This window comes from Gopherus evgoodei, unplaced genomic scaffold (genome assembly GCF_007399415.2).
Source record: "Gopherus evgoodei ecotype Sinaloan lineage unplaced genomic scaffold, rGopEvg1_v1.p scaffold_44_arrow_ctg1, whole genome shotgun sequence".
Taxonomy (NCBI): domain Eukaryota; kingdom Metazoa; phylum Chordata; order Testudines; family Testudinidae; genus Gopherus; species Gopherus evgoodei.
This window is the reverse complement of record NW_022060065.1, coordinates 22,729-1,019,474: the sequence shown is the minus strand read 5'-3', so window position 1 is coordinate 1,019,474 and position 996,746 is coordinate 22,729. Positions and strand designations below refer to the sequence as shown.

The 996,746-nt window shown below is 41.9% G+C and overlaps 3 protein-coding genes across 17 annotated transcripts; 2 read left to right on the top strand and 1 right to left on the bottom strand.

The window, feature by feature from the left end:
- Window positions 1-21,160: 21,160 nt before the first annotated feature.
- AGO2 (argonaute RISC catalytic component 2) lies at window positions 21,161-160,782 on the top strand. 13 transcript variants are annotated; one of them, XM_030546406.1, is made up of 19 exons: window positions 21,161-21,362; window positions 82,689-82,884; window positions 90,478-90,598; window positions 104,114-104,295; window positions 123,435-123,571; window positions 123,728-123,862; window positions 133,311-133,398; window positions 135,549-135,696; window positions 135,876-135,995; window positions 136,440-136,562; window positions 138,207-138,340; window positions 141,346-141,530; window positions 145,088-145,247; window positions 147,650-147,740; window positions 148,894-149,088; window positions 149,947-150,081; window positions 155,814-155,915; window positions 158,884-159,083; window positions 159,639-160,782. In XM_030546406.1, exons 1-19 carry the CDS (start codon window positions 21,311-21,313, stop codon window positions 159,745-159,747), a joined length of 2,613 nt encoding a protein of 870 aa, XP_030402266.1. In that variant the 5' UTR covers window positions 21,161-21,310; the 3' UTR covers window positions 159,748-160,782. The 13 variants fall into 13 exon arrangements, with proteins under 13 accessions (XP_030402266.1, XP_030402265.1, XP_030402269.1 ...); XM_030546405.1 differs by having other exon boundaries at window positions 104,111-104,295; XM_030546408.1 differs by lacking the exon at window positions 21,161-21,362 and adding an exon at window positions 30,330-30,351 and having other exon boundaries at window positions 104,111-104,295.
- Window positions 160,783-194,083: 33,301 nt separating this feature from the next.
- CHRAC1 (chromatin accessibility complex subunit 1) lies at window positions 194,084-199,372 on the bottom strand. 2 transcript variants are annotated; one of them, XM_030546430.1, is made up of 3 exons: window positions 199,187-199,372; window positions 196,898-197,024; window positions 194,084-195,781 (listed from the first exon to the last, which is right to left on the bottom strand). In XM_030546430.1, exons 1-3 carry the CDS (start codon window positions 199,328-199,330, stop codon window positions 195,630-195,632), a joined length of 423 nt encoding a protein of 140 aa, XP_030402290.1. In that variant the 5' UTR covers window positions 199,331-199,372; the 3' UTR covers window positions 194,084-195,629. The 2 variants fall into 2 exon arrangements, with proteins under 2 accessions (XP_030402290.1, XP_030402291.1); XM_030546431.1 differs by lacking the exon at window positions 199,187-199,372 and adding an exon at window positions 198,970-199,118.
- A 38,108-nt stretch (window positions 199,373-237,480) lies between these two features.
- TRAPPC9 (trafficking protein particle complex 9) lies at window positions 237,481-980,131 on the top strand. 2 transcript variants are annotated; one of them, XM_030546427.1, is made up of 23 exons: window positions 237,481-237,729; window positions 249,461-250,061; window positions 269,926-270,071; window positions 272,530-272,658; window positions 275,738-275,764; window positions 281,538-281,659; window positions 282,958-283,083; window positions 287,044-287,260; window positions 297,489-297,632; window positions 316,151-316,277; window positions 322,510-322,655; window positions 335,815-335,900; window positions 368,504-368,630; window positions 380,803-380,935; window positions 391,293-391,456; window positions 409,223-409,375; window positions 420,589-420,713; window positions 520,043-520,185; window positions 545,588-545,698; window positions 612,258-612,284; window positions 645,351-645,504; window positions 671,058-671,148; window positions 979,970-980,131. In XM_030546427.1, exons 2-23 carry the CDS (start codon window positions 249,478-249,480, stop codon window positions 980,029-980,031), a joined length of 3,144 nt encoding a protein of 1,047 aa, XP_030402287.1. In that variant the 5' UTR covers window positions 237,481-237,729; window positions 249,461-249,477; the 3' UTR covers window positions 980,032-980,131. The 2 variants fall into 2 exon arrangements, with proteins under 2 accessions (XP_030402287.1, XP_030402288.1); XM_030546428.1 differs by lacking the exon at window positions 612,258-612,284 and having other exon boundaries at window positions 237,482-237,688.
- The last annotated feature ends 16,615 nt before the right edge of the window (window positions 980,132-996,746 follow it).

Below are 996,746 nucleotides of genomic sequence, written 5' to 3'. Positions count from 1 at the left end.
GGCACAGTGGGGTTGGGGGTCGGATCCTGGAGCAAGGGGCTGGGGGAGGGGGTCTGTCCCTGGAGTGAGGGGCCAGGGTAGGGAAATCCGTACACAGCGCGCGGACAGGTTACACTGGCACCTACTTTGGAGCCCGATCCGGGAACCAGCCAGTTCTCTCCGTCAGGCTCGGGGGCGGGAAGAGAAGCGGGTAGCTAAGCAAAGCTGCTCCAGCAGCAGCTGCTGCTTTTCCCACCCCAGGTGGCGAGGTCACCTGGCAACCCCTGTTAACACAGAGTTAAGATTGCCCAGTGGTGCCTCCTACCTTTCTAGAATGAGGAGATTAGCTAAATTTAAACCTCTGAAAACCAGGAAATTAAGGGTAAAAGATAACACAGGTAACAGAATCTTAAACCTCTGACAGCCAGGAAATTCAGGTGGTATTGTTCACCAAGGTGTTGGTATGGAGAATAGGGGGTTACATGGTTAATTGCAATCTGCTTAAACTCATGGCAACTATAAAGTGTTGCCTGCTGCTCTCAAACTAAATTACTATGTCAGACATATCATATTTAGCACACACAAAAAAGTCCAGGCCAGTAATATTATATTGGTACTTTAACAGGGCCAATTTCACTTTAAAGAGTTTTAAAAGAACTGTCTGAGGAGTTCAGTGGACCATTAATGTTGATTTTCAATAAATCTTGGTGCACTGAGGAAGATGCAGAAGACTGGAAAAAAGTCAGTGTAGTGTCAATTTTTAAGAAGGGTAAATGAGTTGACTCATTATAGCCCTGTCAGCCTGATATCAGTCCCAGGTAAGACAATGGAGTGGCTGATATGGTTAATAAAGAATTAAAGGAGAGTAGTGTATTTAATTTAAATCAACATGGGCTTGTGGAAAATAGATCTTTGTCACACTAAGTTGATATCTTTTTTAGATGAGATTACAAGTTTGGTTAATAGATGTAATAATACGTAGACTTCTAAAAGGTATTTGCGTTGATACCACAAGACATTTTGATGAAAAAAATAGAACAATATAATATTAACGTGGATTAAAAACTGATTGGTCTCAAAATGTAATAGTAAACAGGAAATCATCATTAAGCAAGTGTGTTTCCAGGGCAGTCCCACAGGGATCAGTTCTTGGTCATAAGCTATTAATATTTTTATCAATGACCTGGAAGAAAACATAAAATTGTCACTGGTAAAGTTTGTAGATGACACAAAAATTGGGTGAGTGGTATATAATGGCGAGGACAAGTTACTAATTCAGAATGATCTGGATCACTTGGCAAACCGGGTGCAAGCAAACAATATGCATTTTAATACAGCTACATGTAGATCATTAGAGTTGGAAGGGACCTCAGGAGATCATCTAGTCCAACCGCCTGCTCAAAGCAGGGCCAATCCCCAAATGGCCCCCTCAGGGATTGAACTCACAACCCTGGGTTTAGCAAGCTAATGCTCGGCATTTAGGGATGTAAATGTATCCCTATAGGAACAAAGAATATAGACAATACTTACGGGATGGGGAAGTCTATCCTGGGAAATATTGACTTTGAAAAAGATTTGGGGAGTCATAACAGATAATCAACTAACCATGAGCCCCCAGTGTGATGCTGTGGCCAAAAAAACTAATGTAATCATTGGATTGCATAAACGGGTACCTTGATTATGAGAAGAGAGGTTATTTTATCTATGTATTTGGCACTGGTGCATCTGCTGCTGGAATACTGTGTCTAGTTCTGGTGCTCATAATTCAAGAATGATGTTGATAACTTGGAGAGGGTTCAGAGAAGAGCCACAAGAATGATTAAAGGATTTACAAACATTCCTTACAGTGATAGACTCAAAGAGCTCAATCTATTTAGCTTAACAAAGAGAGAAGGTTAAGGGGGTGGCTTGATTACAGGCTTTAATAATCTATGCATGGAACAAATATTTAATAATGGGCTCTTAAATCTAGCAAAGAAAGGTATTTCATGATCCAGTGGCTGGAAGTTGAAGCTAGACCAATTCAGACTGGAAATAAGGCATACATTTTTGACAGTGAGGCTAATTAACCACTAGAACGATTTATGAAAGGTTATGGTGGATTCTCCATCAGTGACAATTTTAAAATCAAGATTGGATTTTTTTTTAATGTATGCTTTACAAATTATTTTAGGGAAGTTCTATGAACTGTGTTATAGAAGAGGTCAGACCAGAAGGTCACAATGTTCCCTTATGACCTTGGAATCTATGAATCTAGGAAAACATAAATTTGATATGTATGATCATCTGCTTAGTTGTAGTATTTGCTAGTAAGTTTATCTCAGAGATTAATAAAATTAATGAGAAAAATAGTCTAGGACAAGTATGTAATTTTTTTCTATCCAACATAAACAAATCTATGCCTACTTTGCTCCCAGGGGCCAATTTTTCCTATGTCACCAACATGGGCTCTTTTGCTTGACTTGGCCTGTATATTTGGCATAGGTGATAAGTCTTAACAATTTCCTCAGTGTCACTGTTCATCTGAGGCCAGTATAAAATATCTCTGAACCTGCTCTTAGATTTCTGAATCCCTAAATGACCTTCATGTACCCTTTTCAACACATTTTTCTATAACATCCTGGTGCCTAAATAAAGCAGAAATATGCTGTTCCAGCCACACTGTGCTAATAGTAGGGTTTCATCCTGAGCAGAAGCTCTGGCAATCAGAGTCCACATTTCATCTTGACATGTACACAATATAGCTCTGGATTTTGCTCCAGTCCATTTTTGTCAAATGCTCTAGAGACCGTGTCTATAATCACCAAGTCTCTTCCAAATTTGAATTCTGTTTGCAAGTAATACAGTTATAATTGAAAAAATAATTTCTGGATTCTCAGGGGGATATTTGCTAGGCCTTTTTGGGCAATGGCAATAAGTGGTTTATAGTCAGTTTCAGCTAACACCAATCTCCCATAAATAAAGACGTGAAACTTTTTATGCCCTTGGATTAAGACCAAAGCCTCTTTTTGTATTTGTGCATATTGAGATTCATTTTTGTTAGCACATATGATGCATAAGCCACTGTTTTCCAGTATTGACCATACTGTTATAAGGACTGTGCCAATAACTTAATTGGAAGCAGCCACAGAAAATTTAATGTTATGCTTATTGTCATAGTACCTCAGGACTCCGGCCTCCTTAATTAACTAATTCAATAATTCAAACTCTTTGTCAGCTTTGCATCCCATGTCCATTGGACATCTTTGCACAGTAGCACTCTCAGGTTGCTTGTTAAGGCAGCTAAATTAGGCACAAATTTCCCTACGTAGTTCAACAATCCAAGAAATCTTTGCATCCCTTCCTTTTCTGTTGGAGCAGGCATGCTGGTGATGGCCTCAGCCTGCCTATGGTCTGCCTAGTGCCCTTGAGTATCAGAGGGATAGCCGTGTTAGTCTGGATCTGTAAAAGCAGCAAAGAGTCCTGTGGCACCTTATAGACTAACAGACATTTTGGAGCATGAGCTTTTGTGTGTGAATGCTCACTTCATCTGTTAGTCTATAAGATGCCACAGGACTCTTTGCTAGTGCCCTTGCTCGTCTCCCAGTTATATTGTTTCCATTAATCAGAATTTACATTTTCATTTGTTTAGCTTTAGCCCAGCAGCTCTGGCTTTTTCCAAAGTTACCCAGAGCCTCTGGTCATGCTCTTCTAGTACTTTTTGCCAAATTAAAATATCATCTGTGTAAACCTTAGTATGCTCTAAACCATTGAAAATCTGTTGTATTTTCCTGTAAAATATCTTGAGTGTTAAACACAACCCAAATGGCAATCTGCAAAAACATGGTCTTCCAAAGGGGATGCTGAATGCACATAGATGTGTGTTCTATTTTTATGAGGGCACCCACCAGAACTCTGCTGATGCATCTAACGTAGAAAAACATTTGGCATTAGCCATCTCCCCAAAAATGTCTCTCCTTGTTAAGTAGTGGAACATGATTTCTTTTTACATACCGGTATTTATTTACTTTTGGTCTACATATAAGTTAAAGGGTCCACCTTTATTTTTTCTACAATGACCAATGGTGATTCTATTCATTCTCTGTTTCCCAGAACAATGACCCTACCTATCCCTTTGTTTACTCTCTGCCTTAGGGCAAAGGAAACTTTCCTGTGATCATCAATGATGAAATGGATGGGATTTTTCAGCTTCATTCTCTACTCTGTTGAAAGTTTCCCTATCCCCTGAAAGATGTCTTCAAATTCTTCCTCAATTGTTTTGGTCAAATAAGTGCACTTTCCTGATGAGATCAAAAGCTTGACATGTTTTTAACGCAGTAATGGGTAGTCTTTTCTCTGGTACTTTTAAAAATTATATCTTTTCCAATTTGTTATTTACCCACACATTTAGTCCACATACTAACCTTTATGGTAATAAGCTCACCACTGGAAACCCTAAGTTTTATCCCCTTACCTTTTACTGCCTGTTGCTTTTCTTTCAGTGTTAATATAATTGTTTCTGGTGCCATATTAGCATGTGCACCTGGGTTCAACTTAAAATTAATAAATGTCCCATTTGCTTTCAGGTTGAAGCAGTGGCGGATTAGTCACTGGGCCAACGGGGCACATGCCCAGAGGTCTTGGCCAATTTGGGGGGGGAGAAAAATCGGCACTCCATGCCGCAACCTGCTCCTCCCATCTGGCACTCCCGCTGGGGAGCGGGTCTGGGGCACGGGAGCTTGCCCTGCTTTGCCTGTCCATCCAGCACTCCAGCCAGGGAGTGGGAGCGGGGCACAAGGGCTTGCCCTACTTCATCCACCTTGCTGGTGCGCCTGCCAGGGAGCGGGGAAAGCCCCTACACTCCAACCCCACTCCCAGCAGGAGCATCGGGTGGGCAGAGTGGGCCAAGCCCCAACCCTGTTCCCCAGCAGGAGTGGGGGGGATGTGAGGGAACTGCAGGAGGAAGGGGTAGGGGCAGCGGCGGCTCCAGGCACTAGCACTCCAAGCGCGTACCTGGGGTAGCAAGCCACAGGGGGTGCCTGCCGGTCCCTGCAAGGGCAGCAGTCAGGCAGCCTTTGGTGGCTTGCCTGCAGGAGGTCCGCCAGTGTCGCAGATTCAGCAGCAATTTGGCCGTGGGTACACTGAAACCGCGGGACCAGCGGACCTCCATTCTTGGGGTGGCAAAAAAGGTAGGGCCACACCTGGGTGGGGGGGACCCCACTTGCTCTGGCCCAAGGCCCCACAAAAGCTTAATCCACCTCTGGGTTGATGGTCTGATCAGTGTCTTCTGCAATTTTGTCCATTGCTCCTATGAAGAATTAATATGAGGTAATCATCGTCTTTGTCTATGCACTCTTAATTAGTTTTTGCAAACTCTTGCAAAATTATTTCAACCATTGCATTTCTTGCATCTTTTCCCATATGCCAGGTGTTATATTGGCTTATATTGTTTGCCACAGCATTTATAGCTCCATGTGCAGTTTTTGCTGGACTCTAACTCTAAGCTCCACATGTCTCTTTTCTTGTTGTATTTTGGAGTCTCTGTCATGTCTGGAATGTCGGAGCACTGTCCACCTTCCATAAGCTTCATTCTGAAGTGGGTGACTTTTGTTGTTTGGCAAACTCTAAATGTAATTCCAGGATTAACTCTGCATCTTCCCGTAGTCTCTCACCAAGCATTTTTTGTTCCGGATCCCAGTCATAATGTGGTCTCTTAGCAGGGACTCCATTAGTTCACCAAAATTGCAAGATTAGCTCTTTAGCCTCAGATCAGGCACAAACTGTTCTATATTTTCACCTTCCTTTTGTACCCTGTGATTAAAAACTAGCTTTCTTGTGTCTAATTTTTGTGTGAAGTGCAGTACTCCTCAAATTTCTGTAGTAGTTTCATAGTTACCCTCCTCTGCCTGAATTAACTGATAACTATTGAACACATCAAGTGCTTCAGAACCAGTCAAAAATAAGATATCTGACTGTCTTCCTTTTTAATGGCACTCATTGTTTGCAAATACAGAGAGAAGCACTGTTTGAACTTCCTCCATTTATCGTTCACATTTCCAGAGATTTTTTTAGCCCTCGTGGAGCTTTTAACTGCTCAGGATATTTTCTTAATTTCTTTTTACTCCTAGTACCATGTGGTGTGCAGTTCCAACTGTGGAACAGTACAGTTCTCCACATAATCTGGGTGCCATACATGCCAGTGGTTTTTAGGGCCTAGTGAGTGAGTGAGTGAAGGCAACATTCAGAAGGAATCCTCACAGCCAGGATGAAGAGGCAGTAACATTTTGCAAGTCTGGGGTCGTTTGTTTGGGGTAGGCTCCATATGTGAGTGTAAGGCAGGTGTAGGTAGCTCCTGTTTGCTACACCTGACCTCAGCTCAAGTTTTGCCTTGGTAAGGAGAAGGTGTTAGACTTTATCCTACACTGCTCATGTGTTCTGTTCCCAAGGTATTCTATACCACTGGAGAGGACAGAGCACTAATCTATGTGTTATTGACATGTCTGGGCATCACTCTAAGAGGGCAGAATTAAGGTTGCATTGTGAGGCTGATGTGTACCTTAACGTATTTCCTGGTTTTCAGATGTTTAAGTTTGCATTACTTTAGTTCTTTATTTCCTTGTCAGAGGTTTAATTTATCCACTCTCTACACTGTAAAAGGGCAAGAGACATCCCTATGTAATCTTAATTCTGCGTTAACATTTTGGGGCATTTACTTTCCTTGTTTTGGGGGGATATTTAAAAAAATTCTCAGCACCCCCATCTATCACAACCCAGCTCTCCCTCTCCACTCCTTCTGGCTTCTTGACAGTGATTACCACAGCCACAGAATGCACTAGCTCAATGTTAGTCACTTCATTGTCCCTGCATCTTCTCTTCTCCTGTCTCTCTGTCTGTCCAGCAAAACCTGGTTTTCCCTCTTTACCCCTCCTCCCCACAAAGAGACAGACCTTTGCACAGGGCCTACAGATTGAGGGACTGGGGACAGGATACAGAAAAAGCGCTGGGACTAGCTACGATTAGTAGGGATTTTTTGAAAGGGGGGGCAAAGATGAGAGAGCATAGATGTGGCAGGTTTTGAGGGAGAAACACACACACAGTCAGTTGCACCCCACTCACCCCCTGCCAGCCACTAGAAGTACACACACAAAGGTGAACTACTTCATTGCAGATCTTTATATGCACACACAGCTGCAGTTATCTCACTGCAACCATTAGGGAGATACACTCAAAGACAAGAGTATTGCCTCACAGTAGATTTGGAACACAGATAAAAAATAAGTTCATTTCAATTATACTTCTTTATTGGCAGAGTGTCCTTCACCAAAGTGTTGAAGAGGCAGAATATTAGGTTTCTGTCAGAGATGTATATGGTAGGCCCAGTTCTCCACTCCCCTGCACCTTCTGCAGTCATTTACATCTGTGCACACCGAATGCAAATAGATATAAAATGCTATCAATCTGATGTGATAATTTATTTTCACTTTGCACAAGGGCAAATGACTCCACAAGGTGTAAGGCAGTGAATAATCCAGCCTAATATGTCAAACATGTCCAGGATAGGGGTGTGACTTTTCACTCCATATTCTTTATGAAAATATGCTTATAATATGGCTATGACATAACTGAGATATACTTTATGCAAGATGGGTCTTGCAAGGTATCACTGGAAAGGTTATAGACTCATAGACTCATAGACTCTAGGACTGGAAGGGACCTCGAGAGGTCATCGAGTCCAGTCCCCTGCCCTCATGGCAGGACCAAATACTGTCTAGACCATCCCTGATAGACATTTATCTAACCTACTCTTAAATATCTCCAGCGATGGAGATTCCACAACTTCCCTAAGCAATCTATTCCAGTGTTTAACTACCCTGACAGTTAGGAACTTTTTCCTAATGTCCAACCTAAATCTCCCTTGCTGCAGTTTAAGCCCATTGCTTCTTGTTCTATCATTGGAGGCTAAGGTGAACAAGTTTTCTCCCTCCTCCTGATGACACCCTTTTAGATACCTGAAAACTGCTATCATGTCCCCTCCCAGTCTTCTCTTTTCCAAACTAAACAAACCCAATTCCTTCAGCCTTCCTTCACAGGTCATGTTCTCAAGACCTTTCATCATTCTTGTTGCTCTTCTCTGGACCCTCTCCAATTTCTCCACATCTTTCTTGAAATGCGGTGCCCAGAACTGGACACAATACTCCAGTTGAGGCCTAACCAGCGCAGAGTAAAGCGGAAGAATGACTTCTCGTGTCTTGTTTACAACACACCTGTTAATGCATCCCAGAATCATGTTTGCTTTTTTTTTGCAACAGTATCACACTGTTGACTCATATTAAGCTTGTGGTCCACTATGACCCCTAGATCTCTTTCTGCCATACTCCTTCCTAGACAGTCTCTTCCCATTCTGTATGTGTGAAACTGATTGTTCCTTCCTAAGTGGAGCACTTTGCATTTATCTTTATTGAACTTCATCCTGTTTACCTCAGACCATTTCTCCAACTTGTCCAGATCATTTTGAATTTTGACCCTGTCCTCCAAAGCAGTTGCAATCCCTCCCAGTTTGGTATCGTCCGCAAACTTAATAAGCGTACTTTCTATGCCAACATCTAAATCGTTGATGAAGATATTGAACAGAACCGGTCCCAAAACAGACCCTTGCGGAACCCAACTTGTTATACCTTTCCAGCAGGATTGGGAGCCATTAACAACTACTCTCTGAGTACGGTTATCCAGCCAGTTATGCACCCACCTTATAGTAGCCCCATCTAAATTGTACTTTCCTAGCTTATCTATAAGAATATCATGCGAGACTGTATCAAATGCCTTACTAAAGTCTAGGTATATCACATTCACCGCTTCTCCCTTATCCACAAGGCTCGTTATCCTATCAAAGAACGCTATCAGATTAGTTTGACACTATTTGTTCTTTACAAATCCATGCTGGCTATTCCCTATCACCTTACCACCTTCCAAGTGTTTGCAGATGATTTCTTTGATTACCTGCTCCATTATCTTCTCTGGCACAGAAGTTAAACTAACTAGTCTGTAGTTTCCTGGGTTGTTTTTATTTCCCTTTTTATAGATGGGCACTATATTTGCCCCCTTCCAGTCTTCTGGAATCTCCCCCGTCTCCCAGTGTTATGATATACTGAATGTGATTATCCAATTTGTATGCATGTATCATTTCTGTATCTAAAGTTAGGAATATGGACTATGTAACTATTACAACTGGGTGTGTACTGGGAAGACACCCACCAAATGACAGGCCATCAGACTTGACGAGCCGTCAGGAAGGAACAACAAGACCATGAAGATACTAATCTCTCTCCCTCCTGGGAGGCATCCGGGGACTTAACTGTGACACTACTAGGTCAGGTGGTCTTGTCACCTGATACTAAACATTACCTTGGACTTCTTGTAACTTTCCTTTGGAAGGAGAAGGGAGGTCAAGTTTGGGAAACAAAGGATTCCCGCCTTATGTAAATCCTATTTAAGGGTGGGGAGGAAGGCAAATGGAACTCCTCCTCTCCATGGCCTGTCTGCCCAAGAAGAAAGACTACTAAAGCCACCTGAAAGGAAGGCAGTGGGGGAGTTCAGACTGAGACAGGGGTCCAGTCTGAAAAGAAATATAACTGGAACTCTGAACCACAGAAACTTTGCAACCTGCCTAAAATAACATTTAGGGTAAGAAACTACATTTTGTAATCTGTTTTTTATGCATATTGAGCTTAGCTTGTGTACTTTGTTTTATTTGCTCAGTAATCTGCTTTCTTCTGTCTGTTATCTCATATTCACTTAAAATTCACCTTTTGTAGTTAATAAACTTATTTCTTGTTTATAATATAACCCAGTTTATATAATTTCTAACTGGAGGGGCAAGAAGTTGTGTGTCTCTCCCTTCACATTGAGGGAGGGGAGTGAATTTCATAAAACCTTTTGGTCTGAATCCCATAAAGAGATTGGGCACCAGTGTTGGGGTAAGCCCCTAAGGCTGAATCTTTCCAGAATAGATCTCTGTCTCTCTCTGCAGCTGGGTGTGGCCCTGTCTGTGTGCTTGACTGGAAGCAGCTGGTGAGCCTAGCGCAGCAAGGCTGGGCTGGCAAAATAGGCTGACTCAGTGGCATCCCAGCACATCAGGTGACACCCTCTCCAGTTTTTCATTCACTCTCCGTTTGTCAGCATAAGCCATGCCTGTTATATTAGTGTTTGAATAAAACATCTTAAGAATATGTTTATATACATCAGCTTGATCATTATTTGTATTAGCAATAGTATATGTACATTTACAAAGTCTTCTGGTGTCCTACACTCAATTTTTGTAAGAGTGTTACAAAATCATCATGCATTAAGTTTGGGTTACCGAACTTTGCGTTAACCATTCCAGTACATTACTTTTATCACAAGGCCCAAATTGTTTACTTAATGCATGGGCTTGCTCTGGTGTTAATGGTTTACACTCATGTTTTATTAGGGGAGGAGGTGGATTTACTCCCCCATATTGTGTAACCGAAGTTGCTACGGGAGCCATAGGTGGTGTTTTATATTCCTCTGGCAGCTTAGGGTTCAGCTGATCTGTCTCTTGTACCAACCTTTCAGGGGCTGTGGGTAAAGCTGCTTTTGTGTAAGGTGGGGAGGAAGGTTCCTCACCCTCTGTAATTTTCACTGTCACTCTCCCCTCCTGGATGGTATGCTGCAGGGGGATCCTGACACTTTGCATCTGCTATGCCCTTATATGATTGTAGCTTCCTATGCAGTTTAGAGATTTTAAGTTGGCAGGCTTGTACAGGAGTTTTGATTAACCTTCACCTCCCTCATAAGCTGCCTTTTGGCTGCTTGTGCCTCTTGGAGCTCAATTGCTTCTACTTCTGCTGCTTTTTCGGCAGCAGAGGCTCACCTACTTGCTCCTCCTATTTGTTGCTCCAACTGGGAGACCTGATGTGTAAGGGAGGTAACTTTAGATTTTTCAGCATTTAGGTCTATTAAATGCTGCTTCTCTAACTGTTCACTCTTCTTCTTTTGAGTTTTCAGAAGGGTGATCTCCTGGTTAAATAGGAGAGTCTGTTTGTTAAGTTCTTTGCTAACAGTGCCATGCCATATAGGAGGGCGCCATGTCACTCACTTTTCTTGGGAACAGGTTTACTCAGATTGTAACATTCCCATAGCGTGTTGAACACTTCCAGAGCTGCCACCCCGATAATGGAGCCTGGTTTCCATGGGTTGCACCCTTTTCCAAAAAAATTGACACCATGGTCCACAGATAATGTATTATGTTCAGCTTCCCATCCCTTGAGGCTGAAGACCCTGCTCATCATTGCACATCTAAGGACTTTACCAATCGTCTAGAAAATGAAGGTTTCTTTTGTGTCCCACCGAAGGGATCACTACTATGCTGTTCCAGGAGCCCACTGAAAAAAAAATGAAATGGCCACTCAATGGCTACAGAAGGATATATTGGAGTTCCGGAGCAGGCACTTATGGTTATTATAAAAATAATAACCTTCTGACTCACACTTCCAATAAAAACATTGCCTACCATAAAAACAAAACTGAAGGAGAGATACTGAAGCTAACTTTAAACAAGGCTGGAGGTGTCTTTCCCATGACCGCCAAGCAGCTGGTCACTAACTGCTCTGTTTGGGTTACCACAGAAACGGCTACCTGAGCCAATTAGGATTGGACTCCAGGTCCAGTCGCCCCAATAGCTGCTGCAGGATTTTAAAAGGCCTTTCAAAGCAGAATCAGAGAAAAGTGGTTATTCTGACCCACTGCCAATTCTCCACCCGCAATTGTGTTAAGGACACTGTGTCCAGGCCACACAGTCCTTTTCCATAGTGGGAATCCAACACACCCAAGGTCAGACCGATCTTTCCAATATCCACCCTGAGCCAATGGGCTAATCAATCACTGTATTGCAAGTTAAAACACACAACCTCTCAGGGAAAAGAAAACCTAGAAAGGTCCTGCTGTGGTCGCCAATGTTAGATGAAAGGACAGAAAGGCAAAGAAATATATATGGGATAAGGCAAGAGAATCCTATGCTTCCTGTTTCCTTAGATTTCGACCCTCCCTATCCAGCATCTGTCATCTGGTAGGTTTTATCTTCCCATAAAGGGTCCCTCCCACCTTGAATAACGAGGAGTCAGTTGTAATAAGGTGAAAAACAAATTAAGTATATTGAGGGATTGGTGTACAATGAACTGGGCAAAGAAAAGGAGGGAGTAAACAGTAAAATTATGTAATACAGTGATTTTCCCAAAATAAACACTATAAACAGGTAAGTAAACCCCTTAATAGAAACCTCCTTCTATAGATCAAGCATCGATTGTTGGCTGGGACCTCAATCCTCTGGCTAGTTGAAAGCCATTGGAGAGGAGCTCCAGGGAGTCCCTTGATGATCCTCTGGGTCTGTAAAAGAGTAGTTGGTACGTCGGGGGACAGCAGCTGAAGGTGGATGATGATAAGTGGAATGTGGCTGTCTGTCCTTCTCTTCTCCTTGCAGTGATGACAAAGTAGAAGCAGAGCTGTAGAAAGAATAGCCTAGCCCCCTCTACCACTAGGATAGGTAGGTGAGTGCAAGTCAGACCGTTACTGTCACTCGATGGACAGCAGCTGAGCAGTGCTCAGGGCAGATTTATATAATCTGGCCTGAGAAACCCCACAGAAAGAGCAGAAAACCCCTTCTGGGAAATGGCGGTAAAAACAGTTCTATCCAGAAGTTGTTTACCACTTCTGAGGAGAAATAAAAAGCAGGAAAACTGTGATCAGCTGGATCACATGGGCACAATCTCCATTTTGAAAACCAATATGGGATCCTGAAATTATATAAAACCTACAAAATGGACATAACCCAAACATGAAATATAGCCCAACTCTTGAGTTAATATTAAATCTCTGCCTTCTTGTCTCAGTGAACCAATTTATGATGGAGACATATGTATATCTATATAGATGTAGATATAGAGTAGATACGCACACCTATTCTCCAAAGCACTCATTTGACTCACAGTGTAGAAAATGTACTATTCCAAGAGGAATAAGCATAAATGATGGCATGCTGAAGAAATGTTTGCCACTTCATTGTACTGTGACCGGGAACTAGTGGAAAAAACACAGATGACTATCCCATAGAGCCAATCATATACTAGTTGAAAAGAGGTGGAGTTCTGTCTCTGTTTTCCATGGTTGTAAGTACCTGGTTCTTTAGGGCTATCACAGTTACAAGTGAGCATAAGTCTCATTATCCACATTGGAGTAAAGTAATTAATTTTCTAAATAATTTTTTTAATAATTTTCTCACAGGATGCTTTTTGTATTACAAGTGGCCCCAATTAAGTGTATTTTTCTGACTTGGAACAATGATTGTCCTGAACAAAGAAAAAGAAGAAAAGAAATACTAATAATGGGCATTAGAATTTACACTGCTTATCTAAGGACTGACCCATAAGAGCTGCTAAAGATCTAAATGGAAGGACTTGGATTTACTTGGAATCCTGTGATGAGGTGTGTACCCAACACAAGCACTGAAAGATCTAATAGGGACCTGAGAAGCCACTTGGCTATGTGGCTGCACCTGGAGGATGAGTGAGGTTTAATGTGAGATGAAGCCTAGTTGGGAAGGCGATGGGAGAGGACTATAAACAGAGGAAGTTGAGCTGGGACTTGGGGTGCAGGATTAACTGGGCTGATAGGAGATGGAGGCTTTTCTGATCTCAAATGACGTCACTCTGAAAATTGAAGAAGAATCTGTTAGAGAGGGAGAATGGATACAAAGTAAGGGAGAAGGAAGAATAGAAGCAAAATCAGATGATGTTGGTATTTGTAAAACAAGTGATAAAAATGGTGCATGCTTAGAAAAGTTAATTGATTAAAACAATTCAGTGGTTTTAAATTATGACACTCCAACTAGATTTAATGCAGCAGATAGTAGTTTTTTGTGCTTAGATCTGGGAATTATAATGGCAGATACTGCAAGTAAATGCAACTTGGAAATATATAAAGAAGAAAGAATGGGGTGTGATAATTTCCCTATACTTCTTACTTTTCAAGGGCAAGCTAAGATTGAAGGTATCCACCTAGAATTCTAAGAAGGATAATTGGGAGCCATTTACAAGTAAATGTACAGAATTTATTAATAATCATTGTGTGAATGATGACAGAGAATTTCAATGATAATGTAATAATGGGATTAATAGCAGCAGCTACTGTAGCTATATCTAGGTTATTGAAGTATCCCAAAACTAAAAACTCACTTCCATGGTGGAATTAGGAGTCCAAAATGGCAGTTAAAGAAAGGAATAAAGTCTACAGAAAAGCTAAATATACAATGAATAGCAAATATCTAATGAACTATAAAAGAAGTAATTAGTACAAGGAATTATTAAAAAAAAATCAAAGAAAGAGTTGGAGAAAGTACTGTGGGCAGATAAACAAAGACAAGACATCAGAAATATACAAGCAAATCAGAAGATTGAATGGAATTTAGACTGAAAATAGCCACATCCTAGGTGTTATTGGCATTGACAACATAGTTAAAAGTTCTGGTAATGGAAAATAAACAAGTTTTAGCAGAAACTTTCTAAGGGTGAGTAATGGTGGAAATTAAAGTGATGTTTTCCTCCAGATTAAAAGACAGCTCATTGAAGAGAGTCATAATCTGTTATGTAGTTGGGGTAAACATGAAGATACTATGCTAAATGAATCCCTTTGTATGTGAGAACTTGAGAAGGCTGTTGATATAAGCAAGATTACATCCCCAGGTAAAGGTAATATATATACATAATGCTTCTCCCTCAAACTAGTTTCAGAGAGGTAGTTATCTTGAAATTATTTAACACTATAGGGGAGAAAAGGTGTGATACTGGTGAGGTAGAAATATGCAGCGGTAATTCAATACAAAAAACAGACAAACTATCCTCCAAACTAGATACCTATAACCCAATTGCCCTTGATAAAATTATGGAGAGAATGGTGAATGAAAGATTGGTTCCTATTTGGAAAAAAATGGCATTAAAGATAAGGTACATAGTGGTTTTAAGAGAGGAAGAAGCACTATTGATTGCATTGCTAAATTAGAACCTGAAATACAAAAACTTATGAGGCACAAGGGTTTCATGATAGCTGTCTTTCTAGATATTGAAAAGGTATATAACATGCTGTGGAGGGAGGTCATATTGCACAAAGTAAGTGCACCAGGGGAAGACTGTAGGGTAGATGAGAATTTTTGAGTAAAAGGATCATTCAGATCAAAGTTGGGAAAGTTATGTCAAATATATACAATATTAAAAATGGTACACCACAGGATAGTGTTCATAGAATTGTAGGACTGAAAGGAACCTTGAGAGATCATCTAATCCAGTCCCCTGCAATGATGTCAGGACTAAGTATCTAGATCAGGGGTTCTCAAACTTCATTACACCCAGCCCCTTTCTGACAACAAAAATTACTACAGGACCTCATGAGGGAAGACCAAAGCCTGAGCCACACTACCCTGGAGGAGGGGGTCAAAGCCAAAGCTCCAAGGCTTCAGCCCAGATATGAGGCCTGTAACCTGAGCCCTGCCACCCAGGGCCAAAGTTTTGGCCCCCCGCAGTGGGGCTGAGGCTTTGGCTTTGGCCCTGGGTCCCAGCAAGTCTAAGCCAGCCCTGGTAATCCTGTTCGAATTAGGTCATGACCCACTCTGGGGTCCCAACCCACAGTTTGAAAACCACTGATCTAGACCATCTAGACCAAAGGCGGCACACAAGCTGATTTTCCATGGCACTCACACTGCCTGGATCCTGGCCACCGTTCTGGGGGGCTCTGCATTTTAATTTAATTTTAAATTAAGCTTCTTAAACATTTAAAAAACCTTATGTACTTTACATATAACAATAGTTTAGTTCTATATTATAGACCTATAGAAAGAGACGTTCTAAATATGTTAAAGTGTATTACTGGCACGTGAAACCTTAAATTAGAGTGAATAAATGAAGGCTCGGCACTCCACTTCTGAAAGGTTGCCGACCCCTGGTCTAACCTACTCTTCAAAACCCCCAATGATGGAGATTCCACAACATCCCTAGGTGATTTATTCCAGTGCTTAGCTACCCTGACAGTTAGGAAGTTTTTCTTAATGTCCAACCTAAACCACCTTTGCTGCAATTTAAGCTCATTGCTTCTTTTCCTATCTTCAGAGGTTAAGGAGAACAAATTTTCTCCCTCCTCCTTGCAACTACCTTTTATGTACTTAAAGTGTTATCATGTCCCTTTTCAGTCTTCTCTTCTCCAGACTAAACAAACCCAATTTTTTTACAATCTTCCCTGATCAGTCCTGTTTTCTAGACTTCTAATTATTTTTGTTGCTCCGAGCCCCGGGACCTCCCATGGGGCTGAAGCCCTGAGCCCTGGCACCTCCCGTGGATTTGAAAATATTTACCAGGGCTCTGCTCTGGTGGGCTCCAACTGAATTTAAACCTAGTGACTGTTACTTATCACCTTGTTATCTTCTAGATGTTTGCAAATTGATTACTTAATTATTTGCTCCATTATCTTTCTGGGTACTGAAGTTCAGCCCAACCTTATTTAATATGATAAATGATCTCCCAAAACAAGGCTGTGCTGCAGTAGGTATCACTCTATTTGCAGATAATTGTGCTCTGTGGGTTAGGGACAGAAATACTGAGGTAGCAGAAAAGAGACTCAACAAAGCATTGTGACAGACCTCTGAGGAAATGCACGGGGTTTCAAGGTCTCCATTGCTAACACCAGAGGATTGATCTTTACAAAAAGGAAAGTTACAAAAGAACATAAACTGTATCTGTATGGAGAACAAATAGATATAATTAAGAGTTCAAATTATAAGGGGTAATAATTGATACTAAATTATTTTGAAAAGATCATATTAACTAGGTTAAAGATAAATGTACAGGAAGGATTAACCCGCTTAAAAGTCTTGCTGGGACTGGGATTAACTGGGGCGGGAGGGATGGATAAGAAAATACGATTGATATACAGAGTCTTAATCAGACCAGCTTTTGACTATGGCTTTCTGTCAGCATCAAAATCAAAACTTAACAAATTAGATTTAATACAAGCCCAGGCACTATATATTGTGTGTTGTAGATTTATTACAACACTATATGAGCGCTACAGATAGCTTCTAGTGAAATGCCTGTTACAGTATGAATGAAACCACTGGACCTAACTTTCTGGGCCAAAGTTAATGGACTCTGCAATGATGAAAGTATCAAACATATGAGGCTTGTCAAGAATTCAGTAGGTGAACTATAGCACATGATGTCAAAACTCCATAGGCCATTTGAGTTAAAGTGTGGATGCAGGAGAAACAAGGAAAAACTCAATGATGTCAAAACTTTTAGTCATTGGAGAATTAGTCATTTGGACATGTGACTTGCCATCCAGGTGGATTTAGATTTATTTGATAAATTTAAGGGTAAAAAAGAGACAGTAAATATTTAAAATGAAGCGTATCAGTATATAGATAAAAAGTACAGTAGGTTTCCTCAAATATACATACAGAGGGAAAAACAAGTTGGAGTAGGGGCAGCATATTGTATACCAAAACTTGGAATTAGCTAATCTATAAGAGAATCTGATAATGTATATGTCTGACAATTGAGGTAGTAGCAATAATGCTAATACTAAATTGGATCTGGGATGTATGCCCAGCAGCAGCAGTCACTTTTTCTGATTCAGTCTCAGGCCTTATGGTGATTTAAAAAAAAAAAAAAGGATGTGTTTCACTATGTAGAAGTGACTTAATCAAATAAATTATATTTCTATTAACAGAGTTAGTTCAGATGGGGATACATGAAGCATTACCTTGGATCCCATCACATTTTGACAAAATACAGAACAAAATGGTGGACAAAGCTGCTAAAAATACTGTAAGAAACAGAAGGATTGGACAGAAATACCATTGAGTAAACAGGGATTAATTTAAAAGGAATGGTAAAAGATTTGGATTAATGGAAAAAGAGGAAGATTTTTTTTTTGACTTGTGCCCTAGAATTGAGGACTATGACATACTTCAGAGCCTGGATAGAATCAATTAAGTGCTTTTGTTTAGAGTACTAACTGGCCACTGTGGCTTAAACAAAAATCTTGGACTATGTGAACTAGGTGGAATAAACATTTACTCACCTTTTATAGGTATGTAAGAGTTCTGATTACAAAAAAAAGGGAGAAAAGCTTTTTTTTGAGGAATTCAAATGTATGAAGGTAAAAAAAGTTACATTGTAAAAACTTTGAGAAAATGGAGTATTATCAAAAAAGGCACTGTTACATTACCTAAAAGACACATGACAGACCAAGACAATATAAACCACTAAGTACTGAAGACTTTTAGTTGGTGGTGGCTACAGAATATTCAGTCAAGTCTGCTTCACTATAAAAAAGAGGGAAAAAAGAGAAAAGAAATGGATGGGGCTTCAGGGAGAAGAGGAAGCTTGCAGTTGTTGTCTTAGTGTATGCTCAACATGCCTCAGGTGGCACATGACCAGCCAGGATTCCTCACTGAATTTGGTCTGCTGGTTGGATGACTCTCTGGGATTAGCCGGTTGGGAGATAGTCAAGGAAAAATCCCTGAAGACGAAGAAGCCCCTGGGATCCTCTCCTGAGTAGAGAAGTATGGTTTCAAACAGAGTGCTCCAGGGGTTGGTCCTAGGGCTGGTTTTCTTCAACATCTTTATTAATTATCTGGATGATGGGATGAATTGCACCCTTAGCAAGTTTGCAGATGACTTTAAATTCAGGGGAGAGGTACTTAAGAAGGAAGAATCCCATGCACCGCTACAGGCTGGGGTCCGACTGGCTAAGCAGCAGTTCTACAGAAAAGGACCTGGGGATTATAGTGGACAAGAAGCTGAATATGAGTCAGTGAGTGCCAAGAAGGCTAACAGCATATTGGGCTGTATTAGTAGAAGCACTGCCAGCAGATCGAAGGACATGATTATTCGGCACTGGTGAGACCACACCTGGAATATTGTGTCCAGTTTTGGTTCCCCCTCCACTACAGAAGGGATGTGGACAAATTGGAGATAGTCCAGTGTAGGGCAATGAAAATGATTAAGGGCTGGGGCACGTGACTTACGAGGAGAGGCTGAGGGAACTGGGGTTATTTAGTCTGCAAAAGAGAAGAGTGAGAGGGGATTTGATAGCAGCCTTCAACTACTTGAAGGGGGGTTCCAAAGAGGATGGAGCTAGGCTGTGGTGGCAGATGACAGAACAAGAAGCAGTGGTCTCAAGTTGCAGTAGGGGAGGTCTAGGTGGGATATTAGGAAACACAATTTCACTAGAAGGGTGGTGAAGCACTGGAATGGGTTACTTAGGGAGGTGGTGGAATCTCCATCCTTAAGAGTTTTTTAAGGCCCAGCTTGACAAAGCACTGGCTGGGATGATTTAGCTGGGGTTGGTCCTGCTTTGAGCAGGGGATTGGACTCAATGACCTTCTGAGGTCTTTTCCAACCCTAATATTCTATGATTCTATGGTAAGAGGCCAGAGGAGACATGAAATAGCCCCTGGAGTGGAGCGGTCTCTGGTGGGAAGCTCTGACAAAGGAGCAGGATCTGGTCTTCCAGGAAGTGTTCTTTTAAGGAGCAAGGCAGTGAAAATGAAGAAGAGGGTTAAAAAAAAATCAAGCCTGGCAAGGGCAGAAGTTGGCTTAAGTTGGTACTTCCTGTTTGGAATTTTGTTGTGGTATTCTAGGGAAGAATCCTATAAGTCCAGCACCTGAAAGTAAGGTGATCTTAGAGAGGCTATGGAAAGGTTCTGCTGACAGGCTCATGTAGCCAGAAGCCCAGGGATGCAGGAGGGATGGGTCTGATATAGACAGATATTGCCTCCTAGCTACGGAGACCCTAGTCTAGAACCCGGAGAAGTGGCCATGAAGCCTCCCTGATGTAAGGGGATAAGGACAGAGCCCAGAGCTGACCTTCTGTGATGATATTTGGATTTTTATTTATTGAACTCTGTTATACCCAAAAGGGGTGGACTTAAATTGTGACCTGGATGGAGGGCTGAGCCACAGGAAGAGATGGGTAAACAGAGTACTGTTGGCAGGGCATGCCAGTTGGGGAGGGAGGTGCTACACCACACCTGGTCACAAAGAGGTGTTCCAGCAGTGAGTCTATTCTTCCACGTAGCCACTTTTTCCAATATGCTGAACAATGGAACCAGGACATGCACCAGGCTAAGAACTAAAATGCAATTACACATCAGAGTAGTTAACAGCTTGAACTTAATTATTACTTCTATGCAGTATATATTGTATCTTGTTCTTAATGCTCTACTTAGGATTTTGTTGCTTTATTAAATGTACAATATACATTTATATATAGAAAGAAATGCACTGCAGAAAGGGACCATAAAGATTGACATGACTGATTAATAATGATAATCTGTGTTGTGACTATTTATAATTCTCTTATGTTACCAAAAACAATGCATCTCCCTGCTCTTTTATAACAACTTTTTATGTATTTGAAGATTGTTATTGTGTCTTCTCTTCTCCTCTTCATGCTAAACAAATGGGGGGATGGGGTCTGCCTGCTTTATATGTGGGGTCTGAGAAAGTCAAATCTCCAGGGGTTGAGATTTCCTCTGCTGAGGACTCCCCAAAGTAGGCAGGGGTGAACTGTGTCCTGGCCTTCCCATTGGCCAAGGGTTTCCCACAACTGGGCTTACCTCAGCAGAGGGAATTCCCACTCAGCTGGGGAGGGAGCTTCCTCCAATCCTGCCCTAAAGGCAAGAGCATCAGTCAACCATCTTAGAGTGACCCAGCAGAAGTAAGGACAGGGGCCCTTTTCCTGAAGAAGAGCTGCCAAGTAGCCAGGACAATACTCCAGGGGTGACCCCAGTCTTATGAACCTCCTCCTGTTCTTCTTCCTATCGCACACAATGGTTTATTTTTCTTAAGGACTGAAAGACTTTCAGCTAATGGCAATCTTTGGGCTCAGACCACATGATCTGCTAGGCCCCTTTGTAGTGGGGAAGCGGGGACGTGTCGTTGGCCGCACGGAGGGAAGTCTGGGGGCCGCTGCCGCCTCAGGAAGGCGGGGAAGTTTAGTCGCTCTGCTCTGGGGGCTGTAGATTCGGGACGCTGAGGTGGCTGTCCCCGTTTCCCGCCAGTAGAGGGAGGGACGAGAAAGATGCCAGAGGGAGGAGCCTCCGCCTCCCCCGTAACCACCCGGCTCCTCCTACCCCAGTGCCGCTGAGTAACCTGGTTTCCCGGGTCGGAGTCGGCCCTCCTCCTCCTCCCTTCCCTGAGAGTCAGTGCAGCCGGGGCTCGGGCTAGTTCCCCGGAGCCGCTACTGAAGTAGGAACCGCCTGCCCGCCGCCTCCTCCTCACACGGAGACATGTATCCGGGAGCTGCTGCCGCTGCCTCCTCCTCCCCCTCCCCTGGACCCGGTGAGTCCCCAGCCACCCGCTACTCCCCGGCTCGAGCTGGGTTTGAACGCGTGGGACGGTTGGTGCGTGAGCCACTCCGGCAGCGCGAGTCCCCCGCGAGACGGGGGTGTGGGGAGTGTCTGGGGAGAGCGCGCGAGGTGCCAACCGCCCGGCGCTGAGGGAAAGGGGGCGCGAGGCACTCGCGAGCCTCAGAGCGCGCGTCGGCCCCCCACCCTCAGCCGGGCCTGATGGAGTCTCGGAATGGCCGCGCGGCCCGGCTGAGTGCTGTAGAAGCGGGCGGGGAAGGAGGGGGCAGGCCGCCGCCGTCCCCTCCTCCTCAGGGAGGGATCGAGCGAGCGTGCGTATCCTGAGGCCTCTTTGTGGGCAGGGGTCCCTTCCTCTCTTTGCCGCGGTGGGGGCTGCCCCCGGAGGTAGGGAAGGCTTCGAGTGTAGGCCCTGCGGGAAGCCTGCGGATGCGGGGAGGGGCTGCAAAGCAGCCGCAGGGACTCGGGGGGGGCCTGCTCGCCTCTTTCAGCCGAGAGCTTCGCACGCAGACACTGGGGTGACGAGACACACTGCCCCGTTGCTGCCCCTGCTCAGGACCTCTTACACCAGCCAGAGAGGCCACTGGACTTGCTGGGGGCATGGTGCATGGCAACAGCGGGGCCCTTGTAACCACCGTGGTCGTCGTTGCGTGAATTAGGATGTCCTGTTGCTGCCCCCACTATGTACTGGTGTCACCAGTCAGGACCCTGCTGCTAATCCCAATACATCCTGCTGCCAGTACTGTATGTGCTGGGGTCACTGCGGCTGTCCTATGTCCCATCAGGATCATTGTTGCGCACAGTCACTACTTGGAGCTGCAGTGCTGCCAATATTGGACATGCCATGGTCACCACTAAGGGCACAACCATTAGACATGCTGGCATTGCCATTCAGGATTTTGAAGCTCCAATTGGGTTTATAATATTAGCATGAAGCCCTGCCCTTACTGCTGTGGCAGTTCGGTTTGCTGTTCTGGAGTGGTGAAAGTGAGGAGGAATTCACCAGTTTTGGGGGATGTTGTCATACTATATCATGTGGTGGTGAATAATCTTTCTGTGATGCTGGAACCCATCACGGAGAAGAGAATAGGGAGTAGAGAAGAAATTTATCCAAAACAAGTTCATGTCCCCAAATAAGTTTGTAACCAGCAAGTGAAAGTGCGAGTTTGTGTGCCTGGGTCATAAAAACAAAGAAGAGTAAATATTTGATCAGAGCAGGGACTAGAGCCCAGGTGTTCTCCTTCCCAATTGTGTGTCCTAACCACCAGGCTAGGGTCTGTCTCACTCTCTCCCTGGGCAGTGAATATTTAGTTAATAATACAAAATGGAACAGCTTCAACAGGAGAGAGTGGAAAAAGACCCACCCCAGAATAACTAATAACCTGGTGGTTGGGGCACTCCCTTCGGAAGGAGGAGACTTGAGTTGATGTCTCTGCTCCAGAGTGGGAATTCAAACCTGAGTCTCCAATATCCTAGATTAATGCCCGAAACACTAGGCTATTGGGTATAAAGGAGGCACCGTCACTTCAGTTTTGTGACTGGCTCATAAGCCCCTTTATGAATCTAGTTTAAAAAAGCAAAATGTTCTATTGTGACACTTCTGAAACTTTTTTTCCTATTTTGGAGAAACAGTATGGCAAAACTGATACAAATTCACTAAATGTTTCTGTCAACTAAGATCTGCTTTTGTGGTAGGGAGGTGGTGGGAAGTTTAACAAAATAAATTGCACCTAGCTCTAAATTTTATCTCATAGCAGAGAAGGAGGGTGAAGATCTAGGGGGCAGGGGTTTCTCAATCAGTGAGATGAAAAGCTCTCTTTTAACAAGGGAGTGGGAGCTGTCCTTTTCTTTCTTTTAACCCTTGGAGCTCAGGCCTGTTGTTAGACATACTAGGGAAAATGATTATGCTGTGTGTAGCAGCAGCATCAAACTCAAGATTCTGCTTTTGCTATGTGCTCGTGCTCTGCTACTACAGATACCAGTGCAATTATTTGCACCCTCCCACTTATGCACACTGGGGCCTCTGCTTGCATCCCACTACTGCTGCCAGGTTCATCTCATTCACCCTCAATAAATGTTCAAAGGTCGTGGCTCAGATTTTGTCATTGCTGCCAGGACTACTCAATCCACTTCCTGTTTGACACACCTCCATCACAGTTCTCAATGCTATCTTGCTATTTTTTTAAGTGAATGTATGCTGGGGTTACATTCCCCCCGATTGAGCTAGTTAGTGTATAGTTTGAGTGCATACAGCTGGATCAGAGTTGAGAGGTCTGTTGAACTGCCTGTATATATGTCTGTCACCACTTAAATACTCAAGTATCAGAGGGTTAGCCGTGTTAGTCTGGATCTGTAAAAAGCGGCAAAGAGTCCTGTGGCACCTTATAGACTAACAGAAGTATTGGAGCATAAGCTTTCGTGGGTGAATACCCACCTCATCACCCACGAAAGCTTATGCTCCAATACTTCTGTTAGTCTATAAGATGCCACAAGACTTTTTGTAACATATGACACTGTGCACTTAAACCTCACTGCTGTCAGACTTATCAAACATTGCTGCTGCAATATATGCACACAAGTAGCCACCTCTTTATTCAGATTCCATCACAAACTGGTCTCCACAGTCCACTCAGATCTTGCCATTAGGGTCTCTAGTCCCTTTTGCCAATCTAGTCATTCATTTGCCATAGGGTGTGCTGTTAAATCTCCAGTCCCCTCCTGGACCCAGCATTTAGTTGGTTCTGTGTCTTGCTACTGCTTTTATTGGTACTAAATATGGCAACTTAAATCTAACAGGCTGTTATATGAGGGGGATTGTGCTTAAAAGGGATTTTAGAAGAGAGACAAAATTTGTTTGTACCAATCCTAGCTTTCATCTAAATGTTCTTTGAAAAGGGGTTAGAGACGGTATCTTGATGAGAGGCTTCTCTTTCTGTCCTCATTCTCAAAGTGTTTGTCTTGGATTCACAACTTGGCTGTGACACTTCAATTGAGGGTAGAAAACTTGATGCTTTACTACTTAGTTTTCTCGCAAAAATGTTACTCAAAAATGAAAGTTTCTAGAACACAATAGGACAGGGTTTCTCAAACAGGAGTTGCCGCTTATGTAGGGAAAGCCCCTGGCGGGCCGGACCGGTGTGTTTACTTGCCCCATCCGCAGGTCTGGCCGATTGCGGCTCCCACTGGGTGCGGTTCACTGCTCTGGGCCAATGGGAGCCGCTGGAAGCAGCGTGGGCCCAGGGACATACTGTCCACCGCTTCCAGCAGCTCCAATGGCCCAGAGCAGCAATCCATGGCCAGTGGGAGCCACAGTCGGCTGGACCTGCAGACGGGGCAAGTAAATACACCGGCCCGGTCTGCCAGGGGCTTTCCTTACACAAGCAGCGACCCCTGTTCGAGAAACCCTGCCATAGGAAAAGCCTGTCTTTTTAAAGTTGAATGCACAATCTTTAAATTCTGCAGTCTAGAAGGTCAGGGCAAGCCAAGAGAATATAGTACTATTCGTTAAACTAATGAATCTTTATATTTTGAGTAATTAGTAATAAAAGATGTAGCAAATTTAATCTCTAAACCTTTAAATTACAATGTTTAGGGTGCCCTGATACCTCCTAGAATACTTCAAAGAAAATTCTGTTCAGAAACAATTTCTGTAAATCTTACATTTTATATATAAATTGTTTTGTTTATTTCATTTTAGGACACTTGCTCTTTTTAAACCTGATGTTTATGAAATCTATTCAAAACAGAATTATTGCTTCACATTTAGAATAAGAAAGAACAGATATATTTGAAAATGCATGCTTAGAGTTTGAGAAAAGTTTTTCTAAGTTCTCTTTATTGTGTCATTGGTTCTCTAAGTCTATCAATAAAAACAAAGTTATTGGCCTTTTATTTGGTAAATAACACATCTATAGCAATGCTTGGGAGGGTTGTCACTTTAAGATTCTGTTTTCCTCTGTCAACTTGAAATTAACTTTGAGATCTTTCTTGTATTTACTCATGTAAATTGCTTTTAAAACTGCTCCTCTGTTAGTGTGATTGGTCAGAAGCTGTTCTTGTACTCTAATTCAGAGGGCTTTATTTTAAAAGCTGGCAAATGGAATTTTGAGAAGTTTGAAGTAATTTTGTTGAGAAATTAAATAGCATTAAATGAAAATAGCATGCACTGATTTTTTTTTCTTATCAGTTTTAGTGTAACAGGACTCTTTTTTCCTAAATGTGCTTAAAAATCAGGAACTCATGTCTGTTTTGGTGGAGTTGCCTAGTAGTTTGTTCTTGTTGGGAGACTCCATGTAAATTACAACACCTAATGGCTGACCTGTGCACTAATAGATTTTGTGGCCTCTAAAACTCATTTTTGAGGGGATTGAGTATGTAGAAATGTACACACGTTTGACCTGGTTTTTGGAATTTCAGGCGATTAGGATGTCTATTTTGCCATTATGTGACAATTTTTATACTTGGGGTTTTTTGTATTGGTGATATACTGTGGGAGGATGCTAGTTGTTGTCTGTTCTGAAAGACCATTAGGAACATTTACCTGAGTTGGCACTGGACCATACTATAAGGATCAGTATTGTACTTTAAACTAAGTGGCTTCAACTGTCTTGTCCTTTTTTATATCCACTGCAAAGCTTTCCTTGGTTTAATTCTACAAAACAAAAATAATATGAAACAAACAAACAACCCCCGCCTCCCAAAACCTGTGTTGAGAACTTTAGTATTGCAAGGTTAAGTGCACAGATGACAAAATGTGCATTACACTTTATTTTGTCAGTTTGCGTGAATACATTATGATGTTTCTCCAACTTAAATTTCTTCCTACCGTCTTTGTTACATGCACAGCACATTGTAACTGTTTATACTCTAAGCTCACTGCCATCATGGTTAGTACACCTTTGATTTAGATATCTCATAAATTTCTAAGGTGTATATTTTAATAATTGTCAGCACTAGTAGTATGACTTATCAACCCGCTCTACAGCCTGAAGGGATGAGATAATTACAGCAGTGCAAATTAAGGTGGCCTTGTATATGCAAAAACACTATTCTTGTAAACTTCAAATGTAGTTTGTTACTACTGCTTCTTTTTTCATATAAATGGCATGTAGCTTCTGGCATACAGTTAGTATACACTTAGTATACAGTCAGAGATTATTGTAATGTATACATAAAGGAAGGAAGAGTTAAGCATACACAAGTCAGGAAAGTTCAACCTTAACTGTGCAACCTTAATGTTCTTTTAGAACAGCTTTTATGTGGAATTACATAAGACTTTTTGAGCAAGAGGATAGAAAAAAGGGAAAGCAAGAGAAACTTAACTATTCAGGATTTTGAAGCTCTGCTGGCTTGCAAAAATTTGACAATGTGTATAAATTCCATTATACAGAACTAGTTAGTTGAACATGACAGGCAGTTCTGTCCACACCACTTAGGAGGACTGCAGAAGGGAACCTTTGCTTCCACAGATTCTGCTGGTGCATATGAGCACGGCTCCCTCCCAGGCACTTTAAGTATATACTAGCTCTTCTGAATCCTGTTTCTCCTCACACGTTTTGCAGGGACTGAGTCCATATGTGCGTTCAGTACATGTAAATTAGTCATGCACACATGCAGCCCTCCTGATCTGTGCACTTCCTATGCTTGGTGAAAAATTTGTTCAGATGACCTGAACATGTACAGTAAATGATTTTTCAGAAGTTCATGACTAGTCCAAAAAAAAAATAAAAATTCTAGAGCACTCAAAGATATTTGACAATGAATGCTCTCTGCTTTCCAAGTTTCAGCCTCTATCCAGTAGACTGTAGAACTTGAGCATATTCTCCTTTTTTAGTAATAGGAAGCATTTTTTCTTCTCTTCATTCAAAAATAGCTGAAGATTTTCTGCTTCAATTTTCAGATTAATTTTCTTGGGCTAGAGGCCATACCTAGAAAATGTCAGTCTGAAAAGTTGTAGAAGGTTATGAACCCCTCGAAACAAAAAGGGTTGGAGTTAGAAGCCTTCTTGCAGCTTTTACTCTGGATTCATCACAAGAATATTGTAGTTGCTAAGCAGGTCTCTCTAGTCTGGCATCCTGATTTCAGTAGGGGCCGCTAACTGGTGCTTCAAAGGAAGATATAAATTTCCCATACATTACTCTAAGCAGGGGCATGTAATGGTTGGCTTATATCCTGAAGCAAGGAGGAGGATATTGCCTAGGTTTTTAATCTACCTAGTGTAATTTTGAACGTTCATATAAACGGCTGTTATTTTAAACCCGGTAGTCTGTTTCTCTCAATGTCTTATGTTAGTGAGCATCACAGATTATTCTTTGTGTAAACCACTCTTTTTTCATTTGATTTTAACATCTATTGTATTTTTCCTCTTTGATAGCGGTGCAGTCAGTAAAATTATCAGACTGAGCTTCTCTATATCATTCATTATTTTATATACCTCTATCTTGTCTCTTGTTGTCATCTCTCAATATTTCTAATAGTTATCTAGGGACTAGTCATTTTGGACATAACTGAAATACTAGAAATCCATACTAAACCTAACAAGCATAACCTATCCAGTGGCCTTTCTTCACCATAGCCAAAAGAGAATAATTAACCAGAACAACAACAAAACAAAAAACACACCTATGAGCCCAGATACCAGCCCTCTCCCTTCTCCCCATATACGTGACAGTGAGAAAAACACATGCTTTCTAACAGGAAATCTTTCCAGTATTACCTCAGAGAGAAGTAGTTTCATGCTTCTAATTTTTCTATTTTTGCTATATCCCTTTTGAAATGGAGTGATCAAATCTGAGCACAGTAATCATGGTGAAAGTGAACAATTGATTTAGACAGTGTCATTATAATATCAGTAGTGCTGTCCTCCTAATACAGTGCAACATCTTTGCCTTTTTCACTGCTGCTGCATTTTGAGCAGCTGTTTTCATTGAGCTGTCCACAGTGCTGTCTAGATCTCTTTCCTGAGTCAGTATAATTAGTTTAAAATACATCATTATTTGTGTATTTCAGGTTATTCTTTCTAATCTGCATTAGCTTGCACTCGGGTACATCAAATTTAATCTGTCATAGCACTGCTCAGTTATTTTTGAAGTTCCTCGCAGTCTTCTGTAGACTTGACTAAACCAGGGCTTGAAATATTTAAAATGACTCTTCCTAGCTAGAGGCAGATATGAAAAATGAATGGGGCTCCTACTGGTGGGGTCCATGGTTACGAAGTTCCATGGGAAGAGTCCAACAGCTCCCATCCCTAGATGATGGGAATGAGAGAGTTGGTGGAGTACTTCACTTCTCACAGGTAAAATGAGTACACAAAATGCAGAATAGTACATAATTACATCTTAGATGTTCCACTTGACAGTAATACTGGCAACAACTTGGTTGCCTTAGTTAAATTTAACCTCTTATCTTTTGGGGGTAAGTTTAATACATTAGCTCTTTACCTGTGTAGCCTAGTTCAGACCCTCATTATTAAATAGTCTAAAAATTCCATACAGGAGTTAAGCATATGCTTTTCAGATTCTTACACATGGTAACTTATGTACTTATGATAAGGACATAGCATTTTTGGGGGGTTTTTGTGCTATTTTTAACCTCTAACTTTGACTATTGTGAAGGCCCTGTGATCGATATAGATACCTTTTCTTTTTTTAAGGTATATAATTTACCATAGAATCCACCCCTTGCTCCAGAATCTAAGCTTTGATTTAAAAGAAAAAATAGGCTGGTCTACACTGAAAAGCTACATCTAGATGGCTCTCTCTCTTAGGGGTGTGAAAAATCCACGCCCTGAGCAGAGGTGATGTGGGGTCATGTGTCCCTAGTCTTCCAGATTTCTGCAAGCTCTGAGCCTCCCTTGCAGGGCTCAGAGTGAACTGACCCTATAAGCCCCACGAAGAGCCCATTGCTGCAATGGCCAGGTGCCACATGAAATGCTAGTGGAGCTAGATGCACCCAGTGCTGCTCCCCCTCCTGCTCCCAGCCCTTCACCATAGCTCAGAGGACAGCTTCTGGCCTTGCTGTGCTCGGCCTGCCAGGAGGGAAGGGGACTCTGACCTTCTCATGCTGCACCCTCCTGTCCCTCCCCAGCATGTTTCCCGCTCGCTTCGCCCTTCTCCCTAGTGCTCAGGCAGGGAGCAAAGGAGGTGGGACAGAGCACTTATCCTGCCAGGTGAGGGTGGCCACTCTAGGTTGTTGCCTTTGTGCAGCATGGCAGCTGCCTCTGAGAGCCTGAGTGGGAAGGTGGTGGTGGGGGCCTGCGTGTTAGGTAATCCTGGCAGGGCGGGGAAAGCATGGCAGCCCTGTGCTGGGCACAGGAGTGTGTTGGTGGAGTGGGGTGGGTGGGTCGCAGTGAAAGGTGCTGTGAGCAGGTTTCCTGTGGTCAGCCCAAGTTAGAGGCGTTGTCTGCATGCCTCCCCCCAGTGAGGTGTCTGCAAGGGCGCGGGAGAAACTTTGTTGCTGTGAGTTTCCTGGCACAGGCATGTGTTCCCCGCTCCCGTTGCCCCAGGATCCAGTGGAATCAGCTGCCTTGGCTGAGGGAGATGGAGCTGGAAGGTGATGCCTGAGCTGGTCCTCTGCCCCCCGAACTTTTAAATTGTGCCCCCCCCACCAACTCTCAATGGTTCTGTGTCACTGCTGCCCCCGAGAGATGAATTCCTCCATCTGCCTAGCTCTGTGGTTCTCAAACTTTTGTACTGGTGACCCCTTTAACATAGCAAGCCTCTGTGTGCGACCATCCTCACCCCCCCTTATAAATTAAATACACTTTTATATATTTAACACCATTATAAATACTGGAGGCAAAGCAGGGTTTGGGGATGGGGACTGACAGCTTGCTTCCCCCCAAGTAATAACTTCATGACCTCCTGAGGGGTCCCGACCCCCAGTTTGAGAACCCCTGATCTAGCTTCTGCCTCTCAGGGAGGAGATGGATTACCCACAGTAAGGGGAGAACCCCTTCTATCACAGTAGTAAGCGATTACACTGAGGCCATGTCTACACTACAAAATTATGTGGACCTAACTTATGTTGGCATGCAGCCAGTGCAGTTATTAAATTGCTTGTGTGTGCACATACATGGCTCTTTGTGTTTGTCAGTGCACATCTCACCAGGAGCGCTTGTATTGTCGGTGTGGGGCATTGTGGGATGGCTCCTGAAAGTCAGTAACAGTCAACGTAAGCAATGCAGTGCCTACACTGTCACTGCATGTACCTAATTTAATCAGCTATGACTGAACCACTCAGGGAGGTGGTGTTTCTAAATCAGCAAAGAGAGGCACTTATACTGGCGGGATCCAAATTTAAGTGAAGACACTTCCACAGCTATGTTAACACAAGGCAGTTTACGTCAATCTAATCCTGTAGTGTAGACCAGGCCTGAAGATCTACAGCAGTGCAGCTGCAGTGGTGCTACTGAAGCATTGTAAGCATAGACATAGTCATCTTCTAGTCCTTAAGCTCACCCTTTCAAATATTCAATTGTTAATCTTGTGGTGGTTTCCTGAGACCAGGTCAACCCAATTGTGCTGCTCAGAAGTGTGAAAAATCCACACCCCTGAGTGTCATAGTAAGCCAACCTAACCTCTGGTTGGCTTATGGGTTGGCTTACCGACTTGCTTGTGAGAAATAAGTGTATGATTAGTGTTAGTTGCATACAAAGAATAAAAGAGAGGATAGACCTAGCCCTAGCACTAGATAACACGTCTTGGGAAGGTGGATTAACTACAGTGATGGGAGGGGTTGTCCTGTCAATGTAGTTAGTGTCTACACTGAAGCACTAAAGCAGTACACCTGCAGTGTTTCTAGTGAAATCACAGCCTGAGTCTGAAGCTATGTCTACACTAGCACTTTTGTTGGTGTAACTTATGTTGCTCAGGGATGTGAAAAAACACAGCTGACTGACATAAGTTACACTGACAGGAGCACCAGTGTGGACAGTGATATGTTGGCAGAAGATGCTCCCGCTGTCATAGCTACTGCCACTTGTTAGAGGCGATTTAATTATAGTGATGGGAAAGCTCTCTCCTGTCAGCATAGAGCACCTATACAGGAGGTTTTACAACAGGGCAGATGCATGGATACAGCTGTGCCTCTGTAAGGTCTCTAGCGTAGACATAGCCTTAAACATCCTGAAACAATAGCTTTGAAAGATCTTAACTACCCCTGTTTATCTCAGTGGATTGTGACTTGTGAAACCTCATGATGATTTCAATGTTAGCATAGGTATTTTCCTACTGATGATTTTTGCAGAAGCATTTTCTAATGTGTGTACGTTCAGTTAGGTGCATGGAGTATCTAGGAGCAGAGTAAAATACATTGGATTATTCATTTAATAATTCTAGTCAATCAGTACAGTATTCTCTTTTTTTTTATTAAAGTAAAAACACAGCTTATGAATTTACCTGAAGCTGCTGCAGAAATTCCAGTGTCTTGTGTTGAAATGTGTGACAGAAAAAGCAGGGCTTTGGAGCAGAACAGCTCCGGAGCAGTGGAGCTGCAGGTTTTTGCCTGGAACTGTAGCAGAGCCGGAGCACAGGTCCAAAGCCCTGGAAAATAGGGGCTCTCCCACAAAATGTAGGTGCAGACCATACTGTAGAGTATTCAGGTCCTTGAATATAGACACTTCAGGAAATTGTAAAAAAGGGTAGTTCAAGCACGCTTTTTCTTCTTTTATTCATTATATGCAACTAACACTAATCACACACTTTTTTCTTCTCAAGCAAGTCTGCCTTACTGAGATATAGCTATAAACAGCTCAGGAGAATATAGAGCTGTGTTACACAAAATGGTACTGGGGAAAATACTCCAACTGCCACCCCCCCAAAGTTAGGTGAAGTATTTCAAGGCCAAAACTAAATAAACTGAATTTGCTTTTAAGATCAAACACTACAGTATCTAACCATATTGAAATGTCCCATTTATCTGTTAGTTTAGAGTAAAATGTTCAAAATTGCCTAAGTGACTTAGGAGTCTGAACAGTATGAAGAGTCAATAGGACTTTGGCACTCTTGAACATTTTAAGTTCCATTTTCATAACTGACACTAGGATCCTAAGTCCCACTGATGTTTTGTATCACTTGGGAACATTGGAAATTTTTATGTTTAATCTTTTACAGAAGCTGTCTGTTTTGCTTAACATAATAAGCTTCCTTTTAACAGTGTTTCTGTTGTGCAGATACCTAATTTTATAAATGTATCTAAATATCAGGAAACAAAATGTATAATTATGTGTTTAATGTAAATATGTGAAATGTAATAGAGTGTAATAACAATGTTGTAAGGAGACAGGTCTTTCAGCTTGATAAACAGAGTGCTGATATATGAGTGGTCGTCTTAGCATATGCGCAATGTGCCTCAGGTGGCACGTGACCTGGATTCATCAACAAATTTGGTCTGCTGATTGGTATATTGGCAATTAAGCTCCAATAGTTTTAACAGGTTTGTTTAGTGAATTATAGGGTCTAATATTTAGAGAAAACTAAAACAGAAAATAAATTCTGTTTATAAGCCAAACTTTGCCTTCACCTATATATGTGCAACTCCTGTTAACTTTAATAGGAATTACACACACACATCTGAAGGCAGAATTTGGTCCTGTAATTAAAACCTTATTCATTTTTCTTTATATTACTTCCTTGATAAATGATGTTGGGTAACATAATGCTACTTGATAAATATGACTAGTAATTTCAGGATAAAACTTTTAAAACTATCATTTTGTTCCAATCTGTTAAGGAAAAAGCAAGCTCTCTTACAGGCATGTGTCATAACATTTTTTCCCAGATCTGGACCTTAGCGTCCAAAATGTGGGTGTTAGCATGAAAACCTCCAAGCTTAGTTACCAGCTTTGACCTGATAACACTGCCACCAGCCAGGGATTTATACAGTGCCTAGCTCACTGTGGTCTCCCCAAAACCTTCCCTGGGGGACCCCAAGACTCAGATTCCTTGAGTCTCACAACAAAGGGGAATAAACCATTTCCCTTTCCCCTCCTCCCCTCCAGGTGTTCCCTCCCTGGGTTCCTGGAGAGATATACAGAAGCAAGCTCCGTGAATCTAAACAGAGGGATTCCACCCTCCCTGTTTCCAGTCCTGGAAAACAGAAGTACCGAGAGAGCTAATCTCTTTTCCCCCTCACCCAGAGGGTATGCAAAGTCAGGCTTAGTAAATCTAACACAAAGAGATTTTCCCCCTGACTTCTTCCTCCCACCAATTCCCTGGTGAGCTGCAGACTCAATTCCCTGGAGTCCCCACTAAAGAAAAACTCCAACAGGTCTTAAAAGAAAGCTTTATATAAAAAGAAAGAAAAGGACATAAAAATGGTCTCTCTGTATTAAGGTGACAAATACAGGGTCATTTGCTTAAAAGAAAAAAATGAATAACCAGCCTTATCCAAAAAGAATACAATTTAAACATTCCAGCAACTACACACATGTAAATACAAAAGAAAACAATATAAACCTATTGTCTTACTATCATTGTACTTACAACTTGGTAACAGAAGATTAGAAAGCCAGGAGACAGAAAGATCACTCTCAGAGCCGAGAGGGTAGAGACACAGAACAAAGAACTCACACACAAACTTCCCTCCACCCAGATTTGAAAAAGTCTTGTTTCCTGATTGGTTCTCTGGTCAGGTGTTTCAGGTTACTGGTGTTACCCCTTTACAGGTAAAAGAACATTAACCCCTTGCTATCTGTTTATGACAGCATGTTTTGAAAACTTTGGGCTTGTCTACGTTGGAAGCTATACTAGTATCATTAAACTGTGGGAGTTGTACCAGAATAATTCCCATGTACCCTTTTTTTATATTGCAATAAGTGTGTCCACATAAGGAGTTATACCAATATAGCTATAATACTTAACATTTTATCCTACCTTTTATTGGTAACACTTTCAATCTAGACAAGCCCTATAGTACAGAGAAAGTAGAAGTGTAATTATCTTGGAGATGTTGACCAATACTTATTACTTGTAATTGAACTTTGATTTAGTGATAAACTTAGGACATTTTTGTGCCAAAAGTACAGTATTGTAAATAGAAACTTCGTTGCTCTCTGGCTTCAATAACTTATCTGCTTGGTATAACAGGAAATTCTGTGACTAAATTTATGTCAGACATATAATCTCTGCAAACCTAGTGGTGAAATAATTAATTGGAGCCTTCTCAGTATGCATCTAAAACAAATACAAGGACATATGCTTTTGTGTGCTAGATATGCTATAAAAGGAATAAAACAATATTTTAGTTTGTAGATAATTTGTTCTGTCCTCCAAATTGTGATGGATGGGATGGGTTTGGAAGGAAGTGAGAGTAAATTTATGCCAAAGGCACACCCATGCAGTGGGAGTGGATCAGTACAAGTACCTGTCTGATTATATTTACAAATTGCAGTGTCATGTAGTTGAAACTACATATGTGTGGTATCTACCAATGTTGTTTTTAACAGAAATAGTTAGTAGTTCCAGCTGTTGCCAGGTAGAGCCATGTTTAAAATTGGTATACTTGAGAAGATGGCTATGAGACCAGTGTAAACTCCTACAGTTATATTGGCATAGAACACTGTTTTGGCTGCCTGATTTAGACAGGGCCACAATGTTAAGCTTGTCTCTAAGCCAGGTGCTTAGACTAGAGCAAGAGTCACAAACTAGAATGCCACATGTGGTCCAGTTGTTATAAACTGGCTTATAAGGATGCAGTGCTTAGTGTTGTGAGGTGAGAGCAAGAAGTGCCATTATAGCTGGTAATGTCACAGATAGGATATTATATTAGTAAGGGTATGTCTATGCTTAACCTGGGTGATTAAGATCTAGGTCTGAGCGCTTGGGTTGGTCCAGCCTGAGTGCAAGTGTTCCTGCAGCAAAGCTCTTCCCCATTTATTTGCCTTCACTGTGTCTACCCTCATCAGCGTGTGCCTGCGTGCATGGTTCTTTGTGCTGAGATGCTTTGGGATGTTTTTCCCAGTCAGTTATGTCAGCTGCTGGAGAGCTTATCTGCCCCTTGGGGGGGGGGGGAGCAGGAGGGAGTGGGAAAGGACATTGGAGCTCTATGAGTACTTGAGTGATCTTGCCTGCATCCTCACTGCAAATGGGTTGCAGCCTGAGCTAAGGCACAGCTTGAGCTTTAACCCGTGCCTCTAGCCATAAACAAATATAAACTTGAAGGAATCTGATTAAGCTAAACTGAAATAAGAGTTCACATAGGGTTCCATGGTTTAACTAAATCAGTTTAGAAAATAATTTAACTTAAACTGATGCAACTTTATCATGTAGATAAATGAGACCTTAAGAATGTACGAATTACCTACTGGATCAATATTCTCTCTCTAACAGTGACCAGCAGCAGAAGACTCCGGGGAGGGTGTGCACAAGAAACTGTGCTGTAGGTGGATATGGGATAACTTGTCTTTGTATCCCTTCAAAAACTTGTTTTGGTGTTAGCAGTTACTATTATAACTCTGGGTATTCTTATTATCCATATAAATGTTCAGTCTCTGTATGAATCTTGCTAAATTCTTGGCCTCACTGATATCCTCTGGTATTGAATTCCACAGTCTCATTATGTGTTGTGTGAAAATAAATTTTTGTTATCAATTCTGAATTTGCTGCTATTAAGTTCCAGTGAATGCTCCCTTATTCTTCTATCATGAGACAGGAGGATATAGAAGCTAATGTATACCACTTATTTTGTATACATTTTAAACTCTTGGAGGTTGAAGAAACATGAGATTTCAGACAGCTTAGAGGAAGACAGTTGAGCTGTTGGAACAGTCCATAGGTGGTTTGGGAGGATTGTGTAACATTATTCTGATCTCCTCTGATTATAGTGACTTCAAAGCAGCCTCTCTGCTGGCTTTGTTCTCATAATTACCATGGTTTATGGGTGGGTGGTGATGCAGAATGGCTAAGATGGTTTGCCTTCAGCTTAGACTTAACATGGTCAAAACTGGTCTCTTCTTTTTCCTTCACAAGCTTCTCCCTAACCATTGATGGCACCACCATCTTCTGAAGTGTTAATATGCACAACGTGAATGTCCTGTTTGATTCTGCCCTCTTTCTGGACACTCACATCTAGGCCGTATTCAAGTCTTGCCACTTCCTCTGTCATAACACTTCTAAGATCATACCTTTTTACCTTGGACAACACAATTAAAAGGTAACCCAAAGCCTGATCTCCCATTTTGGTTACTGCAGTTTCTTCTCTAGCGTTGTAAACAACCACTTTGCTTCCCTAGCGTTGTAAACAACCACTTTGCTTCCCTAGTTTCCATTCAGAATGCTGCAGCAATCATCTCTTAGGCTATTGCTCTCACCACTTCACCCTACTGGAAATCCCTTCACTGACTATATTGAATACAAGCTCCTTGTCCAGTCTTTTTTTTTTTTTTTTTTTTTTTTTTAAAGGGAATTCATAACCTCTCCACTTTATCCCCAACCCATCTATTCTCTTAACTTATTGCATCAGCCAGCCCTCTCATTCTGCCAGTGGTGCCAGGGCTTGTCACTTGTTTTCTTGCGTCTCCTACAAGCAATTTATGGTTTCTTCCATGCTGCTACTCACATTTGGGTTGCCTTCCCCATACTAGTCCCTAAAGCCACTGTTGTTTCTTATAGCCATCGTTTCTTGTAGTAAATTAAATTGCAGAAGATACTGTCCAATTTAGTCAGTGCGTTGTCTATTATAAAGGGGATCCAGTCCTGATTGGGGCCTTCAATTGCTACTTTAATATTAAAAAAAAAAAAAAAAAAGGAATAGCAGAATCTCATCAATGTTTGCATACTGAACTTTTCAAGTGCTGTATCCTGGTGCTATACCAGAAGTGACTTGCACACCCGGACTGAAGTATATTTAGTATGTTGATGAAACCCAGTTCCACACTTGGGTTACAACAGACCTGGATGGTAAAGAGGAACAAGTATTCCAGTGCTTTATAAAATTGGAGTGTGATGATGGTGAGCTGGCTGAGGCTAAATCCAGATAAGACTGAAGTGATGTCAGGGGCACCAACTGGAGGAGCTTGAAAGTGTAGCAAATGGACAACCAACCTAATTCTCAATTACTGAGGGACAATCTCCACTCATTGATATACTTTGCTTTCCACAACCAAATTGCTATGCGACTTTTCATGAGTGCTGAACCCAATTATTCAGATTCTGATATCTAAATTGTATTGTTAAATCTATTCACCTACATTTGGGTTATTGCTGATTATGTACTCTATGTATCATATGACTTTTAAAAACAAACTTTGTATTTGTGGATAATCTAAGCCCTATACCCAGATGTACAGACACTCTTTTGCTCAACCTATGTGTTTTATAATTTTTTTAACATTAGCTTTAATTTTTTTAAAACTGTACCTGTAGTTGAGGGAGCACATCCATCATTTCTGACTCAGATTTACAATCTTGGAGTTTTCTTAGACTTGTGGCTACTTTTTAGAAGATCAGATAGCAGCTGTGACCATATCTGGACATGTTCTCCTATGTCTGGCTCAGTGTGTGACCAATGTAAATCTTTCACGTATTCATCTCAAGATTAGATTTCTGTAATATGTTGTATGAGAGGGTACATCAGGGGTCGGCAACCTTTCAGAAGTGTTGTGCCAAGTCTTCATTTATTCACTCTGATTTAAGGTTTTGCGTGCCGGTAATACATTTTAATGTTTTTAGAAGGTCTTTCTATAAGTCTATAATGTACAACTAAACTATTGCTGTATGTAAAGTAAATAAGATTTTTAAAATGTTAAAGAAGCTTCATTTCATTTAAAATTAAATTAAAATGCAGAGCCCCCCCAGACCAGTGGCCAGGACCAGGGCAGTGTGAGTGCCACTGAAAATCAGCTCGCGTGCCACAGGCTGCCTACCCCTAGGCTGCATACTGGGACAATCAGAAGATCAGTGCTCAAAGTTGCACTGAGTTCCATTAAGTTTAAGGGTGGACTTCAAGGTGCTGGTCTTAGCCCATAAAGCCCTAAATGATTTGGGACCTGGCCACTTGAGTCCTCTTGCTGTATTGTCACAACTGAGGTCAGTGGAGATGCATGAACTGGAGCTCACTTGATACCAGATAGTATTATAGTAGTGCCTAGAGTTCTGGCTAGGTCCCAGAGAAATTCAGCAGGTAGAGAACAAGAAAATTAATAATACTGAAAATAGGGGAAAATTTATCATAGAATAATTATCACAATAAAGAATACAGTTTTATCCTGTACTGAAAATATTCTATTATAGAAGGTTCTTTTTACTGCCTCTGTACAGCGATGTAGAAAACCACAACATTATCTCTTGAAAACATCGTTACATATGAGTGGGTTTCCTGTAAACTAAAGACATACCCACAACTGCTTTCACTATCTAAAAAGATTCAATACAACATATTAAAAGTGTAGAGCTTTATTTGAAGTTAGGAAATTCAGAGTTAAAAACTGATTATATTTTAACTATAATTCACCTTGCCCTTGCACAAGGCTCTTTCAATTAGGAAGGCAGGTATTACATTTGATGCATCTCTAACAAAGGGATCCTTTTGTGGATTTAATCACCACCTAAAGTAATTTTAAGTGTTTTTGACATTATGTGAGTGGGGAAGACCTAGAAACTCAACATTCTTTTGGACCCTATTCTTCTATAATGTAGAAAAGACAATTACAGGGAAAGAGTGGAAAATAAGCTTAAAAACACTGAAAAGTCTGCTCTCCTATATTCTGTAACTAAACTATTATTGTCTGTAAAGTAAATAATAGTGCAGTGAGGTGAGTGGGGCTGGTGGCTGGTATCCCAGGCCAGCAGCAGGCTGAGTGGAGCTGGTGGCCGGAACCCTGAATGGCGTGGGGCTGGTGGCCGGAACCCTGAATGGCGTGGGGCCGGCGGCCGGAACCCGAGCCGGCAGTGGGCTGAGCGGGGCCGGCGGCCGGAACCCGGAGTAGCTCATCAGGTGGCCGGTCTGGGGTTCCATCAGCCAGGGTGCTGGCTGCCAGCCCCGCTCAGCCCGCTGACGGTTGAGGATTCTGTTCATCCATAGACTCAGACTCAAAGATTCTAGGGTCAGAAGGGACCAATGTGATCATCTAGTCCAACCTCCTGCACAAAGCAGGCCACAGAACCCTACCCATCCACTTCTATAACAACCCCCTAACCTATGTCTGAGTTATTGAAGTCTTCAAATTGTAGTTTGAAGACCTCAAGCTGCAGAGAATCCAACAGCAAGTGACCCATGTCCCACGCTAAGAGGAAGGTGAAAAACCTCCAGGGCCTCTGCCAATCTGCCCTGGAGGAAAATTCCTTCCCGACCCCAAATATGGCGATCAGCTAAACCCTGAGCATGTGGGCAAGACTCACCAGCCACCACTCAGAAAAGAATTCTCTGCAGTAACTCAGATCCCATCCCATCACCGACCACTGGGCATACTTATCTGCTGATAATCAAAGATCATTTGCCAAAATTAGGCTATCCCATCAAACCATCCCTTCTGTAAACTTATCAAGCTTAGTCTTAAAGCCAGATATGTCTTTTGCCCCCACTACTCCCCTTGGAAGGCTGTTCCAGAACTTCACTCCTCTAATGGTTAGAAACCTTCGTCTAATTTCAAGTCTAAACTTCCTAGTGTCCAGTTTATACCCATTTGTTCTTGTATCTACATTGGTACTAAGCTTAAATAATTCCTCTCCCTCCCTAATATTAATCCCTCTGATATATTTATAAAGAGCAAGCATATCCCCGCTCAGCCTTCTTTTGGCTAGACTAAACAAGCCAAGCTCTTTGAGTCTCCTTTCATATGACAGGTTTTCCATTCCTCGGATCATCCTAGTAGCCCGTCTCTGAACCTGTTCCAGTTTGAATTAATCCTTCTTAAACATGGGAGACCAGAACTGCACACAGTATTCCAGGTAGGATCTCATCAGCGCCTTATATAACGGTACTAACACCTCCTTATCTTTGCTGGAAATACTTCGCCTGATGCATCCTAAAACCGCATTAGCTTTTTTAACGGCCATATCACATTGGCGGCTCATAGTCATCCTGTGATCAACCAGTACCCCAAGGTCCTTTTCCTCCTCTGTTGCTTCCAATTGATGTGTCCCCAGTGTATATCTAAAGTTCTTATTATTAATCCCTAAGTGGATGACCTTGCACTTTTCACTATTAAATTTCATCCTATTACTATTACTCCAGTTTACAAGGTCATCCAGATCTTCCTGTATGATATCCCGGTCCTTCTCCATGTTAGCAATACCCCCCAGCTTCGTGTCATCCGCAAACTTTATTAGCACATTCCCGCTTTTTGTGCCAAGGTCAGTAATAAAAAAGTTAAATAAGATTGGTCCCAAAACCGATCCTTGAGGAACTCCACTAGTAACCTCCTTCCAGCCTGACAGTTCACCCTTCAGTATGACCCGTTGGAGTCTCCCCTTTAACCAGTTCCTTATCCACTTTTCAATTTTCATATTGATCCCCATCTTTTCCAATTTGACTACTAATTCCGCATGTGGAACTGTGTCAAATGCCTTACTGAAATCGAGGTAAATTAGGTCTACCACATTTCCCTTGTCTAAATAATCTGTCACCTTCTCAAAGAAGGAGATCAGGTTGGTTTGGCACGATCTACCTTTAGTAAAACCATGTTGTAGTTTGTCCCAATTACCATTGACCTCAATGTCCTTAACTACTTTCTCCTTCAAAATTTTTTCCAAGACCTTACATACTACAGATGTCAAACTAACAGGCCTATAGTTACTCAGATCACTTTTTTCCCTTTCTTAAAAATAGGAACTACGTTAGCAACTCTCCGGTCGTACGGTACAACCCCTGAGTTTACCGAGTCATTAAAAATTCTCGCTAACGGGCTTGCAATTTCATGCGCCAGTTCCTTTAATATTCTCGGATGAAGATTGTCTGGGCCCTCCAATTTTGTCCCATTAAGCTGTTCAAGTATGGCTTCTACCTCAGATGTGGTAATATCCACCTCCATATCCTCATTCCTGTTTGTCATCCTTCCATTACCCCTCAGCTCCTCATTAGCCTTATTAAAGACTGAGGCAAAGTACTTATTTACATATTGGGCCATGCCTAGGTTATCCTTAACCTCCTTTCCATCCTCAGTGTTTAGCGGTCCCACTTCTTCTTTCTTTGTTTCATTTATATGGCTATAGAACCTTTTACTGTTGGTTTTAATTCCCTTTGCAAGGTTCAACTCTACTTGGCTTTTAGCCTTTCTCACTTTATCCCTACATGTTCTGACCTCACTAAGGTAGCTTTCCTTGCTAATCCCACCCTTCTTCCACTCCTTGTAGGCTTTCTGCTTTTTCTTAATCACCTCTCTGAGATGCTTGCTCATCCAGCTTGGTCTACAACTCCTGTCTATGTTTTTTTTCCCCTTTCTTGGGATGCAGGCTTGTGATAGTTTCTGCAGCTTCAACTTAAAGTAATTCCAGGCCTCCTCCGCATTTAGATCCACAAGTTCTTCAGTCCAATCCACTTCCCTAACTAATTTCCTTAATTCTTTAAAGTTAGCCCCTTTGAAATCAAAAACCCTAGTCCCAGATCTATTTTTGTTTATCCTTCCATCTAGTTTGAACTGAATTAGCTCATGATCACTTGAACCAAGGTTGTCCCCTACAACCATTTCTTCTATGAAGTCCTCACTACTCACCAAAACCAAATCTAAAATGGCATCCCCTCTTGTTGGTTCTTCAACTACTTGGTGAAGGAATCTATCAGCTATCACATCCAGAAAAATCTGAGCCCTATTATTCTTGCTAGCACTTGTCCTCCAGTCTATATCTGGGAAGTTAGTCTCCCATGATCACACATTTCCCATTAGTGTTTACTTCATTAAAAACATTAAAGAGGTCTCTATCCGTATCCAAATCAGATCCCGGTGGTCTGTAGCACACCCCAAGCACTATCTCAGGGGTAGCTTTCTTTCCCAGTGTGATTTTTGCCCAGACAGACTCTGTCTTGTCCATTCCATCACTTCTTATTTCTTTACAGTTAACCTCCTCATTGATGTACAATGCTACTCCACCACCTTTGCCTTTATTTCTGTCTTTCCTATACAGCACATAGCCTTCAATACCCGTACTCCAGTCATGACTACTATTCCACCATGATTCTGTTATCCCTATAATATCCCGTTTCACTTCCTGCACCAGTAGCTCTAGTTCCTCTATTTTGTTCCCTAGGCTCCTCGCATTAGTGTACAGACATCTTAATTTTTGCCGTTTGGCTTCACTCACATTCTTTACCCTGTTAGGCACAGACATTCTACCACCAGCATCACCTGTTAGTCTGCTATCTACACTACCCTTCCTCCTTATGCCAATTCTTCTGTCCACGGCTGTATCCTCTCTTGCTTTGTTTACTTCCCTCTCAAGGTTAAATTCCGGCGTGGAGATCTCCCAGACATCTCCCAACCATCTCTCCCAAATTTCTAGTTTAAAGCTCTCTTAATCAGGTCGGCGAGCCTCCATCCTAGAAGTCTGTTTCCCTCCTTACTCAGGTGAAATCCATCCCGAGAGAACAGTCTTCTGTCCGTAAATGCTTCCCAATGGCCATACATCCCAAAGCCCTCCTTATAGCACCACTATCTTGTTACACCTTTGTTGCCCTTCTCTAGGAACCGGCAGAATCTCACTGAAGATCACCTGAGCCTCGATTTCCTTAAGCGTCTTCCCCAGTCTGGCATAGTCTCCCTTGATACATTCCAGAGAGTATCTAGCCGTATCATTCGTTTCCACATGAAGGACAATCAACGGATTTTTCCATGCTCCCGCTAGGATTCTTTTCAGCCTCAGGTCCACATCCTGTATCTTAGCACCCGGCAGACAGCGCACCCTTCTGTTTTCCGAATCAGCTCTAGTTACAGGCCTGTCTATTCTTCTCAGTAAGGAGTCTCCAATCACGTAGACCTGCCTTTTCCTGGTGACAATGTGATTCTCCGGTCTATCCCCCGCACCCACTGGCTGCAAGTCCTCTCGATTCCTATTCCCCCTTGCAATCCTCCTGGGGCTCATATTTGGTGTTGCCTCCATTGACTGCTCCCCTCCTCTTGTAGGACTATCAGCTCTTCTCTTTTTCATTGCCCTCTCTCCTTCAGCTGCCACCTACTGTGCCCCTTCTTCATTTTCCAACTCTGCAAACCTGTTCCTGAGTTCTATTTCTCCTTCACTGGCCCATCTTTTCCTCTGCCTGGTTCTCTTAGTCACATGCTTCCACTGTCCACTTTCCTCCCCCAGCAGTCTCTCCTCTGAATTCTTTCGTCTTGCTTCCATCTGCACATCTGAGCTTATCCCTTCAGCCCCCTCGTGTCTGTGCTCCATCATCTGCTCAAACCCCCTCCTAAACTCAACCAGAGTTTGCACCTGCATCTCCAGTCCTCGGATCATTTCTTCCACCAGCTCTATCAGGTGGCACTTCACAAACTCTTTTCAGGCACCCCCTCCAGGATCATGTACATGCCGCAGCTTCCACATCCAGTCATCCTCATTGTGTCTTTCACTGTTATCTCTGTATCAGTCATAGCCTTCCCACCTAAAGCCTGGTAGTCAACACAACACAAACCCCCAGCAGGCACCAGACCACCACCCTATCCCTTAACTAGCTTGTCAGTTCCTCTGTCTTAGTCTCCCCTGCAACCTCCTCCAACAGAACTCCCACTGAAACTCCCCTGTTTGCTGGCCGCTGCAGCTGTCTGTGCCGCTGCCTGACTGGCTGGCTACTTATATAGGACCCCTAATCAGGTAAGCCCCGCCCCCTAGTCAGGGCTCCGCTGCTCTCCCAGCACACTGCCCCTAGCAGCCTACACACATACTACACAATACAATCCACAAACTACAAAAACCTGCTCCAGGCAGGCAGTGTGCTGAGCAGGACCGGCGGCCGGGCCTACGGCTGGCAGCAGTGTGCCACTAAAAATCGGTTCACATGTTGCCTTTGGTACATGTGCTGCAGGTTGCCAACCCCTGTTCTAGGTTTTCACATTGTGCTCATTGCCATAGTTGAGCATTTAGTCCTCAGTCCCAAGAATAGACTCTTTAAAAACTTAAATGCAGAGGTGAAGATTTTTTGGTGGAATATTTCTCTCTTCTGACATAATACCAGCATTTCAGTAAACAAAACAAAGCCATCCGAGGCCCTGTCCCTCCCATTGATGGGTGGGGAAAGGTCTTGAGGAGGCAGAAATTGGGATTTTGTTCTAACAAAACTAATATACTTGATTTTTCCATCTTATAGAATGTGGAGTAGCACATTCTGAACAGAGAAAGAAACAGTTGGTCCTTTATAGATATAGAAAATTTTGCTTTAATCCTGATTATTTTTTTTTGTTCCCACAAAAATCAAATCTGTCACAGGTGGCTAATTTGCTTGTTGTTTTAGGCCTAGTTTTGGGTGTGTTGGCACTCTTGCACGCCTGTTGCAATGCTTATGTCTCATTTTCAGAAGTGACTTAGGCACCAAAGTCAGCTAAGCATTGCTACATTGAGTGCAACAACACTTATACCTTTAAAAAACTGGGCCTTAATCCATGCCCCCCCCTCCCCCAAAAAAGATTGTTTTTAAGGTAAAGAAAAAAGTGAATAAACTACCATGGCCAGAGATAATAAACAGGCTAATGCACATTTTCTTCCTCTTTTCAAACAAAGTAGCAAAGGAATAAAGAGTGTATGGGGGATCTAATAAGCAACTAACCTCTTGTTTTGGTGAGGTTTGAAACTTTAATCATTGATCCAATTTAATCTAACAATGTAGCAATTTTGTAATTAAGGTGGCACTGAGAATTGCATTTAAAACAAGATTAAAATTCGTTTTATTTCACACTTCCATGATTGAATTAATCTCTATATTTTAACACAATAACCCTTTCTTTAGCCAACAAACTTTTGAAAGTAGGGAAATAAGTTCTTTCCCTTACCACCTCTTCCTGCACTGCAAGAGCTGTTCTTTAGCCAATCTACCCCACTTCAGCAGCACTGGCAGGAAGGCAGGGAGATAAGCATGTGTGTGACCTGCCTACCCATGGGGAATGGACCAGTGTGCTGGGAGTAGTGTATTCAGGTGGGAGTGTTGAGGAAAAGAGCAAACTTTTTGGAGGAAAGGGCATGGGGAAGCACTAGTATTTTGCTGCCTTTTCCCCTGTCATAGCTCTGAAGTCTGCTCTACACTTAAAACAAAGACCAATCTAGCTACAGGCCCATGAAAGTTTTCATGCTTTGTGCAGTGTAGTTAAGATGACCTAACCCCCATTGTACGTGCAGCTAGGCTGTCAGATTTATTTTTTGTCCTAGCTGCTGTTGCCTCTCAAATAGGTTTATTTACAACAGCAATGGAAAAAACTCTTCTGTCACTGTAGAGTGTTTATGCCACAATGGCTTAGCTGCAATGCTATAGTTGTGTCACTGTAGCCCTTGTAGTGTAGACATACCTTCTAACAAGCCACAGAAGGTTTGTAGGCTGGGAAAGCCAAAGGGTTGCTAATTTGTCATCTTCTGTTTTCTCCTGAAACACAGACCTCTGTCTCCTTCACTCTCTGCCTTGCCTCTGTCAAACCTTAGTCCCAGATTTGGACCTTAGCGTCCAAAATGTGGGGGTTAGCATGAAAACCTCCAAGCTTAGTTACCAGCTTGGACCTGGTACTTGCTGCCACCACCCAAAAAATTAGTGTTTTGGGGCACTCTGGTCCCCCTGAAAAACCTTCCCTGGGGACCCCAAGACCCAAATCCCTTGAGTCTTACAACAAAGGGAAATAAATCTTTTCCCTTCCCCCCTCCAGGTGCTCCTGGAGAGATACACAGACACAAGCTCTGTGAATCTAAACAGAGGGAGTCCACCCTCTGTAATTCCAATCCTGGAAACAAAAGCACTTTCCTCTTCACCCAGAGGAAATGCAAAATCAGACTAGTAAATCCAACACACATAGATCTCCCTCTGACTTCTTCCTCCCACCAATTCCCTGGTGAGTACAGACTCAATTTCCCTGAAGTTTCCCAGAAAAGAAAAACTCCAACAGGTCTCAAAAAGAAAACTTTAAATAAAAAAGAAAGAAAAATACATACAAATAGTCTTTCTGCATTAAGGTGACAAATACAGGGTCAATTGCTTAAAAGAATATTGAATAAACAGCCTTATTCAAAAAGAATACAATTCAAAGCACTCCAGCAACTATATTCATGTAAATACCAAAGAAAAGAAACCATATAACTTACTCCTTGATCTCTTTGTCTTTACAACTAGGAAACAGAAGCTTAGAAAGTAAAACTACTTCTCCAAAGCTCAGAGACAGCAGGCAGACAGAAAACAAAGACTCAGACACAAACTCCCTCCACCCAGAGTTGAAAAAATCCTGTTTTCTGATTGGTCCTCTGGTCAGGTGCTCAGATTACTTCTTTCCAGGTGAAAGAGATGTTAACCCTTAGCTATCTGTTTATGACACGCCACCCAAATTGCAGACAGTGGGGAAGCTCACTGGCGGCGATTTCCTTCTAGAACTTGAAAATAAACAGATTAATACAACACATGCACCTTTACATATACCACTAACAGACTTCTACATGGTAAGAACACTTTTTAACTACTGGATTCTGGGAAACTCTCACGGGAGAGTGCATCAGCTACTTTGTTAGAAGCTCCTGAGATGTGCTGAATTTCAAAATCAAAATCTTGGAGAGCTAAACTCCAACGAAGAAGTTTCTTGTTGTTCCCCTTGGCAGTCTGAAGCCACTTTAGCGCAGCATGGTCAGTTTGTAGTTTGAACCGCCGTCCCCAAACATATGGGCGTAGCTTTTCCAGGGCGTACACAATGGCATAGCATTCCTTTTCACTGACTGACCAGTGACTTTCCCTTCTAGACAGTTTCTTGCTGAGAAACACGACAGGATGGAAGTTGTGATTCGTTGCTTCCTGCATGAGCACTGCTCCTATACCCCGCTTAGATGCATTCGTGGTTACTAGGAATGGCTTGTCAAAAGTCCGGGGCCCTGAGCACAGGGTCAGACATGAGCATTGCCTTAAGCTGGGTAAAGGCCTTTTGACACTTATCAGTTCACTTAACTGCATTTGGCTGGGTCTTTTTGGTCAGGATCGGTCAGTGGGGCAGCAATTTGGCTGTAGTGTGGTACAAATTGCCTGTAGTATTCGGCCAAGCCTAAGAAGGATTGGACCTGCTTCTTGGACCGTGGGACAGGCCACTTTTGGATAGCATTCACCTTGGTCTGTAGGGGGTTTATGGTTCTCTGACCCACCTGGTGCCCCAGGTAAGTCACTTTGTTTTGGCCTATTTGACACTTTTTGGCCTTAACAGTTAGTCCGGCCTGCCTGATGCGCTCAAAGATCTTTTCCAGGTGTAGTAGGTGTTCGGGCCAGGAGTCTGAAAAAATGGCCACATCATCGAGGTAGACAACTGCAAATTCTCCCAGTTCAGCTAGTAGACCATCTACCAGCCTCTGGAAGGTGGCAGGTGCATTTCGAAGGCCGAAAGGAAGGACATTGAATTCATACACCCCCGCATGGGTGACGAATGCTGACCTCTCCTTGGCAGGTTCATCTAGCAGTACTTGCCAGTACCCCTTGGTTAAGTCTATTGTAGAGATGAACTGGGCACGTCCCAACTTCTCCAATAGCTCATCGGTGCATGGCATTGGATAGTTGTCCGGACGAGTTACCGCATTTAGCGTATGGTAGTCCACGCAAAAGCGAATTTCCCCATCTGGTTTGGGTACCAGAACCACTGGAGATGCCCATGCACTGGTAGATGAGCAGATTATACCCATCTGTAGCATGTTTTGGATCTTCCGTTCTATAGCAGCTTGGGCATGAGGAGACACCCGGTAGGGTGGGGTTCTAATGGGGTGAGCATTACCTGTGTCAATGGAGTGGTATGCCCGTTCAGTCCGTCCTGGGGTGGCTGAGAACAATGGGGCGAAGCTAGTGCACAGCTCCTTGATTTGTTGCCGCTGCAGGCGTTCCAGGGTGGTTGAGAGGTTCACCTCTTCCACGCCACCGTCTTTTTTCCCGTCGTAGTAGACACCGTCAGGCCACTCAGCATCATCTCCCTGGACTGTAAACTGACAAACCTGTAAGTCTCTGGAATAGAAAGGCTTGAGAGAATTAACATGGTACACTCTGGGCTTTAGTGAGGAATTGGGAAATGCTATGAGATAGTTCACAGTTCCCAGGCGCTCTTGGACCATGAATGGCCCTTCCCATGATGCTTCCATCTTATGGGCCTGTTGCGCCTTCAAGACCATTACCTGGTCTCCTACCTTGAAGGAACGTTCTCTGGCATGTCTGTCATACCAGGCCTTTTGCTCTTCCTGAGCATCCTTTAGGTTCTCTCTAGCAAGGGCTAAAGAGTGTCAGAGGGTGCTTTGTAGGTTGCTTACAAAGTCCAGAATGTTAGTTCCTGGAGAAGGCGTAAACCCCTCCCATTGCTGCTTCACCAACTGTAATGGCCCCTTAATCTCGTGACCATACACAAGTTCAAATGGTGAAAACCCTAAACTGGGATGTGGTACAGCCCTGTAGTCAAACAGCAACTGCTGCAACACTAGGTCCCAATTATTGGAGAATTCGTTGATGAATTTTGTATCATGGCCCCCAAAGTTCCATTGAACCTTTCCACCAGGCCATTGGTTTGATGGTGGTACTGGGGTGGCAACCAAGTGATTCACCCCATGAGTTTCCCACAGTTTTTCCATGGTCCCTGCCAGGAAATTAGATCCTGAATCTGTAAGGATGTCGGAGGGCCAACCTACCCTGGCAAAGATGTCTGTTAGGGCCAGGCACACAGTGTTAGCCCTGGTGTTGCCTAGAGCTACTGCCTCCGGCCATCGGGTAGCAAAGTCCACTAAAGTCAGTACATACTGCTTTCCTTTGGGCGTCTTTTTTGGGAAAGGGCCCAGAATATCCACAGCTACTCGCTGAAATGGGACCTCAATTATAGAGAGTGGCTGGAGAGGGGCCTTGACCTGGTCTTGAGGCTTTCCCACTCTTTGGCATACCTCACAAGACCGGACATACTTGGCAACGTCCTTGCCCATCCCCTCCCAATGGAAGGACTTCCTCAACCGGTCCTTGGTTCTGTTCACCCCAGCATGGCCACTGGGATGATCATGGGCTAAGCTTAAAAGCTTCCCCCGGTACTTAGTTGGAACCACCAACTGTTTTTGCGGCTGCCATTCTTCCGGTGTCCAACAGAAAGAATCTCCTTGTATAAAAGTCCTTGGTCTATAACAAACCGGGATCGATTAGAAGAGCTGAGAGGCGGTGGGGTGCTCCGTGCCGCCGCCCACGCTTTCTGAAGGCTGTCATCTGCTTCCTGCTCAGTCTGGAACTGTTCCCTAGAGGCTGGGGTCACCAGTTTTTCCTCAGACTGTGGACTTGAGCTTGGTCCCTCTGGAAGCAATGTAGGTGATGGGGTGGTTTCCGTTGCTGGTGAACCGCTCTCCGCTGGTGCACCTGAGGGTATTTCAGGCTCTGGCTGAGCCTTTTGGGTATGGCTGTCTGTTGCTTCTGCCAGTTCTGGCTTGCTGGCGCCCTCTGGCGTTGAGTTTGAAGATGTGGTTGTGGTTGCACTTGCTGGTGCTGGTTGCTGTTCCAGTTCCGGACCTGGGACTGGAGGTGCTGTGGCGGTTTCAATGGTTGGCATGGTATCCGGGTCCACTACCTCTGTCTGGGTCTCTGGTAACACAGACGGGGCCTCTGTGAACGGCTCAGGAACAGGAATGGGTCTGGAAGCTTGCCTGGTTTGGCTACGTGTAACCATTCCCACTCTCTTGGCCCGCTTCACCTGGTTGGCCAAGTCTTCCCCCAGTAGCATGGGAATAGGATAATTGTCATAGACTGCAAAAGTTCACATTCCTGACCAGCTTTGTACTGGACAGGCAGTTGAGCTGTAGGCAAGTCTACCGCTTGTGACATGGAGGGGTAAATTGTCACTTGGGCCTTTGGGTTGATGAATTTGGGGTCTACGAAGGATTGGTGGATAGCTGACACTTGTGCCCCCGTGTCTTTTCACACAGTAACCTTCTTTGCACCCACTCTTAAATTTTCCCTTCGCTCCAAGGGTATTTGAGAGGCATCTGGGCCTGGGGATCTTTGGTGTGATGGTGGTGTAATGAGTTGCACTCGCATGGTGTTCTTGGGACAGTTGGCCTTGATATGTCCCAGTTCATTACACTTAAAGCATCTTCCATCTGATGGGTCAGTGGGCCGAGGTGAGTTACTGGAGACTGGTGAGGTGGAAGAATCGGGCGTCTGTGGCTTTACTTGGGTTGTAGGTGGGGTTTTTGGCTGTCCTCGGTTGTAGGGTTTATGGTCGGTGTGCCCCCTGGGGTATTCGTTCCCCTTGACCGTAGCTTTTTTGCTTTCTGCCACTTCCATCCATCTGGCTCCAATCTCCCCCGCCTCAGCGAGATTTTTGGGTTTTCCATCTTGTATGTACCATGTTATGTCCTCAGGAACACCATCCAAGAACTGCTCCATTTGTATGAGGAGGTGCAGTTCTTCCAAGGTTTTAACATTGTGTCCTGATATCCAGGCCTCATAATTTTTCCCAACGTAGTAGGCGTGTTTGGGAAATGACACATCTGGTTTCCACTTTTGGGTTCTGAAACGTCGACGGGCATGATCCGGGGTTATCCCCATTCTGTATCTGGCCTTGGTTTGAAAAAGTTTATAGTCGTTCATGTTCTCTTTAGGCATTTCAGCTGCCACCTCTGCTAAAGGTCCACTGAGCTGTGGCCTCAATTCTACCATGTACTGGTCTTCAGGGATGCTGTACCCAAGACAGGCTCTTTCAAAATTTTCCAAGAAGGCCTCGGTGTCATCACCTGCCTTGTAAGTGGGAAATTTCCTGTGCTGTGGAACGATAATTGGCGCAGGGTTGTTAGGGTTGGCTGTGTTTTGCTTAGCCTTTTCTAATTCCATGGCCTGGCGGTGGGCTTCCCTCTGGAGTTCCAGCTGTTTTTGGTGGTCTGCATCTTTGGCTGCTTGCTCTCTTTTGTAGGCTGCCTCTCTTTCTCTTTCTCTCAGCTCCATCTCTTGTAGTCTTTTTTTCCAGTTCTCGCCTGTGTTCAGCTTCTTTGATTTGTTCTTCGGCCTCCATTTTTGTCTTGGTAGGCATGGTTCCTGTTTTCTTGTGTTGGGGTGCCCTCCGGTGTTTATCTTCTGAACTGCAGGCTCTGTTGCCTCCTGGGGTCTGCCTAGCAACAGGGCTTTTGCCCTTTGTTTCCAGTGTAAAGCAAACCAGAAAAAACACTTTATTTGCATGTATATAGTGCTGGTAATTGACTCCTAATGGGAGTGCTATTGTGTGACAAAAGACCCTTAACAGCCTCTTAATGGCTTCTTGCTTACTATGCAAGCCACAAACTGCCAGAGAGAGCAGAAAAAAAAATTCTCTCTGGTTCCCTTTTAAAACCAAACTGTTTCTCTCTGCTAAAAAGCCCTTAGCAGAGAAAAGAAAAATATAATATTCCTACTGGCTTTTGGATTCTGTCTATCCCGTAACCGCTGCCACTCATGTCAAACCTTAGTCCCAGATTTGGACCTTAGCGTCCAAAATATGGGGGTTAGCATAAAAACCTCCAAGCTTAGTTACCAGCTTGGACCTGGTACTTGCTGCCACCACCCAAAAAATTAGAGTGTTTTGGGGCACTCTGGTCCCCCTGAAAAACCTTCCCTGGGGACCCCAAGACCCAAATCCCTTGAGTCTTACAACAAAGGGAAATAAATCTTTTCCCTTCCCCCCCCCTCCAGGTGCTCCTGGAGAGATACACAGAAGCAACCTCCGTGAATCTAAGCAGAGGGAGTCCACCCTCTGTAATTCCAGTCCTGAAAACAAAAGCACTTTCCTCTTCACCCAGAGGGAATGCAAAATCAGACTAGTAAATCTAACACACAGAGATCTCCCTCTGACTTCTTCCTCCCACCAATTCCGTGGTGAGTACAGACTCAATTTCCCTGAAGTTTCCCAGAAAAGAAAACTCCAACAGGTCTCAAAAAGAAAGAAAAATACATACAAATGGTCTCTCTGTATTAAGGTGACAAATACAGGGTCAATTGCTTAAAAGAATATTGAATAAACAGCCTTATTCAAAAAGAATACAATTCAAAGCACTCCAGCAACTATAGACATGTAAATACATGATCTCTGTACTCACAACTTGGAAACAGAAGATTAGAGAGCAGGAAATAGAAATCACTCCTCATAGCTGAGAGAAAAGCAGGCAGACAGACAAAGACTCAGACACAAACTCCCTCCACCCAGAGTTGAAAAAATCCTGTTTTCTGATTGGTCCTCTGATCAGGTGCTCAGATTACTTCTTTCCAGGTGAAAGAGATGTTAACCCATAGCTATCTGTTTATGACAGCCTCCTCTTCTCCTTACAGCCTGTCGTACTTCCTTGCTCCCTACTATGATCCCAGCCCAGTCCTCCTCATCAGTTCCCCTCTCTGGCCACCATTATGTCCTCCAGCCACTGCTGCCTGGCCACAATCCATCATGATCTCTATTGCCAATCAAATCCTGCTTTCCATCCCTTGGCTACAAAGCTAATATGTTAATATTTAAAAAGGGCAAGGAAATGACCTGGATAACTATAGGCTAGTCAGCCTGCAATCAGTCGATCCTGGATAAAATAATGGAACAGCTGATATGGGACTAATTCAATAAAGAATTAAAGGACGGTAATTAATGCCAATCAACATGGGTTTATGGAAAATAGCCTTTGTCTAATTTTATCTCTTTTGGTGAGACTACAAGTTTGGTTGATAAAGGTAATAGTGGTGATCTATATTTACAGCTCTGAAAGGTATTTTACTGGGTACTGCACGACATTTTGATTAAAAAACCAGAATGATACCTGGTACACATTACATGGATTAAAAACTGACAGGTCTAAAAATATTATTGTAAATAGAGAACTATAAAAATGACACACAAATTGACGGTGGTAAATAATTAAGAGAATAGGTCACTAATACGGAGAAATCTAGATCACTTGATAAGCTGCGCAAAAGCAAACTATGCATTTTCATACAGCTACATATAAATGAGTTAATCTAGGAATAAAGAATGTAGGCCATACATACAGGATGGCAGACTCTATTCTGTTGTCAAGACTGATTCCCAACTCTGGCACTTCGATTCTAAAAATTAATACTGGCCACTCCAGGCTTGTATTAAACTCCGAAGATTACAGCTTTTCTCTGACCTTGGATGGGTAGATGCTGCCACCACCCAAGTGCAAAAAATCCCTTTTGGAACCCAGGAGGGTGCACTTGGGAATTCCTTCCTGTAGGGTACCCTCAAGCCCTTTCATGTCCCCTTCATGAAAGAGCTGAAAAAGAAAACAAAGGAAACCAGTTGTTGCCACCAGCTAATTAAACAACCTATGCACAAACCTCATAGGGACAGACAAATCCAATCCCGTTCTTTTTTTTTTTTTTTTAAGTAAATTTTATTAAGAACAAAAAGAGAGAATACATCTGGAATTAGGCTTTTTGCTAGGTTTAAAAAAAAATTACAAAGATTAAGCATCAAGATAGCTTCTTGAGGTCCAGTTTAAAGGTTACAAGCAAAACAAAAGCATGTTGAGTTAGCACAGAGGAGTCCACAAGCCGTAAAGAAATGAGAGAAACCTAATTATGTCTTCCTAGACATTTCCTGATCTACTTACGTATCTGGGGTTTAAAATGAGTATAATATAATAATAGGAGATATATCTATCTCCTAGAACTGGAAGGGGCCTTGAAAGGTCATTGAGTCCAGCCCCCGCCTTCACTAGCAGGACCAAGTACTGATTTTTGCCCCAGATCCCTAAGTGGCCTCATCAAGGATTGAATTTACAACCCTGGGTTTAGCAGACCAATGCTCAAACCACTGAGCTACCCCTCCATGATCTGATGATTTTCATACCTGGCCCAAGCATTTACAACATACTTCCAGCCCTGTCTTTCCTCCATCCTCTCTCTCCGGAGAACAACACAGACAGACAAAGGGAAACTTTTTTCCCCCCAATTTTAAGAGGTTCTAGCCTTCCCATTGGCTCTTTTGGTCAGATGCCCACTCCTTTCATTTTACCTATAGATGTTTTAAACCCTTTACAGGTAAAGCAAGTAGAGAACAGCTACTAACAGGGATTTTATAAAAGCAGCAAAGAATCCTGTGGCACCTTATAGACTAACAGATGTTTTGGAGCATGAGCTTTTGTGGGTGAATACCCACTTCGTCAGATACATGTAGTGGAAATTTCCAGGGGCAGGTAGGTAGGTGTGTGTGTGTGTGTGTGTGTATATATATAATATATGTATATATATATATATAATATTATGCATGCAAGCAGGAAGCAAGCTAGAAATAAGGAGGTTAGTTCAATCAGGGAGGATGAGGCCCTGTTCTAGCAGTTGAGGTGTGAAAACCAAGGGAGGAGAAATTGGTTTTGTAGTTGGCAAGCCATTCACAGTCTTTGTTTAATCCTGAGCTGATGGTGTCAAATTTGCAGATAAACTGACGCTCAGCAGTTTCTCTTTGAAGTCTGGTCCTGAAGTTTTTTTGCTTCAGGATGGCCACCTTAAGATCTGCTATTGTGTGGCCAGGGAGGTTAAAGTGTTCTCCTACAGATTTTTGTATATTGCCATTTCTAATATCTGATTTGTGTCCGTTTATCCTTTTCCGTAGAGACTGTCCAGTTTGGCCGATGTACATAGCAGAGGGGCATTGCTGGCATATGATGGCGTATATTACATTGGTGGACATGCAGGTGAATGAACCGGTAATGGTGTGGCTGATCTGGTTAGGTCCAGTGATGGTGTCGCTGGTGTAGGTATGTGGGCAGAGTTGGCATCAAGGTTTGTTGCATGGATTGGTTCCTGAGCTAGAGTTACTATGGTGCGATGTGCAGTTACTGGTGAGAATATGTTTCAGGTTGGCAGGTTGTCTGTGGGCGAGGAGGGATTTTATGGCTGGCTGCCCATAAAAGGGAGCTCCCCACCTCTCTCATTTCTCGCATCTGGAAAGCAGATCAGGAAGTCATGTTGGATAATCAGCTGAACATCCGCTCCCAGTGTGACGCTGTATCTAAAAGGGCTAATGCAGTACTGGGCGTTTATAAACAGAAGTATCTCAAACAGGAGTAAAGAAGTTATTTTACCTCTGTATTTCACACTGGCATGACTGCTGCTGGAATACTGTGTCCAGTTTTGATGTCCACTATTCAAGAATGATGTTAATAAATTGGAGATGGTTCAGAGAAAAGCCACAAGAATGAATAAAGGATTAGAAAACCTGCCATTTAGTACAGAATTGATGAGTTCAATCTATTTAGTTTAATATAGAGAAGGTTAAGGAGTGACTTGATCTTAACTGCATGGGGAGTTTAACTACATGGGGAGCAAATATTTGATGATTGGCTCTTAAATCTTGCAGAGAAAGGCATTAATGTGGTCAAATGGCTGGAAGTTGAAGATAAACAAATTCAAACAAAATGAGGCCTATTTTTTTTAACAGTGCAAGTAATTAACCATTGATACAATTTACCAATGGATGGATTCTCCATCACTGGCAATTTTTAGATCAAGATTGGAAATTATTTTAGGAGATACGCTGTGATAAAGGGGAAAGTCCATCTTGCCCAGTATCCTCTCTTCTGACAGTAGCGAATGCCAGATGCTTCAGTTGGAATGAACAGAGAGGGTAGTGGGAAAGTAACTGAAATAGTTTCCTCGTGGATTGTATTTTCCAAATGGACAATCTACCCTAAATGTTCAATTATGGAGGGACAATCTACACATTCCTATATTTGCTTTCTACAACCAACTCTCTGTATAACTTTTCATGAGTGATGTACCTGAGTGTTCAGATTCTAATACACCTCTGCCTCGATATAACGGTGTCCTTGGGAGCCAAAAAGTCTTACTGCATTATAGGTGAAACCGTGTTATATTGAACTTGCTTTGATCCACCCGAGTGCGGCCCCCCCGCCCCCCCTGAGCACTGCTTTACCGCGTTATATCCAAATTTGTGTTATATCGGGTGACGTTATATCGAGATAGCAGTGTATCTAAACTGTATTGTTAAATTTATTCACCTTAATTTGAGTTATTGCTGATCATGCTCTCTATATATCTTATGACTTTTTAAAACAAACTTTGTATTATGGATAATCTAAGCACTACACCCAGATGTGCAGACACTCTCTTTTCTTAACCTGTGTATTATATACTTTCTTTTAATGTTGGCTTTAATAAAAATTTTAAATTGAGTGATCCATCCTCTGTCGTGTGGTCTCAGCCTCTGGAAGTCAGTCATTTATAGACCTATCCTCCATGAACTTCTGATTTATTTTTTTTTTAAAACGATTTATACTGTTGGCCTTCATAGCAGCCTCTGGCAATGATTTCCACAGGTTGACTATATTGTGTGAAGAAGTACTTCTTTGTTTGTGTTAAACCAGCTGCCTATTAATTTCATTGGGTGACTCATGGTTCCTGTGTTATGCAAAGGGGTAAATATCACTTCCTTATTCATTTTCTCCCCATATTTCATGATTTTATAGGCCTCCTCTGTTGTAAGTACTGGAGCTACAGGAGGGAACAGTTCCTCCAATTAAAATAATCTATTAGTTATTGAAACAACAATTTACAGTTTATTATATGGAAGACTTCTGAGAGGTCCAAAATGGCCAACTGACACAGATTTAAAAAACAGCAGAATGGTCTTTACCCTGTGCAATGCATTCTGGACTCAAGAGGAAGACTGAAAATTACCCAGAATGTTCTGGGTGTCAGAATGTAACTTGAACTGAACAACAGCTGCCTTCTCAACAGTCCTCCAAACTCCATTTTGTTAGGAAGGAGGACATGCGCTAATGAAATGTTAGAGAAATTTTTACCAAGTGATAGAAGAGAGTTTAGTTTTATCTAACTTCAGTTTATATAATTGGATATATATACTACCAAACAAAGCCATTGCAATGGGTGAAATACTGGAGTCCTGCAAAGTAATGAATTTCTCATATGGAGATGGAAAAATTAAGATAGTTCAAAAGTGAGGTAAACTTAGAAGGGTTTATTATCTTTTCTCAATTCTATCCCATGGGTGGATGCAAGCATAGGTAGATGTGGAGAGTTGATTGATCTCTCTGGCACCATTAAGGAGAAATTCTGAGATTTAAACTGTAAAAGTTCACTTCAGAAAGAAATTCACATGAAAAACAGTGGCAACGCTGTCTTAGCTACTTTGAAAACAGGAATATAATAAGTCGTCTTAGATAGTCAAATAATGGTTGTGACAAATACCAGTATTTTTATACAAGAAAATGGCATTTAACAAAACCTTTTTCTTTATTAGAAATAGTCTTCATGGGCCTGAGTATTTTAAAACTGTTCTCTAAGAAGTACAGCCTGGTGTTTTGTAGCATTAGTCTTCTGTTAAGGACTGTTAGAGAAAGATAAGAAAAAGACCTGCAACATTTTATCAGTGATAAGGAGAACTCTGCTAAGCAGCAGCTACTAAGACTTGTAGTGTTGTGTAAGACAGACATCAATTTGAACCTGTATTTATGTTTACATCTTTGTCTTATGTTCACGTATGCATGTTCTGTGGGATTGTGGAGTTACCCAGACACTATTTGTATTGTATTAGCATTCAAAGTCTCCAGTCAAAATTGGTGCTCCTTTAGGCTAGGCACTATACAAAGTAAGGGACGCTCTCTGTCCCAAAAGAGTTTACCATTGGGCTTGAAACAAGATTCAGCAAACAAACCAATAGGAGAGAAGTGCTGGGTAGAAGGAAAAAAGACAAATTAAAAATAATTGTTTTACATTGACTCATTATGTTCATAACTTGACTGTCTGAATAATTTAACATTTAAATAATCTCTGTATAAATGTCAGTAATTCCCACTGACTCCTTGTTTATTGTATGATTTCCTGTAGGCATCATGGTAGAAATGAGGAAAGTTTTGAAGGAGGAGGGTATGGTAGCTTTATAGAAAAGGTGCTCCATGCATGAAGGGCAAGGTGGAAGAATACATAGAGACTCTTGTGGGCGATGTGAACAAGTGGTGGTTGTGGCTTGCATCACTGGTGCAGTGAAAGGGTGAAATTTAAGACACAAGAGCAGATAACTAGAGAAGACAAATTGTAAGATGCCTTAAGGTGAGGTCAAGAAGCTTAAACCTCGTGTGGTAGAAAATGAGAAGCCAATGGAGAGGTTAAACAGGTGAGAAAAACGAGCAGGAGGATGACTTTTTATCAGTTATGTTTTTTTAAAATTGTTTTGGAGGTGTTGACATAAAAAATCGCTGTCAGATGTCTGGTCGTGTTACCGAGTTGGCCAATGAATCTTTAAAAAGGTCCATCATGGAACCTTTCCATGTAGTTAATGAAAAATTTTGAGAACCAGTTTGAGGGGGTGAGGTGCTGAGAGGAGAGATGGATATGCAGTCTCACAGATCCTTATGAAGCACTCCAGAGAATGAGAGCTAGAGAACTGCTATGCTAGACTCATCAGTTTTCTGACAAATGGATCAGTTTTAATTGGAGTGCATTTTCCGTATATAACTTCAAGTGATCACTGGTTTCTCACCTGGAGATCATGAGTATGTTGTCCACTCGAGCAGGTGGTGACCAATCCAGGGTGTCTGCCGTGGTTTCATTATACCAGGAAGCACAATTAATAGGTAAGAGAACTATTTTTGTTGTGTGGCTCACCACTGCACAGAAATGGTTGTCTAGCAGTGACCAAACCCATCACACGAAATGAATTGATAAGGTTTGAACAGGATTGGCAGTTAGGAAGGAGAGTGGATATGGGTGAGGAGACAGCTGATCAATCCGAACAATAAAAGAGGTAGAACAACTCTCTCCATTCTTTGACTTAGACAAAATAGACCTAAGACTGCACAGAAAGAACTCCCTTAAGCACTTGCCACCCGAAAGCTTATCTTATGCAGTCCTGTCCAGATAGTATGCTCAGGGCGTGACTGGGATGGGCCAATTGGCTGCTCTGCACAGTTTGCCCTCTAAGTCTTGCCCTGCTCTCACTTTAATCCAGAACGAGGTGATTACTCTAGTGGAGTGGACAGGGAAATTTGCTCGGCAGGGGAGAACCTCTGAAGGTACTAAAATAAGATTTTTGTTGGTTATCATCCTGCCTTGATGTAGCAAATGAGAGGATGTACGATAAGTCTGATCTGGCAGCAAGTTGGGAACAAGAAAACATCTATGTTTCAAATAGTATAGAAAGGTTAGACAGATAAAGATGCACCTACTGGAGTGAAATTGGGGCTGTCTTTGTTACCTACATCTCCTTATTCTAGTCTAGACATGCTCTTAGTTTGGTTTCTCGGAGTTCTCTTACAGCAACACAGGCAACTTGTTTAATTCACTTTTATTATCTCAAATAAGCAAAAATTAAACTTCAGAACTAAATATGAAAAGAACACTGCTAGAATTTTTTTGCAGCTGCAGCAGTTTAAAAGACTTCTTTGTTGAAATGACACTAAGGCTACGTCTACACTATAGCATAAAATCGAAATAACTTAAACTGGTTTTATAAAACCGATATTATAAAATCGATTTTATGCGTCCACACTAGGGCACATTAATTCGGTGGTGTGCGTCCATGGTCCTAGGCTACCATCGATTTCCGGAGCGTTGCACTGTGGGTACCTATCCCATAGTTCCTGTAGTCTTCCCTGACCCTTGGAATTATGGGTTACTACCCCAGTGCCTGATGGGGCAAAAATCACTGTCGTGGGTGGTTCTGGGTACAGCCTCACCCCTCCCTCCCTGAAAGCAGCAGACAACCATTTCGCGCCGTTTTTACTGGGTGAACTGAGCAAACGCCATAACACAGCAAACATGGACCCTGCTCAGCTCGCTAGCGCGATCGTGGACGTTGTAAACACCTGACGCATTCTCGTGCTGTCTATGGTGAACCTTGAACTGCAAACGCAGCAGAGGAGGAGGCAGCTACGGCAGCGCGGCGACGAGAGTGATGAGGACCTGGACACTGATTTCTCCCTAATTGTGGGCCCCTGTGCTTTGGAGTTCCTGATGGTAATGGGGGAGGTTCTACCCATTGATCACTGATTTTGGGCCCGGGAAAGAAGCACAGACTGGTGGGACCGCATAGTTTTGCAGGTGTGGGACGATTCGCAGTGGCTGCGGAACTTTCGCATGCGTAAGAGCACTTTCTTTGAACTTTGTGACTTGCTTTCCCCTGCCCTGAAACGCCATAATACCAGAATGAGAGCAGCCCTCACAGTGGAGAAGCGAGTGGCAATAGCCCTCTGGAAGCTTGCAATGCCAGACAGCTACCGGTCAGTCGGGAATCAATTTGGAGTGGGAAAATCTACTGTGGGGGCTGCTGCGTTGCAAGTAGCCAAAGCAATCATTAAGCTGCTGCTACGAAAGATTGTGACTCTGGGAAACGTGCAGGTCATAGTGGATGGCTTTGCTGCAATGGGATTCCCTAACTGTGGGGGGGCCATAGGTGGAACCCATATCCCTATCTTGGCACCGGAGCACCAGGGCACCCAGTACATAAACCGCAAGGGGTACTTTTCAATGGTGCTGCAAGCACTGGCGGATCACAAGGGACATTTCACCAACATCCACATGGGATGGCCAGGAAGGGTTCATGACGCTCGCGTCTTCAGAAGCACTGCTCTGTTTAAACAGCTGCAGCAAGGGACTTACTTCCCAGACTAGAAAATAACAGATGGGGATGTTGAAATGCCTGTCGTTATCCTGGGGGACCCAGCCTACCCCTTGATGCCATGGCTCATGAAGCCATACACAGGCAGCCTGGACAGTGGTCAGGAGCTGTTTAACTACAGGCTGAGCAAGTGCAGAATGGTGGTAGAATGTGCATTTGGCCGTTTAAAAGGCCGCTGGAGAACGTTACTCACTCGCTCAGACCTCAGCCAAACCAATGTCCCCTTTGTTATTGCTGCTTGCTGTGTGCTCCACAATCTCTGTGAAAGTAAGGGGGAGACCTTTCTGGCGGGGTGGGAAGCTGAGGCAAATCACCTGGCCGCTGATTACACGCAGCCAGACACCAGGGCGATTAGAAGAGCACACCAGGAAGCGGTGCGCATCAGAGAAGCCTTGAAAACGAGTTTCATCATGGGGCAGGGTACGGTGTGACTGCTGTGTTTGTTTCCCTTTCATGAACCTCCCCCCTTTATTGACTCCTCCTGCAAGCAACCTACCCCCCCCCTTCCATTACAGCTTGCTTATGGAAATAAAGTTACTATTGTTTAAAAAGCTTGTATTCTTTATTAAAAGTCATTCCCTGTAAGCAACCCACCCTCCCACTTCGTTTAAAAAGCATGTAATTATAAAAAGAGTAAGAGAAATAACAAGGTATCCCGGGAGTGGTTTGGGAGGAGGATAGGAGGGAAGAAAAAGGCCATTAATGTAATGACAGCCTTTTGGTTGGACTGTCCACGGGGGTGGAGTGGGCGGGTGCAGAAAGCCTTCCCCCACGCGTTCTTACACGTCTGGGTGTGGAAGATATGGAAAATGGTGAGTACTGAGGGTGGTTAAACATGGGCTGGAGCGGCACTCTGTGACCCCGCAGCTCTTCATGAAGATCCACCAGACGTCGGAGGACGTCAGTTTGATCGCGCAGCAGCTCCAGCGTTGCATCCCGCCACCGCAGATCTTCCTGCCTACACCTCTGATCTTCCTGCCGCCACATCTCATCTCGAGCGGGACTCCTGTCCTCACGTTGGTCCCGCCTGTCCTCACATTCACTGGCATCTTTCCTGTACTTTGCTACCACGTCCTTCCACTCCACCAGATGAGCTCTTTCATTGCGGGTTACTGCCATGATTTCTGTGAACATTTCATCTTGTGTCCTCTTCTTCCTCCGCCTTATCTGAGCTAGCCTTCGGGATGGAGTAGGGAGGCTTGAAAAATTTGCAGCTGCATGAGTGGGGGAAAATAGTGATAGAAGGATTATAAGAGATACATTTCACAGAACAATGGTTATACTCTTTCACAGTGAACTACACTATTCACCTTACATAGCACATGTCATTTCATTACAAGGTCGCATTTGGATTCTTTTAGTATTTAGTGCCTGCAGCTGTGGTGTAACAGATCAACACAGACGCAGGTCCGGGGATCACAATTCAGCTTGCATGCGGTCATGGTAAGGCCTACATCTAATCACCCCTCCTTTCTTCTCCCCCCCCCCCACCACGTGGCTAGTAGCTGGGAAGATTCCTGCTGGCCAAATGCTAAAAAGCACATCTTCTCCCAGTTCTTCTGCTTTTACAAGGAGCAGCAGACGACATACTCTACCCCTAAGGGAATTGTCTGTCCCCTTAATAAAATACATTAATTTTAACCAGGTTACCATGAACGATATCACTCTGCTGAGGATAACACAGAGAGAAAGAAATGATGCTTCTTGAATGCCAGCAATCACCGGGACCATACGCAGCTAGGCTTTGTCATGCAATGATACTCGATTACTTGCTACAGGCATGGCATGGTAAAGTGTCCTACCACGGTGGACGGAACAAGGCTGCCTTGCCCAGAAACCTTTTGCAAAGGCTGTTGGAGTACCTCCAGGAGTGCTTCATAGAGATGTCCCTGGAGGATTTCCGCTCCATCCCCAGACATGTTAACAGACTTTTCCAATAACTTTAATGCCAGCTAATGCATGCAAGCCCTCATGGCAAATCAATCATTAGTTTAAAAGCAAGCGTTTTTTATGTTTTATATTTACAAAGGTACACTCACCAGAGGTAGCTTCCATGGCTTCACTGTCTGGGCTAGTGGCTTGGAAGGGCAGGGACGGTAATTTCGTCTGGGTCACAAAAAGCTCCTGGCTGTTGGGGAGGAATGGAGTGCTGTGTGCTTTCAGCAAGCTCGTCCTCCTCTTCCTCCTTCTCATCTTCCCCCTCCGCTGAATCCTCATCCATGGGTGAGATTATAACCCCCACCTCAGAATCCACGGACAAGGGGGGGGTTGTGGTGGCACAGCCCCCTAAAATTGTATGCAGCTCAGCGTAGAAGCGGCATGTTTTTGGCCCTGATCCGGATCTGCCGTTTGCTGCTTTGGTTTTCTGGTAGGCTTGTCTGAGCTCCTTGACTTTAACTCTGCACTGCACTGAGTCCCTGGTATGGCCTCTCTCCCTCATGGTATTGGAAATTTTTTCAAAAGTTTATTCATTTCGTCTTCTGGAACGCAGTTCTGATAGCACTGAATCCTCTCCCCATATAGCAATAAGATCCAGTACCTCTCTTGCGGTCCATGCTGGAGCTCTTTTTCTATTCTCAGGAGACTGCATTGTTACCTGTGCTGCTGAGAGCTCCTCGCTGGCCAAACAGGAAATGCAATTCAAAAGTTCGCAGGGCTTTTCCTGTATACCTGGCCAGTGCAGTAGAGTTCAGTTACCTGTCCAGAGCGGCCACTGGTCCACTGTGGGATACTGCCCAGAGGCCAATAACTTCGATTTGCGTCCACACTAACCCTAAATCGATATAGTAATATCGATTCTTCTTCGAGTGATTGCTCATATCCATTCCAGTTAGATTTGCGCGCTCGTCGGAAACTTTTTACCCTAGCAACTCCAGTGGGCCGGCAGATCGCCCCCTAGAGTGGCGCCGCCATGGCGCTCGATATATACCTCTGCTGGCTCACCCGCTCCTCAGTTCCTTCTTACCGCCGTGTCGGTCGTTGGAACTGTGGAGCGCGGCATTGCTGTCCTCCACGTCCCTAGCTCTCCTTTGTTTTACGGTTCATAGTTGTAGTTAGTAGTAACTAGTTGTAAAGTATAGTCAGTTAATTGTTGTTTGTAAATAGTTGTAAATACTTGTTAGCGGGTTTGGGCCGTAGCCCTTCCCGGCATCCGGCACCGGGCCCATGCCTGGTTCGCCAGGCTTCAAACAATGCGCGGCCTGTAAGAAGCTGATGCCGACCAGCGATCCCCACGACGCTTGCCTAAAGTGCCTGGGGGAATCGCACATTTCGGACAGGTGCCGCATTTGCAAGGCTTTTAAGCCTAGGACAAAAAAGGAGAGGGACCAGAGATTAAGGACTCTCCTTATGGAAGCGGCACTCAACCCAGTAACTTCGCAGACCGTCGCCTCTACACCGGCACCGGACCACGCCGGCACTGGAAAGACACCCCGGCACCGGGACCCGAAGCAAGGCCCTCGAAGTCTGCGACTCCATCCAGGCAGACTCGAATGGAGCGCCCGGCACCTACCTCGGCCGCGGCACCACCAGCAGGGATCCCGTCGACTCTGGGCCCTGAGGGTCCGTCGAGTCCGGTCCCTCCTAGCTCCCCCATAGGATCTGGGGTTGAGCTATTGGTCCCATCGACGCCGGAGACTTTTGCTTCGGCACGGGACCTGATCGCTCTTACAGAGCCAACCCAGCCTCAACCCCCCGGTACCCCCGGTGCGGGTTGTGTCCAGAGGCAAGCCGACTATGAGAGCGCCGTCTCAGGACTCACAATCGCTGTCGAGGTCCTGTCGCCGTGGATGCTCTCGCTCCTGGCACCGCTCGCAGTCCCGGCACCGCTCCCCTCGGCGGTACCGGTCGCACTCGCAGCGCCAGTCATCCTCCAAACAGTCCCGGTCTGGTTCAAGTCACCGCTACCGGCACCAGGACTCTAAGAGCCGTTCCCATCGGCGATCAACTCCCCGGTCGACCTCCCGGCACCAAGCTGGTGGCAGGTCCCGGTCCCGGTCGACCTCCCGGCGCCGCGTCGGAGGCAGGTCCCGATCCCAGCACCGAGTCGAAGGCAGGCCCCGGTCCCGATCCCGGCACCGGTATGATTCCCGGTACCGGTCCCTGGCACCGAGAACATCTTCGGCGTCAAGACTAAGGGATCCCTACCAGCCGCGTTGGGCCCCTCCATGGCCTTCCAGACAGCCATCTGTGTCGTCACAGGCAGACAGTGTTTATGCGATGGACACAGACAGACACGCGGCCCTTTTTCAGGACCCTCCTCCGCAGGACCAGGGACCACATCAGTGGGGGTTCTGGACACCCTGGGCTTACCATCAAGCTCAGGGCCCCCAGCAACTTCCTCCTCGGCCTGTGACGGCTGAGCACAGGGCGCCGGAGGCATCGCTGTCTCGCCCCCCTCCCTCTCCAGAAAGGGAGGACATGCCCAAACAGCAGGACCCTGAGCTCCCTGCGGAGTCAGAGGCGCGGGTTCAGACAGAGTCCCCCATGGACGCTCTTTTGCCAGGGGTCTCCTCATCGTCCTCTCCCGATGAGGCAGTGGCAGGCACATCTTCCACCAGCCCTCCCCCACTTGACCTCAGGGCGCACCAGGACCTCCTCAGGCGCGTTGCGCAGAATTTAAACCTGCAAGCTGAGGAGGTCTCCGAGATCGAAGATCCCGTGGTGAGCATCCTCTCTACAGATGCTCCCACCAGGGTCGCACTGCCCTTTATTAGGACTATCCAGGTCAACGCCAATATGATCTGGCAGTCGCCCGCCTCCATCCCTCCTGCTGCACGAGGCGTGGAGCGTAAGTACATGGCTCCCTCCAGGGGCTATGAGTACCTCCATGTTCACCCGACACCGTGCTCCCTCGTAGTGCAGTCGTTGAATGAGAGGGAGCGTCACGGACAAGAGGCCCCAGCACCCAAGTCCAAGAAGGCGAGGCGTATGGACCTCCTAGGCCGCAAGGTCTATTCGGCGGGTGCCCTTCAGCTCAGGGTTTCCAACCAACAAGCCCTCTTTAGCCGCTACGCCTTTAACTCTTGGGTGGCAGCGGATAAGTTTAAGGAGCTGTTGCCATAGGAGGCGCGTCAAGAATTTGCGGCAATTCTTGACGAGGGCAAGAAGGTCGCAAGAACCTCGTTGCAGGCCTCCTTGGATGCAGCAGACTCGGCCGCTCGAACCCTCGCCTCAGGGGTTACAATGCGCCGCATCTCCTGGCTTCAGGTTTCTGGCCTTCCACCGGAGCTCCAATATACCATCCAGGACCTCCCGTTCGAAGGTCAGGGCCTGTTCTCGGAGAAGACAGACCCCAGGCTAGAAAGCCTGAAGGACAAACGGGTCATCATGCGCTCCCTTGGGATGCACACGCCCGGGACACAGTGCAGACCCTTCCGGCCGCAACAACAGCCCCAGCGCCGGCCGTACCTTCAGTTCCGCCAACGGCAGGTCCTCAATAGGCGCCGTGGCAGAAATGGCAGGCGCAGACCGTCGGGCAACCAAGGGGGGCAGAACCAGAGCTCCTCCAAATCCCCACCTGGGCCCAAACCTTCGTTTTGAAGGTGCGTCCGAGGGCGCGGTACCACTTTCCCCCATGGATCCTTCCCCCCCGTTTTCAAACCGCCTTACCCTCCCTCCCGCCCCCCCACCCTCGTCCCTCTTCAGGGACCCCTCTCACGAGCAATTCCTCCTCCAGGAGGTGCAGACGCTCCTCGACAAAGGAGCCATAGAGGCGGTTCTGGAGACCACACCCTGCCTTTCTTCCCAAGGTGGTCTCAGCCTTTCACGTCAACCAGAAGATCTTGCTCCCCATCTTTTTCCTGAAGCCTTATTCGTCACGCAGGGAGCAACAACTCCACTCGCTTGATGTCCGTCGGGCTCTCGCGTTTTATGTGGAGAGGACCAAACCGTTCTTCTTCGAGTGATTGCTCACACCCATTCCAGTTAGGTGTGCGCGCCGTGCGTGCACGTTCGTCGGAAACTTTTTACCCTAGCAACTCCAGTGGGCGGCAGGTCGCCCCCTAGAGTGGCGCCGCCATGGCACCTGATATATACTCCTGCCGGCCCACCCGCTCCTCAGTTCCTTCTTACCGCCGTGTCGGTCGTTGGAACTGTGGAGCGCGGCATAGCTGTCCTCCACGTCTAGCTCTCCTTGTTCTACGGTTGATAGTTAGTAGTTAAGTGTAGTTAGTTATATGCCTGGTTCGCCGGGCTTCAAGCAATGTGCGGCCTGTAAGAAGCCGATGCCGACCAGCGACCCTCACGACGCGTGTCTAAAGTGCCTGGGGGAATCGCACAGGTCGGACAAGTGCCGCATTTGTAAGGCTTTTAAGCCTAGAACAAAGAAGGAGAGAGACCAGAGACTTAGGACTCTCCTCATGGAAGCGGCAGTCGACCCGGCAGCTTCGCAGGCCGTCATCTCGACACCGGCACCGGATCGTGCCGGCACCGGAAAGACTCCCCGACACCGACCTTCCCCGGCACCGGGTGCAGAAGCAAGACCCTCGAAGTCTGCAACTCCATCCAGGCAGACTCGAGTGGAGCACCCGGCACCGACATCTGCCACGGCGCTACCGGCACCGTCGACTCCGGGCCCGGAGGGTCCGTCGAGTCCGGTCCCGCCGAGCTCCCCCATAAGATCTGGGGTTGAGCTATTGGTCCCATCGATGCCAGAGACCTTCGCCTCAGCACGGGACCTCATTGCCCTGACTGAGTCAACTCAGCCTCCACCCCCGGTACCTCCGGTGCGGGTAGCGTCCAGGGGCAAACCTATGATGACAGCGCCGTCTCGGGACTCACGCTCGCTGTCGAGGTCCCGACACCATGGTCGCTCAAGATCCCGCCGCCGCTCGCAGTCCCGGCACCGCTCCCCCCGGCGGTACCGGTCGTACTCGTGGCACCGATCGGCCTCCAGACGGTCACGGTCTGGTTCCAGCCGCCGATACCGGCACTGGGATTCTAGGAGCCAGTCCCGCCGTCGACCAGCGCACCGGTCAACCTCCCGGCACCGAGTTGGTGGCAGGTCCCGGTCCCGGTCGACCTCCCGACACCGCGTCGGTGGCAGGTCCCGGTCCCGATCCCGGCACCGAGTCCAAGACAGACCCCGGTCCCGATCCCGGCACCGGTATGACTCCCGGTACCGGTCCCCGGCACCGAGAACATCTTCGGCGCCAGGACGCGGAGACTCTTACCAGCCGCGGTCGGCCCCTCCATGGCCTTCCAGACAGCCGTCGGTGTCATCGCAGGCGGACAGTGTATACGCGCTGGGCACTGACAGACAAGTGGCACTTTTTCAAGACCCTCCGCAACAGGACCAGGGTCCGCAACAGTGGGGGTTCTGGACACCCTGGGCGTACCATCAAGCCCAGGGCCCCCAACAGCTTCCTCCTAGGCCTGCAACGGCAGAGCACAGGGCACCGGAGGCGTCGTTGTCTCGCTCCCCTCCCTCCCCGGACGGGGAGGACGGGTCAAAGCAACAGGACCCTGATCTCCCTCCTGAGCCAGAGGCAAGGGCTGAGGCGGACCCCCCGCTGGACACACTCTTGCCGGGGGTCTCCTCATCGTCTTCTCCCGATGAGGCGGTGGCTGGCACTTCCTCTAATAGCCCTCCTCCGCTAGATCTCAGGGCACATCAGGACCTCCTCAGGCGCGTAGCACAGAATGTGAGCCTGCAAGCTGAGGAGGTCTCTGAGATCGAGGACCCCGTCATCAGCGTCCTCTCCTCCGATGCTCCCACCAGGGTCGCCCTACCCTTCATTCGGACGATCCAGGCCAGCGCCAATACGATCTGGCAATCACCGGCCTCCATCCCCCCTACTGCACGGAGCGTCGAAAGGAAGTACATGGCCCCCTCCAAGGGCTATGAGTACCTCCATATTCACCCGACACCATGTTCCCTGGTGGTACAGTCGGTGAACGAGAGGGAGCGGCACGGACAGGAAGCCCCAGCCCCCAAATCCAAGGAGGCCAGGCGTATGGACCTCCTCAGCCGCAAGGTTTATTCGGTTGGGGCCCTTCAGCTCAGGGTTTCCAATCAGCAAGCCCTTCTTAGCCGCTACGCATTTAACTCTTGGGTGGCAGCGCATAAGTTCAAAGAGCTGCTGCCACAAGAGGCGCGTCAAGAATTTGCGGCGATTCTTGACGAGGGCAAGAAGGTTGCACGAACCTCGTTGCAGACCTTCTTGGACGCTGCAGACTCGGCTGCCCGTACCCTCGCCTCAGGGGTGACGATGCGCCGCATCTCCTGGCTTCAGGTTTCTGGCCTTCCACCGGAGCTCCAATATACCATCCAGGACCTCCCGTTCGAAGGCCAGGGCCTGTTCTCGGAGAAGACAGACCCCAGACTGAAAAGTCTTAAGGACAATCGGGTCATTATGCGCTCCCTTGGTATGCACACGCCTGGGACGCAACGCAGACCCTTCCGACTGCAGCAACAGCAGCAGCGTCGGCCATACCCCCAGTTCCGCCAGCGGCAGGACCTTAATAGGCGCCACGGCAGAAATGGCAGGCGCAGGCCGTCGGGCAATCAAGGGGGGCAAAACCAATGCTCCTCTAAAGCCCCACCTGGACCCAAACCTTCGTTTTGAAGGCGCGCCCGAGGGCATAATACCAGTATCCCCCATGGATCCTTCCCCCCCCGTTTTCCAACCGCCTTTCGTTTTTCCTCCAGGCGTGGTCCCGGATAACATCCGACCTCTGGGTCTTACGCACGGTGCAGACGGGATACCGTCTGCAGTTTGTATCATTTCCTCGCTCCCGCCCCCCACCCTCGTCCCTCTTCAGGGACCCCTCTCACGAGCAATTCCTCCGCCAGGAGGTACAGACGCTCCTCAACAAAGGAGCTATAGAGGCGGTTCCGGAGAACGAGAAGGGCAAGGGGTTTTATTCCCGCTACTTTCTGATCCCCAAGGCCAAGGGAGGCCTCAGGCCTATCCTCGACCTGCGAGAGCTCAACAAATATCTAGTGAAGTTGAAGTTCCGCATGGTATCCCTGGGGACCATTATCCCATTCCTGGAGACTGGTATGCCGCCCTCGACATGCAGGACGCTTATTTTCATATTGCTATATGGCCACACCATAGACGTTTCCTTCGGTTCGTGGTCGGCCGTCTTCACTACCAATTTGCGGTCCTCCCATTTGGCCTTTCTACGGCTCCGAGGGTATTCACAAAATGCATGGCCGTCGTTGTGGCACATCTTCGGCGCAGTCGCATTCACGTGTTCCCTTACTTCGACGATTGGTTAATTCGGGGCACGTCGCAGCTGCAGGTCTGCAGCCACGTCCACAGGATCACCGGCCTGTTTGCTATCTTGGGCCTCATGATCAACGTGGACAAGTCCACCCTGCTCCCCTCGCAGAGGGTGGAGTTCATTGGGGCCGTCCTGGACTCCACCGTAACCAGGGCCCTTCTGCCGTTGCCGAGGTTCCAGTCGTTGTCGGCGATCGTTCAGCGCTTGCTGGCAGCCCCCCTGACATCGATACGGACATGTCTAACCCTGTTTGGCCATATGGCAGCCTGCACATTTGTGACCGGGTATGCACGGCTCCGCATGAGGCCCCTCCAGTCTTGGCTTATCGCACATTACCGGCCAGCAAGGCAGTCACTAGACATGCTGATCACAATCCCCCAGGGGGTGTTGGATTCTCTCAGTTGGTGGCTAGACCAGTCCGTCGTGTGTGCGGGGCTCCCATTCCACCCATCCCAGCCCTCGATGTCCCTAACGACGGATGCCTCAGATCTCGGCTGGGGGGCCCACCTGGGAACCCTGAGGACACAGGGCCTGTGGTCCCCACAGGAGGTGGAGCTACACATCAACATGCGGGAGTTGAGAGCGGTCCGTCTTGCTTGTCAAACGTTCTGTCACCAGTTTCGGGGTCATTGTGTCGCGGTATTTACCGACAACACGACGACCATGTACTATATCAACAAGCAGGGTGGCACCAGATCCTCTCCCCTATGTCACGAGGCGATGCAACTCTGGGACTTTTGTATAGCCCACTCCATTCTCCTCACGGCTTCCTTCCTCCCCGGAGTACGGAACACGCTGGCGGACCGCCTGAGCAGATCCTTCCTCGCGCACGAATGGTCCCTCCGCCTGGAGTCGCCCTCTCGATTTTCCAGAGGTGGGGTTGTCCCCGCGTGGACCTCTTCGCGTCCAGGGGGAACAGGAAATGCCAGGCGTTCTGCTCCTTTCAGGGCCGGGAACCCGGGTCTATAGTGGACGCCTTCCTTATTCCGTGGACGACCCACTTGTTCTACGCGTTCCCCCCGTTCCCGCTGGTCCACAGGGTCCTTCTGAAGGTGCGCAGGGACAGGGCCCGCGTGATCATGGTAGCCCTGGTGTGGCCCAGGCAACATTGGTACCCCATGTTGCTGGACCTGGCCATAGCCGACCCAGTTCCCCTGCCCCTTCACCCGGACCTGATCACCCAGGACCATGGAACTCTCTGTCACCCGGACCTCCAGTCGCTGCACCTAGCAGCGTGGCTCCTGCGTGGCTGACCAGTTCTGAGTTGCGCTGCTCCACCCCTGTACGTGAGGTACTCTTGGGCAGCAGGAAGCCTTCCACTAGAGCGACATACTCGGCCAAGTGGAAGCGTTTCTCCTGTTGGTGCGTGGAGAAGGGTCTCCTCCCGATGGAAGTTTCGGTGGCCAATATTTTGGACTATATTTGGTCCCTTAAGCAACAGGGCCTGGCGATATCGTCCCTGCGGGTCCACCCGGCGGCTATCTCCACCTTTCACCCGGGTGGGGATGGCCGCTCCGTTTTCTGTCACCCGACGGTGACTAGATTCCTTAAGGGGCTGGAACGTCTATACTCTAACGTCCCACCCCCTGCCCCTACCTGGGATCTTAACCTGGTGTTGTCTCGGCTCATGGGGCCCCCCTTTGAGCCGTTAGCTACTTGCTCCCTGCTCTATCTTTCTTGGAAGACTGCCTTTTTAGTAGCTATTACCTCTGCTAGACGGGTGTCGGAACTCCGGGCGCTCACGATAGATCCCCCGTATACAGTCTTCCATAAAGATAAGGTGCAGCTGAGACCGCACCTTGCCTTTCTCCCCAAGGTGGTCTCAGCCTTCCACATCAACCAGGAGATCTTCCTCCCAGTTTTTTTCCCGAAACCTCATTCTTCACGCAGGGAGCAACAACTCCACTCGCTTGATGTCCGTCGGGCTCTCGTGTTTTATATGGAGAGGACCAAACCGTTCCGCAAATCCCCCCAGCTTTTTGTGGCAGTAGCGGACCGCATTAAGGGGCTTCCCATTTCCTCGCAGAGGTTATCCTCGTGGGTAATGTCCTGTATCAGGACCTGCTATGACTTGGCTCACGTCCCTACGGGCCGTGTGACTGCGCACTCTACCAGGGCGCAGGCGTCGTCGCTGGCTTTCCTCGCCCGTGTGCCCATCCAGGAAATCTGTCGGGCAGCGACCTGGTCATCAGTCCACACCTTTGCTTCCCACTACGCCCTGGTCCAGCAGTCCAGAGATGACGCGGCCTTTGGATCTGCAGTGCTCCATGCCGCTACTTCTCACTCCGACCCCACCGCCTAGGTAAGGCTTGGGATTCACCTAACTGGAATGGATATGAGCAATCACTCGAAGAAGAAAAGATGGTTACTCACCTTTGTAACTGTTGTTCTTCGAGATGTGTTGCTCACATCCATTCCACACCCGCCCTCCTTCCCGACTGTCGGAGTAGCCGGCAAGAAGGAACTGATGAGCGGGTGGGCCGGCAGGGGTATATATCAGGTGCCATGGCGGCGCCACTCTAGGGGGCGACCTGCCGGCCCACTGGAGTTGCTAGGGTAAAAAGTTTCCGACGAACGTGCACGCACGGCGCGCACACCTAACTGGAATGGATGTGAGCAACACATCTCGAAGAACAACAGTTACAAAGGTGAGTAACCGTCTTTTCCGCAAATCCCCCCAGCTTTTCGTGGCAGTAGCGGACTGAATCAAGGGGCTTCCCATTTCCTCACAGAGGATATCCTCGTGGGTAACGTCCTGTATCAGGACCTGCTATGACTTGGCTCACGTCCCTACGGGCCGTGTGACTGCGCACTCTACCAGGGCGCAGGCTTCGTCGCTGGCTTTCCTCGCCCACGTACCCTTCCAAGAGATCTGTCGGGCAGCGACCTGGTCATCGGTCCACACCTTTGCTTCCCACTAGACCCTGGTCCAGCAGTCCAGAGATGACGCGGCCTTTGGCTCTGCAGTGCTCCATGCCGCGACTTCTCACTCCGACCCCACCGCCTAGGTAAGGCTTGGGATTCACCTAACTGGAATGGATACGAGCAACACATTTCGAAGAACAACCGTTACAAAGGTGAGTAACTGTCTTTTTTAGCGTTACTCCTCTCGTTGGGGAGGAGTACAGAAATCAATTTTAAGAGCCCTTAAAATCGATTTAAAGTGCATTGTAGTGTGGACGGATACAGCGTTAAATTGATTTAACGCTGTTTAAATCGATTTAACTGCGTAGTATGGACCAGGCGTAAAGGTAGCTGCCACACCCCAGCTATTGCTGCGTGTATATGGAGACATCCGCACTGCTCTTCCATAGGAGATGCCTCTGCTCTATTGGCTGAGAAAATAGATACAGTCCAGATAGCAAGATCTTTCACTGCATAAAGAAACTTTATTTTGAAGGTTCCTAAAATTGTTTCGTCCCTTGATAGAAAATTTGGACATTAAAATATTAAATAAGGTCACTAAGTAACCCAACCCACTCACCCAGATCTTGCTAACCAAACTCTAAAATTTCCTTTACAAACTGAGAAAACATCATCTAACTATTAAATACAAGTTTGGGCATGTATATACTTGGAAATTAACTGGCATAATTATCCTGGTAAAACTGTGACAGTTGAAGGCAACTGCATATGTGTTTTCCCCCTCAGGGGAAAGGCACCCTCAGCGACAAGGGCACCCACTCTTAAGTTTCTGGCCGCCTAGCCATCACCTTTCCTCTGTGGAGACATGCATCTCTCTCCCTCCTGACCGGTATTCCCAGATTGCAGTTTCCTGTCTACACTGTGAATTCCACAGCAAAGTCAGACTGCCCAAACAGGCTGGTTCTGCTGCTTTGCGTTCTTTTCAAACACTATCAAGAGAGTAAAGGCCACAGCTGTACATTACCACACAGCTCTTTCTAAGCCAGCACATGTATCATTACCTGCCTTGTGGGCAGGTGGCATATGTGTGCATTTGGTGCAAGCAGCTCATGGGGTCAGAGACTGAGTTCAGGCTCTTGAGACCAGAGTGAACTGGAGGAAGTAAGGGAGACAGGGAGGTACAAAACTGAGACTTTCCAGGACGTAGCAGAGCGATCCTATCCTCAGTCTGACAGCCTCTGTGCTGTTGAGGAGGATGGAAGTCTTGAGGAAGGAGAACCTCAAGCTGCAGTGGAGGAAAACAATCCTATAGTTGAACCCGCCTTCCAGATGATGTCGTGGTATCCTCTCAAACTGATGATACCTATCCAGGTGATAGGTGATACCCTGTTATTAAGAAGAGACAGGTAATAGTTATGTGAGAGTCAATTGTTAGAAATGTAGATGGATTTTTGATGACCAGGAGAACCACATGGTGAATTGCCTATCGAGTGTGAAGGTGGCAGACCTCTCATGACATCTAGACCGACTTGGATGCGATGCTGGGGTGGAGCCAGTAGTTGTAAACATAGGTACCAGTGATGTAGGGAAAGGTAGGAGAGACATCCAGGAGGCCAAATTTAGACTGCTAGGTAAGAGATTAAAGTCCAGGGCCTCCATGGTGACATTCTGTGAAATGCTCCCAGTTCCACACACAAGGCTGGTTACGCAGGTAGAACTTCAGGGTCTCAATGTGTGGATGAGGTGATGGTGTCGGCAGGAGGGATTTAGTTTTATTAGGAAGTGGGGAACATTTTGTGAAAGGAGGACCCTATACATGAAAGATAGGCTCCACCTATACCAAAATAGAACCAGGTTGCTGGCATGTGCAGTTAAAAAGGTCATAGAGGAGTTTTTAAACTAAGCTGGGGGAAAGCCAACAGATTCGAAGGAGCACACAGTTTGGACAGGCACGTCTCTTAGGGAGGATTTATTAACAGGGTTACTCTATCAACTTCTATCCTCTCTGTTTTCCTAGGATATACAGTACAGGGTAGGAACTGAAGAGAAAAAAGCAAACAAAAAAGAGTCCCATTCAGTTACATCACATGAAGGCAGACAGATATTGACAAATTTGAAAATGCTTGTATACAAATGCAATAAGTCTAAATACTAAGAGGGGTGAACTTAAGTGCCTGGTATTGAGATAGTAGGCATCACAGAAACCTGATAATCAGTGGTACATAGTAATACTACAGTACAAAATATATAGGAATGACAGAGTAGATGGCACTCTTGGGGGTGTGGCTCTATATGTGAAAGAAAGAATAGAGACAAATATAGTTAAAACCTTAAATGAATCAAACAGTACCATGGAATCGGTATGAATAGAAATTCCATGCTTAAATAATAAGAACATAGCAGTAGGAATATACTGCTGACTATATGACTAGAATGGTGATTGTGAAATGCTCAGGGCGATTAGAGAGGCTTCAAAAACAGAAAACTCAGTAATAATGGGGATTTCAACTATCCTCATATTGACTGGATACATGTCACCTCAGGAAGGGATGGAGAGAAACAATTTCCATACGCCATTACTGACTGCTTCTTGGAGCAACTAGGCCTGTAACTGAGAAAAGGAGATTAAATTATTTATTCTTGACTTAGTCTTAAGTGGCACACAGGATCACCAAGAGGTGAAATAACTCAACTGCTTGGTAACAGTGATCATAATGTAATTAAATTTAACATCCTTATTGGGCGTGTGGGGAATACCAAGACAACCATCGCAGGAGCATTTAACTTAAAGAGGGGAGCTACACAAAAATGAGGAGGCTGGTTAAACGGGAATAAAAAGAAACAGTCACAAGAGTGAACTGCCTGCAAGTTGCGTGGAAACTTTTTAAAATCATCATAATAGAGACCTAAGCTATATGTGTACAATAAACAAAATAAAAGCAGTATGAGAACCAAAAAATGCCATCATGGCTAAACAACAAAGTAAAAGGCAGTTAAAGGCAAAAAGACATTTTAAAAATTGAAAGTTAAATCCTAGTGAGGAAAATTGCCAGAATTTATATTCCTTTCTAGTCAAGTGTAAAAGTGTAGTTAAGCAGACTCAAAATAATTTGAAGAGCAATTAGCAAAAGACATAAATTAACAGCAGGGTATTTGTTTTGTTTGTTTTAAAGTACATCAGAAGCAGGAAGCCTGCCAAACAATCAGTGGGGCCACTGGTGGATTGAGGTACCTAAAGGAGCACTCAAGGAAGACAAGGCTGTTGTGAAGAAGCTAAATGAATTCTTTGCATGTGTCTTCACTACAAAGGTTGTGAGGGAGATTCCCCCACCTGAGCCATTCTTTTTCGTGATAGATATAAGGAACCGTCCCAGATTGGGTTGTCAATAGAGAAGCTGTTGGAACAAATTGATAAATTAAACCATGGGCCAGATGGTATTCACCCATCAGTTTTGAAAGAACTGTGGTATGTCACCTATCACTTAAATCAGTGTCTTTACCAGATGACTGTCAGATAGCTAATATGCCAATTTTTAAAAAAGGCTTCAGAGGCAACCTGTCAATTACAGGCTGCCAAGCCTATTTTCAGTACCAGGCTAATTGCCAGAGTGATGTCGTTCTTCAACTATGAGAAAGGGACCAACAAACTTTCTCCGTTGGATCATATGAACTGGAACCATAAACTCCCTGAACATTAAATCTCACCAAATGAGGGTCAATCCATTCTCATCATCATATCCACTTATTATACTCCACATCCTAACATAGCCACTTTATGAACTTCATATCCTCATATCTCAATGTACTTTGACCCATCAACCTTTTACCTCCAATCGGGGATATTGCAGATTATGTATTCCTTATGCCACCAAATCTTAAACCAAACTTTGCACCCTCGATAATCTGTATGTTATTCCCTGATAACCAGAAATTTCTGTGCTTAAACTCTGTACCGTTCACTTTTTTTAAACATCATCTTAATAAAGAATTATCAGCTTCATTGATGAACATGATATGTTGGGGAAGAGTCAATACAGCTTTGAGGCATATTTTCCTTTTACAATTCTCTGAGAATTCTTTGAGGAGGTCAGAAAACTTTAAAAAAGAGTGAGCCAGTGGGTAGCGTACTGGACTCAAGAACGCTTTTGACAATGTCCCTCATCGAAGGGAGGCAATTTAGATAAGAGGGAAGTTCCTCTTATGGATCAGTAACTGCTTAAAAGATAGAAATAAAGGGTAGGAATAAATGGTCAGTTGTCACAGTGAAGAGTGGGCTCCCTCAAGCATTTGTACGGGGACCGGTGCTGTTCAACATATTCATGAATAATCTGGAAAAAGTAAACATTGAGGTAGCAAAGTCTGCAGACAGTACAAAATTACCCAAGATAGATAGTTCAAAGCTGCCTGTGAAGTTACAAAGGAATCTTAGAAAACTGACTGGCTGGGCATCAAAAATGGCACATGAAATTTAGTGTTGATAAAGGCAGAGTAATGCACATTGGAAAACTTCATCCCAACCATTGTGTATATATACAAAATGATGGGGTCTAAATTAGCTGTTACCACTCAAGAAAGGGGTTGGTCATGGATGGCTTTCTGAAAACATCTGCTCAATATGCAGCAGCAGTCAAAAAAGCTAACAATGTTAGGAATCATTAGGAAGGGGCTAGATAATAAGACAGAAAATATAATACCACTATATATGTCCACACCCTGAGTACTGTGTGGTCACTCCATCTAAAAAAGATATAGTAGAATTGGAAACGGTACAGAGAAGGGCAACAAAAATGATTAGGGGTGTGGAACAGCTTCCATAAGAGGAGAGATTAAAAAGACTGCGAATATTCAAGTTGGAAAAGAGACGACTAAGAGGGGATATGATAGAGGTCTGTAAAATCATGAATGGTGTGGAGAAACTGAATAAGAATGTGTTTTATGCCTCTTCACATAACACAAAAACCGGGGGTCACCTAATGAAATTAATAGGCAACAGGTTTAAAACAAACAGAATGCAGAGAGTCAATCTGTGGAACACGTTGCCAGGGTATGTTGTGAAGGCCAAAAGTGTAAGTGGGTTCAAAAACTAATTACATAAGTTCACAGAGGATAGGTCAATCAATGGCTGGTCAGTCAAGATGGTCAGGGATGCCACCCTATCTCTGGGTGTCCCTTAACCTCTGACTGCCAGAAGCTGGGACTGAATGACAAGGGATGGATCACTTGCTAATTGACCTGTTATGTTCATTCTCTCTGGAGCACTAGATACTGGGCTAGAGGGATCGTTGACCCAGTATGGCCATTCTTATTTATTCTTAAAGTAAAAACATTACAGAGAAAACATATTAAAAACAATAAAAGAATCTACACATATGTTTAAATAAGATTTCCAGATATCACTCCCTGACTCCAATAAGGGCTCTGGCCGCTGAAAAATCCTTCAGACCACACCTAGGGTTTTTTCTGTTGTCACAAATTCATAATAGCTGTTAGCTCAGAACAAGTATGCCCAGGAATCTGAGAGTTCCTTCTTTTTCTCATTCAAGTTTTGGGGCTTGTCTGCACATAAACTGCTATGGCAGCACAGCTGCATTGCTACAGTGAAGACACTATCTGTACTAGCAGGAGGGTTTCTCCCATCAGTGTAGGTACTCTGCCACCTCTTGGAGAGGCTCTAGGTCAACCGGAGGATTCTCCCATCAACCTGGCACTGTCTGTACCTGGGGTTAGGCTAGTTAACTGCATTGCTCAGGGATGTGGATTTTTCACATTCCTGAGCAACATAGTTATATTGACCTAATTTCCTAGTGTAGATGGTCTTTTCTCATCTAACAGATGCTAGCGGACAATGGGTTTTTCCGTGGGGCACAGCTTCAAAAAAGGGATCCAGAGATGGATAATTTGCATTCCCTTCCTCCCAAGTATTTCCTAGGAAACCTACTCAGCTGAGAATTTGATCTTGCTTTAAGAGAGTTCTTTGAAACTCCTAACACTTTCCAGGGTTTACATTAGTCCTGCTTCCCCCTTAAAGAAGTTGCATACGATTCCACAATAATACATCAACATTTGCATTTTTAATATCTTGAACTAAAATACGTATAATTAACTGAATACTGTTTAACTTAATTCAGTAAGAGGGTGTTAGAGGAAATTGCCATATCTGTCACTATAACTATTCAGATAGATTTCGTTGTGTAGACAAATCTTTAGGCATAACTAGTTTGGAACATTTCTAATTGAACTAAGGGCATGTCTAAATAGAAATTGGAGTAATTTATTGCCAAAAACCACAGTTAATGCAGAGTTATGGTTGGCCAGCAGTGCCTTGAACATCAAAGGCACCAGTATTTAAACATCTGGAAATCAGGACATAAGGAATTAAAGTAAAATAACTCTATACTTTCTGGGTTTAAAAACACAAATTTAAGGTACAAGATTGTCTCGAAAATGAGTATTCCACACCAAGGACTAAGGTAGACTTCGGAGTGGGGAGAAGAACACCTAATAAGATGAGTGGATGAGTTCACACCTCTGAAAGCTGTTGTCAGGATGTACTAATCTCTGTATACATGTGGATTTTAAAAAAGAAGCTCCTGTTGTAGGACACTGTGTACTGGGAACCTCTTGGCCAGAGGAGTCCACTGTGTTCCAGTAACTCTACTCCTGGCTCTAATGTTGCGCAACAATATTCTGATGGAGTGGTATTGCCACCACAGTTAAGGTTGCACCAGGATTTCCATTTTAATTGGGGGATGGGGGGCGAAGATCGACATAAAGTCTGTCTTTTGGATTAGAGTAGATTTCCTAAATGTTGATTGTAATTTGTGTGCTGTTCATTTTTTCTATAGCAGTTTTTTGTGGAATAATGTAATTTGAAGTTTCCTATGACTTTTTAAATGGACCATGTAGCTAACACTTTTATACTAGTGTCTGTCACTTCCCTTTTTCACAGAAACTACAGCACTTTGACATTGATAGGTGTGAATCTTTTGGTTTCCATAGACTAGATGAACTATTGTAGAAAGGTCAAATTTGTTTTCTGTGTTTTTTTTCATAAGAAACATAATAAATCTTTTTACTGAGGACAGTATACTGATACCTTATTAATCAAAGTTGGCTTACTTTAGTACTTAAATTAGGGCTTTCTTATGGCTGGGTTTCCTGTCAACTCCAGACTGGATTGTTGTAGTGCATTTTGCATGGGATGGCTTGATTTTAAATTCTTCATTTAAAGCAGTAGTCTAAAAAGTTTCTTTAAATCAATGGTTTTCAATCTTTTTTCCCCAAAAGAAAAATCAATTCCCATCTGTTGGTGGTAAAGCTAAACCATTTGTATCTATTTTCATGTAATAAATATAGGTTAGCTGCTTCTCAGGCTAAAACTGCTGTTTGATAAACATTACTTATCTCCTTCAAGCAATGACCTTTCTTATTTGTCTTCAGTCTTCATTTTTATGCTACAGTAAAAAGGGAAGCTATTTCTAATTCATTAAACAATAACTTATACAAATGTAAAGTGACGGATTATGTTCTCTGTGCCTGAGTAACCTTAATTATGCCCCTCTCTCTCTAGATAGATTCATTATGAAACTTTTAATTACAGAACCACATATCTTTTTCACAGGGACCTCTGCTTCATTTCTTCTTGTCCTCATGACTGTATATATGGCCTCAAAAGCTGCACCTAAATACATTTAAAAAAACAACTTCTTGTGCTTTGTATTGTGCTCATCACTGTAGTATCTAGTGTCTCAAACATTAATTAATTTATCTTCATAACACTCCTGTGAAGTTGGAAAGTACTATTATTCCCATTTTACAATTGAGGAGCTGAGACAGATTAAGGCCAAAATTTGCTAATGTTGGGTCCTCAATGATGGAGGCACCTGTGACCTAATTGTTTTTCATAGGTGCTGAGTAACCTCAATTTACACTAACTCGAATAGGAGTTGTGTTCTGTGGTTCTGAAAATTAGGTCTTTTGAGCCTCAAATCTGACACCCAGAAAACGAGCACATAGGGCTACCTCCTGAAAATTTTGCTTTAAGACACCCAGATTTTTAAAGGTATTTAGGCATTGCTGCGCTCAGCACGCTGTCTGATTTAAGTGACTAAATCTCCTTTTAAAGGTTTAGATTTATAAGTGACTTGTTCAATGTCACGTTAGAAGCCAGGAAATGCCCGAATTTGTTGTTTTTGAACCGTTTGCAACCTTAACTACTATTTTTAATGTAGTTTAGAATGCTCGGTCTTTGTGTTTGGCTTCAGTATTTGGGAGTAGATCCATTTTGCAAATACTGAAGCCAAGCACAAAAGACTTGGGGCATGGCTACACTTGCAGATGTACAGCGCTGGGAGTTAAACCCACCTTCAGAGAGTGCAGTACGGAAAGTGCTGCAGTCTGTCCACACTGACGGCTGCTTGCGTACTGGCATGGCCACATTTGTGGCACTTGCAGCGGCATTGGGAGCGGTGCATTATAGGCAGCTATCCCAGCATGCAAGTGACTGCAGTGTGCTTTTCAAATGGGGGGTGGGTGGAGTGGAGTGTGACAGGGAGTGTGTTGTGTGTATGTGGGGGGAGAGAGTGGGTTTTTTGGGGGGCTGAGAGCATGTCAGCATGCTGTCTTGTAAGTTCAGACAGCAGCAGACCCCCGCTGCTCCCCTCTCTCGCACACAGAATTCCACACTAATCTGTCTCGGAGCACACTTATCTGGCTCAGAGCAGATAAGCAGCTGACTGTCAGAAATGGAGCTTTCAAATGGCATATCTGCATTTCAACAGCGAGTTCAAAACAATAAGAAGAGTGGCCACTTGACTTAAGGGGATTGTTGGAAGTTTCCAGAGGCTGATCAGAGCCCAGTAATGCGACCCTTCATCTTCACTGGCGCCACAGCACACCAGTGGGGGCACAGCAAGGTGGAATACCAGCAGGGCTGTAGCCATGGAGTCAGAGCATTCTACGTGCCTTGCCAGTGTGGACCGGTAGTGAGCTAGTATGCCCAGGGCTCCTTTATTGCGCTGCAACTTGCAAGTGTAGCCAAGCCCTTAGCATACTAATTTTGTGAGGAGCGTTGTGGCCAAGTAATGAGCTTTAAGTCCTCCATATTAGGCAACTGGGTCCTAGTTCCAGCTCTTAAAGAAGTTCTTGTTCAGCTTCCCAGGTGCTGCGTTAACTCACTTATAAAAGGACAGAATGCTAACCTACCTCCTGTGGCCTTCCTCAGTAAAAAGAGTTGGGAAGTATACGGAGTAGTTAACATCAATTGGGGAACAGGTGAGTCAGGGTCTGATGGCTTCTGGCCCAGGACATAGGTTTTCATCTGTTAAATCAATATTTAAAAAAAAAGCAAGGAGTGAAGACCAGGTTTAAAAATGCATTTATAAAATAGTATAGAAGCTTGTGTGTGTTACTCTTCTCATTGCATGTACCTAATGTGGACAATTTTTGTGGTGATATTTTACTTTGTGCTTTTTTTTCTCTCTCTTTCAGTGCTTGCACCTCCTCCACCATTGCCACCACCAATACAGGGATATGCCTTTAAACCTCCTCCTCGACCAGATTTTGGTACTTCTGGAAGAACAATCAAACTACAGGCCAACTTCTTTGAAATGGACATTCCTAAAATTGATATCTACCATTATGAATTGGATATAAAGCCAGAGAAATGCCCTAGAAGAGTTAACCGGTAATATCATTATGCTTTGCATTCCCCCAGTTTTATTTGTTTTTCCTCCATTTACATTTTTAAAAGAGGAACTTTTAGAAGCTAGGGTCCTGTACAAGCTTTCACATAGGGCACTTGGGGACATGGATATCCTTGTTGTTCATCAGATGTGTTAATATCTTCCCATTTGAATATGTCCTGCTTTGGTGATATCCATCAGCAAGCATTATTTCTGTTAGTTTGGTTTCTCCAAGTCTTCCTATACCAACCTAGAAATCCCACCTGACTTTTGTGGTGGTTATAGCTTACTTTGAGTGAAGTTTTCAGCTTTTGATCAAAAATTACTGGTGGCATAGGCAGGCACAACTCCATTAGCTAGAGTGGAGTTACGCCAGTGAATTTGACGATTGTTGTTAACTGCTTAGTTTATAACTAAGTGGAGTCATCTAGCAAGCCCCTTAAAAGGGGAGGTCATATTACCAACAACTTGTTTTCCTGTCTTCACCTACTGACAGGGGGAAGTAAACCCATTTGTCTGTGCTGGTATAAGAGGACTTTGGAGAAACTAAATTATAACAGGTAAGAAATTACCCTCCTTCATCATCTTCTGTATTAATGGAAGATATGCAAATGAATACCGATAGCAAGGCTAAAAAGGTATGGATCAATTTTGCAAATTATTGATGGCCAGGGAAACAAGAGAAATAGTATTTTTCAATTCACCTATTACAAGTAATGTAGTGCAGTCTCTTTATTGTGAAAGTGCAACTTACAAATGTAGAATTTTTTTTAACCTAACTGCACTCTTATTAGACAGTCTTTAACATGCATGGAACACAAGTAGCTGTTCTATACTTCACCTTCCTGCTCTGTTTGATTATTTTTAAATGTAATATTTTAAAAACATTTAAAAATTGGATTTAACTTAAAAACAAACATAACGGGCTAAGATCATCACTGTAGTAATTCCATTGAGCCAATTTCTCTTCTTCCACCACTGCAACTCTATTAATTTCAGTAGAGTTGCATCAGTGTAAGAAAATATTTGGAAAAAAAATCTAATTGGAGGTTTGTTTAACAATTATGAAGTCTCATTAACTGACGTAATGAGGACCACGTCAGTGCAGATCAGAGCAAATCATGTTCACAATAGGTAAGTGCTTACCAGTATAAAGTTGAATATATATAATTGTTGGCCCAAATTGGCCTTAACTCGTCAGTAGCCATCATGATATGGTGATGAAGGCCGTTGTAAGAACCTGGATGAAGAGATGCCATTTACTAGAAATGATCCTATTTGCGCTTTTCATAATTCTACGCTGTATCTGTTTTCCCAATGCAGTTTGGGAAGAAAAAAATTGATTTACAAGCCTAGTGAAGTCTGAATTTTTTACTTCAAACTCAAACAGAAATTTGCTTACAGTTAATATTGCTAAACCCCAAATCCCATGAACACCATTGCGAAAGATGATTGGAAGACGAAGTTGGAGAAATTTCATAAGGCATAAAATTATAATAGACGTTTTGGAGCATGAGCTTTCGTGGGTGAATACCCACTTCATCAGATGCATGTAGTGGAAATTTCCAGGGGCAGGAATATATATGCAGGCAAGCTAGAGATAATGAGGTTAGTTCAATCAGGGAGGATGAGGCCTTGTTCTAGCAGTTGAGGTGTGAAAACCAAGGGAGGAGAAACTGGTTTTGTAGTTGGCAAGCCATTCCCAGTCTTTGTTTAATCCTGAGCTGATGGTGTCAAATTTGCAGATGAACTGAAGCTCAGCAGTTTGAAGTCTGGTCCTGAAGTTTTTTTGCTGCAGGATGGCCACTTTAAGGTCTGCTATAGTGTGGCCAGGGAGGTTGAAGTGTTCTCCTACAGGTTTTTGTATATTGCCATTCCTAATATCTGATTTGTGTCAATGTATCCTTTTCCGTAGAGACTGTCCAGTTTGACCGATGTACATAGCAGAGGGGCATTGCTGGCATATGATGGCATATATTACATTGGTGGACGTACACCCACGAAAGCTCATGCTCCAAAATGTCTGTTGGTCTATAAGGTGCCACAGGATTCTTCGCTGCTTTTACAGATCCAGACTAACACAGCTACCCGTCTGATACTTGACACTATGCAAGGCACTGCATTTAGCCGTATGGAGTGGAAATCCATCAACCTCATGAAGAAACTTGCACAAATACAGACAGATATCATCTTCCTTTCCAAATGCAAACGGATGGACATCATACCAAATGGACTAAAGGTAAAAAATCCACTGCTATCTACAGTGAGAGATTATGCCATACTCTATCAAAGAAACTGAGGAACCACCTGATCAGCATCCTATACAGCAAACAGGAAAACATCAAAAAAGAGCTCTCCAACGTGGAGACTCTCATTAATAACCAAACTTCCATACAAACGGACTTCACTAAAATAAGACAGGAGATCTACATTACTTACTTCACCTCTCTGCAAAGGAAAAAGGACTGTAAGCTGTCTAAACTCCTACCTGCCGCATGGGGCCACAACGATGGTACCCCCAACCCACCCAGCAATATCGTCCATCTATCCAACTACACACTCAGCCCAGAAGAGAAGTCTGTCCTATCTCGGGGACTCTCTTTCTGCCCTGCCACCCCCACCAACATGATACAGTTCTGCGGCGATCTGGAAGCCTACTTTCGCCGTCTCCGACTCAAAGAATACTTTCAGGACAACACTGAACAGCGCACTGATACAAAGGTACCCTCCCACCAACAGCACAAGAAGAAGAACTCCACATGGACTCCTCCTGAGGGTTGAAATGACAGTCTGGACCTATACGTTGAGTGCTTCCGCCGACGTGCACAGGCAGAAATTGTGGAAAAACAACATCACTTGCCTCATAATCTAAGTCGTGCAGAATGCAATGCCATCCACAGCCTCAGAAACCACCCTGACATTATCATCAAAGAGGCTTATAAAGGAGGTGCTGTTGTCATCGTGAACAGGTCTGACTACCAGAAGGAGGCCGCCAGACAACACTCCAATACCAGATTCTACAGGCCACTTCCTTCACATCCCACTGAGGAATACACTAAGAAACTGCAACATCTACTCAGGACACTTCCTGCACTAACACCAGAACAAATCAACATACCCTTAGAACCCTGACCAGGGTTATTCTGTCTACTACCCAAGATCCACAAACCCGGAAATCCTGTATACCCCATCATCTTGGGCATTGGCACTCTCACTGAAGGACTGTCTGGATATGTGGACTCTCTACTCAGACCCTATGCCATCAGCACTCCCAGCTATCTCCGTGACACCACTGATTTCCTGAGGAAACTACAATGCATTGGTGACCTTCCAGAAAACACCATCCTAGCCACCATGGACGTAGAGGCTCTCTACACGAACATCCCACACACAGATGGAATACAAGCTGTCAGGAACAGTATCCCTGATGATGCCACAGCACAACTGGCTGCTGAGCTCTGTGCCTTTATCCTCACACACAACTATTTCAAATTTGATGACAATATATATCTCCAGATCAGTGGCACCGCTATGGGCACCCGCATGGCCCCACAATATGCCAATATTTTTATGGCTGACCTGGAACAACGCTTCCTCGGCTCTTGTTCACTCACGCCCCTTCTCTACCTACGCTACATTGATGAAATATTCATCATCTGGACCCATGGGAAGGAGACTCTGGAAAAATTCCACCATGATTTCAACAGCTTCCACCCCGCCATCAACCTCAGCCTGGATCAATCTACACGGGAGGTCCACTTCCTAGACACCACGGTGCAAATAAGTGATGGTCACATAAACACCACCCTATATCGAAAACCTACCTACCGCTATGCCTGCCTTCATGCCTCCAGCTTCCATCCCGGACACATCACACGATCTATTGTCTACAGCCAAGCACTGAGGTACAATGGTATCTGCTCTAACCCCTCAGACAGAGACCAACACCTACAAAATCTCCACCAAGCATTCTCAAAACTGCAATACCCACACGAGGAAATAAGGAAACAGATCAACAGAGCCAGATGTGTATCCAGAAGCCTCCTACTGCAAGACAAACCCAAGAAAGAAACCAACAGGACTCCACTGGCCATCACATACAGTCCCCAGCTAAAACCCCTCCAACGCATCATCAGAGATCTACAACCCATCCTGGACAATGATCCCACACTTTCACAGGCCGTGGGTGGCAGACCAGTCCTCGCCCACAGGCAACCTGCCAACCTGAAACATATTCTCACCAGTAACTGCACAGCACACCATAGTAACTCCAGCTCAGGAACCAATCCATGCAACAAACCTCGATGCCAACTCTGCCCACATATCCACACCAGCGACACCATCACAGGACCTAACCAGATCAGCCATACCATCACCGGTTCATTCACCTGTACGTCCACCAATGTAATATATGCCATCATATGCCAGCAATGCCCCTCTGCTATGTACATCGGCCAAACTGGGCAGTCGCTATGAAAAAGGATAAACGGACACAAATCAGACATTAGGAACAGCAATATACAAAAACCTGTAGGAGAACACTTCAACCTCCCTGGCCACACTATAGCAGACCTTAAGATGGCCATCCTGCAGCAAAAAAACTTCAGGACCAGACTTCAAAGAGAAACTGCTGAGCTTCAGTTCATCTGCAAATTTGACACCATCAGCTCAGGATTAAATAAAGACTGAGAATGGCTTGCCAACTACAAAACCAGTTTCTCCTCCCTTGGTTTTCACACCTCAACTGCTAGAACAAGGCCTCATCCTCCCTGATTGAACTAACCTCATTATCTCTAGCTTGCCTGCATATATATTCCTGCCCCTGGAAATTTCCACTACATGCATCTGACGAAGTGGGTATTCACGCACGAAAGCTCATGCTCCAAAACGTCTGTTAGTCTATAAGGTGCCACAGGATTCTTTGCTGCTTTTACAGATCCAGACTAACATGGCTACCCCTCTGAAAATTGTAATAGTGAGCGTTATTAACCATCACTAGTAATGTAGTGGATTCTCTGTTCATGTATTTACATCTAAGAAGATCTATTTGGAGGAGATGCGAGGAATCTATGTGGTTATCTTTCTAAAACAATATGTTATAGCTCACTTCGAAGTTACAGGCTTGAAGCTGAAATTACTGAGTGCAGTTTTATTGCCGATGTTATGGAGGTCAGACTTGATGATAAAAATTGTCCCTTCTTGCCTTAAAAAATCTGAATTTATGAAATGTCAAGGAAATCACCAATTAAGGTAATATTCATTCTTCACACTGCTTAAACACGCTTAGATTTCTGTCTTAGGGTTTTGTACTGGCACACACACCTCTAGCCTGATATAAGTCGACCCGATACAACATGGGTTTGCATATAGCGCAGTAACCGTGGGGCTCCGGCAGCAGGTCTCGGGTGGCGCTTTAAAGGGCTCAGGGCTCCGGCTGCTGCGGGGAGCCCCAGACCCTATAAATCACCACTGGAACCCTGCCACGGCTACCCCGGGGCTCCGGCGGCGCTTTAAAGGGCTCAGAGCTCCGGCTGCTGTGGGGAGCCCCAGGCCCTTTTAAATCACCGTCAGAGCCCTTCCATCATTACCCCGGGGATCTGGCAGTGGGGCTCGGGTGACAATTTTAAGGGCCCAGGGCTCCCCGCAGCCAGAGCCCCAGGCTCTTTAAATCATCGCTGGAGCCCTGCTGCTGCTACCCTGATATAATGGGGTTTCACCTATAATGTGATAGTGATTTTTGGCTCCCGAGGACCATGTTATATTGGGGTAGAGGCGTACCACTCTGGTATGTACCTCCCATGTTAACTGGATTTTCAAGATGAAGTGCCTCATGGATTTCAGATTAAATGCAGTTATAGCCTCAGTGATGTCCTTCAGGAGATTTAAACCCAGATATTTGGCGTCTGAGAATAGAACAATTACAATAGACTACAAACTCATTTGCATATCTAACATATATAACCAGCTACAATACACTTTTCAGATTATTCTGCCTCATATTCTAATGCACAGCCTATAATTCCAATCACACTTTAATTTGTAGTTTTAATAGTTATATGTACTGGTAAACGCTGTTGTTGTTACATGAAAAAGTATGAGCTCACCTACTCCTGAGGGCATTCTGTGCCAAAAAATTAAAAATCCTGCACACTATTTTAAAATTCTGCAAATTTTATATATCAAATAAATGTGGAGGCTCCAGCATGATGTTGAGGAGCACAGGCCACTGACTGCACAGAGGTGGGAGATCACTGTGCAGCTTCCCCCGAAACACGGACTCCAGCAGTGATGCTGGACCCAATCCTGACACAGTGCAAGGTCCAGGCTTGCCCCAGAAACACCCCAGAGCCATGCCCCTCTGTGCCAAGTGCACCAGGTGTGGGCAGGCAGATTCAGCAAGGCAGGATCCAAATGTAGAGGGGCTTAGTGTGGGGGGATCCAGTTGTGGATTGAGAAGGTTCTGTGTGGGGCAGTCTGGGTGTGTGTGGGATCTGGATGCATAGGGGCTTGTTGCGGGGAGGAGGGGGTTCTGAGTGCAGTGGTAATGGGACTCTGCAAGGGGGGTCCAGATGAAGGTGGTTGGGGCTCATCGCGGGTGTGTGTGTGGCTGGGAGGCTCAGCAGAAGGGTCTGGGCATGAGGGGGTCTGGATGCACGGGGGTTGGGTGGATGGGAAACCAGCTCCCTGTACAGTGATCTCTCCCCCTGTAGCTGAGGAGCGATCGGTGTGGGGATGGAGGGAGAGTTCGTAGAGCTTCCTACAGCTGAGGGAGAAATCTGGGGATGGGTCTGATACAGCCCCAGATGCCGTGCAGGGGAAGAGGAAGCCCCAGCCTCCGCAGCCCAGCCGGGACTAGCACAGGGTAGGAGCCACCAGCTGGGTCTTCCTCAGCCCTGTTGTCTGCCCCACAGTGATTTACCTCTCTGCCCACTGCCCTGGGCACCCAAAACTTACTGCTGAGGAGGGTTGCACAACAGCTGTTGTGACTTCCCTTTGCTTCCCCATCAGAAAGTTATTTTTCTGCGAGGAAACAAAGAAATCTGAGGGGGACATAAATTCAGCGCATGTGCAGTGGTGCAGAATTCCCCCAGGAGTAGAGGTGAGAGTCAAGATTGGCATTTGAGTGTGATGAAGAGGAATTTAATGTATGCATTGTGTACAGGCCCAAATCATTTGATCATCTATCCCTCCTAAATTCCTCCTTTCCCTGTGCTGTCAAGCTGCCTAGCCCATCAGTCCTGTTCTGCAGATGGGAGCCATGGAGAAGAACAACTTATATTATGTACGTGTTCTAGCTGCATAGAATAAACTGTAGGTAAAACGCTGGGGCTATAAACTTTCCAATGAGAAACCAGGATCAAATTTAGTAGTCCCAAGAAACGGAAACAGTTTTTCTCTGAAATTTTCTTTACATAAAATCAACTGCCATTGTCTCCTCAGATGATTAAATGAATCTGATCTTTCATGCTGCGCTGTTGATAACCCTTCTTGTAATAGCCAGTATTTTTGTTTCCTCTTGATTACATAAGCATATTGGGGTTCTTTTGGTACTCTGTTCAAATTATATGATAACTTAATTTTCTTTGTATTTTCAGAGAAATAGTTGAGCATATGGTCCAGCACTTTAAAACACAGATCTTTGGGGATCGTAAACCAGTATTTGATGGAAGAAAAAACCTATATACAGCTATGCCACTTCCTATTGGGAGGGATAAAGTAAGTTTTAAAAATAAGTTTCTAGCCAGAGGTAATGTAATGGTATCTCACATTGTGACTTCAAGCCTTTCACATACCAAATGATTTTATACTTAGAGTACATCTCTAGACAAAGACCAGCCTTATTAGGGCATTCTGACACAAATTCCAGATAAAATAACTCTCACTTTGTCTGTGGTCTGAGTTCATATTATAATACTTGTCCATTTAGAATGCAGGCTCTTCAGGGTAGGGACAATCTTATTATTAATGACTTGCATTATGGTAGTGCTAAGAGGCTCCAACTAATATTAGGGCTTTGTTGTGCTAGACACTGTACAAATTCTTAGTGAGAGACCCTGAAGAGGTTGCTTACAGTTTAAATAGACAAGATAGACAAAGGGTGAGAAGGGAAACGGAGGTTTGACGAGATGAAGTGAGTTGCTCAAGGTCAGACAGCAGATCAGTGGCAGAGTTAGGAATAGAACTTGAGGCTTCCTGAGCATCAGTCCAGTCTTCTATACACTAAACCACACTGCCTCCAACTGCCTCTTACAATGTGTTTGAACAGTACCTAGCTCAACCAGACCTCTAGTCATTACCATTATACAAATGCCTATTTTATGGTATCAAATCAGTGTGCTGCAGAAAAGATTGTATTGTGCCCCTGTCTTATCGAACAGTTGTTAATTAACCACAAACTAGTATCTAAGAAAACTATGAATTGAGGATTTAAGATTCTCAGAGACCAAAAGACTCTTACCAAATTCTTTGCTTAAATTTTGTATCTGTTTACTTCTTAGAAGATATCTTCTGTGTTCCTACAGAATTTAACTCAATCAAGAATTTCTAATCTAAAGTATTTCTGGCAAATGTAGTTCTAATTTCTAAAGATGTCTTCATGGGTTTGGCAAGTCCTACTGAAGCCTATACTGCAAAAGTAAATTTGCAACAGCAGTATTGCCCAACTTGTATATTTTCTAGTGTCCATTCTATGACAAATAGAAATATTTTAAACTATGCATTTAACCAGAAAAACAAATAGAAAATACCACACACGTCTGGTGGATAAGCTAATGCTGGTGTTGAATCTCTGAGTTCCTTACTTTTTGTTTTACTGTAACGTCAGTATTGAATTAACCTAGATATTCTGCATTTAGCTTAGTTTTTTTTAATTTTTTTTTAATTTTTTTAGAGAAATTGCTTGTGCTTACTGATAGCATTTAAATGATCTTAATTACATTTTATATCTTGAGTAAGCTCTTCAGAGTAGGGACTTGTTTGAGAAAGGGAGCTCTACTCTCGATGCTTTCAATTCAAAAGTCCGTCTGTATTAAATGATATGTGGAGGGAATTAAGTGTGGCAACAATTTCTCAGCAGGAAACATATTTATCTCTCATCTAGACATGCCATTCCTATGGGTTTCCTTCTGTTCAACTGTACAGGAGTTGAGGTCAGACCTAGCATTCTGGGTAGAGATGATATTTCTCTCAAAATGGGGAAAGCCTCAATTGCAGCTGCCAGAGGAAGACACAATTGTCAGATTCTCAGAATTCTTGCTCTACCTTTCCCCAGAGCACACATTTTGGAACAACTGACTCAAATTCCTGCACTCAAACTTTTGGTTTTAGTTAAAAACTAAGCATGAAAAATGCCTCAAAAGCTGTGAGAATGAAAATGGGGGGTATAGCGTTAATAGTTTTGGAACTTTAATTCCAGTGTTTGCTTCAAAGTGAATACTGCAATTAGAATTTAGAAGAAGTAACCAGGTGTGAGGGGTGTACCTGGCCCTTTGTGGCACCCTGTTGGAGGCCCAGCAGTCCTACTATATCCCCCTCCTTTCCCCCAGGAAGGAGCAGCAAAAGTGGGTCCTCCAGGCCTGCCTAGAAAGGCTGCACAGAAGCATAAAATCAGAGCCCTGTAGGCTGAGATAAAAGGTGAGTGTCCCCCGTTACAATAGGGCTCTACCCAACAGCTAATTTAAAAGTTTTGTTAGATAACAGAGGGAGTTATTGCTGTAAATCAAACAGCTGGAGTTAGTTATCTTCAGCAACTGATAGTTAAGGCTACAATTTTCTCATGGACATTTTTAGTAAAACTCACAGACAGGTCATGGCTTCCGTGATTTTTTGTTAATTGCCAGTGACCTGTCTGTGACTTTTACTAAAAACGACCATGACAAAATGGGGAGGGAGGAGAGTCGAGCACCCTGCCCTGCTATGGCTGGAAGCTGTGGCTCCTGCCCCGTGGCTGGGAGGGATCCCTGCCTGTGGCGGATGGGGAGCTGCAGAGGATTTCCCGCTGACTGGGGAGCTCTGGGAGATTTCCCCCCCCAGGCAGTGGAGCTGTGGGGGTTCCTCTACTGCTTGCAGCGGCTAGTGAGCTACAGGGACATTCCCCCCGCCCCGCCCCTGGTGTCTGGGGAATTGATGGGTATTCTCTACTGCCCCTGGGGAGATCTGGGGGTCCCCAGCACTTGCGGACTGGGGAGGTCCGGCAGAGTCCCTCAATGACAGCAAGAGCTAAGGATTTCCTCCTCACCTGCAGCAGCTGGGGAGCTGCCAGGTATCCCCCACCTCCCATGGTGGCTGGGGAGCTGCCAGAGGATTGTTGTCCTGTTGTCGCCCCCGCTCTCCCCGTAGCAGCTGGGGAGCTGCTGGGGGATCCCCCGCTGGCAGCTCCTGGGGTATTTTCCCGCCTCCATGACATCTGGGGAGCTGCCGGGGGATTCACCCCTCCAGTCCCCCCCCCACACACCCCCCCACAGTCATTAGCAGATACAATTATAACACCTGTAAGGCTATGCAGAAGTTCACTGAGCTTTTGCCTTCAGACCCTCGTGCGGAGCTGCCGGGGGATTCTTTCTGATAGTTTACAAAGGGCTAATGGCAGAATGTTTTAATCTCATGCAGAGTGTGTGTGTGTTCTGAGCAAAGTTGTTTTATGTATATAATTGACTCACAATTAGACAAAAACCTTAAATTAACTCTCCCCTTCTTGCCAACAAAGACCAAGCTGTGGACCAAGCCAGAATTTAGGGACTTCTCTCTTTAATGTTTCTCCTAACATATGTAAACTTCGTCTATAATAGAAAAATTGCACGGGGGTAAATAAGTTGATTTGATTACCTTGGAAAAAATCTCTACCATAAACAAATGTAAGCCAGTTTAAATTATGCTTAAACAGATTTAGTTTGGGGTAAGTTAGCACATTAAACTAAATGATCCAAGTTCAGTTGAAACCTGTTGGTGTATATATTAAGTATTTGCTTCAGGATAATTAAATTGTGTTTGTACGTGCGTGCGTTCATTCGACACATCAGTATACATGCACACCAGGCTGCTGAGTCAGGAAATCCTTCAAAGAAGTGTCCATTGGCCCGCACCAGCTCTCCTTGGGCTCATGACCAAGAGTATAAGAGGTAGTGTGGGTCAACGCCTCTCTAGTTCCTTTTTACAGCCACGTGGCCTAAGTCAGAATCGTGTCCTGCTTTGCTCTGTTCTTCTTCGAGCGCTTGTTCATGTCAATTTCAATCAGGTATGCGCACACTATGTGCGCAATAGCGGGAATATTTTTCCCTTAGCAGTATCTGTAGGGTCCCCCTGGAGTTGCACCTTCATGGCGCCCAATATTGGGCCCTGCCCTGACCCCGCCTTGGTTCCTTCTTACCGCCTGTGATGGCTAGCTGGAACTCCCTACCGCTCTTGCCTCGACAAGCATATGCTTTGCAGTATCTCTCTTTGCATACATAGTTGGATTTTGCAATAGAGTAGTTTTTATGGTCAGTGTAGATAGATTTCTTATAAGTTTCCTTTGGAGAGGACTTTACCCCTGATGTCTTTACTCAGCACTGGGTATGCCTCAGTTCCCAGGCTTTAAACTGTGCTCAGACTCCGGCAGGTTTATGCCAAGAAGTGACCTGCCCTCGCCGTGCCTTAAGTGCCTTGGAGAGGGGCATCTCAGAGACTGCTGTAAAATCTGTAAGAGTTTTTGCCCCAGAACCGTTAAGGACAGAGAGCAGCACCTCTGAATCTTACTTATGGAGGCAGCACTTCGGGGCCCAGTTGGAGTCCACCGCACTGGACCCAGCCTCAAGCACCGCATCCTTGGTGCACAGCACACTGGCACCGTCAATGTATGAACCGGAGCCAAGGAAGGTCTCAGAGACCCTCGGCACCACCCCAGCTCAGCCCACAGGCGTGCATTGGTGAGGCACCACTCTCACTCTCTGCTGCCCCGTAAAAAGAAAAAGGTGGACAGTGGGCGCTCCCCATCTAGGTCTAAGGACCATTTTAACCAGCAAGCCCCCATTGGGCGCTCCTTTGGCTGGGATCCTGTCGACTCCTGTCCCAGGAGGAGTCCAATCAAGTCAGGGTGGCAGTGGACCTGTTGGTACTCATATTGCCACCCTCCCTTAGGAGAGAGAGGTCACCGGCACCGATCTTAGGCCTAGTACATTCTGTAGGTAAGCCAGCGATGATGTCTTCCATGAGGCCACCCCATTGCATTGGCCTGCAGCACCGGGGGTCTCTGCAGAAGAGCTGCTCCAGTCCCCAAGTTGGCACTGTTTCCTGGCACTAACAGGTTCCGCTCCTCCCTGGTCATCACAATCAGAGACCTCAGAGTTGGAAGTGGAGTCCTCATGCTCTAGTAGGAGCAGAAGATCCTGCTCCTGCCGTGATCGATATCCCTACCCAGTGCCCTAGCAGGGCCAGTGGCAAGCTCCTCAGTGGCCCTTCTGGACACCCTGGGCCTATCATCAAAGCCAGAATTCCAGATTGGCATTGGCAGCCTCAGTCTCAGGTGCACTGACAGCAGCGCCAGCTGCTGCGCTGTCCTTGGCAGTGTTCCCGGCCGCCATCCTGGCACCATTGCTCCTTGCCTTGTGGGACTCCTGTGAGGGGCCGAGAGCAGTGAGCAGACCCTAGTACCAGCCACCTTCTCATCCTCCTCCTCATCAGATGAGTTGGTGATGGGTACCTCGACTACTCCGGCCTTAAAGGACTGTAGGGTCCTTCAGCAACTGCTGAGATGGGTGGCCCAGAACCTGAATATCAAAACAGAAGAGGTGGTGGAGGAAGCCAGTGGTCGATATTCTCTCCCCTCCCAGGCCATCCCATATCGTGCTGCTTCTGATCAAAATAATTAGTAATGCCACCAAGACTCTGCGGCAAACCCCGTCCTCATTGCCGCCGACCGCCAGAAGATACAAGTGGAGGTACTTCCTTCCCTTGTGTAGGTATAAACACTTGTACACTCACCCCCAGCCAGACTCCCTGGTAGTGACGCTGTTAACGAGAGTGAGCGACAGAGCTTCCAGGGGCCCTCTCCCAAGAACCATGAGGCCAAGAAATTGGACTTTTTGCGGAGGAAAATATACTCAAATGGGGGGCTGCAGCTCTGTATCACTAACCATCATGTGGTGGGTAGCAAATACAATTATAACACCTGTGAGGCTATGCAAAAGTTCACTGAGCTTCTGCCTTCGGACTCCACCAAGGCTGCCTACCTACCAAATGGAAGAGATTTCAGTCTGGATGGCGCATTATCATTCATCCCTGACATTCAGCGCTATACTGCTTATATTGGACTGCCTCCTTCATCTCAAACTGCAGGGGCTCTCCAATAAGGGTCGTCAATAAGGGTTAACCTGGCCGCCATTTCAGCCTTCCATTCAGGTGCAGAGGGACAATCTGTCTTAGCCACCCTATGGTCAGTCATTTTCTAAAAGGTCTCGACAGGCTATATCCACAGGTCAGGCAGCCGATTCCAACTTGGAACCTTAACTTGGTCCTTTCCAAACTGATGGGCCCTCCCTTTGAACCACTGGTGACATGCTCCCTGCTCTAGTTCTTATACAAGGTAGCGTTTCTGGTAGTGATAACCTCAGCCAAGAGGGTGTCTGAGCTCAAGGCCTTAACATCAAAGCCCCCTTACACTGTGGACAAGTTTCATCTCAGGTCTTCCCCAGCTTTGCTCCTGAAGGTTGTCCCCCATTTGCACATCAACCAGAACCTCTTCCTCCCAGTGTTCTATCCTAAGCCGCACTCAAGCAGCAGGGAGCAGAGGCTTCACTCTTTGGATGTCTGCAGAGCACTAGCCTTTTACATCGAGAGAACAAAATGGTTCCAAAAGTCCATCCAATTATTCATGGCTGTGGCGGACAGAATGAAGGGTCTTCCGGACTCTTCTCAGCAGATTTCATCGTGGATCATGTCCTGCATATGTGAGTGCTATAACCTGGCAGGATTTGCTGCCCCTCCAATTACTGCATGCTCCACCAGGGCACAGGCCTCTTCAACGGTGTTCCTGGCACAGATTCCTACCCAGGAAATTTGCAGTACAGCGACATAGTTCTCCGTACACACTTTCGCCGGACACTATGCAATCACCCAGCAGGCCTAAGACGACACAGCCTTTGGTAGAGCGGTGCTCCAAACTGTGGATAATTCTGACCCCACTTCGTGAACTTGGTTTTGAGAGTCACCTGATTGGAATTGACATGAACAAGCACTCGAAGAAGAAAAAACGCTTATTCACCTTCTCGTAACTGTTGTTCTTCGAGGTGTGTTGTTCATGTCCGTTCCAATACCCTCCCTCCTACCCCTCTGTCGGAGTAGCCAGCAGGAAGGAACTGAGGAGGGGTTGTGTCAGCAGGATCCTATATTGGACACCATGAAGGCGCAACTCCAGGGGGTGTCCAGGCCAACCCTAAGAATACTGCTAAGGGAAAATTTTTCTGGCTGCCGTGCATGCAGTGCGTGCACACCTGATTGGAACGGACATGAACAACACATCTTGAAGAACAGTTATGAGAAGGTGAATAACCGTTTTTTGTATAACCTGTAAAGAGAAAATATTTATACGTAGTCAATCTTAGCTTAGTAGTTAAAGTTTATAGCTGGCATAAAGTATTTTATTTCCCCTGGTTCGGGAACCCCTCTCCGGCTCCAGAATAATGCCAAGAGTCCTGGGATTCAAAAATATCGTCATCTGCCCTTGCACCTTCTCCATCAGTGATGAACATCAATATGCACCTCGCTCAGACAATATGGGCATCATCTTTACAAAGCGTACAATCTGTTGCTCCTTCCCACCCAGAGGTCAAGACGCCTGGGTGATTCACCTGTGAAAGCATTTAATGAAGAAAGCTATGAGGCCCTCTCTGATTCGGGCCAGAGAGACTCCCCTTTCCCTCTCATACATTGGCCTCAATTGACCAGCAGTGCCCCTCCAAGCACATTCCTTGGGGCGGAACCCTCAACATCTAAGCCCAAGGATTCTTCTTGTAGGGCTTCCTATGAGATGACATGTATTTTCACATTATTATAATCCTGTCCACAGACAATTCCTCCGATGGGAATGGGAACCAATCACTACCAATACAGAGTACTACCGTTTAGATTCTCTCCAGCCCCCCAAGTATTCTCCAGAATTCTCGCAGCAGTGGCTGCCTACCTACACAAACAGGGTGTTGTCATATTACCATACTAGGATGATTGTCTCCTCAAGGCCCCATCTGAACCTGACGCCTTTCATGCCATATGACTGACAATGGACCTCTTTTTGGGCCTTGCCCTTCACATAAACCTAGAAAAATCAACACTGTTGCCAGTGCAACACCTGAAGTTTTTCTGGGCACAGTTGGATGCCATACAAGCCAGAGCTTTCCTACCTCCTCACAGATTTGTAGCAATAGTCGATCTCATATCCACAGTGAGGACCTGTCCCCAGATCTCTGCCAGGACATGTCTCCGGCCACATGGCAGCAGCCACTTTCATGGTAAAGTATATGCGGTTGCACATGCGCTGCCTTCAGGCGTGGCTACGTACAGTTTATGTACCTCATAGACACAGCCGTCACAAGCTACTATCCATGCCTATCAATGTCAAGAACTGACTGCTCTGATGGACAGAACCGAAAACCTCTATGTTGGGGTCCTTTTCCTTCAACCAGCACTGTCTATGATATTAACAACCGACGCCTCATTAATCAGTTGAGGAGCGCACCTTCAGACCCATACAGTGCAGGGCAGATGGTCCGTAACTGAATACACTCTGTGCGTCAATCTCCTAGACCTACAGATGGCTGTAACGCCTGCCAATATTTTCTACCATTGATCAGACATCGCACTATAAGAATTATGATGGACAATATCGCCTGCATGTTCTACATCAACAGGTAAGGTGGAGCGAGATCCCACTCTCTATGCATGGAAGCACTGAAATTAGGGAACTGGTGTAGCCAGCACGACCTCAGTATCTCTGCTGCATACTTCCCTGAACACCAGAACACCACAGCAGACTCATTGAGCAGGAGATTCTCCCATGATTGTGAGTGGGAGCTGAACATACAAGCCCTACACCATGTATTCAGCTGATGTGAATCCCCATGATAGATCTTTGCCTTTGCCCAATGTCCTCAATTCTGCTTGAGAGCGGGCCTAGATGAGTATCTCCTCACATGTGATGCCACCCTACACTATGCCTTCCATCCCTTTCCCCTTCTGTTCAGAGTACTCCACAAGATCCAAGGGGACCAAGCCTAAGTCATCCTTTATAGCTCCAACATGGCCACAAAAGAGCTGATATACTTACCTTATTCGCATGGCGGGTATGTCCTTCGATCAGCCTGCAGCTGACTTTGCATCTCTCACAGGATGCGGGTCGAATCCTCGATCCCAATCCACAGCTACTCCATCTGAAGGCATGCTTTCTGAATTCAGAAATGACCTATTCAGAGGCAATAAAAGAGGTACTCTTGAATAGCAGATGTTACACAAGTCGACCTGCTTACCTCCAAAAATGGACAAAATTCCACTCCCGGTCCACCACCAATCATGTCAATGCAATGAACATCCCCTTACCGCTCATCCTAGGTTATGTTTTACATCTTAAAGGATTGGAATTATCCACCATCTCCATTCATGTACACTTAGCCACCATCATGGCATTTCACCCTGATATGGACAGCTGCTCTGTTTTCACCCACCCATTCATGAAAAGATTCCTGAAAGCCCTCCAAAATCTTTACCCTCACATACGGGATCCCACTCCAGCTTGGGACCCCACTTCCTTACTAGACTGCCATTGGCTCGAATGGCAATGTGCTTTTGTATTCATTTATCTGTGAGCCACAGAGAAAGCAACTTCCCTGGAATCGTACACTGAGTCATTGGTAGAGTTTGCATCAGAAGTCATTAGTTCCTGTCTCCAGCTACCATTCTCTTAACACTTGATATACTACCTTCCATTATTATTCCAAAGGGAATTCTGCACGAAAACATTTAAAATTCTGTGCCAAAAAAATAAAAATTATGGACACAATATTTTAAAATTTTGAAAATTTTATTTGTCAATAAATACATGAGTCTTCAGCATGGCAGTGGGGAGTACAGGCCACTGACTGTATTGAGGTGGGAGATCACCCTGAAGCCCCCTCTTCCCCTGGTACAAGGACTCGGCAGTGAGGCTGCACCTGACCCTGATACAGTGCAAGGGCTGGGCCTGCCCTGGAAACACCCCAGGGCTCTGCACCAGGTATACCAGGTGTGGGTGGGCAGACTCAGCCCAGCAGGATCCCGGTGTGGAAGGGCTTGTTGTGGGGTGAGAGGCTTCTGTGTGGGGCAATCTGGGTGTGGGCAGCTCTGAGGGAGATTTGGATGAACAGAGGTTCATGGGGGGGAAGGTTCCATGTTCAAGGGCAATAGGACTCTACAGGGGATCCAGGTGAAGGTGGTTGGGGCTGGAGGGGGTACTGGAGGAGTAGGGCTTGATGGGGTGGGGCCCAGGTGCAGGTTTTTGGGGATCACTGGGGTAGGGGTCTGGGGGTGGGGGACTCATTGGAGGAATCCAGTTGTAGGGGGGTAGGGCTTGTCAGGGTGATGGTTGGATGTGGCAGCTTACTGGGGGGGAGCCCCAGCTGCCGCCGCCGAGTGGCTGCCACGTGCTGAGCTCCTGCTTCCCCCTGCAATTCCCTATCCTCTTTTCTTCTCCAACTCCTTCCCCTCACTCCCACATTCCTCTTCTCCCACCCTATTCCACATTCCCCTTCCTTCCCCACTGCCTCTTTCCCCCCCCACGCCCCCTTCCTCCCCCTCACTCCCCACCCCTCCTTACCCAGCCCCACCACGAGCACTCACTGTTGCACAGAAAACAGGAAGGCTCCCAGTATACAGAAGGGGACCATGACTGGCACTAGGATCCAGGAGGCAGCATTTAGCTGCAGAGTCAGCAGAGCTGAGACACAGCCTCCTTCAGCTGGGCGCTTGCAGAATGAAGGCAGGGGCGATGGCATGTAACACTGTGTTCCCCCCCAGGCCTCGCCTCTGTTTGGAGGGGGGCAGTCCCCCCAAAAAACTGCACCCATGGTCACTCCTGCCTCTTTCTCTCTTCTGTGCGGCTTCCCTTTGCTTCCCTGAATTTTTTTTTAAGGGAAACACAGGAATTCGGGGGGGAAGAAAGTGGGCGTTTTCTGCGGGCGTGCAGTCATGCAGAATTCACCTAGGAGTACATTATGGAGGTTAATACTGGGTTTCAAAAGAACAAGGTTCAGTTCCCAGTTCTCCCATTGGCTTTCTGTATAACCTTGAGCAACTTGCGTAATATTCCTGTGTTCCTCAGGTCACTACCTGTATAATGGGTGTAATTGCACTTCGACTGTGGTGATGGATCAGTAGAGAGACAGTACTGGCCAAGACTAAACTTTTTTCTTTTTAACAATTAATCCCTGGTGCGATTCCAGTGAAGTCAGTGGGGTTATACCAGGGATGAATTGGCCCTCCATATTTCACTTATTCTTGTTTAGTATAACATATGGAAAAAGTCTCACTGAAAAATCTTATTTCATCATATTTTGCTTATTCTGTCAAACTAGAACATGTAAATAAAGATCTTTAAAAATGTTTATCATTTTGGATAATGTGTGTTTTTTCTTACCAAATGTAAATTGTGATTTGCAGCACTTACTTTAAAAGTTTATAAGAGCTTCTTACAGCCAGGGATTATGGGATGCTCCTTGGACCAAGTGCATTTTTATAAAGAACTCTGTAAAACATAAAACCTTTTGTTACATCTGATTCGGACAAAACCCTCTGAAGAAAATAACCTGAGTACATTGGATTTAAAACCCTATGTATTTTAGGGACAAGTGTGCTTGGATCTTTTTCAAATAGGTCTGGATTCAGTAGTAAAAACTTTGAGCCAGATCTGGTGTAAATCAGCAGCTCATTGCACCTGTGCTTGCTTATATCAGGTCTGAGTTTGGCTTCTATTCATCTATCACATCCTCTCTTACAAGGCTTACATTTAATAATAGTATTTTAAAATAGCTGTTTCTGTACATGTTAGGATTTTTGGGTCCATGTTTTTTTAATAATATACAGAACGAATCAAATACGTGACCTTAAGAAATAAAGGCTGTAAGGTAGCTACCTAAATTAGGCTGTCTCCCAGAATAGGCTAAGCAAGAGTTCACTTCGTGGTTACTGAAATACAAACACTTGAATCACGTGTCTTTTTATTTCCATCAAGAATGCAAAGTTACTGCAATACAAGTAGTCAAGTTTGTAAAAGATAAAGAACCAATCACAGATGAGTGGCTTTGTAAATTAAAACCTGATGAAAAGAAATGGACATAACAAGTCTTCTATTGAAATAATAGTTTAAAAAATAATCATGGTCAGATAAGTTATGTTTATCATTTTCATTGTTTCTGGTATCCATTAAGTGAAGGTTATCATAAAAAGGCTGAAAAAAGTATGAAAATATACAATTAGGGTCAGCTAGTCAACACTGGGAGTATGCTACACTGCAAATTAAACACCCATAGCTGCCCACTGTCAGCTGACTTGAGCTTGCAGGACTCAGGCTGCAGGGCTGTTTAAGTTTGGTGTAGATATTTGGGGCCTGCACTGGAACCCATGTTCTGGGATCTTTACCACTTGGCTCCAAAAGCCCAGGGGTCGAGCCCAAGTCCAAACACCTGCACTGCAATTGAACAGCCCTGTAGCTGAGCCCTGTGAGTCTGAGTCAGCTAATGTGGGCCAGCTGCAGGTGTTTAATTTTCAGTGTAGACATACCCTAACTTTCTTCCCCATATGATCTTTTAGCCTTTGTACTTTGCATGTAAGGAGGAGACATATTGATGAAAGTTTAGAGGTTGGGGGAAACCTCATAAACTCTCAGCCTATGGCTGTTGGAAACCTAAATCTTTATGTGCGTATTTTATCAGTAGAGAATTACCAGTCTGGGCTTGATTCACACTGATGACCTAGAGACGAAAGGCTCCATTTCCTATTGTCCACTTCTGAGTAATACAATTCATTCCACAAGCCAAATTATCTAATGTATAATGCGATGCTGGGAGGAGTGCAGAGGCAGAAAATAGTGTTGTTTAAAATTGCCTATGATACATTCCCAACTGATGATTGACTAGGGCGCTGTCCAGTAAGAATTACTGACATTTCTGCTTTATTTTTACTTACAATTTTTTTACTGAAACAAGTTAATCATCACAACTAATGTATGCAACCATCTGGTTCTATCACTGTTAACCTTATCTTCTTTTTGCCATCCCTTCCAGTTGTCTGTTACATCCACTTGATGCCTTTTGTTTATGTTGAAATTGTAAGCTCCTTCTAATGTTTTTTTTGTTTAGCATCCAGCAGAGTGGGGGTCTGAACTTGATTGGGACTTCTTGGAGCAACTAAAATGTAAACAAAAGCATAATTTCAAAAAACCCTAATTATAGTTGACTCTTAGGGTGTGTGTGTGTGTGTGTGTGTGTGTGTGTGTGTGTGTGTGTGTGTGTGTGTGTGTGTGTGTGTGTGTGTGTGTGTGTGTGTGTGTGTGTGTGTGTGTAAAACATCCTCACATTCCTTTTTTAAACTTGACCTGACTGTGGCAGTCACTAAACAAGAAGTCCAAAATTAATAATATGTGAAAGAAATACCCTTGTTTCCTCTTTGTACATATTAATAGCCCTAGCACTCAAGTTGGCTTTATTCTTCGCTGATTTACGAATCTTAATAATGTTCTGGAAGACAGTTTCTGAATTCTTTTTCACGTCATTTAAAATGGATTAGCAGTGACAATATAAGCAGTACATTGGAAGGACAATCTGAATGAAGAGTTATGACTCCTAAGCAGATGATGACAACAGACCAGGCTCAATTTTGCTTATACAATAGCTGACTCCTACAAGTATTACATCAATATGTGTCTTCATGTCTGCACTCAGACCATCATATTCCCAGTGGGACTGTCCACTTGATATAAGAGCACTGCCAAAATGTAATATTGCCTTAAAGGAATGGGAGGTGGAAACATATTCATGGAAATAATAATTGTAGTAAGAAGATGTAAACTAATAGATAGTGTTTCTCCGCACTTCCCCTCTTACATCTTTTTCTTTTTGTGCTCTCTTCAAAGTGTTAGAGTTGCTTTGCATAACAGTCTATGCCCCTTTCATCTCCCCTGCTTTTTGTGTCTTTAAATGGAAAGAATCATCTTGTTTTGTTTTCCTATTGTTGCAGGTGGAGTTGGAGGTCACACTTCCAGGAGAAGGGAAGGACAGAATATTTAAGGTGGCTATAAAATGGATGTCCTGTGTGAGTCTGCAGGCTTTACATGATGCTCTTTCTGGTCGGCTGCCAAGTGTTCCTTTTGAAACTATCCAGGCACTGGATGTAGTGATGAGGCATTTGCCTTCCATGAGGTGAGGAAAATACCTTGAGGGTCTTTATAAAATTATCTTCTTATTTGAATTGTTTAAATGGTTATTCTAGTTTAATGTGTGTTTTCATGGATCAGCCATGACAGCAGCAACTCTCTGTTTCTGTTGCAGCAGGTCTCTTCATGTGCAGGAAGCTAACCGTGAAACTAGCAGTACTGCTGCTTTTGGACTGTCCATGTGAATTTCCAGTCCACAGTACCTAAGACTACAAGCCTCCTTCTCCAAATTCTGTACAGACTCTTTTTTCCTCCTCTGCACATATCAGGAAATACCCACCCCGCTTCCCTTGCATTTTTACATGGTGCTTCGGCTTGTGCAAAACTTAAAACTTCCCCTCCCAGCAAGCTTTGAACCCATAGCATTTGCAGTCATAGCAGTGCTATAAAGCCTTTTACCACACCACTGTCTAAATGTTCTTGCCCTATTGCAGGTCCTTGACCTGGAGAAGGGAGGAAAGGGATTGTGGAATGAAGAGAGGTCCAAGTCTGCCAGCGCAGTGGCATTGCTGATTTTTTGACAGTCTCCCTACATGTGTGTGTATGTTGTTGGGTTTTTTTATTATTCATTTATTGATTTTTGTATTTCATAGCACCTAGCAGCCCTACTCATGGACCGGGGTTCCATTCTGCTAGGTGCTATACAAATAGAGAACAAAAAGAAGGTCCCTTCCCTAAAGAGTTTACAGTCTAAATATCAGATGAGATAATGGATGCAGACTGATGAGGGAGTACAGTGAAATGATATAGGTCAGTATGATGGGCAGTGGTATCAGTGCACCAGCAGCCCAGCTGTTGTCAAGTGTGGGGTTTTTTTGTTTTTGTTTTTTTATGGGTATCATGGCACAGGAAAGTTTTCAGGAGGATAGGGAGATAGCTTTGTGGACATTGACAAGGTGCTCTGTCCCGGCTTGAGGAGCAGTATGAAAGGAAGCACAAAGGTGCTTGTTTGAAAATATAACAAGTGTGTGGTAGAAGCTGGCAGGGGTGAGGTGGAATCACTGGGGCAAGTGAATGAGTTAGAGGATGAGAGCCGATGAGAAACTTTTTTTTTCTTCAAGTAGTGTCCTTGTGGGTGCTGCACTTGAGATAAGTTTGTGCCTTTGATCTGAGATTTTTGGTAGAGGTCCCTATTGGGCTTGTGCATGTGCCTCGCACATCCTCATGTCCCATGCCAAGGCTGTATGGGGCTGCACAGGTGAACCACCCTCAGTTACCTTATAGCATTTATTGTTGTTGAAACCATTGTTTCCTTGGGTCTTTTTTTCTTTTAAAAGCATCATAAAATAAAAAGATTTTTATTCACATCTCTAGTTAGTTCATAGTTTCCCCTTTTAGGAATTATTTTTTCATTATTTTGCTTAAGAATGCCAGGCTCCCCGGGACTCAAGAGGTGCCTCTCCTACCATGAGGCTGTTCTGATCAGTAATAGACATTCCCAGTGATCCACTGTGGGTGTTACTCATATCCCCTGTAAGTGCAAGGCCTGCACTTCCTTCAAGGGTAGATTGGGTGGGGGGGAAGGGGAAGACTAGAGATATCAAGTTTAAACTAATGATTATGACCAGTTTTCAATACCCCCTGTACATAGACCTCCCAGTACCACTAGTACCCTGTCTATATCAAGATCTCAGTCACCAGAGACTACTAGAGATGTAGATAGTACTGTGGCACCAAGTATATCTATAGTACCGAAGTCCTCATTGACATCTGCTGCTAAGCAGAAAGAGGTAAGGAGTGCACCTTCAAATCTCAGTCACCAATGCTGAGAAGGCTATAGAGATCTCGGGTCCTAACGGAAGTTCCATGTGGGCTCTAAGGGACGCTGGTACCACAAAGGCATAGAAGAGTTTGTCTAAGACAGGCTTGGTATCAAGTTTGGGTACTCATACCAAGAATAGCAGAGATTCTGTTGAGAAGAGTTCTAAGCCTGCTGCAGAACAACACTTGATACCGGTAACATGCAGGTCAACAGTACCAAAACTACTCAGCTACCTACAGTACTGATGAAATCTGAGCCGACTTGCTTCCATGCCAAGCGCTTGGCACTAACTGCATTGGGACCAAAGCCATCCTCCACAGGTTCTCACTTGCCACCATCTTTGATACCATTGGTACCATAAGAATTTAGGTACCCTAAGGACATGATCCTGTAGTTTCTTTGGAACTGGAGTCTCTTCTGTTAATGAATACTGGAGGATTGTCAGCATCAAGGCTCTGTCACTGTACCCTCTATCACCTTGAGTACCATATCCTCTCTCATCTATTCTACAAGCTAAACAGCTGTCCCCTCTCTTGGAGTATGGGGAAGAGGACTCCTCAGATTCTCAAATTTTGGTGCAGGATTCCCCTGTCTATTCTAAGACACACTGCTCTCCCTCCTACACCTATGTATTTACAGGAGGATACTCCTCAGATGACACACATGTGGCAGGATCACAGGTGGATGCCTCCACGTATGCCAGAGAAGGAGAAGCAAGGGTAGATAAAGAGGTGATACCTCTCACTAATATTTCCTCCTCCTCCTCATGTGTCATGCCTCCCACCACTTTTGTGGCAGATGTCTTCTGACAGTTTCAGAAACTGATGAAGTGAACTGCTGAAATGCTTCAGATTACCTTAAAGGAAGTTTAGGAATCCACCATAAACTCCTAGATATTTTGCTAACTTCAATATCTATAAGAATTGCCATTCTGGTCAATGAAGCTCTTATGGAGCCTACTAAGACTGGCAAACCTCTGCCTGCAAGAGAGAGAGAATAATAAGTATTATGTCCCTGTCAGGGATTCTCTTCTAGCTTTGAATTCTCTGGTAGTGAAGACCATTAATGAACGAGGTAGACAACATAGCTCAAAGCCCATTCTGTACAGTAAGGATGACCAGCAGCTCAATCTTTTTGGTTGCAAATCCTACATTTCAGCCACACTTCAGCTCAGAAGAGCAAACGATCAGGTGCTTGTGGCTAAATATGTATATTTAAATTACCACAAATTTAGTTTTTTTGAGCACCTGCCAGAGGAATATCATCACCAGTTTAAGGCTATTATTCAAGAGGGTCGGCTCCTGGCAAAGACATCGCTCCTTTGACACTGCAGATACTGCAGCACAGTCCACTGCAGTAATATTGAGGAGAGTGTCTTAACTGCAACTGTCAGGTTTCCCAAGAGAGATTGAGTATCATCAAAAGTCTCCCCTTTGATGGTTACAAGCTTTTTGCCGACTTGACAAATAGATTGCTCCACACTTTAAAGAATGCAAGACATGCTGTGCTCCCTCAGAATTATGCTGCCTCTCATCTTATTTACAGGAGTAAAAAAGAGCATGCCCAGCCCCATATTTAACTTATCGGAGATAGACCATCTAAACCCATGGCCAAGAGACCAAGATACTCAAAAAAGAAACCTCCTTCACCTACATCTTCTGAGCCATCCACATCTGCCAAGCAATAGCTTTTTCAATGATTTGGTTGAGAGTTTCAACCATGCAGTTGACAAGGTTGTGCAGCTGCAACATCTTACTGCCCTACCTCCTTTTGGATGTTGTCTGTTCTGTTTTCAGGCTGCATGGGAGAATGACCTCAGACAAATGGGTTTTGGAAATCATAACATCTGGTTACATTATCCATTTCAGATCTACCCTTACCCATTCCCCTTCCCCAGGACTCTTCAGGGGCCCCTCTCATGATCAATTATTCACATAAGAAGTGGCTGCGTTTAGGAGCAATAGAACCAGTTCCTGACCAGCACAGGAGAAGGGAATTCTATTTAATGTATTTCCTGATTCCCAAAAAGAATGGAGGGTGGAGACCAATTTTACATCTCAGATCTCTAAACAGATAGGTAAAAGAGCAGAAATTCAGGATGGTGACCCTTGCAGCAATAATTACCTCGTTAGAATTGGAAAGAAACAGAATTAAAGACGGATTTGTGTTTCGACCTACAAGATGCTGTGTTTATGTGGCTATTCACCCTTCACACAACAGGTTTCTTAGTTTTCTAATCAAGAACGTGCATGACCAGTGCAGGGTGCTCCCTTTCGGCCACAAGGGTATTCTCAAAGATTCTGGCAGTAGTTGCTGACCACCTACATCATTTGGGTATAATCGTTTTCCCATACCTGCGTGATTGGTTGATCAGGGTCAGATTTTATCAGGAAGTATTGGTGTCAGCAAAGATGACATCAGTTTCACAAGCCCAGGCCTTCAAATCAACTTTGAAAAGTCTATTTGGACTTCATAGGAGCTTCCCTGGATGCAGTGACAGTCAGAGCATACTTATCTTCCAGCGAATTCTTGTACTAGTAAGTCTCATCTCAGAATCAGGGCAGTCCTCAAGTAACAGTAAGAGAGGTATCTTCAATTGCTGAGTCTTTGGTTATTGACTTGGGATGGAGGTTGGACACTCCACTCCAACTTACAGATTCTGAGACTCCAAATATAGTTTTTCAGTGGTTCTTGGGAATAGAGAGATCCTGTTCATCAGAGATGCAATGTGTTGTATTAAATAGTAAAAAAGAATCTACAAGAAATACTTGCCTCTAGAAATGGAAATATTATCATCTTTGATGTAAATCATGAGATTTTGCTGACCCACTCTTCTCTTCCTAGGATATTGGATTAACTGTTCTAACTGAAAGCATCGGGTCTGTGAATTCCATTAGGGCTCTCTTAGTGGCAGTAACAGCTTTTCATACACCTCGGGGGTTTATCTTTACTTACCCAACTACACCAAATTCCTAAGAAGTTTTCAAATACCTCCCCACCAATCAGAGATCCCGCTTCTAGGTGGGACCTGTACCTAGTCCTTAATTGCCTTACGAAATATCCTTTTGAGCCTCTAGCTAGGTGTTCTTTACTGGATTTATCAATGAAGATAGCCTTTCTGGTAGCTATCGCTTCTGCCCGAAGGGTTGAAGAATTGGGGGCTTTAAGGGCAAACCCCCCACTTTTACATTATTCACCAGAGAGAAAGTGTTGCTATAGGCCCATCCAAAATTTTTATCTAACATGCGCACAGAATTTCATATTAATCAAACCATTCATTTCCTGTTTTTTTTCCTGAGAACTACAATGGACTAGTCAAGAAACCATATTCCATACCCTAGATGTCAGGAGGGTATTAGCCTTTTACCTAGATAGAAAACCATTTAGAAAATCTCTTAGTCCATTGGTATCTCTTGCAGACAGAAATAAGGGTTCAGTAATTTTGAAACAGAGTTTATCTAAGTGGATCTCCAGTTGTATTAAGATCTGATGTTCAACCCCCTTTGAGTGATGACACATTCCACACAAGCACTATATACATCTATAGCCTTTCTTAAGGATGTGCTGGTTGCAGATATCTGTAGAGTGGCACCTTGGTCCTCTGTTCATTCTTCTTGTAATCGTTATGCCTTGGTGCCGACAGCATGATAAGATGCTGCCACAGGCAGTGCAGTTCTCTCTTTTGTATTGGGCTCTGCTCTGAACCTCCTGCTTCCTTGAGGGTATTGCTGGGGAATCCCCTGAAGTGGAGCACCCACAAGGGAACTACTTGAAGGAGAGATTACTCATCTTTTGTAGTAACTGGAGTTCTTCAATATGTGGGTCTCTGCATGCTCCACTACCTAACCTCCTTCCTCTCTGCTTTGGAGTCTCCCTTGGGGGACCTTGCAGTGGTTCTTCCCTGCAGCCCCATAAAGCCTCGATGCAGGTCACATGGATATGTGGGGCACTTGCGCAGTCTGAATGGGCACCATTATCAAAAATCTCTGATCAAAGGTGCAGATGCACCTGAAGTGGAGCACCCTCAGGGCGACACATCTCAAAGAATCCCAGTTACTACACAAGGTAAATAACCTCTCCATCTGTGACAGGTAGAAGGAGGAGTGTTGTGGGAAATGACATGGAGAAGGAGGGGGGAGGTTGTGTTCTCTTGAGGAAAAAAATGGGCTAGACCTTGTGTAGAAGGAGAAGTGGAGGCAAAAGGAGGCAAAATACGATTTTGAAGAGTGAGTCAAAGGTAGCTGAGGTTGTGGGTGTGCGATTCATTTAAGTTGGAGTAGTAGAGTTGTTGAGCTAGGAAGATGACAGAATGGAAGGAGGAGAGAATGAATTTGTATCAGAGGAAGACAGCCTGGTCACGGGACTTCCGCTCTCAGGCACTTATTGCGAAGATAGTAGCAGAGAAAGCAGATGTTTGAGGAGCAAACCAGTTAAGAGTGGAGGAGAATGAAGCATGGAGAGAATTGACAAGAAAGAAAGAAAAAAAAGGAAGAGAAGGCAGGAAGGAGAAGTCTGAGAGCAGATGAGAAGTTCAGTGCTGATGGACTGGAAATTACAGAAAGGCTGAGGGCCTGGGGGGAAGGGACGGATGGATGGGCAAGGCTGATCAGATGATGGTTGGAGAGAGGGAACTCAGCAGCAGAGATTAGAGAGATAACAGTTCTTGGTGAAGACAAAGTCCAGTGAATGGCACTTTCGGTGAGTGGAGAGCTGAACCAGACCTGTTGCTGGCAGATCCCAGATGCCTGTTCATGCCCAGGCCTCACTGAACACTAACAGAGGAAATGCTGGAAACCAATATGGCTCATCTCTGCATTAGTATTGCTAAAATAGATATTAGAGCTATAAAGAGGTGTTTAGATTTTATGAAATGCTTGTAGGATGCTGCATGTATTAATCCTATTATAACATCTGCACCTCATGTACTGTTTGCTCTGTAACTACGTAAGTGTTTGCTCTAGAATATAGACCCTCCCGCAGTCGGGAAGGAAGCATTGCCAAGTATGAAATATTAGTTTACCCCAAGAGGTGTCATCTCCTTTCCAATAAAAGAAGGCTGATAGACTCCAGACGAGCCATTGTGGAACATCAGTGGACAGACAACTTTGTTGATTGCTCCCTCCATACCCAAGTAGAGGAGATGTGCAGAAAGACTCATCCCATCAGCTTGAGCTCTGGCAGAAGGGAACAAAAATTCCTGTCAAGAAGAAATTGTTATCCCTATGCTGCATGGACTTCAAGGAGGGGGCAAGACTTCTAATCATAAATAAGGGATCCCCAGCTGTGTAGCTTGGGTTAGCCCTAAAGGACCTATAGAACTTGCACATTACAACAGCTATTACTTTTTGAAAGACTGTAACTCATTTGTGTGCACGTTTACCTGCTTTAACCTTGTAAATAACTCCTCATTTCTTTTCTTAGTCAATAAATCTTTAGATAATTTATCATAGGACTGGCTGCAAGCGTTGTCTTTGGTGAGAGATCTCAGGTACAATTGACCTGGGGTAAATGACTGCTCCTTTGGAAGTAACCTGAATATTATTGTAATTTTTTTGGTCTAAGGTACTATCTATCACAAAGGCAAGTTTGCTTGGGTGGCAAGATAGATCAGAGTACCCCAGGAGACTGTCCGTGACTCCATGTTAAGGCTCTTAAAGTGCTTTAGGAGTTCACACTTGATATGTTGTTGGTAAAATCTAAGTGTAGAGTTCACAATCAGTTTGAGGTTTGTGCTATGGTTTGTAACAGTCTGCCCTGTGGTTGGTACTCATCTTCATGAATCACTTCAGACAGCATGACAAGTGAAATGAAGGGCTATTTTGGTGAGTGGCGAATTGAAGAAGAGGTGAAGACAAGGAAACTAGAGCTAAGTGGTTGGATGGTTCATCAGCCTTGAAAATGAAGCAACTGACGATGAGTATAGGATAGTGTGAGGAGAGGAAGAGAGAGAAAAAGAGAGTTAAGAGATTAAATCAGAGAGGATGACTATTTATGGATGACTATCAGCAGACAGTTTATTTTAGTCATCTTCAGTGTGCCTTTTTCAAATTTTATTTAATCTAATTTATTCAAATGTTATCACCTAGGATTTATTTAAATAATATATTTATTTGGGTTGACATTTGCTAATGAATAAAATGACAGCTCTAAAGCCAGATTCTGATCTCAGTTACACTGGTGTAAATTCAGACTAAGCTATTTGATTTTCAAAAAGGGAATTGCAAACAGAGAATCAGGGATGAGCTACTGTCTTTAATTTATGTGACAGAAGGAATTCTTTAGGTGCTCAAATACTGAACCATTCAATACAGGCCTACAGGAGGGAACTGGAAGGACTTAAATAATCCTGTCAGTGAAAATATGGAAATTGGAATCTTGTACCCAAATTCTGTGTGACTTTTTTTTAAAACAATGACATTTACTTGAGTTAGTAAAAATATCGGAGTCGAAAATACAGACGCTAATTGGGACCTGATATGTGTGAATATTTTATGGCTGTTACTCAAAACTAAAATAGAAATCAAAACTGGTTGGGAAGTAGAGAATAACATTTATTAGAATGGCTGAACTTTTTTCAGTTTTAAAGAGCTAAGTAATCAAATGTATATTTTTTTATCCTATTAATTTTAATATATATAATGAATAACAAAATATACATAAACGTCTCATAATATATTAACTGCTTGCTGCCTAATCTTGGCTATAGTTGAAACATTTAATTATATATGATGAATGGTTACAATATAAATCAATTACTTGTATTACACAATTTACAAACACATTTTGCATATAAAAAACCATCTAATTAAGGAAAAATTACTATGATAATAGAAGCAAAATCCAGAGGAGGGGGATAGAGACGGAAGGGGAAGGAAGTGAGCTGATAGGAGAAGGAGGTGGTGGGGTGTACATTTAATAGGATCATTCAGATACTCACAGAAAAGCTTCCCATATCACTGAGAATTTTTCAAGGGTATTTCTGTAATAGAAAACAATTCTTTCCATGGTGGCCAAGCTTACAATATCTATGCTCCAATCTTCAATTGTTGGTTGCTTTTTGAATTTCCAATTAGTGCTCTGCTTAGCCAAAGTTTTTCAGATGTATTGAGCTTTCCATTAACATCTATTACAATCCAACACAATTTTATTTGATAAGAAAAAATTAACTTTAGTTCAGTTCTGCCCCAAAACCTACAAGTATAGGAGTCTTCCCACAGCATACAGATTAAGTTAGTACCTGCTGAATCACAGTGCCAACATTTGTCTGACTTAGTGGCACCTGTTTTGAATAGTCGGAGAGGGGTCCAGTGCATCCTTCATATGATTTTCTGCTAGATTAATCTTAAATTGAGGTCCAAGGAGCAGTTGAGAGTACTGGCTAAAATTTGTTTCCATTGGTTAGCAGAAAATAATTGGCCTAGTTCCTCTTCACATTTCTTATTTAGGGAATCTATATTTAGTTCAGATTTGCTGGTCAAGCATGAATATAGTGTTGCCATAGGTCTTAGTAATCTGGGTATTATTTGGAGAAATGCAAGTAGTTCAGGTGAGTCAGGAGAAACGAAGGATTTGTGGCCAACCCAATGAGAGATGGCATGTTTAAGTTGGATATATTGCAACTGCTTCTTAGTCTCTAGATTGAACCTTTCTTTTAATTTTGTAAAAGGGAGGAAAGTATCATTTTCAGTAAACTGATTGATGGTCAAAATCCTTTTCCTAATCCAGTCTGGCCAAGGGATGGGTTTGCCTGCTATATGGAGTTTTGAGTTACCCCAGATAGAGGCCTTGGTATACAGAGTGGGGTGGTTTTTAAATTTAGTAGACTTACTATGCCAGGTATTTCGAACTGCCACAGTAGTGGGTAATTGTTCTGTAGGGAATTAGTAGTAGTCCAAGCACAGTGGAAAGGGGTAACAGGTAGAGCCCTATGTGGATACAAAATTTGTATCCGCATCCAATCCAAGATCTGCAAACATAGTCCACGGATATCTGCATCCACAGATGCGGATAGCCACAGATTTGCGGGGCGCTAGATATAAAATCTGTATCCACATCCATCCATGATCTGCAAACATGATCCGCAGATGTAAAGTGGATATCTGCAGATTTTCAGGGCTTTAGTAAAGGGGCAACCGATTCTGCTTCCACCTGAAGCCCATCTGGGATTCTAAAGCACAAGGGAATGAGCCTCTGTGCTGCTTGGCCAAGAATTATTGCCTGATAAAGTTTAAAGGTGGGAGTTCTAAAACTACTTGTTTCGATAGGGAGCTGTAATCTTTGTAAGGAGATTCTGGGTTTTTTACCAGAATACCACAAGAAGGACCTGAACATGTTGCCAATGTTAATAAAATAAAAGTGGATATGGATATGGATAGGGAGGGAATTCATAATAAAAAAGATTCTGGGACGGGCATTCATTTTAATTGTTTGTTTTTCCCCAAAGGGAGAGAGGTAGTGCTTGCTATTATTTAAATCATTTGCTAACTGCATATTTAATGAGTTTGAGTTAAGCTTGACTGTTTTTAATCTCCTTCAGGAACAGGATGCCAAGATCTTGGAGGTTTATCTGTTGCCATCTAAATGTCCCTATAGGAGAGCCACTTCTAACTAAATCCTAGGAGATTTTTATTGCTTATTGCTTAGGAGGGATAATTTGTGCATTCTAAATCCATAGCTTTAAGTCCAGTTAATTTCAGGAGCTCAGCCTGGCTACCTCTCTTTCTACCTGATGGGTAGGAAATGATCATGCCCCTAATAATAGCTTTTAGTGTATCCCATTGGGTGGAATGGGATATCTCTGGTGTCATTTGTATAGAAGAAAAATCAAATTTCTTTTTTGACATGGTTCTGAAAAATTGTATCTTTCAAAAGAGAGTCTTCATCTTTTTTATAAGTCCAGTTTGTCTCGGGAGCAAAAAATTGTCATATCACTGGTGCATGGTCAAAGATCATGATAGACTTGATTTCATTATTAAGTGCTGACTCTACCAGATTGGTAGAAATCGGGAAGAAATCTGTGCATAAATATCTGGGGAGGAGAAAAAAGTAAAATCCTTCAGTGTAGAGCTGTGCAAGTGCCATACATCTTTTAATCTCAATTTTTCCACAGTCTTTTATAATGTTTCTAGCATATGGTTGTGTATGCTTGGGCCAGCCTGAATTATCTAAAAAAGGGTCCAGTGCCTCATTAAAATCTCCTGCAATGATGATTGATTCTTTTGGAATATAAAAAATAGATATTGAAATTGGAAAAGCTTCAGAAAAGGGCAACAAAAATTATTAGGGTATGGAACAGCTTCCGTATGAGGAAAGATTAATAAGATTGGGACTTTTCAGTTTGGAAAAGAGACAATGAAGTGGAGATATGATTTGAGGTCTATAAAATCATGACTGCTATGGAGAAGGTAAATAAGGAAGTGTTACTTACTCCAACTCATAACACAAGAACTAGGGGTCATCAAATGAAATTAATAGGCAACTGGTTTAAAACAAACAAAAAAATGTTTTGTTTTGTTTTTTCACACAGCGCAGTGTCAGTCTGTGGAACACTTTGCCAGAGGATTTGTGAAGGCTAAGACTGTAACGGTTAAAAAAAGAGCTAGATAAGTTGATGGAGAATAGGTCCATTAGTGGCTATTGGCCAGGATAGGCAGGGATGTTTGCCAGAAGCTGGGAATGGGCAATTTGATGACTACTTGTTCTGTTCATTCCCTCTGGGGCACTTGGCAGACAGGACATTGGGCTCGATGGATCTTTGGTCTGACCCAGTATAGCCATTCTTATGTTGTTTGAAATTTTTTTTCAAAATTAATTAATTAAAACCTTGGATCATCTTTATTAGGTCCATATGTATTAATTAGGATATAGAGAGAGTTAGAAATCTTAGCCTTCACCAGCAAAAATCTACCTTCCTCATATTTATTTATATATAGAATTCGTAAATTGAGGTTTTTGGGCTGCAGAGAAGAAATTGTTAAACATCCCTCTGCCAACCAGTCCCTGCTAAATTTCTCTTCATCCAAGCCATTAAGGTGTGTTCGCTGTGAGAAGATAACTGCTTTTAGTGTTTGAGATGAATGATCATTCTTTTTCTTTTTATCGGGTGATTTACCCCTTTGTTCCAAGAAACAAAATTTATATTATTAGTCATAAGGCATGCGTAGCTTGAATATTTTTTTATCAGTCACCTGAATAGTGTCATTGCTTGGGCCATTGTTAGTTTCAGATCTAGGAAAGGTATATCTGAGTTCCCTCTCACCACCACAGGGACATGAGGGGGAAGAGAAAGGGTAAATGGAATACGAGGAAAGGTAAAAAGATAGGCATAATACGGAAAACAGAAAAAGAAATGAAGTGATCAAAGTTGACCAAGAATCACTTAAAAATACATAATTCTTATTCAAACAGAAATTGGACCTAAGTCCAGGAGATTTGCAAGGGGGTGACCTCTTCACTCACTTCCCCAGCCTCCCCAAAACACCGAACTGGAGTTGGACAGGATTCCCTTTAGCTTTATAAAGAAGAAATATTCTCATCTCAAGGGAGGTCCTGGTTTCTGCACTGTTCACACCATTGTCCAAAGTGGAGGGCAGAGGAGAAGGCTAGCATCTAAACTTAAGAACAAGACTATAGTAAATATATAAGAAAGTTATGCAAATTGTTTAAATAACCTTACTCTAGCATAACTGGATCACCTGCAGATAAGGGTTGATTAGCAAAACTGTTCTGCCTAAATTTTGTCCCCTAGAGTCTTGCCCACATTGGAATATAGTGGGAATGTCATTGCCCAATAGTTATATCAGCAATATAAATCAACACAATATTTATTACAACTCATTTAACAACAACAACAACAACAAACTAAACAGAAAAACCAAACTAATATTACTGAAAAAACAACTGACATTTTCATACTAACACTTTCTCAGTAATTAGGTGAATCATAACCAACAAAACAATTATCCTCGGATAGGATTTTAAGAGATCAGATTTCTTGACAGTTGAGGAAATTAAACGATTCATCATTAAACTGAAATCTTAATGACATTGTTTAGATCTGGTATCTCTTATAAGTGTACAAATGGATTAAATATTTCCAGTTTTACTATAAACCCGGAATCTAGAAAATGAGATGGGGATGAAACAAAGTACAGTAACTCCTCACTTAAGGTTGTAGTTATGTTCCTGAAAAATGTGACTTTAAGCAAAACGATGTTAAGCATATCCAATTTCCCCATAAGAATTAATGTAAATGCGGAGGAGTTAGGTTCCAGGGAATTTTTTTTTCACCAGACAAAAGACTGTCTCTGTGCGTCTATCCATGCATACATACATACACAGGATAAGTTTTAAACAATTTATTTCTGGTACACAGTGATGATGATTGTGAAGTTTGGTTGAGGTGGAGGAGTCAAGAGGGTGGGATATTTCCCAGGGAATGCCTTACTACTAAATTATGAACTAGCAATTGGCTGAGCCCTCAAGGGTTAACTCTCTCACTCTATAAGGCAGCAGGAATGGAGGGCAGGGAGACAGCATCACAGACAGAGACACAAACTGTGTGTGTGAGAGAAAGAGAGATGCGCATTTCCCCTTTAAGTACACTGCCTTGTTAATTAGATCAGCTTACTCAGATCGCAGCTGCTGCCAGTAAGCTCCCTCGGTCCTGAGCCCTGTTGTGTGTACCTCCTGCTCTATGGAAGATGGAGTAAGTGGGGTGCAGGGGGGAGGGAGACATCCTGACATTAGCCCCTCTGTTCCTTCCCTCCCTCCTAGCAAGCAGGAGTCTTGGGGAGCAGCTCCAAGGCAGAGGGCAGGCGCAGTTCATGGCAGTAGGGGAAGGACAGCTGCTGCCCAGAGAACTTAGGGGAGCGGGGAGCTGAATAGGGGGGCTGCCAGTCCACCCTGATTCCAAGCCCCCACCAGCTAGTTGCAGCGCGCTGCTCTTCCTGCAAGCAGTGGACAAAGCAGGCAGCTCCAAACGACGTTAGAAGGGAGCATTGCGCAGCTTTAAAGGAGCGTGTTCCCTAATTGATCAGCAACGTAACAAGGAAACAGCGTTAACCGGGATGACTTTAAATGAGGAGTTACTATAAAATCATCAGGGGGAAGGGGAGGTTTTAAAATAAAAAAGAGGAGGGAAGGAGTCAGAAAAGGTACCAAGGCAGAGAGAGAAAACAAGATCACACTGCTCTATTGAGCCTTGCTGATCCACAGGTATAAGGAATCCCCAGGTCCAGGGAAGCAGTTTTCTTGGAGTTAGGAGTTCAAAGGTGGATCTGCTTCCTGTGCCCTGGAATCGTGGGGTGGGGAGGGGTAGATGATGCAGAGCAGGTTGTCCATGTTGTAACACTCGCCTGCCAACAGCAGCAGCCAGAACCCATAGCAGCTTCCTGGGTCTGGATAGAGGGTCAAGAGAGTCAAAATTCAGACAGAGATGACAGCCTGCTCCGCAGTTTGCTCCCACTGCTGGTGAAACTATCAAAGTCCAAGGAAATAAAACTAAAGGGAAGGGAGGAGAGGAAGTGGTGGATTTGCTGTTTGTTGTTAGTCTGAGAAGTGAATTCCCACATTGCAGTGACTAATCTGATAAAGTTGTTTTAATGCATCCTGTCTGTGTATTCTAGAAAAGTCTTTTGCTGTAGTGAGCTTGGATACCTTTCAACTTCTTCTGCTGTCATAAAATGAAGCATCTTTCCTTCCTTTTAAATTTTGAAAGTATCAGGGAAGGAAATGAAGTTGTCCACACTTCCCTTTGGCTAGGGCTCTTGACCTATTGATTTTAGCCCTCTTTCTACAGTGTCCTTGGTATAATCCAGGAAAATCGTCAGTCTGTGTTGTTTCTGTGTTAGATTTTTAAGTTCAGGGGCTTTTCTAAGAATGAGTTCCTTAATATTGTATTTTTAAAATCTTAAAGTTATGGCCAGAGGGTTTGCTGTAAGAGAGTAATGGACTCTGTCAATATCTAAGTTCTGTTCAGGGGGCAGAGGTAAAAGTGCAGTCAGCATGGTGGATAAAATTCAACAGTCCTGCTGTTTTCCAGCCTGTATCTGGGAGACCTACATCTCTCACATTTTTTCTCCTTGATCTTCTGTTGAGGTCATTAACCTTCTCCTGAAGTGCTTTAATAGTTCTTTCCAGTTGGTCTGCAGTTATATTCATAGTAATCAGTGTGTCTTCTAGTGAGGCTATTCTGTTCTCAGCTTCTAGTTTAGAGGCCAAGCCTTGCAAATAGCTTGAAATATACTACTAATATTTTTTATCTCAATTATCTTCAGATATTTTTCTCAAGAATGTCTGTTCACTTGCGATGTGTGTTAACCAGTCCATAATTTTGTCTAGTCTCAGAGGGGCAGCCTGTCCCTGGTCAGGCTGAAAGAGGGTTGTCTGACAACTTCTGCTTTTCAGGATTTTGTGGAGAGTCTGGAGATGGAGCAGCATCCACAAGGGTATTAAATTAAAAGACAAGAGTTGTAAAATAATATCTGATAAAATTAGATGGAGGGGAGGGAGTGGTTAAATTGCTGATGGTTAGGATTTTAGGAGGGAGGGAAAGGAGCTGTAAAGCTATGTTATCCTCACCCTAATGGCTCCTGACAGTCAATCAGATGTAGATTTAAAAACCTCCTGAAGATCCTATTTTGATATTGGAATATAACGGCATGAACATATGCAGACAAGAATTTGATGCTGTCCACCTCTTAATGCTAAGAACACGTGTTCCTCTTCCTCTGCCCTGTCAAAGAAGTGAAAGTTGGATGTAATTGTGAATGCTATAATGTACAGTTAAATATTAGCAAGGCAAAGGTGTACAGTGATTAAGACAATGTTATTTTACCTGGCATGCATTTTTTTCAAAATAGGATTCGGAATCAGGAATTCCCAAGATATAACCTACGTTCTGGCACTGGCTGTCTTTATGACTTATCAGAGGGGTAACCGTGTTAGTCTGGATCTGTAAAAGCAGGAAAGAATCCTGTGGCATCTTATAGACTAACAGATTTTTTGGAGTATGAGCTTTCGTGGGTGACAAGCATCCGACGAAGAGGGTATTCACCCACGAAAGCTCAGTTCCAACAGGTCTGTTAGTCTATAAGGTGCCACAGGATTCTTTGCTGCTTTTATGACTTATGACTCTCTGCCTCAATTGCCCCAACTGTAAATATGGAAATAATATCTCTGAGAAGTTGAGAATTAATTAAATCTCTGTTGATCATGTAATAATCAGGGTCCAGACACCCTGAAGGGAGGACAGGTTTTTGAACCCCAAAGAATAAGCAGTTGAATCAGCTGATTGTATACAGTGTTATTGTGCTATCAAAACATGTTGAGTAAGGTCTTCTATGAAAGCTTGAATGTTCTCAACTTAATAATTATTCTGTGATTTCTCTCCAAGCTATGATTATGTGATTATGTAGTTGTGGGTATTGAGAATTGTGCTTATAAACTCCAGCTTCACTTTACAGCATAGGCGCTGACTCCGTGGGTGCTTCGGGGCAGCCAAGCTCCCCTCCCCACCTCACCTCCACCTCCGCCCCTGCCCCTGAGCACACTGCATCCCTGCTCCTCCGCCTACCTCCCAGCACTTGCCGCCGCAAAACAGCTGTTTTGCAGTGTAACAAGCTCTGGGAGGGAGTGGAGAGGAGCGGGGACACAGCACATTCAGGGGAGGAGGCAGGGCAGGGATTTGGGGAAGGAGTCAGAATAGGGGTGGAGTTGGGGCAGGGCTGGGGACAGGAGGACAGCAAGACAGTGAACAATCAGACAGGGAGAGGCACCTCCCAAGCCAAGTGTTTACACAAAATCAGACTTGGGTTGTACAATGGATTGTTATCTAAGGGCTTGTCTACATCAGAAAGTTGCAGCGCTGGTGAGGGAGTTACAGCGCTGCAACTTAGGAGGTGTACACATCTGCAGGGCACCACCAGCGCTGCAACTCCCTGTTTGCAGCGCTGGCCGTACTCCCGTTTTGTCTCGGGTGTAGAGGATCCAGCGCTGGTGATCCAGCGCTGGTAATCAAGTATAGACACTTACCAGCGCTTTTCTTGACCTCCGTGGAATAAGCAGGTATCCCAGCATACCTGAGGAAGCCTCTGGTAATCAAGCTGGTCTCCTTCCCCGGCTTGCTCTCGCGTTCCCCGAACCCCGAGCAAGCAGGTCTCCTTCCCTGAGGTTTGCTGGGTGGTTCCGGGAACGCGAGAGCAAACCGCGGCGAAGCTGGTCTCCTTCCCCGGTTTGCTCTCGCGTTCCCCGATCACCCGAGCAAGCAGGTCTCCTTCCCTGCGGTTTGCAGGGTGGTTCGGGGAACGCGAGAGCAAACCGCGGCGAAGCTGGTCTCCTTTCCCGGTTTGCTCTCGCGTTCCCCGAACCCCCGAGCAAGCAGGTCTCCTTCCCTGCGGTTTGCAGGGTGGTTCGGGGAACGCGAGAGCAAACCGCGGCGAAGCTGGTCTCCTTTCCCGGTTTGCTCTCGCGTTCCCCGAACCCCCCTTGAAGCCGCCCAACAGCGCTGCAGCGTGGCCACATCTAACACCACTTGCAGCGCTGGTTGCTGTAATTGTGGCCACTCTGCAGCGCTGGCCCTATACAGCTGTACTAATACAGCTGTAACAACCAGCGCTGCAAAATTTTAGATGTAGACATGGCCTAAGAAAAGACACAGACGGACTGTTAAAGGTAGTGGAAGCACATTGGGGAAATTCCCAGTTGTCCCACTTTAAATATCTATGGTGATTGAAGAAAAAAAACTGCAAATCCTTTGAAATGGAAGGATTTTCAAGTGAAAGACATCCTGAATTTGAGCAACAGCCTCTGGGCAGAAACCTGCCAAGGAAATGGTGAATCCCCGCTATAGTTAGGAATAGGCAGGAAAAATGTTCAAAAGCAATAGGTAACTTGTATTAGAAAAGGGATTTTATCTAATATGGAAGTGTAAAGCCTGAGGTTGCATATTTATTTATTTATTTATTTATTTATTTATTTATTGTGTAACATGTATATATTAGCTTTCCCTTACTATTTCATCTTTATGTCTGTGGTTTTTCTGTTAAATAAACCTTTTGATTATTTTCACGTGAAGCAGGTGTCTGTTGTGCAAACTTTGGGGAGTGTGTGTGTGCCAAAGTGAACTGATAACTGGGTGGGGACAGGTTTTACTCCTGAAGAGGTAATGAACCGGAGGGGAACAATCCAAGTATCTGGTAGTTAAGAACTTGGGGAGGATGGATTTGAGGAAACTTACGACTTGAAGAGTGACCATTGTGCTTGTGGGTTTGATACTGGTGTCAAGGATCTTAGCTATAGCAGCACAGCCTGAAGATGTTCCACCAGTCAAGGCAAGCAGTGATAGAATCCCTTACTGGTGTGGGTGATCCCCACAGATACTTTATATGTTAAAAGTGCAAGTATCATTGCCAAATCCTGACATTAAGGAAAAAACCTCACTTTTGTTAGTTTGTCACAACACACAAAATCCCCTCCCTTGAATAATTACATAAATACCCCTTTTCATGGGATAATGGAGAAGATTAACCCAATTTTTGTTAGACTCTGATTTTGTGCTGCACTTAGATACCAACCTGATAGACACATTAAAAATATCTCAGATGGACCTCCCTCAGACAAAGCTTCCATTGATTTCATTGGAAGCTTTCCATTGATTTCATTGGAAGCTTTTCTAGCGCAAGGACTTCAAGATTTGACCCATTGCAACATATGCTGGTGATATTCTTGTTTTTCATATACAGATATTGAAAATAATAACATAAGTAAGTTTGAAATAGATTAATAGTAACTAATATACTTTTCTGTTTGTTTGAAAACTGTAGCTTTAAATTAAAAATACATATTTTAGAAAGGAAACAAACTGATAAATCTATCGTTTCTCTTGTGTGGTAGTCATGTGTTTATACTACTAAAAATAGTGATTATTTAGAAAATATTAACTGGGGTCAATTGTTATACTGCAAGATTTAAATAAAAATTGTTTAGGTTTTTTCCCTTACTGAATTGTGGCTGCTCTGGCATACTGAGCTATGTTTTAAGTTCTTTTGCTTGTATTTTCTGGCAGGTCAACTGTTATCAGTATAACATAAAAAATGTGAAGAACAGCAAATCTCTTAAAATGAGTCACTGAAAGTTAAAAGATACATAGACTTAGTCTCCTGACAATGTAAATAGTTTGTGTTTTTTATATATAAATAATACATATATATACACACACACACACTTATAAACTTGAAGCATTGAAAGGAATGTAAATGATTTTTGTATTTGTTGCAGCTTTGTTAATATAGGTTTTTTTCTTATTTTTATTTTAATTATAAGATCTGATTCAGTAGTTAATGGGTTTATTTTCTTGATTGCAGGTATACTCCTGTTGGTCGGTCTTTTTTTACTGCATCTGAAGGATGCTCGAACCCTCTGGGTGGTGGCCGAGAAGTTTGGTTTGGGTTCCATCAGTCAGTCAGACCTTCACTCTGGAAAATGATGCTTAATATTGATGGTATGTATTGTGCTACTTCTCCATTTGTGTTCTGTCCTGTTCATTTGAAATGATTCAAGTTAATCCCATTTGTTGGACTTCTCAAGAATTTCTTCAGAGCTGTAAAGTCTCCAGTAATGTAATTAATTGCACAGGTGTGTTTTTCCTTGTCTGCAGTGTCTGCAACAGCATTTTATAAGGCACAGCCAGTAATTGAGTTTGTTTGTGAAGTTTTGGATTTCAAGAGTATTGAAGAGCAACAGAAACCTCTCACAGATTCCCAAAGGGTAAAGTTTACCAAAGAAATAAAAGGTATGAATTACATAATTGGAGCAAAACTTCTTAATTCTTTGTGATGTGAACTTCCAAGTGCCAGGGTAAGTTTGGATGCCAGGGGGAGATTTGTTTTGGATAGAAATTGACAGTGACATAGAATACTATATGTGTACTTTTGAACAGAGATTGGATAACAAAAGTGTCTTATTCTAAGCAGAAACGTCTTATAACTCAGGCCTTGTCTACGCTACACAGTTTTGTTGGCAAAAGGCAGCTTTTGTCAACAAAACAGTGGAGGTGTACGCACTACAATGCTCCTCCTGCTGACTAAACTTTTCTGCTTTGCTGACCAAATAAAACCACCTCAACAGGAGGCGTAGAGCTTTTTGTGGCAAAGTTAGATCAACAAAGTGTCAGCGTAGACACTGCGTTCATTACGTGGCCATAACTGGTCTCCAGGAGGTATCCCACAGTGCCCACTGTAACTGCTCTGCTCACTGTTTTGAACTCCACTGCCCTGCATCCAGCTACATAGGCATTCACCTCTCCCCTTTCAAAGCCCCAGAAAGGTGTTGGTTGGTTGGTTGTTTTTTTAAAATTGCTTAGTGTGGAGAGCTACTGCCCAGCTGAGCATGCTGGCTCCTGGCAGCAAAAGCACTCCTACCGGGACTACAGAGGAGGCGGTAGATCTTTGGTCTGTGGGGACAGGAGGCTGTGAGAGATCACAGAGGGAATCACGGAATCAGAACATTAACATGGAATCCTGCTCTCCTTGGCACAAGGAACACTGCGGCAGGCAGGCAAGGCGGGATGCTGCTGGGAGAGGGTGGGGAAGAGACTCCTCCTGTGCAGTGCAGAGCCAGGGAGGGAGGCAGAGGCTGATGTTGGGATATCCTCTTCTCTTGCTGATGTACAGGTCTCCGCTGAGCTGGGGTGGGAGGTCCGGGGGACACCAGCTGTCTGCCTCAGGATTGGTTGCTTCTGGCTGCTGTCTTAACTTAGAGACAGCGTGCTGACACACTCTCTCCCCCCAACACACACTCTGTCTCTATCTGTCTCTCACACACCCTGTCACACACTCTCCCTCTCCACTCTACACACACACACACATACTTCTGTGGGCTTCTTGTGTTAGCATTCAGCAATGTCAGTTTGGTCATATTACGGAGAGCTGCTTTAAGAAGTGATTTAAAATGTGTTACTTTTCGGGCACATATACCAATCATTATAAGGTTCATAGCATGGTGCAAACACACAGTGCCAGGCGCAGCACACTACAGCAACACACATTACTGTGGCTCAGTGTTAATATGTTCCTTCAAGCATCCCCCAACTGAATAGTCACCCACCATTGGGATCTTCTTCTATAGCCTTCTGTTCATAATGCACAGCACAATACTGAACAGCAGTGCAGGATCCATGTTGACAGTGATGGCTGAGTGACGGGTTACCTGGGCAGTTGAAAAGTGACTGGCAATCTAGTAGGATGCCCGTGGAACAATGAGATTGAGAAACCATCATATAATACTGTACCTGCCCTCATGAGCCATTGCAACCTCCCCAAAGCACCCTATGGCCAGTTGCATAATGAGATAGCTATTCACAGTGCACTGCTGTCTGTGTCAATGCAAGGGCTGCTATTGTTGATGCGCACCACCAACATGAGCATAGTGTGGACATGCAACAGTGGCTTAATTACAGCAGTGACTATATGTCTGCGTAACTTGTGTCGATAAAAACCAGTAGTGTAGACAAGACCTAAAGCTGTGGCTACACTAGAGAATTTACAGCAGTGCAGCTGCATCAATGCAGCTCTACCACTGTAAGCTCTCTACTGTAGTTGCTCCAAACCAACAGTAGAGAGTTCTCCCGTCGGCTTAATTACTCCAGCCCCTATGAGTGACGGTAGCTATATCAGCAGGAGAAGCCGACAGCACTGTCCACACCAACGCTTAAATTAGCATAAATTATGTCACTTGGGGGTGTGTAGCTAATTCAGACCTCTGAGCAACATAACTTATTTCAACTTAAGCTATAGTGTAGCCATAGCCTAAAATATTGAACAAGACTTGAAGAATTGCAGCAGTCAGGTCTGTACTTCAGTCCTCAACCATCCTGTTTTTCCTCCTGCTGTAGGAGTGTGTGCCCAAATTTATTTTTAATATAATTTTAATAAAGTCAACGAGAGCTTATCTACAGATAGAGTTGCATGAATTTAGCTAAAATGTGTGGTTTTAAACTGATTTACTTAAACCAGTACAAAAGGCTTTATGGGCACTCTTCCATTGGTTTAAACCAGGCTTATTTGGTTTAGCAAAAGTTAATTAGGAACAGATTAAAGCTACATTGAAATGAGTATCCACACGGGTTTATACCAGTTCAACTAAACTGATTGGACTAAACCAGTTTAATGTGATGCAAATTTGTGTGTAAACAGCGCCTCATTGCCTTCAAGCTGGTTTGACTGGTATAAACTTGACCCTTTAGATTTGTCTAAACTAGTAAAAATGGTCTAGTTTAGATAAGGGTTACACAGCCTGTTTTAGCTGATCCCAGCTAAACCTCATTGTCTGGACTAGTAAAAACAAAACCTTTGTGTATGTTCGGTTTCATTGAAGTTTATTCCAGAGATGAATTTGGCCCTGTGTTCTTAACCCATTTCTAAAAGCATTAAATCAGTTGTTAGGAACACTTGCTCCTATTATTATTCACAGTCCTCTGAAATTGCCCCAATTTCTCCCAGCTGACCTCCACCCAATCATTTGATCATGTGTTATTTCAAAATTACTCCAGGGCATGTGAGTTGCAACACAAAAGGAACACCATTTGAAGATCACACATGCTCTTTAGGGCATGTCCACACTACATAGTTAAGTCGACTTAATGTAAGTCGACATCTAGCTTCTGCAGTCATTAAGTTGGTTGTCCATACCGTGCTCACTGTGTTAGTGGAGTACATCTCCATGGTTATCACTGCCTGCTGTGTGCTCCATAATATCACTGAGGCAAGGGAGAGAAGTTTCCACAGGGGTGCAGCGTGGAAGTAGATAGGTTGGCAGTTAGTTTTGAGCAGCTAGGTACCAGGGCAATAAGAAGAGCCCACCAAGAAGCTCTGTGTCTCCGAGAGACTTCAGTAATGAGCTACATTAACGTGCACTGCTTATCTGCATTGTGCCTCCCCGTACCATTCCCTCCGTTGCATCAGTTTCCTTGTATCTTCCTGCCCATCAAACTCACATGATTGGAATAAAGAGCATTTCATTATTGAAACAATGACTTTTATTGCACAAACATTAAGAACAGGAAAATAATTTAACCTCTGGCAAATGGTGTGATAAAATTGAGAGAAACTAGGTCATCTTGTCTTTGAAAGCCCAGAAGTCTTGCCCATCAAAGGTCTTCAAATGGCTGCCTTTTGTTCTTAGTACCCTTGTCAGTGTTCATAGAGTCATAGACTATCAGGATTGGAAGGGACCTCAGGAGGTCATCTTGTCCAACCCCCTGTTCAGAGAAGGACCTATCCTTAGACAGATTTTTGCCCCAAATCCCTCAATGGCCCCCGGCCCTCCTGAAGGATTGAACTCACAACTAGTGTTGAGTGGAAGGGATATTGAACTCCTCCTCCTATCCCCTGCCTCCTGGAATGGTTAGGGGAGGAGGATTGGGATCAGGGTGATACTTGCAGGCACTTCTGCAGGGGCTGCAAAGGGAGTCTAGCTTCAAGGGTTTTTTTGAAGCTCAGCTAGATACTTCAACATGTCTGGTCTGTCATAATCTACTGCGTCTCATCCTGTATGGCATGCTCATGCTTCTTGGATGCTCTCCTGCTCTCTGCATCCAGTTTTTCAGACAACGAAATCCTCCAGGCTCTTAGCTCCATGTTAGCTATCCCAGAGGCATTCATTATTTCATTGAACATCATCATGTGTTCTCTTCTAATCTGCGAAAGCCTCTCCACCAATGTGGAGGATGTGCTGGAGGCTGAGCTTTCCACTGGAGAGCATGCCAAAGCACAAGTCAACCATTGTGAGTGCATACCCGGGGTCTAGTGCAAGGTTGCTATTTAAAAAACACTCCCCTTATTACACTCAGGTGCAAGCCAGAACATAATCAGAATCCCTAGCTATTCAAATAAATGGTTTGCTGTTCCAGCCAAGGTGAGTATGGCATAGCAGCATGGGAAATGGGGATTGTGCTACAACTTGTGGGAAACCTGTATCAGGAACACAGGTAGTGAGGTGGACAATGCCCCCTCCCCCCAGCAAGATGGACGCTGCTTTGAGAACATGGACCAGTGTTAAGCGTCCCAAATTCTGGTCTTTGTCCAAGGCAGCTCTGTGGGAGTGGAAGGGGGGATGTTGCGGCCACAAGAGAACACAAGGAGCCCCTCCCCCCCCTTCCCTTAACACTGCTGTAATAGTTGCTCTGGACTTGCAGAATCTGAGGTCAACACTGATCCTTGCCAAACAAGCCACTGGCATGTTAGGGAAACGGTGGTTGAGGAATCCGGAAGTCATAAACTCATAGACTTTAAGGTCAGAAGGGACCATTATGATCATCTAGGCTGACTCCTGCCCAGGCCACAGATTCTCACCCATCCACTCCTGTAACAAACCCCTAAGCTATATCTGAGTTATTGAAATCCTCAAATTGTGGTTTGAAGACCTCAAGCTGCAGAGAATCCTCCAGCAAGTGACCTGTGCCCCATGCTGCAGAGGAAGGCGAAAAACCTCCAGGGCCTCTGCCAATCTGCCCTGGAGGAAGATTCCTTCCCAACCCCAAATATGGCGATCAGTTAAACCCTGAGCATGTGGGCAAGACTCACCAGCCAGCACCCAGGAAAGAATTCTCTGTAGTAACTCAGATCCCACTCCATGGGACATCCCATCACAGACCACTGGGCATACTTACCTGCTGATAATCAAAGATCAGTTGCCAAAATTAGGCCATACCATCCCCTCCATAAACATATCAAGCTTAGTCTTAAAGTCAGATATGTCTTTTGCCCCCACTATTCCCCTTGGAAGGCTGTTCCAGAATGTGGGGGTCACATGCTCTTTTGTTTGTGGTATGAGCACTTGTAATGAAAACTTCCTGTTTTCCCTAGGTGACCCTATGTGATATCAATCTCCTAAGGGTAAGAAAGGTGGCAAGGGAGCAGATGCTGTAGGTGTCTAGGTACAGACATGGTCCTTCTGCTGCTATGCTGTGTACCACAGTGATGCCAGCAGAATTAATACTGGAGTGGTGTGGGAAAGTGTCCTACCATAGTGGAAGAAATAAGGCAGCCTTCCCCTGAAACCTTCTGCAAAGGATTACAGAGTACCTCCATGAAAGTTTCCTAGTGATTTCCATGGAGGTTTCCTGGGCTATCCCTATGCACGTAAATGGTCTTTTCCAGGGGGCACCCTCCACCTAGCTGGAGCGGTCACTGGGAAGTAGATACCAATTGTACCTCATTCTTCATATTAAACATAAAATATAAGAGCATGTAACTCCTGTAGTTTAACTGGAATTGCAGAGGTGCCTTCACCAGCATCATGCTTGGCCACCATGCTATCCTGTGACCGGCTGGGTTCCGGGGTTAGAAATAGATCCTGGCTCTCAGGAAGAATGGATTCATCACTCGCCTGTCTCCCATTCTCCTCCTCCTCTCCCTTGTCTACAATGTCTTCCTCATTGTTGCCTGAGATGGCCAGGAACTCAGACTCCTAGGAGGTATACACATTGTGTTTGGGGGTAGTGGTGAGGTTGTCGCCGAAAATCACATGCAGTTCATTGTAGAAGCAGCATGTCTGTTTGCGTCCCTTGTCTTCTGGTATGCCTGCTGATGATCTTTGATTTTCAAGCGGCACTGCTACATGTCTCTGGTATAGCTTTTGTGACCCAGGCCCCGCACAATCTTTTAATAGATGTCTGTGTTTCTTTGGCTGGATCAGAGCTGAGCCTGCATAGCCTCTTCTCCCCACAGACCAATAAGATCTACCACCTCCTATGTACTCCAGGCTGGAGTGTGTTTGGGATATTGAGTTTCCACGATAGCTGAGCTGGCGAGCTCTCTAGGCTGATCAAATAGGAAATGAGAATTTCCTAGGAGGCCAATTCAGTTGACTTATACAATACTGCATCTAGACTGCCTCAATGTCGACCCATCAACATTGAATTAAGCGCTGTCTCTCTCACAGAGGTGGAGTAATTAAGTTGATGTTACAGGTGAGTTAGGTTGGTGGAAGGAAGCTGGTAGTGTAGACACATACGTTATTAGGTTGAGGTAAGGCAGTTTCCTTTGACCTAAGCTTGTAGCGACATGGGGAAAGTTCAGGTTAATTTGCTTTCTTCTGGGTGGTAGAAAGCTTTTGAAATTTTTTATTATTGCTGCTATTTTTGTCTTAATTAAAAACACAATCCAATTGCCTTGTATCCAAGGGTGCTTAGAGTCTGGGGTAGAATTTTTTTTTTTTTAATAATTTGAAATAAAAATTGTGTGTGCCCCTTTCTGTGCACAGGATATGGCTGTATAAAGTCTGGAGTTTGCACAGCCACTGTCTGATTAAGGATATATTTGTAGATTCTAGGTCCAGAAGGGACCATTGTGATCATTTAGTTTGACTTCCTATAAGGCATATATTTGTATTTGTAGTCAGTGTTGACATAAAACTTCTATGAATGATGAGGTTGTCTGCCTCCCCGGCCTTCCATCTGTGTCCTGGACACTTCCACAGTGGTAGAGTTACAGTTGTTTGAGTGCCTTAACTGTGCATTTTCTTACATTCAAATGTTTGGACTTTTAAGTTTCTTATCTCTGAATTTCCTGGATTTGTAATGCTTGTTCTTTAAATCTAGACAAACAAAGATTTGTTCTGTTTTACTGGTTTGGGATACCATTCAGGATTCTTGCCAAACAGAACTTTTATGAATCTTTAACCAGTATTATTTAGTAGTTAGTAAGGTTTTGTTTTGTTTTTTTAATTGCTACAAGTTTGAATGATCCTGTTTAGTAACTGGTTAAGTTAAGCTAATGTACTCGATTTTTTTTGCCTCTGTCTTCACGGAAAAGATCAGCTCCCATACTGCTGCACTGGGCAGCACAGTAGGGGGAGAAGGTGACCAGCCCTCTGTGGACAAAGACATGGTTTGAGACTATTTAGAAAAAACTGGATGAGCACAAGTCCATGGGGCCGGATGCGCTGCATCCAAGGGTGCTAAAGGAGTTGGCGGATGTGATTGCAGAGCCATTGGCCATTATCTTTGAAAACTCATGGGTATTGGGGGAGGTCCCGGATGACTGGAAGAAGACTAATGTGGTGCCGATCTTTATAAAAGGGAAGAAGGAGGATCCAGGGAAATACAGGCCAGTCAGCCTCACCTCAGTCCTGGGAAAAATCATGGAGCAGGTCCTCAAGGAATCAATTCTGAAGCCCTTAGAGGAGAGGAAAGTGATCAGGAACAGTCAGCATGGATTCACCAAGGGCAAGTCATGCCTGACTAACCTAATTGCCTTCTATGAGGAGATAACTGGGTCTGTGGATGAGGGGAAAGCAGTAGAAATGTTATTCCTTGACTTTAACAAAGCGTTTGATACAGTCTCCCACAGTATTCTTGCCAGCAAGTTAAAGTAGTATGGGCTGGATGAATGGACTATAAGGTGGATAGAAAGCTGGCTAGATTGTCGGTCTCAGCAGGTAGTGATCAATGGCTCCATGCCTAGTTTGCGGCCGATATCATACAGAGTGCCCCCAGGGTCGGTCCCGGGGCCGGTTTTGTTCAATATCTTCATTAATGATCTGGAGGATGGCGTGGACTGCACTCTCAGCAAGTTTGCAGATGACACTAAACTGGGAGGAGTGGTAGATACGCTGGAGGGTAGGGATAGGATACAGAGGGACCTAGACAAATTAGAGGAATGGGCCGAAAGAAACCTGATGAGGTTCAACAAGGACAAGTGCAGAGTCCTGCACTTAGGACGGAAGAATCCCATTCACTGTTACAGACTAGGGACCGAATGGCTGGGAAGCAGTTCTGCAGAAAAGGACCTAGTGGTTACAGTGGACAAGAAGCTGGATATGAGTCAACAGTGTGCCCTTGTTGCCAAGAAGGGTGATGGCATTTTGGGCTGTATAAGTAGGATCATTGCCAGCAGATTGAGGGATGTGATCATTCCCCTCTATTTGACATTGATGAGGCCTCATCTGGAGAACTGTGTCAAGTTTTGGTCCCCACACTACAAGAAGGATGTGGAAAAATTGGAAAGAGTCCAGCGGAGGGCAGGAAAAATTATTAGGGGGCTTGAGCACGTGACTTATGAGGAGAGTCTCTGAAGGAACTGGGATTGTTTAGTCTGCAGAAGAGGAGAATGAGGGGGGATTTGATAGCTGCTTTCAAGTACCTGAAAGAGGATGGATCTAGACTGTTCTCAGTAGTACCTGATGACAGAACAAGGAGTAATGGTCTCAAGTTGCAGTGGGGGAGGTTTAGGTTGGATATTAGGAAAAACTTTTTCACTGGGAGGGTGGTGAAGCACTGGAATGGGTTACCTAGGGAGGTGGTGGAATCTCCTTCTTTAGAGGTTTTTAAGGTCAGGCTTGACAGAGCCCTGGCTGGAATGATTTAGTTGGGAATTGGTCCTGTTTTGAACAGGGGGTTGGACTAGATGACCTCTGAGGTCCCTTCCAACCCTGATATTCTATGGTTAAATGGGTTAATAATAGGATTACCAGATGTCCCATTTTTAAAGGGACAGTCCTGGTTTTGGGGACTTTTTCTTATATAGGCACCTATTACCCCCTACCTCCTGTCCCGGTTTTTCACAGTTGCTATCTGGTAACCCTAGTTAATAAATGTTGATTACTTAAGTGAAATTATATGCAATACAGATCATGAGGCAGACATTAAATAATTTCCCTGTGAGAACTAACACTTTTCCAACATCTCCATGAATATTGACAAGCCATTAAAATCCTTGAGGTAGCTGACATTTTACAGCTCCTTTCCTTAGAGAATCTGGTCTTCACAGTGTTTCATTAACAGTTGAACTGAAAATATATTTTGCTTCTTTATAGTAATTTTATTTGCGTGTGAGAAATTAGAGAATGAATGGATGCTAATTCTAGAATTGCAGCAATAGTCAACCCATTTATAGCAACTGGTTTTGTACATTTTATAGCCAAGACACACCCCCAATCTCTACTAGCAAATGCTAGTATCCATAAGTGGGGTAAACCTGTAAAAAGAAGAAAGGAAATTTAAAAGGACAGCTTGCTGCATTACCCACCTTTTTTTTATTTAAGTTTTGAGAAGGATTTTAACTTCTGTGTTTATTGAGCATGCATAGTACAGTACTTGAATAGTCCAAAATATAAAGAATTCCTAATTACTTATAAATTATAACAAGACTGTAATAGCAGAACAAAAGTAACCAAAGATTTAAATGATTGAAAATGGTTTTGAAGAAGTGAAATAGTAATACATGTTTTCATATTGTTAGGTCTAAAGGTGGAGATAACACACTGTGGGCAAATGAAGAGAAAATACCGAGTGTGCAATGTCACCAGACGGCCAGCAAGTCACCAAACGTAAAATATGTTTGTTTTTTCTTTTGCTCATATACTATTTTAAAGAATATCTTTAAATTTTTGGCTGTCTGGTCCAGTTCTTCTCATGGAAAGCTATCAATCTGCCTTACTGCCGTATACCAGCATAGGAAGCTGTCACAGTATAACGATACTTTCAGTTGTCACATGTCTCAAGCACTGAAAAATAAACTATACTAAAAATAGACATCAAACTAATCTCTCCCTTTTCTGTTTTTTAATTATATTTTTAATAATAAGCTGAACTTTTGTGGTATCTCAGTTACCTTCTTCAGTCTGGTCCCACTGGCTGTTCACATCTAAATTTTTTCTTTCCCCTCTTTTGGATTTCCCCACTTGTGCAGGAATAGAAAACCAATTGATGACATTGACTTTTGTAATAATTGGCTAGTAAGAAAGTGTTATTCTTTTTTGTAGGCTGAATGTTACCTCTGCAACATATGGGTCCAATTTTCTTTTCATTTACACTGGTATTATTACAGCTGATTTACATACGTATAAGTGAGAATTACACTCTTGTCTCTAACAGCCAAAAAATTTGCAAGCTGTTCTTCTGAACTTTGGTTCTTCTCATGGCACTAATATTTATCAATTTGCTCCTCTTTTATTTTTGGAATTCTTTATTTAAAAGTCTTGTTAGTAACTTCAAAATATGCATATATGTTGCAGCCATGTGGTATTAAAAGAAATGCAAAGAATGAGGCTGCAATCAGCATTTTTTTTTCTATAAGACACCTGAACAATATCAACAGCTACTGATAGTTAACTGTTCTGTTGTTGAGCTTCTTCCTATTTTTTCAGTGGTAATAAAACGTTATAAGTGATATATATACACTTTTTTTTTCGTTTTAGGGCAACATGGTCTTAAAGCTTTGTCAGGATTCCACTAATTTATATTAATATCTTAAATTAGTGAAGTAGAATTAAGTTGCATTTGATCTGTTTATATCTCAACACTAAAATGCCTATAATATTTTACTTCTGACAGACCCTCACTTGAACTGTTCCTAGGAGATGTAGTTCAATCTCTTGGTGTTGGGCGGGTTACATGTGAAACGTTTCACATATGAGAGAGACTTATACCACCGTTGTCTTCTATGTATTTTGTTTAACAGTATATAGGTTTATGAAGAGCTGTTTGTTCTGACTGACTTGCCATTAACACCTCCAGTACTACATCTTATTGTAGATCCGTTATTTCCCATGGCATTGGAATGAAGATATGCACTATTACAGTGATTGTCAGTCAGGGCGTTCAGATGGCCATTTTCTGGATGTTTGCTTTAGATCTTAAGGGATCCAGGCAATAAAAGCATTGCACTCTGTTTTTGTTCCAAGAAAAGATTGTAGGTGTAGACTACTCCCTAAGATACAGTTTTTTATTACAGGTCAGTGGTTGGTCCCGACCCCATTTTAATAGGGTCACTGGGGCTGGCTTAGACTTGCTGTGGCTCATGGCTCAAGCCCACTGGGCAGTGCGACTCAAGTTACAGGCCCCCTGGCTGGGGCTGAAGCCCTTGGGCTTTGGCTTTGACCCCTTCCGCACTCATGGCAGTGGGGCTCTAGCTTTGGCCTTGGTCCCCCCACACCCGGGGCAGTGGGACTCGAGCAGGCTTAGGCTTCAGTCACCACTCCTGGGGTCGTGTAGTAATTTTTGTTGTCAGAAGGGGGTCGCAATGCAATGAAGTTTGAGAACCTCTGTTACAGGTGTTTAACTCTCTGTAGATTTCTCTCTCCTGAAAAGTGAAAATGTAGGAAGGTTTGCCCCACTCCATTACAGAGGATAATGTACACCTCTACCTCGATATAATGCTGTCCTCTAAGCTAAAAAATCTTACCGTGCTATAGGTGAAACCGCTTTACATCAAACTTGCTTTGTTCCACCGGAGTGCGCAACCCCGACCCCCCGGAGCACTGCTTTACTGCGTTATAGCCTAATTCATGTTATATTGGGTCGCGTTATATCGAAATAGAGGTGTATTGTTTTTTCTCTCTCTCTCTCTCTCTCTCTCTGCCCCGCACGATACACACATGCTTTCATGGGGCCTTTCATTGTGCTAAAATACATTAGGAGAAAGTTTGGGAAAGTATTGTTAGTAAAATGGTTGGTTTTCACATTTGGTTTCCTATAGATTCCCACTTCAGCAGGAGAGTGGACAAACAGTTGAATGCACTGTAGCTCAATATTTTAAGGACAGGCACAAGTTGGTTCTACGCTATCCTCATCTTCCATGTTTACAAGTTGGACAGGAGCAGAAACATACATACCTTCCTCTTGAGGCAAGTAAACTCATCAAAATACTATATTCTTGGAAAGAAAAAAAAAACCCACAAGCTAAGTGTTTAGGTTTTCTCTTACAGCTATCTTACTGCTTAGGGAATCATTGCATGACAAAATATAGAAAAGTATAACAGATATTTTCTGAAATTTTAACTTAATTTTTATGGGGTTTCCTTAGGTGTGCAACATAGTGGCAGGACAGAGGTGTATAAAGAAACTGACTGACAATCAAACTTCCACTATGATACGGGCAACTGCCAGATCAGCACCTGACCGTCAAGAAGAGATTAGCAAATTGGTGAGTGCTGTGTTTATCTGTGGAGGGAACAGAGGTATAGCATGGAACAAAGCTTTTCTCTTGAAGTTAATGAGAACTACTATCTAGTGCTTATTACAGGTAATAAACACAGTTTGTAATAAACTATAGAACACTTTCTCATGTCGTCAGTTAATGAGACACTTAAAAATATTTATAACATTCTCAATTTTCAAGAGTCATCTAAATTTTCAATTTTAGGTGCCCTGTTTCAGATATCCAGGATCAAATTTTAAGTAGTACTGAGCACCATACCTACAAGTGGAGTTATAATGGGAGCTGTGAATTCTTGGCATAACCAAAATTCAGGTCCCAGGTGACCAAGGTGGGCACTAAAATTAGAAAATACTTTTGAAAATGAGGGTCACTTGTGTAAAAAGGACTTTGTTTTGCCACTAGAAATATTAATTTCTTTTCTCTTTTTAGATGCGAAGTGCAAGTTTTAATACTGATCCTTATGTTCGTGAATTTGGAATAATGGTCAAAGATGAAATGACTGATGTGACTGGGAGAGTCCTACAACCTCCCTCAATCCTGTATGGAGGCAGAGTATGTAAACCAAGATGCTGCAGTATCTAGGATGATTGCTTTGTAGTAGTTGACAACTTCTTTAATATGATTGCTTCAATTCAGCCCTGATGTAACTCCATTGGGAGCCCCCATAATACTTAGCACTTCCATAACTTTTTTGTCATTGTCAAGTCACTTTACATACATGAACTAATTTAAGCCTTTATAACAATGCTGTGAGGTAGATGTGGAAATATTATCCCTATGGTACAGATGTGGAAACTAAGGCAGGAAAGTTAAGGCCCAACTTTTTTAGAAGTGCCCTCTAATTTGGGGTTCTTCTGTTATTGAGTACCTAACTTAGGACACCCAAGGTCTCATTTTCAGATATACTAAACTCCCAAAGCTCTATTTGACTTGAGGAAAACTCTACCTGGAGTTGTGACTGTTCAACAGCTCTGAAATTTATTATATTGTACTAGCACCAAAAAGGCACCGATCAGTAATCTGTGGCCCTTGATCTCATTCTTCCTGCCCCCTACTGCTTCAGCCCCAACTAGCTGGAGGGGTCGGGGGGGGGGAAAGGGGTTGGAGAGCGAGCCCGCCCCACACTCACCCAGCAGCTCCTGGCCCCCCATTTCAGGCATTGCAACCGGGCACACTGAATCACTTGAATTTGGCCCAGCATCCCCTCCATCACAACAAAATTTGAGTGAGGTGCACCATGTTGCAACATCACTTGGTTTGGGCATCCTGGGCAAACTTCCTCTTTTGCCTAACTACTCCCCCATCCCCTACATGCCAGACAGCCCTGACAGCAGAATTCTTTGAGGGTATGTCTAAGGCAAGGGGTGATATGGGGGGCAGTGACAGGTGACCAAGCTAGATCCTTCCCTCAACCCACTGGTGGGCAGGACCCACAGTTTGGGATATAGAGGGTGGTCTGTGATGTCACAAGGGGTAATGAAGGTACTCAAATACCATGCTGGTGGATGCAGTATAAGAACCTAAATAAAACAGAGTAAAAACTAGAGTTTGGGGCTTTGAGAGGGTCTGGAGTGGATGTATAGGTTGCTCCTTTGCTCACATTATTCCTGCAACTGCCTGTATGCCTACCCTTGTTATTGAAGTGTTTGTCCTACAATTTCAGTGAGGGCCATAATTTGAGGACATATCTTGATCTTCCAGTTTATCATGGGTTTTCATGAAACCTTGCAGTACAATTTTAAATTAAAACAAAACATCATGAAGAATGCATTTTCAGTCAAAGGTATGAGAGAAAGCTTCACACTTCTAGTATCCATACCAATTAAGATAATTCCCATCCTGAGACTGAGTTCAGTCTTCATCTTCTGTTGCCTATATAACTAGTGATCTTCTAGCCATATATATTCTACTGATTTTTATTGTAACAAATAAAGGGATTTGTATTTTTTTTAAAAAGCATTCAAAAATTGAATAATCTGTATTGTCTCTTCCTAAATTTCACAAATTATCAGATTCACGTACTTGAACATAAGTTACTGTAGTGATAGGAAGGATAGTGATCTGCGTAACAACTGAATTAATATTTAATCTACTGACACAGACTTGAGACTATAGAATAGACTAGTCTTATAGTGAAGCAGGGGTTTGGGGATTTTTTTGGAAGTATTACCCATTTACCACTTCCTCTCTTTCTAGAATAAAGCAATTGCTACACCAGTTCAAGGGGTTTGGGATATGAGGAATAAACAGTTTCACACTGGAATTGAAATTAAGGTCTGGGCAATTGCCTGCTTTGCTCCCCAGCGACAGTGCACTGAAGTTCATCTTAAGTAAGTATGGTTTTCTTTTCTAGAAAGATTTTTGGTTACTTACTGGTTTTGAAAAAAGTGGATTGTGTGGCACTATTGTACATTATGCTTTTTTTTCAGTAATATTCTAAATGGTCTATTTAAAAAAAAATAAATCTTTTCCCTTTGTTATATCTCTGCTTTAGAAGCTGTAAACTATTGATTGTGTTTTCCCTGTCACAATCATTGAATGCTGTGTTTTGAATGGTGTACAAGCCAGTATGTCTCTCATTTGTTTTTCTGTGTGCTAGTATCATAAAATCCTCAATATCAAAAGCAATGTGCACAGCACTGGATATGGCAAGGTGCCTGCTATCGATAGGGGTTTCCAACAAATGGAGCTGAGCAAGGAAGAAAGAAGGCACTTGAAGCAAAGAAAAATGTCTACTGCTGAACACTTTTCATCATTGAAACGTCGAATGTACATGTGTTTCTATGTTATAGCTCTATAAACTATTTTAATCTGAAAAATCTATATCTGCATTGGACCTATTTAAAGGGACGTTGTCAACTTAAAAATCAAATTTATTCATAAAGCTTTCTACTCACTATTGTTACAACACCCAAAATTGAAAGATTAGAGGAAATATTTTTTCAGTTAGTTTACTGAAAAGTTCACTGCAAAGAAGAGCTTGAGTGTCACCTCCTGCAAAACAAACTCAAGCTCGTGGATTTCCCAAAATATCTCAGAGTTGTTCTGGATTGGTGGTATGTGAGGCTACTACACCTGACGGATACTGCTGCCAAAATAAAGACTAGGAACAATATAGTCCACAAACTATTGGGGACCTGTTGGGGAACAAATACTCACACCTTGTAGACAGCCACTTTTTCCCTTGTTGTCTCAGCAGCTGAATATTGCCTGTCAGCATGGTAGTGTACATATAAAACTTGTCAGTGTGCAACTGAATACTGTGAGAATTGTCACAGGAGTGCTGAAGTCAACAGCAACAATCTGGCTCTCTGCCCTCATGCATATCTTACCACTATCCCCCCAAAGAGAAGCTGCAATAATATGTGACTATGACCGCACAATAATGAATCCAGACTTGTCCATCTACAAACGTCTTCAGTGCACCAAGTCCAGGAACCCTTTCTGGTTAGCTGCCGAAGCTATCAAAACCTCAGGACTGTCATCAAAAGACAAGCAGCGAAGAATGTGGGTAAACATAAGGGTCAAGAATCAAAACCTGAACATGGATCCTGCAGACCAACCACCTGGTTTCACTATCCCATGTGAGATGGATCACAGAGAACTGTACCAGAAGCTCATATGGGTGTGGCAGTTATCTCCTACACACTTGGAAAATGGAGGACAGCCCATATCTGAATGTGAAGAAGCCATCCAAACAATGAAACATACAGTGAACTGCAGCCCTCTGAAGATCCTTCTCTGTGAGGTCAGCCTTGATTCATTCTGCGTCACTGGAAGCTATACAATAGATGACAGACTTGAACATTAACCTTTAATGTTACTTTTTTCAGTTACGAAATGAAAAACATTAGTTAGTTTGTGCATTTGAGTGCCTTGTATATTGTCAGTTTCCTTTTTTGTATATGTGTGTCTTGTACAGCAACTAGGAAGAAAAACTGTTACAAATAACACCTAAGATTACTAGCCCAAAAAATTATTTAAAAAAAAAATTCTCTTTGGTTTTGCTTACTTTGTATTTTTGACAGAACTATGAAACTGACTATACACACTTTCTTAGCTGATGGGCAGGTATAGCCCTCATGTGCTGCTCTGTTGGAGGAGCTTGCTGGAATGCTCTTTGACAGGTCCTGTAAGAAGGTGATTACCAGCAGCGCAGCAAGCAGAGCTGCTGCTGTTTTTGACTTTTAAGTCAGGAAGACATCTCATTTTGTTTGGGGGTCTCCTCTGAGCTGGGGAGAAGCTGTTGTCAGAGGCGATCATGAAACGAAAATTATTTCAGACTCCCCAACCCCTTGCACAGGGCTAGGGGGACGGGGGTGAGGCAGAAGGAAGGGGTTCTTTGCTCCCTGATTTCCTCTGTCGGTCTTCTCTGAAATTCAGATGTTGGCAGTGCGGGGAGAGGGAATAGCGTTCCCTCAGTGCTACTGTTTCTGTTGAGGAGGGAGACTGGCTGGTAGAAGTGTAGCTTGTTTTTGGGTGTAACAAGCATTAGGCTGGAGTCTTCAAGATCTTGAACTTGACTAATTTCAACTAAATCTGGTTGACAAGTTTCCCTTTAAGATAAGGGAAACTCTTTGATGCTAGGAATTTAGCATTAGTTCTGGAGACTCGCTTTTTGGAGGATGATAGTATTAATAAAAATAAATTGGCATTTATCTATTTGACTACATATGATAATTGAAGTCCACACAAAACCACTGTGGAGTCAGAGTATCTTAATTCCACTTTACAGATGGGGAAATTAAAGCAGAGAGGTTGTAACTTGCTAGAAGCCAAAAGTGGGGAGTCTGTTTCAGAACTAGGATTAGAACCAGGCTTTCAGACCTGTGCTTAGACCACTGCACCAGGACTCTTGGGTTTAGGTCAGAAAACTAAATATTGGGGTTCTATAAGTAAACCAACACTGAAATTGACTTTGTTTACCTGTGTAGAATTAACTAATTTAGCTCAGTCCAATAGGAAATGCCCTCCAGACACTGTTGTCACAAAGAAATTTTAAAGAGAGATAATTTCTGCCATTATGGTGTGATTTATATACATGTAGCCCGATACCCGCTGTGTTATTGTAGTGAATTAGAGTGCTAGTGCATATTGAAGCTTCTGACATTGGGGAGCATTGAAAGAGTTTCTCTCCTTGTTCCTTCTCCCCTTTGTCCCTCCATTAACAGCTAAATGATATTTGGTTCATTTGAAAAAATGTACACATACTGGGTCAGATTCTGTTCTTATGCCAGTGCAGCCTCATCAAAGTCAACAGCATTGTACCAGTATAACTGAGAACCGAATGTTTCATTCTTTCTTCATAGTAATCTAATGTATCTGCATTCTATAGGTCCTTCACAGAACAACTGAGGAAGATATCAAGAGATGCAGGAATGCCAATCCAGGGGCAGCCATGTTTCTGTAAATATGCCCAGGGTGCAGATAGTGTGGAACCTATGTTCAGACATCTAAAGAACACTTATGCTGGGCTACAGCTTGTGGTAGTCATTCTGCCAGGGAAGACTCCAGTTTATGGTCAGTGCATATTGATCATGATATGGAAGGTGGAGGTTTTTTGAATCACCACTATGTATGTTGTATGAAGAATTACATCACCAAAAACTTCTTTCAAAGCAATTAGATAAAATTCCACAAAGAAATAGTAGGAGTCATATATTTTCTTTCCTTCCTTAAAAGGTGCTGCCCCCTTCTCCACTTCTTAGTTCTCAACCATCTCTTTTTATTTATTTTTATTTCCCTCTTCTCCTCTTATCCTTTTTCTCCCACGCTACCAGTGAGACATACAGTATAAGCTAGAAACTTGAGCTCATGGCCACCTCTGAAGGCCAAGTTTTCTCTACTTTTTAAATTTAATTAAAGATACAACCATTGTAATCTCTGGGTCCACCTGCAATCAGCGGAAAGTCACAAGTAACAAAGAAAATTGACAGAAATCAACTCAAAAATTGCATGCACCTCCATCAAAAAACTCCACCTACTCCAGCCACCAACCTCTGGCAAAAAGCTAAATGAAAGCGTGAGCTTTCTGATAAATTCAGCCTTTGTCATATTGACAAGTGGATTCCAGAGTTGACTCTACCCTTTTTCCAAGCCCTTCACTCCAGCGCATTAAAATCTAGAGACTTGATGATGATGTCGTCCCAGGTGATGACTTTTGGGATTGTGCATGGGAAAAGAAGGAGTTCTTAAGATCAAGACACAGACCAGTAGGACTTTGTAGGTTAAAACTCAGCACTTTGAATTGCACTTGGAAGCAAAATGGTAACCAGTGCCGGTTACAAATACAGGTATACAAGTATAATATATACTTCAAATAAGCAGGTGTATTCTCAGATTTACCTAATCCGCCTACCCATGTGATGTTTCCATCACTTTCAGTGGATCTGCCTCTTCTTCTTTTTAGCAAAACTCTTCCATAGCCATCTCTTTTCCTCATTTCACACCTTTTTAGGGCAGTCTCATCCACTATTACATGGCTTCAAGTACTTTGTCTAGTCTGATGACTCACAAATCTACCAAGCCGTTTGTTTCCCTGCATCCAGTCCAACATCTCTGTCACTTAAGTGTAACGTGGCAAAAACTAAGCCCCTTATCTTCCCTTGGTTCGAAGACTGATGAGAAATTAACCCAGGGTGGATTAATATAGAGGATAGGTGAGTGATGCAAAAAGAAATATGAGCTAATAAGGAGGAAGGGGCAAAACCATCAAATTTTTCTTGAGCCTTCCAGAGGAAGCTGCCTATTTCAAATTTGTGTGTCATTGTTTTGGGATAAGAATTTAAACTTTGAACGCATAAACAAAAATGTGAGCTTCTTTGTTGGCTGATTGAAGAGGACTCCACTTCCCATACTGCAGGGGCTAGGAGAGGGTAAATACTGTTCTATCAGTATCCATCCCTTTTCCCAATCATTATCCTCACTCCTAATCCTCTCTCCCTATCCTCATTTTCTCACTTCCTGTCCCATCCAGTTTTCTGCTGCACCCATGTTCTCTCTACATCCTGCTGCATAGTCTCTTATTCCCGCTCCCTTCTGTCTCCTACCTGCATCCCACTATCCAACATTTCCCTGCATGCACAACCCTAATTTTCCTCTCCTGTATTCATCTGCCCAGTATAGTCCCCCTTTCTGTCCCCTGAAAGCATAGCCCGAATCCCATCTTCCCTGAGGGCAGCTTGGCTTCATTCCCATTGTTCTCAATGGGAGACGTTAACCATTTTGGTAGAGGGCAATTCTTTGTGAACTTCTTTAGGGAAGATTTTATCTGTCAGTCTCTACTGAATGATTCATTTCAGTTATGCAGAATAATGGCAAAAAACGCACGCAGCAGAGAAAACTGACAAAAGTCAACTCAAAAATTGTATGCAGCTCCTCCAAAAAACTCCATCTACTCCAGCCACCAACCTCTGGCAAAAACCTAAAAATGATCCTAAAAATTTCTCTTAAACCAGGGGTCTCAAACTCAATTTATCTTAGGGCCAGTGCCAGTCCTCAAATCCTCCCAGTGGCCATTAATGTCACTGAAGATGGTGTTCACCCCACCTCCCAGCAGGGCCACCCAGAAGATTCAGGGGGCCTGGAGCAAAGCAATTTCAGGGGCCCCTTCCATAAGAAAAAGTTGCAATGCTATAGAGTAGAATACTATATTCTCGTGGGGGCCCCTGCAGGGCCTGGGGCAAATTGTCCCACTTGCCGCCCCCGCCCCGCCTCCCAGTCTCACCACCCTTTTCCCTTGCTCCCTTGGCCTCATGCCACCCCAGCTGACTCTGCCCAGTGACTAGTGACGCTGCCTCCATAGCTGACTCTGCCTGGCAACTAATGATGCTGCCCCCATGGCTGACTCTGCCCGCTGACTAGTGATTGTATGTCTGTCCCTCTCTCCCAGCCAATCGGAGCTGCAAGGGGCAGCGCTTGCAGCGGACAGCCGGCAACATGGCTGCATGGGTCTCTTCTCTGCAGCTCCGCCAGCAACAGTAGGGATAGGGAACTGCTTGCGGGGAGCAGAGCCGCCGAAGGTGAATGACTCGGTGCTGAGTGCAGCCCCTGGGAGGATCCCAGGAACAGCAGGATGGAGCAACATTGGGGGAGGGGCATGTGAATCTCTCCTACCCACTCCCACCCCCCTTCAGCTGGCAGCCATGAGGGCCGGATGAAAGAACTTTTAAAAAAGTTTCCTCATGCCACATGCCCCACATGGGTGGGGAGGGATAGCTCAGTGGTTTGAGCATTGGACTGCTAAACCCAGGGTTGTGATTTCAGTCCTTGAGGAGGCCACTTAGGGATCTGAGGCAAAAATCAGTACTTGGCCCTGCTAGTGAAGGTAGGGGGCTGGACTCAATGACCTTTTGAGGTCACTTCCGGTTATAGGAGATTGGTATATCTCCAATTATTATTAAAGTGTGGAGGTTCTTGGGCCACAGATGGTCCGCAGGGCAAGACGTCGAGACCCCTGTCTTAAACTATCTTTTGTACTTGATTTGCTCAAGATTCACCTGTACCAGTTTCTGTGTAGATGCACAACATTGTTTTAAAGATATGTTGATAATAAAATATTAGAAACTGGATTTCAGCTAGAGCCTAATTTCAAACTCTTCATAGTAAATTATTACACAGAGTTAAACAAAAAGACTGCATAAAAAATTCAAAGGTCTACTAAATGAATGCTCTGAAATTTTACTGGAAAATTGAGTTACCTACATGTGGAACAAAATAAGAATTTATACCCTTAAGTCCACTTCAAAACACAGCCTTAGCCAGGAAGTTGCAACCAGTGCCCCCATAAACTGTTTTAAAATGTATGTAACAGTATTTAAAAAAAAAAAAGAAGGGAGGGGCAGTCGAAATGATAAATCTGCAATTATCGTTGTACATTTAGACTCCAGTAAAACTTGTATCTTTTCAGCAGAAGGACGGTAGTATAAACTCAGTAGCAGTGAGGAGAAAATAAAAGTTTAAACAGACGAATCAATAACATTCTATTAGAAAGTGATCATAGCTAAATGAATGCAATTTTTCTTATTTATTATTTAAGAATATCTGTATAGTTTTTGTTTTCCCTTGTGTCTTGGCAGCGGAAGTAAAGCGTGTTGGTGACACTGTGCTGGGGATGGCTACACAGTGTGTTCAGATGAAAAATGTGCAAAGAACAACACCACAAACTCTGTCCAATCTTTGTTTAAAGATCAATGTCAAATTAGGAGGAGTAAATAACATTTTACTGCCACAAGGAAGGTAAGTTGATTTTGAAGGGTTTTTTTGTTTTATTTCCATACGCTAAGGGAGAGATGAATCAGGTTAAAATAGTTTAGTCTTTTTTTTTAACCTGTTGCTAATATCACCTTAAAACTATTAAAAATTAATTTACTTTTTGTTAATCTATGATGCTTCACTCTGGTTTTATAATCAGTTTCTAGTCAATTTCACTTTCAGATTTTAATGTAATAGCACTCTGTTGCAACATTTGGATACTGCAAAGAAATACTTAATTTAAAAAAAAAATGTCCATTGGAGTCTGTCGGTTTATAAAGAAAAAATATGGCTGCTTTATTTAAAAATTTGAGCTTGCAATACTATTTCAGAGTTTTCACGTGAAATAAACCTTAACAGATCAGTTTACTTATGTATTTAATGACAAATAGAAATCATCTTGAAAATTAATATTCCCTTATTGACAGACTGATTGTAATCTGTGAAGTAAGCAACCATGATTATAAAGCCAGAAGGATCCATTGTGATTATCTCTAGGCTAAAATAGGCCACAACTCTTCCCTGAATTAATTCTTGTTTGAACTAGAACATATCTTTAAGGGTATAGGGTTGGGAGGCAAAGGATCTGGATTCTATTTCCTGCTCCCCCACTGACTCTCTGCATGTGATTACATGTATGATTTTGCTTAGTCATAACAGAAGCCATTACCCATACTCCAGTTGGAAGGTTCACAGAGAAATCCATTAAGTGTAGATAGGAGTCTTCCATTGTGAGTTAAGTGCTGCTGTCGATTTGGCGGGTATTCACTAGACCCGCTAAATCGACTGCCAGCGAATTGACCTCAGAGCGTTGATCCTAGCTATAGTGTAGACCTGCCCTTACCTCATACTCATAAAGATGAGGAGAGGTTCCACACATTGGATGCTAGAATGGATGGGACTAACCATTTAGGTTATCCTTCCAACTGTTCGTGGCAGTTGCAGACAGGATGAAAGGCTTTACGATCTTACCCCAAGGAATCTTGTTATGGATTTCCTCCTGTATATATTTGTGCTACAGTGGCCAATGTAAACTCCACCGATCAGCACATTCAACAAGATCACATGCAGCCTCTGCAGCCTTTCTGAGTTGGGTGCCTATACTGAACATTTTTAGAGCTGCAACTCGTCTTGAGTGCATACTTCTGCTTTTCACTATGCCATCTCCTGAAGTCTGGAGATGATGCCAGATTTGGACATATGGTCCTTGAAGCATTATTTACCTGCCTCCAGTCCCACCCCCAGATTGAACTGCCTGTGAATCACCTGAAGTGGAAAGGACATATGCACTCATTAGAAGAAAAAACTGTTATTAACTTGTTCTGTAATGGTAGTTCTTCGAGATGTGTGGCACATATCCAGTCCACAACCCACCCTCCTTCCCCTCTATATCAGCGTCTCTCTTATCAGAAGGAACTGCAGGGTACTGGGGCAGTTACACTCTTTTATGCCATCACACAGAAGCACAAGGTGGCAGAGAATGCATGTGACACCCCAAAGGGTACAGCTGACAGAAAAAATTTCTGACACTAGTGTAGTCAGCGCACACACACCTGAAGTGCAATGGACATGTGCACATTTTCTCCTCAAAAGTTTGGTTTTACCACTGGCAACATTTTAACTTCACTAAGTGACATGCTCTTTCTTCCCATGCAAACCCACCAACTTGAAACATTGACATGGTCAGGCATTTCTTCTGAAAGATGGACATGGAGTGTTTTTCACCTTTGAAATACTGAGAAACTTAATTTTGAAAATTAGCTGCCAAGTCTACACAATAGCTCTCCCCACTGTTCCCTCGCCTGATGAAAAACAAAAACTCCCTTTAAAATAGTGTCTTGCTGGGAGAGGAGGAGTTGAAATTTACAGTTTCTAGCCTAGTGTTTCAGTGAACTTCCTCTGTTGCTTCTTAGAATGTTAACTTTCAAACTGACTAGATTTAGCCAAAAACTCACAACACGATGGAGAGGTACTTCAGTAAAAGTTACTTTGAAGCATCCCTGAGAAATATCTAAAGCTCCGCGACTTTGTCCTCTTTTTGTAAAACAGACAGAAAAAGATTTAAAAAAAAAAGTATACTTAAAGTACGCATTGTGGAATTGAGCATGTTTTTTTTCAGATGCTATACATTGTAAGAAATGCAATTTACAACTTTGTTAGTTTCCCCATTAAAGTAGGATTGCAAGCTCTTTGTGCTTTCCTCGGTATGTGTGTGTTCCTCACCTAGCGCAATGGGACTCTGATCAGGACCTTTGATGCTGCTGCAATACAAACACTTCACAATTAGGTGTGAAAGGGAATAGTACTTGTCTGTGTCACAGGTGTGTTGAAGATTAATTAGTTAATGTTGGAAATGCTAGATATCACTTTCACTTTCTTTTCATTAGGCCTCCGGTATTTCAGCAGCCTGTCATATTCCTGGGTGCAGATGTAACTCATCCACCAGCTGGAGATGGAAAAAAGCCTTCCATTGCTGCAGTGAGTAAACGGTGGTAACCTGTCAGAGGGGGTTTTCTTTTGCTGTTTAAATTTAGTTGAGTTTCAGTTTGTTTTTAGAGGTTGTGAAGGATACTGTTACCTTACACTATGATATTAAATAGCTTTTTACTATATAGTCTAATGAAACTTCTTTTGGAGAGTTTATTGTAGTAATAATTACTCAGATATTTGTGAGGTAAAGCTGGTTTATACAATAACTCAAACATTGCACAAAAATGGAACTTTTGAAAGGTCTGAATGTAATGTCATAAAACATGGGTAGTAACCCCCCATATGTACATAATATAATACATATATTATAAATACATATATTATAATAGTACTGAGACACTCTACACAATGTATTTTGGAGACATTGTTGTACTTTTTGTGGTTCATTAGGAGGCTGTGGTGCATTGTCATGTAATGAACACAAACTATGCAATAACCCCCCAAAAATGCACTGGTAGTCCCGTGCTGAATAAAGTCTATAGAATGTTGGTGTAGTGAGCTCTCAATGATCATTCCAATGCATTCACACAAACTGCTGCATTAAGTGCTATCTGAATTTTGCAAGTGGTTTTCAAAGATAGTTAATACACTGGTTTAATCTAGTTTATAAGTGACAAAGATGTGGATAACAGTGAAGTCTGTATCCAAGAGGAATGATTGTTATTGGCCAGCTAAGTGTAGATGGGGTGGTAGCATTCCTCGCCACAAAGACCACCTGGGACTCTAGGAGCAGTTGGGGATCCAGGGCACCCTATGCTGTGAACCAGTTGTGAAAACATATTTTTCTAGTTAGTCTATGTTAAGATTGTGTTTTGAAAAACTGAAGGAATTTTTGAAGCCCAGGGTTCATAGATTTGTTTCACAAATAAAATATTAAATCTTCAGTTTTAGCATTATATATAATCATAGGTAGCCCAAAGCTCAATACTGAACACTTTTCCCATGCACGTAATAATTTTGACTGCATTTTCTCTTTTTTTCTTTATGCTCCGTTATAGATTGTAGCATTTTTAGTGAGGTAATGAATCGTTAGTCTTCATTTTTAAATGTGTTCTTCTTAAAAACAACCTTAAAGAAGATCCTTTGCAGTGGCTTGGTATTAAGCATGGATCATATGTTTGTTTGTTTGTTTTTTAAACAGGTTGTAGGTAGCATGGATGCTCACCCTAATCGATACTGTGCCACTGTGCGTGTCCAGCAGCATCGTCAAGAAATCATCCAAGACTTGGCTGCCATGGTCAGGGAGCTGCTTATTCAGTTCTACAAATCAACCAGATTTAAACCAACTCGCATTATTTTCTACAGAGATGGTGTTTCTGAGGGGCAATTTCAACAGGTTAGATTCTTCATGCTTTGAGTTGTTGCATGACTTTTGATTATAAAGTGTGTTAAATTGGAATTATGACAAGAAGCAAACCTGGTTTCCTCTCTGTAAAGTTCTCAGGCCTTGGCCAAGCAGTGTAGGGAAAGTGTGATCACAGCTTTCAGGATCTTATTACTTCTCCTTTTAGAGAAGGATTTCACAATCTTTCACAACAAAAGAAATTTTTTAAATGTCATTCAGTTTTGAAAATTGGGAATGTGTTTGATGTCTGGGACCAAATCAAGAGTTTAACATTGAAGTTTGATTGCGTAGTCTAACAGTGATTTTAAAAAAAAAAATTAAAAAATAGTTAAGTTTTTTTTTTTCTGATTTTTCTCCCATTTTTCTAAATCCTACCTTGATATATTACCTCTTTCCACTTGCCCCCCACAAAATTGGGAAACAGCTTTTTGTATTTATTTTTCTTTCTCACAAGCCTCATGTTTTAATGAAGTATTTTAGTATATTTTTTCAGATATACACATAGCTTTTCTGCTGTAATTTTTAAAAAATATTTACTGAGTAGTCTTAAAATAATTTCACAGTTTATTGCATTAAAAATTTCATAAAATTTGGTAAGCTCCATGCTTGCTGTCTTCATTTGAATCAGTTCTGAGACTTTACCCCATTCTTCTTTCCCCAGTCTTTGTGGTTATGCCAAGTCCTCTTTCTAATATTCAAGTTGCTATGAACTTCCATGTCTTTCTCCAAAAGCCCTAAATAGCTAATAAGTAGCAGTATAATTATTTTTGTAATCTGCTGGATGTTCTTAACCTTGTATGCACCTTATTTATCACATTTTTCTGTCGGTTATGTTTCTTTCTGATTTAGGTTCTCCACCATGAATTGCTGGCTATCAGAGAAGCATGCATTAAACTAGAAAAGGACTACCAGCCTGGAATTACATTTATTGTTGTGCAGAAAAGGCATCACACCAGGCTCTTCTGTACAGACAAAAACGAACGGGTATGTTCTAAATATTTGTCATTCAAGGATTGACATATTGCCTGAATACCACACAAAACTGCATTAAAACTGCCTTCTATTTGAGTATTGGTAATTTTGAAAATATCTATGGATTAATGAGTAAATTATACTTGCGTTTGAAGAAATTCGCCTTTGTCTAACGGTTGGTCTGCTTTGGGATACATATTGGGGTGAGGAGAGCAGCCAACTCATTTTTGGCTGTGTATTCATTACACAAAAAATTAGAATGCAAGGAGATTTTTCTCAGATTGGAACACAGTCAAAAGGACTGTCAGATACATTTCATAGACATCTTTTTGTGCCATACAGAAAGCTCATTATTGCAACTGTATATATAAATACATTTCAATATTATGGAATTAGAGATGGAAGAGAAGTGTGTTAACAATCAGTGCAGAATTGTTCCCTTCAGTTCATTTTTTCTGGTACTTTTTCCAGCTCAGTTTCAAATATCCCACTCAATAGATCTTTCCTTAGGAGACTGTTCTACAAAACAGTAGATCATTATCAAGGTTCCCTAATACTCAACCCAGTTTTGTTTTTCTTTAATTTCATTATTCCTAGTTGTGCAGCTCCTCAAAATTTCTAGATTACACATGTACCTTACCTCTTGTAAAACTTGGCATCATTGTAAAGCAGGAGGTCTGCATTAAGGTCATAATCCTACTCAAGTGAGCAACCATTACACAAATAATCCTAATTCATTTCAGTGAGATTACTAGTATTAATCAGAATTGTTCATATCAGAAAGGGTTTTCAAGATCTGGTCCTAATTTACTATTTCGGGCTCAATTCAGCACTCCTTATTGAAGAAAAACTCCCATTTGATGTTGGTGGGAATTGTTTCTGCATAAGGAGCACTGAGAAGGGCTCTTAAATACTAACAGCAGCCTTTTAAAGACAATCTTTTCTGAGCCACCAACATGGAACATAGGTTTTAAATGTTAAAGAACTTCTCATTACCTTATTCCATTTTCCTCCATTGAGATCCAGTGGTGGTTTTAGTCTTCAAACATGAATTTTTAACAGTGAAAAGGCCAGTCCCCTTAGTTAAATTTTTCTTTTTCAACCCTCTTGAGGCTGTTTTACCAGCATGGAGGGAAGACGAAATAGCTACTTTGTGCTCCAAGCTATCCTTTCTGGACTTGGCAGTAGCATAGCATTATTGGTAATGGCCCTATGTATCTATATCAATATCTATATCTATATATGTAATGAGAACTGTTTTTCATTAAGCTACAAAGCCAAATCAAGGAAACACTGACCTCAGTCCAATTCAAGGGACAGATAAAACTTTTGCACAACAGCCTGCAGACTGACATAGAAAGTTTTCCCCACCTTGAGAGAAAGAGAGAGAGATAAATATCTCCTGATATATTTTTTTTTTTAATTCTTTGACTGCCCCTTGAAACTTACACTGCTAACATGCCTTTTATTCTCAATTCCTTAGGAACTGTCAGTTGCAAGGTACATTAATGTCACTAGTAGTATATGCACCTACATAAACTGCAGTCTGAGCTGCTGCTGTCCAACGCAGTTTCCTTAACTTCATTCCAGTACCAGTCCAGGAGGCAGGGAGGATAAAAGAAGGTAGAAAAGTAGAAAACCATGCCACCTAGAGCCACCTTTTGATTGCAACCTCCTCTGTTGGGCTCTCAGGAAAAGGGTACAGAGACACCCTCTTCCAATACCCTAAAGCTGGGAATCTGAACCTCTGTAGTGCCAGAGGAAAAAGCAGTGGTTTTTACTATCAGCAGCTTGCTGAGTCTCCTCATTTATTCTGTGGAAAGAAGAGATGAGAAACATGTTGAGGATGTGCTCAGGTAAGCAAAATCTTAGCATGGAACTAAATCAATCACTGTCATTCCCAGCTATTGCCGTACCACTGTCCCCTGCCGACATCATTGAGCTTCCCTCATATTGTCAGAAGCCTATGAGGCTCATGTAATATAACAAGTCCTGTGGAGCACCAATATCCAGTCACTCCAGGATTGGCCCACATAACATTTCAATAGAATATACCATTTCTCCCTAAATCAACAAATTCTGCACCAGTGTAGACATGCATCCCATTGAAAAAATTTTGAGTTGCTGAGCCAGGCAGATTGGAAAGAAAAATGCCTGTTACTTATATTACAGTAGTACCTAGGTGCTCCAACAAGACTGATGCCCTGTTGTAGAAGTTACTCTATAAATACCTAGAAAGAGACAGTCCCTACCCATAGACCTTACAGTCAAAATAATGAAGACAGAAAAAGAATGGGAGGAGAAACAGTTACAGGGGAAGTAAGTTGTCCACAATCTCACAGCATGTCCGTGGCAGATCAGGGAATAGAGCCCAAGTCTCCCATGTTCCAATTCCGTACCCCATCTATCACACTGTAGCTGCTGAGTTGTACATTTTGCTTCTTTGCTTGTGTTAGTCTTTTACTGTCTGTTTCTAGTAGGGCTGTCAAGCAATTAAAAAAATAATCGCGATTAATTGCACTGTTAATAATAGAAAACCATTTATTTAAATATTTCGGATGTTTTCTACATTTTCAAATATATTAAGTTAAATTAAAATGCAGCATACAAAATGTACAGTTCTCATTTTATACTTATTTTTTATTACAACCTAATACAAGTACTGTATAGTGCAATCTCTTTATCATGAAAGTTGAACTTACAAATGTAGAATAATGTACAAAAAATAACTGCATCTAAAAATAAAACAATGTAAAACTTTAAAACCTACAAGTCCACTCAGTCCTACTTCAGCCAATTGCTCAGACAAACAAGTTTAGTTACAATTTGCAGGAGATAATGCTGCCAGCTTCTTGTTTACAATGTCACCTGAAAGTGAGAACAGGCATTCGCATGACACTGTTGTAGCCTGCATCGCAAGATATTTACATGCCAGATGCACTGAAGATTCGTGTGTCCCTTCATGCTTCACCGTTCCAGAAGACACGTGTCCATGGTGATGACAAGTTCTGCTCGATAATGATCCAAAGCAGAGTGAACCGATGCATGTTCATTTTCATCATCTAAGTCAAATGCCACCAGCAGACGGATAATTTTCTTTTTTAGTGGTTTGGGTTCTGTAGTTTCTGCATCGGAGTACTGCTCTTTTAAGACATCTAAAAGGATTCTCCACACCTCATCCTTCTCAGATTTTGGAAGGCACTTCAGATTCTTAAACCTTGGGCCGAGTGCTTTTTCTAGCCTTTGAAATCTCACATTGGTCACTTCTTTGCATTTTGTCTAATCTGCTGTGAAAATATTCTTAAAACGAACATGTGCTGAGTTGTCATCCGAGACTGCTAAAACATGAAATACATGGCAGAAAATGAGTAAAACAGAGCACGGGACATACAATTCTCCCCCAAGGAGTTCAGTCACAAATTTAATTAACGCATTTTTTTTTAACAAGCATCATCAGCATGGAAGTGTGTCTTCTGGAATGGTGGCTGAAGCATGAAAAGGCATACAAATGTTAAGCATATACGGCACATAAATACCTTGCAGCGCTGGCTACAAAAGTGCCATGTAAACGCCTGTTCTCACATTCAGGTGACATTGTAAATAAGAAGCAGTCAGCAGTATGTCCCATAAGTGTAAGCAAACTTGTTTGTCTTAGCAATTGGCTGAACAAGAACTAGGACTGAATGGACTAGTAGGCTCTAAAGTTTTACATCATTGAGTTTTTGAGTGCAATTATGTAACAAAAAATCTACATTTATAAGTTACACTTTCATGATAAAAAGATTGCACTACAGTACTTGTATGAGGTGAATTGAAAAATAGTATTTCTTTTGTTTTTCATTTTTACAGTGCAAATATTTGTAATAAAAAATAATAATATAAAGTGAGCACAGTACACTTTGTATTCTGTGTTGTAATGGAAATCCATATATTTGAAAATGTAGAAAAACATCCACAAATATTTAATAAATATCAATTGGTATTTTATTGTTTAACAGTGCAATTAATCATGTTTAATTTTTTTAAGTTAATCGCGTGAATTAACTGTTATTAATCAACAGCCTTAGTTTCTAGTTGTGCTGGCATTGGCTATGGTTCTTTTCCCTCTCCTGAGCAACCTCTTAATGTGCATGTTTTGGCATGCAAATAGCAGTGATGTCAGAGAGATGGTAGTGTCTTTCACTCAGGCTTCAGAGGGAAACCTTCATTTCTGTTTTTATTTAAAAAAAAAATGAGGTTTTAAAAAAAAATTAAACTGCCGCGGTAAGTGTCCATTAATCATATGTCTACACATCTTTTTAAAATTTAAGTCCACACTAGAGCGCTTATAGCAGTGCAGCTGTACTGATGCAGCTGCACTGCTGTAAAATCTCTAGTGTAGCCCCTCTTTGCCGACGAGAAATACCTCTCCCATCGACATAATTAATCCACTTCTAAGGAGCAGCAGTAGCTACATCAACGGGAGAAGCTCTGCTGCCGACAGGCCGGCGTGGACAGTGCTCTATGTCAGTGTAACTTATATTGCTCAGAGGAGTGTTTTTATTTTTATTTTTTTTCACACCCATGAGCGACATAAGTGGTAGTATAGGCGTAGCCGAAGTCCCTACACTCAAAATACGTTTGCAGCTTACCTTCAAGCTTTGTGTTAGCTTAAAACCTAAGTATGGCTATTTTCATCACTTCTTAGGGTTTTTCTTTAAATGGCTTGGAGGCCAAAATAGAGCTTCTAGAGCAAAGTAGTTGTCTGCATGTAATAAAGAAGCCATCTTAGCTGGTAAAGTTCTGTGTCCACTAAACTTCCCTTCCTAGTCCACTGTCATCAGAGAAATGACACCTCTTTTAAGTCTATACATGGGAGACATGGAATTTCATTTACACATGCTCAAACCATCACAGCTTTCATGTTGTTACTATATCTTGAAAATATTTTATAAATCTTAACTAACCCTGTCTGCACCCATGTTTGATATATATAGAAGAACATGTCTGTGTAAAAACTTGTGTTGTGGGTTTTTTTTTTAGAGATGAAGAAATTAGAACAAAATTTCTCCAAAGTCACAAAGGGAGTCAGTATTAGAAATGAGGAGTTCCTGGCTCCTAATCCCATGCTCAGGCCTCTGAATCAGTCTTCTCTATGGCTTAATATCAGCCTCTTTTGATGCATTATTGGAACTACATTGCTTTGAAGTTTGTAGTGGGTTCAGATTAATGACTCCCAGCACTAATATATATGTGTACTTCTTTATACATGACATGATCCCAGCTAGGGAATTGACAAAAAATTAAGGGTTGTTTGCTTACAAATCTGAATATTACACTTTGAGTTTAGGGAAGGGGCCTGCCTCCCAATCTTCCTCTGGCAACAGTGGAATAATCCCTCTTGGAATGTTAAATGATAACGGGAGGTGATCAGCCAGTGGCAGGAAACTTTCTCTAAATTGTACGAATTAGTATTGAAGTTTGACGACTAGAAGAAAAGAATGAGTAGCCTATTTTTTACTGGTGCATCTGAATTGTGGCAGCCCTACTTCAGGTTCCTGGTTGAATAAATTATCACTTTTTCTAGTCCCTGGTATTTTGGGGTTTTGTTTTTTAAAAAATACTTTTATATTTTGGGATTCTTGTTTATATTATAGTTTTGGTGTTTGATGACTTGAATATATTTTTTACTGTCCAATGGAAGGAAAAAAATTAAGTAAACTGTCATATACCTTATGGTATTATGATTTATTTTGTTCACATAGGTTGGAAAAAGTGGAAACATTCCAGCAGGTACTACAGTGGACACAAAAATCACCCATCCATCAGAGTTTGACTTTTACCTTTGTAGTCATGCTGGTATTCAGGTATGCTTTTATTGTGTTAATCATGTCCTCTCACTCTTGTCTATGCTATCTATTATGTCGTTACATTCCTCTGAAGAATGTTAATAAATTAGCACACAAAAAAAAACCCAAAAACCCCACACCTACCCCTAAATTCAATGGGGCCAATAAGGTATATATTGTATTTCAAAGGTCATACACTTATTGTGCTCCATCTGTTTTGTTATCTGTTTAGATTGTTAATTTTGGGGGCCAGGTACCTTGTTCTCTTTTTTTGTCTGAAAAGTATCTCACTTTTACATCTGTACAAATAAATATTTTAAGAAGAAAAAATTTCTCTTGCTTTGAATTCACTTGCAATATGTAGCAGACGGAGCGATTTTTTTTATCAGAGCCACAATTTTGTAGATCCTCTTACACACGCGTTCACACAAACAGAGGGGTATGTCTGCATTACAAAATTAAGTTTACTCAAGTTAACATCCAGCCACCACAGTAATTAAAATGATGTTTCATGTCCACACTATATTCTGTCAGTAGTGCACATCCTCACCAGGAGCACCTCCACCAACTTAACTGTGTGAGGCATTTTGGGGCACTGACGGCTGGAACCCTGTTGCCTAGGGTGCAACACCTCTCACAGAGGTTGGAGTTAAGTCGATGTAGTGGGCGATTTACATAGCCAAAATGAATATTTCCTCAAGAATGACTTGTATCATTAGCCTATTGCCTTTCAAGGTCTCTCATTTGCTCATTGCTTGAATAAATAGGTTTATCATGCAATTTACATGGGATAAAAACAGCGTCGCTTGTCACAAGAGTCTTAAAAAAGTCCTGGGCAACTGGAGGTAAGGGGTTGCCAGATTTGTATCTATTGTAAGGTGGTTTCCATCCAGTAGTTCTGTATACACACCAGCCTGGTTTGAAATTGAAAAAAGCTTAGCTATGCCATTTGGTCTCCTCTTTTCTTTGATATACTTTAAGAGGCTACCCACACCCTTAAGAAAAATCCAGTCTTTGCATATGCATGGGGCATCCTGCAACGCGTTAAGATGATTACAGCCTCCAATTGTATTAATTGTCTTCTCGTGCCACAATGAGATATCCTGTGTGTCAGGATCAAGTCCAACTCCATACTTAAGACAATTTGGATAGAAAAAGGATTAACAAATTAATGATTATAATACAGAGTGATAGACTAGCTTCCTTTGATTATATCAGCTACCATTGTCTCTCAGTTCCTTCTGTCAGCAGCTATGCTCAAGGTTTCATGCAAGGATAGATGACAACTGGTCTTTTTCGACTCTTGCCTCTAGAACAACCTACTAGAAATATGGAAACAAAACTCACTTTGTAGGAATTATTTATAGTTGGGTTAATGCTTTGCTTTTCCCTCTCAATGTCAGTTTCAAAAATGGGAAAAATAATTTACCCTTACTATCACAAGAGAAACCTGGAAGGATATTTGGCTTTATATGAAAGATCCTTCAAGTTTTTTATCCTTGGGAGTCTTCCAATACAAGATTCAATAACTCCTCACTCAATGTCCTCCCGCTTAATATTGTTTCGAAGTTACGTTGCTGCTCCATTAAGTAACATACTCGTTTAAAGTTGTGCAATGCTCACTTATAATGTCGTTTGGCTGACTTTACAAGGGAGCATTGTACAAGTTCCTCTTCTCCACCTCCTCCCCATCCCTTCCTCCCTCTCAGCGCTCCCCTTGCTGCCAAACAGCTGTTTGGCAGGGCTTAGGACTTTCTGGGAGGGAGGGAACGAGCGGGGAAGCTGCCCCTCCTCCTTCTGGCAGGCAGGACCACCCAGAACTCAGGGGCTTTAGGGACTGCAGGGCCCAGGAACAGCAGCTCTAGAGCCCTTTTCGGAATGCGGCCCCACGAGCACGGGCCAGAGGACTCAGGAGGAGCAGGGGAAGCTGCGCAGCCAGCGGACGGAGAGAAATGGCGCTTTCCTCTTCAAAGCTGGGTTGTGGGAGGGGAGCTCCCAGAATCACAACTCCCAGAATTGCAGCCATGGGGGCGGTGCCACTCTGTGCAGAGCCACCTGCACACCCCCTACACGAAAGAGGAGCTGCCTCAGATAAGTGTTCTGCACCTTCTGCCTGCCTTAGCACTGAGACTCCTCCTGCACCCCAACCCTGAGCGCCCTCCCACGCCATAACTCCCTCCCAGACCCCACACCCCACCCTGAGTGCCCTCCTGCACTTTGACTCCCTCCCAAATCCTGCACCCTGAGCCCCAGGGGTAAGCCAGGGGCACCTCTGCACCACAATACAGTATAATATATAATGCCTTTTTGTCTGCCCCCCAAAAATGTCCTTGGAACCTAACTCCCCGCATTTACATTAAATCTTATGGGAAAATTGGATTCATTTAATAATGGTTTCACTTAAAGTTGCATTTTCCAGGAACATAACTACAACGTTAAGTGAGGAGTTACTGTATTAAACAGGTACTGCTGGACTCCAGAATGTTAGTTTTAAGGGTAGAGTGGCAACACGCAGAGAATGTTGGAGATGCAAACAGTCACATGCCAACCTTGCACACTCTCTTTATACCCGTCAAAAAATGCATGTGTTCAGTGTGTGACAAAACAGAGTTCCCACTTGCATATTACCATTATCAGGTGGGCATGCATATGCAAATACATCAGATGTATGTTCCATTAAAGTGAATAACACCTAAATGAAACATGTCAGGAGGGATAGCATAGTCCCATAAGTGTCCTTAATTTACATTTTGAACCTGACCCCCAGAACTTGGACTGTGGGGTATAGTCATCACAAATGTGCTTGAGAACCTCTGTCCATCCAGCAGGAGGATGTTGGGTAAGAGAATCAAATTAGATTGATAGCATGTGATTTAGTAGAGGTAACATACTTAAAGTATAGTGTTTTTGTTTGCTTTTCCTACTAGATGTGGAAATTGAGAACTTCTGAAAAGCCTTTTTAATGACTTCTGTGATCTGCCCTTAGGGAACAAGCAGACCTTCTCATTACCATGTCCTCTGGGATGACAATCGTTTCTCTTCAGATGAACTGCAAATTCTTACCTACCAGCTGTGTCATACATATGTACGCTGTACTCGTTCCGTCTCAATCCCCGCACCAGCATACTATGCACACCTGGTTGCCTTCAGAGCCAGGTATCATCTGGTGGATAAAGAACATGATAGGTGAGTTGCGGTGTTATGAGGTGCTACAAAATTTAACAGGAAAGAGGCATGCAGCTATTTTAATCTGGGTTCTGTGGCATTCTCTCTAAGCAGTTCTTGGGTAAATTTGGTTTCCATTGAATAATAGCATCTGAAGAAGAAGAATGTTTATAATATAACTTTGTGAAATAGAAGGAAGATAATTCTTTTTTTTAATAGTATATCTATACGTATTTTCAAATATTAAAATATGTTTTAAGGGTTGTTAACTTCTGGAGTGAAGGAATCTTGTACACCTTTGGTGGTGGATTCTCTGGAAGGGTGCAGAAGTGGTCCTTCCATTGGTCCTCTTACTCAGTGGCTATGAACAGCAGCACCTTACCTCCATCAGGGAAAGCAAAACTGTACTCCCTTTTTCAAGATCCCAGTCAGTTTTGCTCCTTAAATGATCCAGTTGTGGTTCTTAGAGGATGAGGCAATATTCAAAAGAGTTGCTTTATTTGAAAATAAAATAATATATTTTAGGAAAGGTAGATTAAATAGGACTTCTCTTTTCTTTTCTTTTCTCTGTCTCAGTGCTGAAGGAAGCCACACTTCTGGTCAAAGTAATGGCAGAGATCATCAAGCACTTGCTAAAGCAGTTCAAGTTCATCAGGACACGTTACGTACCATGTATTTTGCTTAACATGTTTTAATGTTTAGCGATTCAGTAGAGTTGGATTCACGTGAGACCAGCTGCACTTAGACCAACAGTTGCCCAAGCTACAGTGACAGCCAGCAATGAGTGATGCATCTTTATTGTATTAGTTTTTTCCATTTGCAAGAAAGCCTTCCGTCTGGAATTTCAGACTTCATTATGAACTGCAGACCCGTACAAAACCCCACAGTTGTTGGAAATGTGGTTTGCCAAAATCTCTAAGCTGCTTGTCAGAAAACAGACCCATATTTTGTAGTTAAATCAAAAGCTATGATCTCAGGGCTAAAAACAAAACTTTTTCATGTAGTTTGCTATTCAATTTATTTGTGTGTTAATAATTTGGAAATATCTTATTCACATCAAATTTGACGGGCTCAGATGCTGTGAGCTTGCTTTTAAAACAAAGAAAGAAAAGGAAAAGCACTACTTGGGTTTTTATGAAGCCTTGATCATTCTGGATGCATTTACAAAAGTTTTATTTTCAAAGTGCAAAAAGATAATAATTCTGGTCCTCCACTGTCTTACAGGATCATTCTGTATGTTTAAGAACAAATGTATTTCTGAAATTTGTTCTTGAATGTCTTTTTTGTGCTGCATTTAAAGATGTTTTTCATAGACTTATGAAATAATTTCAGAAAAAAATGAACTTGTATCTGAACCTTTAATAGCTCCAGTGAGATTGGCCAAAAAAAAAAAAAAAAAAGTGCCATTTTAAATTTTTTTAAACTTTTTTTTTTTTAAATCATACTGACAGCTAATCATAGAATTTGTCCTATAGGACTGTGACACTTATTTTCCAAAGTTTCTAAAGAATACGGGTCTGTGGTGATAAACACAGTACAATCCTTCACTGTTATGTTTGAATTTTGGTAAATTTTATATGTTTCACAGTATTCATGTGATAGACTAGATGCTATTATTTATTTTATTTACTAAGGCGTGCCCATCGTATTTCTGTTAACATATCAAGAAAGCTTTGGATTTTAGACATTAAAACTTACCATGGAGACATTATTATTCAAATACAGGAATATGCAATTGACTTTGATATGACAGAGGTCAGAGATACATACAGTGTATATTGTATAGCTTGTAATTTCTGGAAAGATTTTTTCAGCATGCACACATGGCAGGTTTCACCTGTGCATTCAGAGAGAGACACACCTTGAGACCAACATTCTCCATCCATTCAAGCACAAAATAATTCTTCTTTATTTATTTGTTGATTATTGGTGAAGCAGCAGTTCAAATTGAGGAGAATGGTTCACACTATATAGTTAAGCTTGCCAAACTTAATAGAATCTATGCAGTAAAATAACTCTTAGGAAACCGTTGAAGTTTACTTGTGGAAGAAAATGAAACTCTTTGTTATACATAAGGTCAATAGTATGAGTGAGATTTTTGCCATTCCCTTAGGAGAAGTATTAATTAAAACTGATAATTATTAGACATATATGCTTCTGTTAGTTTGCACACTGGGTTCATATACATCATAATACATGTATAAACCATTGCACTAATTGTGACACCATAAACAATTTTAGAAGAGGATGGGGGGGAAAAACCCGAAAGTTGTTTATGCTGACTTGATTTTGTTTAATGTTCTCATATGCTAAATCAAGTACATATTAAGCATGTAGATTTTTTTTAAGTTGCATTCTCTTGCTCTGTCTTATTCAGCTCTCTCTTTCCCTTCCCCTAGCAAACACATTTACCTCTAGCATCAAGGTGGGCAAACAGCCTCATCGAGAATTAGTGTCAGTGCCATATTTTGTATAGACTAGAACTGTTTGCAGTTGAGTAAGCCAGAAAATGCCCAACTTTGCTGCCTAAAAGGTTTAGGTGCATAATTTTGTGCACAAGGTCAGGTCTGCACCTTATAGCACAGCATGCTGTTGCTCGTGTTGTTTGGCTGAAGCAACAAAGTAAATTCTGTTAATGGATGAGTCAGTCATATGTACATCATGCTAGTTTATTATTCCTGTCTTGCTGTTGAAATCAGTGAGCCAGAACCTGTTCTCAGTTATAGTTGTGTAAATACTGGTATTCCTGATTATACTGGTAACTGAAAATAGAATTCAGCTCTTTGTAATTACTAAGAAGGTTATAAAAGCCTCCACTAAAACAAATTTAGCTGATTTGCAGTAGCTTTTCTATGATGGGTGTATTGCACTTTTCTCTATAGCATTTTGAGCAGTGTAGAAATTCATTGCAAGCTTTAATTTTGGCACATTATCAGACAATTGTATGAGTTATTCTTTAAGAAGTTAAAATAGTCAGCCATTTTTAAAATTCCACTGGTGGTTCTTGCTATTCCTTATGATTAGGTGCTCAGGATGATACTTATCATCTTATTCTCCTCTTTCCCTACTGCACAAACCTGGAGTAAATTACTTTATGTGGGCAACCAGATACAGCAAGGATCCGCCTCAATCTCACATCCTGAATTCAAGGGTAGATCAAAGGGCTATGGTGCCTCCTCTTGTGGCTTCTGTTCTAGTCTATGGGCTAGAATACCAGTGCTTCTCCAATGTGGGAGTTCTGGTCTACTGGCTCTGTGCACAGAACCAGAAGCCCCCACTCCAAAGACCCTAACATGCAGCCCAGATACCCAAAAGACCTGGGTGCAGAGGATTGCAGTGGGGGCTCTTCAGACACTCCACCAAAGTGTCTGTTGCCACAGTGTCCTATTAGCATAAATGGGAATTGTGTGCAGTTCCCTAAAATGTAATGAAGTATGCAAACCCCTGAGGAATGATTGTCAGTATGGTGGGACTGGGGAGTTTACAGTTTGTAGATACATATATTAGCTAGATTGCTCTAATTTTAAAAATGGCTTGGATTTTTTCCTAATGAAATATACAGTGAATTAGTCCATCATATAATTTTATTGATTTAAATATTCTTAGGAAAAGTTTTTTTAATGGGCAATGCACTTTGAAAAGTAGGCACTCTGTGTGCATAATAACAGCTTTTTATAAAGATTAATATAAACAACATGCATAGACCAAAACAGCTCCAATCAAATAAACAATACACCTTTATCCTTTTCAGTTTACTCCAGACTGCAAGGACATCAATATCTCTGGTAAACGTGTATAAATTTACCCACAAAATATTCTCTCTAAAAACTAAGGAAAAGTATTTACAAATTATTGTGTATACGAAGTTTAGGATTGTGACACATTCCCACAGATGCTATTGAATTCATAGGTAAGGCTGATAGTTTTAACCATTATGTCACTACTTCAAATTCAACTCAGGTCAGCAGTAACCAAAAGTACTTACTATCTGCAGTTCGTTATCCTATGCAAAAAGATATCTAACTCCAGTTGCTAGAGAACCATGAAACAGACCCTCTTCTGTTACAGTGGTTCTACTCTGAGCTACATTTGCACCAATTGTGGCAATGGCATTTTGTATCTTGGTCTAACAATTGGTACAAATTGGCCTTCTTGTTAGCAAAATCAGGTCAGGATTGAACAGTGTGGAATAATTGTGCATTCACAACGTAGTGTTTTGTGGAAAAACAGGATCCAAGCTCTACAGCTGTCAATCTCAGATCCTTTATTAGCATTATATTTATATAAAATGATTCGTATGAAAAAGGCTGATAACAAGTGATGGACATGTTAGAAATAGGTACGTGAAGCCTTACATTGTAGGAAAGCGGGAGCCTGGGGGGGGGGGTATGTGTTGGAAAATGAAGGGATAAACAATTATGAGTTAAGTGTCAGCAACCACTTTGAATTTCCTGCCTTATTTATACCTAATATTAACACTACTGAAACAGAGAGAGATTACAGAAGCTAATAGAAATGCTGCTATTCAAAGGTGCAGAACAAAACCAGCAAAGATAACATATTCAATGGAAGCCTTTTTTAAAAACAAGCTAGGTAACAAACTACTATTGGGCTCTATGGTGCCTTTTTAGGTACTCCTGGTGTTTGGGGCTGATGGAAGGTTAGAAATCATAGAATATCAGGGTTGGAAGGGATCTCAGGTGGTCATCTAGTCCAAGCCCCTGCTCAAAGGGGGACCAATCCCCAGACTTTTTTTTTTTTGTTTTTAAACCCCAGGTCCCTAAATGGGCCCCTCAAGAATTGAACTCACCACCCTGGGTTTAGGAGGCTAATGCTCAAACCACTTAGCTATTCCTCCCCCTCAATGCTGAGCCACTGGGATTGCTCAGTCACAAAGCCTTCTGGAGCACCTGGGGAACCTGTTGACTCACTCTCTTTAAGAGGTTGTGCTCTGCTAGCAGTTGTTGGCAGGGGATGGAGTTACACTTCTGTGTTCTCCCCTCTGCCCTCTTTGGGTTAACTGTTTGAGGTAGCCCTATGCAGTCCTTGCACCTTCTCTTCCCCTCCTGCTTTGCCCTAGCCTATGTGTAGGTTCATATTTGTCAGTTTGTCTTAGCATGCATAGTTTTGACTTGATTTAGACTAAAATACTTTAACACCAGTAATTAAATGTTTTATTAATTATTGCATAGATCACTGGAATAGTTGGTAATCTGTTTTCCAAAACCTTTTCATATCGACTTGCATATTTCTAGACCTGTCACGAGAAAAGTCTTCAGGTGGCTTTTGTCAATTGCCTAAGTCACAAGGAGGTGTTGTGTGATAATCTGCTTTAGCCCACTTGCAAATTTTCCAGGTAATTATGATGAAAGAAGTTCCCACTGTATAAATGGGAGGGGGGCGTTTCTTGACCCATTCCCCTCCTTTTACTCTCAAACATATCTTTCACAATTATTTAACCCAAAATTTGTCTAACATATATTTAGTGTTTACATTTGATTAAGTTATTGCAGTAAATCTTATGGCCCTTGTATATATTTAAAGGAGTAGTCCGAGCCAAAGAAGGATTGATAAAAATGATACGTTTATTAGTAAATCACTTTTTATTATTAGGATGAAGGGTAAAATTTTCAAAAAGTTTTAAATGACTTTTGAAAATGGCACTAAAGCCCATATTTTTCAAGGTCTTTAGGCATTGTGACACTGAGCACAGCAACATCTAAATATCTTTAAACATCTGGGCCCTAGTCAGTTAGGCTCCAAAGTGCCTACATCATTTCTGAAAATGTAACTTAAGTTCTTCGAGAGAGATGTCCCTGTGGGTGCTTCGCTCTAGGTGTCGGTGCGCCCTTGCGCCTTTGATCGGAGATTTCTGCAGCAGTACTCATAGCGGCCACGCATGCTCAGAGCCTGGCCCCCGCTCTGAGTATACGTCTAGTGAGCATGCGCGGCCGGTTCCCTCAGTTCCTTCTCTACCGTCCCCGGCTTGAGATGGAGCTCAGCAGACTCCTTAAAAAATTTCTTTCCTGATTTTAAAATAACTTGTAGTTAGACAGTTTCTTGTTAGTTAGTGTTACCTACCTTTTTTTCTACTGTTAAAAAAAAAAAAAGTTGTTCTCTCAGCCGCTTCAGATATGCCTGGCTCCACAGGCTATAAGCGCTGCTCCTCCTGTAAGGACACTATCCCTCTCTCCGATGGACATTCACAGTGCATAAAATGTTGGGGGAGACCTATATTCCCTCAAAATGTGCTCACTGCACTAAACTAAGCTCCAGAGCGACAGGGAGATAAAACTTAAACTTATTTTACTTCAAAGATCCCAAGGGTCCGCCTCAGACCCTGGCGCGGACTCTGCCTCCGCTCACCGACACAGCTCTCCCACTTCTAAAAAGCAGAAGAAAGCAGCAAAACGAGGACACCTTCTGTCAAATTCAAAAGAAGCCCTTAGACACAAACCTTCTCCGGTCAGATCCACAGTCTCCTTACTAGTGCTCCCCTGCCTGACCACGTTCGACGAGCCGGGCTCCTCCGGCACCACGTTAAACCCACCTGTGCTTTCGGCGGCAGCGCGAGGCTCCGGTGCCGAGGTGACAGGCTTTCAGTTGCCTGCCTTGATTATGGCACCTATCGCCACCACGATGAATGCGGTGCCGACAAATCAGGCCCCCCCTGAGGCACCGCAGCCTGCTATTAATAGCACGGCACTGACTACAGCACCTGCATTAACAGCGCTACTTGGCACAGAGACAAGACTAAGAACTCCGGTGCAAGCCCGGGTTCCCTCACAGCAATTCTATCAGCCTTCACCTTCAGCTGCCTCAGCGCTGCAGTTTACCCAGTCAAGTGACCTCCTAGTGTCACCTATGCTGCAATCGCCCTTCCTTAAAGACTGCTTCTCCCTTACAAATGATTCAGGGTCAAAACAGCCTTCCTCCAGTGAGGAGGAGTCTGAACTACAGGGTGATGTTTCAATACAGAATCCTATCCTCGGAGTCCTGTCACCCGTGGGAACAGGAAAATTGTCTCAGACTACCCTCAGACCCTGCCTCCTGGTGTGTTAACCCCTGAATGGCGTCACCTATGCCTTTTCCACCACCATGGCAGTATTGGGCCCCATGGACATCTTTCCCTCGGCAGCACACCCTCTATTCCGATCCGACGAGACGCGATCATCCAAATCATATGACTCACTTGGCTGCGCCCTCCCATGCTCAGGATCAATTAACTCCTGCTTCTGACCCAGTACCAACTGCAGTACCAACTGAAACAATGCCTGAAGAAGCTTTACTTCCCTCCCCTCTACCGCCCTTAGACGATTTTTCGAAATTCCAGGATCTCTTTAAAAGGGTTGCCAGCGAGCTTAGAATCAATCTAGAGGAAGTACCGGACCAACAACATGAGTTAACGGACATCCTGCAACCCTCTTCTTCATCCAGACTGGCATTACCAATTAATGCAGCCGTTCTGGAATCTGCTAAGTCCATCTGGCAGGCTCCAGCCACAAGCCAGCCTACCTGCAAACAAGCGGATCGTAAATACTTAATTCCCTCTAAGGGCTCTGAATTCCTTTTCTCACATCCTGCACCAAACTCACTGGTAGTGGACACAGCCAATCAAAGGAACAAAGAACAGTATTTCTGCCATACCCCAGCCAACAAGGAAGGCAAACGCTTAGACCTGCTGGGTCACAAAGTGTATGCCTCTTCAACCTTACAATTTCGAATGGCCAATTATACCGCAATTCTGGCAAAGTACAACCATAGAAACTATAACAAGTTCATGGACTTTATTGAACACATTCCAGCCTACAAGAAACAACAGTTTACAGCTTTAGTTTCCGGGGGCCAAATCATATCATGCACAGCTCTTCAAGCAGCTCTGGATTCAGCCAATAACACAGCAAGATCCACTGCTACGGTGGTTGTCATGCGCAGAAGTTCATGGCTCTCCTCTTTCCTCTTGAGGTTCAGAGCACCATAGAGGATCTCCCTTTTGATGGTGATAAACTCTTTGCTTCCACCACTAATAAGGTGCTCCACTCAATGAAGGACTCAAGGGCAACTCTTCGATCCTTAGGCATCCAAACCCCTACAACCAGAAGGCGACAGTATAGATATCAACCTTACCACCATCCACGCTACCCCCCATATACTCAGCATTTCCCAAGATCTCAGGATCAACAACAACAACACCAACGCCAGAGATCCAGATACCAGCAGCGTCGCCCCAATTCTTCCGGAATGCCCCAACTTCCTCCAACTAATAAGCAGATTTGAACCTTTGATCGAGGGTCTCGTAAACATCGTCCCAACTTCTGCGTTTGCACTGCCTACAACTATCTTTGGACACCGCCTACAGCCATTTTTGCTCCAATGGCAGAATATTACCACGGACAAGTGGGTTCTAGAGGTCATCACAACTGGGTATTCTATCCCCTTCCTCTCCTTACCTCCCACCCACCCACCCTCCCTGTCCCTCTTCAGGGACACCTCTCACAAGCGACACCTCCAGCAAGAAGTACAACATCTCCTTCACCTGGGTGCTATCGAATTTGTGCCTGAATGCTACAAGGGGAAAGGGTTCTACTCCCCTTATTTCTTAACAGAAAAGAAAACTGGAGGATGGCGACCTATCCTCGTCCTCAGGAGGCTCAACAAATTTGTCAAAAAGCAAAAGTTCAAGATGGTTACTCTCACCACCATAATTCCAGCCCTGGAGCAGGGTGATTGGTTTTCAACCCTCGACCTACAAGACACCTATTTTCATGTCACTGTCCACCCAGCCCACAGATGTTTTCTTCGTTTTACCCTCGGTTCAGCGCATTTCCAATACAGAGTTCTACCATTCGGCCTTTCCACTGCCCCTCGAGTTTTCTCCAAGCTCCTAACGGTAGTCACTGCCTACCTCAGGAAAAAAGGAGTCATAATATTCCCTTACCTCGACGATTGCCTCCTGAAGGCCTCCATGTTTGACGAGGCCCTCCATTTCACACAAATCACTATTGAGTGCTTCCAATCCCTGGGCCTGCAAATAAATGAAAGCAAATCCACATTAAGTCCTACCCAGCACCTGGTCTTTATAGGAGCGAGCCTCGACTCCACAACCGGACAGGCATCTCTCCCACCCGACCGATTCAATACCATAAAACTGCTGGCTACAAGACTTCGCAACAGCCCCTGGGTCACTGCCCGAGACTGCCTCCAACTACTAGGGCACATGTCCTTATGCACTTTCGTGGTCCAGAACGCACGTCTCTACATGAGGTGCTTCCAAGCTTGGCTGGCCACGGTTTACAGACCAAATATGCACTCATTAAACAAACTACTGGCCATACCCTACTGAGTCAAAGACTCTCTCATATGGTGGACAGTTCCCTACAGCCTCTGCTCTGGAGTCCCCTTCCTCCAGGCCCCCCCAACTCTGATGATGGCGACTGATGCATCTCTCACAGGCTGGGGGGCCCACATCTCTCACCAAACAGTTCATGGGCTATGGTCTCATTCCGAGACCTCCCTGCACATAAATGTTCTAGAACTTCGAGCTATACGAAATGCCTGCCGCTGCTTCCTTCCACTAATCAAGAATCAGCATGTACGCATAATGACAGACAACATTGCCTGCATGTTCTATGTAAACAGACAAGGAGGGGCTCGTTCCCACTCTCTTTGCTCAAAGGCCATAAAACTCTGGAATTGGTGCCTTGTGAACCACATCCGCATATCAGCTGCTTATCTCCCGGGGTGATGAACACCACTGCCGACGAGTTAAGCATACGTTTCCCTTCAGAGCACGAATGGGAGATAGACGAGGAAGTCATTTACAACATATTTCAAACTTGAGGTCACCCAACCATAGACCTCTTCGCAACCGCGAAAAACATGAAATGCCTCAATTTTTGCTCCAGGGTGGGACTGGGCAAACACTCTCTCAGAGACGCATTCATGATCTCATGGCACCGGGACTTAGCTTATGCATTTTCCCCAATACCATTGCTCAACAGGGTCCTCATAAAGATATGAACGGATCTTGCCAGGGTGATCTTGATCGCACCTTCATGGCCGAGACAACCATGGTTCCCTTTCCTCACCAGAATGTCAGTTTGCCCACCGATCTCCCTGCCTCTCATCCCGAACCTCTTATCACAGCAACACGGCCGGCTTCTTCACCCCAATCTCTCCATGCTTCATCTCAAAGCCTGGTACCTGCATGGTTCTCCCAACGAGAACTAGACTGTTCCGACCAAGTTCAGAGGGTACTTCTACACAGCAGAACACAATCCACCCATACCACCTATCTCCGAAAGTGGAAACGATTCACAAAATGGTGCTCAACTAAACAACTGTCTCCTACCTCGGCACCTCTTCCCTGCATACTCGACTATCTATTGGACATTAAGCAATCCGGCCTTTCCTTCAGCTCCATCAAAGTCCACTTAGCTGCCGTCACAACCTTTCATGATACAGTTGACAATACCTTGGTCTTCGCTCATCCCATCACCAAGCGTTTCCTGAAGGGACTCCAAACCCTATATGCAGACATTAAGCCACTTATCCCTCCATGGGATCTTCACCTAGTATTGTCCTGTTTAACTCATCAACTCTTTGAGCCCTTAGCCACCTGCTCCCTCTTGCACCTCTTGATGAAAACAGCCTTTTTGGTGGCCATTACCTCCGCCAGACGGGCAGGCGAGATAGCAGCCCTTATGGCAGATCCACCATATACGCTCTTCTTCAAGGACAAAGTTACTCTACGCCTACACTCAAAATTCCTTCCAAAAGTTCACGCTTCATTTCACATCAATGAACCAATACATTTACCAACTTTCTTTCCGAAACCACATGCAAACTCCTTCGAAGCCACAGTGCACACACTTGATGTGCGCAGGGCCTTATCCTTCTATTTGGACAGAACCAAACCCTTCAGAAACTCTCCTAGACTCTGTCTCCATCGCAGAGTGCTCCAAAGGCATGGCTATCTCTACCCAGAGACTTTCGAACTGGATCTCCGATTGCATACGACTCTGCTATCAGATAAAAAACATTACACCTCCAGCACTGATAAGAACACATTCCACTAGATCTGTATCTACCTCTGTAGCCTTCTTACGTAAAGTACCATTGTCTGACATTTGTAGAGCAGCCACTTGGTCCTCCGAGCACACATTTGTCAAACACTATGCCGTTACTCAGGGCCCTCTCTCTGACACTCGATTAGGCAGGGCAGTATTATCTACTGCATTCCTGCCAGACCCGAAGTCCCTACCTCCTTGAGATACACTGCTTCAAAGTCACCTAGAGTGGAGCACCCACAGGGACATCTCTCGAAGAAGAAGAGGATATTACTCACCTTGTTCAGTACCTAACGTTCTTCGAGATGAGTGTCCCTCTGGGTGCTCCACTACCCACCCTCCTCCCCTCTACTTCGGAGTTGGGGTAGCCTCCGTTGTAGAGAAGGAACTGAGGGAACCGGCCGCGCATGCTCACTAGAGGTATACTCAGAGCAGGGGCCAGGCTCTGAGCATTCGTGGCCGCTACGAGTACTGCTGCAGAAATCTCCGATCAAAGGCACGGGGGTGCACCAACACCTAGAGTGGAGCACCCACAGGGACACTCATCTCGAAGAACGTCAGTTACTGCACAAGATGAGTAACCTCCTCCTCTGACATCACTCAGGCTTTTTTGAAAATTTAATCCAAATTTTGTCTGGTTTGTATGTGCACTCAGGATCAAATTGTAATCACAAGTGCATGGCACTTTGCTGGATAACTCAAATTTTCTTTTGCATTTATGGATTGCAGCAGTAAATTCCTCAAGTTAAATAGTGATGTGCACCACACATTATTGGAAACCCAAATCTTCTCGCAGTAGGTCACTAGCAAACATCTTGTTGACTACAGTGAGACTGAGAGCAAGAAGAGGCCCTTCATTAGAATCTGCCTTTTTTTCTTGAAAATTTCAGTTAGATGCTGTAGGTTACAGTGCATGTTTAATAGATTGCTTTCCGTCTGATTAAAAATGCTGACGTTTTAAGACTAGAATTGGCCAGTCCTGCAGCTTTTACTCATGCAAAACTCACACTAAAATCTATCAGTTATGCACAAATTATAAATGCAGGATTGGGACCTTTATTGGGAGATGTAGATGGAAATGTTGGTCTTTTTGACATAATCCAGAGAACACTTCTGGTGGTATAGACAAGCCATAAGACTGTTTATAATGTAAGAGATTTCTTACACATGAGAAAAGGAATGTAAATAAGTTCTCTCTCCAGGTTTTCACACTCAATGCCAGTTGTAATTAGATTATAAATAGTCTTTTTCATTGTTTTTTCTATTTTGAAAATTTCTTCAAAAGTAACATCTCCTTTGGTTTAATCAACACTGTGGTTGTTAGCTCCAGTCTGACTTTTTCAGTTTCTAACACAGGACAGTATATTTTTGATTTTTATATTCTATTTAGTAACTTGCTTCTAAATGCATACCTACAATCTTTTCTAAGGAAAATTTCAATTTAAACAGAAAATAATTGCACTGATTTTTTGAAAACTTCCCTTTTACTGTAACAGACTCTTTTGCATCTGCTGTAGCTGATTGAAAATACTGTAAATAGTATTATGAAGAGCAAAACATTGAAATGTTCTGAATACCATTTGTTGTTGTACTTGCATTTTTAGAGATACTGCCCAGTTTACAGTATTAAGATATGAGCTGTATATGTTTCTTTAATTTTATTACACCTTCTCATTTTGCATGTGATACATCATAAAAGGGTACAGTTTCTCATTTGCTTTCTGTCATATGGAAAGAGTCAGTTTTTTGTCCTTATTTACATAACGATTCTTCCCTAACCGTCTCCCTTCTAGCCATGTTTTTCCCCACCATGCTGCACAAAATATAAAAACATTTTGAAGTTACCAAAATTCAGTTTGTTTGCCTATCTTTAATATCACTGGTAGATAATTAATAGCACTAATACCTGTGCTAATAACCATAGCTCTGTAATGCATTTTTTTCCCTAGCTCCTACCAGCACTTGATTCTGGCATCAGATTCTAAAGAATTAGTCTGTGATGCAGTGTTACTAGAATCATAGACATTAGAGATGGAAAAGCCTAATGTAGCATCTAGGCTATTCCTCTGCTGGTGCAGAATTGTTCCCTATAGTATATTTTTAGAGCTGTGACTTAAGAGACAGGGCTACCAAGTTGCCTTCTTGGTCACCCACATTAGAAAGCCACCAGTCTAGTGATTTGCATTAATTGATTTTTTGTTTCTTTAATTCTTAGAGGCTGGAGAGACCAAAACTGCAGCACTGCTACTGTTGTTTTATACACAGTACGTTGTTAAATCTCTCCTCTCAGCTCTAAGGCTTAATGGCTGTAGTATATAGCACCTTGAAAAGTCTCAAAGTGAGTCATTTTTAATCCAAAAGTTTGTGTTTAATGGTGTAAAGTGTAATCCATGATATAACATTTTAAGTTCTTCGGCTGTTTTTCCCCCATGTTTCTTTGTCTGGAATGTTAAAGTAAATGTAATGGCTTGGCCAAATCACTACAGAGGGTGATTGCCTATCATTCTTTAGTTCGCAGCCAGGTGCAGTTAAAAGCTACCTCCTATATTCTTCCACAGATTAATATTTGCTTTTGAAATGCAACTGTCGTTTGTTGTAAACAGCCAAAATATTCCCAAATGAGCTGAATTTTTTGCTTCTGGCTTGAGAACTTATGTGCCATACTGTGATTCTCAATATCTGCTTGCCACTTATTATTTTTATGTGGAGTAGGTTAGGATGGTGTTAATGGAATGCTGTTTGTCAAAGTTTTGGAAATAGTGAGGCAACTGATTTCACAAGTCTGGCATGTTCATTTTCATTCATGTTTACTTTTTGTTAATAGGGATACAACCTTAAAATAGTCAGCTCTTGTAGTAGTTGTGTTTTCACACTGCTGTTTCCAAGCAAAAATTGTCTTCATGTGTTAGCACTATACTTTGCTGAAAAATATATCATGTTTTAATTGAAGGTGACATTGAAGGTGCTTGAAACATATTTTGAAGCTGAGACAAAAATTATGTATTAGAATATTTTTTAAAAATACCTTTTAGGTAATTTTGAGATTGTAACCATGAAGATACTATATTCCAAGTGATAAGGATATAAATTTTAAACACAGAAAATGTCTTGAATATGTTTTGTATTGTGAATATGTTCTCTCAATAACGTGCAAGGCCTTGGCCACACCTCAGATCTTAAAATAAGTGCACATACACAAAAGGTGCTTTGAATGATCTGAACCTGAACTGTAGAAAACTGTGTTAATACATCATGTTTTGTTTACAATGAATCCAGACAAGCTTCCTTATTTTTTATTTAACCACTTCGTTGTCAGAAATTTTATCAACTTATGCACAGTACATTAGCCCAGTATTATAGCAATTTTCTAAATTTCACATTGTTTAAAAATAATTTGGCTCTTTAAGCTACAGAAGTTGGCAAGTGAGAAGTAATCAATATATTTTTTGCTATTTCTTCTCACAGAAATGCTTGGTCATGGCACCCATGGACACTAGTATAAGTTGTGCGTATGAAAGGGAGAATTAGACTCATTGGTGTTCCAATAATTAACAAATCGGTCTAAAAATTAAAAATAGTCTAGTATATTGATTGGCTGCTCATAGATTCACATCCCAAAAAGTAGGCTTACCAAGTAGCAGCTATTCATGGGCAGAATCCTTGAGACTGCTGAGTTTTTACTCTGCCCTTACTCAGGCAAAATGCAGAGTGATCGTGGAGCATAGGATTTGGCCCCATGTACAATAGCTACTTTTCAGAAGACATTTCAGTACATCTGGTGTTATGGATTCTTGTGTCATCTTTATGCCATACGGGTTCTAGAAGTACCACTGAGTGTTCCACAGTGCAGATTTATTAAGCGTAACACACCAAGAGCCTATCTTCATAACATAATAATATTATTTGTTACCTTTTGGATAATTGGCTGTCATTACCAAACCCAGGCCCAGATCATCATCTGGAAAGAGGGAGCCTTTTACAGACGGATGCGTATGAGAGAGAAAACTCAACCTCTACACTTTTTCTGCCCTATTTTCCAAGGACGATAGCTGTAGGGACTGGCTATGGAGACTGTTCTCCAGAGCACTGCTTATCCTGCATTTATTCAAAGGAGAGTTAATGTTGCTCCCTGTAGGTTCTCTTTGTGGCTTCTATTAACCAGATACAAGGTGCCAACCCAAAAGCAACACAGCTCTTGGGGTAGGTGGGCAATACATCAATCTGGAAGCAAAAATCAAACGTTCAAACCGCTCCTGCTGGAACAGATCCCTGAGTTATCAACCCTATGAATTTCATAAGGCATGTCCCACAGGAGGGGAGGCTTGACAGGCAACTCCACAAGGATAAAATTCTGTCATTCATCTGGCTTCCTCACAGACTGCCAAAGACTAATTCTGATTGGCTTGGGATGGCTGCTATTGCAAAGTAATTGGTATGGGCACTGGCTTAAGTATAGGGATTTGGGGAGAGCTGGACTTGAAGTTTTGTAAAGATACAAGAATCCTACCTGCCCCCCAAAAAACGGATCCATAACACCAGATGCAGACTTTTGTTAATATCTGTTACCAGTATACATCTTAATATCTTCAAAGGAGGGATTACTCTTTAATTGGATCGCTTGTTGTATTTATAGATGGACCTTAAAATGAATAGTTTCAGAGTAGCAGCCATGTTAGTCTGTATCCGCAAAAAGAACAGGAGTACTTGTGGCACCTTAGAAACTAACAAACACGTTTATTTGAGCATAAGCTACAGCCCACGAAAGCTTATGCTCAAATAATTTGTTAGTCTCTAAGGTGCCACAAGTACTCCTGTATTTAATTTTTTTGTTTTGCCTAATTAAATTAGACATATTAAAGTGGCATTCTTTGTACGCTTACTTTTTAAAATAAAGTCTATTTATTTAAAAACACTTGATTTTTCTTACCATAGTTTTCACCATTCCTTGCATGCACTTTGTGTTGTGCTAGGCTTCAACTTGTTCCTTTCCTTTAAAACCCTGCTGAAACACTTGGGGCCAAGTCATCAGTGTAAGTTGCACATATGATCAGCATGATGATCAGGACATCACGTTTGTTTGTTTTTAATATATATTCACCTAACATTTTATGTTTTCTGAAAGCTTTGAAGCTTTAACTACTTAAACATCCCAAAAAGCCCAGCCAGGTACACAGAGAAGGATTTGAGGCACAGAGCAAGATTAGGAATTTAGGAGTTCCTGGTTCCCAGGCCCATATCTGTTCCATTAGGCTATGCTGCCTATCAAAAAGTATATGTAATGTTTACTTGGAATTTGTTTTTCTTCAATTTTGGGAGTTTGACAGAGGAAAATTTGGTAGGCACAGAATGAACCAAGTTAAAGTTGAAATATTATACAGTACTTTGGCCTGACACCCACACTGTCCCTAAAGCTTGCAGCTGTGTGTAAAATTGCCCAATAATGCTTGTCATGTCTGAATATCATTGGTTTGGGGCTTTTTTTTTTTTTTAATTATTTTTTTAAGGCTGCCATGTCTTTGTGCTCCATTTATTGTGGCTTATAGTGGTTTAATAACTTGTGAGTAGGTCTAACTACAGAGGGCCTGTTCCTACACTTCTTGTGTACCCAAAACTCCCATTTACTTAGTGGGAGTTTTGGGATGTGCAAAAACAGCAGGATGATGCCCATAGTGCGAGAACATACCATGTAATAAAGATAATTTTAAAACTTGTGTCCAGCTCCCATTGAAGTCGATAACAATATTCACATTTACTTCAGGGTCAAGCCCTTAATATTTTGTGGTGGTGGTGGTGTTTTGTGTTTTAGCAAACATTGGCCCCATTTCTGTGACCCCATATTTACATTCAAGCAATCATTAGACTATTTAGGATTACTCATGTACATAAAAAGATTGGGCTCTTGGTTTCCACTTCTGGCATATAGGGGGTAATTTTATTTTGTTTTTATTTGCAATAAAGTAAAATAACATGTCGCTAACCACTTGACTAACTTAAGTCTTTTGGTAGATCCAACTAACATATATTGTCTTGTCAGGAATGTTTAACCCTAGGAATGTCTCTGTTAAAATCAGATTCAATTAAATTAGCCCAACTTCTGCATTTCTTTTTATGTGATAGAACTTTGACAACTTCAAATAGTTTGTGTATGTTTGATCATTTTTGCTTTTTTAGTTACTGGTTTCATGTTTAAACTAGTTGTTATAGGGAAGATAGTGTACACTTATATAGGCAGGAAAATATTTAACTCATTTTAAAAAGGTTCTGTAATAAATATTTTTCCTTTACTAAATCAGGGCCTTTATTGTAAAAATGTAAACTAATTTTAATAGAGCACTATCGCTGGCAGCTTTCTCCCGTGTTGTGTCCTGAAAAATATTACCATTCCTATTGGACAAATTGCTATCTTATTCTGATGCAAATATACTTCTTTTAACAAAAAAAAAAAGGGGGGGGGTAGAGGGGTGCTTCCATATAAGAGATTTAGGGACAATTTTTCTGCTGGGGCAAATAGACACAGCTCTATTGACTTCAATGGAGTTTCATCAGTTGACACCAGCAGAATATTTGGCCTTTAGAATTTACAGTAAGTCACGTTCACAAACTGAGACCAGATGCAAATTTCTGTGCAACAAAGTGGTTAACTGATCATGGGGGAGGTGGGATGGAAAAGAGAATGTATTGTTTAAATCCAGATATTTCCTACCTTTGGTACACTTCAGATTTAACTGACACCTACTGAGGATTTTAACCCTTAATTTTAAACAGTTTTTTTTCTTATTTTTGTAAAATAACTGAAAAAGAACCAAAAATTAATTCATAAGTTTGATTGTACATGTTCCCTTTTTATTTCTTGATTATAAAAAATGACATTTTGAATCAAAATGTTTTTATGACCATTTAAAGTTTACTATTTTTTTAAGAAGTTGAGCAGTTAAGGGCCTCGTTTCAAGCGGTACTAAATGTATATTAACAAGTTTATACCTGTGTATTGATCTGTGTGAAGAAGTCTTGTGCTTGCAATATAGATAAACCGTTTGGTGCTGTTTTGTTAAAATTGGCACTTCTTGTGAAAACATATTTATTTATACACATTAGATGCATTGTATAAGTTCCATTTACTCCATTGATGTAAACTTCACTCTACACATCCATATATAAATTGAAGCTTCATATAGATATTGTTTAGTTTAAATACATTGTATGTATCGAATACTTAGTTAAATGCTTGCATGATGCTATGTGGTGATGCCACTTTAAGCCTTAAGTTGTTAAACGTTGTTGATTGTCAGAGTATGCAAAAACATTAATTGAACAGGATAGGTTGCTCTGTAAAGTTGAGATGGTAAAAAAGAAAAAAGATTTATCACCTAAGAAATAAAGGGAATCTTGTAGAGATTGATATATACCGTGACTGACCCTTCTAGTCACTGGCTGTCACTGTTGCTCTACAGAAACGGGGCTATTGTGCATTTCTATGGCAGTATACAGAAAGCCAGCATCCTAAAATCTTGGCTTTTTTGTTTCTAAGATTTGTATGACCATAATCTTTTTTCCCAATCTGAAATTTATGTTGGAAAGAGGATTATTATTCAATATTTAAATTTGTTTATAAACCTGCTCTCAAGTTCTGTGCTTTCTTCAGAGCATGCCATCATTTTTTCACTTCTTATGACTGACATTTAATCCTTACAACATTTTTAATTAGAGGCAAAAAAAAGTGTTGGGGACCCAGCTTTCTTTACAATTTGGATCTACCTCATTTAAACAGTTGGGTGCTATTTACTCAAATTGTCAATGAGATTGGCAAAAGTGAACAAACATTAAGTGATGACGGACCTCTTAAGAGGCAGTACTCTGCAAACCAAATCTTTGTGGTTTATTGTTGAGAAACAACAAATATTTGAGTTTTATTCTTTGTGCCTTTTTGTGTTGAATCCCAATGCATAACAATCAAACATTAGACTCCTAACTAAAAATAGCAAATTAAATAATTTTAACAGCAAATTTAAAAAAAAAAGTGGGGAAAGTTTTTTAAGAGTGAAAATATATTTTTCAGTGTATCAAATCATAAAATGTAGTGTCACAGCAGAATTCTTGTACTGTGAACAGAAATTAAAATCCAATAACTTGATGTTTTTCAAAATACATACATCCTAAACTCTTCTATGCATCCATCTCCATCTATATATGTATGTACATACTGTGCACAAGATGGTGTGTGTGTATATCTGTGTGTGTGTGTATATATGTATATAGAAAATGAAAGGGGATGTGTGTATGTATATGATAGGTAAGGGAATAAAATGTCAAAGTGAGTTTTCTGCACATTTTTGTATCTAACAGTTTACAATTATGTACACATTTTTTCTACTACTTAAACCTTTTTTACTTAAGAAAAATCCTTTTTGGAGAAATTTTAAGTTGTGATATACTATCATTTTTGAAGTTTGAAGAATTAAATTTTAATACCAGTAACCAATACAGAGTGGGAATCTTTCCTGTAAATTGTATTTAGTTTTAATATTGAACAAAAGTTCTTTGTGGAAGTTGTAAGAGTACCAACATTCCTTAGTGGCAGGACTTTAAGACTTTATAACTGTTCCCTAAGGCTTTTTGCTGCAGAGAGACTCAAACAACGGGAAATGCCTCTGTTAAATGTTTTTTATAAAATTGCTCCGTCAGGTCTATACTTAAGCTATATTTTATAAAGCGTAATCATCCTTTAATATGCTGCATATAAATTATCAGCATTGTTGCACTTTCTCAGTAATAATGTATGCCCTGTAATTGGCTCATGATAAAGACTTCAGTTTTTTAATAAAACAGTAGTACTTTGGGCAGAAGGTAAGATTTATATAGGTACCTCAAGAGAGTGAGAGGAAAAAAAAAGCCTGAATATGCTGCATTTTGTTCCTTTAACTTTTTTCGTGTAGTATTTTGTTGGCTTTTATTATTTGTTTTATATATTTTTACTAGCTACCTGTTTTGCTTTTTGGGACCCCAATAGAGTTTAGAAAGTTGGTCTGTATTCATTTTGTAGGATGTAGTATCCTTTCTTGTTTCTAACGCAGTAGTTGATGTAAGGTTTGCCCTGCATTCTACAATAGAGGGTGTGGGGAAATAGGCTTTACATAGTAGATTTCTGGGAAAAGATACTATGTTTCTAAAACAGACAATACATGTTCTTAATCCTTTTTTAATTTTAATTTTATTATTTTTTGCTCATGCTGCTTTCTTGACTCTTTTCTCAAACATGAATGAGAAGATGGGCAGCTTGTTAAGTGGGGAAAAGACCTGCCCCTTTGGTCTTTAAATACAGGCCAATGAATAAACAGTATTATCTAATTAATAAGGCTGGGCCAAATTGTACTCTGTCACACACATGCAAATCTCAGAGGGAATTGCACCCATGTGACTAAAAGCAAAATGTAGCCTGACTTAAATTTGTAGGCTGTGTCTAATTATTCAGATTAATGAGTTTTCTAGTTCTTTTTCCAAGTACATTAAAATATAAAATGTGCACAGATGGGAACTATCTTTGTTGAGAAAAGAAACTGTTGAAGGAAGCTTCTAATGCTGTGAAATTGAGCATTTATTGTCATGTTTTAAGCTTAGGTGGGTCCTTTCTCAAGTTTGTTTTGTAGCTTGCTAGGTAAAATAGTTTGCACTACTTTTGCAATAAACTCATGAAAAACTAACCATTTTCTGTTTTGGTTTCTTACTGTGTAGATATAAACTAATACTAAAGACTTAGCATAGTGTTTTTCATAAGACTTGTAACAAGCTCAAAATGCTGTAAATCTTGACAAAATATGATGTGAATGATATTTTATAAAGGTATTTTGTATGGTGTCCATTTTGTTTTGCCTCATAGTATGTCAGCAAAAAAAAACAACAAATAAAATTCCTCATCTTTACAATTGTCTGTTTAGAGTCTTATTTAATACAAACACATTTGTTGCACTTTATTAGGCATAATAGGAGGTTCAGGTTTTGAGTTTCAGGTTATGAGAGAGAAATAAGACTGGGACTTTTCAGCTTGGAAAAGAGATGAGTAAGTGGGGATATGATAGAAGGCTATAAAATCATGACTGATATGGAGAAAGTTAAATATGAAAGTGTTATTTACTCCTCATAACACAAGAACTAGGGGTCACCCAATGAAATTAATAGGCAGGAGGTTTAAAACAAAAGGAAGTATTTCTTCACACAGTGCACAGTCAATCTTCGCCAGATGATGTTATGGAGGTCAAGACTATAACGTTTCAAAAAAGAACTAGATAAATTCATGGAGGATAGGTCCATCGATGACTAGTAGCCAGGATAGGTAGAGATGGTGTCCCCAGCCTCTCTTTGCCAGAAACTGGGAATGGGCGACAGGATGGATCACTTGATGATCACCTGTTTGGTTCATTCCCTCTGAAGCACCTGGTATTGGCCACTGCCTTACGACAGGATAGTGGGCCAGCTGGTCTGACTCAGTATGCCCCTTCTTATAATTGCCTTCTTACAAAAATATACTTTCTCATTAAATAAAATCAAGGAATCAAAGTGCTTTACAAATACCAGTTAATTAACCATGTTACCTTGTGGGACAGGTACTATATTATTCTCATTGTCAGAGTTCAGAATAGAACCCAGAATAATTGACAGCCCAGTCCTGTGCTTTTACCATTAAGCCACCTCTCTCTAAAAGAATTGATACTGTAAGCAGTCAAACAAAACACTGAGATAAAGAGTTCATTGACCTCTTATGATGGATCAATTCCTATGTTCCTAAACCACAAACCAAGTTTAACTGTGGTGTAATTTGGGGGAGGAGAGAGAGAGAGAGAATGTGTGCTATGTAATTAAAAAAAAAAATCTATCTTTCAGCTTCTTAGTTCTATTGCTATTTCACTTGGGGTTCCTGTGCATTTTTTCCCGTCTCTGTACCACTGTACTGATTTGCACTCTATCTCCGAAGTTCAAGATGATAAGTATGCTTTAATTTTTACTTTAGTTTCTTACGAGTTTTTATTTAAATACATTTTTATAAGAAGGAGGAGACTTACTGGGGTTGCAGTGATCAAGGGTAGCGCTCGAGACACTCTGCTCTGTATGAAATCTTACATTGTGCGTAACTTTGAAAATACAGCATCCACAATCCTCCAAGAAAAAATGAAGCAAATAATACAAGCTGCAGTGGTAGGTGTTTACCACAGAATATTGGAGACAGAGTACCAGGAAGAACATCTTTAAAGTATAGATGAACCATTATGATCATCTAGTCTGTATAGCACAGACCATAGAACTTCCCCAACATAATTCCAAAAGCAGCTCTTTAAAAACAAATAAAAATCCAGTCTTGATTTAAAAAATTGCCTGTGATAGAGAACCTACCATCCCCTTTGGTAAACTGTTCCAATGGTTAATTACCCTCACTTTTAAAAATATAAACCTTATTTCTAGTCTGAATCTGTCTAGCCTCAACTTCCAGCCATGTAATTGCTATACCTTTCTCTGCTAGACTGCAGAGCCCATTATCAAATATTTGTTCCCCAGGTAGGTACTTACAAACTGTGATCAAGTCATTCCTTAACCTTCTCTTGGTTAAGCCAAATAGATCTCCTAAATAGAGCTCCTCGTTGTGTTGTCCCTCCTGCATTCCAATCTGTACTCACAAGTTAGTAGTTACATGCAAACCAGTAATTCAAAATCCAGTAAAACCTTACTGACCAGAAAGTACAGGTTCAACATAGGATGGCCTCTCTGAACTATGTTTTAATTATTAAATACTTCTTGTTGCATGATTGCCACTGGTACTGTTTCTGCACTTTGTCTATCAGGCAACTGGTGTCCAGGCAGGGCACAGGAATTTCTATGGACCACTCCACCTCCTGCACTTGATACAGACAGACTTTGTCATGCCAAAGAAACACATGCTGCTTCAAACTGAAATGTCAGCTTTATTGAATTATAGACTTGTCTTCATGTACAGTATCATAGAAAAGAAGCTGGAGAGGGGGAAACCAGCCCACTCTCCATTCTTCTGGTCCCTGTATCCATAATCACCAGGTCCCCTCGCCAGGCAGATGCAGGAGCAGATCTGAGCTGTAGGCTATTTCTGTACAGAACAGGCTATGGCTACACTGCAATGCTTACAGCAGCTCAGCTGCTAGTGCAAACGCTCTAAGCTGACAGGAGAGCGCTCTCCCATTGATATCATTACACCAACTCCTGCAAACAGCAGTGGCACCTCTCCCACCGACATAGTGCTGTAGGCAACCTATGGCACATGCCGAAGGCGGCATGCGAGCTAATTTTCAGTGGCACTCACACTGCCCGGGTCCTGGCCACTGGTCCGGGGGGCTCTGCATTTTAATTTAATTTTAAATGAAGCTTCTTAAACATTTAATAAACCTTATTTACAACAATAGTTTAGTTCTATATTATAGACTTATAGAAAGAAACCTTCTTAAAACGTTAAAATGTATTACTGGCACACGAAACCTTAAAATAAGTGAATAAATGAAGACTTGGCGCAGCACTTCTGAAAGGTTGCTGACCCCTGGTGTAACATATGTTGCTTGGGGGGAGGGGGAGCATTCACACCCCTGAGCAACATAACTGTTACCAACATAAGCTGTAGTGTGTACATAGCCCTAATCTCTCCATATTGCCTCCTAGTGGGAGGAAGAAGAAAGCAGTTTTGAGGACTATAACCAGATGAAGGTAATCTTAAACTGCTGCTCTCAGGGGCAGGAGCCCAGTGCTGATTTGCTAGCTGTTCCTTTTCTCCTCCTGGCTCCTATTCACACCACAGCCAGGCCTTTAGCTCTTCTTCCCTGACTTTGGGTGCTTCTAGTTAGACACATTCAATGGGAGATGTGCTTTAGACATATAAAGCACTATATAGTGCTAAATACTCTGAAAAATCAAGTCCTAGACATCTAAAACTGGGAACTCAACATTTTTACCTTAATTTACCATCATCTCTCTGTGCCTCAGTTCCCAATCTGTACAATAAGGCTCATAAGCGCACATCTCATAGGGGTACATTATAATGATAAACGCCATAGAAAAGCCCATGAGATGAATAATGGTCAGAGTTTGAATACTGTGCAGTAAATAAGGCATAATAAAAATATAAAATCAAATACTGACTAGCTGCTTATTAAATGAGCACTGACTATCTTGTGCACTAAATGAGGCAGGGGTCCTGTTAGAAAGAAGAACTGAAAAGCCAGTGTCAGCTCAAGGTGCAGTATGAGAAGTCAGCTGTTCAGGGTAACACACTCCAAAGGAATGCCAAAATCGCATGCCTGTGCTACAATATTGTGCGATCATTAACTGTTCCCTCCTCAACACTAACTGTTGGCTTGCCTCCTATCTCTCTTGTGCCCACTGAGCAGGATCTCTTCACCTGCTTCTCCTTCCGCATTATATATTTTTCTTTAACTGGGCAGATGGGGACCCTGCCTGAACTTTAGTAAAACCTCAGGACTGGGGTTTAACTCACAATTAATGGACACCTAGTTACTTCAGTCCAGTGAGAGAGAGAATTAGGCCCCAAGTCCTGAGCTCTGGGCCTGTAGGGTCACAGCAGGAAAGAGACATAGAAAGGAAACTTGGGAAAGTGGGTAGGCAGGTAATCCAGGGAAGAGAGGGAGCAAAACAGAGTAAGAAAGAAAAGGAGAGAGACTTTTTTTAAAAGTGAAGAAAAAGGAGGGTAATGGGGTGAGAGACCTCCTTTGAAGGATGAAGGAAAGTGAAGTGCAGGCCAGGGTGACGTTCTGTGAAGAAGGGAAAGAAATAAGGGGGAAACAGATGGATGAAAAAGTTAGAAATACAGAGGCAAAGGAAAAGAAAACTAGAAGGAAATATTTGCAAAGTTAGCTTAATGGGGGGGGGATAGAGCAGCTTGAAAGGAGAGTGTACTTTCAACTTAAGAGCCCATGGCTTCAGTGGGGGACAGTGTACCAGTCCTCAGGGTCCGCTCCAGGCACCAGCTGACCAAGCACTTGCTTGGGGCGGCACCTTGGGGCAGGGCAGTGGTCGGGTTTTTTTTTGGTTCCTCAGGGCAGCGCTGGAAGGAGTTTGGTTTTTTTTGCTTCTGCGGCCAGCAGTCATGGGGGGGGGCTTTGGGTGGAGTGGCGCTTGGGCAGCGCGGGGTGCTCGGGGGGCAGGGCTTTGGGGGAGGCAGGGGCTTGGCACATTGCTCGGGGGGCGGGGGTGTGGAATGGTGCCCAGTGGGGCGGGGGCTTGGCACGGCACAGCGCTCTGAGGGGGCGAGGCTTCTGTGAAGCTTGTGGGTGGGGCTTCGGTGGCAGGGCAGTCGTGGGGGAGGGGAGGGGGGTGGCACTCTTCCTTTTTGCTTGGAGTGGCAAAAAAGTTAGACTCAACAGGACTGGCACGGCTGGCTCTAAGACAGCCATGCAGCATGTCTGTCCCTCCTCTCTTTCTTCCCACCTACAGATAGTTCACTCAGGAGCCAAGCTGCCATTATGTCATCCTCTATAACTGGGTGCTTCTTGCCTCTTGGAGGAGGTCAGAAATCTCTGAAAGGGAGCTAGTGCTGCAGAGAGCGCCATTAACTTTGGCATGGATATCCACCTGAACAGCCACACTATTTTTATTAGCTGTGGCTGCTTCCTGGCTTTATCCCAGCTGAGTCCCATTGTGCTCACAGAGCAAAATATGTGGCATGTAGTCGTACTCTCACGTCCAGTGTGTCACAGGCAAGCGGGCTGTAGAGGTTCATGAAGATTTTTTGCGGGGGAGAGGCTGGGGGCAGAAAAAATAGACACTATCTCTTTTGCTGTTTCAGTCCTAGGTCTTGTTGGCTAATATTCATTATCAGGGTTAGAGAATGAAACGAACATTAGCCCTATAAGAAATATTCTGCTTGTGTGGTTCATTTAATGGTTGAATGTTTCTAAGTCATTCCGGGGTCAGATTAAGAAAATTTCTGGTAATTGTCATGTTTTACTGTTTGAACACTACAACAGACCCTGAAGCTGAAGCTTGATTTAATGTAAAGAGCAAAGCTGACTTGTTCATGCACGGAGTAATGTTGCTTTAAATCTTTGAATAGGAATGAAAACGAAGGTTACTTATTTTTAACTCAAGTTCTTCAGGATGGACACTGCATGTTCACACCCTGGGGATATGCACTGACTGGTGCTGCTGAACCATGCAGCCTCCTACTAGTAGTGCCTATTAAAACACTCACGTGCCCTTTCTCACCCCACTTCTCAACATTTGAGTATGAGGGTGGATCTACAAGTGGGGGTATAGCAACAGTTGCTGCTCCAGTTTTTTCCAGCACTAATGCAGAACCATAAGTAGTTAGAGCTCCACAGAAAAGGAGAAGGAAGGGAGGGAGTGTGACTATAGAGCAGGGGCTGGCAACCTTTCAGAAGTGGTGTGCTGAGTCTTCGTTTATTCACTCTTATTTAAGGTTTCGCGTGCCAGTAATACATTTTAACGTTTTAGAAGGTCTCTTTCTATAAGTCTATAATATATAACTAAACTATTGTTATATGTAAAGTAAATAAGTTTTTTTAAATGTTTAAGAAGCTTTATTTCAAATTAAATTAAAATGCAGAGCCCCCTGGACCGATGGCCAGGGCCCAGGCAGTGTGAGTGCCACTGAAAATCAGCTCACGTGCCGCAGGTTGCCTACCCCTGCATTAGTGCTTAGTAAACATATCTATATATTGCGCTCCATGTGGCTGCTTTATACATTTCAATTAGGGGAAAATGCTTTAAACATACTGTAGAAGCAGCCATCATGCTAGTGGAGTGTAAGGGGGGATTGTGACGCATTTTTTGTAACTTTCTACTTTATATAGTGTGACCCATCAAGATAACTTTTGTGTGGAACTAGAGGTTCCTTTACAATTATCTGCATATGGAACACACAGATTGCATGAAGATCTAAAATCCTTGGTTCTGTTTAAATGGAAAGATAATACTCTTTTAGCATACAGATGATATAATTTTGACTCTGCCTTATTTGACTGTGGTCTGAGAAAAAAAACCACTGCATATGGATTGGGTGAAATGGAAATCAGAAATTACTTTTGGTATAAATTTTGAGAGGACAAAGAACTGCTTTATCTTACTTAAAAATTGCAAAGGGATGGTTAGCCATTAAGGCATGATGTTTACTAACCCTCCTGGCTGACACTGCTAATAAAACCAGTTTTAATTAGCCGTTGAAATAGGGAACAACATGATAAAGGCTTGAAGAATGGAGACCTAAGCTGTGATAACATTAAGTTTGAATTCCAAGAGGGAATAGTCTGTCTCACAGGGGGATAAAGATTTAGTAAATCTTTCAGCAATAACTCAACAATATCATCTGAGACTACAGATTTACTATCTATCGGTATATGAAAATTCACAATTGCAGCTAAGGCCATGTCTACATCTAAAATTTTGCAGCGCTGGTTGTTACAGCTGTATTAGTACAGCTGTATAGGGCCAGCGCTGCAGAGTGGCCACACTTACAGCAACCAGCGCTACAAGTGGTGTTAGATGTGGCCACACTGCAGCACTGTTGGGCGGCTTCAAGGGGGGTTTGGGGAATGCGAGAGCAAACCAGGAAAGGAGACCAGCTTCGCCGCGGTTTGCTCTCGCGTTCCCCGAACCACCCTGCAAACCGCAGGGAAGGAGACCTGCTTGCTCGGGGGTTCGGGGAACGAGAGAGCAAACCGGGAAAGGAGACCAGCTTCGCCGCGGTTTGCTCTCGCGTTCCCCGAACCACCCTGCAAACCGCAGGGAAGGAGACCTGCTTGCTCGGGGGTTCGGGGAACGAGAGAGCAAACCGGGAAAGGAGACCAGCTTCGCCGCGGTTTGCTCTTGCGTTCCCCGAACCACCCTGCAAACCGCAGGGAAGGAGACCTGCTTGCTCGGGGGTTCGGGGAACGAGAGAGCAAACCGGGAAAGGAGACCAGCTTCGCCGCGGTTTGCTCTCGCGTTCCCCGAACCACCCTGCAAACCGCAGGGAAGGAGACCTGCTTGCTCGGGGTTTGGGGAACGCGATAGCAAACCGGGGAAGGAGACCAGCTTCGCCGCGGTTTGCTCTCGCGTTCCCCGAACCACCCTGCAAACCGTAGGGAAGGAGACCTGCTTGTTCGGGGAACGCGATAGCAAACCGGGGAAGGAGACCAGCTTCGCCGCGGTTTGCTCTCGCGTTCCCGGAACCACCCAGCAAACCTCAGGGAAGGAGACCTGCTTGCTCAGGGTTCGGGGAACGTGAGAGCAAGCTGGGGAAGGAGACCAGTTTGATTACCAGAGGCTTCCTCAGGTATGCTGGGATACCTGCTTATTCCACGGAGGTCAAGAAAAGCGCTGGTAAGTGTCTATACTTGATTACCAGCGCTGGATCACCAGCGCTGGATCCTCTACACCCGAGACAAAACGGGAGTACGGACAGCGCTGCAAACAGGGAGTTGCAGCGCTGGTGGTGCCCTGCAGATGTGTACACCTCCTAAGTTGCAGCGCTGTAACTCCCTCACCAGCGCTGCAACTTTCTGATGTAGACAAGAATGTACCTTGAGTGAATGTGACATACTAGGGCACAATCCAGACGAGTGGGAGGGGCTGTAACCCTTTCCCTGTAACTGAGGGTGCCTTACAATGCCTTGTTGTAGTAGCTCTCCACTAGGACGATCACAAACAGCCTTCCACCATGCACACCACAAGCTGAGTGTCTGTGTATAATTGTAACCTGCCAGCTACACCATGGCTCTCACCAGCTTTGGTTATTCTGCAGGCTGACCCCTATATAGTGAGGGATTTATGCCTTGAATGTTCTGAATAGAGGTTTGCAGAAAAACCTCGGGTTTCAGATTTGTCAAATTATATATCCTTTACTTAGGCATAAAAGAGTGGTGATAGTATCAGGACACTTCAGTGTGCATAAAACAGTAATTAGTTTTTAAATTGAGGCTTAAATAAGTAAAAATTAATAATAGTTTAAATTTAGAAAATCCAATATGGTGGATCAAAATGTCAGCTATAGGGGAGGATCACCTAAACCTTTCTAGGAACTTGTAAAACTCAAGATAGTGTGTGTGTGTGGGGGGGTGCACATGAGTTAGAAACCTGCTTGGCTAAGAGAATGTCACCCCATTGAAAGAACAACCAGTCAGAGACTGAGAAAATGACACCCCATTGAAAGGCGACCAGTCAGTGATGCGTAGGGTAGGCTGGAAAGTAAGTGAGAGAGAGAGAGAGAGAGTGTGTGTGTGTGTGTGTATAGATAGATAGATAACGGCGGTGGCAGCAGGCTGAACTCCTAGTGGTTCAAGACCTTCAAAAAGAACAGAAGCTGCATGTCTCCTACCTGGGAAGACAAGGGTACCTAGGCAGCTTTGGGTTGAGGCTTGTGAGGCTTTGTGTGGGGGTTGCTTTGGGGTTCTGAAGAGCCGTTTCCTCCAAGAGGCAGCAAGCCTCAGCAAGCAAGACTAGCTAAGTTTGGGTGGAGTCTTGTGAGGCTTTGGGAGGGGGATGCTTTGGGGTTCCAGAAAGAGATTGCCTGCAAGATGCCTCAAGGAGCAGCAGAATGCAGCAGCAGCAGCAAGCGAACCCTGAAGTTGCCCTGGAGATGATTGCTGTAGCAACCAAGCCAATGACCTCAGCTGCCTGCCAAAACCAGCTTCAGTGTCGTGTACCATCTGAGAGGCCCAGCACTGAGACAGGTCAGACGGCCCTTGAGGGTTCAAGAAGTACTGAAGAAAAATAGTGTGTGTAATTCTCCATCTATTATTAAGGAATGTGTGGGTGTGTCTGTCAATAAAGCTGGATACCTAGGTTTGAATGAGATCTCCCCAACCCATCTTGTGACAAGCCTGATCAGCCCTCACAGGATGTTAATGTAAATAGTAATGTAAACCGTTAACATTAGGTATTAAACGATCAATGATAAGTGTTAGTATTAAATGTTGCTGTTGGTATTACGTGAATGATTACATCGTTAAGTCTGTGGCTTTATTTGATGTGCCATTTTATTTTAAATTGTAACTCCATTATAGCTTATCATATTGACTTGTTTTCTTCTTGCTTTTCTGTAACTACTTAACTCCTCTAATAAACGATTATTTCTGTTTGCGATGAAATGGTGCTTATGTGTGTCAAGCCTTGAGAGGAGGGTGGTATTTGTGTCCCTTCAAGGGTCAGCAAGACTAGCTTGCTTTAGGGAGCCCTCTGCAGGTCAGAGACAAGCTCCCTGGGAAAACCCTAGCAATTACTTTAGGGTGGACTACAACCTTGTTTACCCTTTGTCAGACAAATTTGTAGGTAATGTAATTGGCATCTAAAATCTCAGGGTAACACCAACACACCCCTAGTTCTGGCTCGTCCCCCAGAAATGTATGTCCTGTACTGCCTAGCCATCTCCTGGACATTACAAATATATTAAATCCTTTATTCCCTTAAGGGAATAATATGCCAGATTATTCTCAAGCAACTTCAATTTAAACATATTGGATTAGATAAAACAGTAAATCAAGTTTATTAAATGCAAAGAGAGAGATTTTAAGTGAGTATAAGTAATGAGGCATAAAAGTCAGAAATAGTTACCAGAAAAATAAAGATAAAACATGCCATTGTATTATTTAGGCTGATCTACAATACAAACTTAGTTTCATGGAAGCCACCTTATGTCTACACTACCGGGTCCTTTCCAGACTCGCCTGTAATATTGACTTAATTACTCCACCTCTGTGAGAGGCATAGTGATTAATTCAAAGGTGATGGGACAAAGAGAGGCAGTGTAGACGCAGCATTGTATAAGTCGACTGAATTGGCCTCCAGGCGGTGTCCCACAATGCTCCACTGCGACTGCTCTGGAGGTGGTTTTTAACTCCGCTGTACAGCAGGCAGGTATGCAGGAAACAGGCCCTCCCCTCTTAAAGTCCTGGGAACTTTTGAATGCCCATCTCCTGTTTGAGCAGCATGGAGTGTTTGCCAGCCCAACTGATCATGGTGACTTAAACACGCTCCAGTCTGGAATATACGAGGTGGTGGCTCTTCGTGGTCTGTGGGGTGAAGAGTCTCTGCTGGCACAGCTCCGATTCAGCCAAAGAAATGTAGACATCTATGAAAAGCTCATTAGGGCATAGGGGGAAAAGGGCTACCCCAGGGACACACAGCAATGCCATATGAAAAAATCAAAGAACTTTGGCAGGCATTCCAGAAGACAAGGGAGGTGAACACTTGTGCTGATTCTGCACCACAGACATGCTGCTTCTACAATGAACTGCATGCGATTCTCAATGGTAACCCAACACCAAACACAGCATGGATGCCTCACAGGAGTCTGAGTCCCAGGCCATCTCAGGCAACAATGAGGACATCTGCAAGCCTAAGGCGACTGCTATCAGCAGCGTTACGGGAAGGGGGTGGTGGGCTTCCAATGTGCTCTCATGACTGCATCTCTCCCCCCCCCCGCCTTCCCCTGCGAGCCGCTTCGGCCAAAGACCACAATTTGGGAGGCTTAATGATGGTACCTGGTCTCAAAGCAATGTCCATTTTGCTAGGGGGCGAGGGCATAGTCCACCTGACGCAGGTGTCTTACAAGTTGTAGCACATTGCCCATGCCACTAAGCCATACTCACCATGGCTAGAATAGCAAACCGTTTATTTGAACAGCTAGGGATTCTGATTATGTTCTGGCTTGTACTTGAGTGTAATAAGGGGGTGTGTTTTATTAAATAGCAATCTTGCACTAGACCCAGGGTATGCACTCACAATGGCTGACATGTGCTTTGGCATGCCTTCCAGTGGAAAGCTCGGCCTACAGCACATCCTCCACACCGGTGGAGAGGCTTTTGCAGATTAGAAGGCAGACAAAGAGACCACATGATGACATGTTCAATGAGCTAATGAATGCCTCGGCGATAGCTGATACAGCACTCAGAGTCTAGAGGATTTCATAGGTTGAAAAACTGGACATGAAGATCAGGAGAGCATCTGAGGCACGTAAGTGTGCCATGCAGGATGAGATGCTGCAGATTATGAAGGACCAGACATGTTAAGGTGTCTGGTTGCGCTTCAAGAAAAACAGCTTGAGCATAGATGCCCGCTGCAGCCCCTGCACAGTGGCCTGCAAGCATCAAACTGGTCCCAATCCCCCTTCCCCAAACACTCTAAGAGGTGGCGGTGCATTATCCCTTCCACTCAACAGCGGGGGAGGGAAGGAAAAACAAAAGGCAAGCATTCAAAATCTTTTGATGGGCAAGTTTTCTGTGTTTTTACAAACAAGCTGACCTGCTTTCTGCCCTCCCACTTTTATCACACCATTTGCCCAAAGTTAAATTATTCCATTCTGTCAGTTTCTTTATGTTTGTGCAATAAAAGTCAATGTTTCAAGAATGAAATAATCTTTATTTATTCCAAGCACGGAGATGAGGGGGCGGGAAAGGGAGGAGCGGCACAGAGAAACGGATGCAGTGGAGGGGATGGTATCAGAGGCACAGCGCAGCTAAGCAGCACCCATTACTGTGTCTCATGACTGAAATGGGCTGTTAAAGGCTCACAGAGATGCAGAGTTCCTCACAGGCTCTTTTTATTCCCTTGGTATCTGGTTGCTCAAAACTAACTGCCAACCTATTTGCCTCCACAACTCACCCTTACAGAAACGTCTCTCCTTTTGCCTCACAGATATTATGGAGCACACAGGAGGCAGTGATAACAGCGGGGATGTTGCTTTCACTGAGGGATAACCTAATAAGTAAACTGTGCCAGTGACCCTTTAAACATCCAGTGGCACATTCCACCTTCTGCACTTGCTCAGCCTATTGCTGAACCGAGCCTTACGACTGTTCAGGTGGCGGGTGTATCGCTTCACAAGCCATGGGATCAAGGAGTAGTCTGGATCTCACAAGATCACTATGGGCATTTCAACATTATCAATGGTTATTTTGCAACCAGGAAAGGAAGTCCCCGATTGCAGCTTTCTGAACAGACCTGTTTTTCTAAAGATGTGTGTGTCATGCACAGGACCAGCGCTAGGGTTTTGAGCACCCTAGGCAGACAGCACTTTTGCCGCCCCACGCGCTGGTCCTGCAGCTCCGGTGGAATGCTGCAGTGGTGTCTGCGGGAGGTCCACCGGAGCCGCGCAACAACTGACCGTCCGCAGGCACGACTGCGGCAGCGCCACGGGAGTTGCCTGCCGCCTCCTCTGGACAGCCTGGGCTGCCGGCTGCCGCAGAGGCGCCCTGACCCAGAGGACACCCTGGACTGTGGGCTGCGCGGAGGCGCCCTGACCCAGGGGACACCCTGGACTGCGGGCTGCCCAGCGGCGCCCTAACCCAAGGGACACCCTGGACTGCCGGGCTGCCGCCCTGACCCAGGGGACACCCTGGGCTGCCGGCTGCCGCTGGCAGCTCAGACTCCCTCTCTGTCCCAGCAGCAGCGGCTGCTCAACCATTTAAAAAAAAATGGGGGGGGCGCTTTTTGGCGCCCTGAAATCTCAGCGCCCTAGGCAACCGCCTAGTCCGCCTAAATGGTTGCACCGGCCCTGGTCATGCACTTTTCCTGATCATCCCACATTGATGACAGTGAAACACCCCATGTGATCCACCAGCACTTGCAATATTATTGAAAAGTATCCCTCAACGTTTATGTACTCTTTGGCAAGGTGGCCTGGTGCCAAGATAGGGATATGCATGCCATCTATCGCCCCACTGCAGTTAGGGAACCCCATTGTGGCAAAATCATCTACTACGTCCTACACAGTGCCCAGAGTCACTACCCTTCTTAGCAGGAATTAATGGCCCTGCAGACTTGGCTCACAACTGCCCCCATGGTGCCTTTACCAACTCTGAATTGATTCCTCAAACCAGTAGCAGTCTGGCATCGCAAGCTTCCACAGCGCAATTGCCACTTGCTTCTCCACTGTCAGAGCAGGTCTCATTTTAGTGTTACTGCACTTTGGGGCTGGGGGAAGCACTGCACAGTTTCTGAAAAGTGGCCTTCCACATGCGAAAGTTCTGCATCCACTGCTTGTCATCCCATGATGCAATCCCACCAGTCAGTGCTGTTATCCAGGTCCAGAAATGGCACTGCACTGCATACAGCTGCTGCACTACTGCCAGGACCAATTGTTTCATTTTGTGGTTTGCAGCAGGGCTGCTTGAATGACACTGCAATGATCCACTGGCAGCCCCTGTCTCGACTCTGGAAATACTACAGGATAAGGCATGAGGGGTTTGCAATAGTTACAAGCAGCATGCAGTTGAGGGGGGGGGGGTCCATGTTTCTTGGGCTATGGTATATACAACACTAAGCCAGGCTTTCCAAAAAAAAAAAAATGTAAAAAAACCTGGGCTTGCCTTTGATATCTGGGAAGGGATGGAGGGAGGAAACTGAAAAGCATCTCCCCATTCCCCCCCCCGAGACAATGTTTGGGTCTTATGAGGCATCACAAGCCCCTCCACAAAACCCCTGGTATTAATTGCTTTGTGAGCTAGCTACCCATGCTGCACTGCTCTGTGCATCATACAAGCACTGCTAGTGAGGATGCACTCCACTGACAGAATGAGTGGGTGTGGACAGTCTGGACCAACTTAATTACTGAGGCATCTGGCTGTCAACTTAACCATGAAGTGTAGATATGCCTTTAGTGTATTTGTACCATTGATTCATAATAAAATATTTTCTTTATCGTAAGACCTAGTGTTAATTACTTTTTGGAGAAGGGTAAAGAAAATTTTCACACCTCATAATTAACATGTAGCAATACATTTCCACTAAAAGGAGAGAAAAAACACCCCACAGATTAACCTAAAGTATCACTGTGGGAAGTTGAAAGGGGCACCAGGGGCAAGAATGTTGGGACCCAAATATCTGAACTGAAAAACTAAACAGAAAGGTGCTGAATTGAGCACATCCATCCATCCAGCCTTCTACATGCCCTTTTGAGGGTCTTTTTAAAAAAAAAGGTAGGAACCAAATCTCTGCTTGCACTTTTTCCTTTATTCTTCTGAACTGATGCTAGGCAGGCCTCTAACATTTGGTAAGCATACATGTACTGACTTCCCTCTCCCTCAGTCTCCTCCATCTCTCTCCCTCCTGTTACCCCTTCATCTCTGCAGGTGGGGCTGTCACCAATCAGGATCCTCCAATTGTTGTCTGTGGGGGTCATGAGTGGCCTAATGCCCAAGCTCTTTTCCTGAATGGAGATCTAAATCAACCTGAACTATTACTTGTGCAGTAGCTTGTGTAAACTGAAAAGAGACATCACTTCCAAGATGCTCTCAGAGCAGTTGAGAGAGACTGGAAGGCTACTTGCATACATTACAGCTAACAGACACCGTGACTAAAACAGGCTCAATTTCCCCTGAACATACTCGATTCAACGCCCAGTGCAAATTGGGATTAGGGATCTTTCACACTTACGTTTCCAGTGGGTAGCAGATCACCACTCATCCCCTATTTGCTAGCTAGGAGGATCCACATTTACGAATATATATAGTGCAAATGAGTAGCCCAATATCGTGTTAACCCTGCACAAAGCATAGATTAAAAGCCTTTACAAAAATAGTGCTGTCAAGGGTCTCTGCATTAATTTCCACATTTAAAAAAATATTTATTGTAAAAAGTATTTTTGAAAATACACACAGGACATTTTCCATTTTTATAGTAGTAAAAATACACCAGGTCTACCACTCAAATGGTAAAAACTGTTCATTTTCTTGCTATAGAGCAAACTATATTTAATAAACTCAAACAGGTGTTGGTATGTAGAGTACTACAGGCAGTAAGCTACAAAAGTAGAATCCTCCCTTGGAGGTGGGGGTGGGATCTAGATATACGTATTTACATCATTAGCTAATACCTCTACTTCTTAATACCAATACAACTGCAGAGCGACACCAGGGACAGCAAAAGGTCTATCCCTGGATCCAGATTCCTTGCAGACTTGGTTTTTTAGACTCTATTACAACAGTAGCCTATTACAGTTTCTGTGGGGTTGACCCACATGTACTGCTCCAACAGCATGCTAGAAAACAGGTGGAGATTCTATCTCAGGTTTGGTTCATTGGCTTCCAGAGTAAGAACTGTAGATAAAGTATGTGCCACATTCCTACTGGTTAAGCAGAAGTATTAGCTACAAGGGTCCCATCTAGCCAGAGAGAGTCAGGGCCTTTGGAATTGATGCTGAGGGTTGCCTACAAGGCTGTTTCTATTTGGATAATGATTGTCTAAAGATCTTATTTTAAAATAATTTTTGAGCTGATTTTGTCTCAAGATCTGTATGTACAGTCCCCCTGGCTTTCCATATCCAAGTGCAGAATTCCTTCCATCAAGGAGACTAATATCCAATTGTTTCAAATTTAAAGTAAACAAGACAACAACTCTCAGATAGGTAAATCCAGATGCTGGATTTCCAACACTCCCCCTCCCACCCCAGTGTGGGTTAGCTTGGAAAAAAATCAGGGAGCCAATCCAAAACTTGATCCTGCAGGAAGAGACTAGCTGTAACGCTAGCTGCTTGACACCCTTAAGATTCAGCATCTTCCTCTTCACTCTCTTCCTCTTGGTCATCATCATCATCATCATCATCTTCTTCTTCTTCCTCCATCTCTCCATCCCTCTTCTCTCTTTCAAGCATTTTCAGGTATTTGCTAGCTAGGATCTTCTTTGGTAAAATATCTGAAAGGCACAATTCCTTCTTTTGTAATCATTTTCAACAGTTACAAAAAGATTTAGAATAATTTATTACTGTACAATCAAAATCACAGCAACTAATAGCCTCACAGTCTATGGGATGCAATTTTTTTAGGCTAGGGAATAGTCAAGTTATTCTAATCTAACTGGTATCCTTGGAATAGGAATGTAGCCAATGTGATTTCAGAGAGATCTTGTCCAATTAAGGTATAAGTGAGCCATATGAGGGAAGTTGTTTAAGTGATTCTAATGCTGCTTTAATAATTTCTTAAGTCTTACTCACTTATTCTGCTTTGTTTTTCACTTAAAAGATCAAATATATTACTTAAGTATATCTACTCTGCTTATATTCCTTACAAGTTATTTCCCTGCACTCAATGTAGGCAGCCTGTTCAGGGTAATGATATTGTGATGAGCCCAAGAACGGTAAGGATGTGAGGCTGGTGCACTAGTAAAAATCTTATGAACAAGGAGGTCTCACTCCTTAGACCAAAGAACGTATTTGAAGAGGACATGCATTATTCTAACTGCCCAACCAATGTAAAGGATTTAAGACAACAGCGATTGTGGCATAAACCAATGTCTGAAAGGACATTTGTGAATTTAAAATTCACCAGTAGAGAGTCCTTCTCTTTCCCCAAACACTACAAAGATTTAAGGGAGTGTTGTCTATTGGTTAAAGCAGAAGATGGGCATCACATACTTCTTTGGTTTTATTCCTAGCTCTTAAACTGACTTTTAAGTCACTTTAATCACTCTGAACCTGAGCTTTCCCATTTATAAATCAGAGACTCTCCACCACTCAGGGATACCATTAAACAGTGTTAGAAAAAAGTAGCTTGAAGTTATTGGAATGTCAAGTATAACTGTTACATTAATTTTGCCCCATGACGGTGAATTTTTGCATCAATGGAAAAAAGCAACCAATTCATTCATGCAGAATGCCTGTCAATTATTTGGACCATGAGTAAGTTAAATGCAACAGAGTTTAACAGCCAAAAAGAGAATTTAATAGCTTTGCGACGACAACTACTATTACAATAAGAGCTGCATCTTATTTTCCAGTTGCCCATATTGATTTCTCACAACTGCTGTACCTACCAGCAAGGAACTGAAATGTTTCAGATTCCTCTGCTGTATGGGAGAGGTCACTGTAGGTCAGGGCTCTCTTCTCTTTCCCACGGCCATGTTTGTAGGAGTAAGTGGCTAAATACTGGACAAAGAGCTCCTATAAAAAACAAGCAACACAAATAAATGTCAAATTATTAATTCCTGTGTGTGCAGCTGACTGCAATGCTTCTTCAAACCCTTATTTAGGGCCCAATCCTGCCATTAACTGCACGCAAGCACTGCCCTGCCCTGACACAGAGTCCCACTAATTTCGATATGGCTCGTGTGAGCAGAAGAGGTGTACATCTGCGAGTAGCCAACTGCAAAACTGGGGTCTTAGACTAACTTAATTTGTGCCACTCAATCAAGTTCGTCATCACTGCAGCAGGTTTTACTGGGATCAGAAGACAGCAAGAAATTATTTCTGCAGGTATGTGATTAAATATTGCAAAAAAGCTTGACACTTTCCACTACTTACAATGATAAAACCACTCCTCCCTCATTAAAAGAAACAGAGAGAGAGGCAGGTTGATTTGTACTAAATGTAAGTCCATCGCTCATGGAGAGGTCATGTCCACTGAATGAAAGCCCTATCTCTATTCACAAAGCTTTATCTTAGGGCATGTCTACCCTATAAACTTAAACCCATGTTAGGTCAGCTTGAACAACCACAGTAATTACTACAATGATTCATATTCACACCATCCTTCTTCTGTCAGTAATGTGCATCCTCACCAGGGGCACTTCCACCAACTTAAGAGGGGCAGTGCTGGAGGCTTAGAGCCAGGGATCTCAGCTCTGCACGTAGCTCCCCGCCAGTTGCCCTCCCTCAACTCCCAACCTGAACAGGGCAGTCAACCAGATTGTGGAGACAGAGCTTCCTGCTGTGCACAGCTGTGCTCCTAGCAGGAACCCAGGTGCTGCTGCCCAGCCGGGAAGCCTACTTTGCCAGTTTCATGGCTATAGCAGACGTCTGAAATTGACAAGAATGACAGTCAGTAAATGTAAGTAACAGTGTCTACACTACATAGACATAAGCCCTATGCCTCTTGTAGAGGTTGAGTTACGTCGGTGTAGTAGGGCACTTCTACTGGAAGGAGTAAGGCTGTACTGTATAGATCAGTGGTTCTCAAGCTTTTGTACTGGTGACCCCTTTCACATAACAAGCCTCTAAGTGTGACCCTCCCTTATAAGTTAAACACACTTTTTAAAATATAACACTATTATAAATGCTGGAGGTGAAGCAGGGTTTGGAGTGGAGCCTGACAACTCACAACCCCCCCCCCACATAATAGGCTCACAACCCCCTCATGACCCCCCATTTGAGAATCCCTGGTATAGACTGAAATAATTCACTAGAGAGAAATAAATTGCTTTACATCAACCTAATGCTGTAGCGTAGGCCAGGTCTTAGTGGGAGTGAAAAGTTTAATGCTGTATTCCATGGCTATAGCCAGGAACATATATGGTCAACTGGATCATGTGCTGGTCTTATTAGAGCTTTTCAATGATTTAACAAATTTCAAGAACTCAAACCATGTCAAAATTCAGACATTAATATGTGATGCAGGATCTTAACAGTTCAGTGGCTAAGCCGATAATCCCATTTGTGCAGCTTCTACCCATGCTACTTTCGCAGGCCGTGTTGACAGGAAGTGCATAGTGATTTTCAGCTAAACTCCTGTGCCTAGTAGTTTTATTTTGCTGAAGGGGGTTGGAAAAACATCACATGCAGCATCCAAAAGCGCATGCGATTTCTCCTCTGGAGGTGCTTGTGGAAGTCCAGAAGAAGACACAAAATCTGAGGGACTCGTGAAGGAGCTGGTGATCTAATCTCTACACATTAGTGACTCCTCACTAACGGGGGGGACAGATAGGACGGATACTCCATGTTCAACAGAGGCATGAGAGGGGATGCCGAAGGCCCCTACAGGCGGATTTCTGCCGCATGCCAGGCTACAACATACATAACCCCAGAGTCAGGACAATTCCCTTTTCTCCTCCACTTCTTTGGATAACTGGTGTAAACTACATTTACACCTCCAGGGGCTGGCAAGACTCGCCTGCAGCAGGGTATGCGCCCCTTGCACGTGCCTCGCGCCCCGCGGGCAGGGACACAGAACAAAGAGCACGAATCTCGCCTGGACTCGGGCCCAGCCCATCGGCTCAGGCGCTTGGCGTCCCGGCAGCAGCCCCGGGGAGCCGCTCGGATCCGGGCCCGCCTGGGCGGCTCCCCGCCAAGCGCCGAGGCGGGGACGGCGGGAGATCCGAGCCTGGTACCGTGGCCTTGGCGGTGAGGAACAGCGCGTCCTGGTTGATGCTGGAGACCTCCGGCGAGCTCTTCATGATCACCCGGATCCGGGAGAGGGGCAGCGACACCAGGCGGTTCTCCCCGCCTCCGCCGCTCAGCCTCGCCGCCGCCATTTTCCTACCCAGCCGGCAGCCACCGCCACCTCTCGAAGCCCTCCCCTAAAACCGTTATTTAAAAGCGCCAGGCCGGGGAGCAGAGCCCTTTGGGAGTTGTAGTTTTCTGCCACAAGGCTGCTCGTGTACTCTGGGAGGAGGGCAGGCGGCGGACTACAACTCCCGTGAGGTACCGCTCCTCAGCGGGCCTCACGCACCCTGCTCTGCTAGAGGACTGGTGACACAGAGAGGGCTACGACTCCCGTGATGCACCTGGGCACCCCTTTTGCGCGGCGCCGCAGCGAAGCTCCGCCCCGCTCTTCGCTGAGGCGCTGGGCGGCGGGTTAAGCGCTTGTCTCGGCGCTCGCGACGCACCGTTGTGTCGCCTCAGGGTCGTGCTCCATCGCTGCCGCCGGGCCGGCGCCATCCCTCTCCCGCTCCGGGCGCCGTACCGCAGCGGAGCTCCGGTGTCACCCGTGCCAGGCCCATTGCCGCGGGCAGTGGTATGCAGACATGGTGTTTTGAGTGCTCGCTTGTGGCAGTTCTAGTTACAGAGCAGGACCTTTGTGCTGTCAGAGTGAATGGACAACAGGGCGGATTGTGAGGAAGAAAACTCCAGAGCTCCGTCTTTCATTATGATGGGTATAGGGCCCACGTGCATATAATGTTTGTCTAATCTGTCTACCTACCTAGATAATCAGGTGAAATCCTGGTTCCATGCAAATCAGTGTGTGCTGAATGACAGCCACAATTTCCCCTATAGTATTTGAGCACCTGTAAGTGTGCCCATTGTTATAGGGTCACTTGAATTAACAGCTCAGAATGTCACATTAGCTAAACTAGTGTAACATAGTAATGATGAATACTTTGCATTTCTGTAGCACCTTCATTCTGAAGGTCTCAAAGTATTCTACAAACAGTAGGCTTTAGCATCCATGTGATGTAGGTAAGACACTGGAAATGAGCCCTTAACTAACCTATCACTACTCATATCTAGACTGAAACATGGCATCTTTCAACAGTATATAGTAATGTTAAAATTATATAATACACAGGTTAAGGAAAGAGTGTCTGTACATCTGGATGTAGTGCTTCGACTACCTAAAAGTACAAAATCTGGCTTAAAAGTCATAAGATACTTTTAGTATGTAATATGCAATAACTTAAATTTAGGAGAATAAATTTAATGGTACAGTTTACTCTCAATACTCGGGTACATCGCTCATGAAAAATTATACAGAGATTTGGTTGTAGAGAGCAAATATAGGAATGAATGTAGATCGTCCCTCAGTAATTGAGCATTTAGGATAGGTTGTCCCTTAGAAGATATAATCACCAGAGAGGTATTTCTATTACTTTCCAATTGTATTTCTCATTGGCACTCCAGCTTATCTCTCCTGGTATTGCCATTGTCTGGTGATGTGTTCTAGATAGATGTCCCTCAACTACCTGATGGTGTTTGATCCCATGAATTGCTGCATCAGCTGAGCGTAGCATTCACCAATTCTGCTTTCTCAACACTTGCTCCTTACTGGGGTCCCAGGTGCACAGGGCTCCAATGATCAGAGTGTGAGTCAGAACCTGGTAAACCTTAATTCTCAAGGTGTCGGCTTGAGTGGCATATTTCTCCACCTTTCAACCTCGGGATTTGCGGAAAGCCAGGGTCCTGTTCTCAAAGGGCACTGTGACATCCACCATGATAATCTTCTTTTGGTCCTCATTGATGATGATGGGGATGGCAGAGTTTACATCCACCTTCCCCACAGGTGGAAGGATGGCTCTGACTAGTCAATCTTGGATGGTGTTATGGCGCAACTGCTAGGCTCTGGAATGGGGCTTGCAGCTACATAGGACATGGGGTAGTGTTTCATTGGCATAGACAGACTTATGTGTAGTGCTGGGGAGGAGCTGGTGGTCTGGGTACATGTAGGTACCAATGACACGGGGAAGGGTAGGAGAGATGTCTTGGAAGCCAAATTTAGGCTGCTAGGGAAGAAATTGAAATCCAGGACCTCTATGGTGGCATTCTCAGAAATGCTCCCAGTTCCACATGCAGGGCCAGGTAGGCAGGCAGAGCTTCAGAGTCTCAATGCGTGGATGAGACGATGGTGTAGAGAGGAGGGATTTACGTTCATTAGGAACTGGGGAAACTTTTGGGATGGGGGGAGCCTATACAGGAGAGATGGGCTCCACCTAAACCAAAGTGGAACCAAACTGCTGGCACTAAACATTAAAATGGTTGTAGAGCAGTTTTTAAACTAGGAGATGGGGGAAAGCCGACTGCTGCAGAGGAGAATGTGGATCGGACACAGACTTCTCTCAGGGGAGAGTCTGATGATAGGGAATCTCCAGGTTATAGTCCGGAACAGAGAGGATGGAAGAGGATAATGTAAGGGCCGGATCAGATGGTAAACAGTCACATAAAATATCAGAGGGGTAGCCGTGTTAGTCTGGATCTGTAAAAGCAGCAAAGAATCCTGTGGCACCTTATAGACTAACAGACGTTTTGGAGCATGAGCTTTCGTGGGTGAATACCCACTTCCTCAGATGCATCTGAGGAAGTGGGTATTCACCCACGAAAGCTCATGCTCCAAAACGTCTGTTAGTCTATAAGGTGCCACAGGATTCTTTGCTGCAGTCACATAAAAAAGAATCTGGCACATCAGATAAGGCAGACAAATAAACAGGGACAAGTTTTTAAAGTGTTTGTACACAAATGCTAGAAGTCTAAATAATAAGAAGGGTGAACTAGAGTGCCTTGTGATAAAGGAGGATATTGATATAATAGGCATCACAGAAACCTGGTGGACTGAGACCAATCAATGGGACACAATCATTCCAGGATACAAAATATATCGGAAGGACAGAACAAGTCGTGCAGGGGGAGGAGTGGCACTATATGTGAAAGAAAATGTAGATTCAAATGAAGTAAAAATCTTAAGTGAATCCACATGTTCCATAGAATTGCTATGGATAGAAATTTCATGCTCTAATAAAAATATAACATTAGGGATCTATTATCGACCACCTGACCAGGACAGTAACAGTGATGATGAAATGCTAAGGGAAATTAGAGAGGCTATCAAAATTAAGAACCCAATAATAGTGGGGGATTTCAATTATCCCCATATTGACTGGGAACATTTCACTTCAGGACGAAACGCAGAGATAAAATTTCTCGATACTTTAAATGACTGCTTCATGGAGCAGCTTGTACGGGAACCCACAAAGGGAGAGGCAACTCTAGATTTAATCCTGAGTGGAGCGCAGGAGCTGGTCCAAGAGGTAACTATAGCAGGACTGCTTGGAAATAGTGACCATAATACAATAGCATTCAACGTCCCTGTGGGGGGAAGAACACCTCAACAGCCCAACACTTTGGCATTTAATTTCAGAAGAGGGAACTATAAAAAAATGAGGAGGTTAGTTAAACAAAAGTTAAAAGGTACAGTGACTAAAGTGAAATTCCTGCAAGTTGCATGGGCCCTTTTTAAAGACACCATAATAGAGACCCAACTTCAATGTATACCTCAAATTAAGAAACACAATAAAAGAACTAAAAAAAAGCCACCGTGGCTTAACAATCATGTAAAAGAAGCAGCGAGAGATTAAAAAGACTTCCTTTAAAAAGTGGAAGTCAATTCCTAGTGAGACAAATAGAAAGGAGCACACACACTGCCAGCTTACGTGCAAGAGTATAATAAGAAAAGCCAAAGAAGAGTTTGAAGAATGGCTAGCCAAAGACTCCAAAGGTAATAACAAAATATTTGAAGCAGGAAGCCTGCTAAACAACCAGTGGGGCTCCTTGACGATCGAGATACAAAAGGAGCGCTTAAAGACGATAAAGTCATTGCGGAGAAACTAAATGGATTCTTTGCTTCAGTCTTCACAGTTGAGGATGTTAGGGAGATTCCCAAACCTGAGCCGGCTTTTGTAGGTGACAAATCTGAGGAACTGTCACAGATTGAAGTGTCAGTAGAGGAGATTTTGGAATTAATTGATAAACTCAACATTGACAAGTCACCGGGACCAGATGGCATTCACCCAAGAGTTCTGAAAGAACTCAAATGTGAAGTTGCGGAACTATTAACTAAGGTTTGTAACCTGTCCTTTAAATCGGCTTCGGTACCCAATGACTGGAAGTTAGCTAATGTAACGCCAATATTTAAAAAGGGCTCTAGAGGTGATCCCAGCAATTACAGACCGGTAAGTCTAACGTCGGTACCAGGCAAATTAGTCAAAACAATCGTTAAGAATAAAATTGTCAGACACATAGAAAAACATAAACTGTTGAGCAATAGTCAACATGGTTTCTGCAAAGGGAAATCATGTCTTACTAATCTATTAGAGTTCTTTGAAGGGGTCAACAAACATGTGGACAAGGGGGATCCAGTGGACATAGTGTACTTAAGAGTTCCAGAAAGCCTTTGACAGGGTCCTTCACCAAAGGCTCTTACGTAAATTAAGCTGTTATGGGATAAAAGGGAAGGTACTTTCATGGATTGAGCACTGGTTAAAAGACAGGGAACAAAGGGTAGGAATTAATGGTAAATTCTCAGAATGGAGAGGGGTAACTAGTGGTGTTCTCCAAGGGACAGTCCTAGGACCAATCCTATTCAATTTATTCATAAATTATCTGGAGAAAGGGATAAACAGTGAGGTGGCAAAATTTGCAGATGATACTAAACTACTCAAGATAGTTAAGACCAAAGCAGATTGTGAAGAACTTCAAAACAATCTCACAAAACTAAATGATTGGGCAACAAAATGGCAAATGAAATGTAATGTGGATAAATGTAAAGTAATGCACATTGGAAAAAATATCCTCAACTATACATACAATATGATGGGGGCTAATTTAGCTACAGCGAGTCAGGAAAAAGATCTTGGTGTCATCGTGGATAGTTCTCTGAAGATGTCCATGCAGTGCGCAGAGGCGGTCAAAAAAGCAAACAGGATGTTAGGAGTCATTAAAAAGGGGATAGAGAATAAGACTGAGAATATATTATTGCCCTTATATAAATCCATGGTACGCCCACATCTCGAATACTGTGTACAGATGTGGTCTCCTCACCTCAAAAAAGATATTCTAGCACTAGAAAAGGTTCAGAAAAGGGCAACTAAAATGATTAGGGGGTTGGAGAGGGTCCCATATGAGGAAAGATTAAAGAGGCTAGGCCTCTTCAGCTTGGAAAAGAGGAGACTAAGGGGGGATGTGATAGAGGTATATAAAATCACGAGTGATGTTGAGAAAGTGGATAAGGAAAAGTTATTTACTTATTCCCATAATACAAGAACTAGGGGTCACCAAATGAAATTAATGGGTAGCAGGTTTAAAACAAATAAAAGGAAGTTCTTCACACAGCGCACAGTCAACTTGTGGAACTCCTTACCTGAGGAGGTTGTGAAGGTTGGGACTATAACAATGTTTAAAAGGGAACTGGATAAATTCATGGTGGCTAAGTCCATAAATGGCTATTAGCCAGGAAGGGTAAAGAATGGTGTCCCTAGCCTCTGTTCATCAGAGGATGGAGATGGATGGCAGGAGAGAGATCACTTGATCATTGCCTGTTAGGTTCACTCCCTCTGGGGCACCTGGCATTGGCCACTGTCGGTAGACAGATACTGAGCTAGATGGACCTTTGGTCTGACCCGGTACGGCTGTTCTTATGTTCTTATGTTCTAACCGCACTTCCTGCATTGCTTGTCCCGATTCCGTGGCGGATAGCTCCGTTCAGCAGGACACAGTTGATGAATCTAGAACTGGAATGGAAGACAGGCATATCCAATTAAAAATGCAAGGAATTAAACAGTAGAATGTAATTAGCTGAGTTCGAAGTTTACTGGTAAATTAGGGATAAACTTTCACAAAAGTTTCATGGAGTATTGAACCCAAATAATTATCTAATCTGAAAGAAGGCGTCTGCCGCACTTCCCTATACCCTAACGCCATGCTGTGGCACTGCTTAAGTACTGCCTCACTAGCATCATCTCCAGTAGCATTATATTTGGAGGTCTCCTATTCAATTAGTGACTATGTGCAAACTAAAGCTCATGGGTTACAAATTCCGTTTATAGGTTTGTAATCTTTTTAGGACAGGGATTTGTTTGTTTACTTGGTATAAAATATTATATTTGGTGTAAAACATTCATCATGGTCCTATAGGTTAGTATTTAACCCTGTGCAACTATTCTTTGATCTTACCTTGTAATGACCTCTTGTGGTAGTAGTTAGTATTACTATCTCAGTGAACTAATTTATACTGTCAATAAACTACTTAATATGTGACTCACTGGGCCTTCTGGGTGAAATCAGAACTACTCAACTGTCATTAACCCTCCTATTCAATGGATGGTGTACTAGGCTGGATTTGGTTAATATTCCTGTCATGTGGCAGGGGTATTAATTTTTTTCAGCTCTGACCCAGTCTGGTGAATGGTGACTGAAGCCAACAAATAAAGGTTAGTGTCTTAGCAACATTCATGTGTCACACCTTTATTATATGTTATAAGAAGAAATTTTAATCTTTGTGAAAATAGTTCGAATGAAACCAGCAGAAATCCCCCAGGGTAGAAGGGAACTTGACAGAACTGGAGGAAGTGGTTGCAGAACTTTCAGTATTTTCTAGATGCAATTTGTTTGCCAGAGAACTCAGGTGAAATCCTGCACTGGGGATCTACAATGCATTCCAGAAGGGGATTAATGGTGACTGCAAACTGCAGCTAGACAAATCCATTCAAAAATGTCAATAATACATTTTCGGCTCATTAAACGAGGTGCCAGTTGAAACAACTGTTATGTTACAGACCTATATCTTAAAGTTAAATCTTGTGCATTTTAACAGCTAATAGATGGACTAATTAGAGGTTGAATTATTTGTGGTGTAACTGATAACTAGAACAAGTAAGGTTCTTATCAGAAAGTGACTTGACGTTATAAAGAACCATGGATATTTCCAGAGCTAGTTAACACTGTCCTTCCTAAATTGCTGGTTAACAAGCAGTGAAAGAACTGAAGAGCATCTAATTACAGATCCAGGGAAGGTGTAAACAAATGGCAGAGACTAAATTTATTTGCAAGGGAATGCAAAGGTGTCATAAAAGTAATAAAACAGCACAAGAGGTACAGTGTCATGGAAGTAGTAAAACAGCTATTTTGTAATTGTGTTCTCTAAGCACAAACAAGATGCACAAAAGCAAAATCCATTCATGAATGTTCAATTGGAGAACTACACAAGTTCATGATGAGAAACAGGGTTCTTGTTTCACAGAGTGGATTATAAGGAGCCAAAGTGGCACAGCCCCACTTGTTTATAAAAACAGATACTTTTCAGTAGAGTTTGGAGTAATGGAACAGGAAGTCCTATGTCTGCTTGAGTTGAACAGCAGTCTACAAATACAGATAATCAACAAGGTGTATTCCTTATCTGATGAACAGGAGAGAAAAGCTATTCATCAATAATTTGATGAGTAGTTAGTGGATTGGGATACATAAAGAATGTAAGACATTACTGTGACACACTGTACCCCCATAACCCTCTGTATTCCATATTCAGCACTTTTATCTGATTATGTTGTATTTTGTGAAAAGTATGCCTTGAGGTATCATTTGAAAGTTCATAATCTGCTCAACATCGTTGTACTATTATAATGTGTGTACCAACATTGTATATGGAGTCATAAGATTTACTGTATGATGGTTACTGAAATATATTGTAATTCTGGTTACACCCACGAGGCTCACCAGCAAGGTGTTGGAGCCAATTACCTGTTTAATCAGACTTTCAATGGAAGCAGGGAAAGTATAAACAAAAGAATTTACAATTAATTTGAAGGACTGACTGCAGAGCACATATGCCATGGACCTGCCTAACCCCATGACCAATGTTCCCTCTAATTTTTTACATGCATGTGTGGAATTAATTTTGTTATGAGGTGATGTGTGGTGGGACTGAGGGGTTTGGAGTGTCAGAGGGGGCTCCAGGCTGGGGCAGAGGGTTGGGATGCGGACTCTTCCACTTGAATTCAAGTGGTTTGCATGTGAGATGCTGAGTCGGCATACCTTGATTTTGTAGAGTGGGATATTTTTCAAAAGCAGTCAGCATTGGCTTAACTCTGCTCCAACTGAAGTTATCCCATTGACTCCAGAGAAGGAGAGATCAGCAAATACTAAGTGCTTCTGGGAATCCCATCAAGAAACTTTAATCCTTACTTCCTCAAATATAGGTTTATTAACACAGATGGGAGTAGTTTTAATTTTAAAATAACTTTGCTATATCTCCCACATTGAAGCTGATTATTAAAAATAAATAAATAACCTACACAAGAAGACTGGTGTTTGCCTTTTACGTCTTTAAAGATATCTTTATAGAAGTTTATAATATCTGCTGTTATTTTAAACTAGCTAATCCTACCAAATTTTTCTTCTTCTTGCTGGCAGAGAGCATCGAAAATGTTCAGGAGGCTGGGGCACATGATTTACGAGAAGAGGCTGAAGGAACTGGGCTTGTTTATGTGCAGAAGAGTGAGGTGGGATTTGATAACAGCCTTCAAATACCTGAAGGGGGTTCCAAAGAGGATGGAGCTCAGCTGTTCTCAGTGGTGGCAGATGACAGAACAAGGAGTTATGGTCTCAAGTTGCAGTGGGGGAGGTCTAGGGTGATGAAGCACTGGAATGGGTTACCTAAGGAGATGGTGGAATCTCCATCCTTAGAAGGTTTTAAGTCCCGGCTTGACAAAGCCCTGGCTGGGATGATTTAGTTGGTGTTGGTCCTGCTTTGAGCAGGGGTTGGACTAGATGACCTCCTGAGGTCTCTTCCAACCCTAATCTATGATTCTATGATTCTTTTTGAAAACACAGCTGTGTGCTATCACCTGCTCTTCCTAATGAAGCTACATTTTATCAAAGGTTCTCTGTTAACAGCTTGCTTGATTGGGCATTGGTATTTTTGATGTCAGGATGTGCTCAGGGACAGAGCATTGCTGGCGTACGAAGAGCAGCGGAGCTAAATTACTTTTCAGGGAAGTATAAACCTAGCAATAGGTTTTTACTACAGCTAGTAAAAAAATGTTCACACTTCAAAATTTGGAAAGCCTTTTTTCCTTGAAATTTTGTCAAACAAGAATAAAATTGTACAGAAATTCTCTTGTTTCTTCCCCCACCCCATATTTTTTACTGTCTGGTGTTTATACCAGACTTGCGTGCATTTAGTCCATGATGATATATGGAATTTTGTTTGATTATTTAATAGAAATCTTTAAGACAGAGTGCATTCCCAACCAAATTTAAGGTAGCACAGATTTTTGTGCTCATACTATTAGATGATATTGTTTGTTATAGTTGAAAACCTTTGCGTCAGAAGCAATCATTTAAACTACACATACTTTCTGTGCTGGTGAAAATGGCAATAATAGTTACAATTAAACAGCAGCTAGTGGTACAAAACTATATAAACCTTGCTTTGTACACTCTTTTGCACTCCCAGTTCTTTTCTAGTAGATAGCAGAGATGATTGCATTTATAATTCGTGATCTTAAATAGGTTCTAATTTTTTAACCATTAGTAACCCCAGCATCTTTTCGCAGGACTGTGTAGTCTTAAGAGCCAAGTTTTACCCTGACTTACCCCCTGTGAAACTAATTGAAGTAGATGTATTGCAGCCTGTAGCTGCTGCAGCAGGGAGAGGCGCCTCTCCCCGCCACGGCAGCGCCAGGGCCATAGGAAAAGCGCCTCTTCCTTCTGTGGCAGTTCCAGGACTGGGGCCACGAAAGAGGTGCCCTTTCCTACCTGCATGCCCCAATTTGCTCCCCAACCACTCCCTATCTCTGGGGCTGCGGACATGTGTTGCCCTTGGTAGTCTGCTGTGGAACCATGCAGCTTAGAGGGAACTTAGCCCATGATCCAGCAAGGACTTTTCCCTCACAGAGGGTGGGAGTATAAGAAGGGAGAACACACAACACAAATTCCCTCTCTTCACCTTACATCTCTTTGCTCATAACATCAATGAATACCTAAAGCACTGAATTAAGGGAAGTGGTCTCAGACTGAAAGGAAATCCAGCCTGTGAAATAAGAACTGTGAATTGCCTTCAGCAGCTGGTGGGGTAAAAAAACTGTGGGTTTCAAATCTTACTTAGCTTGGTAAAGTTTAGGAATTAAATTGTATATCTTTTATTTCTTTTGTAACCAATTCTGATCTTTATGCCTTACCACTTGTAAATCACTTCAATTCTATTTATTTCTAGTTAATAAACTTGTTTTACAGTTTTACCTAAACCAGTGTGTTTGATTGAAGTGTTTGGGAAATCTGTACTCATGTCAACAGGGCTGATGAATATTCATTACTCTTTGTTGGTTTGACAAACTAATTTATGATCTTCTCTAGTCCAGTGGGCTACTGAATGGTACAAGACACACATTTCTGGTTGGCAAGGCTGGGACTGAGTGGTATGCGGATGTCACTCTGTTCCTCTTCATGGATGACTGGGTATAGCATTCATGTACTCAGGTGGGAGTGACTTTACATGCTGGTGGTTCTGAGTAATCAACACCTGCAGAGGTCTGTTGTGCACTACCAAAGCAGTGTAAGAGGCACCCTGGGCTGGAGAGTTAAGGCGACACAGCAGTTCAACAGTCCAGCTTGCACTTGGGGCATATCACTTTAAAAGTTGAAGCAGAACTTGACAGGTTGGTAAAATTAGGTGGGCAGGGCCAATGTGTGTGGGAGGGAGGGGGAGCTGGTACAAATTACCAGGGCCTGGTGGTCTGGAAGGGGGCCTGGGGCCTGGGGCCCGGCTTCCCCAACTTCGTCGGCCCTGTTTAGCCGGTCTGCCCTTGCTGGGGGCCTGAAAATTTTTTTTCACCGGGGCCCGAACCTGCCCTCAGCCCTGGGTGTTACTGAACAAAAAATGACGACTGATTTAATAGTGTGGTCACTGTAATAAAACCAAATAAGTTAAGGGTGTGTATAGCTCCAAAAGCTTTAAATAAGTCTATAAAATACAAGTGATACCTCATTAGAACAGCAGATGAGGTCAGGATTTAAAAAGGCAAGTGTTCTTGGATGGAAGCCAAGGGTTTTGGCAGAAGGTGAAAAGCTGCACTTTCAAACAGGCTGAACTGATGTAAATTAAAGCAATTTAAATCATAGCTTTTAATCATGATTTAAATCAGTAAGCAGGAAGCTTTGATTTAAACTGTGTTGCTGCTAACCAAATGCCAATTCTGCCCAAGGTTGTAGGCATTAGCTAAGAAATGACAAACTCAAAGCTGGAAACCAAGGCAGCTCACGTGTTTGTTCGTTTTGTTCAAAATAGGTATTAGTCTTATAAGAGTGTATTTAGTGTTTAGACTCTATGACATGCTTGTATGTTGCTGTATTAATCTCATTTGTAATGTCTGTATTCCATGCTATAAGTAGGGCCCTACCAAATTCACAGTCCATTATGGTCAATTTCACCGCCGTCGGGTTTGAAAATTGGTAGTGTTCACATTTTCATATGTTTACATCTGAAATTTCATGGTGATATAACTGTGGGGGTCCCAACCCAAAAGAGGATTGTGAGGTGGGGGGGCCTGCAAACCTGTTGTAGGGAGGTCTTGGAATTCCCACCCTCACTTCTGTGCTGCCTTCAGAGCTGGACTCTGAAGACAGCAACTGCAGGGCTTCTTGCAGCCGCAGGAGGTTCCCGGAGGTGGAGGTGGGTCTGATCTCTCTCGTGCTGCTGGGAGTGCCCCAGCCAGGGGCTCCTAGCTGCTAGTCCTGGCTGGCTCGGGAGGGACAAGACTGGCTCTTCCTCTGCACAGCTGCTCTTGGGTACCTCTCCCAGCTGCAGAAAGCTCTGCATTGCCCATGCCCCACTCATTTCTTGCCCGCATCACGCCACAGCTGCAGGGGAGAGGTCACTATACAGGGTGTCCCCCCTCTTCCAGATGCAATTATTAGCTTGTTTCAATAAAATAAATAAATGTCATGTGAACTTGAGAAGATTTATTGATTGACACTTTGCAGTAGCAAATAACACTTAGCGCTCAACTCCCTGATTGGTAGATACCAGCAGCTGAGACAGTTTTGTAGGGTAGTGATCTCAATTGGTAGCCTCAAACTTGTGAACCACAGCCTTAAGTTAACAAAAACAAGTGAAAAAAAGTTTTGGTTCAAATGTCATTAATTGAATGTAAGCATGGAGCATCCAGCAACCAGGTCTTTCTTCATTCCCTGTCTCTGTGCTGAAAACACCTGTCCGTGTTTAGACACTGTGCTCTCTGCATTCATGGAGTTCATTGGAATTGTCAAATAGCGCTGAGCTAGCCTTGCAAGATGGGGGATTCTGCATTCCACCCCGTTCCAAAACTGTAGCACAGGCAAACTACGATCTGCTGCTTCTGCAATATTTTGGTAAGCAGGCATCTATCTCCAGCCTACAATTCTTATCAAAGCCAGGAATTGCATTAAGTGAGGTTAAATCCATCATCAACAGGTGCATTTGTGCAGAGTCGAAAATATGCACTGCTTTTAGGAACACTGCTGCAGGTTGTTGAAACTTTTGAGCCGTTTTTGCTACATCGCTTAACTTTTCCCTATAGCAGTAGTATTATCTGAGCTTCTTTGCTATGCAAGAAAACACCTGCTGAGAATTGTCAGAGTGATTTTCATTTGATTGTGCTTCAGCCCAGAATAGTACATCCATTACTTTGTTGTATGCTTGGTGGATTGTGACATGTTGAGCTTCAAACCAAGTGATTAAGTCCTTGAGTCCTGTGGCATTCTTGGCAACCAACTGAACTTCCTCATTCAGCTGAGCATTGTTTAGAAGGGTTGACAGTTCTGTTAAAACCTGCGTTTTCAGTGTCAGTGTCAGTGTCAGCTCTTCTGAGGCCTGGCCTACACTGCGGGGTTAGGTCGAATTTAGCCATGTTAAGTCGATTTAAAAATGAATGTGTCTACACAGCCAACCCTGTTCCATAGACCTAAAGGGCTCTTAAAATGGACTTCTGTACTCCTCCCCAGTGAGGGGAGTAGCGCTAAAATCGACTTTGCTGGATCAAATTTGCTGGGATGCAAATAGACGGTATTGGCCTCCAGGAGCTATCCCAGATTGCTCCATTGTGACCGCTCTGGACAGCACTTTGATTTCCGATGCACTAGCCAGGTACGCAGGAAAAGCTCCGGGAACTTTTGAATTTCATTTCCTGTTTGGTCAGCATGGCAAACTCAGCAGCACAGGTGACCATGCAGTCCCCCCAGAATCGTAGAGCGTAGAATGTTCTATGCTCCTCCTATCATCTCTGTCCCTGAGGTTATCGCAGATTAGAAGGTGAAAAAAATGCACCCCACTAACAGTGGCTCAATATACTGTGCACATTGATGATACATTAGGGTAATTGATAACTGCAAGGGCATGATGATTCTTTTGACAGAGTACTGAGGGTTTATCATTAAGGTTCTTGCCACGTCCCTTTTCATTGTCAGTGGTACCACGCGTTGAATAGAAGGTGGTGTCACTAGGGCCGCCAAGAACGGGTTCAGGCCCCCCAGCAAGGGCAGAACGGCTAAACAGGGCCAGGGAAGCCAGGCCACGGGCTCCCTTCCGGACTGCTCAGCCCCAGTAATTTGTACCAGCTTTGCCCTCCCCCCCCGCGGCTTCTCATCAGTCCTCGGTGTCACTACTTGTATCTCTATTTTATGTTCAAATTCTAGAGGGCCTCATATAGTCCATAGTCCAGAGTGTGTCAAGGTAACATTTATGGTAAAAACACTCATACACAATTCTTTAAACTCATTGTTTTCATTATCTGAGATACAAAACTTTGAATTAATGTGATCCTTCAAGGAGGTCTTATAACCAGATGTGAAAGAGTTACAGGTCAACCTTGACACAGTGTCATTGTGATTAGGTTTTATATAGTTATCTACAAAATCTGTGTGAGTTCATTGATAATACATTCGAATGAATAAGCTCATTTCTCCAGGCATTACCATAGAGGGAGATGAGATGCCAGATGAAACACATTTGAAAAGATCTCTGGTACAATTGGTGAAAGTTGCAGTAGACACATGCCATTCACGTACCTTGTGTATTGGACCAAAAAGCCATACTGGGTTAGATGTACTAACCATGCCAATATGGTACATTGATTCTGTGAATATTCTGAGATTGCTAGATAGCAAAGTCCCATTGATTTGTAAGCCAGTAGTGTTACCCACTCTCAATTCTCATGGTTATTTACGTTCCTTTTCCCTCTCCCAAAATGCCTTACTCTCCCTGGTCCTTTATCTTTCTGACTAGTAACCACTGGAGGTTCTTCCGTTGTGCCATCTTCTTTCAGAGAACTCCTTTCTTGCTTTTCCTGATTTTGGAGCCCTCTTGAATTCCCTTCCATACGTGGAGAACTTCTCCATTGATCGATTACCATTGAATTGACTTGACACTTCCAATATTCATTCACTTTGATTAGAAAGGTATTATTCTTCTGAAGACAGACGTTAGAAATCCATAGGATAACTATGTACATTAACAAGAGTTCAACATGTAATTCTTTCTTCCGTAAACAGGAAGAGAAGGAAGAAAATGGTTATTATGCAACTATGGGGGCTTCCAATTATTGCTCCTATTTATACCTATATCCAATGGCTTGACTCCCTTCCAAGATTTTAACTGGGAACCATGGACCCATTTAGTTGGCTTGTTCTTTTTCCCATTTTTTTCTCAATTTGGTGCACAGTGGGTCCAGCCTTTTGCACAATGACTGCTGGTCTCATCCATCTAGGACTCAGAGCATGGTCCTTTTCCGAATAAGATTTTAAAAGTACATAATCTCCTCTGTTCCACTCCTGGAATTCCAAGTTATTGTTTAAACGGTCATTTACTGCCTTTATGTTGCCCTTTAAATGAACTGCAGCTGCCTCTTGAGTTTTGGTGATAGTTTTCAGGAGATCTTTGATATATTAATCTGTTGTCTGTCTTGACTTAAACTCATCCAAGGGGACCCCTCCTGGCAACCACTATGCCTCTGGAGTTCTCATTGGCCTTCCAAAAAGCACTTCATGGGTTGTAAATCCATGAGCCCCTATGGTCGATCTTATAGCCATTAAAATCATGGGCAGATGCCTGTCCCAGTCTCATCTGGATGATTCTATCACCTTCTGTAGGGCAGTTTTCAGGGTTTGGTTTGTTTGTTTGACCAGCCCAGATGACTGTAGGTGGCCTGCAATGTGAAATCTTTGCTTGATCCCAAAGGCTATACATAGTTGTTTCATTACCTATCCAGTGACATGACTCCCTTGGTCCGAATCAATAACGTTGTGAATCCCAAACCGACTGAAAGCATGTTCTAGCAACAACTTAACAGTATTTAATGCAGTACACCTTCTGGTGGGATACACTTCTATCCATTTACTAAACAAATCCACCATCACTAGGCAATGACTATTTCCGTTTCTTGTGCAAGGAAGAGGCCCTATGTAATCTATTTGAATATGGTGTCAAGGACCTCCTGTAGTTTGATGTAGCAGAGGGCCGTTTCTGATATGGGGGTTGGGGTCATTTGCGGAACACCGAGGACAGTTATTAATATGATATTCTGTGTCCCATATGATACTAGTCCACCATCCTACTGAAGACAGATGATATATAGTCTTCTATAACCCGAAATGTCCCTGGGCATGCACCAGTTGAATCAATTCTCCCGTCAGTACTGATGGGAGGACCGATACAGGAAGTGGCATTTCCTTATCTTTATTGTCTCCTTTTTCTGCCATCACTAGACCTGAACTATGTTGATTAATAGTCCACAGCTTACTTTTGGAGTTGAGGAGTTGTTGTATTTCTGGATGCTTTTGTTGCAGCTGGATGATGTTGCTACAGTCTGGTGGAATATGTAAGCGGGGACGTTGCTGGGGCTCGACCCTCCCGGATGAGGAGGGGAGCCACACCGGCCTCGATCTGTCGTCTGAGGGTCTAGGTCCTTGGAACTGTAGCCCACCGTCTGGGTGGCTCAGTCCCTGGGGATAGAACCGGGTGGCGGCCCGGTCAAAGGGGGCCCTGCCCTTGGTTCGGGCGGGGCACCAATACACAGTTATCTCAGCTCCAGCCCTCTTGGTTCAGGGACGGGCTGGCAAGGATGTGGGTCGCTCGGGCCCTTTGGGACAGGACCGAGCAGTGGCACAGTCAAAGGGGGCCCAGCCCTAGGTTCGGGCGGGGCACCAATACACAGTTATATCCATTTAGCTGGCCTCTTCAGGCCGAGGGGGGAGGGGGATTCTGCCACCCGTGGACAGGTGGCAGGGGGAACGCAGGCCCACCCACTCCACTGTGTTCCAGCCTGGGGCCCTAGAAGCGGTGATCACCGCTGCAGGTGGTCAGTGGGGATCCTGACCGCAACACACTGCCATGGGTATCGGGAAATCTGCAGCCTGACTCGGGTCGGCTGCCCCCGGGCTACTTCCAGTATCCCCCTCCACGCCTACCTGGTTCGTGGGACCCGCTTCGAGGATGTCCCACCACGGAGGCTCTTCACGGCCAGGGCTGGGCGGCAAGTCCGGCAGCTCCTCCGGGAAGTCCGGCCAGGCCTGTTCCGGGGTGTCCTCGGGGCCGCAGCAGGGGCGGGATAGTTCTGGCGGCTCCTCGTTGTAGTGGGCGCAGGGAAGCTCTGGCAGTTCCTCATTATAGCAAGCGCAGGGAAGCTCAGGCAGCTCCTCGTTATAGCGAGCGTAGGGAAGCTCTGGCAGCTCCTCATTATAGCGAGCGTCGGGAGGCCCCGGCCAGTCCGGACACTGGCCTGCGGCCTCAGCAGCCTCCCAGTCAGGAGCTCCCGCTGACAGGTCTGCTCCTGCCGGTGGCTGGGCCCCAATTGAGGGCTGAGGGCTAGCTTTTATCCTTCCGGGTTGCCGCTTGACCCTTTGAGGGGCAGGACTTCTGCTTAGTGGCCCCACCCCTCTGGGTGAGTGATGGGGCTCGACCCTTCCGGATGAGGAAGGGAGCCACACCGCCTCGTTACAAATGGAATTAGTTAAGGTCTGGATGGGCGATCCTACTTTGTCATATAGCAATTCAGGGCTCATTTTAGCAGCCTGCTTGGCTAATTTGTCCACCTGGTTAAGTATGGATATCTCTGCCAAGTTTCTCCAATGTGCTCACACCTTGAACAGATAAGTATCCCCTGATCTGTGCTCTGCCAGTTGCCAGGCATAGTGAAGGTACCCGGCATAGGTCACTGAGTGATCATTGCTAGTCTTCATGTCCCTTGTTTTCCATACAGGCATCTAGTCGACGAATGCTCTGGTATCCCAATCCGAGTCTGTACAGATGGTAATGTTGACGGAGGGATCCGCATTTTCCAGTGCTGATATTACTGCCACCACTTCTGCAGCTTGAGCTGAATGTTGTTTGATGGTGCCTTGAAACACCTTGCCCGATGCAACATGCATGGCTGTGAATCCCGTGTTGCCTTTCCATCAACGTACAGACTGCTGCCATCCACTACCCAAAGATCCCTCCTTTGGGTTTTGGCATCCTCAAATTTCTCCTCCAGCCTGAATGGGGATTGGATCTTTGGTGGAATTGTTGAAAAGATAGGACATTCATGATCTGTGATGGAATTATCATCTAGGACTGTCACACAAAGTGCAAATGGGATCTTGCCTGGTGTGTTGTTTTTTTCAACAGTGATGTCTTTGTTGATAAGGGCAAGGATCCAGTTCGCCAGCCTGGGATGGCTCACTCTCTCTGAATTTGCTCGGCCAGAGAGCACATACCTCACTGGGGTATGAGCGGTCCTCAGTAGGATAGGTGACATTCCTATTATGTATTCCCAGTGGGCCATAGCCCAAACTAGGGCTAGCACTTCCCTCTCACAGGCAGTAAACTGTGACTCTGTTGGTGTCAGAATTCGAGATCTGTAGGCAACCGGCTTCACAGATGTCCCTTGTTGCTGTAACAGGACTGCACTGAGGGCTGACTTAGTGCTGGCAACTTGTAGGTGGAATGGCTTACTAGGATCAGGGACCACTATGGCAGGTGCTTCCATTAAGGCCTTTGTAAGCGACATAGTCACTTCTTGTTCCTCTGCTCCCCATCACCATTCCTGGTTCTTTGTCAGCAGGTTGTAGAGGGGTTTGGCTTTTTCACTGAAATTTTCAATGAAATCCCTTGAAAATCCTACCAAGCCTAGGAATGATCGTAATGTGCTGATGTCTGATGGGGAAGGAAGGTTAGAGATTAGTTCCACTCGAGTCCAGTCAGGTCTTCTCCCTGTGGGACCCAGCTGCACTCCAAGATAACTAACTTCCTGCTTCAGTAGCTGCGCCTTCTCTGGATTTATCAGAATACAGGCTTTCTCATCCAGTGCCTTAAGGTTGTCTTCCCTGGTTTTGGTTGCAATCAGCACGTTGCCCACGTAGCTGATTATATAGTCTGCGTACCTCAGGTTTCTCCACATTGTGGCCACGTGTTGATGGCAAATACTTGGTGCATTATGCAGCCATTGGGGTACCTGCGTAAATGTAATCTGTCTGTTGTCACAGGTAAATGCAAATTTATGTTGACATGATTGATCATGGGGTATAGAGAAAAAGGCATTGGCCAGGTCTAATACTGAGTACCATTGCGCTCCTGCTGTTATTAGAGCCATGATCTCAGGAAATTTGGCCACCATGGGTGCCATCCTTGGTGTCACCTTATTTAAGGCATGATAGTCTGTTATAAGACACCAGGATTTCCCATCGGATTTTCTCACTGGCCATACGGGGGAATTACACGGGCTAACACAGGTGATTAGCACTCCTTGCTCATTAAGGCCTCTATGGTTGGTTTAATTCCCATCTGTGCCTCAGCTGAGAAGTTGTATTGCCTTACAGGCCTAGGGTCAGGTCCATTGACCTTAACTAGTACTTTTATTTTCCCACAGCTCAATTTGGAAGTCGCAAAGGCGTTTAGATATTTACCAGCCACTTGGATTACTTCCTCTTCCCACTTAGGCAGGGAGAGAGCCTTGGGTGCTTTGGTGGCTGCTACCCAGTGTGCTGCTGGGATGACATTGCCTGCTCCACCTTCCTCGGCCTTGCATAGTGCCCTATGCAGTAAGTACACGATCACCCCAAATTTCCTTAATAAATCAATAGTCATTATTCCTTGATCATCTAGGTTTTGCAAACCAAATGATTCTTTTGTTCTTAAAGATCCCAGTATGCACGGTAGTTCCTTAGTAAAAGAAGTTAGACTCTCCTTCCCGTTATAAGAGACTAAGGATCTAATCTCTTTAATTGGAAAGTTCTTTTTATCATGTCCCTTTGTACAGAGGAGGCTGGTGGAGGCCCTAGTATTCACCAAGACTCTTTGTGTTATGGAGCTGAAATCCCCTTTCACTAAAAAGTTCGCAGTGGGGCACCCCTAATGATCATTAATCAGGGGTGCCACCATGCCAGGGCCTGGGGGATCCTGGCACCCTCAGTATGGCTTTCCAAAGAAGTTCCTGCTGAGGCAGCAACCACTGACGTTGCTGGCTGCTTAGATTCATATTTGGTTAGTCTTTTAAAAAGTTCCTCAGTAGAAAGCTTTGTCAGCTGGTCTTCAGGCTCATATTTGGCTAGCCTCCATGACAACACTCTTTTCATGATCCTCATCTCCTCGGAGCTACCTCTAAACATGTATTTGTCCTTGTCATAAACAGATAGCTAAGGGTTAATGTCTCTTTCACCTGAAGCACCTGACCAGAGGACCAATCAGGAAACCGGATTTTTTCAACTTTGGGTGGAGGGAATTTTGTGTCTGAGGTCTTTGTTTTCTGGCTGCCTGCTTTCTCTAAGCTTTGGAGAAGTAGTTCTGTTTTCTAATCTTCTGTTTCTAAGTGTAAGGACAAAGAGATCAGATAGTAAGTTATATGGTTTCTTTTCTTTGGTATTTGCATGAATATAAGTGCTGGAGTGCTTTGATTTGTATTCTTTTTGAATAAGGCTGTTTATTCAATATTCTTTTAAGCAATTGACCCTGTATTCATCATCTTAATTAGGAGAGACCATTTGTATTTTTTCTTTCTTTTTTATATAAAGCTTTCTTTTAAGACCTGTTGGAGTTTTTCTTTACTTCAGGGAAATTAAGTCTGTACTCACCAGGGAATTGGTGGGAGGAAGAAATCAGGGGAGATCGGTGTGTGTTGAATTGGCTAGCCTGATTTTGCATTCCCTCTGGGGGAATAGGAAAGTCCTTTTTGTTTCCAGGACCGGGAACGGAGAGGGGGAGTCACTCTGTTTGGATTCACAGAGCTTGTGTCTGTGTATCTCTCCAGGAGCACCTGGAGGGGGGGAAGGGAAAAAGGATTATTTCCCTTTGTTGTGAGACTCAAGGGATTTGGGTCTTGGGGTCCCCAGGGAAGGTTTTTCAGGGGGACCAGAGTGCCCCAAAACACTCTAATTTTTTGGGTGGTGGCAGCAAGTACCAGGTCCAAGCTGGTAACTAAGCTTGGAGGTTTTCATGCTAACCCCCATATTTTGGACGCTAAGGTCCAAATCTGGGAATAAGGTTATGATAGTCCTGGTTCACCTACTTCTTAAACTGTTGGGATTTCTCCCTATCTTTGTTACCATTGAAAGCGGCTACTCGCTTTTTCACTGTTAAATTTGGATTGCTCATTTGCTGCAACTCATAGATTTCTTTTACTTTTCCCTCCAGGTCTTATATGTCCCATTGCCAGCCTTATACCAGGTGTCAATCCCTGTAAGTATAACTCCCGCAATTCCAGGGTGTCATAGCTGACAATACCTTCTATAATCACTCCCATACCTGCCAACCAAAATAATAATTTTTTCCTGAGGAAATATTTCTCAGGTCTTTCATCATTCCTTTGTGTTTCAGCATAAGCCCGACCAATCACATTTTGGTTAGGGTAGAATATACGATGAATCTCTCTATATGCAATAACTTGACCATTATCATCATTAGTTAACACATCATAAGGTACATTTGCAAAATCTTCAGGTGACATACATTCCCTTAACATGATAACAAAATCCTCATGAGTCAAATTAGGTGTTACAGAAGCTTTGGTTAACCAGTCTAGCACATTTTCTTTATCACATTTCCCAAACTGTTTACCCAGGACCCACGCTTGCTCTGTAGTTACTGGAGGGAATTAAGCAGTGAAACTATGTACAAAATATTGCAGCCACAAGGAAAAGTGGCCTTAAGGTTGGCTGTAACTCCCGCCGGCAGTAGGCTGGTAGTGGGGGCCGTAAAACTAGCTGCCAGTAATTGAGGCTAAAAGCCAGGTAGGGTGTGTGCTGGTGTTTGTGATGGATGAGTGAGGGTCGCAGGGTCCCTTTCCCTTGTTTCTCTCCCGGAGCCTTAGGCTCCCTCCCCTACTTGGAGAGAGAGGGAGCCTCAGGAAACCACCTGCCAACTCAGAGGGAGTAGAGTAACCGACACCCTGAGATGGGCCGGTGCTCTGACGGGCACGCTGAAAGAAGGCGTGCGGGGACCATGTCTTTCTTCCCCAACCCCTTCCTGAACCGACCCTGTGACCAAGTTCCCGTCCCCTATCTTCCCTCTTGGAGCCCTAGGCTCCCTTCCCTGCTCAGAGAGAGGGGGAGTTACAGGAATCCACCCGCTACCCCAGAGGTGGTAGGGTAGCGACGCCACTTTCTTGAAGATAGGCTGGTGGCCTTTGGTGAAAGGGAGTGTGCAGAGACCATGCATGTGTCCCTAATCCTTCTGGTGTGACTGCTTGAATGCTAGATGCAGGTAGCCTCGCCTGTGGGCAAGAAGGAAGGTGGAAAGGGCACACTGTAAATGTTGTATGTTTTGTTCACTGTGCTAGCCTGTCTGTTAAGTGTTTTGTGTTTAGCCCTTTGTGGGTGGCTGCCGACTTGGTTGTGGTTGTCTGTCAGGTATCCATAATGGGGCTGGGGGAATCTGAGCAAATTCCCATGCCAGAAAAGGGCACTCCTGCTGCGTACATGTACTCAGATTATGGTGCCCCAACCTGCAAATTTTTAAACAAGTGGAACTGGTACACTAGGGATAATCCTAGCCTGCAGTTCCCTCCAAATAGAACCTTTAATTTTAATAAAGTTTTGCACCTCAGAGGTGCCCTGTTAACATATAAGGTCAGGCAGGACCAGTTAGATGCATTTTTAATTGGTGTAAGGAAACAGTAAAATGGTGCCATAAATCACAAGTAGGGAGTCCCAAGGACTCACAAGAAAAGCTTAAAACCCAACTAAAAAAAAAAGACAAAAAAGACAAAAAGAAAATTTACTCTTTTCCGTAACCCCGCTGGCCAGCAGATATCCCTCTATCCATCTAGACCCCTTCAGGAGGCAAAGCCACTTTGGAGTATCCCCTCCACACCTCCTAAGGCTCTTATAAATCTGTTATTATCATGTGTTTTTTTTTTCTTCAGTCCATGTTTACCAGTTAACCTTTGGGAAAGGACTTGCTGTGTAAATTAAATTGTATAATCCGCTGTACCCCAGATGGTGTGTATCTGAACGTGCCTGGTCCCGCTCACAATGAGATCCTGGCAGTTTGTAGGAGAAAACCAACCCCGGCCCTTCCTTGTTGCAACAGGAACTGCTGGTTAAGGTTTCTCCATCCCTGTGGGCCTTGTGAGCTGATCATGCCAACCAGACCCCAATTCAGACCCCATGGAGAAGTAGATTATCTTACTTGGCAAGCACAAGCCAAAGAGATGATGGAAGACAGTGAGATTTCTGACAAAGTCAAAAGAATGAAGATTATTGAAAGTTTATTACCCCCAGCATTGAAAGTGGCCTGAGCAGCTGGTAGCAAGGCATCCACTATAGAATGCTTTGATATTTTAGAGAAGGCATATGGAAGTGTCATAAACGCATCTGAGCTTAAGGTTCACATTTCTGAGACTCATCAACACACTAGAGAACCACCTTCTGCATACCTGACTAGACTACATACATTAGCTCAAGAAATTTCGGGAGTAAAAGATACTGAATTGGATTCTTTTATACAAGATCAATTTTTCTGTGGTTGTTGGCATGAATCCTTATTAAATATACTCATATTAAAAGGAATTAATTGTAGTGGTAGAAAAAAGAGTGTCTCTCATGCCACACTCCTTTTTGAGGTAAGATCCATTGAAAGGGAGCACTCTGATAAACAAAAGAGAAAACTTTGACAAGAACTAGAAGAAAAAGGAAGGCCATTGAGTAGGAGTAGGTTGCAGTTGATAAAGGCATAAGAAAATGCTCCCAGTGCCCATGAAGAAGTCACTGCAATAGATTGGAAGGAGAAATATCTGCAGGCTGAGCAGTAGTTGATGGAACTGCAGTTGACCCAGCCAAGTTCTGAAATGTTCATTTCAAATACACAGTTCACTCCTCAAAGACCCAAAGAATTTAATAAACAAGCAATACCAAGATTTAACAGAAGAAATCCTTTATGTTTTAACTGTGGACAAATAGGACATTTTCAAAACGAATGTCAGAATTCTCCTAACCCCAATTTAATACATCAGCAGCTGACTGGTAGACATTCAAATCAGAGCAAGTGTGAGTCAGGAAGAAAAGAAAGCACTCCCAGAGCAAGGCTGCTAGTCAATGGGTTCAGGAGACAGATGTTACCCAAACTGGTGTCAGTGTGGCCATCCAGCAGTTAGTGGGACTTACTTGTCTTCGCTATGTATATCTAGATGGAGTAAAGAGTACCTGCCTAATAGATACTGGTTCTCAAGTTACATATATATTTGAAACTTTCTATAATGAGCATTTATCTTATCGAAAGTTACAGTCAATTGGCAGTATACTTCAGATAGAAGGGGCAGCAGGGCAAATGGTTCCATACTTGGGATATATAACCTTGACGATACGATTCCTAAAGTTTGTCTATGGGACTAACAAACAACATGAGGTACTAGTCTTGGTTTGTCCAGACCAATGTATGAAACAACAAGTATCGGCATTACAAGTGGGGGCTCGTCCAGGATTTCAGCTGGGAAGCCTCTGAAGCTTGGGATGCCCTTCCTCAGCTAGGGGAAGTATGTAACCCACACACCTCCTGGGTGTGGTGTTCTGTACCATCTAGTGGCACCGAGACCACTTAGAGAGAGAGCGAGTTAAATGAGTCTGCTCTACAGCCTTAGCTAACAGCTAGTTGGCTTTTAGCTCATGTGGTAGAGCTCCAGAGGTCCCAGTTCAATCCTGCCCACCAACAACCAGAGTCTGTCAGCATTACACCTGTGCTTTGCTTTCTCTCTGAGCACAATGACCAGCATGTTCCAGCAGTTACAAACTAGCACACGGCCCTTTCTCAGCAAATATATTTATTCTGGGGCAAAAGCATTACAGAGAAAATGTATAAAAATCACTATAAGTTCCCATACACTAAACACACCATCTTCCACAGAGGAGTTTGGTAGCCAGTGGCCCTACTAGGCCCTCCCTCTCAGGATCCCCCCATCTGCCTACAGAAGGTCCTGTCTTTTTGAATCAAAAAGAAGGGCATGGATCTGTTTAATCTCAGCCTTTGTATGTCTCAAGTTCTCGCAGTCTCTGGGAAGCTCCCTTTGAGCCACCGTGTGCGAACCAAACATTCCAGGGTGCAATCCCAAACAGGGAGAGGCTGTGTGACTACTTGCCCTGCAACCTGGTGTGCAACCCTTTGCTGCTGTAGATCCTAACCTGAGCTCCTCACAAACAGCCTGCAGGTCACACGCGGAGTGTCAGTGCCTAGCCACAGCCCTGGTCCATCAGCCTGTCAGCAAGCACCAGCTATTCTCTGGCTTCCAGCAGCCTTGGTCACTTTGCAGGGTGACCTCAATAAAGCCCCAGTCCTGGATTTTCCCCAAAAAACTTGTGTTCTGCACTGTCCAGCCCTCTCCTGGGCAGTCCAGATCTACTCAGCCCATTTTCCCTTTGAGGGGATCAACATACACAATCTGCTACCTTATATGGAGTTACCTAAACAATTTGCCACACTGAATTAGTTGTAAAACAAGTTTAGTTACTTACAAAGAGATTTTAGGTGAGCACAAGTAATGAAGCATAAAGTCAGGAATGGTTACAGGAACAATAAAAATAACTCACTTCTACACTAAACAACCTAGACTTGGTACAAGGTGACTTTCCTTGCCACAGGTTCACAGTAACATTGCTGCCCAAACTCTCAGGCCAGGATCTGCTCCCAAATGTCCCATGGCTCTTTCTTTTGCCCTCTTAGGTGAAAACAGGGTGATTGAGAGGAAGACAGAATTTGGGGTATTTTTGCCCTTCACTTTTATAGTCCAGTGCCCCTTTGAGATGCATTTTCCTGAAGGTCACACCTCAAAGCAAAGTTTATTCAAACAGTAAAGAAGGCAACATGATGTCTAGTGGTGAAAAGTTCTGTGCTGTTTTGTCTCACCTCTGTTCCCTGAAATGCAGATTTTCCTTGTCTGCTGTCTTCCCTCGCTGTCTGAGGACCTTGTTTACAACTTATATGTAAACTGAGGTAAACGCACATTCCTTGGTTTAAGATCTGCTTGACCAGTTCTGCCAAATCAGGGCTATATGCGTTAGAATGTGTGCCATTTAGGGGGCATTCATAACTTTACATATAATGTTGCTACTTACATTTCACCATGATACTATTAATCAGCAAGTTATTCGTTTTCAAATGATGCCTTAAAAGGTGTATTTTGTATAAAGATTATTACAATAGCACGTAGGGGGATGAATATTATTATATTTATCTTTTATTATTGCAATAGTGTGAACACAGGGTGAATATAGCTGTGGGGAGTGAACACATAAAAAAAGGCACCACCTGATGCGAAGCAGCGAAGGAAAAAAAGAAAGAAAAACCCAAGTTTTGCCACCAAAGACTGAAGAACTTGCCGCCGAATTGCTGCCGAAGACCCTGAGCGACTGAAGAACCAAAGTGCCATTGAAGACCTGGATGTGCCACCCCTGCTGGGAAGGGCCCCCAAGGGAGTGTAAAAATTAAAAAGGCAACACTTTTGGGGAATGTGCTCAATGGGAGTGGCCGCTCCCGCTGCTCCCCACCTAGCTACGCTATTGGTACAGTGATGGGTATCTCATAGATGTATGGAGTAAAAGATACAGGAGAAGGTATAAATACATGAAAGGATGTGGGTTGCTTTGCCAAGTGTTAGGTCAGTCTAATATTATCAGGATTTTAATTTGTTTTCTTTTATTTATGTTTATGTATAACTGTGAAGATAATGTCTGAATTATAACTGACAATCTAACATTAGACTGACCTAACACTTGGTAAAGCAACCCACATCCTTTCATGTATTTATACCTGCTCCTGTATCTTTTACTTCATATATCTGATGAAGTGGGTTCTAGCCCATGAAAGCTTATGACCAAATAAATATGTTAGTTTCTAAGGTGCCACAAAGACTCCTCGTTTTTTTTGCTGATACTAACACGGCTATCACTGAAACCTGTCACAATGAAGAGTGACTAAGATGGTAGAGCAGAGCTGCTCTTCAAGGACAAACAGGAAAATGTCTTCAGCATTTTGCATGCAAAACTGCACATTTGCTTCAGAGCTGGTTTAAATGTTCTTTTGGATACCCAGGCTCTATAATCATCCCATAGCAGCGTTGCAAATTATGGCCAGCCTGCCATTTTAACTGCCAGCCCTGCAAATGCCTTAGGATCTGGAGTCAAACTGGGTTCTTCTGATGCATCATCACCAGAAATAAAGGTTCTGTAGGCTGAACAATATGCCACCTAGGCAGCCTATTTCCCTCAGTGACAGCTTCAGAGTTCCCTGAGTTTGCATGGTAGGTAACTGACTACTTCAGCCAATAATTCTGTTGCTAATGCAGAAATAGAAAGATGGCTGTTCCCTTTCTTAGCCGTGCTGGCTCTGCAAGGGTGGTGAGTGAAAAGCAGTAATGACTCCACTCATGAAGGTTGGCAGATCTGAGTGAAAAGGGGGCTTTTGTTTTTTACAGTCATATTTCAGAGTAAAATGATGCTTCAAGAATGTAGGCCCTGGCTCTATTCTAAGCCTCCTTGAAGCGTAGCTCCATTCAGCCCCTACCCACTGAGTTCGTTTCCCACTGTTGCATCTTAAGTCAATAGATGATTACCTCTTTTGCTGAGAAATCATCTGCCAGGTATTAGTAAAGCTCTGAAACATGGATCAGCAAAGGAGACTTCTTGTCAGAAACAGCCACTGCTATATTGGGGCTAGATTCTGAACTTAGCAAATGTCTTGCAAGCCAGACACTGACAAGTCAGGGAAAGCCCATTATCTCAAGTGGTCAAACCCAGGGCTGTTGGACCAGGAGAATGAGAGCTGCTTAATGTCCTCCTGGAAGGTGGTCAAATGCTATGGTGATAAGCACAGTATAAGAACCTATATGAGGTTCCCAGTAGCTGTGGTGTGCAGCAGAGTGACAAATTTGTGTGAAGAACATTGTGAGCTGTGAGGTGCCACTGGCTCTCTGAACGGAAATCACAGGTGGGTCCCTTTTCTGCAGATTCTACCAGAGTGAGGTTGATTCACTTATAAGACCCATGCACGTCCCTCTGCAGTTTACAGGCCCCTCCTGGACAGGGTTTGCGGAGAAGGGAGTACATATCCTCATGCTGTCTGTGGAGACAAGGGACAGCTTGGAATGCAGGGAGGACTCTGACCCCTTAGCACAAATTCCTTCAACACACAGATCCTATGACCAACATGAGGCAGGCAGATGATGCTATGTAACTGTGCTGAAAATAGATACCTTTTTTTTGTGCTTCAAGAGATACCTTCCAAGGCCTGCCAATTTTCTGTCGTGTACTGTCACCAGTTGAAAGCAGCTGCCTCTGCACCTTCAGACCAGTTTAAGAAACTTTGTGCTTCCTATGTCTAATGGTGGCTTTGTGCATTTCATTAATAAAAATGTCCCTGTAGGTTAACATTTAAGTCTGCCCTCTGTTGTGCTCCATCTAGGTTATCTTTGTTATGCCAGAAGTTATTTGTTCTTGCAATTTTGTGGACAAAAACAGAGCCACAGTTGGGAGTAGGCTGAAAACTTGGCCTATAATGTCTGACTGAGCAGTCTAGCTTGCAGTGCCTCAGAGCCAGACAGGAATACAATTTCTGAATTGTGCAGCATCTTCAAAGCTTGTCTGATTTTCAGAGGAGCTTCAATATAGCCTCCACAGCTACGCCTAAACTTTGTGTCCAACGATTTAGACAACCACTGGAACAAAAAAGATGGATTTTATTTTGAAGTTAGGCTTTTACCCACCATGTAGATTGGAAATAGCTTTCTTTTAGTAAACTCTAGAATAGTGTGTCAATATGGAACAGCTTTAAGATGATTTACAAAGGGACTTCTAAAAAGAAATTAGGCTTTGTGCTCCTTTTTAGTGGATAAAAGAAGTGTTAATGGGTTTTAAAAAAGAGACTTTTTCCCCCTTAAAAATATCAGGATGGCCAGCTCTTGTTTTGCTGCAGAACATGTTGGAGGACTCAGGGAAGTTCATTGCAGGCTCAAACACTTTAGCTCAAGGGGATGCTGAACCCTTAGCAAATCCATTCTCCACAGTGTTAGTCATTTGAATAGATATTAAACAAAGAAATAAATGTTTTAAACAGTGATTAACCATCCCTTCCTTCTCAATTAAATATTTGTTGAAATAGGGGGAGTGGACCTTCAGTCTTCCCCACTTTCAGGTGACTGCCCAGACCACTAGACCAGTGGTTTTCAAACATTTTTTCTGGGGACCCAGTTGAAGAAAATTGTTGATGCCTGTGACCCAACAGAGCTGGGGATGAGGGGTTTGGGGTGTGGGAGGGGATCAGGGATGGGGCAGGGGTTGAGGTGCAGGAGGGGGTCAGGGCTCTGGGCTGGGGGTGCAGGCTCTGGGGTGGGGCCAGGGATGATCGGTAGGGTCCAGGAGGGGCTCCGGATTTGGGGGAGGCTCAGGTCTGGGGCAAGGGTTGGGGTGTGGGAAGGGGTCAGAGGTCAGCTGGGGATGAAGGGTTTGGGGTGCAGGAAGAGGTTCTGGGTTTGGGGAGGCTAAGGGCTGGGGTAGGGATGTGGGAGGGGGTCAGAGATCTGGGCTGGGAATGAGGGGTTTGGAGTGTAGAAGAGGCTCTGGGTTTGGGGGGGATCAGGACTGGGACACAGGGTTGGGTGTGGGAGGGGGGTCAGGGCTCTGGGCTGGGGGTGCAGGCTCTGGGGTGGAGCCAGGGATGATGGGTTTGGGGTGCAGGAAGAGGTTCCAAGTTTGGGGGGGCTCAGGGCTGTGGCAGGGGATTGGGATGCAGGCATGGACTTACCTCCAGTGGCTTCCGGTCAACGGCGCAGGCGGAATGCACTGTGGACTGCGCTGCGCCATGGAAGTGGCCAGCAGCACATCTGGCTCCTAGGAGGAGGCACGCAAGTGGCTCTGTGTGACTTTTGTCCACAGGCACTGCCCCATCAACCCCAGTTCCCATTGGCCGCCCCAGTTCCCATTGGCTCGGTGGCAGCGCGTGGAGCCCTGTAGCCCCCCGCTTAGAAGCTGGACCCCGCTACTGGTCGCTTCCGGGGCATAGTGCGATGTCGGAAAATGCACTAGCCTGCCTCAGCCGCGCAGCATCATGGATGGGACTTTTAATGTCCCAGTTGGTGGTACTGACCAGAGCAAGGTGACCCAGCTCTTTACATGCCGCTACCCAGTAGTGACTGCACTAGACTACAGAATCATTCCCACTCTCTCTAAGCCTATGAGTATTTAATTATTTATATAGAGAACAGCTTCACCAGGAAAGAGTAAGAGAGACCCACTCCAGCACTGGGTGCTTGTCTGTGTGGGAAGAAGTTCTGGGTTCCAGTCCCTGTTCCAGAGCAGGGATTCAAATCTTGAGCGCTAACCATTTAGCTATTGGTTGGGATCAGCTGCTGTCTCCTCCTCCAGTCTTCTTGTGAATCTAGCCTGAAATTGTATTATTATTATTAATATTTTATTTTGGCTGAAACTATTCAGTAAATTCAACACCAGTTTGTGAATAGTCTTGTTCGACCCAAAACTACATTTTTTGGCAAATTATCTATTCAGTGGAAAATTTTCCCCCAGCTCTACTTGTCATGTCATTTCACTAGTTCTCTCTTCACCCTAATCTTTCAGCCTAGACAGGACCTGAATTTCATATGCAAGAAAAGGCATTAGTGCCATTTCTATCCACCTTATGAAAGGAAGGAAGGGCACAAGCCCAATTTTTCCTTTTTTCAGCTAACCTTCAATATTCATCATTCATGTGACAGACTGAAATTAAAGAAGATTTATCATTCACACACAGAAGTGCAGATCACTAATGTCTCTGTCTATATCAGGAGAGTGTCTTTTTCACAAATTCATTTAGATACAGTAGTGCAGCTTTCAAAATGATTATCATCTGCTTTTATCACCCCACAGCTGTTCCTTTCAGCAGGATCCATTACCTTCAACCTGGGGAAAAAAATAATAAAATCACTGTTTAGAATTTTTTAACAAGATTTATAGAAGTGTTTCCTCATTCTGACACCTCTTTCGAAGTTCTTCCTTAATACCTGAATTGTTCCGACAGAACCCTAGTTGATAAAAGACTTCCTAGCACATGATTCTTTAGTGGCAGCTGGCTGGTGTTTTCCAGAAGTGGACAAGACTTAGTTATATTACAAAATCCAACCCTCAGGATTAGCTGCACTGTTCGCTGAAGTAATCTATTGAGGCTTAGGACTGACCACCTCTCTGCAGGGAACTGGGTCTAGTTTAACATTGCTTGAGGGCCTCTGCTCACAGCAATGCTGGAAAGCAACAACCCTCTACTCTGCTGGGCATCTTACGTGGACTCAGAGGATAAAAACACTCACAGTGTTTGATTTAAGAGGGAGCCATTCACTCAAATCCTTTTCCTCTTGGGGGATGTAATGATGAGTCCAAGTCAGATCCGATTTGCGTCTTTGGTAGTAGTTTGTATGAAAGTCTGTAAATGATATGGAACCATCACCTGATAGGGAGAAAGGAGGTTAAAGGTTATATTGGTTAAGGTTGTGGTACATTCTTGGTGGTCTATGTTGTACTACTGGTGAGGTGTCCACTGTTAGGTGGCAGAGCATAGGTTATGTGCTACTGAGAGCCTTTATTTTTCAATTCATTTGATTTTTAGCTTGTGTACATATGTTGTGTGTTGAGCAACCTTAGCTGACACACAGCAATGGTTTTGTGAATTAATTATTACTAATGATGCTCATTTCCCCAGAAGTTTTATTTGCCATCTCATCCTGGTCCTGGATCACCAGTAGTCAAGAGCTCTTCTTTGAACAGTTGCCCCTGCTCTTGTTCCTGGAATTTTTTTCTTTAGACATTGTCATGGAGTCACAGGTCCAATGCTCTGGAACAGCTCTGTATGAAGCCAGCCAGGATTCTGGGGTAGCATGCCTTCTCTCTCTGAGCACACTCGCCAGGGCAAGAAGTTTACACAGCTTCGGCCTTCCTGGGTCTGACCTAGGAGCATTCAGCATCCCCTTCCACACCGTGTGCTTCCTGCAATGAGTTGGCCTGGGCAGGGCTCCTAGGGAAGCCAGAGGATCCTACACCCCAACTCCGCAGTCAGCCATGACTCTCAACCAGTGCTGTAAAACAAGGGTTTATTAGCAAAGCATAGAACAGAACTTGCTAGCACAGAAATCAGTGACTTTCTTCAAACTCCACCTTGGGGGGACCTCGAACCGGATGCCCTGGACTCCCCCATCTCCAAGTCCCAAACTGCAGACTGCCCAGCTTCCAGCGACCTGACCTCTGACACACCTGTTGCCCCTCCTCCTGGTCTTTGTCTCAAGTGTCACCTGGTTTCATCTTGCTCCTGGCTCTCAGGTTATGAAGGGCATCAGCCATCACTTACATGCAGGCAGCTGGAGCCGCCTCACCTTCCCCCGAGGGTCTTAGCAGATGTCACATACCCAATTCCCACCACCTAGGCATTGGTGCAGTACACAGGGAAACTGAGGCACACACAGTATTCATACAAAACAGTAAGACTTACATAGGCTCACGTACAGTATAATAAGGAGAAAAAAACCACATTGTCACCCCCCCCTCAGTGTGATAGCCTTCTATGAAGGTTGCACTCTCTCACTGAGGTTAGGCCCTCTGGCCCTGCTGCCTCCTGGGACTGCACCTCTGAGCTTTCTGCATGCCTGTCTCTCACCAGGAGCCTCCTCAGGGAGTCCACTTGCTCTGGACTGTGCTCAGAGAGAGGAGGCATGCTACCCCAGAGACTTGGCTGGCTTCATACAGAGCTGTTCCAGAGCATTGGACCTGTGACTCCATGCCAGTGTCTAAAGAAAAAAAGTCCTGGAACAAGAGCAGGGAAGAGCTCAAAGAAGAGCTCTCCACTGCTGGTGATCCAGGACCAGGATGAGATGGTAAATAAAAATTTCTGGGGAGATGAGCATCATTAGTAATAATTAATACACAAAACCACTGCTGTGCGTTGAGCATGGCAAAAGAAGCAACAGTATTTCTTTTATATTGTTTCATAGATAGGGGTTTGATAGATATCTGTGGCATCTCATTAAATATATCCTTTAGTAGTCACTATCTACACTCTTCAAGCCTTAGAACACAAATATACTTTCACAATTACACAATAAAACAAAAACAACGAGGAGTCCTTGTGGCACCTTAGAGACTAACAAATTTATTTGGGCATAAACGCATAAACTTTTGTGGGCTTATCTATATATCTATATATCTATATCTATATCTATATCTATCTATCTATCTATATATATATAGTACATGAAAGGATGGGAGATGCCTTACCAAGTGGCGGGGGTGGACTGTCAGTCTAATGAGACAATTCAATTAACAGTAGAATACCGAGGGAGGAAAAATCACTTCTGTAGTGGTAATGATGGTGGTCCATTTCAAACAGTTGACAAGAAGGTGTGAGTAACAGTAGGGGGAAATTAGTATGGTAAAATTAGTTTTTGTAATGGCCCATCCACTCTCAGTCTTTATTCAAGCCTAATTTGATGGTGTCCAGTTTGCAAATTAATTCCAGTTCTGCAGTTTCATGTTGAAGTCTGTTTTTGAAGTTTTTTTGTTGAAGAATTGGCACTTTTAAATCTGTTATAGAGTGAGGAGGGAGAGTGAAGTGTTCTCCTACTGGTTTTTGAATGTTATAATTCCTGATGTCAGTTTTGTGTCCATTTATTCTTTTGCATAGAGACTGTCTGGTTTGGCCAATGTACATGGCAGAGGGGCATTGCAGGCACACGATGGCATATATCACATTGGTAGATGTGCAGGTGAATGAGCCCCTGATGGTGTAGCTAGGTCCTATGATGTTGTCCCTTGAATAGATATGTGGATAGAGTTGGCACAGGGGTTTGTTGCAGGGTTTGGTTCCTGGGTTAGTGTTTCTGTTGTGTGGTGTGTAGTTGCTGGTGAGTATTTGCTTCAGGTTGTGGGTGGACTGTCTTTAAGTGAGGACAGGCCTGTCTCCCATAGTCTGTGAAAGTAAGGGATCATCCGTCAGGATAGGTTGTAGATCTTTGATGATGCGTTGGAGAGGTTTTAGTTGGTCGCTATAGGTGATGGCTGGTGGCGTTCTGTTACTTTCTTTGTTGGGCCTCTCTTGTAGAAAGTGACTTCTGGGTACCCTTCTGGCTCTGTCAATATGTTTCTTCACTTCACCAGGTGATAACTGTAGTTTTAAGAACACTTGATAGAGATCCTGTAGGTGTCTGTCTCTGTATGAGGGATTGGAGCAAATGCGGTTGTATCTTAGAGCTTGGCGCTAGACAATGGACCATGTGATGTGGTCTGGGTGAAAGCTGGAGGCATGTAAGTAAGTATAGCGGTCAGTAGGTTTCCAGTATAGGTTAGTGTTTATGTGACCATTGCTTATTAGCACTGTAGTGTCTAGGAAGTGGATGTCTTTGTGGACTGGTCCAGACTGAGGTTGATGGTGGGGTGGAAATTGTAAAGGGCCATAAGGACTCCTCGTTGTTTTTGCTGATACAAGCAGGTGCTGGTGCAAAAGTACCTAATTAGTCCCTGCCCAGTCAGCTCCAAGCAGGGGAAGCAGAGTGAGGCTGATGGAAAAGGCCTGATGCCAGCCTGAGGATTGGCAACACCTGCTGGCCTGACAAGCCAAGGGCTATAAAAGCTGGGAGGGGGCCAGAAGGCAGAGGGCAGCCAGGGAGAAGTCAGTCAGGGAGGGAACTGGAGGCCTCCTAGCTGAAGGCTGACTCTGCCTGTAAAAGAGGTTGAATAATCCTGTAAAGCTTGTAAATAGATAGACACTGGTGGTGGGATAACTGTAGGTAAATAAAGAGCCAGGTGTTGCACAACCCTGAAGCCTCTCTGAGCCTTACTGGGGCAGCAAGTGGGTCCAAGGAAAAGGGGTGGGTTGTGAACCCTGTTACACACGGCTACCACTCTGAAACCTGTCACAGTAAAACAAAGTTCACAATATCGCAGCTGGGATCTCACTTCACTTCGTTCTTATATTTCATTGACCTACTGGTGATGCCCTGCCTCTTATATTCCCACGTAGGCATGGCTGACAACATTCTAGGAGGTTCGAGGACAATGTAGTTGTCAGAAAGTCTGGAAGGTTTCACAAGATTCTAGAAAGGTACAGAACATTCTAGGAGGTTAGTGAAAAAGAAAACACATACGGAATACCTCAAATATTTTACTTCAAACATTCTATTTTCCCTTTTGTTACTAACAACAAAAACAACACCCTGAGTCTGGTGTTCCCCAAGCTCGATACACCAAGCTGTCACCTGGGTCACTTGCCCCTGAATCCTTCCTTGGGCTTTTGACACAATCTTACATGACATTCTCATAAGCAAACTAGGGAAATACAGTTTGGATGAAATTACTATAAGGTCTGTCTGGATGCACAGTGGGTTGAAAAACCATACCCAAAGAATAGTCTTCAAGGATTAGCTGTCAAACTGGGAAGGTCCATCCAATGGGGTCCTGCAGGGGTCAGGTTACTCTAGCCAGCCTTTCCCAAGGAGATTGGTTATCCTTTTACTGAGATGGAGGCCTTCTAAACTCTACAGATCCTTCTCCCCATAGAAGGGAGACCAGTGTTCCACAAAACCAAAGCCTTCCATCCTACACCACTTACCTAGCCAGCAAGATTCACATCTTCTGGCTTGTGTGTTCCTTTGCTCATGGGGCAGGAAGGATCTCAGAGAAGATTGTTTGGATATTCTTCTCCTTCAGCATGTTTCCGAGTTCCCTGAAGTCATCTACTGTCTGTGAGAAATCCCATAACACAGTGTCATTAGTACCAATAAGAACCATCACCATGGATCCTTGGCTGTAGACTGCAGAAACCTATCCAATCTTAGAGTGACATCCCATGTCTTGGCTCCAGGAAGGCAGGATCGTGTTCTGTTTTCTGCCTGTCCCTTGCAGAATGTTCTTTCAATTATTCTGAGTACTGTATCTCCAACAAGAATTGTCTGTCTTCCTGGGATGGTTAGAGAATTCTTTGTGGGTAAGGCTTGATTTTCTGACAGGTTGGGCCGAGCTGCCATCTACATATGTCCCATACATCTCTCCCTTCTCTTGGACCTGCTGTTTCTTCAGAGGTATCTTCCATAGTTTTCCTGATGAGGACCTGATATTGATTTGAAACTTCTAGCTGTGTGGAATTCCTCCTGCTTCTCTTCTCTCTGGTGGCCACAGTCTGCCTATCCTTGTCTGTCTCCAACCTTGTAGAATGCTGCCATGACCTCTTGCCTCTGGTGGTTATGAACTGCCAGACTTTTCTGACTTTCTCTCTCTCCAGTTCCTTAGTGGCCAAGCTCCATTCTTCCTTGAAACTGAGGTGTCCCAAATTGTCTAGGAACTCCTCAGCTTCTCTGATTCTCAACAGCATCTCAACTTGCCCTTCCAGTCCAAGGATCTTAATTTTCAGCACAGCCACCAACTTGCACTTCTTGTACAGGAATCTCTTCTGTCTGCAGGCAGGAAAAAGAACATGGCACATCCATTACAGGTCACCAGCACTGTTCCACTGCTGTCCATCCTGATATCACACATAGCACTGAACCTGGAAGGAAAACCTCTCACACTCCGTTTTCAAATTCTCCTGTTAGCTACCCCTGTTTGAGGCTTTCAAATTCACCTACCAAGTGACTTTTTAAACCAAGACTTCCATGCTCAGCTCAGGTCTGCTCCTCAACACCAGGGAGCGATTAGTCACTTGGCTGCCTCTGTCAGGGCTTCCCGGGGACGGGGGGGGGGGGTAAGTGGGGCAATTTGCCCCAGGCCCTGCAGGGGCCCCCATGAGTATTTTTTGGGGCCTCTGGAGCGGGGTCCTTCAATCGCTCTGGGGTCCCCGGAAAACTCTTGTGGGCCTGGGCCTCTGAAGCAGTCCTTCTGCTCCAGGACCCGCCACCAAAGTGCCCCGAAGTCCCACGGGGGCGGGTCCCCCGCCGCCGAAGACCCCAAGCCCCTGAATCCTCTGGGCGGCCCTGGCCTCTGTTCATGGCTCTTGAGTCCAACTAGCAAGTGACTTTTTATACCAAGTCTTCTCGATTTACCTCAGCTCCTCTTGAAGCTGTTCCATTGTGGATAAATAATTAAAAAGAATGATTGGACCCTAGGTCTCTCACCTGTCAGATTGAGTGCCCTAGGCACCAGGCTACAGTCATTCCTCACGTTCTCTCTCTGGACCAATGACTTCTACTGTTGATAAATATTTAAATAGTTACATACTGCATCATCTGCACTGCTTCCTGAAACTGCTGGGTTTTCTTTGGTCATCTCCCATTCAGCCTAATCTTGTTTACATTGGCCTGTACCTCTGATGCCTACTGGAATTACAATATAAAGTGATATCTCTTTTCATTAACAGCCTTTCCTTAGTCACACCAGCTATTTTACTGTAAGTATATGTGCCATAAATACAATTTTCTCATGTGGGGAGCAAGGGGTACAGTTAGAGAGAAAGGAAATGTGGCTGAATGGAAATCGGGCACAGCTAAGAAAGGAGCAAGGAGGTCAGAGTTTAAACAGTAGTCAGGTGTGGGATTTTAAAAAACCCCATGAGGAGTGCATAATGGAGGCTGGGGGAGGCTAAGCCTCCCCAAACCTTGTGCCATCAGGGGAGGGCAGTGGTGGATTTGGGGCCCATGGAAAAATCTCCCCCCTCCTTGGCCCCGGGGCAGTGGCATGATCACAGAGCTTTTCCAGTCTCAGGGCCGCTGATGGTGGAAGAAGGAGCGAGCTGAGCAGGGGACAGGACCTCAGGGGCAAGAGGTGGAGTGGGAAAAGAATGAGGGCAGGGGAAGCCGCGGAATGGGGTTGGGGCCGTACGGGGAGAGGGGCCGTATGGGGGCAGGGCCATGGTCAAAATGGGGGAGGGACCCTGGGATCAGAGCTCCAGCCAGGGCCGAACACTCTGCTGCTGCCCTGGCCAAGGCTGAGAGCTCAACCCTGCCCAGGGCTGAGTTCTCAGCCCTGCCACTGTGGCCCCAACCTAGCTCCCAGCCTCCCTCCGCCCCCTGACTGGGGCCATGGGGGGCTGAGAGCAGGGAGCATGGGCATGGTCTCGGCCGGAGGAGATGGGGTCAGAGTAGGGTGACCAGATGTCCTGATTTTTGGGTCTTTTTCTTATATAGGATCCTATTACCCCCCGCCCCCTACCCCGATTTTTCACACTTGTTATCTGGTCACCCTAGGCCAGAGACTAGGTTCCCCAAGGGGCGTGTCCCATGGAAGCTCTTTGAAGCAGGGACTGTCTTTGTTTTGTGTCTGTACAACACCCCGCACAGTGGGCTGCTGGTTTGTTTACTGGGGCTCTTAGGGCTCAGGACTAGGATGACCAGACAGCAAATGTGAAAAATGGGGAAAGGGGGAGGGGGTGGGTGAAAGGAGCCCATATAAGAAAAAGACTCCAGAAGTCAGGACTGTCCCTATGAAATCGGGACATCTGGTCACCCTACTCAGCACACAAAGAACCACCACCCCTGGAAGTACGAGCTGTCAATCTCCGCAGCTCTCTCCAGCCAAGCCACCAGGTAACCCAGCAGCCTCGGCGTAACCCCGCCCACCTCTCTCCCACAGCGCCCACCCTCCCCGCGCCTTGCCCGTAGCCTCGCTCTCAGGAGCAACGGCACGGGGAAGCCAGAGAAAAACTCGGGGCCGGCAGGCGCATGCGCCGTTTTGCCGCTTTGCTGGGCAGGTCGAGGCTCTGGGCTGCCGTTGGCGTCAGTTCCGCCCCTCCCCCGTTTCAGTGAGCCGGGCTGGAGGAGGAGGCGGAGTCGGTTCCTGGTGGGGCTGTGAGTGTCCCTGACCCGCGTCGCGTTACCCCGTCCCAGGAAGCAGCCGCCGTCTCCCTGCCCATGCCGGGCGGGGGGATTTGAATTGACACCGGGTCCTGCGGCAGAGGCTGCGCTGTGAGTGTGGACGGGACAGTTAGAGCGGTGTGGGCGCCTGGGTGGGCTTCTGCTGGGGGCGCCAAGCGGCAGCTGCGCTCCGTTCACATCTGGGGAGTCTTGTTCCCCGGGGTCCCCCCCAACCGGGACCTTGCCCTTTTCTGCGGCCCCCTTCCTCAGTGCCCTGTCCCCTGGGGTCTGCCCCCCCCCCCAACCGGGACCTTGCCCTTTTCTGCGGCCCCCTTCCTCAGTGCCCTGTCCCCTGGGGTCTGCCCCCCCCCCAACCGGGACCTTGCCCTTTTCTGCGGCCCCCTTCCTCAGTGCCCTGTCCCCTGGGGTCTGCCCCCCCCCAACCGGGACCTTGCCCTTTTCTGCGGCCCCCTTCCTCAGTGCCCTGTCCCCTGGGGTCTGCCCCCCCCCCCAACCGGGACCTTGCCCTTTTCTGCGGCCCCCTTCCTCAGTGCGCTGTCCCTGGGGTCTGCCCCTCTCCCCAACCGGGACCTTGCCCTTTTCTGCGGCCCCCTTCCTCAGTGCCCTGTCCCCTGGGGTCTGCCCCCCCCCCAACCGGGACCTTGCCCTTTTCTGCGGCCCCCTTCCTCAGCACCCTGTCCCCTGGGGTCTGCTCCCACCCCCCCCAACCGGGACTTTGCCCTTTTCTGCGGCCCCCTTCCTCAGTGCCCTGTCCCCTGGGGTCCCAACCCCCCAACCGGGACCTTGTCCTTTTCTGCGGCCCCCTTCCTCAGTGCCCTGTCCCTGGGGTCTGCCCCCCCCCCCCAACCGGGACCTTGTCCTTTTCTGCGACCCCCTTCCTCAGTGCCCTGTCCCTGGGGTCTGCCCCCCCCAACCGGGACCTTGCCCTTTTCTGCGGCCCCCTTCCTCAGTGCCCTGTCCCCTGGGGTCTGCCCCCCCCCGGCAACCGGGACCTTGCCCTTTTCTGCGGCCCCCTTCCTCAGTGCGCTGTCCCTGGGGTCTGCCCCCCCCAACCGGGACCTTGCCCTTTTCTGCGGCCCCCTTCCTCAGTGCGCTGTCCCTGGGGTCTGCCCCCCCCAACCGGGACCTTGCCCTTTTCTGCGGCCCCCTTCCTCAGTGCCCTGTCCCCTGGGGTCCCAACCCCCCAACCGGGGCCTTGTCCTTTTCTGCGGCCCCCTTCCTCAGTGCCCTGTCCCTGAGGTCTGCCCCTCCCCCCAACCGGGACCTTGCCCTTTTCTGCGGCCCCCTTCCTCAGTGCGCTGTCCCCTGGGGTCTGTCCCCCCCCCAACCGGGACCTTGTCCTTTTCCTGCTGCCCCCTTCCTCAGTGCCCTGTCCCCTGGGGTCTGCTCCCCCCCCATTGGGACCTTGCCCTTTCCCTGTGGCCCCCTTCCTCAGTGCGCTGTCCCCTGGGGTCTGTCCCCCCCACCAACCGGGACCTTGCCCTTTTCCTGCGGCCCCCTTCCTCAGTGCGCCGTCCCTTGGGTCCCACCCCCCCAAATCAGGCTCTTGCCCTTTTCCCGCTGCCCCCTTTCTCAGCGCCCTGTCCCTTGGGGTCCCTCCCAACTGAGCCCTTGCTTTTTTCCTGCTGCCCCCTTCCTCAGCACCCTGTCCCCTAGGGTTCCCCCCTAACCGAGCCCTTGCTTTTTTCCTGCTGCCCCCTTCCTCAGCGCCCTGTCCCTGGGGTCCCCCTCTAATCTGGCCCTGGCCCTTTTCCTGCTGTCCCTTTCCTTTCTGCCCTGTCCCCTGCCTTTTCCTGGTGCGCCCCTCCCCTCCCACTGGAGCCTCTGCCTCTTTCCTGCTGGCCCCCTTTCTTGGCAACTTGTCCTCTGCTCCCTGCCAGCTGGGGCCCCTGCCCTTTTTCTTGTGCCCCTTTCATAGACTCATAGACTCTAGGACTGGAAGGGACCTCGAGAGGTCATCGAGTCCAGTCCCCTGCCCTCATGGCAGGACCAAATACTGTCTAGACCATCCCTAATAGACATTTATCTAACCTACTCTTAAATATCTCCAGCGATGGAGATTCCACAACTTTCCTAGGCAATCTATTCCAGTGTTTAACTACCCTGACAGTTAGGAACTTTTTCCTAATGTCCAACCTAAATCTCCCTTGCTGCAGTTTAAGCCCATTGCTTCTTGTTCTATCATTGGAGGCTTAGGTGAACAAGTTTTCTCCCTCCTCCTGATGACACCCTTTTAGATACCTGAAAACTGCTATCATGTCCCCTCTCAGTCTTCTCTTTTCCAAACTAAACAAACCCAATTCCTTCAGCCTTCCTTCATAGGTCATGTTCTCAAGACCTTTAATCGTTCTTGTTGCTCTTCTCTGGACCCTCTCCAATTTCTCCACATCTTTCTTGAAATGCAGTGCCCAGAACTGGACACAATACTCCAGTTGAGGCCTAACCAGCGCAGAGTAAAGCGGAAGAATGACTTCTCGTGTCTTGTTTACAACACACCTGTTAATGCATCCCAGAATCACGTTTGCTTTTTTTGCAACAGTATCACACTGTTGACTCATATTAAGCTTGTGGTCTACTATGACCCCATGATCTCTTTCTGCCATACTCCTTCCTAGACAGTCTCTTCCCATTCTGTGTGTGTGAAACTGATTGTTCCTTCCTAGGTGGAGCACTTTGCATTTATCTTTATTGAACTTCATTCATCCTGTTTACCTCAGACCATTTCTCCAATTTGTCCAGATCATTTTGAATTTTGACCCTGTCCTCCAAAGCAGCTGCAATCCCTCCCAGTTTGGTATCGTCCGCAAACTTAGTAAGCGTACTTTCTATGCCAGCATCTAAATCGTTGATGAAGATATTGAACAGAACCGGTCCCAAAACAGACCCCTGCGGAACCCCACTTGTTATACCTTTCCAGCAGGATTGGGAGCCATTAACAACTACTCTCTGAGTACGGTTATCCAGCCAGTTGTGCACCCACCTTATAGTAGCCCCATCTAAATTGTACTTTCCTAGTTTATAAGAATATCATTCGAGACCGTATCAAATGCCTTACTAAAGTCTAGGTATATCACATCCACCGCTTCTCCCTTATCCACAAGGCTCGTTATCCTATCAAAGAACGCTATCAGATTAGTTTGACACGATTTGTTCTTTACAAATCCATGCTGGCTATTCCCTATCACCTTACCACCTTCCAAGTGTTTGCAGATGATTTCTTTGATTACCTGCTCCATTATCTTCCCTGGCACAGAAGTTAAACTAACTGGTCTGTAGTTTCCTGGGTTGTTTTTATTTCCCTTTTTATAGATGGGCACTATATTTGCCCCCTTCCAGTCTTCTGGAATCTCCCCCGTCTCCCATGATTTCCCAAAGATAATAGCTAGAGGCTCAGATACCTCTTCTATTAACTCCTTGAGTATTCTAGGATGCATTTCATCAGGCCCTGGTGACTTGCAGGCATCTAACTTTTCTAAGTGATTTTTTACTTGCTCTTTTTTTATTTTCTCTTCTAAACCTACCCACTTCCCGTAAGCATTCACTATACTAGACATTCCTTCAGACTTCTCAGTGAAGACTGAAACAAAGAAGTCATTAAGCATCTCTGCCATTTCCAAGTCTCCTGTTACTGTTTCCCTCTCCTCATTGAGCAGTGGGCCTACCTTGTCCTTGGTCTTCCTCTTGCTTCTAATATATTGATAAAAAGACTTCTTGTTTCCCTTTATTCCCATAGCTAGTTTGAGTTCATTTTGTGCCTTTGCTTTTCTAATCTTGCCTCTGCATTCCTGTGTTATTTGCCCATATTCATCCTTCGTGATCTGACCTAGTTTCCATTTTTTATATGACACCTTTTTATTTTGTAGGTCACGCAAGATCTCGTGGTTAAGCCAAGGTGGTCTTTTGCCATATTTTCTATCTTTCCTAACCATCGGAATAACTTGCTTTTGGGCCCTTAATAGTGTCCCTTTGAAAAACTGCCAACTTTCTTCAGTTGTTTTTCCCCTCAGTCTTAATTCCCATGGGACCTTACCTATCAGCTCTCTGAGCTTACCAAAATCCGCCTTCCTGAAATCCATTGTGTCTATTCTGCTGTATTCCCTTCTACCCTTCCTTAGAATTGCAAACTCTATGATTTCATGATCACTTTCACCCAAGCTTCCTTCTACTTTCAAATTCTCAACAAGTTCCTCCCCATTTGTTAAAATCAAGTCTAGAACAGCTTCCCCCCTAGTAGCTTTTTCAACTTTCTGAAATAAAAAGTTGTCTGCAATGCAGTCCAGGAACTTATTAGATAGTCTGTGCCCCGCAGTGTTATTTTCCCAACATATATCTGGATAGTTGAAGTCCCCCATCACCACCAAATCTTGGGCTTTGGATGATTTTGTTAGTTGTTTGAAAAAAGCCTCATCCACCTCTTCCACCTGTTTAGGTGGCCTGTAGTAGACTCCCAGCACGACATCACCTGTGTTTTTTACCCCTTTTAGCCTAACCCAGAGACTCTCCACACTTCCGTCTCCTATGTCCATCTCCACCTTAGTCCAAGTGTGTACATTTTTAATATATAAGGCAACACCTCCTCCCTTTTTCCCCTGTCTATCCTTTTCCCCTGTCACACTGCCCAGGTCCTGGCCACCGGTCTGGGGGGCTCTGCATTTTAATTTAATTTTAAATGATACTTCTTAAACATTTTAAAAACCTTATTTACTTTACATACAACAATAGTTTAGTTATATATTATAGACTTATAGAAAGAGACCTTTTTCCTTGGTGTCCCCCCCCCCAACTGCATACTTTTCCCTTTTCCTGCTGTTCCCCTTCCTTGGTGTGCTGTCCACTGCTCCCTCATGCTCTTTTTTCCTGGTGCTTTCAGTGCCCTGTCCCCTCTCTCCACCAACTGTGGTCCCTACCTTTTCCTTGGTACCCGCCACCCTTGAGGCCCTGTTCCCTGGAGTCCCTCCTGACTGGAACCCCTACCCTTTCATGAGTGCCCCCTTCTCCCAACTTAAGCAGCCTGCCCTTTCCGTAGTGCCCTCCCCCCAGGTGCCTGGGCCCTGCCCTTTAATGCCCTGTACTCCTCTTACCATTGCCCCTCCTTGTCCTGCCCTCAGTTACTTCCTGTGGGGCTTTCATCATCCCCCATACTACTCCCACCATAGTTTCCCTGCCCCCTGGACAGCAGTGGTTCTGGTCCCCTGGGGTTTGTCTGACAGCTGTAGTCCCTCCTGAATCTGAGCCACTGTGGAAAAAGTGAAATTGGCTTGTCTATTTTGTTGCCCAAGCTGAGGGCAAATGTAGGAAATAAAGAGCAAAAAGGGTGAAAACTAAGCTACAAATGTAAACATTTCCTGGACTGAATAACTCAAGGAAATCCCCTCTCCCCTGCCCAGCCTGACAGTTGGTTTACACTTAGTATGAGTACTGGTTTGTAGAATAAACAAACCATCTTTTCCTACACCATTTCCACTCTTGAGCTGCATGTTGGTATCGGTTGTTAGCTTGCCCTGGTCCTTTTCTAAAAACTCAAAGGTGGATTACAACTTCTTCTTGATTTGAACTGCCTTCACTTAAAAGTCATCAAGAACTACACTGTCAATGTTAGACAGTCAGCTGAGAGAGAAGTTGAAGTGTTTAAGTAAAAAGGAAAAAGTAATCTGTTTTAGCTTATACATTTTATTACATGGGTATCATAAAGGTCAAATGGCTGCTGCATCTAAATCACTGCTGTTCTGCACCTTGTGGGACCATTTATCACTGTGCAAAGTAGGTGTAAAATGTTGTCATTCTGATTTGGAAATGTTTTACACCCACTTTGCACAGTGATAAATGGTTCTACAAGGTGTACCACAGAGAAGGAATGGCAAATCTAAGGTAAGCTGTAGTGCTTCAGTGTAGACACTATCTACTCTAACAGGACACCAATGGCTGTCTGCACTGGGCTTTAGGTCTGTATAGCTATGTCTCTTGGGGTGGTGTGTATTTTTCACACTCCTTACAAATTTAGCTATACCAATGTAAATTTCTACTATTGACCAGGCTTAGTTGTCAAACGAAGAATACTGTACCAGTGTCTTTAGCCTGGTCTACACTAGAAAATTAAATTGGTATAACTGTGTTGCTCAGGGGCATGGAACAATGAGGTTAAATCAACCTAACCACCAGTGTAGACTGTGCTAGGTCCATGGGAAAATTTTCCAGTCAACCTAATTGCTGCCTCTCGGGAAGGTGGATTATCTACACGGATGGTAGAAGCCCTCCTGTCAACGTAGATAGTGTCTTCGCTGAAGTGTTACAGTGGCACAGGTGTAGTGTTTTAAGTGCAGACAAGCCCTTAAAATTGTGCTCTGAATGTGGATATACGGTGTTAAGGGACAGTATTAGTGCTGTCCAGTGGCAGTTAATATAAGCTGACCTCACATAATGGTTTTAATGCATATTTAACAGAGCCGGTATAACTTTCTCAAAACAGAATAATTTGCTTGAGTACATAAACTTAATATCAGAAAGTAGTTTTTCAAACTACCCAGCGCACATTTGGGTGTTCTATAAAGTAATAATAGAAATATCCTTTTTTTTCGCTCCAGCATATGTTGTGGTTGCAACTCCAGGTCCTACCTGGATTTGGGTTAAGAATGTAAGAATTGTCGTACTAGGTCAGACAAATGGTCCATAGCCTGGTATCTTGTCTCTAACAGACAACAGTGCCGGAACTTCATGGAGAGTGTACAGAACAGGGCAAATTTGGAGAGCTCCATCCCTATTTTTCCCTCCTGGCTTCTGGCAGTTAGAGGTTTAGGGTTGCTCTAAGCATCTGGTTGTATTCTTGAACACCTTGGCTAATAGTCATTAATAGACTTATCCTCTATGAACTTAAGCTAGTTCTTTTCTGAACCCAGTTAAACTTTTGACCATCACAGCGTCCCATGGCAATGAGTTCAATAGGTTAATTGTGCATAGTATGGAAAAATACTTCCTCTTGTTTGAATTAAATCTGCTGCCTATTAAATTAATAGGGTGACCCCTGGTTTTTATATTATAGGAAAGGGTAAATGGCACTTCTCTGTTCACTTTTTCAACACCATTCATGATTTTATAGACCTCTAGATCAGGGGTAGGCAAGCTATGGCATGCGAGCTGATTTTCAGTGGCACTCTCACTGCCCAGGTCCTGGCCACCGGTCTGGGCGGCTCTGCATTTTAATTTAATTTTAAATGAAACTTCTTAAACATTTTAAAAACCTAATTAACTTTACATACAACAATAGTTTAGTTATATATTATAGACTTATAGAAAGAGACCTTTTAAAAACTTTAAAATGTATTACTGGCATGCAAAACTTTAAATTAGAGTGAATAAATGAAGACTCAGCACACTATTTGTGAAAGGCTGCCGACCCCTGCTCTAGATCATATCATATAATTGAAAATAATTGCTGTGGGCACTACTTCAGGCTCTTACATGATTTGTGAGCATGAGTCTCCCCTTCACTTGCCCCCTCTCCAAGTTTTTAGAGCATGAACTTGTGAGGTGCTTCAGATCATCATTTCCTTTTGTGGGTGCTTAGTTTGTCAAGAGATGCTGAGCACCTTTCAGGATCAAGAATTGAGTTTAGTGATGACTAAGGGTATGTCTACACTACCTGCCAGATCGGCGGGTAGTGATCAATCTATTGGGGATCAATTTATTGCGTCTAGTGTAGACGCGATAAAATCAATCCCCAATCGCTCTGCCGTCGACTCCGGAACTCCACCACGGCGAGAGGCAGAAGCAGAGTTGATGGGGGAGTGGCAGCGGCTGACTTGCTGCTGTCCTCACAGCCAGGTAAATCGACCTAAGATACGCCGACTTCAGCTACGCTATTCGTGTATCTTAGGTCGACTCCCCCACTGGTGTAGACCTAGCCCAAGTTAACTCTCCTCCCCCCCCTGAGAAACAAAGAAAAAAACCCAGAGTGTTGCAGAAGTAATTAGATTAGTTAGAGGGCAGTAATTTTCCACTTTTTCACCCAAATAAATCTTTAGGATAACATAACTGTAGTCTCTAAAGGCACAGCTCTCTAAACAATTTTATTGTTTGTAAGATGTATTGACTAGAAATTTTGCAGTCTATATGATAAGTTTCAGGATTGCAACTCTCACTCTGAAGCCTACAGTGTGTCTGAGTCAACGTGAAGCGATGGAAATGTCTACAAATATGGTTGAGAGCTCTTTTTGTTTAGAATATCACCAGGTTCAATCATCATTGGGATTCATGGTCTGTTACTGTCCAATTTTTAAGTTAAGTCATTTTGAGATCTTGTGTGCTGTACAGCTGCATTGAGGCACGCATATATTCCAGGCCAAGTGTCATAGACAATTGTGATATCAGAACTAACTTAAAAAACAACGAGGAGTCCTTGTGGCACCTTAGAGACTAACACATTTATTTGGGCATAAGCTTTTGTGGGCTAAAACCCATTTCATCAGATTCATGAAGTGGAAAATACAGTAGGCAGGTTTAAATACACAGCACATGAAAAGATGGGAGTTTCCTCACCAAGTGGGGGGTCAGTACTAACAAGTCAATTCAGTTAAAGGTGGAAGTGGGCTATTTTCAACAGTTGAGAAGAAGAGGTGAATACCAGGGGAGGGAAAAATGACTTTTGTAGTGCTAATGAGGCCAGTGTAATCAAGGTGGCCCATTTCAAACAGTTGACAAGAAGGTGTGAGTATCAGCAGGGGGAAATTAGTTTTTGCTAATCCCATCCAGTCCCAATCTTTATTCAGGCCTAATTTGATGGTGTCCAGTTGGCAGATTAATTTCAGTTCTGCAGTTTCTTGTGGGAGTCTGTTTTTGAAGTTTTTGTTGTTGAAGAATTGCCACTTCTAAGTCTGTTGTTGAGTGTCCAGGGAGATTGAAGTGTTCTACTGGTTTTTGAATGTTATAATTCTTGATGTCTGATTTGTGTCCATTTAATCTTTTGCGTAGAGACTGTCCGGTTTGGCCAATGTACATGGCAGAGTGGCGTTGCTGGCACATAATGGCATATGTCACATTGGTAGATATGCAGGTGAACAAGCCCCTGATGTGGCTCATATGATTAGATTGTATGATGGTGTCCCTTGAATAGATATGCAGACAGAGTTGACAACGGGGTTTATTACAGGGATTGGTTCCTGGGTAAGTGTTTTTGTTGTGTCGTGTGTAGTTCCTGGTAAGTATTTGCTTCAGGTTAGGGGTGCTGTCTGTAAGCGAGAACTGGCCTGTCTCCCAATGTCTGTGAGAGTGAGAGATCATCCTTCAGGATAGGTTGTAGATCAGAGGTAGGCAACCTATGGCACGTGTGCCGAAGGCGGCACGCAAGCTGATTTTCAGTGACGCTCACACTGCCGGGGTCCTGACCGCCGGGGTCCTGACCACCGGTCTCGGGGGCTCTGCATTTTAATTTAATTTTAAATGAAGCTTCTTAAACATTTTTAAAAACTTATTTACTTTACATACAACAGTAGTTTCGTTATATATTATAGAATTATAGAAAAAGACCTTCTAAAAACATTAAAATGTATTACTGGCACATGGAACCTTAAATTAGAGTGAATAAATGAAAACTCGGCACACCACTTCTGAATGGTTGCCAACCCCTGTTGTAGATTCTTGATGATGTGCTGGAGAGGTTTTAGTTGGGGGGCTGTAGGTGATGGCTAGTGGCATTCTGTTACTTTCTTTGTTGGGCCTGTCCTGTAGTAGGTGACTTCTGGGTACCCTTCTGGCTTTCTTAATCTGTTTCTTCAGCTAACTCAGTCAGTCATCACCCTACTCTACAGCAAACTTGCATGCAACAGCCTCATTGGTTGTCTGAGGGAGACTGCACATATGGTGGATTACTTGGCCTAACTGCTGCCCTTGTGTGACAGCATGGACTTTCAGTAGTTGAATAAAATTATCAAAGCTAAAATGTAATGTTTGAGTTCTAGAATAATCTTTGTGATGTACTTGGGTTCTCCTGCACACTGTTGCAGTAGTGCACATCTTTTAAATTGTTTTATACATACATGATCACTGCTTCTGTTTTTGCTTTACTTTGGCACTTGTAAGCTCTTTAGGCCGGACCTGTGTCTTTGTATGCGTTTCAATAGTACTTAGCCCAATGGGGCTCTAATCCTGATGGGGGCAAGTAATATGAATATTAAATATAAAATCAGTATTTCTCTTCAATTATTGCAGTGTTTCAACATGTCTTAAGGATACTGTTACATAAATTTGATATTAACCATGTTATGTAAGATTTGATTTGTAAATAAATTTATGGGGCATTTTAGCCCTCAGCTCCAAAAAGGAAGATCTTATTTAAACTTTTTGAATTCTTGAATAGTTATAATCTTTGTACTCAGAAGTTGATGAAAAACAATCTTGCTTCTTAATTTCTACATTGTTTTGTTTTTTTGTGAGCTCTTCAAGTCTTTTATGTTAATGTTTTTTAAAACAGTGCAATGGCTGCACCAGCATGTCACTAAGATTACCCCTTTTATGTGTTCAGTTTATCTTTGGCAATAGACAGCATAAGATTGCTGCAGAATTAGCAGAAAGAGGAAAGTAAAGCAGAGTATGGTCCCTGCTATAGGGGTAGTTTAATTTGTAGTGATGTGGTGGTAAAACAGCAATATCTGGAGTCACTTTGAGAGAGTTTGTAACATACATATGGGGATCCGAAAGTGTTCAGCGTTAAAGTTCCTGTTGGAGTCAGCCAGCGCTCAGATAACAGAAAATGTGTGGCATAAAATATGGACAAACAGAAATAAAATCATGTCAGATGGCAAGTATTTTTAGGGTTAGAGTTTCCATTATTAAACTATTTTGCAGGTTTTAGTATCTTTACCATTTCAAATTATGTTGGAATGAAATTTGTAAAGGAGGTGCTAAGTCAGGATACCAACTTTTTTGTATTGCCCTAGGTTAATTTATCTTGCTTTTACCTATGTTGAAATGTCTGATAAACTCTGATTATATCTTGTTGTATAATAAACAGTAAGATTCCCTCTTTGGAAAGAAGGTTGACAGTACTGGATATGATTCTTTTTCAACCCCCTGGAGACATTTGTAACACATGACATCCTTTACCCTTTCTTCCTTTACCTTTGTCCCTTTCTCTACAGTTCTTTCATTTTATTTCCTCAGACATATAAAACTGTAATGGCGGGATGGGGGAAATGCAAAACGTGTAGGTAATGCCATTCTTTTGCAGCAGAGGCAGCATTTTAGGAAAGTCTGCTTTTTGAAATATTTCTGCATGTATTTTTGTCATTCTTGAAGTTGAGTTAAAAATTTGTTTAATATTGTCCATAGCTGATCTCCACTCCTATCTTCTTGCCAGTCTTTGCTCCTTCAAACAACTAGCTTATGGAATGGAAAACAGTTTTGAATAATGCATGTAATTGTTGCCAGTGGTAGTACTTGCATAGATAACACTTATTAATTTCAGCCGAGAGCCTGCAATCATTAATGCAAATGCCCTGTTTTATGTGAGTAATCTCTGTGTAGTCAATGGAACTACTCATATGCTTAATGTCAAGCATATGCATAAGTGTTTGCAAGATTAGGCTCTAAATTAAACATGGTAACCCATTAAGGGGTAACAAACCAGGCAAGGGAGTTATAGGAAGGATGAGGATAGCAACAAAGTTCATAAGTTATGCTTAGCTGCATCTTATTTATGGATTTTTATTTCTGAATGGGGGTTTTAGCTGTGCTTTGTGTGACAAAGAGTTTTAGGGTTGAGCCCTCAAAGTGCAGACTTGTGAGGGGAGGAACTTTTTTTTAAATTTTTTTTAAAGTGCCATACACTCCTCTGATGCTGTGAAAATAATTAATATTTTTTCTTTTTATTAGACTATAATTGATGCAAAATGAGTGTTCCTGACTACATGCAGTGTGCTGAGGACCATCAAACTCTCCTGGTTGTGGTCCAGCCAGTTGGGATTGTCCCTGAAGAAAACTTTTTTAGGATCTACAAACGAATTTCAACCGTGAGTCAGATTAATGTCCGTGACTCCCAGCGTGTGCTATATATCCGCTATAGACATCACTACCCTCCAGAAAACAATGAATGGGGGGATTTTCAGACTCATCGGAAAGTTGTGGGGCTCATAATCATAACAGACTGTTCCTCTGCAAAGGATTGGCCCCAAACTTTTGAAAAATTCCACCTTCAGAAGGAAATATATGGTTCTACACTCTATGATTCCCGATTGTTTGTCTTTGGGCTTCAAGAAGAGGTTGCAGAACAGCCCCGCACAGATGTGGCATTTTATCCTAGTTACGATGAATGTGAAACTGTGGAGAAGAGAATAGAAGATTTTATTGAATCTCTCTTCATTGTACTGGAATCCAAACGTCTTGACAGGGCCACTGATAAATCTGGTGACAAGATCCCACTTCTGTGTGTCCCTTTTGAAAAAAAGGACTTTGTAGGTCTGGACACTGATAGTAGGTAAGTAGCTTATTTACAACCTAACAGCTTGAAAAATTTACCAGATGCTAGCTCGAGGACTAAGCCTATTAAAGAAATGACTGTGGCACCAACACCACCTCTACCGCAAGGCCATATTTTCTAAGGGAACTTACTTTATTTATTAGTGGACTATATTTAATTTTATTACCTTGTTCATTAACTTTCAATTCATATTTCTAAATTTAATTTGTAGGACTTGTCAAATAGTTTATTAGAAAATAATTGAATAGGTTTGACAGATTCTACCTCTAGATATATTTTTGCTGAATGGAATTTGACTAGCTGTGGAACTGATGAATATTACAAATTAATTTTATATCAGGAAACTAGTAAAATTAATTTTACGTATTTTGCTGTGTAGTATCTGACTAACCCTACTTACTACATCCCTTGCTTTTGTCTTATCTTATTGTCTTCCCTCCACTTCTTTTGCATTCCTATAATAGAACCATGGTCTATCTTTGTGAATTGTCTTCAGTGTTTGTTTCCTCTCTTTCCCTTCTCTATTATCTCTTTCCTTTTCTTACTTTGTGTTCTGTTTCCTATTCTTGTGTTTTCTGACTATTCCTTTATTTCTTCTTCCACCCCCGCCCAGAAACCTTTCTCTATACTGTACATTTCTAACATCCCATCAATATTTCCCAGCCATCTCTACCCATGCCTTCCAGACATAGGGTTTGGAAGTTCTACTAGACACCTATTAGCTAGAGAAATAAACCAGCTAGCCAGAGACAGGTGTGAAAGATCTTGGGTGTTTCACTGCTCAGGGGCAAAACCCAAACGAGACGCTAACCCACACTTCTTCCAGCTGCTGTGGAAGGGGAGAATGCTGAAACTCTCTTAACAGGGTACTTAAGCTGTTCAGGGCCTCCTGTTGGTTAAATCAACATTGTGCTATTAGTGGTCTGACTAAATTTGTAGCCCACCACTAAATCTACTCTGGTGTACATGCTACAGGTTGCTGCCAAGGGTGTGTGTGTGTGTCTGCTTCTTAGTTACTCTGCATCTCCCTCACCTTTCTGGCTGGTCCTAGAAGAGTTTAACTGTATGATACTGAATTGGTGGTGTTTTGCTCAATATTGTCATGTAAGTCCATTCTTCATCCTGTGTACAGGTAGGCAAAGTCTGTAAAGTAGACACACCCATATAGACCATTCGTTACTCTGCTGAAGACTGTTGGTCTAGGGTGAACATAACCACTAGGTCAGGGCAACAGAGTTCCTATTTTTGAATAAAATAAAGAAACGTCTTTAGGAGTATTGTCTAAAAGCTTTCAACAGTATTTGTGTCGTTCCATAGCTTTAAAATAAAATACCATTAGCTGAGCCCCTTTACACGGTGTATAATGTAATGGAATACTTGTTTCCAAAAGCTAAATGTGTTACGTCGTGATGATTATAGTGCAGTCTCAGGGCCAAATGTGACCCATGATATTCTAAAATGGGAGGGAACACAAACAGCAATCAGTGCACATTTTTTTCCGTCACAGAAAGGTGTCGATCCAAGCAGACGTGCATTGTTGTATTTAACTTTCATTTGTTACATACTCTTGAAAGCGAAATAGTTCTTGGCAAGTTGCCAATGGGACCTTCCACCCCAATCCTGGTGGTGTACGTGCTTTGGACACATTGGCTTACGGTTGTTGTAGCATTTTGAGTGCTCCTACTGCCATGTGAACCTGATATAATATATTAACTCTGCAGTTAAAGTCATCCTGATTAACATGGTTTTGTTGTTAGGTTTCTGATATATTAGAGAACATACTAGTTTAAAGTTGCATGGTTTTCCATTATAAGGTTGTTTGGTTAGCTCTGCCTGGTGTTCCAGGCAGGGAGCTGGGTTGGGGTGTGGGGGGCTTATCGCACACCGCCTGCCTGGCATTCCAGCCGGGGAGCCGGCAAACTCCCAACTCAGCTCGAGCATCGGGTGAGTGAAACGGAGCAAGACCCCCACGCCACACTCCTGCTCCCCACCTAGAATACTGGGCGCAGCGGGGCAAGCCCCCGCAACCCTGCTCCCCGGCAGGAGCGCTGGGTGAGCGGAGTGGGGCAAGCTGTCACGTCCCAACCCCACTACACCCCTACCTCAGCCAAATTTCACAGTCCTCATTGGTAAGTACAGTATTAAATTGTTTAAAATTATTTAAAACTTATACTGTATATGTGTATAATCTCTTTTGTGTGGTGAAAAAAATTCCCTGGAATCTAACCTCCCACCCATTTTACATCAATTCTTATGGGGAAATTGGATACGCTTAACATCATTTTGCTTAAAATAGCATTTTTCAGGAAAATAACTACAATGTTAAGTGAGGAGTTGCTGTACCTCAGTAGCTTTTAAACTGGTTCAAGCATTGGGTGTCCTTTAACCGCAGTGTTTCTGCACTTAGCATCACCCTGTCGTTAAGAAGAAAGTAAGTATTCCAATCTGTCATAAATCTTCAATTTAAAAATTACACCAGAAAGACTTGATAAACCATAATTTCCATTTTTTTCAGTGTTATTTTGCGCTAGTGTTTTTTATTCTGTTGTAAAAAACATCTGGATTATATTTAAATTGCCCATGAAAGGTATTTAAAAAATTCTGTTCAGATTAGCATTTTGGGTAATATTTTAGCAAAATAAGATATACTGAATAGTTGGAATCTGTGGTCACTTTCTTATGCCCCTTCCAATTGGAACCCTCCAACCCCCTGCCCCGAAAATTCTTGTTTATATTTAAGTAAGATAAAGACACTTTATGCCTTTTTATTCTTTCACTACTTGAGAAAGTGAAAGATTAACAGTCCTGGCTTGATCCAGAAATGATGTAATAAGTATACCCTTTGTGGGCTTCTTTGCACAGATCTTCCAAAGCACTTTGAACCTACCCTGCAGTATTGCAGCTCTTGTAGGCTGCTTTACAGAAACTCAGGACTATCGCCTATGTTTGAACTCAGCTGAGACCATAACATTAATTTACACATTTGAGTCAGAGTATTTGAACATAGATCTTCAAAGGTGAAATGCTAGTCCAGTTTCTTCTCACTATTTATCTCACAATAAAACCTGTCTATAATGTAGCATGTTCTTTTGTATAGCGCCTGTAATTCATCAGCCAAATGGGAATCATTGTTTAAAGCCATACATTGCAACTTTATCATTTTTTTTAAACTTATAGGGAAAGATTTTTTTCTTTGCTTGAGGGTATGCACACGTGATGGTGGAGATGAGTTTAAATGATGAAAGAAAAGACTAACTTTATCGGAATGGTGAAACAAACCACGAGACGCTCTTCAGTACTTCCAGCTGCTACAAACTGATGTGGTAGGGAGAGAGAGCCCTCTTACAATGGTTGGGGTTTTTCTTCCCCCCCGAGTTAGAACTCCTGTCAGGGTTCCCTCCCCACTCTGAACTCTAGGGTACAGACATGGGGACCTGCATGAAAGACCCCCCCCCTAAGATTATTTCTACCAGCTTAGGTTAAAAACTCCCCAAGGTACCTCCCTTGTACCTTGGTTTAGGTAATGCTGCCACTACCAAGTGATTAGATAAAACTCAGGGAAAGGACCACGTGGAGTTCCTACTTTCCCCTAATATTCCTCCAAGCTCTACAGCCCCTTTCCTGGGGATGCTTGAGAATAAACAAGATGAGCGCAAACCCAACCGTGGAGTGTTTTTTTTTTTTTTTTTTTAAGACTATTAAAAAAAACCAATCAAATTAAAAAAACCAACCAGAACTTTATTAGAAAGAGAAGTTAAAAGAAGCACCTCCGTGAAATTAGAATGGAAGATAATCTCACAGGGCAATCAGATTCAAAACACAGAGGATTTCCCTCTGGGCAAAACTTTAAAGTTACTGTCAGGGACTCTAACCCCCAGATGGCAAAGTTCGTTGGCTAACCGCGAGAGAGACAGGCAACACCAGCAAGGTCCGATCAAAAGCTCTTTATTGACAAGTGCACACATCAATAGAGAGCAGCTCGTCTCCAGAGAGAACTAGCCTGCTCTTTACATCTTAGTATAAGCCTATATGGACAGTTCCATCGCATCATAAATTATTCACTGGAGCAACCCACTCCCTTTTTCTAACAACTAGAAACTAGACACTTTTAGTATACGTGTTTTACAGCATTAGGTGATTAACAATATCTTAGCAAGCACCAGAAGTTAGGAATGTAGGGGAGTTAAAACAGACAGAGAACTGAACCAAGGAGAGAAAACAGGGAGGCTGGGATTTCTTATCAGTTCTTTAAAGGAACTGTTCCTAACACAGCACAGTTGGTACTATACCAGGAATGCAGCCCCTCCCTTATCTCACTTTTTCCCAGTGCTTCGTGAGACGTGCTGCTTCTCAGTTCTTTTCCACTCAGGGATTACCCACAAACCTCTGTTACCCTGACTTTGGTCAGGTTGGCATACCTGGTTTTGTCTGCTATATCTTTATTCAGGCCTAACAATCCCCCCATTATACCTAGAGGACCATAACGGGACTCTTGGGACACATATCCATTTAACAATTGTATGGGAGAGGCTAGTAAACCATGACCCAAGGTCTGGGTGGAGGTCCTCAAAACTAAAAGTGTGATCAAGAGATACAGCATGGAAAACAACAGCAACATTCTTAATATCTTGTAAATCCTTGTCAATTAAGCCAGAGTGATTAACAGAAAAGCAACATTTTTTCCTGATACGAGCACAAGCCCCCATAATTCAGCATTCATGGCATTTAGCACACGTTTATTTTGCAAAGTCACTTCTGCAACTTCATCATCAATTTCTCGTTGCAACTTTTGGAAAGCATCTGTTAATGCATTAGCTGTTTTTTTAAACTCTGCAGAAATATTTACAATTGCTCTCTTGAGCTTAGCCACTCACAATCCAGGAATTAGTGCACGGACAAAAGAGTGGAATCCTGTTTGTCTGACAACTAAGGGATTGGGGCACTGACTATAAATCAGTTAGGTATACCAAGTGGTCTAATTTCCCAGATGTTTCGGTGAATAATCCAATCCCATGTGCATCCTCCCCATGGACCCGTCAGGATTCGGTATGTGGAAGCCCACACCCTCCGATCCAAATGCTTGGAAGGAGCACTGTAAATGTTCACACTTCCACCCAGAAAATCTCCATGACCACAGGTCAGATGGTACTTCTGATGTGTCTGTAAGGGCAGTGGGCTAAGTCTGGTACTCAGGATCACTCCGAATGGCCATCAGCTGATCATCAGGAAATCCTGAATTTCCAAACATACTAGATTCCACTGCAATGCCTTTCCAGCCTCAGTGATATTTAATACCATCTTTCCTTGGTATAGTACTATATTACATCTGTTATTTAACTATTTTCAGGTACTTTTAAAAGGCATTGACATTAATAGCATAGGAGGGGGTTACATTATTAGTCACTGGAATGGTTTCAATACAGGTAAAATTTCCAGTGGCAGAACAAACTCTTCGGGTACTTGTTATTTAAAATCGAATTAGAGAGAGCAATACATGCTGAAGGATTTATCCAGAACACATGGCACAGCCTGTAGAATAAAACCCAAAATCCAATCAATACCACATTCCCAAGCATGGGTCCCACAAAATTTTTTTTTTTTTTTTTGCCAGTGTACAATTTTTTGTTTCTTCACCAGGGTCAGTTCTTAATGTCCTTTCTAGTCAGGAATTCCTGGACTTTGGTAGTTTCAGTGGAGCAAGTGTTCCTTCTTTTTTTACAAAACAGTCGTGGTGCAGCATCCTACAGGGAAGAGGTTACTAGCACATCACCCTGTAATGGTTTTGCTTTTTCTAGAAAAATTCAAAGGCACAATAGATATGTCAGTGGATAAGGGAGAGGTTACTAGCACTTCACCTTGTACTTTTTCCCTGCGGTCCAGAAGGCACAGTAGAGCTAAAAGGAGAAACAGGCTAATCATCAGTAGGAGAATTCTCCCGAGGTGGAGGGGTCTTTTTGCAGTGAGAATCTTGGGTCCGAGGAGTCAATTTTTGGCACTTCACAGCGGTGTTGGTAGTCAGCAGGGCTTAATAACGGCCTTTCCAGCATGGAGCCAAAGCAGTCTTTTGCTGGTAGACCTCTACATCAATCCAGTTTTCTTGTTCCAAGGAGTGGCAGGGCTGCTAGGGTCTTTGGGTAGCACTTCTTTACCTGTGAGAAAAGAAACCTAACACATTTCATTAGTGCCTGGCAGTGTTTTGCAGATCTCATAGCTGTTTGGGCATATTCAAGCCCTCCTTTTCCTGCTTGTTAGCCAAGTCTTGACTGTGAATTGAGTCAGTGTCCTATCTATAGCCTGAACTTGCTATTTTTTTTTTTCCAGTTAACTTATTCTGTTCTTTGTTCTTCTTACCTTCTTGGCTTCTTTTACCCTACAAAGGAAACTTCCACTTTTTACTTATACACCTTTTTCCCAACAACAAACCCATAAACATTGCCATATACAGTACATTAGTCTTATTATTCAATGTATGCTACATATACCCTTTCACTAAAATAACTTGATTACAGAACTTTGGAGCAACAAGCGAGGACAAGCACTCCCACTTTGAGGAGTTCACTCAATACAACCTTTAGGCCAATAGCTTCCCACCATCCCCAGCCCTTTGGCTAGAAATCTGAGGTAGCCAGAAGGATCCCATGTACAATACGGGGAATGGGTTAACTTTTCATGTCTTTGCTTTCGAAGACTGTTGGTATGCAAATTTTAACAACAATTTTGCAATTAACAATTTGGCCAATGAAGTTTCTTTTTCTTACTTAAGGAAATGTATTAGACTTTAGTATATTACATTTCCCTGGTTTATTTAAGCTCTTTGTATTCCAAGTTGAATAAAACAAGTATCTGCATCCCAATCCAACCCTTCTGCCTGATTCCAAACCAGACCATCCCATGAAAACACTAAACACAACAATTCCAGCCACAAGACAAACACCACAAGACAGAACATAGAACCCAAAACATAATTCCTATTGTGCAAGTAAATGCATGGTACATTGAATGCTGTTCAGCTGGCATCAGTTTTCTCTGATTATCTGAAAGACAAAAAACAGAGGTCTACCCTTTTGGGCAGTCAATCATTGCTTAAAATAGACAAATACCCTTGTTGATTTCAGGAAAAACAGAGGAATTACCCCATATTTTTTTGTATGTGTTTCATAGGCAGCCCAGGTTTCAGTAGCTCCTACCTTATCAGTTAGATAATTTGCATTAATACAGATGCTTTCTGGCTTGCTTTTTACTTTTAACTCCTGCTTTCAAACACTGAAAGAAAACATCACCACTTACAGTGCCCTTAGAGGCTAATAAAATTTCAATTACATAGCACTGTCTACATTCTTCAACTAATTCAACTAAATTGTTTATAGCCAAATGATTGCAATCCAATAATTTCTTTGCCTGAATTTATTTACAAACATTTCCAAGACATTTCAAAAGACACCAAGAACTTTTCTCTTTAGCATTTTTGCAAAGTTCAACTACTGTTCCCTCCAGCAACTACAGAGTTAACTTCTCACTCTCCCTTAAATTACTTGCTTGTCTCCCAACAGCCACTTTTATCAACTCAAATCACCATTCCAAGTAAGTCCTGGGTATTTGAAATCCACATGCTTACACTTACTTACTTCTTCCTTCCACTACACCCTCAAAATTTTCCAACCTGTTTTCCAATCTCCCTGTCTGTTGCCTGCCCGCCTGGGCCCGATCCTGCTTTTTTCACTGAACCGTCCCTTCCATAGGCACCTGCTTGTTCCACTACCAGTTTAGCTAGGAGGGTGGGCTTCTTAACTAGCCCCCACCCTTCCTTATGTCCTTTTTTTTTTTCTTTTCCTTTCTCCCATTAAACATTCTGGTAGCAATGCTAACTACTTCAGACAAACTTTTTCCTTGCATACCATCTGGATGCTCTCTAAATCTTTTTGCAATAACCTTTGCACATTGTGAGATGAAAACCATTTTAACCATCTCCTTTTCATGATCAGTTTCAGGATTCAAATTCCCATGCTTTTTAACTTCACAAATCAGTCGAGCACAAAAGTCAGAGGGATGCTTGTCTGGACTCTGAACACAAGCAGTCACCTTGCTCCAATTTGGAGTAGCCTCCACTGCATCTCTAATACCATTTAAAACAGCTTTTAAAAATCCATCCAACTTTGTCTTTTGAGCTGGATTATTGGGATTCCAATTAGGGTCAGTAATTAGCCAAGGTGCATTCAAATGACCTGCAGATTTTTCTTTTACTTTTTGTCTTTCATCTTCTGTCATGAGAGTATCTAATAACTGATTTACATTTGCCCAAGTGGGCACATGAGTGAAAAAGATTGTGCAGAACATTCTTTCCACTGCCTCAGGGTTGTCTCATAAGTGAGGCATAGTGCGCTGCCAGTTAAACAAATCTGAAGTTGCAAACAGGGTATGGGTAAAAACCATCTCATGTTCCCCAGCAATCAGTGGAACCAGATAAGTTCTCAACGAGGCTTGTAATATCAGGGGTGTCTCAGAAACATTCTCCCTCATGGAGTTAAGTAACCTAGTAGGGGTCCACAAGGGCGAGGACGAGGGCTGCTGTAATATTGGGACTGTTTGAGAAGCAGTCCCTGGCCAAGTTTGCGAAAGGCTGGCTGGAGGCTGCACACAGGGGCTGAGGCTGCCTGATACCTCTGAAGATGAGGGAACATCATTCTGAGCTCCCCCTTGATTCTCCTCTGTCCCTGAACTGTCCCTAACCTGCTTTTGAATCCTTGCACTCCACCAGACGGGGAAGAACAGGAACAAAATTGTCCTCCTCCCGGTGCAGCTCTGGGGCATATGGTGGGGGATTTTTTACAAGAGCTCTCCATACAAACAGCTTCAAAAGCTACCCGTCCCTCTATGGGTTTATAATTATACCATACAAATAAATAATCCATTTGTCCCGGCCTAAGAACAACCAAAATATCCCTTAAGGAGTTCATCCTATTTGTGGAAAAGGTTTCACCCTCCGGCCAGTCTCTAGTCGGGGACAAATGAAAGGTAAATGATGGCCATTGGATCCAACACAGATTTCTCATCTTAAATTTAACTAGACTAGCGGTCTCAGAAATCTTTTTCCAATCTCTAAGTATCAGAGACAACGGGGCGTCCCCCAGGCACTTACTGCCAACTTGTCCCATTTTTGTGAAGGGACTCTAACCCCTCTTCGTGAGACATGCTGCTTCTCAGTTCATTTCCACTCAGGGATTACCCACAAACCTCTGTTAGACTGACTTTGGTCAGGTTGGCATACCTGGTTTTGTCTGCTATATCTTTATTCAGGCCTAACATTACAAAACCAGGTATAAACCTCCCTCTTAGACAAAGGGAATCACAAGCCAAAATAAAGGTAAGCTAACACATTCCATCGCTAGTACTTACTAATACTAATGGAGTTGGATTGCTTGCTTTCTTGATCTGTCTCCGGCAAGCACACAGAACAGACAGACCGAAACCAGACAAAACCAAGCCTCCTCCCTCTCCCCGTGCGATTTGAAAGTATCTTGTCCCCTTATTGGTCCTTTTGGTCAGGTGCCAGCCATGTTACCTGAGCTTCTTAACCCTTTTCAGGTAAAAGGATTTTATGCCTCTGGTCAGAAGGGATTTTATAGTACTGTATACAGAAAGGTTGTTACCCTTCCCTCTGTATTTATGACAACTCCTTTTCTCCACTTTCATCTCTTTTTTCATGGAGACAATGAGGTGTCCTAGCTTCATATAGTTTATAGCTGCTGCTAAGGCCTGAATATTGCCCTGTCTTGATGCAAATGACTGCATTAGAATACTACCAAGTATTGCACAGAGGGATTTCATGCCTCAGTGCACTTCTGATCATTTGGTCACAGATTGTTTAATCTGTGGGAAGTTAATCTTTGCCTGCAACTCTCAAACCTGCAGTTACAGTTGAGTTGGCCTCTTGAATGAGTTATCATCTGAATGCTAGAGAGACACCCCATACCAAATGAACCCGGTAAGTATGTCGACACAGAAAATATCTCAGCTGAAATTAGTGAGTTACACATAACCAGGATGAAACATGCCAGGGTAATTTTGGTCATACCATAATGCCCAAGTACGTTCAACTGAAAGAACATTTTAAACCCCTCAATTAAATTAATATCCTTTCAGGCTAGTGTATTTCGTGCCAAACACTGTGCATTATGAGCTTGGACCATGCTAACCTGGTGACTAGGATTAGATGGCCAGGATTAGTGCAGTCATGTTTCACCCAGCTAGTAAGGGTCACATTATTATCAAGAAGTAATATTCGCTGCTGAGGTGAATGATTATTGTAACCAAACTGGCTACCTAAATGCAGTGCTTATAAACTAGGGTATGAGTCATTTCATGCTTTGTAGTCCAGAGATGCTAGATGCTGTTGAGAGGAAGGCAGAGTTGAGATCTGTGTCTTCTGGCAGTTTACTTGTGTACCTGGTAGATGATACTGTTTTCCAGGTTCTATACTAAGAGTGGTGATATCAAGGGGAACATTACAAGTAGGCTTGGCAGAACTTGATTTTTTTAAAATTTCAATGGATAAAATCTGTTTAAAAATCAAAGGGGCTAAAAATTATCAATTTTAAATTTTCCTAGTTGGGAAATTGTGAGGAAGTCAAATTTATTTGACAGACATTGAGATTCAAAAAATTAGCTTTATAGCTATTAAAACATAGATTGTCAACATCATGTCAAAATATACAAAGTAAATATCCTTAAGCCATACTCTGATATTTCTCAAGCAGTCTTTTTCTTAGTTTGCCTATTTATAAATTTTAGATGATCATCAATGGAAATACTTTTTCATCGGTTTGTGTGTATGGTTTAGATGTTTAGTGACATTTACTGATTAAAATCAAATCCTTCTAAGCCTAATTACAGTATTTGTGTTGGAGAATTAGCTTAAATGGTAAAATGCTTACTTAGCAGATGAGAAGTAGGAAGCCGTGGAAAGAAAGATGATCTTGTTGATTATAAGACATAGGACTGGGAGTCAGACCTTGGTTCAGTTCCTGGCACAGCCTGCCAGCATGTGATCCTGGGCAAATCGGTTAATCCCACTGTACTTTGGTTTCCTCATCTGTAGAATGGGGACAATATTTCCTTAGGTCATTAATGTTTGTAAGGTACTTTAAAGTCTTCATACGGAAAGCACTATAGAAACAATGTATTTTATTTATGATGTTCCTGACTGGTTAATAAAGAGAAGCAGAAATCAAAGCAGGTACATGATCTTAAAATGGACTGGAATAGCCAAGAGGAGGGGATGAGTAGGAGCATTAAGGCATTGGTTTGTCAAGACTTGACATGAGTGGGGACTACTCACAATGCATAAAGATAAGCACATCTGTAGGACTCAGCAGGGTTGAAGCCTAAGGTTAAGATGTAGAGAGGAAATAGCATTCCCTATGGTCCAAAATGCCTGGACTTCAGGTTCCAAGAATCTGGTAGTGGCAAAAGATATAGCTACTCTGAGCAGGAAAGAGCCAGTTGTTAAAAACTTCTGGATCTGATGCATTTACGATATAACCATCTGTTGACTAGCCAGGAATTCCCACTGGACAAAGTAGGTGGGATTGTGTATCCTTATGAAGAAACAAAAGGCTTTTGAACCTCAAGGTATCAGGGAAGGTGCATACTCAGAGCTCCTGTGGTGGTGCCTCAGCATGCTATGTTATAGACAAGTTTAATGTTCTCTTATCTGGTGTGTTACTGATTGTGTGTAGTACTATGACTGTTTGTTTTCAGGTCTTCATATGAGATCATTTCTGTTGAAGTCACTCCCTCTTGGCCATTTCAGACACCGCTGTTTAATAACTTTTTCTAGGCTTTCCCTGTTTTCAATTTAAAAAAAAACCAAACAAACCAGTATTTCTAGACTGTTGGGCTCAAATTATTTTAATGTTTAAGTTATTCACATCAACTCAGGTGTTAGTATGGGCACATTGTTGATTTTGAACTGATAAGACATCTACTTAGCATTGTTATTGGGTGATGAGAGAGCAAGATGCTATATAGATGTATTGCTTTTCTAATGTTAATATATAATAGGTGGGATTTGTTCACTGCTCTTTGTCAAACTGTGTGAAATCTGAGTACATGTATACCTGGCTATTTAATTTTTTTCTGTTCTTGTATATTTCTAATTTTTGTTTTGTTCCTTCCTTTCTTTTCTTTTTTTTCCCTCTCATACTGCCCTGTGAGTTTGTTGTTGGGTCTGAAAAGGTAGGCTGTGATAGATTATATTTTAAAATGAGTTAGTTTTCATGTGCTGCCTTTCCATTCTGTGTTCATTACATAGTTGAGTGTTGCTTGTATATGTTTGTTTTCCAGTACAACTAAGAATTACTGCTGGACTGTTATCATGGGTTCACTTCTTTTAGCATATGGCAATTCTATTTGGTGGCAATGCTGGAATTTTTTTCGTAGAACACAAACAATTTGCTGAGATGGCTGCTGGCCTCGGGAAGCTGCTTTATTTTGTAAACTCGAAGCAATGAAGCTATTGCCTGTGTTTATTTTCAAAATTAAAATGTTTTGTCAGTGATGAAAATTAAATGCTGTAGCTGGATTTTTAAAGGCTCAGTAATGTTATGAACAGTGAGATTTGTTTTTTTTGCATGCTAACCAGAATTGGGAATTGATTGAATTTGGTGGGGATTTTTTTTCTTTTGCAGCATTTTGCATGAAAACTTTGCCAATTCATTTTGCATGTTTTTTGAACCGTCAGTTTTGTTTTCTGACACTTTGAAGAATAAGGAACTCCTCCAAACTTTTTGCTAAATGGTTTGTGATTAAATTTACCTCTAGTTTGAAATGTAATGATTTAACACTTTTTTGCCCATTCTGAATTTTGCACATAATTATGGCAGGCACCTAGGGCAATTTTAGCTGGAGACAGTAAAATAGGGTGGAACAGAGCAATGCATATAAAGTCAAATGCATGGCTGCAATATATATGCACCATATGTACATGAGATCAGGTGGGGATGGAAGTGGCCAGGACTCTGCCTTCTGCTTCTATCCGCAGAAGTGGTACAGAGGTATGTATTGTGTCCTGCACATGCCAGCTGATGAGATGCTTAATATTAAACCAGAAATGTGGACACCTAGAATAAGGTAAGCAAGTTTGATGGAGGTATTATGGTGGCTGTTAGTGGTAACTGTTTTACTGTGGTAGCAGACAAGCAGTCTGTTTTCCACCAGCACTACACAGTGCTTCCAAAACAATATTGATTCTTACTACTTAAGAGGATTTTGTTCCTTAAAAACATAGCAGCTGCTGCATAAAGATGGAACTATAGTTGAAAGCACATTGTAAGCCAGCCTCTCAGTAGTCAACCACATGTAACTCTAGTGAGTGGGGAACATTCAAAGATGGAGGTTTTGAATGGTTGTGTGAAGCTATGAGGTATCCCATAAGACCATGTAGTCATGGAAGGCAAGTTTGTAGAAATTTTGGTGGTGCCCAGAACCCGCCCCCCCAACTCTGCTCCCCCCCAACTCTGCCTCCACCTGCCTAAGGCTCTGGATGGCGTTTCAGGGGAGAGGTCTGGGGTGCAGATCCTGGGCTGGGGATTAGGGTGCAGGAGGGGTGTTTGGGAAGGAGTTTGGGGGGGCTGGGGCATGGAGTGGGTGTGCAGGAGGGGGTGAGGGGTGCAAGCTCGGCTGGGGGGGTGTAGGAAGGGGGAGGTGGTGCATGCTAGGGCAGAGGATCAGGCTGCAGGGGAATGTGGGTTGGGGCTGAGGATGAGGGGTTCATGATACGGGGGGCTCAGAGCTGGGGCAGAGGCTCAGGGTGTGGGGGGATGAGGGCTCTGGCTGAGGATGAGGGTTTGGGGTGTTGGGGAGGCTCAGGGCTAGGGCAGAAGAGCAGGGTAAGGGCAGCCTGCCTTGCCATTTTCGGATGGCAGGCGCTAGGACCCTTGGGCAGCAGGCAACAGTTCTGCCGGGAGCTGATCTGCGAGCAGGGAGGGATGCGGCGGAGGGGGGACACGGGGAGGGGTGGAAGGCGGAGGCCGGGATCTGCGAGCAGGGAGGGACGCGGCGGAGGGAGGACGCAGGGGGAGGGGTGGAAGGCAGAGGCTGGGACCTGCTCCAGGCAGGGACGTGGTGGGGCGGAGCGGTGGTGGGAGACCCGTGGGGGCTGGAGCCGGGGCCTGATCCAGGCAGGGCTGGGGGAGAGACCCAGCTCCAAATATTGCTGGAGCAGGGCACCCGACCCTGAATATTCCTGGAGCCCGGGCACCTCGAGCCCATATAACTCATTGCCTATGCATGTAGTCCTGTAAGTGACAACATCCTTTATGGTTTGGGATAGGATTAGTGGACGTGCTGCCACTTGCCAGTATTTTTGGGGATTGGGGTGCTTTTTCATCTCGTGTCTTCAGCAGTCACTGTCCATCAAAAATCTTGGATTGCCTTATGGGGAAGAGGAAGAGCAAGCAAGTACAATGGCGCTCTGCTCATGCCACTTCGTCTGAGAGAGCATAGAAAATGACGTCTAACCTCTGTCACTGTGTGGGAATTGGCTTAGACCACAGGGAACCAGAACCCTGGTGACTCATAATCAACTAATGCATCCAGGAAAAAAAAAGTTATAACCTCCTTATTATATTGTAAAATTTTGCATCAATTTCTTCATCTCAGGCCTCATAGCATCAGTAGCTGGGACAAATAATTTATTTCATGACTGTACACTAGAGGAAATCACCAAAACGTGATTTTTAATTTTTTGCTATATATAAATAAAATGCATTTGATAACAGACGACAAGCATTTTTTCAGTCTAGTTCTGAATTAATGTTTTTATTGACCCTTTTTGTAGCTGGGTGACTTTAAAAAGAAAACCAGACAAAAACCCCAAGCATCTAGTGAATTAAGTTTTTTATCATCTGTATGTTGAGGGTGGATCTTGTTTACATGAATGTTCACCTTTTTGACTTGGCAGAGACATTTGTACAGTGTTAAAGCACAAGTTGGAAAAACTGCACATTGTTGTAACAACAATAAAAATCGTTCACTTGGATAACTTAGTTCTTCATAAACAACAATGAATTACAGATAGTTATTTTAAAATGGGTGTTTTTATTGGGGACGCCTCTTACTATATATAAAAAGAACAGGAGTACTTGTGGCACCTTAGAGACTAACAAATTTATTTGAGCATAAGCTTTTGTGGGCTACAGCCCACTTCATTGGATGTATAGACTGGAACATACAGCAAGAAGATATTTATACATACAGAGAACATGAAAAGGTGGAAGTAGCCATACCAACTGTAAGAGGCCAATCAAATGAGAGGACCTATTATCAGCTGGAGGAAAAAAAAAGTTTGTAGTGATAATTGAGATGACCCATGGAAGGTGTGAGGATACTTAACATGAGGAAATGGGCCATTACACTAATTCAATCTAACCATTCCCAGTCTCTGTTCAAACCTAAGTTAATTGTATCTAATTTGCATATGAATTCAAGCTCAGCGATCTCTCTTTGGAGTCTGTTTTTGAAGTTTTTTTGTTGTAAAATTGTCACCTTCAGGTCTGTCACTGAGTGGTTAGAGAGGTTGAAGTATTCTCCCATTGGTTTTCAGTGGCACTCATGCTGCCCGGGTCCTGGCCACCAATTCGGGGGGGGGGCTCTGCATTTTAATTTAACTTTAAATGAAGTTTCTTAAACATTTAAAAAACCTTATTTACTTTACATGCAACAATACTTTAGTTATATATTATAGACTTGTAGAAAGAGATCGTCTGAAAACATTAAAATGTATTACTGGCACATGAAAACTTATATTAGAGTGAACAAATGAAGACTTGGGACACCACTTCTGAAAGTTTGCCGACCCCTGGTTTAGATGTTAAATTCCGTTTTTTAAAACGTTATCATGAATTGAATTTAGTCATAACAAATCCAATTGCTGCTGTTACAGGCATAAATCTCTGCTAGTCTCATGTTTCCACACAATTTTACTGAGTTTTCCTCTTTTTTTCATAGGGAAGTGTACCAGTTCATACAAAGTGCTCTGTAATTTTCCTGAGGTCCCTGTTACACTCTTTCAAATTCTTTAGGGCTGTGGTTCTCAAACTTTTTCTTTGCGGACCACTTGAAAATTGCAGAGGGTCTCGGCGGACCACATAATGATCTTTCCAAATGTTTGTACCATCAACTAGCTATTGTAAAGCACTTTGCATAAAAGTGCTATATACATTTTTTAAAATTAACTTTTTTCTATAAATCACACAACACATATTTTAATATCAGTAGTCTTACCTTTCTAATGTGATGGATGTGGCCCATCCCCCCCGCCGCAGCAGCCCCTGAACTGGGCCTAGGGGGGAGTGAAGGGGTTCACCCCTGTCATGGCAGCCCTTGTAGCCACAGCCCTGGAGCTGGGAGAAGTTGCCTCTTTGGCCGCTGCAGTCCTGCATGTCCCTAATTCCCCCCCAACCCCTCTTCTCACCCCACTACCGCCTCCTCCCTACTCTCTATTCCCTGCGCGCCCCTCCCCCCCCGGCCACCACCTCACCTTATATATGCGTCTTCTCCAAGGTCCAGGCACCATATGGCTCCACTAGTTAGGTGGGTGGCCCTTTATTTTCTCGTGTGCAGCCATGTAGGCATGCACCTTAGAGGGAACTATCCACAGCGCACGCCAGTGGAGCTTGCAGACCACTGGTAGTCCGCGGAACGCAGTTCGAGAATCTCTGCTTTAGGGTTAGTCCGTATATATGCTGTAAATCTTCGCTAACTTAAATTGGATTCTGAAATGAAAACTTTATTCCTATTACATTTAATTTTTTAGATGGCGAGGTTTGATTTTTTATATGAAAGGAGATCAATTTGTATAGTCTCAATTAACTGACCTTGGGGTTGATGGTTATTTCATTTAGTTCTTATGTAAAAGAGGAAGAAGAGGAAAGACTTAAATAGCTTGGAGAAATGTAACCTTGGAGAGAAGATACTAGAAACACTGAGAAATGTATTTGAATAATATACTCATATTGGAAGAATCTCTGATGATACAGCACTAGGATTTGTGTGTACTTACAAAATTAATGTAGATGAGTGACCGTTTTATTCAATCTTTCCAATGGAAAAAAAGCTTAATTACTGGTGGTGCAAATATTTTCAGTCTATAGAATACTTAGGTGTGTCCTTGAAGGCAGAACAGAATGTGCGGATATTTGCTGAGGGACTCTGAGGGTATGTCTGTGCTGCAACTAGACACTTGTGGCTGGGCCGTGCTAACTGACTAGGCTTGCAGGTCTTGGGCTCTAGGGTGTTTGTTTGAAGTGTAGACTTCTGGGCTTCATAGGGTCCAGCCTGAGCCTGCAAGTCTACACTGCAATAAAACAGTCCCACAGTCCAAGCTGAAGTCTGCTGACACAGGTCAGCCACAGATTTTTATTGCAGTGTAGACATACCTTGAGAGAAGTCTCTTCTGAGAAAGTGAATGATTTGCCTCCTGTCTTGAAGCATGATGAGTCCCTAGGGGCAAGTATATATTTGTTACTTTGCATCTGTTCCATTCACCTACTTGTTTCTGAGAAGTTCTGGTTAAGGAAGGCTAGTTTCAATACTACATCAAGAATCCATTATCCAGATTAGTTACTTTTCTAATAATTAACTCTATTGAAGCATCTATTTAGTTTAAAATTTTCCACAAGCTGCCTTGTTCCTTGTAGTTTCCTTACTTGGGTGGTTGGGGAGAGAGATGGGGACTGAATGCCTTGTGGTGTTCTGTAGCTATTTTTCTAGCTGATCTTTTACTTAGTGATATAGGTGGACTTTGAAGCGAATCCCATTCAGCTCTTGGGATGTTGGTCACCGAGGCTGAAAGTGTGAGTAAAAGTGGGAAGATGCTTAGGTCTTCAGCAGATCCATAGATAATCCATCCCCTCACAGGAAAAAGTTGTGTGCTATTTTAACAGGCTGTTAGTTCTACAGAGCAAATACACCTCTACCCCAATATGACGCAACCCAATATAACACGAATTCTGATATAACGCGGTAAAGCAGTGCTCCGGGAGGGCTGGGCTATGCACTCTGGCAGATCAAAGCAAGTTTGATGTAACCTGGTTTCATCTATAACGTGGTAAGTTGTTTTTTTTGGCTCCCGAGGACAGCATTATATCGAGATAGAGGTATATTTAATTAATAAAACGTGAAAAGAATGATCTGCCTATTTCTATTAGCATTTTTCTCTATATATTTCATAATTTACAAGTAAAATTATTCTCTGAAAGGAAGGCTTTCAGTTTAATCTATGTACAGCAGTGCTGTATATTCAGAATATGTCTATATATCTCATCAATATTTCTTGAGGGTGTTTGGTCTTTATTTTTCATTTTGCCCAATACACTGGTTATAGTTGATGTTGGGCTGTTTGCTCAGTGATAAAGGATGGATTGCCATTGTGATGGGTTCGGTCACAGAGATCCCCTTGGGACTGTCACCTGATGTGCTGAGACTACCTCTGAGCCTGTCTTTCTCTGTCAGTTTGGCCTCCAGAACCCTGCCTTTTTGAGCCAGACATGCCAGTCTGTTCCAACACAGACCCAGGGTCTGAACTATGCCCCCCAAAGCTGCAGACTTAACTCAAAATAACTTAGCAAGTGCTCCTGTATCTAGCACCCAGACTCAGCTCCCAATGGGATCCAAACCCCAAATAAATCCATTTTACTTAGTATTTAGCTTATATAGGGTAAACTCATAAATTGTCTGCCCTTTATAACACTGATAGAGCGGTATGCACAGCTGTTTGCTCCCCCAGGTATCGGGGGGAGGGATAGCTCAGTGGTTTGAGCATTGGCCTGCTAAACCCAGGGTTGTGAGTTCAATCATTGAGAGGGCCACTTAGGGATCTGAGGCAAAAATTGGTCTGCTAGTGAAGGTAGGGAGCTGGACTCGATGACCTTTCAAGGTCCCTTACAGTTCTAGGAGACTGGTATATCTCCAATTATCACCTAAAAATATGCAAGTCTAAGCCTAATACAGTAGTAAACTGAATACAGGAAAATCTCACCATCAAGGATGTCCCAATAAGCTTCTTTCACAGACTAGACTCCTTCCTAGTCTGAGCCCAATCCTTTTCAGACCAATGTTGTGGTTTATGGCCTGGGTCCAGCAATCACTCACACCCCCTTAGTTGTAGTCCATCTCTTTGGGGTGGAGAGGCCATCTATTGAGCCAGCTGAAGACAGAATGGAGAGGCTTCCAGGGCCTTTTATATTCTCTCTCTTATGGGCAGAAACCCCTTTGTTCTTCTCTGCAAAGTCACAGCAACAAGATGGAGTTTGTAGCCACCTGGGCAAGTCACATGTCCATGAATGATTCAGGTTTTTGCAGGCCGACACCATTGTTTACATGTTAGTTTGAACGTTCCAGGAAAGCTCAGATGTGGACTGGCATCTCCCAAAGTCTATTGTCAGTTAAGTGTTTCTTGATAGGACTGTTCCCCGTAAGTGCCCATTCTCAAGAAGCTGACCAAATGCTTCACTGAGGCTACTTAAAATCAAACACATTGAGATACAAGTACGTAGCCAATATTCATAACGTCAAATACAAAAAAGATAGACATACAGACAGCATAATCATAAACAGTGAGTTACAAGCTTTCTATAGACGCCTTACTTGACCTCCTTTGAACAAGATTTGGTGTAACTATAGGACCTTGGTTACAACAATGATCTACATGGTCACAATCATGTCAATAACGTCACAGCCATGTTTAATGTCTCAGTGACACGTAAATAGAGAGGGAAGAATAAAAACAAGTAACTCAGTGCTTTCTCAGCTCATAGGATGTAGGTATTGTGGGAGTAACTATACACTATCTTTTATATTTCAGACATTATAAGAAACGTTGTCAAGGTCGGATGCGGAAACATGTTGGTGATCTGTGTCTACAAGCTGGGATGTTACAAGATTCCTTGGTACATTATCATATGGCTGTGGAACTTCTGCGTTCTGTAAATGACTTTTTGTGGCTTGGAGGTAGGCTTAATTGATGCTGATAAAACACAAATGATTTAAGATTCTAGTATGAAGCAAATAACTTTTTTTTTGCCTTCTTGCTGCAATATAAAAAGGCAGCAATTAAATGCACTTAAAAAGACACTTAAAAAATCCAATAAAATGTGACTTGAAAATCAAGCCAAAAGAATTAGTACGTGACTAAGAATGCAAGGAAAATACTATTTGTTATAGAAAGTGAGAATTTAGCATATTTGCAATATAAAACATGGGCTTCTTTAGTAAAACTATATTATGCATGACTTGTGTAATAGCTGTTTTTAAAAGGTGATCTTAGTCCTCAGGTGAATAGGTGTGGGGAAAAATGTTTCAAATCTTGCTGGTATGAGGCATAGTAAAGACTGGATGAAAAAATGTATGCTCCTGTGGCTGCCAAACCCACATATATTTAACTTACATTCACATACCGTCACTCCTTTCATATCATGCAAATCAGTTTTGGCCCCTAGGCTTCATCTTTTTGCAGGTCTCTTTTTTTCTTGTGCTGCTGTTGCTTTTCTCCTAGGTGCACAAGTGGTCATTGGATGCTGAGCTGCTGATTCTCATTCCTCCATAGAATCACAGAAATTTAGGGACCTCAGTCCATCATCTAGTCCAATCCCCTGCTGTCAAGGCAGGACTATGTATTAACAAAACCATTCTTGACAGATGTTTGTCTAACCTGTTCTTAAAAACCTCTGATGATGGAGATTCAACCTCCCTAAGCAATTTGTTCCAGTGTTTAACTACCCTGACAGTTAGGAAGATTTTTCCTAATGTCCAATCTCAACCACCATTGCTGCAATTTAAGCCCATTGCTTCTTGTCCTGTTCTCAAAGGTTAACAAGAACAATTTTTCACCCCCCACCTCTTTGTAACAACCTTTTATGTACTTGAAAACTCTTATCATGTACCCCCTCAGTCTTCTCTTCTCCAGACTAAACAAACCCAATTTTTTCAATCTTCCCTCATAGGTCATGTTTTCTAGACCTTTACATCGTCCATGTAGGGAAATCACTAGCAGCTCTTGCTGCTGTGTTCTTTGCTTCTCCTTCCACTCCTCTTAAGATATGTATACACTTTGAGCTGGAGATGTAAATTCTGGTGCAAGGACACATACACATGCTAGATCTGATCAAGCTGTTGTGCTAAAAATAGTGTAGCTGCAATGGTTCAAGTGGCAAAAGGGGCTTGCCACTTCAAGTATGTAGCCATCCAAGATGCTAGATATGTACTTGGGGTGGCTAACTGCTCACACTGCCATACCTACAATCTATTTTTAGTTCACTAGCTTGATCGGAGCTAGCATGCGGTATGTATCTTTAAGCTGGAATTTGCACCTCCACCTAAGCGTAGACATAACCCCCCCTCCCTCGGCACATCTTTGCTTTATTTTACTTCATGGCTCCCCTCTTGCAACAGACGTATCAGCTTCAGCCACTCTACTTACTGTCTTTTTCCTTTCACTCTTGAGAAAGGAGCAATGATGCTTAGAATGTTCTGTTCTAGCATGGGAAGGAGCCTGACAAAAATTTGTATTCATGAAGGGTGCAGAGGTATATATGCATCCATACACGTTACGCTTGATGCGTATCATTGGCAGCGGCAAGGAGGAGCAGGACTGGCCTCCCCACTGCCCAGACAGGTGTGGCCCCTCCTTTATGACAGAGATTGCTAAAAGCATCATGATGGAGGGATCATGGGACCATAATCAAGAGAGTTGCATTGTGGCCCCTGTGCACTGAAGTTCAGCACTACTGTGGTCCCTCCATCGTGACGGAGGAGCTGCAGAGCTAAATCTGGCTGGACACACTGAGCAGTCCACTTCGTCAGATGCATAGAATGGAACATATAGTGAGGAGATATGTATACATACAGAGAACATGAAAAGGTAGGAGTTGCCAAACCAGCTCCTAAGAGGCTAATTAATTAAGATGGACTGTCAGCAAAAAACTTTTGTAGCCCACGGAAGCTTATGCTCAAATACATTTGTTAGTCTCTAAAGTGCCACAAGTACTCCTGTTCTTTTTGCAGATACAGACTAACATGGCTGCTACTCTGAAACACTGAGCAGTGGGGTTGACAGTATTTGTCCTCCTTGCCACTGGTGTGGTGCTGGCTTCTGTACCAGGGCTTCCCCCTGGGGGCCTGCCTGGTCTTGCTCCATTTCAGCAGCCCATGTTCCTTCTCACTGATGGGGAATGAGATTGTACCTGGGTGGGACATGCTTGAAGGGGACCGAGTGTGGTGTGAACTCAGTAGGCGCAACAGGGATGGCTTTGCAGGGATTGATGCGTACCATGGAAAAAAATTTCTGTGGGTGTCCCGACAGAGTGAGGGTTTTGAGACTCTGTTTATAGGATTATAAATTATAATACTTGATATCATGTGATGAATTGATTCTCTGTTAAGTAAATATTTCTTTATCTTTAATCTCCAGCTGCTCTTGAAGGTTTATGCTCAGCATCAGTTATCTATCACTACCCTGGTGGCACAGGAGGTAAAGCTGGGGCTCGTAGGGCACAAGGTAGTTCTCTTCCCACTGAGGCAAGCAACAGACACCGACCAGGTAAGCCTTAAATGGGGCTTCTGCTCTGACTTTTTTCCCCAGATGTTTAGTAATGACAACCCTTAATCTATAGTCTCTCCACTCCCCCTCGTGTGTAATAAGAATTTCACACACAGGTAAAAATGGTATTAAACTGAACTACATTTCTTCTTTTTGTGAGAAGATTTATTTTTAGTATAAAAATCCAATGGTTTTGTAGTGATATTAAGAGAGAATTTGTTCAGAATTTCTCTGGTTGTGTGTTTAAGACCAAGATTCTACTTAAGATTTGGTGAAAATCATTCAGCAGGGAAAAACTCGGGCAATTTTGAGAAAATATATAAATGGTGTGAGAGGACTATATGAATTGATAAGGATAAGAAGGGTATGTTCAATATCCAAGGCTTTGGTGTTCTTTATTCAAGGACTTGTTTGGAAGACCGTATCACTTTCTTTAAAACTTATGCATTATTGGCAGAGTATATATGCAGTTACTTGTATGAATTATAATACTCTAATATTGAAGTGTAATTCATATCAATTTTAAACAAAGCCCATTTAGTAGGTCTTTTTATTAAAATGTTGGTTGTAAAATTAAACACCAGTCAGGAAACTGACAACTTGCCATTGAAAGGCTTTTGTATGCTTTTTGTAAATACTTTAATTGTATAGCTTTTATGAAACAGGTTACCTTCCTTGGAGACAGGTATCAGAGGGGTAGCCTGGATCTGTAAAAAGCACCAAAGAGTCTTGTGGCACCTGTGGCAAGTAATGATGAAGTGAGTATTCACCCACGAAAGCTTATGCTCCGGTACATCTGTTAGTCTTTAAGGTGCCACAGGACTCTTTGTTGCTTCCTTGGAGAGAGTGCCTGCTAGCTATTTAGAGTTTAAAAAACAAACAAACAAAAAACAATCCCCATTCCCTTGTTTAACAGCTAATCATAAATTCTTTTTAAAATTGTGATCAGAACTAATTCCATCTTGTAAAAAAAATAGCTTTGCTTAATATACATATCAAAACTGGCAAACATTTATTTTGCATTTTCAAGGGATGAATTACAAATTATATGTATTGACACTTCAACTTTACAGTAAAAGAGCATATTTCAAAAGATTACACCAGGTATTCATGTCATTTAAGTAAATAAAGTTTGTCCAGCTAGTCCCATAACCTCAGTGGTTCTCAAACTTTTGTACTAATGACCCTTTTCACGCAGCAAGCCTCGGTGTGCGACCTCCCCCTTAATAGTAGTAATAAAAAAGTGTTTTTAATTTATAAACATTTAACACCATTGTAAATGCTGGCGGCAAAGTGGGGTTTGTGGTGGGGGCTGACAGCTCGCGACCTCCCATGTAATAACCGCATGACCCTGAGGGGTCCCAACCCCCAGTTTGAGAACCCCTGTGTTAGTATGCGTCTTCCAAGTTGGACAAGATGATATCCCACTCATCAAGCACACAGTTGTGGCTCTCTTCACCTTCTCAGCAAAGATATAATAGTAGATGTTGCAGTGAGGTCTCGTTACTAAAACTTATTTTTACAAAAGTATGTTATCATAATTCATGTCAGAATAACTGAACAAAATACATTTTGTGATTTATTACTACTTTCTTCATTTGTTTTGTAATTTAATAATTTGCAGTGTCTTCCAGTCACTTCTGCAAGTTGTATATTTAATACACTGGTAAATATAAACTTCTTAAATTTCTTGTTAAAAGCTTTCCAATAAGCCACTCTCTGCATCAAGTAAACATTCATAGAGACAACTAGTGTTTTAATTTAGTCTGTTCTCTTCACTCCATACCTTTCAGGAACACACATCTTAATCTAGAGCTGTTATTTTACAGTCCACAAGATCTCATCACTAGCCCTAGTTATTATCACTGTCATTTTGAGGTCTAAATAGTTGGATTCTAATCTTTGTCGGAACAGCTACTATATCCTGATCCCAAACCATCTCTCCAAAAATTATATATAAAGGTCTGATTATAACACAAACATTTTTGTATCTTTCTTCTCTAAGATTTTCTGATTGTTGTTTCCTGTTTAGTACATACTGTTTGTGCAACTTCCTCTGTCTGAAGTATCTTACTTTTTTCAGTTGCCTTTCTATTTGATTTCTTACATTTTTAAAAGTGCCAAGTAAAATAGCCTTATAGAGTTAGGTATAGAAAATTTAAATTCAGTTTTCCTGTAGCTTTTAAATTTCTAGTTTACCTGTCTGGTCTAGAGACTGAGAATCAGTTTAAGGAAGTACAAGCTATCGGATAAAGAACACACATAGTTTGGGGCTATTGAGCCCTCTCTTCACATTTCAATTATCTTTTGCAGGGTTGAGAGCAACAGGATGCTGTATCTAATTAAAAAAAAATGAAGTCACTTCTTAAATACAATCTCCTTTTTCCATATATTTAACATAAATGGCTTGAGTGTTGGGTAGGCCTTACACAAAACATCCTATATTAGAATCTCATGGACTACCTCTACATCTGAGATGTAGAGAGCGTTTCTTTCTGCTACCCAACCTTGACTGAAGTCTACCACCAACACGTATTCAGTTTCTGAAGAGCCGTGCTCTGTGATGGTAGAGTCATTAACAAAATCTTAAAAAAAAAAAAAAAAAGGATGATCTTTTTAAAGGAAGTCAGAAGACATTAAAGTATAAGGGTCCTAATGGTAGTAATTGTGTGGTAAATACACTACAAGCACGTATAAGTACACTGTGTTATGGAAGCTTGCTAACAAAAAGAAGGGAGGGATGACTAAAAATTAAGATCTAGGATTTGACTTTAAAATATTAATTCTTTTGGTTTGGTCTTAGAACTAGTCATAACTTTTTTTTCTGATGATATATTTTTAAAAAAGGACATTTAATGTAGGTACAAGATATGGTAAATGTGTTGTAACCAAACGACAATTGTTGTGCTGTGACTTCAAATTAATCAACTATTGTTTTAACAGCAGTGTCTGTGCTAGATTTTAATAATTTTCCTGTAATTCTGCTTATGACTGACAATAGTTGTAAAATATATTGCAATAGCTTACTTTATGTTGGCTATATTTTTAAGGCTGAAAAAATCATTTTTTTTCCTCCTAGGGGCACAAGAAGTTCTCATTGACCCAGGTACTTTGTCTTTTTGCTTGTTTTCTGACAGTAAGCTTTTTTTTTTAACTTGTTTTGCATCTGTGTGGATGATTACAGCTAAATTTTCAAAATTGGTTCAGACTTTGTGCCTCAGTTTTTGGTATCAGTATATAAAGTGTGGGGCTGATTTGACTCTTAGTTTTGTGGATGCTCAGCACTTCCGAAAATCAGGCCCAAGATATATCAAGTCACTTATCCAAAAGTTGATAGGCATTTTTAAGAAATTGAACCTGCGACTTTGTCATGATCATATGGATTTTGGAGAACACGGTCTAAATGACATCAGAATGGCTAGAAATCTGGCTTAACTTTCTCTGTCCATTTACTTTCAAGAACTCCTTGATTTTTTTTTTCCAGTTATATTTTTAGTAATGCTGTGAGGTAGTAGTCTTAATGCCTTTTTCTAGAGCAGTAATGTTGACTTTCCTCTGTTCTAAATATAGTGTCTTCCTAGCATTCTTATTCCTGTGGGTTTTTATTTCTGTTTCAATAATTACTTTGCTCAAACTCTGAAGCAGCATTCAGTTTACCACCAAAGGCTGTTGATGATAAAAGATGATTTACAAATTGTAACTTGTGTTTATTAGACCAAAATTATGTGATTTGGGATTCATTTATTTAGTCCATTCGCAAGGTGTCTCTTGAGACATCTGAGTATCAGACAACAAAAACCAAATAGAATGCATTAAGATGTAAATACAGTATTCACCTGGACACTATCACGACATCTGTCACTATGACAAACCCAAAAGCTGTGATGCAAGCCACCCAACCCATTTCAGTGAAGTCTTATCCCATTTAGCAATATGAATAGAAGAACAAAAAATGAACAGGTATAGAGTGGGTGTGCGGCAAATATGATTCAGAACAGACAAGTTGAAGAAATGAGACTTGCAGCAGACCCTAAAGGCAGTTTGTTGCATAAGCAGTAATGAAAAAATACTTATACCTTGGTGCTCTGTGGCACTTTGCAACAAAAGGGTTAATTGCTTCTTTTAGATATAGTTAATTATAATTTCATAATTTTCCTTGCCCTCAGTTAATGTAACATGAAACACCTTAGCAACGTATTTCAGTTTTTCATAGGCAAATAAGTTGTTTTTCTGGGAACAATTGTATTAAAATGAAGATATCCAAAATAAACTGAAAAAGGGCTGTTTTATATAGAAATGACAGTAGGAATGTACCTTTGTTTTAAAACGAATATAGATTATAAAGGCTGTCGTTACTTTCTTAAAAAAAAAAGATACAGCGAAACTGCCAAATGGATCACCTTAAATTGAAATGACCATTTAAAATAGTTTCACTGTTTGAAGGTTTATATTTAAGTGAAGATCACATTTCTCTATATTCATGACAGCTGTTCATGGCTCAATTGCTTAGAATAAAATGAAAAATTGTCCACTAGTTTTCATATGAACAGTATTGTATTTGTTCCTATATGATGTTAGCGCTGCTTTGTAGATGTCTAAACAGTGTTCATGTTTTGGTTTAGGGATTCTTCAATAGCTTCTATTAAATAAGCTTTCTCACAAAAGCAATTGATGTAAAAGTGTAAGACCTCCATTTTCTCCTCCAATTCCGCAGTTGGAGGGGAGCCTGTACCCATGGATTAAGCTTGGAGGCATAAAAGGGGAGAGTGCTACTTCTGCTTTTTTTTCCTCATGGCTTGTGGAAGCCAAGTTGTTTGCAGTAACTTAAACTGTACAACTTCTTATGGAGGATCCTACATGTCCAATTCAACCTCTGTTACTCTGTTTCGGGAAAGTGTAAATTTGACTGGAATGAAGGAAGCAGTGTGTGATCTCTTTTGAGAGAAGAACATAAGAATGGCCATACTGGATCAGACCAAAGGTCCATCTAGCCCAATATCCTGTCTTCCAGTGCCAGGTGCTTCAGAGAGAATGAACAGAACAGGAAATCATCAAGTGATCCATCCCTTGTTGCCAATTCCCAGTTTCTGGCAAACAGAGGCTAAGGACACCATCCCTGCCCATTCTGGCTAATAGCCTTTGATAGACTTGTCTTCCATTAATTACCTCGTTCTTTTTTGAACTCTGTTAATCTTGGCCTTCGCAACATCCTCTGGCAGAGAGTTCCACAGGTTGACTGTGCATTGTGTGAAGAAATACTTTCTTTCTTTTTTTCTTTTTTTTTTTTTTGGTTTTAAACTTGCTGCCTGTTAATTTCATTTGGTGATCCCTAGCTCATGTGAGGAGGAGGAGTAAATAACACTTCGATATTTACTTTCTCCACACCAGTCATAATTTTATAGACCTCTATCATATTCCCCATTAGTTGTCTCTTTTCCAAGCTGAAAAGTCTGTTGTATTAATCTCTTTTCATATAGAAGCTGTTTCATACGCCTAATCATTTTGCCCTTTTCTGTACTTAAACCCTAAAAAGGCAGGTAGAATCTCATGTCTTCATGAAATGAGTGACTTAGCCAGATGACTTAGATAACGTGGGTGCATTGCCTGGAACATAAGAGATGCTGCAATGGGTCAGACCAATTGTTTAAGTCTTGTATCCTGTCACTGCTAGTGATCAATACTTGATTTATGCTTTGGGGGAAAGCAAACATTTGCTATAATGCATCTAAATAGTTATATGCGGTGTTTAACCTTGAAGAACAAGATTTTATTCTTTATCTACATATACATATATAACAATAGACAGAGGCAAGATACAATTCATATTACTTAAAACTCTAGCCCTTTTAAAAATCCATGTACATAATTTTAGATTACTGAAAGAAAATGAGATTTTTCTTACAGTTCCGAGCATTTATTCCTTCATTTTGAAGTAGGACATATAATCCCATCAAGATTGCTTACTGTGTCTCAGATTTTTTTGAAAGTGAGCTCCCGAATCTCCTTCAGTTCATTAACTTGAAGAAATTTCAGAGATACTAGAGACTGTCAGCCATTCTGTTATAAACACTATTGTATTCTGGCGATATTTTGTGGTGGTTTAATCTTTATATTCCTAATCCTTTTCTGTTCTGATATCTCTATTGGCTTTAAGGCTTTTTTCTCTTCATAACTTCATTCATAACCATCTGTGGCTGCATCTAGTAAATGAGCTTTGCTTTTTTTTTTTTAATTTCAAGTAATTTGGAATCTGTATTTCCCTATTTTCTTATCAAGGCAGTCTTTTATTCAGAACATTTATCTCGTGGGCTCATCCTTTAACAGCACAAATTAAACCATTGAATGCAGATTGTAGAATCACAGTTCTAGCATAAGGAGAGATGAATCTGACTAAATAGCAGAAGACTGAGCAGAGGTTTTAAAAAAAAATATGTTTTTTGTGCTCCCTATGTGGTTTCTTTTAAATAGTGTCAGTTTAGGTTAGCCTGACTGACTTGAAATCTACTGCTCACTTTTTTCTCAGTTACTACCATAGAAGTCCGGAAGAAGACTGTTTTTAGCTTTAACATCTCTATTTTTACAATATTGATTTTCCCCAAGTATATAGAATCATAGAAATGTAGGAACCTTGATAGGTCATCTACTCCAGTCTTCTGGATTGATGTAGGACCCAGTATTATCTTCTACCATCCCTGACAGATGTTTGTCTAACCTGTTCTTAAGAACCTCCAGTGACAGAGATTCCACAGGTAATTTGTTCCTTGGCTTAACTACCCTACAGTTAAGTTTTTGCTACTATCTAACCTAAATCTCCCTTGGTGCAATTTAAGTCCATTACTTCTTGTCCTGTCCTTAGTGATTTAGGATAACCATTTATCACCTTCCTCTTTATAAGAGCCTTTTACATACTTGAAGGTTATCATCATATCCTTCCTCAGTCTTCTTTTCCAGACTAAACAAACCCAATTTTTTCAATCTTTCCTGATCATGTTTTCTAGACCTTTAATCTATTTGTTGCTGTCCTCTGGACTTTCTCCAGTTTGTCCACAATTTTCCTCAAGTGTGGTGCCCAGAACTGGACACTGTACTCCAGTCGAGACCTTATCAGTGCGGAGAAGACTGGAAGAATTACTGCTTGTGTCTTGCTTACAACACTCCTGCCAATACATCCAAGGGTACATCCAGACTACCCGCCCTATTGGCGGTTGGGGATCGATATATCACATCTCATCTAGACACGATATATTGATCCCTGAACACGCTCCCCATCGACTCCGGAACTCCACCTGAGCGAGCGGTGGTAGCGGAGTCGATGGGGGAGCTGCAGACATCGATCCTGCGCCATGAGGATCCGAGGTAAATCGATCTAAGATACTTGGACCTCAGCTGTGCTATTCACTTAGCTGAAGTTGCGTATCTTAGCTCGACACCCTCTCCCAGTGTAGACCAGCCCCAAGATTGTTTGTTTGCTTTTTTGCAACAGTACTGTATTGTTGAATCATCATCTATATCAAAATAGGTCTCTTATGAAACGTATCCCTTCAGTATAATTTTGCACAATATTCTGATATTTTATTGGTTGAATAAGTTGGAGTATAGGTCTGTGAATATCAATATCTTATCAAAACAAATCATACTCTGAACTTGATGTACAATATTAACTAATTCATCAGTTCTCACATCTTTATTTAAGATTGCCCACTGGTTACTAATGGGGGATGCAAAGTAATCATAGTCCTATCATTATTTGTAATGGATGGTTTTTCTGTCACTTCCATCTTTGATCAAGTATGTAATAATATCCAGTGTGAAACATAAATAGATCCAATATTGACTCTTAATGGTCCATAGTTTACTCTAAATAATAGGAAGAGCTTCTTTGAATTCTTAGCAAGGACAATGGTGGTTATTTGTTGCGGGAGCCTCCAAAGGACCCAATCAGGATTTGGGCCCTATTGTGCTAGACTCTAAACCCATGGGCTATATGGTCCCATTCCTTGAGGAGCTTGCAACTTAAGACAAAACACAAATGGACAAGGATAAACATACAAGCAAAGGAATTAAGGTGGTAATGGGCACATGTCTCATTGCTTAAATTTTCCCTTCTTTGACACAATCCTTTTATTTTAATTTTTTATTTTGGGAAAGATTAAGCAAAGGGGAATAACAGAGGTTAGTGATTAAACAGGCTTGGAGGGAGGTCAGAGTTGGAGGGCGCTGGTTGCAATGTGTAATTTGGTTAGGGAGTCCTCAGGATGTGAACTTGCTTCCTATATCCTTGGTATGATAGGCTCAGATTTGATGACCTTTAGGACGTGCTGCAAGGCTCATTTGTTTTCCTATGGTTTTCTGAGGTTGGATATATGAAAGAAGTTCATTTTAAAGGCTTTTGGAGTGTTTTGATACTGATTCTGACTAGTAAAATTTATGACATTTGTTATGTATAATTGTTCACTAAATTTTTAAAAATATAAAATTTAAAATTAAAATATAAATCGTACAAATGTAAAGCTTCTCAAAGTTAAATTGTATAATTTTGAATGGGCTATGGTTATTTAATTCTTGAAATAAAACCTTATTTTTAAATGAAGTCTGAACATTGAGGTAGGTATAGGAGACCATAAATTCATATATTGAATGTTCTTTCATAACCAAATAGCTATATCTCCTGTTTGCCTTTTTTATGATTGAATTATTTTTTTAGTTCATTTTAGTAAGGCATAATATTCTGCAGTCATTTGTCACTCAGCCAGGACATGGCTTCTTTATTTATTCATTATTTACACTTCACTGAAACCTATTTTGTATTCTAGCTTATTAGATATGTTTAATTTTTAACCAGAAGCTTCTTGCTCCTTCCTTACTCTGTTCCACTGTAGGTGCCCTCACTTCAAATGGTATAAATGCAGATACCAGTGCTGAAATAGGACGTGCCAAGAACTGCCTTGGCCCTGAAGACATCATAGATAAATATAAAGAGGCCATTTCTTACTATAGCAAGGTAACCTTACGTGCATTATGAAAAACTTCCATACATGCATCAATTCCAGTGTACTGTCAATGCATTTTTAGTTGATGTTAAAGATCACCTGCCTTACAAACTACATATAAATGTTGGCGTATTCTTTTCATTTGTGTAAGGGTACAATAATGTTGTAAGAAACATGAGTAACTTAACAGTACAGCACACAGAGGGCATACAGAGTCTGCTGTCTGATAGGGGATCTGGCTATTTCAGAATTCTGGTTAAGCCTTCACACTACAAGGGACCAACCTCAAACTATGGTGTTCTGTTGAGTTGTACTGTGTACTGCACCACTTGTGCCTTTAGACTGTAAGGCCTGTAGATTAACAAAAGCACTTTAAAATATATATACTAATTAATGCTAGTTATTTTGGGAAAGTTCTCTGTTAAATGGTGGGCACAGTTATACTTTTGAATATTCATGTGTATGTCTGTCATTGACACGTTACTGTGTAAGCTGACTAACATATGTATGCTGGAGCAATCTTTGAGTGGTGTCTTGAGTTTATTGAAGGGTTTGCAACTAACGGTACCTTTCCTGGAATGAAATATTTAGAACATTAGTCTCAGGAGCGTGTGAAGAAGGAGGCGGGGGGACCTGAAGAAACAGTAAAGCAAATATTATTTTATCTGATCCTTAAATGGAGACTAAAAGGAACTTTTAAATCCATCAGCCATACTGGACCCTTTTTCCAGATTTCTGTGTCTAAACTGCATCCTCAGAGCATATGGTGTTAAGGTGGCTGTAAACTTCTGTTTAGAGTTAAAAACCTTTGTATTATAAATTCCCTTTTGCATCAGCGTAACTGGGTATCCTTATCTGTAGAACGGGTACATTTCATGATATTACATAACAGTACCTAGCTGTATCTTAACGTTTTGTTCAGTTCTGTCATCCCCTTCTTTAAGCTTCAAAACATTTATTTTGCATTGTTCTGAAACCAAGTTTTTAAAAATATGGGTTTTAATGTCATGTTTGCAATGAAAGAAGAATCTCCAAACAAAGAAAACTGTTATATACAGATAGTAAAAATTACACTGAGATGAAGCTGACTTTAGCAGTTCAAGGATGGATTGTTGTTCGTTAGTGTGCATCATAAGTCGCTAATCCAACAATGTAATCATTAGTGTTCAGAGGTAATTGTATGGATTTTGGTGAAGTGAAAAGAATGAAATGTGAGTTGCATGCACAGAAACATTTTTCAAGCCTGACAAAGAGAGGCATGCTTGTATATTAAGGCACTTCGGTTATTTTTGTTTCCTCTTTTTTCAAGTATAAAAATGCTGGTGTGATTGAGTTGGAAGCCTGTGTGAAGGCGGTGAGAGTCCTAGCAATACAGAAAAGAAGCATGGAAGCTTCTGAGTTTCTTCAGAATGCAGTTTATATCAACCTTCGTCAGGTGAGTGTATAAACTGTTGGTTTTTTTAAACTCAGAATGAAAAAGTCATTAAGGGGTGAAAAATCCTTGAATTTAGGAACCTTATTTTGCTATTCTGTCTTGAAATAATGCTTTACACCTCTTTAGCACCTTACATCCCATGATCTCAAAGCATGTTAGATATACTAACAACTCCATCTAAATGTAGAGGCTTGGTGTGTGAGATTGAAGACTATTGGTCATACTCTTGAAGTGAAGAATAAAAGTGTCTTAGGGATTCCCGGCTGTCAAAGGTCTTATTGGAAAGCTATGCTAGAGAAAATTGGCCACACTATCAGTTGTATCATACCTATTATTCCTCAGCTGCATCTGTTATGTGAGATATGAACATTATATGTATAATACGATACATTTTGTTTAAAAAAATTCAAACCACTGAAAACCAGACTCAAAGCCCAGCATAAAAATATATCACATTAGATGAATAAGTCTTTCATATGGGGAGGGTCTTATGGTGAGCCTCAACTGAACATTTGTCAACTCAAGACAATGTGATCCTTGAAAGAGAAATTATTTTATGAATATGTCCTGGAACTTGTGGAATGATTCACACTTGGCACTTCCAGCCTGCAGTTGTGTAGAAAACACATCCTTAACAGGTTGGTACAATGGCAATTATCACTTTATTCAGCTGTCACTTGCAGAAGGGATGTATAGTTCTTCCCTGGAGGACATCTGACCTAGGTGAATCTCTATTACTAGTGGAGTGAATAGGTTTAGAGATCAAAGCACTGACTAATTTTTGCTTCTCAAGTGGGCAGAGGCCAATTTGTTGTCTGAATGCTCCACATTCTGAGTCCTCTGAACTACCAAACAAGTGGCTGAATGGAAAAATTTCTTCTGGAGAATGATTCCCAGATTGTATGTTCCTCTGTGTTTAGAAAATGTATAACAAAGATGTAAAAGTATGTGCTGGAGTAAAGGTTTCTACTGGTGCAGAGCTCTTCAATCTAGGAAGGGAAGCATGAAAAGATCCAGTGACTAAAAGTTGAAACTAGAAATTTAGACTAAAATAAGGCAATTTTTTTTAAACAATGAGGATAATTAACCATTAGAACAATTTACCATGGAAAGTGGTGCAATCTCCATCACTTGAAGTCTTCTTTAAAATAAAGATGGATGTCTTACTAAAAGATATGCTCTAGTTCAACAAGAAGTTGTGGCATAAATCACTAGGTGAAATTCTTTGGCTTGTGTTGTGTAGGAGGTTAGACTAGATAGCAGTTTTTTCTGGCTTTAAAATATATATATGAAAAATAGATTAAATTGTAATTATTACTAAAGATAGATGTGTTAAATTGGATGAGTGAGGCATTGTGGCTGTAGATTTTTGTCTCAAATGACAATGCCAAGCTCTACCAGCTCTCTTCTGTAGATATTTGGAGCAATACACCTTGGCTCTGGATGGATTTTCCATAGGCTTGAATCTTCTGTCATTGTATTGTTCTCCTCACTTTTGCTTTAACAATCTTCAGATTAGAAATAGGAGGCCTACCATTTCCTTTATATGTTGCACAGATGGCTAGATGCTAGAGACACTGACAGATGCATCTAAATATTGTTTTGAAAATTCATTTATAGCACCTATGTTCTTGTCTAGTATCACACATGTTATGACTAGTTCTTGTCTTAAGTATCACACGTTATGACTAGAATCTTCCTTTGAGGTTGTGGAAAAAGAGCTAAGTTGATATGAAAATTGTTATAAGATACTGTCTTAGGATAAATATTAAGCATAATTGTATGATGGGGTATGTTATGGGACGAACACCTCAAAGAACACCTGCCACTGGGTACATGGAGACATAGAGGCTTGGACTTCTGGACAAAAGCTCTACCCAGACTGCTTGTTTGGAACTTTGGGGGGTTTGCATTTGAAGCATTGGCACTTGGCTCTTGGAGAGGGAGAGATGGTTTGTTGTTTGGCTCGTCTGAGAAGCACTGCTGGGCTCTAAACTTAGACTGCCCAAATTAGGTAGTGACAGATGTTTCTCATTGAACTCCTATACTCTTTGCCATTAGATAGTTTCAATCCTGGAGCAAGAGTTACTTAAACACTAGTTTTTTCCTTTGTATATTAGTGACTTTTTTGAGTGAAGTTGCATTCATACCTTTAAAGTTATCAAACATACTTTTTTTATGATAGTTGTCAGTGATTTAAAGTCGTGTATTATGGGTTGTTTGCCCAAGCTATATATTGTGCACTAGCTGTCAGCAATGATACACTGCAAGAACTTTAAAAAGCAACAGAGAGTCTTGTGGCACCTTATAGACTAACAAACGTATTGGAGCATAAGCTTTCGTGGGTGAATACCCACTGCATCAGAACTTATTGCTTGTTACTAGGATATTGCAGAACTGAAATATTCTCTAACAGCCTCTGACTTTTCCAAAACAAGACACTTTTTTCTCTATTTAACTTCAATGTTTGCTTTACAGTTAAACAAGAGAGAAATAGTGAGCTTAAATTGGATATCACACCGCTGCTTCACTTTGGTATAAACTAGAGAAAACTTATGTTTTGATCAAGTTTGTTCTTTCATACTATTTGATACCTATCAAGATTAAGCTTTTCACTGTCCATTTCCTGACTCCTGTGGGCTTTTGTGCAGAAGCATGAGGATTAATATTTACATTGTACTTAGAAATTTGTAAAATCAAAGAAGGATTAAGCTGGGACGACTATTGTCCTTTTTTCTGAATTCGTTAGTCTATTGAAAAAGGCTTGGAAATTTACAAGGTGGTGTAATCTGCAAGAAACGTGCATTCTTGATACTAGAGTTCCACATGCATGAATATAATTAGGGCTTCAGCTTTTTTTGGTTTATCAGTTTCATTTTTTGAAGTCTTTATTTTTAGCTATTTTTGATTTTTATGTAGATGTCTAAATATTGGTGGCTTTCTAGGCATTCTTTGTCGTGTGAGTAATTTATATAATATACATTACAGTAGTATGTATTGTAGTGAGTAATCTCTTTGTAATGTTCCTAAATGTGCTTTAATATAATAATGATTTGTCCGCGTCTACACTAGATGCAATAAATCGATCCCTGATAGATCGATCCAGCAGGTAGCGTAGACGTACCCTAAGAAACATCATCCCACTGGAGACTTTGTCTTTCAGATGAAACTTAAAACAAACATCCTGTTACTTGTGGGCATTATTCCTGACATGCCAGTTGGATGGCTGCTGTTAACTGTGTGGTTTATTCACTTCAGGGCTATCGTTTGCATTTTTTCCCAAAGCTAGGAGCATCAATCTTGATTTTTCTAGTCAAATTCTAATTTAGCCAATTACCTTCTCTCAAGCTAAAATTCCCTTTTTATTTCAACCAGATCAGGGTATTTTTCATTGTCATTAATTTCTTAGGGTTCCTTTGAAATGACAAAATGCTATAAAAATTTCACTTATACATAATCTATTGAATTCTGAAGTGCAACTTACAATATCATCTTTTTAATATGATGTGCTTTTCATCCATATGTCCCAAAGCTTTACAGAGGAGATGAGTATCATTATCTCCATTTTAAAGATGGGGAAACTGAGGCATAGAGCGACAAATGACTTGCAGAGCCAGGAATAAAACCCACATCTCCTGAGTCCCAGTCCAGTGATGTAAACCGTAGGTCATATAAAGTGCAGATAATATAAAATGGGTTAGAAAATGCAGGTCCTAGTGTAAAGGCTTGGTAAAACTCAGGACACAAGCATTAGAGCAGATATAGAAACCTGCTAACGGGGCCAGGACCAGAGATTATTTGCTTGTTTGCTTATAATATGCAAGATCATTGGGGTCTATAATGCTGGCTCCTTCATTGTCTTTGATATATTTTCTATGTATTTTTCAGTTGTTACATTTTTAACATTTTAGCATAGTAAAAAGTACTTGACTCTCTTTTCTCTTCTTTTTTACATTTCAGCTTTCCGAAGAAGAAAAAATCCAGCGTTACAGCATTCTCTCTGAATTGTATGAACGTATTGGATTTCACCGAAAGTCTGCGTTCTTCAAGCGTGTAGCAGCAATGCAGTGTGTGGCACCTAGCATATCAGAGCCCGGTTGGCGAGCCTGCTACAAACTGCTTTTGGAGACACTTCCTGGATACAGTTTGTCTTTGGATCCGAAGGACTTCAGCAAAGGTAAGTTTCTGTGGCTCAAACTGCTGGTTTCTGCATTAGTGTAACTAAATTGCTTCAGAAACAACTCCTCTATCGACTTCAATCTGATGCCAGCAATTCTAGAAAGAAGCATCTTTGTCTTTGCTAATACTGCTTCTGTTTGTTCAATAAATATGAAATTCTGATCATATATAGGAATGTCAGTAGCCCATCAAACTGTACTTAAATAAAATGTATTAGAAATGAGGAATTAGCAGAAGAAATCTTGGAGTCACTTGCAATATTATTTGCAAACTCATGGATGACAGGAGAAGTCCTGAAAGACTGGAGAAGGGCTACTGTAATCTTTAAAGAGAGGAAAAAGGAGGAACCAGGGAACTATAGACCAGTCAGCCTGTCCTCGATACATGGGAACTGCTAGAGCAATGTATAAAACGTTCAGTTTGCAAATACCTGGAGGATGAAGGAGTGATCACTAGCGATCAGCATGGCTTTTCTGAGAACAAATGCCAAACCACCTTGATTTCCTTCTTTTAAAAAGGTAACTGGTTCGATGTATGGGTGAATGCAGTGGACATGCTAAAATCCTGGTATATTAAGACTTTTGACAGTCCCACATGACATTCTCATAAGTAAGTTGGAGAAATGCTGGCTTGGTAGGACTACCATAAGTGGATACATAAACAGCCATAAACAAAGAGTAGCTATTAATGGAATGATGTTAGATGGGAAAGATCTCCGAAGGGGTTCCTTTATTAATGACCTGGGTGTAGGAATAGAGAGCATTCTGATCAAATTTGCAGGTGAGACAAAGCTAGGGAGGGTTTCAAACACTGTGCAGGATAAAGCTAAAATTCAAAGTGATCTTGATAAATTGGAGCACTTGGCTATGTACAGGAAAATGAAATTCAAAAAAGAAAAATGTAAGCTGCTATGCTTTGGAAAGAAAGACCAAATGCACAAATACAGAATGGGGGAAAACTGGCTTGGCAAATAGCACCGCTGAGAAGGATCTGTGAGCGATGGTGGATCACAACCGCAACATGAGTTAACAATGAGATACTGTTGCAAAAAATAGCAAATGCAGTTTTGGGTTGCATTAACAGAAGCATAGCATGCAAGTCATGGGAAAAGATAGTACCGCTCTACTTGGTGCTGGTTAGACCTCAGCCGGGGTACTGTGTCCAGTTTTGGTCACTGATGCATGGAAAGGGTCCAGAGGTGAGTGACAAAGATGATCGAAGTATGGAAAGCAAGCCGTATGAGCAAAGGCTGAAGGACTGGGTATGTTTAGTTTGGAAAAGAAGAGATTAAGTGGGACATGATAGTGGTCTTCAAATACTTGAAAGGCTGCCATAAAAAAATAGAGAAAAATTGTTCTGTCTTGCCACAGAGGGCATAACAAGAAGCAATGTGTTCAAACTACAGCATAGCAGATTTAGATTAAATTGTCCATTCTCTAGGTTGTCCTTATTGCCTTTTTTATAGATTGACACTATATTTGGCCCTTTCCAGTCTTCTGGAATCTATCCCATCTTCCATGACTTTTCAAAGATAATTAATGGCTCATATCTCCTCAGTCAGCTCCTTCAGAATGGAATGCGGATTTCATGCTACTGATGAGGCTCATGTGCTGGATGTGACTGCTGTTCCATCAATTTTCAGTTTCATCATCTCATATACTGAGTTTGTAGCTGCCGTAGAAATAAAAACATTGTTTCCAAGCACAGTCATTATTACGCAGCTATACTTTTATAGTTTATCTTAAAAATATTTTTTTACCTGTGTAAGTTTTACATTAACCTGTTCATCATAGATCGTTTGATTGTTTCAGATAAGTTGTTTTTGAAGGAGTTAAAATTTTTTGAATGTTGTTTGAGCTGTTTTTATAAGCTGAATGACATGACATGATTATTAAATTTGCCTTTATACTTTTTGTAAACCTTTTTGTGTAACTTTTTCCCTATAAGGAAAATCCAACCAGCCGATTGGTTGGCTGTGTCTTTTAATAAATGCTTGATAATATGGGAGAATTTTCTTTCTTGTACAGTAGCACGTTTGTGTGGTACCTACTGTACAATGTAGCAAGAAGAGCTATTTGTTCAAGTGTTCTCTGCATATTCCTACCCATAGAGTGCAACCTGAATAGCAGTGCCCATTAATGCGCAAGTGCACCTCCTTCTGCCCTCCCCTCCCAGTTTCTAAACATTCTCGGAGGCTTTAAAAGGGGTGCGGTACTCCATCTGCCTCAGTTCCTTATCGATTGTTCACGGTAAGAACAGCCAGACTCGATCAGACCAATGGTCCATTTAGCACAGTATCCTATCTTTTGACAGTGGTCAGTGCCAGTTGATGCAGAGGGAATGAACAGAACCAGGCAATCATCAAGTGATCCATTCCCCTGTTGTCCACTGCAAGCTTCAGCTTAGGAATGCTCAGAGCATGGTGCTAGATCCCTGGCCAATGGCATTTGATACGTTAATAGAGGATAGGTGCATCAAGTTCATTTTTGAACCCTGTAATAGTTTTGGCCTTCACAACAGCTACTAGCAGAGAGATCGAGAGACTGACTGGATGAAGTCATAGAATCATAGAATATTAGGGTTGAAAGAGACCTCTGGAGGTCATCTAGTTCAATCCCCTGCTCAAAATAGGACCAACACCAACTAAATCATCCCAACCAGTACTTCCTTTTGTTTGTTTTAAAAGTGCAGTCCAGGAAATTTCATTAGGTGATCCCTTGTACTTGTGTTATGTGAAGGAGTAAATAACGTTTCCTCGTTCATTTTCTCCACACCAGTCAAAATTTTATAGACCTCTATCATATCCCCTTGGTCTAGGTCTTCCTGATCGGTGCTTTTTAGCTAGTTTTAGTATAAGCTTTTAGTATAGTTAGTGACTACATTAACACTACCTAAGAATTAGTCTTTTTTATGATTATATATGTTATTAGTTAACAAAGTTATAGTTAATCTGGCTCTTTAATTCTGAGAGGGCAGATCCAATGATCAATAAGCCACGATTTAGGAGCTGTCTATAGGTCTGCCTGGTTTCTGATGAGGATGTTAGTTACCTTAAGGCATCAAGGTGCTTCGTATGCTCTGTATTTACTCCGAGGACAAGAAAGGAGAGGTAGAACAAACTTCAGGCTCTATTTCAGGAGGCATTTAGCAGTCCCCTCTCACTCCCCTGCTCTGACCTTTTACAGGGATCCAAGACTGTGCAGAGATTGGTTTTGGCCATGATTACCACTGGGGACAAGAAGCAAGAAAAATCTTTGCAGAAAGTACTAGTTATGGTTCCAGGCTCTAAAAAGTCTTAAGGTTGCAAGGAAGGATTTCAGACTATTGAATCCTAAAATAAGATATTTCTTGTTGGTGATGACCTCTATAAGTGGAGCCAATCCATAGGTGAGACGTTCATTGAATCTATGCACTCCCAGGCTGGCAGCAGAACCAGGGAACAAAAAGGACTATTACAGGAGCCAAGACCAAGAGGCATTCTGGGGACTTTTTGCATCTGATATCAAAGATGGTATCCACCCTCATCTTTGAGAAAAGATGTAATTAACTTTAATATCAAAACCCCCTTCAGGGTCATCAACAGAGAAAGGTAACCTTTATACCCTGTAGCAGAGGTAGACAAACCTCAGCATTGTCTTTTTGTGGACCACACACGTTACCTCATATTTGGCATGAGGTCCCAGAATTGTATGCCAATTCCTGTTTTGCATTTCCCAACTCCATTTGGAGATAGCCTATACCGTACTATTTTTACAGCTAGCAAGCTATAACCTTGGATTGGTGAGCTTGAGAGATAATATGCAGCAGATCTGCCATACAGTTTAAAACCCTTCCTCCTTCCAATCCCCTCTTCCTTTTCTTTTCTGGGATCTGTCTTTTATTAAACCTTGCTGAAATTCTAGGTGGTCTTCCTTATACCTGCTTGTATAAGGAAGACCAAAATGGTTACAGAAGAAAGTGGTTTTACTCAAAGTACTATCTAATTCAGAAAAAGGTTGGAGATCTTCAACCCATATTGGAACTCGGGAAACTAAATTTGAAACTTTCTTATGAATGAGTTTCACATGTTTTGTCTCTGAGAATCCCCTCCCTTTCCACATAGCACTGGTTTGCAGCTCTGAATTTGACGGACACTTCTATTTCTACATCTCCATCAGACCATTCCACTGTAAATGTGTCTATCTCTTATACTAGGAGACTGTGACCCTGGGATCCCTTGATGCCACAACAAGACAGAGCTCAATTCCAGGCTCTTACTGAAGAGGGTATGCTGGCACTTCTATCACAATTGAAGCAATAGACACATGTAACTGGATGTCAGTGCCCATTGTGATGTAGCCATGACTCTCAACACATTCTTTGTGATTGCCCAGGAAAGTCCAAAACACCATGGAGGGCTTGACCTTTGATGTAGCCCACTGCAACTGTGAAAAGACAGATGAATCTTTACTTATTTGTAAAGTACTTATTTGACTCCCTGGGAATATGTACGTCTGCCCCAAAAAGGAAGTATTGCAGCCAGCCTTCCAAATATAGACTGCCAATTCAACAGTTTATCACAAGTGGTCTGCAGATGACCTTCGTAAGAAGAGTACAAAAGTCTCGTTTCCCTGCACCTCCCACATCTACATCAAGAAAATATATTTTACGGGAGTCTGAGAGCTACAAAAATTTAATGATACCACAACTATCTGATCTGCGTGTATCCTTTGGGGGTCATTGAGTACACTGTTCCCACAACAGGAGTGCTGACATAATGGATAAGTGGGTATTATTCAATCTGGCTAAGTGGTTGAGTTTCCGTCCTTCCTTCCTACAAAAACCTTCATTCCTGTCCCTCTTCAGGGATCATTCTCTCAAGGGGATTCTCAGGTAGGAAGTGGAATCCCTCCTCCAGCAAAGGAAAAGGTTGTTACTCTATGTGCTTCCTAGTCCCCAAAAAGAAGGGAGGGTGGAGACCTGTCCTTCATCTCTGCAATCTCAACCACTTTATTTGGAAGCTGAAATTTTGCATGGTCATTCTGGCATCAATAATCCCATCCCTGGAAAAATACATTTGGTTTACAGCTGTTGATATGAAGGAAACTTGTTTTCACTTGGGTATTCATTGGTCCCACAGACATTTTCTCAGATTCATAGTGGATCCTGGCCATTTCCAATACAGAGTGCTCCCATTCAGCTTTGTCACTGCCCCCAGGGTCTTTACCAGGGTCTTTTTGGTAATAGCAGCTCATGATGAAACTGTTGCATCTCAATCTTCCTCATCTCAGTTTATTGGCTTCTCATTGCCAGGATATGTCAAGGAGCCTGTGAGTTGACCTGAATAATGCTACATTCCCTAGAAGTCAATAGGGAAGAATGTAGTTGGAAAGCCTATCCTCTCTCCCTGATGCAAACTGTAGACTTCCTAGGGACCACCCTAGATTCAGTCACAGGGAGAGCTTATCTACCAAGGAACAGGCTTCTGATAGTGAGCTACCTGACCGATCAAGTTATGCACAACTCCCGAACTCCAGTCAGAACTTGTCTTTTTCCCTCCTAAGTTGCCTGTCGGCATGGTTCAGTGTATTCACCAACCAAACACACCAGAGTAATGTCTTCTCTAACGTGGTGGAAAGATCCCCATCAGCTATGTGTGGTCATCCCCTTCCCACCCTCCTTGCCAGACAAGATGATCATTATTGATTCCTCTTTTATACTGTGGAACCAACATGGACAGCCATATGGACCAGGGCACTTGGGCTCCCTGAGAGGCCAGGTTTCACACAAACTTTTTGAAACTTCAGGCAGAAGCTTCCTAGTTTTTCCTGCAATTTACTCGATCCAGCCATGTCCTTGTAATGTCAAACAATATGACAGCCTTCTTCTACATTAACAAACAGTGAGGGGCAAGATCCATCCTCTGTGTAGAAGCGGTTACCATAAGGAATTTGTGCATCAGGCATCAAATCACCTGGGTAGCAGGTCACTTTCAGATAGTGTTGATGGGCATCCTCAGCAGGCATTTCACCATTGATAATGAGTGGAAATTGCACCATTCAATAGTGAACAACATCTTTGGTCAGTGGGGGACTGCCCATGTGGAATCTGTTCACCTCTCAGATGAACAGGAAATGCTACATACACTTTTCCTCAAGAGCTCTAGAACTATACTCTCAGGCCTGGTCTACACTACGCGTTTATACTGAATTTAGCAGCGTTAAACCGATTTAATCCTGCACCCATCCACACAACAAAGCCCTTTATATCGATATAAAGGGCTCTTAAAACCGATTTCTGTACTTCTCCCCGACAAGGGGAGTAGCGCTGAAATCGGTATTGCCATGTAGGATTAAGGTTAGTGTGGCCGCAATTTGATGGTATTGGCCTCCAGGTGGTATCCCACAGTGCACCATTGTGACCGCTCTGAAAAGCGATCTGAACTTGGATGCACTAGCCAGGTAGACAGGAAAAGCCCTTTGAACTTTTGAATTTTGTTTCCTGTTTGCCCAGCTTGGAGCGCTGATCAGCGCGGGTGGCCATGCAGTCCCAAATCCAAAAAGAGCTCCAGCATGGACTGTACGGGAGATACTGGATCTGATCGCTGTATGGCAGACAAATCTGTTCTATCAGAGCTCCGTTCCAGAAGACAAAATGCCAAAGCATTTGAAAAAATCTCCAGGCTATGATAGATAGAGGCCACGGCAGGGACTCAACACAGTGCTGTGTGACAAGCGTAATGGAAAGCCAAAGAATCAAATGGACGCTCATGGAGGGAGGGAGGGGGGACTGAGGACTCGAGCTATCCCGCAGTTCCTGCAGTCTCCGAAAAACATTGGCATTCTTGGCTGAGCTTCCAATGCCTGAAGGGTCAAAAGCATTGTCGCCAGTGGTTCAGGGTATGTTGTCAATTTACACCCCCTCCAAAGAAAAGGTCGAAAAATCGTATCTCGCCTCTTTTCAATGTCACCATATGTCTACTGGATGCTGCTGGTAGCCGGGGTGCTGCAGCGCTAAACAGCAGCATCCTCCCCCCTCCCCGGTGGCAGACGGTACGGTACAATATGACTGATAGCCGTCCTCGTCGTCATCCTGTGAATGCTCCTGGCTGGCCTCGGTGAGGTCATCCGGGGGCTCTTGGGCAAAAATGGGAATGACTCCCGGTCATTCCCTTCTTTAAGCTTTGTGTCCTGGAGATTCAGTCGTGGTAGATGGTGCAATAGGGCTGGTAACCGTCCTCATCATAGCAGCTGGAGGTTGAGCTCCTCTTCTTCCCCCACACCCCCTCATTTCATGTCTAATGTAGATTCTGGACTATCATAGCAACAGGAGGCTGTTCTCCTCTTCCCCCCACCTTTTAATGAGTAATGGAGATGTCTGCCTGGAATATCATAGCAGCTGGAGGCGCATTTTATCTCACTAAAAAGTCAGTGTTTCTTATTCCTGCATTCTTTATTACTTCATCACACAAATGGGGGGATAACTGCCACGGTTGCCCAGGAGAGGTGTGGGAGGAGAGAAGCAACGGGTGGGGTTGTTGCAGGGGCACTCCCTAGAATGGCATGCAGCTCATTATTTCTGCAGGATATCTGGGGCTCTGACCTGGAGCGGCTGTGCTCTCTGGTTCTCTAGTAGACTTGCCTCATATTCTAGGCAGGACTGACTCTATTTTTAGACAAAACATAAAGAAGGGAATGACCTGGGAAGTCATTCCCATTTTTGTCCATGCGCCCCTAGCCGACCTCAGCGAGGCCAGCCAGGAGCACCCATGACATCAGCAGATGGTACAATATGACTGGTAACCATCATTGCCAATTTCCAAAGCAGCAGATGGTGCAATAGGGCTGGTAACTGTCTCTGCTACCTTGCAAAGACAAATGAATGCTGCTGTGTAGCACTGCAGTACCGTGTCTGTCAGCAGCATCCAGTACACATACGGTGACAGTGAAAAAAGGCAAAACAGGCTCCATGATTACCATGCTATGGCATCTGCCAGGACAATCCAGAGAAAAAGGGCGCGAAATGATTGTCTGCCGTTGTTTTCACGGAGGAAGGATTGAGTGATGACATTTACCCAGAATCACCTGCGACACTGTTTTTGCTCCATCATGCATTGTGATCTCAACCCAGAATTCCAATGGGTGGGGGAGACTGCTGGAACTATGGGATAGCTACCCACAATGCAATGCTCCGGAAATCACTAGCCTTGGTACATGGACGCACATCACCGAATTAATGTGCTTAGTGTGGCCGCGTGCACTCGACTTTATACAATCTGTTTTACAAAACCAGTTTATGTAAAATCAGAATAATCCCATAGTGTAGACATACCCCTAGGATGGTGGTCTCCTTCTCCCCTGGAGAGAGCGGCTGAGCTGTGCCTTTCCTTCCTTACTGCTCCTATTTCAGGTCTTTTTGGAAAATTTGTCAGGACAAGGCATGTCATTCTTATTGCCCTCAGTTGGCCCAGACAGTTTTGGTTCCTGAATCTCCTACAAATATCAACTTATTCTCCAATAAGCATCCAGTCCTTTCCTGATTTCTTGAGAATGGGGTTTGGATGGTTGATCCTGCCTAAGTGCTTCATCTCATGTTTTGGTTTTTGGATGGGCATCAACACTGGAACTTTCCTGCTCTGAAGCTGTACAAACCATCTTTAATAGCAGAAAAATAATGCTATTTAGCCAAGTGGAAGCATTTTTCCATTTGTGCACAGCAGAAACGCATCTTCTGAGTCAGCAGATTTTCCCTTTATTTTGGACTGTCTTTTCTCTCAGAATGTTTGGGCTTTTTCTCAGTTCTATATAAGTCCACCTGGCACCAATTATGTGCTGTCCACCATCAGATGGTTATTCAATTTTCACTTCTGCATTGACCAATATTTGAAGGGCCACATTAGAACCTTCCCACTAGTAAGGAAACCTGCTCCTCACTGGCACTTAAAACTTGTACTTCCATCACTCATTAAGCCTCCCTTTGAACTATTGCCATACGTTCCATGTCTCATTTTTCACTTAAAGTTGCATTTCTTGTGGGCCATCAGCTCAGCCAGGAGGGTAGGTGACCTGGTACCCCGATGACAGATCCGGAATACTCCGACTCTGACTACATGTGAACTTTACCCCAAAAGTAGTTTTTGAGTTTCATTAAACCAGCTAATCCACTTTTTTTTCCCCAAAACTTCATACATCTAGGAGGAGGGGAGACTACATTCCCGCCTTCAACCTGCAAAGGACACAACCAACCAGAAAACTAGCAGATTTTTTTGCTATAGCAGAATGAGTGTGAGGTCAAGCTGTGCCCTCTGAGGGGATCTCTAAATGGACCTCAGGTTGTATCCTGCTCCGCTACCAGTTGTTGCATCTTTCTTTCCTTCATTGGGTGAGGGCTCATTTTACAAGAGCACAAGCAACTTCAGTGGAAGTACTTTTACTTGACATTTGCCGGGCAAGTACGTGAAGTTCCATCCACTTACTTTGAGAGATGGTATGCTCTAGTGCAGAATTTCTCTGCTGACAACTTTTGGTACCGTGATCCTCCAAATGACTCTGCTGTCTGCATCCTTGCACCTTCCTTCTACTTGAGTACTGCTGATCATTCATCCATAGTGGAATACATATAGGGACCAGCACTTGCAGAAGAAGAGGAAGTTCCTTATCTTTTGGTAACTGGAGAGTCTTTGAGGTATGTGGTGGCTATCTGTATTCCACTATCCATCCTCCTTCCCCTCTGCTTTGAATCTTTATTAGATGTGTGGTAGAGAAGGAACTGGAGAGGCCGTTCGTTTGCTCTGCCGCTTTATGCCCTCAGTTGGAAAAAGAAGGGAGGGCAAAGGCACGTGCACAGACCAACAACACTACTTGCAAGAATTTTCCAACTCTAGTCACATAAGCGGATGTGCACACTCTCAGTGGAATACAGATAGGAACTACACATCTTGAAGAACCTCCAGTTATTACAAGATAGGTAACTTCCTCTTCCACTACACACTAAATTTATTTTTGCAATTTGGAAGAGGATATGAAATGAAATTTTAATTTTTTAAATGTTTTATATGTAGAAAGAGAAACAAAACCACACCCCACCATTATCTCTAGTGCTTTTTTCAAGTTAAAATCTTCAGCTTTTATATAAACACCAATATATTGCTTATTTCGGATCTGTAGAAGAACCAAATGCAATTATATTTTTAAGCTACTTAAGGTTTTATTAAAAATGTAACAAGTGATTTCCTGTTTATTTTATAGGAACTCATAAAGGATGGGCTGCAGTGCAAATGCGTTTGCTTCATGAGTTAGTGTATGCTTCAAGAAGAATGGGAAACCCTGCTCTTTCTGTCCGACACTTGTCCTTCCTTCTCCAAACCATGTTGGATTTTCTCTCTGATCAAGGTAGGATTTTTTTATAGGTAAATTACTTTTTTCTGTATGATAGTGAAGATGTGATGTGATATTAATGCTTTGAAATGTACTTAAATTAATACGTTCTAGGGGTGTCATCTTAAAGGGGATTGAGTGAAAACTTTGTCCCAGGTGCACAGAAGAAAGACGAGGTGCAGTGGATGTGTTGTTAATTAGCTCGTAACTTTATATGCTTAACATATCTGGGAATACTCAGCAATAAATTATACAGTACAGGTCATCATTTCTTCCTTAATTGTTTTCACCTACTTGGGAGGGCTGCTGTGAGCCTGTCCTACTGTGGTCCCAGTCCATTATTGAGATCTTGCTCCTCTTTCCTTATATTAGGGTTCAGGGTGGGCTAAAAAAGGGGTGTGATCATCTCACTGTACCAGGTAATAGGAGATTCAATCCCCTTTTCCTAGCTTCCTTATGGGATGCCTTCGGCTAAATCCATTTCCAACTCCTGTTAATCAGGAAATTGTGTCCCTTTTTCATCAATTACCTGTACTGGACACGGAGAAATCAGGAATTAGTTTTGCTTCATTCCCTCAACTCCTGTTTGCTTCATTCCCTCAACTCCTAACCCTCCTGGATAGTTAATAGTTCCTTTCCTAATGTCAGCTAAAACTTTATCTACTCTCTGGTTGAAGAGGTGTATCCCATTGTCCCTGGATAACTCTGGTACCAGGTTTTATTTTATTTTTTTTATTTTGCATGCAATCCATCAAATTCACCAATCCTCTGAATTTCAGATGTTTGACACATCGTCTGGCCTTGTCAATCCATGGAGGCCTGGCAGCAACCCAGCATTCCCTCTACTACAGCATTTCACAGTTGCTCCCAGGAAAAGGTCCTCCTAGATCTGATTTAAATCTCTGTGCCCTTATGATTAAATAAACGCAATAACGAAATCTAAATAGTTTTTACTCTAGATATACTATAATAATTTCTAGTGGCTTCTTTCTGACTGCCAGAGTATAAAAAGGGCATCAGCTGGTCCCAGAACATGCACCTTTTGCCACACCAACTCAAATTCACCTAGTTACTAAGAACGAGCTGTGAATCTCTGGGAAACTGGCTGCTTGGATGTTTTGGCTCAAAGCCGGCAGGCTCAAACATTGACTATGACTAAGACTACGTTTATATCATGGAGGTCATGGAAGCATGGAATCTGTGACTTCCAGAGACCTCTGTGACATTCCTTGCTTCAGCCCCAGGGACTTCTGGACTCTGGAGCAAGCAGCCACTGGGGCCCTGGCAGGGTCCCAGCTACTAGTGACAGTCTCCTGAGGGGGCCCTCCTTAGGGTTTTAGTGACAGGCGACAGCCTTGTGAGAGGGTGGGAAGGGGGACGTCTAGGGCAAGTGGCTCGGGGTGTCCTGTTTTCTCTTTAAGAAATATATGGTCATCCTGCAGTTCCCAGCTTCTGTGAGTGGAGGGGGGGCCCTCTGCAGCTTCCAGCTGCGGCAGGCAGAGGGGGAACTCCCAGCTACCACAGTGGTGGGGGAAACTATGAAGCTGCAGCAGCAAAAGTCACAGACAAGTCACTGCTTCTGTGAATTTTTGTTTGTTTTACTAAAAATACCCATGACGAAATCTTAGCCTTAACTGCGACCTGGTATTTTGCTCTCCGTAGAGCACTCCTCTGTTCAAGGTGACTCAGGGCTGCCTCACTACTGAGATCCAGCAATGAGCTTCCAAGGGGAACTGGCCACTCTACCTGTTGGCCAGATGCACAATATTTTGCTTGCATGGTCAGTCACCAACTCCTGTAACCGATTCACGTATCCTGAAGGAAGGGATAAACATGAAGAGTTTAGCGCATACCTCTGAATTATCCTCCCCAACAAGGGCTTCCTTGTATGTATTTGGATGCCACCACTGATAAGAATAACTGTTGAACTTGTATTCTAAGCTGTTCTGTGGATGTAACAAATGCAGTCTTGAATTAATGGGATGCCATTTCACCAGGCGAATCCAAACAATACATGCTCTTTGACATGGCCATGAACTGAAGTTCTTCTTCGAGTGATTGCTCATATCCATTCCAGTTAGGTGTGCGCGCCGCGCGTGCACATTCGTCAGAAAACTTTTACCCTAGCAACTCAGTGGGCCGGCAGGTCGCCCCCTAGAGTGGCGCCATCATGGCGCTTGATATATACCCCTGCCGGCCCACCCGCTCCTCAGTTCCTTCTTACCGCCCGTGTCGGTCGTTGGAACAGTGGAGCGCAGCTTAGCTGACCTCCACTTCCCTAGCTACTCGTAGTTCTCGTATATAGTTATGCAGTTATAATCCTTTTATATATATATATTTGTATACTTATACGTTTTTCTTTGCTAACATAGTTAGTTTAGTAATTGTTAGCGGGGTTCAGGAAGTAGCCCCTTCCATGAACCTGGTGCCGGAGCCCATGCACGGCTCACCGGGTTTTAAAATGGGCTCGGCCTGCCAGAAGCCGATGCCGAAGGGAGATCCACACGGCTCCTGTTTGAAGTGCCTCAGGGAATCACACTTGACAGCTAAGTGCCCCATTTGCAAGGCTTTTAAGCCGAGAACAAAAAGGAGCGGGACTTTCACTTACCCCTCCACCTTGGGCGCCGAGCGATGATCGAGCGGCTGGCAGAAGTGCCTCCTCGGCACCGGACCTCGCCGGTACTGCCACGGCCTTTCGGCACCGGCCGTCGCCGGCACCGAAGTCAACTTGGCACCGCTCCCTTCCTCCGAGGTCGAGAGAGCCTACGATTCCTGCTGGTGCCTGACGGCTCCCCGGCACGCGCCGTGGTTGAGCCCCCTGCTCCTGCTGCTTCCGTGCCACCTGCATCACAGCCAGAGAGCTCGTCTAAGTCGGATCGCCCGGCACCGACACCTGCTGCGGCACCGACGACGTCGGCACCGTCGATCCCGGTCCCACAAGGGCCATAGAATCCGGTGCCTGACGGCTCCCCGGCACGCGCCGTGGTTGAGCTACTGCTCCTGCTGCTTCCGTGCCAACGGCACCGCAGCCAGAGGGCTCGTCTAAGTCGGATCGCCCGGCACCGACACCTGCTGCGGCACCGACAATGTCGGCACCGTCGATTCCAGTCCCACAAGGGCCGTCGAATCCGGTGCCTGACGGCTCCCCGGCACGCGCCGTGGTTGAGCTTATTGCTCCTGCTGCTTCCGTGCCAACGGCACCGCAGCCAGACAGCTCATCTAACTCGGATCGCCCGGCACCGACACCTACCGAAGCTCTGACGACCTCGGTACCGTCGATCCCGGTCCCACGAGGGCCGTCGAATCCGGTGCCTGACAGCTCCCCAGTATGCACTGTGGTTGAGCCTGCTGTTCCCTCCACGCCGGAGACATTACCAGCGGCGAGGGATCTCATTGCCATGACAGAGTCGATGCTGCCTGACCCCGGCATCGCCGGTGCGGGTAATACAGTCTCTTCATGTGACCGTCCTCTGTCAGCACAGCAGAGCGGCACCGTTCATGATCACGGTCCCGCAGACACTCCAGGTCCTGTCGGCACGCCCGACACCACTTACAGTCCCGGTGCTGTTTTCCTCATCGGTACTGGTCGCACTCGCTGCTCCGGTCGGTATCCCGTTCGCCGAGCCGCTATTGGCACCGTTCCGACACCCGGCACTGCGACAGGTACCTTGACTCCTGTAGCCTCTCCCCGAGCCTCGAGATCTCGGTCGACCTCCTGGCACCGTTCTGGTTGCGGGTCTGGATCTCGTTCCAGGTACCGGTGCGCCTCCCGGTGCCGGTCCCCGGTGCCGAGTTAGGCAAGGTCCGATAGTCAGAGACTCTGCCTGTGCCTTCTTTTAGTACCTCCATGGTCATCCGGACACGCATCCGTGTCATCCCACATGCGCGGATCTTATGCTCAGGACCACGATTCTGATATGATGGCCAGCGGGCGCCAGCCCCGAATCCGAAAGAGGCTTGGCGAATGAACCTGCTTGGCCGCCAGGTGTATTCTGCAGAGGCCCTGCAGCTCTGGGTAGCAAAGCAACAAGCCTTGCTTAGCTGCGATAATTGTAGCACCTGGGTGAAGGTAGTTTAGTTTATGGAGTTTCTCCCTCAAAACTCCCGCCAAGAGTTCGCTGCCGTCTTGAAGGACGGGGGGAAAAAGGTACCCAGAGCGTCCCTCCAGGCCTCGTTGGACGCAGCAGACTCTGCAGCCAGGACTCTGGCCTTTGGTGTCACCATGAGGTGCATCTCATGGCTTCAGGTTTCAAACCTCCGGCCAGAGCTGCAGTATGCCATTCAGGATTTACCCTTTGTTGGTACAGGCCTCTTCGCGGCAAGGACAGCCCCAGGCTGCGAAGCCTGATGGACAATAAGGTCCTATTGCGCTCTCTCAGCATGCATATGCCAGCGACCAAACGCAGGCCTTTTCTGTCCCCAGCTGCCATACTCTGTGCCTAGCCAGAGACAGGACTTTGGCAAACGGCGAGGCCAAGGTGGTCGCAGACGAATGTCAGGACCCCTAAAGAGCCAAGGTCAAGGTCCCTCGCAATTACCACTGGGACCAAAGACGAACCCTCCAAGGTGCGCCTGAGGGCGGTGTACCAGTCACAGGCCGGGATCCCAATCCCGCTTTCTCCTGGCGTGGCCCCAGTTAATTTCAGGTCGCTGGGTCCTGCACACGGTGGAGCATAGGTACCACCTCTAATTTGTTCCAGCCCTGTCCCCCTTCAGCGGACGAAAGGGGCAAGGGGTTTTACTCCCATTATGCCCTAGTCCCCCACTCGAACGCAGGCTCAGACCTTCCTAGTCCTGCACGGACTCAACCGGTTTAGAATAAGGTTGAAGTTCCGCACGGTATCCCTGGGAACCATTATTCCATCCTTGCCTCCTGGGGGCTACTATGCCGCCCTGGATATGAAGGACGCGTACTTTCGCAACGCCATCTTCCCTCCGCACAGGAGATACCTCCGCTTTCTAGCCAACTGTCAGTACTTCTGGTTTACGGCCATAGTCGCCGCCTACCTTCGCTGATGTCGGATATGCGTTTTTCCGTATCTGGATGATTCGCTTATCCGAGGAGACTCTGAGACACAAACCACTCAGCGTGTGGGCATCGTCACGGTCTTATTCACAGGTCAAGGCCTGATGATTACTATAGAGCAATCCACTCTGGTTCCCACGCAGAGGTTGGACTTCCTAGGGGCTATCCTGGTCTCCTACCTAGCCGGAGCCTGCTTATCACAACTGCGGTTTTAGGCGATGGCAACAATCATCTGAGGTCTGCAGGCTTTCCCAACGACCTCGGCTCGTATTTGTCTCAGTCTCCTGAGTCCATGGTTGCCCGCAAGTTTGTAACCAAACACGCCAAGCTCCGCCTCCGTCCTCTCCAAGTCCGGCTCACCTCGGCATACCACCGGACAGGGAGCCGATGGTCATGGTAGTCACCTCTGAGCTTAAGGCCTTTGGTCTTCTCGGGGGCTGGCATTCCACATCAATGCCCCAAAAATGAGAGTAGTCCGCCTGGCGTGCCAGGGGTTCCAGCGGCAGCTGCGAGGCCGTTGTATCTCGGTGTTTACAGCCAACACAATGGCCATGTGCTTCATGACTATCCAGGGAGGGACATGGTCCTCCCCCCCCTTTTGTCAGGAGGCCATCCATTTCCGGGACTTTTGCATGGCCCACTCGATGGAGCTGGTGACGTCCTTTCTCCCAGGCGTTCGGAACGTCTTGGCGCTTTGACTCAGCAGGTCTTTCCTGTCTTACGACTGATCACTCTGCCCCTTGTGAGGCATTCTGCTTTCCAGAAGTGGAGATGTTTCCTCACATAGACCTGTTCGCTCACCGCGAGAGCAGAAAATGCCAGATGTTCTGCTCCTTCCAAGGTCTCTCCTCGGGATCGATCTTGGATGCATTCCTGGTGCCGGGGAAAGGCCAACTTCGTTATGCCTTCCCACTGGTTCATTAGGTCCTGCTCAAACTCCGCAGGGGCAGAGCGCGCATCATCATGATCACTCCAGAGTGGTCCAGGCAGCACTGATATACCACGTTGCTCGGCTTGTCAATAACAGACCCAGTTACCCTGCCACTCCACCCAGACCTCATCACTCAGGGCAATGACAGGCTTCGTCACTCGGACCTGCAGCCTCTTCGCCTCACGGTGTGGCTGCTGCGTAACTGAGCCGGGGTGACAGGAAGCCTTCCACCTGGTCAACGTACCGGGCCAGGTGGAAGCGTTCTTCTACAGCTGCAATACGCTCGATCTTGCTCCTGCTGAGGTCTCGATCCCCTCTATTTGGCCTGCCTCTGGCCTTCAGCGGCAGGACCTGGCGGTATCATCGCTGAGGATACACTCAGCAGCCATCTCTACCTTTCAGCCAGGCTAAGGTGGACGTTCCGTGTTCTCACGCTCTATGGGTTCGAGGTCCCTCAAGGGCTTGGAGCGCTTGCACCCTCGGGTGTGCCGCCCAGCCCCAACCTGGGACCTCAACCTAGTTTTAACCAGACTTATGTCTCCCCCAGTCGAGCCGTCCACGACTGGCCCTCTGCTATACTTGTCTTGGACAACATCTTTCCTCGTAGCTGTTACATCGGCCAGACGGGTCTCGGAGCTCAGAGCTCTTACAGTGGTTCCGCCGTACACTAGGTTTCACAGAGACAAGGTGCAGTTATGACCGCACCCGGCTTTCCTCCCTAAGGTGGTTTCGGCCTCTCATGTTACCCACAGCTCAACGCAATGGGCACAACCATTGCACTCCTTGAACATCTGTGGAGTGCTCGCATTTATATTGCGCTGACAGAACCATTTCGTAAGGTGCCCCAGCTCTGTCACGGTAGCGGGCCAAAGGGAGGGCTTGCTTGTTTTCCTCTCAGAGGATCTCATCTTGGGTGATGACGTACATCCGCACTTGTTATGATTTGGCTCATATTTCCCCAAGCCACATCATCGTACACTCTACCAGGGCTCAGGCTTCATCTGCCGCCTTGCTGGCTCGTGTTCCTACCCACGAGATCTGTCGCGCAGCTCCATTGGTCCTCAGTCCATACCTTTGCTTCGCAGTATGCCCTGGTTCAACAGTCAAGAGAGGCTGTAGCCTCTGGCTCAGCAGTTTTCATTCTGCCACATTTCACTCCGACCCCACCGCCTACGTAAGGCTTGGGATTCACCTAACTGGAATGGATATGAGCAATCACTCGAAGAAGAAAAGACGGTTACTCACCTTTGTAACTGTTGTTCTTCGAGATGTGTTACTCATATCCATTCCACACCCGCCCTCCTTCCCCACTGTCGGAGTAGCCGGCAAGAAGGAACTGAGGAGCGGGTGGGCCGGCAGGGGTATATATCAAGCGCCATGATGGCGCCACTCTAGGGGGCGACCTGCCGGCCCACTGAGTTGCTAGGGTAAAAGTTTTCCGACGAATGTGCACGTGCGGCGCGCACACCTAACTGGAATGGATATGAGCAACACATCTCGAAGAACAACAGTTACAAAGGTGAGTAACCGTCTTTTTCCTTTCATGAGGTAACTCCCTCCCCTGTGAAGAGAGTGGCACCTACAATAAGCAAGTCTGTACTACTTTGGGCAAATCCTATCCTCCCCCATGCTTTTGTAGTATTATGACTCACCTGGATGTCCCTTATGTGATTTTTTTTTTTGAGAGTCAGGGTGTCAGATATGTTAGCTCTCTTGCAGATCCCTCAATTCCAAAGTCTCATCTAAATCCTTTCCTTGCTAGAGAACTAAATTCTTCCACATCCCCAATGTATAGAATGTTCACAGTGCTAGTTGCTTTGCATTAAGACAAAACTGTCAATTAAGAACCAACCTTCAAGAGATCTAGAAGCACCAGAATGGCCTCCACACTGACACTAACTCTCAAATTCTGCTGATCCCATATTCTGAGTGACTTGAAGTGGCCGTTATCAACATGGACCGCTGCTTGAATTGCCGCTCTCATGCCTGACTTAATTCTTGCAAGTAGTCACTGTCACTGGGATGGGAAAAATCTCTTGTAGGGTTTATGTTCCCATCCCTTGACAACGTTCAGCTGGACTCTGGTATCTCATGCTCCCCTTCAAGAAAATACTGTTGCACTGACTAAGGAATTGCCCAAGCCAATGAAAAACCTCCATCTCTTAATTTTCCATCAGTATATATTGTCTCGTTTTGATTAGGGAGGCAGCTGACTGTCAAGTGTAAAATACCCCTTCCAAGGCCACCGCCTGGGTTATGAAATGAAAGGTGTCCACACTTTGTAGTTCATGAAAAGTAATCTTCCTGGATGCCCTGGTCCTCCCAGCAAATGTATGCAATTCTTCCAGTTTATTAACAGTGAATAGAGATACCTGCCTGTATCTAAGTAATTGCTACACTTCCAGCTCTCTAGTGGAAAAATTGTAGGTAGCCTCCCGGCCCTGCTCACTTGTTGGAAGCACTCATACTAGCTGCCACACTGGATTGCCCCACAATCGCACATTCTCTCTCTCTGCTGTAGGAAGAGAGCCTAGCCAGCCACCCTGCCCCTAAAGGAATCACTCTGCTGATTAGTGATTGATGAGAGACTTCCTTTTGGTTGCCTGATGTATAAATATAATTCTCCTCCACTCACCAGTGTTCATGGTGGCTCAGTGCACCCACTTGGTCTGTCCTCCCTCTCTTTTTCTCTCTCATATCCCAAGTGCAGTAGGGCACCTGAAAGGAGCCCCATTCCCTTTATTTTGGGACAGCTAGGCAAAGACCCACCATATTCAGTTATGGTGAGCACATGTGAGGGGGAAAAACAAGAATAAGTAATTTTGTTTTCTTCTGAAATAAAATATTTTTTTAATAGAGATTAAGGAATACAGGTGAAGAACAATAGTTGATTGCAAACTCTCAGATGAACTCAACATATTAAAAGGATGAAATTGCACAAGCAAAAGAGAAATTAAATTAACATAATAAACAAGCTGTTGTACCATTTCTTAGCTTCTGTTTTGTATTCTACACTTCATGTGTAACATTACAATGAAATATCTTAAAACATTTTCCATATGCAAATAGGATTGACTGCCTTATGCTACAGTGTTTTCTTTGTACAAGTTATGCATAGACACAAACATAAAGGGATTGATTTATGAGGGAGGATTAAAAAGTCATTTGTGTTGCTCAAACCATTACTAAGGATGTTTTTAGCTGTATGCAAGTCTTAATAGTGGGAGGTGGTATTTGAGATGACATGACTGAAACTGAGTAATAGATGAAGTTAAGAAAACATGTACTCCTAGACTGAATATATTGGGAACACCTGTTGACAAGCACAATCTAATAGTTTGAATAGCCTTCTAAGGCGATGGGGCAGTGATGCCATCATTAAGTTTGACACATCAATCCTTAAGCAGCTGCACATAATAGAATCACAACGCAACAAGGTTTAACTTAGAACTACTTATACTTGCTGGAAGTATTGGAGGTTGGATGCACTTAACTGAATTTCCTCCCTTTTTCTGTCTGTATTTCAAATTACATTTCAGTGAAGTTTGTTTGCTGGGTTGGTTCCAGGATATTAGACGCAAGATGGGTGAGGAAGTATCTTTTATTGGATAGACTTTTGTTGATGAAAGAGACAAACTTTCAAGCTACCCAGAGCTGCTCTTTTTAGGCTTGTCTCTTTCATCAACAAAAGTTGGTCCAGTAAAAGGTTGATCTCGCCCACCTTGTCTCTGATGGAGTTGTTGGTCCATTTGTCATTAAACAGTAGTTAGAACATCAGTGATTGCCAGTGTTGTCAGCACGTTTGTCAGTTGTAGAATTAATCAGATTTAACATTGGTAGGATTTTTTGGAGGGGAAAATATAAACAAGGCCCAAGAGGAAAACAAAAGGTGACAACTACTGTTACTCTCCTCTTGCCAGGTATTTGGTTTTTTGATGAAAAAATCTTTGAAATAAACTTATTTATTGACTTAAGTAACAACACAGGACCCCATGATGAAAGTGTTTTTATTTTAATAACACACCTATTTTCAAAGGCAAGTTCTTTGCTCCCCGTAAACTAAACTTGTTTTTTTTTCCTTTTTTGACATTGTTGCTTCTGTGTTGGAGATGTAGGAGAACTAGGGGAACTGAACGAAATAATTACACATGAAGAATTGTTTTAAGAATGACTTTCTTTGGCAGCTCTCCAGCAAAGAGAGCAGCTCCTTCGCTCCAAATGGAGTCACTCTGTTTAGTGGTTTGAAAAAGTCGTATAGAAGGGATAGCAAATAAAGACACTATTTATATGCCCAACAGACAAATTTTCTCTTGAACTCTTAGGTAAATCTTGATATGCTGTTTTAATGATAAATTTATTTAAACACAGTAAAGAAATATAGGCTAGTTCACTTATATATGCAATTAAAAAAACAAATAACATCTGTAAATCATTTTTTTTTTCATGTCACTGTTCATCCTTTGACAAGTAATTGTATATGGACTGAATAGAGCAGTTCACTCCCAGCATGTCTACCAAGAGTGGTTTCTCTTGGGTTCATTTTGTCTTTATAGCAAATTACTTTATATCTGAAGCGCCAAACACAGAGGGGGAAAAAATGAACATAAGGGGAGTTGTGAAGCACAAAACCCAGAAAAGTTCATATTAAAATATTCTCAAAAATATTTTTATTTTTTAAACAAGGAATTGTCTCCTCTATTTAGTGCTTCTTAATAGTATTTTAGTTCCAGATTTTTAATAGAATTTAGGCATGTTACTTTTGTTGATTTCAATGGGAATTAAGTGGCTAAATACCTTTAAAATTTGGCTCCCAATGTGTCTCAGACATTAATTAATTCATCCTTACAGCATCTCTGTTTTAAAAACAGAAAGCAAGCCTCTACAAGCAGCTCCTGTCTTAGATCTGATGAACTCACTACACCTAATACACCACTTTCATGGTGTTTATCCAGGAACAGTAGCGTGTGAGGGCTCTACTGAAAACTTGTAACATCTTGCTACTCATAGTAATTGTCAGATGTGTATATGGGTAATATTTATGGAATAATGTAACTATATAGAAAAGTATGCCTTATGGTCTTGGACTAAGTTTGTCATCAAAGAATCTTATTCCTTGGCGATGGCCTATTCAAGTGGGGGTGATGTAATGAAATTGTCCACCTTAGCCCCATCCCAGAAAAGTCCATGGAAAACTGTCAAAGATAACTTCAAAAAATTGAAATCACTTTGAGGTAAAAAGGAAGATTGTGATACACATGGGGTCACCTTGTTTGCAAATAAAGGCAAAAGACTGATTCAGCATATTACAGAGTAGAGAAACACTCTGCATCCATTCACTGAGGAGACATCTTGTTGAGTTGGGGTGTTTGATGAAAGATTGGATCTTGGTTCCTGTCAAGCCATACAGTTCTACAACAGACTGGACTTTGAGGGGGGAAACCTACTTTATTAGACAGAAAAAGTAACTATTAGTGTAGGGCAGGGGTGGGAAAACTATAGCCTGTGGGCCACATCCGGCCCACCAGCTGTTTTAAACCGGCCCTCAAGCTCCCACTGGGGAGTGGGTTCTGGGGCTTGCCCTGCTCTGATGCTCCAGTCGGGGAGCAGGGTTTGGGGTTGCTCCGTGGGGCTCCTGGAAGCAGCGGCCTGTCCCCCCTCCAGCTCCTATGCACAGGGGCAGCAGGGGGCTCCAATCTGCATGCTACCCTCACAGCTCCCATTGGCTAGGAACTGCGGCCAGTGGGTGCTGCAGAGGCGGTGCCTGTGACGGGGCAGCACACAATAGAACTTACCCGGCTGTGCCTCCTAAGTAGGAACCGGAGGGGGGACAGGCGGCGGCGGCTGCTGCTGCTTCTGGGAGCTGCTTAAGGCAAGTGTCGCCCACAGCCTGTACCCCTGAGCCACCTCCCCTATCCTTACCCCCTCCCACCCTCAGAACTCTTTGGTCCCAGCCTGGAGCGCCCTACTGCACCCCAAAACTCTAATCCTCAGCCCCAGCCCAGAGCCTGCACCCCCATCTGGAGCCCTCATCCTCAGCTCCACCCTACACCTCCTGCCACAGCCCAAAGCCCCCACCCATATCCCAACCCCAATTTCATGAGCGTTCATGGCCTGCCAAACAATTTCTATACTCTAATGTGGGCCTCAGGCCAAAAAGTTTGCCCATTCCTGGTGTAGGGCCTAGTTTATGTGGAATTGTTTTGTGTTGTAACTATTTGTTTCCATCACTCTTATTTCTATTGGAATCTCCTAGTCTTTTTTTCTTATTTAGAAAAGTTTATTTAAGTGCTGTACATTATACAGGAGCAGTGATAGAAGGTAAAAGTGGTAAACTGGAGTACACTGCTCCTTTGGAAGCGCAGGATCTGGGATTTCTGTGAAGAGCCAGTGTGGACATCACAGGAGAACCCTTAAAGAGGAATCTGGGACTGGGGTGCACCTCTTCTTAAACTGCAAGACAAAGACAGGGTTGGCATAGCCTGGAGGAGCATGTTTGAATGGATGAAAGTCTGGTGGTGTTAGGGAGCTAACACCCAGCTGCCACAGGCAAGACACTCCCTTTTGTTGGAAGTGACCGTGTAACATAGTGACCCTCAGTTCTGGGTACCACAAGAACGGTGTCACATATCTTACTTAGGCCTGGTCTACACTACATGGTGAGGTTGACACAAGACAGCTTATGTCAGCCTAGCTGTGGACACTTCCCTTAAATTTGGCTCCCTGACATAAGTGCCTCTCTATGCTGAAAAACCACCTCCCCAATGGTGTAGAGTCACAATTGATAAAATTAGGTGAGCGCAATGTCAGTGTAGACATTGCATTGCTCATATTGACTGGTACCGGCCTTCAGTATCTGTCCCACACTGTTCCATGTTGACAGTGCAACAGTGACAGAACAAGGAGTAATGGTCTCAAGTTGCAGTGGTGGAGGTTTAGGTTGTATATTAGGAACAACTTTTTCACTAGGGGGGTGGTGAAGCACTGGAATGGGTTTCCTAGGGAGGTGGTGGAATCTCCATCCTTAGAGGTTTTAAGGCTTTGGCAAGCCTGACCTTAGGCTGGGATGATTTAGTTGGGGATTGGTCCTGCTTTGAGCAGGGGGTTGGACTAGATGACCTCCTGAGGTCCCTTCCAACCCTGATATTCTATGAATACAAGCACTTTTGATGAGGATGCGCACTGCTGACACAAGGAAACAGGAGCATGCGCGCACACAAGCGACTTAATAACTGCAGTAGCTGTATGCTGAGTGAGTTAGGTTGAGATTTTGTAGAGTAGACATGATCTTGTTTCTTCCTTCAGTAATAAATATGCATAGTTGTTTGAATCGTGTTTGTTTTTCATCATGGTGTCTCGTTAGGCATGGTAAGAACCTAATGTAACTTAAAATAATGTCACATCCCTAGATTTGCTTGGGCAGACTAAAGATTTGATCTATAAATTTTGTTTTCCTTTATTATAGGTTTTTAATAATTTTGAGGATAAAATTACTTGGCACTTGATACCTTGAAAACACCCCTTTGTTCCCCACAGGCTGGAGAAGGAAGAGTCATGGTTTGGCCAACCCTGATATTCATTAAGTGTTGGGATTGACTGTGGAAACCCCCACTCTCAAAAGAGGGGTCCCAGCTGCATCAATTCTGCAGTGATGGGAAGGGAAAATAATCCTTTCAGTTTCCTTAGTTATAAAGAATGAGGAAAAGAAAAAAAACATGGTTCTGTATAGAAGCAGCATTAATTTTTTTAATTTTCACTTTAAAAAAAGTTGCTAGCTGTTCTTTAATGCTCCATGGTTAATAAGATGAAAGGATGTTTAAAAGCAACAGGCTAATCTTTGAACTGTTTTGTTTAGTAGTAAAATATTTAGGGTTTTTATACAGGATCTTGGTCTAATATGGACAGGGTAATGATTGAGAATTTCTTCATACTCCTTCAAATAAATATTTTAAATTGCTCTGTCTTGGATTGTTTTTAATTTACTTAATGTTTTTGATTCCAGGGCTTCAGTCTTGTTGCAGAGACACTTTTTTTCCTGGTTTCATTTATTTTAAGAGATAATCTGGAATTGGCTGGGCTGCATAATAAATTCATACACAACAAAATGGTAATTCTGCAAAGTAGAAATAACTTTGTGGCTCTGACATAAAGTGAAGGGACTTATTTGTGGGGAAAAATGAGCTAGTTGGGTTTCTCTGCTAATCTCTCTAGAGATTTAAACCTAAAATACTAGGGAGTGAGGATTAAGTGCATACTCCAGTGTGCTATGCTTGGGTTTGTGGTGTTTTTAACTAAGTTGTTCAAGTAACTAATGTGTTAATGGTGTTTTGGGAAAAAAGCTGTGAATGAAAACTTCAGGGACTTGGTAAAATGTCATTAATATGCACATTAAATATGGTAAAACTTCTTTTAAAAGAGCAGCACCATGGTTTTTGAAAAGTGAACAAGCCACGTTTGCTTTTATAACAGAGTACATATGCATTAGTTTTGTGAAAAATTTAAATGTCAAATTATTCTTTAACAATTTGTATGTAAGTTAATATTTAAATTTTAAAAGTTGGAGTGCTTGTTAGAGAGCAATCCAAATATCATAAAGCTAGTGTGTATTGTAAGTGGAATTTTTCATAATGAGGTACGAGTGAGCTATTACTTGCAAGTGGGAGTGCAAAGGGTACAAAATTCAAATTCTCAATGAGTTGTCACAGTTTAGGGCAACTGCACTTTTGTTTCTTTGCTTCGTGGTCCAGAAAGGGTACCCACTCTGTTCCTCAGCTGTCACCTCTCTTTACTGATCAGGGATTTTCTAGGCTGCCTGATCCCCTCCCTACATTGTGAGAACCCCAACAGTCACACTGCATAGACAAGCCTGCCATGATTTCTCACCAGAGGCTATAAACTGGATAATTGTGCAGTTATACAGTACCACCCAGCTTTTCCTAAGCAAGCACATTTATTGTTAATGTGAAAGCTTTACAGATGTAGCCTTTATTGAAATTGAATTAATAGTTCTGTCGGGCTCCTTTTTCTCTACAGTTTTAAGATCAACAGGGTGAAGTTGCCTTTAGTGATTTTCTAAAGCTGAGAGGCTGTAGGAACGCACAAAGGACAGTAACCACAAACACAGTCACAAGTAAGAAATCTTGTCTGTAGCATAAGCTTTACTAAGCAGATGATTAAGGTTACAATCACAAACAGATATATAAAACTAATAGATCATACTGTATTTCTACTCACATACTCAAAGATGATATAGTCTGGTGGATGTATCAATAGGTGATCATTGATAAAGGGATGATTCCTCCTGTGGTCTTCCCAAAAGGGTCTTCCTACTCTATCCATGCCAGGAAATCTTTTTATCCTGTTACGACCACACTAACACCTTTATTCATAGCATGAGGGTTTCAGCCTTCTTTTCCTTATTTGTACTTCACAGCCGATAAATTCTGGGGGACTCTGCTATTCATAGGTTGTTCTTAGTTTCCTTTATTCTTGTAAACATTTTAGTAACATTTACTTACATGTTACTATGGTGACCTGTGGTAAGAACAGAACTTTCCATGATGTTACAATCAGTTGCCTTGTATCTATTTTTTTCTCCCATTACAACTTCCCTTACTGCTACCTATGTATAAACCTCATGTAAAAAGTATGTAATTATGTTAAATTTTTTAGTGCAAATACTGTCCAGATTCTGACATTTGTTAGAGTTACATTGCAAATGCTACCTTCTTAAAAAAAAGTATAATTTAGTTCATTACAACTTTAAAATTTATTAGATTGCACATTTTCTAATCTAATTAGTTTTACAAGTTTGATTTAAATCAATGATTTTTTTAAAATGAGATTTAAATCACGATTTGCTGTACCTCATGGCACTTTAAGATGACTTGCTAATCTTCTTAATACCTTAACTTGCATAACATTGGGAATGACTGACACGCATTGCACTTTGAGTTCCAGACTCAGATTCTGTCTCCTCTAGGTGCAATTACTGCATCTGTGCCCTGTAATTATAACCTGAGATAGTGGTGCCACAATCACTGTGGAGTGGCATATGTTGAGATTTTAATGGTGTACTGTAAAGGGTGACTTGGCCTTGGACTGGTGAGCCTCGGGTAAGCTAGTCCTTATTACAAGATGAGCCCTATCTGAGGCAGCAGGAAACTGAAGAGGGGGGTTGATAGAAGTAGCTGGGACTGCTGGAAGCTGGAGGCCTGGCAATAAGGACTTGTCTTCACTACCGGGGAGATCGATGTTGCTGCAATTGTTGCAGTCAGTGTTTGATTTAGCGGGTCTAGTGAAGACCCGCTAAATCAACAGCAGAGTGCTCTCTGGTTGACTGTGGCTGACTGTGCTCTCTGGTTGACTCAATCTGTTTCTGCAGTGAATAGATTTTTTTTTTTCGGAATATTTTTATAGAGTTTGAAAACTAAGCAAAGTCTGACACCCTTTCCTTCTCTGCTTTTTTCCTTTTTCTATTCATATTCTCAGGTACATTTAGGAAAAAAGTTGATTTTCTTATGTGTTAAGTGATATTATCTTACATGTTCAGCATTTAGGTAATTTGCATTCCTTTTTTACCATCCAACCTCTGAATGGATTCAAGAGAAGGCAGCCTTTTTTTTCTACCATTTTTCTTTTCCCTTCCTTTTACCTGTTTCTCCCTCTTCTTTGAGGTCTCTCTCTCTCTCTCTCTCTTCTGAATTATCATTTTGTTTCTAAAAAAGGATCCAATTTACTAACAGAACATGTATGGAGTTTAAAAAAAAAAAAAGACACCAGTACATTATACAACAAAATAGTGGAAAATCATATCTTTTTCCTACCACGTTCTCCCGTACCTCTTTCTGTGTTTTTAATGCAAGAGCTGTTAGGGAATACAGCTTTCTGTACAGTTTCAGTGTTGATTGCATCTGCTCTTACAGGAGAAACACAGAATCTTGCATTGAGGTCATTAATCAAGAGGCAAATAGTTGTTCGCAAACACAAACATTTGTTTTGAAATGTCTGTAACACATAAGAATGGTTGTATTGGGTCAGACCAAAGGTCCATCCAGCCCAGTATACTGTCTACCGACAGTAGCCAGTGCCAGGTGCCCCAGAGGGAGTGAACCAACAGGTAATGATCAAGTGATCTCTCTCCTGCCATCCATCTCCATCCTCTGACAGACAGAGTCTAGGGACACCATTCCTTACCCATCCTGGCTAATAGCCATTAATGGACTTAGCCTCTATGAATTTATCCAGTTCTCTTTTAAACACTGTTATAGTCCTGGCCTTCACAACGTCCTCAGGCAAGGAGTTCCACAAGTTGACTGTGCGCTGTGTGAAGAAGAACTTCCTTTTATTTGTTTTAAACCTGCTGCCCATTTAATTTCATTTGGTGACCCCTAGTTCTTGTATTATGGGAATAAGGAAAAGTTATTTACTTAATGTACTTTCTCCACATCACTCATGATTTTATATAACTCTATCGTATCCCCCCTTAGTCTCCTCTTTTCCAAGCTGAAAAGTCCTAGCTTCTTCAATCTCTCCTCATATGGGACCCGTTCCAAACCCCTAATCATTTTGGTTGCCTTTCTCTGAACCTTTTCTAGTGCCAGTATATCTTTTTTGAGATGAGACCATCACATCTGTACTCAGTATTCAAGATGTGGGCGTATTGTCGATTTACATAAGGGCAATAATATATTCTCCTAAGTGTCAAAATAACTGGAAGCTAGCTAACCATACCTGTTCAAAGTGTTTGACACATCATTGCTATAATATGCTTTATATGCAAAATAAGTCATCCAAATTGTATAACTTGTTTCAATTAATATTGATTTGATACTTGATATTCAAGTTACTTGCTTTCAGCCTTTTTAATTAAACAAAAAACAGAAGCAAAAATTGCCCTCATTGGCTGTTTTCAAATTAGAACCACATGTAATTTTAAAAATTTGCTATAGTTTCAACACACAATACCATTGAAATCAATTACTTTTTTTCTTTGTCTAAGTGGATATTGCAATTGACGATCTATACTGATAGTTGACTCTGAGTATCGTTCTGTGAACAAATTAGATAAACTCTTCTTGAGGCCATTAGTCCTGTGTGTGTGTGTATATAAAATATAGAATTAATTGGTAAGTTGTAATGATTGTTCTGACTGTTTTGAAGAAGGAGAAAACCTACATAGAAAACTACGTGTAAATTGAAGTTTGAGAAACTATGAAATATGTGCAGCAAAAATGTCTGCTTTCTCTAATAAGCAATTAATTAGTCTACTGATCATTTTAATAAGCATTACTACTGGTATGCTTTTTACTTTGTAAACTTCTGCTTAAGTAGGACTTAGTCAGAGTGCAGTTGCTGCTGTATGTTGATATGGCACACATTTTAGCATATGCAGTGATGCCCATTGTATATGGGCTGTAAAGAGCAAAAGAAATTAAATAAATGATGGCATTACAGTACAGTCATGCGTCTGACATAAATATCAAAGCAAGTAAAATAAAAGCTAAGGCAACTTCCTTGTTAACTCAACCTGTTTTTGCCTTGATGTTGCAACTCAGCTGAGATCTCATTCTCTTTTAGAAAAGAAAGATGTAACACAAAGCTTAGAAAACTATACATCAAAATGTCCTGGGACGATGCAGTTCATCACACTTCCAGAAGGTTTGAGGTTACCCCCCGTGCCGTTCACCAAGCTGCCTATTGTAAGGTAAGACTATATAAAATGGTGCATTGCAAATGTCTGTCTGTAACATTTAAAGCTCGTCTTGTAGTATTGAAAATTAGACTAGATAGTCATTAGATCTTATCAACTTGCATAATTTGTTGTCCATAATGAAACTGAAACCTGTTAAATTTAGAGTTCTGAGATAAAAACACAAGTATAAACTCTGTTCCTTTAGAATGGTTGGGCCAAATGAGACTCTTTGAGTGATGCAGAATTTTCCCTTGTCTTTAAATTATATCAGAATCTTCTGAAAATCAAAATTAAAAATAACCCTTGACCCAAGAGAAGAGTTGCCCATTTTAAAATGGGCATTTCAAAGGTTTAAGGGAGTTAAGACACTTAACTCCTATTGACTTGGAATAGGTTGCCTAACTCTGTTAAGCCCCTTCAGATGTCTTAGTCCACATTATTTACATATGTGGTGCATTGCTCAAAGTCCTTTCATTAAGTAATTTGCCATCTAATTTAGATAAGAACATATGGAGGTACTGGAGTGGGAGCAAATGTCATAGGAGAGCAATAATGGAAAAGAAGGCTAAGGAAGAGACTTGTTTTTCCAACAAGGAACTTTAGCAGGGAAAGCAAATGCCCAGCAAAAAAATAGTGATTCCACTGTGAACAATGCTCAAAGTAGACTCACGTTCAACGTGGAGTGTCATGGTGAATTTCAATATGCAGGACTTTTGGTACCAAGAAAAGAGAGTAGTAATATTAGTAGAGTGAAAATTAATGAGATACAGAATAAAAACACACAGACTTTGTAGTCTAGATGGTTGGTTTATGTAACCATTTCATTACTGTTACCATCATCTTTTGATCCTATTGTTTAACTTATTTGTTGAATTTTATCTTCAATTAGTAAGACTCCTAGGACAAGGGACCATGTTTAACTGTGTTTGTAAAGCATCTAGTACAGGGGTCCCCATTCTGGTTGTGGTCTTCTGGCTCTACCATAATGTAAATATCTAAGGTTTTCCAGTGAAATGTGAAAAATAATTACTTAATTTGAATAAACTGTTTGTCAGCATAAATTTGATAGCCTGGTATTCTAGAATGTAACTATTTCTTGTGTTCTGAAATTCTTATTTAAGATGGCTTCAGAAATCCCTGTTTATAAAACACACCACTTTTATGAAACCATAATCCTTTAATTAACTAAGCTTCAAGTATACCACTTTTAAGAATGTAAATTAAATTAGGAAAAATATTTGCAAAACCGTTTCTACTACTTGAAATAAGTGACTGATAAATAAGTTAATTTAGTTAATGAGCCCCAAGGGGAACTTATTCATTTAGGTAAACACAGACAGTTATTTTGAGCAAGGGTTGTTGGTATAAGAAAAAACATGGCAAGCCTTTTTCCTCATTAAATTGCCTCTGCAGATCTCCATTCTTGGAAGTGCATACTGTGGCTCACAAGTAATGGAAACACTGAATTTTATAAACCATTATGATGGACCCAAACTTGGACTGGCTATCTGAATGTTCCAAACATCAGTAAATTAACACTTTCATTTAGCTGTCCCCGGTTCTTTTCTTCTTGCCTGTCAAAATGGTCATGGAATCACTCTCTGTAGTTATCCTGTTTCTTCACAAACTGTAGTTGTGGAGTAAGGAATTCAGTTTAGTATTTAGGTGTTTTACTGTTGAGTAGCATTTGGTTAGCATTAGAACAAAATTACCAATCTTGAGGAACATTCAGATTTTTTTTAAAGTGCATCTTGCCAGTAGCAAGATGTTGCTTATTGACCAACATATGCAATGCTTAAAGTGCCTGTGGTGACAGGCTCTTGCTTCAGAGTTGCTTGCTTTGTGTTGCATTTATTACCTGGATTAGGAGGGAATGTGAAACTTATCCACATACGGGGAAATTTTAGTTACTTGACCCCTTCTTAAAGAAGCACCAGTGAATTTACTTCTGAAATGTCAAATCGTAAATTGAAGGCCCAGATCTTTGCTTTTAGCTTAACCTTTAAAGACATTGTCAAAGTTGGTACACCATATAAGACTCACCAAGAGTCCATTGTTCCTCTCCTTTCCGTACTGGGGATTGAGTCAAAGCATTTAAGCCCAGGGGATGTGGGAAACAATGATCTAAGCAGGGAAAGACTCCAGAAAAGAGGACAAGGTCTTTCTCCCCTCAGTAGCTACTTCTAAATCAGCGATTCTCAAACTTTAGCAACCTGAGGCCCCCCCTTTTGATTTAAAAATGTTCAGGGACCACTAAGCCCCCCTGCTCAGCCCTTGCCCTGCCCCCTTCCCCAAGGCTATGCCCCCTGCTCTTCCCACTCTCTGAAGCCCTGCCCCTTGCTCACTCCACCCCCTCTTCATGTTGCTCACTCTCATCCGCCCTCACTTACTTTTACTAGGCTGGGGCAGGATGTTGGGGAGGCAGGAGAGGGCTCTGGGCTGAAGTTTGGATGCGGACTGTGGGCTGGGTAGGCGGTTGGGGTGTGGGCTCCAGCCAGGCGGCGTTTACCTCAAGCAGCGCTTACCTCAGGTGCCTCCTGAAAGCAACTGGCACATCCCTCTAGCAGCAGATCGTAGGCTGAGGGGCCAGGGCGTCTCTGCATGCTGCCTCTGGCCGCAGGCACTGCCCCCACAGCTCCCATTGGGAGCTGTGGAGTCGGGGTGGGGGCATCATGCGGAGACCTCCTGCCCCCTCAGGAGCTCCAGGGATGTGCTGGCCACTTCCAGGAGCGGCACCGAGCCAGGGCAGGTAGGAAACCTGCCTTACCCTGATGCACCACTGGGCTGTTAACATGCAGGAGGCACTGGGAGGGAGGAAGAGGAGTTGAGTTGAAGGGAAGAATGGGGAGGAGTTGATTAGTGGGCTCCAGTTTGAGAAATGCTGCTTGTGATATAAAATCACATCCTGTCACTACAGTTTGAAACACTTCTTTACTTGTAAGGCACATGGCAGCATGCACTTCAGGAAGGTACAGTGCTGGCTAGCCTTGTTGTATTCACTGGCCTCTCATATGGACATTGTGGTTGAAGTGCCTACTTAGATCTTGTACTACTTTAAATTTTGACTAGAACCCTCAGCTGTTTGCATTGGAGTTCCCTTTGCTGTGCTACAACAGACAGACACTGTAGTCACAGCTGCATTGGATGGAGCTTGGGAAGCTCACTTAAGTCCGTTTCAGACACAAGGTCTTTGGTCAACCCAAGAAATGTGTTTGCTTTCTAATTGCAGAGAGACTTGCAAGAAAAGTAATTATGTATTCATTGTAGTATGTAGAATATTTGGGGATGCTTCAGGTTTCAATTTATTCTTTAGGTAAATTAATTTTCTTCTGTTTCCTTGCATTTGGTTCTGATGGCTGTGGTGGTCGTCATTAGAGTGTTAACACTTAACATCACCCATTAATGTCTCAGTGCAGTTATTTCTTCTTATTCCAGAAAACTTCTAATATAGTTGGTTGTTTTTTATATGGCAGAGAAAATGTGTATAATTTCTCCTACAGTTTTATTACAGTAACACATCAGCTTGAAGGTTCAAAGTAATTTTCTACAGCAGATTTTGTTTTCTGAGATGTATGCTATACAGTCTTTTTATTAGAGTATTTTTGTGTGTCTATTGTGCAGAATTTACAATGTTTTGTCTCTGTACTTAAACTATTTCCATCCCCTGGCTAATAATTACTTACTCTTTGAGATTGTGGATAATTGTGTAACATTATAATTCAAGTCATTCATTTACTGCACTGTAAAGGATGCAAAATTACTTTAATATCCCTAAAATATAACTACTTTTCTCTTTTTGCCAACAAAAAGCAATTTATGGCTAATTTGTGTTTCTCTGGCCTTTTGCCATTTACAATTATGAGAAATTTCTTCTTCCTCAGTGTATCTGTGCTAGTTATGTCTGATGAATAACTTCATAAAATATTAAAATTTAATCACATTGTAATACACACAGCCTCCTGGGTATATTGTGGCATTATCAAAGAATTTTTCAGCATGATCATTTGCACTGTGAACTGAAGTTCTTGGGGGGAAAAAATGTTATCTTAAAGCAAACTGTGCATAGTAGTACAGTATTTGCTTCTTACTCCTGAAGAGATATTTTGGATATACGGGGAATTTTATTGAATAATTGTCTCTAGTGGCTGTTTTACATGAGGCACGAATCTTGTATGTTTAAACATGAGGGTCCCGAGACTGGAGTATTGTTGAAGTTTAGGGCTGAAGTGCAGTGTCTTTAAACATACACAGTCCTGACTGTAATTTTCATGGCTCATCATTCCTAACTTGAGTAAGAGGTTTATTTTCACCAGGTAAATTCACATGTGATTAACTTTAAAAAGTTGCAGTTAAATAGCTACAACAAAATCTATATGTGGTGCCTTCACATGTTATTAATTATCATCCCTCCAAGTAAATCTGATTTGAGTAAATATTCACCAACTGTATTCTGACATTTTTAAATTATTCAATCTCTTTTCTATCATCATTAGAGTCTGGTGTTTTTCCTGCTGTAAGAACATTTCCCCCCCCCCCTCAAGGTTTAACTAGTCTAATATGGTGGCCATTTGTTACCTTATTTATTGTTATGCTTTACCACCATATTCTGACAATTCCCAGTCCACTTTCTCCACCTCCAGAAGCAAATCTGTCTCTTAAACTAATGTAGATTCTGCTTTAGTCTCCTTCCTTGGAAACTTATTTTTATTACATTTTGTATAAAGCAGTGTTGTGTTAATTTAGAAGGAATAAAGGGGCCCAAAGAGTCATGACTCTGAAACTGTCCAACATTAAACAAGATTCAGGATTTGGTATACAGAAACCTCAGCCTGCTTAGCACCATGGCAACCACACCAATGCAAATCCTAAGTGTTTTATTAAAGATACAAAAAAAGAGAGAAAAACAGTTAAAGAAAACTTTATTCAATACTTAACATTTCAAATACTTTAACTATATCCCTTGTTCCCTTTTCCATTAGCTGGAGAATGTGTAGAAGGAAAAACCCTTGTTTGACAATCTTTTAGATAGTACTAAAGATGCTAATAACTGTTTTTGGGGAAGAGAAAAATCCACACCCCATGAGAGACGTTGCTATGCTGATCTGACCTAAGATGTAGACAATGCTAGGTTTACAGAGGGAGTCTTCTGTTGACCTAGCTACCTCTTCTCAGGGAGGTGGATTACCAAGGCCAATGGAAGAACCTCAGTGTCTACACTGAGGCACTACGCTGGTGCATGAGTAGACATACCCAGAATGTCACAACTAAATACAAGATTATTTAGTGTAAGTGGTTACACATATTCTAAGAGACCATTCAAATCCATAAATCCAGTGTCTTTCAATACCATAATTTTTAGTGTCTAGAAAAGTTATGAATTTAAGCTCCTGAGCTTGTCTTTCTGGAGTAGTAGTGCAGGTTTCCTTTGAGGATGAGGACTGAGAAGTCAGATAGTGATAACTGTCTGTCGATTAGTGATAGCGTTTTTGTCTTTTTATTTTTTTTTCCTGTGAGACTTAATCTGAGAGTTTAGTGGCAGTCTGGTTTCACCTACATAGTTATTTGGGCATTTAGTGCACTGGATGAGGTATACATGTTGTAATAGGCATGTGTAGGACCCATGGGTCTTGAAAGGTGTGTTGTGGTGGGTATTGATCATCTTTTCCCATCAACATTTGTTGTTATAGGTTATTGTGACATCTTTTGAACTTTCACTCACCTTTTACTGTTGAGCACATAATCAAGGTAAATTTGTAGTCCCCAGTTTGTCACAGCAGCAGTTCTATCCAATTTCTAGCCCAAAATCTCTTTGCTAACTGCAGCAAAGCTACTTGCTGTCCAGTGCCTATTGCTGAAAATTTTAGAGAGTCCCTTCAAAGGCTTGGCTTGTGGGGCTTAGAGAATCCATCATCAATGTTTAGCTACCTAAATTTCATACATTTAAAATCACTGGACTTACTTTGTCCGGGTCATTTTCTTAAGGAAATGATGATCCTCTACATCTTTTCTTTGGCACCTTTTCCTCATTATATTTTTCTGATTTTATGTATGTTTGCAATTTTCCTCTGAAATGATATTTGGTTTTCCTTCAGACCCTTGGTTTACTTTATATTTAGTTTTTCCCTCATTGCAGACACCATGTTCATTATAAAAATGTAAGGAGTAATCAGTATTTGCCAACAATTTCCTTTTAAAGTAAAAATAACCAGTTTTTAAAAATGCTGTTTACATTTTTATTTAACAGATCTGTGAAACTCTTGAATCTCCCCGTCAGTCTTCGGCCACAGAAAATGAAAAGTTTGTTGGGTCAGAATATGTCAGCCAAAAGTCCCTTCATATACTCTCCAATTATTGCACACAATCGTGGAGAAGAGCGAAGTAAGAAAATAGGTGAGAGTTTGATTCAAGCTTCCTTGTAACTGTTGCTTTGAAATCTTCATACCTTGACTCCATGTACAGATCAGGAATTGAAGGAATTACTCAAAGCATAATACTTTAGGATAAAATTTTCTGTGGGTAAGAAATGTTAACTGATTTCAACTTATTTTCTTATTCTTAGGTGATTTTTTTCAAGCAAATCAATAAGCACTCAACCAGGGCTGACTTCAGGGGTTTTGTCGCCCCAAGCAGCCCCCCCCCCAAAGCCGTGATTACGATCTGCAGCAATTTAGCGGGAGGTCCTTTGCTCCCAGCGGGAATGAGAGACTGTTTGCTGAATACCTGAAAGTGCCGCCCCGCTCTGGAGTGGCCGCCCCAAGCACCTGCTTGATAAGCTCGTGCCTGGAGCCAGCCCTGCACTCAACCCAATAATCTTGTTGGGGAAATGAATTAAATAAGAAAGCTGTTTTAGATCTTGAATTATGTCACACATACTCTTATGTAGTATAGTTGTAGCCGTAGCCATGTCAGTCCCAGGATAGTAGAAAGATAAGTGGGTGAGGTAATGTATTTTATTGGACCAACTTCTGTTGGTGAGAGAGACAAACTTTTGAGCTTCAGGTTTCTCTTCTACATATTTGGAGTTGTACATAGTGGTTAGAGGCCTTATAGGTGGTGAGACCTCTGCGGATGTATGACATTACCCAGGATACAATCTGGATTTATGGACATCTGTGTTCCCTCAGTTCTCCAACCTGGGGTGCCTTTTACAGTGCTTTGCTGTGAGAACAACCACCCATTGTCTGCTCACACACAGCCTCCAGCAAGTAAATCACTCCCAGCTATATAGTATGAGTGCTATAGCCAGCCATTCTTGAATTACACTGCAGGGCAACATCAGCAAACTCCCAATCCCAGATTTTCTCCCAAAATGTGTGCAACTTGTACTGCCCAGCACCCTTCTGAACAATGCAAACTCATATAAAGTCTGTCATCTCATTAATAGAAAATGATATGCACAAATCCTGTTTCCCAAATGCTTCAGTCCAAATACATTGGTTTTGCTAAATAATAAAACAGATTTACTAACTACAAAAAGATAGATTTTGAATGATTACAAGTAACGAGGCATAAAAGTCAGAATTGGTTACAAAGAAATAAAAGGTAAAACACAGCAAATACCTAACTTAACAAGCTAAGTGAATTCAATGTAAAGGTCTCTCTCACCACAAGTTCAAACAGTCTTACTGGCTGAGTCCTTCAGTCAGGATCTCCCCCTCCTCCCCCCAATGCTCTTTCCTTTCTTGTTCAAGCGTTGATGATATTGGTAGAGAGAAAAGGAGAGATGATTTGAGTCGTTTACTCTTTGCTTTTACAGCCATTTCTCTTGCACAGGAATCATCTCCAGCTGATGTTCGGGAGACATTCAGTCTGTGTGGACAAGAACCTTAAACTGCTTGTTTGTCAAAATATGTTTGGCCTTTTTTGGCAGAGAATGAGCGTGAGAGGCAGGGGCAACAGCGACCTACCCCTAAAGCTAAGGATCCTGGAAAGCTGGATCTCTTGGGCAGGACGTTCTGTGCCACAGGGGAGCTCCAGCTTCATATTGCTAACCAGCTGGTGCTCTTTAGAAGATACAACTTTTAATTCCTGGGGCACATTGATGAAGTTTAAGGAGTTACTGCCCTAGGACTCCAAGGCAGAGTTCTCAGTTTTGGTTGAGGAAGGCAGGGCGGTAGCAAATGTGTCCCCTGCAAGCAGCTCTGGATGTGGCTCATGGTCAGCCGCATGGACCATAGTTTTGGCCGTGATGGTAAGGTCCTCTTGGCTACAGGGTTTGAGCCTCCCTTGTGAATGCAACAAATGATCCAGGACCTACCATTTGAGGGCACATCCTTGTTTTCCAAGGGTTGGATGCCAAGCTGCACAGTTCGAAGGACTCCAGGGCCATGCTCAAGTCTCTGGGTCTACATATCCCCACCCCATTTAGAAAACACTTCAGACCACAGCCATTGCCTCACTTCTACCAGTCGCGGCCAAGGCAGGACTATGGTAGAAAGCAGGGTAGGGGCTATAAGAGGTGGCCCCCTCCCCAACCCTTGTTAGCCCACAGATCAGGGTTGGCTAGGCCAAGGTCAGGTGCCAAGTAGGCTTTTTTAAGGTATCCATGAGGATGGCGTACCAGTGCTCTTTTGGGATCCTTCCTCCCCATCTCTGCGGACTGACTATCTCACTGTTTTTCAGGCATGGGTCAATATTACTTCAGACCACTGGGTGCTTTGCACAGTAAGACTGGGATACACTCGAATTCAGTTCCCAGTCTCCTTCCCACACTCCCTCCCTCCCTCATCCCTCTCCAGGGACCCTTCCCAAAAGCAACTTCTAATTCAAGAAGTGCAAATGCTTCTGCAGCTGGGAGTGGTAGAAGAGATTTGTCTGGAGTTAAGGGGAAAGGGGCTTTACCCCAAGGCCGGGGTGGTATCAGACTTGTCCTAGACCTGCAAAACTTCAACAAATTCATAAGGAAGCTGAAGTTCCATTGGGTCTCCTTTACCTCCATTATGCCCTCCTTGGGTCTAGGAGACTGGTATGCTGCTCTTGACTTGAATGATGAGTACTTTCACATCTCGGTTCTTCAAGACCACAGGAGATTCCTCCGGTTCATGGTGGGACAAGTACACTATCAGTTCACGGTGCTGCCCTTTGGTCTGTCATCAGCCCCTCGGGTCTTTACAAAGTACATGGCAGTGGTCGTGGCCTTCCTGAGAAAACAAAGGGTGCAGGTGTATCTCTACCTCGATGACTGGCTGGTCAGAGGCCAGTCCGGATCTGAGATGGAGGCACACATTCAACTAACACTATCAACCTTTCAGAGGCTAGGTCTGTTGAACACTCAGAAGTTGACTCTTGTTCCCACCCAAAGAATAGAATTTATAGGACGGATCCTTGACTCTGTCCAACCCAAAGCCTTCCTACCGGAAGCCAGATTCCAATCTCTGGGAGCAATCATACAGAACCTCAGAAAGCAACCTGTCACCACAGTAAGAATCTGCCTGAAACTTCTGGGGCACATGGCTTCCTGCATGTACGTGGTGAAGTACCTGAGGTTGCGACTAAGACTGCTCCAAGTCTGGCTAGCATCAGTGTCCCATCCTGGCCAAGACGGCTTGGCTGTGGTGGTTACACTTCCTCCTCATGTGATCACCTCCCTCCTGTGGTGGTTGGACCTGGGGTCAGTCTGTGCAGGTGTTCGATTCGCCAAACCTCAACTGTGGATGTCTTTGGTCACTGACGCCTCCAACCTAGGCTGAGGAGCTCATCTAGTGGTTCTCAGGGGTCCTCTGGTCTCAGGAGGAGCTCTTACTTCACATCAATGTGAGAGAACTCAGAGCAGTATATCTCACTTGTCAGGCATTGCAGCCTGACCTGGAAGGCAAGTGTGTGTCGGTGCTTACAGACAACATGACAGTGATGATCTATATAAACAGACAGGGTGCTCCTCTCACCTATACCAGGAAGCTGTCTACCTCTGGGAATTCTGCATAACCTCAATTCATCTCAAGGAGCCCTTTTTTCCAGGGGCTCAGGATGTGCTACTGGATCATCTCAGCAGATCCTTCATCAACCACAAATAATAGTCCATTCGCCTGGACATTGTGATGGATATTTTCCAGAGGTGCTGGAGTCCCCAGGTATCCCCGTTTGCAACAAAATACAAGAGGTAGTGCCCACAGTTCTGCTTCTTTCAGAATCTCAGTCTGGGCTTGATCTCGAATGTATTCCTTATCCACCCGGAAGGGCCATCTTTTCTACACATTTCCACTCATTCGACTCATACATAGGATCCTTCTGAAGGTCAAAAAAGATGAGGCGCACTTGATCATGATAGCGTTGGCCTGGCCTCATGAGCATTGTTTCATCATGCTCCTGAATATGTCCTTTGAAACACCAATCACCCTGTCTCTGTTTCCGGGTATAATCTCTCAGGATCACAGGCATCTGCAGCATCCGAACATGGAGTCCCTTCATATCACAGCCTAGAAGCTCCATGGCTGAACTCCTTGGAGCTGGCATGCTTGGGCTCAGTTCAGCAGGTTCTGTTATGGAGCAGAAAGCTGTCCTCCAGGGCTATATGTTTGGCAAAATGGAAGAGATTCTCAATCTGGTGAGGCCAGAAAGGGATCTTGCCCTCTCAGGTGACAGTTCCATGTATTCTTGACTATTTGCTACACACCTAAGACAGCAAGGGTTGCCAGTATCTTCAATTAGAGTGCACCTGGTGGCTATCTCAGCCTTTCACCTGAGAGTGAATGGCAGGTCCATTTTCACTAATGCACTCTGTAGCTGTTTTCTTAAGAAATTGGGTAGGCTATACGCACAGGTAAAGCAGCCTATCCCACCTTGGGGCCTTAACTTGGCACTATCCAGACACATGGGCAGGGCCGGCGGTACCATTTAGGCAGCCTAGGCAATCGCCTAGGGCGCCAGAATAATTGGTGGGCGCCGTTTTGCCGGAGGGGGCGGCAGGTGGCTCCGGTGGAGATGCCGCAGTGGTGTCTGCGGAGGGTCCGCTGGTCCGCGGCTCCGGTGGAGCTGCCGCAGTCGTGCCTGCGGACGTCGGCTGCTTGCGCGGCTCCGGTGGACCTCCAGCAGGCACGACTGCGGCAGCTCTACCAGAGCCGCGGGACCAGCGCGCGGGGCGGCGAAATTGCCGTTTGCCTAGGGCGCTCAAACCCCTAGCGCCGGTCCTGCACTTTTTGAGCTTTTGGTGACATGCTACTTGTCCTGGCCATCATCTCAGCCAGGAAAGTCTTGGAAATCAGAGCCCTTACTTTGGAACCATCATACATGGTTTTCTTCAAGGACAGAGTCCAGCTATGTCCTCACCCGGCTTTCCTTCCTAAGGTGGTGTCTGTTTCACAATAAGCAGGACATTTTCCTCCTGTTTTTTCCCCCCCAAAGCCACATGCTAATAGTTAGGAGCTTGGCTTGTTTAGTCTAGCCAAAAGAAGGCTAAAGGGGGGATATGCTTGCTCTTTATAAATATATCAGAGGGATTAATATTAGGGAGGGAGAGGAATTATTTAAGCTTAGTACCAATGTAGATACAAGAACGAATGGGTATAAACTGGACACTAGGAAGTTTAGACTTGAAATTAGACGAAGGTTTCTAACCATTAGAGGAGTGAAGTTCTGGAACAGCCTTCCAAGGGGAGTAGTGGGGGCAAAAGACATATCTGGCTTTAAGATTAAGCTTGATAAGTTTATGGAAGGGATGGTATGATGGGAGAGCCTAATTTTGGCAACTGATCTTTGATTATCGCTGGATAAGTATGCCCAGTGGTTGGTGATGGGATGGGATCTGAGTTACTGCAGAGAGTTCTTTTCTGAGTGGTGGCTGGTGAGTCTTGCCCACATGTTCAGGTTTTAGCTGATTGCCATATTTGGGGTCGGGAGGGAATTTTCCTCCAGGACAGATTGGCAGAGGCCCTAGAGTTTTTTCACCTTCCCCTGCAGCGTGGGACATGGGTCACTTGCTGGTGGATTCTCTGCAGCTTGAGGTCTTCAAACCACAATTTGAAGACTTCAATAACTCAGGCATAGGTTAGGGGTTTGTTATAGAAGTGGATGGGTAGGGTTCTGTGGCCTGCTTTGTGCAGGGGGTCGGACTAGATGATCACATTGGTCCCTTCTGACCCTAGAATCTATGAATCTAGGAGCAGAGACTTCACTTGCTAGATGTCAGGCGAGTGCTGGCCTGCTACATAGAGAGGACTAAATCATTCAGAAAGACTACTCAGCTGTTCGTGGCAGTGGCCGATAGAATGAAGGGCTTCCTGGTGTCTGCACAAAGAGCTTCTTCAAGGATTACCACTTACATCCACATGTGCTACGATCTGGCAAAAAGCCCCACTCTGGCAGCACACTTCACAATGGTGCAAGCATGTTCACTGGCGTTGGGCAGTTTCCCATCCAGGATATCTATAGAGTGGCTACGTTGTATTCAGTTCACGCCTTCACTACCCACTAAGCCATCATGCAGCAGGCCAGAGACGACGATAGACTTGGCAGGGCAGTACTGCAGTCTGCCTGTTGCTGAACTCTAAATCTGCCTTCTGCATCTGCTTGGGAGTTTCCTACTTGGGAAAGGACATGAGTAAGCACTTGAAGACAAAGAAACTGTTACTAAACTTTCTGTAACTCTTCTTCCAGATGTGCATGTCCATTCCCAAACCCACTCTCCTACTCCTCTGTTGGAGTTGCTGGCAAGAAGGAACTGAGGAGGCGGCAGGTCGGCAGGTTCCTATGTACAGTGCCATGAGGATGTGAATCCAGGGGCCGCCAGAGCTGACCCAATGGATACCACTTAGGGAAAAACATTCCAGTGATTATGCACATAGTACACACTCACCTACGTGGGAATGGACATGAGCAACACATCTGAGAGAACAAGTAGTTATGGAAAGATTAGTAACAGTTTTTTTTTTTTCTCAGTCTGTTGACCGTATTCACTCCTTCCATTCACTCCTTCCATTCCTTGGAATCATGAAGTCTATCATATGATGATCACTTTCAGTCAAATTGCCGTACATCTTCATATTGGCTACCAATTCCTCCCCATTGGTTAGAATCAAGTTTTAATAGGGCTGTCCACCTGGTTACTTCCTCAACTTTCTGAAACAAAGGCAATGTCTACACTACCACTTATGTCGGTATAACTTATGTCATTCAGCAGTGTGAATAAACCACCCTCTTCAGGAACATAATTTACACCGACCTAAGCACTGGTTTGGATAATGCTATGTTGGCAGGAGAGCTTCTCTTGCTGACATAGCTACCGCCGCTCATGGGGGGATTATTAAGTCAGTCGACGGGAGAGTGCTCTCAGGTTGGTTTAGAGCGGCTACACTAGAGCTTACAATGGTGCAGCTGCATCGCTGTAAGCTCTCATGCACAGCCTCTGGCATGTAAGCTGCTCCCAGCTGCTTGCAAGTGAATGACACTAGCCAGTATCTCCGGTCTCAGATACGATAGGAACCTCCGTCTTGCACTGTCCAGTTATTCCCACTGGATGCTGCAAGCTTATGAGTTTGTCAGTTTTTACAAAGAAATTGATGTGTACCAGGCTTGTTCTCCCAAGGGGAGTTTCTGACACACTGCAAACCAAATGCACAAATAAACAGATTTATTAACTGTAAAGATAGATGTTAAATGATAAGTCAAAGCATAACAAATCAGATTTGGTTAAATGAAATAAAAGCAAAGCACATTCTAAGCTGATCTTAACACTTTCAGTGTCCTTACAAACTTAGATGCTTCTCACCACAGGCTTGCTCTTCAGCCAGCCTCTCCCCTTTGATCAGCTGTTCAGTTGCTTGGTGGTAGTGGCGTCTTAGATGTAAGTGGAAGAGAGAGCATGGCAAAATGTTTCCCTTTTATCATGTCCTTTCTTTCCTTTTGGCTTTGCCCTCCCTAACCCTGCTCCTCAGAGTCAGGTGAGGATTACCTCATCACAGTCCCAGACTGCCCAAAGGAAGGAGGAGATGAATCCCTCCAGGGTCTAACAGATTCTTTTGTTGCTGCCTAAGCCAGTGTCCATTGTTCCTGTGAGGCTGGACTGGATTTGTCTCATCCATGCCCTGACGAGGTGTGAACTGCCTCTGTTCTTGGAGGGTTTTTGCATGGGCTTGCTTTAAACCATGAGGATACATTTTCAGCATCGTAACTGTATACATGAAATTATAACCTTAACATGACTGTGACAATTACTATAACATCACTATAAAAAGCATGCTCTGTGTTATGAGCCTTCCGAAGATGCTCAACATCACAAATTGTACATTGGATACCACACAATCATTTTATAAAGACGAACATGGGGGTGTAGGGTGTTCCCCCTGAGGTACAGCGTGTCACAGGGGGCTCCTCCCTGCCCCCCGCCTTCCTGCCGCTTGCCTCCCCATTTGCCTCTTCACCCCACCTGCCGCTTGCCTCCCATTTGCCTCCTCATCGTGTTCGCCTCCCACCTCACCTTCCCGCCTGTGGGGCCTCCGAAAGCATGAGGCTGGGGCGGTCGCCCTGATTCACCATACCCAAAGGAGGGCTCTGGTCTTGTGTTTTGGATATTTGTTGGTTGTTCTAGAAATGCTTCCTCCTCCTCCTCTTCCTGATTTGGTGGTCTATATTAGACTCATAAACATAACATCACCCATCTTTTTTGCCCCTTTTATCTTTACCAGAGACTCAACTGGTCTGCCTCTCACCTCCTTCTAGACAATGTGCATTTTTCAGTTAGATTTTCATTGATAAAAATCTTCACTTTTTGAGTAGTTTTGCCAAACTTGTTTAATATAACTGCTATTCTCATTCCTTAACAAATCCATCAGAGAACATGTGTGAGCTCAACATTATTCTCTGAGTATAATGGAGAGTATTCTTGGAGTCAGTAGTAAAATTGTTTTTTTGTTGTTTTTAAGGATCCAGTGTACTCGAGACATTTAAGACGGCACACATTGGTTTCTCTAGTCATTCTGTGTGATCCAGTCTAAGGGGAAATTCAGGCTGGTTGTGACCTTTGAAAGCTCAAACCTTCAGTATACACATTGTAAAGTATGCCCATTTTTCAAGCTATTTCTGCATTATTGGTCTTAATTCTTTTTAATTCAACACATACGAGTAGGGTGACCAGACAGCAAATGTGAAAAATCGGGACGGGGTGGGGGGTAATAGCAGCCAAAATAAGAGAGGCCCAATAATTGGGACTCTTCCAATAAAATTGGGACATCTGGTCACCCTACATATGAGGAACAAAGCCATTAGTGAAGCCAGGTTTTCTAACTAAGTTGGGGAGGGGATGGGTCATTGGTGGTAATTTTCAATTGAGAAATATGCTTGAAAAGGCACCATACATACATTTAAAGAGTGTTTGGAGGATGACCACCACCTGTGCTGCCTTGTGGGTTCCGCCACTGCTTCTTGATCATGTCTTAAATATCCAGCAAGAAATTCAAGATATTCAAGGTACTTCTTTCACGCAATGACAAAAGCCAGTACTTTGAAGAAATATATTTAATTTACCTAACTATAGGTAGAAAAAATAATCAACAATTTATTCTTACTGGATAGTTCTTGTGATATTCTAAGCAACTGGTAGCTTCTTGAAGTTGTTACAAATAATCCTGGTTCATTACCTTGTATTACTTTGCAGATGAGTCCTAGTGTATAATTGAATAAATTATCATTACAGCGAAGGAAGTCAAGTATTAGTGAAAACCCGAAGGGAAATGGAGCCCTTGAGAAGAGTATTAAGAAACTGCTTACAGCTCTTTAGCTCTCATAAGCTGATAAGCTTTTTTAAAATTGATTATATTTTAAATATTACATTGGATTATTATAGTCCTATTAAATAGCTTTAGTATCATGGTTGTTATGAGAAATAAAACCAGAGATTTTTGTGATCCAGTTAAAGTGATTAGTGTTATAAAATACTGACTTAGCATCTACAGAAGTAAGAATGTACAATATATCCCCAGTAGGAACCACCTAATAATGTAAAATAAAATTATGAAACTAGTATACTATTAGTAGTGGCTGTTAGTAAGTGGCAGGGGCTAGATGAATCTCCAGACTTCTCCCTGCAAAGCTAGTATTTTTGAGAATATGTAGCTCCAGCTACCCTTTCTCCTTCCAACAGTGCAATATGGGCTAAATCCCTCCCCAAAACTTTTTGTCATGTGGAGTGGCCCTTTAAAAAGGCTTCAGGAAGGATGATTTTGTCAGCTGGGCCTGCCAGGATCACTAAGAGGTAGGAGATGGAGGTAGCCACGACCCCTCTGCTCCTAACCTTCCATGGAGCCAAGAATTTGGTGTCACGTGGCTTCACCATCCCATCTGCTTCCAGCAGCACCAGCAGGTTTCCCTTTACTGTCTCAGGAATCCTAAAGATGTCTGCAATTTTGACCTCAGAACACTGTTTGTGGAGCTGGACAATTGACTCTTTCATGGGGGATGAGGTGGGAAAATTAATAGAGGGTTAGATGTGGCAGGCTCTGGCAGTACCATTATAGTCCTGGACTACAATGACCTTAGAGCAAATACACAATTGTTCATTGATGTCTCTGTCCTGTTGAAGCTCACACTGGCAAGGATCCACCCCTGCACTGGGCAGCAACAAAGAGAGTGATAGAAACCCTTGTATTGGCTAGGCATCCAGCAGGAATGGTCTTTTTCTTTTTTCAGGGAAGGAGTCTATTGTTTGAAAGAGCAATGAGGACAGTTTATATTTTTCTATGTAAAAAAAGCCAAACTGATAACGCTGCATAGGGAAGTGTTTGCGTATATGTTCTCCATAGAAAGGAGAAATAATAAAAATAATTGGAAGTGAGCCACGGATTTGATTTGTTCAGGGAAGGATGAAGGTTGGAAAGGAGGTGAATGTTGAGGCAGCACAGGAGTTTGTTTAAGGTATTTAAAAAACTTTCAAAGTTGATTCAGAACCATTGAACTATACACGTTTGACCTAATGTTTTCAAATTAAGGAATGTGGAGCACTTCACAAGTACTTTATGGCAAGTTGACTAGTCATACCATGTTGACTTTCCTCCTTTCTAGTTGCAAAATTTCCATTTGTACAATTAAAATATATGAAATCCTTTTTCTAATATCTATGTAGATAATTTATGTAGTTGCAATGTTGAGTACAAATGGTCTTTGCAATAGTGAATGAATGAAGATATGGTCTATGAAAGAATTGTAATGTCTACACTAGGAAAAAATTTGAAAATGCTATCTTCTGTCGCCTCACTTCTTTGTTAATGTTCCAGTTATCTCTTCCCACCCCCCGCTCTTCTATTTTGTTACTTGTTTAGCCTTGTCTTAAATTAGATTGTAAGCAATTTTTGGCATGGACTATCTCTACTGATGTTTGTACAGCATCAAGCCCAGTGAAGCTATGCTCTAGTTGGGATCTCTGGGTCCTGTCATAGTACAAATAATAAATAGTGGTACTAAACAGAAAAATTGAAATTTCTTTGAGTTAATAATAGATTTGTACAATTGTTGTTGCGTTTTCCTTCTGGATCTCAAGTCCACAGCTGTTTCCAATATACTTTGCCAATAATAAGGCCAAACAGATGACTGATCTGCATAGGATAGCTTACAATAGGTTTCTTGTTTTCAGTAGTTACTTACAGAATTGAAATCCATCATTTGAGTGTCTTTGCTTTGAGAGAGACTTGGAATGAACAAATATTGACATCTCAGCATATTGTTGTGCTGGTAACTCACCCTTCCAGATTTTGTGAGGGTTGTAGTGTATTCGTGTGTTTTGATTTATAAATAGTGTAAAAATTACTGTTTGGCTGCAAGGAATTCAGTTTTACTCTATGCTCTGTGTGTGAGTAACAACCTCTTGATGTAATTGGAAAGTGTCTACTTCATTTTGGGTACTAACAAAAAATCACAGATGATGGTATATAAATATTCTTCATTCAATCAGCAATTTGTCTGATAGTTTTCACTTGCAGGTTTCATGCTTTTTAAGAGGTTATATTCTTCTCACAGTGCATGTCCTTAATTTCTACTAGCATTAATTGGGGTTAAACATTTGCATTGAAAACTTTCCCCTTAAGCCTTCTGTAATACTGCTAAGAAAATGTAATCAGACAGTAAATGGTTGTGAATGTATAATTAAATGCTGCCAATTTCAGCATGTGAATTAGTTTCATATTAAACAACAAGTCTTGATTTATGCAGTCAACTTACTTTTTAGCACCCCCTTGCCAGGACAATATTAGTATGTTAAAATATGGAGAAAGCCAGAGCACTGAAATATTTTACAAGTTGCAACCAGAATCACTGTATTCTAACTACTATTATAGTGAAATCTTTGTGATAAGCATCTACCAATTAGTAGTAGTGTTATTCCTCGACCTTTTCCCTTAATCCCTATGCTTGTTTATACTTCTAAAATTGAATGAATTTAGTTTGTAATGTTGGTATGTCTCTGTACTTGATATGGTATACTGAGCTCTGAGTCTTCCTTGCCACTCTCAAAGAGCTCCCAAGTTACCTGGTCTTTCCTGAAGAGAATTAAAAGGGAGTGCATGAGGTCCTCAACTAATGGTTAATTTGGTCTCCTGTTAGTGACTGATTTATCAGTGTCACTGGTTCTCTTACTTTTTTAAATAAATGAAGTTGCCAAATCCTATTCAGCTCATGTACATGAAAACTTGTGTTCCTATAACTGCCACTCTTTCCTCATTCTTTCATAGATTCTAGGACTGGAAAGGACCTTGAGAGGTCATCAAGTCCAGTCCCCTGCCCTCATGTCCCTGTGTTGTGTTCACTCCTTACCATCCTGTTGCATTCTGGTACCTGATTCCATGAGGTGCTGAGCACTCTGACCCAGATCCAGAAAGGCACTTACCCATGTAAGAAGTCACCACAGAAGTCAATGAGACTTCTCAAGTGTTTAAGTTAAGCATGTGCTTAAGTGCTTTTCTGGATTGTTGCCAGAATACTTAGTACCTCATAGGATTAAGCTCTTTGGGGCAAGAGCTGCTATTTATTTTATGTTTGTACATTCCCCAGGTCATTAAAGTAACCAATCCACCTCTAGCCTTTGCACTTCCAGTCTCTACCAGGGGTATATGTACCCATGGGGGTACGTCAACTCATCTAGATATTTGCCTAGTTTTACAACAAGCTACATAAAAGCACTAGCAAAGTCAATACAAACTAAAATTTCATATGGACAGTGACATGTTTATGCTGCTCTGTATGCTATACACTGAAATGTAAGTACAATATTTATATTCCAATTGATTTATTTTAGAATTATATTATAAAAATACTCAATTTTTCAGTAATAGTGTGCTGTGACACTTCTGTGTTTTTGTCTAATTTTGGAAGCAAATAGTTTTTAAGTGAGGTGAAATGTGGGGGTACGTAAGACAAATCAGACTCCTGAGAGGGTTGCAATAGTCTGGAAAAGTGCATACTCCAGCAGGAAATTGAGTTGTGGAGGTTGTTTGGGAATTTGCATTTGACTGTAGGGATAGCTCCTGAGTACAAGCATCTGTGAGTAATATATCAGCAGCAGTTAGCACTACTGTTATGGTACAACAGTGGTGGTCACTTCCAGTTTTAAATGTGTAATTATTTTTTACAGACTTCCAGTGGGTCCAAGGAGATGTATGTGAAGTTCAGCTGATGGTGTACAATCCTATGCCTTTTGAACTCAGAGTAGAAAACATGGTATGCATCTTTCCAAATTGTTCTTTTATCATTATTTTGTGACAATATTTTTTCAATTCTGCACCATTTAATTTTCCAGCATTGTTTATGTAAAGCGAACAGTTAAAACTGTATTAAACCGATAGAGAAATTCTCAGTCATATAACATAATTGCCTCATTTAGCCCTTCTCACCTTCTGAACTAGACAACTGATACTAGAAATAAGGCACACATTTTTAACAGTGAGCAAATAACCATTGGAACAATTTACTAAGTCATGGTGGATTCTTCTTCACTGACAATTTTTAAATCAAGATTGGATTTCTTTTAAAAGATACTCTGGGAATTATTTTGGGGAAGTTCTTTGGCTTGTGCTTTACAGGAGGTTGGACTAGATCAGGGGTAGGCAACCTATGACACGGGTGCCAAAGGCGGCTTGCAAGCTGATTTTCAGTGGCACTCTCACTGCCCGGGTCCTGGCCACTGGTCCGGTGGGCTCTGCATTTTAATTTAATTTTAAATGAAGCTTCTTAAACATTTTAAAAAACCTATTTACTTTACATACAACAATAGTTTAGTTATATATTATAGACTTATAGAAAGAGACCTTCTAAAACTTTTAACATTTATTACTGACACATGAAACCTTAAATTAGAGTGAAAAAATGAAGACTTGGCACACCACTTGTGAAAGGTTGCTGACCCCTGGACTAGATGATCACAATGGCCTTAGAATCTATGAATTATAATGACAGTGAAATAAGATTCTTTGCCATTCAGAGTGCATGGATGCTTTACAATTACTGATGTACAAATGCCGGAACACTGAGGCCTGGTGTATAATGGCTGCAGGATTGTTTAAATACCTTATGGTTATTCTTGTTTGCTGGGCAATAACCTGGACTGAATAAACCAAACCCTGAACTCATACTTAAGCATCATTTTAGCCCAGGGAATGATTGTGTCAGTATTATCAGGACACATCTTCAGCTTGCTATGCTACTGTGTACTCTACCTGTATAGTTTTCGCCCACATAATACCAAAAGGCAGATTTATCAGTGGTGTTCTGATTTATTTTGTTACATATTCACCGCCACCAAACTTTGTAACCTGAGAAACATCAAGTTATTAAATGAGGAGGAGCTGTGATTTTTAATATAAACGTGAACTGCTGGTTCCAGTGTCCCACAGTACTTGTATTACTAGTTGTATCATTGTAATGCTGTATTTCTTAACTTTTTTTTTTTCCTGATCATTACAGTCATCTAGTATTTCACTATGTCCACTGAAGTGGCTAGTAAGATGATTTACACAACCATGTGACATTGCATAGCATAATTATTAAAATGTCTTTCCAGCCACTAGAGGTCACATTTTTTTAATATAATAAAACTCATACTAATAGCTTGCCATGCTAGAAAGAATCCTGTTAAAGCAGCTAACACACGTGTCATAAACATATAGCTAAGTGTAGCATAAAATCCCTCTTTACCCTGTAAAGGATTAAGAAGCTCAGATAACCTGGGTGACACCTGACCAAAAAGACCAATAAGGGGAGAAGATACTTTCAAATCTGTGGGGGAAGGCTTTGGTCTGTGTCTCTCGGAGCCAGCCAAGAAACCAGGCAAGGAAATTGCATCTTAAGTATAGCTGAACTAAGCATCTAGTCGTGCAGAAATAGTAAGTAATAGCAGAAAAGAAATGCGTTAGATTACCCTTTTGTTTTAGCTTGTGAATTTTCCCTGTGCTAAGAGAGACGTTTATCCGTGTTTTTATAACGTTAAGGTTTTGCCTAGAGGGGAAATCCTCTGTGTTCTTGAGTCTTTTGTTACTCTGTAAGGTATCTACCATTCTGATTTTACAGAGGTGATTCTTTTACCTTTTCTTTAATTAAAATTCTTCTTTTAAGAACCTGATTGATTTTTCATTGTTCTTAAGATCCAAGGGTTCGGGTATGTGTTCACCTGTACCAATTGGTGAGGATATTATTCTCAAGCCTCCCTAGGAAAGGGGGTGTAGGGGTTTGGGGGATATTTGGGGAAGGCAGGGCTCCAAGTGGCCCTCCCTGAATGTTTGTTTAAATCACTTGGTGGTGGCAGTGATACTAAGGCTAGAAAGGAATTTGTGCCTTGGGGAAGTTTTTAACCTAAGCTGGTAAAAATAAGCTTCAGGGGGGTCTTTCATGAGGTTCCCCATATCTTTACCCCCGAGTTTAGAGTGGGGAAGGAACCTTGACACACACAAACATAAAAAGGAAGATGAGTCCAAATTACATTGACTTGGTTTTTTTTTAAATTTAATTATTTTTCATAAAATGATTGTATATCTTTAGGAACCCTTTCAGCTAAAAAGCTGGTTTAGGGTCTATATAATTAATGTATCAGAGGGGTAGCTGTGTTAGTCTGGATCTGTAAAAGCGGCAAAGAGTCCTGTGGCACCTTATAGACTAATAGACGTATCGGAGTGTGAGCTTTCGGGTGTGAATACCCATTTCGTCAGATGCATGTCACCCACGAAAGCTCATGCTCCAATACATCTGTTAGTTTGTAAGGTGCCACAGGACTCTCTGCCTTTTTTATATAATTAATGTGCAACTTGTTCATGAAATGACAAAATCTTTGGATCTGATTACTTGTTAATAAAAATGTTTAATTAGGGTAAACGTACTTGCACAGATAGTTGTGAACTATGAATGTACACTTGTATAGATGCTTCTAATCAGTACTTATGTGCTATGCACACACTAATTGTAGTAATGTTCGTGCTACTATAAATATGGTTATTAGCATCTGTAGCCTTTTATTTAAAGTGAATTTTGTAATATGATATTATAGTACTGTGGGTTCAACTCTGGCAGCTGCAGTTTCAAACTTAACAGAGTGAAAGTCACCTCCATTGCTTATTTTAGATTTAGAGTCTTTAGGAAGACATAAAGGCCCAGGGTAGTGACCGCACATACGTTCACAAGTACAAGGTCTATCTGTTTTACAAGTTTTATTAAAGTTACAATCAATTATGATTTTCCCAGCATAAAGAAATTCTAAATAGACCTATGCACAAGTTACAAATGTAGTTATACTCACATCCTTAACAATAGTGTTAGGTTTAGATGGGTCTAGGGTGACCAGATGAGAGACATGAAATATCGGGACATGGGGAGGGCGAGCGGGAGGGTCGCTGATGGAGCGCCAAAAAAAAATAAAAAGCTGCTGGAGCATAGGAAAAAAAATTGGTGGGGGCTGAGCATCCACTGGCAGCTCCCCGCCCCCCACTGCATTCTGCTTCTCCCCCCTTCCTCCCAGCGCTTGCGCCACCATACTGCTCATTCGTGCAAGCCTAGGAGGGAGGAGGAGGAATAATATGGTGTGCTTGGGGAAGAGGTGGGGCCAGGGTGGGGATTTGGGGAGTGATTCAATGGGGCAGGGAGGGGATGGAGTTGGGGTGGGGCTGGGGCTGAGTTGGGGGCACAAGCCCCCTCCACCTGTGCATCGGAGTGCAAAATATTGAGACAATTTGCGTCCCAGCTGAACATTGGTTGGGACGCGGGACAAACAAGTAAATATCGGGACAGTCCTGATAAAATCAGGAAGTCTGATCACCCTAGATGGGTCTCTTGGATTGATCATCAATAGAGGGATGATTCTTCCTGGAGTTTCCTTTAGGAAGCTCAATTTTCCCACTCTGGGCACCTTCTCTTATAATGTAATTCTGACTATATCTTATTAGCATTTCTGCACATAGTCCACTTTGTGGTTAGGGCATGTTAGAGAAATATGATTACCCAGGTATCTTGTAAGCAAAAAATTACTTTTATTAATTTTTCACCAGTGTCACTCATTGGTACATATTTTCCCATAATCTTAGAGCATTGGGTTATTCTTCGGTCACTTACTTGCATCAGCATTTCTTCTCTCTGAGGCTTAAAATAGCTAAGCTAAAACCTTACAGGCCTCAGCCTGTAGGCCTTGCATTTTAGCCCCACTTACTTAGCTATCTAATGCATAATTATCCCTTCTAACTACGATCAGTTTTATAGTTCTATAATCCTACAATTTAACTCTATTTAACATATGATTATATGTGACATGACATGTTAATCATAACCACAAAATAAACGAGCAATAAACTAAAATCATTGGCTACACATCATAAAAAATCATTATTTGTTGAGGTCCTTTTGGGTTTCATTTTTGTCATCCCTGAGGAAAGCAGACATTCAAATTAAGCAAGTTTATGACTTCAGTTATTTTAAATTCCCTAGTCAGTGTTCTAAAAATATATATATATAGTGCTTTATTGAGGGATGCTGTTGTGAATTTCTGTGGTCTTATCAGAACAAAATAAATTTTGATTCAGTTGCTCAAATGTGCTCTGGTATTGTACATGCATTTTTGTGATCCAAAAGTTTGCATATTATGACAAGAATCAAATATAAATTTCTTGGTCTTGCCATTTGATCAACTAAAAGTTTATGGTTTAATAAATATTTTATGCTTTTTGGTTTTATTAACATATATATTTGGGTGGTAATCTACAGTTCACTTGACTCCTTCCCATCCATCTTAGTTTGAATTGACACCTGATTCTCCTTCTCATAACAATCACATTCTCTCACCTTCATCCTGGCCAACTGCAGTATTGATGTGCTGTCTGGTGCTGAGCCTTCCTCCTTGTTTGACCTTAAACTCTGAATCAACGCTTCCACTTATTAAAAGGGCCACTCATTCAACCTTGCTTTCACTAAATGCTACTCGTTCTCTGACTTTCCATTTGCCTTTCCCTTTTTCTGACAATCACTTTATCTCTTCAGTATTATCCTGCTCCCTTCTATTATCCTTCAGTCCATCAGTGTGCATGATTTCTCTTCTCCTTTCCCACACTCTCCTGTGCCGTTGTCACATATTCTTTTGAATCCTTCTGTTCCTCATTTCCCAACAGCCTAGAACTTGGGATCCTGCTGGGATTTTTCTTTCACTTGCTGCTCTTGCTCCTACACCTTTTCCCTTATCCCTGCCACCTTTAATCTGATAATAAATAAATGTACCTCCACTCCTGGCCTGATTCCACCCATCCAATCTTGCATCTTTGTCTATTTCTCTAACAGATCCTCAAGGATGTTTTTGCTTTCAGCTTAATATGTCTGAAAACGTAGAAGCTAGACAAATTCAGAATGGAAATAAGGCATGGGTTTTTAACAGGGAGGGTGATTAAACACTGGGACTACATACCTAGGAATATAGTGGATACTCAATCATTTAAAACTGCATATATTTGTAAGAGATGCTATAGCTGAAACAGAAGCTATATGGGCTTGATACAGAAATTAATGGGTAAGGTTCTATGACTTGTGTTATTCAGGAGGTCAGACCTGGTGGTCATAATGGTTCTTCTGGTTAAGAAATCTATGAAATTGGAACTGCTTAGAGCTCCCAAGACCTCTTTGCTTCCCACCTTCTCAGTTCCTGCTGACAGCAGTCTATCTTCTGTCACTCAGCCACACAATTTGAGTAGTTCTTCTTTTTCCCAGCACTTCCAGGTCATGTCTAAATCTTGTTCTGTAACACCTCTAAGAGCTGACCTTTTCCTCATCTCCACATAGTGCTAATTCTAATTCAGTCAGAGGTTTTGAAATGTTTTGTCAGGAGGAAGGTGAATTGCAATGCTTGTCACTAGAATGCAGAGGTGGATTAGGTCAAACAAGTTTGCATTGTGAGCCAGAAAGCAGGGGAAATCATAGGCTTGATAGGAGAAGCTGCTGTCCGAACACTTATCGGATACCTAGGGCCAGCCATAGCAAGACAAGTACTTACAAAAGATAGTGCGAATGGGCAAACAAGCAAACAGGAACAAAGTGAAAAAAGCAAACCAGCCTTCATCATATCCACTCAGATTATGTTGAGGAGTAAAAATTGCTTCATTAACCTGGGTGTTGGGGCCAACTTTAGGAATGAGTGTCAAGGTCCTGGATGCACAATTGAAATTCTAGGTGTGTACTTGGTTTATTCTCAAACTCAAATTCTGTCAAAACTTTCCCATCGATAAGAAGCACCCCCAGCTCCTACCCTTTCTGCAGTTGCCAAACCCTCCTCTGCCTCAATGTTGCAAAATGCTATCACAGGCCTTTGTAAAGTTTATTTGGCACAGGGTTCTGCAAAATATGGTGTCTTAGAAGATGTCTCTGTTGTACTCACTCTGCTGAGGCCTAATATTAGAATAGTTTGGAGAAGCACTTGGGGACTAAGTTCCCTAAGAATGTAGCATCTTTGTTTTCCTTTGGTATTTATTAGTTTTCACACTGAAGACAAATGCATGTTTATAAGAGAAGCTCAGAAAATTCTGGAATCTTACTGGATAAATGTATTTTTTTTCTCTTTATGGTGATAGTTACAAGATTAATGGATTGAAAATACTCTTGCTTACTTGAGCTGATCAGTCAGACGTACAGAACTTGTCCCGGAAGGTGCTTAGTTCTAAGAGGACTAACAAATTCAAAAACATTTTATATAAACTATTTTTAATGATTGAATGTTGGAAAAAAGCACATGTATGGCTAGAAAATAGTTTCTGAGAAAAATATTAATAGCCATTTTTAAAGTTCCTAAATTATAATTCATACCATGTAGCAGCATACATTTTAGAATCAGTCCTCATATTTCACTCTTGCATCTAACTGGCATGGAATGTGATTTTTTTGATTTCATGGACAAGAATTTAATGATTATGAATCAACTGTAAACTTGGAAAGCACATTTCCATCCAAAAGCTTTTTATGTACTATTGTTAAAAATAACCTGTACAGTTATGGTGGCTTTCCTTTTCCTATGTGTTAACAGCACTTTATGGTCAGTTTCACAGTTCGTTGATCAGTTGCATCTGTTTCACACACTGCTCTTGGGAGAGCGCACATCTATGCATCTCCCCACCTCCAGCCTCTGAGAGAGAGTTTTTAACAGTAACAACTAAATTAATGAGGTGTAGTAGGCAAGTATATACAAAAAGAACAAGGAAAAGATCTGTGGCTCTTAGTATGTTTGGTGCTTTCAGGCATGCTCAAAATACCCTTTATAAACTCAGCAGGGGAGCAAAAACCCTGAATCTTTTTTATTTTTTTTTTAAGAAGAGCTCTCAGAAAAATTCAGGGTATATTACTGAAAGTGTGTTGAATCAGAAAACAATTTTTTGTCAACTAAAAACATTGTTGCCAGTGTCCCTCTAAAGGAAGAGATGTAGAATGAGAAGATGTACGGGATATTTACAAACAAGACAGATTAGTTTTCCCTATTTTTTTTTTTTAAATTATGCATCTAAGTCGAGGTGGGAAAACTTATTGGCCCGAGGTCCACATCTGGATATGGAAATTGTATGGCGGGCCATGAATACTCACAGAATTGGGGGTTGGGGTGTGGGCTTCAACTGGCGCTGTGAGCTCTGGGGAGTGGCCAGAAATGAGTTCAGGGTATGAGAGGGGGCTCCGGGCTGGGGCAGGGGGTTGAGATGTGTGTGGGGGAGGGGGGGCATGAGGGGTCCGGCTGAAGGTGCAGGGTTGGGGGTGCAGGAGGGTGCTCTGGTCTGGGACTGAGGAGTTTGGAGGATGGGAGGGGGCAGGGAGGTCAGAGCATGGGACGGGGTCAGGGATGCAGGTTCTAGGTGGCGCTTACTTCAGCCAGCTCCCAGAAGTAGTGGAATGTCCCCCTCTCCAGCTCCTACACATAGGGGCAGCCAGTGGGCTCTGCATGCTGCCCTGTCTGCAGGCTCCACCCCTGCAGCTCCCATTGGCCGTGGTTCCTGGCCAATGGGAGCTGTGGGGACAATGCTTGGGTTGGGGCAGCATGCGGAGCCTGCTGGCTACCCATATGTGTAGCAGCCAGAGGGGGGACATGCTGCTGCTGCTGCTGCTGCTTCCGGGAACCACATGGAGTGGGGCAAGCCCCTGACCACGGCTGGAGCTTGAGGGCTGGATTAAAATGACTGGAGGGCCAGATGCGGCCCCCAGGCCGTAGTTTGTCCACCCCTTATCCACATAATGTTTCTCATATAAAAACAATCAATCACATCTGAACCTGTTCTGTTTCTTGCCCAAACCTTTTTTTTGGGAAGGGGTAGGCTGTGGAAAAAAATGGGTACATACATGATTTGCCATCAGTATTACAATCAAACTGTACTTAATATAGTGGTAATATCTTATTTAGAGCTGGCCTGGAATACATGAGTTATTTATGGAAGGGTATAAAGTTTTCTGAGTACTCATAATGTCTGAGAATGGGAACTGGTGCAGTCTTACTGCTGTAAAAAACACAGCACAAGATTTTCCAAGGGGAAAAACATCTCCCAACTACCACCTCCCGTCCCCCCACATCTGTATTGTCAAGTAAGTGGTATTGATGCTGATTCAGACTTCTGTATCAATAGTAATCTAAAGATTTCTACGCACTAGAGGGCAATGTTGGACAAATATTGTTGAGTTCTACTAATGGAAAGTAGCAAAGTATCAGACTAGACATTTGTACATGCTAGATATGTCGTATTGTGATGCTTATCTGTGTTGATTTAGATTTAAAGTTAAGCATCTTGGCTTCAGCCTTAGCATTGGAACTCTTATGCACAGTAAGGTTTATTTTAGTTGTTTTCTCTTTGACTGAGATCTTTTACCCTTTTCCTGTTGTCTTTGTACTTAAACACTACAAAGTTTTTCACCAGATAATGGCACATAATGGTGGCAGTGCCTGATATATGACGATACACTTGAAGCTGCTTCTCTTACACTGTGACAGTCTCTTCCTAATACTTATTTTGCTTCTCCCTTTGGAACGAATGGTAATTCTGTAGAAAGGTTCTTAGATTCAGACAGTGTTTAAAAATTAAGAGTCTTAAAATGAGGCTGCACTGCCACTGCATTATAACAGAAATAAGTTGCAATGATTGCTAGTTTGATTTTATCAACATAGTGTAATTTTGGATACCATATGACAAATTGCATTAGAGACAACGTGGGTGATGTAATATCTTTTATTGGACCGACTTCTGTTGGTGAAAGAGAAAAGCTTTAGAGCTTGCACAGACCTCTTCAGGTCATTTTGAGATAAGCTTTCTTTAAAAACAAACAAAACTAACCTGTTTCCTGTACTGCTCTATAGTTAAACAGTCTGTTACTTCTCTTATGTGAAATTATTTAGTATTCCCATATAATTTTAGCAGTTTTTCACCTGTCACATTTTATTTAGGTACTTATAAGGGCTGTCAAGTGATTAAAAAAAATTAATTGCGATTAATCATGCGATAAAAAAATCAATCACATTGTTCATTACCATTTTAAATATATTTGGATGTTTTCTACATTTTCAAATATATTAATTTCATTTACAACACAGAATACAAAGTGTACAGTGCTCACTTTATATTTTTGATAAATATTTACACTGTAAAAAACCAAAAAATAGGATTTTCCAATTCACCTAATACCGGTACTGTAGTGCAATCTCTTTATCATGAAGGTTGAACTTACAAATATAGAATTATGTCCAATAAAATACTACATTCAAAAATAAAACAATGTAAGACTTTAGAGCCTACAAGTCCAATCAGTCCTACTTCTTGTTCAGCCATCGTTCAGGCAAACAAATTTGTTTATATTTGCAGAAGATAATGCTGCCTGCTTCTTGTTTACAATGTCACCTGAAGGTGAGAACAGTCATTTGCATGGCATTGTTGTAGCCGGCGTCACAAGATATTTACGTGCCAGATGTGCTAAAGATTCATATTTCCTTTGCTGCTTCAACCACCATTCTAGAGGACATGCATCCATGCTGCTGATGCATTCTGCTCGACAATGATCCAAAGCGGTGTGGACCGATGCATGTTCATTTTATCATCTGAATCAGATACCACCAGCAGAAGATTGATTTTCTTTTTTGGTGGTTCAGGTTCTGTAGTTTCTGCAGCACAGTGTTGCTCTTTTAAGACTTCTGAAAGCATGCTTCACACTTCATCCCTCTCAGATTTTGGAAGGCACTTCAGATTCTTAAATCTTGGGTCGGGTGCTGTAGCTATCTTTAGAAATTTCACATTGGTATCTTCTTTGCATTTTGTTAAATTTGCAGTGAAAGTGTTTTTAAAGCAAACGTGCTGGGTCATCATCCGAGACTGCTGTAACATGAAATATATTGCAGAATGTGGGTAAAACAAAGCAGGGGACATACAATTCTCCCCCCAAGGAGTTCAGTCACAAATTAACGCATTATTTTTTTAATGAGCATCATCAGCATGGAACTATGTCCTCTGGAATGATGGCTGAAGCATGAAGAGGCATATGAATCTTTAGCGCATCTGGCACATAAATATCTTGCAATCTCAGCTACAACAGTGCCATGCGAGCACCTATTCTCACTTTCAGGTGACATTGTAATTAAGAAGTGGGCAGCATTATCTTCTGTATATGTAAACAAACTTGTTTCTCTTAGTGATTGGCTGTGGCTGTAGTCGGAGCTCTGTGTGGTTTTCACGTCAGAATCCCTCTATTTTTAGTGACTTTTCTAGGTGAATATAGTTAATTAGTACCCTTAATATAGTGTGTGTTAGTTTTAATGTTAGATAGCTGTGGTTTAACTATTTCCCAAGGTTTAAACCTTGTCCGTCTTGTGGGGGAATTGATCCACAATGATCCCCACATGTGGTGCTTGCTATGCCTAGGTGAAGTCCACATCAGGGAGTTGTGTTTGATTTGCAGATTGTTCACCGAACGGACTCAGATGGCAAGGGATCCTTGTCTGAAGCAGCACTTGCTCAGCCAGGCCATCTGGCCTGCTTTGGTACTGAAGCCCTTATTAGATCGGAGGTCACCCTCGATTTCTGAGAGTGCTGCCATTTTGCATGCGGAAACTGGTTCATCTCGGAAGAGATCGAGGAGTCATTCCCCCATCAAATGTGCAGAGGGAAAAGGTTGCATAAGATGAGACCCAGTGCGACCTGGAGTGGCCTTGGTTTATCTTCCTCCTCCAGAAGGAGTGATGAGTCAGCATGGGGTGAATGCTGGTGTGCAGGTTGGAACAGGTCCTGTCATCTGCTCCCTGGTACTGTGCAAGGAGGTCAGAGACCTTGTACTATTGATTCCAGTTCCAGCTCTGTTGCTTCCAGTACTGACAAGGATGATGCCAGCACCGGCTGTTTGTGCACCAGTGGAGTATCAGGTGGCAGTGGACCTTTCTATCCTGACCTTGTTGTTGATCCAGGACTTCCCAGGGGCTGCATATTTTTTAGTCCCATTGGCTAGGTGGGCTGCTGAATCTGCGAGTCTGTCAGCACCAAACCCCAATGTTTCCATTTTGCAATCAGTGAAAGTGATGCTGTGCTCAGCACAGTGAACCTCCCTAGCACCAGGACTGTTTTTGTCACCCCTGTGACCGGTTCCACCCATGTTACCATGGTGGTACTTGCTACCCTCCAGTTCGGCACTGTTCGTTGCCTTGGTAGCGTTGCTGACCTCGGGGTCAACATTGCTGCCAGCACTGGAAATGATGGTGACTAAGTGACACCGGCACTGTTTCCGCTGTTGGTGCCAGCTCTCTCGTCATTCTGGGTTACAGATGAGTCAGACCAGTCACTTGCACCCTCAGGATTGGTTCCATATTTATCTCTAAAGCCTGGGACTCTTTATTGTCCAGGTCAGGATTTTCCTTCTCTTGCTCTCCATCTCCAAACCTGCATCAGGGGCTGTTCATAGAGCGCTATGGGTACCAGGATTGGTGCTCATCTCACAACTGGGACAGGTTCCAGCCCAGCGCCTGGTGGCCACCAATGCCCTGTCTGTACCAGTGGCGTGCATGGAATCCGTGGAATGCTCAGTTGTGGTGGCCTCATTCATTGTTTCAACTGAAGGCAAGATCACTGACCAGATCTGTGGCAGTGGCCGTCAATCCGTCACAGGCCAAGGCACCAGTGAGCCTTCCCCAGCGGAGCTCCAGTATTGTCCTGTTGAGGCCCATCAGTCCTGGAGCAGGACCTAGCTCTGGCTCAGTTAACTGCTTCATCGTCATCCCTGGATTATTCTGCAGAGTCTAGTTCTTCCTCGCTTTTGGTACCAGAGGATTTCAAAGTATACCAGAGCTTTTTTTTCCCAGTATCTGGCTGCTTCCTTAGATATTCAAGTGGAGTTCCTGTAAGAGATCACACACAAGTGAGTGGGTATCTTGCAGCTGTCTGCGCCTGGGAGTCACCTTTCCTATTAATGATGTGCTCCTTGAGCCTGTTAAGGTCCTCTGGAGCACACCAGCTTGGATAACCACCAGCATCAAAGCACATAGAGAAGTGCTATTTTGTTCTGGTGCAGGGATTTGAGGGTGTGTGTAGTGCCATCTTCCTCCAGATTCCCTGGTTGTAAATGTGGTGAATGAAAGAGCACAGCAGGGCATGTTGAAGTCCACTCCCAAGAATAAGGACTCTAAACAAATGGATCTGATGGACAGGAAGATTTGCACCTCTTCTTTGCAGATGCGATTTGCTAACCAACAGGCATTGCTGTCGAAGTATGACTTGGTGAGCTGTACAGCTATGTCTAAGTTTGCAGACCAGGCATCCAAAGCCTCGAGAGAGAAATTTTAGGGATTTGTCACTGAAGGCTGCTTGGTGGCTAAGCCTTTGTTGCAGTCTGTGCTGGACTTCATGGGTACTTTGGCCAGGGTGATGGCCTTGGTGGTGACCATGAGAAGGGCGTCCTGGCTGCAGAATTCAGACATTGCTCCCAATGTGCAGCAGGCCAAAGGATTTTCCCTTTGATGGCCAAGTGCTGTTTTTGGACAAGGTGGAAGAGACTCTGCCAGCCTTCAAGGATTCTAGGGTTACCCTATAGTCCTTTTGGGTGTACACACTGGCTGTGCAGAGGCGCCACTATGCTCGTGGTCGTCGTCATCAGCATTATCTGTAGCACATGTCTGGTCAGCCTTTCCTTCCCCTGAAACAGCGGGACTAACCCAAAAAGGAGTCTAGATCCCATAAACGCAGACAGTTGAGTCGAGTGTTCAGCCAGTACACACACTCTCCCCTAGTGCCTCCCAAACACCCATTTTGACTTCTTGGTCCAGAGCAGTGTTTAGTTCCTCACCCCTCTGTTTGGGGACAGGTTGACCCACTTTCACAGTGCTTGGAGCTCGATCACCACTACCAGCAGGTTCCTAAGCACTGCCAGATCAGGCTATGCCATGCAGTTCCTCTCCATCCCTCCCCACCGTCCTCTTTCAGGGACCCCCTCATGAGATACCACTCCTCGAGCCGATTCATGCTCTACTGGCTTTGGGAGCCATGGAAGAGATTCTACTGGAACACACTGGAGACATGGCTTCTATTCCTGGTTTTCTCTGATACCGAAATCTTTGGTGTGGAGGAGACCCATTCTCGACGGTTGTGGCCTCAGTGAATGTATCAGATACATGATGTTCCAAACAGTCATCCTATCGACAATCCTCTGTGCATTATCTCAAAACAATGGGTTTGCTGCTCTGGACCTTCAGGGCTTTATTTTCATGTGGTGATTTTGCCTGACCACAGAAAATTCCTTTGACTCGTCGTATTGAAGTGCCATTTTCGGTATATGGTGCTTCCATTTGGCATCTCTTCTGCCCCTCAGGTTTTTACCAAATGCATGATTGTTGTGATAGCATATTTCAGGTAGAAAGGAATGCACATCTTCCTGTATCTGGACCACTGATTATTGAGGGGGAGATCAAGATAGGAAGTCCTTGCTCACATTGACACCGCATTGTACTTGCTTGACCATCTTGGTCTCATCCTAAACACCAGGACGTCAACATTGGTTCCCACTCAGAAAATTGAGTTTATTGGGCCCTAATAGACTCTGAATATTAGAACATTTCTGCTGACTGACCATTTTCAGGTGATTTGTCACCTTTACCTCAGTCTGCAGTCTCAGCCTTCTGCAAGAGTTTCGATGTGTCTGAGGCTCTTGAGCCACATGTCCCTGCGGGTAGTCCAGTGTGCAAGGTTGTGCCTTCCCCTCCTTCAAATGTGGCTCAGGATGGTTTACTGTCTGACTCTTCGTATTTTGGACAGATGGGTGCATCTTTCTTGACTGGTCCTGGATATCTTGTGGTGGTGAATGCATCCAGAGATGTTTGGCAGGGCATTCCTTCGTCTGTCCCTTGTCAAACAGGTCTATTGTCACTGACGCCTCCCTTTAGGGTTGGGGAGCACACCTGAGGTCACTGGAAGTTCAAGGTTTGTGGTTGGAGCAGGAGTCCTCACTGCATCTCAACATGCTGGTGCTTTGGGCCATTGTTCAATGCATGTCATGCTTTTCTGAACTGTATCAAGGCTCAGTGGTTCACATGCTTACTGAAAATACCACGAGATGTATTATATGAACAAGTGAGAGGGAATGCACTGAAAATACCACCGAGATGTATTAATGCACTTCAGGATGCCAAGAGGCAGTCAGGTTGTGCCAGTTGTGCATTGAGGAGAGAACTGCTCCACTAGCTAACCACTTGCCTGGGGTCAAGAACTATCTTGTGGACCATCTCAGCAGGGATTTTTCCTTGAGCCATGATTGGTTTCTGAAGATGAGCATCCTCCAGATTATCTTCTGCGATTGGATCCTTCTGAGGATCCATCTCTCTGCTTCAAGGGAAAACTGGAAATATCACCTGTTCTGTTCTTGAGGGATCTCAGTCCGGGCTCCCTGTCTGATGCTTTCCATCTCAAGTGGAAGTTGGCTCTCCTGTGTGCTTTTCTCCAGATTGTCCCAGAGGTCATTCTCAAGGTGAAAGTGGATTGGGCTAAACTCATTCTCATTGCCCTGGCATGGCTGAGGCAGTGCTGTTTCTCTGATCTTTGTGCTCTGTCAGGTCAGCCTGTCATACCTCTTCCTCTTCATCCTGACCTACTCACATGGAATCATGGTTGCACACTGCATCCTACACACTGCTCCCTGCATCTCATGATGTGACTACATTGTGGTTAAATGAGGAGGAAGAGTGGTGTTTGGCAGCTGTTCAACAGATCCTACTCAATAGTAGAAAGCCCTATATCAGAATGGCCTATGCAGCAAAATGGAAGCAGTCTTAGATCTGCTCATTGGCCTGCAGAATGCAATTGATGCTGGCTTCCATCCAGGACATCTTGGAGTACCTGCTGCACCTTCAGTCATTCAGACTGGCACTTAACTCATTGAAAATGCATCTGGCAGTGATATCAGCTTTTCATCACTCCCTTTCAGGGAAGATCAGTGGTAGCAAGATTCTTTAGAGGGCTGCTTCTTTTCCATCCTCAGTCCGATAACTCGTTCTTCTGTGGAATCGTAATGCGCTACTAGAAGCTTTAATGGGGTCTCTGAAGCCCCTGACATCTTGTCCTTTTCCAGTTTTGTCCGAAGACTGCATTTCAGCTAGCAATAATGTCTGCAAGGAGAGTCAGAGACTTGCAGGCTCTGACAGTAGAGCCTCCTTACATATGTTTCTCCAAAGACAGTGACTTGATGACCACATTCCCAATTTTTGTCTTAAGTGCTTTTTCAGTTTCATTTGAATCAGGTACTATATCTATCTGTATTCCTTCTTTAACCACATTCATCTCTGGCAGAGCAGTGTCTCCATCCATTAGATGTCAGACAATGTCTAGCCTCATATCTGGACAGAACTAAACCATTTCATGCTTGGCCTTGTCTGTTAGTCCTATGCAGATCATATGAGGGGTGGTCAAGTGGTCTCTTCAGCGATGACATCTAAATAGATAACTTCCTGTATCATGAGTGCATATGAAATTGCTTGTGCTCTCATAGAATGAGTTCACAGTCACCGAGCCAAAAGCTATGTCAACAGCAGTCCTCATCTCAATATTGGACATTTGCTAGGCCATGTGGTCATTTATACGTACATTTACAAACCATTATGCCATTATCACATCATTCAGGGCTGATGCAAGTTTTGTGAGGGTGGTCCTTCAGTCCTTGTTTAGTAGACTCCAAGCCCCGCCTCATGTGGTGGGTACTGCTTGTGAATCACCTAAGTGGAACACATGGCTGCATCTCCTCTAAGGAGGAACAGTTATTTACTGTATATGTGGTTCTTTGAGGTGTGAAGCGCGCACACATTCCATGCTCCATCCTTTGTCCCCTCTGTTTTCAGGGCGAAGGAACTTAGGGAGGCCAGGGTGATGCTGCCTCATATAGCCTGGGGAGGGGCTATAGCCATGAGGCATGAGCACTGCCCCTCTGTGGATACTGGTAGGCAAAATTCTCTGTGAATCTAGGTGAAATACCTGTCTGCATCACCTCTTGAAGAAGCACAGTTACAGTAAATAAGTTTTTCATTTACCGGATATACTTAAAATTTGAAGGACTTCTACATAAGTGAAAACTTGCAAGAAACGCAATGCTTATGTAAAAGGCAGTTCGTTTGTATTTGGTAGAGTTTTTGGTTAATTTTTTTCTCATAATCCAGCTTCTCTTTCTAGCTGAGGCTGTAATGAAGTTATAATTCTTTTATGAGACCAGTTTTTTCTCATGGAAATTGATGTCACATTCATAATTGTGGTTTCCATGCAGGGTCATGCAGTAGAAGCAGATGGTTTCTGAAGGGGACTAACTTTGTTCTATACACACTATCCACTCCATGCATCTGATGAACTGGGTTTTAGCCCACGAAAGCTTATGTCCATATAAATTTGTTCGTCTCGGAGGTGCCACAAGTACTCCTTGTTGCTTTTACTATCAGTAAAGTGAGTTAAAATAGCAAAAAGGTTGTTCTAAATGAAATTTGAGTTTTAATTTCCCTAAAGCATTTGGAGTTGCTTAAGGAAATATTAAGGACTGTTTTATTCTCTTTGGAATAAAATGATCTGTTTGGATTTTATGTACTGCACTACTTACCCAGGGAGGACCATTTCCTGTGAATTCCTGTCCCCAAGAACTTCCAACTATATTTATTATTATAATTGAACAATACTATGAAATTAAGTAAGTAAGCGTATTAATGACAATATCACCAGTGGACATGGGGGAAAAATAAAATGTTTCAAAGGGCAGTGGAAAACAAATCTTAAAACAAACATTTTTGGAAGGATTATAAAGTCCCAAATTTAAGGATTGAGGCTTTTGGAACCAATATTGTGAGTAAATGTACTTTATCTGAATGATGTGCTGACAATATTCAGCTATGTAGTAAAGAGTAGATTGCTCCCTCAGGCACGACCCTTCTAGAAGATGTCTATGGCAAAAATATAGATGAGTGGATGTAATATTTTTTTAATGGTTGCACTTGGAGCTGCTGTGGAAGGATGTTAGAAGACTGACTGGTAGGAAGGAACTGCCTTTTCTTAGCTTTGGAAGCCTTGCAGGAGGAAGACTGGCGAACCTTGATCTGGTGTCAGATCACTGGGACTAATTTACGCAAGATGACAACCAAGACATCCACTAGACTGGATAAAATTGGGGGATGGGGAAGATCAATTGACTTCATTTCAAAATGTATAGCCGTTGAAGAACAGATGGCTGTGGTCCAAATTAAGTTGAACCAAGTTTTATGTTGTGCCTGAGGAGATTTTGGGCAGATAGAATAATTGGCCTGTGGAAAGTAAGATTTGAAAAATAAGGCTCCTAAAATCAGTGCCAGAACTAGAGCTGTATGGAGAGCTTTCCACCACCCAAACCCCAGAGAACACATGGAGATCTGTCAGAGCTTTATTGACCAGATAGCAGTCAATAAGATTATCAGAGAAGAGTTTCCGCAGAACACCCATGGAATTGCAAAGCACCAGATGCTAAAGTGCAAAACAGGGCTGCTGTGGTTGAGTGCTGCTACATCACAAGACATGGAGCCACAGAAATCCATTTAGCAGCTGAGACATATTCTGATATCTGGAGTTGACTTCTTGAGCGAAGTCTATAATGTATCTGGGAATGAGTCTGGGTCCATAGGCTTGTGGTAGGGTGCTAAAAACAACTGTTTAGATATTGTGGCTCAGGCTGGAGCTCATGCTTGTGCAGCACCCCTACCTAGCTTGAGAACCCGAGCTCCAGCCTGAGCTGCATGTCTACACCACTATTTTTAGTGGGCTACTGTGAGCCACGCCACCACAAGCCTGTGGACCAGGACTGGGCCACTTGCTCTCAGATGCAGAGTAGATATACGCTGGAGGAACTGAACAACACGATACCCAAAGGATCTCTGAAAGTGTCTGTTAAAGTGGAGAGTGAGAACCGCAAGCTATGTGAAAAGTTAATCTTTTCTTAGCTGAGAAAATTCGCCAGGTACTGAAGACCCACAGGCTAGTATCAACTCAGTGGAGTTCATTCAGGTTTTCAGATAAGTCTGAATAATTTTTAAAATGTTTCAAAATTAGGGGCTGTTAACTAGACTGGGCTAGTGCATGTCACATTTCAGCTAGAATGATTTTTTTTACAGGAGAATTACAGAATCCTTTTAAAGCTAAACATAGAAGTAATAAATGCTGAGAGATCTTTAACTTCCTACAGCATTAGCTGATTACATAATAACAGAAGTTGCACTGAGTAAAAATTATTAGTTTCAGTTTTATTTTACCAGACTACGCTATTTTAACAATTTGACTAGATTTGCCCCTCTCTAAATTTAAATTACACTTTAGGTCATGACAGACTTTTCCATTATTTGTCACTATGCAAATTTTATTTTTTTTATGTAGTCGTTTGGTTTTGAGGCTTGTCTTCATGCATAAGTGATTTATATTTGGAAATTTACTATAATAGATAATCATTGCAAGCATGTTGTGACTGTTATAAACAGTGTATTCTAACTAGGCATAATTAACTTGTGCTACTACAGTTTACTATTCATCAGATTTTCTGTGAGAACTTATTGCATATTGATTCAATCTAACGTGAAATTTTAATTGAACTTAATTATAGTATTTTTTTTGTCCTAACTCTCTTGTGCTCCCCCACAACATTGGCAAAGTTTTTAATGTTTTAAGTAGTCTGTTACATTTATGCTTATATGGATTTGATTTATATATTTTGTAGGCATTCAGTTTTTAGAATATATCTAAACATTGTTTTTCAGTTTTCATATTTTATATATGTATATATGTGTATGTATGTAACTGGCTATTTTTTGTTTTGTTTTATAGTTTTGTAACTATCGTTAGAATATAGTTATATATTTATATAACTGTAAAACAAAACATACTCAGTTACTAGTATAGGAAAGAGTGGTTCTCAGCTGAGATTCATAACAAATTCATAAATAGTACAGTATACTCCCATTTATCTGAAACTCTATTTGAACATTCACATTAGCTGCAGGGGGCATGTATCTCATGCTGGAAGACAAAGGGATTTGGATAATGCAGAGATTGAGATAAAAAAGCAGAGGTCCCTGGCCAGGACTGTGAGGTGTGAGGATGACAAACCCCCAGCTATGGGGGAGGTCTCCTGCTGCTGAATGGCTCCTTTGGCAGCGCAGGGAGTCCTCTGCAGCTCTGCCATCATGGGAATGAGTGAACAGGGTCATGGCAGCAGAGCTACAGAGGGCTCCCTGTGCTAGCAGGGATTGGGTTTCAGCAGCCCTGTGTCAGTGGAAAGAACCCTCTGCAGCTCGGGTCATGGAAGCAACTGAGTGGGGCGGAGCAGAGATCCAGACCAAGACTTGGAGGAAGAGCCTCAGCAACAGGGGAGGCCACCCCACTGATGAATAGGTCCTTCCCTCTCTATTATCTGAACTCCTAGTAATGTGAATAAAATCTGTCCCCATCTTGTTCAGATAATCAGTTATATACTGTATTTGTTAATTTTTTTAATTGAATGTGAAATACATTTGACAACAAATGAGTGCACAAGTACAACTGATGTAGTTTTAACTTTGGCAGGACTGTTGCACATTTAGGAATGTTATCTTAAACTTGCCCCGTTTGAGGCCATGTCTACGCTACAAGTTGTGGTCAACAGAAGTTAATTTGATGTACAGCTGCCCAAACTTGTATATTGCTCAGAGGCATGTGTGCTTGGCTGCTTTTGTTGTTGCTGCTGCATCCACTCACCAGGAATGCTTGCGTTGCAAAGCATGGTGCACCACGGGTAGGTGTCTCAGTGTGCCACGCATCCTACCCTTTACCCTGCCATGCCTCACTGTTCAGTGCCTTTTGGGAAACTGTATGCAATTTTTCATGGGATAAAAATGATTCTAACAGGGATCTCTGGGAGCTAGGGTCAAGTCCCCAGCTTGAAACTTTCTCAGAATGCCATGTATATCACATAATTGTTGTGCCTTTCTTGAAATTTCTCAAACCTATATAACACTTCTTGGTGTCTGGCATCTCTAACAGAAGCATGGAACTGTCAGAGTTCTGCACTGTTCCTATGGGAATGTTGCAAATACACAATGCACGCTTCACCTTCAGGAATTTCCACAACAGTGGAGGTCATGAGTATTTCTTTGAGGACAGTTTGCTGAGGGACATAGGAAAAAACAATTCTAGGTTGTTCATGGTGTACATGGAGCTGCGGCAGCTGGTGGAGGGCTGCTCCTCAGCCCGAGAAACAAGGTCTGACTGGTGGGATCACATTAATGCAGGTTTGGGGTGATGAGCTGTAGCTGCAGATCCTTTACATACAAAAGGCCACATTTATTGGATCTGACTAGACTCTGGCAGAGTCTCAAATGGGTCCTGGCTTGCGGTATGGCTGGAGTCCTGTGCCCTGTCTTCTTGCTGCTGCTCCTCACCCTCACAGTGGGAATCTCTGCCAAGTATGGCATGCTGTTTATTGTAAAAGTGGTAGGTCTGCAGGGCAGCACCAGATCTGTGATGGGCCTTGTGGTTCCCTGGTGAATTTCACTTTCACACAGCACTCCTGCTGATCCCTGTCCTACCCTTTACCCGGCATCTCTTGCACAATATTCTTGTAGTGGTCTGTGTTTCTACAACTGGTCTATAGCTGTGCTTGCGGAGCGTCATCTTTGTACAGGCTTAGGAGACCCAGTACTACTTGCCTACTGCAGGTGGGAGTGCATCTAGTAGATGGAGCCAGTGCATTCGGTTGGACAGTTGCACACAACTACAGTGCTGCTAGGTGTGCTTGCCAAGGTGTGCAATTAAGAAAGGGGTATTTCAAAAACACGTGAGGTCGTAGTACAAAATTCTGACCAGAGCGGTCACTGTCTCAGGGAATGGGGCATGGTGGGACAGTTGCTAGAGGACTGTTAGGATCCCCATAGCTCATGTGGTGTCTACACTCGAACTGTGTTGACCTCAGTAGGTTGACTATGACACTAAACTGTTCTGGGAGGTGGGTTTTTTTGGTATAATGGTATGCTTGTGTCAGCCGGAGACAAATTTGCATGTAAACACATGCTCACACTGGTTCATCCTAACTTTATAGTGTAGCCCAGACCCCAAGTTAGTAATGACAGTTTTTTATCTACCATGATATCAAGCATTCTCCAGGGGTTTTATCTGGCAGGAAGATATGAATGATTATATATTACAATTGATAACATGGACATCCTCCAGTTAACTAAGAAACGCCTTCCTTTCAGCTTCAGTGCAGCAGAGAGTGTCTCAATATTTTTTTCTGTAAAACAAGATAATTTCTTGCAAGGTGTAAAACTTCAGTCTGGGTCTGAGAGACCAAGGACCCCTTGATGCCAGCTGGCAGAAAGCAAAGGGGATGCCTGAGGTTGTATAGGGATCCCCTCAATTTGGTATCTGCATAATAGTTCACCAAAGGGTGACGTGAAGTCTTTGCCCAAAGCCAGTGCTCTACATGTTGTCGTAATCATTATGAAATATGTGTGCATAATATTTAAGGAGTTTTATATCTATATGAAAAATTTATGCTCTTAAGGTATTGGAGTTAAGGCAGGTCACAGGAGGTGACATATCTCAAATGTTTTATAGGCAGACAATAACTGTCACTTCTCTCCCTGGATGGTCATTTGTCTCTTGCATGCCTCATGCTACATGTCTATTTGCATATTAAGCCACCTGCAAAATGACAGATTGTGAAATCTGCAGGATGAAACAAACAGCAGCGGAGTGTCCTGTTTACGAATAAAGACAAAGGATTGTTTTGCTATTGCTTGGAGTGCAGAAAGAGGCACTGAATCCTTCGCCTATCGGAGTCAAACTGGCAGTGTGCATGTCTCATGGAAAAAAGGATCACAGCCTGCCTGACTGTAAAGCACTGCAAGGATTTTGGGAGCGCAATATCCTACTAAATATGAGAGTACCTTGTTAATTAAGCCTAGACTGTAGAATGCTTGTTGTTTTTTTATATGTAACCACGTGTTTTCAATATTTTTACATGCTACTACTTGCATCTCTATGCTTTGTTAAATAGACTTCCATTTGAATTCACTATAAATAAATCTGAAAATCTGAGGTGAAACTGGTAAGCTGGATGTACTGCTTCTTTGGAAGCAATGGATTTGTGAATACTGTGAATGTCTAGTGGATCAGGGGTTGGACACTTCAAGGAATTGCTTGGAGGGCTTGAGGGTTGGAGTGTATTGTCACTTGACTTATAGAGACTTGTAGAGTCAGTGGTGCCTCAGTGGGGAGTGCCTGTGTCTGTGACTGGTGGAGCTGGGAAGCTGACCCACATTTAATCATGGACAAGGCTTCATGCTAAGCACAGCTGATGGCAAAGTGCTTCATATCTCTGGGTATCCCTAGGAAGCATCACAGAGTGGTTGAAGGTAGTCGAAGCTGCCGTGCTATTCAGAACAGTTCACTTGTTCAAAATTTCGTGATCAGTATTGGCAGAGGAGCTCTTTGATTGCCTCATAGTATGGTATAGGATCATACATTATATTTTATACTTGTTTGCATATTATACCAATTAAAAACCTATTTAAGTAATAAATATTATAAATCTCCCTAGGAGATATTTATGTAAGTCTGTGTAATCTGCATCAGTAGCTTCACATACAGATACATAAATAGTTGATACCATGGACCAGATTCAGCAAATCCTAATCTCGGTATGAGTAGTGTATGTGGAAGACTTGCAGGATTGGCGTCTAATGCTGAACTCCCTTTCCCTTTCTGTTTTCTTAGTAAGGTAACAGAAATTCAATTTTTTTAACTTTAGTGTGTCTCGTATGGCTCATGATTTATCTCATGCAGTAGGTATGCATGCATGCCACCCCAAAGTACTAAATTATACTAATTGACAGACAAAAGGTAAGGTCACTGCCCCTAAGCATTTATTATGTATGAATTATCAGGATACATGAGAGTTGGCGTTGAATCCTCATAAAGGGAGTAAAATAAAAACTAGACCTTAAAATAAGATAGAAGTTAATTAAATATTCTTGCAGAGCCCTTAGTGAGGTGAGAGGTGAAGGACTAGCAACTAGAAAGAAAATATGGCCAAATGTCTCATGATATGGGGATAGATACTGTTGAGCTGAAGTTAATGTGGTTATATTTTGCACCAAAAAGTGGCTTATGGAATGCCTGATACACAGTGTAAGGATAGGAACATGGGAATGTCCATGCTGGATTAGACCTGATAATGGCCTGTGCCAGATGCTTCAGAGGAAAGTGTAAGAACCTTGCAATTAGCAGAAGTAGATTAATCTCCTCCCTACTTTAGGACTCACCCTGATCTCTACTGGTTACTTTGGTTTAAGCCCTGAATCACAAGATTTAATATTCAGTACACAAAGTTTATTATAATGATAGCAACTTCAGGTATTCTTGGAATCCATGTCCAATCTCTTTTTGAATCTAAGTTCTTGGTCTCAATGACTTTTTGTGCCAGTGAGTACCACACTTTGTGTGAAAAATATTTCCTTTGGTCAATTTTGAATTTCTCATCTTCTAACTTCATTGAATGTCCCCTGAGTCTTACATTAGGAGACAGGGAAGTTCTCTTCTCCTTATCTGCCTTGTCTAGACTGTTCATTATTTTATCTACTTTTATAAAATCTCATATTCATCTCCTCTCTAAAGTAAAGAGTCTGTTGCACTGAATAGCTTTTCTCTTCATTCATTAAGAATGGTTAGTGCTCTCCACTTCTGGAATTCAGAGGTGAGCCAGGGTTATTGCTGAAGACTCCAGGTTTAAGCTCTGCCTTTCAGCTCAGGCCACCATGAAATTTTCTCTGCTTGGCTGTAGAACAAGTTGGTGGTACAGTTTTTCTCAGTCAGTTGGTTTTGACTCCTTTATTTCCATGCAGTTGCAACTTAGTCTTCTTCCTTCTCCTTCTGTGGGTTGGATGACTATCAGCATGGTGGTTTCAACCATCTGGATCAGCTGCTGCAGCACCTCCCTGCTAGAGTAGTCTGTCCCCAGTAAGTCATGGCAGAGCTGTCAGACAAACACCTGGCTAAATCTAAGAGGTGTCCTGTACTGGAGGCATTACATTTACAGGCTTCCTTTTCCCAGCCAGCCATAACACTGCTATGTTATGGGTCTCAGAGTTTGACTGGCAACTGGCATATCGGGTCCGCACTTGGCCTCAAATATTTATGACTCAGGTGCAGAAAAGCTTGGTCAGGAGCTTCTGAACTTTTTGGGGAGAGAGTCTAAGGATGAAGAGGAATTTGTCTGGTTAGCTCTGAGGTTAGTCCTGCAACAGACCCGTTCTGGAGGAGAAGAATCCCCTGGAAAAAATCTGAAGTCCTCCTCAGATACTGAAGTGTGTGTCCTCGTCTCCAGGGGCAAAGAAGCAGGGCTCCTGTATAGCTCCTCTTCCTCCCACCGTGAATCAGGAGATTCTCATGATACTCACAGATAAGTCCTGCAAACCCCAGAGACTCCAGGTCCCCAAAAGTCAAGAGCAACTTCCCCCTTCACAAAGTGGTGATTAAGAATTGGTAATGAGCAAGTGGTTTGCAAATCAGGGATTAAACCCCTTCTCCTTTGTCTTCTGCCCCCAAGGGAATATTTGCTAGGGTTTGTCTCCTACACAGAGGCTTCTGCAGTGCTCCGTATCATCTGTGCTACTTCTCCCCCACCCTGCAGCATATCTGGGCATGCAGAGAAGCATGTCCCTTCTGTGCAGACCTGCCTCAGGTGCAATTCCTATTAACTGCAGACTTTCTAGGTTTCAGCTCAAGGACCTTCCAGGGAAAGGGGTTCAGATTTGAGGCCACAGCAGTATGGGAATTGGGCCTTCTAATGATCAGTTTTTCCCCTGCTCTGCCAGAGAAAGGGAGCACTCCAAAAGGTGGGAAATGGTCGGTCTGTCTCTCTCCATCTCTCCCATGCTTCACAGGCTGGCTCCACTGTAAAGCCTTAACACATCAGGCCATCTGTGACCAGAACAGGAGTACATGAGCAGCACCATCATGGGATTGCAGATCATGAAAATGATCCTGATTTACTGAGTAAAGCCCTGAGTGGTACTAGCTTGCTGCTACAGTACTTGGGTGCTAGCCAATGCAGGGGAGCAAGCAGGCAGTCTTTCAGTCTCCAGGGGTATCTAGCTAGCTACTACCACTATCTGTGTGCCTGTACCCTATCCGATGTGTACCCTATCCATGCCAGGATGAAGTGTACTATCTCCCCCAGTACAACGGCTAGAGGAGGAAGTACTACACATGCATACTCCAGGATAGCCCCGGGGAAGAAAAAAACCAACAAACCCTTCAGGACTTTTTTCCAGGAGAGGATGTGAGTGACTTGCAAGGAATTCATTAATATTAATAATGAGTTAATAATCTTCCTTTTGAAGCATTATTAGGTTCTTGGTTTCCTGTTGATTCCTTTTTTTGAGGGCATCTCAAGAGCCATATGGGGTCATCTGTTTTAAACCAAATGTTAAACTGAAAGGTTTATGTAAAAATAAAGATATTTTTTAAGTTTTGGGAGCCCAAGGTTGCTGCAAGCAATAGCTCCACCAATGAGAGGCATATCATACATTCATAAATGGGCTGCTTTTCAAAGACCCCATAAACCATAAGAAGGATGGCACATGGCACTACAATTTCAAAGCCTGAGCTATAGCCATTCAGACCAGAGGTTTTTTATAGTTAGTAAGGAAGGCCTACTTTGTGGCAAATGAGTGATTTGTCATCCAGAAGTATGGTCCTTCTTTGGAGAGACACAGCTCAGGTTCTGTCTTGATATAATTGGTGAGGAATGGATTCTAGCTTAGTGGCTAGAAGTAAGCCATGTTATACTCGTTAACGGCCATTGTTCATCTTAAAGATATCTCATGCATCCAAACTTACTGCTGAGGTGCTATTGTGGAAGAATTGGAGACATTAGTAGCTGAGAGGCCTCAACCCTCATTATCAAAGCTAGCATAGCAAGTTGTTTGCGACAAACACCAAGGATATTCAAGAAGAGATGATTACCTAGGCAGAGGACAAAATTTGGAGCAGAAACTTCCAAGGAAACTTAAATAAATTTTAGGGTTGTCAAGCAATTAAAAAAATTAATCGTGCAATTAAACAATAAGAGTACCATTTATTTAAATATTTTTGGATATTTTGTACTTTTTCAAGTATATTGATTTCATTTACAACACTGGATACGAAGTGTACAGTGCTCCTTTTATTTTTGATTACAAGTGTTTGCACTGGAAAAAGACAAAAGAAATAGTATTTTTCAATTCACCTAATACAAGTACTGTAATCGTGAAAGTTGAACTTACAAATATAGAATTATGTACAGGAATACTACATTAAAAAATAAAACAATGTACAATTTTAGAGCTTGCAAGTCTACTCAGTCCTACTTCTTGTTCAGCCAATCGCTCAGAGGAACAAGTTTGTTTACATTTGCAGGAAAGAGTGCTTCTTGATTCTTGTTGGGCACCTGAAAGTGAGAACGGGTTTTCTCATGACACTGTTGTAGCCGGTGTTGCAAGGTATTTACGTGCCAGATGTGCATGCTTCAACCACCATTCCAGGGAACATGTGTCCATGTTGATGACGGGTTCTGCTCGAAAACCATCCAAAGCAGTGCAAACCGACACACGTTCATTTTCAGATGCCACCAGCAGAAGGTTGATTTTCTTTTTTGGTGGTGTGGGTTCTGTAGTTTCCATATCAGTGTTGCTTTTTGAAGACTTCTGAAAGCATGCTCCCTACTTCATCCCTCTCAGATTTTGGAAGGCACTTCAGATTCTTAAATCTTGGGTCGAATGCTGTATTTATCTTTAGAAATCTCACATTGGTGCCTTCTTTACGTTTTGTGAAATCTTCAGTGAAAGTGTTCTTAAAATGAGCAACATGTGCTGGGTCATCAGAGGCTGCTATAACATGAAATATATGGCAGAATGTGGGTAAAACAAAGCAGGGGACATACAATTCTCCCTCAAGGAGTTCAGTCATAAATTTAATTAATGCATTATTTTTTAATGAGCATCAGCATGGAAACATGTCCTCTGGAACAATGGCCGAAGCATGAAGGGGCATATGAATGTTTAGCATATCTAGCATGTAAATACCTTGCAGTGCTGGCTACAAAAGTGCCATGCAAATACCTGTTCTCACTTTCTGGCGACATTGCAAATAAGAATAGGGCAGCATTATCTCCTCCTGTAAACGTAAATAAACTTGTTTGTCTTAGTCCAACTTCTTGTTCAGCCAATTGCTGAGTGGACTTGTAGCCTCTGAAGTTTTACATTGTTTTGTTTTTGAGTGCAGTTATGTAACCAAAAAAAATCTTCTTTTGTAAGTTGCACTTTCAGGACAAAAATATTTCACTACAGTACTTGTATGAGGTGAATTGAAAACTGTTTCTTCTGTTTATCATTTTTACAGTGCAAATATTTGTAATAAAAATATACTTTGATTTCAGTTACAGCACAGAATACAAGATATATATGAAAATGTAGAAACATCAAAAATATTTCAAATGTATGGTCTCTTGTTTAACAGTGTGATTAAAACTGCGATTAATCATGATTAATTTTTTTGAGTTAATCACGTGAGTTAACTGGGATTGATCAACAGCCCTAATACATTTTACTCTAACAAAATCCTGAGCGTTACATGGACAAAGAGTATTTGCGTATGAGAGCTCACAATTCCTGTACAAGACTTTTCCTTCTGATCAGCCTTTTGTAACCAGTGTCTTAAGTGGCTGGTAATAGTCACAGAAAGTTACAGGTCACATCTTTTATGCACCTGTGCTCATCCATAGATATAGTGTCAATCAGTACCGTGTCCAGAGAAACAGACCCACTCGTAACTGGACAGCTGCTGGAAAGGATTCATAGACACAAGCTCTTCAAATGAAGAGCCTTTGATCCCAGTGCAGATAATTGCTCACCAGAGGTCAAAACAGATATGACTATGGCTATATTTTTACAATAATGGTTAATATTTGCAAAGATCTAAAACTTAATTGCGTCAATCATTTCTTGAGGTTTCATCAGTAGACACTTATCCCCAGTGTCTGGGATTGCTGGTGCCATGCATCAGCTTCATCTCCTGAATGGGTTTCTCAAAATACACCTGCTGAAATTCCTTCGGAGGACATAGAATTGTGCGTTTTGATGTAATGTAAAATTAGGTGGTATTCTCAGATCACATCCGAATGCCTCTTTTTGGGCAGGTAAGTACAAACAACATGCCGAAAACCAACTATAGATCCTTGCATACTCAAGTGCCAAATGTAATGTCAATGACAAATTGGAGAAATCTCTGGATTGCTTTCTAATTGCAAGTTTTGGAATTAGTTCCCATACCAATATAAGAACCACACTGATTTTTCTCATGAATTAACCTAAAACAATATGTCTGTCTCCATTTAGAGAAAAAATTCAATTTATATTCTGGTCATTTAACAGACTACCAGGTTGCGTTGAATTCTGAGAAGCTGCTAACGGAAGGAACGTTACCAGGTAAGAAGTTTCTCATTCTGTTGCACAGCTTCTTTTCTCATTCAGTACTAATGGGAATGAGCAGTGAATCGAGTATGTGTAGGAGAGGGAGGGATGAGCAGAGTTTATTATAGTAGAAACATAGGCAGGAATGGAAGTTCCCCCACGTAAAGCAAGAGCTTTATAAAATAAATAGTAACAGGGAACCTACCATCCAGTAACATCTTTCTAACAAAGTATGCCATTGCAGTTTCCCAGATACTACTATCATGCCAATTAGCGCAGGATTTTCATTTCTTGCCTACAGCAACTTTGAGGGCTTAAGGTCTTGGTGTTGTTGATAAAATAATGTAGATATATCAAATGTATGTACTCCATTTGCCTGGAATCTTTCTTTGAAGCTCTAGAATCATCTTTTTATATCCACTAGCCCTTTCTGTTCAAGTTTAGTTCCTTTTTCTACAATCTGTGGGAAATAGTTCTACCATGGTTTTGTTTGAAGCTTTTTGTGGCATAAATAGGCATTTCTAGAGCTCCAAAGAAAGATTCCAGGCAAATGGAGTACATACATTTGATATATCTATGGTGTGTATATATATGGTAGGTTCCCTGTTACTATTTATTTTATAAAGCTCTTGCTTTATGTGGGGGAACTTCTACTGTAATAAACTCTGCTCATCCCTCCCTCTCCCACACATACTCGATTCACTGCTCATTCCCATTAGTACTGAATGAGAAGAGAAGCTGTGCAACAGAATGAGAAACTTCTTACCTGGTAACGTTCCTTCCGTCAGCAGCTTCTCAGAATTCAACCCAACCTGGTAGTCTGTTAAATGACCAGAATATAAATTTGAATTTTTTCTCTAAATGGAGACTGAGACATATTGTCTTAGGTTAATTTAATACATCACATCAAGTATTCTTAATACGTAATAATTGGTTGCTGGAGTGTTTCTACAGCTGTGGAAGAACTCTTCTGGTGGCCTGAGCTGGAGGACAGAGCTTAACCCTGTAGCCTCCAGCAACGTTGGACTGCCTCCAAATTCCGTGGGTCAGCTCTCTCACTTTAAAATGAAATCACCAAAAAGCTTGGTAGAAAGTTATAAATTAATGGAAAGAGTTAGATAACTAAAGGAAACAGCTTCTGTGCTTAGAGATAATTGCAGTGTAAGTATGCAATAGAAGTAACTCTAAGTGTTTTTTGTATGTTGTTACCTCTAAGACTTCTGTTGCCCCTCTGGAGGAGAGCAGAAAGGAGAAAAAGTCAGCTTTAAAACAGCCCTCTCGTCATAGACTTTAAGGTTAGAAGGGACCATTATGATCATCTAGTCTGACCTCCCTCATTCCAGTTCCTTCTAAAAACCCATATTTTCTATTTCCTGGGAATTAGTTGATTTTATACAAGGACTGTTTTTTTTAAAGAGTTTTCATTAATGGAGTCATCAATAATGGACGCATCATAAACTGAATAACAGTGATTTTATTACTGGAACCATCTAAAATTAGACTTGTATCAGTTTAGGACCGGGATTATATATTTTGTCCTTTTAAAAAAATATCTAATACACTCTGTTACTTACACATAGTAGCTGAGAATGAAGTGAGGAAGAGCCTACAGTGAGATGAAAAATATAAAACATTACTTTTAAGTACTTGCATACTATTCTATTAGATATATTTATGTAACTCTAATGTTTGCAGCTAGAAATTGTATTGAAAAGTGAGAATTGTAAAATGTGGGTATTCTGACCTGGACAATGGAAAATGTGACACCTTCCGGAGCTAGTGTGTCATAAGATAGTCTTCTTGCCTGTAACTTTAATTTATGTATTATATCTGAGTTGAAACCTGCATATCAAATTAGAAGAAAAAGTGGTAAGCTGTAACTCTCATGCAGTATTGTCTATCTTAAGTACTTGTATGACCCCCCTCATTGAAGTATCTGAGTGCCTCATAATCTTTAATGTATTTATTCTTGGAATTCTTGCTAAACCCTGATAGGGAGGCAAGTACTGTTATCCCCATTTTACAGATGGGGAACAGAAGCACAGAGAAGTTGAATGATTTGCTTAAGTGCTCAGGAAGTTTGTTGGCAGAGCACTGCACTGCTTATGACCGACTAACTTCAAGTCAAGTCCCCAGCTAGGATTCAATGCAATGGTGTAGAGGTTTTCCTTCAGAGGATAACTTTAACAGGAGTAACACTATCCCTGATGAAAGTACGTGACATTCCCTCTGCACATAGCCTACAAAGAAGTGATTCCTAAATTGAAAAATTTAAAATATTTTAATCCTAATGACCTCAGACCCTCATCAGAAGAGAGGAGTAGAGGACCTCAAATACTGGAGGATTGAGAAATAAATCAGATTATATGGTAAAGAACTGCCTATTCAGAAACCTTAGAGGGTGGACAGAAGTGTTTCCATGAGTTATAATGACTAGTTTCAAGTTTTCCTGTTTTATTTCTTTCTTGATGTTGTAACAAAGGTTCTCTCTGTAAGTGGATCTTCAGGGGACCATAACTCTGAAGAATGGGACTCACGTGGACAGGAAAACTTGCACACCTGGTTTCAGTCACCATTAGCAGGTGGCGAAGCCAGGTGACACTGTTTTCTACTTCTGAGTGCTCAGTTTTTTAGGAACTGGAGGAGAGTTTTGGAAGTGCTTGTATTTTTTTTTTATTTTTGGGTAACTGACTCTGAGCGTTGAAGATAATCTATTAAAGACTAATTATAGTCAGTGCAATGAATTTGTGAGATCCGAGGTAAAGCAAATGGAAGTATTCTGTTGTACCGATAATGCAGCTGTACCCCAGACTTCTCATTCAAGCTGTTCAGACTTTGAGAATAATGGAACAAGGAATTTTCAAAACACACAGTTTATAGAAAAAGAGCAGTGGAGGTTGCTGTGAATGTACTGAAAGTTTGACAAGATTGGTATTTACATTAATTCCTGTTCCCTGTCTAACTTTTTATATTAAATTCAGTTTCTTACCTCTCTACTGGCCCTGTGGAACTGATTTCAATGCTACCGAGGTTTAGTTTAATTTTATTTATTGTATAATTAATGATGTTAGGATGCCTAGTGCCTTGAATAGGCATCGTTGTTATTTAAATGTAAATAAATGAAATAGTTTAGTCATTTATAGATGTACCTATATTCCACAAAAATGTGGAGTTATCACTTCTAATATGTTAAAATATTTACATAACATTAGATCCTTAAACTAAGATATTAAAAAAAAAAAAGTAATTTGATAGGGAAAGTAATGCCACATTATTGAAAACTATCTAACTAGACACTTTAAATTTTCTTCCTTCTTTTGGAGTCATTACGCATTGTGCCCCATCTTTGTGCTTCAGGAAGCTGAAGGTTTGCTTAGCATATACTGAATGTCTGTGTTCTTTTAACTCCCTGTGCATACATTTTCTCTGCCCAGTGTTTTAATTGAGGTTAGACATTGCCTGGTGTTGACAGCTTGATTTTTCTGTTCATACTGAAGTATAGATTTAATAATAAGGTCAGAGTTCCAATTCAGTCTAAGTGTAAAACATTGCAAACTGCATTATAGAGCCATTTTATTCTTTACACCCTGGCACGTATTTTACTTTTAATCCATAAAGTATACCAAATCAGAAAGTAATGGGTACCTAAACAGTACTAAAAATAAAGTGCATATCTTGATGTGATTCTAGATGAAATACTCAGCTCACTGATTACTAAAAAGTATTATAATTATTTGCAATTTTAAAATGTCTTCAGCAATCCAAGGAATTTGGTATAGTAATTTTTAAAGATTAAAATAATGTAGTACTTTTAATATAAACTGAAGAAATTTGTGACTTTTTTTCCAAGGGTCTCCTGACAGCCGGAGTAGAATTTGAATCTCTCCCTGCAGCTCTTTCTCTACCTGCTGAATCTGGCCTCTACCCAGTGACCCTTGTTGGTGTTCCTCAGACTACTGGGCAGATCACTATCAATGGTAAGGATTATATCTTTTACTGTTTTCATCAGGAAAATAGGCACAAGTATCTTAAGGCATTGTGGATTTTTTTGATGTAGTAGTTAAATGAATATTTATATTTCCACAAAGTCAGTATTTAAGAAGAACTTACAAAATAATCATTCATCAAGAAGGTAGTTCTACATAGAATGAGAAAATAACCCATGCTTTTCAGAAATACGTGCCTTTTCTTTAGGTGTGTGTGTGTGTGCATTGCTGTTACTAAGTTAAAATGCTAAATCTGAGGGGAAGGAAGAAAGCTACGTAACTGAATAGTCTAACGTATTAGCAAACGAAGTCAAATTGCTATTGAAAAAATACTTTTAAAATGCTTCATGAGTGTGCACAACAAGTCTTGCAGTTGACATTATTAATGAACGAGACAAATTGGGTGAGGTAACAGTTTTTATTGGACCACTTTCTGTTGATAGAGAAAAGCTTTTGAGCCACACAGAACTCTTCTTCTGGTCTGGGAAAGGTACTCCAAAACCACAGGAAGAGCTCTGTGTGGCTCGGAAAGCTTGTCTTTCTCATCAACAGAAAATGGTCCAATAAAAAGTGTTACCTCGCCCACCTTGTCTCTTTAATATTCTTGAACGGACATGACTACAACTGCACTGCATATTGTTAATGAAAAATGTTCATGTAAAATAACAAAGATTTTGCAAGTTGCTTATACATGAAAGATTTAGTTAGTAATGTACACAGTCTATTGTAATGCAGAGTTCATTCAATTAATTAACCCAAACAGGGCTGTGTCAATAGTGATAAATGGGAATCAAATAAAAAAAATACATTTCTCTAAGTTAGGTAGGGTAAAGACTGACATTCCAACGCTGAGTTCTAGAAAACACATGCTTCTTGCAAAGTGAAGAGATTTGACAAGAATGAACCAATAGCGATACAGATTGTTCAGGACATTTAGAAATTCCTAGACAGAAATCTTTAGATTTTATACTATCATGGAAGAACAACCATACTAGTAAATAATAGAATTAAAGAAAAAAGTTCTTACTCCGAAGAGGCGCTATCTTTTCACTTTGATTCCCTTTTTAATATCCAGTATAATTTCAGTTATCCAGATTCACTTTATCTGAAAAATCTTGGTTATCTGAATCCACAGGATGACCCTCATTAACCTTGTTTGTTAATAGCACTTCCATTTTTCTGAATGCTCAATTATCTGAAACTTTTGGATGTCTCCCAGACCACTGGGCTGTACTTTTTCTCTCCTTTTATTTTCTTTATTATTTTCTTGTCCTCATAATTCTTTCTTTGCAAGATACTTCATTTTTAAACAGGTGGAACTGGTACATTAGGGATAATCCTAGCGTGCAGAAGTTCTTCTAGTGCTTGCTCATATCAATTCTAATTAGGTGTGCGCGCGCTGTGTGCATGTTCGTTGGAAGATTTTTACCCTAGCAACACTCAGTGGGTTGGCTGGGTCGCTCCCTAGAGTGGCGCTGCCATGGCGCCGGATATATACCCCTGCGACCCAACGGCCCTTCAGTTCCTTCTTGCTGCCTGTGTCGGTCGTTGGAACAGTGGAGCGCGGCTTAGCTGATCTCCACTTCCCTAGCTACTCGTAGTTCTCTCGTTATTCTTGTGTATATAGTTGAAATTTCTATAGTTGCAGTTAATTCCTATTGGTTTTTATAACATTGTTAGTGTATATAGTTAAGAGGGGTTCGGGGATTAGCCCCTTCCCCACACCCGGTGCCGGGGCCCATGCCTGGTTCACCGGGTTTCAAACCGTGCTCAGTCTGTCACAAGCTGATGCCAACGGGAGATCTCCACGACTCCTGCCTTAAGTGCCTCAGGGAATCCCACCTCGCTGATAAGTGCTGGATCTGCAAGGTTGTCAAGCAGAGGACGAAAAAGGAGCAGGACTTTCGTCTCAGAGAGCTCCTGATGAAGGCAGCTCTTATTCCTCCGCCCTCGGCACCAAGCTCTGGACAATCCACTGGCAGAAGCACTTCTTCGGTACCGGATTGCACCGGTACTGCTAAGGCCTCTCGGCACCGACCATCGCCGGCACCAGTGTCTGCTCTGCACGGTTCTCTCTCCCCGCAGGTGAAGAGACATAAGACTCCTGCTGCTTTCGTGCCACCTGCACCGCAGCCAGAGCACCCGGCTAGATCGGACTGCCCGGCACCTACACCTGCCGCAGCACTGACAGTGTTGGCACCGTCGATTCCGGTCCCACAAGGGCCGTTGAGTCTGGTACCTGAAAGCTCCCTGTTGAGAGCCGTGGTTGAGCTCACTACTCCCTCCACGCCAGAGACATTTTCCATGGCGAGGGAGCTGATCGTGATGACAGTCTGCCCTGCCTCAACCCCCGGCACTGCCGGTGCAGGTCATACAATGTGTAGGCAAGCCGGCCTTGATGAGACCACCCTCTGTCACCACTGCAGAATGGCACTGCTCATGATCGCGATCCTGCTGGCATTCTTGGTCCCGTTGCCGGTCCCGATGCCTATCACAGTCCTGGCACTGATCCCCTTCTTGGTACCGGTCACACTCGCAGCACCGATCAGCGTTCCGTTCGCTGGCCTGGTACTTTCAGCACCGATCCAGCTCCCAGCACCGCTCCAGGCACCGTGACTTTCGTAGCCACTCCAGATGCCGAGCTTCGAGATCCCGGTCGACTTCCCGGCACTGCTCTGGTTGTAGGTCCCAATCTCGTTCCCCGTACCGGTATGGCTCCCGGTACCGATTCCCGGTGCTGCACAGACCAAGATCAATCGTAGAAGGAGACTCTTCCCAGGGGGTTTCAGCCCCTCTTTGGCCATCCCGACATGCATCGGTGTCCTCTCATGCGGACAGTTCCTGTGCACAGGACAGTGACTCCAATGTGCCCACCAGAATCTTCCAGGAGACCCAGGCCCAAGATCAAGGCCCCCATCAGTGGTCATTCTGGATGGACACCTTGGGCGTACCACCAGGCCCAAGGGGTACCTCCGGTCCTATCTCGCTCTGCTTCATCGGAGCATCGGGTGCTGGAGGTGACTATCAGCCGCCCCTGTCCTACTGGTACGGAGGAAGTGCCTGTTGAGCCACCAGACTCCCAGATTCCACTGGAGCCAGAGGTCATCCAAGAGCAAGAGTCCACACAGGACCTGCTTGTCCCTGGCCTCTCCTGTTCCTCCTCTCCTGTTCCTCCTCTCCTGACGAGACGGTGGTGGGGACATCCTCCACGGGCCCTCCTCCAATTGACCTGAGGGCCCGTCAGGACCTCCTGTGAGATGTGTGGCACTGAATGTGAATATCCAGGTAAAGGAGGTACCGGAGATAGAGGACCCTGTGGTGGATATTCTGTCGGCTGATTTCCCCCAGAAGAGTGGCCTTACCATTCATCCGGACGATCTAGACCAATGCTGATACCATCTGGCAGTCTCCAGCCTCTATTCCACCCGCTGCCAGGGGAGTTGAGCGCAAGTACATGGTGCCCTCTAAGGGGTACGAGTACCTATACGTCCATCCTCCTCCCTTCTCCCTTGTTGTAAAGTCTGTCAATGAGAGGGAACGCCATGGCCAGCAAGCTCCGGCTCCAAAATCGAAGGAGGCTAGGCGTATGGACTTACTGGGCTGTAAGGTATACTCTGCAGGGGCCCTCCAACTCCGAGTGGCAAACCAGCAAGCCCTGCTTAGCCGCTATAACTACAACACCTGGGCGGCGGTGGGCAAGTTCACGGAGTTAGTCCCTCACGACTCGCGTCAAGAGTTGGCTGCCCTCTTGGAGGAGGGGAAGAAAGTGGCGAGGACTTCCCTCCAGGCCTCGCTGGATGCAGCAGACTCTGCAGCAGGACTCTGGCCTCGGGAGTTGCCATGAGACACATTTCATGGCTTCAAGTGTCAGGCCTCCCGCCAGAACTACAGAATACCCTACAGAACTTGCCCTTTGATGGTCGAGGCCAGTTTTTTGAAAAGACTGACCCTAAGCTGCAAAGCCTGAAGGACAACAGGGTCATTATGTGCTCTCTCGGCATGCACGTGCTGGTGACTCAACGCTGGCCTTTCCACCCCCAGCCTCACCGCCCTTTCCCTCTGCCTAGACAGAGGCAGGACTTTGGCAGAAGGCGTGGTCGAGCCTGTTGTAGACCGCAGTCAGGACCCCAAGGGGGCCATAACACTGCTCTACAGCCAAAATGCTTCTGAAATAAATGTAGTCCAACTTTAGTAATTCTGGGTCACTGAGAACGAAAATGATGCTTAAAATTGTTGATTGGCTCTAGTTTTCAAGATACGCTATTGGGTCAGTATATGCGACCCTTGACTTGGGAATGGCAGAGGATAAGTGAGTTATAAAGGGAAGGGATCTCAATTTAAACCAGAAATGACTAAAATACATCTTTGACTGGATCTATGAATAAATCTGACTGGGTTTGGACAGTACTTGCTTTTTAGGCAAAACAATGAATGATGCAATCTGAAGCTGGTATTGCATCATACATGATAAGAATTGCATCATGTTATTCCTAGAAGTCATGGATGATGCAATCATAACGAAGCGTACATCACTTTGCTGAACAGATTGCCCTATATCAGCTCTAGAAATCATACAGTGTGGTGCTCTCTTATTTGTCAGTGTTTGATTTTGCAAAGGGACACATTTCTGTTTAGCCAAGTAAGCAGAGATGCCTCATACTTGTGTGAACAGTGCAGATAACTTCTGCTATGTTTGTGGTGAAGTGACTTTTGCATCACAAAAGCTCAGTATAACCACTATAGTGAAGAAAGCCTATCACCTTTATTTCGGCTGCAAAATTGGAGATCAGGACAAGAGGTGGGCCCCACGCATATGCTGCAACACTTGTGCAACAAATCTTCACCAGTGGTTGAACAGGAATAGGAAATCTATGCCTTTTGCAGTGCCAATGATTTGGAGAGAGAGCCAACAGATCATAGCAGTAATTGTTACTTCTGCATGGTGCCTCCAGTTGGGAAAGGTGTGTCAAAGAAGAAAAAGTGGACTGTGCATTATCCAAACATTCCATTAGCTATATGCCCAGTACCCCACGGAGAAGGATTGCTGGTTCCTGATGCACCAGATTCATTCTCACTTGAGTCAGACGAGGAAGAGGATGAAACTTCTGCTCCTGAACCATCAATGTCACAGGACCCAACTTTTCTCCCATCCTCCTCCTCTGAACCACACCTCATAACACAAGGTGAACTGAATGACCTTGTCAGGGATTTGGAACTACCCAAGAGTAAGGCAGAGCTGTTGAGCTCCAGACTACAGCAGTGGAATCTCCTGGCAGGCTATCAGGGCAAACGGAGCCCATCAATGCTTGCAGACTATTGCTGGACAGTGACGAGATGCTCCATTTAATGAATACAAGAGACAAGCCAAGAAGTGCCAAGTAGACACTGAATAGGACTAAACTATATACACAATAGTTTTTTGCCTTTTGTTTCATAATCAATTTTATTTACATAACCCTTTTGCTGATTGTTAAAGTGTTACATAAACAGGACAGGTGAAATATTATCATGTAAAGCAACCATAAAAACATGAAAAGACCTAGGTTTACGATTTATGATTAAAACTATATCTACACAATCTACATAGACATAAAATGTGTAAACTTAAATATCTTAGAAACAGTAGCCAATCAGTTGTTTTAATTGTTATGTTTGAATTCAGCACATCAAAATACATAATAAATATCACATTTTTATCTCTGAAGCAGATGACTTCTGAAAAATTGTAGACCAGTGTAATCTGGGCCCCTCCAAGCCACCTACTGGGCCAGAGCCAAACTTTTGAAGGTGCGCCCGAGGACAGCGTACCAGTTACTTTCCAGGATCCTTTCCCTCCCTTTTACAACCGCCTCTCCTTTTTCCTCACTGCGTGGTCCCAACTAACTTCAGATTGTTGGGTCCTACGCATGGTGGAACTTGGGTACCACCTCCAGTTTATTTTGCCCCCCCCTTCCACCCCCCATCCTCGTCCCTCTTCAGGGACTCCTCTTACGAGGAACTCCTCTTACAAGAGGTACAGACCTCCTTGCCATGGGAGCCATAGAAGAGGTGCCAAAGGATGAAAGGGGCAAGAGGTTCTACTCCCGCTGTTTCCTAATCCCCAAGGCGAAGGGAGGTCTCGGACCTATCCTAGACCTGCGAGAACTCAACAAGTTCATGATAAAGTTGAAGTTCTGCATGATATCCCTGGTGACCATCATCCCATCCTTGGATCCCGGAGACTGGTATGCCCCCCTCGATATGAAGGATGCACATTTTCACATCGCCATCTATCCTCCACACAGACGGTACCTCCGGTTTATAGCCAACCGTCAACATTTCCAGTTTACGGTCCTTTTGTTCGGCCTCTCTACAGCCCCAAGAGTATTCACAAAGTGCATGGCTGTAGTCGCCGCCTCCATCCGCTGCCGTCGGATACACGTTTTTCCATATCTCGACGATTGGCTCATTCAAGGGACCTTGGAGGCACAAGTCACCCATTTTGTGGACATCGTCAAGGACCTATTCATGAGTCTAGACATGATGATCAATACAGAGAAATCCACTCTGGTTCCCACACAGAGGATAGACTTCATTGGGGCCATCCTGGACTCCAATCTCGCCAGAGCCTGCTTACCACAGCCTCGGTTTCAGGCAATGGTAACAATTATCTGAGGCCTACAGAACTTCCCGACAACTTCGGCTTGCACTTGTCTTGGTCTCCTGGATCACATGACTGCCTGCATGTTCGTGACCAAACATGCCAGGCTACGCCTCCGTCCCCTCCAATCTTGGCTCACCTCGGTATACCACGGGGAAAGAGACACCATAGACATGATAGTCACGATTCCCCTGAGCATCCTAGGCTCCCTTGACTGCTGGTTGACTCCCTCCCTGGTGTGTGCAGGGATGCCGTTCCATCCACCTCAGCCTTCTATGTCCCTGACAACGGACGCATCATCTCTCGGCTGGGGTGCTCACCTCGGCCATCTTCGCACTCGAGGCCTTTGGTCATCTCAGGAGCTGGCCTTGCACATCAATGTCCGAGAGCTGAGAGCAGTCCACCTTGAATGCCAGGCATTTCAACAGCATTTGCAAGGCTGTTGTGTCTCAGTGTTCACAGACAACACAATGGCCGTGTATTACATAAACAAACAGGGAGGGACACGGTCCTCCCCCCTCTGTCAGGAAGCCATCCAGCTTTAGGACTTCTGTATAGCCCACTCGATAGACCTGGTAGCGTTTTTTCTCCCAGGGGTTCAGAACGCTCTGGCGGATTGACTCAGCAGATCCTTCTTGTCTCACGAGTGGTCGATTCGTCTGGACATTATTCATTCTGTTTTCTGGAAGTGGGGCTTTCCCCGTGTAGACCTCTTCGTTTCCCGCGCGAACAGGAAATGCCAGATGTTCTGCTCCTTCCAAGGCCTCTCCCCGGGCTCGATCTCGGACGCTTTTTTGATGCCGTGGACGAGCCAACTGGTTTACGCCTGTTCACAGGGTCCTGATAAAGCTCCGCAGGGGCAGAGCTCACTTGATCATGATCGCTCCAGTGTAGCCCAGGCAGCACGGGTAACCATGCTTCTCGACCTGTCCATAGCCAGCCCAATTACCCTGCCTCTTTGCCCAGACCTCATAACTCAGGACCATGGCAGACTTCACCACCCAGACCTGCAGTCCCTTCACCTCACGGCATGGCTGCTGCATGGTTAAGCCAGTCTGAGTTACGTTGCTGCCTCAGTTCAACAAGTACTCCTGGGTAGCAGGAAACCTTCCACTTGGTCAATGTATCTGACCAAGTGGAAGAGTTTCTCCTGCTGGTGCGAAACACATAATGTTACTCCCACCGAGGTCTTGATCCCCACCATCTTGGACTACCTCTGGTCTCTCAAACAGGGCCTAGCAGTATCTTCATTGAGGGTGCACTTGGCTGCCATCTCTACCTTCCACCCAGCAGAAAGTGGCCGCTCCATGTTCTCACACCATATGGTTTCTAGGTTCCTCAAGGGCTTGGACCGCCTATACCCCCAAGTATGCCGTCCCGCCCCAACCTAGGACATCAACCTGGTTCTAACTAGACTTATGTCTGCCCCTTTCGAGCCGTTAGCAATCTGCTCGCTACTATGTGTATTCTGGAAGATGGCTTTCCTTGTAGCCATTACATCGGCCAGATGAGTCTCCGAGCTTAGGGCTCTTAAGGTGGACCCACCCTATACTGTGTTTCACAAGGACAAGGTGCAGTTGCGACCACACCCGGCTTTCCTCCCTTAAGTGGTATCGGCCTTTCGTATCAACCAGGATATCTTCCTTCTGGTCTTCTTCCCGAAGCCACACTCATCACGACGGGAACAACAAATGCACTCCCTAGACGTCCGTAGAGCGCTCGCATTTTATATCGAGGGGACAAAACCCTTTTGTAAAACGCCCCAACTCTTCATTGCGGTGGCAGCCCGAATGAAGGGCCTACCTGTCTCCTCCCGAAGGATCTCATCTTGGGTGACGGCGTGCATCCGTACTTGTTATGACTTGGCTCATGTTCCCTTGAGCCACCTCACCGCACATTCTACCAGAGCTCAGACTTCATCTGCCGCCTTCCTGGCTCATGTACCCATCCAGGAGATATGTCGCACAGCTACTTGGTCCTCAGTCCACATCTTTGCCTCACATTATGCTCTGGTTCAACAGTCCAGAGATGATGCGGCATTTGGATCAGCAGTTGTACATTCTGCGACATCTCACTCTGACCCCACCGCCTAGGTAAGGCTTGGGAATCGCCTAATTGGAATCGATATGAGCAAGCACTTGAAGAAAAGGTGGTTACCCACCTTTGTAACTGTTGTTCTTCGAGATGTGTTGCTCATATCCATTCCAAACCCGCCCTCCTTCCCCTCTGTCGGAGTAGCTGGCAATAAGGAACTGAAGGGCCATTGGGTCGGCAGGCATATGCGGCACCACTCTAGGGGGCAACCCAGCCGACCCACGGAGTGTTGCTAGGGTAAAAATCTTCCGACAAACGTGCATGCGGCGCACACACACCTAATTGGAATGGATATGAGCAACACATCTCGAAGAACAACAGTTACAAAGGTGAGTAACCGTCTTTTCAGCCCAGACGGAACTAGGCAGGGAGCTACTGCCCAGCCCCCACTGGCCCCAAGGGCAAGAAATATCAAGCGCCTTAAGTATCAAAAGCCCTTACATGTATCCCTCAAACAGTGTCTCCCTGTACTGAGGAAATGTTCCCCTTGCGCCAATTCCCAGGCGTTGGTGCTTTGGGTCAGGAGACTTTGGTGTCTGTGCATACACTTTGGTCTCCCACGGAATTGTATAATTTAATTAAATTTTTTCCAAAAACAAAAGACCCTGTTAAATTTCAAGAAGTTCTGGTCTCCCATGTTTAAGAAGGATGAATTCAAACGAACAGGTTCAGAGACGGGCTACTAGAATGATCCAAGGAATGGAAAACCTGTCTTATGAAAAGAGACTCAGAGCTTGGCTCGTTTAGCCTAACGAAAAGAAGGTTGAGGGGGGATGTGATTGCTCTTTATAAATATATCAGAGGGATTAATATCAGGGAGGGAGAGGAATAATTTAAGCTTAGTACCAATGTGGACACAAGAATAAATGAATATAAACTGGATACTAGGAAGTTTAGACTTGAAGTTAGGCGAAGGTTTCTAACCATTAGAGGAGTGGAGTTCTGGAACAGCCTTCCAAGGGGAGTAGTGGTGGCAAAAGACATATCTGGCTTTAAGACTAAGCTTGATAAGTTTATGGAGGGTATGATATGATGGGATAACCTAATTTTGGCAATTAATTTAGCAATTGATCTTTGATTATCAGCAGATAAGTATGCCCAGTAGTCTGTGATGGGATGTTAGATGGGTTGGGATCTGAGTTACTATAGAGAATTCTTTCCTGGGTGCTGGCTGGTGAGTCTTGCCCACATGCTCAGGGTTTAACTGATCGGCGTATTTGGGGTTGGGAAGGAATTTTCCTCCAGGGGAGATTGGCAGAGGCCTTGGAGGTTTTTCGCCTTCCTCTGCAGCATGGGGCACGGGTCACTTGCTGGAGGATTCTCTGCAGCATGAGGTCTTCAAACCAAAATTTGAGATCTTCAGTAACTCAGACATAGGTTCGGGGTTTTTATAGAAGTGGGTGGGTGAGATTCTGTGGCCTGCATTGTGCAGGAGGTCAGACTAGATGATCATAGTGGTCCCTTCTGATCTTAAAGTCTGAGTCTGTGAGAAAACTGAACAGTTCAAAAGTGTTTCTGCCAAATTGTGGGATAAACCACTTGGTTATTTTATTACCAGAATATAGAAAATTAATTGCCATTATGTGACCTATAGCTGTTCTTGGTCCTCTTTTTATATACAGTATTCACATCAGAATATTTAATGAGGCAGTGGTAATTCCATGTGGCTAAGATAAATTAACATATATTACAAACATTTTGTCTGCTTTTGTTTATTTTTAGGGAACATTGCCAAACCTATTCTGCAAAAATTCTTGTAGTTTTGTTTTCTTATCCTGCAACTGTCTTCACAAAAATTACTTTCCAGTAAAAGAAAACAGTAGCGAATTGTCCTTACGTTCTCATTTATCATTCATACCTTTTTTGACACTTTTTTGTTTAACACTAGAGTTTTCTTGCAAGTTTAGCTTGTATAGATTGATTCCTCGCCAAATAGTATTGAGGTAACTGCTTATAAAATTGAAATGAAACTTGTTTCTTCAGCAACTGCAAATCTTCAATAATGCATAATTAAATATCAGTTAAGGGCATGAACATGAGGCGTTATCTTTTTCACTTTTTTCATTTGGTGGGCTAAAGGATTTTTTCTTTTACTGTTGGATACTATTGAGAACTGATCCTGCATTTCTTGTACACCCAAAACACCCACAGGTATTAATCCTGATTGTGCACCCAAAACTTGAGTTATGTGACAATGGTGTTAAAAATGCTGGTTTGTCTACACCTGTACTCCTAGCATTGCTAGAATATAAGGTCCCAGAATATCAGTTCATGACTACATTTTTTAAAAACGCATGAAAATTGTGGACTCTTACATTCATAAGACAAAAGTATAGGGGTAAATGCGTAACCTTCATCTGTACAATGTGATACATTATACTTATATAGAGTCTTTCTTGGAAGGATTTGAAAATGCTTTTCAAAGTTTCTCTGTTACCACCTCTGTAAGATATTTTCATAGGAGAGGTTGTGATTTGCAAATCTGGTCACTAGCAGGGTGTACAAAAATCAGTGATAAAATAAATAAAAAATTAAATTAAAACTTTTTAAATTTGCAAAGAAAACCTATTTAAAATTAAATTTGAAAGTATAATAACCTAATTTAAGGCTTAATCCTATTAAAATCATTTAAAGTAAATAAAAATATGCTGTATATCTTTGGTGCTGAAATTTAAAAGAGAGTCAAATCAGTGAGCTGATAGAGGTCACTGGATAAGGACCTGGAACCAGAGTTGTTTGAAGTACTTCTGATGGCAATAGCCTCTTCTGCAGGCACAGAGAGATTGTTCTTCTTTTCAGTTTGTTCAGCTAGTTCAGTTCAATGACTAGTTACTTCAAAGTTAAGAAACCAATTGAGAGTTGAGAAAACAGAGATGTTAGTTTTCCTGTTGCAATCTATAAGTAAAACCTAGATGAGAGAAGATGAGATCTGCTAGTTCTAAAATCTTGAAGGACATGGTGTGACCGGAAAGAATCTGTTCAATTTACTAACTTTGAAAAAATCAGTTTTAAATGCAAAAAGTGTTTTGATATACAGTATTATCTTATGTACCTAGCACATTTTCAGGTAGATTTATTTAAAAAAAATTAAAATGCTATTTTTGTGCATTTTTAATAGAACTCTAATTTTCATCCAAATAGAGCTTGACATGAGTCACATAGCTGTAAATTAACATGTTCTAATGATGATCAACCAGTAAGGGTCAACCTTTTTTTAGGAAAATAATTAAACCACAAATACAAAACAAGATTGAAATTAGTGATTTTAAATCAAGGTTTCCTGCTGGCTGATTTCAATCATCATTAAAATTGGTCATTTACATCACTTTGATTTAAATCAATCCACCCTGGTCACTAAATTTTTGTAGTTAATCTCATTATGAAGCAAATAGTTTCAGGACAAATTGGCTCTCTTCTCCCTTGAAATAGGCTATCATACGTCAGTCTTTGGAGTCTTCAGTGATTGTCTTCTGGATAACCTGCCAGGATTAAAGACAAATGGCTGCGCAGTAGAAGTCATTCCAGCTTTGCCAAGGCTGCAGATCAGTACCTCTCTACCAAGGTAAGAAATTGAATTAGGTACAGATTTCATTTTTGGTAAACTAGAAAATGTTGTATTGGTTATAATAATGTTTCTGGCTATACAGATTCACTTTTTATAACATGGGTATGTGATCACTGTATTTATAATACAATATAGTCTCTAATTTAGTGAAGTAAGACATGTACATTAAAATCTAAGCGGCTTGAAACTGGGTTTGTGCCCTTATTTGCTCTTTGGGTAATAGGGATAGCTCAATGGTTTGAGCATTGGCCTGCTAAATCCAATCCTTGAGGGGGCAATTTGGGGCAAAAGTCTGTCTGAGAATTGGTCCTGTTTTGAGCAGGGGGTTGGACTAGATGACCTCCTGAGGTCCTTTCCAACCCTGATATTCTATGATACTATGATAAAACTGAAAAAAAAAAATTGTCTGAATTTTTCACTTTTTTTTTTTTAAACCCTAGAAATATTAGGAATGTCAAGTCTGATCTTCCTTGATTTTACTAGTTGACATAGTGTGGTCTCAGAGTATATACTCTGAGATGTCATACTTGAATTGAAGAGGAGTGATGTTGAGTCTTTAACAAGTTTCTACCAAGTTTTCATTGGCACTAGTGTTAAATAGGTAACTGTATTACAATATTTTGAGTTTGGACCAGGGTATTCCTATAATTCCTTTGTTTCATTAACTTCAGAGAAGGAGTCTCATTTCATTCTGACGATCTAGTCAAGCAAAATCTTCAGTATTAAATTGTATATATTGTTTTTTTCACCAAGCTGTATGTTGGGCTCACTGTGAGCACTCATTAAAATGTTACGTTAAATGTTGCTTCTAATTAATGATTTTATTGTAAATGGTTTTATTTTGTGTCTGTGTCCAGGAAAATGTATGAATTTAATCTCCCAGGCTCATTTTAAGGTGTTAGGAAGGTTTCCTTTGAGGATGAGGACTGAGCTCAGATTTGGAAAGATGATTTTGTGAAAATTGTTCGCTCATAGGTAATTTTGTGTTCAATCATTTTTCTGTATGAGTTTATTTGAGAGCGTAGTGATTGTCTGTCCAGTTTCATCCACGTAGAAGTGCCATTTAGTGCACTGGATGCGGTACATTGCATGTGTAGGATCTTGAAAGGTTTGTTGTGAGTGGGTATTGATCATCATAGCAGGGAGGAGATATGTCTTCAGGTTTTGTATCTATTGTTCAGGCAGGGTCTGGTACCACTTTGACTTGGTCTGTCCTGGTCTGTGGGGAGTTAGTTTCTGATGATGAGCTTGGAGAGGTTGGGAGTTGTTTGAAGCCCGGAAGAGGGGGTTCAGGAAAGACTTCATGGGAGCCACTTCCCGAAAGAAATATGGATTGTAATTGTTTAATGATACCCTGGATCATTAGACAATTTAATGCTAGACACTAAAAATCATTGTCTTAAAAAGATTCTGGGTGTATGGTCTGTTACTATACTCTGTAACCGACAAAGCCTCCCCCCCCCTTTTTTTTTCCTTCTATGACTTAGGATTGTGAACAGGCCACATCACCTTGAATGGTCCCTTAGAATATGTGTTAACTACTTATGCTAAACAATCTGTTCAACCTTGTATTTATCTGTGACACTGTGAGTACCTTTCCCAGATCTGAAGAAGAGCTCCATGTTTGTCTCTTTTTACCAAAAGAAGACAGTCCTATGAAAGATATTACCTCACCTATCTTGTCTCTGAAACATACACAGGCTACTTGAGCGTCAAATATGGATACGTATTCTGAAATAGCTCAAAAACCTACTGTGAATCATGTTTTTCTGTGAAGGCAATCTTTACATAATGATTTAACAAATAAGGATGTTAAAAGTGTATGTGAATTTTAAATTGCAAAACTCAGATTTACCACCAAATTTACCAACTCCTCTATTCTTTTTGACCTCACACCCTTGTTCTCCTCTGTCTGTCTCCTTTTCATCAATATGAAAATTTTTCAGTTTCCTCAAAAAACCTTAACCTTGCCTATCTCTCTTGTCCTGTAGTCCTTCTCCCATCAAATTTAAAGCTCCTTAAATAGTCAATTTACATTCGCTGTTAGAACTCCTCTCAGATTCCCTCCAGGATCCGCTCCAATTTGTCTTGTGCTGTCTACACTCCTCTGAAGTAACATTTACCAAGTTCTCCAGTGACATCTTCCTAATTCATTTGAAAGTATTTACCCTATCCTCCTTGATCCTTGCACTACCTCAGTACCATGCATCATCTGTTAATTTCAATAATTGCTGTTGTAGAAATTCTTGAGAATCATTTGGAGAAATCTTATCTCTGAAAATTCATATTCAGACACAGATATTTTTCCTAGAGTATATTAAAGCTTTGGTGAATAAATCATTCATTTTATTTTCCATACACCATGTGAAACAAATATAAACCATTATTTCAGAAATCTTCAGTCATTTAACTTGTTAGTAATAGTGACTTAAGCAAACAGCTGCTTTCTGAGTGAACTCATGGTGACTGCATGGTCAGTCAGTCACTCCTCTCCTCTTCTTCTTCAAGTGCTTGTTCATGTCTGTTCCATGCTAGATGTGTGTGTGTCGCATGCGCTGTTGTTGGAGATTTTTCCCTTAGTGGTATCTGTTGGACTGGCTGTGGTGTCCTCTGGAGCCATGTGCATGCACTGGTATAAGGGGCCCCGCACCCTCTCATTTCCTTCTGCCCACCCATGACCGTTGCTGGGTCAGACCAAAGGCCATCTAACCCAGTAACCTGTTTTCTAACAGTGGCCAATGCCAAGTGCTTCAGAGAGAATGAACAGGACAGTTAATTGTCAAGTGATCGATCCTGTCACCCATTCCTAGCTTCTGGCAGACAGAGGCTAGGCACATCATCCCGACCCATCCTGGCTAAAAACTATCCTCTATGAATTTATCTAGATTTTTTTTTGAACCCTGTGGTTTCAGACTGTTTCTCTTTTCATGGGGTGAATAGTTTAGTGTGTATAGCTTTTTTGCAAGTTGTGATAGTATATATGGTTAGTGTATATAATTCTTATCGTTGAAGGACTTTTTGTCTCAGGGGTCATGCCCTGGTCCCCGGGCTTTAAGTCTTGTGCCTCTTGTGGCAAACCTATGCCTGTGAGTGACCCGCGCTCGAGTTGCTTAAAATCCTTGGGGGAAACTCATGTGAAGGACAAGTGCAAAATCTGTTGAGACTTCAGATCCCACACTGGGTAGTACAGGGGGATCACACTCAAGGCTATTCTTCTGGAAGCTGACCTCAGACCTGTATCAGAGCTGATCGGATTTGGTGCTAAGAACTTCTGCATCAGTACGAAGCGCTCAACTGGCAATGTTCTCCATCCCCAATGCTGCAGAAGCAGCACAAAAAGCAGTGCACTGAGAGAGGGTGCTCACCAGTGCAAAAGAGACAAGCGAGGAGAGTGAGCGAGACCTGTGCTGGGCTGCCTGTCTACCCCTGGACCCATGTTAGCACAGTCGACTCCACCAAGGGAGTTGTGTGTGGTGCAGGATCCTCTGCTGACACCAGAGAGTTATCTCAGTACCAATATACTGATGGTGCTGTTGACTCCATAGATATATCAGTCAGCTTGGGACCATCTCTCTCTCTTCTGGTCCCTCTAGCCCCACTGGGGACTCTACCAGCTCCAGCATCCAGAATCAGGAGGGAACGGTGCATCAGGTGCCTTACTGGCATAGAGTCCCCTGGCACCATCCAGTGGCAAGCCTCTCCTGATCCCGTTGTCCCACTTGATAACACCACAGGTTCCTGGAGTCCTAGCACCATGTGGAAGTGGGTACTGCTCCTCCGTGGTCACCCAGAGAGGAATCCTTTTTGGAGTCCAAAGGGGAGTCCTCTGTACTAATGAAAGCCCATGATCGATACTATTCTATGCCCCATTGTGCTTCACTGCTGGTCTTCTGGCTGGTGTCTGGTCAGCAGGTCACTGGCCGGTACAGTGACCACACTGGAATCCCTGGTGTTTTTTCCCCAGCACAGAGGCCTGAATTCCAGCACTTGTACTTTGTGGCCTCTTGCAGATGGGCTGCCACTCCTTCCTGCTTGGCACTCGAGTCAGACTCTGGCACCGACCATGGTACCAAAGTCCAGGAGATGCCTCCAGTGGACATAGTTGAGGGAGAGGAAGGAGCCCCTGCCCTGGTGCAAGTCACCTTCTTGTTCTCCCCAGATGACATTGTTGCGGGTCCCAGCAGCCTACTTCCCCAGGACGATTTCAGGGCCCACTAGGACCTTTTGAAGTGGATCACTTCGAACTTGGGCTTGGAGCTCAAAGAGACATCACTCAGGCTTCCTGTTATCCTGGCTGCAGCAGCTCTATCCAGAGTAGCCCTGCCCATCAATGAGGTGGTGATGGGACCTGTCAGGGCCCTATGGCAGATTCCTTCTTCTCTGGCCCCCACGTGAAAGAGAGCAGAGAAAAAGTATTCTGTGCCAGCAAACAGGATCGACCATTTGTACTCTCTCTCCCCTGGACCTCCTGGGTGTCTGGCTAACAAAAGGGACAGGCAGAGACAGTCGAGTGCTACCCCGAAACAGAAGGACTCTGAGAAATTGGACCTTTTCAGAAGAAAGTATTCCATAGGTAGCCTCCAGCTGCATATTGCCAATCAGCAGGCTGTGCTAGGGACACACGATTTTAATCTATGGGACTCCCTGACAAAGTTCAAAGACTCCCTGATTCAAGAGGCAATGCAGGAGTTTCTGGTCCTCCTAGAGGAGGGTAAGAATATGGCTGAGACCTCTCTCCAGGTGGTTTTGGATGCTGCTGACTTGGTGGACTCTGTGGTCACCATGAGGTGCTGTTCCTGGCTCTAATCCCTCTGGCTTTCTCCAAGAGGTCCAACAATCAATCCAGGATCTCCCATTTGAAGGTTCCTCTTTTTTTTCTTGGAGCAGATGAGCATGAGACTTCATGAACTGAAGGACTACACTATGATCCTAGACCTGTATGGTCCGTCTGCCTCTAGAAAATATTTCAGACCCTAGCAGCCTCCTTGGTTCTCGGGACCTCCAAGTCATGAGCCCTACAAAAGAAAACGCTGAGGTTTATAAATGGCATCAACCATTCCCATCTACCTTAGCCCAAGCAAGTCTTCTGAAGATATGCCCAAGAGTGCTATACCAGTCGCCATTTCAGATCTGCCCCCCTTTTCATTTTTGGACTGTCTGTTGCTATTCAGTCTGCCTTAGGCATCTTTAACATCTGACCAATGGGTCCTGAGCATAGTGACAGTTGGATATACCCTTCAGTTTTTATCCATCCCTTCTTCCTATCTCCCATCCCTCTTCAGAGACCCTTCTCATGAGGCACTCCTTTCCCAGAAGGAGCAATCCCTCCTTCGTATGGGAGCTTTGGAGGAAGTTGCTCAGCACTTGAGCGGGAAAGGGTTTTACTCCCAATATTTCCTAATCCCAAAGGCAAAAGGCAGGCTCTGGCCCATCCTGCACCTGTGTTGCCTGAACAGATGTCTCAAGAAACAGATTTAGCATGGTCTCCCTGGCCTCCATCTTTCCCCCTCAGACCCAGGTGGATGGTATGCTGCCCTTGACTTAAGAGTGGTTCTCAACCTTTCCAGATTACTGTACTCCTTTTTTAGGATTCTGATTTGTCTTCTGTAACCCCACATTTCACCTAACTTAAAACTTAACTTCACCTACTTGCTTACAAAATCAGATCTAAAAATACAAAAGTGTCAGAGCATACTATTACTGAAAATTAGCGTACTTTTTCATTTTTACTATGTACACCTCTACCCTGATATAACGTGACCCGATATAACATGAATTCAGATAGAACGCGGTAAAGCAGCGCCCCGGGGGCAGGGCTGTGCACTGTGGTGGATCAAAGCAAGTTCAATATTACGCGGTTTCATGTATAACACGGTAAGATATATTTTTGGCTCCTGAGAACAGTGTTATATCGGGGTAGAGGTGTAATTCTAAAATAAATCAATTGGAATATATATATATGTTGTACTTACTTTTCGGTGTACAGTATATAGAGCAGTATAAAGAAGTCATTTGTCGATATGTAATTTTCATTTGTACTGACTTTGCTAGTGCTTTTAACGTAGCCTGTTGTAAAACTAGGCTAATACCTTCATAAGTTGATGCACCCCCCTGGAAGACCTCTGCATACCCTCAGGTGTAGTTACCCGCGGTTGAGAAACACTGACTTAAAGGACGCATAATTTCACACCTCTGTCTTCCATGGTCACAGAAGATTTCTCAGGTTTGTAGTGGGTCATAGCCACTACCAATTCACTGCTCTTAGCTTTGGTCTATCGGCAGCCCCGAGGGTTTATATGAAGTGGATGACAGTTATAGCAGCCTTCCTCAGGTGGCGAGGTGTTCAGGTTTACCCATACCTCAACAACTGACTGATCAAAGGTCAATCGCAGGCTCAAGTGCCAGAGGGCATCAACACAGTCCGAACCACTTTCAGGGTTCTGGGCTTGCTGATTAATGAGCAGAGGTCAACTCTTGTTTTGGTTCAGAAAATAGAATTTATTGGGGCTGTCCTCTACTTGACCCAAGATTTGGGCCTTCCTGCCAGAGGCCTGATTCCAGACCATGGCAAACCTGATTTCCAAGGTCATGACCCACCCAATTGTGACAGCTTGAATGTGCTTCAAGCTATGGGTCACATGGCGGCATGCACTTAACGTGATTCAATATGTAAGACTGTGCCTCAGGCCCCTTCATGTGTGGCTAGAGTCAGTTTAGTCCCTGAGCAGACATCACTTGGACTCAGTACTTACCATTCCTCTGCCTGTTTTCACTTCCCTGAGCCAAAGTCAGTAATGATGGGGGATGTCCTTCGTGTCCCCATAGCCATCAGTGTCTTTAGTCTCGGATGCGTCCGGCCTAGGGTGGGGAGCCCACCTCAACAACCTTTAGTCTCAGGACCTCTGGTCTGAAGAACTCTTCCTGCACGTAAATGTCAGGGAGCTCAGGGCAGTATGCCTAGCTTGCCAAGTGTTCCTTCCCCAAGTCTCAGGCAAAGTAGTTCAAGTCCTGACAGATAATACAGTGGCCATGTTTTATATCAACAAGCAAGGAGGGCACTGATCCTCCGCCCTGTATCAGGAGGTGGTTGATCTATGGGACTTCTGTGCAAAACACTCCATTCATCTCGAGGCGTCTGACCTCCCAGGAGCCCGGAACACGTTGGCAGATTACCCTAGCGGGTCCTTCTCTCAGCATGAATGGTCCCTTCCCCCAGAGGTCGTCAGTGTTACCTTTCAGAGGTGGGGACCTCCCAAGGGGGACCTGTTCATTGCCAGGCAGAATAGGAAATACCATCAGTTCTGTTTGCTGCTCGGGCACAGCATGGGCTCCCTCTCTGATGCCTTCCCGGTTTTGTGGGCAGATCGCCTTCTGTGTGCCTTTCCACCAATCCCCTTAGTTCACAGGTTCTCCTAAAAATCAAATTGGAGAAGGCAAGTTTTATCCTGATAGCACTGGTATGGCCATGCTAGCATTGGTTCGATATGCTTCTGGATGTCTCAGTGGCAGCTCCACTCTTGCTCCCACTCTGCCCTGACTTGATTTCATAAGATCGTGGCTGGCTACTTCACCCAAACCTTGCCTCCCTGCACCTAACTGCCTGTCTGAATTCTGAAGAACAAGTCTGCTCTGAACAGGTTCAACTAGTCATGCTAAGTAGTAACCTTCCACCAGTGCTATCTACTTGGCCAAGTGGAAACATTTAACTTGTTGGGCCACTGAACAAGACCTCTCTCCATCTAGATTTTCTCTTCAGTCTATCCTGGACTATTTTCTCCACCTAAAGAAGCAAGGTCTGGCACTCTCATGTATTGAGGTTCATCAGGCAGCCATCTCAGCCTCCTGTGAATGGCAGATCAGTGTTCTCCCATGAGATGATGGTCTGATTTCTCAAGGTTTTGGAATGACTGTATCCTCAGGTTCACAAACTGACCCAGCCCATGGGACTTAAGCCTTGACAGGACCAGGTTTATGGCCCCCTCCCTTTGAGCCTTTAGCATCATGCTCCCTACTACTTCTCTCCTAGAAGGTCACTTTCCAGGTGGTGATCACCTCTGCCAGAACGGTCTCTGAGATCAGGGCCCTTAAATAAGAGCCAGCTTACATGGAGTTCTTCAAGGACAGGTTCCAACTGTGCCCCTATCCTGCCTTCTTGCCAAAGTTGGTGTGTCAGTTCCACAACAACCAGGTCATTTTTCTACCTGTCTTACTGTCAAAACTTCACAAAAGCTGAGGAATGATGGCTTCATACGTTAGATGTTAGGCAGGTCCTCATCTTTTATATTAAGACTAATCCACAGATCCATTCAACTCTTGTAGCAGTAGTGGAAAGGATGAGAGGGTTACCTGTGTCAACCAAAAGTCTCTCATCCTGGATAACTGCCTGTATTTGGGCTTGCTACGAGCAGGTGAACATCCTGCCTTCAGCCATCTTGATCACTCATTCCAGAAGAACCCCAGGCTTTGTCAGCAGTGTTCCTTGTGCAGGTACCAATCTAGGACATCCGCAGAGCTGCAACCTGGTCTACAGCTCATACTTCCATGTCCCACTGTGCCATTGCCAACAGGCCAAGATGATGCCAGTTGTGGGAGAGCTGTGTTAGTCAGCACATCCATGAACTCCGAGCTTACCTTCTAGGGTACTGTTTGTGAGTCACATAGCATGGAATGGACATGAGCAAGCCCTTGAAGAAAAACAGTTACTAACTTTTCCTAACTGTTCTTCGAAATGTGTTGCTCATGTCCATTCCATGACCCATCCTGCTACCTTTCTGTCAGTTACTGGCAAGAAGGAACTGAGAGGGTGCTACAGCCAGCCCACCAGATACCACTAAGGAACAAATCTCCTGCAACTATGTATGTGGTGTACACACACCTATTATGGAATGGACATGAGCAACACATCTTGAAGAACATGTTACAAAAGGTTAGTAACCGCTTTTTCTGCCACTAGTAGTGCTACTGCCCTGGTACTGCTTACTAATACTACCGCATACCAATGTGCTTATCTGTTCAGGTTGTGAGTGGGATCTGAGAGCACTCTTGGACATGAGACGGTAGCTCCGCTGTTGGATGAAGTATATCTTTTCCTCCCAATTGCTGAATATAGCAGGGACTATCTACCTCTCATTCACTTTACACTCACTCTTATGAGCTGTAGTGGTCTCATAGGGAATCCAGGGATCATCTTTACAAAATCAGGCATTTAGATCTTCTAGGGCAGTGGTTTTCAAACTTTTTTCCTCGTGACCCAGTTGAAGAAAACTGCTGGTGACCCAATGTAATTATATCTTTTGGCTAGAGTTTTCATAAAATCATCATAATGCAATACATTAGAGTTTAACCCACTTTACATAACTAACACTAGCTTTAGTAAGCCTATGGTAAGGAGTGTGGGAGGTGGCCCAGGGTAGGGCAGAGGATGGGGTGCAGGAGCGAGTGCTCTGTCTGGGGTTGAGGGCTCTAGGGTGGAGCTGGGGATGAAGGGTTCAGGGTGCAGGAGGGGACTCTGGGGGAAGGGTCCCCGTCTCCCTCTGCATAGAGTTCCAAGGGAAGGGTCCCCCTCTCATGACCAGTAGCAGCGAGCTCCGGAGCCGGGGGAGAGGCCCGCAGCAGCCCTGCGTGCCAACTTGCTCCCCTCCCCAGTTCCCGCCCAACACCTACCTCTCTCCTCTCGAGGTCCCTGCTGTGCAGCCCTTTAGAGCTTCTGTGCAGCAACGATTGTTATAATTTGAATCAGCAAGATGACCCAGTGCCTGACATTCCGTGACCTGGTACTTTGAAAAACACCTTTTCTAGAGAGCATTCACCCTGGTATCTATCCAGAGTCTGTGTCTCAGTTGAAATATATTTAAAACTTTATTTTTGTGTTCCACGCCACCCTTAGTTGACATTTAGTAACAAAAGTACTAGATAAACCTCATTAGAAAAATTAATAACATCCAACCTTTAAAACTCAGTTATTTAGATTGCCATCTTGTTTTTCCCTACACTTGTACAGTTCAGTTTTGTGTTATAAGCAGCACTTTGTTTAACAAACTCCCACAACTAGAAGAGAATGCTTTTATACCCTTTCAAAACTGTGATTATGAGCTTTAGTTCTTGCCCCTAATAGTTCCTGAATACAGTAGCCACTAAAAATTAAGCTGGAATTGAAGAGCTGGAGAAGGAGTATAAGATGAAGCTAGCTGCAATTGTGTGACTCTTTTTTAAAGGTCAATATTTTCTGAACCGTCAAGGACAAGTTGACTGGATTCCCGGATTTCTCTTATGTTTTGTATTGTGGTTAGGTTCTTAAGATGTGATTAATGTTTAACACAGTATTTAATTTGCATATCTATCTTTTTGTTTATAGGTCTGCTCACACACTGCAGCCTTCCTCAGGGGATGATATTTCCACCAGTGTATCTGTCCAGCTTTACAATGGGGAGACCCAGCAACTTGTCATTAAATTAGAAAATATTGGAACAGAACCTCTGGAGAAACTAGAGGTCACAGCAAAAACAGTCAACTCAAAAGGTATGTATGCTGGTGTATGATTAGAAAAATCTCTTGCTTCAAGAGAAGCATCTACAAAGTGGTTGCGACAGACTGTCTTAGTGGAGTGATGTTTCAGAATTCAAGTAGCCCTCTCTCCTAATAAAGATTGAATAGATTTATTTAGTTGGACATCAGTGTCCTCTTTGAGAATCAGAAGCAGAGACCTCATCTCTAAAATAATCATTTCTTATTATAATATATAATAGGAGCCAACGATTGACTAGCCATTGATACTACATTGACTATGAGGAAATCAGATAAATGAGATGGTATTTTGTAGAGAAACAGAATATGCATAAGCAAGATGGTTTATTAAAGACTAATCTTGTTTTAACCCTAAAGTTTCCTTACTTGAAAGACTTACTAGAAGGGAAAAAATGCCTAGCTGCCATTCCAGTCGTAGCTTCTGCAACAGGAAAAAATGTAGAAAAGAACAATTGACAGTTTATTTTGTTCATTCTCATATTCTATCTTGTGAATTAAAAGGCTAGTTGAAAATGAAGAAAGAATAGGATGCAGGCATAAATTTTTTGTCTCCATGTATTTTTTCCAAAGATTCTGTGCTCTAACCTATCTGTGAGGGCATCATTATGAAGATTATATTAACAGAATAAATGTAGAATCAGATGAAAGTAAATTAGTGTTTTCTTACTATGGAAATAACATACACAACTATAGTTTTTGTTCTTTAATTGCATAGTGAGAAAATAAAATATGATACCTGATGATTTTTCTTTACTGAGTATCCAAGATTGCCATTCCGACATTGGGATTGCCTCTTCTCTGCAGCTTCAGAAAACATGACCTACCGATCATCTGTGAGGGGCTCTCTGCCTATACTGAGAGTCTCCAGGGAGATTGCATTACAAAGCTGAAAAATATCTGGAGTCATTACTATCATTGTTACTATAAAAATACGTACCGGCCCCAATCTGAGATTGAGATGCCACATTGTTACGCAGTGTGTACACACATAATAAAAAGATGAACTCTATCCAAAGAGGAAATTTTTATTATGTGTACACACATAATAAAAATATGAACTCTACCCAAAGAGGAAATTTCCTGCCCCTGGAAATTTCCACTACATGCATCTGGCGAAGTAGATATTCACCTATGAAAGCTCATGCTCCAAAACCTCTGTTAGTCTGTAAGGTGCCACAGGATTCTTTGCTGCTTCTACCCAAAGAGCTTAGAATTTTGATAGTGCAAGAGTTGTGATAGGCACATAATAGTAGCTCTAATACTTTCCCTGTGTCTTATCAATTTGTGTAACATAACAGATTAATGTCTTTGAATTAGAAATTTGGGTTTCCATACACAGGGTGGTTTGGAAACGTGAGCTTAGATACTAAGCCAAGAAAAATCATCAGATGTCAATTTTATTTTCTTACATATCCAGCCTTGCCATTCCTACAGTAGAATATTTATAGTGTACTAAGCATAAGCATTTAAACCATAAGAAAGTGCTTCTGATACTCATTATTTCCACAATGTGTAGTATTCCAAGAATTTACTGCGGTTCCACAGTGTACAGTATTACAGAAGAGGCATCTATTTGGGCTTGGACATCTAAATAACGGTGACAGACTTAGGCCTTGTCTACGCTACGGAGTTAAGTCTACTTAAGTTATGTCGACAAGTCATTTTAATAACATTGGTTGTGCATGTCTGCACAGTGCTCCTGTGTCAGCAGAGCATGTCCACAGTTGTTGCTCTTGCATTGACAGAGAGCTATTGCATTGTGGGTAGCTATCCCACTGTGAAACTCACCACCCTCTATCACCAGGAGCTCTGGGAACAGATTGTGGTGCATCATGGGGACATGCATGCTATCCCATGATGCAATTCTTTCCGTTCCATCATTCCATGGGCTTCCTACTTTTTGTGCCATTATTCAACTGCCATTGTAAACTGTGCGCCTGCCACGTCTGCCTGATGGCATGGATCCTGAGTTGTTGACCAATCTGGTGATGTGTATTAGGAACACAATGTGACTGGTCCTGCAGTATTTCATAAGCTGTGAAACAGAGTGAATCGATGATGCCTGGCCTGCTGTCTGCCACGGAAACAAATAATTCAGGATTGCTGCTGGATCTCATGGAGCAGCTTGCCACGATGGACCGTTAGTACTGAGCTAGGGAAACAAGAACTGAGTGGGTTAGAGTTAGGGTTGTGATGCATGTATGGGATGACGAGTATGGGATGGCTGCAAAATATTCGGATGCACAAATCCACCTTCATGGAACTGTGTGTGGAGCTTGTCCCAGTTCTGCATCTCAGGAACACCAGAATCGGAGCTGCACTCACAGTGGAAAAGCGACTGGCTATCAGTGTGTGGAAGCTGGCAACTCCAGACTGCTGCAGTCAGTTGCAAATCAATTTGGGGTTGGAAAGTCCTCCATGGTGGTTGCAGTGATGCAAGTGTTCAGGGCCATTAATTGCCACCTGCTACAAAGGACTGACACTCTTGGTAAGGTGCAGGAAATAATTGATGGCTTTGAGGCAGTGGGATTCCCTAACTGTGGTGAGGTGATAAATGGAACACACATTCCAATTTTGGCCCCCGACCATCTTGTCATGGAGTACATCAACCAAAAGGGCTACTTCTCCATGGTCTTGCAGGCACTGGAGGATTACTGGGGCTGTTTCACTGAGATCAATGCAGGGTGTTCAGGGAAGGTGCATGATGCAGGCGTCTTTTGGAAGACTGGACTGTATAGAAAGCTGCATGCTGGGACTTTCTTTCCAGACTAGAAGATTCCCATCGGGGATGTGAAAATTCCCATAGTGATCCTGGGAGACCCCACCTATCCCTGGCTCCTGTGGCTCTATGAAGCCTTACACTGGGACCTAGGCAGTAGCAAGGTGCGCTTCAACAGCAGACTCAGCAAGTGTCAAATGACCGTTGAATGTGCCTTTAGTTGATTAAAAGGTCGCTGGCACTATCCTTTTGGCTGATTAGACCTCAGTGAGGAAAATATTCCGATTGTCATAGCAGCCTGCTGTACTCTACATAATATTTCCAAAATGAAGGGGGAAAAGTTTTCCTGGGGTGGACCATTGAGGCTGATTGACTGGCTGCTGATTTTGGGCAGCCAGATACAAGGGCAATTAGAGGGGCACAGTCGGAGGCTATTAGAATCAGAGAGGCTTTGAAGGAGCATTTTGACAGTGATTCCCAGTAATGTGTCTTTGTGATGCATTCGGCCAGACAATGATTTTTTTACCACCTTGAATTACCCCTGTAGTGCTTGTTTCCTGAGTTTTAATTGTAGTGAGCAACTATACCTACCTATAGCCAATGTGTTTCAAAGGCCTGGTCTACACTACAGTGTTAGGTTGACATAAGATGCCTTGCATTGAGCTAGCTGGGGAAATGTTGTTGTCACTTAAATTTGGCTCCCAATGATAAGTGCCTCTCTATGCCAATTTAGTTAGAACACCTCCTTAAGTGGCATAGAGTCATGGCCAACGTAAGTAGGTAGGTGCAGTGTCAGTGCAGACACTGCATTGCTTATGTCAACCGTTACTGGCTTTCAGGAGCCATTCGATAATGCCTCACACTGACAATATAATTGATACAAGCATTTCCGGTGAGGATATGCACCACCAGCATAAGGAGCCAAGCTTGCGCAAACACAAGCGATTTAAGAACTGTGATGGCTGTATTCCAACATAAGTTAGGTTGATACAAATTTGTAGTATAGACATTTGTCATAAACAGATAAGTAAGAGTTAATGGAACAAAAGTGCTTCATATCTCTTTTGCCTGGAAAGGGTTAATAAGAACAGTGAGCCTGTCTGTCACCTGACCAGAGGACCAATCAGAGGACAGGATACTTTCAAATCTTGAGGGAGGGAAGTTTTTGTGTGTGCTGTTAGTGTTTGGTTGTTGTTCACTCTGGGGGCTCAGAGAGACCAGACGTGCAACCAGGTTTCTCTCCAATCTGTCCGATACAGGCTCTTTTAAGTTGAGAATAGTGAGCACTAGGTAGATAAAGCGAGTTAGGCTTATGGTTGTTTTCTTTATTTGCAAATGTGTATTTGGCTGAAAGGAGTTCAAATTTGTATTTTGCTGAAAGGATTTTAATTTGTACTTGTATACTTAGGCTGGGAGGGTATTCCCAGTGTCTATAGCTGAAAGACCCTGTAACATATTCCATCTTAAATTTACAAAGATAATTTTTATTGTTTTTCCCTCCTTAATTAAAAGCTTTTCTTGTTTAAGAACCTGATTGTTTTTTTATTTTGGTGAGACCCCAGGGGACTGGGTCTGGTTTCACCAGGGAACTGGTGGGGAGAAAGGAGGGAAGAGGGAGAGAGAGGTTAATTTTCTCTCTGTGTTAAGATTACTTTCTCTCTCAGGGAGAATCTGGGAGGGGGAGAGAGAACAAGGGGAGAAGGTAAATTTTCCTCTGTTTTAAGATTCAAGGAGTTTGAATCACAGTGATCTTCCAGGGTAACCCAGGGAGGGGAAGTCTGGGAGAGACAACAGTGAGGGAAAGGGTTTACTTTCCTTGTGTTAAGATCCAGAGGGACTGGGTCTTGGGTGTCCCCGGGCCAGGTTTGGGGGGACCAGAGTGTACCAGGCACTAGAATTCCTGGTTAGTGGCAGCGCTACAGGTTCTAAGCTGGTAATTAAGCTTAGAGGAATTCATGCTGGTACCTCATCTTTTGGACGCTAAGGTTCAGAGTGGGGATTATACCATGACAGCATTGCATCAGGATAGTTAAATTTTGGTATGATACCAAGGGTGATGGTTGAATCTTTTTCAGAACAGATGAAAGACCTGTCAGAGATAGTCTAGGTATAATTGATTCTGTCTGAATGTGGGCACTTGGACTAGATGAGCTCTTGAGATCCCTTCCAGCCCTGCATTTCTCTGATTTCTGCCTTTTTGTAACAGGCAATTTTAAAATTGCAGTAACATCCTCCAGTGAGTCCATAGCATTGGGTGCATCACAGCAGCACACCCTTGTTCTCTCATTAGGTCCTCCCTGATGTTTAGCACTGAGATTAACTTCTTTTTAAAAATCTTTTAATAGAGGAAAATCCATACATCATAATAAAGGTCACTTAAAAGCTTGAGAATGGCTATGCTGCTGGCATGCTTAGACCAATGTCTATCATGCTGACCAATATTATTGTCCTGTTCCCTTGTAGTCCTATCTGTCTGTCTGCTCTTGTTCTCATTTTATACTTAAATTGTAAGATCTTTGGGGTCGGGACTATCTTATTGTTTTGTGTTTGTACAATGCCTAGCACCTTGGAGCTTCTACTTCTTCTCTTGGCCTGTGCCAGGGGAAGTAGAAGGTATTCAAAAGTGAGCTGAGTCTTAGTGCTGGGTCTAAAGCAGGTCCACCCTGGGTTTCTGATTATATGGTGAGAGCCCTTGTAATCCTGCACTAGGTCCAGTTAAATACCTGATATGTGAAAACAAAAACAACGAGGAGTCTGGTGGCACCTTAAAGACTAATAAATTTATTTGAGCATAAGCTTTTGTGGGTAAGGAAGTGGGTTTTTTACCTACAAAAGCTTATGCCCAAATAAATTTGTTAGTCTTTAAGGTGCCACTAGACTCCTCGTTGTTTTTGTGGATACAGACTAATATGGCTACCCCTCTGATACTTGATATGTGAGAGTGGGAGGAGGGCATATCTTGTGCCCTGCTACTTTAGTCCTTCCCGTGTGTTGTTTATTCATCTGCATATCCTGCCAGCACTTCTGTGGGCACATCTACACTTAAAATGCTGCATAAACACTGCAGTAGTGTTTTAATGACGACTCTCTAACCCAGTGGGCGAGAGCTCTCCTGTTGTCTTAGTTAATCCACTTCCCTGTGAGGCAGTAGCTATGTTGGCGGGAGAAGCTCTCAGTGGCAGCTCCACTAGTGCTCCCACTCCATCTGGACTTGATTTCACAAGACCGCAATCAGTTGCTTCACCCAAACTGAACCTCCCTGCACTTGGCAGCATAGTTGCTGCGTGAATGAACTCTGAAGGGCAGGCCTTCTCAGAACAGGCTCTGCAAATCTTGCTAGGTAGGAGAAAGCCTTCCACCAGGGCTAACTATTTGGCTAAGCTCAAACACTTCACTAGTTAGGCCTCCGAGCAGAATCTTTCTCCATCCGGGTCTTCTCTGTAGTCTATATTGGATAATCATCTCCACCTCTTTTAAGGTTCACTTGGCAGCCATCTTGGTTATCTAGTGGAGGGCAAATCCATTATTCTCCCATGAGATGGTCATATTTTTCAAGAGTCTGGAAAGAGTCTACCCTCAGGTTCATGACCTGATTCCCCCAGGGAACTTAAACCTGATCCTGTCAATGCCCATCGAGCCATTCACATCTTGTTCCATACTGCTTCTGTCTTGGAAGTTCGCCTTTCTAGTGACGATCACCTCGACCAGAAGGGTCTCTGAGGATCAAAACCCTGATGTCAGAAACCCCTTATACGGTGATCTTCAGGGACAAAGTCCAGCTGCGCCCCCATGTGGCCTTCCTACCACAGGTGGTGTCACAATTCCACAACAGCCAGGACATTTTTCTTCCAGTCTTTTCCGAAACCTCAAGATTGCCAAGGAGATCTGATCCATACATTACATGTTAGGTGAGCCCTAGACTTCTCTATTGAGAGGACTAAACCCTTCTGCAAGTCTGTGCAACTCTTTGTAGCAATAGTGGAAAGAATGAGAGGGCTGCCAGTATCATCCCAAAGAATCTTGTCCTGAATAATCGCCTGTATCTTGTCTTGCTATGAGCAGGCGAAGGTTCCGCCTCCAGCTATTGTAGCCACTCATTCCGCAAGAGCTCACAGCTTATCAGCAGCATTCCTTGCACAAGTACCAATCCAGGAAATCTGCAGAGCTGCAGCATGGTCATCAGTTCATACCTTATTGTCCCACTATGGTATCACCCAATAGGCCCATGGCGATGCCAGTTTTGGAAGAGTGTTATTGCAGTCAGCACGTCCATAAATTCCAAGCCCACCTCCAAAGGTACTGCTTGGGAGTCACCTAGCATGGAATGGACATGAGCAAGCACCACTGTGTTCTTGCTTCCCCTACAGTATGATTTTGGGAAACTGCATCTGCTAAGAGCTGGACCAACAGTTAAGAGGAGTTTATTGGAGATTTCCCCCAGGAAACCCCAGTCCTCTTGTTGTGTAATCAATGGTCTTAATGTCCTTTTTTTTTTTAAAGAAAGGAAAAATCTCTTGTAAGAAGACCACCAGAACACTCACTAGATGAGACATTAAAAGCCAACTCTGCTTAAGATAGTTTTAGAAGCAATGAGATTTGAAGCATTATAGTAAATCTTGTATCCAGATTTATTATGGATTAATGGGGTAGATTTCAAGCAGGTAGATCAGCACAGAATATTCCCCATCCCCTCTAGAAGAAAAAAGGCATGATCACTTCTTACTCTTATTCACTACTTCCTTTTGGTTTTGAGAAGGGAAAAATTAACTTAAGGTAATTGTGAGTACCCTTCAGTACAGAGACTATTGAAACAGATCAGGTTTTGTATATTTGCAGGCTATGTGCTTTCTGAAGTTCCCATACCAGAAGGACTTAAAGACTTTCTGTTGGGTGGGTCGGTAAGCAGTGTTTTGAGCATCAACCTGTTCAGTGTGCCAGCTGTGGAGATCTGCAGTTAGATCCTTTGTCATACCTTTCAAAAACATTTTCTCAATGTGAGTCCAGATCAGACTGGATCCTTCAGTCTCTTTTCAATTAACAGCACTGAGTAGCCCTCCCCCTTAATGTTGTCACTGCTAGCTAGTCTCTCTCAGTGGTGATTTGTGGACACAGTGTCATAGAGGAGAAAAAGGTTACTTACCAAAATAAGCCCTGATTACTAACTATTTTGGCTCTGTAGATAAATACCAGTCCTTGCTTCCACTTTGGAAACTTAAGGGGTAGGTGCACCTGAAGATAGAGTAATGGAGGAACTGTTAGAGATTGGAGACTTTTTATGCCCTTGATTCTAGAATACTGGGACAGACGTACATGCTCCCTTAATGTCAACTTTGAAATGGGTTGTAGCACAGTTTACCAGTGTATAGGTCTTAGCACAGCTCTTCAGAGATGACATATTTGGAGCACAAATGTTAAATCGTTAAATTAGTTTTTGCATTTTTTTAGTGCAACATTGTTTGACTTAATTTATTTGCACAATATCAGAAAAATCTAGCTAGGAAGTTATTATTCGAGATGCAATAGTTGTGGTGAGAGTTTTACCATATATGCTCTTCAGTCTTTAAGGGTATTTCTACACAGCATTATTTAGTGAAGCTGTACAGCTAGGTTGACAAACTTGGAGGTAGCGGGGCTCCCATTAATGTAAAAATAGCTGCATAGGCAGTACTATGAAGTTGAGTCTCAGGCTTGAGCTTGGGCTCTGAAGCCCACCTCTTTTCTTCCTAAATTTTCAGATGGAAATAATTTTTAACCAAAGATCTTCAATGAACCTATTGATTCTCTAACCTTGTAAGGTATGTAGCATTTCTCAGACTGATTCTTAACAATGCTATTTTAATTTTTGCATTAGTTTTAAATGTAACTTGTAAATTTAAATTCTTGCTCATAGATGAGCATAATTCTGGTTCTTGACAACTTTTAGAATAAACTTAAGATAAGGGAGGGAAATGCAACATAAACTGTAATTACTGAAACATGAAAGGCTTTCACTTGCCAATTTTTCCTTGTAAACCCGGATTTGCAGAGTTAAATATTGTCCATTTGAAATCATGAGGCTTTTAAACTTAAACATAAGCTTAGAAACTGTCTGTGGAGCTGTTGTAGTTGGTTCCGCTTCTTTTGTGGTTTGTTTTTGTGTTGGATGGCTGTTCTCAGGCGGCTGAATCTATGAATCCTCACAGATCCAGTAATCACCCCAAATACACACAGATATCTGTGATCTACAGCCAGGCACTCTGATACCACAGACTATATGCTGAGGAGAAAGTCCTTAAAATGCTTAAAATAGCCTTCACCAAACAATGACGCTCCACCAGTGAAATAGGTCACATCTTATAATAGGCCACCTAAATATCCTGAGAGAACCTGCTTCAATACAGAAATAAAACCCTTTAAGAAACACACTGCTAGTGGTCACCTACCACCCCCATACTAGAATCCATATGGATCTTACCTCTCAGTCCTCATCCTCAAAGGAAACCTGCACGACACCTTCAAAAAACAAGCCTGGGAGCTTAATTTAGTAACTTTTCTAGATACTAATGCTCATGAACTGAATAGAGATACTGGATTTATGGGTTATAAAAAATCTATAACCCACTTAACAACCCACCTCATCCTTTTTTTTTCTCTTTCCCTCTATGACTGGAGAGGCATTAATGGAACACTTCACCTTGAGTAGTTCCTTGACATATGTGTTAACTACTTAATGCTTAACAATCTATTCCACCTTGTATTTAGCTGTGATACTCTTGAGTACATTTCCCAGACCTGAAGAAGAGCTCTGTGTAAGCTTGAAAGCTTGTCTCTCGCCAGCAGAAGTTGATCCAATATTACCTCAACCACCTTGCTTGTCTAATATGAAAAGCAGTCTTACACTATAGCCATTATCAAGCAAACACATTTAGGGGTGAAAAATTAAAACAGTCATTCTTATTATATTCTCATCCCTAGATGTAATACATTTCACATTGGAATTAGATTTCTTCAAACAAACCATCTGCTTCTAAAACGCACACAAGATAATTCCTGTCAATTATATTCTACAGTAGCTATGAGATGTCAACCTTAATAAATTGACAGTGAAATACAAGAAGATGCAAATGCATTTTCAGCTGAGAACAAATATAAAACAGAATATTGTCAGGTAGCTGTTCCACTCTTTCAGAACAGAGATTGGAACCCTCTGTTGTAACTGCACACTTGTTCCCTCAGGTTCATGAGGAGCCATTGCCTTGACCCCACTTCTGTTTCTTGGGATTACTGTCAAGAGAGTACTTGGAACCCTCTGTCTTTTTCTTCTTGCTAGATAAGTGCTTAATATTAGTGGTGGGTTCATTTTACTATTGTAGTTGAAGTTTCATGGTGATGTTAGTCCTGTCCCACTATGTGGTCTAGCGCACACACAAGCAAAATCTGAGAAGACTCTGAATAAATGAGGAGTAAGGACAGTGTGTGGATTTGTACTCGCAGTCTACTCAGTGCTACAGTTGCTAAGTAAGTAGCCTTTCTTCTTTGAGTGGTGGTCCCTATATGTATTGCAAACTCTGGTGCACCTGCATGCAATGTGCTGGAGCCAGAGGATTTTTTTTTTTCCCCCAGAAAATCCAAGTTCCATATGGTGATGCTGGCATCTGTCATTCCCTCCCTTCGCTAGGGAGCCTGATTCGCAGCTTCGACATGAAAGACGCATACTTTCACATTAACATTCACCCAGGCTACAGAAAATTTCTCTGCTTCTGAGTGGGCCACTGCCAATTCAGAGTTCTCCCCATTGGCATTGCGATGGCCCCATGGGTCCTTACAAAGGTCTTTGCTGTCATGGCAGCACTCTGCGCTAGTTAGGCCTCAACTGGAGTATTGTGTCCAGTTCTGGGCACCGCATTTCAAGAAAGATGTGGAGAAATTGGAGAGGGTTCAGAGAAGAGCAACAAGAATGATTAAAGGTCTTGAGAACATGACATATGAAGGAAGGCTGAAGGAATTGGGTTTGTTTAGTTTGGAAAAGAGAAGACTGAGAGGGGACATGATAGCAGTTTTCAGGTATCTAAAAGGGTGTCATCAGGAGGAGGGAGAAAACTTGTTCACCTTAGCCTCCAATGATAGAACAAGAAGCAATGGGCTTAAACTGCAGCAAGGGAGATTTAGGCTGGACATTAGGAAAAAGTTCCTAACTGTCAGGGTAGTCAAACACTGGAATAGATTGCCTAGGGAAGTTGTGGAATCTCCATCGCTGGAGATATTTAAGAGTAAGTTAGATAAATGTCTATCGGGGATGGTCTAGACAGTATTTGGTCCTGCCATGAGGGCAGGGGACTGGACTCGATGACCTCTCGAGGTCCCTTCCAGTCCTAGAGTCTATGAGTCTATGAGATGCGTTGTCTCGATTACTCAGTATACCCCTGCCTAGATGACTGGCTTCTAGTTGTGCATGGCAACACACACACTGCTTCTTTGACACTTCAACGGATTAAATTATATTTGACCCTATAAAGAGAGCACAACCTTCAGAATTCACCTTGCCCCATTCCACCAGGTGTGATCTGCCTTGACAGCAGACAGATGGCGTTAGAAATCATCACCCATGGCTGCTCCTTTTCATTCCAATCTTTACTTCCTACACACCCTTCTCCATTCCTCTTCAGGGGACCCTTTTTACAAGAGACTTTCATAAACAGAAGTGAACTCATTGCTTCATGTATGAGGCATGCAATAGGTTTCTCAGGAGTATGGGGAAGATGCTTCTGCTCCTATTTCCTCATTTAGGAGAAGTGGGTCTGAGTCCTGCTATACCTGAAGAAACTCAACAAATACTATGCTGTTTCAGGTTCAAGATGGTAATGCTGGTTTCCTCATTCCATCACTCTAAAATCAAGACTCGTTCATGGCCTTCCACATAGCTATCCACTTGGCAAACAGGAGGTACCTAAGGTTCCCAATGGAGTCCAACCACTATCAGAATATAGTTCTGCCTTTTGGACTCTCCACAGCTTCCAGAGCATTTACCAAATATCTAGCAGTGGCAGTGCATTTAAGAAAAGAGGGAATTCATGTCTGCTTGTACAACTGGTTTTCTGCAATCCCTGTACTGTGCAAAGCAATGTTAAATGTATGATGAACTGACCCCTTGTGAGGAATCATTTACAGCAGTGGTCTCCAACCTTTTTTATGCCTAAGATCACTTTTTGAATTCAAGGGCAGCCCAGGATCTACCCTGCCCCTTCCCCGAGGCCCCACTCACTCCATCCCCCCTCTCTCCATCGCTCGCTGTCCCCCACCCCCACTCACTTTCACCAGTTACGGGGGTTGGGGTTTGAGAGGGGGTAGGGGCTCGGAACTGGGGCTGAGGGGTTCGCAGTTTGGGAGGGGGGTCTGGGCTGAGCCTGGGGCAGTGTTTTGGGGTGCAGGAGAGGGTGAGGGGTGCAAGCTCTAGGAGGGAGTTTGGGTGCAGGAGGGGGCTCTGGGCTGGGGCAGAGTATTGGGGTGCAGGAAGGAGGTACAGGGATGCTGGCTCTGGGAGGGGGATCGGGGCTGGGATGCAGGAGGGGTTTGAGATGTTGGCTTTGGGAGGGGGCTCAGGCTGGGCTTCGGGTGCAAGAGGGGGTTGGGGTGCAGCCTCCCACCAGGCGGCACTTACTTCTGATGGCTTCTGGTTGGCAGCAGGTGCAATGAGGCTGAGGCAGGCTTCCTGCCTACCCTGGCCACACACCGCTCCTGGAAGGGGCCAACGCGCACCTGTGCCCCCCGGGGGGATGACACGTGGTTCCGTGCGCTGCCCCTGTCTGCACGCACCACCCCCACAGCTCTCCTGGCCAATGGGAGCTACGGGGGACGGTGCTTGCAGGCAGAAGAAGCGCATGGAGGGAGATCCCTGCCCAGCCGCGGGGCCTCACTGGCCGCTTCCAAGAGCAGCGTGGGACCAGGGTAGGCAAGGAACCTGCCTTAGCGGCAGCCACGCTATGCTGCCAAAGATTGCGATCGACCAGTCAAGCGCAATTGACCAGTTGGTGACCACTGATTCACAGCGTACAGTAGCTATAGTATGTGCTATTATGAATAAGTAACCTTTTCCTTAAGGTGCTCCCAGTCAGATTATCACTGTTTGTTTTATGTAGTTATATGCTTTTTTGTGGTGCTTATCGCTGTAGTTTCTGAACATCTTGTAAATGTTAATGAATATATGGATGAGGAACTGAGGCACTGGAAGATTAACGGTATGCCTTCATGAAGACTGAGTGCATGGCAAGCCAGGGTGTGATGTATAGGACACTAGCCTGCTGTGCATGTATCAGAGGGGTAGCCGTATTAGTCTGGATCTGTAAAAAGCAGCAGAGTCCTATGGCACCTGACAGACTAACAAACGTATTGGAGTGAATACCCACTTTGTCAGACGAAAGCTTATGTTGCAATACATAAGTTTTCATGCGGACCGGCTACCAAACAATAGTGCAGTTTAATGTACATTGCTTGCTATTTGAAATGAATGTGTCAAAAATGCACCGTAAACTTTGTGCATTGTGGCCATGTCCACATGGAGGTTTACTGCGTGGCAGGCTAGTGTCTGTTTTCTACTGCAATACATTCACACCCTGTCTTGTTGCACACTTTCTTTATAGATAAACCCTAAATAGTTTGGCCAAGGTCACACAAGGAGTCAGTGGCAGACTTAGGAGTTGAGCTGAGATCCGCATTGCAGTTCAATTTCTGAATATTACATCAGAAGAGAGAAAGTTAATCACTAGACATCACCATCTGCATATTACTATAGCATTTTTAATACTTAACATTTTCTTCAGCAATTATTAATGTATAAATGTTTTCTTTTTTATTATATTTAGCTAGTTATATAATATCACTAATTGATTTTATAACAGGTACTTAATATCATAGAATATCGGGTTGGAAGGGACCCCAGGAGGTCATCTAGTCCAACCCCCTGCTCAAAGCAGGATCAATCCACAACTAAATCATCTGAGCCAGGGCTTTGTCAAGCCTGACCTTAAAAACCTCTAAGGAAGGAGATTCTGCTACTTCCTTAGATAACCCATTCCAGTGCTTTACCACCTTCCTAGTGAAAAAGTTTTTTTCCTAATATCCAAACTAAACCTCCCCCAGTGCAACTTGAGACCATTGCTCCTTGTTCTGTCATCTGGTACCACTGAGAACAGTCTAGATCTGTACTCTTTGGAACTTGCTTTCAGGTAGTTGAAAGCAGCTATCAAATCCCCCCTCATTCTTCTCTTCCCCAGACTAAATAATTCCAGTTCCCTCACCCTCTCCTCATAAATCATGTGCTCCAGCCCCCTAATAATTTTTGTTGCCCTCCGCTGGACACTTTCCAATTTTTCCACATCCTTCTTGTAGTGTGGGGCCCAAAACTGTACTCCAGATGAGGCCTCACCAATGCCAAATAGAGGGGAATGATCACCTCCCTCGATCTGCTGGCAATGCTCCTACTTATACAGCCCAAAATGCTATTAGCCGCCTTGGCAACAAGGGCACACTGACTCATATCCAGCTTCTTGTCCACTGTAACCCCTAGGTCCTTTTCTTCTGTCCTAAGTGCAGAACTCTGCACTTGTCCTTGTTGAACCTCATCAGATTTCTTTTGGTCCAATCGTCTAATTTGTTTAGGTCCCTGTGTATCCTATCCCTACCCTCCAGCGTATCTACCATTCCTTCCAGTTTAGTGTCATCTGCAAACTTGCTGAAGGTGCAATCCACGCCATCCTCCAGATCATTAATGAAGATATTGAACAAAACCGGCCCCAAGACCGACCACTGGGGCATTCCGCTTGATACCGGCTGCCAACTAGACATGGAACTATTGATCACTACCTGTTGAGCCTGACAACCTAGCCAGCTTTCTATCCACCTTATAGTTCATTCATCCAGCCCATACTTCAACTTGCTGGCAAGAATACTGTGGGAGACCGTATCAAAAGCTTTGCTAAAGTCAAGGAATAACACGTCCACTGCTTTTCCCTCATCCACAGAGCCAGTTATCTCGTCATTGAAGGCAATTAAGTTAGTCAGGCATGACTTGCCCTTGGTGAACCCATGCTGACTGTTCCTGATCACTTTCTTCTCCTCCAAGTGCTCCTTGAGGACCTGCTCCATGATTTTTCCAGGGACCGAGGTGAGGCTGACTGGACTGTAGTTCCCCGGATCCTCCTCCTTCCCTTTTTAAAAGATGGGCGCTATATTAGCCTTTTTCCAGTAATCCGGGACCTTCTCTGCTCTCTATGAGTTTTCAAAGATAATGGCCAATAGCTCTGCAATCGCATCCAGCCCTATGGTCTTGTGCTCATCTAGCTTTTTCTAAACAGTCCTGAATCACTTTTCTTCACAGAGGGCTGGTCACCTCCTCCCCATACTGTGCTGCCCAGTGCAGTAGTCTGGGAGCTTACTTTGTTTGTGAAGACAGAGGCAAAAAAAGCATGAGGACATTAGCTTTTTCCACATCCTCTGTCACTAGGTTGCCTCTCCCATTCAGTAAGGAGCCCACACTTTCCTTGACCTTGGTGTAGTATTGAAACTTTTTATTATGACAAAGTTACAATAAAACGTTAATGTATTATATCATACATTACTTACTATTTATGCAGGATCAGGTTAATATTCAAAGAACCTGGCTTGCTGGATAAGAAGCTCTCCTCCTAATAGTACACTAAAAAGGGTGGCCAAATTTTTAAATATCTATCCTCTTTTTGGCGCGTCTATTGTATATGTACTTGGTGTGACATCTTTTCCATTACAAAGACAGTCCGTATTTTACTGACCCACAATTCCATAAGAGAAGTCGCATTTTCCCCCTACAAGGGAAATAAATTGTCTTTCTCTTTAAAATGTACATCCTTTATTGGAGTATTAAGTAAGCAGGTCAGAGATCTCTGGGAAGCTGGTAGTTTGTCATAAGATGAATCTGTTTAATTATTTCCTCCCCAAACTGTCTAATTCCTGGACACAACCACCTATGTGTATGTTCTTTCCCTACAACTCCTCAAACAAGGTACCTCCTCAGGAGCAAAACTGTGGTGGATCTTCACTGGAGTCAAAGGCCATCTATACAGTAATGGATAAAATTTTTCTTCGAGTTACATAAATTGAACATAAAAGCAGCAAAGAATCCTGTGGCACCTTATAGACTAACAGACGTTTTGGAGCATGAGCTTTCGTGGGTGAATACCCACTTCCTCAGATGCATGTAAATTGAACATGTACATTGTCTTTCCCGTATGGAAACCCATTCATCCAGATCAATTTCTTTGTGTCAGGACTTATCCTGAAGTAAGCGCTAGTGTGTGTAACTTAAGTCGTTCAGGGATGTGAAAAGGTAACCCCCCGAGTGATGTAAGTTACACAGACCTAAGTGCTGGTGTGGATAGTGCTGTGTTGGTGGGAGAAGCTCTCCTGCTGACATAGCTATCACTACTTGGGGAGGTGGAGTAATTATGCCAACTGGAGAGCTCTTTGGTCTGCACAGAGCATCTGCACTACAGCAGCACAGCCACCCTTTGTTTTTGATGTTTCTATATGAATTTTAATAGCACATACTGCCATGTTTTTTAATGTAATGTCAAGGATACCAACAGGGATGAACTGAAATAAAAATCACTGTAGTATTTTGGTGAACTTCAGAGCTCACTTAGCATAGCACATAATTGGCATAATATGTCATATTTAATTCCTCTGCTGTGTAGTTTGCCAACTGAATTGTACCTTGTTTATTTTAGAAATCCATTTACTTGGTATTGTTTATTGCTAATTATCCAAACTTGAACATAATTAATTGCTAGTGAGATTGTAAAATAAATTCATATAAATTATCTCAATACCACATTTATATTAAACATAATGAAATATATTCAATTTTTTCCTATAATTTTCTGTGTCAGTTTAATGCTTATGAAAGAGAGGAACTCATAGTGCTTAGAGCTGTGCATGGTGTTTGCCAGTGCTGTGCACAATCTCCCACAAATATCTTCCAGTGTAAATTAATCCTGACTTGTAGTGTCACTAATATTCTAGTCCTGAAGTACTCTAAATTGGCGATTCTGAACCAGGGGTCCGGGACCCCTTGGGGGGTGGGTTGCTAGCAGGTTTCAGGAGATCTGCCAAAATAAACTAGAGAGAGGGTTGGCGATGGACTCACTGTGGTCCAGAGCAGAAACCTGAATCCTGAGCCCCTACACCCTGGGCTGAAGCCAGCCCTGAGTAACTTAGCTTCGCGCAGCCCCCTGCAATTTGGTGCTCTGGGCAATTACTCTGCATGCTACCCACTAGCCCTGACTTTTAATCTATTGAAAAACAGTTGTTGTGGCATGGGTGAGCTGTGGAATTTTTATAGTATGGTTGGGGGGAGGGAGGGGAGTGCGCAGAAGGAAAAAGGTTGAGAACTGCTGCTCTAAATATTGGTCAGCTACAGCAAGTGGCATGAACCTCTTTTTATTTTGATACCTAGTTATGGGGCAGAGCCTCCAGTTAAAACAAACAAAAACCCAACCAGCCAACCAAAACCCAACACAAAGACCCCTCTCCTCACCACCAAACTGGAGACACTTTGAAATAGTGACTGATTTAGCTTTGGAATTGGTTTTATCTTACTTTTGTGATAAGATGAGATGATGTGTTTGTCCTATTTCCTTGTTGGGGCGGCTATGTGATTCAGTACTGTATGAAGATTACTTTAGTTCACTTTTAGGCTGCACTTCAGAGAGAGAAGATCGCATTTTATGCTGTGTGTAATTTGATGTCAATCATCCAACTATTTTTATTGCTGTTCTTTTCAATAAGGTTTATATTTTGATTTCCTGGGTAAACATGTTTTTCTTTCACACAGTGTCATCAGCCCTGCTCAGTTCTGTCAACATTAATTTTTCATGCTTTCATACAAATATTTTCACACATTTAAATAGAAATTGAAAAGAAATAAACTGTACATGGTATATAACATATATGGCACTAGTTTGTTTTAAGTTTAAAACTTACTGCTCTTATTGTACATGTGCTTATATATAATGTATACATTTTTAATATAGAAAAGCTGTATGGTGAGTTCCTGAGTTGGAAGCTAGAAGACACTCTCTCTCAGTTTCCCCTAAAACCTGGGAAGATTGCAACATTTAATGTAAACATTAAAGTGAAGCTGGACTTCTCCTGTCAAGAAAACCTTCTGCAAGACCTCAGTGATGGTAAGTTACAAATAGGCTTGGCATAATGTGGTTTTTATTTTTTATAAATTTGATAGTTTATTTTAAGCATTATTTTAGATTATTTTAAATTTTCACAGCTGTGGAAAATTATAGGAGGGATCAGACACTATGGGGGTCAGACAATCATTTAATGATAGTAGACCTCGAGATTCAAGACGTTACAACTTGATAACTGTTGAAACACAAACTGTCTACATTACCTGTCAAAATATGCAAAGTAAATATCCTTGAATCAAGCTCTAAGTTCTGAATCAGTATTTTTCTTTCTTTGCATATATGTAAATTTCATTTATTATAGATGGACATATATTTTTTATTGGTTTGTGTGTGTGCAGTGAAATTGACCTTTACTGATGAAAATCTAATTCTTCCAAGCCTAGTTACAAACTCCCTTTCTGCTTGGAGTAAAGTGTTTTATTTTGGCGAACATTTCTGCGTAACCTCCATATGATGATCTTTGTCTGAAAACCAGAGGGTGGAACTGATATCTGTTTTCAAATTTGTATCATGCAGCCTTTAGGGATACATCTTCAGCATGATATGTGAGATTTAACATAGAGCCCCTGTGGCTACTGACAAGAGTAGCATGGCCAAAACTCTTCTCATCATGCTCAGGATTTACCCTTATGTCATAAAACCATAGAAATGTAGGACTGGAAGGGATCTCCATAGGTCACTTCATCCAGTCCTCTGTATGGAGGCAGGACTAAGTATTATCTAGACCATCCCTGACAGGCGTTTGTGTATCTTGTTCTTAAAAACTCCAGTGACTGAGATTCCACAACCTCCCTGGGCAATTTGTTCCAGTGCTTAACTACCCTTTCAGTTCAGAAGTTTTTTTTTCCTGATGTCCAACCTAAATCTCCTTTGCTAGAATTTAAAACCATTACTACTTGTCCTGTCCTCAGTGGTTAAGGAGAACATTTATCACTTTCCTCATTATAATGACCTTTTAGGTACTTGCATACTGTTACCATGTTCCCCTTCAGTCTTCTCTTCTCCAGACTAAACAAATGCAATTTTTCCTCATAGGTCATGCTTTCTAGAGTCTTAATCATTTTTGACAGATTTCAGAGTAGCAGCCGTGTTAGTCTGTATCCGCAAAAAGAACAGAAGTACTTAGTCTTTAAGGTGCCACAAGTACTCCTGTTCTTTAATCATTTTTGTTGCTCTCGTTTGGACTGATGCCAATTTGTCCACATCTTTCTTGAAGCATGGTGCCCAGAACTGGACACAATTCTCCAGTTGCGGCTTTATCAGTGCTGAGTAGAGTCTTGCTTACAAAATTTTTGCTAGTACATCCCAAAGTGTTTGCCTTTTTTGCAACAGTATTTATTAAATTGTTGATGCATATTGAGTTTGTGATCCACTATAATCCCAATCCTTTTCTGCTGTACTCCATCCTAGGCAGTCATTTCCCATTTTGTATTTGTGCTGTTGATTATTTCTTTCTAAGGGTAGTACTTTGCATTTGCTCTTACTTTTCATTTGTCACTTTGTGCGTAGCATTTTGACACTCCATTCTAATGTACAAAGTATGAGAACTGGGACTTGCTTTGGTGTTGTCCAAAAGGCCCAGTAAGCATCGTATAAGATAAACTGTGCTTCAGCCAGTCATGTAATGAAAGGCTCTTTTAAGCAGTGTTTATAGTCCTTACACCAGTTCTTTCTGACTCTCTGGTGCTGCTGGGCAGGGCTTGACAATAACTTTCTCTCCCCCAACCCCAGCCCTTCCATCAACAGTTATGTGGGTTATAAAACTGTTTTAATTACAGTTTAATCCCTTCTCTTTTCTATTGTGGGGAGGCAGCATGGCTTAGTGAGTAGAGCACTGGAGTGGGATTCAGGACCCCAGGCTTCTGTTCCTGGCTTTGCCATCGGCCTGCTGGGTGATGACTTTGGGCAAGTAATTTCTCCTCCCTGTGTATCAGTTTAACCATCTTTAAAATGAGGCTAATGTAGGTAAGCATAGTGTAAAGCTCTTTGAGATCTACTGACGGAAGGTGCTGTGTAAAAACTTGGTAGTATTATTTATGAAGTCAAATTAAGATGGTTTCTATTACATTTTTTGTAACTTGCCATGGGACCTACCAGGCAGTTGGTTATTTCAACAGAACACAAGGCCAAGCACTTATGATTCTATTTCACAAGGGAACTTCAGGTAATCTTTCAAAACAGTAACTTTAAAATTCCTCTGAGTTTTCTTTTACAAAACTTCCTAGAATAATCTATTCTGGGATGAGAATGCAGCATAAAAAACTTTTGGTACTGGCATCCAGCAGAGACAGGATAATGGATTTGGATGGATTATTGATCTGAACTATATGGCACTATTATACTCGCCTGTACAAATTAAACCTTAGAACAGCATTTTTACGTTGTTATTTTGGTGAAACAGTAGTGCTTGTTAGGAGATTAAGGATTAATTGAAGCCCTGGAGTAAGCAGTCACAACTCCTTCTCTTCTGTTACGAAAGAGGATGGTGATAGACTCAACATTTCTATAGAACTTTTATATCTTTGGATGATAGGCACTATATACATTCAGAGTATTATTAGCCTAACTACCAGTTTAACATGAACTAGGTAGAGCAACACTTCCAGATGCTACTATAATTTTAGTGTAGCTCTTAAAACTAATAGTGACAAGTAGTTAACATTTTTAATGAGCATGTGAGACACTGGAGTAGGAAAAGTAATGCATTATAGAGAGTTGGAAAAGTTAGTTGGCTTTTATTAGTCCAGTAGCTACAATAAATGCATTCTTTTTTCCTTCTAAATTAATATTAACGATCCAAGTGTTTCTATCTTTTAAACAAAGAAAAGTCAAGTCCTTAGCAGTGTCTTCAACTGTTCTTTCATTTACTGCTGAAACTGCTTCTCTTCACACTATTTGTTTGTAATAGGGAGAACACAAAAAGGAGAAATTATAGACTGTTTATGTTGCAATAATCCATTAATAAATTTAATTTATTACAAGATTTGTTTATTAAAACATCAGTCCAAATTGCTGCTGCTGTTCCTTACTTGTGTGTGTTGGTGATAAACCTCCTGCTAGAGAAGATCTTTAGATAATGCTGTTATGGATTGTATGATTTTTCTTTTGAGGAAGACTGCAGTGATTACTTGTTAGACAACTCAGTATTTACTAAACATATACTGGAATGAATTTTTCTAAACAGTTTTTAATGGTGCTTCATCAAACTATTGAATCGTTGCTCATTGTAGCTACCTAAATCTCTCACCATGAGCTCCAGTGGACATGCACAGAATAGATCAGAGAATTCAGCTCCCATTTGCATGCGTTCAAAATCGATCTTTTGAAGAAATAGATCTTGTCAAACAAACCTGATTTCAATTTTTTGATGGAATTACAGTTTTGGTTGATAAAGGTATCTGTACAGATAATTAAAAATTAGCATTACATAATATTATTAATGTTCATTAAATGGATTAAGAACTGGCTAGTTGACAGGTCTCAAAAATAATTGTCAGTGGGGAGTTGTCATTGAAACATCTTGACTCTGTCATAGAAGTGGGGTCCAAAAGTTCTTGTTCTGTCCTGATGAGGACTGCCAATAAAGTTCCTGGAAAGCACTTAGGAAGAAACTCTTCAGTTCTGAGGAGATACATTTCTCTTGCTTCCTTTTTGACAGGGACACCCAGGGTATGTCCACATGGGGATAAAAGGCATGCAGCGTGGCCTCCACCCTCGCAGGATCCCAGAGCTTGGGCTGCAGTCTGAGCCTGAATATCTGCCTAGCAGTTTTTTTAGCCCCAGAGCTCGAGTCAACTGACCTGGGCCAACCAGAGGTTTTTTAATCCCCAAGAGATATTTGTCTGAAAACTGATGCCTTCTGTGCTATAGTGCTATCTGGTGGACTCTTGCTTCATCCTGCTTATTTCCCATACTACTTGTGTTGATATACAGATATCAAAGAGATTTTGTAGAATGTCTTGTAGTTTTTCTTCTTGCCTTTTCAATGCAGTTGTGGTTTCTAGTCCCATCTCCAGAATTAGGCCCCTTCCCCTTGTTTTCATTACTGTAGCCTAGATGTCGATTAGCCGGATTTTTGTCACCCAAAATGTCCCCAATAAGATCTAGTTTAAAGCTCTCCTTATTGGGTTAGCCAGACGATGTCCAAAGATGGTCTTCCCAGTATTTGGTAGATGGAGCCCATCCCATCCCACCAATCCTCTTTCCTGGAGCATCAGCCAAAGCCCCCTCACTGACTCCACTTGCATAGCCAGCATTTACTTCCAGGATTCAACAGTTCCTGCCTCAGCCTTTTCCTTCAACAGGGAGGATGGATGATTTGTTGGTCATTTTGTTTCCAGGCCCTTAGTCCCAAGGCCTGAGCAAATTTTATGCAAATGAAGGAAGCCTGGGCCAATCTTTGCTTCATTTCAGAACTTCTGGTGATGGCTGTTTGGACAGTGGTCTGTGTCTGTAGTCCAAATTTGACTGCTGTCCATTTACATGTGATTTGCAGTCCTTCCCTGTGAACCACTAGCTTCAGTTTCTTGTTGTTGCTGTCAGTTAAAGTAAACTCCCTGTTTATCACATTGCGTTGGTACGAGGGAGTTGTAGCAGCTGTGTTTTCATAGGTACCCCTTCCTGATCCATCAGAATGATAAGGTATTGTGTCTCAGAGTTCATAGTTTCTTCCATAAACAATGAACTCTTCTTTTCAAAGGGAGACAGTTTGAGCCCTATAAGTTGTCCGTACTCTTCCTCCCCTAAAAGTTTCTGTAGCTTTCAAATGTAATTGAGATGACACAATTCTACATATCATGAACCCAGATATTTTTGATGATCAATTCCCTCTTTGGGTCAAGAGATGTAAACAAAGGGCCTCCTGTTTCATCATAGACAAATGATTACATATTTGCCTTAAGGAAGCCTAAAGTTCAGAAGTGTGCCCTGTTCTCCGGTAGTAAAGGTTAATTCCATTTTAAAAATTCTTTTTTGTGGAGCAGAAAAAGAATCTGCCTCAGTAGGTGAGATCTGCCAGCAGAATTCTGGTGGGCAGTCTGAATCTTTTAAGGCATTACAGAATTGTTGTCAGCACTTGAGCGATGATAGCTTTTAGACATAGAGTTGTTTCACTAATATTCAGCTGGGGGAATGCAGAGTGAGCTTTACTGATCTGGTTGCGGGCTAATTTGGGGCAGCAGCCCAATTTTCAAGGCAACCCCAAGATATTCCTTTTTGAGCAGAGGCTGATGGTATGAATACTAACTGTTGGCATTTGTGCTTGAAATGGTTCATTAGCCTCCACCAAAAAAGGTATACCAACAGTCTGTCTTCTGTGGAGACATGGATGTGAGAAACATGGGAAAATGTGATAGAGTTCCTGTTACTGACTGTCTGGGAAGCAAGATGGGTGAAGTAATATCGTTTATTGAACCAGCTTCTGTTGGTGAGAGGGATATGCTTTCAAGCTTACACAAAGCTCTTCTAATGACCATCTGGGTCAGATTTGTATTATGTTGGGCACATTTAGGAGTCTGAGAAACAGAAATCTCTCTTTTTCTTTTAGCATCTATTTTAGTTTTCACTTTAAATAATCCAATCTTGTACTGTGCCTGCAGTTATTGTATCTTTACTATATTGCAGTTGCCAGCAGCCAGAGACACAAATATCTTTCATTTCAGAGATTATAGCATTAAGAATGTCTGTACTAAGAAATTTCCTCCCTTCTCATACCACATGTTGTGCAAATTATTTTTTGTTTAAGAGATGTCTAACTTTTTGTGTGCATATTGTGTATTATTTATAACACTAACATTGGGTGAAGTGATCCTGCTTAATTTTGAACATATGGGGGTTTTGAAAATTTGACCATGATTCTAATGCTATATTTGTTTCTCTGTAAGGAGAGACCGAAGTAAAGAGCAGAGAGTGGGCAAATAAAATATGCTAAATAAGATTCTAATGATCAAATAAATGTTATCCAATCTTGTTGGTCCCAAAAATCATGTCAGGCCCCCCAAAAATCATGAGATTGGCTTAAAGTAATGAGATTTTTAAGTAGATAATACATTTCAGACTCTTTTTTTTTTTTTTTTAAAAAAAGTTTGCCATCAGGTTTTTGAACCTTTAGAGTACTGTGGGGGACATGTTTTCAACCTTTTCTCTGCCACCACAAGGACTTATAATGAAATATAAGGTTCTTGTGAAATACTATCACTTCAGGAGCTGCAGGTGTGGATAAAAATTGAGTTTTTATTTAAATCAGATTTTTAATGTAATTTAAATACATTTAAAAAACCTATTTCAAAGTTAAATTTGAAATTGGCACCCTTCTATTGAAAACTAAACATGAAATTATGACACTTTAAGGGCTAAACTACTTATCTACTGAAATAGTTTAAATTCAAAACAATATTAAGCAGTACATGTTTGCTATTGAAGTTTTGAAGAAAGTCAAGCCATTGGATTGGTGTAAGTCTCTGGCTAAGAACCTGGAACCAGGTTTGTTGAAGTATGTAGCCTTTATTTTTATTTCAAGTTAATTTTAGTGATGATATATTATACCATTGAGGGTTTGGCTGTGGTGGCTACAGTCTCGAGTTCAACAGAGTTATCTCTGCCTGTTTTAGACCTAGAGCTCATATGCACACATGAAGCCATAGGAAAGTAACATATACAATCAATCTCAAGGACAAGGTCTACTATCTTTTATTAATTTTATTAAAATTACCAACAAAGTTATGAATGTCACAGTATAGACAATTTTCTAAATATATCCATACACCAATTATAGCTACAGACATACATACATCCTCCTAGATAGTGTTAGGGTCCGATGGGTCTCTCATGGATTGATCATCAGCAGAGGGATACTTCCTGTTCGAGTTTTCCCATAGGAAGCTCAGTTTTCCCAGTCTGGACAGTCTCTTTTTATGATGTGATTTTTAATTATACCTACATTCTGTGCATGTGCATGAAAGTGTCAGCCCTCTTTTTTCCTTATTGGTCTGGTGTCCCCTAGAAACTTAAGGTACCCCAATTCCTGTAGGTTGTGTGTAATTCCTTTTATTCTCATTAGCATTGACATACAACCTGTATCCTGTGGTTAAGATACATGTTAGAGATAAATGTGCCTCTAAAGCATTTTTGAGATTTAACATTAATCTTCTGGCTAATTTTTAGTAATTTCACCCCTTAGTACCTCTTTTCCCCTAATCGAATGGCATCGAGATATTCTTCTTAAGTCATTTACTTATGTCAGCATTTCTTATCTAAAACAGCTAAGCTAAAATCTTACAGGCCTCAGCTTATAGGTCTTCCATTTCAACCCTCCTTACTTAAGGTATGTATTCACTACTGGCTGGATCGGTGGGCAGCGTTTCATCCAGTGAGGATCGAGTTTATTGCGTCTAGTCTAGACGCGATAAATCGACCCTGAGTGCTCCCCCATTGACTCTTGTACTCCAGCCGGTGAGAGGCGCAGGCAGAGTCGACGGGAGAGCGGGAGCAGTCAACTCACCGCAGTGAAGACACCACGGTAAGTCGATCTAAGTACATCGACTTCAGCTGTGTTAACTGCATAACTTAGATCAATCTCACCTCCTAGTGTAGACCAGGCCTTAGATGTCTAATGCATAATTTTTCCTTCTAAATACTGATCAATCTCATACTTCTATAATCCTTCAATTTAACTGCATACAATGATTAATATATAATCATATTAATTAATCATGACATTACACAATAAATGAATAATAAACTAAAATCATTGGCTACAAGTGCTAAACCAGTTTTTGACAGCAGTAGCCTCTTTGTGGGTGCATTGAGAATATTTTCATCATTTTCGTTTTTTCATCTAGTTCAGTTCAGTGACCAAGTCATTCAAAGTTGGGAAACTTTGAAAAAGCAGGAAAGCCAGTTTTCCTCTTCAATCTATGAATAAAACCAGGTGTGAGATCTACTAATTCTAAAATCTTGAAATACATGGTGACACAAAACAGTTCAATTCGCTAACTACAGATAATACTTCCTTGATTTAATAAATTGGCCGTAAATGCAAAACATGTCTTAATAAACATTTTTCTTATCTACTCAGCACATTCAAGGTAGTTTTATTTAAATGATAAAAAATGTTTTTATTTTATGCATTTTTACTTGAATTCTCATTTCCATCCAAATAGTTTGATACAAATCACGAGTAAAAGATTACACATTTAGAAAATAAATAAATCAATCGTTTATCATTTTTAGCAATAAAATATGTAAAAATTAAGAACCTGTAATAAATGTAAGTTAAGCTATATATTTGCTCAAATAAATGTGGATATATAGTGTACGGTCCTGGCTAGCAAAAAGGACTAAATTTTAGTTGCAAATTAACATGTCTTAATGGTTACCAATCAATAAGAATCAGCCTTTCTTTAGAAAAATAAAATGTACAAATGGAACAAAAATATGCAAAATTAAGGTTTTCTGCTTTCAGATTTTCTATTTTTAAATTGCTTTGCTGCCTCCTTCATTCCTTTAGATAGCAAGTTCCTTAATCAATTTTAGGAAGAGCATAAATTGTATTATTCTAATAGCTCCATATGGAGGCAGATCTGGTTCATAGATCTATCACAACTGTCAGTGGCTATTCCTATTGGCCTGACAATCTTATTACATCTGATCACACATAACAAATTTACCTGTCTGGATCCTGACCTGAAGCCTCAGTCCTTGTTGGCATAGCTTCAGAGATGGAGACTTCTCTAATCCAGTGACTGCAGGCATCTTAGCTGCTTTGGAAGGAGTTTTACTTAGCGGGCCTGTTATATAAATGTGCAGAATTTGTGGTCTGGTTTAAAAAGGCTTAGTGAATTATTTCATGTGTCCCATAACAAAAATTGCTGTATTATTGGTTTAATTCTTAAGAAGTCCTTTGGTTTAATGTGAAGCTGACTAATGTCCTTAGAATAACTATCCAATCTTCTTGTTTCATTGACACTGGTACATTAAGATCAGGCTTTCTCCAAGAGGAATATGTTGAAATATCTGATTTCATCATTCATTGTTGTTCTTGACAGGATATATCATCAGGTTCAGAGAACAGTACACATTCCTCTACAAGATTAGCTCTTAAGCACATATGGAAATAGCAGTAATCAAGAATCAGGGCAGGGACAAATATTGTGGCCCTTTGTGAGGAGTGGAAGGATCTGATTTTAGATATGTTATGGGGGGGAAGGATGCATAGGGTGAGGTATACCGTAAAACAGTGAAACGCTCATAGTTCCTCAACAGAATACCTATGAAATGGGACCTAAGTGGAGCATGCAAATTGAATACTGCAGTTTTCTTCCTGATTTCAGCTTTTGAGTCATGCCACCTGTATGCAGACAAAGACCTGAATTTTATTTATGGAAATAAGGTTTCTGATATGACAAGTAAATTTCAACTGAGGTTACTTTTGAAGAGAGAGAATATCAGAATGACTTTGGCACTGACTCAGCATATGGCTCTTTATTTTATCCAATTAAGTGTATAGCCGTAGAGAGAATAGCCTGTACATAAAAATGGCAAGTGTAAATTCTTAAAATGTGAGAAAAATAGAAAGTGTGAAATTTATAAGAGCCAAATGTAGAAACTTTTTTTGTCAGTTTTTCTATTGTTAAAATATAGCAATGTGTTTACCAGATCATGGGATCTTATGGTAGATTCTTGTTCAGAGAAGCTGCAGTGGGTTATACTCTGTTTACACATCAGAACTGTGTACATAAAGTACACCAGTTCACCTTAAATTGGTAACTAATAAGATAGTATTTTTATTGATGCTGGAACTAGGGTGACCAAACAGCAAATGTGAAAAATCGGGATGGGGGTGGGGGGTAATAGGAGCCTATATAAGAAAAAGACCCAACCATCGGGATTGTCCCTATAAAATCAGGACATCTGGTCACACTAGCTGGAACACTCAGTCAGCACACTACTTTCAAACTTTCACATGAGAAGACTGCAGTTTTTCCTTTTTATTATGGTTTGCTGGATATATTCATTTCATAGTACTCCAATACTTTGGTGTAAATGGCTTTTGTGGTAAGTCTTAGCTTCACTTTGGATTTAATGGGTATATGAAATTATTTGTTGCTTTGTACACTACCAGGGAATAAAATAGAATTTTCTTTTCTTCCAACTTTTAGCATTAGTGATACTTATTCAGCTAAAACTCTGCATGTTGAGTTGTGAATATGCTGCTTGCTGCATGGTAAATATATTTGTCATCACATGAAGTTTCCTGCATTTCTGACCTTTTTTTGTCTCCCTTGAGAGTTGTTTTCCCATATATTTTTAGCAGGTTTTGCTTAGTGTATGGTCTTTAATAGAATGAAAAAAAAATTACAATTAAAATGCATGGGGTTTTTCTTTCCCTTCAGTAAGGCACATGAGTTTATTACAGTAGTAGCAAAAATTCTGTTGACGTTTATTTTGATTACTGTACATACGCATATATACTGGCTACTAGTAAAATATAAAGTTGACAATGACTCTGTGTACTTCTCATTCAGTTTTGAGATGAGTATTACAGTACACAACTTAGCTTTCCATTTTGCATTTGCATTACTGTATAAATGATCATATATTGAAATTCCTATTCTGTTATAGATCCCATTATCAGTAATCTGTAGAAATCATCAAGCTATTATTTCATGCTCCCTATTAAAACAGACATGAAAAGGGATTCCTCAGGCATAATATTAGAAGTTATTCTGCAGGAGTTAACCATTTGTTTGCCTTTTTCCCCTATAATCGCTAGGGAAGAAATCCCATCTTTTGAGTCTCTCATTTAATTTAATAAGCACCAGTCTAACCTTAAATTTGGGGGACACTTATTAAACCTTCTTTTGTGCCTTTTCATGTTATCCTCCTTTCTTGTGGATTTCATTGAGTTCTAATGTACTGATTTAGTTAAATAGATAATGTCATCCAAAGCCCATTGAAGTCAATGGCAGGCTTTCTATTGCCTTTAGTCAGTATTGGATCAGGATCAAAATCATGACTGCATCTTTTCTTTAAACTCTTTCTGACACACAGAGAGAGAGAGGTTATGCTTCATTCCCTGATTTTTTCCTTTCCATTTGATGATGTGTTAGGAGTATTTTAGTTCTAGGGAATCTGGAATATTACTTAGAACTTGAAAAGAAAACAAAATAAAAATTCTGATCCTTTTCTTTTTCTAGATGGAATAAGTATTAGTGGACTTCCGCTTTCCAGTCCTTTTCGACAGATTGTGAAACCACGAGTAGACAGCAAACCTATCAATGCAACTGAAAGCGGCAAAGTTGGTGACTTCAGTCACGTAAAGGTAAGGTAGCGGTATTGAAGTAGGTGAATGGTTCAGCCTTCAGTGCACTGCATTATATTTTGTTTTGTAATAAAGATATGGAAGAGGAGTTTTGACAGGCAAATATTTTCTTTACATAGTTGTTAAGATGTATTATTTGAACTATAGTCTTAGGTTTTGTGTTCTGTATTTTAAAAATTCTACAATGAAACTGAAGTTGAAGCTATCTGCACAGAACTTCTTTAAGGGACACTATCAAGTAGAGAAAACACATGAAGTTATTTTTCCACCCCCTTATTAGCCTTTTTTAATTGAGACCTGTAATACAGAGAGGATGTAAAGAGCTTGTATTAGTTCATTTAGATAAAACGTACTTGTCAGGAGAGTGCAATTGCTTCAGGAACAGGGTCTTGTTTTACAGACAGCTATGAAGGTGTGAAGCCTGCTATTGATATGTAAATAATAATAAGATGGAATAATCAGGAGACAGCTCAGTGAATGTCAGTTTTAAAAATAGGAAACTGTAGTGGTATGAGTCAGTGTTTAAGTGGGTAGAAGCTACACTATTTGTGTTTACTATAAGAGGTTCTGCCCTGGAGTAAGCAACTGTAATGGGTAAAGATAGACTATATGCTGTGAAAGCCTTAAACTACTGGACTGGTGCCTTCAGGCAGTGAAATAATAGTTGAGCAGTATTCTTCAGGTTTTGCTTCCAATTTTTTTTAAAAAGTAATTGAGATGTCAAAAGTAGGACAATTTCTATATCATATCCTTTATTCTTTATATTCATTCTTCTGCATTTCAAAGTAAATTCAGGATGTCACTCTGGACCGTCACTCCCAAGTTATTTTTTGTTTTTCTGGCTCTGGGGATGTCATCCTATGTATTTTCCATGATGTAAAATTACATGGATAAAACTAAACTAAAATGTGGAACCTGAGATTTCTTATGGTCATGAGTCTCACTTAGGTATTGGTTTTAGCTTTGTAGATTTACTTAGTTTGAATGAAATAACGTTATTTTTTAAGTTTAAATTTGCATTTGAAAAGTTAAAAATCATATTAAAGTTAATTGTTAAATGGTCTTTCTTCTCAGTCTTTTGGTGAAGATTGAATGTAATGTTAGTTTAGTATCTGGTGCATCTTCTACCTGGGATCTACATCCTGCGTTAGACCATAACATTAGAAACTAGCACAGTTAATTATTTTATATACTTGAAAATATTTTGCTCAGCAGGCCTAATTTATTATAACAAATCTCAGGCTCTACATTTCTCTCTCAAAACCTTACTTTGTATCTGAATTTACTCTCTTCCTATGGCAGAGCTTTTTACAATTCTGTTCAATTAATAATCAGATAATGTTTGAAAAGATGATTCTTTCAGACCATTAATATCACTTGTCATAGATTTCACCCTCACTCTGGAGTTTAGAGTACAGATATGAGGACCTGCATGTGAAACCCTAAACTGAATTACCAGCTTAGATCTGGTTTTGCTGGCACCACTCCCAAGTACTAACTCCCTTCCCTGGGTATTCTTGAGAGACTTCACTAATTTCCTGGTGAACACCGATCCAACCCCTTGGATCATAACACAAGGAGAATTTAACCCCCTCCCTTCTTTCCCCCACCAATTCCTGGTGAGTCCAGATCCAATATGCTTGGATCTTAACACAAGGAAAAATCAATCAGGTTCTCGAAAATAAGACTTTTAATTAAAGAAAAGAAAGGTAAAAGGAGAAAAAACCTCTGGGAGAAATTAGCATACCGGCTACTCTCACAGACAACAGATTCAAAACACACAGGATGTTCCCCTGGGCAAAACTTAGTACACAAAAGAATCCCCAATTTGATTATTCCTCTAATTGCACAAAGACAAAGTCACAAAGGAAAATAAATATAAATCTATTTATTCTTTTCTAAAACTTGCTATTCTGATAAGAGGCTGGTTCCTTGATCTTTTCCACTCCGGCTGACACTGAAAACTGACCAAGACAAAGGGAACTTCCCTCCTTCCTTTTGAAACATCCTGTCCCCCCACTGGTTCCTCTGGTCAGGTGTCAGCTAGGCTAGGTGAACTTCTTAATCCTTTACAGGTAAGAGACATTAACCCTTAACTGTCTGTTTATGACATCACTAATGCACTTTACCATTTCTCTGTTAACATGCAGAAATAAATCGGTTAGTGGAGTTAGGTAGTATTAGTGACAATGTGAGGGATGATAAAATATTCTTTTCCAATTTATTTTATGAGATTGCAAGTCTGATTCTGAGCAGTAAGTGATTTTCCAAATGCTCATCCCTGCAAATTACTAGCATGATTGTGCAAACATTCTGGAGTTAAACCAGTCAGATGTTCAGCAATCGTGTAATTAACAGAGTTGTATGGGAACCCAGAAAGTCCATCCCATGAGAAGCAAAATTTCCCACAGACAGGAAATGTTTGAAAAATTCAATTTTGGAAGTCTTGAAATGGAAATTTCTTAACATTTCTGTAAAAGCAGCAAAGAATCCTGTGGCACCTTATAGACTAACAGAGGTTTTGGAGCATGAGCTTTTGTGGGTGAATACCCAGTTTGTCAGATGCGAATACCCACTTTGTCACATTTCTGCTAGCTTCCCAGCTGCTTGCTTTCCCTTGAAGCCAGGTAGCCCAGGGAATTGGCCAGTGGAGAAGTTCTGGCTCCTCAGAAGTCCATCAGGTGGACAGCTGAGGACCTGAGTACTGCTGGGGGCTGTGGCACACTGGACTACAGGCTCCCCAGCAGCTTGGGAAGATGGGTATGTGGGCAGGCAACATGGCAGAAAACCAGGCAGGTTTCCTTAAAAAGATTTGTTGAAAATGACATGTTCTCATGAAATATTTCAGTGGCAACAAATTGGCATAATATATTGAGATTTAGGACTTAATGTGCATTTTAGAGATTTTTGTAGAGTAGATTTAGTCCTCAACACACTCTAGTTTTTAGTATGTATCATAGAATCATAGACTATCAGGGTTGGAAGGGACCTCAGGAGGTCATCTAGTCCAACCTCCTGCTCAGAGCATTGTATTGTATTTTGTAGTTATATGTGTGGAGGCTGGTAGGGGCAATGTGCTGGGAGAGAAGCTGAGCCCTGATTAGGGAGTGGGGCTTCTTTGCTTAAGGTCCTATAAAGGTAGCCAGCCAGTCAGGCAGCGGCATAGACAGCTGCAGCGGCACAGGAGCCAGGAAACAAAGCTGTAAACAGAGGAGTTTGTGGGAGTTTACAGGGGGAGGTTGCGGGGGAGACTAAGAGACCTAGACAGAGGAATAGACAGTGAAGGGAGGGGGGTGGTGTTCTGCTGGTGGTCTGGTGTATGTCGGGGGTTTGTTTTGCTGTAGGTGGTGGTGGTGGTTTGCTTTGGTTTGGTTTATGTTTCCTGGACTAACAGGTTTTAGGAGGGAAGGCTATGACCGATACAGAGGCAGCAGTGAAAGACACAATGAGGATGACTGGATGTGGAAACTGCGGCATATAGATGATCCTGGAGGGGGTATCTGCATGAAGTGTCGCCTGATAGAGCTGGTGGAAGACAAGATCCGAGGACTGGAGATGCAGGTGGAAGCTCTGGTTGAGTTTAGAAGTGGGTTCGAGCAGATGATGGAGCAAAGACATGAGGAGGCTGAAGGGAAAAGCTCAGACTTGCAGATGGAAGCAGGACCAAAGAATTCTGAGGGGAGACTGCTGGGTGAGGAAAGTGGACGGTGGAAGCATGTGACTAAGAGAACCAGGCAGAGGAAAAGACGGGCCAGTGAAGGAGAATTGAACTCAGGAACAGGTTTGCAGAGTTGGAAAATGAAGGGGCACAGCAGGTGGTCGCTGAAGGTGAGAGGGCAAGGAAGAAGAGAAGAGCAGCTCATCCTATAGGAAGAGGTGAAGAGTCAATGGAGACAACACCAAATATGAGCCCCAGGAGGATACTGGATGGGTTGTGGAGGATTGCAAGGGACAATAGAAATCGGGAGGACTTGCAGCCAGAGGGAACAGGAGATAGACCAGAGAATTGCACTGTCACCAGGAAAAGGCAGGTCTGCATTATTGGGGACTCCTTACTGAGAAGAATAGACAAGCCTGTAACTAGGGCTGATCTGGAGAACAGAAGGGTGTGCTGTCTGCTGGGTGCTAAGATATGAGAGGTGGATCTGAGGCTGAAAAGGATCCTAACGGGAGCGGGAAAGAATCCGCTGATGGTCCTTCATGTGGGAACGAGTGATATGGCTAGATCCTCGCTGGAACATATCAAGGGAGACTATGCCATACTGGGGAAGACGCTTAAGGAAATCAAGGCTCAGGTGATCTTCAGTGGGATTCTGCCTGTTCCTAGAGAAGGGCAACAAAGGTGTGACAAGATTATGGCTGTCAACATATGGCTCAGGCAGTGGTGCTATAAGGAGGGCTTTGGGATGTATGGCCACTGGGAAGCATTCATGGACAGAGGACTGTTCTCTTGGGATGGACTTCACCTGAGTAAGGAGGGAAATAGACTTCTAGGATGGAGGCTGGCACAACTGATTGAGAACTTTAAACTAGGAATTTGGGGGAGATGTCCAGATAATCTCCATGCCAGAATTTAACATTGAGAGGGAAGAAAACAAAGTAAGAAAGAATACAGCCATGGGTAGGAGAATGGACATAAGGAGGAAGAGTAGTGTAGACATCAGTCTAATAGGTGATACTGGTGGTAGAATGTCTGTGCCTAATCGGGTAAAGAATGTCAGTGAAGCCAAATGGCAAAAATTAAGATGTTTGTACACTAATTCATGGAGCCTAGGGAACAAAATGGAGGAACTAGAGCTACCAGTGCAAGAAGTGAAACTGGATATTATAGGGATAACAGAAACATGGTGGAATAGTAATCCTGACTGGAGTACAGGTATTGAAGGCTATGTGGTGTTTAGCAAAAACAGAAATAAAGGCAAAGGTGGTGGAGTAGCATTGTATATCAATGATGAGGTTAACTGTAAAGAAATAAGAAGTGATGGAATAGATAAGACAGTCTGTCTGAGCAAAAATCATATTGGGACAGAAAGCTACTAGAGCCTCCCCTGAAATAGTGCTTGGGGTGTGCCACAGACTGCGGGGATCTGATTTGGATAAGGATAGAGACTTCTTGAATGTTTTTAACAAAGTAAATGCTAATGGGAATTGTGTGATCATGGGAGACTTTAACTTCCCAGATACAGACTGGAGAATAAGTGCTAGTAATAGTAGGGCTCAGATTTTTCTGGATGCGATAGCTGATCGATTCCTTCACCAAGTAGTTGAAGAACTAACGAGGGGATGCCATTTTAGATTTGGTTTTGGTGAGTAGTGAGGACCTCACAGAAGAAATAGTTGTAGGGGCCAACCTTGGTTTGCGTGATTATGAGCTAATTCAGTTCAAACTAGATGGAAGGATAAACAAAAATAGATCTGGGACTAGAGTTTTTTATTTTAAAAGGGCTAACTTTAAAGAATTAAGGAAATTAAGTTAGGGAAGTGGATTGGACTGAATAACTTGTGGATCTAAAGGCAGAGGTGGCCTGGAATTACTTCAAGTCAAAGTTGCAGAAACTATCAGAAGCCTGCATCCCAAGAAAGGGGAAAAAATTCATAGGCAGGAGTTGTAGACCAAACTGGATAAGCAAGCATCTCAGAGAGGTGATTAAGAAAAAGCAGAATGCCTACAAGGAGTGGAAGATGGGAGAGATTAGCAAGGAAAGCTACCTTAGTGAGGTCAGAACATGTAGGGATAAAATGAGAAAGGCCAAAAGCCATGTAGAGTTGGACCTTGCAAAGGGAATTAAAACCAATAGTAAAAGGTTCTATAGCCACATAAATAAGAAGAAAACAAGGAAAGAAGAAACTGGACCACTAAACACTGAGGATGGAGTGGAGGTTAAGGATATTCTAGGCAGGGTTCATATCTAAACCAAGGGTTGGCAACCTTTCAGAAGTGATACGCCGAGTTTTCATTTATTCACTCTAATTTAAGGTTTCGCGTGCTGGTAATACATTTTAATGTTTTTAGAAGGCCTCTTTCTATAAGTCTATATTATATAACTAAACGATTGTATGTAAAGTAAACAAGGCTTTCAAAATGTTTAAGAAGCGTCATTTAAAATTAAATTAAAATGCTGATCTTACACCGCCAGCCTGCTCAGCTCCCTGCCAGCCTGGGGTTCTGTTCACCTAGGCCGGCAGTGGGCTGAGCAGGATCTGGGGCCGGGACCCCAGATCGAGGGGAGGGGTCATGTTTCAGGGGTCAGGGAAGAGGGCTGGGGCTGTGGGGATGCAGAGCAGAAGGCTGGGTGTGTGTTGGAGTGGGGAGGATTCAGGGCAGAGGGCCTGGGGGTATAGGAGGTGCAGGGCAGAAGGCTGAGTGTGTGTGTGGGGGGGTCAGGGCAGTGGGATTGGGCTGTGGGGGTGCAGGGCAGAGGGCTGTGTGTGTGGGGGGGTTCAAGGGTCAGGGCAGGGGGCTGAGTGTAGGGGGTCAGGGCAGAGGGCTGGGGGATATGGAGGGTGCAGGGCAGAATGCTGTGTGTGTGTAGGGGGGTCAGGGCAGAGGGCTGAGGTGCTTGGCTCGTAGGGGTGCTCCTAGCCCCCTGCCCTGAGCGGCTCAGGGCAGGAGGCTGGAAGGGATATGCCCTGTTCCACCCCCTTCCTCAAAGCCCCGTCCCCCCTACCTCTCTTTGTCTCCTCTACAGAGCTGTGTGCAGGCTGGTGCTCTTCCTCTGCCCCCTCGCAACAGCCATCAGCTGATTGGCGCAGGGAAGGAGAGGGGTTGGGGCAGGAAAGCATCATGCTGGGGGAAGAAGCAGGGGAGGGGGAAACTTGTCTGCCGCAGAACCAAGCTTCTGCCTCCTGCCCCTGCAGGGGAGAGCGGTGAGCGGGGGCGCTGAGTGGGCCTGGGGGCCAGGACTGCGGCAGGCAGCTGCGTGCCGCTCAAAATCAGCTCGCGTGCCATGTTTGTCACGTGTGCCATGGATTGCCGACCCCTGATGTAAACAAATACTTTGCCTCAGTCTTTAATGAGACTAATAAGGAGCTTAGGGATAATGGTAGGTTGACAAATGGGAATGAGGATATGGAGGTAGATATTACCACATCCAAGGTAGAAGCCCAACTCGAACAGCTTAATGGGATGAAATCAGGGGGCCCAGATACTCTTCATCCAAGAATATTAAGGGAACTGGCACATGAAATTGCAAGCCCATTAGCAAGAATTGTTAATGAATCTGTAAATGCGAGTTGTACTGTATGACTGGAGAATTGCTAACATAGTTCCTATTTTTAAGAAAGGGAAATCTGAGTAACTGCAGGCCTGTTAGTTTGACATCTATAGTATGCAAGGTCTTGGGAAAAATTTTGAAGAAGAAAGTAGTTAAGGACATTGAGGTCAATGGTAAGTGGGACAAAATTCAACATGGTTTTACTAAAGGTAAATCGTGCCAAACCAACCTGATCTTCTTCTTTGAGAAGGTAATAAAAATTTTTTAGACAAAGGAAACGCAGTGGATCTAATTTACCTCAATTTCAGTAAGGCATTTGATACAGTTCCACATAGGGAATTATTAGCTAAATTGGAAAATATGGAGATCAATATGAAAATGGAAAGATGGATAAGGAACTAGTTAAAGGGGAGACTACAATGGATCACACTGAAAAGTGAACTGTCAGGATGGAGGGAGGTTCCTAGTGGAGTTCCTCAGGGATCGGTTTTGGGACCAATCTTATTTAATCTTTTTATTACTGACCTTGGCACAAACAGTGGGAATGTGCTAATAAAGTTTGTGGGTGACACAAAGCTGGGAGGTATTGCCAATTCAGAGAAGAACCGGGATATCATACAGGAAGATCTGGATAACCTTGTAAACTGGAGTAATAGTAATAAGATGAAATTTAATAATGAAAAGTGCAAGGTCATGTATTTAGGGATTAATAACAAGACTTTTAGTTATAAATTGGGGACACATCAGTTAGAAATAACAGAGGACGACCTTGGAATATTGGTTGATCACAGGATAACTATGAGCTGCTGATGTGATGTGGCCATTAAAAAAGCTAATGCAGTTTTAGGATGCATCAGGCGAGGTATTTCCAGTAAAGATGAAGGAGGTGTTAGTACCATTATACAGGGCACTGGTGAGACCTCATCTTGAATACTGCGTGCAGTTCTGGTCTCCTATGTTTAAGAAGGATGAATTCAAACTGGAACAGGTACAGAGAAGGGCTACTAGGGTGATCCGAGGAATGGAAAAGCTGTCTTATGAAAGGAGACTCAGAGCATGGCTTGCTTAGCCTGACCAAAAGAAAGCTGAGGGAAGATATGATTGCTCTTTATAAATATATCAGAGGGATAAATATCAAGGAGGGAGAGGAATTATTTAAGCTTAGTACCAATGTGGACACAAGAACAAATGGCTATAAACTGACCATCAGGAAGTTTAGACTTGAAATTAGACAAAGGTTTCTAACCATTAGAGGAGTGAAGTTCTGGAAGAGCTTTTCAAGGGGAGTGTTCCATAACGCCATGGATAAGATCCTGAAGGTACTGAACAGAGTTCAGTGCTATATGGAGAACATCTTTGTTACAAGAAAGGATTAAGAGGATCATCTTTGGAATATGGGTGCTGTTGTGCAACGTTAGGAAGACCATTAACTTGAGGGTACATCGAGACAGATGAATTTTTCAAACCTTCAGTTGAATACCTTGGATGTGTAATTCATGCCTGGGGCATATGGAAATCACCAATGAAAGAGAAGGCAGTTTTTGAAGCACCAGAGAACTTGTCACAGAATGGGCTGGTCTACACTACGGGGGAAAATCGATCTCAGATACACAACTTCAGCTACGTGAATAACGTAGCTGAAGTCGAAGTATCTAAGATCGAATTACTCACCGTTCTCACTGCACGGGATTGATGTCCGCGGCTCCCCATGTCGACTCCGCAACTCCGTTTGTGTTGGTGGAGTTCCAGAATCGATGTAAGCGTGTTTGGGGATCGATATATCACGTCCAGATGAGATGCGATATATCGATCCCCAAGCAATCGATTGCTACCCGCTGATACGGCGGGTAGTGAAGATGTAACATTACATTTATTCTTAGGACTGCTTGTCTACTAAGGTTATTGTCTCCTTTACATGAGTCCTTACAAGCAAAGAAAAAATAGAACTGGACTAAAGAACGCAAGTGTGCATTTAAGCAGTGGTGGCCGGGAATTGACAAAGACATGAGGGGACAGTGAATTGCTATTCTACATGTCAGCAAATTTAGCAAGAAACCTGCCAGTTCATCTATATCGTTGGTCATGGCCTCAGATTCCTTGGACATGTATTTGTGGACTCCACCAGACCTTTAGAAGATTATATGATTTTGGTCATAGTCAATGTCCGTTTGAAATGGTTAGACATTTTCAGAATGACTTCTGCTACAGCTATCAAGACCATTAGACATCTTTGTACCTTGTTTAGCTGATTTGATGTACCATTACAGTTGGTGAGTGATAATGAACCTCAACTCTGTTGAGAAGTATTTCAGAAAATCTTGGCTTTACCCAAAGTTCAGCGACATGTTTCTCTATACTATTATGGTACAAATGCACTTGTGCACTGCTTTGTACGAACACTTAAGCATGCCTTAAACGCTAACAAGTCAATTCTTGAGTCATCAGTAGGAATTGGACTATTTCTTGCTTGTGTACGGGAAGACTCCACATGCTACTAACCAGGCTTCTCCTGCAACTCTTTTCTTTAAGTGATCTTTGTGTATCTGTTGGGCCTGCTGCATCCTGATGTTGCCAAAACCCAAGGTCTGCACATCGACCAACAATGTGAGACTCCTTATCAAGTAGGAGACTTAATATGGGCTTGTAACTATGGTTGTGGAGTGAAATGGATACTTGTTCAACTGGTGGAGTGCATGGGGCCTTTTTCTGTGGTGTACCTATCGGATGGTACTTTATGGAAATGGCATATGGACCGGTTGCAGCCTTGACAAATATCGGAGTCTATAGATGTTACATTAGGACTTGTCTTCCTCCTATCGGACCTCCCTCTGTTACAGCTCCTTATTTCAGCAGTTTGTTGGGAGATGTTTTGGTACCAGATCCAGTTGATTCTGTACAAGATCCAATTGATTCTTCACTCCTGACTGTTCTTGTTTTTCAGTACACTGCTGCACTACCATCACCACATTATCCCAAACAAGTGCAAAAATTTATCCATTGTTTAGTTGCTGTTCTAGGGAAGAATAATCCCTTGCAATTTAGGAGTCTGCTGTAGTCCACCCATGACTTTAGTTAGGTTACATAGTGTTTTTAGTTAGCCATTTAAATAATAATGTAGATCTATTTGGCAAGTATTTTTAAGGAGGAATGTGATGTCCTGTCCTTTTAAATGGTTAGGCATTCTGTGATCATTCAGGCATAGCCTCACTGTTTTGTTTTGTTGCCAGAATAACTCAGCTACATCCATAGACCGCAGCTGTGTTTCTATCAGCTCCCTATGTGTCTGTCTATATCCTTCTCTGCTGGGTCCAAATATAACAGTCTGTTTGTTCGTTTTTGATGACATTATATTCATTTCCCTTCAGTGTGTTTTCAAAATTAGGCTCAAATACATTTTTGACTTCCCCTCCCTCCTTAAGTTTTTCATTCTAGATACAATCCTGACAAGTTTGGTTAATGTGCTTTTTATTTACAATATTTGGTGTAATGGTAATTAAATGAGCTAGCTCCATTATCCTTTTAAAAATGGAGGCTGCCTTTTTCAGTTTTCTTTGGTTCCTTTGAAAATCCCAATGATATTTAATATTTATATGGCATTTTTCATGGCAGATCTCAAAGGTCTACTTTACTAAAAATTTATTTATGTAGGGGCCCTTCACCAACTGAAAGATTCAGGCTGCTGTGCAACAGTATAAACGAAGTACAATAAGTGCTTTTGAAAAATCTCACTCTATTTAAATATAATAAAATAATGTTGTAAAACAAAAATGTAAAAAATGAGCGAGGTCCATTTTAAAAAAGATATGTAGAGAAGATGGTAGATACAGAGCCAACATTATCTCTAAAATGAACAGCATGAAATTTGGTTTTACGAAACACAAAAAACAGGAATTCATATAGAAAAAACTACTGTCTGAGTGGACAGACTTGAAATCCATTGTAATTCTTCTTAGATTTTCAAACTATTAAAACTCAGAAATTTTGATTCAGCGTATTTTAGCATAACGAAACACAGGTGGTGTCTATTATGGCCTAACTATAGAACTGCTTTAGGAGTGTTTCAAATAGTGCTATGTGTTCTTCCCATTTAGGACCAGATTCTCCCACTCTTATAGTACCTTTAGACATATGGCAGTGTGTAGAGTATATGTCCAGCTAGAACGGTATAAATAACAGTGTAGACAGTGAGGCACAGCTTAGTAGAGTAGAGTGCCCTACACACCTGAACTCTAAGGTATATACCCTACTCAGCTCACTGTACAGCAAAGTGATGACTCCTATGCTTGCACTGCTATATTTAACAGTGTAGTATCCTCCTACCTCCCCACTGCTGGAGGCTTTCTTTCAGCGCTGCTTCTCCCTGTGAAAGTCTTTCTTCACCGCAGTGAGCCTTTCACTGCTGTGTGTTGCTGCACACTACGGTGAACAGGATGGATGCAGCCGACTGTCACTGCAGTGACCAACTACACCTGTAGTGCCTGTACTCTATACGCTATCGTAAGTGTAAGCCAGGCATTATGCGCTTGATAAGTATCTAACTCCAGAATAGTTATATTCATTTCATTGGGATTATTCCTGTAGTAAGGTGCTTCTGTGGTCAGATGTTTGACTGCGTGTGTGTTCTTTCTGCATCCTGTACTGACTCTGGCCAGATAGCCTGTACAGCAGGCTCCAATCAAACTGCCCAATAAACCCACAGATTCGGTACATAGCGAAGCACTTGGTCAGTCTTATAGTTAGTGAAGCACAGTCCTAATATCCTCACTCAGTAGTTATGGGTACACTAACACATGTATGCCCATTGCAATGGACTAGCTCAGTTAATGGTGGGACTTTCCATTATCCTCCTAGGAAGGCCAAAGTCACTCCCTCTGAGATCTTTTTATATATCAATACAAACAAGTTATGTACTGTCCCTTTGACATAGTTCACACTCTCCGATGTAGCCATTTACCACTCATCACTTTGTACATTTTTATGCATCCCATTATCATCTTGACCTTATCTTTAGGAGCAGTCAGCGTCTTCCTGTTACCTTTAAGGAATGTACTGGTATTGAGGTGTTCTGGTACCACCCTTCTGGAATGTATTTGTGTGATTGCTCTCTGCCTAGCGCACCATAGGAATGTGTGTTTTTGCAATATCAGCCCTGTTTGTACCAGATTCTGTGAACAGGGCCTGCCTCTAGGCCACAGCCTGATTTTGCTTTATATTAGCAAAGTTTTGACCACTACTTTAGCCCAGGCCTCAGGCCCCATACCAGACCTCTGATACAAGGTTTGTGTTTCAGGCCCTCTTCCTACTACAGCTACTTACTGTGAGAATGAAATAATTGGGCCCTTAATGTGTACCTCATGTCATATAATTGTAAAGAAGCTGGAAATGTAAAGATAAATTAAAAAATGTGGCGTTTTACAGCACTAATCTGTTCATTTCAGCAGCCTGAAAAGTAAAATCCTGAAGCAGGAATGAGGTGAAATTTCAGTGATTTAATTCTTTCTTTAATGCTATAGGTTTTTCTCTCTTCTGTTTCAAGATCCTTTTGTGCCTAATATGATACAAAGGTGATCGTACATTTTAACCCAGCCTATGCCAGTTATTAAATTAATAGTCTGGAGTTGCTTCATTTAAGCCCTTGAGGTTCATAACTGCATCCTCAGTATTGATCAGGCTTTCAGTTTTTAATCCTGTTGAATCTGTTGTAGCATAGTTCTATGCTGCAGTAGTTCTTTAGACATCTTTGATGTTTTGCCGCGTTTGAACTTCTTTCCTCCTTCATTCCTTTCTTGTGCCTCATTCTCTTCTCAAATACTTCCTATGTTACAATTTGAGACAGCTGCTAACTGACAATTTTGGGGAAAGTGTTTTTTATTGTTGCTAAGAATGCCTTAGCAAAACTTCTCCTTGTACTAGTGCAGGCCTGCACAACTCGTAAAGCAGCGAGGGCCATATTACTCCAAAGAAAACAACTGAGGGCTGAACCCCCATGGCTCCGCAGGGACACCCCCCCAGCACCACCAAGCCCCCCTGAAATACTTCCTCCTCCAGCACCACCCGCCCCGCGGAAACAAACCCTTCCTCCCCAGCACTGCCCGACCGAAACAGCGGTATTGAACCTTGATAATATGTTATAGCGGGTCCCTAAGGTAGTATAATTAAGGTAAAAGAAAAATGTCTTTTTGCTAGAAGTAGAATAAGATCTTCCCCCAGCTTTGTAATCAATTGCCCTGTTGAATGAATGAGGTGTGAATGAGGAAGGCGTGGAAGACAGGCACCTCCAGACAGCTACAACCCTTGGAGAGGGGATGGGAGCCAGACCAGATCAATAGAACAGGTCAGCCACTGACTTCTCGCTGGCCTCCTCAGCCCCCCCCCTCCCCCCAGCTTGCTACTCAGCCCCCGCCAGTGCTTGCCCACCCACTTGCCTCCTCAGCCCCCTTCCCCCGCCACTGGCTCACCTGCTCTCCTCGCCACTGCTTGCCCGCTTGCCTCCTCAGCCCCTGCCACTGCCCACCCACCTCTTCAGCCCCCCTCCCTCACCCAGCGCTTGCTTACTCACCCCCCACAGTGAGCCCACCTACTCATCCCCCGTGGGCCGCACAGTGAGCCTATGCAGGCTGCATGTTGTGCAGGCCTGTACTAGTGGCACATTTGGTAAACAAGATATTGAAGCAAAGCAGATCCTCCGTAAAAGCAGTAAATAAAGATGGTCTGAATTAAAAAATTATTAATATTGTGTAGAAATAAGCAAATTAACAAAGGATTTCTTAGGGCAATATGAGCTCTCCTATGACAGAGAGAGGTCTGCTAGGGAGGTGGTTGAGGTATGATCCCTGAATGACCATGCCTGGAAGCATTACATCTTTGAAAGAGGTAATGCTTCCACTGGTACTTCAGCTGAAGAAAAAAAAGGGAAGTAGCTCTTGCTATACCTTTTAAAATGTATCATTAAGCTTCCCTTGCAGTGTTTAGCTGGGCGGGAGGTGATATCCTCCCCTACTTAGACATACTACTTCTGGCATACCAGCTAGTTACCCATCTTCTTGACTAGTGTCTGCAGCCAAATTATGGCTTGCACCTGCTTGAATATATGAGCTGCTGGGAGTGCATCTTTTGTAGTGCATCTTGGCATGGTCAGCTGTAATTCGGCCCTTGCTACTCAAAACACGTAGCTGTCCAAAACAAAAAATAGTTATTTAGAAATTGCTGTTGAAATATATTTCAATGTGCATTAATTTTGCTGCTGAAACACTGAGAACAGAAAATAATTTATAGTCTCACAAAAAGAGTTCATTTGGTCACTGTCTTAGGATTCCATAGATTCTCTGTGTAATCAGGTGATAAGGCTTAATATATGCAAATAGACAAGCAAGGATATTTTCAGATTTAGCCTCCAGAAAAGCCATATATAAGACACAGTGCTTTCTTAGGATGACAGCTTTGAATTATATGAACTTGCTCATTCTTTGTCCTTTTTCTTTACTAGGCATATCCTTTATTATGCACTTCTATATTTGTGAATAAACAATTCACCAGGAGCTTGTATCATTACTTTTCCAATCATTTTCTTGGCAGAATATTCTTAATTTCTCAGTTACAGAGACAGGTCATAGTTATGCATAAAGGTGTGCTTTGCCTGCTGGGCAATTTGTCAGAGTAGTTAAAGTGCATCTTAACAGATGGGTAGGATCTTCAGATATCCTGTCTTCTGTTTATTTAGCCGAAAGTGGCATTCTTACTCTTACCCAAGAGTATGAAAGACAAATGCGGTTCAGTAATTTATCACTGTGGGGACTTCAGAAGAGTAGGTCAAGTGCTGTGGTTCTCAGCTGAAGAAATTTGAAACATAGAATGTGACATCTATAATTGATGCTAAACCGTTTCTGAAAGGATACACTGGAATCTCCTTTTACCTAGTTTATTTCATCTAGAGAAATCATTGGATAATCACAGCAGGCTCCACATTTGCTGTTTATGAGGCAGAAGAGGTTTTAAATGTCATACTTTTCTTTGCCATTTTTAGTAAAACAAGATGGATTAAAATTCTGATCTGATGTATTGATTGGGAGAACTTTGGTTTTCTTTAAGATTATTTCCCACTGCTGTCGATATAAGAAGTTGTAAAAATAGTGTCTCTTTGTTAGAAGTTTGAGAGATGCTGTAACTTAACCATCAATGTAAACTGAAACTTTAACTTAAGTACCTGTAATTGTGAATGGTGAAAGTTGTGTCTCCAGCAGGAGACTGAGTTTGGCTAAACAACTCAAATTTCCAAGACATGCAAAACTAGGTCTTCTCCTTTCAGGTTTCTGAAGGGACACACAGAGAGACAGACAAAATACATATGATGTAAAAATAGTTAACTTTTACTAACCTCAAAATGCTTTGTTTCCACTTTAAGACAACTATTCATGTCCGTTTTTAATCTGAAATGACTTTCTATATTGCATACACAGCATTAGTACCTCGGATAGAATCCTGTAACTATAATAATTCTCGATGAAAGTGTCCGCAACTGAAAAATGTTTACCAGAAAGGAGACTTAAGTATTGCAATAAATTTTGCACCGTATGTAGTACTTTCCAGCTCGTGAGCTCAAGGTCTTTTGAAAAGAAAATAAGAATTTTTCAGATGGATAGAGTGAAGCACAGTTTTTCACTTGTCTGAGATCACATAATGAGACTAGGGTTGCCAGGTGTCCGGTTTACAACTGGAATGTCTGGTTGAAAAGGGACCCTGGAAGCACTGGTCTTCCTTGCTGACTGAGCCATTAGAAGTCTGGTTGGCGTGGGGCTGGCAGGCTCCCTACCTGGCTCCGCGAGGTTCCTCGGAAGCAGTGACAAGTCCCTTGGCTCCTAGGTGGACGGTCGGCCATGGGGGCTCCATGTACTAGCCCCGCCCTGTGCGCCGGCTCCACATCTTCCATTGGCTGGGAATCATGGCCAATGGGAGCTGCGGGGGCAGCGCCTGCGAGCAGAGGCAGAGCACAGAGCTGCCTGGGTGCACCTCTGCCTCTGAGAAGAACATCATGTCACCACTTAAGGGGAGCTGCCTGAAGTGAGTGTTGCCCAGAGCCCGCATCCAGAACCCCTCCTGCACCCTAACCCCCTGCTCTAGCCTTGAGCCCCCTCCTACACCCAAACTCCCTCCTGGACCTTGCACCCCAAAAACCGTCCTGAGCTCCAACCCCCTGCCCCAGCTTGGAACTCCCTCTCCCACACTCCAAATCCCTCAGCCCCTGCCTGGAGCCCCCCCTGCATCCCAGAGTCCTCACCCCCCCTGTACCCCACTCCCTTGCCCCAGCCCAGATCTCCCTCCCACACCCTGAACCCTCTCATTTCTGGCCCCACACTGGAGTCTGCGCTCCCAGCCCAGAGCTCATACCCCCTCCCACACCCCAGAGCGCCCTCCCACACACCAAACCTGTTGGCCCCAGCCCAGAGCCCCCTCCTGCACCCAAACCCCCGATCCCCAACCTTACCCCAGATACCATACCCCGAGCTGATGCCCACACTCTAACTCCCTGCCTGAGCCTGGTGAAAATAGAGGGTGGGGGATGGAGTGAGCGGGGTGGAGCCTTGGAGGAGGGGTGAGGTAGGATGGGGCCCCTGGCCAGGAGGTGGGGCAAGGATGTTCAGTTTTGTGCAATTAGAAAGTTGGCAATCCTAAATGAGACCAATGGTAGTGATAAGAGTGCAAAACAAATGAGGGACTGAAAAACTTTAACCATTTTTCACTAAGCATCTCCCGGGGGAGGGTGAAGTTTTGGGTTAACGACCATAGTTGTTTCATTTTAAATAGGCATAATTTTTTTTCTGAAGAGAATAATCCATCTCGGTGAATGTATCTACCCTTTAGGGTTTATCTTAATTCACCTTCCCATTTTAAGTCAGATTTACTCTCTCTCCCCTCTCTTGTGGGAATGTGTTCAGGAATAATTTTGATATCAAATTTTGCATATGTGGTGTGATGCCAGCAGAGTAAATTTTTTGGGGGGCCCAAATTTGATATGGTTGGGACAAACTGTTTTTCAGAGATGGGACTATAAGTGTGTGACAGGATAAAACTTCCAGGGAAGGGTTAAGGGCTGCCTGCCTGTCACAGGACTCAGCAAGGGATTGAAGGAAGTACAGAACTCATTTGAGTTTTTGTGTTTGAGCAATTGTGTTCTGAGGCAAGAGCCTGAAGCAGGCAAAAAAGCCCCCGCAAAATAACCCCCCCCCCAAATAAAAAGGCCTTATGAAAAGAAGACACTCCACTGAACTAGTGAACTATGAAAAATGGGCCTACTTATCCCAGATAAGGTTCATAGGATCACCTCTGGGTCAGAGAGATACCTGCCTGATGAAGAGTTCTTGTTACAATTGCTGCTACTTGAGACAAGATCAAACCCAATTACAAAAGTAGACTTACCTTGGTGTGTTTGCCAAGCAGCATCATGTAAGGCTTTACTACTTCTGAGACCCCCAACAGCTCTGGTTCGGGTCCATCCAATCCCCTGTGAAACATCAGGTGGACAGGAAGGTCTTTGCTATACCATGTCACATCTTTAAGACAAAAATTAAGAGTAGGTTAGATAAATGTCTATTAGGGATGATCTAGACAATATTTGGTCCTGCCATGAGGGCAGGGGACTGGACTCGATGACCTCTCGAGGTCCCTTCCAGTCCTAGAGTCTATGAATCTATGAATCTTCACAGATTTGGCAGGGTAGCTAGCTCCTAAAAGTGCATGGAGAGGGTACTGTTCTTAATTCCCTCTCTGACAAAGACTTTAATCACTGATGTGTCAAGGATAGGCTGGGGAGATCACCTACAAAGGCAAGTGTCCTGGGAGGCACGGGACTTCACAGAAACATGCTGGAACTCAGAGACCTCGGGGTAGCCTGGATAGGGGTTCTTACTTTTCATCTGAAATTCCACACTGTAGATCATGATGGACAACATCTTTGTGATGCACTACATTAATGAACAAGGAGGCTCCTGCTCATTGCACCTCTTCCTGAAGGCGATCAGACTAGACATTCTGCCACCATAACCATGATGGCTCTTCACTGCCTGAGAGTCAGCAATATTTGGACAAACTTCCTGAGCAGACAATCTATGATCTATCATGAGTGGTCCCTGCAAAGATCCAAAGAGCTGATATTTCATTACTGGAGGGGAAGAGGTGTTCCTCTGATAGATCTGTTTGCCACTAAGGACAATATCAAAATTTCTGTTCCAGAGAAGGCCTGAGCCTGGGCTGTTTGCCTGGTGCCTTCCTTTTGCAATGGAATCCAGGCTTCCATTAGACCATTCCACTTATTCTTCTGATTTTCAAAATCAAAAGGGACAAAGCCATGATCATTTTCATAGCTCTGTACTGGCTGAGGCAGTTTTGGCTGGCAGGTTTGCTACACATGTCCATTTGCCCACTGGTCCAGCTCACAGACTTCCCAGACCAGATCTCTCAGGCATATGGATAGATAGTCTATCCAGGCTTGAAGTCCCTGCACTTGACAGCTTGAATGTTGGCTGTTTGAGTACCATGTTCGAGGACAACCAGATGCAGAGCAGGAAGACGTAGTAGGGTCTCTGTGTCAACGACCCAACAAGGCCTAGACCTTATGCGGCTTTCAGTACCGCTGATTCTTGATTACTTGCTGTGGTTGAGACATTTTGGCCTCTCTTTCACTTCCATTAATGTCCACCTCACAATAAACTAATCTTATCAACTGTACAGGCATGCTCCATCTCCTTTTCCCAACAACAGTATCTCAGTATTTACCATATATTATAGGAACATATCATCTTGCTTTTTTTGCAAATACAGAAGAGAAATATTTAGTTAGAATTTCTCTTTTCTGCATCGTGATGAACAGTTTTACTGTCCTTATATAGTGTTAAACATATATCTGTATTAGGATTTCATTTATTCATGGTACTTTAAAAGAATTTCTTCTTACTGTGCCTAATCCTACTGTCCAGAGATTTTTGCTGATATCTTTCACTTCCTTTTCTTAGCTGCTGATTTGTACTCATTGATATCAATTTATCCATTTTTCCATTTATTCTATATGGTTTATTTTTAATCCTCTTTTAACCAGCATGGCTTTTTAACTGATAGAAACCATTTCTTCTGACTGTCCTCTCCTGTAACTGCTATTCCACGTCTTGTGTGTACTGGTTATATTCATATAGCTTCCTCATATTTAGCACTTTACATCAACAAAGTGCTGTCTATGCCAATGTTACTAAAAGAGACAAAAACAGTGAGATTTTTAAAACATCAAAAAGATTTTTTAACAATTTGTTCAAATATGTTATCTGAAATGAGATTCATGTTTTGATGATGCACTTATCTGCTGTACACCACTGTGTGAAGCAACTTGTCTATGGTAGTACTTAATGTGGAGCCATTTTCTTGCATAACGGGCTGTACATTTACTGAAATAAACAGAGCACAAGGAGGAGGAAGAGAGATAAAATGGAAAACATTGTAGAGGGAGCTGAAAGTGGGTTTTTCTTTCAGTGCTATTCTTTTGTATGGTGAGAAAATAATGAAGATTGATATATGAAATTTTGTTTGATAAATTGATTTCAGACTAATTTTCTGATCTTGTAAATTACAATGAAATGATTTTCGGACATTGATTTTCAATTGGACTTAGAATCTTGTGATTCACTGGCAAAAGAGTAGAAAAATACTGCACAATAAGTTAATCTTTTCCACTCGAACAGGTTACATATGTCTAGAATCTTTTCACATTCCTTGGAGTTAGAGATCTGCAGCTTGAAAATTAATTTAACATTAATATTAGTATGCTAGCTAATCTGAATGTTTTAACTATCCATAGCTGTTAAATCATAGATGACGACACATTCTCTGCAACTGTATTTTTGAAATTAAAGTACGTACAGAGTGCAATTATTTTTCAAGCTTGGACTCTTATAGCAGCATACTTATTGATTTAGTTTAAATAGGGTTGAACAAGAGGAAAAGATTGACATAAAAAGCTTTTAAAATGCATTTCTTTGTATAAAGTCAACCGTCAGGGCTAGTAGACCATTCAGGTAGTTGCTTTTCATGCCAGTGGCTAGTTTTTATATGTCTTTCCATTTATTAAATTTTATCTATGAAGTCCTAGGCAACTGTAGCAAAATGAAAAATGAACAGAATAAATATCCTTGAAATAGAGACTTTACCTCCGAGAGCCTAATATACAACATATCAATAATACAGATTCCCCATTGGAAGTAATAATGCTCCACAACTAGTCATCCAAAACTCGTCAAGTGACTGCAGCATGTATAGTTATTTTGACACTATTGTTTTTATTTGCTGAATCATGTCTATAAGAATGTAAAAAGAACAGGAGTACTTGTGGCACCTTAGAGACTAACAAACTTATTTGAGCATAAACTTTCATGGGCTTCAGCCCACTTCGTCAGATGCGTTAGAACATGGAACCTGTACAGAGAACCTTATGACAGACCCTGGCTTTGTTACCTCCTATGGCAAAGCACAATGAAAGATGCCATTTTATGATGTCCAGGGGCTATGAGCATTTATATCCCCATCCTCCACCAGATTCCTTGGTTGTGGATGCTGCTAACCAACGCGAATGCCAGGGCTACCAAGGCCCCTCCCCAGAGAATCTGGAGGCAAAACTACTCCACCTTTTGGGTAGAAAGGTCTACTCCCCTGGTGGCTTGCATCTCCATATTTCTAATCAGCCGGCCATTGTCAGCAGGTACTTCTACAATACATGCAGGACAATGGCAAAGTTTGCAGAGCTGCTGCTGCAGGACTCCCATGCTGAATTCTTGGCCTTGGTGAAGGAGGGCAAGCTCATTTCACACGCTTCACTGTAGGCCGCTCTGGATGGGGCTGTTGCGACCACTTAGGTTATGTTTACCGGGATTGCATTAGGAAGGGGTTCCTGGCTCCAGGTATCAAGTCTGCCATACGAGGTCCCAGGAGACCATTCAGGATCTCCCCTTTGAGGGTGAGACTCTATTTTCCGACAAGATGGATAAAAGGCTACATAACCGAAAAGACTCAAGAACCACCCTCAAATCGCTGGGCCTCCACATCCCCGTCATGCAGTGGAGGCCTTTTATGTCGCAACTTCCTCCGCGGTTCTACCAACCGTGGAACCGGCAGGATGACTCACGGAGGAGAAACAGGAGTGTCAGGAAGAGGCTGCACCTGTCTTTAGGCCAGGACTTTGGCCTGTCCAAACCTTCATCTGGCCAGAAGCGGGCCTTTTGAAGGTGCGAACAAGGATGGTGCATCAGAACTTGGACTGGATCCAACCCACTTTACCTTCTCATCCCGACTATCCCCTTTCTACCCTGCGTGGGCCCGTATCACATTGGACTTCTGCGTGCTCCACACAGTAGTGAGGGGATATTCCCTCCAATTCTCTGCCCTTCCATCCCTATTCCCTATCCCTCTTCAAGGATCCTTCTCACAAGCAGCTCCTCATATAGGAGGTGCACTTGCTCCTGTTGCTAGAAGCATTGGAAGAGATTCCTCAGGAGCTGAAGGGCAAGGGTTTCTATTCCTGGTATTTTCCTAATACTGAAAGTCAAAGGCAGGCTCAGGCTCATTCTAGACCTGCAAGAACTCAGCAAGTTTATGAGGAAACTTAAGTTCTGCATTGTCTCTTTGGCCTCCATCCCTTACTTTGATCCAGGGGACTGGTATACTGCCCTTGACTTGAAGGACGCATATTTTCATATAGCAATTACAGTCCCACAAAAGGTACCCCAGGTTTGCAAGCAACAAACACTATCAGTTCACAGTCCTCTTGTTTGGTCTGTTAGCGGCACCTCATGTGTTAACCAAGTGCATGGCAGTCGTGACTGCATTCCTACGCAGATGGGACAAGGAGGCACAAGTTTGACTTCATAAGAATGACATCTGACAAATTGGGCCTTATCTTGAACGTGGGGGAATCGACTGTCCCCTGTTCAGCAGATAGAGTTAATAGGAGTGGTGTTGAACTCGACACACACCAGGGCATACGTCCCAGAAGCGAGGTTTCAGACTTTTGGTGACATCATTTGAAGTCTCGGGCAGTTTCCCACCACCACAGCATTGCCTGAAACTTCTAGGACACATGGCCTCTTGTACCTATGTGGTGCAACACGCCAGGCTCAGACTCTGGCCTCTCCAATTGTGGCTAGCTTCGGTGTATTGGCTGACTCCAGACAGTTTGAACAGGGTTGTGACTCTGCTTTGCCCAGTCCTTGACTTCCTCCAGTGGTGTCTTGACCTGCAGGTAGCGTGTGCAGGCGTCTCCTCCACCTGTCCTCAGCTGTCCCTCTTGCTAGTGACGGAAGCATCAACCTTGGGCTGGGGAGCACATCTGGGAGACCTCAGGACACAAGGCCTCTGGTCTCAGGCTGAACTCACTCTCCACATCATTGTCAGAGAGCTGAGAGCAGTGCGTTTGGCATGCCGGACTTTCTGAGTCCGCTTGACAGGGAAATGTGTATCATTCATAAATAGGGAGCTAGCTCTATCTCATAGAGCTGGAAAGGACCCTGAAAGGTCACTGAGTCCAGCCCTCGGCTTTCACTAGCAGGGCCAAGTACTGATTTTGCCCCAGATCCCAAATGGCCCCCTCAAGGATTGAACTCACAACCCTGGGTTTAGCAGGCTAATGCTCAAACCACTGAAGTATCCCTCCCCCAGATGACCAGATGTCCTGATATTTGGGGCTTTTTTTATATGGGCTCCTATAACCCCCCCACCCCGTCTTGATTTTTCACACTTGTTGTCTGGTCACCCTAGTCATAACAGACAACACCACAGCGAAGTTGTATGTCAACAAACGGGGATGCACTCTCCTCTCCCTTGTATCGAGAAGCCCTCATACTGTGGGACTTTTGTGTAGCTCATTTGATACACCTGCAAGCATCATACCTCTCGGAAGTACAGAATGAGTTGGCGGACCATCTCAGCAGGTCTTTTCACAGCCACAAGTGGTCCCTACACCTGGACGTCACAAACTCTATTTTCCAACGGTGGGGCTTTCCCCAGATAGACCTTGTTGCATCGCATGACATGCAGAAGTGCCAGCAGTTGTGCTCCTTCCTGAATCACAGCCCAGGCTCCATTGTGGATGTGTTTCTCCTCCTATGGGGAGGCCATCTTCTCTTTGCATTCCTGCCCATCCTTCTTGTTCACAAGATGCTTCTTAAGATACAGAGGGAAGATGCTTCAGTGATATTGATAGCTCCAGCCTGACCCTGCCAACGCTGGTATACATCTCTCCTAGAAATGTCCATGGAAGCCCCAGTTACCTTGCCGCTACTCCCGGTCTTAACTCAGGATCACAGCCATCTCCAGCACCTGAACCTCGAGTCATTGCACCTCACGGCGTGAAAGCTCCATGGCTGAACCCCACAGAGCTCTCCTGCTTGGACCCGGTTAGACAAGTCCTCCTTGGCAGTAGAAAACACTCCACCAGGGTTACCTACCTTGCCAAGTGGAAGAGATTGATGCTGCAACGACCAGATTGAGACTGATGCCCGATGCTCGCCTTTATACCACTCATACTGGACTACTTTCTCCATCTCAAGCAGCAGGCATAGAGGACCAATCATTGTTTGCCAACCTATGGTCAGCCGTTTCCTGAAAGGTCTCAGCAGGCTATATCTGCATGTCCGGCAACTGACCCTGACCTGAGACCTCAATCTGGTTCTTTCTTAATTGATGGGTCCATCCTTTTGAACTGCCGGCGATGTGTTCTCTGCTTTACCTGTCATGCAAGGTGGCGTATAACCTCAGCCAGTAGGGTGTCTGAGCTCAAGGCCCTAATATCGGAGCCCCCTTACACAGTGTTCTGTAAGGACAAAGTTCAGCTCAGACCACATCCAGCTTTTTTCCCGAAGGTTGTCTCCCAGTTTCACATCAACCAGGAGATGTTCCTCCCAGTGTTCTATCCTAAGTCACACTTGAGTGGCAGAGAGCAGAGGCTTCACTCTTTGGATATCCGCAGAGTGCTAACCTTTTACGTTGAAAGAACAAAACTGTTTAGGAAGTTCAGTCAACTGTTTGTTTGTGGCTGTGGCAGAGAGGATGAAATGTCTTCCAGTCTCCTCCCAACGAATTTCCTCATGATCACATCCTGCATCTGTGACTGCTATAACCTGGCAGAGGTGTCAGAACCTCCGCTCACAGTGCACTCCACTAGGGCGCAAGCTTCTTCAGCAGCATTCCTGATGCAAGTCCTGACCCAGGAAATATGCAGAGAGGCAACGTGGTCCTCCATACATACTTTAACTGTGTATTATGTGATTACCCAGCAGAGCAAAGATGATGTGGCCTTCGGTAGAGCAGTGCTCCAGTCAATGAACAGCTCTGACCCCGCCTGCTGAATTTAGACTTGGGAATCACCTGATTGGAATTGACATGAACAAGTACTCGAAGAAAAAAGGTTACTCACCTTCTTGTAACTATTCTTCGAGATGTGGTGTTCATGTCCATTCTAATACCCACTGACCTACCCCTCTGTTGGAGTAGCTGGCAAGAAGGAATTGAGGGGATGGTGGGCTGGTAGGGCCCTATATTGAGCACCATGATGGCTCCACTTCAGGTGGTGTCTGGACTGACCAGATGGATACTGCTAGGGAAAAATCTGCACAGCTTCAGTTAGTGGAGTTGTTCAAGCCAAAGCTCCCTCAAATTAGTTAACAGGGGACAGTGCATCTCCTGAGAGAGGCTTGAGACTGGAATTAAGGTCCATCTTCCACCACCAGTCCAAAATAGTGTGAATCTGTTGATCTTCAGGGCATGGACAAATCCCATACATTTTCCCTCTATTTTGGGGAGAAAGATCATAGCGGAGGGCCAGGATGTGTGGACAGAAGGGACTGTGATTAGTGGCTAGAGTTATGGTCTCTGTTCTCCCCCCCGCCCCTTGAAAATTGCTGTATATGTTTATTTTAAAATTGACTTACTTTCCCCTTAGGTATGTTAACTGAAGAATTTTCAGAGCACAAGTGAAGCAAGCAATTTTAACTTTGTATATACACCAAAAGAGTCCGCTGCCCATTCTGAACTCCATCCCTCAGCATGTCCATCCACAAGCTAAAGATTATAAATGATAAATTCAATACATTATGATTAGAGTAGAAGTATAGCTATAAATACTCAGCAGTATGCGAATCAGTCTCTGTTAAAAATAAAAAACCATGCCAGTTACAAAAATATTTTGTTTAAAAAATAACTACTGTATGCAATGACACCTTCAATACTGAATACATTATAGATTTCTGGCCTTGATCTATTACTCTTTAGATTCTCATCTGACCTCCTGAATAACACAAGCCATAGGATTTACTTAGTGATTCTCTGAACAGCCCTGTCATAAACAGATAGCTAAGGGTTAATGTCTCTTTCACCTATAAAAGGGTTAACAAACAGTGACCTGAAACACCTGACCAGAGGACCAATCAGGAGACAAAATACGTTCAAAACTGGGTGGAGGGAAGTTTGGGTGTGAGTTCTTTGTTCTTTGTCTTGGTTCAGTGGCCCTCTCGGCTCTGAGAGTGATCTCTCTATCTCCAGGTTTTCTAATCTTCTGTTTCCAAGTTGTAAGTACAAGGATAGTAAGACAATAGGTTTATTTTTTGTTTGTATTTACATGTATGTAGTTGCTGGAATGTTTTAAATTGTATTCTTTTTGGATAAGGCTGTTTATTCATTTTTTCTTTTAAGCAATTGACCCTGTATATTGTCACCTTGATAGAGACCATTTTTAGTCTTTTTCTTTCTTTTTCTATAAAGCTTTCTTTTTAAGACCTGTTTGAGTTTTTTCACTGGTTAAGGCTAAGGAACGAAGGGAGGGGGAAAATCTTTTTGTGTTAGATTTACTAAACCTGACTTTGCATACTCTCTGGGTGAGGGGAGAAAGAGATTGATCTCTCAGTACTTGTGTTTCAAGGACTTGACGCAGGGAATATCCTAGAGTACCCAGGGCGGGGAAATCTGGGAGGAAGTAAAGAGGGGGAAGGGAAGTGGGTTATTTCCCTTGGTGGTGAGACTCAGGGCATCTGAGTCTTTGGGTCCCCCAGGGAAGGTTTTGGGGAGACCAGAGTGAGCCAGACACTGGAATTTTCTGGCTGGTGGCAGCGATATCAGATCCAGCTGGTAATTAAGTTTGGAGGTTTCATGCTAGCTTCTCATGTTCTGAACTCTAAGGTTCAGATCTGAGTAGGAAAGTTATGACAAGTCCATAATTTTTGGTTTATCTAGCACATGTCTTTTAGAAAGACATTCAATCTTGATGTAAAGACTTCAAGTGGCAGAGGACCCACCACATCCCCATGGAAGTTATTTAAGTGATAAATTATCCCCACTATTAGTTTAGTAATTTTTGAAAAAATGTCTGTCTTAAGCTTCCAACCGATGAAACTCGTTATGATTTTTTTCTGCTAAATTAAAGAGCCCTCTACCACAGAAATCTTCTTCCCATGGAGATACTTATTAATTTGTGTCCTCATGAATCAAGCTTTTGGTCTTGTTTCTTCTGAATTTGTGTTCATGAAAGAGGAGATGGAGAAATTATAACAAAGAACAAATCATGAAAGGTAGCTTTCTAACAGCGTTTTTCTCAATAAACAATACACCTCAAATGGGACTGATGTAATGATTCAGGTAATAACCTTGTCTAGTTAGGTGAAACCAGTTTCTTCATTAATATTTATTTGCATTTCAGGGAAATCTTTCTGTACCTTACTTATAAAGGTTTTAATTATTTTCTTGACACTTAAGTTTGCATTACTGATGACATTCTATGTAAAATACACATGTTAACACACAGTCCTTTTTGGATCCCAGTTTTTGTGTTCTCATACGCAGTTGAACAAAAAAATTGCTGCCATCCTGGTACTGTTTGTGATAGAGAGTTTCAGTCACAAGATTTACTTATTATGTTTTTAGGTTCTTGTAACCATTTTTGCACTTCATTTACAAAATTATATTAAGTATTAGTGGTTTTTGTTTTCATATAGTCTAGCAGGCACAGAACTGGAATTATGTTCTTCATAGATTCTAAAGCCAGAATGGACAGTTATCATTTAGTCAGAACTCCTGTATTACACAGGCAAGAGAACTTCCCCAAAATAATTCCTAGAGCAGATCTTTCAGAGAAACATCTAATCTTGATTTTAAATTCACTGATTGCACCACTACCCTTGGTAAATTGTTCTAATCATTAATTACTCTTATCATTAAACATTTACATCTTACTTCCAGTTTGAATGTGTCTAGCTTCAACTTCCAACCGTTGGATCGTGTTATACCTTACTCTTTCCCCATATATGTGCTTGTCGACTCTAATCAAGTCAAGCCCTTAACCTCCTTTTTGTTGAGCTAAATAGGTTAAGCTTCTTGGGTCGTTAACTATAAGGCTTATTTTCTAACTTGTTAATCATTCTCGTGGCTCTTCTCCAAGCCCTCTCCAATTTATCGACATCCTTCTTGAATAACCTCTCGACCTCTAGTTGAGATTTCTGTTTATGCACCCCAGGATCACATTAACTCTTTTGGCCATGCGTGAGATTCGGAGCTCATGTTCAGCTGATTACGCCCCCCCCCAAATATTTTTCAGAGTCACTGCTTCCCAGAATAGAGTCCCCCATTCTGTAAGTATGGCCTACATTTGTTTTCAACTGTATACATTTACATTTTAGCTGTATTAGAATGCATATTGTTTCCTTCTGTCCATTTTACCAAGTGATCCAGATCTTTCTAAATCAGTGGCCTGTACTCATTATTTAACCCTCCCCAGCCCCCCCATTTTTGAGTCACGTGAACTTTCAGTGATTTTGTTTTTTCCAGGTCATTGATAAAAATGTTAAATAGTGTGGGGCCAAGAGCTGATTCCTGTGGAAAAACACCAACTCTAGGATGATTCCCCATTTACGGTTACATTTGGAAACCTATCAGTTAGCCAGTTTTTAATCCATCTAATTTGACATTTAATTTTCATTCTAGTTTTTTAAATAAAATGTTGTGCAGTACCAAGTCCAAAGCCTTATAGAAATCTAGAATGTTATATGAAAACTCTCATTTTATCAACCAAATTTTCAGTCTCATCCAAAAAAAAGACATAACGTTAGTTTGACAGAATCTGTTTTCCTTAAAACAGGCTAATTTGCATTAATTACATTACACTCCTTCAGTTCTTTATTGATTGAGTCCAATATCAGCCTCTCTGTTTCCTTGCCTGTGATCAATGTCAGGCTGACAGGCCTATAATTACCCAAGTCATCCCATTTACCATTTTAAAAAATTGGCACAGCAGTAGCTTTTCTCTGGTCTTCTGGAGCTTTTCAGTGGTACAAGACTTACCGAAAACCACCTGGTTTAACAATTTCAATGGCCAAGACTACTGTAAATAAAGGGGTTCAAATGTTACTGTAATGGTAGCTGTCGTTCATGTACCATCTTTATGAGAATCTCCTCACAGTAAAAGTTAATTGCACATATGGGAACACTGAGACATATAAGCCATAGTATGGTTATATGCAGAGGCTTCAATTTTATTAAAACTATTAACAAACAGGAAATCACTCCCACTCTGGAACAGCCCTGTAATATAGTATGGGATTTTAGTTGGGCAGCAATGGCCCTGGATTCTACAGTGTTGGTGGTGGGTGTGAGGGCACTACCCCTCTAAAACCTCTGGTCTATCCGGAAGCAGAAGTCCTAAACCATTCCCTCTGCTCCCCAAAGAAGGTAGTTGAGAAGACATGAAGGGGGAGCCCCACTCTGCATAAGACATGGGGGCGTACTCCCTCACCCTGCAATGCTGTTCTCGGGGCTCAGGCCCAGGAAGCCCACTGGATTACAAGGGCCTCCACATCGGACCCTTTTTAGCCTACCATCTGCACGGGAACCTATCAAAGTTGTGACTAATGTAAGTTTATCCCCCAAAGTGGGTCTCTGGGATGCCAGATTCAAGGTGGAAAAATCTGCACAGCACTTTGCCTATTTTGCCGTATGGGAAAAATCCCTTCCAACCCCCAATCAAAATTTGTCAGTCAGCTTAGTCCCTGATAGCATACAAGATCCAGCATACTAAAGAATGGGGAAGGCTAGGACTGGAACAGAGCCAAAAATGGTTATTCACCAGCAGCAAGCAAAAGCAACCCTGGCAGGTAAGAACTAATCAGCCAGCCCATTGTGTCCCCCAATGTCCAATAGCAGCAGGAGTGGTTGGAACAGGCAGGAGTACCCAGAGGCTGAGAACTTTTTTTTCTCCTCACCCAACAGCATGGGGAAGTAGAGAGGTGGGAGAGGAATGATTGAAAAAGAAGCAGGACCTTCCTCCTGTCCCATACACATGCTATGGCCCATGTGGAGAGGATGGGAAACCAGGGAAAACACAAGTAGCACTACTCCAGCCACTCCCACTTGAGATCTGTCATAAGCCTGATTTTTGTCCATGTCTAAACTCCACAAAAAACTTGTATACTTGCCTCAAAATGTGTAGGGTACAAGCTACATAGGATATATCTGGGGCCAATGTAGAACTTTTAAGCTAAATTTGAAATTAATTAGACCAGTGATTCTTGAACTAGGACCTCTTAAAATATAACAGATGATCCTTGTTTCACAGTAGTAAAAACTTTCCCCTCTTTATACCAGAAAAGGGTAGAGAGAGAGAAGCAATTTCACTAGGCTCCTGAAGATGAGATCCAGAATCTTTTAACCTTAATTTTGAACAGTAATTTCATATATCAAAAGTTATTATTGCTATTAGCAACAATGCCAGAGAATATCCAGTCTGGTGAACTTAGTGAAACATGTCTAGCCCTTGTCCCTGCACAACTTGATTGTAAGGGGGCCTTATCATTGGGAGGAATTTTTTTTCCCATCTCAAGTCTCACAAGAGGGCTCTTCTGCAGATCGTAGGAAAGAGAGAAAAGATTGTTACCTTTTCCTGCAGGTGTCCTAAGGTCTACAGAAAGGCATCATGCTTCTTCAGATTTTGAGATCTGCATCAGTACTTTTGGGAAGTGCAACTTTAACTCCATATTTCTTTGGAGTTTTTGCCTCTTAACTCATAGACTTTAAGGTCAGAAGGGACCATTATGATCTTCTTGTCTGACCTTTTATACAACTCATGCCGCAGAATCTCACCCACTCCTGTAACAAACCCCTGACCTATGTCTGAGCTATTGAGGTCCTCAACTTGTGATTTAAAATCTTCAAGGTGCAGAGAAACCTCCAGCAAGTGACCCGTACCGCATGCTGCAGAGAGAGGCGAAAACCCCCCAGGGCCTCTGCCAATCTGCCCTGGAGAAAAATTCCTTCCCAACCCCAAATATGGCTGCCAGCTAAATTCTGAGCATGTGGGCAAGAATCACCAGCCAAACACCCAGGAAAGAATTCTCAGAAGTAACTCAGATCCCACTCCATCTAGTGTCCCATCTCGGGCCATTGGGCATATTTACCACTAATAGTCAAAGATCAATTAATTGCCAAAATTAGGCTATCCCATCATACCATCCCCTCCATAAACTTATCAAGCTCAGTCTTGAAGCCAGATGTCTTTTGCCCCCACTGCTCCCTTTGGAAGGCTGTTCCAGAACTTCACTCCTCTGATGGTAGAAACCTTTTTCTAATTTCAAGTCTAAACTTCCTGATGGCCAGTTTATATCCATTTGCTTTTGTGCCCACATTGGTTCTGAGCTTAAATAATTCCTCTCCCTCCCTGGTACTTATCCCTCTAATATGTTTATAGAGGGCAATCATATTTCCCCTCAGACTTCTTTTGGTTATGCTAAACAAGCCAAGCTCTTTGTCTGCTTTCATAAGACAGGTTTTCCATTGCTCGGATCATCCTAGTAGCCCTTATCTGTACCTGTTCCAGTTTGAATTCATCTTTCTTAAACATGAGAGACCAGAACTGCACACAGTATTGCAGATGAGGTCTCACCAGTGCCTTGTAAAATGGTGCTAACATCTCCTTATCTCTACTGGAAATACCTTGCCTGATGCATCCCAAGACTGCAATAGCTTTTTTTAACAGCCATATCAGATTGGCGGCTCATAGTCATTGTAGAGGAGCACACTCACCCCTGCGGCGCCTCCTGCTGGTCTTTTCTGGGCATTAGCTCTTCCAGCTCTGGAGCGCCCTCTGGAGGCTGGTGATCTGCATATCCTCTGGCACCTGCATCCCTCCATGTACCCGGTGCCATTTTACCTAGAGTGCTGCCCCCTGGCAGTAAACCCTTGGGTTTCCCTATCCCAGGGGAACCCCCATTCACTATCCCCACCTCGCCTCAGTGTCAGGCTACTGCCAGTCATCATCTAGGCCCCATGCCCTGGGGCAGACTGTAGTATCAGTCTACTCATCACTGGCAAGGAGGGTTTGGACCTGCTGCCTCGGCCTACCCCAGGCTGCCCTCTGCAACCCCCAGTACGTGTTGACCTTGTGCTAGGCCGCAGCCTGGGGCTTTTCAGGCTGGAGCTCCCCAGCTCCTCTGCCTTTCTTCAGCCCTGCTCCACTCAAGTACCCTGTCTCTAGCTCCCTGCAGCCAGGCCCTTCTCTCTGTCTCTCTCTGTAGGCAAAGACACTCTCTCTGGGCCTCTGGCTCACAGCCTCTTATAGGGGCCAGCTGGGCCTGGTTGGGGCATGGCCTCAGCTGAGCCTACTTTCCACCAATCAGCCCAGGCTTCTTGCCCAAGCCCTTCAGGGCAGGAGCAGGGGACCACCCTGCTACCGTCATAGAATATCAGGGTTGGAAGGGATCTCAGGAGGTCATCTAGTCCAGCCCGCTCCACAGTCATCCTATGACCAACCAATACACTAAGGTCCTCCTCTTCTGTTACTTCCAAGTGATGCATCCCAGTTTATAACAAAAATTCTTGTTAATCCCTAAATACATGACCTTGCACTTTTCACTATTAAATTTCATCCTATTTCTGTTACTCCAGTTTACAAGGTCATTCAGATCTTCCTGTAGGATATCCTGGTCCCTCTCTGTATTGGCAATACCTTCCAGCTTCGTGTCGTCCACAAGCTTTATTAGCACATTTCCATTTTTTGTGCCAAGGTCAGTAATAAAAAGATTAAATAAGATTGGTCCCAAAACTGATCCCTGAGGAACTCCACTAGGAACCTCCCTTCAGCCTGAGAGTTCACCTTTCAGTATGACCTGTTGTAGTCTCCCCTTTAACTAGTTCCTTATCCATCTTTCAATTTTCATATTGATCTCCATATTTTCCAATTTAGCTAATAATTCCCTGTGTGAAACCGTATCAAATGCCTTACTGAAATGCCTTTACTGAGGTAAATTAGATCCCTTGCGTTTCCTTTGTCTAAAAAATCTGTTTCCTTCTCAAGGGAGGAGATCAGGTTGATTTGGCACGATTTACCTTTAGTAAAACCATATTGAATTTTGTCCCACTTACCATTGACCTCAGTGTCCTTAACTACTTTCTCCTTCAAAATTTTTCCCAAGACCTTGCATACTACAGATGTTAAACTAACAGGCTTGTAGTTACATGGATCACTTTTTTCCTTCCTTAAAAATAGGAACTATCTTAGCAATTCTCCAGCCATACAGACTTTACAGATTCATTAAAAATTCTTGCTAATGGGCTTGCAATTTCATGTGCCAGTTCTTTTAATATTCTTGGATGAAGATTATCGGGGCCCTCTGATTTCATCCCATTAAACTGTTTGAGTTTGGCTTCTAGCTTGGATGTGATAATATCCACCTCCGTATCCTCATTCTCATTTGTCATCCTACCATTATCCCTAAGCTCCTCATTATCCTCATTTAACTGAGGCAAAAGATTTGTTAGATATTAGGCCATGCCTAAATTATCCTCAACTTCCACTCCATTCTCACTGTTTAGCAGTCCCACTTCTTTCTTTCTTTTTCTTCTTTTGTCTTTAAAGATAACATTTTCTCCAATTGCTGATGTCTGAAATCTTAAATTCACCTTAGTGAAGTGTTTTGTGTTGGATTATTTTGATCGGAGCCTCTCCATGTAGTGTTAATCTTGGTTGAACTGATCAAATGGTTCTTAACCTTTTCTTTGGTTAACCTGGTTCTTCAGTTCAATGGGAGCTGCGGAGTTGGTGCTCGGGGCAGGGGCAGCACGCAGAGCTCCCCCTGCCTCCCTGCCCTCCCAGGGGCCGCAGGGATGTGCTGGGAGCAGTGCAGAGTTAGGGCAGGCAATCTGCCTTAGCCCCACTGTGCCGTTTGAGTTTTAGCACCAAGAATCTCCTGATTTGGCTTAGGTAGCCTCCAGGAGATAGGGAGAGGGGGAGAAGTTGATCAGCAGGGCCTGCGGACTCCCTGGAGTATTATTATGGAGGAAGATATTTCTTTGGGTGGTCTCTTCAAACCCATCAGAGACCTGTCAAGTGTTTCTGGAGTCTTCATGCATTGCTCGCTCACGTCATCAAAATGACATTTTATTTTTTTGGTTGAGGAGTTAAAACACACAACGTTCTTTAAATGCAAACCATAATATGTCTCATGGTTCTTGTTTCAGTACAAGGATAGTGAATTCATTTTAACTGATTATGACTTTAGTGATTAATAGTGTCTTGATAAAATTTTGCTTTCCAGAGCTATTCTCATTGGTGCTCCTGTTTGCTCCTTGCTCATACTGATTGGAAGGGTTTTTGAACACTACCTTGTTGGGGACAAATGATTGACAGTAAAGGTAGATGAAATTGGCAGTTTAGAACTTCCATAGTTTATAAAATGCCTAATAAATTTATCCTCCTAGGAACTGGATTGTGCTTGTCCACACCCTGGGTTTAGGAAGCACTCCATTTCATAGTCGTTAAACAGAATATTGATTTTTGCCACTTTGAAGATGGTAGAAGCGTTGGTTAGTGAGAAGTTGCTGAGGAGCGACCTGATGAATCCCCAAAACAATCTTCTGCATGCTTGAAAACTATGACGCTTCCTGCAAATGTACTGTTAAAAATGAGATTGAAATGCATAGCAAAGTTTCTCTTTTGGCTTTCCTAGTAGCTGGGACAGTTTAAGAACTTCATGCTATCGTTGTATGGTTTATTTTTATCCTCCAAGATTACTTATGTGTTTGAATTTCTGAGCAAAGAACTATTTTCCCATACAAAACTAATTTAGATTCTCATGTTAGCCTTTATAAAACTCAAAGCTTGAATGGCTGGCTGCTCATTATTTTGGAACTTGACAGATTGTACTATTTATTAGGGTAAGTTATTAAGAAAAATTATGAGGAATAAAGAAAGACAGATGTATTTGTTTTCTTTGTGCACTGGACACATTGTTTTTGCAATTATTATTTACACTGCGAAGCATGCATGACACTTGACATAATTTGAATGTATGCATGGCACTTATCATTAATTTGTATAGACTACTTGCATTCTGTTTTCTAAATATATTTCCTTACTGACTTTGTTCTTCCTTTTTCTTGTTAGATGTAGTTCAGGTAGCTCAGCCATTTTAGAATAAGTGTTGTCTTCTTTCTATTCTTTGCATTTTTATTGAATTGTCGGGTTGAACTGTAATTATGCTGCTTTCACTGACATTTTTGGTGGTATCTGTTTTCCATACTCTCCATTTTTCTTGTGCTAGGTTTTTTAACTTGATTTTTCCCTTGAAATCTGATGCTATAGTATTGCTGTGACCTGTATACTCCTCAGTTAGCTAGACTGCAGATTACATGGCTTTTCTAACAGCCATCATGTCATACTCACTTTTACTCTGCTTTGCCCTTTCTTTTACGGTGCTACATACATAATTGACAAAGCCCCTCAAATAATGTTTGTAAAGCAATCCACCTTCTTCAAAAGGCCCCAGAAAAGCACTCTTTATTCTAGAAAGCTTTCTAGCTTAAATGACCATGAACTATTCATTGCTTGCCCCTTTCATTGCTTGTTCTGTATTTTATTCTTCTCTACCCTACCCACTCTTCATTAGAATGTAAGCTCAACATAGTAGGGACCAGTTTTTTTGTTTGTCTTCTACATTGTCATGTACTTTAGACTGACTACACTATATAAATTGTTTCTTTCATTCACATCGTGCTTCACACAACAGTAGTTCCATTTATCAGCTCTTTTTTACGTCCACATTTTACCCTTGTGGCTGCATGCCTTCCTGGCATACCTGCTTATGGCAAGATATGATGTAGCAATGGCTCTGCCTCTGTTTCCCTCCTTGTTTTCAGCTGATCCACCCAGCCTCCAACACTTCCCAGACTGAGGTGCGTTAGCCCTCCAGGTAGGTCATGTAAACATTCCAAGCCTTTTGAAGTGCCCAAAGTCCAAAATAAACACTAAGAAACATAAATTCTTCTGCCCTTCCTGGGTTTAATCATTGGCAGACTCCTCACCTCAGAGATGGTTCTATCCCACTTGGGCTTGTGCAAGCCTGTCTTAATCATTGGTAGCTCAGCAAAGCAATCATCGTGCCAGGTCTACATTCCCTTGACAGCGAGGAAAAGCACGCTGATAGGCAACAATCTTACTCCTGAGTTACGATTTATCATCTCGTCAAAAAACATTTGTCAGAAGTTTTGTAGGACAAATTCCAAGGTCCCTTCCAGTCCTAGAATCTATGAATCTGAGAATCTATATTCAGCATATTTGGTTGTGGAGCTTGTGTGCATGTCTGTGCAAGGGATGGGGGTTGGGGGTTTCCTCACTTGTAGTAGGTATCTGCAATTGAAGTGGATTTTGAGAAAGAGAAGAGATTTTCTCCTACTCTATACATTGTATACTACATTTGATGATGTTTCATAAATAATGATAATGCATTTACTACAGTGTCTTCCTTCTAAAGATCTCCAAATGCATAACTATAATATGACAGGATGATCATTAATAAATATTATAGAAGTGTGGACTACTGTAGAGACTTTGACTAAAAATGGGATAATTCACAACGTAATTCTACTTCCAGATAAACAGAAATGATGAGTGATATGTAAAGGAAGTCAATAGGATTAGGGAATTACTACTTTTTCATCACAGAATGCTGCCCGCACTCTGTTTAGCTAAATATATTTCAGTGCACAGAGAAACAGTTTCTAAAGAAACTAACCTAAAAATTGGGCATTTGAGATTTTTCTCTTGAGTCACCCTTGCTGTAAGCAGTTTATTTTTTCTATGACTAGTTGAGCACTATCAAGAATTCACTTTTATAGGCAAGACTGAGGTACTTCATAAGATTAATTTTAGAGTGTTATAGATCATGAAAAGGGACTGCATCTTTAGTTGAGTTGTTTTTTTTAGGAGAAGAGGTATGTATATTCCACGCTGAGAACTGGATGCACTAAAAAGGTGCTGCTTTGTTCAACACACTGCAAATAGAGTTGAGATCTAATTGCTGCTGTCAGAAGTAAATGCTTGTAAAAATGTGTATTAAAATAAAAGCAGTATTCAGTGGTTGCAAGTTATTCTTTATGAATGTATTTACTTGTCAGAAATATATCTAAGGCCTGGTCTACACTGTGGTGGGGGGGTTAACCGAAGATATGCAACTTCAGCTACGAGAACAGCGTAGCTGAAGTCAACGTATCTTAGGTTGACTTATGTCACGTCCTCATGGCGTAGGGTTGACTGCCGCTGCTCTCCTGTTGACTCCGCTTCTGCCTCTTGCCTTGATGGAGTACAGGAGTTGACAGCAGAATGATTGGGGATCAATTTATCGTGTCTACACTAGATGCGACAAGTCAATCCCCGATAGATCCAGCGGTTAGTGTAGATGTATCCTAAGACTTGGGCTTATGGTAGTAGCAATGATGTTAGAAGCATGTGAGGATAAACACATGCTCGGCCATACAACATCCCCATGAGTTCAGGAAGTACTTTTATCACTATTTTATGGGTGGGGAACCAAGACACAAAATGACTTGCTCATTGTCATGATGCAGGAAGTCAATGGTAGACCAAGGAATTAAACATGGGTCTTGCAATTCCCAGGCTAGTGTCCTCAGATGACATGGACTCAAGTGCCAGTAACATGCAAATGACACTCAGCTCTCCTTATCTTTCACCACATATAACCACATTACTTCACCAAGATGGCCCAGTGATTGGATGAGATCAGCTCATGGATGAAGAATGGTTGGTTGAAGCTGAACTTGAACAAGACAGAGATTATGTTGGTGGGGAGAAGAAAGCATTTGCAAGAGTTTGCAGCCATGATGCAATCTGCTCTGAATGCAGGCACACACCAACACTCAGCCAGTTACATGCATAGTTTAGGAATACTCTAGGATTCCTTGCTGACACTAAGTTCACCCATGTGTGTAATGCTTTCTGCTATTTCTGGTTGGCTAGGAGTTTCCATCCCGTCCTAGTGGACGATGACCTGGCCCCAGTTATACAAGCTTTTATCACCTGTCAGCTGGATTGTAGCAATGTCATACAGGAATACCTGATCATGAAATCTTCAGCACTTAGATAAATTCAGCTAGTACAGAATGCAATGATGTGTCTCCTCCGCAACGTAGGCTACCATGAGCGCATCATACCCGTCTTCCACTCTCTGTACTGGCTTCCCTTGGAATACTAAATCAACTTCTGAGTCTTGATCCTTACCTTCCAGATACTCAATGACCTGGACCCAGGATATCTATAATATTGCCTAAAGCACTCGTATGAAGAACGTGATTTGATACCTCCACTCCTCTGGCACAGTGAAACTTTCTACAATGAGAGTAAAATTTGTGCAGGAGACAGGGCTTTTTTGTGGTCCAGTCTGAGACTGTAGAATGAATTTCCACTGGAACTAAGCCTTAGTGTTATAAACCTTACCATCTTTTGCTCCAAGTGCAAGACACATTTCTTTGATGTGCCTTCTCTAACATAAACATATGGCAATATATATATATATATTTAAAAAATAAAACAACCCTACCAAAACAAAGCATCTCCATTGCACACATTTTTCTCCCTTGTGAGAGGATGGGACCCCAAACAATATGTGACAGATGTTAGTCATGTTGCTTAAGGCGCTACTGGAAGACAGATACTGCAGTGATGAGTGAGTTCTTATTAAGACTAAAATAGAATAACCATTGGCACATCCTTTCACTTCAAACTGAAGACAAAAAAAGTTGGATGAGAAGGAAGGAAAGAAACACAGTAGTGTGAAGATCTTTCTATCTCAAGTTGTCTGCCTGTCTGAATTTTGTTCAAAACCTTCTAGGGATACCTTATTCAAAACCTTAATAGGGATGATTAAAAAAGAAATAATAATCACAAACAATACTTACTACTGGTAAACAGGATTACCCTTCAGTTTAGTAACATTGCCAGGGTTTTTATTGAAATAATGATGGTAGCTGCAGCACAATTCAAAAAACAAAGTGTAACATCAGTGCTGTCTTTGCACAGCAGACTTTAAAACCTAAGCCCAAGGAAAGAACAAAAGGTACATTATTCCAATTACTTCCTTCTCTAGGTCATGTCATCATTTCAACAACAGAAACTCATTCCATCATAAGGTACTTTATTTGGAATCTGTAATAACCATTAAAAGAGAAAAATATTCTTGAAAATATTGAATGAGAACAGATTGCAATAGTAAAAGAAAAGAAGAAAATATCTCAAAAACAATGAGACTTGTGATCACATTATGCCTAAAACTTATATTTTGCTCTATTTGCCTTATGAGGGAAAAAATCATTGGTGCAGAATGTACATTGGTCCATACGTTTGAAAGAAGCTATCAAAATTCATCTCAAAATTGAACCTGGATTTTCTCACCTGAATCTTAATTTGGCTCTCACTATCTTATTCACCACTGAGATTTCACCACCAGGGATTTCTCTGTCTTAAGATGTTTCTGGCAGTAAATGAAATGAGGGAGATAATAGCTCTTTCAACTATAAGTCATTCTTAAATATTTTTTCAGAAAACAAATTAGAACTTTATCCTTTCCCAAAGTGTCATTTTCATCGTAACTAAAAAATCTTTCTTTCTTAAATGTACTGGGGAAGGGAACTCGATTGAAGAACTGCGTTTTCCATTTGATCTTCTTATAGAACACTGCAATGGTGCTCTTAGACTCTGGAAATGAAACAGATGGACCCTAACTAATAAATTTCCCGTTTTCCTATTTTGAATGGCATCTAGGACAAAGAAATACTGATTGTTGTGTATATACTTCCCTGATATAAAATACAAAACCTTTTGCTTAATAATCAATTGTTGGGTTGTGGCAGCATTATTACTCTGATCAGCAGTGGACAAGGATTGGGCTTCACACCCAAAAAATGAGAGAAAATGAGAGTGTTGGTTGAAAGCATTCTGACATGTGACTAAGAAAACACCATGTAGGGTGTGTATAATGTATATTTTTGACTGCAAGATAAAGAAAACTGTTACCAGGTACATTTTCCCGATGTTAATATTAAAAATTAGCTGATGCTGGTACAGGACGTGGCTACGCAACTTTCATTTTTGTGTTTGCTTACAAAAACTTATATAAAAATGAAGCTAAACATGACTAATTTAGACAGTACAATGTGCATGCTGTTCATCATGTAAATATTTCTCTTGTAAAATGGTTTTTGATTCTGCCCTTGCTTCATACACTTTAAATTCTAGGGAGTGCACTATGTTTTATAGCAACCTTTTCAAGTTTTTGTTGTGTTACAGGGGAGGAAGGAGGTCAGAAAATGTCACATTGTCAGTCTCGTGTGTGTCTCACAGGTATTCATTTTCAGCTACATGGAAGAAAAAATTGGAATTTACTCTGTATATGTGACAGTGTTTCTGAGGACGAGTATTCAGATGCAGTATTGTCAAGCTATTTTTAGCCAACTGCTGTCCCTACAGTGCTGTTTAAAGATTCAATTCAGACTGCTAATAGGTATATTTATAACCATTCTGTCAGCTGCCACAGCATGAATGCTGTTACAGATGATGATTCTATTCTTGGAAGAAGTACCATGGTTACCGTTACCCTGGTCGCTCAAGTAGAAGCTATACATCTGTCTACACTTGGTAAAATTTTAATACACTAACACATTTTTACACTGTGGGAAAGATCATGCTGGACACACAAAGCAAGGCATGATGCTAACAGAAATAATAATTACTGAAGATTACATTTATATCAGAATTGGCTGGTACATTTTTGTTGGTTAAGCAAATACCTTCCCCTCCCCCTGTTTCTGTATCCTTTGGGCACAGGTGAAGCTTGGAGTCTGTGAGTGTGAGAGAAACTGTAATAAAACGTAATTTTTCCTGCATTTATTTCTTGAATTTAATTTAAAACTGTATATGTTCTTAAGTGCCTTATTTTGACTGCTTCATATGAACTGGCCCATATGTATTCACTTGGGTACAGGCTAGAAGACTATAATTATTACTGCTATTATATATTTGTACATAGCATCATAGGAGTGCAAGAAGCATTACAGAGAGAATAAAGACTATGTCCTCCCCAAAGAGTTCATAATCTTACTGTACTGAAGAGATTCATATATCAACATAGTCAGAAATACTGGGCTAATTTAAATTATGCTAGATTTAGGAGCTTGGAGTCAGAAGCCTTTGTAATTTAAACCCATCAGCAATGTGACTAGCTGGATTCTAATCTTTTGAGGAATGGGCTGTAAGATGTAGATATCATATACTGTACAATATGATCATATAAATCTGTTGCATGAGCCTTTTTTCCCTGTAAGAAGCAACCTAAGACAAAAATAACCCTTATCTTACTGATCAGTGCTCAAGAATTTTGACAACTTTCCTGCCGTATCTAAAAATGAATCATAGTCCTTGAGAACAATAAACTCTTGGCATGCTGTCGGGTTATACACTTTCTTCTTGGTATAGATTTGGAAAAAATAGCTTCTGTGGGTGATGAATTCTAATTCAATTGCTAATTCCAATTATACCTTGCCTTTAAATTCAGTAGACAAAGTAAAAAAATCTGTTTTGGCTTTTTCACATGGCTACTCTGATCACAGAAAGATCAGTACATTGTCCGATACATCTTATTTGCCATTGAATGTGTCAGTCTTCCTCTGCAGATTATATATCAACTATGGATCACAGCCTTCTGAAAAATAAAACTAATGTAATAAAAATATTTTATTAATCAAATGTGAGAAAATGGATATTTGAACCTTCTGCAAATGACTGTATTTAGTATTTGATACTGATTTGTTAAGCTGTACAATTCTGAAACACAAAGGAGAATCAACAGAACAAGTGACAACACAAGGAAAAGTTCCCAAGTAATCCAGCACCTCAGAGTGTTTTCCTTATAAGTTTGTTAGCTAAAACAACTACGGTAGCTTTCATTTATTCTGTGTAGTTAGTGAGAAGAGAGTGATAAAATCTCTTGTTCTCATTTTAAGGTTTTCAGTATTTTTTTAACCATCTACTCATAAGCAGTTCATAGCTTGGATGAATGAACAAAATAGGATATTGTGCTGACTCAGTGTGCTTTGAGTGGATCATAGATCTGTATTCTACCAAAAAATGAGGAGAGTGTGAACAATTGTAAGATTTAGATTTTCAGAGGCTGACCTCCATTTTTACATCCAGAGTTCCACAGCTGATCCCAAAATTATTTGCCCCAGTAATGAACATCACTTGGAAAGCTTAGTGATGAGTTGTGCCCAGAAATGAAGTAGCTGTCCAAGCAACCAAAATTGTGAGTCCACACGAGTTTTCTCAAAACTGCAAGTAGAAAAGTAGAGTCCCTATTAAAGCTAGACTCAAAATTTGGGCCATGATAAGCAGAATGTATATTCTTCAGAATTTGTATATATGTTTGAGCATTTGTAAGGTGCTCAAATTCTATGGAGATGAGCATGATGTAAAAATCTAGATTAGATAGATCATATAATGCACAGGGGAAGGCGTATTCTATTTCTGGACTTGTCTTTAGTTGAGGGAAGAAGCAGCAACAGAAACATCATATTAATATAAATAGAGTGGAATTTCACAGCCATGGGAAGAGAAGCAGTTAATTGGGGTAGAGGAGTGGGAGGGGTGTCATATGATGCACACCTTAAATATATATCACATCTTTGAGATATAATATCACTAGGCATGTACAGTGTTGCAGTAAGTTGATTGTGTCAAAGACTACCACCCATCCTCCAAAAGGTCTGACAGGTTGTCAAGGTTTTTTCCCCACTTTGAACTTTAGAGTACAACTGTGGGAGGCCTGCATGAACCCTTCTAAGCTTAATTTCTAGCTTAGATCTAGTATGCTGCCACCAGCCAGAAGTCTGTGTCTGGCACACCTTCTGTTCCCCCAAAACCTTCCCTGGGGAACCCAAGACCCAAACCTCTTGGGTCTTAAAACAAGGAGAAATTAACCATCCACCTCCTTTACCCCCCAGACTCTCCAATCCCTGGGTTGCCTTGAGAGGCTTATATAAATCCAAACTCATTGGATCTTAAACCAAAGAGGAATTAACCATCCCCCTTCCTTTCCCCCCAACAATCCCTGGTGAGTTGAAACTCAGTCCCTTGGATTTTAAAACAAGGAAAAATCAATCAGGTTCTTAAAAAGAAAGCTTTTAATTAAAGAAATAAAAGGTAAAAATTATCTCTGTAAAATCAGGCTGGAAAATGCTTTACAGGGTACTCAGATTCATATAGGCTAGAGGGATCCACCCCCCCCCCAGCCTTTGATTTAAAGTTACAGCAAACAGAGGTAAAAATCCTTCCAGCAGAAAGACACATTTACAAGTTAAGAAAACAAACATAAGCCTAATCCGCCTTGCCTGGCTATTACTTACTATTTTGAAACATGAAAGACTGATCAGGAAGATTGGGAAATCCTGGGTGTGCGTCTTGTCCCTCTTAGTCCCGAGAGCGAACAATGAATGACACAAAAAGCACAAACAAAGATTTCCCTCCACCAAGATTTGAAAGTATCTTGTCCCCCTATTGGTCCTCTGGTCAGGTGTCAGCCAGATTTACTGAACTTCTTAACCCTTTACAGGTAAAAGAGACATTAACCCTTAACCATCTGTTAATGACACAGGTATAGGTAGATACAGTACCAAATTGACATACTAGGTCACTGTACCTGGAATGTTTCTCAGAACTGGTGGTTTTTGTTTGTGAGGGGCTTTTTCAAAGATGAGATGCAGGTGGATGACATGTTATCTTACATTATGTTCCTGGGGCAGAAAGAAAAAGGGTATGAAATCGGGAAAGATGCTGTCAAAAGTCAGACTTGAATTGATTGGAGGGAATAGGAGATTTAAGGTAAGATGGTGGAACTGTAGACAGGTGCTGTTGTGACATACCTTCAAAATGAAAAAAATAAATTGGACTTTTATACAGAGAAGGAGAGAGACTGATGTAGAAGCGAGTCTGTAGAGTGGGAGATAACTAGATTGCAATCTTGTAGAGAATGATGAAGAAAGGTTGAATTCTGCTGAGATTGTCCAGTAGGAAGTGGCAAGAATTGATGTGAAGGCTCGAAACATCCAGTGAGTAGAAGAGAAAGTTGCATCAAAGATAAGGCTGTAAACTTGGAAAACTGGAAATACAATGGTGTTGGAGACAACAATAAGTGGAGGGGGGAGAGTTCAGAAGAAAGAGTTTGATTTTGGACTTTTTGTTGTTGGAGGTCATGACATTCCGGAAGTCATTTTGGAGAAACAGGCAGAGAGAAATTTTTAAGTCTGGTAAAACAAGATACATTTCCAATTAAAAATATAGATTTATCAGTTTTTTCTATAGGTCCTCCATCTCCAAAAATAATCAAAACTTTTCCAGGACATTTGCATTAAAATGTTTGTTTGGGGGTAGATAATTTTCTGAAGAATAATTTTGGTTTAGTCTCTTCAAACTCTAATAAATACATTCCACTAAATCATATTCTAGAGGCTAAATTATACCGTATCTGTAATCTCAGCAAAAGAGAGTACTTAAAGATAACTGTGCTACCCACAGAAACTAAAATTAAACTGCTAGAACAATTGCATATACAAACTGGGAATCTGGACCACTACTACTTGTACAGTGTAGTAAATCAAAGCATAGTTCAGGACTTTCAGTGTTCTGTAGCAATGTCCACGTTGGACATTCCTGCGTGGCTAGTTAGTGCACTGTAGATTCACACCATAACTTGCTATGCAGGAACGTCTCATGTAGACAAGCCCTCAGTCTTTTACTATTTCCAGGATGAGAGTGATGGTTAGGTTCATGCTCACAAAAGCTTCTGCCAATTATCTCCCTACTCCTAACTTTACTATTATGGGGAAGAAAGAAGAGGTAAGGGAGAAGCAGCCTTAGTAGTAGATGTGGAATTCTCAGATAGCCTTGATCCCTTTCACTTTACTTTTTGGCAGGGACATAATACAGAACCTATCCTGGTTTTCTTGGTCGATCTTGTGTTGATAATGGACAAATGTCAAATGAGAAGAGTGCCTTGAGTATCACTGGCCATAAATTATTAACACATCTGCGTATCCTCATAATGGTAGATGGAGTTATGTTCGAGTGACTGCATTCTTTTCTAGCTCAGGAGGCTCAAAGAGTGGTTTGGGGAAGTTCTTCTCCACCATGAGTGGCTTTTGGAATTTTTCAGGAGTCTGTCCTGCCAGTCTTGCTTTTATAGGAGTCTGCAAAGAGGAGATTGACAGATTGGGTTACAGTTCTATCAATGTGTTGCTGATATTTGGTTTTACATATTTTTTATGGAACCCAGATGGGATAGTGGTTATGCTGCTTGGTTTCTGGCTGAGAGCTAATTGGTTGAAGATCATGGGGGATGGAACAGATGATCCAAGTAGAGGAAAACCACAAGAAAAGATTGAGGATTTCTCTGTTTCTTTTAGGGTGTATGACTACCTCTTGTTAATAAGGTAATACAATCTGAGGTTCATATTGGATACTCTGCTTTTTTAGGATGTCCAGTTAGTGGTGTCCAAGAGCACTTGTTTCCATAAGTTATTTAGGGTCATAAGGACTACAGTGCTTTCAAACCTGTGTATTTTAGTGACCACTGTTCCTTTGGTACTCCATCCACGTGATTGAGATCAGCTGGGATTCTCAAGCTGACAGTCCCTAGGCTTGTGCATTGAGGGGCAGGAATTCACTTCCCACTTGGCATGCCAGTCTGATTCTTTCAAACTTCAGGATATGTTGTGAGGCCTATAATTCCCTCCTATATATAGATTTATCTTAAGGATGTAAAGGGTGGGCCATCCTGAGCATTGTGGGTGAGTGTCCTTCCCCTCCCCCCCTTCCTCAACTTTATCAATTAATTCTTATGCACAGGTCAGGGCAATGAAAAGCTGAATGAAACTAATCAGTGTTTCCCCTTCAGTGACGCCTCAGGAAAGGAGCAGATGTAATAAGAAATCAAAGCCGCTTGCCTCAGGACCCAGGATGAGTGCTTCCAAAATAAAAGTCCAAAACGGTCTTTATGAGTGGTCTGGATAACCTTCCAGAGCTGGAAGAAGATGTCCATTTCTTCTGATCAATTGTTCTCTATGCCCATTGATGGTAGGAGAAGTAGTAATTGGTTTAATCTGCAGCAGGGGAGATTCAGGTTAGATATTAGGAAAAGCTTTCTTTTTATAAGGATAGTTAAGCATTGGAAAAGGCTTCCAAGAGTGGTTATGGAATCCCCATTGTTGGAGGTTTTTAAGAACAGGTTGGACAAACACCTGTCAGGGATGGTATAGTTCACTTGGTCTTGGCTCAGTGCAGGGAACTGAACTTCATGACTTCTTGATGTCCCTTCCAGCCAGAGATTTCTGTGATTCTATAAGTGATTCCTATCTCCATTTGATTCATGACGCCAGCCTCCATCACCTATTTGTCAAATTTTCAAACAAGCAACTTTATGATTTTTCCCATGCTGCCCCTCATGCCCCATAGGTCAGAGGAGAAGTGTAGGCTACATGCCCTGGACATCGGAAGGGCTCTGGCCTTCTACATTGACAGGATCAAGCTGTTCCATAAGTCAATGCAATTATTCGTTGCTGTGGCTAACAGAATGAAAGGTCACTTGTATCTACAAAGAATTTCTTCTTAGATCACTACCTGCATTCGCTTCTGCTATGACCAAGCGAAGTTGCCACCTCTGGCAATTGTCACACCCGCTCTACCAGGGTGCAGGCCTCTTTGACAGCCTATCTAGCACATGTTCCTATCCAGGACATCTGTAGAGTGCCACCTGGTCATTTATCCAAACTTTTACATCCCACTATGCATTGACCCAGCAGGCTCAGGATGATGCTGGCTTCAGTAGAGCAGTACTGCAAGCCACTAAGCTGTGAACTCCAAGCCCACCTCTTTGGATACTGCTTTTGAGTCACCTAAAATGGAACTGACATGAGCTAGCACTTGACGAAGAAAAAACAGTTACCTACCTTTTCATAACTGTTCGAGATGTGTTGCTGATGTCCATTCTATTTCCTATTATTCTACCCCTTTGTCAAAGTTGCCAGCAGGAAGGAACTGAGAGGGCTCAGGCCCTGGTGGCGCCTGATATACTGCCACATAGCAGCGCCACTCCAAGGGGTGCCACAGCCAGCCCTACAGATACTACTAAGGCAGAAATCTCCAACAACTATGTATGTGGGTGTGTGCACACAAGAAATGGAATGGACATGAACATATCTCAAAGAACAATTTTGAAACTCGTGGCAATCAGGCGAGGTCCTGGACTGTTGGAAAAAGGCAAATACAGTGCCCATCTTTAAACAAGGGAAGAAGGAGAATAAGGGAAATTACAGACTGGTCAGCCTCACCTCAATCCCCAGAAGAAAAATAGAGCAGGCACATGACTTACGAGGAGAGGCTGAGGGAACTAGAGTTATTTAGTCTGCAGAAGAGAAGTGTGTGTGTGTGGGGGGGATTTGATAGCAGCGTTCAACTACTTGAAGGGGGGTTCCAAAGAGGATGGAGCTAGGCTGTTCTCAGTGGTGGCAGATGACACAAACAAGAAGTAATGGTCTCAAGTTGCAGCTGGGGAGATCTAGGTTGGATATTAGGAAACACTATTTCACTTGGAGGGTGGTTAAAAACTGGAATGGGTTGCCTAAAAAGGTGGTGGGATCTCCATCCTTAAAGGTTTTTAAGGCCCAGCTTGACAAAGCCTTGACTGGGATGATTTAGTTGGTGTTGGTCCTGCTTTGAGCAGGGCTTTGGACTAGATGATCTCCTGCGGTCTCTTCCAACCCTGATATTCTATGATTCTAAGTAGCTTTTGTGATTTGTGGGTATGGAACTGGAACTGAAGACCAGTCATAATATCCGCTTTCACCAGCTTTGCTTTTGGATGGTGTTCATTTTTTAATATTACCTTCCTATTTAGAAAGCACTTTTTAACCTCTCTTGGAAAAACAAAGCAAAACATGGACATCAGAACTAATTTTGCAAAATCCAAAGGTTCTGAAAAATATTTTAAGAGCATCACAAAACCCAAAATTAAGTTTGGTTATTATGAAAAACAAAGGGTACACAATACATAAAATAAATTATGCAGAGCCTTAATCACTTACAAAGGACTCAATTCTGAATAGTTGAGACTTTTTTTTTTTTGCTGCGAGTTGTGTAGAGCTATATAATGAAGTCTACTAGGAATGATGCAAGATGATTTTGAAGGATAATATGAAAATACATCAGAGCCTACATTGAATAAAATGTAGTTTCTTGCAGTAATGAAAAGAAATTAATTTTTTTTTTAAAATCCACTGCTCATGGATATTGCCTACTGGTTAATTCATGTACTGTTGTAATTTGCTGTAGGATTCAGTGGCATTGTCATCTAAGAGTACTTGTTCTTTCTCAATGTGTGGGTGGAAGTTGGTATTACGCATCCATACGGACATGGTGAGTCAGATATTTGGTTTGGTCTTTCTGTAGGAAATGTCAATAATTTAAAGATTTAGGAGATACATTAGAGAATATATTCAACAGGTACTGAAAGAGGTATGTAATGAAGCTGTTTGTACGTTCTGAGAAGTTGGCTAAAGCAAATGCATCTGGTTCTTTCCAGAATATGAAATAATACAATTTCTGGGGAAAGTAAATAATCTAGTTTATATTTTGAATCTCAAATTAATGTTTTGTAAATAACTTATGCTCCATGAGGAGAGGTACTTGTAACTTCAATGTTAAGGAAATGAGAAATTGTGTATCTTTGGTCAGTTACTTTCTATAATATTTTTAATTTTGCGTTGTTGATCATATCAAAGCTTTAGCAAAGGTAGCTGACTCCTGCTTATAATGCATTAGTATTCTCCTCTCTCTCTCTTAGAGTTCAGATAACATTAATTTGAGATTAAGTGGATTATAGTTGTTTCCTCAAGTTACAAAAATATAGGCCCTGATATTGGTTCACTTTACATACCAGTGCTGCAGTGGGAAGCAGAACCTAGTTGTTGTTTTGCATAATACCATGCCATTTGCCTCTGGTGACCTAGCCCACTAAGCCAGGTTTGAACATTTAATATAGCACAAATAGCTAATTCAATTTTCAGCAACCCAGGTACCAGAAAGTAAATAACTGAAAGTGTCAGCAGGCAGCTCATAGACAAATAAAAGTTCCAAACCATTGCTAGTTTTTGACAGCGGGTATAACTCTAATAGATGCTATTTTCAAGTGTTTGTACTTTGAGTCCCACCTTTTCTGCACAGCTTTAGTTTTGACTCTTGATGCAGATACAGATCTGTCGCAGATGTGGCACTCTTATAATTCTCCACAAATTTCCCCAGAGATTCTCAAATATCAGAAATTACCAACAAAGAATGTTTTTCCTGGCATATTCATAGACTGAAACAGGACCACAGTGAGCTAGTGGAAATTACTTCTTCCTTGACCTTGTTCATACACTTGCACTTCCTATTAGTCTGTCATTCCACTCAAAATGTTGGTTTGCAGAACACACTGTTAGCAGTTGTGATGATAATAGTGCAGTGATTAAATAAGAGCTTGATGAGGGAGAAAAGGTTTTTATTTTAAATGTCATAGTGGTCAGTGACTGAGAAATGGATTGAATACATCTTCATTAGTTTGTGATTCACAAGATAAGAGAAGAGGGCGGAGTGCTTCAGTGTAAAAGAACCTAGTGGAATGCAGCATTTGGGCTGAGATTTTAAAACACAACCAGGAAATTCTCATAAAGACCTTTATTCTGCCTCTTTCTATGAATGCTGTAGCACAGGATGAAAAAAAATCCCATTTTTTCATAGATTCAAACAGTTTTACAAAATTGACCAAAACAATCTTTTTTAGACTAAGACCCAGGTAGGATATTTTCTGGATGAAGGGAATAATTTTGCCAAAATTATAATTGTTTCAAAACAGAGGGTTTATACTGAAACCTTTTGTCTACAGTAGTAAAACATTGATAATCCAATTCTGTAATTACAGTTCACACCATGTTTCTTTTGCTGTATTCATGCTGTGAAGGGAAAACTAATTGATGATCATATCATGTACGACCTTAGGTAGGGTTGCCAGGCATCTGGTTTTCAACTGGGCCATTAAAAGTCCGGTCAGTGGCATAGCAGGACTAAGGCAGACTCCCTCCCTGCCCTGGCTCCACACAGCTCCTGGAAGCGGCTTGCATGTCCCTGTGGCCTTTAGGTGCAGGAGTGGCAAGAGAGGCTCTGCGTGCTGCCCCTGTGCCGAGTGCTGGCTCTGCAGCTCCCATTGGCTGGGAACAGCAGCCAATGAGAGCTGTGGGGGCAACACCTGCAAGTGACATCAGCGCGTGGAGCCTCCTGGCCACCTCTCTGCCTAGGGGCCTCAGGGACATACTAGCTGCTTCTGGGAGCCACCTGTGGTAAGCACTGCCTGGAGCCCGCACCTGAGCCCCTCCCAGAGCCTGCATGTCCTTCTGCAGTTCAAACCCCTCGGTCCTAGCCGAGAGCCCCCTCTCCTGCACCCCAAACCCCTCACCCCTCGTCCCGCACCAGAGCCTGCACCACCAGCTGGAGCCCTCATCCCCTCCTGCACCCCAACCCCCTGCCCCCAATCAGAAAGTTGGCAACCCTAACCTCAGAAATCCTACATGCTTCCCTTTGGCTTTGAGTATTCATACATCCAACAATTGATAAAGATTTTAGTACTGGCACATTTAGGCTTTCAGTGTCTTTGGTTATCACTCGCAATTGTTATTGAAGAACTGTGCTAAAACAACAAACGTCATAGTGAAATATGGTCCATAATTCTTTTTCATTGTAATGGCTAATGTAATGAGATCCTCAGCTAGTGGTTTTCCCAAAGACCTAGAATATGTGAGCTTTCCCATTCCACCATTTTACAGTTTCTCACTAGACTTTACCAGACCTCTAACTTACTTTCTTACTCAAACAAACCATTTTGAAACTATATTTTTTGTTTAAAAAAGTGTCCCAATTCTTCCTTTTTTACACATCAAGCTCAAATAATCATTGTGTTCTTAAAATCATATGGGAATCTACATTTCGAATTTATGACGGTGACAAATCTAAACATCAGAATATTAATAATTTGAATAAATATGTATGTAGATGTCAATGTTAGCTTTTAATGGATACTTATGTATTTTAATGTTGTTTAGAGATATCTCAGTAATTAAGGATGAAACCAGCTTCCATTATAAAGTCACATTTCAGCTCACTTGAAAGTCTGAATTGAAAAAGTTACGTGTATACAATTTTTGGCAGATTTACTCTGAAAGTCAGGAGAATGTTTTTGTGATGTTTTATGAAAATTTGTCACATTGTTTTGAGTTACAGGTAATTTACAATGACTTTGTGTTGAAATTTTGACTTGTTTATCTCGCTCAAGTTCAAAAACTTCTTGATGTAGTTTCAGACTGTCCATTTAGTTAAATTGCCTTGTAAGTGTGGGCGCTGACTCTACAGGAACAGAATAATTTGCTCTTTAGTGAAGTATTAGCAATTTTTATTGTGGATGATTTTTTGGCCCAGTCATGCTCCCGCTCATCTCACAATTGGAGTATTTTGCTGTTGATTTCAGTGGTGGTAGGATTGGGCACTACATTACTATGGGTATGTCTACATGATGGGATTACTCCGATTTTACATAAATTGATTTTTGGAAACAGATTGAAGTCGGGTGCATGCGGCCACACTAAGCACATTAATTCGGCGATGTGCATCCATAGTGCAGAGGCTAGCGTCGATTTCCGGAGCGTTGCACTGTTGGTATCTATCCCATAGCTATCCCATAGTTCCCACAGTCTCCCCCGCCCACTGGAATTCTGGGTTGAGATCCCAGTGCCTGATGGGGCAAAAAATATTGTTGTGGGTGGTTCTGGGTACATGTCATCAGGCCCCCTTTACCCCCTCCATGAAAGCAATGGCAGACAACTGTTTTGCGCCTTTTTTCTTGGGTTACCTGTGCAGATGCCATACCACAGCAAGCATGGAGCCCGTTCAGCTCAATGCAGCAGTCATGAACATTGTAAACACCTCGCACATTATCGTGCAGTTTATGCTGAACCAGAACCTGCAAAACCAGGCGAAGAGGGGGTGGCAGTGTGGCAACGAGAATGATGAGGACATGGACACAGAATTCTCTCAAACAGCGGGCCCTGGTGCTTTGGAGTTCATGGTGTTAATGGGGCAGGTTAATGCTGTGGAACGCTGATTCTGGGCCCGGGAAACAAGCACAGAATGGAGGGACCGCATAGTGTTGCAGGTGTGGGACGATTCCCAATGGCTGCGAAACTTTTGTATGCATAGGGCCACTTTCATGGAACTTTATGACTTGCTGTGCCCTGTCCTGAAGCGCAAAGACAGCAGAAGGAGAACAGCCCTCACAATTGAGAAGCGAGTGGCGATAGCCCTGTGGAAGCTTGCAATGCCAGACAACTACCTGTCAGTTGAGAATCAATTTGGAGTGGGCAAATCTACTGGTGCGGTCTGCGGTGATGCAAGTAGCCAAAGCAATCACTGAGCTGCTGCTACCAAAGGTAGTGACTCTGGGACATGTGCTGGTCATATTGGATGGCTTTGCTGCAATGGGATTCCCTAACTATGGTGGGGCGATAGATGAAACCCATATCCCTATCTTGGCACCGGAGCACCAGGGCAGCCAGTACATAAACCACAAGTGGTACTTTTCCATGGTGCTGCAAGCACTGGTGGATCACAAGGGACGTTTCACCAACATCAAAGTGGGATGGCTGGGAAGAGTTCATGACGCTCGCGTCTTCAGGAACACTAATCTTCTTTAAACGGCTGCAGCAAGGGATTTACTTCCCAGTCCAGAAGATAACCATTGAGGATGTTGAAAATGCCTATAGTTATCCTTGGGGACCCAGCCTACTCCTTAATGCCATGTCTTATGAAGCCATATGCAGGCAGCCTGGACAGTAATCAGGAGCTGTTCAACTATAGGCTGAGCAAGTGCAGAATGGTGGTAGAATGTGCATTTGGATGTTTAAAGGGACACTGGTGCACTTTACTGACTCGTTCAGGCCTCAGCCAAACCAATATTCCCATTGTTATTGCTGCTTGCTGTGTGCTCTACAATCTCTGTGTGAGTAAGGAGGAGACATTTCTGGCAGGGTGGGAGGTTGACGCAAATTGCCTCGCTGTTGATTACACGCAGCCAGACACCAGGGCAATTAGAAGAGCACACCAGGAAGCGCTGCACATCAGAGCAGTTTTGAAAACCAGTTTCATGACTGGCCAGGCTACGATGTGAGAGTTCTGTTTGTTTCTCCTTGATGAAAACCAGCCCCCTTGATTGACTCATTCCCTGTAAGCCACCTACCCTCCCCCTTTCGATCACAGCTTGCTTTCAAAGGAAATAAAGTCACTATTGTTTAAAAACCATGTATTCTTTATTAATTGATAATAAAAATAGGGGGAGAACTGACAAGGTAGCCCAGGTGGGTTGTGGGAGGAGGGGAGGAGGGAAGGAAGGAAAAGGCTACTTCAAAACTTGTTGAGTGATAACCTTTTGCTTCGGCTGTCCACTTGGGTGGAGTGGCAGGGTGCATGGATCCTCTCCCACCCCCACGTTCTTGGGTGTCTGGGTGAGGAGGCTAGGGAACATGGGGAGGGAGGAGGGCAGTTATATAGAGGCTGCAGCGGCACTCTGTGATCCTGCTGCCGTTTCTGAAGCTCCACCAGACGCCAGAGCATGTCCATTTGATCCTGCAGTAGCGGCAGTGTTGCATCCTGCCTCCTCTGATCTTCCTGTTGCCACCTCTCATCTTGAGCCTCCCTTCTGTCCTCACGTTCGTTGGCCGCTTTCCTGTACTGAGATACTGTGTCCTTCCACGCATTCAAATGAGTGCTTTCACCGCGAGTCGACTGCATAATCTCAGAGAACATTTCATCTTGCATGCGTTTTTTTTCGCCGCCTTATCTGAGATAGCCTTTGGGATGGAGGAGGGAGGGTTGAAAAATTTGCAGCTGCAGGAGGGAATGAAAAGGGAGAGAAGAATTTTAAGATACATTTTACAGAACAATGTGTTTACTCTTTCACAGTGAACAACACTCTTCACATTAAGTAGTATGTGTGATTTTGGTACAAGGTCGCATTTTGCATCTTAATATTGAGTGAGTGCCTGCGACTTTGGTGTTAGAGATCACAGATGCAGGGGCGGGCAAAAGAATTTGGCTTGCATGCGGCTATGGTAAGCCATTGTCTTTCGGCTTCTGCAACCTTCATAAAAGCAGTGCCCTCCTTTCCCATACTGTAGTGAGGCGGCCTGGCTCCCAGCGGCCCCAGAGAGGGACGAGCCCTTACAGATGCCAAAGTGGGCGGAGCCACAGGAGCCTGTGCCCGCCTCCTAGAGGTCAAGGTGCAGAGCAGGAAGTATAAAAGCCCAGCCCCAGGGCTCAGAATCTGCCTGGCTGCCGGAGAGGCCAGACACTGGTGCCCTAGCTCCCGCTGGGGAGACTCCTGCCACTTGCGACAGACCTGAGGACTCCCCGTACCTGTGGATCCTAGACGCCGACCAGGCACTGGAAGAGCCCCTAGGCTGGCTTGTACAAAGGGACCTCGAGGAGCTGCCCAGTTTACCCCTCGCTCAGTATCCTGAGGAGCCCATGGTGTGGGATGCTGCGGAAGATGCCGCTGAGACAGAGGTACTGGTAGAAGGGGAGGTCGGAAGTAGCCGGGGGGGCAGCCAACCCTAGTCAGCCTGCAGCACACCCAGAGTCCAATGTCAGTGTGTTGCAGCCAGGGTCCCCACTGACACAGCAGCAGGCTGCCTGCCGCTGTTAGGGCTCCGGGCTGGGACGCAGAGGAGTGGGCAGGCCTGCGTCCCCCCTGCCACCGCACTCTCGGGTGGCAGTCTCTCCCTCCCCCGACGCTCAGGCCCAGAAGCCTGGGTTTACTTTACTGAACTGTTGGCTCAGCCCCTGCACTGTTTGTTGCCCCACCCTGACCTGGGGCCTGGGCTTAATAGACTGAACTGTTTGCCCAGCCCCTGCCTGAGAGTCTGAGCCCTGAACTATTGTTTGTTGCCCCGCCCTGACCTAGGGCCTGGGCTTACATTACTGAACTGGTTGCTCCGCCCCTGCCTGAGGGTCTGAGCCCCGAGCTGTCATTTGTTGCCCCATGTAGTGAGGCGGCCTGGCTCCCAGCTGCCCCAGAGAGGGTCGAACCCCAACCATGAACGTTTACACATACCAAGCAGAGCCCGTTGAGTGCTGCGGTTTTCGTGTTAACGTGCAGCAGCAGAAACCAAACTAACCCCCCCACCTCATCCAGTTATCTGGGATGATCACTTTACCCCTCCCCCCACCGTGTGACTGGTATCTGGGAAGATGCCTGCTATCCAAATGTGAACAGGTCAGTGCCAATGCTTCTCTCGCCCCTCCTGCCCCCGCACCGCTTGACTAACTGCAGGGAAGGATTTCTTTTCAGCCACAGGCAAACAGCCCCGTAGGAAGGGCCACCTCTGTCCTCTTAATTAAATTCCCGTATTTCAACTGGGTTACTGTGAATGCTATCACTCTCCTGAGGATAACACAGCGAGATGAAGAATGGATGTTGCTTGAATGCCAGCAAACACTGGAACCATATGCAGCCATGCTTTGTCATGCAATGATACCAGATTACTTGCAACTAGCATGGCGTGGTAAAGTGTCCTACCATGGAGGATGGAATAAGGCTGCCCTGCCCAGAAACTTTCTGTAAAGGCTTTTGGAGTACCTCCAGGAGAGCTTCATGGAGATATCCCTGGAGGATTTCTGCTCCATCCTCAGACACATCAACAGACTCTTCTAGTAGCTGCACTGGCTGCGAATGCATCCCAAGTCCTCAGGGCAAATTAATCATTAAAAAACATTTGCTTTTAAACCATATTTTATATTTACAAAGGTACACTCATCGGAGGTGCCTTCTGTGGCTTCATGGTCCAGGATACCGCCTTGGGAGGGTTGGGAGGCTACTTCAGTCAGGCTGAGGAAAAGATCCTGGCTGTTGGGGAGAAAAGTGTGCTGTGTGCTCTCGGCAAGCTCGTCCTTGTCCTCCTCCTCCTCATCTTCCCTGTCCGCAAAATCCTCAGGCATGGCTGAGAGTACTCCCTCCTTGGAATCCACTGTCAGGGGTGGGGTAGTGATGGTGACCCTCCCTAGAATTGCATGCAGCTCTGCGTAGAAGCAGTATGTCTGCGGCTTTGCACTGGACCGTCCGTTTGCTTCTTTGGTTTTCAGATACACTTGCCTGAGCTTCTTAACTTTCACACGGCACTGTAGTGAGTCCCTATTGTGTCCTCTCTCCATCATGCCCTTGGAGACTTTTTCCAAATGTTTTGACATTCCGTCTTATGGAATGTAGTTCTGCTAGCACAGAATCTTCTCCCTATACAGTGATCAGATCCAGTACCTCCCGTACAGTCCATGCTGGAGCTCTTTTTTGATTCTCAGACTGCATGGGTATCTGTGTTGATGAGCTCTGCATGATCACCTGTGTTGATCAGCTCTCCACGCTGGGCAAACAGGGAAGTGAAATTTAGAAGTTCCCAGGGCTTTTCCTGTCTACCTCGCCAGTGCATCAGAGTTCAGATTGCTGTCCAGAGCGGTCACAACGGTGCACTGTGGGATAGCTGCCGGAGGCCAATACCATCAAATTGCGTCCACACTAACCCTAATTCGAACCAGCAATGTTGATTTCAGCGCTACTCCCCTTTTGGGGAGGAGTACAGAAATCTATTTTAAGAGCCCTTCATGTCGAAGTAAATGGCTTCGTTGTGTGGATGGGTGCAGGGTTAATTTGATTTAGCACTGCTAAATTCTTAGTGTAGACCAGGCCTATGTGAGCATGCTGAAGTTTAAGAGGAAGGAAGGTTCCTTTCAACAGTGATCTTTCTTTAGCTTAAGTGGTAAGGCCTGTTGCATTGGAGCAAGAAGATAAAGGTTACAGTTCTGTCTCTGCATGTGTTCTATATTATTCTTTATTTGTATTGTGGTAGCATCTAGAGGCTACAATCAGTGTCCCACTGTGCTAGGTGATATAAGTATACAATAAATAGGCCCTGACCAATAGAGCTTCAGAGTCTCTAAATATATAGAGACAACAGATGGAAAAAAAACAAACAAATGGTGGAGAAGAGGACAATATGCTGGGCCAGAATAAAATAATAAATAACACATTCAGGATACCAGTTGCCTAGTCATTTTTTAGAGCTTTGTCATTGAGACTTGTTAGCTTACCTATATTTGTTTGCAGTGTTGGCCTTTTGTAAGGTCAAGTTTGATTTCCCCCCTACCCTCAAAACCTGGACTCCTCACTGCAAATGAAATGAAATAAAATACAAATTATTGTGATTTCAGATGTTCAGGCTGTGGATTACTGTTCCTGAGTCAGTATTATTGCAAGATGATTTTCATCATAATTGGCAGAGAGTCCTGTGGCACCTTATAGACCCGTGGTTCCCAAACTTTAAGAACCTGTGAACCCCTTTCACTAAAATGTCATCTCGTGAACCCCTTCCTAAAAATGAATATTTACAGGCATTTTTTCCTTTACCTGAGTATAAATTATAAAAGCAGTGATCTTGGAAATATAACGTGTTTTTATGACATGCTTATTACACACTTTATTATTAATTATTTATCATTACAGTATTTGTATTACATTATGAAAATGCCAACACTCTTCCAAGATCTCACTTTCGTAGCTTGTATCACTTTGAATGAAGCTGTTATAAGATGAGGCTTTTATGTTTCATCAAGGACTATCAGGTGTAAAACAGCATGAAGGTATTTAAGAAGCCAACTCAAAGAGTTCCTCCTACCCAAGCATTCAAGTCTTGAGCAGTCCAGGCAAACAACACATTACAACAAAGCTTAGCTGCCTATTTAATGTTAAAAAACAGCAAAATATATTCATCTCCCTTTCCATTTCTTATAAGGAGTCTTGAAGTTTAAATCTCAGTGTGATAGATTGTGCTTGCTTTGATCTGCTTAGCTCTTGGAAGTCCAGGGGCTTTGGGCTCCTGGCCCTGTGTTGCCCAGGGTCCCTAGGTACAGCTCTGTCCACCATTAGGGAATTTTTTCCTGAGAACCCCCTGTAACATTTCACGAACCCCAGTTTGGGAACTACTGTTATAGACTAACATGTATTGGAGCATGAGCTTTCGTGGGTGAGTACCCACTTTGTTGGATGCATGTAGTGGAAATTTCCAGAGGCAGGTATAAATATGCAAGCAAGAATCGGGCTAGAGATAACAAGGTTAGTTCAATCAGGGAGGATGAGGTCCTCTTCTAGCAGTTGAGGTGTGAACACCAAGGGAGGAGAAACTGCTTTTGTAGCTGGCTAGCCACTCAGTCTTTGTTTAATCCTGAGCTGATGGTGTCAAATTTGCAGATGAGCTGAAGCTCAGCAGTTTCTCTTTGAAGTCTGGTCCTGAATTTTTTTTGCTGCAGGATGGCTAGCTTTAAAATCTTGCCTGTAAATCATCCATCTGTTAGTCTATAAGTTGCCACAGGACTCTTTGCTGCTTTTACAGATCCAGACTAACATGCCTACCCCTCTGATACTTTTCATCATAATTCTGCCTGAGTGCCTTCTTACCTTCCTACAAAGGTGAATCGCTCTGCATCTGACAGGTAAATTCTTGTTCTTGGTGCAAATGACACCCACAATGTCAAAAAGTCTGAAAATACAGTCAAACCCCGCCATAATTCACCCCGCCATAACGTGAAATTGCATATAATGTGATCGCAGGTTGGCTCCCTTTTAAGGTACAGTACAATACAGTATGGTACTGTACCATTGGTCCCCAGCACCATGGCAGGGGAGAGAAGCTGCAGCCACACACCTGCTGGGGACAGAGAATTCCGAGGCTGTTGGTGCCGGTGCTCTCTGCCCCAGCAGGCGGGGAGCCGCGACTCCTCTTGAAGCAGGAGAGAAGCTGTGGCCCCACACCTGCCAGAGACAGAGACAGCACCGGCGCCCGCAGCCCCAGAGTTCTCTGTCCCCGGCAAGCGGGGAGCCACGGCTCCTCTTGTAGCCGGAGAGAGGCTGCGGCCCCACACCTGTTGAGGACAGAACTCCGGGGCTGCGGGCGCCGGTGCTCTCTGTCCCCGGCAGATGCGGGGAGCCGCGGCTCCTCTTGAAGCGGGAGGGAAGCCGCGGACCCACATCTGCTGGGGACAGAGAGCACCAGCGCCCGTAGCCCCGGAGTTCTCCGTCCCCGGCAGGTGGGAAGCCGTAGCTCCTCTCCCGTGCTGGGCCCTAGGCACCAAGGGTACTAAGCTTTGGGGAGCACCTGACTGATTTGAAAACCCACTATACCGCGACCCCACATTTAGCTTGATGGGATTTTTTGGACCCCAAAGGTTGCGTTATAGCAGAGTTTCACTGTATCATAAAATTCTTAGTTAATAAAGATATGTCTACGCTTGGAGCTAGGGATATAAGTCTCAGTTTGAGGAGACAACCCATGCTATCTCTCATCAAGCTAGCTCACTCAAAATAGAGTGAAGTTGTTTCTATGAGTGGCTGGAGAGGCTAGCCACTGCAAGTATATGACAGTTAAGAGAATATAGTTTTCTGAATGAGCATCGTCTCAAGGAAGCTAGCCCCTTCTGCTGCTTGCATCGCTGTGGCCACATTGTATTTTTAACATGCTAGCTTGATGAAAATTAGCGTCATAGTCTCTTAAGATGGGAATCATTCCCCCAGCTTGAAGTGTAGACATCTACTCAAAGATATCTAGCTCCCACGGAGTGGAAAGTGAGCATACTATTCTAGAAGTATCAGTTCAGATGAAGATTTTTAACAATAGAATCTTGTAATGACGATTTTTTGTTTTGTTTTTGTTCTGTTAAAAGAAAAACACATTGAAAACGTTCTTATTGAGATAAAATTAGCTTTTAGAGATTAGGTTTGTTTAGTCTGGAGAAGAGAAGATGGGGGGCATAAGTTTTCAAGTACATGAAAGGTGGTTACAAGGAGGAGGGAGAAAAATTGTTCTTAACTTCTGAGGATAGGACAAGAAGCAGTGCGCTTAAACTGCAGTGAGGAAGGTTTTGGCTGGACATTAAGAAAAGCTTCCTAACTATTAGGATAGTTAAGCACTGGAACAAATTGTCGAGGAAAGTTGTAGAATCTCCTTATTGAAGATTTTTAAGAGCAGATTAGAGAAACACTTCTTGGGGTGGTCTGGATAATACTTAGTTCTGTCATGAGTGCAGGGAACTGGACTTGATGACATCTCAAGGTCCCTTCCAGTCCTATGATTCCTCTTCTGTAATTTGAACTTGTTTCATCTAGCAAGAAAATACCCCATGCTCATTAAAGTAGTATTAAAAGTTTTAGCGTAGTTGTAAACAATGCTATTCAATATTCAACCTTTATTCCTCCTTCCCCTACATAAATTGTATGTTAGGAAGTGATTGGTATCACTATAAAATCATCTCCTATCTTACTGCGCCAGAAGTCATAGATGATTTTCTGAATTTCTGGGAATAGGCACAAATTATAATCGGTTGTCCCTAATTTGGCCCAGTCATAAGCAATACATTTTTTTAAAAGTACAGATTAGAGGTGGGAAATGATTCTGCTGTTCACCTCTTTTTATATCTGCTTCAATGGCAACAAAATACACTGGAATATTAATTAATAACACAGAGGGAGATTGTGTGTGTGTAGGGCCATACATATAGATAGATATGAATAAAAGTAAAAGTTTTAGTCTTTCACTGTCGCAAATTCCAAAGAAATCCAAATGGAGCACTAGTTTTGTTGTTGTTTTGGGGAGGGATGGAAATTGGCTTATTGATGGAGATACAGCTCTGTAAAATTAGTAATTTCATTCCTGAAAAGAGAAGACTGAATAGTTTTGAAATCTAAGAAGTCATACTCCTGGTGGTGGTGGTGGTTCAATTTGCCTCAGCAAATATCTTATTAAACTCACTTTTGATAGTGTGTGCTGGGTGATTTACTGCACATGTCAACATTCTTTCATAAGCATGATCAAAGTTATAAATATTTTTGAAGATATCTGTTTTCTCTATAAATGCATCTATTCTGAACAAAGTAAAGTATCTATAGGCCTATGTTGTAGCATTATTTATGAAACTTTAGTATGTTTCCAAAATTTTTTGCTGTAAATCAATGAGTTTGAAAAGGTATATATTTTTTTCTCATACATAGTTTGGGGATGAAAATTGGGCACTAAATACCTCAATCCTCTTTACACAACTGCATATAAGAGTATTATAAATATATTAGAGGAAAGCCTCGTACCCTGCAATGGTTGTGTTTTTGGGATGTTTTGTGGAAGGGAGGAAAGACGTTGCTGCATTATAAAAAATTCCTTCCATCCTGTTCACGTAACAAAAAAGATTCAGGCAATTAACTCAGGTTAATTCTGCAGTGAAGACATCCCTGAGAGGTGTGAGCTATCTTAATGCCACATCAGTGTAGTTGTTCACTCTTAAATCCAATTAAAGTGATTTAGATGACATTAACAATTTCACTGCTCATTATTTTAGTAGAAATAAGTTAATGTGCGTATCTTTTAGTCCCCAGTGGGCCACCTTGGTCTTCTTAAATTCCTATAGCTCCAACTTCACTGTGACATTTGTGTTTTCAATACAAAATTCTGCAGAAGATTGAAAATTTTAGGGGTGATACGGCCTTGAATTTAGGTCTTATGATGTCCAGAGGGCTGTGTGTGAAAATGTTTTTTGAGCGCTGTGCATATGTGACAGTTTTTGAATGCAAACATATATTTCTGGCCCCATTTTTTCCATTAGCCTCTTCTCCATTGACTTCACCTTATTTGACCACCAGTGGAATCGTGTCAGGTGGTTAATGAAGAAAGAAGCAGTCTGTTAATCTTCTGAATATATCATTTGCCTACTTAGCAAAAGGTGAGAACATTGACACAGTTACTGGAGCAAGAACATTATGAGCCTGCCAAGAGAATCACCTTCTTAGGATTCATTAAATCAGGTTTTTCTTAGGAAACTCCATGGTTTTTCTACTAAAAAGTAGAAACCTCCAAGCTCTTTTGTTCAAGGGAAAGCTCATAGGCCACTGTCATAGCCAAGTAAAGGGGTCGGCAACCTTTCAGCAGCAATGTGCTGAGTCTTCATTTATTCACTCTGATTTAAGGTTTCATGTGCCAGTAATACATTTTAAGGTTTTTAGAAGTCTCTTTCTCTAAGTCTATAATATATAACTAAACTATTGTTGTATGTAAAGTAAATAAGGTTTTCAAAATGTTTAAAAAGCTTCATTTAAAATTAAATTAAAATGCAGAGCCTCCCAGACTGGTGGCCAGGACCCGGGGCAGTGTGAGTGCCACTGAAAATCAGCTCGTGTGATGCCTTCGGCACCCGTGCCATAGGTTGCCTACCCCTCGCCAAGTACATAGAGAGATCATTTTTAAGTTGTGATGTGGTTGTCAAAGGGAACTCTGTTTTTAGTGGGTATTGGTACCAAAGTGATCTGAATGCTGTCTCCTGGTGTAAGACAAGGATCAAATATGAGATTATTTTCCAGAAGGATCTACATTCCCTTGGATCTTTATGTAGATATGGAACAAAGGCCACATCTTAGCTTATAGGTCCTCTGTGTGTTGTCAGCTTTCCCACTACTGTCCTTCAGCTGCTTGAAGCATAGTTCACTTTAAGAAGACTTCCAACAGAGAGCAATCATGAATAACTATGTGCATCATTTGTGTTGCTAGATCCCTGTTCACCGTAAGGATTTTCTTTTTCCATTTCTGTCTCTTGTCTCCTTGTATCTTACAATTCGTGAGGCCATTGATGTACAGTAGAACCTCAATTATGAACCCCTTGGGAATGGAGGTTGTTCATAACTCTAAAATGTTTGTAACTCTGAACAAAACGTTATGGTGGGTCTTTCAAAAGTTAACAAATGAACTTCGACTTAATGGCTTTGAAATTTTACTACGCAGAAGAAAAATGCTGCTTTTAACCATCTTAATTTAAGTGAAACAAGCACAGAAAGTTTCCTTACCTTGTCAAATCTTTTTTAAACGTTCCCTTTATTTTCTAGTAGTTTACATTTAACACAGTACTGTACTGTATTTGCATTTTTTTTGTCTGCCTGATTGTGTTCTTCTGGTTCCAGACGAGATATATGGTTGACCAGTCAGTTCATAATTCTGATGTTTATAACTCTGAGGTTCTACTGTATGTCTAAATTGTAGCTGAAGGCAAAAAAAGGAAAGCGTGTGCAAAAAGCCTACCTAGTTCTCTCTTTCAGAAACAGCCTTGTGAAGTTAGCTGCCTTTGTATTCCAGGCCCTCAGTGTTTTGAGCATTGGCCTGCTAAACTCAGGGTTGTGAGTTCAGCCCTTGAGGGGGCCATTTGGGGAACTGGAGTTTAACCAAAAAAACCCAAAAAACCAAAAACCTGGGGATTAGTCCTGCTTCAAGCTGGGGGGTTGGACTAGATGACCTTGTGAGTTCCCTTCCAACCCTGATATTCTATGATTGTTGACTTGATAGAGATGAAAGCTTGAATTATTCTAGCCTTATTAGGACTGCAACTAATTAACAAAATTTTAGCAGCGTAGTAATGTTGGAAGGGCTTTGGTCTAATTATTTCATTTGCTGTACTATCATCCTACATGGAGAAGGTCGATGCCAACAGCCAATATTTTGGGACAGATTCTATATCTTTGTAAATATCAAAGCATTTTAATAAACATAAACCACATATTTTTGATCTATCCAAACAGACACACAGATATTGTTAGCATGCTATGGATATAATGTTTGATTGTGAACAAGTAATTAGGGTTGTGCAAACTGTTCACATCAAAATTTGAAGCCAGGTGAATATTGCCTGATTTCAAGCTTTGATGAGTATTCTGGCAGATTAGCACCACTACTCCAGCCTGAGACCACAGGCTATTATGCAATTTTTTTTAAAAAAAGTTTTGAATTAGATTTGCTGTAAGGTTTCAGGTTTGCATAGACATGAAACTCCAAGCAAACTCCAGAGTATGTGGAATCTCAAACACCCAACCAACTGATTGATCATAGTTTGTTGAAAGAGTAGGTAAATCTAAACTGGTGGTTTTTTTACCTCTCTATATACAAAAGAAGGGAAAAACAGAATTGCTATATAAGACCTTCAGGAATGATTTATTAGTTACTCACTTTGGTTGCTGAGTCTGTTGAGAACCCCATTGAAGTCTCAATGCAGGATCAAAGCTTAAGGATTGTGATCTCTGAAATGAAAGTCTTATGGTCATTAATAGGAATTTATGTATACGAGGACCATAGATTCTTATGTGTGACACATTAATATTGGATATTAATATTTGTATTATGGTGGTGCCAAAAGGATCACGATCAGGGCCACATGAGCTGGGTGCACACACATCTTGCGTTGTCTTCTCACATAATTAACATCTGGATAACAGAGAGGAAAGATGTGTACTGATATTACTGGTATATATGTTTTTTGTGTTTATCAGAGTGATACTATTAACTGCACCATGATCTGGTACTGTGGGGATGGGAAATTCTTAAAATTATTCAGGAAGTAGCTATGCATGTGAAAGTAAGATAATTTCTTGGTGTAGTTATGTTGCCCCAGCATTACCAGAGAGAGTGAATTTTGGGTCTTTTTGCCTCTCTTTCCCCTCCCTACCCATTGGACCTAAAAAAGAGATACCTTCTTACATAGAAGAATTGATTGTTCTTCGGGTTTTCTTTTAGCAGTAATACATGGAAATTTTGTCCATATCATTTTCAAGAATGTCAGTGTGTAGTGGCAGTCAGAAAAGCTAACAGTGTTAGGAACCGTTAGGAAAGGGGTAGCTAATGAAACACAAAATATTATAATGCCACTAAATAATTCCATGGTATGCTCACACCTTGAATGCTGCGTGCAGTTCTGGTCTCCCCATCTCAAAAAAGATATATTAGAATTGGAAAAGGTACAGGGAAGGGCAACAACAATGATTAGGAGGATGGAACAGTTTCCATATGAGGAGAGATTAATAAGACGGGGAGTGTTCAGCTTGGAAAAGTGACAACTAAGGGGGATATGATAGAAGTGTATAAAATCATGAATGGTGTGGAGAAAGTGAACAAGGAAGTGGTATTTACCCCTTCACATAACACAAAAACCAGGAGTCACCCAATAAAATTTAATAGGCAGCAGATTTAAAACAAACAAAAGGAAGTGCTACTGAAGACAATGCATAGTCTACCTGTGGAACTCATTGCCAGGGTATGTTGTGAAGGCCAAAAGTATAACTGGGCTCAATATAGAATTAGATAAGCTCATTAAGATAGGACCATCAATGGTTATTAGTGAAGCTGGTCAGGGATGCAACCCTGTTCTCTGGGTGTCCTAAGCCTCTATGTGCCAGAAGCTGGGAGTGGTTGGCAGAGTATGGATCACTTGATAATTGCCCTGGTCTGTTCATTCCCTTTGAAGCATCTGGCATTGGCCACTGTTAGACAGAATACTGAGCTAGATGGACCATTGTTCTTGCCCCAGCGTGGCCTTTTTTATGTTCTTAGTATAGAAAAATACATTCTAAAATATATTATTCATTCATTTTCACTTATTTTGTAACTTGATCTTATAAGGCTGGGCTACTGATCAGAACTGTTTTGAAGCTGACTTCTAAGGTTTCTTAACTTTTTTTTAACCACAGTTTTTTCTGTCATCTTTAATCACATAGATTTTGCTAGTTCAAGCCAGTCTTTTAACTATTAATTTTTTCACGTATTTTTAAAGCGTTTTCATTCAAAGGATCACCTTGATTCTGTACTGCTACTGTGTTGAAGAATGCCTTTATTATTAATGTGTTAGCACTGTATGAACATCAGCAGTCAGGAATTCCAATATATTTTTCCATTACCTGTTTAAAGCAGTGCAGTTTGTGGTTTAGAGTTAAGTCTCAGGACTAGATTCTCTGGTATAATTTTTTTGTGTGGTGTACAAGCACATCAAACACAGTATTCATTGGTATTATTAGGAAGTGTATAGCTGAATCTTTGTACCTGTTTATCTTAGTCCTTCTGCTGCTCTGTGTGAAGTTTCACTGCAAGTGGAATGGATGCCCACGGAAATAAATTGAAATAATCTGGTATGTTCCATGTTGGCTGGCACTTTCTCATTGCTCTCCAGAGTCCTGTGTGTGAATATTCTTCGAAGGTGTCTGAAATTGAAATGGATTGAAACAGTACTATTTAATTGTTGCTAGTATGTTGAGACAAGAGTGCCTGAAGTAAGGTGTCAAATATAAGTTTTTTTAAGTAAATCAGATGCATATAAATGTACAATAAATTGTTTCATAAGGATGTTTGTTATTAAAGTATGTTTAAATGTATTATCCAACTCATGTAAATACTTACATTAAGTTATTAGATACATTCAAATTATAAATGTTCATATGATGAATAGATTAGGCATTGGGTTCTAATGGGTACATGATGTTTGTTTGTTTTTAAAAACAACCCTGCCTCAGTGAATAATTTCTGTGAGAATTACTCTAGTTTCTTGGGTAAAAAGGAATACAATGGATAATTTATACATTTCACAGAAGCTTTGTTTTCACAAGAACATCAAATTAAAAAAGCCATGTTTAAACAATGGTAATGCTATACAATGCAAAGGCCAGGAAATTCAAACATATAATTTAATGGGCAAAGTCATGTTGAAGTTTCAATCTTTGAATGAATTTTAATTTCTTGAGTCCTACTTGTCTGCTAGAATCTTAATGTTAATCAAATTTTAAAATATATGTAAGCAGTGTCTTGAAAACACTCAGTGTACTGCTCTAATCTCTAATCTTTTAAAATCAACACTTAGTCAAATTAAAATTTCACTTGACAGTCCAATTATCTGTTACAACTTGGACTGTCGACTAACTGAATTGTTGATAAAAAAGGAAAAAATAGTCATTCCCTCTATTTTCCCCTCTAACAGAAAACGTTTTCATTTAAGTTAAGGTTAGTTTCGTATTAAAAATTGGACATAATTATCAAGGAACTTTTAAAGAGAGACTCTCCCTCCCAAAAAAAAAAAAGAGGGAGGGAATAAAAATGATCAGGTAAGGGAAGGTAGATAAATGTTCAGCTAGATTTACAAATTTTAACTAAGAGTATAAATAAAAAAAATCACATTGCTTATTCTAGAAACAGTCATAATTCTGCTCCTTGTTTATTTGAAAAAGGTACACTTTTATATCCCAGTAACTAAAATTTTGATTTGGGATCCTTGTTTGGGTTAATTTTTAATATCCAGGATCTTTATCTAATTCAGACTGAATAGCATAATGTATTGAAAAAGTATGAAGACAAAAAACTACTTTGAAATAGATTTTTCTATAGAGGAAATAAAGTTAAGGCTCATATTGAACTTGCTCTTAATGATTTTTGTGATAATTGGGCCTACAAATTTACCTTAATTGTGAGTTCAGCTGTAAAGAGCAATTGTAAGTTGTTAAGAAGTCACAATAACTTATGACAAATTTTCATGGGAGAAGTTATGAAAGGGAGATAGTCTGAATGAGTCCCAACAAAAGGACCTGCTGATATAACTCAGAGATCATGTTAAGATTATGCCTGATAAACAAGAAAACTGGGGAAGCAGAAATCAGTGAACCAAAACTGGTGTGTAGGAATTTAGGCCTAACTGGTGGACAAAATAATGAGAGGATATGCAATTCCACCCACCATTCCCTTTCTGGGGCCTTAAAAAAAAAAAGAGTCTTTGGAGAGAAAAAAATGGCTACTGGAGTGAGCTGCATCATCATGGCTGGGACCCCAAGCCTTTGTCTGACCAGACTGGGCCAGAGAGGGGGACCCAGATGACGACATAACCTCTACTGGCTCCAGCTGAATCCTAAACACCACCTGGGGTGAAACAGGATTACATTTTAGCAATAAAAGCTGAAGCCCATCTCACCTAACTTCTCTTTTGCCCCCAAAATGACACTTTTTACCATATAATACGAGAGTCAGACAAGGGTTTTTTTCCTTCTGAAAATGCTTCAGCTAAAGGAAACTAGGGATGTTGTTAAAATGAAGCTTTATTTAATACTTTGCATTTCAACTACTTTAATTGTTTTTTTCTTTTCTTTCTTTTTAATAAAAGGTTAAAAGGATTTTTAATGTTGTGTTTGTCATGGGACTAAGCAGGTGGAGGTCTCTGTATACCAGGCGCCAGATATTGTTAAACAGTGTTAAATATCAAACAGTAACTGGGTTACGTTAACATCTTTGGGCCCCTATATTCCATCTAAATTATTACTCCATGACTTCTTTGATAGTTGAATTAAATAGTGGTGAAGACAAATGGAAGTCACACTGTCAATGCATGGGAGCATTACTTGAGTTCCATGAACTTCCTAACTGGTACCTCCTATCAGTACAGACTGCTCCAGATTTTAAGGATGTATGTACATTCCCCACTGTAAACTGTGAAATGCTGCATTGTGAGTTAAATGACTGCCACTTACCCTATTGCATCCCCTCTGATTCTTCGTAGTCCTTGATGAAGGAGGTTTCCAGGGTGCAGTTTCCTGCAACTGGTTGCTGATACTGATAACCAACTCTTCTTCCTCTGTGGGGACTCTGTACTCCAGTGAAAGATTGCTATGGGAATGGAGCAGTCCCTGCAGATGGGTTTTAGTCTGACTACATTAGATAGCTGGTAATTTGAAAAACAAATCTTTGCATCATACACTGTTTTAATGTCCTCCCCTTCCCTTGAAATCAGGGGTTTACATTTCAGTGGAGTCAGCTCAGCTGTTGATCCTTCTGAGATTGATCAAATGAGCTCCCTTTAGATTATTGTATGGAGATCTCTTGAATCGCATCTTAAAACCCAAGTCTTTTCTGTTCTACATAGATATTAAAAAGGTAGCGATTTGCTTTGGTATCCTTAGTGGGGAAAAAAATCACCCTCCCCCATACACGTACATTTATTTATGACCTTATTGCCTTCCTGGCTGATATCCTTTATCCCAGAGGGGACTGTTTTGGTGTATTGTGAGTGAGGTGCCTTAGAATCCTTCTGAGTAAAAGGTGGTATATAAATATAAAATGTTGTATTATATTTTAGTTTTCCTTCCTTCCTGACATCTATGTATTTATAAAGCTGCATGATCACTTTCTTCACGTGTTTAGCTACACCAGTTTACAGAAACAGTATATAAAATATTCAAATCCCTCTTCCCATATTTTCATAGATTATAAAGCCGTAATGGACCACTGTGATCATCTAGTCCAGAGATCGGCAACATTTGGCATGCGGCTCGCCAGGGTAAGCCCCCTAGCGGGCCGGGCCAGTTTAACAGCCACGTCCTCAGGTTCAGCTGATGGTGGCTCCCACTGGCCGCGGCTCACCATCACATGCCAATGGGGGCTGCAGGAAACAGCATAGGCCAAGGGATGTGGTGGTCGCTGCTTCCTGCCACCCCCATTGGAGCCGCGGTTGGCCGAACTTGCGGACACGGCAGATAAACAAACCAGCCCCACCCACCAGGATGCTTACCCTGGCAGGCCGCGTGCCAGAGGTTGCTGATCCCTGATCTTATCTGATCTCCTGAATAAGACAGGCCATATGACTTCCCCAAATCAGTTCCTGAATGCACACTACTTGATTACTCCCTCAGCTGCAGGATAAATGGGTGTCTCTTTGCATTCACTTTATATTTACCAAAGTCATTGTTTCCTGAGAGTCAAGGTGACCCCATGGTTTATTCCCTGGTGTGATGACTTCACACATAGGAATGTAACATAAGAACGGCTGTACCGGGTCAGACCGAAGGTCCATCTAGTCCAGTGGCCCATGCCAGGTGCCCCAGAGGGAGTGAAACTAACAGGCAATGATCAAGTGATCTCTCTCCTGCCATCCATCTCCATCCTCTGACAAACAGAGGCTAGGGACACCATTCCTTACCCATCCTGGCTAATAGCCATTTATGGACTTAACCACCATGAATTTATCCAGTTCCCTTTTAAATGCTGTTTTAGTCCTAGCCTTCACAACCTCCTCAGGTAAGGAGTTCCACAAGTTGACTGTGCGCTGCGTGAAGATGAACTTCCTTTTATTTGTTTTAAACCTGCTGCCTATTAATTTCATTTGGTGACTCCTAGTTCTTGTATTATGGGAATAAGTAAAGAACTTTTTTCCTTATCCACTTTCTCCACATCGCTCATGATTTTATGTACCTCTATCATATCCCCTCTTAGTCTCCTCTTTTCCAAGCTGAAGAGTCCTAGCCTCTTTAATCTTTCCTCATATGGGACCCTCTCCAAACCCCTAATCATTTAAGTTGCCCTTTTCTGAACCTTTTCTAGTGCCAGTATATCTTCTTTGAGATGAAGAGACCACATCTGTACGCAGTATTCGAGATGTGGGCGTACTATCGATTTATATAAGGGCAATAATATATTCTCAGTTTTGTTCTCTATCCCTTTTTTAATGATTCCTAACATTCTGTTTGCTTTTTTGACCGCCTCTGCACACTGCGTGGACATCTTCAGAGAACTAACCACAATGACTCCAAGATCTTTTTCATGACTTGTAGCTAAATTAGCCCCCATCATATTGTATGTATAGTAAGGGTTATTTTTTCCAATGTGCATTACTTTACATTTATGCACATTAAATTTCATTTGCCATTTTGTTGCCCAACACTTAGTTTTGTGCGATCTTTTTGAAGTTCTTCACAGTCTGCTTTGTTTTTAACTATCTTGAGCAGTTTAGTATCTGCAAACTTTGCCACCTCACTGTTTACCCCTTTCTCCAGATAATTTATGAATAAATTGAATAGAATTGGTCCTACGACTGACCCGTGGGGAACACCACTAGTTTCCCCTCTCCATTCTGTTGTTGACTTCATATGCAAATGAGGCTTCCATGGTGTTGGCTTACAATGCTTAATTTACATACAAACCAGGCCTTTATTGAAGACCTTGCATGATATTTTTTATGGACGAAGGCTTTGAAAGCAGTGTGCTAGGTTGTCAGGTCTGTTAGGAATTGGTGTTACAGAACAGTGAACCTTTTGCCAGTTATCACTGACAGGTTCTTAGGCTGCCTTTGTGGCCTACCTTTTTTGTTTCTGGATGTATGACTTTGCATTTGATTGTATTAAAATACACATTATATGCTAGCATTCAGCTTACCAAGTTATCCTGATTGCTCTGTATCAGTGACTTGTCCTCTTCATTATTTACCATTCCTCCAATTTTTCTGTCATCTGCAAACTTTATCAGTGGTGATTTTGTTTTCTTCTAGGTCATTGATAAAAATGTTAAATAGCATAGAGCTAAGAACCAATGCCTGTAGGACCCTACTAGAAAAAAACCTTGTTCTAGTTTGTTAATCAAAGTATCAGGCAGCACCAAATCTATTGCTTTTCTGAAGGCTAAATATATTACATCAACATTGACCAGATTTGTAATCTCAAAAAAAAAAAAAATAGACAGACCAGCTCTGTTTCCTAAAGCCATGTCAATAGGCATTAATTACCTCCTTTAATTTTTCAAGTCCTGCATCAGTTCCATTTTTTTTGCCCAGAACTGATGTCAGTTTGATAGGCCCAGATCACAAACAAAGTCTGTAGCAGAGCAGAACTCAGATTTCCCAGTCAAGTATCTTAACCATCAGTCTGTCTTTCCAAGAGATCTTACCTTTTTTTGTGGCAAAGCATTTGACACCCTTTAAGCTAAAAGCACCTCTGCAAACCTTTTCTTTATTCACTTGCCTGAGGCAAGTAATTTTTTTTATTGGCAAGTACAATATAATTTATTTTTTAAAATTGATCTCTACGTACACCTATTTATGGAATATCTGCCTCCACCACTACTGAGCTTCAGTAAAAGCAGCAAAGAATCCTGTGGCACCTTATAGACTAACAGACGGTTTGGAGCATGAGCTTTCGTGGGTGAATACCCACTTCTTCAGATGCATGTAGTGGAAATTTCCAGGAGCAGATATATATATGCAAGCCAGAAGCAGGCGAGAGATAACGAGGTTAGTTCAATCAGGGAGGATGAGGCCCTATTCTAGCAGCTGAGGTGTGAAAACCAAGGGAGGAGAAACTGGTTTTGTAGTTGGCAAGCCATTCCCAGTCTTTGTTTAATCCTGAGCTGATGGTGTCAAATTTGCAGATGAACTGAAGCTCAGCAGTTTCTCTTTGAAGTCTGGTCCTGAAGTTTTTTTTGCTGCAGGATGGCCACCTTAAGATCTGCTATAGTGTGGCCAGGGAGGTTAAAGTGTTCTCCTACAGGTTTTTGTATATTGCTATTCCTAATATCTGATTTGTGTCCATTTATCCTTTTCTGTAGAGAGCTTCAGGAACCTTCTGGAAGGCAGTGCCTGTTGTGGCTAACATAGGGCTCTTTTGTGACACTGAGTGCTCAAAGCCAAGTTTCTAAAAGCTCCATAAGATCCCAGGTGTTTCAGTACCTTCCTTTCTACTACTAGTTTCACTGTGCAGGGTCTTCTGTGAGGCAGGCCCCTGGATACTGGAGATGAGTCTCAGCTAGGACCTCAGTTGCATAAGTTGTCCTGATTGGCCTCTGTGCTTTCATGGTTGCCAGTGGAAAAGCCCTTAGAACCATAGATGCTTCAGCATCCAGAGCTATAGTTCTCCTTTGGGCTCTCTGTGGAGCTTTTCACCATGTTTGCTGTCCCCTTTCCCTTGCCTACTTTTTAACTCTGGGATGATGTGGATTTACTGGCAGTCATTTTTGCAGAGTGAAAGGGGCCAGCTAAAAACCTGCTGTTGCTACTCATCTTTTCTCGCTTCCCAGGACAGCAAAAGTGTTGTCTTCATTGCCACTCTGTCCACCTCCAAATATAATACAAATTGATCCTTTGTTCGGCAGTATTCCTTTAAACTAATCTTACTAGACTTGTTTAGTCTGCAGAAGAGAAGAACGAGGTGGGATTTGATAACTGCTTTCAACTACCTGAAAGGGGGTTCCAAAGAGGATGGATCTAGACTGTTCTCAGTGGTAGCAGATGACAGAACAAGGAGTTATGGTCTCAAGTTGCACTGGGGGAGGTTTAGGTTGGATATTAGGAAAAGCTTTTTCACTAGGAGGGTGGTGAAGCACTGGAATAGGTTACTTAGGGAGGTGGCAGAATCTCCATCCTTACAGGTTTTTAAGGTCAGGCTTGACAAAGCCCTGGCTGGGATGATTTAGTTGGTGTTGGTCCTGCTTTGAGCAGGGGGTTGGACTAGATGAACTTCTGAGGTTCTGTCTAACCTTGATATTCTATTATTCTCTCTCTGTCATTCAGAGGAAGAAGAAAGGGATATGAGACTTGACAATAAGCTGCTTCTCAGTACTCACCAAGAGGAGATTTTTCTGCCTTATCCTGTTCTGAGGATGTTGTCAAGTCTGTTTGCTTTATCACCTGAGAATTTCATTCTCTGATGAGTGTATTGCTAGGATATATGATAGATTCTCTGAAAATGGATACTTCAGCTGGATACTTCTTCAGTTCACTATGGTGATTAGGGGTGGGGAGTACAAAACTGCATCATTTTACTTTGGGCACTTGTATCTATGGTATATCCTGGAATTTTAAGAACGCAGCTGGTCTTTATGGAGGATGCGGCGAGAGAAGCCAAGCTGCTGTTTATAAATAATAATAATAATTATTAATAATAATAATGAATTTCTAATTTGGTGTTATCTGTTGAACTGAGATCGTGTTCAGAAATCAGTGGCAGACATAATGCAAACCAAATCTCCTCATGTGGTAGAATGATCTGACGTCTAGTGTGCAAATTGTTGACTTCCCCACGAGAACATTTTCTGATGGATTTAATCTACTTAAAGAATTATATTTTTCTACTTTAGTCCCAATACCTTTTTCACAGTTTGTAGCTTATTCTCAGCCTGCAAGCGTAGTTGGTGCATTTGGGATTGGCTACAGAGACAATACTGGATCTCATTGTGACAAGCCCTGTTTAGTTGGTTGATTTATAGGGAAAAGAGAACAGTGAAGGGAGGAAATGAATTTTAGTGTCATCATTGCCTCAGTTTGGATCTATAATTATCTCTTTGTGCTGACTGAGAGAGGCTAAGTGTAAGTTTTTGATAACAAAAATATTCAAGGAAATCATGAGTTACACTTTGCTTGTTGACAGAAGAAGTTGCATTAGAATAGTTTAAAGCACTGTTGTTCTGTGACTCTATTTTGATCGTATATCTGGCTACAGGGGTTCTCAAACTGCATTGCACCATGACCCCTTCTGACAACAAAAATTACTTCACGACCCCTGGAGGGAGGCATCGAAGCTCACCTGAGCCCCAGTGCCCCAGGTTCAGGGGGTGCCAAAGCCTGAGTCCCACTGCACTGGGCGGGGGGCCAAAGCTGAAGTTCAAGGACTTGTACCCCGGGCAGAGGGTCTGCAACCTGATCTCCACCACTCAGGGCTGAAGTCCTCAGTCTTTGGCTTCAGCCCTGGGCAGTGGGGCTTGGGCTTCTGTCCCAGGCCCCAGCAAGTCTAAGCCTGCCCTAGTGACCCTATTCAAAGAGGCACTCACAGTTTGAGAATTGCTGTGCTACACTATAATATACAATTGATTTCTAGGGCACAGAATCCCTAAAAACCATTGATTTAGGTATTTCATGAGCCTTTTTCAGTTTTTCACATCACACTAGATGATTGTATTTTTTTTTAAGTACAGACCTTAAAAGACAATATGCCAGATTGATCCCAGATGGAATTCCATCTTTATCCCTGGTTAAATCAGTGAATTTACATGAGGAGTGAATTTGAATGTAGCTCAGTATATTTTGGTAATGCTTTGAGTCTTCTGTGTGATACCAGAGTTTGTATTCTCAATCGAATTAATACCTCAAGGATCTGAAATGTTGAGCATTCTGTTTTAGTATGTTAACTGCTATGCTGAAGGACTAAAAATATATTTATTGTGGCTAGATTGCTAGAGCAATTATAGAGTGGAAATTCTTAGATAACTTGAACTAACATCCTTCTTTCAGTAGTTGGTATTTTTTGAAAGTTTCACTAATTGGGTTGATTGCTGCCTGAGGGTTAATATGTCTGGAAAATTTGAGCTAGAAAAGCTAAGCTGTGTTTGAATACAAGCGGACTTGGTATAGAATAATCTCATGGTAGATAGCTGAAATTTGGCAGGGGAACAGTCTCAATTAGTTTTAGTCAACATTAGTTTTGATTTCCCAAATTCTGTGGCCCGCATTATGCAGGAGGTCAGACTAGATGATGGTAATGGTCCCTTCTGACCTTAAGTCTATGAATGTATACCAGTATATTGTTAATTCCACAGTCTGATTTCCTTGTTTAGTACTTTGCTTTCACCGGTGTGGGCTGTGCATGAGCAGAGAATTAAGCTGTGTTCTGCAGGAACCCATTCCTTACTTAGTGTGTGCATTTTAGGTGCAAAGGAACTGTAGATTCCAGATCTCTTGCTACAATTTCTGCACATCTTATATTATAAAAACTGTGCATCTACTAAGATGCAAAGTAGAGAACACAACCTCCAGTGGCTCTCAGAAGATGTGTATGGGATAGGATATTGCAGTCCTGTCTAGGCATTTTTGTGTTTTTCTCTTGAAACAAAGAAACTAAAATGTCTGAAATGCGTTTAAAAACAAATATTAAAAGGATATTAAAGATACATGGTTAAATTCTCGAGTCAGAAATAGCAAGGCTGAGACTGCACATGTAAGTTTAACTTTATCTTCTAGCACATATACATTACAGTACAGTTTTTAGTATGTGATCATACATTGCTTCCCAAATAATGTGGTGATGTATGTTTTCTGTAATCTTTTTTGATGCATCATCCTCACCACCTGAACTGTGGCATTTTCTGACTTTTGGGTGCTTAACCATGCAACCATAACATTATTTTAACATAGCTTTTATGGGTTAATATAAATATAAATTAAAAAATGGTTGTTCGCTTCCAGTTTTTATTACTACTTTGCAAGTAGTTTTGAAGTGCCTAAGGTATTGTCTAATAATTTTGTAAATACAGCAGAAGTCAACTGCTGTGAAGTTTAGAAAGAACAGAAGCATTCTAGTGACTTTTTAAAGACGTGCCAGTTGAACCGCAGATTCCCTGCCTTTTCTTAAACTAAATTATGATGTTCATCCAAAGGAGCGGGGAAGGTCATATCTCATTTCTGTACTGATAGGGGAGCCCTCTCAGGCCCAAGTGGCTTAAGTCTAGCAACATATAAGTCTGGGATTGACTCTGAAGATCCGCTAGCCTAAGCAGCCCTCTACTTGGTTTATTGGAGTCCAGGTCACCGGTTTTATCTGGCTGAACCAAGCTCATGATACCATCTATGTGGTGCAAAGGTCCCCAATCTTATCCAAATCTAATTCAGTGCTGTGGTTCCAGCACTACTGAAGTGGCACTCTGGCCCCTGGACCTCTCCATTTATGCCTAATTTGCCACTAAAGTTCCCAATCCCTCCACTTCAGCCTAATTTAGTACTAGTAATCTCAGCACTCAACAGAGGTTCCTGGATCCTTCAGAATCCTACTATTCTGACCTCATCTGTATCAGATGTCAGGGCATTCATGTATTTATGTAGGCTTTGATCCACAGACAGGGTCCTTAACAGTGTACTGGGTGACACCTCTATCTATGCTACGTATGTGACCTTCATATGATTGATTGCCAAGATACAACCACTTTGTCACTACTTACGGCTGAGCCACTTATGTCTCAGGTCACTCAAGATGTAAAAGGAGATGGTAACACATGCTCATCTGGGGATTCCTTTCTCATCTCCGTTAATATTTCTGGGTGGTGGATTGGGATGCTTACCTTTTTCTTCAGTCTTTTTAAGGTTTTTGAACTCTGTAGGAGATGCAAGCTCCACGTCAGTGTTGTGGAATTGAGAACTCTTTGTCTATCTTCTATGTCTGTCTTCTTTTGTTCGACACCAAAGACTCTCATCTGCTGGGTAACAGGGGAAAAAACCTATGTCTGGGAAGATTATTTGAACAGAATTTTCATACAATAGCACAAATGTCTGTTTTAGGTCTCATTCAACCATTTATGTTTTATCCAAGGGGGAATAAGTCCTAACTAAGTCTCTTTGTCACCAAGAGGAGAAGCCACTGTATCCAGTTCTGCTTCAGGGTCAAACAAGACCCCATGTTGTTGGTAGATTGCCCTTTTCTTGTGTAGAGACCACCTGAAGAAGAAAGGTAGGTTACTTACCATTAACTGTTGTTGTTCAAGAGTGTCACCTCTGCATATTTACACTTCTGTGCCAACTTCCACCATCTGGGGTCAAGGATTCTGGAATTAGAGACAGGACTGAGGGGCAAATGGGACCGCTTCCACTTTTAAACCTTTAGAATCGTCCATGATGGGGGCGGGGAGAGTGAATGGCCACACCAGACACTGCTCTCAAGAAGATTCTGCTGCTCAATGCCAGGCAGTACCAGTCCCACAAGGGGGAATATGTAGAGGTGGTACTCTTGCAGAACAGTAGTTACTGGTAACTAACTTCTCTTTTTAGTGCCTGCAATGAATCTTAGTCCAGTATGAGATTCTTTGATGGCTGAGGTCTATAACAAATGCTTCCATGGTTACAGGGATAAGCCTTGAGGCATGTATGAAACTGGGTTTGTCATCTTGGCATTGTGCTGCATTACTGTCATGCCAACAGACTGTACATAATTGGTTTTCAATTATTTAAACAGGCTACTACAAATACATTGCCAGAAAAATTACTTTACTTTCTTTTCTGTGACTATTTTTTTGAGAACAGTTCAACTGGTGGAGAAATAATTCTATGGGTATAGTGTTAGTACCCTCTTTTTCTTCTCCTCACCCGTATGTTTTGGAGACACCAACTTGTGTTCAATAATTTAGGAATATATAGCTCCAATAGCTAATTAGTAAGTAAACTCTTATATTGAAATGAACTCTGTCCCATAAGAAGCTGCCGTGTATTCTATTTGCATCTGTCAACCTGTATATTCATCTATAAATGTGACCCTTGATTCACCCCATTAGTTAATGTGCTAGCAGTACAGCATGACAGCTATCCCCTTTAAACTGAATATTATTCTGCTTGCGTTTCCACACTCATTATAAACAGGATATTTTTAGCCAGTTCAGATTAAAAATATGCCTTCTAAGTGTGGGTGGATTACTTGCTGAGTGGACTGATTTGGGGGGGAGGGCAGGGGAATCACTGCATTATTCAATTCCCCAGCTGTATCTGCAGAAGCTATATTTATCTTCAGCTACTTGTCACTGCCATTGTATTTTACGAAGGGATGCTGCAATTTCATTGCTCAGTGGCTTGGCGAGACATAAATATGGATGGATGAGCTAGATAAACGTTTGGTGTACTCTGCACGTTTCTACTGAAATTCAAAATGCATACAGTGCACAGACTTGAGAAAGTCTAGGATAGAACTTGAACATTGTACAGAGATATTTCTGACTTTGTTTCATAGACTGTTTGGATCCATGCTGTAGCTGCCTTATAATTTCACCTAATTCACAGAGGCACCAAGTCTCATAAAAGGTCAAGTTGCTTTAAATAGACTGTGAGAGCCATGTTTAGCAGTGAAAACTGAAAATTCCATTGGGATTTGGTTTCTGCTTTTCACATGTTAAAGTTGTTTTGTTGGTTCCAAATTAAATACATTGGCAAATTATTACCTAATTGGGCAATTATTATTATTACAGTGGTATATTGCAAGTTCCCTAAAATATGCATTTTGTAACTAACATGCAGTTAACTGTGCTGTAGAAATGAATTGCTGCTATGTTTATTTCCCCATCAGTGGGTTTTTTTTTCTTTCTTCCCATATACACTATAAATGGAAATTATAAAAAGGATAATTTGCATATTATTTACAGAATGTATGCGTTAGGGAACCTGCAATATATCACTGTAATAATATCTAGCTTTTTATATACAGTTTTCGTTAGTAAATCTCAAAGCACTTTACAAAGGAGGTATCATCCCCATTTTGTAGATACTAGGGCTTATACCAGGGGTCAGCAACCTACGGCATGCATGCCAAAGACGGCGCACAAGCTGATTTTTAATGGCACACTGTGGCTGCCGCTGGCCCCACTCAGCCCATTGCCAAACCCCGGCAGCAGGCTGATTGGGGCCAGTGGCCAGGACCCTGGCAGGCAGCAGCGTGCCATTAAAAATCCTGCATGGCCCAGCCCGCTCTTCTCTGCCCTCCACCTACCTACCTACCTCTCTCTCTCTGGCAAAGGGGAGAGGGCTGAAGGAAGCTTGGTTCTGCTGGCTGCTGCTGTAGGGCAGGCTCTGCTGGCAGCCAGGCTTCCCCCTCCCCTGCCTCTTCCCCCAGTGTCCTGTGTTGTGTCATGCTTCTTCTCCCTCCCTGCCGTTGATGGCCCTTGTGAGAGAGGGGAGAAGAGGAGCCCCAGCGCCCTTGCTGCTCAGACTGGAAAGGAGGCGAGGAAGAGGCAGGAGCGGGGCCTTGGGGAAGGGCGGTGGAATCAAGGAGTATTCCTCCAGCCCCCTGCCATGAGCCGCTCAGGGCAGGGGGCTGGGAGCACCCCCCTGATCCCAGCCCTCTGCCCTGACCCCTGCAATCCCTCCCCGCCCCATGATTCCAGCCCTGACTCTGGCACCCCTCACACATACCCATTCCCCCCACAACCCATGCCCTGACTCTTGCACCCTCCTCACAGTCACCCTGTGCTGACTCTTGCACTCCCCACATCCCCACCCTGAGCACCAAATGGGAGCTGCCCAGGTAAGTGCTCCACACCCAAACTTCCTGCCCCAACCCTGAGCCCCCTCCCTCATTCTAGCTCCTGGCTGGACCCTGCACCCCAACCCCCAGCCTGCTCCTTCACCCCCAGCCCTGTGCACAGTGCACCCCACCTCTTCCTCTCTCTCTGCACTGTCAGCTCAGTGCAGAGAGAGAGGAAGAGAATGGGCCAGAAGTAGGGAGAACTCTTATGTGGGCAGGGCCGGGACCCCCGACCAGCAGTGGGCTGAGCGGGGCTGGCAGCTGGGACTCTGGCTGGCGGGAGCCAGTGGATGGAACCCCAGACCGGCAGCGAGCTGAGCCGCTCGGCCTGCTGCTGGCCTGGGGTCCCGGCCCCAGGCCCCACTCAGTCTGCTGCCGGTCTAGGGTTCTGGCTGCTGGCCCCTTGCCAGCTGGGGTCCCAGCCAGTGACCCGCTCAGCCCAATGCCAGCCTAGGGTTGGCCAGCCGGGGTCTCGGCCACAGGCCCCATTCAGCCTGCTGATGGCCTAGGTGAATAGAACCCCAGACTGCCAGTGGGCTGAGCAGGCCTGCAGCATAAGATCACATTTTAATTTAATTTTAAATGAAGTTTCTTAAACATTTTGAAAATCTTGTTTACTTTACATACAGCAGTAGTTTAGTTATATAATATAGAGACTTATAGAGAGAGACCTTTTAAACAACATTCAAATGTATTACCAGCATGCGAAACCTTAAGTTCAAGTGAATAAATGAAGACTCGGCACAACACTGCTGAAAGGTTTCCGATCTCTGGCTTAGACTAATTTGATGACAAAGTAGCATGTAGAGAAAGGAGAAACCCCTGTTACTTAAGCCCCACAACTAGTCTCTGTTACTTGCTCAAAGGTGAGCACTATAGGCTATCTCTCAGTACAGATTTATCAGAAGGGAGCTTGAGGAACCTGTAGTCAGGTGGTCAGAGCACCTTCTTAGTAGAAGACTCTTGTCAGAGTGCGGCCACCAACTCTTGCTGGTGGCCGCGCTGACACTCTTTTTCCTAAAATTATTTATTTTTCCTGAAGTTAATAAAGTAATATGGACATATATACATCCAAATCATTGTAATTTATTTATGTAAGGTTTTGGGGTTCTTTTGCAGACTCAATAATAAAAATAATATGCAGTTATCTCTATTCTTTACTGGAATAGTCGCCCCACATACTGGACTTAGAAAAGGTTCAGAAAAGGGCAACAAAAATTATTGGGAGTATGGAACAGCTGCAGTATGAGGAGAGATTAATAAGACTGGAACTTTTCAGCTTGGAAAAGAGACGAGTAAGAGGGGGCTATGATAGAGGTCCATAAAATCATGACTGGTGTGGAGAAGGTAAATAAAGAAGTGTTATTTACTCCTTCTCATAACAAAAGAACTATGGGCCATCAAATGAAATTAATAGGCAGAAGGTTTAAAACACACAAAAAAGGAATTATTTTTTCATACAACGCAGAGTCAACCTGTGGAACCCGTTCCAGAGGATGTTGTGAAGGCCAGGACTGTAACAGGGTTCAAAAAAGAACTAAATAAATTCATGGAGGATAGGTCCATCAATGGCTATTAGCCAGGATGGGCAGGGATGGTTTCTGTAGCCTCTGTTTGCCAGAAACTTGGAATGGGTGATGGGATGGATCACTTGATTACCTGTTCTGTTCATTCTCTCTGGGGAACCTGGCATTGGCCCCTGTTGAAAGATAGGATACTGGGCTAGATGAACCTTTCGTCTGACCCATTATAGTCATTTTTATGTTCTTATGACCTAATAGAATAGAAACACCAGTAAGGTGCTTTGAACGTTCTTGTCTTTTTTATCTTTGTTTCTTTTGCTTTTTTGGTAAAAGTGGTTGTCAGTACAACAATTCTGAAATACATTTAAAAATGCTTTGACATAATAGAAGTCCAAATAATAATGAAAATCATATCTGCAAATTGTTTCAATTTTTTTATTTCAGAAACAGACAAAACAAAATCAATCCAAGCCAGTAATAACAACAAACATAATCCTATTTTATATGTTAGAAATAGAGTGTGATGATAAAAGTTCTGGGGTTTACCACATCCACTGTGTGGATCAGATTACTTGCAAAATCTCAGCAGCTCTTTGAAAGGAAAGTCTGCAGGATCTCGGGTCTCCTGTGAAATTAGAAGAGAAGCTTCCAGGTTGGCATCAGTGAGGCGGTTTCGGTACTTGTTTTTCAGGAAATGAAGTGCACTGAATGCCCTGTCTCACAGCACAGTATTAGAAAACAGGGACAAGAAAAGCAAAGCAATTTGAGTTAGGCTTTTGTAGGTGTCCTCAAACAGGTACACGTTACTCCAGAACTCCTGTATTGTAACAGCAGGCTGACAGAAGTGTGTTTTCATTCTTGAATCATTGCACATTTTCAGCATGAGGAACTCGAGATTCCTTAAATCCAAAGAATTAAAGGAAGCTAATATGTTTTGCAAGACCGTTAGTTTGTTTGCAGCTAATAAAGCTGAACCAGAATTTTTGAATGGGTCAGTCACAAAGGTGTACTGATGGAAAAAAGTCCCCTCATTGAAACAATTTTCAAGATCCTCCAAGAGGATACTCAGATATTGGGTTACAGCTGAGCCAAGTTTTTGCTGCACTTTCTAATCCTGGCAGCTGAGAAACTGACTGCTCCTCTTGTAAGGGCTGGACTATGTCAGTGATTGCCATTCTAAATGTATTCATTATTTCAATGCTATCAAATATTGTTAGCTGAGGTTTCTGAAGCTCCAGGTTCAAGGAAGAAAGCTTGGGTAAAAACTCCTTCAAAAAGACCAGGCAGCCATATATTGCTGGATCTTATAGTTTTTGGGACAGTTCCGGTGAAACTTTGTTCAGAACCTCAGCAAGCTCTTCCCAGAGCTCGAACAGCCTCTGTACACTGTCATTAAAACTAAACCAGTGGATTGGGTTGTAATTCAGCAGCACCTTTTCTCTCTCTCAGCCCATTTCACACAGAGTTGCAAATCTCCCTTTATTGACACTGCTGGTGTTGACAGCACTGATGCATTTTTTCCACTATGGATTCAATCTCGTTCATACTTTTCATTGAAGCTCTGCTGGCAAGTACTTCTTGTAGGGCAAAACAGTGAAACAACAAAAGTTTGAGTTCCCCTTTCTTGGAAGCTGTTCAGCACCCTACTCGTGCACTTTGGATAGCTGCTGCCCCAACAACTGTCAAATCACAGAGATGGTCAAAGCTAACACGGCACTCCTGTATTCTTACCTGAACACATTAAAAAATGTGTGTGTTTGCCATTAGGCCTGTCTTGGAGGCTTGTCTACACCACACAGCTTTTAGAAACAAGGCTGTCGACACAGCCTTGTAGCTAGAAGTCGGCGTATGTAAATGCTCTTTGTTGGTGCTTTGTCAGCACAAAATACTTCCAGCCCCGCGAGCGACTTTAGCTTTGTCAGCAGAGAGTGCTCCTGCCACTTGTGTCTGCAAAACTTTTGTCTTTTGCAGGGTTGGGGAGACAAAAGTTTTATCGACAGCTTCGCAGGGTAGACATACAATGAGGCTCACCTGACATAAAACACCTTCAGAAAAACAATGGCGATCACAGTCCAAAAAGCAAACACATACGATTACCTTGGGATTCCTCGTGACATCGAGGCTGTCATCTAAGCACAGACTGTAGAAAGGGCTTGCTGTGACTTCCGGCTATTTCATTTTGTAGAAAATTCACCAGATCTCTTGTGGTCCTCTGTAATGCGTCATTGCTGAGTGATAGCTCTCTGAAAAGCTTACTTTCTGGTTCTACAGCCAGAACAATTTTTTTCTGGAGTTCCCCATCGCTGAAACGTTTCCTTGCTTGCCCCAAATGTAGTGCAACTTTAAAAGTAGCCACTTGAATCTGATCCACTTTATTCAAAAAATCTTTGAGCTGCCGCTGATGTTGTCTTTCAAACTCTGTTTTTGCATCATGTAACAGCTTGCACCTCTGAAATTCACTGTGGTAATTCTGGTCAAGTACCTTGCGTTAGTGCTATAGTGATGTTGCATTGCATAAATTTTGAATTGATGAATTTCTTTTTTACAAAGAACGCACACTGCAACTTGCTCAGAAACAGAATCAGATGCTTCAGAAACACAAGTAAGTGCATTTCCCACCAATCTTGAAATGTTTGCTTTTCTTCCTTTTGTTAGCAGGAGATGGCTCCTGTGGGACCATCTCTGTATCACATTCGGGGTGCTATCTGGCACTGATTTTTTGAAATACTTTCTGATATCCATTTGTGTCTGATATCCATTTGTGTCTTTAACTCTTTTGCCTTCTATCACAAACAATCTCAGCCTACTCAAACACCACACAGTGATCTTGCTGACGATGAGGTTGACCAATAGCTGCTTATGGAGCTACAGTAGTGGGAGATGTAAAAACACAGTGTGAATGTGTTGTGATTTGAAAGGAAACCACATCTCTGTAATTCAGCTCTGCCTGCACTGTAGCAATATTTAGAAGGAAATGAGTCTGCATTATAATTTATGGTGTTTACAAGGCAACTTTAAAACTTTACATCTCACTGATTGTTGGGGTGCTCTGGTCTGGTGCATAGGAGTGTTTTGACTTCTATATTTGGAGAGCAGGGCGGTGTGGATTTAACCAGGACTGAACAGGGCCTTGTGGGTGGTTGATGTGGACGACCGCCCATTTTTGCCATGGTGCGGGGAGCACCAGAGACAAGAGGCGAAGAGTGGGTCAGGCCTGGGGTGCGAGGCTCCAGAAGAGTGTTTGGGAAAATTGGGGCCGAGGAAGATGGGGAGGCAGCAGGGCCCATGAGTGATGGGGTGGTGGGTGAGGAGCCTGGGAGAAAGAAGGAACTAGAGGTGATGGAGGCAGTGCTTAATTTGTAATGAAAGAAGTGGAAAAAATTCTGGTGAATATGATTTGCCAAAGAGCAAAATCTTCTTAGTTTTCATTAACTTGTGGAAGTTCTGAGCATACACTGAAGGGAGCTTCTGCCTATCATAAAATAAATCTCATTTCTATAGATATGATATATATTATGCTTGAGTATATTTTCGGTACAGTGAATTTATTTTTTTCTACATGGCCATATTAAGGGTAGTGGACATTGCACAGCTAGATCATATACATGTCAATGCAATTTTAGCTTGGTGCAGGTAATCATTACTGTAAAACAGTCTAAAATATCTTGAGCATTAATGTAATTGTATGGAGCATAGCATTCTGTTTTTACATTGGTAAATTAATACAAGAAAAAATATTTGCACAGGTATTTTGTTCCTATGTCATTTTCTTTTGCAACTGACCAATGCTGATGTGCATCCTCTTCAAGAATTTGGGGTGTGGGGGTGGTCTTAGAATACCTTCTTTTCTGAGCCAGGTTATGGGCTGGCAGTATTCTTTTCATCCTCTGGTGCTGAAAGAGCAGGTTCTTCTGTTCTCACCAGTTGGGCTGGCACTCCCCATTGCAGTCCAGGATTGGAGTCCCACTGCTGACTCTTCTGTGTTGGGCCTGGCTCCTCCTCCTTTACTGCACTCCAGGGGTTGAGGACTCAGTTTCTGGTCTTCCTCCTGCCAGTGCCTTTTTATTTGATGACATTACCTCCAGTTTGTCCTAATTATTTCATCCTAGTTGTTAGAAGTTAACCCTGGCCTGAAGGTTGGAATCCAGATTCAAATTTTCCCCAAATTTGTAAATATTTGGAGTTAGAATTTTGATTTGGTCTGTTATAGAGCTGGAGGAAGGAAGCAGCTTTAAAGTTTAGATCCAAATTTCCCCAAAGTTATAGAGCGTTTGTATGGAGGTCTGTGTGGGTATAAGATGAGAAGGCCGTTTAAGTCTGTTTGCTACATAAGCTTGGGAATTCTTGTAAGTGAATGTCACTGTGAAACTGAATACATTGTCATCAAGTATGAGGTTGAATACTATAAGTAATAGTAAGTAATATGTTTACAACTACTACTAGAGTGAAGTAGAGGTCTGTTTAGTTCTGGCTTGGTGGTGGTACTTCATAGTATCTTTACGTGCTTATGTTCCTGCTTGTGTACTTGCTTTTTTCTCTTCCTCTGTCAATAGTACCACTAGTAGGTTTCCCCATACACTTGTAGCATGCATTTGAGCTCCAAGATTCTTACTTTAGTCCCACTCTGGTATTTTGTGTTATTTTTGGCAATGCATACATCTTGAGAGAGAGAGAACACATGTCAGGCAATTTCAAGATTTTGTTCATAAACTGCCAAAGTTGCCTTGTGGTACTGCGTGCCATTTTTCTTTTTGATTACTGTTGATTGTAGAGACTTTACATATAAATAATTAAAATACCAATACTTTCTTTCTTCACGAGTATAACCTAGCAAAGTAAATGTACACATGCACACAGAGTGTATTAATATTATTCATCACTGTCTCTGCTGTTCTTTCCTGATCATTACACTCTAGTTCTGGGTTAGTCCTGCTACAAAATTAATCCATCTGCCGAGCCTCCAAACCTAGAAGATCCACAGGACGCCAGTCCCTTTGCAGGCCAAACCCCAAGCAGGTGTCTTTCCTCCTCAATACCTGGTGGCAAGTACCAATGGAGCTATGTTACAAGGGACTCACTGGGCTGCAGCTGACCCAGGAACTTCCCTTAAAGATGTATCCCCATTGTGTAAGGTTCTCGGTGCGAGAGCTGATACAGTCCCAGGCTGGGGAAAATCTGCTTGGCACAGAAGTGGATGTTGTGCATTTCCCAGTCCTCACACAGTCATTCTTTGCCCTTTCTTGTCACAGATATCTTAACTCTATGGAGAGCTCTGTAGGGTCCTGGCAAGGGGAGAATAACACAATGGAAGTGTCTGGCGCTTCTTTCTCAGGAGGGTCTCCTTGTTGCAGGTTGTATGTTGGGACAGATCAAATATTACTAATGGTAATAGCAGGGCCCTGGGAATAGGGCTTGCTGAATTATCCTCTTGAGTCTGCCATTAACTTGTGGTGTGTTCTTGGAAACGTCTCTGCACTAATATCTGCCTCAGTCTATCCATTGGTAAAATAGATTTAAAAGCACTTATGTATTTCAGAAGGATGTTAACCATTTGCTAATTCTTTGCAAAGTAATGGCTTATTAAATGCAAAGTAACCTCAGATGGGAAGGTTCTGTATAAATAAGTACAAAATATATGGTCATTCAATATTGGTTAGCTTTTCGATTGGAAATGTTGCGTCTCTTAATGGAAACTTTGATTTGTTTTAATAGGTTATTTCCTTTGATTACTCTGCTTCATGCCAGCCTCATATTTGACAGTGCATTAGTATCTTTTATTTAGTAGAGCTTTAATTACACATCACAGATTTTATAAGAATGGAAAAATACATTTAATTAAGACCAGAACCTGTTGGTCTTCATGTTGTTTAATGTGTTCGTCTTTGCCATTTTCCATAAGCAACAGTTAAAGTGCTACTTAATGCACGTATAGAGCATTCTTCATTACCAAGTGGGAGTCAGTGGAAATTTTATTAATTGTTTGCCTTAACAGTGTATCATTCTAAATACAGTTCAGCTGATGACTGAATATCACTAAATGTCACTCTCAATGTGACATGGTTTTATACAGAACACATTTAATGGTGCTGGGCAATTAAAGATGTTCTGAATTACTAAAGAAAAGCTTCAGACTTTTATGTTTTGATTTTTCTTATCACTGTCTCTAATTATATTATTAGGAGGTGTTTAGTAGCAAGTGATATTTCCTTATAAACCCAAAGTCTGTATGTTCTAATATTTCTGTAAGCAAAGAAGTTTGGTCACAGCCTGAAACTGTGTTATCTTAAATTTTTCTTATAATAAATGTCTAAAAATAGTTGCTCAAACTTTATACACACACAGAGGTGAGCTTTAAAACTAAATATTTTCAGGTAGACCAGTCCTTTCTGTAGACTCTTTTGCTAGTTTGCTTGAAAATGTTTTTAAACATTGAAAACCTGTATTGGACTTAGTGGGGTCTCTGTTTTGTTTAAAGTGGAACTAATTAACTAGAATACAAAAATTGTTGAACCACAAGACACACGCTTAGCTTCCCAACACGACACTGCCTTTTATCTCTCCTTTTATACGTTCTCTTGCATTGTCAGCTGTTAAGGGTAGGATCCTGATCTAATCCTTCTGCAGTGACCCTAGCAGACTATAGGATCTATAAAAATAATAATACCACCCTGTAAATTATTGTGGATACACCTCCTTAACTGGTGTACGTTCCCTGCTTACTCCTGAATATAGTATATAAAACAAGGCAGACCCTTTGTTACTGTATATAATTACCTGATTACAAGTGATTGATTGAAATACTAATAAAAAAAATATGAAAAGACTTACTCTTGAACATTCTAGCCATCTGTTTTCCTTGTCTAACACAATTGTTTTAAGGAGTGTTAGAAATAAGGCTAAATCAGGGTAAGCACTTTTGATAATTCCACCTGTTACTGTTAACTAGAAGTTTTTATTGCCAAATATTAAAAGTAATTTTATAAATTCTGTGGCTTGAGTGACAGTTTGTTCTTTTGATAATTGTACTTTGATTTCTCTGCAACGTATTATAACCTGAGATATGTAATGACAAGGATTTCCAGAAACAGGCAGAGAGAAAATAATTGTGTTAAAGAATTAAGTTCCACTTTCTGTGGAAGCTGTCTTGGTGAACAAAACATTTCAAGAAAATTACTGTGATAAATATGATTTTCTTTCGTGTTCAGTGGTTTATCACTAAAACATTTCTGCCCCATGTAATGACGTCTTGATATTTCGAGTGTCAAGTGATCAGATGACAATTTCAAATTAGGGCATTGGTTTGCGTTATTTATTTTTGGATTGGTTAGTTAGGAGGAAAAGCCATGGAGGGAACACTCAATTGTGATTGAATTTCACTGATTGACTGATATTTTCAGAATAAATTCACCCACCCAGCTGTGTGGTTCCTTGGTGTAAACTATAGGAGAATCAGGCATTTATCTTATTGCAGATTTTGAACTGGTTCTGTTTGATTCCATGGAAAATGAATAGCTGCTAGGATTATTTAAGACCTGAAATCTAAATTTTCATGCTCTGAGTATGGATCTCCTATATTTTAGATAAGTTGATATGTTTTGGTCTTCATTGAAATATGAACCACCTCTACCATCTCTAGTTTTACATGCTGATTGTTTAATTTGAGATTAATCTGGAAATCATCTGAAATCCAATGCTTGATATTAAGGGCTTTGTACAATTGCCAAGGAAAGAAATTTGATTTAATATATACCTTCTGAACTCCAACTCTTCCAGTAAATGTGTCTTTTTTGGGAAGGTGATAGAATGCAAATGTGTAGGTAGAATGCTAGAAGTATAGAAAATTTTATTCTATTGCTCCCTCCAAGAGGATCCCCATTCTTTGTGTTGTCCTCTCTCTTTAATGAATCACTTATATTCTTCTTTGAGTAATGTCCCTATGGGTGCTTCACTGTAGGTGTGTCTGTGTTCCTGGACTGCTGATTGGAAAACTTTGGTAGCAGTCTGTTCAGCCTACAAATGGGCTGTTCCTTGTCTGCCACAAGGGTAGCCACAGGCGCAAGCAACCCTGCTCAGTTCCTTCTCAACCACCCTGGCTAGAGACAGATCTAGAGCTGTCCACTCATGGAACGTTAACTTAAAATTGCGAATTTTAGCTTCTTTTGAAGTTTTTTCCTGTCTTTACTTGGTTTACATTTTATTTGGTCTATTGCCTAAAAAAATATAGGAAAAGAAGAAAGAAAAAGTCGGTCTTCTATTGACCCCCTGTGGCTTCAAAAAGTGCCTCAGTTGCAAGGAATCTATCCCAGTGACTGATGGACGCTTGCAGTGCTTTCACTGCTTGGCAGAGAAACACATTCCATAGAAGTGTAGTTTGTTTCAACAACTGAAGCCTAGATCCAGGAAGGACAGAGAACTGAGCCTCAAACTCATAGTCATGGAGTCAGCCCTTCAGCCACTGGAGTCCTGGCAGGAGCTCTCTCCGCAATCCTCCACTTCAAAGTGAGGTGAGCTCAGAGAAATGCCTGCGAGCCACTCATGTAAGGCCTCTAAGAAAAGGTCCTTGAGTCCCCATAGTGAGCCCCAATTGAGCTGGAAACTCTCACTGGCTTGGTCAGTATCACCGACAGTCTCTACTGGTACCAACGCCTTCTGTACCGCCAGATTTCTGGTGCACAATGGATCTTTTGGTCACTGATGCACCAGACTCTGCTCAGAATGGGTAACCTCCAACAAATGAGTGCTCAAGATCATCCAAGTTGACTACTCCATCCATTTCTCCTCTCTCTTCCCTCCCAAACAACCTTCCCTGTCCCTCTTCAGGGCCCTGTTTTGTGAGAGCCTGCTACTGTCAGGAGATAAACCATGACCTCAGCGTAGAAACCGTAGAGCCAGTGCCCCCACATCTCATCAGCAAAGGCTTCTGCTCTCGTTACTTCCTGACACCAAAGAAAAAAGGAGGTTAGAGATTCATACTAGACTTCAGAGCACTAAACAAGTTTATCAAAGCTCAGAAGTTCAAGATGATCACATTTATCAACGATCAATCCAGAGTTGGAAAAAAGAGACTGATTCTCGGCCCTCAACTTCCATGATGCATATTTTCACATCGTGATCGTACTGAGCCACAGATGTCATCTCAGGTTTATGCTAGGTCAAGACCACTATCAATTCAGAGTACTCCATTTTGGCCTCTCATTGGCTCCCAGAGTATTCTCCAAGGTCCTCACAGTAGTGGCAGCCCACTTTCAATCGCAAGGCATTATGATTTATGGACAACTGTGGTCCTATAGATCAACAAACAAAAATTGACATTAACACTGGTACAGAGGCTAGAATTCATAGGAGCTAACTCCATTCAGGCAAAGGTGCTCCTCCCCCATCACAGATTTCTCAGTCTCCTCTTGCTAATAGACAGGACAATCCAGCCCCAAATTTCGGCCAAACATTACCTCCATCTCCTGGGGAATATGGCCATGGGTGCATCGGTGGTTGCTCAAGCCAGACTACAGATGAGATGCCTCCAAGCGTGGTGTGGTTTGGTTTAGAGGTTGAACAGAGAGAATATAAGCAAAGTACTATTGATGTGTACCAGGGTCAAGGAATCCTGGGACTGATGGAAAGACTCAATAGATGTCTGTTGGGGAATTCTTGTTTGTTCAGTCTTCTTCATCTCTACTCCTGACCACCCTTGCATTCCTCATAGGATGGGGTACACATCTCAGTTGTGGCACAATACAAGGCCAATGGTCTTCAGCAGAGACATAACTCCACATCAACCTGCTTGAACTCAGAGCTGTCAGAAATGCTTATCAAAGACACACATGTAAGGGTCATGGGTAGACAATATGGCCTGGACATATTATATAAACCATCAGAGAGGTTCCAGATCTCATTCCCTGTATGTAGAAGCACTAAAACTATGGAACTGTTGCATCTCCAAGAATACCTTAATATCAGTGACCTACTTACAAGTAATATACAACACAATGAACAGTCTTAGCCGTGAATTCTAACACAACTACAAATGGGAGATAGATTTGGTAGTACTCCACAACATATTTCAACAATGGGGGACACCGATAATAAACCTATTTGCTAATTACTAGAACAGGAAATGTCCTTTAGTACTGCTTCAGAGAAGGGATTGGATGACGTTCCATGAAAGAGGCTTTCCTCCTTCCATGGGACAAGGGCCTTCTTTAAGCCTTTCCCCTATTGCCTCTGTTACTAAAGGTCCTGTTGAAAGCTGAAGGAGCAAATGTCATACAGATAGCTCCCACCTGGCCCAGACAGGCCCTTACCTATCACAGCTGGCACTATGACCACCGATGACTATTCCAATCACTCCTTACCTTCTATCACAGAATGAGAGACACTCTCCATCCCAACCTATGGATTCTGCAGCTCAGAACCTGGCTCCGTCGTAGTTCCAGCACAGAGAGACATCTTACTCTGAGGAGGTCCAGAAGGTGTTGTTGCATAGTAGGAAAGCAGCTACTTGCCATACCTATCTACAGAAATGGAAGAGATTCCAGATCTGGTGGGATCCCTACTACATCCACCTTACCTGTGATTCTAGACTACCTATTGACTCTTAAAAAGTTGCTACTCTCTATCAGTTCGCTGAAGGTTCATCTAGCAGCAGTTGGAGCCTTCCATCAGCAGGTAGGAGGATACTCAATCTTCTTCCATCCGACTACAAAGAAGTTTCTCAAAGGCATAACAAAACCTTTTTCTACAATCCAGACCTCCCACTCTTCAATGGGATCTCAGCCTACTATTAAAAGGTCTGACGAGGCCACCATTGGAACCCAGGGCCACTTGTTCATAACTCATCTTTCTATGAAGATGGCGTTCCTCATTGCCATCACCTCTGCAATGAAGATTGGGGAAATAGCGGCTTTGATGGTGCATCCCCCTTTTACTATGTTCTTCCTTGACAAAGTCATGCTTAGACCACATCCAAAGTTCACCCCCAAGGTGACTTCCATGTTCTATATAAATCAGCGTATTCAGCTTCCAGCCATTTATCCCAAAGGATAATAGGGAAGTCATCTTCCATACATTCAATGTGAGGAGAGCCTTGGTTCTTCAAGATGTTTATTCCTATGGGTGCTCCATGGCCCCCCCCATGTCCCTCCCCACTTAGGAGTTCTAATAGTTGGCTGGAGTAGAGAAGGAACTGAGGAGGGATTGCTTGCGTGTGCTGGCTAGCCGCGTGGCAGGTGAGGAGCAGTGCATGCGTGGCTGGATGGACTGCTCCCAAAGTTCTCTGAATAGCAGTACAGAGATGCAGACACACCCATAGTAGAGCAGCCATAGAGAGACACATCTTGAAGAACCATGGTTATTGCACAAGGTAAGTTAACTTCTTGTCTTACCTAATCTTCCCTGTAGTACATGTGAGGCAGTTGTATTTTTAATGTGGTTGCCACAGGACAGTGATACAAATGTATGAGCTTTTAAAATGTCATCCTAAAACATTTCTCTCCTCTTTCCCTTTGGTGAAAAAATAACAAATAGTTCCCACTCCCAGGTAAAAAGAATAGGAGTACTTGTGGCACCTTAGAGACTAACACATTTATTTGAGCTTAAGCTTTCGTTGGCTACAGCCCACTTCATCAGATGCATAGAACGTGGAACATATAGTAAGAAGATAGATATACATACAGAGAACATAAAAAGGTGAAAGTTGCCATAATGACTCTAAGAGGCTAATTAATTAAGATGAGCTATTATCAGCAGGAGAAAAAAAAACATTTGTAGTGATAATCAATATGGCCCATTTCAGACAGTTGACAAGAAGGTGTGAGAATACTTAACATGGGGAAATATTCAATTTGTGTAATGACCCAGCCACTCCCACTCTCTATTCAAGCCCAAGTTAATGATATCTAGTTTGCAAATTAATTCTAGTTCAGCAGTTTCTCACTGGAGTCTGTTTTTGAAGCTTTTCTGTTGCAAAATTGTCACCTTTAAGTCTGTTACTGAGTGACCAGAGAGGTGGAAGTGTTCTCCTACTGGTTTTTGAATGTTGTGATTCCTGATGTCAGTTTTGTGTCCATTTATTCTTTTGCGTAGAGACTGTCCGGTTTGGCCAATGTACATGGCAGAGGGGCATTGCTGGCATATATCACATTGGTAGATGTGCAGCTGAATGAGCCCCTGATGGCGTGGCTGATGTGATTAGGTCCTATGAGGGCGTGACTTGAATAGATATGTGGACAGAGCTGGCATCAGGGTTTGTTGCAGGGATAGGTTCTTGGGTTAGTGTTTTTGTTGTGTATTTGCTGGTGAGTATTTGCATCAGGTTGGAGAGCTGTCTGTAAGCAAGGAGTGGTCTGTCTCCCAAGATTTGTGAGAGTGAGGGATTGTCTTTCAGGATAGGCTGTAGATCGTTGATGATGCGCTGGAGAGGTTTTAGTTGGGGGCTGAAGGTGACGGACGGCTACTGGTGTTGTGTTATTTTCTTCATTGGGCCTGTCGTGTAATAGGTGACTTCTGAGTACTCTTCTGGCTGTGTCAATCTGTTTTTTCACTTCAGCAGGTGGGTATTGTAGTTTTTAAGAATGGTTGATAGAGATCTTGTAGGTGTTTATCTCTGCCTGAGGGATTGGAGCAAATACGGTTGTATCTTAGAGCTTGGCTGTAGACAGTGGATTGTGGTGTGTCCTGGATGAGAGGTAGAGGCATGTAGGTAAGTATAGCAGTCAGTAGGTTTCCAGTATAGGGTGGTGTTTATGTGACCATCCTTATTAGCACAGTGGTGTCAAGGAAATAGACCACTTGTGTGGATTGGTCCAGGCTGAGGTGGTTGGTGGGATGGAAATTATTGAAATCATGGTGAAATTCCTCAAGGGCTTCTTTTCCATAGGTCCTGATGATGTAATCAATGTAGTGCAAGTAGAGTAGAGGCGTTAGGGGACAAGAGCTAAGGAAGAGTTGTTCTAGGTCAGCCATAAAAATGCTGGCATACTGTGGGACCATGCGGGTACCCATAGCAGTGCCGCTGACTTGAAGGTATATATTGTCCTCAAATGTGAAATAGTCATGGGTGAGGACAATTTCTCACTTAAATCTGAGTGTGCATGTTGCATCTTATAAAGCTAGCAGGACTAAGTTCAAAACCTGGTTCTGACACTAATTTCTTCTGTGACTTGAGAAAATTGCATATGTGCCCTATTTCAAATTCTGATGTCAGGTACATCAGTGTAAATTCTGAGTAACTTCACTGAAATTTCGCCGTCTGTACACAGGGGATACTATAACTTATCTCACCACTTAGAGGGGTATTGTGAAGCTTAGTTAATGTTAGCGAAGTTCTTCATGGATTAAAAGAACTATACAAATACTGCTTACTGCATTACTTTGAAGAGCTTCAGGAATCTGAATTTATTTTAGATCAATACATTTCAAATAATTAAATAAAATGAATTAAAATTGTGACCTAAGGTGCAGAATCTGGGTAAGTAGCTTTTTTGATCTGCCAGGAAAAAAACAAATAAGCTATACATATATGTTATAAGATATTTCTTCACGATCACTCATTTCTGTAAATTCACAGAAAACTAAATTAAAAGATTCTAAGTTGATTTACACATAATCTGGTGGTAGCTGGTGTACATGTCCCATTGAAAAAGAAGCTCCTACACTATTGAATTGGTATAGCAAGAACAGTCCCATGCAAGATAATGGAGTGGTTCATGTGGGACTTGAGTAATATGGAATTAAGGGACGGTAATATAATTAATGCCAGTCAGCCTGGGTTTATGGAAAGTCTGTCAAACTACCATGATATCTTTTTTTATGAGATTACCAGTTTGAATGATAAAGGCAATAAGGTTGATGTAATATAATTAGACTTCCGTTAGGTGTTTGACTTAGTATTAACATTCAATTTTTTTAATCAAAATGTTATGTGGTGTTGTAGTCATATCTGTCCCAGTATATTAGAGACAAGATTGTTAAGGTAATATCTTTTATTGATCAGCTTCCGTTGGTGTTCTCTCTCACCAACAGAAGTTGGTCCAATACAAAATATTACCTCATCCACCTATCTCTCTAATTTATTTAATGTGTGCCATGTTAATTTTATTAAAGGCTGGCTAATTGATAGGTCTCAAAATGTAATTGTAAATGAGGAAGCATTAAACAATGGATGTGTTTCCAGCAGAATTCTGCAGAGATCAGTTCTTGGCCATATGCTATTTAACATTTTTATTAATGACTTGGAAGAAAACATCTGATAAAGTTTGCAGATGACCTACAAATTGGGAGAGTGATAAATAATGAAGAGGACAGGTCAATGATACAGTGATCTGGATTGCTTGGTAAACTGTGTGCAAGTAAACAATATATGTTTTAATATGGCTAAATGTAAATGTATCCATGTAGGAATAAAGAATGTAGGCCATACTTACAGGATGGGGGACTCTATCATTGGAAGCAGTGACTCTGTTAAAGATTTTGGGGTCATTGTGGATAGTCAGCTGAACATGCCCTCACCCATGTGACTCTGTGGCCAAAAGGCTAATTGGATGAATAAACAGGGAATCTCAAGGAGGAGTAAAGAGGTTAGTTTACTTCTGTATTTGTCATTAGTGCTGCTGCTGTTGGATTACTATGTCCAGCTCTGGTGTCAACAGTTCAAGAAGGACTTGGATAAATTAGAGATGGTTCACAGAAGAGCCACAAGAATTATTAAAGGATTGGAAAACATGCCTTAGAGTGATAGACTCAATGGCTCAGTCTATTTAGCTTAACAAAGAGAAGGTTAAGGGATGACTTGATTACAGTAGTTAAGTACCTACATAAGGAATAAATATTTAATAATGGGCTCTAGAACTCAAGTTAATTTCTTTCCCACTTGTTTATCATCAGTGCTAAGGATTCTGCAGGCAAAATTATCATCTCAGTGACGCTTGTGCAACCTTATTGCTTAATGTAGGCTTGGAATGATTTAATTTATAGATGCTTGGTAAGTGATTCTATTGATCTCAAGATGAATAGAATTTGCACCTCAGTCTTGTTTAGTTGTTGTTTTCGCAGGGCTAACCGTTGTAAATAGCTGACAGTGCTTATTATGCTCTTGCAGTAGTAAGATCATACTAAATTTTGCATCGGAATTTTCTGTTTTACAGGGTGAGGGTCTCATATTTTAAATCTGAAACATGTTACAGGGAACTTGTACCAAATTTCAGCCACTAATTAATGTGCATGTGGAATAAACTCGTATGAGTTTGAGTATTTCTGTGGTGTTGATTTTAAAGGAAATTGGGGAAAACTGGAACAGTGGAAAAGCCTGATGTCTTTTCCACACAGCACTGCAGATTTAAAGGCTTCTGCTGCTCCCTGAGCAGTAACATTGTGACATCAGAAATAATCAGCCACTCTTTCTCATGTCCTCCATTTTGTTTACATACTTGGGAGAGCACTGATTGCTTAACTGGTAGTCATTGCAATGGCTGCCTTTGAAAACTGGTTTACTACAGACTATCAAAACATTATAATGAAGGGTCACAGGAAAAATTGTAATGAGTTTTAAGGAGCTCCTGCTGTTCTGCTTGGGGTTTGTGCTGTGTAAGTTACACTGTTTCTTTTCAAAGGGTAATTGTTACTTTCCTCAAAAAGGGTTACATGAAAATAAGATATAAAATTAAAGCTCCTTGTATATTTTTATATACTTACAAATCTGTGGCTTTCTGAATATTTACCTTTTTCAAAAAGCAGGAAATTATAGATCTGAGTCCCTATTCAGTTTTCTATTATACAATTTAAAAAGAAGTAATTTAAAGGTTGCAAAAAAACCAAAAACATGTTTTGTTTGAATACAGTTTAGTTAAATTATTTCCAATATGTTGATCAACATGGCACTGAGTGGTGAAACATGGAGTTCCGCAGAGATAACAGTAGCAATTAAATATACAGTGAAGATGACAATTGTGTAAATGCTTTATTATTTAAATAGCATATGTATGAAAAAAAATTTGGATTAAAAACTAAGGTAATTCACACACAAAAAGTTTAATGTTAAACTTTTTCTCAGGAATAAACAAAATAATAAAAAATTAGGCAATACAAAGTTTTCAGTTACATGATTGTGTATTATTTTTTACACAGGATTCCTTGTTTATTTCATGCACAGGATGGATCTGATCTGGGGATTAAAAGCGATGTATAGGGAAGGAGTCTGTAGGATTCCTGCCTCATTTGTTGCAGAAGTTGGAAGTTTTGTAGTGAATGAGAAAGTAGACTGCGGGAAGAGAAAGGATGGTCTTATGGCTAGGAAAGTTGAATGTCACTCACCTGGAGACCTGGATTCTATCTTTGCCTCTTCCATAGAGTTCTTACGTGAAACTGGGCAAGTTACACCAAACTTTTCACAGTCATTTCTCAATGTAATTAAAGGCTCTATCCTAATGCATATGCACAAGGGACTGAGGTAAGGGTGCATGGGCAATGTTTATGCTTGAATTTCCTAATTTGAGACTGAGGCTGGTGATGACAAGCTTCTCATGGTTTGCTCTGTTACATGCTAAGGCACAACCAGTATCATCAAATCATCATTCAGATGTTGCTCCACAAGGTCTCAGAGGAAACAACAGTGGAAATATTTACATTTTCATAGCCACTTTAAGAGAACTGTAGGCCCCGCCCTACAAATTTGCCAGTTCAACACCGAACTTGAGAATGCGTGACTCTCTAACCTTTTAATCCTTAACATATTTCCTAACTTTTTATGGTTTTATTTATGGATGAGAGCAGCCTTACTTAATGTTAAATTAAGTTTTTTGTTTGTGAATTTTTACCATGAAACTGAATAGATTTTACTTGAATGCACCCAACAATCAGTTCAGCTTTGAAGGAGCCATTTTAACACTGTTGCTATTCAGAGTTGAATTGCACTTTTAATTTTTAACTTTGAGGGCTCTTTTGGTTCATATGTTGAATAAAAAGTACATTTTAAAAAATTACTCCTATTTTCCATTCTCAGTAAAGAGAGCCTTCTAGAGAGCTCAGGTTTTTCCTGTTGTAAGTATTTGAATATACCGAGGGGTTTTCATATATAAATGCTTGTAATATCTGTCTGATTATAGAGAACAATGAAAACCTTATCCCATCAACTTTATGTGACATCATGCCATGAATATTACAGCAATAAAATAAATCATAGAGATCCATGCTTTTCATTGCAGAATTCATAATTAAATGTTGAGTTTCTGTATCAAGTTACGACTTAGTCTTAAGCAGTGCCATCTTTCTGGACTTGATGATTCCAGCTCTGTTGTTTGTTAATTAAGCCATCTGGAAAAGCAGCATAAAATTGTTTGATAGTGGGTCTGCATTTTTTATTTTTGTACTTGCTATTGATCAACTCCTGAAGTGACACATGCTTAGCTTCATTAACTTTCAATGAGAAATTGTTGTAAAAGCGGTAGAAGTAACTGCATAGAGTGCCCAGTAGTTGCTTCTGTTGATATTGTACATTCTGATTTTGTGATATATTAAGTTGCACTTTTCTGGATGAATTGTGGATGGGTTAATGTGGTACCCAGACACACACTTATTGGAGAACAGTGAATTGCTAACTAACATAAATCCTCAGAGAATTTTTTTTCTTATCAATAGTTTCCATTCCCTCAATATGACCTGAAAATAAAACAATATCAGAACACTTCACAATATGAAGTTCCTTCATAACTAGGACATTTTAAGTTACTTCCAGTCTCTGATTGTTCCTGAGTGGTTTCTGAGTAAGCAGTAGCACCAAATACTTGCAGATCTTGTAAAATGCTTTGTGGAGTTTGAAGTGGAACCCTCTGAAAAATAATGGCATCTAGCTGGTGTGATACTGCTTTTTTATTCTTTTTTGTGTTGGAGGTTGAAGTTATACCATATGCCTGTGCTTCTAAACTTTTTTTTGGCAACAGCTGGTTTTCCGTTCTAAGACCTCTGTTGCAACAGCCAGTGCCTGGATTTGGAGCCACCAGAGCTCCATTGTAAGTTGGAGGGCACACAGTGGAATGGGAAATGGTGCGATGAGAATCGGCAGAGGCAGCTCATTAAGGAAAAAGTGGGGAGTCTAGTGTAGCACTCACGAAATTCTGAATTAGCACCAATAAAAGCAATATATTAGTGGTTGGGAACTACTATCATAGATACACTCACCGTTGTAATATCTGTTAACCAGTAAGATGCTACTGTAAAACGGACTTTAAGAAAGGAAGAGATTTTTGTGTGTAATGTATGCATGACAACTTTGCTTGAAAAGCTACCAGAATTTTTTTGACAAATCAATTTTCTTGTGTCTATAATAACTTCTATTAAGACTCGTTTAGAAATTTCACCACTGATGTACATTTTCCATGACCTAATTTTATTGAGCAGTTATGATGCACAGAAATGAGCTGTAGTTAATAACTCATTTACCATTATTTTTCCAGACACTGGAAGCCATTCTGAATTTCAAATACTCTGGGGGACCAGGACATGCTGATGGCTATTACAGGAACCTCTCCCTGGGCCTTCATGTGGAAGTGGAGCCATCTGTCTTCTTTACACATGTCAGTACCCTTCCTGCAACAAGGTGAGTCTTCCAGTCATCCTTGCAACCCAAGATATCCACAGTAACATGCAGACAAAAGCTGCTGAATGGAATTAATAAGATGTATGGAGAGATGTGTGGAACTGCTGGATGTTTTATAAGATACCAACTGTAACTTACCTTTTACTTAAGAAATCTGACTTTATGGTTAAACAGTACATGTGCATTGGAAAATTTCTATAGTTTCTCTTCGAGTGCTTGCTCATATCGATTCCAATTAGGTGAGCGCACGCTGCGTGCATGTTTGTCTGAAGATTTTTACCCTAGCAACACTCGGTGGGTCAGCTGGATCGCCCCCTAGAGTGGCGCTGCCATGGCGCCGGATATATACCCCTGCTGACCCAACGGCCCTTCAGTTCCTTCTTACCGCCCGTATCGGTCGTTGGAACAGTGGAGCGCAGCTTAGCTGATCTCCACTTCCCTAGCTACTCGTAGTTCTCTCATTATTCTTGTGTATATAGTTGAAATTTCTATAGTAGCAGTTAATTCTTATTGGTTTTTATGACATTGTTAGTGTATATAGTTAAGAGGGGTTCGGGGATTAGCCCCTTCCCCACACCCGGTGCCAGGGCCTATGCCCGGTTCACCGAGTTTCAAACTGTGCTTGGCCTGTCACAAGCCGATGCCAACAGGAGATCCCCACAACTTCTGCCTTAAGTGCCTCATGGAATCCCACCTCGGCGATAAGTGCCGGATCTGCAAGGCCTTCAAGCCGAGGACGAAAAAGGAGCAGGACTTTCGTCTCAAAGAGCTCCTGATGGAGGCAGCTCTTCCTCCTCCGTCTTCAGCACCGAGCGCTAGACAATCCACTGGCAGAAGCGCTTCTTCGGCACCGGATCGCACCGGTACTGCTAAGGCCTGTTGGCACCGACCATAGCCAGCACCGGTATCTGCTCAGCACCGTTCTCTCTCCCTGCGGTTGAAGAGACAGAAGACTCCCGCTGCTTCCGTGCCACCTGCATCGCAGCCAGAGCACCCAGCTAGATCGGACTGCCTGGCACCTATAGCTGCCGTAGCACCAACCATGTTGGCACCGTCGATTCTGGTCTCACAAGGGCCGTCGAGTCCAGTACCTGAAAGCTCCCCGGCGAGAGCCGTGGTTGAGCTCACTATTCCCACCACACCAGAGATATTTTCCACGGCGAGGAAGCTGATCGCAATGACAGAGTCTGCCCTGCCTCAACCGCCAGCGCCACCGGTGCGGGTCATACAATCTGTAGGCAAACCGGCCTTGATGAGACCACCCTCTGTCAGCACCGCAGAGTGGCACCGCTCATGATCCCGGTCCTGTCGCCGATCCCAGTCCCGGCACCGATACCTTCTCGGTACTGGTCGCACTCGCGGCACCGATCAGTTTCCACTTTGCCGGCCCGGTATTCTCGGCACTGATCCAGCTCCCATCACCACTCCAGGCACCGTGACTCTTCCAGCCACTCCAGACGCCGAGCTTCGAGATCCCGGTCAACCTCCCGTCACCGCTCCGGTCGTAGGTCCCGATCTCATTCCCAGTACCGGTATGGCTCCCGGTACCAATCCCCAGTGCTGCACAGAGCTTGATCAATCATAGAGGGAGACTCTCTTCTGAGGGGTTTTCCGCCCCTCCTTGGCGATCCCGACACGCATCGGTGTCCTCTCATGCGGACAGTTCTTATGCAGAGGACCGTGACTCCGATGTGCCCACGAGAATCTTCCAGGAAACCCAGGCCCAAGATCAAGGCCCCCATCAGTGGTCATTCTGGACACCTTGGGCATATCACCAGGCCCAAGGTGTACCTCCAGTCCCATCTCGCTCTGCTCCATCAGAGCACTGGGTGCTGGAGGCAACTATCAGCCGTCCCCCTCCTACCGGTATGGAGGAAGCGCCTGTTCAGCCACCAGACTCCCAGATTCCGCTGAAACCGGAGGTCATCCAAGAGCAAGAGTCCACACGGGACCCGCTTGTCCCTGGCCTCTCCTCTTCCTCCTCTCTTGATGAGGTGATGGCGGGGACATCCTCCATGAGCCCTCCTCCAATTGACCGGAGAGCCCCTCAGAGCCTCCTGAGATATGTGGCACTGAACATGAATCTCCACATGGAGGAGGTACTGGAGATAGAGGACCCGGTGGTGGATATTCTGTCGGCTGACGCCTCTAGAAGAGTGGCCTTACTATTCATCTGGACGATCCAGGCCAATGCTGATACCATCTGGCAGTCTCCAGCCTCTATTCCACCCGCTGCCAGGGGAGTTGAGCGCAAGTACATGGTGCCCTCTAAGGGGTACGAGTACCTGTACGTCCATCCTCCTCCCTGCTCCCTTGTCGTACAGTCTGTCAATGAGATGGAACGCCATGGCCAGCAAGCTCCGGCTCCAAAATCAAAGGAGGCTAGGCGTATGGACTTACTGGGCTGTAAAGTATACTCTGCAGGGGCCCTCCAACTCTGAGTGGCAAGCCAGCAAGCCTGCTTAGTCGCTACAACTACAACACCTGGGTGGCGGTGGGCAAGTTCATGGAGTTAATCCCTCAAGACTTCTGTCAAGAGTTGGCTACCATCTTGGAGGAGGGAAAGAAAGTGGCGAGGACTTCCCTCCAGGCCTCACTGGATGCAACAGACTCCGCAGCCAGGACTCTGGCCTCGGGAGTTGCCATGAGACGCATTTCATGACTTCAAGTGTCGGACCTCCCGCCGGAACTACAGCATACCATACAGGACTTGCCCTTTGACGTTCGAGGCCTCTTTTCTGAAAAGACTGACTCTAGGCTGCAAAGCCTGAAGGCGACCCAGGTCGTTATGCGCTCTCTCAGCATGCACACGCTGGTGACTCAGCGCCGGCCTTTCCACCCCCAGCCTCACCGCCCTTACCCTCCGCCTAGACAGAGGCAGGACTTTGGCAGTAGGCGTGGCCGAGCCGGTCGTAGACGGCAGTCAGGACCCCAAAGGGGCCAAAATCAGGGTCCCTCCAAGCCACCTACAGGGCCAAAGCCAAACATTTGAAGGTGTGCCCGAGGACGGCGTACCAGTTACTTTCCAGGATTCTTTCCCTCCCTTTTACAACCGCCTCTCCTTTTTCCTCCCTGCGTGGTCCCAGCTAACTTCGTATCGTTGAAGTTCCGCATGGTGTCCTTGGTGACTATCATCTCATCCTTGGATCCCAGAGACTGATGTGCTGCCCTCGATATGAAGGACGCATATTTTCACATCACCATTTATCCTCCACAGAGACGGTACCTCCGGTTTGTAGCCAACTGTCAACATTTCCAGTTTATGGTCCTTCCGTTCGGCCTCTCTACAGCCCCAAGAGTATTCACAAAGTGCATGGCTGTAGTCGCCGCCTCCCTCTGCCGCCGTCGAATACATGTTTTTCCATATCTCGACTATTGGCTCATTCGAGGGACCTCCGAGGCACAAATCACTCATCATGTGGACATCATCAAGACCTATTCATGAGTCTAGGCCTGATGATCAATACAGAGAAATCCACTCTGGTTCCCACACAGAGGATAGACTTCATTGGGGCCATCCTGGACTCCAATCTCGCCAGAGCCTGCTTACCACAGTCTCGGTTTCAGGCGATGGTAACAATTATCCGAGGCCTACAGAACTTCATGACTACTTTGGCTCGCACTTCTCTTGGTCTCCTGGGTCACATGGCAGCCTGTGCATTCGTGACCAAACACGCCAGGCTACGCCTCCATCCCTTCCAATCTTGGCTCACCTTGGTATACCACGCGGGAAGAGACACCATAGACATGATAGTCACGATTCCCCTGAGCATCCTAGGCTCCCTTGACTGCTGGTTGACTCCCTCCCTGGTGTGTGCAGGGATGCCATTCCATCTGCCTCAGCCTTCTATGTCCCTGATGACGGATGCATCATCTCTCGGCTGGGGTGCTCACCTCGGCCATCTTCGCACTCAAGGCCTTTGGTCATCTCAGGAGCTGGCCTTGCACATCAATGTCCAAGAGCTGAGAGCAGTCCGCCTTGCGTGCCAGGTGTTTCAACAGCATTTGCAAGGCCATTGTGTCTCAGTATTCACAGACAACACAACGGCCACGTATTACATAAACAAACAGGGAGGGACACGGTCCTCCCCTCCTTTGTCTGGAAACCATCCAGCTCTGGGACTTCTGTATAGCCCACTCGATAGACCAGGGGTTCGGAACACTCTGGCGGATTGACTCAGCAGATCCTTCCTGTCTCACGAGTGGTCGATTCGTCCGGACTTTATTCATTCTGTTTTCCTGAAGTGGGCTTTCCCCGTATAGAACTTTTCGCTTCCCGCGAGAACAGGAAATGCCAGATGTTCTGCTCCTTCCAAGGCCTCTCCCCGGGCTCGATCTCGGATGCTTTCCTGATGCCATGGATGAGCCAACTGCTTTATGCCTTTCCACCATTCCCGCTCATTCACAGGGTCCTGATAAAGCTCCGCAGGGACAGAGCTCGCTTGATCATAATCGCTCCAGCGTGGTCCAGGCAGCACTGGTACACCATGCTGCTCGACCTGTCAATAGCCAACCCAATTACCCTGCCTCTTCGCCCAGACCTCATAACTCAGGACCATGGCAGACTTCACCACCCAGACCTGCAGTCCCTTCACTTCATGGCATGGCTGCTGCGTGGTTAAGCCAGTCCGAGTTACGTTGCTCTGCCTCAGTACAAGTACTCCTGGGTAGCAGGAAACCTTCCACTCGGTCAACGTATCTGGCCAAGTGGAAGCGTTTCTCCTGCTGGTGCGAAATGCATAATGTTACTCCCACCGAGGTCTCGATCCCCACCATCTTGGACTACCTCTGGTCTCTCAAACAACAGGGCCTAGTGATATCATCATTGAGGGTGCACTTGGCAGCCATCTCTACCTTCCACCCAGCGGAAAGTGGCCGCTCCATGTTCTCACGCCCTGTGGTTTCTAGGTTCCTCAAGGGCTTGGACCGCCTATACCCCCAAGTATGCCGTCCCACCCCAACCTGGGACCTCAACCTGGTTCTAACCAGACTTATGTCTGCCCCTTTCGAGCCGTTAGTAACCTGCTCGCTACTATACCTGTCCTGGAAGACAGCTTTTCTCCTAGCCATTACATTGGCCAGATGAGTTTCCAAGCTTAGGGCTCTCATGGTGGACACACTGTATACTGTGTTTCACAAGGACAAGGTGCAGTTGCGACCACACCTGGCTTTCCTCCCTAAAGTGGTATCGGCCTTTCATATCAACCAGGATATCTTCCTTCTGGTGGTCTTCTTGAAGCCACACTCGTCACGACAGGAACAACAAATGCACTACCTATACATCCATAGAGCGCTCGCATTTTATATCGAGCGGACAAAACCTTTTTGTAAAACGCCCCAACTCTTCATCGCGGTGTCAGACCGAATGAAGGGCCTCCCTGTCTCCTCCCGAAGGATCTCATCGTGGGTGATGGCGTGCATCCGTACTTGTTATGACTTGGCTCATGTTCCCTTGAGCCACCTCACCGCACATTCTACCAGGGCTCAGGCTTCATCTGCCGCCTTCCTGGCTCATGTACCCATCCAGGAGATATGTCATGCAGCTACTTGGTCCTCGGTCCACACCTTTGCCTCACATTACGCTCTGGTTCAACAGTCCAGAGATGACGCGGCATTTGGATCAGCAGTTGTACGTTCTGCGACATCTTCACTCCGACCCCACCGCCTAGGTAAGGCTTGGGAGTCACCTAATTGGAATCGATATGAGCAAGCTCTCAAAGAAGAAAAGACGATTCCTCACCTTTTAACTGTTGTTCTTCGAGATGTGTTGTTCATATCCATTCCAAACCCGCTCTCCTTCCCCTCTGTCGGAGTAGCCAGCAAGAAGGAACTGAAGGGCCGTTGGGTTGGCAGGGGCATATATCCAGCACCACTCTAGGGGGCAACCCAGCCGACCCATCGAGTGTTGCTAGGGTAAAAATCTTCCGACGAACGTGCATGCAGCACGTGCACACCTAATTGGAGTAGATATGAGCAACACATCTCGAAGAACAGTTACAAATGTGAGTAACCATCTTTTCACATTTTCACCTTGCTATAGCTTGAAAATAAAACATTTCCTTTTATAAAATGGGTACCTTCTTCCGTGTATCTTGACTGAAATTGTTAAGGTTTTAGTGTTGCTGTCTGCTGTTTTAGACTGTGTTCTGCATGCTTCTGGATACCAGTGAAAAGTAAGTTTTGGTCATTCTTTCCTAAGTGGATTTTTACCTGTTTCTCACAGGTGATAAAATAAAGTTTTCTATTTATAGTGGCTTTCGTCCAAGGATCGTGTACAGAATGTAGTCAAAGGTCAAAATTTTCAAACTTGGGGTGTCTAAAGTTAATCAGCAATACTGAACAGAGAGTTTTTCTAGTAATTATATTTGCTGCTATTATAATTACCTGATTAATAGAAAAACCTCAATTCTGTATAGTCATTTTCATTATCATCTTTTTATCTGAGGTATTTCTTGAGCCAACAGCTATTTTATGAAAATTAATTTTGCATGTTAAAGTAGTTCTTCTACTGATTGCTGCATGATGGTATAAAAGGCAGCGCTGCCCCTGACCATGCTCAATTCCTCCTTACCACCCATGATCGATAGAGTGCATTGCTTTGCTTCTGCAAGTTTATTTTTAGAGGGAATTTATCTTCCTTTCTGTACATAGGTAAGTTTGTGGCCTTGGCTAGTGTTAAGATTAGTGTAGCTCTTCTTTGTTGTTTTTTCTTGGAACAAGGGTTCCCTCTTATTCACAGTGCCAGAGTATGCCTCAGTCTCTGAGTTTTAAGCCATTTGCTGGCTTGCAAGAAATCTGTGCTGGTGAGTGACTTGTATTCCACCTGCCTTAAATGCACTGGTGAGGATCACAATCTAGACCATTGCCAGATTTGCAAGGACTTTAAATCCCCGACAAAAGAGGACAGAGAAGTGAGACCGCGTCACCTCCTCATTCAAGTTGCCTTGTGTTCCCCTTCTGACCCTTCCCAGTCACGGCAGGCACCAAGTATTTCAACATCGGTGAGGAGCAGTCTTACAGACATTGCTTCTGAAACTCAGCACCAATCCTCTTCTCTGGTGCTGAGAAAGAAGCACAAAATTTCAGACCAGAACAGTAAACGACAGTAAGCAATCTGGAGGACAAGGCAGAGTGTCCTATGGAAAGAGAGATTCCCGAGCAGTGACCTATTTTCATCAAAGGTCTTCAGCTCTAGCACTGGTGCCTGTGCTATTGATATTGCAGTGCTGACTCCTTTGGTGCAACAAGAACAGCACCAGGAAAATCTCTTGATACCACTGGTGCCAGAGGCCTCTGCAGAAGCACAGGACCCACTTTGCTTCTCGATACTGGATTCTCTGATTGATTGTGCAGGAGACAAGTTGGCAGGTACCAGCGGAAGTTAGGCCCTGGCTGTACACAGTCTCGGAGACCAGATCAGTACTTGGTACTGTGGAGGCTAGATCTATGAAGCATGCAGTCCAGCAGTAAATTTAGCATGCTGTCCCAGGTTCTGGAGATATGTTCCTGGATCTTGGCACCACTTGGCACATCACCAGTGTGGTCAAGCAATTCAAGGTCCTCCTCAGAGTCTGAGGTACACCTAGTGTACACTGAGTGACCTAGAGAAATTGGAGGATTGGGCCAAAAGAAATCTGATGGGATTCAACAAGGACAAGTGTAGAGTCCTGCACATAGGATAGAAGAATCCCATGCACCACTGCAGACGGGGGACCGACTGGCTAAGTAGCAGTTCTGCAGAAAAGGATCTGAGGATTACAGTGGATGAGAAGCTGGATATGAGTCAGCAGTGTGCCCTTGTTGCCAAGAAGGCTAGCAGCATATTGGGCTGCATTAGTAGGAGCATTGCTAGCAGATCTTGGGAAATGATTGTTTCCCTCTATTTGGCATTGGTGAGGCCACCTCTGGTGTATTGCATCCAGTCTTGGGCCCCACACTAACGAAAGCATGTGGACAAATTGGGGAGAGTCCAGCGGAGGGCAACGAAAGCCCTGTCTGGGATGATTTAGTTGGTGTTGGTCCTGCTTTGAGCAGGGGATTGGACTAGATGACCTCCTGAGGTTTCTTCCAACCATAATCTTCTATGATTCTGCATACTTATGCCCCTTGTTCCTGATGACACTCCCTTCACCTTAATTGCGGGAATTCTATTCTTAGTACTCACTGGAGTTCCAGAGACATGGATCCATGGAGCAATGATTGCCAACGTTCTATGCCATACACATGGTCTTTCTTGAACCTGTGGGATGTACCTCCCACTTACAGATCCTCCCTGGTTCTTAAGACTTACAGATCTGGCAGATGACAGGCTAGCTCATGTGAGTAGATCTAGGAGGTTATTGTCAGTACTGAGGCTGGTTCTGGTCCAAGACTCTGAAGACCAGACTCAGGGTTTGGAACCTTGACCCATCTCACTACAGGAGGATCAACCTCAGCTTCCTCTGCATTCTTCCTATTCATCATCTGCAGAGACCCTTGTCTCCTGGAATTTCTCACCTGTCCAGGATGACTATAGGGCTTATCAAGAGATTTAAAAGAGAGTATCTACTTCTCTTGATATTCCTGATGAAGTAGTTCAACAGAGTTCTCAAAGGCTAGTGGACATTCTGGGTTCAGCAGGACCTTCTAGAATGGCTCTATCTATCAATGAAGCTATCCTAGAACCTACAAAATCTTTGTGGAAAACCATGCTGTCTACCTCTGACAGCTAAGAAAACTGAGAAAAGATATCATGCCTGCTATTTTCAAGCACATCCTTCACCAGGTTTCCCAGTTGTCTCTGCAGTGAAAGAAAGTGTGTGTCAGGGATGATTTCCTTCTACCAAAAGACAAAGATGCAAAGAAATCAGGCCTTGTCAGTGGAAAACTTTGTACCACATCTTTTCTATGGTTTTGAATCTCTAACCAATAAATCTTATTGGCCAGATACAACTTCTCCCTCTGAGCCAAAACCCTGAAGATCTCCGACAAGTTGACAGAGGATGCCAGGCAGGAATTCTAGACCATGTTAGATGAGGGCAAGCTGAGGGCTTGGACCTCTCTACATGCATCCTTAGTTGGGGGTGATTCAGGAAGTACATGTAAATGTTCATGACTTTAGTCCTTGGGTCCCCTGTAAAAGATCTAGCAGATGATCTAGGATCTCCCTATCTCACAGAAGATGGATAAGACGGTCCACACTGAAATAATTGGAAATTTACGTGCCTTTCTCCAAAAGAAAGCAGTTCCACCTTCAGTCTCTACGGGAGTGCCAGGTTTTCCCACAATAGCATAATCAATCTAGAAAACGAGGGAAAAAAGACAGGAGAAGACCTCCTCCACAATTGTCGTCCTCTGTGAGTTCTTCAAGACAGTTGAGATATCCCAACCAGATTGCAATGTACCGGTTTTTCTCTCCCCTAATTTTTCCAACAGGTTATCCCACTTTCTGTGTAGTTGGTCCCCCTAATTACTGTGGAACAGGGATACACCTTGTAGTTTATTTCCAGTCCCTCCTTCAACTTCTGTCCCTGTTCCTCATTAAGGACCACTTTCATGAGGATGTACAAATATTTATAATTAAAAATAAATAAAGTGAGCACTTTACATGTTGTATTCTGTGTTGTAATTGAAATCAATATATTTGAAAATGTAGGAAACATCAAAAATATTTAAATAAATGGTATTCTATTATTGTTTAACAGCATGATTAATCACAATTAACTTTTTTAATTGCTTGACAGCCCTAGTAATATTGCAATCTCTGTATCATGAAAGTTGAACTTACATATGTAGAATTATGTACAAAATTTAACTGCATTAAAAAATAAAACAATGTAAAACTTTAGAGCCTACAAATCCACTCAGTCCTCCTACTTGTTCAGCCAGTCGCTCAGACAAACAAGTTCATTTACATTTGCAGAATATAATGCTGCTCTCTTCTTTTTTACAACTGCAATTTAATTTATATAAAAGCCTTTGGTGAGAAACCTTATCAAAGGCTTTCTGGAAATCTAATATGCTACATCCACTGGATCCCCCTTGTCCACATGTTTGACCCCTTCAGAGAACTCTAATAGATTAGTAAGACATGATTTCCTTTTACAGAAACCATACTGACTTTGCCCAACAATTTGTTCTTCTATGTATCTGACAATTTTATTCTTTACTTTTATTTCAACTAATTTGCCCGGTACCAACATTAGACTTACTGGTCTGTAATTGCCGGGATCTCCTCTAGAGCCCTTTTTAAATGTTGGCGTTACATTAGGTATCTTCCAGTCATTGGGTACAGAAGCTGATTTAAAGGACAGGTTAAAAACCATAGTTAATAGTTCTGCAATTTCACATCTGAGTTCTTTCAGAACTCTTGGGTGAATGCCATCTGGTCCTGGTGACTTGTTACTGTAAAGTTTATCAATTATTTCCAAAACCTCCTCTAGTGACACTTCGATCTGTGACAATTCCTCAGATTTGTCACCTACAAAGGATGGCTCTTGTTTGGGAATCTCCCTAACATCCTCAGCCGTGAACACTGAAGCAAAGAATTCATTTCGTTTCTCCGCAATGACTTTATCGTCTTCAAGTGCTCCTTTTGTATCTCGATCATCCAGGGGCCCCACTGGTTGTTTAGCAGGCTTCCTGCTTCTGATGTACTTAAACATTTTGTTGTTACCTTTTGGAGTTTTTGGCTAGCTGTTCTTCAGACACCTTTTTGGCTTTTCTTATTACATTTTTACACTTATTTTGGCAGTGTTTATGCTCCTTTTTATTTGCCTCACTAGGATTTGACTTTCACTTTTTAAAAGATGCCTTTTTATCTCTCACTGCTTCTTTTATGTGGTTATGCCGCAGTGGCTCTTTTTTAGTTCTTTTAGGTTTTTTTTTAATTTGGAGTATACATTGAAGTTGGGCCTCTATTATGAAGTCTTTGAAAAGTGTCCATGCAGGTTGCAGGGATTTCACTCTAGTCACTGTACCTTTTAATTTCTGTTTAACTAAACTCCTCATTTTTGCATAGTTCCCCTTTCTGAAATTAAATGCCACATTATTGAGGAGGTGTTCTTCCCACCACAGGGATGTTAAATGTTGTTATATTATGGTCATTATTTCCAAGCAGTCCTGCTATAGTTACCACTTGGACCAGATCCTATGCTCCACTCAGGACTAAATCGAGAATTGCCTCTCCCCTTTTGGGTTCCTCTACCAGCTGCTCCAAGAAGCAGTCATTTAAAATATCAATAAATTTTGTCTGAGGTGAAATGTTCCCAGTCAATATGGGGATAATTAAAATCCCCCACTATTATTGAGTTCTTTATTTTAATAGCCTATCTAATCTCCCTTAGCATTTCATTGTCACTATCACTTTCCAGGTCAGGTGATCGATAATAGATCCTTACTGTTATATTCTTATTAAAGCATGGAATTACTATCCATAGAGATTCTATGGAACATGTGGATTTAATTAAGATTTTTACTGCATTTGATTCTATATTTTCTTTCACATATAGTGCCACTCCCTCCCTACCCCCCATGCACCCTGGCACGACCTGTTCTATCCTTCTGATATATTTTGTACCCTGGAATGATTGTCTCCCATTCATTGTCCACACTCCACCAGGTTTCTGTGATGCCCATTATATCAATAGCCTCCTTTAACAGGAGGCACTCTAGTTCACCCATCTTATTATTTAGACTTCTAGCATTTGTGTACAAGCACTTTAAAAACTTTTCTTTGTTTATTTGCCCTTTTCTGATGTCAGATTCTTTTTTATGTGAATATTTCTCAGCTGATCTGGCCCAAACTTTATCCTCTTCCATCCTCTCATCCTGACTAAAACCTTGAGAATCTCTGTCAATAGACTCTCCTCTAAGAGAAGTCTCTGTCTGATCCACATGCTCCTCTGCAGCAATCAGTTTTCCCCCATGTCTTAGTTTAAAAACTGTTCTGCAACCTTTTTAATGTTAAGTACCAGCAGTTTGGATCCACTTTCATTTAAGTGGAGCCCATCCTTCCTGGATAGGCTCCCCCATCCCAAAAGATAAGAGGGAAGATCCTTTCATGGATTGAGAACAGGTTAAAAGACAGAGAACAAAGGGTAGGAATAAATGGAAAATTTTCAGAATGGAGAGGGGTAAATAGTGGTGTTCCCCAAGGGTCAGTCCTAGGACCAGTCCTATTCAACTTATTGATAAATGATTTAGAGAAAGGGATTAACAATGAGATGGCAAAGTTTGCAGATGATACTAAACTGCTCAAGATAGTTAAGACCAAAGCAGACTGTGAAGAACTTCAAAACGAGCTCACAAAACTAAGTGATTGGGCAACAAAATGGCAAATGAAATGTAATGTGGATAAATGTAAAGTAATGCACATTGGAAAAAATAACCCCAGCTATATATACAATACTGCATACAGATGTGGTCTCTTCATCTCAAAAAAGATATACTGGCATTAGAAAAGGTTCAGAGAAGGGCAACTAAAATGATTAGGTGTTTGGAACGGGTCACATATGAGGAGAGATTAAAGAGGCTAGGGCTTTTCAGCTTCGAAAAGAGGAGACTAAGTGGGGATATGCTAGAGGTATATAAAATCATGAGAAAGTGAATAAGAAAAAGTTATTTACTTGTTCCTATAATATAGGAACTAGGGGTCACCAAATGAAATTAATAGGCAGCAGGTTTAAAACAAATAAAGGGAAGTTCTTCTTCACACAGCACACAGTCAACCTGTGGAACTCCTTGCCTGAGGAGGTTGTGAAGCTAGGACTGTAACAGGGTTTAAAAGAGGACTAGATAAATTCATGCAGGTTAAATCCATGAATGACTATTAGGCAGGATGGGTAAGGAATGATGTCCCTAGCCTCTGTTTGTCAGAGGGTGGAGCTGGATGGCAGGGGAGAGATCACTTGATTATTACCTGTTAGGTTCACTCCCTCTGGGGCAGCTGGCATTGGCCACTGTCAGTCGACAGGATACTGGGCTGGATGGACCTTTGGTCTGACACAGTATGGCTATTCTTATGTTCTTACAATGTCACCTGAAAGTGAGAATAGGTATTTGCATGGCACTATTGTAGCCCACATCGCAAGATACTTACTTTGCAGATGCTCTAAAGATTCATATGTCCCTTCATGCTTCAACCATCATTGCAAAGGATGTACATCCATGCTGGTGACAGGTTCTGCTCAATAACCATTCAAAGCAGTGTGGACCGATGCATGTTCACTTTCATTATCTGAATCACCAGCAGAAGGTTGATTTTCGTTTTTGGTGGTTCGGATTCTTTAGTTTCCGTGTCGAAGTTTTGCTCTTTTAAGACTTCCGAAAGCATGCTCCACCCTTGTCTGTCTCAGATTTTGGAAGGCACTTCAGATTCTTAAACCTTGGGTCAAGTGCTGTAGGTATCTTCTTTGCGTTTTGTGAAATCTGCAGTGAAAGTGTTCTTAAAATGAGCAACATGTGCTGGGTCATCATCCGAGACTGCTATAACATGAAATATGTGGCAGAATGTGGCTAAAACAGAGCAGGGGACATACAATTCTCCCCCCAAGGAGTTCAGTCATAAATTTAATTAATGCATTATTTTTTTAATAAGCATCATCCGCATGGAATCATGTCCTATGGAATGATGGCCAAAGTATGAAGAAGCATATGAATCTTTAGTGCATCTTGTAAATAAATATCTTGTGACGCCAGCTTCAACAGTGTCATGTGAATACCTGTTCTCACTTTCACATGATGCTGTAAATAAGAAGTGAGCAGCAATATCTCTCGAGAACGTAAACAAACTTGTTTGTCCAAGTGATTGGCTGAACAAGAAGTAGGACTAAGGGGACTTGTAGGCTCTAAAATTTTTCATTGTTTTGTTTTTGAGTGCAGTTATCTAGGGAAAAAAATTTACATTTGTAAGTTGCACTTTCACAGAAAGGCGATTGCAGTACGGTATGTGTATGAGGTGAATTGAAATACTATTTCTTTTGTTGATATTACTATTTTTATTACAAATATTGACACTGTAAAAATGATAGTGATCACTATACACTTTGTATTGTGTGGTGTAAATGAAATCAATACATTTGAAAATGTAGAAGAATATCCAAAACTATCTAATATGTTTCAATTGGTATTTTGTTGCTTAACAGTGCAATTAAAACTACAATTAATTTTTAATGGTGATTAATTTTTTTAATTGTGCAAGTTAACTGCAGTTAATCAACAGCATTACTTTTTCCTTGCACTTACCTAGTTCTTTAACAGTCATTAATATTAACAGTTAATACAAGCTAAAAGATAGTTGCCTGTAATTGTGATCGCCTATGATTAAAAATCTAATCTTTGTTTTTATCAGTCCTCTATGCATTTGATGATAATAACTTACTTGAGAGATGTAATAACTTCATTAATACTTTCTAAACTTCAATAAAGATTGCAGGTTTAAAGTTTATAATTTACCTTTAGAAGTTTCTTATTTGTATTTATTTTCTGGAATATGTCCCTCTCATCCTATGAGATGCAAACATGTTCAGAAGTGAAATAAACCACAGATTTAACTTTTTGTGATTAAGGTTTAATTTTGTACATACATGTCTTATACGTTTACATAGTCAAATCATACAATTTTAGTGCTAGGCTGATTTACTGAATTCTGTGTTTAAAATTGATGTGTAAAACAATGGGGATAATTTTATTCTTTTTCAGTTGTGCTTAGTTCTTACATGGTGCTAACTGAAAAATATGGTAAATATAAGCAAATCGTATGGGTATATACTTCGAGGATTTTGTAATCCAGTTGCGGGGATGTTTACTTTGGGGACTCTGTAAATACTCAGCAAAACATCGACACTGTTTTACAAAAATTCCATGGAATTAAAGTTCTTTGAAATGACTGACCCACAGTCATGAAGCGAGTCTGAGGCAAAGATAGGAACTCAGCCAACTACAGGTCACCTGCTCTAAATGCTAGGTACCATAACGACTTTCCCAACACTCATTAGGGTCTAAAGTTAGTTCTTTATTTTCTGACCTCTAAATGATTATTGTGTTTAATAATGTAGTATTGAGAAACTCACAAATTTATTATTCTTTGTGTTAGGTAATGACCATTTTCCTTATCCTAAAATGAGACTTTCCTATTCCTTAATTGTCATTCTCTTGCCAGTGTTTTACTGCATATAGCAAATATTTTACCCTAAAAACCCCCTTTTATTATACTGCTGACTTGATTTGTAGTTCAGGCTTCCATGGAGTCCAATTATATTCTTATGTATACTTTCTCTGCATAGTAGCAGGTGCTGGATAGTTCCAATTCAGCAAAGCACTTCAGCATATGCTTAACTATATTGATTAGCTTTAGTCCATATGTGTTCTGCATGTAAAGTCAATCAACGCTAAGCATGTACTCAAGTAATTGCTGAACGGGGATGTACTTCAGCATGGACTGTAGTAACTAAGCTGATGCATAAGTGCTTTGCTCAAAAAGGGCCAAAAATAATATACATATTTAAATCTTTCTGTGCAACTTTTTTCCTGCAGCCGCTTCCGAAAGGTTCTTATTATCCCTTTATTTTTACATACGTGAGTTGACTGCATGTTCATAAATGCACTTTATTTTCATGTACTCATCATGTCTCTGTATTTATTCTATGCTAATGGTTTTGGTGATCAACATAGCTGTTTCTTCTTGTGCTTCGTAATATTGATTTCCCAGCACCAAGCCACGTCGTTTATCATACTATATTACATTTTAAAGTGAAGAAAAATAGTAGAAATTTATCATTTTGAAAAAATCTGTGAATAAATGTTTCTCATTAAGTAAAACGCACTTTTTCTTGATGTATTGATCTTTTCGCTGCCGAATCCAAATACTTAGATGCTGTAAATTACAAGTCAAAGTTTTCACTTACACTTTCTCTCCTTATTTAACTTTTTAAATTAATTTGCCTTGAACTTGTATCAGATTTTGTTGCTTAGGTTTTATATGAGATGTTAAACTGCTTTTATTTAGTTTTTATGACTCAGGCTATGCTTTTGTAGCTTCAGATTTTCAGTTGGCAGTTCACAACATAAAATACTATTTGGTCTAGTTTCCCTGAGTTTCAAAAATATGCCATCGAAATATTCCTGGGGACATTGAATGCAGCTGGGAAATGCATCTTCTTATTAAAGCTAACAATGTGACCTATACATTGAAACCCCACAATATTTTTTTAAATTTACTAAGAGATAATGTTCCCCACTTACTTATCAGTTACCTTTAGTTGTTGATGAGAGAGTTGTTGATACAAAATTTTTCAGGATAGACAAGTCCCAGGCAGATTGCGAAGAGCTACAAAAGGATCTCTCAAAACTGGGTGACTGATCAATAAAATGGCAGATGAAATTCAGTGTTGATAAATGCAAAGTAATGCACATTGGAAAACATTCGAACTATACATATAAAACGATGAGGTCTAAATTGGCTGTTATCACTCGACAAAGAGATTTTGGAGGCATTGTGGATAGTTCTCTGAATGTGCAGCGGCAGTCAAAGTGAACAGAATGTTGGGAATCATTAAGAAAGGGATAGATAATAAGACAGAAAATATATTTCCTCTATATAAATCCCGCATCTTGAATACTTCATGCAGATGTGATCGCCCCATCTCAAAAAAGATATATTGTAATTGGAAAAAGTTCAGAAAAAGGGCAAGAAAAATTATTAGGGGTATGGAACGGCTGCCATATGAGGAGAGATTAATAAGATTGGGATTTTTCAGCTTGGAAAAGAGGTGAGTAAGAGGGGATATGATAGAGGTATATAAAATCATGACTGGTGTGGAGAAAGTAAATAAGGAAGTGTTATTTACTCCTTCTCATAACACAAGAACTATAGGTCACTAAATTATAGGCAGCAGATTTAAAACAAACAAAAGGAAGTATTTTTTCCACACAATGCACAGTCTACATGTGGAACTCCTTGCCAGAGAATTTGTGAAGGCCAAGACTATAACACGGTTCAAAAAAGAACTAGATAAATTCTTGGAAGATAGGTCCATCAGTGGCTATTAGCCAGGATGGGCAGGGATGGTGTCCCTAGCCTCCGTTTGCCAGAAGCTGGGAATGGGCAATGGAATGGATCACTTGATGATTACCTGTTCTGTTCTTTCCCTCTGGGGCACCTGGCATTGGCCACTGTCAGAAGACAGGATACTGGGCTAGATGGACCTTTGGTCTGACCCAGTATGGTCATTCTTATGTTCTTATGAGAGAACAATGCTACCCAACTGATCAACTGGAAAAATGCCATACAGACTTTTTCCTCAGTTCCCTTGTGTTTCAAATAGACTTAAATTTGGGAAATGATCTTTCCTGTATGATGTCTTAGATACCAAAGTGGTTGATGCCTTAGGAATACTTAAGATAATGATGCAAGATACATGAGAGATCTTTAATTGGACCAACTTCTCTTTCACCAACAGTTGGTATAATGAAAGATATTACCTCACCTTGTCTCTCTAGCATCTTGGGACCGACAGGGCTACAGCAACACTGCGTAAGATAGTGATAACATTTCCACCAGATTTAATTTGAGGGTTCAAATAGCCAACTAAAATGTGAGCTTACTGTCTACTCTTACTCTCTCTTTCATATGTATGTGCTAACACATCCTGTACATTACATTAACAAGGCTAATTAAAATGCATCAGTTTACATCTACTATTCTTTCACAAGCTTGAGTCCATATTTAATCTTAGAAATGTAGTGCTGGAAGGTATTTTAAGAAGTAATCTAATCCAGCCCCTCCTTAGTATGTCTAGACCATCCAAGACAGGTATTTGCCTAACCCAGGGTTTCTCAAACTTTGTCATAGTGAGCCTCCCTAAGTTAAGAAAAAAAATTGTTCCTCCCATAGTTTACTAGGATAACACACAGAACTGAAAATCCTATATTTTACAAGAATGAGTAATAAAGTAAAAGGGTTTTGATCAGTGCAGTTATATCAAAAGTACTAATTTTATTTCATAAAGCACCTTTCATGTTATCCCACAGTTCTGCTCATCAAGAGTACAGATTGTAGTAGCTAAAAGAAAACTGGTGATAGTGACTGTAAAAGTGACAGAGGGTTAAAGTGATTGGCATCAGCCCATAAAAAAGCAAGAGATGAGTACATTAGTGTGAGAGTAACTGGACCAACTAACTGAAACCGGGAACAGTCCCTAGTATAGAATTGACTGACTTACAGCAAGAGCGCCCAACACATAGGCAACATGCTTGAAGCCCGAAGGCGTTGGGAAACAGAGCGCTTAGGAGCAGCTCTTAACTTTTGCCTACCTGTCTCTCTTGTGCTGGTGGGAAGGACTAGTCCCCACTGACAGGGGCTCCCATTGAATGGCACAACAGGTCAGTGGTGTCTCGCAGAGCGCCCAGCTCTACATCCCTACATTGCATCCCTGATGGGATGATCACTCTGATGTGCTTGTACACTGTTCTACCAGTAAAGATATCGCAGCTGTAATTTATCACTGTAGATGTCTGAAAGCATTGTTAATAGCATCTGTGACTCCATTCCTCCTTGTGTCTCATTCCATTGGTTCAGCTTTTCCATGTGACCATGTTCTGTTCAGGGCAACGAGTCACACGGGCTTCATCCTGCCTGCTCCTAGCAGAGTAGCCAGTTTCCACTCAAAGAAGGAAAATAGGTTGGCTTGGCATGATTTGTTCTTGAGAAATCCATGTTGCTTATTGCTTATTGCACTGTTATCCTTTAGGTGCATACAAATTATTTAACAATTTGTTCAGGTATCACAGTTAGTCTCACTTATCTCTGGGACCTGGCCGTTTTAGCCTTTAGCTGCACTGGCCACTGGGGGAACAAGTGATTGACTTGACTGAACCCCATTCCCCCACCAGCTGTCTGGAGGTGTTGCATGTTTGAATTTAATAGCAATAGTAACAATGTGAGAAGTCAAAGTAACAAGCTCAAATGGAATTATTTAATCAAAGATGATCTGTCAGTGGTTAATACAGCACTGTACAGAATACATAAAGAAAGTATACTGAACTACTTTTTGTGAAGAATAAAAAGCGGACCCTGTTTCCTTCATCTGTAAGTGGTGGAATGCTAGCAGTGTTCATTCCACTCTAACTTCCAAAACCTCTTTCCTGGTATAGGGTGTGAGACCCTATAACATTTCCTTTTGGAGGTAAAAAATTACTTTCCCACAATGTATACTGTTTTTGGTATTTCAGTTTACCACATTACTTAAGGAATTTCTTTTGTGGTATCTCAGTTTAGCTGATAAACTATAAAGGGATTTTTAATCCAGTCATTATTGCTGACAGCTGTGGCAACAGGCAATTCATAATGAGCTTAAACATCTTTCAATGGGTCATTATTTCATTCATTCAAAAAATAAGTGCAATAACTATGTATCAATTGCAGAACGTAAGTGGATTATAGGCATCTGTCATTAATTACCCACTGTTTTATAACGTATTTCTGTAAGGTCCCTTCATTAGTTGTGAGGAATATCTTCCTGATGATCTGGACTTCAGCAAACTGAGAGACTCTAAGAATAAAGGTACAGCCCAATATTTAGGCCACGTGTACACTCTCAACTAAATCGACACTGCTGTCATCGATGCAGCTGTGTTGATTTAGCAGGTCTGGTGAACAAGCTAAGTTGATGGGAGAGCACTTTCCTGTCAACGTCTGTACTCCATCTCCCCAAGAGGCAGAAGTAGACACCGCTGTAATTCAAACTAAGTTACATTGACTTCAGTTACATAATTTACATGAATGAAGTTGCCTAACTTAGATTGATTTACAGCGTTAGTTACCTAAATTCCTGAGCATTGATCACACACTAAGGGCGTGTCTATATTACCCGCTGAATTGATGGGCAGCAATTGATCCATCGGGGGTTGATTTTTATCATGTCTAGTGAAGACGCAATAAATGGACTGCCGAGCACTCTCCCATTGACTCTGGTACTCCACTGGAGCGAGAGGCGCAGGCGGAGTCAATGGGGGAGCATCAGCAGTCGACTCACCGCAATAAAGACACCACGGTGAGTAGATCTAAGTACGTTGACTTCAGCTACATTATTCACTTAAATCGATTCCCCTCCCTGCACCCCTCAAGTGCAGACCAGACCTACATTCAGTTTAAGGGCAGAACTTTTCTGCTTCCTAGGTACAGGAGATTAAGTTTATAGATAACCAAAGTCTTTTTTACAATTTTATATATTACACAGCATAAAAGGTTAATACTTACCAAAGGGGCCTTTTGTGGCTGCTGCCCAGCTGGTATCCTCCTTTCCTTCCTTGCCCAGATAGGACAAGGTGCCAATCCAGCTGTTCCTGCAGTGTGGCCTGGAGATAGGTGTACTGTCCAAAATGAAAAGTCAACAGTTCTGTAGGTGAAACATCAAAGGATAATAATTGGAAATCCAGCCTACTAAGTAGTTAGGCCTACCACTGTGTGGTATCTTATATTGGCTAATGATAAACTTTTACAAAATTTATACTTTTTACGTCCTATTAAAATGTTGTTGAACCAATCTGAATATGTTAAACAACCTTGATTGATATTGAGTTTGCTGGATGGGACTTCTGATCATTGTAAAATGTCACAGTTCAAAATTCTAATGGTTTTCTGCTCCATTGTACTTACACAATTTCCCGCTATTTCACTGCAACAAACTGTGACACAGCCTCCTTTGCAAATAAAGATTTGGGTTGAAAAATCTGAACAATAAGTTTTAAAATATAGAAGAGAGGGAATAAACTGATGTTTATTTTCCATCAGCGACATTTCAGCCTCTTCTTTAGAGTATTTTTGGCTAAATAATGGAAAAGTTCAAGAGTTTCGTAGAGTCATTTTTGATTTTGTTCTTGTGTGGCTCTAGTTCTTCAATTATTTCAAACTAGGTTTCCACTGAAACTGTGACAATGGAATTGTTTAGCAGCTTTCACATTCACTACACTTAGAATGAGAAATAACCACCTAGTGAATTCAACACTGTGATGACTTAAAAATGTGATGAGCTAACTAGTTTATATATAGGGCCCTACCAAATTCACGGTGCATTTTGTTCAATTTCACAGTCATAGGATTTTAAAAATAGTAAATTTCATTATTTCCGCTATTTAAATCTTTAATTTTGTGGTGTTACAGAAGAACATGAGAACGGCCGTACCGGGTCAGACCAGAGGTCCAACTAGCCCAGTACCTTCTACCGACAGTGGCCAATGCCAGGTGCCCCGGGGGGGTGAACCTAACAGGCAATGATCAAGTGATCTCTCTCCTGCCATTCATCTCCATCCTCTGACAAACAAAGGCTAGGGACACCATTCCTTACCCATCCTGGCTAGTAGCCATTTATGGACTTAACCACCATGAATTTATTCAGTTCTCTTTTAAACCCTGTTATAGTCCTAGTCTTCACAACCTTCTCAGGTAAAGAGTTCCACACGTTGACTGTGCGCTGTGTGAAGAAGAACTTCCTTTTATTTGTTTTAAACCTGCTGCCTATTAATTTCATTTGGTGACCCCTAGTTCTTATATTATGGGAATAAGTAAGTAAATTTTCCTTATCCACATTCTCCACATCACTCATGATTTTATATACCTCTATCATATCCCCCCTTACTCTCCTCTTTTCCATGCTGAAGAGTCCTAGCCTCTTTAATCTTTCCTCATATGGGACCCTCTCCAAACCCCTAATCATTTTAGTTGCCCTTTTCTGAACCTTTTCTAGTGCCAGTATCTCTTTTTTTGAGGTGAGGAGACCACATCTGTACGCAGTATTTGAGATGCGGGCATACCAAGAGCAATAATATATTTTCAGTCTTCTTCTCTATGCCCTTTTTAATGATTCCTAACATCCAGTTTGCTTTTTTGACCGCCTCTGTGCACTGCGTGGACATCTTCAGAGAACTGTCCATGATGACTGTAAGATCTTTTTCCTGATTAGTTGTAGCTAAATTAGCCCCCATCATATTGTATGTATAGTTGAGGTTATTTTTTCAAATGTGCATTACTTTACATTTATCCACATTAAATTTCTTTTGCCCTTTTGTTGCCCAATCACTTAGTTTTGTGCGATCTTTTTGAAGTTCTTCACAGTCTGCTTTGTTCTTAACTATCTTGAGCAGTTTAGTATCATTTGCAAACTTTTCCACCTCACTATTTACCCCTTTCTCCAGATCATTTATGAATAAATTGAATAGGATTGGTCCTAGGACTAACTTTTGGGGAACACCACTAGTTATACCTCTCCATTCTGAGAATTTACCATTAATTCCTACCCTTTGTTCTCTGTTGTAATTGTAGGGCTCCTAACCCAAAAAGGAGTTGTGCAATGGTCACAAGATTATTGTAAAGGGTGAGGGAGGGTTGTGGTACTGCCACCCTTACTTCTGTGCCGCTGCTGGCAGCAATGCTGCCTTCAGAGCTGGGCAGCTGGAGAGCCGTGGTGGCTGGCCAGGAGCCCAGCTCTGGTGTCAAAGCCGCTGCCAGCAGCAGCGCAGAAATAAGGATGACATGGTATGGTATTGGCACACTTAGTTCTGCACTGCTGCCTGCAGACCTGGGCTCTCAATCAGGAGCTGCCACTCTCTGACCATCCAGCTCTGAAGGCAGCAGATTGCATAGTATGGTAAGGGTAGCAATGCTGCGATCCCCCTAAAATAACTTTGCGACCCCCCCACAACTCCCTTTTGGGTCAGGACCCCCAATTTGAGAGAGGCTGGTCTCCCCCATGAAATCAGTATAGTATAGGGTAAAAGTACACAAGACCAGATTTCATGGGGGAAGACCATATTTCATGGTCTGTGATGCTTTTTTCATGGCTGTGAATTTGGTAGGGCCTTATTTATATAGAATCATGTTAGATGCCCCACCCACCTTCCAGAAATTTCTGTCAACCAATCCCATTCCCCCTTGACAGTTCCACCCACTCTTATCTTTTCAAGGACCAGTGAAGGTCAATTTTACTCACTAGCCATTCCCTTCAATCACCAATGACTCCTGTGACAGTCTGTTCCCCATGTTCACTCCTTTTACAAGTTTATGCTAAATTTTGTGTAAAGTATACTGTGTATGGTATCCTTTTAAAAACTCATGATTTGCTGATCATTGTTGTCCTGGTAAAATGTGTGGCAACATTGTATGCAAAGAGACAGGATTCCACTGTATGATATTACCAGGACATGTTCTGAAGGGCAGTGACAAACAAGTTCCCCAGAGACAAAGGGCTACTTAATGCCTCAGCCAGGTGTCAACAAGATCAAATGCACCATCAACCTGATTATGTGGCCACTCTTCAGCAGCAGAGAGGGTATGGGCAAAAGATCTACATTTTGACAAAGTAGCTTAATGGTCCGGACCATGCAATTTTTCTGTCTCCTGAACATCAGCTGGACATGATTCTTGCACAAAAGAAAGAGCTATAAGAGGAAAGGACATGTGTCCCAAATCATCTCACCCTTGCTCTCTACCCATGGCAGCATCAACCCCTGAAGAACAGAGGAAGCAGCATTGCACTGGAGAAGGGCGGTGGGGGAGATCCTGAATGAAAGAGGTTCAGGCAGTAAGACTGTTGGAACATGTGGCAAGAGAGACCTTTTGCTTTATATTCACTTAGCTTGTTAAGTGAGGTGTTGGTTGCCTTTCACCTTTTATTTCCTTGTAACCAATTCTGACTTATATGCCTCAGTATTTGTTGTCACCTTAAAATCTTTTTGTCATTAATAAACTTGTTTTGTTGTTTATTCTAAACCAATTTGTTTGGATTGAAGTGTTTGGGGAAACTCCATTTGCGGTAACAAGATTTATGCATGTCCTTTTCTATTAATGAAATGATGGACTTTATATGAGCTTGTACTGCGCAGGAGGCTTCTGGGTGGTACAAGACAGATATTTCTGCAGGAATGTCTGGAATTAGGAGTTTGCTGATGTTGTCCTGCAGTGTAATTAAATAGTGGCTGGCTATAGCACTCGTACAGTATAGCTGGGAGTGATTTACATGCTGGTGGCTGTGTGAGAGTAGACCAGGAATGGTTGCTCTCATAGTGAAACAGTGTAAATGGCACCTCAAGTTGGGAAATTGAGGGGACCACAGCTGTCCATCAGTCCAGATTGACTCTTGATAATGTCAGAACTCCATCCATTTCCCTTCATCCTTAAGATTCTGAACAAGTATATAATTTTTCTCTCATTAGTCATAGTAGATATAACAAGACTCTTAGGGCTATCTACATTTAAAAAGCTGCACCAGTGCAGTTGTGCCACCATAGCACTTAAGTGAAGACGCCACTATGCCAGCGGGGGCAGAGCTGTTTCTGTCAGTGTAGTTAATCTACCTCCATGAGAGGTGGTCACTATAGAGGTTTCATTGATATAACTACATCGCTCAGGCTTGGAAAATCCATACCCCTGAGTGATGTAGTTATACCGTATAAGGTTGTAGTGTAGACCTAATGTTTTCATTACTTCCCTTCTGCCTTTCTCAATCAGTTAAGTTTTTCATTTACAGATTGAAATTGGAGCCTAATGTTTCTGTTATGAAGAAATTTCATATTATGTTCATGTAAATACTTCGAAGTGACAGTTTTTAAAAAATGAAAATAACTAAAGCTTCTACAAACAGTGCAGTTCTGGACCCCTAATTACTAGACACAGAAACAACTTGCGGGGGGTTCAGAGAAAAGAGCAACAAAAATAGTTTGCAGCCTGCAGGGACTGATTTTTCAGTGAAGATCAAAAGTTAAATGTTGAAGCTCTATTTCTTAAGATTTTTAAGAACTCAACTGAACAAAATTCTAGTAAATGTACAATAATGAACAATGCTGCAGGGTATGTTCTAGATAAATGGTTCCTAGTTTGGTCTCCGAATCAGTTGTTTATGAAGTGTTTGCTAGTGGTTTGTAGAAAATAGGGTGGGTTTATAACATGCTGTTGGCTTTCCTCCTTGTTTCCAGCTGATTCTGCTGTCTTGCTTCATTTTCTCTGAAACAACACTAATCTTAGTAGTTTGGGTCTTAAAAGGACTTTGTCAACAAAGTTGTATATATTAAAATTGTCTTAAATGAGCATTCAAAGAATTGACAAAAAAATCCATTATTTAATGGCAGCAGTCTGCTAATAAGGGTGGTGCTGGATTGTACTTGGTACTTTTGAGGATACTTAGAAGTGATCCCACCTGATAGGAGATGCAGACATGTGCAGATCATAAGTATAATTAAATTCTGCTCTTGTTCAACTATGCATGCTCTTTTTAAATTTCAACACGGTTTAATCAGTTAGTTTTAGAGAAAAAAATTAAGATACTATAATAGGAATAGATGAGAGTAAATATAATTTTAGATTCCATAATATATGTAATTAAAATACTCTGTTACTAAAGCTAGGGTACTAATTTTTTCCGTTTCCGAACAGCACCCGACAATGCCATCTGCTCCTTGATGTCTTCAATTCAACTGAACATGAGCTGACTGTTAGTGCTAAAAACAATGAAGACCTAGTTCTGCATGCGGGGGAATGTCAGCGGTAAGTGCTTTTGGCATTAAAAAGATACTGCTAGAGCTTTATTCTCTCAACTTTTGTGAGCTATTCATTTTTTAAAATCGTTGTACAGTTTCAGAGACTGTAGTCTATTTTTGTTTCTCTGAATATACATCTTTGAGTGCTAAGAATTTCTTGATGTAATTTATTTTGTCTGCAGTTTTCTTCCAGTAAAATTAATTGTAGAGCACAAGGTGATTGTTACTTGTGGAGTGAAAGAATGACATGGACTGTTGGATTGACTGGCTATGTTTTCCTAAAACTTTTATAATATATTGGCTCTTGATGCACTTTAAAGAGAGCGTATTTTGATGTTGAAACCTCAGTTTTTATTCATTGAAATAGATTAAATTCATATATATATATATATATATATATATATATATACACATACACATACACATACACACACACACACTTTGCACAGAATAGACCTTTCTTCATTCAGTTCATTTCTGCCATGACAACCATTCTGTGAAAAGGAGAAATAGACAAAAGAAAATGGAAACAGAGAAAAAGGAAACAGGAGCAATTACATTAGGTTAGCTCTGTAGTCTGTTCCCTTCATTCATCTCCTTGGGTACTTATCTAGGCAGGAGCTCTTAGAGCTATTCCCATCCCCTTTCCTAACCTGTCCACGTCACAGTTATTAGACTGTTTGTTCCTATGGGCAGGTACCATCCTTCTTTAATATCTGGAAAGTGCATGGAACATAGTGGACACAGTCCTAAACAATTAACAGTGTTGAGACCATTACCCTATCAATCAAATCCTTCCTAAGACCCCACTTCTTCTGAGGTATTTATAAGAAGTGAATTTATTTCATCATTGGGTGAAAATCAGTGTTTTGATGCCAAAATATTAACAAGAGGCTTCCTCAACAAGTTTATGCCTCACATACAACTAAACATTATATTCTCTGGGTAAAATATCCAGCCCCCACCAAACTGTCCCTTTAGCAAAACAGCCATCAATTTACATATTATTTCCCCCCCTTCCTTCTCCCAGATTGTGAGGATAGGTGAGTTGGTGTGAGTTGGAGGAATGAGTGTACACAGAGTACTTCAGGAATTTAGGCAGAAAAAGGTTTCCTGAGTTGATGGTAGGGGAATCTGCCTCCTTCGCTCTCTCTGAAAGGTTTTCATTGCCATCTTCTCCATACTCTGAAACAAAAATTGAGATGACACTTGTCAGTTATCAACCAGCAACCAGTGATGTATTTTTCAGTTAAGATATACACTTACTTCCTTAAGAGCTCTCAGTGTTCTGCTCTTTTTTTAAAGGTGGGATTGATAGTCTGCCTCCAAATGACCCAGCACTTCCCTTTAAGCTTTCATCAGCCAAGAAGGCCTTATGTCCAAACAGCGTGTGGAATAGAATTTTCTGATCACATCCAGAACCTCAGTGAACACCATAGTTCTAAACCCAGATGAATTTTGGCTTTTAGCTTCTCAATATCCTGCTTTACTATCATTGATGTGGACAACTTAGTCTTAATCCAAGTAATTTTCTCTGCAAAATAACGAGAAATTTTCTCTGAGGGGGTAGTCAAATCAGCCCCCACGAGACGGAAAACTTCATTAAACAGTTTCTCTACCATATGGAATGATGGTTCTTCTCTAGAGGCACACAACTGTACCTCAAGACCTTAGGAAATGTTTGTCCCAATAAGTCATCTTTGGCCCAGGATTTCTGCCATTAGCTCTTTAGCTGTCCTACACCTTGCTGCTTCTCTCCCAAATCATCGTTAAACCAAGGTTACTTGTGAGGATGAAACTGTGAAAGGGGAAACACTCCAGTACCATTGATAGTGGCAGGTAATCAAAATAAATTCCTCACTACTCCAGGAGAATAGTACTACATTTTCAAGCCATTGGAGCCAGTGATTTTCCATGAGAGGAGTACTTTATCCAGCCCTCTAATTCTAACCCAAACACTAGATCCAAAACTGAGTCTGCAGCTACCTGGGACAGTCCTGTAACCCTCATGCTGGCCACAAAATCCTGAATTGAATATGAAGAATCATCATCTTACGCCAGTGTTGAAATTACTGGACACTGTCAGCCTTAGTGACTCCAGAGCCACAGCATTCTGGAAATTCATTGTCTCAAATTGAAGCTGCACTTTTGCCATTTGTCTATTATAGAATTCACCTCTTCCATGATCTCTGCATTCAGTAAGACAATAATATGCAGTCTTGTGTTCCTTACGTGTCATTAAAAAGAAAAATTTGAACAATCACCAAGATGTGCCATGCCTAACCATAGTAAATATGTAATTGTGCTGCTGTGTCCCTTGCCCTTCTGTGTCACATCCTTTCCATACCGTTTCTGAATCTCAGTCATATTTTAAAAAAACCTGTAAGCTCTTTGGAGTAAGGAGTATATCTTTTGTGAAGAGCCAGCACAGATTTGGGTGGTACAAAATAATAAATAGTAGTAATAGAATCATAGGACTGGAAGGGACCTTGAGAGGTCATCTAGTCCAATCTCCTGCACTACGGAAAGACTAAGTATTATCTAGACCATCCCTGAAAGGTGTTTGTCTAACCTGTTCTTAGAAATCTCTGGAGATGGAGATTCCACAGCCTCCCTAGGCACTTTATTCCTGTGCTTAACCACCCTTACAGTTAAGGAGTTTTTCCTAATGTCCAACCTAAACCTCCCTTGCTGCAGTTTAAGGTCATTGCTTCTTCTCCTGTCCTAGTGGTTAAGAAAACATTTTTCCCATTCTCTTTCTAAGAATCTGTTATGTACTTTAAAACTGTAATCATGTCCCTTCTGTCTTCTCTTCTCCAGACTAAACAAAGCCAATTTTTGTAATCTTTCCTCATAGGTCATGTTTTCTAGACTTTTAAGTCTTCGTTGCTCTTCTCTGGACTTTCTCCAGTTTGTCCATATCTTTCCTGAAATGCGGTGCCCAGAATGGTCACAATACTCCAGTTGAGGTCTAATGCGTCTCTCCTTCCACCTCCGGTCTTTTTTGCAACAATGTGACTCTGTTGACTCCTATTTGGCTGTGATCCACTTTGATCCCCAGATCCCTTGCTGCAGTACTCCTTCCTAGGCAGTCATTTCTCATTTTGTATGTGTGTAACTGATTGATTGTTACTTCCTAAGAGGAATACTTTGCGTTTGTCCTTTTTGAATTTCATCCTATTTACTTCAGACAATTTCTGAGTGGTCCAGATCATTTTTAATTTTAATTTTACCCTCTGAAGCACTTGCAGCCTCTGCCAACTTAGTATCGTCCACAAACTTTACAAGTGTACTCTCTATGCTATTATGTAAATAATTGATGAATATATTGAACAGAACTGATCCTTATGCCCCCCCTTTGATATCCCCTTCCTGCTTGACTGTGAATACTATTAACTAAAATACTATAAACACCTTTTAAAAATAGGCCTACAACATAGTGACCCTTTTTGGGGTCGATAAATTTGAATAAGTAGCTCCTTTTATTTGTATTCAGGTTTAGTAACTTTAATTTAAATAGTCTGAAATGCCAATATCATAACAGATGTAAAATTTCCAAGTACTTTACTCCTCCAGTAGGGATATTTATCAAGGAAGAACTTGTTTCACATTTACATTTTTATATTATGCGCTCCTACCACAATAGTGTGATTTTAGTTCCAGCCTAAAATATTTGAATGTTGTAATGTGGGTTATAAATTGCACTTTACTATGTGTATTTTGTATTAATTTATCTTCTGTTTCATAGTTAAGTACTTTTAATGTAAGCATTACTGCATAGCTTCTACTTTGCCTCCATAGTTCTACAGTTAGTATAACTGAACATCTAGTCAAACTTAAGTTGAGTTTAAGAAGGCCCTGAGAAGATTACCAAATCCCTTCAGTGAGAAGACTGATTTTACTACCCAGAGGCCAATATGAAAAATGCATAAATTAACCTTTTTCAATCTTCCTTGCTGTTCGGGGATAGGGCACATTGGTCTTCCCAACAGAGCCTTGCCACTGGATTCTCACTTGCCCCCTTTTTCCTATCTTCTGGACTACCCTTTGTTAATATCTGATTGTGTGTTTAACTTGTTCACCTCCAGTCAGTTTTTAATTCCTTGTTCTTTCTTCATCCCCAGTATCTCCATTAATATTTCCCTCATTTCTCTTGTTTTCTCCCTGCCCATTCTCCTCACCCTCCAGCCCCTCCTTCAGAGCTTGTCTATATAGAGACATATTGTATGGCCAGCCAGGGTATAAATCTACAGTGTACTAGCCTTCCACACTAACTGGTCATGTGGACCCTGTTATAATGCACTAAAAATTCTGTTGTGCACTGTGACATACTGCTGTTTGAAATAGGCTGTGGAAAGCATAAGCACTCCTTGTATCATTCCATTCAACATAGTAAAGCTTTATTTATCTGGTGTTTTAAGAAAAGTGTGCAGATCCTTCCCTTCCCAACCACCGTTGTAATACATTAAAACACTGACTGCAACAATTGTCTTATCCTGCAACATAATACACGCACACCTACTGGGAATAGACATGAGCAACACATCTCAAAGAGCGCCAGTTACAGAACAGGTAACTGTCCTTTCTCCAAATTTTTTTGTCAAAATCCCAGTACATAATCATGCCAGTTTCAATTATTTTGGTAATTTATTTCAAAATACTTGTCAGCAAATATGTCTGTAATAATACAGGCACACACAAAAAATTTCCCCAGGAGTAGAGTTAAAAGAATCCCTATGACAACCCAGTTCCTGTTCCTCCCCCTCCTTCCCCCCCCCCCCCGAGCCCAGCTGGGGGGCCAGACACAGACAGCCACAACCCCTACCCCTCAGAGCCCAGCCACTGGACCCCCCCCGTCTTAGATACACGCACCACCTAGTCCCCAGAGCCCAGCAGTGTCCCCTCTTCTCTGGCCTAGATAGCCGTAGGAGTAAACTAGGCAGGCCAAAAAGAATTAGAAGAGCAACTAGTAAAAGAAAAAAAAATTGCTGTTCATTTTTGTGTAAGTACATGAGAAGCAGAAAACCTGCCAAACAGTGCAGCCACTGGATGATCAAGACTCTAAAGGAGCACTCAGAGAAGACAAGGCCATTGCGGAAAATCTAAAAGAATTCTTTCCATTGGTCTTCTATGCAGAGGATATGAGAGATTCTCACACCTGAGCCATTCTTTTTGGATGACAAAATCTGAGGAATGGTCCCAGATTGAGGTTTCACTAGAAGAGGGTTTGGAACAAAGTGATAAATTTAACATTAGTAAATCAGCGAGACCAGAGGGTATTCACCAAGGAGTTCTGAAGGAACTCAAATATGAAATTGCAGAACTACTAATTGTGGTATATAACCTGTCGCTTAAATCAGCCTCTGTACTATATGACTGATGTGTAACTAATGTAACACCGATTTTTAAAAAAGGTTCCAGAAGCGATCCTGGTAATTATAGGCCATTACTTGGCAAATTGGTTGAAGCTATAGTAAAGAACACAATTATCAGACTTGTAGATGAAGAAAACATGTTGGGGAAGAGCCAACAGAGCTTTTGTAAAGGGAAATTATACCTTACCAATCTATTCAGATTCTTTGAAGGTGACAACAAGCATGTGGACAAATGTGATCTAGTAGATATAATGTACTTGAACTTTCAGAAAGCCTTTGACAAGGTCCCACAGCAAAGGCTTATAAGCAAGTAAGCAGTTATGGGATAAGAGGAAAGGTCCTCTCATGGATCAGTAACTGGTTAAAAGATAGGAAACAGAGGGTTGGAATAAATGGTCAGTTTTCACAGTGGAGAGAAGAAAATAGCAGGGTCCCCTAAGGATCTGTACTGTGACCAGTGCTGTTCAACATATTCATAAATGAGCTCGAAAAGGGCATAAACAGTGAAGCGTCAAAGTTTGCAGACCATGCAAAATTAGTCAAGATAGTTAAGTCCAAAGCAGAGTGTGAAGAATTACTAAGAGGATCTCACAAAACTGGGTGATTGAGCAAGAAAATGTCAGATGAAATTCAAAGTGCAAAGTAATGCATACTGGAAAACATAATCCCAACTATACATACAAAATGATGGGATCTAAATTAGCTGTTACTGTTCAAGAAAGAGATCTTGGAGTCATCGTAGATAGTTCTCTGAAAACATCAGCTCAGTGTGCAGCAGCAGTCATAAAAGCTAACAGTGTTAGGAACCATTAGGAAAGGGATAGGTCAGACAGAAAATATCATAATACCAGTATATAAATCCATGGCATGCCCACACTTTGTATACTGCATGCAGTTCTGGTTGCCTTATCTCAAAAAAAAAAAAAAGTATATAAAAATTGGAAGAGGTATAGAGAAGAGCAACAAAAATGATTAGGGATCTGGAACAGCTTGCATACGAGGAGAAATTAAAAAGACAGGGACTATTCATCTTGGAAAAGTGATAATAAGGGGGATATGATGGAAGTTTATAAAATCATGAATGACGTGAAGGAAGTGTTATTTACCCCTTCACATAACATGTGAACCAGGGTTCACGCAATGAAATTAATAGGCAGCAGATTTAAAACAAACATAACGAAGTATTACTTCATGCAACACACAGTCAACCTGTTGAACATGTTGCCAGAGGATATTGTGAAGGCCAAAAGTGTAACTGGGTTCAAAAAAGAATTAGATAAGTTTATGGAGGATAGGTCCATCAGTGGCTAGTAGCCAAGATGGTCAGGGACACAGCTCCATGATTTGGGTTTCCCTAAACCTCTGACTACTACAGGCTGGGATTGGATGACAGGGTGGATCAGTCAATAAAGCACCCTGTTCATTTGAAGCTTCTGGTACTGGCCACTCTCGGAAGACAGGACTCTGGGCTAGGTGTACAATTAGTCTGATCTACTGTGGCCATTCTTATGTTCTTATTGTTTATGTTTGTGTTTGCGAAGATGGCAGGGATATGCTTTTATCCTTTGCCCAAATCTCCAGGATATCTTCATGGGTGTGCACTTCATATTTCCCTTTTCAGTAACTGTGGGATTCAAAATGCTTCGGTGGGTCCTGCTACTATGATGACCACTTCATCCATTTGCAGGCCTGGTACATTTGGAATACACTGTTTTACTGAAGAGTTCTGTGCTTGCTGATCCCTTTAGAAAATATGAGTTGAGAGGGCCTGGATTGCTGGCCAGCAAACCATGCAATAGATGAAAGTGTTGGGATCTTCGGCAGAGGAGAGTGTGTTTGCTTACAATTTCAGTTGATAATGTTTTGGATTCATTGGAAAGATACTGTCAAGTGGTGCAAAAGAACGCAAAACACATTTTGCAGCTCATCAAACTTTAATAGCTGAGTTCCTTCCAGCTCTAATATATACATTGGAAGTTTTTGTTTACGTCGTTGGTGGCTGGTGTGAGAGAGTTGTAACTGATGCTGGTGACCTTCTGGGTAGATTGAGTAATGTGTATAGTAGCCTCAGTTAATTAAAATATGTCTGTTGTACTAGAATAATGTGTGTTTATTTTGCTAACCTACAGTTGAATACACAGCTCATGATAATGAGAGATATGAGCTTTATTATATATGGTTTTGGGCAAATTTGTCTTATTCTGTGTTACTGGAGCCCCTCATTTGCAAAGTTTTTTGAGAAAATCACTTGTACATTAGATTCTAACTTTAGCATTTAAAGTGCATGACACTGTGTCTGTTGGAAAATTCCACACTTGGCTATAACATTAGTAGTATCATTTTGTAGTCTTTCTGCCTCCCCTAATGCTGTTTAACTGTTACATTAGTTTTGTTTAATGTAGGAGATGCTGCTGCTCAACTCTACAGGAGACTACTGAGGGACTCTTTTTTGTAAGAACGTTGAAATGTGATGAATGTAATTGGTAGTAACTTATTTGTCATAGTGATTTGGTGGTTACTACAAAATTAAAATAGCAGAATATATCAGACAGAACTCTTGAAAGCAGCTGTATTATGCATGTTAACAAAAATAATGTATTGCCAGCAGCAGTGATTTTAATTTATTGAAAAACTTAGTTCTGGTAATTATTGTGTTTCTTACTTGATTATCAAGCCATTAAAATTAAATTTCATGACAACCCTCGTTTACGCGTAAATCACTTTGTAATTTATGGTAATAGATGTTATCTCATTACATGCCTCAAGATATCTAGTTTTGTACAGCATATCATGCATTGCCTTTGAATTTACATTCTGTGCACAGCATGTCTGGCATTGAAGAATCTCAAATAACATAATCAGTGGAAAGATATTTATCATAGTGATGATATCTCAGTAGCTCAATCCTGTCATCTGTCTTTGTGGTGCACCATAACTGAGTTATGAAAGTCTTTCATGCATATGAGATAAACAAAGATTTCACAGTCAATAGTTGCAGATGTCATAATACTTGCAGATGCTAAGAATTGTTTGGTTGATTAAATGACTGGCAACGAGGAGATCCATACACTGTTGCTGACCAAGTGACATCTTCCTATGAAAGAATGTCTTTCCAAGTGTAAAAAATGTGAAAATCTGAATCTACTTAAACTGTTAGAGATTTCACCTTTATGGGAATTGTCTGCTTCTCTCCTAAAGAAGTTGTCATGGTACAAAGAGCCACCCTTATTTTCAGAATACAAGGGGTGAAAGCTGAGATGAAGATAGAATAAAATTTATGACATGTTATAGGGTGGCCCCATCTGAAATGCCCTCCAGCAGCAGGCTCCAGCAAGACAGGAATGCCTGCCTCAATTTCCCTCCTTCTGCCCATGAAAGGAACATAGTCTCCCATTGTCTAATATAAAGCCCAGCTCTGGGCATAATTTATTCACATACGCCAGTGCAATACTTCCCCCAAACCTTCTAGAAAACTATTTTTCAATTTACACAATAAACATACGGCAGGTGTCTCCCACATCCCTTTCCAGAGATGATATCAGCAAGTCAGCCACCTGAAACTCAAAAGCAGGACTGTGTTCTCAGTGACTTTGGCCCCTGTTTCAGGGCCCCACTCTCCAGACCTTACTGCCTAAGTGTGACTGGCCTTTCTGCTGCCCTTCATTCAGGTCTTTGCCCTGAGGGCTTCTCCTGTTGTAGGTCTCGCAGCCAGTCACTCCTGTCCCTTTTCAGGGGATGCACCCTGTCACAGCAACCATCTTCCTCCAGGGCTTGGCTTCCCCATATCAACATAGATCTTACACTTTTTCTAGGGGCCTGTGTGAGCCTTCCACTTGTTGGGGTCCCCAACTTTGATCCATTTTCACCAACCGTTTTCCTCCAACCTCCTCACTGGGCAGCTCACAGTTATTGCATGCCTTCCAAACTCAGTATGGTCATTTTTATGTTCTTATGAGGCATACGGGACTTTGTTTAGAATTCGGAGGCTTAAAACACCTAGGATCCAGCAACTTTTTAAAAAAATCTTTCAAAACAACCTTAGAAATTCATTTTCACTATTTATTCTGAACAATAACACCATACTGTAGTGAGAGGAAAGAAACAGATGGCTATTCACATACAATTTTTTCATATATATCTTACAAAGACATTTGATTTTTCATTTTTAGTTAAAGGTATAAAAGTGTAAAGTTCCCTTTCACCATAAAGGGCATAAAACAGAAGAGAGTTCTCCATCTTTGGTAGGAGCACTTGTAGTATTACTTTGCCAAATCTTTGATTAGAGCTCTTATATAATTTCTTTTCAGGGGTGTCGATCATATGTGTTGCAGTGTCTGTTCCAATCTGCTTCTAGTTTCATTCAGGAAAAAAGGTAGCACAGTGACTTGAATTTGCAGAGCTGGCCTTAGCAATTTTGGGTGGGTATGTGAAACATTTTTGCTCCCCCTGTGCCCAAAATTGTAACTATATCTTGTCCTCTTTCTGTGCACATAGACAGCCTAAGATTTTTGGGAGGAGTTGGAGAGATGATCATTTGGGTACACCAAAAGTTAAGTGACCCTTAAATAACAAGAGTATATATAGGAGAGAATCTTTTGAGGATTATTGAGGTAAACTGCTTAAAAGTATATGGCTAGCAAGAACATCCAAAGTTACAATTGCAAGATTAAAAAAAGAAAAAGGAAAAATAAGTATAAATATTTTAGAAGACATATAAAACTTGGTGCTTCAGGGCATAAGCAATCCTCTAATTCATTGTTTCTCAACCTTTTGAATACCAGGGATCGGCTTGCTTCCTTTCTAAACTGTGTTGGGGAGATCTCGGGGACCGACACCAGTCCACAGACTGGTTGTTGAGAAATACTGTTCTAATGAATGGGTTTGGGGAAAGACTTCCACTAGGGGCAGTTTTTCTTATAGATGTCTGCTGCAGGGTTTCTTTTGCCGCCTTCAGAAGGGCCTGTTGCTGACCACTGTCAGGAATAAGATGCTGGACTAGATGTTATGATAAATTCCTCTGTTCTCCTTATCCTTCCCACACAGATTCTAAGGTTGGAAGACATCACTGATCATCTAATCCAACCTGTGTAACACAGTGAACTAATTTTTGTTTGAATTAGAACATATCTTTTAGAAAACATCTGTTCTTGAGGTAAAAATTGCCAGTGATGGAGAATCCACCACAATGCTTGGTAAGTGGGGTCAGTGGTTGATTAGATTCATTATTAAAACTTGCACCTTATTTCCTGTCTGAATTTGTCTGGCTTTAACTTCCAGCCATTGGATCTTGTTACACCTTTTTGTCTGATAGACTGAAGATTCCATTATCTCATATTTATTCCCCATGTAAGTGCTTATACACTGTGATTACATTATTCTTTAACCTTCTGTTTGTTATGATAAATAGATTGAGCTCTTTGAGTCTGTCACTATATAGCATGTTTTCTAATTCTTTAGTCATTCTTGTGGCTCTTCTCTGAACCCTCTCCAGTTTATCAACATCCTTTCTGAATAGTGGACCCCAGAAATGGACACAGTATTCCAGTAGCAGTTGCACCAGTACCAAATTCAGAGGTAATATACCTTCTCTACTTCTACTCTAGATTCCCCTGTTTATGCATCCAAGATTGTATTAGCCCTTTTGGCCACAGCTTCACTTTGGGAGCTTATGTTCAGTTGATTGTTCCCCATGAGCCTCAAATCTTTTTCAAAGTCACTTCATCCTGAGAGAGTCTTTTAAGTAATATCTTGTAAATATGGCCTATAATTCTTTGTTCCTAGATGTATAGGTTTACATTTTGGGGCTTATTAAAATGCCTATTATTTGCTTATGCCCAGTTTACCAGGCAACCAAGATTGCTCTGTATCATTGACCTGTCCTCTTAATTATTTTCTACTCTCCCAATCCTTGTGTCATTGCAAATTTTATCAGTAATGATTTTGTTTTCTTTCAGGTCATTAATAAAAATGTTAAATAGTGTATGGCCAAGAACTGATAGAATTAATGCCAATTACCCTCTATTAATTCTTTATTAATTGACTCCTGCATCAGCTGTTCTATTACTTTCCCCATGATTGATGTCAGGCTGACAGGCCTCTAATTAACTAGGTCATCATGTTTACCCTTTTTAAATATTGGCACAAGATTAGCTTTCTTCCAGTCCTCTGGAACTTCCCCAATGTTCCAGGATTTATTGAAAATCATCAGTAAGGATCCAGTGAGTTTGGTCAGCTCATTTAAAACTCTCAAATGCAAGTTATCTGGAATGGCTGATTTAAAAATGTCTAGCTTCAGTAGCTGCTTATTAACATCCATCCAAGGTACTGTTGGTATGGAAAAGTCTTATCATGTGATATGACTACATCAGGGTTTCCCCAAATATAAAACAGTAATATTTACTGAATATGTCTGCTTGTTCTTCATTATTATTGACTATTCCACTGTTTCCATCCAGTAATGGACCAATACCATTATTAGGATCACTTTGTTCCTGATATAACTTTAAAATAATCCTTGTTAGTATCCTTAAATCTGCTGGCTGTAGAGTTCTCCCTTTGTCCTTTTGTTTCCCTTATCAATTTTTTGCAGTTCCTAGGTTCTGATTTATATTCATTACTATCCCTTTCTTCCAGTTGTTACATATATATATTTTTAATTATAGTTACCTTTACATCTTGTTTAAACTAGGTTGGCCTTTTAAGCAGTGTGGCCTTCTTTCTCAGTTGTGGGATTGTGGGTTTTTTGGCATCTAATTAATTATTCCTAAACCATTCCCAAGCATCATTCACATTTTTCCAATTAATTTTTCTCACAAATGATATGACTCATATTTGTTTTCAGTTTTGTGAAATTGGCCCTTTAAAAGCACCAAATATATATATACTGTTTGCACAAAACAGATATAATTTTCATACTTGTACCTAAGCCACTACTAATTTTTTTTAGTTTTATGATCAGTTCCTGATTATCTGTTCAGATAAGGTCTAATATAGAATTCCTCTGTTTGATTCAAAACTTTGAGTTAGGAAATTGTTATCTATAATATTTTGAAATTCCAATGATATATTTTAGTACTAGCTAGCAGTAGGAGACTGCCGGCATATGTTACTGAGATTGAAGTCCCCCATGATCTCACAACTTTTTTTTCCTTATATATTATAGATAGCTGCTTAAAGAGCCAGTAATCCTGTTCCCTAGTATGATTTGATGGTCTGTAACAGTCACCAACTGTACCCCATCTTGTGCTTTTCTGTTAGGACATTTATCTGTTCTCCGTCAAAACTGGAACTCAGATATTTTTCTTTCAACTCCAGGTTAGTTTACATTGGTTTTGTAAATGATTAGAAACATTTTTTTGTCTTCAATAAAATCTGAGATTCATCATCATATTTATAGTTGCCCTAAATCATAGAGTACACAATGGCTGCAGGCTGTTCAGGGCTCAAAGATCAGTATTTGCATTTTGACATTATCAGAACCCATAGTTAGTGATAATAAAAAGCTTTCTATGAAAAAGGCCCATATGGTCCCTTCTTTCCTCTCATAACACTTGGGAAAGATGGTTTACTACTTTTTATTGAGTGCTGTCAATGATTTTGATGCTGGACAAACCTGGAGGAAAACAGGTCCTTGTCCCAAGAAGCTAACAGCCTAAATCAGGGGTAGGCAACCTATGGCATGGGTGCCGAAGGCGGCACGCGAGTTGACTTTCAGTGGCACTGACACTGCCCGGGTCCAGGCCACCAGTCTGGGGGGCTCTGTATTTTAATTTAATTTTAAATGAAGCTTCTTAAACATTTTAAAAGCTTTTTTCACTTTACATACAATAATTTAGTATATATTATAGACTTATAGAAAGAGACCTTCTAAAAAAGTTAAAATGTATTACTGGCACGCAAAACCTTTAATTAGAGTGAATAAATGAAGATTCTGCACACCACTTCTGAAAGGTTGCCGATCCCTGGTCTAAACTGACAAATAAAGTACAAACAAAAATGATACACTGGGCAAAGTTCCAGTCCTTTTAGATGTTTGCTGTTTTATTTCTTTTTCTCTGTTGGACATTAGGTGAGAGAGGGGGAAAAAAAGGGAAGAAGAGAGGTAAATGAAACAATTTTTTTCTGTAGTTGGGTTGTACCGCAGCTGAGTCATTCCTTGAAAAAAGCCATTGTTGAAACTAAAATGCAGTCTCTTTAAATCCATATATATGCTAGAGTAAGGCATTCTGTGTTCAGAATCATGAAATTCTGCCTTTGGTAAATTATAAACATTGAGAAGGAAGTCAAGATCTCACATTACCAGCTCTTCACTGAGGATGTTCTGCTTATTAAGAGGCTTGATATTATTGAGGAAGACAGATTCATTATTGTTTAAAAAAAGTGGGGATGGACAAGGATAGGTACTAAGAATCTGCTACTGTGCTGCAGCTGTGGATCTCTGTTAGTAGAAATCTGTCTTTCTTTGCATGAATTACTCCACCTCTCTGCCAGGCTCATCCAGTCTTCCCAAAGCCAAACACCTTCTGTTTCCTTCTCCATATCCATCCACATAATTTAACTTGATTTAGCTGCCCTCCTATCTATAGCATTCTCCTATGTGCTCTAAGAATCTCTATCTTCCCGTCCCCCTCTGTGAACTGTGACACCCACTCTGGCCTACTTGTCTATCAATGGCAGTTTCAGCATAGTGCTCCTGACTCCCAGCCTCCCATCTAAGATAAGTATTGAGCCGCCTTCCATATAGAGCCGCCTTCCATATAGGCTATATAGTGTTGTATTGTAAAATAAACAAGGTTTTCAAAATGTTTAAGAAGTTTCATTTAAAATTAAATTAAAATGTTAATCTTATGCTGCTGGCCCTTTCAGCTCACTGGTCTGGGGTTCTGTTCATCTAGGCTGGCAGCGGGCTGAGCGGGGCCTGTGGCCGGGACCCTGGCTGGCAAGGGACCTGCAGCCAGAATCCCAGACTGGCAGCGGGCTGAGCCACTCAGCCCACTGCTGCTCAGGGGTTCCTCCGCTGGCTCCTGTCAGCTGGGATCCTGGTTGCCGGGTCCGCTCAGCCCGCTGCCAGTCTGGGGTTCCGGCCCTGCCCACATACAGTGGGTACCTACCTTCTCCCTGGTTCTGGCCCATTCTCTTCCTCTCTCTGCACTGAAATGAGGGTGGGAGTTCACTGAGCACAGGGTGGGCAGTGAAGGGTCTGGCCAGGAGCTAGAATGAGGGAGGGGGCTCAGGGTTGGGGCAGGAGGTTTGGGTGTGGGGCACTTACCTGGACAGCATCCATTTGGTGCGAGGGGTGCAGGTGGGAATGTGTGTGGGGATGTGTGCAGGAGCTCCTATTTGGTGCTCAGGGTGGGGATGGGGATGTGGGGGGTGCATGGGGTCTGGGGTGGCTGGTATGTGGGGGGGTTCAAGAGTCAGGGCAGAGGGGGCTGGGTATGTATGGGGGTGCCAGAGTCAAGGTGGGGTTGTGCGGGGAGTTAAGGACTCAATCAGAGGTCTGGGTGTGTGTGTGGGGGGGGTCAGGGCAAGGGGCTGAAGGGGATATGCCCACCTTCCCCCAAGGCCCTGCCCTGCCCTCCTTCTCTGCAGACCCTGGAACTCCCATGCCCCCTCCAACCCCTTCCTGGATCCATGCCCCCTCCAGAGACTCCACCCACCCTGCCCAGGATCCCACCACCTATCCAACCCCCCTGCCCCCTGACTGCCCCCCTGACTGCCCCCTGCTTATCCAGCCCCCTCAGACCCAGACCACTTACCATGAGGCTCCTAGCAGCATGTTCTGCTCCGTGCAGAGCCAGACACGCTGACCCACAGGAGCGGGCAGCCCTGCCTGTCAGAGTGCTGCATGCAGCGGCAGGGCTCCGGGGGAAGGGGGAAGGCAGGGGGAGGGGCTGGCGGCTTGCTGTGCTTGGTCAGGTGCTCTGGCCCGGGAGCGCAGACCCCATGGCTTGCTGCGCTGGGAGAGTGGAGCTATTTTCCCACCCCTGCATTAGGGTGTTCCCGGGCACACCTGGCACACCCCATTTGGATGCCTATGGTCTGCCCCTGTGGGGGGGGTGGAGGGCAGAGAGGAGTGGGCTGGGCAGGATTTTTAATGGCACGCTGCTCCAGCAGGCAACAGCATGCCATTAAAAATCAGCTTGTGTGCCGTCTTTGGCACGTGTGCCATCGGTTGCCGACCCCTGCTCTAGAGCTATCTGTACTTAGGGATGCTCACACTATGTTGCTGGTGTGGAAGCACTGTAGCTATTTAATGGAAAGAAAGATGATTGTCTTGAGTTGATGCAATTTATGTCTGGTTTAATGCACAGAGGGGTGTATGGGGTGCCCAGGGAGGGGTAGTACCTCTGATGGGGGGACTTGTCGTACCCCTTCGGGGGTTGTCCATCCACTTTGGTCCCCACCTTCACTCAGCTCTCACTTGTGGCTTCAAGTAGCTGCAGCATGCGCAGTGGCCACACCCTGGGCAATGGCTTCAACAGGCCAGCTAAACCAGGTGAGTGTAACTGATGGGACTCAAACCCTCAGTGAATTAGGAATATGCCTACCCTGCATGCAACGTCAGCTCTGGCGGACTGGGTGAAAGAGATCCCTAAGATCCAATGGCCAAGAAGGCGGTTCTGCAATGCTTTGTGGACAGCGAAGGGCTTGACAAGGCACGAAAGACGTCAGGCCATCCACTGCAACCAAAGAAGATACCAGTCGTGACGATTTTTCGTACCATTGGTGTCTGGCTTCTAAGGTCGAGAGAGTGGGATTGCTCCCGTGCAACGGCTCTACCACTTAAAAAGTTTTCACGCACAGGTCCTATGCAAATCATCAAACATCATCATCATATCACCCAAGTCCTGTGGCAATGGGGGAGGGGCAAAGAGACAAGTGGAAGTTACCACTGGGAGCTGTAGTCCCAATCCTGCACTTAGGTGGCCTGTGGATAGGTGGTCGTCCAGCTTTGTACCTGGGGCAGCAGAGTTGCCCGGCTGCATCCCAGGCATCTGAGCAGCCCTCTTCCGGACAGCACTGCTCACCCTAGTAAGGGAGGGGCCTAGAAAAGGTGGCCTAAAAATTACCTGCCCTACAACAACTGGCCAGCAAGCCACGGCTGGCAGTTTAACCCAAACTGCGGCCGAAACCAAAAGAAAAATTTGAGGAAACTTACCGTGATGTATGGAATATTTGTACCCTCAGGGATCGAGAAGCTGTTGCAAGACCTGAGAGAAGGCCAGTTCTTATTGCTCGAGAACTGGCCCGCTACAACATCGATATAGTGGCATTAAGTGAAACAAGATTGCCTGGGGAAGGTTCCTTGAGCAAACCAGGAAGTGGTTACACCTTCTTCTGGAAGAGTAAGACTGAGACAGAGGACAGAATACATGGAGTTGGTCTGGCAATAAAAACCTCATTGATGCATCAACTCCCAGCCTTCCAGTGGGTATCAGTGAAAGATTGCTGAAACTACGCTTCCCACTAAATGCCAAACATCATGCCACCATCATCAATGCATATGCAGCCACTCTAACATGCTCTGACAACTCAAAGGAACAATACCGTGAAGATCTCGACAGACTGATCAAGGCCACACCTGTAACAGACAAACTACTCCTACTTGGAGATTTCAATGCCCAAGTCAGGGCTGACAGTGAGAACTGGAAAGGAGTAACCGGGCCACATGGTGTAGGCAAAATGAACAGCAGTGGACTACTCCTTTTGAGCCTTTGTTCTGAAAATGACCTGACCATTACCAACACTCTGTTCCTACAAGCGGACAAATACAAAACAACGTGGATGCACCCTAGGTCCAAACAGTGGCATCTGATAGATTATGCCATTGTCAGAAGGCGAGATATCCAAGACGTAATGATCACCAGAGTAATGTGAGGCGCAGAGTGCTGGACAGATCACAGATTAGTCAGGAAGTCTCTTCAACTTCACATCGCTCCCTCTCGGCACAAACGCCCTAAGCATGTGCGACCTGCTTTCAACATAGCAAACTGAAGGATGCTCAGTGTTTCAACAATTTCCAGAGGAGTCTTGATGACAAACTGATATCCCAAGGACAATTGATCGGTACTGTAACCGAAAAGTGGGACCAGTTCAAGCAGCTAGTGACTGACACAGCAATTACATCTGTTGGACCAAAGAAAAGAACACATCAGGATTGGTTTGATGAGAACCAAGAAGAAATATCCTCAGCACTGGAAGTAAAGAGAAAAGTCTTTATTGAATGGCAGAATGACCCCTCCTCAGTCTCTAAACAGGACCATTTCAAGTACCTTTAGAGCAGAACACAGAAAGACCTCCGTCAGATACAAGACAACTGGTGGGGAGCAAAGCCAAAGAAATTGAGCACTGTGCTGAGACTCACAACTCAAAGATGTTCTTCAGTGCTATTAAGACTGTCTATGGACCTTCTAAACCAAGGACCACCCAATGGCTCTAATCAGACAACACAAGGGTGATTAAAGATAAAGAAGGCATCAACGAAAGATGGTGAGGACACTTTTTTTTAGCAACTTTCTCAATAGACCAACCATGAATAATAATCTCCTCAATGAAATTCCACAACAACCTGCTCTGACAGATCTTGACTTTCTGCCCACTATAGATGAGATTAAGAAATTTGTTAGCTAGATGAGTTCAGGAAAAGCTCTTGGAAAAGATGGGATATCAGCAGAGAGATACAAAGCAGCAGATCCAGCAGCACTAGCAGCGTTCCACAGCGTGATCAGCAGCATCTGGGAGGATGAAAACATACCACAGGACCTCTGCGACGCTACTGTTGTGTCTCTTTTCAAGAACAAAGGCAGCAAAGCAGAATGTGGAAACTATAGAGGCATATCCCTCCTCTCCGTTGGTGGGAAGGTCATCGCCCGCATCATCTTGAACCGCCTAATAGCCAGTATGTCCGAGGCAAATCTACCTGAAAGTCAATGTGTTTTCCGACCTGGCCGGAGCACAGTCGACATGGTGTTTACTGTCAGACAAATACAAGAGAAGTGCATTGAACAGAATAGGCACCTGTATGCCGTCTTCATAGATCTTACGAAGGTGTTCAATACCATCAACAGGGAAGCCCTTTGGACCATTCTAACGCGACTTGGCTGCCCAACAAAATTTGTCCAGATTATACGCCTTTTTCATGACAGCATGACAGGCGAAGTATTGTCTGATGGAGCCACGTCCCTTTCAACATCACCAGTGGCGTGAAACAAGGATGTGTTCTCGCTCCTGTCCTATTTAACCTGTTCTTTGCATGCGTCCTTAACCATGCAATGAAAGATCTGGACCGAGGTATATACTTGAAATACTGGCCCAATGGTTCACTTTTTGACCTCCATCGCCTGAATGCAAAGACTAAGACAGTGCAGAAACTTCTTCTTGAAGTACTCTTTGCTGACGACTGTGCCCTCATGGCTCACACTGAAAATGATCTTCAGCACATTGTCAACAAGTTTGCTGAGGCCTCGCAACTCTTCAGACTATCAGCCTCGGAAAGACAAATTCTTCATCAACCTGCACCTCGATCAAATGCTTCTGTCCCGAGTATCTCCATTGACGGCACTCATCTTAAAGTAGTGGAGAACTTTAAATACCTGGGTAGTGTCATATCCAGTGATGGATCACTGGATAATGAGATCAACGCATGAATATCCAAAGCAAGCCAGGCACTTGGCTGTCTGCGTGTCAAAGTTTTAAACCACCACAACATCCGGATGTCAACAAAACTGCTTGTGTACAGAGCTGCTATTCTTTCATCTCTTTTGTACGGGTGCGAAACATGGACACTATATAGGTGTCACATCAAGCAGCTTGAAGCATTCCACATGTGCTGCCTCCGCAACATCATGAAGATCCGCTGGCAAGACAAAGTGCCCAATCTCGTCCTCAAGAGAGCCCAGATGACAAGCATTGAAATGATGATGATCATGAAGTCACAGTTTCTTTGGACTGGTCATGTCAGCCGCATGGATGCCAACAGAATCCTCCGCCAGCTTCTGTATGGTGAGCTCTCCCAGGGCATTCGGCATATAGGTTGTCCACGGAAACGTTACAAGGACACCATCAAAGCCAATCTGCAGTACAGCAGTATCAAACCTAGGGACCTTGAGGACGCCGGCAGCGACAGAACACAGTGGCGTGCAACAGTTAGAAATACCTGCATCGCCTTTGAGGAAGACCGCTGCCGGCGTCTACAAGAGGCACGCGAACGACGTCATAGAGCATCAGCAGCACGCAATCCACTAACCGCAATCTTCCCATGCACTGTCTGCAGCTAAATGTGCACCTCTAGAATTGGCTTGTACAGTCATCAGAGGGCACACCATGAGACCAACAACAGATGATCTGCACAGATTTGTCATCATCGGATCGATGGACTACCAAGGGAATGCACAGAGGGTTATTAAGGCTAACACTTCTACACCACACCCATTTCACTTCATTCTTAAATACTGATCATTGTAAAAAGATAATGTTATATTGTAGATTTTCTGTAACTACAGACAAAAATATCCAAATCATTATTTTACAGAGTGATTAAAAAAGTAATTTAAATAGCTTTAGTATTAATAGCTGTATGACTTTTTCTTCTAAGGAGGACAGTCATTTAAGATCACTGCTCCAGCATTCTGAATCCATTCTTTAATATTACAATGCATTTTCCTCTTTCTCCATTAATTGAACAGGGTAATAGCTACTATGGTACTGTATAGTTCAAGTCTTTTGATCTGAAGGATAATAGTGAAAGATACTGTATACACAGCAGTACTGTAGAAAGCCTGCTTTATTACAGAATTTCCATTGTCTTATTCCCATATGTTTAGAAATATGTTTGAAATGTTGTCTTCATTCTCTTACGACATCTCCTGGTGTCACTATAGTAACACTAGAGTTCTACTCATACAGCCAAAGCCCTCTTTAGTATACTGTAATGATTTGAGTCCTAAATTCAACAGAAATAAATACAGTAGTCTGTGCGCTAATCTAACTGGAGTGAACTTTTTGTTTAAACTAGAGAAGTGTAATAGGAAATTGCAGAAAACCCACCACCACATCGTAGGGCAAAATAAATTAAAGGAAAGGAGCATGAATAGGGGAAGAACAACTTATTCATCCTTGCATGATGCAGAAGTCAGATTTTTGTTGTTGTTGTTACTGATCTTGATTAATTAACTTTGAACATTTCTGAGCCATTTGCTATGAGTTTCAGGGCCATTCAGTTCAGTTACCTGTGGTGACTTCTGCTCCAGTCTGTCCCTAGTACTAACTTCCTTTGCCACTAGTTGGGGGACAGTGTATTGGGGGGCATGGTAGGGACTCTTGCAGTGTTACAAGGGAGTTCCTAGCCCTTCCTCTCTGCATCTGCTCTGTCGATAGCTCTCTGGCACAAACCACTGCTTTAATGATGTGGAATCCCTTGCATAGGTGAATAGGCTTTGGGGCACTGTTGTCAAATATGATCAATAATTACTTCTTCTCAGGTCCCTCCATCACAATCAGAGGTTTTTCCAATGTTGGGCACATGATACGGCCCAGTCTGTAGCCCTGGTGAGATCTTCCATAGTGCCTTCCTGGTGCTGCAGACTGACAGATGTTCAATAATTTGTGTTTCACCATAGTCATGTGTCTCTGGGTTGTTGGAATAGACCCATTGCCGCATACAGACTTCTCACCAGCCGACTTAAAGATCTCAAGGTTGATCAATCCTTTTCTGCACCTATGGGAAGGCCTTTGGCAATGTCGATGTGCATTTTCATGTCCTTGTTGAATATTTCAAGCTGTGGGCACCACATTTTCAGTTGTATAGCTGTCAGTGATATTCTTTAGGAGTTCCATTGCAGCTTGGAAGCATTTCTGTGATATCAGGCTGCTAACTGCTGTGGTGTAGCTACATGGTGAATGGCTGGTATCTTTGACATGTCTTAATCATTCCAGTCTGCTTATGACTGCTCTCCTAATGTTCGGTGGAGTGATTCCAGCAAGCACATAAAGGTTGTTTCTTTGTTGGCTTTATGCATCCTGTGATATAGCAGCATTGATCATTGAAATCACAGAACATGTTGCTTCCCAACTAATACAGTTTTCCTATCTTTTTTCACTGGTAAATGCAATAAAAATGGAGTCTAGACTGAGTTCAGGTTTTTACAGAACTATGGACATTGCTGCAAGTGAAGTACATTGGAATGGCTCAGTCCTTCAGTCCTCAGGATTATTATTACTTTAAGTCTCTGAGTAACTACAGCAGCATGGGATGCTAGTCCCCATGTGAGCTCCCATCTTGTCCATTGAGCAGGACAAGCAGTATTTCCCAAGCACTGAGAGAAAGCAAGAGGATGTGGAATTCAGGGAGGAATCAATCTCTCATTTCTTGAACCATAGTATTCTGATTGTAGCCTAGTGACCTATGTGTCTTTAAGATCTCCAGACCAATTATTGTATTTTTAAAATCAATCCCTTTCTCACAACGTGCCATAAGTTGAAGAAGGCCCCAAACTCTGTAATAACTGAGCTCTAAGATTACCCTGTTAGCCTCATTGAAGCTTCCCTCATGAATTCCTAATAAATCCTTTCTGGACACTTGTAAGAAAACACAGCAGTTAATGAAACACTGCCAAGTAATGGACATTTTTATGAGACTCTTTCACTATCAAAATTTTTTTTGGAGGTGGAGGAAAGGTTCTACCAGGTATTGTGAAAATGTCGTATTTAATCAATGATTGTTTAAAAAAGAAGGTGACTTGTAATGAATTCTCCAGGTAAATTATGTGCTGTATAAAAAGTTTCTTTTTCTCTCTTTAAATGTGATACTTGTCAATTCTGTTGTGCTCTAAGTACAGTAACTCCTCGCTTAATGCTGTAGTTATGTTCTTGAAAAATGCTACTTCAAGTGAAACGATATTAAGTGAATCCAATTTCCCCATAAGAATTAATGTAAATTGCGGGGGGCTTAGGTTCCAGGGAAATTTTTTTCACCAGACAAAAGACTATATGTAAGGCTTGTCTAGACAAAGCCCTGGCTGGGATGATTTAGTTGGTGTTGGTTCTGCTTTGAGCAGGGAATCGGACTAGATAACTTCCTGAGGCCTCTTCTAACCCTAATATTCTATGATTCTATTATATACATACACACACACAGTCTAACACATGTATACACAGTATAAGTTTTAAACAAACAATTTAATACTGTACATAACGATGATTGTGAAGCTTGGTTGAGGTGGTGGAGTCAAGAGGGTGGAAGAGAGGGATATTTCCCAGGGAATGCCTTACTGCTAAATGATGAACTAGCACTCAGCTGAGCCCTCAAGGGTTAACACATTGTTAATGTACCCTCACACTCTGCAAGGCAGCAAGAATGGAGGGAGGAGACACAGTATGGCAGAGAGAGACAGAGACACACTGTGTGTGTGTGTGTGTGTGTGTGTGTGTGTGGAGAGAGAGAGAGTGTGAGTGACAGTGTGTGGGGGAGAGAGAGGCGCATTTCTCCTTTAAGTGTGCTAACTCCACTCTAAGTACACTGCCTTTTTAAGTAGATCAGCAAGTTGAGACAGCAGCTGGTGCCAGCAAGCTCCCTCTGTCCTTAGCTCTGTCCTGTTCCCTCAACCCCCGCTCTGGTGAGATGGGGTGCAGGAGCAGGGGGAGGGAGACACCCCTGACATTAGCACCTATCTTTCCATCCCTGCCCCCTGCACAGCAAGCAAGAGGCTCCTGGGAGCAGCACCAAGGCAGAGGGCAGGAGCAGCAAAGGGTAGTTGGGGGAGGGACAGCTGAACTGCCGGGCAATTGATAGCCTGAGCTGATGCAGGGCTGCCGGTCCACTCTGGTTCCAAGCCCCCACCAGCTAGCTCCAACGGGCTGCTCTTTCTCCAATCAGTAGACAAAGCCAGCAGCTGCCAAACAATGTTATAAGGGAGCATTGCACAACTTTAAATGAGCATATTATCTAATTGGCCAACAACGTAACAGCATTAACTGAGATGACGTTAATTGAGGAATTAATGTATTGTATTATGAAAGAAAGTACACTGCTGTCCTCGGGAGCCAAAAATCTTACCGCATTATAAGTGAAACAGTGTTACATCAAACTTGCTTTGATCCACTAGAGTGCACAGCCCTGTCCCCCCCGGAGCGCTGTTTTATGGCATTATATCTGAATTCTTGTTATATTGGATCATGTTATATTGGGGTAGCGGTGTATATAAGGCACCTGATCAACTATCTCTGTACCATATATTATTCTTTATACTTGCATCATGCCCCCTCCTATTTTTCTGCTCTCTCTATTTTTCTGCTCTCTATATCTGTCATGGTATAATTCCCCACTCTGAACCTTAGCGTCCAAAAGATGGGGTACCAGCATGAATTCCTCTAAGCTCAATTACCAGCTTAGTACTTGTAGCGCTGCCACCAACCAGGAATTCCAGTGCCTGGTACACTCTGGTCCCCCCAAAACCTTGCCCGGGGACCCCCAAGACCCAGACCCTCTGGATCTTAACACAAGGAAAGTAAACCCTTTCCCTCACCATTGCCTCTCCCAGGCTTCCCCTCCCTGGGTTACCCTGGAAGATCATTGTGATTCAAACTCCTTGAATCTTGAAACAGAGAGGAAAATCCACCTTCCCCTCCTCCTTCTCTCTCCCCCTCCTAGACTCTCCCTGAGAGAGAAAGTAATCCTAACACAGAGAGAAATTAATCTCTCTCTCTCCCTTCCCTCCTTTCTCCCCACCAATTCCCTTGTGAATCCAGACCCAGTCCCCTGGGATCTCACCAGAATAAAAAAATAATCAGGTTCTTAAACAAGAAAAGCTTTAAATTAAAGATGGAAAAACAGTAAAAATTATCTTTGTAAATTTAAGATGGAATATGTTACAGGGTCTTTCAGGTATAGACACTGGGAATACCCTCCGTCTAAGTATACAAGTACAAATAAAAATCCTTCCAGCCAAATACACATTTACAAATAAAGAAAATAAACGTAAGCCTAACTCGCCTTATCTACCTAGTGCTCACTATTCTCAACTTAAAAGAGCCTGTATCGGACAGATTGGAGAGAAACCTGGTTGCACGTCTGGTCCCTCTGAGCCCCCAGAGTGAACAACAACCAAACACTAACAGCACACACACAGACTTCTCTCCCTCAAGATTTGAAAATATCCTGCCCCCTGATTGGTCCTTTGTTCAGGTGACAGCCAGGCTCACTGATATTGTTAACCCTTTAGAGGCATGAAGTACTTCTGTTCTATTAACCCTTAACTATCTGTTTGACAACATCAAACTGTCCCAATATGTATTTCTTTCTCCAAAGGAAGAGTTTTCTCTTGTCTCTGTCAGCTGGGATCCCTCAGGACCCCTTGTTTTTCACCTATATCTCTTCTGAGATGGAATGCACCATATATGAGATAATATTGACTTTATAATGACATAATATTTTCATTATTATTTTCTGTTCCATTTTTTATGCATTCTAACATTTGTTTGCCTTTTTGACTGTCACTTCAAATTGAACAGATGTTTTCTTTGAATGTTCCATAATTACACCCAGGTCATCTTTCTGAGTGGTTACAGTTAATTTAGAACCTAACAATGTGCATCAGTTGAATCTAGCCCTGGGCTGTAAGTCAAAATATAATGGCTTGTAAAATATGTTGCTGCTGGTATAAGACGGGAGACAGAATTTGGCACTTATACTCTTTTTTTAATTTGTTTATAAGGAAAAACATAGAGAAAAGGGATATGTACTCTTTCTAAGTGATTGTAATTACAAGTTAGCAATTATCAACTGTAGTTAAAATACTGATTGAAAGCATGAATCTGGACATCACCCGCACAGGTGTGTTGTACCGGTGATATATTGTCTCAGGGCACTTGATGTGTTTCATTTTAGGGTACTTGCTGGTTCATTGCTCCTTGGAGCTCACTTTCTTAAGACTGCACAGAAAAGAGACAAGTTAAGTAATCTCATTCCCTTGCTGATGGAATCTCTGTTGTCGTTTATGATTTTTCTTTGTGACATTCAAGATGTTAGATTTACTAAAATTATTTCATTGGGTCCTGCAGAACGGTTGGCTCTTTTGGTGTTACAATGTCTGGAATTGATGATGTTGAAAAAGAGAGCCATAACCGATTGAGAGGATATATGGAAAAATTCAAAGGGCATTATTGTTAGTGCTTTTAAGTAAGTTTTCATGAAAAGTAAAGAGGAGAGACTCAGGGAAAGAGAATTTCAAAAACAAAAATAAAGTGAAGTCGTCATGGCCGACTCTGTCACCCATGGAGCTTATTTCTCTAGCTCAAGTTCTTCGTTACACCAGAATAATTCTGTTGTTTCTGAGGACTTGTCTTCACTACGGAACTAAATCAGTGCTGCTGCAATAGATGCAGTGACATCGATTTAGCTGGTCTAGTGAAGACCTGCTCAATCAATGGGAGAACACATTGCATAGTGTGATCTAAGCTACATCCCCTTGAGTTATGCTACTAACATAACTCAAATTGTGTAGCTTAGATCAACTGGCAGCGGTAGTGTAGACCTGGCCTACACAAGAGAGTACAGAATTTCATCTATGGCCTTTAGTGTGACCGTGTGCCTTGAAGATATCTAAACTCACTTTGTATAAGCTCTTTGAACCTAAATCTCCATAGGTGAAAGGCTAGTGATCTCAGATGTTAGTGTTCTAAATATGAAACAACTCCACAAACACCTTCTGATTCCACAATTTCAGTAATTGTCAACTGCTTGCGGACATACTGTCTCTGTTTTATTTGCACCTAGGGTTGTGTGAGCTTTCTGAAACTGAAAAAGATTTTGTACAGACTCTGAACTGACAGCTGAGTGAAAGAAAACTCGTTTTGGAAAAAAGCTATTGGGTCATTGCTCCCTTGAGGGAAACCTGTAATTCTTAAATTACTGCAGCAGGTACAGTTTGCCAGGTCATCTGTTTTCTTCCTGAATGACTTATTCGTTCTCCTGCATAACACTGTTTTTGTTTGTTTTCATTTAGCTACAAATTGAAATATATGTCAACACTGCAGAATAAATGTCAGAATATTAGTAATTCAATTGGTATTCACTGTAAGAGAATCATCCCTTTGGTGTTAATATGTCTATTCTTTTCCGTGTAAAATACTAATGCGTGTATATCCATAATATCCCCAGCAGAAGGCTGCATCTAATTTTCTAGAAATGGAAAAGTTTGGAACAACCCACAAGAATTATACAATCTCAGCAAATGATATACCATCTTGGTCTTGAGCTTTGATGAAGCCAGGACATTGCCTGTCGGGACAGCTGCAGGCCACATTGTCGAACTCCATGGGCTAAATTCGACCCATGGATGGTACTTCGCATAGTCTGCACAAACTCAGTTTGATAAAGCACCATGTATGTGATTCCAGGAGCAAGGAGAGTTAATCATGCTGAATTTACAAATTAAGTAATTACGTAAGAAATTATATCCTAATCAGGTATCCCATTTGAATTCTAGCACCTGGTAATAGGGGAGTCACACGTGCCAACAATGTGCAGAAGAGCATAGCCACCCAGTTACAAGGAACCATATGCATAACCCTGTTGCATCCCCTTTGTATCAGAAACTGCCAATTGTTTTAACTGAACTATGTTCTCTGTTAAACTGACTTTGATTTTAGGAAAAGAGACTGTATTTCATAACTCAGTGGTTCTCACCTGGGAGTCTGCGACCGAAACCCAGAGAGCCCGAGCCCTGGCACTCCCAGCCAAGGGGCTGAAACCCCAGTACCCCCCCACTGCTAAAATCCTGAGCCTCTGTGTCCCTCACCACAAGGCTGAAACTCTGAGCCCCGCCGCCACTCCGCCCCCCCAATGCAGTGCCAGAGTGGGGCAGTCCCAGGGCAGCTCCCCAACTGCTGCTTTGACTGGTTTCATGGAGCAGGTGGCCACGGCATTCCCCCCTCTGCTGTTGGTGGTCCGGAGTTGCAGTTGCTCCTTAGCTCATGCAGCCAATAAGAGCCGCCCAGGCAGGGGGACCCTGCTTTGTGGCCGGCAGAGCCCTTGGGGAGCAGTAACCACAGGGGAACCCTCCTGGCACACAGCCCTTAGCTATCCCGTCACTGCACCCTGAGCTACTCCCCACCTGCCCGTAGCCCCTAGCTACCCCATCACTGCATCCTGAGCTACCCCCTGCCCGCACACAGCCCTTACCTAGCGCCCCCCCCCGTACCCTGAGCACTTCTCAAACTTTTTGAGCTGAACCCCCACCACACACAACCCAGACAGGCTGGGTGTCCCGCTGAGGGGAGTTTAGGGGATGGAGGTGGCCCTGCCTTCCTGGATCCTGCTGTGTGGAGTTGGCCCAAGCGCCGCTGGCCCCTGCCCCCAAAAATAGAAATCAAACTATGCCTATGCCTGATGGCCCAGCCCTGGCCCAGAGCCCCGAGTCCACCCCCGACCCCTACTCCTGAGTCCTGGACTTTTTATAGCCTGTTGAGGGGGGCCTCTGTCAAGGTTCCTTCCCCACTCTGAACTTTAGGGTACAGATGTGGGGACCTGCATGAACAGTTCTAAGCTTAATTACTAGCTTAGATCTGGTACCACTGCCACTATCCAGAATTTTAGTGTCTGGATCACTCCCTGTCCCTGCAAAAGCTTCCCCTCCCTGGGTAGCCTTGAGACCCTCACCAATTCCCTGGTGAGTCCAGATCCAATCCCTTGGATCTTAAAACAAGGAGAAATTAACCATCCCCCCTTCTTTCTCCCACCAATCCCTGGTGAGTCCAGATCCAATCCCTTTGCATCTGAAAACAAGGAAAAATCAATCAGGTATTAAGAAAAAAGGCTTTTAATTAAAGAAAAGAAAGGTAAAAGAAAACCCTCTGGGAGAGATTAGCATACCAGCTACTCTCACAGACAACAGATTCAAAACACAGAGGATGTTCCCTGGGCACAATTTTAGTTACACATAAGAAAAATAATACCCAAATACCCAATTTGATTCTACTTCTATTTGCATAAGACAGGTTACAAAGAAATAAACATAAACGTATTTATTCCTTTCTAAAACTTACTAATCTGATAAGAGGCTGGTTCCTTGATCTTTTTCACTCCAGCTGAAACTGAAACTCTAAACAAAGGAAGAGCTTCCCTCCTTCCTTTTGAAACGTCTTGTTCCCCCATTGGTTCCTCTGGTCAGGTGTTAGCTAGGCGAGGTGAACTTTTTAACCCTTTACAGATAAATGAGGCATTAACCTTTAACCATCTGTTTATGACAGCCTCAAAAAGTAAAAGGTTGACAACCCCTGTCATAACTGATCTTTTAACACAAAACTGCTCTGTTTGGGTTGACTAGGGTGATCAAATGCAGTCTATAATTTATACAAGGCCATATGTGTATGTAACAGTTTGCAAACAAGTTCTGCCGTCTGGCCTATAGCCACCAACCTCTTCTCTTTTTTAAGGAAGGTTACCACTCACTGTGTGCAACTCTTTATCTTAACCCTGAGCAAAAGGCAACTTGGATCAAGTGCTGAGAGAGTGAGTGAGTTTTTGTGGACTGTATATTAATGAAGAGGGCAGGAACAATGTACTTCAGTTTGTGCAAACCAGGCACATCCCTGGGCTTGTGGCAAGTTGCCAAGGCAGCACAAACTCTCCGTTGGGTGCAGTTTGAGGATACTAAGGTATACTCACAGTCAATTGCTTATGCTTTTCATTTAGGGGCAGCACAATGAGGAGAAGGTACAGTAATAAACATCTGTGGTTTGAGCATTGGCCTGCTAAACCCAGGTTTGTGAGTTCAGTCCTTGAGGGGGGGCCATTTTAGGGATATGGGGATTGATCCTGCTTTGAGCAGGGGGTTGGACTAGATGATCTCTTGAGGTCCCTTTCAACCCTGATATTCTATGATCTTCTAATTTTTCAGTGGAGCTGTGAAACATCACACACAGTGAATTATTTAGAGTCCTGACATAGGCTCTGTCATTCCACAGGTGCAATACTGAATTCATGCAATTTTGTCATTAGAGAAAAGTGCTCTTGGTGGCAGCGATGGTCCAGATTTGTCTTTTATAATTGCAAGAATGAAAAAGAAAAATGAGAGGTGCATCAAATTTTTACAATTTTTGTTTCACACTGAAGGTTGGCTTATAATACTTTTCAAAATATACATAAGTTGGTGGTAAAAATATTACGTATTAGTAATTTATGTTCTGTGGAAATGCTGAAACACTTGTATAATAAGAGAAAGGAGTTCATTATTGAAAACTCATAAAAATATTCATCTTAGTTTCATAATATCATTTCTCAAAATGAAAATCCTTATTGATTTGTACCTTTTTGTTCTGGTACTATACATGTCTGCATACATTCCTGAAACACTGCCTCTCTTACCTGCTTCACTGTTCTTGTGTTTTGAGCTAAATCCTATTTTGGAGAAAGTATGTAAAATGTGGTGATGTGTGGAAGGTCTCATCTGTATACGCTTTAAAGCTTAGTTTAAGCTTTTAACAATGGAACTACAAAGTTCTGAGGAAAGAAGGTGGTGAGACCGCAGAATAAAAACAACATGTATTTTAAAGATACTTGTATAGCAGCTTATTTTCCAGATGCTACTTGAAATAGAAGGGCAGGGGAGGAAAATATTGTTTCTTTAAATAGACAGGTTACCACAGCATCTGGCTTCTTCTGTGGCAGATACTGCATTTCTCATTAATCGTACCTTGCAAGTGTCTGCTGTTGCCATAGTAACTATCTCTGAGCCTTACACCTAAGATTTATCCTGACAAAGGTTATTGTGGCAACTGCTACTAATTGGGATTTTGTATATCTTGCTATTTTTAACCCCCTTTTTAAAGTTATACATGGATGTATTGGCAGAATGGTTGTAGATGAGAAAACACTTTCAAGGATAGAACTAATTGTTTGGAAACTAAGATCAACATTTTTGTTCTATGGTTGGCAAAAATATTATAAGTTATAAATTGTATGAGCTAAAATTCCTGTGCTATCCTTTTTGTAATACTTAAGAATTTTTTTATATATTAAAAAGAATTGTCCCTGTCCTGAGGAGCTGAAAGGCGTGACATAATGAGAAGTGTGAGGAACAAAACAAGAAGGGCTGGGAAAGGCAGGACAGATGCAACATCACTAAGATTGTAGTTACTGAGTGAAGGCTAGTGCACAGCATGTTAAAGCAAAACGTTCTTTTAAAAATAAATACCTTGAAGACTTTATCAGCTAGTTCCTTCTAGGTGTCATGGAAAAAGTGGGGGGAGGGATAGCTCAGTGGTTTGAGGATTGGCCTGCTAAACCCAGGGTTGAGAGTTCAGTCCTTGAGGGAGCCATTTAGGGAACTGGGGCAAAAATCTGTCTGGGAATTGGTCCTGCTTTGAGCAGAGAGGTTGGACTAGATGACCTCTTGAGGTCCCTTCCAACCCTAATGTTCTATGATTTTCAGTAGGGATTGAAGGGACCATTCTTGAACAGTTCTAGGGGGTGTTGAGTGCCCTCAAATCTCATTGGTGTTGATGAGACCTGACGGTATTCACCTTTCAGGATCTTGCCCTAGATAAGCAGGAAGATGGTAGCTTTGTATACCAGCTCAGGAAGCACATTACATGGCTAGGGGGCAGCATGAAAGTAAAGCTGTAAGTGAAGTGAAAAATAGAGAGGGGCTACGTTTATCATCTTTGTCACAGTAGAAGGACTTTATGGTGAAGTGATATATCTTGACTTTAGCAAAGCTTTTGATACCGTCGCCCACAGTATTCTTGCCAGCAAGTTACACAAGTATGGATTGGATGAATCGACTATAAGGTGGCTAGAAAGCTGGCTAGATTGTCGGGCTCAATGGGTAGTAATCAATGGCTTGATGTCTAGTTGGCAGCCGGTATCAAGCAGAGTGCCCCAGGAGTCGATTCTGGGGCTGGTTTTGTTCAACATCTTTATTAATGATCTGGATGATGGGATGGATTGCACCCTCAGCAAGTTCACAGATGGCACTAAGCTGGGGGAAGAGGTAGATATGCTGGAGGGTAAGGATAAGGTCCAGAGTGACCTAAGACAAATTGGAGGATTGGGCCAAAAAAATCAGATGAGGTTCAATAAGGACAAGTGCAGAGTCCTACACTTAGGAAGGAAGAATCCCGTGCAGTGCTACAGGCTGGGGACCGCCTGGCTAAGCAGCAGTTCTGCAGAAAACGACCTAGTTATTACAGTGGACGAGAAGCTGGATATGAGTCGGCAGTGTGCCCTTGTTGCCAAGCAGGCTAACAGCATGTTGGGCTGCATTAGTAGGAGCATTGCCAGCAGATCGAGGGAAGTGATTATTCTCCTCTATTTGGCACTGATGAGGCCACATCTGGAGTAGTACATCCAGTTTTGAGTCCCCCATTACAGAAAGGATGTGGACAAATTGGAGAGAGTCCAGCGGAAAGCAACAGAAATGATTAGGGGCCTGGGGCAAATGACTTATGAGGAGAGGCTAAGGAAACTGTTTAGTCTGCAGAAGAGAGAAGTGAGGGGGTATTTGATAGCAGCATTCAACTACCTAAAGAGGGGTTCCAAAGAGGATGGAGCTCAGCTGTTCTCAGTGGTGGTAGATGACAGAACAAGGAGTAATGGTCTCAAGCTGCAGCAGGGGAGGTCTAGGTTGGATATTAGGAAACACTATTTCACTAGGAGGGTGGTGAAGCACTGTAATGTGTTACCTAGAGAGGTAGTGAAATCTCCATCCTTAGAGGTTTTTAAGGCTCGGCTTGACAAACCCTTGGCTGGGATGATTTAGGGTATGGCTACAGTTGCAGCTGTACAGCGCTGGGAGTTACAGCTGTCTTCGTACAGCTGTGTAGGGAAAGTGCTGCAGTGTGGCCACACTGACAGCTACCAGCGCTGCAGTATGGCCACATTTGCAGCAGTTGCTGCGCTGTTGGGAGTGGTGCATTGTGGGCAGCTATCCCACAGAGCACCTCATCCCATTTTGGCGCTGTGGGAAGGGGATGGAAGGGTGCGGGTCATTCCGCTTCCTGTCCCAATGCCCCGTGGTGCATCGCTTCACATCCCAGCAGTCGCTGTTTTTCGTCCACGTTTGGCGCTATTGCGAGTCTCCCAACGGTTTCTGTGCAGCATGATTTCTGTGGGAAATGGAGCCTGAGCTGCTGAGGACTTTGCAGATGAGTGTCGCCAGCACATCACGTTTGACAGTTGAGCTATTCCTTCAGCTCCAAAGTGACAGTGAGGAGTCCGACGATGTTATCGAGTTGCCTGACGCGTATGGCACTAAATTGCATGTGGCATTCACGGAAATGCTCAGCACCATGGAACGCTGCTTTTGGGCTCAGGAAACAAGCACTGAGTGGTGGGATCACATAGTCGTGGAAGTCTGGGATGACGAGCAGTGGCTGCAGAACTTTCGGATGAGAAAAGCCACTTTCATGGGACTGTGTGCTGAGCTCGCCCCCACCCTGTGGTACAAGGACACGAGATTGAGAGCTGCCCTGCCAGTGGAGAAGTGGGTGGCTATTGCAGTCTGGAAGCTGGCAACTCCAGACAGCTACTGATCGGTCGGGAACCAGTTTGGAGTGGGAAAGTCGACCGTTGGAATCGTGTTGATGCAAGTTTGCAGGGCCATTAATCGCATTCTGCTAAGAAGAACCGTGACTCTGGGGAACGTGCAGGACATTCTGGATGGCTTTCCACAAATGGGTTTCCCTAACTGTGGAGGCGCGATAGATGGGACGCATGTTCCTCTTCTGGCACCACCCCACCTAGCATCCGAGTACATTAATCAGAAAGGGTATTTCTCTATGGTTCTCCAGGCGCTTGTGGATCACTGTGGGCATTTCATTGACATTAACACAGGCTGGCCTGGAAAGGTGCATGATGCAAGCATTTTTCAGAACAGTGGCCTGTTCAGGAAGATGCAGGCTGGGACTTTTTTCCTAGAGCGGAAGATCACAGTAAGGGACGTCAAAATGTCCATTGTGATCCTTGGAGACCCCACTTACCCGTTAATACCTTGGCTCATGAAACTGTATACAGAGAAGCTTAACAGGAGCAAGGACCGGTTCAACTACAGGCTGAGCCGGTGCCAAATGACTGTGGAGTGTGTTTTTGGCCGTTTAAAAGGGCGCTGGAGATCTCTGTATGGGAAGCTAGACTTAGGGGAAAGCTGCATCCCTGCGGTTATATCCGCGTGCTGTACCCTCCATAATATTTGTGAAGGGAAGAGTGAAACAATCAGTCAGGAATGGACCTCCGAGGTTCAACGCCTGGAGGCTGAATTTGCACAGCCAGAAAGCAGGGCTACTAGAGAGGCCCAGCACAGGGCTACAAGGATTAGGTATGCCTTGAGGGAGGAATTTGAGGCTAAAAACCAACAGTAATGTTTGATGCCTTGCACGGGAGTGAAGTGCAGTGGTTACAATGTTAGTAGGAATCTGTTTTTCCTAAAATGATTTGCAGTGCCTGTTTCTTTCCTGGGCTATGGTATCTTTCACTTTCTGCAATAATAAAGACTGTTTTCAAAGCCAAGAATTCATTTATTGAAAAGAAAATAACTTTCTTGACACACAACATTTTGGGAACCTAAAAGGGCAGGGTGGTGGGGTAGTGAACTGTACATCACAGGTTTGAATATGTCCTGTCTGGAGTGCTTTGCAATGACTGCTGCACTTCAGGATGAAAATACTGCGTGGTGATGGGGGTTGAGTGCAGAGAGTAAGGGTCGTAGTTCTCATGGCTGGTTGGTGAACGTAGAGGTGTTGGGGGTAGCTGGTGGTGGTAAGAACCTGGATGCTGGGGAAGGAGGTTTGGAGCTGACATTGGGGCACAAGGGAAAGAGCTTTGGAATGGGGGGCGGGGCTGGCATGGTAGTGCTCTGCCTGCATGGCTACGAGTGACTGGATAGAGTCCGCTTGGCGCGCCAGGATGCTTATCAGCTGCTTTGAGCTTTTCTTCTTAGCCGCTGCGTTTCTCTGGCGGAGCCTGCTTTCCCTTTCCCTCCAGTCCTGCAATTTTTACTCTCTCTGGCAGAGTGATCCATAACTGCTTTCAGCATGTCTTCTTTGCTATTTCGCGGCTTCTTCCTGAGGTTTTGTAGCCTCTGAGCAGTGGATGATACGGGCTCAAGGACACTTTTCGAAAGGCAAAAGTGGCAGCAGTTAACATAGGCTGCATTGTTTATAATCTCACCCAGACAGTTATTCCCACACAATGAAGGAGTTTACAGTCTTCACTTTAGGATACTTTTCCCATACCAAACAGAGCTCACATAACCCACAGGAGGCAGGAAATGGTGAGTAAGGGGGACTGATTGCTTCAGGGATGTGCAGGGGTTTCTGTGCATTGGGGAAAGCAAACTATTGCAGGGGGCACCTACACTGGACACTCTCCCAACATTTTCCACAGGAGTTAATCCTGGACGCTATCTCGCTGTGGCGGGTCACCTGTGTCGTGGAAAATGACCACCACCCAGTTGAGTTGATCAGACAGCCTGAGGCTCCTTTATTGATTAATCAGAGAATACATGCATATGCATGGAGAGACGACAGGTCCTCTAACAAGAGGTAAGTCGCTCTACCTTACAGCAGTGATACCTGGGTTTATAAAGCCGAAAACCGCAAATTATCACATGAGCTTATACATCCGATGATACCTTATTTGGCTAACATATGACATCTTTTCAAAACAATTGCTATTAATTATTTTTATATATTGCAAAAAGAGCTAAAATTGCAAAGCTTGTCCCTTTTTACTTCCTCTTAGGAAGATCTTGCTATTGCCAAGACCTTGACACTCGGTTACCTTGTACTTGCGGTTTCAGCAGCTGTGTTCTGAAGCGACTTTTGAGGAACTTGGGTCAAAAAATACATGTTTGTTCTTTTGGCCAAGTTATTAGGAGTTATCTTTTATGCTTGCATGGGCTACTTAATAAACTATAATGACCTAGCAGCTGTTAGTCTATTCTGGCAGTGATGGATGGGTTATGTAAGGGATTTTGTCAGTTGTTTAACCCCTTATAGCAGCATTTTGATTGTTTAGCAGCATTTAATAGTGTTATGGTAGTGTATTAAATCAGAGAGTGAGCCTCAGGCGAGTTAGTGATTGATTATTTTCCTTACTCTTCTATATGTTAGTATGATTAAGGCCTATGGCCTTGATGTAATTATTAGCTTGATCAAGACCCGGCTTTTGGGCCTGGGGTTAGTTTTCTTTATCACCTGGGAAGGGGGAATGATTGCTTCAGGGATGTGCAGGGGTTTCTGTGCATTGGGGAAAACAAATTACTGCAGGGGGCACCTACACTGAACACTCTCGCAAAGTTTTCCACAGGAGTTAATCCTGGAAGATATCTCGCTGCTGCAGGTCACCTGGGAAGAGCGGGAGGGTCTTCTACAGCAATGCGGATTCTGGTCTGGCCCCTATGCAGCTTGCCTGTGTGCAGCAATGGTCCCCCCACCCCTTGCGGCACAGTGGCACGGACGTGTAAGCCTGACTGGGACAAGGACCACAGTGGCTCTCCCTATAAACTTGCGCAAGCGCATTGCCCACGCTCTGGCTGAAACTTTTGAAGAGATTACTGAGGCCGATTACCGCGACGTGATAGACCACATCAGTGGGCTATTCCAAATCTAGGCATGCATACATGCAGCCTTAACCCACCCCCCCCTCCTGAAATATTCCCATCCTGAAAATAAAAGCCACTTACCGGGAACCCGCTCCTCTGCTTGTCCTTCACCAAGTACCGGCTCCTGCGACTGGCTACCTTCCTCCTGGCTTGAGAAGACCTCCTGCTGCATGCCTCCTGGGACTCCGGGGTGTCTCCCTTCACCCCAGTACCCTCAGTCTCGGTTTCCTCCCCCCCCAGAAGTGTCCATCATAGTCGTCAGATTGGCAATGGGGTCACCCCCAAGTATCGCATCCAGCTCCTTGTAAAAACGTCAGGTCGTGGGGGCAGCACCGGAGCGGTGGTTTCCCTCATGGGCTTTGCAATAGACACTCCGCAGCTCCTTTACTTGAAGCCTGCACTGCACCGCGTCCCAGTCATGGCCCCTTTCCAGCATGGCCCTTGAGATCTGCCCATAGGTATCGTAATTCCTATGGCTGGAGCGCAGCTGTGACTGCACAGCTTCCTCACCCCAAACACTGATGAGGTCCAGCAACTCGCCATTGCTCCATGCTGTGGCTCGTTTGGTGCATGGAGGCATGGTCACCTGGAAAGATTCTGATTGCACCCCACACCTGGCTGAGCAAACAGGAAGGGGATTTTTAAAATTCCCGGGGCATTTAAAGGGCGGATCACCTGAGGCCAGGGAAGTAGAGTGCGAACTGATGAGCAGAGTGGCTGAACAGGCATTCTGGGATACCTCCGAATACTCTGGAGGCCAATTACAGCGCTTTTGGTGGCCCCACTGGCCCAGCAGCGCTGCATCACCAGCGCTGCAATCGTTATACCCCAGGCAGAGCAGGAGTACAGCCAGCGCTGCAGCCAGGGAAATGCAGCTCTGTATGTGCCTTGCAAGTGTGGATTGTGAATAAGTTGCAGCGCTGTAAACCCACCACCAGCGCTGCAACTCTCCAGTGTAGCCAAGCCCTCAGTTTGTGTTACTCCTGCTTTGAGCAGGGGATTGTACTGGATGACCTCCTGAGGTCTCTTCCAACACTAATCTTCTGTGATTCTGTGAATCTAAGTGTGGTTATACTATCCAACATTAAATATATCTAGAATTTTGGTAAAACGAGACTTAATCTGAAGGAAGGTAACTTCATAAACAAGAGAGCCAAAATAAGAGCAGTACAAGCTATACCAGTAGGGGGAACAGAGGGAAGTGACTTAAATCTTCAGTTAATAGGAAGGGCATAGATAGTGCTCAGCATTTATTTTACTATAAATATTGCAGTTGTTGCATATCTGAGTTAATGAGTCAAGGTTGTCAAAATAGATTTAATTGGAATTATTTAATCTAAGATTATCAATCAGATTAGTACAGCACTATACAGAATACAGAAAGTAATAGCTACATTACCACCCTTTGTTGTCAGATTAAGAACTGGATATGACTCTCTTGCATCTGGAAGGGATGCGCCGTTTTTATCCCCCAACAAAATTCCCATACTAGTAGCATTATATAGGGTTTTAGACAAAGGAAACCTCATTGCCAAGAACATTCTCCCAGAAACACATTTTGTGATGTCTATATGCGCTCAGTTTACGTAATTTATGTTTGAAGGCATGATTATTTACAGCTGGGAGCTAACAATTCTTCAAGATAGTATCTCTCAGTGAGTCCTTCTTAGCCCACAATCATTCTCTCTGTTGATCCCCTAATGGGAAAATCTGTTATAATAGTCATCCCTTATTAATTTCCTAAGTAGCCCCAGTCCTATCTAGGTGCAGCAAAGGCCCTTCTGGAACCCATTGGGAGTTGCCCAGATTTGAGGGCCACTTCTCCTTGATGCTGGATAATAGGGAGATGATTATTCCACCTGACCAAACAGAATCTTTAATATTTATGCGTAACATCTCCTCATAGTTTCCTGTTGATGCTGCTGTCTTAGAGTTGTCTTCTCCAGTCACCAATGACTACAAGGTAAGAGCTTCTGAAGAGTGATGAAAAATCAAGGCAAGGTTGGGTTAATTCAGCTCCCAGGGATGAAAAATTAAAAAACCTTGATTTATTTGGGAGAAAGGTTTATTCTTCTTCCAGTTTACAATTTAGAGTTGTTATATACAATGTTGTTATAGTTGAGTTGGTCCCAGAAACAAGGTGGGTGAAGTAATATCTTATATTGGACCAACTTCAGTTGGTGAGACAGAGAAGCTCTCTGTAAGCTTGAAAGCTTATCTCTCACCAACAGAAGTTGATTCAATAAAAGATATTGCCTCAGCCGCCTTGTTGCTCTAATTTAGAATTGTGACTCACCAGGCGCTGCTTGCTAGCTATGACTATTCAAACTGGGATGTAGTGTCTGAATTTCAGAACAAATTACCAGATGTGAAAGAGAAATTTAAAGCCTTTATAAGTGAGAATCAGTTGCTTGCTTGCTCCTCCCTACAGGATGGCAAAAGCCATTGTGCCTTGTGCTTCATGCCTGGAACCATCACGTATACCAGCTGAAATGCACTGCACAACAGAGACTTGCTCTTTTAAGCCCCAAAATTATTTTTAGGAAAAACAGATGAGGCTCAGCACTCTAAAATATTCCAGGTGACCCTGAAATTGTAGGGTATTTTATATCTCTGCTATTAAAAGGAAACAGTTTCAGCCTGAGGTCCAAAAGAAGTATCTGTACTACCCAGTGGGATAGCCCATCAGCTCAAAAAAGTGTCACAGATATCAAAAGAGGAGACCAAAACCTCCACCTACTTCACTTCTCTTACCTCAAGATTATTTTCAGCTTCCAAGCAGTCTTTTTGATTCCTTGGTGCAGCGCAGCAAACCATTCCTTAGAGATCTCCCTTTGGCAGCATGTTGTCTCACTTCCTACATGCTTGTACCCACATTACATCAGACTGGTGGGGTCTGAGGACAGTGGAACTGGGATATACTCTGCAATTCTTCAAGTGCTTGCACATGTCCATCCCACTGTAAGTATGTGTGTGCACCTCATGCACAGCTGTTAGAGAACTTTTTCTCTGTGGTATCCATCGGGGCAGTGCAAGTGCTTTCTGTCTCCACATGCCACTGTATGCTGGATAAAAGTTAAGAGTGTGGAGCCACTTCTGACCTCCCTCAGTTCCTGCTTACTGCATGTGATGGTTGTCAGAGCAATCTCAGACTTGTCATAAGTGCTTCCCTCGCTTCTTTATAATCTCCTGTTATTGTTAGGAATTAGTTAGTGAAGTTTGTTTGTTTTTAGCTTGTTTAAATGATAGATTTCAGTCTTAGGTCTTTTTGGACCAGTTTTTCATCTTTCAGTACTGGGATTCGTACTGGAATGATGCCATGCCCACCATTTGTTCAGTCCTGCTGGACTTGTGCTAAGCCCATGCCAGTCAGTGACCCCACACCTGGCCTGCTTGAAATGTTCGGGAGAATCCCCCCCCATAAGTGACAAATGTCACAGTTGTAAGGGATTTAAGCTCCACTCAAAGAAAGAGTGGTGAGGCTCAAATGTTTACTCACGGAGCACCCCAAGTATATTGATGCTAGTACGGAGCACATTGGAGATATCTGCAGCTCCTTGGTCCCATTCCCAAGAAAAGCGTTAGAGGCATTAGTCTGTGTCCTATCCAAGACAGAGGCCATAACCTTCATCAGAGCGTTGGGGACCATGCGTCGTGATAATCAAAGCACTGGCCTCCTTCTAAGGGGCTTTGGCCCCCTCGGGGGTGGATCCCAGGCCCATATCAGTGGCTTTTATAGACACCATGAGGTGTACCACTTCCCACTTAAACCTCCCTACAGTCATCAAGATTGCTCTGGGGGCATTGGCACCAAGAGTATCATTCTCTAGTACCTGGTACTGAGCAGCCAAAAGTCACTTCGGTGCCTTCCCTACCACAAGTTACGGAACAGGCATCACCTGTGAATACTGTGGCATACTCTTCCTTGTTGCCAGACAAGGCTGTTGACAGTCAGGTAGAGGAGGTGTGTGAAAGCTCTTGTGAATTGGTCAACACTCTGGTATTGATGGCCCCTCTTAGGTGGTTCTGCTTATTAATGAAGCCATTACAGAGACAGTTAAGGGCAGTGGCAGACATCATTCTCCTTCCCTTCCACAGCAAAGTGAGCTGAAATGAGGTACTACATACCCTCTGAGGGTTATGAAAATATTTACTCTAGCCCTCTCCCAGGTTTCTTGGTGGCCGTAGCTCCTAGTGAATGGGAGATACAAGGACACCAAGCATTGACACTGAAGGGCAAAGATTTGAGAAGGCTGGACTGGTTTGGAAAGAAATTTTATTGTATAGGGAATCTGCAACTCAGGATTCCAAACCAACAGGCATGCCTGAGCTTCTAGGTCTTCATTCTCAGGGAGAAAGTTATAAAATTTAAAGTAGGGCTGTCAAGTGATTAAAAAAATAGTGACTAATTGCGATTAATCGCGCTGTTAAAACAGTAAGACCACCATTTATTTAAATATTTTTGGATATTTTCTACATTTTCAAATATATTGATTTCAGTTATAACACAGAATACAAAGTGTACAGTGCTCACTTTATATTTATTTAGATTACAAATATTTGTACTGTAAAAATCAAAAGAAATAGTATTTTTCAATTCACCTAATATGAGTACTGTAGTGCAGTCTCTTTATCATGAAAGCTGAACTTACAAATGTAGAATTATGTACAAAAAATGCACTCAAAGGCCATGTCTACATCTAAAATTTTGCAGCGCTGGTTGTTACAGCTGTATTAGTACAGCTGTATAGGGCCAGCGCTGCAGAGTGGCCACACTTACAGCAACCAGCGCTGCAAGTGGTGTTAGATGTGGCCACACTGCAGCGCTGTTGGGCGGCTTCAAGGGGGGTTCCGGGACGAGAGAGCAAACCGGGAAAGGAAACCAGCTTCCCCGCGGTTTGCTCTCTCGGTCCCGGAGCCACCCAGCAAACCGCAGGGAAGGAGACCTGCTTGCTCGGGGTTCCGGGACCGAGAGAGCAAACCGGGAACGCCACGGTTTGCTCTCTCGGTCCCGGAGCCAGCCAGCAAACCGCAGGGAAGGAGACCTGCTTGCTCGGGGTTCCGGGACCGAGAGAGCAAACCGGGAACGCCGCGGTTTGCTCTCTCGGTCCCGGAGCCAGCCAGCAAACCGCAGGGAAGGAGACCTGCTTGCTCGGGGTTCCGGGACCGAGAGAGCAAACCGGGAACGCCGCGGTTTGCTCTCGCGTTCCCGGAGCCAGCCAGCAAACCGCAGGGAAGGAGACCTGCTTGCTCGGGGTTCCGGGACCGAGAGAGCAAACCGGGAACGTCCCGGAACCCCGAGCAAGCAGGTCTCCTTCCCTGCGGTTTGCTGGCTGGCTCCGGGACCGAGAGAGCAAACCGCGGCGAAGCTGGTCTCCTTTCCCGGTTTGCTCTCTCGGTCCCGGAACCCCGAGCAAGCAGGTCTCCTTCCCTGCGGTTTGCTGGCTGGCTCCGGGACCGAGAGAGCAAACCGCGGCGAAGCTGGTCTCCTTTCCCGGTTTGCTCTCTCGGTCCCGGAACCCCGAGCAAGCAGGTCTCCTTCCCTGCGGTTTGCTGGGTGGCTCCGGGACCGAGAGAGCAAACCGGGAAAGGAAACCAGCTTGATTACCAGAGGCTTCCTCCTTCCACGGAGGTCAAGAAAAGCGCTGGTAACTGTCTACATTGGATTACCAGCGCTGGATCACCAGCGCTGGATCCTCTACACCCGAGACAAAACGGGAGTACGGCCAGCGCTGCAAACAGGGAGTTGCAGCGCTGGTGGTGCCCTGCAGATGTGTACACCTTCAAAGTTGCAGCGCTGTAACTCCCTCACCAGCGCTGCAACTTTCTGATGTAGACAAGCCCTAAGACAAAAGAATGTAAAACTTCAGAACCTAGAAGTACAATCAGTCCTCCTTCTTGTTCAGCCAATCACTCAGACAAACAAGTTTGTTTACATTTGCAGAAGATAATGCTGCCTGTTTCTTGTTTACAATGTCACCTGAAAGTGAAAACAAGCATTTGAATGGCATTGTTGTAGCCGGTGCTGCAAGATATTTACATGCCAGATGTGCTAAAGATTCATATGTCCCTTGATACTTCAGCCATCATTCCAGAGTACATGCATCCATGCTGATGACAGGTTCTGTTCAATAACTATACAAAGCAGTGCTGACCGACGCATGTTCATTTTCATCATCTGAGTCAGATGCCACCAACAGAAGGTTGATTTTTTTTTTTTTTTTTTGTGGTTTGGGGTCTGTAGTTTCTGCATCAGAGTGTTGCTCTTTTAAGACTTCTGAAAGCATGTTCCACATCTTGTTCCTCTCAGATTTTGGAAGGCACTTCAGATTCTTAAATCTTGGGTCAAGTGCTGTAACTGTCTTTAGAAAACGTACATTGATACCTTCTTTGCATTTCATCAAATTTGCAGTGAAAGTGTTCTTAAAACGAACGTATTTTGTGTCATCATCCGAGACTGCTATAGCATGAAATATATGGCAGAATGAGGGTAAAAAAACAGAGCAGCAGACATACAATTCTCCCCCAAGGAGTTCAGTCACAAATTTAATTAATGCATTATTTTTTTTAATGAGCATCATCAGCATGGAAGCATGTCCTCTGGAATGGTGGTTGAAGCATGAAGGGACATACGAATCTTTAGCGCATCTGGCATGTAAATATCTTGTGATGCCAGCTACAACAGTGCTATGTGAATGCCTGATCTCACTTTCAGGTAACATTCTGATTAAGAAGTGGGCAGCATTATGTCCTGTAAATGTAAACAAACAAATCACAATTAATCGTGATAATGATTGTCTTAGCTGTTGGCTGAACAAGAAGTAGGACTGAGTGGACTTGTGGGCTCCACAGTTTTACATTGTTTTGTTTTTGAGTGCGGTTATGTAACAAAAAAGCCTACGTTTTGTAAGTTGCACTTTCATGATAAAGAGATTGCACTACAGTATTTGTATGAGGTGACTTGAAAAATACTATTTTTATCAATTTCATAGTGCAAATATTTGTAATAAAAATAATATAAAGTGAGCACTGTAAACTTTGTATTCTGTGTTGTAATTGAAATGAATATATTTGAAAATGTAGAAAAACATCTAAAACTATTATTTAATACATTTTAATTGGTATTCTATTTAACAGTGCAATTAATCGTGATTTTTTTTAGTTAATCCCGTTAGTTAACTGCGATTAATCGACACCCCTAATTTAAAGACAAGTTACCAGAGTACTGTAGGCAGGAATTTGCAGTAATAGTGGATGAGGGCAAGCTAGTTGCCAGAACTGCTTTCCAGGACAATTCAGATGGCTCTCACAGGACAGTTTGAACCAGGGCATCAGCCATTTCTATGAAAAGGTATTCGTGGTTGCAATCACCTGGGTTTCCACAGAAGTCCAGCAGACCATCCAGGACCTCCCTTTTGAAGGTCCCTCTTTGTTTTCAGATATGATGGACAAATGGGGTCCATAGCCTAAAAGATTCTACTGTGACATTAAAACCTCTTGGAATCTGTACTCCAGAAGCAGAGGAAACAATTCTTTCCTCATCTGCCATACAGACATCAGAGTTTTGCTCCCCAGTCTCAAGATCTGCTGAGGAGAAAGGGCAGAGGCGATAGGACACAACATCCTCCTGTATTAGTGGGCTCATCCAGTCCAACCGTCTTGTCCAGACATTCTGATGCACTGATCCAGGGTAATGGATCAGTTCCTGTAGTTTCATCTCTTTCCCACCTTTTGTTTACAAATCTCTTATTCCACTTCCTAAGTGCTTGGGCCTGAGTTGCACCAGATCGGTGGGTCTTAAGCACAGTGGAACTGGGACGTGCCCTCCAGTTCATTTCTTCTACTCCTTCTCACTCCCCTTCCCTGTCCTTCCTCAGGGACTACTCTCATGAAATCATCCTTCAGTACAAGGTCCAGTTGCTTCTTCTGGCAGGGCCCGTTAGGACTCCAGGGGAAGGCTTCTGTTCCCACTAATTACTTATCCCCAAAGCAAGAGGAGGTATGACTAGCCTATTCAGTTTTTCCTCCCACATAAAGGTAGGAAGGAACTTGTTAATTCTAACAGACAACTCTGCAACTGTGTTTTATGTAAACAGGGAGGAATGTGATCGACCCAGCTATCTCACAAGGCAATTTGTCTCTGAGACTTTTGTGTAACAATTCAATTAATTTCCCGTCTGCTTATCTTCCAGGGAAGCACAACACATAGGCAGATCAACTGAGCAGGATCTTCTCTGAACACCATGAGTGATAGTCATGCCCAGACATGGCCAGATTGATCTTTCAGCTCAGAGGGAATATCTAAGTGGATCTGTTTGCAATAAAGTCCAACAGAAAATGCCATTGGTTTTGTTCCCAGAGAGGTCCCAGCCCAGGCTTATTTATATATGCTGCTACCTTGAAGGACCCACTCCTCTTTGCCTTCGCTGATTCCCCTGCTACCCAGATTCCTGTTCATAGTTAAACAGACCATGCTCATGTCATCCTTCTAACACTCATGTCAAAGTCGCTGCTACTAACTTTATCAGTCAAGCTTCAACTGTCCCACTGGATCCAGACATGTTTTCTCAGGACCACAGGTGCCTACTGCATCCCAGTCTGCAATCCTAGGCCTGATGGCATGAGTGCTTCATGGTTAATGCCTTTGGCGACACCTTGTTCTAAGGATGTTCAGAAAGTGCTTCTGTAACCGTGCCCTCTGGATGTCACAATTGAGAGTGACAAATTAAGGACAAACTGCTGCAAAATAGGGCAGATAAACCCCAAGGCTGATGGCTAATCCTCCATAGGATAGACCAAACCAGGAACAAAGTAAATTCCCGTTTCACCACACTGGCTAACAAGAAGTCATAAAAGCAGTTTCCTTCTGTATTCTGATCCTTGTATTCCCCTGCCCCACAGCACTGGATTTAAAGATGAGTGGTTCTTTACAACCAGTCTTATCAAATAAAAGGTTCTTGTGATCCCAAAGGACCAGCCACACACGTAGGTCAATATATAACTCAGATTTTACCCCAAAATCACGCTGATCCCAATCCACGAGTAGCTAAAACTGGAAGGTTTATTCATAGAAAGAAAGAAAGGTGAGAGTTAAAATTGATTAAAGGAATCAAATAATACAATAAATGCAAAGTTCTTGGTTCAGGCTTGTTGCAGTGACGGAATAAACTGCTGGTTTAAGTCAAGTCTCTGGTTACTTCCGAATCAGTGGAAGGACCTCAGTCCATTGGCTAAAATGCTCCCATTAGTATAATCTGTAGTCCGGAGGTTTGGGTAAGAAAGAGGCTAGAGCAGAAAATATGCACAATGGAGGCGTTTCCAGGGCCTTTTATATCTTCTGCCATGTAGAGGGTATCCCATTGTTCATACCTTGGAAAAGTACAGTAACAAGATGGGGTTTGGAATCACATCCGCAAGTCACATTTCCATGCATTTCACCAAGTCATTGCAGGAAATCATTACCTATGCCCCAAAAAGCAGGTTTGCAGGACAGTCCATACAGTGTAGATAGGCATGTCTCATGGTCCATTGTCAGTTAAGTGTTTCTTGATGAGCCACTTAATTTGAATAGTCCTGCAAAGGTGTGCAGGCTAACTACCTTGTGGGCATTACCCCAGGAGCAAACATTTGAAATACAGGTATAGTGCCAATACTCATAACTTCAAATACAAAAATGATACATGCATACAGATAGCATAATCATAACCAGCAAATCATAACCTTTTCATAGACATCTCCCCTGACAATCTTTGTACAAGATTTGTTGCAAATATATAACAGTGGTTGCAACAATGGTCCATATGGTCATATTTTAATCAGATAACATCACAGCTTCTGAATAATAGACAAGAAGGACAAGAAACAATGGGCTTAAATTGCAGCAAGGACAGTTTAGGGTGGACATCAGGAAAATCTTCCTGTCAGGATGGTTAAGCACTGGAATACATTGCTTAAGGAGGTTGTGGAATCTCTGTCACTGAAGATTTTTAAGAGCAGGTTAGACAAACACTTGTCAGGGATGGTCTAGATAATACTTCAGTCACCTGCACTCAAGGCTGGACTGACTAGAAGACCTCTCAACGTCCTTTCCAATCCTGCAATTCTATGAAAACCCACAGCTAGAGGCACTTAGCTGGCTAAATTGAAGTTTCTCCATTTTGTCCCATCAGAAGGGCATATTCCAAATGCACCCTTGAACTTTGAACTGAACTATCTTCTATACTTTAAAACAACAACGTTTGGCAATTAGCTCTACAAAAGTCCATTCTTCGGTGTAGAGTAGATCTCTTTTCTTTAACTCCGTCATTACCAGATTCCCAAAGGGGTTGGTCAAATTATCACAGAATCATAGAATATCAGGGTTGGAAGGGACCTCAGGAGGTCATCTAGTACAACCCTCTGCTCAAAGCAGGACCAATTCCCAGCTAAATCATCCCAGCCAGGGCTTTGTCAAGCCTGACTTTAAAAACCTCTAAGGAAGGAGATTCCACCACCTCCCTAGGTAACCCATTCCAGTGCTTCACCACTCTCTGAGTGAAAAAGTTTTTCCTAATATCCAACCTAAACCTCCCCCACTGCAACTTGAGACCATTACTCCTTGTTCTGTCATCTGGTACCACTGAGAACAGTCTGGATCCATCTTCTTTGGAACCCCCTTTCAGGTAATTGAAAGCAGCTATCAAAATCTCCCCTCATTCTTCTCTTCTGCAGACTGAACAATCCAAGTTCCCTCAGCCTCTCCTCATAAGTCATGTGCTCCAGCCCCCTAATCATTTTTGTTGCCCTCTGCTGGTCTCTTTCCAGTTTTTCCACATCCTTCTTGTAGTGTGGGTCCAAAACTGGACACAGTACTCTAGATGAGGCCTCACCAATGTCGACTAGAAGGGAATGATCACGTCCCTCGATTTGCTTGCAATACCCCTACTTATACAGCCCAAAATGCCGTTAGCCTTCTTGGCAACAAGGGCACACTGTTGACTCATATCCAGCTTCTTGTCCATTGTAACCCCTAGGTCCTTTTCTGCAGATCTACTTCCTAGCCATTCGGTCCCTAGTCTGTAACAGTGAATGGGATTCTTCCATCCTAAGTGCAGGACTCTGCACTTGTCCTTGTTGAATCTCATCAGGTTTCTTTTGGCCCAATCCTCTAATTTGTCTAGGTCCCTCTGTATCCTATCCCTACCCTCCAGCATATCTACCACTCCTTCCAGTTCAGTGTCATCTGCAGACTTGCTGAGAGTGCAGTCCATGCCATCCTCCAGATCATTAATTAAGATATTGAACAAAACCGTCCCCAAGACCGACCCATGGGGCACTCCACTTGAAACTGGCTGCCAACTAGACACGGAGCCGTTGATCACTACCTGTTGAGCCCGACGATCTAGCCAGCTTTCTATCCACCTTATAGTCCAATCATCCAACCCATACTACTTTAACTTGCTGGCAAGAATACTGTGGGAGATAGTACATGTGCAAGATCCTATCCCTCCTTGGGATCTGAACTTGATCATAGCAAAGTTGATAGGACTGCCATTTGAACACCTTGCAACTTGCTGTCTGCTCCACCTCTGTGTGAGGATAGGGTTTTACCTTAGCCAGAAAGGTGGGTGAGTTGAGAACTCTAGTGTCAGAGCCTCCTTATATAATTTGCTATAAGAATAAAGTTTAACTCCATCCTCACCCAAAATTTTTCACGAAGGTAGTCTCTAATTTTCATGTTAAACAAGCAATCTATTTGCCGATGTTCTTTCTGAAACCCCATGCACATAGAGATGGGGACACACTTCAGTCGTATGTGAGCAGGACTTTAGATTTCTGTCTGGAGTGTACTCTCTTAGATTCTCCATGCAGTTTTTTGTTGCAATTGAGGACTGAGCTAAGGGCCAACCAGTTCCCACTGAGAGAATCTCATCCTGGATCTCTTCATGCATTTGTTTGTTACCAATTGAACATATATAACATAAGAATGGCCATACTAGGTCAGACCAAAGATCCATCTAGCCCAGTATCCTGTATTCCAACAGTGGCTAATGCCAGGTGCTCCAGAGATAATGAACAGAACAGGTAATCATCAAGTGATCCATTCCCTGTCGCTTATTCCCAGCTTCTGGCAAATTGAGGCTAGGGACACCATCACTGCCCATCCTGGCTAATATAGCCATTGATGGACCTATCCTCCATGAATTTATCTAGTTCTTTTTTGAACCGTGTTATAGTCTTGGCCTTCACAACATCCTCTGGGAAACAGTTCCACAGGTTGAGTGTGCATTGCATGAAGAACTACTTCCTATTTTTTGTTTTAAATCTGCCTTCTATTAATTTCATTTGGTGATTCCTGGTTCTTGTGTTATGAGGAGGAGTAAATAACACTGCCTTATTTACTTTCTCCACACCTGTCATGATTTTATATACCTTTATCATATCCCGCTCCTTAGTTGTCTCTTTTCCAAGCTGAATCGTCCCAGTCTTACTCATCTCTCCTTATGCGGAAGTGTTCCATATCCCTACACATTTTTGTTGCCCTTTTCTAACCTTTTTCAATTCCAATTGGCTATATATAATATAACCCCTCTCGTTATAGTATTGGCACATTCTACTAGAGCTCAGGCAACTTGGTCATCTGTCCACACTTTTGCTTGTCATTATTCCATTTCCCATCAATCCGGGGATGGTGCCAATTTCAGACAGGTTGTCCTACAATCATTGTTCAAGTAGACTCTGAGCCTACTTCCATGTTTGTCTGGTTGTGAGTCTCGTTCAATGGAAGGGACATGTCACATTCTGTCATAGTTACAGGTCTGTATCAAATTGTGAACTCTGTTTTATATTGCCCTGCATTTTGTGTGCTAACTGCCATTTTGTATTCTCTGTTGAAAGGCCAGTCCATTCCAGACATGGACCTTCCAGGGAGAGGCATGGGACAACCCAGATAAGACTATAAATGAGGGAGCCATCAACTTTGAATGAATGAAAAGACACTCAGCACTCATTCAGCTAATAAAATGCAATGCCTACTCACCTGAGAAATCTGACTCATGACTGAGTCAACATAACAGCTTTGTGAAAACTTGGAGGTGTTCAGCTGATGATAAACTCTCTGGTCACAGTATATTCATTCCAAGTAATAAATTAATAGATTGTCAGGAAATATATCTCCTCTACACTAAGATAAAAATTGTACACTAACAGGTAGTTTAGACCCATTTTTTTTTGTTCTTTATAAAAAGATACATTTTATTATTTATTTTTAAATTAAATTAAAATAGTTTCATTTGGAGTTGAATATTTCATCAGAAGAGTTTACAAACAATGTTTCAGTTCTAGTACAGGAGAACTAGAGAAGGAAACTAATTAAATACTTCCTATAAACAAAGTGAAACTGCAGATACAATGTTTTTTCTTTTGCGAACTGAATGAAATGCACGAGGAAACAGAATAGTAAAACGTACATTGAAAAAATTATTTGTTTTAATAATCTATTGCTTTTAACAACATAGCGAAGGGAATTTTCTTTAAATATGTGACCATATCCTTCGAAAAAAGGGTTAGATCAACATAAAAGTGATGAAACATTCAGTATACGTAAAGCTAGTGAGCAGTCTGAGTCATGCAAATAACTTGGCACCATTTTCTAAAAATCATGGAGTTCTCTCTGAGATGTGACGTACTTCTCATTTTAAATGGAATGTTATGTTCAGAAGTTGTCTTAAATATCTGACCTATGTGTGTCCTTCTGATTGTCCCTGGAAGTATAAAAAGTTTTCTGAACTGGGAAAACTCATCTTTACTTGAAACCACTAGTTGTTTAGAAGAATCAGAGATAATAAGCTTGCTCTTGTACAGCCCAGCATGTTCTATATTAGAGTTTAGGTATATTTTGGACATGTTTCTTTGTCTCCCATTGTAAAAGATGACTTCCATTTCTACGTGCTTATCAACTTAACACTTCTTATTTTAAAAGTTTGTAGTTTTGCATACTAGGCTCAGAACATCAGTAAATTTGATGTACAATTGCAAGACTTTGTGGAGAAATGGAAAGACTTTGGTCAGATTGTGGGCAAAGAGACTCATTAATGATAGTAGCATTGCTAGCCACTCAAATTCTCTCTTAGCTTTCAAAAGAAACCTTGAGAACAGAAAATTCATGGTGAGTTTTACTGTATCTCCACATAAATCTGTTAGGAATTAATCAGCTGGTGAGGCCTCACTAATCATCACTGGTCTCACTTATTCTAACTCTCATGTCAAGTGTCAAATTTAAATTTGACCAGTGGTGGAACTGAGTTTGATTCCCACTACTTTAACACAAATACAGGAAGGTAGTGCTTGGCTGGAGGTTAATCAGAAGCAGATATACAAAATAATATATGTTTGCTGTAAGCCTAATGCTTTGAACCATCTCCAAATAACATTGCAACTTCCCCCCCCATGTAATAAAAAATTTAATATTGTTTCAGGTTGCTTTAAGAAATTTTGTGTCCAGGGCTGTACACATTACACAAGACATATTTATAGTTAGTAGCATCTGAACCAATCGAGACACTAGCTCTTGCATCTACCTATATTGATCCTGAGGACTTACATAGAAACTACATAAAAATTAAATGGCTTTCTTCACCCTGATTGTCAAATATTCTTCCCATTTTTATAGACCAGATTTGTAGCCCTTACTGATTAGAGAACTATGCCATGACTTTTGGTTCTCTCACCTGAAGGACCTTGAATGTTAAGACAAGAAACTTTAATGTGATTTGGTGGAAGAGGGGGAGCTAGTGGAAGGAATCAGGATCATTGGCTCTTGTGATCCTTGATGTAAAGAGGGTCCTTAGGATTTGCCCAAGCATGTATGAAGTACCCATAAAATGAGAAAGGAGTCCTATTACATTCTAGCAAATTATTGCAAGAGTAACATGGAATATTGAGTTAAATATTTCATTTAGTCATATCCATATATATGCTATATTTTATTCTTATACCATATGTCTTCAACCAGACAAAACGAGTTGCCTTAAAGACAGAGAGAACTCTAAAGACACTTTACATTTTTATAAGGGTAGAGCGTGAACTTGTTGGATTGTGGTTAACTCTCTGTAGACTAAATTCCAACTATCTTTTAAAGAAACCATCAGTAAGTATAACAACGTGATTAAAAAATACTGCTAATGCTAATCTTTCTAAATGTATAATGTATATATTTAGTATTCAGTACATTAACTTTCTTCCCAGTGGTAATGAACTCAGTTCTTTTATCTGCATCATTTTGCCTTGCTACAACATGCTAAATATTTGCCATATCAATTCCATTGATGAGAAGCACTTCAGTTTAATTTTCAAATGGTAATTAGTATGCTACCTTTCCATCTAAGGTACAAAATTACTCTTAATATTGGACTGTTGTGAATTCAGTCCGTGCTTTACTTGTCAGCAGCTATAGCTACTATCTTCTTCCTTTCCCCTCCCCACTGCATCTAATTATTGGCTCAGCTAGTGTTCAGTTTGAACTTCTTTTCCACTCCATTTCACTAGACATACACTGGCTATTTGTACCCTCCTTCGCTGTAGTCTGCCATTTGTACAACATTATCAGCATGTTGTGCTCCACAGCTTAGGTATTGTGAAACTCTGATAAGAGTACATCTGTTCAGATTGTGTAATGGATTGGATAACAGAAATTAAGAAATAGAAAAGACCTGTTTAGTTCATTTTGTCTGTTGCGTGTGAACCAGTACAAGATTGTTCCCTATGCTGTTGCTTTGTCTGGTTTATTTTTTATTGGGTTGTTTTGATATTTCTTTTTACTGTCGTACAGCTGTATGTGTCCACACTTAAAACATAAGAAAAGTACATTATGCATTGAGTAATGTATATATTAAATTAGTAGTGCAGTATATGTATACTGAATTATTCCAGAATTTTTCTCCCCGACTGTGTTCCTTTTCAGTCGCTCCTATGTAGTCTGCAAACATCATAACATTCTAGTTCTCCTTCAGTTCAAAATTCAGCAAAAAAGTTTGCTTTTCTCTTAGAAGCTTAAGTTGAGGCTCTTAATTAAATGTAGTGTGACTTTAATAGGAGCTCTAGATGCTCAGCATCTTTGAAAATAAGAGCTCTACTCTTTAAGAGTCTAACTACAGAGTTAGAATTTAACTTTAAGCTAGGTTTGACTATGTTGGGCTGTGTCTATATGACTGCATTTATGCTTGGTTTATGTGAATTTTGCTGTATCACAAAGCTGGCATTGGATTCCCCAGTTTCACAATTCAGAGAAACACTGTTAGTATCTGAGCTCTAGTTAAAATGATTGTTTTACAAAATTTCGCCTCAATCCTGCAAAGATCCTGTTTAACTTCATGCACTGTGAATGATCCATTGAATTCGATGGGGATACAGTGCTTAAATGTAAGCATTTGTGCAAGCCTGCATAGTCAGGATCTTTAATTGTAGTTAATTATAGTCAGGTCTAATAGTCTGCTGGGCTTTTAAGTAAATCCTCTATTTATTTGACTATAACCAGTGCCCGTGTAACAACATCTTGCGAAAGGACTTTTACTATGTTCATAGACTGATCATGCTCTTCTTTCCACTTCACTTGTGGTCAAAGAGTCGGGCTCTTTGTTTCTGAAGGTGCACAACAGTGTTTCCAAATTCAATAATTCCAATGATCTTAAAGAAAATAAAACATTTGTGCAGGGAATACTACTGAAGTAAAATGAAAGTTAATAATAAAATCATAACCAGGCTGAGAATGTGATAAGCATGTAAGAAAGTACTTAATTACATCATATTTTTTAAGCTATATGGTCACCTTACCATAGCATGAAGTCCTGTGCCTGACATCAGTAAGCTGTTTCTCTTTAAGGGCCAACTCCTGTGAGAAGTGCCTCATTCAAGGCATTGAGAGTCTTCAGTTCTCATCTCTTGAATCCAGGGCTGGCTCCAGGGTTTTTGCTGCCCCAAGCAGCAAAAAGAAAGAAAGAAGGGGGGGAAAAAAAGACAAGAAAAGGGGGGAAAAAAAAGCTGCAGTTGCAATCTGCAGCTTTACCGCCGCTGTTTCAATCTTCGGCAGCAATTCGGCGACTGGTCCTTCGCTCCGAGAGGGACTGAGGGACCCACCGTCAAATTGCTGCTGAAGACTCAGACGTGCCGCCCCTCACTGTTGGCTGCCCCAAGCAGCTGCTTGCTGGGCTGATGCCTGGAGCCAGCCCTGCTTGAATCCCAGCATTTTTCTCCAGTTCTCCAGTGGCTCAATTCTGGAAGGTTTTAGTGACTAATGGGACAGTTTTGATCATCCTCAGCACCTCCCAGGATTTGACTCCAGGATCAGTGTCTTAGTTAGCCCCAGTGTACCTTGACTGCTTTATGGACTATGCACATTTCTCCCTGCTGTATCGTGTGCAGGTGTAAACCATATCAGCAGTGCGTGCTTCACTGTGTTGTTATTGGTAATACACAACCACAATTGTATGTCTGAAGTTGGAACCTGTTTAATTTCATCATCCTTTCTGTGCGTAATGTCACTTTCCTAATCAGCATTTGGGATATATTGGAATATCATAAGTTATTTGCTCAGTTCAAAAAGTTATTTTGATCCACTTTTAGTGGTTGGGAAATCCGTTAATAAGACATTAATCCTAGCTGTTGTTAATACAGTTGTAATTTTCAAAAGGCAACCACCTTTCTGGGTGATGTCTGATCACCAAAAGCAAAGATTAATGGAATATTAATTTGCTTCTCACTTTAGGAGCATCTTTGTTTCACTTACTGAATTGTCAAAGAGCAGAATATTTCTCTGACATTTTATAGCTAGTACAGTTCATATAAGACATCCAGCAAGTGCCTGCCTCGGTACTAGGAATAGAAATATTTTATGGTTTTAGGTTTGTTTTTCCCCATTCCAATTAAAACAGTTTTGTGTTGAGTTTTAAAAATGTATTTGCAATGTTTACAATCTAAATATTGCAGAAATCTGTTACTGCATGAAAATTGAATAGGAACTCTCTCAAACAGATATTGGAACTGCTGTTTTTCAAATATTAAATTGTATCTTAACGATCTTTGAGGCAGGACTATGTCTATGCATAATACAGATGTAATAGAGCCTTGATTGTGAGTGGGGTCTCTGAGTGCTATTGTAAAATATATAATAAAAATGAATAAAATGAAAAAGTAAACAGTATAAATGATGAACATAAATTTGATGCTGAAATCACTTTTAATAATGTAAGATGGCATTAGTATTAAAATTAACACTTTAATTAAAAAAAATCTAAATACTGATAGAGCTTGTTTGAGATCACTCCCTGATTTGGAAGTTGTTGACTATATTTCAGATGTTTCGAAGAGATAAATAGACACTCTGTGACTGATCAATGTTTGCATCAATTTTTAAAATGCATTTTCAAATATTTAATCATTGTAACACTAGAAAATTAGCATCACTTTCCTCACATTGTGGCTGACTTGGAATTGGTGTGCTGTAATACCATGGGGAAACTTTATTTGAAATCTTTAATTCAGTAAAAGCGAGATCTGGGGGTTAATCAGAAGATTTGATAATTGTGAAGTACTGATTGCTCTCAATATGCGAGTGGGAATGAGGTTGAAGCTGGAGCTTGGACTGGGGGTGTTCTTGTCTTTGTATTTGAATGAAACTGTTACTTGTACGATGTTTATTGCATTTTAAAGATTTACTTCTTATTCACATATTGCCTGTGCCTGTACCCATGTAGATCCAGCCCCAGTGCCTGTGAGCTTTGGCATTCTCAAGAAAGAAGTGCTCATTGAACCCACATGAGTGCCCTGTCACAGCACTGAATGTTTGGAACCAAGATTAGAAAATTACCATGCTGTTGGAGTCTTCAGTTTCTTTTCAAGGTTATCTGCAGACTTAGGTACCTCTGCTCTGTTAAGTTGCTAGGAGATTCAGGGTACAGTTTTCATGCCCTCTCCTTCAACAGTGTTTGTTTTCCCTTTACATCACCTTTAGCTAGCATTCCTGATGACTTTTTTTGACCCTGAGGAATAAGATTTAGTGGGTGACTGGGACCACTCTTTTCCTAAAGGTCAGGATGCTATTGGGGCATCCTTAGTATCTCAGAGGGTATGTATACACTACGGGATTATTCCGATTTTACAGAAACCGGTATTTGGAAACAGACTGTATAAAGTCGAGTGCACATGGCCACACTAAACACATTAATTCGGCGGTGTGCGTCCATGTACCGAGGCTAATGTCTATTTCAGGAGCTTTGCACTGTGGGTAGTTATCCCATAGTTCTCACAGTCTCCCCCACCCATTGGAATTCTATGTTGAGATCCCAGTGCATGATGGGGCAAAAACAGTGTTGTGGGTGAGTCTGGGTAAATTTAGTCAGTCAATACTCCCTCCATGAAAGCAACGGCAGACAATCATTTTGCACCCTTTTCCCTGGATTGCCCTGGCAGATGCCATAGCATAGCAACCATGGATCCCGTTTAGCTTTTTTTCACTCTCACTATTTGTGTACTGGATGGTGCTGACAGACGCGGTACTGCAGTGCTACATGGCAGCATTCACTTGCATTTGCAGGGTTGCAGAGACAGTTACCAGCCCTATTGCACCGTCCGCTGCTGTCATGGGTGCTCCTGGCTGGCCTTGCTGAGGTCAGCCAGGGGCGCTTGGACAAAAATGGGAATAACTCCCTAGGTCATTACTTTCTTTACATTTTGTTTAAAAGTAGAGTCAGTCCTGCCTAGAATATGGGGCAAGCCTACTAAAGAACCAGAGAGGACAGCCGCTCTAGGTCAGAGCCCCAGACATCCCGCAGAAATGATGAGCTGCATGCCATTCTAGGGGGTGCCTCTGCAACAACTCCAACTGTTGCTTCCTTCCTCCCCCACCCCTCCTGGGCTACTGTGGCAGTTATCCCCCCATTTGTGTGAAGAAGTAATAAAAAATGCATGCATAAGAAACTCTGACTTTACTGAGATAAAATGAAGGGGAGGCAGCCTCCAGCTGCTATGATATTCCAGGCAGGACTGAATCTCCATTAGTCATTAAAGTGGGGGTGGAGGGGGAGGAGCACAGTCTCCAGCTGCTATGATATTCCAGGCAGGACTGAATCTCCAGGAGACAAAGCTTAAAGAAGTGAATGAGCAGGAGTCATTCCCATTTTTGCCCAGGCACCCCCGGCCAACCTCACCGAGGCCAGCCAGGCGTACTCATGGGATGATGATGACAGTTATCAGTCCGACTGCACCGTCTGCCATCAGGGAGAGGAGAGGAGAGGAGAGGATGCTACTGTTTAGCGCTGCAGCACCACGTCTACTAGCAGTATCCAGTAGACATACAGTGACATTGAAGAAAGGCGAGAAACTATTTTTTTCCCTTTTCTTTCACGGGGCGGGAGGGGGGGTAAATTGATGACATATACCCTGAACCACCCACGACAGTGTTTTTGACCCTTCAGGCATTGGGAGCTCAGCCAAGAATGCAAATGCGTTTCGGAGACTGCGGGAATTGTGGGATAGCTCGAGTCCTCCGTTCCCCCTCCCTCCCTCTATGAGCGTCCATTTGATTTTTTTGCTTTCCGTTATGCTTGTCACAGAGCACTGTGCTGAGTCCCTGCTGTGGCCTCTGTCTATCATAGCCTTGGAGATTTTTTCAAATGCTTTGGCATTTTGTCTTTTGGAACGGAGCTCTGATAGAACAGATTTGTCTCACCATACAGTGATCAGATCCAGTATCTCCTGTACGGTCCATGCTGGAGCTCTTTTTGGATTCTGGGACTGCATGGTCACCCGTGCTGATCGGCGCTCCATGCTGGGCAAACAGGAAATGAAATTCAAAAGTTCATGGGGCTTTTCCTGTCTACATGGCCAGTGCATCCGAGTTCAGATTGCTGTCCAGAGCGGTCACAATGGTGCATTGTGGGATAACGCCCGGAAGTCAATACTGTCCAATTGCGGCCACACTAACTGTAATCCGACATGGCAATACCGATTTCAGCACTACTACCCTCATTGGGGAGGATTACAGATACTGGTATTAAGAGCCCTTTATATTGATAAAAAGGGCTTCGTTGTGTGGACGGGTGCAGGGTTAATTCAGTTTAACGCTGATAAATTTGATATAAACTCGTAATGTAGACCAGGCCTTAGTGACAACATCTCCACCTCATTTATATCGCCATAATCTTCTAGAGCCGTCAGGACCCATTACAGAGTCACTGGAATTTTGAGACCATTGTAGTCCAGAGATATTGCCTCTTTTATGTCTTAGGCCATGTCTACATCTAAAATTTTGCAGCGCTGGTTGTTACAGCTGTATTAGTACAGCTGTATAGGGCCAGCGCTGCAGAGTGGCCACACTTACAGCAACCAGCGCTGCAAGTGGTGTTAGATGTGGCCACACTGCAGCGCTGTTGGGCGGCTTCAAGGGGGGTTCGGGGAACGAGAGAGCAAACCGGGAAAGGAGACCAGCTTCGCCGCGGTTTGCTCTCGCGTTCCCCGAACCACCCAGCAAACCGCAGGGAAGGAGACCTGCTTGCTCGGGGTTCGGGGAACGAGAGAGCAAACCGGGAAAGGAGACCAGCTTCGCTGCGGTTTGCTCTCGCGTTCCCCGAACCACCCTGCAAACCGCAGGGAAGGAGACCTGCTTGCTCGAGGGTTCAGGGAACGAGAGAGCAAACCGGGAAAGGAGACCAGCTTTGCCGCGGTTTGCTCTCGCGTTCCCCGAACCACCCTGCAAACCGCAGGGAAGGAGACCTGCTTTCTCGGGGGTTCGGGGAACGAGAGAGCAAACCGGGAAAGGAGACCAGCTTCGCCGCGGTTTGCTCTCGCGTTCCCCGAACCACCCTGCAAACCGCAGGGAAGGAGACCTGCTTGCTCGGGGTTCGGGGAACGCGAGAGCAAGCCGGGGAAGGAGACCAGCTTGATTACCAGAGGCTTCCTCAGGTATGCTGGGATACCTGCTTATTCCACGGAGGTCAAGAAAAGCGCTGGTAAGTGTCTATACTTGATTACCAGCGCTGGATCACCAGCGCTGGATCCTCTACACCCGAGACAAAACGGGAGTACGGCCAGCGCTGCAAACAGGGAGTTGCAGCGCTGGTGGTGCCCTGCAGATGTGTACACCTCCTAAGTTGCAGCGCTGTAACTCCCTCACCAGCGCTGCAACTTTCTGATGTAGAAAAGCCCTTAGCATCTTTACTGATGTGGAGGCTAAGGAAAATGTAAAATTACTTTTCTGATTAATAGAAAGTTACTGTGCATAACCTAGAATAGTCTAGCTAATATCTGCACCAATTCCTGTGGTCTTTCAGGACCTTGGGAAATTGAGATGCAGAAATGCAGTCATTTGCTTGTGGTCACACAACCCATCAGAAGCACAACTGGGCATAGAAATCTGGTCTTTTGATTCCCAGCCTTATCCACTGGACCACACTGTCTGGTTTGTTTTTTGACATGTTACACCTTCATGTTGTAACTGAGGTATTCTTGACAGCTGATAGATACATTCTGTTACTTGCTCATAAAAGGCGTCTGAGGAAAGAAGTCTAGTAAAAATAATTCTTGAGGATGGTCACAATAGTAATTTCCTTCATCTTCTTAATGATCAGCCTCCTGAACTATGAAATACGTAGACTATGACCAACATAAGTGTTTTGAAAGCACCTCTTTTCATATAATTCTTCATGAAAATTGGAGTGTTAATGTGACATAGTCAATGTATCATTATGTCTAATCTGTAAGTTGTTAATGATTTTCCTTGCACACATAGGAGATGTAACATCTAAGCCAGAGGTCCCCAGAATGTGGGGTGTCCCCCCCTCGGGGGGCGTGGAGAACCATTTTGGGGGTTGTGCAGCTGGGGCTTTGGGCCAACCCCCATGGGGGGCAGGGAGGGAGCACCATCCAGCTCTGCTCCTGGCCCTGGCTGCTGAACCTGTGTCTGGGGCCCCAGCTGCCAGCCTTGGCCCTGGCGGGGGCTCTGCTCTGCTCCCAGCCCTGTCCCAAGCTGTGGCCTCAGCCTTGGCCCCTTTGCCCCATCCACATCTCCCTCCTCACAGAGCCACAGCCCTTCTCCCGGCCCCAGCTCTGGATGGGGAGGAGGGTGTGGACAGAAATAAGGGGGAGGGGCTGATCCTAAAATGTTTGGGGGCCACTGATCTAAGCAATAAACTATCATGTATGTCTTATGGGGAAATATGGACTTACAGATCACTTTGGCAGTAATGCATACATTTTTGCTACATTTAAAGTAAACTAGACAAAATTATTGTGCAAAAATTGGAAAGTATACCACTGAGGAGGTATAGAGAGAATAATAATGTTTCAATCTCTCTTGGGGGTCTATATCAGTGTGTTTTATTAGATTATTTGGTAAAGCAGAGCTGCAAAATTGAAAAACAGAATATTTGATCCTATGAAATCCTTAGTATTTTGCTTTCCTGAAATGATTATCTTTTAGATCAGTGGTTACGAAATTTCTTGTACTGGTGACCCCTTTCGAACACCAAGCCTCTGAGTGTGCTCCCCCCACCCTGAAATTAAAAACATTTTTTTATATATAACGCTATGTTAAATACCAAATTTAAACCCTATTGCTTAAAATGAATTTACCTTTTCTCGCTGCTTTTAAATTAAGACTAAAACACATTTTTATTGAATTAAATATAAGTGGAAAAGTTATTTTTAAGTAGAATTTTATTTTAATACTTGACAGCCATTGACCCGAAGCAGCCAAAAATCAGTGAGATCGATAGTGCTATTTATTTCACACAAGAAGTTTTATTCTTGATGTTGTTTTCGAGATTTTGTTTTTATTGTGAGAAGGCTGGAGAATCCACTCTTGCATTCATAGGTAGTGGGAAATGGTGGAAGAATGCTCAAGGCCATTTCAGACACCAGTGGGTATTCACTTGCAACTGAGCACCAGAACAGGTTTGGAGGCAGCTGTGTGAAATTTGCTTTCACTTCATCATCATTGATCATGTCGACAAACTGTTCCTGTGTGTGAATATCATCAGTAGGTAACTGCTCAGCTGTCACACTGAAAGGGTTCTTCAGGGAATGAAGTGCTTCTGGTAGTGCTGGGAAGTAGTGGGAGAACTCTTCATGAAGGGCTCTCAAATGTTCATTGATTGCTGACTTGAGAGCACTATCAATGTTAACTTCCTCCTCCTCGCTGAACGGGGAAAGTGTCGGAAACATGCCATATCTTTCTGTGTCCGGCTTCCTGGACCACAGATCCAACTTGATCTGAAGGCTTTGATTTTTAGTCAGGTCTATTAATATTGGACGTTTTCCATGAAGTGACAGATTGAGATCATTAAGGCTACCAAAAATATCAACTAGGTATGCCAAGCAGAGAAGTCATTTCTTGTCACTGAACATTTTGTTCAGCTCTTGTTTCTGTTTTCGCAGGAAAAACTCTGCCATCTCTTCTTGAAGTATAAAAATGTGCTTTAATGTGCATCCTTTAGAAAGCCATTGGACTTGAGTGTGGGAAAGTAGAACTTCATATTCACCATCCATTTCACTGCATAACTCTCGAAAGAGACAACTATTGAGAGCACGAGCTTTAGTGTAGTTCGCTGCTCGTATAACAACATTCACCACAGCATTAAGGCACATTGGCAGTGTCTTTGCAGCTAGGACTTGAAGATTAGATTATTAGAGTTGGAAGGGACCTCAGGAGATCATCTAGTCCAACTGTTTTGCTCAAAGCAGGACCAATCCCCCCCTCAAGGATTGAACTCACAACTGTGGGTTTAGCAGGCTAATGCTCAAACCACTGAGCTATCCCTCCCCCACAATGGATTCCACGAGTGATGATCATATTAGGTGAGACACACTTTCCCTGCTGAAAGCCAGACCGTGCACCCATCATTGCTGGAGCACCATCGGTACAGATACCACAAAGGTTTTTCCAGTCAGTGCCATTGCTTTCGAAAAAGGCAGTCACTTTATTGAAAATGGCCTGTGCTCTTGTGGTGGTTTAAGTTGTTCACAGAATAAGTACTCATCCTTAACGTCTCCGGCATTACCATATCGTACGAATGCTATCAAGTGTGTGCAGTAAATAACATCAGTAGTTTCTTCAAGTTGCATGCTCAACATACTGAAAGGAGAACATTTAATTTTGTGCACAACTTGTTTTTTGATACCTTTAGACATTTCACATATATTCCACATTTCACAGTATCATTAGACATGGAAAGCATATTCAGTTTTTTGTCAGTATCGTTGCCAACCATAAGTGCCATGGTATCTTTGCATGCTGGCAGAATAAGCTCCTCACCTACTGTATATGACGTTTTGGTACGGGCAATTCGTAGTGACACAATATAAGAAGCATCCACAGCTGAGGAGGTTTTCTGTCAGAAATTTCCATCAGCGTCAAGCCTAGCCTACTTTGTTGCTTCTGTGTTTGAAAAAATCCATGTTTTGATTTTTATGCTCAGGATGTTTAGTTTCAAGATGTCACTGCAGTTTGCATGGTTTCATTGATTCAGCAGACATAACTTCACAGCAAATGACGCATTGTGGTTTTTCAATACCAGAGGTGATGATACTGGTAAAACGAAGTTTAATGTAAGACTCAAGATACTTCCATTTTTTGGTGGTTTTGGCAGTACAGGTGGCCATTATTTTCAGGAGAAAGTTTGAACTTGTGGGTCTGACTGTTAATTAATAAAGTACTCGTTCAGCTGCGAATCAAATCCTCTATGTTGTCTCAGTACCAGGGCCAGCCATAGGAAAAATGGTGCCCTGGGCAAACTTCTACTTGGCGCTCTTTCTTTGGAGGTGGAGCGTAGTTGCGGATGGAGCTGGACTGCAGGAGCTTGGGGCTCTGAGATCTGAACATGGTGGTGATGGTGGCTCACAGCAGGTGGCAGACCTCGGGGCTGACAACCCTGTGTGTGGTAGGGCTCGGGGTTACCAACCTTGTGCCCATTAGAGGTCCTGGCTGATAACCCTCAGCATGGCTGGGCTCTGCCTGACAATCCCAATACTAGGACTTGCAGCCCTATGCCTGGCTGGAATTCACAGGCCTGCTCCTGGCCAGGGTTGAGGTCAGGGCTCATGGTTGCAACTCAGCACAGGGGTTGAGACTTGTGGCTCGCAGCCCCGCTTTTGGCCAGGGTTGGGGTCGGGGCTTGCAGCCCCACAGCTCCACACAGAGTTTGGTGCTCACAGCCTGGCAACTCCACACAGAGGTTGGGGCTCACAGCCCCAGACGGTGGTCGGGGCTTGCAGCCACGCATCGCTGTCGGGGCTTGCAGCCCAGCGCAGGGGTTAGAGCTCGCAGCCATGTGCCGGGGTCAGGGCTCGTGACCCCCCACATAACTGGGTCACAGCCCCCAGTTTAAGAACCAAAGTTATAGATAGTCAAATCATTTCCTTAACAGAGGAGATGAAGCCAGGAGCTGTGGAAGTAGTTCAAAATTCATAAATTGTAGTAGTTGTTTTGTGCCATAGCTGTCTTGAGATACTGTCTTGGGATGTATGTGTGTTCTTTAAACATATTTCTTGTAAGTGAAATATTTGAATGTATACATTTGGCAGTGTGGGGGAGGAGATTATGAGCGTAAACTTGCTCTTCTAATCAATCACTATCACAAACGGACAAGAAGGGGATGTGTGTGTATGTGTGAGATAGAGAATGTATGATTCTGTAGTTTGATTTTTACCTTATTCTGCACTTTACTCCAATATGAAACAAGATGCTACCTTTTATTATATGTGAAATTGTTTGAAAAACCTGTTGGACATAGCAGTTTGAGAAAGGAAAAGATACATTTGTGTTGGGTTAATTGCCCCACTTATATGGGGAGTAGATACACTAGGGAAGGGGTAAAAGGCAAATACCGTCCGAGAATGTATCAAATGAACTATTTCCAGTACAGAAAGGGAAGTGTTAATACTACCGTGAAAGACTTCACTGCTAAGATCATATCTATAATATTGTGTACTGTTTTTGTTATCCATGTTCAAGAAAGATAAATTCAAACAGGAACAGGTGCAGAGATCAGCTAGTAGGATGATCAGGAGGATGGAGAACCTATCTTACAAGAGGTGATTAAAAGAAGCTGGCTTCTTTAGTCTAGCAAAATGAAGGCTGAGAGAGATGGCTTCTGGGTATAAATCATCTGGTAAATCTTTACTTTAAAAAGATCTTCATCCCTCCCTGGGAAAATATTGGCACAAAAATGAGTAGGTATAAACTGGCCATGAATAAATGTAGATAGGATATTGGAAGAAGATTCTAATTATTAGAACAGGTTCTGGAACAATTTATGAATGTGTACTGGGGGCAAACAGACTAACTATTTTTAAGATGGAGCTTGGTATTATTATAAATGACATTATATGGCAAGGGTGCCATGATAGTAGAGGACTGAACTCTGTGACCCAGGAGGTCCTTTCTAGTCATATGTTTAAAACTCTTCCTAATCAGGAATGAAAAAGTGGGTTTTCGATTAAACAAAGATTTTCACACAGTTTCTTTTCATTTAAAATTTCTGATTTTTTTTCCTTGGAAAATATGAAAATCAAAATGTTTTTTGGAACCAAACACATTTTAAAAAAAACCCTAAAGGTTGAAAAGTCAAAATTTTCTGCCCCAAAAAATCCATTTTCTGACCAGCTGTTGTGGATCACTCACCTCAAATAGCTATTGGTGGCATATATGGCATTGAAGTAGATTCTCAGTAGATTCTCTCAAGATCTATTCATGCACTTTTGCATGGATGGGTATGTGGAAAGCCTGCAGATGAGTCTTTCATGTCTTACAGATTGCATCTGGGCTGCAGGCTGCTGGTTGTATCTGTTTTAGTTCCTGGTTTTACTAACAACAAGATGTATTGTAGTGTAGTGTAAAAGCAAAAAAACACTTTTGAAGTTATAAATACCAAATGATATCCATTTCAGTTTCTCACTTACTTCAAGAACTGTCACAATACAATAATTAAGAGTACAGCTTTGCTGAATCCTCTAGAAACAACAAACTATCAGTATGTAGAAGAGCTCATTGTTTGAAATTCACCCTTCCCCCCCAAGTCTGGTTTGGTTGTTGAAAATGGAACTATTCATATTCAAATATAGGATATAATAGTTTTTTTCACTAATACTCAGTCTTCTCCCAACTGACCTACAAAGTGCTTTCTCAAGGGCATAGCAAACCTCTTCCCACAACCCAGGCTCCCCGCTCCTCAATGGGATCTCAACCTAGTGTTAAAGGACTAACTAGACCCCCGTTTGAACCTGTGCCACTTGTTTACTAACTCACCTTTCCATGAAGACAGTGTTCCTCATTGCCATCACTTCTGCCAGAAGGATAGGGGAGATAACTTTGGCGTCTCCCTTTCATGTGTTCTTTCCTGACAACGTCACACTTAGACCACATCTAAAGTTTACTCCCAAGATGACTTCTGCATTTCACATGAACCAGCTTCCAGCCTTTTATCCCAAACCTCATGGGGATAACAGTGAAACAATCCTCCATATGCTCAACATGAGAAGAGCCGTGGCCTCCTATTTGGATAGGACAAGGTCTTCAAGGAAATCTCCAAGATTTTTCCCCTCCATTGCAGATAGGTCGAAAGGTACAATGATATCAACTCAGAGACTCTCCAAATGGGTCTCTGTCTGTATTAAATTCTGTTATCAATTGTGTAATACAGCACCCCCATCTTCGGAATGCACACATTCTGTGAGGTTGGTCTCCTCATCCATCACCACCTCCAAGGGGATCCTTATATAAGAAATCTGTAGAGCAGTTACCTGGAAATCTGTGCATACATTTTCAGAGCGCTATGCCATTCTGAGGGATTTGGCCGCAGATGCCAAATTCAGTGCCACAATACGATCAGCCATATGGATTAGACTCTGAAGTCCCAGGCCCAAGTGGTTGATACTGCTTGGGAATCACCTGCAATGGAGCACCCATAGGGATACTAGTTGTAGAAGTAGTAGTTATTCCCTTGTGTAGTCGCAATGGTTCTTTGAGATGTGTGTCCCTATGTGTGCTCCGTGACCCACCCTCCTCCTCTCTACTTGGGAGTTCTAGTAGCTTACTCCGTGCTAGAGAAGGAACTGAGGAGGGAATGCTCGTGCACACTCGCTAGCCTCATGGAAGGTGAGAAGCAGTGCGTGCGCATGTGGGACAGACTGCTACTAGTGTTCTTCAATCAACAGTGCAGGGGCATAGACACACCTACTATGGCGAACTGATAGTGCAGGACCCATGTGGACAAGGTTGGAACTCTGCCATAATCTCTAATTCCCAACAGTACACAGTATTTATATTATATTATATTATTATATTTCAGTTTAGAATAGCATCTTCTTTCCAAGGTAACAACATAGTGCTCTTTCCAGTGTTTTTGTTAGAAAGCCTGAAAGACATTGTCTTCATCAGAGTGCAGAAAAATCTTCACTGTTGTTTGAGCTCTAGTTATATCAGCATTAACGAGCACTGTCTGCGGGTTGCTGAACATTTTGCTTTCTTCTCAGGAACAGCATTACCACTCTTCTCTTTTGTTCTGATTCCTGTTCACCTCTTCAGTGATGTTTGAAGAGCTCTTTACCAATAAAGAGAGTACACAGAAGCATAAAACTCTTGAAAGTACTGTTTTTGAATTTGGGTAAATGGTACACAAATCCAGATTTCTTGTTTTTTTGCCCTCTATACTAGAATTTTTTTCTACAGGACACAAGTATCTGCTACATACCAGTAAATTATGCTGAACATTTCTCAAATATATTTAATCTTTGTGCTGTTACATTTGTATTTGCATCTTCATCACTGTGTAGTACTGCTGATCTTTAGTAACAATAATTTGACTTAGAAATAATTTCCTAATCAAGATAGACGTTTGAAGGTTGGCAGAGTTTAATAGTACAGTATTAAATGTATGGCTCAGATACCAGAGGTCTTCTATTTGTTGATATACAGAAAAGGAACTATTTTATTTTTGTACACAGAGACATTCTGAATTTATAATCTGTTTTATGCCCCTGAGAAGGATATCTGTACCTTTTAAACTTATGTCATACGAGTCTACTATACATAAGCATAGAAACTTTTGGCCAGATTCCGGCTTTTACATCTTGTATTGTCTCATTGACAGGTTTACATGGAGTGTAGATTATGGCTGAATTTGTAAAATTTAATTGAATAGAAGGTTTTTAAAGCATTTCATATTTCAGAATAATTGCTCCCAATAACTTAAATTCATCCATTTAGTTGAGCAGGCAAGTATCTGCCTTTAAAAGAACTAGGTTTCATGCTCTTAACATGATTTCACCTAAACTTGACAAAGTTGGTCAGTAACTTCAGAACTTGGTAATAGAGATGATTTACTGATTATGTGCTATATGCAGTATGTAACTTTAGATAAAACATGAAAGAATCCCAGGATGTTAAAATGACAGGTCCATTTTTAAAATGAGCATTGCTGTTTAGTGAAATGCTGAGTATGGGGATGCAGTAAGGGGTAATCAGAAGCACTTATCACCTTTGATAGGTTGCAGTGTTTCCTGTGGTTTGGTTTCAGCTTTTAGCTCCTTTCTTTAGTGATCAAATATGTTCTGTCCCTCTTTGTAGGGCAAACCTTAATCTCGAAAAAGCACAGTAAGTACAAAAGTACAGCCGGAGGGGATGACTGACTACTTTAAACATCAGATATGAGAAATCTAGACTCTCTCAACCATAGGTTCAAATCCTAGCATATTTGACTTTGCTTTTTGTGTTTTCCATGATAGATTGCCATGATTGCCATGCAGTTAGGTGTGTGGAGAGACCTTACAGCCCAAAGTTCTGTGTGAAATTAGAGATTCCATGTACTTTTGGTAAGAGCAGAGGTCTGCACCTAATTCTGGCCCAAAGTTCCTCTTCCCCACACAGTTGTGCAGTGTTCTGCCTGGCTGGATATGTACCTCCACCCCAAAGGGTGGTTGTATTTCATAATATATTTCGTGAAGAATTTTAAGATCCTTTGGGATGAAATGCTGTATATAAATGTAATAATGGCATTGTCAGATTCTTTCCTTTCTGCATTGTACAGAATGGAAAGAAGTATGTATTTACCTTAATCATAACTTCCTTTGGATACCTGCTAGAAATAGGAAAGTCGATCTGTCATTTTCCAGACATTTTTTACAGATATTTTGTTCTGCTTGAAAAATGCCTTTCTGGTAACTTGAACCATTTTAAAAGACTTTATTTTATCACATGCTGCCAACCATCAGGTGTTCAAATCATGAAACAAATCAGGCACAGAAAACTTATGTAAACTACTGTGCTGAACAACAAGTGTTGAAAACTACAGATATTCTTATTTCTATATCTCAGAAGATGGGGATGGGGGAGAATAATAATATGAAATAATGTCTAAATAAAGATTGTGTTCTTGGCACCTAGCATGTGTTGGTAGGATCTCAAACGCAGTGATTAATTGCCTAATTCTGCTACCGTTGAAATCAATTGTAAAACTCCTACTGACTTAGTGGGAATAAGATTGGATCCTAAAAAAGGTACTTTCATTATGGAAAGAAACAAACATTTTGCAAGGAGTTATTTACTCAATCATTTCTCTCAGCCTGAGGAGAGGGGCCATGGTGAAGAAACACTGAAGTTTTCAGCACTAAAATTTGTATTTAACTTTACTGCCTAATGGCCAGGAAATTAACCTATTGCAGGTTTGTCATAGCTTTCTTCAGAAAAATACTGAGATCCATTTTTGTGTTGATTGAGTCAGTGACAAATATGCCATAAATGCACAGCCCAAAAGACATTCCGGATGAAGCAGTTTACAGTCTTTGTGCTGTAATTATCAACATAGTACAAAAAAGGACAGCATTCAGCAAACGTCATCATTCAGAGAAATTTCAAATCTTTCTTAATGTGGTATCCATACATACAGCATTGAAAACAGATCTTATCAGATAAATACAGATGAACTCTGTATGGTACCTCTCTGGTGGTGTCTCTCTTGCCTCCCTGGGTCTTGGTCTTTTAGTAGCCCAGCCCTGTTATGGGGCTGTATCTCCAGAGCTTCCTTCCTGGAGACACTGTCTTCCTGCAGCTCTCCCCAGGCTCAGTCCCTGCAGCCAGCCAGGAGCTCCCTCAGTGCGCCTCCGGTCTCTGCAAACACTGAGCTGTCTGTGGCCCTGCTGCTCTTCCAGGCAGCCAAGCCTGCAGTCCTTTCTTCTCCAGCTCCAAGCAACAACTAATTGCTGCTCTGTTTTGCAGCTCCTTTTACATGGCCCTCTGTCCCTGATGGGCTGCTTCCTGTGCAGCCATTCTAGCCTGCTTAGAGAACCTCTCCATTGCTCCTTTCCTGGGATGGGTGTGGCAGAACCCCGAGGCCTCCAGAAGGGGGACTTTGGCCTAGTCCACCACATCACATGCAAAGACAATAAAGCATAAAGAGAGAAATAAAGACACACAGCTGAATTCCTGTCCAGCTCATGCACCATCAATAAAAATGTTAACGAAATTCCATTTATGTGGCAAATTCTGCCCTTGCTTACACAGTGAAGTTGCACAGGTGTAACAGTGCTGGATCTGGCCTGCAAAATGCTCTTTATTTCTGATGATGGTGAATGAGTCAGAAAGATTGATTTTTGGATCCAAGGATGAGTTTGCTGGTTTGAAGATTAGAAAAAATAAAGTATTTCACTTCATAAACTGAGCAAATTTGATTTGGGCTCACTGACACAATAAACAGAACCACAAGATAACTTTTCAGTTTACAATTGCATTTTGAGTCTGAAGATTTCACATAAAACAGGCTATTGCTACAAGTAATGAGGACTGGTGGAGAAATTGTAAAATTAGGGAAAGGTTTAGCTCTAATTCTGATATACAGGTTTTATTTTAAAAAAATCATTGCTGGTAGAAATAAAGTGGAGACTGTATTGGTCTTTTTAGCTAAATATGCAGGACATTTATGTCCATAGTACAACAAGATGTGAAATCTTCTCACTTTTTGGCTGGTAAATACAAAGATGCATCTCATAAATCGGTCACACAACAGAGTAATAACATTTTTTAAATAGTCTGACAATAAAAAGTCATGAAGTTATCAGATTTGTCACTCTCAGAAAAGGAATTATATAATAAAGTATTTCTAAATGGGGGTGGGGATGGGATGAAAGGAATGAAGCATCACCTGCTATTCTAATGGTGTTTCATAATTATTACCTTCTTGACTTTTTTCTTTGCTGAGAAAATAGATATAAATAGCTCATTAGATTGTGTTGTTTGCTTGCTTGTTTGGTATGTAGTACTAATATAAATGTATTTCCTTCAGAAATTTCATCAGTTCTCGTTGTTTTAAATGAGAGAAAGCAAATAAATCCCATTACATGGACCCATCCCTTTGAATCACAATATTGTCACATTCCTCTTTCTCCTTCCTCTCCTGAATCAGGTTATAAAAGCCATAGTATGTCTTTAAAAATTAATTTAATCTCTTCTGGAGCGACAAACACTAAAATTCTGTATTATGTATTACAAACAAAAACTATGTTAAAATAACAGTATTACAGTTGCAGAGTGAAGCACTCGAAAACTAGGAAATGCTAGAATTAAGGTTGCCTTTTCATCTAATATCAGTCTCTCCTCTCATACTGTCTCTGGCCCCGTCTCTTTACCTGGACAGTCCCAGTTATCCCCTTATACCTTGGCTCCTTGTCAGATCTGTCTCCTTCCCCACACCTTCCCTGCACATCATTGGTTTCCCAGTCCCAGTCTCCTTGCCCAGCCTTTTCCAGTCCTCCCCTCCCCGCACAGCTCACAGTCCCAGTTTCCTTCTCCCTCCCATGAGTCTCCAGTTCCAGTTCTCCGCTCCAGGCTTCTTGTCCCTAACTGCTCCCACTCCCCCCCCCCCCCCGCCGCCCACAATCCACTAGTTCCTGCTCTTGTAGCCTTTGCATTTGAATCAGGGAGCTTTCTTTTCTCCATGCTGCCTGGGCCCAGCGGGGGCGAGGCATCTAGAGCATGGGAGAGCCAGGTTCCTTGCTCTTAGTTCCCGCACCTGGCTCTGGAATGGTATACCGGAGCCCAGAAAGGAAGAGGGAAAGTCCTGCTTAGCCCAGGGCTGGAACATGCTTAGCATGGGTGGAATCTTCAGAGATTTTAGCTGAAGTCAGGCAAGTCTCTACTGAACATGTGTGAACTGGAATTTTTCAGAGGCTTATTATTTTTCCAAAAGTGGGTGGATTTTCACAGTGACAGCAAAAGTTACATTACTGACGCAAAGGCTATCCGCTGCTAATTTTCAAGTCCTTGCTCCAAAGCATTGAGACGCTAAAGCTTCTCAAAGAAGAGGCCACCAGAATTTAACAACATATTTTTTCCTACTTTTGTTCTTGGAAACAGGTGAACTATTTTTGCTGAAATAAAAATAATTAAATGAATAAATTCAGCCTGGAGAAAATACCCTGCACATTAAATTTCAGCACACATGGTTAAAGTTTGACAAAATTATAAGCTCGTGAAAATGGGTCATATAATAGGAAGTGTCAGTTTAATAAGAGGTGATGTTATCATCGCTGTCTATAATAAAGACCTGCTGAGAGGGGGAGAGAGATTGTTACCCAGTTTTCATGGGAATGCAAACCGTTATTAACAAATGTTAAAATTATTAAAAGTACCTAAGTTCCACTTTCAAAAGTGGCTTAGTCAATTTGGAGCCTAAATTCCACTGACTTTTGTTGAGATGTAGTCTTGTAAGTGCTTAAGTCAACCCCTTTCCCTCCAGTTGCACAGCGGCAGTATAGCGCCCATGACTGTCAAGCATACGTGATGTACTAGTCGTTTGTCACGCTCCAAGGTCTTCACTAATAGCTCACTTTAATTCAGTCTGCTGGTGAATAGTTGTGCCACAGCAGCTATCTGTTATAGGATATGCATTTACAAAGGACATTAAAAATATCAGCACCTCCCTATAGTTCTTGTTTTGGTGTTTTTATGTTGTTAAGGAACATTTTTTTTTCTGAAAAGAGGCCAATTATCTTTAATTTTGAGGAAGGGCGTCTTGTCTTTCATCTGATGTTATCTGGAAGTCCAGGCAGATCTGACTCCTCTATTTTCAAAGACACAGTGACATTAGATGGTTGTGTCTGCAGTACTTGTCCTGAATACATACTCTTCAAAACAAGCCCTGGTTTTTGTCTTTTAAATCACCTCTTTCAATTTTCAGTACTGCCTTCAACTACATAATGCTAATTCTTTTCCCTGTCCATCTGGTAGTCAAGAACTGGCATATGTGAATAATTTAAAAATGATTAAACTACTCTACTTCATTGCAAAACTTAGAAGTCAATGTTTCTTTTTGTGATATTTCTAAGCAATCATTCCTGATTTTTCAGAGACGACTTTGATCATGTGACTTATTCTGTCTATTCTGCATTTCCATGCTGTTCAGTTCTTTAAGAATGCATCAAACTCTTTTCCTTGGACCTTTCTCACTGTAGTTTGGTCAATATGTTTATATACACAATTAAATGTGCATAAAATGTCTAAGGTATTTCTGACTATTGTCAATGAGGTAATAATGATTTAAACTGTGGTTTTGCAACATAATATTTCTCACTACTTGGGAAGTATATGCCAAAGGTTGGAATTACCAGTATGAACAAGACTGGGAATAACTAACTGTTGTTCATCACCTAATGGAAAGTGTATGTTAAAATCAAAGGTGATGGGTAAAATCTACCAAAGACTATATGGTCTATGCAGTTTAAACAGATGAAACAAAAACAAAGAACGTGAAATAAAGGGATGCAACATAGGTGGAAGAATATTTGAGTGGTTCAATATGGAAAATGGAGCAAGTTGTTGGGAGATACTTAGAAGATAAGAATGTCCATAATGGATCGGACCAATGGTCTTTCTAGCCCAATATCTGTTCTTCCTACAGTGGCCAATGCCAGGTGCTTCAGAGGGAATGAACAGAACAGGCAATGATCGAGTGATCCATCCCCTGTCATCCACTCCCAGCTCCTGGCAATCAGAGGCTAGGGCCACCCAGAGCATGGGTTTGCATCTCTGAACATCTTGACTAATAGTCATTGATGGACCACCTCCATGAACTTACCTAATTCTTTTTAGAACACCATTATAGTTTTGGCCTTCACAAAATCCATTGGCAATGAGTTCCACAGGTTGACTGTATGCTGTGTGAAGAAGTACTTCCTTATGTTTGTTTAAAACCTGCTGCCTATTAATTTCATCTTGTCACCTTTGGTACTTATGTGAAGGGATAAATAACACTTTCTTTTCCACTTTCTCCATGCCATTTATGATTGTATAGACCTCTGTCATATCTGTCTTAGTTGTCTCTTCTAAGCTGAACAGTGCCAGTCTTTTCAATCTTTCCACTTATGGAAGCTGTTCCCTACATCTAATAATTTTTGTTACACTTCTCTGCAACTTTTCCAATTCTAATATATCTTTTTTTGAGATGAGATGACCAGAACTGCATGCAGTATTCATGGTGTGGGCATACCGTGGATTTATAGAGTGGTATTATGAGATTTTATTTTTTTATCGATCCCTTTCCTAATGCTTCCTAATATTGTTAGCTTTTTTTTTCAGTGCTTCAGGGAACTATCCACAGTTACTCCAAAATCTTTCTTGAGTGGTAACAGCTAATTTAGATCCCATCATCTTCTATGCATATTTGGGATTGTTTTCCAGTGTGCATTATTTGCACTTATTAAAGTTGAATTTCATCTGCCATTTTGTCACCTAGTCATGCAGTTTTGTGAGATCCCTTTGTATCTCTTCACAGACCGCTTTGAATTTAAGTATTTTGAGTAATTTTATACCATGTGCAAATTTTGCCACCTCACTATTCAGGCCCTTTTCTAGATCTTAGGTGTTGAACAGCACAAGTCCCAGTATAGGTCCTCAGGGACCCCCTATATTTACCTTTCTCCATTGTGAAAATTGTGGCCACTTATTCCTACCCCTTGTTTCCTATCCCTTAAGCAATTACTAGTCCATAAAAATACAAAAGCCAAACCCTTCCTTTCTATCCCATGATGTCAAGGAAGAGAATGAGATTGATTGATGTACGTAAGGAGGAAGGTCTGGGTCTTGCAAATGGGAAGAGACAAGTGGTTAGCAAGGTGGTTATCGTTAAATTAAGCTTGAGGACGAACTACAGAAATTAAGTTTGTCAAGCGCCAACAAGCAAATTATGACTATTCCCAATTTTGTGTGTATGTGTTTGGGGGGGAGATTAGGAAAAAACTTATTTATTAATGTAAACACACCCCTATTTCTGCTGTTAGTTTTGAATTTATAGGCCTGATCCTGCTAACACTTTACCTAAGTGACTGCCATTGAGGACACTAACATGCATAGCTTTTTTATAGAGGTCTGGCTATATCCCTCATGGTTTCATATGAACATCATTCTAATCAGCACATTTTCCTTTCATGAACTGAGAGCTGCTGTTTAGCCAGTGTCATAACGTCTGGTAATAATGTATATTCAGTTCATCCTTTTGGTTTGCAATGAGAGAAAATATATTTTTGGTTGCACTGAAAACATCAGTTACCTGATTTTGGAACATATATAAACTGTTGTGCCTATGACAATTCATTTTGGCCTTTTTCACAATGACTCTAATTCTGTCTTCTAAAAAAAATTTCACTTAATTATATGCATAACACAACTTTCTGCCTTTTATTTAATTGGGCTCGCCTACATTGTTTCTGCCTAGTAGATGATTATTTAGCAATTTGCAATTTGTGTATCCCCTAGAGAAACTAAATCATGTTAAATGGGAATAAAAGCCTCTCCACTATTTTGTCCTTGATTTACTGCATGGTGCTCTCTCTCTCTCTCTCTTTATGCATTATTCTGGAAAGATAAGAATATAAATTAGACTGAAAAGAAAACAAATGACAAAATACCATGTGGTGAAAGACTGGGAAATGGTGAGAGAACAGTAAGCAATGGAAAGGGAAATCATTTGTTGATAAGTCTTTGTTTGAAGAAAAAAGCAGGCCATATATGTGTTTGGTTTTGTACATTTTTGATTGTTACATTATTTAGAGTGGGAATTTTGTATTTTATGTTCATGTTTGAAATGATAATAAATCAGAGCACGAGTAGGAAATACCAAAATTAAGAAGTGGTAAGTATCAGAGAAAACAGTGTCAAAGAAACAGGATAAGACATGAGCTTATTATTTATGATGCTTTTGGAACATTTTGTATTTGACATTTAATACCATTTCATGGCTGAGATACTTTTCAGTTGTAGGCACCAACCTCTGGAGTGCAAGGAAAGAATGCTTTGGTTTTAATACTGCTTATTTTTTGTAATACTCAAGAAATTAAGTAAGTAATACTAAAATGTTTGCAGTTGCAGTATTCCTGTTTGCTTAGTATCTAATACATAATTCCAACTATATATTTGTAGACCTACAATATTACTTAATAAGTTAGATGATTTGGGCCAGAGTATATGAACTTTTTGTAGAGTTGTTACCTCCAAGTCCTTACACTTTAAATTTATCTTTTTTTTTAATGTCTCATTCTTTGCACTGTAGATGTAAAACCAAACATCCAACAAATCAGGTACATCTTTGGTCCTGTGGATGTTTGATACCACTATGTAGCACTTACATCACACTTTTCTATTTTCAAAGTCCTTAACAGATATTGACTGAGCAAACTTCACAATGCTCTAGTGAGAGACATAAGTATTGTTGTTGGCATCAATTTGGTGCCCCTCACCATTTTATATGGGTGCCTTATAGGGCTTTGAGGTAGGCATTGTTAGCCCCATTTTACAGATAGAAATAGAAGCAGAAAGGTTGTGAATTGTTTAAACTTTAATTGCACAGAGAGAGACAGACTCACAGCACAGATTCAGTCTCTGGAGTTGTGCTCACTCTACAGTCCTCTCTCTTAGGAATGTTGTATAGTCTCATATTGCTTGAGATTAAATGACGCACATGGTTCCTCCATGAAAGAACTGAGTTTGGCACTCACAAAGAGAATTCACTTCATTTTCAATACTACTCTTACAAGCAAAAGTAGGGTACATATGGTAAAAAAGCTCTAGTAGGACAAGGAAAAAAATATTTGTGCAGTTATTAATTTTGAGTGGGAGTGGACTCAGCAATATAGTATTCCTAAATATTGATATAAATCATGTTTGTAAATACATCAAGCCCTTAGAGCCCCGAGAATATTTTCTCATTACTCGCAATGTGGCATTAGACATAGACCATACATATGTGCTTTCAGTGCATACACAATGAGATGGGGAAAGAGATTGAAAGTCTCCCAAAATTAAGTTTCAAATGCACATTTTTCAATTTAAGTACTAAAGCCTGTAGCTTGAGTTCTGTAACATGTTGCACAGCTTCTGAATTTTCTCCTTTAATGATTTTCATTTATCCTGAGACAATTATGCCCATTTTTCCAAGAGAAGTTTCTGCAAGTAGAAAATCCCTCCTCCTACCCCCATCAGCCTCAGAGGTGGGTAGGCGTGTGTATCTTTGTCTGGATGAACAGGGGAGAGAAGACCCTTGGCCCCTTTAAAGAATATACCCATGCCCCTTTTACGCTATTAGACTCCTTGTGGGCTAGAGGAGGAGGGCTTATGTGGCTTATTCTGATTTGCTAGACAAAAGGGTACAAAGGTATAAGCCCTCCCCCCCCCCCCACTTCTGAGGTGTCATTCTGCCTTGGGAAGGAAAGCTCACTTCACTCCCACCTTGGGATTAGAGTAGGACCCAAGTTTTTGGGCCTTCCTTTAGTTGTCATGCTATTCATAGAATATCAGGGTTGGAAGGAACCTCAGGAGGTCATCTAGTCCAACTCCCTGCTCAAAGCAGGACCAATCCCCAGACAGATTTTTACCCCAGTTCCCTAAATGGCCCCTTCAAGTATTGAACTCTCAATCCTGGGTTTAGCAGGCCAATGTGCAAACCACTGAGCTATCCCTCCCTCCTTCCTTTTCATCTTTCTGGGGCTGGAAAGGAATCTTTCCCTAAATGCCACTTTGGCCTGGGCAGTGTGGGTTATCTCGACTTCCTCTCAGCAGCCCAGGGACCCTGGGTGAGTTGTAAAATTAATTTTGTTGAAACTTGGCAGGTACCCAGTTGTGTAGGAGTCTGGTTCCCTGATAAAGAGGAATTGGAAGTGGGTAAGGATAAGTATTTCCAAAAAAATATCTCCTAGGGGTTGGGGTTCCTAATGCCTGGTACAGTGAGGAGACACTCCTTTTTTCCCATCCCACTGACTTTTGGACAAGGGTAGTGTCAAGGTTTTCCCCCCACTTTGAACTTTAGCGTCCAAAAAGTGGGGATCTGCATGGACCCTTCTAAGCTTAATTCCTAGCTTAGATCTGATAATGCTGCCACCAGCCAAAAATACAGTGTTTGGCACACTTCCTGTTCACCCAAAACCTTCCCTGGAGAACCCAAGACCCAAACCCCTTGGGTCTTAAAACAAGGAGAAATAAACCATCCCCCCTCCTTTCCCCTCCCTGGGTTACCCTGAGAGGCTACACTGATCCAAACTCCTTGGATCTTAAAACAAAGAGGAATTAACTTTCCCGTGCCCCTTTCCCCCCACCAATCCCTGGTGAGTTCAGACTCAATCCCCTTGGGTCTTAAAACAAGGGAAAAATCAATCAGGTTCTTAAAAAAAAGAAAGCTTTTAATTAAAGAAAGAAAAAGTAAAAATTATCTCTGTAAAATCAGGATGGTAAATGCTTACAGGGGATTCAGATTCATAGAGACTAGAGGGACTTCCTTGCACCCCCCCCACCTGAGATTCAAAGTTACAGCAAACAGAGGTAAAAATCCTTCCAGCAAAATACACATTTACAAGTTAAGAAAACAAACATAAGGCTAATCCGCCTTTCCTGGCTATACTTACTATTTTGAAACATGAGAGACTGATTCAGAAAGATTGGAGAAAACCTGGGTGTACGTCTGGTCCCTCTTAGCCTCAAGAGCGAACAACGAACAAGACAAACAGCACAAACAAAGACTTCCCTCCACCAAGATTTGAAAGTATCTTGTCCCCCGATTGGTCCTCTGGTCAGATGTCAGCCAGGTTTACTGAGCTTCTTAACCCTTTACAGGTAAAAGAGACATTAGCCCTTAACTATCTGTTTATTACGGGGAGGCTGTTGGTGTCTCAGCAATTGTACTGGGACCAGGTTAACGGGGAAGACTGATGGTAGCTCTCCATCTGGTGGAATGATTACAAAGGAGGGATGAATTGTGGCCTAGTTAAACCATATTTCTGGTGTCTTGTCCTGTGCTGTGAGGGAGAATGCTTTTCTTTTTCTGAAACCACCTTTTACCACCTATTACCAGAAAGTAATTCATATGCTTAGCTTGAATCCTAGAAATTGTGTGAGGTTCAGGGATTTGCACAAGGGGAAAATAACAGAAACAAATTAGCTATTGTGAAGTTGAAAGGGGTAATTTTAAACTGTTGGACAGCAAGCAATTTTGTTTTCAAAATTACTAAAAATATTTAGTTTAGAGAAACAAGAAATGCTCGGCCAGCTCTTACTAGTTGTTTCTCTTACTGTGAATTCAGGGGTGTGACTTTCACTATTTTAGTCACAGGGGTTCTTTTACATACCTTAGGGGATCTCATGATCAAAACCAAACAAAACATCACATTTATTTAACCATGACTATGTTATTACTAAGAAAGGAAAAGAAAAAATTAAACAAAACGTACATGACCAAATATAAATGATAAACCTGAACAGCTTAACGGGACTAAATCGGGGGCCCCAGATAATCTGCATCCAAGAATATTAAAGGAATTGGCACATGAAATTGCAAGCCCATTAGCAAGAATTTTTAATGAATCTGTAAACTCAGAGGTTGTACTGTATGACTGGAGAATTGCTAACAGAGTTTCTATCTTTAAGAAAGGGGGAAAATGTGATCCTGGCAACTACAGGCCTGTTAGTTTGACATCTGTAGTATGCAAGGTCTTGGAAAAATTTTTGAAAGAGAAAGTAGTTAAGGACATTGAGGTCAGTGATAATTGGGACAAAATACAACATGGTTTTACAAAAGGTAGATTGTGCCAAATGAATCTGATCTCCTTCTTTGAGAAGGTAACAGATTTTTTAGACAAAGAAAACGCAGTGGATCTAATTTACCTCGATTTCAGTAAGGCATTTGATACGGTTCCACATGGGGAATTATTAGCTAAATTGGAAAAGATGGGGATCAATATGAAAACTGAAAGGTGGATAAGGAACTGGTTAAAGGAGTCTTGAATGGGTCATACTGAAAGGTGAACTGTCAGGCTGGAAGGAGATTGCTAGTGGAGTTCCTCAGGGATCGGTTTTGGGACCAATCTTATTTAATCTTTTTGTTACTGACCTTGGCACAAAAAGTGGGAATGTGCTAATAAAGTTTGTGAATGACATGAAGCTGGGAGGTATTGCCAATACCGAGAAGGACCAGGATATCCTACAGGAAGATCTGGATGACCTTGTAAACTGGCGTAATAGTAATAGGATGAAATTTAATAGTGAAAAATGCAAGGTCATGTATTTAGGGATTAACAACCAGAATTATTGTTATAAGCTGGGGATGCATCAGTTGGAAGTAACAGAGGAGGAGAAGGACCTTGGAGTATTGGTTGATGACAGGATGACTATGAGCTGCCAATGTGATATGTCCGTGAAAAAAACTAATGGGGTCTTGGGATGCCTCAGGGGAAGTATTTCCAGTAGAGATAAGGAGGAGTTAGTACTGTTATACAAGCACTGATGAGACCTCGTCTGGAATACTGTGTGCAGTTCTGGTCTCCCATGTTTAAGAAGGATGAATTCAAACTGGAACAGGTACAGAGAAGGGCTACTAGAATGATCTGAGGAATGGAAAACCTGTCTTTTATGAAAGGAGACTCAAAGAGCTTGGCTTGTTTAGCCTAACCAAAAGAAGGCTGAGGGGAGATATTGCCCTCTATAAATATATCAGAGGAGTAAATACCAGGGAGGGAGAGGAATTATTTAAGCTCCGTACCAATGTGAACACAAGAACAAATGGATGTAAACTGACCATCAGGAAGTTTAGACTTGAAATTAGATGAAGGTTTCTAACCATCAGTGGAGTGAAGTTCTGGAACTGCCTTTCAAGGGGAGCAGTGGGGGCAAAAGACATATCTGACTTCAAGACTAAGCTTGATAGATTTATGGAGGGGATGGTATAATGGGATAGCCTAATTTTGGCAATTAGTTGGTCTTTGACTATTAGCAGTAAATATGCCCAATGGCTTGTGATAGGATGTTCAATGGGATAGGATCTGAGTTACTAGAGAGAATTCCTTCCTGGGTGTCTGGCTGGTGACACTTGCCCACATGCTCAGGTTTTAACTGATCGTCATATTTGGGATCAGGAAGGAATTTGCCTCCAGGGCAGATTGGCAGAGGCCCTTGGGGGTTTTCGCCTTCCTCTGCAGCATGGGGCATGGGTCATTTGCTGGAAGATTCTCTGCATCTCGAAGTCTTTAAAGCATGATTTGAGGACTTAAATGGCTCAGACACAGGTTTGATACAGGAGTGTTTGGGTGAGATTCTGTGGTCTGCTTTGTGCAGGAGGTCAGACTAGATGATCATAATGGTCCCTTCTGACCTTCAAGTCTGTGATTCCATGATTCTGTGTCCATTGCAGTGTCTTTTGTATGCCTCCCAGTGGAGAGCTTTTAACAGAGATTACACCTTTGAGAATTAACCACATCGGAGACATTTCTTGTTTGGTAAATTAAGTTCTCTGAAAACATCCACTCAATGGAGTCTGGTAGAGGGCAAATATATTGGTCGCTGGATGAGTAGTTTTCTGTTCCCTGAGTGACCGGAGAGGGGCTGCACTAGAGTAATCAGGAACTTGCTAGAACCAATTAAGGCAGACAGGCTGATTAGATCACCTACAGCCAATCAAGGCAGGCTAATCAGGGCACCTGGGTTTAAAAAGGAGCTCACTTGAGTTTGTGGTGGGTGTGTGAGGTGCTGGGAGCAAGAGGCGCAAGGAGCTGAGAGTGAGAGGGTATGCTACTGGAGGACTAAGGAGTACAAGCGTTATCAGACACCAGGAGGAAGGTCCTGTGGTGAGGATAAAGAAGGTGTTTGGAGGAGGCCATGGGGAAATAGCCCAGGGAGTTGCAGCTATTACAGGAGGCACTATAGACAGCTGCAATCCACAGGGCCCTGGGCTGGAACCCAGAGTAGAATGTGGGCCTGGGTTCCCCCTAAACCTCCCAACTCCTGATCAGATACAGGAGGAGTTGACCCAGACTGTGGATTCCACCAGAGGAGAAGATCACTAAGGTTGCAAATCTGCCAGTAAGCGCAGGACCCACCAAGGTAGAGGAGGAACTTTGTCACAATAGTTAATGTTGGTTTTTAAGTATCGGAATTTTAGTTAAAGTAGTTACATTGTTCAGGTGACTTTCAGGTATATATTTTTCTTGTTACCTAGTACTGATCTTCAGTCTTCATGGCTGACCAGAAATCACACAGTTTCAAATATTCTCTTTCATGTGACATGGCCATTCCCTTTAATGATGGCCATACAGAATATTCATTTTGTTTAGGTGATGGGACATATTTCGAACACATGCTCAATTTATTTATTTTCACAGAAAACTAAAAAATCTAGATGGGCTAGATTTTTATTAGATAAATCAATGAGACTAGCCTCAAATACTGGTGTACCGCAGATTAAGCTCTCTCAGAAAAGTCCTTCTCTAGTTCTGGTGCCTATAAGTTGGTCCCTTCCATCCTTGTGTGGTAAAGGCTCAGGTGCTGAAATCATTGGATGGAGATAAGTCCCATCATCATTTCCATGAAGAACGTAAAAGGAGGTCACCTCCTTAGGCACCTCCCAAAAAGAGGAGAATTAAATCTCTTCAGAGGCTGGATGAAAAGGGTATTCAAGGTGTAAATGTAAGTTCTCAGACACCATTAAACAGACTCTATCATTACTGACAGGCCTGGTACTCTACAACATGGCACTGGTCTGGATGCCTTCAGTATTGGCTCGGCTAGCACCAACTTTTACAGCACCGAAAGACTTAATAATCTTAGACTTTCCTGAGTCCCCATGACTAGAACAGACACAGAGAATTCCATTATTAGTATCAAGCAGTTCTTTACTCAGGGACACAGGTACTGTCCTTCTTGGAATGACTTTAAAATCTGCTCTCTCTGTCTGAGAAGAATATTCTTTCTCATCCTCTTTGGTGGATAGTAGGGGGGTTCTCCATCTTATTTTCCAGCATATTTTTCCACAGGTCCATATATTAGGACCCCGCCTAATTATAGTAGCGATAGATAACACAGAGGGGACTCATCCATCCTGGTCTCAACACCTTGGCCTAGTGCACATTTTTCATATAGAGGACGCTCATGGCCATATTGAGCTTTTCAATTATGTAGTCTGCAGTCTACCAGGACACAGAACAGTAACCTCGTACCATTCCAGCACAGCAGCAACTCCACTCATCTGAGACAGAGCAAACTCATCACACTGATCTTTCTACATCAGCATTATCAAAGCTGTATCTCCAGCAGCAGCAACACCTCCTGATGATTATAAAGCATTTTAAGAGCTTCTAAAAAGGCTGCTTGAAATGCTGAAAATTCCAGTAGAGGTGGTGAGCAAAAAATCTTACAAATTATTGGAAATTTTACATACCTTACTGCCAGAGTGGCAATGCCAGTTAACAAAAGCCTTCTAGAGCTGACTCAGCTGCTGTGGGAACTTCAACCGCAATCCCTGTGACATAAAAGTAGACAAAATATAACCAGGCCAGGCCTTGGGATTTGAGTATTTTTGTGTATAGCCAACACCTTTTTCTCTCGTCATTGTGGTGGTGTGTCCAAGAATGTATTAATCAGCACAGTTATAAGTACACTCTGAAAGAAAAGGACCAAAGAAATAAGACTTACTGGGTAAAAAAAATATTATTCTTCAAGTTTACAAATGAGAATCTTGAATTATCAGACTTTCTTTTCAAAAGATAACTTCCAATGTTGGCGTAGAGTTGCCAATTTTTTTGATAGTGTACCACAAGCATTGAGACAGGAGCTACAGTTGTTAATCAGTGAAGGACAACTAATCCCAAGAACAGTTCTTTAAGCCACTATAGATTTATCAAACACCATGGCATATTCAGTGGTGACTGTCATAACAATGAGATGTTTATCATGGCTTCAATCATCTGGTATTTCATGAGAGGTACAAAATACTGTAGAGGGCTTACACTTTTAAGGAAGCAAACCTTTTGGGTCAAAAAACAGATGACATCTTACACATCTTAGAAGATGTTTGTTAAACTTAAGATCACTGGTTGTCTGTTCCATGCAGCTAAAGAGAAGACAATACTAATCACCTCAAGCAAGGCAACCTTCTCAACCTTTTGCATACTCATACCAACAGCCTACAGAATATCTAGGAAAGAAGCAACATTTTCGTAAGAGAGGTCCATCTGCTTTTTCTGCGTCCACTTCTTCAATTGTTTCTGACGAACAAAAAACAAATGTTGATGGTGCTGTTGAGAGCTTTTGAGAACCAATCTGTATGGATCTTTTCACTTTGCTGACTCCTTTTGGAAACAGACTTGCTTATTTTTGGGAAACCTGGAACAAACTTTTAGCAGATCAATTGGTCCCCAGTATTATCTGAACTGGGTAGTTCTAGTTCTAGATTATCCCTGTCCCTTATCTGCAGGGACCTCTTTCATGAGAGGATACTACAACAAAAATTCAATCCTTATTGCTTGTTGGAGCCATGGATTAGGTTCCTCTGCAATACAGGGGAAAGGATTTTTATTCTAATTTCCATGGTCTACAGGACTGAGATATACATACTCACCAATTCCCTTAATACCAAGAATTTTAAGAGAGATGAAACAGGACTGTGAAGATAATTGCTTCAGCTTGGGCCTGATAATTTTGGTTTCCAGACCTCTTAACATTGTCAATTTGACCCCCAGTATTTTTATCTCTAATTCTGCATCTGATTTCTCAAGATGAACTGAGGATCCTTCCTCCAGGCTATCAATCATCCCTGAATTTTCCATATCCATACAGATTGTATGGATATGGAAAGGACTTGCTCTAGGGTCATCCAAAATATTTTGATAGCAGAAAAGATTGTGAGATCTGCTTATAATGTTAAATAGAAGAGATTTTTGTTCTGGGCTGAAGATCACTATATCTCACCATTTTGAACAGACATTCATTTTATTTCAGATTACCTACTCTCCCTGAAGTCAACAGCTTTCTCAGTTAGTTTTGTGATGGTTCACCTGACAGATATGTCTGCTTTCCATCTACCTATTGAGAACTATACTGAATGTTCAGATCCTACGGTGGGCAGGTGTTCCTGCCAATTAAACTGTCTGTGCTGTGAGCTAGGAGTGTGATTCCCCTGCTTACAAACACGTGTTTGCACTAACTCAGGATAGCACAAATATAAATAGTCTAGCCATGGTAGCACAGATAGCAGCAATGGAGTCATTGATTACCTGTGCTGAGTACAAACCTGCCTGAAACGGTGAGTATATACTCGGCATGGATAACCCATGCTTCCTATGCTGCTGTGGCTACATTGCTATTTATACTAGTGCTAGCTCGTTGAGAGCTAACACAAGTATGCGGTCACGAGCAGGGAAATCACCTTCCTGCATAGTGTAGATATAGCATTAGAGAACCTCATCCCTCGTGGTATTTGTATGTAGTATTAGTGAGTCACATGGTTCCATCCTGTGAACCATTAGCAACAGGTTCACATCAACATCCTTCCATGAGAACCTCATTTCTAGTGGCCATTACATTAGTGCAGAGAGTGGGAGACTATCAACCCTTAACAGCAAGCCCACCAGACACTGATTTTTGTAGAGAGAAAATCTCTTAGGACTCAACCTAGTTTATTCCAAAAGTTCAATCAGATTTTCATAATAATCAGACTGTTAATAATCAGACTGTTAAGTCACACCCCTTAGATGTATTAAGATCCATATCCTTTAATTAACATAGAGCTAAACTATTTAGAATCTCATCTAGACTAGTTATAGACTAAAATACTGAGAGGGTAAAAGGGAAGACTGTTTCTTCCTAAAGAATAGCTAAATTGATCTTTGATTGTATCAGACATTATCTGATTGCTAAACGAGATCTTCCTGTTCAGATCAAGGCTAACTCTACTAGAGCTTATGCTGCTTGGGCATCTTCTTTTAGAAATGTTCTAATTCCTGAAATACATATAGCAGCCATTTGGCACTCAATTCATACTTTTACAGAGCATTATGCCATAGGGGAGGCTGCCAAAGCGGATGCTGGCTTTGGCAAAGTAGTTATTTAATCACTATTATCTTGGGACTCCAATATCACACCTCCAGTGAGGTCATTGCTTGGGATTCATCAGGAGTGTAATACACATAGATAATTACTTTAAGAAGAAAAAGAGGTTACTTACTTTGCAATGTCTGATGTTCTTCAAGATGTGTTGTTTATATGTATTCCACAACCTGCCTTTCTGTCATACCATATTGAATTCTACACTCATTGGATGTTTGTTTAATGAAGGAGCTGATATTCGTTTGGCCCCACTCCACCCTTTTATGCCCTCAGGAGGAGGGGGCACAAGGACAGGTAGGATACAAGTGTGGATCAGTGGGCACTGCTGATCAAAACATTCTGATCTCTGGCACTGGGGGCACATTCATGGCAGGAGTGCAATACATATAGACAACATATCTCAGACCATCAACTGCTGTACAATAAGTAACCTTTTTGTTTTGTACATATATCCTGTGTCATGTGACCGAGAACAATTCAGAAGCATAAAAAGATAAGTTAAAAAACTGTAAATTACATGGTGCAGTTTCTGAAAATGTTAATCAAATGGCTGGCATTGTAATAGGAGAGTTATGAGGTGCTATAATTGTCTAGATTCAAGCAAAATAAATCCTGATCTGTCAATAATTCAAATACGGCTTTGACATTGTTGAGTAGAGATCAGATATTCATCTATATATGTATGCTTCTTCACTTAATATAATGCTAACACTCCTCCAAATTTCCTAATTAAGTGAATGAGCTTTGATTATTAGCTTCTTATTTCCCACATGTCCTAATACGTAAATTAAATAGCAAAATCCGTATTTCTATAAATAGCTAACACTTTTCCAGTGTGGCTTTTGTTATGAAAGCATAAGCCATTTAAATGGTCAAATGAAAAAGGTAGAGATTGGAGCGAATTTGTTATCCCTTCTCATTTGCTATTTAGGGCTTCTGGGTTGAGGAACCTTTAGAGAGAATAATTGCAGAATCCATAACATAAACTGCTTCAATTTGAGCATTTAAATAGCTAACATTGTCTTAATGTGGCAGCCTTTTAAGAAATTACATTATATACAGAGGAACTATTCTTTCTTAGCTTGAATTTTTATTATCTGAAATTCTTTGGATCAGATATGTAGATGCCATTGAATTTGAAACTTCAGCATTATGGGCTAACTTATCTTTCATGTCAATTCTTTTAAATAAAATACTTAAGCTATAAGTGCAGTTTGTGAATTTAATTGACCTTTCAAAGATGAATGGAAAAATTATCTTTCCCTCTGCATAGTTCAGATGTTAATGGAGTCCTTTTTTCTTCATGAAATCAGTTGTGAGCTAGGAGGGAGATCATTCCTGTGGGCTGGCTGAGTCATTTTGTTTTACCGTTGCACTTTCATATAAAATATGAAGTATGGATTTTTTAAAATAATTTAAAAAAAATAGAAATCAATGCGATGTACATAAATTTAGAATGCTAGTCTTAGTAAATATCAATGATTAAATACAAGGGGGGCCAATTTCTGGGAGCCATTTAATATATCTCTTAAATTTATGTTCAAACATCATTATGTCATTTACATTGATTTTAATAAGCTGTTGAACTTGTGTTAAATTATATTTGTATTTGCCACATTTTATTATATAGAGTTTTATATAAAATGTAAAATTAATTAGAAGGTATTTGGATGTCAGCTTTTCTGTAAGGCATTTTTTTTATTTGCCTTTGTTTTCAGCCATTGCAAAATTTCTGTGCCAGTTAGAAAGGTAGTTTCTAATTTCTACTAACTCTCTTTTCATGGAAAATGACAGATACCTTAAGAATGTATAGTGCACACTGGGTCTTACAATACTAATATTTTCATTTTACTTCAAATATTTCCTTTTTCAGTAAAAATCTGCCTATATGGTATATTTGGTTCTTGTGGCAGACAGTAATATATCAATAAAGTGGCAATGCATATATATAGGAAAGTGAAATTTCTTGTATCTTTAACAATGCTGTATCATCACTTTAGTGAGAGTTGGTTTACTGATGTTTAACTAACTACTCTCTACAGTTTTGGAAGGTTTGTTATATTTTCCTTAAGTAACCCTGACATGTGCCATGGCACAGCACCATGCAGATATATCTGTGTTGCACATGAGCTGACTTTCATTTCCTATTCATTCATTTAATTTATATTTGACTAATTTGCATCCCTGTAATACTACTATATCATCTGAGCAGCTGTTACAATAATACGGACTTATTTTATGACTAAAACCAGTAGCTTCAAAACATGAATGTTTCATTATTCATGGAAACTTGTCAATTCATTCTTCTCTCCCTCACCAGCAAGGTTATCCTTAGAGAACTAAAAAGGGAAAAAAAAATCTCTTTTCCATGTGCATGGATATTGTTTTACATAATGCAGTATTTTTATGCAAATATCTCATGAGTTATTAAAACCCTCTCCTCTGAAAAAATTGAATTGCTATATTTAAGGTAAAGTAGGTTAAAATGAAATTCTAGTTCCTTTTTTCAAAGCAAGTATAAAAATTTTTAAGTCCTGGGATTTGTGGGTCTTGTTGACTTCAGATTTCAGTTTTCCCCTGAATCATGGTTACTGTTAAGTCCGTGGTTTCCTGTATAGCATAACTAGGCTTGGAAGGATTAAATTTTTATTGTTAAATATTGGTAAACATCAGTATTGCCATACACACACAAACCAATGAAAAAATATTTCCATTGATGAAAGCTGAAATTTAAAGATTGGCAAAGTAAGCAAAATGCTGCTTGTGAACTTAAGAGTTTGATTTAAGGATATTTACTTTGTATATTTTGAAATATGTTAATATTTGTTTTAACTGTTAAAAACTTTATTTTTGAATCACTGTCTACTGTCATTAGATTATTGACTGACCCACCCTGTAATTTCCACAGCTGAGAAAATTTAAATGGTAAAAATAGAAAACATTATTAAAAATAAAGATTAATATTATCAGTCAATTAAAAAAATAGAATTCTGCCAAGCCTAAGCATAACCTTGCAATCTGGGCCTTTGATGCAATAGCTTTTGACAAAATATGAATAATTGCTGTACACTCATTTTTTTCTCTTCTTGTTTGTACTTAGGTACTACTACGGCTTACAAAATGCTAACAGATTTTGAAAACAAAGAGGGACAGTAGTGCAGTGACTCTGACAGCAGATAGAAATTATAAACTAAGTAAGGATTCTGAATCTAGAATTAGTTTCATTGTATGCAGTGTTATAGCCCTGTCAGTCCCAGGATATTAAAGAGACAAGGTGGGTGAGGTAATATCTTTTATTGGACCAACCTCTGTTGTTGAGAGAGACAAGCTTTCGAGCTTACACAGCTCTTCTTCAGGTCTGGGGAATGTACTCCTGGTGTCACAGCTAAATACAAGATGGAAAAATTTGGTTAGCATAACTAGTTGACATGTTTCAAGGGACTATTCTAGGTGAAGTGGCTTGTTAGCACCCCTCCAGTCAGAGCAGAGAAAGGAATTGAATAGAGAGGAAAAGCAGTTGGGGGTGAGGAGGGTTGTTAGTAGGTTCTAGATTGTTGTAATAAAGCATACATCCAGTGTCTTCTGTTCAATCTATGTTTTTTAGTGTCTAGCAAAGTTGTGATTTTAAGCTTTTTCTAGACATTGAAATCATGGACTGAATAGACGCAATAGATGTATGGCTTATTCCAACAATCTGTAATCCACTAACAACTCCCTCTCCAGCTTCTTTCCTTTCTCCCCCGACGTCCCTTCTTTCCCCTCCAACCCTGATGAGTGGAGGGTTGTTAATGGGACAGTTCACCTTGTATGGTCCCTTGAAATATGCATTAACTACTTATGCTAAATTATCTGTTCTTCTTCGAGTGATTGCTCATATCCATTCCAGTTAGGTGTGCGCGCTGCGTGTGCACGTTCGTCGGACGATTTTTACCCTAGCAACTCCGGTGGGCCGGCAGGTCGCCCCCTAGAGTGGCTCCCGCATGGCGCCTGATATATACCCCTGCCGGCCCACCCGCTCCTCAGTTCCTTCTTACCGCCGTGTCGGTCGTTGGAACTGTGGAGCGCGACATAGCTGTCCTCCACGTCCCTAGCTCTCCATTGTCTCGTTGTTCTAATAGTTGTATATAGTTATAGTTGTAATTAGAGTTTTTAGTATTAGTTGTTAGTTGTAGTACTTGTTGTAAATAGTTAGCAGGCTTGGGCTCTAGCCCTTCCCCGCGCCCGGCGCCAGGCCCAGGCCCAGGCCCGGCTTGCCAGGGTTTAAACAGTGCTCGGCCTGCAAGAAGCCGATGCCAACGAGCGATCCCCACGACGCCTGCCTGAAGTGCCCTGGGGAATCGCATATCTCTGAAAAGTGCCGCATTTGTAAGGCATTTAAGCCAAGAACAAAGAAGGAGAGGGATCAGCGCTTAAAGACCCTCTTAATGGAAGCAGCGCTTAAGCCTCCAGCCTCGATGCCGAGCGCCGGCTCCGCTTCGGCACTGGGAAGACGCCGCGGCACCGGCCTTCCCCGGCACCGGGCCCAGAAGCAAGGCCTTCGATGTCTGCCACTCCAGCCAAGCAGATGCGTCCGGAGCGTCCGGCACCGTCTACTGCCGCGGCACCGATGCCAGGGATTCCGTCGACTCCGGGCCCGGGAGGTCCGTCGAGTCCAGTCCCTCACAGCTCCCCCATAAGATCCGGGGTCGAGCTAGTGGTTCCCTCGATGCCGGAGACATTTGCTTTGGCTTGGGACCTGATTGCTTTGACTGAGCCTACGCTACCTCAACCCCCAGTGCCTCCAGTGCAGGTTCTGCAGTCAAAGGGCAAGCCTACGGCCTTGCGAGCTCCATCTCCGGGTTCACCAAGCCGGCACCGATCCCCATCAAGGTCCTGGCACTGTGGACGATCTCGGTCGGAACGCCGCTCGCAGTCCCGGCACCGCTCCCCGCGGTGGTACCAGTCGTACTCGCGGTGCCAATCCTCTTCACGGAGGTCCCGGTACTCCCAGCACCGTTCTGGCTTGAGCCACCGCTACTGGCACCAAGATTCCAGAAGCCGCTCCCATCATCGGCGTTCGGCATCCCGGTCGACCTCCCGGCACCGCGCTGGTGGTAGATCTCGGTCTCGATCTCGGCACCGGTATGACTCCCGGCACCGGTCCCCGGCACCGAGGAGGTCGCCGTTGTCTAGACTGAGGGACCCGTATCAATCCTGTTCGGCTCCACCTTGGCCATCCCGACAGCCATCTGTCTCCTCTCAGACAGACAGCGCGTACGCTATGGACGCGGATAGGCCTGCTGCTCTCTTCCAGGATCCCCCTCCTCAGGAGCATGGACCACAGCAGTGGGGCTTCTGGACCCCCTGGGCATATCATCAAGCCCAAGGGCAGCAACAGGTTCCCCCGTGTCCAACAACGTCAGAGCACAGGGCTCCGGAGGCCACAGTATCTCGTCCTCCCCCGCCCCTGCAGAGGAGGGATTGTCTCACCAGTGGGACCCGGACCTCCCTCCAGAGCTGGAAGCATTGCTCCAGATGGAGCATCCTGCAGATCCACTCCTGCCGGAGGTCTCCTCATCATCCCCCCCCGGATGAGGCAGTGGCTGGAACAACATCCACCAGCCCTCCTCCGCTCGACCTCAGAGCGCATTAAGACCTCCTCCGGTGCGTGGCACAAAACATGAATTTACAGGCCGAGGAGGTCTCAGAAATTGAGGATCCGGTGGTGAGCATATTGTCTGCAGATGCTCCCACTCGTGTTGTCCTTCCCTTTATACGGACCATTCAGGCCAATACCACTACCATCTGGCAGTCGCCGGCATCAGTTCCCCCCGCGGCACGCGGTGTGGAACGCAAATATATGGTGCCATCGAAAGGGTTCAAGTATCTCTATGTCCACCCAGCCTCATGCTCCCTCGTCGTACAATCTGTGAACGAGAGGGAGCGTCACGGCCAGCAGGCCCCGGCACCGAAGTCTAAAGAAGCGAGGTGCATGGATCTGCTTGGCCGAAAGGTCTATTCTGCGGAAGCTCTCCTTAGCTGCTAAACTTACAACACCTGGGCGGCAGCGGACAAATTTAAGGAGTTGCTTCCACAAGATGCACGTCAGGAATTTGCAGCGATCCTTGACGAGGGCAAGAAGGTGGCACGAACTTCTTTGCAAGCATCCCTTGACGCCGCAGATTCGGCCGCCAGGACCCTGGCTTCTGGCGTGACCATGCGCCGAATTTCCTGACGACTGGCTGATTCGGGGGTCATCAGAGGCACAAGTCCTCAGCCGTGTCCACATGTTCAGCAGTCTCTTCGAGAACTTGGGTCTCATCCTCAATATAGAGAAGTCAACGCTAATCCCCAGTCAGAGGATAGAGTTTATCGGAGCACTTCTGGACTCTACTCTAGCCAGAGCCGTTCTTCCTCTAGCAAGGTTCCAGACCTTGATGGCCATTATACGATGACTGCAGTCAGCACCCTTGACCTCCATACACATGTGCCTAACTCTATTGGGCCACATGGCGGCTTGCACGTTTGTCATGCGGTATGCGTGGCTTCGCATGAGGCCCCTCCAGTCCTGGCTCATCAGTCAGTACCGTCTGGCCCGGCACCTTCTGGACGCGGTTGTTACCGTTCCCCAGGACATATTAGGTTCCCTGAGGTGATGGCGCTGGACCAGTCCGTGGTATGTGTGGGGTTGCCGTTCCATCTGCCCCAGCCTTCGGTGTCCCTGACAACAGATGCCTCAGATCTAGGTTGTGGGGCCCATCTCGGAACCCTACGGACACAAGGTCGGTGGTCATCTCACGAATTAGCCCTCCACATCAACGTACGGGAACTGAGGGCAGTCCGCCTTGCTTGCCAAACATTCCATCTTCAACTTCAAGGTCGCTGTGTCTCGGCATTCACCGACAACACAACAACCATGTATTACATCAACAAGCAGGGCGGCACGAGGTCTTCTGCCCTGTGTCAGGAGACCGTGAGGCTTTGGGACTTCTGCATAGCCCACTTCATTCACCTCATCACATCCTACCTTCCCGGGGTTCGGAACACGCTGGCGGATCATCTGAGCAGATCCTTCCGTTCGCACGAGTGGTCCCTTCGCCTGGACGTTGCCCTTTCACTCTTCCAGAGGTGGGGATGTTCCCGGATGGAGCTCTTCACGTCCCGAGGGAACAGAAAATGCCAGATATTCTGCTCCTTTCAAAGCCGGGAACCAGGTTTGGTAGCAGATGCCTTCCTTATCCCCTGGACGACGCATCTGTTCTACGCATTCCCTTTGTTCCCGCTCGTCCACAAGGTCCTTCTGAAGGTGCACAGGGACAGGACCTGCTTGATCATGATAGCTCCAGCGTGGCCCAGGCAACATTGGTACTCCATGTTGCTGGACCTGTCTCTAGCTGACCCTGTCCCCCTGCCCCTTCACCTGGACCTGATCACTCAGGACCACGGCAGGCTACGTCACCCAGACCTGCAGTCTCTGCACCTCATTGCTTGGCTCCTGAGTGGCTGACCCCGTCCGAGCTCCGTTGCTCTACCCCAGTGCGGCAGGTGCTCCTGGGCAGCAGGAAGCCTTCCACCAGAGCGACTTATTCAGCGAAATGGAAGCGCTTCACTTGCTGGTGTGCGGAACACAGTCTTCTCCCCGCTGAGGTCTCTATTTCCATTATCTTGGACTGCATCTGGTCCCTTAAGGAACAGGGCCTGGCGATATCATCTCTTCGGGTTCATCTGGCTGCCATCTCCACTTTTCACCCAGGGGAGGATGGCCGATCGGTGTTCTCTCACCCTATGGTGACAAGATTCCTTAAGGGATTGGAGCGTCTATACCCCCGGGTTCGACACCCTACCCCTACCTAGGACCTGAACCTAGTTCTCACCGGCTCATGTCCCCTCCGTTTGAGCCATTCGCGACTTGCTCACTGCTCTATCTCTCCTGGAAGACTGCCTTCCTGGTGGCCATCACCTCAGCCAGAAGGGTGTCGGAGCTCTGGGCTCTCACTGTAGTAGATCCCCCGCATACGGTGTTCCACAGGGACAAGGTCCAGCTGAGACCGAACCCAGCCTTTCTCCCCAAGGTGCTCTCAGCCTTTCGTGTCAACCAGGAGATCTTTCTCCCTGTCTTTTTCCCAAAACCCCACTCGTCCCGCAGGGAACAGCAGCTTCCCTCGCTGGACGTCAGTTGAGCGCTTGCGTTTTATATAGAGAGAACCAAGCCGTTCCGCAAAACCCCCCAACTCTTTGTGGCTGTGGTGGAATGGGCCAAGGGGTCACCTGTTTCCTCTCAAAGAATCTCCTCGTGGGTAACGTCCTGTATCCGAGCCTGCTATGACTTAGCTCGTACTCCTCCGGGTCACGTGACTGCGCACTCTACCAGAGCTCAAGCGTCATCGACAGCTTTCCTTGCCCACGTGCCCATCCAAGAGATCTGTAGGGCAGCAACCTGGTCCTCCGTTCATACCTTCGCTTCCCATTATGCCCTGGTCCAGCAGTCCAGAGATGACGTGGCCTTCGGCTCTGCAGTGCTACATGCGGCGACTTCTCACTCCGACCCCACTGCCTAGGTAAGGCTTGGGATTCACCTAACTGGAATGGATATGAGCAATCACTCGAAGAAGAAAAGACGGTTACTCACCTTTGTAACTGTTGTTCTTCAAGATGTGTTGCTCATATCCATTCCATACCCGCCCTCCTTCCCCACTGTCGGAGTAATCGGCAAGAAGGAACTGAGGAGCGGGCGGGCCAGCAGGGGTATATATCAGGTGCCATGGCGGCGCCACTCTAGGGGGCAACCTGCCGGCCCACCGGAGTTGCTAGGGTAAAAATCTTCCGACGAACGTGCACGCACGGCGCACACACCTAACTGGAATGGATATGAGCAGCACATCTCGAAGAACAACAGTTACAAAGGTGAGTAACCGTCTTTTCCATGTTGTATTTAGCTGTGACATCCTAAGTATGTTTCCCGGACCTGTGTAAACTCAAAAGTTTGTGTCTCTCACCAACAGAAGTTGGTCAAGTAAAAGAAACTACTTCACCTACCTTGTCCCTCTGTTTCATTGTTTATTTCACAGTGCAAGGATCAAGTTGAAACTAAGTGCTATGCATTCCCCTTCCATATCTCCTGCTTTTTATTTGGAAGCTATCAATTAGTGCATCTTCACAAAATCACTTCAAAACTAGAACATCTTTAAGTTCTTAAAACAATAAGCATAACACAATGGACACTTTTTATCTATAAAATTCAGAACACATTTGTTAAGGCAATGGTACACAGAAGGTGACATACAGCATATAAAAGTTGACTGGTCTAGGCATGTTTCAGTGGAAGTATAGCCTGTGTGTGTGTATCTATAGATTTTCTTCATGATGAATGGTAGATGTGGTGTCTGAGGCATTTCCTTTTTATATATTTGATTTTTAGTAGATTAAAGCCTTCCATTTCAGTAAACATTGAGGAGTAAATGGTAAAGGAGTTTTAATGATACAATACCAGGAAAGTGACAGAACTTCATATGAATTTTTTTAGTAATAGGAGCACTGAAAGGTTATGTAATATAAGAATATTTAAAAGATTCTTTCCTTTGTCATGAATTTCTAACATTCTGATTCTTTCCATTTCCTGCACCGCCAGGTACCCTCATTATAGTACTGTACCTGTTGTATTGTTCTGCAGATTACGCTATGTGATGTTTTTCCCTCTATGGTTTTGCCTCATCCTCACGGTTTATAACATTTATTCTCAGGATGCTACTGTATTGTGCTGCCTGTCTCCCTTGATGTAATATCAGTGCAATATATATCATACACTTGAGCATAGGTGCAAGCATTGGTTAAAATTGATTGAAACAGGGCTAAGAGCTTTCACCATAAGAACCAAGGAGGAGGGTGAGCAGTCTGTGGGGACTTCTTACTCAACCAGGTAGAGAAAGGGAAGATCTTCCGCTGCTTTTATTAGATACGGAAGATCTGTGCTGTTTCCCACTCACTCTTTCTTTAACTATTGTGTACAAGTTCCACAATCTTACAAGGGATGAATTCCTGATACTGACAAGAAAGACAATGAAATAATAGGATACTTAAATAAAAAGTGGAAGACTAATGAATGGCGCTCAGGGAGGGTCTCATAAATTTGATGTGATTTGTCAGTTTAGCATTACCATTTTATGTTTTGTGGAAGGCGCAGCAGATGAATTCCCTGAGGGCCATCACATATTGAGCAAATGTTATCGTTAACAGCAATTTATCATTGATAATCATTTCATTGCAAAGCACACGCCCACAATTAACTCAAATGTTTCCTTGTCTCTTTATCATATGTATTTTGGGTACCTTGACATTAAATTAAATGATAATATCTTAATATTTTGTCATTTAGACTATAATTTTTTTGGTTGGTTTTGTGTGTGTCTATTGAGCTTCTCTGAATCATGTCTGGAAGGAATTTTCTTAGAAATTGAATTTGATTAAAGGTGTAATAAAGCTAAATAAAACATCGATTTACTATATCAGAGGGGTAGCCATGTTAGTCTGGATTTGTAAAAAGCAACAGAGTCCTGTGACACCTCATAGCCTAACAGAAGTATTGGAGCATAAGCTTTCGTGGGTGAATACACACTTCATCAGACGCGTGTACATGCATTTGATGAAGTGGATATTCACCTACGAAAGCTTATGCTCCAATACTTCTGTTAGTCTATGATTTACTATAGAAATTTCTCATTTTTTATAAAAGTTTTGATGGTTGTTGTGGCTGTGGAGTGTTACAAGTGCTGCAGAGTTGTTAATGCTACTAATGCTGCTATTCTTGGGTCTCCGTTGTTTGCTGCACTAGCACAGAATACAGCTGGCTAATTCAGCAGACCTCAGTGTTCATAAAAGGAGACCACAGGCTTGGTTTGGGGATGAAGGTGCTTGGACAAGTTTATTGTTTACAAAGGACAGTGCTAGTGCCCCATAGAAGCTGCAGGTACACTAATACTTGTATGCCTGCAACAAGGTACCAGCGCAATCAGCATAGCAGTATTCTGTTCCCTAGACCAGTACAAAGATGTCTCTCTTATGCCTCCTACTTTTATACATCAATACAAACAAGTTAGGTATTACACTCCAGATGTTGTTAATTAACACCTTATGCCTGCTAGTTCAAACACATGTTCATCCGTTATCCTACCCTTATCCTATGAGGGGTTGATTGTGTTCCAGCACCGTCTCTTCGGAATGTGTTTACATGGCTACTTGAGAACTCTCGGTGTTCTTGTATTTTCCTCTCAGGTCAGGAATGTTGACTAATACTTGGTTGACTCATACCTAGTGTATTGCTGTTCTGCCAAGGCCAGGTCTACTCTGGTTCATAGCCTTTGGTTCATACTGTCAGTTATGCCTAGGGCTCCAGCAAGACCTACAGTGGTGACACTCCTATTCAGTGGCAGCCTGCAGGATCAATAACGGTGCCATCATTGGCTCCTTGCCACAGCTATGCTCTTTGACTATGGAGGAGAATCATGGAGCATTAACAATTTCTCCTGTAAATTACCCTTCATTTAGGTTCTAGCCTGATACTGTGTTCTGGGTCCCTCTTTCCACCTCAAACTTTTATGACTGTAAGTTACTCTCTGTACTTTGGGATGTGCCAAAGCTTTGTCCTGCATTTACCAGGGCTAGAAATAAGACTGAATTCACTGAAATAAATCTTTATTATAGAAAACATTTTCTATTTTGTAGGATATTTTAATTAAAAAATTAAGCAAACATCACAAATTCAATAAACCTCCCTTTCCAACAAAAATCTGTAAGTTGGTTACTTCAGTTACTTCCATTATTCTACATTTGCCAGTCTTAGTACATCCATGAAAAATATTTCCACATTTGAAATTTGCTGAGGCACAGAACAGAAACTAATGTAGTTCCCTCCAACCTTAGGAAATGTACTTGACACTCCTGCTCTTGAGTGAGTTGTATTGCCACAGGAATTATGCTAAAAGCTGGTCTCTTTCATTGTGTCTTGCCTAGGAGCAAAGTCATCAGCAGTCATTCATTTTTTGTTGTTGTCCAAGGTAGCGTATTTTGATTCTTTACTAATTAATTTTTTCCATAGCAGTCCATTTCAGAAAGTGCTTCTTATTTGGTAATTTGACAGGAAACACATTCTATTGGATCCAGGAATACTACACTATATTCAGAAAGGTGTAAATTCTTGTTTTTTATATAATTGTTGTTTATAGTTTAATATCTGATTGTTTAGCACTATACCATAATATTTTAATTTGTTTTCATGCCTCACCATATGCTTGTTAAGTAATTATTTTACTAATTATTTGTTTGTATTACTATTACCGTAAGATGTTGAAAATACTGTCTAGTAGTGGCTGAGATGCATTGAGAGATGCTGAAGCTATGGACTTCATGAGTTTTGCTTACAAATGTTTTAATGTACAATATCTGCATGGAAATTGGGTACTTTTGCAGTTATCTCATGTGCATGAGTAAATATAGGTTTTGCATTTACAAAAATTGTAGGTTTATGTTAGGAAGTGTGTGTGTGTGTGTGTGTGTGTGTGTGTGAGAGAGAAGCTCCTTTTGGCATAGTTATACTAAACAGCATATCTACACTCTGGAGTCTCTTATTCATGTTATAAAGTGACTCGTTGGGGTGCCAGGGTCTTCATTTGTACATCTATATGCAGGGACATGTCAGTGTTTAGTGGTAAATTCATAATTTTTTAATCACCTTTTTTTCTATTGGGGGCCACTGACCCACAGAAAAAATCAGTCGTGGGCCACACACAGCCTCGTGCGGGGTTGGGGGGCAGAGGCTCAGGGCTTCCCCAAGCCTCCAGAGTGGGGTCAGAAATGAGGGGTTCAGGGTGCAGGAGGGGGCTTTGGGCTGGGGCAAGCAGTTGGGATGCGGACTCCGGATGGGAGTGTGGACTCAGGGTTGGGGCTGCGCCAGGGGTTTGGGAAGCAGAAGGGGGCTCTGGGCTGGGGTCAAGAGGTTTGGAATGCGGGAGCAAGCTCAGGCTGGGACAGGGGATTGAGGTGTGGGAGGAGGTTTGGGGTGTGGGCTCTGGGAGGGAGTTTCAGTGTGGGAGAGGGCTCAGGGCTGGGGCAGGGGGTTGGGGTGTAGGTGGGGATGCGGGGAGAGAGTTAGGGTGCAGAAGGGGGTTGGGCTGCAGGTGCGGGTGTGGGCTTTGGGAGGGAGTTAGGGTACAGGAGGCGGTTCTGACCTGGGGCAGTGGGTTTTGGGTGCGGGCTCTAGCCGGGCATCACTTACCTCAGGTGGTTTCCAATCAGTGGCACAGTGGGGCTAAGGAAGGCTCCCTGACTGCTTCTCTGCACTGGTCCCAGAAGAGGTGACCATGTCCAGTCCCTGGGCGGAGGGGGCAAGGAGTCTCTGCGCAGTGTTTGCTGCCTACGCCCACAGGTGCCACCCTGTAGCTCCCATTGGCCATGGTTCCCGGCCAATGGGAGCTGCAGAGCCGGCGCTGGGGACAGGGGCAGCACGTGGAGCTTCCCTGATCGCTCCTGCTCCTAGGGGCTGCAGAGACATGCTAGTTGCTTCCAGGAGCGGCATGGAGCCTATTGGCCTATTTAACCGCCTGGCAACCCTAGCTTCCCCCCGCAGTTAGGCGAGCCAGCGCTTGTGACTCCAGCCACACGGGGGCATCAAGGCTAGGGGCTTCTGATCTGCAGCATGGAGACTTGCCATGGGCCAGATGAAATGAGGCAGTGGGCCATAAATTCCCCACCCCTGTTTTAAGTTATGAGTTTTATAAGTATAATTTTTGAAGGAAACAAAAGTTAAAATTAATTTCAGGGACACATTTTGATATTCCTACAATTTTTTTTTTTTTGGTTTTCTTTTACATTTACTTTGATGCTGTATGGGGTTGAGTTGCTAAAATGTAATTTATAGTGTTTTCTTACTAGCGTACTCATATTTTAAGCAGGGTGAATTTATTTCAATCAAAGTGGTGTAAATCACCGATTTTAATCATAATTTAAATAAGCAACACGAAACCTTGATTTAAATAATTATTTTTAACTTTTTTTTTGCATTTGCACATTTTAGTTATTCTCCTAAAGAAAGATTGATTCTCATCGCTGATAACCATTAAAGCATGTTGATTTGCTACTAAATATAGCCTTTATGTTAAATTTGATGCTTCTTTTTGCTAACCAAGAGGATACACTATAGCTATACATTTATTTAAGCAGTTATATAGCTTAACTTTCATTTATTGACATTCTTAATTTTTACATTGTTAGTATTTTAGAAAATGAAGAATAACACATTTCTTATTTACTATTTTTTTTTTTTTTTTTTTTTTTACTGGTGATATGTATCAAGCTCTGTTTGGATGGAAATTCAGCAAAAAGGCACAAAACAGCATTTTAATTTTTTTATTAAATACTACTACTTTAATACGTTGAATACCTAGAAGAAAACATTTATCACAACATATGTTTCATTTAAATCTAACTGATTTATTAAACAAACAAGTATTATGTGTAGTTAGTGAATTGAACTGATTTTGTGGTTGCCATGTCTTTCAAGATTTTAGAATTAGTACAGCTCATCCTCTTTCACTTTTGATTCAGAGACTGAAAGAGGAAAACAAGCTTTCCTAGCTTTTCAACTCCCAGTTGGTTTCTTAACTTTGAATTAAGTCTTTGAACTAAACTAAAATAGGTTGAAAAACAGAAATGGAGAAAGTATTATCTCTACTGAACCAAGTTTTAGGGGTGTAACCGTTTGTCCAAATGTTAAGTATCAGAGGGGTAGCCGTGTTAGTCTGGATCTGTAAAAGCAGCAAAGAATCCTGTGTCACCTTATAGACTAACAGACGTTTTGGAGCATGAGCTTTCGTGGGTGAATGCATCTGATGAAGTGGGTATTCACCCACGAATGCGCGTGCTCCAAAACGTCTGTTAGTCTATAAGGTGACACAGGATTCTTTGCTGCTTGTCCAAATGTTGTTATTGCATCCTATGTATCTTCATCACTTTGAAAAAGTAAATTCTGCTGGTAGGCTTTCTAGTGGCAGCTTTGAGTTTTGAGGAGCCCCAGTGAAGTGAACCGGTTTCAGGGATGAAGGGATCCCCTAGTGTTTTCTCAATTTACCAGTATGGATCTTTGATCATAACTTGCTTTCAATATTCTGTATCATGAATCATGATATTAATGCATCATTGTGATCCAGATTACTCTTACTGAAGCAATATATAATACCTTTTTGTTTGGTTTGGTAAAAGTATATGAAATGATCTGCGGGAGACATTCCCACTAAATTGTTGTATTAACAATTCTTTTCTTTTCTTCCTTTTTTCCCCCCACCTCAGTATGGCTATCCAGGTTGACAAGTTTAATTTCGAGAGTTTCCCAGATTCCCCTGGTGAAAGGATACAGTTTGCAAACCCAAAGCAACTGGAAGAAGAGAGACAGCAGGCAAAAGGTCTGGAGATCAACAGCAAGTTAGACGTTTGCTGGAAAATTATATCCTTTAATATATGCTTGATTTTTTATATATTGTGATAGACCCAGGCCAGTTAAGTACAGCAGAATAGCACAGAAGGCAGCTATCCTGGCCACTGGATTAACAGTTTTCTGTTCCCTGACTGACCAGAGCAGGGGCTGCTCCAGGCTAATGAGAACACCTGACTCTAATTAACCAGCAAAGAGTCAGGTGAGCCCATTAAGCTAATGTGACCACCTGACTCTCATTAACTATAAAAAGGGCTCGCTACAGTCAGGCAGAGGGGAGCCAGAGGAGAGGAAGTGCAGCTGAAGGGCTGGTTAATGAAGACACCCTCAAACCATCGTTAAGGGAGCCCTAGGGTAAGGGTGAAGAAGGGAGAAACAGGAGAGCTGTGGGGAAGTGGCCCAGGGAAAATGTAGCAGCTCTGGCAGTGAAAGGTTGGCTGCCAACAGCTGCCACCATTAGGATCCCTGAGCCAGAACCCAGAGTAGAGGGCAGGCCTGGGTTCCCCCCAACCCACCACTACAGGAACACCTGCTGGGAGGGGAAGTCAGGCTCCTGTCAGGACAGGAGGCTAAACTGTTCTGAAATAAGCCCCCAGTCACAACAGAGACTGTGGGAGTTCTCAACAGCCTCCTTGCTGGCCTATGATGAAAAGGACTCAGTAGACTGTAACCCTGGACCTAGAGAGAGAAGGGCTACGTGGAGGGTCACAGTAAGCCACTGAGGCTAGCATAAACCACCTAGAAGCACAGAACCCATGGGGGCAAGGTCAGAGCTCTGCCACAATATATATATATATATATATAGCAGCCTTATGACACATTTTATTTTATAATTTATATCACTGTTTAATAAGGTTACTGAAAGGGAAAACAATTAGAACTTAACATTATTACAGACTTCTTAATTAATTGCTCTGTATTTTATTTAGATTTTTCACGATGTTCAGGTCTTAATATAATGGTTGTCTTAATCTGAGTCATATGGGTGTGCTGAAAATCCTGTCTATTTCCCCAACTTTTGGGGAATGCAGAATAGCAGTGAAGTTTGATGTTATATAAAATTAGATTAGTTCTCTCCAAAAGCAAAGTCTGCAAAGCGGTAATGAAATCATGATTTAGCCTTAAAAAGCTGAGAATATTTTTTTAAGTTACACTTAGAATAATAGACGTGTAGAGCTGGAAAGGACCTTGAGAAGTTCTCAAATCCAGCCCCATGCACTCAGGCAAGAGCAAGTACATCTAGACCATCCCTGATAGGTATTCATCCAACCTGCTTTTAAGATCGTTTAATGATGGGGATTGCTCCCTTGCAAGTCTTTTCCAAAACTTAATTACCAGTACAGTTCAATTTTTTTCCCTAAAATCTAACCTAAATCTCCCTACTGCAGATTAGGCCCATTACTACTTGTCCTACCTTCAGCAGACATGGAGAACAATTATTCACTGTTCTCTTTATAACAAACCTTAACATATTTGAAGACTAATTTCAAGTCTTCCCCCTCAATCTTCCTTTCTCAAGATTAAACTTGACCAGTTTTTCTAACCTTTCCTCATCAGTCAGGTTTTCCAAACCTTTTCTCATGTTTGTTGCTCTCCTCTGAGCTGTCTCCCAATTTTTCCACATCTTTCCAAAATGTGGCACCTAGAACTGGACACTACTCCAGCTGAGCCTCACTAGTGCTGTATAGAGTGGGACAATTCCCTCTCATATAACACTGTTGTTAATACACACCAAATAGTAGACTTTTCACAACTACCTTACATTGTTAGCTCTTATTCAGTTTGTCTTCCACTATAACCTTCAAAGCCTTTTCAGCAATATTACCCCCTAACCAGTTTTCTCCATTTTGCAGTTGTGCATTTGATTTTTCCTTCCTAAGTGAAGTATTTTGCACTTGACTTTAATGCACATCTCTCCCTCCCCAATCCTTTTTGGAGTGGTCTGTTTAATTATAGACTTATTTTGTTATGGTGCCTTTGCCCCTTAACGTTCCCTAATAATATGATGATTAAAATAATAATAATGCATTGTACATATATAGTGCCATTCATCCAAAGATTTCAGATGCTTTGTCATCACTAATTATTGAAAATGCACATAAGTGCTGTGACGTGGGTTCGTAATATTATATATCTCTAATGATGATGAGTAAACTCAACCACAGTAAATTGAAAATGACTTGCCATAAGAAGTCAGAGACATAACCAGAAATAGATACCAAGAGTCTTGATGCAAAGTTCCATGTCTTGCTCATTAGACAACATTTAAAAAACTATCCATGCTATGAAAAATTTCTGTTTAACCAAATCTCCTATATAATATTGCTAGTAGATTCAACCTTCTGACATCTATTAAAATATTTAAACCCTTCCTGATAACATGGATGAGGGTCTTACACTGGAATTGGTGACATGCTGTAATAATCCTAGTGCCCTCATCTTTTTGGTTGTTATTGAGTAGCAATATTAATGTACCTATTGCATTCTTTATTTAATTGCAAAAAATATATCAAATAATTTTCTGAGTGACAGTTGTTTGACCTATCTAGGTGAGGGACATGTGAGGGACTAATGCGCCATTTGCATCTCCTTCCCCACCAGAACTAAAAAAACACAGACAGTAGTCTGAATATTCACCTCATGAAAGAGGTGATGTGACCTGCATCTGAACCAGGCCCTGATTGTTATATAGACTGGACTCTGAATCCACCTGGAGCCACCCCTCCCTTACTCAAAGCACAAGTTGGGTGACAAACGTCACACTTCACCTTCTCAGTCAGATTCAAAGTATTCCAAACATTGCTCTACGACTCGGTCTCCTCCAAGAAAATCTTCCTGTAAATCTCTCGTATTGGTTTGAAGCCTCACAAATCTAAATACTCAGTGGTCCCATCTGAGATGGCACTCTTGGGGCAATGAAGACTGGAGTCATCACCTCTGCCAACTGCTCCTTCCTCTCCTCAGCCGATTCTGTGTGCTTCAGCACCAATACACTTCTACTCTGCGTGTCTTCTTGTTGGCAAAAGATCTTTTGTCTTTCGCACCTGACTCTCCTTTGATGCAGCCGTGTGCATTGTTTACTCCATTGACACACCCAGCACTGTTGACCCACTCTGTGGTTACACTGGCACCATTGGTGCACCCACACCAGCAACACACACTCTGGTTATGCCTTCACTGTTTTCACTGACTTCATCACCTTTCTGACTACCCCAGCCATTGCCTGTTATTGAACCTTATTGATCTCCTATGTGAAGACCACCTAGCACCCCATTGAGAACTGCTCTTCCCTATTTTGAAGAGGTTTGTTTGTTCTTCAGACTCTGAAAGGGAAGAACCCGTTTCTCCTTCCAGATCTTCCAGCTAACCCTACAGGTCTTTCAGTACTTGATGTAAAGATCAGGATTGGGTTCCCTACAGGGAGACTCCAGCTTGGGGTGCCCCATGGATGTCTCCATCTATGCCATACCCTCCATAGCCTTATTAGTCTTAGGCTGACTACAGACACTCTAGACCTCTGTCTCATTCACTTTCTAGGAGGAAGTCTCCTTCTTCTTTATTGCAGGAGTTATTTTCTCAACATCCTACTACTATTCCTCAGTTTGCTGTGCTGGACCCCATGGAGGACAGAGAATTATTGGAGGAGTTATTAGACATTCCTCTCCACATTTCTTTATCATATGAAGTGGTTATTCTAGTGTCAACACCTCCTACAGGAGACTTCAGTTTTCCAGGATCTCATGAGGAGGGTATCTACCTTTTAGGGGTCCATGTGGCGATTGTACAGAATGTTCACACTCTGGCTAAGAAAATTGACTGATGATATCAGGTCCCTTATCAAGACCTTGGTGATTTCTTTAACCACCCAGTTCCTGATTCTTTACTGATCACAGCCACTAATAAACGGTCTTGTCAATTCCAATCTAAAGCCACTCTGAAGGATAAGGAATTTAATAGATTAGATTTATATGATTTGTAAGACTTTTTGCACTTCCACATTCGAAATAAGGGTTGCTAGTTATCAATCTATAAACAACTGTATTATTTCTCTATCATTTCTAAGTTTGCTGATAAGTTGCCAGAGCAGTATAGGGGCCAGTTTCTATTTTTGATTTCTGAGGGTCAATTTACAGCTTGTACATGTCTTCAGGCAGACTAGATGTTGCTGACGCTGCCTTACCACTGCAGTCTTTGTGAAACATTCGTCCTGGCTGCAAGTTTCTGGCATTCCAAAGAAGCTGCAGAGTACAATAGAAGATTTATCTTTTGAGGGGTCTAAGTTGTTTTCTGCCAAAACAGTCGATGCTATGTTGTGCACTGAAGACTCTCTCATGCAACATTTTAATCACTAGGAGTTTACACTCCAGCTATAAAAGCTATTTAGCCCATAATCTTATTCCACACCCTCCTTCTATCAGAGCCCTCAGTATGCGCCTAAGAGAAGGTTAACACTCTTCCATGTCACCAGCCATCTTTGGCTGTTACAGGCCCTTCTCACCAGACAACTGCAGCCTTGAAGCATTTGTTTTGACGACTCAGTCGATCACAGCGCTTTGATTATATCTCCTTCCTTTGGGTCATGCCTTTCCCTATTTTACTATTCTTTGGAAAACATCACATTGGCCAGGTGGATACTCGGCACAGTAAAAGAGGGATATGTTATCCAAGGCACCTCCTTCCCATTCCCCATCCCTTTTCAGGGACACTTCTCATGAGAATTATGCTGTCTTCTAGAATGAGAAGCTACAGAAGAAAATCTTTACCAGCATAGAGGAAAAGGCTTCCAGTCCCAGTACTTACTGGTCCCAAAGAAATCTGGTGGCCCCTGCCCCATTCTGGATCTATAAAAGCTGAACTATTTTATCAAGAAAATCAAGTTCAGAATGGTTATCCTCTCTTCTGTCATCCCTTCCTGGAGATTGGTATGCTGACCTCGATTTGCAAGACTCATGCTTACACTAGGGCAATGAATCTTTGCCACATGTTCTATCTTCAGTTTATGGTGGGCACCAACCAGTACCAGTACACAGTGCTTCCGTTCAGTTTCAGTCCCAAGGGTCTGCACCACATGCATGGCTGTAGTAGCAGCACACCTTGGTTGCTTGGAGATTCAAATTTTTCCTTACTTGGACGATAGTCTAGTTCATGCACCATCAAGCGACACGGTCCAACACATCATCCTAGTCATCAGACTTTTTCTCCCATCTAGGCCTGAAATTAAATTTGGACAAGCCATCATTACAACTGATTCAGCACATAACCTTAATAGGAGCAGACCTCAGTACTAGGACAGCCATAGCTTATCTTCCAAAGGAAAGGTGTAAGTCTGTAGCCTTCATTTCTGAAAGCCACAAATCCAATACAGTGACAACCGTGCTTGCCTGTTTCAGCTACTGGACCATGTGTATGTAACTCAGCATGTCAGATTTCACCTTCACTACCTGCAGGCTTGCTCCACTCTGTGACTCTGAGGTCCTACTGTATACTAATACCTCCAGAATGGAAGTTGTTCATAACTCTGAAATGTTCACAACTCTGAACAAAACAATATGGTTTTACTTTCAGAAGTTTACAACTGAACATTGGCTTAATATAGCTTTGAAATTTTACCATGCAGAAGAAGAATGCAAAGTAAAGGCTTAGTGGGGTGGGGGCTTGGGTGCTGGCAGCTTGGTGGGAGTGTTCCAGGTGTGGGGGTATGAGGGTTGGTGGGGGTGGGGATCTGTGTGTGTGTAAGTGTGCGGGGGCTGCAGATACATAGGGTTGGGTGGACAGAGGGGCAGCTCCCTGTACAGTGACCCCTCCCTGTGTGACTGAGGAGTGACTAGAGAGTCCATCCTGGACCTAAGAAACCTTTCTTAACAAAACTTTTGTCAAAACTGGTACATTATTGCAAAAAGGTTTCAGTTCAAAAATGGTTGTCGAAAAATTTCCAACAAGCGCTTCTGCTAGTTCTTCACACATCACCAGTGGTGAACCCCCACAATTTGGAAACACTACCGTAAAGCTTGCCTTTTCCCCTGTGCTCCACACCATTCCTTAGATGTAGTTCAACCCAATAAAATGTATTTGCGCTGGACTTCAGGATTTTTGTAAATCAGACTCCCTGTTTGCACTGTTCAAGATGCCCCCATCCCCCCCCAAAAAAAGGGATTGGAAGGGAGAGGCTTTCTGTTCAGTCAAAGCAAAATAGTTGTGCATCTGTATTAAATAAATCAGTACATTAGAGGGATATCCTGGACTTTTGAGTGTGGGGAGCCCATTTATTTCATCACTTCATAGCCTGAAAGAGTCTGCTGTTGTTGACATGATCTGTCAGGCTGTAACCTGTTGGTCAGTCCACAATATTATGTGTCTTTTTGGAATGGATATCGGAGAACTCTGCCTTTTGGGTGTGGTGTCCATGGAGCCGAGGGGTCAAGATGAGAGAACTAGCGGGGACGATATCTCAGAAAATGTATCTGAGGTATTACTAGATATAGCCCAGATTCCGTGCTGGTGGGCTCTATACAGAAAGAGATTTTTTCATTTTACCTTACCTAACTCCTCTGTTTACTAAAATCAGATTAATTTCCTGAGGTATCCCATTAACTGTACTTTATGTACTTGGATGTGTGTATGAGAGAGATATGTACATTAGGGAACAATATATGAACAATTTTTCTTGAAGTAATCAAACCTACTCTACAGCTAAATGAAAAAAATACCTGGAGCTTTTATGCAATGTTCAGTTTCCTAGATATGAATGTTGTATTTTTTTTATGAGCACATGCAATAAAGGACAGGTAATAAAAGGAGTCATTATAGCTAGACATTACACAGGATCCATCATAATGGGCATTAATGACATAGGTAAAGCTCTTAATTAATGTTGCCTTATGTCAAACATTTTTACATTTAAAAAGTGTAGTTTTGAGTGTATTGCGTATGCCATAAATAACAAGATGAATTTAGTTCTTCATATAATTTTTTTAAACAAGCCACCACCTGGGTTGTTTAGAGATTATATTTCTTCAATAACAATCTTGTAACGATAATTGGTTAATATTTTGTGGTGACTGACGCACCATAAAACCAAAAGGTTACATTTTGTCATTAGAGATATGTGCAAATCACATTGACTTCAGTAAAAATTCAGTTGCAAACACTGGAGGGCAGAATTTGTCCTACAGGAGAGAAAGTATTAAATAACCTAATCCACCATGGTCCACATGCTGGTTGACACCCTCAAATAATTCTAGTAGACTGTTGAGGCATGATTTCCCTTTATGAGAACCATGTTTTACTCTTCTCCAACAGATAATATTCATCTATGTATCTGCTAATTCTGTTATTTACTGTACTTTCAACCAATTTGCCTGGTACTCGAGTTAGGTTTACCAGTCTGTAATTGCCAGAATCACCTCTGGAGCCTTTTTAAAATATTTGCATCACATTAGACATTTTCCAGTTATCTGATATAGAAGCTGATTTAAATGATAGGTTACATACCACAATTAGTAGTTCTGCAATTTCACTTCTCTGTTCCTTCAGAATTCCTGGATGAATGCCATGTGTTCCTGGTGACTTCTTATTGTTTAATTTATCAGTTTATTCCAAAAACCTCCTTTAATGACACCTCAATCTGGTACAGTTCCTCAGATTTGTCACCTAAAAAGAATGGCTCAGGTTTGGGAATCTCAAACATGTCCTTAGCCATGAAGACCAATGCATAGAATTCATTTAGTTTCTCCGCAGTCGCCTTATCATCCTTGAGTGCTCCTTTAGCATCTCAGTCATCTAGTGGCCCCACTGGTTGTTTAGCAGGCTTCCTGTTTCTGGTGTACTTAAAAAAAAATTGTTGTTACTTCTTGAGTCTTTGGCATTGTTCTTCAAATTCACTTTTGGCACTGTACCTTTTAATTTCTGTTTTAACTGATTTCCTCATTTTTGTGTAGTTCCTGTTTCTGAAATTAAATGTTATCGTGGTGGACTGCTTTGGTGTTTCCACCTCCACAGGAATGTTAAATTTTATTACATTATGATTACAGTAACTCTTCACTTAACGTTGTAGTTTTGTTCCTGAAAAATATGACTTTAAGTGAAACGATGTTAAGCGAATTCAATTTCCCCAGTAGAATTAATGTAAATGGGAGAAGGGAAGGGGTGTTAAGTTCCAAGAAATTTTTTTTGCCATACAAAAGGCATTCTATACATTTTAAACAATTTTAAACAAGCAATTTAATACAGGTATAAGTTTTAAACAATTTAATACTACAATCATCATTGCTGAGTATGAAGCAATGGGAACATCATTGCTGGGTAGGAAGCAACAGGAGGTGCCCCAGCCTTACCCCCACACAGGCACAGCCCACTGGCACTGCAGACAGTGAGGCAGGCAAGAAGGCTGAAGGTGCCACAGGCTAGGAGAAGCACATTGCACAACAGCAGCGGCAGCTTCCCCTATGTTGTAAGCACCAGGGGCAGGGGGCTCAACACTCGGCCCTCCCACTCCACCCTTTCCCCCAACCCCCCCACCCTTAACCCACCTCTTCTCCCCCTTTACTCAGCATGCCACATCCTCGCTCCCTCCTGCCTGCAGCAATCAGCTGGTTTACGGTGTTCAGGAGAGAGGGGGAGCTTGCGCACTGAGTCCTCGCTCCTCCCCTGCCTCCTGAATGCTGCAAACCAGCTGATTTGTCATGGGCAGGAGGAGCTGGGGAAGGCACTGATCTGCAGGGTCCTCTGGGGTTGGGGGGGAGTTGATGGAGGACTGCCAGTGTGGACAAAGCAGGCAGCCAAACAATGTTATAGTGGAGCATTGCACAATTTTAAAGGAGCACGGATGTAAGATCAAAACAACGTTAAGCAAGATGACGTTAAGTGGGGACTTACTGTACTATTACCAAGTGGTTCAGGTATACTCATGTCTTGGAGCAGATCCTCTGCTCCATTTAAAACTAAATCAAGAATTGCCTCTCTTGTGGCTTCCAGGACTAGCTTCCCAAGAAGCAGTCATTGAAGGTGTCAAGAAACTTTGTCTGCATTCCGTCCTGAGATGACACATACCCAGTCAATATGGGGATAGTTGAAATCCCCCATTATTATTGAGTGTTTCATTTTTATAGCCTCTGTAATCTCCCTGAGCATTTCAGTCACTATCACCATCCTGGTCAGGAGGCTGGTTGTATATCCGTACTGCTATATTCTTTTTATTCAAGCATAGGCTTCCTATCCATGGAGATTCTATGGTACAGTTTGGTTCATTTAAAATTTTACTTCAGTTGACTCTGTTTTCTTTCACGTATAGTGACACTCCTCCACTAGCATAACCTGTTCTGTCCTCCTGATATATTTTGTACCCCAATATTACTGTGTCCCATTGATTATCTTCATTCCACCAAGTTTTTGTTTTGTCTATTATATGAATATCCTCATTTAATACGAGGCACTCAAATTCACCCATCTTACTATTTAGACTTCTACCATTTGTATCTAAGCACTTAAAATTGTCACTTTTCAGCTGTTTGCCATTATGTGATGTAATTGAATGGGTCTTTTTCATTTAACTGTTTCTCATCAGACTCTTCCCGTATTTTATCATCTTCTACCCACTCCTCCTTACTAGGATATAGATAATCTCCATTAATAGACCCTCCCCTAAGGGATGTCTGTGTCTGAACCACATGCTCCTCTGCACCTGTCGGCTTCCTCCCAGCCCTTACTTTAAAAACTGCTCTATGACCTTTTTAATTTTACATGCCAGCAACCTGATTCTGTTTTGCTTTAAGTAGAGCCCATCCTTCCTGTATAGGCTCCTCTTTTCCCAAAAGGTTTCCCAGTTTCTAATAAATCTAACCCCCTCCTTTATAGGCCCCCAGTGCACACTGCTTTCTAGAATACTCCAGAGTCTCAGAGTGAGCCTAGTTTCCTTAAGTGAGAACGTATAGAACGTCATCTTGAACAGTTCTAGTCACAGATAAGTAACCTTCATTTTTGAATAACTTTACATGGTTCTAAGTGTTTTTGTGGGACACAGACTGATCCTGGAGATTGGTAATAGGATATGTTGGCACTCGTACTAAATTGTGGTTTTCTTTTTCTTTTTCTTTTTTTTTAAGAAATACCTTAGAGTTATTCGTTTCCACTATCAGTCAGTTCAGATCTGTCACAGATAAATTGTCACAATACAATAACTGATACTTTCTGATAATGATCTGTTTTTCTATAAATATATCGTCAATTTCAGACTAATTATCAGACACAAACCCACCACCACAATAGAGACAAACTACAAATATATGTTAAATTACAGTGACAGAGGCTGTTTTTTAATTTTTTTTCCCCTGCATGGTTATTTAGGGAAATGCCCATTTAAATAGGTACATCTTGCCATGTCGTGTGAAGGAGCTCAGGATTCAGAGTCAGCCAAATATCATCAAGCTGAAGTTTGTTCCATTTTTGTGAGGCCATTGCTGTTAATACCTTTCTCCTCATTGTGCCAGGAGGAAACATGAGCTCTACCAGCCAAAATGTGTCTGAGTGTAGCAAGTTATTGAGGAGTGAAGAAAGATGGATGTTCCATGAGGTAAATGAACCCTTATCCATTCAGGGCTTTGAAGAGCAGGACAAGAACTTAGAATTAGATCTGGAATTACATTGGCTGCCAGTGCGGTGTGTAAATCCCTCGGATAATGTATTCAAGCTTGTTGATTCTGCTTAGGAAACCAGCCAGTATGTATTGCACACACTGCAATATCTGGATGGCATATTGGTTCAGCTCTAGGTAGAATTACAATAACTTAGATGTGATGTGACAAGTGTGATGGACCGTTGTTGCTAGTTCCTTATAAGATTCATAGATTTTTTTTTTTTAAAGCCAGAAGGGACCACTGTGATTATCCACTATGTTCTCATATATAGCACAGGCACAGGACGTCCCCAAAATAATTCCTGTTTGAACTAGAGCATGTATTTTAGAAAAACATCCAATTGTGATTTAAAAATTGCCTATGATGGAGACTACATTACAGTCCTGGCCAGACTGTTCCAATGGTTAATTACCCTCACTGGTAAAGATTTACTCCTTATTTCCAGTCTGAATGTGTCTAGGTTCAGCTTCCACCCATTGGATCATGTTATACTGTTTTCTGTTCCCCCTGTGTATGTACTTATAGCCTGTAATTAAGTCACCCCTTAACCTTCTCTTCGGTAAGCTAAATAGATTGAGGTTCTTGAGCCTACCACTATACAACATGCTTTTTCAGACCCTTCAGTAATTCTTCTGGCTCTTCTCTGAACCCTCTCCCATTTATCAACATCCTCCTTATATTGTGAACACCAGAACTTGAGACAGTATTCCAGTAGTGGACTCGCCAGTGTCAAATACAAAGAGAATATAACCGCTTTGCTCCTAATTGAGCTTCCTCTGTTTGCACATCCAAGGATTGCACTATCCCTTTAGCCACAGTATTGCACTGGGAGCTCATGTTCAGCTGATTATCCACCATGACCCCCAAATCTTTTTCAGAGTCACTGCTTCCCAGGATTAAGTCCCCCATCCTGTATATGTGGCCTGCATTGTTTCTAGAGGAGTACATTTACATTTGGTAGGGTGACCAGATGAGAGACATGAAATATTGGAACATGGGGGTGTGGGTCACTGGCGGAGCAAAAAAAAAAAAAAAAAAGCCACTAGGGCATAGCAAAAATTGGTTGGGGCTCCCGCCTCGCCCCCCCACCGCATCAGCTCACCTCCGCCTCCCCTGAGCGAGCTGCCGCATCCTGCTTCTCTCCCTCCCTCCCAGCGCTTGCGCCACCATATAGCTGATTCGCACAAGCCTGCGAGGGAGCGGGGAGGAGGAGGAATGTGGCGGGCTTGGGGGAGAGGCGGGGCCAAGGCGGGGATTTGGGGAGGGATCCAATGGGGCAGGGTGGGACCGGGGCTGAGTTGTGGGAACCTGTGCTCTGGAGTGCAAAATATCAGGACAATTCGCGATGTTCGGGTGGAACGTAGGACAAACAAGTCAATATTGGGACCCTCCCGATAAAATTGGGACATCTGGTCACCCTAACATTTGGAGTTACTGAAAATCAGCATTAATGGTCCAGCAATCTACTTGACTAGCTCTTTTAAAAAAAAACTTGGATGCAAGTTATCCAGAGCTGATGATTTAATAAATGTTTAGCTTTAGTCACTGCTGTTTAACATTCTCCTGAGTTACTGTTTGAATGGAAAGAATGTCGTCATCATATGATCTGACTTCATCATCTGGCTTTTTCCCAAATACAGAACAGAAATATTTATTGAACGTTTCTGCCTTTTCTGCATTGTCGTTGACAGTTCTATCATTTCCATCTGATAATGGAGTAATGCTGTTGTTAGGAATCCTTTTGTAAACTCCTTGTTGTTGTTCCTGTCACTACTGGACATAGTTTTCTCCTGATGTCTTTTTTTGTTTCAGTTATCAATTTTCTACAGTTCCTTTCTTCTGTTTTGTATTTATTACTAATCAGCTTGCCTTTTTTTTCCCATTTGTTACATTTTAAATTTTTTATAACTGCTTTCACTTTTATAATATCATTCTCTTTAGTCTAGACATATAGCAGCACCCAGGAGGTGAAGATTGTTCCTTTGAGATTGATTTTCTAAACCATCCTGGTTTTTATTCCACTTTGTCTAGTCCAAGCTTTCAGGAGGCAGTTTCTTCTTTAATTTCATTGGTTTTATTGGCAGTTCTTTGTAGCTCATTGTCCAAGTGAGCCATTTGGGATTTTACATCACATACATCTGTAGAGAGGCCACAAATATCTTTGGAGATTGAATACGCTCAGTCTGTGAGGAATTCTTGCAGTGCCATGAAATCCTGGGCTATATTCTGCTGTGCCCTTGTGGTCTCCCCCTTCAGCTGCTTAGGTGATTCTGACTTAGGTCTTTTGTTGCTTCTCATTGTTTCATTGGAATCTACATTCAACAGTCTGAAGTTCATCCAGGAGACTAATTTAAACGTTTATGACAAACTTAATTGCCGATTTTTTTAGGACAGTAATTATTGGAGATGAATTAATATGTAGGACACAAGGAGATGTGGGACTAGGCAGCCATCTTCCACATGGGTACCGTGTGACACCCTGATGATATTTTTAAGGTTTTTATTTTTTGGGTTAAGGTTGTTAAAAGTTTTGTTGATTAGTATGTCGATTACATATCCTTTCACTTATATGGGACATTTAAAACAAGACTAGGCAAAGTAATAGAAAATGTTTTAAGTTATAATCTAGCATTGATAGAGCAATGATTTTGACAGCCTAATATATCTCTTCTATCTAATTTCTATGATTCATTCCACCCTTATGTGAAGCTTGATCAGTTTTAGAAATAGTTTACATTTGCATTCAGATCGTTCATCTCTTGGGGTAGCTTTGTGATATTTAGAATGTTAAATAAATATTTATGTATAATCGTGTTGTACTTTGTAATAAATCTCCTTTACTGCCCCATTTTGTCTCAAGAAACAAGTGAGGTTTCATTTGTCCATCTTGTTGACTGAGATCAGCAAATGAGTTCATCTTGTTTTTCAAAACCTAAACAAGTGCCTTAAGCAAAATCAAAACAGCACCATAATCAGCATTCCAAAAGTTCAAAATGCAAATGAGAAAACAGATTTATGGTAAACAGTGTTCATTAATAATTTAAAACAGTTTTTCATTAGTATAATTTCTATTTATGAAAATTTGCTAATTTATTTATGCTGAAGTAAGACTGGGATGCATTCATCCACCTGTATTTATTCATACTGAAACTGACAAGTGTGACATAAAAAACATCTTCAGCATGCCTGAGGTGAAACACTGCACAGCAGATAGAAAACAATTAAGGGATTTAAAACGGAAAACAGTTTGATAAATCTATACCAAATTCCTTTTTAGCATCACATTTCAAACACAATACATTCAGTAGGTTGTGCTTTAGTTATATGGTGTCTTTGGAACAGCGCAGTATACATTGGTAAATTTGGTTAGAATCTAAGAGACAAATTTTTTCCTTAGGGAATATAATTTGTTCATTCAACCGTTTTCGAGATTTTCAACATAAAACATTATACAGTGTTCGCCCCGTCTCTTAAGAGAGACAAAGTAAAGTTCCACTCTGAAAAGTTATTTTTTAAAATGGCATCATAGGGTGTAGTATTCATTGCCTCTGTGGCTCTAGAACAATTTTTTTGAGTGTACAAGTAAAAAGCTAATCTTTTACACTGCCAGACCTGCAGACTCGTATTGGAATCTAAAAGTAAAGATTTGTTCATTGTAGCTGATGCATGCATTACACACAATAAAGATTTCGGAACTTATTTCTAATATTTCTGTTGAAGATGGGCAGGCCAGAAGAGGGTTATGCTTACTCTCATCTTTGTGTGTCGTCTGCAATGCTAACAAGCTAAATACTAGTAGAAAAAATTCTTTGATGAAGAAAGTCAGCACATAGGGCTCTGAACACATACAGGGACAGGCGTGTTGCGTAAGATTACATCATTGTTACATGGGCACATTTTCAGAGTAATGAGTATCCCTTGTACAGTCATTTGAATGTCTACATGTCAAAACAATTAACAAAGATGAATAAATATTATTTTTTTCTCTTTCTAGTTAGGGAAATATAGGCATGCAGAGATTCAAGTTACTTGTCATAGGTCATACAGTGAGCCTGAGGTTGTAATCCAATCCTTCCTGCAATTTAATTTATTTAGAGATTTTACTCCTAAATAAGTAAACTTCTCACTCATCCACATGTTTAAATTAAAATTTATGCGAGACCCTGTGACGGGATACTGCCCTTCTGGTCTTTAGTGCCAGTCACTTGCTGTAGGGTCATCCAGGTAGGGTCAAACCCCACAAACCAGTTCTCCTAGGAGGTCTACAGAGTAGGAAATCAAAGCAGCAGGGTATCTTATTACTGGAGAATTGTGAGCTCACTTAAGGTGTAGTGAAATGCAAGGCTTAGTGTAAAAAGGAGGAATTGCTTTCTGAAGTTCCTCTTCTCCAGTTCCATCCAAGACTCTTCAATATGGCTTCTGACTCTTGCACTCAGCGGAAACAGCTCTTGCCAAATATCTACCAACCTCTTTTTAGCGAAATCTAAGAACCAGTACTCCATCTTCATCCACCTTGATTTGTCACCTGCCTTTGGCACAGATGACCATTCTCCTCCTCTTGAAATGTTATCTTTCCTTGGCTTCCATGAGAATGTTCTCTCTTGGTTCTCCTGCTACTTTTCTAATCACTGCTTCAGTATGTCCTTTGGAGGATCCTCGTTATATCCTCTCCGGTTTCCGGGGGGATTAAACAAGGCTCTGTCATTGGTCCTCTTCTCCTACACCCTATCTGTGGGTAATCACCTCTGTTTTTGAACAGATTCAATTACCAATTTGATGCTAAAATTCACAGTTCTAACTCTCTGCTCTGGTTCTGTCTCCACCTGTCCAAACTAAAATCTTGGCCTGTGTCTCTGACATCTCCTTGTGGATGTCTAGCTGTCTGATCAAGCTCAGCATAGCTAAAACAGACTTCTTAATCTTCCCTGATACCTTCTTTCTTGATCACTGTGGACAAGACCAATATTTTACCTGTCACTCAGACCCATAACCTAAGTGTCATAATTAATGGAGATATCCCTATCTCCTAGAACTGGAAGGGACCTTGAAAGGTCATCGAGTCTGGCCCCCCGCCTTCACTAGCAGGACCAAGTACTGATTTTGCCCTAGATCCCTAGGTGCCCCCCTTAAGGACTGAACTCACAATCCTGGGTTTAGCAGGCCAAAGCTCAAACCACTGAGATTATCCCTCTCCCCTTCATCTTTGACTCGGACTACTCTAGGTCTTCATATCCAAGCTAGTCTATGTCTTGCAGTTGCTTTCTGCATTATGTTTCTATGCTACAGCCTTTACTATTCATCTACACAGCTAAAACTCATGTGCAGGCTCTCATCAGGTAATGTCTTGGTTACTGTAACATTCTTTTTTGTGGCTGGTAAATGCAGTTTTGCCCCACTTACATTCATTCAGAATACTGCTGCAAAGATAATTTTGCAAGCACCTTGATTTGTCCACATCATGTCTCTCTCCATCCCTTCACTGACTCCCTGTTCTCTATTGTATCAAACGCGAGCTACTTGTCTTTACTTCCAAGGCCCTTCATGACCTGTCCCTACCCTACCTAGGGTGACCAGACAGCAAATGTGAAAAATTGGGACGGGGCAGGGGGTAATAGGAGCCTATATAAGAAAAAGACCCCCAAATTGGGACTGTCTCTATAAAATCGGGACATCTGGTCACCCTAACTCTACCTATCATCTCTTGTTTTATAATGAAAGATCATCTGCTGCCTCTGATAGTCCACTTGTTAAATTTTCAAACAAGCACTGTTGTGTGTTCTCACATTCTTCCCTCACAGCTGTGACATGCTCCTTGTAAACATCTGCAGTACTAACTCATCCTTCTTCAAAACCCTCCTTAAAACTGTCCTTTGCTGTGAGGCCTACAGACATGGACAGCAGAGAGGCTACTGGTGTGCGGTGACCACTGCCTATCTTGCTGACCATATTGACTCATTTTCTCCATTATTATACTCTACATGTACAGAGAACTAGAGGAAAACAGTATCTTTTAGTCAATTACCAAATTAATTATCACATAGCAAATGAGCAATTCCATATTTTTTAAACATTTCGTAAATTGACAAGATATGAATATGATTTAAAAAGCCCATATGTTCCGGTCAAATGTTCTCTTTACACAGATAGGATATAAACACTAGATATAAAGTCTAGTAGTCAGTGTGGGTCTGTGAAAACCATGGATAGAATTACATATGCTAATACTACATAATATAAATATTTCTAGTGTGAAATGATTTAAGGAAACCTCCCATATTTTTAGAATGATGGTCCTTATGTGTATTCCACATTAGTGCACTTGCCTGCCACATGTCCAAATCTAGAAGTTCTTCAAAGCAGTGTCTGTTGGCCCACCCATGCACAGTAAATCTCCTTGTGTTCCTAACCAAGAGTATAAGAGACGGTACAGGTTGACACCGCTCCATTTCCTTCTTACTATCGCATAGCCTGAGTCAGAATTGTGTCCTTCTTCACTTCGTTTCTTAACCTACATAGAAAACATTTGTAAATAGTTATACTCTTAGACTAATACTTACTGGTTAAAAAGTTTATAGTATAGGTTATTTCTTTCTCCTCGGTTGTGGAAACCCTCCCCCCGGCTCCACCGTACCTGAGAGTAGAGGGCACTCTCATGGGCACAAGGACAGATCCTTGTTGAGGGCTGTCCAAAAGAAATGTTCTTCCTTCCCGAGTCTGTCCACAATGAGTGAGTTGTCGTGAATGGAACCTAAGAAGCTAGCTCCTATGAAGACTCCTAGATCTGAATGCAAGATATGTAAAGAAAGATCTGCTGGTTCTGTCGATCAGTTCTGTACCAAAGCTTTAGGTTAGATGCTTGCTCGTTCTGTCTACAAGTGCTGGTCTGGACCCATCGTTGAAACTACCTTGTCCATCTAAAAACCATCCAGTCGCTACAGATACACTGGATTCATCACACTTAACTGCAGGAACTCCTTGGACACCAGGGCCAGACTTATATAATACTGGACGATATATTCCTGCCTTATCAACAATCTCCACTTCTTTCTGGACTGCCCCTCATATGTGTGTCCTTACTTCGGAGGAGTGACTTAGATCACTGTCCTGGAGCTATCTCACCTCCAACCATCCAGGAGGAGTGCCCTGGTATTGACGCACAACCACTACCAATGGAGCAGTTCTTGGACTTCGATGAATCAGAACAGATGACTGCACCGTATTTCTTGAGAAGCTGTTCAGCCCTGACAGACCGTGAAGGGCCTTTGCTCACCATTATGCCAGATATGAACCCCACAGGGACCGGAGGTACTGATTTTCCTGGGCCTCCTGCAACTATTTTGATCTCTCTTCCTGGCCTTATTGGCATCTGAGGGATCTTTTTGGAGGTGTGTGGGCCCCTCTGAGGAGTTGTACTGATCCTTTCCTTCTTGCCAGCCCATTCTGTCAGTCTACAGAGAGGAAGAGGAAGAACTGGTCCACAGATTCCAACAGTGCCTCTTCATCATTCCTTCCTTCTGATTATATGTTTACTCCATGTTCAGATAATGTTGGAAAATATCACCACTGTGGTCTATATAAACATGCCCTCTGCCAGGAAGCCATCAGACTTTGGAACTGGCATATCAGGAATTGCGTCATGACATATGCAGTTTACCTTCCTGCTGTTCACAGCTCCATGAGATGCAGATTAAGCAGAAGCTTCTTGGTAGACCATGAGTGGGAGATTTGCACCGCAGTCCTAAGTGAGATACATAGTTGGATACTCTGCTATAGGACCTCTTTGTTTCTCAAGCAAGATACTTCTGTATTGCTCAAGATGAACCATGTGTTGTGACTCCCAAGGCAATGGTCTGCTGATGTCTTAGATGAATGGCTTCAGAGGTACCTTTTCTCTCATTCCCCTACTTCCGCAGGTTGTATGGAAGATACATTGCAACAAATCCAACATCCTTCTTCAAGCTCCCCACTGGCCCTGACAGTTCTGGTTCACAGATCTTCTAAGAGTGTCTGCCCATCCACCAATCAGGATTCACCTGTTTTCAGATCTCCTAACCCAAGTCAGGGGGAAGACCAAGTATCACAATCCAAACTCACTCCATCTCACTGCCTGGTTTTTGGATGGGCATTGAAAACAAAATTCTTGTGTTCAGTCCCCATTCAGGTGATCCTTAACCAGAGTAGAAAAGAATGTACTAGAATCTGATATCAAGTCAGAGATGTTTTTCAGACTAAGCACAAGGGCACTAACGTTCTCCAGATACTGTAAGCATTTTGGTTGTTCTAGACTGTCTCCTATCTCTAAAGACTTCAAGTGTCTCTATTAGTTTGCTATGAGTACACCTAGCAGTGATTAGTGCCCTCCTCTCTCTGGTGGAAGGATGCTCTGTCTTTACTCACTCCGCTACAGTTTGATTCATTAAATATCTGATCAGGAACTTCCCATCAATGCTTAAACCTATCTCTAAATTAGATCTTAACATTGTCCTGTCCAAGCTCACTAGTCCACCTTTCAAATACACAGTGACTTGTACCATGGCCTACGTATCCATGAAGGTATTGTTTTGAATAGCTATCACCTCAGCGTGGAGGGTCAGCGTGCTTGGCACCATCATGGAGGATCCACCTTATACACTGTTTCACAAAGAAAAGGTTTCTCCTCAACTATAGCCCAAGAGACTTCACTCCCTCAGCATCCGATGTTCTACCTGCAAAGAGCCAAACCCATTAAGAAATTATTGAGACGTTCTAACACCATAGAAGAGAGGTTCCATGGACAAGCCATATCCTCTGAGAGGCTTTACAAATGGGTCTCAGGATGCATCTTAGAGTGCTACAAGTTAGCAAACATTCCTCCTCCTGGGCTTGTCACAGCTCACTCCACGTGAGAACAAGCTGCCTCCATCGCATCCCTATCAGCTGTTCCACAACAGGACATCTGCAGAGCAGCCACTTGGAATTCAATCCACACATATTTGATGCACTATTGCCCTAATTCATGCCCCAGCCCACGGATGCAGCAGTGACGTCAGCAATATTGCAAGTATGTTTGCTACCAGCTTCCTTGCACCTCCTCCAGTCTGAACACTGCTTGCTAATCATCCATATGTGGAATACACGTAGGGACCATCATCAGAAGTAGTAGTGGAGGTTACTTACTCTAACTGAAGGTTCTTTGATATGTTTGATCTCTGTATTCCACTACCTGCCCTCCATCCCTCTGCTTCGCATCCTGTTGGATTTACAGTAAGAAGAGGAACTAGAAAGGCATTGACCTGCAATGCCAATTATACCCTCTGTCAGTGCAAAAGGAGATGCACTGCACATGTGACAACAGACATTGCTTGGAAGAACTTCTGGACTTGGGCACAATAGTGCGCGTGCATTTCCCATGCGTGGAATTCAAATAGTGACCATACATCTTGAAGAACATCCAGTTACAGTAAGTAACCTCCACTTTTTTTAAAATACATTTCAGGCTTATTCTATTCTATTTTATTTTAAAAACAACTAAATAGTTATTTAAAATGCGCGAGCTGCAACATAAAACCAATAAATCACATTAAAGATCCTGGAGATAACCCTTTCAGTATAGAACAAAAGAAAATTCATTTTCCCCTTCAGTGGGTGAGAAAAGCCATAGAATCTGAATGCATCTTTCAAGTAAATTTCAGTGTATATTGATTTTTTCTAATGTTAGCATTGTTTATTATAAATGATCAAATATGTTGTTCTTTCCATTGTGTGAGCATCCAGAGTCACCAGGCAATAATAAACTTCCATTTTGTAAGGTGGTGTGCAGACACATAGGATGAGAGACCCTACCCCCAAAGAATTGATAATGTAAGGAAATCATAAATTGTACTTTATTCCTACAGTTACTGTGCTAAAATAAATAAATGGTTCTCACTCTATAAAACTAAATGTTAAAATTTTACCTATTTTGTTTGTAAACTCTTTGGGGCAAGGTCTTTGTTATATGTTTGTATAATGCCTAACACAGTGGATCTGGGGCCCCCGAGGTGCTATTGCAATACAAATACATGATAGTAACTGAAACACAATATCAAGGTTCTATTCTCCAGACTAACACCTACTACCCTTTGTCTTTTCTAATATTTGTGATAGGCCTCTAATTAAACGGCAACTTTTATTTAATGTATTTAAGAATTAATGTGTAATTTTAAACTGAAAAATATATGTAAAAGTGGTGAGACAAGGTGGATGATGTAATACCTTTTACTGGACCAACTTTTATTGATGAGCAAGACAATCTTTCAAGCTTACATGAAGTTCTTCTTCAGGTCTGGGAATCATACAGAGTGTCACAACACACAAAGAGCCAGCTTTCTTCAGGACACAACCAACCTTCTTTGCAAACCCTGCAGTAATATCCAGGGGGCAGGGATGGGATGGATGTTGGTTTTTGGAGTTTGTGGAGGAGGTCCTAGAGGAAGCTGGTCCTTTGTGTGCTGTGATACTCTGAGTACATTTCTCAGATCTGAAGGAGAACTCTGTGTAAGCTTGAAAGCTTGTTTCTCTCATCAACAGAAGCTGGTCCAATAAAAGATATTACCTCACCCACCTTGTCTCCCTAATATCCTGGGACCGACACTAAGATGGTGTCATCTTTCCAGTCCATGTGTGTATTTAGGAGTTGTATCAGCTAGCTGCATTGACTGAGTTTTTCTGCTGGGAGTTCTATAGAACCAGCAGAGAGATAAGACAGTGATTGGGATTTTATTCCTTTGTGGCAAATTGCTGGCACTATTTTGATGGGTCTCGCGCTTTCTCTTCTTTGGGGGGTGGTTCAGGGCACCATTTCTTGCTCCTACAGTGGAATGTTAACTGCCCCACTAGTGTCCTAGAGGAGGGGAGTGGAGAGGGAGGGACTTGGGCCCTCCCTCTACTCCAGGTCCCAGCCCAGGGGCCCTGAGGATAGTGGTAAACCACTTGAACTATCACTTCCTTCCCTGGGCTACTTCCCTCTCCTGCCCTTCAGCTTGTGGGGGGCTTCCTGCCCTCCCTCTGTACAAGCCAGGTGCCACTTTACCTAGAGTCTTGGACTTCTTAGATCACCACAACACTTCTCCAAACTGTCCTCTGCTTCCCTTCAAACTGTTCTCTGCTCCAGCACCAATTCCTCTCTGCTCCAACTCCCACACTGTTTGACTGAAGCAGGGTTTTTTATCATGTGACTGGCTTCAGGTGCTCTAATTGGCTTCAGGTGCTCTAATTAATTTATAGCAAACTTTCTTCCCCTTACAGGGAATAAGGCTCCCTTCTAACCCTCTCCTGCTGCCCTCTAGCCATGCTGTATCACACCTTCTTATATATCATCAATTAAAAGTTTACTGAGTGCCAGCAGGGCTGCACAGGTGTTACAGAGGAAGGACAACAAAGTCGCACAGATGTAACTGAGGACATAATTTGACCCATAGAAACTTAATAGTTGGTGACACTAGATTCTTTCGTTCATATGCATCTTGATTGTCATATTCTACCTTGACTGTAGCTCTGGCAGTCATAAACATTTGTTACTTGTTAATTGCACACATTTGATGTTAAAATCATTAAGAGACAATAAACATGGCAGCTCACAAAGCCACTGTTACACAGTTGTTTTTTAGTGTAGGATGGCCCATTAAGTGAAGACAACTGGTAACAAGATGGTAGATGTAGCAATATTTATTTGCATTATTCTTTGTGAATCCTGGCTGTTGATGATTTCAGGGATTCCAAATATTGTCTCAAGGATAGCTGAAGCCTTGGACATCAAGACATGGGTGATTCAAGGTAACACGCTCAAACTGTTAGATATCCTCAGCTCCTTTGTGCTCACAAAAATGTATGCCCTCCAAATTAATATGTGTATATTGAATCCAGCAAAGGGACTGTGACACGCCCTGGCCTTGCTTCTCCTGAATTCAAAGCTAGTAGAGAAGTGCTACCAAAGCCTACATAAGGACTTTGAACATTTTTACATTCACTCAACCCTAAGGCTGCTTGTGGTTTCTGCAGTCCAAGAAATGCTAGGCCCATCAAGGGGAATCCAAAACAGAAGGATCCCAAGAAACAAGACCCCTTTGGCCAAGATGCTTGCTTGTCAGCCTCTCTCCAATTCCACATTGCAAACCTGTTTTCTAAATACAGTCTCTGAGTTGGAAAAGAATGACCTTCCTATCAAAGCTGCTGCGGGAGTCCAGGGAGGAACTGAGAGATACAATCAAAGAAGGGCAATTGGTAGCCAAAACAGTGCTATAAGTTGCCGTGGATGAGTCTGAAGTGGCTGATTATTTCATGGCCACAGCTGCTACAAGGCACCAAGCCTCCTGCTTACAGGCATTTGGGATTCTAAAAGAAGTCAAGGCAACAATAGAGAATCTACCCTTCAAGGGCATAGACTTCAGTAGCTAGAAGGATGAAGTGCTTCATTTCCTGAACAATTTGACAGAGATACTGAGATTCTTGGTATTAATATTTCAGTGCCTTACCAGTACCAGCTCCCTGAATGAGAGAACACATACTCTGATTTCCATGGTTGCCAACTGGAATGCCCGCTCAGAAAGTGACTCGTGTACTCTCGAAGACACTCATCATCTTCCTTCTCCATAAAACATCAGGCTCCATGCCAGAGGCAGCAGGTTTGATGGAGGAAGAAGGGGGTGTCAAGAACACCACCACCCTGGAGCTGATCTTCAGAAATCACCCTCACTCCTTTCCATTGAGGATGGTTGGCGATTATAGCCAAAAAATGTGTGCTGAATATGTCACCCATGTCTACTCTATCCAATTCCTTTTGTGTCCCCCTTCCCTGTTCTGAGACCTTTCTCATGAGATCCTATGACAAAAAGAAGTCATTATGAGTCTAGGAGCTGTGAAAGCAGTTAGGAAGAAGTAAAGAAGAAAAGTCATCTATTTCCTGTATTTCCTCATTCCAAAGAATAAAACAGGGGAGGGAAGGGTTCATCCTAATCTGGATCTCGGGATAATGAATGGTCTCAGGTTCAGTATGATAATGCTTGCCTTCATTATTTATCACTTCAGGCTTAAGGACTGGTTTGTCTCTCTGAGATTACAGGATGCATACTTCTATATTGCCATTCACCCCTCCCACAGGTAGTGCCATTCAACTGCATTAAGAGCCTTTACAAAATGCCTTGCCGTAGTGGTGACACACCTAAGGAAAATGGGCATCCACAATTATCTGCATCTAGATAACTGGGTGATCAGAGAGAGATCATATCAGGAAACTCTTGACAAGCCTCATCAGTGTACTTTCTCTGTTCACCCATCTGGTCCTCCTAGTGAACTATGAGAAATTGTCACTCATTCCATCACAGATGCCAGTAACCTACAGTGGGATCCTTACTGACAGATACTTGAAGAAGAAAGTATGGTTACTTACCCTACGGTAACTGTGATGTTTAAAATAATGTTGTCGGTGTGCATCTGACAATTTACCTTCTGTCCCTGTTTTTGGAGTCCTCAGCTACGACAAGGTTCAAATTGCAAGGAAACTGAGGAAGGGACAATGTCACTCTGCCCTTTTTATGCCCTCAATTTGGAGTATGCACTTCCCCCAACGGATAGAGCTATTCAAAAAATTGAGCTTGTTTCTATGAGACACGTGCATGGCCACAATGAGATTCACACTGACTACATCTTGTAGAACCACAATTATTGTAGTGTAAGACAAGTAATCATTTTTTTTTCTATGCCTCTGCAGAAGCTTTTTGGTCATGCAATTTATTTGATACATCTTTACATGAACACTGTTTAATAAGCCGTGAAATGCAAGAGGATTTATATCTGCACCCTTACTTCTCTAGAGTGCTTTGAATTCAAAAGTAGCCATTGCTTTTGTTTTTGTAAACTAATTTGTGACGCTGTAGTTGCTTTAACCTATATACAGTGAAAATGAAATGATGTGAACACAAGATATTTTAGTTAAATTTACTATTATATTAGCACTTAGGAAATATGTGTGTTTCAAGCCCTTACAGCCTAATTTCCCAGTACAAGGAACTTGCTGTGCAACTTTGATGTCCTGGATTATGAGCTCTTAAATTAGCCTCTTTTGTAATAATGCATATAATTAAAGGAAGATATATAATGTGGCACACCTAAACACAGCATGAACCCAGTGCTTGTAAGTAAATTCATTGATTTTATTTAATAGTGATTCATGGTTTACATTTTGTATTCAAGGAAAATAATCCTATGTTTCCCTTTTATTTCAAAGCCAAAGGTAAGTAGAATTGTTTGATAGGAGGAACTCCCATTTTCTCCCTTTTTCCCTCCCAAACTGTTACATTACATTTTATTTCTATTTACAGCAGAGGTTTTATTTTTCTGCTTATCCCATATTTTATATGTTTGATTTGTACTCCTTCATATTTTGTTTTTCTTGAGTGTACTGGTGTATGAAGAGAAGGCATAGGAGGTTACTGCACGTTTCCCACCTAGCACTTGAACGGGAACAAGGTGGTGTGAGAACCTTGTGCTTCCTTCAGCACTGTAAGGAGTAGGTAGGCGATATGTCCAGAGCCATTCTACAGTGCGAAAAGGGTGTGATGAGATTGCTTGGGTGTGAGGCCAGACCTTGCCACCAGGCACATAGACTGTCAGAGGTGTGGGCCTTGCATGTGATGATGAAAGGTCCAGATTACATTTTTTCCTAGCCACTTGGGTCTGACTTTCACGCATGCTTCACCATGGCAAGGTCAGAATCTGACACTTAATGTTTCCACAGTGAAGATATAAACTGCTATAATTAATTGTCCGTTATCCAACATCACAGATTAATAAATAGATATGAAGGTTTGAATCTTTAATAAATCCTTAAAGTTCAGTTTTGGTTTTCAGTAATCACTAATGTTTGTGCTACAGGCTCCCTTTCTCTCTGGGTCAAATTTTTCCTTAACTCTCATTTACCCTTCTTTGAAGCGTGAAGGGGAAGCAAGTGTAGAAGGAGTTCTTAATCAACTGGTCCTAGAGCATCTGCAGTTGGCTCCTCTCCAGTGGGGTGAGTAATGTCAAAAAGCATTCATGATTATTTAGGATGAATATTGATTTCTAATCTTCTGTAATATGTGTCTTACAGAGATTTATTACCTAAAATCATCAAGTAGTGTTTTGATAAGATGTACCATATACAACATTGTTTGCATTTTCGTTTATTGATTGAAAATCTATGATGCAGAAGATGTTAGTGGGAAAGGTGGGAGTTTTTCGTTTTTTTTTTCTCCATGAATGCTTTGCTCAGCTGGAGAAAATCTTGTAATTTAGATATCTATTATCTTCAAACTGTATTAATGTTAAATATGGTGATAATAGTTTTGTGATACAGCTGATCAGGAATTTGTTCTTGCAAACAAAGATCCTAATGTTTTGTACAGGATGCAACTGTTCTTTAATTTTTTCTTACATATTACAGTATGTGGTGTAAAATAAATTCTGTTTGTCACTGATCTGTGATAAACTTCTTTTCAAGTATATTTATTACTCTGTTCTAGAGATTTGCATTATATTAACTTTTACTGGAAGGGTGATAGTTTGGCTAGCATAGAAGAGCATTTTCTCATAATTATGCCTTACCTGTGTGAGCAGAATTAATTTCACATGTAACAGTTATGTAAATTTGACTCCTATGTAAGAGTGGCAACAGTGTTCATTTAAGAGCCTGTGGTGATGATTTTTATAGCACTTTAGAAGGGATTTATAGGCGTGTGTCCCGCTGATTTTCATTGGAGTATGTGCTTCTAACTCCCATAGGAATGTGAAAATCTCCCCCTTATTTTATTTAATCCATCTTATTTAAAATGAAAGATCTTTTGTTTCTTCTGTCATTCTCTCTTGTTTTGGGTTTTCCTTCAACTTGCAAATTCAATTACTCCCTTTAATATAGCAAAAGTTTTGATTCATAAGAACGAAGTAGTCTTTTGCATCACTATTTAACGTGGTAACTCTGTAGGTCAAGATCAGATGTTTGGTGGAGGCACATAACTTGTTCTGATTCATAATACAATTTTCTTCTGCACAATAATTTTTGACTTTTTATATGGAACCTAATGGAAGGATGACAGACTTTGTCTTGTGTCAGTGATTTGAACTGTCATCTCTATTTCTAAGGTTTGTGATATTTCCTGCCTTTTAGTCAAATGGGTTGAAATATCTCCTGGCCTACAGTGTGATGTTCTTCCTTATTAAAACAAAGGATTCTAAGGGTTCTGTGGCTCCAAAAGAATATACAATATTGTGGAAAAATGGCATGAATATTATTAAATTGCTGAGACAGTAAGATCAAAGGTAAGAAAATGCAAAATTATGGAGCCAAGTTATGCCAGCAAAGTATATGGTCTTTCCCTAAGCCATACTTTGTCTTCTTGTTCATGTCTAATATTTTCCATTTCTGCATATATTGTTAACTGTAATGACTAAATTTTTATGTACGGTGTCAAAAAGTTATGTTAATGTGGGAACTGTGAATTATTTCCCTGGCTTTGTTTGTGTAAAATTGCTACCAGAATGTTACATTAATAATGTATGGTATTTAATTTCCCTTTTTACAAAGAACAAAGAAGAACAATTCCACTTGCTTTTATTTAAATTTCTATTTAAATATACACTCATTAAATCATGCATTGAGTTGAGGTTCCACATGCTTGGGGCCAAGTATTCCAAAGTGAAATAATTGCAGTGGAAGCCACTGGGGACCTTCAGAAAGAGCCCCACAGCAGTGGGTGCCACTTCTGACACAATTGGAAGTGATCTGCACAAGTTATGGATGAGGGCTGGTCTCCACTACGGGGAGATCGATGCTTCTGCAATTGATGCAGCAGGGATCGATTTAGCAGGTCTAGTGAAGATCCACTAAATCTTCAGCAGAGGGCGCTCTGGTCTACCCCAATGCTCCAGATCTCCGAGAAGAGTAAGGGAAGTTGACCGGAGAGTGTCCCCCCATTGACGCAGCGCAGCGAAGACACCAGGGTAAGTCAACCTAAGCTATGTAGGTAACTTAGGTCAACTTACCCCGGTAGTGAAGACAAGCCCTGAGATACAGTGTTATTGGAGGATCTGGGGAAGAAGGGTGTGTGTGGTTGTGTATGTATATATAAAATATGACATCCTGTTGCCATTCATAGTTTAAATTGATAGGGAAAAGCACATAATGCATGCATAGTGCTCTGTATTGACTAGTTGATAACATGGGTGCCCCAGGAATACCTTCATGTTAAACATGAAGTTTGAAATTCAAACTGATTTTAACATCAGTGCAAAATTTGTTGAAGTTGTGAAAAACACCATTTGTATATACTCTGGTAACTCTTAAATGGCAGGATAGATTTTCTTCAAACTTCCTAAACAAATTAACTTCTAGCTGAGAATAATCATGAAAAGTGTCATCCTAAGAGGTAACTTGGGTGTGAGAGAGGACTTGGGCTACTTAATTGCAAGTATAATCCCCTCATACACGTGTAATAACTAACAGATATACTGCAACCCTTAATGTCACTCTAAGCTTTGATTCTAAATAGCCACACATGTAGATTTAATTAATTTAAAATGAACACAAAAGGTTTACACTGTTCAATACCTTTTCATATGGGACAAATGAGTAGCCAGGTATTGAACATGAATGATCAGAATTTAATTGGTACTGAACTCAATTAGCTGTAATGAAATGGTTAATCTATCCCAATTCCTGCTGCAACTAATGTGAATTGTGAATGTTTTCTTTAGAAGGCAGAGTAATAGTATTTGTTTTTAAACGTCTTATTATGTGTCAACTGTATAGTATGGATTTGTTTATGAAGTGAAAGCAGCCAGCGATAGAATTTTCTAAGGCTGAAGTATCAGTAAGGAGGTGAAAGTAACATTTAAAAGCTGGTTTAACATTTTTAATGGGCATTTCTGATAAAAGGCAAATGTAACATACATTAATATAACAGTTTTAAGTCTATATGAAAAGGGCATTAGTATTATTTCTTATAATAGCAAGTCAGACTTTTAAAAGCTGTGTACTTCACTGCTGAACATTATTAGAATTTTGGTTTCAAATGAACTCCAGTCTTCTGGAAATTAGGAATGCAAAATGTAGACCCAGTTAAGCAGCTGTTAGCATTATTTTGCTTGTATGTTTGTTTGACAGCATTTCTTTTTGGGATAACATTTTTTTCATCAGGCCGTAGATTAGTGTCAGCGGTTTGAGAAGTTTTCTTTCTCTTAAGCATTGGACTTTGAATAATCAGGAACTGGTTTTGCTTTGAATTTTGTTATTTTGATGCTGTTATGTAAGAATTGCTTATATTTTATGCTGAGGCTACTTGTGTAGTATGATACCTCACTTATTTGTCCAATGCTTGTGTGTATTGACCGAAGCTTTTGTGACAATGATTTATAGTTAATGCTGTATGGCAGTAAATTATATTTTACTGTCACTCAGGCTCTGTGCTATCTTTAGGAGAAGCTGACTGCTATAGTGAAGATTTACTGTAATTCATCTGTTTTCATTAAAATTTCCATGAGTACTTAACAATGCAGGTGACCTTTATAGCTTTATAAAAGCTGTTTTTCTAACCTCGGTATTCCTTTTAAATGATTATTTGTCATACATCAGAGGGTAGCCGTGTTAGTCTGGATCTGTAAAAGCAGCAAAGAATCCTGTGGCACCTTATAGACTAACAGATGTTTTGGAGCATGAGCTTTCGTGGGTGAATACCCACTTCCTCAGATGCATGTAATGGAAATATCCAGGGGCAGGTATATATATGTGTGCTAGCAAGCAAGCTAGAGATAACGAGGTCAGTTCAATCAGGGAGGATGAGGCCCTGTTCTAGCAGTTGAGGTGTGAAAACCAAGAGAGGAGAAACTGGTTCTGTAATTGGCAAACCATTCACAGTCTTTGTTCAATCCTGAGCTGATGGTGTCAAATTTGCAGATGAACTGAAGCTCAGCAGTTTCTCTTTGAAGAACAGGGCCTCATCCTCCCTGATTGAACTGACCTCGTTATCTCTAGCTTGCTTGCTAGCACACATATATATACCTGCCCCTGGATATTTCCATTACATGCATCTGAGGAAGTGGGTATTCACCCACGAAAGCTCATGCTCCAAAAAGTCTGTTAGTCTATAAGGTGCCACAGGATTCTTTGCTGCTATTTGTCATACATTAATGTATGTTATACTTGTACATTACAAAACTCTGTCTTGCTTTGGAAAGGTAATTTGGCAGAATACAATCAATAGTCTGTTAGATTAAATAAAATATAAAGCATCATATAATTCATTGTTAATGGTACTAAAATGTTTGGGTGGTTAAGAGTCAGATCGGTTTTCAATGGTAGTAGGGAGAGGGAAGAAAAGAAATCCCATTAAGCAGACTCCTTTGTAGTGGATGTGATGTGAAATCCTAATATTAAGTGATTTGGGAAGAAATGCAAAATGGAAAGAGCCGATCAGTGTAAAAATATTTTAAAATTGGAAAGCTCATAAAGAAGGAAGATATATCAAAAGTTAATGTGAGAGTTTTTAATGTGTTCTTAAAAATTAATTTTAAGATTTAGACCGTCTCTTTAGAATGGAGTTGTCTATTATAAAGTGTAATAAATCATGTGTAATTGTGCAATGTGAAAAAGGTAATCTTGCTTAACACTAGCAAGTTCAACACTTTCTAAAATTTATGGCATATTTTCTTTATACTACCGGGCATCAAACCAAATGTGGTAATAGTCTGTTTTTAAAAGTGCATGTATGTTACCATAATCAAATCAAAGAAACATAATCTTACAAATGCCTAATAAGCAAAAAGATTATGCTAAGAAGAAAATCAATGGAAGTTTTATGGCTGGATTTCTGAGAGACCAATTGTAATTGCTTGAATTGCAACATTTTTCTTTTCTGATGTCTCTGTATATTTCATGCTGCTAAATTATACAAGAGAACAAAATTCTCTGGAGACCAAACCTTTATCAGTCTGTTAGTACTGTTCTGCATTTTATAGTGAAATGATCATAGTTACAAATGTAATGAGCTAACAGTAGATGCTTAACAATTAATGTATGATACTGTTTCAATATTTTAATACATATGCCATAAATTAAAATAATTTTTTATGTATATCTGTGTTCCAAATAATATTTTTTATAATAAAAGCAAGGTACAGAGCTAGGACTTCTGTTTTCCATATTTTAAACTGGGAGCAAGGAACTCCTGTGTTCTAATATCAGCTCTACCTCTGACTCCTTTTGGGTGAATTGTTTAAGCCATTAATTCTCAATCATTTCTGTACCAGGACCCTGTGCTACACGAGAAGAAGTTTTGAAATCCCCTTTATAGAGTTTTGGGACTTTACTCCCATAAAGGAAAAAGGTTGTTCACCATTCCTGGGATTGCAGCCCTCTGGTTGAGATTACCATATTTATTTGTACCTCAGGTTCCACATGTGTAAAATGGACAGGATGATAAATGTCAGAAACCCAGTGAGAATGAATTAATTAAAGCTTACATAGTGCTTTGGAGCTGTAGCAAACTATAAATATTCTAAAAATATTTCTGATAAATAGGGCTGTCAAGCGATTAAAAAAATTAATCACAATTAATCGTGATAATGATTGTCCTAGCAATTGGCTGAACAAAGAAGTAGGACCGAGTGGACTTGTAGGCTTTAAAGTTATACATTGTTTTGGTTTTGAGTTCAGTTATGTAACAAAAAAAAATCTACATTTGTAAGTTTTATCTTTACGATAAAGAGATTGCACTACAGTACTTGCATGAGGTGATTTGAAAAATACTGTTTCTTTTGTCTTTTACAGTGCAAATATTTGGAATAAAAATAATAATATAAAGTGAGCCCTGTACACTTTGTATTCTGTGTTGTATTTGAAATCAATATATTTGAAAATGTAAAAAAAAAATTCAAAATATTTAATATATTTCAATTGGAATTTTATTGTTTAGCACTGCGATGAAAACTGTGATTAATCATGATTAATTTTTTTGAGTTAATCGCGTGAGTTAACTGTGATTGATCAACAATCTTACTTATAAAGCAAACCCTTGACTTCCTTCAAAGCCCTTGAGACACTGAGTGAACTACTAAAATTCAATGATGATTATACACAGTATAAAGCAAAATAAACTCTAAAGGCCAAGCATGCAGGAATTGTGTAAGAATTGTACATTAATCCTGCTTCACCCGAGTAGAGTCCACAACTTGCCTTCCATTAAGTGGGATTGTTTTTATATATGGGTGTCACCCTCTGAAGTTCTGAGTCCATCACCTTCAGTGGACGTCAATAGGAGTTGAAGGTGTTCCTCACCTTGCAGGATTGGACATTATGTGATTACAAAGGCTTTCTGTATGGGCTTGAAATATAACTAAGTTTCTGTTTTGAGGGTTCATTTAATGTCATTTTTGGGATTAATTTTAGCAATTTTTGAGTTTGATGTTTATGTCCAGAAATCCTGGGTATTAGGTGGGTAGTGGTTGCAGCTTTCTCTTTGTATATACTGTAATGATTAGTGTATATTACATACATTGCTCATTACAGTAGTATATTCTGTAATGAGTAATCCCTTTATAATGTTCCCTAGAACTGTTTCAAACAGCACTCCATTAAAGAGCTTTGGGGAGCTTTTACTGTGCGCCAGAAGAGTATACATAGACCAATTAATGTGCAAATCTTTAATTAGATTGTATACTTTCCATGGGATGCCTGGAAATCATGCCAGAGTAGTATGAACTCTCTTCCCACACACTGTACATGTACTTCAAGACAGTTTAAATTAAACACTGATATCTTAAAGCATTGTACAGTACAGTAAATTGCATTTGCCAAAGTGAGAGTTAAGAAAAAAAATAGAATTGCTTATATAGAATATACAACATTGAAGTCTCCAGCTCACGATTAAGGAAAGTGGTGCTAAATAGCTGTATTCTTGATTGCCAGTTTATAAGTACAGAATGCTAAAACCTTTTACAGAGAAATCAAAATAAACCAGCTGTTCGCTTGCCTCATGCAGGTTTGTTATATTCAGAGAAGACTGAAAACTGAAGGCTAAATTTAGATTGCTCATAATGGGTAAATGGCATAAATATCAGAGGTAGATTTAACAGCTTCTTGAACTGCTTAATGAGCGTATCAGCCATTTTAGAGCAGCTATCCTCTGTGTTGTATCCTCAAAATACCTTCGACAATATATAGCAATATGTTGTTGCATTTTAAATGAGACAACTGCCATTGCAAGAGCCTTGAGCACTGGTGCCCCTCAGCGCCTCCTATGATCTGCCTGTAGCATAAAATAATCTAGTCTCATGTGGGATGTAATACTTGGGTGTCATTTTGGTTGTTGGGTTTAGTGTGTAGGTGCTGGGTGGTGTTGGCCTGTGATATACAGGAGGTCAGATTAGATGAGTTAGGAGGTTTCTTCCGGTATTAAACTCGGACTATTATAACCACAATGATATATTAACAGTGGATAAATAAAATCACGGAACAGAAGTCATCTCTTAAATACACAAAGGTCCTTCCTCTCATGGATCTTAAAAACAATTAATGAAACCATTAATTTTATTTTGTAGCTTCTAGTCACTTTTCTAATCGTAATTAAGTCTTTCAGCAATACATTTGATTAATTCTGATGGAGTACAGCTGTGTCAATTCCTAGTATCCTTAATATGGCAGGAAGTATTTTAAAATGCCACTTAATATCTAGAAAAAAGGAAGTCTGGCCCCCAAGCTCTCTTAAGGCATAATGGTTTGCTTTGGAGGCCATACTGGGGATGAGTGCAGACACCATGATGGTTTCCACTGGTGGTCAGATTCCTGAGACCTGTATCTCTCCAGATACAATTTCTAACTGTCCTGGTTTGGCTGGGACCACCCTGGGATTTTAATCCTTGTCTTGTATATTTGCATTCCAGAAAATGGCCTGAGCGTCTAGAAGAGCAGATTTTTTTGTTTTCTGTTTGTTTTTTATTGGCTTGCTGATCAAGGAGTTGCTGAAAGGAGGCAGAGAGTTGAACTGAGGCTATCTCAGCTTGCCTTTCCTCTGTCTATAGACCCCGGACACCATTTTGCTAGGTGCTAAACCAACAATCCAAATACTGGCAATCCTTGCCCCAGGGTGTAAATATGTTAATGGAAACCAGTGGGTCTGTGTATGAGATGCCTGGGGATATGGAAGAGTATAAAGGTCAGCAAAAAGGGAGTTGAGATCTTAAACTGGAAAAGAGCACTTTAATTCATTTGGATTGAACAGCAGAAGTTATTCATTTATTTTAGTTGAACACCCTTTTTTGAAACAGGCCATCTTTGGCTAGAAAAATCTTTACTTTGAAGGATGCGCATAGGAAGTTAAAAATGGGCTTCTACACTTCAAAATAAAAACACAAAGCATGAATGTTGGATTCTGTTCCTTTACAAGTCCAAGAATTTTCTTTGATTATGTCTATTTTAGAATTACAGCATGGGTGATATGGTCAGTAGAAAAGGAAATCTAGAGTGTCATTTTGAGAGAAATTGAAGAACAATTCATCTATACTGAAAATGATCAATGTCTGATGGAAAGGCTGAGAGGCTGCAATTGAGAAACAACCTTGATTGTGTATGAATTCTGTTGTATATCCTGAGCTTGCTACCCTGCTTCCCCCTCCCCCTCCAACAATCTACATGAGATGCAAGAAAAGTGGAAAAAGCTTTTAAGTATCCTAACAGCCTGAGAGGTGATAGGAACAGTAAACAAGCAAGAAGCAGGATGTTTTAGCTTCTGAGACGTATCAAGAGACTAGGATAGTGTACTGAATAAGGGACTAACTTGACAAAACTAGGATGTTTGGCACATTAAAATTGTTTCTCAGGTGTCAACAAATGCCTCTGTATGACATACTTTGGATCAGTTGATGTAATTCTTATTGAAGTTTTACTTCCTAATGTTTTTGTGATGATGAGCAAGTGATGAATTTGAATTTCAACTATTTGTTCCATATAATTCAATTAAATAATTCCACTTTTTAAAATAAATGTCATGCAAAATTTTAGGCTTAGAATTTACTAATGTCAGTTTACTTATTTAATAAAATATTACATAGAACAAGTTAGGTAATTCACATGAGAGAAATGAGTGGCATTTTGGGAGAGGAAAGAAAGGTAAACAATTAAATGACTAAAGCAGAAATACTAAACATTTTTTATGAATTGTTAAGAGTTCATTCAATAAAGTTGCTGAACTGGATATACTAGTTTTATAGAATAAATGTGAATAACCAGAAAAATGGATTGGCATTTAAAATATTATATCAACACATACTTGATTGAGAGGATCTGAATTGGAATCCTCCCTGTGCTTTTGGGTGTTGCTTAGTTCATTCACAAGGCTCGGCTCTGCTCTTCCGTCTGTCATGCGGTTTGTTGGAATAGCTGCCGTCTTGTGTTTCTTGTAAGTTAACATTTTTATAAGGATAGGCTGTTGACTTATCTTTCAACTCCCAATCTAGAGGGCCAGTGGGTTGCTTTTCCCTTTGACCTGTTCAATTTGAGTGGTTCTACCAGGAGTTAAAACTCCTGCTGGCATGGCTCTCAAGATCATTGGAATATGCAAGCCTTCCCACCATGTCAAGGTGCAGCCAGTATGGAAAGTTTATGGAGAAGATGAGCAAAATAAAAGTTGTTTTTTGTGGGCCAGTTTGTGATGGATAATACTGAGTAGGTAGAGAAAAGCGATATGAATATTTTGGCTGACACAGCAGAGGCAGTGTGGATAGAACTTATGAACAATAAAAGTGGGTATATGATTCCTGGAAGATACTTCGCTCATGGGCAGCTTGGAAAAGTAGATCAGGAAATGTATTTATAGATATGAGAGTCCAGTAAGAAACTTTGATTACAGAGGATTCTAATTACTTAGCAATTAGATGGAATATACTAATAGCTATGCAAAAACTGAGAAGTGAATAATATTCATAACTGTACTGCGGGAATGCTTTGAATAGCCTATACAGACAGGATATTTCGAGCCAATTTTAGGCATTGAACCAAAGTGGGATGCACTGTTCTGGACTGAAATTGATGAGCTTTTCCTCTCCCATCCCCATTTTGAAGTGTTGTTTTTCTCTAGGTTTATTTTTTTGTACTAACTTGTGCTCTTGGGAATGATCTTACATCCGTTGAGGTCAAGAGAAATCTTTCCCTTAACTTCACTAGGCTTTTCATAATGCGGTTGCTGCAGTACTATACTACAAATGATTCCTTGTTCAGGTTGAGCTGTCTCTTGCATGTATATCCTTCCAAAATTACAAGTATATGGAAACAAGGGGGGAAATAAGGGTGCAGTGGCCAGTTTTTTCTAGTTACTTGGTGGATGGAACTACTTTGACACCTTCCTGTTTAGTTTTCTGGCTGTGTTCCACTTCATAGTTATTGCCAGTTCAAATTTTAATGTTCCTAATTGGGGAGATTGGGCAACCCAGCCGCATACCCAAATGCAGTTTGAAAGTTTTAGACTTTTTTTAGTTTATATTGAGATTGTTTCCTTTCTTTTACACAGGCCAAACTTTTCTGATAGGTATCACAAATAATCCAGTTTTCTCTGTCAAATGCTTTTCCGGCAGCTAATGACAGAAGAGTAAATAATGGCTCACACTAATTTTCTAGTTTATTAATTTGGGTAGTAATCCCTGAAAATGATACACTTTAGAATAATATTTTTAGGCTCCAATTAAGTTTTTTATAGCCAGGGGCAAAGCATTTTGGAGTTTTTTGGATTGGTTATTGTGACAGGGAAGATAGTGACACTGAACCAGAATTTAGGTATGACACAGAAGTCATACCACCTGTTTGAATGTGATGGGAATTGTGCCTGCCAAATTGGGCATGGTCCATGATCACCACAAATTCTTTGGAAATCAGGCAATTCTTGACAAAGATTATTCGGGACAGTTGGTTCAATTTTAAACCTTAGGCATTCGCTTTCCACAGAATTGTGCTTCCTTGACAAAAATAACAGAAACATGGAACTGATTTAAAAGCACAAAATCCATCTGGATCTATCTTGTGATAACTAAATTAATGGTACCTCAACACTGGAAGCCTGAAATACTATCAACAATAAGAAAATGAAGCATATAACAGAAGCAGCCTTTGTATGAAAAATGCAGCATATACATTTGTAACATAAAATATACGTATAAGAATATTTGCTAGCTATTAATAGGAACAATGACAGCGAATTATGTATCTTTCTGTTGAGTGTTTTCTGTCTTTTCTTCTAGTTGTTGTTTCCTTTCCTTGTTTCTTTCATTCTTTCTCTCTGCCTTTTTAAATCCTTTGATAAAACTGGAATGTAGCAAAATATTTTTCTGTAAGTTTTGTTTTATTATTGCCTCCTATTCAGACCGTGTGCCTTGTTTTTCTGTTTGTTGAACTATCATTAAAATAAATACATTTTAAAAAGAAAAATGTAACTGTTTTTGGAGAATAGGAACATTTAAAACAGTTTAAACTTTTGATTTTATTTTACAAGGGAACCAACCAAACAAAAAAGCTTGAGCTGAGATTTTGTATTTTCACCCACATCAAATATTTACTACTGGGTTGTAAACTCTGAATTGTTTTTATCAGCTCTCTTATATATCAAATTGTCAGGTTGGCCCTAACATTTATGTGTACCTATAAAACCATCCTATGATGTTATAGGAGGAGGAAGAAGATTTTTGTAGCATCTTCAGATAATAAGAGGAGCAGAGTGATGAGTGCGCCTGTTGGGCTGGGCTGCCCCCATTGGCCCAGTGGGGGGTTTGTACATCCTGTCACACCACCTGCAGGACTGTCATAAACAGATAGTTAAGGGCTAATGTCTCTTTCACCTGTAAAGGGTTAAGAAGCTCAGTAAACCTAGCTGACACGTGACCAGAGGACCAATGGGGGGGACAAGATACTTTCAAATCTTGGTGGAGGGAAGTCTTTGTTTGTGGTGTTTGTTTTGTTCGTTGTTCGCTCTTGGGACAAAGAGGGACTAGACGTACAACCAGACTCTCCAAATCTTTATGAATCACTCTTTCATGTTTCAAACTTGTAAGTAGCCAGGCAAGGTGGATTAGTTTTATGTTTGTTTTTCTTTCAACTTGTGAATGTTTTTTTCTTTTGCTGGAAGGATTTTTACCTCTGTTTGCTATAACTTTGAATCTCAGGCTGGGGGCGGGGGAAGTCCCTCTAGTCTATATGTATCTGAATACCCTGTAAACATTTTCCATCCTGATTTTACAGAGATAATTTTTACTTTTTCTTTCTTTAATTAAAAGCTTTCTTTTTAAGAACCTGATTGGTTTTTCCTTGTTTTGGAATCCAAGGGATTGAGTCTAAACTCACCAGGGATTGATAGTGGGGGGAAAGGAAGGGAATGGTTAATTCCTCTTTGTTTTAAGATCCAAAGAGTTTGGATCTGTATAGCTTCCCAAGGCAACCCAGGGAGGGGAAAGTCTGGGGGGGGGAAGTGGCGGGGTGGTTTATTTCTCCTTGTTTTAAGACCCAAGGGGTTTGGGTCTTGGGTTCCCCAGGGAAGGTTTTGGGGGAACAGGAAGTGTGCCAAACACTATATTTTTGGCTGGTGGCAGTGTACCAAATTTAAGCTAGTAATTAAGCTTAAAAGTGATCATGCAGGTCCCCACTTTTTGGACGCTAAAGTTCAAAGTGGGGAAAAAACCTTGACAGGGTCTTTCTGTTGGATCCGGCAATTTTGATTAAGGGGACTCAGGGCTCCTGACAGGGCACAGTAAACATTTCATCTATGCCTCCCGAGCCTCCTGGCTTGGGCAAACAATCACAAATAGGCTTTGACTCTCTGCAGTGTAAAGTCAACCAACAGCCAGCAGCCTCTGGGGCAGACAGAGCCAATGCTCAGTCTCTACTCTCCTAAGCCTCCTGGTTAAGGTAAACAATAGCAATTAGGGGGCTCTGACCCTCTGGGCAGGGCAAAGTAAGCAGTCAATCTGTAGCCCCTGGGCAGGGGAAAAGCAAAGCAAACAGTCTGTGGCCCCTGAGCCATCTGGCTGGAGCAGGCAATCACAGTTAGGGGGCTCGACCTCTTCAGGCAGGGCGGAGAAAACAATCACTCTTTGACCCCTGAGCAGGGCAGGGCAAACAAACAGGCTATGGCTACAGCCTCCAGTAATTGCACCTAGTGGCAAATGTGGATTGTGGGGGGCAGGGGAACCTGGGCCCACCCTACTCCACCAAGTTCCAACCCAGGGCCCTGAAGCTGGGAAATTCTCAGTTAATGGTTCAAGCATCGGCTTCTGATACATTCCCTGGGTCACTTCCTACTGCAAGACTCATCTTGGGCATCTTCCCGGCTGGCAGTATTTTAGCATCCCAGTCAGTCTCTGGGATCGGCTCGTCCTCTGAAGCACAGTCCAGGTCCATGGTTCCCACCACTTGGAGAGTTGCAGGAGCTTGTAGCACATATCCTTCCTTCTTGCCAGCCAGCCCTGATTGAGCTGGACTGCTTCCTTTCATCTGTCCTTTCCACCTGGAGCATGCGCAGCATGGGCGATGCAGCGTGGTCTCTTGGGCCCCAGGTGATTGGCCAGGTACCATTGGCCCAGTACGGGACTGGTACACCCTGTCACACAGAGCAAATGTATTTTGTAATATGGCTTTAAAAAGCAGAAGTGTTATCTGTAAACATAGTATTAGACTCTTTGTAAAGTTCACATGAAGGTGAGTTTTAAAGCATCAGGATCAAGTCCAAACTTATGAATAATAATAATAATAATAATAAAGAAAATTACTGAAAATAATTAGTTATACAGTGAAAGTAAGAGAGCTTTCTAAATTAGGATGGTGCATTTTTTAAATTTTCTTTTACGCTCTGTGACACATGATGATTACTTTCTTAGTTACTCAGATCAAGTCACTGCATCATTATTTCCTTTTGAAAACTCTATAATTTGGAATGATTTAGCGAAAATTAGTTCAACAAAGAAACAATGCCGTAAAATGTTGTTTTGCACATCATCTTTCATACATATTCAGAAGCTGCAGGTAAGGGCTGCGGTGTACCAAGAACTATTTCAGGCAGCTGACTGGCATTCCTGAGACTAGATTTGAACTCAGTCTTACTTCCAGCTGTAATATGCAAATATTGTGGTTTTAAATGTGTTTAATGTGCCTGTTACAAATATTTAAAACCTCTTTGCCAACATGTCACAGTTGCAGGGCTGTCCCCTTCCAGGTCTCTCTGAGTTCACCCCTGAGGTGTCAAGCCGTATGCTTTCACCTCTTCTGGGGTGGAAGTCTGCAATTCTCCCTCTCTCAGACTAGGTCATGGGCTACAGCACCTTGTGTATAAAGTGTGCTTACCCAGTAAGCCTGACTGGGTTTGGCACTTGCAGTTCTTCCTTTCAGGGGACCCTGACCAGTGGTGTTACAGTAACTGGACAGCTTTCAAACTGTTTAATTTTAACAGTAGAAACAAAGCACTTAGATAAAAAGGATTTTAAAACAACAGTCTACATATGTGTCTACCTTATCTAAAGCCCTGCCATTCTGTGATGATAGCCTACGCAGACATAGCATCTTCAGACATCCTGGTGGGTGCCTGTGTCAGTGTGTTTTTCCCAAATAGTCCTAAACAACTACATCTTCTCTTCCAAGAGAGTCCTTTTTAAAAACTGTTATAGTGCGTTTGACCTTTAGTTCCCATGCCTTCTCCGGTCCTGGCATTGTCTTGTAACAACTTTCAAGTGTTTCCCGAGGTGAAAGCTGGCTTATCTTGGACCATTCTTTTCCATTGTCTGTTTTTTCCTTTTATAGCCTGCTATTAAACTAAGCAATGTATTCATACAGTAAACATTGGAATAATCAGTTCAGCATACAGTATTCATAAACTATTACCGAGCACCTCCGCATCTGTCACGCTCTCATTAAAGAATATTGCTGGAATCCTGCCAGTGGGTATTCTCTTGGACAGTTCTGCTTAAATGGGGTTTTGGGGTAGTATGGGCGGGGTTTAACTGTGTTAAACTACATTTGGAAACTGTTTTGATTTATGCTTAATGTGGATGGGGTTTTTCGTTCTATACTTTACCCCTGGAAACATATCTTGGTGTGTAGCTCATGACAGGTGATACATGCAGCTGCTTGTAACAACATTTTTTGAACGAGATTTGTGATACATAATTACTGATGGTTTACAGGCCATTGAAATGGAGAGGGGAGAGAAACGCATGTGTTGCAGCAGTATAGGCAACATTGAATTTGAAAGTTGTCACGTCTAATGAGAAAAAAATAGGAACTTAATAAAACATTAAAAAAAGAGACAGCTTAAGTTTTACTTAAATTTACAGAGAACAGTGAACATTAAAATAATGAGCAGGAATTTTGTACTGACTCTGCCTGATAGAAGTTAATTTTTCCAGCTGCTCAGTCTAAATATACAGTGTTTATCATGGTAGATACATTTTCAGCTACTAATGTACATACTAATCTCACTGTTAAAACTTGAGAGTGAAGGCACACTCTAAAAAATCTTTAACTTTGTAGTCATATTTACAAAACCTTAGCTTTTAATCACTGTTAGAATTACTGCCACAGCTGCTCCATCCGTGGGCAGTCTTGGCGATCGTGGATAACCTTACATCCCAAGAGTGAGAAAAGTGCCTGCAGATACAAAAAAATTATTAGCTTCTTGTGGAAACTTGGCAATAAAAAGCCACACTCAGTAATTTTTTAGAAAAGATGTTTGTGTGTAAGGATATTTGTACTTTTGGTTTTTTTGACATATGCATGTTCTTCTTCCTACCGCTATGTGAATTAGTTTCTATTTTATAGTGCCACTCTTAAGTGTCACCTGTGGCATTAACTCCTTCAACAGTACTAGATCTTCCTCTGCTATCACAGATTCTTGCCAATTACGTACTTATTCCTGAAAATGGAATGTAGTAAATGGTGCCCACAAACCTATGTTTTGTCATCCCCCTCTGGTGTTATCTGGACCCATGATCTGCTAGGTCACTCCAAACTTCAACTCTAGGAGTCAGCCTTACCCTGCTCTGCAGTGAGAACCCCACTCCTGGGCTGTTCACGCGCCGCCTTTGGCACGTAAGCTGCTTGCATTTTGCAACCGACTGACACTAGCCGATATCTCCGGTCCCAGTCACAACCCTGGGAACCTCCGTCTTGCAGTGTCCAGTTATGCCTGCTGGACGCTGGAAGTTGATATGAGTTCAGCAATTCAGCAAAGATTGGTATGCACCAGGCTTGTTATCCCAAGGGGAGTCTCTGACACGCTTCAAACCAAACGTACTGCTTCAGGTAGAATAAACAAACAATGTTATTAACTACAAAGATAGATTTTAAGTGATTATAAGTCAAAGCATAACAAGTCAGATTTGGTCAAATGAAATAAAAGCAAAAGGCATTCTAAGCTGATCTTAACACTTTCAGGGCCCTTACAAATTTAGTTCCTTCTCACCACGGGCTGGCTGGTTACCCTTCAGCCAGACTCTCCCCTTTGATCAGCACTTCAATTGCTTGGTGGTGGTGTCTATAGATGGAGGTGGAAGAGAGAGGAAGAGCATGGCAAATGTCTCTCCCTTTTATCATGCTTTCTTCCTTTATGCCCCCCCCCTTCAGAGTCAGGTGAGCATTACCTCATCGTAGTCCCAAACTGACCAAAGGAAGGGGGGTGACTCACTTAAGAGTCCAACGGATCCTTTGCTGCTGCCTAGGTCAGTGTCCTTTGTTCCTGTGAGGCTGGGCTGGGTTTGTCCCATACATGCCCTGATGAGGTGTGAACTGCCCCTCTGTTCCTGGAGACTTTTGCCTAAGCTTGTTTTAAGACATGAGGACACATTTTCAACCTCTTAACTATATGTTACAACCTATAACATTACTATAACAACAATGCTCAGTGCATCATGAGCCTTCCAAAGACACCCGTCATGACAAACTTTTCATTGGATACCACACAATCATATTATAAGGATGAACATGGGGCCTGCAGCCTGCACCCTGCTGTTCAAGGCTGAAGCCCTCGAGCTTTTGCTTGGGCCCTGTGTAGTGGGGCTCGGCCTTCAGCCCTGGACCATAGCAAGTCTAAGCCAGTCCTGGTGACCCTATTCAAAGGGGGTTCCGACCCACAGTTTGAGAACTGCTGGTATAAGCTAAGTAAAAGAAATTTAAAAGTAAGAGAGAAAAATGTAGATGAGATTTCAAACTGGGTGAAAATGGGTAGTAAGCAGCTATCCATTGCTGTAACAACCTGAACATCATTGTTACCTAAACTGGCAATCCGACCTCTGCTGTCTTTTGAGAGTTACTTAGCAACTATAATATCTTATAGCTTGCTATGTCAATCAGTAGATTTGTGAACATCTATTGTTAGTCAATGTATTAGTCAGCAATTTTCTCATTTATTAATGAATTATGAGCTATTTCTGTTTAGCAGGTAAGTGCATTTGGAAAGAATTAAAAAAACGTTAATCATATTATGGGGCCTTTATAAATGATGATGTGTGGTGGATATAGATTGATTTAAATTTAAATTAATTTCATAAGATGACACATGCACTGTCATTGCAAAATGACTCAGTAATTTTGCTTGGAAACCAAGAGGTTATACTTTATTTAGAAATGTAAATTAATACTGCCAAGAGGATCCTTCCTTGGGAAAATAAAATGTGTACGTTTCAAATTTGTCTTTAATGTAGTTGATTGAGGTCTGTATTGTTTCATGAGTTACTTCAGGATGTTAAAGAATTAACCTAACCTTGTGAGACATTACCATGGTTGTCATTAAGATTTGTTGCAGTTGTTCCTTTTGCTACTGCAGTGTGCACACTCTTCCTTGCACTCAGTGTTTTGGGGAACTAACACTAATTTGTGGTGTTCTGTACAATTCAAGATCCTCTTTGGATTAGAGAATGAATGGGAAGGCCATCTCTGGGACCCAGCATGAAGGTTCAGAATTGCAGGACACTTAGGCCCAGTACAGAAGCTTAAAATTCCAGTAACATTAATTACTTGCAAACAGCAACTGTAAAGAGCTGAATGGTAATGACTGTTCGTTTTTGTGTCTCAAGAGTTTCCTTTTCCACTCAGAGACTGAGTAAGACAGTATAAATTATAGAATTTCAGAGATGGAAAAGGCTGGAGAAAACAGGTCTGTGTAACTGATTACTTGAGCAGTTTCTAAAGCAGTGATTTCAAACTCTTGATCTCAGTTCCATAAGTATTTGTTCTTAACCACTGATATTCAAGGTTTTCTGAAGGAGAATCTAGGGTTTAATGAGTGGTAAACTGTTGGATTCTTCTGCTGCTTCGACAGATGAGTGTGCAGTTAATGTTGATTTGAGTTTGTTTTTATGGCTTTTCATATGGAAAGCCAGTCCAATCCCAGATTTGCAAATGTGGCTGTATGTTGTGCAACCATAGTCATTGTTGAGGAGAGGGGTTGAGGCCTTGGCCTTATGACATGCTCTCTTCTCCTCCAGAGACTTCATATGCCACTACTCAAAATTGGTCACAGTCTCATGACACAGACCTCTTTTATCTGGGTCTGTCCAGCACAACGAGTTCCCAGGTTCTAATGTCTATCTTGAGGTTGGCCTTCAAGGTGTTTTTATATCTAAGGATAAGTCAACCCATAGAGGAGGTTCTAATGCTCAGTTGGCTGTGAAACACTGCTTTCAGTACACGGGAAAGCTCCATGCAGATTATATGGCCTATCCAGCAAAGATGAGCCCTGATGAGCATGGTCTCAATGCCAGGGAGCTGGCACCTCTGATTAGGTCTTTGGTATTCGGGATCCTGTCCTGCCACTTGATGTTGCAGATGGATCTTAGGCAATGAAGGTGGAAGTTCTCCAGCTGTTTGGTGTGACATTGGTAGAATGTCCATGTCTTGCAACTATGGAGGAATAATGTGAGTACAAAAGCATGATCAATGTTTATCTTGGTTCCTAGCAGACTCCACGCCCTCAACAGAGCTTGTGGATGAGCCTGCCACATGCCAAGCTTGTCCTTGCCTGGCACTGAATGATTTCATCATCCAATATGTCGTTGCTGGAAAGCATGCTACACAGGTGGGAGAATTTCCTGTCTGAGCTGAGGGATGTATTGTCAGTTGTGATGATAGGATCAGACTGCTTGTGATGCTGGTGGTCATAGACTATCAGAGTTCGAAAGGACCTCAGGAGGTCATCTAGTCCAACCCCCTGCTCAAAGCAGTACCAATCCCTAACTAAATCATCCCAACCAGGGCTTTGTCAAGCCTGACCTTAAAAACCTCTAAGGAAGGAGATTCCACCACCTGCCTAGGTAACCCATTCCACTGTTTCACCACTCTCTGAGTGAAAAAGTTTTTCCTAATATCCAACCTAAACCTCCCCCACTGCAACTTGAGACCATTGCTCCTTGTTCTGTCATCTAGTACCACTGACAATAGTCTAGATCCATCCTCTTTGGAACCCCCTTTCAGGTAGTTGAAAGCAGCTGTCAAATCTCCCCTTATTCTTCACTTCTGCAGACTAAATAATCCCAGTTCCCTCAGCCTCTCCTCATAAGTCATGTGCTCCAGCCCCCTAATCATTTTTGTTGCCCTCCGCTGGACTCTTTCCAATTTTTCCACATCCTTCTTGTAGTGTGGGCCCAAAACTGGATAAAGTACTCCAAAGGAGGCCTCACCAATGTTGACTAGAGGGGAATGATCACGTCCCTTGATCTGCTGGCAATGCCCCTACTTATACAGCCCAAAATGCCGTTAGCCTTCTTGGCAGCACACTGTTGACTCATATCCAGCTTCTCATCCACTGTAACCCCTAGGTCCTTTTCTGCTGAACTGCTTCCTAGGCATTTGGTCCCTAGTCTGTAACAGTGCATGGGATTCTTTTGTCCTAAGTGCAGGACTCTGCACTTAGCCTTATTGAACCTCATCAGGTTTCTTTTGGCCCAATCCTCTAATTTGTCTAAGTCCCTCTATATCCTGTCCCTACCCTGCAGCGTATCTACCACTCCTCCCAGTTTAGTGTCATCTGCAAACTTGCTGAAGTTGCAATCCATGCCATCCTCCAGATTATTAATGAAGATATTGAACAAAACTGGCCCAGGACCGACCTTTGGGGCACTCCACTTGATACAAGCTGCCAACTAGACATGGAGCCGTTGATCACTGCCCGTTGAGCCTGACGATCTAGCCAGCTTTCTATCCACCATAAATTATAGTTCATTCATCCAGCCCATACTTCTTTAACTTGCTGGCAAGAATACTGTGGGAGACCATATCAAAAGCTTTGCTAAAGTCAAGGAATAACACATCCACTGTTTTCCTCTCATCCACAGAGCCAGTTATCTCATCATAGAAGGCAATTAGGTTAGTCAGGCATGACTTGCCCTTGGTGAATCCATGCTGACTGTTTCTGATCACTTTTCTCTCCTCCAAGTGCTTCAAAATTGATTCCGTGAGGACCTGCTCCATGATTTTTCCAGGCCTACTATCCTGTCAAGGGCTCCAGCAGGCCACTGTGCTTCTGTAGTCATGACACTTAAAGGGGCAGGCAGTCCTGTTATAAAGCACTTTGAAATTCAGATTTAAGTGTGTGTATCTATGACTTCAGTTCGTGTCCAAGGATCACGTGGAACTTTTAACCAATACTAATTTTGGTAACAGTGTTTAAGATAAAGTAAAGCAGAATCTCAGAACATCTTTAAATGCATTGACAAGCCTCATTCCATCTGAAATATTCTTTAGACCCTTCTCCATGAGACCTGGTCAGTCTGTTATATTGCTTAAACCAGAAAATGCCCCCACATCTATACAAGTATAAATCTTAAGCTAGCAGCAATGGAATAGAGTCAACTCACTAACTCCATTGTGCTTGCCTGAAAGTTTGGTAGTTAATGATGCCAAAATGAATTTTGCTTCAATCAGTATTCAGCTGTCAAGTTAGCAAACTGCTGCTTTCAGCAAAGAGCATCTTTAACCTACAAGGAGTGTATTAATACAGTTATACTGGTAAATACAACATAATTTAATAATATATCACCAAAATATTAAGGAGGAAACTTCTTTTCACTGTAACTTTCATTAGGTGCCCCTAAGCCCAACCTGTAATTGTGAGAGAATATTTGTTGTCTCAGCTGTGTAATAGATTGATCAGCTATCGTAGAGAAAGTCTAAGAAATATTCCAGATGGAACAAGGCTGGTCAACGCATTTAAAGATGGCCTGAGCTTTTGGTTTAATTTATCTTTAAAACACCTTTTTAGTGAATGTAGTTTTCATTGACTCGATATTGAAGTCATCTATCCAAAGAACAGGCACAGTACAGTCGTTAACACTGCTGAAATTTACTCAGTGTCCCAACAATGTAATTAAGACCTATTTTTAAAAAATACTTCAATGGATTTGAAGGAAGACCCTATGTCCATTCAATCCTTCTCCTTTCTGGATACCAGTTATAGATATCCACATCACAGAAGCTATAATTGTCTACTAAGAACTGAACTGATCACAATAAATGAATTACCAAACAGTCAGACCTAACAAGATTTTTTACTAAGAGCCTAGCCTTGGCTGGATTCTGATAGGTGAAAAACTTTGTTTGTCGAATCAGGTGTGTGTGTGGTCCTCAGCAAGGTAGGATCTGAGTGTCTATTTTCTGAGTCTTGTGACATTCCTAAATTGGAAATTTATAAATATATAGCCAGGAAACTCACCAAATGTACAAGTCAGTTACAGTTTGTTTTGTTTCATGAAAAACAGTCTCTTTCACAAAGATAGTAAAACTGTTACACGATTGTGTTGTCAAAAAGGCACAAAAATCAGAGTCCATTATACAGTTACAATGTCTTTCATGCACCCCCCTTTTCCCAGTCTTTCTCTCTCTCTCTTTCTCTGGAGGGTGAAATCTTGGATACCATCCAGGAGGGGCATGTTCATTTTCCTTTTCTGTGTTTTACCCTTCAGTCGCTATCTTTGTGGAAGGTTTTAATGCAGACTGAACAATTCCTTGGAGACATTAGTACACATAAGTCTTTGGGCAGACAATAGACATTACTCTAGGGTGAAAAATAGACTAGAACTGTGCAGGGCAAAGAAAAAATGAGATAATTCAGAAATATGATTCAGTTTACCTGTGAGGGATTGTTTCAGCATTTTAGCTGCCACAGTATACTGTGTTGGTACAGGACATTCATTCAGAAAGCTATACATAATTCAGACAAATACAAGGTCTAGATTAGTATATGTTGCAGTTTTGTGATGCAAATCTGATATGAAAGGCAGTTGCCTCCTGGACCCACTTAAATGGGGAATCTTGATAATGGAGGATTCAGACATTACAGTTTGAGATCAATTCCTTTTTCTGGGGAATCATCGCTGATATCAATTGTAATAACAAAGAGACTGTTTTTAAAAACACTTTGTCGCCTCTCTTCAATCTTTTTTCTTTTTTTTTTTTAATCATACAATTTTGATAGAAAAATTAAATCTGGTACATCTAAAATCAGATTCTGAGCTAGAGAGATGCAGGTTTTGGTGTCAGTTGCTCCTGCTGTATATTGTACTCACTAATCCTTTTTGATGAAGAGCTTTTAGCATGGAACAGATTCTATTTATAGTAAGACCATTAGAGCATAAAGCTCTTCATTGCCATTCTGCTGCATGTAGCTCTAATGTTTGTCAGTGGAAAAGAGGTATTTTTAGCTGCAGCATTCAAAAGGGAGGCTCAAGGGTCAAGAATTCTGATGGGGATATGTTCTGCTACATCAGTGCTATCACACATCTGTTGTTTACTCTCATCAGCTCTTCAGTAGTAAGAGCATTTCTTTATTGTGACAGTAAAGGTAAAGCATCAAAAGGATTCCGAGCATGAAACAAATGCTCAGGAAAAGATGGTATCGCCAATTGTGTTAAATGTTCTACTTCACCTGGAGTGTGTGATTTTATTTTTCCAAAGTCTTCATTCAGTAATAGATTAGTCAAAAAGATTCTGCTCAAGGAACTTTACTTTATATTTTATTCAACTCTCCAAAGAAATAGCAGTCAGCTGAAATAGCAAAGAGTTTTAAATATATATTGTTCTGCTTGACATCTAAGCTATTCATTTTCTTAACAATGCATTGCAATAGTATGGAAGAAATAACATCAGTGTACAGTTCGATAAGAATTGTGGTTTATTATTATTTACAATTTGCAGTGCAGAATAGCTCATAGTCACCAATCAGGATCAGAGGCCAATGGGCTGGGCATGCTACACACACAGAGTAAGACAATGCCATCCCCAAATTACATGCAGGCCAAACAGAACCACCACATTCATAGTTTGTAAGGCCAGAAGAGACCACTGTGATCACCTAGTGTGACTTCCTGCATAATACAGGCCATAGAACTTCCCATAACAGGTGAGCGTTGAGGACACGAGGTGGGAGAAGGAAGGGAAGAGGAAGACGAGGGTGATGATACTAGGAATATATGGTTGCATATATTGCCTAAGTGTGTAGCTTGGAGGCTTTATAGTTTCTTCTGGTTTTGTTTTTTGGGTATGATCTGGGGGAAATTTATTAATAATCACTGAACTGAAAAGGGGTGGGAATCCATAAAAAAGACTGAGGGTAGAAAAAAGCTTTTAGAAAGATGGCCTGTAAAAACGACAAGAAAATCTTGTAACATTAGCCTGGGATTTCATGCAATTTTAAGGGACATAAGGGTTGCCAGCACACTCTGTTGTTAAGAACAGAAAGCCCTGATGTAGCACTTTATAAATACAAAACACTTTACATTGTTAGACAAATAATGCACAGTAAACTCTAGGTGCAGAGGTACACTGCCTTTTCAATTCATAGTGATGTGAATTTAATTATAATTGCCTTATAAGAATTCTCTTGCATACCCACCCTGCTATATGTTGTTCTTTGCTCTGTTATATGTTATAAGTTGTAAAATAGGATACTTTGTGTCAGCAAATTGTTATATTATTTTATAATAGCCTAAGTCTTTTTCTATACTCAAGACAACCTTTAATACCATCTTCCTCTACCCCTGTCAATAGTTAATTTATGGAAGTCCATATAGCAGTGGTGGTAGTTGTTCTGCTGTTATTATTGTGTTGTTACGTTTATTACAGTAGTGTCAGTAGCAACTGGGAGTTGGGCCCCATAGAATCATAGAATATCAGGGCTGGAAGGGACCTCAGGAGATCATCTAGTCCAACCCCCTGCTCAAAGCAGGACCAATCCCCAGACAGATTTTCACCCCAGATCCCTAAGTGGCCCCCTCAAGGATTGAACTCACAATGCTGGGTTTAGCAGGCCAATGCTCAATCCACTGAGCTATCCCTCCCCCCCTAAACACTGCACAAATATAGAGTAATGGACAGTCCCTGCCACAAAGAGCTTACAATCTAAATAGACAAGACAAAAGGGTAGGGGAAAGGGATATAACAAAGAAGCAGAGTGAATAGAGTGGTGGGCTGCAAAACAATATTTTGGTGTCACAAGTATTTTATTTTTTATTTTTTTGGGTTGAGTATAGTTGAATTGGGATTAGCTACATGGAAAGACAAAGTCAGGGAGAGGGGACTTTGAAAGGAGCAGGGAGAAGAGGGAAGGTGGAAAATAGATGGCAGGTGGAGGGAGGCTGAGCTGAAGAGACTGTGCAGGTGGAGTTGGAGTAAACAGCCAATCAGCATATGGGGGAGAATTTTCAGGGGGAGAATTGTGGAAAGCAGTCTCATGACATCACCAGCGTTCACCAGTTCACACTAATACACTTCCCAAAACTGCTTCTGTGCTGGCTCCTGGTGGGGCTTCGGGGTATCTTTGGCCTATGGATCAGGCTCTTTCCAAGAATTTATTTTTTTTATCCAGCTCTTACGCAGTCATGGGTCTGAGAGGTACTTGCAAGGAAGGATTGTCCTGGTTGGGTCCCATCTTTCTCCCTCTTACTCACAAATACTGGAGTATTTATTCAAGCTGTTTCTGAAGTTGTCATCTGCACATAGGTTTACATAGTCCCTCCCAAAAAGACACAGTAGTAATAATATTAATAATAGTGCTTGTATAGAACTGAGGATTTCCTCCTTCATGTGCGCTCAGATCATTTTATCATGTTCTTACCATTCATATATTTTAAGGAAAGAAAAGCTTTGTAGATTTTAAAATGTTTCTTACGGATGCAGGAAAAATTGGGACATCCTTAGGTTTCTTGCAAAAGCAAATTTTTTCCCCCTGATTCTTAGTCTGTAGAAGAAATCAACACAGGTAAAGGCTTAACCAAGGTTATTCACTGCCACACAGTGACTGTGACTCAGCATCTGTAAAACAAGAAGTTCTTTTGCTGTAGCTTTTGGGGGTTGAAATTAGAATCAGGGTGTTTGTGGAGGAGGGTCCCTCTCTGAGGGGAGGGAGTTGTACTATGCCCCAAGCCAGTAAAATAATGTTTAAAATCAGTTGTTGCTATTCTGCATTGGAATGCAAGTATTTTTGATAACCCAACTGCTCAAGTATTCAGATATTCCGAATATGCCCCCTCTCCTCCTTTTGTTGTATTAATGGCATCATTTGTCTTGATGCTGGTTATGTGAATTTCTGTGCAGTTTTACTGTCTGTTAGTTTAAAATTAACAAACCAGAAAGCATGTAATCCTTATTTGGGTTTGAAACAGGTTTAATTACTGTAATGATGGTATCTTTGTTTAACTTGCAACCATTTGACAACTCTTTTTTGTAATCAGTTTCCATGCAGGGAGCTGTTAGTGTACTGTTGTAATTTGCCATACTGGGTGAATTTTAAGCATAGTTGTAAGAAATGCTCCTCTGAAATTTTCTTTTACTGACTGTGTAATTGGTGGTGAGAAGTAAAAGACAGCTCTGCTTCCAAGAGTCATGGTTTAACTTTCAAGCTGACTGAAGCATTGATATAAATTTGAAGTATTAGTGAGATCCAGGCTCTTGTGACTGTGATCCACCTTCTGTTAAATTCTTCAAAGAAAAGGTAAAAGCAGGTACATAGAGCTTTTGCTTTTTGTTCAGAACTGATATATCTTAGCTCCCCATCATATATGTTCTTCCTTGAATGATAATCCCAGTGGATACTCCACTTCAAGTATGCATGGCATTTTTGATTGGTTGAAAGCAAACTAGATCATGCCACAAACATTGGTGGGGCATTGCCTAAAATTTCTAGACCATGTGGCCTCATCTGTGTTCATGACATCTTGTGCAAAAATACATCTCCACTGTTTTCATGGCTCTGTGCAGTTTACACCCCTAACAAACATCTATTAGTTATGGCAGTCTTGATTCCAAAGAGTTCTGCAATCACTCACATGGGGGAAGGACCCCCTCCCCCACAATTTGAATAGAGATGCAGTTTACCTCACCTGTTTTGTCAAAAATGATAAGTGTCTTGTGCATCACTCATCCCATGGGGGACATACTTTAGCTTCCACAAAAGACGACCTTTCATAAGTGTATTTTTGGTGAAGAAGAAAGCACTGGCCTGTAATTTGTTCTCTGAAGTGATAGATTGCAGATTTTGTAAAATGTTACACAACCTGGCTATAAATTCTGCCCTGAAATGAACGTGTCTGACTTTCATTCAGAGATTCAAGGCCAAGGGAGACCATTATGATCATCTAGTGTAACCTTCTGCATAACATGGAACAGAGAATGTCATCCAGTGATTCTTTCATTCAGCCCAATAACTTGTGGCTAGTCAAATATATCCTTTAGAAAGAGACTCATTCTGGATTTAAAGATTGCAAGTGATGGAAAATCCACCACATCCCTTCTGTAAATTGTGCCAACGATTAATTACCCTCTCTGTTAAAAATGGATGTCTTATTTCCAGTTTGAATGTGTCTATCTTTAACTTCCATCCACCATATACACATATCCTAGAGTGGCACTTTTCCCTGAAGCTAACTAAATTTGCAAAGCAAAGATTGTAATTTTTTTCCAACTCTTATGTAAAGTTTTCTGGTGAATGATTTAGGGTATGAGGGTAGTCATCCTACCACCAATTATAGAATCAAATGACAGAGGGGTAGCTGTGTTAGTCTGGATCTGTAAAAAGCGACAAGGAGTCTTGTGGCACCTTATAGACTAACAGAAGTATTGGAGCATAAGCTTTTGTGGTTGAATACCCACTTCGTCAGATGCACAAGCTTATGCTCTAATACTTCTGTTAGTCTATAAGGTGCCACAGGACACTGTCGCTTTTTACAGAATCAAATGAGTATTTCTTACTTCTGGATCACATACAGAACACCAAGCAGCAAGGTAAACAACAAAGGGTAAAGATGCCATGTTTAATGTAGAAATTTTGATTTTTCCTGATCTCCTAGGTGATTATGTGAGTACAGTAACTGTTTAATAATGTTTAAATGTAGGCCAGCATCTTCAAACTTGAGTGCCCAGATAAGTAGCCTTATTATCAAAGGTATTCAGCAACCACAGCTTCCAGTGGTTTCAGTTGAAGCTGTGGGTGTCTCAGCACCTATGAAAATCAGACCATTTATTTAGGCATCCGATTCTGAACATGCTGGTCTAATGCTAACAACCCTCATTAAAAGAATGTTACAACTTTTTGTAAGTTTTATTTTAAAACATTTGGCTACATAAAGATAATCGTGTTACACCAGGATTTTTGAACTCAATGCATTCTCTTTCCTGAAAGCCCCATACCTTTCATAGAAAAATAACTATTTAAAGCTGATTTTTTTCCCCTTAAAGTACACATCTCATCATTAAGACTAATAATAATACACCCATCCTGTACTCCGGGGGTAGGCAACCTATGGTACGGGTGCTGAAGGCAGCACACAAGTTGATTTTCAGTGGCACTCATACTGCCCGGGTCCTCGCCACTAGTCTGGGGGGCTCTGCATTTGAATTTAATTTTAAATGAAGCTTCTTGAACATTTTAAAACATTATTTACTTTACATACAGCAATAGTTTAGTTATATATTATAGAAAGAGACCTTCTTAAAATGTATTACTGGCACGTGAAACCTTAAATTAGAGTGAATAAATGAAGACTCGGTACACCACTTCTGAAAGGTTGCCGACCCCTGCTCTACTCGCTTAGTTGAGAGTGGAACTTACCATCCACTTTCAAATCAAATCAAAATTGGAATTCTGTCAGAATTAGATAGAAATATTAAGGGATCCTTTAAATAAGGTAGTCAGATCTATGACATTCACAACATAATGAAACTTGATCAAGTTCATCAGAACCTTATGTAATGTATATTTATACTGAACTTGAGGTTTTGTGGATCTCTTATGATCCAAGGATTTTAAGTGACCATCTGTTGGATATAATTGGCATAGGCAAAGGCTGATTTTTTTTGTTCCCATTTTCAAAGGATAATACTAAAATTATTGTGTTGTGTGTATTATAGCAGGAGCCTAAATGACTGCTTTAGATAAGGGTGTATAAGAGATTACATTCCAACCTCCTATTTTCAGTAGCTCAGAACTCTGAAAGCGGGAATTATTCAGGCTTATTTTTTTCTGAAAGTTGACTTTTTTTTTTTTAGGTTGAGAAAAAAATCTAACTGTTTTAGTATGAGAAATGTAAAATTGTATACTTCTTTTTTAATTTTTTTTAAAAAAACTGCCTTTTTAAAAAAAGTAGCTCTACAATCAAAAATGCTGAGGGAAGTATTTTTGCCTGGTCTGTGCCCAGTTACCGGCGAGCCGTCCCTCAAGCCTCTCTGCCCTTGTCCAAGGTCTGGAGACCAGAAGGGGCTGCAAAGATTCTGCCTTTCAGAGACAGAAGCATGTCAGCTGCCGGAGGGCAACTGTTGGAGGGCAGGATGTCCACTGCAACAGGGAGTGTTGCCAAAGGGGTGAAGGCTGTGGTGGTCCAAACGCGGATTTACCCTGTGACTGGTACCCTGCAGGGGCTGGAGTGGGTGGCACCAGGAGGGACATAATTTCTTGCACCTCTTGCAGGGCCTCCGGTGTGGACGGCACCCAGCGCTAACAAGGACCTGCATCATTATCTGGGTAGCCAGTGGGGAAAGGGCTAGGCTACACCGCTCGACCTGAGCTGGGGCCCGAGATACTGAAGAGGGTGAGGAGGTGCCTGAGACAGGGCCTTGGTCCACCCTAGACTTGTCCTTTTCCTTATGGGATGCTGGAGACTCTCCTTGCCCCATCTTCCTGGGCGTCTTGGCTGGAGCCACAGAAGGGGACCAGTGCTGCACAGATGGTTCCGGCGGGACACCGTGCACCGAGGTCACGGTGCTTATCGTTGAATCAGAGTGCTTCTGTGACATCGGGTTAAGGGCAGACTACATAAGGAGCGCTTTCAAGTGAACATCATGCTCCTTCTTCATCCTGGGCTTGAAGGACTTGCAGATTCTGCACTTATCACTGTGACCTTCACCCAAGCACCATAAACAGCTGTTATGTGGATCGCTAATGGGCCTAGGCCTTTTACAGTGATCACAGGGCTTAAAGCCTGGGGACCGGGGCATGCCCCATCCCAAGATGAAGTCCCATTCAGGACCTGCTAAGTCTCTAACTAACAAATAGGGAAACTAAACTAGAGGAAAACTATATACAATAATATACAACAGGTAAATGAGTTGAAACGAATGAGTAGCAAGAGCACAAGCGGAAGCAGCACCAGTTCCATACACCATCACTGGCACCAAGAAGGAACTGAGGGTGGAGGGGGCCAGTGGTGCAATGCTGCGACATACATGGGCCACTCCAGGGGCACCAGAGCCAGTCCCCTACGGATACTGCTGAAGGAAAAACTTCTGGCACCAGTGCATGTGGCGAGCACACACACCTAAGTTGAATGGACATGAGCAACACATTTCGAAGAACACCAGTTACGGAAAAAAGTAACTTTTGGTATGGAAATAGTTCTAATGGAGAAGTGTCTAAGTATTCATATGAAGTTTTTCTGATTGACTGAAGTATAAGCCTTTTAAAATAGCACACTGTGCATGTACAGTACATTTTGTACTGTTTTTTCCTTAGATAAAATGTGCATCTTAGGAAGGGCCAGAATTCTTCCTACACATGGGTGTCTAACTTGAAAAGTACTACTTTTTAATTACCAGAGTGTTGCATACTTTCTAAGGTATGCAGGTGATGAGGCAGGGTCTCCTTCTCATCTGCATCCTTAGAACTTTAGAATGTGTGGCAAGGCACCTCCTTCATCTCATCAGATTTAGCACTTCCCCCTCTGGTGGTGGTGGGCCTGGGGTAGATCATCCCTACTCTGGGCAGTGTTTGCCCTCCCTCTTCTGTGTTCCTTGGGCTGTCTTTTGAGATAGGCCTCAGGGTCAGCCTAATGGTTGTTCCGCCATCAAACAAAATGGAAACAGTCTCATAAACTCAAAACCAAAGGGGAATACCTTTCCCTGCCTCCTCACTGGGGCAGAATGTTGTCCTGTTGTTTACCCCAGGGTGTCAGTCCTTCCTTTAGCAGACTTTCTGTTTTGGATGTTTCCCCTATGGGAAGGAGAATAGCCTATTTCCCTGCTGTCACTAGCCTGGCAGCAGCTTGTCTGTCTGTCTGTCTTCTTCCCCCTCTCCTAACCCCAGAGGAGGGGGTTTTAAAGGCCTCAGGCAGCCCTTAATTGGGTTCAGGTGTCCCTGATTGGCTTGTGGTAACCCCTTCTCAGCTTGTAGGAAAAAGGGCCTTTAACATTCTAGGGCTAACATATCGGCTGGTATCCCCTTTTGATTCCCTTTGTTTGACCCTTTGACCTTTACATCTGTCCCTGCTATATTTTTGGTTATCCTCCATAATTATTTGAGTTCCTGGACCTTGTAGATCCTCCCCACAGGCTGGGGAAGGGTCCTTTGGCAGTGGACGGGCACAAGCCTCTCCTGGACAACACAAGCTCATATAAAGTCTGCCATTTTATTAATGGAAAATGATATGCGCAAATCCTGTTATCCCAAATGAAGTTTTCCAAGCATTTCAATCCAAAGACACCAAATGCTGGTTTAGATAAAACAATAAAATAAATTTATTAACTATAGAAAGATAGATTTTCAGTCATTACAAGTAATGAGGCATAAAAGTCAGGATTGGTTACAAAGAAATAAAAGGTAAAACACAACTAACACCCAACAACAAGCTAAGGCCTTTTCTTCACTACCAAGGTAGGTTGACCTAAGTTACTTTATTCACTTAGCTGGAGTAGCGTAACTGGAATCAATGTAGATTAGGTCAGTTTACCGTGGTGTCTTCATTGCGCTGTGCTGATGGGAGATGCTTTCCCATCAACTTATCTTACTCGGGGAGCTGGAGTACCGGAGTCAACCGGAGAGTGCTCTTCCATCTATTTAGTGGGTCTTCACTAGTCCCGCCAAAATAACACTCGCTGTATTGATCACAGCAGCATCAATCTCCCCAGTAGTGAAGATAAGCTCTAAGTGAATTCAAAGCAAAGGGTCTCTCTCACCACAAGTTCCAACAGTTTTACTGGCTGAATCCTTCAGTCAGGATCTCCTCTCAGTCCAATGCTGCTTCCTTTCTTCTTCAGGTGTTGTTGATGATGTTGGTAGAGAGAAAGGGAGAGATGATTTGGGGCATCTTCCCTTTTCTCTTATAGCCATTTCTCTCGTGCAAGAATCCTCTCCAGCTCATGTTCAGGAGAGAGAGAGCCTGTGTAGACAGGAACATTAAGCTACTTCTTTGTCAAAATGTAGATTTTTCCCATACTCTTGCTCCTGCCCAAGAGTTGACACTTAATCAGGTAATGGTCTGTGTGATCTTGTTGACACCTGCCTGAGGCATTGGCTAACCTTTTGTCTTTGGGGAACTGGTTTGTGACTGCCCTCCAGAACATGTTGCAACATGTCCCAGTAATGTAATATTACACAGTAGAATCTTATAACTTTATATACAATATTGCCACGCAGATTTTATCAGGATAATAATGATCAGAAATCATAAGTTTTCAAATGACACTTCACAAGACATACTTTGTACAAAATTTATCATAATTCTAGGAAGGGGTGAACGTAGGATTACAGAGTGTCACAACATGTACTTACACATGGAAAATATAGAAGGGGGCTTTTCAGTCTTGCTGACAAGATTCAGTGGTTGCAAGCTGAAGTTAAATAAATTCAACCTTGTAATACGATGCAATTTCCTAGCAGTAAGGGTAGTTAGTTACATGCTGAAACAGTTTACCAGGGTGGTGGACTCACCATTCCTTGGAGTCTTTAAAAGCAAATTTAGATATTTTTCTAAAAGATTTGTTTTAATCAAGTTTTGGTCTGGCTGGTTATTAGGGAACACCCAATTGAAGAGGAACCCTATCAGGATCCCTACGCGGCTCCGTGTGGCTCCCACAAGTGGTGATATATCCCTCAGCTCCTAGGTGGAGGGACGGCCATGGGGGCTCCATGTGCTGTCCCCGCCCCACCCCAAGCTTCGGCTCCGCATCTCCCATTGGTCAGGGACTGCCTAAGATGAGCACCACCCAGAGCCCCCTCCCTGAAACGTCTCTCGCACCCCAACCCCTTGTCCCAGCCCTGAGCCCCCTCCCACACCCAAACCCACTCCCGTGTTCCAACTTCCTTCCCCGAGCTCCCTCCTGCGCACAAACTCCCTCCCAGATCCCATGCCCTTGCCCCAGCCCTGAGCCTTCTCCTGCACCCAAACTCCCTCCCTGAGCCCACAACCTGAACCCCCTCCTGCGTCCTACCTCCTGCCCCAGTTCAGAATCCCCTCCCGCACTCCAAACCCCTCGGCCCCAGCCTGGAGCCCCCTCCTGCACCCTAAACCCCTCATCCCCGGCCCCACCCCAGAACTCTAACCCCCTCCTGCACCTGAACCCCTCATTTCTGCCTCGAGCCCAGAGATCGTGCCCCTTCCATGCTATGAACTGCTCACCTCAGCCTGGAGCCTCCTCCCATGCACCGAACCCCTCAGCCCCACTCCCACAGATTGGAGTTCCCTCCTGCATCCCAAACCTCTCATCCATGGCTTCACTCCAGAGCCTGCACCCCCAGCCAACACCCTCAGCCCCTGCCTCCGCCCAGTAAAAATGAGCAAGTGAGGGAGGGTGGCAGAGAGCAAGGGACAGGGGATGGAGTGAACGGGAGTGGAGCCTCGGAGAAGGGGCAGGGCAAGGGTGTTTGCTTTTGTGCAATTAGAAAGTTGGCAACCCTGCTGGTTATGGTTTTCACTCTTGGTCTTGGAATCTGTGAATCTGAGTCCCTATGTTCATCCTCTTCCTTCATGGGCCATGAAGAGTACAGGATTCCCTATATTCCCCACAACATGCTCATAACAATTGTAAGCCAAATATGTGGCAGTTATTTGCTGCTAACTGAGAAATATTTTCAGAACAAGGGATGAAAACAGACCAAAGTGTTGCTGAAGTGTGCGCGGTGTGGGATTGTTTTGCAGCCTTCTGTAGCCTGTACAGTTATTACACTATTTGATTATTTATTGGAGTGGAAACATACATTTGTCACATATAAAAAGTTCTTTTCCTAGGCAGCTACTTAGAGTTAATTAAGGAGATATAATTGGGTGAAATGCACACAGAAACCTTATTTAACCTAGACTACTACAATTGAAATCATAAGAATCAATATACATAAATATAAGAATAAGGTAAGTATAGTACAGTGGTCTCCTGCATTGTTCATACTTACTATCGCACATTGTGCATACTTCCGACTTATGGAGACCACTGGAAAGGAAGATAGAAGGAAGAGTAAGTGGAGCTCGTCAGCAAGGAGGTCCTGATTCAGTTTACAATATCTTTGATCCTTTACCCTGGTTATAATAAGGTCAGTTCCTACCCCTATCCATATTTGGCCTCTGAGGGGCCAAAATTAAGCATGAATGTTCAAGATTTACGTCACTTATTTCTTAATCATTCCTGTACTTAAAAGTGATCTAACTGCTTAGATCACTGCACAGCAACCTGATTGTCAAAGCCTCCCCGAACTCCTTTCTTGCAAGATTCTGTGGTATACTGTACCCTTTGTGGTCACTTACTGGCCATCTTAAAAGGAGAATGCAGAATTTATGATCTAAGGGTTCTCTGTTTAGGCCTGCACTATTTCACCTAAGCTGCAGCTTTTAGCATAAATGCTCCCTCAAGGCCTTAACTTAATATAATAGGCCGTTAGCTATATACCAAGCTTAATAATCCATCTATTTATATCCACCTATTTGCCCCCCAAGCATATTCCAAACTAATAAGCAATACACACCTGCCAATCTTACACAATGTCATTTTACCTTTAGCAAACATAAAATCACCCATGAGACAGAGTCCTGGGGCATACATCTGGTCGGGGTCAACATTTCCATCACAAAATGTAATTAGTCCCTGCCCATTTGATCACGCTGCTATGCACAGCTAAGCCTGAGGATTTTGGAGAGGGTTACTGAATCTTGGCAGGATTGAAGTTTCTCAGTTCAAAAAAGACACTGAAAACGATAACAATGGTAGCCTTTTTTCTGAGAACATCTTAACGTCCAAACCTTTCCAGCAGTTTAACTTATGATAAATTCATGGGAACTTCATGATACTCTGTGTTTCTGTGGTCTTCTAGTTGATAGGCACCTTAATTTTTTATTCACTCTCTCCCTTCCCCATCTTCCTTAGCCCCATCACGCAACCCCCCCAAAAGAAATAAGATTGCCTTCACTTGTTTTTTCCGCAAAGTTAAAAAACTGACACAGTTAAAGGAACAGCACTAAATGTCATTTGTCATTTTATCAATATTCCTGGGTGATTTTACGCTATATTTCATGGTTTTGCTATCAGTGAAGAAGTTTTATATCTACTGTAGTGACATCTGATGATATCACAGCTCTAAAATATGGCTTTGCCCTGGCAGACATCATCCTTATATTGGGCAATAGCTGCCACTGACGAAAATATGGCTTTCTGCTAGCAAACAGGGCAGTTTTGGCCATACTCCTTAGGTCAATATACATAGTGTATAAAAATTACTTTTAATTTTAAAACACTAATGCGGAAATAATTTTTAAAATGTTTGATTATGGTTCTAATATTTTTAACAATCAGTCATCCCTTTATTGATCCGGTTTACCAGCTCCTTAAATAGACAGTCACATTTGGACTGACCCAAAAATGGATACACCCACCCACCAGACTGAAAGCTGTTTATCATCATTCTTCTAAAAAAAAAAAAGGCTGCAGTAGTGTTAAATCCCAGGGCCTGATTCTGTTGTTTTTATTCACCGCAATTAGTAGGAGTTTTTTATGTAGTGCACTTTCTGGGTGAAGCCTCTTGGATGGTCATGTGGATGAACCTCTCACAAGAAATAATAATACCTGTTTCTTATATAGCACTTTTCATCAGTAGATCTTAAAGCACTTTACAGAGAAAGAGATATTTTATTATCCTCATTCTATAGATGGAGAGCTGAGGCACAGGAACGCAAAGTGACTTGTCTAAGATCACTCAGCAGGCTAGTGGCAGTGCTGAGCATAGAACCCAGAACTCCTGAATCCTGGCCCAGTGCTCTATCCACTAGGACATATTGCCTCTCAAATTTCTGTCAAATATATAGATAATCTGTGACTTTGTCATCACTATGGTGGTTTGTTGTCTTCTCTGCTCTTGAAATTACATGGAAGTTTTAAGACACAGTACCATATTGCTAAGCAGTGCAAGCCATGATTAATGCACAATACATCTGGGGTCCTTATGCTGCACTGGTGTCCTATTTGTGATTGGGTGCCATTCAAGATTTCTAAAAAATGTGTAGAATCCTACATAGTCTTGGGAGACCAAATTTCTCCCTATGCTCCATTTCAACAGTTGGGATTAACTGCAGTATATGATGACGGAACCTCATATTTGAATGTTGGGTACTAGAGGCAAAGGATTCTTAGCAGGGGATTCTTGGCACTGGATCGCACCTTTTCTCTCCACCATACTTTTGGGGGCTAAGTGTAAACCCCATCTTTTTTCTCAAGTTACTTGCCTTATGGTAGGTTGGCCTTCACAGAAGTCTCTTTAAGACTGGGTAGAGGATTGTCTTTCATTCCTACCTGCTGATTGATAGATTAGATAGGTCGATCTAATCTATCTATTGTATATATGCCCTCAGAGACTTCTGCAGTAGATTCATCTTTATGTAGAAATAATCAGGCACAGGGACACATTTTTCCTATCAGTCTGTCTCAAGGTACATTTACAATAAGTAAGAGTAAAAAAGTGGACATAAGCTACCCAATGTTACCTAAGAGAAACATAAAAACTCCTCCAAATAAACCCCAAATTCCTTCTCAAAATCCACTCAGAAAATGCTTTGAGAAATAGATAGGGCTTGCAGTGTGATCTTATGATTGATGTGACCTAAGTAGCTTCTGTGCCTGGAGACTGATGTCTACAGTTGAGGGTTCAGGACTGGGAACAGCTCTGTCCGCATCTCCAAGACACAGAAGTCTAGGAGCTGTAAGCTTAAGAGCCTCTGTTGATCTCAGCTGTTGATTAAACTCAAGGAAGGAGACCATCATAAAATTAACATGAAACCAAGACATAAAAGGATTATGGTTTAAAAATATCACCATGAATTTCACCCAGAAACAAAGAGAAATGGATGTAGTCTCTGGAGCACAGGTGTTCTATTCTTCATGCTAGAAGCATCACTATATAAGTAGGTAGTCATATTCTCTACTAATTCAAGATTCTAAGTGGTGTTTGAGGGTCATCCCTACTAGAAAACATGCAGAAGTCTAATCTGGAGGTGATAAAGTTATAGATAACTGTCAAAGTATGTTAGAGAGAAATAGTCTCTGTCATCTAGACATTTTGAGAAACAAATAACTCTGTCATTCTATTACTGCTGCTATGTGGCCATCCAAAATAAACCAGCAATCCAGGAGCATTCTCTGCAAATGTCAGTAACAGAAAGTGGGCAGAAATTGCCTTCACTATTTCCTCTGGTTATTTCCCAGCCAATCTGTTTCATTCAGTTTGTGCTGATCAGACCTGGCTTTAGGCCGTTTTCCCCGATTCCCCAGAATTGGGCCCTGCACCTAAAGCGCCTTTTAAATTTTTAAATTTTTTTTTACATACCTGGTGGCGATCCAAGTCTTCCACGGCACTTCGGCAGCAGAGGGTCCGGAGCGAGTGAAAATCTGGACCGCCGCCGGGTATTTGAATCGGGCCCTGCAGTTCCTAAAGCCGGCCCTGGTGCTGATGTGTCATTGCATCATCCCTTTACTCTCCTTGTTTGTTCTGTCCTTGTGAGGTGATAAATAACTATAATTGACAAGATTACAGCTCTATCGGAGCTGAGGAATAGTGGAAGTGCCTGTTGTTTCTGGCTCCCAAATGCACGATTCAAGAAAGATAGAAGGGTAGTATGGTAAGCATGCAGGATGATTCTTTCTGACTCTGTTATGATAGTTTTTCTCTGTCCAATACCTGGAATTATGAGACTGCTGAAGTCTTCATTTTGGAAGGGTAATGAGTTTGAAGTTGGGGATTTTTTTTTTGTCAGAAATAGCTTATGCTATTATCTATTATTTCAAGTGGTATTACTTTGAACCTGTTAGTGCCATTTAAAGACAACTGGATATGGGTTGATATTGTACAATTGTGTTACTTTTTGCATAACTGTGCCCTATATCCTGTCTCACTGATATAAGAACATAATTGTCTTCATTATATTATTCACTTACCCCCAAATTATTAACTCTACTTTGCATTTATGGTTCCATTCATCTGAGAATCTCGAAGTATTTTTTAAAATCATTGAACTAAGACTGTGAGTAAGCATTGTATTAATGTAACATATGGGTAAACTGAGTAACAGAAAGATAATTATCTTGCACGAGACCACAGAGTGACTTAGTGACAGAGCCAGTAACTAATTCAAGTGTCCTGAATCCTAACACAGTCCCATGGTCTAACCAATCAACAACTCGTGTTGGATATTGGCTCAAAATGCAGTAAAATCAATTAATCAAATTATCTGTTAATGAGCTTAGAAGATTTTAGTTAGAATTGGTCACAATTACCTCCTTATTTTCAGGGTTTGATAGTTGGTGTATTTGGGGCCAATAGCTTGGGAAAAATGTAAATCATTTTGGAATCCAAATAGAAAATGTGACACTAGCATTTTGGTCTTGGCATTTTGGTTTGCTAAGCAAAATAAATGTTTTGTAGCTCTGAATTATTTCCAACACCTACTAGTCTAATATTTTCAAATTCAAAATTCTTGACCCTTTCAGCTTTTTATGGTGAATCATTCCCAATCTGCAGGTGCACAGTACAAGGTAACATAAGAAACATAAGAATGGCCCTACTGGGTCACGACCAAAAGTCCATCTAGTCCAGTATCCTGTCTTCCGACAGTGGCCAGTGCCAGGTGCCCCAAAGGGAATGAACAGAACAGATAATCAAGTGATCCATCCCATGTCACTCATTCCCAGCTTCTGGCAAACAGAGGCTAGGGACACCATTCCTGCCCATCCTGGCTAATAGCCATTGATGGATCTATCCTCCATGAATTTATCTAGTTCTTTTTTGAACCCTGTTATGGTCTTGGCCTTCACAACATCCTCCAGGAAGGAGTTCCATGGGTTGAGTGTGCGCTGTGTGAAGAAATACTTCCTTTTGTTTGTTTTAAACTTACTGCCTATTAATTTCATCTTGTGTTCTGAGAAGTAGTAAACAACACTTCCTTATCTACTTTCTCTACACCAGTCATGATTTTATAGACCTCAATCATATCTCCCCTTAGCCAGCTCTTTTCTAAGCTGAAAAGTCCCAGTCTTATTTCTCTCTCCTCATACAGAAGCTGTTCCATAGCCCTTACCATTTTTGTTGCCCTTTTCTGAACCTTTTCCAATTCCAATATATATTTTTTTGAGATGGGGTGACCACATCTGCACATAGGTAACACGGATTTTATTTTTCTCCAAAGTTGTGTTTGTATATGTATGTAAAGGAAGTAGAATCATTACCAAGGGGATGAACAAATAATGACTTAATAATCAAAAATCTCATTGAGGAAGAAGCATTAATTATTTATAGGTGATGATTTATCATAAAACTGATTTTGTTAGAGTTCCAGCTGAAATGAAGGCAGCTGTTTCTGTAATGTCCCACAGGGTTGGGAATACGTAACTGGGGTCAAATTTGACATCTAAATTAGGCAAAAATGTTTGTGGGTAGTTGACAGTATAGCTACTATTTGATTATAAAGTATGGTTTGGAAGGGAAGGTGACAGCTGAATTTTCATTACATTTACTGCTTCTCATTTTCTAAAATATTGATGTGCCATGGAACAATTAAACAAGCATTAGTGCTGCATATTTTAGAAGAACAGGAGTACTTGTGGCACCTTGGAGACTAACAAATTTATTTGAGCACAAGCTTTCGTGAGCTACAGCCCACTTCATCGGATGCATAGAATGGAACATATAGTGAGGAGATATATATACATACAGAGAACACGAAAAGGTGGGAGTTGCCCAACCAACTGTAAGAGGCTAATTAATTAAGATGAACTGTTGTCAGCAGGAGAAAAAAAAACATTTGTAGTGATAATCAGGATAGCCCATTTAAGACAGTTTGACAACATACTTAACGTGGGGCAAATAGATTCAATGTGTGTAATGTACTTCTTTTCATGGGTACAGACTAACGCGGCTGATACTCTGAAACCTGTTTTAGAAGAAGGATTGAGACAGGTTTAAAGAAAAAAACAAACTAATCCTATGTTCCAAAAATTTTCTGTTCCCTTAATATGTTGAAATTGTGACATCACTTAAAAGTAGGACTTTTCTTTTTTGAAGCATTTTATCAACACTCATCCTCACAATATTACCATATGTTAGGTAAATATCATCATAATTATTTTTAAGACAGCAAAACTGAGACGAAGAGAAGAAGAATCTCGTGACTAAAGTTCAAAAGTTAGGTCTCAGAAGATCTGGATTCTTTTTCTAGCCCTGATATAAATTTATTACGATACCTTGGAAAAGTCGCTCAGTTTTTGTGCCTTACTTTTCTTGTCTGAAAAATGGGACTAATACTTACCTACTCCAAAGGAGTGTCATGAGGCTTCATTGCTGAAAGTTTCCAAAGCACTCTGAGATCTTTAGGAAGGAATAAAGTGCAAGATGATGAAATACATAATCACTTCACTTGCCTACAGTCAAACAGTGAGGTAATGGCAGAGTTTAGATTTAATTGCAAGCATTCCTGTTTTGTCTTCTGCTCAACTCACTAGACCATGCTTTCCCTCAAAGACCTTAAATACATTTCACTTTTCACACTGATGCACTCCACCAGTACTACAACCTTGCTGGTGTTTTAACCACCACGTTGTCTAATTTGCATCTAATCTTGCATTGCAGTCACAGACGGCACTACACCAGTAGTATTGCAGTGGTGTGAAATTTCAAGAAAATGCTGGAGTAAACCCTGTCCAAGTGCACTAGAGGTATAATTCACTGAGATTATTTGGATGTCAGGTGATGTGAAAGGTCAATGGTGGTGTTAAAAAAAAGAAAAAAAACAAATTAGGGAAGTTAAGCAGCTCTGCTAGAATATCAAGTCTGTATCTGCTAGTCTCAGTTAAATTCTCAAGGAGACAGACTGAAATCAAAACCCCCTGATTATCAGGTATCTATTGGGTGGTTATTTTCTTTTGACTCCATATACTGTCTTTAAGAAGAATGAATGCTTACACTATGCTCCTTGGATGATCTATGGAAGCTCATTACAGTTTCACCATTTTTAGTCAGTCATTCTCGTTAAAGTAAGTGTTGTCATCTTTTGAAAAGGGGACCAAGCAGCAAGAAATTGAAAATCATATTGCAGAGGTACTTTAAAAAGATATCCACACATGTATTTGTTTAATTTTTTACACATTATTAGTGGACCTTTTATTTCTCTGAAAGTTATTCAAGATGTTGGTACAGGGATTTTTTGTTTCCTAATTTCCCTTAAATCTTGGGACATACACTATAGTTAGAGAATTCTAAACAAGAATCATTGATTTAAGGAGGTGATCAAAGAGCAGTTGTGGCCCACAGAGTTATACTGAGAAGCCTGTTTCCTAAATTTTGAATTTATTTCCCAGCATGCAATGCTCCATCTTGAGCTTAGTGACCGGAATCAAGATGGAACATTGCACACTGAAATTCCTGGGCCAAGTCTTTTTTTCTAGATGAAGATGGCTGCTGTTGGCATGGCCCTCAGACTCATTATAGACGTGATCCTTGTTGAACTAAATATGTACTACTCTTTGCTCCCGTGCCTGTATACTGTGTATCTTTGTTTTGCTAATGAAGCCAGCTTAATGAAACTGGCTTCTTCCTATTTTTGTTGCTAACAAACAAGTTTTGTTATAGCATGCTACTTGGTGTCTGTGGTGAAATGTTAGAAAACTGAGTGTCAGACATTTAAGTAAGCTGCATTGCCTTCCATTACATTCTTCTGTTCAGCAAAGAATCTCACCCCCTGAGTGAAAAAACATCTCAGACTGCTTAATGGTCACTACCATCGAATGTTCTATATATTGTTACTGCTTTTTAATTTTTTTGCCTTTAGAACTGTGTAAACGTGTGGACTCACCCCTGCAGCGCCTCCTGCTGGTTGCTTCGGGGAATTAGCTCGATTCCAGCTACGGAGCGCCCTCTGCAGGCCAGTGATCCACCTGTCCTCTGCTGGCCCCGGGCCCCTCCCTGGACCTCGGTGCCCCTTTAACTGGGTCTCCCCCCTCCTAGGGGAACCTCCACCCCAGTATCCCCACTTTGCCTCAGTATTGGCTACTGCCCAGTCATTGTCTAGCCCCAACGCCCTGGGGCAGACTGCAGTATCAGCCACTCATAGGCAAAGGGGTTTTGGCCTGGCTACCTTTACCCACCCTCCGGCTGCCCCTCTGCAAGGCCAGTACCTTGGAGGCCTAGAATTAGGCCCTGCAGCGTGGGGAGTTGCTGGCCTAGGGCTTCCCAGCTCCTAAGGCTTTTCCCCCAGCCCTACCTTCCTTTAGGTCCCCTGGGTGAGCTCCCGAGCAGCCAGGCCTGCCTCCCTCTCCAGTCAGAGAGAGACTCTTTCTGCTTCTGGCTCCCCTGGCCTTCTTATACAGCCTTGTGGCTCAGTTTGGGACGTGGCTCCCAACTGCAGCCACTCCTGCCATCAGCCCAGGCTTCTGGCTCCAGCTACGGCCCCTTGCCAGGGCTGTTTTAACCCCTTCTTTCCCGGAGCAGGAGTCCACCCTGCTACAAACTGTTAGTCATCTCTCATCTAATAAGAAAATCTTCTAGTGGTTTTTAATGCATGTGTTCCCCATGGTTATCCAAGGAATGTGTCCTACCAAAAATATCTGAGATTTTAATCTTTTTTCTCTCATTTTTTTTCCTCTAGAGAAAAGAGCCTTTTCTGCAAAGTTATTAGGTAATTTTAGTAAAATAAAGCTTTGGTAACAAATAGCTTGCCATTAAAGAACACTAAAACTGCACAGCTTCTGTCTGGGGTGGTGGCAGAAGTCTCATTATAATGAGAAGATGCACAGCTAGTTTTAGTTGGGATAGTGAGGTAGGGTCTGCTTTACGGTTATCTGTGAAGTCAGTAAGAGCTGTCTGTTCAGAACTTGCTTGAGATGGCTTTATGTACTGAAGCCTAAAGTAAAACTGATACTAAGTAGACTGATGAATGCATCTTTGCTCACTTTGATAGCAGAACCTGTGATAATGGTATCTTGTTTCAAAAGTATGTGTGTTCTTTCAAGATCTCAACGTATGTAAGGAATAAAAAAAGCCACCATTGCTAATATTGGTTCAGTTTTAGCAATGTTAGAAGCACTAATGTAGACTCGTGTAGCATGCTGACTGCTCACACCATTTTCAATTAGTAAGCCTTCAAATCAACTTATGTTCATCCATCTAGCTCAGCGGTGGGCAACCTGTCGCCTGCAGTCCGTATGTGGCCCATCAGGGTAAACCATTGGCGGGCTGCCAGACAGTTTGTTTACATTTTCACAGCTGCCCACAGCTCCCAGTGGCCATGGTTCACCTTTCCTGGCGATACTTCTGCAAGGTAGCTGACAACCACTGAAGTTGAAGGGAAATCCGCTTATTTTATTTTTATATTCTCATGATCTTGTATTTTCCACTCCATGCATCTGATAAAGTGGGTTCTGGGCCACGAAAGCTTATGCTCAAATAAATTTGTTAGCCTCTAAGGTGCCACAAAGACTCCTCGTTATTATTACTATTTTGCTTATTTTCTTTTCTGCTCCTGATTACCAGTGGGGAGACAAGGTGGGTGAGATAATGTATCTTCTACTGGACCAACTTCTGTTGGTGAGAGAGACATGTGTGCTCTTCTTCAGGTCATTGTCTCTCCCTTGTCTTCCTACCTTGTCTCTCTAATATCCTGTGACCAATACGGCTACAACTGCTGCCAATGGATTCACCTTAAATCTAGTATCAGAGGGGTAGCCGTGTTAGTCTGGATCTGTAAAAGCAGCAAAGAGTCCTGTGGCGCCTTATAGACTAACAGACGTTTTGGAGCATGAGCTTTCGTGGGTGAATACCCACTTCGTCAGATGCATGTAGTGGAAATGTCCAGGGGCAGGTATATATATGCAGGCAAGCTAGAGATAATGAGGTAGTTCAATCAGGGAGGATGAGGCCCTGTTCTAGCAGTTGAGGTGTGAAAACCAAGGGAGGAGAAACTGGTTCTGTAACTGGCAAGCCATTCCCAGTCTTTGTTTAATCCTGAGCTGATGGTGTCAAATTTGCAGATGAACTGAAGCTCAGCAGTTTCTCTTTGAAGTCTGGTCCTGAAGTTTTTTTGCTGCAGGATGGCCACCTTAAGGTCTGCTATAGTGTGGCCAGGGAGGTTGAAGTGTTCTCCTACAGGTTTTTGTATATTGTTATTCCTAATATCTGATTTGTGTCTGTTTTTATCCTTTTCTGTAGCGACTGTCCAGTTTGGCCGATGTACATAGCAGAGGGGCACTGCTGGCATATGATGGCGTATATTACATTGGTGGTCGTGCAGGTGAATGAACCGGTGATGGTGTGGCTGATCTGGGTAGATCCTGTGATGGTGTCGCTGGTGTAGATATGTGGGCAGAGTTGGCATCGAGGTTTGTTGCATGGATTGGTTCCTGAGCTAGAGTTACTATGGTGCGGTGTGCAGTTACTGGTGAGAATGTGTTTCAGGTTGGTAGGTTGCCGGTGGGCGAGGACTGGCCTGCCACCCAAGGCCTGTGAAAGTGTGGGATCATTGTCCAGGATGGGTTGTAGGTCCCTGATGATGCGTCGGAGAGGTTTTAGCTGGGGACTGTATGTGATGGCCAGTGGAGTCCTGTTGGTTTCTTTCTTGAGTTTGTCTTGCAGTAGGAGGCTTCTGGGTACACGTCTGGCTCTGTTGATCTGTTTCCTTATTTCCTCATGCGGATATTGTAGTTTTGAGAATGCTTGGTGGAGATTTTGTAGGTGTTGGTCTCTGTTTGAGGGGTTAGAGCAGATGCGGTTGTACCTCAGTGCTTGGCTGTAGACAATGGATCGTGTGATGTGCCCGGAATGGAAGCTGGAGGCATGAAGGTAGGCATAGCGGTCAGTAGGTTTTCGATATAGGGTGGTGATAATGTGACCATCACTTACTTGCACCGCGGTATCTAGGAAGTGGACCTCCCGTGTAGATTGGTCCAGGCTGACAATATATATCTCCAGATCAGTAGCACAGTTATGGACACCCGTATGGCCCCACAATATGCCAATATTTTTATGGCCGACCTGGAACAACGCTTCCTCAGCTCTCGTCCACTCACGCCCCTTCTCTACCTACGCTACATTGATGACATCTTCATCATCTGGACCCATGGAAAGGAGTCTCTGGAAAAATTCCACCACGATTTCAACAGCTTCCACCTCACCATCAACCTCAGCCTGCACCAATCTACACGGGAGGTCCACTTCCTAGACACCACGGTGCAAATAAGTGATGGTCACATTACCACCACCCTATACCGAAAACCTGCTGACCGCTATGCCTACCTTCATGCCTTCAGCTTCCATCCCGGGCACATCACACGATCCATTGTCTACAGCCAAGCACTGAGGTACAACCGCATCTGCTCTAACCCCTCAGACAGAGACCAACACCTACAAAATCTCCACCAAGCATTCTCAAAACTGCAATACCCGCATGAGGAAATAAGGAAACAGATCAACAGAGCCAGATGTGTACCCAGAAGCCTCCTACTGCAAGACAAACCCAGGAAAGAAACCAACAGGACTCCACTGGCCATCACATACAGTCCCCAGCTAAAACCTCTCCAACGCATCATGAGGGACCTACAACCCATCCTGGACAATGATCCCACACTTTCACAGGCCTTGGGTGGCAGGCCAGTCCTCGCCCACAGGCAACCTGCCAACCTGAAACACATTCTCACCAGTAACTGCACACCGCACCATAGTAACTCTAGCTCAGGAACCAATCCATGCAACAAACCTCGATGCCAACTCTGCCCACATATCTACACCAGCGACACCATCACAGGATCTAACCAGATCAGCCACACCATCTCCGGTTCATTCATCTGCACCTCCAGCAATGTAATATATGCCATCACTATAGCAGACCTTAAGGTGGCCATCCTGCAGCAAAAAAACCTTCAGGACCAGGCTTCAAAGAGAAACTGCTGAGCTTCAGTTCATCTGCAAATTTGACACCATCAGCTCAGGATTAAACGAAGACTGGGAATGGCTTGCCAGTTACAGAACCAGTTTCTCCTCCCTTGGTTTTCACACCTCAACTGCTAGAACAGGGCCTCATCCTCCCTGATTGAACTACCTCATTATCTCTAGCTTGCCTGCATATATATACCTGCCCCTGGAAATTTCCACTACATGCATCTGACGAAGTGGGTATTCACCCACGAAAGCTCATGCTCCAGAACGTCTGTTAGTCTATAAGGTGCCACAGGACTCTTTGCTACCTTAAATCTAGAGGATTTTTTCCTCACTGTTAATTGAGTCCCAACATTATTCTGTAGGGCAGAAGAGACTGTTGCAGTCTTTTCAGTGCAGGCACTGCAGGCTGTTACATTCTGCTGCTAAGTATTTTTTTTCATAATGTTTACAGACCCCCCAAAATGTTAGCAAAATGAGCTTACATAAACACCCTCTGCTGCAAAGACCATTAAATATGAATGGTTTTCAGTAAGCTCCTACTTCTTGGATTATGTGACTTAGTTCGTCTGAAGTATCCTTCCTGCCTGTTCATGACTTTCTTGCTGAACTTTATACTGCATTCCCTGGTGATATTCCAATTTAAAAGTAGAAAGGGGCCATAATCACTTTATTTTTGCGGTTTGTGTAATTAAAACTTTCTCTCAAAGCCCTGAGCAAAGGGAAACTGAACTGGCATCAGTGGCTTTCCTCAGACAAAGAGATCAAACAAACAGAATCACTCCCAACATTAGAAAGATTTACAAGAGTTCTAGTGTTCTACTGCAATTCATTATTAAAGATTCCCCCCTCCATTTATTTTACTTTGGCTGGCAATAATATCAGTATCTTCATTAATGTTCCTTTAGGTATTTTTGTGTCTTTCATTTCATTTCCAAGTTACCTGAGGAGGAAAGATTGCAATGCTTCTTAGTGTCAGAAACTGTTGGGAAACAAGTCAGTGTTAAGTCTATTTTAAGAATCTCAAATTATGGTGAGTGAAGCTTTAGAAATGAGAAACATTGAATGATAGAAAGGGAAGTCTTGTTGTGAGTCTTATGATGTTTAAAATAAGGGAAGGCAAGGTGAATTAGATGTTCCCAAGCATAATATCTACAGTACTTACTTAGGCCACGTCCAGACTAGGGTATTAAAATCGATTTTAGATACGCAACTTCAGCTACGTGAATAACGTAGCTGAAGTCGAATTTCTAAAATCGATGTACTCACCCGTCCAGACGGCGCGGCATCGATGTCCGCGGCTCTCCATGTCGATTCCGGAACTCCGTTCGGGTTGATGGAGTTCCGGAATTGATGTAAGCGCGCTCGGGGATCGATACATCGCGTCCAGACTAGACGCGATATATCAATCCCCGAGCAATCGATTTTAACCCGCCGATGCCGCGGGTTAGTCTGGACGTGGGCATAGAGAATAAAAAAGATACAAATTATGGTTGTACAGTTATAATTATATATAGTCCCATCGGGAGGACATCTGATCTTGTAAAGCATGGGATCAAAACTAGGATGGTTTATGTAATCTCAAGAACCCCAGGATAGTACCATCGCTAAAAAATTAAACAAAGCAACAACAAAATCCTTTGCATTTCATTAAACATGGAAAGCAAGCTCTCAGAAGTGTTGGGAAATTCCAAAAGTTAAGGTTGAATCTTCAATTTATTTCTACTCTTCCGTGCATATAAAAAAGGATCTGTTCATGTCAATATATATAATTTAATATATAGTGGCTTAAAGAACCTTACATACAGTACTCATGCTGTGTGCTGCTGCTTCACAAAGTTATGATGACCAGCAAAGGCACTGGAACTAGCTGTGTGCAGACTCAGGAAGAGGGATGCTGTTTGTTTGCAAGGTTTTCTTTGCAACCCTAAGAACCGGAAACCTCATGATTGCTTGAATTTTAATGAAAACTTAAAAGCTGCAGAAACTCATAATGTGTATAGGTCTCTTCACTCACAAAGTGTAGGAAAGCAAAGGGCTCTTTTAAGCCTTATCCATGATCACAGGAAGATTATTCTCAGGGAAAATCAGAGATTTTATTTCAGCTGCCAGGAAATAGTTAACAATTACCAGTTTTCATTCATAGGCTAAGTTTTATTTTAAATTGTGGACAGTCAGCTTTAACCTTAAGGCTTGTGTTGGGTTCTATTTTGTGCTTTTACAGGGATTGGAAAACAGTGCCGTACCAGTTAAAGTTACATTTTTTTTTCTAGGCTAGAACCTTTCAACTTCATGTCTGCAAAATGAGCAGTTCAGAGCAAATCTGTCTACTTCATTACATAACACATCCAGTCTGGATCGTCTGAAAAAGAGCTTTGTGTAAGTTCGAAAGCTTGTCTCTCTCACCAACAGAAGTTGGTCCAATGAAAGATATTACGTCACTCACCTTGTCTGTCTAATATCCTGGGACCAATAAGGCTGCAACAACACTCCATATAAATTTATTTGAAAGAGAAAAAGTTAACTTATTGATATAGTACTGATTCTATCCTGTGGGTATTGTTTGAAATGGTGAGAAAACTTGTACTCTTCTTACAACTTGCAATGGTACAGATGTAATTCTATTTACAAAAACAAATATTTATTTTATCACTTTCAGACCCACCCCCCACTGACATGGCTCCCTAATAATTTCAGAATCTTTTTTATTTTTAGTAATTTCCTTATACATAGTCTCGGAAGAAACGAGGATGATGTTAAAATCTGCTTAGAAAATATAAAATTGGGAGAGAAGTTTGCACAAACCCTTCACCGTTACCAAATTTACTTTAAAATAAATACATTTACATTCCCCCTGCACTGTCCCATTTTCCTAAAGAATTTGTTTAACCGATAAAATTATAGACTTAAAGAGGACATATTGACAGGTATGCAAGGATTGTAATTAGTTTTGTATTTCACAAGCTTAAATTAGATATTCCTGTTAAATATTATTGAGACAGATTTTAGAATAGTATTCATTATTCAGATTAATTTAAACTTTCCACCATTTTTTACTGAATGAGCTTATATTGAGAAGGCTATTACCAGAACAGTTCAATACTGTTCATTTTTCCAGGATAGAGGCAGGCATAGAAGAATAAGAAAGTGCAGCAAGGTAATTTTAAAGGCAGTCATTCAACTTTACATCTAATCAGTTATTTAAAAAAAAAAAAAAAGAGTGAAGAAAAGTTCAGTACTACATGTGGCTCATATCCACAGCTAATTTTTGTGGTTTTATGGTCGTACTCGCCTATTTTTAGAAATGTTTTTCTCTTCCCTGTTGCTGTGTGAAACACATTACACAAACAGTAGGAAACATTAAGGCCCCATCCTGACAGAGGAGTCACACAGATGGACTCGTGCTTCCCAGCTGAAACTGGCAGTCTACCTTCATGACTTACTAAATTGCAGTTGGTTATCCATTGTTAGTACATCAGGCACATACAGTGGACATTAGTGGGAGGCAAAATGCAGGCATTATAGATCAGGGATGCATATTTCATGACAGAAAGGTTTCTAGTGAATGATCCCTGCACTGTATTATTGTGATGACTTAGGCCTCATTCCTGCAGACACCTAAGCATGAGTATCTTCATGCATGAGAGTATTCCCATTGAAGTCCACAGACTGTTATTCACATGCATAAGTTTACTCTTACACACGCTTAACTTTTTTACACGATTGAGGCCTTAACAAGATTTGTGTGCTTTACTCTGCACACAAGCTTGACAGCCAGAGACTCCTTAGTCCTAATTCTGGCTCCGCCACCCACTACCTTTGAGCAAGTCACTAAATTCCTTTATATGTGTTTGTCTCAAAAGCCCTGATCCTGCAGATATTTATGCATATGCTTAACTGAGTAGTCCCATTGACTTGGAATTACACATGGTAGTAAAGTTAAGCACATGAATAAAAGTGTAGGACTGGGGCTTGATATGGAAATAATAATACTTACAAATTTCAACAAGGTGAAATTAAAGTCTGTGTGGCATTTTGAAGATATAAAGTGTTTTGCGTGTATTATGTTTTCAGTAAGAAGTCCTGTTTTGAGAGAGGTCAGGAGGTTTAGAAAGCTCAGTTCTTTCTCCAGTCTTGTTAAACTGTGCATGCAACATTTGGGAGAACTGGTAAGGCATTGTGGACTCAAATGCCAACAGTATGCAGATGACATACAGCTCTATGTATCTTTCACAATGTATGACACCACCATTCTCATTAAACTGGCCCTGTACTTAGATGAGAGATCCTCATGGATTAAGAACATCTGGTTGAAACTGAACCCAAGCAAATTGAAGGTTATGCTGGTGGGCAAGGAAAGCACTTTGAAGAGTGCATGCTTCATTTGACTGAAATTGTAAAACCACAGCTGCTCAGTTCAATCTGCAATTTAGGATAGTGTTCCTGAATTGCTTTTTGACTTAACACTAAGTTCTGATATAGCAGCATCTCCAAGTAACTCATTCTATCATCTATGGCTGGCTAAGAGATTGCATCCTGTGTTGCATATGATGATCTAGTCCCTGTTATACACACTTAGAGCTGCAGTACAGCAGTGCTACCTGAGTGTGAAGCCATCTGCCCTTTGGAAATTCCACCTAGCACAGAATGGCAGCCTGTCTCTTACGCTCCACAAGAATATCAGATCTGTCCTTTGTTTTCTGCCCTGGTTTACCATGGAATATCAACTCAAGTTAAAAGTCTGTCCTAAGCTTCAAGATGCTTAATGGTTCGGGCCCAGAATGCCTAAAAGATTGCCTGAAGCTGTGGGCACAATAGATCCACTGCAAGGGTAAGGCTCACCTGTACAGGACACAGAACCTTCTCTGGGACTGGTCCAAGAGTTCAGAACAAACTCCCAAAGGAATTAAGAGCCATTAGAAAACTTACTCTCTCTTGTTCCAAGTACAAGTACACTTCTATGTTCTTGCTTTTGCTATTATAATCACACAGCACAGTGTACATATAATACATTCTCAGTCAAAGAATTTATGTGAAGATGGAGTTAAGGTTAAGACACTGTATCAGTAATTGAAGGATAAGAAATTTTGCAGAGATGTTGTAATTATCCCAAAACCAAGCATTACAAATCCAGGAAATTGAGAGTTAAGGTTACACTTAAAATAAATCCACACATATTAAAAAAATAAACATAGTTAAGGCACCCAAACAACTGTAACTCTGCCCTATAGTGATGTAATTTCATAACCATACCAGTAGGATTATGGCACTTTGGTGTTTCTGGTCCCAGACTAGATTAAATTTGTAAAGACACTCAATTTTTTCATACTTTATCCCTTTGTGTCATCACCACAATCCAGATTAAGGTTGTTCTTCCCTATAATACCTTTAGTAAATGAACAGCTTTCCCCTTTGGTTCCATGAGAAGGCTCTTAAGCAAGATCACTGTTCCCCAAAGTCCTGTGTTGACTTTGGAGCTGATGGTGGTAAGTATTTGTTAAAACTAATTCATCCAGATTTTGTGAAGCAGCTTGCCCGCAATCACTCAAAAGTCAATAGTAGAGCAATAGAATATTGTCTTCTACTGCACCGTTCTATGGTTTACTACAAGCCGATCCTTCCTCCCATTTTATTGGAGAAAATGCTTTAGGATGCTGATAGTTGCCACAGGAAAATTGGTCTGTATGACATCACCATCATTTTTTTTTAATTCAGATTGTTAATTTTTGACAGTGCATTTTCTTTTTCTGCTAGCTTGGGTGATGAGTGGAGGAGCACATAGCCTGAATGAGTAGTGGATTGTTATGGAAACTAGAAAAAATACACTGAGCAATTAATACCTCTTCCTCAGAGATGTGCCTTTGGGTGCTGTTATCCTGATTAATGTTTTGGAGGTATGATGACGTGCATTTTTCTTCTTTTTAGCGGTCAGTCGCTGCATTCAAATTCTAGTAGTTTGAAGACTAAATCTAAATCAGGACTGTAACATACTATGTTGCTTTAAACTGTTTATTATAGTGCCTCTGAATATACCAACATCTCTTTCTGACATACAAATAGATAAGACAATGTATTTTTCTGTAGAATACTTGCCAGCATAATTGATGTCCACTGTTCCCATATTGAAAGGTATATTTTGTTGCAAGTTGAGAGGTGGAAATGTATATATTTAACCTAAAACTTAGACTGGAAATAAGGGATAAATTGTAATGGTTAGAATAACCAACCATTGGCATAATTTACCAGTGATCATGGTGGATTCATCATCACTGACTTTTTAAATCAAGATTGTTTTTTTAAAAAAAATATTCTCCAGAAATTAATTTGGGGAAGTTCTCTGGCTTGTGTTCTACAGGAGGTCAGACTAGATGATCACTGTTGTCCCTTCTGGCTTTGAAATCTATGTATCTGTTACGTAAAGAATTACTGGAAAACTTTTTTCTCATATATGTACGCTTGATTTAGATAGAAACTTGTCTATCATAGTAGGATGGAGGAATTAATATGGTTAGTATACTCTACAGGGTATAAAGAATGCCTGAATTGATTTTAGTTCCTTTACTCCCTGAATGGCTAAAATGGGAATGCAGTACAATTGCCATGAAAAGACTGCAGTAAAAAAGTTCATATCTTGGCACCTAAAATCTGGGTTCTGAATCCATGTTTAGGCACCTACCATGACTCCAATTAAAGTCGTGGAATTCTGTGGGACTCAGAATCTTGTAGGACATCAACACCACACTTTTGAGATTCTTATGGCAACAATCTCTGACCACTGCCACATTTTTCTTTTCTTTTTTATCCAATTTTTTGTAAAGAGAGAAATGGCTATATTAACAAATTATTATCGCTCTGGCTTGACTGCACCATGGTGGACAACACTTAAAGTTTTGAGATTGAGGGAAGAGGTTGTTGTCAAGGGGGATCAAGTGTGAAAACTAATCTTCCATTGTGTGAAGTCTTTCTCAGATTACAACTATTGGTTACTGAGAGCTAGTCTACTTTACTTTATTTCACCAGTAGTAATTGCTTTACATTTGATGGTGCAGTTTTCTTGTGCAGACTTTGTTGTTTTGTTGGTTGGTTTACAGAGACAAGTTTATCCCTAGCAAGAAATTATACACACACATGGACAGAGCTGTTTCTAATGAACAGGATGGAAAATAGTAATAAAATTAGATTTATTTACTCTATTGGTGGTTGATTTTCTGGGTTGGTTGGTTGTGGGGGGTTGTGTTGTTTTCTTTTCATTTTATTTTGTGGTTGGCACATGCAGTTTCAGATAGGATGACATTTTAAAATAGAAAATACTCATGTTAGACAAATAACCAGTATTCTAAATATGACTGTAGGGGCAGAGTTGTTTGCAAATATCTCCAAGTTCCGTTCAGAACCTAAAAAAATACCAATTGAGTTGTGAAAAAATTGTGATTCCTCCTTGTTAGGGAAATATTTTAATAGTGTTTTTAAGAGGGTTTTATTTTTATAAGCTGTCAAGAAAAATCTAATCATAGCATAAATGAAGCCAGTTCCTGTAAAGAAACCAATTGTTGTCGCTATTAACTTTTTAAGGATGTACCTACAATGCTCAGATAGATCCAGAGTCACCAAAATGTAAAAATACATATTAAGATTGTGGGTTCTGCACAGGACAGAGAGAAGAGATAAATCATTCAGGTGCGGTCACAGAGAACATTAAAATGAATTACATGTATACAGATGTCAAAATAACAATGAATTAACCAGTAGTAGAGTAAAGAAATGATGGAAAAACAGTCAGTTATTTTGACTAAAGACTTTATACATGATTGAAATTAACATATTGTGAGAATATATCCAGTACTTTAGTTTATAAATCCATGTTTTCAGATGCACATATACATCTATATTTGCATTTTACAATATAAAAAGTAATTGTGGTGTCACGTACATTCAGATGGCTGAAGAAACATTACCTTTTGACTTTTGTGTCTTTCGGTGCTCAACAATAAAATTGCACCATCGGGGTTTTTATTATTTAAATTCATAATAATGGACTAGAGTGACACTGTAGTTTATTAGATGAATTCTTGGTTATTTTTAGTACTAGTAATTCCAAGTTCAATCAGGTTATGATGCTGAATGTCGGACACCCGGGTGAAATCCTGACCCCATTGAAATCAATAGGAGTTTTGCCATTATGTGTAAGTTATGAAATGTTTCAAAGCTCTTTCAAAGTCATTTTTGTAATGTGTTAGATTTATGGTGTGTAACTATACAAAGTATTTTATCTATTTCCATCACGATAAAATTTTGCTGATCTAAATTGAAACAAATATGTCACTTTGGCATTAGATTTGGGATCATAGCTAATTACTGACGTAATTAGAGGGGCTTTAAAATCATCATTTCACAAATGTTTTTGTATCTTCTGCTATTTCTTTAAATCTCTTAGACCTAGTCGCCACATAAAATGTAGATCAACATAGCTACATCACTCTGGGATATGAAAAAATCATGCCCCAAGAGCCATGCTGTGCCAATCACCCCTTGGTGTAGACGTGGCTAGGCCGACAACACAATGCCTCCATCAATCTAACTACCGCCACTTGGGGAAGTGGATTACCTACGGTGATGAAAAACCCCTTGCATCAATGCAGGAAGCATCTACACTCTGGAGCTGCAGTGGTATAGCTCTAACACCATAGCTGTGTTGCTGTAGCACCTGTAGTTGAGACAAGCCTTTATAGGGCCTCATATTTTGGTTTTGGGATCATTATTTTTTAAACTTGAATGTGACTTATTTATTAATTTTGAGAGATGATCCATTAAAAAGTGAATTGCTTGAGAAGTTTGAAGCATTTTGCCATGTGTTCGGGCAGTCATGTTCCCTTGCTGTTTGGAGATAATCATGTTACATCATACAAAATAATACATAAAAAAACTGTAAAGACAGATGCATTTTCAGGTCTGGCAATTGATTGTCATTTTGATTGTCAGTTTCCAGTATGCAGAAATAGAGAAAATGAATAGGAAAGTTATAGTGCTGGAAACTACTATAATTTTTAAATTATATTTTACATAGTCAGCATATGTGTAACTTGACTGGTAACTTGACAACATTGACAAATATAGCAATCGTGTTCCTTAGTTTCTGTTCATGTGTGAAGATCAACAGCCCTTGAAGTATAGCTATGGCATGAACACTCTACATTACTTTTAGTCTTATCATGTGCTGAGTAATAGAAGCCTGGGTTGAGAACCAGCTACTTGGTTTAATTCAGCAGACTATTTGTTGTAAATGAACATAAGACTCCTCCCATTATCTCACCTCTCATTGGTGAGATCATTGATCTCTGTAACGGTAAACTTTGCTTCGCCATAAAGCTGTGTTTTATATTGTGCGTTACTAATTGTAACTAGTGCAAAGCCAGCAAACAGATTTGGACTTCCTCAGGCAGGCTGTGAAAAAAACGATATGGGAATTAAAAAAAAAATCCAAACTAAATAAAGAAGATTTACTTATTTTCACTGGCCTCAGATTTAAAATGTCATAATTGTCAAAAAAGGGACCAAATCACAAGTTCATTTTTGTAGCTATTCTGACTTATCGGTACATACAGTAATGAAACTATTATGTTCAGTTCTTTGGCAGGTTCTGTTTATGTAAACATAACTTTACAAAAGAGTATTTGTATGGCATGTGGTTATACCTGGCTTGATTTTATTGTACCTTTTGAATTACTTAAGCAAATCCAAAATTCCTTTTTAATCCTTAGACCTAGAAATTTCCAAAATATTTGTGAGCCAAGTCTTAAATTTCTGCATTGGAGAGGCTTGCCTCTGTATTACTGGATTCATGCACTGAAATTGTGACATCCCATGAGAGGCTCTTAACTTTCAATCATGTCCTGAAACATCATCTTCCTTAGGAAAACAAATTTATTGATATTTTTGTAAGAACATCTTACTTGAAGGGAGGAAAAATACTCTTTACCATTGGAAAATGGGATATGTAGTGAATTGAAAGGGTTATCATTAAATACACTGTGCTTCGGAGCTGCACTACTACAAAATTAAAGGTATAGAAAAAACTCACTTTGTTTTTCAGTGTTGATTTTGATTGGGCTTATAAAAACTAAAAGTACATTATTGTCTTTTTGGCCAAGTGACAGAGCTACTCTTAAATACTCTTGTATGAACTAGAGAAATAACTCTGGGTCAAATTCTGGTTGCACTGAAGTCATAGGCGAAACTCCCATTGATTTCAGTGGGGCCAGGATTTCACCCTCAGCTTCAGGACTGTTACTGCATGAAACATCCATGGAAAGCTCCATGCAACCAAGTGCCCAGACTATATTAATGGTTAGGAGCTATTGTAGTAAGCCTGAGCTAGATTTTAATCATAGGCATAGAGGAGGTTCCATGTGGTCTTGGAGGGAGAGGGCTTTATTGCCAGTATTTCCTAATCCCAAAAGCGAAGTGGGAAAGAGGAGTTCAGACTAATTTTTAGACCTGTGTCATCTCAGCAAATTCTTTAAAAGGATAAAGTTCAGCTCACCCTAGCTTGTATTATCCTTCCCTGGATCCTGTGGACTGGTATGCCATCCTTGACTTAAAAGATGCCTGCTTTCCTGTAGCAATCAATCAGGCTCACAGGAAGTACAGTAACTCCTCACTTAAAGTCGTCCCAGTTAATGTTGTTTTGTTGTTACGTTGCTGATCAATTAGGGGACATGCTCGTTTAAACTTGCGCAATGCTCCCTTCTAACGTTGTTTGGCAGCTGCCTTCTTTGTCCACTGCTTGCAGAAACAGCAGCCCATTGGAGCTAGCTGGTGGGGGCTTGGAACCAGGGCAGACCGGCAGCTCCCTGCTCCCTTAAGTTCCCTGTGCAGCAGCCACCCAGCAAGCTATCAATTGCCAGGCAGTTCAGCTGTCCCTCTCCCCACTGCTGTGTGCTGCTCCTTCCCTCTGCCTTGGAGCTGCTCCCAGGGGCCTCCTGCTTGCTGTGCAAGGGTTAGGGGAAGAAGGGGGGGCTAATGTCAGGGTGCCCCCTGTTCCCCCTGTTCCTGCCTCCCGCTCTTTTATCCCATCTCCACAGAGCAGGACCGAGGGGACACGACAGGACTCAGGATAGAGGGAGCTTGCTGGCAGCAGCAGCTATCTCAACTTGCTGATCTACTTTAAAAGGTAATGTACTTAGAATGGGTCTGCATACTTAAAGGGGAAATGTGCATCTCTCTCACATACACGGTGTGTGTCTCCGTCTCTCTCTGCTACGCTGTCTCCCCTCCCTCCATTCGTGCTGCCTTGTAGATGGTATGAGCCTACATTAACAACAACATGTTAACGCCTGAGGATTTAGCCGAGTGTTAGTTTGTCATTTAGCAGTAAGGCATTCCCTGGGAAATATCCCACCCTCTTCCACCCTCTGACTTTGCCACCTCAACTTGACTTCACAATCAGCATTGCTGTGTATAATATTAAATTGTTTAAACCTTATACTCTGTGTCTGTTAGTCTTTTGTCTGGTGAAAAAAATTTCCCTGGAACCTAACTCCTCCTATTTACGTTAATTCTTATGGGGAAATTGGATTTGCTTAACATTGTTTCTCTTAAAGTAGAATTATCAGGAACATAACTACAGCGTTAAGCGAGGAGTTACTATACCTCCGATTTCTGGGAAGTCTAAATCATTACCAGTTCACTGTTCTACCTTTCAGCTAGTAAGCAGCTCCCAGGGTCTTTACAAAGGTCATAGTAGTTGTATTCCTCCGAAGATCAGTATTGCAGATTTACCCCTGCCTAGATGATATGTTTGTCAAAGGCCGGTTCAAACTGCAAGTGCAGTACAGTGTTGCCCTGATCCAGTCAATGCTCTGGGGCAGCAGTTAGAGTTTATTGGGGCTGTACTGCACTTATCTCAAGCCCCAAGGCCCTTCTTTTGCACTCCAGGTTCTAATCAGTTCAATCATATGTTACAGATTTGAAGGCTCTCCTGCTCACAACAGCACAAAACTCTGTAAGGCTTCTGGGTTGCATGGGTCTTGCACCTATGCGATTCAGTACACCAGACTGCACCTCAGAACTGTGCTGGCATTAGCCAGCTTCCCAAGCCACCATCAGTTCGACTTGGTAATAAAAATGTCCTCCCGTGCGCTCATCTCCCTAGATTGGTGGACAAATCAATTTGTGTGTGTAGGCATTCCATTTGCCTTCCCACAACCAAGTCTCATGCTAGTGACAGATACTTGTGCTATGGTATGCCGAGCCCAGTATGGTTTTCTGCAGATGCAGGGTCTGTGATAATCAGAGGACTTAGCTTTGCACCTAAATGTTAGAGAACTGAAAACCGTCAGACCGGTGTGCCAAGTACTTCTATTGCAGATCGGGGAAGCACCCTGTTAGTCTTCAGAGACAACGTGGTGGCAATGTTTTAACTCAACAAGCAGGGGGCAGACCACTCTTTTCCACTGTGTCAAGAAGCACCTCTACTCTGGGAAGTCTGTATTGCCAGCTGGATACCTCTAGAAGCATATTTTACCAGATGGGCATACAGAACAACCTAGCAGAACACCTGAATAAATTGTTTACAAGTCATCATGAATGATTTATTCGTTCAGGTGTAGATTGATGCATTTTCCAGTAGTGGGGGTTTGCCCCAGTGGACCTATTTGCAACAAAGTCCAACAGACAGTGTCAGTAGTTCTGCTCCCTGCAGGGTCACAGCCCAGGTTCCATTACAAATGCCTTTTTTTTTTTTTTAACTGATGTGGTCAGGCAGGCTTCTCTACGCTTTTCCACCAATCCTGCTAAATATTGCTAAGTATAAGTCAGGACCATGCCAGAGTCATAGTTATAGCCCCAGCATGGAATGGTCAGCACTGGTTCCCCACTCTCCTGATGTCATTGAAAGCTCCAATTTCACTTCCACCTGCCTCAGACCTAATCTCCAAGATCACGGTTGCCTACTCCACCCAAGCCTACAAATCTCTTCACTTAACTGCATGGAGCCTCCATAGCTAGACACTGATGAGCAAGCTTGCTTGAAAGACTTTCAATAAGTCCTGCTAAAGTCCTTCTACAAGAGCTACTAACCTTGCTAAATGGAGGCATTTCTCCATCTGATCTTGCCAGTATGTCAGTTCTTCAGTTCAAAGTATTCTGGACTACTTATTATACCAGAAACACTAAGGTATGGTGACTAGTTCCATCAAAGTGCATCTGGCTTGTATTTCAGTGTTCCATCTTGAAGTAGATAAATCACTTTATTTTCTCCAATGATACGGCCATAAGAGTTTTAAAGGGCTTAGTCAAGTTATACCCTCAAGTGCAAGACCTTGTTCCCGCATGGGATCTAAACTTAGTATTGTCAAGACTTATTGGTCCTCCTTTTGAATGATTGGCTATCTGCTTTCTGCTGCACCTATCAATAAAGATGGCATTTTTGGTGTCTATTATCTCAGTCAGACATGTAATGGAGCTGCAGACCTTAGTGTCAGGACCTCCATAAATGATCTTCTTTAAGCACAAGGTTTACCTGCATCATCATCCAAACTTTGTCCCAAAGGTGGTTTCCTCTTTCCACATTAACCTAGGCAATTTTTTGGTCTGTTTTCTAACCAAAGCTGCATCTGACCAGGGAGGAAGAGCATTTGCATATCTTGGATGGCAGAAGAGCCTTGGCATTTTAGCTGGACAGAACCAGACACTTTCATAAATCCTCCCAGTTGTTCTTAGCAATGGTTGGCAGAGTAAGAGGTCAACCAGTCTCCACTCAACTAATTTCTTCCTGGATCGCATTTTGAATATGTATGTGCTATGACGTGGCTAATGTCACGATCAGCCTCAGCAGCCTTTTTGGCACAAGTTCCAATTGCAGGCATTTGTAGAGCAGCAACCTGGTCCTCATGTTTGCTTCCCTCTATGCTGTGGCTCACGACTCCAGAGATGATGCTAGAGTTGGACGAGTTGTTCTCCAATCTTTATTGAAATAGATTCCAATCCTGCCTCCTGTCTTAGAGCTTGTGAGTATCCAAGAGTGGAATGCATATGTGCAATCACTTGAAGAATAAAAAATGGCTCCAAACCTGTTCCATAACTACTAATGTTCCAGATATTTTGTTCATGTTCATTCCACAACCTGCTGTCCTACCCCTCTTCTTCATTGTTACAGCAAGAAGGAACTGAAGGGGCTGTGGGTGGCTCTGCACTTTATATCTGCATGCAGTGGCACATGGTAGCATGGGAGCTTGAGCTGCCCAATGAGTACAGCTGAGGGAAAAAGTTTGTCACCTGTGTGCTGGGTACACCAACACCAAGAGTGGAATTGACACGTGCAACACATCTTGTACAGCAATTGTTATGGAACAGATTAGTAACCATTTTTCTATACTTAGTTCTGGAATTTCCCCTAGGACGGTATATACAAATATACTTATGCCATTTTGTTTTATAAATTTAAAATTGTACTGCTTGTAACTTGTATCAGTACTAGAAGAAAAGTTCTAACCCTGGCTTTGGCATTCTCTCTTTCCATGGCTTTGAACATGTCAAACTCTGTGCATAAAATTCCCAGTCTGTTAAATGGATAGAGTTCTACTTATCTTACAAGGCAGTTCTAAAAACATTAACCAATTCCTATCCAAAATATTTATTCGCTCAAAGTAAAATAATTATTAATGAACTATACTCATCCCAATGAGCATTCCTAAGTATAGAAAGGACTCATCCAATATTTTGTCTTAGATATGTAGTCATATAGTGAGTAGTGATTTGCTGTTTTCATGCTAACATTTGTTCTTAAGTTAAAAAAATAAACTTTCAACATTTCATTGTTGATGACAGATTTTTGTACAGGGCTAATAAAGCTAACTTGCACTGAATTATATTTATACCGTAATTCCATTCATGTTCTTACTCAATTGTTTCATCCCACCAACTTGCCTAAAATCTAATCCTGGTAGGAGCAAGGATTGATGGAATAAAAATTGAATAATGTTGCCATGAGGCTCCAATGCTGGTTAAAGAGATCTAGAGACACAGAACAGGAGGGTCTTGTCTACATTAATTCAGTCTTCCAGAAGCTACATGTCAGCACCTTCACTTCAGAGATTGCAAGCAGATAAGATGGTAGGGGATGGCTGAGAGTGCCCCTGGCTTCAAAGTAAAATAAAGGATGCTGAGCCTTTGGAGAACACTGGTTAGTTGTGAAAGCTGTATTTGGAGTTGGGAGTGTAAGCTATCACAGACTGTTTTAGTGGGGAACTTAGTTTTATGTTTAATGCATACGATTAGTAGTATTAATCTGATGAAGTATGTTGGACAAGATGCAAATGATGGATTTTAAAGATTGGCTAAAAGGCCATTATCTGCAACAGATGTCAGTCAATAACATATTCCATAAGGTTTCTCCCACAAGTAAGCCAAGATATGGGCACCCCTGCAGCTTTGAACACAAAAAGCGCATGCTCTTTTTGTGGACTTAAATGTAATTAACAATTGTAGAAATTTCTTTATAATCTACTCCAAAAATCCAAAGATTGCTTTAATTTAATAAAATAGCATAGTTAAGTATATTCATCTTTGATTTTTCATAAGTTATAGCAATATGAGGCTACCAGAACTAGATTTTGTCCTGATGAAATGCAAAACAAATGCTACTATGCAAATTACAGCTTTAAAAAGTTTAAAGCTGAAGGAAATAGTTACGATTACAGAAAAAAAGCATTGCTGATAAACACTCAAAAAGAGCTAAATTTGTAGACAAGATATGCCACCGATAATGAACAGAAGGTACCCAGACAGTGTTAATTTTAGCACATCAGGACATAGTTGGCAGGAAGCCAACAATGGAGATGTTTCAAATTACATATCTTGTCTACAGTATGCCTACCAATGGAAAAAAGAAAGTCGTCAAATAGATTTACAACAGGGTTTATCATAATGTTGATGTTGCATAGGAAATTCGCTTTTTTTTTTAATTCTATGAGGTTGAGTGTTTGGTTTTTTTCCATTCTTTGGTCTTAAGATTTTTCATTTTTTAAACATGTTTTAATTAAATAGCTAGTGAAAAATAAAAATAAAGAACAAAAATGAACATGAACCATCGGTCAGATTTTAGACAGGGTTTCAGAGGGTAGCGTTAGCTAATTCTGATAACCTATACTGAGCTGCTGAAACTAATTTTTCTGTCAAAATATGTATATTGTTAGTGTGTGTGTGAAGTTGAGATTTTGCTATATGATTGGGATCCTTCAGAATGAGAGAGAGGTAATGATGAATATGAGGCTTACAGGGTGGTACTTTGAGGTAGCGTGTCACATTTAGGTTGTGTAATTACAATATATTTACTGAAAAAAGTTTAAACTTCACCAGAATGTGTAGAGTTTAACCAGTGCTGAACAATTGTGTGTTTAAAGTCAGCTACATTGAGACTGCCAGTTCCCCTTCATGTATGACTTAATACAGATTAGAACCTAGACTTTCAGAAGTAAAAGACTGTCTTAACTTCTTATGACAATTTCCTAGAAGATACTTTTTATCACTATAGGTTTCAGAGTAGCAGACGTGTTAGTCTGTATCCGCAAGAAGAACAGGAGTACTACTTGTACCTTAGAGACTAACAAATTTATTTCAGCATAAGCTTTCGTGGGCTACAGCCCACTTCATTAGATGCACAGACTGGAACATACAGCAGGAAGATATTTATAAATACAAAGAACATGAAAAGGTGGAAGTAGCCATACCAACTGTAAGAGGCCAATCAATTGAGATGAGCTATCATCAGCAGGAGAAAAAAAAACTTTTGAAGTGATAATGGAGACGACCCATAGAAGGTGTTGAGGATACTTAACATGGGGAAATAGATTCAATTAGTGGAATGGCCCAACCATTCCCAGTCTCTATTCAAACCTAAGTTAATTGTATCTAATTTGCATATTAATTCAAGTTCAGGAGTCTCTCTTTGGAGTCTGTTTTTGTTGTAAAATTGCCACCTTCAGGTTTGTCACTGAGTTGTTAGAGAGGTTGAAGTGTTCTCCCCCAACCTGAAGCAAATACTCACCAGCAACCGCACATCCCGCAACAAAAAACACTACCCCAGGAACCTATCCTTGCAACAAAGCCTATTGTCAACTCTGTCCACATATCTATTCAAGTGACACCATTATAGGACCTAATCACATCAGCAACACCATCAGGGACTCGTTCACCTGCACATCTATCAATGTGATATATGCCATCATGTGTCTGCAATGCCCCTCTGCCATATATATTGGCCAAATGGGACAGTCTCTATGCAAAAGTATAAATGGACACAAATCTTACATCAGAAATCATGACATTCAAAAAACAGTGGGAGAACTCTTCAACTCTCCACTCCACTCCCAGCTGGACTGCTGCCCAGATGCTTCCCACTCATGGAGCTGAGAAGCCAGGACAGCTGTCCCCTCTCCCACACTTCCAGCCGGGAGTGGGGAACCGAGAGTCCCGGGGCGGGGGAGGGAGGGACAGCCACACTGTGCTGAAAGCCCTGGCTCTCAGCCCCTCCACTCCCCCACCCCCCACTGCTCCTCTTCAATCAGTGGAAGTGCTCTTGGTGAGGACTTGTACTACCAACAGGGTAGTGTGGACATATAGATCGATTTAGAGCTGTAATGTAGATATGCCCTTAGACTTTCGTTTCAAAAGCATGACTCTGCCTATGGTGAAAAGATCACTATGGCTCTGCATCTCCAGGTGACAGAGAAGCTGATTAAGATGTGAATTTCTCTTTGGGGAGCATCTAGATCCCACCATGATAGGTATTTATTATTGAGAATAAGAGGACTTTATCTTCTTCATCTGGGAAACAAACTTATTTCATTTTGTTTCCTTATTCCGAGTATTCCATGTCTCATGTTTCTCATTCACTAGGCGTGGGAAGACTGATTGTATTGGGGACATATTTAGAGATTTGATCTGGAGTCAATGAGAGACAAATATGACTCACATGGTGTCATTTTTTACAAAGTCATTTTAAGAGCAGACCTCACTTTTGAAAGACTTGGTCTGCACTTAAAAGTTATATCAGCATATTAGTGGCATTGGTCAGGGGTGTGAAAAAACTGTCACCCTGCCCAATAGAGCAATGCCAACAAACCCCACTTTCTATATGCAGCTATGTCAACTGAGGAATGCTTCTGTAAACATAGCTGATATCATTTGGGGAGATGGTATTCCTGTGCTGACAGAAAAACATTTTCTATTGGTGTAGACTGCATCTATGCTAGGGATTTGTGCCAGAATATTTTCAGTAGTGTAGACGTAGCCTTATTCAGCAACCATGAAGGACTAACTCCCAGGTCCACAAAGGTACTTAGACATGTAAACCTCTTAATGCTAAAGTCCCAGTTTGAGGCACTGCTGCAATGCACAAAACCCCTGCTCAGCTATCACCTAATCCTGTGTTTGCGTAACTGTGCTCAGTGCCTAAATATCTGCTGTAAAAGTTCCCTAGGTGCCTAACTTTTTACCTCTGGGCATTTGCACTGCTGCCTCACTTTAGGCACCTGGAGGCCTATCTCACGCTTAAGCCCCAGTGCGATCCACAAACCAGGAGAAGATAGACAAAGGAGCATGAGATTAATATGTTGTGTCCAATCTGGCAGGCATGCTCAGAGGCTGCCTACTGGATCACATCCCATTCAAAATCTGTCTGGAGGAGGTGGAGGAGTTGGCACTACTGCCCTCTTTATAACTTTTAGCCCAGTGGTTAGAACATGCACTGGGGATGTGGGAAACCCAACCACAGGGCTAAAAGTTTTAAGGTTGGCACCTCCTCCTTCTCTATCTGTTTGCTGTAGAGCAAGGCCGGCATCTTAATTCATTCTGTCAAGAAATGACTTAGGTATCTAATCTGCCTGACTCCAAGAGAGGAATTCATAGCTGTGTATTGGTAGCAGAGATAGGTGCCTGCCTGCAGCCTGGACTTAGGCATCAATATCTGTGAGAGGGATGGGGTTTAGGACACACTTTTCTCTTGGGTATCTCTTATGGCTAGTTTAGATATCTGCCTGCTGGGTTTTGTGGATCCCATTTTTGTAGACTCATAGATTCCAAGGGCAGAAGGGACCATTATGATAATCTAGTGTGATCTCCAGTATAACACAGGCCCTAGAACCTCCAAAAATAATTCCCAGAGTATATCTTTTAGAGAGGAAAAAAAACATTCACTCTTCATTTAAAAATTGTCAGTGATGGAGAATCTACCATGATCATTGGTAAATTGTTCCAGTGGTTAGTTCCCCTCACTGTTAAAAAGTTATGCCTTATTTCTAGTCTAAATTTGTCTAGCTTCAAATTTCAGCCATTGCTTTGTTATACTTTTCTCTGCTGGATTGACAAGCATATTATTAAATATTTGTTTCCTATGTTAGTACCTATACATTGTAATCAAATCATCCCTCAATTTCTCTTTGTCAAGCTGAATAGATTGAGCTCTATAAATCTGTACCAATAAGGTGTATCTCAGGTGCCTCTCTCTCCATTTGTGTTGTGTAGGGAGTCCTAGGGTATGTCTACATTGCAATTGGACACCCATGGCTGGCCCGTGCCAGCTGACTCAGGCTTGCAAGGCTTAGGCTGTGGGCCAGTTTAATGTAAATGTAGACATACGGAGTCAGTCTGCAGACTGAATTCTGGGACCCTCCCACCTTGAAGGATTCTAGAGCCCGGGCTCCAGCCCAAGCCCAGAATTTAGTCCGAGCCCCTTAGTCCGAATCAGCTGGCATGAGCCAACCACAGGTTTTTAATCACAATGTAGATATACCCTCTGGGTACAAGAGGGGCTAAAAATAGCAGTGTAGATGTTCCTGCTCAGGCTGGAACCCAGACTCTGAAACTGGGCAAAGGGGGTGGGTCTTAGAGCCCAGACTCCAGCCTGAGCAGGAATGTCTACACAATACAAGCCCATACATGAGCCTGAATCAATTGACCCAGGGCTCTGAGACTTGCTGCCACAGTTGTGGGGAGTTTTTTTTTTCTTTTTTTCAGTGTAGACATACCATTGGTGTCTACTTAGGCTTTGTGGCTTTCAGTGGTGTTCCAGTGATGTTCTAGGTGCCTATAGATTAGACTTTGCAATGCTGAGGATGGTAACTCCGAAGTCCCTTTGTGGATCCCAACCTAAGTGAACACAGGGATAATCATCCATAAGTCAATCAAGAGTAAGGAGGATGTTCAAAGTTTGATAGCAAACACCGTTTAAAACCTACATTTCTGTGAGTGGGCTGCAGACTATATTGGGTGTGCCTTTTATCCATTGTTTAGCTTCCCTGAAATGCATTGGATGGAATTTGTTCTGTGGTATATCTACCAATGAAACCATATGAGCTATTTATCAAAGTGATGGCAATGTGGATTCTAATATACTGAGAGTTGAAAAAGCGATCAGAAGTGAAAGCGCCATCATATGTTCACAGTCTGGAAAATTTCTGTCCTGATACTTGTTTGGATCAAGTCTTTGTTGTTGGATGACTGATGTATCTTTAGTTTTATCTTCACTGTGGTCATGAAAGACTAACATGCAGATTTTTTGTGTCTGGGCTAGTATATTTTCATGACAATTTTGCAAGGCTGCTATAGTGTACTTTTTATGAACATCCGTGCTTACCACATACTTGATATAAACTGTGACTGTATGTACAAGCATATAAATTTGTCAAGCTATATCCACTCTTGCTGGTAAGTGAATTAAATTAGATGTTTTAATTTTAAATTTGAGACTATAAAGGCTTGCCTAGCCTGTTGAAGACAGACATTTGCTAATGGATTGTGGACAGCAAATGGCACTTGAATTAATTTAATTTCATTTTGACAACTGTTATTGATGTGAAGTGTAATTAAAACAACCTGTCACTTGTAAAACTGTCAGTTATTTGGTATGTCATGTTCAGCCTTTAATGTACAAGGACAAAATAATTGACCTTTGCATTCTTACAACGCTGACTTAGAATTAGTGACTGCAGTTTTATTTTATTTAAACTTTTTAAAAAAAAAAATAGAAAGCTGGTTGGTTTCCAGTCGGTAAATAGTCTTGTGGAGATTTGTGTAACCATCAGAGCCTAATGATTGTGTAAAATGGAGTTAAAAATACTGCAAACATAAGTAAAGACAAATTTAATAGCAAATGAAGCACAAAATGCACTGTCATTTCAGATTTGCTGTGTTCAAGCTTCTAAAGTACCTTGCTAGAACTGTGCTACAATTGAGCCCCAAGATAAGAACTATGAAGTAGCATGATTTTCAATATTAGTATTAGAATGCAATTGCTTCATGCAGTAAGATTTGATAATTACTAAGATTAAACAACTTGATTCATAGCATCTGCGGAATAAAAATGTAGGTCCGTTGAATAGTGCCATTGCATAATCATTCATACTATGTACTCAGTGTGGTATTGTCAAGGACGTGCCCAAGGCACCATAGTGAGTTACCATTTCTTGTCACTAATGGGATCAGATTCTTGTTGATTTAACAAGACTCATTAGGTGCATATCCCCAACCGGTTTGTGGTGGAAGATGGCATCAAATCTGAGATTGAGGTGGGAGGAAAGAGTGTGTGGAAGGGGTACAGGAAAGGTGCACATCCTCCTGAAGGTAACTTTTTATATGTATTTGCATCTGTTTGGAATTATGGCCCACTCTGCTTCTTTTACTCAGGTAATACTGAATTCTCTGCTTCTGCGCATAATCTTGTCTTTGGTGTGATTTTTTGCTATCGTATTTGTCAAGTGCAACAGCATTCTTTCTCAGCAAGTCCATCTCATTCCAATTCTGAAAGTATGGAAAAGGCTCAGATACCCATCAATGAAAAGAAAAGTCTGGACGAGAGGTGTCTTCACATCAACATGTTTGACAATTAATGTGAAAAAATGGTACTTAAAGATCTGTTAACTAGGATATATAACCCCTGTATTGTTTGATTCTTACAAATGCACACCTGTCCAGATAGCTATATAAATGAATTTGTAGAAAGTGACGCCCACACCTACATGCAGATACACACATGTATTCATGTGTACACATCTAGCATGTGCTAACACATAGACCTCCACATTATTTGTTATTACAATTGTTGTTTAGTGCCTAGAGACCCCAGCTAAGATCAGGGCTCCAGGATGGTAGGTGCTGGACATTGCACATAAAAAGAGAGAGTCTGCAACAGAGAGTTTATAATGTAGCTAGACAAAGGTGGGGAGAAATGTATGATACATTGGCTCTTCTGCAATTACTGGCCAACAACTTCCACTTTTTAAGAAATAAATTTCTTTTAGAGTTTCCTTCCCTTGTAAAAACTTGTTATAGCAGTGCTGACTGGAGCTGCCAGGATCCCTTTTTGACCGGGTGTTCCAGTCCAAAATCAGACATCTAGTCACCCTACTTCTTAGCACAGCTTACCTCCATGCCGGCTAAGCTGTGCTGGCCAGCGTGTTGGGGGTGGAAGTAGAACCAAAACTCTGCACAATCAGTCCCACCTCTGCCTGCCCACTTCCCTCCCACCTGCACAGGGAGGGAGACAATCTGCCAGCAGCTGCTCTCCCTGCTATGCAGAGTCTGGTGGTTTCTTGTTACACTTCTCAGTTCCCTGCATAGGTGGGAAATCAGGCTCCTCCTTGAGCCCAAAGTGTTTGTATAATATCTAGCACAGGGTGTTTGGACACTACTGTAACGTAAGTAATGGCGGTTATACAGAGTACAATCTGTAATGATCTTGGGGTTCATTAAATAACAAACCAGTGAATGAAAAAGGAATAAAACATCAATAAAACAAACTGGAGAGCATCTCTGCTCATACAGTGTTCCCAACACCTGCCTCCAGGGCACATCTCCAAATTTCTAAGTTCATCAGACTGTCCCTTATGAGGGAGCGTCTTTAAATTATCATCTTCTACAAACATATCTTTACACATTGTACTAGTTAAACCAGCTAACTTTCAAAGAAAACCTGGGTGCCCATGAAATCTCTTTGCTGAAGCTACAAATCTTAAAATTATTATTGCTTGTGGTTTCCATCTCCACAGACACAGTTGTGTTCAGTGAAAATAAAGCTGAAAAACTACTTAAAAGGCTCACCCTTAAGTTCTCTTAATTAAACAGTAAATAGTGTTCTTAATCAGGGAAAGAGGTGCTGAGATCTCCCCAAACCTTTTTTTTTCTATAAAAAGATCCTTCTATTTTCATTTCACTTATCTTTAAAAATGAACCACCTATCTTTATTTATTCATCTCCAGCTGAAGTTTACTGATCTAGTTTTAAGTCTGAGCAGTTCAAAATTAGCAGCTGTGCTGTGGCAGCCTTAAGGATGCAATATTTTAATTTTGTAAAAGGGAAACCTCAAGGTCCCTACATTACTTATAGAACTACTCAGCCAGAAAAAGCTCTCATAGTGTCAATACCTCTTATTTTTAATATTTAATTAATCCACATGTAAGAGCAGATTACTTTTGACAGTGGGTACAGTAGATGAAACATGCTTTCATTTTTTCCAGCAAACTAACCTCATTCAGACATGCAAGATGAAGTAATGCTCTAGGTTTGTGGTGTTTTCCTTCACCTTTTAAATTAGGGATGTACAAGTAAAGTATTATACTAGTGAAGCATCCAGAGAGAATTAGCAAATTTTGTGTGTGTGTCATATTTATCTATTATTTGCTGCTTTCCAGTAACTAATCTATTAACTATCCATCGCAATTCCAATCTTTGGAGAACTGACTGTTTCAGAGTTTTGGCAATGAGAATATATGGAGCCTTTCATATTTAGTTTACCCATTCATATCCGGAGTGGTAGAGCTAGAAGTGTGTTGTTGTTTGAAAAAAAAATGAGGAGTACTTGAGGCACCTTATAGACTAACAAAGTTATTTCAGCATAAGCTTTCATCGGCTAAAACCCACTTCATCTGATGCACGCAGTGGAAAATACAGTAGGAACACACACACACACACACACACACACACACACACACACACACACACACACACACACACACCATGGAAAAATAGGTGTTCCCATACTAACTATAATGAGAATAATCAATTAAGGTGGGCTATTATCAGCAGGAGAAAAAAATTGTAGTGATAATCAGGATATCCTATTTCCAACAGTTGATAAGAAGGTGTGAGTAACAGTAGGGGGAAAATTACCATGGGGAAATAGGTTTTACTTTGTGCAATGATCCATCCACTCCCAGTCTTTATTCAACCCTAATTTAATGGTGTCCAGTTTGCAAATTGATTCCAATTCTGCAGTTCCTCGTTGGAGTCTGTGTTTGAAGTTTTTTTTGGTTGTTGTTGGAGTATTGCGACTTTGAGGTCTGTAATTGAGTGACCAGGGAGGTTGAAGTGTTCTCCAACAGGTTTTTGAATTTTATAATTCCTGACATCTGATTTGTGTCCATTTATTCTTTTGCGTAGAGATTGTCCAGTATGGCCAATGTACATTGCAGAGGGCATTGCTGGCACATGATGGCATATATCACATTGGTAGATGTGCAAGTGAATGAGCCTCTGATAGTGTGGCTGATGTGATTAGGTCCTATGATCGTGTCCCCTAAATAGATATGTGGACAGAGTTGGCAAGGGTTTTGTTGCAAAGATAGGTTCCTGGGTTAGTGTTTTTGTTGTATGGTGTGGGGTTGCTGGTATTTGCTTCAGGTTGGGGGACTGTCTGTAAGTGAGGACTGGACTGTCTTCCAAGATCTGTGAGAGTGAAGGATCGTCCTTCAGGGTCCTTGATGGTGCACTGGAGAGGTTTTAGTTGGGGGCTGAAGGTGGCGGCTAGTGGCATTCTGTTACTTTCTTTGTTAGGCCTGTCCTGGAGTAGGTGACTTCTGGGTACCCTTCTGGCTCTGTCAATCTGTTTCTTCACTTCAGCAGGTGTGTATTGTAGTTGTAAGAATGCCTGATAGAGATCTTGTAGGTGGTTTTTTTTTCTCCTGCTGATAATAGCCCACTTTAATTGATTACTCTTATTATAGTTAGTATGGCAACACCCATTTTTTCATGTCCTCTGTGTGTACATATATCTTTCTACTGTATTTTCCACTGCATGCATCCGATGAAGTGGGTTTTAGCCCACGAAAACTTATGCTCAAATACATTTGTTAGTCTCTATTATTCCACAAGTACTCTTCGTCCTTTTTGCTGATACTGACTAACATGGCTACCACTCTGAAACCTGTTATCATTTGATAGTTGTTTGGTGACCAATATTAAATTAATTGGTGGTCACAATTCCTGGTCCACAGGAGCATATCTCACCACAGATGCAATACAACCGCATTTGGTGGTAATTTACCTCTTTGTCAACTTCAAGAGATGCAAATGACTGAATGGGCATTGAGAATGAACTATATTCTCTTACCCTTACAAAAGAAAGGATGAGGCACAATTCTGGAGTGATGAATAAGTTTTCACTGCTGCTCTTTGTGGTTTACATGTCCAGTATAAAAGCAGAGAGCCAAAGTCTGTTGGCCTGTCATTTTGCCATTCTTCACAAGCATGAAATTCATACCATTTTAAAAAATAGAACTATTCCAGATTACTCCCTTTTGAATGTTGGGCATTTAATTTTTAACTGCCTTTTTAAAATTGATGACTGTCAGCATCTAATGTAACATCTACCATCATATGATAGTGTGATGTTTCCTGGTACCAGGGGTGAAATCCTGTCCCCACTGATGTCAACAGGAATTTTGTAACTCACTGCAGGAGGGCCAGAATTTCACCCTAGATATCAGAAATTAACTGGAAGAATTTAACTTTTATTTTCTGTCAGTAAATGATGATTCTGAAATTTAAAGAATGGAATATCTTTGGTAATCTCTGTGCTATATTGCCATTTTACATTATTTTATATGTTAAGTGAATAGATACACTACACCTAATGTGTGAAGAATATACTCTTTATTTTTATAATGTTTACATTTCTGTAAGCTCTGTTAACAGTACCTTTTTAAAAAAAAACTACTGCATGAGGGGGTAAAACAAACAAACCACCACGACTTTAGGCTATTTTTGTCCAAATTACGTGTGAAGTACAAATACAGACTCTGAGGCTACTCAGGTGACAACATTTTGATTGTGTTTTGAAAACTAGACTTTCTTTTTAAAGAAAATGCCTTTCATTAATAAAACAAGATTTGGCAGGTATCACCCAGAGAAGCAAATTTTGAGTCTGAGGATTAGAAAGTTTGTATTTTACATTTAAAAGTTTTGAGAGAGTAAATGGTGTTGACATCTAGGTCAAACATATTTTTGTATATTATACATTTAAATAAATCAAACACCACTTCCTTTAACACCTAAGTTTTCTGAGAGGTCTAGCCAAGAGTAGATTCAGCATTACCCTTGCTCATTTTATGTGATATGATGAAACTATAGCTGGAAGTGGTTTGCCTGACTTACTGTCTGCTGGATTTCAGAAAAGAGAAACAATCTATTCAGAGAAGAAGCTTTTAGAGATGTCAGTGGAGTGGAGTAGGGAGAGATTCATTCTTTTTTTATTGTTTTTAAAGATTACTCTTTAATGATGTACTGCTTCTACTGGATCAAATTGCTTATGAATAGATACAGTGCATCAGAAAGAAAAAGAGAGAAATGTTATAACTCAGGTAGTGTCTATGTAAGGCAAGAGGCTAGCTGGTATTATTCAGAGGGTCTCAGTGATAGAGAGCACCGCTCAGTTATGTTTGGTATCATTTCCTTACGCTTCCTTTCTTCTATTGATTCAGGAACCATAGCCAGTGAAACAAGCAAGGGACTGTTCCCATGAAATAATTGATGAAAACCTCAGCAAACTTCCCTAGAATGAAGCATAATTGTTCAAAGGCCTTTCAATGGTAATCTGCATATTATATTTTGAATGTTTTATTTAGGGTTGTTTGTCAGACCTTAAATATTAAAATGAAACAGACTTTCTGTGTGATGGTATATAGATATCATCATAATGCAAATACTTCTGTTTTTGCAATGACTGTCAAAGAAGAATTAACCTGTTTTTGCACTTTGAGTCTAAATACAGCACCACTAGATCAAGAAGAACTATATGGTATGGTATGGAATTTTTGCCAGCGAGCCTTGAAATAAAATGTAGTAGTCACTTGTCACCTATATATATCTCTATAGATAGATATAGATAAGTACTCCTATATATGTATACAGTTAAGTACTCCCACCACACTAATTGTGGTTTATAAAAATATACACGATTATAACCCAAAAGGAAATAAAATAGAAAAGGCAATTGTGATATATAGTTTAGAAAGAAAGAAAGATAGAATGAAGTTATAAATGCTTACAAATAAATATAGTATTCATTGATAATTTGTGCACAGAATTGTAGTTAGTAGTGAAGACAATCAGACAGGGGAGAATAGACCAAATTGAAATTTTTCAGCCAGAAAATTTTAGGCAAAAATGGAGATTTGGCAACACCAAAATGTTTTATGAACTTTGAGAGGTTTTTCTGAATTGTTTGTCAAAAGAGAAACAAACAAAATTATTGGAATAAGTCTAAACCATCAATTCTGGCCTAAAACTCTCTGAATCTCCACGTTCTCCTTAATATTCTTCCAAAAATAGAAGCCAGTATTGCAACCGCATTTACAGTAATGTATTGTCAGAAACAGCAGTAAACTTTATCTGCTGCACTTGAGAAATTGCTTAAGCACTCATTAAATCTATTTGTAGGGTCAGTTTTTTGGAATTTTCCCATTTTAAACATGTGGCTGCTTTGTTATAGTGGGTCACCCTTAGCAAGAGTTTGCTAGAGAATAGCCTTCTACAAATGAATTAATTGTGTGGAATTCCTAGCAAATTGCTTTGACAGTTGTGATACAGCATGGGCAGAGGAGAGTGTTAGCAGGGAGCCTTATTCCCTGTAAGGGGAGGAAGGTTTGTTATAGATTAACTAGATCACCTGAAGCCAATTAGAGCACCAGCAGTCAGTCATGATAAAAACCCCTGCTTCAGTCAGAGTGGGACGTTGGAGCAGGAAGGTTTGGTTGGAGCAGAGAGCACTTTGAAGGAGTTGGAGAAGAGAACAGTATTGAAGAGAGACAAAAGGAAAGTTTGGAGGAGTGCTGTGATTGGCTGAGAAATCCAAAAGAAACCCTAGGTAAGGGGCACCTGGCTTGTGTAAAAGGAGGGCAAGAAGCCCTCTCCCAAGCTGAAGGGCAGGAGAGGGAACCAGCCCAGGGGAAGGAACCGCTAGTTCAAGTGGTTCACCACAAACCTCAGGGCCCCTGGTTGGGACCTGGAGAAGAGGGCGGGCCCAGGTCCCTCCCTCTCCACTCCCCTCCTCAAGGACACTAGTGGGGTAATTAAAATACTGGTTCAGAGGCAAGCAATGGCACCCTGAACCTTCCCCAAAGAAGAGAAAGCGCGAGACCCAGCATAACAGTACCGGCAATTTGCCACACAGTGTATTAGGTGTCTATGTAATTTTGATTAATAGCCAAAGTATTTTTTCCACATTTTCTCTCTCGAAAAGTAAAGGGTGAAATAAAAGAGCTAGTCCCATCACTACATGGGCTGGTGCCGTGGGAGTGGGTTCATGATGCTACCTCTTCCTCACTTCTTTTAGTCTATTTCCTGGGGCACTGTGATAAGGCATGTATAAGGCATGCTCAGCTATGGGAAGGCTCTTGTGTCCTCCCTTTACCACACACCAGCACAAATGTCATGAATAATCTGACTCAAGTGTTTCTTTGTATTCATTTACACAAGAAAAATATATTGTGACATGGCAAATCTCTGTACAATACTTGTTAGAGGGATGGACTATGTAGTCTAAGATTATAGAATCATGGAGATGTTGGGCTGGAAGAGACCTCAACAGATCATCTAGTCTATCCTCCCTCACTTAAACTGGGTTAAGTATACTTAGACCTACATGTTTATTGGGGGCCACAAGATTGTCATTATAGAGAGTTTTACAGTTTATTTTAATTTACTAACAGAGAGTGGGAGAGCCTACCCTTCCCTTATCTGTTGTTCTTAAATGATCATCCTGCTGTCTTTCTTTCCCAGGGTCATTTCATTATGTAATTATCAAAAATTGCATTGCAGAATGGCATCTAAAATAGTGTAAGCTTTTTAAAAGGCTATTATTAAAATAAACTCTCTGAAACTCTGGGGTGAACAATATAAAATCATGTAGCCTGTCCTTCAGGTTGGCAGCTTGATTCATAACAAAATATACAGTTGCAATAAGGGGGAAAGTGTACAATTTGAAAATCTACCTCACCATGTCTTTTTTCTTACCCAAAATTCAGTTAATTATATATTTTAATGTAAAACCTGTCACCATAATTCATAGCAAACATATTGGTATAGGATGTTTTTCAACTGTATATGATTTTATGGCTATGACATACATTTATTATATTACTGTGAAACTGGGACTTTTGACCTCTGTGACTCTCACCAATTTGGAATCTTATTGGAGTTGTGTTGTGAAAAATTGGCACTTAAAAAGCTTCCCACCTTCGAGGAGGTGGAGTATTGAAGTGGACGGGAGAACACTCTCCCCTCAGCTCATCGTGTCTTCACCAGACCTGATAAATCGATGCCCACAGCATCAATCGCAGCAGCACCGATTTAGCCTGTAGCGAAGACAAGCCCTAAGTCAACTAAATAATGGCAAATTTGAGGGGCAGTTATTAAAAGGGGAGAGCAATCACCATCTTGACTACTTTATCTCTATTGTACACCTTCCCCTACTCTTTGTCTGCCTTTTTCGTAACTGTTAGAAATTAGACTGATGCACTCTTTTCAAAGAGTTAGAGATTATGACTTAAAAAAGAGATAATTCGCAGCCTGAAGGGACTTTGATAAGATTGGCAATTATCTAATAAATGCTTGAATGACTAATAGTATTCCGGCTAACCACTACCGAACTTTTTAAAGATCTAGATGCCGATATTCTAACAGCTATGTTTCAAAACTATAAACCTTTGGGCTGACTATCCTGTAATTAAAATGTTGTTAAAGGAGAAAACTGGAGAGAGAAAGTGACAACCCAATTTTAACTGATGTTTCAAGTTGTCAGTGTTATTAAATGTGTTTTATAGTCTGGTTATTTTCCTGGAAACTACATTTCCTAGAATTGCTGTCATGTTAATGCAAAATTTCAAGTTTTATACATCAGTAATGTAAGTAAATGATTTTGGTCACTGTAAATTGAGGTTGATTCTAATAGGTTTAAGTTGGTAAATTCAGAGATTGATCAGCAGTGCTTCTTTATAGTGATGAAAAACCAGTCAGATTGTTCGTTTGGTAAAAATTACTTTGGCGTAAAATGCTTTAGATATTAAATTGGAAGAGAAGACTGTTTATCCAGCCTTTACTATTATATCACCACGTTAAGATTATATGGAAAAATGATCCCCTTAAAACTTGCATGGAAGATAGTCATAAACTATAACTTTAGCTTTTAAACATACAGTTGGGGAGAAAAAAAGTCTTTTTATATAGTTTCCTTCTCTTGTGGAATTTTAGTCATTTCTGTAAGATCTGGACCTTAGTAAATTTGAAGGATTGCAGAGCACCTGGATATTACGTGGAATGAGTGCTTGAACTAGAAGGAACTTCCTAATCACAGTTCAGTAAGTAAAAATCACAGATACCTTTAGGAAAAATAAAAGGAGGGCGGGACCACAGGTGGACATTCTGTAATCCAGTTGCCACATTTCATCACAATTGCCTGATACCCTACCCTCACCAACATCATAGCTGTTGGACTTTCCCACAAAACCCTCTTTATATCTGGCCCAACCATTAGATGCTTAGTTCAACTAATAAGTTAGCAGTACTCATGGCATCTGCCTGGCCTCTTGTCTATATTGCCCTAAAGTCATTCCTATCTAAGAGCTTTTCATGATCTATGTGACATGAATGTGGAGGTCTGACTCTGTTCATTGTTGACTCCACATCTCAAAAATCACCACCACAAGATCCGGTCTCAGCAGAGAGAGCAAGGATTTGATTGGAGGTAGAGCTGATCTCTTTGTTTTTAGAGGTAGTTCCTTCTGGTCAGGATCAAGGACAATTGTCAAGGAAGCATGAGTGAAGCTTGCATTGCCATTGTTCTGTGGATTAATTGAAGACAATAATCTCAAGGTCAGTCAATGGCAGTTTGCTTTTATGACCAATAAATTCATACTTTAAAAAAAAGGTTTTCAAAAATTTTGAATGACTTGTCAGTACAAATATTAGCATATTAAAACTATCAAAGCTGAATCTTTTGGGAAGTAAACACCATGGCAAATAGACTCGTGCCTATTAATCATCTGATGTTCCCTATATTTAGACATACAAGTTTAATTTCCTCTGTACAGTTTGGTACATAGTCGCCCTTCAACCATCAGTATGAAAGAAGGTTGACATATTTCCATTTGAAGATGCCGTTTTCAAAACTGAAAATGCATCACTGTTAATAAATTTTATGCCACTTGCTACATTTTTTGTTTTGTTGTTAAACTATAGGAGCTTTACAATATGCAAATAGTGTAATGTATCACAATTGTAAATGTTAGTAACGGTTTAGTAGTATTCTAGCAATGGGCTATTAATGGCCGTTGCATTAACTATTTAAATATAAGATTGGTATGCAATTACAGCATCACATTTACATTGCATTATTTAATTCTTCCAGTATGAAAGATTTTACCAGTTGGAGAGGGATTCATTCATATACTTAAAACTGGGAATGCTGGCAGACTTGGTAATATCTCTCAAACAAGTATAACTTTGAACTGTATCTTCACGGTATGTTAAAAAATAATTTAAGTAAATCACCACATCATATCCGAGAGATTTCTTGTCTTTTCCAATGTCATTTTAAAACTGGAATTCTACAATGTGAAATAAGAGTAAATGTCTAATAAAGATACAGAAGTGAGAGAGTACAGAACTGAAACAGTGAGATGCTGTAGTTTGTTCTGGGATACTGCTGCAAACTATTTAACATCATGTGCAGTACTACTATAGCTAAGCATATAGCTATGCTCAGGGACATATATATACCTACACAGAGCTAAATCCCAGTGAATCATACTGCAATTGTAGAGTTTAGCTCAGTGTGTTAGCCTGAGATTCAGCCTTCTTCTGAATGTCCTGCTTTTGGTCTCAGGGGGTTTAAATGGAACCTTCAGCAGTTCTGTTTATTAGCACTGGAAGTTTAATTTATGTCTCCTCGAAAATAATTTTAAAAAGCCTTATGATTAAATGTGTTCTGGGACAAAACATCACCATTTGTAATTATATAATAGACAAATTTCCATGTTTGTTTCTGAGATTAATGGATTCCACAAAATTCAAACATAGATTGGTCTTCAGTATGCTGGTGCCTATTGTGGAGTGTAGAGGCCACTGTTGCACCTGAAATCAAATGGATTTTTCTCTAACATAAATAAGTGTGGAGTACACTTTTATTTCAACAAAACTCTCTAAATTACTCCTGCATGATGTTGTACTTGGCAACATGAATAAATCTGATGAAATCACTAATATGATGTGGTTCTATGAATTGACAAGTGCCATCTACTTTTTATTTTTGAGGAGGATGTATTGTTCAAGGTCGATTTGTTAACTTTTCTATAAATTGAGTTTATAGACACTTACAACACTACTCTCATTGTAACATTTCTCTAATGGTAATTCTTGATTTCTTTATGTAAATCTACCTCTCTGCTTGTCATATCACCTCAAGTTGTGATCTTGTCAGATCTAATAATCTGATCAGTGTTAGACCTGGTCAGCACTTGGATTGGTGACTACCAAAGAAAGCACAGTTGTTTTCCAGCACCGCTATCTGCATGAGGGTAGAGAGATTCTTCTGTATTGAAAGTCCTGACCACTTGGTTTTGGGGGGCTTTCAAAAGGGACTCCATATTAGAGTATGGAGAGAAAGTCACATTAGTGCACCCTCTTAAGAGACAGAGCCCTGTCAAGAGGGCTTCAGTGAGGAGCCCACAAATGTTAAGGCCAACTTCAGCACCGAGTTGGAAGAGAGCAAATTACCTTATGTTCTCACTATATATCTGGCTTGCTAGACACATGTTAAAAGGAAGAAATAAATGTCTTAGCGATACATAGATTGAAATTATAAATGACACCTTTCTGGCAAGGTGATGATTGTCACTTTGTAATTGAAGATTGAGATTTATGGCTTATAAATCCATTCATCACTCTATAGATTCCCATTTGTGAATTATTTATTATGCTACAGGTCAGGCAGATCAGATGTTGTGAATGTGACTGGTTGAAGATGTAGCTGACATTTTGTTTCATGGTCACACGAGAAGTTACTGTCCAGCAATTTCATGCTATCATTTACTGTTAGTCACCAGTTAGTTCAGTTGTCAGCTCTGATTTTCCAGGACCATATGCAATATTACAAATCTATAATTGGTTTTTTTGTGAATGATTTTGAAATGTTTCCTTTGTATTGGCTTTATTACACGGCTATATAATTGTATCTCTTTGCAATTAGCATATGTGATATACTCATGCATAGGCAATAGTGGTAGTGACAGGCTGGAGGGAGTTCTCCTGAGCTTCTTGTTAAAATTCCATCGTAACTTTCAAGGTACTTTGGGGTGGTTTCCATGCTTCTGGTGGAGTCCACCATCTCTTTGGATCTTGCAAAATCATCATCTCCATGAGAGACTTTGACTCATGGGAATCATAAAAATTCTTCTGAAAAGCAACTTTTACCTTTAGAATGACTCAAATTGCACTAAGTATCAAGTATTCAAAAAAAATGTGAGGAGGAGAATACTAGGTCTTCACCCCACCGCATTTCAAATCACACAAGCTGAACACTGTGCTGTGCTGTCCTGTGCTGTCCATATGTAACGCCAACAGAGCCCGGCCATCGGTGAGCAGGATGGAACCAGGGACCTCTGGAGCTTAGTGTACGAGCCTCTACCGCATGAGCTAAAACCCTGGCTGTCCAGTAAGGCTGTCGAGTAGACTGATTTCATATCTCTCTCTAAGTATTCTTGGTGCCACTAGATGGGACGGAACACCACAACCAGGAGGTGTGTAGGTTACACATACACACCAATATTTTACAGCAACAAATTAATAATATTTGCAGTGTGCTGCACATTTATTTGCCAGTCCATGGCTTCTTGGTTACATAAGAATATTTTTGGTATAAAAGACAACCAGTAGATTAGATAGCCTCTCCTGTCTGCAAGTGCCTGCACGCACACATATCGCAGCTAAAGGAAAACGGGATTTTTTGAAACTTCTTTCTTCAAAATATTAGCAATACCTTGCTGACTATGGATGTTGTAATACAAGAGTCAGCATTTTGGGATAAAAACAGTTGTAAATTTTGACCTAAACTCATGCTGTACATAGCTACAAATTTCAGTTTGTCACAAATGACTTGGACTCTAACTCACTAAAAATTATGCCTCATTGATTCTACACTTAAACTCAATATTTTAGTGCATTTGCTGAACCAGACTGGATTGCACTTGTGCATTTTCTCATAAAGATTCTCAAGTCCTGTTACTGAATTTTGCCTTTACTATAGAGTGGTGAGTGTGTGGTTTATTTTCATATGAGGCATGAAAGGATCCTAACAGCTTTTTGGTACAGTATGTACCTGTTTAATTCCATGATTGTGACATTTGTGCCCTTGGTAGTTCCTAAGGCTCCACAACTGGAGATTTGGATTAAAAAAAGTAAATTTTTGTATGTGGAATAATTTGCACGCTGCAAAAGAGGAAATTCTTTGTGATTTTTATCAGGATAAATATGCACTGTTACCGGACATAGCTGTTAGTGTCTGAACTTGCAAGAAGCTGCTAAATTTGCCAAGAAGCATTACCAATTAAAATAGTTAATTAACAAGAAGCTATGTTAAAATTACTTTGGGGTTGAGAGAGAGGAGAGAGAGCATTGTAATTAGAAAAAGAAATCACAGCTGCTATTTAGAAATCTGTTAAGAAAGTTTGCAGGTCTGACTACCGGAAGGAACACTGCATTGCAGATATGCTTCTTTCATTCATTCATTCTCTTCTCAGTTTTTTAGGAAAGATCTACTGAAGTCTTATGTGTCACAATTTCCAAACAATATTGGTTACCCTAAACTATTTTTTTCTATGTCCACAATACATAGATGGTTCATAGTCATCCTGTGATTGACTAATACACCCAGGTCTGTCTTCTCCTCTTTCGTTTTAAAAAATGATGATACACATTGGAGTGAACCAGGAATGTATGTGTGGATGTGTTGTTGTGATAGCTGATCAGAAATTCTGAATTAATTGTATCTGATAAAAACTGGCATAGCTATCCAGAATTATGATTACCTGGTTTCCAGGCAGGTTCTCCAAGTCAGTAGGGGCTGCCATGTTTTAAGTTGATTTCAAGATGGCAGCTTGCTTCTAATGTCACAAGCAGACTTCTGTGAAACTGCAAGGATGCCCTGAATATCCATTTTACTTGTTGGGGGCTTCTTTTAAAATAGCATAAACTGTGTAACAGCTCCAGGTTTCAGACCAAAATGCCCAGTTTAGCAGTCTCTCTCTGAATACAAACTACCAGTACACCCCCGAGTTGTTTTATGCTTATTATGAAGTTAGTTTCTCCAGGAGGGGACACTTTGCCTACAGCATCACTTTGTAATATTGCTCTGAATTAAATCCTCATTTTTTTTGTATTATTTGCTTTCAGTGTCTTTGTAATTTTCCTCCTTAATACCCTGAGAATAGAATTTCTTTGCTTATTCTCACTGTGGCAGTCAAGATCTGCTGGTGTGGTCTTGCTGCTGTTTTCTGTAGACTATCCTGTACTGGCAGGAGAGTTTGCCTTTGGAACTTATGTTGCGCTGCTAGAGTTTGAGCTTCATGAGTTTCAGGGTACAATGTAAGATGCATTTATTTCACTTAACTTTTGATTGATTTTGTTGCTGCTCACTGCTGGTACTGTATTGAAGCTGTGTTTTTATTATTGTAAGCCCCTAGATGCTCTGGTGCTAGGCAATCTGGAAATGTTTAAATAAATGATATTGATTTGTTCCTTTTCCCGCTTGGCAAACATTTTATTTTGCCATATTTCTAATGCTATCTGAGGCACCGTTTATTGCCTTTATTTTCCTTCTTACTTATGCCTTGGCATCATACAGTGGAGGGGGGCATATCAGTATCTAAATAGAACTACCTAGATAGGAGATGTTCACAAGAATATGTATTGGGGCCTCTTATTTGTTGGTTAACTGCCACTAAATGGCATCAAAGGAAACTTGCATTGTATTGTGATGTGTTCATCAATAATACTTGTTTGTACAATAATTTGTCTCAGAAAAACAAGTATCGGATTTTGTTTTCATCCCAGTAAATGTAACTTATCAGATAAGTATCTTATCCTGTTCTGACCCCTGAGGAATCAAGTGGATGAACTTGGTAGGTCTCTCCACCTTCAGTTTCTGTGATAGGAACCATAAGTATTTAGACATTCTCCACTTGATTTAAAGAGTTATGTAATTTGGGCCTTAAGTGGTTGACAGTGGCCCTTTTAGATTTGTTTTAATTTGATAAATGCAAGTATATTTCTTTTCTCCAGTAGGGAGAAGAGAATATTTTCAGATAGGGGGACAATCCTTCCTTTATCTTAATAAAGACTCCCTACTGGCCCTTGAATTGGTTGCAGAAACTTACTTGCAGTTTAGTCACGAGTTAGAAACCTGTTTGGGGATTTACTCCAATAGTAGCACAAAGCAGAAGGCTGTGCTGAAGGAAGTGAGATACAATGGCAGCTGCAGGTTTTTGGAAATACAGTAGAGGTATAAATATGATTTCCAAGAAGTTTATAGTAGTTGCTGTGAGAACAGAATGCTTTTTTTAAATATAGTAAGTGTAAATCTGTTTCTAGCGAGACCTTCTCTCCCAGTGACCCACTTTTTCCAGTGAAATAATAAAAGGCTAATATTTAGATCAAAACAATGCTTCCTTGTCAATACATCAGTTTACTTTTACAACTTGTGAATAGTTGTGTGGTGGGTTCCCTCCTCCCCCACCCGTACTGGTTTATTATAGTTCCAGAAGATTTACATTTTTGTCACTGAGTCTGCACTGTTTCTTTAATAAGGAAAAACTTAGCTTTAATCTTGCATAACAGTTAAAACACAATTTTCTTGGGAATTTTTGTTTGGGTCTCAGGTCATGCTTATGTAGGGCCTTAGCTGGAGCTGGCTGACATTTTTTCATAGAAAAGTTTTTCAGCTAACATGAAATTTTTTATTTCAAAATTATGGGGAAATGCCTACTTTGCAGTTTCTTACCTTTTTTCACTTAAAAACATGGAGAGAAGAATGGGGAAAAAGTTAAAAAGTGAGAGAAAGTTACACTTGACATTTAAGTTACTTTTTCTCATTTTTAAACTTTCTCTCTTCAAATGACAAGAAAAGGACACTCATAGTAACATTTTGAATTTTTTTCCAATGCAGAAAAATTTCAATCTTTTCACTGAAAAAAATTCCCCCTTCCCCAAAATCCAAAACCAATCCCTTATTTTTTGTTTGCAACTTTTTGTCATCTCCTCACCAAAAAAAAGGCCACTTTTGGCAAGCTTTAGTCTGAGCTTTTTCCTCTCATGTAGGAAACACTAGGTCTGGGAGTGCTTTGAAGCGTCTGGAGGGAAAATGGGTGCCGCACATTGCTCACCAAAAACTCTTTCTGCTAACTGCAGAAAGGAAGGGAAATTGAAGAGTGTTTCATCTAGTCCCCTTCACTTTGAAGGATGGGGGTTGATATATGCAGTCTCTATATGGGCTGAAGAGCTCAATAGGGTCCTAACAGTGTGGAAAGTCAAGAATACTACATGGAAAACTGGCTTTTCCAATGGCCAGTCTACATGGGAAGTGAGTAAAGCTGAAGTGAACTAAGGCCACTGTGGCTTAGTAAATTCACCTTGAGCATGTAAGTATTTTAATAGGCACTTAGTACAAAATATTTCTTACAGTATAATATTCAGGTTATCTGGACTGCAAAGCACCAGTTGCCACAAAAATAATGTTTGCAACATTGTGTCAGTGAAAATCACTTTATACTCTTCTTGAGGTCATAATATACAACTCATCCTCTTATACTAGTGCAGGGGTAGGCAATCTATGGCACATGTGCCGAAGGTGGCACGCAAGCTGATTTTCAGTGGCACTCACACTGCCTGGGTCCTGGCTCTGCATTTTAATTTAATTTTAAATGAAGCTTCTTAAACATTTTAAAAATCTTATTTACTTTATATACAACAGTAGTTAAGTTATATACTATAGACTTATAGAAACAGACCTTCTAAAAACATGAAAATTTATTACTGGCACGCGAAACCTTAAATTAGAGTGAGTAAATCAAGACTCGGCACAGTACTTCTGAAAGGTTGCCGACCCCTGTACTAGTGGTAAACAGAAGTCCTACTCACATCCATGAAATCAAGGGTCCCCAACGCGGTGCGCACAGGTGCCATGGCGCCCGTGGGGGCATCTAAATGCGCCCAAGTCTGGGTGGCGGTCGAGCATCTGCTGATATGCCGCCGAATTTCAGCAGCATTTTAGCGGTGATGTCTCTGGATGATGCTGCTTGCCGCCGACAAGCGACGTCATCCAGAGGCGGCGTCGCCGAATTTTGGCAGCATTTCAGCAGATGCTCGACCGCCACCACGGTCCTCCGTCTGGTGTCCTCCAGATGAAAAGTTTGGGTGCCACTGCATTAAATAGTTTATTTTAAAATGTAATGACAGTAACTTATGAGCTTTAACCTCTGGAGATAATGTTTGGGCAATTTATTTTATATTTATTTATTCATGTAACATAATGTGTTCATGACAATTTTCAGACAAATATAAGCAACGAGCTATGATCTAAATTAGAAATAACACAGCAAGAGAGGAGAATATGGCAATAAATACAGAGTGATGGAGAGGAGACTGGACAGATGAGGGTTAACAACAGTGAAAGACCATAACGAAGTCACACCTCGGAAGGCCCTTTTAATGCTTCTACTCTCATGTGTTGTCTCAGCTTCTTCACTAGATCAGCACCTGGTAACTCAATAAATCCCACTGGGTGCCCAATACTTAATTTTACAGTTTGCGTGATTACGTAATAGTCTTCTCCACTGATCTCTGACCTGATTCCTTCATTCCTGATTCAACTGATTTACTTAATAGTTTTATTAACTACAGTTGCCAGTAATTTGTCTTACTAATCATTTTTCTTTTAATACATTGCATCATTTTTGCTACCCATATGCTTTTAAACTGCCCATTTATATGGATTATCTGCTATAAATATATTATGGCTCATTTGATTCTCTGCATAATTAATTAATTGCTGCTCATTTGTTTCCCTTAATAACTCATTTGCTGTCACACAATTAACAAATTCTTTGATTCCTTATTATTTACTGTCTTTTGAATGTCTGAATTAATTGACTGTTTAAATTTGCTGTCTTGCTAATATGACACCAAATTAATTATGCTTTGATTAATCAACTGCTTACTCATCACTTACCTGTAAAACGTCCGTGCCTACCATTCTAGCTGTATTGATAGGTACTTTGTTTAGTTAAATTACAGTGAGGGGGACAGAATCAGGAAGGAGGGAAACAATGTGGAGGTCAACCATGGAAAACTAACAAAAAAGGGTCTTAGAAGGGATTTGAAAAAGTGAGAGTTTACCTGGTAGGGCCAGGAAGGAGGCACAGGTGAAGTAGCACTATAAATATACTAGATCTTTGCTGAAATTAAAAGAGTTAATGAAGCATCATGGGAAGCCTTTGATTCAGATACAGTCATTTTTGCCTACTTTGTGGTTCTTTAGACTATTTTGCCCTCATTCTTTATTACCAAGGATTTTTCTGTGAAAAGAAGTTGTCTCTTACTCATTGTCAGGAAATAAAAATCCAAAATAAATTTAAAAAAACCAATATCATGTCCTGTTTTAAGAGCAGAAAGGATTTTGATCCTTTAAATTACACAAGGATGTATGGCATCACTGAATTTATCTTAATATCTGCGATATACTAGTTTAATCCTTGGTGTTAGGAGTTTTGTTCTATTCTGAATTCTTCCATACTATACTTAAGAGTAGGGTCAGTGTGTCCTATTGTTAAATAATTACGATTGTTGCTGCTTAATAAGTTAGTAAAGGTAAACTTTCCTCCACTGCTGACACTCATTGTACTTAGTATTCTTTGATTGCCAGCCAGTTGATTTTTTTTTCTCTCTTTTCTCTGTCTATTGGGCAGTCAGTTTCTTTCTCGGGGGAAGCCTGGGGAGGCAGAACCCTTTCCATTTAATTACTGCCTTTGACTCCAGCTTCTTATCTTTCTAAAGATACCTCCTCCTGCCTACCTAGTCTGTGCATTATGTTCTACATTGTGTTCTGTCCTCAACTGCAGAAATTTTGAGTGTGTGTGCATTATTACATATTACAAATGCATTTCTGAACAAAAATGTTTATTAGACTGGAGAAGTACTAGGTACTAAGGACTTGCTTAATTACTTTGATGAATTTAGGCCTTAGTAAAGTTCTCCTGAGAGATTTGCTGTTGCAAAAATAGATCTTTCAAGCAGAAGTGTGGCCTTCTAAATTGAAAAGCAGCTTTTTAAAAACTTTAACAGGTGGAGTAGATTTTTGTATTTTTATTATAAAGAAAAATGTATATCAAACTACAAGGATCTTCTGTAACTATCAAAGAAGCTGAGAGGTCTAGGTCAAAGCATGCCCCTCAAGCACTTGTCCTGGTTTACTTCTGTTTAACACCCATTTTTATGTCAATGTAAATCCATAGATTTCAGTAAAGGTACACCAGCATAAAGCCGGAGTAACACAGTGATGTTTTCTTTAGTCTAATTTATTAAATAGAGAAGAATCACATAAAAATGCAGGATTGTCTATTTGTTGAAGAGCCTATCCATGAATAAATCACATGATTTTTCCATTGGTTGAGGTAGTGTTAGGGGAGGAGAGTTGAGTCAGCTAAAATACAGCAATGGCTTCCTTTCATCTACACTGCGGGTAATGCTCACTGTAGCCACTCATTTCCATATATGCTGCTATTGGATAGAGGAGGAAATAGTTTGAGAAGAAAAGTATACAAGGTGTTAAATATCAACCGGATCTGTAGAAGCAGCAAAGAGTCCTGTGGCACCTTATAGACTAACAGACGTATTGGAGCATGAGCTTTCGTGGGTGAATACCCACTTCGTCGGATGCATGTAGTGGAAATTTCCAGAGGCAGGTATATATATGCAAGCAAGAATCAGGCTGGAGATAACGAGGTCAGTTCAGTCAGGGAGGATGAGCCTGTCTTCTAGCAATTGAGGTGTGAACACCAAGGGAGGAGAAATGCTTTTGTAGCTGGCTAGCTATTCACAGTCTTTGTTTAATCCTGAGCTGATGGTGTCAAATTTGCAGATGAACCGAAGCTCAGCAGTTTCTCTTTGAAGTCTGGTCATGAAGTTTTTTTGCTGCAGGATGGCTACCTTTAAATAAGGTGCTAAAGAAATTTAGCCGTCTATTTGCATCATCGATCATATTATTTGTATACCATTGAATCAGTGGTTGCAGTTGGCACAACTCAGGGGGAGGCAGATTACCTTACCAGAAACCATTGACTTCTCATCCTTTTATATTGTACCTAAATATTAGCAATTGGTTTGTTTTTGTTATTGTTTAAAAATGTTTATATAATGCTGTTGCATACTTGCCAACTTTTAAAAACTATAAATAGGGATACAGCTTTTAATCTTGAAATATACCAGACTAGGAAAGAGCATGGTGGGGGGGGTTTTAACAACAGTGTGGAAAAATGACTAACTTGTAAATAGGGAGAGCAGACATCTGATGCTGTTTTCCTCTGTCAATTTAGAAAGAATTGGTGTTGTGTGTGAAAGTAAAGTGTATGAAGAAGTTTAATACTAGACAACTTAATGGTCTAAATACCAAATAAGAATGTTTCTCAACAATAAAAATATATAGGAAGTGTTGAAATACGATCTACCTTAGCAGCAAAGCACTACCCATGGCTCACTTCCAAAGTGTAGAGGAGGAAAGTTTGAGAAGAAAAGTATACAAGGTGTTAAATATCAACCGGATCTGTAGAAGCAGCAAAGAGTCCTGTGGCACCTTATAGACTAACAGACGTATTGGAGCATGAGCTTTCGTGGGTGAATACCCACTTCGTCGGATGCATGTCATGGAAATTTCCAGAGGCAGCTATATATATGCAAGCAAGAATCAGGCTGGAGATAACGAGGTCAGTTCAGTCAGGGAGGATGAGGCTGTAGTAATGCTCAGAACAATATGATTAGGCTTGGAAGGATTAGGTTTGTATCAGTAAATGTTGGTAAACATCAATTTCACTGTATACACACAATCAAAATTTATGGATAGGCAAAATACAAAAAGTTGCTTGAGAACTTTAGACTTTGATTTAAGGATATTTATTTTGTGTATTTTGACATGTGATGTTGACAATTTGTGTTTTTAACTGTTATAAACAGGGCTGGCTCTAACTTTTTTGCCACCCCAAGCAAAAAGAAATTTTTTTTTTAAATAAGGCACCGCTCCGCTGTAACACTCCCCCGAGTGCTGCCCTGCCCTGCTGAAGCAACCCCACCAAAACAACCCCCCGAGCGCCGTGCTGCTGCACTGGAACAACCCCCCCTCGAGCGCCACCCTGCCGCACCAAAACAAGCCCCCCAGCGGCGCCCTGCCCCGCCGAAACAACCCACCACCGAGCTCTGCACCGCACCGTCGAAACAACCCACCACCGAGCTCTGCACCGCACCGTCGAAACAAACAACCCGCGAGTGCTGCCTGGCCGAAACAAACAAACAAAAAACCTCGAGCACTGCCCCACTGAAGCAAAAAGCAAACAAACCCCGAGCGCCGCCCCACCAAAGCAAAAAAACCCCAAACCCTGAGCACTGTCCTGCCTGCTGAAGTTTGGCCACCCCTTACAAGCTGCTGCCCCAAGCACGTGCTTGGTCGGTTGGTGCCTGGAGCTGGCCCTGGTTATAAAGCTTTAACTTTTTGAATTTCGAGGTCTACTGTCATTAAATAATTATTGTATGGCTTCCTCTCTCCACCATAGTCTGACACACCCTCCCAATAATTTTCCACAAATGTGAAAATTTAAATAGACAAAAGTAGAAAAAACTTTCTTAAAACGATCATCAGTATTGTCCATCAAAATTATAGAAAAATAAAAATCAAATTCTGCCAAGCCTAAGTATGATATTCTTATGTGAGTACACTTAAAAAGGTTTATGTAGAGTTCAGACATCTTACAAAATTAGTTTGAAAGACTAGAGTGTGTTTGAGTGGAATACTTGTTATATACTGATTGGAAATCAGTTGAAGATTTTGTATTTACAGCTCTATATTGTTTAACTTTCATAAAGATCTACTGACCATCAACTTTTATAGTACCTTGATTAATATATTAGTACTATTATGTTAAAGGCCCCAAAACTTTATCACAGAGTTAAAGTTGCAGTGATACCATGGAGCCTTCGAGAACATGGAGAGTGGCTAAACTTAAACCTCTAAAAACCAGGAAATGAAGAGCTAAAGTAGCACAAATTTAAACATCTGAAAACCAGGAAATACAAAACTAAGATACATGTCATCCCACAGTGCAACCGTAACACTGCCTTCTTTGAGCGATGCCCCAACACAATAACACACAGACTAACACTCTGCTCTCTCCAGTGCTGCAGGACACCTTGGGAATAGAGCACAGGAGTACTGTAGGTTAAATGCTAGTACTTTTTCTTGCTAAGTCAATTTGGGTCAGGTGTAGCAAACAGGAGCTACCTATTTTTGGCCTATACTGAGCCTACTTCACACAGACTTGTAAAATGTCAAAATGTAACCACCCTTCAACCTTATCCTCAGGATTCCTTCTGGGATGTAGCCTTCATTTACCCCTCAGTAGGCCCTAGAGACAATTGTCATGTGTGCTATCAGATTGCAAGAAAACCTCAAATGTGACACATCCTACAAAATTCAGTGCTGAAATGAGGCATACTTAATTCCTCCAAGGATGCTTGCATCTCTCTCCTGGTTAGAATCACAGCTCTGTCAACCTGCTCCAACTAATTCCTCCACCATTCAATACACATGTAACACAGTAAATGCAGTTGGAATGCATAGAGAAAAATGGTGGAATCCAAATCTCTGAATCACAACACAAACAATAGCACAGTCTCTTAGTTCTTCCTCATATCTGCTTATTATAGATATTAGGGACGGAAGAGACCATTAGATCATCTAGGCTGACCTCCTGTATAACACAGGCCAGAGAATTTCACCCAGTTACTGCTCTAATGGGCCTAACACCTTGTGTTTGATTAAAGCATCTTCGGGAAAGGCCTCTAGCCTTGAACTGAAGACCTTAAGAGATGGAGAATTCACCACTTCCCTTGACAGTTTAGTAAGCTTTGCAGCACCCTTACTGACCTATTTCCAGTAGCTATTGCCAGCTCCCGGGTGGCAGAGTTAAGGCTGCATTGTAGGGGGTGAGGTGCATCTTGACTTTGTTGGGGAGTGGGGTTTTTTGTTTTTGTTTTCTGAGTTGTAAATTTAGCCCTTCCACATTCTGAAAGGGCACAACGAGGGCTTAAATTTAGCCAGAGCTGTCTGGAGCAGAACTCTGGTAAATATTTTCAAACCACTGGAAGGAGGGGGGACTGCGAGCCAGTTTCAGTGGGTTTACAGAGCCCTGCGGCTGAAGCCCGGAGCCCTGAAACCCAAGCCCTGGAGCGCCTCATGGAGCCGAAGCCCTGAGGCTCCTCTCCTGAGGGGCTAAAGTCCCAAAACTCTGCTGCAGCTGAAGCCAGGAACCCCAAATGGGGCTGGCGTGGGGGCCTCCAGGAAATAATCTATAAGAATTTAAGCCCTGGCCATGATTGCACAACTGGGCAAATTTAACTCTGCATTAACTAAGAGTTTTGGCATTGAATTTCCTTGTTTTGTTTAAAAAAAAATTCTTAGCACCCTGATGTAACTCAAACTAGCTCTCCTGTTCTACTGCCTCTGGCTCCTTCACTGTCTGCCTGTTGATAACTTCATTGCTCCTGCATCATCTCCTCATCTCCTGCCTGTCTTTCCAGCACAACTTGGTTTTCTTCCTTCAGCCATCCTCCCCAAAGAGAGACAGGCAACCTGTGGAACTCCTTGCCTGAGGAGGTTGTGAAGGCTGGGACTATAACAGGGTTTAAAAGAGAACTAGATAAATTCATGGAGGTTAAGTCCATTAATGGCTATTAGACAGGATGGGTAAGGAATGGTGTCTCTAGATTCTTTGTCAGAGGGTGGAGATGGATGGCAGGAGAGAGATCACTTGATCATTATCTGTTAGGTTCACTCCCTCTGGGACACCTGGCACTGGCCACTGTTGGTAGACAGGATACTGGGCTGTATGGACCTTTGGTCTGACCCGGTATGGCCATTCTTATGTTCTTAGGCATCAGCAAGGGACCTGCAGATTGAAGGGCTGGAGAGGGGAACGGTGCAGAGACTAGCATGGACTCAGTGGCAACATTTTTTGAAAAGCGGGACAGATATTGGATGAGGAGGCATGAAAGTAACAATTGTCCAGTGTTTAGGGCTTGGTATTTGGGGGACCTGGGTTCAATTACTCGCTCCGCTGCAGATTTCCTGTGTGACCTCAAGTAAGTCTTTTAGTCTGTCTGTCTCATTTTTTCAAGCTGTAAAATGGGGCTAATAATAGTACCTCACTATGGTGTTTTGAGGATAAATACATTAGACTGTGAGACACTCGGATATTATGCTGATGAGGGCCAGATAAGTACCTACCATTTACTGAATGATAGATGTGAGGGCTTGAGAAGGGGATGAAACTGAAGCGCTCCAGCATCCGCTACTGCACATAGCTGACATCCCCTTTCCTCCCCCCCTCTTCCCTACACTGTTCCAACATGCCTATGCTCCGATCTCTCGTATTGCTCACTCTCTTGCCACTATTCCGACATTTCCAACATTTCCTCCATTATTCCCATCACTCCTAGCTCCCACGACTTCTCCCAGTCCCGCCACCACACATCCCTGCTGCTTTCAGTCTCCGCCACCACAAACACTAGCTCTACCCTCCTCCTTGCTACTTCACTCCTCAGCCCACGTCCAGACTAACCCGCCGTATTGGCGGGTTAAAATCGATTGCTCGGGGATCGATATATCTCATCTAGTCTAGACGCGATATATCGATCCCCGAGCGCACTTACATCGATTCTGGAACTCCATCAACCCGAACGGAGTTCCAGAATCGACACGGAGAGCCGCGGACATCGATCCCGCGCCGTCTGGACAGGTGAGTAATTCGATCTTAGATATTCGACTTCAGCTACGTTATTCACGTAGCTGAAGTTGCGTATCTAAGATCGATTTTCCTCCCCTAGTCTGGACGAGGCCTTAAACTTGGAGAGACTATGGGGAAGTGCGAAAGTGATGGGGCTGGGAGGAGTTGGATATCACAGCTTGAGGCAGAAAGGGGTAGGAGAGTGGAGGTGGAGACACCTTACCCCAAACCTGGGCCTAGTGTTGGAGAAAGGGGATCTACAGATTCAACTGCAGTATAGGGTGCTCAGAGAGGTGTGAAGTGGTCCGTTCATCTTGGGGAGGTGTTCTTAGCTGAATGAAAACACTTAGAGAGATAAATGTTGCCTGTAACAATAGTTGTGAAATATGTGAACTGCTCCATTTACCTCAGTAGGTGTTCTCTTCCCCCACCCAGCTAGCATCAGTGCTTGTGAGCCTGTGCTATGCACCAGGCATGCCTATTTCTCAGCTCCTGACACTGTGCTTGATGTGCGCACCAGGCATGCCTGTTCTTGGTTCCATACCTAGAGAAGCAGGACCATTCCTTTACCTGGAAGGAAGAGAGGCAAAGAGAAGGGGTTCAGTCCACCTCAGAAGGTATGGGGTCCCACAGATGCCAGTTCACATGGGGAGACAGAGAGAGGGACTCAGATATCTCTGCCCTGACTGAGATCAGTTTAGGAAGGATCAGAGCCATAGTTTGAGGCCCAAATGTGGACAAAAAAGAATTAATTGAATTTGTTAAAAGCTGTCCTTTTTGGGGAGCTGTATCTCAGTAATGTCTTGCTGAAGTGACCCCAAATATGGACCACTAGCTCTATCCTACAGTTTCATAAGGCATATCAGATTTCAAGACAATCTGAGTAATCCTGTGGATTTTAGAACACTTAGATTAGTTGACCTTTAAACAGAAAGCAATTTTAATTTGTATCCGAGTTGGCACTCACCTATAAAGATGGGGAATATAGGTGTGGGTTCTATTCCTGACTCTCCAACTCGGTAAAAATGTGACTTTGGACAACTCAAGAGCTGTACTTTTAGAATTACTGACTACCTGCATCTCTGTTTGAAGACAGTGGGATCTGCAGAAGCTGAGGACATCTGAAAATCAAGCCTTTAATTTATCTGTACCTCATTCTAATCACCTGTGTAACATGCTCAGTTAAGGGGATCAATTTTGTACTGGTCTTACTCATGTGAGTAACTGCATTTATATTAATTTGTAGGATTACGCATGTGAGTAAGGCAAGTAGCATTTGATCTAGTAATGATGATACTGAATCACAGGGATGTTGGGAAGATGGATTAAAAGTGCAAATCATTCAGGTCATTGAATGAAAACTGTTATAGAACTGAAAGGACTATTATATGGTTTTGGGTGAATGTCTGGGTCTGTTACCCTCTTAAATACTCTGATGGGTGACCCATTTCTCTTGATAAGGGCTAAATGCAGCTGTTTCTAGAACCTGTCAGTACCAATCCTGGATAGGCTAGAGAAGGTCATTTCAGAGCTGATATCTCTCAGCAGCTGAGAGCTCCCTTCAGACTGTTCCTAGCCTGGGCCTACCTGGGGATCAGGCTGAGAATGTGAACTGAGATCTCCAGGCAGTCTCATTGTGTTAGAATTTTTTTTAAATAGTGCTTTCTTGCCATAAATGCATTGGAAATTGGATGTCACAACCTTATAGTCTTTAACATATACAATGAATATAAAAGAATGTCTCAAAGGTCCAGTCAGCATAAATTATTGAAAATTTTAAGACATACCATGTTCAAGACATACCAGGAACACAATATCTTCAGTTTGTATTCTTTTGCTTCTCATTTCCCACAGCGTCCAGATCCTCCTTATGCTGCAAAGATTGCACACGCACACCCCTACCTCTGTTTTAATGTATATTTGCAATTTTTAAACACATGGAAAAAGAACTGGAAAACGTCTTGTGTTACAACTGCTGGTGAATCACATTTTTTCAAATATTTGTGTTAATCATAATATTAGGGTACACCACTGTTGTTCCTTAAAGTATCAGATGCAGTTGCATTTACTTTCATGATCCTATAGAGAAAATACTTTAAAGCAGTTCTTCTCATTTAGGTAATTGTTCTTTTCCACAAGTATTTTTCAATAGAACGGTATAATTTGGGGGGGAAAAAAGCAGCTCTTGGTATCACTGAACACCAGCATGTACCATATCTCTGCTCCAAAGGAGAGCATTACTATAAGGGATGGTGAGAAAGCTGTGATTTGTTTGTGAAATTCCTAGAGGGCAAAGCTATATAATGCTCTTGTAGTGGCACACTGCGGTATAATACCATGTCTTAATATATTTGGCAAATGAAAATTCAAGCCACAAAACAAAAACAAAAACAAAAAAGAGAAGAGAAAGCGAACATTTTCCTTGGGAAATTTTTGAACATTTAGAGAGGCAAGTAACAGATAGTAACTTTCCCTTCTTTCCTCATAAATCACTGTGACTAAGTGGTTTCCATTATTTCTGCCATGAATATTTTATTGTGGAAGATATTTTAAACATGATTTTACTTAAATGTTCAAATAGTATGACTGTGTGGTGGTTGTACCATGAAAAATGTGACAATATAAGAAATGGCATAATGGATTTTCATATTTGCATCTTGGTGATTTCCAGATTACAGTGGCTCAGCTGATAAGTAAAAAGAAGTTCTTGCTAATTGTCAATTCTCAAGGTCCCCTGGAGATCTCGATGTCACGTCTTGTTCTTTCTGGCTCCTACCACTAAAGTTCTGCAATCAATAACTACAGTTCTTTGCATGACAAAGGAGCCGGAAGGGCTTCGGCATAGTTTCCCAGAGTGTTTTTAGTTATTTAGGGCTAACAGGCATACAAATGCAGCAAAATAAGATATGACTCAGAATATTTGTTGAATAAGATTTGTTGGAGAAAGTAGATAAGGAAAAGTTATTTACTTGTTCCCATAATAAAAGACTTAGGGGCCACCAAATGAAATTAATAGGCAGCAGGTTTAAAACAACTGAAAGGAAGTTCTTCACGCAGCACACAGTCAACCTGTGGAACTCCTTGCTTGAGGAGGTTGTGAAGACTAGGACTATAACAGCGTTTAAAAGAGAACTGGATAAATTCATGAAGGTTAAGTCCATTAATGGCTATTAGCCACGACGAGTAAGGAATAGTGTCCCTAGACTGTTTGTCAGAGGGTGGATATGAATGGCAGGAGAGAGATCACTTGGTCATTACCTGTTAGGTTCACTCCCTCTGGGGCACCTGGCATTGGCCACTGTCAGCAGACAGAATACTGGGCTAGATGGACCTTTGGTCTGACCCAGTACGGCCGTTCTTATGTTCTTATGTAAGATTATGACATTTTTACATACACAACTTGAAAGGCCTCATCTGAACAAAAGCTATATTGTCTTCAAAGGACAATATTTTGTTACTACTTAGCAATGTAGGAGTGCAAATGTTTGGATCTAGCCAGTCTCTTCTAGAACAAGACATATTTTGTGACTTCTAGCCCCAACCATGAGCAGTCAAATATGGAGTTTTGAAATTAGTTGCTCTCAGACATCATCAGCCATTGGTACTGTGTGATGTTTGACAAAGGCCTAGCTCCAGGCCAATTTTGATACAGTCTATTGCACAGAGAAGGGAATATAGTTTTCTACAGTGCTATGTGGCTTACACTGCTATGCAATTGGTAGAAGGATCGAATGGGCCAAAAGGGAGGAGGACTGGCACTGTATGTCAAAAATGGCATTACCTCTTTTGAGGTCACTGATCATTTGGAAAAAAATGATCTTGAATACGTATGGATCAATGTGCTATCAGATAAAAGCACAAGATTAGTTGGTGTCTGCTACGGACCACCAAATCAATGTAGGGAAGAAACTGACTGCCTCCTTACGCAACTATCTATAATGTGTAGGGGGAAAAACTACATGATTATGGGGTTCTTCAGTTTCAGTGACATATTCTGGTAGCCTCATGCTACCAGTGCTACTACAACATCCTTTGAATTTCTAAACAGTATAGATAATTTCCTAACTCAAAAAGTGTTGCATCCAACATGGGTGAATTCTTTATTAGATTTCAGAGTGGTAGCTGTCTTAGCAAAAAGAATGAGAAGTACTTGTGGCACCTTAGAGACTAACAAATTTGTATGGACATAAGCTTTCGTGGGCTAAAACCCACTTCATCAGATGCATGCAGTGGCAAATACAGTAGGAAGATATATATACACAGAGAACGTGAAAAAATTGGTGTTGCCATACCAACTCTAACAAGACTAATCAATTAAGATGGGCTATTAGCAGCAGGAGGAAAAAACTTTTGAAGTGATAATCAGGATGGCCCATTTCAAACAGTTGACAAGAAAGTGTGAGTAACAGTAGGGGAAAAATTAGCATGGGGAAATAGTTTTTATCTGCACATCTACCAATACGATATATGATATATGCCATCATGTGTCAGCAATGTCCCTCTGCTATGTACACTGGCCAGACCGGACAGTCTCTGTGCAAAAGAATAAATGGACACAAATCAGACATCAAGAATTATAACATTCAAAAACCAGTCGGAGAACACTTCAACCTCCCTGGTCGCTCAATTACAGACCTAAAAGTCGAAATTCTTCAACAAAAAAACTTCAAAACCAGACTCCCACGAGAAACTGCAGAATTGGAATTAATTTGCAAATTGGACACCATTAAATTAGGCTTGAATAAAGACTGGGAGTGGATGGGTCATTACACAAAGTAAAATCTATTTCCCCATGGTAATTTTTCCCCATTTAAGAACACTTTACTCGATGCAAAAAAGCCACAATCAAGGAAGAAGGTTGTACTGGTTAAAAAAAAAGTTTGTAACAGTTTATAGAGGAAGTGAAAGCAGCTATAAAGTTTAAAAAAAAACACCCCAAAAAACTAACAAATGAAAGAAAGAAGAGTGGATAGTGATGAATATAAATCAGAAGATAGGAACTGTAGAAAATTGATAAAGGAAGCAGAGGGCCATAAGGCAAAATCTGTGGCCAATGGATTTGAGGACAATAAGGAGCTTTTTAAATATATTGGGGAAAAAAATCCTATTGTCTTGCTTTGTTACTAAATGGAAGTGGTAGGATTATCAATGATAATGCAGAAAAGGCAGAAGTGTTCAAGAAATATTTATCTTCTGCGTTTGGAGAAAAAATAGATGATTCAATTTCTTCACATGATGGTGGTGACACTCTTTCCATTCCTCTAATATCTCTGGAGGATGTTATAGAGAAGCTACTAAAGTTAAACATTTTTAGATGAGCAGTTCCAGATAACTTGCATCCCAGAGATTTAACGGAGCTGGCTGAGAGCTCACTGGATTGCTAATGTTGATTTTCAATAAGTTTTGGAGCATTGGGAAAGTTCCAGAAGGCTAGAAGGAAGCTGATGTGCCAATTTTTAAAATGAGTAAATGGGATTGACCCAGGTAATTACAGGCCTGTTAGCCTGACATCGATCCTAGGCAAAATAATTGACTGGCTAATATGAGACTCGATTAATATGAATTAAAAGAGGATAATATAATTAATGTAAATCAACATAAATTTATGAAAAATAGTTCCTGTCAAACTAACTTGGTATTTTTTAATGAGATTACAAGTTGGCTTGATAAAGGCAATAGTGTTAACACAATCTACTTAGACTTCTGTAAGGCATTTGACTTTTTACCACATGACATTTTGATTAAAATCTAGAATGATATAAAATTAACATGGCACATATTAGGTGGATTGAAAACTGGCTAACTGGTAGGTCTCAAAATGTAGTTATAAGCAGGAAAGCATCTTTGATCAGGTGTGTTTTCACTGGGGTCCCGCAGGGATCGGTTCTATGCCCTATACAATTTAACATTTTATCACATGACCTGGAAGATAAAATTTGCAAATGACATAAAAATTGGGGGAGTGGTAAGTAAAGAAGAACGGTCACTGCTACAAAGCAATCTAGATCACTTTTTAAACTGGGCACAAGCAAACAATATGCATTTTAATATGCCTAAATATAAATGTATACATCTAGGAATAAGTAATGTAGGCCATATTTACAGGAAGAGGATCTCAATCCTGGAAAGCAGTGACTCTGCCAGGTCTACACTAGCGGGGGGGGTCGACCTAAGATATGCAACTTCAACTACACGAATAGCATAGCTGAAGTCGGTGTATTTTAGGTCAACTTACCTGGCTGTGAGGACGGCGGCAAGTCGACCACTGCCACTCCCCCATCAACTCCGCTTCCGTTTCTCTTGAGCTGGAGTTCCAGAGTGGACGGGGAGCGCGATCAGGGATCGATTTTATCATGTCTGCATTTGACGTGATAAATCAACCCCCGATAGATCGATCCCTATCTGCCGATCCAGTGGGTAGTGAAGACCTGCCCTCTGAGAGAGATTTGGGAATCAATGTGAATAATCAGCTAAACATGAGCTCCTAATCTAAAGCTATGGCCAACAAAACTAATTTGATCCTGGGAAGCATGAACAGGGGAATCTCAAGGAGTAGAGATTTGGTGATGGTGCAACTACTGCTGGAATGCTGTGTCTAGTTCTGGTGTCCACAATTCAAGAAGGACATTGATAAATTGGAGAGGGTTCAGTGAGGAGCAGTGAGAATAACTGAAGAATTAGAAAACATGCCTTACACTGTTATACTCAAGTAGCTCAATCTATTTAGTTTACCAGAGACAAGGCTAAAGGGGGACTTGATTACAGTCTTTAAGTGTCTAGATGGGCAACAAATATTCAGTAACGGGCTCTTCAATCTAGCAGAGAAAAGTATAATGTGCTCCAGTTGCTCGAAGGTGAAGCTAGACAAATTCAGACTGAAAATAAGGCATGCATTTTTAACAGTGAGAGTTATTTACCAAAATTCATGGTGAATTCTCCATCACTGACTATTTTTAAATCTAGCCAGGATGGGCAGGGATGGTGTCCCGAGCCTTTGTTTGCCAGAAACTGGGATTGAGCGACAGGGAATGAATCACTTGATGATTACCTGTTCTGTTCATTCCCTCTGGGGCACCTGGCACTGGCCACTGTTGGAAGACAGGATACTGGGTTAGATAGACCTTTGGGGCCATTCTTGTGTTCTAAGAGTGGTGGTTTTTCTAAGAGAATTATTTTAGTTTATTTTATTTTATTTTAGGACATTTCTATGGCCTGTGTTATACAGGAGGTCAGACTATCTGATAGCAATGGTCCCGTCTGGCCTTGGAATCTTTTAAATGTTAAATAATGTACCTGACAGGTTTTCCTTATGACATTGCTAGTTTAGGGAAACAAATTTTGATTTTTTTCAAGTTTTCCACTTTTCTCAAGAAGAAACATCCTCAGGTTTATTTTTCAGTTCCAGATGTTTGGTTTGAGAATGTTGCAATAACTTCAAAGGTTGGGTTGCCTAGGATGGTGGTGGAAGCTCCTTTCTTAGAGGTTTTTAAGGTCAGGCTTGACAAAGCCCTGGCTAGGATGATTTAGTTGGGGATTGGTCCTGCTTTGAGCAGGAGGTTGGACTAGATGACCTCCTGAAGTCCCTTTCAACCCTGATACTCCATGATTCTATGATCCGAGCAGCCAGTACGTAAGAACATACTATGCTGTAATTTTGAACTAACCAGTGTTACACCATATATGTCATATATTTATCATCTCATTTCTTCTTTCTGAGTTGGCATTTAACCACTTGCTACTTTGTTTCACAAAATAATCCATCCCTTGGCAAGAACTGAACTCCGGCAAAGACTGAATGATGTGTACTTCAGTCATTGGAGACACAGCAATACCCTCGTCTTAGTTGTATTCTCTGACAACTGGCTGGTGTTCCAGTTCAGTGACAGATTTTGCAACAGCCTGCATGCATGAATTTTTGTATCATGTATATAACAAATATTTAATGTAACTTGTACTGTTTTGAATAATGTAATTACCAACTACACTCACAATGTTGTAGGATTAGTACTGGCTTCAATGGGACACATCTTACAGAGTTCATGTTATGTATCCATTTTGTATCATTTTAAGTTTATTGAATAATTTTTTCTCCCAGAATTGTACATATTTTTTGCACAGATCGCTTCTCCTCAGTTTGGGAAACCCTGAGATTGTGGTATGTCCGTAATTATGACCTGACTTCTTCAACTTTTCCTGTTCAATTTGATAGAATGCTGTAGTGCACAAAAACTCAGTAGTTGTGTACCAAAATATACAGGACAGTGCTCCTCCTGGTTGTCCAGCTGTCAGCTTACAGTAAACATAATCAAAGAGAACTCTTAATATCCTCCCTGCCAATCTTTTTGCCCTCCTTCTTTTCACGGTCAGACTGGACAGCAGCACCATTACACATTCCGTGGGCATCATCTTCAACTCAGTCCTCTCTACCACTCCTCCCATGCAGCCTGTACTTAAATTTTGCTGGTTCTTCCTGCATAATAGCTCTAAAATCTAGCATTTGCTATCCATGCACACAGCTTAAACTTGAGGTCTTACTCAGCTTGGATCCAGGCTTTGATCAACTTGCATCTCAACTGCTGCAGCATCCTGGCCCTACTCATCCATTTAAACACTGTTGCAAATATTATTTCCCAAGGTCATTGCTTTGACCGTGTCACTTCTCTTTCTACAGTCCCTCTACTGGGTCCCACCTTTTCCATGACATCGAATAGAAATTACTTGTCTTCACTTTCAAGCATTTTACGGCCTATCTCCACCTATTTGTCAACTTGCTTATGTTATGATGATATCAGCTCCCACTTTTGCTCTGCCAATGATGAGAACCTTCGTTGTCCACTTCAAAAAATCTCAAACAAGCACCTTTGTGCTTTCTCCCATGCTCTCCTATATACATTGGGGAGCTCCATATAAACTTCTACAAAGTCACCTCATGATCCTCATTCATATCCCTCTCTTGTCCATGATGCCTAAGAAAAACTTGGCAACACTTAGGCAGCTGTTGTGCTGAGGCTACTGTCTGTCATGTTAACTAGTATTGTCTAATTATTTGCTCATCCTTCCCTTGTTGGTCCTTACCCACTTGTTTTTTTCTTGTCTTATACTGGATTGTAAGTTTTTTGAGGCAGATCTTTCTGTTATGTGTTTGCATACAAAACAGTGCTTAGCACAGTGGGGCTTTGATCCATGACTAAGGCTCCTACGCATACTGCAATACAGATAATACATAATAAGAATGTTTGATTTAAACTAAACTGTTTAGTGTGATATTATCAGTTTATTGGAGTGTAGGGACCAATCCTTTACTGGTGTCAAAGGGATGGTCTTTTCTGTTTGACTTCTCTAATCTTATGTCTCAAGATTATTATAATAATTGAGGGTTACTGTCTTTAATATTGAAGGTGATGGTGGTGATTTTTTTCTCAGTTACTTTAAAAAAAAAAAAAAAAAAGGCTTTGTATCAATTGACGTAGTTCCCAAGTTAGCTTCCGAGATCTCACGTATCATGATGTATGGCACAACAACTCTATCCCACACAGTTGAATTTTTCTGTGATTTGTTGTGGTACCTTATAAAGTGATAGGAAATAACTCAAAATTGATGCTTGTCATTACAGTACAGCTGTGCCTTTAATCTGACACATTTTGTGTTGTATTTTATTACGTAAATCCTCCCAAGGAAACCCTTCCATTTTGACTTCTTCCAAGGCAATTTGCTATTCAGACTCTGAGCTATCCAGTCAACATCTGATTTATAGACTATTTGACCTTAGTTACAACAGCATCCAGTAGCTTCCTTTCCTGTTTAAATTGGTATCGCATTTTAGTAACATCTGCTCTGGCAATGTGTAGTGGCAAATAACTGCAGTTCCCTTGACTACTCTACTACTACTTAGTGACTTATATTTATCACCTTGCAATGATGCAGAATAAGAATGAGTCTTTTCCTTATTTTGCAAAATTAATTTACTATATAAGAAAAAGTTGTAACTAAACCATATAGATTTGTACATTTTAAATATAACCTGAGGTAGGCCAAGAGCTTCAGTTTCTGGTGAAGAATGGGTTGGGGAATGTACAATAGAAAGTTTTTGTTTTTACCCCCTGTTTAGTGACTGCATTTGGAATTAACTGGAGGATTATTTCAGACTACATAAGGATAAGCAAAAAAGAGGAAATAAGGTGAAGCCAATTAATTTTTAAGGTTGATATTTTTGGAACTGTGCAGCCCCTAGGATTTTGGTGCTTTTCAAAAAGCTTTAGGCTGTAAAAGCTCTTTCAAATGATAGCTTAGGACTTATTGGAAATGAAAAACCAATCCTCTGGGGGTTTGCGTGTGATTTCTGAGTGTGACAGTCATGGATTAAAAAGGTCATTTAAATATGGATCATGTAATTCGTCATAATTATTTTGTGAATTTATATATTCATCCGTTATACACAGAATAGATGTCATTTAATTACAGTGAGCTAATTAGCAATATATTTAGGAGGTTTTGACAATGAGAAAATGTTGGAAAGGGTTGAACAAGAAAGCACAAAATGTGTCTGAACTTGGGGTTTACTTTCCAGAAATTGGTAACCAATGGTCCGAGGACAAAGAGGATACTTTCGATCTTTGATAAGGGTTCTTACAACTGGTGTAGCCTATCATTGATTCTTAATGGGACTTGAACAGCCTGTTGAAAATGTTACAACTGTTAACGTAAGGGAAGCAACTGAACTTAAAATAGATAAGTATGTGAAAGTATTATATGTATAATGGTGTGTGAAGCTACTGCATCTGATTAATTACGTTCTTTTACTAAACCAGAGAGCAGAACTGATTTACTGTTGCTGTGGAAATTTAAAGGATAAGTTCTCAGTTGAGTTTCTGTTTTACTCCTTAAATTAATGTGAGGCTAATACCTAAGATTTTATAAGTGTTCATTCAGACCTTTTAATTCTAAAGAATAACGAATGCTTTTAGGAAGAGCTCAGTCTGGGGAATCTTCCTTTATACAGTAAATTAAATCCGTATTGCTCTCCATTTCTCCTCTTACTGATTTGAAGCTTTACTCCAGAACAGAGCCAGCTTTTCTCGTTACAAAAGCTTATAGCCACAGAGAAAATGTAAAAGGAGAATATCAGCTTTCATTTAACGAGAGAGAGAGAGAGAGAAAAAAACTTTCTAGCTCTTGCAAAGAACCTTCAAATTATCAAACCAATCCCTTGGGCTGAAAGTGTATCACTTGATTTTCCTAAAGATCAATGGGTTATTCACAGTCCCCTCACAGCACCTAGATCCAGAGTTTGGGGTCCAGATAATGTGTCCCCATACAGCCTTCATTTTTTTTTTTTTAAAGACTCCTCACAGTTGTAGGAGGCAGTGCCATGTGAGCTTCCTTTGACAACACCAGAGCCATTCCAAACTCCAACCAGCTAGCTGCCTGCAGTTTAACCCGCTTCTCTGCTGAGCAGTTAGTGTGACCTTTGACCAAAAGAAGGGGCAGCTCAGTAGCAGGATGGGCACCATGATGCAGTCAACTGAGATCAGATAATCCCAGCTATGACCGTACCTTCCTCAGTAATCCTTGTCAAGTTATGGAGGCTAAAAATTTCAAATCTGGTACCCAAAATTAGGCCCCAAACTCAAAATTTGCAGATTTAAGTGCTTAAATTTGTACACCTATATTTGGGAAAGTTGGCCTTAACCTTTCTGTTTTCATATCTGAAAAATGGAGGAAATAACATTTACTTGTCTTACAGAGGGGTTTTGACAATTAAGTAGTTTGTAAATTGCTAGATAAAATGAACCAGAAAACACACACATTCCAGAATCCAACTATATTTGACTTCTGAAAATGTTGGCAACTATCCACAGGCTCCAAGACAGTCAGTGAGGCTCCAGTTCTTCTATAGCAAAGGCTGCGGCAGGGGAGCAGGGGGACGGTTTACAGGTAGGACGTAAAGATCTTAAAACACTCATTTTACATAAATGATTATTGGTAAAATGGTAGCATCCACAGCATGCTCGTCACTGTCCAAACGTAATGAGAAAACACCCCTAGCCCAAAGAGCTCACCATCTAAGATGACAAGCAACAGATGATCTTGATGAAGGGTGGGGAGAAGGAAAAAAATATACATCTTTTTTTTTAAGATAAATATCAGCTTTCCCTGACTTGCCTAATCTCTTGTAGGGATCACAGTAGAAATGGGTGTCAAGGAGAAATTTAAATGGGAGAAACTGACAAGCACTGGTTCAAGCCTGCCAGTGTTGGTGTAAGGCAGAAAGTTCCTCTAATCTAGAGTAAGTGGTGGGTAACCCTCCAATGTAATCTGCCAGCTGACAGAGGCTGGACTATAGCAGCACTCCAGATACACACCCTTCACCTGGGCCCAAGGGAATTGGGTCTAGAAGCTGGTTACAGTGGGTGTGCCATATGGGGAATCTCCCTCACCAGCCAGAGCTCTATCCTCCACTGGCTAAAGGTCCCTTATGAACCGTATGCAAGAGTGAATTTATAAAATGTTATAGTATTATTTGTAAAATATAGCTAAAACTCCAACGTTGCAACAAAAAAGCAAACAGAAACCATGGCATTGTTTTGAAAATGTTCACTAACTAATTACAAGAAGCTAGATGCTGGTATATTGATCTGGTTTTAATAGTCATTACTATTGCATTTTAAATGTTACAGAACAGTAAATTGATCAATTATTTTTATACATTGATCAGTTTAACATTTCTTTAACATTTGGAAGAAACTGACCTTTTGACCTCCAGGCTCTTCGGAGCTTGCATGTTTAGTAAATGAGTATCTGCTTTTCCAAAGCAATAAACTATCTTGTTTGTACTCCAGATCTCTAGCTTTTTCTGGAGAGCCATGTTTATAATGGAATTATTATTTTTAATTTATATAGATGCTTTGCAAACAGGTATGAAAACAGGGTCTCTTCCCTGAAGTGATTACAGATCCATCGCTTCACGTGCTCAGACATCACAGTGATGGGCATGATCTAAGAATCAGAAGAGAATTCAGAGCTACCCTCTTGCCTGGATAGCAACATAGTAATATATTACCCTTTTTGTTAGCAACCAGTTACTGTACTCAATTCTGATAGCTACCTTACTGTTTGGTGCAGTGTATGACAAAAATGTCTTTCCATTAGTGCTAGATTTTAAATTTTATCACCATTGCATGCTGAGAGTTGGCACAGCTTGTAGATTTCAAGTACCTGTTGGGTAAGAAACCAAAAAGCACTTTGCTTACAATGAGATCTTAAGTATTTCAGCTGGGTTTTATCAGCACTGAAATATCTTCTGTCTGGTTTGACACTGAAGAGAGATCTTCTTCTCTAACACATTTGACACACACACACTCCCTCTTCTTCTCTCTTTCCCTTCCCCCTCTTTGAACAAAGGAGAGTTACTCGTGTTTGTGTTCTCTCATTCACTTACTGGAGCAGTACTTCATTCCCATTGATTAAATAGGGAATACTTCAATGGTGGTCCCATTAAACATTCTGTACTACAAGAGCCTGAATATGAGGAAACTCTGATGTTTTTCTGTTGGAAATTACCCAAACTCTCTCCCCTCTCGGGGAGCTATGATTATTCAAACAGCTTTTACAAAAGAATAAAATGTTGAGGGAATAATTTAACAACCCTTGCAACTTGGCTGATATATCTCATGCATCTGATTTAGCAAAAATGAAATGTAAAGATTAAAATCCTACATTTTAAATACTATTTAGCTCTTGTATAGCATTTCCAAGCTATTTATAGACTGTGACTAATTGAAATTCACTGTATCCCTGTGGAATTGGTAGGTATTTCCACATTTTACAGATGGATAAAACGAGACACTTTTGCCCAAGGCCAAAGAATGAATTAGTGTGGGCAACTAGATTAGAATTTATGAACTACTGCCTCCCATTCCTGAGTTCGGGTCCCGCTTCTGTATAGAAAATAGAGAAAAAATTGCTATGCTGATTTATCATATGATACTCCAGGTAAGTTTGACACACAGGTATCCCCAACTAAATCCACTACCCTCCAAAACTATATGGTGAGAGGAAAATAGCTGCAGAGTAGAGTTTAGTATAATTCTCCACTGTAGGGAGTACCATCACCCCCAGAAAGCCATTCTTGAAATCTCATCAGCATTAGACGATCATTTTAATCAGCGGTACCACTAGTCCAGGTTGTACTTTCAGAAATGAGAAACATAACAGCTCCTGGGGCATAAGGCAACCAGCATGGTGATGATTCTGCATGCCAGACTTTACATGCAGTGCCTACAGCCGTGGTTCAGCTCAGTTTACAGACTGAAGTGGGGCGATCTGGACAAACCCCTGTGAGTGCCCACCAGGATCAAGAACTCAATGACTGGACTGGTGGAAAAACCCAGCCAATGCATACAAAGGGATCTCCTTTTTTCAGGCACCACCTTTGTTGCTCTTTACCAGCGATGCATACCTTATAGGATGGGGCATGCATTTAAATGGTCCCACAATGCAAGGCAAATGGTCAACTGCAGAGATATCCCTGCATATCAATCTCCTTAAGATGAGAGCAGTCAGGAATGCCTGTGCCCATTTCCTCCCACCAATAACAGAATCACATGTAAGGATCCTCCTGGACAATGTAGCCTGCATGTATTATATCAACGATCAGGTAGGAACCAGATTGCCATCTCTATGCACAGAGGCAATGTAACTATGGAACCGGTGCATCTCTGACAATATCACCTTGTCTGCAACTTACCTCCTGGACACGCAAAATATAATAGCGGACAAGATCAGTCGCACATTCCCACGTGACCATGAGCGGGAGATGCTCCTGTCAGTGCTTCATGACTTGTTCATATACTGGGGAACACCATCCACAGACCTGTTCACTGCTTACCAGAACAAGAATTGTCCGCGATACTGTTCCAAGGTGAGGATCAGACAGCTCTCTCTGGATGATGCTCTCCTCCTCCCATGGGACATGGATCTTCTTTATGCCTTCCCTCCATTTCCCTTTCTGCTGAAGGTCTTGCTAAAGATAGAAGGATGGAGCTCATATAATTCTGATTGCTCCCACATGGCTGAGACAGACCTGGTACCTTTACCTGATGCAACTCATGATGTGCCCACTGATCTATCTCCCTTCTGGCCACTCCAAACCTACTCAGTCAGGACAAGTGGCATACCATACGTTCCAATTTGGGGGTCGTCCTCCTCAAAGCATGGCTCCCATGTGGTTCCAGCACTTAGAGAACTCGCACTCAAAAGAAGTACAAGAGGTTCTTCTGCGCAGTAGAAAGTCTTCCACATGGTACACTTACCTGCGGAAATGGTTCAGATTTCAGATTTGGTGCACGTCCCATCAAAGCTCTCCAGTGTCAGTAACTCTGCAACATATTCTGGAATACACCCTGACCCTTAAAAATTAAGGTTAGCCCTGAGCTCTCTCAGGGTCCACCTAGCAGCTATTAGAGCATTTCACCAACCTCAGCACAATTGCACCCGACCACTATAAGGTTCCTTAAGGGAATAACATATCTCTTCCTTCAAGCTTGACTTCCTACTTCCTTGTGGGACCTAAGCCTAGTGATGAAAGGGCTGATTAGGCTCCCCTTCAAATTTATGGCCACCTGTTCACTAGCATACTTATAGATGAAAACACAGTTTTTCTGAGTGCAGTTACCTTAGCTAGAAGAATTGGGGAAATAGCAGCTCTAATGGCGCATTCCCCATGTACAGTGTTCTTCCCTATCAAGGTTACACTTACGCTACATCCAAGATTCATCCTTAAACTGACCTCCTCATTTCACGTGAATCAGTCTATTCACCTTTCCGTCTCCTACCCTACTCCTCACTGAGACAATAGGGAGGCCATTCTGCATAACCTAGACATTAGGAGAGCCCTTGCATTCTACCTCGATCGGAAAAAGGCCTTCAAGAAGTCCCTTCCTCACTGTGGCAGAAAGATCTATGGACTCAGTGATATCAGACAAAGACTGTCCAAGTGAGTCTCAAAATGCACATGAGCTCTCTCAACTCAATCTGTACAAATTCTACAAGGTCAATCTCTGCATCTGTCGCCTTCTTTAAGAATGTCCCCATCTCAGATACCTGCAGAATGATGATGTGGGCATCAGTGCACACCTTCACAGGACATTATGCAATCACTGGGGACTCCGTCTCTGGCTTTGGCTTCACAATACTTTGGAGTTGGCTTTGTCACAGATGAAAGTCCCAGCTCTACAAGGGGGTACTGCTCGGGAGTCACCTGCAGTGGAGCACCCATAGGGAGACTTTTCAAAGAATAAGTTACCCCCCCCCTTGTGCAGTAACAATGGTTCTTCGAGATGTGTGTCCCTATGGGTGCTCCATTACCTGCCCTCCTCCCCTCTACTTTGGAGTTCTTGCTATGACTCTGTGGTAAAGAAGGAACTGAGGACGGTTAGCCTGTGCATGCCAGCTAACCTCATGGGACAATGTAACACTACAATGCATGTGTGGGCCCAACAGACATTGCTACCAAAGTTCTCCCGTCAACAGCACAGGGACATAGACACATCTACAGTGGAGCATGCATAGGAACACACATCTTGAAGAACCATTGTTACTGCACAAGGTGACTAACTTCTTATGATGTATATGCAAAACTCCTTCCTTTGGCAGAGACTAGATGAATGGAAGGAATATGACATGCTTTTTCTTTTCTAAACTCTCGAATACTCTTAGAATTCTTCCAGTACTTGCTGTGTCTACTTACAGAGCAATAAAAGGCCAAGAAGCAGCTTTCAGGACATACCAATAAATATTCTTCTCCTTGCTTCTGTGGAGATAGAGTGCCCTTTTAACATTAGTACTATTCATAATCCGAAATGTAGGTCCCTTAGGATTTGCTTTTTGTTGTTTGTGTATATAATTTATAATTCCATCATTGTGTATATAAAGAATTCTCCTAGAAGTTATTGGTATGTTGTGTTGCTTAGCATATAGATACCAGCTATATATTTGAGCTAAAGGGATAAATATACTAGTAGTGTTACACCATTCAGCATAGGGTCTGTTCAGTCCAGTGGTATATTGCTGTTTTTTAATACCTCAAAAGCGCTAACACATGAGAAAAGTGTTATATTTTATACTAAAATGATATAATTCCATGGAGCCTGTGAAGGAGTGTAACAATAGGAAGACAATAAAGTGTCTGTACATAGGATCAGAGCTTGCTGACAATTATTTAAAAATTACAAATACAGATTTCAGTCAGATTACCTCTTCTGCCAAGCAGCAGCTCCATATGAAAATAAGATCACTCAAAGACAATGTCTAATACTTCAGGCTCCCCCAACTCTCTTCAAAGACCAGGCAAAATGAATTGGGGCTTATTTTAATGGGGTAGTTAGTTCTGAGTTTTACTATAAAAGAGATTGACCAAAATCATTTAACAATAAGATGTTTTATTTTCTTGTTTTAAAATGCATGAGAAAAATAAGGCCCTGAAAGGTTAAGTGAATTGTATAAGGTCACAAAGCAAGTTAATGGCAGATCCAAGAACAGAACCTCGGACTATGGTTTTCACAAATCTGATTACATGCTAGACAGGGAGTACTTATCTTAGGCTATTTTATTGTATTGCATCTTTGACCTGAATCCAAACATAGTCCAGAAAAATCAATATCTTCTTTAGGCTGTTGGAGATGGCTTTAGGGGTGGAGGGGAGGGTAGCTTGAGTTATTTAATGAAGTTGATTGCAGGAGGTAAGCAGTGCCATAGAGTTTACACCCACACACAAGAGGGAATCTAGTGATTTAAGGAGCTATGTATTGTCTCATTCATTGATTTTATGTTGGATCCACAGCTTCTTGAACTTTTGTGTTGCCACATTAGTCTATCTGAAGCATTTATGCTCTCCTGTGTGTTCATACTCAACCCCCTAAACTCATTGTAGCCAGTAGGACAGTGTGGGAAAGTAATAACAATTATTCTGGAAGAAAAGTGGAACCTTCTTGCCAAATTGGAGCTGACACTGGCATTGCCATGATGAAAATGCCAATAACAAACGTTACATCAGTTTGATTACAAAGACCCCGTCTGTTTTCTGACTAGGGTATTAAACTTGTTACTGTACATGCTGTTTCTCCATAAAATAATGGGTATGTCCCAGCCTGCTGTTCAATGTAGCAAGCTCTCCCCCTCGAACACTCAAATGGTCCGGCTAAGGCATGAAAGGCTAAATAAGAGAATGTATGTATAAGGCTGTGCTTGACAGCAATGACAGAAAACTTTACAATGTGTTTTGGCTCATGAATTTAAACACCAGTGGAATTATGAAAGCTTACAGTGTTACCAGGATGATGATTGCCAGTTGCAAATTACAGTGCTCTTTAGATCTGCTTACTGTGCACTTTGAAGTGTCTTTGCAAACAGAGATTATCTTGACAGTCTATCTTAATATTGTTAAACTACTACATGTATTATAATAATGAATACCTAACCTTGTTTTATAAAAGAGAATCAAATTTGTTAAAGCCCTCAGAGTCTCATAATTTACCAAAGTTAAAGTTATAGTAAAACTAGAGCTTGATTCTAGTGCACATACGCAGTTTCATTTCTTTATGCTCCACTGAGCCAATTAATTTTCTCCACAAACCAAAATTTGGAACTAGTTGAAATTTCAATTAGCAGAACCCCAGGATATTCACATCTCTGCAGCCTGAGATATTTAGAGTGCAGGAAGCTCTTTTGGTTACACCAAATTTAAGAATGTCTAGGTTGTCCGAAATACATCCTGAAGCTAATGATATCTGAAATTAGGGAAACCCATGGGCTGCATCAGAGACTGGGGATAGAATACACAATGAGCAGGTGCTGGTGCAAGTAGGGTACACACATTGTAGGATGCTTTAGAGGAGGGAAGGTTTCAGAGTAGCAGCCGTGTTAGTCTGTATCTGCAAAAAGAACAAGAGTACTTGTGGCACCTTAGAGACTAACAAATCTATTTCAGCATGAGCTTTCGTGAGCTACAGCTCACTTCTTCAGATGCACCTGAAGAAGTGAGCTGTAGCTCACGAAAGCTCATAGAGGAGGGAAGGTGCCATGTGGTAGCATACATTCTGGTGAAGTAACTTCCCTACCTGTGACAGACAGGGGAAGCTGACAGTTTCCTCATCTGAACCATTTTCTAGAAGAGGATCTCCTGTACATATGGAAGTATGCACTAAATTCTTGTGCCTCCATCATCTTCTGCTCAGAGGTGGGGAGATGAGGATCTCCAGCGAAGTAGCTGGCCGTATTCATGGGAAACTGACAGGTTAGGGTATATTTATGGGCCTTTGCACTTCCAGAGTGAGGATTACTCTGTTCTGGAGAAATCCTCAGTTCCTTGCTGAGGTTATCTTTCTGGAGTGTTTGCACAACTAGTATGGTACCGTGAGGCTGTAGCATGCGGGGAAATCTTGACCATCGTTTCTTCCTCTATCAAGGCACAAATCTTTGTAATTCACCTTTAAAAACCCTCATTCAGTGCAGTCCTCCTAAACTGGGAGGAGGAGACGCGGTATAACATTCAAACACTGGTCTCTAGCATCTGGCATGTAGCTTCTTTTTAATACTTTAACTCCTTTGATGCTTCATTCTTAAAAATGAAAATCCTATAAAATAAATAAAATAAAAGTTAGGATGCTCTAAATTAACTATATATGTATTAATGATTCAGTTTGATGGTTCTAACAAGCAAGGGAAGTATATGGCACAAAAGCCTTTGCTGTAAGCACTGTCTTCTGTTGAATACCTGTTTTAAATAGAAGCATTGCTACAGTTAATTATTCAGCTTTTTGTAGTTCAACAGGATGGTAATTTCTTCTCTATCTAGAAAAGAAATAGCGGTTAGTGTTTTTACAGGTAGAACAAGGCAATTAAATGCCTCTCTACCCTCTGGTGTTCTCTAATCAGTTTATTGTTCGCTTCTCCAGCTGGGATCCTCTTAGAACTGGTAGGCTGAGATTTTGAAGCTGGCTTCATTGCTTGTATATCTCCAAAGGGCCTCCATCACCAAGTCATTAACTGAGAGCTACAAACTAGAATTGATCTGTTGTAGACTAAGCATAATTTTCACACTTGGGCTGACTTGAATGCTATTGTCCAACAGGCTTACGAAAATGTCAAGTGCCAGAAGGGAGGCATCAAAGAAATTGAAACTATTCCTCCCCCAGGAGTAACTGAATTTTAAAGTCCTCAGGCATCGTAAATAAAAAAGAGAAATTGGTAATGAGAAGGGGAATTAATAGGATAATCTTCCACATGATTTATATAGCTTTAAAAAGTATTTGCATTATTGTTTAAAAGTGATGCTCTACGGCAGTTTCACATTAGGAAGATGAGATTAAAAATTTGAAGGGGCAACTCTGGAAATGAGGAGCTGAAAGAACTGATGGGTTTTAAATAAATAAAAGCTGTTATTGGAGAAAATGTATGTCAAAGCTACAATAGTGTGGCTTCCATAAAGCATTCAGGGGACTTGAATGTTTGCCTTGATATAGATGTCACATTTCAATTTATTAGACAATTCCTTTTTTCATTGTTGTCATTATGGAAAATAGTAGAATTAAACCATGCCAGGAAACCTGATACAAGCCTGAAGCAAAGTTGCTTTTACACAGATTTGATATCCTAGTCAAATATATGTGTACAAAATCATGTCATCGCAACTCTTCCCCTGAAATGTATTTCACTTGGTCAGGACAAACTTCAGTCTAAAATAAGAGTGGGGGAAGATTAGCAGGCATGGATACATGCCCTTTTTAATAAAGAATATCATTTGTAATAAAGAGGCGAATTCTCTGTATTTTCATAAACGTGTTTATTTTAAGCTGATATTTTTATAGTGAAATACAATTAGACAGTATTGCTCTTTTTACTGAAACTAGGACTATGTTACCTTGTCCAACAGTTTGGACCAGGAGGGCTTTGAATAGCAGTGCATGTCAAAGTGTGCGCTATAACTCCTTCACGTGGATGCTGTGGACATGAACTAAAAAGTTCCTAGTTCATGTTAACAGTCCTCTTCAAACAGGACTACATTTATGCAACATAGTCTGGGACTCAAGATTTAGTATCAGCAGTTGATGCACACAGTCTCAGCTTCAGCTATTGGGCACAAGTCTAGAACTGGAATATAGATGTATATATTTGCTTATTTATAGCTGCCTGACGTTGCAGATGGACTTGCAGGCAGCAGACAGCTGATTGCTACTTAAAAAAAAAAGGGCAGTTATAAAAGTTCCAAGTTCATATTTTTGATAGAAACTGCAATCACATGTCTTTTAAATGCAGATGTTTATTTTGGAAAGGAGAGGTATTGACAATTATCCACAATCCTGAGCTGGACGCTTAGTTGGTGTTAATTGGTGCAGCTTTATTGACTTTAACAAAGCTATACTAGTTTGCACCAGCTGAGGCTCTGGCTCCCTATTGTGAAATGAACCTATGATAACTTAGAAGTCAAATGTGTAGAATTTTATAGGTTTTTAAATCATCATACTTAACTGCAGATAACATGTTCATATTTTTATATTGACATACAGGAAAAGAATCCATGAAAATATGGGGTTAATGTTGCTGTATATAAAATCAATAGGACTGGAAGGGACCTTGAGAGGGACCACTCCAGTCCCCTGCACTCATGGCAGGACTAAATACTATCTAGACCATCCCTGACAGGTGTTTGTTTAACTTGCTCTTAAAAATCTCCAATGATGGAGATTCCACAACCTCCCTAGGCAACTTATTCCAGTGCTTAACCACCCTGACAGTTTGGAAGTTTTTCCAAACTGAACCGCTGTTGCTGCAATTTAAGCCCATTACTTCTTGTCTTATCCTCACAGGTTAAGAACAACAGTTTTTCTCCCTCCTCCTTGTAAGAACCTTTTATGTACTTGAAAATTATTATTATGTCTTCCCTCAGTCTTCTCTTCTCCAGACTAAACAAACCCATTTTTTTCAATCTTCCCTCATGGGTCATGTTTTCGAGATATTTCATCATTTTTGTTGCTCTTCTCTGGACTTTCTCCAGTTTGTCCACATCTTTCTTGAAACTTGGCACCCAGAACTGGACACAATACTCCAGTTGAGGCCTAATCAGCATGGAGTAGAGTGGAAGAATTACTTCTCATATCTTGCTTACAACACTGCTACTAATACATCCCAGAATGATGTTTGCTTTGTTTTGCAACAATGTTACACTGTTGACTCCTATTTAGCTTATAATACACTGTGAGCCCCAAATCCTTTTCTACTGTACTCCTTCCTAAGCAGTCAGTTCCCATTTTGTATGTGTGCAACTGATTGTTCCTTCTTAAGTGGAGTACTTTGCATTTGTCCTAATTGAAATTCAGCCGATTTACTGCACACCATTTCTCCAGTTTGTCCAGATCATTTTGAATTTTAATCCTATCCTTCAAAGCACTTGCAACCTGCAACTTTGCAACTTGCAAAGATGAGGCTGAGTTACAAATTTGTTTTTAAAAATGGGTTACCTGATATTTTCATTAGGTGGTCCTGTTGCTGTTTACTGTAAGGATTCCTTACTTACAATCCCCATCTTCTCATAGTTTGTTGAATTGTCCGCCTTCCACTCTTTTCTTGGAAGCAACTGAGGAATATTCTTAGTAAAGAAATTGATTGTTACATTAGAAGAAGATCATTCCTGTGTTAGAGGATTTTAGTGTTGCATTTTTTGAAAATGTTACTGCTCCTGAAACTTTGATGTGAAACTGCCAAAGCTATGCAGTCATTTGTCTGGTTTTTGCTCAGTTTGCATCTTTTTTGACTACACAGAAATAGCTACAGTATTGTTAAAAAGAAGCTCATAATCATAAAAAGGAGCACTGCAGGAATGAAAAGGACTGTGTATGGAAAAAGCATATGCTTTGATGTTAGAAACCAGGCTCTTAGGCTGAATTATTTCTTTTCCTTTGCTTGTTTCTAGTTATTTACTTACAATATTCAATACAAAAGAAAACACTGTGACTCTACCAGATATTTTCAGAAACAGAGTATTTTTTTTGTATACTCCTTTTATTTTTGCCCACTTAAAAAAAATCAGGAATAAACTTTTCTACCCATTCTTGAGTTTAATTTATCTATGTATTTCAAATATATATTACAATGTAATTGCCACTGCTACACAGTGGTAATTATAGCTTACAGTCTATCAAGGTGTGATGAGGTGTACTGGCCTTTGTGGCTCCCTACAGGAGGCCCCACAGCCCTAATATATCCAACCCCATTAAGCAGTGAAGTGACAGAAAAGGAGCTGTGAAGATGGGTCCTCCTGGCCTGCCTAGAGAGGCCTCACAGAAGCAGCCAATCAGAGAATAACGGGTTGAAGTAAAACATGCTGCAGGGCCTTACTTAGTAGGTCAGTTCGTGACTGGAACCAGAGGAGAAAAAAAAATGTGTTCCTCTCTAGTCAAAGGAGCAGAACAAGTCGCCAGAGTTTATGGCAGACTGAACTTACACTGAGATTGCAAAGGCAGAAGGACCTGAGGACGTTGGCCCTGAGGTAGGGGACTGGACATAAAACAGGCCTGGTAGGAATAGGCTCAAGGAACTTGCAGCGAAAGTTTGAAGTAAGTAGTACATGGCTGCTGTGTATTGGGTCCTTGTTTGGAACCTGGAGTAGTGGGTGGGCCTGAGGTCCCCTACTGGACACAGGTATATTGGCATAAACCCCAAGAAAGGGACAGGCCTTATTTGAGAGCCTGAAGAAAGGGCCAAATTTAAGGGGCCCAGATATGAAAACCCTAGTGAGGGCAAATAGACTGCTTAGTTATTGAACTCCTTAATACCCCAGCAAGGGTTTATTTGGACTTTGTGATGTGAGTAGAGGGCCAAGCCACTGATGACCCTTCAAGGTTAGCCTGCAGGGAGTGCCGGGGCGAAAAAAGTAATGCAGTAGAGCACCTAGCCACTAAGAAGCACTCGAGGTTAGTGCCTGTCATGGTGTGAGACTCACCCCTGCGGCACCTCCTGCTGGCATCCTGGGAATTAGCTCTTTCTCCAGCCTTGGAGCACCCTCTGCAGGCTAATGTCTCACTGCCGCTAGGCCCCCGTGTCCCTCCTGGACCCCGTTATCTGGGGTGCTGCCTCCTGGCAGTAACCCCTCACTCTCAGGGTGTCCCCTCCCCAGGGACCCCAACCCTTAATCCCACCTTGCCTCAGCCGGTGGCTGCTGCCAGTCAGCAATGAACCCCTGCTCCCTGGGGCAGACTGCAGTATAAGAGCCAGTCATCACAGGCAAGGGGGTTGGACCTGCTGTCTTCATCTACCACCCAGTACCTCAGGAGTGGGCCTAGGGCCAGGCCCTGCATCCTGGGAAGTCGCCAGCCTGGAGCTCCCCTGCTCCTCTGGCTTTTCCCCAACCCTGCTTCACACCCAGTACCCTTTCTATAAACAGTCAGGACCTGCTCCCTCCAAGACTGGAGAGAGAGACTATCTAGCTCCAAGCTAACAGCCCTTTTATAAGGACATGCTGTGCTCTGTTTTGGGTGTGGCCCCAGCTGTGCCTGCTTTCCTAATCAGCCTGGGCTTTTCCCTACAGCCCCAGCCCTCTCCCAGGGCTGGCCTTAACCCAGTCAGGGCCAGAGTGGGTAACCACTCTGCTACAGTGCCCTATTACAGAAGGGCATAGCTAATATATCAAAAATAGGAAGGAAGGGTTAATAGGCATGACGTTGTTAACCCATTATATATAGGGTTCTGTGTCACACTTGCACGTGTGGTGGAAGATTAAACATTAAGGGCCTGATCACTGCATTCAGTGGCAAGACTCCCTTTGATTTTACATCTACTATAGACTAAAGGGTTGATCCAAAGCCCATGAGTGCATGTCCCAATTTAGGGCTGTTAGTATATTTGTCACCCATGTATGTAGTTAGATAATAGACAATACTGGTTCTGAATAAGTGAATCATATTGGATAAAATTGATTGTACTGTCCTCATAAGTAGTAAGTTATCTTAAAAAACTTAAAATTAATTCGCTCAAGTTTCCAGCTGTCAAACATAGATTTCACATTAGATATTCCCAAATTTAGGATGTGTTTTTATACTACTAGTCATAACATTGGTTCTTTTCTGGGAAGCCTGTACATATTCTCACTCATAATTTGAGGTGCCTGCACCAGACTGATCGGGAACCTTCTGGACAGCCCATTGTGGTTCACATGACTGCTGTTTCATCACACCACACATTCAGGGCCAGAGGTTATATAAGAGGGATGAGAGCCATAGCTACATCATTTTCTTTCTTCCAGCCCAAAGTTGCAGTGTCTAACACTGCAGTTTATTAGCTTTAAGCACACACAGATATAAGCAATAAGTTTAGAATGTCCCGCATGTTTACCTGTATTCTGAGACAGTATCGAGTAATCAACGATGGGTCCGCGCTAGCCAAACGCCTTCCTGTCAGGAGATATTTTGAAATCTATCTAGGTGAAAGTTGTTGTAAAATGTAAGAATGTGATCATTAATCCCTGTGTCAATAGCTTTAGAAACTGGTGAAGAGAGTCCTTCCCTGATTGCATCTACACCCTCAGGATCCAAACGGCAAGACTAAATATTTCCATTGGAAAGAAGCCAAGCAGGACTCTTTAGTAGCTTCTTGCAGCTCTCTGGACTGGGAGGGAAGGCTGGGTGGACAAAGAGGTATTAAACAAAGCTATGAAAATCAGGAAAACCTGATTTAAAAAAGTAGAATATGTTCAGAGTGAAGAAGGATGTAGATAAAATGAGATTATGTAATGTTAAACTCCTGCCAAATGATGCTTCCATGGAATAAATTCATGAAATTCATTTTCTGTATTGAATTAGCTTTAGCAGGACAGAGCTCTGATTGCTGACTTGGATAAGACTGGATCACCAGCTCTCTTTTATATACTGGTAAAAATAAGCTCTGCAGCCTTACCTGTGAAGAAAGATTTTAAAGGGGGGAACGAAACTAAAGGTATAGTAAGTATATTATGTTTCCTAAAAGAGTATAGCTACAATATAGGAAAAGCTGTAAAACCAAAATATCCTGTTACAGTTAAAAATAGGGGCTAATGAAATGGGTATAAACAGCTCATGGGGGGGGAGGGATAGCTCAGTGGTTTGAGCATTGGCCAGCTAAACTTAGGGTTGTGAGCTCAGTCCTTGAGGGGGCCACTCAGGGATCTGGGGCAAAAATCAGTACTTGGTCCTGCTAGTGAAGGCAGGGGGCTGGACTCAATGACCTTTCAAGGTCCGTTCCAGTTCTAGGAGATAGGATATCTCTATTTATTTATCATGGAGGAGGTTTAGGATGGATATTAGGAAAAACTTTTAGGGGGGCAGCAATAGCTCAGTGGTTTGAGCATTGGCCTGCTAAACCCATCATTGTGAGTTCAGTCCTTGAGGGGGCCACTTAGGGATCTGGGGCAAAAATCAGTACTTGGCCCTGCTAGTAAAGGCAGGGGGCTGGACTTGATGACCTTTCAAAGTCCCTTCCTGTTCTAGGAGATAGGTATATCTCCTTTTATTATAACTGTTCATGTTGTTGTGGCACTCATAGCCCTAACACATTGTGATTAGATAAGGGGAGTAGTGATCATACAAATAACACTGAAATGTTCTCTCTCAGCCCATTACTCCCAAAGTATAGGTATCACCTATTCTCTAAATTGCTACACCCATCTGGGTGTTCCCCCCCAAGAGTGCTTTAGAAAGAACCTCATTATAAGCTTGGAAGATTATGCCATGAGGTCCTACGGGCTCATAAAATAACTGATCTGAGGAAAAATTGCCAAGCAGGATAATCTGCCTCATAGGAAATCCCCTAGAAGAATTCACTTTGCAGTACTTCAAGCAGGAAGGCTGGACATGATTTAAAATATTTAACACTTCACAGGGAAATCTAGAGTACCGTATATCACCTTGATATTGTGTACACATTATTAATACACATTTTGTAACTAATATGGAGACTTTTTATTTTGAGGTTTTATATTCAAGACCACAATATCCTCATTGTGGTATTGTCCAGAGTTCTCTACAATAAGAGGGTGTATTACAGAGTTACAATGTGATGGGGCAGCATACCAAGCCCCTGCCTATTCCATGAACACAGACTACTCTGAGACCTCCTTGCTTCTACACACCACCATGTCATTTATTTACAGTGCTTTAGTCCCTCCACCAATGCTTATCAGTGACTCCGCACCATCACGCTGTGTATCAACTTTCTAACCCCTTCTCCAAAAGAGGAAGGGGGCGGGAGGGATAAGATATATCTACTCAGAGAACTCTTTGTCTGGCTCTCCTAACCTTCTGTTTCTTTCCTTCTCTTCCCCTCTAAGCAAGCCTTCCTGTGCCCTTTTTATACAGCTTCCCTTTTAGAGGGCTAATTGGTTAATTGACTCACTCTCTCCAATCAGTCCTCTGTCCAATTAGGTCTTCTGCAAGGGAACCAAATTAAGTACTAATAGGGTATGTGTACACAGCACCTAGACACCCTCAGCTGGCCCATGCCAACCGACTCAGGCTCACAGACTCTGGCTGTGGGGCTGTTTCATTGCTGTGTAGACTTCCAGGTTCAGGCTGAAAGGTGAGGGAGGGTCCCAGAGCTCGGGCTCCAGCTGAAGCCCCAGAAGCATACACAGTAATGAAACAGCTCTGTAGCCCAAGCCCCAAGAGCCTGAGTCGGCTGGTATGGGCCAGCCGAGGGTGTCTAGGTGCTGTGTAGACATATCCATAGTGACCAGAGTGCTGACTCAAGTGCTAGCCCTCAGCACTCTGTCACAAACTGTAACAAAACAAGTCAGAGAGAGCTGTCCACATCCAGATTAGTCCAAACTACATTTAAGAGAGCTTTCCAGACTCTGTTTACAGGCATTCAGGCTTCAAGGAACAACTCCTGTAGCAGGGCCCATCAAGCTCTGGCATTCATCCCTTCTTTCCTTATTAAAATACTCTTTTATTCTAGAACAGGAAGTTCTATCTATGAGTCCACAGAAACTATTCTTGTGCCCTGGGTCAGCCAAGTCTGGTGTGCAAGCCCCACAGACTATTTCTGGGCTCTAGACCAGGTGGCATGCGAGCCCCAGAAGATGATTATTGTGCGCTGGACTCATTACTTCTAGTTTACTTAGAAAGTTTTCCAAAGACAACTCTTGTGCCCTGTTTTGTATTCAAATTCTGAAAGATGCCTTTTTTGCTGTGGTTGAGCGTTTGAGCTCCTGAAGTAGTTTTTTGTATGATGGGCTGAGAAGGTCAGGGATCCTCGCAGAGTCGAGCTGGGAAAGTTGTTGAAGAAATATTCTGGAAGGCACAGTTTTTCTAAGCTACTGCTGGTTTTATTTTTCATTTTTTGCCAGTTAAAATATTGCCATTGTCCTAAAGAAAACATTTGTAAATAGACTGCAAGAATTGATCCCTCCCTCTAATTCCTTATCCTCCTTGGAAGGGCAACGTTAGATGAAAACAGCAGTTTCTGAGACTGAGGCAATACCTGGAAAAATAGCAAACATCTCAGCTGCTGTTACCTGCTCATACCTTTTTCCTCCATTTTCACTGCATCTGGGACAGAGGCCTTCCTCTCTCCAAACAAAATGCATTCTGATCATCATTTCTCTTCACTTAGAGATCTAATATTTATCCTGAGGTCATCACTTGTTTTTTCTGTGGTTTCTGCTCACTTTGGAATGCTTCTAGTGCATCTCTGAAGTCTTTGCTTCCTTTCTTTTTCTTTCCCTGTTAATTTTTAAGGTGATTGTCAAGCTGGTGACAGGTGCTGAATTGAGACTGAGGGCTTTCATCCATAGCACAGTACAGTATGAGAAGTAGCAGTGAAAGCATTCGCATACCAGCATGCCAGTGTTCTCTGTTCTGACTTGGAACGACCTTTTCTGTGAGTAACAGAACAGTCAATCTTCTTGCAGTTTCAGTACTACATGGTCAGTCTTCAGAGTTTGCCTATATGGGTTTGGCTTTACTGCTCTCACTAGCAACAGGAGCATAAGTCAAAGTCCCCTGGGGTGTATGAATAGTGTTCTGAACAGTGTTCCAAACAGACACACAGAAAATAAACAGGTTCATGAACTCTGGGTACCTGAGTGGCACTGCAGACCATTTGGCAGTGTACAAGAAGCGCAGCTGAAAAGAAATGTACTATTGCTAATTTAAGTGCTATAGTCAGGAATAAAATAGGATGGAAGCAGAAAACCCAAATATCAGTGACAATTTCCCTTACAATTGATGGATCTGGAATCGAAGCATCTCATAAAAGTCAATTAGACAGCATTGATCAGCTGGTAAAGAATGGATGTTTGGGTGACATAAGTTTAAACAAGAATGAACTACTAACAATTTGTGCTGTTAAAAAAGTCAGCCACATTACCAGATCTTTGTCAAATCAAACTTATATTTGACACTCAGAAGAAGAAACTACAAATATTTAAAGCCAGGAGGATAATCTTTCATTTAAAAGTATCAGTTTTCACAGAAGTCTATTCAAAATCCCATGTACCATTTTGTCATAAACAGAGTGTTAAGGGTTAATGTCTCTTATACCTGTAAAGGGTTACAAGCAGGAAACTGGACGCCTGACCAGAAGACCAATCAGAAGACAAGATACTTTTAAATTTGGGTGGAGGGAAGTTTGGGTGTGAGTTCTTTGTTCTTCTCTTGGGGGGGGTCTGAGAGAGACCAGACATTACTACGGGCTCTCTAAGTTTCTTTTCAAATAGAAGGTAAAAACCAGGTGGTTTAGGCTTTTTAATTGTTTTACTCTATTTGCAATTGTGGATCTGGCTGGTTAACTTTTATATGTGTAGTTGCTGGGAATATTTTGATTTGTATTGGTACTGGGGGGAAAGTCTCTTTCTGGTGTCTGTAAGCTATAAGACCCTGTAATATTTACATCTTGAAGTTACAGAGATAATTCTTTACTTTTTCCTTTCTTTTATTAAAAGATTTCTTTTTAGAGAACCTGATTGATTGTTTTTCTCTGTTTCCCTTGTTTTATCCAAGGGATTGGGATAACTCACCAGGACAGGTGGGGAGACGGGAATGGGGGGGAGATAAAATCTCTCTCTGTTTTCCTTCAATCTGTTTGCCTCTTTGTGGAAGGGAAGGGAGATGCTTCTCTGTATGGTGATTTAAGAGGTTAGATCAGTATCTCTCAGAATAGCCCAGGGAGGGAAATTCTGGGAGGGGGAGAGGTGGGGGAATGGCTTATTTCTCCTTGTTTTAAGAACCCAAGGGATCTGGGTTCTTGGGGTCCCCAGGGAAGGTTTTGGGGGGACCAGAGGGTATCAGGCCCTGGAAAATTCCTGATTGGTGGCAGCATATCAGACTTAAGCTGGTAATTAAGCTTAGGGAAACTCATGGTAGTACCCATATTTTGGACGCTAAGGTCCAGAACTGGGAAGGAATGCCACATTTGAAATGGGATGGGACAGCACTGTACTTTGAATAGGTTGAGTAAAACCTTGCTAACAAAAAACTGAAGTACTCAATCAGACTCCGAGAGCACTTATGTAAAGTAAAATGTGCCACTCAATAATAATAATAATTATAATAAAAAAGCAAAACCCACCCACCAGACGTGGTAAGAAGACAATACATTGTCAGAGAAAACTTTCTACAAAATGTTTTCTTGTATGGATCAGCATTTCATTGATGAGTGCAAATTTGCCAAATAAATAAATTTGTCTCTGCAGCAGGGATGCAAATCTCCACAAATGATCTTTCACACATAATGTGCCCCTCAGTAAGTCGGTGAATGTTAAAACTGAACGTGTTAGCAATTCTGTGAAACAGACTTCTATCAGTCAAACTGAAGTTTTAATTATCTTTAAAAGAACACAAAGACTGCATCATATGCATTATGAAAACACAAGGAAAATGAAACTCCTGTCAGGGACAGAAATGACTGTTACACTAAAATGGAGAAACTTTTATCCTTTGATTCCTACAACAAAGTTCTGAAAACTCCGTATCTGTGTCCAAAATTTTATTTACAAAGGCTAACAGATAAAGAAGCATTGGATGTACTGTATTTCTAGCTAATGGTAATTTTAATCCATACAATCAATACTGGGAATATTTTACTTATACAGTAGAAACCTCTTAATTGGGACAATCCAGTTCAGAACCTGATTAGTCCCTTACATACATCATAAAAGTGGTATTTTTTCATTCTAGTTGTAGCACTTCACTAGAGAAAAGATACCATACTTAATTTCAGGACTAAGGTGTCTAAGCAGCTATCTCAGCAAGAGAAGTGTCCATTGCAGGGTTCGGCAACCTTTCAGAAGTGGTGTGCTGAGTCTTCATTTATTCACTCTAATTTAAGGTTCTGCATGCCAGTAATACATTTTAACTTTTTTAGAAGGTCTCTTTCTATAAGTCTATAATATATAACTAAACTAATGTTGTATGTAAAGTAAATAAGGTTTTTAAAAATGTTTAAAAAGCTTCATTTAAAATTAAATTAAATTAAAATGCAGAAGCCCTGGACCGATGGCCAGGACCAGGGCAGTGAGAGTGCCACTGAAAATCAGCTCGCTTGCCGCCTTCGGCACGCATGCCATAGGTTGCCTACCCCTGGTCCATTGTTTAGTAGTCTAAAATGACTTGAAGCTAAATAAAACACTGTACTATGTAAAATAATGTATTAAATTGGCACTAATTGCATTTATCCTTATTTTTTGATCTAATTTTTCTTTGACAGTCATCACACTTACTTAATACCTGGTGAAACACAACTTATTTACTTGGCACTAGGCAAATGCAGTTCTGTTTGGCAAAAAAAGAAAAATTGCTAATTGTGTTCATTTTAAATAGTAGTTATTGTTCATCAAAATTATGCTAAATTATTCTTTGGAAGATGCAGCTCAATAACCAGCTGTCCTGATTGTGTCTTCCTTAAGTGGAGTTTAACTATGTCAGTAATTCAGCCTTATTATATAATGAAGAATACCAGTGAAATTCTGACTCTGACTGACTGACTCATTCTCTACTGAATAGTGTAATATTTGCAGATTTTATACAAAGAATACATTTAATGGCAGTACTTCAGTACTGTACTTTCAGCCTCTCATTGGATCAGTTTCACAACCCCAGTGTTAAATAAACAAATACTCCACAAAAGAACTATCTGTCTCATTGGTAAAAAATTTTGCACTCCTAGTGATAGGAGTAAGGTTATGCCTGCTCGCAGTGCCTTATCCCCATGCCCCAGTTCATCCATTCAAGATGAGGCATCACTGAGCTCTAAGTGTGACATCAATCCATACAGTATTCAGGAAATGCAAAATTGAGTGGCATCTTGGAAACTTTAAAGCTGAAATCCTCATGGATGTGCTGTTAGTTTTTGCTGTTATTTAACATTTATATTACAATAGTGCATAGATCAGAGCCCCATTGTGCTAGGTGCTGTACAGTCATAGTAAATGACAGTCCCTGCCCCAAAGAGCTTTACAGTCTGAAAGATACGTCATTACAGGTAGATGAGACAAACAAGTCTGTTGGGCAGTGGGACACTGAATAACAAAAATGAAGGTCGTGCACAATTTTTAGCCAAAATATTCCATGTTTAGATGTATTTACTTTTTGCTAATAGTTGCACTTTAAGTCTCAAAAGTGAGCTGGACAGTCTGTAACTCCTATTCTTCACAGAGAGGGCAATAAGCTGCTATATGATAGTGATGTACGTTAATTTCTTGGCTGGCTAATGAAGCATGCCGTTTTCATGTCATGTCACTCTAGGCATAGGAAATTGTGCCAGTCAGAAGTGATAACTTGCATTCTGTTCTGCCCAGGTGGAATCTAGAAGACTTGGCTCCACCAAGCCAGAATTGAGCCAGGAGATCCTCATGCATATAAAACTTGAAAGATCAGGTGATACCAAGTTATGAGAAAAGCAGTGGAGCACACTTACTTAGAAAGAGAGAGGCCTATTGATCATACTTTTAGAGTACTTAATTCATTCTTTATTCCTGATTGTGCAATAAACCTCATCTACTGATGTGTTGTATTGTGCCTTGTCCTTGTAGCTCTTTTTACTTAACATTCTTAATATTTTAGTCTTTTCATTGTCATGCCTCTGGCACATTCTGGGGCTGCATCATTTAGCATGGTCCATTTTTTTCCTCTCCCCCCCAATGACATGACAGAAATAGAAATACGTACATGGTGTAATATATGTCCTCAGGCTTTGCAGATGGCATTTGGGTGGACATATGCTGTGTGTCTTAAGCTTTTCAACATCATGCTTTAAAAAACACTTAGCTACTCCCTCAAAATTATGCATTTCTGGCAGTTTTCAAGGTCTTGTGAAAGACCTTATTTTTAGCATCATCAGCAGGAGTGTGAACTTCACAGTAAATTTCTTTGGAATCTAACTTGCAGTGTCATCTGTGATAAAAAGATGTTCCATCCCGTATCTCTAGACTATATGGACTTCAGTCTAATCAATTATTTTTCTTTGCACACATAAAATAATTTTCTCTTAGCAGAAGAAAATCACAGATATATTTTGTATCATTTGATTAATTAGAGGTGGGACTGGAAATGGGAGCTCTTGGGTTCTATTTTTTGTTTTGTCACTGATTTGAAGTATGACCTTGAGCAAATCATTTAGATTAAACTTCACTGGGGTTATTGTAGCGAAGGGTACTGCTCGCTGTGAGTAAGAGTATCATTCTTAACCTTTCAGTATCTCAGTTTACCCAACCACAGAACACACACAATAGTATCTCTCTGGGTCCTTTGAGATCTTTAGATGAAAAGCACTATATAACTGCAAAATATTACTATTACACGAAACAGAATATGTACCATGGTCAGTTACAAGTAACTACTGAAGCTGTTCAAAATAATTGCCGAGTACATTCACTGTAAAATGCAGTACTTGTCTTATACAGACATGTGCTCTTGAAGAGATGCTTGGTAACTTCCTTAAGTTGGCTACAGAAAATTGTAAGCTGCCATTTAAAGAAATGTTTGATAAATTTTGGTGAATTTCTCTGTTATAGTCTTTGCATGTGGTTACATATATTTAATGGGGAAAAAAGGAACTTCAGAGTTTTATTTATTTTCCTTCATTACCCAGCTTACTTGCAACTCAGCACCACTCGAGGATGACAATTTTAGTTTTTAAAATGCGTGCAAGGTCATTCAGAAAGCATGTTTTGAACTTCATTGGGGTGGTTTGGCCCATCCTACTACTTTTACTTTCCAATCACATTGTTGATGCGAGAAATTGGGAATGCAGATTTTTTTTCTCTGTGCATCCTCTGCACTTCTAACGCCAAAGTTAAAATAGTTTTATGGATTCTTTGGCTTCCATAGCACAGATTGCAGAGAAACAGCACCTAGAAGTGAAACAAGTTTACCCACTCTATGGAGATATTTTTTAATCCAGTCTGAATGTTATTTCTCCAATCCTAGGCTATGTCTCCACTACGGAATTATTCCAATTTTACATAAACCGGTTTTGTAAAACAGATTGTATAAAGTCAAGTGCACGCAGCCACACTAAGCACATTAATTCGGCAGTGTTCATCCATGTACCGAAGCTTGCATTGATTTCCAGAGCATTGCACTGTGGGTAGCTATCCCGTAGCTATCCCATAGTTCCTGCAGTCTCCCCCGCCCATTGGAATTCTGGGTTGAGGTCCCAATGCAAAAACAGTGTCGCGGGTAATTCTGGGTAAATGTCATCACTCAACCCTTCCTCCGTGAAAGCAATGGCAGACAATCTTTTCGTGCCCTTTTTGGCAACCATGGAGCCCATTTTGCCTTGTGACTGTCACCGAATGTGTACTGGATGCTGCTGACAGACGCAGTACTGCAGTGCTACACAGCAGCATTCATTTGCCTTTGCAAGGTAGCAGAGACGGTTACCATCCCTATTGCACCGTCTGCCATTGTAAATTCGTGATGAGATGACAGTTATCAGTCGTTTTGTACCGTCTGCTGCTGTCATGGGTGCTCCTGGCTGGCCTTATGGAGGTCGGCCGGGGGCGCATGGACAAAAATGGGAATGACTCCCCGGGTCATTCCCTTCTTTGTTTTGTCTAAAAATAGAGTCAGTCCTGCCTAGAATATGGGGCAAGTGTACTACAGAACCAGAGAGCACAGCCACTCCATGTCAGAGCCCCAGAGATCCCGCAGAAATGATGAGCTGCATTCCATTCTAGGGGTGCCCCTGCAACAACCCCACCCGTTGCTTCCCTCCTCCCCCAACCCTCCTGGGCTACCGTGGCAGTGTCTCCCCATTTGTGTGATTAAGTAATAAAGAATGCAGGAATAAGAAACACTGACTTTTTAGTGAGATAAAATGAGGGGAAGAGAGCCTCCAGCTTCTAGGATAGTCCAGTCAGGACATTAAAGGGGGTGGGGGGAGAGGAGCACAGCCTCCCGCTGCAATGATAGTCCAGGCAGTACAGAATCTTTTCTTTAGACATGAAAGGGGTGGGGGGCTGATGGAGCTCAGCCTCTGGTTGCTATGATGAGGACGGTTACCAGCCATTCTGTGCCATCTGCCGGGGATGACCAGGAATCATTTCCATTTTTACCCAGGCGCCCCCTGCCGACCTCACTGAGGCCAGCCAGGAGCGCTCACGGGCTGATGATGACGATGGATAGCAGTCATATTGTACTGTCTGCCACTGGGAAGGGGATGCTGGTATTCAGTGCTGCAGCACCTTGTCTATCAGCAGCATGCAGTAGACATAGGGTGACATTGAAAAAAAGTGAGAAACATTTTTTTCCCTTTTCTATCGGGGGTGGGGGGGAAGATGTAAATTGATGACATATACTCTGAAACACCCAGGAAAATGTTTTTGACCCTTCAGGCATTGAGAGCTCAGCCAAGAATGCAAATGGTTTTCGGAGACTGTGAGATACCTGGAGTCCTCAGTAACCCCATCTCCCTCCATGAGCGTCCATTTGATTCTTTGGCTTTCCGTTACGCATGTCACACGGCACTGTGCTGTGGACTCTGTATCATAGCCTGGAGATTTTTTCAAATGCTTTGGCATTTCGTCTTCTGTAATGGAGCTCTGATAAAACATACAGCGATCAGATCCAATATCTCCCGTACGGTCTATGCTGGAGCTCTTTTTCAATTTGGGACTGCATCGCCACCCATGCTGATCAGAGCTCCATGCTAGGCAAACAGGAAATGAAATTCAAAAATTCGCGGGGCTTTTCCTGTCTACCTGGCCAGTGCATCCGAGTTCAGATTGCTTTCCAGAGCGATCACAATGGTGCACTGTGGGATACCACCAGGAGGCCAATACCGTCCATTTGCGGCCACACTAACACTGATCCGACTTGGCAATAACGATTTCAGCGCAGTACATAAATCGGTTTAAAGAGCCCTTTATATCAATATAAAGGGCTTCGTTGTGTGGATGGGTGCAGGGTTAAATCGGTTTAACGCTGCTAAATTTGGTTTAAACGCGTAGTGTAGACCAGTCCCTAGAGACCAGTGTACATTATAGGTAATGTAATTTCCAGCCAGCAGGTGGAGACAGGAAATACAAGAGATGTGATATCCTCTAAAGGAATATTAAGGAGATCCACCTGAACACACTAGTTCTTCAATCTTTCACTTTGTGAGCCAGCAGTTTTGAAATCAATTTTAAACAGCCATGTGCTGCACATGTCAAAGACTAATATTTTCAGATCTGCTAAAATATTCCTGTTGGTGACTGGAGCTGGAGAGAGTGCCCACTGCCTTAAAAAAAAGAGTACAGCATTATGTCAGCACCATTCAGTTGGAAGAGCGGCACTAGAACACTGTCAGCTGAGAAGGAGATAAAAGGGCAACAGAGTGATGAAAACAAAAGAAAAAATGATTTAAGAAGCGGAAAAAATGACTGTCTTCTGGATAAAAAGGAGCAATTTCTTCCAAACCCTATTTCATTCACAATAGCAGAGATTGGATAGCGAATTCTAGGTAGTGTTTCAGGAGAGGGGTGTAGGTGCACTTGGTATGGTTAGTTGATCTTTAGAAGAGACAGCCGGAAGCTAGGGAGGGAAACAGGAGATGGTTTGTGAAGATTCTGTACCAGCAGAGGCACTACAAGCTGCTGGCGTTGTAGCTAGCATGGGGAGGGCTCTAGAATTCCTTAGATAAGTGAGTATTAGAGATGGGTGAAATTTTTTGGACAAATAAGTTCATTCTCTGAAAAATGATGTTTCAGTTGACCTGAAACTAGTCACGAATTTGACAAAATTCTAGAATTTGCAAAATAGTTTTGGACAAATTTTTTTATACATTTAGATGCTGAAGAGGAAGAGGAGGAGGAGTGGTGGCGGCGGCGGCAGCAAGTCTTTAGCCCAGTAGCTAATTGAATGATTATTCACTGTCACTGTGAAAGTCAATGAAATGCCGCTATAAATGACAATTAACGGTCATTGGGCTAGGGAAGAGGGTGAGAATGACTCTATAGTCTGATTGTTAGGGTGCTCACCTTGAGTGTGGAAGACTCATGTTCAAGTCCCTCCTCCAATGATTAGTTAAATATTTATGAAAAGCTGAAACAGGAGAGATTGAGAAACACCTGAGATTGAGTGTGTGCCTAGGGTGGTGATCTGCAGTATAGGCAACTCAGTTCAAATCCTCTCTCTATATCAGGCAGAGAGGGGAATTGAACCTGGGTCTCCCATAAGTGCCCTAACCACTGGGCTGAAGATTATAAAATAGGCTGCCGCCTCCACTGCTCGACCCAAAATGGATTTTTTGATTCGCTGAAATTTTTTTACAATTTTTGGATTCCATTTGAGCTGAGCCAGTTATTGGGTTACTATTATTTGGAACTGCCAGCATACCAAAGTATCAGTTATTGTCCCAGCTGCAGTGCGCAGTAGTAGTAGTTACTATCAGAGGAGTATGCAATATGTGAATTAGTGGGGATGGAGAACCCACTGTTCAATTATTTTCACCAAAAGGTGTGAATTTGAAGAGGGTGAATGTGAGCAGTTGTTGGTACTTAGAGGCAACAACATGAGTAGCTGCTGTTGTGTAGCCAAGCACTGATGATATAACATTATGTGTAGAAAGGCCGGGGCAAGTGTTTGTGTGTGATGGGGGAGAAGTCAGCTGAGCAATGAAGCGAACATACTGAGTAAATGTAATCAATGTTTACATCTCCACTTGGACTTCACCTAGGCATCTGAAAATGTTCTGGCTGCTTCTTGCTTAGATAATAGAAATCCCTGAACCTTATCTATTTCTCTTTCATTCCCCTACTCTTGTCACAGTATTGGTGTTCAGCGCAGTTGTATTAAGACACACATATTTTCACCGTTTCTAGAAGCAGAGTGAGGAATGATATTATCCCAGATTATACATTTTTATTTCATATGCAGGGAGAAATTCAAATTTCTTTTGCCTCCAAAGTATGTTAAATGATTTTCCCTCCCTAAATGGGAAGGCAACAATCCAATTACGTTCAAATGTATCCGTCTACAGCATCAAGGAGTGAGACTTTTTTGTTTGGTAGTGAACATAGAAATAATTCAGTTAAACTATTCTGATTAGTACAAGATGGATTTTCATAAAATATGTCCTGACCATTAAATGTGAACAAAAATGCATAAAATAAGTGGGGGGTTTTATTTATTTATTTTTTTAAAGTATGTTTGCTTTCAACTCTGTTGGAATAAGATGGAGAGGCCCCAGGACATCTTCATCAAGTTCTAGAGAAAGCTGTTTTACATAAAGATGTGTAATGCATATCAGAGGAGAGAACTGACCCCTAAATCTTAATATCAAATTTATGCAGCCAAATCTCTTAAAAAATATCCTGAAATGTTTGTATTACGAATTATGAGGAAAAATATACAGAAGATTCCACAAATACATTGAGCAACAAGTGTTTCCTTTTGTTGAATACAAGTGTTAGAATTTTCCCATCAGCAGTATGATTTTGAAATGTCATCAAGATACATGTTTATGCAGAATTGTGAGTGCCTAACTCATGCACACAGGTACTACAGGTTTCAGAATGGTAACCGTGTTAGTCTATATCAGCAAAAACAACGAGAAGAACTTGTGGCATCTTAGAGACTAACAGATTTATTTGGGCATAAGCTTTTGTGGGCTAAAACCCACTTCATTGGATGTGTGGAGTGGAAAATACAGTAGGGATGTATAAATACACAGCATATGAAATGATGGGAGTTGCCTTACCAAGTGGGCTGTTAGTGCTAACAAGCTAATTCAATTAAGGTGGAATGGGCTAGTCTCAACAGTTGACAAGGGATGGAAATCACTTTTGTAGTGCTGATGAGTCCAATGTAATCAAAGTGGCCCATTTCAAACTGTTGACAAACAAGTATGAATATCAGCAGGGGGAAATTAGTGTGTTAGTGACTCATCCACTCCCAGTCTTTTTTCAGAATTTGATGGTGTCCAGTTTGCAACATCAGGGAGTGAGACTTTTTTGTCAAATCAAAACCTAAGGGTTTTGCAGCTGTAACTATAATTTGGTGTCTTTGGAATTGGGTTTTAAATCTAAGCCCAGTCCCTGGAGCCTCAGTTTTGAATCTTAACAGGATTGACTCAGGCCTTCAGCCTTTTGAAGAAGAGAAATGTAATTCCAATTAAGTTCATTCTTTTTCTCTCATTCATCCATGCTCTTTATAATAAGCTCTTAAAAACAGAAAATCTGTGTGATGTCAGTGGCCAGTGATGCTTTTGTAAGAACTGGATTTGCTCTTGGTGCCCTTGAGAAAATTTTTCCTTCTCTATTTGCACTACACTTCTACCCGGTGATGTCTGGCTGCATTTCAGTGACGGTGTCTGTATACAATTTGAGAAATGCATTGAGATATTTTTGTGTGAAAGGAGTTCTGTGAAATAAGTAAAAATTATTAGAATGAAGGAGAGCACATCTAAACTGTACTTACTGTGTGCCCATAATTCTGTCATGGGCTTAGAGATTAATCTATCTCAGGTCAGAAGTATTTCACCTCCAGGATATGTCTGAGCTACTTATGAGGAATCCAGTTGCACCTGGGATTTCAACCACACACCAGTCTCTAGCATATTATTTTCCAAGCTCCAATTCAAGTGTTGGAGGAAATACATTTATATTAGCTGACAAACTTAGTGATTTATTTAACAAACTGTTTCCAAAATTAACAATTCTTTTTTAATTTTAATATTTAGAGTAACTGAGCTGTCTGTTACAGTATGAAATGAACTGCATAAATTAATACAGTTGAGGAAATTCCTAAAAGTATAAGTGTTTCTGCTAGAAAGACAAGACAAAAAAATACATCAACTGAAGTAAGAGGGAAATTGTCTTGATAATATGATTGCGGGAGAAAAAAATCATGTTTAATCTCTTCAAGTTGCATTTAAATTGGTATCTATTTATAGGTTCTGGTATTATAACTCTAAAGCATTTCCCCTGGGGTGATATGTGACACTTTGACTTCCTGCAAGAAAGTCACAATCTCTCTCTCACTGCAAAGCACACTGGCATTTTCTGTATTTGATATGACTGTATTTCCCCATGTAGAAGCCACACAGTATTGTAATTCATGTAGAGGCATCATATATTACAGGCCTAATGCTTTAATCCAGTTTTATAGGACGTCTCTCATTTTGATTTCTTTTCTAGGTGAGATTAATAAATCTCAGTGTGAACCTACAGCAGAAGTGAATAATTCCATTAGTTGCTATAGGTAATCAGTTGAAGTCAGTTAGTTTAATGTGATAATGCTATCAAGTTTACATTCACTTTTACCTGCAATCTCCCTTTTGGACCTGTGTGAGTCTCATCTAGGAAAGAGAGCAAATATATTTTTATGTCTTTTATATAAGGATTTTACATTATTGCATATTTAGTGAGGATGAAAGCTGCAGGTCCAACATCTCTGAAGACTGAAGTCCTCTGTTGATAACGCAGTATGCCATGGGTTATGGCTGTAGAAACTTCTCAAACACTGGCCTCCCACTGTACCTCAAATCCAGTTTAGGGAGGACCAGTTCTAGGAGTGAGAGAATAGCTTATTCTCCATACCTAGTCTGCCTTCAACCTCTGCTTAGTAGTATTGTATAGTTACCATTTTTGTTACTCACATTGAGAATGACCACACCACACCTTTATGTGGGCGGGTATTTGGCTGGCTGGCCGAATGAAGGGAACAGTGCTTTATGACTGGGGGCTGGGAGATGAAAATTGCTGCAAAAGGGGTGTCAGTGTGGTTGCTGACTCGTCCCCTGGGAATGTACCGTTTAAAAGGGGTAGCTTTGGCCTGAAGTCTCCCTTTTACATGGAGCAGACTGAGGCAACACCCACCCTCCTTCCCCTTTAGGTGGTAAGATACCAGGTTTGGTCTAGTCTGGCTTTGGGCATTATGCTAGTCACCCTTTTTTAGGGGGGCTGGGAAGGAATTTTACCCTTACCACCCGATTGGCTTAGGTGCAGTAGGGGGGGTTTCACCTTCCCCACAGCAGGTTGAGGAAGGGCTCTGTTCATGCATAGCATGAAGAGTGGTAGGCTATATGTCACTATTCATTATTTAAGTGTAGGGTGGATGTCCAGTACAGGTACTCCATAGGAAAAGTACACAGTGACCAGATAAATGTATTGAAAAGGACTTAAAAGAGGTGTTTGTTAAAGAAACAAATGGGGTCGGGGGGGTTGGGGACTCCTATGATTGGTACAGCAGGGAGCCCAACTGCCACATTCTTATCGCCCATCTTACCCCTCCTACGAGGGGGGTGGATAGTAAGGTCCCAGCAATGATTTTGCTGAAGAGACGTGGATAGAAAAAGAGGGGGAGCTGTTAACCCCCCATACCAGGTAATTATGGAATAAACATGGGGTTACCTGCTCTGTACACTTTTATCTGCTGGGTAGTCTCAGCTATCTAATAATAATGTTGTGGCCCGATTAAACCCACGTCAAATGTCTCCTGTCCTTTTTCGGTATGGCCAGACAATTCTTCACTTGTTTTCATTGCATATCTTCGAAGTTTTAGTTACTCTGTAGATTGTCAAAGATCCTGCATGATCTCAGAAGCACTCGCTGTCACACTTGTTCTTTGTCAGCTTGCTCAAATGAGCAGAACTTAACATTTTGTTCAAGGTGCAGCCCCGTCACTGTCTCAGCACAAAATGCAGCCCAAGCAGGACTCCAAAAATATTAAGATTAAGGTTGTTTGATTGCCTCATTATAGGTCACTTTGACTGCTGTAATGTCCCCCTCCTTGGTCTTCCAGACACACATTTGCCCCTTTCTTCTTTGATTGCTCGTTTGTTTCTTCCACATCTGGGGTGTATACGTTCCATATGCTGGAAATCAGAATGCTTTAGCTAGTAGTGTCTATTAGTGCACCCGCTACCTTCATCGCCTCAAGCCCCTCCTCTCTCTTGAGGGTATAAAAAGGGGCAGAGTGACCAACTGACTCTCAGTTCCTTTCACCCTTCTTGGCTGTGAGAAGGAGTCAGTTGTCAGGGTCCTATCTTGTCCACTCACATATTAGGTTATCTGTACATAGTTGAGTTAATGGTAGATTTGATAGACTTTTATCTTAATGATGGTTTTTTGTTTTGTTTTGTTTTTTCCCAGTAGGGAAACTTGCTCATGGCCATTCAAAAGTCTGCAGGTTTTAGATTTGTTTGTCACGTGGGACTGCTAGGCCCATTAATGACACTCACTCTAATTTTTTTACTGCCTGGATGAAAGATATATTAGGGCAGACTTGCACAGCTCATAAAGCAACAAGGACCACATTACTCCAAAGAAAACAGCTGAGGGCCGAAACCCCCCGGGCCCGCCGAAACACCCCCCCCCCAGGACCTCCCTGCTCCCGGAAACACCCTGCCTCAGCACCGCCCAGCCCTGCAGAAACACCTCCTTCCCCAGCACTGCCCCACCAAAACAGCTGTGGGCCAAAAAGGAAGGTTGGGGGTGGGGAGGTGATACTTGACTTTAAATCAACCAGGGGCTCCCAGCTGAAGAGGTGGCTGGGAGCCTCAGGGGCAAATTAAAGGACCCAGGGCTCCGGTGGCTGGGGGAACACAGAGCTTTGCAGGGCGGGGGCAGGGATTTAAAGGGCCCAGAGCTCCTGCCACTGAGGGGAGCCCGAGCCCTTTAAATTCCAGCCCCAGCCCACCTGCTGGAGCCGCAGCCAGGATTCAAAGGGCTCTGGGCTGCATGTGGCGGCGGGGAGCCCTGAGCCCTTTAAATCTCAGCCACAGCCAGGAATTTCTGCGGGCAGCCCAGAGCCCTTCAAATCCCGGCCACGGCTGGGATTTAAAGGGCTCTGGGCTCCCCGCGGCTGCGGAGAGCTCAGAGCGTTTTGAATCCCGGCCCCGCCTGAGATTTAAAGGGCTCCCTACCGCTGTGAGCAGCCCAGAGCCCTATGAATCCCGACCGCAGCTGAGATTTAAAGAGCTCTGGGCTCCCCGCCGCTGCGGGCACCCAGAGTCTTTTGAATCCCAGCTGTGGCTGGGATTTAAAGCCTCTGGGCTCCCCACGGCTGCAGGCAGCCCAGAGCCCTTTGTTTCCCCACCGTGGGCCACACAGTGAGCCTCCATAGGCCGCACGCTGTGCAGGCCTGTATTAGGGAAATATGTAAGGAGTATAAGACCCTTACCAAAAGGGCTTCTTGGTCCAGAGAAAAGAGACTAAAACCTTTTCTGTTGGAGAAATCAACAAGGCCTGCTTTAGACCCCTGAAGTGGGGCAGGATCCTCCCAGTCTGGGACAACTGTGAATTAAAAGTGCCACTACTGTGGCCTCAGGAATCCCTGTTACCTCAGTCTCTTCTTCTCAGCCAGATAGCAGTAAAGAGTTCCCAGAAAGAACATAGGGATTGGTCCCCTGCTAAAACAGTTCTAAGAAGGAGAGGTACTTCCTTTTTTGCTCTTCAGAGATCTGCTCCTAAAATTGCCTTAAATCCCTCCAGCTCTCACAAAGAGAAAGCACCAAAGTTCTCTGGGGGCAGTGGTCTCCTTGGTTCTGCGTCCTTCAGTTCTGGTGCCCACTCATTCAGGACTGTGTGTTCAGGAGATGAGCTTGCAGATGTAGCTGCCTCCTGCATCGTCAGCTTCGGTGCCAGTGTTTCAGAAGCTGTTGCCTTTGGTGCCAGCTATATTTAGGTCTCAGGTCTCTGAACCAGGTTTCTCTTCAGCATAACAGCAAGGAGTGGTGATGTACTGAGCATCATGGCTCTGGCTCTGATTGCCCTCCCTGAGTCTCCGTTGCTGTTCACTCAGGAACCATTGGTATATTGCTTAGGACTCCTATAGAATCAGCCACTTCACAGGGTGATGAAGCAGTGCTGTCTTAATCTTCTGATAGTGCAGATATCTCACCTTCATATTTCCCCAAAGCTGTGATCCATATATGTTAGGGCGATAGACTAGGGTTAAAGGTAAACTAAAATTGGTTAAGCCACTTTCCCCTATCAAGTATCCAATCCTCTGGCTGCATTTTTTTATCCCTGTGGTCAAAGCTCTTGGCTTTATTGGTCCTATGGTTCTATCTACTCCACCCTTCAGCATTTTGTTCCAGAGACAATCACCTTCACCTCCAGACCTGTCTGTACTTCAGCATCAGCAACTATACCAGCAGATCAGGGCCCCTGCTTCGTCCGTGCCCCTGTCTCTCACTGAGGATGTTCCACAGCGTCAGGCTGTTGATATTGTCCCAACATCTATATTCCTTTCATTGTCAAATGAAGCTGCTATACCACCTCAGACTTCACCTCCTGATGATTACAAAGTGTACCATGAGTTATTCTGGCAAATTTCAGAGATAATGGAAATCTCGATTCAGACTGTCCAAGACACAGGACATTAATTGTTGGACATTTTACATACATTCCTACCTGAGAGACTCATTGTGCCTACAAATGAGGGCATTTTTGAACTGGTGCAGTTACCGTGGTAGTCACCAGCATCACTACAACTTCTAAAAAGGTATCAGATCCCTCTGTTGGGTTTGAATGTTTCTACTCCCATTCTGTTCCAGTGTCTCTGGTCATTACTCAACTCAAGAAAAGCCAAGCAACAACCCTTTGTAAATACCCATAAGGACAAAGAACCAAAGAGGTTGGATCTTCTGTGCAGGAAAAATTATTTGCCTGTAAACTTTCAATTTCATGTAGCAAATTACCAAGCTCTTCTTTCTCATTTTGATTATTCCAGTTAGAATAAGGTTGAGAAGTTTCTGAAAACAATCTCTTACTTCCATGACAGCTAATACAAACCAGTTCCCATTGTCCAAGTAGTCAGTTTGATACTTACTTTGAGAGCCATCAACCAAACTTAGAGTATCTTTACCATTTCCCTAACCCAGTTTTAGGGATCATTTGCATTATTTCCAGAAAACTAGAAGGATATCACCATTGACTTAGGGGAGCTGGAAAGAATTCAGAATGGTAATTCTTTCCAGTTCAGGGATGTCCCTACATCCCCACACTGGCCTTCCCCTTCCATCTTCAGGGACCCCACCCACAAGAATCTTCTTAGAGATTCAATCATTTCTGACTAGAGGGACTGTAGAAGAGGTCCCCTTTCAATACTGGGGGAAGGGGTTCTATTGCCAATAAATCATGAGGCTAGTATCCAATATTAGACCTGAGAAATCTAAATTGTTCTGTACATCAGTTAAGTTTTAGATGGTAACTCTCTCTTCCATATTCCTCTCTCAATTGGTTTACAGCTCTTGATCTACAAGACGCATATTAACATGCATCTCGCACAGGGATCAGCAACCTTTGGCACGCGGCTCGCCAGGGTAAGCACCGGGCAGGTTTGTTTACCTGCCACGTCTGCAGGTTTGGCCGATCACGGCTCCCACTGGCCGTGGTTCGCCACTCCAGGCCAATGGGGATTGTGGGAAGCAGCGCGGGCCGAGGGATGTGCAGGCCCCCACTTCCCACCGCCCCCATTGGCCTGGAGCGGCAAACCGCGGCCAGTGGGAGCCGCAATCGGCCGAACCTGTGGATGTGGCAGGTAAGCAAACCGTCCCAGCCCGCCAGGGTGCTTACCTTGGCAAGCCGCATGCCAAAGGTTGCCAATCCCTGATCTAGCACATTGGAAATTACCTGTATTTTATAACGTGCAACATGCATTATCAATACAGGGTGCTGCCTTTCAGCTTGTGAAAGGCCCCTTGGACATTATGAAGTGTCTGGCAGTAACTGCAGTGCATTTAAAGTGAAGGAGCATCTTAGTTTACTGGTTGGTTCAGGGTTCCTTCCCCCTCCCCCAACAAGTATCAAACAGTGTTCAGTACATCATACGCTTGTTCACCAGCCTGGGACTCTGAATAAACAAGGACAAGTCTCACTTAACTCCAATGCAAAGAATAGAATATATTGGAGCCCTCATAGATTACACAGTGTTGAAGGCATTTCTGCCTCATGCCAAGTTCAGCAACATGTCGGAACTGATCAGTCAGCTATAGATCAATCCTCCAACAACCATGAGAACATTTACTTCATTAGCCATATGGCCTCATGCTCTCTAACTCCATTTGCAAGTATGCATCTATGTTGCCTTCAGGGATGGCTAAAAAACCTTTACCAGCCCAGTGTTCACAGTATGAACATGATACTGCAAATCCCTCAGTTAGTCTTGGATTCCTTCTGTTGGTGGAAGGATCAGTAGCAAGCTTACAAGGATATTCTTTTCTCGACATCATTTCCTTTGAAGTAAATTGTCAGAGATGCCCCAGTGTTGGGATGGGGAGCTTAACTTGACAATCTCATAATTCAAGAACACTCGTCTCATCACAAAATGTAGCTTCATATCAGAGTTCTGATGCTCAGGGTGATATAGCTTGCATGCAGCTCCTTTCTTTCTGACGTTGCAGGTCAACACGTAAAAAGTCAGGCAGGGCTGCCATATATTATTTTCCATAAAGACAAGGTTATTCTCAGACCACACCTTAAGTTCCTTCATAAGATACTGTCGGATTTTCATTTAATTCAGTCTATGCTTTCTGTTTTTCCGGAAACCACACTCAGCCAAGGGTGAAGCTGTACTGAACATGTTAGATATCCTATAGGCCTTATCCTTTATTTGGATAGGACAAAATCATTTCGTCATCCCCATGGCTGTTTTTCTCTTGCTGAAAGATTGAAGGGTCAGGCAATTTCAACCCAGAGAATTTATAGATGGGTGTCAGGTTGTATAAAGTTATGTTATGAAATGGCCAATTTACAGCTCAGTGGAAACATTAGCGTGCATTCAACCAGGACACAGGTAGCCTCCACAGTCCTGTTTAGGGGTGTTCCTATAGTTGATATTTATAGGGCTGTTACCGGGAATAATGTATGTACCTTCATGGGCAGATGCTGAATTTAGCAGGGCTGTATTAAAATCCCTATTTAATTAGACTTATCCTAGAATCATAGAAATGTAGCGTTGGAAGGGACCTCGAGAAGTCAAGTGCAGCCACCTGTAATGTGGCAGAACCAAGTAAACCTAAATCATCCGTGACAGGTATTTGTCCAACTTGTTTTTAAAAGCTTCCAATGATGGGGGCTACCTGACCTCCCTTGGCAGCCTATTCCAAAGCTTAACTACCCTTACAGTTAGAAAGATTTTCCTAATATCTAAGCTAAATCACACTTGGTGCAGATTAAGCTCATTACTACTTGTCCTACCTTCAGTGGAAGTGGAAAACATTTGATTTCAGTTATTTTTATAGCAGCCCTTAACACAGGGGTCTCACACTCCGTGTGGCCCGCAGGGGCTGGGCCTCTCCCTTACACCACCTGCCGCCCCAGGCGCTCTCCCCTCAGGGGTCCTGGCAGTGTAGTGGAGTTGAGCGGCATCTGCCTGCTCGCTCCAGGGGCTGCCGGCCCCTCCCTGCGGCCTCTGCATGCTGCCCCCGCCCCGCCTTCAAGCCCCAGGTAAGCGCCGCACCCCCTGATCCCCTCTCCAAGCCTTCCCCCTTCCCACACACCCCCTCCTGCTCCCAAACTCCCTCCCAGAACCTGCACCCTGTCCCCACAGTCCCCAGCCCCCAAACTCCCTCCCACAGCCTGAACCCCCTTCCCACACACCCCCTCCCACCTCCAAACTCCCTCCCCGAGCCTGCACCCCCTCCCCTTTCCCACGCACCCCCTCCCACCCCCAAACTCCTTCCCAAAGGCTGCAACCTCTCCACCCCAGATCTCCTCCCACACCCAAACTCCCTCCCAGAGCCTAACCTCTCACCCCTTGTGCACCCAAGCTACCTCCCAGAGCCTGCACCCCAATCCCCTACCGCAGATCTCTTCCCACACCAAAACTCCCTCCCAGAGCCTTAGGCAGATGGGGGGCGGAGTATTGAGGGGTGGAGTTTTGGGGGACGGGTTCTGGGCAGCATGAGTGACATTGGCCCGCTGGGAGGATTGGAGAACTGGCATTGGTCCTAAGGTAAATTGAGTTTCAAACCCCTACCTTAACATACTGGAAGACTGTTATCAGGTCTCCGCCACGTAGTCTTCTTTTCTTAAGACTAAACGTCCAGTTTTTTTAACCTTTTTTTGAAACTTTTCATCATTTTTGTTGTTCTCCTCTGGATTTTTTCCAATTTGTCTGCATCTTTCCTAAATTGTGGCACCCAGAATGGGACTAGTAATCCAACTGAGGCCTCATGAGTGCCAGGCAGAGTGGAACAATTGTCTTACATACAACACTTCTGTTAATACACCCCAGAATCATATTAGCCCTTTTTGCAGTTGCATCACATTGTTGACTCATATTCAGTTTGTGGTCTACTATAACCCCCAGCTCTTTTGCAGCCGTGTGACCACCCAGCCAGTTGTTCTGCATTTTGTAGTTGTGCATTTGATTTTTCCTTCCTAAGTGAAGCACTTTGCACTTGTCTTTACTGAATTCCATCTTGTTGAATTCAGACCAATTCTCCAATTTGTTATGGTTATTTTGAAATTAAACCTGTCCTCCAAAGTGCTTGCAACCCCTACTCACTTAGTGTCATCTGCACAATTTATTAGCATACTTTCCACTCCATTATTCAAGTCATTAATTGAAATATTGACCCCTGAGGGACCCCACTACACGTGCCCTACCAATTTGACAGGAAATCATTGATAGCTACTCTTTTCAACCAGTTGTGCACTCATCTTATAGTAATTTAATCTAGCCCATATTTCTCTAGTTTGCTTATGAGAATGTCATGTGGAACTGTGACAAAAGCTTTACTAAAATCAAGGTATTTTGCGTCTACTTTTTCCCTCCCTCCCCACCCCACCCCCGCCCACCATCCGCTAGGTTAGTAACCCTATTAAAGCAGGAAATGAAAGTTTGTTTGGCATGGTTTGTTCTTGACAAATCCACCTAACCCTATTATCCTCCAGGTGCTTGCAAATTGATTGATTGATAATTTCTACCAATATCTTTCCAGGTATTAAAGTTAGGCTGACTGCTCTATAATTCCCTAAGTCTTTCTAGACTTGCAGTACCCCTCTGTCTTTACAATATACTGCTTGAGAGTCAGCAGATATGGAGCACACACACAGTCAAAGAAGAAAGGAAGTTACTTATCTGTTCAGTAACTAGAGTTCTTCAAGAGGTTCTGTCTGTGTTTCATGACCAACTCTCCTTTCCCTGCTACTGCTGAGTCTCTAATAGTTGGACTGTGTAGTGTTGAAGGAACTGAGGGTCAGTTGGTCACTGTATCCCCTTTTTAATTCCCTAAAGGGGAATGGCTTGAGGCTATGCATGGAGCAGGTCCAACCAGTGCACACTGCTGGCTAATGCATTCCGATCTCCAGTGCTTGGAGCGTTTGTGCACCAGATGTGGAATACATGGCAACAACACATCTCAAAGAACTGCAGTTACTGAACAGGTAAGTAACTTCCTTTTCCAGTAACATACAAAATACAGCCACTAAATTGATCTTCCTCATCCACTGACTTGAACGCATCACTCCCTTTCCAGTATCTCCACTGGGCCCCAATCCATTGTCACATCATATTTTTAAGTTATTTGTGTCTACCTTCTGAGTTCTACTTACGTCTGCCCTACCTTCTTTATCCTCCTTTGTCAAGCTTTGCCTCATCTGTACTCTGACTGCTCTGCTAACATCATCGGCTTCTTGCACAACTGCATTCTTTCTTCTTCTACGTAGCCTATTGTGCATGGATGCATCTTCTTTTCACTCATCCTGTCCATATGTAAGTTCCTTTTAAAGACCGAACTGACTCTCATATGGTTGGTCCCTTTTAGTCTGTCTGTCTTTTAGATTGTTATCTCCATGGAGTTTCTCTATCTTGTAGGTGTCACCATAAGCAAATATTAAATAATAATTTTATTTTCCGTATCTGCTAATTTCAGCAGCTGGACAGAGTCCACAGTTTCACACTTCAGACTGTTTCCAGTTAAGCACTAACCTAGTTAATAGAATATTGAGCCTCCAAAGTGTGTAACACAGGTGTCTCCTCATTGAAAGTAATAGCCCCAATTTCTGCTTCAGTTGGCATCTTGAAGACAGAAAGGTCAGTTTCTGAGAAATGACAGCGACCGAGAGCAGGAAAGATCCTTTCTTCATAAAGACACATTGTTTTAATCTAAAAACTTTCACGCCTCATCATCTTCATTCACCTTCATGTATTTTCAGCCTGGAATAGATGCACTTTGGGCTTGTCATATGACTAACTCTTCTCCCCCACCCCCTTCCTCATCAAAGGCTCTAGTCAAATGAGAAATGTTTATAAATAGAATGAGAGTGATATAGTGGCCAGAGTGGGACTTTGCAGTATTCCTGGGACTTTGTTCAGCTGGTGCTTTGGATTTTGGCTCAGGAAAAGTAATCTCAACAAGAACCTTCAAATTCTCTCCCACCTCTGTCTGTCCCAGTAAATAAGTTGTTGCTTCAGAGTTCTCATGTGCTCAACTGTCTTGCTTTTCAGGAACTTAATGGAATGTATCCTTCATTTTCATTCAGTAGACACATTGGTTTTCCAGCTTATATGGGTTACGCAAGTAAACAAAATCCGTGTGACTGCTCAGAACAGAGATTGTTGAAGAGGCAGTACTATACAAGTGTCCCCTAGTAATAGGGTTTTTTTAGAAAAAAAATAGAAAAAGAAATGCACCTTCTATCTGCTGCTATTCATCAATCAGATCACCGTAGTATCTGGTAAAGATTTTGATCATTATTTGGAATGGAAAGATTGGTTTAATTTGTTAGGAAACTAACAAGCATGGTAAATTGTAACAGTAGGATATCAGGTTAGGGAGTAGTGTCTTCTATGAGGAGATAGAGAAACAGTAGCTAAATACATCTGGAAGATGAGCAGTTCTGAACTCTGCTAATTATAAAGCTGTGCTAAAAATTTAGGTCTTAAATGGGATTTAAACCTGGACACAGCCTGAGAATTCCTTGTGTACAGAAGCATAGCATAGTGTTCCATGAACTGGAACAATGAGGAGGCCAAAGTACCTATCATGTGCTAGAATGAGAATCATCATTTATGTAGAACAAGGGAATGCAGCTTAGTGTAAAAAAAAAAAAATACGCCAAACCTGTAAAAGTCTGCCAAAGACTTGCATTCTAAAGATGTTTGTGCACATGATCAATTAAGATGTGATATATAACTGAGCTGGAGAGTTGTTATATGAAACCTAGATGCTCAGGCCTGCATGATGAATGCCACATTCGTGTTAGAATTCAGGTACTGCTTTAATGGTTTACTTGTAAATTTGCTAAGATAACAATTATTTTCCCTTTATTCCTTCCTTCCATCAGTCCTTGATGGAGACCTCAAAAGAACACTTATGTGCTACAAGCATGTGTGTTGGTGATTTGGTAGACGGCACTTTTACCTATATAAAAGAAGAACCAATGCCCCAGCACAGTGCTAGGGTGCTTGTGGAGTGTGTTATCTGACTACTTGCTATTGGAAAACTCTGACTTTTTTTAAGAGCGGCTCAGTGCTGTGCCCTTTCCAGTTACAACTTGAGCAACTACTTTCTGTCCATTTAAATGTTGTCCGCAGTTTCAGTTGGCTGTCTTCGCTTCCTGAGCTTAAACATTACATGGTGTGGGTACGCTCTGTTGATAGTTATTGTCTTTTGCCTAAGGTTTGGGGAAGTGAGATCTCTGTACATATATTAGTTTATCGTATATGTGTGGAGGTATGTAAATGTGCCTAATTTTAAAATCTAGCCCATGATGTCTTTTGTATGTCCAAACAAATGTAGACTCTAAAAAGAGAGCATGTTACCACAAAGAAAGTGCAAGTGTCCAAACAGCTAATCTTTGGTTATTCCATTCATTTGATTTTGCTTTCAATCCATTATCCCATGTCTTTCTCACTAAATGTTGTTGCACAATGTGTAAGTGCTAGCTAGCTATCTTTTAAGAAAGTCTTCCTCATCATGAATTTATGACCTGGGTTATGGCAGTCACCCACTAATCCTATGCATAATATTTTTTAGTATTTTCATCCTAGTATCCTGTTCCTAGGTTTACTGGAAGGCATGTTCTATGTCAGGTAAACTTTCTTTGACTAATTATTAAACACATTTATGTATGCCTTCACTGGCACAAGAACTGTCTATATGAAAATCTATCACTCTTAGCTGCATCATGTTAGATCAAAAATCTCTAGCTTGATCAAGAGGAAGTAAAATTTGAAAATTAAGTTTCACAGATTGCTCTATAGCCCCTTTTATAGCAATGCATTTCTGCTCAGCCCCTCTTTCTAGAGAATGCTGCTGTCTATATCTCTTTCATATGCCCACCCATGTGGATGACCACACCTTGCTGGCCTCCTCATAGGTTATATATGCAGTTGCCTTGACAGCCAGACACTTCCTTTCTCCTGCACTGAGAGAACTGTTCTTGCTGTAGTTGCTAACAAACTGAAATGTCCCTTCCCAAGGCATTCTGTATATTGTGTAATGATTATAGTTGTCTGTGCAGTTAGTGTTGCTGGACTATGAGCAGAATGCAGCACTTTGTGATAGAACTTTATAATACAAGGAGAGTGCATAAGCCTGAACTGACTTGTTCCACAAAAGATAAGGATTACAATTTCAAATTTAACCTCTGGAGAACCTGCAACCAATGAGCAGAGAATGGTGAAGGTGTAATACTTTCAAACATTATTTTGTCCCTATGCAGCGGTTTTCTGAAGATGCTAAAGCCAAGCTGAAAGAATAACAGGGCGACCCAGCTAATGGAGCATTCCAGTTATCAAGTTTTGAAGTGATAAAAGCGCAGATAAAATGGTCTTAATTTTGCATATTGAGATCAACCGTATTTTTAGCGATTTTAGAGCAGTTGAACCCCAGAACCTAAACAACATTACAAATGTAAACTGTAAAGAAAAGTATCAGAGGGTAGCCGTGTTAGTCTGGATCTGTAAAAGCAGCAAAGAATCCTGTGGCACCTTATAGACTAACACGTTTTGGAGCATGAGCTTTCGTGGGTGAATACCCACTTCTTCAGACACATGCATCTGAAGAAGTGAGTATTCACCCACGAAAGCTCATGCTCCAAAACGTCTGTTAGTCTATAAGGTGCCACAGGATTCTTTGCTGCTTGTAAAGAAAAGGTTGATATAAAAAGCAAACATCTCGATTAACCTCTGAAGGTTAGTAAGTTTCATTACCACCAGGATAATACAATGTATTTTGTTTGTAAATTGCCTTTAAGATGGAAAAGGAACTATATGGACCAGATTCTGAGATGTTTTGAGAAGACCCAATTCCTGTTGAGTCATTGGGCAGAGTTTAATATTTTAGGGGGTTCTGGGTAGGCAGTGATTTTAAGCTTTCTCCAACCTAATTTTAAAATGGGAGGTGTGGGGTTGGAGAGAAGTGTGTTCCACTGCTTTTCTCTAACCATTATCTAGGTTGGGGTTCATGGCCTTGGTGATGGAATTGCTGCATTTCCATACTTTAAAAAGTTTAGTTTTCTTGTATGTTAAATTTTACTCTGAATTTCCTTAATTTCTCATTTTTTATTATTATCATAGGTGCTGGAACTAGGGATGCAGGGGATACTGCTGCACCCCCCGGCTTGAAGTGGTTTACATCATACACAGGGTTTACAGTTTGATTGAGTGGCTTTCAGTATCCTAACTATAAAAATGGTTCCACCATTCCTGATTGCTGTTAGTGCTTTTAATGGTGTTTCACCCTTAAGTTACTGAAATGTGCTCTCAGACTTGACTTTGTCTTAATTTTTTAATTTAATTTTAATATTTTGTCTGCACATTTGTAACATTACAGTGTTTCGTACCTTTATTTTGTAAACATCTTATTGAAATGGAAAAAACGAAAACAGAATATAAACTGAGAGCACCATTTGAATTTGTCATGGTGATTTGATGAAAAATGAATTGATCCAGATAGAGTAATGAGTCTTAAAATCCCCCGTTGGCAGTTTTTCACTGGAGTGTGTCATTTTCTTTGTACCCCTTTTTTGCAACATATCTGAAACAGTCTCAGACCTGTCCCTAGTCCACATTGTTGTTCCTCCTGCACCAATTTCTAGAATATCAGTTACCCTTTGGTAGTGTTTATCTTCAGAGTGTTTGGAAAATATGTGCACCAAGCTAAACCCATGGAATTGTAATTGCACAAACACCACCACTCACTTGCAGGAGCAAAAACCCAGAAAGAGACAGACAGTCCTTCATCAGAAACTCAGGAGCCTATGGCAAACATCCATGAGCTAGGAAAGAGGAGACCACCAGCCCTTTAAAACTCACCTCTTAAAAATGCTGTTTAAATTTCCTTGTAATTTGACTACCCTTGTTACTGACTAGCACAATGAACATCAACCTAGAAGACAATTAGAGGAAATTGGCTGATCACTCTCCAGCCTATCTCCCCACTCCTTTTTAAATAAGTTAGCAGAGAGTGTTTATCTAAAGTCACTGCCTGCCCAGAACCCAGATCTCTAACATGGCAAACACCTGTCTTATCCAGTTGTCACTTCAGAGTGATTAAACAGTGATCTCTGTAGTATTAAGGCAAAATAACTTCCGAGTTGTGTGGAATGTATGACAGTCTCTGCTGTTCTGTTGGTATAATTGATATAAAAGAATATGAGGTCACTGTTAAGGTTTTGCATTAGATGCAAGTTTGATGGAGTTGAGGTATGTTCTATTTTTGGGATGTGCTGCAGATGGAAGTGAAAGCTGGGAAGTGCTGGAATGTGGTGTTGACATTATTGCAGGCAATGTGAAAGTGGAAAGGAATGCTGAAGTCTTTCCCTTTAATGACTTAGGATATGGATACACTTGCAGCTGTACAGCGCTGGAAGTTAAACCTGTCTTCATACAGCTGAGTAGGAAAAGCGCTGCAGTCTGGCCACACTGACAGCTACCAGCGCACTGTCGTGGCCACATTTGCAGCATCTGCAGTTGCATTGGGAGTGGTGCATTATGGGCAGCTCTCCCAGCGTTCAAGTGGCTGCAACGTGCTTTTCAAAACGGGGGTGGGATGGAGTGTGACAGGGAGCGTGGGGGAGAGAGAGTGTGGATTTTTGGAGCTGACACTATGTCAGCTCCCTGCCTGGCAAGTTCCGACCCACTCCCCTACCCCTCTCTCAGTCACTGAAAGCAAACAGCAGCTGTTTGTTTTCTTTCTCACAAACCAGATAAGCAGCCACTCCCCGAAATGGACCATTGCTGCCCCTTGTGCTGCTGCGGCTTCACTGCTATTTTTAGCCAGCTCAGTCAGAGCTAGCTCAAGTATGCCTACTCATGCTGTCCTCATTCCTCTCAGTTGGCGAGTAGACATACCCCAAAAGGAAAATCACGGTGTGCGCTCTTTGATCCTATGAACAAAATAGAAAAATAAAAAATTATGCCCCACAATAAAAGCCTTGATCCTGTAAGGTCCTGAATATTCTGGTCCCAACCCAGCAAAGTAATTAAGTCCAGCTTTAGCTATACACATGTGAGTAGTCCCGCTGAAGCCAATTGGCCTATTTATGTCTTTAAGTGCTATGTTGGATTGGGGCCAGAATTCTCTGGACCTTGCAGGATTGAGCGCAAGCTCCTCGGACATGCTTATACACATGAATATATGCCCAATCACTTAGTATCTACATCGGAGTTTTCCTTTTCAAAGTACTTTGCAAATATTAGCTAGTAAAGCCTCATTACCCCACTCTTCTTATTTTAAAGATGGGGAAAGGAAGGCAAAGAGAGAGTGTTACTTATTTAGAGTTGCACAGCGAGTGAAAACTGGGATTGAACCTAAGGAGTTACTGGCTCACTGTGTCCCATGCTTCAGACCATACCTCACTCCTTTTTGAACATTTAATAAATACCCACCCTTATGCGCTGCCTTTTTAAAGCCACATTTTCACTAATTTATGCACCCGACCCTACGTGATATTGTTGGAGAGCCTATAAAAGAGAGAGTTCAGGGTTTTCAGACTTCTGAGGAAAGAGATTTTTTTCCTGTAACATTTTGATATGTTGTATAATGTCTCTTGCTTGGTTGTAGATTCACAATAAACCATATTTAGTTTGAGGTTGATTGAACATCTCAGATTTGTTTCAGGAACTAATCAGTCTCAGTAGCCCTTTGATGCTTTATGCACTATAAAACATTAGAGATTACCTTCTTAAAATGGGGAGCTGAACACAGAAATCCCATAACTAGGCTTGTCACTTTGTAGTAGTTATGCCACTTTGGAAATGCAGAGACCATCGCTGTTTTCTGATGTTTTTACAGGCTAGAAGCATATCCTCATGCACTTACCCAATAGGCCTTGAGAACAATCAAAGGGATTTGATGTGTGCAAAAGCTCTCAAATGGATTCTGTCTTATTTCATATACAGCTTTTCTGATTATTCTTCATTAGATAAGAACTATCTTTGTGATCCAGATTCAGTCTCACAGGCCTGTTGTTTACTTCATTTTCTTTTAAAACAGAATTTAAAATTAGAAATGCAGAGTGAGCAGATAAGAAATTAAGATTTTGGAAAATTCTTTTTAGGACCAGTTTATTACATCAGTTTTATTACATCATACAGGATAATAATTCTTTTGTGTCTGATATAGGGTATCAGTACCACATCAGTACCTCGGAAACCATTCTGCTTGAAAAGCCAACTCCAGAAATCAGCACTATTATTGCATAACCATCTAAATTAGTGATCACAATAACAACCCAACCTCACATAAGCACAGAAAGCTCTAACTGTTCATGTATGATGCTGTGAGACATACAAGAATATAGACCTATTGAGTTCTTGTCTGTCTTGATGTTGAAGGCTCATAGACTTCTTGTTCTTGAGCAACTCTAGATATCCATGTTGACAATCACTCTAAAACATTGGCTCTGATTTTCATGGGTTTAGTAGTAGCCTTGTTTTTGGAGCATGTACTATTCTTTGGGGATATTGTCTTTGTGGTGGGATTATGGCTGCTATATATTGCTTAGTGGGAAGTGTTTGGGATGTGCAAGTGTTTGGTGATTTAAATTAAGAAATTGCACCTAGAGACCTTTTTAAATTAGCACATCTTTATAGATACGAATATAAAGAAAATAGCATCAGCTTGCAGGTGTATAGATGTGTTGTTTCTTACCCCCCCCCCCATTAGTACTGGTATTGGAAAGACAAAGCACGAATAAAGCTATTATATTTTTGGATTCATAACCTACTATAATTACTTTTTATTTTATGGTGAAATAAAGCAGTTTTTCAAAAGTTGCTACCTTAGTTCTACTACCATCCCTTGAATCCACGGTGATTGATTCTAAACACATAGCTGGGCACTGGAGAATTCTGCGTGCCGTCTGTAAACATATTACAGCAGCTACGAAGATATTGATAGTTTTTGCTTCCAATATTCCTTGTTTTTCATACATCTGGAAGAGAACACTGTACCGCTCAAGGGCAGCTCTATGTGTCTAGTCTGTGTAAAGATTTGTATGCAGAATAATCTCATTCTATATTTGGATGCTATGTCATTGCAACTAGGTAACTGTATAACTTTGCTGAGCAATGATTCATTCCTTTTATCTGATATTTGGAAGAGGGTTGTTTGTTCTTTTAGCATGTAAGTTTACCGCTTTTACTAGGAAGGGGAGTCATCTTGTTCAGTCAGGAAGTTCCTCTTGAACCAAAAACCAAACCAAACTAAAAAACCTCAACCTATTGCATTGTTGGATGAGTGATATAGCAGCCTATAGCAGTTACCTGTGGAATTAAAATTTTCTGGTTACTACATTTGTTGTTTTTAAGTTATGAACTGGATGCATCAAGTAATTAGTTGGAATGTTTGCTTTGGTATTGTTCCTTCCGTTATCTACTTTCTTCTTCACTCACAAAAAAAGGAGTCGCTGTTTTTCTGAGAACTTTACTAAAGAATATATTCATTTGTCAGTGGTACTGTGTTAATTTTTAAGGTATTTTAAACAGACTATATCCTCTTTTGTTTTCAAAGCATTTTACAAATACTAGTTAATCCCCACATATCCCATTAAGGGAGGTATGGGGTCTAGTTTTGTTTTGTTTTTTCCTTTTTTATGTCCAACAGTCCAACGATGGTCCTGTGTGCAGGCTGAGTCCTTGCTCCACCCTCAGCACAGTACACAGACCCTGAGTTTCCTTTCATTGGTAACTCAAAAACAGTGACACCATGGTTCCTTTTGAAACCGACAGGCACTTCCAATACTGGATGTATAGATAGATACACCTACTAGCATGACCTAGCAGTAATTGCTTTGGCTTCCGTAATGCAGGTTTAGGGTGACACAGCAAAAGAGCTCTGCATTTCTATACAGAATCTTTGAATCTGCTACCCTGTTGTATACAGGTCTGTCGCATCTTATGCACATTTAACATGCACGAATTCAGCTTTATGCAGTTGGCAAAAACAACAAAAAAAGAGCAAAATAACAATTTAGATACTGTTCCTGTAGTGCGGGCGATTCCGCCCACCATTACACTCAATGTAATTTTGATTATACGCGGTTTTCGCTTTACGCGCGGACCGCGGAACGTAACCCCAGCGTAGGATGAGACAGACCTGTATCTTTCCTGCCAGAGCTGGGCCCAGAGGTGTGCTTAAATTGTTTCTACCATCTTGAAAGATTTTGCCAGTTTGAGAAATATTTCTTGTATATAAAATGGGGGGAAATCTTTGCAATAGGAAAAATCTCTGACAATGAAAGAAACTTTTGAATTGTGATTATTACATCATGCTAATCTGTGGTATAAATATCTAGATAGGTACTGCCTCCACAGGAATTGTGCCTCTTGCTTCATTCTGCAGTATTCTTGGTTCCTTTTCTGCATAGGTCTTGTTAACGTTTTTTGAAAAAAAAACCTTGGTATTTTTAACCTGCTGTGTATATCTCACACAATGTCACACAAACAAAAGTAGAAGAAAGAAAACCTTTTTTTTTATTTTATTTACCTGTTAATTTCTTTTGTTATTTGGAATGTCTGACAATGTATCTGTCACAGCCTTTGTAGGGCTTACCCTGCTAGATACTCAACAGACTGCTGGGTTTAGGCCTCATATGCAGGGCCTGTGTGCGTTAAGGTTGCTGAATTTTTAATAGATTCCAGGTCTGTCTCTTTCCTTGGCCTCTGGCACACTTTCTTCCCTTCATGGAAATGAGAGCTCACAGCCCAGCTGCTTCAGGCCCCCAGGACCAGTGCTGGCCACCCCCTTCCCCTAGCTCTCCAGTAGATTAAGCACTCCTTTTCCTGAATTCCACCACATGGATACTTTAGCTTTACAGTTCGCCTCTTTAGGGGCATGTGTAAGCAGAAAAAAACAAACTCAGACTTTGAAAAGGATTCCAAAACTCTACATCAGCTAGCACAAGAAATATACAGATCTAGAAAAAACAATTAAACACCTGTACACCATTCCCTGTGCCTCAATTTCCTCAACACTCCTGAATGGACTTTGGGCATAGGTCAGAGTCCTTTAGAATTGCTGGATACTCAAAACAGGAAAAAAGCATGAAACAGTTAAGCAAGCTAAATATTTTTATCTCTATTTTACAACTGGGGCAAGTGAGACAGAGAAAGTGATGCTTCTCTCTAAAACCACTTATTTTATAATATTTGATATAAAAACTTAAGCTGTAGAAATGTCTTAACAGATCTAGAGAGTCTTGTGGGTGTTTTATTGTATTCAATCATCACCCCCTTTTCCATTCTCTTTTCTTATCACTTCTGTGACAGTTGCTGTTTTCACTGTTTTTGCAAGTCATTCTTTCAGGAGATAGCATATGCTGCGTGTGATTTAGAGTAACAACTAACATTGGGTGTTATGAAGTGATGTGACTAGAACAACCACACACATTTAACACATTCTCTCTGATCTTACTTAGGTAAGATCTGGACAAATCTCCATAGTGCTGCACTGCTACCAGACCAGATTTACAGTATCTTCTTCTGTTTTCAAAGTTATTTAGCTTGATAAGATCTGGAATCAAAGGGATGGTAAATCTCACATTTGGATAGCCCTCATGATTAAGGAGGCTTGTCCAGTTCACCTCTTCATTTAGAAATGAAACAGAGCATATTGTAGCTATGATCTTTAAGCTCATTCCTTCTCTGACAAATGTCCATGGTGCAAAAAACAATAGAATGAGACAGTTTCTAAATCAGGCTTGTCTTTTGTCCATGAGGCTGCATGCTCAGTAAATTATCTGGACATATGTTTGGCCAGTAAGCTTCACAGGCAGCTCATAACTAAACTTTTACTCTTAAAAACTCTATCTCCACTACTGTCCCACCCCTTTGAGCTTCGTTGTCACAGTGGAAATTTGCCCCACCTGTGCCATGATATAAGTGAAATCTGATATGCTGCCAATTTTAACTACAGTAGAACCTCAGAGTTATGAACATCAGAGTTAGGAACTGACAGATCAACCACACACCTCGTTTGGAACTGGAAGTACACGATCAGGGAGAAAAAGAGACCCTCCCCACCTGCCCAAAAAAGAGCAAATACAGTACGGTACTGTGTTAAACATAAACTACTAACAAATAAAGGAAAAGCAGCATTTTTCTTCTGCATAGTAAAGTTTCAACGCTGTATTAAGTCAATATTCAGCTGTAAACTTTTGAAAGGACAACCATAATGGTTTGTTCAGAATTATGAACATTTCAGAGTTATGAATAACCACCCTTCACCAGATGTTCGTAACTCTGAGGTTCTATTTTATCTCATTTACCTCTCAAGTTGCATGTAGATATTGAACCATGGTTTTGATTCACTACATTTATAAACATGATAGGTAATGAGCTAGTTTTATTTTTTGTAATTAAATGGTTATAAATTGTGTTATGGGATTGTTGGGTCTATATGGGGAAGATGGGATGAATGGATCTTTCTGGCCTGAACAGCTTGCACATAGTTTCTCTAGTAACGTCAAGCAATAGCCAATGTCTTGAGAGCCTTCAGGTTGTGAAGATTATGCAGCGCGTATTAAAATGCAATTTGTGATTCTTCTTTGAGAGATGTCCCTGTGGATGCTCCATTCCAGGTGATGGTGCATCCCTGTGCATTTGCTTAGAGAGTTTTGCAGCAATGCCTGCCTCGTGTGTCGGCGCTTCATCTAGCACGTGCACAACTCAGACTCCTCAGTTCCTTCTCAACCGTCCCTGTCCTGAGACAGAGTTCAGCAGTCCCACTGAAAATCTTCATTTCTACTAGATTAGTGAGATAGGATAGTTTACATACATGAAGTTTCAGTTATTAGAGTTACATTCCCTACCAGAAAAAAAAGTTTTTATTTCTTTATCCCTTAGTACAATTAGTATTAGGTTAGAAAAATGCCTGGTTCACCAGGATTTAAAAGATGCACAACATGCAGAGAGGCAAAGCCTGTGTCAGATGGACATGCTCAATGTGTTCGTTGCCTAGGGGAAGCTCACATTCCTCAGAAATGTGCCCATTATAACAAACTGAAAGCTAGGGCACCCAGAGATAGAGGCCTGAGACTGAAACTCATCTTGATGGAGAAGTCATTAAGACCAGCTTCCATCCCAGGGCAGGAACCCCCTTCCCTGCATAGGTCACTGGTCTCTTCACGGCCAAGGTCCCAAAAGACCAAAAAAGTCCTCAAAAAAGCAAGCCATCCTCTTTATCTCATAGAGAGCAGACCAACACAAAAAAGTCGCAGACCAAATCACTCATATCAGTGCAGGCCGCACCACAGCTCAGCACCTATGACACAGATTATGCAGGACATATTAAAATTCACTTTATGATTGCCTTCGTGTCTAATAGAAAACTGCAGCCTGTGAAGACTAGAGGTCCCAACACAGAAGTGCTATATCTTGATCTGAGCGCTCATGTGGATGTTGCGTACTGGGACCTGTCGTCTCTCTGAGCTGCACCTTCAAACTAGAGAGAGGAGCAATTTCAAGATGCTCCATTTCAAGCAGATTCTAGGTAGCCCTTCAGTTCCTGACAAGTTTCCAATGCAGCCCTTGTTTGACTAAGTTTGGGTGCCCTTGATGCACACATCAGAGGATACCATTTGTTTTCCATGTTTTTTTGTAGCAAATTTCTGGATTTCTGTTTGCTTGAGACACAAATGCTAAAATCTATTTGTTGCCAACTGCCTAAAAGCAAGTAAAAATTATTTTAGGAGGAAAGAAATCAAGCAAGGAAGCATAGCTAGTCGTTATTTAAATGACTGTGTTTCATGGCAATTTTCTCTTGAAATAACCTTCTGGTTTCTGAAATTGTGGATCATTATTTATTTCAATAGCCAAAAATCTTTCTTGCTCAAACTTCCTCATACTACATGCATTATTATAGCAGTGATGAAAAGCCAAACCCCAGATAACTGACTAATAATATTAATAGGGACTATATGTCAGTGAGGTGACAACGACTATAATGCTTCAGAAAATGCAGATCATTATCCAAGCAACTTAGCAACATCTTTGGGGTTTCAACTGAAGAACGTACTAGTAGTCTTTCACTGCATAGATCAAGGGTCATGCCACATGTCCTAATAGTAGCACTTGGTGTGAGGCAATGTAAGGAAGTGGAAAGGGCGCAAGACTTTGAAAAAATACACACAAATTCTCTCCTCATTACTGCATGAATGCATGTGCTGGCTCTGGTTCTCCCTTGAGAAGTGAGACTATAGTTAAGGCACTGTTGGAGGGTCTGCCCCGAGCCAAAACCATGGCATGCACTACCTTGTGAGGGTGCCATGTTGTTCCAGAGGATAAGCTCAGAAGTCATGTTGTTGAGCATTCAGTATTTATTTCTTGTCACCTGCCTCAAAGAAACATACTTAAGAAGAATTTTTTAAGTAAAAAGAAATTGCCTTTAATCGTTTCAGAATGCCCAATTTTGTGCAGTAGTGTTTCTTTTAAAAGTATGGTCTGCTGCATCCCAGGCAAATACCCTCACTCAGTTGATCTATTTGCTACAAACCTGCAGTAAATAGAGTTATTCCTAATAATTCTCCCCTTAGAGTATCCTCACAGGTCTTCTCATATGATAGTATTAGAAGTTTCTTTAAAACCTTGACTTAATTTGAGACCCATTCAGACCACAGAAGTTTTGTAAAAATGCAGCTATAGTTTGGCTCCAGGTCTTGTCAGATTGCTAATGGTGTCAGAATTCATTGCCATCTGAGGACTGTTCGGAGGCTTATGCAAAATGTGGTGTTTGTTCTCAGTCTGGTCCTACAAGATAGGTGTCATTATCATAAAGCCATCCCCACGATTGACCCTTTATTGGTTATCACAGCTCAGTCAGTCGCTATCTCCTATCTAAGTTTTAATAGTGCATTAATTGCTGTAGTATTTAACATTGAGTCAGATTTTCAGAAGAGCTCAGCTCCTCTATAGACAAAAATGTTAAGGGGACTTTTGATTCTAATAGTCTTCTACTCTCAGCTGAAGATCATCTATTCCAGTAGATTTGTTTGCTTTGCACATCTCTTAGATGTTTTGTTTTATAGGTAAATTTTCTCTATATGAGTTTGGCTTGTCTGTTTGTTTGCAAGAAGTTGTCATTTTATCATTGGTAAAACCTTTCCTTTTGTAAGCTCAGTATCCATGTGATATGTAAAAAAGGCACTGCAAAGCCCTGAGAGGCACTTTCCATAGAACAGTAAAAGCTCCAGGCTAGGGCTTGATGTCTGAAATCTACCTTATCTGATTTATGGCTGTAGAACTTGCACTTATAAAACCTGCATTAGTCAGAAACTGTCCTTTGGGGTATGTCTATACAGCAGTTAAACACCCGAGGCTGGCCTGGGTCAGCTGACTCGGGTTTGCAGGGCTCGGGCGGTAAATGTTTGAAGTCAGGCTGGAGCCTAGGCTAAGAGACCCTCCCTTCTCATGGGGTCCCAGATCTCAGGCTCCAGCTCAAGCCCAAACATCTAAACCACAGTTGTACAGCCCTGCCATCCGAGGACCACAGGCCCAAGTCAGCTGACCCAGGCTAGCCAAGGGAGCTTAGTTGCTATGTGGACAGATGTTTGGAGTGCAGTGGGGCATGACTGGGTAAAAGATGACAGATTTAATTACATTGTGTCTCCAGCATTTGGCAGAAGCTGTATTGCTGTTAATAACTGATTTTTTGAAACCACCTTTATTTAAGTAACATAAGCATTATGGCGAGTGAAGAGCTATAGGCCACTAGCATTAGGCTTACAATTATTTATTATGATGCTTAGTGTCCATGCCTAACAGCCCATTTGGAGATGAGGGCCTAGGGAACAGAGAAATTATGTCCCTGATCCTGAGATTCTCTGTTCACATGCACTCTGCTTCTTTTTTGCACAGTGCTTTCCAGGATTAGACATAAGCAACTTGCCTAAATTCTCACAATAAATTTGTGGCCAAGATGGAAATTGAACCTCCATCTTCTGTCCAATGCAGTGCCTTAACCATAAGTCCTTCCTCTCAGTTAGAAATCCTATTTTGTTTATAGTTTATTATGACCATGAAAATATGTGCAAAATGATCTCCCATTTAAGTTACATCTTTTTTAAAATTGCCTTAACACAGCCTGAAATCAGGAGGAAGTATAGTTTAGTGGTTAAAGGAGTAGGCTGGAAAATGACACTCCCTAAGTTATGTTCCTGGTGCTTTCATTGTCTCTCTTACGATGGGCAAATCTTTTAACATCTGTGCTTCAGTGTGCCCCTCTGTAAAATAAATACACTAGTGCTGAGCCACTTCATAAGGGATGTTTCATAGAGTTTAAGGACAGATGGGACCATCAGACATCAGGTCTGACCATCCAGATACATCTATATGAAGCCAAAAGACTTCAGTTAGACCAAAATATTTTGGTCAAACACTCAGGTAAAGAACAGGAGAGACCAAGGTGCCACCAGTGCCTGACTCCCCTACAGTGGTTGGGAATTTATTACGCGGGATATGCCCAGATGTTCCAGCAGGCAAAGGACAGGCCTTGCTATAGAGGAGAATTGAAAAAAATCCAACTTCCCTACCAATCTGACCTGGGGGGAAATTCCTTCCTGTCCCCAGTTCTGGTGATCAGTATGACCCTGAGCATGTGAGCAAGACACACCAGCTAGGCATCTAAAAAGGATTATCTGTACTACCTCAGAGCTCCAGTCCACCCTCTCCATGTCCCATCTTCCCATCTCCAGCTGTTGCCAATCTCTAATGCTTCAGAGGAAAGAGAGCCTTATCTGTGCTCCAAAAATACATTTAACCAGTATTGCAGGGGATGGGGGTGGGTGAGGGGGAGAAGAAATATTCCTTCTTAACCCTTGCAAGGGATCACTGAAGCATGAGACTTGTTTATCTTAGTAAAGAGCTGCAAATGTTATGACTATGTTGGGGACAATGATGGCAAGCTTGTTTTCTCCATGCTGCTGTGACAGGTTTCCCCTGGGGTGCCACTTGAAACTGGGGTACCCCCGAGTCCGCCTGTTCCACCAGCCTGGGCTCCCTTACACTGTCCTGTTGAGCCAGGCCCTCAAGCCTCCTCCAGTGCACACACAGGTAGGGGCACACCCAGCTGCAGAAAGACACAGACACTAAAATCAGCACTGCATAGATAGGCTTCAGCTAGGGAATTGCCCAGCATTCCAGTGCACACTCTTTTGGAGTGTAAACCCAGAATTGTATCGTCAGGTGCTGCACAGAGAACTGTACAGCATAAGCTTGTTGAAATTTGCCTCCTCCCTCAATGTGGAGAAAGATATGCACAGCGTCTCTCCCCCTGCCCCCACCCCCCACTATGAATTCCACAGACAAGTTTTAGAGAAAACAAAAACAAGTTTATTAACCACAAAAGATAGATTTTAAGTGATTATTAGGGTTAGCAAACAGGTCAAAAGAGACTACCTAGCAAATAAAACAAATGAAATATAAGCTTGAGATACTAAACAAACTGGTAACCAGTAGTAATTTTTCCCCCTAAATGTTGTTTTAGGCAGATTGGAGAGATTCTTGAGGGCAGGCTACTGTTGCTTGCAGCTTAAAACTCCAGGTATTCCTTTTACAGGCCAGACACCTTTTCCAGCGTGGGCTCAATCCTTTTTTTCCTCCCTTTGTCTTTGTTTTGACAGCAGTCATCCTGGGCGGGGATTCAGTGAAGAGTGAACACTGATTATGTCTCTCACCTGCCTTAAATAGGTTTTACATATGGTGGGAATCTTTTGTTTTCTAGTGTGGCTCCCCCACCCCTCAGTGGAAAAATACTGGTATTCTATCATGAAGTCCAGTACCAGGTATGTGGTCACCTGGCCCTCCAGTATCAAAGCATCTGTGAGTCAGAGACATTTTGTAGCATCCCAGGAAAACTTCTCAGGAAGGTGGGAGATTACCATCTTCAAAGACCTATTGTTCTCCCTAATGGTCCATTGACTTGTTCCCAGCTAGCCAGTCAGATTGGTTGCATTCTGTCTGGTGTTCCCCAGGTGCAAACACTTTTGTAGTACAGCTGTATAGTCAATATTCCTAACTTTAGATACAAAATAATACATGCCTACAAATAGGGTAAACATATTCCATTAATCATAACCTTTTCAATGATATCTCACATGCCTTACCTTGCATAGAACATATAGTTATGCTATTATCGTATTATAACCATATTTCTATGAAAAATATGGGGTGTAGTGTTACAGGCACATGGACAGGCGGACCAAGAGATTCACATACACCAAGGCCAGAAAGGATCAGCGCTACCACCTAGGCCAACCTCCCAACCCTCCCCTTGCCTCACACATAGGCTGTAGAATTTCTTTCTGAAGCTGAATGTGAGCATCTCTTTAAAAAGATATATAGTCTTGTTCTAAAGACTCCAAGCAATGATGAGTCCACCATCTCCCCTGGTAAGCTGTTCCAATGTTTAATTATCCTCACAGATAGGAAAGTGCCTGAGAAGGCAGGAAGCCAATGCCTGGTATCAAAGGGGTGGAGAAACACTAATCTAGATCTAGATCTAAAAAAATAGAGTTGGACCAATAACTGATCTCGGAGTGAGCCAGTTTTTAATTACTCAATGTGTGTCCTGATAATTCCATACAATGCAGTTGTTTTAATCAAAAAGTCATGTGGTACTAAGTCAACCTTCCAAGTATACTATAGCAATACAGGTGCCTTTAGCAACCAGACCTGTAAATCTGTCAGAAAAAGCAACAGGTTTGTCTGACAAAACCTACCTTCCATGAAACCATGCTGACTATCAATAATTATATTTTTAGTCTCTAGTTCTTTGTTGGCAGAATCCCGAATTAACTGCTCCATCAGCCTGTAGTTACCTGAGTCATCCCATTTACTCTTTCTAAATATTGGATCTACATTGGCAGTCCTCCTTTCCTCTGGAGTTTCCCCAGATACCCAAGATTTGTCCAAAATTAACATTAGTGGTCCAGAGAGCTCCTCAACTCATTCATTTAAGATTCTTGGGTCTAGGCTTGTTGATTTGCTCTGAGGTTTAGTAAATATTTTTTGTACATCACTGTCAGATCTTGGGATAAAAGGTGTTTTATATGAGTACAATATATAATTAACTATTGTTTTAATAATTGTATATTATTTAACTATTTTACATGAATAATATGCAGAAATATTTTGAATAAATACACTGAAAGGGGAGAAAGAAATTGTAAGCTCTTTGGGTTAGTGAACATCTTTGCATTATGGGTATGCAGTGCCTAAAACCATGGGACCCTCCTCATTAACTGGGGCCTCTAGATGCTACTACAATACAAAAAATTAATAATAATCATAATGATAAATTCCATTGGCTTTAGAGTTCAGCCTTATTAAACTAACGTTTCATGGCTCTGTCCAACAAAACAAACTCGTTATCTGCTGGCAAATATGCTGCATTTTTGTGCATAAAAAGAGAAAATAAATCCATGAATTAGTGATGAGATTCAATTTTACATCATCATTTTTCTTCCTGATAAGGTTGTATTATTAGCATTTTACACAGATGCAGCAGACAACACCTGGTGTTCCATCTTAACGAAGTGAGTCTTTAATGTTTCACAGCAGCGTGCTGTTCCGCCAGGCAATGAAAAAAAATTGGTCCATTATTGGGGAAACATTATACAGACAAAATACATTTCCTCCATACGGGGGGGAGGGGAAAGCCAGCATGCGTGATGAAGACTTTCTTAATAAGATTTCTGTTTTCAAATAGTCCGCTTCAGCCCTGTTAATAAAATGAATGTTAGTTGCATGGACTAAGATCACAGTTATATTTTTATCTGTTTGACAGTGATGCAATTGTATTTTCTTTTCCAAACTTCCCCATATCTTGGCCAAATATGGCTTGGATTTAGAGGACTTTTTAAAGGTAGCATTTCAGTGATCATTTGTTACAATCTGAATTGTATGAGGTCTCATAGAAAACCATAACACATTTATTTATGAATTATCCTGTCACTTAAGCATATCTGTTTACTGCAGAGGACACATACACAGGGACCCTTTTAAGGTAGCATTTAAAAATGAATTTAAAGAGTATATTGGTTTAATTTTCTGGGTCAGTTTGTTTAAATATACATTTGTTCAAGGGAGACTTTAGGCAGTAGGGTATATTTGAGCATCAATGCAGCAGAATACAGCAATTGTGCTAATAATGGATAGAAAACTGATAATGTGGGCAGCATATTAGTTATTTTTGTTAGGAATGATTGATTTTTGGCTTGTCTTTGTTTGGGATTGATTGCAGTGTATCTCTTCATTTTCTTCCTGGCTCCACTATAGAACGTTGTATTACTCTCCTTCCATAGCTCCTTACTCCCCTGCCTGCCTCCGTTTTTAGCCTCCTCCCTATGAGATCAGCTCCAGTCTCTGGCCTGTGTGACAGTTAGCCATTATGACAGGCTTGCCTATTTTTGGAAATCTGTCCCCACTCTTTTCCCCACTAGAAAAGAAAGACAAGTTTGTCTTTCAAAAATTAATCCAGGAGGAGAAAGCTGCATGGAGAGAGAGAGAGAGCCAGCAGGCACTTGCCACTCGTTTCCCTGGCTTGCAATATTCCTAATTATTTGTTCATCTTGTGTCACTAGATCAGGGAGGTTTGCACTTTGCATGATGGTATCATTGATTACGTTTTCTAAAGATCTCCAAAAGGGCCTCTCTGTTTAGCACAGAAAGAAAATCAGACTAAAATGCGACTTGGAGCTGCGTGGATGCCATCCAGTCATGTCTTATTTTTCACACATTCTGATCTTCTTTAGCAAAAACAGAACTACTACTGCTTGTCTCCAAGGAACAAAAACAGACGTTCAGAACTTGGCAGTCAGGACGGAAAGAATCTTTCCCCATTTATTTAGCACTTGCCATAGACTACAGGCCCTGCAAGTACTACAGTAAATTTGATAAATCATTGAAGAGAAATAAATGTGTCCTTAGCAACAGCATATTGTGTTTGTATATGGTCTCCTCATGACCAGACCACTTAGGGTGCATTTTACATATGAGGGCCAAATAAGGTAATTGTAGTTTTTGGTTTTTTTCATGGTGGTTAATTTAATTTTAAAAGTTTATGGGAAAATTAGTACAACAGAATAATGCTATTGGAAGATGATATGGACCACACTAGGAATGAGAAGTTTTTGTTTGTCAAATCAAAACTAGTAGTCCTTTGAATTCTGGTTCACGTTATCTGAACCACTGAAGATCAGGAGGGTTTGGATAAATAGTTCAACTTCTGGCTCATCTCTAGCATTAACTCTGGTTTCTTTTCTCACTAGTCGCCTTTTTTATTCCAATAACAGTATCTTGTCCATCTATCAAATCTACCTACTTAATCTTTGCCATTATTTTTTATTTTATTTCTGTATACATAACCTGAACAGCTCTCTACCTACCTACACATTAATATAGCCCCCAACAGTATCTAAGCACTTTTCGCTGGAAATCAGTGCTGACTCATCTTCAGACTGCTGTTTTGCCCTTCAGATTTTCCTTTATTATATTAGAAGCCAAGATGTATAAAATAATGATAAAAGAAATTTTCATAAACAATACAAAAAGAGTAAAATCTATTCAGGCTAGTATAAATTGACTCCATGTCTAGTGAAGTTCTGTGAAAGGTGTGTCCTGTTAGCCTAGTGAGTCTTGGAACATCACATTTAACTCGTATCAGCTAACGATGACAAGGATGGATGTCAAAAGACCTGCAAAATGCAGTAAATGTGATGTTACTTCTTTTAAATCAGACTTTTGGAGTATTCAGCTCATACTAGTAAAATTGCTTGAGTATATTCTTTTATCTTTGCTTGCCACCTTTAATGACAGTAATAATACTGTACACGAATTTCTTGTCATTTGTATCTGCTGGAACTGGAAATTTTATAGCAAGTTTAATTGTAAACCAGGTACAGTTTGTTCATTTTACTCCTGGGGGAATTTTGCACCACTGTGCTTGCGCAAAATTCATGTCCCCTGCAGATTTATTTGCTTCCCTGAAATAAAAATGACTTTCTGACAGGGAAGGAAGGGGAAGCTGCAAGAACAGTCACACACCACTCCCTACCTGTGCAGGTACATCATTTCAGGCCCCCAGAACAGCTGGCAGAGAGGTAATTCATTGCAGAGCTGGGGACATCCCAGCAAGTGGCTTCTACCCAGAGCTGGGATCAACTGCTAGTCCCAGCTGGGCTGCAGGAAGGAGGGGACGGGACTTCCTTTTCACCTGCAAGGAGTGGCTAGAGTTGTCAGACCCACCCCCAGAAACCTCCCCCAGTTGCAGGAAGCTCAGCATCCTCCCCTGCTTCCTGTCCCCATCAGTCAGCTGTGTGGGGAGGGGTCACTGTATGGGGAGATGCTCCCTCAACCCCTGAGCATCCGGACCCTCCCATCCCAGATATCCCCTCCAAGACTCACCTCATACACCCAGAACCCCCCATGTCCTCCATACCCAAACCCCACCCCACTGAACCTCAACCCCTGCATCTGGAGGCCCCTGAACCCAGACTCCTTGCCTCCAGGTCCCCACCCCTGTTCTCCCGACACTCAAACCCCCACCCTGATGAGTCTCACTCCCATGCACCACCCTGAGCCCCCACATCACTGACCCCCCATAACTAGCTGCACCCAGATCCCCGCACAGGGCTGGGCAACCGGGCCCATGCCCAGGGCATGGTGGCCAGGGGGCGCCACAAGGGGTTTGGGCTTCCCCTGGCTGGTTGTGGCCGGATTCCTCTCTTCTCTGGCCCCTTCCCTATGCTGGGCCAGTGGGCTTCTCCCTGACCCCCTAGCCCCTCACTCCTCAGCCGGCCAGCTGAGGGCTCTGGCTCTGTCTCTGTCCCAGCCCCGGGGAGCCCAGAGCGGTGCAGCCAAGGCCGTTCACTGGCAGCACAGCTCACTGCCTGGAGCAGAGCCGAGTCCCTCCATAACTGCGGCCCTGCACCGCTCGGTCTCTGGTGGGGGGTCGGCTGGGCTGGGGCCAGGTGGAGCAAAACTTCAAAGTGAGAGAGAGGGCGGGGAGCCGGGGAGGGAGGGGGGACTTAAAGTGACAGTGCACTCACTGTCTCTCAAACTTCCCTAATACACACACACACACACACACACACATGCTCTCACACCCACATGTACTCTACCTCTCAGAGTCCCCCCATTACAGATCTCACACACATACACACAGTCTCTCACTCTCCAATACACACTGTTTTTCTCACAGTCCTACACACACACTGTCTCTCTCTCACCCACAGACTATTCCTCATATCCACATACATTCTGCCTCTCACAGTCCCCCAACACAGATTGTCTCTCACACAGTCTTACGCGCACGCACGCACACACACAGAGGCTTTCTCTCTCTCTCTCTCTCTCTCTCTCTCTCTCTTTCTCTCTCTCGAGAGACTTGTATTATTATTGTTGTTATTACTGCTTGGTACTTCCTGTCAAAATGCTCATGGTAAGCTAGGAGTGGCTAGGGGCTGCAGAGGGGCTGTGGGCTCTGGCAAGATGCAGCCCCCATGTGACAGCGCGAAGCCTACCTTGAGCCGCAGGCCAAGCACCAGGCACAACAAGCCACCGCAGCATCACAGAAGGAAGCGTGGTGATACACCATATACCATGCCACCTTTACTTCAGTGCTTCAGCTGACAGTGGCCTAGGAATTTAATAGTTGTAGCAGTTACTCATTGTGACGTTATCTGATTAAAACATGACCATGTAGGTCATTGTTGCAACCACCATTATATATTTGCAACAAATCTTGTACAAAATGTGGCATGTAAGATATCTATGAGAAACGTATGGTTTGCTGACTGTTTATGCTATTTGTATGCATGTATCATTTTTGTATTTGAAGTTGAGTATTGATTCTACACCTGGATTTCAAATGTTTACTCCTGGGGTAACGCCCACAAGGTAGTTAGCCAGCACATCTTGAAGGGATTAGTCAAAGTAAGTGGCTCATTAAGGGACACTTAACTCACAATGGACCATGGGAGATGCCCATCTACATTGAATGGACTTTCCTGTGGACATTCCATATGAAGTATAGGTAATAGTCTGGAGGTGATGTGTGTGGGAGCCTAGGGAGCCTGTAGGAGCCAGGGGTGATGGTGGGAGAAGGGGAGGGGAGGGCCAAAATACAAGCTCACCCAGGGCAACATTTTCACTGAGGCTAACCCTGCCCCCACCCCACTAAGCCCTGCTCCCCCAGCACCCAGACTCCCCTGCTGAGACCCCCACACCCAAACTTCTCTGCTGAGACCCAACCACCTTCACCTGGAAGCCCCTGCAGAGTCCCATTGCCCCTGCACCTAGAACACCCCCACCCCCAACAAGCCTTAGTGCATTCAGATCCCCCCCCACTGAGATGCCTGCACCCAGGTTGTCCCAGGCAGAATCCTCTCACCCTGCACCTGGATCCCCCCACACTGAGCCCCTCCACATTTGGATCCTGCCTGGTTGAGCCTGCCTGCCCCACACCTGGTGTGTCTGGAGTAGATGGGCAGGTCCCCAGGGTATTTCTGGAGCAGGCCCAGGCCTTGTGCTTTGTCAGGATTGGGTCAAGCTTCACCACTGAGTCTATGTCCCGGGGTTTGGGGGAGGGGGGGCTGCAGGGTGATCTCTCACCTTCATGCAGCCAGTGGCCTGTGCTCCCCACTGCCATGCTGGAGCCTCTGCATTTACTTATTGACAAATAAAACTTTCTGAAATTAGCAGAATTTATAATTTTTGGCACGGAATGCCCTCAGGAGTGTTAATTTGCTGCTATAGTATGGATTTTGTTGACCACTCCAATTCCTCCATTTTCTCCTCCACCCCCAGAAAAAAATACGTTTGAACACCTTCAAAGTTAAGACCTTCTAGGTAAGGATTTTCAAAGTAGTTGCATTTTTTACATAACAATTTTAACAGTATTGTACTGAAGTCACACTTCTCTCTGAACTAAGCTTCCGTCATCTGTAGGAAGTACCACATATGTTTACATGCACAACTGCAGATGCATAACTTACATATGAAAATGTCTAATGTTATGTACACACACAGTGGATATATGCACACTCACATGGTCATCTGACTGGATGCATGTGAGTGCAGATACCTGATATGCACATCATGTATATGTGTGCATAAACTAGGTAAGTACAGTCGTATGTGTTCAAAGGAAATTTGAACACATCTCTTTGAAACTCTTACAAAATGGCAGGAATGCTTTATTTTAAAGATTTAGTTTGTGAAAACTGAAAAAGAAAAATGTTTTAAGATCCTGAAAGACAGGCTCTTCATTGTAAATTAAAATGCTAAATATAGTTTCATTCAGCAGAAAACTACTAGTACCACAAATTAGAGCTCTCAGAGAGTCCAAGAATTGATTGGATGTAGATAGCCAGCCCCGCTCTCCGTCTACAGATGGACCCTGGAAATTTTAGGACTGGATTACATTAGTGGAATGGCAGTTGCCTTCCTTTTTATGTATAACCCCTTTCCTTTTCACTGGCCCAGTGTGAAGTTGTTCCACATAGGGAAAGTCTGCCTTGTGACTTTTTACACAACTCAGAGAAACTGATTTCTAGGCTCCTCTGTGTGAGCTGCATTGTGTGTCAGTGTGTATTCACCTTGGACCAGACCCACTCAGACAAAGCAGGAACAAGCCTTTCTTCTGTAAAGAAACAGAACAGGATTACAGTCCATCAGCCTCCGTTCTGCTTGCCTGCCTCATGCTCCCAGCTTCAGACACGGCTGATGCTTTCTGCTGGGAGGGCAGAGGGTACATCCTTGTAGGAACCAGGAAGTTCTCTCAACATGCTACAATTGTTGTCCACAACTTGTAGTTCTGATGGCTACTGCAGCACACTGGACTTTGGGATACATGTGGATAAAGGCATTCCTTCTGCATTGGTTTGCGCTGGGAGTTAAAATGTCTGCCTGGGCTCATTCCCGTCACGCTCTCATATGCAAATAAATAGGCATAGTTTGGCCCTTAAGCTCAAGACATGTTTTTCACATCAGCCACCACTAATACTTGCATTTGTTAAAACTTTCATGTGTGCTGATGAAAGTGTAAACTAGCCAGCAGACGAGTGGATAGTGATTTCTGGACTCTTATGTTCCTTATGCCGAGTAGTAGTAGTTAATCAGAATTGGTACATGATACAGCAGTAAATCATCTACGGTTGCCAGGCACCTGGTTTTCAACTGGAACGCCCAGTCAAAAAGGGATCTTGGCATCTCTGGTTGGCACTGCTGACCGGGCCATGAAAAGTCCAGTCAGCGGTGCAGCAGGGGCCCAGGGCTAAGGCAGGCTCCCTGCCTGCCGTAGCTCCATGCAGCTCTCAGAAGCAGCCACCAGGTCCCTGCAGCGCCTGGGCGGCCAGGGAGGCTCTGCACACTGCCCCCGGCCTGCAGGTCAGTTCTGCAGCTCCCATTGGCCAGGAACCGCGACCAATGGGAGCTGTGGGGGCAGCGCCTGTGGGTGCAAGAGCAGTGCACGGTGCCTCCCTGACTGCATCTATTACCCCCACCCCTGCCCTGATTTTTCACACTTTCAATCTGGTCACTCCATCTTAAAAGATTTTATACCTCAACCAAAAGTTATGAGCATAATGCATGAATTACTGGGTGAAATTCTCTGGGCTGTATTATGCAGGAGGTCCAACCAGATCATTTATCAGTTTATTGATTTTAAGATTAGAAGGGACCTATCATCTAGTCTGACCTGCATATGACAGCCCAATTACTCATATAGTGAGCCCAATAACTTGTTTGACTAAAGCAGATCTTCCGGAAAGGCACCCAGTTTTGATTTGAAGACTTCAGGAAAGTTTTCCCTTGGTAGTTTGTTCCCATGGTTAAATTACAAATTTTTAATAGTCAGGATGATTTTTTCTGATTTGAATTTGTTTAGCTTTAACTTCTATAACTTTCTTATGCCTTTCATACCTAGTATTTTCTCCCTATGAAAGTATTTACACACTTCAATCAAGACATCTCCAAATCTTCTTTTTGATAAATTGAACAGATTGAGCTGTTCATAATTGTAAAAATCTGAGCATCTATGAATCTTAAAAGGAGTAAAAAGGCAGCATGGTCCTTCAATTTCTTGCTGCTTTTGCTGAGATTTCCAACTTGCCAGTTAATGCAGACTATGCTGCTCTTTTTTCTGACGTGCTCACCCAACCACTTGGAATTGTACCAACTACAAATCCTTTTCACACAGATGACTAAAAAGTCATGAGATGGTTATCACTTTCAATCACTAACTAATGACTTATGCCGCATTTGAACCAGAAAACTAAAGAGAGAGCCTCTTTGGTAGAATACTAATCCCCAGGGCCCACCCAGTCTCTCCTGTTTTTATACTAAAATAGATGCAACTAAATCTGACATAATTAAAAATCTCGACATTGTCCTGTTGATCATCACTTGCCTACCTTCCTGTAGGTTTCTTGTATGTACATTTTATCATTACATGTTAACTAAACTGCACTATTATTATGAACTTCTTTAATCTATTCTCTAGGTATAAGATACTGCAACTGTTTTAAAATATGTATGTATCTACAGTTAGGCATCTACTTTCATATATAGGTACATGAAGTGACCTTGAAGTTAATAAGAGCGAGCTTCAGGTGCTGAGCACCTCTGAAACTTAAGGCACTTACAGAATGTAGGTGCCTAAATATGGATTTAGGTGCCTAACTTTAGACACCCAAGTTTAAAAATATTACCCGTAGCTTATTAAAAGCCTTCCTCTGTTAGAAATACAGGATTTATACTTTACTACTCTTACATTGTTTTCAGTTTCCTACTTAGGATTACTTATACTGTGTGTTTCTGTGGTTAAAAATTCTTTAAAAATTATTGGAAATTGTTGACACAAAGCACAGAGTAACATTTTGAGGAGAAATAAGGGTTACATTTCATAGCAGTGATAAAACAAGAAGATTTTTTTGTTAAATGTTATTACAATAAGACCTTTTCCGTAGATTTGCACCAGCCTGCCTCAGAGATGCTGGGTCTGATTCTCCCCTGCCTTTCACCTTGTGTGCCCATTTACAGCTTCATTGGTGCAGATATGTGTAAAATACGCTATCATTCTGACCTGGTAATGTTTTACTCTCACTTTGCATAGGGATAGATGAATATACAAGGTGAATGGCAGTGGAGTATCAGGTTCCATGTCTCTCCCCTGACTCCCTTGCTCATCTAGCAGTGCCGTCCTTTACATCCCTTCACAAAATCTCACTACACTTGATGCAAGAGTCTTTAACATTTTGCTTCATTGACCCTCCAGCATACCTGAAAACATAGTTGAAAACATTTCTCTCTCTTATACCCAGTATAACTTTCAATTCTCCCTTTGCAATAATTTCTCTTCAACTTTCTTATTTAACTTTGTTTTGTATATGTCATTTGGGGATAGCATACATACGAAAGACAATAAAGTATTGCATTTAATTATACTTTCCATGATTAATTTGATTTTATAGAACCTCTGTATTAACAGATATATTCCCCAGAACTACACATGCTGTGGAAAAACAAAGGTAGAATAAACATGCAGAAGGGTCCTTTTTCAGTCAGTGCAGGACAATGCATAGCTCTTGTTTCGGGGATCAGAAATGATGTTTCTGTTTTTGTGCTGAAAATTCACCATGTACCCTTTTATTTTGCCCTCTTTTTATTCACTGTATTTTTCGGTGGAAATAGTGCAGTGTTTTTTTAATATTTTTTTTATGAATTCTACTGTTTAAGACTGACCTTCCAAAGGTTAGTTGCGTAAATGATCACAATTCTGTGAATCATATGGTTCACAAAATCCTAAAGTGTGCAAGTTAAAATGCTTCCATATGACTTCTTAAGCATTAGTACATGTTAATCAGTTGAGGACAGGGGGCTAACTAGAATTTTTTTGCATATGGAGTTTCATCCGTTTTACTGCTGCCCCCTATACATGTGACTCTGGCATTCAAATACCTTACTTTGGCACTTACTAGATTGCAAAACTGCTTCTTTATTGATTCATAGTCATTATACTTACTTCCCTTTGTTTACTGGCTTATGAGCTGGTTAATGTTCAGAAGCTATTTTAATATTGTTACAATGCAGGATAAATCAATAATGGAAAAAGAACATAAACATTAAGGTTAGTAGACTACAGCTGTGTGTCTCTACTACTTTTCAGAATCTACCATATGCAACAGAGTACTACAGTATTGCTAAGCTACCTCTTGTGTTTCAGTGAGTAAGCCTAATATTTTATTGACATTTTCATGCTAGTACACATCCTTTTACTAAATAGTTTATTTTCTTCAAATGTAGGCCCCAATCTTGCACTAAAAACTCTACAGGTGGATTCCTGCCCTGATGTGAAGCCCTGTTGTCGTTAGGGGGTTTTGCACAGATAGAACTAGGTTATAGGACTGTGCACAAAAGGCACACTGGGTCTGAAAGTGCAAAAAAAATATTTAAAAGTAGGTTTCATATTAATGTTTTTTATTTTTTTGCTATTGTAGATGAAAACTGCTTTTCTCTTGATAATGGTCATGGCAAAATTATGTAAAGCATAAATCTGAAGAAAATATTTTTAAACATTTCTCTAATTTCTTGAGAGGCTACATCTCGCCTTGCCTGTATTCCTGCATAGTGTACCTTGCATGTTTTGAAGCTATACATCTCCTTATGTGGGCGTATGTTTTCATTAACTGTGTGGGAACAGAGTTGTACCAACAAGATGTGTACTAGCCTTTCAATTTCCATGTTTTTAAGTTGAATCCCTTGTTATAAGTCTGCTAAGTGCTTAGGAAGCTTTTGGATGCTGAAGATGATGTACCAGGGCTGGTTCAAGCAATACTACCAAGCCTAGCACTACTAGTGTAATGCTTGCTGATTGTCTTCCAATGCACTGTGGAGTTCCTGCTGCTTGTACTCTCAGATTATAACTGTAGCCCTCAGAGGAAAAACAGAATGTCTTCCAAATTGTCACAGTTCTAGTTAAAAATAAGCCCCCATTTTCTTTCTTCCTTACCCCCCAGTCATCAAAACACATGCTGTATCTGCAAGTCTGGCCTACTGAATTTCATTGCCTTGTTCTCACTTTTACTAGCACAGTGCTGTTGTGTTTGGTTTTACAACTCTACAAGATGTTAACTAAGATAAAAACGTTGGCTTTCACTGAGCTTAAACAGATCTTAGGAAATTGCTATTAATTTGTTTTAAATTAAAGATAAAATTTGAGTCTCGGCTCAGTTGTTGTTGTTGTTGTTTATTTGTATTACCATATCACCGAGAAACCCTAGTGATGGACCAAGACCTCTCTGTAGTAGGTATTGTACAAACACAGAACAGAAAGACAGGCCCTGTCTTCAGGAGCTTGATAATGTGAACATCCCTTCATAGCACTTGGATTCTTCAACTAATTTGGTTAGAATCAGCATGGGTTGTGACTCTAGATGATGTGCCATAGGGCTGTTCCAGAGCTCAGTAGCAATAGGAAGTTTTAGTAACTGGTAGACATTCAGTTTAATGACAATGCAGATATTTATGTACGAAGGAAGAGTGATTTGACTAAGTATTTCTGGGAAGAAAATTAATCTAATTGTGAAAATTGAAGTACTTCATAAGAGCAATAACATTAAATGACACCTGAATAATTTCAGCTAAAGTGCAGTTCTACCCTGAAAAGTGACTTTGAGCCAGTTTTATAATCTTACTCAGCACATCTGCTTTTCATGTAGTTATGACTCATGAGTTACAAAAATGTTTTTACAGCTTTTGACTTCTGACAATCCTGAAGAGGCAATTTAGCTAAGAGGGAGGGAGCTATAAGATATTCCTTCTTGTTATCACAAATGAGAGGTTTTCTACACTTATGCAAAAACCCATTGATTTAAATATACACCGCTACCTCGATATAACGCCACCCGATATAACACGAATTTGGATATAACACGGTAAAGCAGTGCTCCGGGCAGGCAGGGCTGCGCACTCCGGTGGATCAAAGCAAGTTCAATATAATACGGTTTTACCTATAACGCGGTAAGATTTTTTGGCTCCCAAGGACAGTATTATATCGAGGTAGAGATGTAGTTGCATGGGGTCATTAAGAGCATACTTTTCTCTTCTATTCCATTCCTTTTCTTATACCATGCCCATCACGGAATAGCTGAGTGCTTTTTTAGCATATCAGGCAATATGGCTAACTGTGTTCTTGCCATCTTCTCCCCAGAGGGAAAATTGTGTGAGTTTTCTTTTTCTTTTTTGTTTAAAATAAATATTTATGAATGCTGTGCTGTGTATTTTTTACTAGCAAAGGCTAGATTGCAGAAGTTCACCTGATGTTCAGAAGGGAAAGTGGTAGTTTGTGTAGTTCTTAGATCCAGCTGGCGTTTGTTTCACAATCTTGGACCAATCCCTGAGGGAGCTGTGTCTCCTGCATGATCTTTACCCTTGTGCTAGATAGTTCCATTGTGCCACAGTTGCTGATCATAGTCTTCATCCCAGAGTTTTAGGTGATATTTTATGTATCCCTGGCCAAGATCATTAAGCCCATTGGAATTTCATAGGTGTAAATGAGGGCATAATTTAGCTTGCAGGATCTTTATTACCAGAGATGTGCAAGAAGAAAATAAGAGCTTGACTTTCAGAGTCCACACTGAGCATGTAGAACTGACAGTTGGTGGAGAGTGGGAGGTTGTGACTTGAAAATCAAGTGTGTGAGATATGGGATGATTGAGAGAGAATTTACCATTAAATCCCACAATACCATTTTATAGGGTCATTTTTCAGAAAAGAAACACACTTTAAATTTTCACACTGCAGTCCCCACTGTCCTTCATGTCATGTGCTTTTACTGGAAATGCAAATAAAACAAAACCTTTTCAGCTAATTTAGGGCCCCAGTGCTGCAAACACCTTCATATGAACTTAACTTTAAGCACATGAGCAGTCCCATTTATGTGTGTAAGTTTGCAAGATAAGAGCCTTATAAAATGCACAGTTTAAGACTCCTGGCACTAAGTCAAGGAGAATGGAGGAGAAGAAAGTATATGTAAGTTATCATGAGCTTTATTTGTTTGCATGTATTTACCATAAGGAACCATTACTGTGCTTTGTAATGTAATTTATGCTTGTGCTGCTGACTGTGTAGGTAAATGAATAAAATAAAGTATCTACAACACAATAAATTATTCTGTTAATGCAAAATAACACAGCGTATGGATAGTATTATAGGTCCCTTGGCTGTAAAATATAATAGAGTAACATAAATAATCTTTACTAATAACAGCATATTATCGGTAGTGCTTTGAAAATGACAAACATATGATATGTTCAGTAAATTGGTTTAATTAAAATTCAAGATTAATTATGAAGATGAGTAACTCTTTTCTTCACTAAATTGTAGGAGCAAAAGAAACTAAATTATTAGAAAGGACCTAGTATTGTGTACCAGAAGAGTGGAAGGTTCTCCCTTAGAAGAACAGGGATCATCCATGTTAAATTCTGCCCATACTCACCTTACTCCTCCAAGTGAAAAAGAAATGAGCTTTAAAGGAAATTGGCTGTGTGAAGCTGCTGGTTTTGGAAAAAAATGATTTTAGAATAATTGTAAGTGCAGTTGTCAAAGAAGAAAACTGTTGCTCCAGAAGTATCAAAGAAGATTAACGTGGCAATATAAAATCCTACAGCCTGATTTCAGATTGCAGTGCATTTTCCAAGTACAATTTAGATGCACAATGTTTACATGTGATTGGTTTCCCTGGCTTAAGTTCAGAATATTGATGTCATCCTCACGTAAAGAAATTTAAGAAAGTAAATGAGACTCGTATTCTAATTTTTCCCCCAAGTTCTGAAAAAAGAGGCAACGTCAGCATATGCACTGCAGTGTCTTATATTTATAGGTCAATTTAGCAGCTTTTTTGGCCTGGGCTTTAATAATTGCTATAATTCTCCCCCAGCCATAAAGCACTGTTCCCTTCATTCAGCCAGCGAGCCAAATACCCTCCCACTTAAAGGTGCAGTGCAGTCACTCTGATGCACTATTTTAGCTGTTGTTTCATTTATTTTTTCCTTCAGTTTAGCACTACAGTTTATTACGGGTTTGTTTGTTTTTTGTGCCCAGGTTACATTCCTGCTAATACATCTGGAACCAGTAAAGCCTTACAGAAATCTCTATTTTCTTTAATGATTTTAAGTACATTGTCCATAGTCAAACAATTTAAATCAGATTCTTTGTACTTGCAGTAGCCAGCACAGTTGATTATTTAGAGATATTCATTGCCCGTTTCCTTCAGAATGGCCATAAAGACTTTTCAGGTGGAAAAAAAACAGAGTGGTAGTAATTGTCAGCACCTGACTTCTTCTTTGCATAATTTGTTTTATTAATAAGAATTTAAACAGGCATGACTGCACACTGCTGTAACTGGGTTTTATTATTAAACCAAGCATTCTGTTTTTCTTTTAACACTTTCAGATTTAACACTTTATTACTTGCACTACTCATAGACTCATAGACTCTAGGACTGGAAGGGACCTCGAGAGGTCATCGAGTCCAGTCCCCTGCCCTCATGGCAGGACCAAATACTGTCTAGACCATCCCTGATAGACATTTATCTAACCTACTCTTAAATATCTCCAGCGATGGAGATTCCACAACTTCCCTAGGCAATCTATTCCAGTGTTTAACTACCCTGACAGTTAGGAACTTTTTCCTAATGTCCAACCTAAATCTCCCTTGCTGCAGTTTAAGCCCATTGCTTCTTGTTCTATCATTGGAGGCTAAGGTGAACAAGTTTTCTCCCTCCTCCTGATGACACCCTTTTAGATACCTGAAAACTGCTATCATGTCCCCTCTCAGTCTTCTCTTTTCCAAACTAAACAAACCCAATTCCTTCAGCCTTCCTTCATAGGTCATGTTCTCAAGACCTTTAATCATTCTTGTTGCTCTTCTCTGGACCCTCTCCAATTTTTCCACATCTTTCTTGAAATGCGGTGCCCAGAACTGGACACAATACTCCAGTTGAGGCCTAACCAGCGCAGAGTAAAGCGGAAGAATGACTTCTCGTGTCTTGTTTACAACACACCTGTTAATGCATCCCAGAATCATGTTTGCTTTTTTTGCAACAGTATCACACTGTTGACTCATATTAAGCTTGTGGTCCACTATGACCCCTAGATCTCTTTCTGCCATACTCCTTCCTAGACTGTCTCTTCCCATTCTGTATGTGTGAAACTGATTGTTCCTTCCTAAGTGGAGCACTTTGCATTTATCTTTACTGAACTTCATCCTGTTTACCTCAGACCATTTCTCCAATTTGTCCAGATCGTTTTGATTTTTGACCCTGTCCTCCAGAGCAGTTGCAATCCCTCCCAGTTTGGTATCGTCCGCAAACTTAATAAGCGTACTTTCTATGCCAACATCTAAATCGTTGATGAAGATATTGAACAGAACCGGTCCCAAAACAGACCCCTGCGGAACCCCACTTGTTATACCTTTCCAGCAGGATTGGGAGCCATTAACAACTACTCTCTGAGTACGGTTATCCAGCCAGTTATGCACCCACCTTATAGTAGCCCCATCTAAATTGTACTTTCCTAGCTTATCTATAAGAATATCATGCGAAACTGTATCAAATGCCTTACTAAAGTCTAGGTATATCACATCCACCGCTTCTCCCTTATCCACAAGGCTTGTTATCCTATCAAAGAACGCTATCAGATTAGTTTGACATGATTTGTTCTTTACAAATCCATGCTGGCTATTCCTTATCACCTTACCACCTTCCAAGTGTTTGCAGATGATTTCTTTGATTATCTGCTCCATTATCTTCCCTGGCACAGAAGTTAAACTAACTGGTCTGTAGTTTCCTGGGTTGTTTTTATTTCCCTTTTTATAGATGGGCACTATATTTGCCCCCTTCCAGTCTTCTGGAATCTCCCCCGTCTCCCATGATTTCCCAAAGATAGTAGCTAGAGGCTCAGATACCTCTTCTATTAACTCCTTGAGTATTCTAGGATGCATTTCATCAGGCCCCGGTGACTTGCAGGCATCTAACTTTTCTAAGTGATTTTTTACTTGCTCTTTCCTTATTTTCTCTTCTAAACCTACCCTCTTCCCGTAAGCATTCACTATACTAGACATTCCTTCAGACTTCTCAGTGAAGACCGAAACAAAGAAGTCATTAAGCATCTCTGCCATTTCCAAGTCTCCCGTTACTGTTACCCCCTCCTCATTGAGCAGTGGGCCTACCCTGTCCTTAGTCTTCCTCTTGCTTCTAATGTATTGATAAAAAGTCTTCTTGTTTCCCTTTATTCCCATAGCTAGTTTGAGTTCATTTTGTGCCTTTGCTTTTCTAATCTTGCCTCTGCATTCCTGTGTTATTTGCCTATATTCATCCTTCGTGATCTGACCTAGTTTCCATTTTTTATATGACGCCTTTTTATTTTGTAGGTCACGCAAGATCTCAAGGGTAAGCCAAGGTGGTCTTTTGCCACATTTTCTATCTTTCCTAACCATCGGAATAACTTGCTTTTGGGCCCTTAATAGCGTCCCTTTGAAAAACTGCCAACTTTCCTCAGTTGTTTTTCCCCTCAGTCTTAATTCCCATGGGACCTTGCCTATCAGCTCTCTGAGCTTACCAAATCCGCCTTCCTGAAATCCATTGTCTCTATTCTGCTGTACTCCTTTCTACCCTTCCTTAGAATTGCAAATTCTATGATTTCATGATCACTTTCACCCAAGCTTCCTTCTACTTTTAAATTCTCAACAAGTTCCTCCCTATTGGTTAAAATCAAGTCTAGAACAGCTTCCCCCCTAGTAGCTTTTTCAACTTTCTGAAATAAAAAGTTGTCTGCAATGCAGTCCAGGAACTTATTGGATAGTCTGTGCCCCGCGGTGTTATTTTCCCAACATATATCTGGATAGTTGAAGTCCCCCATCACCACAAAATCTTGGGCTTTGGATGATTTTGTTAGTTGTTTGAAAAAAGCCTCATCCACCTCTTCCGCCTGATTAGGTGGCCTGTAGTAGACTCCCAGCACGACATCACCTGTGTTTTTTACCCCTTTTAGCCTAACCCAGAGACTCTCCACCCTTCCGTCTCCTATGTCCATCTCCACCTCAGTCCAAGTGTGTACATTTTTAATATATAAGGCAACACCTCCTCCCTTTTTCCCCTGTCTATCCTTCCTGAGCAAACTATACCCATCCACACCAACATTCCAGTCGTGTGTATTATCCCACCAAGTTTCAGTAATGCCAATAATGTCATAGTTGTATTTATTTATTAGCACTTCCAGTTCTTCCTGCTTATTACCCATACTTCTTGCATTTGTATAAAGGCATCTAAGATACTGGTTTGATCTTGCCTCCCAGCTTTGCCCTGACCCTCCTTCCTCTCTGCCATTATAGCCCGTGCTCCCTCCTGTTTCCAACCCATCTCCCAGGTCTTGTTCCCCACTTACCTGTGGGCTTTGCTCACCTGTCCCCGTCGAACCTAGTTTAAAGCCCTCCTTACTAGGTTAGCCAGTCTGTGCGCAAATAAGGCCTTTCCCCGCTTCGAAAGGTGAACGCCATCTGTTCCTAGCAGTCTTTCCTCAAATAGCATCCCGTGGTCGAGGAAGCCAAAGCCCTCCTGGCGACACCATCTTCGCAGCCAGGCATTCACCTCCACGATGCATCTGTTTCTGCCCGGACCCCTACCTTCAACAGGAAGAATCGAAGAGAATACCACCTGCGCTCCAAACTCCTTAACCCGTACTCCCAGAGCCCTGTAGTCACTCTTGATCTGCTCAGCGTCACACCTCGCAGTATCATTTGTGCCCACATGGATGAGTAGCATGGGATAGTAATCAGAAGGCCGGATAATCCTCGACAAAGCCTCTGTAACATCTCGGATACGGGCCCCTGGCAGGCAGCATACCTCCCGGGATGAACGGTCAGGGCGACAGATGGGTGTCTCCGTCCCCCTCAGCAGAGAGTCTCCAACCACCACTACCCTACGTTTCTTATCAGTGGTGGCAGCAGACCTCCCAGCCTTAGGGGTACGAGGCTTCACCCCCTTAACTGTTGGGGGTGTTTTCTTCTCTCCTGTATCAAGAAGAGCATAATGGTTATCTTTTACCACAACAGGAGGGTTCGCAGCAGCGGTGGAGCACTGCCTGCTGCTAGAAGTAACCAGCTGGCTGTGTCCACCCTGAGCCTCCTCCTCCACTGGTGTGTCAGATACACCCTGAGGCATCTCCTCCTTCACTGGTGTGTCAGTAGTCCTGTCAACTGGGACAGCACCATCAGCTGTCTCCACATGGATACTGTCCAGGAATTGCTCATGGACATAGATGTTCCTCAGCCTGGCCACCTCCTCCTGTAGCTCTCCCACCTGCTGCCTAAGAGATTCCACCAGTAGGCACCTTTCACATTGGATGCCACCCCCAGCCTGGATATCAGTAAGTGGAAATTGCAAGTTACAGTCTTTGCAAGCCCACACCAGAATCTGGGTAAAAGCATCCATGCTTTGGTGCTCTGTCTGGCTACAGGCGCAGGTGGAGGAGACAGAAGCAGTGCTGGCACAGGTGTTGCGGGTCCTCCTCACCATTGTAAGCCTCCCTCTGTCAAACGCTCTCAAATTCCAGTCTACAGCTCCCTATCCGCTCCTCTTTGCTGTAAACAGAAAGGTTTTCGATGTGGCTCAGGTTATGGGTTCAGGGGACCAATGGGTCACAGATGAGACTGACAAGGGACCCCCCCCTTCCTAACTCCCTTGCAAAACTCCCTGTTAGCAGCTCCTGGTCGCTAAGCTCCCTAGTCGCTTGTGCGCAGCTTTATAAAGCCCTGGCCTGAGTGAATGCCCCGCCCACTGGTTAAGGTTCAGCCAATTACCAGAGGCTTCTAGCTTTCAAACCTTCCTAGTAGCTCCACCTCCAACTGCCAGCTACAGCATACGGTCCTTCAAACAAACTGCTGACTATGTAGTCCCCTCTGAGCTCTGCAGTCTTAATTTGTGCAAAGGCTCCTTTTAACTGCACATACTTTTAAAAATATTACTTATTTCAGTGCTTCATTGTTTGACACTTCCTAAGACTTATTAGCTACTATATTCTGGGACCATAACTATTCTATCTTATTTCTTACAATAACCCATTTCTCAGCTGACTTTTCCTTGGTGGTTTTAAGCATATCTTTTATGGGGTTTTTTGCACTTCTTTCTTAACTTAGTACACTTTGCCTACTAAGCTGTACTCACTAAATACAGTCCTTGAAGGACAGCTGCTTTTTACTTTGGTTTTATGCAAATAGGTAACATGGTTTTCTCCCTGACCTTTCAGGCTTTTTTTCTATTTAGTTTGTTTTTTTCCTACTACTTAGATTTGCTCTCTATGGTTTTTGCATTCATTCCTCAAGGTGGCACATTTTGTTTGTAAAGTTTTAGTCACCTGAAATAATCTTTGTGAAACTTTTACCTTGATTTGGGCTTTCTTTGTGTTAGTGCGGGGGGGACCTAGATGCTATTATTTTTGTGGCTGCCAATGGGTTTTTTTAAACATTTCAATGACATTTAACAGACCTGTCCTGTACTTTGCCAAGCATTCTTCTTTTCTTTTTTTTTAAAATCTAATGTCACTCTCTAGTTCCTTTTTCACCCAGCCCCAGTCCTCCCCAAATACGTCTCTGGGGAGTTCACAGATTTAACCCATGTCTCCAACATGGTAGTAACTTCCTTATATTTAACCCTTCTAGTGCTAATGTTAAACTGCTGCGTTGCAGTCCTTAACAATAAAGCTATATTAGTAATAAACTATATGTTACTTGCTCCAGACAAATGGAATCCAAGTCATGGCGCCACTATGTTGGGTTTCCCCCGAAACCTCTTCCAGTCGGTCCCTGAAGAACTCATTTTGACTCCAGTCTCATCACTCAGGTTCCTTTATTTGGCATACAACAAAACTGCACTGAGTTGATCAGACACAAGCGTAAAGCATGGTTATTGGGCGTTATACAGAACCCTCCTTCCTTTATGTACATTTACACAACCCATTGCATCATATGTTTTAGGATTGGCTTGGTTATTTGCAGGAACCAATCCATGTACAGCTTGCTCTTTGCATCACAGCTTCCTGGATTGTCATCCTGTTAGGCAGTAGCAGGCCAGATACGTAATTGGATGGAAGAACACCAAGGAACAACGAGGTCTAACAGAAAATGGTGCTGATGATTCCATAATGATCTAGAACAGGGATTGACAATCTTTTTGGCACACGGCCTGCCAGGGTAAGCTCCCTGGCGGGTCGGGGAAGTTTGTTTACCGGCCACGTCCACAGGTTCGGCAGATCGCAGCTCCCACTGGCCACGGTTTGCCGCTCCAGGCCAATGGGGGTTGCAGGAAGCGGTGGCCAGCACATCTCTCGGCCTGTGCTGCTTTCCGCAGCCCCCATGGGTCTGGAACAGCGAACTGCAACCAGTGGGAGCTGTGATCGGCCAAACCTGTGGATGCGGCAGGTAAACAAACTGGCCCAGCCCACCAGGGAGCTTACCCTGGCACGCCTCATGCCAAAGGTTGCCGATCCCTGTTCTAGAATGGTGTTAAGGTGTGTTTAGAAGTTGTGCTGGTTTTGGGATGAGACACAAAACAGACATTGTGGTGTAAAGGAACTTCTGGAACTTTTCAGATGAGTGGAGGGTGAAGTCTTGGCCAGGTTCCACTTCTCATTCCTTGTACTGAAGTTCTCTGTATATTTTCAACTGGATATGAATACTCCTGACTTCTTTGCCCTAAACCCTGTTGTGCTGTTGCTGTTTACTTTTGTACAGCTGCTAATGTATGTTGCAGCCCATATATTTAAAACATAATTATTGGATAATTTTTGCACATATTTAGTATTATTTATGCTCATGAGTTAGGTTCAAATTCAGTTAAAATATTTGGGTTTGTGCAAATATTAGTGCCTTGGAAAATGGATCAGACTTTTTATTGAATTCATCCTATTTCCATTGCTTTGAGCTGGGAAGATTTTTTTCCCCAGCCTTTAAAATATAACTGCCTTGCTCTCTGCTCCAGTTAACGAAAGAGTTACCAGAAAACTTCTGATCATAAATTCATCTAGCTCCTGACATGTCCCTCATTCAGCTAACAATTGCAAAGTGACCACGCTAGATGTGACTGTTGTGCAGGCGAAGGACAAGATGGAGGTTTGCAGTAGATTTTCTTGTTGCATGGGTTGATCAATCCTGGGTTCAAAGGGCTGTAGAAGGAGTTGTCATGGAGCCTCCCTGTTGGCCATTCGTAGAGCAGCTTCGAGAATAACCCAAACGTCAAGTTTTGTGCGGCTTTTCAATCACTTGGAAGGGGGAATAATGGTGAAGAAGTGAAAATTTTAAACCACCTTTCATTGTCTTAATAAACTTAATAAACAAGATTTATGTATAAGTCTCCTGGATATGCTAGCTAAATCTGGAGCCTTTAGTTGTATTTTGACTTCCATAGGACCTGGATAAGCAGCCTGACTGTGACAACTAGTATCCAGGCCATAGAGCATAATTAAGTTCTTACTGAAAAAATTGTCACTATTAGCTCATTTTATGCCTAGAGGTAACCCTTAAAATTATGCATATTTGCACTGGGTAAATGGTGTCTATCAAAATACTTCTGTGAGAGGGATGTGCTTTTTTTAATGAGAACAAGATTACTGTTTGAAAGCATTAGCAGAGAGCCTTGTTTTGCCATAGGCAGTGCAAAACTTTCACATCTTAACTGTTGCAGCAGAGGTACAGATATAAAGTGAAATAGATTGCTTTTCAACACACAGCATCAAGGCCTGGAGTCAATTTCAGATAGGCTGGAAAAACTTGCCTAGTGTAACATGTCTGTTATGCAGTCATGTCTCTTGTCATGTCCAAATGTATTTGTGACACACGTAAAATATGTCTTTTAATATTAAGCAGCAAGTATAAGATTTTGCTTGTACTTGTCATTGCCTTCTGTCATATGGTAAACTTCCAAAAATGCAAGTTAGTAGAAGCAAAAGAAAACCCTCCATGTTTTTTACATTTATGAGACGTGATATGGGTTGTTCCAGCTGGCTTGCTGTTCTGGGAGACTGACCATTCCCAATGATGTCTAGCATGGGTAGTGCTGCCAAAGGGAGTGATTGGAAGAAGTCATGATTTGGGTTAGGACTATGATTAACATGCAAGTTGACTGACTTTACTGTGGAGCTGTTTGGAGCTATATACAGCCTTCCTTGGCCAGAAGAGAGGTCACTATGACTCGGGACCCCTCAGTTTCGAGGAGAGGAAGGTGGGGAAGGACAGAGGAATCTTAAAGAAGAGGACCTCCACCCCCAGCAATTTACAAATGTAACTACTTCTAGGGGGAAAAAAGGCAGCAGCATATTCTTTTTCTAAAGTAGAGAATTCTAGGCATAATAGGCAGCTGAAGCAGGTGATGTGATTAAAATAAGAGTGTTAAATTCCTTGTTGGCATTATAAATGCTCGTTTTTATGGGTGGTCTTACTCACCTGCCGACATTATTAATACTTATATAGTACCTCGGAACCTCAGACATGTTTGGGTGCTCTGTTGTGCTAGAAACAAATAAAAGTACATTGGTCCCTGCCCTGGAAGGTGTCTAGGAAGCTGGTTAATATGAAAGGTGGAGGAGAGGGCGACAGATATTCCTGGGGTTTCCCAAGAATGATGGGAGTTGCCCTTTGCCCACAGCTGCTGAACATGGTGCTTCTGTAGCACTAGCCAGCCACTTTGAGGAGGTCTAAACTGGCTAATTACCTGAACTTTCATATACAAATTTAATACATGCCTATTTTGTAATTAAATAAATATCAATTTTCCCCAACTACCCTTCTGCCTAGTTATTTAAACGAATTTTATGTATATGCTGGTCTTTTTTTTTTGTGGTTAACTAATGGGATTGGTTAGTTTATAATGATTCTTTTGTGATGAATTAAAATGGATGGTCCTAACCTGCAATTCTCACAAATATCCCTTGTCATAAACAGATAGTTAAGGGTTAATGCCTCTTTTACCTGTAAAGGGTTAAGAAGTTCACCTAGCCTAGCTGACACCTGATCAGAGGAACCAATGGGGGGACAAGATGTTTCAAAAGGAAGGAGGGCTTTTTCCTTTGTTAGTTTTCAGTTTCAGCCGGAGTGAAAAAGATCAAGGAACCAGCCTCTTATCAGAGTAGTAAGTTTTAGAAAGGAATAAATAGGTTTATGTTTATTTCTTTGTAATCTGTCTTGTGCAATTAGAGGTAGAATCAAATTGGGTATTTGCCCAGGGGAACATCCTCTGTGTTTTGAATCTGTTGTCTGTGAGAGAAGCTGGTATGCTAATCTCTCCTAGAGGGTTTTCTTTTACCTTTCTTTCTTTAATTAAAAGCCTTTTTCTTAATACCTGATTGATTTTTCCTTGTTTTTAGATCCAAGTGGGTTGGATCTGGATCCACCAGGAGTTGGTGGGAAAAAGGAAGGGGGATGGTTAATTTCTCCTTGTTTTAAGATCCAAGGGGTTTGGATCTGTGTTCACCAGGAAATTGGTGAAGTTTCTCAAGGTTACCCAAGGAAGGGAGTGCTTGTGAATGGTGGCAGCCAGACCAGATCTAAGCTAGTAATTGAGCTTAGAGCTTCTCATGCAGGTCCCCCACATCTGTACCCTAAAATTCAGAGTGGGGAAAGAACCTTGACACCCCTTTTTTGTGACAAGTGCAAGCCAGAAAGATTAGGGTGGGTAAAATGGATGTCCTATTGGCAAATTTAAACCTGGAACCGTAGCAGTCAACTTTTAATTGTTAAGATAGGTGTGCTTCCAACATTCAAAAAATTGAGGACTAAATTGAAAACATTTATTTATAAAAAGGCAGTACCTTTATTATGGAATCACAGAAATTAGAGAAAGAAAAGGTCTACTAATTCATGAATGCCATATCCCTTGTCCAAGACAGCATTGGTCATTACACTGTAGTCTTTAGTGCTTTACAAGGTCTACTTTTAAGTAATTTGACATGGGTCTAATCCATAGCCTAGTAGATATCCCCTAACAGTAGCTTGGAGTGGTTACCAATTTTCTAAGAAATTAAGGGCCTGATTTTTAAAATATCTGAACCCACAGCTTACACCCACAAACACTTCAGTAATACAAACTGGCGAGAGGGAGCGAGGAAGAGGGAGATGTCTTATAAACTAACCAAATCTGATAATCAAGGAGATACCTACATGGTTTTATCTGGGCCCTCAATTATGAAATTGAAGGCAAAAAGTGGATTCAATTTGAGGACTTTGTAGTGTTTTGGGGCTTTATTAATTTTGCAAGATTTTAGTATGGAGGTGAATATTTAAACCAATATTTTTAAAAAGTCATTGAACATGCTTAACAATTTTGAATTAAAATTCTTAGTCAGTGGCGTATTACCTACTGGGCAATGGGGCCTCTTCCCAGGACCCCTGGCCAATTGGGGAACCCCGGAAAAATGGGCATCCTCACACTCTGCTCTGCCTGCCCGGCACTCCAGATGGATCAGAGTGTCGGGGCTTGTTATAAGAAGATAAGAATGGCTATACCGGGTCAGACCAAAGGTCCATCTAGCCCAGTATCCTATCTTCTGACAGTGGTCAACGCCAGGTGACCCAGAGGGAATGAACAGAACAAGTAATCATCAAGTGATCCATCCCCTGTTCTCCAGTCCCAGCTTCTGGCAAACAGAGGCTAGGGACACCATCCCTGCGCATCCTGGCTTGCCCCACTTTGCTTGCCCGGCGCTCCTGTTGGGGAACGGGGTTGGGGCATGGGGGCTTGCCCCACTCTGCCTGCGTGCCTTGCCCCGCCCCAGCTCCCCGGCTGCAGTGACGTGCAGGCAGGCAGAGTGGGGCAAGCCCCAACTCTGCTCCCGGGTTGGAGCGCGGTGAGGAAGGTCCCCTACTTGCTCTGGCCAAGAGGCCCCACCAAAACCTAATCTGCCCCTGCTTATAGTTTGAAGTTTCTGCTATTTAAAGTAAGAATAATTGACTGCTTTGCTTTCATTTGTTTATATACTAAGAAACAATACACATTTCACATCTATTTTGCACAATCAAACAGCAATTCATGTTCATTTATAAAAATAAAATACTGTCTGGTGATTTGCTTCCCTTTATTCATGGTATTTGATGATGCTAGAAGGATATTGCTATGAAGATGAAGCAGCTTAATTATTGAAGAATTTAATCTTTGTGGACTTCAAAACAGTTGAGCTCTGCATCAAAGTGATTTCATTTTTAAATTTTCATCACAGTTTCTCTAATTTCTTTATTAGCATTGTCCTTGGTGGAGATTAGCTAGGCCACAAGGAAACATACGCTAGGAAGTTTGAAAAATTATACTGACAATGAATTTCACAGGGGAGAAAAATAAAAAAACCTTGATTCTCAGAGCAGTGTTTTTAAGATTGACTGTGTAGAACCATAGGACTGGAAGGGACCTTGAGAGGTCTTCTACTCCAATCCCCTGCACTCAAGGCAGGACTAAGTATTATTCTAGACCAGTGTTTCTCAAACTGGGGTCGCCATTTGTGTAGGGAAAGCCTCTGGTGGGCCGGGTCGGTTTGTTTGCCTGCCCGTTCCGCAGGTCCAGCCGATCACGGCTCCCACTGGCTGCGGTTCACTGCTCCAGGCCAATGGGAGCTGCTGGAAGCGGCAGGGGCCGAGGGACTTACTGGCCACTACTTCCAGCAGCCCCCATTGATCTGTAGCGGCAAACCACGGACAGTGGGAACTGCAATCGGTCGGGGAGCTGCAGACGGAGCAGGTAGGTAAACCAGCCCAGCCTGCCAGGGGCTTTATTCCAGTGCTTAATTATCTGACAATTAGGAAGTTTTCCCTAATGTCTGATCTAAACCTCCTTTGCTGCAATTTAAGCCCATACCTTCTTGTCCTATCCTCAGAGATTAAGGAGAACAATTTTTCTCTCCCTCCTCCCCTTGTAACAACCTTTTATGTACTTGAAAACTGTTATCATATCCCCCCTCCATCTTCTCTTCTCCAGACTAAACAAATTCAGTTTTTTTCAGTCTTCCCCTCATAGGTCATGTTGTCTAGACTTTTAATCATTTTTGTCACTCTTCTCTAGACTCTCTCCAATTTGTCCACATCCTTCCTGAAATGTGGCATCCAGAACTGGACCCAATTCTCCAGTTGAGGTCGTATCAGCACGGAGTAGAGAGGTAGAATTACTTCTCGTGCCTTGCTTACAACACTCCTGCTAATACATCCCAGAATGAGGTTTGCATTTTTTGAAACAGTGTTACAACTGTTGACACATATTTAGCTTGTGGTCCACTATGACCCTGCGATCACTTTCTGCTGTACTCCTGCCTAGGCAGTCATTTCCCATTGAGCAAATACTCACCAGCAACCACATAACAAAAACACTAACCCAAGAATCTATCCTTGCAACAAAGCTCGTTGCCAACTTTGTCCACATATTTATTCAAGAGACACCATTATAGGACCTAATCTCATCAGCCACACTGTCAGAGGCTTGTTCACCTGCTCATTCACCAATGTGATATATGCCAGCAATGTACATTGGCCAAACCGGACAGTCTCTACGCAGAAGAATAAATAGACACACAACTGACATCAGGAATCATAACATTCAAAAACCAGTAGGAGATCACTTCAGCTTCTCTGGCCATTCAGTAACAGACTTAAAGGTGGCAATTTTGCAACAGAAAAGCTTCAAAAACAGAACAACAAAACAAAAAAACGCTGAACTGGAATTAATTTGCAATCTAGATACCGTTGACTTGGGCTTGAATAGAGACTGGGAGTGGATGGGTCATTACACAAATTGAATCTATTTCCCCATGTTAAGTATCCTCACACCTTCTTGTCAACTGTCTGAAATGGGCCATCCTGATTATCACTACAAAAGTTTTTTTTCTCCTGCTGATAATAGCTCACCTAATAGCTCACCTTAATTAATTACTCATATTACAGTTGGTATGGCAACAACCATTTTTTCATATTCTCTGTGTATATATATCTTCCTACTGTATTTTCCACTGCATGCATCCGATGAAGTGGGTTTTAGCCCATGAAAGCTTATGCTCAGATAAATTCATTAGTCTCTAAAGTGCCACAAGTACTCCTCATTCTTTTTGCTGATACAGACTAACATGGCTACCACTCTGAAACCCATTTCCCATTTTGTATGTGTGCAACTGATTGTTCCTTCCTAAGTGGAGTACATTGCATTTGTCCTTATTGAATGTCAACCTATTTACTGCAGACCATTTCTCCAGTTTGTCCAGATTATTTTGAATTTTAATCCTATCCTCCAGCTGTTAACCAAAAATATGGTGGTTCAAGCCCACCCCAGGACAGTGGTAACCCTGTGTTGGAGGGGGAGAGAGAGTTCAGTGGTTTGAGCATTGGCCTGCTAAACCCAGCGTTGTAAGTTCAGTCCTTGAGGGGACCATTTGGAGATCTGGGCCCAAAATCTGTCTGGGGATTGCTCCTGCTTTGAACAGGGGGTTGGACTAAATGACCTTCTGAGGTCTCTTCTAACCCTGATATTCTATGAAAGCACTTGCAGCCCCTCCCAGCTTGGTATCGTCCGCAAACTTTATCAGTGTACTCTCTATGCCATTATCTAAATAATTGATGAAGATACTGAACAGGGAACCAGAACTGATTCCTGTGGGACCCCACTTGATATGCCCTTCTAGCTTGACTATGAACCACTGTTAACTACTCTCTGGGAACAATATTCCAACCAGTTATGCACCCACCTTACATTAGCTTCATCTAAGTTACATTTCTCTAGTTTGTTTATGAGACGGTTACACAAGACAGTATAAAAAGCCTTACTAATATCAAGATATACCACATCTACCACTTCTCTCCTATCCACAAGGCTTGTTACCCTGTAAAAGAAAGCTATTAGGTTGGTTTGACACAATTTATTTTTGGCACATCTATGCTGAGTCTTACTTATTATCTACTAGGTGTTTGCAAATTGATTGCTTAATTATTTGCTCAATTATCTTTCTGGGTTCTGAAGTTAAGCTAACTGGTCTGTAATTCCTTGAGTTGTCCTTATTCCCCTTTTATCTATGTTTGCTATATTTGCCCTTTTCCAGTCCTCTGGAATCTCTCCCATCTTCCTTGGCTTTTTGAAGATAATCGCTAAGGGCTCAGATATCCCCTTAATGAGCTCCTTGAGTATTCTGGGATGTATTTCATCAGGCTCTGGTGACTTGAAGACTTGTATCTTGTCTAAGTAATTGTAACTTGTTTTTTTCTATAGTGTCTCACACTTCTTTTCTTATATAACACATCTCACTGATATAAGTTAATATTTGTCAGCATTGTGGAAGAAATGCCTCAGTAGAAATAATTTGACTGGAGAAAGGGCATGGTGCACTAGCACTGAGGAATCATTCTGTCATAAGGTACATTATACAAGAAAGTAGAAAAACAGGAATGGGTGAACGAACTAAAGGCAGCGAAGCTGTTTGATTTAAGGAGGAGAATGAGCCCATCATAAGACGCAAGATACATGATGTGTAGGCCAAGGTGGAGCTGTGCAGGGCCCTGGATTTGAGCTGAAGAAGTTTAAATGTTGAGCGAAGGAGAGCTAGTGGAGGGATTCCACAAGGGGAGTGATATGTCCAGAAAACAATGGGCAAAGAAGAAAATTTTAGCAGCTGCAGATTGGATGGACTGGAGAGCAGCAAGGTGAGAATCAGATGCCAGACTACAGGTTGTTTCAGTAATCAAATCAGGAGATGGCCTGGGCATGGATGGATGTTTTGGCTATTTGGACAGAAAGGGAAGTCTCTTATTTTTGAATATGTTATGGAAGAAGGACGCAGTTAAGACATAGGGCTAGATTTTTAAAGGTATTTAAGTGCATAGTGAGATTTGCAAAAGCACAATGGTTTTGTCCACAGAAGAGGAGAAATGAGGACGCAGAAGGGAAAATATTCAGCTCAGTTTGGTCCATGATTAGCTTGATCCGGCAGCGTGCCTTCCTGGTGATGGCTAGAGAATTAGATGAGCAAGAGTGGATTGATGGAGACAGAGCAGGCATCTAGAGGTGGATTTGTGACTCAGCATAGTAATGACAGTTGTGTGTAAATGAATGAGGTCATCCGAGGATAAGGTGTAGAGGAGAGAGGCCTAAGGACACAGCCCTATGGGACTGGCAGAAAGGAGCAGGAGAAGAACCAAAAGAGATGCTGAAAGAACAATTGATGAGGAGGAGAAACCTTCCTAAAACTTCTAATGAAAAGGTTACCCAAAAAAGTCACCTTGCAGCAAAGAGAATCTTTTAGTTGCATCTAATATTCTCTCCTCCATCTGACTTTGCTTTTGCAATAAGGCAACCCTATGTTGTTTTTTGAGCTGGAGGCAAATGACATATGGGGATGGTTAATAATTGAATGTATTACAGTGCCTCCTGTAAAATAATCGGCCCTAGCAGTACTGTACATACTGCTCAGTTGCCTCTGAGAATGAAGAACTATGCACATTTTTTAAAGATAACTGTGCTATTCTTGCTTAGATTGCTATGAACATACATAAGTGAAATTAGTGATGTTAAATTATGGAACTGAATGTGGAAGAGCCAGTTTATACTTAAACTGTCTCTCGCCCTTCCTTCTGTTTTTCTTTTCAGCTCATTTTGCCCCGTGACACTAATTTTAAAGGATTATGTTGCTGATTACTGTTGATCGTACCTTTTTTGGCTTAATCGCTAATAGGCCAGAAGTTGTATGTTGGCTTGATTGCTAATAGGCCAGAAGTTGTATGAACAAGCAAATTGGGATCTAAACTCATTTTTATTCAATTCTACTTTTCCTACATGAAAACAGAGGTGGAAATGTTACATTTTACTGCATAGAATCCCTGTCTTTTATTATTATTTCACAGTTTTTCATTACCTTGTATCTGAGAATATGTAGGTGCTTCACAAATATAAATAAGTTAATTATAATGTTACTTATTTTGGTTCTGTATTACACTAATGCTCACAACTCCTGAGCAGGCCTTTTCTCTTAGATGCTGTGCAAACCAATAGTAAAATTTGCCTCATCTGTAAATCTTAGCATTTAATTTAAGCAGAAACTCAACAACTTATTATAGAACAATTGGAAGGAGAGGTTAAAAACTATGTGTGTGAACGGTTGCCTAGACTGACCACATGCAGAATCACAATTTGGTTTGGTTTTTTGGTGGGGGGGGAGGTCGTTAATTGAATTTCATAGCACTCCTGTGAGTTTGGTGATTAGTCTTTTATCTATTTTGCAGATGAAATATATTGAAACAGCGAGTTTAGGTGATGTGCCCAAGGTCGCATGTTGAGTAGTGGCAGAGCTGAGAAAAAATTCAGAACAGACCTCTACTCTGAAGTTCTGTTCAGTTTTATCTACACCTCCAATGGCCAGTGGCTGTCCCAGCCCTCCTGGTTGCAGAGCTTTTCAGAGGAAAATTCCAAACTTGATAGGGCTCTGTTGGAAAGGGAAGACAATTAGCCCAGTCACTTTGAGGGCAGAGAGCCGTTTTAAATATTTTTGGAACAATCTCTTAGCCTAATTTTTCTCATCCCTCTGAAGCAGGATCATAATCAAACACAAATTAAAGGAGACTCTGCAGTGGGACTGGATAACATTCTATGGCCTGTGTCATACAGGAAGTCAGACTAGATGATCTGATGGTTCCTTATGGCCTTCAGAGCTATGAATTTGAGTCATAGGAAGAAACTCCCAAAGGGGACATGAAAAAGATCAGTACTCCCACTTCACCTCATGTTAAATCAAGTTGATGGGACAATGATTGACTTCTTTGCATCTGGAAGCAGCAGTAAAGGACCTGGAGGCCTTCTCCATATGTCAGAACCTGGGATTTGATGTGATGTATGCTCTCTTGCAAAGAGGGGCAATGTTTCTGCTATATGCCATCCCACCTTTCGCACTACTCCATGGGATCATACAAAAGACAGGAAGGAAAAAGCACCCAGTGATGCTATTTCTCTGTCTGTCTGAATTGGCTATGACACTCAGGACTGATTAACCTGCCATTAGATCTTTTGATGAGTTTACCACATAGAGGAAATTTGCTATATAATTTAGAGAACGCGAATTGCTTTTCAGTTAAACACATTCAGTGGATGGCAATAGACTGAGTTAAAGTTTTTTACAGTGGAATCTGTTGTTAGAATCCCAGAATAGTGAGAGAAACTACATACTCTTTGTATGGGTGGATGATGAGATACTTGCAATTATAGTACAGTACTACTGTATGTTCCACTCCATGCATCTGATGAAGTGGGTTTTAGCCCACGAAAGCTTATGCCCAAATAAATGTTAGTCTCTAAACTGCCACAAGGACTCCTCGTTGTTTTTGCTGATACAGACTAACAGTTACCACTCTGAAACCTGAGTACTACTGTTGGTTGTAATGTCTTCATATCAAAGATGAAATTTGGATTTGGTGAGTAGGAAGAATGGAACGTGCGCTATTTTACTGGAGTTACTTTTATGCTGAAAACTGTGGCATGTTGGGTTTGAAGGATGCCTACATGTTTATTGAATTGGACCCAATCCAGGCAGGCAGGCAGGCAATCTTTTTCTCACCATTACACACAGCCTATCTTGAAATCTGACAAGACAGCTACTGTAGCTTGACGAGAGAACATTATATCATTGATTTGTTTGCAGAAGATGTGAAAGAAAGTGAAAAAGGGTGCTAGGTTGTTGTTAGTTTAAGCTTCATTGTTGATGTTAGTTTAAGCTTCATTCAAGGCTTTTATGTTACTCCAGACCTAAACTGGAGTGACTTTCCCTAAAATGCTCTATTTTAAGTTGTAACATAGAAATTTGATGGTGCTGTGAGAGAAGGAAAGGGACACCTTATAGGTAAGGCATCACAATATACGTCGCTGCTGACAGCACAATAAGTCTTATTCCAAGAGTCAACTGTATTTCTAAAAATTAAATATCAATTTCATTAAAAAACACTTTGCCTTCAGACCCTTTGTGATGACTGCTTTTTATTGTTACAGTTCTGCCTTTCTCATATAGTGAAGACACTCAACTGTTTTTATGTGGTACAAGGGCATTTAACTAAAATTAAAATAAAGAAAGAAGGAAGAAGGAATATGCATGCTGAATATCAGAAACATGTTTGGGTGAGGCATTGTAGACTGCATTTTCTCCCAAGAGAAGTCCTAGAAGTTCCGTCATTGGAGACATATAAAGCTACTTGGAAAAGCAGTGGAACATGTACTGTAGATTGAGCTTGTTGTATTCCATGTTTCTGCAACTAAGTCTGCTCCCTATCAGAAAAGAGAACATTTTTTAATAACCTCTATTGTTTCAGTTTACTTATAAGGCTAGATATTTTTTTTAAATCTTTCTTCTTATTCAAAATGGCTGCTGTGACTCATTTGGAGAATTGCTAACGTAGTTCCTATTTTTAAGAAAGGGAATAAAAGTGATCCGGGTAATTATAGGCCTGTTAGCTTGACGTCTGTAGTATGTAAGGTCTTGGAAAAAATTTTAAGGGAGAAAGTAGTTAAGGACATAGAGGTCAATGGTAATTGGGATGAATTGCAACATGGATTTACTAAAGGTAGATCGTGCTAAACCAATCTGATCTCCTTCTTTGAGAAGGTGACGGATTACTTAGATAAAGGAAATGCGGTAGATCTAATTTACCTCGATTTCAGTAAGGCGTTTGACACGGTTCCACATGGGGAACTGTTAGTTAAATTGGAAAAGATGGGGATGAATATGAAAGTTGTAAGGTGGATAAGGAACTGGTTAAAGGGGAGACTCCAGCGGGTCGTATTGAAGGGTGAACTGTCAGGCTGGAAGGAGGTTACTAGTGGAGTCCCTCAAGGATCGGTTTTGGGACCGATCTTATTTAACCTTTTTATTACTGACCTTGGCACAAAGAGCGGGAATGTGCTAATAAAGTTTGCGGATGACACAAAGCTGGGGGGTATTGTTAACACGGAGAAGGACAGGGATACTATTCAGGAAAATCTGGACCACCTTGTAAACTGGAGTAATAGTAATAGGATGAAATACAATAGTGAAAAGTGCAAGGTCACGCACTTAGGGATTAATAATAAGAATTTTAGATATACGTTGGGGATGCATCAGTTGGAAGCGACAGAGGAGGAGAAGGACCTTGGGGTATTGGTTGATAGCAGGATGACTATGAGCCGCCAATGTGATATGGCTGTTAAAAAAGCAAATGCGATTTTAGGATGCATCAGGCGAGGTATTTCCAGCAAGGATAAGGAGGTGTTAGTACCGTTATATAAGGCTCTGGTGAGACCTCATCTGGAATATTGTGTGCAGTTCTGGTGTCCCATGTTCAAGAAGGATGAATTCAAACTGGAACAGGTCCAGAGACGGGCTACTAGGATGATCTGAGGAATGGAAAACCTGCCTTATGAAAGGAGACTCAAAGAGCTTGGCTTGTTTAGCCTGGCCAAAAGAAGGCTGCGGGGGGATATGCTTGTTCTATATAAATATATCAGGGGGGTTAACGTTAGGGAGGGAGAGGAATTATTTAAGTTTAGTACTAATATAGGCACGAGGACGAATGGGTACAAACTGGATATTAGGAAGTTTAGACTTGAAATTAGATGAAGGTTTCTAACCATTAGGGGAGTGAAGTTCTGGAATAGCCTTCCGAGGGAAGTAGTGGGGGCAAAAGACTTATCTGGCTTTAAGACTAAGCTTGATAAGTATATGGAGGGGATGTTATGATAGGATAGTTTAATTTGGGCAATTGATCTTGGATTATCACCAGATAAGTCTGCTCAATGATCTGCGGGGAGATGTTGGATGGGATGGGAACTGAGTTACTGCAGAGAATTCCTTCTTGGGTGCTGGCTGGTGAGTCTTGCCCACATGCTCAGGGTTTAGCTGATCGTCATATTTGGGGTCAGGAAGGAATTTTCCTCCAGGGCGGATTGGCAGGGGCCCTGGAGGTTTTTCGCCTTCCCCTGCAGCGTGGGGCATGGGTCGCTTGCTGGTGGATTCTCTGCAGCTTGAGGTCTTCAAAGCAATTTTGAGGATTTCAATAACTCAGTCCGGGGTTAGGGGTTGTTATAAAAGTGGATGGGTAGCGTTCTGTGGCCTGCCTTGTGCAGGAGGTCAGACTAGATGATCATATCGGTCCCTTCTGACCTATGAGTCTATGTGTCAAGTCATGTAAAATGGCACACAACAAATCTGGTCATGCAACATTATAGACCCAAGTAGCAGCTAAAAAAGATTCTCCATTCAGGCACCCAGAAAGCTGCGAGTTCATGTGAGAGTTGCAGGAGCCTACTGGCGAAAGCATTTCTTGTGGGCTAAAAAGGAGAGAGAAGACATATGTGAGCCCGGGAGGAATTTTATTTTTTAAATAGCCCTTGTTAATTTTTAAGTTCTCTCTGTTACTGGGTTTTGTTAACTATGGAAATGGACAGCAGAATTTCAGTTCCCTTCCACAGAATTCAGCGTGCCTTATGTGAAATTCTACTGGCTTTGACTATAGGGAGGAATCTTGCATTAACCAAATGGGGAGATGTAGTGGACAATGTATTAATTTTTTTCTATCTCTAATTTCTATTCTTTTTTTTTCCAGAGTTTGCATGGATCTCTGTTTTACTGTGCATAGAATTGCTGCTTTTATGTCATTGAAAGGATCTGGCACACCTTGGAATTTTTATCCATTACTGAGAAGCTGTTTACTATGAGTGATGGCATTCTTTCAGCAACCTAAAATAGCACTGTTTTCCCTCATTCCTTCCTGTCCATCCTGGTGAGGACCTAGTAGGCCCATCATTAGACATATATATATAAATTCATTGATATTTCAAATTACAAATCTATTGACATCTCAAGAAAAGCTTTTAAGATCTCTATTCCCAATGTTTATTTCCTATTTGTAGTCATATAGTTCTGTTTGTGGCATCTAATACTTTTCACAGCAAACAGATTTCTGACTTTGTCAGAGAGGAATAACTGCAGGAATAAAGAGATCCCTGAAATCTAGTATCTGGTTTTCATTCCTGTCTGGCTAGTAAAAACTAGGATTGGAGAGTAATTTAGAAAATGTGCACAGTAGAACGTGTCAAGAGTTTTAAATCAGGTGTCATCTTGTCTTTAGTTGCTTACAAGTTAATTAAGCAACAAAATATGACAGGCAGTACATTTCTGTGCTATCGTTGCACTCCTCAGGTGATTACATTATGTCAAAATTAATTAAAAACTTTTTATAAGTGCAGTATCAACACCATATGGAATTTTTCTGTTGTGGCACATGGATCTAAGGTAATGTAACTCATGTTAAGAACACTGTGTACACAGAACAGCATGCAATTCCAAGACTGTAGATTTTTGTGGAGGGAATCGGGTCATAGCACTCAATTAACCTATTAACTAATTATTACCAGTAAATTTATATTTACTGGCAATTAGTTATTAGAGTGACTATTGGAAAGTCCTATTTATGTCTGCAGTTCTAAAGCTATTTTACAAATATATGTTGCTTTTGATATTTTAACAAATAATTATGATATAAAGTACAGGCCCTGTTAACTTTCAGTTACGCAGTTATCCTCTAAGGGAAAAAGAATATTTCTACACCAGGAAATCATCAAATAATCATTCATATATTGTCTGTATAGAGGTGTAAATGTTAGAGATTATAAATTACTATAGTTTGAGAACAAGCTATAAAAAAGACTCTGAAAAGAGTCTGAAGAAGGGGATACTACACAGTTAGCTTTTCCAATCGGTGTAAAGAGTTGTCCTCATTAATTGAACTTCATTCATCTTTGATGTATAATAAAAAGCTACTTCAAAGCTAATTTCTTAAGTGGAAACAATTAGGGCAATTTGCCATTCACTTTTTAACAGATCCCTGTAATTTCAGTTATGTTTTGCTTTTGTTTTTATGTTCAGGAATTCAGGGTATGATATTTGCCTAACTCTGACTTACAATTTTTTGCTCTTGGAGAAAAACTATTGTATGTGTTTAATCCACTTTATGAACGAACCCCGTCATTCTAACCAGAGCAGAACAATGTTTAGAGATGGGTCTGAGCCAAAACGCAACTCTGAATTTCACAACTCCATAATGGATCAAACCAGAACAATGGATCCACAGACTCCTGAACTTCAGGATTCAAAATCCAGATCAGAATCCCAGCCAGTTGTGATGAGTGTTGTTATAAAAGCATCTAAATGGATAGACTTTTCCAAAACGAGCGGTGAGATAAATTTAAGATGGGAACTTTGATCTAATTTTGGCTTCAGATCCTGGATTAGGTAGGTTAGATCCATCTCTAATTTTGACACAACAATAACTAGATCGTTTTCTTTCCTAATACCTGCACATATTTATTTTATATACTCCAAGACAATCACATACTAGCCCTACAAAATAGAAATGTATGCTGTCATAAATATAAAGGGAAGGGTAACAACCTTTATGTATGCAGTAAAATAAAATCCCTCCTGGACAGAGGTACAAAATCACTTACCTATAAGGGGTTAATCAGTTCAATTAACGTAGTTGGCACCTGACCAGAAGGACCAATGAGGAAGGAAGATGCTTTCAAATCGGGGGTGGGGGGAAGGTTTTGTTTGTGCTCACTTTGTTCCCCCTCGGGACACAGAGAGAGAGACCAAGCTGGTAAACAAACTCCTAAAAGGATACATGAAATGGTACACCTAAAATTACAGAAATTGTATGTAAAGGCAAGGAAATGCGTTAGATTATCTTTTGTTTTAGCTTGTGAATTTTCCCTGTGCTATGAAGTAGTTTTATTTCTGTTTTTTGTAACTGTAAAGTTGAGTCCAGAGGGGAGTCCTCTGTGTTCTAAATCTTTTATTACCCTGTAAAATTACCTTCGATCTTGATTTTGAAGGTATGATTCTTTTACTTTTTTCTTTATTATAAAGTTATTCTTTTAAGAACCTGATTGATTTTTAATGTCCTAAAACCCCAAGGGTTTGGTCTGTGCTTACTTTAACCTATTGGTTAGTATATTATTCTCAAGCCTCCTCAGGAAAGGGAGTGAAGGTGCTTGGGAGGATATTTTGGGGAAATAAGGACTCCAAGTGGTCTTTTTCCTGAATCTTTGTCTAAATCATTTGGTGGTGGCAGCAAAACTGTTGAAGGACAAGGAAAGGATTTGTGCCTTGGGGAAGTTTTTAACCTAAGTTGGTATTTATAAGCTTAGGGGGTCTTTCATGCTAGTCCCCACATCTGTACCCCAGAGTTCAGAGTAGGGGGGGAACCCTGACACATGCTCATGTCAGTTGGGTGTTGATTATATTCAGTGTATTCCTATTGGCACCCAGGGTTATGAACAGTTATGACAACTAGTGTTAATTGATTTAAATAATTTCCATTAAATAGTCAAACTGCGTAAGAATCATGTTAGAGAGACAAGATGAGTGAGGTAATATCTTTTATTGGACCAACTTCTGTTGATGAGAGAGACAAGCTTTCTAGCTACCCAGAGCTCTTCTTCAGGTCTGGGAAAGGGACTAAGAGTATCATAGCTAAATACAAGATTGTCACAGCAACACATCATTGCATGGCTTAGAATTTAAGATGCTATGCTAAAGTTTGCTATTATTACAGGACAAGCGTAATGCCTAAGGTTGGATTTTTCAAAGGTGCCCAAGGAAGTTAGTGCCCAGTTGGGTTCCTTTAGTCCCCTTTGAAAATTCCAGCTTAATTTTTTTCCTCATTCTGTGTGCACTTTAATTCAGGGTCCTGTTTAGTTCTGTGCATAGCTGTACTGACCTAAGAGAAGAAGGCAGAATGACCTTTAAATTTTCCTACGGTATTCATGCCTGGTCAGAACCGGTAGAACATTGATAAACCACTGAAATTTTTCAAAATCTAGTGTGAATGCACAAAGTCCTTGTAAAAGCCCCTTTAACTTTCACAAATTACAGCCACTTTTTGACAAAACCACCAAAAATCAGATCTGTGGCATAAGGCCTATGCCCCTACCAAATTTCAGCTTTCTGCCTCAAATTCCTGACGTGTTACACCTATACAAAACATCTCACTTTTTTATAATAATAATAATGGTTGCTTCTGTATTTTGTCTTGTGAAACTAAGTAGAATACTGAATTTTAAATAACCAGCATAGAATAATGCTGGAGTTTCTTTGCTACATTATATATTAGATGGCTAGGCTGCAGCAGTCAGATTGCGGTTTTTATTAGAATATTTTATCTTTGACATGACATTACTTCTAAATTATTAACCATACCAAAGAAACAGAAATCAAGGGCAAGTGATATATTTAATGTAATGCATTATTAAATGTGCCTTTGTGATGTAAAAGGAAGGCCTCTACATTTTGTCTGTCTCTCTATAATAAATATGGAGAGATGGACATATACATAAAATATATTGGATAATGGGAGAAATTATGTGGAATATCGATATCATAATAGGCTGAAACTTGTAGCTTTCCCAGCCTAGAGACAGTTTAAGAATATCTAAAACAGGGATCAGCAACCTTTCAGAAGTGGTGCGCCGACTCTTCATTTATTCACACTAATTTAATATTTCGTGTGCCAGTAATGCATTTTAACATTTTTAGAAGGTCTTTCTGTAAGTCTATAATATATAACTAAACTATTGTTATATGTAAAGTAAATAAGGTTTTTAAAATGTTTTAGAAGCTTCATTTAAAATTAAAATTCGGAGTCCCCCCTCGGACCGGTGGCCAGGACCCGGGCAGTGTGAGTGTCACTGAAAATCAGCTTGTGTGCCGCCTTCGGCTCACGTGCCATAGGTTGCCTACCCCTGGTCTAAAACATAACTCCCACTCAATTCAGTGCTGAAGAAATTGCACCTCAGTTTTTACCCTTTATTATCCAACCTGCATAGGTTCTTATATGCCCACTTCATCATAGTATCTAAGTACGTTTTGAGATGTCACTATCCCATCCCAATTCTACTGCCTTCCAGCAAAACCTGGGAAGTCGAGAGCTAATATTTCAAATAGGGCCGTCAAGTGATTTAAAAAATTCTGATTAATCGCACTGTTAAACAACAATAGAATACCATTTATTTTAAGTATCAGAGGGTAGCCGTGTTAGTCTGGATCTGTAAAAGCAGCAAAGAATCCTGTGGCACCTTATAGACTAACAGACGTTTTGGAGCACGTCTCATTTATTTTAACTATTTTTGGATGTTTTCTACATTTTCAAACATATTAAAGTCAATTATAACACAAAATACAGAGTGTACAGTGCTCACTGCATATTTTTTTACAAATATTTTCATTGTAAAAAACAAAAATTTGTCAATTCACCTCATACAAGTACTGTAGTGCAATCTCTTTATCATGAAAGCTGAACTTATAAATTGAGAATTATGTACAAAAAAACTGCATTCAGAAATAAAACAGTGTAAAACTTTATAGCCTCCATCACTAGGGTGAAAAAGATTATTCTATGGTCTTACACTCTTTTCCCACTTTGAAAATACCTTAAAGTTAGTGAAAATATCAGTGATGAAATAAAAGTGATCTCTATGGGCAAACCTCACCACTCCTTGCCTATGATAAGACATTTACTAACATTTAGTACATAGTACTACCTGAAGTACTTAGCTATGCCATATTCTAATTATTTCCTGTCCTAAGTCTGTCACATACCACTGTGTTACTAACTCAAATACCTAATCTTATTAAATATTGATTTTTTTAAGGTGACAACTGTAATATCACCTTAAAATGCCATTGCTGGAGCTAGAGGAGCTTGGTTTACTATGAGTGCCTGTTGGAACTTGGAGTTAGAGCATAATCACAGTGACAGGGCATGACAAATAGTGGGCAACTGCAGCAAGGGAAAAATAATGTCTTTGCAGAGATTTATATTAAAGGACTGGGATTTAGCCCATTTTTATCTCTCTTGCTTTGTTTAACAGTTCTTACAGTTCTTTAAATCCTAATTAATTCTGGTAGTTGTTATCCTTTTATGAAGGGTTCCTGTGTAGAGTGCATTCTAGTTAACCTGAAATCCAGGAGGAGTGATTAGCAGAATAGCTGGAACCAATGGTGTCCCAGGGTTAAGCAGGTTACTAGATATATTGGCATTTTTTAAAAAAAGCTCTCTGTATTCTTGGGTTTGTTCTTCTAAGTGTTAGAACATATTGAACAGAGTGTATTTTATTGGATTACCTCAGCACCGGTGATAATTAAATGAATGATTACTAAAACAGGACAGTTATATGACATCCAATTATTTAACAATGTAAACTGTCAAGATCTTTTATTCAGAGACTCTAAAAGCTGGACTTTGAATCCAACCGAGTGCAGTTCTTTGGAATCAAATTTCGCTTCAGCTCTGACTCCGTCAGTTGTTATTGTATGGGTTATCTGTAAAACACTGTTGCATCAGTGGCAGTTACAATTTGAAATATAGGATTTGTTTATTTATAGTTGTATAATTTCTCTCTTTAAGTCACTGAAGTACCCCAAATTCAGGTACATAACTTTTCTGGTCAGTAGATCTGCACCCCCTTATATGGTGAAAGCCACTTATGGTGCACTTGTACAGTAAATACTCTAATAATTTCATAGTTAATGGTCTGATGAGATTTTTAATAAAATTCCTAAACAAAAATCTTAGTTAATAAATAGTTATGTTTGAAAGTGATTCCAGCTTACATAACAGTTAACGGATCCAGTCAATTTCCTTTACCATACAATCATCCTTCATCACTTACTGTCATCATACTTGATGTGCACCACCCATATAGCTTTAAACCTGCCTCATATAATTTGCAAACATCAAAACATCTAGGTTCATATCCTCAATTGGCATAAATCAGATTAGCTCAATTGACTCCAATAGATCTTTGCTGTTACAGACCATCTTATGATCTTGGCCCCTAAGTACTAGAATATTATGAAGAATTAGGTCCCTTGTATTGGAAATTGGATTTTATTATCTACCAGTAATTTGTTATTTTGATAGTTATCTACTTTGGGAGACACTGTGTTTCTGTGGATAGTGCTAGACTAGGAGTCAGGAAATCTGTTTTCTTTCCAGTTTTGCCACTGACCTGCTATGCAAACTATGATTGCATTTCCTCCTCTGTCAAAGGGGGATAATAATTATTCCCTTTCTTTATGGAATGTTTTGAGATATACAATGAAAAATGCTATATAAGCACTGTTAAGTTAAATCAGAGTTACCAAATGGCAAACCACTTATTTGACACAAACCTTTTCTTTTAAATACTTTGTCATATTGAATCCTTAGTATGCATAACTTTTTCATGAATTAGGTAGATGGTAAGAGAACTTTCCCTAAAGATTCTGGGTTATTGTGGTTAGACCAGGATTTGGGAAAGGCAGGATTCCTTTCTCTGCCCTTCATTTACAATGTGATCTTAAGCTAGTTACTTAATGGATCAGTTGCTCACTTTCCCTTATCTTTAAAATAGAGACAGTGATACTTACCTATTTTGCCTTACAGGTGTATCGTTACTTACATTAATGAATATTTATAATTAGTCATGGTACTACATGCCTGTATCGATCTCCCATCACAATAGTGTCTGGATGTGTTTCAGATGGTTTAGATTAAGGGCAAACAAATACATGCTAAAATAAGAAGCATATATTCTGGGTTCTCCACCCCTTGGCACAGAATTCTAGCATGTCCAAGGAAGGGAGGGGAGATTCTCTGAAATTATGGACCCCTGGCCACTTGAAGCTCTACAACCAGAAATGAAATGGCAAGCTCTTAACCAGAAGTGAAATGGCAAGCAATGCAGAGTACACAGTAAAGGTAATATGTCCTTACCAGATTGCCTTGCTCTCAAGATATAATATATGGTATATTGTATGAATTATTAAGTTCTGAAGGTTTACTATTATAATGGAATGGTCATGTAGCCTCTATGCTGGATGAAATTGACATCATGAGGCTGGGTGCTTCAGAGAGCAAAACATACTTCTTATCCTCACTAACACTTGGAAAAACAAATGGACCAAATACATAGTTTGTGTTATTAGTGTGTGTGTGTTCAAAATATTTTTGTTTTGCAGGCTTTTCTGCTTGAAGAGCATAGTTATTGTTTTGTTTCCACTTGATTTTAATCATCTGAAAAAGTTATCACTGGTTCTTGTTTACAAATATAGAGCCAAATGTGAAAAAGAAGTGTCATTTCTCAGAGCATTGATCTGATTTTGTTCACATTTTTAAAAGGCACTCTGTCTCTGAAAGGGATCATTATTAATCATCTTTTTCGCAGTGTTTGGCTTCAAAAATAAGTGCACACTCCTTCTGGGAAAAGGCTTTTTTAAGTTCATAGTGTAAGGGGATCTAAAGCTTGCAAAGGTTCACATTTGGGCCCTTTTCTTACATCTTTACTCAGGCTCTTTCTCAGGCAAAATGAAATAGGAGTTTTGCCTGAGGAAGAATTAAGTAATTACTCCACACTGGAACCCATAAGAGATGTACAAGGTAATTTTCAGCAGACAGAGGAAACCTGACTCCCTATAGCCTGCTCTGACTACTTCCAAGCATTTCCTACTGGCTCACCCAGAGGGAGGGGCTCCCTTCTTGTCTGGCCTTGTAAATTTGATGTATGTGGATCCATGAGGATCTCTATTTGTGCCTTGCGTGTGGGGAGAAGGACCCTCCTGCCCTAGAAGGGAGCTTACTAGCTTCTTTCTCTTGGTTGGGAGGGGGAAGAAAGAAGGGGGGCAAGCAATGGTGCTGAGGGATGGTTTAGTCACTTAACAGGGATGTTGAGTCAGTGTTCAGAATTAAAGGACATGGTCATTGGAGTGGAGAAGGATTTAGCAGATGGCTCATCACCTCATATCTTACAGACAGTTATTGGAGAGCTTTGGAAAGTTATAGTACTATTTTTCTGTCCCTGTGCTGTGTCAGGTTTCCTTAATTATCAGGACTCATGGAACAGACAGAAGGCTCCCATGGTATTTTTACAGAAAAGGAAGGTCTTGCACCGTCCCCTGAAACATTTGGTGCAGCCACCATCAGAGACAGTACACTTGCCTAGGTGGACCTTGGATCTCATTCAGTATGACTTAGTAATATTTTCTAAAATCATCATACAATTTCTTACACAAGGTCACTGGTACACATATGCAGCTGCAGCCTATCTAATTCAAAGATGTTCTTGTCCTTATGTTTGTTTAATGCTAGAAGTTTTTTTAGGATATGTATATACTCAAGCCAAGGTGTGATCACATCTCAGGTAGACATACCCTTGCTAGAATTGCTAAAAATACCAGGGTAGGTATGGTAGCATGGCCTGCAGCATGGTCTAGAAATGCGAGTATGCACTTAAGGTCCTTGACATGCTTCTAATGTCTGTCCCAAACCCCTTGCCACAGCATCTACACTGCTAATTTTAGCAATGAGTGGGGAAAGCTAGCACAGGTATGTCTACCCGAGCTGCAGTCATACCTCGGATTGCAGTGTAGACATATCCTTAGGGGCTATAAAGCACTGTCTGAGACAATTTTATTTTGAAAGACACAAACAGTTTAGTGAATGTTCAAAAAAAATAGGTTTTGAAACTATGAAACCTATGTGCTATTCTTTCCTCTAATTTAGCAAAAAACAAAACAGCTGAACAAATCTAAAATCTTTATATACGAAGTTTATAACAGTTTTTGCAAGAGTTTTTTATAAACCTCTGAAATGAAAAATGGTTGAAAATGGACATTTTGACAGGTCTTTAATGATAGTGTTAGGTGGCAGGATTATAATTTACATTACTTAAATACGTAATATAGAGAGACAAATATTGTTACTATTTCATCTTTAGACTCGAGCCTATTCCTGCTCAGTTTCCCTGAAATAACAAACTCAGAAAAGAAGAAAGAGTCAGTAGTTCTGAGCATTGCCTAAGAATCTGGAAAATTCAGTACAGTTGAATTAAAAAATGATAGTTAAAATTCAGTATTTGTGTGAGCTTTTTCAGGAGTCTGGATCATTAAACTGTCTGATTCTTCTTTAAGTGTTTGTGATATCTGAAAGACCTGCATTAACTTGATACTTAAAGACTGTAGGTGACTTTGAACTAAGTTAACATTGTGTTCAAGGGTTTTTTCTTAAATACAGTTTCTCAATTTACAGGATTAATTTAGTCTGTAATTATCATTGGATTAAAATGATCTGCTAGATTACTTTTCTTTCCACACAGTGTTCTTTAGAGAGATTATTCTTTTGTCAAAATGATGATCTAATTTATTACTGCATTCTGTACAGTAACATCTATAAACCTAATGAGGGCCTATAAGGAGAGCAATTTATTTGCTTTCTCAGACAGACTTCTTGTGTCTTTCAAACAGTTGAGGTATCTGCACCACAATGAACATAAAATCTCATGCTGCCTTCACATGCATGTCCCTGCACTATACAATAGAGGGGTTTGTGACAATGCATTTGCTGGCACACAAGGGAGTAGCTTGTCATGATGTTTTTCAGTCAATTTCCCTTAATAATGCAGTTCAACACAATGGAACCGAGACAATAATCAACAGAGGTGTGTCTTTGATATTGCACTGAGTGGGTATCACTGAAGTGATAGAGCCACAGTAGGCAGTTATATGAAAAGCATAAATGCTGCTGTTTGGTGGGAAAATACATGCACAAAACTTTAAAGTTTCATACTGTTGAATTTACAAAGGCAAAAATTCTTTTACATCTCCCTCTTTCTGTTTTACCCTGGTGTTAGAAGAGGGACCTTGAAATAAAATAATTTCAACGGACACAGAAATCTTAGTTAGCAGTTGATGAGGCAGCATGTAGTATTTTGGCAACACCATCCGCTTTGAAAACGCAAATTGGGAAGCATACATACAAAATGGCTACCTTAAGGTATAGGACTGGATTGCACTCTGTCTAGTAAATGCACTCCAGCTCTAATTGGGTTTTACTTTCAGTTTAGTCGCTGAACAGCTAATTAGTTGGTATCAAAGTCACACAAATAGAACCTTCTATGATGTCTTTTAAAAATTTCTGTGAACTAGAGAGAGTTCTGATCAGTATGGTCTGGCTTCATGCTGTCTGTAGGGCAATTACTAGCATGGGTTTGTTTAGATTTGCTTTTTCTAATTTTAGGAAGCTTCTTTTTCTTTTCACTAAAAAGAGTCGTCCTTGTCTATATTCTGACCTCTATTTCCTTATTCTAAAAGAGAAGAAATGATCTTCTTGATCTAATATTTCCCTTTGATTAGGAATATACAAAGCATCCTCAGAGTAATAATAAAACCACCTAGTTCCTATATAGTGCTTTTCGCCTGTAGATCTCAAAGCATCACTTAAAGGAGGCAAGAAACATTAACCCCATTTTATAGATAGAGAAGCTGAGGACTATATCAGTGAAGTGACAGCAGAGCCAGGCATACAATCCACGTCTCCTAAGAAGTCCCGTGCTCTGTCCATTAGCAACGCTGCCTCACTGTAATTAAATTAGTTGAGTTAGTGGGTGAATCAGGGTATTCGCCTGTACAGCCTCTCAGACAGTAGCTCCTCAGTTAAAGTAATCCTGCTTAACGTTGTTTTGTTGCTATGTAGCTGATCAGTTAGGGAACATGCTCGTTTAAAGTTGTGCAATGCTCCCTGTAGGCTGGTTGGCCGGGGCTTGTCCCCCTCCGGGGCAGCAGGGAGCCAGACCGCCTTGCTACTTGGGTCAGGTGTGTCAGGGAATTAGCTCGGCTGTGCGGTAAACAGTCAGCAGCTCTAGCCCTTTGGCGGGGGCTGAGCAAACAGTTCAACAATAGCAAGCCCTGGCCCTAGATCAGGGTGAGCAACAAACAGTCACTAGCTCAGGCCCTCAGGCAGAGGCTTAGCAAACAGGGTCAATATGAGCAGGCCCAGGCCCTGGGTCAGGGTGGGCAACAAACAGTCACTAGCTCAGGCCCTCAGGCAGGGCTGAGAAGACAGATTCAAAAGCAACACCCCAGGCTACTGGCTCTGATCAGCCAGGGAGAGGGGGAGACTGCCACCCACGAGATGGGTGGCAAGGGGGACGCAGGCCCACCCACTCCACTGCGTCCCAGCCCGGGGCCCTAGCGGCGACAGAAGATCCGCTGCTGTCAGTGGGATCCTGACCGTAACACACTGACATTGGCTGCAACACTGCCAGAGCCAGTCTCGGGGCAACTGCCCCGGGCTACTTCCTTTTTCCCCCTCTAGAGGTACCTGGATCCGGACGGCATCCTCCATGGGGTCACACACCATGGGTCCTCAGGATAGCTGTCGAGCGGTAGGCTTTGCATCTCCTTGGGGTAACTGGCACACGGTGGGCCTGGCAGTTCCTCAGGGTAATGGGCAAGCGGTAGGCTTGGCAGCATCTCTGGGCTCAGGCTAGCATCAGGCGTTGGCTGGTCTTGCCAGTCCTTGGGTCGGACGCGGATTGCCGTGGTCTCCCCACCGGGAGCTACACCACAAGCGTCTGGTCACGCCAGTGGCTGACAGCCAAGTGAGTTCTGGGGTCGGGCTTTTATACTTCCTGTCCTGCGCCCTGACCTCTGAGGGATGGATGCAGGGTTTGCTAGCTCTGCCCACTTTGGTGTCCAGAAAGGCTCGTCCCCCTCTGGGGTGGCGGGGTCCAGAGTGCCTCATTACACTCCCTTATAGCGTTGTTTGGCTGCTAATTCCCTGCTTTGTCCCCTGCTTGCAGAAAGAGCAGCCAGTTGGAGCTGGCTGATGGGGGCTTGGAACCAGCGTGGACCAGCAGCCCCCTGTCAGCTCCCTGCTTCCCTAAGCTCCCTGTGCAGGAGCCGCCCAGCAGGCTATCAATTGCCAGGCAGTTCAGCTGTCCCTCCCCCAACTCCTGTGTGCTGCTCCTGCCCTCTGTCTTGAGGCTGCTCCCGGGAGCTCCTGCTTGCTCCTGAGGAGGGGAAGAGGGGCGCTAATGTCAGGGTGTCCCTCTCCCCACTCCTCTCCTTTACCCCATCATGCCATCTCCACAGAGCAGGGCGGGACATGAGAGAGCTTAGGACGGAGGGAGCTTTCTGCAAGCAGCTGCTATCTCAACTTGCTGATCAACTTAAAAAGGCAGTGTACTTAGAATGAGGTCAGCGTACTTAAAGGGGAAATGCGCCTCTCTCTCTCTCACACACACACACACACACGGTGTGTGTCTGTGTCTCTCTCTGCCATGCTGTCTCCCCTCCCTCCATTCGTGCTGCCTTGTAGAGTGTGAGGCTACATTAATGTGTTAACCCTTGAGGGCTCAACTGAGTGAGTGCTAGTTCATCATTTAACAGTAAGGCATTCCGTGGGAAATATCCCACGCTCTGACTCCACCACCTCAACCAAGCTTCACAATCATCATTGCTGTGTGCAGTATTACAGTGTTTGTTTAAAAAGTATACTGTGTGTATATATATAGAGAGAGAGAGACTCTTGTGTCTGGCGAAAAAAATTCCCTGGAACCTAACCCCACAATTTACTTTAATTCAACTCCTGCCCAAGTCTGTCCTCCCCCACTCGCTCTTATGAGCCCCTGTCTGACCCTCCCTCCATCATCCCATACTGTCTGTCTCCCCATAGTCCCTATCTCCTGACCTGGCCTGCTGCAAAGAAAGCAGCTCTTTTTCTCCCCTCGCTGGCTGGGAGCTGCTGCTTTGTTCTATCACGACAGTGCCCTCCGGTGGGCAAAAGGCAGAAGTGCAGCAGCATTTCAGCAGACGCTTTTATCTGCAAAAAAAAATATTGGGTCTATTAATTATGCATGCACAGTAGCGCTGAATTCCCCCAGGAGTAAGACTCATACAGGAAGTCAGTGGCAGAGCCAAGACTAGACCAGTTCTCAACTCTGTGTCTTATGCCCTGGATCTTGCTGCCTCTTGTATTCTGGATGCACTCTGACATTTTTAATCATTGGTGGCAGCAGTTTCAGCTCTTTCTTAAGGTGGCTTTCTGTTGAACACAGTAGCATTGAGACTGGAACATAAGCAAGACTTTTTTTAAAGCTGATTTTACTGACATTCTACATATACTTAAAGGCAATCATCTGTAACAGGTTGGTGTCTGGTAAATTCCATGATCCTTTATGATTGGCTGTTCCTCAAAATTTTTAACATTTGACTGCATTTACTCATGTGAAAAGATATTATCATGCACCAGAATGATTGTTCCCTTTGAGCTTTGGCACCTCAGGCTTCATACTGATATTTAGTCATGGATGTCATTTAAGAAATTACTGAAGTACTGTTTCTAAAATGGTTTTGGAATGTTAATTAGTGTCCATTAGTTCTGAACTGAGGCCATCAAATTAATTTTACTTGTATCCTTTGTAGATATGAATCTTGGCTTTCTGAATTGAAAGAGCTATTGCATTGTGTCTCCATGACTTCTCTATAATACATTTATAATAATAATCTGTTTAGCAGAAGCTTTTCTGCTTTTTTGGGTTGAGACCCCAGAAATACTGGCTTGGAGGCAAAGGGATCTGCTTTGTCTGTTTCTTTTATTTCTGGCTTGTGATGAAGTTCCAACTCTTAAACTGAAGTAAAAACTATTTACATCCAGAATTACAGCTTCTTTATTTTGTACATGGAACTTTTACAGAACCTTCTGAAGGTACTGTCCTTTTTATACTGCATGAAGAGGACGTATTTTAGCTTTATTTTTTTTTACCATACTTTATTTGTATGGAGTCCCTTCATGCAACTGTATATAAAATACTTTACAAAGTTCAGTAATTCACAGACTGAGAGAGAATATTTCCTTGAATTGTTTGAAAGAAAGTAGGCCTTTTGAAAATGCTGGTGATATCTGCCTCATTCTAACCCTATATACTGTCAATGATAGGTAGGTATGATGATCACTGTCTAAGGCAGGGGTAGGCAACCTATGGCACGTGTGCTGAAGGCAGAACGCGAGCTGATTTTCAGTGGCACTCACACTGCCCGGGTCCTGGCCACCAGTCTGGGGGGCTCTTCATTTTAATTTAATTTTAAATGAATCTTCTTAAACATTTTAAAAACCTTATTTACTTTACATACAACAATAGTTTAGTTATATATTATAGACCTTATGGAAAAAGACCTTCTAAAAACGTTAAAATGTATTACTGGCACTCGAAACCTTAAATTAGAGTGAATAAATGAAGACTCGGCACACGACTTCTGAAAGGTTGCCGACCTCTGGTCTAAGGTATACTGATAGAATTACGTGTATCCAGTGTTTGAACCAGTGATGATCATGAAACATTACCTAAGAAGAGGATGAATCACTCTAGCCAAAAGCACTTCCCTTAATTTCAAAATGTAACCCATTTATGTAAGTGATGCTAATTTCAAGTTTCAGTTTTCAGCTTTCATGGAATGTGGAAAACAGCTTTTGTGAGGCAATAGGCTAGGAAACTGGGAATCAGAACTCCTTAGATTCAATTCTCTAACTTGCCATTGGCTCTGAGTAGCCTTGGGCAATTCACATGGGCCTATTTATCAATAAAAGATCTCATTTTGTATATGTCAGCCCTCATGCACACGTTTTTCAAACCCTCTCTCCTGCATGTATAATTGATAAGAATGTGTCACCTGTGCATGTAAACCCCATGTGTCTGCATATTCTCTCTCCTGCTCATGAGTAATAGACCCAATGTATGCAGTTAATGTGCATGCAAATATTTGCATGCACAAGTTAGACACACACACTCAAGCCCCATTAAAACCCTTTGGAAATCTTCCCCTTGTCCATTAAAGTGTCTGTTTCTCTTTAGTTTTCCCATATGCAAAATAAGGGTATATAGTAATTGCCTCAAGTACACTATGCTTCTTGCAGCCCTTTTAATTAACAAGTGTAAAATGCATTGAGAATCTCTGATTAAAAGATGCTATAGATTTTCAAACCATTACTTATTGTGGGGGGGGGAACTTTCCTCAGATAAACTGCTCTGGGATGATATAATTGTCATGAAAATCAATAAGTTGTCTGCATGGTTCCTCTTTAACATTTTTAACTCATTTGTCCAGAATTATTCTAGTTATGTTTTTTTGTTTTTGTTTTTTTTACTACCAAGCTGTACATCCTAAGCTCAGCTTCAATGAAGCTAATAAAGAAATATAGCAAGAAAATGTGTTCCCATGCTTATTGTCTGGAAATATAGATACAATAATTAGGATTTCTCTTTGAGGGAAGAAAGACAAAATGTTGGATTGGGACATATAAAAGGAAAATATTTTAATTTATGATATTTTAAGTTATGGAAAAATAACAATTTTCTTGTAAAACAAAACCTGTGTTTTCCAGATTCTCTACAGAGGATCGAAGTTAGTCAGTAGGTAGAACATGAGATTGGGAGTCTGTCACTTACTTCCTTTGTGGCCTTTAGAAAATACTGCAGTCCTGTGCCTTCGTTTCCTCACCTGCAAAACAGGAATAATACTTGCCCACTTTAGAGAGTTTGTTGTGATCTATCAAAGCTATGTAAGTGTTAAATCATCTTTCAGATGTGTTTGCTAATACCTGTACCTGGTTATCCAGCTTACTTGCATCTGATATTCGTGGAACATTAGAACAATTATATTTAGCATTTTTCCTCTCTTAAGTGATAAAATCCAACAGCAGCGATACAACTTTGGGGCCGAATTCTGCTTAGAGATGCATCATTGTTATAAACCCATAATGTACTTAGCACTATACAGTAACTCCTCATTTAACATTGTAGTTATGTTCCTAAAAATGCGACTTTAAGCGAAACAATGTTAAGCAAATCCAATTTCTCCTTTAAGTACACTGACCCCACTCTAAGTACACTGCCTTGTTAAGTAGATCAGCAAGTTGAGACAGCAGCTGCTGCCAGCAAGCTCCCTCTGGCCTGAGCCCTGTCATGTCGCCCACCCCTCATGGAGATGGGATAAGTAAGTTGCAGGAGCAGGGGGACACCCTGACATTAGCCTTGCCCCCTCACATCCCCTGCACAGCAAGCAGGAGGCTCCTGGGAGCAGCTCAAAGGCAGAGGGCAGGAGCAGCATATGTCAGTGGAGGGAGGGACAGCTGAACTGCCACACAGGGAACTTAGGGGAGCGGGGAGCTGATAGGGGGACTGCCAGTCCACCCTGCTTCCAAGCCCCCAACAGCTAGCTCCAACAGGCTGCTCTTGCTGCAAGCAGTAGACAAAGCAGGTAGTTGCCAAACGATGTTATAAGGGAGCATTGCCCAGCTTTAAACAAGCATGTTCCCTAATTGATCAGCAATGAAACAACTTTAACTAGGACAACTTTAAGTGAGGAGTTACTGTACAAAACACATCTTAATTGTTGCCCCAAAGAGTTTACAAAGCAAATGACAAAATAAAGTCAATGATATGTACCGCTCTGATTTTATTTGTGGTCCCTTTTCCACAACTTTTGAAGTTAGTTGATGAATACCTTTAGCAGCTTTACAATGTTTAATATCTTGTTCAAGCATGAACTTCCCAAAAGGGTATGGATTTTCATTTATTTACCTCCTCCCCCAACTGATTATTCATCTAAACTTGATACTGAAGGTGTGTGGTAGTAAATAACACAGTGTTCATTTATTCCTTTCTAACGTCTATTGTAAATTAACATAATAAATCTTTGCGAAAGATTGAGGTTCTTTTTAAAAAAAAATTCTAAACAAAACTCTAATACAAATGTATTTATTGACTCTGGTGTCAATGTTATTAAGGGGAGAACTAATAAGTGAACAGGTTTCTTTAGTTCCCTATTATTATTATTTATTATTTGTATTATTGTAGTGCCTCAGAGCCCTGCTAATGGTCCAGGGCCCCACTATGATAAGCTTTGCACAAATTCAGAGCAAAAAGACAGACTGCCCCAAAGAGCTTATAATTATCCAGTCATTTTCCACTACTTCGCAGTACCATATAAAGGGCTCATGGAGTTAGGGGTGTGGTGGGCAGACACACCGAACTCTTAACCAATCAAACATTCTCCATTCAGTAGGACCCAGAGGCTTAGCAGTGTATTCACCAGAAACTTTAAAAGATTTAGATGGCTTTAAAACATGTTCACTGCTTCTTTTTTGCTTGGGTGGCATTGGTCATTTCAAAGATTATCAGCAGAAAGTCAAAACACAAATCTGGAGGCAGAATGGACCAGAACAATTTGACCTAACTGCAAAACTTAGTTATGAATTGATCATTTCACTTAAATGCTTCCAGTGACCTCTTTCACCCTATTTATTGGCATATGAGCCAATTCAGTGGTTATACTCTAATTTAAATCATTCACATACTCTTCGGCAAATATTAATAGGCTTGATTTTCCGGTCTTTGTCTGTGGAACTGGCAGTCCTTTATTTCTTTTTGGAAGTCTCTTGCAATATGTTTCTTCAGATGCGGATCATCATTTCTGAGTATAGAATATATTACTCTGCAGATTGCTTAGATATTTCCTAGTCTAAGACATGATTAGAGATAATATGTAAGTTTATGCATTTTTAAAAAGCTACAAACTCCCTTACAAAATTTAAAAATAATTCATTGCAGCTATACTATTCAGAAACTTACCGAGTGCACTTTGTGATCACTTCCCTAGAATACTAATGATTTATTCATTCTTATACTAAATATACCTTTTCTAAAATATAATGCTGTGGAATAGCTAATTTTTCCTCTTATATCCTCCTTGAAAATCCTTGTTAAAACCCTTCTTTGCCCTGAAGCTTACAAAAAACTTGACAATAGTCTTGCTGCTGATGTGCTAAGACCACAGCCTGTCATGTTTCCTTGTACTCCCCCATCTATCTGGATCCATCTGTTGTCTCTTGTCTTTTACTTAAATCAGTATACACTCAACCCTGATATAACGCGACCCAATATAACATGAATTCGGATACAACACGGTAAAGCAGCGCTCCGGGGGGGAGGTGGGCTGCGCACTCCTGTGGATCAAAGCAAGTTTGATATAATGCGGCTTCACCTGTAACACGGTAAGATTTTTTGGCTCCTGAGGACAGAGTTATATCGAGGTAGAGATGTATATGAAAGAACTGGCTACTTTCTCGTACACAATACAGCAGCCCAAGGATCATTTTAAATGTTGCATCTACAAAAAAGAAAGGAAGATTGTATAGGAATACCTTAGAGAGAAGGAGCAATTTAGATACCCACCATAGCTAGTTAAAATAATTTGAATCACAAGAACCACTTGAAATAGATTATACCCAGTTACCTCCCCATCTTATACGTAAGCAGAAAATGAGGTAGTGTCGATTAATCCACTTGTTAAAACTAAGTGATCTCTTGGAAATCATTGTTTTCTATTTCTGGACTTTAAACTGTTAAATTAGAGTACTTGAAAATGAAGGAGAATACAATCTAATGTAATCAGATTTTTGTTCACTTAGCCTGCTGGCTTAGCCATGTTCTCAAGTTTTTATATCATGGACTCATGTTGGCTGCCTCAGGCATAATACAAAAGCTCAAATGTGGTGATCGTTCTCTGAGCTGGCTGTAACTACTGCATCAATTGTTCCTTTCCTGAGAAATAATTAAATGTAGCCAGTTTTCTTTGTCTACAAGGACTCAGCAGAGGTGTGCCTATGGTACTTTCTCCTTTATTACTATTGACTAGAAAACTCTTACTATTTCACCCTCTCTGCCACTCATTTCACTTGAGAGACAGCTGCCAATGTGCATAATTATGTGACATAGATCAACATTTTAAAAAAGGAGCATGTGGCAGCCACTTGGATCAAGCCTCCTTAGAGCGGACCTCCATAGTTAAGATGAGAGCAGGTGCAGTATGGACAATTGCATGCAATTATTTGGAGCCTTTGGCCTCCTGCCACTATACAAACAAGTAATCAAAAGGTAGCCCATGCTCCAAAGAACTGTTGCCTGATTTTAGAAGGTTAATATTAATTTTGATAGTACAGGTTATAGGCTCACCAGTTAATCTGATCACACAATAAGGTTCTTGTCCCAGAATCACGCTATACAGAGTTTGCAAGGACCCTCTGGGGTATGACAGCACGCTCACATTGAGACAAATATAGCCTTAAAGACTTTTATTGAGATAAACGGAATAGTACTCAAATAGTACTCAAATGGTAAAATAATCAGAGTTACAAATGCAATACTATTATTCTAAAGATACATATGATAGTATATACTGTAAATCTTTTGATTAATATACTGACACCCTTCCTTAATAACCTAGTGCTAAGAGAAAAAGGACCAACCTCGCGTCTGGCATGCCAAGAGAGTTCACGTCCAGGTTCTTCAATTCTTGAGTGGGAGGTGCAGAGCTTAGGAGAAGCTAAAGAGCTATCGACACTAACTTAGAGTTTTGCTCAACTAACTGACTTAAAACTTACCATTAAAAATTAATAGACTAATAAGCAAAGAAGCCTTGAAACTTTAAGCTCGAAGCTTAGAAATATAGAAGCTTCCTTGGCATGGTGGGTCACCCCTTTTATAGAGATTGAGTACATGAGCCCTCCTTCTGCGCCCAAACTTTGTTTACTCAATCACAAAATGTCAGGGTACACTTACACCATAGGCTGCTGTGTTTGTAAGTACTGATGACATATACATACAAATTAATGACATTAGCTCATTCTAACATTTGTTATTTCTGTCCTACCCCGTTATTTTGGTTCTTTCCTTGTGGTTTACCTGTTAAGTTTACAGAGTGGTATGAACTTAGGAAGCCCTCTATGCCAACTTGCTTTAACGCATCCTTTATCTATCTATGTTAAAGGTTGCAGCCATATATGGCCCTTATGCTTTAGCTCATCACCACCTATCTAGGTGAAAGGTCCCAAACATATATATGCTAATTTTGCTCTCTGGGTGAAAGGTCCCAGACATATGTATGCTAACTTTGCCTTAGCTCAGTGGTCCCCAACCTTTTTGGCTGGCGGGTGCTGTCCCGGGGGCCAGGACGCGGGCACATTAAGATGCCCCTGCGGGCACCACGTTGGGGACCCCGTCTTAGCTTAACATACAAGATGTGGCCTGTACATCCCTTGCATTACTGCCAAAATACTTTAATATAAACCTATAAATCTATTATAATAAAACATAATCAAAGTCATAAGAAATCCATATGAAAAGATATATAGGCAGGCAAGCAAGCAAGCAAGCCTACCCTAAAGACTACAGAACATACAATCTGCATTACTGACAAGACATAGCAGGTGGATGGAACAAATTTGTAGATAATAGGGAACTTCTTCTTGTATTCATTTTAGACTTTAATACTGATAAATAATAGTTGTTGCCACTTACATAGCACTTTACCTGTTCAGTGCACTTCCTGACATAAACTAACCCTCAGAACACCCTTCTCAGTGCAAGCTGATTATTGCTGTCTCCATTCTAGAGATTGAAAAGTTAGCCTAAATGTCTTGCCTAAATCACACGGTGAGTCAGTGGCAGAGCTTGTACCCAAACTCCCAACCCCATATTTACTGCACTAGACCAGGTGAATTGGGCAAAGTTCCACAAAGAACTTACTAAACCTCGCCCTTAAAGCAAAAAATAAAACACCAGAGAAACTGTGTCCTGTCTAGGGTTAGCATATTGCTATGATTAGTGATAATCTAAGTTTCTTTTATCTCATCCTTTCAAATATTATAGATGACCAAATATTTTCACTGACTATACAACTTTTATCTTCTCAGTGGGTGTCTACTGCAGTCTATTAGAAATGTTCGAAGAACTGGGGGATGGAAGCTTACTAAGAATATATAGCAATATCCTGCTACTTTTGCCACTGAATACAAGATGCAGAAGAAAACAAAAAAAACAAATTACACACGAATGGGTTTTTTTCATTGCTGCTTTGGCAAAAGAGGAAAAGTAGCATCATCACCAGTGACTTTTCCAAGGCCCTTTCTTCTTTTAGTTGCAAAATAATGCAAAAATTTGCAATGTAGTTATTGTTCAATACTTTAAAAGATCTGAGAGTTTTGAATATCTAAGTTCAGTTATAGAAATGCCTTTTTTTAAATGGCAGGGTACCTAATACAAACATTTCCAAGCTTATAAGAATGCTTTTCAGCTCTGTGCTAGATGGGTAAGTCCAAATTACTGCAGTGCAAGGCCAGATCTATGCTACAAAGTTTTGTTGGCATAGCAGTGTCAGTCAGGGATGTAAAAAAACCCACATCCCTTAGCTGACATAGCTGTATCGTCAAAACCCACAGTGTAGACATAACTATGCCAACAGAAAAGTGGTTCTGATGACATAGCTAATGTCATTGGGGAGCTGGTGTTGCTATATTGACAGAAAAAAACCTCCTTCTGTCTGTATACACTCCATCTACGCTAGAGGTCTTTGCTGGTATAGCTGTACCAGCAAAATATGTGTAGAGTAGATGAGGCCCAAATAATAGGCATTGATCTCAAGTAAATAATTTTTAATGTTAAACAAGATATATATTACTCCAACTTTCATAATTTTCATCTCCTTTTTTAGCCTGCATTTGTAACTTACTTTTTATTTAAACTTCTCACTTATGGATTTCATAATTATTATTTAAATGAGATAGGAAAACATTAATTTGGTTTTAATTCATTTTCTAATTGCAGTTTTCTCCAAAAGATAGAATTAGATTTCTCACTGTACTTACAGAAAGTACTTTAGTTTAACATAAATATTAGTCTATTTAAAGGTATGTATAATTTTTAATCACAGGAAAATCCTCTCTAATTTAACAGACATTTCAGCTCTATCCATAGGGAAATAGTCACAAGCAGCAGAAATGAGGGCCATGCTCTTTATTTCTTGTGCATGGCATTTAATAATTTATTCTTTAAGGTATTTGTAAACTGTCCTGTGAAATAAAGCAGCTAGTTTTCAAAAAAATCTTGGCATCTTAGTTGTCTCATCTTAGAGATGACTAGGAAGGATACGTGTTCAGTATCTAAGCTAATGTTTAGCCTAGTGATACTCAGACCTCAGTGGTTTAGGAGCCAAATTAGTAATCAGCATTACTCAAAAGAGCCACAGTCATGTGAATTCATTTTTTCGTTTACTGTAGTACTGTATATTCATATTAAATCAGCATGACTGGGAAATATTTAGTTTATTTATGTGTGTGTATGTTTGTGTGTGCACGCGCATATGTATAGATTATTCTCACAGGAAAATGACTGACCAAGTATTATTATTTTATCAACTACAATTGGTTCAAAACATAGTAAAAGCATCCTGATTGGTTAATAACTTAGTTGGTTAATAATTAAATTACTGTGTTTTAATATCATGTGCTGCAAAGAGCCAGAGGAGATACATTAAAGAGCCACTTGTAGCTCTGGAGCCTCAGTCTGAGTATCACTGATTTAATCTGACAAAGGCTATCTACTGCCACTCATGTGACAGGAAAAGATTAAACAGTTGAGCTCCATGGTAACTGGTTATAATGTAGGAATCTTCAGAGCCAACATGTAATAACCGTAATCATCCATTTTTTTCAGTTATCCAGATCTACTTTTGTTTGAGTCACTTCACACTGAAAATGTAGTTTTGAATTAAAAGATAAACTTCAATAGAATTAGGCCAAAGATTTAAAGTAGACGGTAGAACACGATAACTGGGTCTCTCTTGTAAAAGAGATGCTATTTTCTGTGGACTAACCTTGTTAAATAAAGTATTGATTGGTTGTTAATGTGGATCTATATTGCTGCTTTGTTACAAAGGCCCTGCAGGTCTAATGTTTCTGCCTAACTTCTTCTCTCTGGGAAAGATGTTCCCATTTTTACTGGTTTCTCTCCAGGAAAGACAGTGGACCTGAATAGAAATGGCCATATTAGTAGTAAAGAGCAAACAAAATTAAACAAATCTTAATAGAGCAGAACTTGTTTTGCTTCTAACTTTGTCAGATGAATTAAATGATCAGGATGATAAAGTCCATTGCCTGAAGAGAACTGCTTTGAACTTGCAGGATCCTGGGGTTTTATGACTGTTAATGTCTTGGCATAGGACTTAGGAGAAATCAGCTATTTACATAGTGCATGATTTCAGAGAGCCAATAGGAATTTAAATTTTGTCATTCTTTTATTAGCAATCTTGCTAATGTATTCTTAATAAGATCAAAAGCTAATTTAAATAACTCTTTGTTCTATGACTAGTCAGTCATCGTTACAGTTTAATCTTGCCATCTGAGTGTTTTGCTCTTGGTCAAAGGGGAGCATGTTGAATGAAGGGGTACATCCATTTCTCTTTAATCCGATAACAAGATACTAACTAGTTGATCCTCATAGGCATGCCTCAGGGATGCTATTTTCCTGAACCGTGGTTTCAGAAAGTTGCACTGGAATTTTAGTGGCCTCTTAGCACAAAATTCATTGAGAGCAGATGTATGTCAGTTTATTAATCTGGCCAATTTTCATAATTTTAGAAGTATACAGGCGCTCCCCAGGTTACGCAAACCCACACTTACGAAAAAAGTTCTGTAAGGTTTTTGTTTCTTTTTTGCACGTAATCGTCAGGTATACATCCCCGACTTATGTAAAATTTGATTTACACAAGGTGTTCCAGAACGGAACGCTTGCGTAAGTCAGGGATTGTGATTGAAGACATATTCACTAGAATAGCTTTAAAAAGAAGCATTTTACAACACATCTTACACATTTCGTAAACCTATATTAAAGAGTGATTCACTTAGCAGCCATGGATAGAGTAAAGAAACAATCTGAGGTGGACAAAAGTCCCCATAATGGGGAATTTATGTCAGCAAACAGTGCCAGTGTTATGTGTTTTTAGAGATGCAGCAAGAGTTGCCCAGGAAGATGCTGGTTTCTTTAGTTTCCACCACCACTATGAGGCTCTTAACTGATTTCAGTCTTTTCATCATCTTCGTTTATGAAAAAGAAAAATATAACTCAGCACTCTGGACCCAAAGCAGTGCCATGATCATGAGTACCTCATGTGTGAGTACATAGTACATAGTTTTCCTAGGTTGGGCTTTACCAGGGAACATCAAAATCATACCAGTAAGTTGCAAACGTATCATTTTAGTGGATTTAATGCACCATTGTTTAGGATCATAGAAATGCACTGTATTGAATTTGTTCCTGGAAATTTCAGTTAAGAGAGTGAGGCATTTATCAGGATGCCAATCAAGTATATTATACTATTCAGTGTAAAGTATCAGAGGGATAGCCATGTTAGTCTGTATCCACAAAAACAACGAGAAGTCCGGTGGCACCTTAAAGACTAACATTTATTTGGGCATAAGCTTTCATTGGTAAAAAACCACAGTGGTATTTTACCCACGAAAGCTTAAATGGTTAGTCTTTAAGGTGCCACCAGACTCCTCTTCGTTTTTATTCAATGTAAAGTGCAGGGAAAACTCCTGTGCAGCTTCTTAAAATGTGAAATGACAATTGATTACTGTCACTCTGGAATGATGAACTTGGTTGTAAAGTAGTGAATGTTATCTGCTTCCCAGCATTCATACTTGTGCTTTATCTGAGCAGGATACTGCCTTGAAATAATCAGCAGCACTTAGTTTGACAGCTGATTATCTGATTAAGTACAACCACATAAGTAAGGATACAGTATTTAAGACACTCAGTTGAAGGCCAGGTTGTGTAACATGTAATTCTACTCCTTGAGAAGTCCTGTTGAATTCAAAGGATTATTAATTTGTGTGTGTGTGTGTGTTTTATATAATGATCACGATAAGCAGGTTAGACTAAAGTGTCTTAACCCCTGAATTGCTCAGAGAAGGACATCATACAAGTCTATGAGGGAACCAGGCAGCTCTTGCCTATGGGTGTAATTTGTAAGGACGTGAGTAAAGTTATACAAGTGCTTAAGTGGTTGCATAACTGGGACCTTACAAAATAAAGTCACTCAATGTGAGGCAAGAGGGCAGAGAGGAGGAACACGTAGGGTTTACTCTAAAAGACAGTGTTAGTAGTGAAGCAAAATGAGCAGTAGTTTAAACTGTGTGCTTTGTTAATTTAATTTCTTGTTCCAGGAGGCCAGCCAAAATACTCCTGTAGTCTTTTTTCAATTAATCTCTGCCTTCTGAGAACTTCACAAAAACTGTGCCTACCTTAGAAATGTCTTGTTGTTTGCAGGCAGGATTAATAGGAGGGTTTGTAGGGCAGTTGATTAAAAAATTAAAAGCTAAAATTTTCAGATGGCAAAATTATTGAATTCTGCAAGCTTGCTCAGGGTATAAATACCCTCTTTGATTTTTCACAGTACGGATTCAATTTATATGTACTGAAGGAAGGAGGAATCTGTATTCTTGAAGGCAACAAGATGATTTTTAAGTTGTTTATATAGAGTATTTTATTGGCTGATAAAGAATATGGTATGTAAATTTAATAAATTTGTCAGTTAAAAATCATTTATATATATAAAAGTGAGGATATATCATTTCTCAAACAGATGTTTTTTATATAAACATGAAATCATAAAATCGTGGAATAGTACCACAAATCAAAGATAAATAATAAAAGCTCATTATAGTGATAGTGTGTTAAAAAGCAGAGTTCAAGCTTGTTAAATGAATTAATCAGTTAATTATATAATATGGCACCAGGAACATAACAGGCAATTTACAGACAGAAAAATGTTATGAAGAAAATATCTACTTCATTTTTATTGGAGGTTTTAACCATTATACTTAGTTCAAGAGCTATATCTGGAGTATCTGCTGTCAGTTTGAAGTGGGAAGGAACTGAGAAACTTCACAGGGTTTTGAATATTTGACACAAATCAAAAGTAACAAACAATATAAATTAATTTAGAACATGAGCCATCCTTTCAATTGCTCTTGTTCAGGGGCGGCTCCAGGCCCCAGCACGCCAAGCGCGTGCTTGGGGTGGCATGCCGCGGGAGGCGCTCTGCTGGTCGCCAGGAGGACGGCAGGCGGTTCCAGTGGACCTCCCGCAGGCATGCCTGTGGAGGGTCTACTGGTCCCGCAGCTCCGGTGGACCTCGGAACCAGTGGACCCTCCGCAGGCACGCCTGTGGGAGGTCTACCGGAACCACCTGCTGCCCTCCCGGCGACCGGCAGAGCGCCCCCCACAGCATGCCGCCATGCTTGGGGCTGCGAAATATCTAGAGCTGCCCCTGCTCTTGTTAGGGAAATATGGTATCAAATGTCCATTTACCATACATAGATTTCATTATTTCTATCTTATGAACAATATTAATGATTTTTAGTAGAATCATAGAAACCAGTGCCCCGATCCGGCAAGCATTTATGTGAAAGAGTAGTCTCATTAAGTTAATTAGGACTGCTCACAAGCATAGATTTATTCATATGCATAAATGTTTCCAGGATTGGGGCCTAGAGATGGAAAATAACTATTAGGTCTTCTAGTTCATTTCTGTTCCAGTACACAATTGTTCACCGTAGTACATGGTTCAGTAGTTTCGTCATTTTTAAATGAAGTGATGGGGCTTCCACCATTATCTTTTGGGAAGCTATTCTGTGGTCTTCAGAACATCCTGAACAAAGTCTTTTTTTCAAATGCCATATCCCCACTTAGTCATTATTTGGCCAAGTTACACTTATTCCAATATCTTTTATCATAATTTAGACCCTCCAGCGTTTCAATAATTTATGTTGCTGTGCTCTGAAATCCCTTCAGATCTTTCTAGTACTAAGAAGTGTACGACTGAGCATAGTATTTGATGCGTGGGCTCCTTTTTGCCACATAGGAGGGAACTGACACGTCCCTGGACTGTGTTGTGATGCCTCTGGGTATACAGCATAAAACAGATTTGACATGTTAGCTACTGTACCCCACTGCAAGTTCCCATCTAATTTGCTGTCCATTATTACTCTGGGGACTCTCAGTATTGATACTTTCAGGGTTTTTCCTTCCCATTGAATAACTGTGTAGTGTATTATTTCTCTCCCCAGATGTTGTTAGCTTCTGCTATTCCAGATTGAATCCCCATTTATTCTACCCATATTTTTAAAACCTGTTTGCACTGTTGTTCACAAAACTACCCAGTTGAGCACCATCTATGAGTGCAATTGATGTTGAGTCAAGTTCTAATACCAATACCTGTGACACCACTAGCTACCACTGCACAACTCATTGTCATATACCTTCCATTGGTTTGTGGTCCTTCCACCAATTTTGAATCTGTATCAGAGTTTACATAAAACCAGTTTCAGTTAATTTTTCATTTCAAATCTAATGAGACACTGTAGTGAGTGCTTCCCTAAAGTTCAAGTGCAGTCTGTTAGATCTACTACATCTCCTAATTTTTGTAACTTGAGCAAAAAAATTTCTGTGTAAAATGAAATGTCTGGGACAGAAAACCAATATTTTAAGAGCAAGTATGGCTGAAATTGCTCACATATTCACATACACTTGTATGAAATGTTAATTTGTAAGTTGACTGCTAATTTTAAATGCCACTAACTTTCAGTAGTTCCTTATGATGGCTGTTGTATTTGCATTCTGCAATACAGAAGGCACTTCACAGCTAGAGAAAATAGATACCTCTATTATCCATGAACAACAATAGAAAGTATCCGTAAAATTATTTATGTAGCCATCCCATTTTTACGATTGAGAGCTTACTTTTAATTTTTGTTTCATGATTTTTTGAGTCTATTAGTTTATTGTAGTGCTTTGCAAAGTACAGTATCCCCTCCATAAACAAAAACATTCCATTATTGTACGTTAGCCCAAAACTCAGAAGTAATATTTAGGCAATAAACTTGCATAAACTGCAGCTCTACTTTCTCTTTTAGTTCAAACAGACCTGTCTTGCTCTTTAATGGTGGACTGTCCCTTGGTTTTATGTGGCTGGTGATGTTTGTTTTGATGGGGCTATTAAAATAGGAACATAAGCATTGCTATATTGGATCAGCGCTATGATCCGTTTAGTCCTGCCTCCAGCAGTGGTCAGTATCACATGTTTCAGAGTAAGATGCAAATACCCCTGTAATAGGTACAGAAATATCTGCAGTTTCTTTCTGACCCCTTCAGAGGCTGATTTATGCCCTGAAGTACAAAAATATGTCCCTTCCAAACCTGTTTTATCCTTCCTAATATAACTCTAGATGGTCTCATTTTTCTTAGAGATATATTCAGTCCTTCCCTGAATTTTTCTTAACTCTTGACCTTAATATTTCCCTGTGGCTGTTTGTTCCACTGACTACTTGGGCATTATGTTAAAAAAGAAATAAAGTGTTCCCTTTGATCAATTCAAATTTACTGCCTTTCAGTTTCATTGTATCTGAAGTATTAGATGGCAGACAGCCAAATCAATTTCAAATCCTTACATGCCTTGTGTGTTTCAAGATTTTGTCTGGAATTTGTAGATTCCAGTGCAGTAGAACCTCAGAGTTACGAACACCTTGGGAATGGAGTTTGTTTGTAACTCTGAAAAGTTTGTAACTCTGGACAAAACATTATGATTGCTCTTTCAAAAGTTTACAACTGAACACTGACTTAATACAGCTTTGAAACTAAATGATGCAGAAAAAAAATGCTGCTTTCCCTATATTTTTTTTTAGTAGTTTATGTTTAACACAGTACTGTACTGTATTTAATTAATAGGCATCAGGTTTAAAACGAACAAAAAGATGCATTTCTTCACACAGTGCACAGTCAACCTCTGGAACTCTGCCAGAGAATATTAGAAAGGCCAAGAATATAATGAGGTTTAAAAAAAAACAACACCCTAGATACTTCATGGGGGATAGGTCCATCAATGACTGTTAGTCAGGATGAGCAGGGATGTTTGCCAGAAGCTGGGAATGGGTGACAGAGGCTGGATCACTTGATGATTACCTCTTCTGTTTGTTCCCTCTGAAGCAGCTGGCATTGACCACTGTCGGAAGACAGAATACTGGGCTAGATGGACTTTTGGTCTGACCCAGTTTTTATGTTGGTTGGTTGGTTGGTTGGTTTTTTGGTCTCTGCTGCTGCCTGACTGCATTCTTCCGGTTCCAAATGAGGTATGTAGTTGACTGATCAGTTTGTAACTTTTGTGTTCGTAACTATGGGTTCTACTGTACATTAGAAAACACAGACATCTTGAAAACCACTGGTACCTAGAAACCACGTTGGTTCAATGAGCTTTATCTGCTCTGTGCCCCAAGACAACTTACAATACGTCTAGACTGTGATAAAAGACCTACGGCACATGTGCAGCTGGCCCAGGTCAGCTGGCTTGGGCTGTGGGACTATAAAAGCACAGTGCAGACAGTCAGGCTCAGGCTGGAGAGTTCCTGCATGAGCCTGAATGTCTACACTGCAATTTTTAGCCCTACAGCTCACACTCCTTAGGAAGTAGACAAAGGAAAAACCTATGAGTAGGAGAAAAACGGCTAGAAGGAGGGAGAGGAAGATTGGTAGGGACAACTGTACAATTTTAGCAGGGGTAGTAAAGTTTTAATGTCTCCTATGAATTAACAGGCTGGTGTAACTTTCAAATGTTTTAGACTTTTAAGGACCCAAGTGAACTAAGGGAAGGCAAAAGCCAGTGGAGAAGAGAACAAAGGAAAAAGAAGGAAGTGGAGTACAAGGACTACTCCTATGCTTCTCCCTCTCTTCCTGTGGTTCCTTTTCCGAGTCACGAACCCTCCATTTTACACTGTAGGATAAGTGCCCCTTACAGGCTTTTGAGATTTGCTTAGTTTTCTGCTGCTTAAACCTTTGGGGACAGCTAGAGACCACAATAACAGAGGCAGCCACATTTCACTGATGTGTCAAGCAATTCCTATATGCCTAGTTTGGAACCCTTGAGGAGGAAAGGTGTGAAGGGCTTTTTTATTTGAATAATGTGCCTTGCCTTTTAGACCATCATGGTTATACAACCTTGTCACTGGTAAGGGCAAAAGTTAAAAGATAAACATTTCTTTTTGCAACTTTATGCATTTAGCAGGCAGAAATATATACTATGAATGCAGTGTTTGTTTGGCAATAACTGTAACTTCAGTCCAAGCTTCCTATTTAATTATCTTTCTAAATGTATGGAGAAATACTGCAGCATATGCTGTGTGGTCTGTGTTAATGTTTCAGTCATTAAGCTTGTTAATAAATAAATCTCTGTCCTCTATTAGCAGCAGCTAAGGATGTGAATGGAAATATGTGCACCTTCCCTGAGAATATTGTGGACATTGCATGCACGCACAGAATCACGCAAGTTTGTTTCATAGTCTTTGGGGAGGTGCATTAGGTAGTAGTCAGACTGGGTTATCCATGCACACATCTCTTGTTGTCATGGAGAGGAATAGCTCAGTGGTTTGAGCATTGGCCTGCAAACCCAGGGTTGTGAGTTCAGGACCGGCGCTAGGGGTTTAAGCGCCCTAGGTGCACGGCAATTTTGCCGCCCCGTGCCCTGGTCCTGCGGCGCCAGTGGAGCTGCCACATTCGTGCCTGCGGAGGGTCTGCTGGTCCGTGGCTCCGGTGGAGCTGCCTCAGTGGTGTCTGCGGGAGGTCCACCGGAGCCGCGGGAGCAGCCGACTGTCCGCAGGCATGACTGCGGCAGCTCCACCAGAGCCGCCTGCCGCCCCCTCTGGCAAAATGCCACCCACCAATAATCCTGGCACCCTAGGTGATTGCCTAGGCCGCCTAAATGGAAACGCCGGCCCTGTGTGAGTTCAGTCCTTGAGGGGGCCACTTAGGAGTCTGGGGCAAAATCAGTACTTGGTCCTGCTAGTGAAGGCAGGGGGCTGGACTCAATGATCTTTCAGGGTCCCTTCCAGTTCTATGAGATAAGTATATCATATTTTATTATGAGGCTAACGTGCTAAAATATGAAATATGTTGCTAGTCCTCATGCCATCCCATTTCTTAGAGACATTATAATTTTAAAATAGAAGCACAAATTTAAACAAAACGGTTAACATGTTAGATTATTAAAATTACCACTAGTTAATAATTATACATGATTGAGACTGTACAATAAAGTCTTTACCCAGAGGAGAATGCAGTCTAAACATTGAAGTTGAAAACATTAAATGCTTTTTTTAATATAAGATGATTTTCACTATTTATGCTCTGTTTAGTTTTTGCGTTTTTCTCAGTTTTGGACAACAGAAAAACAATGTTTTTATTCAATTTATTTGCCTGTTTTTATTCAATTTTTAGGCAATTATATTTTAGATTCTTTTGTTTGGGCTGCTGCATAGAATCTTTATAAGATAGAAATAGAAATAGCTACTCAGTCATCCAGTATATCTCCCTCTCGGTGCAGGGTTGTTCTCTGTGGCTGTATCTACACTGCATTATAAACCCATACTCAGACTCAGGCTTGAGGTCAAACCCACCTACCGTGCACACACACACACACACACACCTTTCTGACATGGATCAGCAAGCACTCAGGACCTAGTTCTAGGACCTACCTATGAGAGATGGGGGTCCAAGTCTGAGTCCGATTGTGACTCGGGTCCAAACCCTGTCATTTTGCAGTGTGGATGCAGCTCAAGTCACAGACCCAATTCAGGAGGTCTGTATAGGCTGATGGCCCTAGTCATCAGCCTGGGGATAGACGGACAGCCATGCACAGATTAGATTTCTGTCCCTTTCTTCAGGGATTAGTTTATTGTCTTCCCAAACAAAGCAATAAAAGTATATAAAAAGCAACATCAGTAACAGTCTGCTTAGTGTCTTGGAGTGGGGCCTCTGGCCTCCAGTAGCTACCAGGTAGGACCCTTTCTGACTCTAAGGTTCTCTATAAGCTCTGCTTGCCTGCCTGCAGCCTTCTGCTCTATTTAACAACGTATCCTCTCTCTTGGCTTCCCCCTTCTTCATGGCTACGCTCTCCTTTATATTTGAGCGGAATGTGTGGGCCAATGATGAGCTGTGTCAGCTGATTCCCAGCACCTGTCTGCTGGGCTTCTCTCTGGGGTAGAGATGACTTCTCCCCGTCCCTACCTGCCCCCCACCTCCAGGCTATTAAAAGGTCAGATCGCCCGGTTACTGTCTGCATAGAGCATTATGTATGCATTAGCACAACTGAGAGACCTGGGTCCTGAAATTGTAAACCCAAGTTTACAATACAGTATGGATGCTCAAGCATGGGCCTGGAAACATTAAATCCACAAGTTCAGGTCCTACAGATCTGGGTTTACAATGCAGTGTGTTCACATACTCAATACTACTTTTTCAGTATATTTGGAAGTCCTTAACAATCAAAATTTTATCACTTCCTTAGGTTGATTCCACAAGCTAAACTATATCATTGATGGGACCAGAAACGACATTCTAAACTTGCCCTTTTTTACATCTCTTTTTCTCCAGGTTATATGTCCTAATAATTCCCACAACCTTGGCAACATTTAAAGGATAAAAATTGGGGATTGTGAAGGAGGAAAATACATACCCACCTTTTAAGTAGTTTGAGACATATTTGACTAGAAAATAGTTTTGGAAGGCTGAAGTGGAAAATGATAAATATTTTACGTTGAAAATAGAAAATGTTCCTCTCAAATCTGCACATTTTCCGTCAAGTGCTTAATGACTGTTCCCATTTGTGTTTGTTTTTTTTAAATGGACACATTTACATAACTCTAAAGTTTAGTATAAGCCTATTTGTAAAAAAGCTAACCTTTGGGCTAAATTTGACTTAATATGTTCCATAAGTTAGAGGGAAGGTTTCTTTTGGGCCTTTCATGAGAGAATTAAAACTACATTAGACAAAGAATTGTGTATTTGTGGTTCTTCCAAGCCAAGTAGTAAAGTGTTTTGCCGGTTCTGTGTCTAGAGATGAATTGTGCTATAAACCATTTTTTTTTGGCCATCAGCATACTTCTCCTTAGATGCACTCCCAGGGATGAAGCATGAAACCAAGAAGCTAACACAGGACCACAGAGCACTGTTTTACTAAGTACTTTATACCACAATTCATCTGTGTCTGTGCTGGCTAGAGAAACTTAGCATTTTGTAGCCAAGAATCATGTTTTAAAAAACTATCGCCTTACCATTTAAATTTTAGTATGGACAGGGCCCTAACAAAAGAGATTCTGGGTGTCTTAAGACATGACCCTGGTTTGTAGGTTGGGCAAGAGTCATTTGAATTAACTGAATTTTCACTTTCTCTTATTACTTATATCCAATTATGTTGCCTTCAGTGTCTGATGTAATTAATCCATTTTTTTCTTCTTCGAGTGATGGTTCCTATCTGTATTCCGCTCAAGGTGTGCATGTGCTCCATGCGCTTGAGACTGGAAGATTTTTCATTAACAGTGCCTGTTGATCAGCCCCTGAGCCCTTCGCGAATCTTGAGTGTATATGACCCTCCCTCCACCCCCAGCCTCTCGTGAAAATTAGACCTTTATGGTAAATTACAGAACTATGTTAAAATTTATCTTTGGCTATCCCTTGATGCAAGGACGATATCTACCAAGGGCTTTCATTAGTGGGTTTTTAGATGCTGAGGAGCCCAATTTGTGTCCTTCAGTTTTTCCCACAGAAGTGACAGATGTAATCTTGGAGGAGACATAGGCCTGGTCTACACTAAGGGGGGGGATCAATGTAACATACACAACTTCAGCTACGAGAAGAGCGCAGGATCGACGGCCGAGGCTCCCCCTCTCGACTCCGCTACCGCCACTCGCCCTGGTGGAGTTCTGGAGTCGACAGGAGTGCATTTGGGGATCGATATATCGCGTTTAGATGAGACGCGATATGTCGATCCCCGATAAACCGATCGCTACCCGCCGATTTGGCGGGTAATGTAGACATACCCATAGTTGCTGGCTGGAGTGTTGTGCCCCTTCTTTCCTCCTTTTTCACTTCTCTGTCTCGAGAACATGTCTGTTCTCCTCCAAGCGAGCTGTGGCTTGGTGTATGGTGTGGCACCACTGTGTTCGCTTATGCGCCAAGTCCTCCCAGTTTTGGGTTGATGCCTCCCTTTTTAAGGTGTATTTTCAATATGTCTTTGAAATGCTTTCACTGCCCTCCGTGAGTCCTCCTTCCTTGACTTAACTGAGAGAAGAGAACTTGCTTTGGGAGGCAACTGTCAGGCATACGTACACAGTGGCCAGCCCAGTGGAGCTGGTGTTCCATGACATGTGCATTTATAACAGGAGTGGGAAAAATCTCTATAGTTAAGGATGCGTAAGTATTTCTATTCGAAGTGCTTGACTGAAAACTTTATAACTCTCTGAGACTTTCCTGTGAGTTTGAAATTTTTCAGTCCTGTTTTCTGCCTGAAGATTAAATTTTTTGATAAGTTTGACTAAAAATTGTTCAGCTACTTTTGGAGTATGAGAAGAGTTGGGGGAAAAGATGTTTTCCTCATTATAAAAATCAGTTGTTGCAACACAGTTGGTGAACATTTGTTGAGATAGGCATCCCTCCTAAATTTACAGCTGAATTAGTTATGTAGTGATCTGCCTCATCCATTGAATTACACCTAAAGAACGCTATAGTCAATATATGTATGGTCCTGTGTTAGCTTTGTATTTTCATGCTTCATCCCCTGGAGTGCACCTGAAGTGAGCTGTGGCTGAAAAAAAAGTACAGTTCTCATGTGCTGGCAAAATTATTAAATTACTACAAAGATAAGTAAAGTTATTGGGCCAAAATCAATAGATCTCTCTCAGTTTACACCAGAAAAGTATGCGGCCCATCAAACAAAAATTTTAAGCCCTGGTCCTAAACTGCACTCAGATGGACATATCTCCATTGCCTGCAGTGGGGTTCCATCTGTAGGATAGCAGCCTTACGGTAAGTTTTACAAAAGTATTTAAGTAATTTAGAAGCCTAAGTCTCATTTTCAAACCTGTGTTAAGCCTGGGGTCTACGCTAAGAAATCAGATCAGTATAACTGTCTCTCAGGGGTGTGAAAAATCAACCCCCCTGAACAACGCAGTTAAACTGACCTAACCCCAGTGTAGACAGCGCTAGGTCAATAGGAGAATTCTCTTGTCAACCTGGCTACTGCCTCTCAGGGAGGTGGGTACCTATTCTAATGGAAGGATAGTTTCATCTTTGCTACAACAGTGCATCTGTGCTGCTCTAGTCGTTTATGTGTAGACTTATCATTAGGATCCTATGCCCTAGTAATTTTCAAAGAGATGTAGGCTCTTAAGGGCCTTTCTCTGCAAGGCCATTGCAGAGAAACTAAACTAATTCTTTGTATTGGTCTTCATGGCTGAGGATGTAAGGGAGATTCCCAAACCTGAGCCATTTTTAGGTGACAGATCTGAAGAAATGTCCCAGATTGAGGTATCATTAGAGGAGGGTTTGGAACAAATTGATAAATTAAACAGCAATAAGTCACCAGAACCAAAAGGAACCCAAGAGTTCTGAAGGAACTCAAATGTGAAATTGCAGAACTACTAACTGTAGTCTGTAACCTATCATTTAAATCAGCTTCTGTACCAGATGACTGGAGGATAGCTAATGTGATGCCAATTTTTAAAAAGGGCTCCAGAGGTAATCCTGGCAATTATAGGCTGGGAAACCTGACTTCAGTACTGGGCAAACTGGTTGAAACTATAATAAAGAACAATATTGTCAAACATATAGATGAACATAATTTGTTGAAGAAGAGTCAACATGGTTTTAATAAAGGGAAATCATGCCTCACCAATCTACTAGAATTCTTTAAAGGGGGTCAACAAGTATGTGGACCGAAGGGATCCAGTGGATATAGTGTACTCAGATTTTCAGAAAGCCTTTGACAAGGTCCCTCACCAAAAGCTCTTACACAAAGTAAGATGCCACAGGATAAGAGGGAAGGTGCTCTCATGGATTGGTAACTGGTTAAAAGATAGGAAACAAAGGGTAGGTATAAATGGTCAGTTTTCAGCATGGAGAGAGGTAAATAGTGGTGTCCCCCAGGGGTCTGTTCTGAGACTACTCCTATTTAACATATTCATAAATTATCTGGAAAAAGGGGTAAATAGGAGACAAAATTTGCAGATGATACAATATTACTAAAGATAGTTAGGACCCAGGCAGACTATGAAGAGCTACAAAAGGATCTCTCAAAACCGGGTGACTGGGCAACAAAATGACAGATGAAATTTAATGTTGATAAATGTAAAGTAATGCACATTGGAAAGCATAATCCCAACATACATATAAAATGATGGGGTCTAAATTAGCTGTTACCATTCAAGAAAGAGATCTTGGAGTCATTGTGAATAGATCTCTGAAAACATCCACTCAATGTGCAGCAGCAGTCAAAAAAGCGAACAGAATGCTGGAAATAATTAAGAAAGGGATAGATAATAGGACTGAAAATATCATGTTGGCTCTATATAAATCCATGGTATGCCCACATCTTGAATACTGTGTGCAGATGTGGTCGCCCTATCTCAGAAAAGATATATTGGAAAGGGTTCAGAAAAGGGCAACAAAAGTGATGAGGGGTATGGAACGGTTTCCGTATGAGGAGTGATGAATAAGACTGGAACTTTCCAGCTTTGAAAAGAGCTGGCTGAAGGGAGATATGGTTGAGGTCTATAAAATCATGACTGGCGTAGAGAAAGTAGATAAGGAAGTGTTTACTACTTCTCAGAACACAAGAACTAGGGGTCACCAAATGAAATTAATAGGAAGCAGGTATAAAACAAATAAAAGGAAGTCTTTCCTCACACAGCGCACAGCCAACCTCTGGAATTCCTTGCCAGAGGATGTTGTGAAAGCCAAGACCATAAGAGAGTTCAAAAAAGAACTAGATAAATTCATGGAGGAAAGGTCCATCATTGTTTATTCGCCAGGATGGGCAGGAATGGTGTCCCTAGCCTCTGTTTGTCAGATGCTGGGAATGAACAACAGGGGATAGATTACTTGATGATTACTTGTTCTGTTCATTCCCTCTGGGGCACCTGGCACTGGCCACTGTTGGAAGACAGGATATTGGATTAGATGGACCTTTGGTCTAACCCAGTAGGGCCATTCTTACGTTCTTATGTAAGGACATGATTTTCAAAGGTTTTTAGCTATCTAAAGATACAAAGTAGGTGCTTCATTGAATTTTCAAAAGTGTCTAAGCAGGTTAGGTACCTAAATCCAATTGTTCACAGTTAGGTGCCTAACTTGCTTAGGCACTTTTGAAAAACCAATGAGGCATCTAAATACCTTTGAAAATCAGATCTTAAGTAACTTTTGAAAATGTATCATAGGCTCCTTGGTCATGTCGGCACTTCTGAAAATTTTATCCTCAGTCATGTAAGACAGACAGGGTCATTATGATAATGGAATCAGTGAAAGTATTCAAGAATGGAAACTGTAACTGGATCCTGCATACATAACACCTAAACCAACAGAAAAATGTGTGATGTATTGTATTTGAGAAATTGTAATTCATATGCACAAGGGGGCAGAGTGAAGATTGGGACTGCAAACTTAACATTGTCAGTTCCTGACTTTTGAATGCTTAACATGAAAACTGAACACATTCTGAAGATAGCTTTCTAATGGAATTTATGATCTTGAGTGACAATATCTTACGTTTATATATAGCAGCTTTCATCCAGATGGAATTCAAAGTACTTTACAAATTATTTGTTTAAACTACTTATATATAGTAGAAATCTTTTCACCCACCACTTTTGGTGTGAAGTATGTACGATGTTAAAAAGAAATGACACAGAACAGTCTTGAACAGAGCATGAAAATGAGTAGAATATCCATTTGAAACTGCATGAAGAATTTATGAAGGCAGAATATAGTTATCTGAACAGTAGCAGCAAATGGGAGTTTTGGAGGATGTAATTGTGCTTAGAGATAAAAGGACTTGGTGAGCTATGTGTTTTCAGTCTGTTGGAGTTCTACCTATCTCATAGAGCTGAAAGGGACCCTGAAAGGTCATTGAGTCCAGCCCTCTGCCTTCACTAGCAGGACCAAGTACTGATTTAGCCTCAGATCCCTATGTGGCCCCCTCAAGGATTGAACTCACAACCCTGGGTTTAACAGGCTAATGGTCAAACCATTGAGCTATCCTTTCCCCATCTGCTGCAGGCTAGTGGGTGCTGCTGGAAGTGGCGGCCAGTACGTCCCTCAGCCCACGCCACTTCCAGCAGCTCGCATTGGCCTGGAGCAGCGAACAGCGGCCAGTGGGAGCTGCAATTGGCCAAACCTCGGACGTGGCAGGTAAACCGGACTGGCTTGCCAGGGGCTTTCCCTGCACAATCGGCGGAACAAGTTTGGGAACCACTGCAATAAATGTTTTTATTCTTTATCACATGAGGAAGAGAAGAACCTTCAAGTCAGTCAGTAACCAAGGAGGATGTTAAATAAAATCTACTAGAGATGAATGTTTTTAAATAAGCAGGTCTTGGATAATTGTACCCAAGAAGAGTCCTAAAACAGCTGGCTGAGGAGATCGCTGGCCTAATGATGTTCAATTTTAATAAATCTTGGAATATCGGGAGAATTCCAGAAGAATGTTAATGGTGTTGTGCCAACTTCAGAAACGCCAGTGGGATAACCTGTGTAACTCTAAGTTTGTTAGCCTGATATCAGTCCCCGGGAAAGTAATGGAAAAGCTGTAACAGGACTCAATAAATAAAGAATGAAAATACAGGAATCCCATTAATGCCGGTCACGCTATTGTTGTATGGAAAATAGGATTTATGAAACAAACCTGATTTCATTTTTTGATGAGATACCAGTTTGCTTGATAAAGATAACTGCATAGATATACTGTACTTCTGTGAGGCATTTGATTTAGCACTGCATGACAATCTTGTTACAAAGTTAGCACTACACATTACTAATAAAGCACATTTTAAATGAACTAAAAACTGGCTGGCTGACAGATTTCAAAAAGCAGTTGCCAATGCAAAATCATCAAATACAGGTGTTTCTAGTAGAGTTTTGCAGACATCGCTACTAGGTCTGATGCTGCTGTATAGAGAAATCTGGATCATTTGATAAGTTTGTCTTACTGAAATAAAAAAATGTTAATGCAGCTAAATGCAAAAGTTATACTGAACAAGGAATACAGGTCAAACCTACAGAATGGGAGACTTTATCCTTGAAAGCAGAGACTTTATCTAACTTATCTAAATATTCTTTAATTTGTTCTTTCCCTCTTTTGATGTGCATTTCTTCCCCCCTTGTTGTTAACATTAATTGTATTAAGTATTCGGTCACAAGTTACCTTGTTAGTCAAGACTGAAGCAAAATTGTCATTAAACACCTGAGCCGCCTTGATGTCATGTGTTGTTAGATCTCCTTCCCTGCTAACTGGAGGACCTACACTGTTCTTCCTTCTCTTGCTCCTATTGTATTTATAGAAACTCTTAATTGCCTTTTATGTCCCTTACTAGCTGTAACTCATTTTCTGCCTTAGCCTTTCTGATTTTGTCCCTACATGTTTGTGCTATTTTTTTGTATTCATCGGTATCAATTTGTCCATTTTCACTTTTTGTAGGATTCCTTTTTGATGTTCAGGTGGAGCCATATTGGCCTCTTATTAGTTTTCCTAACCTTCCTTCATATCAAGGTAGTTTGAAGGTGTGTCTTTAATATTGGCTCCTTGAGAAACTGCCAGCTCTCCTGAACTCCTTTTTCCCTTAGATTTTCTTCCTGTGGGACCTTACCTACCAGTTCTCTGAGTTTGTTAAAGTCTTTTGTTTTTTTAAGTCCATAGTCCTTGTTCTGCTGCTTTTACTCTATCCTTTCCTTGGAATCATGAACTCTATCATTTCATGATCCCTTTCATCCAGATTCCCTTTCAACATTCAGATTCGCAACCATTTCCTTACGGTTAGTCCTAACATGGCTGCTCACTTCGTCCACCTTCTGAAACAAAAAGTTGTTTCCAGTACTTTCTAAAAAATTATTGGACGTTTTGTGTTTTGACATATAATTTGTCAAAACAGATCTGGGTAGTTCAAGTACCCCGTTATTACCGGGTCTCGTATTTTGTATGGTTCTGTTACTTGTCTAGAAATGGCTCATCTACCTTCTCCTCCTGATTTGGTAGTCTACAATAGACCACTGCCGTGACATGACTCCTGTTTTTCCCCTTTATCTTCACTCACACTTTCAGCTGGTCTACCTTGCTCCCCTTTCTCTATCTCAGAACAAGCATATATATTTTTGATGCTTTAGCCAAATAAAAGTTATACTTTAGTCCCATCTGGCCTTAAACTCTGATATACGAATAAAAATATTGGTGTGAACTCCCCTACTGTGGCATAAAGTATGATGGACTCTTTAATGGCCACAAGTAGTTAGGATACAATTTTGATATGAAATTCACTTGAAAATAGGGATCTTCGTAGTATTCATTGGTTTGCAGCCATCTGATGTCCTATGAATGGAAGCTGAGAAATCTGGCTCTTTTTTGTAAAGGAAGTTTTCACAAAATTGAGTTGAGGCTGATCCTCTTTATGATTGTTTTATAGTTTGCCAATGATGTCCTTTGTCAGAAGAGCTTAAGATGTTACCAGAGTATTCTGCTCAATGTATTGCTTTGCAGGACATTGATGAGTACATGGAGTGGGAATGGTGGGGAACTATAAGAAAAGATTATGCACATTAATGTGGTTGATGAGTGCCAGGAAGACAACAAAAGTTCATTTGGAAATCTGCCTAGTGGATATAAAAGGGAATGTATTATTTTCAATACTTCAGTTAAGCAGAACATTTGCAAAAGTAAATGCAGGGTAAGACTCTGTTTTACATTTCAGAAGAAGCTGTTTACCTAATAAATCCCACAGTCATGTAGTTTTTGCTTGGTTATGAGATCCATAAGCAACTGCATTTGTGGTGAAAATTATAAATAATTACCAAGATTTTTTTATTAAATGAACCTCTCTTGTGTAGAGAGCCTGAGTCCGGGTTGTTGAGGGTTCTTTATGTTTAAAATTAAGGATGTCCGGAGACCTTTTGAGAATTAGATCCATTTGCTACAGTGGTAGTTATGCAGTGCTCTCAAATATCAAATGGAACATAGATCTTGAAATGTCGTAATGGTATCATGCTCAGATATTTAGGAAAAGTACTTCCTTTAGTCCAGCAAACATGGCTGTGTGCAGATTTGTTACCATTCAGGAAATGGGTATAAGCTAGCCAGCTTACATCTCTTTTAGACTGAATGACTGGGCCAAATTCAGATTTGCTATAAGCAGATGCAACTCCACTGAAATCAATGGAATTACACCAAAGTTGAATTTAGCCCTTGATGTGCAAGCTCTGGGAATAGACAATGTCTGGGATGCTACAGTGTGCACAGTGTAACTTTTCTACTGCATATAAGCAACAGAAGAATGATGGAAAACTTTCCATATTTATACCCTTGTGAGAGTGTGTGTGAGAGAGAATATGCGGGGAGCAAGGTAAATTGTATAAAAATGTAATTATACCATATTCAGATATTTATGCCTAGTTACTTCCAGGGAAACCCTTTTTACTTGTTTCTAGTCTACTGTACAGTTTAACATTATACATAAAAACCACTGCTAACACCTCACTAAACAGATCCAGCTGATAGTTTGATCTTAAATTTCCTCTTCGGTGTTCATCTAACTCAGACCAGGTCTACACTAGAAACTTCCCCTACTATAATAATATTGGGTAGAGTATTGCTTTTTATGACATTTTTATACCAGCAAAAATTCTAGTGTAGACAAAATTATACTGACAAAAAGCTTTTGTTTTTGCGCAAAAAAAAAAAAAAAAGCACATTGTGTCTATACTGGGGAGGGGTTTGCTGTTATAGCTACACTGGTGGACCTGTTTAGGGTAGACTAGACCAGGGGTGAAAGGAAAATACAGCTCTTACGGGTATGGGGTTCACTCTGCCTCCCCCCCGGCCCCTGAATGGGCAGGGCCTCAGGCAGAAGGGGCGGGGCCAGGGTGAAAGGAAGTTACATTTCTTACTGGTACAATCCAAATTCAAGCAACCCACCTCTCCTACATACTTCATACCTCCCATTGCATGACTTCGCTATGGAACACAAAGCTGCTACTACTACTACTACCAGTACTTTCTGTAATAAATCTTTAATATTGGAATAAGCCTGTGTGACGTTATTGATATAAACTGGGACCATATAGAACATGGGTTGCAACCAAGGTCCTGTAGTGGCACCAAATCCTATGTAAAGGGGGTCATATAAGGTGTCTAAGACCAGGTTATGGGTTGCTGGTTATGATTATGCTGTCTGTATGTCTGTACCATTTTGTAGTTGAAGTTATAAGTATTGGCTGTATTCTGTCTATATTTCAAATTGGTGCTACAGTTCTGGGAAACACCTCAGACAAGTGGGTGTTAGCTCTGCTTAGCCTGCTTGATGGCCCGTTAAGGACCATCAGCTACACAATTGACTCATTGCGAGGAGGCAGATATGCCTTGTGACTCAGCAGGGTGTGCAGGAACTGGCCCATGTGACTGCAGACTCCATTTTGCTGTAATTTTCCACAGTAAGAACAAAGAAGTGTTCTTACACCTGGAAGAGCCTATATGAGGCTGATGCCTCATCTCCATCTGGTCTTCAATCCTGCTTCTTACCTCTGGAGGGACTTTGCTACAAACTGAAGCTCTGCACAAAGGACTGAATGACCCATCCCAGCTGGGGATGTTCTCCAGAGACTTGATTTGAACTGCAGTTTACTCCATCATTGCTACAAGCCTGAACTAAGAACTTTGCCATTATTGTATGTAATTGATTCCATTTAACCAATTCTAGCTCTCATCTCTATCTTTTTCCCTGTATGAATAAACCTTTAGATTTTAGATTCTAAAGGATTGGCAACAGCGTGATTTGTGGGTAAGATCTGATGTGTATATTGACCTGGGTCTGGGGCTTGGTCCTTTGGGATCGAGAGAACCTTTTTCTTTTACTGGGGTGTTGCTTTTCATAACCATTCATCCCCAGGATGGGTGGCACTGGTGGTGATACTGGGAGACTGGAGTGTCTAAGGAAATTGCTTGTGTGACTTGTGGTTACCCAGTAGGGTGAAACCGAAGTCATCTTTGTCTGGCTGGTTTGGTTTGCCTTAGAGGTGGAAAAACCCCAGCCTAGGTCTGTAACTGCCCTGTTTAAGCAATTGGTCCTGAATTGGCACTCTCAGTTGGGTCCCGCCAGAACCACATCGTCACAGCCTGAAAAAGTGAAAACTGTCACATTTTTCTCCTTGTCCTCCCTCCTCCTCCAGCCAGGCTGCTGATGTGGCCAGGCTCCTCTTTCCCCCGATCCCTTGCACTCAGCGGGGCCTGCAGCAGTTCCCCTCTAGCTTGCAGCAGGAAGCAGGGGGACTGGCTGAGGGAGAAACTTCCCCAGGTAGCCTGCTGCCTGCATAAGAACAATTAAAATTTAGCTGTTCACTCCACGAGATTAGGGGCCATTTACCACATCGCTGTTAATTTCACTCACAGTTGTTGGGGCTCGAGGAGGAGGAGGAGGAGGAGGAAGAGAAATCAATGTGACAGTGACTTTTCCCCTTCCACTGGCTTTTATTAGCTCTGGATTTAAGCTGTGCAGCCAAATGCCTATTGTATTCTGCCCCTGCCTTGGTCTCACCCCCCAACCCCGACCCCCAACAACTGTGAGTGAAATCAACAATGATGACAGAAATGGCCCCTAATCCACAGTCTGAACTGCGGAGTGAACAGCTAAATTTAAACTACTTGTGCAGGCAGCAGGCGTCCTGAGGAGGCTTCTCCCTCAGTCAGTCCCCCTGCTACAAGCTAGAGGGGAGCCCTGCAGCCCCTGCTGAGTGTGAGGGGTTGGGGGAGGAGGGAGGAAAGAAACCAGTGTGAAAATGAGTTCTTCCTTTCCAAGCTTTTGTTAGCTTTGAGTTTAAACTGTTTTTTATGCAGCCAAAAGAGGGAAAGTAAGCCAGTACTGAACTCTGCACTTACTTGCCGGTAGGCTGCTGCACCTTTTTTTACTGGTACTCTGTACTGGCTTACTTTCACCTCTGTTCTAGACCTAATTATCTAATATTGGTCTTGCCATTCAGACAGGTAGAGAAACCTCCGATTTGTTTTTCTCCTTCTCTGGAAGTGTATATTGTGTCATAATGTCCATTGCCACTGACCTATGTATGCTATATAGTCAAGTGCACTTAAAAGCAATAAATACATTGCTTAGTGACTATTGAATATCAGATGATGGCACCGTGAATTTGGTAACCCACAGCCAATTCTGTGAGACTATAATATGTAGAGAGCAACATGTTATCCCTGTCACAGAAAAAAATACTCCAAACTCTTCTGGCATGTCTCTGTGCTCTCGGACTTGTGGTAACTGGCCCTGAAGTGCTTACGAGCCAGAGTTTCAGGGCCATAAAATACTGTTAGGTAATAAAGCAAGTCCTCACTCACCTCTCCAACACCCGAGGTTGTGCGGAGTTGGAATATGGGCCCACAATTTTGTCAGAGACCAGACACAAATGCGTTGATCAACGGGCACACACTACCCCAAAAGCTTTAGAATAAGTGTGGCCCCTTTATTAGGGGTGAGCATCAATATTTATACACAGAAGTAAACAAAGTGATTAATAAAAGATAATGGTCATGCATAATCAATCAAGATTTTACAGGAAGAGCAAGTTTAACAAGTAAATGCATAGAGATAAAGGCTAATGGCTACTTGAGGAAGGGGGTGTCATGAGTAGTTTGCAGGTCAGTGCTTTGTTCAAAAAAAGGTTCAGAAAGGATTATGCAGAGACGGCCAGTCTGGGTGTTTTTTGGCTCCAAAGTTCACCAAAAGTTTAGACCCAACAATACAACGGATCTTACAGTATAAAGAAATCATGATACTTTGTCATGAATACTCACATAGCTTGGGGAATTAATCTGTACAATGACATTTCCACACAATCTCTTTCCAGTGCGTGAAAGGACACCGTCAGGAGAGAACTTTTTCCACATGGCCAAGACTTGCAATTTATGCTGCTTTCTTGTTTGATCAACCCTGTGCCTTATTTGATCAAGGCCTTTCAAATCATGCTGAATTCTCTGCATAATTGTGATAGGCTTTGTGAGGTGAACTACTGAGTTAAGACTATTCAGCCTATGTCACCTGTCTAGAGTACAACCTCCAAGGGACCACAGAAAAGAAATAGTGACTTAGTTCAAGACTATATTTAATTGAATGTCATTTAATTGAAGCAATAATATGAGGGGAAGCAGCAATGGAAAAGACGCTCCGCTCAAGTTAGTACAGCAGCTTGGAATTCTATCGGTTAATCGCTAGAGAGCTATTCGGTTTCCGTCGTAGACAGGGATCATTGAAATTGACAAAATGCTTAGAAGTAACAAAATTCTTCTGGATTTGAATTGCATTGTTTTACAGGGTAGATATTTCTCCACAAAAAAAAGTAAAAGCCTATTTACCTGGCTGGTATCCCATGCTGTTGCCATTGCAAAGAAACTCCTGATATGACAATATATTGAACCTTGCAAAAATATAAGTAAATGACTTGCTGTTTTATTCGTTCTACATCATTTCTAACACGTGATGTTGTCAAGGACGGGAATATTTTGTTTGTTTGGTATGGTAGGGAAGGAAATTGTTTGCCAAATACACATTATCTTGATTTATTGCATCTTAACTTTTTGGATCCTTTGCATTTAGATCTCATAAAAGAAATGCACCCCTGTTCAAATTCATTGGTGCAGTAATGGTAAATACAGGTTTGTATTACACTTGGAAGCAGAGAAAAACTTCTCAGCTTAAAAAAAAAAATTGGCAGTGTTACAAGAATGGCCGTAAGTGAGAGTTTTCAACTTTATTTAGATCAGACTCCAGTATAGTCTAACTGTCATAAACAGATGGTTAAGGGTTAATGACTCTCTTACCTGTAAAGAGTTAAAAAGTTCACCTAGCCTAGCTAACACCTGACCAGAGGAACCAATGGGGGAACAAGATGTTTCAAAAGGAAGGAGGGAAGTTTTTCCTTTGTTTAGAGTTCAGTTTCAGCTGGAGTGAAAAAGATCGAGAAACCATCCTCTTATCAGAGTAGTAAGTTTTAGAAAGGGATAAATAGGTTTATGTTTATTTTCTTTGTAACTTGTCTTGGTACCATTAGGAAATTATCAAAAATGGGTATTTGGGTATTTTTTTGTGTAACTAAATTTGTGCCCAGGGGAACATCCTCTGTGTTTTGAATCTGTTGTCTGAGAGAGTAGCTGGTATGCTAATCTCTCCCAGAGGGTTTTCTTTTACCTTTCTTTTCTTTAATTAAAAGCCTTTTTCTTAATACTTGATTGATTTTTTCCTTGTTTTTAGATCCAATGGGGTTGGATCTGGATCCACCAGGAGTTGGTGGGGGAAAGGAGGGGGGATGGTTAAATTCTCCTTGTGTTAAGATCCAAGGGGTTGGATCAGTGTTCACCAGGAACTTGGTAAAAAAGTCTCTCAAGGTTACACTGGGAAGGGAAGGTTTTGGGAGGAAAGGGGGTGTCCCAGACGGAGGAGCTGGGTGGTGGCAGTGATACCAGATCTAAGTTAGTAATTAAGCTTAGAAGTGTCCATGCAGGTCCCCACATCTGTACCCTAAAGTTCAGAGTGGGGAAGGAACCTTGACGCTAACAAATAAAAACTACTGGTCTGAAAAGGCACAAACACGCAGCCTGAGGGACCATATGTTAATTAAACCTACCTGGACCAAAGTGAAGTCTGTGATTCTCAAAAGCAGCATCTAGTCTACCCTCATCATGTGTGCAAAAATTCTCTCTACTGCTAATAGGACAGTGCCAAGAAGAGTATATTTATTGCAATCTTTGTACTACATGGTTTGCATCATGTATACAAAGGATATTTGGCTCTCCTGAATGAAATGTAACAATTAGGGGCAAATCAGCACCTTCAGATTTCTTGTACTAAATTAATTAAACAGCTACTAAAATAAATAGAAATAGCAGACATAATTCCATTGCTGCAAAATTCAATATATTTATACTCCAATAACTACATAAAAACAAAAAATGCCACCTGTCCCACTCTAAATGTTCAGCCAAACTCTAAAAAAGATAAGTGGTTCATTCATACATATATTTAAAATGGAAGGCTAAGGGGTCTGGTTAAGATTTGTAAAAAGAAAAATTTCCCTGTAGTCTGATTAGATAGAACAAAAACCATTGCAAATAGGTGGCTTAAATTGGAAGCATATGTTCGTAAAAAGAGAATACCCCAATCCAGCCATTTTACACCATATAAGTGTGACGGAGCAGCATCTCTGAAAGCCTCAGATCTGTCCAGAGAAAGTTCCGTAGTGCAGGAACTGAGTGAGACAGCCATAAAGATGTCCTCTAGTCACCCCCTAGCAAATCTTTTAGTAGGAGTGGTACGGGGGGTGGTAAGAGGGCGTGTCAGGGGCAGGGCTGTATGAACTAAGTACTGCTGATCGTGTGGGCAGCGCTGTGTCCCATGGACAGATGGGGATAGATTGCTGTATCTTTCACACAGGGCTGGCTCTACCATTTTTGCTGCCCCAAACAACAACAAAAAAAAGCCGTCCGGACTTGCTGCCCCAAGAATGGACGGAATGCCGCCCCTTAGCATATGCTGGCCCAGGCACCTGCTTCCTCCGCTAGTGCTTATACAGGTCCCCATAGCTGTCTATGTAAGCTGCAGAGCAGTCCAGACTCAGGAGGACTCTTAGAAGCATAATCCAAAATCTCCCCCAGGGTGTGGAGAGGGTATGGAAGGCATGTGTAGGGAACAGAGATCGGTGAAATGATGACACATTTAATCTGTGCTTATCCTCGTTATGTTCCGTCTAATCAGATGCATATGCTCAATCTATACCATGTGGAAAGACAAATCCAATCTCAGGTTGCCATGTCTCTTTCTCTCTCAGGTGAAAATTGTCACATACTGGAGCTGGCATTATGTCTGACAGACAGACAGGACCTTGTGGTAGATAATGAATTTTAAATAAGCGTGTAGCAGGAGTCCTGCCTCTCTCTATTTCCTCTCTCCCCTCCTCATCCCAATGGATATAAAATAATGGTAACCCAGATTGCCTCCTCCCAGGGGAAAAATCCCTGGTAGGGATGAAAATGTCACAAGGTGTTCTCATGCAGGGCATGCTCCCACAGAAACACCAGGAGAGTTGACTAATAATCCAAGGATTCTGGGGATTCATGATGACATTCAGCTATCTGGGGAGAAGTGCTGTTTATGGGGGTGCCTTCTATTCCCGCTGGGGATGAAATTCAATGGGAGTTGAGTGACCAGCACCTCTCAAGATTCAGACTCAAATATTACATACTCATCCCTACGTAGTCGAAGATGGGGGTTAGAATAGCTTCTTATCCTATTAACTAAAAACTGTGTTCATTTCTCTTGTATTATGCAGAGTGTTCCTTAGTGGTACAGAATGTTGTATAGTGCTATTATAAAATTCTTCTTTTGAATAAGTGCTTCAGAATCCCCTTTCCTGTCTGTGTTTAGTTTGGCATGAGTCCAGTATGCTTGTGACAGTGTATTTTGGGCTGCTGTTGTACATATAGCATGAATGATGCACTGAAAAGTTGTTTCTAGTGTCTCTGGGGATCCAGGCATTGTGAGCTGCTCTGTGCTGTGTTTTTGCTAGCTAGAGAAACCATCAAACAAGGAAACATGCATCAATTCTTTCTCTAGGCTTTACTGGTGGTCCAAAAGAAATCACTAATGAAATGCAAGCTAAAGCCTATTATTGATGATCTTTTGTATTTTGTTAATTAAATTACTAGGTTTTGTAAACATTTGTGTGCTGACAATTTCCTGCATTACTCTTGAAGGTAGTTACATTGATATTTAATGGACCTCATTCATACCAACTCAACAAGGAGTCCGGTGGCACATTAAAGACTAACAGATTTATTTGGGCATAAGCTTTCATGGGTTAAAAAAAAAAACCAGTTCTTCAGTGGCCACCAGACTCCTTTGTTGTTTCTGTGGATACAGACGAACACAGCTACCCCTTGATACTTGACACAATTCTGACAAACTGTTTCTCCAAAACAATTTCTGGAATTAAATAATCTTATTAGGGCCAAAAAAAATATATCAGGAGAAGGCAGAGAAGAGAAATTAAGATGTAGAGACAAGGGAGAAGACATGTTCTCCTATCTTAGTGATGGAAAAAACCTGTGAGGTCTCATAATCCATCTCCCTCTCAGTACAGTTGTGATAGCCTCCATCTCAGCCAAGACTTCCAGATTTGAACCAGACTCAGGGCCGGCGCTTCCATTTAGGCGGCCTAGGCAATCGCCTAGGGCGCCAGGATTATTGATGGGCAACATTTTGCCGGAGGAGGCGGCAGGCAGCCCCGGTGGACCTGCTGCAGTCGTGCCTGCGGAGGGTCCGCTGGTCCGCAGCTCCGGTGGAGCTGCCGCAGTCATGCCTGCAGACGGTTTGCTGCTCGCGCGGCTCCGGTGGACCCTCCGCAGGCACCACTGTGGCAGCTCCACTAGAGCCATGGACCAGCGCGCCGGGCGGCGAAATTGCCGTGCGCCTAGGGCGCTAAAACCCCTAGTGCCGGTCCTGACCAGACTCCTGAATTGAGAGCACGAGTCTCTGTAGCTTGAGTTATGGAGCTGGGGGCTATAACAGACTCTCATCCTCTATGCATCAAGCATAGTAAAGGGACACAGCACACTACGACCAGTAGTAAAATGACCATAGCACACAAGGTTGTTCCATACAATATATTTGAATGTGGTGAAATACTCCCTAAAATAGGGCTGCTACCATTTCCCTTGGTAGAATATTCCACAGTCTTCTAGATCTTTATAAAGTAGATTTTCAGCCTGATACACAATATAAATATTTTGAGATTTTTGGCAGAAATTTTAAATATTAACTGGGGGCTGAATGGTGTGAAAAGATTCAGGACGGTAGTTCCAGAGAGCAGAGGTGGAGAGCCTTATCTCAGCACTGCAGGGCTTTGCAAAGGGACAGATAGGACAAATCCCTCTGAGAAGTGGGGAAAAGAATTGGATAAAGACCAAGTTACTGACAAATTATTTTGTTGTTGTAAATTTGTATGCCCTAAAACCAGTCAATTTGCACCCAGGATGAGATTTTCTATGGCAAGCTGCCTCCAGGATTGCATTTTCAAGACCTAGTCACTATAAATCCCTGAGAAATTGAAGCACTGATTCATGAATGGCCTGGATTTATTGCTCTACTTAAATTTGTTTTTGCTTACAACTATTCTTTAAACACTCTTGTTAAGAAACAGATTGGGCACAAGGTAGGCGATCAATAAAACATGACAAATATTTGGATGAACTAGAGCATATTAACTGAATTATTGTATGGTTATGATGCACTAGATGCAGCAGACTGGAAAAATTTAGAGAATTTTAAGTTGGCTAAATTGAAACAAAAAAACACACTGAATAGGTTTTTTTTTACATCTCCTTTGTCAATTACAGAAACTCTTATTACTGTATATTGATCCGTTGCTATATGTTAGCTTGCTAAGTGGCAGAAAGACCTCCTTATGAGAAGCTATGAAAGTACTTAAACGATTTCCTCAATTTGCAAGGCTTAGCTGTAGGATTCTTATAATTGATTGATTGATTGATTCAGTATTGTTCACATACATGAAGGCATGAGGTCTCTTCGTTTTGCACAAAGACCTGTTTCTCAGCTAGCTAGTGATTGAATACGTGGCCCTAGCCTTAAAACTAAGGAATCAACATGTGTGACTGAACAGTAACACACAATTTAGAGGTAAACTGGTAGCTTCTATAATGTGGTGCTCAGGACTCAGTTTATAGATAATTGTGTTTGGTTTTAATGTCATTTTGGTATTTTACTTAGAGGAAAAGTTTCCAGTGTGTCAGGCTGCATCAGTACAGACAAATATAGAATTATCTCTTTGGTTAGATCAAATATATTAGTTTCAGTTTAATATCCGATAATGCCTGCTGTGACCTAAAAGATTAAGGCAAATGAAGTTCTTTTGTCTGAGACTGAATTGCTATGTGGCCTTGGGCAGCTCCTTTAACCTTTATTAAGGAGACAAATCTCATTTGGCCATCTGTCACATGGGGATGATAATTATAACCTACCCTCCAGGAGTATTGTGAGTACTTGAACATATGAAATGCTATAAAAGTGCTGCCTTTTTTTAACTTTCTATTACTACTGTTGTTATGGAATTGTTCTGTGTGCTTTCAGGGGCTGAAGTAGATAATTTAATAGGACTTTGCCATTTCTAAATCCTGTGATTCTAGAATAGCCTGAAGTACAAAGGCTTATGTCACAAATGTAATAGTAATAATGATTTGTACTTGTATGATATGATATATCTTTTAGCAGGGGATCTTAAGAAAACAGGAAACAATTTTTAAAGATAGATATAAAGCAACTTTTATCTCATCAGTATTAGCCTGAGCTTGCAAACAGTTAAAGATGTGAGTAACTTTATGCATGTGAATATTCCCATTAAAGTCATTGAGATTACTTGTGTAGAAGATCTTTGTTTGTCAGATCAGGGCCTGGCCTAGAATATATTATGTGCCCTTTGGGGAGACTTAGATGATTCCATCTAATCTGTCGTTTATAGGGGTTTCTGTAGTGATAATCACCAAAATATCTCTGTGCTTCACAGGTAAATTAGACTTAAAGAGTAAGGTCCCTAATGCAGTTAATGGAGTCTTCTGCGCTTCCTGCTCCTTATATAAGTACTTAGGTTAAGTATATATAATCACATAAAAGTATATTTTAAATAACATTCTAAATAAAGAAAAGCTTTCTAACCGCTCCTCCTTTTCGTTCTCCTCCCTAGATCCCTCCTTCCCATCTTTTCCCTTTTATGTATGTCTTCTCCTATTTTACTGCTGTAACACTCCTCCCCCCCACACACATACACCCCATTGTGTTATGTCTATGTCCTGCTTTGAGCAAGGGTTTGGACTGGATGACCTCCTGAGGTCACTTCCAACCCTAATCTTCTATGATTCTATGATGTTTTGTTTGGTTTTGTACCATCTAGTTTTGCAGCTTTGTGTTGTAAAATTGCATGACTGTTGGAGATCCTATGAAGTATACAATATTCAGAAACATATGCAAGCTATGAATCATTTATCTTGTTGCATTTTCTATTCTTTGTTTTTATATAAAAATAAAAAATAAAAATGTTACACTATGCCCTTAAGATGGACAGACTCTGGATTAATCTGGTCTCCTTGGAGAGCTCATTCCATAGCTGAACCTCCTTGACCAAAAACATATTATCTCCTGCTCTGATGTGTTTTGTTCTGGGCTTTGTGAACTGCATTGTCCCTAAAGAGCATGGCAGTCTTATTGTCAGAGATTGTGAACCATAGAATGTGATTATATCTGTACTAATATGAATGGTTAAAATAGGATAATCGGTTTAAATGTAGCATAAATAATGTGTAGACTGAGTTGAAAATATAATGTCATATAAACACAAGTGCTTCTGACCTTGTGCCTCCCATAATACTCATTGTGTGTCTACAATATGATACCATTACCACACATCCTGTTGTTTGTCTACATATTTATATCGAGATGGGAGTTAAGCACGTACCTGCCATTTGTGCTTTTGAAAATCTCTTCCCTTGTGCTTGTCATTGGGGTATCTGAGCATTAGCATGCAGTTGCAGTTCATGTATATCATGACTTTTGTAATGTAGCACAGGCCGCCTAGGTGTATGACTGGTCCATTCATCTGCTAAATCCTGTTCTTGTACCTTTGATAATGATTTGAACTGTAAGAAAAGTAAGTGACCTCTCCTAAAAATGTAAACCAAAACAAACAAACAGGCCTTGATTTGACCTGTGTAGCCTGCTTTCTTTTTTCAGAATGTGCAAATGAGGTATTGCTCTGGTTTGAATGCTGAGGCAATATACAAAAAGCATTATGATAAATGAAGATCTCCTACTGTTCCATTTTATTATGTGCAAGCCTTCACCTGTAGTATTGTGTTGTGCTGTTACATATAGTCTGTTTGCATATTGTGGATAGTAAATTAGGCTGGTTTTGATCTTACTGTAGATTAGATAATCTAATTCTGTGATGTTATATTGGTAGGACCTCCTTCATATGCCCCTACATCCAAGGAACAGGAAGAGCCATGTTTTTGGATCACATTCCAAGAAAGCATATTGATTAAGCTGTTGTTCATTCTGTCCTTGCTTAACATTTGTGGTGATGATGTTAAAATGGGCTTCTTCAGGGTGTTGAAATGAAAGCTTTTCAGATAATTACCTGGAGTCTAAGTATTGAGATGATTATCGTGTCAGAAGCATAGAATCATAGAATATTAGGGTTGGACGAGACCTCAGGAGGTCATCTAGTCCAACCCTCTGCTCAAAGCAGGACCAACCCCAACTAAATCATCCCAGCCAGGGCTTTGTCAAGCCAGGCCTTAAAAACCTCTAAGGATTGAGATTCTGCCACCTCACTAGGTAACCCATTCCAGTGCTTCATCACCCTCCTAGTGAAAAAGTTTTTCCTAATATCCAACCTAAACCTCCCCCACTGCAACCTGAGACCATCGCTTCTTGCTCTGTCATCTGCCACCACTGAGAACAGCCTAGCTCCATCCTCTTAGGAACATCCCTTCAGGTAGTTGAAGGCTGCTATCAAATCGGCCTTGCTCTTGTCTTCTGCAGACTAAATAACCCCAGTTCCCTCAGCCTCTCCTAGTAAGTCATGTGTGCCAGCCCTCTAATCATTTTCGTTGCCCTCCGCTGGACTCTCTCCAATTTGTCCATGTCCTCCTGTAGTGGGGAGACCAAAATTGGACGCAGTACTACAGGTGTGGCCTCACCAGTGCCGAATAGAGGGGAATGATCACTTCCCTCGATCTGCTGGCAATGCTCCTACTAATACAGCCCAATATTCCGTTGGCCTTCTTGGCAACAAGGGCACACTGCTGACTCATACCCAGCTTCTCATCCACTGTAATCCCCAGGTCCTTTTCTGAAGAACTGCTGCTTAGCCAGTCAGTCCCCAACCTGTAGCAGTGCATGGGATTCTTCCTTCCTAAGTGCAGGACTCTGCACTTGTCCTTAAGCATTATTAAGCAGGCTACACTGTCATTATTTTATTTCATTTTACTTTATTACCTTCCATTAATTTCTTATGCCATTAAGGAAACAGAGGCATGTTTAACCTTCTGATCCCTTTTTAGAAGAAATCTAGAACTTCTACAGAATAAACTGTGCCAAAGGCAATTGCTTGACTTAACTCTGCTGTGATTTAAAAAAAAAATCTACTGTGTTTATACAAGCTCCTCCTTATTTTTAAATTTACTCTTGATTAGCTCTACTTCAGTTATGTTTTTTGTTATCCATGGCTGACTCCCCAAGATGCTAATTATTACTGTAGAGCACAGATACCGCTGAGCTAATGCATTCTGAAAACATTGGGTAAAGGAAAAGGATGTCAGGCATGCACAGTTAGAATATGAACCACTGAAAATGATTGGTAATTTCAGCTATTTTTGTAGCTGGATAATCTATTATTCTTCCCTTTTTTGAAGACAAACACCCCTTCTCGAGTTGCTTACATTTATGAAAATTGGATCTCAAAAACAAGTGGGTTTTTTTTCATTTGTTTGCATTACATTTGACATGTTGCATTGCATCATCTAGTCGGAGGAGGTGAAAGTGTGGTGGGATGTAATGAAATGGAGGACTAATGTTTTATATAACATAACAGGGGTGGCCAAACTTACTGATCCTCCGAGCCACTTATGATAATCTTCAGAACTTCGAGAGCCGGGCGCACCTGCTGGAGTTTGGGGCTTCAGCCCTGTGGGAGGCACTTGCCAAGACTCGGGGCTTCAGTTCTGCTCCTGCTGAAGCCCCAAGTCTTGGCAACCACCTTCCACAGGGCTGAAGCCCTGAGGCCTCCTTCCTGATGAGTAGAAGCCCCTACCCGGTCATGGGGAAGCAGCTCTGAGCTCCCCTTCCAATCTGCTACATGGAGAACGGGGGGAGGGGGGGAGGCATGAGGGGCACTTTAACTGTAAAAGAGTTACAGTTTGGCCACCACAGTAATATAATATAATTTATCATCCTGCGTTGGAAGTACTGACTCTGGCAATATCCTGATCTCACTGAAGTCAGTAGCAAAACTTCCATTGACTTGACTAGAGCCAGGATTTCATCCTTTAGTGTATTAACACATTACCTCATTGTCAGCACTTAAATCAAAAGAATGAACATACAGAATGGGCAGTGATTAGAAACAAAATGAACTGGACAGTAGTTACAGAAAATCAAAGATATTCGCCATTCCTCCTTGCTTGGGAATCTGGGTGAGAAGGGGAAAAACTCCCTGTCACAGCTGGGAAAACAAGGCTGAGAGTCTATTCAGATTTTGCCATTAAATTGCTTTTTCACCTTTGGCAAGTCACTTAATCACTCAGTATCTTAATTTATCATCTGTACAAAATGTGGTTAGATTTACCCATCTTTGCAAAGCACCGAGATCAGCGGATAAAAGGAAGCATTTAAGTGCAAATCTCAATGTTGATCCTAAGCCTGTTATAAAACAAACAGAAATCTTCTACAGAAGTTGCCTACATTGTCCTTGATTTGTTCAGTGGTGTTTGCAGAATTAACAATTAGGGAGGCAAGGGTTTGCCTTTGGGAGCATCAGGTGTTGTCTGAATAACTGCTGCCAACTGCAGGAATTTCATTTAGGACACTGAAGAGGCTATGCTGTGCCACATTTTATCAATGAATTGCTATAGTGAACTTGCTCGTAATGCCGCAAACAGGTGGTAGATTCTGACTGTTACCTCTGGAGAGATGCCACAGAAATGTGATGGCATAGCTGGAATGGCATTTTTGGATACTCTCTTGATTTTTAGAGAATTATTTCAGTGAAGAATATTACTTCTGCAACAGGGAAAAACTTCTTCAAATTTAAAAGCTGGAGCTATGAGCCATATTTTCCTGCTACATTTGGCCTGTAGGTTTATGAGTTTTGATTGGGAATGTAAAATCATGTTAGCACAGCTTAAGATACTTCTCATATAGCATTTTGTTTAGTAGTTAGAGTAGAGTGCTGGGAATCAGTACTCATGGGTTCTGTTCCCTAATGCCACTATCTTACTGTGTGACCGTGGGCAACTCACTTCACTTTTCTCTCTCTCTTACCCTCATCAGCAAAATGGAAAAAACTTACCTGTTTAAAGTACTTTGAAATCTTTTCAGTAGTAACAGGGTATAATAATAACATTAGTAGTGATAATTTGCGATTGAGACTAGAGGACCCTGTGATGTTCCCCTCTGGTGTTGTCTGGACCAGTGATCTGCTAAGCCTCTCCAATCTTTGACTCTGGGAGCCAGCCTTACCTTGCTCGGCTGTGAGAACCCCCACACCTGGGTTGTTCACGCACAGCCACATGCGAATGACACTAGCCAATATCTCCGGTCCCAGAAACAACCCTAGGAACCTCCGTCTTGCAGTGTCCAGTTATGCCCACTGGATGCTGCAAGCTTATACAAGTTTGTCAATTTAACAAAGAAATTGGATATGTACCAGGCTTGTTCTCCCAAGGGGAGCCTCTGACACACTTCAGACTAAATGCACTGCTTCAGGCAGAACAAACAAACATTTATTAACTATAAAGGTAGATTTAAGTGATTATAAGTCAAAGCATAACAAGTCAGATTTGGTCAAATGAAATAAAAGCAAAACACATTCTAAGCTGATCTTAACACTTTCCATGTCCTCTTCAGCCAGCCTCTCCCCTTTGATCAGTGTTTCTGTCGCTTGGTGGTGGTGGTGTCTGTTGGTGTATGTGGAAGAGAGAAAGAGCATGGCAAAATATCTCTCCCTTTTATCATGTCCTTTCTTTCCTCTTGGCTTTGCCCCCTCCTCTGCCCCTTCAGTCAGGTGAGCATTACTTCATCTCAGGCCATGTCTACATCTAAAATTTTGCAGCGCTGGTTGTTACAGCTGTATTAGTACAGCTGTATAGGGCCAGCACTGCAGAGTGGCCACACTTACAGCAACCAGCGCTGCAAGTGGTGTTAGATGTGGCCACACTGCAGCGCTGTTGGGCGGCTTCAAGGGGGGTTCCGGGAACGCGAGAGCAAACCGGGGAAGGAGACCAGCTTCGCCGCGGTTTGCTCTCGCGTTCCCCGAACCCCCCTGCAAACCGCAGGGAAGGAGACCTGCTTGTTCGGGGAACGCGAGAGCAAACCGCGGCGAAGCTGGTCTCCTTTCCCGGTTTGCTCTCGCGTTCCCCGAAACACCCTGCAAACCGCAGGGAAGGAGACCTGCTTGCTCGGGGGTTCGGGGAACGAGAGAGCAAACCGGGAAAGGAGACCAGCTTCGCCGCGGTTTGCTCTCGCGTTCCCCGAACCACCCTGCAAACCGCAGGGAAGGAGACCTGCTTGCTCGGGAAACGCGATAGCAAACCGGGGAAGGAGACCAGCTTCGCCGCGGTTTGCTCTCGCGTTCCCGGAACCACCCAGCAAACCTCAGGGAAGGAGACCTGCTTGCTCGGGGTTCGGGGAACGCGAGAGCAAGCTGGGGAAGGAGACCAGCTTGATTACCAGAGGCTTCCTCAGGTATGCTGGGATACCTGCTTATTCCACGGAGGTCAAGAAAAGCGCTGGTAAGTGTCTATACTTGATTACCAGAGCTGGATCCTCTACACCCGAGACAAAACGGGAGTACGGCCAGTGCTGCAAACAGGGAGTTGCAGCGCTGGTGGTGCCCTGCAGATGTGTACACCTCCTAAGTTGCAGCGCTGTAACTCCCTCACCAGCGCTGCAACTTTCTGATGTAGACAAGCCCTCAGTCCCAAACTAATCAAAGGGGTGACTCCCTGGAGGGTTTAACAGATTCTTATGTTGCTGCCTAAATCAGTGTCCATTATTCCTGTGAGGCTGGGCTGGGTTTGTCCCATCCATGCCCTGACGAGGTGTGAACTGCTCTCTGTTCTTGTAGAGCGGGCTTGCTTTAAGCCATGAGGATACATTTTCAGTCTCATAACTATATACATGAAATTATAACCTATAACATTACTGTAACAATTACTATAACATCCCTATAACAACCATGCTCAGTGCATTATGAGCCTTCCAGAGACACCCATCATGACAAACTTTGCGTTGGATACCACACAACCATTTTATAAAGATGAACGTGGGGGTGTAGGGTGTTCCCCTGAGGTACAGAGCGTCACAGATTCTTATTCTAATTAGTAGAGCAAAAAGCAAAACCTTTTTAAATATTGCAATTTAATCTTGCAAATGGTCGATCCATACTATGTATCCTATTGGCCTGGCAGCAGCATCTTGTAACATTTTTGCTTTTGTGTAACCAAAGCCAAGTGGAGCTGATTAAAAAGGCTCAATTATACTGAGCAGATTCTTCTGTTGTTTTTTTTTTATGGGAAATTATTACATGAGCCTTTGCAGATGTTCTGCTCCCAGCCTATCACATCAGAAGTCAATGAGAACTGCAATTGTAATAGCACCTTGTGGAGTTTCCAGGAATTGAAAACAAACCAAAACATTAAAACAGTAACTATTTGTCTAGACTGCTATTTCAACAACACAGAGAACCCGAAGACATGGAGAGGTCTGCATTCTTAAAAATGTAGACAATGATAGCGTCCGTGTTGGGGAGGAAATTGCTGTTTGTTTAATCTCATTCATATTATCAAATCCTTTTCCTGTGATGTACCCTCTTCTTTAAAAATGATTTTGCTATTGTTGTGAAATGACAACTTTTGAACACCGCAACAAACTGTGCTAATTCCTGTGTAATTAATTACTTCCCATCAACCTGTATTGTGAACATGTGTGAAAAAAATTAACACAGTGGTGCGTCTAAGTTCTTTTGCTTTTCCCAAACAGAATAAGCTTCACCGTCACCATTTCCCAAAGGACAGAAATTTCATCATCCCCAGGGCACATGAGGTTCAGTCCTAAAGCACACACTCAGGTTTTACTTTACTCATTCGCATCAATAGGAATTTGCCTGAATAAGGAGCGTGTAAAAGCTCAGAATTGCAGGATTTGGTCAATGATCTTGGAGATTAGTTGATTTCACTGACTGTTTCGAATGGGAGCACATGTTTTATTTCTCAGTTCTTTTGGTTTTCATGATTAATGATGCATTTTAGTTCTCCTATGAATAATATCCTGGCTTAATTAAAAGGTATTTAACAAAAGATTTAAATCAGTGCAAGTGTAAGAAGAACCTAAGGCATTAAAAAGTCTGGGTTCCTATCTAAAAACTGTCAGAGCTTTGATAGAAAGCCATTTAAATTACAGAAGTACACGAAATAGTCCTTTTATAAAGGTTTTCCGAGCTATAAGTAAAAATGCATGAGACCATATGGTGAACGTTTAGAGACTCTGACATAAAGGGGGATCCTTGTGACTCCAGCATTAGCTCCTTAGTAACCTGCTCCTATTGAGGTCAATGACAAACTTCCCATTGACTTCATTAGTGCAGGCTTAAACTTGTAATTTGCTGAAAATGATTTTTCTGTTAACTGTATCGTTAAAGGAAATAAGTTCATTTTAAAAGAAAAGAACAAGAGAAAATGCAATAATCTGGCTTGCTCTGTCAATCACATATATACCTTTTTTTTCAATTTTACATTTTAACATAATTCAATAACTTCCCCAAATATGTAAGTAAATATTTTATGTGAGGTTAGTGAAGTTTCTCCAGGTATGAAATTTACCATGCTTTTTGGATACAGCCAGTCTACTACTCACATCATTAGCCAGAAGACGTCCTCTGGAAGCTTGTTCCTTGGTTATTAAATATAGTAAGGCAGTGTAATGTTGCATTTTATTTAAACTGAAACAGCCATTCTTTATTCCCTGGGTCCCCAAGCATGATGAAACAAATCAATTTTAGATGATGTCAAAGGGAAATCAAAATGCCCTCTGGTGTCTTAGATTTGTTTAGCCATTGATTTGAGAGAGAAGGTGTCTTGATCACTTTCTATTTACTTAGATGTCCAGATATGTATGGAAAAGTTTAGCTTAGATATACCCTTATTGCTGTAAAACTGTTAGAATGAGGGATCCAAAAAGAAGTACAATATGCTATAATCGCCATATATCCATATTACATCCAAAATCATATGATAAAAAAGTTAAGGTTGCAAAATGAAGCATTCAAAAGATAGTAAATGCCAGAATTAAAGTTGCTTGTCCAACCTTAGTTCATCTCCCTGGAAGTCTAGATTCAGATCCAAACATTCTAGGTGTCCCACTTCTGTGTAATGCGCTGAACTAAAAGCTCACATACAACACCTGTGAAAACTTGGAGTTGGACCCATTGTCCCAGTTTGGGTCCATACCTGTCAATAATTCTTAACACTTTAAATCTTCAGAATCCTTTACAGTCCTTGACCAATGTAGTCCTCTGTCAGGAATTCAACAAAAACCCACATCCTATATATACTGTAACTGTAATGAACATTATGATGAGCTATACATGTTATGACAGTATTGAGTTATAATGGACTATGTTACTGGCCTACAGGAGAAGGAGTAGACGTGATATATGTTAATTTAGATAATGTTTTTGATACAACTCTACATGATATTTTCATAATCAAGCTAGGGAAATGTAGTATAGATGAAATTACTATAAGGTGGGTTTATTAATGTTTAAAAGACCATACCACAGGAATAGTTGGCGGTGGTTCACTGTCAAACTATGAGGGCCTATCTAGTGGGGTTCTGCCGGGGTCAGTCCTGGGTCCAGTACTACTCAGTATTTTCATTAATGACTTGAATAATGGAGTGGAGAGAGTGCTCACAAAATTTGCAGACACCAAGCTGAGAGGGGTTGCAAGCACTTTGGAGGACAGGAATAGAATTTAAAAGGACCTTGATAAATTCATCTGAAATGAACAAGATGAAATTCAATAAAAACAAGAGGAAAGCACTTCACTTAGAAAAAAAATTAAATGTACAAGTTTAAAATGGGAATAACTGGCTAATGGTGGTACTGCTGAAAAGGATCTGGAAATTGAAGTGGATCACAAATTGAATATGAATAATAGAATCATAGAAATGTAGGGATGCTCAACAGAATTCAGCCCAGGACTTCTGGAGCAAGGTAGAGTTGTTAGGCCCTATCTGCCAGTACCTCATCCCCTTCTGGAAAGGACACTGTGCTGTATACTCACATGACTACTAAGGTACAAGGATTTCTTGGGATTTGAATGTTGCAAGCAGAAGAATTTTGTTTTTCATGTAGTGGGGAAAGTTGGCCCATTTATTTATGGCTATGAAAGCACTTTCTAGGGCACTAATATTTTGTCACTTCCAATGCTAACTACACTAGAACAACTCACTGCCCTTCTGCCTCCTCTTGAAAAACAAAAAGAAAAAAAAGAAAAATTAGAAAAACCATTATAATATGGACCTAGTCCTGCAGTCTTCATCTGCGCGAAAATCCCTGCTGACCTTAATGGCTGGAGGAATTTGTTTTCAGTGGAAATCAATGACGTGCTTAGCCATTTTGTCTGCTGCTTATAAATAACTTGATTTTCCTGGAAAAGAAAACGATGGCTTGATAATCACTTTAACTGGGCTATAGGACACTCCCTGAAAGAGTTAACTGCAAGCTCTGTAATTGTAAAATATGATCAAGTGAAAAGGGCCAATCTTGCTTTATTGACTCAAATTTCTACCTCTGAATACACTGATTTACAGTAGGTTAAAAACTACAATGCCTGTAGCTTACCACAGACAGTACTAAAGACACTTAATCTCCGGTGCATAGTATAAATACTAATTGTATGAACTGGGTATTAGAATTGAATTCATTATCAGCGTACACAGGTATTTTTCTTTAACTTGGAAATAAGATTTGTCATCCTTAAAGTGGATTCTGGGCTAAAATGTTTCATTACATTGCTAATCAGTTTAAGGTTAGATGTTGTTGCAAAATACAGAATCCAGAACTAGAGGCCTTAAAAGAGGGAAGCATTGTTTGCCAGCCATCATAAAGTTACATGAGCAAGCATTTTTCTATATGACCTTTTCATGCTGCAAGTCAGAGGCAAAACATTGAGATTAGGCAATCAGTCAGTATTTGTATGTGAATCTAAATTGTTTCTTTTTGTGTATGGGGAACATCTGCTCATAAACAGAGAACGGTGATTTGTTAATATTTGTCTTGGCATTTAGATACCATGGTGAGCGATACCTTAGAAATGCCACAATTGATAGAATAATCCATAATGCAGATGTGCAAGCCCGGGCAGGTTTGGTTGTGCCTATAGCTTATGGGGATATGGAATATTTTTTGCAAGATTATCCTCACTCTTTTTTGGATCTTAAATTAAAATACAATCTTCCTTCTCCCCTCCCCCCGCCCCCAAAAATATTTATTGCATTGTACATAGACCGGAAGAGACATAGATATTGTTAAAAATGCAATAGAAACATTACAAAAAATTTAAATCCATATCCAAAACTAGTAATGTTGCAGAAACAGGTACGCCAAACCTCCTAAAACTCACAAACAGCATTGCAAGAATATATTACAAAAACTAGCAATGAGGAAACCTCCAAAGGTTCCAGAGTTCAGAGGTGAAATCCTGACCTCACCAAAAATCAATGGGAATTTTGCCATCAACTTCAATGGAGCCAGAATTTCATCCCAAGTGTCTATTTTAGCCAGTAGAGGTCCTGAAAAGGCAGGCCCTGAACCTTCTGTCCTCAATACCCCATCTTTTCATTAGGCCCTGTGACCCATTATTTTTTCTGCATAGGACTGCCTTCTCCTATCCTCCCCTTTCCTCCTGTGGAGGATCACGGGGTGGGGGGGGGCAAAGATAGAGTTTGCATCCCTCCATCGTTCTTGGGAAGCATCTGGTAAATCCACATCCCCTTCTATAGATTTTAAAGTTGGGCAGCACGCCTGCTCATTCCTGTAGTATTTGATGGAATGATTTTGCCCCCTCTGTGTCTGGCAGCGTGAGAAGGGACATCTTCACTCCTCTTTCTCCTGGGAAGAAGAGTGGATATTTCTCTTTCTTACTCTATCCATACTCCAGCTCTCTCCTCCATGAGCCTGAACTGCCTGGATCAAGTATGAGAAATTGATTTCCTTCCAAATGTGGCAAGATGTAGTTTTTAGACTGAGATTCTTACTCGTCAGACTGCTTTTGGAACTTTTCAACCCAAGTTTTGATATATTCCATAGCTTTTATTTTGTTTGTTGCATTGTAATTGTAGAGTTTCCTCTTATGATCCCTCCTTCCATATATTTCCTTCAGACTAATCTTTCTTTGCTGCATTGTAAATTTGGGGTGTGTCTTTCCTAACATAATAGGCTGGGTTTTGGTTTAGTCAAAGTATTTGGTGATAGTTTTTAGAAAACGTAAAAAAACTGCTACTTGATTAAAAGATTTTTCTTTTAATTGTTTACTAGAAGGTTGTTTTGCTTCCTTGATTTTTGGTGTCTATTTTCATGTTCTTAGAGAAGGGGCATGTAAATTGTATCTACAGTTTCTAGTTTGGTATATTAGCACTTAAATTGTAAATAGCATTGTCACCTCCAGTGTAAATGGAACACCTTGACAAGTAACTACTATAAATTAGGAACTGAAGCTTGTTCATCACAAAATCTCTTTCATGAGGACCCTGAATATTCAAATCAAATGCTGCAAGCCTCTTGTTAGTAAGAAGCATGTCCGTTATATTAAATGAAAAGTATAACGTACAAGAGAAGAAATCTCTATAATTTTAAATTTGTAAGTCAAGCAACACAGACTTCATGGTCTTTCAACATGACATTCTGTCACACAATGTCATGGGCTGGGTGTGTCCAGAGAAAATAGCCAGATATCACACACACAAATGAATATTCACAGACAGAGCAATCCACCAAGAACCTACCATTATCTTTCCTACCAGACAGAATAATAATGGTGATGTCAGTCGCTGCAGTGAACTTTTCTTACATGCCAGTAACTCACCAGAGCTTACAAGAAATGTTTAACAGGGTCTGAATTACACTGAGTGCAATATCTCCAATGGCTGATTGGTGTAAAATAAGAGGATCCCGAGCTAAGGAAACAAGAAAAATATTAATAGAATTTGCTGGACAGGATCAAGTGGCCTTTACTTGGGCATGGTAAGTACCTCTCTACTTGGGCTATGTGTTTTCTAGTAATTGTGGAAGATCAACAAAAGAGAGCTCCAGCCTCGCATTCGCTCTTCCTTTCTTTATATAAGTAAAGAAATGTTTTGGTTTTAGATACCAGAATTATGGCACTGTATTATGACTATACAGGAGTTTATTTATTAAGCACTGGTAGTGTGCTTGGCACTATATGAAGACAACACATGGCCTCTAAAGTAAGGACATATTATCTTACGACAATGTAGAAGTCTGGGGTCTTTTCTCTCTTTCTGGTTAGTATCACTTATCTTTCCTTTTTTCGATAAACTTATTCTTGTTTTATTACAAAACCAGTCAGTGCTGTGTATTAAACTGGAAGCTGAGCCCTCAGCTAGCCAGGCTGGCATGGTTTCTATCTCTTTGGAGGCAGTGAACTTGTGTGTGTCCAGTGAAAGGGACTGGACACTGCAGAGAGATGTATCTCTGGAGCTCAGGAATTGGAGTTCATTGATTGTTATCTGTAAGGCAAGATCTGGACTGACAGAGTCCTGAATGATGGCAAGGCAGACAAGTTGGTGCATCGGGGAGCTGACACATAGCACAGCACCAGCAAAGCTCTCACTTGCTGTGGTGGGTAATGCAGGAGCTCACGGTTCCGGGTACCTGAGTGAGGTGTCACAATACTGCTATCCCCATTTTATAGATGAGGAACTGAGGCACCGAGAGACAAGCCACTTACCTCAGGACACACACAAAGGCTGTGGCAGAGCAGGGAATTGAATCCAGATCTCCCAAGTCACAGGCTGGCACCCTAGCCACCTTTCTTCCAGAATTTGGGCCTTCATCTGGGAGCATTTATAAATCTTCTTTGTCTCTGATAATGTATTCATGGGTGAGATTAGGATACTGAATACCTGTCTGTAGGCTATTATAACAACACAATGGTTTCTAGTCTCTCTTAGGTATAAAGCTATAGAAAAGCCTCTTAAGGCTTCCTGCTTAACAAGATTTACAGTGTTCTCTATTAATCACAGATGTAGTTTGTTTCTGAGCTCACAGTATCTTAACTTTTCAGTAAGGCTTCCTAAGTGAATGCCTAATTGTTACTATTTCCGGCTGTCTGTTGTAACATATTTTCTCCTCTCTCTTAATTGGTACCAATCTCAGGGCATTATTGACACTTCTCACTGCCTCTTCCAGTTCCAATCTGTCTGTTTGCTCTTTTCTGAGTGAATATGTTTTCCTGACTTTTCCTGTCCCCATTTCAGGGATTTATATTTTTTCCTAGTGAATGCATTCTCCTGCTTCTGTTACGTTAGCGGGAGTTATTCTAGGCCTTTGTCACAGACGGTCAGATAAGATGGCTTCTTCATCTTATTCAGTTATCTTATTTGGACCAAAACATTTAGAAGTCAACCTGGGGCAAATACTCTTACTTCCCAGATTTCTCCTTAGACTTTTCAGTGCCTTTTCTGAAGGTACTGATTGAACATTATATTTTCCTGTTAAGGTTTAAAGGCAAAATTTAATTATCAAAATATTAAGTTCTTGTTCCTTGACAGCAGGGGAGATGTTGATAGGAAAAATGACAGCAATCTAAGCTAGAGATGGGGAGTGAAATAGTATCTTTTATTGGACCAACTTCTGCTGTTGAGAGAGACAAGCTATGCTCTCTTCAGGACCTGAAGTGTGGCTCAAAAGCTGTCTCTCTCACCAACAAAAGTTGGTCCAATAAAAGATATTACCTTATCTCTCTAATATCCTGGGATTGACATGGCTACAGCTAGACTGCATAAAGCAATCTAAGCCTAATTTAGATGATATAATACATGATATCATACCTCACTTCATTGTAATTTACTATTTTTAAAATAATATGTATCTATGATAAGATCTTAGCCACCAGTAACAATTCACACTTAATGTATTCTAATTTCCTTAACTATATTGTTGTCATACTCTCTGGCATAAAGTCTGATGCATTTTTACTGCAATATCACATCTTTCTAAATTCCATTTTTTTAATAAACACTCTGGATTGGACTCTGATCATAATTGTCATAATTTCACTGACTTCAGTGGAGTTACCCAAGTTTTACAGCCGTGTGGGAGGAAAATCAGGCACTCTAACTCTCCAGATGCCTGGTTAATAGATTCCAAGACTAGAAGGGACCATTGAAATCATCTAGTCTGACCTCCAGTATAACACAGGGAATAGAACTTCCCCAGAAGAATTCCTAGAGCAGATGTTTTAGAAAAACATCCAATCTTGATCTAAAAATTGCCCCTAGTGGAGAATCCACAACTCTTGTTAGATTGTTCCAATGGTTAATTAATTTCACTTTCAAAATTTTACACTTATTTCTAGCCTGATTTTCTCTAACTTCATATTCCAGCCACTGGATCATGTTATACCTTTCACTGCTAGATTGAAGAGCACGTTATGAAATATTTGTTCCCCATGCAGATACTTACAGTCTCTAATCAAGTCACCCCCAGTCACTTTGCCTTCTCTTTGTTAAGCTAAATAGATTGAGCTCTTTGAGCCTATCTTGATAAGACTTTATTTTCTAATCCTTTAATCGTTCTTGTGGCTCTTCCCTGACCCTTCTCCAGTTTATCAACATCCTTCTTAAATTGTGGACATGAGAACTGGACACAGTATTTCATTAGTCAAGTACCAGTGTCAAGTACAGAGGTAAAATAGCCTCTCTGCTCCTACTTGAGATTCTCCTGTTTATGCATCCCAGGATCATATTAGCCCTTTTGGCCACAGCAGCATTGTGGGAGCTCAGATTCAGTTCATTATCCACTCCCATGCCCAAATCTTTTTCAGAGTCATAGAATCATAGAATATCACAGTTTGAAGGGACCTCAGGTGATCATCTAGTCCAACCCCCTGCTCAAAGTAGGACCAATCCTCAAATGTATCATCCCAGCCAGGGCTTTGTCAAGCCTGACCTGAGTCGAGCCTGAGTCAGTGCTTCCCAAGACAGAGTAACCCATCCTGAAGCTGTGAATGGGCGACAGGGGATGGATCACTTGATGATTATCTGTTCTGTTCATTCCATCTGAAGCACCTGTCTGAAGACAGGATACTAGGCAAGATGGACCTTTGGTCTGACTCAGTATGGCTATTCTTATCCTGTAACTATGGCCTACGTTCTTTGGCTGGGGCTAGAAACAGCATGGAATGGATCTTAGTCACTGAATTGTTTTAGGGGCACAAAAAGCTGTAAAAACACTTTCTTTGCATAACCTCACCAACCAAATGGAAAATACAAAATTCATGAGAATGCTTTTAGCTGTGTTGATCCTAGAAAAATACAGATCTAAGCTGAAAAGACTCAACCGAGAAAGGATACAGGCAAATATGATGGACCTTTCACAAGACCATCAGGGAGGCTCCAATATATCAGTAGTCATAAAAATTTCCATCTATGGCTCTATAGCCATAAGCAATATTTTTCCAGTGCAACTTTTATTATTTTTCTTTCTTTTGAGCTCCAACCACCATCACCTGGATCCCCCTGGAGAGTCTCATTACCATTGCACCCAGAACTCCCCAACAAGCCAAGGTGCATCCAATCCCATCCCCCACTGAGCCACCCGCACCCAGATTGCCCCACACAGAATCCTCTCAGCTGACACCTGGATCCCCCCAACATTAAGCCCCTCCACACTTGGATCTTGCTGAGCTGAGCCTCCCTGCCCACACCTGGTGTACCTGGCACAGCGGGGCAGAGTCCTAGGGCGTTTCTGGGGCAAGCCCAGTCCTTGCACTACGTCATGGTGGGGTGCAGCCTCACCACTGAGTCTGTGTCTTAGGTGGAGCTGCAGAGTGATCTCCCACCTCTGTTCAGCCAGCCCGGCATCAGCATAGATACTTGTAAATTCCTGGAATAAGTTTAGATTTTGATTTTATAATGAATATGAAATGGGTTCCCCTTTTGAAACACTCTAAGAAGAAATAGGGTTTGTGTGTCTTACTGTGTTCGAGAATTTCCAACACTGAGATTGAAATTCAGATATTCTTTTGTGTTATCCATGAACTCGAACAACAGACCCACTGTGATTTCCCTTAAGTCTTGCCAGATACTACTCCCGAGGGCATTCTGTGCCAAAAAATTAAAAATTCTGCACACAATATTTTAAAATTCTGAAATTTTATTTGTCAAATAAATGTGGAGACTCCAGTATGGCATTGGGGAGCACAGGCCACACCCGAGCAATGCTGCTTAGTCTATAGGTAGGAAACTACTGTCATTAAACTAAAGTTCCATCTCCTCTCACTAGGGACTTGCCATCAAAATTGTCTTTGATGGCGCTATAATCTTATGAATACAAGAGAGGGATACTATACCTCCTGAAATGTTATTTTGTGAGCTGAAGAATCTGTCGTGTTCTCCTTTCTTGTATTTACAGGTTGTAATTGCTAATGATGAAATACAAAGATCAGTTTGTAAGTTTATCTGACCTACCTCCCTGCTACTACAGGGCTGTTGACATAAATTCTTTAGGGCTGTATGGGGGGGATGCCTACATTTTTGTGTTCTACATTTAATTTCCTTAAAACAAAAATAAAACTTTTTTTTAGTAATTTTAATATCCGGCATTTTAAGGCTTATATTCTCTGTTTCTTAGAGTTGCAAGCTGATTGTTTCCCACTTTTGACCCTAAAATGACCTGGGATTATCAAAATGCTTTTTGCTTCTAAGAGAAATTCACCCTGTTTTTCAGCATAAATTCATTGTATTTACACATATCTCCCTGCACCTGCCATCAGCTCTTACTGTGCGCTATGATTCTCATCTCAGCCTGCCCTCTCTTGCTTTCTTTAATTCCCATTTGTTTTTCTGTACTGCCTGCTTTCTTCTTTGCTGCTGAGTATTTTATATTCTTTTTCTATTTATTTTGGATAAATCTAGATGAGCTGTTTGCTTTTCCATTCTCTCACTTTATTATATTACTGAACAGCCATTGTCCCCAGTTTATCAGCTTTGGGCTCTGCTGTACAAACACTGCTGAATTGAAATAGCCTTTTGGGGAAACTAGTCTGCCAAATGAGTAAATACATGAATGAATCAGTTTTATAAAAGCCCTGTTCTCTGAAAAGATGAAAAAGTTCTTATTTCCTGCTAACATCTGATCAGATCTACCCCCTTATTATACATTGGATGTGAGGAAAATATGTATTTGGTGCCTCTTTATAAAGCTATATAGTTTAAATGGGAAATGGTCTTTTCTGTTCTGTAGGCATCTCTATTTCTCTTTTCAAAGGGTTATTTTGACCCAGTTTAATTTTCTGTACTTGGACCAGTGTCACTAACCTCAGCACTGCTCCAAAAATACCCTTTTTTAATCTATTCTGTATCCATGACATCTCCAAAAATCTGTTCCTTCTGTTATTACTTTATCGTTAAAATGTTTGACCATGCCTTCTGTATCTATCAATTGATCCCAAATACCTATATGGGCCTCATTATCATAGTATCTCAGAGCTTCATAGTCATGAATGTATTTATCCTCACAACACCCGTGTGAGGTAGGGAAGTACTATGTGTCCCTATTTTATAGGTGGATAACTGAGGCACAGAGAAACTAAGAGCAAGGTACCTAGGTGCCTAAATATGCAGATAGGCACTTAGTTGGAATTTCCAGTGTCTAGGCACCTTACGGGCAGTCCTCAGACTATGGCACAATTGGTTCCTGAAAATTGCATTGTAAGTCAAAACTCCAGAACTTGGAACTGCAATCCACTCCAATGCGGGACCGAGCATCATAAAGTCATAACCAATTGTCGTAAGTCGAATCAGGGTGTCAATTCAGAAATGTCATAAGTGCTGTTCGTTGTAAGTTGAACGTCGTAAAGTCTAGGACTACCTGTACTCACATTGATTTCTCTCAGGTCCCTGTCTAGCACTCTGGACCTTCTTTTCCTTGTGGTCATTACCAGCCTTCATCATTTCAGTCACAGAATTATAGAAATGTAGGGCTGGTAGGGACCTCAAGAACTCATCAAGTCAAGCCCCTGTGTGTGGCAGGACTTAGATCGTCCCTCACAGATGTTTGTCCAATCTGTTTTTAAAAATCTGCAATGATGGGGATTGGAAGCCTTTTCTAGAGCTTAACTATTCTTGGAGTTGGAAGGTTTTTTTTTCAAATATCTAACCTAAATCTCCCCTGCTGCCTATTAAACCCATTACTATCTTCAGTGGACATGGAGAACAATTGATCATAGTCCTCTGTGTAACAGCCCTCAACATATTTGAAGACTATTATCAGGTTCTCCACCTTTCCCCAACCAGTCTTCTTTTCACAAGACTAAACATGCCAAGTTTTTTAACCTTTATTATAGGTCAGGTTTTCTAACCTTTTGATAATTTTTGTTGCTGCTCTCTGGATTCTCTTCAGTTTTTCCATATCTTTCCTAAAGTGTGGTACCCAGAATTGGACACAAAACTCCATCTGAGGCCTCACCAGTTCCGAACACAGTGGGACAATTACCTCCAATCTCTTATATACAACACTCCAGTTAATACATGCCAGAACACTAATAGGCTTTGTCGCAACTGCATCACATTGTTGACTCCTATTCAATTTGTGATCCACTGTAATAGCCCAGAATCTTTTCAGCAGTACTACCATTTAGCCTGTTATTCCCTATTTTGTGCATTTGGTTTTTTCCTTTCTAAGTAGTTTTCACTAGCCTTTACTGAATTTTATCTTGTTGAATTCAGACCAATTTTCCAATTTGTCAATACCAGCTAGAGTACTGTGTCCAATTCTGGGCACCACTGTTTAGGAAGGATGTGGACAAATCTGAAAGAGTCCAGAGGAGAGCAAAAAATGATGAGGTTTAGAAAACCTGAGGTGTGAAGAAAGTTTTGAAAAACATGGGAATGTTTAGTCTTGAGAAAAGAAGACCGAGAGGTGACCTGATAAATCTTCCAATATGTTAAGGATTGTTATAAAAAGGACACTGATCAATTGTTCTCCATGGCCACCAGTGGTAGGACAAGAAGTAATGGGCTTAAACTGCTGCAGGAGAGATTTAGGTTAGATACTAAGAAAAACTTTCTAACTATAAGAGTAGTTAAACTATACAGTAGTCTTCCAAGGAAGGTCGTGGAGTCCCCATCATTGGAAGCTTTTAAAATCAAGTTGGGCAAACACCTGCCTAGGTTTGGTTGGTCTTGCCACAGCACATGGGACTGAATTTGATGACTTTTCAAGGTCCCTTCCAGCCCTATGTTTCTATGATTCTATCATTTTGATTCTATCATAAGAATGTAAGAATGGCAATACTGGGTCCGACCAGTGGTCCATCTAACCCAATATCCTATCTTCTGTCAGTGGCCAAAGCCAGATGCTTCAGAGGAAATGAACAGAGCAGGAAATTTATCAAGTGATTCATCCACTGTCATCCAGTCCTAGTTTCTGGCAGTCAGAGGTTTAGGGACACCCAGGTCATGAGGTTGCATCCCAGACCATCTTGGCTAATAGCCACTGATGGACCTATCTTTGATTAATTTATTTAATTCTTTTTTAACCGAGTTATACTTTTGGCTTTCACAATGAGTTCCACAGGTTGACTGCATTGTGTGAAGAAGTACTTCCTTATGTTTGTTTTAAACTTGCTTTCTATTAATTTCATTGGGTGACCCCTGATTCTTGTGTTAGGTGAAGGGATAAATAACATTTGATTCCAGAGGAGCTTTGTCAGAGTCAAACCCTCTCTGTGGAATGTTTAAATTTCAATGAATTGGTAAATTTCAGTGAAAAACTGTCTGATCTCAATTTTTCCAGCAAGCTCTAACTGAATGATCTTTGCTGGTGGGAATATGGAGAGATAGCAGGTGGCCTAATCTAATGTAGAGAAGTCTGAATTTTGTGCTTCCCAAAGCCTTTCATGCTCCCTGCATTGTGTTTAAGTCCATCATCTCTCTGAAATGAAAGAGGCAGCAAATCTATTCTCAAATAATATTTCTGCATAATGTTTTGTTTTTCTCCTGGGACTTTCTTTTTAAAGCTGAATATTTTTTCCAGGCAGCTTCACAGTATCAGTAGCTGTTACTAGGCAGTAATATACATTGTCACCTACTTAGTTATGTATTGTAACCTTAAGACACTTAAACAGGATTAGCCAAATAATATCAGCCTATTTATTGATGTGTGTAATGAGCTGCTTATGGATCCGTCAGAGTAGTGTTTAAATTTGTTATACTTAATAGGCTTTACCCTACATATTAATGTTTTTCTTTTATAACTGCAACTAATTGATGCATCATTTTTGTGTCTATTTTTTCTTCCTGTGTGTAAAATAGTTGTTTATCCATACAAGCCACCAAGCTACATTTTAATGGTTAGAACAGTTAGTCAGTAGCATGGTTTTATACAGATACTGACTTCTATAGTGAATATCATAATTATACTCTTTGTTGAATAAAACGGAAAGCAAATCTTGTCTCTACTTGGCTGTATCAAACACTCACATAAAGGCACCCTCTCATATGAGTTAGTCTGTTCTTGTAAACCAAGAACATTGCACAAAAAGGTATTTTAAAAATGATGCTAATGATAGTTTAAAAGAAACCCACCCACAATGTACTCTACTGCCTTAAAGATATTCTTACAGTGAAAATTCAGGGTAATTCACATCTATATTCTGTTACAACAAAAAAATCTGATTAAATTGAAACCTGCAGGGAATAAAGTTGTTACTGCTTAGCCTTGGTTTTGTAAAACTTCTCAGTCTAATCTGAATGTACCTTTCTGGGAGAGAAGGTAAGGGACATTAGAAAGTTTACAAGTAATAGTATAAATTATTGGCTCAAATAAATGTGTGCAGGCACCAGAGCAAGGGCATTGAGAGAAGCATAGTTTGGGCTATACATAATACATTAGCCTATTGTTGAAGCAGTGACACAAAAATCATAAAAGGGTTCCAATAGATGGGAACTCCCTTATGATGGGTGGAAGAGACTAGAAGTGAGAGTCTTCCCCAGCCTAGTGTGGAGAAGAGAAGCAACTCTTGAGACAGGAGCAACAGCTGGTGGTTTGAAATAGCCGTAGATCAAAGTGCACTATGCAACTTCTAGTATGCAATATCTGGGTCCACATGGCCGGTGTGCAGCAAGCTAGAGTGTTGTACATTCGAAACCCAGTGGTTTTCTGGATATTAGTGTTAAAATCATAGCTTGACTTTCAGATATGCAATCAGTAACACAGCCTGTCATTTCCACACAGTCAGTTTCATAATAGTAATTACTACTACTACTCATACTGATAGAGAAGCTTGTATGCAAGGATTACAAAGCATTTTTCAACATTAATTAACCTGTGAGGTAGGTCAGTATTACATTTTCAGCAGTGTTACAGGTGGGAAACTAAACCAGAGAGATTGAAGGTCAGACTAGATTATCCTAATGGCCCTCTTTAGTCTTATAATTTATTAATTAAATCACAGAGAAGAGGCCTATGTGAGTCAATCAAGTTTCCCCTAAAGTCTAACCATAAGCACACTCTGTGCCACCCATAGTTCCTTTGTCAGTTTCAAACCTCTTTGGTGTACTGTAATTAAAAAGGAAGGTAGGATGATCCAGTGGGTAGGTCATGGGACTTGATGGCAGATCTGCCTTCCACATTCTGGCACTGACTTGCTACATAACCTTGGGAAGGTGATTTAGTTTCTCAGTACCTTATCCGTAAAATGAATAGAATGATATTTTCCTACTTACCATTGTAGAATGATTTGAGATCTTTGAATAAAAAGCACTATATCATCAGCAAGTATTATTTATTATACTAATAAAATTACTTAATTTGAATCCATATTTTGGTAGGGCTTGTCCAGTATAAAGAAGGATATTCATCTCTGTTTGCATTATAATTTTATTGTATTTCTTGATCTAATCAAGTGATCTAGTTATATATTAAACAAAAATAGTGTCCTACCAAAGTGTATCCAATGTTGTTATAACATCAGACATACTTACTCTATCAAATTGTATTTATAGGCATTTCTGGAGGTAAATATAGTTTCTCCTAAATATTAAATGAAAAGAAAGAGAGAAAAATACAGATATCTAATTCTGTTTGTGTTTTCATAGGAGACTTGTAAATGACACAAGGTAAAAACAGGTGCTCTGAGGATCACACTCGTTGTTAACTAGTCATAGTGTAAATTTAGTAGTGTCTTCTGGAGAGGATCATACTAAAAACTGTTTTAAAGCTTCTCGTTGTCAACCAGTGCAGCTAAGTATAATATTTTTTATCTGAAAATATAGATTCAGACATACCGTGACTCCCCCTCCCAGTCCTCTTCTCCTTTTAAACAGGGAGGAGGGTGTTGGTTTTTATACAAGTGCTCTGTTTGAATTTGTGTTAATCTGGGCCAACTTTGTAGGCTCTTAAAACAGGCACTATACAACCCTCTACCTCCCACACACACACTTAGAGAAACTGTTCATTCTTCATAGGGATATGCCAAGGACCTCCCCTCTTCTTAAATTATACCAAAGTATTATTAAAATTTGGTTACATCATGTTCCTAAATTCAGCTATTTATTATTTATTTGGAAGCATGAGGGGGCTACCACCATTAGCTTTGACTTATTAAATAAATTGTATATAAAGTAATTGATGATGCATGCAATCCTGTTTAATCTAGGCTAAATAGCTACTACAGGCCTTGGAACTGACTGTAGTGTTTAATTTTGTAAAACCCTCTAGGATACAAGAGGAAGAATAATTGCATTACAAGTGAGAAATGCTGGGTAATTTTTTTTAACAAAAACTGCATGCATTATAAATTTAGCCTCTAAATAGTAGCATTACTAAGTGCTGGGAAGGAAAACAAACAGGAGGAAACCTAATAATTCATAACCTCAGGAGTCTGCACCTCCAGTTTTGTCATGGCGTGCTCTGCCGGTTTTCATATAGGTTTTAGAGGGGATAGAGTTTTTTCTTTCAAAGGAAAAGACGCTCAGATAGTGTCTGTGTGTGTGTGGTGAGGTGGGGATGTCTGGCAGAGGGAAACATAACAGGTTTAAAATGCAGCATTCTTTTCCTACTAATTTGACAGTCTGAACTAATGGATTTCCCTCTTCTGTGACTTTCTCCAGTTTGTCACCTGCCTCATCCCCAGGCAGACCTCTTCAGCTTCTCACAGAGCAGTCGAGAAGCTGGTTGGGCAGCAAACGCCACAGGTGTGGCTTTGTGGTGCCACAGTAGAGATGTCCTGCTCACTCCCTCTTGAGAATAATTGGAACAGGCCCAGACTCTAAGTATCCCTCCCCTTCCAGAGCAGGCCACAGGGCTTCAAGCAGAAAGACCCATGGCAGCAACCACAGACTAAGAGGTTCTGGGATCTGCCTCTGCCCATTTCTTCACCTGGAAGCCAACATAAAGAGCTGTGCTCCCACTTCACCTCCCTCACAGGGCATGCAACACATCCTCTAAGATGTCCCAAATAAGCTCTCTGTAGGTCTTGTTCTTCTCAGTGGTCCTGCTTCCTCTCCAGGATTCATGACACTTCAAAGACCCTGCTCAACACTTCGGGCTCCGTATGTGTCTGTCAGCTTTGCCAGTCCCGCTACTCCTGTTACTACAGTATGAATCAGTACTCAGAAGATTCTCCCTTCTGGGACTGAGGATATTGATATTCAAACTGGCTGCATGTGTAAGCCTCTACTTCAGACCACTCTGTGCATTTATTCTTGTGTGTGATCAATGATTCCATCCTCTGAAAGTATCCTACCTGTCTATCCCCAGGAAGCCAGGAGTTGTTACCATGGAGAGATGATGTCCTTGGACATTACACTGGTTACCCACAGTGCGTCTCTCTCACTGCAGGTGTCAACGTGAAGGAATGGAGTAATCACTGAACAATCTCCCAGCCCATAGTTGGTAGACTGCAGGGTATGAAAATGGCCTACAAGAAATTAGCCATCTTAGGCATGTATTGCTGTTATTCCATCAAAACAAAGCAAAGAAAAAAAAACCCAAAACAAAAAACCACCAACTCCACCCTTCTGTGCACTAGCTCTTGCTGAATTACTACATTAGCTAACTGTTATTACTTAACCTCCTTTCCCAGCCTACTGTCCTGTTTCCCATCATTAGATCATATTTTATGTTAGCGCCTAACTCACTCTAACTAAACTCCATCTGAAGAATGGAAGAGCCCTCAATGCGGAGTCTTGCCCTGCCTAGTGGAGCAAAACAGCTATTGAGACAGAGGAGAAGCAGCCAGGGAACCCTGGTAAAGAGCAGGGCCCTGAAACAATTATTCAGAGATGCCCCAAAGATATGCTAGAACCTACCTAGAAACTGAGTGGCATCCAGTTGCCTGGGAGAATAGAGCAGTCAGAGGTTCCAGATTTCTGCAGCAGGCACTTGGGAGAGACAGAAATCTGTTGGATATTAGTGGTGATGATGATAAAATGTAAAGATCACAGCTTGACTTTGAGATCTGTGTTGAGTGTGAGCATTGAACTGGCATTTCAACGCAGTCAGTTTTATAACCGTAATCATAATAATACTTGCATAGAACCTTGCATCCAAGGACCTCAAAGCACTTTACAGGCTTAATTATTAACCTGTGAAGTAGCTCAGTGTTCTGTTTTCCAGGTGGGAAACTAAGGCTGTGTGTACACAGAGAAGTTGACACCGCATCCGACAAAGTGGGTATTCACCCACGAAAGCTCATGCTTCGATACATCTGTTAGTCTATAAGATGCCACAGGACTCTTTGTTGCTTGTGTGGACACTGTCGTGCTTTGTGGGCCAAGTAATTATTCAGGAATTTAGTGCCTTTTATTCTGGAAGCTATTACAGTATACCTGTATATAGTCAATTTCTTCATGTAGACAAGGCCTAAATCACAGAGAGATTGGCAGTCAGATAAGATGATCATAATGGTCCCTTTTGGCCTTAAAATGTATGAATTAAGTCACAGAGAAGAGGCCATGTGAGTCAACACAGTTTCCCCTCAAGCAACAGCTATTTTGTGCTGATTCTTAATAAAAAAAAAAATAACCCACTTAAGGGAAAAAACATCTTTGGAGGGCACTTATGCTGAAAGGGCAGCCTCAGGCACCATATCAGAATGAATGAGCATTGAAATGTGCACATTCTTCAAATGAAAGTCATCGAACAAACTGCTGCCTCTGCTTCCGTCAGCCATGAAAGGCCAATTCTCCTTCATTAAAATCAGCCATTGCCAGGGATCAGGGCTGCATTTTTTCTTGCATTCCTGTCATCAGTATTCAGGCTTGTACTTTAGTTTTATAAATGTATAGTAATTCTTCCCTTCACATACAGCGAAAGTCATTAGCTTTACCACGTTTAAATATTCAGCATTATAACCATCTGACAGAAGGAGAACAGAGAAAGTGATCTTTTTCTGACCTGTCCGCATTTACTACCACAGTGCTTTGTCTTCAGCTCTTCATTTTGCTAAAGACCCTCTTCAAGACATAGTAACTGCTAATATATTATTAGACAACAGTCAGATTGCCCAGTCAGTAAAAGCTGTAAAAAGAAGCCGTGGATGAGATATGAACTTGTCAGCATTGTCAAAGGTCACTCGTTTCACCTTTGCAACTTTTCATGAGCCAGACAAAGTCTAAAAGGAATATGTACATGTTACATATCATGTGGCTAATACAACTAGGCTTTACTATTCCTTCTGCTGTACCATAGAGGGAGAGCCTCTGCCAGAAATAACCTAGAAGGACGAATTCTACGCCTCAGATTCCCCAAAATGCTCTTGATTTCTCATATCTGATGGAGCCAGTGCTCTGTAAAATAATCTCCTCCCCAAAAAGATATCCTTTCCCTGATCCTCTCTTGCTCCCACTCAACTGCCATTGAGAATCTTTCCTTGCAGTGACTGGTTTTCTGCTCCTCTCCCTTCTCATGGTCTCTCTCAAGTACGGATGCACCCGTTTCCGGTAGGTCTAGCCCCACTCTCATTGAACACACTCCAGTCTGACCTTGTGCTCTGCTAGAAGCCTGTCATTCCTCAGACACACTTCTGTTTTCTTATGCTGGAAGAGATGGGCCTGTCTCAGAGGCAGAGTACCATTTTGTGGGGCCCTAGGCCAGAGCAAGTGGGAGCCCCTCCCCACACCTTCCGCCTTCAGTTGTTCCCCACACACACACACCCCTGGCCCTCCTGCCTGGGAGCAGGGTCAGGGCATGGGGGCTTCCTCTGCTTCTTGGCAGGAGCTCTGGGCAGGCGGAGCAGGTCAGAGTGCGGGAGTGCACATTTTTCTGGAGGCCCCAAATTACCTGTGGCCCCATGGGCATGGGCCCCATTGTTCCAGTGGCTAATCCACCACTGGCCTGTCTTCACTATCCATTTCATTATCTAAACCACTTTTAGAATTAAAAATAATGGTGTTTGATATGATTATCATGGTGACTATTCTATTTTTAATATATGTTTTAACTGCATTTTAGTACAGAGGAAAGGTATTGTACTCACAGGCCAGGAAAGTTAAGTCTTCTGTGCATGGAATAAATAAGATGAAGTCTTCTATCCATGGACAGTATGGGCAGGGGAGATGCAAGCGTCCCATCACTGCTATGCCAATGTGCTTCCTTCCTGACCCAAGGTATCACCTCTAGTGAGAGAATAGTTTAACTTCTAAGCAACATTCCCAGCATCAGCAATGTTGTAATCGCTCCTTTCTGATATTCTTCTGTTTGGAAGGACATTGTCTTTACTGTAATAAAGAGTGGAAGAACCTCTACAGAGTGAGCAGTCCTATTATGGGGTGAGAAAGGAGTAAAAAACTGGTAGTAAACAGCAGTGTTCTGCACACAGAATGTAATTTGTTGATGAAAGCACTATATTAGGGATAATTATGAGCTGTCCTGCATACTGTCCTCTTAATGTGAGTAATTCTTACTCAGATTGTCCCTTCTAATGATCATGTTTTCCTGACATTATTTTTATTATATTATGGCCACACTGTGGTTGCCTCTGTACCCACACGTAACAAAAAAGATGTCCCGGTCCTACAGAGCTTAAAATCTAATGTAAGATGAAAGATAATACCTGGATACAACATACGGAAGGTGGTGGTGATAAGGTAACAGTGAGACAGTTATGATAATGTAATGCACTTTTACTACTGTTTATCAGCTGCATAACATTGATATTTGGGTGCCAAATGACTTCTGTGGAACTACTCCCATGAACAGGGATAACTCTCATGAGTAAAAGTTTGCAGCATTGTGTTGCTTTAGTTCAGGGAAAGTTGTAAATTGGAGCTGAAATACAAATTAATTTTAGATAAAGAATATAACTGTCCATTAGATGGCAGATGGTGGTATTATGCAGTGTTAGGAGAATCTCGTACATGTCTGTGAGCAATGTAATGGGATGTTGAGAAAGCAAAACTTGTTAAGGTTAGAGGGGACAAAATGTTATGACCTAGTTGCCTATCCAGGAAGAAAGCGGTCTGCCTGAAACACAGCACATTAGTAGAGACTTAAAGCCATCTTCCTTACAAATCCATAGTCCTGGATCTACAAGTTCCTCCACATCGGCAAACCCTGCACCCATACACAGCCCCATTGATTTCAGTGGAGCTCTGTGCATGTAGAGATTCACGGGAGATACAATGCACGGTGCTTTCTTTTTCTTCCTTTTTGCTTTTTAAATACTGGATTGTAGTGTGCTGTAACGGAGGACGAGAGTTACAGTGGAAGGTCACTAGAGATGCTTATGGACACCTTTTTAATTCCTCTCCAGTTTGTTTTCTTTCAATTAATGCAATAAAATTGAGGCTGAAGGTCAGGAGCAATAGGTACGCAAAAGAATTCTTCTTTATTTATGGATGCCCAGACTGGTTCCAATCAACTGGCAGGTTTCCTATTTGTGGTTAAGGAATCACCTCTTTTAGGAAAGAGTAGGTCATTAATGTGTTTGGTAACAACTTTTTTTAAGATTCAGATTTCTCCTCTAGAGCAAGCCTCATAAATTGCCAAGGAGTATTTGTGTGGAAGGCATACATGTTTGATGGGAAGGAAAGCTAGGCTAAATTGGACATTCTGATTATTAAGAAAAGATATGTAAGAGTTATTTATTTTATAACAATCTTGCAATGAACAGAAAAGCTATAACTGGACAAAAATCACTTGAGACTGAAAACAAATTATGTAGCTCAAGCACAGAACTGATTTGTTTTATTAATATTGTTATACATTATTGAAAGATTATCCTGTGTGAGGAAAGTTTTGTTTTCAGTAGGAATTTGTTGTGTGTATTTTGGATACCTAATCTCATAAATCACTCTTTTGGCTTTCTACTTCTTTTCTTCCTCCCTACCACCAGCAGTAATTTTCATTAACTGAGGCTTGTTTATATGAATTCCTATGAGAGCTCCCCATTCTCTAAATTGCATTTTACTGTGTTTTTCTCTGCCTTAAAATGAAGACAAAAGAAACTCTCTAAATAGAACTTTAAAAAATGAGCTGCTGAATTGTCCAGTCTAAATATAGTGTACCATATTCATCTTTTTGGAGGCAGTGCTTATTGCCTTTTGACTCATTTCTGTTTGTACTCCAGCAGTAGCTATGCAGTGCGCACCTTCTTTGACTGTTTGTGGTCCATTTTCAGAGGTGAGATAACCGTGAAATTCTAAGAGCACGGATACCATGTGAAACAATGGATTACAAATCAGGTCTCCTGAGTTTCGTTGTTGGTTCTGGCACTTACTGCCTGTGTGACCTTCAGCAAATAATTTAACTCTATCTCGTTTTATCCATCTTTAAAATGTGCTTAACAATAGCGAATGTATTTCTATATAAATAAAGTTTTTTGAACTTCTGAACTGATAATTTTGTCGGTTTTTAAAGGAATAGTTTTATCATTATTCCCTGACAGAAACAATGTTCATTTATTTATTTATTATTGTGTTAACATTTTTAAAGTGAATGTAAAAGTGCAAGGTTGGTAGCTCTGGAACTTGAAAACCTCTGTTATGCAGAGAACAGGTATGGTAGGATTATTCAGAATTCCCTTACTTTGTAAAATCTTATCGATTTCAGAATACTGTATATTTAAAGCTTAGGGTCAACATTTGCTCTCATTTACATTTTTTCCCACTCTCATTGACGTTGCACGGAGTGGCACTCAGGTAACTCAGAGCAGAATTTAACCAGTAGGTTTTGCAGAAGCTCAGAAAAAGAATTTGCCTAAATGCCTATTTGAATGATAAGTGATGTCCTTCCAAAGTCTGTTTAGTTTCGATCAGGTTATTGCTTACCTAATGCAGGGTAAATATCTCTTTGTACTAGCAACATGGCTTCAGAACTGCCAGGAACCTTGCGAGTGTTTGAGCAGCACATTAATGGCTTAAATACAATATGTTTCTTGAGCTTCAGGTTTAAAACAATGTTGGCATGTTATTTTTTGTTAAGAACACATAAATTTCGTTACATGTCAAGTCACACTTTTAATACCCTTAGAATTGTAACCTGAGTGTCTAATTTTGACAGACACTTACAAAATCAGAGAGGTACTGACAACTATAGCTTAGAGATTTTAGATAACATCTGTCCTATAAAAAAGTATATCGTTTCTGTGACAGCTTCAGAATGAGGAAATAATTCCAGTGAAAAAGCAGCATTTAGCACCTTTTCAGTTGTGATCTCATTTTTATCAGTGTGTGATAGAATAGTCACAAAACAACCTATTGACAGCACAATGATTTTTGGTCATGGAAAAGTTCTGCAGATCAGGAGGGGCATTTTTCCATCTACTTGTTACTAGGATATACTTGCAGAAGTGGTCCTAAAGAATAACAGATTGAAAGATGGCATGACAATAGGAACTATTGGAGTGGCATTTCCGCCACTCTTTTGACTATTTCCAAGTAGTAATTAAAGTGGTCAGGTGTGCAAACAAGTCCTGCAAATCCACTCTTTACTGAGAGGCATCTATTTTAATGAAGAGACTCAGATGTTCACAAAAAAAGGCTATCTTGAAGCTCAAATAGTCCCACCAGTGTTCCAGGAAATAGAAACTTTTCTAATGTGGAAGCCAGCTTAGCTTTTAAACCATGAAGCAGAGGTAATTAAGCACTTGTGGTAAAATATTATTCTGTAGACTCTGTGGTGATGTTTACAATGCAAGTGAAGGAGTGATTGCAGACAGGTATCTTATCTTTAATACAGCTAGCATGAGTAACAGCAGAGTAGACATGGTGGCACAGACTTCAGACCACGCTGTCTTCCTGGGTACGTACCCATGGTCCCAGGTGGGTTTGCACAATAGGTCCTCACTTAACATTGTAGTTATGTTCCTGAAAAACATGACTTCAAGTGAAACGATGTTAAGCGAATCCAATTTCCCCATAAGAATTAATGTAAACGGGGGCGAGGGGAGGATGTTAGGTTCCAGGGAAAAATTTTTTGCCATACAATACAGTACAGTACTATAGTTGGGAGGTGCCTCCGCTTTACCCCACACAGGCACAGCCCACTGGCACTGCAGACAATGAGGCAGGCAAGGAAGCTGAAGGTACCATAGGCAAGGAGAAGCACATTGCACAACAGCAGTGGTAGCTTCCTCTACTCTGCAAGCACCACGGGTGAGGGGCTCAACGTTAAGCGAGAGGAGGTTAATTGGGGAGTTACTGTACTCAGGCAGCAAGCCTGTGCTGAAGCTCATGCCGCCATGTCTGCCCTACTGTTGTTACTTGTGCTAGCTAGATTAAAGCTCATATGCTACATGCTACAATCACAGCATCATTTTTTATAATTCTGACAGATAATTTTAAGCATTTTTTTCTGTTTTAAATGTTCGCACTTGCAGGAAATTGTGGGGAGGGGTTCAGCAATGGGGAAGCCGAATATAATGGGGAAGCCAAATTTAATTATTTAATGAAAGTCAGTCTTGAGATTCAAAAAGTTAAAGCTTTATAACTGTTAAGACACAAATTAGAGAGACATGGGGGGTGAGGTAATAACTACTGTTGTTGTTGAGAGTGACAAGGTTTTGAGCCACACAGAGCTCTTCTGTGGCTCAAAAGCTTGTCTCGCCCACGAGCAGAAGTTGGTCCAATAAAAGATAGTACCTCTCCCACCTTCTCTCTCTCTGATATCCTGGGACTGACATGGCTACAGCTGTACTGCAAGTCACAAATTGTCAACATCATATCAAAATATACAAAGTAAATAGCCTTAAATCAAACTCTAATAAGTTTTCAAGCAGAATTTTTCTTACTTTGGCTATCTGTATATCTTAATTACTATCAATGGAAATATTTTTACATCAGTTTATAGGAGGAAATGGATGTTTATTGACATTCACCGATAAAAATCTAACCTTCCAAGCCTATCAAATGAAACTTACTCTATGCAGAGATATTTGCACAAGGCTCTGTTTAGCACTTTAAATCACTTTACATCAGAAGCCCTTTAGGAGTAAAAGAAAGGCAATGTTCACTGTTAGGGGGCTTATTCCTTCACCCTCCTACTTCTCTGGTCCTTCTCGCATGAACAGAGCAACAATACCCGAAGTCCAAAGTCGCAAACAATTCGATGTTTATTGGGGTGAACTTCCAGCAAGCATGAATCCAGTTTCCTTCCTTAGTGTCTCCCTTCCCAGCTCTGACACCACAGAGCCTTGCCTGTGTCCCTGTTCCTGTTCCCGTTCCCATCCCCTGTTCCCATTTCCCACTTTAGCAAAACATGATCCCAATTCCCCCATCCCCAGTCCCTGTTCCCAATTCTGCCCCCCTTACTTCCTGATTGACTGCAGACTATATAGTAAAACCTGAGTTTTGCTTAGCTATTCCTTAACCAATCATTTTACTGAAATTTAACTAACCAATCCTAACATATTGTAACATGGTTATTTAACTAATTATGCCCCACCACCTTCATTGGTTTACACCCAGCAAAATTAATTATACAGCAGACAGAAACAATCACAGAACCAGACAGAGACCATGCAAATAAACATACAAAACAATACAGAAGTGAGGATTTCACAACTACAGCTATACAGACATAAGGGTTTTCCAGCTGTGGCCATGTCTACATCTAAAATTTTGCAGCGCTGGTTGTTACAGCTGTATTAGTACAGCTGTATAGGGCCAGCGCTGCAGAGTGGCCACACTTACAGCAACCAGCGCTGCAAGTGGTGTTAGATGTGGCCACACTGCAGCGCTGTTGGGCGGCTTCAAGGGGGGTTCCGGGAACGCGAGAGCAAACCGGGGAAGGAGACCAGCTTCGCCGCGGTTTGCTCTAGCGTTCCTGGAGCCACCCTGCAAACCGCAGGGAAGGAGACCTGCTTGCTCGGGGTTCCGGGAACGAGAGAGCAAACCGGGAAAGGAGACCAGCTTCGCCGCGGTTTGCTCTCGCGTTCCCGGAGCCACCCTGCAAACCGCAGGGAAGGAGACCTGCTTGCTCGGGGTTCCGGGAACGAGAGAGCAAACCGCGGCGAAGCTGGTCTCCTTCCCCGGCTTGCTCTCTCGTTCCCGGAACCCCGAGCAAGCAGGTCTCCTTCCCTGCGGTTTGCTGGGTGGCTCCGGGAACGCGAGAGCAAACCGCGGCGAAGCTGGTCTCCTTCCCCGGTTTGCTCTCTAGTTCCCGGAACCCCGAGCAAGCAGGTAAGGAGAACCGCTTGCTCGGCGGTTCGGGAACGAGAGAGCAAACCGGGAAAGGAGACCAGCTTTGCCGCGGTTTGCTCTCTCGTTCCCGGAGCCACCCTGCAAACCGCAGGGAAGGAGAACCGCTTGCTCGGCGGTTCGGGGAACGAGAAAGCAAACCGGGAAAGGAGACCAGCTTTGCCGCGGTTTGCTCTCTCGTTCCCGGAGCCACCCTGCAAACCGCAGGGAAGGAGAACCGCTTGCTCGGCGGTTCCGGGAACGAGAGAGCAAACCGCGGCGAAGCTGGTCTCCTTTCCCGGTTTGCTCTCTCGTTCCCCGAACCGCCGAGCAAGCGGTTCTCCTTCCCTGCGGTTTGCAGGGTGGCTCCGGGAACGAGAGAGCAAACCGCGGCAAAGCTGGTCTCCTTTCCCGGTTTGCTCTCTCGTTCCCCGAACCGCCGAGCAAGCGGTTCTCCTTACCTGCTTGCTCGGGGTTCCGGGAACGAGAGAGCAAACCGGGAAAGGAGATCAGCTTGATTACCAGAGGCTTCCTCCTTCCACGGAGGTCAAGAAAAGCGCTGGTAAGTGTTTACATTGGATTACCAGCGCTGGATCACCAGCGCTGGATCCTCTACACCCGAGACAAAACGGGAGTACGGCCAGCGCGGCAAACAGGGAGTTGCAGCGCTGGTGATGCCCTGCAGATGTGTACACCTTCAAAGTTGCAGCGCTGTAACTCCCTCACCAGCGCTGCAACTTTCTGATGTAGACAAGCCCTGTGTCTATTAATAAGCGAGTTCTTGCCAGACAGGATGCTATCAAACTAAGTTTCCTTTTACATCTTCTAGGCTCTTCTCTTTCTCTGGAGGTGATAGGAATATCAGGACAGGATTGTATTCCTAATAGCCCAATAGCACCTTATTTCAATGTGACTAGTTTGGAATTTGAGGATGTGACCATACACTTCCCAGCTTATGGGGGTCTAACTACATCTTAGCTGAAGGCCTTAGCCTGTCACAGTAAGAGAAGGCCATTCCAGTGATCTTTGATTCTTTTTTTTATACCTTTATAACTAGCTAAGTGATAAGACTACACCTACATTCTTAAAGTATAGGTCTTTACCGACAGGCCTGAATATCTATATCCTAACATTTACATCTGAAAAATCTGGAAGAGCACTTCTTTCTTGTGGCTAAAAGAAACTAACTGGTTTTACTTCAGAGGGTTTGTGCAGATAATCAGCTTGGCTTTAGTTAAGGTGTGTTTGTGCTTCCCTGAGTTTTGCTTTCAGTTTGCATTTGAGTTGTGCTTAACCCAAAGTCACACAGTGAAGCTCAGTCAAAACAGCTGAGTTTCTCCTGATTTCACATTCAAACCATGCAACACTGCTGATGTCACAGAATTTTAAAATAACAAAAAGTCAGGTTAGTGTGCTTCAGAATGATTCAGCATTCATTCAAATGGTCTGAGAAACTTTCAACAATTTGACCTGAGCTACAGTTTGTAATGAACCCTTAGAAAAGGCAAGTTTCATGTGATTTTGTTGTCTCTAGTTATCAGGTTGTACAAATTATTCCCAAATGCATCTGTCATTACTCATCCAACTCAATATATGGCTAATAATATTAATTCAACTATTTAGTTGGCTATTTTTTTCTGTAAAAACAATGAGGAGTCCTCGTGGCGCTTTAGAGACTAACAAATTTATTTGGGCATAAGCTTTTGTGAGCTAGAACCCACTTCGTAATATAAATTAGTGGCAAATTATCTTTTTTTTTTTCATTATTTGACCAGCTCCTTTTGGGAGCTACAGTAGCTCTACCAGTCTCTCTTGTCTGTTTTTAAGGAAACCCATCCTTTAACTATTGTACTTTTCACAGTCCCAGCACGATGCTTCAGAGCTGAGGCTAGAAGCACCAGTGTCCAAATAAGTGGAAACATGAAGTAGAGTCTAAAAATTTGTTTGACAATTGTACTCATTGAAGGATCAAAAATGGACACCATGCACAGGAATTTATTATGCACAGCACTGGTGGAGTGTCACTTTGCTTAGCAGGCTCAGAGACAATGCAGAACAGTTAATTACAATAGTATATATAGGGTGCTCATTGGGCGGAGAGAAGTAACGGGGATGGGTTTCCCAAGCCCCTGGATAGGTTCTAGCAGCAAAACGATGGTCTAAAACAGGGGTCGGCAACTTTTCAGCAGTGGTGCACCGAGTCTTCATTTATTCACTCTAATTTAAGGTTTCACGTGCCAGTCATACATTTTAAGAAGGTCACTTTCTATAATAGATAACTAAACTATTGTTGTATGTAAAGTAAATAATGTTTTAAAATGTTTAAGAAACTTAATTTAAATTTAAATTAAAATGCAGATCTCCCAGGCTGGTGGCCAGGACTTGGGCAGTGTGAGTGCCACTGAAAATCAGCTCGCGTGCCACCTTCGGCACACATGCCATAGGTTGCCTGCCCCTGGTCTAAAAGATTACATAATGGCTCCACCCATAGCTCAGATTAACATATTGCTGACACACGGGTAATTACCGCCAAACTATGTCTGTTAAAATGTATAGGTTAAATCCTAATTTTGGGGTCCAGGGGAATGTGATAACAGCTCTCCCGGTTGATCACCAGGTACATTTCTGGAGATTTAAAGCAAAAAAGCAGTAATTAGTATTTAACAATAATAATTGTTTATAAGTTTACCCTTGAATTTCTGTGGGCTAGGATTGACAGACATCTGTGAGGGGAAATTGTCATAACTCATGTCAATTATATTAGGCCTCTCCCCGAACTCTGTCTAGGAACTGAGGAATATTGTACCACTATCTCCTCCCTGCATTAGGGAGTAACCATGAGGCCTTTCTCAGCACTTCATGTGTCTATAACTCGCAATAAGGACGCCCAATTACATTCGGAGTTATGCTGACTCCGCTCACTGACTTGAAACACACAAGGTTATCTGTTTACCCGAGCTTTCTCTTAGCTATGTATTGTTCTTTGTTAGCTAATCCTCATCCGGGCCTATATGAAAAGTTCTTAGCAGAAATTGTAGTTAAGATTTTTCATCCACAGCAAATGGATTTTGACCTTTCACTCATATAATGCACTTTAAGAAACAAGATGCTTTTCAGTAAAAATGTCCTTGCGAATCCACGCCTATTCATAGCAAAGTGTTCACTGAATGTCTAAGAGCATGACCAAGAGAAAGAGATACATTTTTAATAAAAGTGGTGCATCAGCTGAGCCCTCTCCTAGGCTGCTTGAAGAGGACTTTGTTGCATAGTGCCTGTCAGAAACTGTATCACTTGGCTGAAAACAGTCTTTTTAAGGTTTAATGCCTTTAGGATGCCATTCATGCCAGTGCAGAGAAACCATCCTGACAGGGAAACCCAGAGATAGGAGGGCATAGGGTCCTCTACACAAAAGGCTCTTGCCTATTGAGTATTGCTGAGCGTAGGGGTGGAATCATAGCCCATTCCCCATGAGAAAAAATTACTTCCAAGCTTCCTGTTTCTAAGTATCCATTTCATTAGTGCAAATGTGGTAAACCCATCCCCACCCCTTGGATGATTTGTAGGGAAATTATTTTTTAAATTCATTTAAAAAAACACTTTTAACTTGACAGCTTCCTTTTCTACAGTATATGAGCAGAAACAACTACATATGGCACTCTGCTAGGACCCAGCAGATCAGAAATGAGTATGAGGTGCCAATAGGGTATTCAAAGTCTTCTCTATTAAAGGTACAAAAGTCAACTTGATTTTTTGACTACTTTTGTTCTCAAGTTGTTTTTGATGATAACACCATTTAAATGTTAGAGCCCAAGCCAGATATTTTTCATTTTAAATTCCCATTAAAAACGTAAAGGTTTTTCTGTTCCCCTGTTGATTTATAAGTCTTTTCAGAAAATGGCCGACTGCCCGAGGGAAACAGTGAAACTAACTATATGCAGTGATGTCAAACGTGAAAAGTATAGAGAGCCTTTTCCTCTTTCAGAGACAGTAATTTTTGGTGTCACTTGTAACAATAGTCAGTACAAAATTTTCAGACAAATGTGATTTTCAAGTTGGTGGCATCGCTCTGAATGTGGGAAACTAGGAGAAGGTGCGCACTGCAGGAAGAGTGAGAAAGAGAACAATAGTGTATCCACTGAAAAAATGATTTTACCATATTGTGGGTGTCTAAGAGTGGAACATTTGTCATAGATACATTTGAAAACGTCCACACTGATAATCCAGTTTTAGTATCTGATGATGGAATCCCTCATATTGGATTCTGGAATCCTAATTAAATGTAAAATTTCCTTTGAAGGCCTTTAAAGTATTGGTCATTAGTTCTTTTAAAATAATATTTAATATAATAGTGTTTTCTCCCTTGACAAAGATGTGCAATACTCAATGTTCTGCCTAGTTAGATTTTCTTTTACTGTGTAAGAACCGATTTCCTGAAGCATTGTTGGAAAGTGCTCTATAAATACACTTGGCCTTTGGAAATGAACGTAAGGGATCCTTTTCTGAAGTTTATATATCCTAATGTATTTACTGAAGCAGAAGTGCCTCCCTTTTGGAATGTTTTGCTCATTGAGAGTTTCCCTGCCCCCGCCCTCCTTCACAAGATATTAAAAAAACCTCCTCCAGGGCAGCCAGCAAAATGTAACAGCTGAAAGGCCACCCAAAGAGCAAGCAGATTGCCTTTGGAGAATTATTTCTACAGGAAATCCAGAGAAGAAATTTTGCTTCCTAAAATTTCATCTCAGTTATAAAAGGATTTTTTTCTTTTTTTTTTTTTACCCAGAGCCTTGTCAAGTCTTTCCATGCAGTGCTAGCTATTACTTTTATTTTCAGGGTTCATTTCTTAATATTATGGGTACATTTTAGGGGCCAGCAACACTTCAGATTAAAATTATGCCTACTGCATCTGATTTTGGGAAATGCTTCAAAGGCACAAGAAATTGCAAGCCCAATAGCAAGGATTTTTAATGAATCTGTAAACTCAGGGTCATACCCCATGACTGGAGAATTGCTAATATAGTTCCTACTTTTAATAAAGGGGAAAAAACGTGATCTGGGGAACTACAGGCCTATTAGTTTGACGTCAATTGTATGCAAGGTCTTGGAACAAATTTTAAAAGAGAAAATAGTTAAGGATATAGAGGTTAATGGTAATTGGGATTAAATACAACATGGTTTTACAAAAGATAGTTTGTGCCAGATCAGCCTGGTCTCCTTCTTAGGGAGGATAACTGATTTTCTAGGCAAAGGAAATGCAGTAGATCTATTCTACCTGGATTTCAGTAAGGCGTTTGATACAGTTCCACATAGGAAGTTGTTAGTTAAATTGGAGAAGATGGAGATTAATATGAGATTTGAAAAATGAATAAGGAACTGGTTAAAGGGGAGCTACAACAGGTCACACAGAAAGGTGAACTGTCAAGCTGGAGGGAGGTAACTAGTGGAGTTCCTCAGGGATTGCTCTTGGGACCAATCATATTTAATATTTTTGTTACTGACCTTGGCACAAAAACTTGAGTGTGCGCTAATAAAACATGTGGGTGACACAAAGTTGGGAGGTATTGCCAATATGGAGTCGGGCTGGAATATCATACAAGAAGATCTGGATGATCTTGTAAACTGGAATAATAGAAATGGGATGAAATGTAATGTGCAGAGTCATGCATTTAGGAACTAACAACAAGAATTTTTCCTGTAAATTGGGAATATATCAGTTGGAAGTGACAGTGGAGAAGAAAGAACTGGGTGTATTGGTTGATCACATGATGACTATGGGCCACCAATGTGATACAGTTGTGAAAAAGGCTAACACAGTCCTAGCATGCGTCAGGCAAGGTATTTCTAGTACAGACCAGGAGTGTTAGTACCATTATACAAGGCACTGGTGCGACCTCATCTGGAATACTGTGTGCAGTTCTGGTCCCCCATGTTTAAGAAAGCTGAATTCAAACTGGAACAGGTGCAGAGAAGGGCTGCTAGGATGATCTGAGGAATGGAAAACCTGCCTTATGAGAGGAGACTCAAAGAGTTTGGCTTGTTTAGCCTAACCAAAAGAAGGCTGGGGGGACATATGAGGGCTCTCTATAAATACATCAGAAGGATAAATACCAGGGAGGGAAAGGAGTTATTTAAGTTACATGCCAATGTGGTCATAAGAACAAATGGCTATAAATTGACCATTAATAAGTTTAGGCTTGAAATCAGGTGAAGAGTTCTAACCATCAGAGGAGTTAAGTTCTGGAACAGCCTTCCAAAGGGAGCAGTGGGGACAAAAAACCTAACTGGCTTCATGACAACTTGATACGTTTATGGAGGAGATGTTATGATGAAACTGCCTCCAATGGCATTTAGCCAATCTGCGACTGCAACAGCCAGTGATGGAACACTAGATGGGGAGGGCTCTGAGATACTACAGAGAATTCTTTCTGAGGTGTCTCGCCAGTAGATCTTGCCTGCATGTTCAGGGTCTAACTGAGCTCCATAATTGGGATTGGGAAGATTGGCAGAGACCCTGTGGGGAGGGGTGCCTTCATCTGCAGCATGGGGCACTGGTCACTTGCAGGTTGAAACTAGTGTAAATGGTGAATTCTCTGTAACGTAAAGTCTTTGAACCAGGGGTGGGCAACCTGCAGCCTGTGGACCGCACGCAGCCCGTTAGGGTGATCCGCTGGCGGGCCACGAGACAGTTTGTTTTCACTGGCCGCCCACAGCTCCCTGTGGCCACGGTTCATTGTTCCCGGCCAATGGGATCTGTCGGAAGCAGCAGCCAGCACATCCTTGCAGCCCACACCACTTCCCACAGCTCCCATTGTCTGGGAACGGCAAGCTGCGGGCGGCCATGCCTGCGGACAGTCAGTGTAAACAAACAGTCACATGGCCCACCAGCAGATTACCCTAATTGGCCACAGGTTGCCCACCACTACTTTAAACCATTATTTGAGGGCCTTGGTAACTCAGCCAGAGGTTAGGGAACTGTTACAGGAGTGAGTGGATAAGGTTCTGTGGCCTGCAATGTGCAGATGGTCAAACTAGAGTAGACAATCATCATGATCTCTTCTGACCTTGAAATCTGAGTCTGTTTTAGCTCTTGGAAAAATTAATAGGCTTCTGTTTTTTTAAAACGTCATTACTTTTTATAGCTTTGATGTAAACTGCCCTGTCTGATCATATTAGTAGGTGGATGCGTCCTCCTAACTCTGAAATAGAGGTCTGTCAACAGGAACCTACATGTGTAACTGAAGCCAGTTGACATTTCTAAGATTAATGATGACTGGCTTACTTCTGCAAATCCTGTCCCTTAGTTAACTAACAGTCATTCCTTATGGGTTTGTAATTGCTCCGTTTAGAAGAAAACCACCACATTTCTTGGATATTAATGTACTGAAGAAAGAACAGATGAGCAAGGACTGTCAAAGTATTGCTATGTTTTACCTCTGTACCTGTTTTTTAATCTATTTAAATATCCAGGACAACTTAAGAGAAATGTTGTTGTTGTTATAGTGCCAGTTGTGTAGGACTGCATGGCTCTGTCTTTAGTCTCAAAGTTTTAAAAGTCATTGGATACACTATTGTTCTCTTTCTTCCTGAGTTCATAGCTCATGTTGATATTGCATAGTCCTACCAAGAAGATGCATTATTGGAGGTATCATCCTGCAGAGGAGACTATGAAGCATTTCTTATACTAAGCAGTAGTTTAAGTTCCCATGGCATTTTTTCAGAAGTGCAGAAGATAAACTTCAGGGATCTGGCTAATTCAGTGTCTTAACAAAGTGGGTGTAGCAGATTTGTCTGTGTAGCCAATCACAATTAGTAAAGCAGTGTGTGATACTTGGAGTACGCACAATATAAAGCGAGAATCTTTTCTCGTCTTTTCATTTCATTTATGTACTTTAATTTTTCTGCTAATTTCTACTAGCTGCATAGAAATAACCATTATGGGTGTGCAATTGAAAAATGGAGTTTTACATATATTTGCAGTCTGCCTCTGTTTGGGTAGCTTTTTAACAGGAATTCCTACAGGGAAGACTAGATCTACATATGATGCTTTGTAATTGGTCAAGAATGGATATGAGCTTCAGCTGCAAAGTTTGGATCCAGACCTGAGCCTCTTTAGGTCTTCAGTTTTGCTTTGTCCCATCTGTAATCAAATTGAGAGACCTTCTTTGATCCTGGTGTGGAAGTCAGGATATCATATCGGAAAATGAAAACAGACGGTAGGGGGGAATATTGTGAAGAAATGGACAGCTTTTAATTCAATCACCTACTATTAATTTTCTGCTTCTGTGATAAATAATAATACAAGGGTAAAAAAATGTGCTTTAATTTTTCCTTCTGGATTTATATTTGTCAGTATTTGAAGTTGTTTTATTTTTAAGTCCTGTTTCTAAAACACTGTGTTACAAGTTAATTTGCATTGCTGAAGTAATGCAGACTTTCCAAGATTTACCTGAACAATATTTGAAAAAGTAGAAGAAATAGCTCTGGTATATGAGAAAAGTCTGTGGTGTACTGAAGTCCAATAGGGCTCTGGTTTGGAACCAGACTATTTCAGTATATGAGTATACCCAAATAAACACAATATTCTTACCACCCACAGGCCCTGATCTGTATCTGTTGGGCACTATAAATCTTAAATGTGGATATGATTGCTGCTCCAAATTGCTCACAATGTAAGAAAAGTGTTGGGTTTCTTTTCCACAATCTCTCTTATTTTTTGTCATCATATAAAAGATTATTGGAAATGTTGAGTCTCAGATTGCCTGGATGCTGGGATTGTATACAGGGTTTAGTAGTTTTATTTAAAATATTTGTGTTTATAGTTTTGCATGGATCTGTGTAGCCTCAAAGAACTATTTATGAGGCCAAAATAATATGAGGGCTGTTCTTTTCATGGTATATCAATAACTACGTGGTGAGGTGGTCAGCTTTCATTTTATTTTGCCCACCTGAAGTAACTTCCTGTCAAAAAGATTTGGAGAAGTATGGACAGAAATATATAAATAATTGCCCTTTTCTGAACAGCCGAGGCAGTCATAGATCCATATTTTGTAGTAACTTAGCCATGACAATTTCCATATTGTTTTTGGTGTAAGCAGTGTGGATTTTAAAGGAATTCATATATTGTATCACTCAATCTCATTTAAGAAAGACATTGTTCTGACTTACCTAACTTAATTTTTTTTAAAACTCTGTAGAGGTCATTATGACACCTAATCTGTTTCGTTACGGAGACACAGAAATGAACATTTTAGACACTCACAGAAAGCTTAATATTTTCATCTGATCCTAGATGGTTGTGTATACTTTCACAGGATGTCTTTTCTCTTTGTGCTCTAGTTCTGATGTCAAAGTAGACCTTTTCCCTTTGATAGTCAAAGAACTGTCAACTCAGCAAAAGTGTTTGTCCTGTAAAGACTGGATTTCTGAAATTTAGAAGTACAATGTAATAAGTGATGTTTTTTTTAAAGCCTGAGATACTAGCAGAGGGTTTGTTTGCACAACTCTACCTTGTGCTGAAATTGCAATCTGTAGTACCATAAATAAAACTACTGTACACTTTTTCATTTGTGCTACATTTGGGATCAGGAATCGTTTATTCTCCTCTTTCTAATAAAACCTTCTCCCACTTATAACTCTTAGAATCTATCACCTTTTTCTGGAAAATAAAAGAACTGGATAGGCTGGTGGGGGGCAGGTATTTGAAAAGTAGGAATGCCTCTCCGATGGTAATTGGGTATTAAAACACTGACACTGTAGGATGAGTTTATATTGTGTAACAGGATATGCAGCTGGGGTGCTAGTTTTCAACATGATATAAGTGATAGTTAGTAGAGCAGATCCACAATGACTATTATGAAGAGCAATAAACCTATAATTTTCTGTGCACTGTGTTGAAAATGCACCCCTGTATATTTCTTATTTCAGCTTTCCAAAGAGAGAGCCCAGAACAGATCCCTGACACAGAATAGGAGAGTGCCTTTCAGAGAACTATTTTCTGTACAAAATCAAAGGTTTTACACATTCAAGTTTGAAACTCCAGTTTTAGAGAAAATGTTAAAACAATTCCTTTCCTTTTGCCCCCAAGTATAGAAATGATCTTATTCTGAATGACACCGGAGTAAGTGTGTAGTATTACTTGTAGGCTTTTCTATGGCACTCATCATTACAGTATCTGAACACCTCACATACATTAATAAATTAATCATCTGTGAGGTAGGGAAGTATTTTTATGCCTATTGTACAGATGAGGAGCTGAGGCATAGAATCTTAAGCTTTGAAAGTTCCAAACATTGAGATTTTTATTTCTTCCCATGTAAGAGTATTCCACAGGCCAAACAGCAACAAGAAGATTTTCCTAATGACTTAAATGTTCTCTTTCTTAATATCATGCAATTATCCATCATAATATTCCCACCTTCTCTCCATCATTGATACTTGCACCCTTCAAACGCTTGCAGATTGTATCACACTCCTCCCATGACTGTTGCATAGTCAATCTTTTCACATATGTCAATTTCATTTCTTTCTGTGTCACTATTTGAATGCCACACTGAACTCATGCCCAGGAAGCTGTGCAGAAATCTTCTTTTAATGTGTATTCTGTGACACTGTACTTCAGCTCCTTGTGCCTCAGTGTACCTCCTCCAGACTTCTGTGGGCTGTCTTTGCTACAGAATGTTGTTCTTTTCATCATGAATGCCATTTGCCATAATCAGTTATCAAGCATGAATATTACTTATTGAATGCATAATTTCATTTGGAAATGCATCCCAAACACCTGAGTCTGCCAGGTGTTTACTTCATTTTGTCACACTGATGCTTTGATAATCTGTGAAACTCTTTGTAATGTTTTATATGTTTTTGCTTCATAATGGAGTAGATTATGGCTATGTCTTATGCAACCATTCAGGAGAGCAAGGCCCACCTCCCACCCCCTGAAGGGCCCCACAGGACCAACAAGATCTTGGGTCAAAGAGCGGGCCTTGGGAGAGAAGAGGGGCTGATTGCCTGATATTCTTCCTGCAAGAGGTGGGGAGTGAGCAAAGTCATGGCTCTGCCCCTTACCTCTCATCCATGCCAGTAGAGTTACCTGGTTACAAGATGAGGGCAGTATGATGTATCTATTAATGGGCTAATACAGCGTACTCATTGTTCTATTTTGCAGACTGGAGCAGCTGAACCTCAGAAGGACCCTTCCTTTCTGCAGCTGCACGGGGCTGGGACTTTAATGCGCAGTCCAGCTCTCAGAGATTATCTTTTGTCCCTTCGCAAAGGTTTTCACGGCTTTCCTGAAACTGTATGAATGTCTTTAAAATTAAGTGATAGATACATGGATTCCTTTAAAGTCTTTTGTAATCTGAGTGAGTCCATTAGTACTTCCATAGCAGTGCTCCGTTAATAATGGCAGTGTAGCAATAATTATGCAAAATTGTCACAGCATCATTCAGACTCCTAGGAAGCAGCCTTGCCTTCCTCACTGTCTGATTCCAGTTGGGAAACATTCAGTGTGGCAGATGGAATTCTATTTCAGACACTATTCCTGAGGGGATTTTGTTCATCAGTAAAACATACTCTTCTTCTTCGAGTGATTGCTCATATCCATTCCAGTTAGGTGTACGCGCCGCGCGTGCACATTCGTCGGAAAACTTTTACCCTAGCAACTCAGTGGGCCGGCAGGTCGCCCCCTAGAGTGGCGCCACCATGGCGCTCCATATATACTCCTGCCGGCCCACCCGCTCCTCAGTTCCTTCTTACCGCCCGTGTCGGTCGTTGGAACAGTGGAGCGCGGCTTAGCTGACCTCCACTTCCCTAGCTACTCGTTTTCTCGTATATAATTATGCAGTTATAACCCTTTTATATATATATTTGTATGGTTATACGTGTTTTCCTTGCTAACATGGTTAGTTTAGTTAGCGGGGTTCAGGAAGTAGCCCCTTCCATGAGCCCAGTGCCGGAGCCATGCATGGCTCACCGGGTTTTAAAAGGGGCCCGGCCTGCCAGAAGCCACGGCCGAAGAGAGATCTACATGACTCCTGTTTGAAGTGCCTCAGGGAATCACACTTGACAGATAAGTGCCCCATTTGCAAGGCTTTTAAGCCGAGAACAAAAAGGTGCGGGACTTTCACTTACCCCTCCACCTTGGGCGCCGAGCGATGTTCAAGCGGCGGGCAGAAGCGCCTCCTCGGCACCGGACCCCGCCGGTACTACCAAGGCCTTTCGGCACCGACCGTCGCCGGCACCGATGTCGACTCGGCACCGCTCCCTTCTTCCGAGGTCGAGAGAGGCTACGATTCCTGCTGGTGCCTGGCGGCTCCCCGGCACATGCCGTGGTTGAGCCCCCTGCTCCCGCTGCTTCCGTGCCACCTGCATCGCAGCCAGAGAGCTCGCCTAAGTTGCGTTACCCGGCACCGACACCTGCAGAGGCACCGATGACTTCGGCTCCGTCGATTCCAGTCCCCCAGGACCACGGAATCCGGTGCCTGGCAGCTCCCCGGCTCGCGCCGTGGTAGAGCTTACTGCTCCTGCTGCTTCTGTGCCAACTGCACCACAGCTAGAGAGCTCGTCTAAGATGGCTTGCCCGGCACCGACGACGTCGGCACCGTCGATCCCGGTCCCACGAGGGCCGTAGAATCCGGTGCCTGACGGCTCCCCGGCACGCGCCGTGGTTGAGCGTATTGCTCCTGCTGCTTCCGTGCCAGTGGCACCGCAGCCAGAGGGCTCGTCTAAGTCGGATCGCCTGGCACCGGCACCTGCTGCGGCACCGATGACGTCGGCACCGTCGATCCTGGTCCCACAAGGGCCGTAGAATCCGGTGCCTGACGACTCCCCGGCACGCGCCGTGGTCGAGCTACTGCTCCTGCTGCTTCCATGCCAACGGCACCGCAGCCAGAGAGCTCGTCTACGTCGGATCGCCCGGCACCGACACCTGCTGCGGCACCGATGACGTCGGCACCGTCGATCCCCGGTCCCGCAAGGGCCGTAGAATCCGGTGCCTGACGGCTCCCCGGCACGCGCCGTGGTCGAGCTAATGCTCCGGCTGCTTCCGTGCCAAAGGCACCGCAGCCAGAGGGCTAGTCTAAGTCGGATCGCCTGGCACCGACACCTGCTGCGGCACCGATGACGTCGGCACCGTCGATCCCGGTCCCGCAAGGGCCGTAGAATCCGGTGCCTGACGGCTCCCCGGCACGCGCCGTGGTTGAGCTCCTGCTCCGGCTGCTTCCATGCCAACGGCACCGCAGCCAGAGGGCTAGTCTAAGTCGGATTGCCCGGCACCGACGCCTCTGAGGCACCGACAACATCGGCACCGTCGATTCCAGTCCCACAAGGGCTATCGAATCCGGTGCCCGACGGCTCCCCGGCACGCGCCGTGGTTGAGCGTATTACTCCCGCTGCTTCAGTGCTGACGGCACCGCAGCCAGACAGCTTATCTAACTCGGATCGCCCGGCACCGACACCTACCGAAGCTCTGATGACCTCGGTACCGTGGATCCCGGTCCCACGAGGGCCGTCGAATCCGGTGCCTGACAGCTCCCCAGTACGCACTGTGGTTGAGCCTGCTGTTCCCTTCACGCCGGAGATGTTACCAACGGCGAGGGCTCTCAGTGCCATGACAGAGTCAGTGCTGCCTGACCCGGGCACCGCCGGTACGGGTAATACAGTCTCTTCAGGTGACTGTCCCCTGTCAGCACAGCAGAGCGGCACCGTTCATGATCACGGCCCCGCAGACACTCCAAGTCCTGTCGGCACGCCGGACACCACTGGCAGTCCCGGTGCTGTTTTCCTCGGTACTGGTCACACTCGCTGCACCGGTCGGTATCCCGTTCGCCGACCCGCTATCGGCACCGTTCCGACCTCTGGCACCGGGGCAGGTACCTTGACTCCTGTAGCCCTTCTCCGAGCCTCGAGATCTCGGTCGACCTCCCGACACCGTTCTGGTTGCGGGTCTGGATCTCGTTCCAGGTACCGATACGCCTCCCGATGCCGGTCCCCGGTGCCGAGTTGGGCAAGGTCCGAGTGAGTCAGAGACTCTGCCTGTGCCTTCTTTTAGTACCTCCATGGCCGTCCGGACACGCATCCGTGTCATCCCATATGCGCAGATTTTATGCTCAGGACCACGATCCTGATATGATGGCCAGCGGGCGCCAGCCCCGAAACAGAAAGAGGCTTGGCGAATGAACAGGCTTGGCCGCCAGGTGTACTCTGCAGGGGCCCTGCAGCTCGGGGTAGCAAAGCAACAAGCCTTGCTTAGCTGCGATAATTATAGCACCTGAGTGAAGGAGTTTCTCCCTCAAAACTTCCACCTGGAGTTCGCTGCCGTCTTGGAGGACGGGGGGAAAGAAGGTTCCCAGAGCGTCCCTCCAGGCCTCGTTGGACGCAGCAGACTCTGCGGCCGGCACTCTGGCCTTGAGTGTCGCCGTGAGGTGCATTTCATGGCTTCAGGTTTTAAACCTCCGGCCGGAGCTGCGGTATGCCATTCAGGATTTACCCTTTGTTGGTAAAGGCATCTTCGCGGCAGAGACAGCCCCAGACTGCGAAGTCTGGTGGGCAATAGGGTCCTAATGCGTCTCAGCATGTATACGCCAGCGACAAAACGCAGGCCTTTCTGGCCCCAGCCGCCATACTCTGTGCCTAGCCAGAGGCAGAACTCTGGCAAACGGCAGGGCCAAGGTGGTCGCAGACGAACGTCAGGACCCCTAAAGAGCCAAAGTCAAGGTCCCTCGCAATTACCACTGGGACCAAAGACGGACCTTCCAAGGTTCACCTGAGGGCGGTGTACCAGTCGCAGGACGGGATCCCGATCCCGCTTTCTCCTGGCATGGCCCCAGTTACTTTCAGATCGCTGGGTCCTGCGCACGATGGAGCATAGGTACCACCTTTAATTTGCTCCAGCCCTGTCCCACTTCAGCGGACGAAAGGGGTAAGGGGTTTTACCCCCGTTATGCCCTAGTCCCCCACTCGAACACAGGTCTCAGACCTTCTTGGTCCTGCACGGACTCAACCGGGTTAGGATAAGGTTGGAGTTCTGCATGGTATCCCTGGGAATCATTATTCCATCCTTGCCTCCTGGGGGCTACTGTGCCGCCCTGGATATGAAGCACGCGTACTTTCGCAATGCCATCTTCCCTCCGCACGGGAGATGCCTCCGCTCTATAGCCGACTGTCAATACTCCCGGTTTACGGCCATAGTCGCCGCCTACCGTCGCTGATGTCGGATATGCGTTTTTCCGTATCTGGACGATTCGCTTATCCACGGAGACTCTGAGACACAAACCACTCAGCGCGTGGGCATCGCCACGGTCTTATTCACAGGTCAAGGCCTGCTGTTTATTATAGAGCAATCCACTCTGGTCCCCACGCAGAGGTTGGGCTCCCTAGGGGCTATCCTGGTCTCCTACCTAGCCGGAGCCTGCTTATCGCAACTGAGATTTTAGGCGATGGCAACAATCATCTGAGGTCTGAAGGCTTTCCCAACGACCTCAGCTCGTTCTTGTCTCAGTCTCCTGGGTCCATGGTTGCCCGCAAGTTTGTAACCAAACACGCCAAGCTCCGCCTCCGTCCTCTCCAAGTCCGGCTCACTGCCCCTGACGGCGGACGCCTCATCTCTCTGCTCGAGTGTTCATAGTCACCTCTGAGCTTAAGGCCTTTGGTCTTCTAGGGAGCTGGCATTCCTCCTCAATGCCCCAAAAATTGAGAGTAGTCCGCCTGGCATGCCAGGGGTTCCAGCGGCAGCTGCGAGGCCGTTGTATCTCGGTGTTTACAGCCAACACAACGACCAGGTGCTTCATAAGTATTCAGGGGGGACATAGTCCCCCCCCCCTTTTTTGTCAGGAGGCCATCCATTTCCGGGTCTTTGGCATGGCCCACTCGATGGAGCTGGCGACGTCCTTTCTCCCAGGCGTTTGGAACGTCCTAACTCTTTGCCTCAGCAGGTCTTTCCTGCCTTACGAGTAATCACTCTGCCCCATGTGAGGCGTCCCGCTTTCCGGAAGTGGAGATGTTTCCTCACACAGACCTGTTCGCTCACCGCGAGAGCAGGAAATGCCAGGTGTTCTGCTCCTTCCAAGATCTCTCCTCGGAATTGATCTTGGACGCATTCCTGATGCCGTGGAAAGGCCAACTGCATTATGCCTTCCCACTGTTCCCACTGGTTCATTAGGTCCTGCTCAAACTCCGCAGGGGCAGAGCGTGCATCATCATGATCACTCCAGAATGGTCCAGGCAGCGCTGACATACCACGTTACTCGGCCTGTCAGCCCAGACCTCATCACTCAGGGCAACGACAGGCTTCGTCACTCGGACCTGCAGCCTCTTCGCCTCACGGTGGCTGCTGTGTACCTGAGTCGGGGTGACAGGCAGCCTTCCACCTGGTCGACGTACCGGGCCAGGTGGAAGCGTTTCTTTTACAGCTGCAATACGCTCGATCTTGCTCCTGCTGAGGTCTCGATCCCCTCTGTTTGGCCTGCCTCTGGCCTTCAGCGGCAGGACCTGGCGGTATCAGCGCTGAGGATACACTCGGCAGCCATCTCTACCTTCCAGCAGGCTGAGATGGACGTTCAGTGTTCTCACGCTCTATGGGTTCGAGGTCCCTCAAGGGCTTGGAGCGCTTGCACCCTCGGGTGCGCCGCCCAGCCCCGACCTGGGACCTCAACCTAGTCTTGGCCAGACGGGTCTCTAAGATCAGAGCTCTTACGGGGGTTCCGCCGTACACTAGGTTTCACAATGACAAGGTGCAGTTATGACCGCACCCGGCTTTCCTCCCTAAGGTGGTTTTGGCTTTTCATGTTACCCACAGTTCAACGCAATGGGCACAACCGTTGCACTCCTTGGACATCTGTGGAGTGCTCGCATTATATTGTGCTGACAGAACCATTTCCTAAGGTGCCCCAGCTCTATCCCGGTAGCGGGCCAAAGGGAGGGCTTGCTTGTTCTCCTCTCAGAGGATCTCATCTGGGGTGATGGCGGACATCCCCACTTGTTATGATTTGGCTCATATTTCCCCAAGCCACATCAACGTGCATTCTACCAGGGCTCAGGCTTCATCTGCCGCCTTGCTGGCTCGTGTTTCTACCCACGAGATCTGTCGCGAAGCTCCATTGGTCCTCGGTCCATACCTTTGCTTCGCAGTATGCCCTGGTTCAGCAGTCAAGAGAGGCTGTAGCCTCTGGCTCAGCAGTTTTATTCTGCCACATTTCACTCCGACCCCACCGCCTTTGTAAGGCTTGGGATTCACCTAACTGGAATGGATATGAGCAATCACTCGAAGAAGAAAAGACGGTTACTCACCTTTGTAACTGTTGTTCTTCGAGATGTGTTGCTCATATCCATTCCACACCCGCCCTCCTTCCCCACTGTCGGAGTAGCCGGCAAGAAGGAACTGAGGAGCGGGTGGGCCGGCAGGAGTATATATGGAGCGCCATGGTGGCGCCACTCTAGGGGGCGACCTGCCGGCCCACTGAGTTGCTAGGGTAAAAGTTTTCCGACGAATGTGCACGCGCGGCGCGTACACCTAACTGGAATGGATATGAGCAACACATCTCGAAGAACAACAGTTACAAAGGTGAGTAACCGTCTTTTCCCAAAGACCCTGCAAGCTGAGATCTGCTCAGCACTGAGTGGGATATCAGGGAACCCTTTATGGTTCCCTAATCCTCAGGGCTGTTCAAGCAAGATTTAGAGTGGTCACAGGCTGTTCTCACTTATTCCACTGGCATACAGAGGATCTGAAGGACAGAAAGTCACTGAAGGACAGAAAGTCACAGCAGAACTCTGCCACATTTGCTCATTTGCCTAATAATCCTCAATACAGTTGGGAGGGTGTGTGGCTGGTACAAGGGATAGCTCAGTGGTTTGAGCATTGGCCTGCTAAACCCAGGGTTGTGAGTTCAGTCCTTGAGGGGAGGGGAGTACTTAAGGATCTGAGGCAAAATCAGTACTTGGTCCTGCTAGTGAAGGCAGGGGGCTGGACTCGATGACCCTTCGGGTTCCCTTCCAGTTCTAGGAGATAGGCTATCACATAAGCTAGTTTTACACCATGGGGACTTCTCCCTCAGCTGAGGAATTCCCTATTGTTCATTTCTCAGCAGATTCTGTCCCCCTTGCTCCACCTGAGCTGAGACTACCTCTCAAAAAACGGAACAAACACCAACAACAGAGAGGTGATATCTGGTCTCCAGTGAGCAATAGTGTTTCCTTCTAGAGCGTAATGGTGTGACCAGCTAGCTTCAAGTCCAACTTGTGCCCTTGGATCCCTGTTCAACTCTTAACCAAGTGGCCTACCTCCTCCTATAACAGCCCAACCAAAGCCAAGACCACAATTACAAATCTGGATACATAAGACACTTGTGAAATGCCCAAACTCTGTAGCATTCTGCTTTGGATAGGATCATATGATTTCTTTTTATAGACTCATAGACTCTAGGACTGGAAGGGACCTCAAGAGGTCATCAAGTCCAGTCCCCTGCCCTCATTGCAGGACCAAATACTTTCTAGACCATCCCTGATAGACATTTATCTAACCTACTCTTAAATATCTTCAGAGATGGAGATTCCACAACCTCCCTAGGCAATTTATTCCAGTGTTTAACTACCCTGACAGTTAGGAACTTTTTCCTAATGTCCAACCTAAATCTCCTTTGCTGCAGTTTAAGCCCATTGCTTCTTGTTCTATCATTGGAGGCTAAGGTGAACAAGTTTTCTCCCTCCTCCTGACGACACCCTTTTAGATACCTGAAAACTGCTATCATGTCCCCTCTCAGTCTTCTCTTTTCCAAACTAAATAAACCCAATTCTTTCAGCCTTCCTTCATAGGTCATGTTCTCAAGACCTTTACTCATTCTTGTTGCTCTTCTCTGGACCCTCTCCAATTTCTCCACATCTTTCTTGAAATGTAGTGCCCAGAACTGGACACAATACTCCAGTTGAGGCCTAACCAGCGCAGAGTAGAGCGGAAGAATGACTTCTCATGTCTTGTTTACAACACACCTGTTAATGTATCCCAGAATCACGTTTGCTTTTTTTGCAACAGTATCACACTGTTGACTCATATTTAGCTTGTGGTCCAATGTGACCCGTAGATCTCTTTCTGCCATACTCCTTCCTAGACAGTCTCTTCCCATTCTGTATGTGTGAAACTGATTGTTCCTTCCTAAGTGGAGCACTTTGCATTTGTTTTTATTGAACTTCATCTGGTTTACCTCAGGCCATTTCTCCAATTTGTCCAGATCATTTTGAATTATGACCCTGTTCTCCAAAGCAGTTGCAATCCCTCCCAGTTTGGTATCATCTGCAAACTTAATAAGCGTATTTTCTATGCCAACGTCTAAGTCGTTGATGAAGATATTGAACAGAGCCCAAAACAGACCCCTGCAGAACCCCACTTGTTATACCTTTCCAGCAGGATTGGGAACCATTAATAACTACTCTCTGAGTACGGTTATCCAGCCAGTTATGCACCCACCTTATAGTAGCCCCATCTAAATTGTATTTGCCTAGTTTATCGATAAGGATATCATGCGAGACCGTATCAAATGCCTTACTAAATTCTAGGTATACCACATCTACCGCTTCTCCCCTATCCACAAGACTTGTTATCCTATCAAAGAAAGCTATCAGATTGGTTTGACATGATTTGTTCTTTACAAATCCATGCTGGCTATTCCCTATCACCTTACCACCTTCCAAGTGTTTGCAGATGATTTCTTTAATTACTTGCTCCATTATCTTCCCTGGCGCAGAAGTTAAACTAACTGGTCTGTAGTTTCCTGGGTTGTTTTTATTTCCCTTTTTATAGATGGGCACTATATTTTCCCCCTTCCAGTCTTCTGGAATCTCTCCTATCTCCCATGACTTTCCAAAGATAATAGCTAGAGGCTCAGATACTTCCTCTATTAACTCCTTGAGTATTCTAGGATGCATTTCATCAGGCCCTGGTGACTTGCAAGCATCTAACTTTTCTAAGTGATTTTTAACTTGCTCTTTTTTTATTTTATCTTCTAAACCTACCCCCTTCCTATAAGCATTCACTATGTTAGACATTCCTTCAGACTTCTCAGTGAAGACAAAACAAAGAAGTCATTAAGCATCTCTGCCATTTCCAAGTTTCCTGTTACTGTTTCTCCCTCCTCACTGAGCAGTGGGCCTACCCTGTCCTTGGTCTTCCTCTTGCTTCGAATGTATTGATAAAAAGTCTTCTTGTTTCCCTTTATTCCCATAGCTAGCTTGAGCTCATTTTGTGCTTTTGTCTTTCTAATCTTGCCCCTGCATTTTTCTGTTGTTTGCCTATATTCATCCTTTGTAGTCTGACCTAGTTTCCATTTTTTATATGGCTCCTTTTTCTTTTGTAGGTCATGCAAGATCTCATGGTTAAGCCAAAGTGGTCTTTTGCCACATTTTCTATCTTTCCTACCCATTGTAATAGCTTGCTTTTGGGCCCTTAATAGTGTCCCTTTGAAAAACTGCCATCTCTTCTCAGTTGTTTTTCCCCTCAGTCTTGATTCCCATGGCACCTTACCTATCAGCTCTCTGAGCTTACCAAAATCCGCCTTCCTGAAATCCATTGTCTCTATTTTGCTGTACTCCCTTCTACCCTTCCTTAGAATTGCAAACTCTATGATTTCATGATCACTTTTACCCAAGCTTCCTTCTACTTTCAAATTCTCAACGAGTTCCTCCCTATTTGTTAAAATCGTGTCTAGAACAGCTTCCCCCCAGTAGCTTTTTCAACTTTCTGAAATAAAAAGTTGTCTGCAATGCAGTCCAGGAACTTATTGGATAATCTGTGCCCCGCGGTGTTATTTTCCCAACATATATCTGGATAGTTGAAGTCCCCCATCACCACCAAATCTTGGGCTTTGGATGATTTTGTTAGTTGTTTAAAAAAAAGCCTCATCCACCTCTTCCACCTGGTTAGGTGGCCTGTAGTAGACTTCTAGCACGACATCACCTGTGTTTTTTACCCCTTTTAGCCTAACCCAGAGACTCTCAACACTTCCGTCTCCTATGTCCATCTCCACCTCAGTCCAAGTGTGTACATTTTTAATATATAAGGCAACACCTCCTCCCTTTTTCCCCTGTCTATCCTTCCTGAGCAAACTATACCCATCCACACCAACATTCCAGTCGTGTGTATTATCCCACCAAGTTTCAGTAATGCCAATAATGTCGTAGTTGTATTTATTTATTTATTATTTATTTATGCATTAAATATTAGAAGAGTAATAACCAATACAGCCAATATTTTATCTTCAAAAGGGTAAGCTCATGTAGTAGGAAACCATTGTCAACCTTGTTAATGGTTTTGTGTCTGAACTGCATTTTTTCTAGCATTTTATGAAAATGTACTATAAATATTGCATATACAGCTCAGGAAAGGATCTCATCTCTGATATGATTGGCCATTTTGTCATATATTTCAGTTAAATATTGTAGGATAAAAGCTACTAAAATTAAAAAGTACCATTGCAAATAATGCCGATAAAATGTAATGCCGGAAATCATGGTGAAACCCAGCTATTTTGTTCCCTGGCAATATATGACAATTAGAGATTTACAGCTACTAACAAATGGCTTGATCCTGCAAAGTGCTAAGCACCTTTTGCTCTCTACTCCCTTGGGAGGTAAGGGCACTCAGCATCACAGGAGATTGAGATAAAGTGAATCTCAGCACACAGGGAGGTTAGTATTTTGGGGTAACAAAAAAGGGCTGTTTCTATATGTGATTATGGTCAAAATTATACTCTTTAGAAATTCCCTGTTATTGCAGCTCTCTGCTCCCTGTTATTATTCACAGTTAGATCAGTTTAATAAATTGAGAGATACAAATTTTCATTACTGTCAGCACTGTAGAACCAATGTAGCTGCAAAAGATCAAGCTGTGTTCCTATTGTGTTTCACGTGTCAACAAAATTGCCATTTAAGTTTTGATTCTAGGCTCTTTGCTACGGGTGATGGTTGGCGAGGCAGTACCACAAATGGTGAAATGGTCACAGTGTGATTTTCTGGCATCAGGCAGACATTTCAGGTTTGGCAGTAAGAAAAATCTTGTTTTGTTTGTAAACTGAGCAAATTGGACATGAGACTCATTGAGAGAATAAATATGAAACCCCATAATGTCATTTACAGTCTCCTCAGCTAACCCTTCTTGGAGACCATGAGGCCTATACTAAGCACCACTTTCAATATGCAGCTCTCTTCCCTCTCCATATTAAGCATCATCTTTAAAATATTCCCAAAGGTTTTATTGTTTCTATTTCTTCTTTAGCTAAAGGCCACATCTCTAGGCAACTGAGGTTTGCTGGTTGGTTTTACAGTACTGTAGATTCAGGCTTATTGCTAGAGGGAGTCTGAGGGTTTTCTTCATTTAAAAAAAAAATCAGGGGAGGTGGAAGCCAGCGATATGATCCTACCTGAAAAAACAGTCAACACAGAGAAAAATCAGTTGCACAATTCAGGCCCTGCATTGAATTTAACTAGCTGAATGATTTTTAAGGCTAAATGTGCATGTGCAGCTGGCACTGAGCTCACCAGTAGCTGGGCACCAGCATCCAAGGGAAAAATTTGGCCCTTCATTTCTAATGCAAAATGAAGTGCAAAATAATGTAACTGGAGGGAATGTTCTACATACGATGAGTACAGAAATATATAAAGCTAGTTTTAACATAATTCAGTTAATCATCAATACGGATGAGACAGCTGCTATCCCTTCCGTTATTCATGCCTCTTTTTTTCTTTCTCTCTTTCACTTTCTTTTTCTTTGTAACTTTATTAATAAACTCCGCACATTATTTTAAGATACAATTTGTATGAAATAAATTATGCAAAATAAAGTTGTGTACTGTATGTAGTCAGTAACCTTTGTGGCGGAGTTTTTATCCTTATTTCCACATGAATAGCATACTATAAAAGGGCTGATTAAAATGAGGTAACATGGCAGGAGAATGAGAATATTGGCAGTTAGTGAATGGATACATTATCTGTCCTATTTTAAAGGACTTTACTATAACCTTGCTTGTAATCCTGCAGAGTAGTTCTCAGTAAGAAATGCATCCTCTACCACTCCCTGAAATCTACTTCCAACAATTGACTTGTAGATTATCAATTCAAGTAAAATTCTTTCTGTTCTCTCTGGATCAGAGGCTGACAGTAAAGGCTGTCTTCCTAGTTAGAAACCATCTCTAAAAGAAATCCAGAGCTCATATCTCACTAACAAAACCCAAGATGTACTTTTGTAATGTAATTTTTTTATCCTAAAATTCTGCAGGAGAGCTCAAGGAAAAGATTAAAAGAATGCAGCAGATGACATTGAAATTTTATTTTATTTTTTCCTGCAAGAGGTTTTGCCTTGATTTGGCTAAGGCATTTAATTATTTAAGCAAATATCTGCTGCAGAGTGTGAACCTATTAGTTTAGAAAGTGACATGATTGATTGATTGATTTTTAGATTTGGAATTCACAGATTAGGTGATTGCAGGGTTTGATGCTCACATTGGATTTCTCATGCACTGCCTTCAGAATGGAAGAGAGGAAATGCAAAACAGTTCAAAATCTCTACATGTAAAGATAAAGTAAAGCATTTAGAGTCTCTTTGCATGAGCCATAGCCCAACTCTTGCATCAGGACATGAACTAAAATAACCGAATCATTTAAGGCTTCCCACCCAGCCTTCTGCAATTCATAGATAGATACATTTTAAGATCTGAAGAGATGATTGTGATAAAGTAGTCCACTGGTTTTCAGCCTGTGATCCATACCTTCATTCAAAATTTATTGTGATTGTATCTTTTAGAAATACATTCAACCTTGATTTAAGGACTTCAAGTGATGTAGAATTTATCACGTCTCTCGGTAATCTGTTCCTAAAGTTAATTGCCATCACTACTAAAAAATTGACCTTATTGTTAGTTTTAATTTTTTTAGCCTCAGGCCTCAGCTTCTACCCGTTGCATGTCATTATCCCTTTCTCTGCTAGAATAAAGAGCCATCTAGTATCTCTTTTCTTCTCCCTGTGTAGATACATATCACTCGTGAATCTTACAAGACACTATTTGGATAAATATTCTGACAACAGTTTGTTGGGTGTAATGAGTATGTCAGAGCTTCTGGGATTTACTGTTATATAACAATGTTCCCTTTGCCAATTGTCATATAAAGGGGTTCTGAAGGTCACAGTATGTAGGAACTTTTATTGCTTTTTGTATATTTTCTCTGTAATGCTTTTACCTTAAGAATAAATGTGCTTGCTTCGGAGGAGCTGTCTGGTAACTTATAAGAGCAGGCAATCACTAGTTATAGCCCCCGGAGAGAGAGCACAACAAAGACTATCAGCCTTTTTAGGCATTCTGATTTGTGGGGGACATCACAGTGTAAGAAAAGGAACTGTGCAGCTTAAAATCCCTTGTCAGAAGGGAATAAGATGAGTCTCCATCAAAGAGAGGTGACAGCTGGGAGCCAGAAGTCTAAAGTTGGTGCCCTTGGTGGACCATAGATGGAGAATACAGGTGCAGTTACCCTGAAACTATATCACCACTATTCCTGAGTTAATTAAGGGCCTGGTTCCAGTTTTGCTATTATAACTGAATCCTGGTTGCATAATAATACATGTTTTGCACTGTTATCTAATGTCATTTGATTCTATGTGCGGGGCAGGGGGTCAAGGACATGTCTTGGGCAAGTTGTTTGTATCTGGCCTTAGATGCTAACAGTCTTTCCATCCTGGTCCTTTCTCACTGTATCTGAGCAGTAATGTAAAGTGGCATTATGAATTTTGTGTGCAGGTTGCTTTCAGAATACAGTAATTGTAATTTGTGTTGCTCTTCCAGTTTTCGATCATTTTCTGATGTATTCAAATGCTACTAAGATATTTTCCAGACAAGATGGCAATTAGATCTGATCAACTGTTATGCCTTGATAATGAAAGCAAAATTGGAATATTGTGAAACTCCTTACAAAAGAGTGAGGGACTTTGACAGTTTTTATTTTATTTGAGTTTGTCTAGTCTATTATTTAACAAACCATGTCTTTATTGCTTAAAGAAATCATTGCAATATTTCACATGGAGCTCATTTTTCTTCAATTTCTGTTCACTTGTACAGTACGCCTTGGATAGCTTTGTGCTCTGCTTCTCATGCTAATTCCTTTTACTGCAGCTACTAGAGAATCTTAATGAAACTTGTCATTTCAAGCTTCTTTGCTCTCTACCTTATAAAATGCATTCGTCAAACCTGGCTGATCATACAAACATAGGATTTGTGGTTCCAGAACAGACCAATGATCAGTCTAGTCACTCAGCCCCTGAACCTGCAAACCTCTACTCTCTGAAGTCATCCATACTCATGATTCACCCATTTAAGTCAATGGGCACAATGTGTACATCAGTAAGGCTTTGCAGGATCAGGTTCCTAGTTTGGTATCCTGTCCTAACAGTGGCTGATAGTGGCTGCTTTACAGAGAAGTGGGCAAATGCAACTGTGCAATAATCAACCACATCATGCCGGTAGCAGAACAGTATTCAGTTATGATAAAATATATTGCCGTCTTCTGTGCCACAGATGGTGATCAGTTTACCCTATGGATCACAAGGTTATGCAGTGTCATTTTTAACCTAGCTAGTGTCAATGTGAACCTGACTTTTTCTCATATAAAAATCAAATCCTACTTGAAATTTGCAAAAACAGTTTTTTTTCAGTCATGTGGCTTAATTGTAGTTGGAATAGAAAAGTGCTATCTTTCATCTCTATCGATAATTTGTCTTAGTTTTACTGAATGGCCTCTTAGTTGTATATTTTAGGAGACAGGAAATGTGAGATCCCACCTATCTTGTGATTTTCTCTCTCTGTCTCTCTCTCTTCTCCTCCCCCTACCCCCATTCATTGGTCAATAATGTCTTTGTTTGTCTTTTGTAGAATTTCATGGAACAAATTTCTGACCCCTTTCAGATGCATTCAAGCCACAGAGGGTTCCTATGGCCAATTCTATGCTTGCAATTGTTTTAGCTAGGGCAAATGGAAATAGAGATTTCGTATTCTGGCCACCTAAAAAACATCCCTGGTGATACAGGGATGGGCAGTTTGGTCTGGAAATATACAGTTCTAAATGAACCATATAGTAAAAGCCATCCTGTATTTTTGCTGTACAAACACTGCACATGCCTCATGTTTTGTGTGAGAAATGGATAACAGAGGAAGGAGATGCTCTCTAGTTTGTGTAGGTCCATGGACTCCAGTCCTCAGTTATCTCCAAAGAGGTATCATTGAGTCATAAAACTCAATCAACGTTTCTTTAAATACCTGTAGTGTATGATGAAACACATTCTTATACAGAAAGTGGAAATCATTAAATATATACCATATACTGTGAAATTTGAGAGCACATTGTCCTCTATGCTGTTAAGTGGACCTGGCTGACTTTAAGATTTCTACCAGTTCAGTCAATACTCAAACAGCATCACATCAGTTCTGTGATATACTTGTTTGTCTGAGATGTAAACTAGTATGTAGCTGAATAGGGTATTTTACCATCTTTTGCACCAAGTATAGAATCCAATATTCTGTTGCACTATTTAGCCCGTATTTATCCTAAGCGGTCAAATCCCAGGCCTGGGCATATAAATGGGTAAAAGAGACCCAAAATAGTCTGTGGCCTGGGTGATCCAAAGAATATATTTTTACTGCTGAAAAATATTTGCTACTGCAGTCAGCAGCATACGGACATTACGTTTACCGTTGTTGTGTCTAGTATGGCTGGCTAGCACAATGGTTGCCTTGCCTGCTATCATAAAACTATTTCCATAAAACTAACTACCCCAAATGAGGGTCAAGGTGGGCTATAAAGGAGGGAGGAGAGTTTGGCACCCTGTGTGCCAATCATAGGAGCCCTGAACACCCCTTTTCCCCCATTTCCGCTCCTTTAAGGAACACCTCTTTTGAATCCTTTTCCAAACCATTTATCTGATCACCGTATCCAGGGCCGGCCCCAGGCACCAGCGGCACGTTCAGCTCTTTGGCAGCAAGTTGGTGGCGGGTCCCTCAGTACCTCTCGAAGGGAAGGACCTGCCTCCAAATTGCTGCCGAAGAATGAAGTGATGCAGTGGAGCTGCCGCCGAAGTGCAGTCGATCATGATTGCAGCTTTTTTTTTTCCCCCGCTGCTTGGGACGGCAAAAACCTTGGAGCTGGCCCTGACTATATCCCTTCCCTATGGACTAGCTCCACTGGACATTCGCCCCATGCTTACATAATGAGTTATGACATCATAGCTACCTCCCCTTCCATGCTAGCCCCAACTAAGCTTCTACTACCCTCCCCCCCCGTAGAGAAGGTGAACCCGCCCCCTCCACTCTGCCTTGGCCAATCTGTTGGTGAGGTAGAAATTCCTTCCCAGCCCTAAGAGAACGGAGTGGCTAGCACAATGGCCACCACAGATGCTGACCTGGTATTTCATCACTTTCAAGGGTGAGAGGGTGGGTGTTGCTCTGCTTGGTCCAGATGAAAGAGGTCTTCTCCCCTCTCAGCTTGTACTTCTATAATCTTCCCTCTGTTCCAGTCACCCTGGGGTATGAGTGAGCATCCTCATGCTGACCCACACTGTGTCTGCAGCACATGTGTGCCTCTCTGCCCTTAAAGAGTTATCCCTGTCCCCTGGCAAGCCAGACAACAGGCTCCCTTGCTTAAAGAGCGATGTGATCCTTCTGCCTTCACATCCCTTGCAATCCGCTTGAGTTTACTGGGTGTGCAGAGTTTGAGAGGACAGAATTAGTCCATTCCTGTCAAAGGTACTCCAGATGTTTTTGCAACAGTGTTACGAAGATACTGGACTTGCCTAAATGTGGACCAAAGCTTTTTTCTATAGTGGCTGGGTGAGACACTGTCCAAATAGTCTGTACGCCGATACTGTTTCAAGAAGATAAATGCCTTTCCTCATCTCATTTGTCTGTGAATGTAGATCCTGATACTATGTATGGTATTGCAAAACAAAACAGAATTCTGTAGTGTTTCTGATGGATGTCAAAACGCTCTGCTAGTAAAAAGTATTCTTTTCATGTGATTTTTAAAGATCTAAATTGTCACTGTGGTAATCACTCCATGAGATTCAGAAGTCCTGTATTACGGTTGTTTTAATGGTTAGTAATACTTGATCTGGGGGGATTCCTTTTTTTAAGATAAGGAAAGTAAAATCTTTTCTCTAAGAATTTAGTAGACCCATTTTACATACATTTGTATGCAAAAGGTGTAATGTCTATGAAGCATTCTCTTGGTTATTATTTTATTTGTACAGTGTTCACCACTGTATTTCCCAATCAAAACTAACCACTGCCATGCTCAGAGGACTTTTGCTATTATTGCCACTTACAGAGCAAATAGGAATGGGGACTCTGAGCTGTTGCTGTAGTGGCCAGTGGTGCAGTAGGCATAACTGCAACATGAAATACGAGCTAACAATTCTCTGCCTACTTCAAAGAAATGAAAAATATCCTTCTTATCTGAAAGCTAGCCAGTGCACTCAAACCACAGTCTTCCTTAATAGTGTCCCTCTGCAGTTGGTGCCTCCATACTCAGCCCATTGTTTGTTTTATGTGTGCAAACATCAGAGGAACAAACTAATAATAAAATAATTTGCATTTGTACCCCATCTTCCATTGAGGGATTTCAAAGCACTTTACAGTATTATGAATGAAACTGCAAAACATGCAGCAGCACAAATAGCTGTTTTACAGATGAAGGAACTGATTTGCAGAAAGATTAAACTGCAGATTCTGGTATTCTTACTCATGCTGAGAAGCACATTAATCCATGTCTAGTCCCATTGTGAATAAAGGAACTCGGTGATTTGCCCAACGTACCACAGAAATGGGGTTCTGGACTCCAAATTCTGTCTTAACCACAAAACCATCCTTCTTTCCCAGAACAAAGTATTTGTTGAAACTAAAACAAAACTAAACAAAAAAGATTCAGAATGTAGCCATGAGCATTTAAAATAACATCTATTTAGTCATGTTTAGAAGCTTTTCTTCATTTTGTTTTCATAGCAAGTTTGACATCTGTGTTGCTAGCAAATTTTCAACCTCGTATAATGTAGGTATGACGCAGAATTGTCACTACCAGGAATGAATTTGTGGGAGGACCTTGACAGATGTCTTTCCTTTTTTGGAGGATACATTTCTGTGTGGATGGAGAATTGGGCCCCAAATATTCACATCAAACAACTTTCGTTTAGCACTTGGCTGTGAAATAATAAAAAGGCAAATCTCTAGCCTAGTTCTTAAATGTGTAGAAATATTTCCACATTCCTAGTAGTTGCTGCTATCACTTAGCGTATCGGTGCAGATTTCTGAGCTCTGTTCTGAACCAATCTATTTGCTTTCCCTTTAGAGCAATGCCTGGCTGATCCTTATCAACTGAGAGAAATTGTGAGACGTGACCTACTCACTTAACTTAAAACAAATCATACTCTACACAGGCCTCAGGTCATTTTCAGAAACCTGGCTTCTGTATTAGGTTCGTGGAATTCTATATTTGCTTCACCTGGAGTATGACAAAATCCTTTCATTAATTTTAAAGACAAACCTCTTTGGAATAAAGTTTATTTTAATAATGGAAGTGCATTAAAAATTTATATGATCAATGGAAATTTATGTCTCTCAGGGAACTTAAATTTAAATACCATCTACGTGAAACAGACTATCTGAAAGTAATAAATTCATGATGCAGTTTGAGTCCTATTAATGTATCCAATGTCATTCTGCTTAGAATGTTTGTTACATTTGAAGTAACAGCACCACCCTGGAATCTCAGGTGAATTAGAGCATTAACAATGTGTTTATTAAGGGAGATTAATTGATTTTCATGAATAGAAGAAGAAAATCTCCCTGCTGGAGATAACTAATTCTGACTGATATCAGAGAATTTCTGCCTATCCAAAATTCCATTAAAGATATTATGAGGTAATACAATAAACTAATTAAAAACACATTTAGAAGCATTCCATCATCAAAAATATTGCCATTGGCTGTATCGGTGATTCTGAGGATTCGACATAGTTCCCTAAAATCTGCTTTTTGGGTTTTGTCAGTCTTTTATTGAAAGGGTTTAATGTTGAAGGATTTGTTGTGGATGTCACAATATAATGTTTTTTGTGAAACAACCTTTTTTTGTTTCTTTCTCTGCTACACTCTTATTAAGTAGAGGAGTAAGTTCATCCTCGTATGGGGCAATCACATAGAAAACTTGAGCATAATTCCAAATTTTAATAGTCTTGCTTGGCTTGAAGTAAAGAAAAATGTAAAGCAGGCTTCTCTCAATGCTAAATTAAGAACCATATAATTTAAAATGAGGGATAAGTGAATTGGTCTGCTTGAAAGAACAGCTTCAATCTTCATCAAAATCTCTACCCAAACCTTTGTCGACATTTGAAAAACTCTGGATAACTGTTTCTCCTTGATAATGGTCATTACTAGGCATTTGCACACTGACAGATTTTGGCCAGAAATGGAAAAGCAGGTGATGAAATACCATAGCATACAGTGTTGTCTTTGTATTTCTGTCCCAGCTGGAAGCGAGAAATACTGTGAATATCAATAAAGAGCCTATTTTCTGGTTCAGTCCACTTTGCAGCCCATTCCCACCTCAACCAACTATCTGATCTTTAAGCAGCTTTTGTGGGGGAAATAACTTCTGAATGATTTTAAATATCATTGAGGCAATGTGGAAAGGAGGCAATCTGCAACTGTTTGTATGCTTATCTGCAAAATATAAAAAGAGAGGTGTAATCAACTGTAGTGGTCTAAACACAGGACAAAAAATCAAGAAATGCTGAATACTATTTCCAGCTCTGGCAATGACTCCTATCTTTTGCTCTTGGAAATTCATTTTCTGCCTTAGTTTCTCCATGTATAAAAATGGGTGTAATAATATTTTCCTATCTCACAGAGGTGTTTTAACATTTTTAATTAATTTGTGTCAACAAATTGGAAATGAAAAATGTTATTTAAATCCAAAATATTTATAGTATTATTATTATTATTATTAGAGGCTTGCAGAGAGGGTCCTTTTATGAATTGGTAATGGGTTAAAAGATAGGAAACAAAGGGTAGGAATAGTCAGTTTTCAGAATGGAGAGAGGTAAATAGTGGTGTCCTTCAGGGATCTGTTCATAAATGATCTGGAAAAAGAGGTGAACATTTGCGGATGATACAAAACTGCTCAAGATAGTTAAGTCCCAGGCAGACTGCGAAGAGCTGCAAAAGGATCTCTCAAAACTGGGTCACTGGGCAACAAAATGGCAGATGAAATTCAGTGTTGATAAATGTAAAGGAATGCACATTCAAAAACATAATCCCAACTATACAGATAAAATGATGGGGCCTAAATTAGCTGTTACCACTCAAGAAAGAGATCTTGGAGTCTTTGTGGATAGATCTCTGAAAACACCCACTCAATGTGCAGCGGCAGTCAAAAAAGCAAACAGAATATTGGGAATCATTAAGAAAAGAATAGATAATAAGACAGAAAATATTGTATTGTCTCTATATAATTCCATGGTACACCCACATCTTGAATACTGTGTGCAGATGTGGTTTCCCCATCTCAAAAAAGATATATTGAATTGGAAAAGGTTCAGAAAAGGGCAACAAAAATAATTAAGGGTGTGGAACGGCTACCATGTGAGGCGAGATTAACAAGATTGGGACTTTTCAACTTGGAAAAGAGACGACTAAGGGAGAATATGATAGAGGTCTATAAAATCATGACTGGTGTGGAGAAAGTAAATAAGGAAGTGTTATTTACTCCTCGTAACACAATAAATATGGGGAGGTCACCAAATGAAATTAATAGGCAGCAGATTTAAAACAAACAAAAGGATGTATTTTTTCACGCAATGCACAGTCAACCTGTGGAACTCCTTGCCAGAGGATGATGTGAAGGCCAAGACTATAACAGGGTTCAAAAAAGAACTAGAGAAGTTCATGGAGGATAGATCTATCAGTGTCTATTAGCCAGGATGGGCAGGGATGGTATCCCTAGCTGTGTTTGCTAGAAGCTAGGAATGGGTGATGGGATGGATCACTTGATGTTTACCTGTTCTTTTAATTCCCTCTGGGGCACCTGGCATTGGCCATTGTCAGAAGACAGGATACTGAGCTAGATGGACCTTTGGTCTGACTCAGTGTGGCCGTTTTTATGTTCTTAAACTCCCTGACTTCTGAGAGAAGTTGGATTCAAATCAGTTTTGAACTCTGTCTCATGCTCAGTTTTATTTCCTTATAGTTTGCCTCTTATATTTTATATTTGCAGTAAAGTCCATTGAATTTTTGTGATCCATTTAATGTAACCTCTAAATGCATAATTTACTGGAGACTGATAACCACCAAATTAAACTTTATCCAGCAATGATTTTCTGAAATAATATAAAAGAAATAAAAATAATTCATACATATGGAAAAATCATCAAGCCTGCTTTTTAATCTAAGACTAATTCAGACTAAATGTAAATAGAATTTGAATAATTGTCCTTCATCTTTTCACTATATTCATCAAGATACAGTCTGAAAAAGCATAAACACTCCTGTTTCCTCTTAATGACACAACATTGACATGTACATTTAAATTAGCCAAGATGTCTCATATGGATTGGGTTGTGCAACACATTAATTTTAAACTGCATAAAACGAAACTCCACTGTGGTTCTATGACCCATGCAATCCAGAGGACCTTGGTGGTTAAGGGATTGTATTAAATAGCCTCACAACCATAGCATCGTTGTTAAATTGTTCTCTCTCTAAATATAGCATGCACTTGTAAGCATATATTTGAATTCAATGTACAGGTTTTCTCTGTCTTCTAATGTACAGACCAGATTAAACAGCTGTAAAATTCTGTAAGAGACAATAGAGATTAGTAACAGCGGTACTGTATATATGGCAAAATATTGCAAAAACCTTATTTGACAAGCCAAAACAAATTACTAAAGGACATTTGTATTTTTATACCCAGCTCCCTCTCAATGATAAATTCATATGTTGTCCAGCTATACTGAAAGGAGGACAGTAGATACTTAATACGGTTTTAATCAGGCTGCAACTTTTTTATTAAATGTCTGGGACTACCCGGCAGATGCAAGTGTACAGTGCAGGTAACCTCATGTTCGTTCAATAATTTTCCAGGATATTTGCCAGCTCCCCCTCTTTTTTCCATCCAGATCCTTCAGCCTGCCCATTGCTGGAACCTTACCATCCATCCCCTCTTATAGGAGGGTTAAGGTGGGCTATAAGAAAGGGGAAGGGGTGGATCTCTGCCATGCCATCCACGGGAGCCCAGCACCCTCCCCCCATTCAGTTCCTTTAACCAACACCTCCTTTTTAAGTTCTTTTCCAGGCCATTTATCCGGTCACTATATACCTTCCCTATGGAGTACCTGCACTGGACATCCACCCCATACTTACATAATGAGTTGTGACATAGCCAAATCCTTTCATGCCAAACATCAACAAAGCCCTCCCCGAGCCTCCTGTTGGGAAGGTGAAAAAAAAAACACCCCACTCCACCCAGGCCAATCTGGTGGTGAGAGAAATATTCCTTCCCATCCCCCACCAAAAAAGAGGCCCACAGCAGGTCTTGACCAGGCCAGGCATTTCACCATCTAAAGGTGCGGGAGGGTGGGTGAAGCCTTAGCCTGCTCCGTGTAAAAGGGGCCTCACTGCCCAAGGCTGCTCCTTTTAAACCCTGCTGCCCTTCCAGTTCCCAGGGGATGAGTCAGTGACCATGCGGACCCCTCCTCCCCTTTTGCAGCAGTTTCTGACCTCTCTTTGCCAGCCCTTCTGCAGTAAAGCACTGTTCCCTTCATTTGGCCAGCCGGACAAAATCCGCCCTGCTTGAAGGTGTGGTGCAGTCATTTGTCATCAGTATGCTTGCTTATGTTAATGTGCTCTTTGCCGTATCAGTAATTAAAAAAAATCCTCTCATGAATTTGGTCCTGATGAAATGTGCCAGATTGACAGCCCTGAAGACTAAATTGCTCTCTACACAAAATTGCTACCACAGGGCAATAGCGATGCAAGCTTTCCCAAACCATCCTTCCAAAGATGTTCCAGCACTGACTGGAAGGAATGCCTCTAGGAGTGAGAGAAGACTGCCCATTCAGTCTTTGGCCTCAAGAGTACCAGTTGTGCTTCTGAATTTGTAACATTGATACTTGTCCATTAAGAACAGGACTGAGATTAGAGGTGAAAAATACTCTGGATTGGGAGTATCTTGGTGCACCTAGTCATTGCTGTGCATACTACATGACAGATCCAGGTACACTGAGGTTCCAGGTCTAACGAGAAATCACTTACTGTCAAAAACCTTCATTTTTATTTTTGCAATAGTGTTTTTTTTATTTAATTAACCTTTTTTCCTTCAATCCCTTGGCGAAATACTGCATGAAAGAGTTGGAAATACATTTGAAGTTGTTGTATACTTTATAAACATACATGATAAGTAGACTAAATTTGAAAAGCTAACTGCTTTGCATTGTTAAAAATCCTTTCAAACTCTAATTTTTCCTACAATTTTGACTGTGCTACCAACTTGTCAACATGTTTTTACCATCTCTCTTTCCGCTTCCACCCAGTGTCCTCCTATCAGTCTATTCTCAGAGTTACTCAGGCAAACATGGGTGAATAGCAGATGGACCTTCATGGCCTGGTTGTGTTCTGTTACATCACCAATGCCATAGAAGTCAATGAAGTTATACCTGTGTAATATTGGTGTGAGATCAAAATAAGGCTCTGTGGATAAAATCCATTCTACCCCATTAATCCAGGGAAACTGTACCCATAGATCAGTGTTTTTCAATCTGGGGTCTGCAGACTATGTCTAAGAGATCCGTGAAATGTTTTCGTTACCACAGAACAGTGGTTTTCAGCCTGTGGTCTGCGGACTCCTGGGAGTCCACAGACTATGTTTAAGATTTCCAAAAGTTTCCGCATCTCCATTTGAAATTTTTCAGGGATCCACAAATGAAAAAGCCATAGGTAGATACTTGGGGTGAAATCCTGGCCCCACTGAAGTCAGTGCAAAACTCCCATTGACTTCAGTCAGGCCAGGATTTCACCATTGAGGCATTAGCTTTTGGAAACTGTGTCTGCACAACATCATGCCAAAAGAGTAAAGATAGCTCTAAGATGCATATCCTCAGAACCGTTCACAAACTTTTTGCAGATTTGGGCATATTATGATCTGAAGTTCTGGTTCAAGCCCATTTCTAAAATAGTTATTTTAAATTAAATTGACAAGAGAGCCCCCAAAGAACTGAGTGGGCGGCACCGTCCTTGGCCAGGAGTCCTTCCAACATGCCAAAGCATAAGTGTGAGAAGCAGCTTGTCAACAAACCGGCACTACTGGAAGCTGGGGGAAAAACTTCTTTAGGCTTTGAGATTAATTTTTTTAGCATGATTTATTTCTCTGTTACTTCTGCTTCTGGTGTTGACAAAGGTATATGTGAATTTATAATGGAGTGATAGCTGAGAAAACAGCTGACTGAGAGTTTAGGAAAACAAGGATTATTTTTTCTTTGGGGTAAATATATTGTGTTGTTATTAAACTATCTGATTCCACTAGCCCCTTTGCCTTACAGGAGGTTTATAGCAGCTGATCATCCTTATTCATTTTTTATATTGTTTACTACTTAGGGAAAATAACACTATGTTGTTGTTTGTGCCAGTAAACCATAAATTAGATGTCAAATAAACCAGTTACAGTAGTATTTCCATATGTTGATATTTATCTTCACTATCTATGTGAAATCCAGTGGATTATAGAAACCCCACTTACATTTGTGAACACCTACATATTTGTCAACTGTTTTACACACCTGCATTAGCTGAAAATGGATTTGGCATTAAAAATGTGCTTTCAAAATACTGATGATAATATCTTGCAAGAGAGCTATAAAAAGACATCACAATGAATTACTTTACTGCTATGCTTGTAGGAGTTGCTGACTAACTGTCTGTCTATCTTAGGTACTTACAGGGGTCTCATCATACAGTGACTATCTAACTATAAGTTATTTTTAATAAAGCTCTTATGATGGGGGAAAAGTGCATGGATTTGATAAGAAAAGTGGTTGAAGTGTGTGGGGATGGGATGTTTCCCATTTGCAATGCCCACCTCTTCCTGTTCTTCCCATCAATCTTGATACTTGTTAAACTGCGAAGACTCAGACATCACACTGGCGGAATCTTGGAAGTGTGATGTCTCTCTCAAAAGGTCTATACGTATTGTTTTGGGTTGTTTGCCTGGAATGGGTGAATTGGGGAGACAATTGCACTTAAATAGCAGGTTTGAAGATACCTATTAAGATGATTCTCCGAAGAGAACGTTAATCTTTGTAGTGATAGACAATGCCTCTTTTGACAAACCCACTTGACTCCTGCTGAGAAATACTTGGAGAGGCAAGGTGGTAGAAGAAAGGATATTTCAGATTTCTCTCATATATGCAAGGTCTGTTATGAGTAAAGTAGAGAAGGCATTTATCGGTAAGACCTTGCTTGAATGATACCACAGGTACTATATATATCCACACTAGCCATTTCTATATGATGTATTATCTTCATAATGTCCCCTTTAATGATTTTTTTAAAAAATATTTTAATTTTGTTGTTGTGCTGGTAAGCCAGAGAGGTTCATGCTTGTTAAACAAACTGGATTGCCACCTGACACTTTCACTGCTTCAGTATTTTCTTTGAAACAACTATCACTGCTCACTCTTAGCTAGCACAGAGAGTACTCAGGCAGTTTCTAAACCTTTGCACATCCAACGCAGAAAAGTCTTATCCTGGAAAATCTTCTTATAAAGTGTTTGAATTCAGAAGTTAATAAGAGGCAGAAGTTAATTAGAGGAAGGAAGTAAATAAAATACATGCTGGAAAGAGAAAATAAGATTAAAGATAATAGCTCTGCTATAGGGCCTCCCTCAGGCTATGGGACAAAGTAGAATAAGGTTAGCAATATTCTTTTCCTTTTCTCATTGCCTACAGAAGCCTTCCTGTGCAAAATATTTTTAAACTCATTTTCTGTTTCTAGAGTGTATTTTACAAAGTCAATTTTCTGTGTTGTACCATAAACATTGCAGCATTTTCAGGAGAGATTTTGACAAAATTAAATGCATCATTCTGGGTACTGTAATGCTAAATGTGAGAAGGAAAGAGAGAGAGTCAAAAATCTACTGTGGTTTTATGCTTTAGATAAGGGACCTTACTCCGCTCCCAAGGACTGAATGACCATGAGGAGGATTGGGAACATTGTCTAAAGATTATCATAGCAGACTGGGAATTAGGATTCCTGAGTTCTATTTCCCACTGTGCTGCTGACTCATTTTGTGATGTTTTGTGAGTCACTCTGTGTGACAGTTGATCCAGCTGTAAAAATGGGTATAAATACATATCTGCCTCGTAGAGGTGTTCTACGGCTTAATTAATGTTTGTAAAGCATTCTGAGATCCTTGGTTAGGTTTCTGGTGGGCAAAGGTGACTGACTATCATGCTGACCAATACTGCCTCATTTCCCCATCTGTATCCATCTCTTATCTCTTGTCTTATATTTAGATTGTCAGCTCTTTGGGGCAGGGACTGTCTTTTTGTTCTGTGTTTGTAGGGCCCTTAGCACAATGAGGTCCTGCTCCAGGGCTAGGGCTCATAGGTACTACAGTAATACAAATACATCATCATAATCATGTATGGATAAAAGGTGCTATATGAGTACAAACTATTGTTATTAATAAAAGCGTTAACACCTTGCCATGAGCATGTCTAAATGCTCATCAAATTCCCATGTGGACCTACAATTCTTAGGACCAGTTCTCTTCTCTTCTGTTTTCCTTAGGTTCTTATACTTTACCCATTACTGTAATATCTGTGCACCTTCCAGTAGCACAAGAAGTGACATCACTAGACATTTGTTTCTCTCTTCCACTCTCCTGTACAAAAAATTTTATGTGAAAATTTATTTTTTTTTTCCAAAATTATCCTGGTATAGTGCTGTGTGCCTCAATGTTTGCACATGACTTTAGGAGTGTGGGTATGTAGAACCACCATGACCCTGATCCTGCCCCCATTGAAATTTATGTCAAAATTCTCATTGATTGCAAGATTGGATATACAGAGAATGGAATATAGAAAGGAAGCCATATTTAATCTGACTACCTGTTTGTGTAGCTGTGTTTGAACAACCAAAGAAATTACATTTATGAGGTCTGAGCCTGCAAACACTCGTGTGAGTCTTTTTTATTTGTCTGGGACCACTTGTGTGAGTAAAGATTATTCCTGTGACTAAAGGTTTTCAGGATTAGACCCTAAAATTCTTGCAAGTCTTGGGACTGTACACCAAATTCACATATCAGGCCCCACTATTACATCTGCTTTGGATACGCTGAAGATTAGTAAGCAGGAAATAGACAAATGAATTAATAGTAAACTCATCTAAAAGACAGGTTAGAGATGTGCTAAAATAGTACTTGGGCAAATGGAGACTGTGGTTTAAATAAGAGAATTTGCCCATCATGTTGAAAGGCATTTGACTTACACAGTCTTTTAAACTGTGAGACTTGTCTATTCTGCTAACCAATATTTTCTGAATTGCTTCAAAGAAAATACAGTCCAATAATTTTGTATAGCATCTTCCGTACAAGCTGTATTCCAAAATTATTTCCAGGATTAAATAATCTAATATCAGAGATAAATAAGAATAGAGGGAGGGAGAAAATACTTTCTGAATGCAAGGAAAAAAAGATGTTTTCCTTTCAAATTTGAATTATTATTTGAAAGAAAGCATAGAGTCAAATACAGTAAAAATCTTAAATGAAACAAACTTTATCATAGAATCTCTATGGATGGAAATTCCATGCATAATGAGCATAGGTGACAAATCTAAGGAACAGTCCCAGATTGAGGTGTCCATAGAGGAGGTTAAGAACATAAGAATGGCCATACTTGGTCAGACCAAAGGTCCATCTAGCCCAGTATCCTGTCTTCCAACAGTGGCCAATGCCAGGTGCTTCAGAGAGAATGAACAGAACAGGTAATCATCAAGTGATCCATCCCATTGCCCATTCCAAGCTTCTGGCAAACAGAGGCTAGGGACACCATTGCTGCTGATCCTGGCTAATAGCCACTGATGGACCTGTCCTCTGTGAATTTATCTAGTTCTTTTGTGAACCCTGTTAGTGTCTGGGCCTTCATAACATCCTCTGGCAAAGAGTTCCACAGGTTGACTGTGTGTTTCTTTTAAACCTATTGCCCATTAATTTCATTTGGTGACCCCTAGTTCTTGTGTTGCGAGAAATAGTAAATAACGCTTCCGTATTTACTTTCTCCACACCACTCATGATTTTGTTTTGAAACAAATAGATGAATTAAACAATAATAAGTTACCAGGATCAGAGGCTATTCACTTGAGTTCTGAAGGAACTCAAATATGAAAATGCAGAACTACTCACTGTGGTATGTAACCTATTGTTTAAATCAGCCTCAGTACCAGATGACTGGAGGATAGCTAATATGATGCCTTTTTTTAATGAAGGCTCCAGGGACAGTCCTGGCAATTACAGGCTAGTAAGTCTAACTTCAGTACAACTCAGATTGGTTGAAACTGTAATAAAGAACAGAATTATCAGACACATAGATGAACATGGTATGTTGGGAAAAAGCACAGTTTTGGAAAGGGAAGGCATGTCTCGCCAATCTATTAGAATTCTTTGAGGGAGTCAGTCAGCACAGGGGCAAGGGTAATCTAGTTGATATAGTTGCAACCTGCTAACCTGAAACATAGTCTCACCAGTAACTGCACACCGCACCATAGTAACTCTAGCTCAGGAACCAATCCATGCAACAAACCTCGATGCCAACTCTGCCCACATATCTACACCAGCGACACCATCACAGGACCTAACCAGATCAGCCATACCATCACCGGTTCATTCACCTGCACGTCCACCAATGTAATATATGCCATCATATGCCAGCAATGGCCCTCTGCTATGTACATCGGCCAAATTGGACAGTTGCTACGGAAAAGGATAAACAGACGCAAATCAGATATTAGGAATGGCAATATACAAAAACCTGTAGGAGAACACTTCAACCTCCCTGGCCACACTATTGCAGACCTTAAGGTGGCCATCCTGCAGCAAAAAAACTTCAGGACCAGACTTCAAAGAGAAACTGCTGAGCTTCAGTTCATCTGCAAATTTGACACGATCAACTCAGGATTAAACAAAGACTGTGAATGGCTTGCCAACTACAAAAGCAGTTTCTCCTCCCTGGTTTTCACATCTCAACTGCTAGAACAGGGCCTCATCCTCCCTAATTGAACCTACCTCATTATCTCTAGCTTGCCTGCATATATATTCCTGCCCCTGGAAATTTCCACTACATGCATCTGAGGAAGTGGGTATTCACCCACGAAAGCTCATGCTGCAAAATGTCTGTTAATCTATAAGGTGCCACAGGATTCTTTGCTGCTTCTAGTTGGTATAATGTACTTGGACTGTTAGAAAGCCTTTGACAAGACCCTACACAAAAAGAAAGACCTTTACTTAAGCAAAGTAAGAAGTCATGGGATAAGAGTCGTCTCAGGGATCAGTAACTGCTTAACAAATAGGAATCGGAGAGTAGGAATAAATGGTCAGTTTTCATAATGGGAAGAGGTAAATAGCGCAGTCCCCCACAGCTCTCTATTGGGACCAATACTGTTCCACATAACCCCTTTTTCCAGATCATTTATGACTATCAGTGAGCTGGCAAAGTTTATAGGCTATATAAAATTACTCGAGATACTTAAGTCCGAAGCAGACTGTGAAGAATTACAAAGGGATCTCACAAAAGTGGATGACTGGGCAGCAAAATGAGAGATGAAGTTCACTGTTGATAAATACAAAGTAATGAATACTGGAAAACATAATCCCAACTACGCATACAAAAAGAGGGGTCTAAATTAGCTGTTATCACTCAAGAAAGAGATCTTGGAGTCCTTGTGGATAGTTCTCTGAAAACATCCATTCAATGTGCAGCAGCAGGCAGAAAAGCTAGCAATGTTAGAAACCGTTAGGAAAGGGTTAGATAATAAGGCAGAAAATATCATAATGCCTCTTTGTAAATCCATGGTACACTCACACCTTGAATGCTGTGTGCAGTTCTGGTCACCCCATATAAAAAGAATTGAAGGTACAGAGAAGGGCAACAAAAATGATAAGGAATATGGAACTGATTCCATATGAGGAGAGTTTAATAAGACTGGAACTCTTCATCTTAGAAAAGAGACAATTAAGGTGAGATATGTTAGTGGTCTATAAAATCATGAATGGTGCGGAGAAAGTGTTATTTACCCCCTTCACATAAGACAAGAAGGTTTCCCCTGGTGAAATTTATTGGCAGTAGATTTAAAACAAACGTAAGGAAGTACTTCTTCACACAGTACCCAGTCACCTTGTGAAACGTGTTGCCAGGGAATATTTTGAAGGCCAAAATATGACTGCGTTCAAACAAGAATTAGATAAGTTCATGGCGGATAGGTCCATCAATGGCTATTAGCCAAGATGGTCAGGGACACAACCCTATGTTCTGGGTGTACCTAGCCTCTGACTGCCAGAAGTTGGGAGTGGACGACAGCAGGTGGATCAGTCAATAATTGTCCTGTTCTGTTCATTCCCTCTGAAGCACCTGGCATTGGCTACTGTCAGAAGACAGGATACTGGGCTAGACGGACCATTATTCTGAACCACTATGGCTGTTCTTATATTTATTATTTGTATTTCCATAGCACCTAGGAGCCAGTCATGGACCAGGACCCCAATATGGTAGGTGTTCTAAAACACAGAACAAAAAACTGTGCTGCCCCAAAGAGTTTACAGTCTGCATAGACAAGACAGACACAGTGTGAGGGAAGAGTTAGAGTGAACAATGTGATGGCAGCAAATGGCGTCTTGGTTCCACAATTTTTCTCATTTTTCTTCCTTTTTGAGGGTATACAAAGGGAGGGTATAAGCTAAATGGAAGGAAAAGAGAATGGAATGTCAAGAATCAAGTCCTGATGGAGCTGGGGAAACAAGCAATGTGTGAGTCTTAGTGCCCCCAGAATTGGAGGGATCTCCTGTGCACAGTTCTGGGTCAATAGGGTGCTGGCGATGGGGAGATCACATACAGAAAGGCTGTTTGATGGCTGAAGTTGGGAAAAAGGTTTTTACACCAATAATGGTGAGAATTTGTGGAGACCCAGAGAGTTGGCCAGAACTGGGCAAGCAGAAAAAGTAGCAAGAGGAGTTGGGAGCAATTAATTCCATAGGGGGGGTGAAAGCACTCTATGTATGATTTTAAAATGGAAGACAATTTATAATTGTCTGCTGAAATGAATGGGGAGCCAGTGGGGTTCATGTGTCTTTGGTTTTTAATTTAAAATAAAAATTAAAAGATTTTTTTAAAGTTAAAACTCATAAAAACAATCAAAGGGGAAAATAGAAAGGCGGAGGTATTTTCTCCAATGCACTTGAAGATTTGGGATATATCAGAAAAACTGCACAGCATGGCAAACTCTAATGATTCAGCAGTCATAAAGCTGAAGAAACAGCTCTGAAACCTAGGTGCTGTAATCATAGTTTTACAAAATAGCCCCTAGCAAAAGATGCCATACGATTCTAACTAGAATTATATTAAGCTTCTAAGGTGATTCTGTCAAACACATTTAACAGGAGTAATATATTAGCTTTTGTTCTTTATCTTTTTGTAGTGTTGCTAATTACCATGATTATATTGTATTGTTATTCCTTTTTCTAGAGGTACTTTGGTATTAACTCTGTCTTTTTGTAAAATTCTAGCACTAATAATAATAAACAGACTTTAGTAGTCCTGATGTGAAGGCATAATATTCTTTTATGCTATTAGATTTTTTCCCCTTGATCTGATCAGCTGTGCTTGAAGTTGTATACAATAATGCTTATTACCTTTGATGAGGAAGAGAGAAAAACTCTTGGAAAGGAGAAAGATGAGAGAGAGGCAAATGATGGAAGAAAAATAAATGCTTCAGGTCAAGAGTGACACAAAATGTGAGAACTCTGTGGAAGGAGTCACCTCTGTACAGGCCTGTTTTTTACTTGCCTCTGACAGGGACAGCGTTAGGTCTGATGCCTGATCCAAAGCCCATTGAAGTCAATGGGAGTATTTGCAATGTCTTCAATGAGTTTTAGATAAAGCCTATGGTAAGTCTATGGCCAGCTAGGTTCCTGCTTCCAAGAGTGCATCAACAAGGTACTGGGACTACTGTGGTCATCTGCCAACAGACCAGACCTGACCTGACCTAACCTGACCATTCTGCCTGGAAATTTAAAACATCTATTGCATTCATTTGAGCAGAAAAAAGAATCCCCTTTTGTGGGAGGAAGGCATTTGAGTGGGTTACTGAGCTGGCGATAGATGGAAACTGAGGAGACATGGAGGATGGAAACAGGGAGACATGGAGATCACCACATCTCATCTTCACCTAGTGTTTGTTTCAGTGCATGTAGGATTGGTCGTGGGGCCAAGGCTAGTACTGTTGTTCTCTAATCCACCCATGTTTCAGCTACACACACAAAGCCTGCCTGATTCTGTTGTATAGTAGTGTAATTCCACTGACCTGAAAGGGCTATTCTTGATTTACCCCACTGTAAATGAGAGGAGACATTGTGCTCTTCTAGGACAATGCAGTTGCAAAACTCTGAACAGGGCACATGAGAGTTGGGGATAAAGTGTTCACGGTCGAGGGGATCTGGCTAAGGAACAAACAAAGAAAGGATATCAAATGAAGCCATAGTCTAATGATGGTTAGGAAACACTGCAAAACCTTCCTCTCCGAAAAAGCCTTTTTACCATAAGAATGACATTAACACTGACAGCCTTTCTACACACTAAAAAAAGAAAAGGGAATAAATAAATTTAAACCAAAAATATTTTCCCAAGCAGAGTTTTTGCCTCAAACAGGGAGCGGTGTCAGAAGCTCAATGCTGTCCACTAGGGACTTTGTTGTTGCTATTGATTTTATGTGGCAGGTGCTCAGATCCTGTCCGGATTGGCAGCAGTGTAAATTTCTAAGATAGACAGAATCTGACCCAACATGTTTGTTGATGTAAAATAATATAGAATACAACGGAGCAACTTTTTATTTCACAAGTATAATTTTGCAACTGGTACTCCAGCATCTCTGCTCCTTAGGTTAATGACAATGTAAGCTGGATTGCTAAACCCTTCAAAGCAAGCTGAAATGATCCTCTTTCCATCAATCAATCAATTCAAATAGTCTATTATTGTATACTTTCCTTTTGTTTTGGAGTGTGGAAAAGCACTTCTCAACCTGTAAAGTATCACTTCATACTGTCAATAACAAGGACTTTCAGCCCCACACTTAAATAGCTTCACAACATTGTAGGTGAATCCTTCCCACTGAAGTCAGTGAACACTGTGTCAGTATTTAAGATGCAGAATGCTTGTTACACTAAGCAGATTTCTGTGCTTTGATTTCTAGGAGAACTTGCTACTTTAACTCAGCTTTCTTATCTCCATTAATATGTCATGAGAAGTACCATGTCGTAGCATGATTTTCCATCTCCTCTGCTGCTGGTCAGTATCTTCAGCTGGGTTTCATTTGGGTTATGGGCATAAACACAGCATCAGAGCCAGACCTGAAACGTAGGAATTGCAATATCAGCTAAGAGCAGTGGTCCATCTAGTCTAGAACCCTAACAGTACCAAATATTTCAGAAGAAAAAGCGTGGTGGATGATACTGTAGTAATCTGTCCAAACAGGAAGGTTAATGGCAGTTTTATAGCTTCACACATCAATGCAGATTGGCTTGGTGCCTGGCTTATTTCAGAACTGCATTGCCTGTTTGCACCATACTGTTCAGAAGTACTGGGTTTTATCTCTTCTCTTCCCTCGCATTAACAAACCAACATGGAGAAGTGGGGACTGATACACTAGATTTCTATTTGTGTGTTGAGAACATATGGAGGAGTTGGTAGAAATGGAATGCATTCATTTAGAGCAATCTAAATCTTTGTAAGCTGTTAAAGGAAAACATCCACCTTGAATTGGTTAATTATTGGCAATAAAAGAAACCACAACCTTGACCCCCAAATTACAGAGAACAAATAATATATGCAAGTTTATGCTTTGCTGAAGCTTTGTTGAAACTGTAGGTATACTAAGTTTATGCTTAAGAATGCCTGGTGGATAAATAACAGACACTCAAGCCATCTATTCTTTTTAGCTGCAATTAGTGGTACACAGCAATCTGTTTTCTTAAAGAATTGGATGACTTCCAAAAGAGAATTAGGCCTTAGGCTATCAGTACAATTGGTAGAGATGAAGTGTTGTTGTGCCCTGGCAATATGGAGCAGGGAACATCAATTAGGAAAGGGAATAAAACTGTAGAAATTGTATGGCAGCTTTCTGAATCTCAGCTAAGTATGACAGAAGGAAAGCAATTCAGAGAATCACCATTGCCAGAGAATCATAGGCCCTTTTATTACAGTAATATTTGGTGGAATTTTGAACAACTCATTGCTTGACTTCAGCAGGAAAGAAATACAAAATGCATGACTTATTCATGCCTTTCTATTACCAGTCTGTATTAAATACTTTGTATTTGTTAAATGCCCTGAGTCCAGTAGCTGCTAGGTTGTATATGATTAAACAAAAATTAAAGCAAGCTAGGCACAGTGCCTAGAGACATCAAACTTTCAAACAAATGGCAGAAGAAAATGGTTTTTTGAAAAGCTGGTCTGGTTATAAAGAATAAGCCAAATGGTCACGAGGATAACTTGTACCAACATGAGAAGAAAGCCTCAAGGAGAGAGTTTGATAGATGGGGTCTCTGGATCAAGAAACTCCTGCCTCTGAATGATTCCATCCAGATGGTATTTTAGGATGTTAGAGAACGTGGCCAAACAATTGGCCAGGAGCGGGATAGTAGAAGAGGTCATCACTAATATGCTCAGAGCTGAATTATTATTAATCCTTTTATAGACTGTCAGCAAAATCTTGAAATGAATTTTTGGTTGGTTTCTCAGCAGCTGATGTAGATCACAGAGCATGCACATTATCTATACTTTGCCCCTGTGCCAAGGAAGCAATGCTTGAG

Bases quoted from the DNA above. Each gene is read 5' to 3' on its own strand.
- AGO2 (XM_030546405.1), top strand. From the start codon at position 21,311: ATGTATCCGGGAGCTGCTGCCGCTGCCTCCTCCTCCCCCTCCCCTGGA. The intron at 123,863-133,310 runs GTATGAATTACA...TCATATTGTTAG, and splicing joins GTTTACCAAAGAAATAAAAG to GTCTAAAGGTGGAGATAACA. The intron at 145,248-147,649 runs GTAAGTTGATTT...TCTTTTCATTAG, and splicing joins ATTTTACTGCCACAAGGAAG to GCCTCCGGTATTTCAGCAGC.
- CHRAC1 (XM_030546430.1), bottom strand. From the start codon at position 199,330: ATGGCGGCGGCGAGGCTGAGCGGCGGAGGCGGGGAGAACCGCCTGGTG. The intron at 197,025-199,186 runs GTACCAGGCTCG...TGTTTTTTATAG, and splicing joins TCCTCACCGCCAAGGCCACG to GAGCTCTTTGTCCAGTATTT. The intron at 195,782-196,897 runs GTAGGTACAGCA...TGTGCCTTTCAG, and splicing joins AACATTTCAGTTCCTTGCTG to ATATTTTACCAAAGAAGATC.
- TRAPPC9 (XM_030546427.1), top strand. From the start codon at position 249,478: ATGAGTGTTCCTGACTACATGCAGTGTGCTGAGGACCATCAAACTCTC. The intron at 270,072-272,529 runs GTAGGCTTAATT...TTTAATCTCCAG, and splicing joins TGACTTTTTGTGGCTTGGAG to CTGCTCTTGAAGGTTTATGC. The intron at 335,901-368,503 runs GTATGCATCTTT...TTTTTTTCCAAG, and splicing joins AACTCAGAGTAGAAAACATG to GGTCTCCTGACAGCCGGAGT.